The sequence below is a fragment of the Sus scrofa genome, chromosome 1 (assembly GCF_000003025.6).
Source record: "Sus scrofa isolate TJ Tabasco breed Duroc chromosome 1, Sscrofa11.1, whole genome shotgun sequence".
In the NCBI taxonomy this organism is placed as follows: Eukaryota; Metazoa; Chordata; class Mammalia; order Artiodactyla; family Suidae; genus Sus; species Sus scrofa.
The window spans coordinates 116,998,931-117,930,967 of record NC_010443.5 but is presented as its reverse complement, the minus strand read 5'-3'; the positions used below and the strand labels follow the sequence as shown (position 1 = coordinate 117,930,967).

The 932,037-nt window shown below is 36.5% G+C and overlaps 1 protein-coding gene and 1 long non-coding RNA gene across 11 annotated transcripts; both read left to right on the top strand.

The window, feature by feature from the left end:
• LOC110261071 lies at window positions 23,856-91,698 on the top strand. Its single transcript, XR_002344830.1, has 4 exons — window positions 23,856-25,742; window positions 42,749-42,827; window positions 90,467-90,603; window positions 91,492-91,698. It is a non-coding gene; the product is annotated as an uncharacterized LOC110261071 (long non-coding RNA).
• Window positions 165,843-767,853, top strand: UNC13C (unc-13 homolog C). 10 transcript variants are annotated; one of them, XM_021095046.1, is made up of 37 exons: window positions 186,472-187,981; window positions 189,970-190,050; window positions 190,300-190,342; window positions 192,033-192,114; window positions 207,575-210,814; window positions 327,235-327,257; window positions 327,845-327,909; window positions 398,707-398,785; window positions 399,831-399,836; window positions 401,248-401,319; window positions 410,552-410,771; window positions 423,073-423,300; window positions 424,567-424,708; window positions 451,732-451,901; window positions 454,548-454,663; window positions 456,574-456,737; window positions 471,533-471,689; window positions 481,352-481,420; window positions 483,046-483,135; window positions 488,557-488,685; window positions 548,378-548,511; window positions 579,138-579,223; window positions 641,552-641,678; window positions 651,584-651,680; window positions 652,340-652,483; window positions 660,592-660,669; window positions 666,268-666,345; window positions 666,852-666,881; window positions 678,984-679,072; window positions 684,386-684,535; window positions 690,817-690,940; window positions 693,534-693,590; window positions 702,620-702,700; window positions 716,326-716,473; window positions 760,726-760,818; window positions 762,337-762,496; window positions 763,684-767,853. In XM_021095046.1, exons 5-37 carry the CDS (start codon window positions 207,832-207,834, stop codon window positions 763,967-763,969), a joined length of 6,675 nt encoding a protein of 2,224 aa, XP_020950705.1. In that variant the 5' UTR covers window positions 186,472-187,981; window positions 189,970-190,050; window positions 190,300-190,342; window positions 192,033-192,114; window positions 207,575-207,831; the 3' UTR covers window positions 763,970-767,853. The 10 variants fall into 10 exon arrangements, with proteins under 10 accessions (XP_020950713.1, XP_020950682.1, XP_020950693.1 ...); XM_021095054.1 differs by lacking the exons at window positions 186,472-187,981; window positions 192,033-192,114 and adding an exon at window positions 165,843-166,761; XM_021095023.1 differs by lacking the exons at window positions 190,300-190,342; window positions 192,033-192,114 and adding an exon at window positions 165,843-166,761 and having other exon boundaries at window positions 187,861-187,981.

The window sequence follows — 932,037 nt, the reverse complement described above, 5'->3', positions numbered from 1 at the left end:
ACCTTAGAAGTGGCATTTGGTTTGTGGCCTTTTCATATCCTGTTGTGCATAATTGTAGTTTTCCCCATTGACAAGAGTTTCTTCAAGGTTCAAAACTTCTGTTCTCTTCAGATGTTATTTCTCACACTGTAAATCATTCTTTGGGGTGGTTTTCATTATCATTTCAAAATCAGCCACATTATTCTGTAGATGTAACTTTTTTTTGGGGGGGAGGCAGTAGTTATGTTGTTTATTCCCTCAAAAATGTCTTATTAAACTTGATTTCTGTTTTGTTTCCCTATTTGATCCAAATAACTTTTGATTAAGTTAGAAAACCAAGCCTACCTTTAAATGTATTAAACGTGCTGTTTTTAAGCATTGAAAGAAATGAATGTGCAGTTCTCATTCAACTCATAATATTCAGTGCAAGTATATTATGTGCCAGGTGTGTTAGGATCTGTGAGTACAGGAGGTAGAATGTTAAAAGGAAAAAAAAAAACAAAAACAAAAACTAATCCCTCCACCCATGACACATGAGAAGGTGAGTCCAGTGTAGTGGTTGCAGTGATATGATATAGTGACCTAAATGAGTGTCAAGAAAGGGAACTTAACCCCAGTGTGGGTAGTTAGGTCCTTCTGGAGGGCTGATTTCCAAGTTGAGTTTTGAAGGATAGCAGGTGATAATCAGACAAATGGTAGTAAGGAGGGGTTAAGGGTAAGAAGAACAGGAAATGGAAATCTAGTCAAAGAGAACAGCATCTGCAAATCTTGGTTTGCACAGGGAAATGTGTCACAACTGAGGAGCAAAATAATGTAGTTTGGCAGAAATAGAGATAAGCATTTTTGTCAGTTGTGAAATGGAAATGGACAGGATAAAGAGGCAAGGATGAGATTGGGCAAGGCAGATCTTAATAAGCCAAGCCATGGAGTGTGGGGTTTTTTGTTGTTGTTTTTTGTTTTTGTCTTTTTAGGGCTGCACCCTTGGCATATGGAAGTTCCCAGGCTAGGGGTCGATTCGGAACTGTAGTCCCCAGCCTACACCACAGCCACAGCAACTCAGGATCTGAGCCACATCTGCAACCTCCTCCACAGCTCTCGGTGACACTGGATCCTTAACCCACTGAGCCAGGCCAGGGATCGAACATGCATCCTCATGGATGCTAGTCAGATTCATTTCTGCTGAGCCACTACGGGAACTCCCAGAGTGTGGGTTTTATCTTGAGGCAAATAAGTAATTTTGAACAGTTTTAAGAAGAGAATTGGTAATTCCAAAAGTGGAATTTTCAATAAATAATCAGCTTCCAAAAATTAGACCTTCATAGGACAACACTCATTAGATGCAGAGACTATATTCTGACATTCTTGAAATTCATCACATCTGCTCCCAGTGATGTTGTAAGCATGTTTCTGATCCTGGACCAAGTTTGGCACAGAGCCTATCCTCCCTTTTGTACTTAGCGACAAGCCCCTCTCCCCAGCCAATACTGCTAATTAGTGCTCATCAGTCATGGGGACAGATGTTGTCATAATAAAGAATGAGAAGACATTAGTTCAGAGTACAAAAGGACAGCATCAAAGAGGGGGGATTTATTGCATTACCCCACACACAACATAATTAAATATTAATGAACAATGTCACTTTTCGTGTCATTACCAAGCTTTTGTTTTGCAAAGATAATGCACCAAACCAAAAGGTATAAGATACATGGTACTACTTCTGAGTGTATGTTGGAGATGTAATTAACAATATTTTGGGGAAAAAAAAAGTGCTTTCACAAATGGCTAAAGAATATATGGCTAAAAAGTGTCCACTGGAGATACATGCAATAATTAAAGAGGGTTTTTGAGTGCTGACTGACTGAGGAATGTTGTTTATATGTAGCAATAGTAGCACTTTATTGGTATTCTCCTGTATTAAAGCACCAGGCATATTCACATATTTATTTTGGAGGAGCTGTTGAATTTCAATACTGATAAACAAGTGAAAAGTCAGTTTGAGCCTTAATAAAATAGCAGTGCAACAATCTTCAGAAGATTGACTATGAAAAAAAGTAGTAAACATGGCAGTAGTGAAAGAGTAAACATTTTCTCAAGATAGAAGAGCTTTGTACTTATTTAAATCACATGGCATGGAGACAGGCAGCACAAGAGTAAACATACTGGAGAAGAGAAAACAAATAGAATGTTTATTTTTTCTGAGATAAGAAAGAATGAAAGCAAATGAGACATGGGAATATAAAGATAAATGGAGGAGAAACAGAAAATCATTGTTTATTTGTACTCCTTTATTTTCTAAAATAATTTGAGGCAGCTTACAAAAAAGGATAGAGGAATAATAAAACTTATTAAGTAGAAAAAAAAAGGACTTAGAAAGGAGGAAGAAGCAAATATAATAACCATGAGAGCTAATATCCTTGGACTGATAGGGTATCAGATATGGCTCTGAAGTTTTTGGCAATCAGAGCAAAGGGGAAATGTGATATATTTCTAGTTACCTGTTGCTGCACAAGAAGCCACCTCAAAACAGTGACTTAGAACATTAACAATTGTTTATTATTATTTCATGGTTCTTTGAGGTGCTTATAGTTTAGCAGAGAGGTTCTAGCTCTTGGTGTCTCATGCAATTGTAGCCAGTGGGTGGGGCTTGACTCATATGAAGACCAGTTCATTTACTTACCTGGTCTGGGAAGACCTTGGAACAGTCAGGGCTCCTCAGGCATCTCCATCTCATCTCTCTAGGAAGGCAACTTTAGGATAGTTCCAAAGGCACATGGTCCAAAGAGAGACACATAGAAACTGTATTCCCTTTATGACCTAGCCTTGGAAGTCACTCAGCATTAATTCCTCTGCAGTTTTTTAGAAGCAAATCTGTAAGGCTGATTTGTTTTCAAGGGGAAGGGAATTAGAATTGACTTCCCTTTTCTTTTTCTTTTTTTTTTCTTTCTTTTTTTTTTTGCTTTTTAGGGCCACACCTGTGGCATATGGAGGTTCCCAGGCTAGGGGTTGAATCAGAGCTGTAGCCACTGGCCTACGCCACAGCCACAGCCACAGCCACGCCAGATCCGAGCCTCGTCTGCAACCTACACTACAGCTCAAGGCAATGCCAGATCCTTAACCCACTGAGCGAGGCCAGGGATCGAACCTGCGTCCTCATGAATACTAGTCAGATTAGTTTCCGCTGAGCCATGGTGGGAATTCCAAGACTTCTCTTTTTAGAGAGAAGAAATGCCAGGTAATCTGTAACATGTTTTAAAACTACCGCATGATATAACATGTTTTCCATCATCAAAAAGATAGTAGTGGAGTTCCTGTTGTGGCTCAGTGGGTTAAGAACCTGCCTAGTATCCATGAGGATGTGGGTTTGATCCCTAGCCTTGCTCGGTGGGTTAATGATCCACTGAGCTGTGGTGTAGTTTCCATGTGCAGTTCGGATCTGGTGTTGCCATTGCTGTGGTACAGGCTGGCAGCTGCAGCTCCAGTTCATCCCCCTAGCCTGGGAACTTCCATATGCCATGGGTGCAGCCCTAAAAAGAAAAAAAAAAAATGTATCAGTTTTTCAGGCTCCTTCCTGATGTTGTCAATCTTTTGTTTTAGATGAAGTAAGGTGCGAGACCATCAAGCATAAGAGTAGAGATGAAAGGAAGATGAGGTTAAGGAGAAAGGTATGTGCTTGAAATATCTCTTCATGGGATCATATAGCTGCAGTGCAGAAGATCCTTGCTTCTCAAAGTGTGGACCTAGGACCAGCAGCATGTGCACACTGATTACTTGTTCCACCTCAGATTTTCTGAATCAGAATGGCATCTTAACAAAACCATGGAGGATTCCTACACAGAAAAGCACTGCTGAAGAGGTGGAAAAGAATTGTTGGGTGGTGAGGAAGGTCTCATTGCTATATACACACTTAGAGCAGGCCATGTGTCCTCTTTTATGGAACAGGAACAGAATATGACTGGGATAGGAAAATTATTACATGGTATACCATTCCTCTGAGGTTAGGAAATCCACATTCATTGACCAGGATGTCAAGGATGGGTGCTGGTTACTTAGGTGGAACTGAAATGGAATACAATCTAAATGGGTTGGGGAGAGGATGGGTATACTTAGAGGATGAAAGCTGGAATAATGCTGGAGAGCCGATATTGCAGACCGATGAACAATGGTATCCAAAGAAATAATGGCTAGAAGGGGAAGATACCAAGTTCATTTTCAGAAATAGATAAACATTGTTTTGGTGCACCAGACTTGTATGGAATGTTATCTGGAGGAAGTAGATTTTTGACTAAGACAATCACTTTGTTTTATAGAAACATCTGCAATAATGATGTGTGTTATCCTGATAAACATACTGTATATGTAGTTAAGGGCAGAGAACCAACAGATAGGATCAAATATTAGCAAATTGTAGCTCATCATCACTGATATGTCATACTGTCTTTTACGTGTGGTTTGTATTAAGAGTTAGGGCCTAGGAGTTCCCATCGTGGCGCAGTGGTTAACGAATCCAACTAGGAACCATGAGGTTTCGGGTTCGATCCCTGCCCCTGCTCAGTGGGTTAACAATCCGGCTTTGCCATGAGCTGTGGTGTAGGTCACAAAAGCGGCTCTGATCCCGCGTTGCTGTGGCTCTGGTGTAGGCTGGCAGCTATAGCTCCGATTCAACCCCTAGCCTGGGAACCTCCATATGCCGCGGGAGCAGCCCAAGAAATGGCAAAAAGACAAAAAAAAAAAAAAAAAAAAAAAAAAAAGAGGGCCTAGAGAGTGTTAAGCTTCTTGGAGAAGTGGCTGATACCACCTCTGAGCCAGAAAAGGTGTAAAATGTGTCTGGGCTATCTTGTTATATTGAAAGACAAGGAAGCTATTATAGATGACTGGGTTCATGTCAAATGGACACCAAAGCCAATTTGAAGGGGTTGCACTTGCCAAAGATGGGATAATATTAGCAACAAAAAAAAGAATAATAATGATAATGGATTGAGATACATCAAATATATTAAAACCCATTAGTTCTTAATGATACCCACACACAAAAAAAAACTCTCATTAGTCATCTTCAGAAGATGCTATGAAACCAGCTCTTTATGCTGAAAACTGGTAAATGAAGTAAAACAATCAAGCTTTTATATTGCATTTCTTGTACAAATAGTATTTAAGAGTGCCAAATAGTTAATTTGGCAAAGACTTTTTAAAAGAATTTCAGTGAATAAATATGGAAGCAATGGTGGAATTCGAATATCACCGTTGAACTCCTAATGAAATAATGGATTTAGGCCATGATCATTAATGGCTCTTAAAACCATTAGGTGAATTGCTGATGGGGAGCTTTATAATGTTGGATCAGGCTGACAACAGCAAACCTACTGCCCAGTCTTAATGTCACAAAAAAAGAAAGATCTAGACATTATGTTTCTCCTAATGGAATCCACAACACTCCTATAAAATACTCATGCTACACACCAGGGCCGAATCTGGTCAAGATTTTAGCTTTCCAGACAATATAGGAGACAGAAGAATGTGTGAAAAGTCTCCATAAGGAGGCGATAAGCAAAGTTTAGATAGAATCCACATTCTTCAGCAAATAAATTGTGAGGGAAGGAAAACAGTGAGAGAAAATTTGTACATTAAAAGATGTACAAGAGGAGTTCCCTTTGTGGCTCAGCGGTTAAGGAGCCAGACTAGGATCCATGAGGATGCAGATTTGATCCCTGGCCTCACTCAGTAGCTCAGGGATCCGGTGTTGCTGTGGCTGTGGTATAGGACAGGAGCTGTAGCTCTGATTCAGCCCCTTGCCTGGGAACTTCCATATGCCATGGGTAGGGCCCTAAACAGACAAAAAAAAAAAAAAAAAAAAAAAGACAACAGATGTTTAAGAAACTTTGGGTTTCAGTTTGACTTGTAAAGAGCTAGGAAATCATCATTCCAATTCTTACAATAAGAAAAAAAATGCCAAAAACAACAACAACAACAAAAACCCAACCATCAGAGACCTAGGTAAGAGGGCAAGTGACCTCTTCAAAATCTGAAGATGGGTGAATACAGAGAATCTCAGCTGAAACTACTGGAGCTGTAAGCACATAGAAACACTTAAATGGCAATTTTGATGAATTCCAGGAGGCTGAGTGTTGGCTAGGTTGAGAGAGAGAAACTATCTGTGTCCCAGGCTTGGGCATCCATCCATGTATTTAGGAAGGGTTTTACCTCCAGAAACCTACTGGGTATAAATCTGAGAATAATTCCATTTTTGTCGGGGAGAAGAAAAAGTAACCATTTGAAATACTCCCAGAGTGAACTCCATGACAAAGGCCTACCCTCCTTAATTTAAGCAAGGGACAGTCCTTTATCATAGTCTAATCTGACCTAGGGGCAGGAGTGATAGCTAACTCTAGCCCCTCTAGGTTTTCTGTCTCACCTAAAATGAGGGAAAAAAGGTTAAGAAAGTTTTGGGAAGGGGATGGCCCAGGGATAGAGGCCCACTAAAGACCTGAGATATACGTTTACATCACACTTCCCCCACTCACACCTTACCACCACATCAGTAGGGCTTCAATATAATAATGACGAATTACAAATTAGAGCTGCAAGATACAGACTCAGTTTTAGAAATCACACTTAAACCCCCAAATAAGAGACTAGAGGCAGGGGAAACGAGGACACTAGAGGAAACCAAATCTTTGGCATATATAGCTACAGCAGACTTTAAATACAACCCAGCTCCTCCCTAGATCAACATAAAACATCACAGTAAAGGCAGGTTTATTTCAGTTCCCATTACTTGGTGTATCATGTCCTTCTTTTAATGAGAGCTTGCAAGGCGTGCTTAAAAGACAAGAAAAAGAACAGTCTGAATATAGCAAGCATCAAAACTAGGCTCAGACATGACACCAATTTTAGAATGAACAGATACGGAGTTTCAAATAACTTAGATTAATTGATTAACATGTCAATTTAATGCTCCAGTGGAAAAAGAAGACAACATGCAAAAAAAGATGAGTAACGTTAAGTCAGAGACATAGAAGCTCTAAGTAAAAATCAAAAGGAAATGCTAAAATCAAAATCACTGTAACAGAAATGAACCTTGCATGAGCTTATTCAGACTAGACATGGCCAAGGAAAAAGATTAGTGAACTTGAAGATATATCAGTAAAATTTCCCAAACTGAAATTCAAGAAAAAGAATAATAATAAAGAAGAACAAAATGTCCAAGAACTATGAGACAGTTACAAAAAATTTAATGTATGCATAATTGCAATACTAGAAGGAAAAGAAAGAGGAGCATAAAATGGTTGAGGATTTTCCAAACTTGATGATATAAAACAAATCACCACAGATCCAGGAAACTTAGAGAACATCAAGAAGGATAACTATCAAAAAATAGCCATATCATATTCAAATGGCCTGAAATCAAAGACAAAGAGAAGTTTTTGAAAAAAATTCAGAGGACAACACACCTTACTATTAAAAAGCAATAAGAATTACAGTGAAATTCTTGGCAGAAACCATGCAGATGAGAAGAGAGTGGAGTAATAAAGTGTTGACTGTATAAAAAAAACCAATCTAAAAGTCTATATTCATCAAACTTACCCTTCAAAAGTGAAGGAGAAATACTTTCTTAGAAAATTAAAACTGTGGAAATTTATCACTAGTAGACCTGCCCTGCGAGAACTGTAAATAACTACTTCAGAAGAAGGGAAAATTATATAGGTCAGAAACTCAGATCCACATAAAGAGAATATCAGAGAAGGGCTAAATGAAGATAAAATCAAGTATTTTTAGTTTTCTTATTCTTAGTCTAACAGCTGTTCAAGGTAATAATTGTAACGAAGGTACCTGGATAAGCAAAATGAATGGCAGCAATGTTATAAGAGATAAGGAGCACAAGCTAAGGATTGTTGGCGCCACCAGAAGCTAGAGGAGGCAAGGAATGGATTTTTCCACCCGCACAGGGAGCACAGCTTGGTAAACACTTTGTTTTTGGCCTCCAGAACTGTGAAAGAATAAATGCCTGTTGTTTTAAGTCATCAACTTAAGAGTAATCTGTTGTAATAGCCCTGGAAAACTAATAGAGCCAACTGAAAGAATGCTCCACGGCCAAGGCTATAACAAAACTGAGTAACAGAATAAAACAAGTAGCATTGGGTTATAATCCACAGTATAAAATAAATATTTGTGAACATTGCATCCTGGTATATATATGAGAAGAGACAAATCTCTCATACAGAAGAATTTCAGATAAACTATGTAAATACTCCCCACCCCCTAAGGAGGTAGAGCATGGGCTGTGCAGACTTCCTTCCAAAGAGTACGTATAGAAGGAGGAAGAAGGAGTAACTTTACAAACACTGCTTCAACCAGGTGATTAGGGCCAGCATGAGCTCATAAATCACATCAACAGTATGTACTCTTGATATAATGAATATGGCACTTTACCTCTGTTAACTTATTCCTCAAAATCCATAACTCCTGCCTAATCATGATAAAAAGATATCAGATAACTTCTAATGGAGGGGCATCCTAAAACACACCCAACAAGTACTTCTCAAAATCATCAGAGATGATCAAAACAAAAGTCTGAGATGTTGAACATCTTTTCATGTGTTTCTCGGCCACCTGTATATCTTCTTTGGAGAACTGTCTGTTTAGATCTTCTGCCCATTTTTTGATGGGGTTGTTTGTTTTTTTTGGTATGGAGCTGCAGAAGTTGTTTATAAATTTTGGAGATTAATCCCTTGTCCATCGATTCACTTGCAAAGATTTTCTCCCATTCTGTGGGTTGTCTTTTCGTGTTGTTTAGGGTTTCCTTTGCTGTGCAGAAACTTTGAAGTTTGATTAGGTCCCATTTGTTTATTTTTCTTTTTATTGTCAATACTCTAAGAGGTGGATCTGAGAAGATGTTGCTGTCTGAGGTACCACCTTACACCAGCCAGAATGGCCATCATCCAAAAGTCTACAAACAAGTGCTGGGGAGGGTATGGAGAAAAAGGAACACTAGTACACTGTTGGTGGGATTGTAAATTGGTACAACCACTGTGGAAAGCAGTATGGAGATTCCTCAGAAAACTAAACATAGAACTACCATTTTACCCAGCAATCCCATTCCTGGGGCACCTATCCAGAGAAAACCATGACTCGCAAAGACACATGTACTCCAGTGTTCACTGCAGCACTATTTGCAATAGCCAAAACATGGGAACAACCTAAATGTCCATCAACAGAGGAGTGGATCAAGAAGATGTGGTACATATACACAATGGAATATTACTCAGCCATTAAAAAGAATGAAATACCGGCATTTTTAGCAACATGGATGGACCTAGAAACTATCATGCTAAGTGAAGTCAGCCCTACAATGAGACACCAACATCAAATGCTTTCACTGACATGTGGAATCCGAAAAAAAAAGACTGAACTTCTTTGCGGAACAGATGCTGACTCACAGACATTAAAAAACTTATGGTCTCCAGAGAAGACAGTTTGGGGGGGTGGGGGGAATGTGCTTGGGCTGTGGGACGGAAATCCTGTGAAATCAGATTGTTATGATCATTATACAACTAAAAATAAATAAATAAATAAATAAATAAAATGTAAAAAAAAAAAAACCAAAAAAAACCAAAAGAAGTCTGAGAGACTGTTACAGCCACGATGAACATTTTTGGTTTAGCATATCCCCTCCCCCTTTTTTTAACATTTGCTACTTAAAAAAACAACGCTCTGTTACTTATACCATTTGGCTCATGCCAATTTGGATTTATTTTGACCTCTTTTGTTATTGAGTATAGGTCACACGTTTCTGTTTCTTTGCACATCTGCTGAGTTTCTGCTGGGTTCCTGACATTATGAATGATACGTAGTAGACATATGGAAGATTGACTTTTATTCTAGTTAACAGTTAATTTGTCTGAATTCAAGCTCCATACTTTGTCCATCTGCAGTCACTGTCATTTACTTCAGGTCTGGAGTTTCCAGCCTTCTCCCCCACCCCCAACTAGTTCCTCTGGTCTCCCCTGTGAATATTAGTTTACCCAAATTTCAGAGCAATATTGGTTGCATATTTTGGGACTCATGCCCTATGTGGCTCTTCCCTTCCAAACTCTTCTCTGTAGTTTTCTCTTTGCTTTCCAAACCCTGAACTCTGGCCTTTGTTGTTTCGGTGCAGTAAGGCATTGGTATTGTGCTGCCATGTGGTGCTGGGCAGATTGGGATTGTCCTCAGGCAAATTCCTCAGTTTCACCAGGTACAGTTCCTATTTTTCCAGAGTAGGTGTCTTTCCAGTTTCTATCTGCTTTGGGTTTTTCTCTGGAGTCTCCAAAAGGATTTTCTCCTTCATTAATTCTGTTCAAATTTTAAAACTTTAACTTGTGGGTAGTTTCATCTATCAAGCTACTCCACCATTAACAGATGGAAGACTCAGTCAATGAACTCTTTTTGGAGAGTCAACAAAGTTTGACCTGATTGAAAATGAGAGCTCTGTCCTAGTTCTTGTTCATTTTTATTCCATAAATATTTAGGTAGTGCTTATGAAATATCATGACCCTTTTAAGTTCTTTGTGAATGCTAACTCATATATTTCTAAGAAACAACACCATTTGCCATTTGCCAACAGAAAGACCGAAGTGAGGTTAAATTACTTGCCCAAGTTCACACAGCTAGCAAATAAGCTATTTCCTGGATCCAGCTTACTAATTAGCCCATTCTTCTTTACTATTAAAGAACCAAGGGTGGAGGGTCCAGCATTGTCACTTCTGTGGTCACTGAGGCAGGAGTCACTCCTGGCATGGGGACTTTTGCATGCCATGAGTGTGGCAAAACAGACAAACAAATGAGCACTACCAACAGTTGATGTGGGGATTCTGAATGTCCCTCAAATCTGCTGTAATGCTACCCTTTATAGTCTATGGGAGCAAATAAAATAGAAGACTGTATCAAGATATCCTGACTAATTTTACACATGACTTTGGTGTATCATGTTTCTTAGCCCTAGTTTACTTATCTATGAAGTAGAGTGATAATACATTAAACAGTAGTATATACTCCAGGAAGATCAGAAATCTCATCCACCTATGTAGTTCCTCTTTGCCTCCACTAGAGGGGGAAGTGATACCATACAGTCATGCTTAAAAGACCTGAAGAAATATTTATTATTAAACATTTAAGTTTAGAAGTTTACTACACATTTTTATTATGTAATACTATTCATTATAAAAATATATATATGGACAAGTATAAAGGAGAAGAAATATATCACTGTTGTAAATATTTTTCATTCCTTTTAGCTGCCTAACTTCTGAACCTCCTTCACTATAGACATAGAAATTCTGCTGTCCCAACATCCTCTCCGGGGAGGCTATGGGCACAGGACTGAGAGTCTACCCCAGACTGGGATCTAAGACACAGAAAAACATTTTGAAGCAGTTATACAGAGAAAAGGAAGTCCTGTTGAGCAGGGGAGGCTTGGAGCTAGCAAGATTAGATTATAAATTGGTATGGCTCTGTCTGCCCTTACAGATGTGAGGTTTGGACATATCCATCTTCCTAGATGTCTCTCAGATTTGTCTCCTCTCTCTTCCCATGCAACACTGACTTCATTTCTCTCCTGGACTATTGTGCCAGCTTCTTAACCTGGATCTGGTCTTCTTTCTCCAAGTTCTAGTGAATGCCAGATGGATTTTCTGTGGCACAAATTAGATTATGTCACTCTTCTGCTTATAACATCTTAATGTCTCTCCATTTTCTTTGGAAAAGTGTCCCATCTCTTATGTTGATTTGGAAGATATTTTCATGATTTGACCTCAGTCATCCTGCATAGACCTTTCATTCAGCCTTCTCATCTTGCACCTTATGCTTTACTCACATTTAACAGTTGGCAGTTTCACAAACTGGTCATACATTTTATTTTTGTGCATGTAAATATATTCCTTATCTTTAGACCCACAGTGTCAAATATAATGTGCATATGATAAGTATTTAATAAATATTTATTTAAATAAAAGTGAATGAACAGTACATGTTCACATGTCCTCTGAGATTGAATCAAGAGAAAGAAATTGCAAGACTCAAGCATATCCAAGAAATGATGAAATTCAAGGTTACAATAATAGTGATAACAATAGTAATGTTATTACTGGTACAAGTAGTAACAATAGCTAGCTTGTATTGAGCACTGTATATGTATCAGACACTCTTGCCATAAGGTACATTATAATATCCCTTTAATACTCACCACAGCCCTATGAGGAAGATACTATAGCCATTTAACAGAAAAGAAAACTGAGACACAGCAGAGTGTAGTTAAGTCACTTGCTTAAAATAATCTGGCTTGCCAAAGGTGGAGGCAAGATTCGAATACAATCAAAGTAACACCAGAACCTCAGTTTTAATACATTGGAGCATTCTGCAGGTGGAGAACTTCTGTGGTATAAAAGAAAAGATCATTGGTTTTAAAAAATTTGAGGGATTGTAATGTCAGTGTGTTAAAGGAATTATTAGTCTAGATTTTTTTTTATCCATTCATTGTCTGCATTTCCCCTCTAGAAGGAAAATGCCATAGGAGAAAATGAACTTGTCTCTTTTTCACATTGAACACCAAGTCCTTCGAAAGTGTTTAGCTTAGATCATAGAAGGTGCTCCATAAGTATTTATGGAAGGAAGTAAGGAAGAAAGGAGTTATAAAGGATCTGTTGGAATTACAAAAGGTCTGTTTTAAGGCACTACCCTCGTTTTACCAAATGTATGTTAAGTTCCATAAGTATTTGTAACGTTCTTTTCTTTTTTCATCAGTTGTCTGGCATTGTGTATGGTAGGTGTTTAATAAGTACTGAACAATTGAAGAGTGTCGGAAACATTAATGAAAGACTTGTAGATGTGCACCTTTTCAGGTTATCTCTGCCTTTCAGCATTTTTGGCACCTTTACAGCTCAATTAGTTGTAGAAAAAAATAATAGTAATACAAATGATTTTGTCCATAGAGATGCAAATTTGTTGTGTCTTGTGGAATGTAATTGATTATTGATGCATTCCATTTCAGCATTCCTTATCTGACTAAATACATGGGATCTTTGAATTCTTTGAACAAGTTATAAAACATACTGTTTCTCCCATTAATTTGAATACTATTCAGCCATACAAAAGAGTGAAATTTTGCCATTTGTTACAACATGGATGGACTTGGAGAGTATTATGGTAAGTGAAATAAGGCAGACAAACAAATATTGTATCACTTATATGCAGAATCTAAAAAATAAAAGAAACTGGGGAATATAATAGAACAGAAAAAGATTCATAGAGAACAAACTCGTGGTTACCAGTGAGGCGAGAGAAGGGGGAGGGGCAAAATAGTGGTAGGGGATTAAGAGGTACAGACTACTACATATAAAATAAATAAGCTACAAGGTATATTGTGTAGCGCAAGGAATATAACCAATATTTTATAATAACTATAAATCTATTATAACCTTTAAAAACTGAATCACTGTGTTGTATTCCTGAACCTTACATATATGACATTATATATCAATTATAACCCGATTTAATTTTTCTTTAATCAATGGGTTAAGTAAAATCTTTGATACAGGATCACTTTATATCTGTATGAGAGTCATGATTATACCCTCTTTTAAAAGCTATCCTTTAACAAGATGAAACACATATATTTCTTTTTATTAGCAGCCATGCCTCTGCTTCGAAATGGGCATTGACGGTATTTGTGGTATCTCTAGATCCAGTCCTTCAATTATGAGGATCTACTATACACAAACACGTAATTTGTGTTTGGGGTTAAGCATTGTGTTTTCTTCCCAGTTGAGGCACAACTTCTTTTTTAAAATTTCAACTCTTTCACAACTTTTAAAGAAGTGAGAGATAGAAATGCATATTGTCTTGCTGGATGTGTTAGGACTGTCTGTCCACCAGGTGTCACCCTGATATATTAGGATCCATAGAAAAGAATAGAGCTAGTCTTTTCTAAGAAGGTTAATTTTGGTAGTGGACATAGAAACTTGATATTTTATATCTTAATATAGGGGCAGGATTTATAGACAAAACTCAGAACTTCATGTTTGTCAATATTCTTGTTTGAGGCACTTTTTCACATAACAGTGAGAATTTTTTTCTCTTCTTAATTAGGATATGCCTTTTTTAAAAGTACTTTTTTAAAATTCACAAAAAGGCCTAAGATATATGGTTATATTCTGGATCATGTAAGAATCCTCATAATTCTAGAGCAGTGTCCATTCAGTCATCCCTGGTGACAGTCTTTGATTGAAGACAGCAATTCAAATTGGTCAAATTTTAGTCTCAGTCCTCTACTGACTAGAGGAGTCAGCTAGGTCTCCTCCTTGAGACTATTTAGTCCATTTGTGGCAAGAATCCTGCTAACTCAGTTTAGGCAGAATCCCCCCACACCCTTGATATCTGATCATCCTGATCTTCCTTAGCAAGAATTCTGTTAAGTTGGTGTTGCAAGAGTTCCCCTGCACTTGATGCCTCTTGCTCCTCAAGGATGCCTCTGCTCCTTGACTCTAAGTTTCGAGTTGTCTTTGGTATATTTGGAGATGAGCCAAATTTCTCTTCCTTATTGCAGTAGTCTTGACAGCTATTGCAATAGTCCTGAATAAAGTCCCCCCCCCCACCAATCTAAGAAGTGTGAGCATAATTTTTTCTTTAGCAATTATAGACAAGTTCACAATCAAATCAGAATACGGGGCCATCTCAAAATAAGACATGAGATGTTTTACATTCATTAGTCTCTGTTACTATTAACAATATTTTCCATTGTCAAAAATAGCAACATTTCATTATGCTCCAATTTCCCTTTCTTTTAGGGATTTTTAAGCTTTAATTGATGTGCATGTATTTGTGTGTATACTCTATAATGAGAAACTTGAATTGGCTTCCTCATCAGAGGTTTTTCAGTGCCTTCCAAATTTATACTTTTTTAAATTTTTTACATGAATTGCCTGGCTTTTCAAGGCAAATGACACCATAAAATGAGTAACTTGTTTATTAGAGTACATTCATTAAGAAAAAGGAAATAAATACAGATAGAGAACCAAAATCTCCATAGCGTATACTGTTATCAGGTAATTTTAGATGTGTGATTTAAATGTTGGTTACATTATCTTGAGTTTTTGAGATTTGCTCTAAGTTTGATAGAAAACTCCATCCAACAAAGATTCAGGAAGTTTAAGTAATATGCTTAGAACACAGTGATGGAGCAGGAACTTCAAGGTTGTCTCTAAAAACCAGAGCTATATAGATTCACTTTTCTTTATGAAATATTTGCCAACTACATATAATGGGCAGGGAACTAAAGTAAAATCAGTTTGTTTTATTGTGATTTAATAAATCATCTGAAACGGTGAAAATTTATTGATTTTTATTTCAGACGGAAAACTTATTTAGAGCAATGCTTATATTGATATACATTAAATGGGTTATTGTTCTCACTGTAGATTATGTAGTGGTTAATTATATATATAATTATCTAATATTCAAACGTGCAAAGTAACTCTATAATCCCTGATTCTAATGAATTGATTACCTCTCTTCCAATTACTATACCAGAGTGGGCCACCAGGTGTCATTGTGATGTAGGAATTATCTAAAAAGGCCCCTCAACAAGAGAGCTCACTTTCTGGGTAAAAAAACAAAACAAAACCTCTATTCTGCCTTCTCCAGTATGGTAAGTGAATTTTGTGTCCACTCAGCCCTTTCCTATCCATCTGCCTGGGAAAATATTACAGTTATTTTACTGAAGTAAAATTATTTTACCAGCCAGAGAAATGTAATAGACATCTTTGGATATTCAAAGTAGGGCTTATTCCTGACAGATTTAATAAAAAAGAAAAATAATTTTTTAGAATAGCAATAAAAAAGATAACATCCTCTGGAATAAACCTAACAAAAATATACAAAACCCATATTTTTGTTAGGTTTATTACTTTATTACTGGAATTTGCTATTCAACATTTCCAGACTGTACTTGACTACGAGTAGCTGAAACCATGGAAGGTGAAATATTGAATAAAGGGAGGAGTACTGTAGGTAAATTAATCCAGTTTTTAAAAGGCAAATGGCTTCTTTTGGACCTAATAACCACATTGAAATTATTGCTTAAAATGAAAACAGAAACAGTGTCTGAGTTGTAGGAAACATTTGCTCAACAAAAGTGCTTGTGAAAATTTCTGACTTTCCAGAAATGAAAAATAATTTTTGTATAAAGTTTGAAATTAAAGTCATATATTAAAAGAGTTTGGTAAACTACAGTTTGTATTTCCTGATCTCCTTCCCCCTGTTTCTGAGCTCTGACTTAAGGCAAAGATGAAGCCTGTTAGGTGATATTTATGAAAGAAAATTTCTACTTTAGAATATGAAAAGTCAATGTGCTAACCTCCTGGACAGTTCACAGTAACCATAAGATGGACCTTCCTTTTAGTTTTTAGTTGTCTAATCCTGCATATTACATTTAAGAAAAGTTTGGTTCTTAATTAATCATATTAGGACCTAAAATGGAAAACCACAACTCCACTGAAGAGTTCAAATTATATATTAATATTTATTATGGTTGATTTCAAACAGGTACACAAGTAAGTAATAATAAAAGTAAAGGGAACCGGGGAGATGGGATTAAGATAGCGGAATAGAAGGACTGGAGCTCAACTTCTCTCCTAAAAACAACAAAATTCACAACTAAAGACTGAGCAATCTCCACCCAAATAGACCGGAAACCCATACCCTACTCCAGAAGAAAAAGAGGAGGCCACATCCACAGGTAGGAGGGGTGATTTCGTGATATAAACAATCCCACACCTCCCGGGTGGGAAGCTCCACAGACTGAAAACTAACTGGCTCACAGAGACTCACCTACAGAAGTGAGAGTTCTGAGCCCCACATCAAACCCTCACATGCTGGGATCTGTCACTGGGAGAAAGAGCCCCTGGAGCATCTGGCATTGAAGGCCAGTGGCACTTGTGCGCAGGAGCTCCATAGGTCTGGGGGAAACGGAGACCCCATTCTTAAAAGGCGCACACAGACTTTCATGTGCACTAGGTCCCAGGGCAGAGCGAGGTCTCCACAGGAACTGAGGTCAAACCTGACTGCAGTTCTTAGAGGACATCCTGGGAAAACAGGGGTGAATGTGCCTTGTTGTGAGGGAAGGACATTGAAGGCAAAGCTCTCGGGAATATTCAGCAGTTGCCTTTCTCTGGAGGTGGCCATTTTGGGAAAATCTGGCCCCACCCGTCAGTCAGGCTGAGAAGCCCCAGGACAAACAACAATCCAGGTGGGATCACAGCCCCACCCCTCAGTAAACAGGCTACCTAAAGACCCCTCAGGCACACAGCAGCCCCTAATCCCATCCAGAGACTAAGCCCCACCCACCAGAGGGATTAGAATCGGCTCCACCTACCAGTGGGCAGGCATAAGCCCCTCCCATCAGGAAGCCTACAGCAAGCCCCTCATACCGACTTCAGCCACAAGGGGGGCAGACACCAGAAGTAAGAGAGGCTACAGCTCTATTATCTATAAAAAGGTCACAAATGAAAAGACAGAGAACTATAAGTCAGATGAGGGAGAAAGGAAAAACCCAGAAAATCAGCTAAGCAATGAGGAGATTCTCAGCCTCCAGGAAAAAGACTTTAGACTGTCAATTCTGAAGATGATGCAAGACATTGGAAATAAACTGGAGGCAAAGATGGATAACTTACAGGAAACACTGACCAAAGAGATACAAGATATAAAACTTAAACAAAAAGAGATGCAAAATACAATAACTGAAATAAAAAACTTACTAGAAGCAGCTAACAGCAGAATACAGGAGGCAGAAGAACAAATAAGCGAGGTGGAGGACAGATTAGTGGAAATTACAGATGCAGAACAGAAAAGAGAAAAGATTGAAAAAAAAATGAAGAGAGTCTCAGAGAACTCTGGGACAATGTTAAATGCACCAACATCTGTATTATAGGGGTGCCAGAAGGAGAAGAGAGAGAGAAGGGGACAGAAAAAATATTCCAAGAGATAATAGCCAAAAATTTCCCTAACATGGGAAAGGAACCACTTACTCAAATCCAGGAGGCACAACGAGTACCATATAAAATAAACCCAAGGAGGAACACACCAAGACACATAATAATCAAACTGACCAAAATTAAAGAGAAAATCTTGAAAGCAGCTAGGGAAAAGAAACAAGTAACATACAAGGGAACCCCAATAAGGTTATCGGCAGATTTTTCAGCAGAAACTCTGCAGGCCAGAAGGGAGTGGCAGGATATACTTAATGTGATGAAAGGAAAAAACCTCCAACCAAGATTACTCTACCCAGCAAGGCTCTCATTCAGATTTGAAGGAGAAATAAAAACCTTCTCAGATAAGCAAAAGCTGAGAGAATTCAGCAACACTAAACCAGCCTTACAACAAATACCAAAGGAACTTCTCTAGGCAGGAAAGAAAAGATCAGCAACAGGAAACAAAAATTCCACAAATGACAAGGCTCACCAGGAAAGGTATATATACAGTAAAGATATGAAATCATCCAGGCACAATTATACCATCAAAATCAGAAATCATGAGAAGAGGTGGGTACAAATGCGGGACACCAGAGATGAACTTGCAATTAAGAGAACAACAAGTTAAAACAATCTCATATACATGTAGACTCTTACATCAAAACTTCAGAATGACTGCAAACCACAAATCTACAACTGATACACAAACAAGGAATCTCTGGAGAAGATATATATCTCATAGTAAATAAGTGCATAATCCACCATGAAGGGGGTCATTTGACATCATTCTTGGAATGCTGAAGTCTTCTTAGATCTGATTCTGATTTCCTCTCCATCAAAGAACTTATGATAATTATAATTAAATAATGCCACTGTACAATTAAATAATACAGTTCTACAATTGTATTATTAATAACCATTTCTCTCCATGGTACAATGTAAAGTCTATAATGTCTTGTTTATCACATCACCTAGAATGGTGTAATGCCTTTATTGAAGAATCAATGAGATGGAACAAATTGTGAGGACATATTTATATAGTTACACTGTTTTTTAACCAATTATGCATTTTATATTTTACTTATTTTCAGAGGGTGTATTATTTTTGTTTTGCTTACCAGCTGTTATTCTTTTTACTATGCTATATAAAATATTTAATGGTATATGAGACTTTTTTCTTTATAAATTTTAGTTGCATAATATAACAATTTAATATAATGCTAATTTTTAAAGAAAAATTGAAATGTAATAGATAAAACTAAGTAGTAAAGATGAAAGCCATAAAATTGGGATAAAGTATACAATAAATTTCCTATTTGTCTCAGCATATTTTCCATTCCACTTCTCCAGTGGGAGTCACTTAATCTGCTTCTTAAGATCCGTGTTATAATAATCTGTGTGAATGTAATTGTGTGTAAATGTATGTATTTTATTCTGTAAAAAATAAATAAATTAATTAATTAAAAAAACAAGTAAAGGGAACCATGTAATTAATCTACATATACCCATCACCCAATGATGATAATTTTCAACTCATATTTAATCTTTTGTCTATACTGACCACCATATCTACTTCTCTGCATTATTATGAAGCAAATCCAGACTATTTGAAATAATATTATAAGTTATTAGGAACTTTATACTTATTCCTATTATTATAACATGGGTACAGCTAAGATATTAGCATTAATAGCCATCAGCACAATAAAATAGTACATTGCGTTTGTATAGTTCTTTAGTTTATCAAACTTTACTTGTACCTTGTGGCATATATCACATGAACTTAGCAGCTTCCCCAGACCTAGATATTTTTCTGATGGAATCCCTGGCTATAATAACAAATATGCTTTTTTTCATTGTATAATAAAATATGTCAATTTTGGAACATCTGCATAGCTTCATGAACCAATATTTTACAGATGACCAATATATATTACAGAGTCATGCATGGGCAAACGACTTGTTCAAAGTAAAGAGAGACCATGGATTTTAACACAGAAGAGTGTGAAAAGATCAATGATATGTCTTTACATTTCACATTGCAGCTAGCTAAAAACTGCCATCTGTTGAGTTTAATAGTATCAAAGAAAAATATCCATAATTATCTAAAAGGCTATTACAATACTATTTCCACAAACAACCCAATTGAAAAATTAGAAGAATTTATTAGAAGACCTAAATAGACATTTCTTCAGAGATTATATGGTTCCATTGTGGCTCAGTGGGTTAAGAACCCCAGTGTAGTCTATGTGAGGATGCAATTCTATCCCTGACCTTTCTCAGTGGGTTAAGGATCTGGTGTTGCTACAAGCTGTCGTATAGGTTCCAGATGCAGCTTAGATCTGGTGTCGCTGTGGGGTAGGCCTCAGGTACAGCTCTGATTTGACCCCTAGCCCCAGACCTTCTATATGCCATGGGTGCAGGCATTAAAAAAAGAGAAGAAGATGACATATAGATAGCCAATAGGTACATGAAAAGAATGTTCAAATCACTAATTATTAGAGACATGCAAATCAAAACTACAATGAGATACCACCTCACACCAGTCAGAATGGCCATCATTAATAAGAAGGTATGGAGAGGAAAGGGAACCCTCCTACACTGTTGGGAATGTAGATTGTTACAACCACTATGGAAAACAGTATGGAGGTTCCTCAGAAAATTAAATATGGAACTACCATATGACCCAGCAATCCCACTTCTGGGCATATATCCAGACCAAAAAACTATAATTCAAAAAGATACATGTATTCATATATTCATAGCACTAATCACAATAGCCAATATTTGGAAACAACCTAAATGTCCTTTGACAAATGAATGGATTAAGAAGATGTGGTATATATACACAATGGAATACTACTCAGCCATAAAAAAGACAAAAATGATACCATTTGCAGCAACATGGATGCAACTGGAGATTTTCATACTAAGTGAAGTAAATCAGGAAGAAGAAGACAAATACTATATGGTATCACTCATATGTGGAACCTAAAATATGGCACATAGGAACCTATCTACAGAGCAGAAGCATACTCAAACATAGAGAACAGACTTGTGGTTGCTACGGGGGTTGGGGGAGGAGTGGGATGTACTGGGGGTTTGGGGTTAGTAGATACAAACTATTACATTTAGAATGGTGACAGTGGGGTTCTACTCTAAAGCACAGGGAACTACATCCAGTCTCATGGGATAGAACATGATGGGGGATGATATGAGAAAAAGAATGTTTATATAGTATGACTCGGTCACTTTGCAGTACAGCAGAAATTGGCACAATGTTGTAAATCACTATAATAAAAAACAAACACTATTCCCTTTTTCAACTGCATTTTTGTGTGAGGCTAGATTTTCTTTATATACTCCAACCAACATGGTATATTAAAACAGATTGGATGCACAAGCAGAAATGGAAATGTAATTGTCTTCTATTAAGCCTGACATGAAGGGGTTTTCAAAATTGTAAAACACTTTCCCCACTATTTTTTGAAAATATAGGCAATTTTCCAAAGTTCGGTTTTTAATATTACAATGTATTGATCTATCATCATCATTGCAAAATAAATAATAAATATTTAAAAATTTTTAGTTTATTTCTAAATATGATAAATATTGACAGATAGAACCCATGTAAACAAAAATGCTCTGTGGTCTACAAATCCACTGAGAGATCACAAAGACAAAAGTAATTTCCCCCTTTTATGTGCCCATGCTGATACAGCGCATTACATAAATGTTATTAAGATAAATAATAATTAGTCCTCAAGTAAGAGGACTTGACAAGGTCATTGTCACACACGGTTCATCCTAACCTTACTTTGTAATTGGGGTGACCATCTGTATTATCAAATTAACTTTATTCAGGGGAAAGGCAAACTTTTATCAGGAGATAGTTTTGCAGGTTGGAGGCAGAAACAGAGAAGTTTTACTTTCTCACAGAAACTGGGAGATAGGGGCACTATCTCCCTTGATGTTAACATTTCAAAAGATGCCTCCAGGTCCTTGAGAAAGACATTCCTAGATCACAAAGCTAACAAAGTGTCAATCTGGTCTTCAAATGATTTATGTACATTTCAAAGACAATAGAGAATACTTAGAATTATAAGATTTCTAAGGTAAATGCTCAAAGAAAAAGGAGGAAAGGGAAAAACTATTTTCAGCAGAGAGAATTAAACCTCTATTTTTAATTTTGTATTTGTCTTTACAGTGTCCAGTCTGGTTACTTCCTGCCACTGTTTATGGTGATTGAGTGGGGCACGCATGGTGAAGAGAGAGGGAGCACTACTCTCTCCTCCCGTCTGACAGCCTCTGACTGTTTTCTGATTTTAGGTGTGCCTTTTTCTCATCTTTCAGAGTCTTTAACTTGGCACTTGCTGGCCAAGCCATGATCTGAAATGATGACTGCTCTGCAAGTGGAGAAGATTGCTTTAATTTGTTCTTGAGGATCCTCGCATGCTGAGACATCTGGGAGCAGCTTTCTCAACTTCCTCCTCCTTGGTCTCAGGCTTATAAGCCCCACATTAACCTCTGGTTAATAAATACCAAGTTAATAAAATGATAAAATGTCCCTTTAGTCATTACCCAAATTATTTCTCATTTTTCCTCCCTTTACAAAATTATTCAGTGTTGTAGGGTTTATTTAAAACGTTTTTTGCTATGCATAGCACCTTTCAGCATGGCCCAAGAGAAAGTTTGGTTCAGTTAATCACTATTAGTGAGTGTGTCTAGGAAAGCTTGCTTCTCTTTCCCCCTGCGATGCTGCACTCTCCTAGTTTTCCTCTCACTCCTTGGTCTCCGGACAAGGTCCTCCTTCTCTACCTGACTCCCACATGCAAGAGAATGTCTCCATGGAATTAAAAGGTCTTTGTTCACTATCACTCAGTAGATGATTTCCTCTAGTTCTATAGATTTAACAGCATCTGATATTGATTAATCTAAATTTTATCTTCAGTTCTCATCTCTCCTATCAGTTCCAAACTTTTATATCCAGTAGCTTACTTGAAAGCTCAGCTTAACAGTTGATAGGCAACTCACACTTAATATGTAAAAATAGGATTTTTTTAAAAAAACTTTATAGTTGATTTACAGTGTTCTATCAATTTCTGCTGTACATCAAAGTGACCCAGTCATATATATACACAGACATTCTTTTTCTCATTTTATCTTCTATCAGATTCTGTCACAAGTGATTGGATATAATTCCCTGTGTTGTACAGAAGGACTTGTCATTGCTTGTGCATTCTAAATGTAATAGTTTGTATGTACTGTCCCCAAATTCCCCATCCATCCCAGTGGAATTTTTGATGTCTCCCAGTTCTACCCTCTTTTCAGGCTTCTTAATTCAACAGCATTGTATATTCAATTGCTCAATCAAAACACAAAAGGAAATAAAATCCTAGAAGCCATTTCATTGACTTACTCAGTCCATATCAGACCCATTAGCAATTTCTGTTAATTCTACTGCTGAAGTATATTTTATATCCAGTTCCTTTCTCAATGCTTATAGCTGCCACCCAAGTCCATACCACAATCCTTTATCAGGAAAGGATGAGAAGCTGCCTTTAACCAGTCTCTTTGCTTTCACTCTTTAACCTCTTCCCCCATATAGCAACTACCATAATCTTTTAAGAATGTTAATCTTATTATTTCGATAATCTCATGATAAACCTTTAAGAATTTTCCATTGCACTGAGAATTAAATTAAAAATCTTTATTGGAATGTTTTTCAACTTTTTGTTCAAATGCCTCTAAATATTTTTAAATGGACAACTAAGAGTAAATTTTGGAGAAAATTCTTATGATTTAAAAAATCAATATTTTAAAATAAAAAGATTATGTAATTCTCCTAAATGTATAAATATATTGAACTAATTTTTAAATTTAATAAGCAAAATTATTTTGTAAAATCATCCTTTAGTAAGATGCCTAGGACTTTCTTCTTCAATTTGATCATATTTCTATAGATTAAAATTTTTTTATAGCTGGAAAAGACAGGCACTAAATTTTGGCATTAGTTCCATTCCTAATGTGCATGTTAGGATTTTTATTTTATCTTTTGCATAACCAGATTTCAACAGGTTATTCAGATATATCTTAAAAGCATGATGGAGAGATGAATCTTTAAGAATTATTATATATAGTTATATGTTTGTTGCTTCATTTCATGATTAAAAGTATTAATTTATGATAATGCATTAGATAGAACAAGCACATCCTATTAACATCTTAGAGGGAGGAATCCATCCTAATGACCAAAGTTGATTTTCTGTAGTTCACAACATGTAATCTGGAAACATTTTGTTCTAGCCCATACTTAAGTGGATATTAAGAATGCAATTCAATCAACTTTGTAGAAATTAACAGCAAAAAAAAAAAGTATTAGTCATTATTAAGCATGTGCTTATAAAAAGTGTACTTTTTACAGGAAAATCTATAACATATTCCTGTTAATTTAAATATAATAGATGAATCATGTAAATATATAAAATAGTGGATAAGTAGTTGAGTAACAATAAGCCAGAGGCTTTCCTCCAGGTAAAATAATAAGTGTGTATTTACCATACTCAGTGAACTTGCAGCAACAGTTAATGAGATGTATATCTTCCAACTCTGAGTAAATATTTACAAATTTTAAAAATTTATATATTTTTTCCAATATGTATATTTTTTTATTCATGAGTTAATTTTGATCATAAGTCAACTTTTAAAAAAATCTTTGCTCTCCTTCAGATCATGCAGAGCATGCCATTGGAGACACAGACTACCTCATGGACAGTGGCAGTGCACACTGTGGCTTTGGCTGTATTATTAGAGCTCGTCCTAGCTATGGCCCTCCTTACGTCCTTATCCAAACTGGGTCTTCTGTAAAATAGAACTTACAATCATTGAGTCTTTGAGTATCCCTCATATACAAATTTTAATGTATGCCTTTTTCTACAGATTTCTTTCTAAAAGGGATTATAGTTATTTTCAATTGATACCATGATCATCTTGTTTAACTTTTTCTCCTTAAATCTTTCCTCTTACTCTTTCAGAAAATTTTAACAATTAAAAAATCCATACATTTTAAAAGATGTATTTTTCACAGAAAAATTTAAATAGAATTGTTTAATGATTTTGAAAGGATAAAATGGTCTCAATGCTAACTTTTTTTTTCAAATCATGTACCATGTTGCTGTAGTTTTCTTTTTCTAGTTTAATTCTTTTGAAAATCATGATTCAGATTGCAGATGCAGTCACAGCAGGCTCTCTTTCCAAGGTATGGGTCAATCCATCAGGACATATGCAGTTGCCTGTTCTCAAAAACCAGTCTCAGCAAGAAATGAGCAATGGAATTTTATTAATCCAAGGCAGAATTTTATAAAACAGGTTGTAATTTTAGGATCTACTTTGTATATCCCCTTGAGTTTGGTATATTGATTCTTTAATATTATTTTGTTTTTCTACATGATAAGAAATATGAAGAATCTTAATTTTTTTCTTAGTAAAGGTAAAGCATAATTATGTAAAAATTGAGGAAGGAGAAAGAATAAAACATATCTTTGGAAGCATGTCTATGGTTTGGAGCACAGATTTAGGGTGTAATTGACTAGGTTCAAATCTCAGATTCACCAGGAACTATATGACCTTGGGAATGTGACTTGTCTGTGCTCCTGTTTCTTCAGTTGTAAAATGAAGATGATGTCAATAGTAGCCATACTACATATAGGCTTGCTGTGAGATGAAATGAGTCACCCAGAAAAACTATCTGGCTCCAGAAAGTATTCAGTAAGTACTAGCTAACATCATCCAAGGTGACCACTGTTGAAGATTTGCTGTAATGCTTTTTTCTCATGTATTTTTAACATTTGTTATAATTATAATATATCTATGTGTATCTTGCTTTTTTTAAAACTGATTTTTAATATTTTTATGACTGAAAAACTGTTTTTTTGGCATAATCTTTGTAGTAAAAAAATGTAGGGTGTTTTGAACATTGGTTCAAAAATGTTGTTCTGATCACGGAGGTAATTGAAAATGCTTTTCCTAGAGTGTCTGAGAACACTGGTACAAACAGCAGAGGACAGCCCTCCTCATCTGTGAGAATGCACAATGAAACTGAAAATTGGATGCTTGTCTCAAGGGAAATTAGACATTCCTCCCCATAATGCATCTCAGAGGGCACTTATAACGGGGTCCTTATGCTGGCTGCCTCAGTGATAGATAAGTGACTTGCAGTCAATGTCTGTAAGGGAAACAATCCTCTTTACCATCTACCACCAGTCGCTATCTTGTATCACCCAGGATAGTATTCTCAAAGACTCCTGGAGCAGGAAAGAAGCTATAACATTTTGTTGAACAGAAATATCAGGAGGCTACTGTCTTAGTCATTGCCACAACACAGTACTACAGGCTGAATGCTTAAGCAACAGAGATTTATTTCTTACAGTTTTGGAGATTGGGAAATCCAGGATTAAGGTGCTGGCTGATTCAGTTTCTGATGAGAATTCTTTTCCTGGCTGGCACATGGCCACCTTGCTATGTCCTCACAAGGTAAAGAGAGGAGAGGGGAGAGAGAGGTGAAGAGGGAGGGGGGAAGGGATGGAGCAGAGGAGAGAAAAAGAGAGGGAGGGGAACAGGAAGAGAGAGATCTTTCTATTCTTAGAAGACCACCTTCCTAATGAATTAGGGCTCCACCCTTATGGCCTCATTTAACCTTTCTTACCTCTTAAAGACCATATTACCAGATATAATTAATTTGAGGTTAGTCTTTGACATATGAAGGGTTTCAGCATAACACATGCTGTTGCATATGTTGGGTATGTTGTAGGCATTGTGGATATAGAGGCAACCAAAACAAAGTTCCTGCTTTCATGGATTTTTTAAGCCAGTACGGGGCTCAGACAGTAAACAGAATAATATGATATCAGTTGGTACCACTTCTGGTGGATAATTAATGATAGCAAGAGAGAGCAATTTAGATGAATATATGTACTTTAGGGTAAAGTTGGCTAAGGAAGTTTTCTTTGATGATGGGAACATTGGAATAGGGTCTTGACTAACTGAGGGAGGAACTTGTATACCTATTTAGAGAAAGAGCGTTCCAGGCAAAGGGTAAAGCAAATGTCAAGTTCCTGGAGTGGGAGTGTGCTTGAAGTATCCGTGGGACAGTGAGCAGACCAAAGTGGATGAGTGGAATAGACTAGGAGAAAGAACGATGGAAAACATAGTAGGAGAGAGAGCCGGGGCCAGATCATAAAAGGCTGTAGGGCATGGTATCTTTGAGTTTCCTTTCAAGTAGAGAGGAAAAAGCCCTTGGGGGATTTCAGAGGCTGTGTTGAGAGAAGTCGGTAGCAGGCAGGTGGGGAGGCAGGAGGCACTGCTGGAGATAGCAGTCAGAGAAGACTCCTCTCTGACTCACTGTTACGCATCGTCCGAATTCCTGCTTCCTGACCTTTGCTCTGATCTCTTGACATTATACCACTCCTCTCTCCACTTATGTAGTCTTTCATGATCCAGCTTCTGTCATTGACTGATTTTATTCACTTCCAGCATATTTTATACTGAGAAAAACATTTCTGGTGACCTCCCTTCTCATCTTTCAAAGAGTTTAACATTCCTGGATTCTGCCAACAAAATAAGTTACTCGAGAATAATTTCATAAATGTGTATGATTCTGCCTTGCTAAAGTAATACTTTTCCTATCTGATGACTTTTATCTAAATAGAATTCTGGAGTTCCCACTGTAGTGCATTGGGTTAAGGATCTCACTGCAGTGGCACTGGTCACTGTGGAGGCGTGGGTTCAGTCCCCAGCGCAAGGGGTTAAGAATCTGGCATTGCTACAGCTGTGGCACAGGTGAAGGCTGTGGCTCTGATTTTTTTTTTTTTTAGGACCACATCCATGGCATATAAAAGTTCCCAGGCTAGGGATCAAATCCGAGCTGTAGCTGCCAGCCTATGCCACAGCCACAGCAATGCAGGATCCTGGCCCCGACTGTGAACTACCCCACAGCTCATGGCAACGCTAGATCCTTAACCCACTGAGCAAGGCTAGGGATCGAACCCATGGATACTAGTCAGGTTCATTACCACTGAGCCAAAATAGGAACTCCCTCGGATTTCATCTCTGGCCCAGGAACTTCCATATGCTTCAGGTGTGGCCAAAAAAAATTAAAAAATAAAATGGAGTGCAGAAGAGAATCCAGAAACAAATCAACCAGAAAACACCTCTGGGCTGCCAGAATAGGTGCTGCTGTCCATGCTGATGTCCAAATGTTTTTCTTTATAGCCTCATCTCCACAAATGACCATTAGAAGAGATGTGTGATAAATTTGCATTTTATTACTGAACCACTCGCCCACACAGCCAATCTACTGACCCTGGATTGTGGGGAAGAAAAGTGCAATGTTTATTACAGGTATCAGACAAGCATTCTGGATGGCTAATGCGCAAAAGATCTGAATTCTGATGGTTTTCTGGGAAAGGTTTTAAAAGACAAGTTGAGGGAGGGTGTTGCCTGGTATTTGTCAGCCCGTGGACATTCTTTGGATTGGTTGGTGGTGGGGTAATCTGGATTCAACATCTTTGACTTTAGGGTTCTAAAAAATCTGTGTCTATGTGCTTGTGGTCACCATGCAGTTAACTTCTTCCACCTGGTAGAGGTTTCAGTATCTGCAAAACAGCTCAAAGGACATGGCTCAGAATATTATCTGTAGCCTGTAGCTCTTGAGGAGGAACTAAAGATCCTTGTCTTTTTTTTTTCTTTTTAGGCTGCCCTGAGGCATAGCCCCAGGCCAGGGATCAGATTCAAGCCTCAGTTGTGATCTACACCACAGCTGTGGCAAAGCTGGATTCTTTAACCCATTGGGTCGAGCCATGAATCAAACCTGCATCCTGGCGCTGCAGAGATTCCACCGATCCCATTGTGCCACAGTGGGAACTCCAGTCCTTGACTTTTAATGGCTAAACTGTTATTATTTTGTCTTGCTTAACTGTTTTCCTTTGTTTCTGCATTTTCACACTTCCCTGATTAAATTTATTCTTTGGAACTCTGGGATGGCCTCAGTGGCTAAAGTGTTTCTACAAATAAGAGGCAGGCGGAAGACACAGAGGTGGGACAGGCACAGGGTGCCGGTCCCAAGAAGGCTCCAGAGGGTCCTGTTCAGTCACACATTTTGCTCCGCGTCAGGAAGTTTCCCTCCTTTCTCGGTTCTAGGGATCTCACTTTAATAGCCTCTGGGCTTGAAGAAGAATTTGTCCCTCCCCAGCTGATAGGATGGGCCACTCCGCTCACTCCATTTGATATAGGGTGAAGTGACTCCCACTATATGTAATCCACTCCATCATAGGAAATAGTGAGGACACCTGAAGACACATCCTCGGCCCTTCTGACCTGAAGGAATAAGGATATCTCTGACATCTTTTAAAGATTTTCCATTGTTGGGAGTTCCCCTCATGACTCAGTGGTTAATGAATCCAACTAGGAACCATGAGGTTGCAGGTTCGATCCCTGGTCTTGCTCAGTGGGTTAAGGATCCAGCGTTGCCATGAGCTGTGGTGTAGGTCATAGACGTGGCTCAGATCCCGAGTTGCTGTGGCTCTGGTGTAGGCTGGCAGCTATAGCTCTAATTAGACCCCTAGCCTGGGAACCTCCATGTGCCACGGGAGCGGCCCTAGAAAAGGCAAAAAGAAAAAAAGAAGAAAAAAAAAAAAGATTTTCCATTGTCCACTTGTCTCTTTGTCCCTTTTCCATCTCCCTAACTGGGGAAGGGAGGGCCTGTTCTGTGTTTTTTAAGAACAGATTGATTCCTATTTAATCAATCTGTTCTTAAAAAACTAAAGAACTTCTGGGATAATGAAAAATAGAGAAAAAAAATGTTTAGAAGTGTCTTAGAAATGCCTACTAAGGCATTTATATTAGTGACTCTTTATATTGGCGACTGTATAACATTTATTTAAGTTCAGCATCTATTTTTTATGTTGCAGCCTTAGAGCCTGAATTAATCAAGATTAATGAGCTGGCTCTGCAAATAATGAGCAGTGTCTGAAGGACTGTGGTGTAGGTTCTCCGTGAATCCCATTCAAATTCAATTTCTGTAATAATCTGTCCCTTGAAATGAATGACACAAATCCCAAGAAAGGCAACTTATATTTCTGGCTCAACAACTAAGGGGATAGGCAGGCCCTTTGTGGACTCCTTAAAGACAGTGAAATGGCCATTATATTCAGATTTTCAACAGGCTTCTGGACTCTTAACAGATCTAGCTTGAAACCTACTACTACCAGTTGTCAGTGCATGAGGCATAATTTCTGTAAGTCTCAGTTTTTCTTATTTATAACATGGTAATAATGATTGACACCCTCTTAGACCTTGACAAGAGAGGTTGGGGCTCTGGGTGCCAACCTACGCTCTTTTCTGAGTATGCCGCTTGACTGGTGTAAAGAGTTAGCAGGATGAGGGAGATGTGCTCGTCCAGAGCCTGCAACTCCCAGGCTCCACCCCACAGACTAGCTCTAAACATCTAGGACCCTAAAATGTTACATCCATAGGTGTCTGAATTTGCTCTCAGGGCCTGCCTGAGGTTGACAGGAAGGGGCTGTTTGAAGAATGGGAGGGTATGAAGAGAGTTTGTATGTTCTACCTGAAGGCAGACTATAAAGGTGCATTTCAGGGATCTTGTGAAGTGCAGGTGGAGTCTGAGGTAAGAAAAGAAGAGGGGTGCACCTGGAGCAGGTACCCTAGGTATTCGTGGGTATCTTGAGACAGCCACACTCCTTGGGGAACACCAAGGAATGAGAGAACTTGAAATTTAAGCCTGGAATTCCAGGTAGTTGTGATGTACATTTTTCAAGGTGTATGTTGGCAGTGGGGAGTTGGGGGGAAATGGTATATATGTCATTGAGTAGATTGTTAGCTTGACTTACTATTGTGGTTTTTTGTTTCTTTATTTGTTTGTTTTTTGCATTTTTAGGGTCACACCCATGGCATATGGGAGTTCCCAGGCTAGGGGTTGAATCGGATCTGCAGCCACCGGCCTACGCCACAGCCACAGCAACACCAGATCCGAGCTGTGGCTGCAACCTACACCACGGCTGATGGCAACACCGGATCCTTAACCCTTTGATCCCTCCCTGGACCAGGGATCGAACCCACATCACTATGGATAGTAGTCGGGTTCTTTCTGCTGAGCCGCAATGGGAACTCCTGACTTATTAATGTTTTTCAAGATTATTTGTAATGTGAGATAATTGCAGAATCACACACTGATATAAGAATGTAAAATGATCTCTTGTAAATTTTGCCTAGTTTTTCATCTATGGTAACATTTTGCAAAGCTAAAGCTTTGTAATATCGCAACTGAGATATTGATAGGTACGGTCCAAAGATCCTATTCCCATTTTCCCAGTTTAACTTACAATCATTGGTATGTATGTTTGTATTAAATTCTATACATTTTATCACCTGGGTATTTGCAGTCAAGACATTAAGCAAGGATTCCTTGTGAATTTATTGCTTTTAAACACATAGATATATAGAACATTCTAGCAAATGAGAAGGAGTAGGATTAAAATTAAATGTTTGGTCTAGGCTAAATTTAAAGTAATACATCAGAAATGGCCGACACTTCTGAAAGGAAAAACACTTCATGAAACAAAATGCTTGTATTATCTCAGCGATTTCATTGGGAGAGGTTTTCCTGCCACCTGCATTTAGAGATGGGGATTGTGGGAAGGCAGTACTTGAACCTGCTGCCCTTTCTCAATAGACTGTTTCTCTGTCCTTTATTGCTCACAACTACACATCCATATGTCATTTGCTCCTTTTGTTCTTTATTGCTTAATACTCTACATCTGTGAACACAGGCAAGCTGACCCTGAGGCAATCCTCGTATTTTAGTAGAGCTTTGGGCTTCCTAGGAGCCCTGATTTTCACAGTTTGTATAAAGATTGAGGGCCATCCCACTATCTTATTAGGAACCTATAAACATCTCAGGTTTACACTCTACCCTGGATACAGACTTTTAGGGCAACCAGGCCAACTTATGTTCTACTGTGGCATTTAACAAGGCGGAACGGACTTTTATTACCTGGCAATAGGAGGAATTACTGATGCCTGTGAAAAAGGAGAGAGCATGATGGGCACAGGAGACAAAAGGTAAGACCCTCATGGAACATAATCTAATGAGGAGATTGCAGTAGGTTGCCGTCACGATCCAGGTCTGGAACGGTTCCACCACTGACCTCCCTGCAGCTCGTCCCCCATGTCTGTGGTCCACTCTGACGTGGTTGCCAGGAGCTTCTGTTCTCTTCACCAGATTTGGCCTGTTGGCTAGCTGAAAGGCTAGCTCACTCTTTAAGCTCTTCTTTTCCAGTCTTTTGACTATGTCTCTGCCTCTTCAGTAGTTGCTTGACTCCTAGCAGGAGCCAAGACCTAATCTGGGAATGAAGCCAGGATCCAGGGCAGTCAAAAGGCAAAAATTGGGCTGTGAAAATAAACCTAGTTCTTCCTCAGGGACTCTGGGATGTTAGCAATGTTATGAAGGCAAACCACCTGTTTATTTTATGGCCTATATTATATATATAATTAGACAAATGATTAGAATGCCAGAATTAATGCAACTGTGAACATATGTTGTAGGAAGTTTCTAAGGACTCAATTTGGGTAGAAAAATTACATAGGAAGGAGTAGGGGGAAACAGAGGGTACTTCTCTTTGCAGCTTGAGTATTATTAAAGCATATTGAGAGGGAAATTTAATTTGTTTCAGTCAGAAATCTCTTGTGTTGCTTTAATTTTTTAAATACAGAAACATTACTGATAAAATCATTTTATTATACAGAGAAAAATCACTAGTAACATTTTGGCTTAGTTGTTTTTACCTATATATTTACCATAAGTTATACTTATAAGAATTTTAAAGTAGTATGTGATAATTATAAAAAATGTGGAAAATCAAAAACAGAAAGAAAATTAAATCTATAGTTCTCCTATCCATAACACTGTTGACATTTTGGTGTATATTGTTCTAAAATGTGTGTGTATATTTGTGTGTGCCATTTGTTAAAATATATGCAATATATACTTTAACAAAATTGAGTTATACAGCTTATTTTATCTGCCTTTTCTACTTAATGATGTATTTCCACATTTTTCCATATTCTTATAAACATGATTTTAATGAGTAAATAGTATTCCATCACACAAATGTGCCATAATTGACTTAATGGTTTTCTTATTTTGAATATTTAAGTGGTTTCCAGTTTGTCATTGTAGAATAGGAGGTGGCAGGAGTTCAGCATTTCTGCAATCAGTATCAGATGGACTTGCTAAAAATGACTCTTCATTCTGTCTGTTGCTTCCAGCTCCTGCTGTTTCTGGAGACTTGCTATGCCAACCATCTTTCCTTTTTTCATTAAGGGCCTGGATCTTATTGTATGATGGTAGATCTAAGAGTATGGCTGCGGCAAGGCCAGACAAACATGAATTTAAATCTTAAACCTACCATTTCCCAGCTTTCAAAGACTTGAGTTATCTGATATTTAAAATACCATTATTTTAAGGATTAAATGAGGCAGTGTTTCTAAATTTATGTAGCTATTTAGCTTATAGTGGTATTACCATGTATTGGTTTTGCTTTGAAATTTATTTATTGATCATTTTGATGTGGCAGGCATTGTGTTAAGGTGCTAAAGTTACAAAAATGGGAAAAATAAGGACAGACCTGGTCTTGTGGCAGTTACAGTTCAGCATTATAGAAACTCATCAAGCAATCAAGTTTTTAAAAAATCAGAATTGCAGCTATACCCAGTGCTAGGAAGGAGAGAGACCTGTGCAGTGTGCATAGGGGATTTGAAGTAGCCTCAGAGGGGCTCTCAGGCTCTTGTGTGTGTTCTGTAAAAGGGCTGATTTCTTGGTGTCCACCAGAAAACACTCCTCTAGCTGTAAGTTTTCTTTTTTCTTTTTCTTTTTTTTTTTTTTTTTAAGGACTGCAAGTGTGGCATAAGTAAGTTCCTGGGCTAGGGCTCAAGTTGGAGCTTCAGTTCCTGGCCTGCACCACAGTTCACCACAATGCTGAGCGAGGCCAGGGATCAAACCCGCATCTTCATGGGTACTAGGTCAGGTTTGTTTCCATTGAGTCACAAGGAAAACTTCTCTAAGATTTTTTTTCTCTCCCAAATGAACAGAAAGTGTATGAATGTGATTTTGCAATGATAGGCTGCAGACTGGGACTAGCAGGAAATATCTTTAACTTTTTCCTGCCCACTGTGCATGGCCTTTGATCATCTTGCTTCCTGACAGCATCTATATACTCATAGCCTTTTGCACATGTCCCCAGGATGGACTGTTGTAATGTGTTTCTTTGCCTGGGTGCCTGTTGTCTCCTACCTTCTTTGTTCTGCCACCCTGGCAATCTTTATGTTACCAGAGCTTAGCAGGGTACCTGGCATACAGTTAGTTCTCACAACATGGATGGCAGGTTGACTTAGAAGCCAATATTTTTCACGACAGAACAGACACACCTGCCCAGGAGGATATAGGGAAGAAGAAAGGAGTTTCTGGTTCCCACATACACCAGCACTCTAAGACAATTTCGTGTGAAAAGCAGTGGAAGGAAATTTTCAAGGGGCAGCTTCCAGAAAGGGTTCAGTGAAAAAGAGGTGGGAACGGGTCTTTCCAGACAAGGAGACATGATATACTACACAAGTAAGAAAGGATGAGCAACATTGTCTGCAATAGAAGTATTAGGTATGGCTGTGCCTCGAGCAGGGAGAAGCTGGGGAAAGACTGTTAGGTGGATAAATAGGAAATGACACTGGGAAAGTAGTTGGAGCTGGGTTGTGAAATGTCTTCTGTCATCTGCATTAGGAACAAATTAGAAACACACACACACACAAGCTAGAGAAGAGCAGAGGACTTAAAAAATACAATTTAAATACTGCTAATGATCTGACAGCACAGAAAAATAACACAGAGCAAGACAAATACTCCCAGCTGTGATCAGCATCCTTAAGGATCTTGAATTTCATGAACCATTTAGAAGCTAAAACCTCCTGGATCTGATATCCTTGCTCCTGACCTTGCAATCACAGAGTCAATATCAACTTCAGTGCCTGAAGTTAAAGGGAGTTTAGACCAGGGAAATATGGCATCTCATTTTTTTTTTATTTTTGGTTTTCATATTTTTATTTCAAAATATATAAACAATAATATTTGTTTACAAATAAAATCATTTTTATCAAATATCTTCATACACAGGTTAGAAAGTTTATTTGTATAAAATTTCAAATTTATGCAAGGAAATAAATGTTACTGGAATAAATATGTTTAATATGTTTTGCTTGCATTCTGTTATCTATAGATTACATGTAGGTTTTATGTGAATATATCCATATATATAGAACTGTGGTTCTCAAAAACTCACTTCATTACTTCCCATCCTAATTCCTAGAAACACATTTAGGGGAATTCTTGTCTAATTCTTGTCTGTTTTATGAGGATTCAGAATTCCAGACCTCACCCAGAACAAATTAGACTAACCAGTGGACAATCATATAGATTTTTCTAGCCAACATTCTGTTTTGGTGCCAAGCCTGGTACAATAGGTGTGTAAATCAGAATCCAAGAAAACAGATGTCTCACTCAAATTACGATAATTTGAAGAGTCTTTATTTGCAAAGGATTAAATACAAAAGCTTAAGGGAATAAAGGTCATATAAGATTTTATAAGAGCTGAGTAACCCTTTTCATTCCCAGCTTGGCATATCACTGTCTCTTTGGAAAAATTAGATGCAGTGTACCTGTTTGCATACATCACTTATTTTATGTACAGTTAAAATGAATCCAGAATGGGAAAATAAAAGACTAAAGAAAATATACCATAGCAATCAGAGTGTGTTGAAACCAAATCATGGATTTTAATTCAGTATACATTGCCTTATCTGAGAACACAGGTACAGAGAAAAGTAGCAAGTACATTCTCCATCTACTAGACACCCTCTGTCTGCTGCTGGAGCACACCAATGACATTTTCATTCTCCACTTCCACCTTTTGCAGGTGTGTCTGTTTATTGATTGGCTGCCCAACAAATCAGGAGCTGATGTGCCTTACTGAAAAGCCTTGTTTTTCCGCAATATATTTTCATTAGTTTACTAAGTGGTATAAATATCTTAATTTTAAACTGCGCTATAGTGCCTGCCCTGCCACTTCCAGTTAACTTGATGCTTGTTCTCAGTCCTGACTCTATCTATGCATGGGCTGTTTCTTGGCGAAGTTGAATGCTGGAGTAGTTTTAGCTGCCATTTTACAAGAGAGGTGCCAGACAGCACAAACTAGCCCACAGATGGCATTTGGAGACAGCAGGAAAGGGAGAGGACAGTCTTCCTTCTGAAAGTTTGGATGTTTTACTTTTGTATTTACATGTTTAATATAACTGGAATTGGTTTTTGTGTATAGTGTGAGGTAGGGATCCAGATTTACTTTTTTCATATGGAATTCCCTGCCCCATCATCACTGAGTAGTTCACCCTTTCTCCACTGATATGCAATACCATCTTTGTTAGAGATAACATCATGATATGTTTCGGTCAGATTCTGAGCTCTCAATTATGTACTATTGGTCTGCTTTATTTTTAAAAAAATCTGTGTATAACATTTAAATCAGTGAATTACTACCAACTCTCTAAATTGGCTTAATAAATCTTGCTCTTTTTTGAGTAATGATCCTTCTTTTAATAATCAATTTTTTGGAATTTTTTTGTTTTGTTTTTTTGTTTTGTTTTTTTGGTGTTCTATAAAGATTTTTGAATTAGCTTATCACTTACCATGAAAAAATTTTGGTAGGATTTTTTATTGGAATTACATAAATTTATAGATCAATTTGGGGAGGATCAATATCTATAAATATTACCTTCCTATCTATAAGCAGAATATATTTACCCATTGTTTGTCTTTTTAATACTTCACTAAAGTTTTATAATTTTTCCATGCAGTTGTCACACATGTTCATTGATTGATTCATTTTATTTTTTTCTGGAAGACTTACTTTTCAAATCCAGCATATTTGCTAGCATCCGTGTCTCATTCATTCTTGATTTTAAAGAAATCTTTTTTTAAATCATTACTTGTGATGTTTAGTGTAGGTTTTTGTAGATAGGTTTTTATCAGGTTAAGTTCTTGTCTAAATTTAATTTTTACTTTGAATAGATGTTAGATTTTATTGACTGCTTTAACTTATTTCTTGACATGACTATATTATTTTTCTTCAAACTTAATATGGAAATTTATACTAATTGATTTTATATGTTAAATCATTCCAACATCTCTAGGATTTAAATAGCAATTTATTTCACTCCAGAGTTTCACTCCACTACACACTTACATCTCTCAATGAAATGAACTCTTGTTCCTTTTAACTGAGTCTTGAGAGCTCTAACCACAGCTTTGGCAATAAAAATATGCATTTTTCCTGCTTTAAAAAGTATCCTGGGAGGATTTTCTTATTCTGCACTCATTACACATCCTCTTTCTCAAGACATTTTTATTAAGCACAAATCTTAAGGCAACCAATGGACATTAAAGGAGTCAGTTAAAAAATAAGTTAGCTAGGAACCAATATTTGAAAATATAACCTTCCAAATGCAATTTTTAAAAGTTTATAGTACATGTGATAAATGGGCACTTCCCACAAGATGCCCTAGGAATAGGAGGTTTATGATTTTGGTGTGGGAAAAATTGTTTTCTTAATAAGATCTGTGGTCTTATTTAGTAGAAACGAATACTGGGAGATTGTCAGGACTCTTATGTGGATCTGCACTTCTTGCCAGAGATAGTAAATAAAATTGTTGCTGCAGCTAATTTATTTTCAGGAAAAAATTTGCATCTCCACCTTTCAGAGATATTGTTGCCATTGCGTTGTTTTGCACAGAGGGTGCTTCTTCTTACCTGTGGACCACAGCATGAGCTGAGTAGGGATAATTTGAGGAAGATTTTTATATATGTTAAAACCAGAGCAAGGACATAAAGCTGTTTATTAAGATACTGACTCTGTGACCAACTTAGTGTCTTTTTCAGTTTTGAAGCACATTGTAATAATCTGATCATGAGATCATGAGTGAGAATTGAGAACAAGATGAATATATTGATGACATACTTGCATAAATTGAAGCTTTCGGTAAAGTGCTTTTCTTTCATTCTGAAAAATGAAGTAGAATCTTTCATTCCTATTGAGCAGGAGAATTGGAAGCATTGTATAGCGGAAAGAATATTGACTTAAAAGTGGAAAATAGAAATGAAAGTCCAATCCTGCTTTTTACTAGGTGACTGAATTTAATCTCCCTGAATTTTAGTTTATACTTCATAAAATATGAATAATTTGTTATTGAGAAGATTAAAAAATATTTTTAAGGTATCTTCATTGAATTAATTTTCTGGCCAACATAGCACCCTGATTTACCTTTGGGGACACTAATCTCCTCGATCTTCAATCCATGGTGTTCATTAAGTCAGCAGTTTTCTCAGAACTTGACTGAGATTGTGACTGAGAGCTTGTGACCCCAGTTATAGTAAATGATTCTGGATAGACTTGAGACACATGGCAGGCTGTTGAGAATCCTTCTTGAGACTTATGTTGAATATATTGAGAGATGTATACTCTCTTTCAGGTATGGGTGCTTAGCTGGTAAGATATAAGCCCAAGTTGATTACCAGTTGGGGATATTTAGCCTGAAAATGAAGTCAAAGCACAGATAAACTGAGCTGAGAAAAAGATGTGGCATACTTCAACAACTCAAACACAACAACATCCCTTAACTTTTAAAAAATTATGTGAGCCACTATATTGCTCTTCAGTTAGGTTTTTGAAACTGAAAAAAACCTGAATAATCATCAATATATTCATATATATTTTAAATTAAAACTTGCTAAACAACTAGAATTTTGCTCATAACTAGAATGGTCAAAGATCAGCCATCTCTGACTTTGATGTTATGTGCTCTTTAAATGTTTCTCAGTTGAATTTTGTGTTGCCATTTTAATAATTGTATGAGCAATATATTGGCGTCAGTTATTTGATAAATATAATTGACCTTTAAGGGTCGATTGTCTCTTTTTCATTTTTTTTTGCTTCTTTGCTTGTATTTATTTATTTTACAGTAAGTAACACAACAAGGAGACTAGTGATACTGTTCACAGAGAGATCCATGGATGAGAATTGGACCAACATTAGAAGCCTCATCACAATATATTACATGTATTTAGAGAAAGAAGAGTCCATGAAGGAGAAGGAAATGAAGCCAAAGTGGATGGCTTCACAGAGTCAAGGGAATAAATGAAATACTTAATGAATGTATTAAAGTTCTGCATATTTGAGTGCAACACAGAGGCCCAATACAATGGGGTCTGAAATCAGCATTTCAGATTTTTCCTTGAGATCAGAATTTAGGAGTCTGTGAGTGACTAGTGAGAGCACTTCCATGAGATTTGTTGAGAGGCTTTATTTCAGTGAAATGAGAAGTTGGAAGATTTTTTAAAAAATTGGAATTGAAAAGTAGAGATAACTCATTGAAGAATCATGGATAAGAGAAGAAAAGAAATCTGATGAAAATAGGGGTAGAACATATGATCAGGGAGAGTTTAAAATATTTTCAGAATGGAAAACCCCTTGAATATTGATATGCAAAGAAAAAGCATAAGCCACTTTAAAGGAAATGTAATGCATAAAATGGGGACTTGATAAAGTTAGCCCCCAGCTAAGAGAAAAATAAGCAAATGCCAGAGTGTAACTGTTTTGCCCTTGAACTGGAAAGATGCCATTTCTAGAGTTAGAAGAAAGAAGGCAAAAGTATGTCTCTGTGCACAATTATGTTGACTGGGAATCAGAAAGCTGGAGATGATTACCACTGTTAATATAAATTTTCTGAGTGAAGTAGGAGGCAAGGTTATACATGAGACAAGGACATTTGGCCACGATAAAAGAGAAGCAGAGCTGAATGTTTGTTAAAGGTGGCAGGCAAGACAGATTTTATTAAGGCTACTGCTTTAGGGAAGAGACTTCAGTGTAAACTGAGTTCGTCTTTGCTGAAACAAAAGGGACATCTTTTAAATGCTGCGGTATGCAAAAGGAATATACAAGGATGTTGATCAATGTGGTTAGGCCAGCCTTAGTTGCTATCTCTTACCTATGGAAGCTATTACCTTTGCACAAAAATTGGAGGACAAAGGAACTGTCTCTATGATTACATTTTAAAGGGGTGTCTCCCATGTTCTTGAGAGAGTCATTCCTTGGTTGTAGAAGATATATCTGAAAGGGATAGAGAAAAGTTTTACAATTATGAATTTTCTAAAGTAAATTCTCTGAGAAAAAGGAGATAAGCTCAGAATGAGGTTTTGACTGGAATGATTAGCAAATTCTTTTGTTAGCATTGATCTTTATGAGGCAGACATTTTAACGGAGATAGACTCACTAACTTAGGAACATTGCTTTGAGTTGATAGAAATCTTTATTAGAGTTTAGCCAAGAAGAGAATGTTTGTCACCACATTAGTATTTGACTTTCTCAAGATCCTTCTGATTTGGATGATACAGGTGCATCTGGTGATGAAGCAGCAAGACTGATATATAGACTGAAGTTTAAGCAATCTCAGAGGAAGATGTCTAAACTGATTGTATAAAAATTGGTGGCAAAATGTTCAGTTTAGAGCAATGGAAAACTGAAACAGAAAAATAGGTAAAAAGTACAAAACTACACAACTAGAATCATAAAAGAAGGGACTATGGAGCAGAGCTAGAAGTTAGGGACAACCCTCTCGCCTAAAGCCTTCAACCAAGATGGAGTTGGTTTTTAATACCAGAGTGTATTATTTCATCATGCACTTAATGTTTTAGTCATTCACAAGATTATCGAATGCCTATTATATGCCAAGCACTTGTCTGAGGTGAAAGCTTAATATAGTAGTTGTAACTATTTATTAATATTGTGCTGTATATATTTGTGCTTAATATAGCTGACAGTAAATAGTATGCGATTCAGTTCACGAGAAGCTGACATTCTGATAGTAATATTTTTATTTCCCATAATGTCCTCATATCTTTTAGGTATTGTTAATAAAGCATATTTAAAGGAGTAGATCCAACTGAACATTGATTTGTAAGCATCTTTCCTTTATTGGGCATAATCTTTATACTGAAATGATTTTATTGGATCTTTGCTTTGTGATGAGGTTTAGAACACATAACTAATGAATTCCTGAGAATTGTGTGTTTGGGCTGTTGTAACAAAATACCACTGATTCTGTGCCTTATGGAAAATAGAAATTTATTTCTCACAGTTCTCGGGCCTGGGGTGTCCAAAATCAAAGTGTTGGGTGATTCAGGATCTGATGATGGCTAGCTTTCTGGCTCATAGATGGCAGTCTTTTCATTGTGCCCTCACTTGGCTGAAGAACAAGGAATCTCTCTGGAATCCCATTTATAAGGGCACTAATTCCATTCAAGACCTAATCACACCTCAAAGGCCCCATGTCCTAACCCCATAACCTTGGGGGTTAGCATTTCATCGTATGAAATTTTGCTCCTTCATGTGTCTACTTATTTTTGGTTGGATGCTGGATTGTTTATTTATAACTGACATACATGTATTAGTTTCATGTTTGCAATATAATGATTTAATTGTTATATATATTATAAAACAATCACTACAATAAATCTGGTTAGCATCTGACACCATACATAGTTAGGATTTTTTATCTTCCTATGTAAACTTTTAAGACCTACAGATATTTAAAATTTAATGTTACAGAATCCTAGATTTTATTGTTTTCCTGTCAAGAGTGCTGGAATTTGTTTTGGCAGATAACAAGTTTATCTCATGTATCAGTTTGATCATTTTGAAGCTTGTATTAAAGTCCCTGTGGTGTGAGCATAAAATAGCCTTTACTTTAGCCCCACTTCCAATGTCTGGCCTTTTGTAGTTTCTAATTAATACACAGTGTTCTCTGGGGCTGTTTATTCTCTCTGCTGGGAACTTGAATAAGTCCAGACCCTATGTGAGCTCTGGGAATTTATCATTTACAGTTTTCTGCAATTGTTCTTTCTCTAGAAGTTTTCCCTAGTTCGGCCCCATGGGATTTCAACATACATAAGCACCAATTGCTATTCAGCCACAGAGTTATGTTTACCCTTAAATAAATTTATAGTACTTTTTCTATGCATAGCAATTTTTCTCTCAGGTACTCTGCCTTGGAAATTTTAGCCGTCCTAAAATCTGAACTCTTTCTCTAAATTCTTTTTGGGTCATTCATTTTTGTTCTGCTGTCTGGAAATTGCAGGTAGAAAAAAGGTAGAAAGTATGGACATTATAAGCTTTACCTCATTTATTTCTCTCTGGTATCATAGCCCTGCATTATCTGCAGGCCAATATCTGAAAATAGGTTGTTTTTTTCCTATAATTTTCTAGTTTTCTATGTGTTTATGGCAATTTCTTGTATTGCTTCATGACTGAAAGTGGTAATGAACTACCTGGTTTTGTCTTTTGTTTCTTTGCTTTTGGTAACTAATGGTGAAATAGAGAAAAGGGTATTTATATGTCTGAGTAAATTATTAAAGAACTCATTGGAACTTTATAAAGAACAGTATTAGGAACTGATTTGTCCTACAAGCACATAAAGGAAAGGTAAGAATACCTGATTCAGATGAACATACATACAAACACATCCAAGGCTCACAAACCTTGATTTTTGCCTTTATGCAATGACTTGGCTTATGCCTTTAACTCTGAGATGTATGTGTGTTTTGCTAGGAACTATTTGCCTGGAGTCATCTACAAAGAATTTATTCCCCATCAAGGTCATTTATCGGGATATTTTAATCATGACAACGTAAGTTTTTATTATTCCACGTAATCTTGAATTTTACATGGGAACCTTTAAACTAAGAAACACCTTTGAATTCTAAATGACATACTTTGATGTTACTTTTATAGTCACTGAAATAGGCAGTGTTAAGAGGAATTTGAACTAGTTTACATTAAAAATGAGCTATTTCTGGGAGTTCCCATCGTGGCTCAGTGGGTTATGAACCCAACTAGTGTCCATGAGGATGGGGTTCGATCCCTGGCCTCACTCAGTGGGTTAAGGATCCGGCATTGCTTTGAGCTGTGGTGTAGGTCACAGACCTGGCTGGAGTCCAGCGTTTGCTGTGGCTGTGATGTAGGCTAGCAGCTGCAGCTCCAATTTGACCCCTAGCCTGGGGAAGAAAAAAAAAAAAAAGAAAGAGCTGTTTCTATTTTACTCCCTTGAGGGGCCAAGAGGACAGAGAACTAGCATAGAAGAATAAAAGAGGAAGCTAAAATGGAGGAAATGTAGCAGGGTGGGAGGCTAGATCCCAGGTTATCCATTTGCTAAATTTGAGAATTAGTAATGAGAAGAAGGAGAAGGAAGGAAAAAACAAGAAAATTTAAGGAAGGAGAAGGTATTTGAGAAAAGGTACTGCCTAATAATAATTTTTATGTGTTTCTGTGATGTAAATAGTTCTAATATCATTAGTAGAATTTGATAGACACAAAAATAAAGGAGTGAATGAATTTTTTAGAAGTTAAGGAAAACTATTGATTTCCACATTTGTATTGGCACCAGACAAACAAAATATAACATGTATGAGATGGAAGGGCTCCTCTAAACTGAGTTAACACTGGGGGGAGAAGCTTGAAGTCAGATTTGCAAACACAAACACCTGGGAATTTTCAAAAATGTGAGAGAAGGTGTTAAACTTTTTAAGTTTCATAGAAGAGAGATCTAGCAAAATACTATTGTAGGTCTATTGAGCAGAATGACCCTAAATGACCTCTCTGTTAACCCCAGGCTCTGTACTGCCTTGCACCAGTGAGACTCTCAGAGTCACTGAGCATCTATTATTAATCTACTGCTGCTGGCAAAGGCAGTCTGCTGGGGGAGAGTTATGCAGATAAAAGATTCTATTTCTTCCTCATATTTTGGCAGAGGATTAGGAGGAAAATGATGTGAAAAAATGAAATGATTTAATATAAATATATATAAACTAGTTTTTGGGGGTGACACTTGCATTATCAGGCAGAAAGTACAGTGGTGAGCTGGTGTGAAGATTTTCTTCAATATTGCTTAAAATATTAAATGCAGAGTTATTTTTAAAACAACTTAGTCACCTAGAATTTATTGCACTCCCAAAGGCAGTTCATAAATTAAGATTTATACTTAACATGCTGCTTTCTTAATTTGGAACATGTTAGTATAAGAAAATGACACATTATCTTGGGGCTTCTAATTTAGCTCTTGCAGAAATGGTATTTTTATGCTCACATGAATGTTCTATGTCATATTTTAATTTTTTATTTAAAAGATGTACATAATCTTTTGGTATGTACATCTGTAATATTGGTGGTTAGATAGACATAAGCGTGGGCAATATATTATCTAGTATTCTGTCAGTTGGAGCTCTATTTTATAGCATATTTATGCACCATGAACTAAAGCTAATGTAAAACACTGTAAGACTTTGGTATGCATTTTTTATTTGCCTAGGAATATTATTAAATTATACTTGGTTTTATTTTAGTATTGTGACATGACATGAAAATTTATAATTATTAATGATGAGAATAACTCACAGTTGTATATTGAACATTGTCTCATTTTTTCCCTTATAATGAGATTTGGAAACAGGCTCAGAAAAATAATGCTGATCTGTAGCCTAATGGCTAACACACTGCCTCTTAAATTTTATAAGTTTAAATATGCATAGAATTCATATTCATGATGTATTTCAAAAGAATTGATACATTGGTTGGAATAAGTGCCCAGCAGGACTCAATCATAGTTGCATGATTCAAACTACAATTTTATGCTATGGATAGAGTTTATTTGAGATTGAAATATTAAGAAGTTCTTATATGCATTTAGAAATATATCTGAGTAATGATGTTTAACATTTTAAGTTTGCTAAATTTAAATACTGAAAAGTATTAAGTTTAATTTTTTTCCTCACTTGAATGCTATAAATGAACATGTACTACTCACAGAACAATAAAGCTAGTTACCATGCATTCATCAAAGCCATTGAAGAACACTATAAAAGAAAATAAGATGAAAAAGAACCCTATATAGTCTTTATAATATTTTGATGTTATTGTAAAAAGTTGAATATTTAAAAATTAATAAAGTTGTGTGCCATTTAGGAAATAATTTGTACATTTATTGGTTGCATGTGCCAGATGAGTTGATTGTTTTTAGTCCAAAGTTATCATATCACCCTGTCTGCCTCACGAAATCAAATTCCAAACACAAATAGATGTTCTGAGCCAGTGATTTCCAGATTTTTAAATTTCACAGACTGGTGAAACTAAGAAGGAAGCAAATGAAGAAGTTGGCCCAGGTTTGTTGATCTTTCCTATTGACAGTGAGAGCATTAAACAAAATGAAACAAAATTTGCAATTATCAGTATTTTATAAAAGACAGCATATATAATCCTCCCCCCCCCAAAGAAAAAGAAAAAGGGAAGGTTATATCTCATACTGGAGAAGTCTTTGAGAGGAACAGTTTATAAAAGAAATTATCTTTCTCATATTTATTTTTCATTTGTCATGTTTTTTGTTTGTTTTGGTTTTTTTTTTGTCTTTTGTCTTTTCAGGGCTGCAACCTTGGCATATGGAGGTTCCCAGGCTAGGGGTCTAATCGGAGCTGTTGATGCCGGCCTACACCAGAGCCACAGCAATGCCAGATCCGACATGCATCTGTGACCTCCACGGTTGACGGCAACACCGGGTCCCCAACCCACTGAGCAAGGCCAGGGATCAAACCTGCAACCTCATGGTTCCTAGTCAGGTAGGTTTCCGCTGTGCCACGACGGGAACTGCTCATTTGTCATGCTTTGAACTTTGAATCTTGTGTTCAGAAAACATCATCTAAATGGGTATATCCAGAGAATACAGTTCTCGGCTGTTACCCAGTCCCTGTTTTTATCTCCCTGGCCAGAGTCTTGGCTTCATACCTCATTTCTGATACCTGTTTGTGATATCTTTCTGTTGCATAATCCTTTTGATTCCACTCCTGAATTTGGTGACCTAGGTTTTATATAAAAGTTTGGGGTTATGCACATGCCCTTGGCTTTGTCATTCTCTGTTCTTCAGGGTGAAAAAAAATCCCTGTGCTACCCTCTTGCTCCTTGAAATCTCTACCTTAGCTATTATAGCCTCAACTTTAATTAAAAATTCAGATGTGTTTTTCCCCACCTGAGTCAACTTTTGGTTCTGCTAGTTATATCAGCACTGTTCGTATTCTCTTCCTAAATATTAATGCTTCCTTGTTCTCCATGACATTTTAAGAAAGAGTATGTTTTGTTCTATTGTATAATATACTTTTCTAGTTAAGTTTTGAAGATGTGTGGGGTTAAGTTACTGAGGTAAGCCTCACGTAATGATTCACAAAATTTCAAAATTAAAGAAGTGTATTTTGAAGGTCCTCCAGCAGGTAGCTTAGAGTTAAAGGGAACTTTAGAGGCCATTGTTCCACTATTCAACTTACAGTGCTCAGTGATAACATCTGAATTAAATGGCCATCCAACCTCTCTTTGGATACTCTGGCCAGGGAAGTCCGCGCCACAGAGGAATGTGTATCATCATTGGAAATTTCTCTCTTAGAATGACCTGATGTCTATAAGTCTCTAGCTTTTTCTAATAATAGCTCTTTGATGATTTGAAGATAGCTGTTTAATCTTCCAGGAGTCTTTGCTTCTCTAAGTTAATTACTCCTAGTCCCTCAACCATTTGCTTTTCATGTGACATTTTTCAGATCTTTAATCTTTCGGACTTAATTTTCCTAAATATGTCAACTATTTTGACAGCATTCTGATTCTCATTGACTCCCAAAACTAGATATAGTACTCCTGGGGAAAAAAAAAGTCTGACAAAGCAGAGAATTGGTAGGATATTTCTTTTGGGTCATCTGGACAATGTATTCCTATTAATAGAGTATAAGACCACATTCAACTCTTGAAGGTGTTCGCATGAATTTTTGTGATTAACTAAAATCCCTAGATTTAATCTTTGCTGCTGAAACAGATTCTTTCTTGTACATTTGAATTTCTGAACCAAAATTTGAGGCTTCAGATTTATCTTTATTAAAATTTACCTTGTCAGTACATTTTTGCATTCACAATAAGATGAAAATGTGTCACATTATAGCATTATATCATTTCGAGTTTTAATTTTATTATTTATAACATTATATATTTTTCTCCATTTCCTATTATTTATACATTCAGCTTAGTTTTAAAAATAGACCTGTGTCAGTGATAAACATTAAAATAAATCTGTTCAAGGACTCTGTATTTGAGACCTCCCATCAAGTTTACCCTTTTTCATTAATTCATATTATTTGGGTATAGTTGTCTAAAAGTCATGAATCCAATTAAGTATATTTTATTTTTCAGGCCATGCTTTTATACAAGGATATAATTGGAGACTTTATTGCTTATAGTCTAAAAGGTAATGGTATCCAAATAGCCATCTCAAACATAAAATGATCTGGTTCAATAATTTTTGCATACATTATTTTTGTTTCCTATACTTTTATTATTGGACATTTTTTCTATTATAATTAAAATAAAACATCTTATGAAAAATGTACTTTTATTTTGGGTTCTCTAGAAAGCAGAGCCTGAGGCAATGAAATGTTGCTGCCTAAAGAGATGCAAACATACTCTTGGTAAGACAGGGGAAAAAGGAGAAGAGAGGCAGAGAAAGACATTAAACACAGTGACCTGGAGACAGACCCAGTTTTGCTTACTGGGCATGTTTACTTGGCATTTGGCACTTTCCTTGAGGATTATAAAAGGGAATCACACCTCAGAGTAGTCTATGGAAAGAGTCTGTGATCTCCTGCATTGCATTTGTCAAGATTCACCCACACTGACTCCCCATATTCTCGCCAGTGCAGCTGTCTTGTCCTTCCAACTTAGTTCTCATTTGGTTTATCTACACCAGCAGGTATATGGTTAGGAGGCATCAAATCTCAAACTTGGAATTAAACCAGATGTATTAGTCTGCCCAGACTGCTATGAAAAAATACCATCAATTAGGTGGCTTGAAGAACAGAAATTTATTTTTCACAGTTCTGGAGGCTGGGAAGTCCAGAAGAGTTGGGTTCTGGTGAGAGATCTCTTTATAGATTGCAGATGTCTACTTTCTTGCTGTGTCTTCACATGGCAGAGAGAGAGAGGAGAGAAGAGAGAGAGGGAGGGAGAGGAGGGGAGTAAGAGAGCACTCTTTTGATAAGGGGAATAATCCTATCATGAAGGGTCCACCTTCATGACCTCATCTATACTTAATTATCTCTCAAAGGCCCCATCTCCAGTTATTATCAAAGTGGGGCTTAGAGTTTGAATATATAAATTTGGGTGAGAGGAGGCAAAATTCATTTTAGGGCATCCACACCTGCCCACCACCCAAGTTCTTGTTCTCTCATGCAGAATACATTCATTCCATTCCAACAGCCCCCAATTTTTCATTCTTTTCTTTTTTTCATTAAAGTATAGTTCATTAACAATGTTATGCTAATCTCTGCTGTACAACAAAGTGATTTAGTTTTGTATTTGTATTTTTTTTTTTTTGTATTCCTTGTTGTTATGTTTTTTTCCTGGGAATTGGATACAGTTCCCTGTGTTATAGATTAGGAGTTCATTTTTTGTCCATTCTAAATATTAAAGTTTTCGTCTGCTAACCCCAAACTTCTGGTCTATCTCTTTCCCTCCCCTCTCCCCCTTGGCAACCACAATTCTGTTCTCTATGTCTATAAGTTTGTTTCTATTTTGTAGGTAAGTTCACTTGTGCCATATTTTAGATTCCATATGTAAGTGATATCGTATTTGTCTTTTTCTTTCTGACTTCACTTAGTATGGTAATCCCTAGTTTCATCCATGTTGCTGCAAATGGCAAAATTTAATTCTTTTTTATGGCTGAGTAGTATGCCCTTCTATATATGTACCACATCTTCTTAATCTGTTCATCAGTTTATGGACATTTAGGTTGTTTCCAAGGCTTGGGTATTACGAATAATGTTTCATTGAACATTGTGGGGTAAGTATCCCTTTGAATCATTGTTTTGTCTGAGTACATGCCCAGGAGTGGGATTGCTAGATGATATGATAATTCTATTTTTAGTTTTCTGAGGAACTTCCATACTGCTTTCCATAGTGGTTGCACTAACTTAAATTCCCATCAGCAGCATAGGAGGGTTCCCTTTTCTCCACACCCTCTCCAGTATTTATAATTTGTAGACTTTTTGATGATAGCCATTCTGGTGTGAGGTGTGAAGTTTTGTTTTGTTTTGTTTTGTTTTGTTTGGGCCGCACCCCCCCATGGTATATGGAGATTCCCAGGCTAGGGGTTGAATTGGAGCTACAGCTGCCAGCCTATGCCACAACCACAGCAATGCCAGATCCAAGCTGTGTCTGCAACCTGCACCACAGCTCACAGCAGCGCCAGATCCTTAATCCACTGAGTGAGGCCAGGGATCAAACCCGCAACCTCATGGTTCCTAATCAGATTCATGTCTGCTGTGCCATGGTGGGAACTCCCCTCATTGTAGTTTTGATTTGCAATTCTCTAATAATTAGTGATGTTGAACATCTTTTCATGTGGCTACAGAATATATTCTTTGGAAAATGTTTGTTTAGGTCATATCACTATTTTTCAATTGGGTTGTTTGGGTTTTTTGTTGTGGAATTGTAGGAGTTGTTTGTGTATTTTTGGAGATTAAGTCCTTCCTGGTCACATCATTTGCAAATATTTTCTCCCATTTTGTAAGTTGTCTTTTCTTTTTTGTTTATAGTTTGCTTTGCTATGCAAAAGCTTGTAAGTTTCATTAGACCCCCCATTTATTTATTTATTTTATTTCTATTGCCTTGGAAGACTGACCTAGGAAAACATTGGAATGATTTATGTCAGAGAATGTTTTGCTTATGTGCTCTTATGGTGTCAAGTCTTATGTTTAAGTCTTTTGAGTCATTTTGAGTTTATTTTTGTGGGTAGTGTGAGGGTGTGTTCTAACTTCATTGATTTACATGCAGCTGTCCAACTTTCCCAACCACTTGCTGAAGAGGTTATATTTTTCCCCTTTTATATACTTGCTTCCTTTTTTGAAGATTAATTGACCATAGGTATGTGTGTGGGTTTATTTCTGGGCTGTCTGTTCTGTTCTGTTGATCCATATGTCTGTTTTTGTACCAAAACCACACTATTTTGATTACTGTAACTTTATAGTATTGCCTAAAATCTGAGAGAGGTATGCCTCCTGCTTTTTGTCTTTGTTTGTTTTTGCTTTTTTGTTTTTTGGTTTTTTTCCTTCAGGATTGCTTTGGCAATTCTGGGACTTTTATGGTTCTATATAAATGTTTGGGTTATTCTAGTTCTGTGAAAAAAGATCATGGGTGATTTGACAGGGATTGCATTAAATCTGTAGACTGCTTTGGTTAGTATTTCCATTTTAACAATATGAGTTCTTCCAGTGTAATAGCCCCCAAACTTTTCATTTGTCCTAGCATCAACTCTTAAGTCAAGTCCAAAGTCTCATCTGAATATCATCTAAATTAGATATGCATGAGATTCAATATACAATTCATCCTGAGGCAAAATTCTTTTCAAACTATGAACATGGGAAACCAGACAAGTTATGTGTATCCAAAATACAATGGTGGACAGGAATAGGATAAATATTCTTAGTTGAAAAGGGAGAGATTAGAAGAAAACAGTGAAAGGGCCCAGCAAGTCCTAAACCTAGCAAGGCAAACTCCATTAGATTTTAAGTCTCCAGAATAACTCTCTGTGGTTTGATGCTCTGCCCTTCAAACCCACAGGAGTGACAGCATCACTCGCATGGTTCTTTGGGACAATCCTGTCCCTTTGGCTCAAAATTGGGTGGGAAAAAATAGAAATAACACACATTACTAATTGTGTATATCAGTGCAATTTTGCAAAAGAGCAGATTTGCAATGCAAATCAAAAGCCATACAACTTTGTATATCCTTTGATACAGTAATTAAAATTCTGGCCATTTATAATAATGATATTTCTATAATTGTACAAAACATTTCAATATAAGAATGTTTATTATGGTTTGTATATTATAAGGAAAAAAGTAGAAACACTGAATACCAACAACTGGAGATAGATGTAGTCATTCAATAGACTAGAAGGCAACCAAAAGGGAGTGACAATTATTTTCATGCTCAGACCATTTATTTTTTTTTAAGTTTTATTGAAATATGGTTGATTTACAAGGTTGTGATAATTTCTGTTCTGTAACAAAGTAATTCAGTTATACATGTACACACATCCATTCTCTTTCAGATTCTTTTCCCACATAGATTATCACAGAATGTTGGATGGAGTTCTCTGTGCTATGCAGCAGGTCCCGGATGGCTAATCATTCCATATACCTCAGTGTACATATGCAAATCCCAAACCTCCAGGCCATCCCTTCCCTCCCCACCTGTCCCCTTTGGTAATCGTAAGTTTTTTTTTGGTAATCGAAAGTTTTTTGAAAACTTTCTATTCTGCAAATAAGTTAATTTGTATCCTTTTTTATATTCCACATATAAGTGATATCATATGACGTTTGTCTCTCACTGTCAGACCATTTAATACCATGGAAAAGATTCAAAGTAATATAAGTGAATAAAGCAGGTTACCAAACAACATTCCAAAAATGGTAGATATTATGTGTACCACAGCTGTTTACCTTCACCCTCACTATTTTTCTGTATGCTTGCTGTATTTCCAGTTTTCAGCATCTACTTTTCTTTGCCTGAGTTTTATTTATCCATGTGCTTAGTAGGCTGTAAATGCTGAAGAATTACGCCCCTGGATGAGCACTGGCCCAGTAACCGATGGAGCTCATGTATAAACATCCCAGGTCATTCACCCGTTATTGAGATAACTTTGAGGCCCATGTTCTACACTGACTTTAGGAGTCAGAGTTCCTCCTTGGGATTAGCTCCAGTTGCCCACAGAGGTGACTTCCTGGGTAACATCCACTTCATTGGCTCCTTTCATTTTTCTGCCTCACTTTTCTACTCTTCTTCCTGGGTTTTCTGACATCATCACTCAAATGAGATACTACCACTCAAATTCTTGTCTGAAGGTCTTCTAGGGAAATCCAACCTAAAACACAAATTCAAACAGAATTTCAATTAAAAATTACATATCTATATGAAACCGACTGGGAATATGTACATCGAATTAGCAAAATGGGTTATTACTGGAAATGCTGAGGTTATAGGTGGGTATTTTCTTTCTTTTTACTTATTTACATTATCTTTAATGAACCTGGAAGAGGAAACAAATAATGAAAGTTATTTTAAAGAGAAAAAATTAACAAATGCTTTCTCCCTGGTTCAGTCCTTCTCAGTCCTGTTCTCATTTCAATCCCTTTAAAGGAAAGTTATTTAATATGAGTACCATGGATTTATAGTAAGAAGACTTATTGCATAATTATATAATGGCTTTCGGTCAAAGTAATATTAAAGGTAATGCTGGCTTCAAGCAGTTCCTGTAGCAAGTGAATTTCAGTTTTCAACTTTCATTATTCTGTCTGCCTTGACTAGGTCTTTAAATGTTTCAGAGCTAAGAAATTCTTTTTTTTTTTCACCAATAGAGAATTGACCAGCAGAATTTTAAGTATAGGTATCCCCGAGGAGTATCTTCTTTCTAGATTACATTATTTTTTATGAAATAATCCCGATTTCTTTTAGATGGAGAAGTATCATGCTTTATGATAAGCTTCAGAAATGGTCATTTTTACAAAAGCTTGAAGGGCAATTGTTTAACTACCATGCAATTCTCTCTGTTGTGATTAAGAGAAAAGTAAATTCTCTAGACAAATTGTTGAGTCCATGAAATGAGTAGTGTTGTGAGTCAGAAAGAGCATTAAACCAAGAATCAGGAGACCTGAATTTAGCCTTGGGCCAGCTAGTGATCTGTTTGTTCAGATGAGTGTGTGGAAAACTCCAACCAGAGAGAAAAAGATGAGTAAATTAAAAGAATAAGTTCATGTCTACTGGGAACAGACAAGTTACATAGCGAGTAATGTGTCTGAACTTGGACCATCCTTTGTTTTTCTGAATGTAATAAAGACACAAGTATTGAGAAGTAGGTCTTTACCCTAAGTAAAGCAGTGGTGGAGTGTGACTGATGAGTAGCAAATACACTTGGCTTCAGTTATAAAGGTGTGGTAGGAACTGCAGTCCGTGGATGATTGTGCTAGATTGCTAGGGTTGCCATCATAAAATATCACAGACTGGGTGGCTTAAATAACACACACTATTTTCTACCAGTTTTGTGGCTGGAAGTTGAAGATCAAGGCTTCAGCAGGTGTAGTTTCTCTTGATGTCTCTCCTCTTGCCTTGCAGATGACCACCTTCACATTGTTTTTCTGTGCAGAGCCCCCTGGTATCTCTTCCTCTTCTAATAAGGATACTGGTCCTATTGAATTAGGACCCCCCCCATTGAACTCAATTTAATCACCTCATTAAAGATCTTATCTTCAAATAGAGTTGCATTTTGAAGTACTGGGGATTGGTATTTCAATTTATGAATTTTGGGATGAAGGGGCATGATTTAGCCCATAATAGGACTTGGGTTAGAAGGTGGAAGAATGATAAGGCTCAGGTTTTGATAACCACTGAATTCCATAATTTAATGATTCATTAAAATCTATTTTGAATCTCACCTTACATTTTTTCTTAATATAGCTTTGAAAATATGTATATCTAACAGTATACTTCTATTTATCTGCTTACTTTGTTTTGAATTTTAAATGTAGAAATTTGGTAAAAATTGGCTCCATTTAAAAGTTAGTTTACTTTGAAACATTCATACACTCACACTGAAGTTGTTTACATATTAGGCAAAAGAAAAATGTCAACAAATTCCCCAAATTATAAATCCTGAACCTACAAAATAATAGGGCAAAAAACTCAATGACTAAAAGATGGTAAGAACAAAAACAAAAAAGCAAAGGAAGACAGTAAAATAACCACAAAGAAATCATTTTTAAGAAGAAACTCTTCTAAAAACTTAGGTTAAAAAGCAAGTAAAACTATGTGGTAGACAAGGATAGTACAAAAAAAATTTCAACGGTTATTATTTAGTACTCTGAAATTATGTTATTATACCACAGTTATAAGTTAATATTTATTAATAAATGGTAGGGAAGTATTAACATATGGCAGGGAAGACAGAACATATTATACCAAAAATGTATAATTTTTTTGAAAAGAAAAAATTTCAATTTGGAAACATAACAGCTATAGATTCCATCTCAGAAGGCAGGTAAATTACAATACTGAAGGAAAAATTAAGAGATTAATGAAGATAAGAGCAGAAATCAGTGAAATGGAAATAAAAATACTGTTGTCAGAGCTATTTCTTTGAAAAGACTGTGTAGACAATAAATATATGGAACCTTAGTTACAAGGAAGTATTTACTCAAATGAATAACCATTTCAAAAGATTACTAACTATACTGTTATACCAGAAAATTTAAAAATATAAAATATATGAATAACTTTCCTTAAAATAGCAATTTGGATTCAAGAATATATAGAATCTATAAAGATAATCAAAGAGCTCTCTCTTCCACCTCACCACTGACTCAGGCACAAAATCCAAATGTTTGGACAGTAAATCCAACCTAAACTTCAAAGCACAAAACATTGAGATATTTAAGCTATTGAAAGCATTAATGGAAGACAGACAAAATAGAATTACTCTAGGAGGTGGATCTGAGAAGATGTTGCTGTGGTTTATGTCAGAGAGTGTTTAGCCTATGTTTTCCTCTAAGATTTTTATAGTATCTGGTCTTATATTTAGGTATTTAGTCCATTTTGAGTTTATTTTTGTGTATGGTGTTAGGGAGTGTTCTAATTTCATTCTTTTACATGTGGCTGTCCAGTTTTATCAGCACCAATTATTGAAAGGGCTGTCTTTTCTCCATTGTATATTCTTGCCTCCTTTGTCATAGATTAGTTGACTGTAGGTATATGTGCTTAATTCTGGGCATTCTATCCTGTTCCACTGATCTGTATTGCTGTCTTTGTGCCAGTATATATGGTTTTGATGACTGTAGCTTTGTAGTATAGTCTGAAGTCGGGGAGTCTGATTCCTCCAGCTCCATTTTTCTTTTTCAGAATATCTTTGGCTATTCTGGGTCTTTTGTGCTTCCAAACAAACTTTAAAATATTTTGTTCTAGTTCTATGAAAAATGTCTTTGGTAATTTGATAGGGATTGCATTGAATCTGTAGATTGCCCTGGGTAGTCTGATCATTTTGAGAACATTGACTCTTCCAGTCCAAGAGCATGGTATATCTTTCCATCTGTTTGTGTCATCTTTGATTTCTTTTATCAGCGTCTTATAGTTTTCAGAGTATAGGTCTTTTGTCTCTTTAGTTAGGTTTATTCCTAAGTATTTTATTCTTTCAGATCCACCTCCTAGAGTAATGACAATAAAAACAAAAATAAACAAATGGGTCCGCACAGCAAAGGAAACCCTAAACAAACAAACAAACAAACAAACAAACAAAACCCACAGAATGGGAGAAAATATTTGCAAATGAAGTGACTGATGAGGGATTAATCTCCAAAATTTATAAACACCTTCTGCAGCTCAATAGCAAAAAAACAAAGAACCCCATCAAAGAATGGGCAGACAATCTAAACAGACAGTTCTCCAAAGAAAACATACAAATGGCCAAAAAGCAGATGAAAAGATGTTTAACAACACTCATTCTTAGAGAAATGCAAATCAAAACCACTATGAGGTACCACTGTTCACTGGCCAGAATGGCCATCATCAAAAAGTCTACAAACAATAAGTGCTGGAAAGGGTGTGGAGAAAAAGGAACCCTATTACACCCTTAGTGGGAATGTAAATTGGTGCAACCTCTGTGGAAAACAATATGGAGATTCTTCAGAAAACTAAAAATAGAATTACCATTTGATCCGGCCATCCCACTCCTGGGCATGTATCCAGAGAAAACCATGACTTGAAAAGACACATGTACTCCAGTGTTCATTGCAGCACTATATACAATAGCCAAGACATGGAAACTACCTAGATGACCATCGACAGAAGAGTAGATAAAGAAGAGGTGGTACATATACACAATGGAATATTACCCAGCCATGAAAAGGAAAGAAATAATGGCATTTACAGCAACATGCATGGACATAGAAATTATTACATTAAATGAAGTCAGCCAGACAGACACCAACATCAAATGCTATCACTTACATGGGGAATCTAAAAGACACAGTGAACTTCTTTGCAAAATGGATACTGACCCACAGACTTTGAAAAACTTATGGTTTCCAAATGAGATAGGTTGGGGGGTGGGGGGATGCTCTGGAGGATTGGAATGGAGATGCTATAAAATTGGGTTGTGATGATGCTTGTACAACTATAAATGTAATAAAATTCATTGAGTAATAAAAAGATATACAAAACAACAATTCATGCTCTGAATGTGATATGTCACTGGTTCCACTGAAAAAGAAATTTGCAGGCTTATTTCATAAATAAACATAGAAGCAAAAATGTTAAAAAACAGCCATTTAATATAATCTAGAAGAATGTGAAAATAACACTATGCCATTATTTCACAAATGCAAAATGGTTCAACATTTGGAAATCTGTTATAGTAATTCTCTGCACCAGTAATTAAGGAGAGAAAGTATATGATCGATGCTGGAAAAGCCATTTGATGAAGTTCAAAATCCATTTCTGGGGAACATCTTTTAGTAACTTGGAAATTAAAAGAAACATGCTTAATTTAAACGTTTTTTTTTTATCAGCAACTAACAGTAGAATCATATTCATGGAGAAATGATAGAGGAATTTCCAATAAATTTAGGAAAAAGACAAAGATGTCCGCAATAATGTCCACTCTCATTATTATTAATTAACATCAGGCTGACTGGATATAAAGGATACCAAAGAAAAATGCAAATTAGCAATGAAAAATAAGCACAGGAAAACATGCTCTGGTCTGAAAACTAAAACTTCAAAAGAAGGTAAAATTTTTATATTGGATAAAACATGAATAATGTTCAATTTTGATGAAATTGCTCCCATTACCTATGCCCTTCTCATATGCTCAGAGGTGTTCACACCCTGCCCTCTCTGCCCCCACTTCTCTCCAAGTTAATGAAGATCACTTTACAACTAGCTCTTTACTAACCCTAAAGCCTTAAGGCATTCACTGAAAGTCAGTGGATCTCTCTTCTGGTAAAAACTAGATAAAACTCTGCAGATGGGTCTGAATATTAGAGGAGTGGGATGAGGTGAGGGGAGAGCTCTGGTCCTGTGGCTGGTGGTTTTTTCCTGAAGTATCTAAGAATAAACATACCTTGCCCCTGTGAAGACTGATTTCCTTCCTGTCCATTAACATGATGTGTATCCTCTTTCCTGTAAAATAATAACCCTTACACTACTTTTGTGAAGGTGCACTCTTTCCCTCTTTGTTCCAAATTAAATTACAAACCTTGATCACATTAATCTGTCTACAAATAGAAGATGACCAAGATGCTGTTCTCTGATACCTGCAAATTCTCATTGACTACCTGCCTGGATTGGCAGGCAGGCAGAGTGGGGTGGGGGACGTTTCAATGCCCCCCCACCTCATTAGTCATTGGAAAAGCAATTGTATTATGTGCATGAAGTGATAGACAAAGAATGCACCAGAGTACATTCTGTGATTCTGTGGTTTCCAAATGAGACAGGTTTGGGGGTGTCATATGGTTTTATGGTTCTTTATTACAAAAGGACTAAGTTAAACAAATAAATTAGGTACAAGTATCCATCTGAAAATCAGCCCCTGAGCCATCTTTCTTAGATCTGCAGGCAGAACGCTGGGCTTGTGTAAACTGTGTTGGCAGGGGTCAGAGTACCCTGTGCAGTCATCTCCAACAGGGTCTTTAGACTTTAGTCTTCATAATGTACATAATCTTCTTGCTTGGGAGAGAGCCCTGTCCACAAAGAATCATAGATCTCCTTCTGTTTTAAACAACAGGGAGTTAGGATTGTTGATTTTGCTTTTGCAAATCCTAAAGAGCTGAAAATGACCCATAAGATCTGGAGGGATTCAAAGTTAAATTCTTCTTCTTCTTTGTAATAGTTATTTCCCCAATACAATTTTTTTTCTACTGTACAGCATGTACACATTCTATTTTTGCACATTATCATACTCAATCATAAGTGACTAGACATAATGCCCAGTGCTACACAGCAGGATCTCATTGCTAATCCATTCCAAAGGCAAAATAGTTTGTATCTATTAACCTCAAGCTCCCCAACCACCCCACTCCCTCTTCCTCCCACTTGCCAACCACAAGTCTATTCTCCAAGTCCATGATTTTCTTTTCTGTGGAAAGGTTCATTTGGGTCTTATACTAGATTCCAGATAAAAGTGATATCATGTGGTATTTGTCTTTCTCATTCTGACTGACTTCACTCAAGATGAGAGTCTCTAGTTCCATCCATATTGCTGCACATGGCATTATTTCATTATTTTTTATGGCTGAGTAGTATTCCATTGTATATATACACCACTCTTCCTAATCCAATCGTCTGTTGATGGACATTTGGGTGGTTTCCATGACTTGGCTGTTGTGAATAGTGCTGCAATGAACGTGAGGATGCATGTGTCTTTTTTTAAGGAAAGTTTTGTCTGGATATATGCCCAAGAGTGGGATTGCTGGGTCATATGGTAGTTCTATGTATAGGTCTCTAAGATATCTCCATTCTGATCTCCATAGTGGTTGTACCAGCTTACATTCCCACCAACAGTGCAGGAGGGTTCCCTTTCCTCCAAACCCCATCCAGCGCTTGATATTTGTGGACTTATTAATGATGGCCATTCTGATTGGTGTGAGGTAGTATCTCGTGGTAGTTTTGATTTGCACTTCTCTAATAATCAGTGATATTGAGCATTTTTTTCATGAGTTTGTTGGCCATATGTATATCTTCCTTGGAAAGATGTCTATTCGGGTCTTTTTCCATTGGATTGTTGGCTTTTTTGATGTAGAGTTGTATAAATTGCTTGTATATTCTGGAGATTAAGCCCTTGTCAGTTGCATCATTTGAAACTATTTTCTCCCATTCTGTAAGTTGTCTTTTTGTTTTCTGTTTGGTTTCCTTTGCTGTGCAAAAGCTTGTCAGTTTAATTAGGTCCCATTAGTTTATTTTTGCTTTTATTTCTGTTGCTTTGGGGGACTGACCTAAGAAAACATTTGCAAGTTTGATATCAGAGAATGTTTTGACTATGTTCTCTTCCAGGAGTTTGATGGTGGCTTGCCTTATATTTAAGTCTTTAAGCCATTTTGAGTTTATTTTTGTGCATGGTGTGAGGGTGTGTTCTAGTTTCATTGATTTGCATGCAGCTGTCCAGGTTTCCCAGCAATACTTGCTGAAAAGACTGTCTTTTTCCCACTTTATGTTCCTGCCTCCTTTGTCAAAGATTAATTGGCCATAGGTGTCAGGATTTATTTCTGGGTTCTCTATTCTGTTCCATTGGTCTGTCTGTCTGTTTTGGTACCAGAAGCACACTGTCTTGATGACTGTGGCTTTGTAGCATTGCCTGAAGTCTGGGAGAGTTATGCCTCCTGCTTGGTTTTTGTTCCTCAGAATTGCTTTCGCAATCCTGGGTCTTTTGTTATTCCATATAAATTTTTGGATTGTTTTTTGTTGTTCTGTGAAAAATGTCATGGGTCATTTGATAGGGATTGCATTAAATCTGGAGATTGCTTTGGGTAGTATGGCCGTTTTTACAATATTAATTTTTCCAATCCATGAACATGGAATATCTTTCCATTTCTTTACATCTTCTTTGATTTCTTTGATTAAAGTTTTATAGTTCTCAGCATACAAGTCCCTTACCTCCTTGGTCAGGTGTATTCCGAGGTATTTGATTTTGTGAGGTGCAATTTTAAAAGGTATTATATTTTTGTATTCCTTTTCTAATATTTCATTGTTGGTATACAGAAATGTGACTGATTCCTGAATGTTAATCTTATATCCTGCTACTTTGCTGAATTTGTTGATCAGTTCAAGTAGTTTTGGGGTTGAGTCCTTAGGGTTTTTCTGTGTAGAGTATCATGTCGTCTGCATATGGTGACAGTTTTATCTCTTCTCTTCCTATTTGGATGCCTTTTATTTCTTGTGTTTGTCCAATTGCTGTGGCTAGGACTTCCAATACTATGTTGAATAGCAGTGGTGAGAGTGGGCATCCCTGTCTTGTTCCAGATTTTAGTGGGAAGGCTTTCAGTTTTTCCCCATTGAGTATTATATTTGCTGTGGGTTTGTCATACATGGCTTTGATTATGTTCAGGAATTTTCCCTCTATCCCCACTTTGATACGAGTTTTGATCATGGATGGATGTTGGACTTTGTCAAATACTTTTTCTGCGTCTATTGAGATGATGATATGGTTTTTGACTTTTCCTTTGTTAATGTGGTGTATGACGTTGATTGATTTGCGTATGTTGAACCATCCTTGTGAACCTGGGATGAACCCTACCTGGTCATGGTGAATGATCTTTTTGCTATGTTGTTGGATTCGGATGGCTAAGGTTTTGTTGAGAATTTTTGCATCTATATTCATCAATGATATTGGCCGATAGTTTTCTTTTTTGGTGGTATCATTGTCTGGCTTTGGAATTAAGGTGATGGTGGCACCGTAGAATGTCTTTGGGAGTGTTGTTTCTTCTTCAACCTTTTGAAAAAGTTTAAGGAGGATGGGTTTAAGTTCCTCTTTGTATGTTTGGTAGAATTCGCCTGTGAAGCCATCTGGTCCTGGACTTTTATTTGTAGGGAGTGTTTTTTATGACATATTCAATTTCATTTCTAGTGATTGGTCTGGTCAGTTGATCTATTTCTTCTTGATTCAGTTTTGGCAGGCTGTAAATCTCTATAAAGTGGACCATTTCTTCTAGGTTGTCAAATTTGTTGACATACAGTTGTTCATAGTATTCTCTCATGGTTTTTTTGTATTTCTGTATTGTCTGTTGTAACTTCTGCTTTTTCATTTCTGATTTTGTTTATTGGGTTTTTTTTCTCTCCTCTTCTTGGTGAGTCTAGCCAGAGGTTTGTCTATGTTGTTTGCCTTTTCAAAGAACCAGCTCTTGGTTTTACTGATCTGTTTCCTTAGTTTGTTTGAATCTCTATTTAATTGATTTCTGCTTTTATCTTTATAATTTCCTTCCTTCTGCCGAATTTAGGTTTTGTTTGTTCTTCTTTTTCTAATTCATTTAGCTGTTGGGTTAAGTTGTCAATATGAGATTTTTTTCTTCTTTTTTGAGGAAGGCCTGTATTGCTATGAATTTCCCTCTGAGCACTGCTTTTGTGGCATCTCATAGATTTTGAGTGGTTGTGTCTTCATTATTGTTTGTCTCAAGGTATTTTTTAATTTCCTTCTTGATTTCCACATTGACCCATTGATTTTTTAGTAGCATGTTGTTTAGTCTCCATGTAGTAAGTTTTTTCCTCATTTCTTTTCCTGTGGTTGATTTCTAGTTTCATACCATTTTGGTCAGAGAAGATACTTCAAATAATTTCTATACTCTTAAATTTGTTGAGTTTAGCTTTGTGCCTCAGGATGTGATCAAGTCTTGAGAATGTTCCATGTGCACTTGAGAAGAATATATATTCTGATTTTTTTGGATGTAGTGTCCTGAAGATATCAATTAAGTCTAACTTTTCTGTTGTGACCTTTAGGATCTCTGTTACTTTATTGGTTTTCGGTCTAGAGGATCTGTCCATTGATGTGAGTGGGGTGTTAATGTTTCCTGGTATGATTGTATTCCCATCAATTTCTCCTTTTATGTCTGTTAGTATTTGTTGTATGTATCTGAGTGTTCCTATATTAGAGGCATATATATATTGACAATTGTAATATCTTCTTCTTGAATGTCTCCTTTAACCATTAAATAGTGTCCTTCTTTGTCTTTCTTTATGGCCTTCGTTTTAAAGTCTAGTTTGTCTGATATGAGTATCACAACTCCTGCTTTCCTGTCTTGTCCATTGGCATGAAATATCTTTTCCCATCCCCTCACTTTCAATCTCTATGTGTCCTTTGCTTTAAGGTGAGTTTCTTGTAGACAGTAGATTGAATTTTTTTTTTTTTTTGTCTTTTTGCTATTTCTTGGGCTGCTCCCGTGGCATATGGAGGTTCCCAGGCTAGGGGTCGAATCGGAGCTGTAGCCACCAGCCTATGCCAGAGCCACAGCAATGCGGGATCCTGAGCCGCGTCTGCAACCTACACCACAGTTCACGGCAACGCCGGATCGTTAACCCACTGAGCATGGGCAGGGACCGAACCCGCAACCTCATGGTTCCTAGTAGGATTCGTTAACCACTGTGCCATGATGGGAACTCCAGATTGAAGGTTTTTGATTTTTTATCCAATCTGCCACTCTGTGTCTTTGGATTGGAGCATTCAGTCCATTGACATTTAAGGTGATTATTGATAGATATTTATTTATTGCCATTTTAAACCTTGTTTTCCAGTTGATTCTATGTTTATCTTTTCATCTTTTCTTTTTTTGGGTTGGATGGTTTCCATTTATTTATGCTTGAGTACTTTTCTTTTCAGTTTTTGTGGATGTAATATTTGGTTTTGATTTGTGGTTGCCCTGTTTTTTAAGCATGTTAAGCCCTTCCTATATCTGCTTGCTTTTGCCTGATAGTCGTATAGGCTCAGACACATCATTAAAATAAAAAAAGAGTCTAGAGAGTTCCTGTCATAGCACAGTGGTTAACGAATCCGACTTGGAAGCATGAGGTTGTGGGTTCGATCCCTGGTCTTGCTCAGTGAGTGGGTTAAGGATCTGGCGTTGCCGTGAGCTATGGTGTAGGTTGCAGATGCGGCTTGGATCCCACGTTGCTGTGGCTCTGGCATAGGCCAGAAGCTATAGTTCTGATTTGACCCCTAGCTTGGGAGCCTGCATATGCCGCAGGAGCAGCCCAAGAAATGGCAAAAAAGACCAAAAAAAAAAAAGTGATAAAAGTGTTCTTGGTTAAAATAAATAAAGATTATATTTAATGAGTAAATATTTGAAATATTCAAAATCAGAAACACACACACACACACACAAAGAGTCTATATTTTCTGACTTTCCTTCCGTACATTGTATGATTTTGATGTCTTTTTTTTTAACACCTTCATGTTTAGATACATATGCTGGCTTATTTAAGTGACTGCTTTCTAATTGTGGTTTCCTCCATCATAATTCTTCTTTTTCTCTTTTCTCTCTCTCTCTCTCTCTTTTTTAATTTAGAGAAGCCCTTTCAGTATTTCTTTTAGAATGGGTTTAGTATTGCTGTACTCTTTTAGCTTTTGTTTTTGGATAAATTCTTTATTTCCCCTTCTAATTTACATGATATTCTTGCTGGATAGAGTATTCCAGGTTGCAAATTTTTTCCTTTCAGCACTTTAAGTATATCTTGCCATTCCCTTCTGGCCTGTAGTGTTTCTGTAGAGAAATCAGCTGATAGCCTTATGGGGGGGGGTTCCTTATAATTAATGCTTTGCTTTTCTCTTGCTGCCTTTAGGATCCTCTCTTTAACTTTTGCCATTTTTATTATAATATGTCTTGGTGTAGGCCTGTTTGGGTTCAACTTGTTTGGGGCCCTCTGTGCTTCCTGTATCTTGATATCAGTGTGCTTTAGATTTGAAAAGTTTTCAGCCATAATTTCTTCAAATATATTTTCAATCCCTTTTCTTCTTCTTTTCCTTCTGGAATTCCTATTATGCGTAGATTGGCCTGCTTTATATTATCTCATAGGTCTCTTATATTGCTTTCATGTTTTTTTCATTTGGTTTTCTGTCTGCTGTCCTGATTGGGTTATTTCTATTATTCTATCTTCCACATCACTAATTCATTCCTCTGCATTATTCATTCTGCTCATTATTGCCTTTAGCTCAGTTTGTACCTCTGCCACTGGATTTTCTAATTTTTCTTGGCTCTTCCTTATATTTTCTAGTTCCTTTCTAAAAGAATCTGCATTACTGTTAATATCACCTCTTAATTCCTTCAGTATTTTCAGTACCTCCCTTTTGAACTCAATGTTTGTCAGGCTGCACAGGTCTGTTTCATTGGTGTCTGCTTTAGGTGAATTCTCCTGTTCCTTTAACTGGGAATGGTTTCTGAGCTTCTACATCTTGCTTGTGTTTTTCTTTTTCTGTGAGTTTGGGAAAGGCAAGCTGTAGTCTTGTAAAGCTACTTCTATGCACGAGTACTGCTTTGTATTTTTGGAGGGGTTACTATTTATTTTTGGTGTGGGAGTTTGAATATTTGCTGTCTCTTTCTTCAGTATGAGCAGGCTGTTATCCCCAGGATGCTGAGTGTGTTTTCAGGGAGAAGGAGGCAATGGGTAGGGCCAGCATTCAGTGCCTGGTCATTGGGCTCTCAACAGTGGCAAGGACCTGCAGGAAGGTGACACAGACTACTCATAGTTGCAGGGCCCTGGGAAGTGCTAGTAAGCTCTAGGCAGATCTTCAAAGTGACCAGAGCATTTGGCAGTCGAAACAGCAGGGTGCATGAGTTCCTAGGGGAGTGAGAGCAACAACAGCTTGTGTTTGATTGCAGTGCCCTTCTCTGAGGTGATTGGAACCGCAAGTGGTACCTGTTCAGGGACCCCTAGTGGGAGAGGGGCATGACCATCTCTAGAGTCAGTGACAAATGTGGTGGTTTGCCCCCGCCACCTGTAGACCATGCATGAAGAAACCTGTCTCATTTAGCACACATATGAGGTGTTGTAAAGGGTGCTCCTAGTTGCAGGATGCTGGGAAGTGACAGAGATCAGGCGTGTGGGTACTGCCCAGAATGTTTGGCAGTGGCAACAGCAGGGCGGGTGTGTTCCCGGGGGTGCAAGAGCACCAACAGGTGGTGTTGGGTCACAATACCCTCCTCTGTGGTGCCCTTTAGGTGAATGGGGCTGCAAGTGATTTTTGTTCAGATATCTCCAATAGCAGTGGGCCATGCCCACCTCTGGAATCAGGGATAACCGTGGCAGTTTGCTCCTACCACCTGCAGACCACGCAAGAAGCATCCTGTCCTACTTAGCCCATGCAGGAGGTGCTGTACCAGTTGGTCCTAATTGTAGGGTCTTGGGAAGGGACAGTGACCAAGTGTCTGGGGGTCACCCAGAGCGTTTGGCAGTGGCAGCTGCAGGATGGGTATGTTTCCAGGGGAGTGAGAGCAACAGCGTATGGTTGCAATGCCCTCTTTTTTTGGCAACCCCTGAGGTGACTGGGGTTGCTGGTGGAGCCCATTCACAGGCCCCCAGTGGTGGTAAGCCACACCTTCCTCTGGCCTCTGAGACAACTGCTGCAGTCTGTCCCTGCCACCTGTAGATCGTGGAAGAGGCACCATATCACACTTAGCCTCCTTATGCCCTTAGCCCACACAGTAGGTGCCTGGCCACGGGTAACCTGCCCAAGAAGCACCTAATCTCCCTTAAATGAACAAGAGGCTTCTCGCCACTCTGCAGAGCTGCCCCACCCTCTAAGCCTGAGGGCATGTGCGTGTGCACCTCCAGTGCAGGCAGTTTCTTTTGGTGGCCCGCCCCTTCTCCTCTCCCCTCCCCAACAATAGTGCCTTGCCTCTCCTGCCTTCTCCCAGGTTCCCTCTGCTGTGGCGTTCCCCTCCTTACCCCATGGTGCACTGCTCCTTAGCCCCTCATGCCATTCCCAGTTCTCTCCCCGGGACTGACCTCTGGAGCTTGAGTCTCAGCACCCAGCCCCTACCTGAGTGTCTCAGGCTGTGGTGTCCAGGCTGGTGGTTCAGATGATCTGTGTGGCTCTCACTCTGCTTTGCTATTCTCAGTCCAGCTGCTACATTTTCTCTGGGACTTTGAGGTCCCTCCGACTCAGCCAATCTTTCATCAGTTAGGTGGCTTCCCAGGAGGTGGGTTCCTTTTCACCTTCACGGCTCCCTCTCGGGAATGCTAGTCCTGTCCTGATTCCTTTTCTTTCTCTTTTTTCTTTTGTTCTACCCAGTTATGTCAAGAGTTTCTTGTCCTTTTTGGAGGTTTAAGTTTTTCTGCCATCATTCAGTAGATGTTCTGTGCGAGTATTTGTACATGTAGATGTGTTTTTTTGATGTGTTTGTGGGAGAAGGTGTGTGTGACCCCTTACTCCTCTGCCATCTTGCTCTGCCCCTGAAAGCTAAATTCTAAGCTAGACATGCCATTCCTTCACTCAGGGTGGTGGAAATGCTCTTTGAAGTTTTCTATAGAAACTTCACTGAGGGCCAGATTTAAAGACAGGAATAACTGCAAGGACAGAAACTAACTGATAGTCCACTGTGTTGGATGAGAGATAGACAGAGACCCTGGGGTCAGGGTCTGGATTTGAAGGTATAAAATTAACGATGGTGTAGCAATTCCTGCAGTCACACGGGTTGACCACATGGGGGAGACAAACCTTTGCAATTTTGAGGTGGCAAGTACCTCCTGCTTCACAGCCCTGTGACTCTCAGAAGAGTTGGCACATTTCTCATGAGCTTATACCTAAAAGCAAGTGTTCCTACACTGGCATAAACTTTCATGACTTTATTTTCTTTAGAAGATATCTCATAGGAGTTCCTATCGTGGCGCAGTGGTTAACGAATCCGACTAGGAACCATGAGGTTGCGGGTTCGGTCCCTGCCCTTGCTCAGTGGGTTAACGATCCAGCCTTGCCGTGAGCTGTGGTGTAGGTCGCAGACGCGGCTCGGATCCCGCGTTGCTGTGGCTCTGGCGTAGGCCGGTGGCTACAGCTCCGATTAGACCCCTAGCCTGGGAACCTCCATATGCCGCGGGAGCGGCCGAAGAAATAGCAACAACAGCAGCAACAACAACAAAAAAAAGACAAAAAAAAAAAAAAAAAAGAAGATATCTCATAAATAGAAGGAAATCATTAAAATTTCCCTCCATGATATCATGCATTCCCACATAAAGGGAATCCAAGGAAACTCCCTTGTGGGCTTATTCATTTTCTCTCAACATTAGAATATAGTTCCCGTCTTTTTGAAAACAGTTCATTAATAATATTTTGGGGTTCCTGTTGTTTTGTTCCAAATATCTTTTTTTTGGTCTTTTGTCTTTTTTTCTTTTTTTTTCTTTTTTTTTTTTAGGGCTGCATCCATGGCATATGGAAGTTCCTAGGCTAGGGGTTGAATCAGGGCTATAGCTGCTGGCCTACACCACAGCCACAGCAATGCAGGATCCAAGCCGTGTCTGCAACCTACACCACAGCTCACAGCAACGCGGAATCCTTAACCCACTGAGCAAGGCCAGATATCAAACCCCCATCCTCATAGATCCTAGTTGGCTTCATTAACTACTGAGCCATGACAGGAATGCCCTTTTCCAAATACTTTAACTAGTTCTCTCAATATCCCTGTTACATGGAGGTCAAATCCTTTGGGTTCCTCATTATCCTTATCTAATAGAGTTTCATCTAAATCTTTCTCCTTTAATAAAGCATTGGAAATATTTTATGTCTTAAGTTTATTCTCACCCACCACTGAAAATGCTTTTTTTCCTATTTTTCTCCGCCCCCTCAAGCGGTTAATTTCTATCTTTATATAGCATTAACATACATTGAATATTGCTACCTGCTGTTTCTTGATATGCATCCTCTGCTTTCTTATAAAGACACAACTCCTGAATTTTACCTGTATATCCTTTTCACCTTTCTTTCTTCTCATCCCCACTCATTGGAATGGAGAGGGCCTGAGCCATGTGTACGAGGGCATCATGTCAGTGATGGTGAGCAACAAGCCTAAAGAATCCTTGACCTCTAGTTTCCTTCCTTGGACTGTTTATATATATTTACATATATATATATATATATTTTTTTTTTTTCGGTCTTTTTGCCTTTTCTAGGGCCGCTCCCACGGCATATGGAGGTTCCCAGGCTAGGGGTCTAATCAGAGCTGTAGCTGCCGGCCTACACCAGAGCCATAGCAATGCAGGATCCCAGCCGTGTCTGCAACCTACACCACAGCTCACAGCAACACCGGGTCCCCACCCATTGAGCAAGGCCAGGGATCGAACCCATAACCTCATGTTCCTAGTCAGATTCGTTAACCACTGCGCCACGACAGGAACTCCTAGATATTAAAAAAAAAAAAAAAAAAAATACAATCTATCTTCTTTAAAACATTGTAATTTGGAGATTCTGCCACAGCAAGCATGCCTATGTCCTAACTAATTCAAGCATCTAATATGTGCCAGGAAAGAGTTGAGGGCTTTATATGTATTATCATGTTTACTTTGTATAACCACTCTACAAGATGGGGCTTATCCTTATTCCATTTTACAAATGAGTAAACCAAGAGACAGAGGTTTACAAACTTGGCCAAGGTCACAGAGCTAATGAGTGGGAACTAGAGCCTCTGCTCTTCTCAGGGATGGCTCCATCCTTCTTTCATTCTTCACGTGAAATTAAGATCAGGGCCTGCTCTTGAAAATAGTGCAGCTTACCACCAGCAGCCATCCTTATTCTCCTGTTTTCTCATTGCCAGTTGTATTCTCCTCTAATTCTCATTCATTTTCATTTATCCTAAGAAATTACCTTCCCTCCAAATAAATTTACCTGCTCTGTGTTGCCCTCAAATTCCTTGTCCAGTTAATTTACATAGAGCCTCATTTATGATGTAACTCCTAAAATGTCTTTTTTTTTCTTCCTTGCAGTTGTAAAATATAATCTTGGGGGTTTTTGTTTTTTCCCTTTTTGGCCACACCCATGGTTTATGGAAATTCCTAGGCCAAGGATTGAATCTGAGCTTCAGCTATGACCTACACCAGTAGAGGCAGTGCTGGTCCCAAACATTGAATGTTCCCTGTTACCTTCAGGATAAATTTCAAGTGTGAATAAATCAAAATCCTCATAATCTGGGTGCAATTTAACTTTTGGATAACCTGTCTCATTATTCTCTTGGCTGACTGTACCTATAACTGACCTTGTTGGGGGCACGCACACCTGAAATCCTATTCTCTTCTCCTCTCACTTTCCTCAGCAAACTAAAGTTCTTTAAACAGCAGCTCCATCAGTTTCCATAGCTTCTTGGTGACTCTAGTTCTCAACCAGAGCCACTGAGTGCAAATGGAAACTCTAGTGACATCTCCTCTATTGTGCTTAACACAAGCTCTGTCTGTGTCCCAGGTGTTCAGGATGGGGTTTTGCCTGCTCTTGCACTACTCTTTCCCATCATCCCTTGATTCTAGATCCTTTGGTGTTAAGGGGGAGGAAGAGTGTCAGGGACGAGTCCCTTTTTCTTTTGTGGCCATCGTTGTGGTCTCCCATCTGGGATTGTCCCTGTTCCCCTAACATTGACTCCTTGTCAATGCTGCCTGTGTTTTAGGCCTCCAAGTCCTAGCTCTGGGGAGAGGGGCTGTGAGTGTCTGGGCCTTTCTGTGGAGGCTGGGATTCTTGGGGAAAGTCCATTCTGGCTCTTTCTTTTCCCACTCTGTTCAGTCTCTGACAAAGCAGAATCCCCCAGCCTCCAGGGATTGCCTGCAAGTTGGCTTCGCTTGATTCCTCCTCCATGATGTCCATCTGACCCACAGGAAACTCAAGTATGGCCTTTTCTTGTCAAATTGTGGCCATATGTACCATTTCACAGCCATATCCCTTCTCCCTTCTGCACCCCTCTCTCTTCGTCCTTTTCCTCAGGTCAAAGTCTGTACAAACGTACCTCCAATCATGGAGTGGAATATCCTTTACTGTTGCATGGTGAGTTCATCTCTTGAAGGCTCCTCCAATTGGCTTTTAGAAGGACTGATCTCCCTCTCTGCCTTTCATGGGGATTTGAGGGGAAAATAATATAAAACTATTGCCTTGGCTGATGATCTGCCTTTCTGAGATTTCCTTCATCCCCCCAACCCCACCATTGCACATTTCTGTGCTTGCATAGATTGGATAGGACAGTTGGCAAGGGATGCTGGTAATGGGGTGGAGAACATGGATTAGTTACCTCTGAAGCCTTAAAAAGGTGTCAAATATTCAAAGATATTCAAAAGTTTTCAGAGCGTCCTTCTCAGCTGTTAGTCCTTAACTTAAATTCTAGTCCCAATCTTAGGAAAACAGGAAAAGTCTATTTTCTTATAAACTCTCAGATAGACATATTTCTTCCAATAAAAAATAATAGCTAAATTTAATTTGCATTTAAGATCCCAGTACTGTACAAAGTACTTTAATGCATTATCTCATTTACTTCTCTGACAACCCAATGGTGTATGCATTATCAGTTATATACTCATTTTATAGATGAAGGCAATTGAGGCTTAAATCAGTAATAATAATTCTTCTAAGGTCACATGTGTAGGGAGCATCAGTAGCAGGACTGGAGCCCAGGTCTGTCTGACTTTAACCTGTATAACATATTGGACCAAATACACCCTTCCTAAGCCTTCACTCCTCTTGCTGGAATTGGATTAGAGGAAGCATCCAGCTAGATATGCAGAGAAGAACCTTCTAGAGAGGCAGGTGAATTTGTCAAGGCCACCCATCAGAACTTTCAGTCCTTGGAGTTCTCCTATGGTACAGTAGACTAAGGATCCAGCATTGTCACTGCAGCAGTGCTAGTCACTGTTGTGGTGTGGATTTGATCCCTGGCCCAGGAGCTTCCAGGTGCTATGGGTGCAAAAAGAACTTTCTTTCCTCAGATGATTTTCTTTCTATCTTCTATATCCAAGCCATGTGTAGCCTTCAATACCAAGCTCATATCCCACCCCATCTCACCTCCCGAAGCTTCCCCCCATCCAGCCTATTGTTTCATATTCCTCTGAAACTTGTACAGCTTTCTGCAGGAACCACACCCTTGACACTTCCATTTAGACTGTCTTGACATGTCCTGAGTTGCCATGTAACTAATTTAAAAAATTATTTACTCTGCACATGACTTTTTCTTCATATAGATTATCAGTAATGTGAGCATTACTTTAGAAAAATATTCCCTCATGTTGCAATTTCAATTCAGTTTGTCAATTTTCTGTTTGCAGCCCTTTTGGGAGCAGGGGCTCAGACATGCTGATGGAGTCTTAATAAAGATCATACTACAATTTCCCGTTTTCTTTACCCTTACTCAGAGTTCTTAAAAGCTGGCCTAAAATTATTCCATGGGTAGCTGCATCCATGCAGTGACTGAAACAAAAGAGGCTGACATTCCTCTCTGCAGCCATAGTGACAGCACAAACAGAGACCATCTTTGTGCTTGCTTTTCAAAGGTGTGGTTTCCATTTGAAAAGGACAATAAAAATGGTTTAAAAAATGTGTGGAGCACCTAACACAATGTACCTGGAGATGAATAAGAAAATCCCTGATTTCTTCCTTTCCACTTATTGAAGAACATCATTTAAGTGCACACATTTTATTGTTATGATAACAAGTTATATAAATGCTACAGCTGTGAGATTTGAAAGGACAGATTACATCTGGTTTGAGGAGATTTCCCCCTTAGAGGAAGCAGACTTAAGATGGACATTAAAGGTGAAGCTGTGGCTTCATTAGTGTTGGAGGCCAAGAGAAAGGCAAGAAAAAGCAAAGAGAAAGGCAAAGAATACTTAGGTAAAGGGCTTCCTATGTCTTCCCTCAGGTGCAGTGCGTGACCTGGTGGGGTGACTCTGAATCACAGTTTTAGTGTGTTTGCAGCACAAGATTATTTATTTCAGTTATAAACTGAATATTCTTAGATGGATCTTTCCTAGATTTTATATTCCCTCAGTTTTCTAAAAGACTGCTACACATTTTCTCTTGCCTCCCTTTGACCCTGATGGCTTTTAGGTGAGGAGGATAGCTGAAGGATGCTGGGGAGGTGGCTCAGATCAGAAGCCAGTGTTAGGTCAGGGTAAAGATTTTCAAACAAAAAAGCCATGGGGGAGACCCAAGTTTTTGAGCAAAAGAGTAATGTCATTGGAGCTGTACTTTGGGACGATGGATCTGGCAGGAAGATTGAGCAGAAAGAGGTGAGAATCAAGAAATCAATGCTCCCTGTCTTCCTTCACAGCCTAGGGCACAGGTAGTTCTGCATCTCCAAAACGGCTTGTGGTCTGCACCACATAATTTAGCACTGTCCCATGTCCTTTTTTTTTTTTTTCTCCATTGTAGCATTCTTTATTCAAGCACTAGAGATTTGGGGTCAGGCCTTGTGTCTTTTGTGTGTCTGACACTTGCAAGCAGTTGCTGGACAGTTATTTGACTGGAGATTCAGTGTTACTTTCTGTGGAACAACAAGAGGTGAGGAAGGGACATTAATTCACATGCCATGTCAATTTAAATTATTAAAGAAGTTCTTTCAGGCATCTGAGCACAGGGCATGTGTTTGAAAATGCTTTGGTTTGGCTCTGGTTCCAGGTAGTGACCTTTTATACTAAATAGTCTTTTCTGTTCAATATTAGATATCTCTCTTTCTCTAGTCTGACATATATGACGTGATCTGAATTATTCATGAGTGTTTTCAGCTTGTGCTTATGTTGCATTTTGAAGTCCAGTATGCACAGACATCCTGGCATAATGTGGTGCTAAACTCACTCATTAATACATTGGAGTCTATTTTCCTAATTCAATGAAAAGTTAAACCTTTAAGTTCAAGTACTAAAACTTCAATTGAATTTCAAGGAGATACCCTCTTAATTGAGCCCTTCTCAAAACTGAACCTTTTAATTTCAATATTATACTAAAAAATGAAGGCTTGAAGCATTGGCTCAGTGGTATGTTGATCTTTGTAGGAAGAGTGAACAGGCCTGGGAATTCAGCTGCTGTGGGTTATCTACCACATTATAAAACCAGAATATTAAGATATTAAGAAAATGCTATAAATATGGATTGATTTCCTCTATAAAAAAGCCTCATGTCTTAGAGTGCTCACATATCATGTTTTCTTGGTAGTCAAATAACATGAGCAGACTGCTGTCAATGCCAGGGCTTCTCAGCTCAAATGATTTTTTGTTCCAAATGGCAAGCCTGACCAGGTTTATGTTTCTTTATAAAATATGGGCAACGAAGTGGGTGTAACTGTTGTAATTATTCATTCATCTCTGTCTCATCCTAGAAGTGCTTTTTATTATATTTTCAGTCTTTTTATGACAAAAACAATATACTAATCATAAAAACAAAACAATGAACAAATTCAGAGGTAAGATGAAGGCTTCCTATGGTTAGGAAGAGATAAACACTGTTGATTGTTTCACCATTTGCTGTCTAGTAGGCTAGGTGGATAGATAGAGAGATAGGTGGGTAGGTAGGTAGATAAATAGGATTATTTGCATTTTGAGCAAAAGAGTAAACAATGGTATTTCTGTAAGTCCAACCATGGCATATTCATTCTTCAGGGATCATTGAGGCAATTTATTTCATGTTTGGATTTTATCTTGATGTAAGATCCAGCACATTCAGTGGGAGATGCTTCTTAATTCTGTGACTATTGAAGGATTACTCACTCACTGGAGTATAGATCTCAGGCTGTTACACGGTTCTGTGCAATGATTTAGATCAGTGGTTGAGTTAACCTGGTGGATAACTTACTGGGCCCTAGAGATTCTGGAAGTGGTTTCCCTGGATGAATTAGGAACTTGTCAAAAGAAGTTCCCTATGGGAGAATATAGTAACATGCCAGAAAGAAATCCAGATTAAATGTTATTTTAAGGTAAGAATTGAATTTGATTAGATGAATCACCCCAAAATTTAGTGTTCCTCAGGTAGTTCATAGCTGTGCTAGAAAAGACTCCTGTTCTCTATCAAACCTTCTCCAGTGTCTCCCATCCCATCCATCCCTTCAGTGCCATGTTCCCTTCCTGAAGGTGAGCAGAAGCTCTTAGGGTCACAAGTTCAGAGAAGACAGAGTCTAGTTCAGGGAGGTTTCTGCTCTGAATTTCAGAGGATTGCTTATGTTTCATCCAGTTTAAAACATAGGCCAATATTCATAGAAATTAAAGAGAAAGGACGTTGTTTTCTCTGGGACTAGGACAAGTGATGGAGAAAGACTAGGTTAAATAGAAAGGGTAGACCAGAGAGGCAAGATGGCAGAAGAGTAGGGGGACATGCTCTCCCTCTCCCACAAACACAACAACCAAAAAAAAAAAAAATCAACAGGTTATACAACTGGCACAGAACAGCAATAATCGCTGGCAGAAGAACCTAAACTCCAATAATGGCAAGAATCTCGTGACATAACTGGGTAAAACAAGAGAAAAGAGGAGAGTGAGAGAAGGGGAATCGAGGCTGGACGGGCACTCCTGAAAGGGAACTGTGGAGGAGAAAGGGATCCCACACCATGGAAAGTCACCTACTCAACAGAAAGATCAACCAAATCGGAGGGATCTCCAGATGTACAGAAGAGTGCAGCAGTAAGTCTGAGATCGGAAGAGCAGAGTGAGAACCAAAGTGATCATCTGAACTACTGGCACAGTCACCAAAAACGGAGATGCTTAGGTGGGAGCTGGGCACCAAGACCTCAGCTCTGGAGGTTAGTCCCTGGGAACGGGCTGGGGAGGGCAGTGCGGAGACTGCTTGGGGAACTAGGAACTGGTCCATCGGGGTGGCAGGGAAGAGACTGCCCTGGGGGTATAGGAAGCAGTCTATCCGATTAGCAGGGCAGAGACTGCCTGGGAGTCTAGAAAGCGGAGCAGAGTGGGTGGAGGGAGCAATACGCCAAGGGTTGGGAAGTGGTAGGCCACATCAGAGGGAACCTGGCAGAAGACCTGGATCTGCAAGAGAGACAAGGTGCCAGTGTTGGGGAGGGTAGAGGAGAAGGAGTGGGCTGCCGTAGAATACTCCCTACACCACAGCAAAGCTCACTGGCCTGCCAGCTATCAGAAAGCTGCGCTTCCCAGTGGATCCCCCCTCCCCCTACCCCATGCTTGCGCACTGGCCCTGAGACTTTCTGCCATCCTGGAGGGCTGGCCTCACCATTTGCAGGAAGCAACCACCGCTAGGGCTTTCCCTGCCCTGGCCTGCCTGCCCTCTGGAGGGGCTACACCCCCACAGAGCAGCACCTGGCACCACCAGTCCCCTGGATAAGGATGGTAGCCCAGAAAAGCTAGAACAAGCTCGGCCTGGCCATGCAATATCTGCCTCCATCCTGAGGCAGTCCTGCCAATTCAGCTGCCCTAGGGAAGAGCCCTTGGGTTCTTAGCGGCCCAGCTAGCTGCTCCCACCATGGGAGGTGCTGCACTCCTGTGGAACAGCTGCCCAGCACTGCCAGCTCCCTGCAAGAGCCCCACAGTCCAAAAACACCAGAGCAAGCTCTACCTGGCCACATGAAATCTGCTTCCATCTCAGTGCAGACCTCCCAGTCCTGTCTGCCCTCAGGAAGTCCTCCTTTGCTTCAGAGAGACACTGTCAGCCCCGCCCTCCCTCAGGAAAAGCCATGCTGCATCAAAGAAGACCAACCTACAACGCCAGCCCTCGGGAAACATTCCATAGCAGTGCCAAGGCAAACCCTGCCCGGCCACAGGGAGTACAGCTCCACCAAGAAAAGAAAACAACAAGCAAGATGAAGAAGCTGAGAAACAACCCCCAGATAAACCAACAAGAGAACTCACCTAAAGCAGTCAACAATGAAACAGACCTCTGCAGTCTGACAGACACTGAGTTCAAAAGGGAAATAGTGAAAATACTGAAGAAATTAAGAGAATATATGAACAGTAATGCAGATACCCTCATAAAGAAACTAGAAAATATAAGGAGGAGCCAAGAAAAATTAGAAAATTCATTGGCAGAGATACAAACTGAACTAAGGGCAGTAAAAACCAGAATGAATAATGCAGAAGAACGAATTAGTGATGTAGAAGATAGAATAATGGAAATCACCCAATCAGGACAGCAGACAGAAAACCAAATGAAAAAGAATGAAAGCAATATAAGAGATATATGGGATAATATAAAGCAGGCCAATCTATGCATAATAGGAATTCCAGAAGGAGTAAAAAAGATAAGGGAATGGAAAACATATTTGAAGAAATTATCACTGGAAACTTCCCAAATCTAAAGGATACTGATATCAAGATACAGGAAGCACAGAGGGCCCCAAACAAGTTGAACACAAATAGACCCACACCAAGACACATTATAATAAAAATGGCAAAAGTTAGTGATAAAGAGAGGACCCTAAAGGCAGCAAGAGAAAAGCAGAATGTTACCTACAAGGGAACCCCCATAAGGCTATCAGCTGATTTCTCTACAGAAACACTACAGGCCAGGAGGGAATGGCAAGAGATATTTAAAGTGCTAAAAGGAAAAAAATATGCAGCCTAGAATACTCTATCCAGCAAGAATGTCATTTAAAATAGGAGGGGAAATAAAATTTTTTTCCAACAAGCAAAAGCTAAAAGAATACAGCAATACAAAACCCAGGCTTAAAGAAATATTGAAAGGGTTTCTCTAAACCAAAAAGAAAGGAAGGAAAAGGAGGGGGAAAAAAAGAGGAAGAACTAGGGTGATTGAGAAAACCACAATCAGAGAGCAATCACTCAAATAAGCCAGCATACAGATTTAATCATGAACATGCTTCAAACAAAATAAAATTAAAAATAAAAAAAGAGTCATCAAAAATCACAAAGTGTGGGCAAGGGAAGTAAGGAAATAGACTCTTTAAAAATTTTTTTTTTGTTTCTTTTCTTAATTTTGGTATAGTAATGAAGTGTTTGAACCTACAGGACCATCAGGCTAAAACACACAATTACAGGAAGGGGTTAGCATACTTAAAAAACAGGGCAACCACAAACCAAAACCAAACATTGCATTCGCAAAAAAATGATAAAAAAAAGACAAAACACTCAAGCATAAAATAATCGGAGACCATCCAACCAAAAAAAGAAAGGAAGAATGGAGAACCATAGAATCAACTGGAACATGAGGTTTAAAATGGCAATAAATAATCATCTATCAATTATCACCTTACATGTCAGTGGACTGAATGCTCCAATCCAAAAACTCAGAGTGGCTGAGTGGATAAAAAGCAAAAACCTTCAATCTGCTGCCTACAAGAAACTCACCTTGGGACAAAGGTCACATATAGATTGAAAGTGAAGGGGTGGGAAAAAATATTTCATGCCCATAGACATGACAGTACAACTCCACCAAGAAAAAGAAAACAACAAGCAAGATGAAGAAGCTGAGAAACAACCCCCAGATAAACCAACAAGAGAACTCACCTAAAGCAGTCAACAATGAAACAGACCTCTGCAGTCTGGCAGACACTGAGTTCAAAAGGGAAATAGTGAAAATACTGAAGAAATTAAGAGAATATATGAACAGTAATGCAGATACCCTCATAAAGAATACTCATATCAGACAATACTCATATCAGACAAAGTAGACTTTAAAGCAAAAGACATAAAGAAAGACAAAGAAGGACACTATTTAATGATTAAGGGATCCATCCAAGAAGAGGATATTACTATCGTCAACATATATGCCCCAAATATAGGAGCACCCAGATACATACAACAAATATTAACAGATATAAAGGGAGAAATTGATGGGAATACAATCATAGTAGGAGACTTTAATACCCCACTCACACCAATGGACAGATCCTCTAGACAGAAAACCAATAAAGCAACAGAGATCCTAAAAGAAACAATAGAAAAGTTACACTTAATTGATATCTTCAGGACACTACATCCAAAAATATCAGAATACACATTTTTCTCAAGTGCTCATGGAACATTCTTGAGAATCAACCACGTATTGGGACACAAAGCTAACCTCAACAAATTTAGGAGCATAGAAATTATTTCAAGCATCTTCTCTGACCATGATGGTCTGAAACTAGAAATCAACCACAGGAAAAGAAATGAGAAAAAACCTACTACATGGAGACTAAACAACATGCTACTAAAAAACCAATGGGTCAATGTGGAAATCAAGAAGGAAATTAAAAAATACCTTGAGACAAATGATAATGAAGACACAACCTCTCAAAATCTATGGGATGCCACAAAAGCAATGCTCAGAGGCAAATTCATAGCAATTTAAGAAGAAAGATCCCAAATTGACAACTTAACCCTCCACCTAAATGAATTAGAAAAAGAAGAATAAAAAAGACCTAAGGTCAGCAGAAGGAAGGAAATTATAAAGATCAAAAAGGAAATCAATAAAATAGAGACTCAAAAAATAATAGAGAAAATTAATAAAACCAAGAGCTGGTTCTTTGAAAAGGTAAACAAAATGGACAAACCCCTGGCTAGATTCACTAAGAAGAGGAGAGAAAGAACCCAAATAAACAAAATTAGAAATGAAAAGTGAGAAATCACAACGGATACTGCAGAAATACAGAAAACCATAAGAGAATACTATGAACAACTATATGCCAACACATTTGACAATCTGGAAGAAATGGACAATTTTCTAGAATCTTACAGCCTGCCAAAACTGAATCAAGTAGAAACAGACCAACTGAACAGACCGATCACTAGAAATGAAATTGAAGAAGTCATAAACACACACCCTACAAATAAAAGTCCAGGACCAGATGGCTTCACAGGTGAATTCTACCAAACATACAAAGAGGAACTTAAACCCATCCTCCTTAAACTTTTTCAAAAGGTTGAAGAAGAAAGAACCCTCCCAAAGACATTCTATGGTGCCACCATCACCCTAATTCCAAAGCCAGACAATGATACCACCAAAAAAGAAAACTATCGGCCAATATCATTGATGAATATAGATGCAAAAATTCTCAACAAAACCTTAGCCATCCGAATCCAACAACATAGCAAAAAGATCATTCACCATGACCAGGTAGGGTTCATCCCAGGTTCACAAGGATGGTTCAACATACGCAAATCAATCAACGTCATACACCACATTAACAAAAGAAAAGTCAAAAACTATATGATCATCTCAATAGACGCAGAAAAAGTATTTGACAAAGTCCAACATCCACTCATGATCAAAACTCGTATCAAAGTGGGGATAGAGGGAAAATTCCTGAACATAATCAAAGCCATGTATGACAAACCCACAGCAAATATAATACTCAATGGGGAAAAACTGAAAGCCTTCCCACTAAAATCTGGAACAAGACAGGGATGCCCACTCTCACCACTGCTATTCAACATAGTATTGGAAGTTCTAGCCACAGCAATTGGACAAACACAAGAAATAAAAGGCATCCAAATAGGAAGAGAAGAGATAAAACTGTCACCATATGCAGACGACATGATACTCTACACAGAAAAACCCTAAGGACTCAACCCCAAAACTACTTGAACTGATCAACAAATTCAGCAAAGTAGCAGGATATAAGATTAACATTCAGGAATCAGTCACATTTCTGTATACCAACAATGAAATATTAGAAAAGGAATACAAAAATATAATACCTTTTAAAATTGCACCTCACAAAATCAAATACCTCTGAATACACCTGACCAAGGAGGTAAGGGACTTGTATGCTGAGAACTATAAAACTTTAATCAAAGAAATCAAAGAAGATGTAAAGAAATGGAAAGATATTCCATGTTCATGGATTGGAAAAATTAATATTGTAAAAACGGCCATACTACCCAAAGCAATCTACAGATTCAATGCAATCCCTATCAAATGACCCATGACATTTTTCACAGAACAACAAAAAACAATCCAAACATTTATATGGAACAACAAAAGACCCAGGATTGCCAAAGCAATCCTGAGAAACAAAAACCAAACAGGGGGCATAACTCTCCCAGACTTCAAGCAATATTACAAAGCCAGAGTCATCAAAAGAGTGTGGCACTAGTATCAAAACAGACAGACCAATGGAACAGAATAGAGAACCCAGAAATAAATCCTGACACCTATGGTCAATTAATCTTTGACAAAGGAGGCAGGAACATGAAATGGGAAAAAGACAGTCTTTTCAGCAAGCATTGCTGGGAAACCTGGACAGCTGCATGCAAAACAGTGAAATTAGAACACACCCTCACACCATGCACCAAAATAAACTCAAAATGGCTGAAAGACTTAAATATAAGACAGAACACCATCAAACTCCTAGAAGAGAACATAGGCAAAACACTCTCTGACATCAACATCAGGAATATTTTCTCAGGTCAGTCTCCCAAAGCAACAGAAATGAAAGCAAAAATAAATCAATGGGACCTAATCAAATTGAAAAGCTTTTGCACAGCAAAGGAAATCAAAAAGAAAACAAAAAGACAACTTACAGAATGGGAGAAAATAGTTTCAAATGATGCAACCGACAAGGGCTTAATCTCTAGAATATAGAAGCAACTTACAAAACTCAACAGCAAAAAAGCCAGTCAATCAATGGAGAAAATGGGCAAAAGACCTGAATAGACTGTTTTCCAAGGAAGATATACAGATGGCCAACAAGCACATGAAAAAATGCTTAACATTGCTGATCATAAGAGAAATGCAAATCACAACTACCATGAGATACCACCTCACACCAGTCAGAATGGCCATCATTCATAAGTCCACAAATAACAAGTTCTGGAGGGGCTGTGGAGAAAAGGGAACCCTCCTGCACTGTTGGTGGGAATGTAAACTGGTACAGCCACTATGCAGAACAGTTTGGAAATACCTTAGAAATCTATACATAGAACTTCCATATGACCCCACAATCCCACTCTTGGCATCTATCCGGACAAAACTCTACTTAAAAGAGACACATGCACCCGCATGTTCATTGCAGCACTATTCGCAATAGCCAAGACATTGAAACAACCCAAATGTCCATTGACAGATGATTGGATTAGGAAGAGTGGTATATATACACAATGGAATACTACTCAGCTATAAAAAGAATGAAATAATGCCATGTGCAGCAATATGGATGGAACTAGAGAATCTCATACTGAGTGAAATGAGCCAGAAAAACAAAGACAAATACCATATGATATCACTTATAACTGGAATCTAATATAAGGCAGAAATGGACCTTTCCACAGAAAAGAAAATCATGGACTTGAAGAATAGACTTGTGGCTGCCCGGGTGGAGAGGGAGGGAGTGGGAAGGTTCGGGAGCTTGGGGTTATTGGATACAACTTGGAATGGATTTACAAGCAGATCCTGCTGAGTAGCATCGAGAACTATGTCTATATACCTATATTGCAACAGAACAAAGGGTGGGGAAAAAATGTATACATGTAAGAGTAACTTGGTCCCCATGCTGTACAGCAGAAAAAAAATTGAAATAATAGAATAAGAAAAAAAAATAGAAAGGATAGTGTATTTGCAGAGAGAGAGAGAGAAAGCAAGAAGAAGGAGGAAGAGGAGGGAAAGGGGGAGGAGGAGAAGGAGAAGAAGGAGAAGAGGGAGGGCAGGGAGGGGAAAGGGGAAGAGGAAGGGGCAGGAGAGGGGAAGGAAGAATTGAGGAGAGAAAAATGGGGGGTGGGGGTAGAATGGAAAAAAGGAGAGAGACAGGCAAAGGAGAAGAAACTGGAAGAGACAGGGAGAAAGGAGAGAGGAAAGCTCACATCTTAAAGACATATTGAGGTTAAAAGCATATGTGGAGAAATATAGAGAACTTAAGTGTAGAATTGAGTGAGGGTTAACACATATAGACCTGTGTAAATAATTCCAGTAAGGATATAGAACATGTCTTTTACCTCAGTGAGTCTCCTTACTCATCTTCCAGTCAAATCTGTTCCACCCTCCATACAAATCTGGTGATTTCTGTCACTAGAGATTAGTTTTGACTTTTCCTGAGCTTCACACAAATAGAATCATATAGTATTTTCTCTTTGGTATGTGGCTTTTACTGTTTCATGTAAACTTTGTGAGATTTGTCCATAGTGCTGAGTTTGATTCTACATTATGAGTATACAACATTAGTTTATCCATGAAATTTGTCTTCCCATTTTGTTTTATTCTATTTGATTTCTCATTTTGTATTCTGATTATCATAATTTCATTTTTTGAACTGAACATATATGGGTCACAATATGAGGGACCAGGTCATTTTAAAGTGAATAATAATTGATATGCAGTCATCTTGGAAACTTCATCTGTATCCATTATTATCATTTCCTTACTATCAAATTTTAACCAAAGCTAATTTCCTATGAAGTTCCCAAATCTACTTAATAGACTATTTCACATTTACAGAGGACTCTACAGTTTATAAAGCATTTTTCATATGCAGTGTTTTCTTTTACCTTGATCAACATTGATAGCTTATAGGTATCAGATTTTGAAATGGAGAGTCAGATATATGGACTTTCTGTTCCCTTCCCTCCAAATTCTAATTTGGTGATGTGTTACTCCATTGGATCTCTCTAGGATTGTTATGGAAATTTCTGATTCTCTATGTGTCCATAGGAACCTGGTTAGAATTTCAATGCAGCCAACCAACCCTACAGCCCTGCTAATCATGCCTATTATCTGGAATACGTGGATTTTATATGTGTGTTTGTGTGTGTGTGTATATATATATATATATATGGAATTGTGTGTGTGTGTGTGTGTGTGTGTGTGTGTATATGGAATATGTGAATGTGTGTGTGTGTATCTGCTTCCAAATCTGCTTCCATTTCTTGGCTGTTATAAATAATTCTGCCATGAACATTGGTGTGCATGCATACTTTATAGAGTTCATCTTTTTTTGGCGGGGGTATAGACCTAGGAATGGAATTGCTGGATCATATGGTAGTTCTATTTTTAGTTTCTTGAGCAATCTCCCTACTGTTGTCCATAGTCTTGCATGAATTTACATTCCCAACAGCAGTGTTCAAGGGTTCCCTTTTATCCACCTCCTTACTATTTGTTGTTCGTAGACTTTTTGATGATGTCCATTCTGATAGGTGTGAGGTGATACCTCATTGTGGTTTTGAGTTGCACTTGCCCATTGGCCATCTAGATGATTTCTTTAGAAAAATGTCTATTTAGATCTTTTGCCCATTTTTAGAGTTGTTAGGTTTTTGATTTTAAATTGAATGAATTGTTTCTAAAAAAATACTATCAACTGTAGTTTAATAAAGGTAAATTAAAAATTGAAAGTAAGGAATGTTTAAAATCTGTTCTAAAAAAAGAAGGATATGGCTGCTTCAAATCAATATATTTTCAATCCAATTTAGTTCTGAAATAACTTAAGGAAAAAAGAGATTTTGTATAAGTGTCCTTTGCATTACTGAAGAACTATTCACATCTTGTTCAGGGAACCAGCCAATAAAGGAACTTCTAGAGCAAAAAATGTACTTAAACCAGTGGATGTCTGGAGAAGTGATGACCTGTAGAAAAGTTACTATTTTATGTTGAGAGGTCTTTGACTTTCATTTTAAAACTATTTTTGCTTTTGAACAATTAAATCAAATCTGGTGCTGATTCCGGGAAAAGAGAGTTGCTTCCAAAGAGAAGACATGCCTTGTACATTTTGATTGTCTTGGTAAGAGAAGCATATTGAAAAGTTAAAAAAAAAAAATTTAGCAAAGAAAATATTTCTTCATGATTCTAAATAGCTTCATTTTTAATCAAGTATATTTGTGGATATAGCATTTATTTAACAGTTATTTAGATTTTGTCAGTAAATAATGAACTTTGGGCTTGTAGCTCTTTTAAGTCTCTGTGACTTTTTGGAAAGTAAATCCTCATTCTTTTTTAAAATAAATTTATATATGTATGTATGTATTATATATGTCATGTATATAAAATACAAGTATGCTAAAAATGTTAAGTAAAATTTTCATGCTGCATCGTCTGTGTGTGTGTGTGTGTGATGTTTCTGTTTATTTGCAGACAACACATTTTATCAAAGATGCCTAGTGTTTTTGTTTAAACCATGCAATTATTCTACTGAAGTAAAATAGGCAAATACTGTGCCCATTTTACAGATATAAAAAGGTAATCCTACAATATAAAATGGCTAGAAAGAGGTGAGGCTGGAATTAAAATTCAGCCCCTCTGAGAGATTTTTTTGGTATTCTCCCTTATACACGTGTTTTTGTTTATCTCTTTCAGCTTTTGGTATAGCCACCCAAAGACAGCTCCAGGCACAAAGGCAAGAGCAGAAAGGGTCTGCAAAGGGCATAATGAGAGATCTGGGTAAATGGTAATTTTATTAAGATCAGAGAGCTAGAAAGCTGGCTGAAAAACTGTATTATAAAAATTGAAAAAAACTTGATGGGAAATCAATGTTCATCCAGAATAAACTTTATTGAGCAATTACTTAAATTTCAAATAAGTTAATTTGTGTTGCAGCAGCTTTGCAATTGTTTTCTAAAGAGCTTAGCTCTATAATGTTCGAACTACACGTTCGGTTTTCAGAGAGGATTGTGTGCAGTGCTTTAGAGTACAACCCTGGTCAGCATTTTAGTGACAGCTTGAAAGGACTTTAGCTTCAAGAAGCTTCTTTGAGGTCAGCTAGGCCCTCTCCTGGGATCAAATCCTGATCTATGGTCAGGATAACCCAGTCTTCTCTTGAAATGAGATTTTGAACAGGAATTAACTGTGGTCTCTTTTTCTTCTCTTTAAAACTGCATTATCATCCTTCTGTTACAGAAAACATCACAAAAGAAGAACTTGAGAGAGAGCTGTATCACTTAAGACATTATAGCAGATAAGAGATAAAATAAGATGCTGGGGTTTTCTCACAGTCCCCTCCCAACACCATTGCTTCTCACTTCCAAGTGAGTTTTAGGATAACAATGGCTTGGTTTTAATGTTCATGAATAAAAGATGGGGCCTGTGAGTAAGAGTCTGAATTTGGAAGGCAATAAAGAAATATATCAGGAGAGAAAAGGAAATTGGGACTGAACTGGAAGTGGAATAGAAAAAAAGCAATCCTTCTTCTGTATCGCCCCGAGTAATGTGGTCCTAGTCAAATGCATCACAGCTTGAGTCAAGTTTGAGCAGTGTCCGGGCTACAGCAAGAAATGAGCCTATCCATTAAGGGCCGCATGGATTCCTCTAAGTCAGTTGGAGAAGTTGAGTGTGTGTGTGTGTGTGCGCGCGTGCGCACACACACGCACAATTTATATGTTTAGTTGCGTTTTTTTTTTTTTTTTTTTTGCTCTGTGAAGGAGAAATTGAAATTATTTAAATATCAAAGTTCTCTGAGCCTCAAAGACCATGCTAGATGGAGAGATAGCTGCTTACCCAAGTTACCATGGTTAGGGAATGCTAGGGTAGAAAATTTTGTCTTAAGTCTGAGGAAATGTACCCTATCCTATTTCACTGTGAAAATGGTCATTTTTAAATATCTTCAAGTTAAAAACTTTGTCTTGTATCGGAACCATAACATCTTATTTGAAAACATTTTAAATCAAATTCACATGATTTTTAAAGAAGTATTGCTCAGCCATATTTCCCTTTCAACCACCTTAAACCAGATTAACAGAAATGAGAAATAATATAAAGAGCATCCTTTAGAGAATGAATAGGGCCTGTAAATCTCTTGATCCCCTTCCCTGCTCACAGTTTAATTATCCAGTGGTGGGCATCTGACTTAGAACCTCCATTCAGAGCTTTTATCCACCTAATCAAGAAGTTATTTTGTCAGTTTTCTCTTGTTATGGAAATTGTGAGATTTGAAAATTAATTTTGTCACTCGCAATCTGAATCCTGACTAATACATTTATCTATCTGGGGAGTATTTAAAGGCTTACAGTCTCAATGATCTCAAACATCTTTCAATGATGTCCAAAATTCATCATTCCTACTGAAGAATAATAGTAATAATAATAATGTTAATAATAATAATAGATACTTCACTACATGAAACCTTAAAGGATCCTATGAAAACAGATATTTTCCAGAAGAACTGCACATCCAACATCTAACCTCTGTGATCGTTTTAACTCTAATTATCTTTCTGTTATCTAGTCATCAACTTAGGTTCTTGATTCAAAGCTCAGGTTAGTTTTGAAGGAAAAGAACAGCCAGAAACTAAGATCATAGGAGTTAGGAATAATATATTTTTGGTTTGAAGATGCCCAGAGTGTGTATGGTTATGGGGAGTTAACCTCTATAAAATGGGTATAAATAAAACTATGCTCTGAGGGTTATATGAAGATTAATTTGGATTAATGCAGTTTAAGGTATTGAATATGGTGGCTAAATTCTTATTTTATGATCAGCAAATGTTAGCTATTGTTAATATAACAAAACATTAAAATATTAAACAATTGAATATGTTTTTGATTTATAAACTACTTCAAAATCTTCAAATATCTCATGGCTGTTAAATTTTTATTATGTAGGTTTATATAAAACTCAGAGATTTGCAAGTCTAAAAGTTATTTTTAAAGTGCTTTTGCTTATAATTTTTTTTTCTTTTTTTTTTTTTTTTTTTGCTTTACCCGTGGCACATGGAAGTTCCCAGGTTAGGGGTCGATTTGGAGCTATAGCTGCTGGCCTACACCACAGCCACAGCAACCGGGGATCCAAGCCATGTCTGCAACCCACACCACAGCTTACAGCAATGCCAGATCCTTAACCCACTGAACACGGCCAGGAATCGAACCCACAACCTCATGATTCCTAGTCGGATTCATTTTTGCTACGCCATGGCGGGAACTCCCTGGACAGCTTTTGAGATGATGTTATTCTCCATTGATGAAGATATTACCATTTTTTTTCAGTAGACAACTTCTGATCATCTTTTTTAATTTCCAGAGAATCTGGGAAGAGCTATTTAGCTATATAGCTACAACATCTAAAGAAGACCAATCTTAGAGGAAAAGATATAATGAATATATAATTGATTTTTTAAAAAAACTTAATAATTTTTTTTAATCTTACATAGGTGAACAAAAGCCTTGGAAAAGGCAATTATATCTTGATATCACTCTTAGCCCTGCAAGGGCTGACAGGTAGAGCTTATTCTCAGGTTTTTGGGTGGAGTCACAAGCAAAAGATAACTCTAAGAATTGCTGTCTTAATTAGACATTGCATCATGTCTAAAAGTTACTTTAATTTTCTTAATCCCAAAGAAGAGAGTAAAATGCCTTTTCAAGTCTATCACATGTCCTCACATAGAGCTGTTGGTAAAGCAATTAAATGCGCAAATGACAGAAATGATAGATACTGCTTCCATTATTGCTATTTTATGCAAACAGAGTATGTGTTTTCTCAAGATTAGATTTTTATGACATGAATTTTTTTTTGTCATAATACAAAAATGTTATTTGTCAAAGAAGTTATATTTGTTTTTGGCTGTTTTAGAAATCTCAGAGGAAAAATTCCCAGGCTCCATTTTACTTTTAAGAAGTATATAAACATGAAGAATAATTTTTTTTTTCAAAATAGGTTTTGTTTTGACTTAGAAAGCCTTAGACTTCCATAAAGCATTATAATATTTGGAATAAACTTATAAAATATTTTAGGATATTGGTATTTATCTTTTTTTCATTATTCTAGGCAAAAAGTTATAAGGAAAGTCTGAGGATATGTTTCTTCCATTTTGTCTGTATTGTTTCCAGTTTTACAAGTTGCCTTGATGCAGAAGTCTGGGGAAATGCTTCAGGTCCTGTGCACAGTGCTTAAGGCTGGAAGAGATGGTCCAAATGAACCGTATAATCCTGTCATTTTTCAAATGGGAAACTGAGGTGCAGGGAGATGAAGGCACCTGTCAAGGTCATACGACCAGCTAGTGTCAGAGTTGTGATCCAGGCAGACTCACTTTCCATTTAGCCATTTTCTCAGTAATGTCCCAGGATCCTTTTTATTTCATCCTTGTCTTGCTTCCATTCCATTCCTTCCAGCTGGCCCCTGATCTTGATCAGGCTAATGTTTTGGCCTCAGCCCTGCTGCTTGGTTATAGAGACTAAGGGGGGTTCCCCACCTCAAGTCTGGGCATCCTCTGAGTGGTTTTGACCTGGACATACCACTCCAGAAGTTGTATTTGCTGACCACCTTGAGGACTCCCTCTCCATCTTTTGGTTTGACTGCTACGGCTGCTGCTGTCCTGCTCCCACCACCACAATTTATTCATTTACTACTTTCTGTCAGGCATTATGTTTAGCACTTTCTAAAAACAAGCCCATGCACTCCCCACTACAGCTTTGTTTTGTTTTGTTTTGTTTTGTTTTTTGTTTGGCTGCCTGGCAGCATATGGAGTTCCTGGGCCAGGGAGCAGCTGTGGCAATGGCAGATCCTCAACCCACTGTGCCCGGGATCAAACCTTGCCTCCCAGTGTTCCCAAGATGCCACAGATCGATCGCATTGCACCACAGCAGCATCTCCCCCACTACAGCGCTTTAAGGGGCATATTTTACCACCTTCCAGTTGAGTAAATCAAAGTTCAGAGAGGTTAAATCATGTCCCCATCAACTTACGGTGCTAAGTGTAAGCCAAGATTAAAATCCAGGATGTCCAAATCCTATTCTCTTTCCATAAGACCTCTCAGTCCCAATATGAATTTCTGAAAGCTCAGATTTTAGTGACAAATTATTGCAACTTGCACTGTTTAGGGCAATCTAGTCTCCATTAATCTGCTCTGTAAAATATCTTTAATTATGTGTCAATGTGTGAGGCTTTTCTCTTTAGGCTTGTCCAGGGCCTGGGCATCCCTCGTTTATGTTCTTAGGACTCTGTGTTTGATAGTCTGTCTGCCCTGTTATGCTTTCCAGATGTGGGAATGGGAACAGTCAAATGTCTTTCTGTTGGCTGAATCAGTTACTTCTTTTGGCTCAAACAGTAATTTCCTGATTGAAACTCCAGCTGAAAACAGACCCTCCAAATGGCAAGATCATATGTTTGATGTAACACCGTCAAATATTTCTGTCTTCTTCTCTACTCCCACTTCTGCTTCTCAAGGGACAAATAAATTCCCTTTGAAATCATTTCACATCCCCTATCATGGTCAGAAGGGGTCAGTGGTAGCCTTTGTTCCAACGGCTGCCCGAGGACATTTGTCCTCTTGTTAGCTAAAGCAGGTTGCACCTGCCTACTTTGCTCACCATTTTGGAGCAACTTTTTAGATATAAAGGTACTTAGAAGGCTCTCATGTCACAGTCCTGCATTACGTATTTTCTAGTAGGATACTTCCCTGCAAGAATGGAAAAGGAGGAAAAAACCGTCATTGAATGCTTACTGTGTGCATAGAAATATGCTAAAAGTTTTCACATCTGTTACCCCCATTGATCCCCACAATAAATGCATGAAGTATGAAAATTTTTTTGCATTTTAGAGAACAATTAAATCACTGATTCGAGATCACACAGCTAGAAATGGGTACAGTTGGCATTTGAATCTAGGTGAGACTGACTGTATATTATCAGGCTTCATCTGAATATTCTAGAGTCCTGGGGCCCAGACCTCCCTAGTCCTATCCATAATTATCTCACCCTGTGTGGGCTGGACAGGAATCCTGGCTTCAGAAATTCTAATAAGAATATTCACTAAGCTTTGAAAATGTTACCTCTGTTTAACGAAGAGTGATGATTTTTTTGACTACATAGAGCTTGAATTAGAAATATGTAGCTCCCCATGGTTTCTGTTTTCCCTACCCCACTCCATGGCTGGGCAGTTTTTCTGTGAAGAGGGATGCTCCTTGCTACAGCGTGCCCCGGTAGGTATGGGAGGCTGACACTCTTTCTCCTTTGACAAAGAGCCAGTAGATTCTTCCACCTGATGATTTGATGAAAAACCAAGGTAAAACCTTTTGTTTTTGGGTTGAGTCCCAAGGGAAAAAAAATCCAGCTGACTAGTAGCTAATTCTTCTTTCTCTGAAATGCTAGCTCCAAACCTGACTTGAAAAGAGAGGGGGATTTTTTTTTAATTTAATTTTTTTATTAAATAATATTGTGCCAATTTCTGCACTGTAGTAAAGTGACTCAGTTATACATATATAAACATTTTAAAAAATATTATTTTCCATCATAATCTATCCCAGGTACTTGGATGTACTTCCCTGTGTTATACAGTAGAACCTTGTTGTTTATCCATTCTAAATGTAAGAGTCTGCATCTACTAACCCCGAATTCTCAGTCCATCCCACTCCCTCCCCACTCCCCCTTGGCAACCACAAGTCTGTTCTTTCTGTCTGTGAATCTGTTTCTGTTTTGTGGATAGGTTCATTTGTGCCATATTTTAGATTCCACATATAAGTGATATCATATGGCATTTGTCTTTCTCTGACTTATTTTACTTACTATGATAATCTCTAGTTGTATCCATGTTACTGTGAATTGCATTATCCCCTTGTTTTGTTTGTTTGTTTATTTGTTTTAGTCTGAGTAGTATTCTAGAAAGAGAATTTAATTCAAACCATTGTGCTCACTAGTCTCTCTCTTTCTCTTTTTCCCTCCCTACCCTCTCCTGCTTTTACGAAACAAATAAATGAGGTGTTGGGAATTCTTTAGCAGTGCTAAGTAAGCATTTCTCAGCCCTGATATATTATTTACTCTTAGTTCTTTTCATGAACATTTTAGGCCAAAGCACTTCCTAGAAGCTCTTCTTTCACAAGACCCCTCATCCGTCTCTCCTATAAAACCCTTAAATACAGTTTTAAAGCTCAAGGTTACTGTATCTTAGATTTCTTTTTCTCTCATTGGCAGCATTAGAGCACCTCTCCACCTCCAGTTTGGTGTACCTTCTTACATATGAAAACATTCTTGAACTACCCATTTAAATTTGGAAATTCCCATTTTGGAGTCCTACTCATCTTATGCTAACTTCTGGTGCAATTACCTTAGTAAGTATCCTATTCATCTTCATTATAAGATTTCTAAGCACTATATTCCCTCATCTTTGTTTTGTTTATCCAGCAGCATCTGTCAGCGATGTTGCTGACAGTGGCTATTTAAGAAAACAGTGAAAAGAATTACTGAGTTACTGTTTGGTCCCATGTGTTAGCAATGGAAAATCAATATTTATTGTTCAGAAAATAATGACCGAAGCATGTCCTTTGTCTAATATGTGATTGTCTCTTTTCAATTTCATGATACATTAAATTGAATCATATTTAATTGCTGTATTTGCAGCTCAAAAACTGACACAAAAATGTTGACAATTTCATATAATTCAAATTGTCATTATTAAAATATTTTTCAATAGGCATTTGTATAACTTTCAGACACTGAGCAGAGATTAATTTTTCAGATACCAAAAAGTTTTTTATGTACAGAATCTAATTTGTGAACATCCAAATCATTGTACCTGAACAGTCTTTTTTCTTTTCATTTTTTTCCAAATAAGCTCTATCTCTTTCTAGTGATAAAGTCAATTATTCCTTAAAATTTTAAAAGCATATGGAATTTTATGTGAATAGAAACACTTTTTTTTTTTTTTTCTGAAGAGCTTCAAAATCAGTGATCTTTATTTTGGTTTTGTCTTTATTAAAAACTATTTAGGGTAATTGGAAGGAATGGATTTGTTGCCATTCAGTTATGTTTTTTCTCCTTTTTTCCTACAAGAGAGATTTATTTGGGGAAAATATATGGATATTGGGGTTTTATTCCTATCCAGTTTGACAAGCAGTCTCTTTTAGCAATCTTAAACTTGACATATCAAAATTGAACCACTGATCTGCTCCTCCTTAAAACCTTCTTTATCTCAACTAATAGCAACTTCATTTTTCCAGGTGATGGAGCCAAAAAGCAAGGAGTCATTACTGGACTGAATCCTCTGTTGTTGACATTCCACATCCCATCAATCAGAAATTCCCCTCTGACTCAATCTTCACTTCCACTTGCCTCACCCTGGCTTGGTCCACCAACATTGTTTTTTTTGTTTGTTTGTTTTTTTGTTTTGTCTTTTTGCCATTTCTTGGGCCAATGCCGCAGCATATGGAGGTTCTCAGGCTAGGGGTCAAATCAGAGCTGTAGCCCCCGGCCTACGCCAGAGCCACAGCAACACGGGATCTGTGCCGCATCTGTGACCCACACCACAGCTCATGGCAATGCTGGATCCTTAACCCACTGAGCAAGGCCAGGGATCAAACCTGTAACCTCATGGTTCCTAGTTGGATTTGTTAACCGCTGAACCACGACGGGAACTCCAGTCCACCATCATTTCTTATCTGCGTTTTTGTGATGACCTCCAATAGAATCTCCTTGCTAATATTCTCACTGATTTCTCTTCTCAAGATACAGTGAAAGTAATGCTTTTAAAACACGAGTCAGATCATGTTACTCTTTTTGCTCAAAACCTTACAATGGCTCTGCATTTCACTCAGAGTGGAAGCCAGAGGCTTACAGAATCATCCACCTCCTACCTCTACAGCCGTCTCTGACTTCTCTTCTTTGATTCTGTTTCAGCCACTCACTCAACCTCCTAATGATCACTTGCTAGACACTCTTCGACAGAAGGCAAAAATCCAAACAAGTTCCCCAGACAGAAGCGAATGCTTAGTTAATATTTGTTGAATTAAATTGGATTGAAGTTAGTTTCAACTGCTAACTATTATGATGAGATTTAGTTGTTGAGAATGCCAGTCTTCTTTTGCTTGAATTATTTCATAGCTTCTTCCGATACACAAGTTCCCTCCCTCTTTCAAACTTCTTTTCTTTTCTAGATAATAATGTGGGCTTGGAAGTGTTTTGAAAGATAAATAAGCTTTGGAAAAGCTTAAATATTTTAATGATTAGAATTACAGATAAGCATGTTCATTGGAGAATTGGCCAATCTAGGAAGACTTTTTGATTCTATAAAATGATTTGGTATAGATCAAATTAGAGATTTATAAGGATGGTTTTCTTAACGCTTATCTCCAGGCAGGTGGTCCTGCCTAATTTAAATTTACTGGAGAGTATAAATGATAGGTTATTAGATAAATGCATGTTTATGAATTAATTTAAAAATCAAAAATGCAAGTTTTGATTTTTAAATTAATTCATAAACATGATAATAGTGGCAAGTAGCCTGAATATTAAGAGCTTTATTTTTGAGCATTGATAAATAAATTTGAACAACTTCTATGAAAAATTGTGAAAGGTTTATTGTTTTTTTGAGTGAAATTTCATGGCAATAGCAAGTAATTTCAAGAAGAATTGTAGAGCACAACAGTATATGGACTTCTCTGATGGCTGATGTAAAAATCTATTTTTATTTTTGCATATAAGTTGACGGACTTCATGTGGGAAGGTAACTTTCTTGGTATATGCAGTTAGTGTTTCCAGGGGAAATGTGAGTAATGCACAGAAACAAATTGTGTTTAAAGGTTTTCTATTGTTGGCCAATTATTTGTTCATATCAACTATGCTTTAATAACTAGTGTATTTTCCAATTAAGGTGCACATTGAATTTTTGATTAAGAATTTTCATTTACAGACTAAAAAGCTTTTTAAAATAGGATCTCTGTAAGGCTTGAACAAGGTTTCTTTCTTTTTTTTTTCAAATTGAAGTTTATTTGACATACAACGTTCTATTAGTTTCTTGTGTATAGTGAGGTGTATTAGCATTTGTATATGTTTTGAAATGATCACCATAATAAGTATATTTGCTATCAGTTACTACACAAAGTTAATACAATATTATTGGCTACATTCCCCATGCTGTACATTACATCCTCATAACTTATTTGTTTTGTACCGGGAGCATGTATCTCTTGATCCCTTTTACCTAATTGTCCCCTTCCAACCACTTTTATATGATGTATTTCACTTAGGATAATATCTTCAAGGTCTGTCTATGTCATAAGTGGCAAGATTGTTTTCTTTTCTATGGCTGAGTAATAGTATATTGTATAAATGTATCACATTTTCTTTATTGATTTATCCATCAATGGACACTTAGGTTGTTTTTATTTTTGCTGTTATAAATAATGCTGCAATGAATATTGGGGAGCATATATCTTTTTAGTCTTTTTGTTTTCTTTAGAGTGATACCCAAAAGTGGAGTTGCTGTATCATATGGTAGTTAATATTTTTAATTTTTTGAGGAAACTTCATGCTGTTTTACTTAGTGGCTGCACCAATATACATTCCTACCAGCAGTGCACAAACTTTCCCTTTTCTCCACATCCTTCCCTGTAGATTCCCTTTATTTAAGCAGAAGGCAAAGGCACAATTTAGTGAAAGCAATTCTGTGAGTGGCTAAGAAGGTAAGATAGGGTGATTTCAAAGCAACAGAGGAGTCAACTGAAAGAGATAAATGGACAAAGCTACAAAAATTTGAGCAACAAAATAAAGAAAATAATGTTTAATTATAACCCAAAGTATAAAGGGCAGATCTATGAGTTCATACTGATATAATCAAATAATTTAATAAAAACAAGTGGGAGAAAACAGACAAATCTCTCAAACGGAAGTTTTATAAAATTGTTGAAAGTACACCACCCTAAATGAGGCGGAATACAATTCTCCGTTCCTTAAGTATAGTTGCACTTAATGACTTTCTTCCAAAGAATACAGAATTTAAAAGAGCAGTGGCTAACTTTACAGTACAGAAGAATAATAAACACTGTTTTAGCCAGATGATTACTATCAACATCAGCAGACATAAATCAGTTTTACAGTATGTACCCTTGATATGATGTGATGAAATTCACACTTTACCTCTGACCTCCCCCCCCAAGCCCACAGCTCTGCCTGAACATGAGAAAAACATCAGAAAAAATGCCATATGGGAAATATCTGTTATATCTGCTCAATTTTGTAAATCTAAACCTGTTTTAAAAGCTAAAGTTTATTTAAGACTTCATTAAGAATGTACATAAAATGTTAATTAAAAGATTATCATCTATATCCTTATAATCTTTTCTTATTTAATATGTTTATTTTTCACTCTGCTCTGCAAGTATTATATTGATAATTATAATGCTTCCAAATTCAAATACTATGTGTAATTATCCAGTGAACATTTTCATGGATAAAACTTTTTCTGTTAGGATTACTTCATAAAGGTATTTCCCTAGAAATACAATTATCAAATCAATAGGTTATGGTCTTTTTCTTTTGAAAGATGAATGTAGAATACTTAGGCATGATCTGATAGTGTTTAAATCTTAGATGATATAATTGAGTGTTCATATGTGGACAAAATAAAAACATTTTTTTGTAAAATATATTTCAGAATGCTTTCATAAACATAATTAAAATGTATCCCAGCATATCTAATAATACATATAATCCCTTGTAGATGAGTTTTGTATTCTCCAGCTGTCTGTGAGATTAGAATGTGTGCCAGACAGCTAAAGAATGAGTGCTGCTTTTTGTGTTTCTTAGGAATTATAGATGGGAAGGATTAATCCATCTCTGAATTCATTATATCATTGATATTTCCACCAGTTTTATAATGTCCACTATAGATTCTTCCAAGGTTTGATAAAAAAGTCACTGTCCTTTGATGAGCAGTGAGAGTGTCAACTAAGACTACTAATCTATTGTTTAATCTTAACATCTTTAACTAAGGTTTCTAGTAAGAAGCAAAAAAATTAAGAATGAGTCTGAAAGTGAAATTGAAGCTCTTTAACCCCATGTTTTCCAACTTTCAGCATTTCTTTGAGGTTCTTTGGAGCTCTGCAAATATTTTATTTGATTCTTAAAAATACAGCTGAAGCAAATTAAATTATAGTAAGAAATAAAAGCAGCATATGAGTCTACATATACTAATTTCAAATATGACACATTAGTGATCATTATCAAGTTAATCTGAGTTGTCAATGTTTTCACATTTTTGTGGCATCCCAAGAAAAACAGTTCTATAGTCTTCTATGGAAATATTTTTGAGTATCTTATAAACATGATGTTGATTGAAGAGCATGTAACTATTATTTTTTCATTTGGTGTTAGAGTTTTTACTCACCTGTGGTAAATGTGAGTAATATACCACTAGAGGCCATGTATGCCAAACCCAATTAAGTAGCAGAAAGTGTAGATCTAATAGTGAAATGTGTTACTCACTGTCACTTTAGTGCTTACTCTTACACTGGGTGCTGTTTTGCATTTCTGGCTCAGTTGAGTAGATTTCTCTCAGCTTTCATGGATTGTTTGTTTTTCAGAAACATCACTTATAAATATTTATATGTGAATCAGTATTTTCTTCCTAGTGCTGGATACCGTATGAAGATTATTATTACAGTAATACTTTGGATGCTGAAACAGACATACATTTGTACCCCTAAGCATTATGGCAGCCTAATTGCCTATTCAGTTTCTACCTCTGATCCTTCTTTCTTTAGTGAACTGAATTCAGGGCAACTGAATATTTTTCAATAGAGACACTCAATCAGCTGAAAAATACTTAAGTTTCCCAATGAGGGGGACCTGCTAGGAATTTTTAGGGGAGTCTGGCTTTCTGAATGCAACATTCTTTTGTGTTCTTTGGCACTTCTTACTTTTCCATGCCTGGAATGTGCACATGAGGAGACATCTTGCATCATGGCCATAAGTCATAAAACCACACCCTAAGGACAGTGAGTAGAAACATTAAAGGCACCCAGGACACCAGCGACATCATGAAATTACTCCACCAGTTTTTTGCCCACCTCCTACCTTCTTGTTAAATGAAAAAATCAACTATTATTCAGGAAAGCCAAATAATTAATTTGCTTGAGTTTTTGTTACATGTTAATTACTTAAAACTGTGAAAATTGTTGATCGAGTCCAGCCTCTTCATTTTGTACAAACAACTGAGCCTTACTTTCCTTTTTCACTTTGTAAAATCTTATCTAACTTGATTCTTCTTCATGGTGCTATATATATATATATATAAAATATCTGTATGCCACACTAGAGTGCAAGTTCCCTGAGGATAAAGACTAAATCTTTCTTGTCTATTGCTATCTTCCTTGTAGCCAGTATAGGAAAACAGCGTGTTCATTGAATAAATGAATAAATCAGTGAGCTCTTACAGGGGTCCAGTGACTAGATTAAGCAAATATAAAACTGATATTAAATTGAATCACCTGATAACCATCTCAGTAATGCATCATTATACTACTTGATTATTTGGGGGCTTTATTTTTTGTGTCTTTTTAGGGCTGCACCTGATGCATATGGACGTTCCCAGGCGAGGGGTCAAATCAGAGCTACAGCTGCTGGCATACGCCACAGCCACAGCAACACCAGATCTGAGCCATGTCTGCAACCTACCCACAGCTCATGGCAATGCTGGATCCTTAACCCACTGAGGCCAGGGATAGAACCTGTGTCCTCATGGATACTAGTCAGATTTTTTTGCACTACCTATGACGAGAACTTCTGGGGGCTCTTTTAAGTCCTTGGGTAGCAATAATAAGTATATACACACATTGCAATACTATCAAACTCTTATAGCATCACTTCTTCAGTCTTGCCCCTTATGTGATACCATTTTTGCCGCTTTCCCTGAATTGCCATGACAGAAGCCTTCCCTTAAAGGGCTCTAGACATGATCACTTTCTTGGAAAATCGCAAGACCCTTAGCATATTAAAGATTCTGTAAGAATCTTTAATGTAATGTAATATAATGTAATGCACTATAATGAAAAAACAATTAACTCTACCTTAACACTTTCCAAATTTATTTTCTCTCTGAATATCCTGCCTATCTTCATTCTGTGACTAGCCACTACTAAAATCCCAAAGGATCAATGTGGTACTTTGAAAAAGTGTGGGTCTTGACCACTAGAGTCATAGTCGAATATTTTATCTTCTTTATTATCCTCAAAATTTTTCTTATGATAAAAGCTGTTATGAGCATTGGTGTCTGATGATAAAAACCCCACTCTCTACAAGTATTCTCTTTCTGGGCTAACTCTTCCAGCTGTGAGGTTCATGCTGGTCAGTTCAATATATGAATTTCTAGATCACATCCTCCTGCTGGCTTTTACAGTCCTAAAAATGCAGCCTGTTCTGCTTTTACACAAAGCTGATGGCCATCATCATCATCATCATCACCATCTTCTTCTGATATTAAAGTTACAGCTACATTATTATTTTTAAACCAGTCATGTTTTTCTTTTAAACATGGCCTTCATAAAATTATTGTAAATGATGCTTACTGATAGACACTCACACATATTTTTTCCTCTAATAGCCATATGTATTCTTCAAAAAAGTAAAATATTCCTAAGCTAGCTTTCCCCATGGCAGCCTGAAGAGTGAGGTACAATGGCCTCTTCTGATCCCCTAGTAAAGAAGAAAAGCATCAAAAGCACATCATCTGACTGAAGGAGCACATTGTTGACTGAGTTATTTTTAAGTTAACAGGTTTTGGAGTTCCCATTGTGGCACAGTGAAAGCGAATCCAACTAGGAACCATGAGGTTGAGGGTTAGATCCCTGACCTCACTCAGGGGGTTAAAGTTTCTGCCCAGACACTGCTCCGATCTAGTGTTGCTGTGGCTGTGGCATAGTCTGGCAGCTGTAGCTATGATTTGACCCCTATCCTGGGAACCTCCATATGCTGTGGGTGTGGCCCTAAAAAGCAAAATAAAATAAAATAAATAAAAATTTTAGAAAAGTTAACGGGTTTTAGGAAGTAGATAGTCAATGTGTCTTAGAAGAACTTAGGTGGATTTGTTTTGAAAGTCAGTAATGACTTGTCAGAGACTATTGTTGATCTTTAGATGACCATTTAGGCAAAAATACAGAGGGATTCATTTTTCAGAATATCTTTCAAAGGTTGTGATTTACTCATACACATTGAGTTTTAATCTAAACACTATTCTCCCCAATTTAAAATGCATAGTTATCTCAAGGATCTATACTTGGCTTTCTTTGTTTTTTTCCCAGAACCATGCATTTAAATATCACCAGATTACTTTTATGTGCACATCTCTAAGCACCTGCTGAGCTCCAGAATTACATATCCAAGTGCCTCCTCACACATACAACTCTCTTTGGAATTCTAATGGGCATGTCAAGCTTAAGATTTTCTAAACAGAAATCTTAATTTCTGTGGGCTACTTCACCACTGTTTACCCTAGTTTTCACCTTTTCAGGAAGAGCCAAACCTAGTTGCTCAGGACTCTGGCCAATCAAAATTTTGATTTCCCTTTTCTCCATGTCCAATCCATTAATAAGTCCTATCAGTACCCTGGGCTGGAAGCCTGAGTTCCCTGTCCCTGAGAAAATCACTTTCTGGTCTCTCTTCTTTGCTATATCCCAACAACTGTAAATTCTCACACAATTCCGTATGCTTCAATTTCCCCTCCCCTACTGAGCACTGTCCAGCCTACGGAAGCTCTTCCTTTCCCGCTATAGATCTCATTGTTTATAGTGTCATCAGATTGGTATAACATATCCTTATACTACTTTATATGTAGGTAATCCACCCTGAAACTAAAGAATGAATCCAAATATTAAAGTGCCTCATCAATCTCCTAGCGTGATGTCCCACAGATAGTGTATCTATTTAATTACAGTTTTACTAGACACAGTGACAGAAAAACATTTATTTACCTTAAGTGGCTATTTATCATAAAGGCATAAAAAAGCAAGGGTGATGACAAAAAGCAACTGGTATTTGATCTCATTGTTAGGAAAACAACAGGGTATAGTGGAGATAACTGTAGTCACTTAACTCACCTGGGGAGCCACCACAACACATGCCCAGGGAATCTTTACTGTTAAAAACGGGGAGCCCTACTGGTCGCAGAGCTAATGTGTCTTTGTTTTTCCCAAAGAGGACCAGACATACACATTGTTTTTGTTAAATCACTCAATTTCTAAAAGTTCAAGGCCCAAATCTGGAGTCTTTGTTTTGTACTTGTGCAATGCCAAGTCAAAAAGTGTTCTGTATTGTTAATTAACTGAGTTCCAGGAATCTGCACTTCATTCCCCCACTTTATCTTCATTTTCACTTGGTCTTAGCAAACATTCCATTGTTTTCTTCCTCTACAACACTAGTGTTAATAATTTGTGAATTTTTTTATAAAACATGTGACACTTTTTTGTGGGGGGGAAAGCTGTGCCCATGGTATGCTGGAGTTCTCAGGCTGGGCATTGAACCTGCACCACAGCAGTGACAACGCTAGGTCCTTAACCCACCAGAGCACCAGGGCACTCCTGATTTGTGTTTTCTGATAACAAAAATGATATATACCTTTGTAGAAAACTTGGAAAATACTGAAAGGTACTTGTAAGATTGTAAGAATAACCCCTCTACACATTGCTATTACTTCATTTATTTTCTTTTTATATTAGGTATGGCATGTTTAGTTTACATAATGAAGTCATTGGATTTATTTTTTATAAAAGAAATTCTCCATGAAATTAAAAATTCTTGGTAAGCATCACTCTAATGGCTGCATAAATTTCTATTGCTTAGATTCACCTTAATTTATTTAGCCATTTCTCTATCATTGGGCATTTGCAATGCTTTTCCCACAATGAAGAATGTCACAGTGAACATTTATGTCCATAAACTTCTATTTTTTTTTTTTTTTTGGTCTTTTTAGGTCCACAACTATGGCTTATGGAGGTTCCCAGGCTAGGAGTTGAATTGGAGCTGTAGCTGCTGGCCTGTGCCAGACCCACAGCAATGCAGGATCTGAGCCATGTCTGTGATCAACACCACAGCTCACAGCAACTATTGATCATTAACCCACTGAGCAAGGCCAGGGATTGAACCTGCATCCTCAGGGATGCTAGTCGGATTTGTTTCCTCTGAGCCATGACAGGAACTCCCCTGTCTATATTTTGAATTATTTTCTTAGAAATGAAGTCAATAAACTCAAATATGTGCATAATTTTGAGGCCAAGCTGATTTCTAAAAACACCTTGTCAATTTATAATGCTTCCAGCAACTTGAGTGTGTACATTGTACTGCATCCAGAACATTTGGATATTCTCATTAAAAATATTTTTAGGTAATTGACAATTCCATGTCTCTTCTCCTCAAATATTCTCTCTTGCCACTAACTTATCTCTGCATGTGACCTTTATAAATTTTTAAAGTGAAAATTGAAGTTTCCTGTCCCTCTATGTACTAAGTTACTTATACCCAATCTCATTCTTCTTTCTTCCCACTTGCTTCAATAAAAGAAACTACTTTTATGATTTATGGTAATAGGTTTAAATCTCATCTCTTTCTCCATCCTCCAAGATCATGCTCTCTTAGCCTTACCCTGTCTTCAGTATTTTCAATATCCTGAAAAAATGTATCAGTGTGTTCAGCGTCTCTCTTTTGGTTCTTTCCTCATGGTTTATAAACATACTCAATTTTGTTTTATTAAAAAATTCTTTCTTCATCAGTTTTCACTTCTCTTTTTACTCTTTTTCCTTTCTTCCTTTTACAGTCAAAGTTCCTTTGAAAGAGTGGTGTTAATGGCCCGCCTTAACTTTCTCCTCTCCAGCCTTCTCCTGGGCACCAATGTCATTACTTTCTCTGGAACAAGTTTTGCTCAGATCACTATTGATCCACTATGTGTAAATCCAATCCACTCTTTTTATTGACTCATCTTACTTGTCTTCTATGATCCTTTAATACTCCCTGATCTTAGTCCTATTTATGTGTACTTTTCTAGAGATAGAGACAGACAGATGAGCAACCAAATATCTACCTTGATAGGATTGCCAGTTGTGGCCACAAATTGATAGTAATGGAAAAGAAAAAAAGACTCATATGGTCAGGAAGTTTACTGAAGAATGGAATAGTGTTATCAGCTGGTGTTTGTGGAAGATGAGGACCTATCATGAGTAGTTTGGGGCAGCAGAAACCTGATGTAGTAGCAGGCAGAATAATTACAGATAGAAGAGAACAAATGCCAATGACAGAAGAGAGCCAGAAAATTGTTAAGACTTAAAAGTCTGATTTTTTTATTCATTCATGTATTTATTTAACTCATATTAAACACTTCCTATGTGCTAAGCACAGGTAATATAGTGGTTCAAAGGGTAGATAATTCATTGCCAATATTGGCAGAAACAAGAAACTTGTAGTTATAGAAGCCAGTGCAGAAACAGATTGGTTGGGGATTTTCAGCAAATTTAGGGGAGCAAGGCTGCATGGCCTAAATGCATCCCAGTATCAATGGCAGCAGAGAAGACAAGTGAAACTCATTTTGGAATAACACAATGTATGAAAGAAGGAAGTAATGGTGTAAGAAGAGACCATAGGAGAGAGAGAAGGGAAAAGCAGAAGCAGTAGAAGCTTCAAAGGTGATAGTGATGATGCCAGAATGCTAGGACATGGGTCCTAATAGGAGTATTATTGGAAGTTGCCAAAGCAATCACATAATTAATCTGAAGTTTTATTCTATTTGAAATAAATACAAGATAATGCTGACACAATCAATTGTTTTCTTAAAAATTATTCTCTAGTAAAGGGGATAATAAAAAATCAAATAAGTGGAGTTCCCATCATGGCACAGTGGTTAACGAATCCGACTAGGAACCATGAGGTTGAGGGTTCGATCACTGGCCTTGCTCGATGGGTTAAGGATCCGGCATTGCCAGTTGTGGTGTAGATCGCAGACATGCCTTGGATCCCGTGTTGCTGTGGCTCTGGTGTAGGCCAGGGGCTACAGCTCCAATTAGACCCCTAGCTGGGGAACCTCCATGTGCAGTGGGAGTAGCCCTAGAAAAGGCAAAAAAAAAAAATAGACAAAAAAAATCATCAAATAAGTAATGTTGATACATAGACATTAGTCTCTGTTTTGGAACTCTACAGCTAATGCAAACTGCATGACACTGGATCAACTCAGATTTCAAGATTGCCTTGACCTCAACAGATGTAACACATTTGAATTTCCTACTGTAAATAAAAGGGCCCAGACATATTGTTCTACATCACAAGGTTTTTTTCATGGTGCCTATCAAAATAAATCAGAAGCACATCCATCAAAGGTCACTTGAAATATTTCAGAGTATAATCTCTTAGGAGAAAATAGTTTCTATTCTAATTAAGTTTCCTGAATTTGAAATCTAGCCAGAGCAAGACAAATTCAATCAGAGTCCTCTTCACTAATATGTGATTATAATGCTATCTCCATGTGGAACTGGATGGTCACAAACCTGACCAGATAATTTTGCCTTTCTTCAATACCATTGCTCTCAGCCAAATCAATAGAATGGCAATTCTTATTAATTTCCAAGCTATCCATAAGGGTATGACCAGGTGCACTCTTGTTCACTGACTTTCTCTAGCAATGCTCTGTAGCTTGAAATCAGGCAACAGGCAGTGGGTATGATTTTGTAGGGCAGGCAGAAAATCCTATGTGCAATCTGATAGGCTATGAATGAGAAAGTATGTAGTAACTAAAGACCTCTCTGGTTGCAGAATAATGAAAGAAAAAGGAGATAATACGTTTCCATCTCAGATAGGGAGTGCTTAAAATTTAGACCTTGGAAGCACATAAAAAAAGAAAGGTAGGCAATCTTGCTGAGATTCAGTGGGTTAAGAATTTGATGAGGCACTTGTTCTATCCCCCAGGGCACAGTAGATTAAAGAATCCTGTGTTATTGCCACAGCTGTGGCCTAAGTCACAGCTGCAGCTGGGATTCAATCCCTGTTCTAGGAATTTCCTTATGCTGCAGGGGCAGCCATGGAAGAAACAGAAAGAAAAGAAAGGGAGAAAGGGAGAAAGAAAAAGAAAAGCAGTGTGAAATATAGATGGCATTGTACAGGGACATAAAAAGTTAAAAACTTGAATTTCATTGAGTCTTTAATATGAATATCCATATACACAATGATTCTGTATTCCTAATTGGTTGACTGGCTGATTGATTGGTTTATTTGGACAAATGCAAGCCTGAGAATTGGGATTTTAAATTTTTTGAAGATCCAATAAGGAGATTTTTGTCTGCAGGATACTGAATTTTCCTGCTGAGATGGTGGGTCATGATTGATTCTGTGTCCAATTTGGAATAGTCCCATATTTATCAGATGAATTTCTTAGGCATCACTTGATGAATTTATGGAATCTTCAGTAGTCTCATTTATAAATAATGAAACACTTAATATTTTCAAAATAATTTATGCAAATAAATGTACGTTATAATGCATAGCACTTTGGAATATAAATACAATGGAAAATTTCATTTTCATTTTAATTTTTATCTGTACACACTGTTCAAATGCAAGAAGATATCATCATGCAAATATTTTCAATAGAAATGAACAAAGCCATCTTTTCAGTGTTTGCTGGATTTACTCTAAATTATTCTGTTTGCCTTCAGGTCATTAAGGATGTTACCATATTACGTTCACAAAGTAACATTCTAATTGTTAGAACTCAAAAATGTATTCACAAAGTAGGTTACTCTGAACTTCACAGAGAAATCTTTTTTATTTTTTTGTCTTTTCTTGGGCCACTCCCGTGGCATATGGAGGTTCCCAGGCTAGGGGTCTAAACGGAACTGCAGCTGCCATCCTACACCACAGCTCACGGCAAGGCCGCATCGTTAACCCACTGAGCAAGGCCAGGGATCGAACCGGAAACCTCATGATTCCTAGTCGGATTCGTTAACCACTGCGCCACGACGGGACTTCCAAGAAATCTTAAAATCATGGACTTGGAGAATAGACTTGTGGTTACCAAGGGTGAAGGGGAGGGAGGGGGAGCGACTGGGAGCTTGGGGTAAATAGATGCAGAATGTTGCCTTTAGGATGGATAAGCAATGGAATCCTGCTGTGTAGCACTGGGAACTCTGTCTAGTCACCTATGATGAACATGTAAGGTGAGAAAAAAGAATGTAAACATTTAAGTGTAACTGGGTCACCATGCTGTACAGTAGAAAAAAATATATATATAAATAAAGGATTAAAAAAAAAATCTTGAGCTCTCAGGTTCTTATTCTTAAATCAGTTGTTGTTTTCAACCTTTCTCAAATCAGATCATTGAGAAAAGACCTGACATTCTCATGGTCATGAGCATAAATTTTGGCATTGAAATTGGAATCAAATCAAAATTGCTGGATTTATACCATAGCTCTACTACATGTTAGTTATGATAACTTGAGCAAGTTAGTTACTTAAGCCTTCTGATGCCTCATTTTGTTCAACCGAAGTGTATTTAAACTGTACATAATTATATACGCTAAATAATAGTTTCTACCTAACTAATCTTCATGTTGTGAAGATTAATGACATAAGTAACTTTGTATTATAAATGTCACTTATTTTTATAAAAATCTCTCTAAGGGAAATAGATGGTCTAATGACATGTATGGAGAGGAAATTATAAGCAGAAATGATTTGTATATATTGAGCAATGAATGCATGATGCATGGAGCTCCCTGTTTCAGGGTATAAATATTGAAAATGGGGGGCATGTTGTTCCCTTTTGACACATTAAGCAGATAGAAATTGCAAATATTGTAATACAAACTTGGAGAACATGTAAATACCACTGTTCCAAGCTCTTGCTAAAGCTAGGTGATTAGAAGCTGCAGAAATCCTGAGAGACCATTAAAAGTCTCTGTGGTGAATAATCCTTCTACTGCTCTGGGTCTATGAAACCACCATGGAATATTTACACTGCTGCTTCTGGATTTCCACAGAAGTCTGATATTCAACATCTTCTTCAGCACCATCTACTTAGGTTGCATCTGATGATTCCATGCGGCAATTATTCTCTGTTCTGGTAATGGACTCCTCCTCCCTTCTGCATTACAGATAAGACAATCAATGAAGATGTCCTATTTTTCTCTTAGCCAAGAGATTAGCCATAAAACTAAACTTTTACTTCAGGGTATTGAAGCTTGAGTGGACTGATTCAAGGACTTTAAATGGTTATCACTGATTCTTATCAATGGCAGTAACTAGAGCCCAGAATAAACAGGTTTTTTTTGTCTGTTTTTCTTTTCTTTCCTTAACCAAGAACCCCATAGCTGTTCTACTTCTTTATTTAAAGCCTGTTTCTGAACTTTTTGAAAAATCAACATATGAACTAATCAATATCCTCCATTAATTTTATTTTTTTTAATTTAAGGTGATTTTTTTAATGCAATAAAAGAACTCCTAAGATCAGGAGTTAACTACTTAATACAATGAACACTCTATGATTTTTCCTCTTTTCTAATAGTTGCTATAAGTACTGAACAGATAACATTCATTCTGAAAAAAGAACATATTTTTGTCTTTATAATAAATATTTGTAATAAAAGACTAGCATTGAGAAGACTAATAGAGTAGATGATGCCTAATGCAGGGGAGAAAGACATAGGAATACTTCATATTTGTGTCAGAAATTGCGTATTCCTTTGTTTTTCAGATCCCTTTCCATTATGGCTTATTACAAGATAATGAATACGGTTCCCTGTAGTATGCAGTAGATTGTTGTTGGTTATCTATTTTATATATAGAAGTATGTATCTGCTAATCCAAACTGCTGATTTATTCCTCCTTGCCTTTCCCCTTTGGTAACCATAAGTTTGTTTTCCAGGTCTGTGAATCTGTTTCTGTTTTGTAAATCAGTTCATTTGTATTGTATTTTAGGTTCTGCATATAAGTGACATATGAGATTTGTCTTTGTTTTACTTAGTATGATAATCTCTAGGTCTATCCAGGTTGCTGCAAATGGTATTATTTCATTCCTTTTTATGACTAATATTTAATATTCCATTGTATATATGTACCATATGTATATATGTATCCATTCACCTTTTGATGGATTTGTTTCCATGTCTTGATTTTTGTAAATAGTGTTGCTATGAACATAGGGGTGCATACATCTTTTCAAATTCAAGTTTTCTCTGAATACATGCCTAGGAGTGGGATTGCTGGATCATATGGTAACTCTTAAAATACTTAATACTTTGTAAAGCATTAATCGTTTCATCACAAATCGTACATGCTAATTTTAGAACACTAAAAATATGGTAGCAAAATGGTAAAATGAACATAATCATCATAAAGACAAATAGTGCCAATAATTGGTTCAATATGTCTAAAACATATTTGTATACATGCACACACACGCATATATGTAAAAACGCAAATGCACATATATACATATGTAATGTTTTATTGAAAACATAATGTATGCATGATAAAAATTCTAACACTAAAGGTGTATCCAATGTAAAGTGAGTTTCCAACCTTGTTCCCTGAGTGCCCAAGTCCCATTCCTCAGTGGAAACTGCCATTACTAGAATTCTCTGTTTTCTTATTGAAATACCAAGTGGATATAAGCATATTTATGTGTATCTCTCATTTAAATTCCATAACAGAACATGTTTTTGCATTGTGTTTTTTTTAAACCACTTTATTTTGGAGATTTTATTGCATGATGCCACACATTAAATTAGCTATCTGATATTGACATATGTATCAAATTTTAGTGGAAACACTGAAGCACCAGGGCATGATTTTAATGCTGATGTAATCCAGCCAAAACTGACAGCATTAGTGGCCTGAACCTAACCAGAACACAGATTGGGACTCGAACCCAACCTAAACCCAGATTAGGACTTAAACCCACAGTGGTTTTAAATTAGAATCACTCACCCTGTGTCTGGACTCACTGAGGTTCAGGTTCTTCATATCTCCATGCAGAAGGAATTCAGCGAGAGACAAAGTGATAGGCAAGAAATAGATTTATTAAGATAGGATGTTTGTGGAGTTCCCGTTGTGGCGCAGTGGTTAACGAATCCGATTAGGAACCATGAGGTTGCGGGTTCGGTCCCTGCCCTTGCTCAGTGGGTTAACGATCTGGCGTTGCTGTGAGCTGTGGTGTAGGTTGCAGACGTGGCTCGGATCCTGCATTGCTGTGGCTCTGGCGTAGGCCAGTGGCTACAGCTCCGATTCGACCCCTAGCCTGGGAACCTCCATATGCTGTGGGAGCGGCCCAAAGAAATAGCAAAAAGACAAAAAAAAAAAAAAAAAAAAAGATAGGATGTTTGTGAGAGGTGCCAGTGGGCAGGCATGGAGGCTCTGCCCCCAGGATCTGGTGGGCTACAGTTTTATCATCCAAGGGAAGTGGGGGTCAGAAAAGACTGCCTCTTCCTTTCTTTTCTGGGAATAGTCACTCCTCCTTGGTGTCTGGTCAGGTGTGTATTCAAATTAGCAGGAGGGGGGTCCTCAAACTCCTGCCCTTGATCTGAATCTGAATGCAGGCCTCATCCCATCCTCCACCCAACAATGGAGACATTTCTCATGCCTCCACTAGTTAAGCAAGCCTGTCTTGTTCTGATGGCTTTTGGGGGCAATTTATTAACTTACAGTGATCTCCCAACATCCCCTAGATTTCCCTCTCTATCTATGATCCTTTATTGGGACTTCTACAACTACCTGTGCCTACTCCATCCCTATTACAACTCCCCCATTGTATGGATGAAGAGACAGACTCAAGGAGGTAGTGTGAAAAGGAGACAGACCTTGACAGAGCAGGGACTAGGGTGCAGGCAATCTGGTTCTCAGTCCTGTGACTCTGCATTTTACCCTACAGGGAAGTTCACAGAAACCTAGAAGATTTACTGGGGGAGGAGAAGGGGAGTGGGTGTGTTGGAGTAAAACATTGAAATGGAGAAAAAAAATTACCAAAATGTAACTATGGTGAGCCAGTCACTGTATTCAATTGAGAAGGGTTTAGAGGCCCTTTATTGAAACTTGTGCCTGAGGTGGCTTGTATTTCTGACTCAGTTACTGATAAAAATCTACAAGCAGATATTTAGAGGTCTTGAAAATTAGATGCTGCTGCAATTACTAGCTTTCTGTAAACCAGCACAAAGGAGAGGGACTCCTCTCCCTCTTCTCTATTCCCAAGGTGTGACTGAGCCCCACTGAGCCCAGGCCAGTTCCATTGAGGGTTGTTCAGTTCAGTTCAGCCTGAGCTCTGGGGCCAGGTCTGCCCAATGTACCCATCCCAGCTCCTGGGGCACTTTTCACGGAAATTTTCTACCCAATTAGGCAAAATGTTTATAAACTAAAGAAATGTGTGGGGATGTTGCTTTATCAAACACTTTGGGGAGACAATCATTTTCTAGACTTTTTTCACATCTTACTTTCTTCTGGGCCAAATCAACTCACCCATGATCTCTCTATGACATAAATTCTTTTGGGTAGAACTAACTAACCATCTAATTTCTTCCTATGAAATGATCACACTTCTCTATGGGAACTTTTCTTGGTATCTTTAGCAAAACACCATTTATATGTTTACATATAACTGTGAATTTAAAAGTATACAAACTTTCCAATAGAGTGCTACAGTTTATTATAGTTAGGATTTAACACCTTGAAGCTATTTGGCCAAGCCATTGGATCTTGACTTTGAATTCATTCTGTAAATACAGTTTTGATCACATGCTTGGTATGAGTCTCTGTGCTGGGAATAGGGCAGGCAGGGTGTTTGGGCAAGGTGAATGATTAATATAGTTTCTACAAGAAGCTCACACTTAAGGATTCCAACCTATGCATAATTACTTATAACACAGAGAGAACACCTTTTATTTTTTATGCCTGCTGAGTATTTAAAGAGAAATACAGCAACCATGCTGAAGAGAAGACAGTGTCTTGGGAATTATAGGGACCTAAAAAGAAGCTATGAGAGAAATGTGAAACTTAGCCCAAATTCTAGTAGGTTAAGTGAAAAATTAGAGGAAAATAGAAGGGTATATTTATTAAGCCCTTGGAGAAGAAATACATCTTTATGTCAAGTAACAAAAACAACCTGATAACTGAAAACATTTACAAATGAAACTACTTAACATGGTTTTTAAAAGTTTTCATTTACATATATAAAAAATTTCAAACACCCAAAGTAAGAATACAGACTAAAGACTGGGAAAATATTGTAGCAACTGTGATCAATGAAGGATGAATATTTCTGAAATATAAAGTGTTCATATAAATAAAAATTCACAAAGACCTCAAAAGACAAATGGACAAAGGACTTATGTAGATATTTCATAAATGAGGAAATACAATTAATAAATATTTGAAAACCATGTTAAACTTCACATCAAGTAAAGTAATACAAATTAAATAAGGTTGAATCATATTTTTCCTATTACATCAGCAAAAATTCTAAAATAATATAAGCTAATGGTTTTACACTGTAGTGTATGAAGTATTTCTTGAGTGAATAAATAAATGAAGAGATGGATTGGTGAATATTAGGGCAAATACAAGAATTGATGAATATTAGAGGAACTACAAGATACAAATTCTTTTATGCTATGATTGAAATCTACACGTATGAATAGAGGTATATCTATGAAAAATACTGATGGAACAATGTTAAATGCTCTTTATTTCAGTTTTCTCATCTGTAAAATGGAGAAATAGGAATGCATTACTTTCAGTATTCTTTCTTTTTAGTTAAATTCTTTTTCCAAGTTTCTTTCCTGCCCCCCCCCAATTTCAGTTATAGTATTTTATTTCTTATACTTTGAAATAAAAATCCATGAAACATGGGCTTCAGAAAAACATCTTGTAAACTGAAAGTAGATCATCGTAAGAGAGGGGCAGCATAGCAGGGTAGTCTGAGGTTAGGACCAGGCATAAATAAATAAATTCTGAATGGAGAAGAATTGGCAGCCCAGGGCAGGGCCTCTTGTGTGGCTCCCATCATTGCCTTTACCTGGGCTTGGAGGGTGTACCAGGGAAGCCAGCCTGAAGCATATGCACCAAGTCAGGACCTGGTGGCCAGGAGTTCAGGCCAATTGAGGGTGGGACAACCTGATTCGCCTGAGAAGGACAACCTGAACAACAAGAATACTTGTTATGACTTGTCTCTACTATGGTTGTGTATTCCCTGAAATTGCCTCACTCTCTAATGCCTTCTGTACTTGAATCTAAAGAGCTGACTGGCCTGAAATGGAAAAATGGGGGAAAGTAGCCCTTGTGAAGTATAGCCGGAGAATGGGCCACGAGAAGATGATCATGTCCCAGGTCTTGGGCGAGTCCCTGGGTCGGGCTACCAGGTGAGGGTCCTTGGCTTTGTGCAGGCAAGAATCAAGTGAGAGCCATAGTAAAATGAAAGCAGGTTTGTTTGTTTATTTATTTATATATTTATTATTTATTTATTTTTAAATTATTATTCCCCCAATACAGTTTTTTTTTCTACTGTACAGCATGGTGACCCAGTTACACATACATGTATATATTCTATTTTCTCACATTATCATGCTCCATCCATGTCACTAGACATAGTTCCCAGTGCTACACAGCCAGATCTCATTGCTAATCCATTCCAAAGACAATAGGAAAGCAAGTTTATTTAGAGAGGCACACATTCCACAGGCAGAGTGTGGTCCATCTTGGAAGGTCAGAGCAGCCCTGAAATATGAGGTGATAAGTTTTTATGGGCTGGCTGATTTCTTAGCCAATTAGTGGGAGGATTATTCCAGTTATTTGGGGGAAGGGGCAAGGATTTCCAGAAATTGGGTCTTTTATGCTCAACTGTCCTGGCGCCTCTGGGTGGGTCATTTAGCAAGCTAATGTATTACAATGACTGTATAATGAAGCTCAAGGTCAACTGGGAGTCAAATCTTCTACCATCTTGGGCCTAGTAGTTTTTTTTTTTTATGCTTTTTAGGGCTGCACCCGTGGCATATGAAGGTTCCCAGGCTAGGGGTCAAATTGGAGCTGTAATCTACATGGCAATGCCAGATCCTTAATCCACTGAGTGAGGCCAGGGATTGAACCTGTGTCCTTGTGGATACTAGTCAGATTCGTTTCTGCTGTGCCACGATGGGAACTCCAAAGTTTTTTCTGGGGGGGGCGTGCCTAGTAGGTTTTAACTGTTTTTTGCAGTATCCTCAATCACTGTGTCATTCTTTTAAAGATTGTGCCCTGCTCCCTTCCTTCCTGTCTCAGAAGGAACCAGAGAGAGAATAGGAAAATCCAGAACTTGCAAGATAAAGAAAGCTGAAACCTATCAGTAGTCCAAAGCTGCCTGGATGGTGAACACTCAGAAACTCTATGCAGTGTTGTGTAAAGTGTGCTCCTATTTCAGAATTACCAGAGTTGCTTTCAGAAAATGCAGATTGCCAAGCTTTATCCACAACTACTGAACCCCAGTACTTGAGGGAAGGCATTTTATGGATCTTCTCAAAGTGATTCTCATGCACTTTAAGTCTGAGAACCATCAAACACCAGCATGCTTAAGACTCACCAGAAGCTTACAAAGAAATAATGTATTCCTGTATCCGATGACTAGAGATTCTGATGCACTGCAGCTGGGATGCTGTCCAGGTATCTGCATCTTTAGCAAGCGCCTTAGGGCTTTGAAGCAGGTGGTTCACAAATTGCACCTAGGGAAATATAGTTACACGTTCTTTGAATAAAGTTAAAAATTGTTGGGAAAATAAAAAATCAGATGATCTGGCTGGCTATGATTAAATATTAAGTACAGCATCAGAATGACGTATTAATTCATTTATTTATTTGTTTATTTATTTACTTACATGATACTCTAGTCCCAATGAATTTGTTTAATGTTTAAGCAAACATAACATGAAAATTTTGTGAGAGAATCTTGCCCTTTCTTATCCCCATACCATCATTACTGGTTATCATGTAGGTTGTGAATGTGCAAAGGAATAACTTGGGAGCTAACTTCTTGAGTAAGAAGTGATTTCAGGAGTTCCCATCATGGCACAGCGGAAAGGGATTTGACTAGGAACCATGGGGTTTCAGGTTTGATCCCTGGCCTCACTCAGTGGGTTAGGGATCCAGTGTTGCCGTGAGCTGTGGTGTAAGTCACAGACACACCTTGGATCCCATGTTGCTGTGGCTGTGGCATAGGCCGGCGGCAACAGCTCTGATTAGACCCCTAGCCTGGGAACCTCCATGTGCCATGGGTGCAGCCCTCAAAAGACAGAAAAAAAAATTTAAAAAAAGACAAAAAGAAGTGACTTCTGCCAATTGAGCTGCCCAGAATTCTTTAACAGGTGGATGCCCTTAATGCCTAAGTCAGAAGCGACTGGCCCAGCAGTTGGTGGTTGTTAAACACCCTCCTCCAGCATAAGCAGGAAGAAATCAGAACAAAGTGGGAAGCCACTTGACTGTAATGGAATCTCCATAAAGAAAATACAATGAAGAAACACAAGAAAAAAGAAAACAAAAAAGAAGTTGAGTTCTCCCACCAGGAGGGAACTTGCACCAGTAAGTACATCATTTCTTAGATAACAATTGGTCATTCATCGTCATTTGTCTGACCACAGGCTCGACACTGGTGGAAATCCAGGGAAAGAAAGGAGTATTCCAAGACTCTCATGGGGAACATTTTGCATTTATGGAAATGTAACTCAGTGGTAATTCAGAACTTGGACAGAAATGTCACACATACGGAGATAGGAAGGGCCTCTTCTCCATCTCCTGCCCTCTCCCCAACTCCGCGCCTCACCATACACACAGACCAACACCTGCTCCCCCACATACATCCCCCTCTTCCCACCTCCCCTTTTTCTAGCAGGTAGGGGAAGTAGGACAGGCAATAAATTCAAAGTACAACCAGATTTTAGGCTTAGGAAAAAAAAAAAGATTTGGGGTTATGTAAAGTTCTTGGCTACTGTCACTGATTTTGTTTGTGAAATTGTGTGTTTTAATTAGTTCTTGGCTACTTTCATTGATTTTGAGAGTTTTTTTTTTTGTTTGTTTGTTTTTTTTAATCAGCTATTTCCTTTTTTGCCCTTTCTAAATTTTTGGTAACTTAAAACACCGTCATCTGTCTTCACTGAGAGAGTGAGAGGATTTTTGTTCAGTATTGTTTAATTTAGCACCTTTTAAGTAGGGTAGGACATTCCTGAGGCTGGGTGTGGTGGTAGCAGTAGGATCAAAAGAAAAGAACTCAGAAGGGAAAGCTAGACTCTGGGAGAAAAAAAATGTGAAGATTACTTCAGTAAATTCTACCCCCACATCCAGGAAGAGTTTTTTAAAATTCTGTTTGAATAAGGATGAATGATTATTCATTTTCAACCCTGACCTATTGAGGTTTGGGGTTTTTTTGTTTTTTTGAGTTTGTTTTTGTTTGCTCATGAAAGCCACTCAATTGCAAGAGGACCAGGACTCAAATCAGTGGTGTAATGAGGCGCTGCCTGTGTTCTCTCACCAGCTAAGCTGCAGCTGTTGGGAAATGAGCAGGTATTTAAAGGCCTCAGGCCCAGTTGCTTTCCTCCTGTTATCAGCAACTTTTTATTTCCCTACTCAGATTCTTTTTATTTTCTCACCCTTTTGTCACAAGTCACACTTATTAACAGCTTGTTAACAGTCTTTTTGGTTGAGACAGAGGTGAAAATATTATCTCAACCTTCAACCTTTCATATGGTGCAAATTACTCTTCCTTCCCCTCCTGAGAAGCATCAGTCTGTGACATTGATATTTTTGTCCCTGGCTAGAGTTGTTTATGCCTGTTCCCTGCTATGACAGCCGTGAGGGTTGAGCACAGGGACTGTCCCAGCCCTTGTAGCTGATAATATAGGTCTTCTGGGGCTCCTGGAGACTGAACACGCCCACTGCCTGGTAACTGCTGAGCTCACAGGGACCAGGAAACTGGCTGTTTCCCAAAACAAATACTAGTGGTAAAGGAAAGATCCTGAAGCCAGATGCTTCTTCCTGCAAGTGCCTGCCATCTGAGAGCTTCCATCCACACACCATGGAATTTATCTGGTAGTATACACGTCATGGGCTTGTGGGTTCTTGGGGACCTTGCATAATGCATAGAGTACTTTTAGAAAGATGGGGACACAAGAGACTTTTCTACAAGTCACAGCATATGTACTTCCCTGACTCTGCAGGAGGGAAAGTAAACAATGGGATATCTTTGTCTCTCCAGCCTTTGTTTCTTAGCACATGTGGGAGTATAAAAAGCTCTACCATTCACGTGAACTATGTACTGTAGACTTGAAGCAGCTATTTTCTAACTTGACATTTTTTTCTAAAGTTTTGCAAATCTCACATTTTCATGGTAGCATAGTATAATCATTAAATGTGTGGGCACTGGGTGCACTTCTTGACTGGGACACTTACTGGCTCTGTGACTTTGGGCAGCTTATGTGACCATTATGGTGTTTCAATTCTTTCTGTTAAAAATTGGAATTTAAAAAATAATGCCTCATCTGTGGAGTTGTGAGGATGAGTGGAGCAGCCTGGTTGGCATGCTCAGAGACAGGTCTGGCGCATCATAAACAAATGGTACGAGTCCCTGGTATGAGGATCAGAAGGGCCTGCTTTTCTCCTAGGAGACCGTGCATGTCTCAGTGAATTGGTGCTCTCAGGGTAGAGCTTCCCCTGTTGAATAATGAATTAACCCCCTGATTGAGATCAGACGGGGATTCTCAAAGGATGGATCCTTGTAGCTAGTTGAGTGCTCATTTCTAATCAGAATGCAATTGAAAACAGAATGCAGACTCCTCTGCATTCTAGGCCAGCACATGACCATCTCTCATACCATCATGTGACAGAGGACACTGCCATACCCCAAGAAGCTGACATAATCTTTTGTTGGGAGAAAGTTAACTCAGAGTCTAGCCAAGTTGTAAGTCTCAATAGTTGTATACACACAATAGTTGTAAGTCACAGTTTCCAAAAGTACGGCTAGATGCCTGTTGGTTCTCAGCCTTCATGCAAGGGCATAACCCTGTTGCTTTTTACACTGGAACATATGGCACATACAGCATGAGCTACTCAAGGTAAGTATCTAAGGTTTGGGCGAAAACTATTCTGCAGTCAGCTTCTGAGTATTACTTTATATGTATTTTTAAATAATTATTTTGATATAAATAATATTACAACAAAATAAACCTGTTCATTATAATCATATCATACTACTGGCTATAAGATTGTATGACACTCTCATACCAAGTTGCTTTTCTTTTCCATATTCTTTTTCTATCTTGATACATAAACATGCTTTGTACCTTAGAAGGTAACATATAATTTTATTTGTTCTAATTCACCTTATTTACTCAAGCATTGTTTTAAAATGACATAATCCTCAAAATTATTTATGGCAATGTCCAGTTGGCATTCCATTGAATTGATGTACTGTTTTTACCATTTTCTTCTTGTTGGATGCTAAGTTATTTTCACACTTAAGATAACACTACAGCCCATTACTTTGAACATAGCCTTTTTCCCTTTCTCTTGGATTCTTTCTCTAAGCATTAATTCAAAAAGTAACATTATAGGCATAATTATTAACTAGACTGACTTATTCTTACGAAGCATCAGCTCCTTGGTGTGTAAGGCCATTTAGGAATAGACCCCAGATCTTTTCAGGAGGAGGTGAAACACGGATAAAGACTTCTCCAGAAGAGAACCATTTATCCTCTCAAGGGAAAAAATTCACTGAATAGTTCACATGTTCCAGGTACTCTGCTAAACCCTGAGGAGGTTACAATGAGCAAAACGACATGGTCCCTGTCCTCTTAGAGACTGAATCTAGTGAGCGCATTGTTTCTAATCAAATAATGGCACAGATCAATAATAAATCACAATATCATGTAACAATAAAAGGTGTTAGGCTATAGTGGGGACTGATTAAGGCAAGAGGCTCAGGATAATTTTCTAAGGAAGAGATACATAGCTTAGATGTGAAGAATGATTAAAAAGTAAGTTAGGAGGCTGAGGTATTTTCATGTTAGGGTCAAGAACTTTGAACTGGCCCTATGGCAGGAGGGGAAGGCTCACTGGGGGTAAGAAAGTCACACAAGGGTAGCCGGGGCATAGACACTGAGGCCTCTTCTGTTTTCTGGGACAAGAGGCACATTACTCAGGATGTGGATGCAAGAATGGGGTTGGCCCTTCCTTACTTTTTATTCTGCACACTTACCACCGCTACTGTAAAACTTGTTCTAATGTTGGTAAAAGCCTTCAAAGTTGCTTGGTGGTCTCTACATGCTTATTAGAAACAATATCCTGTTTATTATCAATAGGAAAAACATGATGACATAGTATATATACAACTCTTTTTAAGAGAGGAAATTTACGTCTATGACTTTATATCACTAAAAGGCATTTCATTTTCAAGAAGATTTCAGAGCCAAGCCAAGCAAATATAAATATTCTGGCTGACATTAAAGTTGGCCAAATCTCTGCAGAGATTATATATTGCATATGAAAGGAAGTCAGGTTGCTTTAACATCTATTATCTCAGAGCTCTCCAATCTAGTAACTTCTTCAGTGGGATATTAACTTGCTAAATGTCAGGACAAATTATAGCTATTTATAACTTAGTCTTCTCTGGGCTATAAAGGACTCAAAACACCTGCCCTCTCACTCTGGCATGTAGGCAGTTGGGTGGAATGTATAGGACTTTGGGTCCATATAGATGGATATATATATATGTGTGTGTGTGTGTAATGGGTATGTTATGATTGTCTCATATTTTCAGTGCACATAAATATTTCTAAAGCATGTCCATATTTCTTATCGTATCAAAAGTCCAGTTTTAGAACCAGGGTAGACTTTAATAGTTATTTAGTCTAAAGGTGTTTTTAACAGAAGAAAAGAGCTTTGCAAACTGTGTTCAAATGAAAGCTCTGTAATGTACTAGGTAAGGGGCTTTGGGCAAGTCATATAAACTCTCTCTGGGAGGGGGAGGAAGTGGAATGGTTTGGGAGTCTAGAGTTAATTGATGCAAACTATTGTATTTGTAATGGATTAGCAATGAGACCCTGCTGTATAGCACTGGGAACTATGTCTAGTCACTTATGATGGAGCATGATAATGTGAGAAAAAATAATGTATATATGTATGTGTGACTGGGTCACTTTGCTGTACAGTAGAAAATTGACAGAATACGGTAAACCAGCTATAATGGAAAAAATAAAAATCATTAAAAAAAAACCAAAAAACCCTCTTTGTGACACAGTCTCACCATTTCTAAATGGAGTACCAGATGGGTGAGGCTGGCTTGAGTAATAATTGAGGGCACATATGCAAAAGGTTCTCAGGAGATGTTTAATCTATATAAATATTTTTAGAAATGCAATTCATGTTCACACCGAAAGTAAGACAGGAAAACATTCAAGTAAATGGTTCCTACTCAGGTATTACTGGCTTGAATTTACAGGGGATAGAATGGAAGAAGATGGGGGCAAGCCGCTTATTCAAATTGACTTCCTAATAATCCAGATCTCCTGACTCTTGGTCTTTCATATTTGTCTCCATCCCTGCCCTTTGCCTTTGGAATTTCTTTACCTGCCCATGTTTTCTTCTTCGGGGATTTATTCCTTTTCATATTAAGTAGAAAATAAATAACAGCATCCATGGGTTTTATTAACATGACCCTCTGACCTCCACCTATCACTCTTAGGTCTTACAAGAGACATCTCTAACCATAAACTATAAACTGACAATAATAGAGCATGAACTATTGTGTAAAAAATAAATTGGACATCAGGGAATCTAAGTTTTAGTCTTTTAATTTCAGCAATTAACTGTCCAAGACATTTAACCTTTCGAAGCCCTATCAAGAAAGATGACATTGGACTGGGGTATAGCTAAGAACTTTTCTACTCTTAATATTTTGAAAATCTATGCATAGATGTAATAATTAAATGCTCATTACTTAGCAGCAGCAATTACCAGTACTGAAATGCATGAGGTGCATTTCTGTAGTTATGATTTATTAAGCCATTCTATACATTATTCTGGAGGTTTTCTCTTTTTATTAAAATATTACATTAGAGTGGCAGGGATTTCCCTGAGGTATTGATGTATTCATTTGTATTTACATATTTGTGAACTGCAGCAGAAATAAAATATTGCCCTTTTTACTCCTTGTTTATGGAACTATTATTCAACCTATAAGAACCAAATCAAATTATCTCTTCCATTTACATTTTACTTTCAGGAGTTAAGAAATAATGACAGACTAAACTATATTTTTAGCTTGTGGTTGGGACAAATTTTATTTGGGGATAATTTGGGTAGTAATACTGGTCTATCCTCTTGGGCTCAGTTTAACCTAAGCAATTATTTAATTTTCACTGCAAATTTAGAAGATGATGTGCTATATATGCAGAAAATTAAAAAGCAAAAGATGCTTTTTCCTAATCCTATGTTTAATTCGACTAAAGCTTTCTTTGACTTTTGAAAACTGAGTCATCTTATCATAACAGTCAAAATATACTTTATATTAAAGTATAGTTGATTTACAATGTTGTGTTAGTTTCAGGTATGCAGCAAAGTGATTCATATGTTTTAGATTCTTTTCCCTTATAGGATACCATAGAATACTGAGAATGGTTCCCTTTATTATACAGTAGGTCCTTGTTGGTTATCTATTTTATATATGGTAGTATATATGCTAATCTTAAAGTCCTAATTTATCCCTCATTCCCTCCCCCTGTGGTAACTATAAGTTTGTTTTCTATGCAAATATGAGTTTTTTCTTTTCTTTTTTTTATCATTTATATATATATATATATATATATTTTCTACTGTACAGCATGGTGGCACAGTTACACATACATGTATACATTCTTTTTTCTCACATTATGTTCCATCATAAGTGGCTAGACAGAGTTCCCAGTGCTGCATAGCCGAATCCCATCTCTAATCCATCCCAAAGGCAACATTCTGCATCTATTTACCCCAAGCTTCCAGTCCCTTCCACTCCCTCCCCTTCCCCCTTGGCAACCACAACTCTATTCTCCAAGTCCATGATTTTCTTTTCTGTGGAAAGGTTCCTTTGTGTAGTGTATTAGACTCCAGATATAAGTGATATTGTGGCATATGGAGGTTCCCAGGGTAGGGGTTGAATTGGAGCTGTAGCTGCCAGCCTATGCCACAGCCACAGCAATACAGATCCCAGTCACTTCTGCGACCTACACCACAACTCACAATAACACTGTATCCTTAACCCACTGAGTGAGGCCAGGGATCGAACCTGAAACCTCATGATTCCTAGTCAGATTCGTTTCTGCTGTGCCATGAAGGGAACTCCTGAAAATATGGCTTCTTTAAGCACAAGTAAATAGATTCTTTGATTTAAAACATTAATGTTTTCTTTTGAAGATGGAATGTTATTTATAAAGTGTGCATTAAGGGTATTTGGCTTTATGTGTTTGGGAGCTTGCTTATTACTAAGAATCCCAAGGTGAGATGAGAATTAGCTTTCAATAGAAAAATTGTGCTTTCACAGCTGTTCTGGGCCAGATATTGAATCAGAGTATTATTTCAGTCACTGGTTTTTACGAAGAGAAAGCAACACTTAGTTACACGGGGAATGTCTCAGAATAAAGAGAATTTATTTGCATTATTCTGCTTTTTCAATGGAGGGAATAAATGTCATCCAGTGATTTGATTAGCTATTCATGAACTTTTATAGTATTTACATTAGATTCTTATTTCAGAGAGTCTCTCATTGGGTAGAAATTTTCCAAAAATAAAAATAAAATAAAGCACATCATCTGTATCTTTTCATGTCACAAATGTTAAACACTGCAATCTATAAAGGAGAGACAAAAACAAGATACTTTTGTCTGGGGCTTGTCAAGATTTCAAACCCCAAAGGGTTTGTGTTTGGCAACACAGCCTCTCCTTCCCTAGGGAAAAGCTTGTTTTCTTGGTGGCTATTAGCATTTGCACACACCCTGAAAAGGGGAGCACTTTGGAGGTGAGTAAAGCACTCATGTTAAAGCTTTGGTATAGAGCCCCTTAGTCAAGCTGGACAGAGTGTTTTTGCATTCTAAATTCTGGCTTTTCTTGTCTTTCCTGGGAGACTAGCTCTTTTGTTTAGATTTTAAACATCCAGCTCGCCTGGTAAAATTACAAGCTCGGAGAGTCTGGCTGCCTCATTTAATTTGTGATGTCAGGGGAAACAATCCCCAGTGAAAACGTAAACACCAGACTATTATTTACCAGTGACACTGGCACTGAGCCTAATCTTCAGGTGTCTCCAAAAACTATTTTTTCAAGAAAGATCTTCCTTGTTTAGATCTGATGAAAAATCTCCGTGCCCGACCAGATGCTTTGTTTTTGTGAACATTCTGGCCGAGGTCTGTAAAATACAAAATGACGTTACAGGCTAGGCCTCCTTATCTGGATCCAAGGACTTGGTGTCCTTGGCCAAGACATAGGCATTCATGTCACCCTCATGGAAACACAATATATTTTAAAATGACACCTGTATGGGAGTTTATAAGTCATGTTTGTAAGAAACAAATGCGTTTGACCAGGAGCAAAAGTATTGTTGTTAATTCAAAGAAAAGAGTTGTCTTTTTCTGATCGGGGAGAATGAATCTTACAGACATTAAGGTGGAGGTTTTTTTGGTGTGTGTGTGTGTGTGTGTGTATGTGTCTTTTCTAGGGCTGCACTCATCGCATATGGAGGTTCCCAGGCTAGGGGTCTAAACAGAGCTGTAGCTGCTGGCCTACACCACAGCCATAGCAATGCTAGATCCAAGCCACGTTTGTGACCAACACCACAGCTCTTGGCAATGCTGGATCCTTAACCCACTGAGCAAGGCCAGGGATCAAAGCCACAACCTCATGGTTCCTAGTCAGATTTGTTTCCACTGAGCCACGACAGGGACTCCAAGGAGGTGTTTTCTGAAGGAGGTGGAGAGGGCTATGTCTAATATCCTGGGCTATAAGTAGTAGACTCAAAGTCATGATCTTGAAGGGAGGGTCTGTGGTTATAGAAAAATAAAAGCATAATATTTGGAATTGCAAGCCCTGGATTTGAACAATGGCTGCATGATCCCAAGAGAAACCACCTTACTCCTAAGACCTCAGATTTCTCAGGGGTAAAGTGGCAATAATTTTTTTTTTTTTTTTGGTATTTATTCTGTGAACCAAAATAAAATGAAACACTTTAACAGGGTTTTAGTGAAAACACTTAAAGTATTTTCTGAATACTAAAGCAGCAAGATATTATTATTATTACTACTCGTACTAATATGATTTGGAGAGGAAGGAAAGAACACAGAGAAAAATATAAACAGTTGTTGCATGCTATGTTCCATACTAGATATTGCGCTATCCATTAAGAATATAAGGGCATATGACACAGTCCTTGACCTGAAGGAGCCTGTCTGGTAGTGGAAGTAGCCTTGTCAAAATATAATTGCAAGGTGGTGTGGTAGATAAAATAATAGAGGTAGCTAGCGACTAGAGCCCAGAATAGAATCAAAAAGGAAGTGAGTAGTTTGGTTTGAGTGAGTATAAAGGGACTTTCAAAGAAAATGATGCTTAATCCTTTGAAGCTTGAAGGATTGGTAGGAGTTTATTCCTCCCTCCTGTGGAGAAGAGGGTATTCTAGAGAGAAGAGTTTTGAAGGAAGGAAAGAGCAGGGTAGGCTCAGGCATCTGCTGGTTGTTTGCTATGACTGGAGCTCTTGTTCTGTGTGGGATAAAGAGTGAGTTGAAGCCAGATAGTGAAGCAGGTGACCAGTATAGGGACAGTCACTCTCCCTCAGGAAGCACTTTCCTCTAGAGAAAGGCTTTCCACAGGTAAGCGGCATCCATTTATTGAAATGATTTTATTTGGATTGCACTTTCTATGTGCTAGGCGTTGTTCTAAAAGCTTTATGTGTTAATTTATTTCATCTTCGTAACAATTAGTGAAGCAGATCTTATTTTTATTCCCATTTAACTTCTGAGGAAAGTGAAACAGAGACAGGATAAATAGCATTCCCAAGATGACACAGCTAGTAAGTGATAGGACCAGGATTCACCCCAGGTCCTGATGTCCACACATTTGACCACTCCCATATGCTGCCACTCAGGATGGGTCCCCTGTTTTAGAAAGATCACCCTGGCTGCTAGACAGAGAGTATATTGGTGAAGAGAGAAGCCTATAGGCAGAGAGACCAGAGGTGATACAGATGTAAGAGTCCAGACAAGAAATGGTGCAACAGTGAGGTAGGAGAGGGATGGATGGGTTCAAAGGATGTGTTTGGTGGTAGAATTGATAATAGTTGGTGTGGACTGACTGTGGGGTCTAGGGGAGAAGGAGTTAAGGATCTCAAGTTTCAGGGTAGGTGATGATTCCATTAACAAGACAAGAATGGGAGGCATGTGAATTTTGAAGCAGCTGTGGAATATGGGGGTGGCCATGTGCAGAAGACAGATGGTTAGAGAGAGCTGGAATTCAAAGGAAAAGTCTAATTCTGAAATTTAAATTTGGGAGTCATCACTGAAAGCTGTGGGTTTATATGATTTGACCCAGCCTGGAGATGTTTTGAGTTTGCCTCTTTAGGCATAAACTGAGCAGAGCAACAAGTTTGGAATAGAAACCTAAAGAGAGCCAGCTATCATGGTGTCTTCAAGAATGATAGATTGAGCTAAGTCATATCAGTGTATTCTGCCAGGAGTTAGTTGAAATTAGGCACATATAACTGATCAATTAGAGTTTAACAATTGGAGAAATAATAGTGTATAAAAAAGAAGGGATAAAGCATGTGTATATGCTGAGCATGTTAGCACAGAGATAGAGTATCTGATTATTCACAAGGAAAGTTCTCTTTAGATTCCTCTGGGAAGGCACTTGATTATATGTACTTTTAGCTTAGTCATGAGAAACTGTCACTGCAGGGTTTTGCAGTTGGGATTTGTAATACAGTATGATTTAGAGTGAATAGCTTTCTAGAAGCAGGTTAGTGTCCATTACTGGAGGCACTGCAGCTTTCCCAGAGTACTGGGAGGTTTAACTTACTATTTTATCCATTGTGTATGTAATCTTAATGCATAAAAGATTCTTTGTGTTGGTGGATTTCAGGAATAGGTTATGCTTTTTAAGTTCTATTTGAGAGGACTCCACACTGAAATTCAACCTCGATGAAAGGGATGAGGATTATTTCATGGCAGGAGTCACTGAAGAACAGCATCGCACATGGTGTTCACCAGGAGGGTTTATTGAGAGCTGACCACATTGTGCCACATTATTTTGAAATGCTGCTGTGTAAAATGTTGCTAGAGACTTTTTTGATGAGTGTATCTACCCTAATAATATTAGAACATGTAACACTGCTATTTAGAATGACAGAGGAAGAAGCCATTTCTTTTTTTAATTTCTAAATTCTTTTTCATATTCTTTTCCATTGTGGTTTGTAACAAGATATTGAATATAGTTCCTTGTGTTGTACAGTAGACCTTGTTTTTGTCTATCCTGTATATAATAGTTGGCATCAGCTAACCCCACACTCACAGTCCATCCCTCTCCCACTCCTCCTCCACCTTGGCAGTCACAAATCTGTTCTTTATGTCTGTGAAATCTGTTTCTCTTTCATAGATACATTCATTTGTATCATGTTTTAGATTCCACATACAAGTGATACATGGTATTTGTTTCTTTTTTTCACTTACTTAGTATGATAATCTCTAGATCCATCTATGTTGCTGCAAATAGCATTATTTCATTCTTTTTTATGGCTGAGTAATAATCCATTAAATATATGTACCGCATCTTCTTTATCCATTCATGTGTTAATGGGTACTTAGGTAGTTTCCAAGTCTTGGTTAAGTGCCTTGTGAATAGCCAAGTGTCAGGTGTCACCTGCTCTGTACTTCTTCAAATTATAGTTTTATCCAGTTATATTCCCAGGAGGGGGATTTCCGGGTCATATGGCAACTTTTAGTTTTTTGAGAAACTTCCGCACCATTTTCCACTGTAGCTGCTCCAATTTACATTCTCACCAACAGTGTAAGAGAGCTGTCTTTTTGTTCATTTGTTTTTCTCTGATTTCCTTTGCTGTGCAAAAGCTTTTAAGTCTGATCAGGTCCCTTTGTTTGTTTGTTTGTTTTAATTTTTATTGCCTTGGGAAACACCTAAGAAAACGTTTGATTTATGTCAGGGAAAGTTTTGCCTCTGTTCTTTTCTAGGAGTTTTACAATGGTGTCATGTCTTATATGTAAGTTGTTAAGGCCTTTTGAAATTATTTTTGTGAGTAGTGGAGGGTGTGTTCCAAGTTCACTGATTTACATGTGGCTGTCCAACTTGCCAACCACTTGCTGAAGAGATTGTTTTTTTCCCATTGTATATTCTTGCTTCCTTTGTTGAGGATTAATTGACCCTAGGTATGTGGGTTTATGTCTAGGCTCTTTATTCACTTCTATTGATCTATAGGTCTATTGCATCAATATCATGCTATTTTTGATTACTGTAGCTTTGTGGTATGTCTGAAATCTATGAGGGTTATGCCTCCTGCTCTGTTCTTTTCCTCAAGATTTCCTTGGCAGTTCTAGGTCTTTTATGGTTCTACATAAATTTTAGGATTACTTATTCTAGTTCTGTGAAAAATGTCCTGGGTAATTTGAAAAGGATTGAATTAAATCTGTAGATTACTTTGGGTAGTATGGCCATTTTAATATTAATACTGCCAATCTAAGAGCATGAGAGATCTTTCTATTTCTTTGAATTAGAGGAGGAAACAAATTCTGGTTAGAAAAAATTAAATACTTATAGGTATTTGACTATGTAATGGAGCAGCTTGAATCCAAATGGTTCTTTTGGGTGCATTTTGTGGGGAGAGACTCCATTAAATTTGGGCTTTCCTCTGCTTGAACTGACTAAATTATTATCAAAATCTTAAGAGTAAACGTTCTTTGCATTTGAATAAAGTACAGTGCATTTGATTATAAAACACTTTAGAGACAGACTGTCTCCATTATAATAAGCCATATTATCTGGCATTGTACCCATTGGAAAATTTTAGAAACCAGCATTTTCCAAGTATAGCCATTCATTCTAAAAACTAATTCCAGTACTACTTCTAGCTAAAGGAAACAGGCTAGAATTCCTATGAGAGAAGTTAGCAAAAAGAAAAGAAATGAGATGCTAGTGGTGACATAGAAGGTGAGGAATGTAACGACATTTGTTTTAGTGTTCTATTACTATGTAACAAGCCACCCAAAATATAGGGGCTTCAAAATTAAGTTTTATTTCTTGCCATTCTGTGGATTGGCTGGTGATCCCCTTGCCTCAGCTAGGGTCACTCAACTGGCTGTATTCATCTGGCAAATGACCTGAGCTAGGACATCCAAGACAGCCTCTCTTACATGTCTGAGAATTTAAGCTGCCTATCATCTGGGCCTCCAGTGTTCTCCTCTGGTTTTCATATGGCCTCTTTCTCTACATGGTGTCTTAAATTCTAGGGGTTTTCCACATGACTACTCTTTCCATCAGGACAGTATGGGCCTCCTTATAACAAGGCAGTCGAATCCCAAGAGAACAAAAAATGCTGTCAGTCATGTTAACGGCTAGGCTCTGAACTGAAATTGCCATTGCATTCTATAGGTCAAAGCAAATGACAAGGTCAGGCCAAATTTAAAGGGAAGGAAAATAATCCTCACCTCCTGATTGGAGGAGTAGACTGTGGCTAGAAGGATAGGTGGAATTGTTTATGGCCATTTTTGGAGACAATCATCTACATCATTAAAAGTAGATTTTCTAGGGAGAGGCCGATATAAGGGCAATGGTTACGAAATGTATAGGATACTGGAATTAAAAAAGAACTGTTATTAGTTCATCTATCCTGGGGAAATTGCTTCTCAGAAGCCTTTGCTTGATCTAATTTGTATCTTTGCCTTCTGAACTCACACATTACCTTTATATTCATTATCTGATGGAATCACCATAAAGTATTTAAATTGCACTCTCATTTCTTCATCTGAAAATCACCGAGGGTCCACTAAATGTTAGGTCAGCACTGGGAAACATATGGACAATGCAGACATAGTTGCTGAACTCATGCATTATACCTCTGAGAGCTTAAGATACTTTTCTGTTGTTAAAATCTCTCTAGCAGTGAACTGAACATAAGATTGAAACCCAAATAAAGGTGTTGGCAACTCCTGTTGAGAACACTTGGTCATGGCAAATGAAAAATACTACCTAGTCATTGTCTAATGAGTTCTTCCTAAATTTCATGGGCCTAATTGGAAAGGGAGCTTGAGAAGTTTCTCAGGGAAAGAATCAGCAGGTGACAACTGATGTGGTTCAGTGTCAGTGATGTCTGCTTATGTCTCTGTGTTGGGCAGGAAGTTGTTATGGTTGTTTTTCTTTTCTCTCCTTTTGTTTACTAATCATAACCTTTGTATTACAAATACACACACGTGTGTGTGTGTAAATTGTCTTTGATGCCTTGTTCTTAATGCTTTCCTGTGTGACTCAAGGGAGGGGTTGATTTACAGGCACTCAACTTCCGGCTTATGTGTCTAGCCTAAATTTTAAAACATGTCGTTAAGACAAATAAATCAAGATATGCACATGGGTGAGTTTTGTGAAAGATTTTGTGATTCTCCTCTTAGGAAGGATGAAATCAATTGAGTTGTGAATCTTCAAATCTCAGAGGTAAAGTTTCCTATTTTGCTGGTAAGACATATGCCTAATGCCGCATCTGACATATATGCTGCAAGTAGAGTCAGCTCCCTGGTGCAAGGATGTTGTTATTGATTCATGTAGTAGAACGAGGTTATTTACTAAGGTAGTGATGATTAACTTGATCATTTATTAACATCTGGGCCACTATCAGTATCAATTTTTTTAGCCATCCACAGCATGCACTGCTTGATGCTCTTATCATATCCTATGTGCTGCATTAACAAAGCTGACCTTAGATATTTAAATGTCAACAAAAATGCTTCATGTTGAGAATACTATTCACAGATATTCTGTTCTAAATTGCAGTTTGTCTACAACCTGTGATGTTAAAATTAATGCAATTTATCAAACTGCAGGTGCTCAATAAAAGACTTGACCATCTTAATTGGAGGATGAACAAGGGAATGTTTACCCAAGATAATTAGGTCACTTTTCTTCATGAAACTCTCTCTCACCTGGACTTCTATGTCTCCTTTCTCTGCTTATACTGTTCCTAGTGATCTAAGCTTTTCTTCGGAGTTACTTTTTCTGTTTTTTCTTCCTATCACTTCCCTTTAAATATTGGAGTTCCCTTAGCTTCTGTCCTTGAATTTCTTTTCTTCTCTTTTCTTTTCATTTCTTCTCTTGTCTCCTCTTTCCTCATTTTACTCTATGGACACTCCTGTTCTTTTTTACCTTTCCCACCAAAGCGTCCCTGTTCCCATGCCCCAGTCCCTATGACTGGTGCTGCCATTCACTTAGTGACCCAAATCTAACAACACCCATAGGAATCATTCCTCATGCTTCCTGCTCCTCATCTCTTCTACCTCATAAGTGACTACACCCTATTAATCGTTTTTCTGAAAAATCTTCCTTCCTTGCCAACTGTAAATCTACTGCCATCTCAGCTTGGACAATTACAATAACCTCCTAACTGGTCTCCCTGACTCTATTCTGTACTCCACACTGCCCCATATCCCCCTAGCATGAGGACTTCTTAATGCAAAAATCTCATTTCTTTGTGGCCCTGCTTAGTACTTTAATAGCTGGTGTCTCCAAATATTTTAGATAATATACCTCATCAGAGGAAAAAACTAAACATCTGTGTGTATGTGTGTGTGTGTGTGTGTGTATTCACTTATAACATAACGTGTATTACAACACAAATGTATTTCATTACAAAGTATACACAAAAATAGAAATTAAGCATAAAATTAAAATAAATATAAATAAACATTCTAATGTTTACTTTTCATGCTCCAGCACTGGGTATAAAACTTTGGTGGTGAATATATCCCACAAATAGACCTCTGAGCCAGTGGATAATTCTGAAGTTTTTAATAGGTCTTACATCATCTGGTCTCTCTCTGCTCCTCTAGCCCTTTGCCTTAACACAGTCAGTACACTGTGTGTTAGTCACGCTGAACCACTGGATCTCTCTGAGGGCACCATGCTGTTGCATGCTACTCTGCCTGTGCTCCACTGCTATCCCAGCTTCCCAACCTTGTCTACTTGTATGGAATCCATTTGTCAGTCCTTGAATGGTCCATTAGATAGTTTAAAACATCTGGGAACAGATGTCCTTGAATTTTGTTTCAAATAAGTGAGACAAGTCATGTAGACATGTTTTAGGCCTGTTAACGATGGTTGCTCATTAATACTGATTCACAAATGCTATCCTTTTATCAGTAAACCAGTGGTTTCATGTATGTACAATGATTAGGAATGGGGATGTTAGAGTCTATAGTAGGGTGGGTTGTTATTCGGTAGAAACCAGAACTTTATCTTTTTATCAAACCAACAACTGTTGAATTTCCAATCTTGTTCTTCATTTTCTGAAGCTCATTGGGCTTCCCTAGCTACTTTTTTCTAAGTTATCATTTAGGGAAATATTCTACTGGACCATAACAGAGCTTTAGCTGCTCCTTAAGATCAACATTCCTTGGAGAAATTTCTTGACTAAAGTAATTATATATATCTTAAAATTAATTGATGCCTCCAAATTTATTCTTCTTTTTAAAATTTGTTTTAGCTATTCTAGTTCCTATGCTCTTCTATATATGTTTTAGAATGAACTTATCTCTATCTGTAAAAATTCTGGCTGGAATTTTGATAGCAATTGCATTAAAACTGAATATTGTTTTGGGGAGAATTGGTATCTCTACAGCATTTGCATTTAATCTATGAAATCGTATATTATTCCATTTACTTAAATCTTCTTTGATTTGTCATATCGGTGTTTTACAGTCTTCAACATAGTTTTATATTTTTTGGATTTACACCTAAATATTAAAGTTTTTGAGCAATTACAAATGGTATTATTTTAATTTTGATGTCCTATATATATTGCCAGTATAAATTTTTTTTTTTTTAGAAAACTGATTTTTATATGTTTATCTTATATATGGTAACTTTGTTTATTTCACTTGGTAGTTCTAAAGGTGCTTTTTTTGGTAGAGTCCTTGGGATTTTCTTTTTCTTTGTGGCTGTGCCCATGGCATGTGGAAATTCCCAGGCCAGGGATCCAACTATCACCACAGTAGTGACCCAGGCCTCTGCAGTGACAACACCTGATCCTTAATCCACTGTACTGCAAGAGAATGCCTTTGAGTCATGTCATTTGTAAATAAGGTCAGTTTACTTTTTTTCCTATAAATCTGTATGTCTTTATACTTTTTTATTTTGCCTTATTCCATGGGTTCCAACTTCTATTATCATATTGAATAAGAATGGGGAAAGCAAATATTTTTGACTTATTGCCAATCATCAGGAAAGATCAGTCAGTCTTTCACCATTAAGTGTATTGCTTTCTCTAAATTTTTCAGAAGGTCTTTATATAGAAAATAGAAGGTAAGAAAGTTCCCCTCTATTTTTACTTTTCTGAATTTTTATTATGAATGAATATTAAATTTTGTCAAATGCTTTTTTCTGCATCTATTGATACAATAATGTGATTTTTTTTCCCCCCGGCTGTTAATATGGTGGATTACAGTGGTTAATTTTCACATACTGAACCATCTCTTCATCCCTGAAATGAATACTAGTGGTCATTGCATATAATTATTTTCATATATTGCTGAATTCTGTTTGTTTATATTTTGCTAATAATTTTTACATCTAAATTCCTGTGGAATATTGGTTTCTAGTTTTATTTTTTGGTACTCTCCCAGTCTAATTTTGGTGTCAAGGCAATTTTAGATTTGTAAAGTGAATCGAGAAGGATTTCCTGGCAGAAATTCAGTAGAATTGTGTTAATTCTTCTTTAAAGGTGTGACAAAAATCTCCAGTAAAAACATACATATTAAGCATTTTGGGCAATTAACTTTTTGGAAAGTTTTTTATTAATAAATTTAATTTCTTTTCTGTGAAAAGATTAATTTGTGCCACAGAAAAGAAAATCATGGACTTGGAGAATAGACTTGTGGTTGCCAAGGGGTGGGGGGAGTGGGATGGATTGGGAGCTTGGGGTTAATAAATGCAAACTATTGCTTTTGAAATGGATTAGCAATGAGATCCTGCTGTGTAGCACTGAGAACTATGTTTAGTCACTTATGATGGAGCATGGTAATGGGAGAAAAAAGAATGTATACATGTATGTGTAACTGGGTCATCATGCTGTACAGTAGAAAAAAATTGTATTTGGGAAATAACAATAAAAAAATACTGTAGACATTAAGAAATAAATTTAATTTCTTTAATATTATAGGGCTGATAAAAAATGTTCATTTCATATTAGAAGAGTTGTAGTCTGTGTTTTTCAAGGAATTGATATATTTCATCGAAGTTGTCAAAATTATGGTGAAAGTTTTTGAGAGTATACTCTATATTTTTGATGTCTGTAGAGTCTAGTAATATCCCATTCCATCCTTGATGTTCGTAATTTGTGCCTTCTCTCTTTTTCTTTTGTCTGTCTTGCTAGATGATTCTGAATTTTATTGATATTTGCAAAGACCAAGCAGTTCATTTCACTGATTTTTCTCTGTCTTTTAAATTTTTTTTTTTTTTACTTTCATAGATTTCTGTTCTTTATTATTCCAATATTTCTGCTGACTTTGAACTTATTTTGCTCTTTGTATTCTTGGTTCATGAGGAAGGAGCTTAGATTATTAATCTGAGGTTTCTTCTTCTTTTTTCTTTCTCTTTTTTTCTTTTCTTTTCTTTTCTTTTTTTTTTTTTTTTTTTTATGGGTTGCACTTGCAGTATATGGAGTTTCCCAGGCTAGGGGATCAGCAGCACCAGATCCAAGCCAGGTCTGCAACCTACACCACAGCTCAATACAATGCTGGATCCTTAACCCACTGATCAAGGTGAGGGATGGAAACCACATCCTCATGGATACTAGTCAGGGTAGGGAGTAGGGTGTTCATTACTGCTGAGCTACAGTGGGAACTCCCTAAGGCTTCTTTTTGATAATGTGTATATAGTGCTTTATATTTCTCCGTGCTGCTTTAGCTGTTTCCTGCAAATTTTTATATTTTCCCTTTTACTCAGTTCAATGTACTTTTAAAATTTCCTTTGAGATTTCTTTGACTCATTGCCTAAACTGTGTTGCTTCGTCTCTAAGTATTTGGAGATTTTTCCAGTTATCTTCTCATTGTTTGTTACTAGTTTGATTTCATTGTGGATAGGAAGTATGTATGTATGACTTGAATTCTTTTAAATTTTTAAGATTTACTCTGTAGCCATCCTATAGACAATTTTGCCATATGTTCTGTGGGTACTTGAAAAGCATGTGTTGTCTACTGTTACTGAAGTTATCATCCCATAAATGTCGTTTGGGCTCTGTTGGTTGGTGCTGTTGTGGAACTCCACATATTTGCCAATTTTTGTCTAGTTGCTTTATCTGTTGTTGATGGAGGATGGATTATAATCTGCAACTAAAAATGTGGGTTTGTCTACTTGTGCTTTCAATTCTATCAGTTTTTACATGATATATTTTACAGATCCATATTCGATGTGTGTATTTAGGATTGCTATATCTTTTCGGAAGATGAACCCTTTATCTTTGTGTAATGTCTCTCTCAATGTCTGATCATTTTATTTTTCTCAGAAGTCTATAGTCTTATCTGGTAATAATACAGCCACTTTTACTTTCTTCTAAATTAATGTTTACAGTTATCTTTGTCTATCCTTTTACTTTCAGCCTGCCTATGTTGTTATATTTGAAGTGAGTTTCTCATAGACAGCATGTAATGGGGTCATATTTTTTTAGTCTACTCTTTCCATATGTGTCTTTTAATTGGTATATTTAGATGATTTACATTTAATATAATTTTTATATTTAATATACATTGGCTTATCCTAAGATGGCTTCAGTCTTCCTAATTATTGTTGTTACTTGAAGCTCTTAAAAGAAAAAAATTGATTCATTGTTTTATTATTTTGATCATTTGTTTGAATCAATTTTTAAAAAGTCATTCTCACAGATCCTAGCAGGCTGTAATGAACATTCTAGCTTGTTATACTTGGATTGTGGGCAAACACATGGAAATGTCAGTCTCTTCTCTTTTGTTTCTTATCTTGACACTTGTAAATATAAAACTTGGTCTCAAGCTTACAGTGATCAATTATGTGCAGTCAGTCAACAAGTATCCGTATGGCCTCCTCTAGACTCTTAAACCTATGCTCTGATTAGTCTGGTTAGTTCCAGGATTGTACTTCGCCCCAGACTTGCAAAGTGAAAATGAGAAAAGGAGGATAGAGGGTAGATACAAGATTTTATACTCTAAGTTCCATTAAGGTAGGGCCAGTCTCTCATTCATGACTTTATATTTAAAGCATCATATTATATAGCCCATAAGACACATTTGATTAGTTTTTGTCAAGTGAGTGAATGAAGAAATGAAATAGAGGACTGATTTATTAACCCTCAGCTGAAGAACAGTCTGCAGTTGTTAGAATATCCTTTCTTGCATCTTTTGTCTATACCCAATTCCCATCTGCCAAGGCATATTTAAAGTTCATTTCCTTCACAATGTTTTCTGAATCCTCTTGACTCTGGACGTAGTTAGCTCTCTCCCTTTCCTAAAATCTTTCAGTTCTTCCTAATTCCACTGATCACTTTCTATTTTTTGTGGAGATATTTATTCTCAGGACTTATTATGATCTCTCAGCTTTATTTTTTAAAAGGGACATCTATGTCTCTTCAATCTTGTCACCACTACCCTTGATATGTCATGTTTTGTACCTCTCAGAGGCTCTTGTTGAGTGCCTGCCACGGAACATTGTGACCATGTGAGGTGGTTGTTGCTATTTCCTTGGAATTGTTCCACGATGATTGTGAAGGATTGGCAAAGTTAGAAGATGACCTTTCAGGTTTCACTGCAAAAAACTGATGGGCAGAAAAACATCTAGAACCAAAACTTCTGTGTAGTATCACAATGGCTTTGTCTTCAGTTACATTATGATGTAAATTTTGGAAAGTGACAGCAAGTGTCTTCTGAATAAAAAGTAAATATAGTCTTAACTTTGTCATCAGGATTGATTATCTATGTAATTCAGTAGTGAAAGTACATGAATATATTCTAAATCTACATAAGCAAGGACTGAAAGGAACAAAAAGAGTAGGCTGAGGGTATGGACCAAAATAAAAATCTTGATTTGAAAACATTTTCCCTCTCAAAAACTACCTAGACTTTTTTTTAACATGACAATTCTTATTTTCTTACTCTTTTTAACTTTTCAAACTTCACTTTACTGGATTTTATTTTTTGAAGTTCTCATTTAAAGACAAAAAAACACTATACTGCTCTCAGAAGAAAGTACTCTATTGAGAAGCCTTTACCAAAGAAAGAAGTATCATAGGTACTAAAGACCAACAGAAGTGTAGTTTTTATACTCTAGCAATTTAGGGCTACTGTCTGTTTATGTTCTGGGGTTGTGAAATTAACAAAAAAATGGGGGGGAGGACTGAAATGACTCCAGAAGGATGTGTTGGAATTAGGTAGGTGAGGAAATAGCTCTTCAGGGAGAGGAAATAGGGGGAGTAAAGGCACATAGCTGATACAGAGTATGGTCTTTATTTATTTTTATTTAAAAAATTTTTAGGGCTGCACCTGTGGCCTACGGAGGTTCCCGGACTAAGGGTACAATCGGAGCTGTAGCTCTTGGCCTACCTACACCAGATCCGAGCCACATCTGTGATCTACACCATAGGTCATGGCAACACTGGATCCTTAACCCACTGAGTGAGGCCAGGGATTGAACCTGCATCCTTATGGATCCTAGTCAGATTCAGGAACTCTGGGAATTTGCATATTTAAATACAGTTCTCAAAAGATTCTTCTGTATGCTAATGTCTAAGAAGCACATAATTAAGACAATAGAGTGTTGGTTCTGAACTGATATTCAAGAACTTTTTTTTGAGTGGAGATGGTATCTTATAATAAATTCGGGTTTGATTAAAATCATATTTAACCTTAAAAAATCTCTGCTATTTGGGAGTTCCCATTGTGGCTCAGTGGTAATGAATCTCACTAGAGTCCATGAGGATGTGGGTTTGATTGCTGGCCTTGATCAGTGGATTAAGGATCCAGCATTGTAGCCAACGAGCTGTGGTGTAGATCACAGACATGGCTCGGATCCTGCATTGCTGAGGCTGTGGCCTAGGCTGGCAGCTGCAGCTCCGGTTCAAACCTTAGCCTGGGAACTTCCATATGCTACAGTGTGGCCCTAAAAAGCTAAAAAAAAAAAAAAAATTCTCCACTATTTTTGTTCTTTTCATATTTTTGGCGTCACTATCCTCAATGTAAGAAACACAAGCAGTAAGAAGGTACAAATACAAGCACACAGAAATGTATCTAGAAAAGCATCTGTGCTGGTCTTACCTCAGTGTATTCTATCAGTATACATTGTAGGGAAAAGTCTACATTAACCCCAGGCAGGCAACTGAAAGTTATCTTCACGGTAAATTCTAAATGTAAAATATAAAGAAGGGGCTGAGTAAAGATGATTAGGTATTGAGTGTCGACCATGTGGCACACACCTTCTATTTATGAATTTGTTTTTGACAGCAGCTATGTAAAGAAAACCCATTTAGTCCCATTTTATAGACTGGAAATTGAGAACTCAAGAGGTTACAGGATTTGCCTAGAGAAGGTCTCTCTTTTTCTCCCCCCTTTGTTAAACAAGTTATAACACCCCCTTTAAAATTTTTTGCTTGTTTTTTTGTTTGTTTTCATTTTTTCTTTTTTTAGGGCTGCAGCTGTGGCATATGGAAGTTCCCAGGCTAGGGGTCGAATCAGATTTGCAGATGTCAGCCTATACCACAGCCAGAGCAATGCCAGATCCGAGCTACATCTGTGAGCTACATCACAGTCTGGGGTAACACCAAACCCTTAACCCACTGAGCAAGGCCAGAGCTAGAACCTGCATCCTCATGGATACTAGGTTGTATCCTTAACCTACTAAGTCACAACTGCAACTCCAATAGGTCCCCTTCTAACTCCTGTCCCTGTTGTAAAACATAGGATGCTTCTGAATGATAGCAAACCCGCTGGAGAGAGCTGCTTCTGACTCTGGGTTCAGGCCTAAGACGCAGGAGCCGTGAGTAGCAGGAGGGATCAGGTGTTCTCTCTGCTGAGAGAGCAGCTCAGCAGTAGCATTAAGCTACAACACTGCTATGCTTATGAAAGACACCTCTTTTTCAAGGAGGCTTTTAGGAAACCAGTTAAGGCAAGTGCATTTCCTACATAAACATATTCCCTGAAGTTTTATGTCTTTATGTAACAACATTTTTTTTTATATATTACAAAGAGAAATTTAATATAGTAATATGGTGGGGAAAAACCCTGGTATTTTCTCCATTCTCTGAATCTCACTGTGAAGAGAATACGGGAAGATGATGCCTTTTCTCTGAATCTGTTTCCCAAACAGATAAGAACAGTAGACGGGATAATATATGAGGTTCCTTTTGTCAAACTTTCTTTAATGATTATTCCTGTATGTTTTTAACAAGGGTGAAAATCTCTATCTTTTTTCTTAAACTCAATTCAATTCAGTTAACCTGCATCAGTGGATGACTTGGTATAAGAAACATCTCTCAAGGAGTCAACATACAAGCTAAAAACATAATAAATATAAAATAAATGTAAAAAATATAAATATATTAATGAAAATATACTAGTTAATGAGGTCACCCCTTTTCACTCTCAAAAATATCTTGATTTGAGTAGTAAATTTTATGGTCACCCTATTCTTCACAACAACTTCCTGAAGCATGGATGAGTTTCCTAATCCCACAGATTAGGAAATGGTAGCTGGCTTTGAGAGGTTAAGCATCTTGCTTATGCTAGCAACTGAGGAATTCCCATAGTGGCTCAGCAGGTTAAGAACCCAACAGAGTCTCTGTGAGGATGCAGGTTTGATTCCTGGCTTTGCTCAGTGACTTAAGGATCCATTGTTGCTGCAAGCTGAAGCTTTGGGTCCAGATGTGACTCGGATCTGGTGTGGCTGTGGCTGTGGCTTCAGCTGCAGCTCTGTTTCAACCCCAAGTCTGGGAACTAGCAAGCAATGTTGCCAGGATGAAAATTCAGTTCTGTCTGGTGCCAAAACTAGTGTTCTCAATCACTACGCTTCAAGGATGATGTTCCCACTAAATGCTAGGAAAATTACTGAAAATATAACACCGAAAAGGGTCCTTTGCATCCTTTATTTTTTATTGTTATAAAAACAAGTAACTTTTATTCCTAGGTTATTTTTCCTTATGATAAACTCAAATCTATCTTGTTGCAAGTTCAAGTGATTCCTTTGGCTCTGTTCCAGCAGAGATAGAGATCAGCTGGTTACTAGGATTTTATCTTTGTTCAAGGTGTATTTATCACTTAAGCCTCAGTAAATGGAACACTTTGGCTACAAAGAACAAAGGATAGAGGTTGTATAGGATGATATGCCTCTTTGGTTCACACATCTGCTCCTGGACCATTTGGGAACTTGGGAGACGTTGAGTCTTGGATTGGTGGGTCAAGGTCTTATTCTGAAGGCAAATGATACGTAAATCATTCCTTGAGCAACCATTGTTCTGAGAAGAGAAGAGGAGTCTTTTCTAAAGAGTAGGAATTCTGAAGACTTTGGACACATGACCTGGAGAAGTATGGTCACTGACCTAAAGTTGTGCAGATTTGAATTATAGTGAGAGTTTCATATGATAGTTAAGAAGTAAATGTGGAAACAGTCATTAAGTTGATGTTGGCGTTACTTGTTAGGACAATATTATTATCTTGATTTTATGCAAAAAGGAAATAGATTCATATAACTTATGACTTGTTTTCCCAAAGTTACACAGAAATTAATAAACTAGATTTTGAACTCAGGACTTTCAACTCTACATTATTCTCCCATTCATTTTCTCTTCTTCATTGATTCACCCTCCCACTCAGCAACTAATTTGTATTATCAGTTATCATAAAAAATGTGTTGAGTAGTAACTTCATGCTAAACCAAGGGTTCCAAATATTGATGCCGACTTGAAACATCTTGGAGTTCTCTTTGGGTGCAGTGGATTAAAAATCTGGTGTTGTTGCTGCCGTGTCTCTGGTCATTGTTGTGATTCAGGATCAGTCCCTGGCCTGGGAACTTCCACATGCCATGAGCATGGGCAAAAATAAAGACATACATTGGGATCTTTAAAGATACTGATTCCCGGAGTTCCCGTTGTGGCTCAGTGGTTAACGAATCTGAATAGGAACCATGAGGTTGCGGGTTTGATCCCTGGCCTTGCTTGGTGGGTTAAGGATCCGGCGTTGCCATGAGCTGTGGTGTAGGTCCCAGACAAGGCTCGGATCTCGAGTTGCTGTGGCTGTGGCTGTGGCGTAGGCTGGCGACTACAGCTCCGATTCGACCCCTAGCCTGGGAACCTCCATATGCTGCAGGAAGCCGCCCTAGAAAAGGCAAAAAGACAAAAAAAAAAATAATAATAATAATAATAAAATAAAAAAAAATAAAGATACTGATTCCTGTCTGGCTGCCAACCTAGACATCCTAATTTAATTGCCGGGCTGTTACCTGGGCATCAGGATTTTTAAAACCTCCCAGATAATTCTAATGCATAACCAAATTAGGAATCCACTGTCCCAGGCACTTGCTTAGGAGCTCAAAATAAAAGATGACCTAGGCAAACTGATGCCCTTAAAACACTGAAATGAAGTAGAGGATTCAAAGCCTATCATTCTTACTCCAAGTTTAAAGAGAAACCATTAAAGCATGGGGATCCATGCTGTTCATGGCATTCAGGGCACACACAATAAAAAATTTAGTCTCTTAAAATGTCTGTTTTTTTTTTTTTTTTTTTGAGAGAAGAGCCTTGGTGGAGAACATAGCAAAATGAAAATAAGATACCTGGAGTGCCTTGTATTTATGTGAAGTGGAAAATGTGAAATAGATGTCACTGCTGTGTTCAAAACATTAAGTAAAATAGTAGATGTGCACAGAGCAAATTGTTACTGAATTAGCACTTTACAACAGCTATTTTCAGGGGGTAATTTAGGCTTCTTTACATATCGAGGTTCAGACTTTGATGTGATGAGAGGATTTTGAAATGCACTTTGAGAATTCTTTTTCCCCTCAGATTCACATGGTGAAATGACCAGAGATCACATTTTATTTCTACATGGAAAACCTCCATTAATTTGATGCAAAGCAAGTGCTCTTGAATCCTGAGGGAAATGAGCAATTGATGGCTTTCTAAGAGCATGACGAGGAACTAGGCTGTGCTGACATGCGATTGCTGTGTGCTTCTCTAGGGGCTTCCCCTTAGGAGGGCCCCAAAAGTCAAGTTGCATTAGCAATGAGTCTACTGCTCCCATCCAGCTCAACCCTAAGGAATCTTTAGACCCAGGAATATTTCTGGAATAGCAAAATTATGGCATCACTGAAGAGTATTACAGGACAAACATAATAAAGATTTTTCTTTTTGGACTTGAACAAGTGTGCTCTAAAAATGGATGCATTACAAATGGGGGGCAGTTGCTCTGTGGCAGGGACTGGAGGCAATGACTCAGAGGCAGAACAGATATTTAGATATGATCTACCTGTCTCATAACATTTGTTAGGCCTGCCAACTCATTAGATATTCATTTGCTTATGCTTCCTGCATTTTTTGCTAAAGAATAACCTCTGAGGCATCTAGTGATGAGAGGTTTCCCCATCAATCTCTTCTTACTCATACATCCCCTAGAAGCCAGGTCAGAGCAGAATCCAGAGATTCCTGTTAATGAGCAGGTAAATGCCATAAGCAATTGGGTGTAAACCGACACATACCGAGACTCTGGAGGGACACACAGCAGCCAGGGGAGCATGCGCAGCTTAGAGCTTCCTGTGGAAGGAGCAGCAGGGCAGCTCAGCTCTTCTATTCCCCCACCATCATCTCCTTTCTCATTCATCATTTCCTACCCATCCTTTAAGGAGCCTGAATTTCTTGCAATGCTGGGTTGTAGGGTGAATAACTACTATGTGCCTGTCAGATTTACATATGCAATCTCATTTATCTCAACCTGTCAGAAGCTCTTACCGTCACCTGCTCAGCCAAATAGTGGGTCAGGTGCATGCTGCATTCTCACAGCATACCCCGTGCCTAAATCTATACTGACCTATTTTGTCTCTTTGTATCACTAGACTATGTGCTTCTTGAGAGTGGAGGCAATGTATCTCTTTGAATTCCTGCTGCGTGGCATAGTAATTTCACATATGAGGGGTTTGGTTAATTATAAGTTTATTTCACTTTTTTTGGGGGGGGGCTCACCCCTGGCATATGGAAGTTCCCAGACTAGGGGTCAAATTGGAGCTTTAGCCGCTGGTCTACATCACCGCCACAGCAACACCAGATCTCAGCAGATTCTGCAGTCTACACCACAGCTAATGGCAATGCCAGATCCTTAACCCACTGAGCCAAGCCAAGGATCAAACCCACAACCTCATGGTTCCTAGTCAGATTTGTTTCCGCTGAGCCACTATGAGAACTTCCTATAAGTCTGTTTTAAATTAGTGACTGATCATTGCCTAAGAAAGTATTTAGTGAATGGAAGTTTAAAACTAGTTTTTATAGGGTAAAATTGATTATTTGCTGATAATTATTGATTATTACACAGTTATAAATTGATTAACCTGGGATTCAGGTGTCAAAACTCTAACTTCAGGGAGTTCCCGTCGTGGCGCAGTGGTTAACAAATCCTACTAGGAACCATGAGGTTGCGGGTTCGGTCCCTGCCCTAGCTCAGTGGGTTAACGATCCGGCATTGCCGTGAGCTGTGGTGTAGGTTGCAGACACGGCTCGGATCCTGTGTTGCTGTGGCTCTGGCGTAGGCCGGTGGCTACAGCTCCGATTGGACCCCTAGCCTGGGAACCTCCATATGCCGTGGGAGCGGCCCAAAGAAATAGCAAAAAGACAAAAAAAAAAAAAAAAAAAACCAAAAAAAAAAACCAAACAAAAAAAAACTCTAACTTCAGGCCTCAGGGCTTTTCCTCCTATCAGACAGTCCCTTTGATGAAGATGAAATCTAAAATTAGATGTTGCCATGCATTTTCACAACTTGCTACGAGTGAATTTTCCAGGTTTTGTTTCCTATCTGTACCTTTCAAATAAGTTATTAGCTAGATTTATGACAAAACTATACATTTTGATGGCTCTAAGAATGAGCTTATGAAGAAATAGTAAGATTTCTCCTCAAGGGTTTGGTTTGTGTTTAGGGATAGGTAATTTTGACTCTCTCAAACCAAAGGGAGAAAATGTATATGAATTACAAAATGCTATGACTGAGTTTATATTTGAAAAATTATGATACATAAATGATGTGTTTATGGCCTTGCCTGGAGTGTTGGCATACTGTTCATCCTGTTACTTTAAGACTCTCATAATTTATAATGATATCAAAGTTAAAAGGAAAGGTCAATGCCAAAGGTCAAAATGACCAAGAAATCAGCATATTTTTACAGCCCAGTTATTTTTTTAAAATTATAGTTGATTTACAATGTTCTGTCAATTTCTGCTATATAGCAAAGTGACCCAGTCATTCACATATATATATATATATATATATATATATATAAACATTCTTTTTCTCATATTATCTTCTATCATGTTCTATCACACAGTCCAGTTATAATGCTAAGGTGAGCTGGCTAGGACATCTGAAATTCACCTCTTGGTTCTACTTCCGATCTTTTGGCAGATATAAGAAGAGAATTGGAATATATATGTTCAATCACCAGGAGCACCAGACTATTAGTGCTATTATGTGTGAATCAATTTCAGGTGAGCATATATTTTGAGCAAGAATTATCTAGATAATATCTTCAATTACCTGTAGTGTTTCACCTGCGTAGACAGATATCCTGGATTTTTATGTGGAGATTTCTGCCTCTCTTTACATGATGGAGTCAAACTTATTATTTTCCCCAAAGAGTTATATATATCTTGAAGCTAACTCAGATAAAAAAGTCATAGTAGGAAAAGAGCAACCTAGAAATCATTTAAATATTGAACATGCTGAAATAAGGAATACAAAATTAGAAGAGACAGGATTAGAGAGAGACATGATTTTTCAGTTGTTCTGGTCCTGTTATTTCATTAGAGTGAGAGGAACTAGGAAATGAGAAAAGTTGAAACTGCTCCAGCCAAAGTGATGTGGATAATTAGAGCAATCTACTTTTGGCTGAAACACAATCAAAGTGACAGGGCTGTTGAAATTCCATCTCTGAACACTTAAAAACTGTTAAGAGTGTTTCTCTACAAAAATTTGGGGGCAATCATAATGTGGTTGGGGGTAGGTGGATGGTGGCATCAGCTGAAGAGTACCGGGAGGGTGGAAGTCATGTGAGAGAAGCAGGTGGCACTAAACTCCCAAGGCTTTATGTACATACCATCAGCTTGGTGGTCTGACAATACCATAACTACCTACCTGCCCCATCCAGCTGCCTCCTACTCCAAGTAATTTTAATCAGATTTCACCCATTTAAGAATATTACAGTGTGGGGTGTTCACACAGCAAATATGCATTTGAGGTCTTTGCCACATAGGCACTATGTGAGGTGCTCAGGATGCTCAGGAATCAAAGATAGACATATACCGCCTTGCTCCATACTTCTGCTCTTAATTATCATATGATCTTGTCTTCCATGGGGTTTGTCTGTAAAACAAAACAGAGCGGCAAAAAAGTTTAGGGTACTGGCAAGGATGTTATTGAAATGACAGATCAGAGTTCCCATTGTGGCTCAGTGAGTTTAGGACTCAAAGTTGTCTCTCTGAGGATGTGGGTTCAATCCCTGGCCTCTCTCATTGGGTTAAAGTATCCAGCATTGCTATAAGCTGTGATGTAGGTCACAGATGTGGCTCAGATCCAGTGTTGCTGTGGCTGTGACTTAGGCCACAGGTGCAGCTTTGATTTGCCCCCTACCCTGGGAATTTCCATACGCTGCAGGTGTGGATGTAAAAGGAAAAAAGAAAAGAAAAGAAAAGAAATGACAGGTCTTAAGCTGTGTAACTTGCCAAGTGAAAAGAGGAGATGCCTATGGATTGGGATAAACTTGGGAACTCAAAGGGACGGACAGCTCATTGAGTTTGCAGACTAGTCACACTGGGAATAGTTAAGCAAGAAAACTAATGGAAACTGAGCAGAGTATAATTGTGTTGGAAGAATTATAGGTGGTGACAATGTCATGAGCTGGTCCAGCGAATTGGTGGTGGAAGCAGAATGGAGAACAAGATCACCCAGCTTGAGAAGGTCACGGAACTGAGAGGCAGCCTTGTTGGTTGGCTTGTTTATGCAGAGTGTGCTTGTGTGCAAGTGTGTATAAACATGGATGCCTCCCACTGCAGGCCTATAAAACACTTTGGGAGCTCTGAGTGTGTACTACCCAAAGGCTCAAAAGCACTCTGGCATTGCCTTCATGGGAATATTTTATCACTTAAGTAAATGCCAAAGAGTATATGCTATTCTATTATTCCTACATGTATGTTAATTATGACAAGCCTTACTCTGAAATTCTAACATAAGCAAAGTGAGAATTGACAGAAATGGCAATGTTCTTAAAGTAGAATTTTTAAAAGATAGTGGCTCCTTTCTTTGTAAATACTTTGTTTATTAGGCTTTAAATGTAATTATAAAAATCCTTACAACATTATAAATGCATTAAATGTAATTAATTTTATGTTATGTGGGTTGTACTACAATAGAAAATCCTCCCTCCAAGCAAATCAGTTTGTTTCATATCTCAGAAATTCTTGCTCCATTAATATAAACACCAATGCCTTTTTTTGTGGTGCCTATTTAACATTCAATACGGCAGCATATTACATGGATAGAAGAAAGAGGAATTTCCCCTTATTTTAAATTTGTTTCAAGTCATCACACATTTATTCCACTTCTTTGGTAAGTGCCAGAAACAGTGCTAAGCTTTGCATAGAAGGCAGCAGCAAACACCAAACAGTTCCTGACCCCTAGGAGCTCATACTCTATTGGGAAAGAAAGAGGTGTCAATAAACAGTTCTCTTAGGCAGCAACTAAGGTTAAATATTGCACTGCAAGTTTAAAGCAGTTTGTTTTGGTGGGTGGAAAAGGCAGAGAAAGAGGATGACCACATTCCTTATTTTCAGAGCACTTTTAAAGAGCTAGCCAAACATTGATTAGGTTATGTTTCCCATGTAACTTTGTTGGAACCTGGAAGTCTACAGAGCTACTGCTTAGGGAGATATGATAAATTAGAGAATTTTTGGATGACATTTATCATTCAGTTCCCTATTATAAAGCTAGCTACAACAATTGTTATTGAGTCCAAGCTCATACTGCTCACCACATGACAGGCCAATAAATCAAGAGGTGGTGTTGGGGCAAGGAATAGCGACTTTATTTGGAAAATCAGCAGACCCAGGAGACGGCCGACAAGTATGCCAAAGAACCATCCTAACCGAGTTAGAATTCAGGCTTCTTTTATACTGAAAGGGGAGGAGGTGCGACTTACTGTTGCAGACTTGGTGAGGGTCAGACCCTAGAGAGGATGGGATAATCCTTTGTTTTTGCCGTTGTCCATGTAGGGCTGGTTACCATGTTCCTGTAAACCTCCAGCAAGACAAATGCTGTTTTCTGTTGTACAGCATTTTATCTCTATATGAATGAAAAGTGTTATGACTTTAAAGAAAAGCCAGAAATGCAGAGCCTTGAGAAATGGCTATCATGTAGATTTTAGGCTCCAGGCAATATGATTTTAGACAAAGGTGCAGAGCCAGCAGAATTAAGCACAAGCAGCAGAGCACAAGGGTTAAAGCTAAAAGAATTGATCCAACATGGAGTCAGGTTTGTTTTTCTCTGTTACACATTGTTTACAGGACTAAGGTTAAGTTTCTAGAATCAGAACCACCTCAGATTTGGACAGCTCTAGAAACACATCATAGTGATCTTTTCCCTCAAAAGTTAATTCTACAAGTGGCATTATTTCATTCTTTTTTATGGCTGAGTAATATTCTATCGTATAGATCTTCTTTATCCACCTGTCTGTTCAAGCACACTTAGGTTGCGTCTATGTCTTGGCTATTTTAAGTAGTACTGCTATGAACATTGAGGTGCATGTATCTTTTCAAACTGGGGCTTTTGTATTTTCTGAATATATGCCCAGGAGTGGGATTGCTGGATCCTATGGCAACACTAGTTTAGTTTTTTAAGGAAACTCCATATAGTTTTCCATAGTGGCTGCACCAATTTACATTTCCATCAATAGTGGAGAAAGCTTTTCTTTCCTTCACACTCTCCAGCACTTATTACTTGTAGACTTTTTTCTTTTTTTCCATACCCATGGCCTATGGAAGTTCCTGGGCCAGGGATCAAATCCAAGCTACAACTGCAAATTATTATATGATATCACTTACATGTAGAATCTAAAAAGTAGCACAAATGAACTTGAAAAACAGAAACAGACTCAGAGACAAAGAAAATAAACTTACAGTTACCAAAGAGGAAGATGGGTGGAAATAAATTGGGAGTATGAAATTAACAGATGCACACTACTATATATAAAATAGATAAATCACAAGGATTTACTGTATAACCCAGGGAATTATATTCAATATCTCATAATAACTATACTGGAAAAGAATGCAAGAAAGAATGTAGGTATATACATATAGATACATAACCAAATCACCTTGCTGTAAAATTTTTTTTTTGGCTGTACCTGTGGTGTGCAGAAGTTCCCAGGGCAAGGATTGAACCCATGCCACAGCAGTGACAACACTGGGTCCTTAACCTGCTGAGCCACCAGTGGACTCCCAAAAAGTTAACTCTAAATTTTAAATGGATTCAGCTTCATGGTTCCACATGACTGCCTAATTTAGAGAATTTTTTGTCTCCCTGTTGCTTCACTGCCAGGATCAGAATGCCTGTGTTCACTGTTGCTGTCTTTTCAGTTGGTCCTGAAGCTTTGTGCTGCCTTTCAGAGACAGGGCTCATACTGATACCAGAAAGATGATACCAGAATCTGGGTTCTTGTCCACAGCAGTCGAAGAATGAACTCTGCGAACACACAGAAGCAAGCAAGCAAAGTCTCTATTAAAGAAAAGCAAATAGCTTTCAGGGCTGCTGGGGCAGGGGGGTGGGGGTGGAGAAGAGCCCTCTTTCTCTATGTCCTATAGGTGTTTTTATTTCTTAAAGATGGGGGGGGGTAACCAACGTGGGGTCCAGAAAGATGGTTTTCTCCCACTGGCCTTACTTAATTACTTATATCAGTCCTTGTCCAATAGGGGTTTTAAGGTTGGAAATGTCCTGTAAGTTTTATGGTTTCTTTGTCCTTTTCTTTCCTTAGACTAAGTCACCAATACTCTGAGATAAATTATAATGCCTCTAATGCAATGCCTTGACTTAGCAATGAGGACAGATTTCTCAACTTGCCTGGTCTTTAGATGAGTTAAGGTGAGACTCAAGCTCCTTGATCTCCATCACAGGTTCCTCCTGCTGCCCTGACTCCTGTTTTCTTTTCTTTACTCTTGCTCATCTCTATGCTGGTAGCCTCTTTGGTTAATTCCCACTACTGATTGTCCACCCATACCAAGAAGCTTCCCCACAGTTGTGTAAGGCTGAAGGTGATTTCTTTGGGTTTCAGGGCTCATACAAAGGATTTCTAACCCACTTTGATAAATTATTATGTGCAGTATTACTTGAGAAATTTTATGGCAATGTTTTGGGTATTAAAGTCTAACAACAGAAAACAGATCCAAGCCACAATATTAAAGTAGAAACTCAGTAAGATACAGATGATCCCTGTTGATCAGAGTAAATCTTACAGCCAATTTTTTCATGAAGTGAATTTCCATTTCCATTTTTCCATGAACTTCTTTAGCAAACCTGAGCTGGATATCATGGTAATAAACTTAAATTAAAGAAGCAAATTTTTAGAGATCACATTTTAGAAGAGAACAAATTATGACATTTTGATAAATGTGGTGAAGTGAGTAGAAGGCAGTATTTAAAACCTCTGGGATAAGGATTATTTTTCCCACTTTAAAAAATAGTTTATACTTAAAGAGAACATTGAGATCACCCTCTTACCTTGGCAAACTGCAGGGGAGTCCTCTCTTTAAGTAGTTGTCACCAATTCTGTGCAGTTATCAAAGGGCCACTTGAATCTGAGTGGAATCAGATCTAGGTTGGGATCCCAGGCTGCAGCTGTCACCTCGGTCAGATAGTAACCTCTCTAAGCCTTCGTTTCTTTACCTGCGTAGTAAGGTAACAACTACCTTAGAGGGTAGTAGAGAGAAATGTATAGGATCCTATTGTAGATGGCCAAGCATGGAGCCCACCACATTGCATCTCTCTCCTCCAAAGGGCAGCCTGGGTATTACAGGATCATAGGAATGAAACCAGCATTCCTTACTCTTGGAAAATTGTTTTGTACTCTGTCTTGTTCAAAGTTTAATTCAAACTTTAGACTATTAAGGAACCACCTGAAGAAAGCTTTTCTAAATAAGAGGCCAAAGAACTATACAGTGGAATCTACACATAAACTGCAATGACAATGGAGCTTAGAGTATTATGAACATGTGTCAGTACAATGTGAAGTAAGGATGAGGCCTGAAAATGACCCAGTTGACAAGTTTGATAGTAACTAGCCACCCATACAATTTAGATCCCGCTGTAGATTATTTGGAGAAGGTGGGCTATAACTTGTTTTATCCTCTTAGTAGTCAAAACTTTCACATCCATTTAACCTAATGCCAACATCAAATCAAGTTTGTCCATGGACTTGTGTCACAGATACTCTCATCTTCTCTGCAGCCAACTTCTCAAATTCAAGTCTTCCCTAGTTATTTTTTTTTCTTATAGTTTTTTACTCCACCCCTTTTTAGGATATTATTGACATATGATATATGTAAGTTTAAGGTATGCATGTGATGATTTGATACATGTATACATTGTGGAAAGATTACCACAATAAGGTTAGTTAACACCTCCATCCCCCTCATAATTATCGTGTGTGTGTGTGTGTGTGTGTGTGTGTGTGTGTGTGGTAATAACATTTAAGATCTACTGTTTTAAATAGCTTTCAAGTGTATGACACAGCACTGCAAGCTCTACTCCCTGTGTTGTACATCAGGTCTCCAGAACTTACTTCTCTTGCATAAATGAAGCTTTGTACCCTTTGACCAGCATCTCTCCCTCTCTACCACCCCCAACCCCTGGCAGGCACCACTGAATTCTCTATGTCAGTGAATTCACCTTTTTTAAGATTCCACATATGAGATTCCTTACATAATAGGTGAAGAAAGTGCTGTTTTAAGGTATTTTAAATTATCATTTGTGATGGAGAAATTACGACATTATTTTTAAAGTTTCAAAAATTTCTCTATAAGTGTATGTATTCCTTTACGTAAAATGTATGGATTAGCAAAATTCACCTCTTGAGCCACTGCCTACTTTCCGATGGCCTCTATGTCTCCTGCCCTTGACCTTGCTTAATCCCTGGGGTTTTGCTGCAACCAGTGTTCAGTGAACAATTCCCTAGAGCTCTCTGGGGCACCCAGGCGTTGGAGCCCAGCCCAGTGGAATGGAATCCTTGCTTCTCTGTCTGCCTCTCCAAATTGTGTGACTTCCTAGGAAATTGACCTGTTTGCAAAGATTTGCTGCAGGTCTAGCTCTTTTGTCTGAAAAACGCTGCCTTTAACTGCTTCCTGCTGAAGGTGAATGGTTAAATGGGCAGCAGGGCACTTTTATCCCTGGGACCTGGAAGAAATGGCACATACTTGTTAAGAGCAGGATTACAAACTGTATTTGATTCCTGATTTCCTTGCTGTGTGACATCACTAAACCTTCATTTCCTTAGTAAAGAAGAAATGAAGTTATCGAGAGTATTAAATTGGTTAATGTGTGTAAGTGCCTAGCCTAAAAGATTGTTTTTATCTTTGGGCAATTTACTGCTATAGCACAATAGGTATTCCCGAAAACTTTGTAGCCAGTGTCCTATTTACCACAAACATAGGAGATGATGCTCTGTACACAAATAGGTTCTGTAGCAGAATGAACTGTATTTCGGATAATGCATCAGCATGAGAAATCTACAAACCAACCTTATAGTGCCAAGAATTTGGGAGAAATTAAGAAGGCATATAAAGTACAAACCTGTTTGCTGCTCTTCATTTATTCTTCTTTCTTATTTTTAATGCCTGTCATTTCTTCGCTTCTGTTGATATTATTAAGTTTTAGGCATAACATAATTGTATTTTCTCTAAACTCTAGTATCTAGCTAATATCTCACAATGCTGAGCATTTTGCTGGATTGAGGAATATCATTTTCCACACTAATGACTTTAATGAGATCAGACAAGTAATGCATAGATTGTACAAAAAAATAGAACAGGAAGTATAGATTGAAAGCTACTAATTTGCTAATTATTTTTAGGTATTGACCTTTTAGAATACTGATGATATTTGAGTAAGTTAGTAGTACAGTGTATTCACTGCTTCATGATAAATTTGTGATGTCTTTTAAGTATACAGTTTGATATTTTTATTTTATTTTTCAAATGTCTGTGCTGTTTGAGTATGAGATTATATTCTGGATCCACCCTCAGTTTCTCGTAGAGCACATGTCTGATTAATTTCTTTAACTCTAGCAGGGACCTTTGCAAATTTAGTGCCAGTCATCTGCCTCAAAAAACAGACAAACTTAAAAGATTCTGACTATTTCCTTTCAGCATTGCAGTGTTCATCAACCACTAACTGCAAAAAAAGAATACTGCATTATTAAAGAGAAGAGAGGACTAGTTTGGAGCAAATGCCAAGGTTTTTAGTGTCTTTTTTCCTTCAGACATTAAATGGGATCATAGAAGTGAGCTGCATCTTTAATTGAGTCTTCTCTTGTTTAGAATGTCAGCCTTCTATTCTCTGCTTTCCTCATCAGAACCACCTGAAGGGAGAAACTAATAAGAGTTTATCTGCTGTCTTTTGCATGTGACAAAATTCAGATTGCCTAGAAATCAAAGGTAGCAGCTTATCTCCACCTACAAAGTAATCATAGTAAAGCATATTCATGTAGTTCTTTTCATTGCAAGATTTCCCATATTTGCTTATGAAGGTCATAAGACTGATTTTATTGTCCTCATTCTAAACTGTCAGAGGTAGGTTATATTTTAATGACCCTCCTGAAGGGTTCTGTCTTTGCAGAAGATGCTTTTGAAACACAAGTTAGATACACCAGTAGGGGGCGAGCATTAGCCGTGAGAAAGGCTCAGATTGCCTTTACTTTTTATAGGGGCAAAAGCTCCCACACTCTCTTCCATATACTCACACACTTATATTTAATTTTTAAAGGTTTCAAATTTTCAATTTGTATTCTCTGAAGACCCTCAACTGGTGTCATCATAGTTCACCAAAAGAACTATGGTGACTTTTTACCAGACTTTTATTGTAAAAGTGCTTTAGTTTTTGCATAAATAGCCTGGCTTAATAGGATGCATGAAGTTTTGGAATAAATAAAACCTGTCTGGGAGTTCTCTTGTGGCACAGTGGATTAAGGATCTAGCATTGTCACTGCAGTGGCTTGGGTTGCTTCTGTGGTGTGCAGGTTTGATCCGTGGCCTGGTAACTTCCGCAGGCCACAGATGTGGCAAAATAAATAAATAATAAAAATGAAAAATTGAAATAAATAAATAGAGCCTATCTAAAGGTGAACCCCTAAGAGCTGTGTGATCTGAAGCAAATTTTGTGACTTCTCTGATGTTCAGTTTCTTCACTGGTAAAATGGGGATGATAAGGGTACCTTACCTGGCTGTGTTGTTGAGATGTGTATATGAAATGACACATGTGAAGGGTTTAGATCTATCAGTCATGTGGTGAAATCCTGGTAAATATTTCATATCACTTTCAATGAGCACATACCCTGGGATAGAGCAAACACACAAAAGTAATAAAAATACTCTTAGAAGCCCTGCTAGGAGTGGGTTTCGGAAGGCTTAGGACAAGGACAGGATGAGTCTGCAGAACTAAGGACAAAGGTGATAATCAAGGCAGCCTAATGCATATTTCAGGTAACAAAGGTGGACCTACAGGAACACAGAGCCAATGACCAAAGTTCACGGTTCACAAACCTAAAATGACTAAGAAATTGTCAGGGGAATTGAGTGCTGCACATGGAAATGGAAATAAAATAGGCTGCATGGTTTTATATCCAGAAGCATAATTTATAGTCAAGCAATTGTGTCAGGACAGAGGGATTTTCTGCATATATTTTAACACCCAAGTTCTTTCTGGCAGGATTTGGGGAAGAACATATCTTTTGGAGTTTGGCAAATTACAAGGGGGCCCATCTGTTCTGGAAGGAAATAGTCTTTACCCAGTGCTCTTTTACAGTTTGGAGGTTTGACAGATGAAAGATGTGAGCTTGGGGGGAGCAAAAATGGGTTACAATTGCAGGAAATAAAATCAGAAAAGACCAACATATTTATGGAGTAAAATAAACACTGAGACATCTATTCAGGGATCACTAAATCAAAAAAAAAAAAAAAAAAAAAAAAACGGTAAAAAGGGTTTGGAAGCAATGTAACAATTTTGCAGGGATGTTCATCCACTTGCTGGAAAGAGTCAATATGGTTGATCTATGTCCCTAAATCCTGGACAGTCTGTGGAAGTAGTCTTCTAAGTCTAAGAATTTTATTTAGTACAACACTACATTTCACAGCTTTTTGTGCAGAATTGTCCCTATGGGTATCTAAGAAAAGGAGATAGAAATACTCCTTTTTCAAATAATTACTGAGTATCCCATATTTCTCTATACCCTGAGGATATGTAATGTACCTCAATCAGGCAAAATAAATTTTGAAGTGAAGCTCAGGTATTCTTGTAAGGTATTTAAATGCACCACTTGATAAAACATACCTGAATACTTAGGCGAAGCAGAAATCTGTCACCTTAAACCAAGACTCTACTCTCATTATCAAAGGTGATGTGTGAAATGCCATACTTCTCTACAACTCCAAGTAGTGTTTTAGAAATAGCACCTCATCTTGAGTCAGCACCAAGTGAAGATTTGATAAGCAACAAACAAACTTATAACCCTTGGGCACCTTAGAGGCTGGTACAGATGCCAGCGTCACTGGAGAGTAGATGGTAGCACAGGTTAAAGCTACATTGTCAGCTATTGGAGTTCCCGTCGTGGCGCAGTGGTTAACAAATCCTACTAGGAACCATGAGGTTGCGGGTTCGGTCCCTACCCTTACTCAGTGGGTTAACGATCCGGCATTGCCGTGAGCTGTGGTGTAGGTTGCAGACGCAGCTCGGATCCCGCGTTGCTGTGGCTCTGGCGTAGGCCAGTGGCTACAGCTCCGATTGGACCCCTAGCCTGGGAACCTCCATATGCCGCGGGAGCGGCCCAAAGAAATAGCAAAAAAAGACAAAAAAAAAAAAAAAAAAAAAAAAGCTACATTGTCAGCTATAATCACACACATGTGTTACAAGCTGAGCTGGTTTCTGGATTTCCATGCTTTCTGTGGAGACAGCAGCTTAGAAAACACCCTCTTCGCCAATGGTGAAGATGCATTTGTCACAGTACTGTCGTCATAATATAGTTGTCATTAAGATTCTTCTATGTGAAGCTTGATAAATACTGCATCAGGACCCTCCAAAGTCATTCACACAGCATTTAAAAATGGTTTCTGATCTTAAGGCTGGGATAGTTTTGGCTGTACTCTGCCTTCCCCTGCCTCCCACCCTCAACAAGATGCATGTCTTTTAAAAGCAAGAAAATGCAACCAGGCAAGAAAATTACAAGGCTAATGATCTTATATACTTTCTTTCTGATGATGCTAATTAACCCCAAATAATATTTTTATGAAGGAATAGAAATATTTGGTATGTAATACTTACACAGGCAGTATAGCCATAAACTAGTTCTTTTACAATATGATCACTAGGCATACAATGACTTGAACCAAGGTTTTTTTTGTTTTTGTTTTTGTTTTTTGCTTTTTAGGGCCATACCCACTGCATATGGAAGTTCCCAGGCTAAGAGGCTAGGGGTCACATCAGAGCTGCAGCTGCCAGCCTATACCCCAGTCACAGCAACATGGGATCTTAGCTGTGTCTGCAACCTATAACACAGCTCACAGCAATACTGGATCCTTAACCCACTGAGCAGGGTCAGGGATTAAACATGTATCCTCATGAATACTAGTTGGGTTTGTTACACTGAGCCACAGTGGGAACCCCCTAAGTTTTATTATATAAAGTGTTAAACATACAATGAGTAGGTAGATTGTTATAGTGACTTCCCATGAGCCTTTCAACTGGATTCAGTGACGATCGGTCTTTCAGCTCTTCCCCTATTCATTCCTCCTCAGCTAATTTGAAGCAAATCTCAGATGCTATATCATTTTACCCTTAAATATTTCAATATACATCCTTAAAATATTTGAATTTTTTTCATACCATTGCTTCATAAATTGGCAATGATTCTCTAATATGACTGGGAATCCATTTAAATGCTTAAATTACCCATTATCTCACAAAGATTTTCTTTCCCTTTCTCCTCCTCTTTCTCTTCCTTTTAATCAGAATCCAAATAATGTCTAAACATTGAATTTATTTGTTATATATTTTAATTTCTCCTTTTTTTTCCTTCTGGAATTTATTTGTTGAAGAAACTAGTGAAAGGTTACTTGCTTTATACATCTGTCACATTCTGGATTTTGTTAGAGCAGATCGCTGTGGCATAGTAAACACACCCTGTGATTTATATTTTTAAAAAATCAATAGTCGATTCTACTGGCTTGATTAGACTGAGATTGAATCTTCTTTTGTAGGACTATTTCATATGTGGTTTTGTGTGCTTTTTCATATCTATTGATAGACATGCTATCTATTGTTTCTCTTCTTGTGAAGTAACAACTATTGAAGATCAGTGTCACTGGTTTTTCTATGCTATAATGTGCTCATTTACTTTGGTTATCTGAAACTCTTTTGATAGTGTATTTGTCAGGAAGAAATCACATATTCTTTGAATTTTGTATATTTAAACCAGTTTGTCCTTTTTTATCCTTAAAAAAGTCAGTTTGTCTGAATGTCAAATATGGCTTATATTTCTTTCCTTAAGTATTTTTAATTTTGTTACTCCATCACTTTCTGGCATAAAATATTATCAGAAAATATGAAAACTATCTGTTTTTTTTTCTGTATAAGTAACTTGGTCTTTTTGTCTGAATGTCTGAATAATGCGCTAGGATATGGGCTGGTATTTGATCTTTATGGTTTGATTTCCAGGTATGCAATATGCTCTCTCATAATAACATTTCATTTCTTTGTTTTAAATTTCAGGAAACTTTCTTTGAAATTTTTACCATTTTTTTCTTCAGATCTTCTAATTATATGTTTGTTCAATTTTCTTTGTCTACCTATTAGAGCTGCCATTTTATCTTACAATTTTTTTTTTTTTTTTTTTTTTTTTACAATTTGTTATTATTTTTGTTAAAGGACGTTTACTCCTTTGGAGTTCCCGTTGTGGCTCAGTGGTAACAAATCCAAATAGTATCCATGAGGACATGGGTTCAATCACTAGCGTCATTAGTGAGTTAAAGGATCTGACATTGCTGTGAGTTGTAGTGTAGGTCGCAGACTCAGCTAGGATTCTGCACTGCTATGGCTGTGGTGTAGGCCAGCAGCTACAGCTCTGATTTGACCCCTTGCCTGGGAACTTCCATATGCTGCAGGTTCAGCCCTAAAAAAGACAAAAAGAAAAAAATTTTACTCCTTTTGCTTATATTTCTCTTACATAATTATAAGTTAATTCACGTGTATATAAACTCTGTTCTTTCATTTTTGAAATATTTTTGCATTTTTTTTAAGAAAAAAATTTGAGAAAGTATAGTTTTCTGAGTGCTAAAACCTTATTTGTGATTTTTCTAATTCTTTTTTTTTTTAATTTTTTTTTTTTGTCTTTTTGCCATTTTATTGGGCCGCTCCCATGGCATATGGAGGTTCCCAGGCTAGGGGTCGAATCAGAGCTGTAGCCACCGGCCTACACCAGCGCCACAGCAACACGGGATCCGAGCTGCGTCTGCGATCTACACTACAGCTCACGGCAATGCCGGATCCTTAACCCACTGAGCAAGGCCAGGGATCGAACCCGCAACCTCATGGTTCCTAGTCGGATTCATTAACCACTGAGCCACGATGGGAACTCCAGTTTTTCTAATTCTAATTTATATTCATTCATGTCATATATCATTTTCTTAAATTTATTTTAGCTTATTTGAAATATTAGGTTACTTCTTTTTAAAACTGTTTTGTGGGCTCATCTTTATGTCATGCATTTTCTTCTGGAGGGATGTTACTCTGCCTCAAATACACATTTTTTTTTTCTTGTAACAACTGTTTATGGAATTTGAATATAGAATTTGAATGTGTTCCTTTTGTATTCTTTACTTTTTCACGAAGTTATTTTTCAAAAACATATTTTTAAAAATTATCCTGAATCGAAGTAGGCAGCTGTTCTCAAATGACCCACTGTGTTTCAAGTGAGTACTGTTGTTTATTTTTGGATTCTCCTCAAGTCTATCACATTCTTTGGGGCTTCTTCCTATTTCCTCCCATACAAAAGATGATACCAAAAGGGTCTTATAGCCACTTGTATTTTGGAATGAAGATATCTTATCAACTATTTTGCTTTATTGATTGTCTGTGGATTTTTGGTTTTGCTACCCTAGTTACTCTAATTATAAGTGGTGGTCCCTTGAGCTAGACCCAAAGGACAGCTCATCATGCAGATTCAAGTGGAGGCAGAAGGGAAAGGAGAAGCATAAATTACATTAAGTTCTTTGGTTGTAATGAAATATTTACGTTTTTGAATAAAAACTATATTTCACACAAGCTAATTCATTGAAATTGGTGGTTTCACAGAGGTAGTAATAATATGAAACAGTATTAGTTGTGATGAGGGGAGATCCCATAAGGTCTTTATTCATAAATAGGTAGCTACACTTTTTTTTTTTTAACCTATGGTTCTATACTTCAAAATACTTGGTGTATTTATTGGATAAACTATGAGAACCAATAATTTTATCTGGATTTTGATTAGTAGATGCACCCTGCGCACAATGGGGAATGTTTCTGATGGTAAAATATGATTGTGTTCATGGCTTTGGACACTTGCCTCTGGATAATAAGAGGAAAACTGTCCTTGTACTCTGGGCCAGAGGGGAATGTGGCTCAAGTCATTGCATACCAGGGATAATTTAGAAAACATGGGAGACTGCATTATGCTGTATTATAAATGCTTATTTCTCTCGGAACCTCAGTGGGTTCTGATTGTTTCTGTGAGAGCTGATTCTTAAATAAATTGTAAAATTCACCTCTCAGTTGTCTTTAGTAAATTTGGTAGAGGCCCTTGACATTGGAAGTCTTCTGTCAAAAACACTATGGTACCAGTAAGAACAGTAGAAACACTGAAGATGACACTTCTCAGAATGAGGAAGAATGGAGGGGCAAGCAGATACATCCTGGACAATGAATGACAAAGGCAAGAGGGTCTGCTGTATAATCATGGACACTCTATGGTAGGAAATATTGGAATCTAGGCCTATCAACTAACAATAGCCTGTGGAAGCCATTGATACAAAGGAGAAGAAGCACCACAAAGGATGTCGGTTAGGAAAAGATCCTAAGACCTTTCATAAGGCCTCATATTTGGGTCTCTCCATGAGAAAAGAAGAATCAGTTCTCTTTTTGTATATAATTTGGTACTGAGAGAAGATCTACATTTCTTATCTCTTTGAGCTTTATAGCATGAATCAAAAGCTGATGGCAGAGTTCTCTTTGTGGCTCAGTGGTTAATGAATCTGAGTAGCATCCATGAGGATGCAGGTTTGATCCCTGGCCTCTCTCAGAGGGTTAAGGATCTGGCATTGCCATGAGCTGTGGTGTAGGTCGAAGACGCAGCTCAGACCCTGCCTTGCTGTGGCTGTGGCATAGGCCGGCAGCTGTAGCTCCGATTGGACCCCTAGCCTGGGAACCTCCATATACTGCAGGTGTGGCCCTAAAAAGAAAAAAAAAAAGCTGATTGTCAATAAACTACAAAGAATCCATAGTTTTATTTTGTTTCATTTCTGCATGGACACTGTCTTAAATTGCAAGTATTTACACAAAGTTCCAGATTTCTGGCCTCTTTTAAAAAAACGAGCAGGTCCCATTGTCTATGTACCTCTAAGCATCGCTTTTATAGAGCTTGTACCCTACAGTTGCTTATAGTCTCTATTTCTCCAAATTTTTTTACACTCAACTAACTTATATCATTGGCATGACCTTCCTGATCCTTAGAATTATTTGTGTTTGCAGCTTTTGTTCTACAGGGAAAGAGTTTACCCTCCAGAAACTCTGGAGTTCCAGAGAACTCATACCCACATATTATAGAAGAAGCCAAGGAGAAATGATTACTAATTGAGAGTCAGAGCAGGAAATTGATCATTGGAAATATGCCTATAAAAGATAAGAGTAAGGATGGGAGCACTTGAGAAATAGGAGGCACCTCAGGACATCCCTTGGTCTTCCTCTTAGGAGCTCATAATGGACACAGGGCCAGCATTCTATCCTCTACCTTGAGCAGGAACTTGATAAACTATTTTCTAAATGTTAACACATAGTTTAACATACTACCCCCTTCAAATAGCACTATTTTTCTTTAAAACTGTGGTAAAGAATAGATAATGTAAAATTTATCATGTTAACTATTTTTAAGCATATTATTGTGTAATATTGAGTATATGCATATTGTTGTACAACAGATCTTTAGAACTTTTATTTTGTAAAATGGAAATCTATACCCAGTGAACAACAACTCAATGTTCCCTTCCCCCAGCCACTGGTCACCACCATTCTTCTTTCTGTTTTCATGAATTTGACTACTTTAGATGCCTCATGTAAGTGGATTCTTGAAGTATTTATGTTATTGAGGCTGATTTGTTTCACTTAGTACAGTGTCCTCTGGTTTCACCCACGTTGTTGAACATGACAAGATTTCCTTCATTTTTAAGATTGAATAATATTCTGTTGTATATATAATTTTGTATGTAGTTGATCCTTGAGCAATATGAAATGCATCGAGTCTACTGATACACTGATATTTTTCAGTAAATATGTAGCTACTATGCTACACAATACTTGGATAGTTTGATCTGAGAATGTGGAGCCCTGGATACGTAGGGCTGACTGTAAAGTGATAGGAGGATTTTTGAGCACTTGCATTGTTCAAGGGTCAAATGTACAATAGTTTCTTTATCCATTTATCCATTGATGGGCATCTGGGTTCCTCCACCTCTTAGCTATTGGAATAACACTTCAGTGAACAAAGGTATGTAAACATCTCCTTATTATTGCTTTCGAGTATTTTGGCTATATACCCGAAATGGACTCACTGGGTTACATAAAAAGTTTATTTTTAATTTTTTGAGGAACCTCCATACTATTTTTCATAGTGGCTGCACCATTTTATTTTCTCATCAACAGTGCCTAGAGTTATAATTTCTCCACATTCTTGTAAACACTGTAGAGTCTTATTTTTTAATAGTGTCTATTCTATTGTAAGTGAAGTGATACCTTATTGCGGCTTTGTTTTGAATTTCTCTCTCTTTTATTTTTTTGGGGGGTGCACATTTGCAGCATGTGGAAGTTCCCAGGTTAGGGGTCGAATTTGAGCTGTAGCTGCCAGCCTATGCCACAGCCACAGAAAAACCAGATCTGAGCCATGTCTGTGACCTACACCACAGCTCAAGTCAATGCTGGATCTTTAACCCACTGAGCGAGGCCAAGGATCATACATGCATCCTCATGGAACTAGTTGGGTGTGTTGCTGCTGAGACACAAAGGGAACCTCTGAATTTCTCTAATGAGTAGTGATATTGAGCATATTTTCATGTGTGTATTGGCCACTTGTATACCTTCTTTGGAGAAATGTTTATTCAAGTCATTTGCCCATTTTTTAATTGGGTTATTTTTTGTTGTTGTTGCTGAGTTGGAGGTGTTCTTTATATATTCTGGATATTAAACTCGTATCAGAGAAAGACACACAGGCCAATAAAATAGAAGAAAGCCCAGAAGTAAACTCTTGCATATATGGTCTTTGACAAGAATGCCAGGACCGCACAATGGAGAAAGAACTACAGTGTCTCCAAGAAATGGTGTTGAGAAAATTAGATAGCCACATGCAAAAGAATGAAGCTGGACCTTACCTTCCACTGCATACAAACATTAACTCCAAGCTGATTAAAGTCCTAAACTGTAAGATCTAAAATTACAAAAACCCTAGGAGAAAATATAGAGGGAAACTTTTAAGACATTGGATTTGGTAGTAATTTCTTGGATATGACAATACAAGCACAGTCAACAAAAGCAAAAATAGATCAATGAGACTAAATCAAACTTAAAAACATCTGCACATCAAAGGTAACAACAGAGTGAAAAGGCAACATACAAAAGGGGAGAAAATACCTGCAGGTCGTATTGTTTTTAACTTAGTAGAGGATCACTTATCAATCTAAAAAAGTTTCCACTGGCTCTTGAAACTTCAGGTGTTGTAATGGGGTAATGTTTTTAAGCAGAAGATCTTTCTGGATTTCTTTAAAAATAGATTTTTTTCAAGATATACATTTAGAAACTGGAAAAAAAAATATGTACATGAGGAAGACTATTATTCTCTTCCTTTCAACCTTCAATGATGCTACCAGATGTTGCTTCCTTCCATCACTTCCAGAGGTGTAGCATCTCTTTCTCCAGAACCCATAAAAAAGAAAATATCAGTAACAATAATGGCTGATATTCTATCAAGCTTATTACAGTTTTCATGCATTTAACTCTCACAACAAACACCAATGGGTAGCTGCTCTTTATTTCCCCTCATTTGATACATGTCCTATAAATCAAAATTACAAGTTCTACTTAGGTGCTATAATGTCAGAATTATACTAAAAGGACTAGGGGTTCGTTGTCCTCACTTCCTGTTCCTCCCAAGGGATATACTTGGTTAATTTAGAACATAACATTGGTTGCATAGAGAGCTTTTCTCAGTAGTATTGCCGGAGTAACCAAATAGATGTTGAAGGAGAAATGAAAAAGGGCAAAGATGTGGAAGGTCTGATGACAAACTTCATGAAGTTCACAGCTGAAGAATAGTCAGTCCTTCTGATAAAAGAACCTTTCTCCCTGGCTCCAAACCAGGAAGCAGGGTTTTGTTTTTGCTCTTTTCTTCCCAGGCTCTGCAGAGTGTATGAATGTGCCCTCTAGAGACAACAATCAGGAAACTGAGCAGAATATGAAATGCCATGAAGAGGAAGGCTATGATGTCCAATAGCACTAAATAAAATACTCTAAGTGGATCTATTTTAGATCTTTTCAAAGAAATACGTTCTTGAACTGCCTCATGGTTTGCATATGTCCTATACAGTTGATGTTTAAGCTGGATGGAAAAGACTTTTAGTATAAGGCATGAAACGTTGCTTATAACCAGAAACTGGCCAATTAAAATCTGTTTAATAGCAAATATGATTTAGGAACAAATACTCTGAGAAAAAAAGGACATATCTTCATAATTTTTGAATCTATACAGTTTTTGGTCAGTAATAATTCTCCTCTGATCATCATAAAGGTTCAATTGAGGTCATTTTCACTGTCCTTGGATTCTTCAGCATATTGAATAACTCCTAAATTTTGGCAAGTAATGTGATTTAAAATTATACTCCTTAATCTTTGCAAGAGAGGGAAAGAAATGGTCACATTTGGGGAAGAAAGGAAAACCCAAGAATCATTTATTTATCACTGTGCATATAAATATTTATCTGAGACATTTATTCTTTCTAATATTGGATAAAATAGCTCAATTTATATGTGAACTTTATTATAAAGTGTGAAAAATATCTAGTGGACATAAAATGTTTTGCAAGCAAATATAAACCATTAAATGATAAGTTTTATTTGTGTCAAACCAAGTTGAAATTTGTATATGGAAATCAATAAAGAATAGAAAAGGTAATGTCACATTATCTTGAGCTTACTTGCAAAATAGGTATGTAGCTTATTAGAGAGTTTTCATTTACTCTTTACTGGAAAAGTTAAGTATGCTTTTGCTCTCACATATAAAATGAGAAGGGAAAAGTTCTAATTAACTGCTATGAGCCCATCTGGTTTTAACTTTCTCTTAGCTTATGATTCTAACCACATTGTTCATTAGTCCCACAGAAAAATTCAATTTAAAAAAGTTGGAAAGTGAGTTTCCATTGTGGCTCAGCAGTAACAAGCTCAAATAGTATTCATGAGAATGCGGGTTCGATCCCTGGCCTTTCTCAGTGGGTTAAGTATCCTGTGTGGCTGTGAGCTGTGGTGCAGGTCATGGACCTGGCTTGGGTACTGTGTTCCTGTGGCTGTGGTATAGGCCCGCAGTTGCAGCTCTGATTCAGTCCTTAGCCTGAAAACTTTCACATGCCGCTGGTGTGGCTCTAAAAAGAAGAAAACAAGAAAAACAAAAACAAAACAAAACAAAAAAAAAAAAGAAAAAAGTTGAAAAAGGAAAAGGGAATACACCTATGGAATACACCTATTGAGTGCGCAGTACATACAAACACAGGAAACTAAAGCTCAGGGAGGTTACAAAACTGGTGTAAGACCCCATAGAAAGAAAGCAGCAGAGCTATGAATCAAAACTGGCCCTTTGGTATTCTAAAACTTCTATTTAAAAAATTCCTATTAAAATTAGAAGAAATTTTCACTTCTCTGAAAACATCACCCTGTTGAATTTAAGGTAGGCTAGCAACAGTATAAAATGATGACAGTGATACCTGGTAAGAAGCTTGATGACATATTAATTATTAATAGCTAATATTTATTGAGTCCCTACTACATGTCAGGTATATACCAAACTGCTTTTGATGGACTTTTTCACTTGATTCATCAGTAAGAGTATGAATAGGGATTATTTGTCTACAATTTTAAGATGAGGTAACTAAGGCTTGGAGAGGTTAGGAAACTTGACCAAATTTGGTTAAGTCTATTTTAGGGCTAAGATGGGAAACCAGCTACTGTGATTACAAGGTTAGAACTTTTTGATGTGCTATATCACTAAATCATAGTTCCTTGAAATAACAAAATCAGAGGAATAAGGAAATAGAAAATGTTTTTATTAGTCTAAAGGCTGTGTCTTTTCAGCAAATGAAAAGCCTTTCAAAAATACCCTCATCTGATGATTTGCTTGAGTATAGTTCTGACACTAATTTTATGGAAGTAATATTAAAAAAAAAAACACATCAGAATGAAAATATAGATGCTATCACGCCAAATAGCATTCAGTATTTAATGATCATTACCCAGGCAGAAATATCCTAAAAGAGCACTGATTGAATAATTTCTCTTACTTTATTTGTTAAAATTAAAAAAAAAAAAACTCACAAAATTTGCCACCGGTTATATTAGTTTAAATAAATACCTGTTAGCTCCTTGCTTTGGAACCAGTCTTAAAATAGGAGTTGAATGTCTAATTTGTAATGTAATCTGCACCACTTACTAGTTCTATACAATCAGATTAAATCATGTAGCCTTTCTGAGTTTCTGTTTCATCATTTTAGTTTGAGGCCAATAACAAGCCTGCATCTTGCAGGTTTTTAAAGATAAGAAGTATCAAATGAGAAAGGGTATGTAAAAACACTTTGTAAGGGTACTAAACTTTAGATATTATTATTATTATGATACAGACTCACCACTATTGAAATATGCAGTTAGAAAATTTGATCTGGCACATATTTCTGAGACAGCTGGTGGGAACTAAGGGTGCCATTTGGACCAAGAAATAGAACAAAGCTAATTGGCTACACAGGGACTCAACCCATGTCCTTAGCCTCATTAACTCTGTGCTCTACTAACTATGAACAGTGTTACTCATTCACTCACTCACCCTATCTTTCATGAGCTTGCCCTTCATCTGAGATGAGTGACCATGGCCTCTGTCCTCAAAGAGATCACCATCTAGCATGGAATGGCAGACAGATAAGTTGACATACTTTATAATAAACTAATGCTATCATAGAGGTTGATAAAAGTGCTAAGAAGGCCCAGAGAAGAAAACTACCATACTGATTGGGAAGTATGGCATTCTTATCTTGTTACTGAATTTGTTGAACCTAAAATTTTTACGTCTCAAAACATTTAAGTGCACGTAAATCTACATGTTAATAGTCAATCTAATTCTTCATCTGAAAACTTCGAAGGTGCATTTTCTTTTTCTTTTCTTTTTTTTACTTAAACAATGAACGTTTATTATATTACAGTTTCTATGGGTCAGAATTTGGAAATAATTTAGCTGGGTGCTTCTGCATTAGGGCTCCTCAGATGGTTTCATTCACCATGTTGGTGGGGGCTGTAGTCATGTCAAACTTGAATGTGATTATGGAAGTTCAGCTTCCAAAATGGCTCATGCACAGGACAGTTGGCAGGAAGTCTCAGTTCCTATCTGGCTATTGGCAGGAGGCCTTAGTTCCTGGCCTTGTTGCTTTTGTCCTAGGCTGCTTGAGGCCTCATGACATGACACCTAGCTTTTTCCAGAGAGAGCAAGAGCATGGGCAAAGGAAAGCTGCAGTATCTTGTGTGACCTGGTCTCTGAATTTACGCCCTCTTACTTCCACTCTAATGTATGATTTTTAAGTGATCCCTAATCTAATGGAAAGTTTAAGAGTAGAATTTAGGATGTGCTTTAATGTGAAATCAGGACTTTGCAAATCTTTCCAAATTGCATTGGCTGGCTTATTGCAAAATACCGCCCCCCCATATGTTTTTCAGTTAAACGAAGTTAGAAACAACTTGATATTTTATTTTTATTTATTTATTTTTTTCTTCTTTTTTGGCCACTCTGTAGTATATGGAGTTCTTGCACCAGGGCTCAGATCCGAGCCAGAGTTGTGACGTCTCAACTCTGCCTGCAGCTATGGCAAGACTGGATCCTTTAAGCCACTGTGCTGGGCTGGGGATTGAACCTGTGTTCTGGTGCTACAGAGACACTGACGATTCCGTTGCCCCACCGTGCTTTTTTAGCTGTCATCATGTTTTTGTCCCCAATTATCTTGACAATCCATTTGAATGGATACAGAGAGCCAATGAATGGGCACAATTAAAAAAAAACAGATCCAGTGAATGATTACCAGTTCCCTGAAATAAAGCGTGAGGTCTTCTAGAAAGCTGAAGATACAATTCAGTATGCACAAAGTTGATTTATGCTTTTTCGAGAATTCCTTTGTTGCTTAAAGGCAAGTGCACAGCCAATAGCATAATTATACAAAAATGGCCCTTTTACTTGATCCTTTTGGGTTAGTTAAGCTTTGCTACCAATAAAAAGTGACCAGTGATCCAGACAGCTTGCTTTTATCCCACCTGAACCATAAATGAGACAAATGATCTGGCCCAGCTTATGTCTTGGGATGTGAGAGGTAAATGGTATCCTAAAGGTTTTATTTCTCCTGAAATTACTGCTGAAAGATTTAGAGGAAAAAAAATGATCCTATTACGTTACTCAATCAGTGAATAAGTTTTGGGGTATTTATACATGGAAATCACTCATTTACTCTCCAGTGCTGTTTAATGTCACTAACCCAAGAATTTCAAAAGCTCTTTGTAGAAATGAATTCGTCTTATTGATAGGAATGTGTAGGATTCTAATGCCATGCTATATTTATATCACAGTGATTATACATTATTCTAATCAGATACTCAGCAGGTGGAAACTACCCATCAAGAGCCGAGGAAATTCTGTTAGGGATTTTGGTGTCCTTGCAGGTCAAGGAAGTCATAAAGCTCAGTCACTCTTTCCAGTAGTGACATATTTAATGAGCATCTGGTGTCCCTTACATACATGATTCTTGCCACTTTCAGAGATATAAATGATTTACATTTTGAAATATATAACCGGAATCCTGATGATCATAGCTAAGCAGGGCATTTATCAGAACACACTGGTTTTGGAGCATCTGTGAAACATTTCTTCCTAAAAACAGATGATCACTAACCTTGTTTGTCTTTTTCTTTACAGGAATATTTGAATTAGAGCAATGTTTTCACACCTCCTTACATTTCACTACATAACAGTTTCCAGAGACCACTCAGGGTTAGCATCCTCTTGCATTTCCTTCTGTAGATTTAAACATTTAAACCACCGACATTATATCCCATTTTACTGGGAACTTACAAATATTATACTATGCTGGATGCTGGGCACTCTCCACTGAGCATACCTTCTGCACTTTGTTCTGGGTATTGCTCACCAGAAAAAGAAGAAAGACTCTGAATAGGTGTTCTTTCCTCTGTGTATAGGCTAGCCTGAATTTTTCTGTATAAAAAAATCGTTTTTCCCTATCGTCTACTTTCAGGTCTAACAGTTTTCCTTTGCTGCTTTGGAGTGCTTACAGCCGGGGGCAGCAGAGCTTTGTCCTGGCAGCCACTCTGGTGGCTGCTGAAGGTTGGGAATTATGCTGCCCTGGTGTTTGCCCCCTGATGCAGCTCAGGAGACCTTGGGCAGCTGCTCAGGTCTATTAACAGTCACTTAAGGCAGCAGGTTGAGGGAGCTGTGCTGCTATGGGCAAAAGGGGGTGCTGAAAGATGGAAAGGGGATCTGCTCGGCTTACTAGTACCTGCCACATTTGGGAGGTGTTATGTTTGGGAGACTTTAAAAAAAATCAAAGAGATATTATTTGGTTGTCACATATAGCAGATGGAATGTGTTTTGCCACAAATTTTGCCAAAAATGTGATATCAGTTTTCACATGCTTATCATTTTACTGGGAACTCTTATATATTAAACATTTAAAAAAAATAGAGTCAATTCTAAAGTTGATCAAGAAATATTCATTTTGAAATGTATTGAAAGATGGCATACAAACTCTGTATCTGCTTCTTATACTGTTCGATCTCAGCTGATAGGGACATGCTCCTATATTCTAAAAAGCTGACAAAAGTAGATAGAAGCCAGCAGACCAGATGCAGCTTAAAGCCTACAAATTATTCCAGGACTTGAGCTTCTTTAAGGCTCTATTTTAAGATGCAGTACTTGTTTGTTTGTTTCAACAGGAGGGTTAGAAGATAGAAAATGCTTTATTGATGGAAAGTGGGAGCTGTTACTCCCCCCACCTCCTCTACTTGACAAAACTAAAAAAGAAAGCAAGGCCATTCATTTTCCAACTAGATCTTTAAAATGCTCACATCAAATGGGAAGACATTGCTTCTGAGTGAGAAGCCAAACGTTGGCAACACTCAAGTTTCCTACCATTTCCCACTTTAATTTGTGTATGTTTTTAATTCAAATCACCTTCAAATGGGTTTCCACACATTAAAAAGAAGAAAATCACCTGAGATGAGAACTCAGCATCTCTCTCTAAATAGGGGGTTCTGTTAGCAGCCTTTCCGCGGCTAATTGGGAATTATACGGTGCGTAGTGTACTTTTCACGATTCCAAGCACAGCCAACTCCATCTAAACCGGTAATTATTACATTATCTCTGTTATCAAAGAGGCTGCAAAAGCGGCTAGCAGAATTGGCTGTATGGTTGTCTTCGAGGTCATCACTTAGTGATACAGGGAAAATTAGGCTGAGGAAGCTCCAGCACACAGGCGTCTTCCCTGGAGATGAAGCTGCGCCCCGCACAGCGCACAGTTAGTTGTCAGTGCGGTGGTGACGGCCACACCTGGCAGCGGCCACAGTGCATCTCCTGCGTGCAAGGGCTGTGGTTCGGCTGTGAGGAGCTGTTCTGTGCGACGGCGGCGGCAGCAGAGGGAGCCTAGGCGCTCGGGTAGAAGCTGAGGGATCGCAGTATCTGTGCTGCATTCTCCAAAGCAGCGGCCCGGGGCCGCCGCCTGGGAACTTCCCAGCACGCACTCAGCCGCTCTGCTCCTCACCCTCAATTGTTGATGAGCCTGGGCGCTCGTCAACGCACCGAAGACAACCTATTCTGCTTTCTTAGAGACGGAGCTGAGAAATGAGCTGCCCAAGGAATTTGGCGATGAGAGTGAAAGGCAGTTTGGCGCCAGCAGCCAAGTTGTAGAATTGCTTTGGAGGCTGCCGGGGTGCACAAGAGAATTGACAAGAACAGACACCGTTGCAGACCAAAGGCATGCCTGATTGCACTTGAGTCAGATCGCTGGGACGCAGCCTCTGCTCTAACTATTTGTGGCCGAATAAAGGAAAGGAGACTAGAAACAGGACTGCCAGTGGTATTCCTAAAAGGAAAACAAGGACACTCCAGAAGGAGGGGGAAAACAGCCCAGCTGGTGTGTGCATTTTTTTTTTTTTTTTTAAAGGAGAATCCCTCAGGTATGTGCTCTTTCCCCCGGTATGCGCTGCCTTTTCTGCATGTGATTTTGTGTCTGTCTTTTCTGGTCGATTCTTTTTGTCTGCACTTTGAATCACAACCAGGGTGTTCTCCTAATGTAGTAGGTGGACTTATAAACGCTCAGCTCTCCTGTGTTTCTAATATGGTTGGTTCTTTTGAGGATGATCTTAGACTTCCCAGTCACTGCTTTATTTTAAATGCAGAATGATAAAAGATTGCTTAGTTTCTGCTCAACTTTCAGGGGAATATCTGCTTAGGGAAAAACAAGGCTGGGATAAACGGCTGGGGCATTTTCTAATCCTTTGGGATTTGGCAGAAAAAATTAGAGCTAATCAGAAAAGTTGAGGGCTTCTGGGAAGGGGTTAAAAGCTAAGATATCATAGACTATCATTGTTGTTACCCAAGTGTCTTTCGAGCTCAGCATTCAGTTTGGAGCAATTTGAGCCTTACCATTGGTTTTGCATTTTGAGCTCTTGATCAGTCCTTCAAGATGAAGATCCTGTAGATTTGCTTTCAAGAGATGAATTGCTTAAATTGTGTACTTGGTTGTGTTTTACAATTGTTCTATCATGCCAAAGGAGGCAGTCTAAAAAAAAAAAAAAAATCCCTTTGCTCCAACAGCTTGAGTAAACCCTAACTTCTGCAATTACATCATCGATATACTTGTATAATAAGGAGAAAGACAGATATGGCAACAATAGTAATGTTGGCTGCGTTTAGTACCCAGGCTGAAATGACAAAGCTCAAAGTCACTTTTCCTGATTAGGCTTTGAAAGAGAAAAAGAAAAGAGCTGGGTGGGTAGCACACATAAAATAAGTTTTTGGAAATACTCTGCATTTCTTTAAAAAACTAAGAATATAAGATTATGCCATTTTTGAATTAATAATACAGTCTTTTAAAAATAATCTTGGTATCTTTTACACTTAAATGCAGTATTTTTCATAAAAAGTGCATAAAACTGGTAGTACATTAAATATAGGTATATTTAAATTCAGTGAACTTTACTGAAAGGGAGAAACGAGAGGATGATAAAGTTTGCTACATTTATATATATAGCAAAATATTTTATATATTTTTAAAGTATTTTGTTAATATAGAGAGTTCATGCCAAAGCTCTCAGACACTGATTTTTAATTATTGTTGGTCTCACTTTCTTATAATTTTAAAGTATAAATGGAAAAGAAGTAAATAGGATTTAAATTATAATTTATGCATACTTTAAAGTAAATCACCACTCTGTTCTCTTAAAACTAAAACCTCATTTTTGCCAAATGATAGCCATCTGGAGCACTAACTTGGGCCACATAGCAAAATGAGGAAATCAGCTGTTTGAAAATTCCACACGTTACTATAAAAATGATAACAAAGTATGGTAAGCAACTATAAGCAATTCCTGGGATCGAGGAGTGCTTTGGAAGATGGACAAAGATTTGAGTTTATGTTCATTGGTAGGGTATGGAACAATTGTGTCTTTCTTCTATGTTGACATCTTATATGGGGAATGTTATAATATCTGTAGGTGAAACACCATAGCACCAATATAACTCTTATTTTACCAGGTCCACAAAATGATTATTTTTCAAGCTAGTGAATAAGCTGAACTAATTTAAAAGAATATTTGAACTTATTCACAAAGTTGCCCTTTCATACTACAGTAGGATTCTGTTGAGAGGGTAATTTTTTTTTTATTAGGGTATAGCTGATTTATAGTGTTGTGTCAATTTCTGCTGTATAGGATAGTGACCCAGCCACAAACACACACATATATATACACATACACACATTCCTTTTCTCATACCATCTTCCATCATGCTCTGCCCCAAGAGACTGGACATAGTTCCCTGTGCTGTAATTTTATTAGAACTGTGATCTTGGATTTGAAGGTGGATAAGCAGATACTGTTTTATCTTCTAGAATTCGATTATTTGTTATTAGACTTCCATTTTAGAGACTGGGAAACTTCTTCCAGAAATTGTCATCACTACGCAATTGAATAAATCCACACCTTCATGAGATATGAGGTGAATATGTCAGATATGTCTAGCAAATTCACTCTTCTCATGCCAATTATTAACAAAGTGAACTATTCCCCTTTCTGGGGCCCTTTCTAAGGTTTTCTATGATTGCTAGTCTTTAAATACGAAACAATAAAGTAAGTATGTGACACACAGACCTACTTGCTTAAGAGCCCATGGAACATTGTAAACTGATGACAACTGTGGCGATTCTCCTTTCCAAGACAAATTATATGAACTGTGTGTATGTGTGTGTGTAAGGGTCAGGTGAGAGGGACTATCCTTTGTGTCTTTACTGATTTAGGGCAAATCTGTGACTTCGAATATCAGTACACTTTGGGTATGAAAATATCTTTTTCCCAATGCTCCATGGACTTTGATTGCTCTTGACCTACTGGTTAATGTAGTGCATATGCCCTACCATGGGTTTCCTGCCACCTATATGTTGTCTTCCACTTTTAATACCATCGGTTTCTGTTATTCCTTCTTTCCATCCCATAATCTTTACTATGGAAGGGCTTTCTCCAGAATCTTTGAAATAGGAGAATCATTTTCCCACCTGAAAAAAAACTTGTTTTTTATCCAGAAATTGTGAGAATTTAAAAATACATGCTAAATTTATTTCTAAAATACACTTTTGCTGGTAGAAAGCCACTTTCTAACTATGTTATAGTTTATACCTAATATCAACATTTTGAGAACATATATGTAAAACAATATCCTTTAAGCAATAATTGTAAAATCACAGAATTAAAATTTGCATCTGTTGTTGTTGTTGTTGTTACAAATCCTTCTGCATCTCAAGTTTTTTATGCTTGGATGGCTAAGCTCTGATTCTCTTCCAGCTTAAAAAACAGGAGGATTTATTAATAGTCCTCTCAGTCTGTAGCTTTTGGGCACACAGAAGACCAAGCGCCCAGTTCCGGCATCTCTGTGGAGAGAATGATGCCACGACAGTGTTTGCTCCACTTGTTTTTTTAAGGCATCATTAGGAGAACAGGTGGTATTCTAGCCTTGAGATCAGAAGTCTTCCAGAGGAGAGGTAGAAATGAAGTCACACTGAATCATTTCTCCTTTGCTTCTGAAAGTGATCCGAGAGGCACCTATATTTCCTATCTTTTCCATATCCTGGTTATATTGTTTGGTTTAGTCGCAGCATATATAAATTATTGTAATCTTGAGATGGAAGAGTATGTTGTATTATTTTTCCTACGTAGAGAATTAAGAAAGTATTTGTTTGAAATAAATGCTTGTTAGCAAAATATAAACTCAACATTACAAATTATACTTGGGCTTCTTAAAGTATTAAAAACAAGTCATCAGATAACATGAGTTTCCCTCTAAAATATTTTATCTCCCTTAGACTTTTACAATTTTATCTTTGGCCTGTTTCTATTCCCAACAGACAAATTGGCCAAAGTCCTACATTCAGGATACTTTTTTTTTTCCTTTCTGAGAATTCTGGCTCTTGAAAATCTGGGTGCAATATGTCTTCTTGGTAGACAAAAAGTGTTTTGCATGGAAATATTTTGTTTCGTGTGTTTTATAAGGTGAGATAACCTACTCTAGAAGTAGCTTTTTCAAGCTTATTATACCTAAGGGGGGGTAATGAAAAGAAAAAGCGTAGCTATCAGTCAGGGTAACTATTTGTATTGTACAAGCAGGTGGAACAAACTGATGACTTGGGTACGATCACTGAGGCATGTTTCTGAGATGGGACACTGTTGACCTGATCCTAGAAAAACTGAAGGAAGAATGAACGTGTTTTGAATAATGTCCTTGTTAAGTGATGCATAACCTAGAAAACCTAAACAGTTGCTAAGTTTACAAGACTACTTAGTAAAAATTGCAAATCAGATGGAGAATTAATGCACACACATTCTAACAAGAGTCCATTACTTTTTCTCTCTAGTAGAAAATTCTGTCATTGGTCCAAATTCAAGTTCAGTCTCTAGCTGGCTGGGTAAACTTAGACTGTCATTTTCTAGCATTGGTTACCCCGTGGAAAAGGCAATGGAAGACTTATTTGATGCACTTGAAGACTCAGTTCTCAGACTCAGAAATACTCTTTTTTTTTTTTTTTTTAGGGCTGCACCTACGGCTTATGGAAGTTCTCAGGCTAGGGCTTGAAACTGGAGCTACAGCTGCCGGCCTACACTACAGCCACAGCAACGTGGGATCCAAGCTTCGTCTGCAAACTATACCACAGCTCACTACAACTCGAGATCCTTACCCCACTGAATGAGGCCAGGGATCAAACCCACAACCTCATGGTTCCTAGTTGGATTTGTTTCCATGCACCACAATGGGAACTCCAGACTCAGAAATTCTATGAGATCTGTGTAATGCAAACTCTGTAGAGTTGACTCCATTTGAAATGTAACTACAGAATCACTTGACTCTGATTTGCTTCTCCTGAGGCTAGAAATATTTACTTGCCTGATAAGCTGAAGAAGCTGTATAAATCCCTTTAGGACTTTTAAGAAATCTGACAGCTTGTTTTCCTTCACACAACTAGGCAATGATAAGTATTGTCTTAATCAGATTCCATGTAGCTGCATATTTTGTATAAAACCATATATTTGTGAATAATAAAATATTTGCTGCAGCTTTGAGAGACGTTCAAATGCTGCCATTTTGTACAAGAAACAAATGGTATTCGGGTACTTAGCTGCTCACTCTGAGTTGTTCGTGGAATAGTTTTGTTGAGAGATTTTAAAAATAAAATGTAGGTACATACTCCACTTAGTCATTTGAAGAGATTTATTTTCTCTCCTCTCAGCTGTATTGCCTTCTGGGTGGGCACATCAAGAGAACATGCTAGAAAGAAGGGAATTGCAGGGCTTGCTCATGCATAGCTGAAGGGAGGACATAGGAGAATTCATAGTTCCTTCTTTTTTTAAATTGAAGTATAGTTGATTTACAATTTCTGTTTTACAGCAAAGTGATTCAGTTATACATCTATCTATCTACCTATTCCCTTTTATATTCTTTTCCATTATAATTTATCTCAGGATATTGAATATAGTTCCCTGTGTTAGACAATAGGATTTTGTTGTTTATTCCTTCCATATATAATAGTCAGCATCTACTAACCTCAAACAACCAGTCCTTTCCTCCTCAACCCCCTCCCTCTTGGCAACCACAAGTCTGTTGTCTATGTCTGTGGGTATGGTTCTGTTTTGTAGATATGTTCATTTGTGTCATACTTAAATTCCACATATAAGTAATATCATATAGTACTTGTCTTTGTCTTTCTTACTTAATTCACTTAGTACGGTAATTTCTAAGTCCATCCATGGCACTGCAAATGGCATTATTTCATTCTTTTTTATGGCTAAGTAGTATTTCATTGGATACATGTACCACATCTTCTTGATCCATTCCTCTGCTGGTGGATATTTAGGTTGTCTCCATGTCTTGGCTGTTGTGAATAGTGCTGCTATGAACACGGGTGCATGCATCTTTTTGAATTACAGTTTTTTCTGGATATATACCAATGAGTGGGATTGTTGTCATATGATAATTATATTTTTAGGTTTTTTGATGAGCTTCCATGCCTTTTTCATAGTGGCTGCTCCATTTTACATCCCCTTCAACAGTATAAGAGGGTTCCCTTTTTTCCACGTTTTCTCCAGCATTTGTAGACTTTTAATGATGGCCATTCTCACCTGTGTGAGGTGGTGCCTTATTGCAGTTTTGATTTACTTTTTTCTGATAATTATCAATGTTGAACATCTTTTCATGTGCCTGTTGGCCATATGTATATATTCTTTGGATAAATGTTTGTTTAGGTCTTCTGCCCTTTTTTTTTTTTTTTTGCCTATTTTTAAATTGAGTTGTTTTTTCTTTTTTTTTAATATAATGATTTTTATTTTTTCCATTATAGCTGGTTTACAGTGTTCTGTCAATTTTCTACTGTGCAGCATGTGTGACCCAGTTATACATACATGTATCCATTCTTTCTTCTCACATTATCATGCTCCATCATAAGTGATCAGACATAGTTCCCAGTGCTACACAGCAGGATCTCATTGCTAATCCATTCCAGAGGCAATAGTCTGCATCTGTTAACCCCAAGCACCCCATCCATCCCAATCCCTCCCCCTCCCCCTTGGCAACCACAAGTCTGTTTTCCAAGTCCATGATTTTCCTTTTTTTCCTAGGTCTTCTGCCAATTTTTTGATTGCTGTTGTTGTTGAATTGCATGAGCTGTTTGTATATTTTGGAAATTAAGCCCTTGTTGTTTACATCATTTACAACTATTTTCTCCTATTCCATAGGTTGTCCTTTTGTTTTATTTATGGTTTCTTGCTGTGCAAAACTTGTAACCTTGATTAGGTCTATTTGTTTATTTTGGTTTTATTTCTATTGCCTTGGGAGACTGACCTAAGAATATATTTGTATGGCTGATGCGAGAGAATCTCTTCCAGGAATTTTATGGTGCCATGTCTTATGTTAAATTCTTTAAGCCATTTTTAATTTATTTTTGTGCATGGCAGGAGGGTGCGTTCTAACTTCATTGATTTGCATGAAGCTGTCCAACTTTCCCAGCATTGCTTATTGAAGAGACTATATTTCCATTTTAATTTCAAGGGAGGTTGATTGGCAGGAGACAAGATGTATACATTAATTTCATATATGTAAAAACTGTAATTTAATTCTAATTACTTCTTAGAAAGCCATTCATAGGATTCAAAGATCATGTTAAATAGTCAATAAATTGTCACAATAATACTGGGCAGTAGGTAAAGAACATCTTTAAAATAGTAAATAATTAAGACATGTAAAGCTTAGTGAATAAATATAACAAGGTACAATATACACATACATCAATTATTGTCTTCCTCCACTTAGCCTTGAGTGGGAACATTCTCTTGATCCTCTCTGTTTACTCTTTGTTTTGGTGACCTGAATTTATTTAGTGGCCTATATTATCTCATTTAAGGGAATTACCCTGGTATGTCTCACCAAAATTGAGAGATTCAACTTTGGTTTCCTCCAAACAACTCCTTTCCCTGAGTTCCTAAGTCTCCCAGGCTCAAATCTCAAGTCATCCTCATTGCTTTATTCCTCCCCATGATGCATATTTAATTATTTATCAAATCTTTTTTCTTCTCTACATCATTTTCAGTCACATATTATTTCCTTCCCTTATTGGCATCACCTTAGTTCAAGTTCTTATCACTTTATGACCAGAATATTGCTCTAATCTTTCTGTCATGAACCTCTCCTCTGAGCATCTGTTCTGCATGCTACTGCCAGATTCATTGTCCTAAAAAATGCCTTTACCATGACACATGTCACTCCCTCAGAAATTTTCAAGGATACCACATTGTGAATGAAACAAAGCTTCACTTACTTAGTTTGGGAAGAAGACACCTTTAACAATCACATCCCAGACTGCCTTTTCAGCTTTACCTTCTGGTTACTGACCTGATCTCTGCCTCAATTACTCACAGTTTCCAAATACTGTAACTTTATACAATTCCATAGTACTAAGTTATTTTGCACCATTCATTTACTAATGCATTATATATTGTCCATCAGATTTCCCCTTGAACCTTGACCTACAGTTTAAACCTTTTTTGTTGCTTGTAACTCAAAAAGAACCTTTCCTAGCAGGACTATAAACACATTAAGTATCTGTGGAAACTTTGACAAGTTACTTAAAATTTCTACATCTTAACTTTTCAAGCAGAAAATAATGACACCATAAAGAGTATAGTTTCATAGAGTTTTCATGAAGATTAAATGAAATAATATAGATTAAGTGTCTAAAGATTTTTGGCTACTCTTAACTGTAATTATGTCCATATTGCTCATTACCTTGTATATAAAATGTGGGTGCTCAGTACATTTGTTTGCTTTTCTATTCAATTTAAAATCTATAATATTATCAGTTTTTAGAGGAAAAGACTAGTAAGGGAAGGAGAGAGATTGTGTACAAAGTAGGAATAACAGCAAAATGTAAAATCAGAAGGAAAACTCAAACCTCTACTGTGACTTAAGATAGTAATTACCTCAGCAATTACACTTTGAACAAGTTGGAATAGCTTTGGACACCACTTTTTTTTTAAATCAAGGGCCCTGAGATTTTTGTATTCCTTTTTTTTTTTTCTTTTTATAGCCACAACTGCTGCATATGGAAATTCCTGGGCCAGGGGTCTAATAGGAGCTGCAGCTGCAACTATACCACAGCTTGCAGCAATGATGGATTCTTACCCACTGATCAAGGCCAGGGATCGAACCCTTAATCTTGCAGAGAAAATTCTGAGTCCTCAATCCTCTGAGCCACAATGGGAACTACCATGAGTTTCTAATATTCTTATATGTGTTTCCCGCTGTATTAAAAGGCAGCAGATATTAGTGATTTTTTATATTAGGGTAGATAGGGGTTTCATGAAGAGTCTACTACTGTAAAATGGTCCTGGGAACAAGAAGAGAGATTAAAATATGACCAGAGACCCTGATTTATTCCCATTGTTCAGACGTCTGGCTTTAGAAGGCACTCAAGGACTCACTGATGTATGTCAGGATCTAGTATCCATGCAGTTTATGACCAGAACCACTGAAAGGCAGATGAGGTGTAACTTCAAGAGAGGTTGAAGATAACAGTTAAAAACAAGGAAGCTGTCTGCCTGACTTTACCTAGGTCAGAACCATGTCACAGTATAAGTCCATGTCAGCTCCCTATGATATTTTTCTTCCTATCTTAGATCAGGTGTTCAGAGACTAAGTACTACTTTTTCAGTTTGATATTTCTAGTAACAATCCTTCCCTCATTGGTTCTCTGTCCCATGTCTTCCTTCACTTTGATCTTAACATCCCCTTTTAATTGCAGCTGGTAATCTGTAATGTGGTCTACTTATCTCCTATTAGTCCTGCAAACACCCAACTTGTGTCCACAGAATTGGTCTTTACCATCCTGGATTCTGTTTTATGACATCTAGCTCCCAGTGGATTCAGCAATAGTCACAGTTATATAAAGAAACCCGGGGAACTCCCAGTGCTCTTTTAAAAGTTCCTAGAAAGAATTCTTAGAGCATATGTTTATTCCAAGTTGAGAGTCAGTGTGGCTGATTATAGACAGCTGTTTTGACCTGTAACATTTAATACTGGAAAAAAATTTCCCAAAAAAGAGTAAATGAAGAGTATGAGTAAAACCTGCCTTTCATTCTTTGGTTGACCTTGAAATCTCTGAATTTCTCAATAATAATCATGGGAGGAGGGAATGTCAGTTAGGAGAGGCAAAGCATGGCCAACTCTAGAGTCTATGGAGAGAAAGCTTGAGCCTGGCTTCTAAGTTTTCCTTGTGATTCTAGATTTTATATTACCTTCCTCTTAAGTCACTTGACAATGTCTTTGATTAATTTCTCTCATATTTGGTTCCAGTTGTCTGTCCTTCAGGGGCCTTACCCACAAGCTACCATTTGCTGATTTTTGTATTTAGAATACAAAGCTTTCTTCCATGAGGATGGAAAAAATGTTTCTTAGAATGAAGACTATTTTATTTATTTATTTATTTATTTATTTGTTTCTTTACCGCTGTACAGCATGGGGATCAAGTTACTCTTACATGTATACATTTTTTCCCCACTCTTTGTTCTGTTGCTATGAGTATCTAGACATAGTTCTCAATGCTACTAAGCAGGATCTCCTTGTAAATCTATTCCAAGTTGTATCTGATAACCCCAAGCTCCCGATCCCTCCCACTCACTCCCTCTCCTGTTGGGCAGCCACAAGTCTATTCTCCAAGTCCATGATTTTTTTTTTTCTGTGGAGATGTTCATTAGTGCTGCATATTAGATTCCACTCACACCAATGGACAGATCCTCTAGACAGAAAACCAGTAAAGCAACAGAGATCCTAAAGGAAACAATAGAAAAGTTAGACTTAATTGATATCTTCAGGACACTACATCCAAAAATATCAGAATACACATTCTTCTCAAGTGCTCATGGAACATTCTCGAGAATCAACCACGTATTGGAACACAAAGCTAACCTCAACAAATTTAGGAGCATAGAAATTATTTCAAGTATCTTCTCTGACCACGATGGTCTGAAACTAGAAATCAACCACAGGAAAAGAAATGAGAAAAAACCTACTACATGGAGACTAAACAACATGCTACTAAAAAACCAATGGGTCAATGTGGAAATCAAGAAGGAAATTAAAAAATACCTTGAGACAAACGATAATGAAGACACAACCTCTCAAAATCTATAGGATGCCACAAAAGCAGTGCTCAGAGGGAAATTCATAGCAATACAGGCCTTCCTCAAAAAAGAAGAAAGATCTCAAATTGACAACTTAACCCTCCACCTAAACAAATTAGAAAAAGAAGAATAAAAAAGACCTAAGGTGGGAGAAGGAAGGAAATTATAAAGATCAAAGAGGAAATCAATAAAATAGAGACTCAAAGAACAATAGAGAAAATTAATAAAACCAAGAGCTGGTTCTTTGAAAAGGTAAACAAAATGGATAAACCCCTGGCTAGACTCACTAAGAAGAGGAGAGAAAGAACCCAAATAAACAAAATTAGAAATGAAAAAGGAGAAATCATAATGGATACTGCAGAAATACAGAAAACCATAAGAGAATACTATGAATAACTATATGCTAACACATTTGACAATCTGGAAGAAATGGACAATTTTCTAGAATCTTACAGCCTGCCAAAACTGAATCAAGTAGAAACAGACCAACTGAACAGACCGATCACTAGAAATGAAATTGAAGAAGTCATAAACACACTCCCTACAAATAAAAGTCCAGGACCAGATGGCTTCACAGGCGAATTCTACCAAACATATAAAGAGGATCTGGTGCCCATCCTCCTTAAACTTTTTCAAAAGGTTGAAGAAGAAAGAACCCTCCCAAAGACATTCTATGGTGCCACCATCACCCTCATTCCAAAACCAGACAAAGATACCACCAAAAAAGAAAACTATCGGCCAATATCGTTGATGAATATAGATGCAAAAATTCTCAACAAAACCTTAGCCATCCGAATCCAACAACCTATCAAAAAGATCATTCACCATGACCAGGTAGGATTCATCCCAGGTTCACAGGATGGTTCAACATACACAAATCAATAACGTCATACACCACAATAACAAAAGAAAAGTCAAAAACCATGTGATCATTTCAATAGATGCAGAAAAAGCATTTGACAAAGTCCAACATCCATTCATGGTCAAAACTCTTGCCCAAGTGGGTATAGAGGGAACATTCCTTAACATAATCAAAGCCATTTATGATAAACCCACAGCAAATATAGTACTTAATGGAGAAAAACTGAAAGCCTTCCCACTAAAATCTGGCACAAGACAAGGATGCCCACTCTCACCACTGCTCTTCAACATAGTTTTGGAAGTCCTAGCCACAGCAATTATATGAACACAAGAAATAAAAGTCATCTGTATAGGAAGAGAAGAGATAAAATTGTCACTGTATGCAGAACGAAGACTATTTTAAAAGTCCACAAGATGTGACACAAATTTCAAATGTCAAATGTAACTAGAATTATAAAACTCTAAATATGGTTTTAAAAACTTACAGGAGTACTAAGAAGGTACTTGTCAAATACTTACAATATCTGGTTCCCTTTTTAAATTTTTTCTCCATTAATCCACATATTGTCTCACTTTTCTTTGTAAACTCAAATTCTTAGTTCAGTTATCTAAAATGCCTAGAGGACAGATGATTTCTTGTACTGCTTAAACCAGATGAAAATGGACCAAAACAAAGCCTGTTCATATTTTCTTACAAAAATGTGTTACTATATGCCTGTGAGTATTAATGAGTGATTAAAATCAAGCAATCTGAATCTAATGGAGAGATACTGTGAACCTCTATTTATCAAGAATTCAAATGCTAGTGAATAATTAACTGATTTGAGGCAGTATCTTTAGAATGAAGATAAATATACTACTACTTAAAGATTAAGATATCTTATGTCTGCAATTTTGTACGATAATGACATATTCATTATGATGGCATGGAAAATTTTCAGGGCTTCCCCGTAAGGCTTTCTACATTATTAAATGTTAATAACTTACATATATCATAATTGGTCTCTATTTACTACTTTTTAATTATTTGAAATTGATAATATGTTGGATGAATTGGCATTTTCTATTTAGTTAAATAACCTAATATCAAAGATAATGTATGGCTGTCTGTGTAACTGAGTACGATTTATTTGGTTTGGGAGGTAGTGGAAATAACTTTTGGAGAGTAAGTTAACTCCTTTGTAGTTTGATTATCTGTTAACTCCTTTATAGTTTGATTATTACTGAGGGAGCTATTATGTCCCTAGATCACAGACCTAGGTCCCAATATGTTATTTTCATAAGAAAAATAGTTGGTCATAAAAAGAGAGAGAAAAGAAATTCTTGTTATGTAAAACCTATCTCTTTTTCCAGAAAAGCAATTCAAAGCCTGCATCCTACTGAAGGGAAACTAGAACATCAACTCTATGAATGAAAGATAGTACATTTTTCATATTTCTGAGTACCAGCAGGATTATCTTAATTACATTTTGCTTAGATCACTGCTGAAATTAGTCTGTGAGTTCTGAGGACCTAGCAGGTGGCTATGGAAAAAAGTGGGGCAGGAGTGCCACAAACAACGGGAGAAAGCTAAGCTTGGGTTTGAAACATGTCCACAAAATGCACATCTTGAAATCCCAGCACAGCAAGGTGACTGCGTTTACATTTTCTGCTCTTACTATGTGCCTTAGGCTGCCAAAGTGACACCTCCTGTACCTTTCTGCTTGAGAGGTGTGTATCCTGCCTCTTGAGCTGCTGTCTTTGTCCTAATTAGACAAGCTATAAAACACTTGTAGTCTAGGGGATTCCTTCTGGGTTAATTACAGAGCTGTGAGCAGCTTTTCAGAAGTGAAGCAAGTTCAGAGAAGATGTGTCTGTGTGGTTTTAACGTGTAGTTACTGTGCAAAGGCCAAATGACTTGGCTTTCCCAATGCCTTTCTTCCTCACCATTGAATCAGGTCTGAATTTCCAATGCCCGTGCCTTCTGTTTTCCACTGGATTGTGAGATCCTTGAGGGCAAGGCTTGTGCCTTTTTACTCATTGCAAAACTGGTAGAACATTTACATGTATTAGTTTCAGAGAAAAGAAAGAACTGGTGAAATAAAATAGTTCTGATGGGATACAGTACATCAATTTCCTGTGTTTGAGATTATCACCAGTAAAAGATAATGCTTAAAAGACTTTTCTTGATATTTCAAAAAAGGGGGGATGACATAGACTATGATTATTTATCAGTGAGAATATTCCGGGCAGAGTGAATACTTGTGGATCAAAAGAAAATAGCAAAGTGATGAGGGGAGGGCAGTAAGCTGTTTTTGTTGCTATTTAAGGAGCCTCTGAGCACTTTGCTAGGCTCTATCTCTATGGAAGGAACATGAAACTGAATAAAAAGAGGACCTGCCAGCAAGAGCACTTACATCTATTGGGGAAGGAAAACATAAACACAGACTATTAGACAAAGAGCAAATGAAGGGGATGTTGCCAAAGTAGTGAATGTGAATGTGGGCTAAATATGAACTACAAATGGGAGGAGCAGATTATGACTCCCCATTGAAACAGTAATGGTATGATGAAGAGGAATAAAGGTACATTCTATTCAAGCAAAGAGATAAAGAGATAGAGATGTCTTAGTTTACAGGAAAGAATCTATAATGAGGAGTGGGACTGATGGGAGGTGTGAATTTCATGGAGTAGGCATCAAGGAATCACTTTTTTTGTGGAAATGGGTTGGAAAGAAAATGCTATTTTTTTTTTCTTTTTTAGGTCTGCAGCTGTGGCATATGGAGGTTCCCAGGCTAGGAGTTGAATCCAAGCTACAGCTGCCAGCCTACACCACAGCCACAGCAACACCAGATCCGTGCTGCGTCTTCGACCCACACCACAGTTCACTGCAACGCCGGATCCTTAACCCACTGAGCGGGGCCAGGGATTGAACCCACAACCTCATGGTTCCTAGTTGCATTTGTTTCTGCTGCACCACAATGGGAGCTCAGAAAGAAAATACTGTTGTTTGTTTACATTAATTCATTAATTCTCCCTGTTTATTCTGATCCTACAGAGGCCAGGGACTATTGCTGTTTTGCTTACTATTGTGCCTCCAAACTTATTAAGGTAACAACACATAGCTAGTGTGCAATAAGTATTTGTTGGGTGAATGAATAAAGTGCTAATATCTCCATACTGTTAGTATTTTTAAAAGTTTTGACTCCAAATCCAAATTTCTAACTAGTTACTTTCCTCTTGAATACATCTTTTTTCCCCCATCTTCACTAGTAATCTTTTTTGTGTAGAACACCATGCAAGGACTAAGTTAAAAAGAATTGTCTTTCAAAGAAGAAGCTTAGAGCCTTATTAAGGAGAGAAGACATAAGCAGATACCATGCTTGGTATGGGTAGAATATTAGAGGATAAATTGAGCTGTTTCTCTAATGTTAGCACATTGTTCAATATTTTGGAATCTGTTGAATAAGTACCTTCCCTCCAAATTGTGATGAGATATTTCTCACCTGACTGCTATGGTTCAATTTGCATTTATCAATGAAGGCAAGGTTATGCAACCTCAATTACAATCTTGGAAAACTGTCAACAAATTCTGATTAACAAGTAGTGCTTAATTGTTAAAAAAGAAATCAGGCAATCTTTCTTGGTCTCTGCCTGAAATAATTGCCTGGCAAAAGATTCAGGGCTAAAAATACAGAAATAAATATATAAATAAATCATTAGTCTGAATAATTCCTAAAGATATGAAGGCAGGCCAACGGTCTTAAATTAAAACTGCAATTCCTCATGCTTCACCTGTCTTGATGTTAAATCTATACATTTCTTGGCAAACATAGGATTTCTGTTTTGTTTACCACACAGTGTAAAACGTGTTTTCTTTTTCTTTTTTTTTTTAAAAAAACTGTTGAATACAAATACAAACTAGAGGGAGGATATTTCTGACTATGTGTTCATGTGTTTCTTTTCTTTTTCTTTTTTTGCTGCATATGCACCTGTGGCATATGGAAGTTCTTGGCCAGAGATTGATTTTGAGCCACAGCTGCAACCTATGCCCCAGCTGGATCCTTAACCCACTGTGTGGGCTGGGGACTGAAACCATGCTGTTGCAGAGACAATGTCTGATTATATACCATACAGTTTTTCAAAATATCTGTAACCTAATATCAGTGTTAAATTTTCTATGGAACTAGCTTTTGGTTTTCTAGAAAATTGTGCTAAATATCTTTGTAAAGCAAGTATCAGTCCATTGATTTATCTGCTTTTAAAGTATTTGCTTGCTTATATTGATGCATAACTGGACTTTTTTTTTTTTTTAAACAGTGGGCAGCATAGTCACTTTGTCCTCTGTTTTTAAAAGGAACTGTCATAGGTGGGGACATATAACACTGCAGTGGCCTGTATCTCCAATTTGGTGGAAATCTCTGGAACTGCTAAGATATGCAAATCAAGGGAAGAATTGGGCTGAAGAGTCTAAGATTATGTTCTTGTTTCTTTAATTCTGACCACTTTCCCTAAATGGGGTAACAAGGCAGGGATTACAAATGGAGAAGAACTCAAAGGGAGAATAAGCTAGCTTGTCCAAAGGGTAAAGTCATGACAACCATGGATATATCTGCTTCCTCACTTGAACTCAATTCTCCTTCCTTTCTCCCTCTCACCTCCCTCCCTTCTTTCCTTCCTTTATTAAATTTTTTTTGTCCATCTCCCTGTTACAATATACCTGTTTTGTGTCTCATTTCCTTACTTTTTAGAATGTTTTAAATTATTCAGAACATACAGATAATTATTCCATGATCCACGGAATCATGTGCTAAAGAGAGACAATAAAGAGTAAATAATGATAGAGTTTTCAGGAGAGCTGAACAAAAGATTAAATGCAAAGAAAGACAAGGGACTGTCTCTTTAGCCTTCTGCTGGCCAAGAAATTAGTGCTATAACTCTGGCTTCCCTTGGGATACTCATATTTGTTTATATAGGACATATTATAGTCACACATAAGTATTACACAATAAAATTATAAAGAGTTTTATTTTTAAAAATTTTCATTAGTGATATTTGCACGTAACTTTCTTACTTCATACCCTCTTCCAAAAATTATGTTTTCATTGTAGTTTTCTTTTCCTTGTGTAAATGATATAAGTTGAACCTTTAGACAGTGAAAAAATAGTTTAAAGGAAAATAAACTAGGTGTATTAGAAGTAGTAACATAGTTTTTATTTATTTGGTAAAACTTTAGAGCCATGAAGTTCCTATGTTTGGTGAAATGAATATTAAGACAATATAACCCTTGCCTTTCTACCCCAAAGTCTCATGCTTTTATTGTTTGTCTAAAATTCTTCCAAATATCCAAGAAAAGTAAATAAGTTAAGTTGTATCAGTTATTAACTTATGTAGTCATTAGATTCTTTCCTGAAAATTATGGTAATTCAAAGAAGACCTGAGTAATTGCACATTTGAGACCCTGAGAAAGTGGGACAGAAAAAGTGAACAAAGATGAGGCCAAGTTGTTGGGAACCAGACCATGATACGTGTATATGGGGTATGTGTGTGTCATACTTTGACAGCTAGGCATTTCTTTACCCCTTAGTTCCAAGGCTCAGACCAACTGACTGAGATACCCACATAGTAGACAACCTGTCCATGCACTAGGTCCAAGTGTTTTTTTTTTTCTTCCCTTAGACATCAATAAGGGATATCTTTCAAAGAGGACACACACACACACACACACACACACAGAACGAGGGAGAGACCCTGGTGCAAGGGTAGTGAATGTCAAAGGTCTAGGTCATGCAACTTACTTGTGCCCTGTGACCCTGCTCCTGTCTGGTAACCTCAAGTATACCATTTCTAGCTTCCAGTAGGTTGCTGTTAGGTTCCCGAGATCTTACGATTTGTTGAGTCAGATGGAATTCAGCTCACAATATATAATTCTGGCAACATGGTCAATTGATGCACATATTCAAGTACTTTGTATTTATTTAGGCCCTTTTGTAGATTGGGAATTTTAAAAAAAAAAGTAATATATAGGTCTCCTTTGCAGATAGCATGACCTTTCTCCATATTCCAGGGATCAACATCAAGATCATTCTATTGGAGCTCATCATGATTTCCACAAGGTTCTTTTCACCATAGATAATTCTTTGCAATAGAGTCTGAACCATGTCAGTCTATCATATAACTAGCATATGAGTCAGAGTTGCTTTCCAAGGTATGAATTATACTACTTCCAGAACCTAAAGAAACTACCACACTTTGCACGTGAGAGGCATTGATTTATTTTTTTCCTTTCGAGGGAATATCAGTGTGTCATCTAGACTTCTTACTCCTAAAATCTACACTGGTTTGAGCCTCTGAACCATCAGAGGATTAATATTCCTTTGGAACTCATGGAACTCAAGACCTTTTGTTCACCTTCTTGTTACTTTTGCTCATTGGATCCAACTGGTAGGATATCATCAATTTAGTGGGCCAATGTGATGTTCTTCAGAACACTCAGATGGTCTGTCCTGGTACACGGTGGGAAAACAGCCCCGGGACAAGATTGTATGTTCTTGTCTGCTCCACCTTTTTTGGTTCAATGGCCATATACATTTTTTTTGGTTCAATGGCCATATACCGTGTATCTGAGGCTGTGTTAATCTACTCTAGCAAAGATACCAGTCTACATACCAGTTGCTGCTGGAATAACTACTTTTAAAATTTGTTTTGATACCAGTACCACACTGTTTTGATGACTGTGGCTTTGTAGTATTTCTTGAAGTCTGGGAGAGTTATGCTTCCTGCTTGGTTTTTGTTTCTCAGGATTGCTTTGGCGATTCTGGGCCTTTTGTTGTTCCATATAAATGTTTGGATTGTTTGTTCTAGTTCTGTGAAAAATGTCCTGGGTAATTTGATAGGGATTGCATTGAATCTGTAGATTGCTTTGGGTAGTATGGCCATTTTTACAATATTGATTTTCCCAATCCAGGAACATGGAATATCTTTCCATTTCTTTACATCTTCTTTGATTTCTTTGATTAAAGTTTTATAGTTCCCGTCATATAAGTCCTTTACCTCCTTGGTCAGGTGTATTCCGAGATATTTGATTTTGTGAGGTACAATTTTAAAAGGTATCGTATTTTTGTATTCCTTTTCTAATATTTCATTGCTGGTATACAGAAATGCAACTGACTTCTGAACATTAATCTTATATCCTGCTACTTTGCTGAATTTATTAATCAGTTCAAGTAGTTTTGGGGTTGAGTCCTTAGGGTTTTCTATGTATAGTATCATGTCGTCTGCATACAGTGACAGTTTGATCTCTTCTCTTCCTATATGGATGCCTTTTATTTCTTTTGTTTGTCTAATTGCTGTGGCTAGGACTTCCAATACTATGTTGAATAGCAGTGGTGAGAGTGGGCATCCATGTCTTGTTCCAGATTTGAGTGAGAAGGCTTTCACTTTTTCCCCATTGAGTATTATATTTGCTGTGGGTTTATCATAAATGGCTTTGATTATATTCAGGAATGTTCCCTCTATACCCACTTTGGTGAGGGTCTTGATCATGAATGGATGTTGGACTTTGTCAAATGCTTTTTCTGCGTCTATTGAGATGATCATATGATTTTTGACTTTTTTTTTGTTAACGTGGTGTATGATGCTGATTGATTTGCGTATGTTGAACCATCCTTGTGAACCTGGGATGAACCCAACAAGGGCTTAATCTCTAGAATATATAAACAACTTATACAACCCAACATCAAAAAAGCCAATCAATCAATGGAAAAATGGGCAAAAGACCTGAATAGACATTTCTCCAAAGAAGATATACAGATGGCCAACAAACACATGAAAAAATGCTCAACATCGCTGATTATAAGAGAAATGCAAATCAAAACTACCATGAGATACCACCTCACACCAGTCAGAATGGCCATCATTAATAAATCCACAAATAACAAGTGCTGGAGGGGCTGTGGAGAAAAGGGAACCCTCCTGCACTGTTGGTGGGAATGTAAACTGGTACAGCCACTATGGAGAACAGTTTGGAGATACCTTAGAAATCTATACATAGAACTTCCATATGACCCTGCAATCCCACTCTTGGGCATCTATCGGGACAAAGCTCTACTTAAAAGAGACACATGCACCCGCATGTTCATTGCAGCACTATTCACAATAGCCCGGACATGGAAACAACCCAAATGTCCATGGACAGATGATTGGATTCGGAAGAGGTGGTATATATACACAATGGAATACTACTCAGCCATAAAAAGGAATGACATAATGCCATTTGCAGCAACATGGATGGAACTAGAGACTCTCATCCTGAGTGAAATGAGCCAGAAAGACAAAGACAAATACCATATGATATCACTTATAACTGGAATCTAATATCCAGCACAAATGAACATCTCCTCAGATAAGAAAATCATGGACTTGGAGAAAAGACTTGTGGCTGCCTGATGGGAGGGGGAGGGAGTGGGAGGGATCGGGAGCTTGGACTTATCAGACACAACTTAGAATAGATTTACAAGGAGATCCTGCTAAATAGCATTGAGAACTTTGTCTAGATACTCATGTTGCAACAGAACAAAGGGTGGGGGAAAAATGTAAATGTAATGTATACATGTAAGGATAACCTGACCCCCTTGCTGTACAGTGGGAAAATAAAAAAATTAAAAAAAAATAAGTAAATAAATTTGTGGTAGTCCACTGTCATATACCAGGATCTTTCTGGCTTTTGGAGAGACAAATTTAGTGAGCCAAATGAGATGAATTAAACACAGAAATGATAGAGACCACCCCCCTACTTTGCTGAAATCATTACGGGTAGTACTAATCTCTGCACTCCCCAGGATGTGATAGTGCTCTTTATTTACTCTCTTGACCGTCCCTGTTATGATCGCTCTAATCCCCCAGGCCAAGGAATTAGTGTGGGGTTCTGCCAGCTACCTCATATGTTCATTCCGATTATGCTTTAAGACTGAAGAAATTATCACTGGGTGAGTCCAGGGATCCCGTGAACACCCTGAGAGTCATAACTGAGCTAAAACTACATTTAGTACCTGTCCCTACTCTAAAAGAAGGTTCAGATCACTTAGTATCAATGTCAGCTCAGACTCTGCCTCACAGTCCTCAGAATGTTTGGATATTTTCTTTTCCCCAGTGTATGGTCATACAAGTAAGTCCCTTTGTTGAAGGTCTGCAGGAATCACAGATTTATCAAAATTTGTTTGTCAGAGTAGTGGTATCCAAACCTCATGGAAATCTGGTCCCTCCTTTGGTCATTGGGTTCTTCCAGAACCTAGGCAAGAGCTTTATCTTCCTGCTGGGGACGATGTCCTCAATTTTCTGATCACATATTCATAACTTTTTTGCTTGTGTAAATTAAACAGTATCCATGGAAGATATCCACAATGATTAGAAGATTGCTTCAATAACAGTAAGTTCTTCCCTATCAAACTTCATATACCTCCGTATTGATCTAGTACCCACAGGATATAGTTTATAAGCATTCTCTCAGTTCCTACTGGTCTATATATGTAGGTGAAGTCTTTTACTTTGTTCAACATAGTCTTTTTCTTCCCTTCACAGACTCAGTTTTTGTTCAGGTAGATTATGTTGTGACTTTATCCCAGTTATTGGTGTGGAGGTCCATGGGAGTGATTTTGGTAGTTTTTTCGTTTGTCTGTTTTGGCCACAGCTATAGCATGTGGAAATTCCCAGGCCAGGGGTCAAACCTGCACCACAGCTGTAACCATAGCCATATCAACGACAACACTGGATCCTTAACCTGCTGAGACTTGAGGGAATTCATTTTTGGTGGATCTTAATGGAGAGTGCATGGAATTTCTTACAAAATTTCAAGCAAGAGTGGGGCACTAACCACTAACAGGGAAGAGAGGCCGCTTTTTCATTCTCGGAGGGTTTAGGGGAATCTGAGGATTTGATTTTCAAGTGAATTAACCCAGATGTCCCCATTACATGACTCACAATCCCATTTTTTTCCCAATTAAGGCCCCAACCTTGGCATAGCCAACCTGCTTAAATTGAGAATTAAACCTTCTCTGGAGCTCTGCCACTCTTACGATTAATTCCTGAGGCTGGTGCTCAACTTTTTCTGCATCTGCTGCAAGAGGTGAGAATTTATTTATCTGGCATAATGGATGTCTGCTGTCTTTACATTTAGCCTTAAATTGGTGATTTTTTTTTCTTCACTGCATCAAGAGGCCTCAGCAACAGCTGCGTACTAATCACTTTCTCTCCACAACCTCTCAAATATCTTGAGATGTTGTACATAAAAGTTCCTTTCCTCCCAATTGTATCACACCCCAGTCCACCACTGGTGAATATTTTAGTAATTGTCCTGCTATGATACCCCACAGGCTGTCCGTTTTCTATATGGCATCAGTGGTTGGGCCCTCAATACCAGTCCCAACAGAGAGGATTCAGACAAAAAAATCTCATTTTAGAGTCACTTCCTCTGTGCCCCCTTGACATCAACTTTCTTAAGTCAGGCTTCCTGGGAAACAGACTGAAACAGAGATATATGTGCAGAAATTCTTTTGAGTTAGGTAGAGGGAGAAGCTGAACCTCAACACATTTGCAACAGAGGCCTCAGCCAGTCCTACAGGAAGCTCTGATACTAGGATGGTCCCTGTATTAAAGCAAGGGGGACAAATATCTGAGTACCCACAGCAATTAGTCATTGGGTGTGGGCTGACCCAGAGGAGGGGGAATAACCCCTTGGTCCCCACCATTCTTAGAGAGTGATTCAGCTAAATGCATTTGGCAGTAGAGTGAATGAGTGACTTAGTCCTGGAGGGAGTGTTTGTGGTCCATCACAGCTCTGCCATACCACGTCTGTCTGTCTGTCTGTCTTTCCTTTCTTTCTTTCTTTCTTCCTTTCTTTCTTTCTTTCTTTCTTCCTTTCTTTCTTTCTTTCTTTCTTTCTTTCTTTCTTTCTTTCTTTCTTTCTTTCTTTCTTTCTTTCTTTCTTTCTTTCTTCCTCTCTTTCCTTCCTTCCTTTCTTCCTTCTTTCCTTCCTTCCTTCCTTCCTTCCTTCCTTTCTTCTTTTTTTTAAGGGCCGTACTTGCAGCATATGGAAGTTCCTAGGCTAGGGGTTGAATTGGAGCTGCAGCTGCCCGCCAACACCACAGCCACAGTAACTCCAGATCCAAGCCACTTCTGCAACCAGCACCACAGTTCACAGCAATGCCAGATCTTTAACCCACTGTGTGAGGCTAGGGATTAAACCCACATCCTAATGGATACTGGTCAGGTTCATTACCACTGATCCACAACAGGAACTCCCACACCACTTCTTTCCTTTAATCCTGAGGGTAGACTTTGCTGGGAGCTTAAAGGGCCAATGCTATGGTTGAGGTTACGCTGATTTTAATTTCAAGGATAAACAGAAAGTGTATGCTCTTTGAGAAACCCTTTTATGTCCTTCTTTCTTCTGTAACAGAGAAATTTACTCAGAGGGCTTTCTTATGGCTAATTTTAAAAAGTTATAATTTTTCCTCTTTAGGCCATGCTTGGGGCATTTGGAAGCTCCTGGGCTAGGGGTTGAATTGGAGCTGCAGCTACCATCCTACCCCACAGCCACAGCAATACCAGCTTTGAGCCACATCTATGACCTCTGCTGCACCTTTTGGCAATGCCAGATCCTTAACCCACTGAGTCAGGCCAGGGATTGAATCTGAATCCTCATGGAGACTACATCAGGTCCTTAACCCACTGAGCCACAATGGGATTTCCTGAAATTACTTTAAAATTATATATTTAAATATATTAAAACTTAGAAGATTGTGCTTCCGGGGTATTAAAGATCATCTCTCTAATTTCCTGAAGCATTGTTCTGTGTCTTTGCTTTCCAGATGTCATCAAGTCCTAAGTAAAGAGTCTGGGCTGAATCAGGGAGCCAGATAAACAGAGGAGGAAGCAGAGACTGAATCTTTGTGTAATTTTATGGAAGGGAGGAAGGGCTTACCTTCATTTGTGAGCAGGGGCTTTTGCAAATTTGAATTTGGATAGACATTGTATATTGTTACATCTGTGATTATTTGAGATGTAAAATTTTTTGTATTGCCTTCTTAATTTTGTCCTATTTTCTTATTTCAGTTACGCCAGCACTTAGACTTGCCACAGATCAAGTTACCAATTGCTTCTGTTGTGTTCACTTATTCCCAGATGCTCTTTGAGGTAAGAGCTGGCTGATGCTAAACATGTTTTAGTTTTAAACTGAAAAGACTTTGCATGTATAATTTAGTATTCCATAGTAAACAATATAAGACAATTTTAAAGAACTGAACCTGATATTTTAAATTCTTTATTGGGGGCATGTATTACCTATCATTATATGGAATATGCTCTATTTTTTGCTGAAAAAGTTAAAAGATGTGTTACTATTAAGTAGTTTGAAATAATTTCTTTATTGATTTTCTTTAAAAGCACTCTGTGATACAGGAAAAGGGTGAAATTGCAGTTATATTTGGTGAGATCCTAATTTTAATTTTAGTTATGTGTCTCATCCATTTTGCTTGCATGCTCTGAAGCATGAGTAGTTGACTTTCTCCCAAGAGTTAGAAGCAAATGAAGTTCCATTGTGTGAGGTGAATTGCACTGGATCTAATACCCTAAAAGGGGAAGGGAGGGAGGATGCTAATTATGTAAGAATCTAAGTTTTGGTCTGTTGGCATGCTATATGACATTCATTAAAATTTAAAACTTTCACTTTTGCTACAGAATAAGGACACATCTAGAGTTATGTAGAGTCAATGAGGTGAGAAGAATGGCTATGAAGTCATATCAAGTGTAAAAGTCTGTGGTGAGGCTTAAGTGAATATATATATATATATATATATATATTTTTAACATGTACAGTATGGTAAGGGAAAATTTTAGTACCCACATAAAAATGTTTAATTTTTTATAGTTTTTTATTTTCTTAAAAAAAGACAGTGACCTCACATGAACATTGATGAGGGCCTGAGCCAAGGCAGTAGTTCTTAGGATGGAAAGGGGGTGTGGGGAGTGAGAGAAATAGTCAAGTTTAGGACCATAAGAATTAGAACTGGTTAGAAGTTTGGGGCAAATACATAGAGGAATCAAAGGTGAACATGGAGTTCTAATGTGTATACCTAAGAGAAAGTTGGTTTTACTAAGTAGTACTGTATGAGAAATTTAGAGAACTTTGTAGTTTATCGATGAAGATGGATTTGAATACATGAATATGGATGAAGATGAATTTTTGAATATATCAGTCATTCTAATATTGATTTGAAATATTAATGGTCATTCAGACAAAACTGGTCAATACACACATAGGAATTAATGGAAAGGGATTAATGGAAAGATGAGAAGCTAGATGCAGACATTCTGATTTAGTAGTTGGAAGCAAGGGGACTAAAAGACTGGCAAGAGCAAGAGCGGCCAGGGAAGGACCTTGTTGGAGCTTCCTTGTAAAAAGGACATTTACACTTAGGCTGGTGTCTCAACATCCTTTAGACAAAACTCAGAATGGCCCCAGACCTAAGCCTAAACACCAACCAGAAACACAGGATCCATTCCCTCTGTGGCCCTATAGCCTCTTATTTCTGCTCTTGATGCCCTGTCTACATGTATTTCTTCTTCTGAAAATACGTTTTCACGGTTCAATTTTTCCAAAGATCCAAGATTGATTGTTCAGCTCACAACTTTATATCACTTTCTTATTGAAATGCCTGAAATGATCTAACCAAATCTCCAAATTTCAACTCCCAGATCCCAAGATATAAAGCCTAATTGGCCCAGTTTCCATCATGTAACCACTCTGTTCAAATAACGATGTCCAGAGAGAGGCCATGTTGTCATGGAGGGACATAGAATGATCTGAAGAAAAGCTGAGTGGTTACTGGTGCCAGATGCAGCTATAGGTTAGGGAAGATTAAAGTGTCCTACAAATATTACTCTTGCCCAATTAAAGAGAAATTTTTAATAAAGTTCTGGGGCTAGATCCAGACAGCAAGATGTTCAAGATGACTGCTCATGAGAACATGGAGAGTAGGTCTCTTCTGTGATTTGGAAGCGTCAGGTGAAAGGTGCAGTTGCCTGAGGAGGTAACAACATTGAAGGAAAGCTGAAGGCTGTCTTGTGATTGTTTTTTATTCATAGTAGGGTAGGATATAAACATGCTTATTCCTTAGGTTGGGTAGACCCAGTAAAATGAAAGAGAATTAAGCTGCAAGCAAGAGAAGAGATCATTGTTGGAGCATCATTCTAGAGGAGGTGAGAGATGATTCAATCAAGAACACAGGAAGAGCTATGACCTTTGTCAAGAAGATACTCCAGTATCCTAGTGAACATACAACACTGAAATAAATATCTCCCTGAATACTTATTATAGTTGTTCCAATTGGATGACATTAAACCTCTGGATAACTTCAGTCTGTCCTTAGTCAAAGAAGCATTTCTATGTCAGCTGGATTTCCAAGCAAATGTGAGAATTGAGGTCTGGTCTTTGTGATGAGACTCAATGTCAAAAGAACCTTTTATTCCCTAAACAGGATGGCTTTCTGCTTAGACCCTTATGTCTTTGCGTGCATAGCCCCATTACGTTTTCAGTACTGCATGTTCTGGAATAGCACTAACTGGGGCAACTGAAAGTCCTGATTTTCATACTAAAATCAATTAAACCAGTCTCCACCATTCTAGGAAACTGATTCTCAAGTGCTACTTCCATTATCAAAGTACATTTTATAATTTTATTTATATATTTATATTTTTTTATTGGAATAAGATTTATATACAGTATAATGCATGGATTTCAGGTTTATAATGTGGAGAATTCTTTAAAATGAACACACCTACTACCCCAGTTAAGATACAGGACATTTCTATCACCCCAAAAGTTTTCTCATGTCCCTTTCAAGTCATTCTCCACCCTTCATAGGCAATAAATTTTCAGATTTCTATTACAATAGGTTAGTCTTGCTTCAAACTTAATATAAATGGAATCAGAGAATATTTACTCTTTTGTGCCTGGCTTCTTTGCTCATGTTTTGAGATTCACGTGTAATGGCAGTTCGTTCTTTTTTTTTTTTTTAATTACTGATCAGTGCTCCACTATTTAACATACTGTAATTTGTGTATCTGTTTACTTCCTGATGGATATTTTCCCACCTTTTGGCTACTATTAATAAGGCTGCATAAAATTTCTTGGGAATTCCCATTGTGGTTCAGCAGGTTAAGAACCCAACATAGTCTCTGTGAGGATGCGACTTCAATCCCTGGCCTTGATCAGTGGGTTAAGGACTAACCGTTGCCACAAGGTGTGGCAGATGGTTGTAGGTTGCAGATGTGACTCAGACCCAGCATTGCTGTGGATGTGGTGTAGGCCGGCAGCAGTAGCTCCGACTTGACCCTTAACCGGGAACTTCCATATGCCACGAGTGAGGCTATAAAAAAAAAAAAAAAATTCTTATACAAGTTTCTTTGAGAAAATATGTCTGAATTTCTCTTGGGTAAATACTTAAGAATGAAATTGTTGGGCTGTAGACTAAGTGTGGGTTTAACTCTATAAGAAACTTCTGAATATTTTCTGAAGTGATTATATATATATACATATGTGTATATATATATATTGCTTTTTCAGCTGCACCTGTGGCATATGGAGGTTCCTGGACCAGGGATCGAATCTGCGCCACAGCTGTGACCCATGCCACAGTTGTGGCAATGCCTGATCCTTAACCCACTGACCTGGGCTAGAAAATGAACCTGCTCAGCCACAGAGACAAGAATGGATCCCTAACCTGCTGTACTGCAGCGGGAACTCCTAAAGTGATTGTGTTCTTTACCTTTGTCTTCTTTAATGCATAAAAATTCTAGTTGCTCCACATCCTCTCCAGCATTTGGTAAAGAACCAGTGTTTTAAAATTTTATCCATGTTTATCCATATAAAATGGTATCCCATTTTGGTTCTTAATCTTCATTTCACAATAATTAATACTATAGATCACATTTCCATGCACCTATTGGCCAGTTAGAAATCAGTCTGAAATTGTCATTGATTACTAACCCATCGTATTGCTTTTAAGGATATGTTTTTGTCACTGCAGTAATTTTTGGACAGATCAAAAGCAATAAAAATGAACAAAATAAACTAGTAATGCCTAATAATCTATGAGGAATACTTTATGAACAGATTTTTATTGAGACACCCAAGCTACAGAGCTCTTTAGGTTTCATTAATTACACATGTGGACATTTAATCAATATACCAAATTGCCTGCAATATTCTAATTTCTTGTTATAGATATATATTCAGTATAATTTTAGCATAAGACATATTTTTGGCTGAACTATTTTATTGTATGGGCAACTCTTGGAGAAATACAATAATATCTTAACATTTGAACCTTACTTTTCCAGAATGTGTGATAATTACTTCATTCAAGAGAATATTAAATTTGTGTTAAGAACAGGAGAGGGAGTTCTGTCGCAGCTCAGTGGTAATGAACCCAACTAGCATCCATGAGGACGAGGGTTTGATCTCTGGCATCGCTCAATGGGTTAAGGATCTGGTGTTGCCATGAGCTGTGGTGTAGGTGTAGATGTGGCTTGGATCCTGTATTGCTGTGGCTGTGGTATAGCCCAGTAGCTACAGCTCTGATTCTACTTCTAGCCTGAATACTTCCATATGCCCTGGGTGCAGCCTTAAAGAAAAACAAAAAGAAAAGAAAGAAAAAAAAAAAAGAAAAGAAAAGGAAAATAAAAACAGGAGAAACCCTTTCTTTTCTCCTGCATCCATCCTATGAACACTTAGGTTGAGTTCTGTTTGTAGTTGAGCAAATTAGTGATGGTACATAAAACATTGGTACCTTTTTTCACTGCTTTTTTTCCCCAATGAAAATTAATCAAACCATTAAATATCAGGCACCCTGAAACATTCCATGAGGGAAGTTAGATGCAAAAATGAGAGATGATAGGACCTGGTGAAAGTGTTGTAATCCATGTAAGGCAGTGTAGTGCAAGTGTGTGCATGCTTCAGAGGAGGTATCTATGGTGTCCAAGTGAGCCCATGACACAGATGCAGGGACACATTAACCCCTGCCTGGGCCCTCAGGGAGTCCTAGAAGCCAACTTGCCAAGTAAGGGACTTCAGACACTCTGGTTTTCTTCATAGTTTTGGATTAAATAATATTTTGTTGAACTCAGGGAGGGAGAGGTAAGGAAAAAAGTAGCTATAGATGAAACTAAACACTGCCCCACCAGAAATGTGATAACTGTGTTCATTGTCATTATCACATAACCTTACACATCTTGCAAACACTTCTAGATCATAGATAATATAATCTCTGGTTTGCATGTGAAGGACCATGGACTCTCTGTGGTCCCAATCCCAGTTTCAGAAATATTAAAGTGTGAAAATATGTATGTCTTAGAATCAATAAAATCATTGTGATAAGTTTCTCATTTACTCCTTTAGCATATGTAACTTTTTTTTTTTTTTGCTCTTTTATGGCATATGGAAATTCTTTTACAGCAAATGGAAATTCCCAGGCTAGGGGTTGAATCTGGCCTACACCACAGCCAGATCCAAGCCACATCTGCAACTTATACCACAGCTATGGCAATGCCGGATCTTTGAACCCACTGAGCAGCGAGACCCGGGATCAAACCTGCAAGCTCATGGATACTAGTCAGATTTTTAATCCGCTGAGCCACAACATCAACTCTGCATATGTAACATTTTTAAAGACATAACTTTAACCACATACAACACTACACATTTTTATCTTCCTCACAAGACTTCAGATTTAATATGATTCTTAATCTACCTTGAAAAAACACTGGGCAATTTACACTAGTCTAAATGAACACCAAAGAAGTGCTTTGTTACAATGGGGCTTTCTTTGCTGTCCTACAGTCAGGATGGGGATGGGAAAAGGGGAGAAGTCTGCTCAGATCACAATGTTATTGCTTTTTATTAAAAAGATAAATAATAACTAACATTTTTGAGTATTTCTGATATTCCAGGTACTCCTCTAATTGTCTCTTATTGAATCCTTACAGAAATATGAGGGGATTGGTGCTATTATTATCTCATTTGTCAGATGAGGAAACTGAGGAACAGAGAGGTTAAACGGCTTGCTCATTTTATGCAGCTAATGTGTGGCAAAGCCGTGACTCATAGCAGGCAGTCTGGCTTAAGTCTCCATTCCATGTTCATCCCTGAGAGCAATGAATTATGTATATTGCAACTTAGCTGGGCACCTCCTAGTCCCCAGATGGAAGTGCTCCCTGGTAGAGCTGAAGTTATCTCATTTGAACCATGTAGTATAGGGAGGTTTGGGAACCACACTTAACATTGTTCAAATTCTAGGGAGTTCCCATCATGGCTCATTGGTTAATAAACCTGATTAGTCTTCATGAGGATGAAGGTTTGATCCCTGGCCTTGCTCAGTGGGTTAAGGATCTGGCATTTCGTGAGCTGTGGTGTAGGTCACAGATGAAGTTCTGATCTGGCATTGTTGTGGCTGCGGCTTAGGCCAGCAGCTACAGTTTTGATTCAACCCCTAGCCTGGGAACTTCTGTATGCTACAGGTGTAGCGCTCAAAAAGACAAAAAGACAAAAAAAAAAAAAAAAAAAAAAAGAAAGAAAAGAAAATTGTTCAAATTCTAGCCCTATCACTCAAGTAAGTCTTGATCAAGTCCCTTACGATTTCTGTCTCAGTTTTCTTGTTATTAAAATTTGTTGTTGTTCAAATAAGAGTGATAGTTTACCTTGTGAGGATTTTTTTTAAAGGACTAATCATTTTGAAACATTGAAGACAGATTAATTATTTCCTTTTAGGATGAAAATATCAAAAAAGTGCTTGGGAATCTCAGGTGGAGGCATGTAATTTCTTCTCACAGGGACCTGGGCCCCTGGCTTAGCACAGGACACCAGACTGGTAAAATATCCAACCAACCTGGTGGGACAGAGACATGGAAAACATTAGAATTTGGTCAACTTTTGCTCCAGAATGTTTTCCTCGGTGGCTTTCCTTCATACAGCTCAAGTGTCTAGTGAGAATTCCACCACGTGTCAAAATGGCTCTTAAGATTTTCTTTCAGAAATCCCTTTTAGTATCAAAAGACTTTCTAGCTACAACAAATTACAGATGTTGACTCTAGAGAACCTAGAGAATCAAGGTAAAAATCAAATCATTGAAGAACTGAATTAGATTACTACATCAGAGAATGTTGGCACAGTAGGAAGATGCCAGGACCTTAGATGTGATTGCCTTAGAGCAAGTCACCACAGCATAGGGAAGGAAAAAAAAAAAAAACAAAAAAAACCCCAAAAGAGTGAAGTTGGGGCAGGAAAACTGCATTTTTGTTCTACCTCTGCTGTGTGAACTCAGGCATGTGTTTTGACCTTTCTGGGTTTTCATTTCATGTTGTGCACAATTTGAGGATTAGTGCTGTTTGAATTGCACTCAAGCCTTAGGGCCCTATGGAGGATCTGCATGGGTTGTAACTAGTGTGGAAGCAGCAGGTCAAGCAGGACTCCAGCCTGCTTCTTCTTTTTCTTTTCTTTTTTTGTCTTTTTAGTACCTGTGGCATATGGAAGTTCCCAGGCTAGGGGCCCAATAAGAGCTGCAGCTGCCAGCCTATGCCACAGCCACAACAACACTAGATACAAGCTGCATTTATGACCTATGCTGGACCTTACAGCAATGCTAGATGCTTAACCCACTGAATGAGGCCAGAGATCAAACCTGCAACCTCATGGATACTATGTCAGGTTTTTAACTCACTGGGCCACAGTGGGAACTCCTGCTTCTTGAATTCAACCAAAGAAGCTCTGCACTGAACAGTCATATTCATTGAGTTTCCCCATCTGTTTTAGTTGGGGAAAAAAGGTGTGATGGTGGCTTTTAAGGACAAAAACCAAGTAAATGAAAGCTACACAGAAAACAACTTGGCTCTGAAATATCATCCTAAGCTGCACCTCTGTAGCTGGTGTACCTGTGCTCTGCCCTCTGTTCACGTAAGTGGGCAGAAGATGCAAAGACTAAAAAAGACTTAGTGCCTATCCTCCAGAGCTGTGCTATCTAGCTGGGAGTAGGGCCACGTCATGGCCAAGATAGTGAGTGGGCAAAACTTATTTTAGGCCCCCAAGTCTCCCATATCTGGTCTATCCTACAACTTGCCCCTTTTGGTGGAGGACTGTCCATCTTCATGCTTTTTTGTGTTCTCTCTGCTCTCCCTCCTGCTCTTGAAGATACAATCATTTATACTGAGATACAGAGTGACTTACATGCCTTAAAACATAGGAACCCCTATGTGAGATTTGCATTTCAACAAGGACCAAATTTCAAATAAAAGGAATAGAGCTCTAATTATAGCTGGTTCTTAAGGCAGGAGTTCTTCAAACATATTTATATGATGACCATTTTTTGTCTAGGTTGGTCTGTGTCTCTGGGCAGAGCAGCCGAGCTTGGTGTTTATGAGAAAGGACCCTGAAGCCAGTCAGTTTGGGTTGCCTTCCTAGCTGCATCACTTCCCAGCCATGTGTTTTTGGGCCAGCTGCTTGGATTCTCAGTTTCTTCATCTATAAAATGGGGATCAATAACAGTACCTTCTGCAGATACTATAAACGAATATTAATCCAGCAATTTATGCAAAGGACTCAAGACAGAGTATGGTGTATAATAAGTATTAAACAAATAGAAAAACATGTACAGGGGTATTTGGTTAATGGTTAGATGGATAATGAAAGATTACCATGGTCTGGACTATACAGACTCTATGGAAAAGAGAAGATAACTGAGTAGGTAAAGAAACTGTTGTGGGAAAGATTTGTCTTGATCTGTCTTTTATATGGGTGAGGACAGATTAGCTGGAGGCAGGGTGAAGAACAAGAATAAAAGAGACAGTGGAGGAATAAGCTTAGAGCATCCATGGAACCATGAAGAGGCCTAGAGTAAAGGATATGCAGTAGTCTGTAGTAGGAGCACAAAAGGAAAATTATATATCTGAAGATTAGATGGAAATCAGTTCATGATGTGGTTTGGAATGGTAGCACATATTACTTGAGGAGGTCAGTAAGCAATTGCAATATTAAATGTCTAAAGTAAGGAGAATGTTCATTGTTATAGTGAAGGAACCAAGGTTTGGAATCAGGAAATCCAGGCAACTATTTAAGCACCTATGATACTCAGCATCCTTAACTATAAACTGCAGATAACATCCTTATAAGGTTACCAGTGAAGATCGAATGAGTTGATGCAAAAGCACTTTATTTCAAAGTGCTTATAGAATTATTCATATTTTAGTACTAAACCAAAGTAGCAGCAATGGAGGTGACTAAAAAACGTAGATGGGCTGTAGAAGGATGAGAAAATTCACAAACTGTCTTATTGGTTAGAATACGGAAGGACATCAATCATTTGGCCTTCACTCGGGGAAATGGGTCTCTCTGCTCAATGTTTTGAAATAACATATTTAGCTTAGGATAAACCTCAATAATTTTCTGGTTTGCTCATTACTGTTGAAAAAAAATTAAAATGCGTTGGCATTTTTTTTTGCCTTAAGGCAAAACATGAAGAGTTCATAAGAACATTTCATACACGTTACCATGTTTCAGCAATTTTCATTGTCATAGTCATCCCTGTGACCTTCAGTTACATTATATATAACTGCCGCTCCCTCTCCTCAGTCCCTTCGGCTTCTCACTGGCTAATGTATTGGTGTGACTAGCTTTCCCTTCCAGGCCCAGCTGCTACCCGGGGCTTTTCACTTTGTTGTGCTTTATGGATCCTGCCGGTGAAGTTACACGGTCAGCGTCCTTGCAGGTGCTGCTTCCCACGGGGTCTCCTTGCTCCCATGAGCTGCCCCTGCAGCAGCCCCTCCTCCTTCCCACCTGATGCCAAGTTTCTTCCAGTCCGCTCCTTTCCAAATCACCAGTTTACTGTTGAGCTGATACTTGTGAACCATGTTTTATATTTCTCTTTGATTTATTTTTGGGAAAATTGTCTTTTAAAACAGCAATCAGATACTACCGGGTATTTACTGCTGAGATGCAGTTGTGAGAAGCAGAGGCTATCTTGCTATCGTCCAGTGGGGGATTTTTTTTTCTTTTTAAGTTGAAGTATAGTTGATTAACAGTGTTGTGGTAGTTTCCGGTATACAGCAAAATTATATTTATATAGTATATGCTTTTTCAGATTCTCTTCCTTATAGGGTATTACAAACTATTGAGCATAGTTCCCTGTGCTACCTAATAGGTCCCCACTGGTTATCTATTTTACATATAGTAGTGTGTATATGTTAATGCCACTAACATATGCAGGGGATTTATTGTCCTAAGGCAGTCCTGGGTGCTTAACACAAAGTCAGTGCAAACAAAGGAGCAGTTAAGAGTGAGATTTCCAGAGTTCCAGCTGTGGCACATCTGGATCAGTGGCATCCTGAAAGTGCTGGGACCAGGTTTGATCCCTGGCCGGCACAGGGGGTTAAGGATCTGGCATTGCTGCATGTGAGGCTTAGGCTGCAACTGTGGCTCGGGTCTGATCCCTGGCTTGCCTTGGGGTGGCCGAAAAAAAAAAAAAAAAAAAAAGGAATGAGGAGTTCCTGTTGTGTCGTGTCACAGCGGAAACGAGTCTGACTAGGAACCATGAGGTTGTGGGTTTAATCCCTGGCCTTGCTCAGTGGGATGAGGATCTGGCATTGCCGAGAGCTGTGGTGTAGGTTGCAGACGCAGCTTAGTTCTGCATTGCTGTGGCAGTGGTGTAGGCCAGCAGCTAGAGCTCTGATTCAATCCCTAGCCTGGGAATTGCCATATGCTGTGGGTATGGCCCTAAAAATAAAAATAAAATAAAATAAAATAAAATAAAATAAAATAAAATAAAAAAATAAAAAATGAATGAGATTTCCCTATGGGGCTGATAGTGGTGATTAGCAGATAATAACACATAAAAGGTCAGAAACTCAGGTGGCAACCATGAGGGTCCTAGGCCGGAGGTGGGAATTCAGGAGATGAGAGTCAGGGACTGTGAGAGAATCCTCAGGCTTCAGTGCAGAGGGCAGGGCTTGAGCAGGAGCCTCAGAGGGCTGTTTTAGACCCATCCTCCTTGTCTTCAGTCTCTCTCTTGCAAGTTAACATCTAGATATTCAGTTCACCTTCTTTCCTGCCTTTGATAGGGACCTTCAAATTGTTTATTGATCTGAGAATACTTTAACTTCATTCTGGTAATGATTTAGCAATAAATTGTTGACTGTTCGTAGGGTCATTAGGTCTTTTAGCCTACCAGGACACCTAGCTTTATATTCCTGTTAAATAGCCCTTATACAAATTGGATTTGTTAACATATCGCCAAAAATTTTACTCTCCATTGAACCCTTATACTAGGTTTGGAGTTTATACACTTGCAGACCAAATAGGGACCTGGAGTTGAGACTATGTTGCTTGTTGATTGCATGATCTAAGGCAAGTTTCCTTGAAAACTTGAAACCTCAGCTTTCTTCTCTAGAAAATAATTATACTTATTTCACGCACTTATTATTATGAAATGAAATGAGATAAATTTTAGAAAATTACATACACAGTGTTTGGCACATAGTAAGTAATAATTTACGTATTATTACTAAGGCGTCTCATAACATAGTTTAGTTATTTTAATCTCTCAAAGATCTCCTTCCCAAAACTTTAAATCTTACCCCCAAATTTCACTGCTGAAAATAATATGTGGATATGTAATTAAAGGGAATACAATTTGAGGGTACATATGTTGAAGTCAAGCAAAGTATCATATGATGATACCCTGGTCTTCTCCTCCCTCGCTCAACCTCTTCCCCTCCTACATACCTCTTGCTGATACTGATTTTGTCCTGATCTAGGCTACTTCCATTAAAAAATAATAATATTTAAGAAGAGAGTAGGTATGTGTGTTTGTGTGTGGTGGGTATTAGGACATATGTCCATTACCACTGGCAACATTCACTTCACGTGCAACCAGTGGCTTCAAAGACTCCAGGACTAAGGGCCAAGCTGTCTGTGTGCTCTAGTTCTCATTCGTAAAGCTCTGGCTGAAGCTCTTAGGAGGGGGGATAACATAGTGCCATTTATTAGCTGTGTCATTTTGTTCATATCTCTTAATCTCTTGAACCTCTTGTTTCCTCATCTGTAAAATGGACCCAATAATGTCTTCTTCTAGGAGTTTCTGTGAGGGTTAACTGAGATAGTTTAAGTTTCTGGAACATAATAGGTGCTCATTTAATGTTAGCCTCCTTCCCTATTCTGGCCACTTGTCTGAAGGAAGTACCACAGGTGATATTTGAGACTAACTAACCTTGCCAAGGCAGCTGGGGCTTTATAATGGGGTTATAGTGGAGAGGGAGAGAGAGAGAGGGAACCCAGTGACTGGGAAGGTAAGGTTTCAATATAGGTTTAAGGCATTCTCCATTTCCCCTCCAATTGTGTCTTTAAAATATTTTAGTTTTTCAACTCATCATCCAATCTGGCAGGATTCCTAGATTGCCTCCTAATTTATCAACCTTAATTTTCACAACAGTTACCACACAATCTTCTGTGATTACTTCTTGCATCTTTTCAACACTCCTCTTAATTCTAATGATAATTGACACGTACTAGTGTTTATAATATATTGCGAACATTCTAAGCACTTTACATGTGTTAACTCATTCCAGCTGTCCTATGAGGACATCCTGTGTCTGTCCCAGTTTAATAAATGTACAAGGGAAGGTAAAATAGAAGTAACTTACTCAAATTCATACAGCTTATATGTCTCAGAACTGGAATTCCAATCTGCATCTAGAAGCCATCTGAAAATCAATAACCATTAGTGCCTCCTCATCAAATGGAGCTGCTAAACCTATGTTTCAAAGCTTTCCACATTCTGTTTCCCTTTTGCCCATCAGACTAATTTCTCTTTAGTTCCCATCTCTTGCCAAGGGGTGCTTCTTGATCTCTGAAAGTGACATAAATGTTTGTGATGCTTGCCTTCTACTTATACAGATTTTCTTTCCCTGGATCATTGAAAGCCTATTTCATCTAGTTCAGGCTTGTTGGAATCTTTATGGTTTGTCTTTTGGTTCATGGAATTATTATTTGTCGATTCATGAATTTGTCTATATATTTATTCATTTGTCCAACAAACATTATGAGTCTATTACATATCAAACAGTATGGAGATTTAAAGTTAAATAGAACACAGCCCCTGCCCTTTAAATCACAGGCACACATGAGAACTAGACACATAAATAAATACTTCACACGCATAATTTTCATGTTGTATCGTGCATGGTGGAATGCACCGTAACAAAGGTAGCCTTCAAGGCATTGTTGGGGCACAGAGGAGAAAATGCTGGATACTGATGAGGTCAAACAAGATGATGCTGATCCCTGCTGGACTGAAGATATATAGATGTTCTAGAGATATTCATGAGTGAGGCATGTGGGGATAGATGGAAGAAGAAAGGAAGGGAGGCAGAAGGAACAATATGGACAAAGGCACATCAGTGGGGCAATAATATAGTAACTAGGGAACTGGTGCTACATCTGCCTTGGGCAGATGTGCTTGTGGGGGTGCCAGGAACTGGGGCTGCTGGGACTGTCAGTGTTTTAAGTAGAAGGATTTATATCTTTTTAATAATTAATTTTAGAGAGGAGGATTTGAGAGAAGGGCCAAATCAGAGTTAGAAAGACCAGATAGGATATAGTTATAATAGTCCAGATTGGAAATTGTGGAGTTCAGAACTAGGCACCACTGGTGGGACGAGGTGATGTCCATCAGGCATAGATATGGGATGGATCATATGGAATCTAGACTGATTCCTGGGCATATGTCTTGGGCAAGTCAATCATTAGGATTCTAGTGATTGAGATTAATAATTCAGGAAAATGACTAGGTTTTGAATGTAGTTTAATTTTGGACAACCAAGTGAAGATATTGAATAAGTGTCCGAAACATGGGTTTATTTATTTATTTTTTTGTGATAATTATGCATCTGTGAAATCATTACTACAATCTATGCTGTTAAACACATCTTTCATCAATGAAAGTTCCCTCCTGCCTTTTCTTCTCTATAATAATTATTATTTTGTGATATGGGCAGTTAACATAAGATCTACTCTCTTGGCCAACTTTTTCATATACAGTGTATTATGTTACTAACTGTAGACACTGGTGCTGTTCAGTAGATTTCTAGGGCCTACTCATAGTGCATGACTGTAACATTGTATCTTTGGGGCCAATTCTTCAACAGCCCTTTCTTGAATGCTTATTAAGTGTGCTTTGTTCAGGATGTTTACAATTGGGAAAGTTACAGTCTTACTCTTAAAGAAGACAGAGTCCAGTGGATGGAGATGGAAATGAGATTATAATACAGAAGAATTCCCATTGCCTATGTCCTGGGCTGTGGGAGAGTATGGCAAAGAGAGAGGAAAGCTCAGTGTGGGCAGCTGGTGAAATATTCACTGGACAAATATTTTGGAGTTGAAACACAATTTATACAGACAGGGAGGGCTAGACATGGCTGATATGCTAAGTAGAGAGAACAGAAAAGTCACTAAGGTGTGAAAGGGCATAGAGCCCTTGGTGAATAACAAGTTATTCTATGTTTTTGGAATACAGAACAAGTGAGTTTCTATGTGCAACTACATACACATGCCCTCAAGTGTGTGTTTTTTGAAGCAGGGCTGCAATTCAGGTTGAATTTTCCTGTTCAAAATTTTTATGCCTTTGTCCGAAACAATAACTTTGGACCAGTAACGCAGGTCCAGAAGTCTAGACAATTTTGTGAAAACATTAGAGGCTTTGACAAAAGTCTTTCATTTGAGCAAGAAGCAGGCATTTGTTTCCAGGTTTGGGAGACCCAGGATCTGAGATTTATTTGGTAAAATAGATTGAATAATTTGACTAAATTGAATAAATTGAATACTTAATTTTATCAAAGTTGGTTTTAATATAATTTGTTTACCCTACCACTACTTAACTTTCCAAAGTCTTCCCCCCCCACACAAGGAGAGGTCACATAGGAGTACGATAATTTTTTTTAAACTTAACTCAGGAGTTATTTTCTTTTTCTTTTTCTTTTTAGGGCTACACCCATGGCATATAGAAGTTCCCAGGCTAGGGGTTGAATTGGACCTATAGCTGCCAGCCTACACCACAGCTATAGCAACACAAGACTGAGCCTTGTCTACGACCTACACCACAGCTCATGGCAAAACCAGATCCTTTAACCCACTGAACAAGGCCAGGGATCGAACCTGAATCTTCATGGATACTAATTGGTTTAGTTACCACTGAGCCGCAATGGGAACACCCAAGAGTTAATTTCTTGACATTTTCATTAGTAGAAAACAGGTCCTGGCATGTAATTTTGAATGAGGACCAAATTGTTTCAGACCAGAGGAATTACACTCTGACAGTTTATGGAACCCCCAAAAATGTGGGTTTAAATTCTATTTCTCTCCTCCATCTCTTTGGTTCCTTTTCTCACTACAGTGCCCCCATCTCTTGTGAACCTTGGCTCCTGGCCAGAGCATGTGTTCCCCAAGTCCCTGCAGAACCCTTGTGAAGGGAAATTGACAGATTTCCAAGTGGAAGGAGCTGATAAAGCACCCTCAGGCTCCTAAAACAATGTGGAGTTTATAATGTGTTCTTTCAAGAATTAAATTTATCTACCCAAACACGTAGTTCGGTATCAACAAAGACTTTTGGCTGTTACTATTATTCTTATTCTGTGACATATTTCAGTGATAAAGTAGTAGATTCAATTCTATGAAATTGTATGGGAATACCTACCACATACAAGGCATGGTGCTGGTGAAGCGGCAGAATTAGTGCAAACTTTCTTCTTCGCCTAAGTTAGAAATCTAGCTGTCACAAATATGATTAGTTGTGCATTTTTTGTTTGTTTGTCTGTTTTTTTTTTTTTGCATTATAAAACACCAAATCACAGGCTGAATTATATCCAGCCAATGTTTGGTTATCTTCAGGCATGTTTTATTTGTGGTATGGTGTTTTTCTGTGTGTGTGTGATTTCGTGCCCAAGCTTCAGTCGTTGTCCTAACTGGGGATGGGTGTCCTGCCCTACGCTGCAAGGCCATACTGGTTGGTCAGTGTGGCATGACTTTCTCAAGCCACATCCTCTCAGAACTTAGATGTATTATCCTCCTTTTCTTTCTTTCTTCCCTCCTTCTGCCCTTTCCTTCCTTCCTTCCTTCTTCTTTTTACAGTCATACCTGTGGCATGTGGAAGTTCCTCAGGCCAGGGGTTGAATCAGAGCTACAGTTGTGGGTTTACATAACACCATATCTAAGCCATATCTGTGACCTACTCTGTAGCTTGTGGCAAAGCCAGATCCTTAACCCAGTGAATGAGGCCGGGGAATGAACCCACATCTTCATGGAAACTATGTTGGGTTCTTAATCCACTGAGCCACAATGGGAACTCCCCTCATTTTCAAATGTAATTTTTATCATGTTTTTATTCTTAAAATGCCTAATATGATAGAACTTCCTTTTTTTTTTTTTTTTTTTTTTTTTTTTTTTTTTTTTTTTTTGCTTTTTAGGGCGGCTCTCATGGCATTTGGAGGTTCCCAGGAGGGGTTTAATCGAAGCTACAAATGTCAGTCTACGCCAGAGCCACAGCAACGCCAGATCCGAGCTGCCTCTGCAACCTACACCATAGCTCATGGCAACACCGGATCCTTAACCCACTGAGCGAGGCCAGGGATCGATCCCAAAACCTCATGGTTCCTAGTCAGATTTGTTTCTGCTGCACCATGATGGGAATTCCCACTTCCCTTTTTTTTTTTTTTTTTTTTTTTTATTCATGATACTCCATTGGCAAATTTGATGGCCATACAAGGTATAGTTCCTCTTGGTATTTACTTCATCACATGAAATATTTTCCTACTTGGATTACATTAATCATTATTTAAGACATTATCAATCATTCAATACCCAGAAAAGTAAAAGTATTTAAATAAGAAAAGATCTTACATACATTGATAGTATTAACTTGATGCAATTTAAATGTTTGTGGTGGGGAGAATACGTTTAAATGAAAATGCTTATGTTGTGTAAGTAAATGCAATTTTAGGAAAAGACGCAAAGTAGAAATGATACTATCATGGAGTTAATATAGCTTTTTAAATTTGCCTGTCATCATAGAAACCCTTTTCTCTCTTTTATCTTATTCTGTTTAGGGCTACACCCATGGCATATAGAAGTTCCCAGGCTAGGGGTCCAATTGGAGCTGCAGCTCTGCTAGACATGGCCATAGCTACAGCCACGGCCACAATAACATGGGATCTGAGCCGTGTCTGCAGCCTACACCACAGCTCATGGCAATGCTGGACCTTAAACCACTGAGCAAAGCCAGGGCTTGAACCCACATCTTCATGTATACTAGTTGGGTTCATTACCACTGAGCCACAATAGGAACTCCACAAAACCTTTTCTAATTAATCGTCACTACCTTTAACAGTATTTTAATTGTGTCCAGCCATTAGAAATTTAGGGAAAAAAACTGATTTGCACATAGTTATTGGTACTGATTTGCTTTAACTAATTGTTTTAAATGTAACTGTGTGTTGAAATTCAGATATTCTCGTCCCTCTGCAGTTTTTAACATATTGTATATCTTGAATACTTTTGAAAAATATTGGAAATGGGATAAATCTACAACTGAATTCTGATACTCATTTTAACATTCCTTTCTTTTAGATACTGCATGAAGTTATGTGGAAATGAGGAAGCTTCACAAAACCCCTCCTCTTAGAGAGAATGTCCTTCATAAATGGAGCTTTGCTTCAGGTTTTCACCGGACACTAACATTGTGGCAGAGCCACAGCGGCCCTTCCTGCTATTTTCAGTGACTCACAGAACACCTGAATAGTGATGCTGGCGTTGGATTTGCAGGTTTCCATCCTGATACCTTGTTTACTTCTTTGGGGCAGAACAGCTTGCAGTAATTGCTCTCCATGGTGGCTAATCTTTTCAAGAGCCTGATTTTACCTTACATACACAAGCTTTGCAAAGGAATGTTTACAAAGAAATTGGGAAATACAACCAAAAAAAAAGAGAATCGCCAGCTAAAAAAGGATCAAGACATTCCTACCGCCAACCAGACGAAACCCCCCAAATTTTCGAATACCTTGAAAAGCACTGTAAAGAAGATTGCCAAGTGTTCCTCTGCCCGCAACTTATCCACTGAGGAAGACGAGGCTAACAGAGAATTCTCCCTCTCCCCCACGTTCAGTTACCGAGTCGCTATTGCCAATGGCCTCCAGAAGCGCGTCCAGGTAACCAATGGTGATAATGAGGATCTTCTTCAAGAGTTATCTTCCATCGAGAGCTCCTACTCAGAATCACTCAGTGAACTAAGGAGCAGTACAGAGAACCAGGCACAGACAACACACACGATGCCAGTGAGACGCAACAGGAAGAGTTCGAGCAGCCTGGCTCCCTCTGAGGGGAGCTCTGATGGGGAACGCACTCTGCATAGCTTGAAACTAGGAGCTTTACGCAAACTGAGGAAATGGAAAAAGAGTCAAGAGTGTGTCTCCTCAGATTCAGAGTTGAGCACAATGAAGAAAACTTGGGGAATAAGAAGCAAATCTTTGGACAGAACTGCCCGAACCCCAAAGACAAACACCCTGGAACCTGGATTCAGTTCCTCTGGCTGCATTAGCCAAACACAGGATGTCATGGAAATGATCTTTAAGGAACTTCAAGGAATAAGTCAGATCGAAACAGAGCTTTCTGAACTCCGAGGGCATGTCAATGCTCTCAAGCATTCCATCGATGAGATCTCCAGCAGTGTGGAGGTTGTGCAAAGTGAAATTGAGCAGCTCCGGACGGGATTCGTCCAGTCTCGGAGGGAAACCAGAGACATCCATGATTATATTAAACACTTAGGTCATATGGGTAGCAAGGCAAGCCTGAGGTTTTTAAATGTGCCTGAAGAAAGATTTGAATATATTGAAAGTGTGGTGTACCAAATTCTGGTAGATAAAATGGGGTTTTCAGATGTCCCAAATGCTATTAAAATTGAATTTGCTCAGAGAATAGGACACCAAAGGGACTGTCCCAATGCAAAGCCACGGCCCATCTTGGTGTACTTTGAAACCCCTCAGCAAAGGGATTCCGTTTTAAAAAAATCATATAAACTCAAAGGAACAGGCATTGGGATCTCCACAGATATTCTCACTCATGACATCAAAGAAAGAAAAGAGAGAGGAATACCATCCTCCCAGACATATGAGAGTATGGATATAAAGCTGTCAACTCCAGAGCCCAGAATCAAGAAGGATAATTGGCAGTCACCTGATGACAGTGATGGAGAGCTGGGATCTGACCTCAATAGAAACAGTTATGCTGTGCTTTCCAAATCGGAGTTTCCAACAAAAGGAAGTGCTTCCAAGTCAAGTTCAAAATCGCACAATGCTAGAGCCAAGAATAAAACTGCTAGTAGCAGCAGAATTCCAAATAAATCAGAATATGATAAAATTTCCTCACATCTGCCAGAATCAGATAACTTGGCAAAACAGGGCACAACCCATTATGCAGACGTGACACCTCTCTGGCACTCACAGAGTGATTTTTTCACTGCTAAACTTAGTCGTTCTGAATCAGACTTTTCCAAATTGTGTCAATCTTATTCGGAGGATTTTTCAGAAAATCAGTTTTTCACTAGAACTAATGGAAGCTCCCTCCTGTCATCTTCAGACCGGGAACTTTGGCAGAGGAAGCAGGAGGGCTTGTATGACAGCCCTCAGGATCAGTGTTTGGATGGGGCCCCTCAGGGTATCCAAGTGCAGAGTGAAACTGAGAACGCAGAAACCGTGGATAGTGGAATGAGTAATGGTGTGGTGTGTGTATCTGGAGACCAGAGTCATTACAGCGATTCTCAGCTCTCTTTACATGAGGACCTCTCTCCATGGAAAGAGTGGAATCAGGTAAAGCAAGGAGCTGACTTAGGTCTAGATTCATCCACCCAGGAAGCTTTTGACTATGACACAAACAGCCTCTCTGATCGACAACTAGATGTTTACCCTAAAGACTTAGAGGACTTGGGAAAGTGCCATGGTGACCTTCAGGATGACTTTGAGAGCTATGATTTAATCCAAGATGACAACTCATCTCCGTGCCCTGGATTGGATAATGAACCCCAAGGACAGTGGGTTGGTCAGTATAATTCTTACCAGGAACCTAATTCTAATGAGCTATACCAAAACCAAAACCAGTTGTCCCTGATGTATCGAAGTCATAGTGAATTGCAGAGTGATGATTCAGAGGATGCCCCACCCAAATCTTGGCATAGTCGATTAAGCATTGACCTTTCTGATAAGGCTTTTAGCTTCCCCAAATTTGGATCCACACTACAAAGGGCTAAATCAGCCTTGGAAGTGGTATGGAACAAAAGCACACAGAGTCTTAGTGGATATGAGGACAGTGGCTCTTCCTTAATGGGGCGATTTCGGACATTATCCCAATCAACTGCAAATGAATCAAGTACCACCCTTGACTCTGATGTCTACACAGAGCCTTATTACTACAAAGCAGAGGATGAGGAGGACTACAGTGAACCGGTGGCTGATCATGAAACAGATTACGTTGAAGTGATGGAACAAGTCCTTGCTAAGCTAGAAAACAGGACTAGTGTTACTGAAACAGATGAACAAATGCAGGAATATGATCACCCTTCATATGAAACACCTTATGAAACCCCACAAGATGAAGGTTATGATGGGCAGGGAGATGATGTAATTAGTGAAGGGGGATTGGAACCCTTCAATGAAACATCAGCTGAAATGGAAATAAAAGAAGATGAAAACCAAAACATCCCTGAGCAACCAGCGGAAGTCACAAAGCCAAAGCGGATTCGTCCCTCTTTCAAAGAAGCAGCTTTGAAAGCCTATAAAAAGCAAATGGCAGAATTGGAAGAGAAGATCCTGGCTGGAGGTATTTATGTTTAAATGCTACATTATGAGTTAATTGTATTTTAACATTCCATGGTGCTTCTTTAAAATGTATTCTGTGTTTACTCTTGGGAGAAGGAATTTACTATTATGAAATTTGCATGTTTATTCTGAGAAGGATTTTATTTTACTTAGCTCCCCCAATGAGTTGGGCTTGATGGTTTGAAATCAAAGTATTTTCAAATAGGTCATATTAAAATAAGGCCAACACTCTGTGGATAAGATTTCTGTGGTAGGATTTGGCATAAATACCATTTCATATTAACCAGCTTTATGGTATTAGTTATCATCTGCTAAGTGAAATCAAAGAGCAGCCTTTTTAATTCTCTTAGTTTCCTGTAAGGAATGGAAAGAAAGATATGGTTATTCTTAAAGAATTAGGAAAGATGGACTCTTATATTTACCGCTCCTTTCCCCATAAAATCTACACTTTGAAACATGCCAACAGGAAGAGCTGGGTCTGTACAGCCAACCCCAGCCTGCAGTATGGAAGACCACAGACTCTCTCACTATCTACTGATGCAGCTGAGGGAGGGCAAGAGAACAAACACTAGGCTTTGCCAGAGTGGTTACAAGTCACTCTTTAGGAGGAGTCAGTAAGTGGGTAGAGTAGAGAAGCTTCCTCCCAAAGACTGGGGAAGTCTCTTGCCCATCATGGAACTGAAAGCAGCACCTGACCTAACAATTTTCTTTGATCTCTGAGGGAATATTTTTGGATCATGCACTTTTGAACAGTAGCTGCATATAAATAAAATTCTTTTGACTTTTTATTTCTCAACCCAACTTCATCTGCATTTATTTCAATCCCTTACCATTTATTTTATTTGCATGCTTATCTCTTTATATCTTTGGGATAGTTTGATATAACCTTAGTTTTAATTAATTATATATTATTAATGTTTTCCTTGATTTTGGCATTGTTATCTATAAAATATTCTACAAAATATTTCATGCAGGTATATATTTATATGACCAAATATTACTTGCTATTATGAAATGATACCGTAATTTCTTCAGCCAGTAGCTGATGATGGCTTCTTTTTCTTGACCAAAGGTGGGATCAGATACTACTGCAAACTATTTTCTGATTGACCTTGGTAGATTGTTGAATAATTAGATACTCTTTGGTTACATTGTTTCAGGCTCTAAAACAGTCGAAATTACAATTAGGGTCCTCTGCTCTAAAATTCTGTCCATGTAAAAGAATATATTTTAGGTAATTTATTTAAAGAGCAGCATAAGTCAAGAGCATCTTTGGTGCATGGGCTGTGTTTGTGGTTTGTTATTCTTTTCAGGAAAGAGTTCTTACCTATCTTTAACAATGACTTGGAAGGGCAAAGTAGTCAACATTTTTATGTAAATGTAGTTCATATTGGAATGTCTGTCTTATTTCAGAGTGACTTTTAATAGTTAGATATTCTTATTACTGAAACTCAGCAAATAGTTTCTTGGAGTATAGGCCAGCAATTTGATATTGTATTTTACTTACAGTGGATTCAGAGCCATATACACAAAGGCATGTTAAAAATAAGCAGTGTGTGTGTCTCCTGTGATGCAGGTCGTGAAGGTTTTAATGCCAGTTGGTTACGGTGTCTGAGGTGTTAGGGAATATTTTAAATATAATGAAAATGTATGGTTCAGGAAAAAAAAAAAAAAGGATCTTCATTAACTTTTAAAAAATCCCAAATTAGCAAACTTCTGCAAGGTACATTGTTACTGATAATGACCATTTACATAGCTAACAATCCTAGTCCTTTGGAGGTACTTATCCTCAGAAAATATAAACACTTGGTTATCCTCAGCCTGCCAACTTCACCATCCTGAGAAAGGTAAGATAGCTGTGTGCCACATACTGGGCACATCAGGCCTGACTACAGAGGACTCGGACCCCTCCACCATCTTGGAACATGACTTGTTATCCTATGAGCCAGCTTTGAATGGAATCTGTTGGTTATCATTTGTCCTAGAGGAAATCATACACCCATCTTTAAGATGCTCTCTGGTTACTTGAAAGGCACCAGATTGACTACCCAGGAGGCCGCGGTAGCCTAGATTTTAAAGGTCATCTCTTCTCCCTTTGGCAGCAATCAAGCAGTTTTCCCCCTTCTGTACCACCAATATGCCTCATGAGAAAGGGCAGCCAAAGCAGGGCATTTTTCAGGCTCCTTCCTGGCTCGGAGCATCCCAAGGAGGTGCCAATCTTCATGATGGTTTTCATGCCCATGGCCATCTGCTTACAGGGCTTTGGGCAGATGCCAACAGATTTTTCTCTCCATGCCTTCCCAGTCACTATTGGGTCACAGTGCTGTCTTTTCTCCATTATTAATCTGGCATAATTGGAGTTTAACACTCTTGTTGTGAGCAATTCAGGATGTGGTTCTCCTGACATAGCTTTATGGAATTGTTAACTGATAAATCTGAATCATTTATTTAAGCTTTTGCCCTCAGGGCCATGGTAAAGAGGGATTTTTAAAGACCCCAGTATAGGTGGAAGTTTGGTGCTAGTATTTCTGAGAACCTTCACCTTGAATGGCATGCTAATGGGGAAAGAGATTTTAGGCTGTGTGCAGCCACAACTTCCATGAGGCCATATTCTTCCCTTGTTGCTGGACCCTGCTGAGTGGCACCTTTTGTGTCGCTGGTCTGAAACCCATACCATGATGGTGAATATTTGACACACTAACTCCAGCCCTTCACCGCCCACAATTGGAATTAATTATCATCGCCTCTGAATTTCCCTGTACCTGTCTCTTAGGGCTCTGGCTTCTACCTTATATATTTATAAGCATCTCTCATGTCCTCTTCTAAACTGTAATCTAGAGGCTGGAGTTCTTATCTTTCTATCCTCTCATTTTCACTGTGCCTAGATCAGGGATTTGTACAGAGATGGCAGTGAATTAATACGTTGGATGAATGCTCAGATCAAGGCAAGCAGGATATTAAATAAAAAGCACAGGCTTTGAAATCAAATCTACATTGTGGTCTTTAATTGCTAAGTCTATGACTTTATCTCCTGAGAGTTTGGAAGTATGATTAGAGATAAAAGCATTATTGAGCACTACTCTAGACCAGTCATCTTTCCAGGTGGTTTATCTCTTTTTTATTCCTTCTTACAGTATCACTATGAATTTGATTCCATGGTTATCTCATTTTACAGGTGAGGAAACAGATGCTGAAAACTTACGTGACTTGTTCAATGTCATGTAAGGGGTGAATCCAGAATTCAATACATGGTTCATTTGTTTCTTTAGAGCAGCCATATGGTCACTGTAGAGGTTATTTGGTGTTTTAAGGTGGAAAGACATGGTGAAAAATGGAGGCAGCATTAGCCACAAGCTTTATTCCAGCTAATGGATTTTCATGAGACAACAGGAATAACATGAAAGGCATTGAGGTTTTCTTGTGAAATATTTCATTCTTAGTGTTTGCACTTCAAATCCATGGTTTATGTTATAAATCAAGGCTTATAGAGCCCACTAAATCCTTGACAACACTTGCTTGAAAGATTATGTTCTGAAGGTGAGTGCATTTTACCTGTAATTAGAGTCTAAATTCAATTTGAAGGAAGTTTTTCTAGCAAAAGAACAAGAGTTTTGTTTTGTTTGGAAATGCCATTCCTAGGCTTCTGTAGACTCTGAAAGAGGCTGCTCTTAGAAGAGACTGTGAAGTCAATGAGTGAATTCCCTTTTCCATTGCTAGTGTGATGCCAGGGACTGCCCAAGTATCTGGCATATTTATATAGTCCAAAAATAAATATTTGTGGACTGGATAAACAAATGCTTGCCTCCTCTCTAAGCTGCTGGACTATCACTTCCATACGAAGTGGAGAACTCTTAGAATTCAAATAAACTTTAGTTTTCTTTCCATCAAAAAGACATTTTTATTATCTATGTTTTAACATATACAATAGGGAAAGTGTGATGGGGAATGAAAACATGACTTTTCCCTCCATAAACTCAGTTAATCCCACCTTTCTTTCTATGATGATTTAACTTATACATCTCCAAAACCTTAGTTGAATTTACTTAAATTCTAGCTTTAATGTTTAAGAATAAACATGTCAACTAAGTTTTGGATGATTGTTGGCCCAAGTTTATCGATCATGAGGTGCTTCTTAAATTTTCAAGTGCCTGGAGTTCCTGTTATGGCGCAGTGGTTAACGAATCCAACTAGGAACCACGAGGTTGTGGGTTCGATCCCTGGCCTTGCTCAGTGGGTTAAGGATCTGGTATTGCTGTGAGCTGTGATGTAGCTTGCAGACACGGCTTGGATCCCGGGAAGCTGTGGCTCTGGTGTAGGTCAGTGTCAACAGCTCTGATTCGACACCAAGCCTGGGAACCTCCATATGCCATGGGAGTGGCCCTAGGAAAAACAAAAAAAAAAATTTTTTTTTTCAAGTGCCTTTGGGGCTTGCTTGTGGAGAGGCGAGGTCAGGAGCATTGGGAGCTGCCCTTTGCACATACTCCCTGATGCAGGTGATTGCTAGGGCACCTCTGAAGAGTGCTGCTAATTACTGTGTAGCAAATATTATACCTGCTCATGTAGTGTTGTTTCGTCTCTTCCCGTCAAATTGAAAGAGACAGAATCAGCCTAAGAAAATGTGTAGATAATTTTCTTAAGATGAAGAATGATTCCTAATTCTCCAGAGCAGTAGGTTCTTACTTTTATGAAAAGGTTATGGTAATATCTACACATTAAGATACAAAGAAGCAATTTATGTATTCTTGAAATTGAAATGTCCTTCTTCAAGCAAATATAGCAGTACTGGTAATAGCAGGAGGTAATCCATTTGTGAAATGTTCTATTAAAATGAAGTGCATAGCAGTTTGCTTTTGCTTTAGTATTATTTGCTTCTAAATGCTCTAGAATGACCTATGCTAGAAAGTGATTGTCTTGGTTTTTGAAATGGGCTACAATCTAGAAAGGAGGCCTATGAGGAGTGAAATGGCCAAGGGCCCCCACTGGCAGTAGAAATAGCTGGCATCTCTGCTAGTCATGAAGCCCCAAATGCCCAAGGCAGTAATTTTTCAAGGAGACAGGACTGGGACTCCAAGAACATGTGAGTTTATAAATCAGTGTGGGGAGGAAGGAATGGTGGTGTGTACAAAGAGGTAATTCCAAGAAGCACCAAAGGCTTAAAGTGTACGCTGGGGTGAGCTGGAACTAAGAAATAGGAACAGAAGCAACACTTATTTAATACCTTCCTATCTGGTCACCTCTGGAAATTTTACATAGATAAGTAATCCTCACTGTACTGTTGGGAAGAAGGTAGTGTTAACTCTACTTTGCAAATGGGAGGCAAAGCGGGTCTGAGGTTGGGCAGCTCATAAGAGTATTTATGAAGACTGATGTACACATAATGGAATTCAATGTCTGATGCTCTTTCCATGATACCCCATTGCAGGTGTGGGCAAGTTTTGTCATAAAACAGCATAGATCATGTTTTTAAGCACGCAAATAAGTTATGCTTTTAAGATCAGCCAGTTTTGTGTTAGTTGCTGTAGTAGGTATTGAGCTCTGTTAACACAAAGTGAATGGTAGTTTGGGATGAATTCGTATCACACTTTAAAGAAGTTTAGAAGATCTGCAAGGGTGAGAGTTATTATTTTAGGAGACTTTATTAGGGCAAAGAAGTACCAGTAACAGTAGTTTTGGAGGAATGAAAGCAGTTTACAGAAGGTAGGGAAAAAATTCACGAGGAGACACATAAGCCAGCTGTTCACAGGAACAATGAAAATGTAGGGTTCAATGATTTTGTTTACTTGTAATTATTAATGGCTCCACACTGTATACCTGGAACACTGATCTTTGTAGGAAAACTAAAAATAAAACACATTTTCAAGGGAAATATTAGCCGATGGTGAAAGATGGTGATTTCCCCATTATACTAAGAGTATTACTTTGAAGACTACAGTGCAGATTTCCAAATTCCAGAGATTCAAAAAAGTTATTATGTCGAAATCTCAGATGGATATGTTTTTGATTGTTTGTTTTAGCTAATAAGATTTTTTTTCATGTACTTTCTGCACATTCAGGTAGAGAGAGCTATTCTACAGATATTATGACTCATTTGAGAACTTTGTATGTAGAATTAAAGAAACTCTGAACTCTGGCGTAAGATACAACAAAGTATAGCCTCATCAATTGTTATCGATTAGATTAGAATTAGAGATGCTAGGACCTGAAATAGATACCCACTGGGGTGATTCAGGCTCTGGGATAAATCTCAGACACAAGTGAGGAGAGAAAGTCCAATGCAGCAGAAGAAAATCTGCTACTTGGAAGGTATACCTCAGACTACAGACCTCAGACTACAGCTGACTGCTAAGGCTTTACGGTGTCTAAACCTGGTACCAGTTCAGGAGGTGAAGAATAGCCAGGAACAAAGAGAATTGGGGACCTAAAATGGGCAGGGATTTTCTTTCAGGGAGGCTTCTTGTTGATTGGGTCTTAGTTACCTGGTTAGGGAGTAGAAAAGGCTCTAAACATCCCAGACTGGGAATTACTAAGAGGAAAGCAAATACCAGAGGGACTTATATTCTAAATAGCTCATCCAGAGATTGACCTAGATGCCTGAACTGGGGCCCATGGGCAGGAATGAATCTCTAAAATAGGTTAAAAAAACTTGGTTATTTCCACTGGCATCTGAGGAATGGGCCCAATCTGCAGGCAGAATGACTTCATGCTGAGTGTCAGGTTCTTAGGATATTTCATCATACCCATTCCCCATGATGAAGCGTTAGCTTAGGTTTCCTCCATAGACTACAAGAGGAGAAGGAACAAAATGTATTCATGGTCTCATCACCATGGCTGATTCCAACCTATGGTATGCATTTTTCTTCTTTTTAAAAGGATAATATATGGTGGAATTTTGTCGACTTTCTCATTCATCAAATTGGTTCATGCTGGGTCTTAGCTACTTCCAAAAATAAAAGAAACCCTCAGAGGATAAAAATGAACAACGTTTTGCAGATTCCAACAACTGTGATGTGACACTGTAGGCAATCCCAGAGGGTTCCAATGATATTTTGAGCAATGTCACTTTATTTGGAATAAATGTATCTCTCTCTTCTCCTTCCAGCCATCTACCGATGTATCCCTTACTTCTTCTCCAATTCAATCATGATTACTACTTTAGAAAGTCTAGTTCTCATTTTGAAGTATGAAACTATATATTTTTGTGGATGTTTTTTAATGTCGCATTAACACACAAACACACACATCAATTTTCTTAAGAACCCTGTCAGGTATGTAGCTTAATAATGTGTAGCATTTATTGAGTGCTTTGTTATGTGCCAGACACTATTTGAAATATTTTATACTATTACTGTATAATCCTCCTAATAACCTTATGAGATGGGTACTATTGTAATCTTCGTTTTTTAGAAGAGAAACAGAGACACTGTAATTTACCCAAGAGGAGAAAAACACTAAGAAGTGGTAGAGCCAGGATTTAGAATTAGGTGTTTCTTTTCCAGAGTCTACATACTTTTTCACTGCTGCCTAATTTAGGATTTCAGAAATTAAGCGTTGGTATTCACCTTTATAAGATGGAGATCTGAGGTGGCAAAACATTGATTTACCTGACAGCATGGATTTGTCAGCAGAGTGGCAATTACAAGCTGTTCTCCCAAATCATGAGCCAGCACTCAAGGTATCAGGCGATTCTTCCACTTTATGTGATATTTATTATAGGCAGTGTGATTATCCAGGTATCACGTCTGTGAGACTTGTGATAAAAGAGATTGTTGACTGCATGTAATAGTGGCAGTAAGAAATGACAGATTGAATATGAACTTATTTCTCAGAGATATAGGCTAAGCTTCCCCTTTTCTTAATGCCTTTTCTGATGCTTAATGATGTCTGGTGGAAAGCCCACAGCTTTAGTTTTCTATTTCCGTTCTTTAGTGATTACAGTTAAAGACATACACTGCCCCCCTCCCCCAAGGCATGCACACACACAGAAAATGTGAATGCACTCAATATGAACAGTGGTCTTTTACTATCTGAGAAAAATCAATACAAACTTTCCCAAATTGATCAGCATTCTCTTTGCATTTTCTAAGCTATATGTTTAGAAATTTTAATTCTTTTTTAGAATTAGCTATTACATGTATTTAATCCTCATAAAACACCAGTGAGATAGCCATCCTCTCCTGTCTCTGTCCCTACTGTAATTACTAGTAGTTATACAGGTTGTAAAACTGGCAAGTGATGGGACCAGACAGCAACCCCTGGACTTTGAATCCCACTCTCAGACTCTGCACAACCACATGCTCTTAGCTACTGTGCACATTTAGGCTTCTTTCTTCCGGACTTCAGGACCCCTGATCTGTAATACACACTTCTGGGGCTGTGTCAAAGGTATTTATCAACTGTCAGGGGTTCTCACATTTTAGAATGCATTTGAGATTACTTGGGAGCACTTGGCCAAATGTATGAAGTCCTTAATCAAATCTCCAGTTAATATCAATGCAGGATGATTCATGGATCACATTAAGTAATGCTTAACAGTTCATAGATCCTAAGACTTCTTTGCCTTTCATTCTTTCTTGAGTGATTTCATATGCTCCATTGGCTTGAGTTACCATTTTTGTGCTGATGGTCCTGAGTAAGTGTCTTTGGCCTACCTCTTCCTTTCCCAAAGCTAGGCTATTATATACATTTATTCTTTCAGTCATTAATTCACCCACTAGTTCACCTATTCTTTAATAAATGTCTAATTAGCTGGCTGGGCATCTGGGATATAGTAGTGACAAATCCTATTTACTCTTTGTTAAATGAGTGTGATGAATTGAAATTTTAAAATGCACAAATGCATCATTTTAAACTTTTCTAGATGCTGGAGCAGTAAGTACAAAGTGTTAAGAGAGCATATTATTACTTGAACTTCAGAGACAACTTCCCCGAGGAAAATGACATTTGGGCTGAAGTCTGAAGAATGAATACCTTGAACGAGGCTAAGTGGAAGGAAAAAGCATTTCAGGGAGAAGAAGTGGGGTGGACCAGAATCTTGAGGCACAAAATGGCATAACGTGCACTGGAAACTTAAAGAAAGCCTGGTGTGGCCTGGGTTCATCCAGTGAGGCAGAGAATGCTATGAGACAAATCTGGAGCAATATTCAGAGGCCAATGAGTCTTGTGGAGCAGTTGAGGGTTCTTTTTTTACTCCTAGTTACTGTGAAAAGTCATCAAAAGGGATTGGCCATAATGAATGTGGGACTTCAGCCAAATGGGATATTCTCTAGGTATCAAAGTCATCATGCCTAACACCAAACTCTTTTCTTCCTCTACCTCTTAGTCCTGCTTCTTTTCCTCTGTTTTCCTATCTCAATAAAGGCAACACTTTTGCTCTGTTTGCTCAGGTCAGAGAGTCTTCCTTCTTGGACCCTTCCATGTCACACTGTAGTGGACACTGGCCTCATTTTTGGCTGCCCAGCATCTGAATTCCTTTCTTATTGATATTCCTGAGTGTGTGAGCCCTTGGAGGGAAGTAGTGCCTTGTAACCTGCTGCAGAAGCTGGAGATAACTGGGTGGTCCTTCTCCCTTCCTCCAGCAGCCCTGGCTTGAGCACAGGACTTAAAAGTTGGCTAATTGGAAGCTTCTAACAAGGATTCTGAAATTGAATCAGTCCTTTAACAAGTCCTGACCACTTTACTTTCTAATTATCTCTCAACCATGGCATATTCTCTCTGTCTTCTTGTCTCTACCCTAGTTCTAGCAACCATCATCTCTTGACTGGACTATTGTTAAAATTTCTTAACTGCTATTCCTGTCTGTTTGCCCTGATTTTCCCTGTTGCCTCCACAGTCACCTTTCTGCATTCATAAGTGCACACAAATCTGCAAACCTATTGAAAACATCTTTGTAGTACCTTTAGGACAAGCTCCAGAGAAATGGTGGGCTCATTGTGCTGAAAATGCCCGTTTGCTTGCTGCCTCCCTCACTAGGCAGTAAGTTCCTGGGCATCAGAGGCTGTGCTGTGTGCCTGCATCTCCCACAGTGCCCATCAGTGATCAGCAATGAGGCAGCTGAGCAGAGTGGTTAAAAGGATGGGCTCTGGAGTCAGCCTACAAGTTGTATAATCTTAGGCAAGTTTTTTTTAACTTTTCTATGGCTGAGTTGCATCACTGACTGACAAAGACAATAGCAGTATCTCCAAGTGATAAAAATAAATAAAAATAAGGTAGGCTTTCAGCCAAACCAGTGAGTAATCAGTAGGGAGTCAACTTACCTAAAAAGCATAAAAACTTCCTCCTTTGATTTTGGAGTATTTCTGAGAAGTTCAAGCCAGAAGTCAAATGCTGCAATTATATTCTTGCAGGTTTCTTAACTGAGCTAAACCATCTAGGATGCATTTTGGGACGTGATCAATTATGTGATTATTTTTGTGATTTGAATCCTTGAAAGACTGGGTATAGGCAACTTGGCACGACGTGCTCGACAGCAGTATTAATAACTACAGTTATTGATGGTTTCATGAAACACAAAAATATGCAGTTGCCTGAACTCTCTGGCTTGTTAACTGCTTTGCCTCAGGGCGATGTTAACTTATGAGAGCCAAGTAAATCCAGCAGCATTACTGAGTACTAAAAGTGTAATGGGCTCAGGATTAGAACCATGGGAAGGAAGATAACCCAAGACTCAAAGCTCCGGATTCTTTCCTTCATGGGGTTCAGTCTAATTCAGGTCAATTCAAAATTACTTATTGAGCTAACTATTGTAAGAGGCATTGTGGCTTATAATCAAATATTAGTATTCAATTGTTTATTATAAAAAATATTTGTTAGCACTCACCTGAATTATACTTTGAAGGATCTCATAATTATACTTAGAAGAGAAGACACAAAAGATAATTAAATCACTGAGTGACTGATAAAAATTACTATTTAAATATTAATTAATTATTATTTAATGTGCAGCTGTTAATTATTACTACTAATAAGCTTGGAAGTTAAGGAGAGTCATCATATTAAAAACAACAGCTGGTTCAGCAGGTTAAGAACCTGGCGTTGACTCTGAGGATATGGGTCTAATTCCTTGCCTCGCTCAGTGGATTAAGGATCTGGCATTGCCAAAAGCTGTGGTATAGGTTGCAGATGCCACTTGGGTCTGGTGTTGCTGTGGCTGGGGTGTGGGCCCCAGCTGCAGCTCTGATTTGACCCCTGGCCTGGGAACGTCCATATCCTGCAGGTGCAGCCATAAAAAGCAAGCAAGCAAACAAAAACTAACAGCTAGCATTTATTCATCTCAAACTACATCACAGAAGTGGGTACTTTGCATGAATTTTTTCAGCTTATGTCTCCACACACTATTGAGTGTCTCTGGAATGTCACCAACCTGAGCCTTCCTTTGATTTCAGATGTAGCCATCATGGAACACGGCATGGGAGCTCAGCCTCATCTTTCCCTGACAGCCTCCCACCTCAAGCAGGTGCCTTTATTCTTTTGAATTTCTGTTCTGGAGTCTCCCTGACATTCAGGGATTCCCATCAGCAACCTTCAAGCAGGGATTTTCAGTGGTTATTAGATAAATGCTGCAGCCCAATTCTGGGAGTCCTAGCTGTCTTAAACTCCTATTGCCGGCAGCAGTGGTCCCCGTGATGCACCCTCAGATTGCCTTGTTTTTCTTTTCAGCCTCATTCTCACTGCTCCTCATCCTGGCTTCTAGGGACCGCCTCCCAAAGAAACTACTTACTTTTTTTTTTTAATTTAATTTTGAATGAACAACAAATTTTATTTTATTTTATTTTATTTTATTTATTTATTTATTTATTTTTTTGTCTTTTTGCTATTTCTTTGGGCCGCTCCCGCGGCATATGGAAGTTCCCAGGCTAGGGGTCTAATCGGAGCTGTAGCCACCGGCCTACGCCAGAGCCACAGCAACGCAGGATCCGAGCCACATCTGCAACCTACACCACAGCTCACGGCAATGCCGGATCATTAACCCACTGAGCAAGGGCAGGGACCGAACCCGCAACCTCATGGTTCCTAGTCGGATTCATTAACCACTGCGCCACGATGGGAACTCCGAAACTACTTACTTTTATGTCCTTGTTCCCAACCTCTCCTTTTGGAGGAACCCAAACTAAAGCCTGCAGTCATGGCTGTGAATGCTCTCATTTTACAAATGAGCTCACAGAACCTTAGACTATCATGTTGAGTGTCATTTATCTAGCCGTGTCATCTCAAGCAGAGCCAGGGTTAGAATACCCCCTCTTAATTACTATATGACCTCTTGTGAACAATGTGAAGATACTTGCAAAAAAGGCCCAACTAATTGCAATCATAATGCCTAGGTCAGAAAGACCTTAGAAATGATCTCAAATGGTGAGATAAATGATAAATTGGATTATTGTTAAAGACAGTAGTAAGTGAAAAATCACACTTCTGTATACACTGAAAAATATCAGGGCAAAATTGTGTGGAAGTGAAAGGGGCATCCATCCTTGTCTTCTCCTAACCCCCAGTCCCTTGCTCCCAACCTCCTGGGCTGGTAGTGCTGTGCTTCTTACCATCACGTCTCCTGTAGCTACCCCCTCTTTGCCTCTTCTTCCCTGCCCTTACCACCTTTGCTTTATAGAATGACTCTGACATGCATTGTGATTGATTTTCAGTTATAAAGCTGCATCTCTTGGTGATGTTCACATTTTTATGCGTTTTGTCTTCCATGACACTACGACAGGTCTTCCTTCTGATAAAGCCATTTTAGGCCTTGACGAATAGGTGGGATTTTGGATACCAGAGTTTGTCAAGATATCCTGAAATCACATCATTTTGGTAACTGAGCACACAAAATGCTAGGCTTGAATAGAAGCATCTTTAAACAATATGAAGTTTCTACATTTGGGGGTGGAGTTAACAGGACTGATAGAAAGTGGAGAGAAAGAGCATTATTTTGGTGCAAATATTTTTGCACCAAATAATAGGGAAACAAGTGTGTGTTTGAGTGAATGTGCATACATACATAATGACCTAAATGAGCAGGTAGCAAATGACTTTCATTGATGCCTTTTATACACACTATAGAAATACAAATCAAATACAGTAAAGCTTTGATTTGGCTGCATAAATTTAAGCAAGGTCAGTCAAGTATGTTATCAAATAACATGGGCACGTTATTATTAAAATCAGTTGTCATGCAAAACCAATTTTTTCATATCACTAATAACCTTTTTCATTTATTTTATTTGTTACAACCCTAGATTGTTATACACTGTTCTTCATTCTTATGGTCTCTTCCTTAGGTCACTCATTTTTCTGCCCCAAACTTAAACAGTTAATGGAGTATTAATTAAAAGAATTTCCTTTTCTTATGGAAAATGCATGACTCTATATGTCTTGAAGACTGAGATATTATAGAAGTGCTGAGTAGTAGTATTCAGTTATGAGTATATCCATTTATTACTGTAATTTGATTCTGTTGGTGGCTTTGATTTCTCTGGTATTGTTCAGTGTGAGTATAAATAATTTAGAAAGAAGAGCAGTTTGTGGGGAAGGAAGTCATTTCCATGTCAAGGTAAATCGAATCAGGTTGATAATAAAACATTCTTTTGATTACAAGACTGAATAAACATGAGGGATGCTTGGAAACTTCGTCCAACCTCTTGGGCTTCCCTGTTGCATTGTGGAATGATAACGGGGGTTTGAAGTGTAAATGACTATTAGACAGTTGTCTATCATATGCCCTTTAGCACAAGGTATCCAATTTTTTGGCAACACATGCTCTCTTATTTATTTATTTTTATTGAAATATAGTTGACTTACAATGTTATATTGTTTTCAACGTACCACACAGTGATTCAATATTTTATATATGTACTGAATATAAAGTTATTATAAAATATTGGCTATATTCCCTGTGCTGTATATTATATCCTTTATTTATATTTATTTTATACCTAGTAGTTTTTATCTCTTAATACCCTTTACTTATCTTGCCCCTCCCCTCACCCCTTTCCCAAACTGCTAACTGCTAGCTTGTTCTCTGTGAGTCTGTTTCTGTTTTATGTTCATTTATTTTGTTTTTTTAGATTCCACATAAATGTACAGTATTTATGACATATTTCATTAACCATACCTTTCAAGTCCATCCATGTTGTTTCAAACGGAAAATTTTCTTTCTTTTCTTTTTCTTTCTTTTTTTTTTTTTTTGGCTGTACCTGTGGCATGCGGAAGTTCCTGGGCAGGGATTGAACCCACACCACAACAGCAACCCAAGCCACTGTAGTGACAACATCATGTCCTTAATCCATGGTGCCACAAAGGAACTCCTTTTTTTTTTTATAGCTGAGTAATATTCCATTACATTCCAAAATCTTTTCTTTTTCTTTTTGTCTTTTTTTGTCTTTTCTAGGACCACCCCCATGGCATATGGAGGTTCCCAGGTTAGGGGTCTAATTGGAGCTACAGCTGCCCGCCTACACTAGAGCCACAGCAATGCCAGATATGAGCTGTGTCTGCAACCTACACCACAGCTCATGGCAATGCTGCATCCTTAATCCACTGAGCGAGGCCAGGGATCAAACCTACAACCTCATGGTTCCTAGTCAGATTCATTAACCACTGAGCCACAATGGGAACTCCTTTTTTTTTTTTTTTTTTTGTCTTTTTTGCCATTCCAAAATCTTGATCCACTCATCTGTTGATGGGCACTAAGTTTGCTTCCATATCTTGGCTATTGTAAATATTTTCTAATTAGTGTTTTCATTTTCTTTGGATATATACCCAGGGGTAGAATTGTGGAATCATAAAATCATTCTATTTTTAATTTTTTTGAGGAATCTCCATACTGTTTTCCATAGAGCTGTACCAATTTACATTGCAATGAATGATGTACTGAGTTCCCTTCTCTCTGTTTGCCACACCAATGGCATGTAAAAGTTCTCAGGCCAGGGTTATTTTATTTTATTTTTTTTGTCTTTTTGCTATTTCTTTGGGCCGCTCCTGTGGCATATGGAGGTTCCCAGGCTAGGGGTCCAATCGGAGCTGTAGCCACTGGCCTACGCCAGAGCCACAGCAATGCAGGATCCGAGCCGCGTCTGCAACCTACACCACAGCTCACGGCAACGCCGGATCATTAACCCACTGAGCAAGGGCAGGGACCGAACCCGCAACCTCATGGTTCCTAGTTGGATTTGTTAACCACTGTGCCGCGACGGGAACTCCTTGATTTGTGTTTCTTTGACAATTAATCATGTTGAACGTCTTTTCATGTGCCTGTTGGCTATCTGTGTATTTTCTTTGGGAGAAATCTAGTCAAGTCCTTTGTCCATTTTTTAATCAGTTCTTTTTTTCTGTTGAGTTGTGTGAGCTGTTTGTATACTTTAGATATTAATTCCTTATTAGTCATATCATTTGCAAATATTTTCTCCCATTTAATAGGTTGGCTTTTAGTTTGTCAATGATTTCCTTTGGTGTGCAAAAACTTTTAATATGGTCCCATTTGTTTATTATCTCTCTTCTTTCCCTTGCTTGAGGATATGATCGAAAACATTTTGTTAAGATCTATGTAAAAGAGTGTACTGACTGTGTTCGTTTTCATGCCAGAGTTTTATGGTTTCTGGTCTTATATTTAGATCTTTAATCCATTTGGAGTTTATTTTTCTATATACAGTGTGAGAAAATGTTCTAATTTTGTTCTTTTACATGGGGATTATTGGAGAGACTTGTTTTCCCCTTTGTATATCCTTGCCTCCATTGTCATAGTTATTGACCGCATGCATGCAGGTTTATTTCTTAGGTCTCTGTTTTGTTCCATTGACCTATGTATCTATTTTTGTTCTGGTGCCATGCCTTTTTGTTTAATAGAGCTTTATAATATGGCTTGAAATCAGGAAGTCTGATGCCTTCTGCTTTATTTTCTTTCTCAGGACTTCTTGGGCTATTTGAGGTTTTTCATGATCTTATACAAATTTTAGGATTATTTATTCTAATTCTGTGAAAAATGTCATGGGTAGATTGATAGGAATTCCATTAAGTCTGTAGATTGCTTTGAGTAGTATGGACACTTTAACAATATTAATCATTTGAATCCATGAACATGAACTGTCTTTATATTTGTTTGTATCCAGACTCTCTTTTAAAGTGAAACAGCAGAAAACAAAGGAAGACATATAAATTTAATATGGCAGTTCTTAGACTAATGGGTTTTAAGCTCCAAGAAACATTCTAAATGATTTTGGTCAATTTTGTCATTTAACACTGGAGAAAAATGAGGTCCTGGAGGATAAATGTTTTGTCCAAGATCACACAGTAATCGTGCAGAAAAATTTACTAGAAATGGTTCTCCTATTTAGTCATTTAAAAAAATACATGCTGAGTTGCAGTTAAAGGATGCCACTACTAAAATAGCTATTATTTTAATGATGGTGTGTATACAATTAATATAAGACTGCATCAGAGCCTAGTACCTAGTTTATAGGAAGAAACACAAATGCAACATATTCAGTGAACCTCTTTTTACCAATATTAGAATGAATATCTGAAAATACAAAAACAGAAGAAAATGTTTAAAATTTTGAGTAGGTTAGAGAAACATCCATATATATAATCTTAATTTCTAATATTCTCTATGCTACATATATCTTAATTTCTAATGTTATCTCTGTATATGTGTCAATATATATCTTAATTTCTAATACATATATATCTATATATATTTATATATCTATCTATCTTAATTCCTAATATTCTCTGTTGGGTGATAAGAAAAATGATTCTTTTAATCACCTTTATGTTATTGTCACGGGATTTTGGAGCTGGGGGTCTTATAGATCTTGAGTACAGTTGTTCACAAGCCTGGATACATGCCAGCATCACCTGACTGAATTTTATATACAAAGGTTCTGGGGTATCATGCCCAAGGATTCTGATTCAGTGGGTCTGGAGAAGGGACTGGGAATGTGTATGGTCACAGAATTGCCTAAGTTTCTGAAGACCAGGTGGAATGGAGAACTCTCATTCTAACCCAGTCCCCTTGTTTCACAGATGAGAAGAGCTGAGACCCAGATTTTATGTACCTAGGCAATTGTAAAATTTTTTCTTTTCTTTTTTGAGCTTTTTGAGTACATGTGATCTATATATCCTTTTGCTGTTAGCTTTTGAGGGCTAGGAAAAGCATCAAACAGGAATGATCTCACTAGTAAAACCCCTATTATATATAGCGGAGTCATCAAAGCGTCATTGAATTGGTTCAAGTCTATGGACAGAAAGAGAAGGGAGAGAAAGAGAGAAAGGAGGATAATTTAAATACTGCCAGTGGTTCCCCCCACCCATTCATTCAATGCTCTTTTGCTCCTGAATTGACTTCTCTGGCTTACTCTCTGCTCCAGAAGGCTGACCCCTGCCTATTTTGTCCAATATCCTTTTCTAGCAGGCTTCTAGTCAAGTTTGAAGAAGGTCAACTGGCAAAAGAAAGGGAGGTTGGATTATCTCTTCTCACTTTTTGTTTTTGGTATATCTCCCTAGCTTCTGTCAGTCACCATAGCAGCTCACAGCAGACACTGGGCACTGGATACACTAATACTTCCCCTTTGTCCTTAAGCCTCAGGCAGAGTGACCATTCCTCACTGTGTCTGTTCTCTGAGGACCTTAACCATCTCTTTTTTGTTCCCTTTACTCAGCTCACAACTTTGTCATCTTAAAAACATTCCTTTCTTAAAAGCATTCATTTGAACCACTGGCATTAATTCTATTTCCTACAGTTAGCTAGATTAATACAAGATAGAAAATAGAATTATTTGCTTTCTTCAGTAATATTGAGTTCCTTTATGATGTCAGCATCTCCTTGAACTGAAAAAGGGCTTATCTTTAAGAATACATTGATGGGAGTTGCCAGTGTGGCTTAGTAGTTTTAGGAACTCAACATAGTGTCCATGAGGATACAGGTTTGATCCCTAGCCTCACACAGTGGATTAAGGATATGGCATTGCCATAAGCTGTGGCATAGGTCGCAGATGCAGCTCGGATCTGGCATTGCTGTGGCTGTGGCATAGGCAGCAGCTGCAGCTATGATTCAACCCCTAGCCTGGCAGCTTCCATATGCCATAGGTGTGGCCATAAAGAGAAGAAATTAAAAAAAAAGAATAATACAATGATGTGAAATTCTACCTTGTGTACTTGATTTGATTTGCACATTACATTTTATCATTTTTGAATACATATTAATATAAAATTTATTGACCCCAAACTATACATACTGTACTTTGTGAGTTATTTAAGATATCTTCAAAGGCAATTTTGACTACATAGGATTTCGTCTTTAGAAACTGACTTCAGAACTCCCTTCCATAGTCAAGGGTAACTTCACTGTATATGTCATAAAAGATTTTAAAGTGGGGAGGGAGACCATATAGTGAGAAAAACCAGGCTAGGAGGAATTTAATTTATCTATAACTTAATATATCCCATAAGTCTGAAATAGACACTTCAAAATGCTCCCCCAGAAGAATATATATTGGAGCAACCACTTTCAAGGACACTTTGACATTATCTACCAACATTTTAAATAAACAAACCTTTCCCCTCATTGTTTCCTCTTTTATGAATGATGCTTTATATACACATGTGTAAGGTTTTTCATTCAGCATATGTAACACACTATACAACCTAAGCATCCATTTTCACATGAAACACATTGTACAACTTAAACATCCATCAAAAAGGACTTGTTAAAAATATGATATGTATCCAGACAATGGATTACTCTGCTGTCATTATAAAGAATGAGGTATATCTAGATGCTTGAGATATTTTAAGTTTAAAAAAATCCAACATATAGAACAGCATATGTTATTTGACCCCATTTGTGAGACATTTCCCTATGTTTTTCTTTCTCTTTTTTTAATAATCAAAAGCATGTATTATTTATATAATAAATAATACATATTAATATATTTATATAATACATATGTATAATATATGTATTATTTATATAATAAAAACAAGACAGGTCATAATTCCCTGGTGATGGTGTTGAGAATTTAGAGGCACCCAGCCCTTATTGCTGATTAACATACTGACTTCATAGGAACTCATCATGCGCTGATTGAGAGACACTGCCCTTATTCCCACCACTTTAAATCTAAAGCCCACTGCTGTGTGTGTGCTCCTTTGTCACTAGGGAGGTTTGTCAAGCTCAGACTTTTTAACAGAGAGATGCCTGTGTGCACCATCACTCAGAGGAAAATGAGGGCACTGATTTCTACAGGTGATGAGAAGGTTTTCATCATTGAAGATGTCAGTGACACAAATAATAATGAATGAGAGCATGATGCCAGGAATAAGAGGGACATCAGGAAAAGATTCTAAAAGCCTGAGCATCTCATGGAGATGTTTCACAAAGAAGGAAGGTGTTAAGTCAAAAAGAGCAGGGTTTACATTCTTAAATGAAGTCATCAGCTTCCAGAAAGAGAAAAGATGAAGATGTAGTCATAAATTCCTGTGTCCTTAAGAGCAGTTTGGGTGTAACACTTGAGCGATTTTGCAGGCTAGCCATCTGGGACTTGGGGTTCCAAAGAATTATTGTCATGCTAGAGACTTGCAAGCTGAGGTAGAAGATTTGTCTCCAGATCATCACCACTTTCCTTTCCAGGAACAATTATTTCCACCTATCTTCCATCTTGTATTCATTCCCAAAGAAACTTAAAAACCTAATCATTTTGTCTCTAAATGTGAATAGTGTTAGAAGTCACGGGACTGTCTCACATACATGGGACAGTTACTTTCCAAAGAGAACATTACATCCCAAAATAGGCCAAACTGATTTTAGTGTTAGAAGTCAGGTTAGTGGTTACTCTATCAAATACATCATCTATTACTGTATTTTAGGTGTTTATAGATGTTTGTATAATTCATAACTTTTACACTCAATGTATAAATGAATTAAAGCTGCTTTTTCTATAATCAGTAGATGCTAAAAGATCAAAATGATTATGTACATTTTCTGAATTGGTTACTCAATGACAAGCATCATGCCAAGCCTTTTATATATTTTTATTTCTGCTCAATGCCCAAATGAGGAAAATCCTGTTACTATCCCAATTTTTATAGCTGAGGAAAGTGAGGAATAGAGAGTTCAAACTACTTGCCCAAGGCACATTACAGAGAAACTCAGAGAGGAACACCTAGATCTTTCCGACTATAAAGCACTTACTTTCAACAGTTTCACTGTGGTGCCTAAAAGTGCAACTACTATATAAATGAGGAACTTGCAAAATCATGTGAATGCTAAAAAAGGGGAGCTAGGACTCAAAGTAGCTGGAAGCAGTGATATTAAACTGGAGGTTTATTTCTCTTTTTCTCTTTCCAGAAGACTTCCCGTCTTAGAAACACTGTTTTAACTGGAAAGTGCAGAAAGTGCTCAGGACAGGTCTCCTCCTAATGCTAGGTCCTTTGCTAGCTCAAACAATATAAGAAAATCATGTTTATTCTTCACACAAGTCTCAATTTCTTGGCAGCTCTGCCCTTGATGTGGGCAGAATGGCTTGCTTCTGGTGAACTAAGTAAAGTAAGGGCAAAATGTTCATGAACTTAATGATCCTTAATGCCATACCCAGGACCTTTCAACTGAGTCATTGGTGGTTTTCCAAGTTCATAATCATAGCAATTTGGAGGTTAAAACAAAACAAAACAAAACAAAAAATCCCAGGTGTTCCTGTTGTGGATCAGTGGAAACAAAACTGACTAGCATCTGTGAGGATGCAGGTTTGATCCCTGGCCTCGCTCAGTGGGTTAAGGATCTGGCATTGCCTTGAACCATGGTGTAGGTTGCAGACGTGGCTCGGATCCCGCGTTGCTGTGGTGTAGGCCACCAGTTACAGCTCTGATGTGACCCCTAGCTTGGGAACCTCCATATGCCATGGGTATGGTACTAAAAATACAAAAACAAAAACGAAACAGCAACAACAGCAACAAAAACTTTACGTTCTTTATTTTGATTTGGTCTTCTAATACTTCAGATTATCACTTGTAAAACACTTTGGAGGAGTATATTCAGCATTTTCCTAAACATGTTTTTTTCGTGTGACTAAATTTCTTCTTTTTTTAAATTTTCCCAATACGTTATTTTTTTTTTCCCTACTGTACAGCATGGTGACCCAGTTACACATACATGTACACATTCTTTTTTCTCACATTATCATGCTCCATCATAAGTGACTAGACATAGTTCCCAGTGCTACACAGCAGGGTCTCATTGCTAATCCGTTCCAAAAGCAATAGTCTGCATCTATTAACCCCAAGTTCTCAATCCATCCCACTCCCCCCTGCCCAGCAACCACAAGTCTATTCTCCAAGTCCATGAGTTTCTTTTCTGTAGAAAGGTTCATTTGTGCCATATATTAGATTCCAGATATAGGTGATATCATATGGTATTTGTCTTTCTCTTTCTGACTTACTTCACTCAGTATGAGAGTCTAGTTCCATCCATGCTGCTGCAAATGGCATTATTTCATTCTTTTTTATGACTGAGTAGTATTCCATTGTGTATATATACCACATCTTTCTAATCCAATCATCTGTCGATGGATATTTGTAACTGTAATAAATTGAATATTAATTAAAAAAATAAATATATAGATAATATATATAAATAGAACTTTTTGGCTCCAAAGTTGTTCTTAAAGACATTCCCCAAAATGTTCACTTTTATGCTTCCCACTTTTTAGTAAAAGAATGTGGATTCTCATGAATTTGTCAAATTTCATCCAATAAATCTATGTGAGTTTTATTTGGAATGAAATGTATTCCAAATTTTAAAATTAATATTCAATTTATTACAGTTATAAATTAAAATAGTTTTTCCTTATGCATTTAGGTTCAACTTGTATAACATTATTTTTATAGATGCAGTAAAATTTTAAAAATCACTTTTTAAAATCAAGGAGGCTTTGAATTAATGTTATATTCTGTTTGCTAATGAGGTTAGCTACATAATTTTCAACTTTTTATTTTTTTTTGTCTTTTTTTGTATTTTCTTGGGCTGCACCCACAGCATATGGAGGTTCCCAGGATAGAGGTCTAATCGGAGCTGTAGCCACTGGCCTACGCCAGAGCCACAGCAACACGGGATCCAAGCTACATCTGCAACCCACACCACAGCTCACAGCAATGCTGGATCCTTAACCTACTGAGCAAGGCCAGGGATCGAACCCACAGCTCATGGTTCTTAGTCGGATTTGTTAACCACTGAGCCACGACAGGAACTCCAATTTTCAACTTTTTAAATTGCACGTATGCATTAAAATATTTGGTTTCCTTTCTGAGCACCTAGATAAACATAAACTTCCCCAGTGATTGATTCTTTAGATCTAATAAATTAAACTTACAAATAAGTTGAATAGCAAGTTCTCTTAAACAGTCCATCACTGTTTTGAAACTTGGCTAAACTATTTTTGAATAACTAAGAACACATTTCTAAAATTTTATTTTTTAATTCAGAATCCTGTGCCTTCTAAGTTAGCTTAATAAATTAAATTGTCTTAAACATTGTACTTCTAATACTTTAACTAATAGAGACAGAATGTTTCTATTTCTACAGAAATCAATTTCTTGAACTTAAGATTGTTTTCTGATGACAGGTTTTATTTATCATCTCTGTTCTAAATTCTGAACATTCCTGTTTAAGGCCAGTTAAGTTTACAAATCAATAAGCAATTTTGGGCCTAGATGCAGTATTTAGTTCTCCCTGTGTTACTTACCTACAAGTTGACCTGCTTTTTATAGTTGCTATAACAACAGGGACTGTCTGTCCTTCAAGAGGACATTGTCCTCTCCTGGGTTCAGACTATTATTATGTAACATTTCTGTCCACTCTCAATGAGATTGTAATTCTCCTCATGGCTTGCTTATGTTTTGCACTTGATTGTCTTAATGCATTTTAATGTTTCCCCATCTGGCTCAAAACATACTTTCTTTCTATGCCATCAGATAGTTTACATACATATATACTACTTTTGAAATCTCATTTAACTTTATTGCCTGATTTGTGTTTTGAAATTTTGTATTCTTTTCTATTGTTCCTGACTGGCAGAGCCACAATGAGATAGCATTGGATGCTGTATGTCCTTCAGATCTTTGGCTCCACAAATGTAACAGGCTAAGGACAGTAAGGAAAATCACCACCACCCTGAATCTGTCCACACAGACATGGCAACTGTTGGCTTTGAGCATATGGATTTCTGATACTCCCAAGGTTAAAGTGTTCCAGGACTCAGTGCTGGACTGTCTTTTTTCCTGCTTACACTTGCTTTCTAAGTGATCTTATTCAGTTCAGTGATTCTAAATGCCACATATATGCGGATGACAGCCATTTATATCTCTTATTACAGACCTCTGCCTAACTCTGGAGTGTTATGATCCAGCTGTTTACTTGATGACTTTACATTTGGATGTCCAGAATCTACCTTCCTCTCATATGTTTATCACCTCCTGTACTTGCTTCCACCATGTGCCTCCATCATCTCTGCCCTCGGCTAGTGTAGTGGCCTCCAAACTGACCTGCTTGCTTCTGCTCTTGTCCCCACCAGGAGCCGGGGTGAGGCTTTTAATGGTAGAGCACATTATCATATTCATCCTCTGTTGAAAACTGTCCTAATGGCCCATCATTTCACTCTGAGTCAGAAGCAGAACCCTTGCAGTGGTCCTATATCATCCTCTCCTATTTCCTGTACAAACTCTTTTCCTTTTCCTCCTATTGAGCCCCTCACTCCACTCCAGCCATGCTGGATTCTTTGTGATCCTCTAGTTTACCAGGAGCACTCTGCCTCAGGGGATGGTATAGGCTTGTCTTAGCAGATCCTAAGACAGGTGAATGCAACTAGTTTATTCTAAAAGGGATGCCAGGTTAACATTGTGTGGGAGAGGAATCAGGGATGGGAAAGAAGCTGATAGATGGTGTATTACTACTGTGATCAGGTGGACTGTAACCCACTGACTGATGCTAGGATCTCGCTGCTTTATGTATGGTCTGTGAACCAGCAGCATTGTCATCACCTGGGAGTTTGTTAAAATGAGAATCTCAGACCCCACCCCAGAACTATCGAATCAGAATCTGCATTTTAATGAGGACTTCACATGGTTCCTATGTGCTAACTGATGTTTGAGAAATACTACTCTAGGAGATAATGTAGATCACGTCTCCGAGTTATCCCACACAAGGGTAGAGGACCTGGGGAAAGTTTTTCATCAATTCCTTGGCTGTCATTGTTGAATCCTGATTTCAGGGCCTTTCATTTCCAGATTATCTTACATCCTGACTGAGCATGCTCCATGGCCTGAAAATAGGAGCTGGCAGGAAGTGAGTCACAGGTGTTTGCAGTAAACTGCCTCCAAGTGTGCAGAGGTACACACCCAAAATATGAGTTGGGTACCAACAGCATCTGTTCCCAAGCCTTCACTCTAGCTATTCTCTGCCTGAAATACCCTTCCCTCAGGTATTCATGTGACTAAATCCTCTACCTCCTCTAAGTCTTCGCTCACATTCTACTGTCAAAGTGAGGTTTTCTTCTGTTTAATTTTGCATCCTGCAGGCACCAACCCAGAATTCCCAGTTTCCATCATCCTGCTCTTCCCTTTCTTTTTTTCAGTGTACTTATCCTAATTCATTGCATAATTCATTTACTTATTATGCCATTGTTCGCCTGTTCCACTGGAAAGTTAGCTCTATCACAGCAGGAAATTTTGTTTTGCTTACTTACTTGAGTAAGTATGTTTCTGTATTTTTAAATATAAATAAAATAGTAGTATACATAAAATTTCATGTCCTGCGTTTTGCTTAGCATTACATCATAAATATTTCTCATGTTATGAAAACCTGTAATAAATGTCATTTTCATTGGCTGCCAAATATTCCATTGTCTGTATAAATTTTAATTAAACATTTTTATAACATTTGGCATTTGTTTCCTACTTTGGCAGTTATAAATAATGCTGGCATGAGCTTCTCTGCACATAAATCTGTTTTGTTTTAAATATATTTTTTTAGAACTGATTCCTAGAATCAAAATATTAGACAAAGGCTAAAACTTACCATCAAGACTCTTGATGTGTACACATAAAGTTGTATTTCAGAAAGTTTGTCCCCAGATGCCCCTAATCAGCATTGAATGAGCATAATGTTCCTTTCCATCAACCTGAGGTAGGATACACTGTGGTTAAGAGCAGGTATCTGGAGACAAATTGGCCTGGATTGAGTACCACTTCTCTGATTTATGAGTTGTGTGACTCTGGAAAGGTTCCTTCACTTATTGGTTCCTCACTTTCTTTATCTGTTAGATGGGAATGATGAAAATAACACTGCTTCCCTAACAGGGTTTTTGTGAAGATTAAATTACTTGATACAGGTAAAGTACTTAGATGAGTGACTTGGACAAGATATGTACTATGTAACTGTAAGCTATTATTATATAGAGACCTTTTCAAATTGATAAGTGAATAAATAGTACTGTGCATAGGCCTTATTTGCATTTTGAAGTTGCATCTTGAGGAAGTTGAAAATTTATATCTGGCATTTATATTTTCTTTGTTTAGCATTTTATGGTCTCAGTGTTTTCCTATTGGTATACATAGTAAGGATATTAAGCTCTTATATATGGGGCAAATATTTTTCTACCTAAATGTTTGCTATTTAATCATTTATCTTTGATATCCATAAATTGTGTTTGTAATATGATAATATTAATATCAGCTTGTCTTCATTGTTAAGTTTAGAAGGTTTTTCTCATTCAGAAATCAGAGAGGTTTACCTATGTTTTAGACTTTATTTTTATCAGTTTATGTTTTGCTTCTTTTATTGCCCTAAAATGCATTTTAGTGTATTGTAGGAGCCAAGTTCTAACTTGGCTTTTATTTCCAAAATAGCCTATCATTTTTGAGGAAATTTCAATAGAAACAGAGAAGTAATTGGATGCATTGTCTTATCCAGGCATGAGAAGCTGTGGTAACAAACTTTCACAGGAGGGCTCTTTTTCAGTTGTTTCATAGAAGCCCTGAGATGCTCCTCAGAGCTGCAGTGAAAATCCCCCTTGAAGAAATTCTAGTTGTGGATCAGTGGTAACAAACCTGACTAGTATCCATGAAGATGCAGGTCTAATCCCTGGCCTTGCTCAGTGGGTTAAGGATTCGGTGTTGCTGTGAGATGTGGTGTAGGTCGCAGATATGGCTCGGATCTGCTGTTGCTGTAGCTATGGTATAGGCCAGCAGCTGCAGCTCCTATTCAACCCCTAGACTGGGAACTTCTATATGTCACAGGTAAAAAACAAACAACAACAAAAAAAAAAAAGAAAAAAGAATAAGAAAATCCCCCTGGATATTTTTAATTGGCAGGGGCATTGACTCTAACTCTTCGTTGAGTTCAGACAGTGGTGCCCAGAGGGTTTAGCATGTGGAAGATTCTGAGAGGCTATGGAATAAGTATACTCAAATGAACACAGAACATCTGGCTTTATATGAAAAATTTGATGTCATCTGTCAAAAGAAAATGTTGCTGGGCACTGTTCTGGGTAATGGAACATTTCTAGTACTTCATCCCAAGTGGAGCTTGTCTGTCCTGTCCTGGGAGTTTAGTGCTGTCAGTGGTGAAGAGAATTATGTGGTAAGATTTATAAAGACTAGTGTTTCAAAACCTGGTCTTTTACTTCTAAATTTAACATAATGGAGTTGAGGCTGTGCATTATAAGAAACAACAATATGACAGTATCAGGTGTTAGAGCTCTTAGATCCAAATTATCACCAGAAAAAAATTTTCTTATTTTCTAAATGTTTCATTTTTGACATAGTTAAATGAAAATACATTGGAATTTATCATTGATAAATATGAATTTATCATTGAAAATTCAGGTTTGTAGTTATAACTTTATTGGTGATTAACCAGTAATGTATGAGCATGTGCATTTTGTCACAGCCTTACCATCAATGTGTGCTATCAAACACTTTTGCCAGTCAATAGGTATGGCATATTTTGATGTAATTTTAATTTGTTTTTTTTCTTACTATGAATTAAATCAGGCATTTTTTACCGCACAGGGTTATTTATATATCTGCTTCTGTAAACTGCCTATTATTATACATTTTTGTTCATTTTCTAACTTTTTTCCTTTAAATTTTAAATTATTTTTATATTGATTGTTACATGGCTTATTGTGAATTTTTGCAGTATTAAAATTTCTTATTTAGTAGCATTTATCAATCTTTTATTACATCTGGATTTTAGTCATAGTCAGATATTTTTCTCATACCCAGGTTCTAAAGGAATGGGCCAATTTCTTTCAGTAGTTTTATGATTTCATGTATTTCCTTTGTATCCTCCATCCATTTGGAGTTCATTCTGGTGTATAGTTTAAAGAATACATCCAGTTTCATTATTTTCCAAATCACTATCCTGTGTCTCAATACTAATTATTTAAAAGTCTTATTTTTTTTTAGCTAGTGAATTGAGTTGATACTTTTTAAAATATAGGCATACTATGGAGATACTGTGAGTTTGGTTCCAAATCACTGCAATAAGACAAATATAGTAATAGAGCAAGTCACACAAATTTTTTGGTTTCCCAGTTCATATAAAGTTATATCTATACTATAGTCTATTAGGTGTACAATAGAATTATGTCTAAAAATATACCTTAATTTAAAAATAATTTATTTCTAAAATAGGCCAACCATCATTTGAACCTGCAGAGCGTGGTCATCTTTTTGCTGGTGGAGGGTTTGCCTCAGTGTTGATGGCTGCTGACTGATCAGGGTGGTGGCTGCTGAAGGTTGAGGTGGTTGAAGATATCTCCTAAAATAAGACAACAGTTTTTCACACTGGTTGACTCATTCCTTTCATAAACAATTTCTCTGTAGCATTCAGTGCTGTTTGATAACATTTTACCCACAGTGAAACTTCTTTCAAAATTGGCTTCAGTCCTCTAAAACCGTATCACTGCCTTATCAACTAAGTCTATGTAATATTCTAAATCCTTTGTTGTCAATTCAACAGTCTTTGCAGCATCCTTATGAGGAGTACATTCCATCGCAAGAAACCACTTTGCTCATCCATTAGAAGCCATTCCTCATCCGTTCAAGTTTGTTCCTGAAATTGCAGCAGTTCAGTTACATCTTAAGGCTCCACTTTTTTTTTTTTTGTCTTTTTAGGGCCTCACCTGTGACATAAGAAGGCTCCCAGTCTAGGGGTTGAATCAGAGTTGTAGCTGCTGGCCTACACTGCAGCCACAGCAACTCAGGATCTGAGCCTCGTCTGTGACCTACACCACAGCTCACAGCAATGCCGTATCCTTAACCTTAACTGAATGAGGCCAGGCACTGAACCTGCCTCCTCAAGGATCCTAGTTGGGTTCATTACTCCTGAGCCATGATGGGAGCTCCCTTCAGACTCCACTTCTAATACTAGTTTTCTTGCTATTTCCATCACATCTGCAGTAACTTCCTCCACTGAAGTCTTGAACTCCTCGACGTTATCCATGAGAGCTGGAATCAACTTCTTCCAAACTTGTTAATGTAGATCTTTTGACCTCTTCCCACGAATCACATACATTCTTAATGGTATCTAGAATCATGACTCCTTTCCAGAAAGTTTTCAATTTATTTTTCTCAGATCCATCAGAGGAATCACTATTTATGGCATGTAGAGTCGTACAAAATATATTTCTTAAAGAATAAGACTTTAAAGTCAGAATTATTCCTTTATCCATGAGCAGCAGAATGGATATTGTCTTAGCAGGTATGAGAACAGCATAAACCTCATTGCACATCTCTCTCAGAAATCTCGGGTGACCAGAGACATTGTCAGTGAGCTGTAATACTTCGAAAGGAGTCTTAATTATTTTTTTCCTGAGGAGTATGTCTCAACAGTGGGCTTAAAATATTCAGTAAATCATATTATAAGCAGATATACTGTCAATCAGACTTTGTTACTCCATGGATAGAGCACAGGCAGAATATATTTAATGTAATTCTTAAGGGCCCTAGGATTTTCAGAATGGTAAATGAGCATCGGCTTCAACTTCAAGTTACTAACTGCATTAGCCTCTAACAAGAGATTCAGCCTATCCTTTGAAACTTTGAAGCCAGACATTGACTTCTCCTTCCCATCTATGAAAGTCTTAGAGAGCATCTTCTTCCAATATAAGGCTATTCCGTTTCATCTACATTGAAAAGCTACTGTTTAGTGTAGCCACCTTCATCACTGATCTTAGCTAGATCTTCTGGACAACCTGCAGCAGCTTCCATATCAGCACCTTGCACTTTGGTGTTACGTTGATGGCTTCTTTCCTTAAACCTCATGTACCAACTTCTATTAGCTTCAAACTTTTCTTCTGCAGTTTTGTCATCTTTCTTAGCCATCATAGAAATGAAGAGAGTTAGGGACTTCCTCAGGATAAGCCTTTGGATTAAAGGCGTGTTGGGTTGGTTTGACCTTCTATCCAGACCACCAAAACTTTGTCCATATCAGCAGTGAGGCTGTTTCACATTCTCATCATTTGTGTGTTCACTGGAGTCACACTTTGAATTTCCTTTAGGAATATTGCCTTTGCATTCACAACATGGCTAACTCTTTGATGCAAGAGGCCTAACTTTCAGCCTATTTTAGCTTTGTATGTGCCTCCTGCACTAAACTTAATCATTTCTAGCTTTCAACTTAAAGTGAGAGACCTGTGGTTCTTCCTTTTACTTGCACACTTAGAGGCCATCGTATGGTTTATTAATTGGTCCAATTTCAATATTGTTGTGTTTCAGGGAATAGGGAGGAGAGGGAGCGAGTTGGGGGAATTGTAAGTTGGTGGAGAACACACACAGTATTGATTAAGTTTCACTATCTTAAAAGGGCATGGTTTATGGCACCCCCCAAACAATTACAATAGTAACACCAAAAAACACTGATCACAAATCACCATAACTAGAGAAATTATAGAAAGATCACCATAATGTAATAATGATTAAAAACTTAGTAGTATTTTGAGATTGACCTAAATGTGACACAGAGACACAAAGTGAGCAACTGCTGTTAGTAAAATGACACTGCCAGGCTTGTTTAATTCAGTGTTGTCACAAACCTTCAATTTGTAAAAAGGCGTTATCTGTGAACAGCAATAAAGCAAAGCACAATAAAATAAGGTATGCCTATATACTCTCCAGATGTTCCCCAATTTATGATGGCTCAACTTAAGATATTTTTTTTGAATTTTATGATGGTTCAAAAGCAATATGCATTTAGTAGAAACTATATTATGAATTTCAAATTTTGATCTTCTCCCAGGCTAGCAGTATGCATGATGCTGGGCAGTGATAGTGAGCTGCAGCTCCCAGTCAGCCACTTAGTTGTGGGGTAAACAGCTAGTATACTTAGAACCATTCCATACCCATCCAACCATTCTGTTGTGATAATAACCTCTAATTTTCTTTTTCTGGTTGTATCTTTGTCTGGTTTTGGTATCAGGGTGATGGTGGCCTCATAGAATGAGATTGAAAGTGTTCTTTCCTCTGTATTTTTTTTTTAATAGTTTTGGAATGATAGGTATTAACTCTTCTCTAAATGTTTGGTAAATTCACCTCTGAAGCCATCTGGTCTTGGACTTTTGTTTGTTGGGAGTTTTTTTTTAGGGGTGGTGGTGGTTGTTTTATTTTTTTCTCAATGAAGGCTAGGCATAAATTCACTTGACTTTTGCATAGTTGTTTTTTATTTTTCTTTAATGCTCATTATGTCTGCTGCCCAATGGGTTGGATCGTCTATTGCAGTGTCGCCTGTGTTGTTTGATCAAGTTGCTAAAATGTTTTATTTATTTTCTTGTTTTATAATTATAATCTACAGATAGATAAGCATTATTTTAGGAGTTGATCATGCTATGTTACATTACAAAAATCACTCTGTCTACAAAACAAAGTGATTTGATTAAACTCATTAAAACATGATACCATGTAATTAACTTATTATAACAACATACTCATACCTCACTTAATAAATTGGTTAAAACAATTCATGGATAGTATGTGAACAAAGTACACATGGAAAAATTTCATTTACGTATATTTGGGTTTCCATGAACATTAATTTAGCTGTTTGAGAGTTGGTCCTTGCCAATTCGATTTTTATATTTTGCCTTATCTTCTTTCTATAATTTCTCTAGTAAAGTTATAACTTTCTTGTTATTCTTTAGTTAGTGTTTACTTTGGGAAAATGTATTTCTTGAGATTCTATTTTTTAAATGTCTTTGTATATGTACTGCTACAAAACACACAAGCAAGTTCTATTGTTTTATTAATGACAAAGACTTGCTTGGTGCTTCAAGCTGATCAACTGAAAGATTTTAGTCTGTAATCATGTCTAGACAAAATGCAAATGTATTTGATTTTTTTTTTTCTTACTGTCAGTATGCATTTGGAAAGTGTTAAACATACTTCTCTGAGTTGTTTTGTAGAACTAATTTTCATGGCTGTATGGAATCTTTGCATAGGTAGTATTTTATTTGGTGGGATAATTTATTCCTGTATATATTTTCTAGGAAAATATTAATATTCAGTCAACAGGGTGGAACAGAATTAATGTGACACTAATACAGAATGAATCATGAAACTGAAATATGTTTTGCTTCCAGTGGGTATAATTTATATGTGACAATAAGGAATCTTAGGACAACTGAGTGATGGAAGAGGAGGAGGTGCTCATAATAACTGTAGGATGTTGTGGGTGCTCTACCCACTGGCTTCTGTGAGTCTCTGTATGATTGATTTGGCTGCAGGAGCATGCATGAACCATCTAGGGAAGAGGTTCACATTTTGGGAGCAGCCCTTAAATAACAACCAGAGGGAGTTGGTAGACATAGCTCCCAGCTTCCTTGACTTCACATGGGGCAACTCTGAGGTGTGTTCTATACCATTTTCTAGAATGCCCAGCAGGAATAAGCCCAAGTTCCCTTTGGGACTAACTTTTCTCTCTTGCCTTTCTTCCTTTCTCTTTCTCACTTCCTATTTCTCTGCTATTAGTTGTTAGCATTGCCTTCCATGTGAACAACTTGCACTTACATCCCACATCAGAGTCTGATTCTGGGAGAAACTAAGATGGTGACTCATAGCTGTGCTCCCCTACAACTGAGGTTATGGGAAAAAAAGTAGACTCTACTTGGTACACATTGATTATACAAACAGAAGAAAGACTTTCCTTTTGCTCTTGGAAACTTGCCCACCTTTTGCCCTGGATCAGAGATTTTTTTCCCCCTAATTAATTGGACCACATCTCATTTCTCTTAGTACCAGATTTCTCTCTGTTAAAGTTGTGTTGGAGCACAAAGACCAGACTCTAAGGAAATATACAACCTCTATGTTCAAGGCCAAATCTTTGAACCTTACCTCTCTAGTTAGCAAAATGGTACAGGAAGTCCCTTAGGCATGCATAAGTGGGAGAAACAAAGCAAGATAGTGAAGAGAAGAGGGTATGAGTGCCCCAACATGGGGACAAGAGAATGTAAAAGAGAGAAATCTCCTTCCACAAAACCTTTTCATGCACAATGATGCTGATCAGTAAAAATACAGTCCCGGTAGGGTTCTAGAATGCTTTGCAGACAGGAAGAAGGAAGAAGAAGGGAGTGGGAGTGAATGAGGCACAGACCTTCTAATGCTCCTCTCTTATCACAGGTGTATCAGTTAAACTAGGGTCACTGATGTTTATAAGTAAGAATGCATCTCAGAATTTAGGCCTCCTATACTATACACCAGCAACTTGATTCTTAGTTTATCCCAGGTTAAGAATGACATCAGTTGATTTCATATTATCTTTTAACAGTTCCCATTCTCTGTGTTATTCTCCTAACAATTTAGACTTTAGTTTCCCATAGAAGGTGATTCCAGTACCACATTCTAAGCTGACAGGGTTCTTCCTTCTGGCCCCCAACTTCCTCAACTCTATCTTCCTTCCTCTACTTTCCTCAAAATGCTATTTCCAGGGAAAGCAAAATGCCATTGTTACTACACATGAGATGCTCTTTCACACCTCTATGTTGCTGAGTATACCCATCCTCCTTTTGCACTGTTCTTTCTCTTCCAAATGGAAGGAAAAGTAAGTAGAAGGTGATGGTTCTTAACATAGCTTCTTGGACCAGCATCATCATCATCATCACCAGGGAGCTTGTTAGAAATGCAAAATATTGGCCCTACCCAAATGTACTGAATTAGCTACTTTGGAGGGAGAGCCTCTCAGTCTAGTTTAACAAGCCCTTTGGGTGATTCTGATCCATCGTATATTTTAAGAACTATAGTACTTATAGAGTGATTGATGTTAAGAGCTGAGACAAGGAGGTCCTGCTGTAGTTTGGGGTAAAGTTGGCCTCCCAGTTGTTCTATCCCAACACCTTTCACCAAGAGATAAAATTGTAATTAGGAAGGCTCAGTGGTTTTGATTCAGGAAGTTTCTGTGAAGGAGCGAAAGGCCCATGCATTTCTATCAGTGATTGGACCTAGAAATCTTGGTAGGGATGGATTTAGAGAAAATCTGTGAGTTTCGGTTTTCTCCCTCCTGGAAGAGAGAGGATGTCTTCCCAGTCCAAAATATCTCTTCCATACTGACTGAAATTTCATCAGTTCAAGTTAATAAGAAAACATTCCTGAGTAGATTAAAGGATGTATGGGAAGATGATTAGTCATAAACTTAATGTGAATTAGCTTAATTAGCTTTCATTCTAACCTGGTTGAGATGCCTAAAGAAAATGAGGGGAGTTTTGATCTAAGGGAAGGGTAATTCCAAAGCAAGAAATATGTGAGGTTGAATAGGAGGTAAAGGACTTCATAATGGGAAGGGGTGGGTGATGGGGAAGGATTTAGGCAAGAAGAGACCTTGGTGAGCTTCCACAGGGCACCAAGAGCAAGGAGTGAGGTCCTAAAGTTATAAGCCAAAGCAACATTCTTTCTCACTTTTATTTTAGATTCCTCATAGAAGCTATGGATAATCACTCAAGGATAGTTTTCATTTTTGTTTGTTTCTAGTTTTGTTTTCTGAACATTTATACTTACTTTCCTCTCACTCATTTTCATTTTCCTGGATTCAAGGGATGGGAGTGTATGAAAGAAAACTTGTATTTTTTTCTTGCAGTGGGGTGTATAGGAAAAGGCCTTAAAGGAGATTCTCTCATGAAGGAATTCTACCCAGGAAATGCCACAATGCTAACCTGACCTTTAAAAAAATGACCACTCTTCGTATTGTGTGGAAGAAATGCTATGCTTCAATTAAGTTCCACAAATGTGTGTGTGTGTGCGCGCACGTGCGCATGCACTGCCCTAGAGAGGCTGTCACTGGAAAGGAAGGGAAAGGCAACTTTCATACAACTGCCCTAAAATCTGGAAATAAGGAGTTTTGTGGGGAACAGAGGACAATGGGTGTTTAAAGCAGAGAACAATCCCTCTTTGTGGTCATCCATAAATTTCTAAGATCTGTTCCACAGCCAGGTGCCAGAGTTGCTAGATGGAGGAGACTCGATTGCTTCTCTTTATGTCTAACTTATCATCATCTTTCTGCCTCAGTTTTCTTTCTTTCTTTCTTTTAGATTCTTAAGTTACATGGCTTTTTGTGTTCAACTTTTGGTAAAATTGTTCTCGCAAAAGATACTTTTTAAATTTTTTAAAAAAGTATTGGAATCTAATTAACTTACAATGTTGTACTAGTTTCAGGTACACAGAAAGTGAATCAGCTATATATATATATATATATATATATATACATAATATCCATCTATTCTTTTTTCCCCATTAGAAGATTTGCCAACAAAGGTAGGGGACAGAGAATTTTTTAGAAACACTGCCTCAAGGTCACAGGGTTACTTCATGGTGATACAGAGATCCATGGCTTCATGATTTTGCTGTGATTTCATTGCTGTTATTTCTGCTTTTAAATAGACCCACAGGCTCTATATAAATGTGGTCAATTTGTTGCTAAGGATCATAAAGAAATGATCATATCCTTGAAGCTTGAGAAAATAGAAGAGGAGGGCTTGGGGAGGCCACTCCTCACCTTAGCATTTGCAGTAGGGGGCTGGCAGGTCAATGCCTCAAATTTCTATCGTGCTACCATTAGGTAGGATCAGCAGAAAATAAATTTGGATTGAGTCTGCACTGTTTCATTCAATATGCAGGTGGGAACAGTAAAGCAAATGCAATGTGGCTGATTTCCCAAGAGATGATGCTAGTATAAACCAGACGCTCATTCAGAAGAATTAAATGGAAATCTTCCCAATACATATTTACTCACATCCGTCACTTCCCTCCCCCATTTCCTGCACTTCTCGCTCCTCTGCACTCAATCTGTCAGTGGGAACCACCACCTAAAAATCTTGTTAAGAGCAGTTAAATAGAAACAAGTAGAGGTTCTGTTTAATTTACCTTCAGGAAACAGGGTTTAATTGGAGAGTCCCATCTCTTTGGATGTCATTGCCAAAAGCTTAGAGGTTTTAATTTGCTGTTGTTGACCATCACCAGGTGAGAAAGATTTCATTGAAGAATCACTTGTATTTAGTGCTCAAAACTGGAGAAGGATGAGAATATCTGAGAAGTGGAATATATAAATAAACAAGTTCATTCTGCAGGGATTTCTAGCTGACTAATGGTTTTATTATAGAAATAAAACCAATTTCATGGTACCCTTGGAATTCTGAGCAAGTATCTAGGTCTCCAAATTAGACGTGCAGACCACAGTCTCTTTCTCCAAGCTCTTGTCTACACCACGTGTGGCAATTGGTCTCGCTATACAGATGCTCACCTTCTAGCCTGGATCAGAGATTAACATGAGGTAGAGTCAGGAAAGCCCTCAGGGGTTCTCCTCCCTGTTGGTGGCCTGCCTTCCCAGTACTTACAGGAAGCCAGCTCCAAGAGAAGTTCTCCAGATCTTCCTGACCTCTGTTGTTTCTGCCTTTGATTTGCCAACAGTCTCAGCTCCCCTGGTTCTCCACCTCCACTCTTCTGTTTTTATTGCATGCCATGATCTCCGCTGCTAATCCTCACTGTTCACAGTTCCTTTACTGCTCACTTTTTCATCTGAGACTATTTTTTCCTTAATGATGAGCCCTTCTAAGAGGACTCAAAATATAGAATCTGAATGAGCCCCCTCCTTGATGTCAGGGTAAGGCTGGTAAGCTATAACAACCAGCGACAGTATATTATGGTTTCACACAACATTCTTTGTTTATAAAGCAGCTCTTCCAGGTAGGGACGCAGGCATCTCGGCACTTTCTTTAGGGTGGCTTTGTGATCTTAGAGTCCTTTACTTCCACACAGTGGCAGAAAATCTCAGCCCTCACAGGAACTTTTAGAGGCCAGAGCTAGTCTGATACTCCAATCTAATTGTGAGTGACCTGGGTAATGCACTCTTTCTCTGTGAAGAGAAAGAGGAAATGCTATTGGTGAACGTCTAGCTGCTCTCTACCGTACCTGTCACTGAATGACTTACTCACTTCCAATAAGGGAAGTAATATAAGGTGGATATAATACTAGCTTAAGGGAAAATGCAAGCCCAATTTGAATTTAATTATTTTCTCCTGAATGATTAATTAATCACACCCATAAATTTTACTATTTGCATGAACACTCATGCAAAACTTCTGGAGATCTGAATTACCTGATCTCTAATTATGGCATTTAATGGTATATAAAAAAAAAAGGCAAAAAAATCCTTAACCCAGTCACCAAAGTCAAGCCCAGAGCAGCTTCTGGGAATAGTTTTATTTCACTTTTATGGTTAGTGTCAATAAAAGAGACTCATGGATCATCTAATTTAATAAATAGTTGTAGATTTATTAAGGTTATGTCTAAAGCTTTTCCGGTATGTATCATGATGGTCAACGGCCTAATACAAAACAGGTACCGGATAAAGGTTAATTTCTTTTCCCCTTCTCTTATGACTGATTTCTCCAGTGAATATGGAGTAGGATTTTAAAATCCTTTCCTAGGAGAGTTGGGGCTTAAGTTTGTTGGAATCAAGCCCATCTTGTGCCCACTGTCTTCAAACATTTTGTCTATGTTTGGAAGTTCACTTATCAGGTGAAATAGAGACAGAGGGAGGTGCTAAGAGCCAAGGACATCATTCAGCCTCCAGCTGTCAGCCCTGCTGCCAGGTGGCCATAGGACCTGCCCAGGGCCCTCCCTGCTTGAGGAAACTGAGATTCATGGGGCTGAAAGGTCACACTCAATACCTTCAGATGACCATTTTCAGGAAGTTAATACCATATTGACAGACCCTTTCTTTCCTCTGAGAAGTAGGAACCAGAAATAAGGCAAATTAGGGTGCTAAAGTACTCTACACTGAGGAATGAGAAAAAGAAGTCCTAGGCATATTAGGGGTCAGGATGTCTACCCATTTTTGTCCAGCACAGTCTTCTAAAAGACAGAGCTTCTCTTGTAGAAATATCTATCTGATCACTGGGATTTAGGCACTAATGATGGAGGGGAAAAATAAATTTGCATTTGATTATTTTATATCTAGGCAGCATAGATTTTGCCATGATAATTCAAAGTATTACCATACTCATTCCATCTAATGCTTGCTTGCTCTGTCAGTCTTTTAGCTTATAGCCCTGGTCAATGCTGATAGTTCTCAAGGTAAATGACTTTCTAAGATTATTAAGAAAGTAATTCTTCCGCATACTACTGCTTAGTTTGATTTGATGACTATTTTCTTAATCGTGGTTGAGTATTCCTGAAAGTGATGTTGTCTCAAGTAATTACTTTTACCTCAAGGAAAACTGAATTGTCTGCATAACATTACTGGATATTTAAATCAATGCCATATTTAAATGCCTTTTAATCATATACTTCACTTCTGAGGGAAAGAGTGTGTCTATTAGATTGTCTTTTAGGGCAACATATTCTATACCTATTTTTGGATTTTCTGTTCTCAAGAGTTAATTAATGTCTTATAATGTGTTATAAAAGAGTTAAAATATTTGACTTTCTTCAGGTGATTAAAAAAATGCTCTTTCTTTCAGGAAAGGAGAATTCTTTGTTTTAGCCAATAAGCAATGCTTCAACAGGTAAAGGTTGTCCCTCTGATGACCTATTTGAATACTGTTTTAGGAAATAGCTATAAATGTTGGCATAGTGTAGACAAAACAAAAGGGAAATGAAAGTTTTATACTTTTGACAGGTAAATCTTTTTGAGTGTCTGTTGTGTGAAGTAGATAGTAAATCCATAGTAAATTAAATATTTATATCTGTCTGGAGTTAGGGGATATTTAGACTTATGTGTTACTAACCTTATGATTTTAGATAATTCACAAATCCTTGGGCATCAGCTTTTCCCTGATTAGAATGAAGATAACTTTCCCTGTGCCCAGATGGTGGAGTGCTGTGAATCATGAGATCAGTACCTGTGAAAATGCATTTGTGAAGTGCTTATGGTCTGACTCCTTTGGCAAATTAAGGAACTGGAGTCTCATTGACAGAGGAAATGCAGGATGTTCAGTTAAATATAAATTTCAGATAAACAATTATTTCTACTTGCTAAATCTAGTAACTCTAGATTAGGGTTATTGAGAACACAAAAAGGACAGTTTCTCTCACTTTCCAAAGGAAAGAGAAATTTTCTGTCCCTTCTTGACACCTCCATTGGTGACTGAATTTCTAGATGGCCTTTCAAGAATCTCTTTAGTTAGTCTTAAGGAAAGCCTTAAGACCATTCTGAATGTAGCTGCAAGGCAACCTGAATAACTCAATAGCCTCAACTGTTTGAGAGATTTTGACAGATGACTTATAAACATTTTGAAAGTAAAGTGCCATTTAAAAATCATCTCATTGGGATTTCCCATTGTGGCTCAGTGGTTAACAAACACAACTAGTAACCATGAGGTTGTGGGTTCAATCCCTGGCCTTGCTCAGCGGGTTAAGGATCTGGCATTGTGGTGAGCTTTGGTGTAGGTCACAGCTGTGGTGTAGATCCAAGATGGGGCTCAGATCCCCTGTGCCTGTGGCTGTCGCATAGGCCGGTGGCTACAGCTTCAATTAGGCCCTTAGCCTGGGAACCTCCATATGCTGTGGCTGCGGCCCTAAAAAAGACAAAAAGACAAAAAAAGACATCTAATTTGTACCATTTAGAGGTGAAAACTCAAACTCAAAGTTGTGAAGGGGTGGCTTGACATCATACAGGTAGCTCCAGGAAGAAGCATAGCTAGAACTCCATTCCCGTGACTCCTGGGCCATTGTTCTTTCCCCTCCACCATGCTGAGGGCTAAAGCCATGCAACCACCTACTTTTGTAAATAAAGTTTTGTTTAGAACTCAGTCATGATCATGACCATTTGTTTACATTTTGTCCATGGCTGCTTTCACTCTACAGTGGCAGAGCTAAGTAGTTGCAGCAGACTGTATGGCCAACAAAGCCTGATATTTATTACTTGGCTCTATAAAAACAGTCTTGGTTGCTGCTGAAGGAGAAAGAGTTGTCTTCACCTCAGGGATGTGAAGATGACAAGTGGGTCTGCTTTTCTAATTAGCACAGACAGACCATACTAAATATATAATTTCCTTTTCAATAATGACAAAACATCAGCTGCGCGTAACCAGGAATGAATACATGAATTACTATTACTGTAGTAGTAATTGCAGTAAGGTATGCTAGAATTGTCGCAAAGGAATTATTTCCTTTACTTTTTTTTTTGTATTTTAGGGCTGCACTTGTGGCATATGGAAGTTTCCAGGCTAGGGGTCAAATTGGAGCTGCAGCTGCAGGTCTATACCACAGCCACAGCAATGCTGGAGCCTTAATCCACTGAGTGAGGTCAGGGATTGAACTTACATCCTCATGGATACTAGTCAGGTTACACCTGAGCCACAACAGGAACTCCTCCTATACATTTTTTGATCCTTAATGAGGGCAAACTACATGATTAGTGAACAATATCTTTCACGAGGTCATTGTGTACAGGGCATTATGTGTGTTCTAGGCATTCTAAAATAAGGCACAGTATGTGGCTTTTGCCATGATGATGACAACATGTTAAAAAAAAAGGCATTGGACTTATTCTCTATCACATCTTAAATAATTATAGGAATGCAATATACAATACATATGCATATACATATAGATGCTTACACATTATCTATCACATCTTAAATAATTCTAGGAATGCAATATGTAATACAGAAGCATACACATATAGAAGCTTATACATTAGAGTAGCCTGTATATCTGCAGAGACCAGTCTAAGGGAGACTAGGAAGCAACTCTGAGGAAGCTGGTCTTGTCTTAGTTTTATTCCTCAATATGAGAAAGGTTTTCATGAGAAAAAGCAAATTTTCAGTCAGGTTGGAAGTTTTTGTGTTTTTTTTTTTTGTTTTAAATGGCCATATCTGTGACATATGGAAATTCCTGGGGCCAGGGACTGAATCCAAATTACAGCTGTGACCTACGTTCCAGCTGTAGCAGTGCTGGAACCGTTACAGGTTAGAGTTTTTTTTTTTTTGTCTTTTCATCTTTTCTAGGGCCACACTCATGGCATATGGAGGTTCCCAGGCTAGGGGTCTAATCAGAGCTCTAGCCACCAGCCTATGCCAGAGCTACAGCAACATGTGATCTGAGCTTCATCTGCAATCTACACCACGGCTCATGGTAACGCCGAATCCTTAACCCACTGAGCAAGGCCAGGGATTGAACCCACAACCTCATGGTTCCTAGTCGGGTTTGTTAACCACTGCGTCACGACAGGAACTCCCAGGTTGGAGTTTTTAAGCAGCTCCAGAGTGACCATCAGGAAGGTGCAGAGATAAGAGTTGGACAAGGTGGCTATTAGAGTCCCTTTCTATACCGAGTTCTATGATGAACAGCCTCTGGCATTTTGGGAGTCCTGTTTACAGTCTCTCTTTGATCAGTCATTGGCAGTCTCCTGTTAGAACAGCCCATGTGGGTAGACATTAACAGCATCACAAGTGTGTCTGTGAATACTGAAGTGCTATAAATCTCTCCTAATGAGACTTTATTTTATAAATTTATTATGTTCTACACAAAATAATCCTGGGCATCACATCCTTGACTATGTTCTCTGATGCTTATATTAAAAAATCACTCATGGCTTAATATTTGCCAAGTTTGCCTCAGTCATTTTGAAGCTACAGCTATCTTCTTGCCACAAATCTTGATCACAGAGGTATTTTGTTTGCTTTGAAAGAAAAAAAAAATGATTCTTTTTCAAGGCAATTCAGAAAACCATAGATGATTTGAAATCATACAAGAGGAGTTCCCGTTGTGAAGCAGTGGAAATGAATCTGACTAGTATCCATGAGGACATGGGTTTGATCCCTGGCCTCACTCAGTGGGTCAGAATCTGGCATTGCTGTGAGCTGTGGTGTAGGTTTCAGACATGGCTCAGATCCCATGTTGCCATGGCTGTGGTGTACGCCAGCAGCTGCAGCTCAGGTGTGGCCCTAAAAAGCTAAAAAAAAAAAAAAAAAAAAAAAAAAAGCAGCAAAAGAAATCATACAAAATAACACCATAAAGTTAGATCATGATTTGAGCTCTCGTGAAGTTACCTAGCCTCTGGGGATTCTGGAGCAGTTGGACTGATTCTCTGTTGATGAGGGGGAGTCATACAAATACACATCTTAGGAGGAATAGTCTTCAATCTTCTGTCAGAAATGTCCCCTTTGCTTGGCCACATAAGCAAAGAACAAAGCCAGCGGTTACTGACATCTGTTTTATGCCACATACTTCACATGATATTTGATTTAGTCTGCAGAATGAGTTAACTACTGTGAACCTTCCAGTTTGCAAATGAACACATGGTTTCTCAGGGAGATAATGCGATAAAATCAAGTTCATATGTCTTGACTCAAAGGACCTAGTATTGTGGCTTAGGTCCCCTGGATTCTCAAGCCCCTGTTAGATGGTTTTATGACACTCTCCTACCAGCAATGGAGAATCCAAGTAACTCAGAATTGGGACTGTTCTGATTTAGCCTTAGCTATTTATAGTCTGTTTTAACATCCATCCAAATGTTTTCATTAAGCCCTTACTGTGTTTAAGGCACTGTGCCAATTGTTATGGAAATCCAGGGATATACGGCCACCTTCAAGGACCCTCAAGGATCATATAATCAAGTTAAAGATAAAAGACATGACAATAAGAAAAGATGACTGAAAATGGAAGGCAGCTAATGCCAGGAGCTGACTAAGTGGAGTATGCTAGTGTTACAGGGCTTAGAGAAGGACGAGAAACTTCCTGCTGCAGGTGAAACCTTGAGGGAAAGGAATTCAAGTCTGAAAGTAGTGTAAGACATCATTACAGCTGCCAGCCAGGTGAGGGCTGCAGCATGGACATCACATGTAGCCTACAGACCTGTTTTGTTGGCTTGCATAGTTGTCTGTTTGTTTTTAATTTAGCTCAATTCACAGACAAATCTGGTTTTTGGCTTTTCTCAAAAGAAATTTTCAGAAGATGTGGGACATGCATGTTCATGTGGCAACCCTGTGTTTTTCACTTTTCTGTGGCCTCTACCTTCCCAAGAGCCACACATACTAAGCTTCTCCCACTTAGCTGTCTTGCCTGACCCAATGGGTATTTGAGTTTATAATACCCGAACAAGATGAGGAAAATGAGACTCAGAAAAATTCTAGGAATCCAACTACTAGCAATAGAATAAGTTACAACCCCAACTCCTAACTATTAATCTAGTTTTCTTTTTACTAGAGCACACTATCATTCATGAGAACCAATTCATACTTTAGTAGCAGATATGGACTTAAGATAGATATATAATTACCTAGCATCTGTGGAACCAGATAGGTTTAGAAAGTCATAAATTTTAAACCTTAGGAAGGTAATGCTATCAACTATTATGGAACAAGTCCTTTGAGGTTTGGGGCAGCATCCTAAATTTAACAAATTAATAAGTCTTCCATGAAATGTATGAATGTTAATTGTAAGTGAGAGAAATAAAAAACTATGTATAACATGGTCAGTTCAGTCAAGTTTTGCTATTAAATAGGTCAGGTCAGGTTTTGCAATAAATTTGTTCTTTTTCTAAATTTTTGGGATTTCATAATTGCAGATAAAAGTTGATGGGTGGCGACAGCTCTCAATAGTCTCGTGTTTATTGTCTCAGTTTTCTTATCTATAAAATGAGGATAATGATAGTTTCTACTTCATCAGGGGTTTAATGGATGTCAGAACAGTAGCTGGAACATAGTAAGATCCATACAAGTAATGGTTATTGTTATTAGCTTCTCTTATTGTTATTTTTATCTAAAATATTTATCTCTTATATCAGATTCTTGGTTTGTTTTTCTGCAGCCAACTCCTAAGTGTCTACTTTTGAGCATTCAGAGGCACTCTGCAAAGTCAGTTCTCAATGCCTTACCCCGATCCAGGGGACAGGAAGCAGTGACCTATGGGTCAAATGTGGCCTGCTGCCTCTTGTAGCACTTAGGGCCCCAAAATTTTTTTTACATTTTAAAATGAATAAAAACAGGAGTCAGAAATAGAACAATATTTTTTAACACGTAAAAGTTATGTAAAATTCAGATTTCAGTGTCCATACATAAAGATTAATAGAAACATAGCCAGACTCATTTATTTTCATGTTTAGTATAGCACTCGTAATAGTGGAGTTGAATAGCTGCAATAGAGGCTGTGTCTTGTAAAGCCTAAAATATTTGTAACATTGCCCATCACAACAAAAATTTGCCAGTCGCTGCTCTGACCTATCCCTGGTCACACACTCCCTGCTGATTTTAGGTTCTCTGGCTCCTGACTTAGTTGCCTGTCTCCTTCCATATCTTGCCTGTAAAGCAAACCTATGTCACTCCACCTGGTTTCCCAAGATGACCTTGGATTTGCTTCTATTGCAATTTGGGGTATCTTCCTTCTCTGTTGCAGAACTTGACCTTCTTCTTTCTTCCAGTATCATTCCTACCATGTTCATTATATCTCCTTGTTTCCCCAGTTCTAGGGGTAAACACTAGGAGCCCCTCTATGGCACATCTGTGATACATCTGTGGAAGCAAAAGGTGGTGAGCAGAGTCATATCTGCTCTGGCACAAGGCAGCCTGCAATTTCAGTTGTACTTTCAAGCATGTCTGAACTTCCAAGACCCTAGCCCAAAATAAGAAGGCTAGGTTCTTTTTGAAAATCTGTGCTTTCCACACTAGGTATTTCGCCTCCAAGTTTATCTGTAGAAAAAAATTGGTGATAAACACAAATCTAGGGCAACCAGAATTCTCCATCAGAGTGTCTAGAAAAAGCCTTGAAGCTATTGAGGCTGTACTTTACACCCACCTCTTACCTAAGTGGAACCCACAGGGCGTGAGAAGGCGAAAATTGTGCACCTGCCTCCCACAGTATGGGAGTTTGCCATGTCATTCTAACATGGGGCTTAAAATGCGTAGATAACACAAGGCCTTTTTATGCCCCTTTCTTTCAAGCCACTATATTTTCTTTTTTCATACTGAGGTGATTTTAATGGAAAGTTCATCTCAGGGTAGGTGGAAGTAAATTGAGAAAGGTATTTGAATTATCTAGGAACTCTCAATAAGAGAGCTTTGTTCTCATTTCTCTTGGATAATGTGCATTTTTCGGTCTTTCACATTGATCTGTATAAAAGAAAATTTTACTACTTATAGGTGTAATTGTATAACTGAATAATGAATTTACTAACCACCTCTTAAGAGCTTGCTGACAATTTAGACTGAAGTAGATCCACAGCCTCTTCCTATTCATGGTTCTTTAAGAATTGAACACTCTGAAGGACTATCTCATTGGTGATGCAGGTTTTTTTTTTTTTTTTTTTTTTTTTTTTTTTTTTTTGTCTTTTTTGTTGTTGTTGTTGTTGTTGCTATTTCTTGGGCCGCTCCCGCGGGATATGGAGGTTCCCAGGCTAGGGGTTGAATCGGAGCTGTAGCCACCGGCCTACACCAGAGCCACAGCAACGCAGGATCCGAGCCGCGTCTGCAACCTACACCACAGCTCACGGCAACGCCGGATCCTTAACCCACTGAGCAAGGGCAGGGACCGAACCCGCAACCTCATGGTTCCTAGTCGGATTCGTTAACCACTGCGCCACGACGGGAACTCCAGGTTTTTAATATCAATATTGTGCAGTTGGAAGTCAGGCAGACTTGTGCTCCAATATTTGATAGTGACTTGAACCTCAATTTCCTAGTTAGTAAATGCCTTTTTTAATTTTTATTTAATTTTTTAAAATGGCTGTACCTGCAGCAGCTTGTGGACGTTCCCAGGCCAGGGATTGAATCCGAGCCACAGATGTGACCTATGATGTAGCTGTGGCCAGATCCTTAAAGCCACTGTGCCAGCCCTGGAATTGAACCTGTGTCTCTGCAGCAATCCATGCCACTGCAGTTGGATTTATCTGTACATGTAGAAAGTTTTTAGGAAAATTATTTTTTAAATGCCTAAGATTCCCTGGAAAACATCACATTTACTGGCTAGTGAAAAAAAGAAGTAGTTTTTCTACCGGGTGTCCAGGAGGCTGCCAGCAATGGAGAGAAACTGTCTACTTTTACTTCATAATGAGTTTGTTGCAATGTAAGAAAATGATGAATTAGAATTACAGTCATCAGCACCTCCCTTGCACATACTCAGATACATGCTCACTTTTAACTTCATTACTTTTTTCCATTTTAGGTCAAATCCTTGTGGGGGTATTCTTGGCTGTGGAGGAGGGGTGAAGGGGAAAAAGATGAACAAAGCTAAACATATTTCTACCTGCTTTCTATCCGTGAAACTGGATTTAACATTATAGAGTGATTTAGATAAATGATTATAAAAGCTCACTTTGTATAGTCATCTTTAATACATTTTTCAAATCTATAGAATGGACATTTTATGTCCATATTTATGACAAGAAAATAGCATTTGAGAGTGAATTATCATGGGTACATGACTAGCCAATGGCTAAACTGGGTTTCAATTTTGGGTTTTTTTTTGGAAAGTCCAAGGTTCTTCTGAGAAGATCATGAGTTTATTCCCCCCTATATCCTTGACTCTCAAATAGCCTTGGAGGTAAAGGGAAAGAAAAAAGAGGAAGAAATGCCCAGCATGAAGAAACTGTTTCTTACTGAATATCTTTTTTAAAAAATGCTAACTGTGTAAATATGCATTCTTAATACAGGTTATTATATTTTCTTTCTTATAGTGCATTTTTTTTTTCTTTCTGTTTTTTCTAGGGCTGCACCCATGGCGTATGGAGGTTCCCAGACTAGGGGTCTAATCGGAGCTATACCAGAGCCACAGCAACGCTAGATCCGAGCCATGTCTGTGACCTACACCACAGCTTAGGGCAACACCGGATCCTTAACCCACTGAGCAAGGCCAGGGATTGAACCTGCAACCTCATGGTTCCTAGTCAGATTCATTAACCACTGAGCCATGACGGGAAATCCTCTTATAGTGCATTTTTTTTTAAATAATTTTTTTTATTTTCCCACTGTACAGCAAGGGGGTCAGGTTATCCTTACATGTATACATTACAATTACATTTTTCCCCCACCCTTTCTTCTGTTGCAACATGAGTATCTAGACAAAGTTCTCAATGCTATTCAGCAGGATCTCCTTGTAAATCTTATAGTGCATTTTTAATGCATTTCCTACTTGCAAATTGTATTTTGTCAGCAATACTCATTCTTAAAATATTAATTTAGTAATTGGTACAAATAGCTGCTCCCTTATTGGTTCATAATATCTAGTTAAATTTAATAACAATAATTACAAACCAACTTGCTAAATAAGACATTACTACCTAAATAAAAGTCTATGTAATTTTCTTTCCTTATCACTTTTTTTCCCTTGGCTCTGTATTCTTTCTATTCTATTAAAGAATGATGAGTTGGTTCTAAAGTCTTCATATGTAGCAGAAGGGGTAGGGTTTGATTCTCTCAAAGATCCCTTTTTTGCAATTGCATTTTATGCATTTATGTATTGTCTTTATAACAGAAGCAATGGATGTGGAGGCATACCCACCTTCTTTTCTTTCTTAATTAAATGTTTCATTTTAAACTGTTTCTGTTTTAAAAGTTTTATTGAAGTATAGTTGATTTACAATGTTGTGATAATTTCTGCTATACGACAGAATGGTTCAGTTATGCATGTACATACATCCATTCTCTTTCAGATTCTTTTCCCCCACAGATTATTACAGATTATTGGATAGAAGTCTCTGTTCTATGCAGCAGGTCCCCATTGGGATTTCTAGCTTTGCAAATCCCCAGGCTCAGGTCTGGATTATTTTCCACCCAGTTTTTTAAATTTGAGGGCCCTGGGTCTGAACCTGTGCTCTCCTCTGTCATTGCCCATTTATAGGCATGTCAAGAGGCACATCTAAAACATGATGATTCAGAAAGTTTGAAAGTAATGGGGAAAAAAAAGAAGTATCATACAAATACTATATACAAAGGATAACTATTCAAGAAGGTATTCAAGCAAAAAGAATTATTAAAAATAAAGAGAGATGCTTTGTAATGATAAAAGTTCCACTCACCAGGTAAATAATTTTAAATTTATATGTACCTAGTAACTGTTTTAAAATATAAAAGCAAATCAATAGGAATACAAGATGAGCTATATAAAGCTACCACTAGAATGGTGGATGTTGAATACATCTCTCCAGTAGCTGATAGAACTAGCAGAAAATAATGAGTAAAGACATTAAAGATTTGAAGAACACAATCAACACACTAGATCTGATGGATATAGTTACAGCACTTAACCCCCCAAATGCACATACAAATTCTTGTCAAACATGCATAGAATATTTCCAAAATTTGACTGCATATAGGACATCTCATCAAATTCCAAAATAATACAATTAGAGTATGTTCTTAGACTACATGAAACATCAAGAAATAAACAATATTAAGATTACTTAAAAATTCACATATGTGGCTCAGTGGGTAAAGGATCTGGCATTGTCACTGCAGTGGTTCTGGTTATAACTGTGGCATGGACTCAATCTTTGGCCCAGAAACTTCTGTCTGCTACAGACATGGCCGAAGCAAACAAAAATGGAAAAAAGAAACAAACAAACAAACAAAATCCACATATGTTTGGAAATTAAAATTACTCTGGAGAGTTCCCACTCTTGTGCAGTGGGTTAAGAATCTTACTGCAGTAGCTTGGGTTGCTGGGGAGTTGCCAGTTCGATCCCCAGCTCACTGCAATGGGTTAAAGGATCCAGTGTTGCCACAGCTGGGGCATAGATCACAATTGAGGCTCAGATTCGTTCCCTGACCCAGGAACTTCCATATGCCACAGGTGCAGCCATTTGAAAAAAAGAAAAGAAATACGCCTTTGAAATATCCATCAATTATGAAATACAATTACAATGGCTTATTTGGTTAATAAACTGTAAAAATTAGGTTATGAGAATTTGGAAAATTTAAGCCAATTCAATATTGGATTCTATTAAGGGATAATGTGATTATTTTTAAAGAGTCCTTATATTTTAAAGCTATTTACAAATGTCATAATTACCAATGCTTTGCTTCAAAATAGTCCTAAGAGGGGATGAGTAGATGGGGAATAAAGATGAAAAAAATGCTCATGAGTTGATAATTGTTGAGTCTGGATTATGAGCCCAATGTGGATACATTAAACGATTACCTTAATTTTATATATGTTTAAAATTTTTCATAATTAAAAATGAAAAAAGAATGTATTAAAAATAACTACTGAATCAAAGAAGAAATACCAATGACAATTAGTAAATATTTTGAACAGAAATATAATTTAACATGCTATATAAGAACTGTGGAATAGGAGTTTCCATTGTGGCTCATCGGAAATGAACCCTACTAATATCCATGAGGATGTGAATTTTGATCCCTGGCCTCACTCAGTAGGTTAAGGATATGGCATTGCTGTGAGCTATAGTATAGGTTGTAGATGTGGCTTGGATCTGGTTGGTGTGACTGTGCTGTAGGCAGGCAGCTGCAGCTCCAATTTGACATCTAGCCTGCGAACTTCTGTGTGCTGCAGGTACAGCCCTAAAAACAAACAAAACTAAAAAATCATGGAATATAGTCAAGCTGGGTTTTGAGAGAGGTTAAAATCCTTCATGAATGTATTAGAAAAGAAGAATGGCTGGAAATCACTGACACAGTCATTCATTTCAAGATATTAACGAAAATCCCCACTAAAAAACAGGAAAAAAGAAATAAAGAGGAGTTTTCCGGTGGTTCAGAGAGTTAAGGATCCAGCATTGTCACTGCTGTGGCTTTGGTTATGGCTTCAGTATGGGTTTGATCCCTGGCCCAGGAACTTCTGCGTGCTGAGAACTCAGCAAAAAAATAATAATAAATAAATAAGTAAATAAAATAAAAATAATGGCAAGAAAACAAATATAAAATTAGGATTTATAAAACTAAAAGTTGTTTTTCTGAAAAAATTAATGAAAATGCTAAACACCTGATGAAACTGATCAAGAACAAAGAAGAATCAAAATGAGGAATTTAAAAAGGCATTGCCATAAGCTTTTCAGACATTTGAAAGATCTCATAGCAGGATACTATGGATCTTATACAATCAGTTTAAGTGATATAGACAAATACTTAGAAAAATACAATTATTATAACTGGAACAATAAGAATTAGGAAATCTGAATAATCTAGTAACAATGAAAGCAATTAAATATAAAATATCTTCTCACAAATAAAATTACAAGCCCAGATGGCATCATTGGAAAGGCATACCTAACTTTCAAAGAACAAATAATGCCTATTTTCACAAACTCTTCTTGCCTTTTTTTTTTTTTTAAAGGCCGCACCCACAGCATATAGAGGTTCCCAGGCTTGGGGTCTAATTGGAGCTACATGCCTACACCACAGCTGCTGGTCTACACCACAGCCGTAGCAACACAGGATTTGAGCTACATCTGTGATCTACATCACAGCTCAAGGCAATGCTGGATCCTTAATCTACTGAGCAAGACCAGGGATCGAACCCACAACCTCATGGTTCCTAGTCGGATTCATTTCCACTGTGCCATGATGGGAACTTCCCAAACTCTTCTTGAGTCCTGGAAAAAAAAAAAAAAAAAAAAAAAAAAAAAGGACACATTCCAGCTAATATCATGAGGGTGGCAATCTTTGATATTAAAACCTGACAAGGGCATTATAAGAAAAAATTTATGGAGTAATGGCATTCATGAATATAAATACAAATATTCTAAATAAATATTAGCAAATGAAATATAGTAATATATAAGAAGGATAACATAAACCAGGTGAGTTTCCTTTCTAAGAATACAGATTTAAGAACATTCAAATAGGAAGCCATAGCATTTAATATCAGAATGAAGGAAAAGAAATCATATGATCACCTCATTAGATTGAATTTGAAAAGTCATCAATAAATATCTTTTGAGTAACCTGCAGAAAACTGCTATAAATGAACTGCCTCAATATGAAGGGTATCTGTAAAGTAAATACAACGTATCAGTCATACATAGGGGTGAAATGTTGAAAATTTCCCTAGACCAAGGACAAGACAAGGATATCTGATATTACTTTTGAGGTTGGGCACTGTTTTGAAGATCTTGGTTATTGAAGAAAGGCAATGATAAACAAATAAATACAATATATAATAAAATAAAAAAAATAATTCTGCAAAACACACCTGACAATTCACTTAATTAATGTGTACAATTCAATGGCTTTCAGTTAACAAGATCTTCTTAAATACAAGGACAAAAATTACTCAATACATTCTTTTTCATGATATATAGAATAATTAAAAAATTTTTTGTTAAATTTTTTCAAGGATGCACAAAAGTAGAAAAAATTGTTTCAAAAAACCCTATGGGAGTTCCTAATATGGCTCAGTGGAAAGGAATCTGACTAGTAGAGGACGCGATTTGATCCCTGACCTAGCTCAGTGGATTAGGGATCTGGCATTGCTGTGAGCTGTGGTATAGTGTACACATGGCTCAGATCTGGTAGTTCTGTGGCTGTGGTGTAGGCCAGCAGCTGTAGCTCCAATTCGACCCCTAGCCTGGGAATCTCCATATGCTGTGGGTGTGGCCCTAAAAAGACAAAAACAAAACAAAACAAAACAAAACAAAACCTATGTACCTATTTTCTAGATGCAAAAAATGCTAAACTTTGCCAATTTTATTCCATCTATTCCACATATAAGTGATATCATATGATATTTTTCTTTCTCTGACTTACTTCACTTGGTATGATAATCTCTAGGTCCACTCATTTTTCTGCAAATGGCATTATTTCATATTTTATGGCTGAGTAATATTCCATTGTATATATGTACCACATCTTCTTTATCCATTCCTCTCTCAATGGACATTTTGGTTGCTTGTCTTGGCTGTTGTAAATAGTGCTGCAATGAGCAATGGATGCATGTATGTTTTCGAATTAGAGTTTTCTCTGGATGTATGCCTAGGAGTGGGGTTGCTGGATCATATGGTAGTTCTATATTTAGTTTTTTAAGGAAACTCCATACTGTCCTCCATAGTGGCTATACCAATTTACCTTCCCACCAACAGTGTAGAGGGTTCCCTTTTCTCCAAACCCTCTCCAGCATTTATTATTTATAAACTTTTAATGATGGCCATTCTGACTGGTATGAGGTGATACCTCATTGTGGTTTTGACTTAAATTTCTCTAGTAATTAGTGATGTTGAGCATCGTTTATGTGTTTTCCATGTCTGTTCACATCTGCCCATTTTTAAATTTTTTTTTATGTAAGGCCCCATGAGATTTTTGTATATTTTGGAGATTAATCCATTGTTGGTCACTTCATTGCAAAGATTTTCTCCCATTGTGTGTGTTGTCTTTTCATTTTGTTTATGGTTTCTTTTGCTGTGCAAGAGCAATTTCCAGGTATCACATAATTTAACTTTCAAACACTAGTTTGTATCTCTAAATAGAGATTCCCAAGAAATTTTTGACAATAACAAAATAAAGGGATTTGTTTTCTAAATATTAATACACATAGTAAATTTATAATAATAAAGTAAGAGCAGTACTGATCCTCGGATAAAAATATAGACCAAAAGGTGAGACTGAATAATGAAGAAATTGACCAATGTATTATGGACACTTGATTAACAACAAAGTATGTCCCATAGAGCGGTGGAAAAAGGATGGCATTTTCAATAAATGCTGCTGGTTAAATTGGATATCTATATAAGAAAAAATAAAACCTTAATCCTATGCCATCCTCATATCACACACAAAAATAAAATTATTATACTATAGAGCTGAATGCAAAAGGCAAAACAATAAAGCTCTAAAAGATTATACAGAAAATTACCTTGATGTTTGCTTATGAAATACAGAATTGTATTTCCCCCAAAGCCATTTGTTGAAGCCCTAATCCTCCAAATGATTGTATTTGGAGACGGGTCCTGTAAGGAGGTAATTAAAGTTATTAGATGAGGTCATAAAGATGGGCCCTAATCCAACAGGTCTGGTGTCCTTCTAAGAAGAAGGGATACTAGGAGTGTGCACACAGAAAGAGAAACCATGTGAGGACACAGTAAAGGACACTGTTTGCAAGTCAGGAAAAGAGGTCGCACCAGAAACCAACCCAACCAGCAACTTGATCTTGGACTTTCATACTCCATAACTGTAAGAAAATAAGTTTCTACTGTTTAAACCACCCAGTCTCTGGTATTCTGTTATGGCAGCCCTAGCAGATTGGATACAGCATGTAATTGACAAAGAGCTTGTATTCAAAATATGTAAAGACTTTCTAAAAATTATGCAATGCAATAGAAAAATGAGCAGGGGATATGGACCAGCACTGCTCAAAAAGAACAGTTAGTTCACCAGGAGACGTACAAATTAAGGCACTCAACCCCATTAGTGATCAGTAATACCCTAATTAAAACTACAAATTAAATACATTTGTATGCTACTAGGAGACTTAAAGTGAAAATGACCACACAATGGCAAATGGTAGTGATGACATACAGCAGTAGGAACATTCATGGACTGTTGACAAGAGTGTCAATAATCACTTTAGAAAAAAATGTGGATTTATCTTTCAAAGTTAAAGAGACCCATACCCTTTGACCTCATAGCATGCATAAGACATAGCTATGGATAAGAATATTAGGAGTGGTATTATTATTTGTAACAGCCTTCAGCTGGAACCAACCCAATGTCTACCAACAGTGGAATGGATAAATTATGGAACAAACAGTGAAATACTCTACAGCAGTGATTCTCAACAGTGGGCAGTTAGGATTCTCATAGGACATCTGGGAATGTCTGGAGACATTTTTGGTTGTCACAATTAAGTTGGGGGGGTCAGAAAGACTGCTGCTGGCATCTAGGGGAAGAGGCCAGGAATGGTGTTAAACATCCTACAATGCCTATAATAGCCCCCCTTAACAAATAACTGTCTGGTGTAAAATGTCAACAGTGCCAAGGTTGAGACAACTTGTTCTATGCTAATAAAGATGAATGGAGAGCAACTGCACAAACAACTTGGATAAATCTTGCAAAGTTTTGGGGGAAAAAAATTCAATCTCAAAAGAACACATCACTATGTGATTCCATTTCTTTAAGTTAAAAAAAAAAAAAAACACACCAATTTAAATTATAGGATTTAGTTAGGGATTCCAGCTCATGGAGTCAAACTAAAAAGAAAAGCAAGGAAGTAATTAACTTAGAAGTCAGGATTACAGTTTTTAGGGGAGCAGGAGGAAACAGTAATTTGGAAGAGGCACAGGATGAGTTTAAAGGGTACTGCAATATTCTGTTTTTGTACCTGTGTGGCGGTTACACAGATATTCACACTATGATAATTTTTGTGATTTGTGCAGTGCAATTTACGTGTGCACAATTAAAAATGCTTAAAAACAAACTAAAATAAAAAAACAATTTTGAAACCATAGGTGGAAATCTCTGCAGAGTTGTTTAGCTGCTCTGTTTTGTTTTTTTCCATCCCAAAACGATGTCAGATGTTAATAGACTGCATAAAGACTTATTGATAGTGTGGACCACCCAAAAAGATCTTTTTAAAGAGATCTATTCCTAAGATTCTCAGAAATGATTTTTCATATCTCCTTAAGGGTCACATGGAAAAACCAAAATATTATCACAAAATGGTAAAATCAAGGCTGGTAGGCCACTGAAAATAAAATGTTATTAAAGGGTTTGGAAATTAGATGTGTTTGCTACCTACTTAATGAAATAAGAACATAAATCTGCTCAGCTGTTATGTTTGTTTTGTAATCTCCCTAAAATGAGTGTTTAAAAAAGGGAAAAGACTTGTGGCTGCCTGATGGGAGGGGGAGGGAGGGAGTGGGAGGGATCGGGAGCTTGGGCTTATCAGACACAACTTAGAATAGATTTACAAGGAGATCCTGCTGAGTAGCATTGAGAACTTTGTCTAGATACTCATGTTGCAACAGAACAAAGGGTGGGGGAAAAAATGTAATTGTAATGTATACATGTAAGGATAACTTGATCCCCTTGCTGTACAGTGGGAAAACGGTATAAACTTTTAATATATATATATATTAACTATATAACTATATAAACTTTTAATATACATATTAAAAAAAAAGGGAGAGTTGGGGTTAAAAAAGGAACCATAAATCTGTTGGAATGCAGTAGTTTGCTGCCATGGAAATTGTTTGTTGTAGGTTTGAAACATTACCATTGACTTCACACCTACTATAGGTACTGCTGATTTTCTAGCTCAGTGCTTGTCAGTTGCTGGAAGCACTATTTCCTTTCCTCCTAGCAACGTAAATTGAACTTATTTGATTCAGACAAATGTCATTCACCTCTTCTGACATATTTTTCTTACTGTTCCCATGCCAAGCACTATTTTTATAAATTGTGCTCTAGACAGTGGAACAGGCTTAAAGTCTGATTGTCTCTGTGTTCAATTCTGTGATGTTACTTCTAACTTCAGGGGGTGAATCATTTGCATTAACATGTGCATTGCTTTTGGAAGAGAGCAAGAAATGAATATTTTTTAGTAGAATCAAAGAATGTTAAATTTTAGAGATCCATGGAAATCTTCTAGCTGATCAGATGTGACAGATGGATTTCTAGCCTGTACTCGCATGGCAGTGGTTCTGCAAGCTCATTATCTTAGAAAACTAACTCTGGGTTTTTGCAAAGCCCTGTTTATAAGAAAGGTATCTTCTGTGTTATGTTGAAATATGCAACTCTGACTTTTCCATTCATTCTTACCCCATTTGTTCTATGCTTAGGATATTTTGATCATTTTTACTTCCATTTTCCTCCATAATGAATATGTTAACTAGTATATAGAGATTATCAAAGATTCCTTGAAATCTACATCTGTGGCAGTTTACAGACTTAAACTAGTTTGATGAATGTCACCACCACATTCATCCTGTGCTGCAACTACTTCTAATACCACTGAGAGATGCCCACAGAGCAGCTGCTTTAGACAGAGTCTTGTCTCTGCACAAAAGAAAATGGTTACAGATTAGCCCTTGCACCTAAGAAGCTGAAAAAAAAGCAACTTTCTGTTTTATATTCTTCAAGCTCATTTTCTCTAGTGGCCAAAGCTTTTATCTCTACTAGAGACTTCTCTAACTGGGGTAATTATAATTTCCAACTACAGTCAATTTTGTGTAACTTGGATATTGGAAGGGAAAAAGCTTAGAGACAGCTTCCAATATTGTTTAAGACAAAACTAGTCCAATATAGACCAGATGGAAAGAATGCGACTTCATTTACTTAAAATTGCATCCAATATTTAAGAACATATCCATCTGACTGTAGAAATGTTTACAAATGATGCTATGTAGCTTAGGAATCCAGAGTTTTACAGACATATTTTGATTTTAAAGTGGCCTTAAAATGGTTTCCTATAGTATTTGTATCAAATGAATTGCCATTAAAAAAAAAAAAAAACCTAAAGAAACCAAAGATGTTATGTATAGATTTAGAAGCAGCTGTGATCTCCTTTTTTCGTTTATTTAATCACCCAAATCTTCTCCTTTCACAGCCCTAATTCTTCAAATAGAGTTCCCAGGGGGTCACGCCTCCACATCTTTGCCTGTATCACTAGCCTTCAGTTTGGGGTCATTTTTTCACTTTTAGAAAGAGTTGGGCAGAGGTAGAATGAGTAACTCTGACTGTAGAGAGAGCAGCATTCTTAGACAGCATTGGTCAAAATGTGATTGTTGCTGCAGTTTCAAACAATAAATGCTTTTATATGGGTAGGGAGTCATGTTGATTCATAGAAATGTTCATTTTTTCTTACAAAATGTTGTATGTTGTTGATACTATTGTTTAATCAGAGCTGAGCTACAAAGAGGTTTACCTATTCCTGGACTATAAGTCTTAACTGTTGCATGGTACTTCCTTTCTTCAAAATATTCTCTTACTAAATTTTGACATGAGAGTCAGGATTGTTGGCTAATAAGAGAAGAGTCCCCACTATCTTTTTAATTTTTAATTTCCAAGTATATAGAGAATGGAGACAATGTCATGTGTAGTGACTCAACACTCATTATAAATGATGAATGAGGATTTAAACATTTTCTGCTTTTTCATGTGTAAATTATTCTTCCTTCTTCCAGTGCTTAGGAGGAAGAGAAAGAAGAAAAATTGAGATTGACCCTTCCTGGCTTTTGGGCCATATAACTAGGGAAATATAACAAGGTGAAAGCTATAGAAACTTGCTGGAATTGGCAATTTTATGGCCCCAACATATATTATAACTCCATACCCTTGACCATTCTCAGCAGCTGTGTCCATCTCTCTTCTGTGTCATTAAAATGTCTGTCTTGCCCACATCCTTCTTGCTACCATGGGAGCCAGGCCATGCCAGCAGCAGTACTTCCAAATGCAATGTCAGTCTGGAGTGGAATGTCCGAGAGAGAGCGTGGATGGCAGCAGAGTGGTGACCTGTATTACTGGGAAAGACTTTGGCCCTGACACAAACAGCCTGAGGTGCACATGTGTTTCTTCTGCTGATGTACAGAAGAACTCTGACATTGGTTGAAGTTCTTTCTCTGAGGATATGTGTCACCTGCAAATGTCAAGGGATAATTTTATGCTAGCCAAAGGGAAGCAGCTCCCTGAAAAATGGAAGCATTTCAGGATTGCAGGGGGGAAATATACCTGTATGGGCCTTCTCTTGGGGGCTTGTAGGCCATTCTGGAAGATTTCTTTAAATTCTGTTAAAAAATATTATCAACTAGGACCCTGACATTTATGTAGAAAAAAATAAATAAATCATTGGTAAAAAGGCTTAAAGATGAAGGGACAAGAAGCTCTTTCTACTGGATACTGAGTGTCCTATTTAAGATAATAAGAACAAATGTGATTATAATACCATATAAGCATGCTTCTAAATGCTTTTTGTATTTGCTTATAATCCTCACAACAATCTTTCAAGCTATTAACTGGAGTTTATCCAGGATAGCCCTAGAGAAATTAAATGACCATCCACATTTTGAAAGTGGCAGACTCTGGAAGCTCATATCCTCTGGCCCAAGTTCATGCTCTTACCAATCATATTTAGCCAGTTATCAAGAAGCTGATTCTGTATGCTGCTCAACATAGAAATGTTCGAAAATTCTGGAGGATAGGAGTTAAACACCCCTCCTTTTATTTTTCCATTTGGATGTTGCTGTTCTATAGAGATGGTGGGTGATCATGGTATTTGATGGCTCCTTGTAGAAAGGCTGTCAGCCTGGAAGCTCCCATCCTTGAGCTGAACTGCCTGAGATTTAGGAAAATGCTTCATCTCTGGGAAGAGCTAGGTTATTCTGTCTCTCCAAGATGGCATATGCATGATGGGACTGGCACATGTTTGTAAAGACCTGATGATGATGGTCTGAGAAACACTGAGGAGAATTTGAAGGGAATTACCTAGTGGTGTAGCAGCTTAAGGATGTGTCATTCTCACTGCAGCAGCTTGGGTCATTTGTTGTGGCTTGTGTTTGATACCTGTCCCAGGAACTTCCACATGATGTGGGTGCAGTCAAATGGAAGAAAAACATACTTTGGAGCCTTCATGCAGAGGGTTGAGAATGCTGTTGGTGCCCACTTAGCCTGGGTTCTGTAAGGTCTAGAGAGTATTCCCAAATGCCCCAGAATGACAGACCTTCCACCAGGGCCACTGAGCCACTCCATGGCTCCCTCTGAGCTCTTGCTTTTGGTGCTGGCTGATTTGATCCCGCTTTTCTTTCTTTCTTTTTTTTTGTCTTTTTGCTATTTCTTTGGGCCGCTCCCACGGCATATGGAGGTTCCCAGGCTAGGGGTCGAATCAGAGCTGTAGCCACTGGCCTACACCAGAGCCACAGCAACGCAGGATCCGAGCCGCGTCTGCAACCTACACCACAGCTCACGGCAACGCTGGATCCTTAACCCACTGAGCAAGGGCAGGGACCGAACCCGCAACTTCATGGTTCCTAGTCAGATTCGTTAACCACTGCTCCATGATGGGAACTCCTGATCCCGCTTTTCCTTTTAAGTTTAGCATTTTCACTGTCCCTCCTGCACTTAGACTTTCTTCTTTCCTTAATAACCCTCCCTTGATGTGTCCCTTCTGCTCTTCCTACCTTGTACTGACTCAGGTAACATCCTCTTCCTAGTTCCATGCTTGTAGAGCCTCAATACTATTTTCTTTCTTGGCAGTTTTTCCCATTTATTCTTCCAGGTGGATTTTAGAGTTTGTTCATAGGTTCTAAATCATCTGTTGAAGTTTATATTGGAGCTACTTTAAACTTGTGGACTAATCTGGTGAGATTTGATATGCTTATAATGACGAATCCTCTCAATGCCACTGTTTTGCATTTTTACATCTATTCCAGGGTTTTTTTTTTTTTTTTTTTGAGCTCTCTGTAAATTTTCATAGGTTGTAAACACAGTTTATTGTATTTATTTATATGCTTATTTCTATAGGTTCTATATTTTTATTTCTCCTTTGAATGGGGATTTTTTCAGTGTGTCTTCTGATATCTTCAGAATCTTTTCTAGATATTTTTAGTGTGTGATAGAGAAGCTATCAATGCCTAGATATTTATGTTGTAACTTGTCCTCTTTCTGAAAACTTATCTAGACTTTAAAGGTTTTTAGTTGATAGACTTTTCAGGAGGCATCACTGTTGCCAAGATCTTAAATTTTTCCATTTGGCTCGGTTTCTGTGACTGGCATTTTCTGTTGATATGTATTCCTTAATTCTTAGTATTCTCATCACTGGCAACCTTTGCTAAATATACATCTAAGCATGTTTCTTTCCTTAGAATTTTGATATCAATACTGGTTTGTGTTAAAATCAAATTTACTGTACTTCTTAGATTTGAGAATTTGCATGCAGAGCCTCTTTCCTAGAAGCTGGGAAGACAGTTGTAATGTCTTTTTAATTTCTTCCTCCCACATTAACACCGTTGCAGAGCTTGGCTGTGATTTGCCCACCTCACTGACAGGGCCTGATATCCCACAAAGCCCCTTCCCTGAGGCTGTGCAGGTTAGGATGCTACTGAACAAACAATTTAAGGCTAATAGTCATGAAGTCAAGTATTTTACATGACTTACTGTTAACATCCATAATCTTCAAAATTAGTGGCTGCATGGGGGTGAGGAGGTGAGTGAAATAGGCGAAGGAAATTAAGAGGTACAAACTTGCGGTTACAAAAGAAATGAGTACTGGGGATGATATTTGCTGAATTGGGAATATAATAATAATGTAAGACCTTTGGATAGTGACAGATAGTAAGTAGACTTATTGTGGTTATCCTTCTGTAATATATGGAAATCACTGTGTTGTGTACCAGGAACTAACTTAGTGTTGTAGGTCAATTATACTTCTCTAAAAAAAAACAAACTCAAAGATAAAGAGATCAGATTTGCAGTTACCAGAAACAGGGGATATCGGGGAGGGGGAATCAGATAAAAGCGGTTGAAAGGTACAAACTTGCAGTTGTAAGATAGATAAGTATGAGGGATGTAATGTACAATATGATTACTAAATTTGACACTGTTGTATGTTATATATGAACGTTGTTGAGAGAGTAAATCCTAAGAGCTCTCATCACAGGGAAAAAAACGCTTTTCTTTTTCTATTATTGTGTATCTATATGAGACGATAATGCTTATTAAGCTTATTGTGGTAATCGCCTCGTGATATATGTAAGTCAAATAGTTGTGCTGTTCACCTTTAACTCATACGGTGCTGGATGTCAATTGCATTTCAGTAAGATTGGAAGGCAAAAAAAAAAGAGAAAGGAGTGATATCAATGGCTGAAAGCAGTTCAAGAATTAATGAACTTTGAATTCAATGCCAGGTTCCCAGGCTAGGGGTTGAATCTGAGCTATAGCTGCTGGCCTACACCACACAAAATGAATAGGGGCTACTGTTGGGATGATAGGATGATAAAACTCATTCAACAAGTATTTGCAGAGTACCTGCTAAAAAAAAGTAATAATAGTAAATAAACTGTCAATATTTTATAGTAACTATATCTGGCACTATCTAAATCTTTACATACATTATTCCATTTTTGCTCACACCAACAGTGAGGTAGTGTTATAATCCCTCTTTTATACTTTATCTTAAAGAGGTTTATAGATTTGCTCAAGAAAACACATTTAGCATTGGAGTCAAGTTTTGAACCTGCAAAATCTCTCCTCTTAGTCATTGAGAACATTGCTAGTTGCAAGTGATGTAAAGAAGTTGAAAAGAAGTACTCGGTACCTTCAATATGTTTAGAAGATATTGGGGGAGATAGACACTCAGATAATTAGTATATAATGTGTGAACTGAAGTATACTGTAAATGAAAGTATATAGAAGATTAATGGGATTATAGGGGACACTTTGACATCATCAAAAATTGGGAGTTTTGTTTTGCTTTTTTTATTGGCCTCGCCCACAGCATGTGAACTTCCCAGGCCAGGGATTGAACCTATGCCACAGCAGTGACCTGAGCCACAGAAGTAATGACGCCAGATCTGTAACCCACTGAGCCACTAAGAAACTCTACGGATTTGTTTTTTAATATATATTTGGATATTACTTCATTGGAGACTTCAATAGAAAATGGTGTTAATTTTCTAGTTATTCTGTGACAAAGATAGGAAAGAGTTTTCCTTGCCTAGAGAGTTAAGTATCTTCTTTCCTGGGAAGGTGAAACAATCTTGGAAGAATCTCCTAGTTTCTAAGATTTAAGTATTCCAGTTCCCTTTAGTCTCCCCTCATTCATGTTTAATGATGCTAAGTTCTTTAAGGTCCTATATTTATTTGGCATTTTTTTCTTAAGGACACACCCATGGCATAGGGAGGTTCCCAGGCTAGGGGTCAAATTGGAGCTGTAGCTGCTGGCCTCCATCACAGCCACAGCAACGCAGGATCCAAGCCATGTCTACAACCTACACCATAGCTCACAGCAATGCCAGATCCTTAACCCACTGAGCAAGGCAAAGGATCGAACATGCATCCTCATGGATGCTAGTCAGATTCATGTCCACTGAGCCATGACAGGAACTCCCTATTTGGCATCAATTCTTGATTACCAGTCTTACTCCAGCTTATATTCATGCTTCTATTATTCATCCCTAAGGCTATGTTGATATGACACCAAAAACTATGAGTAAAATATTTTTTTTAATATGTCAGTCTTGGCTAATTTGATAATATAGTCAAAGGCTGTTTCCAAACAAATAATTGAGTCATTCAAATAGGTTTAACACATTTATTTCTTATCACATAGATAAAAATGACTGAATTAATTTTTCACTTTCCCCAGGGCCCTTTATTTTTATATCTATGTATGTAGATATGGCTAAAGAATTAAACTAGTTGTGTTTGCATTGCATCAGTCTTACTCCTTAAATTGTCCTTTGCTTTTATGTAAAGGTGTAATTTGATGTTTAGCAACTAATAAAAAGCATGGGTTATAACCTTTGTCAAGCTGGATATTAATGATGTTCTCTTGAAATGAACAGCTTAATGAGAACATCTCTTATTTTTAAATGAGTTTTTATTTTAAGATCTTATTCATACCAGTGAATAATTACCAGATGCTATGGAGGGTGTTGCTATGGTCTGAGTTAGCATGATCTGAGAGTCCTTGGAAAGCTGTATTCAGAGTCCTCCTGCTATAATTTACGTATATTCTGGAATCATAGTGTGACTTTCTCTTGCTGCTGTTGAGTATACACTCACATTAATAATGCCTTTTCAGTTCTGAGGAAGAGAAGTGGTCCCACTCAGCTTTATAAATACATAGACATTGTCCCATAGTAATTTGATAACATCTTCTGAAAAATAAGACCTCACAGCCATGGTTCACCTTTGAAATACAGTTTTCTTAGTTCAAGGTCCCATGGCAGAAATAAGTAGGTAAATTTAAAGTATGCATAACCTCTGTAGAAGTAATGAGAATATGCCTCTTGGATCTCTAATTGTGAGGAGCACAGATGACCTACAGCCCCAGCTGCTGGGCTCTGAAATCTGTTACTGTGTTTCCACTGAGGCCAGGCTTCCCATGGGCTCCTCCAGCCATTGGCTGAACAGGGTAGAGATGAAAAGACAGACCTGCTCCCTGGGTGACGTGGGACTCCTCTAATAGGTGACTTTGACATAAAGACCCTCCCAAGGGTTTAGCCAACTTTCTTAGAACTACACTGTGTCTAAGATACTTCATTCTCTCCTTCACCCAAGGTCAAGGGGTCAGTTCCTCTGTTTGACAGCTCTCTCAGCCTCTCCCATCTCCCTCTCTATTTTCCTTAACAAATGTCACCCTCAATAAATTTTTATGCAGCTAATCAATTCCTGGCTAGACATCTGCTTCTTGGAGAACCTGGTAAACACCTCCACTTTTCAAGCTAAGAGAGTATTACTGGATAAAATTTTAAGACCACGTGGAACACATGAAGTTGTATATTTTATATCATGCTTTGAGGTGACTGTATAATTATATCTTTAAATGAACTAGACTCATAGGGTAAAACTCAAACTTTATTTTTGTCTCCTATTGTTCCTTCAAACTTTTTTGGGGGACTTTCTCTTCCTATACTATTAGATGAAAATCTCAGCATATATCTTTAACATTTATGTTATTCCCAAGTAATAAAAAAAGTTATTTGAACATTTCAGTTTGCCAGACCATCGGAATCCATCAAATTGAAGTTCCTACTCCCATGTAATAATCAAAAGGTCTATTAAAATTTATTAAAGTTATTCCTCCCCTTCACTTTAGTCCTTTGGCAATATCTCTGATTTTTGGCAAATGTTTAACACTAAGTCTTTTTCTCTTACGTTGTTTGGGAAACCCTCATTACTGGGTGCCTCTCTTGTTTTCTCAGTATGGCCAAATGCAAGACTTCTGGCTATCTAAATTCTCCTCCATCTCTGAAGGATCTATCCAAATAGCTCCAGCATCTTTCTGGTTAGGTCTTAACACATTCTGATGGCCCTCCTAAGCAACACCTGAGACAACCTTACCCTCTCACAGATGTGTCCACATCTGCTCCATAGGAAACGCTCACACATCCTTTGTCCAGTGAACTTGGGGCATGCAGGCTGCCCCAGCATAGCAGGGTCACTGAGGAACACTGTTCATTCTAGCAGGTAGATTGCCATATTCTCTTTTCCTTTAGATTCCTCAAGCATTGTATCTCTTAAATTCTGAGGGATGCAAGTCAAGCTCTATATTGGCCCCATTCAAGATGTTTTCCCAAGGCTTGAGAGATGAAAAAGAATCTCCTCTATATCCCATAGGTTGTGTCATGGCGAAGTGTGAAGTTATCCTCAGTATGCAAATTCCTCTAAACTCCAAGCCCTCTTTTGACCTCCCATAGTCTTTCTGACAAACTAGAGATGATGCATTATAAAATGCTCCATGCCTCTAAACTAGTGTTAAGTAAGTTTCTTTGCAGTGTTAAGCAGCCTTTCCTCTTTCTGTGATTCTATTTTGGAATATGGGAATAGTTGGCACCTATTCAATTGATTGCTATTCAAAGGATGGTACAAGTACCAGTAGCATTCTTGCCTGGGTGCTTGTAAAAAGACTGATCTTCAGATCCCATCACAGGCCTACTAAATCAGTCTCTGCCTTTTAAACTGTTCCCAGGTGATTTGTATTCACAGTAACTTTTGAGAAACAGTAGCCTAGAGTACTCAGCTGAAACAGGTGAGAAATATCCTGCTTGAATATTCTTTTGCAACACTAGTTACTATTTATTCAATAAATATTTATTGACTACTGTTAGGTACAACACATATTCAAAAGGCCTAATTAGAACCCTCCTGCACTGCTGGTGGGAATGTAAACTGGTACAGCCACTATGGAGAACAGTTTGGAGATACCTTAGAAATCTATACATAGAACTTCCATATGACCCTGCAATCCCACTCTTGGGCATCTATCCAGACAAAGCTCTACTTAAAAGAGACATATGCACCCGCATGTTCACTGCAGCACTATTCACAATAGCCAGGACATGGAAACAATCCAAATGTCCATCGACAGATGATTGGATTTGGAAGAGGTGGTATATATACACAATGGAATACTACTCAGCCATCAAAAAGGATGACATCATGCCATTTGCAGCAACATGGATGGAACTAGAGACTCTCATACTGAGTGAAATGAGCCAGAAAGACAAAGACAAATACCATATGATATCACTTATAACTGGAATCTAATATCCAGCACAAATGAACATCTCCTCAGAAAAGAAAATCATGGACTTGGAGAAGAGACTTGTGGTTGCCTGATGGGAGGGGGAGGGAGTGGGAGGGATCGGGAGCTTGGGCTTATCAGACACAACCTAGAATAGATTTACAAGGAGATCCCGCTGAATAGCATTGAGAACTATGTCTAGATACTCATGTTGCAACAGAAGAAATGGTGGGGGAAAAACTGTAATTGTAATGTATACATGTAAGGATAACCTGACCCCCTTGCTGTACAGTGGGAAAATAAAATAAAAATAAATAAATAAATAAATTTTAAAAAAAAAGGCCTAATTAGGGTCTTGGAGGGGAGCTTGAACAAGCTCATACATAAAAAAATGCAAAGAATAAAATTAAAACACTAAGAGATGATACAATTCTGCAGGATTTTAGGGGAGGGAAGATGATCTGAACATTCAAAAAGGAAATGATTTGAATTGACATGTAGCACCTGGCTATGTATAGTTGAGGAACTTGTCTTTTGATATGGAAGAATTAGAAAAAATAAAGCCATAGAGGGGCAATTCACAGACAGATGTACAGAGAGCAGCTATATTTGACTAGAAGAGAGGGTAACTGGAGGCGACACTGGGGGCAAGAAGAAAGATATATCAGGGCCTTGAAGGCAGAGTCAGAGTTTCTACTTTGTTTAGAAATGAAGTCACTCTGGTGATACAGGAAATGATTCTCCTTAGCTGTTACTCTTCAGCAATTACTTGTGTGGTAGAGGAACATCTCGAGACTTTAATTGGGTTCTCAAGTTAAAATCTGGCTGAAGTGGAAAGTATACATCTGGAGATGAGGCTTAGATTGTGCTAGGTCAGTGTTCTCAGGGTTGGTCCCTGTTCTTTGATGCTGCTCATTTGTCTATTTGAAAAAAAAAAATCTGTAATAGACCAAGAACTATGGTCACAATTACCCTCAGGAGAATTTTAAAAGGGGGTCATGCTGGGTACAGTGTTTGGGAGCCTGCTTTGGAGAAGTGCTGATTTTCTGCTCCACTTCACAGGAAAACTTCCCTAAGTTGTTAACATGTACTATCTCCTAGTGTTTCAACTCTTAGGCTCTCTTCATTGTGGACCAAGCTCTGTTCTGATTCAGTGTCCACTCAACTTCCAGAGTAGTCTTTAGACATAAACTGATAATAACAGTTTCCTGCTTTAAGCATTTAAAACAGCATAGAATAAATACCACTTCCTTACCACAGCCTAAAATTTATTATGGTGTGGCCCCTACCTTTCTCTTCACTCTTACCTTATACTCTTCTAGCCCTCACTCATTTCTCCAGTCTCCCAGGTAGGTAGGATGAAATTCAGGGTAAGTTTGGGATTGAAGGGAAAACGTTTTTCTGTTTTATCTGTAATGTTTGAATCTAATTCTCCACCCACACGTGCAAAACACATTCCTGTGCTGCTTGATTCTCACTCTACCTCGCTTTACATCTGGTCACCACATTTGTGGGCTATTTTTCCACACATTAAGCAATTCTTCATGACACCTGCTGGGTGTCCTATCACTCAATTCAATTCTGACATTATCTTCCTGGAGCTAGCATCCGATTCTACAAGTGAAGGCTCAGTCCCCATGTTAGACACCAGTTGCAAGTCCCAGCTATCATCTGCACTTCAGACAGACAGGCTATAATCTGAGGTTTCTATAGTCTCCTCCTTAGGTTCAATAATGTGTTAGAATAGCTCACAGGAGTCAGGGAAACATTTTACTGGTTTATTATAAAGGATGTGAATGAACAGCTGAATGAAGGGATTTTTAGGAAAGTCTAGAAGGATCCTGAGTGCAGGAGCTTGTCTTTTCCTATCTTTATTTGGGCTTTAGCACCCTTCTGGCATATAGCTATAGTCAGCAGCCTGGAAGCTGTCTGAAACCAATGCCATAGGGATTTTACTGAGACATCATCACTTAGGCATGACTGATCATTAACTCAATCTCCAGCACCTTTCCCCTTCCTAGAGCTGAACGTCCAAGCTTCTAATTATGACTTGGCTTCCGGGGGACCATCCACCTTCTTGAAGCCATCCAGGAGCCCACCAAGAGTCAGCTCAAACAAAATGCACTCACATCATCCAGGAAATTATGAGTTGTAGGCACTCTGTGCCAGGAGCCAGGGGCAGAGACCAATACATGAATATTTTTTCTATTATTTCACACTACTTTAAAAAATTCATGTATAACTTGAGAAATTTTTAAGTCAGATATTTATTTTGTTTTTTACTTTTTTTTTTTTTTTTTTTTGTCTTTTTTGCTATTTCTTGGGCCGCTCCCACGGCATATGGAGATTCCCAGGCTAGGGGTCTAATTGGAGCCGTAGCCACCAGCCTACACCAGAGCCACAGCAACGCATGATCCGAGCCGAGTCTGCAACCTGCACCACAGCTCACAGCAACGCCAGATCATCAACCCACTGAGCAAGGACAGGGACCGAACCCGCAACCTCATGGTTCCTAGTCGGATTCGTTAAACACTGCGCCACGACGGGAACTCCTATTTTGTTTTTTACTTTTTTGCTTCTTAGTGCTGCACCCGTGTTATGTGGAAGTTCCCAGGCTCGGAGTTGAATTGGAGCTGCAGTTGCCAGCCTACACCAGAGCCACAGCAATGCCATATCTGAGCCATGTCTGCACCTATACCATAGCTCACAGCAACACTGGATCCTTAACCCACTGAGTGGGATCAGGGATCAAACCTGCTTGGATACCAGTCACAAGGAATTTTTAAATAGGCTTGGTTAAGATACAGCATTTTTCTTCTCCAAATGTTGTATGTAGAGACATTTAGACTCTTTCTCTTCTGTGTTCTGATAGTAGTTTGGTTTTAGCTCTATTCTAGCATTGCATTGATTTTATAGATTTTTGTGGAGGACCCCAAACATGTAATTTGCTAAGGTAGTCACCACCCCTTTCCTAGAGGAATTCACTTTGTGTAATTATTTTGTTGCCCATTTCACCTTTTAAAATGACCTGTTTCACCACATGTACTATTAGTCTGCCCTTTTTTTCTTTTTGAACTGTAACCATACATATCAGGTTTTCCTGTGGCAGGATATATAGTCATACCTAATTCTTACCAATATGTAAGAAAATTCAGAGTTCCATTCATGGCTCAGTGTTTAACGAAAACAACTAGGAACGATGAGGTTGCAGGCCTCGCTCAGTGGGTTAAGGATCCAGCATTGCTATGAGCTGTGGTGTAGCTCGCAGATGCAGCTCAAATCTGGCGTGGCTGTGGCTCTGGTGTAGGCCAGTGGCTACAGCTCCAATTAGACCTCTAGCCTGGGAACCTCCACATGCCGTGGGTGCAGCACTAGAAAAGACAGGAAGACAAAAAAAAAAAAGAAAAAAGTAAGAAAATTGGTTGTTTTAATGGGGAGCTTGGGACAGTTTTCTGTAAGATTGTAAAATGCTAATCAATTACTACATCTGATATTGTGCGTAATCTCATGACTTTCAGACACTTTTTCATTTTTTTTTTTCTGTTTAACCTGTAAAGTAATCTGTGGCCCAGAGTAATAGATTGTTTTTTAGACAGAAAATCTTAGAGGCTTTGGAATTCCCATGACCCATTAACCTTCATAGCAAATTCTAGAAGTAGACCCAGAGGGAGCTGTGGACTCAAGTCTACCTGTAACTCATCTAAGGGTTCATCTGTCTGTTCACCTGTCCATCCCTTTTGGTCCACAAAGGATTTGAAATGATTAATTGTGTCTAGTGATGAGACTGATATATTGTTTTTGTCTTTGTCTTTGTCTTTTTAGAACCGCATCCACAGCATATGGAGGCTCCCAGGCTAGAAGTAGAATTGGAGCTACAGCTGCCAGCCTACACCACAGCCACAGAAACATGGAATCTGAGCCATGTCTGTGACCTGAACCACAGCTCACAGCAATGCTGGATCCTTAACCCACTGAGCCAGATCAGGGATTGAACCCGCATCCTCATGGATCCTCGTTGGGTTCCAACCGCTGATCCCCAAAGGGAACGCCAAGACTGATGTTCTTAAGTGGTTGATAAACCACCTATAAGAAGAATTCATAAAAATAACATTGTTGTAATAACTTGCTTGCAAAATGAAGGCAACAACATTAATTTGTATGTAGGGACACTGCAATTTTAAGCAAAAAATAAGTCTACATCCTGAAGAGGGGCTAAATGACTGTGAAAGTTTCTCTGCCGTATTGGTTTAAAGTTACACTAACTGTTGCAAAAGTACGGAGTCAGGTGTGTTTTTTACCAGAAAAGAGATTGGTAACAATTCATTGCACATTCAGTAGTTTTAGCCAGGCAGAGTAGCCTGGGATAGTCCTTCTGGGAGGGCTGGGTCTGATGATTCCCTCTATAGCTTCCTTTCCTTCATCTTCGTAGAACTGCAACAAGCACCAGGTCCCCAGTCTTCATTCATGTGCATACCTTTTTTTTTGCAAGGATAGAGATTTCATGTTTTTACTTTACATGTGTTGCTTTCAACAGATTATAAAGAACAGCAAACCAGCATAAGGTCTGTGTGTGTGTAATTCTCCCATAGAGAATTAGTCTTTTCTAATTCATATCACAGCAGGCAAGTCATGTATACCATTCAACCTTTCATTGGCACATTTTAAAAACATATTACCAGGAAACATTTTTAACTAAGAAATTCAATGTTTTATTTTTGATAATTTTCAAATAATCTTCCTAATAGTTATTTCCATCTTTTTAAAAATCAAATGTCAGTGAATCCCTAAAGGACACTTTTATTCTGCAATGCACTGCTAAAAAGGATCAGCAGAATTTGAAATAGTTTAGGATTTAGGTATGACAACAATTGCCTCTTTAACTTGGAGCCAGAAAATGGACTGTCATGTCTATAATTCTGCAGTTTGTGTTTACCTTGTGTGTTTTATTGACTTGAATCATTCTGAGAAGACTTACCAAATCTCAGTAGTCTCTTTGCTTTGACCAAAGATGTCTGAAGATTTTGATGGAATTTGATGAACTGGTAGAAATTTTTACTTGGAAAATTGGAAACTTTTACTTCGAAAATTTGTTCAAACAGAACTATACCAAGTGACAGCAAATCCAAATTTCCTATCTCCAGCCTCTCTGTGAGTTGTGTAACAGGACTTTCTTGGGTAATCCAGTGTAAGAGCCTTTAGCATCTAAAAAGGATAAATTGCCCCTTTTCTTTCACATGCCTCTTTTGTAAAATGTAAGCTGAGGCTAAATCTAACATTTTTCCCATCCCTACACTCTATTCCAACCTGTACTACCGAATTTTGCTTGGGAAGAAAGCAAGACCTGATAAATTATATAACTGTGCATCTATGGTAGGGCTCTCAATGGAGCCCTTTGCAGCCTCTCTGCTTCATTTCCTCAATAGTCTGCTTCCTAATTCTCCAAGATGACCATTTCATAGTTCTACACTTACTTTAAACCTCCAATATTTATGTCTCCACATGATGAAAATGTTCAAACTTTAATGAGAAAATAGAAGCCTTCAAGCCATTATCTTCCCATCATTGACTTCTTACACCCATGTGTATCTGCACTCTTCTGGTAAAAGTGGAAGCTTAGCCCTTCTTTCCCTTCCACTCGCAGTCTTCACCCATCCACTCTGATTTTTTTTTCAAACATTTTTTTTTTTTCCTGTAATGTGGAAGCATGCTTTAAAAAAAAAAAAAAACTTATTGGGGTATAATTGACTTCCAATGCTGTATTAGATTCAGGAAAGTGCTTTAATACATCACATATTAGAAACAAAACCAAACATTCTTCTTCCACTTCTCCAACTACCACCCAGTTTCCTTTTTTGCTTTTATGTACTGAAGGGGTTGTCTCTTTTTGTTGTGTCTACTTCCTCACCTTTTATTCTCTTTTTGACTCACTTCTTTCCGGTTTCTGCTTCCACTACCCACAGAAGCAGCTTCTTTAGGGTCAAAAGGGAACTCCACACAGTCAGATATCAGCCTGTATCTTCCTTAGTTTTGTAGTCTAACTCAATTACCACTTTTTCCTTAACACCTTTTCCATTCTTGGCTTCTTTGGCACCATCTTTACCAGCTTTTCTCCTGCCTCCCTGACACTCCATTTTAGTGTTCTCTTTTTAAAATTAGCCAATTAATTAATTATTTTAAATTGTACTATTTTATTAAGGTGTGAGTGACATTAAAAATCTGTACATGTTGTATGTATATACCTCAGTTAGTTTGGAGGTTAGTATACACTCATGAAACTATCACTGCCTTGATCAAGGCCATAAACATATCCGTCACTTCTCAAAGTTCCCCCTCACTCCCTTTATCTTTCTTTTCTATGTGGTAGGAACATTTAACATAAGGCCTACTTTCTTAGCAAATTTTACGTATAAAACACAGTATTGTTAGCTATAAGCACTGTGCTATGTAGTAGATCTCTAGAACTTGTTTATCTTGAAAAACTGAAACTTTGTCCCCTTTGACTGTTGCCTCCCTGTTTCCCTTCCCCAAGCCCATGGAAACCACTATTTTGATTTCTTCTATGAGTTTGACTATGTTGTAGTCCACATTTTGATAATATTATACAGTGTTTGTCTTTCCATGTATGGCTTGTTTTATTTAGCGTGGTGTTCCCCAAGTCCATACATGTTGCAAATGTCAGGGTTTCCTTCTTTCTATTTGTCTGTCTGCCTGTCTGTCTGTCTATCTGTCTGTCTGTCTGTCTGTCTGTTTATCTATCTATCTGTCTGTCTGTCTGTCTGTCTGTCTGTCTTTTTAGGGCCGCACCCGCACCATATGGAATTTCCCAGGCTAGGGGTCAAATTGGAGCTGGACCATGGCCATAGGGCCGCCTGGTCCAAGCCATGCCTGCAACTTACACCACAGCTCATGGCAACTCCAGATGCTTAAGCCACTGAACAGGGCCAGTGATTGCACCCGCATTCTCATGGATACTAGTCGAGTTCGTCACTGCTGAGCCACAACAGGAACTCCTGGGTTTCCTTCTCTTTCCAAGGCTGAATATATGTGTTTGCGTGTGTATGTGCACGTGCATGTATACAAAACAGATTTTTAAAATCCATCCATTTGTCAATGGACAGTTAGGTTGCTTCTACCTCTTGGCTATTATGAATAATGCTTCAATAAACATGAGATTGCAGATATATTTTTTGAGATCTTGATTTCAAAATAACCAGAAGCAGAATTACTGAATCCTATAGTAGTTCCATTTTTAATTGAGGAACATACCTGAATGTAATGAAGGCCATTTATGACAAGCTCACAGCTAACAACATACTCAACAGTGAAAAGCTAAAAGTGTTTTTATTTTTGGGGATCAAGAACAAGACAAGGATGCCCATTCTTGCCACTTTTATTTACCATAATACTGGAAGTCCTATCCAGAGCAATTAGAAATAAAATGCACCTAAATCAGAAAAGAAGTAAAATTGTGTCTGTTTGCAGATGGCATGATCTTTTATATAAAAAAAAACCCTAAAGACTCCAGAAAAACCCTATTAGAACTAATAACTGAAATAATCAAAATTGTAGCATACGAAATCAAATCAGTTGCTTTTCTAAAAGCTAGTAGTAAGCTCTCTGAATAAAGGAATTCAGAAAGCAATTCCTTTTACAGTAGCATCAAAAAGAATAAAGTACTTAGGAATCATTAAACTTAACCAAGAAAGTGAAAGATCTATGTACTGAAAACTATAAAACACTGCTGAAATAAATTGAAAGAGATGCAGTAACTGGAAAGATATCCTATGTTGATGGACTGGAAGAATTCATATTGTTAAAATGTTCATAATACCTAAAGCAATCTACATATCCAAATGTGATCCCTATCAAAATTCCATTTGCATTTTTCACAGAAATAGGAGAAATGAACCTAATTTCATGTTGAATCACAGGAGATTCTGAATAGCCAAAGTAATCTTAAGCAAGAATAAAGCTGGATGTTTTCTACTTTCAGATTTCAAATTATTTTTGATTTTATAGTAATCAAAACAGAATGGCATGGGCACAAAAATAGACACACAAACCACTGCAAGAGAGTAGAGAGTTCAGTGTTCTTTGCTGTCTCTACTTCCTGCATCTAAATTCTAAATGCTGATGCATTTCAGGGCTCAAATACATTGTCCCTGAGTCTTCCCCATTTATCCTCTCTCCCTATGTTATTTCATGCATTTTTATAGTTTTCTTCAAATATGATTTTTATACTGAGAACTTATCTTTAACCCAGATCTTGACTCTGAGACAGGTACCTATGTGCTCAGTTGCCTATATGTCAGATTTTTCACAGATGTCTCAACATTAAGATGTTAAAAAAAGAACTTTCAAAATTTGAACAACTACCTAATCCACAGCATTATCTCTTTTGGGGACTAACTACATAGCTTTTAAACTGATCTCCCTCCTTTCACTCTACCCCTTTCATCAACACCCTCCCCCAGCCCTTTTCCACACAGCAGGAGGAATTAATAAAAAATACATTTATTGAGGTATAACGTGAACTATACATGTAGTAAAATGCATAAATATTAATGATACACTCAGATAATTAGTATCCAGATAAAACAATAGAAAATTATTATCACTCCAAATGCCAATATCTGTTCTTAAATCAGTTCCACCTCATTCTAATTTTTAATTCTAGAATTTTGTTTGATTTGTTTTATATATATTTCTATATTATGGTGAAGTTCTTCATCTTATCTATTTCCTTCAATGTATATATCAAGTTTTCTTTTTTTTTTTAAATCTGTCTTTGATGACTTCAAAATGTGGGTAACCTGTGTTAGTTCATTTTCATTACCCTTTTATTCTCTTGATTTTTAGTTATTTGGGCCTGTTTCCTGGCATGCTTGGTATTTTTTTAAATTGAATCGTCATTACTATGTATAAAAAAATTGTATAGTTTTTTTAATGATCTTGCCTTTGTCTACTAAGAAGTCATTTATTTTCCAGAAAACAGTTAGAATAGGTGCAGGTCATTTTGCTGTTATAGAGACTGGTCTATTTCCAACTTAGTCTTACTCCTAGAGTAGATTTCTTCAGAGATTTCAATAGAAATCTTGAGGCCTTTAGTATTTGTCTTAGTCTGTCATATTGCTGTAATAAACTATCATAGATGAGGTGATGAAACAAAAAGCATTTATTTCTCACAGTTCTGGTGGGTGGAAATCCAAGATCATGGCGCTAGCAGATTGGGTATCGGGGAAGGGGTGGTGGTGATGGTATGCTTTCTGGTTCATAGATGGACATCTTTTTGCTGTGTCCAAATTGGTGGAGAGGAGAGAACAGAAGAAAGCTCTTCTTGTCCATTATAAGGATATTAGCCCCATTCATGATAGCTCCATTCTTATAACCTCATCTAATTCTAATTACCTTTCAAAGACCCCACTCCTGATATGTCACATTTAAAAATTTTGAGGGGCACACATATTCAGTCCATAACAGTAGTGTTCCCTTGCCTTGAAAGGTCCTGAATTTTAGTTTTTACCAGCTACCCAGAACCAGAGAAATGCTAAAATACCTCCTTGGCATTTAGTCTCTTAGGAATTGTTTTATGTTTGGTTCTTTGGTGTCTCACTAACACTAACTCATGTGCAATTTAGGGATTGGCACATGATTCTAGGGGAAATTGCTTACAGAAATTTAGGCTTCATGTATTTTTTTCTTATATCTGAAATATTGTCCCATCAATTTCCAGGATTTTGATAATGGTCTAATGCATTCATACAGTTCTTTATTAAAAAAAATTTTACATTTCTTCCTAGGGGAGTGGTTATTTTGATATCAGCTACTCTGCCATAGGCAGAGATGAGACTCTCCTGTTTTAAATGCAAAAATCAAATTACATTATTCTTTTGCTTCAAATTCCAATAACTGTCCATTTCAAGGAGTGTAAAATACAAGATCCACGCCACGACCAAAAATATTGCAGACAATCTGCCAATAGATATATATCAGAAAGTGATAGAACTGGATAAAAAACTAGAATCTTTTGATTCCCTGTCCAGGACTGCAACAATTTTGTCTCATGGGTGTGCTTTGCCATGTGAAACACAAAATTTGTATTTTGTTGCATTGAATGGGATTCCTCCTAGACCCTGGTTCATTAGGTGGAAGCATATAGGACTTAACTGTGTGCTATTTGTCTAGTTCCTACCAGAGCCTGCACCCTCAATATTTACAAAACTGAACTAGGAAGCTTTTTCCTATTTCCTCAAAGTTTGTATCACTGCCAAAATTATGAAGAATTCTTTGGACTATATGGATTTAGCCCTATATTTAGTAGTGAGAGATTTAAATCTTTTTTTTTTTTTTTTTTTTTTTTTTTTTTGCTTTTTAGGGCCGCACCTGCAGCATAAGATGTTCCCAGGCTAGGGGTCTAATTGCAGCCGGCCTACACCACAGCCACAGCAATGCCATATCCAAGCCATGTTTTCGACCTATACCACAGCTCACGGCAACACCAGATCCTTAACCCACTGAGCGAGGCCAGAGATCGAACCTGCAGATACATGGTTCCTAGTCTGATTCGTTTCCACTGTGCCACAACAGGAACTCTGGTTTGTACAGTTTAAATGACTTGCCTAAGGACAGCAAAATTCCAGTTTCCTGATTCACAGCTTGTGATTGTTTTTACAGCCTCCCTTTGCCATGTTGTTACATTAGAATGGAGATTTTTTTCGCTTTTGCTCTGTTTTCTGAGGAAGAGTTCCCTAATCTTTCCCCCTGTTAATTATGGTGGTCTTTTAAAAAGTATTTTTAGAGCTGGGAAATATACATTTTTTTACTAAATAAAATTTTATTCATAATTCCAGTGTGTACACAAGATTGGTAGAGTTTCTGCAGATCAAGAGCTTTGGGACATGGAGTCCATACCATTTGTCTCCTCACTCTTCTCCCCATTATTCACTCTCCCTTGGTGACCTAGAGAGCAAAGAACAGAATTTGAAAATTTCTGGTAGAGTGAACCAGTTCAAATGATTAAACCGGCTACCTTTGTTTAGTGCTTTTTGTATTGTAGGGTTTGGGGACATCTATTGTCTCTTTTGATACCCATGGCATCCAGTGTGAGGTGTCTGAGAAATGGAATTTGATATCTTCATATTACAAATGAGAAAACCAAGACTCAGGTTTAACAAACTTCTGCAAATCATAAAAATAAAGACATGAATACAGTAACATCAAAGTGTTATGACTTGGAGTCCAGAATACTCTCCTCCACATTTAAGTGCAATTTAAACTTTTACCAGATCCTGGAAACTGGAGGCCCAATGTAACCTGAGAAAGTTTGTGCCATTATAGAGTATTGTCATTAAAATCCAGCCTTTCAGCTTTCAAATAAAATGTCAAAGGGCATCCAGAAGTACGTTGAGCACCTCGTGTTCTGGCTGAAGGATTTTCGAGTTGAAAACTTCATTGCTGTTTTGGAATTTGCTCTTGCCCATTAGTGTCATGATTCTCAGTACCATTAGTCATCCCCTGACCTCTTGAAGCATGTCTGCACAATTGTGAATGTGCTGCCCATGGAGTAAGATTTCAGCCTCATTTTAGGAGTGTAAGAAGAGCAAAACAAATATTTAAAAATTATTATAAAAATTATTATAAACAACTCTTGTGTATGTATTATACACAAGTTTTATATATATATATATATATATATATATATATATATATATATATAAATAAAACTTTCTAAGTTTGGAGTATATCTAAAAGGCCACATACTTTCAGTGCTTAAATGCTCTGAGTGCCCATTCTACTTTAGAGAAAGCATCTATCTTTCCTGCTCTGTATCCTTCTTTCTTCCTACTGTCCTCACATTCTAAAAACAAGAACCCTGGGGCTGTTTACTCAGTCCTAGTGACTCTTGTTTCAAGGGAAAAAAAAAAAAAAAAGAAACTGATGAGTTCTGGAGAGCAGCATTTTTTGCTTCTATTGTTGTCATAGTGCTGGTGTCACGTTGAAAAATAAGTGATCCCTTGGCCAAAGGCTGTACCTGTCTCCTACTGGAAGCCTGCTGTTGGCTTTAGCAGATCAGTACTCCTGCTGTTCTGGAAGGAAGGCAGATTCTGTCCTCTGTAACTGAAGTTCATAGTCTGACCGTTTCTCAGGGTGCAGATCTGAGAGAGAAAGACCTTCCCACAGCGTTTTGCTCAGCAGTGGCGCTGCATGCCCATCACAGGCCTGGGGCCCGTCAGTCATGGCTGTTTGATGAGTGGCTCCCACACACACCCCCAGGCACGCATTCTTGGAACACACTTACATGCACTTGTGCAATCTCACACACACACACATACACGCACCTACATGCACACTTTTCCTGAGGGGTGTACCAGGGTGACTAGGCACAGCCCATCTTCATCACCTTATTATCTGTCTTTGAGAGCTGAAATCTCACCTTTTCTTTTTAATGAATAAATGCACAGAGTTTATTGGGAACTATAGTAAAACACAGAATTTCATCATTTAGTTTCCCAGGTATAGCTGCTAGGTGGTTTCGAGTTTCAGTCAATTAGGAGTGCTCCTCAAAATTTTCTGCCAATTAAATACAGCAAATGGAAGGACAAATGTTCTTAGTGTCCCATGGAGCTTTAGGATGCAGCTGGCCATAAGTGTGAAATAGCTTTTAAGTCACATGGATTCCAGCACTGAAATCTCACCGTTTTAGACACAAAGCCCACTCTATCTCCTGGCACAAGGTGAATAGTATTTCTTCCAAGTAAAAGTCATGGTCCATATAGGACATTTTATGGTTTTCAAAGTGTATAGAAATTTATCTTATTTGAAACATAGCAGTATTATTTGCCTTTTATAATTTAAAAAGAAAACAAAGCTCAGGGACATAAATTGACATGCCCAAGGACATATTGCTTTTACACAACCAGCCTCTCTCTCACTCTGCCTCTTATAGTCTCCAATTTAGGGTGCTTTATTTAAAAAATAATACATATTATTCTGAAGTAAAGCTTACTCAGACATAAAAATGTGAAAGAATAATGTGTTGAGGGGAGTTCCCGTCGTGGCTCAGTGGTTAACGAATCCGACTAGGAACCATGATGTTGCGGGTTCGGTCCCTGCCCTTGCTCAGTGGGTTAACGATCCGGTGTTGCCGTGAGCTGTGGTGTAGGTCACAGACGCGGCTCGGATCCTGCGTTGCTGTGGCTCTGGCGTAGGCCGGAGGCTACAGCTCCGATTCGACCCCTACCCTGGGAACCTCCATGTGCCGCAGGAGCGGCCCTAGAAATGGCAAAAAGACCAAAAAAAAGAATAACGTGTTGAGTATCATGCCCCCACCACCTAGTTGAAGAAATAAAATATTGCAAATGGAATCGAACCCTGTTGAATCTCTCTTTATACATCTTTCTCTCTCTCTTCCTGGTAAGTAATCTCTTATCTATATCTGGTATTTATCATTTGCTTACATTTCTTTAAATTTGTACTGTGTATGCATATATTTATAAACTTTGTCTAGTGCATCTTCTTAGCAATTTTATAACTTTTTTTGTCTTGGTTTTTTTACTTATAAAATGGGAAAAATAATAATACTATATTAGGTGGTCAAGAACAAAAAGTAATTAACTATCTGAAAGCTAATGCTTGGCATATAGTGAGATTTTGTTAAATAAATGTTTTAAAATGTGCTCTCTTTTTTTTTTAAGTTTCTATTTTTCATTGAGCTATATGTTTTGTGAAATTCTTCTGTCTTGATATATGTAGTCTGAGTTTATTCATCCCCCCACTTTCTAGTAGGCCACTTTGATTATAATCACATTAGATTTTGTTAGTAATGCTTTTGAAAATTTAAAATAATGCTGCTATGAGCATTCTTATGCATGTGTCCAATGGAAGAGAGCCTCTAAGGAATATATAGAATTATTGAATTGCCCAGTCATGGAAATGCCTGACTTTAGGCTTTTTTTCTTAATGATTTTTATTTTTTCCATTATAGGTGGTTTACAGCATTCTATCAATTTTCTACTGTATTTGTACAGCAAATTGACCCAGACACACACACACACACACACACACACACACACACACATATATACACATTATTTTTCTCACATTATCCTCCATCATGTTTCATCACAAGTGACTAGATATAGTTACCAGTGCTATAAAGCAGGATCTCTTTGCTTATTCATTCCAAAGGCAATAGTTTGCATCTATTAACCCCAGATTCCCAGTCCATCCCAGTCCCTCCTCTCCCCCTAGGCAACCACAAGTCTGTTCTTCAAGTCCATGAGTTTGTTTTTTTAGCCTAACTCCATATTGTCAAATTACTTCCCAAAGTTGCTATACCCAGTTATAGTCCCAATGCAGCATATAAAAATACATCAGTAGATGCCATATTTCTCCCAACTTTTCATAGAATTTATGAATTTCTGCCTATCTAAAGGAATTGTCAGTTCATAGGTTTTGTCCTTTTTCTGCTAGACTATTTGTCCTTTTATCTCCCAGATGTAGGAATACTTCATAATCTCTTGTCATTTAAATCAGCTAATTGTACCTTATCACAGTCTCTGACCTTTTCTTCACCTTTTTAGGGTGACATTTGATACGTTTTATATTTAGTGCAGTAAAATTTAACATGTTCTTTATGAGCTGTGTCTTTTGGGATTTTGTTGTAGAAATTTTCCCTAATTCTGAGGTCATATATTATCTTAAATTTTCTTTTAAAAGTTCTAAAATTTTAATTTGTATAGATAGGTCTCTGATTTGGGTATTTTAAAGAAATAACATTAAATAGAAATCCAACTTTATTTTTTCATATATACGTATAATTATCCCAGCATAGTTTATTCTTGCTACCATTTTCCTCCACTGATATGCAATGGTATCTCTATCTTGTACCTAGTATATGTACATATATACATATACATACATACATACATATGCACATATAGGTAGATAGATAATGCATGGTCTATCGGAGGCTTTGCTGTGTTTGTTTCTAAACCAAAACCTCAATCTTTATTTTGGCTATTAAATGAAGTAATGTTTATTATCATTTTTACTGTTTCTTTGGATATTTTCAGCCATTTGTTCTTTCACAGAAATTCAAGAATCTGCTCAAATTCAATGAAAAACTCAGTGGACATTTTGACTGTCATATTATTTCCATTGTTCTCTGTTGCCCTTTTTATACAATAAAACTTCATTCTTGTTATCTATTTTTCTCAGTTTATGACTATCTGATTTTGGTCTCCTTAGTGAGGTTTTTTTTGACTCACATTTTGTGAGGGTTTTGTTTTGTTTTGTTTTTGCTATTTGTCTTTTTTGAGGGCCGCCCCTGTGGCATATGAAGGTTCCCAGGCTAGGGGTCTATCAGAGCTGTTGCTGCCGGCCTTCACCAGAGCAATAGCAACGCCAGACCCGAGCTGCGTCGGCAACCTATACCACAGCTCACGGCAACGCGGGATCCTTAACCCACTGAACAAGGCCAGGGATTGAACCTGCGTCCTCATGGATGCCAGTAGGTTCATCAACCTCTGAGCCATGACAGAAATGCCCAAGGAGGTCCATTTTTTAAAGTCTTAAAATTTGTGTTTTTAATATATCCATTAAGTGGTAAGCCCACTCATAACTGCCCTAAAGTACAGCATATGAATTTGAGTAACTAAAAATTACCACTGCTTTCAGCTCTTTAGAATTAATTAAAAATCAAGGACATCATTTTACATTCATGGATAAATGTCAGGAGACTTTTCTGGAAAGTTACACTTAAGGACTGTTAATCTCTTAGCATCATTCAGGCTCTTGCTGCACCAACACCTAGTGGGATATGGTTGAAAAGACTTTACAATCACTGGCATGTACTTGAGACCCAGACTTTGATGAGGAATATCACTTAATTGAATTTGGGTTTTTTCCTCTGTAAAGGAAGATAATAGTATGTGGTTTACCATATTTTGGTGAAAATAAATGAGATAATAAACATGAAATAACACAGCATACTATCTGATGCATCATAGCTGTATAAGAAATTAATTTCCTGCCTCTTTAGAGGAAGGGATTTCAGTTAGGTAACTGAAATCTTTGCTGAGTAACAGGAAGAAATATTGTTTTCAGGTGATTTAACTACTTATTGAAGTAAGGACAGGGTAGCTTAATTTTTAATGGCTAAAAGAGAATGATTTATTTTATAGTATGTAAAATTTTTAAGTGAACTAAGGCTTTGTAAAAAGACCTTCTTTCTTAGACTCTTAGCTTTACAATTTACTAGTTATGTGATCTGGAGAAGTAGGTTTTTGTATTGCTGAATATAGAGGATAATTTCTTTAAGGTCTTTATAAAAATAAGAACTAGTAGATTTAAACTTCCCAATGCACTGTGTGCTATAGGATAAGTGCTTAATAATTAGTAGCTGCTTTTTTTTTTTTTTACCATTTTATAGGACTCTGCTTTCAAATACATGGACTTAATTGGAGAAAGAACTTCTAGGTTGTCCTAACTGATTCAGAACAGCCTAATTGAGCTATTTGTCAATAAACAACTCATGTTTCACTCTTTAATAAATTAAGCCCCAATACTTGCAATTCTTCCTGGTACCCTTCAGAGAGTCATCACTCAGTGCACATATATAAATGGAATAATGGAAAAATGATGTTTATTTCAAATATTGTTGTCAGAGATATATTATTTGCTAAACCGTAATCCCATCAGGACTTGTGCAAAGGTTAGCAAAGAAATCATTGATAAAACACTTTCAGCCCTGGGATTCCAATGGCAGAAAAAAAAGGAGATGAAATCATGGATTCCCTGTTAGAGAATTCTGATTGACGAAGTACCATCAAAAGAAATTCAGAAAAGAGGCATGGGCACTTTTTCAAATCTCTTCTGTAAAAAAACAAAGGGATTTAAAATGTTGAAAATCTGCCATGGATTTTCCCCTTTTAGCAAAACACAAGGATCATGAATAAAACTACATCAAGGTGCATTGTAAGCAAATTGCACAACATAGGTAATAACAAAACTTTTCTTGATAAGTTAATTTTATTATGTTTTGTATTTAATAGAATAAGTAGTAACTGGCAGAAGATTATGATTATAAACAATCCAATTAACACTAATTGTATTTCTAGCCAAAGCCAAGACTTTAGGTTTTGCTTGCTTTTAGGGTTCCTTGGTGCTGACCTGCCTCACCCCGCAGGTGTGCACACCTGAGCCTGAAGCCTATTAAGACCTGGGCTCCCAATTACCCCAGAGGCCTGACCTTTTCACCTTGCCTGCTTCCAGCTTAGGCCCCACCCAGCCCTCTTCCCCTGAGCCCCCCATTGGGGGGCGGGCAGGCACGCTCACACCTGCAGTGGCGTCACTGATGGGAGGGACGCTGGGTCATCCAGGGGCTTGTGGATGGTAAGACGCTGCCATGAGTGGACTTCTGGAGAAGGAGCAGCAGCGTGTGCACCAGAACGCATGCCCTGGAAGTGCTGGGGTGGAGGAAGGAGAGAGAGCCTGCAGGTGACTTAGGGTCCTGGAGGAGCCAGAACTGGCAGCAGGGTGCTCTTAGGGACCTGGGCAGACCGCAGGCTGTGTGGTCAGGAGCAGTAACCTGGACCAACCGAGGGCAGGTAAGATGCCCCCTGGAGGGAAGAAGAAAGTCTCTCCTCCCTCCCCTAGAAAACTCTGGTGACTGAGCACCCCAACTGGCTCAGTTTGGTTCCCTCTCAGGACTGGCCTCCGTTGCAGAAGGGGTGAGATTCAAGGGCAATTGGATGTGCCTCCCTGCCCCCCTCCCACTTATTTGCTGGTGATTCATATTATTTTAATAGCAAATAAGACCTTTTACTTCCATACTTACAAGATTGGATCACAGTGCAAAGGACAAATGTTTCCTGACCCCAAATGTATTCATAGAAAAGTATAAGTGACTAAGGCAAGACCTGTTCGGTATTGATAGACATGAGGAAAAGGTATCCCTCACTTGGGGTAGGAAAACGCTGAAATGAGAGGCTGGGATCCAAAAAGACCGAACTCCCTCTTCTTACCATGTTCTCCTGGGCTGTTTACTCAAAATCAGTCTGAGCTCAGGAGAAATGGGCAGCAGTGTTGTTGCTGTGGCGGGTCACAGCTCGAATTATTTCATCTGCATGAGCTTCCTCTCCAGGATTTTGTGTAGGAGTATCTCACAAATCTCAACCCGCAAAATACTTCCAAGTATTGAGTTACTCAGAAGGCTTACTATTCACAGGCATGAACTCAGAGAGTTCCTACCCAACAGGGGCTGACACAAATGTGAGGTTTTCTTTAATGATACTGGTTTGGTAGATAAATGTAACAGACACTGCTTCTCTGGGTGTCTACAGAATCTTTTCCAGAGTGACAATAAATTTTTTCCTTTGACTCAACTTCTTTCTCCATATCCTGGGTCCCCTGCCAGCAGATTTGGGACAGCCTTAGTCAGAAGTCTGTTTGCCAGGTTAAGGGGGCTTAGGAGCTTTTCAGCTGTGGAACACAGGTTTTCTCAGCCCTTTTCAAATGATCTAACGTACATACAAGTGGTTAGAATAGTAACTCAGCCACTGAGTGAGTGGCTATTTTTTAATCATGATGAATATGTTTGTAAGGTATCTGATTGTCCCCTCACTTCCTAATCAGGACACTGAGACATCCTGGAGCAGAGTTCACAGAAGTGGTCTGGGCAGTCCCTTCTATCTAGACAGCACTTTTAATTCTCTTCAATGTATTTTCACATTTATTGTCTCCTTCTATTCAGTGCCAGGAAAGTAGGGAGGGCATGTTTCATTATTCTCATTTGAAAGATTGGAAAGATAAACACAACACAGCTAGGGTTTGCTCTGGTCACAGGGTAAATTATGAACAGACCTGGGTCTAGAAGTGAGGTCGGCCACGTTGGGTGGTCTCCTGACCCAGGTTTCACACAACTTCAGACCCTTGTATCCAAGACTGGTGAGCTCACCTGAATCTCACTGTGCCTGAGTGGCAGGTGAGCTGTGGAGGGAGCCCTCCCCTGGGAGTGTCAGTCATCCAGCCAGCACCCCTTTCTCCAGGTAGTCTGGGGGTGGATGAGCCAAAGGCAGGGACTATGGGTAGTGGGAGTCTGGTATTTTTTCAGATAACCTTCTTAGCTTCTTAGAGTGGGGCAGTATTCTCAAAATAACATGCCAGTGATGGACAAAATTTTATAAATAGTTAAGCATGGCCAATAGAAATCTAGTGTGTGAAGGTGCTTTGGGCTCAGAATAGGAACTTTACTCACAGAGGAGGCTTTCCTCTAACAATTCCCTAGCTTTAGTGGCTGAGCCAAGTCTCTGTTGTGTCCCTCTCAGACTTTAGCTCTTGGTATCTTAATTATTTTGTCTTTCTCTGTCCTCTGTGGGTATGTTTGTGCATGAGGGTAGAAACGTTGGATGTGTGTGTACCTTCTCTGCAGTGTACCCAGGGCCTGATTATCGTTACAAGGGTTTTGGTGTCCTCTCTACAAGCCCCCACACACATTCTTTGTCTCCTGCACTCTATTCGGAAACCTTTTGTCTCAGATCATTAACTCCATTGGTTGTTATCAGCCTCCAAGAGGGAGAAGCTGTTTACCTTTCAAGAAACGTTATGGTTTGGGAAGGGAAAGATCTTGCTCCCTGCAGAACTCTGAGAGGAAGATCCAGGGAAAAAAATAACTCTGTATTGCTGGCATTTCCTGGCTGCCCAGAGCTTCCCTCTACAGCTGATATTAATAAAATTTCATTAAAGGCGACAGGTTTTTAAAGTATTACTTGTCATATTAGTATTGAAGATGTTGGTTTTTGCTTTTTTCTGTGTAGGATATGACATATACTCGTTTTGCATGTGATCGCATTCCTAAAACTCAATTCTGCCCCTAAATTTATTGCAAAGCAATTGAAAAATGTAGCTTTACACTCCTGATAGACACAAAAGCATTCTTGAACAAATGGAAAGATACCTCTTATTCTTGCATAGGATGGCTGAAATATTTCCTCTTCTATAAGTTAATTTTTTGAGCATTTTTTAAATTATCCAGTTTTCTTGTGATATAATTGGCACACAGCACTATGTAAGTTTACACCCCTGTGGCATAATGATTTGACTTACACATAAAGTGGAAGACCACAGTAAGTTCAGTTAACATCAGTCATTTCAGACTGCTGCAAAGAAGTTTTTCTTCCTTGTGATAAGAACTCTTAGGATTCACTCTTAACTTTCATATACACTACACTTTTTCTGTGATTTTTGTTTTATTTTTGTCTTAGTGTCCACCTATTGTGTGTCTTTCTCTGATTTATTCCACTTAGCATAATTCCCTCAACATCATCCATGTTGTTGTAAATGGCAAGATTCCTTTCTTTTTTATGGATTGATAATATTCCACTGTGTATAAACTACACCTTTTTTTTTTTTTTTAATCCATTCATGGGTTGATGGGCACATAGTTTGTTTCCATGTCTTAGCTTTTGCAAATAATGTGACTAAGAACATGGTGGTGCAGTTGTTTCTCTGACCTAGTGCTTTTGTTTCCTTCAAATACAGAAGTGGAGTTGCTGGATCAATGGTAGTTCTATTGAATTTTTTGAGGAAACTACATGCTGTTTTTCATAGTGGTTGCACCAAGTTATAATCACTCTAACAATGCACAAGGATTTCCTTTTCTCCACATCCTTGCCAGCATTTATTATAGCTTGTCTTCGACGATAGTTATTCTGACAGGTGTGAGATGTCTTGTTTGGATTTGCAAATGATTAGTGATGTTGAGCACCTTTTAATGTATTTGTTAGCCATTTGTATGTATCTTTAGAAAAATATTTATTCAGGCCCTTTAACTATATTTAAATTGGATTTTTTTGTTTTTTTCCTGTTGAATGATTTCTTTATATATTTTGGATATTAATTCCTTTTTAGATATGCAATTTACAAATATATTTTGCCATTCTGTAGGTTGTGTTTTCATTTTACCGATTATTTCTTTTGCTTTATAGAAGCTTGTAGTTTGATAAAGTTCTGCTTGTTTGTGGTTTAGTTGTCACATCCAAAAAAATTTATTGCTGATACCCATGTCAAGGAAGTTTTTCCTATGTTTTCTTCCAGAAATGTTACCATTTCTAGGCTTCCTTTTCAGTTTTTAAATAATTTTAAATCCATTTTGTATTAATTTTTGTGAATGATGTAAGATAGGGGTCTTGTTTAATTATTTTCATACCAATATCCAAATTTCCTAGTACCGTTTATTAAGACACTGTCTTTTCTCCATGAGTATTCTTTGCTTCCTTATCAAATATTAATTGATTGTATACACATAGGTTTATTTCTGGGCTATAGATTTTGTTTCATTGGTCTATATGTCTATTTTTTTTTTTCATCTTTGTTTTTAGGGCGGCACCCACAGCACATGGAGGTTCCTGGGCAAGGGGTCTAATTGGAGCTGTAGCTGATGGCCTACACCACAGCCACAGCAACGCCAGATCTGAGCTGCATCTGCGACCTACACCATAGCTCATGGCAATGCTGGATCCTTTACCCACTGAGCGAAGCCAGGGATCGAACCCGCAACCTCATGGTTCCTAGTGGGATTTGTTTCCACTGTGCCACAACAGGAACTCCAGATTTTATCATCTTTATTTCTCAACACTTTAATTGAATAGTTTTATTTCAGCTGTCAAATTTTTAATATACAAGAGTTCTTTATTACACTCTGCTAATTACACTTCATCATACTTTAATCTTTTATGATACAATATATTTTCTTCGCTCTCTAAAGAAATGAAAAATCACAGTTTTTCAAAAGTTAACCTTCCTGACTTTTCAATATACTGATTACCATTCATTTGGATTCATCTTTTGTTTTGCATCTGCCTTTCGTATTACCAGTTTATCTTTAATTATCTTGAAATCCCTTTCTATCTCTTCATATGTAAGAATAGGGTACTGGGAGATGACTCTAAATTCTGTGTACTCAGGGGTGGGGAGCTGACGACTGGGTTACACTGTGGGGTCATGTGATGGCAAGCTTGAATTTTCTCTGGTTTGTGTCTGAAAGTGCTGCAAATGTCATTTTCTGGGAATCTTGTTTCTGAGGCTCTTGGTCTAGAGGAGAAGCCTATAGTTCTTTTAACTGTGAGGCATTTGTGGTTCTGGGAGCAGATCAGGAAATGGTTCTTACAGCTTAGCAATTCATATATAGGATTTTGTTTAACTCTGCTGTTCTTATCTCATTCCTAGCCTGGGATTTCTGGGTCCATAGTCTCTCAGATCCAATTTATCATGAGAATAAGCCTTGGTTGGCCTCTTCCTGAGGCTGTAGCTTGATTGTGCATGATGGTGAACTGGGTGGGGGTCCAGATACTGCATTCAGATAGTCATTCTCTTGCTTTTCACCCTCTTTCTTCTGGTAGCAAGTGCACTTCTTGCTACCTGGTACCTCACAGTCTGTGGTATGTTAGAGGTTCTTGTGACTAGAGTAAGTTTCTTCCTTGTAGTAACTACTCATTTAGGGATCTTCCCTATTGCTTCTTTCATTCTCAAGGTCTTTCTGTATTTTAATGTTTTATTAACACTCTTGTGAATTCACAAAAAGGAGAAGAGGGCCAATTCATTAAGTTTAAAGACAAGTTCCATGGTGGATTTTAGAGCCTTCAGGGGAGTAAGGAATAGAGAACTTTAAGTAGAACATTCCCTTATGCTACAAGTGATCAAAAACAAACAAACAAACAAAAATTCTACCAGTTTGTAGTTAAAAATCTAGAGGGAGGAAAATCATACTGACTGTTGCAGAAATCATGAAAATCTGAATTATGACAGTGTTAGAATTCAGCAAAAGAGTGTGAATATGAGAGGGATTTAGGAAATGTTTTTAACCAGACTTAGTGACTGATTGGATGTAGAGGAGAATGTAGTGAATGAATATAAAGTCTAGAATGACCTTAAGGCTTTTTGACTTCATGACTGAGTGGAAGCCATTACTGTCTTTTAAAGAAAGCACGTACAGGAGGAAGATTGGCAGAAGTATAGATTGGCTCTATTTTAAAATTTACTGAATTAGAGATGCCTGGGGCTCACCCAAGTGGAGATGAACAGTAGATACTTTGCTCTGGAAGCTTGAAAGGCAGTGATTGTAAAGTGTGCTGGAGTCATCCTGAATGATGTAGTTGTGATGAGATCTAATGATTCTGTTTGTTGTTAGAATAGTACTTTTCAATCCCTTTATTCTGAGCAAATACAAGTAGTACAGCGACTCCATTTCAGAAGCAACTGCCTTTATTTGAAATGAGAAAGAATTATAAGGCCTTTGAGACTCATGTTTATAGAAATAGGAAATGATATATAGAGAGCAGACTTTGAAGGCTAAAGTTTGGGTTAGTCAGAGTGGATAATTTCCTTTCTTATAAAAATGAATCATTGTTGACCCTAAAGCCATCTTGAAGAGAATAAATATTAAGACAAGAACTTGAAATACCCCAGTCACCACCTAAACAGCTCTAAACCTTAAAAAAATCACATCAAGTTGAGGATATTTTCAGGTTTGCTTTTAAAAAGCGATTCTGACTTGAGGATTTATATAGATTGACTTGCAGTGGACTTGCTCAGAATAAAAATAGCCTGCAGTCATTTCATATGCATTCTCACTCTTATTTTTCTCTTAGTTTCGGCAGCAAAGTCATCCCTTCCACTTTCTTCAAATAGTGTTAATCCCTTATTTTACATTCCATGCGCCATCTCTTCATCCCATTTGACCCACTGAATTTCATTCATTCTAGAGTCATTTCTTTCTTCCATTCCTCCTCTGAAAAGACATTTGATAGATAATTACCATATGACTCAGGCTTATATTGGCTAAAATATCAAAAGTAGCAACGTGAATGCACCTAGAGATTGTCATACCAAGGGAAGTCAAAGACAAATATATGATATCACTTACATGTGGAATCTAAAAAAATAATATGAAGCAACTTATTTACAAAACAAAGTGTCGCAGATGTGGAAAACATAGAGTTAACAAAAGGAAAAAGGGAGGGGGAGGGATAAATAAGGAGTTTGGGATTAACAGATATACATTACCATATATAAACTTGATAAGCAAGATGAATTTACTGTATAGCACAGGGGACTATACTCAATATCTTACAAACCTATAATGGAAAAGAACCTGAAGCTGTACATCTGAAACTAACAGAAGATTGTAAATCAACTATAGTTAAATTAAAAAATAAAGGCAGTTGGACAATCTTGAAAAGTTGATGGAGGGTGCATTGGCACTTGGCAGGCAGGACAGAAAATGCTCTTGTTTTTTTTGAGTTTTCATACTGAGCTCCACATAGCAGAATACTGGCTCAGGAGGTACTCTCATTCATTTATGTTCCCTGACTGTGTGTAATGAAAAATGCTCATAGAGTGAAGCTGCATTCCTGGAAATGCAGGTTCTCCAAATTAGTTTGTAGCACAAGTTCGTTTGCAGCACCAGCAGCATCTGACCACCTTGACATTAAATTTATTCTCATGTGGAGCACCTGCATGGTTACAACATCTCTTTTCTTTGATATGAAAAGAAATTGTGACTATTTTGTGCAGTTTACTTTAAATCTTAATCTCACATTGCAATTATATGCCTGAGTAATTACCTGAATTTTTAATGTTTAATATGCCAGTCATGGAATAGGATAAGGCTGAATATAGGAGCTGCCTAGGCACAAGAGGGGAAAAAGGCTGTATCACAAAAAGGACTTAAATTTGTATTTTAAATGAGAATCACTAAAATATCTATATGAACATTACCAAGTCAGTTTGATTACAGTTTCTGCGCATTTGAAGCACTTTGATGTATTGCTTGATAGACACAAGTATGTGTCAGGCACAAAGATGGACTGTGGAGTCCCTTAAAATGGTGACCACCTCGTTCCCACTTTTAAAGATGCTCACAGTCTGCAGGAGAGGTTTTTAAAGAAGGCAAGCTTTAAAATGTATGATATTAATTCAGCCTCAGAACCCAGCTGGGAAAAGCAGAAAGGGCTTTCCAGTGGCACTGCTGCTTTCTTACAGAAGGAGAAGGCATCTATTAGTTGAAAGGGAATTAATGTGGCTCTACACTTAAGGGAAGTAGTCTTCTCTCTGGCTTTTATATTAAATAGCATTATTTGTGTTACTCTGGCATGGTTTTGCTGTCCACTTTTAAAGAAACATGAGAGTAGATTAGATCATCTCTAATCTATTAAAACTGTGAAAGTAAGGCGTCCTTTCTTTGATTTTAGGATTACATAAGAAGGGCAAAAGCATCCTTTGAAGGAAAACTTCCATTAGAAGTTTTGAGTTGAATCTCGAGAAGATAGACATTTTAATGCTTTATTGTAAACGTTACTGACAACTGGTATGAACGAAGACAAGAGAATGATGGTATCTGGGACTCTGAAACCACACACTGTAAAACAGGAAAAAAGCATACTTCAGAGAGAAGTTTTCAAGTGTCTAACAAATACAAGGATTGTCTAGTTTTTATTCTGCTTTGTAGAAATGACTTTTTTGTTGTTCTGTAACAAAATTTTGGAGTTAGTGATTTGATAATAGTTTTTTTTAATTTCAAACCAAAATTTTACTAATTTTTTAAAATCTCAAGATATATCAGGAAAAACTTATCTGGTATAACAATTACAGCATATTTGTTTTAAAGTCTCGATTGATACCAAATTCTCTTAAAAATTTCCCCCGTACTACATAGGTGTACATCCAAAGCTAGATATGAATTATCAGTAGTCACAGGAAGGGACTTGTCCTTCTCAAAGCTGTAATGACATTTTTCTCTCCATTTATATTATTTTTGAAAAATAGGGGCTGTAGATTAAAAGAGGTAAATGTATACAGTCGGCTGAATGTCTCTCCATTGGTTGATTTAATAAGAAGAGGAAACAAAAGAACATACCCGTGGTTGCCAAGGGGGAGAGGGAAGGAGTGGGATGGACAGGGAGTTTGGGGTTAGTAGATGCAAACTATTACATTTAGAATGGATGAACAACAAAATCCTGCTATATAGCACAGGTAACGGTATTCAATGTCCTGGGATAGACTATGATAGAAAAGAATATAAAGAAAGACTGTGTATATACACAGACACACACACATATGTATGACTGAGTCTTTTTGCTGTACCATAGAAATTGACACAACATTGTAAATCAACTATACTTTAATAAAAAATAATTTAAAAAAGAGAAGGAGTCTGCCATGGGGGTTATTACAGATTCACAAAACCTTTAGATGGAGGCATTCAGTAAATTCAAGGGAAGAAGCATTTCATGTGGTTGTTGCATCTGGAGGTGCTTTTATATGTTCAGCTGGGAGGAATTCTAACGGATGGAGTGACATCCAGAATCTGGAGTGTGGGTGAAAGCTTTTGTTTCCTCTATTTAGAGTGGTGTTACTATACTTTTCACCTCCTCATGGGTATACCTACTCACTTGCTCTTAATCCTCTGCAACTCTTGCCTTGACAGGGATGTTTCCTACTAAAAATTAAAAAGGTTTTCCCCTGTGGCTATCTCAGCCTCCAACTAATGCTTTACAAAACAGGGAGCTAAAAATTCCAACTTCTCTGCCAGGAGAGGTAAACTTACTACAAACTATATTTTCTGGCTAATACAAATAATTTTGTAGTTAATGAACTTCAGAATAATCCACACCTCATAAGCTTTATGTGTATTTACTTCTTGATAAGAGGTGGTATCATTATGAAATAGTGTAGACTCTGAGTTGAGGGGATGGGACATTATTGTTGACAAAGCCCCTCCCTCTGCAAAATCTCTTGAGACAGATGGTGACAATTCATTCCCCATCAAAGTCACTTTGGTGGCTATACTATCTTCCTTGGCACGGGTAGAAGTATTAATAGACAGTTCATAACCTGGAAAATCCTGGGAAAGGCAAACAGTACTTTTAAAAAGATTTTATGCTAGAAAAAGGAGAGAAAAATGTCATTAATTTTTTAAGTTTAATGTGGTCTGAATGCAGCATCAACTTCTGTGTCTTCAGTGTAAGACACAGGAGGTAAGATTGCTTTCTATGTTTTGAAGATTGCTTTCTATGTTTTGAAGATGAAGATATTACAGGAATTGAAAAAAAAAGAATTTTGTGGTGGTTGGTTTCAAGATGATTAAAGGAGGCTTCCATTTGTTGGAAAAAAATACAATTGTTATCTGAACATTCTAGCTCTAGCCATATGACATCTTTTTTTTTGTGATGATTAATGATTATTAGTTTTCCACCCCATTAAGCAAAGTCTGGAGTAAAGATCAAAGTTGGTTTTTGTGAATCTTCTTCCTCATGAGCTTTGGTGACTAATATAATTATCCCCCTTTTATAGGATTTCCTTGACAAGAACTGATTAGCCTCATGAATGACTTCCATTCGAGATTACCAAGCTAACAGGCAGGAATTGAAAGTCAGTGCTAAAGTCCTGCAACTTAGACGTAAACAGTTGTTTTCTAAAAACTCACATGCCGCTGCACTTTCCTTAATGCACAGTGCTTATTTACAGGGTTATCACTAGGTCAACTGAATCTAAAAGTTAATGTCTGTTCTAGTTGGTAATGACTCTTCCAACAGTGGAGCAGGGAGTGATGCACCCTAAATTTGAGAGAGCACCCCAAATTTGCATCTCAATTTGTGCCCCAAATTTGAGAGAGCACATCTACCTTTTTTCTTCCCTGAATCTATACCAGAATTGCTCTACTTGCAAATTAAACATAATTATTCTTTCACTACTGATTTGACACTTAGGGGACCATCCTCAGGTTTATATGGTATATAGAGATGGACATAGAAGCCAAAGGCTCTCATGGATTTTCTAACAGCTGTCCACTGTCCTGAGAATTTTGTAGACATCAAATCAGTTAAACATCAGACTGTGTGACCTTGCTAGAAAATGACTTTCAGTTCACTTGTTAGTTCCTTATAAAATACATCACCTAAACCTGGTGATTTTCATCCTTTTTTTAAAGAGAACTTTTTTCCTAAACAAAATCTTATATGAAACCCCAATTACAAAGCAAATAATACCAGAACTACTGCATTAGGTACAGAGTTGTAGCTGCCAAGAGGCAGTAGGTGCAGAGTTCTAGCTGCCAAGCCCCTTCACATCCTCTAAAGCCTCTTGGGAGCCTCAGGGCTTCTGGGAACACAGTTTGAAAGCCACAGTAGGCAATATGCTCACTAAAAGCCCTTTGGTTCTGAGATAATATGATTCTAAAAAGTAGTGACTATTTCCATGTGACTTGCTGTATACTCTGCTATACCAGTAATTGATAGGAGTGGCCCCCATCATGAAAAGATGGCATGATTTCAGCAGATGAGAAGTCAAAGAATAATTGAGAGTGTGTGTGTGTCATTCATGGGAGGCAGAAAGGAATGCTGTATTTGGGTGATAAACGGTGAGACATGAGAGGAAGTATTGCTCTTCCTTAAAGGTTATTTTGCTGTTTGGTCTCATTCCCTTCCTTCCTTGGGGACAATCACTATAAAAAATTTCATGTGTATCCTTTCAGGCTATGTGGTCATAATTTTACTATCCATAAATACCATGCAAGTGGAGTTTGGTGATTTAGATGTTTTAATACAAATGATGCTATATTAGATAATCTGCAACTTTCTTTAACTCAGTGTTATTTTCTTGAAAACTGTTTACAGTGATGCCTATAAAGAGTTCATCTGAGTCAATTAGTTTAATATATTTTATCATATGAATATTTATCCATTCCCTATTAATAAGCATTCATACTATATCATACTTTTTTTTTGCTGTTACAAATAATTTTGTAGTAAAAGTCTTTGTACATGTAATCTGGTATATATGTGCAAGAGTTTCTTCATATCATATACCTAGTATCAGAATTTTTATGCAAAAGGGTAAGCAAATGTCAGTCTTACTGAGATTTTGTTCTCCATAGTGATCACATAATTTCTTATTGTTTTTTTTCTATTTTTTTTCTTTTTTAAAAATTTCCCCAATACATCATTTTTTTCCTACTGTACAGCATGGTAACCCAGTTACACATACATGTATACATTCTTTTTTTCTCTCTATTGTTTTTTGAATCTCTATTTTATTGATTTCCTCTCTGATCTTTATGATTTCTTTCCTTCTGCTGACTTTAGGTTTTGTTTGTTCTTCTTTCTCTAATTCTTTTAGGTGGTGGGTTAAGTTGTCAATTTGAGATTTTTTTTCCTTTTTTGAGGAAGGCCCATATTGCCTTGAACTTCTCTCTAAGCACTGCTTTTGTGGCATCCCATAGATTTGGAATGATGTGTTTTCATTATCATTTGTCTTGAGGTATTTTTTAATTTCCTTTTTGATTTCCTCAACCCATTGGTTTTTTAGTAGCATGTTGTTTAGTCTCCACATAGTCAGTTTTTTCTCATTTCTTTTCCTGTGGTTGATTTCTAGTTTCATGCCATTGTGGCACAGAGAAGATACTTGAAATAATTTCTATACACTTAAATTTGTTGAGGTTAGTTTTGTGCCCCAGTATGTGGCCAGTCCTTGAGAATGTTCCATGTGCACTTGAAAAGAAAATATATTCTGCAGCTCTCACTTTGCTTTACCCTACTCTGTACAACTGCTTCTCTTTTCTCAATGACACTGTGGTCCCTCCCTCTAGGCTCAGTTAGGTGGCTTCCCAGGGTGTGGGTTCCTTTCCTCTTTAACAGCTCCCTATCAGGAGTGCTAGCCCAGTCCTGATTCCTTTTCTCTTCTCTCTCTCTTTTTTTTTGCTTTTGTTCTACCCAGTTATGTGGAGGGTTTCCTGCCCTTTTTTGAGGTTTAAGTTCTTCTACTAGCATTCAGTCGATGTTCTGTGCCAGTTTTTCTACATGTATTTTTTTTTTAATGTGTTTGTGTGAAAAGGTGGCTCCTCTGCCATCTTGATCCCTCTCTCCCCTGATCATGTAATCTTTCACTACCAACAGAACCTCATGAAAGTGCCCATACATAACCACATAGCAATTGTAGACCCTAATTTCTTTGCATTTCAGTGGTTGGGAAATAATATACACTGCCATACTAATTTACACAATTCTCATAGTTGAAAACTTTGAGGATTTTTCATTATGTTTATGGTTAATTCACATTTCCTCTTAATAAATTGCATGTTGAAATGCATTTTCTATTTTCCTACTGTGTTGTCATTCAAGTTTTTTTATGTATCTTAAACCCATCCTCCATGTATTGTGAGTCTCTCTAGTTCTTTTGTGGTGTTTTTGTTATCTTTTCCTTTTGCTGTGATAAATAGATGACACTTTTATAATTAATGCTTTTTTATCTAACCTAAAACCTTTTCTTATTGGAATATATATAATACATATATATGTATTATACATATATATGTATATATGTATATATGTATATATGTATGTATATGTATATATGTATGATATAATACATATATATGTATTATACATGTATATTACATATATATATTTTTTGTTGTTCAGATTTAGGTTTTAATGCACCAAAAATGTGTTCATACACATTTTGAGAAATTAATCTAATTTTCTTTTCAGTTGAAGTATAGTTGATGTAAAATACTACAACAGTTTCAGGTGTACAGCGTAGTGATGTAGTACTTTTAGAGACTACTCCCTTAAAAAGTTGTTAAAATATAATAGCTATAATTCCCTGTGCTGTACAATATATTCTTGTTGTTGTCTATTTTTTACATAGTAGTTTGTAGCTCTTAATCTCATATGCCTATCTTGCCACTCACTGCTTCCCTCTCCCCGATGATAAAACTAATTTGTTTTATATATCATTAGTCTGTTTTGCTAAATACATTTATATGTTTTATTTTTTATAGTCCACATATAAATGATATCATAGAATTTTTCTTTCTCTGTCTGACATAGTTAACTAAGCATAATAATTTCTAGATCCATCTGTGTTGCTACAAATCTCAGGGTTTCATTTTTTATGGCTGAGTAATACTCCTATGTGAATATATATACATCACACCTTTTTAAGTACAATTTTACTTTCTATGTTTTATTATAATAACAAATTATTATTATTTAAATTATTTATTAAAATATTAAACAAATTTATTATTAAATTTACTATTTGAATAAACAATAAAATGAATAAATAAAATAATAAACTTATTGTTAAAATAAATCATTTATTATTAAAATAAATAAGAAAAAACTGACTACATGGAGACTAACTAGTATGCTACTAAAAAACCAACCAAAGGATCTATTAGGAAATCAAAAGGGAAATTAAAAAATACCTCGAGACAAATGATAACAAAAACACAACGATTCAAAGTCTATGGGGTGCCACAAAAGCAGTTCTTAGAGGGACATTCATAGTGATACATACATAGGCCTTCTCAGAAAAGAAGAAAAATCTCAAATCAACCACTTAAACTACCACCTAAATGAAGTAGAAAAGGAGGAACAAACAAAACTTGAAGTCAACAGAAGGAAGGAAATCATGAAGATCAGAGAATAAATCAAAGAAAATCAATAGAGATTCAAAAAAATTGAAAAAATTTAATGGAACCAAGGGCTGCTTTTTTGAAAGGGTACATAAAATTGACAAACCTCTGGCCAGACTCATCAAGAAATAGAGAGGAAGAACTCAAAATAAGAAATGAAAAAGTAGATATTCATGTTGCAACAGAACAAAGGGTGGGGGAAAAATGTAATTGTAATGTATACATGTAAGGATAACTTTATCCCCTTGCTGTACAGTGGGAAAATAAAAAAGAAAAAGTAGAAATCTCAACACATACTGCAGAAATACAAAAAACCCATAAAAGAATGTTATGAGCAATTATATGACAACAAATTTGATAACCTAGAATAAATGGACAGCTTTCTAGAGACATACAGCCCACCAAAACTGAATCAAGAAAAAAGATCATTCGAAGAGACCCATCACTAGAAATGAAAATGAGTATGTAATAAAAGCACTCCCTACAGAAGAAAGTCTAGGACCAGATCACTTCACAGGTGAATCCAACCAAACATATAAAGAAGAACTTACACCCATCCTTCTTAAACTTTTCCAAAAGATTGAAGAAGAAGGAACTCTCCCACAGACATTCTATGAAGACACCATCACCATAATAGCAAAAGTAAAGACACTACCAAAACAGAAAATTATTTTTGATGAATATAGATGGAAAAATTCTCAATAAAATTTTAGCCAACTGAATCCAACAACACATGAAAAAGATCATATACCACCACCAAGTGTGATTGATCCCAAGTTCACAAGGCTTGTTCAACATATGCAAATCAATTAGCATCATACACTACATTAACAAAAAAATTTCAAAAACAACGTGATCATTTCAACAGATTCAGGAAAAGTGTTTGACAAAATCCAACATCCATTCATGATAAAAACTCTTACTGAAGTGGGTATACAGGGAACATACTTTAACACAATAAAAGCCATTTACAACTAACCTGTAACAAATACGATTCTTATTGGAGAAAAGGTCTTAGTCATGGCTCACTCGGTCCTGTGCTGCTGTGGCTGTGGTGTAGGCTGGCAGCTATAGCTCTGATTCTACCCCTAGCCTGGGAATTTCCATATGCCATGAGAGTGGCCCTAAAAGACAAAATTAAATAAATATATATAATTTATTTATTTTCTTCAAATGTATTTTCACTCCCCTTTTCTTCCGGAATCCATATTAAGCAAAGATTGGCCGGCTTTACGTTACCCCATAGATCTCTTATATTGCTTTCATGTTTTTTCGTTTGGTTTTCTGTCTGCCGTCAGGATTGGGTGATTTCCATTTTTCTGTCTTCGAAGTCATTTATTCTTTCCTCTGCATTATTCATTCTGCTCTTCAATGCCTTTAACTCAGCTTGCATCTCTGCAAATTAATTTTCTATTTTTTTCTTGGCTCTTCCTTATAGTTTCTAGTTCTTTTCCAAAGTAATTTGCATTACTGTTCATATCCACTCTTAATTCCTTCAGTATTTTCACCATATCCTTTTTGAAATTAGTGTCTTTTAGACTGGAGAGGTCTGTTTCATTCTTTGCTCCTTCAGGGGAATTTATTCTGTTCTTTTAACTGGGAATAGCTCCTGAGCTTCTTCATTTCGCATGTATTTTTCTTATTCTGTGGGCTAAGGGAAAACAGCTGTCTACTGTACTCTTGGAGGAGAGCTATTTTTCTGGGAGAGTGCCCCTGTGTAGCTTGTGATGGCTTACTATATATATATTTTTTTGTGTGAGGGCTGCTTTTGGTTTGGATGCTTGTTGTCTCTTTCCTCAGTGTGTGTAGGCTGTTATCCCCTTGATGGGGGCATGCCAGTATGTGGCTTGCATGTGACTGTAGGGAGATGGAGACAATGGGCATTGCCTATAGTCAGTGTCTGGTTGCTGGGCTCTTGACATTTGAGGATACACTGGGAGATGGGGCAGGCTGCTCCTGGTTGCAGGGCCCTGGGGAGTGGCAATGACCCTTAGGGAGGTGTAGGTGGTCCTCAGAGCTTTTGTCAGCAGTAACAGCAGGGTATGTGCATTCCTCTGGAAGTGTGGGCAATGGGTGGCACTTGGTTGTGGTGCCCTTCTTGGCAGCGATCCCTGAGGTGACTTGGGCCATCAGTGGTGCCTATTCATGGACCCTTTAGTGGTGGCAGACATACCCACCTCTGGAGTCTGAGATGGCTGTGCAGTTTGTACCTGGCACCTGTAGCCTGAACACAGAGGGAAATATCTTTCCCCTCTTTCTCTCACCCTTCCCAACATGGTACCTTGCTTCTCCTGAGAGCCCAGGCCTCCTCCCACAGTCCCTCAGCTGTGGGACTCATCTCCAGCCCATGGCACATTGCTCCCTGGCTCCTCAGGGTATCTTCACACAGCCCACCCCAGTCCTCTCCCCAGAACTGACCTCTGAAGCTTGAGTTTCAGTGCCCAGCCCCTACCTGTGTGTCTTAGTCTGTGGTGTCCCAGGCAATGGTACTGATTATCTGTGTGTCTCACCCTTTGCTTTGCCCTCCTCAATTTGGCTCCTGTGCTTTTCTCTGAGGCTTTGAGGTTCCTCCTCCATCCCAGCTGATCTCCCCATCAGTTAGGTGCTCTTCCAAGGTGTGGATTCCTTTCCTCTTTCATAGCTCCCTCTCAGGAGTGCTGGTCCTTTCCTGATTCTTTTTTCTTCTCTCTCTCTCTTTTTTGTTCTTCCCAGTTATATGGAAGGTTTCTTGCCATTTTTGGACATTTAAGGTGTTGTGCCAGTGTTCAGTAGATGTTATTTATGAATTATTCTACATGTAGGTGGATTTTTCATTTTTTTTGATGTGTTCGTGGCAGAAAGTGAGTGCCACATCTTGCTCCTCTGCCATCTCGATACCACTCTCCAAATTCATTTTTTAAAAGTAGCTTTCCAGTTTTCTCAACACTACTTATTGGAGACATTATCTTTTCTCCACTAGATATTCTTGCCTCCTTTGTTGTAGGTTAATTGACCATAAGTGTGTGGGTTTATTTTTGGTCTCTTTGTCCTAGTCCATTGAGCCATGTGTCTGTCTGTGTGCCAGTACCATACTGTTTCGACTACTGTAGCTAGGTAGTATACTGTGAAGTCAAGGAGTGTGGTTCCCCTTTGTGGAGAACAAATTGTGCCAACTTCATTAATTCCTCATGGTTTTGTATGGCTATTTCTTTTATATAAGATCCCGTGTGTGTGTTTGTGTGTGTGTGTGTGTGTGTGTATTTTGGGGCTCTATGATTCCAATGATTTTTTTAATCTGTTCTGTGACATTTTCATACTGAACTAGTTTTCATAGATTTATAATTACTCTTGATATTTCCAACACTGTTCTTCACTCTTTTTCACAGTATTTTGGCTACTCCTGGACCTATACATAAATTTTAGATGAGTTTTATAGAAGTCTATTTTATTGTGGTTGATTCCAAATGCACTGCTTTAAATATTACTGTTAGGAAACTGTATCTTTATTTTTTTTATTACTCTAACTTTTATTCCATTTATAGTTGTACAACAGTCATCACAACCAAATTTTATAACATTTCTATCCCAAATCCTCAGTGCATCTCCCCCACCCCCCAACCTGTCTCATTTCGAAACCATAAGTTTTTCAAAGTCTGTGAGTTAGTATCTGTTCTGCAAAGAAATTCATTGTGTCCTTTTTTTCAGATTCTACATGTAAGTGATAGATTTGATGTTGGTATCTCATAATCTAACTGACTTCACTTAGCATGATAATTTCTAGGTCTATCCATGTTGCTGCAAATGCCGTTATTTCTCCCTTTTAGTGGCTGAGTAATATTCCATTGTGTATATATACCACTTCTTTATCCACCCCTCTGTCGATGGACATTTAGCCATGTCTTGGCTATTGTGTATAGCACTTCAGTGAACATTGGAGAATATGTGTCTTTTTGAGTTATGGTTTTCTCTGGATACATGCCCAAGAGTGGGATTGCTGGATCAAATGGTAATTCTATTTTTAGTTTTCTGAAGAATCTACATGCTGTTTTCCACAATGGGGAAACTATATCTTTAGATAGTTGTCTTACACATAAATTTACATAGTTTTCTATTCATGTCTTTTATCTCTTTCAAAAATATTTTTATAATTTTGTTTGTAAAGATGTTTTTACTTTTTAGATTTTTTTCTTATGGATATAATATTCTTTCATTACTGTCAATAAAAAAATTTTGGTATATATCTCTTAGCCAATTGCTTTGTTCTCATTAAAAGATTGGCATAATATTTAATTTTGTATGTTGATTTTATACAGATGAACATTTGTATTAGTTTTAATAGCTTGTCACTAGGTTCATTTGGACTTTTATCCAGCCAGTTGTATTGCCTGTAAGTAAAGATTTGTCCTTTTCTTTTTTGCATTAGATGTCTTTGGGAATATGGTATTAAATTAACAAAATGATGTAGATATGTGTATCTGACACCATACATAAATGATGGAAATCTTGTTTCATCATTTATGTATGGTTTGTAGTGTTTTTAATAGACACGTTTTATCGAGGTAAGGAAATTGCTAAAGACTAAGTTTAAGATGGTTTTGCTTTATTTTGATTCTTTAGTTTGTTGTGGTAATTAATAATTTGAGTAAATATTTTACCGTGTATAATGAAGTTTTAAATTTTTTCTTCAATACTTTAAAGTGGTGAATTTTATTGATGGGCTTTGTACATCAACTTCATTGAGTTATAAGCTCTCTATATAAAATATATCCGTTTAAAGTGTGTAGTTTCATCTGTCCTGACTGTTTACATCCATATTACTCACTAAACAAGATAGAGAAGACGTGCAGCAATACAGAAAGTTCCCTTAAGCCCTTGGAAGTCAGTTTTCCCAGCCTGGTATACCAGGCAACTGCTGATCTGATTCTAATTACTATAAATTAGTCTAGCTTTGTCTTGAACTACAGAGGAATGTAATAGTACAGTGTACACATTTTGTGATTGGTTTCTTTCACTCAGCTTAATATTATTGAGATCCATCCAAATGTTTGTGTATAATAGCAATGTATTGCTTATTTTATGGGTGCAGCAAAATTCGTTTACATATTTTTTGATTATTGGCATTTGTGCTGTGTCTTATGTTTAGCTGTTAATAAAACTACTGTGAAATTCTGTGTTTAAGTCTTTGTGTGGACATATGTCTTCATTTTTCTTTCATTTTTCTTTTTCTGTGTTTAAGTCTTTGTGTGGACATATGCCTGGGTCATATGGTAAACATATGTTCAAATTTTTTTAGAAGTAACCAACCTGTTTTCCAGTGTGATTGTAACATTTTTTTTTAATATATTCTCACCTGTAGCATAAGCAAGTTTGGGTTGCTTTGCATGCATGTTGTTAGCATTTGTTACTGTCAGTTGTTGTAATTTTTTAATGTTACATAGGAGTTCTCATTATGGCTCAGCCGGTTAAGGACCTGACATTGTCTCTGTGAGGTTGCACATTCAATCCCTGGCCTTGCTCAGTGGATTAAGGATCCAGCTTTGCCACAAGCTACGGCTATGGCGCAAGTCACAGATGCTACTCAGATCTGGTGTTGCTGTGGCTTTGGTGTAGCAGCTGCAGCTCCGATTTGACCCCTAGCTTGGGACTTTCCATATGCCGTGGGTGCAGCTGTAAAAAGAAGTGTTATATAAACAGAACCATATCATATCTGATATTTTGACTCTGGTATTTGCTTTCACCTAGCATAATGCTCTTGATTGTTTAAGTGGTGTATCATTAGTTTATTTTTATTGATGGATAGTACTCCATGTTATGGATGTATTTGTCTTTAATTGTCCACGTACTGAAGGACATTTTGGTTCTTTTCAGATTTGGGCCATTAACATCAAGTTGTTATGAGCTATCATTTGTAAGGCTTTGTCTGGACATGTTTCATTTCTTGGATTAGTAACCAGGGGTTGTAAGCATATCTTTAGTTTTATAAGAAACTGCCAAACTCTTTTCCAGAGTTATTATAATATTATTTTAGATTTCCACTGATAATATATGAAAGACCCTGTTTTATTGCATCCTCTCTAGCATTTGGTATTGTCACTGTTTTTTAATTGATTATTCTGATAGGAGTTCAGAGACGTTTCATCCTGGCTTTAATTTGCATTTCCTGACTATCTAGTGATACTGATAATCTTTTTCACATGTTTGTTTTTTTATCATATGTTCTCTTGAGTGAAATGTCTCTTTACATCCAATTATATATATGTAATTCTGCCATTTTCAAATATATTCTTGCAGATCATAGCTTCTCTTTATATTTTTTTTAACAGGGTCTAATAGCAAAGTTTTAAATTTTGATAAAAGATTTTTTATCACAGTTTTTGTGTCATAATTAAGAACTATTCTCCAAACCTCATGTCTTGAATATTTTCTCATAGGCTAACTGAAATTTTAATAATTTTTAATTTTACATTTAAATACATAATTAATTTTGAGATGTTTGCATAAGGTGTGAGATTTAGGTTGAGGATGGTGGTTTTGCTTATGAATATCCTATTGCTTAAGCACCAGTTGTTGAAAAGTCTATCCTCTAATTGATTTGTTTTTGCATCTTTGTCAAAATAGCAAATGTGTAGGTCTATTTCTATGTCCTCTGTTCTATTTTGTTGATTGGTTTCATTCTGTCCACTAATATCATACAATTTTGGTTACTGTAAGTCTTGAAATTGGGTAGTGTAATTCCTCCATATTTTTGTCTTTGCCTTTTTATTTTAGCTATTCTAGTTCCTTTGCCTTCAAAGGACTCCAGTTTTTAGATAAATCTTGAATGTGGCTACAAAAAACTTGCTGGAATTTTGTTAAGAATTGAATTAAATAGAATATTTAAATATATATTTAATTCAATTCTTATCAAAATTTATAAAATTTTACATGAATGCATATATAAATTTGGATAGAACTGACATCTTGCTATTAAGACTTTGAATTCCTGGGAGGAGGACTCAAGATGGCATACTAAGATGATCCTGAGCTCACCTCCTTCCCCAGACACACTAAAACTATAATTACATGTAGAACAACTGTCTCTGAGGACCACCTAAAGACCAATAGAACAGATTTCCTACAACTAAGGATATAAAGGTCACACTGAGACAGGTAAGAAGGGCATAGATGCCATCTAGTCAGAACCCACACCTGCTGGGGCAACCCACATGCAGGAGGAGATAGCATAGCCACAGAGGTCCCCCCAGAAAAGCAGAGGGTACAAGGTTCCTCAGCCTGGGGTTCCTGCATTGGGAAGATGAGCCTCCATAATACCTGGCTTTGAAAACCAGTAGGACTTCAGGAGAGCTGGAGGGCTGTCGGAAACTGAGACTCTGCTTTTGAGGACCTTTCACACAAACTTGCTTGCTTCAAATTCCAGCACAGAGGCAGCAGCTTGAAAAGAACCAGAGTCATATGAAGACCAACTTTAAGGCATCTGCCAAAGGGGGCAAGTATCTGGTAGAACTTTTTAAACTTTTTTTTTTTTGGTCTTTTTGCTATTTCTTGGGCCGCTCCCGCGGCATATGGAGGTTCCCAGGCTAGGGGTTGAATCTGAGCTGTAGTCACTGGCCTATGCCAGAGCCACAGTAACGCAGGATCCGAGCCGCGTCTGTGACCTACACCACAGCTCACGCCGGATCGTTAACCCATTGAGCAAGGGCAGGGATGGAACCCGCAACCTCATGGTTCCTAGTCGGACTCGTTAACCACTGCGCCACGACGGGAACTTCTGGTAGAACTTTTTAAAGGGACAGAAGCACTGATGGGCACCATTATTATACTCTTTCAACTAGCTGGCCTGGCACTGGAAGGTACCAGTTCTGTTACTCTCCATCACCCTAGCTAGTTCTGTGAGCCCTGCCCCAGAATTCTCCTGAGGACTAGCCCCTATCCAACCTTCCTACCCATCTGGTCCCTTCAAAGTGGCTTCTGACCCATCCTACCTGATGGGTCACTTTGTTCAACACTGGCAACTTTCTAAAGTGGTTCCTGCTCTAGGAAGCAAGCCCCATATACCAGTTTGCCTGCAAGAGCTTAGGCTTGCAGCATCGACAGCTTGACCTCACAGACAACTAGCTGTGTCAGGGGCTCTCTCCACCCTCAAGGGTGTCTATAGCAGTTACTGCCAAAACTTTCACCCAGATGTCTGATTTCACTCACCAGCAATCCACAGAAATTATGGCCCAATCACTACTGAGGGGCACCCATAGCCCATACAGGGAATACCCCTGGAGCCTCCAGCTCTGGTGACCAGGGGGGGACTGTGCCCCTAGGCTCCATGGGACACCTTTACATAAAGTCTCTCTTTCAAGACCAGGAGATGTAGCTGATAGAATAAGAACTAAATGAAAGAGAGGGAAGCACATTTACCAGGTAAAGAATTCAAAGTGTTTGTCAAAACAATGTTCATCAAACTTGGGAGAAGAATCAATGAACTCAGTAATAACTTCAACAAATAAAAAAAAGAGAGCCAATTAGAAATGGACAATACAGTAACTGAAATGAAAAATACATTACATGAAATCAATAGCAGATTAGAGGATGCAAAAGAATGGAGCTGCAATTTGGAATATGGGTAGTAAAAATGATGCAATTGGAACAGAAATAAAAATAAGTTATGGGACATCTGGAGCAACATCAAGCATGCTAGTGTTTGTACTATAGGCATCCCAGAAGAAGAGAGAATGGAACAGAATGCCTACCTGAAGAAATAATGACTGAAAATTTTCTTTCCTAGGAAAGGAAACAGAAATCCAAGTCTTAGAAGCACTGACTCCTAAACAAGATGAATTCAGAGGCCCATACCAATACACATAATAATGAAATGCCCAAAGTTAAAGCCCAAAGAGAAAAACTAGATACATACAAGAGAACCTTCATAAACTATCAGCTGATTTTTTACCAGAAAATTTGCAGGCTAGAAGAGAATGGCACAATATATTCAAAGTACTGTGGGAAAAAAACTTAAAACAGTGAATATTCTTCCTAGCAAGGTCATCATTCATATTTGAAAGAGAAATAATTTCCCAGATAAGCAAAAGCTAAAGGTTTTCACAAACTGCCCTTACAGAAAGGTTAAAAGGAGGACTTCTTTAAATGGAAAAGGCAGAGCCAGACCTAGAAACGACACTATGAAAGTAAAATCTTAATGGTAAAGGAAAACATATGAAAGGTAACCACATATAAATCTAAAATGAAGGTTAGAAGAGAAAAAAGTGATAAAGTTACATCTTAAATAATTAAGCAATACACAAAGTAAGATGTAAAATATAAAAAACAAAATGTAGAGGTATAAGAGCAGTGCTTTTAGAATGTGCTCAAATTTGAACTACCATCAACTTGAAAGAGACTGCTAGGTTTTTATATATGAATCTCAAACCAAAAACCTGTAACAGGTACACAAACAATTGAAAGAAATGTTATGTACACAAATGTAACTCTAAAGAAAATTATCAAATCACAAAGGAAGGGAGCAAGAGAGGAAAAATAACTATAAACACAATCAGAAAACAAAGAACAAAATGGCAATAAGTACAAAATTATCAGTAATTACTTTAAATGTCATGGCACTAAATACTCCAGTCAAGGCATATCTTTATCCATTCCTCTATCACTGTCTTTAGATCTAAAGTAAGTGTCTTGGAGTTCCCCTTGTGGCTCAGTGGTTAACTAACCTGACTAGCACCCTTGAGGATGTGGGTTCAACCCCTGGCCTTGCTTAATGGGTTAAGGATCTGGTGTTGCTGTGAGCTGTGAAGTAGGTCGGATATGTGGCTCTGATCCCATGTTGCTGTGGCTATGGCGTAGGCTGGTGGCTACAGCTACCATTGGACCCCTACCCTGGGAACCTCCATATGCCACCAGAGTAGCCTAAAGGACAAAAAACAAAATGAAACAAAGTGAGTGTCTTATAAACATTCTGTAAAATATTTAGAGAAGAGCTAACACCTACCCTTCTGAAACTATTCTGAAAAATTGCAGAGGAAGGAATATACCCAAACTCATTCTGTGAGGCCACCATCACCCTCATACCAAAACCAAAGATACCACAAAAAAAGAAAATTACAGGCCAATATCCCCGATGAACATAGATGTAAAAATCCTCAAAAAAATACTAGAAAACTGAATCCAACAGTACATTAAAAGGATTGTACATCATGTGGGATTTATCCCAGGGATGCAAGGATTCTTCAATATCCACAAATCAATCAGTGTGATACACCACATTAACAAACTGAAGAATAAAAACCATATGATCCTCTCCATAGAGGCAGAAAAAGCCTTTAAAAAAATCCAATACCCATTTCTGACAAAAACCCTCCAGAAAGTGGGCATAGAGGGAACCTACCTCAGCATAATAAAGACCATATATGACAAACCCAGAGTTAACATCATTCTCAATGGTGAAAAGCTGATAGAATTCCTGCTGAGATCAGGAACAAGACAAGGATGTCTGTTCTTGCCACTACTATTCTACATAGTTTTGAAAGTCGTAGCCACAGCAGAGAAGAAAAAGAAATAAAAGGAATACAAATTGGAAAGGAAGAAAACTATCACTCTTTGTAGATGACATGATACTATACCTAGAGAATCCTAAAGAGTCTACCAGAAAACTGTTAGAGCTTATCCATGAATTTGGTAAAGTCACAGGATACAAAATAATACCCAGAAGTCAACAGCATTTCTATATACTAACAATAAAAGATTAGAAAGAGAAATTAGGGAAACAATCCCATTTACCATTGCATCAGAAAGAATAATATACTTAGGAATAAAGCTACCTAAAGAGACAGAAGACCTGTACTATGGAAACTATAAAACACTGATGAAAGAAATCAAAGGTAACACAAACAGAAAGACATACCATACTCTTGGATTAGAAGAATCAATATTATCAAAACAACTTATACTACCCAAGGCAATCTACAGATTTAATGCAATCCTTACCAAATATCAATGACATTTTACAGAACTAAAGCAAAATATTTTAAAGTTTATTTGGAAGCACAAAAGATCCAGAATAGCCAAAGCCATCCTGAGAAAGAAAAATGGAGCTGGAGGAATCAGGCTCCCTGACCTCAGACTATACTCCAAAGCAATAGTCATCAAAACTGGATGGTACTCGCACAAAGACAGTGGGGAATATAGATCAGTGGAACAGGATAGATGGCCCAGAATTAAACTCACACACCTACAGTCAACTAATCTATGACAAAGGAGGCAAGAATATACAATGGAGAAAAGCCAGTCCTTTCAATAAGTGATGCTGGGAAAACTGGACAGCTACATGTAAAAGAATGAAATTAAAGTGAGTCTCTTATAAGCAGCTTATATATGGATCTTTTTAAATCCTTTCAAGCATTTCATGACTTTTTTATGTATATATATGTGTGTATATATATATGTAATATGTATTATCTATCTATATACATATAGTGTATAGATAGATAATAGATATGTATCTGTGTGTATATATGCATACATAAAAAATATCTTGCCATTTGCAACAGCAAGGATGGATCTGAGGAATTATGCAAAGTGAAATAAATCAGAGGAAGGCAAATACTATATACTTTGATTTATATATGGAATATAAAAAACAAAATTAATAAATCCAATGGAGGGGCTGGTTCCCATTGTGGCTCATTGCGTTAAGAAGTGAACATAGTGTCTGTGAATATTCAGATTCCATCCCTGACTTCACTCAGTAGGTTAAAGATCAGGTGTTTCTGCCATGTTCTGTGTAGTGTGCAGATGTAGCTTGGATCTGGTGTTGCTGTGGCTGTGACATAGGGTGGCAGCTGCAGTTCTGATTTGACCCCTAGCCTAGGTAGTTGGGAAAAACATACTTCCAGGTATAAACTAAGTAATGGGAATGTAATGTACAGTATAGGGAATATAGTTAGTACTATTACAATAACTTCATACAGTGACAAATTATTACTAAATTTCTCATGGTGATAAACTCATAATGAATACAAATGTCTTGAATTACTATATTGTACATCTGATATACTTCAGTTAAAAAAGGAAAGTCTTCCAATCTGTAAATGTGGTGAATCTGTCTGTATTATTGTCTTCTTTGATTACTTTCATCAGTGTAGGTAGTTTCTGACAATAATTGTATATTTGTCTATTTTTCCTTTCTGTTATATGTTTTTTGTGTTTCACATGCTTTGCTGGTCTGTATTTGGTGCATAGTCACTTTGGATTGCTATATCTTCATTTTGGATTGACCATTATACCATACATATGCTTTTGCCTCTTTTTTTTTTTTTTTGATCTGAAGTCGAGTTTATTTGATATTAACATTGCTTCTACTGCTTTCTTTTGATATATTTAAACCATTTATATTTAGTGTAATTATTGACATGCTAAGGCTCAAATTTGCCATTTTATTCTTTGTCTTCTGTCTAGATTTCAGTTTTCTATTTTTTTCCCTGCATTGCTATAGATTAGTTGTACTTTTTTTTTCAGTTTTTGAGTGTATCTCTGTGTAGCTTTTTAAGCAGCTATTATTATTATTACATTTATGTATGTTTTCAATTGCCTTAATTTCCCCACAAACTAAAACAATACAAATTTTTATCCTAAAGTTCTCAAGGTGAAAATCTGATACAGGTTTCAATGGGCTAAAGACAAGGTTTCAGCACAGCTGTATTCCTTTCTGGAGGCTTAGGGAAGAATCTGTTTCCAGGACTTTTCCAGCTTCTAGATGCCACTCATATTTCTTGGCTGATGACTGTCTTTTTCCATTTTCAAACCAGCAACTGTGTGTAGAGCTTTTTCATTTTGGATCACTCTGACCTCATTCTTCTGCCTCCCTTTCCATTTTAACAGCTCTGCCCTGTGATTAATTGAGCCTACCGATAAACCTGAATAATAGTTCTTTTTCTGCAAATTTAATTCCCCTTTTCCATATTTTCCATATTCAGGTTCCACACTTCATTTCATGAACATTTTTGAAAGCCTTTATTTTGCCTACTACATATTATATATAAGCAGGCTTTGGTAAATTATATATGTATATGTTTGACCAGTTCATGTTAAATGCAGTAACCTTATCTTCCCTTTGTTGCTTTACTCTCATACATTGAAAGTAAAATATCTTAAATAATTCCTCTATATACATTGACAAGAACCACGCTGGATAGTAGTTTTAATTTCAGCATCAAACAAAATATAGAAAACTCAGGAGCAGGAAAGTGTATGGTATTCACCCATAGTTTTACTCTTAACATATTCACTCTTCTTTCTGGGTATTCTAAGATTTGTTTTATCATTTCCTTTTTGCTTAGAGAGTTTTCTTTACCCAATCTTTTAGAGTAGGTTGGTTGGTTACAAAGTCTCAGTTTTCCATTATCTGAAAATGTCTTACTTTACTCTTTATATCTGAGGATATATTTGTACTGGATTGAAAATCCAAAGTTGATAATTTTCTTCTTTCAGCACTTAAAAAGTGGTGTGCTATTTTGTTTTTTTGTGGGTTTTTTTGGCCCTGGTTTCCAATAAAAATACGTTTTCATTAAAAATTGTGTTCTATAAATAATATGCCATTTCTCTGGCTGATTTCAACATTTTTTCTCCACCTTTAGTTTTCAGATGCTTGTGAAGTGTATTCACATAAATTTCTTTGGGTTTGTACTATTTATGGTTCACTCAGCTTCTTTAGATTTGTGTTTAGTTTTTTTAAATTGTTGCCAAACTTGGGGAATTTTTCAGTCATTTTCATATTGAATATATTTTCAATCCTGTTATGGACTGAATGTTTATGTCCTCCATGCAGTGGTGTCTGGAGGTGCACCATTTGGGAGGTAAGTAGATTAAGTCATGAGGGTTGTGCCTCATGGGGGAATCAGTGTCCTTATCAGAAGAGGGAGAGATACCAGAGCTTGTTCTCTCACCATGTGAAGACACAATGAAAAGGAAGGTATCTGCAAGCGAGGAAAAAGCCCCTTTCAAGAACCAAATCTGATGGCACCTTGATCTTGGACTTCCCAGCCTCTAGAATTGTAAGAAATAAACATCTGTTTCTTAAGCCACCCAGTCTATGATATTTTGTTATAGTGGCCTGAGCAGAATCATACAGTCCCTTTCTTATTTTTCCTGTTCATCTGGGACTCCAGTGAGATGCATATTACACTTTTATATTTTTATCAGAACATGTCCCTGAGGGTGTACATTTTTTCATTCTCTGTATTTCAGATGTTATAATTTCTTCTGTTCTACAAGTTCCCTGATGTGTTTTTCTTTCAAATGAATGTTCAGCCCATCTATTTCATATTTTATTTGTTGTTGCATTTTAATTGTGAAATTTTCATTTCTTTGTTTTTGATTTCTCTTTTTCCTCTTTTGTCTTTCTAGGACCTCATTGCAGCATATGGAGGTTCTCAGGCTAGGGGCCTGCACCACAGCCACAGCAACACCAGATCTTATCAGCATCTGTGACCTACACCACAGCTCGTGGTAACACCAGATCCTTAACCCACTGAGTGATGCCAGGGGTTGAACCTTCATCCTCATTGATTCTAGTCAGATTCATTTCCACTAAGCCATGATGGGAACTCCTGTTTTCAATTTCTTGCTGAGAGTGTCTACTACTTTACTAAAACATTCTGTATTTTCATTTGTTTCAGACATATTTATATGGTGAAACATGTTATACTGACTACTTTAAAGTCCTTGTCAGTTCATTCTAACACTAGTGTCAAAACATTGGCAGCTATTGTCCATCCTCATTCAGTGTGAGGTTCTTGGTGTAACAAGAAACCTGGACCTTTGGGGGATTATGTTGCAAGATTTTGAATCTTCTGAGGTCTTGTACTTTAGCAGGTCTTGTCTGGTGCTGCTCCAGGAGTTGAGTTGGGGTTGTGACTTTTTTCTGCCAGATGGAGGTGAAAGTCTAAGCTCTCTGCTCAGTCTCCATAGACGGCGAGGTGGAGGGACTTGTTACTGCTGGGCAGGACTGGGAGTTCCTTGCACCATCTTAGCTTGGAGGGGAATGGGTACCTAATTGCTACTTCCTATGTGGCCATCACTGACATTGTGGGGTGACCTTGTAATTGATGGGCAGTGACAAATTACTGACTACCCATTAGACCTCCTCTAATACCACTCCAGTTAGGAGGGGAAAAGTGCCTCACTACCACTTTTCAGGGTAGAAGTTCAGGCTTTCTGCATGGTTTCCAACTGCTCTTCTCTGACAGCATGCTTCTGAGGGCACTCCAGACAGTGTGGGGAATTGGAGCACCTCATCACAGCATGGCAATTGTACATGTCTAGGGGTACCTTCATGCCTTTGCTGACGGGTGAGAGTTGGGGTCACAGGTTTTTCTGTGATGTGTAGCTGGAGTGAGTTAACTAAGATTTCCTGACTTGCTAGCCTGTCCCTTTCTTGGTCTTTATGCTACAGAAAGGAGGCTTTCCTTGTCTGTTCCATTACCATGGACATATCTGGGGTTGCTGGCTTCCCCAATATTCAGTTTGGGATCTTTGAGGCAAAACAAAACAAACAACCCAGAGAACCATCATCATGTTGTACTTTGTGCCCCAAGTCCCTACCCTGTATACCTTTTTTCCACCATTGAGAATTTTATATGCGTATTTGTTTTATATGTAATGTCCAAAGTTTTTAGTTGTATTTAGTGGGAATTACAGGGGAAGTGAGCACGTCCATTTTTCTTGGAAGCAGAAGTCCGATTGATTTTGTATTGTTTGAGCACTCTTTTATCCTGGGGACAAACACAACTTGGATAAATGTATGCACCCATGCACACTGCTGAACTGAATACAAAAATTATTTAGGATTTTGCTTATGAGCTCATACATGATACTTGTGTATAATCTCTATGTACTAGCCCATTCTGATTTCAGTATCACATTTATACTAGCCATAGAAAAATAGTTGGTACATTACCTTCTATTTCCATTCAATATATTCCACATGACTTAAAAATCCATCTTATTTCAATAACCAGCTTTGTATACATTCGTATTATCTGTTTTACACAGACTCGATAAATCTTGGTGTTCTTTCTTGGGGAAATTCTTACTGATTCAATTTTTTAATTTTAGTAATTATTGGCTTTTTAGTTTTTAGATTTTGTGTAAATGTTGGTAAGTTTTCAAAAATTTATATTTTGGTAATTTAATGTTTTAGAAAACTACCCACTTGTTTTAGCGTCAATTGACATTAAAGATGTTTATGGCATACTCTAAAGTTTTTAAATCTCCACTTAATCTTTGGTTAACTATTTTACATAATAATATTGTTTAAATGTATATTATCTTTCCTTAATCCATCTTGCTTAAGACTTATACCCTTATTAAATTTTTAAAAAATTTTTGATATCTGTTTTTTCACAAAATAATTTTATATCTTTCCAATCTTTATTATTCTGATTTTTACTTTTTTTAGATTTATGCTGTGATTCTATTTAGCTTCTTGAGTTGCATTCTTAACTTTGTCTATTTTAATTTTTTTAATATTTAGTACATTTAGAACTGTAACCCCATTATGTCAGATCTATCCCACAACTCTATATGTATGTGTGTCTTATGTTTAATTTTAGTTTATTTATACATATTTCATAATTTCTACCATTTTTCCCTTCTGTAAATATTATGAGGAAATGTTTGTTTCCAGGTATAGTTTTCTTTTTTTTAAGTTGCTAGCCCATTGTTGATTTTTTATGTTGTTGATCTTCATAATATGACTTTCATGGAATATGTTGAGGTTTCTTTTTTGGCAAAGTATATCATCAATTTTTAATTATATTTTATGTGAAATGTATTTTATTTTGATGTGAATTGTGAACCTACACTTGGTATAGGCCTGAAGTCCCATTTCTCATGGGTGAAGTATTGCCATTTATGTCTTTCTGTTAATGGAAAAAATTTCTCATTTATCCTTTCCCAAAGATAATTTTTATTTTAAGCATTTATATTCTAGGAGTGTTTACACAGTATTGGCTGTCTGCTTTATGTGGGTAGTTCCAAAAAGTTTTTTAGCTTTTCTTGTGCCGAGATTCTCTGGTGTGGGTTACTGCTCATGGATCCTTGGCTCCTAGCATAATGCTTTGACTTAGGGAAACTGGCTCAATATTTTCTGAATGAATGAATGATTTTAATACCCCTGTAAGCAGTTTTAGCTTTTACTCATCCACAATTAGTGTTGAGTTGCTGCTTCATTAGTAGTGAATGGGAGATTGTTTTTCTTTGAGTTGAGATTTGTTTTTAAGCTTAAGAAATTATGTTACATGAGTCAGAGAGCAGACTCCTTCTATATTAGCTTGTTCTGCATTGTTGTCCAGAGGACTGCTTTGGATTTTTTTAAAAAAATAAAATTCTGATCAAGTTATATATCAAAACTTGCTTGGGAGCCTGCTATGATTCCACATTGCAATTAGATTATAAATTCCTTATTAAGATACATACTTTCATACTTATGAACCCTATTCATCTACCTCTTATTCCTTATAATTCTTTACTGTTATGCTGCCATGTTTCAGTTCCTAACACTATACTCTTTCAAGCCTCCTTGCCTTTTAGAATTCTTTTCCCTCTGCCAAGAATGCCTTCATCTGATAAGCACACACTCATAAAGCATTTCCCTCATGCATTCTCTCTAAACCTAATGTCCTTTCTGGCTGCAGAGTTAGGAGATTTCTTGTCTGTGCTCTCATATCAAATTTTACATGTGTCTTTATCATTGTATTGTCATCATGACCCAATTTTTTGGTTACTGCTGTGAACAAAAGTATGAGATGTGAGTTAATAGTCGTTAATCTCTCACTTAGCACCCACTCCTTTGCATCCAGAATTTTGACTAAAAAGTGAGCCATATCGAAATGTTTCCTTCGCCCTGGCAGCATCTAATGAATAGTGGTACCTTATAAGACGTTGGCAACATTCAATAAAAGAGCAGATAAAGTGCTTTGCAGAATATCTAGCACATAGTATGTACTACGTAAAAGTTAAGGACAACTGAACAATCCTCTGATTACATTTACAGGGTTTGCTCTGAAATATTTTCAGCTCCCATCTCGACTCTTAAGCATACTGTTTATGTTTGAAATATTGGTCTATTTTGATATGGTAGTAAATAAGACAAACATATTTCCACTGCAGGTGGTGAACAATATTATCCCCAGTGGAAGATTTATATCATCACTAAAGAATTTTAGAGCAAAGAAACTTAAGGAAATTCTTAAGGTAGATAGGATTCTAGAATTCAAATTCTTTATAAATTTAGAATTTCTTCTGTCCAAATTTCTTTTAAAAAGTATGGTGTTATAGGGGTAAAATATCAAAAGTGGAAACAAGGATTTTTACTTTAATCATAGGAAATTGTTAATGATTATAACTATCTCATTTAAGCATTAGATATTAATTTTAAATATTTATTTTGTGGTAACCATTAAATAAATACACTTTGTTATAGTGAAGGTTGTCAATATGTCAAAAGTACTGGGTATTTGAAATAAAATCTAATATCATTGATTTCCAAATTAGTTATTGCTAGTTAGTAGGAAATAATGTTATTCTGTTTGTGTGTTGGTCATGTGTTCACTTTGCTACCTATTTTATTAATCTGAATAGTTTTCTGGGTGGTTTGGCTTGGATTGTTTTCTGGGTATAATATTGTAATTCCCAAAAAAAGAGTAACTTTGAACTCTACCTTTCAACATTTGTGTTATTTATAATTTGTGTTTTAATATATTGGTCGGAATTTCCAGCAATTAAATATGGGCATGGTCATCTTTGTTTTTCTTTTAATAACAGGAATGCCCTAATATTTTACACTTAAATTGATGATTATGGAAGATACTTTTTACCATATTAAATTTAAGACTCATTCCAGTCCTATTTTAAAAACGTTAAAACTTACTTAGGTTTCAACATTTTATCAGATAACTTGTATGTTCCTATTGAAACGCTGGTACATATTTTCTGACCAGCTGATATGTCATGTTAATCAATGATTTTTAAATCAAGCTTATGAAAAAATTTCATGGATATGGTATGTTATTCTTCTGATACAGTGCTAAAGTTTATTTTCTGTATTTTATGCTGTATTTAAGAATATTTATGGCCATAAATAAGATTTGCTTTATTACTTTACATTGTGCTTAACCCTGTTTTATATTCCAGGATAGAACCCTGGGGTATTATAAAATCTTTAAAATATTGCACAGAAATATTTAGTTATGGTAACCAGTTCATACTTGATGAGTCAAGAAAATAAATGTATTTGAGATTTTTATCAATAAAGGTCATTATTGAGTTATATGTCCTTGGGCAAATGTTTTTCTCTCTGAGGGCTCATTTATATAAACAAAGGGTTTGGACTAATGAATTATAAGGTCACTCCAGCTCTAGTTTTCTGCCAGCTTGTATTCATAGAGAAATCCCTCTAGCTTATATTAAAAAGTGATAACACTGTATAAGCATTGGACCATACTGTGATTACTTTGGCAGATTTAGACTTGAGTTTCAAAGAGAAACAAAATTAAAAAAAAAATCACTAGTCCATTGTTCATCTACTTGGGCCCATGAGCCACTGAAACTGAGAAATCTTGACTTTGTTATTTGTCTTAAATTGCACTGGAGAACTATGGACCAGTCATTCCTCAATGTTTTGTTCAACTCACCTGAAATACTTAGAACTAAATGGCAGCAGATGGGGGATCAGAAACCTGGCTTTATGTCCGACTTTCTGTCATTTATTTGTTTTGTGATCTTAAGTCTTTTTAACCCCTTCAGATATCATTTTTCTTATTTGCAAGATGAAATATACTTAATTAATCTTTTAGTTCTGAAGTTCTATTATATGAGAAGCCATAAATAAATAATCCCTTAATAAAAACATCTTTAAGTTACATAGTCACCTGGGGTGTACTTTTGCATGTGTCAATCTTAATTGAGCCTCTCCACAATGTTTGGAGGGAAAAAGCAAAGAATTAGTGACCTTATTTCAAAGTTAGGTTTAGACTCCAGACTCCAGAGAATTTGATAGTTTGCCCAGTGTACTTAGTAAGTGGCAGAGCCCCAGCTGAAGCCGAGGAATTCTGACTCTTCACCTGTTCTTTTCTTTATATGACACACTGTTTTTGTTAAGTGCTGTAATCACCCGTTGATACTTTTCAAGCATTCCAGCTCATTTTCCAGCTTTTTAAATTGTGAGAACCAACTATCTTTCCTTGGGATTCTACCTTGAAGTTCTGTTCATTTATAATTTGAAACTATATAACACTAACACTTTGTTCATGTATATGTATAAATGATTTCTTGAAAAGTGTTCCATCTAACATTTATCCCTTCTTTTCCTGGTTCTCTTTCAGATAGCAATTCTGTGGATGAAAAGGTTTTAAATCATACTTTATCTTCCCTCCTGAGGGATCTTGTCTTTTGTACATGTTTGTTTGTGACATATTAGACCTGTTTTGGTTCTTCTGTTTTAGTTGTGAAATGTGCATGTTATCCCAGCTTTTCATTCTTTGGTTGTCCTTTCAGTGTGCCCCAATATGTTGCATTTATGAAGAGGTTACACCTTGCCAGCTTTGCTTACTTTAGCTTACACTTGCCAACCTGGGGGTCTGCTACGGTCAAACTCAGCATCTGTTTTTAAGTCTGGCTAATCGTGATCTCTCTGACTGCCTCATGATCTTCACTGCACATACCAAGTTTTAAGGGAAAATGATATTTGGAATACGTTATTTTTCTCAACTCTGCCAGTGCTTTTGTTTAAATGCTAACAGCTAATTTCAAAACCTCCACTCACAAAAACATGGTAGCTTTGACTTGGAGCTGACCCTGCTTAGCATCTGTCATACTAGGTGTCGCGTGTCTAGTGCAGTTGACCCGTGTTCCCAATTCATGTACCCACAGCAATAGGATGCTAAAAGCCTGTTTTTTTTGTTTTGTTTTGTTTTTTCTCCATTTTCATTTAAGGCTCGAATAGTAAGTGGCAATGATTTGGATGCATCCAAATTCTCTGCACTGCAGGCGTTTGGTGGGTAAGTAAATCATAACCTTCCTAATTCATCCATTGTACTTGGCTGTGCTTTCAACATATGTATTTTGAGTGCAGAATGTTGCATGATGTTCTAGTTACCTTGCGTCATTATTGCTCTCTTTTCATAGTAAACTAACTTTTATAGTGTTTTTTAAAAAATGTGTAAATTTGAGTCCATTTGTTTATTATATATACATGTATATATCTGTATATAAAGAATAAAGTTGAAATCACTAATCAGTATAGACATTAACATGATCATTCCATGCACAAACACAACCATGTAATTTTAATTACAGAGTTCACATTAATACAATAAATACAGTGTTTTGTTCTGCTTGTTTGCACCTAATGATATGTGCATGATCATCTTTCTATGTCAATAAGTCAATGAATGTATCTTCATTATTTTTTAACAGTTGTGTTTAATGCGTTTGCAAAATTATTTAAAACTTAAGAACAAAAATAATGTTTTAATAATATTTTCCACATAAAATACTGAAACAGCAAAGGATCTTTAATGATCATAATGATATATTAGTATTAGTTTGGGATGTGTGATAGGCCTTTTTCTGGGTGTTTGCATACCTATATATGTTCCTATAGAATAAGTGGTTTTGTATATCTATGCATTTAAAATAAATTAGGCCATTCTATACATTTAAGCACTAATTTAGTGCTGACTTTATAACAGATAACATTGTAGCTGTTTCACATATAATAACTCATTTGACCCTTACAGTGTCCCTATGAGGTAAGTACTGTTTTAACCTTCATTTTACAAATAAGGAAAGTCATACATAAAGCAGTTAAAAACAAAAATAAAGCTCTCTCTTCATTCAGCTAGTAAGTGGTAAAGTCAGTGTTCAAACCTAGTTAGTCTAGTTCTAGAGTCTATGAGCTTAATCAGTATGCTGTATTTCATCTGGAACTTTGTGGCATTCTTTTTTCTTACATTTTATTTTTTATCTTTTGAAACATACCTTGGAAAACTTTCTATTTCATTAGTTATAAATAATGGAAATATTTAAAAACATTTATGTAATAATGGAATAATTCATTTCTATTAATGAATTTTCCAGAAAATTTCTATGTCATTATTGTAAATGATACTAGAAAAACATATAATTGATTTTTGAAGTGTAATGTTGTGGACCAAAACTTATGCACAGGGATAGATAGGTCAATTATTTTATGAGTTGAAATTTTAACATATTTGTGTGCAATAGAAATGGAAGCAAAATTTAGATACATGTTTTAGGGTTTTGGTTTTTGGTGGGAGGGGGCAAAGAAATAGTTTCATGGTATGTTTTATAATATTCTCATCCTTTTAAAATGAACCTTACCAGAGTTCCCATCGTGGCTCAATTGTTAAAGGATCCAACTAGGAACCATGAGGTTGTGGTTTCGATCCCTGGCCTTGCTCAGTGGGTTAAGGATCCGGCGTTGCTGTGAGCTGTGGTGTAGGTTGCAGAAGCAGCTCAGATCCCTCATTGTTGTGGCTCTGGCATAGGCTGGTGGCTACAGATCCGATTAGACCCTTAGCCTGAGAACCTCCATATGCCATGAGAGCGGCCCTAGAAATGGCAAAAAGTCAAAAATAAATAAATAAATAAATAAAATGAACTTTACCAAATAGCATCCACATATTACATACTTTAAATTAAATATATGAGAATTTTTTTTAAGTTACAAATTTAAGATAAAGACTGGAAAAAAACATTTTTGAGATTTTTCAAGTTAGTAACTAAAATGTTATTTATTATGTCTATAAATTCTTCAGTGTCCTTTAAATATGTGAAGAATTACATTTGTATTGTAATGTCACAGTAATTTAACTATGTTGTGAAAACCAATTGTTGCAAAAATTCACTATGGATTATTTATGGAAATTTCAGGTAATAAATGGATGACTTTCTTCTTGCTACCTCATACATACTAAGTTTACTAAAAAATGATAATGTGACAAAACTAATGCAGTGTTTAATCTTAGGAAATAAGTTGAATTCCAATTTAATTTTGAAAAAAAATTGTGTCATGGTCTTAGACACTTATCTGAGTTTAGAAACTTAGAGTTTCTGTAACTCTTCCCTTCCTGTGGCATCCAACACTTGATAACAACTTGCTTTCCTAACTCAGTCTGAATGTGGACTTTTATCATTGGGAGAGCAACAGTTCATCTACATTCACGTTTTTGTAAAGTGCATCTTGTGTAAATGTCTAGCTAAAATAGGTTATCTTTGTGTTTGGAATAGGTCATTTCCACATTATTTTTCCAGGAACTGCCTATTTCAAGGACTTACAAGAAATTCTGGAATTATGATAGTATGGGTGAGGGGTGATTGCTTTTAGTCATCAAGAGAATTTGCCATTGTCTGAAGGCAGGTTCCTCTTGAAAAAACCTGAAGAGTACATTTAAATAAAAGCTTTCAATCTCAACATCTTTCAGAAATACTTGCCTATTTTAAAATAAATTTTATTTGTTTTTTATTGAAGTATAGTTGATAGTGTTTAAAGTCTACAGCAAAGTGATTCAGTTATACACGTGTATGTATGTAATACTTATTTTACTTTTCCTCTAAGTATTTAAATATATATTTTTCTTTTCTTTTTTTTTTTTTTGCCTTTTTTTAGGGCTGCACCCTTGGTATATGGAGGCTCCCAGGTTATGGGTCTAATTGGAGCTACAGGTATCTGCCAGCCTATGCCATAGCCACAGCAATGCCAGATCCAAGCCACATCTGTGACCTACACCACAGCTTATGGCAATGCTGGATTCTTAACCCACTGAGCAAGGCCAGGAACTGAACCTGCAACCTCATGGTTCCTAGTTGGATTCGTTTCTGTTGCACCACGATGGGAACTCCTTTTAATATATTTTCTTAATAAAGTGAAATAGCGCTGTAGTTCTCAATATATGATTTCTATTGTCCTGGGAACTGAGACTGGAGCAGACTTTGAAACTAGGGTGTCACTGCTTCTTCATGACAAGGCTGCTACATCCTTCATCCTTCTTTCTTCAGCATCCTTAGTCAGTTCAGAGCCAAACCATATCCATCCTACCCTCTCCCATCTCAAGTGTCAGTAAAAGCACAATCTATACACACTGAAACCAGATAATGGATTTAGCAATGCTACTGACTTATGCTGATCTCTGTACATTTCCTATAAATGTTGCTGTAAATACCATGCCAAACTCTTTTTCCTATCTGTCACAATAAACATTGAAACATGTTCTGGGGAAAGAATTGGGAAAGGAAGAGAGAAAAGATGAACAGAAAAAGAGAAGGCTGGAAAGATGCTTGTTTCAGTGAAATCATTACATTGAGCATTTTACATCTCTCATAAGCTTGATAAGAGTTTGGTAACTTTTGTCATATATATATAAGCAAAGAGTTATACCAGGAGCACACACCAAGATGACAAAAGTATGAGAGCTTTGGGGGCAGAAACTCAGATAAAATGGAGGGACAGACAGCAGAAGTAGGCAAGAAATGCTTTGTACCATGATTGCAGTCTGATACTTGGGAAAAGGGCGGGTGGGCAGGAAGGACGACTGTTCATGAAAAGTCTTAAACTGCACTGAAACTGCAGTAAAGTGTCATTCAGACCAATGGGGAGTCGTAGAGAATAGATTATCTGTTAGAGGAGTCCCACACCAAGCATACACAGCCAGCTCTGATACCCCCACAGAGTTCATTCAGGGTTGGCAGCAGCTGGGGAGAGTGTGGCCTGGAGTGAATGCTGAAGTTACTTCTGGAGGTGTGGTAACTGAAGGCTGTCATCAAGCTACTCCTCAAAGATTGTCCCTGAGGAATATCTGAGGGATCCATGCCCATGGCTACACACTCTGTGTCAGTTTGATTATGCTGTTTAATCAGTGACAGTGAATGAAGTCACATGAATACCTTCTCCACATAGGAATCACTTTCTGAGACAGAATACCCCTCAGTTTGTGCTTTGCTTGCATTTAAGTTCTCTTTTCCCCAGACATTTCTAGTCAGAGTTTTATTAATTGCATACTGAGGGACATATCAGGGGCTCTCTCTGTACTTCTTTCTTTCTAGTGTAGAGATATAAGTGTTGTGTGCACCAGTATTCAGCAAAGTCTATAAAACATGGATGGGGAAAGACCGATGGTTTGGGAGAAGAGAAAGTCATCGTTTTGGCTCCCTTTCTTCTTTGGTCATCCAAGTTGTCTGCAGGGAAGTTCTCGTGGAACTAAACTCCCTGAGCCTATGTTAAGAACGATTTATCATCTGTTTGTGGCACTGAGGTACGCAATAGCCTCTCCTCTTATCATCAGGAAACCCATGATGCTTTCCAATGCTAGCATTATTGCACCTGTTAGGAAGGAGGTGATGTTGAGAAAAGTAAGGGGAAAAAAAGAGAAATAGAGAAAATGGATGAGTACTGTTGAAGGGCAGGACACTGAGACTGGCAAATAGAGAAAGATTTGTTTTGCCTCCCTTGGAAATAGGCGAAATTGCCCAGAAAATATGTGAAATAATTGCTGAGATTTTCAAGGTTGTTCAGTTATAGGCATGAACAAATACCTTCGTGAATGTGAATAAGCCAAATATTAGACAATGTTCTGAACAATTCCTTTGTTTTTAAGTCTACCTTGATTAAAATTGTGATTTTTTTTTTGTAGTTGTTATGCCTGATATGAGTTAGGTTTTACAGGATATGGATATAGCACATTTACTATACTCTTGATATTTGTCATAGTTCTGCAATGGCAGAACTTTTATATTCTATAAATTTTAGGATGTTATATCACGTCCTTGCATCTTCTTGCCCACTACTAGTCTGGGCCTCCATGTTTTGTCAGGGACTGAAATCAGTCACTTAACATGGAAGCTAAGATTGTTCTTAGTCTTAAGAGGACTCATCTTTTCTCATAGCAAGTCTTTTTTTTTTTTTCCTCCTGTCTAGCCCATAAATTAAATTAGTCTTTATCCCCTCAGGTAACTTCCTTACTTCTATAGGAAAACGCCAGGAATTCTCCTAAGCCTAGATAACGGCAAACCCTTCCCTGCATCAGTGATTCATTGTACATCAACACTCTTACATGCTCTGAACCAGGTTTGCCAAGTACTAGGAAAATGACAGCACCTACCCCCCAACCCCGGCTGCAAGGTTGCTTCACAAACCATAGCAACAGGTCACTCTTTAGACAAAAATGGAAGCCTTTCTCTTTGACTTTGCAATTAATTGTTTTCATGGAAAAATTCCCTGCCAGGGGGCTTGGGGGAAAACTTGGTAGAGACATACACTATAGATTTAGAGAGTAGTGAGTTTGGATTAGGGATTGTTAATTGTTATAAGTGTTATCAGACGTTAACAGGATATGCTGTCACATTTCATAATTTCATAGCAATTCAATCACCATGGCTATATATTTTTTTCAGTCTACTCAGATTGCCATCAATGTAGTTTTAGTCCTCAGTACTTTTTACCTAGGCAATTGCAAGCTTATCTTCTAACTGATCTTCCTGTATCAATTTATTTCTCCACATAAAGTCCAATCTATACACTGTTAAAGATGAATCTCCTTAAAGCACAGTCCTTTCCTACTTAAATGTGTTTAATGGATCCTCTTTTCTGCATTGTAAAATACGGCTCTGTTTAAATGGCTTTGAATATCCTTCTTGGTTTCTATTTCTCTCTTTTTTTACAGTAGGGAAGTATTATCTTCTTTTTCTGTGTTCTTATTTGTGTCATTCCTATGGCATGTATTAATTTCTTAAGTTGCATAAATTTAATAAGATTCACATCTTTTCCTGCTGGATTTTAAGCTCTGAAAAGGCACAGAGTTATTCTTTTTTTTTGCTTAAATTTCCTTCTGTAAAGCTTATGGTAATGCCTTGCCCATATTAGGACCTCATACATAAATTAATTTTGTGTTAGAATGGCAGTATTTTAGATCAACTAGTTAGAATTAACTTTTTAAGAGGTTTACCAGATTTTAAGAAATAATTATTCTTGACACAACTGTGGATTGAGGATGAGACACACGAGACATACTCTGAGTTTTAAAAGCAGCTGAACCCCCTCCTCAAACTCCATGTTTCTAACCCCCTACAGGAGAGAAAACATCAGGGGATTTTTCCTCACATTAGATGTGATCCCCGTTGATTAGGAGGCCACTTGGATTTGGATCATGAATCTCCTTTTCTTTGGAGAAATTTCGAAGGTTGTAGTGAGAAAATTTGTAAATTATTAGTTATTATGCTGAGATAAATGTTATCCTTCCATTCTCCTATTAGAAAACCTTACCACTTTATGACCGTCTAGATATAAATTCACACTGTATAAAAGATTTCCTCCAATGAACTTCATTATTAATACTTGAGAGAGGAGAATTTTTGTGATTAATAATTGAATGACCTTTTTCACCTTATTCATAAAAGTAATAAAAAGAGTTGTCTTCCTTAATCTGTTACAGGATGAGCAAGACCCCACTTCTCACAGCTAATGTCAGACATAATCATACTAGCGGGTAGTTTTATCAGCTAGAAATGAATCTCATGTGATGCTAGGGGAAGTCTTATCCCTACTACTGACTCTTGATTGTACCAGGTCCACTTGACCTCAGTCTTAACGCCTGAAGGACTTATGCTACCCAGATATGTTATATTCTATATACCAAGATTTAGCTTAGACATGGAGGCCCTTAGTTAGGAAAACTGACATCAATAAGGCTACCAACTTTATGAAACCCAAGTATCAAAAACTGATTGCTGGTGTTCTGGTTGTGGCTCAGTGGGTTAAGAACCAGAAATGTCCATGAGGATATGTGTTCCATCCCTGACTTTGCTCAGTGGGTTAAGATTCCACCGTTGCCCCAAGCTGTGGTATAGGTTGCAAATGCAACTCAGATCCTATGTGGCTGTGGCTGTGGCATAGGCTGGCAGCTGCAGCTCTTAATTCGACCCCAAGCCTGGGAACTTCATATGTTGCATGTGTGGTCCTAAAAAGAAAAAAAGAGAAAAAACAAAAAACAGATTGCTAAGCCATTAGCTTCCTGTGGCCAAAACAATAACAAAAATAAAACAAAACAAAATAGAAACCTGCCTATATATTTTTTCCTCCTATTATTTTTTAATAGTTATTTCCCCAATACAATTTTGTTTCTACTGTGCACATACATGTACATTCCATTTTTACACATTATCATGCTCCATCATAAGTGACTAGACATAATCCAGTGCTACACAGCAGGATCTCATTGCTAATCCATTCCAAAGGCAATAGTTTGTATCTATTAACCTCAAGCTCCCCATCCATCCCACTCCTTCCCCCTCCCCCTTGGCAACCACAAGTCTATTCTGCAAGTCCATGATTTTCTTTTCTGTGGAAAGGTCCATTTGTGCCTTATATTAGATTCCAGATATAAGTATTATACCATATGGCATTTGTCTTTCTCTTTTTGACTTATTTCACTTAGTATGAGAATCTCTAGTTCTATCCATGTTGCTGCAAATGGCATTATTTCATTCTTTTTTATGGCTGAGTAGTATTCCATTGTGTATATATACCACATCTTCCTAATCCAATCGTCTCTTGATGGACATTTGGGTTGTTTCCAAGTCTTGGCTATTGTGAATAGAGCTTCAGTGAACATGCAGGTGCATGTGGAAACCTGCCTATCTAATTTTTGGCTTACCCCTAACAGTCAATTTCCTAGTTCATGGTGAGCTCATGAGACTCTATTAAATTAATCTGGAAGGACTCAGTATGTCTATCAAGAAAATCTTGGTTATCAGAGAGTATGTTTTTTCTTTTTTTATATTAGCCAAAAAGATAGCCACTAGGCTGAGTCCTTCAGTGTATGGACCTACCAACCACCAGGACCCTGTTAGTAGGAAATAGACTTTGGCATCATATCTGTGGAAGGAAGATCAGTTACTAACTTCAGTCTTAAGTCAGGCCTATAGACTTGATAGTTTTCCTTGGAGTGGATTATAAATCATTTCTTTTGAGCATGTTTTTCTTATGTAGAGACTGTTGAAGAATTCATAGAATCATTCAAAGGATTAAGAAAATGGGGCTACTTGTCACCTCAAACTAGCTTATATTTTACAAAGTTAGAGACTAACACCCTTCTCATCATCTCATCTTCTTGCCTGAGTTTGCAGCTTCATATTTGTCTAACTCAGTAATAGACTCTAAATGCAGAAAGGGCAGTTGAGTATTACCCACTGTCAGTCTAGAGATACTGTATATGGCTCTCCAATCTTCTGGTGATGATTTTAGAGACCAGATTCCTCCATCCACAAGATACCTGATGTCTACTCTGAAAGAGATTATTTTCTGTGCTTAGAAAGAAGTATATAGAGAATTCCTTGCCTAAATCACTTTCCTGCTTTGGTTATTAAACAGTGCCTAAGAATATGAAACTTCAGAATCATCCTGATTTGTAGGATTTCACTCATCACATGAAGGCCAGTCTTATTTTTAAGAAAGATAGAGCTGTGTTTCTGATTGAGAAGTTTTACATGATCCTTCATCAATGCCACCCAGGATGCACACAGTGTCTTCCTTCCAGGGACGGAAACCACAGCCACCACCAGCTATGACCATTTTTCTTTAGTCAATTCCTGGTGCTGGAACCTTCCATACTTTTTGTACAGCACTGGCTGGCTTCTCAGAAACTCCTTTTAAGTGACTGCCAGTCCAAAGCATACCCAACGAGAAGTCTGCCTTGCCCTCATTTTGTGAAAGCCTAACTCCACCTCAAGGCACTTGAGTCATTCTTTACAGGAGTCCCAAATAATGCACTTTCCAAAACCTAGTGTTTGGTAAAGCCACCTAAACTTTAGGGATTGAAGTGGTAACATACACCTAACTCCTGAGGCCATATCTTTTCTCTCGTAGAAAGTAAGGCCAAAAACATAAGTTGAAGTACAAACTACTGCTGCTACCTCCTCACCTCTGTAACTCTCATTCAGAAATTCTTTTCTTACTCCAGGCTCCACCTTAAAAAACCAAAATACCTTTCAAGCCAGTACTTGTCATCCTCTCTTCTGACTTTGAGCATAGCAGGAGGATCCACTCAATTAATGTAGCAGCTGTTAGGGACAATCTAGTCTCAGAAAAATAAATTTCCTAGTTAAATCTCAGGAGAGCATGTTTGTCGGAGAAAAAAAAAATCTATGTAGAAGCACGTTTTTCTAAAGCTTTCTTTGTATTTAATTTGCTTATTGAACATTTGCATATTTCTCTGCATTTTCATTTCTTTAAAACAAATCTTTAATGATGACCTCTAAGTTTCTGGGTTGCCTTAATTCATTAGAAAATCAGTGAATCCCTAGGGATATACTAAATAGAATCCAGTTTAATCTTCAAATGCCTTCCAGATATTTTTCATGTTTGAGGTATAGCATATTAAGATCATTGATACATCTTTTATCAATATAATATTTGAGCAGTCAGTCTCAAAACAGTGCCAGTTAAGTAAATATGGAAAATGTCATCTGTTATATTGAACAGAATAATCACTCGCATTAGAAAATTACCAGCTATTAGTCAAAAAAACATTGAAAATAACCTCACTAGTTAAGATGGGAATTATGAGACCCTTGCTTCCTAAACCTAAGGGTATTTTTCCCCAAAATGTAGTTGATATCACTATTAAGTGCATCTAACATACATAAACTATCTTAGAAAAAAAAAAAGGCACTAAGCTTGATCATTGTATTTGCCAATAAAGTACATAGTGAATGTGTTTTTAAATATCTTTCAATATATGAATATCATATTCCATGAAGGTAGATAAAATAGATTTCCTCTTATAGGCAGATGATATAATAGAGTAAAAAAAAATGATAGTCACTGCTAACAAAATAGTTTGCTTATATAACCTTGTAATTACTTCTTATTTATAGCAGCAGGCTTGCCTAATCCACAGTACTTTCCTAAGTTTTAAACAGCCTGCTATTTGAATCTTACTATAATTCTCAGATATGACCAATTCTAAATTGAAGAATAGTAAATAGCTCTAGGTTTTTAGTCTTCCTCAGCATTTAGAAACAATATGAAATATTACAAGGTAAATATGAGGAAACATTTTCAATATTTTAAAATGAGAATAATTTCTCAAATTCATAATTATTATAATTTACTTTTATGTTTTATATATATTTTATTTATTTGTTAAAGTGTAGTTGATTTACAATGTTGTGCCAGTTTCTACTATAGAGCAAAGTGATTATACATTCTTTTTTATATTGAAATAACATACTTTTTGAAATGTTACAATATAGGCCTATGTATAAGCATTATTTCTGTATTTTCGCCTTTAATCCTCATCACAAGTTTTGAGGTAGAGGTCACAAATTATTTTTCAGATGAGGTAGCTGAGGCTTAGAGATCATAAACATGGAGGAGATCAAACTGTGATTATCAGGGCTGAGATTTGATTGCAGGGCTTGACTGCTTTACTGCTATGCCAAAGTGATGTCATTTGTAAATAAATGTTGAATGACTGGACCCAGAGTGTAATGACTCATGAATGATTTTGTATCAGGTGGAGGATCTTAGTAGGATACTTCAGGAATTGCCTTTAGATAGATTTTTTTTTTTTTTTAGCACAACTAGATGTAAATATAGAAGATATGGACTATAGGATTTGAGGGTGACAAAGATGGGTAAAACAGTGTATTAGAAACAGGAATTAATATCTAAAAGTTTTAGTGTACTGTAGCTGAGTATAATAAGATGAAGCATAAGTAGTGTATTAGCCAGGATAAAATAGGTGACTGTACAGTAACCCACCATACTATCCAATTTCAGTGTTTAATCAAATAAAGGTTTATTTCTCACCCATACTATATTTTCAAGTGTAGTGTCAGGTGTACTTGATAGTTGCTCAGGGAAACAGGCTGACAAAGGTTTGTCTCAACACACACTTTCATGGTTCCACACTGAGGAAATTAGGATGTGGCAAACTGGCTTTAACTCTTTAAAACTTCCATTTAGACATACCACTGAGCCACAACGGGAACTCCTCATCTTCATGTACTTAAAAGATGAGGTGTGGAAGAGGGATATAATTGTCCTGAGCTCTACAGAGGGAAAAACATGGATCCTCAGCAAAATCATGAGTAGACATCCTTTTCAACGTGAGGAGACATTTCCAACAGTAAGAGATTGTGTAAAACTAAATTCTCCATTTCTAGAGATAATTAAATAGTTTGTGTGATCACTTGTTAGAAATGTAACAAAGGAAGTTTAAATATCAGATGCTGTATTCTTAAAAGCCTTTTCCAATTTAAAAGTTCTATTACATACTGTGCTAATATATCCTAATATCATCACTGTATCAGGTAGATGTTGCTGTATGATAAATCACCCTTGAATTCAGTAGCTTGAAACAATGAATCTACAATGAATCTTGAACAATGATTGTGTCTGCATTCTCTTATGCACATATAATCAGCGGGACAGGGGCTGGTTCTCATATGTCTGTTGGTGTCTGGCTATTATCTGAGTAACAGAGGGGATTGGCCTATATGTCACTCATGGCTCAGCTGACCAGACCGAGCTCGTTCACATGGCAGTGACATGATTCTAAGAAAACAAGTGGAAACACCCAAGACTACTTTAAACCAAGCCTGGAACCGACAGCCAGCACTTTTGCTACATCCTATTATTCCAGAAAAGTGGCAGATTCAGCTCAGATTCAAAGAACATGGAAATAGAGCCTGATTCTTTATGGAAGGAATGAACTGAGGCCATTTTTATGTTCTACCATAATTATATGTAATTAAATAATTTTCAAAATAACATTTCTTAGAGTTCCTGATGTGGCTTAGCAGGTTAAGGACCTGACCTTGTCTCTGTGAGGATACGGGTTTGATCCCGGCCTCACTCAGTGGGTTAAATTTCCAGCATTGCTGTAAGCTGAGGCATAGGTCACAGATGTAGCTGAAATCCAGTGTTGCCACAGCTTTGGTGTAGGCCTGCAGCTGCAGCTACATCTCAACCACTAGCCCCTGAACTTCAATATGCCTTGGGTGTGACAATTAAAAATAATAATAACATTTCTCATAATTTGAAGAAAATAGAATAGTATTTCATGTATTTACCTTCACTTAGAATATGATATTCTCTGTACTTGAAATACTGAAAAAATAAAAATTACTGTGAAAATAATGAGAATTTCATTTTTGGTATTTAACAAATTATCTCAGCTACAATATGGGGCAAAGGGTGACTTACTTGCTAGTGGATAAAGTGTTCTGCAAATTTATAAAAGGAAGGCATTTCTGATTCGGAGGAGAAGTGATGGAGAAGTTAGCATTGAATTGGGATTTGAAGTTGTTTGGGTAGGATTTTGATAGGTGGATTTAGAAAAGTCAGAGCAGGAAGTAGCACAAAAACTTAAATAGCATCATGGGCCAGAAAATATACTGGACAATAATGTGTCAGAGTATATGAAGGAGAAGGGTGGAAAATGTGTGTGGACAGGTAAGCTGAAACTTTGAACGCCTGACTACAGATATTAAATCTATTAATCTTTTGAATAATAGATCTATAACTGAATACCTGCATCCTGTGAAAATAAACAAGTTGTTCTGGGAACATGGTGGTTGAATAATAACTAATAGATGATGATGAAAATTAAGGGAAGAAGCTATAAATTCATATTCACAAGATTGTATAGTTTTCATTAGCCAGAGCAGACTCATCTGCCAAAAGTATGGGAAACTTAATTTTTAGACAGACATTAGTCTTCAGAAGCAAGTGCACTCAGGCGTAGCAGACATGTCTTTTGCTCAGAGTACTTTTACATAACTCTGTCAACCATGATAAACATCACTGTAACTTCTGCTCATTATCTTGATGTTGAGACACTAAGGTCCTAGGTAGGAAAGGCTAAAGTAGAGATTGGTAGAAGCTATTGACGCTCAGAATAATTTTGGTGATACCATCTGCTATGAAAACTTTATGTTTCAGAAGAATCCCCAAGTTTGATAAGGTGCATTTATTTGTATCAAGTATAGGAGTGCCACAGCTGTGGAGCAGAAGTGAATCAAAGTAGACATTATATACAACGGAGTATCCTGTCTGAGTCAGAGCTGAGATTCAGATTGGACCAGAATGGTGAGGTCTGTGAAAAGTTGCCTAATGTATGTATTTGCCCCCATTGCTTTATAAAGTTTGAGGGGAGTTCTTGGGCTGTACTTGTAATTGGGGTTCAGACTTAGACATATTTGATGGGAAGACTAGATTTACAGTAATGAAATTGATCTGCAGAAGAATTCAGGGAAGGACAAGGTGATTCCTGTGAGAAGTCTTATCACAAGGGAGCATAAGTAGCCTACATGCAATTCAGACTCAGTAAGACCTGAAGACCAGTGGGAAGGAATTCAGGTTACTGTGTGTGTGTGTTTTAAGTCATCCTATCCACCATTAAAAGCTGTATAAGCTGTGACTTTGAGCTATTCCTTTGGGATCCAAGCAAAACTGCCAAGCCCACCCTTCATCATCTCACTACAAACAACTCAAAGGGTTTAAATTAGAGACAGAACACTAAGGGGCGAATAATACTTTCACTTCTTCCATTGAGCTGATGAAGCCTGGGGAGGATAAAATTGTACAATATTTCTGAACAAAAGGCAAATGTGATGTAACAGTGAATACATGGATTGGATTTAGAAGACCTACTTCAAAATCTTGACCTCCTCGTTTATTAGCTGAGTGAGCTTGGACCAGTCATTTAATCTGTGAGTCTTGATACCTTATTTGAAAAAAGTGGATTATCACCAAAGCAGTTATCTCACAGGTTAATTTATTTCATCTCAACTTTTTCACCTAGCACAAACAAAAATAATAGTTTTATATTACATTCTTGGAAAAGTAAAAGCTTTGTTCATGGTGGCCATAGATAGGATCTCCTGGGACTGGAGAGTTTTGCAGGGCATAGAGCTTTCAGTGCTAAAACTGGGAAAGTCCTTACTAAATTGGACGGAGCTGGTCACCCTCTTGGAACTGAAGGACTCTGGCTGCCCCATAGGACCACTAAGATAAAGGTTTCTTTAAGATCAGCATACCCCTAACACCACAGGTAGCTCACCAAAAGCTCTCACTAAGAGAATTCAGTTCAGTGATATACTTCTGTATATGCAGCTCTACTTCTCTGGGCTTCTGCCTGAGAAAAATGCATGGGTTCAAGCTTGGAAATGTAGCTGCCTCCTTTTGTTCCCTGCGTGGCATATTTCATTAGACAGGATGGTTTGCCCCTTGAAAATACAAGGTCACATCTCAAGAAAGACAAAGCAACAGGGAAGGGAGGGGCTCAAAGAGGTAGAATGGAGAGTCCATTTCTGAACTAATTCAGTTCAGAGAGAAGGAGAAACTTGGGTAAGACAGAGACCTATCTCTTCTCCCTTCAAGGAAGCTACAGTAAATAGAACTCAGTATGGCTGCCTCTCTTTTCTAAGAAACTTCGATATCTGAAGATAAGGCACATACTGACAAACTTCTTCCCTTTCAGTATGTAAACAGTCTAGTTCTCTGATTATATTTGCTAGATACTGGCTTTATCATCTCAGCTGAGATAAGTCTCTTGTTTTCTGTTCTTAGAAGCTGGAACATGGGCAGACTTTTATTTCACTATCTCTGGCAGGAAGGGTGAACTCTTTGGAGTCAGAGCTGAGAACAGATCTCACCATTGCTTGGAAAGTCAACATTTCCTGCATCACCCAATTAAACATCTTCCTAATGACAGTGTATCTTATTATTATCCTTTAGCTGTTTCATGCACACTACTGAGCAGGCTACAATAGAACTGTCTATTATATCTTTCGGATATAGTAATTTCCAAGTCTGTGTAGCAACCAAATTCTATTGAGACCACTGGACCAGGCTGTATAAACATAGTAAAAATCTGACACAATATAAATGCCATTGGATTTGAGCAGAGAGGAAAGACTTAGGAGGATTGTATAATTTCTGAGACAAGTCAACACATTTATTGAGAGTACACCGAGTACAAAAGCACTCTTTATTCTAAAGGTCTTTTGTGATTAGACGGTGCAAAGCAAAAGGCCATCTCTCTTCTTGTGCATGCTGCATTTAGCTGAGCAGATAGTTGAGGGGATAAAACTGGCATGGGAATTTTAAGGGACTTTGGGAAACCGGAAAGAAATACCAGGTGTTCTTGTGACGAACATATACTAAGAGATCATTCATGTACATAAGGCTTTACTTAACCATGACTTGGACATTGGACTTTGTGATCCATTTTGGGAGATAAATAAGGTTCATGAGGGATATTTTTGGGAAGTAAGGATTTGAAGATAAGCCAGTTCTAGGTTGGGAAGGGCCTTGAACATCAGCTGTGAAGCATGTGGATTTTTTGTGTTTTCGAAACTGCTTTTCCAACTCAAAATTCCCAAGGGAGGTGTTGGCTCACCAGAATCAGGAAAAGTGCAATGTACAACTTCCTCTTTCCTTGGATATTGTATCGCCTGTGTAGCCTGTCCTTCTAGAGGAAAGCACCTGTTTTAGATAAGTAGGAGCCAGGGAGGGAATTTGAAGAATAAATTTTAAAAAAATTAAATTTTTTATTTAGATTGATGTGGAAATGTATACAATATATACACCAGACAGTTGGAAGACTTTAAATATTATTGATAAAAAGCATAAGGACTATGTTAATGGGACTTTAGCTTAAAGAATCTTCAACTGAAGGAAAATATGAAATGGATGGTCAAACATAAATGTTGGGTAGTCCTCCAGGAACAAAAGACCAGGTCGATCGTGGTTGAAATTTTAGGATTGGTGTAGAGATTAGAGATTGAACTCTGCAAAAGTTGATAGCTAAGTGGAAATGGCACAGAGAGAATATAGAAACCTAGGTAGAATGGCTAAGATAGAAGGTTGTTATTAAAGCCTCATGTCAGTGCATACTGGTATTTTCCTTGTATCAAGTAACAGAATGTTATAGCATGTGCTTGTGTTGTAGTAATTGTGATAAGCGGTTGGTCACTACAGAGTCTCCTTGACTGAAGTATTCTGAGACTAACTTATCAAGACATAGAATCATTCATCCTCTTTTTTATTTAGAAATGGAATTCATGAACTTTAGATCCTGTGTAAGATTCTGATCTCTGTAATTAAATTCTAGCTAAATAACCATTTAACAGTATATCTATGGGCAGTTTTACTAATTCATATACATTTTTTCATCTCTTCAATTTCTTCCTCATTTCATTGCTATGAGTATTAAATGAATCAGAATATGTAGACATTCCACATAATGTATAGCACACAAAACAAAAGTTCATTACATGAAGGTCATTAAAAATTGTTCAGTAATTTCAAATATGCTTGAAAATCTGTATCTCTGATAGCTTTTTTATAGTTTAGATTTTAAAGATCAATCTAATGAGAACTTAAGTGCTCATATCAGTGAATACATTTTTTTTTTTTTTTTAGGCCACCCCCGAGGAATACAGAGGTTCCCAGGCTAGGTGTCGTATTGGAGCTGTAGCAACTTGGCCTACACCACCGCCACAGCAATGTCAGATCTGAGCCATGTCTGTGACCTACATCACAGCTCACAGCAATGCCGAATCCTTAACCCACTCACGAGGCCAGGGATCAAACCTGCGTCCTTATGGATGCTGGTCAGCTTCGTTTCTGCTGAACCATGATGGGAACTCCAGTGAATAGTTTTAACATCAACCCATTCAGATTGGGCTGAGATATATCAGTTTAAGATGGGCTAAGAAAAGCTAAGGTGGGTAACAGGGCAGCTCACAAACTAAAGGAAGTTTGCTGAACTACACTTTATGGGTTATTATAAATAAGTCTTTGATCTATATTTAATTTCAGGGCCATTCTACAAATTGAATAGTAGGAACAAATAAGCTGATGAATTTGGGCACAGAGAATGAGGTCTTGGGCTAGTGTTAGTCATAAAGCCATGACTTGCTGCCTATCTGGCACCTGTGCCTTGTTTTACAGTGGTGTTAGACTTTCTGAGGCTAGTGGCTTTATCCAGGAAAACTGAAGCTGGCCTAAATTTAAATATGTATTAAATATTTCAGTGAACTGTGAGAATTAATACTGCCAAGACCAGCTCAGCAGGTTAGGGCTGAAGAACGGGTGCTATGAAACTTAAGGAAAAAGTTAACATAAAACAAGACATAGAGACATTTATCTTCATTAAACGGGTGCCGTGAAACTTAAGGAAAAAGTTAACATAAAACAAAGACATAGAGACATTTATCTTAATCAAGGTCTCAGGGACCAAGAGCACCACCTCAAAAAACCTCACTGCTTTTATTGGGCTCTTTAGGATTACGTCAAGTGAGGAGGGGGCTATAGGTGGAGGATATAGGATTTTATTATTATTATTATTTTATAAGTTCTTTTATTATTTTAAAAGTCACATAGCTGGTAGATGGTTAAGCTTTTACTATGACCTTTAGGCATTTAATAATCATTAGCATTTGAGGAAGCTTGGGTCAGCTATCTATGCATAGCATCTAGAGAATCATCACTGTGCTCTGCAAATGGCATGCCTATCTATGGCAACCCAGTGCGCCTAGGTTTGCACCTTGGTTCTCTTTGCTAATGCATATTCTGCTAACAACTGCTCATAAACCATTTGGGGCCATGTGGTTCCTCTTTCTTATTCTTAAGAGGACATATCATGCTGTGCAAACAGCGTGCCAATCTACGCAGGTCCAGTGTACCTAGACCAACGCATTATGTCCTCATTCAGCTGACGTATGAATAAATTATGCTTTTAGGTCTTTGTTCTTAAGCTTAAGTCATTTACCAGCACTGCCACTGTTTTTCAAGCAGGAAGATGGGGTAAAGTAAAGCAGGACAAGATGGAGTTTTCAACAAGAGGCTAAGAAAATATTGTAGAAACATGTCTCACGACATGATACTATCACAATTTCTCTGACAATGAGAATAAGCGCTTACTATTTTCTGTAGGTTGAGATGTTTTCCTTGTGTTTTGGTATTTCTTTGTTTTGTTTTATATTAGATACAGTAGGCCTCTGTTCAATGTCATTAGAAGTTTGACTTTTACAAGTACTTCCATGTCTCTGCCATAGAGGGATGTGTGGGGATTTTGCTGAAGTACAGATTTTATGTTGGTTATCCAAAGTTCTCAGTTCTATGTTTTCTAGTTATTAGGAAATTACATGGGATAGTCATATTGTTGTTGTTTGTAAATCTTTGTGTGTGTGTGTGTAAGACAAGTTGTTACATAAGAACTTTTTCCATATAGCAGAAAATGATCTATAACTCAAAGGGCGAAGGTGAGCCTGGGCATAAGACTCAAATATAATCCTTGGCAGTTGTATTAGAAGAGTTGAGACTTGTCCATTTCCCTATTTGGTTCCACTCTAGGACTCATCCCCTCTGATTGCAGGATCTGGAGACCGAATTCCCTTGGCTTGTGCCATTATGAAATCATGAACATTCAAAGCAAAAGGCACTCAGAGAGATTGCCTGGGCTAGTCTTTGTTATCAGATAAACATTTGAACCATTGTGGCCTCATTCCAGAAGATTTCCTGGCAAGGATAATTCCAAACAAGAGACGGTTCTTGGCTGTTAGTGAGAAAAGTCTCCTGGGGACGCTGGACTCAGAAATCATCTTTTACCTCCTTCATGCATCTAATCCAAACTAGTAACCTTCTGGTTAACATACTTTTTTATTTTCCACTTATTTCATTACCTCTCTAATCTCTTCCAGCACTGTGTTCTTAAAAATTCTAATCTAAATTTAAAATAGTTTCATAAATAATCCTTTATTCAAATACAACTAGATTAAGCTTGAGGGGGAAATCTAGAGAAAACAAATATTGAACAATCTGAGTCACTGTGTTGAATTTTAACTTTTCAACCTGTTACCTGGACAGGTAAGAGATGAAACTTCTAGATAAAGTTATACTGTATTTTAGGATTTTGTTCTTTATCACGCCCCCACAAAGTAGACAGAATAATGACCCTGCAAAGATGTATACATCCTAATTTCTGAAACCTGTGACTATATTAACTTGGTGAAAGGAACTTTGTAGATGTTATTGAATTCAGGATCTTGAAATGAGGAGATTGGCCTGAAATATCTAGGTGGAACCACTGTAATTATAAGGGTCCTTTTAAAGGAGACAGAGAAGTTAAAGGAGATGTGATGAAAAGAAAGGAGGCAGAGGTCAGAGTGCTATAAAGAAAGGGCCACAAACTAATGAATGCAGGCAGCTTTACCTCCTAGAAAATGGAAAGGCAAGGAAATAATGGATTCTCCCTAAAAGCCAACATAGAATCACAGCCCTGCTGATACTTTGATTTTAGGACTTCTGACTAAAACTATAAAATAATGCATTTGTGTTACTTTAAGCCACTAAATTTATGGCACTTTGTCATAACAGCATATAGGAAACTGGCACCCTCTCCTTCTATTATTTTTTTTTAATGGGTCTAAATTATCCTTAAACTTTACCACCAGAGCACTTTGCATCTTCTGGAGCATCTACTGTTTTCTTTTCAGTCTCCTGTCTTCTATGCAGGATGTTTTATTTTATAAAACCTGAGCCTCTTGTTACTATCATTGCTTAGGATTGAGGTTGCTTCTATCAGCAATCTAGCAGAATCTATTTATCCAGTATCAGCTAGGAGCACTGTGCTAGGTGTTGTTTGAATGTATCCTCTTTTCAGAGATGTTCCTATCTCTTTTGTAATCATGAGTTGAGAGGAATAAACTTGAGGAGTGAAGTTACCTGCAACTTGAACAATCAGTTATTATCTTGTTCATTAGCTAGCATAGAAAAAGAATTTCCTAGCTGGAGAATTATGTTCTTAAGTGTAAATTATAAACCCAGTTTGTTTTGGAAGTCACTACGCATGAAGTTATTTGCTTCCTTAAAATGTCAAGCGGACAGTGTTAAAGCTGAAAATGAGAGAATCATGGGACCCACAGCTCCTAAATGGGAACAGGTATTACAAGTGGAAGCAGCCTTTGTTAAGTCAATTCAACAGGGTTTCCAGAGCCATCACTGTCCTGAGGGGCCACTTTCACCAATGATTATGTTGGGTCTGTGCGTTGTCAGATTTGAAGTACAGTGTCAATTGCTCTAGATTGTTGTATACTCCTTGGATTTGGTTTTTCTTAGCAACCAAACCAGTTGACATTGAAGGACTAGAAATAGTGAGAAATCTATGGTTTTTAAGCAGGAAAAAAAAAAAATACAGGTAACTCTAGAATGGTTTCATCAAGATGATTTATAATTTGGTGTTTTAACTAAAAAGCTACCAATTTGTTTACTTTTATTTTTGTACATTTGCATAATGTCATTAAAATAGTTTACTTAAATATGGAAAATATAGAAAAGAGTACTTAAAAATTACTTGCAAAACCCTGCCATCCAGAGAAAACGAGGGCAAAAGTTTTGGGGTTTGTGTCTGCATATTTTTAAAATAATCCATGTTCATTTCAAAATTCCCACGAGCTCCAAAAGTGAAATAAAGTCCAAATTCACATCCCTCCTTTCTTAGTATCTCCATTCTCACGTCCCACGATTAAGCATTGTTAACAATTTACTGAATATTCTTCAGGAAATTCTTTTTCCCCCTCACCCTCCCTCTCTCTCTTTCTCTCTCATTTTTTGTGTAATTGAATTTTATGTCTAATTGTTATAAAGCTAAGTTATATATCTAATTATTTTCACTAAATGTGTTAGTAACAATACGTAATTATACGAATATATTTATAATATTTCTGGAAGTATGTGCATATAAAAACTGTAATAAGGAAGATGTGTTAGGTACTGCTGTTTCTTATCCCATTATCTCATTTAATTCTCACAACTATATTAGGTAATTCCCATTATTGTCATTTTACAGATGAGGAAATTGGGGGGTAGATGTTAAATCCAAGGGACACAATGAGTAAATGAGAGAACTGTACCCTAACCCCAGACATGTCTTATTTCAAAACTTAGGTATTGTAGATATTTTCTAATCCAATAAATGTTTTTCATCTTCTACATAATATTTCATATCATTCAAATATAATGATACATAAATTAGCTAAATTTTGTTGTTAAATTCTTAGGTCGTTTCTTTCTTATTATTATAAATAATAGGCTTTCAAATTTATTTCACAAAGATAAGTTACTGGAAGTATAATTTCTGAATTTTTGCCCTCGACAAAGATTTTAATATTTTCTTACTTCCTGTACTGTTATATATTATTTATAATTTTTTCTCTCATCAATCTAAAAGGTCAAAAATGCCTCTCATTTAAAAAATTACTACCAGTCAAGTCAAACATTTTGTTGTTTCTTGCCATCTGCATGTTTTACTTGATGATCTGGTGTTTTCTTTCCATTTACTTTTAGGGTAAATTATCTTTTCTACTAAGATTTGTAGGAATTATTTATGAGTATTTTGGGCTTATATAGCATTGTATTTTCAGCTACTCATATTTTAAGTGTTATGGTATCATTTTGAAGAAATTCTTTTCTATAAGTGTTCTTCTGGCTCTGTCTCTGAATAATGACTGTAAAACTATTCCCCATACTAAGATTATAAAATGATTTTCTTCCAGTCCCCCTAAGGCAACCATTTGTATCTTTAGTCTATATTAATTCATTTGAATGTATAGTGTGAAATGAAAAAAAAAACAAACCTTTTTTTCAAACTATTTATCTAATTACTTAATAATATTGAAGAACACATTATTTCTCCAGATATTTGAAATTTCAGTATTTATGCCAAGCCATATGTATTAGTAACCAAATCATATATGGCTATTTCTGGACTTTGTATAGTCTCTCAGTTTGAGGGCTAATTCCATAGCTTTTTAAAATCAGTATAGTCAGTTATGCAAAATAATGGCATACAGATTGGTAATGAACTAAAATTGTCTTTATTTGTAGAGGGAATGATGGATTTATGTAGAAGAGCCTAAGGAGTCTACAAAATGATTACTGGAACTGATAGTGAAATTACCAAGGAAATAGAGATTGAAGGTTAATATAACCAAACTCAATTATATTTTATACGCTATAAAGTAACTATTATAAAATGAACATTTATATAGTATCATGTCATCTGCATACAGTGACAATTTTACACTGGGTCACTTTTCTGTACAGTGTAAAATTGACAGAATATTGAAAACAAGTATAATGAAAAAAATAAAAATCATAGAAAACAAAATGAACGTTTGAAAAGTCATGAAATTGCATCAAAACATAACATATATAGGCTTAAATTTTAAATGATGTGCCAGATTTGTGGCCAAAAAATTCAAACGCGGTAAAAGAAATTAAGTAAATTAACATATCATGCTTATGGATTAGAAAATGCAAAGTTGTAAAAAATGTCAAGTTCCCCCAATATGATCCTGATTCAATCCCAGTCATAATCCCAGGTGTCTCTCTTTTTAAAAAATAGAAATTGAAAATATGATTTTAAAATTTACAGGTAAGGAGTTCTTTTGTGGCACTGTGGGTTAAGGATCTGGTGTTACCGCTGCAGTGGTTCAGGTCACTGCTGTGGCTTGGGTTTGATCCCTGTAATGGGAGCTTCTAAATCCCATAGGTGCAGCCAAAAAAATATTAAAAATACCAAACAAAACCTAAAATTTATGAGTAAATGTAAAGGGGTTGATATTCAGAGCAATCTTAACAAAGAACATGTATGAAGACATATTCTACTTACAGATATAAAATAAGGCTACAATAATCAGTGGGTAATTACAGAAGAGTGAAAAATATGTCAATGGGAATGTATAGGGTCTAGAAATACACCCACATTAATATGCTTGTCTGGTTTTCGACAAAAGTGACCAAGTAGTCCAATAGGAAAAGCATTTTCAACAAATAGTGTTGGAATAATTGAATATCCACATGAGGGAGGAAAAGGAACCGCAACCTCTAACTCAAACCATATACACACAAATAATTTTAAATTTACCATATACTTAAACATAAAAGTTAAAAAAAAACTTAGATGAAAGCATGGATGGAATCTTTATTTCTTGTTTTTAGGTCACATAAAGGGATAACTATTAAAAATTAATATATTAGACTTCAACAAAATTCTGCCAAAGAAACAACACCAAAAAGTGAATAGACATGCCATGTGTTGGGAGGAAATACTAACAAAACACAAACCTGAAAAAAGATCGGTATGTAGGTGATAGACAGAAATCCTACAACTCTGTAATAATGAGCTATCCCAGTAAAAAATGAGCGAAAGTTTTCAATAAACATTTAACAAAAAAGAATGTAAAGGGATAACCCATTTGCACATGAAAAAAATGTGCAGTATCATTAGCCTTCAGGTCTCCTGTTAACCCAGTTAGTTCAGAATGAGGGTAAACATGATGGAGTCCTGCTGATGAAACAGGTTGGCTAGGCTAAAGGCACATCTAGATAGCAACAACACTGAAACAAATGCAAGCACACTTTTCCAGGTAACCCATCCATAAAAGAAGTAGAACCTGGCTGAGACCATCAAAGGGTGTATACATTTGCTTAAATTTTTAAAATATAGATAAAAATTGTCTTTTTAAAAAAGCCTGAGAGAATGTTTATCTGAATAAGATAAGCAATTGACCCATGAACAAGACAAGTTTAAACTGCATAGGTCCACTTATAGGCAGACATTTTTCAGTAGTCAATACTGCAGTACTACAGGGACTGCAGTTGGTTGAATTGTGGATTTGAAGGGACCCTTGATGTGGAGAGCCAGCTGTAAATTATATGTGGATTAACTCCCCCTTGTTCAAGGGTTAACTCTATCAGGTGGACTAATTCACAAGACTGGTTGAAATGAATCTAATGGGTATACACTTAAATTTCTCTTGATCATTTTGATTTTACACACCAACAGAATTACGAAAAACTTTTCTGCACCCATTCTCTTCTATAGTATGGGGTTTTCTCTATGCAGAAAATCTACTTTTTTTTTTTTTTTTTTTTTTTAGAGTTTTGCACATTACTGGCCGTCTTAGTAAGCTCTCTTATAAGTTCCAATAGTTATCTGATTGAATTCTGGTGTGTCCAGGGGCAGTCTCGGTAAATGATGGCATCCCGGTACACTTAGAATTAAAATGCAATATACTCAAGAACCTCCGGAGACACACCTCATGGCCCTTGGTCTTTCCTTCACCCCACTACTCACCATCATGGCCTGTTTTGTTTCCTCGCACATGATGTTACCACTTTTCATTCTTATGGCTTTAAACTTGCATTGCCAGGAGTGCTCTTTGTGAGCTTTGCACCTCTTGTCACCATCTCCTACCCAGTACCTTGGATCTCCGTGTATGGGACCCTACCCGGAGCTTCCCCTGACCCTATAGTTTCTATTAGGTACTCCTGTTCTCTCCCTTAGCGGTCAGCATTTTCCCCTCAGGGAACATTTCACATTTTGTGAATCTGTATCTTTATGATGATGTGTTTGATGTCTATTTCCTCTCTCCCAAGGTTGTAAGCTTCATATCAGCAAGGAAGGTAACAGGGTTTTTGTTTTGTTTTGTTTTGTTTTTTCATCAATCACTATACTCCTAGACCTAGCATGGAATATATTACATAGTAGGAGATCCATAAATACGTCTTAAAAAATTGAATGCTATCAAAATGACTCCTGTTTCTTCCAGATAAGACCTTACTCTCACCTGTCTGTTTAGAAGGAAGAAAAGCTTGTCTCTATTATGATATTCATGTCTGATAGCGACCGAATAGATTTCCACTTGAGAAAGCATTTGTATTTGAGAAGTACACATGTTAATGGAAGAGAGTTTGTCTAATGATAGAATTTTTCAGACATAAAACAACAGGGTGCTACTAAGAGGAGAAAAAAAAAATGAGGAAAACAATCATTTTGCTAAGAGCTGCACAGGTGACTATCAATTTCAAGTTCTACATTTGGCCAAAAACAAGATCTCCTTAGATATCCACAGTATGAAGGGAGTGTAAATATAGAAAAGGAAATGATCTATATATTCTCTTGCATTTCACAAATGCTGTTATCATTATGCATGTTTCTGTGAGACTCTCAGACTGAAAACATGGGTAAGAATTTTTAATTGCTTTATTTTCCTAAAATGGCTTGTTTTTTTTTCCGAGAAAGAGCCATTTCATTTGAACAAGTTAAGGATTTTTGTCTAATTTGTATCCTGTACTTTAAGCTCTCTGGATGTTAGATATGGTGCTTGGAGGCTCAGGACTCTGTTACAGAGAGTTTTGCAGTGACTGCTCCACAGGTAACCCCTTGTACTGGGTGTTTTTGACAACAAAGACACTTCTTTCGGGCATCCCTGCTCTTTCACAAGGACCTATTAGGTAAACTGGCCTAGACTTAGGCAGTACATGGCACATGAAGTATAAGCCACTGTTTCAGTCAGGGTCTAAACAGGAAGCAGGTAACACTGCAACACGGGAAAAGTGAGGAGGTTTGCTGTCAAATGGATGGTGTACGAAGTGTGGGTAGAGGAAAACCACATGGATGGGAATATACATTATATGCAGTAAAACAAACCCATTTTAAGTGTATCATTCAATGAGTTTTGTCACATGGACATAGGCTTGTATAAACAGCAAACAGGTAAAAGTTCAGAATATTTCCATCATTGCAAAATGTTCCCTCTTGTCCCTTTGTAATCAGTCCCTAACGCTAGGCTGTGGATGATCACTGAGTACTTTCAATCACTATAGATTCTTTCAATCACTATAGATTCGTTGTACCTGTTCTTGAATTTTATATAAATGGTGTAATACAGAAAGTAGTTATTGAATCCAGATTTAGTTCAGCATAAGTTGTTGACTATATCAGTATTGATTTGTATGGCAGAGTAGTGTTCCACTGTCTAAATATACTGCAGATTATCAGTCCTCAATTAAAACTCACCTAAATGTTTCAAGGTTTGTTTTTTTTTAATTTTTTAAAAATTTTTAAACATTTTGGCTGCTCCTGTGGCATGTGGAAGTTCTGGGGCTAGGAACTGAACCCGTCCCACAGCTACAACCTGAGCCACAGCAGTGCCGGTGCCAGATCCTTAACCTACTAAGCCACCACGGAATTCTGGGGGTTGTTTTTTGTTGGTAGCGGTAGTTTTTTTTTTTTTTTTTTTTTTTTTGGTAAAGCCTCTGTAAACGTTGTTAACAAGTTCAAAGTTTTGCCAACTCATTTTATATACATATTTTTTTTTCTTTTCTATTTAGGACATGTTGTGTCCTGTCAGAAATACTTTCCCACCTCAGGATTATGAAAATTTTTCTTCTATGGTGTTCTTTACAAGTTTTATAGCTTTAGCTTTTATGTTGATTCCTGTGATCAATTTATAGTTAATTCTTGTATATATATTGTAAAGGTAATAGATAAAATTTGCTTTTGTCCATATGAATATACAGTTGTTCCAACATCTTTTATTGAAAATACTAGCATTTTCTGATAGAATTATCTTGGTATTTTTTAAATTTTTAAAATTTTTAATTGAAGTGTAGTCGATTTACATGTGTATTGCTTTTAGGTGTACAGTGAAGTGATACAATTATATATATGTGGGTGTGTGTATACATATTTGTTTTGAATATATGTATTCATTTTTAGATTCTTTTCCACTGTAAATTATTATAGAATATTGAATATAGTTCCCTGGGATACACATTGTAACTTTGTTGTTAACTATTTTATATGTAGTAGTTTGTACCTCTTACTTCCAAACTCCTAATTTATCCATCCTCCTTCCTTTCTCCTTTGGTAACTGTAAATTTTTGTCAATGTCTGGAGTCTACTTCCGTTTTGTAAATAAGTTCATTTCTATCATTTTTTTTAATATTCCACATATAAGCAATGTCATATATTTGTCTTTCTCTGACTGACTTATTATGATCATCTCTAGGTCCATCCATGTTGCTACAAATGGCATTATTTCATTATTTTTTATGACTGAGTAATATTCCATTCCTCTGCTGATGGACAGTTAAGTTCCTTCTATGTCTTGGTTTTTGTAAATGGTGCTGCAGTGAATATTCGGGTACATGTATCCTTTCGAATTAGAGTTTTTGTCTTTTCTGGATATATGCCCAGAAGTAGGATTGCAGGATTGTATGGCAGCTCTGTTTTCAGTTTTTTTTTTTTTTTTTTTTTTTAAATGGGTGAGTTCATGTCTGGACCCTCTATCCTGATCACTGATCTATTTATATTTCTTTATGCCAGTATTATACTATCAGGATTTCTTCAACTATATAGTAAACCTTGGAAGCCAGTAAGGTATTTCTCTAATTTTGTTTTTCTTTTTCAATATTTTTTTCAGCTATTATAATTCTTTCAAATTTCTTTATAATTTTTTATAAGTTCTACTGAAAATGTTTATTGAGAGTATGATTGATAACACATTAAATCTCTTGGCCAATTGCTGGTGGTTGTCATCTTAAAAATAATGAATGTTCTGATCAAAGATTGTAAAATATCTTTACATTCATTTAGCTTTTCTTCAATTTCTTTTGACACTTCTTTGTGTACAGGTTTTGCACATATTTGTTAAATTCATGTCCGAGTGTTTCATGGTTTTGAGTGTTGCTATAAATTGTACTTTTAAACTTTTACTTTCCATTTTTTTTTTTTTTTGCTTCTCAGAATTACAGGTGGAATTTATTTTTGTAATACTGACCTTGTATTCTGTACTTGCCAAAATCACTGATTAGTCTTCATTTTTGCAGCTTTCCTAGGATTTTCTGTGTATACAACCCTGTTATCTGCATGTATGGTTGTATTACTTCCTTTCTACATGTGGACTTTGTTTTCTCTGCCTTCATGCAGTGACCAGGGTGTGCAGTACAATATAGGTAGCAGTGATAGAAAGTATATTCTCGTTTTTGCTCCCAATCTGGAGGGGAGGCATTTTGGCTTTCACCACTAAACATGTGAGCAGTAGATTTCTTGTAGTTGCCCTTTATCAAGTTAATTCCTATTCCTAAGAGTTTTTAATTACTGAATCTGTGTTGAATTTTGTCAAATGCCCTTTCTGAAGTCCTGCAGTAAAATGAGGTGAGTAAATGTTCATTTTTCCTGCCAGTTTAGACACAGTACCTCACCACAGGGTCAAATGTTATATGTCAGAAAAAGAGACATGGCTCTGAGTGAGGGGTCTTTGAAGGGTCAATTTCTACAAATCGGCTGAGTCAGTGTGTAGGTGTTTTTAAATGCTGTCACTTCTTATTGATTCCTGTGATTTCATGTTCTTAATGTTAAGTTACATGGATCTTGATACTTCTTAATATTCTCTAACACATTTATTACAAAAAATTGTTGTTAACATTAACAGCAAGAGCAATACAGCAACACTTGACCAGAACTTCATCCTATCTTTTAGAGATAACATAAGGTGAAAATGCTACCTAGACAGTGGTCAAATGCCGTCTCTATTTCTGTGCCTTTAGTTTAGATATTTAGGTTATTGTATCAAAAACAAATGATAGAGAAGAAAATAAATGATTGCAAAACAATACAGAATTTGTTTTCCACAAAATACAGCTTTTCCAGGAATAGAAGTATTTATACCACTAGTGAGCTGGCTCATTTCATATAATCAATTCTTATTTGTGGAAAGATTATTTGTAGAAAATTTTTCTTTTAAAGTTTAATCATACTTTTGCAGTTTTAATTTATAAAAGTTTAATCATACTTTTGCAGTTTTAATTTATAGCAAAAATCAGCAAAGGTTTTGGTTCTGGTGTGATGTAATCATTGTATTCTTGGCTAAAATGTAGTATAACATCAAGAAATAAAACTGAAATGCTAGGATTAAAGTCAATTGGCACTTAAAACAAAATAATTTCTTATAAAAATATAAATAGTATATGATTATATTTTGTCACAGATTCTTAAAATTAAGCCAGGACCATACATTAATTCTATAATTATTTTTTGACCTTGCTCTCAAGGTGTTCATAAACTATTAAGGGAGATGGACTCACAAACAAATAATTACAATAATCAATAGAGTTTTGATGGAAAGTGGACTAAAGACAGGAGGGAGAGGAAGGCTACATCATGAAAGTGATAACGAAAATGTGGTCTTTTGAGCTGAATCTAGAAAAATAAATAATGGATTTACACACAGTCTAGAGGGGGTACAATTACAATGCCAGAAACATAGTACTCTCAAAAGGGATGAGGTATAAACAAACACAGTGAATCTGGGAAACCACAAGAATTTCAATATGGAGAAAATGAATAAGGTAGAACTTGCACAAAGGGTAGAATTGTAGGCAGAGTCCACAGGCATACTATACTGAGGAGTGTGGTATTTTATGGGACGTTTCAAAAAACTCCTATGGGATTTCAATCAGTAGAAATGACAAAGTAGATCTAGGTTTTAGGATAATCAACCAAGTGTTCTGCAGAAAGTAAATTGTTAATTTGTGAGAATGAAGAGAGGGAGGCCAGTCAGAAGATGTAGTCAAAATTAGGATGAACAAACAAACAAAAAAACCAAAAAAAAAAAAAAATGAGGGTCTAAAAAAGAAAGTAGCAATGGGACTAAAAAGGACAGAATAGATTCTTTAGTGATTTAGGTGGTAAAGTTTAGGGGACTTGAGATTAATTAAATCTGTTAGAGGCACATAACATTGAAAGGGGGAGGGGAAAACATAGGTTTAACTTCTGAGTAACTGTGGGTAGAGAAAGACAGACAACAGTTGTCATATGTCAGGAAGACTTTCATCCAAGAGTCACAATCAAATACCCTGGACTCAGTACATCACTCAGGGATAGTGGATAGAGATCAGGATTTAAATACAAAATTCTTTGTAATGTGGTGGTGAAGACAGCTAGGCATCTACAGATGTCAGTATGTACTGCATTTCACAGTGCCTGTAGGATATGTGATCCCCTGACACGAATACGTCAATCCTGTGAGATAAATACTGTCACTCACTCAGGTCTAAAAGGAGACTCTCAGAAAGATTAAGTATCATCTAAGTCATACTAAAGTTTAAGCATCTATCCAAAGTCATTCAACTGTATAAGTAGCAGAAACAAAATTTGAATCTAAGCCTGCTGCAATCCATCCATGTCATTTACAGGATTCAAAAAGAGATAAACTGTTATCAGAATTGAGTGGAGGGGGAAGAAATCACAACTGTAACTGGGTTTATAATGTTAGGATGAAACGATGCCTTGAGATCTTCTGATTTCTGGTTCTGGCCTCTGATATTTTCCATGAATATAATCCATTACCCCAAGCTGGATCTAGAATTTTAAGAAGTCAATAGTATAAACCTTTATCTTTAAAGGTTTTCTTCATAAAAAATCATCTGTGTAACAGCATGATGTATATCATGATTTATAAGGTGGTCACATATATTAGTTTATATCAGTGGGAGGGACATTTTTAACTATTATAATTTATGTACTGTTAATAGCATGTCCCATTCACTTTCAGAGGACTTCCAATTTAAATGCTATATTTTATGGATATCTTAAAAAATTATCCCCAAGACTTAGGAAGTTGATTGCCCATCCATGTTTAGCAATGTGAAATGTAGCCAGAAATTTAACAGATTTCTTTAGGGTAGTTTGGATTTTAAGTAAAGTCAGGTTATTGCTCAAAATTTAAGATTTAATGTAATTTTCTGAAAACTTATACCGCAATCCTATAAACTTTCTGCTGTGGTGAAAATACATAACTGAATGGATGCAAAGTTCATCCACTTCAGGATGAAACTTAAATTATTTTTACTCTCAGTGATTCAACTTCAACAAGTGTACATTTAGAAGGAGTTTGGCTGTGTGAGCCTGGACATCAGATACTACTATGATTTTGAGGGGTTTCAGTTACTCAGAATAGTTCTCCCTGCTCTGTAAGCACCTTTAAGGTGTGCTTATACAGGGAAGCTCAAGTCCCATGATACATGGATAAGTGTATCCAAATTCACTTGAAAAGATTATTCTAAAACATTGGAGTATATACATTTTATTAAACTACTTAGGGCATCTACTTTCTCACATTGAGGGATATAAAACTGATGTGTTACCTGACTTAACAGTCAAAAGATAAATCATAAAGCATGAAATTAGGGCAAAGTGAGGTGTATGATCTAGAATTTGCTGTCCAGTACAGTGGCCACTAACCACATACAAGTATCAAGCACTTAAAATGTAGCTATTTCAAATTGAAACGTGCTGTAAGTATAAACTACATATATATGTTTTAAATAATTGCATTATATAAAATGCAAAATATCTTAATTTTATGTTGGTTATATGTAAAAATAATTTGGATATTGAGTTGAATAAAATGCATTATAATTAATATAGATGCCACATTATCTTTCTATTACGCAATGCTGAGGTTTAGAGACAAGGTCATTAGCTTATGTTAAAGCCCGGTGAATTCACTCTGGCAAGATGGGGTACAGGTGAGCTGATTTCTAGGGGTGTAGAAATGTTGTAATCCTACCTTGTCAATCATCCCTCTTTGCTCCCTCCTCTATTTACATATTAAAACAATAATTAAGCATTGAACTTTTTTTTGTCAGAAAGCACTAACTAGTACCTGGTAACCCCCAATGCAGAAATTTTAGATAGAAGCTCAATTGCTTAAACTTTGATTCCAAAGTAGTATTACTATAACATTATGATTCAGCATTTATGAAAGGGCTATTCTGAGAGCTAACATCTAACAAATAATTTGTTTGATAGTCACAGTAACCCTATAAGAGAAATACTATGATTATCCTCATTTTAAGATGAGCAAAATCAGGCATAAGGAGGTTCATTATGTTGCCCAGGCTTTTTATCAGGTAGTAAGTGTCAGAAATAGAGATTTGAATCCAGGAAACCTGGTCTCTTTTTTTCTTTTTTGCCTTTTTAGGGCCCCGCCCATGGCACATGGAAGTTCCCAGGCTAGGGGTCGAATTGGAGCTGTACCTGCCAGCCTACGCCATGGCTGCAGCATCGTGGGATCTGAGCCACATCTGCCACCTACATCACAGCTCACAGCAATGACTGATCTTTAACCCACTGAGTGAGGCCACGATCAAACCCATGTGCTCATGAATACTAGTCAATTTTGTTACCCCTGAGCCATGACAGGAACTCCCCAGAACCTGCTCTCTTAACCACTGTACTCTATTTTCTCTTAAAGTAAAATGTGAAATTTTAGGGCTATACAATTTCCAGACATGTAGGAATCCAGTGAGAAAAATCCAGGATAAATTATATCACTGGATTTCGCTGAATTAATCCAGTAAGCAGCATGAAAGAAATTTAAAATTACTAGAATATGGATTCTTGGCTTTTAGTACATGTTGACAAGGCTCACTTGTACACATGGCCAAATAAATGTCTTAAACTCTAACCAGTCTAATCAGATTAGCAACAGCTACTCCCAAAATTAAATGGTAGGAGTGGGCTTGGAGAGGTGTGTAACAGGGAGTGTCCTGCGATTCTGAAGGGAGGCAAAATGTCCCCTTCCCTTGCATTCTTCAATTCATTTTTCTCTTAATCCATTGGACTAGAATGTAAATTTATAGTTAGTTAGGATGTTCAGCTCTCACCTTTATGAGGTTCTTCTCTCAGTACATATACTATGGCTCTGTTATATCCACCTAAACCAACAAGATGGGCTATATAGAATTAACTTCATGGCCATTCTGTATTCCAGAGCAAAAATTCACTCATATCAGTAATTACCAACTTTATGTTATTAAACAGAGTATAACACAATAAATACTGATTCCTAATCCAAAGGCTAAAAGTCTAGCAATATAAAAATATCCCACATTTGAAAAGTATAAACACTTGTAAATTCTTTAAAAGAGGTTAAGACCAAAATTAGCTAACTTTCTTTGTAGAAACTGAAGTCTCTAAATTATTAAAACTTAAAATTCTTGGAGTTCTTGCTGTGGTGCAGTGGGTTAAGAGTCTGACTGTAGCGGGTTCCAGTTGCTGCAGAGGCATGGGTTTGATCCCTAGCCCAGCACGTTGGATTAAAAGGATCCTGTGTTGTCACAGCTGTGGTGTTGCTTGCGGCTGTGGCTTAGATTCAATCCCTGACATGAGAACTATCATATGCTACAGATGCAGCCATTAAAAAAAATACAATTATTTGTTGTCCAATTTCATGTTTTTCTCTATTTGGGCCACTTGATACTTAGTCTCAGAAGCTTAGGTGCAGTCTTGGTTCTTTCTTCAGGATCAGTAGCACAGGGCGTAGTTCACTGTAATGGGCTAGCTTCTTTAACATCTCTAGCATTCAGTTAATTCAGGACTATCATTCCTGCATTTCACTTATCCAAAGCACTAAAGAGCTAACAGGGCACATGAGAAAAATCATACTGCCAGCCCCAGACCCACCTAATTCAGAACTCATTATTTCCTCTGAAGTAAAAGCTTTGCTGTATTAAAAGTATATTCTATTGCTTTTTCTACTCATGAACAATTTTTTGTTGCACAGGTAGATAAAGCAGATGAGAGTTAAGATAGCGGTCTGGATTTCAGTTTCACTAAGATTGGCCAAAAGTTCACCGAAACCTTGAATTTCCATTCATTTAGAGGAAACCTTGCATGAGATTAAAATTTGCTTTTGCCAAGTGCTGTAAAATCCTTTTGTCAAGCTCAAGCCTACTGACTGCGCATGCTTCTACTTGAACTTCCTAAGCTTGTGATACCAGTGGTAGTAAGAGGCAGGGTAAAGTGAAACTTTATCTTTGCTCAGCTCCTCAATTCCCCAGGCCTTAGCTAACCTTCTCTACTCCAGTGGAGCCAAAATATTTCCTTTGCACCACTTATTTTCTTACTGTAGCAGATAGTAACTTACCATGGAAAAACAAACTATTGATTATCCCTGGATGTGAAATAGACTAAAGAAGGAAAGAAAATTCAAAACAAGAGGAACAGAATCTATCATGGCCAATCTAGCATTAGTGGTAATATCTTATTTTCCCTAATAGTACCTGTAAAAAACAGTTCACTTGTGACTCAGTGGGTTAAGTATCCAGCATAGTTACCTCAGCAGCTTGGTGGCTGCTGTGATGCAGGTTCAGCCCCTGGTCCAGGAACTTCCACATACCTTGGGCACAGCCAAAAAAAAAAAAAAAAAACCAGAATAGGAAACTTAAGATCTGTGACTTTGAAATGAACATGTCTTAACAGTTAGTATACTGCTGGTTTGTATTAAAAATCAAGAGGAAATTTATCCATATTTAAATAATTTATGAAGTTGATAGACATGAATTATTGAGCCATGTTTTGCAACTCACTTATTCATGCAATGAGTATTTATTGAGCACATAATATATGTCAGTCTTTATGCTTGGCCCCTGGTATAGGGAGATGAAAATGCATCTCCGGTCTATCACTAGAGTACCATCACTGCAGGCAGAAGTACTGGAGTAGAGGTAAATACTATATTGAGCAGAGCACAAGGGAGGAACAGAGGTTGGTTTAGTTAGAGTGAGACCTAGAAGTCTCGACAAAGCATCAGTCACATTAACTGTGTCTTAAATATTAAATAAATAGTATATTTGTGGAACAGACATTCATTTAGAAAAAAATGCAAGCGGATTCACAACTTGAAAACAGTATAAAAATAATTTTAAATGTATGACAACTGTTTAGCATAGCTCTCTGTGAAACACAGACTATGCATTTCCATCACGTGAAGGTATTATGTCTGATTTAGTTTTTTTGTTTGTTTGTTTCTGAAATAACAGATGCTAATAAGAAAGTTAATATTAAAGCAAGTCAAGGTATTTTCCTATGTTAATTTTTTTTTTTTTTTATTTTGTCTTTTTGCTATTTCTTGGGCCACTCCTGTGGCATATGGACGTTCCCAGGCTAGGGGCAGAATCGGAGCTGTAGCCGCCAGCCTATGCCAGAGCCACAGCAACGTGAGATCTGAGCCGTGTCTGCAACCTACACCACAGCTCACGGCAACGCCAGATCATTAACCCACTGAGCAAGAGCAGGGACCTAACCCGCAACCTCATGGTTCCTAGTCGGATTCGTCACCCACTGCACCACGACGGGAACTCCCCTATGTTAAATTTAAAAATTTTCTCTATTTGATTCATTATCCATTTGCTCTCTAGTATGAACTTATTTGATCTACTCAAAGTAGATAGAGAAAATAAAATGAATTTTGGTATGTACCTGACATTTGAAAAATTATGTCTTACACAGAATAATTTTGTGTAATCAATCAAGTTTAGCAATACAAAAATATTTTGTATTTACAGCATATTTCAGGATTCTAAAAACAAATTATACAGCATATTTCAGGATTCTAAAAACAAATTTATCTCTTTATATCATGCAATATAAATTCTTAAGAGGATTAATTTATATTATATTTATATTTAACAGAATAAACCCATACCTACTGTGGGAAAATTAATTATGGATTGGTAGTAAGGATGGATCAATCTCCATATAAGACAGTTTAATGCCTTTGAGATTTTAAGAAAATCTCTATTATTTTGTTGAAAAATGGTGTCTTTGACTTTAAAATTACTTAATACACACTGCCTTTAATCAGCAAACTATCATGATCCATGGCACATACTAAAAACAGGGTTGGTATCATTTTTACACAGAGTTAGTGTGGTGTTTATAAAGTATTATGCAAAGGGATGCATATTCATTTCTGACAGTACTTTTAAAATTAAAACAAAATTCTAATTCTCTCTCATTTTTTTTTCTTTTTCTCCATCACTACTTCTTTACTCTGACCTGGATTTCTACTGTAGTCTGCCATGTGACATCCAGCCTTATGTCAATTCTTCCCCATACCAAAGTGTTCTCCTTACCAGGAGATATTTCACAATGCAGTTGTGAATTGTTTAAAATTCTGTAATACTTTCCATTTCTGTTAAATATCAAAACCACAAAATGGCCTGGCACTCTCTGTAACACTTTAGTCCTGCTTTTGTGTTCCAGTCACTGAATTTTCGGCTTCTAAAGTGTGTCTAGCCCTCTCTACCACTGGTCTGTTGCCTCTGATGCCCTCTCTGCTCAGAGTTGTCTGCCTAGTTTTCTCTTTACATAGTTAAGTCCTATCCATCCATCAAATCTGTCAGCATATTTTTAAAGAAAGCCTTCCCTGACTTCTATGATGATATGATTTTTCTCATATAATAAGTTCTCATGGCACCATGTATGTCTGTTTTACATCACTGAGCCAGCTGTATTTACTCCTTTATCAGTATAATAATTTGATCAATATTTTCTCTTTCCGCTAGACCGTGACGGCCACCAGGATGTAGATTGTGTGTTTTTATTTACTGGTGTTCCCCAGCATCTAGCAGAGTATGCTTGGTATGTAGTAGGACTCAGTAAACAATTGATTAATATTCTTACATTGTTTAAACTAAGTAGAAAATCATTACATTGGAAGTTAATTTCATTAGCATAAGAAGATATAAACTGACCTTGTTTTAGACAAACCCCAAATTTAAATAATTTTCCAGTAGTAAAATGTATAAAAGCAGAATACTTGCTGAGTTTTCATCTCACTCATAAACTAGAACTAGGCAAATAGTAACTATATATAAGAAGAGAGTTCATTTATCATTTTTAAAACATACATAACTGTAATAGGAAGATTTGATAAAAAGATTTTATGATAATGGAATGGAGTAAACTATATTTATTTGGAATTCTTTTTGTGAGTGGCAATTTGCTAAAACAATTTTCAAGTATTAATTATTTACTTCTCATAAGTGCTAATGTAAGTGGGATTCAAAATCAGGTTGCCTGATTCCAGAGCCTAAGCTCTTAATTATAGCACTGATTTGCTCTGGCAATTTTATGTATATATTACTAAGCATCATAGGTTAAGCATCTGCTCTGAGGCACTCTGCTCTGAGCCTCTTGATCACTCTTGAGCCTCATTGCTGGAAGGTTTGTATTATTACCCTTTTATTAAATACCCTCTCTGTGTAGTTGCATGTACTAGAAATTTGAAATTGATTATCACAAATAGGAGAAATCACTAACGCTTAAATATTATTGTCTTTTTTCAGTAGGAATTTTTATTAGGAATCAGTGCAAGTCCACTCTTCCATTGTTGCAATTTATAAATTCCCTAGCAACAAGGCATATATTTACATAATACTCTTTTTATAAAACTACATTAAAAAATCAGGATGACTATGGAGTTCCCACTGTGGCCCAGTGGGTTAAGAATCCAGCTGCATCAGCTCAGATTCCTACAGAGGCTCAAGTTCCTGCAGAGGCATGGGCTTGATCCCTGGCCTGGCCCAGTGGGTTAAACATTCTGCTATTGCTGCAGCTCTGGTATAGTTTGCAGCTGCAGCTTGGATTTAGTCCCTTGCCTGGGAATTTCTATATGCCCTGGGTGTGGCCATTTAAAAGAAATAAAAAAGAATCAGGACAGTTACTGATTTGAAAGTTGGTTTTGGCTAAGTTATAATAATAAATTATCACTAGAAAAGTTAAAGATACCTGCACCTACTCAAAACAAATAAAATATCAGAGGGATCCCATTGGTTATTGTGAGTACTGGTCATCCATTCTCTGCGTATGAGAAGCTCATTTTCTTTGTCCTGCAGATCAGGGGTAGAATGTATAAAAGTGGCTTAAGAAATTTTTTCTTCTCCTCACCCAGAAATAAACATTCTCTCGGCACACAAGGGAGAAATGAGTTGGAGGATGTGGGTGTTCAGCTTGCCTGTTCATATTCTATTTAGAATCTCTTCTCTTATAAAGTGAGCTCTTTGATGTTACCATTTTTAAAAATTCAATTTATTTTAATAGCTCTTTCAAGAAAAACAGCACCTTCATAGCACCAGTTGCCTACTGAATCTTTTATAACTATTAGGAAAATGAGTTCCATAAGTAGTAACTACTTCAGTAAAAGTTATTAGGGAATTTCAAGAGTATATTAGGGTGCGGAGATGTGTCAACAGAGGCAGAATGGAGGAGGCAATTGAGGCAATTTTCTAGATATTTTGGGCAAATAGAAACATGATAATTAAGAGAAAATTGAATTATTTAACTCAAGAGTTTTTCTGGCCATGCGTCAATGTTAGTTTCAGCAAAATGTGTCAGACCTTGTGCACATAGTTTTCCCATGTCATCTGCAGCTGCTTTGTTGTGGCATCTTTATTTTTTGATATCACTAGATGCATATTTCAGTAAAAACAATTCTGTTTTGGAAAGAATACTATTGCAAAGATAGAATTGATTTAGATAATTTAGAGAAACATTCACAAAATGTGATATAATATTTCAGCTAAATGGTCTTTTCAGCTGATGTTTTTGCATTTGTAAGAAGGTTTAGGGGACAGAACCAATTCTAGAAAATTCTATGAAAATGTCCAGTGTGGCAGTGCCTACTCTCTAGAGTTATAGGGCGATGTGTAAGTTCAATAAGGTCAAAGTTTCTAGCATTCTGGCCCCTGCAGATGGCTATAACAACTCCATTTATTAATACATGTTTATATAACTGTAGAGAGAGAATGATACCTTAACCATATGAATTGCTTACTAATGTTATCCCTTGCTACTGACTGTGTCCCCTCAAAATTTGCATGTTGAAACCTAATCCCCAATGTGAGAGGATTTGGAAATGTGGACTTTGGGAAGGGATTAGGTCATGAGGGCAGATCAGTGTTTTTATAAAAGAGATCCCAGAGGGAACCCTCATCATATGAGGCTCTAGCAATGGGGAAAAAAACAAAAACAAAAAGCAACAAAAAAATCCCCCACAAAACAATGAACAACAGCAGTCTAGGAATTAAAAATCTGCTGGTTCCCTTATGTTGGACTTCCCAGCCTACAGAACTGTGAGAAATAAATTTCTGTGGTTTATTTACCACCCAGTCAATAATATCACTGTAGCCCATGCTCACTAAAATACCACCATTGCAACAGTAAACTGCTGCACAGTGGGTAAGTGGCAGAGCCAAGACTCCAAGCCAAGACCTACTGACTTGAAAGCTGTTGCTTTAAAAATAAACAAAAAACTTCTTTAAAAAACTTGTGTAAAAAGAATGTACACAAAAATTCAAACAGCACCAAAAATATACTGAAAATCTTCCAAACTTATACATCTGGTCACCAGTTCCTTTTTCTTAGAGACAACCACTATTACCCATTGACAGATGTATTCTTCCTGTGATAGCCTATTACAGTAAGTGTTGTTATGTATGTCATTATGTTTGTAAAAAACATATGGTAGAATATACAATACGTTATCCTGCACTTTTTAAACTTTATATGATGGAGCAGTTCTTCCATGCTAACAGAAAGCTACCGCATACCATACATTCTAGAAGCTATGTGGTATTCCATTTTATACTGTATCATAATATCCATGAGGGATATTTAGTTTTTTTCCAGTCTCATTTTGTTACTAACAATGCTGCAAAGACTCTTATTTTTAATTTTTTCTTTATTTTTAACCTTTAATTTAATTTTTTTTTAAGGCTTCAGGTGCAGCATATGGAAGTTACCAGTCTAAGGGTGGAATTACAGCTGCAGCTGCCAGCCTATACCACATCCATGGCAATGCCAGATCTGAGCTTCATCTGCAACCTACACCACAGCGCCTGGCAACACCAGATCCTTAACCCACTGAGAGAGGACAGGGATGGAACCCACATCCTCATAGATACTAGTTGGGTTCGTTTCTTCTAAGACACAATGGGAATGCCAAGACTATTATTTTTAGATAGGCCATTTAGTACTTTTGTTTTAGGTGTGTCTTTGTTCATAGAGTTGAATACTGCTTTTTGACCTAATATTACAGTATTTAAAATATTTACACTTATTGATAGAACTGGCTTTGTTCTTTCATCTTTTTTTTTTCTTAATTTTATTTTTATTCATTTTAAGGTTCATTTTAGAACTTTATTTTTTTCATTTTTAATGTTTTACTGAAGTATTGTTGATTTACAATGTTGTGATAATTTCTGCTCTACAACAAAATGATTCAGTTATGCTTATACACACATCTGTCTTTTTCAGATTCTTTTCCCATATGGATTATCACAGAATATTGGGTAGAGTTCTCTGTGCTATACAGCAGGTCCCTGTTGACCATCATTCCATATACAATAATAAACATATGTCAATCTCAAACCTCCTTTTTTCATTTTACATTTTCTTTCTTTATAGCCCGTGATTTCTTTCTGTTTGTAGTCTGTCTGTATTTCTCTAGTAATCTGTAAAGTATATCTTTTAAATCTTTTAGTCCTCAAAGACTTGAGACATTGAGTATTTCTCATGGTAAACAATAATAGAATTAGTTTAGTCCTTTAATTTTCTCTTCACCACCACCCAAGTGTGATTTTATTACTTTAAATAACTTCTGGATTTGGACTTAGGTTTAAATTCTAGCCTTGCCCATGATTATAAAAAATGATTTCAGCCAGCTTAAAACTCCTTCTCACCTTCTCTTTCTCTTCTCTTCCTAATTTTTGCCAGTTACATCATTTTTATATCATTGGGGCTTATATTCACACTCTTTTCTGTACTTGTACAATTTATACTGGTTGTTGTTTTTGTATAACAGGTAAAATAACTCAATGTTCCCTCTAATTCCTTTTGCCATAGTTTCTTCATTCACCTCTTAATTAATTTAAATTCACCCTTTATTACTGTTTCCATGAAGGGTTTATGTAATTATAGTCTCTAAATTCTCACTGTTCAAGAAAAATGTTTATTTCCTTTATCATTGAACAACAATTTAACTGGTTTATTAAGCAGAACTCAATGAAAGAAACAAAAGCCACTGTAAATATTTTAAGTAGTCTTCAGAAATATCTTGCAGAATAAGATAGAATTTACCCCAAAAGCAGAGTTATTACCTCTGAGGCCACCACTGAAAATCTTGAATTAAAGCCATAAACCAAGCTATAGCTGCAATTTAGAGTTTAGAAAGCCAGAGTTAAGAAACTGCCACTGCTACTAAAATAATCAATCAACCTTTGAACTTCGAAAACTGGATGATGAAAAGTGAAATGTTGCTCCAGAAAAACCCATTACCATGCTTGCTGAAAAAGAGGCAGAAAATGAATTCTGATGCACTTCTGCTTTCTAAATCTCACTTGGTTCCATGAGATTGGTGGATCCTGGTTTGAAATAATAGGCATATCTGCAAGAGAGTCTGGGAAGTAGAGTTGTTATCTTCCCTCACCTGTAGTCTTGGAATATATATTAAATGAAAGATGGTATGGAGAGTAAATTAACCAATTTATAGTACCCATTATCTGGGTTTAAAAAAACTAGGTATTTTTTTCTTTTCTTGCAAACTTATAAGCAATCCTATATTCCGAATGTTGCTATGAAAAATTCTAAGGATAACTCCTTTCCCCCCTTTGTTTTTAACTTAACATCTTTGGCAACTTATTCCAAGTATTGTTTAGTTTTAAGGTTCAGTCATTTTAATAAGATACACCTTGATAATGATTATTCTGAGTTGTCTTTATTCTGGAACATGATGTATCCTCAACATATTGTAATATTTCTGGAACATTACAATATATCTAACAATAAATTGTAATTATTATTACTATAATAGTTCCACCTTATCTGCTTTCTATGGTTTCAGTTATCAGCAATCAACCATGGTTGAAAAATGTTAAATGGAAAATTCCAGAAATAACTAATTGAAAATGTTTAAATTGTGCACCAATCTGAGTAGCGGATGAAATCTTGTGCATTCCTTCTTCATCCCACCTGGGACCCCAACCATGGATAATGTCTGCTCCTGACACCCAACCATGGGTTTCATCTTGCCTCAAGGATCAGCTGAAGCAGATGATCCTCCTTCTGATATATCAGAAGGTCAATAAATAGTAGCTTAGATGGTGTCATTGGCCTCTCTTCATCTCATCACATAGGCATTTTGTCACCTTAGATCAACATAAGAAGAAGGGTGGAGATCCTGCTGAGGCACATCAGATTAAGGGTCTGGTGTTGTCTCTGCAGTGGCTCATGTCACTTTGGAGGCATGGGTTCAGTCCCCAGCCCAGGAACTCACATATGTCATGAGCGTGGGCAAAAAAAACAAAAAAGAAAAAGGGTGAGTATAGCATAGGAAGATATTTTGAAAGAATGAGACACTATATTTGCATAACTTTTATTACAGTGTATTGTTAAAATTGTTCTATTTTATTGTTATTACTGTGCTTAATTTATGAATTAAACTTTATCATAAGTATGTATGTAGAGGGATAAAACATAGTATGTATAGGGTTTGGTACTGTCCTCAGTTTCAGGCATCTACTGAGGGTCTTGAAAAATACCCTTTGTGCAAAAGGAGGGACTACTGTTTTACTAGTATTTTAATCCTTACCTTTGAAGTATTGGGTATGCATGGAGAGGGTCTCTTTTTGTTGGTCTTTTTGTTTACCTTTTTAATTGTAATTGCTGTATATGATCAAATTATTTCCTCTGTAATTTATCCCTAATCCTCTTGACTCCTTCTGTGTTGTCAACAGTGCCAGTTCTCCTTTTGTTCTAGTAAGTCATTTCTATAATTGTTTTTTCTTGTTTGTTTCCTTCCTTCTTTAGCTCTACTTTCAATGGTTTATTTCTCGATGGTATCTAATTATATTTTCTCTGAACTTGTGTGTGTTTTCCATGAAATCTTGTTTTATAGAGGAAGTTGTTTTACTATATTTCTTAACTGCAAGGTGCTTGTCACAGTGTTCATTTCTTCAGGGGAAACCTTTTATATTTTGGTAGCATTCTTTCTTGTCACATGGTTTTTCAGTTCCTGTTCACCTGTTTTTTAGTGTCTTTGAGTCAATCCTGTGAGAGTGTTCAGTTATTAGTTATATGCAGTCATTTTTAAAAAGAGATGAGGGAGTTCCCATCATGGCTCAGCGGAAATGAATATGACTAGGATTCATGAGGATGCAGGTTCAATCTCTGGCATCGCTCAGTGGGTTAAGGATCCAGCATTGCCGTGAGCTGTGGTGTGGGTCACAGACGTGGCTCAGATCCCATGTTGCTATGGCTGTGGTGTAAGCTGGCAGCTGTAGCTCCAATTCAACCCCATGCCATGGATGCCTCCCTAAAAAAAAAAAAAAGAGAGAGAGAGAGAGAGAGAAAAGAAAATAGAGATGAGTCCATCTTGGGGCATCTACCAACAGAGGAGTGTCCCAGGCAAGAATAGATTCTCCATGATTTACAGACTGCACCCTATGACAGAAGTGTGTATATGTGAATTCTTTTAGCTTTCACTTCTCTCCAGACAACTGAGTTTAGCAGCAGCCAGACTGCTCACAATGCACCCTTTCCTCTCTAATATTTTAGTCTTAAATTACTGTGTCTGGATAATTCCTCCTCTTGTGGGTTCTTCCTTGATCTACTTTACCACCATATGGTGTCCATGGCATATCTTTTCACCATGACAAGGAATTATTGGCCTTATTACCCAGAATAGGATATCTGATTTTGACAATTTTGTCCTATTAGATTTATCTGAGAACTGTAGCTATAGGGCTATTCTCTGTTTCTTTTTGCACCTTACTAAACCTTCACTGAATTTGGCAGCCTCTTCTCATATGCTGTGGTATGAATTAGAGATTCCTGGTTTTACCTAAGATCAAATGTGCTTCTCTCTCTTACTCTCATTAATATCAGACGAAAAGAGAAAAGAGGCAGTGCTATTTATTTATTTTTTATCCATTTTCAGAATAGAAACCTAAGCAACTCAAAGTTCATACTTTAAATTACTCTATTATACTACTATACTACATTACCAAGGCTCTGCTTTTATTTTTCTAAATAACCTACCATCTTAGATTCATGATAATTACACCTGGGGCTCCAGGTATTTACAAAATTGTTTTATTCTTCTGTTTTATGAACTGCTAAGTGAGGTGATAATTATTGTGACAAATGAGAAAAATGTTAAAGTTGGGGCTTTTAGGAACAATTGTTTCTGTAAAAATTCTGATCAGAGTCTTCGCCTATGTCCTTAAGAATTAGAAATTCAGCATCAATCACCATTGGTTGGTAGTGACCACATAACATGCTGGCCAAGATATCCACTCTTCATGACTCCCTTCTCTGAGAAGTCTGAATACTACATACAGTACAAGTTTCACATCATTACTCAGTATGTTGATCCTTCCTCTTTGAGGAAATAACTTCTTTCTTTCAAAGGTGTGCCCTTTTTACTTTTTCCCTACTGTCTGTCTCTTTCCACCATTTCATCATTCTCTTTCTCTTTTCCTCATCCACTCCCATCCTAGAAGCTTACATTTGTGTTGAGTCACCTGTCAATCTCACTCCTTTTCAATGTTTCCTCTTACTCACCTACCAAAAAACCTTCTGTTTGAATCTTCTATTACCATTCAGGCTGCTCTGCCATTTTTGTTTTACTTTTTACAAATTAACCATCTGAGTAGCTAGATAATCTACTGGTGCCCATCTCTACCTCCATTTTGATAATAAGGGAACTGAGGCAATACAAGGTAAATGACCTACCCTTATCTCAATATAAGACTTTCTCTCAAGGGAAATTGATCTTCTTGTGAAATTTCCCTTTCACCTATATAGTGTTGAGTCCTAACTATGCATATCTGGGCCTGATTTCTGATTCTTACCTAAGTCTCCTTTATTTTAATGAACTAAAAGTGAGCACTTTGTACAAGTAAAATGGAATACTACTCAGCCATAAAAAAGAATGACATAATGCCATTTGCAGCAATATGGATGGAACTAGAGAATCTCATACTGAGTGAAATGAGCCAGAAAGACAAAGGCAAATACCATGTGATATCACTTATAACTGGAATCTAATATCCAGCACAAATGAACATCTCCTCAGAAAAAAAAATCATGGACTTGGAGAAAAGACTTGTGGCTGCCTGATGGGAGGGAGAGGGAGTGGGAGGGATCAGGAGCTTGGGCTTATCAGACACAACTTAGAATAGATTTACAAGGAGATCCTGCTGAATAGCATTGAGAACTTTGTCTAGATACTCATGTTGCAACAGAACAAAGGGTGGGGAAAAAATGTAATTGTAATGTATACATGTAAGGATAACTTGATCCCCTTGCCGTACAGTGGGAAAATAAGAAAAAAGTACATTAATTTTTTTCGCTATTACATATAGTGCATATATGTGTGTGTATGTGTATGTATATATATTACAGTTTTCCTCTTTCTGTATTAGTTATCCTGCTTACCTGTTTTCTAAGTGTTAAGACCCTACTAAACTGTTAAACTCTCCCAGAAAATACATATTTTTTGAGTGGTCTTTCTTCATTTAAATTCAGTTTAGTAACATAGTGCACCTTGGGTTTCTGCTTGCCATCCTATTTTTAGCCTCTTTTCAGTCTAATCATATTTTCATACAAGTGCTACATATGTGTGAACAATTTTTCATGTCACTCCCTTGCTCAGAAGTTACAATAGTTATCTACTGAATTTTGGAGACTATTCTTTAATCATCACTCAACAAAGGGTTATTAACCTCCTACATTGTTTCAGGCACTGGTGTAACTGTCACAAGACGATTTCACTGTAGTGGAACTTAAACTCTAATATATAATGAGAAACAAATGAATCAGGAATTATCAGGTAATATTAAGTGCCATTAAAAACAAGATAATGTGGTAGAGAGTGCCAGATAGCATTTTGAGTTGTTTCAGTGTAACACTTAATAATACATGGATATTGAGATCTAGCCCAGCAAAGAGAACAGAGGTGGAGATAAGCCTAGCCCAGGAGGGCAAGAGAATGAAAGCTAATGTGGTCCAAATACAGTAAACCAAGAGGAAGACTGAAAATGAATTTAAAGAGGCAGAAGCTGAAAAACTGAGGGCCAGGCAGGGCTTCATACAAGCTATGCACTATATTCTGAGTGTAGTGAGAAGCCCTGAGGGGTTTTTAATTAGGAATCTAACTTAAATGCGTACAAGATCCCTCTGGAAGCTCTCAGTAAACCAGTTAGGAGACTGTGCTATAATCGAGGCTGCAGGGGATGATGGTTTAGCTCAGAGCAGTGATGAATATAGGGGGCCACATTTGAAAGTCCCTTTTAAAGGTCATTAGCCAAATCCTGCTTTATCAATCTCACTTCTTTTTTACCCTAACATATGCTCTTCATTTTTGTTCTCTGTGGAGGGGTGATTTCTCACGGTAATAACATCATCCATTTTTCAAATATTTTTTATTTTAATTGTTCTTTGACATTTTCCCTAGCAGGAATAATATTGACCCATAATTTAATAATAATGTGTATTTAGTGTTAAGTAAAAGGAGTTTTAAAGCTGAAGCTCTTAGATGAGCACATAATGAAGAGTGAGGCTTTAAGGTACTTTTCTGCATCCACTGACTGCCATGTCAGAATTTGATAATTTTGCTTCATTCAATGGATTAAAACAAAATGATGAAAAACTCTCCCTTGAATTCAAATTGCTTTGAACCTAGTTTATGAAATTTAAATGTGAACTCCAGGTTAAATACCATGCAGTGCATTTACCATCATATTGGGAGTCAGGTGTGGGGTGAGGGGTTGAAATGGAGCAGGATACTGTCTAAAAATTACATATATATATGCAATTTTAAACATTGAACTTATTGAGAAAACAGTTAAACTATCAAAAAAATCTTCAGTAAAAGATAAACAAAAAGTTATGATAGATTCTGTAATTTAAAGTTCTATGTAATGTTTTCCTTAATCAAAAATCATATTTCACTACTAGTGTTCATGCATTGAGTTCAGTTAGCCTTTCAGGATGAAAGTATTTTATATGTATATGTGTTTAAATTGTTTTGGTTCTTTCTCTCAAATATTTGACATTGCACATATAACAAAGGTAGAATTTTAATCTTGACTATTCTCTAGTTGTTAACTACTCCATAAACAACTCTGCTGGGAAAGGAGAAAGCCTATGCCCACAATAGGAGGGATGTTTATATTGTACATCACTGTCTAAGTAGAATTCTGTCTGGCAGACAAAATGTAGGTGTGGAAAATATAATTTGATCATTTAACACTGCAAACACCACCATTCCAAGCTACTGTTCCATTGTAGTTTTGATATAGAGCCAATATTAAAAAATACCACAGTGGTTTTGAAGAAAGCCATGGATATACCCATCCTTTTATTCATTCAGTAAATACTGAGTAGCCAACTCTGCCCTTTTTGACCAGATAAGTAGAGTATTGGGAGGAGAACAGAATTAGCCCCTTGTGTAACACAGATAGATCAATAAACACACCATTAACATCATGAAGGTTCCCAGGTACAGAGTGAGTTGAACGTTACCTAATGCATACTCCTCCTCTGAATATTCAAAACCCTCTACAACTTGTTCTTCGGTCTCCATACTCTAAGCAAATTAATTCCATCACCATTCTATTTGTACTTTTTTTTTTTTTCAGGAATGTTGATCAATGTTGTGTTGTTTTGAGTGGCAGAGTATGAAAAGGTTTTAAAAAAGTGAAGCTAAAGGAGAGGGTGCTGAGGACTGCAGAGAGGGCATGCTATAGTTGCCTAAAATTGCTCAAATTAACCTGCAGCTTTATAATACACTGAAGCTGAATTAATTAAAAATGAGCTACAAGGCTTGCTGTATTACAGCTGTATCTTCTTGTCGCATTGCTGCCACTTTGCAAATGCTCGTGTTCTTCCTTTTCTCACAGTACTGCATTGTCATGGCCACATTCTTTGTTTCATCCCAGATCCACCAACTCTATGAATACCTTCCTATAGTCATTCAAGCAGTGATGTTTGATTATGGTGGCAAAGCTCTTCTGAATTTAAGATGAGGTTTTTTTCCTTCCTTTCTCCAGACTAAAGGTATGACACACACTCATCTCTAGATAAAAATATACAAATCATCCTCTTAAATATATTGCTGAGCTTTCAAGAAAGTAAGGAAAATCCTCCTAAGTCTCACGTGGAACTACAAATCCAGAGAGATAAGCAAACATAAAGTATCACTTGTCCCAGGGAGTCTGCTAATCTCGGAAGCCTAGATCTTTTGCTTTGGCAGTAAGCAGGATGTAGGATAAAAGGACCTGGGACCTCCATAAGTGAGACTTTGCAGTGGTGATGCCATACGATGCCTAGGACTCGTCTTACACTCATTTTTGCATGTAATAGAAGATACGTTCTACAACTTATTTTGTCAAACTGGTATAATCATGTTGCCTCAACTCATATCAGGAGAATAAGAAGCAGGAAGTTTACAGGTCATGCTTATTCATTTGTATATATAGAAATTATTTAAAATATTGAATATCATCCAACAGTATATATTAATATTAATATATCATGACCAAGATAGGTTTACCCCAGGAGTGCAGTTTGATTTAACAGTAGATAATCTAATCTATACACTGATTCAAGGAGTAAAATTTTATGACCATTTCAGTAGATAATGAATAAATATTCAGTAACATTGACAACCCCTTAGGGGTTTTTGAAAAAAAAATCCTATTGAGTTTATTTTTTATTTTTTGGCCATGACTGCAGCATGTGTAAATTTTTAGTCTGGGGATCAAAGTTGTGCCACAGCTGCAACCCCAACCACAGCAGTGACAACACCAGATCCTTAACCCACTGCACCACCAGGGAATGCCAGCCTTACTCTTTTAATAATAACGTTAATATTTGCTCTCAGACTTCTTGAATCTTAGAAATGGGAGATACTAGAAGTTATAGTTCTTGGAGTTCCCATCGTGGCTCAGTGGTTAACTAGTCTGATTAGGAACCCTGAGGTTGCAGGTTCAATCCCTGGCCTCGCTCAGTGGATTAAGGATCTGGTGTTGCCATGAGCTGTGGTGTAGGTCACAGATTTGGCTCGGATCCCATGTTGCTGTGGCTCTGGCATAGGCCAGCGGCTACAGCTCTGACTGCACCCCTAGCCTGGGAACCTCCATATGCCGTGGTTTCGGCCCTAGAAAAAGACACACACACACACACACACGAAAAGATGCTGTATTTCTTAATCCTGTTTGTAATCAGAGTACTGAAGGACTTTTTAACATATATATGTCCTGTCTCTCTCTAGATCTCTTTAATCAGAATCCTGCTATATTACATTTTGAGTCAGGGGAATACATTCAAGTGAGTGATGATTGGTAGTGTAGTACTCTGTCTTAAATGTACAGTAGAAAATTGACAGAACACTGTAAACCAGCTATAATGGAAAAAATAAAAATCATTATATAGATATAAAAGTAAAATTCCACTCAATATTAAAAAATAAAAATAAAAATACATGTTAAAAAACAAATACACACTCTCCTCTATTTATTGTAATTTTCTAGATGATTTTGAAATCAACCAATTAAAAGGGCCTTTGGGTTTTGTAGTTCATTCTCTCCTACAATGTAAAATTTCTTTTTCTGTGCCATTATAATATCCAATATATCTCACTTTGTATATGTCCATTGGTAAGGAGCTCATTAAGCAATTCTTCTTTTACTAGAGAGTAGGTTCTTGTCTCATCACAGAAGAATTCAGAGAGGAGACCTGCTGGTAAGGAAAGCAAAGTGAGGATTTATTAAGTGATAATTTACTCTCAAGGGGAGAATAAACCAACTCAGGTGAGTGGCTGCCCTGAGTTTCTTTGGCAAGCTGGTGAGATGGGGCATGAAAATGAATGGGCAGAATATTCACTGAGGAGAGAGGGATTTGGGGTCCTATTTCCTGATTTCCATCCTAGCTCCACCTTCCTGAGGGAAGGGAGGATTTTTGTCAGTCTGGATCAGGAGTGACATGGCATCAGTGCATTTGGGTACTTCTTATCTGCAAGGCTAATTTTACTAAAATGAGGGCATAATAACCAAAAGGTTATATTTGGATGCTGGAGATTCCCTCTTTCACCCCTTTCTTTGTCTTCCTCTAGCACCCCGGTCACCCCCAAAAATGTGTAGTTTCCTATCTGGAGGATCCTGCTTTTCTTTGCCCAAGGACCCCTGTTCATAAGATGTATGGTTTCCCCATTTGGCCTATGCCCCCCCCCTTTCTCTGCTCATATCTAGCTAGCTACCTGTTCTACTATTTCCATTAATATTAGGTTCTCATTTTTCAAAAGTGTTAACAGTGAGGAAAACATGAGATGTTTTTCTTAGCATCATGCCTCATGCCTGACACACAATAATGGCTCTATAAACATTGGCTATTCCCATGTTTATTGTAGTTAGAGTGATTGGTGATAATTCAATTTCTAATTCACTGTCATTTCCACCAATTGGTCCTAGCTCTGCTTTCCAGAGCAACAGAGAACAGGCTCTTTTCTCTGCCATGGAACTTGTTCTTTAAACATTTAAAGAGCCTTATCATATCACCTTTGGATTTCCTCTGCTTTGTGCAGAATATCTGTAGTTCTTACTGTCAAGAACTCAAGGGAGCTGGAGTGGGGGCAGGGAAGAGGTAAGCTACCATATCTTCAGAATAGCTGATTTGAGCAACAAGCCAAAAATGAGAGTTGAGCCTTTAATCGCTTACTGTGATGGTATAAGCAGGAGTTTAAAAGCAGAGAAAGTGCTGATTCTCCCTGTTCCATTTTCACCAGGGAATACTGCTAGAGGCTGGTGGGGATCAGTGAAGACCTGGGAGTCCCCACTGTTGAGATAGCCCGTGACGAAGGGCTCCAGCACTTTTATTAACCCTGAAGTGTGTATTTCGTGGTGAGGCAGAGGGGAAGGGTTAGACGTGGAAAAGCACTGAGTACTGAGTCAGAGGAAGGAAAAAAGTATCTACAAGGTTTCCCTCTCCCTGTAAGAAGAACCTGAGAGATATCTAAAGAAGACCTCTGCCCAAGGCCTCAGAGAGAACCTGGGAGTGAAGTTTCCAGGGCTAGGAATCTGAATCTGTGAAAGGCCTGAGCAGCCAGGGGCCTGAGTCCTTGACTGCATCTCTCTCCAGAGACAGTGCTGCACTGACTGTGCACCAAGTCTGGGGCAGCTCTCCCCCATGAGGGCTGCCACTTAGAGCCTTCATAACTGTGGTCAGGCCTGGAAGGTCACAAGTGGGTTTTTAAAAAGGAGTCAGACTCTTCACTTGCAGACATTTAGAGTATGATTTAGCATGCCAACCCCTTACCTTTCCAAGCCCTTTTCTTAGAGTATATCGTAGAACACAAAAACACAGGAAGGGGCTATCTTGGAATTTTTTATTTTTATTAAGGAAAAATAAAAATTCCTTTATTTTTCTTTAATTTTTTTATTTTAGTTGATTTACAATGTTCTGTCATTCATATTTCTTTAAAATTTATTTATCAGTGAGATGACAAGAAAGGCATTAAGTTGGTTGAAATTGCAGTCGTATTTCTAAGACTGTTTGGTATAGGATTAAACTAGGCATATCTAAGGACAAATTTATCTAACTAAACTATTAAGTTTTTACTTTGAGGGAATTTAGATCAAGCTTTTACTATCAGCTAAGACAACAGAAAATGATGAAATCAATGATATTCAAGTGTTAACCAAAAGCAGCTGGATTTAGAGTAAGTATTCAGTTTTCTAGGGGTACCATTATTATTCCTGATGTTAGGCTCTCTATAAAAACTCTAATTACCATTCCAAAAACATTATTGATAATGATTTTTCTGTGTTTTTTTTTTGTCCTACAATAATATCTCTCCTTCTCTTTGTCTATTCATTGACCACCCACTTATTGTGCCTAAATTGATCTTCATAAGGCTCCTACTCATTATTTTCCAATGAGCTTAAACGCTTATTTACATAAATGGAAGTTAACTTTCATACACCGAAGATTTGCACTTTTTTTCCCATTGGGACTATTCTAAACTCACCTCTACCTTCTTGAAGCAATTCAGTGTAGGCTAGTATCCCTCATAAAAAAGAAAATAATGGTTAACAAATTGCAATATTAAATTGTCTCTGTTTAGACACGTTGATGGTTATTAGAGTGTGGATCATGAATCAGTACTCCACGAGATTTAAGGACTGTATCATTTTGCTTTTACTTCCTAGGACAAAGCAGATCATCCTCATAGCTCAGTGGTAAACCAGGATCAGGTGAAGGAAATGTCTGTCAGATACGATTCTGTCTAGACCAAGCAGTAAATTGTTATTTGTTGTGCTTGTTAGCAAGTGTGTTGTAAAAATGAGAGTCTCATGATGCTTCTATTACATATAGTGAATATAAGGAGTCAGCTCTTAGTATGGTCAAACAATCTGAAAAGTTATGTTCACTTGCAAAGTGAAACTGCAAGGTGAAGACTCTTGACTTATGAAATTGTTCTGGCAAGAACACAATTCATGAATGTCAGAAGTCTATGATGTGGTGACCTCTGGTTATGCTTATAATTCCCTGTATAAAGCATTATGGTGGGGTTGTGAAATATAGCCCCCTTCTAATGGAAAAATAAAACCCAAATAGTAAGAAGTAGCAAGAGTAGCAAGAAGTAGCAAGAAGAAATTGGACCCTAGATAAAAATTATGACTTTTTTATTTTTTTAAATTTATTTTTTTTAATTTCCCCAATACATTATTTTTTTTCTCCTGTACAGCATGGTGACCCAGTTACATATACATGTACACATTCTGTTTTCGTACATTATCACGCTCCGTTGTAAGTACATGTAGAACTATGTAGACATAGTTCCCTGTGCTACACAGCAGGATCTCATTGCTAATCCATTTCAAAGGCAATAGTTTGTATTTATTAACCCCAAGCTCCCAATCCATCCCCCTCCCTCCTGCTCCCCCTTGGCAACCACAAGTCTATTCTCCAAGTCCATGATTTTCTTTTCTGTGGAAAGGTTCACTTGTGCCATATATTAGATTCCAGATATAAGTGATATGACTACATTTTTGATCTCACAATCTGAGAAATAAAACATTCTCATACAGTTCAATGAGACAGTTTAAGGAAGCATTGTCATCTTGTTGATGTTGGTGATGCTGGTCGTGGTGATGATGATGGTGAACTTCAAGAATTAGAAAAGAGGAGGGACAGGAATGGAGCAGAAAATGGAGAAGGGTTGGGGTGAGAGAGAAGATAAGAAATTATAGAAACAGAAATATGCCCATTGGAATTCTGCTTTTAAGCAGATGTTTGAGTGAATGGGATAATCCATATAAATTAATAAACTAGTTAACTGAAGTGTCTATTAAAATATGCCTAATATTTTATTCAAATAAACTGTCTTTCTAAAAAGTATTGCATCTCTTTTTAAGACATTTAGATATTAATGTTTGTCTTTTCTCAAAATGGTTTAGGTCACCATGATGCAGTGGTTAGGAGGATTAGCTCTGAAATTAGATTTCCCGGGTTAAAAAACCAGCTCTGTAATTCTTAGTTATGATTTGGGAGCAAGCTATTCAACATCTTTGTACTTCAGTATGCTAAGTTATAAGGATAATAGTAGTTTCATCTCATAGATTTAATGTGTACATTAAATGAGCTAATGTGAATAAAGCAGCTATAACACTATCTGGCACATGGTAAGAGCTCAGTGAATGATTATTATTTTGGAACAGTTAATAGTTGTTTACTCATTCATTCATTCCCATAATATTTTTGAACAGACATTGTTCAAGGCCCTTGGAAACAAAGATCCTGCTCCTTGGGGAGCTTAAATTCTAGTAGGGGTGATAGATTTGGAGAAGTAGGTAAATTAGGTAATGTGTTAAGATGGTCATAAAAACTATGAGAATAGAAGAAGTAAAGCTGGATAAAGGAGATTGGGAGTGCTGAGGTGGGGGTGAATTTTGACGGGGGAGTAGATGCAGTTTACATGTTGCAGTATTAAATAGAGTGATGAATTTATGTAAATCTCATTGAAAAGATGAGATTTAAATGAAAACTTACTGTACCACATACCATAAATAGCCCTAATCTGTAGAATTTTGAGTTTTTGTATTTGCTTCTCAAGGAAAAAGTAAAAGTGATGTTTGATTCTCTACCTCTGTATTATTTTGGCCCTGATGTATTTATGCTTACCAAGTGTTTGTCTACGTGGTAGACAAAATGGAGCAATGAGCTTTACTTTGTGTGAGTCAAAGTCTCTGAGAGAGAAATAAGTTCTTCTTTATGCAAAGGGAATGAACGGTTAACAAGGCAAGTCTCTGGACCTTGAGCACCTTGGCCTCTCCTACCTCCTGGATCAGGGCTCCTGACTCCAGTCCTGAAAGCAAGCGTTCCTGAGATATTGCATTCCTGTTTTCAACCCTTGTCCTCGACCCCCTCTGCCCTTGTCTCACTCTCCTCTGAATGTTTAGTTGTGTGAAGTTTTAATTGCCTGCAGAAAGTCACTTTCAGTGTAGAACTGGAGGTATAGGGGGGATAAATATCCTAGAAACCCAAAGAGGAAAATAAGGTATTTCTTAGCTCCCTTTTGAAGTTCCTTATTAACTTGATTTGATATCTTAGAGAAGATTATAAACAACTGGAAACTCTGATTCTATATTCCAATTATAAATTCCTAAATAGTCCAAAGATAGAATGAAGATTCTTATCACTATCATATGTTAACGGATATATGTTTATTCTGTTAAAAGTAGGTGTTACTATGTTTTGTAACTCCTTGACTAATGTCATTTAAATCAATTTCCTGCTATTTATTAGCTATGTTAATTTTGAGCAAATCATTTACTTCTCTGAACAGTTTTCTATAAAATAGGAATAATAATTCCTAATTGAAAGTTTTGTATTACAAAGAATATTTATAATATTCTGGTACACTACCAGCCATATACTTTATGTTCAAAAAATTGAAGAAATGTTTAACATAATTTATCGTATTAAAAAAACTTGAGACTACAGTATTGTGTTTAGCAAAAAAAATGTTAATCTTTCTAGTCAGTAATTTTGTTGAACATCTTTTCTGTCTTGGTTCTTTATATTAATTGCTTTGTCATTAATTAGATGATTAATGCTCCATTTAAGAAGCAGGATCATGAATGAGGGTTGTATGGCATAAAATATTTACTTTTATGATGAAGTGAAATACCACAATTTTTTTTTCATGATAACAGATTCAAGCACTTGTGATATAAATCTTTCTCCCTTTGTATTACTTGATGTAGCTTTATGTATTTGGTTATATACAAATCAGAGCTTTATAATTATATATATTCATACATTATCATATCTCAGCAAGTTTATATTTCCCTTCAAGGCCAAGAATAACCTTATTTTATGTACCCCATGTCAGGAACTGTGAAGGGTCTGATTTTTTACCCTGCTTACCAGCTGACAGGTTACCCTATTGTAATTTCATAGATGCAGGCAGAAGACATGAGACTCGTGGGTCAGTGACAAAAAGCTTCAGTACTCATGACACAGCAAATGGCATGAGCTTCATTTTTGTGTCAGTTTCTCTTATCACCTAAGCCCCATGGGACAATGTGGAGACAGACCCAGGTGGAGGCAATGCATGCAATGGAGTAGTGCCATTTTTTGAGCTTAGGAAACCTTGATCTTTCAAAAGCAAACAAGCCAATTTTTGCCTAGAGGGAGACACTGTATTTATTCTCCTGGTCAGTACATGAATCTGTCTTCTACTCCAGAAGAGTACAGTATCTCTGCATACACTCTACAAGCATATCTGAAAAGTTAATCAGGAAAAAATAATCAGTGCTTCCAAGTTGTGCAGAAATGCAAGAGACCCATGAAAAATTGTCCCCCAGCACTCCATAGCACTTAGTGATCTAGGTACACACTAGGAACTCAGGAAATGTTGAAATGAATGGATCTGACCAGGGAACCATGAAGTCATTGCTGTAAAGGACATGGCTATTCTCCCTCTGTACTGTTTCTGAGGAAGACACTAAGAACTCAAATATTTGTATACAAAGATGATGTCAAAAGATAGTAGGGGCATACACCAATTGAAGAGATGAATAGGAACAAATGAGTTCAGTTTGTGAAGTGTCAAATTATAGGAGTTCCTTATTGGGAATATTAGCAAGAGTTCTGATTAGTGGTATGTGGGTAACTGTTTTACAACTGGCTCTCAACTAAAAAATTATGCCCTAATTTGTATTACTTACATATCTTCCTGGTGTTCATTATCCTACCATAGCCAGTATCAAAGTGGCATTGCTGAATGTGGAGTAGGGAAGAGGCCAGAGGCTTCCCCCCTGGGGAAGCTGGTCTCCAGAGCCTTGAGACCAGCTCCAATACACCACTGGTTGCATTGGATAAAATGAATCAATGCCAAGTGTCCTTTTGCCCAACTCCTACCCTTGTCTCAATGTTCTCTTTCAATATACAAATTTCATGAATGCAGTGTTAGTGGGAATTCTAGGGATATACCAGATTTGACAAATCTAGTCTTAGTTGCTCTGTTCAGAGAAAAATCAAAGGGATTAAGTTTGCATGACGGCTGGCTGCTTAGCCTATGAGTAGGACTCAGACCAGGATTGAAACTCAATTTCTATCCCCTACAGTAGCATTTTGATGTATGACAAGAGTCTGTTTTCCTTGATGGGTTGCCCCCAGGTTCTAAGGTAGAGCTTATAGTAGACTACTTATACTTATTCACTCACTTTCAAGATCCATGTATGTTATATGGAACCTTCATTGTTATTAGTTCACATGCTTTATCTTGCTAGGGATGCAAAATGACCAAGTTGTGATTCCAGGAACTAATATATCCTGTGATCAGCAGTTGCTTACTGGTTGAAGATTGCTACCTCTGTTTCATTATCATTTTGCTTGCAGTTTGCAAACAAACTTTACATGTATTCTCTTTACCTCATTGCCCATGTGAAGTAATCACAAAGAAGTAAGCTGAGTTCTTGAGAGGAGAGATCCGTGTGATGGATGCATGGACAGACAGGGATGCACATAAAGGAAAAATTCAGATAGATCTTTATATCATTTTTGTGTTAGTTACCATACAAAGAAATGTACCTATTAAAAGTAACTACACTTTTTTTTTAGGGCCACACCCTTGGCATATGGAAGTTCTGAGCCATGTCTGAGACCTACACCTTAGCTCATGGCAGTGCCAGATCCTTAACTCACTGAGCCATGCCAGGGACCAAGCCCACATCCTCATGGATACAAGTCAGGTTCTTTTCCACTGAGCCATGATGGGAACCCCCAAGTAATTATAAACACTACTGGCCAGATGATTTCTTACTCAAATTCAAAGGCTTGTTTATATTCATAGAAACCAGCTTCAATATCAACACATACTGAGAGAAGATTGCTGATTATGCACATGAGAAGGTGCCCCTTATAGGAGACATGCAGAATAAGCTAAGTCTTCCCACTTTCTGCTTCTCCAGTCAGCACAGCCAACCCTCCCCACTCCCCAAATCTAAAGTTTGGTTTCCTCCCTCTCCCTTCCATTCTGATTACATCTAAGTTTGTTTATTTTAAATATCGGGTTTCAAAAGTATTTCGTGAGTACTAGTTTGACAGTCTGCTGGCAGAGTTGATGACACATTAAGTTAAACAGATAGTTTTGTCTTTTTAAAAATAACTGTAATTACCTTTTGGTTGAGTGTGTGCTTCTTGAAGCTCTATTTCAATTTCAGTAACTCTACCTGAAAATGCAAGGCATATCAGGAACAAACATTGCTTATTCTCTATTTAACCTCTGATTGCATTGGGTAGATAAAGTGCTCCCATGCTAAGAACAGAAAGAGTAACATTTTGGATTGAAGAAATAATGATTTGTTTTTCTATTTTCAGTGGAGCATACCTGGTGGAATAATAACCTTTGTTCCAAATTCTGTGGAAGACAAGAGAACTGGGACAATGTTTTAATTTCAAATTACTCAAGATTCTAAATTTATGTGCTTATTTGCCTAAAAAAGGAAAGCCTAAAAAATAACTGAAAAGATCTTCCAATCATTAATTGTAAAGTGATTTACTAAGTAGTATGTGTACCAATGCTAATATGTGTTAAATCCTAAATACTAGAAATGAAACATAAATTATATTTAGTTCCTGATTTTGAGGAGTCCATAATGGGAGTGAAAATCAGATATGAACAAGTAATTATGATTATAAAAGGATGAGTTGAGTGCAATGGTAGCATGTCAAATTGGTCCTTGGCTATTAAATAAAAGTTGTTTAAGATCATACAATTGAGTTTTGTTAAATTATTAAGCCTTTGCTCCCTTGTACAACCCTGAGCAGTTACTCTGAGCGCCTTTATGAATTACAGAGTAATGATTTTGCAGCAGATGGACAGGTTGGGAAGCTACTTCCTGCTAAGCATGACAGGTAGTTATGCTTGAAACTTTAGTGTGAGTGAAAGAATGTTGCTGAATCCAGTGGAGCTGAAAGTCTTCCAGCCATAGAAGTGAGATTATATATCCAGGGAGTTAGAGCACAGAGGAAGCTATTGAGGCAAATAAGTAACAGATTTGCAATCAGTGACCAAAGAAACATTTAAAAAAGTAAATGTTTGATTCTAAAATGTTTTGTCCCTGGGTGTTTGGAATCCCTCCAAGCCCTACTCCCGGGTTGGCAGTTCCTTAAACCAGAACCGTGGTATATACTTACTGTCTTTCTAAAAGTAGATTTTAGTTCTACTGTAAAAATTCTGTAATATCCCTTAAAGGAATGAGACAACCATGGGATAACATCACCAGGGTGTGAGTCAGTTATCTTCCTGAGATTCACAGAGCATGAGTTTTCTTTTCTTGTTCTTTTTTCTTTGCGGTGAGCAGAGCCTCAGGGTTGGTCTTGGTACTTTCTATCAAAGCTAAACCACTGGGTAGGTTGCATCTTTCTTCTGAATGAAAGTCTAGGTCATGTTTTATTTTGTGTTTCTTTTGGCACAGAGCAAACTAAAAAGGATTCAGAAAATAATTGTCTGAGAATAAGAGGGAACCTGGGTTGTTAAAGTCTAGCACCTAATGGCTTAGTCTCTGCCTTCAGATACTGCAGATTTTCATTAGTGATGGAAGAGGGATTGTCAAAAAACTAATTTTCATTATTGATAGGAGATGGATTGTTAAACATTTCAGGGGATTAAATAGGCAGCAAATTTCTAAAGAACAGTGTGATTAAAAAGAATCTGAGGTTTCAGCTTTGAGAAGTGTAGTTTCTTTGCTATTGGATATTTGATTACATGTAATGGCCTTTAAGTAAAGCATATAAAGAAGCTGGTGTTTCATTAACTTTCAGGTGATTGTACCTTTTCAACTATGTATAAACGATTGCTGAGTTTTTCTAGAGAGAGATTACTAAGAAAATTAGCTTTAAACAAAGAAACATTAATACACACAATTTCATATTACAGTTTTGAGCCACAGAAGCATAGTTTAGGTATTTAACACTCTGAATTGAGATCTTATGTGGCATGAATTTTTATTAAAGGGACTTTTTCAGATAATAATGATTTCTTAAACATGAGAAAGTTTGGGGGTAACATTATTTTCTGTTGTGTAGTATGTGATGCTAAGAGTTTAATTAGGTGTAGATAGTATCATGAAAAGGGTAAGAAGGATTTTTGATGTAGGAAATTGAAAGTCCTAAAAAATGCTATATTGTCTATTTGATAAACAGTCTGTTAAAAGGAAATGAGTCCTAAAGGGTACGTATTATAACCGAGTTGTTAGAAGTGAATCCTTGACACCTTATATTGTCCCCTTGAAATGAACACTGAGAAATTCTCAGGGGAGTGTTTAACAGCTACATTTTAGGTTTTCACTTCTGCAACTTGATGTACTAAAACCTAGGACCACTTGTTTGTTTTGGTATGAAAAATACTTTTAATCATGAGAAATATAATCTGCAGTCCCCTTTACCACCAGAATGGTGACTCTTTCACATCCCTTTTATATCTTTAAAAACTTTAAAATGACATTAGCTTTTGAAAAACAATGTGAAAGTGAATAATGAGGCAGTCAGCACTTCTGAAACCATGTTTCAAAAGAACAAGGGTTTGAAAGAAAAAGCCTGCTTAAAGTGTTAAAGGGGCATTACAGAGCTGTAAGAGGTCGATGCCCAGAAAAAGAGAAAGTAATTTAGCAGAATACAAAGACTCTCCTTGACAATGAGGCCACTTACTCTTTAAAATATTATAGCAGTTTGAATTGGGAATTTTACTGGAGTTCATAAAGCAGAATAAAAGGGTTGAAAAGAGAAGTGGTGAAACCACCTTAGTCAAGACCCTCATTAAGGAATCCAGAATTACTTTAACAGTCTTATAGACCATCTCTCTGTCTCCTTTATCTGCCATCTGTTCTATCATGAACAATACTGCCAGACTGGTCTTCTTAAGACTTTACTTTCATCGTGTTAGTTGCATGGCTGCATACTCACAGGAAGATGGATGTAGCAGTTCTGTTCGTGATGAACTGGAAATAGGGAAGTTAGTGATTAGAAAGTCAAGGAAAAGAATTCCAGGTTCCCTTTGATAAAATTCGCAATGAAATCATGGTGATCCCAATATAAAGATGCCAATGAGAGAGGATGTGATGAAAAAGTCTTTGACCTAAGGAAAGTGGACAAGGATTGATACCTCTTGTATATTAGAAGCAAAGGAGAGGGAAAGGACACCAGTGATGATCGGGAACCCTGAGGATTTCTAGCTTGCTTCCATAATCTGGGAATCTTGGACAAGCCATTTAAATTTTTCTCAACTCATTTTCCATATGCATAAAATACCAGACAATTGAAATATATAATTACTTAGGTTGCTTTAATGTTTCAACTTGGATTAGCTGTTAGTAAGCATTTAAAAACCTCTGCAAACTGGAGTTCCCATCGTGGCACAGCAGAAACAAATCCAATTAGAAACCATGAGGTTGTGGGTTCAATCCCTGGCCTCGCTCAGTGGGTTAAGGATCTGGCATTGCCGTGAGCTGTGGTGTAGGTCGCAGACGCAGCTCGGATCCCGCGTTGCTGCAGCTCTGGCGTAGGCCGGCGGCTACAGGTCCAATTTGACCCCCAGCCTGGGAATCTCCACATGCTGCTAGTGCGGCCGTAAAAAGCAAAAAATAAAAATAAAACCTCTGCAAACTGGATAAATTGTGATAGTATAAAAAACCAGAAAATCAAAAGGAGACATCCAAAAAAAAATTGCAGGAAAAACAGTTGGCTCTAAGATGGATGTCCTTGAAAGGGCTAACAGGTTTGTGGAAGTATTCAAGAATACTTAAAAACTATTAATACACGCTATGCTCCAGGCACTCATGCCTACTTCAATGAAGTCAGTTAATACACAGATTTAATGTATGAGCTAGACAAAAAGCAAGATAATGAGAACAAGGAGAAAGACATGCCATTTAAAAACACGCCATTTAAAAATGATGGTAATTCAACATGCCAATTCGCTATTCTATTAAACCATCCCCAGAATGAGAAAGAGCTGCAAGATAGGAACATGCTATAGATTATAGTTTCCTTTTCCTCTGGTCTTTTGGGTACAGTATTGTCCCACTGCACATAATTTTTTTTTTTTATATTTTTCACACAATCATGGCCTCTAAACTCAAGCCAATTATATTCACACCATACTGTCTGTGGGGGATTGATTCCAGGACCTCTGTGGATGCAAAAATCTGAGGATGCCCAAGTCCTGTATATAACATGGTATAGTGTTTGCATATAACCTATGCATACCCTCCTGCATACTTTAAGTCATTTCTAGATTACTTATAGTAGGAGTTCCCTAGTGGCCTAGTGGTTCAGGATTTGGCATGGCACTGCTGTGGCTTGGGTTCAATCCCAGACCCAGGAACTTCTGCTTGCTGAGAGTGCGGCCAAGATAAAACAAAATAGATTACTTATAATAGCAAGTAAAATATAATTGCTTTGTCGATCATCGTAAATGCTGTGCAGATAGTTACCATCACACAGAAAATTCAAGTTTCGCTTTTTAGAACTCTCTAGGTTATTTTTTTCCCAAATATTTTCAATCAGCAATTGATTGAACCCAGGAATGTGGAACTCACAGATACATAGGACTAATTAGCTCATCTCATTCTTAACCAAGGAACTAGTGATCCCTCCAAGGCAAAAGGAAATATGGCTGTACTGGTTTTACTGAGAGATATCATGTTGGTCTCTAAAATAGCTCCCTCATCAGTGGTAATTTAGAGGAGTGGACGGGATTTTTCAGTAAAGGCAAAATCCTACTCGATGGCCACAAATCAGAGAATCTAGTAAGTAATGAAGAGAAGACTGAAGGAGTCTGAAATGATTAATACTAGGGAGGATATTTATGCTGTGAATTTTATTTCTGTTTTAAGTCAGGGCTTAGACAATTATTTGAAAGGATAAAAAGTGTTTTTCAGGATTAGAGCTGGCAAAAAAATGAACTTGGTTGGAGGATCTGTGAGAACTTTATCCAACATAAAATTAAATAACTGGGACCAAGATTGTAGATAAAGGTCAGGAAAGGTATAAAGCTCAGCAAAGATGCATCCTAATCAGGGCCAAAGTGCTAACCATATGAGATCAGCAAAGGAAAGATGTCTAGACCAAATGTGAATCAGAAGAGGAAGTTAGCGCTTGGAATACCACATGTAGTGCAATCACAGCTTCGGCTTTTTGCCAATCTTTCCCTTTATTTCTTTAAGTAGATAGCTACCCAGGAGTGTATATCTGCCAGATACTCTGTTACTAATCTATTCCTTACTTGGAGGAATGTAAGTAGTCCTAGGGTAACAGTGAGACAACCTTTATTTGATCAACTTCAAATAATGTTCCTGTCTACACAAGTCTGTAATAAAATCATTGCCACCAATAATGCCTAATCTACTTACATATGTTTTCTCAATCAAAGCCCCTAAGGATGCCACTAGGAAAGTAATTTTTGCATTTTCCATATGAGATAAGATTTATAGAGGTTAAAAAATACTGGTCAAGTAACTATGCTCTTCTTCTATTGACTAAGTCCTTGCCTGCTAACACTTTAGTGTGCGGTCCTTAACTTTCTCCCCAGTCCTCAAGCTTCTGTCCTGTCCTTTTCTGGTATTATTTCAGAGATAAGTATCTTATGTTTTTAAACTAAGACCGTGGCCTGCTCAATGTCCCATCTCTCCAGTGTCAGGACCTAGTCACTTGACTTTCTGGGTTTCATTCGTCCCTGCTACATGCCGGAGTTGGTTCTAGGGAACTAAAGAGGAGTTAGATTTATTTCCAATTTTTTGGAAACCTTTTTTTGTAGCAGGGACATACATGTAAGTGAACAAAATGCAGTTTACAGGGGTTAAGGCAGAAGACTTAAAGCAACTATTCTCAAATGTTTTTTTCTGCTCCAGTTCAAACAAGTAGGACATTCTTCTCCCAGCAACAAATATTTAATTTTAAGCCACACAGCTACCAAGAAGCCTATCTGAAAAAACAAAAACAACAACAAAAACAGAGGGCATGATTCTCCCTGCTCCTCCTCCCTTTGCTCTCCAGCCCCTCCCACTGAGCATCCCTGATATTGAGGTCACAGCCAAGTAGAGGTGATTGTGATGGGGAGGAGGTACTTACATCTGCCTTATGGATGGTAGAGCATTACATTCAGGTTTCATTTGAGAGGTAGGTAGCTGTTGGCTTAGGACACTCAGTGAGGAGGCTAGTACCAGTAGAGAAGGAAATCCTCTATTGAGGAAAACAGAGTTTTCTACAAGGTTTTTTTGTTTGTTTGTTTTTGTTTTTGTTTTGTCTTTTTAGGGCCACATCCTTGGCATATGAAAGTTCCCAGGCTAGGGGTCAAATCGGAGCTGTAACCACCAGCCTACACCACAGCCACAGCAATGCCAGATCTGAGTCAACGTCTGCAATCTGCACCATAGCTCACAGCAACACTGGATCTTTAACCCACTGGGCGAGGCCAGGGATTGAACCTGCATCCTCATGGATGCTAGTCAGATTCATTTCTGCTGAGCCACTACAGGTACTCCTACAAGTTTTTTTCTATAGAGCGAAAACAGACAAGAAGGGAATATGTAGGATGCCTCCAAGGATCTACAAGGAGTCAAGGTGACTAGAACAAGGAAGTAGAAGGATATGTTGAAAGAGATGAGATGGAGGACCAGTCGTACCTTATTGGCGTAATAAGGGTTTTGTTCTATATCTTGTAGGCACTAAGGTGGTGTATTGAGTATAAAAATGACATCTCCTAATGTGTGTTCTAGAAAAATCACTCTGTCGGCGATGTAAAAAATAGGCTGGCCAAAACAAAATCAAATGAAAAAACACAAAGACAAAAACAAACAAACAAAAAAAAACCACAAAGAAAAGAGAAAGAAAACAAACCCAAAAAAATACACTCAGAGACAAGATAGTAAAGCCTGGACTAGAGCACTATCAGTGGGAAAGTTCAGGATGGAGACATCTGCCCAAAGTACTATGTTTTAATAATTCTACAAGGTACTTTTTTATACCTTCTAATAAATCAAGGTACGTCTTAATAACTGAGGGTGTCTTAAAACATTGGTAGCCAAGCAGCAGTTGTAAGACTTTACAAGTCTGCATGCTCATAAACCTATTAAATATATGCCCTGGGAAAGCATAATAATTTTACTGTCATTGCTAATGGCATGGCTGGATAATTGCAATCTCTTAATGCTTCAGTTTAGAAAAGGTAAGGATGATTTGAGGAAGGATAGTAATGCCATTTGTCTCTTTTGACCTGTTTGGTAAGATTGAGAGCCCACCAACACCAAAATCTTTAGCATAGCCATCTGCTTCTTAGAACACAAGAGATAACTGGAATGGAGTACCGTTTACATAATGCTCAATTACTGATGCTCTTTATGGTTTAAAGGACAATAATCTGGGAGAAACCTTGTCGGACAATGCCAGTTCTAAGTTGAAGAGTAATTCTGAAAAGTTGGACTCTGAAGGAGAATTTTAAGGAATAACAATTTTGTTTATATTTTCCTTTTTATGTATAGAAAAATATGCATGACATAGAAATCTGTACCATCGGCAAAGCCACTTAAAGAGGACCCTTTCCATAAGTATTAAAGTTAACTTCTAATTGCTGAGAAAGCATGGTTTCAGACATTAACTTTATTTTTTTCACAGTGATATATAAATGTAATGCTTTATCTTATCCAGATGGTGTCATAGTTTTGATGAAATAAGGAATCAAAAAATCTTTAGGAATTGGTGATTCATTGGCTGTGGGAATGAATCATCAATTACACAAACATAAATAGTCAGTGTTGACAATAATGGAAATCTTCTTCAGACAGTAAAAAAGAAAAAAGAAAAAAAAAGGAGGAGATGAAAATATCCTGCAAAACATATCTTAATATGCTGCAGGTAAATTTTTAATGTGTATAATGTATAATGAGCATCAAGAAGAGTATGTTAAAATGCATGTAAAATATAACATTAAGCAAATATAGCAAAATAGATAATTGTATGTTTACCATTATGTAATGAAATAATAAAGAATTTTTAAAAGTCTGAAAAAAAGTACAGCTGTAGGAGAGGAGAGGCAGTTAGTATGATTTATTATTAATATTTTACATTGCTTTAATATTCTATAATACTAAAAAAGATTGATTATATAGCCCTGCCTAATGCCTCCTATGTTCTGGAAAACATATAAACAGACACACTGATTTTGTTGGATTTTGTTTTAGGCCTGTAGTCTTCAATTAATTTAACAACTCCTTTGGAAATAAAAAGAGTCTACCAATTTTCTAATTTCTAATGGAAACCAGAAAGTCGCTGAATATTACCAATTAAGCATAAAGCATTCACTTGTGGAAATAGCACACCTTTGTCCCACAATCTGAAAGTACTACTTTAGAAAAACCTGCTTGATAGGTTTAATGCAATACTCTCTTGGTGCCTTCTCAGAGTTCCTTTTCCTTTTCAATCTGTATAGATTCACTATGCTGTCAGCACAATTTTGGATTAAAAATAATTACTATGTACTTAGTAAAATCAGCTTTACCTCTTCTGTGTACCGGATTTCTAAAATTATAGAATACTATATAAATCTTTTAGGCATGTTGTGTTGTTTGTTCTGTAACAAGATAATTAACTGAAACTGAGTCAAGGTATATAGTCATAATTAAACTCAGTAACATTTGGTATGATTATGCAAAGAACTAAGAAATAAAACCATGAATAATGCAGATTTTTAATAAAACTCATGTTGAATTAGAACACATCTCAATTAATTTAGCCTATAATATTATGTCCATTGTCAATTTGTGGGACCGTTGACTTTCCAGATATTTCTGCACATCTCCTGAAGCTTTTATCTCCATTGGAATGTCTGTGGTCTAAAAGGCTCATTGTTCCTCTGGAGAACACTGGAGTACTGGAGAGGAGTCATTTAGGGCTATTTCATACAGTGATGGAGGGTTTCTGATCGAAGATGAGATTCTTATGATCCTTTTTTAAAACTTCACATACTAGCAGCACCTCTAGATCAGCTGGGGCAGACCTCTGATTTCCTCCTACCAAAAAAAGTATATTAATTATTAAGAACATGACTTTGAGACAAGACACTCTAGCAGTGGAAATCAAGCTCTGCCAAACACTTCCAGGCCTAGGTAAATTGCTCAACCTAAGATTTTTTTTTTTTTTTTTTTGTCTTTTTGCCATTTCTTGGGCGCTCCCGCGGCATATGGAGGTTCCAGCTGCCAGCCTACGCCAGAGCCACAGCAACTGACCTACACCACAGCTGACGGCAACGCCGGATCGTTAACCCACTGAGCAAGGGCAGGGACCGAACCCGCAACCTCGTGGTTCCTAGTCAGATTCGTTAACCACTGCACCACACGGGAATTCCCCTGAGATTTATCAAAGGTAAAATGGGATTAATGGTAAACCTCACTCCCATTATTTTTGTAAATGTCCCCCGAGGAATGTAATCATATAGGCACCAGGATGTGGTAGCCAAATTCTGACCCTGCTAACTCTGACCTAGAAATTGACCTTTGCGATTCTGAAGTATTCTCTGCCTCCATGTCCTCATTTATAAAATGAGAGAAATAATTGCACCTATACCTCATTGGATTTTTTTGAGAATAAAATGATAATACTTGTAAAGATTGGCTGTAATGGTTAGTGTTATATCTTCCTAATGAGCGCCACATAAATATTAGCTAGCATTACGCTAGTTTGCTGCCAGATGTTAGGGACAACTTAATCCAATCAGCTATACCAGAGAGGGTTGAAATCAAATAGCTTCTTCCTTAGAACTGGGTTTCCCTTCAGAATTACTTTTCTGCTATTGCCTGTGTGATGACTCTCTCTGATGTCCTCATCATTGAGACTCACTCATTATTTACTAGATTTGGACTAATAGCTGTGAACGTGACTTCTTGCCTCTAAACGTAATAATTCACTTACCTATTTTTCAGTTTTCATCTTTTTTTTTTTTTGTCTTTTCTAGGGCTGCACCCACAGCATATGGAGGTTCCTAGGCTAGGGGTTGAATCAGAGCTGTAGCCACTGGCCTACACCACAGCCACAGCAACGCAGGATCCGAGCTGTGTCTGTGACCTACACCACAGCTCACGGCAACTCTGGATCCTTAGCCCACTAAGAAAGGCCAGGGACCAAACCCGCAATCTCATGGTTCCTAGTCGGATTTGTTAACCACTGAGCCACGACAAGAACTCCAGTTTTCATCATTTTGTTGTTGTTGTTATTAAATAATTTCAGATCTCTCCTTGTCAGGAACCTCTTGGTAAATATCACAAAAATATTTAACATTTGTGTAGGTTTATGACATATACCTTGACTCAAATTCAATTAATTATCTTGTTATGAAACCAAGTACCTCTCTATTCATGAAGTGAGGCTATTAGGGCAGTTTTGTTTGGTTTTGTTTTGTTTTAAGATTAAGGTTTGAAATAAATTTGGGTTACTACTTGAGGCATTGTTCATTAACGCATATGATTATACAAACTTAGAGTAATGATGAAAATGTCAAATTATAAAGAAGCATAACCTGATAAAGAACATTTTGGGAGCTATTGTGAAGGTTAAGGTGACATTTTTATCACACTGCAATTTTAAAAATTACAAAATGTAGGTTTAATGAAATGACAAACTCAGATGGGATAGAAATGCATTTCAGAGACACTTTTAACATGGGCTCATTATTTGGTAATGCTCATGTTAGGTCTGGGTCTTTGGATACTGCTGTTCTGACAAACATAGGGGTGAAGTTTAAGGTTCAAGGACATATATATGTGTAATTGATTCCTGAATGTGTGAATATATAGGATTGTTCAAAATTCTCAGGGGGCTTGGGAATTTATGTTCCATGAGGAGGAAAACACAAAGAAAATCATTTGTTATTGATAGGAAGAAAACACATAACTCATTTATATAACACTTTGCAGTTGATAAATCACTCTCTCAACCATTATCACAGTTGAATGTGTTTCTCTACAAAGTTATTAAAGTCACATTATTTAGGAGTCAAAACATTTCAAAATACTTGGAGGCAGCTAGTTAGTATGATTGCCATGTAATGTGGTGAAAGGATGTTTATCGATGTATGCTTTATGTCATTATTAATTCTGTTCACAGAAGAAAGAAAGCAGAAACCACTTGGAATCAGAACCTTAGATTGAAGCAAATAAAACTGGAAAATTCCTTTTAGAATCTGCCTCACATAATCCTTTTCCTGTATATTTGATGTTTGGGATGTGGGAGGGTTAAGCATGAACAAGTGGGAAGAGAGAAAGAATATGGAAAGAGGATAGGAGGGAAGCAGGATGTTACACTGAGAGAGTAGTAGTCTTTTAAAGTTGAGTTGGGAAGAAGAAAAAAAAAATCACTGCCCTTTCCCCTTCTGTACTGTCCAATTTCTTGCAGTCCATAAGAGCATGCTACCAAGGATTCTTTTGTGATTGCAGTTCTTGATCTTTGACTGCCACTGTGACTATCACAGCCCTTGACCTAGAGAGGGTCAATCTGGACAAGGATAGAAGCTTTATTAACTTAGCTCATAGGTTCAGTGGATAGTCTTAAATGTCATCTCTCCCCCCACCCGCTCTTCCCTCCCATCTTTAATTCTTCCCCCCTCTTCTTTCATTCCTCTTTCTTATCTCTGTGTCACAATTACTCTCTTCCTATATTGTATGATCTACAAGTAACTTCTAGTTCATGTACATGATCTTAAGTATGATCTGTTCATAACTAACATCCTTCTTACCTATGTGCAGTAGTTTTAATATTTCACATGTATTACTGTATTTGATCCTCATCCTCAAAGGTGTAAGTTATGGCATAATTACTATTATCAGTTTATCTTTATTAATATTTTGATTTTATTCCTATTTTACATGAGTTGTCTGAAGCATTTAGTAAATTGTCCAAGATGACCAAATTGGTACACCTAGAAATATTTGAATTAAGACCATGGCTGCTAAGAAAGATCCAGTTAGACAAAGTCTCCTTTTGTTAAGTGGCAGTAATGAAGAGGCAATCTCTCTGTCAATGAAAACTGGATAAAAAAATGCTGATAAACTTTTATTGGCTGTTGTAGCCTGTTCCCGTGGCAGGTCCAGCTAACACCCAGCAGTGTGAAGTGTGGTGTTCATGATGTAGAAGCTGACTCTCAGCTAGAGGTTAGCAGGAGTTTTGCAGTTCGAGTAAGCATAAGGAGAAGCTATCATCAGTGCTTTTAGCGCCTTTTTGGTTGTATAAAAAGACCGGCTTTGATTCAATAAAAAAAGCAAATTGAATCTATTGAACTTAATTTATTGTGTAAATATTAATATATTTTAAAATTATTTTAAATTGCAAATATGGCACTTGCTTATATAAAAACATTGAACGTGACCACATTGATAACATAGGGACAGTTTTCTCTCTTCTTTCTTACCCACAGAGGTAACTGGTTATCAATTTGATGAATGTATTTCTAGATATTTTCTGTGCATTATAAATATTCATGCATATATGGGATTATACTAAATTTAATAATAGGCAAATTTAATTAATGTACTAGAGGTATTTTTCATTTATACACATATATATTTACTTTATTCAATTATCACCACCCCTCGCATTGTATAGTAGCCTATAAGTCATTTAATCAATATACTATTGCTGAATATTTAGGTTACCTATTTTTTTGTTGTTGTTACTACAAAAAACATTGCACTGAACATCCTATACAACATTTTAAAAAAATGTTGTGCATTTCTCTTTAGATAAATTCAGATAAGTGGAAATTTTGAAATTGTAGCAACCACTAATATGTTAAATGTGTCTATAGATCCTTAAGATGCCACTTTGGAGTTCAATCTGTGAAGATGCAACATACACAAAAAAAAAAAAATAGTATTTTTTACAATAAAAGTAATTTGTTTACCATTAAGGACAGACCAGACTTTGACCCAAACTGGTTTCTCTTCCTGGAAATACAAAGTTCTAGAAACCAAACCATTTTGATTTTCACAAATCACTGTTTCAAAGCAGGCCATGTATGTTGAAAGCTTCAGCATTTGGAACTATCCAAAAAGGCAGGTGGTCACTAGGTGTGGTAGTCAGTGTCTCTGCTTTTCATTGGGCAAGGTCCTCGAGTCCTGGATCTTTGCATTTATCTAAACCAGCTGAAAACCATGGTAATCATTTAACCTTTTCCACAGCTTTTTTTTGGGGGGGGGGCCTGCATTAGTGGCATGTGGAGGTTCCCAGGCTAGGGGTCACATCAGACCTATGACTGCCGTCCTACACCACAGCCACAGCAACGCCAGATCTGAGACACATCTGTGACCTATACCACAGCTCACAGCAATGCCGGATCCTTAATCCACTGAGGGAGGGCAGGGATCGAACCCATGACCTCATGGTTCCTAGTTGGATTTGTTTCTGCTGTGCCACAATGGGAACTCCCCACAGCCTTTTTACTACCAACAATGGGATTTTTCTCATAGGGAGTCAGTTACCCAGTGAAATCCATTCCTTCTTCCCCTCTTTCAGAGCTGGGCGGGGACTTTATGGTATTGACAGCATGCCAGATCTTCGCAGGAAAAAAACTCTGCCTATTGTACGAGATGTGGTGAGTCATTCCTGTTTAATTCACTGTGATTGCACATCTTGTCTTTTTCTTTATTAGATGTCATATTGTCTTTCTCATTAAATGCCTAGCCTGTAAATATTTCATAGAATAAAACATAAGAAGCTGGAGGCTAGCAAAGTTATATTTATTATTTCTTTAAAATCTATTAGATGGAGGAAATAACTCTAATCTTTTGACAGTTCTTGATATTAGTTGAAATTACAAATTGAGTTAAAATGGCCCTATAATTGAGTGAAAAAAGTCACACAGCATGTGGAGTTGGCTGATGCAACTGGGCTTTGATGTGCTCTGTGTTATAAATGACCACAAGTTTAATTTGCAGTTGAAGGCTGGATTTGAATGTCTTCACCTTAACCCAGTGAGCTTTAATACTTTATAAAGCAAGCAGATAATGTTAATGAATTCTTTATTCTCTTATATTGAGCTCAAGCCTAGCCAAATTAATAAGCTGTTCCACTATCCAAAGAAAACCATAGCTTCCAAGTCATTAAAACCTTTATTAGCCCTGAACATAACTCTGAGTGACAAACTCTCCTATAAAGAAATATGCTGAGGACTGCCTAGAGACGAAGGAATTGATAATGGTCTGTATTAAGTTGTAAAACAAATAGCCCATCGACATGAAAAAGAAATGGTTACTATCATTCACAATGTTTTCATGTTTTTCTGGAGGCATATTCTTAGTAGTTTATTACATGAAAATATATTTTCCCCCAGAGAAACTGAAGTTTTCCTTTTAGCAACAATGTGCACAATTTCTTGATGCCAGTAATTTTGAATTTTACTATAAAAACCTTCATCTGAAGGTCATCACTCTAGTTTTAAATTAGGAAAGATAAAATCTTGCCTGGAAAGATCTTTTGCTGGAAAGAATGATATATCTGTGCAGTTAACTCAGATTCCTGCCATTATTGTGTGACATTTTTAAAGCATTAGGCTTATTTAACATTATTGTACTCTTTTTCTCACCTGTCATATGTCTAATTATGTATAATTTGTTTCCTCTGTCACTTGGACTCTTCAGGCCATGGTAAGTGACTTTCAGTTTTTTTTTTTTTTTAATTAATATTTGGTAATCTTCTCAAATGTACACTGCTCCTATTCATGGGATAAAAGAGGGCAAATGGGGAAATAAAAAGACAGAGACATGTAAGAATAAGAAGACTGGGTTCTTCAAGAATTGAACATCTAGTTAAGTTCTGAAAGGCAGGCCAACTAATGTAATCAGCAGGTACAAATACGGACTGGAATAAAGACATAATTTTAGGGACAGTTGGAGAGGAAAGATCATCCTTGGAGGTAAGACCCCTGCAAGTTAACACCAGCGGGATGGAGATGAATGGAAATTGACCTCCTCACTTAGGACCATATTAAACTTAACAGGGCTCAACGACTTTGTAGTTCCAAGGAGATATATTTCCGATCAGATGTGTTATTCCACTGTGACTTCCCTTTTTTCCTAATGGGAGAGGAGATTTAATATTCCCACAGAGAACCTCTGATTTCTAGGGTTCTCTATAGCACTGTTGAGTGTATTGTATTGTGCATGTTTCACGTTGGAGCAGCATGATGTTTCTGTTTTACAGGGGAATCTACAAGGGATTCAACTCTTATTTAGAATCACCTAAGTTACCAGAATTGAGTAAAGAAAACATATCTGGGAATGATGATACTCAGTTGCTGAAGTGGACACTTAAAAGAAAATGAGGGGAGTTCCTGTTGTGGTGCAGTGGAAATGAATCCAGCTAGTAACAATGAGGTTGCCGGTTTGATCCCTGGCTCCATCAGTGGGTTAAGGATCCAGTGTTACCATGAACTGTGGTGTAGGTTGTAGACGCAGCTTGGAGCCTGCATTGCTGTGGCTGTGGTTGTGGCTGGTGCCTGTGGCTCTGATTCAACCTCTAGCCTAGGAACCTCCATATGCCACAGGTGTGGCCCTAAATATCAAAGAAAGAAGGAAGGAAGGAAGGAACGAAAGAAAAAGAAAATAGAGGGAAGAATATTCCAGGAAATTTTGAACAACTCGAGAATCACCTCTTACCAAGTATGATGACAGATCAGCTGGCTCTTTATTAATGGTTATGTTTTATGAAGGAAGTTGATCATGACAATCTTGGGGAAAAACAATGTTCTAGAAGCCTCTGGCTAGCCTAGAAACCTTGGGCTGATCAGCCTGCCTTGCTGGGTCTCAGTTTTATCATCTGTAAAATGTGGGGACTAGGTTTGATGATTTAAAGGGACTTCTTCAGCTTTATTGTTCCGTGATTCCACATTCTGGATAAATTGGTTGACTATTGAAAAGGGTAGGTCCCTACTGACTAAAGTATGGATAATGATAACATATACTCTTACATTTTTACATCCTACAGAGCAATATGTACATAGAAGCCCCCTCATTGACTGATAACTCATAAATCTGTTTTTTTTTGTTTTGTTTTAAGACCCTGGCTGCCCGGAAATCTGGACTCTCCCTGGCTATGGTGATTAGGACATCGCTAAACAATGAGGAATTGGTAGGTGCAAAGTCCATCACTAACTATGCATTGATCATAGTCTAGGGAAAAGCATTCTCCATGAACCACTTGTTTGTAGTGTTCATTCCAAAGTTCTAGGAATAACTGTGGACATGGGGAAAGTCTGACCCTAAACAAATTTCCTCAGGACCTCAGCTTCCCTATCATACAAATTATCCTCTGTCTGCTGCTCAAATATGCATGCACCTTCCCGTTGTTAGAATAATAGGATTATGCTATTTTTATCCTAATGCAGGTTTCTTGTTATTGTCCACCTAGAACAATCCGGCTATTTTTACATAGTTTTAAGTTTTTCCTCCTTTATAAGGATTTCCCAAACACCCTCCTCCCTTTCTGACCGAATTATTTGTTTCCTCCTCTGGGCTTTTCTACATTTAGTCATGACCTCCATAGTACAGCATGGTACTGTGCAGTTAAGAATAAAGGCTGCTTGGACTGAGTCCCATCTCTACCACTGAACTAGTACTGTTACATCTGGCAAGTTAGGTAACTTCTCTGACCTGTACAGTGAGGTGATAATAATACTGAAGATTAAGGAGTGGATAAATGTTTAACACATCGCATACCCTGGGATACAGTAAACAATACTGACATTTTTATTATTTTTTTACTACAACTTGGTAATTTTGCATAAACCTTTCCTTTTAGATTCCATATATCTATATCTTGTTTGTTGTTCTTGTTAAATATTTTCATCCTTATTGCTTAGTACACTGTCTGGCATGAGAAAGATGCTTTGTCGATTGTTCTTAAATGAAAGAACCAACATGATTAGAAGGTACAAGTAGGTTGCAAATATCTAGGTCAGGGAATCTTAAATTTGTCTCATTAGAATCACCTGAGGGAGCTTTAAAGCATGCTGATGTCAGGGTCTCATTCCCAGGGTTTTGATTTAATTGGCTTCAAGTATAGCCTGGATAGAAGAGTTAAGAAAAAAAAAAAAAGCCTCACAGGCGATTGCAGTGAGCATTAGATGTTGTGCCATGATAACTCCATCCTGCACAGCCATTCTGCTGGGGCTTTTTTCTGAGACAGATTATCTGTGCCTCCTTTATTGTGACTAATGTACTTTGCCTCCCCTAAATTTAGAGACCTTGTCATTCTCAGAGAATAAAAATTTGACCAATAATATTACTTGTTTTACATTTCTGTATACTTAATATTTAAACTCCATTATTTACATTAATGTTTCTCATTCTCTTCTTCCTGCTGTTGTCATCTTCCACCCAAAGCCAGCCTTTCCTAGGACTCTTATCAACAAGCCCCACCCCCTCTCACTCCAGTGTCTGGCAGCAACAGTACATGTCCATTTGAATATCTAGGTGTGACAGCAAGTTCAAAACATTTTGTATTGTACCACAGGATTTCACAAAATGTGGCAGCTTTCCCAGGGGCTTATTCTTATCTACTGGATTTATCACGCCTTGTAATATTTTCGCTATAGTGTGTATACAAGAGAGAGTCAACCTTCTCTGGGATTTGAGAAAGTGTCATATTGCTTTCCAAATCTCAAAGTTTCTAGTCTATTGCTTTTGATGAAATAATCGAGGTGGAAGGTTTTTACTGATAGATGCCTAGACCATTCCTTTCTTAGATTTGAAGATGTGCTATTTGGTTTAAAGCACAAATACTCATTCCAATGAAGAGTTAAGAGGGAAGTGATAGAAACTAGGGGAAAGCTACTGCATTTTTTGAGACTCTGACAGAGAGCACACTCTCACTGTATGGTTAAATTAGCTATTGATCTATGTTTCTGTTACTTAAAAATAGCATTTTACTTCTTGAGTTTCAAAAGGCCTAATGTAAAAGGTTTCTCTATGTGGGTATTGGGTGAATAGAGTCCATCAGCTCCCTCTAAAACTCATAGAGCCCATTTCCCAGGGGCCCATGTCCCACAGAGCAAATGAAATAGGATTTCTGTACAACAGGCATATTAAATGTCATTCTTGAAAAGCTGTCACATTAAGTCATTACATGGGCAACTACCATAAATGCCAGAGCAAATCATTTCCACTTCCCAGTGCCACGAGTCCCAGGCACCCTCACTGTGAAAGCGTGAAATATTCACCTTTACATGAAGAAAATTGGCTTGGCCATGTGGAAAATGGCAGCCCTTCTATTTTAATTAAAGAGATGTGTGATAAGAACCTCAGTCATCTTTTCCGAGGAAAGAAAGAGCTGTAAAGTCTGATGCAAGATGATAATGGGCCAGCCAGCACTGCCTCCACATATGTGCTGCTGGCATGGATGAAGCATGGCTAGGTGCCCTGTCCATCACCAATCCCAGCTCACCACGAAGAGCTTTGGGGCTGGTTGGGAAGCTCAGTATCATCAGCTTTAAAGGACTATAGTTTCTAAATATTCCCTTTAGTTTAATAACACAAGGCAGGATAACAATCTAGTATTAATGTACCTCAACAATAATCTGCCTGACACTGTACTGCTCAGCTTTGTGCTCACTTTCTCAGTGAAATTTCCTCATTTTGCCCCAACAGTAGCATAATCAAGTAAATCCATTCAGTATTTCAACAATATGAATTGACTGTCTGCTGTGTTTCAGGCATTTTTTCAAGTTTTGGCAATAAGGCAGAGAACAACTCATCTAAAAATGCCTGTTGTCATGATGCTTATAATAGAGGAGAGAGGGGCTGATATACTATATTTTGCCTTTTTTTTTTTTTTTTTTTTTGGCCTTTTCTAGGGCTGCTCCCATGGCATGTGGAGATTCCCAGGATAGGGGTCTAATCGGAGCCATAGCCACTGGCCTATGCCAGAGCCACAGCAATGTGGAATCCAAGCCGCGTCTGCGACCTACACCACAGCTCACAGCAATGCCAGATCCTTGACCACTGCACCACGACAGGAACCCCATATATTTTGTACCTACTAGTGCTGTAGTCCATGATGGAAGTTTCTAGTAGGCAGGGATATTTAAACTTAAGACAGGTTTAGGTGATGGCTATGGGAAACTCAAGTAGAGTAAGAGATCCAAATCACCAAGCCTAAAAGAGAGTCTAGAACACTTTTTGTTCTAAGTTTATAACCATGTTTGGCCTAATAGCATGTTTATAAGAAGTGTCAATTCTCAGTAAGAGTTGATTTGACTAGGAGAGTAGAGGTCCTTCTTTCAATAACAGGATTCAGGCCAAAGAAAAGGGACTGCCGGAGTTCCCGTCGTGGCGCAGTGGTTAACGAATCCGACTAGGAACCATAAGGTTGCAGGTTCGGTCCCTGCCCTTGCTCAGTGGGTTAATGATCCGGCATTGCCGTGAGCTGTGGTGTAGGTTGCAGATGCGGCTCAGATCCCGTGTTGCTGTAGGCCGGTGGCTACAGCTCTGATTAGACCCCTAGCCTGGGAATCTCCATATACCGCAGGAGCGGCCCAAGAAATAGCAAAAAGACAAAAAAAAAAAAAAAAAAAAAAAAAAAGAAAAAGAAAAGGGACTGCCATGATCTAGGTGGGAGTAATCAGGAGTTCAGACGTGAGTGTTGTGCCTAGCCTTACACCAGGAAGATCCATGGAAGGAGGAAGCAGATCAGAACTCCTGTCTTGGTACCTGGGGTTCAGTCTGGAAGCTGCAGGCTCACAGTCACCCTGGGGCCCTGCTGTTCTGCTCAGGAACAAGAATCCAGTCAAATACATGAAGGTGCATTGACATGGTATGACCTGAATTTGAATCTCAGCTCCACCTCTTCCTGCCTTGAGAATTCCTTTCTTATCAGTACACTTTATCTCCCTGAGACTTGTTCACCTCATCCTTACATAAATATAATAATACCTAACTCAAACTGAGTGAGAAATAAATATCTTGCCAAGCATAGCATTGGCAGTCAGGGCAGTGGGGCAGGGACTTAGAACGAGGTGTCCAGAATACACGCTAAGCCCAGTGCCTCCGTGGTGCTTCTGCAAGGAGTACTGACAGGGGAGTCATCAGCAATGACACCAAATACACAGATTATTTCTAGTTTACAAGTGGTATTGTTCTTGGTCCTGCTTCTGTTCTTCTAGAGCATAGTCCTTGATTTGAGAAAAATCTTGGTCCAGGTCCATCATTTACTGGCTGTGGAACTTGGGCAAGTTAATGAATTTTCTTGACTTCATTCTGAGTAATTGTGGCTTCTACAGACAGTCTTATGTAATGATTAGTCTGATGAGTAAATCAGTCATGAAATTATGTCTGTTTTTATACCCAGGGACTTATTCTACTGTCACTCTGCCTTCATGCTTATACAAAAAAAAAAAAAATTGAAAGGTCACATTGTACCTAATCTTTGCTCTGCAAATCTCTCTGATGCTTTTGTCCAGAAATAGCAAAATGATACCTAGAGGACAGTAAATAGATTTCTTCTTCTAAATAGCATGCATAAAGTACATGAAATATGCTTCTAAACAAGAAGCATATTTTTCTCCTGGCATTATCAAAATGTGATGGGTTTTGAGTATAGGAAAGAGATGGTTTGAATAGTTCTATGAGAGGAACCCACAGGATGAAGAGAAAAATAGAACATCATTAGTTAAGTCACTGATTTACCTAGGAAGGGGAAAGAGAAGAAAAATTATGTGGCAAAGGGAGGCAAACAAGCTTTGCTTCCGTTATAAGTGTTAACAGTTGGTAGATTGGAATTTTGGTGGTCCAGAAACACTGGTAATTGTTCTCAGCAGGAAGCTTGATTGCTTTATTTCTCAGACTCATTTTAATTTCCCCATATAGTTATCAATAGAAAAGGCAATTCATTCCCTTCCAGTGTCCTAATTGTTCAAAAATTGATAATATTAAGGCAGCCCCCTTTATTATTATTATTATTATTGTCTTTTTGCCTTTTTCTAGGGCCACACCTGCAGCATATGGAGGTTCCTAGGCTAGGGGTCCACTTGGCTCTGGCCCACACCAGAGCCACAGCAATGCGGGATCCGAGCCACGTCTGTGACCCACACCACAGATCACAGCAATGCCGGATCTTCAATCCACTGAGCAAGGCCAGGGATCAAACCCGCAACCTCGTGTGGTTCCTAGTCGGATTCGTTAACCACTGAGGCATGACGGGAACTCCAGGCAGCTCACTTTAAATTCCAGTTCCTCAGAGCAAGAGTTTTAAACAAAGTATATGTCTTTATCTATAGGTTATACTTGGCTACTAAGTCTCAGCTGAGTGAAAGCATTCCTTACCCTCATATCTACAGATTAAAGCAGTGTCCAAACACAGTAAAAGTTGACTTATATTCTGGAATCTCTTCAGTAATATAAAAATAATGGTTTTTTGTTTTTTTTTTTTTTTTTTTACTTCATTGCAAAAGTCTAATATGCTGGCTATAAATAGGAAAAATACTAGAAGAACATGCACCAAATCATGCCTAACTTTGAAAAAAAAATTTTTTCGTTTTAATGATATTTTGGTTCATACCTTACTTTTTCAGTGAGCATGCATTTTATTATTAATGGAACATACATACACATTAGCAAATAAATGTGTTTCCTGTAGAAGATTTGAAAAGTTTAGAAACATTTAAAGTAGATTAGCAGTAAGTCTTCCAAATTGCTGAATCCACTCTGTCCATTGGTCCTAATTTCAATGAGGACCTAATTCTAATAAGGACTCTGCTTGTTCTTCAGACCTCCTTCTGCAGGTCTGGTTCCCTGTTTACCTAGACCAGAGACCATTTCTTGTTAACATGCCCAGTTCCCATCCTTTCATATCAGATAGGATCTGATTAGCAATTAACTTCGCCTCATTATCCTTCTGCCTGTTCTAAGTGCATGTGTGTATGTATATATGTATATATATTTTATCTTCCCTTTAACCTAACTCCTATAGGTGAGTTTCAGTCTTCCACTTCCCATGGTTCATGGCTTATTTTAGAGTTTCCCCTTGTTTTTTCCTGCTTTGTTTTTATTCAGTGCCCCTTATCCTGTCTTGCCTTATTCCACAAAAACTCCACACTCTCTGTCCTTATAATCTTGTTTAATCTGATCTTATTTTGCAGCTAAAAATATATCTTTTTTCCCCTAAGATGCAGTTTTCCCCTGTGACATGAGAATCCCCTCTCATCAGCTGTATTTTTTGTGTGCTTTCCTTAGCTATTCATTTTCTGAGTTTCTAAGCTAATCATCACTCCATCTTAAGCTTGACTAGATTAAAAAATGTTTTCACATGCTGCTTATTTTAGAGTAATTTTCACCTTTGATAATCCGTGCCCATATCCCCAAATCAAGAATGAAAAAACTTGCATTATCATTTCTTTGAGACTGGGGACATATACTCTCTAGTGATTTATCTAGTGGTGTTCTCCAGCTTCTATAGTTTTCAAATGTTATACTTTATTTTCATGCCCATTCAGCTGATTTTCAATGTGCTGTCTAGTACATTTTCTGTGTTTCTTATATTTTTGAATTTAGCTTCACTCTCTCTTTTCATGAAATGGACCATGTCCCTTTAACAAAACCAAACCAGCCAAAACATGTCAATGAAACCTTCTCAGCTGTCTCTACAGAAATGTCTTTCACTTGTTTTCCTTCCGTATGCTTTAATTTTTTAGCAAATATTCCTTATATTTTTATTCCTACCTCAGTCCTAAGGATTCACAGCACTGACTATATATCACTTGAATTAAGTAAAAAGAAACTGGACATGGGGGGGTTAGATAAAATGTGTTAATAATTTAATCTAAAAGTATGAAGAGAAATTTCGTATTTGAAAGCAACCCTTGCCCAACTCTTTCTAAGCTAATATGTATTTCTCACTTTTCTGGTGTTCGACAACAGACTCTGTTTTAAAACCACCCAGTATTCTACTGAGTTAGCATTGTTATTTTTTCTACTAAGACTATAAATTATGCCATTACAAATACAACCAAACCCACCACCTCTCAGCTCAGTTGAATATCAAACTGTCTATGGAGAGCTGATGGTAGATCTGTTATGCCAAGAATCATTCAATTCACTTTTATGATATTGATTATCACTCTACTATGCAGTAAAGGGGAAGCAAAGATGAATAATTCGTACTTCTAATTCTGATAGAACTCTTAATGGTTCAAGACAAGGCATCTTTATTATGGTATAAAGTCAGGAGATTTTTTAGCTCATACTCTCTTTATTGAAAAGTGATGGATCCACTTGTTCTGTCTATATAAGCCCTAACACAGGGCTCTCTAACTTGAGTAATTCCCATATTTTAAACTACTGTTGCTCTGAGACTCACTTGAAATATAGAGAGCTTTGACCTGACCCTCATATAGTAGCAAGGCTGGATCTTGCTGTTCAAAAGTTAGAAACATTTTTAGTAAAATTAAGGCCCTGGTAGGAAACCTCCTTCTGCCATTAGCAAACACATTCTGAAAGAGCATATAATGAGGGCAATGTACTAATAAAGGGAAATAGGCTGTTACCGTGCTAGTGCTATGACATTGAAAAATAATGGAAAGTTAGCCATTTCAATACTGTGGGAAGATATTCTGAAATGAGATTTAAGGATGATTAATGCAAAATACAAATTATTCCCTTCTAGCATCATTTATCAGCTAGGCTCCTATAGGATTTATGGAAATAAGCATTCATTATGCATCAGGTAGTTGTAAATGTGGCTTCAGATAGTGCTAATCTTTCTCCTAGGAGGTCCCCTGCATAGCAGAATATGAGAAACAAAGAGACAGACACATCCAGACAAGTTTCCACTACCAACACTAATGTTTGGTGTATATTTAATGTTTGATGTCTAGGGACTAGATTTTCTAGCATCATGCTGTTTGATCTTCAACATAAATGGTAGATAGGTAGAGCAGATAACTGAGGATTAGAAAATTTAAGTCTCTCTGTAGATAACAATACTTTTAAGTATCAAAACATTCATTTGTTTCACACACAAGAAAATGGGCTATGCCCTTAATGTGACCAGGAACAATGATAGGCAGTGTTCAGGCACTAGAGAAACAGGAAATCCAGCTTCTGGCCTAGGAAGTCCATTTCAAAGGTTATGGGGTAAGGCCTGTGCTTGGAAACTCAAGTCTCCTGGCTCCTGGTTCAGTGCCCACTCCATCAGTGTCTTCCACTTGCAATTAAAAATTATCTCCCTTTAAAGCCTAAATCACCATGGAAAGAGTGTTACATTTAACTTTTATCTACTACTAGGGCTTTCTTATGGATTATTTGATGATCTGCTTCCTCAGAGATAGGTGACATAAGCAGTTCCCTCTGGAAAGAACTATAGAAGACGTGCACTTTGGGGTGAGGAGGAGTGTAGCATTAGGGTATAGAATTGGGGGAGGGTCCTGGTAGGATACAAAAGAGGGGTGGTGATGTTTCTAGAGGGTTAAAGTATTTAAGTATTTCTCATATTTATATAAGTATTCCTAATACTTTTTAGGGCCTCACCTGCAGCATATGGAAGTTCCCAGTCTAGGGGTTGAATCAGAGTTGTAGCTACCCGCCCACACCACAGCCATAGATAGCATTGTGGGATCTGAGCTGTGTCTACCACCTAACCACAGCTGATGGCAATGCCTGGTCCTTAACCCACTGAGGGAGGCCAGAGGTCAAACCTGCATCCTCAGGGATACTAGTCAGGTTGGTAACCCGCTGAGCCCAACGGGAACTCCTTTTTTAAAGTATTTTTTAAATTAAAGAATGATTGGTTTACAATGTTGTGCCAGTTTCTGCTGTACAGCAAAGTGACCCAGGCATACATATATATACATTTTTTTCTTGTATCACCTTCCATCATGTTCTGTCCCAATAAATTGGATATAATTCCCTAGGCTATACAGTAGGGTCTCATTGCTTATCCATTCTAAACTTTTTTTTTTTTTTTTTTCCAATTGATGTTTCCTGAGCACCTTGCTGAAGCCAGAGGTTAGGTTAAGCTCTGAGGACTAGTATTCATCATTGTTGTCCTTGTGGAGTTCAGAGGGTAGAGGATGTGGGCATTGCCAAGTAAGCAGAGCACTATGATGTTATGAGAGAAGATTGCACTGCAGTGGAACTTGGTCCAGTTTGCAGATTAGGGAGTTTTTGTGTTCAGTTACATGAATGGGGTCCTGGAACCTGAAAGAAGAATTGCACAGTTATTGTGATGATAGTCATCACTCGAATCAATAACCAAGGGGTTCCCTTGAAATAGCATTTTCAGGGAAAAGTGATAACATGGTTTGTTTTCTGCTGAAATTCTCCAGATCCACTGATGTGGCTTGTGTTGCTAACCTCTCTCATCTTCACAGAAAATTCACGTCTTCAAGAAGACTTTGCAAGCGCTGATCTACCCCATGTCCTCTACCACCCCACACAATTTTGAGGTCTGGACAGCGACGACACCTACCTACTGTTATGAGTGTGAAGGGCTCCTGTGGGGCATTGCTCGGCAAGGCATGAAGTGTTTGGAGTGCGGAGTGAAGTGCCACGAAAAGTGCCAGGACCTCCTCAATGCTGACTGTTTGCAGAGTGAGTACTTAGTTGGGCTGAAGAAGTGGGTATGCAGAGTTTGCCTTATCCTGTGTTTTCAGGGCTCGCTAATTCTCAGCAAATCCTACCCACCCCCTTCTACCACTCAAACGAAGATAAACACACTGCTCATCAAGCCCTGTAGCTGATTATGCATTTCTGCAGTGTCTGTCTCAGCCTTTTCAGATTCCTCAGAATAAGTACCTGGAGTTGAATCACTTGGGCCAAGTAGAAAACATCAGTAACTTCCAACATGTGTTTCACTTTCATCTTGCTGTAGCCCCACGTAAGAGGGAACATGCAGTCATGTTCCTCAAACAGGGGTTAAAGCACATCCCTGAGATAACAGCAACTGGAATTCTTTTCTAAGCCTACCTGGCACCTGCCTGAAGGAGCCATGCTCTTCTCAGCCCCTGCACAGCCCTTGGAATTGGGGGGGTCATGTGTCTGAATGTTCAAGACAAATCTAACTTACCAGAGAGGTGACCTTGGGCAAGTTTTTCTAACTTCTCAGGGATTCATTTTCTTCTACCAAGTAAACAGCAATGATAAAATTTACTTCACTGAGTTATTTTCAAGACCAAATGAAATACTTCCTGCTAAGAGTCTGGCAAATAGTAGATGCTCAATGAATATTAATGGCCTCTCCATTCTTTGGCATTTCTGAATAGGAACCTGTCACTCAGACTCTAATGACAGGTTATCTTAAATTTTCCATTTCTAGCAAAGTCCTTTATACTGGTACTTTAGGTCCAGAAATGCTAAAACATCACACACTAAAATACATATTACTGACTTTCTATTGCTGGATTTATTTGGTTGTATCTGTTGACCTTAAATAACTAAAAAAAAAACCAAAAAACAAAAAACAAAAAACAAAAAAAAACCACTGCCAAAGAAATCTATTTAAACATGGATTTTCATTTTCAAATGTTTGTTTTCACATCTAAATGCTGGCACCTTTATTATTTATATAAATGCAGTCAATGTAAAGTTCATGGGCTGCCTGAAATTGATGGGGAGATGGAAGAGAATGTCAAAATAAAGATTAAATCAGAAATACTGGCCCAGCTGGCTCTTGTGGTAATAGTTACACCTGTTGTACACTTTCTTCTACTGGATTAGTATTCTCCCTCAGTCAGATCAAATTGAGACTGTTTATGGCAATGGACGTGGGTTTTTTGGGGTTTTTTTTAAGCAAAATAGTACCCCTCATTTGAAAAAATAAAATAACATATTTAAGAATAACTGCTTAGAAGGAAGGGAGATGGATTCAATATTACTCAGCTAATTTACTTGCAAAATCTCATAATACAATTAAAATTCAGTCCACCTGTTTAAAAAATGACTTGTGAACAGGCATCTCAAGAAATGATCTTATTAGGGAAGTGACATTTTGAGAAAACAGATAGGAAAAATATCTAGGAACAATGGCTTGACTCTCTTAAAGAAAGAAATGATTCAGATCATACCTAAGAAGTGAGACCATTCTATTTCCTCTTTTTTTTAAATTTCAATTTAATTTTGTTTTTTTGTTTTTTAAGGTCGCACCTGTGGCATATGGAGGGACCCAGCTAGGAGTCCAATTGGAGCTGTAGCCACTGGCCTATACCACAGCCACAGCAATGTGGGATCCAAGCCGTGTTTGTGACCTACACCACAGCTCATGGCAACTCCGGATCCTTAACCCACTGAGCAAGGCCAAGGATCGAACCTGCATCCTCATGGATGCTAGTCATACTCATTTCCACTGAGCCACAAAGGGAACTCCAAGCCCATTCTTTTTTCAGTCTTATAGGAGGTATCACCCATTCATTAAACTTTAGAAGTATTTTCGTGGTCTATTGCTATTTCTCAAGATAGCATGCATTATTCGGTATTGGTTAAATAAATTAGGTAGGCTTTTCTTTGAAGTTATTCATTAAAATCCACATGTAAATTGGAAGAATCAACAAAAGTGCAGAAAAATGAGAGTAGGTATGGGTGCCCCAGGAAAGGGATATTTTCCTTAGTAAGGTCTCCTTACTTTCTCCTAAAACCCACACTCTCACACTGAATGGAAAAGCGTTTTGCTAATATATGAATTCACTTTCCACACTAACTATCAGTAAAATTTAAAGTTGTCCCCATAAAATCAGTGACATTTCCTTAAGAGATTCCTCTTTTCATTGCTTTAAGCAAAACATTTGCAGTAGTGACACCTTGTATAAAATGCTTCCAAATATGCTAATATTGAAAGGAAAAGAGAATTAAGAGAAGTCATAGTTGAAAAATATAGCTAATGAAGCCTCCTGTAAACATAAGAAGTTCTATAATTTCCTTTTCAAAATGATCATTCAATTTCTATTTGAACACCTACAGAGAAATTTTCGTCTTTTGGCAGACAACTTAGTTTATATTAGAAAATTCTAGGTAGTTCCCGGAGTGGTGCAGTGGAAACAAATCCAACTAGGAACCATGAAGTTGCAGGTTCGATCCCTGACCTTACTTAGTGGGTTAAGGATCTGCTGTTGCCATGAGCTGTGGTGTAGGTCACAGACGTGGCTCAAATCTAGCATTGCTGTGGCTGTGGCATAGGCCTGCAGCTGTAGCTCTGTTTAGACCCCTAGCCTGGGAACCTCCACAGGCCATAGAAGTTTGTCTTTTGACAAAGGACAAAAAAAAAAAAAAAAAAGAAAAGAAAATTCTAGCTTATAAATTAAAATTTGAACCAAGTCCTCTTTTCTAGTAACTTCTGTTTTTTAAGCCAAATCTTACTTTTGGAGAAAATATTTAGTAAGTTGACTTCTATTGTGTATGATAGTTTTTCATATACTTGAAGATACTAGTCTTGTTTAGGTTTCTACATCTCTCATTATTTTTCCACTTCTTTTCTGAAGACATTGCAGTCTGTCAACATACATACACACTCAGGCTCAGAGTAAAACAAAAGGAAAAAATAGTCTACATTTGGTATGACCAGTGACTCCTACAAATGAAAGATGTTTAAAGTTTCTGCAAATTAATTTGAGTTGGGTATTTCATTCCCGTCAAGTCTTACACACTTGCTGTCGAGTGAAATTAGACCAGGTGATAAGATCCCACTCACTGTCCCATTACCTCGTGCAGGTGCAGAGATGTATGGAAATATCAGGTAAGGTCCCCAAACAGCCTTATCTCAACTCAGGTCTCACTGACTTTGCTTGGTGGTTCCTACACTTCACTGCCTTTCTGGTCCCAGGCTAAAAGCCATGTGGAGTGGAAGGTGAGAGCAGAGGATAGGAAAGGGAAACAGCCATCCCTGAGAAAAGAGAACTGATCCACCATGCCCCTTTCTGTTCCAGGCCAGAACGTAGCCGAGTCCGCCTACTTTTTCTTTAACTCATATCTGTCCTGTTATTTTAAAATACATTTTATTCATTTTTGGAAACAGCATTTGGTGGTGGAAGACTTGAAATGCGGTCAATAGAGGAGGTATTTCTGACCCTGAATGATATTAACATAAGCCATAAGGACTCTGCCAAAACAGTTACAGTGGCAGTTTTAAATTAGGAAACAGAAGTTCCTGTTGTGGCTTAATGGAAACGAATCTGACTAGCATCCATGAGGACGCAGATTCCATCCCTGGCCTTGCTCAGTGAGTTAAGGACCCGGAGTTGCCCTGAGCTGTGGTATAGGTCACAGATGTGGCTCGTATCCTGCATTGCTGTGGCTGTGGTGTAGGCCAGCAGCTGCAGCTCCGATTGGACCCCTAGCCTGGGAACCTGCATATGCCATGGGTGCGGCCCTCAAAAGCAAAATAAATTAAAAAATAAATAAAAACTAGGAGACAGATTTAAAAAAATGTGTGTTGGCTAGGATGAGGTTGTATGCAGAGTGAGACATGTAAAAGAGAGATCATATGTGCACTATATTACTTGATTACCTCTTCAAAGTAGAAAAGAGATAACATCAAAATTGAAAAATATGCAAATAATCATAGAACCTAACCCAGTCGGCTGATACTTTTTCACACATCTCCAAAGAAATCCCAGAAATCGTATTGAATGAACATTCTGCTTGATTTTAATTCCTAACTGCAAATTTCAAGTATCTGCGCAAAACCAGAAAGCATTTCACAAAAATTTCAGGAAATAGCGTCTTGTGAGAGGTGTTATTTTGTTCTCTTCCCCACTGCCATTATGTTAAGCTTATGTGTGCTATTTTTTAGCCATTGTGAATTTGTAACATTAAAAAATCTGGCTCATGCACTCCTATCTGCAAACTTGATGTGATTTTTTGTTTGTTTGTTTTACCACATTTTGCAACCAAGCAGTCTTAAGACAGTGCGTTATTTGTACATATTGAACAGTTACTGTGGGTAGGAACGTTATTCTGGAATGTCAGATCTAGAAAGAAAGTAATTAATGTTTTCTCTGGACCTATTTCCTACAACTTAGGTGAGTAGAGTGAACACCTATCATGGAAACCTTTGACCTTCTACTCTGTCAACAACAATTATGCAAAATATGGTTATATAATGAATACTCAGGAAGCTTAAAAATAGGATTTTGTGTATCTACTGCTAAAGGGTGGAGACCATAGTCTTTGTTTCCCTAGAATTTCATGCATGTGTGAGCACAGCTTATTGTTTAGTTAGGTAAGCAAAAAACGAGGGCACGAGAACGCAATTAGAAATAGCAAGTAATAGTTTAAAGACCATTCTTCCATAGAACATAGTTTATTGTGGAAGTCTTTGAGATCAGTGGATTGGAAAACCCAATATACTGATTTTACTTAGTTAAAACAGTTCAGTATCATGTCAAGAATCAAATGGATAAACAGTGGGCTGGGTTAGAATTCAGTTCTGTGAACTCCCAGCCTAGTGATCTCTCCTAACTTGTAAAGAAATAGGCAAAGTGAACCCTAGAGGGAAAAATGGAAAATTGCTGAATTTTATTTCTAGTGCTTTTCCCTTCTGCCATCTGGTACCCTTGTCTTTGAGATATTTTGTGCTGTGCAGACCTTTGCTTCCAAGAGCTTCCCATCATGATGACACCTCAAAGCCTCCTTCTATGGCCAACCCACCAAGCTTGGAGTACACTTTCACTGCCACCTCCTCCAAGCACAGCATTCTCACTGCACTGACTTTTCGGCACTGAGGAGGAAATGATTTGATGATTTAATTTAGGTAAAAGTGCAGTCAATAGTTAAGCTACCTTAATGCAGCAGTCAGTTCGTTAACCCAACGGAATAAAGTCATAATGAGCATTTTCAGCTGTTGGGGTAGGTTGCTGTGGAGAACAAAAAGGGTGAGTATGTCTTGCATAATGCCACAGAGGTAGTTTTGGTAACCTAAGGAAAGGCTATCTGTCTGTCTGTCTGTCTGTCTATATTTTTTTGGTAGTCCTAAGGTATTTGAGAAAGAACTGGCTTCTAATCTTATCACTAGTAAGATTTTTTTAAAGCCCTCTGAGTAGTATTTTCTTATATTTAAAAAGAATTAATAATAGCTGTCATTGCCCTCCAGCTGAAGAGCACAAGGGACACACATTTTTTTTTCCCATTTTTTAAAGTTTTATTGAAATACAGTTGATTTGCAATGTTGTGATAATTTTTGCTGTGCAGTAGAGTGAATCAATTACACATATACACCTATCCATTCTTTTTCAGATTATTTTCCTATATAGGTTATCACAGAATATTAGGTAAAGGTCCGTCCTCTGTAGAGCAGGTCTGCACTTATGGTTTTAAATTTCAGTTTATTACCCATTGCTTCCATGGAAAATGTACACCTTGGAGAACCATGGAGTTTCTTAGTAAGAGGACATTGAAAACAGAGGATTTCTCTGGATTAGGTGTTGCCTCACAGGGAGGACAATTCTGTTATTGTGAACATTAAAAAAAAAAAAAAAATACCAGGAAAGCAGTAGAGAGTGAGGCTAAAATCGGTGCTTAGTAAAGAAACAGTACTCATTCATATTAGTGAAGGATGTTTGGTATTTTGTGGTTACATTGTGAGCTTGTTTACTTTTGCATTTAGAAAAACTTACAAAGTGGGCTTGCCTGTATTGGTGTAAGAGGAACCATGTGTGAGACCAGTGTCCTGTGAGATTGCTCACTCTCAGCCAGAGAGGGAGAGCAGCATAACCCAGCAGGACGGCTGGGCCAGCCTCCACCACAGTGACAGCCAGTCTTGTTAGTGTTTCCAAATGTTGGGGGCTATTTTTAAAAAAAGAGAAAAAGAAGGGACTCTGGTGTTTGATTTTTCTTTGTTTCCTTTTTTGTTTTTTGAAAAGTATATGAAGAAATCTAAGAGTAGTAAGACCAAAATGATTTTTCCTCTTCCCATCTTTTCCTTGCTTCTTTTTCCTTTACATAATAAACCATTTTTGAAGTTGGGCCCCCATTTTATTTTTATGATTAATTTGCTCCCTTAGTCTCTATAGATAGTTCTAGACTCTGAAATGATTGGTGAAATCTTGAGAAAATGTGTATCTAGATAATGTTTTTGAACTGTAGTTTTGACATAGGATGGTGAGAGTGGATTCCTGATTTTGTGGGGGTTTTTTGGTAAGCAAAAGTTTCTAAACTTATTCTAAAAGTTTGCATTTAGTGAAAATAGGATGATTAAATATGGTGGGGTTGGTATAGGTGGAGGGAGAGGAGAGGGAAGGTGGTTTTGCTTGTTGTTGTCTGTAGGCTTACAGTAAAGTCACTTTGTAGAAGGTGGCAGTTCCTTGAAAGGGGGCTCCCTGCCCACATTCCCCACCACCAATGATGGGACCACCTACAAGAATGGGAGATGGCTCTGTGCCAGATCTGTACTTCTCCAGCTACCCTCCTGTTCAACAACAGCCTTTTGTTGTTTGTGAGAAATTGTGGGTATGTTTGACTTTGACCTTCTAAGAAAAAGGAGGCAGCTGACTTGAAGATGGGGGAGTTGCAGGGCTGTTTCTTGAAAGATGGAAGGCAGGTTGAAAGATGAGGGTTACGATTATCTTGGTTGTAAAGCAACTAAAGGGAAAGGGTAGAAAAATGCCAACTACATGCCCACCTACACAGTTTCATGGGAAAGAAAAACAGAGGCGTCAAAAGCAGGTCCACCTACGTGATTTTACTGGGAAAGAAAAGAAAAGCAGTGAAGTTCCTCATGCTAGACACTCTTAGGATATAATAGGCCTCAGTATCAGACTCTGAGTACACTATCCACTTTTGTTAACCACCTGTTACCCCAGGGTTCACTAGCCTCAAGTGCAGATAAGGGCTTATGGATATTAATTTATTATTTGAATTCTGTTGTCTTGTATCTTCAAGTACTTCATCTGCTCCCTATCTAGTAAATACTTTATAGCACATTTAGGCTTTGGCAGACACCGAGCATGGCACTGTCTAGAACAAAATTTTCAAGGAGTTCACAAGGCAAGTAATTATGAAGCTCAAAACCCCCAAATTCCTTAAATTTTAATTGAATGTGAAATTCTTTAACGAATGCTTAGATCCTTGACTCTATTTTATGTTTTTATTGAAGTATAGTTGATTTACAGTGTTGTGTTTCAGGTGTACAGCAAAGTGAGTCAGTTATATGTACACATGTATTTTTTTTTACACATATCCATTCTTTTACAGATTCTTTTCCTTTATAGATTATTACAAAATATTGAGCATACTTCCCTGTTCTATACAGTAGGTCCTTGTTGGTTATCTATTTTATATATAGTAGTGTGTACAAATGCTTATATTTTCATTTCTCTGATGTTCTGAAATCCCTATACTTAGTTTTTATTAGTGAAACTATATCATATCTCATTTAATGCTTACAATGACCTTGTAAATAAAGACAGTACTGTGATTTCCTTGTGTTTTTCAGATGAAGAAACCAAGGCTTATGGAGAAAAAGTAGCTAGCCCAAGTTCAAAGGGTTAGTAGGTGGCAAATCAGGATTCATAGACAAGGCTGTCTCCTTCTATACCCACAGCACTGTGAGCACTATGCTCTTTTGTCTTATTTAAAAGGGATTTTTTTTTTTTTCTTTTTGGCCCTATCTGTGGCATGTGGAAGTTCCAGACCAGGGATCTAACCCATGCCACAGCAGTGACAGCACTGGATCCTTAACCTGCTATGCCGCCAGGGAACTCTCAAAAGTGATTTTCTTGATTTATTTTTTCCATTTATATTTGTCCTTCCACCTTTGTTTTATGCTATTAATGCATGATGTGTATATGCCAACCAAATTGTGCTTTTAAAAATGGTGGGCACACATTTGTTTTCTGAAAATCCCAAATCTGAAGCCAAGGTTCAGGTGTATTTTTTCTCTTCAGAAGATATATTCCATAGCCTGTTTATCATTTTACATTGAATCCATTCCTATTTCTTACGGGATTTTGACCTTATGGTAACAGTGTGCACAAAGTTTATGGCACATTAAATTAAACCTAGAGCCAAATTAAATAAATATAGTAATCATTTTATTTTACATTCTATCACAAATCATTTTTTTTTGAAGTTAGCCTGAAAGGCTAGAAGGTTAGAGTGTTGGAGATATATGTGTGTGTGTGTATACACACACATTCAGGTAGTTGTATCAGTGTTAACTGATAAATACTGAAGAATTTTGTGAGGCAGTTGCTTGAAATCAGCCATGTGTGGAGTATGTACAACAGAAATCTGCCAATGCTATAAATCAAAATTGGCTTTTGTTGTTTGGCTTTTTCCCTTGGGGTGGGGGAGAAAATGTGATCACTGATTTTACTAAGGCTACATTTCTGTTAAAGAAGCGATCAAATCATAGCTGAGAATGGAGGATAGTGGAGGTAGGTGACTTGAAGAGAGTAGAAATATTTTAGAACAACTGTTGAGAAAAAGAGGAAAGAGGAGAGACTGAGGCCAAGGGAGACTTTGTTACATGTATATAGATACTTATTGGGGAGGAAAACTGAAATTGTAAATCACCATGTAAAAGTGGTAAACTCTGAATTTCACATGAAATTTAGATGCTTTGGGTAATGAATAAAAATTAAAGAAAAATGAAGGTTTCTAGTTAATTGGCTGCTCCATTAAATTATGTGGAAGGGAACCAAGTGGGATGTTTGCTCCTGTCTAAAGCTGAATCCTCTTGCAGTTTTGCTGTGCATAATTGGCTTGTCTGATCTGTCAATTAAATGTTTTTAAAAGTAACAAAGATGCATTCCATTTGGATAATGTTTTACACTTACAAAGTGCTTTCACTGTGTAACATCTCTTTTGATCTCATTTATTGTTGATCTCTGGTTTACATATTACTGTATTTCAATGAAGCTGCTAGATCCACCACACACTCTGATGGAAGCCTCATATAAATACAAATATGTTTTTATGAATTTTATTACATTTATAGTTGTACAACTATCCTCACAACCCAGTTTTATAGCATTTCCATCCCAAACCCCCAGTGCATCCCCCCCACCCCCTTCCCCCAGCCTGTCTCATTTGGAAACCATAAGTTTTTTAAAGTCCGTGAGTCAGTATCTATTCTGCAAAGAAGTTAAATACAAATGTGTTTATCTCTGATGAATTCAAGATAAACAGAATAAGCCTGAAGGAAAATAATAAACCCAAAGAACTGGCAATTCACATCACAAATACTTAAAGTTTTATTAGGAAAATAAGATGAGCTGTGTGGGTTCAGTAAATAGTAAGGCAATGAAAAGTCATTGTAGATGGGTGTCAAAAATTATGAATCTGTTGTGTAGCCCTGAACTAAATAGACCTAAGTTAATTGTTTCCTTCAGATCAAAAATATAAAACTAGAACTCTTAAAAAGCTATGCATCTTTTCTAGAAATAACAGATAAAAGACTTAAACATAAGTATCTTTTAATGGGCTCTCCTCATTGGTGATTTCACAATTTATGGGTTGTCTGTTATCTGTACATATTAGAGTTGATATGCTATTCCAACATCAAGAGCATTGGTGAATGATTTCAAAGCTAATTGTCAAGCTTTCCTAATTAATTATTTATTTAAAGGATTTCAAGAGCTAGTCATTATGTATAGAGATTTAATTTATTAGGAAGAAACATCTCTGGGCATTCCAATCTTGAATTTGGTAGTTATTTTTGGAATGAGCACTTATTACGTGGGTGGTAGTCAGGTGGCTCTTCCTGTTTTTAGAAAAATAATCCAAAATACATTTAACTCTTGGGGACTCTTTTCTAGGGCTTTGAAGGAATTGATACCCACAACAATAATAGTTGTTTAGAAATTTGGGAGAACTCAACGTTTTTATGACACTTCTAACCTTTCGAACATTCTTAGATAGGTTTCTACAAACCAGAGTTTGGGGCACTCTGAATGTGTCATGTAACTTTTTCAAGCCACTGCTGTCCTTTGTATTTAGTGAGTACTGTAATACTTGAAGTAAAATATACCTATTGCAACTATATAGTCTAACCTAAGCTAATTTTTACCATATGAGAATTATGTACTATGGAGCTAAGCCACTATTGGTAAATTACAAACAAACTTAATTGCTTAAGGGTGCACAATTCATAAATGTGAAGCTGTCCTAGAGCCTGTTTTAACAGATGACTAAGGCATTTAGAATTATCTCTTGTATTGAATACATTATTTTTTTTATTTTTAAATGTAGTTTAAGTCCTCAAAGTTTAAAAAAAAAATTCCTTTCTACCAATAGATTATCTCTTTGAGCTTACTCTAATTATACCTTGATTATTATGAAAGTACTTTTTTCTACTTTAGAAAACAAGTATATTTTCAAATAAATGAAGATGTTCACTAAAATGCTGCTGTCAGCTTTCTTTTATGAATTTGTTATAAGGAAAGTTGATAGTCGACCTTTCCTTTTTTGTCTTAGCTTCTGTATGAACCTAACATAAACAGAATTCAATTCAAAGAACATTACTAAGGCTACTCTTTGTGGTAGGAATTGTACAAATAAATTATCACATTCACTTTCTAAATTTTATGAGATATTAGTATACCTATTGCATAAATACAATATTTCAAAAAATATAATAGCATTTGGTCAATATTTACAGTCATGGAGGTAAAATTTGGAACAATTACTACTTCTAAACACAAGTTTTCTTATTCTTTTCCTTATGTATCAGTTGCTTCTGTGCCAAAAGATGTTTGATTTCAGCAGTGGCAGTTCCCGTACACCCTGATACATGACCTTTTGCTTTCCTACCTGAAACTCAGGAAAGGACCATGAGTGCTGGAATTACGGTCCACTATTTGCTGGTGGAACATTGAGCAACCCAGAAGCCACACAGAGCACTGAGACTATCGGGCTTGTGGTTGGAGAAGGTGAAGGACTCAAGAATGGGCTTTGGGAAATCCATCACTGCCATGTTTTATGTTATAAACAAAAGTGCCCAGAAAGTTGAGGCCAATCATTAAAAAGAAAAAAACAAACAAATCCCACACACACACACACACAAAAACCACTGTCCTAGAAATCAAAGTGTTTTGAGTGGAAAGTGAAGATTCAGCCTGTTTAAAACTACAGCATGAGATTTGAGTCTGTGGCCCATGAGGTAGAGGTGGTCCAGTAGCGGTATCCAAAACCAATTTAAATAGTAAAATCATTTTCATTCCAAGTGATATCTCATGCTATATTTCAATATAATAAATAACAATTGTATTTATTTCACAAGAAAAAATGTAAGATTTTCATTGTGATGAATCTCATTGGTAAAAATAATTAGGTACTTTAGATGAACAAAAGTATTTGAAATGTTGATTTTCAAATGACATTTGCTTTATATGTCCAGTCTGTGTCTCAATTTTACTTTGGTTACCCATTGGGTAAATGCGCGTGGTATGTAACACATCTGATGTGCGTGTTCTTGTTGGTTCTAAAATTTGTTTTTGAAAATTCAAACCAAATATTTGCACAACTGTGATTCAGTTCAGTCATAAAACAAACAAACAAAAAAACTGGTCATGAAGGTCCATTTCCTTGCCAATAACTAATACCACAAGGGCTAGTTCTGAAGGAAAATAATAAACCCAAAGAACTGGCAATTCACATCACAAATACTTTTTTATTAGGAAAGTTTTATTTTTTATTTATTTTATTTTTTATTTATTTATTTTATTTTTTATTAGGAAAGTTTTATTAGGAAAATAAGATGAGCTGTGTGGGTTCAGTAAATAGTAAGGCTTGTTCAGTAATAGTGCTTGTTCTTCTGAGATTTTCTGAAAAAGGCACTTTGACTTCTTAGAATTAAAGCGCTCAGTCATTCTCTCATTCTTCCTTTTTTTTTCCTCCTGCTCTCTTGGGCTATCAAAAAGGAACTTCCTGTATATTTACATCACTATTGATTTTTCTATTACAGGAGCAGCAGAAAAGAGTTCTAAGCATGGTGCAGAAGACAAGACTCAGACCATTATTTCAGCTATGAAAGAAAGAATGAAGATCAGGGAGAAAAACAGGCCAGAGGTGTTTGAAGTCATTCAGGAAATGTTTCAGATTTCTAAAGAAGATTTTGTGCAGTACACAAAGGCAGCCAAACAGAGTGTACTGGATGGGACATCTAAGTGGTCAGCAAAAATAACCATTACAGGTAAAAATAAGTCTCCTTTACAATTTTTATTCCACATTGAGATTTTTCTATGTCTTAGAAATCAATGCCAATAACAGTTATAGGTAAAATATACTGAATTTTTCAGTCTTGTCAGTATTGACACATCTAATCAGTACTTCAAATTTCTAAAATGTATACTAGAGAATTGATGTAATTTCAGTCTGTATCTTGTTCTAATCAAAGCTCTTCCAGAGGAAGAAAGTTCTTTTTTGCAATACACTCATCAATACCCTGCAGTTTATAAGAGATTAAATTTGTGGCTGCCTGCCACTGATAAATGACAAGAGTAGCCAATAATCTCTTCAATCAGTTTTTCTTAATGAGAAAACAAATATCATTTTACTTACTCCTGGAACAATATCCCTCATCTGTTTGATCCTCAAGTCAAGGCAATTTGCATTTAATGATGTTTAGTAATTTGAACTTCTTGAAGCTGCTTGTAACAGTTACAGCAAATTCCAATGTTATCATGTTAATATTTACTGTGCCTCTTAACTTACCCATATTGTATTCAAAAGGTAAAATAAATATGCTCCTTCTACTGGGTTGATTTGACAGCAAACTCATAAATAAATACATTTTAAATCACAGACCTTTGAATTATATTGGGTAATTGGCTTATTGTGTGGGCATTCTCAGTTCTCTGTACATATATACAGTGAGATATATATATGTATATATAACATATATGAGTATATAGCTAATACATATATATGCATATGTATGTATATAAATATATTCATTGTAGGAATAAGCAAGTGTTAATCAAAGGAAGGTTTTGATGTTCACCGATTCAATCTTTTATTAAAACTTTTTACTTTTTTTTTTTTTTTTTTTTTTGTCTTTTTTGCTATTGCTTGGGCCGCTCCCGCAGCATATGGAGGTTCCCAGGCTAGGGGTCCAATCGGAGCTGTAGCCACTGGCCTACGCTAGAGCCACAGCAAGGCGGGATCCGAGCAGCGTCTGCAACCTACACCACAGCTCACGGCAACGCCAGATCCTTAACCCACTGAGCAAGGGCAGGGACCAAACCTGCAACCTCATGGTTCCTAGTCGGATTCGTTAACCACTGCGCCACGACGGGAACTCCAAAACTTTTTAAAAGTACTGTTGCTCATGAGAATGAAAGCAGTGGGGATATAACTGCAAACCCAGGGTACAAAATAATAAAAAAAGATTCCTTATTATCATTTTTTGTTTCTGAGGAAATCTTTATATTTAAAGTTTTAATTTGCTTTATTTCAGTGGTTTCTGCACAAGGCTTGCAGGCAAAGGACAAAACAGGGTCAAGTGACCCATATGTTACGGTTCAAGTCGGGAAGAACAAAAGAAGGACTAAAACCATTTTTGGAAACTTGAATCCAGTATGGGATGAGAAGTTTTATTTGTAAGTATATAATGTGAAACTATTATACATGCAAAACTATTTGAGGATAAATTTAAGACAGGCATGCAAAATAGACAAACAATTATCATCTCATATTTTAATTGTATACCTGCAGAAATTACAAAAAGAAAGAAATTACAATATTATGAATTCACTTAGTAATATCATAATATTTATTTTCCTCATCTTTAGAAGCAAGTAAATAAAAATTATAAACAAAAAAGAGATATCATGGCTAGGGTGACTTTGCAAGAGAGAAAAAAAGGTTATAACCCAATATAGGGAGGCATTTACAGGCTTGATTCAGCAATATTTTGACATCTGAAGATATATGACTAAAGACAGTAGAAAGACCCTGTGTGTCACCTGGCCCATCACAGCTACACCAGCCTGTACTGATGAAATGGTTGATGATAATTTTTAAAACCTCTCATTTTCTGTGAGGTCATTTATTTTAAAACTCTTATATCTTGTACCAAACAGCAGAAAATCATTTTTCTGTCAAGGGTTCTTTTCTTTCTATCACTCCTTCTTGGAGAGAGATAAGATGACTTCCAATTACCGTTTGGTAGAAATGAAAATCCCTAGCTAGGAGTTTAAAGGCAGACCAACGAAAGGCAGACCTTCTTTTTCTCTCTTCCTTTGTTTTTCTTTACTTTTCTTCCTTTACTTTTCTTCCTTTTCTTCCTTTTCCTTTCCTTTCCTTCTTTCTTTTTTTCCTTCCTTCCTTCCTTCTTTCCTTTCTTTCCCTTCTTTCCTTTCTTGTTTAAACCTGGAACTCATTAACATGCTGTGTAAGAAAACTCAACGTATACAGCTTGTTTGGCAATGTGGGCAATAGTGTGTATGACATATATATGAATATATATATATATGAATTATATTGGCTGATGAAAGAAGTATTAGAAAAAAGGATTGGAAAATTAGTTGAGACCAAATAACAGAGGCTATCATAAAGAGAGTTAAAACATTTGGGTGCTTTTTCCCTTCAAACTTCTGGGAGACACCATTTTAATATCTCTTTATTTGTCAACAGAAAACAGGAAATCAATTAGTAATCAGAAATTCTTATTCCTAAGGCAGTAAGCAAATGAATAAAGCAGGATGGGGAAACAAAGGGGAGGGACAGGGACTATGGCAAATATCTTGTGGAAGAAGCAGGTGAAATCCTGCAGGTGTAATGCAGCTAGAGCTTCCAGGAGAAGCTGGAAATTTCAAAGTTTCAAGGCAATTTTATTGATGTATAATTGAAAACTAAATCTACACATTTAAAGTAAACAACTTATTAAATTTTGACATTTGTCTATCCCCATGAAACCATCACAGACAGGAAAATGAGAACATCTGTCACCCTGAAAATGTTCTCCCCTGATGGTCCCATTGAAGCCATCCCTCCTAACTGCCCGCCACGCCAGACAATCCTTGATTTGCTTTCTAATACTATAGAATGTAATTTTTAAGTTTACAATTCTAGAATTTTATATAAATAGATCATATAGTATGCATTCTTCTCTTGTATGGTTCCTTTTACTTGACATAGTTATTTTGAGACTGTCCATGTTTAGCAATAATTCATTTCTTTCTTTTTATTGCTGAGTGGCATTTTGTCATATTAAAATAGAGCAGTTTGTTTAGGCAGTCACCTTTAATGGCCATTTGATTTGTTTCTAGTTTTTCGTTATAAAAAAATAAAGTTGTTAGGAACACATGTATAAATGTTGGTTTGGTAGTATATTTATATTTCTCTTGAAGAAATACCTAAGAGGAGAATAGCTGGAACATATATTAGGAATACATTTAATTTTTAAGATGCTTCCCAAATGACCGTACCATTTTACATTTTCATCACCAATATATAGAAGACTTGGTCAAGTAAATCTTTTAAATTTTAGCCATTCTAATTCATACGCATTTTTAAATTTTTTTTACATGTGCATTTTTATCTTTGCATTTCTCTAATGACTAATTATTTCAAGTATCTTATCATATATTTATGTGCTCTCCATGTATTTTATTTACTTAACTGTCCAAATATTTTACCCATTTTTATCATTTTTGTATATTTTAGTTGTGTAAGTCTCATAGTCTTATGTTTTACATTTAGGTCTTCAAGACATTTTGAGGTAATTATTTAATGTGTAAGTTATAGACCCAAGTTCATTTATTTTGCATATGGAGATCCAGTGGTTCCTGCACGACTTTTTGAAAGCACTATCCTTTCTCTACTAAGCTGCTTTTGCACTTCTAATAAAGTTCAGTTCTCCATATATGTGTGGATCGGTTCTGGATTGTTATCTATTTATCTATCTGTATGTCAAAACCGCACACTCCAGATTACTTTAGCTTAACGTCATAATATAATCTTAAAATCAGATAGTATTAGTCCTCCAACTTTTCCTTTTCTTACCAAGTTTTTATTTTATCTATTTTAGAACCTTTGAATTATTTTCATGTGAATTTTTAAATCAGTTTATCATTTTTACACACAAAAAACCTGACACAATTTTGATTGCCTTATTGCCTTGGCTAAGGTTTCCAGTGTTAATGCCAAGTAAAAGTGATAAGAGCAGACATCCTGGATTTGTTCCCAGTCTTAGATGGAAGATGTTCCTTTTTTGATTAACTATGATATTATTGTGGGCTTATTGTAGATTCCATTTTTCCAGTTAAGGCAGCCATCTTCTCTTTCCAGTACAGGGAGAGTCTTGATCAGAAACTGATGTTGCATTTTGTCTAGTGCTTTTACTGAATCTGTTGAGATGATTATATATGATTCTGAGCGTCATTTTAAAATATTTGCTTAGAAGATACCGTTCCACCGTCTTTGAGTTTGCATAGTTTTCTTATTTTCAGTAAGAAATCTGTGGATCTATTTTTAAGTTACCCTGTACATGTCATTTTCCTCCCGTAATTGCTTTTAAGTTTTTTTTTACTCATTTGTATGATTTGATTATGATGTCTTTGGTGTAATTTTTTTGTGTACCTGTTGCTTAGGGTTTATTGAGCTACGTGGGCCTGTGAGTCTGCAGTTTTCTTTAAAACTGAGAAAGTGTTGGGCATTATATCTTTTTTCCTCTCTCTTTTCCTTTAGGGTTGCACATGCAGCATATGGAAGATTCCAGGCTAGGGGCTGAATCAGGGCCACAGCTGCTGGCCTAAGCTACAGCCAGGGCAACACCAGATCTGAGTTGCATCTACAACCTACACCACAGCATACTGCAATGCTGGATTCCTAGCCCTCTGAGTAAGGCCAGGATTGAACTACATCCTCATGGATGGATACCATGTCAGGTTCATAACCCACTGAACCACAGGAACTCCTTTTTTTTCTCATTTTTTAAAGTTTTATTGAAGTGATTTACAGTGTTGTGATAATTTCTCCTGTACAACAAAATGGTTTGCTTATACTTATACACATACCTATTCTTTGTCAGATTCATTTCCCATACAGGTTATCACAGAATATTGGGTCGAGTTTTGCAGGTCCCCATTGACCCTTCATTTCATATACAATAGTGTGCATATACCAATCTCAACTCCCACTCCATCCCTATAACCCACATTCCCCTTTTGGTAGCCATAAGTTTGTTTTCAGAAGTCTGTGTATCCGATTCTGTTTTCTAAATAAGTTTATTTGCATCTTTTTTTTTTTTAGATTCTACATATAAATGATATCATATCATGTTTGTCTTTCTGCCTCACTTACTTCACTTAGTATGGTAATCTCTAAGTCCTGCCATTTTGCTCCAAATGGTATTATTTTATTCTTTTTATGGCTGAGTAGTATTCCATTGTGTGTATGTACCACATTTTCTTTATACATTCATTTGTTGATGGACATTTAGGTTGCCTCCATTTCTTGGGTATTGTAAATAGTGCTACAATGAATATTGTGGTGCATGTATCTTCTCAAATTATGGTTTTCTCAGTATGCCCAGGAGTGGGATTGCTGGATCATATGGTAGTTCTATTTTCAGTTTTCTGAGGAACCTCCATACTGTTTTCCATAGTGGTTACACCAATTTATATTCACACCAACAGTGTAAGTTGGTTCCCTTTTCTCTTCAACCTTTCCAGCCCTTACTGTTTATAGACTTTTTGATGATGGCCATTATGACTGGTATGAGATGATACCTCATTGTAGTTTGATTTATGTTTCTCTAATAAATAGTGATATTGAATATCTTTTCATGTGCTTTTGGGCCATCTGTATGTCTTCTTTGGAGAAATGTGTATTTATATCTCCTTCACATTTTTTGATTGGGTTTTGGAGGATTTTTTTTTTTTTGATATTAGGCTGCATGAGTCATGTGTAAATTTTGGAAATTAATCTCTTGTCAGTTGCTTTGTTTGCAAAGATCTTCTCCCATTCTGTGAGTTGTCCGTCAGTTTGCTATGCTTTTCTTTCCTGTACAAAAGATTTTAACTAGGTTCCATTTGTTTATTTTTTAATTTACTTTACTTTAGGAGGTGGATCTGAGAAGATATTGATGCATTTTATGTCAAAGAGTATTCTGCATTCTGCATATGTTTTCCTCTAAGAGTTTTATAGTATCTGTCCTTATGTTTAGGTCTTTAATCCATTTTGAGTTTATTTTTGTAAATGGTGTTAGAGAATATTCTAATTTTATCCTTTTATATGTAACTGTCCAATTTTCCCAGTACCACTATTGAAGAGACAGTTTTTTCTTCATCATATATTCTTGCCTCCTTTGTCATATATTCATTGGCCATAATGCTTGGGTTTATTTCTGATTTTTCTATCCTGTTTCATTGATCTGTGTTTCTGTTTTTGTGCCAGTACCATACCGTTTTGATCACTGTAGTTCTATAGTGTAGACTGAAATGAGGGAGCCTGATTCCTCTAGCTCCATTTTCTTTATCAGGATTCTTTTGGAGATTTAGGATCTTCAGTGTTTCCATACAAAATTAAATTTTTTTTGGTTTAGCTCTTTGAAAAATGCTATTGGTAATTTGATAGGGATTGCATTGAATCTGTGGATTGCCTTGAATAATACAGTCATTTTGACAGCATTCTTCTTCCAAAACAAGGACATGGTATATCTTTCCACCTGTTTGTGTCACCTTCTATTTCTTCCATCAGTGTCTTAGAGTTTTCAGAGTACAGGTCTTTTGTCTCCTTAGGTAGGTTTATTCCTAGGTAGTTTATTCTTTTTGATGTGATGGTAAATGGGATTGTTTCCTTAATTTCTCTTTCTGATCTTTTGTTGTTAATGTGTAGAAATGCAAGAGATCTCTGTGTATTGATTTTGTATCCTGCAGCTTTACCTAATTTGTTGATGAGCTCTAGTAGTTTTCTGATAATATGTTTAGAATTTCTGTGTATAGCGTCATGTCATTTGCAAACAGTGACAGTTTTACAAGCCATTATTTCATTTAATATTCTTTCTGCCCTTGTCTTTTGGAGATTCCACTTAGATATATATTCAGCATCTTGAAGTTGTCCTATAGTCTACTCTGCTCTGTGTGGTTCATTCTCTCCCTCTCCTCTTTCTCTCCCTCTCCCCTCCCCCACCAACCCCTTTCTATCTTTTGTGTTTCATTTTAAATTATTTCTATTGTTATGTGTTTAAAATTTAGTAACATTTTCTTCTGTAATATCTAATACATTAATCCAAGCCAGTATATTTTTCAACTCAGATATTTTACTTTCCATGTCAGGAAGTTCAGATTGCATCTCTGTATCTTCTATGTCTCCAATTAACTTTTTTCTATCTATTTAAGATTTTATTTGAAAGAATAGAATTTTAAGCTCACAAGAAAATTGAGAAGAAGGTATAGTTATTTCCCATATATCTTCTACCCTAACACATGCATAGCCTCCCTCTATTATTACCATCTCCAAGCAGAGTGGGAGCACATTGTTACATTGATGAATCTACATTGACATATTATAATCACCCCAAATCCGTAGTCAATATTACATTTCTTTTGGTGACTTACCTCCCATTTATTTGAACAAATGTATAATAACAAGTATCCATTACTATGGTATCATGTTGAGTATAATTACTGACTTAAAAATCCTGCAGAGTTCCTATTGTGGCTCAGCAGGTAATGGGCATGATGTGGTCTCCACGAAGATGTGGGTTTGATCCTTGGTCTCGCTCAACGGATTAAGAATCCAGCATTGCTGCAAGCTGTGGTGCAGGTTGCAGACACAGGTCAGATATGGTGTTGCCATGGTTATAGTATAGGCCTTAACTGCAGCTCTGATTTGATCCCTAGCTTAGGAACTTCCATATGCCAAAGGTGCATCCATAAAAAGAAAAAAATCCTCCATACTTCACTTACTCACTTATCCTCCCTCTCCAAAATCCCTGGCAGGTACTGACCTTTTTACTCTCTCAACACTTTTGCCTTTTCTAAAATGCCATTGGATTCATACAGTATGTAGCCTTTTCAGATTGACGTTGTTTTCACTTAGAAATATGCATTCAAGTTTCCTCCATATCCTTTCATGGCTTGATAGTTCATTTCTTTTTAGCACTGAATTATAATTCATTGTCTAGCTGTATCATTGTTTATTTATCCACTGACCTACTAAAGAACATCTTGATTACTTCCAAGTTTTTTCAATTAAGAATAAAACTACTATATTCATATGCAGATATTTACGTGGACATAAGTTTCAGCTACTTAGGGGAAATGCCAAGGAATATGATTGCTAAATAATATGGTAAGATTATGTTTAATTTGTCAAAAAACTGCCAAGCTGTCTTCCAAAGTGGCTCTTCTATGTTGCATTCTTACAAGCAAAAAGTAAGAGTTTCTGTTGCTCCATATCCTCTTTAGCATTTGGCACTCTCAGTATTTTGCAGTTCAGCCATTTCAATAAGTGCATAGTACTATTTCATTGTTTTATTTTGCATTTCATTTCTGATATATGTGGAGCATCTTTTCATATGCTTATTTGTCATCCTTTGTATCTTCTTTAATGTGGTGTCTGTTAAGGTTTTTGGTTCATTTTTTAAATAAGGTTGTTTATTATTACTGAGTTTTAACTGTCATTTCTAACATTGGTGTCCATTCTTGATCAGTTTTGATTGGTAGATGTTTGTTCTCATTTTATGTCATATTTTTCTGCTACTTCGCATTTCTGGTAACTTTATATTGGATAGCAGATAATGTAAATATTACCTTGTGGTACCTGAATGTTTTTGGTATTCTGTAAATATTCTTGAACTTTATTCTGAGACATAGTTAAGTTACATGGAAATTATTTGCTTTGAAAATGTGCTAAGTGGGTGGCTGTGGTATAGGTTGGCAGCTGCAGCTCTGATTTGACCCCTAGCCTGGGAACTTCCATATGTTGCAAGTATGGCCCTATAAAGCAGAGAAAAACAAACAAACAAACAAACAACAAGATGGACACCATTCTAGGTACTAAGGAAATTAAATTAAAACCATGATGAAATACTGCTACAAACCTATTTAAACTTTTAAGTGCTGACAACAGCAAGGACTTTGGAGAATGTGGGAAAACTGGAACTTTTTAAATTGCTGGTAGAAATGCAAAAGTGGACAGTCATTCTGGGAAACAGTTTGGCAGTTTCTTATAAATTTAAATATGTTCCTATGCTATGACCCAGCAGTCCACTTCTGGGTATTCAGGTTAGAGTGGTGACATTTTATTACCACATAAAAACCTGTACATTAATAGTTAGAGTAGTTTTATTTGTAATTATGATAAACGAGATACCAGCCTAATGTCCTGCAATTGGGGAATGGATAAACAGACTTGCACTTTTCTACAATGAAATATTTATAGTAAGGTATGAACTTTTGATACTCATAACAAATTGGTCAAAGGCATTATGTTTAAGTGAAAAAAGCCAGAACCAAAAGGCTATATACTGGAGTTCCCCAGTGGTGCAGCTTGTTAAGGATCCAGTGTTTTGTCACTGCTGTGGTGAGGGTTTGTTCCTTGGCCAGGGAACTTATGTGGGCAAGGCCAAAACAAACAAACAAAAAAGGTTATATACTGTATGACTCCATTTATATGACATTCTCAACAAAATGAGATTTATAGGAACAGAGAACTGATGGAGAGTTAGGAATGGGAAGGGGATGACTACAAAACAGTAGAAGGAAATGGGGTGCTTGATAATGGAACTTTGCTGTTTCCTAATTACTCTGACAGTTACACAAATAGATACATGCGTTTTTTGATGAGAGTGTTTAGTATCCGGGTTCCATCACCCAAGACTAGAACACTAATAGGAATATCTCTGTACACTAGGTTTGTCTGAAATGTCTCCAAACACACCAATATATTTTAGACCCTACAGCAGTAGTCAATTACTGTGCATGAATAATGAGATGTTTTGATAATGGCAGTGAGTTTCTCAGGTCCATAGTTTTGTATTCGGTGGATTTATTTTAACCCGTTAAGAGTGTTCTGGCTTCTCTTTTTGCTAAAAGTATTGCATATTTAATCTGTGATTCATTTAGACACTAAAGTAAGCTCTCTGCACAATGTTGAAATCCCTCCTTAATTTGTTTCCTCAGACATGCTCATGTCTCTTATCAGTCACAGGTGTCACATATAACTTTGCCCACTCTGTAGTTTGCTTTTTGCCTTTGAAATTCTTGTTTTGATAAAAGACATTCGTAATTTTAATAAAGTCCAGTTTCTCAATCCAAAAAAAAAAAAAAAAAGAAAAGAAAATGTGTTAAGTGGGAATGAAATAGCACTCAACTTTGGGCTAAATATTCCTCAATACTGAAGCAAGTTCAAGACTCTTTCATGTTTACTGGCTCATGAATGATAAGATTTGCTAGTCTATGCAGTAGGCAAAAGCACTGTTTTTGGCCTTGGTGAGTACTGGGCACTGCTACATCTAATCTTTTTGATGGTTTTAACCTGGCCTTGGGTAGTTTTATCACATGCATGCACTTATTACTCAGCTGATTGCTCCAGATGAGCCCGAAGCAGATTGTTGTTTTCTTTCTGTTCAGTTCTCTTCTTTTTGATAGTACACCCTGTGATTTCTAGCTGCATTGCTTTTTCTCAAAATTTCAGCTCTGACTTTCCAACTCAAAGTGTTCAGTGGACTCCACCTGGGTTTCCTCTTTCTGCACAGTAGCCTGGAAACCTCCCTTAAGGACGTAAGCTCAAGCAATCATAGAGACTCACGTCGTTAACTTGTCTATCTTCTTGAAATCACTCTTCTTCACTGACAGATCTTCAGTATATAGAAAAGAAGTGTTTCATATATTTTGCTCACTTTTTAAATTGTTCATATGGGGGGATCTCTAGTTCTTGTTACCTTCTTGACTAGAATAGAAAACCTAGAACTTTGAATTTAATTGATAAGTGAAACAAAATAAAACAGTATGAGAGCCAACATAGAATAAGCCAAACAAACATAAAACTTCTAGAGATATGTGATCCATAGGTAGCCAGTTGCAATCTGTGAAATAAAGCACCCATTCAAGAAATGGAGTAGTACAAAAATATTCTAGTTTTTTAATCCTGCAAAAGGCCCCCTTTGACAAATCAGCTGAGTGTGTGCAAAGAGGAAAGTGCCCAGGACACAGATAAGGTCCACCCAAAAGCACTAGACTTGACACAGTGCCCAGTGCTCATTCCGGTCAGGAACAGTATTTGTTCCCACTGGACAGCCTAGAAAGCTTCATGATTCATGAGGTGAGCATATTGGAATGGGTAGTTAAAATATGAGTTACTGATTTTTCTAATTGGCGTTTTTCATATAGTTTACTGTATGCCTGTTTCTTCTTGATAGGAGGCACTGTCTGCACTGGCAACAATAATATACATATATATAATATACGTATATATTAAACAGTGTTATTTTCAAGGAAGAATAAATTCAAATTTTGTTGTCAGTTACCAGAACACCAAGATTTTATTTTACTTTATTTTTATGATTGATGTTCAATATCACTGCTTCCAGAAATACTATTTTGAATCTACCTGTGCATCTTTTCATTTTACCATGAAATAGTGTGAAAATTGCAAGCTTACCTTCCTTTATAAGGAGTTTTCTTTTGCAGGAGGAAATGAGCTCATAGTGAATTTATGTGCAGATTTTAAAAAATGCATACATGTCACAGATGAACTCATCCATTCCTCCTACTACTCTAACAGTTCTGCCCTGTGCACTGGAGTGAAAAAAACATGTCCTGACATTCTGAAAATAGGGTGGTCTTATTAATGTTACGGCTTTGGTTTCCATTTTGGGCCATTTGCTTCAGTTCTAAGCTTTAGCTTTTCTAATATGCAAAACTTGGATAATATATACATCACAATGTTGATATATTTTTTGATAAGATGTATCTAGAGCTCTTGTTACTTGTTAAGCATTCAAAAATGGCAGTTGTATTATTAGTATTAATAATATTATCAGTTGTATTATTAGTATTAATAATATGATCCTATGTGTTAAGATTCAGGATGTGGCACAAACATGACAGTAATACTTTTATACCCAGAAAGTTCCAGCTTGAATAGTGGGGCCAAGGAAGTCTGATGAGCAAGGTGTTGTAGGAAGGAAGTACTGCTGAAATAAGAATTAGAGCATTGAGATTGGGCAAAGTATTGAGATCGTTTTATCCACCTCTCTGGTTTTACTGATGAGAAAAATCAAAGCTTGCACAGGCTATAGTAGAGCCAAGACTACAAAGTAGCCTACTATTGTGAAAGTAGAAATAAGATACAAGTAGAAATAAAGAGGTTTATTTTTCCAATATTCAAAATTCTTCCTTTGAAAAAAGTGCAGTTGACCTGAACCAGGCTGGCACTCACAAAGCTGGTGAGATACAAATGCAAATGAGGTAATTTTTCAAATTTGTTTTTTGGTTTGAAAGCTTGATTGTTCCCACATTAATGGTATTTTGATGCTCTCAAGAGATTAATGCTAATTTCAGTTTTAATTTTACCTTTTGCCATAGGTTAAAAATGTTTGCAGTTTTAATCTTCAAAAGATTGTGTATGTGTGATTCTAAAATGCGGCACTCTGGAGAGTGTGTACAGAGAACAGAAGCATGAACAATTAAACCCTTGCAGAAATATGGGTTAGGAGGGGTTGTAAACATGTGTAATTCTTAAAATATCACATGAGAATTAAGATATATATATATGCAAGTGATTTGAAAATTATAAAGTATTGTTTAAGTCTATGGTGCTCATTATCTTTGCTCTCGGATCCCTATAAGTTATGTATTTGATGATTTCATAATTGATTATGGCATTTGATTTTATTTTCCTATGCTACTGTTAATGAAATGTATGCTTATCGCAAACCATTCCCTCAGGGGAAAAAGGTTAAGTTTCTCCCCGTGGGTCCCAGTGGAGAGAAACTGGAAGTATATTCTGCCCATTTGATTAAGAAATTTTGTAGCTAGGAAACTTACATTTATGTGTAGGTTGCTACTATGCCCTCTCCAGAACTCAATAGCTGATCTTTGGTGCCTCATTTTTGCTAACATATGAAATAAAAACAAAATTTAATACTGACTGCCTCCTAGAGGGGTAGTAGCAGACATGAGTTAGCTGGAGTAAAGAGCTATCTTAATAACAGAAAGTCTAGTCAATACAAGCGCCTGCGGTTATAATGCAAATGTGTATTCATTTATTTATGGTGGTATTGAAGAGCAATGGCAGTGTGCTTGAACGTTCTACTCATGTACTGACCAAACAACCAGCTTCACTTGCTTAATGGGGTGCTTAAATTCTACCCACATTTCCTGAGAGTCCTTTAGATGCAGAGCACTTTACTGGGTCCATGGAAAGTGCTGACTAGACTTCATATTATGCCAAAAATACTATCTGATCTTCAACTTTATAAACCTGTGTTTCAGAACTGTTCTGGATCCACCATGCTTTTTGATTTCCAGGAAACCCTTTAATCTCTTTGAATCTCAATGGGCATTGTACACAAAAATTATTCCCCCACCTCAACTCAATAAAGTTATTTTGAGGTAATATACATGAAAGCTCTTTTAACACATAAGCACGGGGGACTCATAATGCTGTTTATAGAGGCATGATTGCCTGAGTCCTTTGACGTATATGACACCTATGTTCAATTCACCGTTACTCAGAGGAGATGGCACACAGATTGCCTCCAGCCCATAGCTCTCCACCATACCATGTGCTGCTCAGTCCAGGGCTGAGTATGAATTAAGTATAAGATAAGCTTCATAGGAGATAGCATTTAAATGCTACAATTAGGTAAAAATGTCATTAGAGCATGGCAGGTTAATATTTTAAAATGACAACCTGAATATAATCAAGGATTTGATTTATTGCTTGGATTCCTGGCGCAGGCTTCTGGGCTACGTGGGAAGGGAGCCATTTCCTCAGTTGTCTGAGTTGGCTTGCAACGATGGTATCAGCATCAGGAAGTCATTTGTCAAGAAGATAGTCCCACAATTGTCTAAAGCAAGAAGGAGTTTAGTCACACTTGATGGGGTTACAAATGTGTTTACTAATCATTGTCTACATTGTGAATATGCCTGGCAACATGGGGATATAAATAACCAGTACTGCCTCTCATTTAGTAAATGGGGTTGAGCCTTTACCCAACCACAGACAGCAGAGCCAATAGAATAGCACCTACTTTATGAATGATTCATACCAGAACTTATGGGTTTTGTAATAAAGAGGGGAAAGGAAAAAGAAGTGGAAAAATATTTGGACTGAATTCAATGTCCGGACTTAAGGTCATGAAAAAGAACTGATTCATAGTCAATAAACCACACAATTTCAGGTCAGGAAGAACTGAAACTCCACTTCATTGCCAGTAAGAATATAAAACAGTACAACCACATTGGAAAACAGTTTATTTCTTGAAAGCACGTGCCTCTATGAGGAGCTGTTCACAAATATTCATAGCTGCTTTCTTTGCAACAGCTCAAGACTGAAAACCCAAACATTCATCATTAAGTGATTAGATATACAAGTTGTGCCATACGTATTGACTGAAATACTATGTGGTAACAAAAAGGAATGAATTTTCTTAGTATATAGACAGCAACTTGGTTAGATCTCAAAATAATTATACTGAGTGAAAGAACTTGGGAAAAAAAAGACTATGTGCAATATAATTCCCTTTATATGAAATTTTAAAAATACAGAATGCAGACTAATACCAGATTAATAATGCAAGATACCAAATACGGTGTCGTCTTGAGGGGGGCAGTTAGAAAGAGAAAGAATAGGAGAAAGTGATTGTAAAAATGTCCAAGAAAACTTGTGGAGGTGATGGATATGTCAGTTATATTGATTGTGGTGTTGGTGGTTACATGGCTGAATACAGATGCCAAGACCTAATGAATTTTACATTTTAAATAGCTGCAGTTACTTGTATGTCAGTTATGCCTCTGTTAAATAAAAACTGCTACATAATAAAACTTCTGAAAAAATTAATTTCATCACTTTTAACAGTCAGTGCTTCATAATTATGCATGCACACTCTATAAATTCAAGGTAACATATATGGTCTCCAACCTACAATATTTCAACTTACCATTTTTTACTTTACTGTGGTGCAGAAGCGATATGCATTAAGTAGAAATTGTACTTCATATTTTACATTTTGATACTTTCTCGGGCTAGCGACATGCAGTATGATACTCATGGTGCTGGACAGAGGCAATGAGCCTAAATGCCTGGTCAGCCATACAGTCCTGAAGCTGAACAGCCAGTACACTTACCACCATTCTGTACCCAAACAAGCACTCTGTTGATACTTTAATATAAAGTGGGCTTTGTCTTAGAGTAATTTTTCCCAACTTTCGTTTAATTTTAAGTGTCCTGAGCACATTGAAGGTAGACTAAACTTAGCCATGATATTTGGTAGGTTAGGTACATTAAATGCATTTCAACATAACATTTTCAACTTACGGTGGGTTTATTGAGACACAGCTCCATCATTAGTTGAGGAAGATCTGTATTGATCTGCTTCGATGATGATGATGTCAATGCCCCCCTTCACCACCATCCTTTGTGTTCTGGTAGTTTAGCATGTATGGTGTTCTTCTACACATCTAACATTATTTAAATCCTAGAAGAACCAAGAGTGATAGGCATTTATGTCCTCACAGTCACAGTCTAAGAAAATTGAGTCTTAGGCTTTCCTGAAGTTATAGGTAGTAGAGCCAAAATCCCAGATTCTGCCTTTATTTCCTAAGAGCTTGACTCTCTTACTCCAGGCTTAAGGAAAGACTAATTTGTACGTAAGGTTGTTGATTTTTTTTTCACAGCTTTCTCATTGATTTATGTATAAAATGTATGACTCAAAATTAAAGTAATGGGTCATCTTAGGCATATCAACTTAAATTGACCTTTTCCCCCATTAATTAGTTGTATAAACCTTAGATTGCTTTTGATATACTCCATAATGATTTTCATGTCTTTTATATATGTTAGCGTCATTTTCCAACTTAAGTTTTGAGTACTTTAAAGGCAAGGAGCTTAAATAATGTTGGATTCAAAGCAAGCCTAAAAATATGCTTAATTATTTCCAAATGATAATTCATAAAGTTAATTTCTTATCAATGATCATATCTTTTATAAACATTATTTTGTTTATTTGCATTATTGCTTCACCTTTATTTTTCCTTCTTTCCTGTCCCTTCAATGATATTTTCCCCAAGAAATTCCAAAGGCTAGTCTTTCTTCTCTGTGTATGCTCTTTGACCATTATTTGGTGAACTCAGACATTTACTTTTTTATTAGAATCACCAGTATGATTCCTTGACTGATGAAACCTTACCAATGCCTTTAATTTTTTATGACATGTTTTTTCCTTGCAGTTTTATGTTTCTTCCTAATAAACTTTGATGGTTCTTTTGATTAGAGTTGGACTTGAAGGGTCAATAAAGGGGAGAAACTTATTTGAAGAACTGTTTTTGTTTTTGTTTTTTTTTCAGAGCATTGAAAAAAAAATTGTTAAATCTCAAGATGATATCTAGGGCTCTTTCTGACATCATGGGTTTACTACTTTATGAAACTTTACTATTACCAAATAATTAAGTTCATGTTTTGGGAAATTTCCGTCAGAAAAGGTGACACCAACTTTATTTTTGTAATGCAGCTAATGTAAGGGCCATATTTAAAATGATAGAAAGCATGCTTAGTTAAATGCTTAATCTTAAGGTATTGTTTATACCTTTGTTCCAACACGGAGTTGAAATGACGAGTCCAGTTTTATTTTTCAGTTGAATATTCAGTTACAAATAGCGAAATGAAACTAAATGACTCAAACCCAAACTATTTTGTAACACAGGAGAAAAGTTGTAAAGAAAATGGTAAATTGGAAGAAAGTTAAGTTGCTGATGCTTTTCTACACCAGCTTTCCAGGAGATCTCAGAGGTCAGGGATTACTCTAGAATGAGGTACACTTTAAGTACAGATAGTAGCCACTGGGCAAATGGAAATAGTCCCTCTTTAAGACTTTGTATTTGTGGAAAGGGGATCAGTGCAACATGCAGCTTTCCACTCAGCAATAGCTCTTAGGTGAATGATATCTACCCACCTGGCTGACATTCCTTACATTTAATGACCATCTGGCCTTGACCTTTGACATCTGATATTTTGGCCTGGCATTTTTTTACTGTGCCTCCCCTCTTTTTTTAATGTCAGAATTCTTTTCACCTGCTAGTTAAAATCTTATCCTCTTTATCTACTTTCCCTGATAAATACGGATTTTACCTTCCTAGGACACCAAGAAATTCTTTAACAACCAGTTTTGATGGTTACCCACTTTACGGTCAAACCTCAGGATGATATTCTCAATGGGCTTAAAAATCTTTACACGTTCTTGACTAGATAAAATGAGTCCATTTTCTTTCTTTCTTTCTTTCTTTTTTTTTTTTTTGGTGGGGAGGGGCAGGGACGTCCTCTGAAAAGGGGCTAAGTATCTTAAGAAGCATTTCAAGATAATGTCTAAGTGATCCCCTCTAAGATCAATGCCATTCTCAAATGAGTCCAGTTTAGTAAATCTTGAAGATCTTTGTTACTTTTGACTTTTCTTTATTTGCCCTCTCATGCCACCACCACTGATTTCTTCAGTATCTTTATTAATAATCAGGCTTGATTTTGTGAATGTATCAGTTTTTTTATGTAATTGATTTCTTGTAATTGCCAAGTACAAACTAGATTTTCAATTAGGATATAGGCAAAATTTTGTTACATGGAACTAGTTATATGAAATTACTGATAGTTAACTCTTTTGACCTATAATAATAGCAGTTTCATATGGTTCAACTTTAATATCTTCTATTAAAATTAATTATCTGAATAATCAGTCAAACCTTTATTTTTATTTTTTTATTTTTATTTTTTATGGATGCACCTGTAGCCTATGGATGTTCCCAGGCTAGGGATCAAATCAGAGCTGCAACTTCAGGCCTACACCACAGACATGGCAACACTGGATCCGAGCTGCATCTGCAGCCTACTCCACAGCTTGCTGAAATGCCAGATCCTTCACCCACTGAGTGAGGCCAGGGATGAAATATGCATCCTCATGGACACCATGTCAGATTCTTATCCCACTGAGCCAAAATAAGAACTTAATACCTTTAAATCATCTGGAGGATAGTACATATTTATGTATACAAAAAAGACACAAAGATATACTTGTATCTTTTTAACTTAAGCATTTAGAGTTGATCAAATCAGAGTTTTTTTGAAGTTTCAAAACATCCAAATAGATTTTTTAATCTAAATTTTTTTGTGAAATATTCATAATTATGTTGATTAAACTCTTTATTTTCAAGACACTTGTGTTTGCATTTTAATGATAAAGGGTAGATGGGCACCAATGCCAAAATATCACAGGTGCTGTCAAGTGTTTTTGTTTTTTTTTATGTTTGTGTAGTGACTTAGTTTTTTGTTTTGTTTTTTTTTCCTATTTGAATCCCATCTCTTTTTATTTTCCATAACATACAGCAAAAGAGTCCAGAGAGGTCTGAAGTATAACCAACATTACCATTTATGAATTCTTAGATAGGCACAATTGTGCCATTCCAGATGATTGGTTGAAGCTTAGATTTAAGTGGAAAAGTTAATCAGAAAGTAGGATTTTCTAATGTTTCTTCTCTTCCTTAGCAATTACTTGGTGATAACTGTAGAAGTTTCCCATAAGCCTGGCTCTGTTGCTGATGTCTGGAATGAGTGGGATGTTAGTTCATAACAATTACCTTTATGATTGCTGCTTCTGACTCAAGTGTGGTGTTCAGATAAGGCCTGGTCAGGTAACCGATACAACTGCAGCTTGCTGCTATTTCCATTATTGCTTCAGAATTTCTTGGGAGAGTAGCAGCTGGTTTTTTGTTTGTTTGTTTTTGTTTTTTTTCTAGAAAAAGAATGAAGGAGAGAATCCAAGAGAAAGGCAACTTAAGTGCCTATAAAAATGCCTGCAGATTCATTTTCTTCCCTCGCCAAGGATAAACTCTGGCTATGTAACCCTTTTTCTCTAGCAAGAAATAATCATAAGCTATTAAGAGTTGTCTTTGATATCCAGTGGGGGTAGGCACTTTTCATTAGTTTTTGTTTTTCTCCTTTTCAGTTGGACTGGTGTGGGAAAGAGGAACATATTGCACAAATATTGCATATACATATTTAAAAGTCAATATAATATGACAGGTCAGTATAATATGAAAAGGTGTATTTCACCTTTCTGATTAGCAAAGATTGAAAAGTGCTAATCCTAAGTGTGAATTAGAATGTAGGTATACAAGCACAAGTCCATACGTGCTTTCTGCAGGATATTTTAGTCATGCATGTGTGTGTGTATCTATACAGATGTATATGTAATTGACATAACTTCAAATCTAAAAAATCCATTTTTAATATTTTGTCAGACCAAAATATTTTCTTACAAGTACACAAAGATAAACATACAAGATGTTCTGTATAGCACTGCAGCAGTACACTGGAAACCACCTAAATGCCCACCTACAATCAACCAGGGATGAGTTTAATTAGGACACAGCCATATAATGGAATATATCACGTAATCCTTAAAAGGAATGATGCACCTGTGTATATGTCAGGATGCACAAAGTATATTAAATTTAAAAAGTGAATACGCTAAATGGTATGTAGATCATCATCCCACATTTGTAACAATTCAAATTAAGTACAAGTATATAGATAATGTATCAAACCTTTTAATAAACACTAACACTGAGCAGTATCTTTCCATTAAAATATTGACAGTGACATTCAATGAGTCAGGTAGAGCACTGAATACAAATATGTAACATGAATTGTGCCCATTGCAGTGGAAATTGTTAGAATGGTGCTCATCTTTTGGAAAAAAAAAATGTTTTAAAGCATCCATATACTTAATCAGAGTAACTCAATAACATTAATGATAATAAAATTGTTTCCATTTATGAAGCATTATTATTTTTCAAAGCATTTTATACCCATAGTTTTCTTTCAAAATCACTCATCGTGTTAGCTAGTGCAAAAATGGTTCTTATTCTCTATCAGTTTTCTTTCCTGAAATAAGGAAGCTGAATGATAAATCTAGAAATTGCTTTTAGATCAAAGAAGAGTTATATCTATGAAGATGCAAATATTTAGACCACTCAGGGAAGGACAGATGCTTAAAGAAGTAAGAAAGGGAACCAAAGAAATACTTCAAGCTAAGTGTATAGCGTCATTACATGTTTCTTTATGGCATTTTATACATGGGTTCAGCGCATGCAGTGGTCATTTACCTGTTTGCTATTCCACGTACTCCCTGAAATTTCTTTGGTGTGCTCTTTATCTCAAAGAAAATTGAACTCTAAAGGTTACCTTTCCCTGGCCCACAAAGTTTGGCCATGAGGAAGCACTGTAGTAAGATCAAAGGTGGAAGCATGGGAGAAACCAGAATTTTTTTTTTTTTTTCCTTCTCTGTGCCTTGGACAGCATCACAAATAATGTCTGGATCTCCCTCTTGATTCAAGCTCCTTTTAGATGGGAACTTCCTCTGTGGTTCTAGTTCTTACCTATGTTTCCCCATTGTGTGAACCTTTGTACATTGTTGGTGGGGATGCAGAATGGTTGTTGGTGGGGATGCAGAATGGTGCAATCACTATGGACAACAGTATGGAGTTTACTCAAAAAACTGAAAATAGATCCAGCAATCCCACTTCTGGGTATTTATCCAAAATAATTGAAATCATAATCTCAGAGATTGTTGCAATTCCAAGTTCATTGCAGCGTTATTCACAACAGCCAAGATGTAGAAAAAATCTACATGTCCAGTGACAGGTAGATGAGTAAAGAAATGTGATATACACATACAATGGGATAATATTCACCCTTACAAAAGAAATAAGAGACAGTGTGGATGAACCTTGAGGGTGTTATGCTAAGCCAGTCACAGAAAGACAAGCACTGTATTATTCCACCTGTATGAAATATCTGAAAGTCATATTCACATAATCAAAGATTAGAAGGGTGGTTTCCAGGGACTGGAGGGAGGGAGAAATGGAGAGTTACCAATCAGTAGGCAAAGGGATTTCATTGAGCAAGAGAAGTTCTAGAGATATGCTATGAACTTTGTACCTGTAGTCAACAATACTGTATACTTAAACATTTTTTAAGAGTTAAAAAGAAAAAATTATTAGAAATCTACAGTAACTTCAACAATGTTATGTTTTCATAAATATCTATCTATCTATCTATATATGGTATATATTAGAGAGCCCTGAAATAAATAAATCTTCATCTAAAACAATTTTTAATAGTTGAATAAAATTTTATTATATCAGTATACATGAATTTAATTTTTTAAATTTTTTTAAAATTGTAATTTCCCCAATACAATTTTTTTCTACTGTACAGCATGGTGGCCCAGTTACACATACATGTACAAATTCTATTTTCTCACATTATCATGCTCCATCATAAGTGACTAGACATAGTTCCCAGTGCCACACAGCAGGATCTCATTGCTAATCCATTCCAAAGGCAATAGTTTGTATCTATTAACCCCAAGCTCCCAATCCATCCCCCTCCCTCCTTCTCCCCCTTGGAAACCACAAGTCTATTCTTCAAGTCCATGATTTTCTTTTCTGTGGAAAGATTCATTTGTGCCTTATATTAGATTCCAGATATAAGTGATATCATATGGTATTTGTCGTTCTCTTTCTGACTCATTTCACTCAGTATGAGAGTCTCTAGTTCCATCCATGTTGCTGCAAATGGCATTATTTTGTTCTTTTTAATGGCTGAGTAGTATTCCATTGTGTATATATACCACTTCTTCCTAATCCAATCATCTGTCAATGGACATTTGGGTTGTTTCTATGTCTTGGCTATGGTGAATAGTGCTGCAATGAACATGCAGGTGCATGTGTCTTTTTCAAGGAAAGTTTTTTCTGGATATATGCCCAAGAGTGGGATTGCTGGGTCATATGGTAGTTCTATGTATAGATTTCTAAGGTTATCTCCATTCTGATCTCCAGAGTGGTTGTACCAGCTTACATTCCCACCAACAGTGCAGGAGGGTTCCCTTTCCTCCACACCCCTCCAGCATTTGTTATTTGTGGATTTATTAATGATGGTCATTCTGACTGGTGTGAGGTGGTATCTCGTGGTAGTTTTGATTTGCATTTCTCTAATGATCAGTGATGTTGAGCATTTTTTCATGTGTTTGCTGGCCATCTGTATATCTTCCTTGGAGAAAGGTCTCTTCAGGTCCTTTGCCAATTTTTCATTTGGGTAGTTGGCATTTTTGCTGTTGAGTTGTATAAGTTGCTTGTATATTTTAGAGATTAAGCCCTTGTCAGTTGCATCATTGGAAACTCTTTTCTCCCATTCTGAAAGTTGTCTTTTTGTTTTCTTTTTGGTTTCCTTTGCTGTGCAAAATCTTATAAGATTGCTTAGGTCCCATTGGTTTATTTTTGTTCTTATTTCTGTTGCTTGAGCTTCCTATTTTCTAGTGTCTCTCTTTCTATGTGGTCCCTCTTCTCACAGAAAAATGAACACTAAAGTCTCTTTGTAAACAAACACGTTTCTTAGATTATTATGTTAATATTTTATATTTAATATTGAATAATTCTCAAAACATCTATTAAAACAAGTTTATCTGCAACATTAATACTGGTGAAAAAATATTAGATATTAAAAAAAAATGGGACTGGGAGTTCCCATTGTGGCTCAGCAGTAATGAACCCAGTTAGTATCCATGAGGATGCAGATTCAATCCCTGGTCCCACTCAGTGCGTTAAGGATCTGGTATTGCAGTGAGCTGTGGTTTAGGTTGCAGTTGGTGCTTGGATCTGGCAGGGCTATGGCTGTGGTGTAGTCTGGCACCTGCAGTTCTGATTCAACCCTTAGCCTGGGAACTTCCATATGCCACACATGCAGCCTTAAAAAAAAATTAAAATTAAAATTAAAAAAGTGAGGCTAGAAGTTGGGGCAGAGAAATGGGTGTCTCTTATAATATCATACTTTGCCCTTTGGTTCTCTTCTCTGTCACAATATTAGGGTTTCCTTCCACCAATCTTTAAATGTCAGTGTATGAATTCTTCTTGAGCTCTTTTTCCTTTTCAGAAGTGCCTCTAATAATATAATTCATTGATTGTTATTTTTATTGTCTTCCATGTCATTGATTAATAGAATGGATCTACATATAATATCCGACTACTAAATAGAAAAATCTCAAAAAAGTTGAAAAAAAGTACATTTTTTTGTAATTCCCATAGGTAAACTGTCCTTGGTAAATGCAGGTGAGAAGTCACAGTGCAGTGTCACTGGGTTTTGAACTTAGAGTTCTTCTCTCTTTTGTAATACAATTAGAAGATAATAGGCTTCGAGATCTTGATTCACTAACAAATGAGATACCAACACTGTGATGGAAGTGGGTTACATAATTCATAATAAATCACTGAGCAGAAATGTGCACGTCAAATGTCTCACATATTTCCATTTGATGGGTCAGAGTTTACGGAATTAAGCTGTAACTAGAGAATTTAATTACTGTTTGAAAGGCTGCTGCTGCTTTGCCTCAGGATGACTCTTGCAGGTTTTTGGCTGCTGATTTTCTCAATCGATGCTCTGTCTTCCACTTGAGTTGAAATGAGATTATTTACAATTACTAGATATTTTAAAATACAATTTTGTTGATTGTACCAGGAAAACATAAATAATAAAATTAAAATTTTTACCATTTTATCACCTACATTTTTGACATGTATGCTTATAGGTCATTTCATATGTATATAAATATACATTTTTATATTTTTTCTGTTTATATATATACAAACACATTTGTATATGTTTAATATCTCTCATGTCTATTACACTATCTGGTACAATAGCATTAAATTTCATTGTCTACACTTAAAATATATAGCTAGAAATTTACAAAACTTAAAGAATATGATTTTTAATGTCAGCATCACTTACTGTTAACTTTCTGATATTGTTGCCATGTGAGATATATTTTATTTGCTTCATTAAAACTAACTGAACTATATAATAGTTCTCATTTTTAAATGACTGTTTGCTCATATACTGCTATTGTAATGACTTCCCATCAGAGGATGACTGCTTTAGCAAAGGACTTGTTATTCCACTGAAATCAGGCTTTATCGACTTTATGAAATTCATGAGCATCTTTCTCAGTAAAGCAGTCTTTTTCATAATGGGTTAAACTCTGATAACTTGGGTAAGGAGTGCGGTTTGGGTTTGTTTTTGTTTGGCTTTTTTAATGTGCTTTTTGCCTTTGTTTTTTGTTTGTTTTGTTTTTATTATAGGAGATATGTATTTTGGCTCTATCCAAGAAACTCTAAATCTAAAAATGTTCTCAGTGAGACCATTTGCAAATTTGGAATAAATAATTATAAAGAAGTTAGTCATTTGGACGGCTGCCAAAAGAAAATTGGCCAAATAGCAATTGGCTCTATAGAGATAGGGTATCTGTGAATTGAAAACAAAAATAAAAATAAAACAGAACACAAACACACAAAATAGGATGATCCTGAGTCCAGAAGGGGGAGATGCTTTGCTTTAATCTGGGAAAGTATAAAATAACTTATTCCCATGGAAACAAAACCACTCCTCTATTTAACAGTGAAAAAAAATATAAAATTAAACATACAAACTATTCTTTAAGAGGCAGATTATTTTTAGTTTAAAAAAAAACTACAAGGCAAATGACTCTAACAGTACTTGCTTTATTTATCAAGAGTTTGTGCAGTGAAATATCTTATTCTCAAAAGCCAAATTCACAAGCCAGTGAACTAAATTGGAGGTCTTTGTTAGCTAATTAACCAGTTTGGAAATTATCTAGTAGAGCAAGAATTGATGGGAGTATACCTTTTTATTATATATGATAGATTTTTCTCTTGTATGTAAAGATATTTCTCTTGCTGGCAATTTCATTTTCTGCAAGAGCCTATAATTTCTAAGCAGGTACTGTGTACAATAAAAGTAAATGAAAGAGATGGAGTTCCCATTGTGGCTCAGTGGTAGTGAACCTGAACCATGAGAGTGCAGGTTCAATCCTTGGCCTTGCTCAGTGGGTTAAGGATCTGGCACTGCTGAGCTGTGATGTAAGTTGCAGACATGGCTTGGATCTGGTGTTGCTGTGGCTGTGGTGTAGGTTGTTGGCTGCAGCTCCAATTCAGCCCCTAGCCTGGGAACTTCTGTATGCCACAGGTGTGGCCCCAAGGAAAAAAAAAAAAAAAAGAAAATGAAAGAGGGCTTTGAAAAGAATTAAAAGGCATTGAATATTTCCAAAACCATAAACTGGGACCATCCTAGGAAATTCAGGTATATGGTCTTCTTAGCTGGGAAGGGATTCTACTTGGAGTCAACTTCCTATTGCAGTGAATTCAAGAATCCAGAAAATTCTTTAATACAGCTATCTTGAGCCCGAGGCATATTTGAAAGTACCATTCCTTGGCAAATTTACCAGGCCTCTGGGGAGGTGAGCTTCAAGACACTTTTATGAGTAACCATGTAATTATGGAAAATTTAACTTGTTGCTGCTGGCTCCTTTGTTCTGACCAGTTCCTCTCTCTTGAGCCAATGCATGTGGCCTCAGCCCCTGCAAAACAACATGCCAGGATACAAAACCACTAATCTGACCTTTGCCACTATATTCCCCTTCATTGTCACTTAAAGATAGTCTAAAGGAAGGTGTTTAAAATGACCTGGGGCAACAATTGTATCTATTTTTGAAGTCATACTTAGAAAACTCTGCTTGTATACATACATTTTTATTTGTATACAGAGGCATCTGGCTGTTCTTAACCCTGTAAATTTCCAAATTATGATATTCTCAGCCACTTTATATTGCAGGACACAAGCAGAGTGAGCCTTTTTTTGGCATAGCTGAGCTCCCTTCCGCTTCTGCTTAGAGACCGTCTAGTTCTAGTTTGAGTGCATCTCTACTGTAGTACATTTCTGAAAACAACAAAATTTAATAAGTGTGTGACAATATTCTGATTTTTACCTTTATCATTCACACAAGTAGAAAAACTTCAGTTGGAATGTGGTTATGGTTATAAAATACAGCAAGCAATGATTTGACCAGTTGTTTTGCTGTTGCATTTCAAAATGCAATGACTTTTAAGCCTGAAGTCATTAAATCTTCATTGTCTGGCCTCATCTCTACTGAGTAAATGCCACATTTTAAGTTTTTATTGCAGCTACCTTCATTCTTTAAAAGTCATCACTTTAATCACTATAGTTGTTGCAAAACAAGAGTCTATTCTGATTAGCTTATATAGAAAAAAAAAGTATTTGATAAATTCTTAGGTTGCTCGAGAATTTTTGGAGGAGTCAAAGCCTATAAAGCTACTATGCAGAAACAATGTTCAGTTATATTATGGAGTTTCTTTGTAGAAAACAAGATTACTGCCATTGATCAATACTTTCCTCCGAGGACTAAATACCAGAGACTCTATGTCAAAGTACTAAAGACCACCACCACTATGGCCAAAAAAGCAATACCCCACAGTACAGCCACTGCTTTACGTTGCTCAATTTATTTTATTTATTTATTTATTTATTTATTTATTTTTGCTTTTTAGGGCTGCACCTGTGGCATATGGAGGTTCCCAGGCTAGGGTCCAATTGGAGCTACAGCTGCTGGCCTATGCCACAGCCAAAGCAACGCAGGATCTGAGCCACGTCTGCGACCTGCACTACAGCTCACAGCAGTGCCAGATCCTTAACCCATGACCTACGCTACAGCTCACAGCAATGCCAGATCCTTAACCCATGACCTACGCTACAGCTCAGAGCAATGCCAGATCCTTAACCCACTGAGCAAGGCCAGGGATGAAATCCGCAACCTCATGGTTCCTAGTTGGATTCCTTTCCGCTGCGCCACGATGGGAACTCCTCCTTGCTCAATTTTGAGTTCAAATCTTGGTTGAATGCAAGTCAAATAGCTGGACCATAACTACTAAGGGATCTAAGAATGTGTTTTATCTAGCTTAAGACGAGGAACCTAAGGAGGGATGTAGACCAAATGGAAGGTGAAGGCTTAGAAAGGCTGGGCATCCAGAGGTGATGACTGTCCACCACATTCGCATATACTCCACCCATGGGCTAATAACCAGTGCAGAACCCTCATGACTTGAAGCAAAATTCCCACTAGAGTCAAACTATCTGTTGCTAACAGTTTAAATCTGGAAATAAAAGCAAGCAATGTTTATTTTTAAACATTCTCAAAAAATAGCTTTTTTGAGAAGAAAAAGAAATTAGGGACTGGCAAATCTTTATGAGAAAAATATAGAACCAGTGTTTGTAATGTAAGGCATTAACAATAGGGGAATCTGGGTGGGGACATGGAGGAACTCTCTGTACTCTCTTTGCAAATTTTTGGTACATCTAACATTATTCCAAATTTAAAACTTAAGTACAAAATTTAAAAATAGAATCAATGAGAAACGCAGAGAGGTTCAAATTCCCTTCAGCAAAATCACAAGCATTTTTATAGGGACATAGCACTGATTATTTGCATTTGTTCTAAATCTATTAATATACATTTTATTTTGACATTAAAAAGCAGGAGTTTCTTTTGTTGAATTATATAACCACACTAAGCCTCCACTGTATCAGCACTTTAGTAGGTGCTCAATAAGTAACTGTTAATGGGCGATTGAAAGGATGAGGGCAGAGTGAACTCTTGATGTCACAATAAAAATGAAAAGTACAAACCAAATTAATGAAGAAACTTGATCAAATAAATAGGAGCATTCATTTGGAAAGTGCGTATCCACCAGGTACAAAATAAAAAAGCTATTCTTTCCTTCCTTCCTTCCTTCTTTCCTGCACCCACAGCATATGGAGGTTCCCAGGCTAGGGGTCAAATCAGAGCTGCAGCTGCCAGCCTATGCCACAGCCACAGCAACACAGCGTCCGAGGTGCATCTGTGACCTATACCACAGCGTGCAGCAACACCAGATCCTTAACTCACTGAGCAAGGTCAGAGGTCAAGCCTTTGTCCTTATGGATAATGGTTGTGTTTATTCTGGCTGAGCCACAATGGGAACTCCCAAAAGAGCTATTTCTAATAGAAATTCAGAAGCATCATCTCTTTCCTCTTTTTATATATGTACATATTTATACCATTTAATTAATATTAAATTAATTACAATATATAATTGTATTAATTTAATATTAGCTTTATACTCATGGTACAGAATTTTCTGAGCATGGATATGTTGTTATAGATAATTGTTGCATATAGGAAATATATCATAGAGAAAATACCCCAAACAAAGTTTTCTGATCCATATTTGATTGTTATCTAGTTCAGCTAAAGGAAATAGAATGAAATAGCATAGGATTTTCCCTTTTATTAACATTATTTAACCAATGCAACTTTTTTCAGTATCCCTGATATCTGTAACATCCCAGAGGTGGATTGGTCTTTAGGAAATCTTATTTATTATGTAATGTACTGTGCCTTTCTAAGTTAGATTGATTTAAAACAAGTTGGTAACATCAGATGTTATTTAGAGAAGTTATTAATGGTTGTTAATTTATCCACATTTATTTTCAGTGAATGCCATAACTCCACAGATCGAATCAAAGTCAGAGTGTGGGATGAAGATGATGACATTAAATCCAGAGTGAAGCAACATTTCAAAAAGGAGTCAGATGATTTTCTGGGACAAACAATTGTAGAAGTGAGGACCCTAAGTGGAGAAATGGATGTGTGGTACAATTTAGGTGACTGTCTTTATATCTACTTGAAAAAAAAGTTAAATAAAATTCCAGAATATTTGTGGCAGGTATTGTATTCCCATATAGGTAAAAATAACCAGTGCTTTTCTAGAACATTCTTTTTGTACTTTTAGGCAGTTAATTTCATTAGAAATTTCACTAGAAATTAATTAATTTCAATAGAAATTAAGGTGATAGTTACTTAAATCTGCATTATTAAAAATTGGTAAATTTGAGATGAAAAGAGAAAAGTCTTTCAAGGAATCAACTGTGTGACTTTTAGGGAAAAAATATCCCATTCTTAATTTTTAATTCATAAAATATAACTTCAAAAACTGTTGCCAAATGTTTAGAAAACAGTATATAACTTAATAATGTCTGATTTATTTTCTTGGGGTCCTTTAATGAATTTTTGGCAGTAAAGGAAAAGTGTATTTAGGGAACCGTTCACAAGTAGGCTTTAATAGGCAAAGCAGATCAATACATATATGGACTTAAGATTACTCCGATGATGAAGATATTGATAATATGTTTAATAGGGGCATGATTTTTAAATGGAATTTTATTATGAAACTACAAATTAAATAAATATTAAGTTTTAATTTGACTTTTACTATAATTTAACAGTAACCTAGAATCTTTAGTGCTAAATTAATTATAAAAATTAGTGGATCACCTCAATTTCTATAAGAGTTTGTGGATCACTTCAATTTCTATACATAATCTGAAATTTCTTAATCATATCATCTGAAATGTTTGAACTAAATTTTTAATGTCTGGTTGTGAATCAAAGAAGGATTTACACACCCCCAGAATTACAGAGTGTTTGCACTTAGGGTACCAGTATATTTTAGCAAGTTAAAGAATACTTTTGGCTTTTTAAAAACCTATATACTTCCAGTAATGTGATATTTGACAAAGTAAAGGGACATGGTCACATAGAATTGATGAAGATCTGAATTTTTAAGAAATCTTCCTTAAGAAAATTGGTGCTTCTCCATTATTGGCATAGAGTTTTTACCTCACTTAAAATAATAATTCTCCTGTATCTTGTTTATAGCATTAAGTAACTTTATATATGCAAACAGAAATGTTAGGGAAGGGTAAACTTGAGGTCACAGAATCTGCACAAAACTCACACATTGTGTTTTAACGAGTTTTGCCTATACATGGACCTTTTTCTGCAATAATTGTTAGCATTTTCTTGAATTGAGCCAGTTAGAATTCAGAATGCAAATTCCTCAGATTGTTCTTTTGACAAAACATATAGGATATGTTCAGTTTGCCAAAGAATTTGAATGTGCTTTCAGTAAAATCCACTGCTCAGCTCTCATAATGAAACTATCCTTCAGTCTATGGAGAGAAAAATATGATGCAGTATGATACAGGGTCCTTTGCCTGCTCATACTCAGTCTGTACCTTTGGGCTCTCATTGCAGAGTTTAATCTAGAGAGAGAGGGAGAGAGCAGATTTATCTTTGCCTAAAACCCCTCAGTGGGTTCAGTCCCCACTGGTACCATATTGTCATTCTTTCTATATCCTTCGTCCTTTTTTGTCACTGAGAAGAAGTCAGTGACATCACTTCATTCCACCATGCAAAGGAGGATTTGGCCAAAAGTCCTGGACATCCAAGCAGGGCCTGTGTCCCATGGATCCATTGTAATGATGATAGTTAAAAATGTTCCCTTGTGGCTCTGGAAAAAGGTCTGTGTCATAAAAGACTTGAATTTCTCCTGGCTTCAGCATTTGTTGAGAATCAACTATCTCCTAGCCAATAAGGAGAAACTTTCATGATCATGGTACTCCTAAGAGAAGAATCTGTGCAACACAATCACTGTTAAATATTAGCAATAGAAAGTCAGACATTGTACAGGAAGAAAGTAGACTTTGTGATTTAACTGTATCTTATATGGATAAAAATACAGTTATGCTGAGAAAGAAGGGCAATTCAAGAAGTCTTTACCATTGACTTCGTGTCACTCTACCTCATTATCTTTACTTTTTGAGAGGGGTCAGCTTGCCTCCTTATATTTCATCTGGAAAGTAGGTGTCAGACAGAGGTCTCTTACCTACATTCACACAGTAGGAATTTCTTGACTGCTTTACTTTCAAAGCTACTAATCAGTTCATATTAGACACAAACACATACACACACACATTATTTGACTACACTAACTACATATTGATTCCACTCATAGGTAAACACAGGCTCTAGACTGTAAGTCTTCATGAATTACTAAGAAAGAAAACTATTAATAGATGTTTTTGTTAGAGCTTTGACCCATTTTTATTAGAACAGAAAGAACAGATCTTTTAGAGAAAATACTTCCCTAATTAATTTTATCTTTTAGTTATTTTGCCTTTAATTATCCAATTAATTAATTTAATTTCCTTGTATTAACTGATCTGATACACAGAAATTTATATCATAATGGTAGGGTCTTCTGATTAAGCTTTTCTATTTGAAATAGTTATACCATAGTTTCACAATCCCACTGACATATTAGATATATTATTTTAAATTGTATTTAGCAGAATCATTATGGTGAGTTAAACCTGTTCTGGAAAAAAATGGCTTTTAGTTTTTGAGAACTTATAGAAGAAAAATTATATTGTCCAAAATGACCAACTGATTACTTTTTGAATCATCAGAGAAACGTACAGATAAATCAGCTGTATCTGGGGCTATTCGATTGAAAATCAATGTGGAAATAAAAGGAGAGGAGAAGGTTGCTCCATATCATATACAATATACCTGTTTACATGAGGTAAGTAAATTGAATTCCATTAAAAACAAACCTAGAAAAGACTTGTTGATTATGAAGCATACCACAAAATATTTGTTTTAAAAATAGAACTGAATTAGGTTTGTGGAATTGTCCCCAAAGTTCTTACTCTATATTACAGCAGGTGATGTTCAAGGGTACACACAGCCTATGTATTCCTCCCTGAAGAGAGGGCTGGCTGTCTTTTAATGACATTTAGAACAAGCATATGAAGCAGGTGTTAATAAACAGGGCAATATGATGATAATAAATAAAACCAAATTGAATCACCCTACTTCCAGGGAAGAAGAAGAATCTTAGAAGTATTCATTGAAGAAATAAGTCATGACAAATATTTAGGAAACATTAAACGTATAGTACTTTACTAATGGAGAGGATCCAAATCATGATAGTTTCGGGAACTCTGTGTTAGTGTTCAGATTTTATTGATGATTAAATTTGGAGTAATGTCTATAAATATGGAAATGCTGATTTTGTAGCAATAGCTTTGGGGAGCCAGTGTAATAAGCAATAATTCTGTCTTTTCTAAGAACAGTCTCGGGCTTCATACACAATGAACCCTTCTCCATTTTAACTACCCTTTCCACAATCATGTCTGTGGGGGAGAGTATCATAATGCAGTTACCACCCATGGGTAGTAGAGAATATGATACCCAAAAAGCAAGGCCTCATTGGCTTAGAGAGAGGTACAGACCATCCAACTTAATAGAAGGGGCAGATTCACCAGTACCCTTTGTGCCTCAGTGTACCTACACAGACAAATAACCTTGGATGCTTTGCAACTGAGAGTTTACTTATTGCCAGACCTTACTGTCATAAAGTAGTGCCAGAGCCTTTCTTTGATGCAAATGGCCCTAGTCCCATGCATCAAAAAATGTGAGGTGAAGCTGAGGAATATACCTTTCCCCATGTTCAAAGAGGTAATGAGCCATTACTTTCCTAAGACAGAAAAGATAGCTGGGAGAATCTTTGCTCTTTGCACATTATTTTTCCTAAATATGTCTATGAAAATGTATATATGTAATTATTTATACCTCTATTTTACTAAAGAATACAAGGAACAGTGTTTAAGTCATTTACACATTATACAATAATTAGATATAAAATCAAGGCTTAATTTGCTGACTTCAATCTAGCCCATGCTAATCCTTTATGAAAAGTGGTTCAGTTTTTAGACTACTAAAAAGAAATCCCTTGAACTGGCAAGATGGGGACTTAATTCTGGCCTTGAAGTGTGGGTGGAGATCTGGGATTGGAGAAACAGCATTATGCTTTGACTTTTCAGTCTTTTCTGCTGTTCCAAGAACCAAAAAGAAATGGAATCCAAGAAAGGGTCCTTCAGTGACCCAGACTGCATCCATGCAGCAGTTTCTAAACTTGTTAGAAGCAAAAACGAATTATAAGTAGTGATTTTTCTCATTAAAAATTCTAAAAACATTTATTTTCAACCTCAATTCATTGTCCTGACTGTAGGCATTTTGCAGCCCAAGCCATTTAGCATTATTTACATGTCAGGAATCTATATTAACATAGTCAAATTAGATTACTGGTCCATGGCTCTATAGTTTATTCAAAGTCCATGAATGCAGATTGTATTCCAGCATTTAGAAATGTTTACATGCAAAAACATGACTTCCTATTAAAATGATTTTAGTATATATGAAGCATTTGAATGACTAAATCTGTATGGACCCAGGCAGAAATAAAATCAGAATTTGCATGAAGATGAGTTGAGTTAGAGTAAAAATTCAAGACATTTCTGTTGCTTCTTGATGCCAAGAGAAATATTAGATTTAACTGCAATGCAAGTATAGTTTACTTAAATTTATAGTTAAATAATATCTGGCCTAGTCTGAGGAATTACTGAGCAATTGAAAATCACTTACTTTTAGAATCTGTTCCATTATTTGACTGAAGTGAAATCTAATGGTGGAGTGAAAATTCCAGAAGTCAAAGGGGATGAAGCCTGGAAGGTTTTCTTTGATGATGCTTCCCAAGAAATTGTTGATGAATTTGCCATGCGATATGGGATTGAATCCATTTACCAAGCTATGACGTAAGTATGATAGAGCATTTACAGGTTCAAAAATCTCTGAAATCTAAAGAAAAAAGAGTAGAGTATTCATTTCCCTTCTTCTAATTCAAGTGGAGTTTTGATTAAAAAGACATATTTTGATGTACTGATAGGGTGTTGGCTACGCTCTCCCTTACAGCTCTGAAGTACTGAGAATTTGGTTACGTGTTACCATTATCTTATCCTGTTCCCCTGTGTGTTTCCCTAACTATTCATAGCACCTGGGAACTTAGAAGAGCAAATTATCAACCCTACTTCAAAACAACTGAATTAGAAACTCTGAGGGTGAGGCCTATAAATTTGTGTTTTAATATGCCCAACAAGTGGTTCTCATACACTTAACCCTTGAGAACCAATGCCTTAATTGAGAAAACTGGAAGCCTGGTGATTCAAGTGTGTTGTCGGAAGTTACAAAGCCTGTTAGCTTCATGGACACATCTAGAGCTGTTACAGTGTCTCAACCCTGACTTTAAACCTGTATTTATGTCAGTGTTGCTAATTTGACAAAACCATTATTTGTTGAGCACTCATAGGACCCAAATACTGTAGTATATGTGGTACCCTTGAAGTGCCCCATGCAGAAACATGCTCTTTACTGAGTTTCAGTAAGAATTTCGAATTGGGCTATTACTTGCCTAGAAATTTTTGAAACCTGGTCTAAGTTTGTAAGTACATTTTGTTCAGATATAAACCATGCATTATATGTAAACTATTTATGTACATATATTAAAGACTGTTCTTTCATATTAAAGATCAGACCATATTTTCATGTGAACAGAATAGACACTGGCTCAAACAGTCATTTTCAACCAACTTGATGGATATTAGATCAGACCTAAATCTTCAAGGTTTACAGCTCATAGACTTTAAAGAACAGTCATATTTCTAGATCTGCATGTGTAAGAATGATTTTTTTAAAATTCTGATAAAGTTTGTATGCTTTTTCAGCTTACAGAATGTCATAATGCTAAATAACAAAGACTTGTAGATTCTCAGACATGAGAAGGAACTTAGAGGTCACTCAACTGAACGTCTCTTCAAATCAGGAAATGCTGTTTTTGCATCTTTCAGTGGTCATCATCCCTCTGCTTGCTCTCATGCAGTAACAGGGAGCTCACTCTTTTGAGGCAGGTGGCACTGCAATCGGGCAGCCATGGTGAAGTCTGTGATTACCGTCTCCTCTGTCCCATGTCAGGGGCCATAAGAACTCATCAGACCAATTAGGATAAATTTTGAATACAATTAAAATGTATCTATGATTAACAGTCTGAAGTAAATGAACTATACTGCCAAGAGAACTATGTTTAAAAACAGACAATGAACACCCACCAAAAAAACCCACCAAAAAAACAAAAACAAAGAAAGAGCCCACAGAAAACCAGCTTCTGGAAAGAATTCCAGTAAAAGAAAGGATAGTTAAATTTATTCCAAAATATCTCTGTTAGCTAATGTCAGATATCTTCGTCATCATGTTTCTAATATTCTGAGAAGCACAATCATGTTATTAAAGAAAAAATGATAAATGTGTGATAAATGTATGATGGTGAAAAAAGAATCACCCATTCTTCAACTTAACCTTCATTTGTCTTTTCATCTAACTAAACAGTAATAATAAAAAATATTTTTGGATAACTTTTTTTTTTTTTTTTGTCTTAGCTATTTCTTGGGCCACTCCCGCAGCATATGGAGATTCCCAGGCTAGGGGTCCAATCGGAGCTGTAGCCGCCGGCCTACGCCAGAGCCACAGCAATGCGGGATCCGAGCCGCATCTGCAACCTACACCACGGCTCACTGCAACGCCAGATGGTTAACCCACTGAGCAAGGGCAGGGACCGAACCCGCAACCTCATGGTTCCTAGTCGGATTCGTTAACCACTGTGCCACAACAGGAACTCCTGGATAACTTTTTTATTATCCAGTGACTTGCAGGTTAATTGGGTCCCCTCCTGTGACAAAGCCTCTGCTCATATAGAAAACAGTCTGAAACAGGGGTGGGCAAAAAAAAAAAAAAAAAAAAATTAAGAGCCAGAGGATAAATGTTTCAGATTTGGGAGTCCTAAGGTCTCTGTTCACAGCTGCTCAGCTTTCCATTCCTAGTGCAAAAGCAGCCCTGGACACCAAGTAAACAGAAGGACATGGCTGTGCTCTGATTAAACTCTTATTTTGAAAACTGATGCTGTGGGCTGAGCTTGTTTTGTGGACCTTAGATTGCAAACTGCCGATCTTAAGAGTGAAAAAAAGACAGATAAACGTAAGGAAAAAGAATGCCCACTTTCCCTGGCATAAATTGACAAATGCACTTTGATGATAACAAAGTGTGGCAGATTACATCTATCGCTGGCTACACATTTGATTTGCTATTGATAGTTTATTTATTAAATGTTTCTTTTGCATGGAGGACTGACCAAGATGGCCTTGACATTTCCCTCAGTTTGACAAAACTTCAGACAGTCTTCTTTCTGTCTCTACATGCTTGTCTTCCCCCTCACCTTGACCCTTACCTCAGAATCCTGGAAGCCTGACTTTAGAGGGCCCTGAATTCCCTTTCCTCAGAGCATTTATTTTATAAAACTTACTATAATTTTTTTCTCTATCCCTTTGAGATATAAAATTATTTAAAGTCTCTCGTCAGTTTCTCAGCCTACGACTGGCTTTCTTAAGGACCTGGGAGCCATTCTTTTCAAATGTCATCACCTGTGGGAGGGTAGGAGCCTAACTTGGGTAGGAGTTTGACTCCAACTTGTAATGCCACCTCCTCTCATGAGGATGACAACATTTACTTTTGCTTTAGATGAGACCAAATAGAAAACACAGATGACTAGGATTCCCCCCAATTCCAGCTCTTAGAAACTTTTCCCTCCATCCATCCACCCCAGCTTTTATACACTTTCCTATCTTTTATTTCAGTGGAGTTGAGTTGAGACTGAGTTCTGGTTTCTCTTCCCTATTGCATAGGCTTGAATAAAATGTTCCTTTCCCATTTAACTTTGTCAAGTGCAGTTTTTGTTTTGACAGCACAAAATTTATTACCTTACCAGAGTAGTTTTTTAAGAATCCTATTGCTTGATAATCTGATAACTCCTAAAAAATATTTCTGCCAACATAGATGTGACCTCTTCATTTGCTATTCATTAGTGATCATTAGTTGCTGAGAATTACTTGTTTTATTAGAAAAATACATACATACTCATTTTATATCCATATGTAACTTGTGTACCCATGCTTAAGAGCAGTAACAGAATGGAATTGCTTAGAGGGTCATTTGAATTCTTTTCAAAAAATTTACAAATTGTAATCTTGAATTGAGGGGTCACATCTTTTATTACTACTTTATGATAAGTTATGGATGCATGATAGAAACTCAATACATTTTGTAATTTGATGTCTCAGAAGCAGAACTTATCAGAATTACATGTGTTCTCAAAATCTCTTTGCATCTAAAATTTTCATTTGCCAAAAGCAAGCAAAGTCGAACTGAAAAGTTTAAGCCAATGTAGGTATCTATTCTACCAATTATGTTGTATTTAAGTGTTTGAGAGCATACTGTATTGATTGATCATTTCTGTAGTTTGGAGAAGTTTCACAGTATTGATATTACCGAGTCAGGTGTTAAAACATAACTTTCAGAAATGATTTTGATGATATTTTCCACATGATACTTTTCCATTGAACTGTAATTTGAGTCCTAGCCTATTGTTGGCTAGTGAATAATTCAACAGCAGCAAAAAGATGATGGATGACCTGCTTGTCTTTGAACTTAAAGTTGTTGTCTGCTGAATTGGTATTGTTCTGTTGTTTTGAAACCTTGCTTCAGGGGACCAAAGAACATCACCAGAAAACCAACCCAAAAAACAATGAAACAAGAACTAAATATATCAAGCCTATCTCAGAAGTATTCCCTCTTAATTTTAAAAAACACAAAATTAAGAAACTTAGCTTCAAGGAAAAAACAAATGTCCACTCTATGCAATGAGGATACTTAAAAGTTTGAGAAAGGACAAAACTGCTTAATTGTTGTGGGCTTTCCTAGACACCATTTGATCAGAAAAATATATCAAATCACAGTTTCTTTTGGTATTTAAAGTCCCTTATGCTTAGCCAAATCCCCAGGTGACTTTATAATCATGCTCTTTTATTAGAGATTGCTTGGTTTCTTTTAAGTATACTCCCATTTCTTTGAAGATGTATTTAGAGGAGAAATAAATAAAGGGGCAGTATGTATTAAGTCAGAGAGTCTGGTTGTCCATTATTAAATTTTCCTCTTGTGTATTTCTCATCATAAGAAGGATCCTGAATCTCTTTTGCTTGTAAATAATCTGAACATTAATATTGAACTTTCCAGGCCTCCAAGGTACCTCTTGCTTACTGTAAATGCTCTCTCCTTTTGCCACAAAACATTTTCTATGAGGGCACAATTTATTAGCTCTCTTTATTGCATAAAAATCTATCTTTGTTTTGGAGCATTCATGAGAAAGAGGAAAGTGATTGCAGTTTTCCTGTTTAGGCAAGTGATTGATCAAGGACCTAGAAGATTTTGTTCCCATGTGGTAAATTCAACCATCCATTGAACGTAAAAGCAATTTTCCAATTTGTGACAATAAGAATGAGAGTCTGTTCTCTTTTCAAAGAAGCACACTCTTCCACATGTTTAGCATGAGGTCAGGCATAGAACTTGTTTCCATCAGGAGGATTTGGAGAGTTTTGGAGGCTTTCCATCTACTTGCGTGAATACATGTGTTGTTAACAATGTTCTGACAGACCAACAGGAGCAAGGGAATTTCATGTCAAGCACTGAGGATTAAATTGTCCTCTGGAAGTGATTTCTGTCAAGAAATACATTTTAACTGAGGGTTTAGAGAGTCTTTCATTTATTTTAAAGTGAAGCCCAAGTTGTCTCACTTGGCACTGTTTTCCTATTGGTGCTTCTTTCCAAACACTCTGCTCTTATTTTCATAATCTCACGAAATCTGAGATTCTGTTAGACTACCACCATGCTTCTATAATACCAAGTAAAAGACAAGCAATAGGCCAGTGTTTTTCACTTTGGCTGGCTTAACAAACAGCCTGTACTTTGGCACTGATCATCATAATCTAATTCATATTTGAACCAGAACTTTTGAGATACAGTTGATTTTAAAGCCTAGTGACTAGTTTACTGGTCATTGTAGCTCTTTGAGCTATGAGCCTGCTTCCTAAGGAGAGTACTGTGTAATTGAATCATTGATTCCTTTAAGAAATATGTATTGAGTGCCTACCATATACCAGGAAGTTTTCTAGGAACTGAGATCACATCAGCAAGCAAGAAGTTAAGGTTCAGTGTCTCATGGAGCCCACGTTCCAGAGGACATAATTCTTTTATTTGGTAGACATTTTCTAAGGATCTGCTTATATGGACTTACATAGGACAATGGGATATGGCAATAAAGAGGATTTGCCCCCAGTGAACTCCCAACCTAGGGAGAAGATGAAGAAGAAATTAAATAATAACGTAAGACTAGGGTGGAGTATGCATGGGTGCTGTAAGAGCACAGACACTGAGGGACCAGTCTGGGCACAGATAAGGGGAGGTGTCGGAGGATGATGATGGGCAGCCAGTGGTCCCACCCTTACTTGCTCTTCAACTTCCATCATTCCTCTAAAGCCTGTGCATTCCATTCCTTTCCTGTCCCTCACCACTGCCCTGATACTCAAAACTTCTGTAATTGAGCTTGAGCAATCCAAGCATCTATGAAAAGCTATGATACTTTTGGCCAAGGGAGAAGTGGTCCTTCAATATTTGAATCTCTCTTTAATGAAAATTGTGGATGATATATTAATTTGTCACTGAAATGCATGCTAGTCTGAATTTTCAGGAGCAAATGTGATAAATCTTATTTTAGTATACTTCTAATATTAGGAATATAGACAGTCTTTCATCTTATGTTGTTTCTTTGAAATGTCTTCTTAAGGATATAAGAAACACTGTTTTCCTATTGGTGCTTCTTTCCAAACACTCTGCTCTTATTTTCATAATAATTGATCTTTAAATCTTTTGAATTGAAGGCATTTCCCATCCTTTGAAATCACAAGATGGGTGTGACTAGAAACAATTGTCCAAGAGAAGGTAGCTGAGTGAGATATTTGTCTTATTTTTTGTTTCCATCAAAACAATGCAAGTGAGCACTGAATCCTGATGTATTATTTGAAATAAATGACTGCTCAGTATTTTGCCAGTAATATTTTGAGAATGATGATTGATAATGTTATAGAAATTATTCAGCTGAAAACATGTCCATAACTATCTAATAACTGGCAATTTAGACATCTTTTGGGAGTTTGTTACTCAACTTTTCACACAGCATTGAAATTCCATGTGTTCAATTGCTTTAACACTACATTTTCTTGCAGAAGCAGTCAAGTAATTTTGGTATTATTAATCCATTGTTTGTCTTTTTGTCTTTTTGTCTTTATTCTAGGGCTGCACCCTCAGCATATGGAAGTTCCCAGGCTAGGGGTCCAATTGGAGCTGTAGCTGCCGGCCTACACCACAGCCATGGCAATGCCAGATCTGAGCCACATCTGCAACCTACACCACAGCTCATGGCAACGCCAGATCCTTAACCCACTGAGCAAAGCCAAGGATCAAACCTGCAACCTCATGGTTCCTATTCAGATTTGTTAACCACTGAACCATGACAGGAACTCACAATCCATTGTTTTTTAATCATGTTTTTATAGGGAAATGTTAAACATTTTGAGACTACTCATTAGTGCTTTTTGGTTTATTTGAGGGCGTATTTTTGAGGGAGTGGTTTGCTACAGGGATATATTCTCAGTCATATTAAATTACTAATTGTTCTTTTTGAACCAGGACCCTGCCCTATGGCTGCACCACTGCACCCCCCACACCCCCGGGAATAATTGAAGTAGTGTTAGAACAGCAGCCTTAAAAGGAAATGATTTTCAAGGAGATGGTTGGAGGCAAGAAGGTTCACCTTGATAGTAACCATGCATAAAGCATGGGTACACACAAACTCAGGGGCAAACACTGCCAAATTGAAGGCCATGTAGAGGTCTCTTAGCTGAAAATGCTCAAAGGGCAAAGAATGCCTTAGGATGACTCCCTTGTTCCCTGTTTCCTGCTCTTCCCAGCTAACCACAGGCTCTAGCAGAATCAAGTGTCAATGGTGGGAAGAAGTAATGTGTATGGCTAAAGTCGATGTGTTATCTGTATTCAGAGATTTAGAGCATATTAGAATTTGTAAGCATTAGTGCTGCAGACTGGGGCCTCTGTCTTTGGGTGCCCAATAGAAATGCGGAGACAAAGTTTTGGGTGAAGGAGAAAAAGAGAGCTGTTATTAGTTTGCCAGGCAAAGGAGGCCATAGCAGGCTAATGCCTTAAAGATTGTACCCTCCATTGGGAGAATTACGGGGAGTTTTGTAGAAAAAAAAAGGAGAAAAACAGCTTTCCAAATAAAAATCAGGGATGACAGCAAATACGAATTCTTTCTTTGGGGGAATCTTTAGTCATCAAGGTAGGGAGTGGAAAATTGGGCCACAGACAAGGATTTAGGGTGTGTGTGCAAACTTGCATTCTCCAAAACTGGTGTTTAGTGGTCCTGAGACTGGTTGTGGTGGTTTTTCTTCTTTCTGGAATGAAATCGAGTAGTTAACATCTTTCGTTTGTTGGGGGTTTTAGCTCTGCCGAAGAGCTCAAAGATAGTGTTATGTGTATCCCTCGAGGGGGAGACAAGACCCTGCCCCAAGGCTGCACCACTATTTCTAGACTGTTCCTACTGTTCCTCCCTTGTCTCTGCATCCCTGTCCTTCCCTCATCAGCAACTGTCTGAACCTGTCCCTTGGAATTCAGGGAAGGCCATGGAGGCTGACCGAGGCCTATTTCCTAAAACACCAAAAAGGCTTTTGTGCCCAGAAACCCCACAGGCTCTGCTTGGTTACATTAGTTCTTCTAGCATTTTCATTTTACAGATGGAGACACTGAATCTAGGATGATGAAGTTATTTGTCTATGGTCACAGAACAGAACTAGGATTAGAATGAATCATCTCTATGCCATGGTACCTATAACTCTAAATTGGCCACCCAGATCTCACCCCTGACACACATACACAGAGCAAACAGAGCAAAAAAAAAAAAAAAAGCTTTTTGGCTGACAATTTCTGCAAGATTTCTAAGAAGCCGGTTACCCTAATGAATACATTTAATTCTTTGAAATTTGTCCCTTTTTTCTTTGTCCTTCAGATATCTAAGAAATGTATACTTTGATGCATATTACTACCTACATCATACCAGCTGCCTAATCATTTACCATTTAGGGTGAAAAGGGAGTGTGAAAGGGCAAGTTCAGCTTAGGTTTTTGTTTCGGCACCCATAGCTACTGCTTTAACTTACCATGCTCCTGATCAAAGTTTCTAAAGAAAAACAGGTGTTTTTACCAACCATGTAAAAATTATAGTTCCTAGAATGACTTGGAAATTCTGCTTCTGAGTTTCAGTGTTTTATTTTTTCTAATTAATATCAAATACTTAAACTTTTAATCTTGGTATTCCAATTGTTTAACTCCTGTGTTGCTAATTCTAAGAAGAACATTTTAATATAAATTCTAAAAGGTGACAGCTACTTCCCCAAGTATTGCATCTAATCTTTAGGTATATTGAAGCAAATTCAACTTAATTGTCACCAAATTTAGGAGAGTCACATTTGTGACTTTGGTCTCTCTTGCAGTTTTTTGTTTATAATATTTTAGGAGTGTAGACACTGCTTAGTCACTGAATATCTCTCAACCTATCCAGCTGCTCTACATACTTTTTTGGTTTTCTTAGCTATTTCCATGTGAGGTTCAGAGGTGTAGATCATACACAGCTGGGTACCTCCAACCATACCCCAGAAAACATCTCAGTTAAATTTTAATCAGAAAGTAAAGTATTTCTGTCACATATCTAAGATGAATGTGTGCCTAATGCTCTGGAAAATTTAAAATGTTGCTCTCAGGATACCAATTATAAGCAGAATACAATTCACCTTCAAAGTTGTGATCATTATGGCATTTACTGCTATGCATGTCAAGCCAGTGTTCATGAAGCACTAGGATGTTGTGTTAAACTGTCATCTTCAAGGTAACCACATACATGTCCTCAACAGTCTAATGCTACATAAACACTATTGACTCATATTTCTTTCATTTGTTTTCATTAGACACTTACTGGCCAACTCCTGTGCACGAGAAACCACTACACTAGAAGTGGGCTGGATAAAATGATAGTGAAGCATGAACTAATAAACACATTCTGAAAGAAGTAGATACACACACAAGTAGTACATAACATTAAGGAAGGGGAAGGGTAAATTAGGAGAATGTCACCCTGGTGATTAAGAGAGATGCTACTGAAATTACATGGCCTGAACTCTAATTCTATGGTTGATTTTTTTTTTTTTTTTTTTTTTTTTGTAGGGCCATACCTGTGGCATATGGAAGTTCCCAGGCTTAAGAGTGGAATCTGAGCTACAGCTGCCAGCCTACACCACAGCCACACCAAATCTGAGCAGCATCTGAGGCCTACTCCACAGCTTGAAGCAATGCTGGATCCTTAAGCCATCGAGCAGAGCTACTGAGCAAGGCCAGGAATCAAACCCACATCCTCATGGATACTAGTTGAGTCCTTAACCCACTGAACCACATGGAAACTTCTGAACTCCAATTCTTCAACACCATAATTGCTCTGTGACCTTAGGGAGAAAAAAAAATAGAAAAGGAAATAAATGTGTAATTAAAACATGTACAGAAAGGGAATGGAACTTTAGAAGTACTGGCAAAACAAAACAATATCATAAAGTTCCTGAGGCAACCCAGTTTACCTGGTGTTCCCACGCTTTTCCTCATGGTTTTCATACTCTAAGAAGACATTATACATCAGATATAACGTGTATAAAAATCCCAATCAAAATAGTTTTGCTAGGAAATTCAGTTTTTAGAGAGAGAGTCAAGGTTTTTATTTTGAATATAAGAAACAGTATGATTCTGTGATTTTTAGGTTATTTCAAGGTGCAAAATATTTTGTTCCTTCTGACTGCAGTATGTAAAGTGTTTAGTCATTTTGGAAGCAGGGTAGAAATGTCATTTTGTGCTTCTACATCTCCTAAATTGTTTTTCTGTTTCTAATACCCACTCATTTCAGCCCACCTTTACATAGCTTCAGAGTCATCTTTCCAGATTCATCTGATAGTATCAGGTCCCGTTGCAAAAACTTCAGCTAATTTCGTAAAATGACATAGGAAAGTCAGAACTCCTTTGCAAGAGACCAGCAGAATCTGGCCTTAATCCATTTCACCTTGGTCATATTGTACTACCATATCCCTTTTCACCCTATATCCCCCTGGTGCACTCCCCTGCTACTGCAATATATTGGTCTTGTTACCGTTACAATGATATTAATTTGTCAAAGCCAATAGTTATTATATGTCCTTATAAGCTCTTTCAGTGCACCTATCAGCATCAGGCATCCTTGACTCTTCAAACTTCTTATTCCCCTGGTTTCCCTAGTTCTGGTGTCCTGGCTTTCCTTTTACCTATCTTTTAAAACTTGGTTTCAGCTGCTTACTTTTCTTCTGCTAGTCCCTTATATATTGACGTTTTCCAGATTCCATTCTGTCACATTTCCCTCCATGCTACACAATTCTGTAAGGGTCTTATCCACTCTTGTGCTTTTTGAAGTGATTCCCAAATTGAAGTGTCCAGCCTATCTCTCTAGTAACCATGTGGACATTCCTGTATGGAAGCTCTACAAGCACCTTAAGCTCAAACTCAACTGAACGCATAATCCCCAACTTATAGCTCCTTTCTCCTTTTTGTTCCTAGCTCACTTGGCAGAAGCACCATTCACCTGGTCACCCAAACTGAAGCCTTGGAACATAGCCATTTCTCTTTCTTATCTCTTACTCCTTATCAAGTGACAAGTCCTGACAGTTTTTCCTTTCTCGGTGTTTTCAAGACACTTTCCCTTCTCCTCTCTCAGCTACTGCCCTAGTTCAGGCATTGATCATCTCTTATCTTTGTAACCTCCTGATTGGACTCCTCTAGGTCTTACCATCATTAAGCTCATCCTCCTAGAATCCCCTCCCACCAAATCTATGTAAAACTCAGCTCTGACCATACTTCCTGCTCCATGCAAATAACTAGTGTTTGCTGGAAATGATTTTTCACTTACATTAATCTTGTACGATTTGGAATTTTGTTTGAAAAACAAAACTTTGACCTATATTGGATCTATATAATATGTGTGTGTGTGTGTGTGTGTGTGTGTGTATGTGTGTATGTCTCCTATATAACAGGTCCAATTTGCCTAGCTTATTGCACAAGACTATCCTAACATATTGCATAAGACTATCTGATCATTTAAGGCCTAGAGTGTTCTCCTGGAAATTTGGGTTCCACCAGTCTAAAATTGCTAGTGTTCACTGTATACAATATTTTATTTCTTTCCATTGTGCCTTGGTTCGTATTATTCCTTTCCTCTGGAATGCCTTCTTTATCTATCAGTGATAGCAAGCCCTGTGTTTATTTGGCCATCTCTTATTCTTCCACTAACTCTTAGCCCAGCCTCTTGTCAGAAAGTCTTCCCTCACCATCCCCACCAGCTACAATACAGACACTAATCTGATGACCAAATTTACTCTGTTACTCTTTCCTTTCTCATCATGTTCTCATAAATGTATTACATTCCCTGTGTGACTGATTCTCCCACTGTGAGTTCATTATTACATACCCAGAGCCTAATAGAGTGTCTAGCCCTCAGACACGCTCAGTAAATACTTATCAAATAAGTTCTAGGGACACGAAACTCTCCACTGTTGGATGGCTATTATGTACCTCTCTTCCTCTAGACCTTGGTGCAGATGTTTCTCCTGTGATAAGTTCACCACTAGGTGACTAAACTCATCCTTTGGGCTTTTGCCCTTTATATCCTGGCCTGACTCTTCTATCCCATGGGCCACCCAAACCTTTACATACCCTCTGTAATAGCACTTTCTCTTACATGACACAATGAGGGTCTAATGTGCATACCTCTCAATTAGGGGATGCACTTTTTACATCAGGGCCATGTTTTAATCAACTCCAGATCTGTATTGGAAAGAATAGTCACAGAATATAGTAAATGCATAGTCATTAAGGGAAGAACACTCTAGCCAAATGCTTTTAATATGAAAAATAGATGAAAAGTTATAGAGTAGACAAACACTAGAATCAATTCTATTTCTAATCAAGAGTAGTGTAAGAAAGTGTTATAAGCCTACTATTTGGCTATAAATCAAATTTTAAAGAAAACTTGGAAATGTGAACAGCAATTTATGTTCACTGTTTTCCAATTTTTTTGTGAATAATATGTATTAATGATTAATGCATGCCAAGGACTGTATGATACTCAACTCTAAATTACATTTATTTACATGCCTTTACTTGGATTACCCATGAATTGTCACATCTAACTTATAAATTATTTGTTAAATCTCTCATTTTGGTTATAAAACATTTCTCTGGGATCCACAATTTCATAGGGCCTTTTCATCACTAAGGTATTGACTGAATCAACTCAAAGTGTATAATAGACTGAGCTTGGTTGTTGATATCCCCAGTTTTCCCATATTACACTCATTTTTCCCTCAGACGGCTTATAAGCAGTGAGCAGTGTTCAGTAATTGCATCATCTTCAAAATAAAACTTTGTATTTCATTTATGAAATTCACACTGTGAGCACCTTAAGCCATATGTTCATATGTTCCTCCATTTTTTCTGCTTAAAGTACCTGCTGAACTGTTGCTGCCTCTCTAATCAGACACCAAAAATCACAGAGTGGCAGCCACAAGAAGGAAGAGCTAAATGGCACAGCTGTGTTAGGAGGACACCAATACTTGTTTAAACCAAGAACAAGATTATTTATTCTGGTGATGTCCAGTATCCCTTTAAATAGATAATGCGTGCTCAGGAAAATCAACTTCTGGTCTTTGAGTTTCTTACCAGTTTATTTTTACAGTTGGTGTTTGTCTAGCTCTTGTTCCCTCAAGGTGTGTATGTTTTGTTTTCCTTTTTCCGTCCTCATATCATCACATTTAGGCCTTAAATATTCCATAACGCTTGATCTCTGTCTTGAGGCTAACAAATATAATTATTTGTGAATTGTTGGAAAAGAAAAAAAGTAATACCATAGTGTTAGGTTTTTTTTAATTTTCTATTTTTAGGTATTTATATTACTAGTGGTATTCTTAATAGGCATTAACTATAATTAGTGTCTAATAAAGTCAAAATAGGTATCATTTACCTAAAAGATGCAATCTAATTCTGGGGTTAAATTGCATAAATCCTATAATTCTTATGACATCCATTGTTATTTATAGTCCTCAAAGATCATGTTTAAAACTTTATCTTACTTATTATTAGCTAATAATATGACTAGCTGGATGAGTGGCCACCATTTCCAGGACCACCAGCCATTTCAACTGAAGTGTCACTCAGGACATTTATTTATGTGGTTACATTTTGTGTTTGTGTCCAGTGAGACAAAATTCAGAGATGCTTAGGTCGTGGGTAAATTAATGACATAGGAGAGCAAAGGAGGATCAGATTATGTACTGAAAATTTCTTTCCTCCATGTGTGTTTTATCATTTCACTTTTATCATAAACCGTGCTTTCTATTTTTAAGTCTTTTGTTAGAGTTCAAATGAAACAAGATTCCTTGAGAGGAGTAACAGAATTGAACCCTTGATGCTTCTGATATCTGTAAATGATACTGTTATTCAAGGCTTAAAAAAGAAATAGTCTTTAAGACTAAAGCTGGCATAATAGTCTGTCTTCACTATTTGCTTAATTAAATCCTGGTTTTAGCAAAATCTTGGAAAGCAAACTGCTTATGGAAGACATTCTTTATGACAAAAGCTCACAGACTGGACTCAAGTCAGATGTTAAATTCACTAGTGTAATCAGTGTGCAGTGACAGTTACTTCATCAATGTTCCATGAAATACAAGTGTGAAAGACAATGCAAATACAATACAAATACAAGTGTGAATGACAGTTACTTCATCAATGTTCTGTAGAATACAAGTGTGAAAGAACATTCTGATTAGGGAATATAGCATTTTAGGGAATGAAATAATGGGGGACAGAGTTGGTAGAGTAAGGGAGACTCCTGTTTATTGCTTTTCAGCAGTGCTAGATTCCACCGGAAGTGGCAGTTTTTGTGTGTACACACAACACTCTCCCAATTGAAAGAAATTATGCATATATCCCTGTGACGAATTGCATTCTAGTTAAGCCACTTCACATTTGTGAATGAGAACTTTTTGAAAGGCTGAAATTTCTTTTTCTTTCAATTAGAAATTATAGGAGTGGGGAGTTCCCATCGTGGCGCAGTGGTTAACGAATCCGACTAGGAACCATGAGGTTGAGGGTTCGGTCCCTGCCCTTGCTCAGTGGGTTAACGATCCGGCGTTGCCGTGAGCTGTGGTGTAGGTTGCAGACACGGCTCGGATCCCGCGTTGCTGTGGCTCTGGCGTAGGCTGGTGGCTACAGCTCCGATTGGACCCCTAGCCTGGGAACCTCCATATGCCGTGGGAGCGGCCCAAGAAATAGCAAAAAAAGACAAAAAAAAAAAAAAAGAAATTATAGGAGTTTTCTCTCCTTTTCATGGAGTTGAGGAATTATTTAATTGCTGATGTTATAGGATATATTGCTATGTGAATTAACTAGGTTCTGTTTTTAAAGCACTTAATGTTTTCATCTTGCAGGCACTTTTCATGTCTGTCTTCCAAGTACATGTGCCCGGGTGTCCCTGCTGTAATGAGCACCTTGCTGGCAAATATAAATGCTTTCTATGCTCACACAACTGTTTCAACAAATGTACAGGTTTCTGCATCAGATCGATTTGCTGCTACCAACTTTGGTGTAAGTATTATTTCTTAAACTTGGAAATTCCTTGTAACTTATGGGAGTTAGATTTTCCAGGAGCTTTGCAATCTGGATATTCTTAGGATCTTACTGCAGAAGGTATGTCTTAGTGAGAATCTCTTTGTGTAACAGACTCAAGCTTAAAATTTATTTGAAAAGTGTTCAGTGAAATACCTTTATTTCACAGTCAGTAGACATCTTATTAGGTTAAACCTTCATATCTGAAATAACTTTTCCAATGGGGAAAATACACATTTTGTGACAGAGTACCAGGATTTTATAGGAAATCCTCCATGTATGCAAATTTGGGATTTCACCATGTCAGATAACGTTCCCTGGTAAACGTGAGCTTCTCTGGAAACTTTTGGGTTCCAGTCGCACTTCCTGTTGGTTTCTACTGGTACTGATGAAAAAGGGCATATCATGTAAGTAAAAAAGAAGATGTTAGGTGCATAAGGAATGCAAGAGAAGTATCCATACCTCCTCAAGACTTTCCATCTGAAATATTCAAATGCATCAAGAACACACAGAAAAGTAAAAATGGTGGAAAAGTAAGAATCGGCGGAGGTAGAGTAGAAAGGACGAATTCCAGAGCTTTTCAGGGAATAGAATCAATAGCACTTGGTTCTTTAGGTATGTAAACAGTGGGGAAAAGGGAAAATGAGAAGATTCCCAAGGTTTTTGGCAAGGCAATTGGTAGGCAGTAGTTCTGTTCAATAACCCTGTGAGACAGGTAGTTCTATTCTCATTTGTTTATGGAGGAAACTAAGATCCATTTCAGGACACTATACTCTATTCACTGCACTTCCAGATTGATACATAGAATATATTTTATTGATTATTATGTCGTTAGAAATCAAATTTGGGGGTTTGTGTCATAGAATATAAACAAATGAGCCCCAGCAAATAAAAGGGTGTAAAGCCTATAGGAAAAAATGTGCGGCTATGTTTACTCTTTTCCAGTCCTTTTCCCTAAATGAAAATGTATGTGAAGTGTGTGAATGAGTTGGAATGAATCAAAGGAAAAAGTAATTATTTAATGACAAATCAAAATAAATACTAGTATAAGAGAACACTATCTGTCTTAGGAGTGGTGGGGTTTGCATTTGCATTCACATTTAGCAAGTCAGTTCAAGCCTCAATTTCTCTATCTGTCCAATGAGGACAGCAATTACTGCTTAACATGTTTCTCACACTTACGATGAAAATCAAATGAGGTAAAAGATATTTTGAAAGAGAGGAAAGTGCTCTACAAATATAACGTATGAGAATTTCATCTCTCCTGCCTACCTACAGGATAAACCATATATCATAAGCTACTTTTGTTAGATTGATTCTTATAAGAGCTCAGACCAAAGAAAATTCTCTGGCCTGCTCACCAAAATACTATTTTGACCATTTCCAAATCATAGAACAGTTTTTGTTACAAAAACCTCATCTTGGTAACAGTATTCATTGTTTTGGGATTTTACCGGTAACATAAAGCATTCAGTATTGTGAAATTGTTTTGCTTTTAATATTCTGCCTGGGTATATTGTAGCGAATAAGCCAACCTTGTGGAACACTGAGCCTTCTGCCTCTGATAAAGAAGATGTATTTATATGATTAATTTCTACCATAAAAGGTACCTGGAGGAAAATGAAATAGCATACTCCTTTACTTCATGCTGACCCAAAGAGAGAAACCGAATTGATTTCACTCTTTTGCAGCATTTCATAGCAGCATAGTTATAACAGAGTTCATTGTGTACATCAAACAACTTACTGTAGAAGAGGACCAAAAAAGAAATCTTTCTTCAAACTACGTCTTGATAACTTGGTGATTTGATGTGTAAATTTGACTAGATTTTTCTCCCCCTGTTGAAAATAATGCCATGTGTATTTTCCACCTCCACCTTAGAGTCTTAAGTTCTTATTTACCTGAAGCTGATACCATAACTTGTGACTCAGAAACATCATTGTATTGGCCCCTTTTTATCTTTCCCAAAGGTGTAATGCAGACGTTTTGAATCTCCAAAAAACAAACCAGTGGAAAAGTGTTCTGCCCTAGGAGGATTGTAAAACAAATAAATGTTTAAGAAAGGGAAACCAAACCATTACGTTTTCAAAATCAGACTTTTTGCTTGCAACTGACATTTAAAAACATTGTTTGGATCAAAATGTTCAAGAATAAGGTGAAAAGGACAGAACCATTTGGTGTGGAGAGGAGGGGAAATGTTCACTGAAGATAAAAGTTATAAAAATTTTAATAAAAATCCAACATTATGAAAGGCAAGGTAAAAGTATTTTAAGAAAAGAGGAGTATATCACGTTGTTGCCTGTTGTAAAAAGTTCAAGTTCGATGGGGAGAGAAATCAGCCCATTGGCTTTGGTGACTAGGAGGTCATTGCTAATGAAGCTTTTGAGGTTAAAGCCTAATTTCATAGAGATCTTCAGTGAATGTCATGTATGAAAAGATGTGTAAACTAGGGTTCAGGTATTCCCCAAATTATAGTGCAGTCATAAAAAATCAAGTTTTTTTTTTTTTTTTGGTCTTTTTTGCTATTTCTTGGGCCTCTCCCACGGCATATGGAGGTTCCCAGGCTAGGGGTCCAATCGGAGCTGTAGCCACCAGCCTACGCCAGAGCCATAGCAACTCGGGATCCGAGCTGTGTCTGCAACCTACACCACAGCTCACGGCAACACCGGATCGTTAACCCACTGAGCAAGGGCAGGGACCGAACCCTCAACCTCATGGTTCCTAGTCGGATTCGTTAACCACTGCGCCACGACGGGAACTCCAAAAAAAAATCAAGTTTTAAAGAAAAGTTTATGTAATTGAGCAATACCCATGATAATGACAAATGAAAATATGTACATACAAAACTGTATATATAATCTAACATTGAAAACACACACAAACACACATACACAATATGCACACACATGTACACATACACACATACTGGTTTAGAAATAAGACAATCTGCCAAAATGCAGCCATTTGGTGAGATTAAGGCCCATGTTTTGTTGTTTCTTCTTTTGCATTCATCTTTTTATTAAAACTATAAAATTTTCTGTTATATTTGTATTTTATAATAAAAATGAAAAAAGGGGTGAAAGTAGGTGATGAAATAGAGACTATTCTGTTAAGCAACTTAAATGAGAAGGTTAAGAAAGTGATCAAGAGTGAGAACATTTTGCCATGAAAAATATTTTTTACTGCCTGGTTGGGTAGGAGTTTTCATTGTTTAGTAAGATAAATTTGAACATATGTGTAGATGGTTAGGATAGGAACTAGCTGCAGGAATGAAGTTGTACATTTATCAGATGGAGAATAAAGGATGCACTGATATCCCAGAGGAGATAGAAGTTAAGTGTAGGCAAGAGGACAGGAGGGACATTCTTGAGAAATCGAAAGGACAAGTTCTGTTCTGAAATTTGAGGAAAAAGTGAGTCCTTACAGAGGACACTAAGCTTTTGATACAGGAGTTAAAAGTTGATGGAGTCATACCTTACTCCCCTAATCTCTGTGGTTGTCTGCAGAATACAAAATGCTCATGTGTATAATATGAGAGCTATGATAGATATGCATGAGGCAGAGGAGATTAGCAGAGGTTTGGGTAAGCTCATGAAGGGAATAGAAAGATGAATACTTCAGGGTCATGTAAGAGAAATTCCTAGCAAAACGAAGGTCTCATTTGATATGAGGAAGCATAAATCTGTTGTCATAATAACTCGTATGGATGTGAATTTTTCTCAGAATTTTTCAGCATTCAGATACTGATATAGAAACAAATACAGCAAAAGGGTGGATTAACTCTAGGCTGAAATTTTGCAAAAAAAAAATAAAATGGGGGGCGGAGAATGGAAGACTTAGGGAATTTGTATGTAAGTGATGCTGCCAAAAGAAAGTTGAAGTGATTCACCCATGGGGTCTGCTTTGATAAGTGGCACCATGAGAGAGACGGAGACAAAGGATTTGGGTAGGATCATCATACATTTAGTTAACACTTCAAAGGGGAAGTCTCAAGTTCAATATGTATTTCTGGGAGTAGATTGCTGAAAATTGAATATAAAACAGTGGTGCACTGGAGCTAATTTGTACCTGCTAATGCACAGCAATTGCTGAGTTTTCAGGAATATTGCAATCTGGTTGTCGAATATATCCATCTTTAAAACTGGAAATACTGAGAGTACTTATATTATAGAAATTGGAAAATGATAAAAATCAAGGCTATTTTTTTTTCTTTTGGAAGATGTTTTTATAGCACATCATCGAATACAAAGATGGCTAGGCATCAAGGAAATTAAGTACCTTTATTGGATAAATCATCTCGATGGGCATTGAAAACACCAGGGTAGAGCAAAGTTGGGGAGGAGGAAAAGTTCATGAGGTGGGGGTTAGTATTTCAACTTTGAAGAAAAGCCCTTAGGAAACTTATTTAGTGAGTTATCCTAAGACACAAAATAGCAAATCAGTTATTCTTGAAATTGATGTTTATCTAGATCATTTTTTTTTTCTTGATCTTAGACACTCTCTTCACCATAGCCAGTGCCTGGCAAAATAAATATGCTAATGCATATTTCTTTTTTATTACATGTATTCTGTTATTGGTTCACTTGTTCATTTAAGATATATTTCTGTGATTCATCATGTAAGGCACTATGACAAGTAGTAGAGGGACTGAAAGATACATGCTGACCTCTGTTCTCTGGGCTAATAGTCTAATGGGATAGTCACATAACCATGAGTAACAATAACAATAACTCACTCCCCAAATGGAATAAGTGTCAAAGGAGTTCATACTTAAAAATTTATTTTGAGACTGAAGAGGGGAAAGTGATTGATACTTTTTAAAGGCTCATGGAATCTTGCCAAAAAGTACAGGGCTTTTAGGAATGAGTAATATTTTTCAAAGTCCAAGAAATAGTGGGAAAACTACCTTAGGCCTGGGAAGACATTTAAGTGAAAACAAGGAGAAGTAATGCAAAAATCAGTTCAAAGTGTGGGTAAGGTAGTCTGCTTACCAATAGGGCAGATGAACTGAAAGATGGAAATGTCAGAAAAAGTTGCGTTACTGGGTTTAACATTAGATTGCTGAGGGCCTTTAATGCCCACTGAAACATTTGCACTTCATTCTTTAGGCATCGTATATAATCTGATAGAATTTCTGATTTAGAAAGATCACTCTGTGGAGAAAATGTTGCAGAGGAAAGAGAGAGAATGTGTATGAGACAGGGCTTCAACTATATGGTCATGGATGGGAACTAGATTTGTGGTGGGGATCACTTTGTAGTGTATATAGATGTCAAATTATAAAACTGTATACCTGAAACTCATATAATAATTTAAAGAATCTACACTTCTCCCTAATCACATAGCCACTCCCCCAACCTATGTGTTTCTTTTCCAAACCCTCAAGATATCAAAATATCTGATAAAGTAACCAAAAATTCTTACAATCATGGAAAATGCAAAAAAAAAAAAAAAAATGTTTCCCCAAGCAAACAATTTGCCAAAAAAAAAAAAAAAAAAAATTTAAGAAAGTGCTTTAGGAGTTCCCTTCTTGGCTCAGTGGAAATTAATCTGACTAGAATCTATGAGGACACAGGTTCAATCCCTAGCCTCACTCAGTGGGTTAAGGATCCGGTGTTGTCATGAGCTGTGGTATAGGTCGCAGACTTGACTTAGATCTGGCATTGCTGTGTCTGTGGTGTAGGCAGTGGCTACAGCTCTGATTCAACCCCTGGCCTGGGAACCTCCATATGCCATAGATTTGGCTCTAAAAAACGAAAAAAAAAAAAAGACAATGATCTAAAAATAAGACAGGGGTGTTAAGACCTAGAGTCAGGAAGAAGCTTGTTCAAAGTTCAGTCAAGCTGAGGGAAGCTTAAGCTTTCTTGCTCAGTGAATGATAATATCTCAGTGCCTTTCATCTTTGCCTGTAAAGTGATTCTTTACATACTCTTTGAATTTACGTCATTCATTGATTAGTGTGTCATTGATAGCATCGTTGTGGTATCGGTATAATCTCAAATCAACAAGAAATGTAGATGCATTTCCAATATGTTCATGTGATCAGCATGAATTAAGTTATCACAGATTTATCAAAGTAGTTTGTGGATTAATTTCTACTTGAAATGTTTCTATTCTGCTTAAAGAATGGCTGCTTTCACTATGACCTGGAAAAAAAAAACTTTTTAAGTTTTTGCTGATCGAGGTCAGAATCATTAGACCCTGTTCTTATAAATTTTATAAAAGTCTAAGATCATATTGAACCTGCAGCTGGGGCTCATCTCAGGGAAGCTGAATTAAGTGCAGACTCCCAGAGTTAAGCATCCTTAGCTTCAGATTAAATCTGCCACTGCAGTTGGATTGTGATATTAGGAAACAAAGGATAGAAGAGAAGAGCCAGGGATGATGTAGAGGTTTTTACACACCTTCCATTTAAAAGCTTTTCCTTCCATGATTCCCAGGGCCCTAGGGAAACCTACTGAGAGTATACTCATGGGATTATAACTGCCTCCCCCATCCAAACTTTCGAAACCAACTGGTTTTGTATGGCTCATGAGCTAAGAATGGTTTTTAAATTTTTAAGTGGTTTTTAAAAAAATCAAAAGATTATCATTTTGTGACACATGAAAATTATATGAAATTCACATTTCAGTATTCATCGACAGAATTTTATTGGAAAACAACCCTGCTCACTTGTTTATATATTGTTAATGGAAGCTCTTGTGCTGTAACAGTGGAGTTTAATTGTTGTGAAAGAGACCAAAAAAACTGAAAATATTTGCTATCTGGTTCTTTACAGACAGTTTGCTAACCTCCTGTCTAGAGTTATCCTTGTCAACTAATTAAAACTAAATTGTTTATAACAGATAATGCTGAATGCTAATACTATAGATTTGGCCCCTACCGAATACCAGGTATATGGAGTCCTTACCAAATGCAAAGAACTGAATAGAGTGAGAGTTTCAGCTATTGTGGCATGCCCCTCGGGAAACATTTTTTAATCATACAGTCTTTTCTTATTCCTCAAATCACACCATGTAGGTAATAGACCTCCTCTGCTCTCACAAAGGCAATCTCACTCTAGTTAAATAGAAATATCGTGCATAAAATTAAATTTCAAGCTGTCCTACTGTTTAAAAAAATGTTTATGAAAATTCAATCAGCAGCACCCTTTTAATTTCCCATCAGCTGATAGTATTCAGGACTTAGCATCAACAAGCCTGGCAGTTTTCTCCTCAGTTTTCTGTTTTCCTAAATGTAAATTTTCCATCTGGGCACTGAGGACCTAGGTAGGAAGACCAAATATGTGATCTGTATCAGTTGGAAATCTTTTCAGCTGCATGATGAAAATCAACTGAACAAAATTAAATAATATTTTTCCCATGTAAACTAAGTCCAGAGGTGGCCAGGAATTCAGGGCTGGTGCAGGTGCTCAGGACTATAATTTTTGGGAAGGGTAAGCAGACAGAGTTAGGGTGAGGTTTGGGGCTCCTTCCAGCTTCCTGCCTCATCATCCTTACCATTGGTCCAGCCTTTCATTTTAGAGCCATGGGATGACTGTTTGACCTTCTAGTATCTTACCTAAGCTTAAGGTGAAAACAAGAAGAGAAACAGAAAGCGCAAATGGAAGAAAGACCTGACAAATAATTATAGAGTAAGCACTAATACAACAAATACCCTCTGCCAAGCTCTCTTTTAGAATCTTTCTAAATAATAATTCATTGATGAGATGCTGGCTGGGACCACCCCCTTTAATAAGCAGTATGTACACATCTCATTGGCCAAAGCCATGCTGCATGGCCATTCCTAGAGTGGAGGAAGGCTGGGAACATAGGTGTTTCATAAAGAACACATTTGACTGTTGAGGTTCTACTAGTAAGGAGGAGAGGAGAATGGATATTGAGCAGATGAGCCAGATTAGTTGTCCTGGCATGTATAAGAGGCCCAGTGATTTGGGTCATAGCATGTTTGACTAGGGTCACGTCAGCTGTCTTAATGACTTGTACCAATTATAGAGGTCATATAAAGCATCCAGAGACTGACGCAAACACATTGATTTTTATGCCATTGAATGATTAATTTTACTGTGGCCTAAACTGATGATTATAGTGGATCTTTTATTTTTCTGTTTTGATTGAGAATCAGTGACACACAGTGATGGATGATGTGGGGTTACTAAAGGGCAACCATGATCTCCTCCTCCCTTTGGAAAGTATGATAGTGAATAAGAAAGAAAAGTCTAAGTAAGACATCCGTTGTGTTTTTCGACAGCTTTGCTGGAGAGTCTTACTTACTGAACAAGACGGCAACTTCTGGAAGATAAGGTTCAGTTCTTGGGTTCCTTCATTGCCTCCACAGGGGTTAATTAACACAGAGCAGTACTCAAACGTTGCTTGCTGATGTATAAACCTGATAAAAGGCAGTTTATTCAGCAGATTGGAGTTTCAATTTAGGAACAATTTATCAACTCCTGTTAATATTCAACTCACTTCATCAAGATCACTAAGAGTTATATACCCCATAAATCCACCTTGTACGTGAAACTACTAGCAAAAATTCCTACTTTTGCTAATATATTCCAAAGTGTCATTTGGTGTTTATAGGGTAATAATATAGGGAGAAAGCTTTACCCTACTATCACCCCCTATTTTTTCCATTTTTGTCTAAGAATTGGAGGTTCAGAATGGTGTTTTGTCTCCCTAAAAAGTTTGTGCGTGTGATTTAAATATTTTTTACCTTATCCAGTTTTTTATTTTTTGTCTTTTTAGGACTGCACCCACGGCATATGGAGGTTTCCAGGCTAGGGATCAAATCAGACCTGTAGCCACTGGCCTACACCACAGCCATAGCAATGCCAGATCCGAGCTGCCTCTGAGATCTACACCACAGCTCATAGCCACACCAGATCCTTAACCCACTGAGCAAGGCCAGGGGTCGAACCCTAGTCAGATTCATTTCCACTGACCCACGACAGGAACTCCTCTTATCCAATTTATTTAATCCACACAACTATATCCTCATGCTTATCAGTAAAACTCCTTAATTCATATCATTTATCATCTTCAAATCCTTCTGTGAAGAGGTCATTCCAACCCTGATACAGTATCAGAGGGAAATATTTTTGTTGGCCTATTTTACACTTTTTAGCACTAAATCATATACATACTTTAAAGGCAGTTGATTCCTTCAGATTATAAGGTCTGTTGCCAAAAGGAAAATGTTTTTTGAAATTGTTTTTACAAAAAGACCAGCTGTTCCCACTTCCATAGGTAGAAGTTTTAAAAACTATGATTTGGGGTAGGTGGTCTGGTGTGTTGGGATAGAAAAAGGAGGAGGGGTGTATTTTCTTTTGGTGAATCACAGGGCTGTGAATCAGTGCAGTGGCAATTTAGTTTTTTGGACTCTTTCTACATAACACAAGTCTTTGAATATTGTCTCATTCATCACTGAGAGCCAGTGTGGCTGGATTTGGTGTCACAGCAACCTGAGTTTGAATCACTGCAATGTCATATAATAACTCTGTGATCTAGGAGAAATCATTGACTTCTTTGATCCTTCTGTTTTTAAAATGGGAGCAATAACTCAGACAAATTTTGTTGTAAGGACTACATTCTGAATAATCACTTATTTCCATTCTTCTCTTTTGTGTTTTCTTTATACAGAGGGAAAAATTCATCAAACTATTGGACCAGTTGCATAACTCTTTAAGGATTGACCTTTCGAAGTATAGGGTATGCACAAAATTATTTGACTAAGGGTAAAATGCTGTGTTTGGCTCAAATGATTTTTGTCATATTGTAAAAAAAAAAAAAAAAGTTATTCACTATCCAACTAAAAAAGTTATCCACTATGTAATGGAAAAGTCAAAATAATGTTCTTGGCATCTTGGGTCTTGAAACACTAGACGAGTTTCCTGAGTAATCAAGTTGACCTCCTTTGTTCACGTAAGCCTTTGCTCCACGTAAGCCTACAGCCATGCTGTGTGTGTGTGCATGTATGTGTGTGCAGCTTTGATTTTATAATTATTCTAATAACTATGATATTGAGTGGCCCTCAGCTAATTCATGAGGTAGACGTGTGGCCCAGTCTTCATCTGGAAAGCTCAGCCCTTCAGACTGAGATATCCTGCAGATATTTCCTCAGCTTTTGAGATGCCTTCTGGGATTCACTGCTTAGTTCACTCCTAGAGCCCTACAGTGTGCTATGTTGAAGCTATCTGGAGTTCATTGTCAACAAGTCTACACTGCACCTCCAGGTGAAACAAACCGACATACACAAATATATTCATCTCTGTGTGTTTAAAGACACACGTATAATTTTAGTTATAAAATACCTTGGTTACAAAGATTTTAAACATTTTATTTACCAAAAAATCTATAGTAATAACTATTGCATTCTTTAATAGAATAATTCTTTAGATATTATTCTTAATATCTTTCCATATCTGCACATATTATCTCTCCTGCATTCAACTTTTAGTCTCTTATTGATGGATTTCTTCACTGCACATTTCTGGATATTACAATACCACATTTTGTCCAACTCATTTTTCATGTTGGAACTCGAGCCAACACTATGAGAAGAGAACTCTGCCAGGCAATAAAAATGATACTTGGCAACAAGAAGAACCTTGAGACCACCTCCTCCACCATTATTTTGACGCCTCAACTCTGCTTGAGATCATCAATATCTAAAAGTTACCTGTAGTTTTGGAATGGATTTTTAAAAAGCCTATCTAAAAGCATGTTACTATGAAAAATTTTCAATGCTAAAATTGTTTCTTCAATAAAACATTTTTATAATTATACCTTTCCTTTCCTTCAAAATTCTGAACATCTGCATTTTCATAAGATGTTTCTCACCAAACTTCACTAATGGAATTTTTTTGTTTAAATCCACATTATTTTCTTTTAACTTTTAAAAAGTTTCTTGGTGACTAAAAGTAAGTATAGCACATAGACAAGTTCCCATAGCATTTTGGAAGAAATAACCCATCTTGAGAAAATTACTACGAACATTTTCAAATATATGCTCATCTTCCCTCTTTTAGTAGGGAAACTATTTTATGAAACCGGAATGAGTAAGGTAATAAACATTGCATTAATGATATTTGGTATGTTTTTATTGCTTTGTGGGAATAAGTAGAAACAAATGGATTTTGAAGACAAAGATTAAGAATATTTCCAAATTGCTTACATTCTGTGATTTTTACAATTGTAAAAATACTGAAGGGGTACTTTTAAAATCTTACACAGTTACTAACCATTTTCCTTCACAAAAAGCTGTTTTTAGTTTATTTTCCCACTGGAAGCTTACTGCTGATAATTTACCCATTTTCTGTTTCCTAATTAACCAGGAAAACTTTCCTGCTAGCAATGCAGAAAGACTGCAAGACCTGAAATCAACTGTTGATCTGCTAACAAGTATCACCTTTTTTAGGATGAAGGTATCTCATTTATTTTTGTTATTGTCTCCATGTGACGTGACACACTTACTCCCTGCTGGAGTCTGGTTTTACCCTTCTCTTGATCAGCACTGTTCATCCCCAGTGATTAAGATGTGGTGCCTTCGCCTGAGCTAAATGAATCTTCCAATATAAAGTGTTTTGAAAAACGGATTATCCCAGACACTTAAGATATTTGGATACATTTGGCTCAAATTTAGTTTTAAGTTAAATCCATCTTAAACAAAGCTCTTTAGTGAGTGGACATCACACACACACACACACACACACACACACACACACACACACACACACACCAAAATCCCTAAGAACATTAAATGGAAATGGAGTTCACTTCTCATTTCAGTTTTAACTCAAATGTTTTGCTGATTTTTTCTTTTTTTTTTTTTAATTGTAAGAGAGTAGCTGACTCTTTTAAGTTTACGCTAATCGCAGCAACTTTCATTTTCCACTCTGAGAATGTACGTGACTGCTTAATCCATTAGTATAATTAATTATTATCTACCAAGCTACACAAACATTTCTTTTTAGATGTATCTCCTCTGCTTTAATAGCAAAGTCTCTGTGATTGTAATTTGGCTAGCAGGACAGTTCGTGTAAAGCCTTTCTTAAAAGTACTTAGGCTATGGGTTAAACATTTTTGCTCTTGGAAAGAGTTTTATGATTTTTACTCAGAAAATTCCTGTGCAGAAAAAAAAATAGAAATAATTATTTTTCTTCTTTGAAGTTGCATGTGATTATCTTCACTAAAACAATAAAATTGGCATTTTATAATGTAAGAGAGACAGAAACAAAACCATGCCATATCAATCATCAGTCCTTTAAAGTTCAAATACAGTTCCTTTGGGTTAACATCATGGTTAAATTAGGTGACCAGGATATATAGAATTTACATCAGTTCTGATGTGCTGGCAGCAGCTGCTGGCACAGTGCATAGAGAATGAGACTCAATCCAGGCTCAGTGGGATAGACAGGTATGTCTGTCATTCACATTGAGGGCCTGGGGAAATGGGAGTGAGGGTGGGGCATGCCAGCACAGTGCTACATACCTTTAGTCACCAGCTTTGCAGTGTTTAAGAAACAAAATCAACTCATTTTGCAACCCCTCTGCCCCAGCCTCTCTACCAGCTGATGATCTTACTTCTGATTTCACCGAAACAACTAGAGCAACTACTGGAGAGCTTCCTTAAGCTCTGACTACATGCTTCTGTCACCCACCCCATCTACCTATTTCCCTGCATCTGTATCTGAATATGCTTCTTCTTTTTTTATTGCTATTGCTTAGCTGTCTGTTTTCCTAGGAAAGGTTGTCTCTTCGACTTGTGTGATTTCATCCGCTTCTAGGTACTAACACAGTGGTCTGGAAGTCTTCCTCACAATTACTTGAATTATCAAACTTCCCCCTCTACTGGATGTTCTCTATCACCAAACACGCTATCATGCTATTAATTTTCCAGTCTTAAAAATATTTCTTGGAGTTCCCATTCATGGCTCAGTGGTTAATGTATCCAACTAGGAACCATGAGGCTGCGGGTTCAATCCCTGGCCTCGCTAGGTGAGCTAAGGATCCGGCGTTGCCGTGAGCTGTGGTGTAGGTCGCAGATGCAGCTCAGATCCTGTGTTCCTGTGGCCTCTCTCATTGGGCAGTGACTACAGCTCTGATTCGACCCCTACCTGGGAACCTCCATATGCCACGGGTGTGCAGCCCTGAAAAGCAAAAAAAAAAAAAAAGAAAAAATATATATATATATTTCTTGGCTCCATTTTTTGCTACAGCTACTACCCTAATGCTTCTTATTCTTTAATGCTAGAAGAATAGTCCTTTTTATATTTTCTTTCCAATTTACTTTCTTACATTGTCTTCTAAACAAATTTGCTCCTTTTACTGTCCTTTTTTCTCATTATAGACATTAAACTTCACTCTTTTTGTCACAGAACTCTCTTAATTTGAACATGTGTGATTATATAACCACCACTACAGTCAAGATTTAGAATAGTTCTATAACCTCCAGAATTCCCTTATGCTGTTACTTTTTACTCATCCGCACTCCAACTCCTTGGTAACCACTGGTCTGTTGTTGTTCCCCTATGGTTTTACCTTTTCCAGAATATCATGTAAATGAAATAATAATCTATGTATTATAACATATAGGCTATTCATTCATCTTTTGAGTGTATCTACAGTTCTTTCCTTTTTTTAATTTTATTTTTTATTTTTTGCTTTTAGAGGCTGCACCTGTGGCATATGGAAGTTCCCAGGTTAGGGGTTGAATCAGAGCTGCACCTGCTGGCCACAGCCACAGCAATGTGGGATCCAAGTTGTGTCTGCAGGTCCTTAACCCACTGAGAGGGGTCAGGAATTGAACCCATGTCCTCATGAATATTAGTTGGTTTCTTTACCACTGAGGCACAGCAGGAACTCCCATACATTTCATTCCCTTTTATTCCTGAGTTTGGGTTGTTTCCCGTTTGCATTCATATCAAATAAAACTGTTAAAAATAGTCATATACATATTTTTGTGTAATCATAAATATTCACTTTCCTTGGGTAAATAACAAGGAGTGAGATTCCCTGGTAATTTGGTAAATGCATGTTAAAATTTACAAGAAGTACCAGTTGCAGCTGTTCTGTATCTTTTGCTGAAGCTCTTAATATTTTCCATGATTTTATTTTTTAGCCATTCTAGTAGAAGTAAAGTTGTCTTATTTTGGTCTTAATTTTATTTATGTATTAATTAATAATGTTGTTCATGCTTTCTTGGGCTGATTTGCTATCTAAATTTTTTTTTAATGAAAAATCTGTTAAAGTGTTTTGCTCACTTTTCATTAGGTGGTTTTCTTTTTGTGGAGTATTGAGTTCTTTCTATACTCCGGATACAAGTTTTTTCTCAGGTGCTTTATTGGCTGATATTTTTTCCCTGTCCGTTCTTTGTCTTTTTGTTCTCTAACATTATTTTTTGCGTAGTAAAAGTTTTAAATTTTGATGAAATCTCCATCAATTTTTCTATGGAAAGAGTGTGGTTCTGGCTAAACCAAGGTCATAAAGAGATTTTCTTGATTTTTTTGTTTCTTCTAAAAGTTGTATTTTACCTTTTGTGTTTAACTCTATGTTCCATTTTGAGAGTTCTTTTTTTTTTTTTTTTTAAATAAGGTATAAAGTTTGGATCCAGGATCACTTGCTTTTTACGTATACATGTTCAACTGTTTTAACACCATTTATTGAAAAGATCACTTTTTATTCATTGAATTGCATTTGCATCACCATTAAAAATTAACTGGTCATATTTGCTTGGACTTTCTCTGCTGTCCACTATCTGTCCTTTCACCATTACCATGCTATCTTTATTACTGCCATCTTAGAGCAAATCTTAAAATTAGGTAATATGAGTCCTCCACCTTTTTTGTTCTTTTTCAGAAATCTGTAGGTGATATTCTTGTTGAGATTTTGGTTGAGATTGCATTAAATTTATGGATCAATGTGTAGAGAACTGGATTTTTTTTTTTTTTTTTTTTAGGACTGTACCTGCCACATATAGATGTTCCCAGGCTAGGGATACACCACAGCCACAGCAATGCCAGATCCTTAACCCACTGAGTGAGACCAGGGATCAAACCTGCATCCTCATGGATGCTAGTCAGATTCATTTCCACTGAGCCACTATGGGAACTCCAAAACTGGAGTTTTTAAAATATTAAATCTTCAAATATACCCATATTTTTGGATTCCACTCCAGACTTACACCTCATCTCTTTATCAAAAACTGATTTTGTCAAGATTTTCAATGACCTTTCACCTTATTAAATTTGGTGGTCAGTTATCCATCCTCTTCCTACAGTATCACTATAGTTCTCCTCTAGGATAGTCTTTCTTCCCTAGATTTACAGGAACCCTCTCTTGCTTAGGTTTCCTCCTATCTCATGAACTGCTCTTTTCTAGTCTCCAGCTGTTTTGTTCCTTCTGATTTGCTTGATGTCACAGGGCTAGAATTATTCAGGGTTTTTTTTTTGTTGTTGTTTGTTTGTTTGTTTGTTTGTTTGTTTTTGCTTTTTAAGGCTTCACTCACAGCATATGGAAATTCCTAGGCTAGGGGTTAAATTGGAGCTGCAGCTGCCAGCCTATACCACAGCCACAGCAATGCAAGATCCTTGCCAGTCTGTGACCTACATAACAGCTCACTGCAATGCTCGATCCTTAACCCACTGAGCAAGACCAGGTATTGAGCCCCCATCCTCATGGATCCTAAAAGGGTTTGTTACCACTAAGCCACAACAGGAATGCCCAAGCATTTATTTTTCAGACCCCTTCTCTTCTCTATCCATATTCATTTAGTCTCATTTCTTTAAAACCTTCTCTGAACTAACAGTTTCCAAATTTTTATCTGTAACCCAGGCATCTCTACTGCTCCAGACTCATTTACCCAAATGTTGGCTTGAAATTTGCTTGTTTCAGTAACAGTCTTCTCAGTCTTAACCTATCAGAAACTGGCCTCCTGTTCTTCCAAGCACAGCCTTGCTCACCTAAGTTAAGATTCCCTCCATTGTACCAGTTACTTAGGCTAAAACCTTGAGGTCCTGACTCCTCTCTTTTTCTCATACCAGTCATCCAAACTCAGCCAATACTGTTATCCATTCCTTCCAAAATTAGCCAGAATTTCCCCCAGCAGTTCCTAGCTTTGCACCGTAGTCCAAGCACAATCATCTCATGACTGAATTACTGTCCTCATCACTGGTCTTTCTACTTTTTCCATAGCTTGCCTTAAAGCAGCATACAGGAGCCTTTAAAAAAAAATAGGTTAGGTCACTTTGTGCTGTTCACATATTCCAATTCCTCCCCACCTTGCTCAAAGCTAACATTTCTATAGTAGTCTACATGTGTTTTTTCCTGATCCCGTCCTCTTATTGAATTCATCTACTATTGCAGTCCTTTGTAGTAAATTCTATTCCACTGAAACTCTTTATATCCCTCTTCTTTGTTTTCTTTTTCTTTTGACATGCACCATCATTTAATATACGTTATTGATTTCTTATTATTACCTACTAGAATTTAGCTTTGTAAGGAAAGGAGGTTTTGTTTTGTTTTGCTTTGTTTTGTTTATTTTGTTCACTGTAGTGACACCATTTTTACCGTATACTAGGTGAAAGTATTTGTTGAGTGACTGAATGGAATGAATGAATGATAATGTGATTGGTGACTTTGTTTTCTAGTTGAATAATTATAGCTATGTTCATTTTCTCTGAGTTGTCTTATCAGTAAGTTAAAGTGGAAATTTACACATTTAAAACATTTTTAAGATACATTTTTCATGAATACAGAAAAATTAACTAAAAGCATTTATTGGGTACTGTTTGAGTCCTTTATGAACTGTTATAGTTTTGAATTTAAGAAGATAATTTGTCTACCAGGTTTTGGAGCTGCAGAGCCCCCCAAAAGCCAGCATGGTGGTGAAGGACTGTGTCAGGGCCTGCCTGGATTCTACGTACAAGTATATTTTTGACAATTGCTATGAACTCTATTCCCAGCTGATAGATCCGGTAAGAAAAGATGTATGTCCACTTTCTATTTTTAATGTCTGCTTCTATAAGGTTAACATGACAGTACATGGGAAAGTATGCTCATTCAACTTTGCATTAATTGTAGGTTTGAAGAATTTCCATATCTTTTCTTCACATTTGAATATCACTTTGATTTGCATGAAATACTCCACTCCTTACAATAACTTCATGTGGTAAAGGTAGATATTACTGTTCAAGTTTTTCAGGTGAGGAGACAGTTTCAAAAGAATTAAGTGATTTGCTCAAGGTCACCCAGGAGACAAGTGGCAGATTTGGAACTAGAACTTAGGACTATATCTCCTGCTCGTATGTCCTTCCCCTAACTCATCCTACCTCCCTTATCATTTTATCTCATAAAAGTGATGGAAGGGGACATGTATATGGAGCAGAATGTTAACATTGTCACATATGTAAATTTATTATTAACAAATATTTCAAAATACGAAAGAAAATACAAAAAGTAAATCAAATATGCTTATGCTTACCACCTAGATGACCCACTGTTAATACTTAGCAATATTTGCTCTGGTCTTCACTGCTTAAAGACATTAAATGTTAGACATGAAATGGCATTTCACTTTGCACTTGTTTCAAATTCCATTCCCCTTGCTTCCTCCTCTTTCAGAGATGAACCACTATTTTAATATTTGAGTTTGAGCAACTTTCCATATGCTCAATGACTGCCTCAGTTCTATTTTCTGTGGATCACTTATTAATTCCATGCTGGGGTATTTTTCTCTTGACTTGCTTGCCTTTTACTTATTATTTTGTAGAAAATTATAAAATATATTCCGGATACTAATCTTTGATAGTTTTGTGATTTCGCACATTACTTCTCTTTGTATATCATATGTCTTTTTCATTGCATTGAAGCGTTTTAACATTTGGGGATGGCTTTTTAACATATACCTACTGCCTACCCATTTCCCTGAGGCATACAGTTGTTCCACTAGATATAGAAAACTGTGCAATTACCTATGGAACTTCCTGGTTGCAGAGTCTAGAAAGTACGTGTTGGACGAAGGCAAGTGGAGCTCTTTCAAGCTAGGTTTCAAGCTGGGATTCTTATAGTTTTAAGCCTTTCTAGGGTCACTGACTCCTTAGCCTAACAGGAAAAATCTGGAGTCTGTCATTGTATAAGCAAAACCACATTATTGTTCATAACTTAAGCCTGTCATTCCCATAAGGTGTACTCTCATTTAGAAACTTGGTCCCCTGGAATTTCTGGGGATTAAGTAAATTTCCCCTTGGATGAAGGCAAATACATTGTCACATCAAAATGAATCTAATATAACTTAATATTTGCTGGCTTGGCTTAAAAAAACTTAACATGGTTTTCTAACTGACTAGTATTCTTTTGAGATAGATAGATCTATAGGTTTTATATGAAATCTTGTCCCTGTGGGGACTGTTTGGAGCTAAGCTTTAAACCCAAGAAAAATATTTTTCCTTAAACATTGTTATCATTTAAAATTCTAAAGAAAGCATCCATTGGACCTGAATAATTGCAGAAGTGAATACTTCTTAAGCTCTTCTGAAACTGTCTGGGAACAATTTTCATGATTAATGCTCGTATCTCAGTTGCTTACAACTCCATTCTCCTAGGAACTCAAGTTAATACCTCTTTCCTCACACCATAGATCTGAATTGTCCTCAAATCCTAATGAAATAATCTTCAAAATTAAATACTGTATCTCCACAACGCACCCCAAATTTGACCTCTTTTCACCACCTTATACTCCCCCCTGGTCTGAGTCATCACCACTGCTCACTTGGATTACTGTATAACTTAATGGAGCTTTTGCTTCCCCCTACAACCTGTGCCTATTCTCAGCAGAGCAGCAAGAACAATCCTTTTTGATAAGGAACTCAGATCAAGTCACTCTTTTGCTCATATTTTCTAAAGTCCCTTCATTTTAGTCAAATTCAGAGTCCTTTCAATGGCCTGTAAGACACATATCATTGTGTGAGTAGTGAGCCAATAAGAGCTTACCCACAGGAAAGTAGTATGAACAGTGCTATACTCCTGGTATCTGTGGCAGTGCCTGCATCAGAGTAGGTGCCCAAAAATGTGTTTGTTTATTAAACAATAACTTTTATCAGGCAGTACTCTAAGAATTTATAAGTGGTTTTGGCCTACAGTAAACAAGCCTGAAGAAGTGCTCTATTTCATGGTAGACTTTCGATCCTTGCCCAAGGCTTCTTGCTGTTGTGTGGGGTCATGTTACAAGCCCAGGTGATGAGGTATGGGAGGAATTGATGAAAGCCCCATCGAGTCTCCACACTTAAAAACATACTACAGTCCCCTCTCGCTCTCCTTCTACTGCTGTAGTAACCTGGAAGGACACACATTCCACAGGATATGGCTCCCAGCTGGAGAAGGACTACCTAGGCAGCTTCAGACTTTGGATATTTAAGAAATTATCCATTACTTCATTAACTCATTGAGATTTTGAGATTTATTTGTTACCACAGCAAACTTAGCTTATGTGGACTAATAAACTTTCAAGTCCATTTCCAACCTGCCACCCAAACTATCTATTTAAAATACATCCATGTTTATATAACTGCCCCATCCATACTTCCCATGAGTGAATGGGACCAAGTCCAGACTCTTTGCCATTATCCAAAGGCCCTCTAAGATTGAACTCTGACCATCTTTCCTTGTTTTAACCTAATCTTGCCCTTTCTTTCTACGATTCAAGACCTGGAACTCCATGATGCCTTCATCCACATTGTCTTGACCTACCTGGATTTGCTTTACCTCCCCAAACCCTTCATGGCTAAGTGTAGCTCACCTGGCCTTTTCTTCAGAAAACCTCTAGGACCTCTCCGAGCTGGATTGTGTATTCACGCTCTCCACTTTTATAATACCCTTACATTCCTCCACCAGCACACTTATTATGCTGACGTTATTAGGCATATAATATGTGTCTGGTCTGTCTTTCCCACTAAACTGTGAATTTCATGTTTGTAACCCCAGTGTTCAATACTGTGCTTGACACAGAATACAATTGATAAAGTAATTAATGGGAGACAAATTTTATAAAAACAATACTCAGTTACTTTTTTATCTTCTACTTCAATGACTCCACTTGCAAGTCCCTGGTCAAGAACATGATCTCTGACACTAAAAACCCTGAATTCTGATTCTGGCTCTACTGTTTGTTTTGTTGCCTTGGATAAGCTAGTCTCTTTGAATCTCAGTTTCTTTTTATTATTATTATTATTATATAGTTGATTTACAGTGTTGTGTCGATTTCTGCAGTACAGCTTAATGACCCCGGGCATACATACATAACACACACACATATATACAGACATACACACACACATATACATATATATATATATTCTTTTCCTCATACCCTCTCCCATCATGCTCTACCCCAAGAGATTGGATATACTTTCCTGTGCTGTACAGTAGGACCTCATTGCTTATCCATTCTAAATGTAATAGGTTACATCTATCAGCCCCAAATTCCCTGTCCCTTCCACTCCCTCCCCCTTCTACTTGACAACCACAAGTCTGTTCTCCCTGTCCTTTATCTGTTTCTGTTTTGTAGATAGGATCATTTGTGCCATATTTTAGATTTCACATGTAAGTGATATCATATGGTATTTGTCTTTCTCTTTCTGATTCACTTCAGATTCAGTATGAGAATCTCTAGTTGTATCTATGTTGCTGCAGATGAACCCTCCTTCACTGTTGGTGGGAAAGTAAATTTGTACAGCCACTATGGAAAATAACATGGAGATTCCTCAAAAAACTAAATATAGAACTACCATATGGTCCATCAGTTCCACTCCTGGGCATATATCCGGGCAAAACTTTCATTCAAGTCTCAGTTTTTTTATCAAGACATACTTTTAGTATACATGTCACTTCTGTTTTATCTGAGTTCTTTCTAGGTAATATAGTGCCTAAAACCAAAAAATAAAAATTCTGAGGTTGTTAGGCACAGTATAATTCATATTATTTAAATATAGAAGCTCACTTTCTCCGAAGGGGTTTTGAAGAACCACATAAAAACAGTGTTAGGAATAAAAATGAAAAAATAAATTCGAAAGAAAATTGAAACTGTCACAGTTAAGAGAAATAGGTAGAAAATGTTGGTTGCACAGTCATGGAGCAGCATTTATCTTGCCTGAATCACCAGACCCATGTTTGTCCTTCAATTTAGCATAAATAAAAACTCAAGTTAGTGGACACTGGTAATTGATCTTTTGCATAAAGACATGTAACAGATCAGTCTATGAACTAGCCCAATGTTCTAGTTATATTTTAATTAATAAAGAACTTAAGAATCTTCTCATGAGCTTATTAGATTTTTTATAACCATTTTAATAAATTGCCTTTGCATATCTTGTGCCTATTCTTTAAAATAAAATATCTGTCTTTTCCTGGTTGCTATTATGGAATTACTTAGTTATTTATCAGCTTTTGAAATTGCAAAGGTTTTTCACAATCCATCATCTTTCTTTATCTTTGTCAGTGTACATTTAAAAGAAATTCTCAATTTTAATATAATCGGATTGACCAGAATTTCTATTTAAAATTTGAGCTTTGGAGTATTAAAAAGTCTTTCCCCACTCTCCCCCAAATAGAAGATCTCCTTATGTGGAATTTAATAATGTGGATGTATTATAGCTTGGTAGCAATCACTATTAAGATTTTACAACTAGTTCCCTTGCTGTTGTTCTATGTTCATTCAGATTACAGATTTTCTTTTCATATAGATGATCTTCCAGGAAAGGATAAGCCAAACATTTTCAAGTCTGTTTGGAAAAAAAAAATTAATTTTAATGACACTGTCATTTGTTCCCTGAGGTGTCCTTAGAGCTTGCACTAGTGCCTGGGATCTCAGAGTGCCTGAGTTCCATCCCAAATCAAGTTCCCCCGCCTCCTATCTCTGAGGTTCTCTATGTTATAAATATGATATTAGCTTCTGGATTCATCTTTGCGTATATTTACTGTACAGGTTTGTTAACCATTTGTGGTACCTATGTCTCTCATATATTACATTGTGTAAACTAGCAGTGCACTGGTATGGTTACATGTACTAACTCCAGAACATGACTACCTAACGTTTTAATTTCTTGGGAATATTTCTGCAGTATTTAAAGTTCATTATTACTTTGTGAGAACTATGCATGCTGATACATTTAGGTAGTTTATTGATTATTCTTTTTACAGCTGCTTACCACAGAAATGCATCATAATGTACATATCAATGCCAATGTTTTACTTGTATGAATATCTTTGTGCTCTTAAAGAACAGAAAAAATGCGTTCCTTTCCTCTACTTTTCCATTTCTACCATAAATAATATAAACTTGATTGTTCATCATCTTGTACCACGTGGTCAAAGCACATATTTTTTCCACATCTTAAAATGTCTTCCCACTTGTCTGATTCCTACTGAGTTTAATGAGAATAGTAACTGTCTTATTTATTATTGAACTTATAATACATGACACTGCTTCATATACAGTAGCAGAAGTCAGCAAATACTTGCTTACTTAATGGAAATTCTATGCAAAAATATCTATATGTGTGCAGTATGTGTATACTGCTAATTTGTTTAAAAATGTTAACCCGGGAGATCCCTTTGTGGCTCAGCAGAAATGAATCTGACTAGGAACCATGAGGACACAGGTTCGATCCCTGGCCTCGCTCAGTGGGTTAAGGATCTGGTATTGCCGTGAGCTGTGGTGTAGGTTGCAGATACAGCTTGGATCCGTGTTACTGTGGCTGTAGTGTAGGCTGGCAGCTGTGATTCCAGTTCAACCCCTAGCCTGGGAACTTCCATATGCTGCAGGTGCGGCCCTAAAAACACCAAAAAAAAAAAAAAAAAAAAGAAAAAGAAAAAAAAATCTTAACCAAGATATCTTCTGAAAACTTAGGAAAAAAGAAAATACCTTCCCACAATACTTTAAATTGGGCACTTGTGTGAATTTATAGATGCCAGTTTTCAGAAAGTCTTCCTTGATTTGTAGATATGTGCTTTTACTTCAGCCAAAAAATTGCTTTAGTTGTTTTTGCTGTAGTCATTTCTAAAATTGAATATAAAAGGAGAGTTAAAAATAAAATGTGACTTTGAAATTTATAAGTGGAAAAATTCTAATTCTATAGCTCTTAATTTGAAGTATCATTTAAATTGTAATACTTGAGAAACTAGCTACAAAATATTCCTGATTTTTAAATAATTTTTCCAGGAATGGAATTTCTTATGTAATCAGTAGCATTAGTTCGGGGAATGATATTAATTCTGAAAAGAAAGTACCTTTTCAATACCTCACGTGGTTATTTTCTTCATACTAGCTCTAAATAAATGGCACATTTTAAGCTTAGTTTTACATTAATTCTTATTATGAAATGTGTAGAAGAAAGTTTATGCATAGGAAATTTATTCTTAGGTATCAACTTCATAAACAATATATAAATTCTTATAAAAAGAAATTTCTGAAAATGAGTGGTATATTTCCATATCTTAGTTTCTGAATGAAGAAAGAAACATGAAAATCTAAAGCCTAAAAAATTATTAGTTATGTTTCCATCAAGTTTATTTCAATTTTTTCTAACAAAGTAAGGTCAATAAATTAACAAGTAAAACCTTAATAAATTCTAAAAAAATAAACAACATGCAAAGTATGTTGTGCATGTAAGACTAGTGTAATCTTGATTCTAAAACTGGATTATGACAATACTTGAACATTATAAACATACTTTGTAAACGTTTATAATGTTAACAAATGTTTCTAATTAGAAAGTTCTAAATAAATTATCAAATCACATACTTAATATACAGTAAGTTCAACCAATTATATCTAGGAATGCAAGGATAGTTCAGCGTTAGGAGAAAAAAAAAAATCTGTCAGTTTAAATCACTATGGTACTTAACTAAAAGAGGAAGATCATATATTTATTCAGTATATGTAGAATGAGTATATGGTGAAATTAGATGCCTCTTTATGATGAAAAAAGAAACTCTTGGAGTTCTCATTGTGGCTCGGAGGTAACAAACCTAACTAGTATCCATGAGGGCATGGGTTTGATCCCTGGTCTTGTTAAGTGGGTTGAGAATCTGGCATTGCTGTGAGCTGTGGTATAGGTTGCAGACATGGCTCGGATTTGGTATTGCTGTGGCTGTGGTGTAGGTCAGCAGCTACTGCTCCAATTCAACACCTAGCCTGGGAACTTTCATGTGCCACAGGTGCAGCCCTAAAAAATAAAAAATGTGTATTGGGACAGATTTTCTTTCACTTAAGTTTACATTTTAAAAATCTACGGCTAACATTGATATTTAGCAAATTAAATTTAGGCATACTCATTTAAGAAATAAATAATTATCCATTAATATAATACTGAAGAAATAAGAAAATACAAAGAAAAAGGAAAGAAATATTATTTATGGATGATTATGCATAAGAAAACTAACAGAATCTGCAAAAAGTTGTTGGTCCACAGAAGAATAAATTTCATTCAACAAATACAAGAAAAACAGAATTTCTTTACAATAAAAATCATGACACCTACATTACTAAGGAAAGTAACAGACAGCTTAGAGTGTTAGGAAAATTATCTTACCGTATAAAAAAAGACAAGAAAAGGGAGTTCCCGTCGTGGCACAGTGGTTAACGAATCCGATTAGGAACCATGAGGTTGCAGGTTCGGTCCCTGCCCTTGCTCAGTGGGTTAAGGATCTGGCATTGCCATGGGCTGTGGTGTAGGCTGCAGATTCGGCTCGGATCCCGCGTTGCTGTGGCTCTGGCGTAGGCCAGTGGCTACAGCTCCAATTCGACCCCTAGCCTGGGAACCTCCGTATGCTGCGGGAGCGGCCCAGGAAATAGCAAAAAGACCAAAAAAAAAAAAAAAAAAAGACAAGAAAAGGACTGGATTTTTGCCAGGCACCACATACCATGTGAGCTAAGAAGATAAAAAGAGACAAATGTAGATAGTAATAGTAAGTATAGGTTAATACCTTTCTGTTTCATAGTAGGAGAAATTTCTTAAACTTCCAAATATAAATTTTAAACAGAAAAATTGATCAATTAGATTATTTTGAAGCTGATGATTTCTTATAAATGTACACTCTTAAGAAAGATGAAGAAAGATGACTGACTGTTAAAAATCTTTGCAATGTCTAAAGCTGGCAAAGACTAAGGAATTCCAGAATAGAAACCAGAGGAAAGACAGAGATTCCATTTAAACAAATGAACTAGCAGTATATAAAAAAGCTCACTCAGGAAATTTATAAGCTTTGAAAAGTTTCTTAAACTCATTATTAATTAAAGCAACTTAGTCAAAACAACATTGAACTACTGTCTTATATCCAGTGTGTTGTCAAAATTAATAATCTAGGTAATGCTGAAGTTCATGGAAAAATGGAGTCCTCATGCATTTTTGGTTAGTTAGCATATGCTAGGAACCATTAATCCTTCTCTTAGATCTATAAATTAGACATGTTTACAGACAGACCCCTAAGAAGATATTTAATATAATATTCTCTCTAACATTGTTTGTGATAATAAGAATTTGGAGGTAATCTGTATGTCCTTCATAGGAGAATAGATATAGTAAAATGTGGTGGATTATTCTCTAGAATATTATGGAGAGATTAGAAAATAAGTTCAATGTTTGCATAGCAACATGGAGAGAAATTAAAAACATAGTGCTGAGAAAAAAAGAAGAAACAGAAGGTGTGGAGCATAATACTAGTTACATAAAATTTAAAGTAAACAAACAACAATAAATATTTACAAGACCAGAAGAAAAGATAAACACTGAACATAGTGTATGATCTTATATAGATCAGGATGAGATGGGATTATGGAATGATAAGGAAAAAAGGAAGAATGGCTGGATAGATAGACAAGACAGATAGATATACGAAACATGCATTGTCAAAATGTCTGTATGAGAGATCCCAATGTTTTTCCCTACCTCAATTAAATATGAGTAAGTTAAGTCTAAATTTCCGGAGAAAGAGATTCTTTGTTTGTGGTATATTTAGAACCAAGTACCTAATCTTCATAAAAATCTTTAAATTGATATGAATTCAGTATCTGACAAGTATAGAACTAGGCTATATTTATTATTGACACTAATGCATAACATAGTCATAAATAGTAATATTAATAGTGATGCCAGAAACTATATAATGTAGCCATAAAAATGCCCTAGTAGAATCTAGAAGTAGAACCAATATTGCAATATGTGATTGATTTTTGCTTGTGTTCCCACTTTAGACATCTTTATTTTTAAATGTGTACTTCATTCACAAATAATTAAAAGTAATTACAAATAATTTTATTTTTCTCCATGGCCATAAGCTTTTATTCCTTTTTTAAAATTTATAATGATTTTTATTTTTTTCCATTATCACTGGTTTACACTGTCCTGTCAATTTTCTACTATACAGCAAGGTGACCCAGTCACACATACATATATATACATTCTTTTTTCTCACATTATCTTGCTCCATCATAAGCGACTAGATAGAGTTCCCAATACTGTACAGCAGGATCTCATTGCTTATCCACTCCAAAGGTAATAGTTTGCATCTTTTAACCACAAATTCCCAATCCAACCCACTTCCTCCCCATCCCCCTTGGCAACCACAGGTTTGTTCTCCATGTCCATGATTTTCTTTTCTGTGGAAAGGTTCGTTTGTGCTGTATATTAGATTCCAGATGTAAGAGATATTATATGGTATTTGTCTTCTCTTTCTGACTTACTTCACTCAGTATGAGAGACTCTAGTTCTATCCATGTTGCTGCGGATGACATTATTTTGTTCTTTTTTATGGCTGAGTAGTATTCCATTGTGTATATATATCATTTCTCCTTAATCCACTCATCTGTTAATGGACATTTAGGTTGTTTCCATGTCTTGGCTATTGTGAATAGTGCTGCAATGAACATTCAGGTGCATGTGTCTTTTGCAAGGAAAGTTTTGTCCAGATGTATGCCCAAGAGTGGGATTGCTGAGTCATATGGTGGTTCTATGTATAGTTTTCTAAGGTACCTCCATACTGTTCTCTACAGTGGTTGTACCAGCTTACATTTCCACCAACAGTGGAGGGGGGTTCCCTTTTCTCCACACCCCTTCCAGCATTTGGTATTTGTGGACTTACTAATGATGGCCATTCTGACTGGTGTGAGGTGGTACCTCATAGTATTTTTGATTTGCATTTCTCTAATGATCAGTGATGTTGAGCATTTTTTTCAAGTGCTTGTTGGCCATCTGTATATCTTCTTTGAAGAAATGTCTATTTAGGTCTTTTGCCCATTTTTTCAATTGGATTGTTGGCTTTTTTGCTGTTGAGCTGTCTAAGTTGTTTATATATTTCAGCAATTAAGCCCTTGTCAATTGCATCATTTGAATCTATTTTCTCCCATTCTGTTGTCTTTTTTTTATGGTTTCCTTTGCTGTGCAAAAGCTTGTCAGTTTGATTAGGTCCCATTGGTTTATTTTTGCTTTCATTTCTGTTGTTTTTGGAGACTGACCTGAGAAAACATTTGTAAGGTTGATAGCAGAGAATGTTTTGCCTCTGTTCTTTTCCAGGAGTTTGATGGTGTCTTGCCTTATATTTAAATATTTAAGCCATTTTGAGTTTATTTTTGTGCATAGTGTGACGGTGTGTTCTAGTTTCATTGATTTGCATGCAGTTGTCCAGGTTTCCCAGCAATATTTGCTGAAAAGACTGTCTTTTTCCCATTTTATATTCTTGCCTCCCTTGTCAAAGATTAATTGACCGTGGTTGTCTGGGTTTATTTCTGGGTTCTCTATTCTGTTCCATTGGTCTGTCTGTCTATTTTGGTACCAGTATCACACTGTCTTGATGACTGTGGCTTTATAATATTGCCTAAAGTCTGGGAGAGTTATGCCTCCTTGCTTGGTTTTTGTTCCTCAGAATTGCTTTGGCAATTCTGTGTCCTCTGTGGTTCCACATAAATTTTTGGATTGTTTGTTCTAGTTCTGTGAAAAATGTCATGGGTAATCTGATAGGGATTGCATTTAATGTGTAGATTGCTTTGGGTAGTATGGCCATTTTTACAATATTAATTTTTCCAAGCCAGGAGAGTGGAATATCTTTCCATTTCTTTGAATCCTCTATAATTTCCTTGATTAACGTTTTATGGTTCTTGGCATATAAGTCTTTTACCTCCTTGTCAGCTTTATTCCCAGGTATTTTGGGTGTAATTTTAAAAGGTATTGTATTTTTGTCTTCCTTTTCTAATATTTCATGTTAGTGTACAGAAATGCGATGGATTTTTGAATGTTAATCTTATATTCTGCTACTGTGCTGAGTTTGTTGATCAGTTCAAGTAGTTTTTGGGTTGAGTCCTTAGGGTTTTCTATATGTAGTATCATGTATATAGTATATAGTACATAGATATATAGTATCATCTGCATATGGTGACAATTTTTCCTCTTCTCTTCCTATTTAGATACATTTTATTTCTTTTGTTTGTCTGATTGCTATGGCTAGGACTTCCAATACTATGTTGAATAACAATGGTGAGAGTGGACATCCTTGTCTTGTTCCAGATTTTAGGGGGAAGGCTTTCAGCTTTTCTCCACTGAGTATTATATTTGCTGTGGGTTTGTCATAAATGGCTTTGATTATTTTAAGGTTTGTTCCCTCTATACCCACTTTGGTAAGAGTTTTGATGATGAATGGATGTTGGACTTTGTCAAATGCTTTTTCTGCATCTGTTGAGATGGTCATGTGGTTTTTGACTTTTCTTTTGTTAATGTAGTTAACTTTTCTTTTGTTAATTGATTTGCGTATGTTGATCCATCCTTGTGTACCTGGGCTGAATCCCACCTGGTCATGGTGTATGATCTTTTTTATATGTTGTTGGATTTGGTTGGGTAAAATTTTGTTGAGAATTTTTGTGTCTGTTTTCATCAAAGACATTGGCCTAGTTTTCTTTTTTGGTGGTATCTTTGTCTAGTTTTGTTATTAGAGTGATGGTGATGTTATAGAATGTCTTTGGAAGTGTTCCTTCTTCTTCAACCTTTTGGAAAAGTTTAAGGAGGATGGGTATAAGCTCCTCTTTGTATGTTTGGTAGAATTCACCTGTGAAGCCATCTGGTCCTGGACTTTTATTTGTAGGGAGTGTTTTTATGATGTAATCAATTTCATTTCTAGTGATTGGTCTGTTCAGTTGATCTATTTCTTCTTGATTCAGTTTTGGCAAGCTATAAGTCTCTAGAAAGTTGTCCATTTCTTCTAGGTTGGCAAATGTGTTGGCCTACAATTGTTCATAGTATTCTCTTATGTTTTTTTGTATTTCTGTAATATCAGTTGTGACTTCTCCCTTTTCATTTCTTATTTGGTTTATTTGGGTTTTTTCTCCCATCTTCTTGGTGAGTCTGGCCAGAGGTTTGTCAATTTTGTTTATCTTTTCAAAGAACCAGCTCTTGGTTTTATTGATTTTTTTTCTATTATTATTATTATTATTTTGTCTTTTTGCTATTTCTTTGGGCTGCTCCCACGGCATATGGAGGTTCCCAGGCTAGAGGTCAAATCGGAGCCATAGCCACTGGCCTACACCAGAGCCACAGCAATGCGGGATCCGAGCCACGTCTGCAACCTACACCACAGCTCACGGCAACGCCAGATCCTTAACCCACTGAGCAAGGTCAGGGACCGAACCCGCAACCTCATGGTTCCTAGTTGGATTCATTAACCACTGCGCCACGATGGGAACTCCTCTATTATTTTTTGAATCTCTCTTTTTTATTGATTTCCTATTTGATCTTTATGATTTTTTCCTTCTGCTGACTTTAGGTTTTGTTTGTTCTTTTTCTAATTCATTTAGGTGGTGGGTTAAGTTGTCGACTTGAGATTTTTCTTCCTTTTTGAGGAAGGCCTGTATTGCCATGAATTTTCTCTGAGCATTGCTTTTGTAACATCCCTCACATTTCGAGTTGTTGTGTCTTCATTATCATCTGTTGAGGTATTTTTTAGTTTCTTTATTGATTTCCTCATTAACCCATTAGTTTTTTTAGTAGCATGTTGTTTAGTCTCCATGTAGTCTGTTTTTTCTCATTTCTTTTCCTGTGGTTGATTTCTAGTTTCATGCTATTGTCAGAGAAAATACTTGAAATAATTTCTATACTCTTAAATTTGTTGAGATTAGCTTTCTGCCACAGTATGTGATCCATCCTTGAGAATGTTCCATGTGCACTTGAGAAGAACATATATTCTGATTTTTTTGGATGTAATGTCCTTAAAATGTAGATTAGGTCTAACTTTTCTATTGTGTCCTTTAGGATCTCTGTTACCTGATTGATTTTCTGTCTAGAGCATCTTTCATTGATATGGGTTGGGTGTTAAAGTCTCTTACTATGATTGTATTCCCATCCATTTCTCCGTTTATGTCTGTTAGTATTCGTTGTAGGTATATGGGTGCTCCTATATTAGGGGCATATATATTGACGATTGTAATATCCTCTTCTTGAATGGATCCTTTAACCATTAAATAGTGTCCTTCTTTGTCTTTCTTTATGGCCTTCATTTTAAAGTCAATTTTGTCTGATATGAGTATTGCAACTCCTGATTTCCTGTCTTGTCAGTTGGCATGAAATGTCTTTTCCCATCCCCTCACTTTCAATCTAGAAGTGTCCTTTGCCCTGAGGCGAGTCTCTTGTAGACAGCAGATTGTAGGTTTTTGCTTTTTTATCCAATCTGTGATTCTGTGTCTTTGGATTGGAGCATTCAGTCCATTGACATTTAAGGTAATTATGGATAGATATTTATTGCCTTTTTAAACCTTCTTTTATAGTTGATTCTATGTTTGTCTTTTCATCTTTTCTTTTTTTGGGTTGGATGGTTTCCATTTTATGCTTGAGCACTGTTCTTTTCAGTTTTCGTGGATGTAATGTTTGGTTTTGTGGTTGCCCTGTTTTTTAAGTATGTTAACCTCTTCCTATATCTACTTGCTTTAGCCTGATAGTCATATAGGCTCAAACTACAAATACTTTGTGATTTGCCTGTAATTACAAATAATTGCAGGCGAAGAACAAATCAATCTATGATATGCTTGTTAGTATTTTTTAACACTTTTAATTAAGGTGTTTGGAATATGGTGTTTCATTGAAGGTTATATATGGAGTCAAGTCTTCTCAGAAGTTATTCTTTCATACCATTGACTTTGTAGTTACCTTGGGAAACAATAGGTTTTGGATCTATCACTTTTGTTTTTTTATTAAAAAAAAATTTTTGCAATATAGTTGACTTATAATGTTATTAGTTTCAGGTGTAGAGCAAACTGAATCATTTATATATACACATATATCCATTACTTTACCCCATATAGGTTATTAGAAAATAATGAGTTGATTTCCCTGTGCTTGTTGGTCATGTCCTTGTTGGTCATCTATTTTATATAGAGTACTGTGTATATTTTAACTCCATCCTCATAATTTATCCGTCCTCTGCCATGACTTCTGCTTTTGTAAACATAAGTTTGATTTTGAAATCTGTAAGTTTTTTCCGTTTATAAATAAGTTCTTTTAAAATCATTTTTTAGTAGAACACACATGTAAGTAACTCACATGATATTTATCTTTCTGTCTGACAGACTTCACTTAGTATGATAATCTCTATGTCCATCCATGTTGCCGCAAGTGCCACTATTTTGTTCTTTTTTATGCCTGAGTAATACTCCCGTATATATGTCCCACATCTTCTCAATCCATTCCTCTGTCAGAAGACATTTAGGTTGCTTCTATGTCTTGGCTATTGCAAATAATGCTACAAGGAACATTGGGGTCCACATATCTTTTCAAATTATAGATTTCGATAGATATATGCTCACGCATGGGATTGTTAGATTATATGGTAGTTATCTTTTTATTTTTTTTTACTTTTTTTTGTCTTTTTATGGCTGAACCTACAGTACATGGAAGTTCCTAGGCTAGGGATTGAATCAGAGCTGTGTAGGCTGGCAGCTGCAGCTTTGATTCAACCCCTAGCCTAGAAAATTCCATATGCCATAGATACAGCCCCTAAAAAACGGAAAGAAAAAAGCTGCAGCATGGTTTTCTTACTTTGTCGTTTTTGGTTTTTTATTTGTTTTATTTATTTATTTATTTTGGTTTGGCCTGGTTTGTTTTTGTATTTTTAATGCTGTACCTGCAGCATATGTAAGTTCCCAGGCTAGGAGTCAAATTGGAGATACAACTGCCAGCCTACACCACAGCCACAGCAATTCCAGATCCAAGCCACCTCTGCAACCTACACCACAGCTCATAGCAACACTGGATCCTTAACCCACTGAGTGAGGCCAAGGATTGAACCAGCATCCTCATGGATACTAGGCAGGTTTGTTACCACTGAGCTGTGATGGAAACTCTGTTTTTAGTTTTTTTAAGGAACATCCATACTGTTCTCCATAGTGGTTGCACCAATGTACATTCCCACCAACAGTGTAGGAGGGATCCCTTTTCTCCATGGCTTCTCCAACATTTATTATTTGTAGTCTTTTTGATCATAGCCATTCTGAATGATGAGAGGTGATAGATACCTCACTGTAATTTTGATTTGCATTTCTCTAATAACTAGTGATATTGACCATCTTTTGCATGTGGTTTTTGGCCATCTCTATGTCTCTGGAGAAATGTCTGTTTAGATCTTCTCAATTTTTGTTTTTGTTTTTTTATAATATGAATCAGCATAAGATGTTTGTATATTTTGGAGATTAAGCCCTTGTAGATTACATCATTTGCAAAGACTTTCTCTAATCTGGGAATCCGGGTTGTCTTTTTGCTCTTTTTTTTTTTTTCAGTGGTTCCTTTGCTGTGCAAAAGTTTTTAGTTTAATTAAGTCCCGTTTGTTTATTTTTGTTTTTATTTTCATTGCTCTAGTAGGTGGATCAAAAAAGTTATTGCTTTGATTTATATCAAAGACTGTTTTGCCTATGTTCTCTTCTAGGAGTTGTGTAGTATCTAGCCTTATGTTTAGGTCTGTAATCCATGTTATTATTTTTTGTGTATGGTGTTAGAGAATATTCTAATTTCATTCTTTTCCATGTAACTGTCCAGTTTTCCCAGCACCACTTATTGAAGAGATTTTCTTGCCTCCTTTGTCATAAATTGGTTGACATTAGATTTATGGGTTTATCTCGGGTTTCTATCCTGTTCCATGTATCTATATTTATGTTTCTGTGCCAGTAGCATACTTATTTTGATGACTATAGCTTTGTAGTATAGTCTGAAGTCAGGGAACATGATTCCTTCAGCTCCATTATTGTTTCTCAGGATTTCTTTTGCTATTTTGGGATCTTTTGTGTTTCCATAACAATATTTTAAAAATTTGTTCTGGCTCTGTGAAGAATGCCATTGGTAATTTGACAGAGAATCTGTAGATCACCTTCTCTGATTGCCATTCCAAAACAATGTTGAATAAAAGTGGTAAGAGTGAATATCCTTGTCTTATTCCTGATCCTAGTGGAAATGCTTTTCAGATTTGCACTGTTGAGAATGATGTTAGCTGTTGGTTTGTCATACATGGCCTTTATTACATTAAGTGGCTCCCACTATGCCCACTTTCTGGAGACTTTTTAATCATAAATGGGTATTTGTCACAATATTTTTCTGACTCTATGGAGATGATCATATGGTTTTTATTCTTCAGTTTGTTAATGTGATATATTACATTGTTTGATTTGCTCATATCAAAAAGTCCTTGCATCCCTGAGATAAGTTCTACTTTATCATGGCGTATGGTCCTTTTAAAATATTGTTGGATCTGATTTGCTAACATTTTTTTAAGTATTTTTATAGCTATGTTCATCATTTACATTAGCTTGTAATTTTTCTTTTTCTGTGTTATCTTTCTCTGGCTTGGGTATCAGAGTGATGATGGCCTCTTAGAATGAGCTTGGGAGTGTTCTTTCCTCTGCAATTTTTTGGAAGAGTTTCAGAAGGGTAGATATTAAATATTTGTTAGAATTTGCCTGTGAACTAACGGGTCCTGGACTTTTGTTTTTTGAAAATTGTAAAATCACAATTTCAATTTTAGTACTTGTGATTGTTCTAGTCATATTTTATATTTCTTCCTGGTTCAGTCTTAGAAGGTCATACCTTTTTAAGAATTTCTTCTAGGTTGTCCATTTTGTTGTCTTGTAGTTGCTTGAAGTAATCTCTTAAGATCCTTTGTATTTCTGCGGTGTCAGTTTTAATTTCTCTTTTTTCATTTCTAATTTTATTGATTTTAGCCCTATATTTTTTCCTTGATGAGCCTGGCTAAAGTTTTTAATCAATTTTGTTGATCTTTGCAAAGAACTGACTTTTAGTGTCATTGATCTTCTCTATTGTTTTCTTCATCTCTATTTCATTTCTGCTCTGATCTTTATGATTTATTTAATTCTACTCACTTTAGTTTTGTTTGTTCTTCTTTCTCTGGTTTGTTTAGGTATAAGATTAGGCTATTTGAGGTTTTTCTTGTTTCCTGGGGTAATGTTGTATTGCTATAAACTCGCCTCTTGGGGCTGCTTTTGCTGCATCCCCTAGGTTCTGGCTCATAGTTTCATTGTCATTTATCTCTTTGTATCTTTTAATTTCCTCTTTAATTTCTTCAGCAATCCATTGGTTGTTTAGTAGCATGTTGTTTAGCCTCCAGATTTTTGTTGTTTTGCCATTTTCTTCTTGTGGTTGATTTGTAGTATCAGAGCATTGTGGTCAGAAAAGATGCTTGATATGATTTAATTTTTCTTAAATTTACCAAGGCTTGATTTGTGGCCCAAGATATGGTCTATTCTGGAGAATGTTTCATGTGCACTTGAGAAGAATGTATATTTTGCTACTTTTGGTTGGAATGTTCTATAAATATCAATTAAGTCTATGTGGGTCTAATGTATCATTTAAGGGCTATCTTTCTTTATTGATTTTCTTCCAGATAATCTGTCCCTTGATGTAAGTGGGATATTAAATTCCCCTCTGTTATTGTATTACTGTTGATATCTCCTTTTATGGTTATTAGCCATTGTCTTATATATTGAGGTGCTCCTATGTTGGGTACATATGTATTTACAATTGTTACATCTTGGATTGATCCATTGATCATTATTTAGTGTCCTTCTTTATCTTTTGTAATAGTCTTTATTTTAAGATCATTTTGTCTGATATGAATATTGCTACTCCAGTTTTCTTTTGATTTCTTTGAATCTATTACTTTTAAAATACCATTGTTGATTCAGATGGGGCATTTTTATCAATCAAATCACTGCACATTTTGTGAGTTGGGAGTAATATGAAGATGGAAACATTTATCTTCTTATATTTTCTTGATTCTAGTTCATTTCCTAAACTTTCTTGATCCTAAGAATCACCTGGGGAACTTGACCTCCTCATACCCAGTAAAATCGGGTATCCTTGAAGAATCTCCAGGAATCCATATTTTAACGAGTTTTTCAAATGATATTTTACATTAGGCAAATAAAATTTTGTTACTAGCTCCAATATTTTTCTTTAGATTTTTTTTCCTTTTTGATAAGTATCTAAAGAAAAAGAAAATAAAGTCAATTGAAAATTAAATCTCAAAAGAGCTATAGTATGTAAGAAATCTGCTGAAGTGTTATTTTTGCTTAATAGTCACTCTTAGTTTTCATGGCTTAGGCTGTTCTTTCCCAGCTACCCAGAATTTATAGAATTCTTAACATAATTCCTTTCTGAGTGAAAAGTATAAGTAGATGTTAGTGATATTACTGAATCACTGGTAAAATAACATAGCAATTAAGATTATAGAGGAGACAGTAAAGTGGAACAGATTATAAACCCCATCAGAGCAGGATTTTTTTCTCTCTTGCTCACCAATGCATTCTTTGTATGTGGTAAAGCATTCACATAAGAGATACACCAAAAATACTGAATGTAGTAGTTGTGATTTTTGTTTATAATACTTGTAATTAAAATAGCTTTTGCTTCAATTTGTGGCTCTACCTACTCACTAACTAGACTTGGCAAAGCAATCACTCATTAACCAGTTTTCTTTAAGATAAGCAAAATGATGCCTTCCTCTCTAGCACAGAATCCAACAAACTTTAAGTATATATTTGTGAATTAATGAGTGATTTTTAAATCCTTACAATCTGAAAATTTGAAGATATCTGATAAATTAGAAAACAATGCAGAAACAATTAAGTGAGAGAATATACTAAAGATATACTTCAAATAAAAATATCATTATTTACTAGGTGATTTTACTGACATGCAGACTTTGAGTTGAAGAACAAATGTAAAATTTTAAAGGAGGATATCAGGCCATCCAAAAGGACATGGTAATATTTGGTATATTTTAAAAAGTCATTATATGCAGCCTTTCAGTAAATATTGGTAGTCTTTTCCTTATTGCTTTGACTTTATTTATGTGCTTTGTTTATAAGGGGTTTGTGAGATGTGTACACACACACACACACACACGTTTAGAGATGGGATATACCCTCCTCATACTTTTTATCATATTAATTGTTTTGAATCAGCAGCAGCAACAATAAACTCAAGTGAACGAAATGATGTTGCATTAATAAAGTGGATATAAGATATTGATAAGACTATCTCCATTGAAAGATTCTTCTACTTAGTAGCAGTTTTCTTTTATATCTCCTAACTCCAGAACAGTGTGAAATGGTAGACATGAAACAGAAATTCAACGAACTATCAATCATACTAACTTCTATAATGCATATGTAATTTAACAATCACTCATAAATGATGTCTATACACATTCTCTAATACATCTTCAGCCAAGGCAGCATACACTGTTATAATCTACTAATCCAATTTCCCTTACAGTCTTCAGAGCAAGTTAAAGGATAATGGAATCTCACAAAGAAATGAATTGGTTCCTTTCTCCATTTCCTTGCTGCATTTTATTTTTCTCAATTGTAATACATGGCTCTCCACAGAGAGGTTCAGTTTCGCTATCATTCTTTAAAATATCTCATTAAAAATTCAATTTTTATTCAGTTTTATTGATTTTAAAATTTCATCTGTTGAAAAATTCTAATTTTGAGTTACTTTCTCATTTTGGCACCTGTAAAAGTGGCCAAAAGGAACCATTCCAATTCATATGTAAGATTGATTCTGAGTTCTCTGTTCCATGTGGGGAAAAGTATTTAAAAGTCACACATTCATTTACAGATATACAGTAACTGAAGTTTGTTGAGTAATTGTTTTGTTCCAGTCACTGTTAGAATAAAGGAAAGAACAGTAATAAGAATAAGGGAAAGAGCAGTGAACAGTCATCCTCCTCTTGAGACTTAGCATCTAGCCAGAAAGGGAGAATTAAAAAAAAAAAAAACCTACACCAAAAAACTAATGCAATGTCAGGTACTGAAAAGGGAAAACACAACATGCTCTTGGAATATTCAACAGAAAGAACCATCCTAATCTTGGATATAGGGAAGAGTACTACTTCAAATAATATGATTTCTGAAAATCCATCTCTGCTTCCTTGGAGGAATTAATTCTGGAGATATGAACCAGGAAACAGCAGGGAGGTGTTACAAAACGAAAATAAATAAAACATTCTCCTGACCTTTTTTTTTTTCCCAAAAATTACAGTATGGTAGGTAATATTTGGAATAGCATAAGATATTCTATTTTTCATCTCAGCAAAAGAGGTAAGTAGGTCCATTTTCCTTGGGTTTCAGTTACCTGTCTCTGCTAAAACTATCTTAACTAGGTTACCAAGTACCCAGCCTTTCCTAAATTAGTGGTCACTCTACTAGCTTCATTTTACTCAGCCTCTCCATAGCATTTGTTATTGCTGACAACTCCATCTTTCCTGAATTACTACTATCTAATTGTTTAATAGCCATATTTATTTATTTACCTCCAGTCTCACTGGCTGCTCTGTTTTGAACTTTACCACTCCTCCATAAGTCCTTTAAATATTGGAAGCCCCTGGGTTCTGTCTCAGACTCTTATTATAGCTATGCTTAGTGATTCAGTCCTGTGCTTCAAACACAAAACAGTCCCATAAAAAAGCAACCTATTGGAAAAGAGGGCTTATATCTGGGCCAGAATGAACGCAGTAGACCTCTTTCTTTACTTTGGAATTAGTTCTTACAAGTTGTAGAGACAAATAATAGGTGGTCCTGGCTGCCTCATGTCAACAAAGAATTTTGTTCCCTTATAGCAGGAGGTGGGCTTCCTAAGGGAAGAAATGAAGTTTTGAAATCATATTCTCCTGTGGTCAAATAGAACCTTGTCCCCATATCAGCTTAGGAAGATGCTGAGTCTTGGGCAAGTTATTTAATTCCTTGAAGTCTCAATTTCTTCCTTTGGCAAAAGGGGATAACAGTTACCTAATAGGATAGCTAAAAGGATAAATGTGATAGTGCTTGTGAATCACCTTACTCATAGGTATTCAGAAGGTCTCCATTTTCTTTTTTCTTTTTATTATAGTCCTTTTTATTGAGATATAATTGACACATTTATTACTAGTTTTAAGTTTATACTGGTTATTCAATATTTGTATATATTTACAAAATGAGCACAATAAGGCTAGTTAACATCTGTCACCATAAATAATTACGAAAATGTTTTTTCTTGCAATGACGACTTTTAAGATCTATTCTCTTAGCAGCTTTCAAAAATGCAATACAATATCATTAACTATAGTGGCCATGTAGTATGTTATATTCCCATGACTTACTTTATTATTGGACATTTGAAACTTTTGATCTCCATTATCTATTTATCCACACCCTCGCTCCTACCTCTGGCAAGCAATCATTAATTCATTCTCTGTATACATGAGCTTATGTTTGTTTTGGATTCTACATAAGTGTGAACTCATATAGTATTTGTCTTTTACTTATTTCCCTCAGCTTAATGCTCTTAAGGTCCATTTGTATTTTTATAAATGGCAAGATTCCATTCTTTTTCATGTCTAAATAGTATTGTGTGTATGTGTGCATATATATGTATGTGTGTATCTAATATACAGCTATATCTTATATCTTCTTTATCCATTCATCCATTGATGAATATTTAGGTTGTTTCCAATCTTGGCCAATGTAACTAATGCTGCAGTGTTTAAAATTAGTGTTTTTTGTGGCTTGTGGGAATAAATACCCAGAAGTCAGATTGCTGAATCATATGGCAGCTCTATGTTATTTTGTTGAGGACCTCCATACAGTTTTCCAACTTACATTCCCACCAAAGTTACACAAGGATTCTCTTTGTTCCACATCTTCATGTGGAACGTGTGTTTTATATCTTACCTTTTTGATAATAGCCATATTAACAGTGTTGAGTTGATATCTCAATGTGGTTTTGATTTGCATTTCTCTTATGGGTAGTTATGTTGAGCATCTTTTTATATACCTGTTGGCCAACTCTCTGCATTTAGAAAATGTCTATTCAGATCTTCTACTCTCTTTTTTTTTTTTTTTGCTTGTTTAATATGAGTTCTTTATATACAGGCATACTTCATTTTATTGCATTTCACAGATACTGCATTTTTTTTTTTTTACACAAATTGAAGTTCTGTGGCAACATTGCATCAGGCAGGTCTGTTGACACCATTTTTCATTTTGTGCAGTTCCTATCTCTGTGTCACATTTTGGTAATTCTAGCAATACTACAAACTTTCTCAAGGTAAAATCCTTTACCAGCAAAAGATTACAATTTTCTGAAGGCTCAGATTATGGTTATCATTTTCTAGCAATAAAATATTTTAAAGTACATACATTTTGAAGACATAATTATATTGAACACTTAATAAACTAGAGTAGAGTGTAAATATAACTTCTGCATGCACTGGTAAACCAAAAAAATCTATGCGACTTGCTTTATTGTTGTCATCTGGAACTGAACTTGCAGTCTAGACAAGATATTCCCGTACTTGGATTTTAACTCTTTATCAGATATACAATTTGTAAATATTTTCTCACACTCAGTAGGTTGCCTTTTCATTTTGCTGATGGCTTCCTATGCTGTGCTGAAGCTTTTTAGTTTGATGAGTGCCATATGTTTATTTTTGCTTTTGTTACCTTTTCCTTTGATATCAAATCCAAAAAATCCTCACCAAACTGATGTCAATGAGCTTACTGCCTGTATTTTCTGCTAGGAGTTTTGCAGTTTCAGGGATTACGTTCAAGTCTTTAATCCATTTAGAGTTAATTTTTGTGTACAGTGTAAGGTACAGGTTCACATTCAATCTTTTGCATATGGTTTTCCAGTTTTCCCACCACCATTTAATGAAAAAAACTGTCTTTTTCCCCCCCATTGCATATTCTTGGCTCCTTTGTCATAAATTAATTGAACACATATGTGTGGGTTTTTCTGAGCTCTCTATTATGTTCCATTGAGCTGTATGTCTGCTTTTATGTCTATTCCATACTGTTTTGATTAATATAGCTTTATCATATAATCAGGCATTAGGAAACATGATGCCTCCATCTTTGTTCTTCTTTATCAAGATTAACTTGGCTGTTTGGTGTTCTTTGGGGCTCCATACATTCAGGATCATTTGTTCTCTGTGAAAAATGTCATTGGCAAGGAATTTTGATAAGGATTGAAATGAATCTGTGGATTTCTTTGGTTAGTATGGACACATTAACAATGTTAATTCTTCCATTCCATGAGTACAGAATACCTTTCCTTTTTTTGTGTCTTGAATTTCTTTTAACTAAACTGCATTAGTTTTCACTCTACCTTTCACCTCCTTTGTTAAATTTATTTTGAAGTTTTTTATTCCTATTGATGCAATTTTTTTAAAATTACCTTTCTGTTCTTCCTTGGTGTATACAATACCGCAACTCTTTGTATATTAATTTTATATCCTGCAAATTTACTGAATTAATTTATTCTAAGAGGTTTTTTGTTGGAGTCTTTAGAGTTTTCTATTTACAATATCATGTCATCTGCAAATAGTGACAGTTACGTCTTCCTTTCAAATTTGGATGCCTTTATTTCTTTTTCTTGCCTAATTGCTCTGGCTAGCACTACCAATACTGGGCTGAAAAAAAGTGATATGGGGGCATCCTGGTCTTGTTCTTGATCTTAGAGATAAAGCTTTTAGTTTTTCACCATTGAGTATGATGTTAGCCATGGTTTTGTTATATATAGCTTTTTTAATGTTGAGGTACATTTCCTCTATACCCTAAGAAGTTCCTATTATGACTCTGCCAGTTATGAACCCAACTAGTATCCATGAGGATGCAAGTTTGATCTGTGGACTTGCTCAGTGGGTTAACGATCTGGCATTGCTGTGAGCTGTAGTGTAGGTCAAAGATGCAGATCTGATCTGGCATTGCTGTGGCTGTAGTATAGACTGGCAGATGCAGCTCTGATTTGACCCCTAAACTGGGAACTTCCATATGCCACAGGTGTGGCCCTAAAAAGCAAAAACAAAACAAAACAAACAAAAAATGTTAAAATTGTGTCACATACTTCTTGTGGATCTAGTGAAATGATCATATGATTTTTGTCATTCATTTTGTTTATGTGGTGTATCATGTTCATTGATTTTCAGGTGTTGAACCATACTTACATCCCTGGAATAAATCCCCCTTGTTGTGGTGTATGATCCTTTTATATATTGTTAAATTTGGCTTGCTAAGATTTTATTGAGGATTTTTACATCTGTTTTTGTTCCTCAGGAATATTTGCCCCTAATTTTCTTTTCTTGTGGTATGAGAATGAGGGTGTGTTTCAGTCTTGTATCTGTGCAATGTGGTGGAGGGATGATCTACCAAGAACTGTTTCTCCAAATGGTACAGCACTACAAGACCCAGGAATGCAATTTCTCCTGCCTCCAGAGTCAGATCATCAAGGGACAGCCCTTGGAATAAAGCCTTCAAAACTAGGGTACAAGACATGTATAAAAGATCCCCTTAGGGAAATATTGGTGCTGTGGCAAATGGCAGAGGAAGAGCATGAGGATGTCACCTGCCACCTCCCAAGGTAAGAAAAAATGAAGATCTAAAGTAATAAAATAGTGTCCATCTTTATTGCAAGGTAGGGGTAGAATACAAAGATGGTGGGAGGATAAAGATAGCACCTACTGAAAAAAATGGCACCCACCATCACCTCCACTGCCAGAGAGTATCCCCACAGTCCTATATAGTATCTCTACAGTCCCCTGATACCCTGAGATTAGCAAATGAATCTCTTCGACATATAGTCTGGATGTTTTTCAAAGACTGCCTCCATGCTTGCCTTTGGGGTGAATGAGTCTGTGCATAAACTCTTTTAAGTCAGTTCTCAGTTTGCTACAGCCTTTTGGGTCTCATGGATCTGAACCCTATCAGTTTTCAAAACCAGATGTTTAGTGGGCTCATCTCTCAAGCATGCATATTAAAATTAGGGTGCCTAATGTGGGGTATGAACCCTTCACTTCTCAGGGAGAAGCTCCAGCTTTGTGTGTTTGCTCCTGATTGTGGGTCACTGAGCTGGGGGTGGTGTTTATAGTGAGATTGTGTCCCTTCCTCTCCTGCCTGCTTCAGGGAAATCCTTTTCTCCTTTGTCCACATGAAGGAGGTGCTCTGTAGTTTTCAGGTCTTTTTCAGAGAAAATTATTTTATACGTAGCTATGTGATCATGAGAGAGTGATTTCAGGATCTTTCTTGGACTGCTCTTAGGTCTTTTTAAAAAAATTCTATCAGTAGAGTTGACCCTTGAAAAACATGAGTTTGAACTGCTTAGGTCCACAAAAACACTGATTTTTTAAAATAAATACATATTACAGTACAGAGAGATCCACAGTTGGTTAAGCCATGGGTACTAGACTTCAGATAGGTTAGCTGACTGTAAAGTTATAGGAAGACTTTTGACTGCACAGGGAGTAGGTGCCTCTAATCTCACATTGTTCAAGGGTCAATTGTATTGTCTTTTTCTGGTACTGAATTCACTGATGGGGATGAGAGTTTGCACTATAGCAGCATGCACTAAAACACACTTTTTGGTTCTTTGCCTCTTTTTACTGAGTCTCTTAGCTCTATAAGAAAGGAGGAGATTATAACACACACAAAAAAAAAATAGTTTGCTGGACCCATCAGACTTACTCTGAAAGAATATACTGCTTCTCTCCATCTTCTCACAAAGCATTGCCACAGTTATTCCATAACTGAGTCCTGGAACACAGGTTTGATCCCTGGCCCAGGAACTCCACATGCTGTAGGGAAGCTGAAAAACAAAACAAAACAAACAAGACAAAACTTCAAGCTCCCAGAGTTATAGAAACAAATAGATTAGGAAGCATAAACTTTTTAGGAAGAGGAAACTAGGGGAGATAAGCACTGAGAGAGCTAGGGGAAAATACAGACAAACAATTAAATTTTTCTGTAGTTTGCATATAAATTCACTTTGTTCTTAGAATAACATTTTCTTACAAAACACATTTTTCCTTTGTATTTTTAAATGTCAGTCTTTCCTCAATAATCATCAATAGGCATGTGGGCTTGCTATGATAATTATGGTCTTGCCCAAGATATCTAACTCCTTTTAGTTCCAAATAAATAAATAAAGGATCAAGGGAATTCTGTATTCAATCTGTATGTAGTCTTGATTATTCCCATAATCAATTTAAGTATTGGAAATTTAATAATATGAAAAAGGTAGTGGTGATAGTGGTAGATATTGAAATACCGGGAAATATGGTCAGTATTGATCTAGGGAAGTACCAAAGATAAATATTTACCTTCTTCAGCAATATTGCTACATGTAGGCTGATTTTAAGCCCCTAAATTTGTCAATCCATGCAATAAATACTTGTATATCTCCTATTATATATAAAACATTAGGCTAGATGCTAGTTATGCCATGGTGAATAACTCAAAGCTTTACTTTCAAAGTGTACTTTCTAGTGCAGTTTTCACAAGCTGTAGTCATAGATTCATAGCAACAACCTCACCTGGGAACTTGTCCAAAATGCATATCTATGGGTCCCCACCAGGAGTTAATGAATCAGTTCGTGAACACTGAGGGTAGGGGTCCAGCAGTCTGCTGTAACATGCCCTGCAGGCAATTCTGATGCACACTCCTGTTTGAGAATCCCTGATCTGTATAACTCAGACAAATAAAGGCACAGTTACAATGTAGTATGGGAAATATTCTGAGAAAGAAAAGGTAGGGGTGTTCTTTGAGCATGCAGGAAACCCCAGCAATGCCCTGATCTGGGGTGGGTGGGGAACAGAGGATCAAGGAAGGCTTTCTGGAAGAAGTGACTTCTAAGAAGACAGAATAAGTAAGAGTAGAGGCAGCAGGATAGGTTAGGTAAAAGAAGGAAAGCATGGCCAGGGACAAAGTTAAGAGAAAGTATTACAAATAAAGGAGGGTCACACATATGCAAAATGTCAGAGGTGAAGGCTGGAGCGAACTGGACCATTCATAGTGTAGAGCTCATCTTGAGGCTTCATCAAGAGTCCAGAGTGTCACAAATCCTGATACTAATAACTGTGAAAGTAGTTCCCATGACAGTTAAAGCCGAAGAGGAAAGCAGATGCTTTATAAGCCAAGTTAAGGAGTTTGGGTTTGTCCTGCAGGAAATGAGCTGCTAAGAATTTTAAGTAGGAACATCGGATTAGTGATTTGTGAAGATGGTCTGGCTGCAGAATAGAGAATTAATTGGAAAAGTGAGGCTGGAAGCAAGGAGAGGACCTACTAGGTTATACAGGTAATCTGGCAGAGTTAAATTTTTTGATAGAATCTGACTTTTCTTGCTAAAATGATTTATTTACAAAAATATGCCCTAGGTCTTTGGCGTATGTTGAGTAAGAATCATGAATACAGAAAAATTAAAGTATTTTTCTTAAATATTACCATTATTTCATATAAATAAGGGAAATATTTATTTATATTTCCCTTATTTATATGAAAAAACAGCTTCCAACTTGAGGTTCCTAGATATTGTGGTGTTTATAGAAAGTAAGGGGAGATCACAGGCTATTTCCAGTGTGTTGAAAAGTGCAATAAGAATCATATATTTGTGTAAAAGCAAATTAAAATTTGTGTTTCCTTCTTTTTTGCCTGAAGTTATGTCAAATTGGTATTGGTTCTGTGGTCATTTAAGACTGATTAGAAACTCCAGCTTGACCTTTGCATACCATTGGAGAAACAAAGCTGTGAGAAAATGAGCTTTTTGTTCAACTAATACAATAGGAAAGAAAAATAAATAGAATACATGGGGGAAACTAAACAACTGTATCTTGGTATTTAAAGATTGCAAACTATGACATGTTCTCTATTATGTGATGCAGCTGGACCTCAGGAAATTAGGTGGCTAGCCAAGCTGTTGGCAGAAAAATGACCTGAAATGAAAAGTTAAATTGCATGAAAATAGTTCTGTTTTTGAGATAAAAACTGTATTTTATTTGTAAGTAATTACACTCAGAACCACTGTGAGAGGAAAAAGCTTCAGCTTTCATGAAAGCCCCACATTCTGGATGTTTGAACAGTATGCCCATTCAGTGTTCATTTGTCTTCAGTGTAGGGAGCCTGGTGGGGTTTAATGCCATTTTATACACATTTAAATTCCAGTTCCTCTCACCTTCTGCATGGCAGGTGCTTTTGTAATCTGATCAAGTATATGACAGTTTGTACTATTAGTGAAGGGCACTATGAATTCAGTTTAGTAGCATATTTTATGGAAACAAATTCATACGAAGCTAAGTAAAAAGGCAAAAGCCTTTATGGAATACAGGCAGCATTATCTTGTGTTCACTTTGGTCCACCAGACGTGTAACATGGCCCTGATTCTACTTATTGTGTTCCCCATTAAACAACCTTATTTGATGTAATTTATCTAGAAAGTGCTGGTAACACACTTATCTGGTGATTGGTTCTCACCATTTAATAGCTGTGTGAATGAGAAAATGGTGAGTGAGTAATGGTAGCATGCATGAACCACTTTTACCCGGGCATAAGAACTGTCCAACTTGGTCGTAACCACTGTACAGGCTCCTGCATTTCTACAGGTTGTCTTGGACTTGAGCACTATGTCTGAATCAGCAGCTCTGAATGACTAAGAATCTAGCTGCTGAGATGGTGTCATTCTAATTTTGACAGTTTTTACTCTTTCATCCAGCAGGGGAGATCCTGTCCAGAGAGTAGCTGTTCCTGTCAGATCTGCAGAGCTGCATAACCATGCATAGCCCTGGGCTGCCATAATGGTCCTCTCAATCCTTCCATGCCTCTGCTCTGTTCCTGACCTCACTGAATGCAGAGATTTCTCTGGGCTCTTTTCCTCTTTTCCATTCTTTCTCTTCTGGTTAACTGGTCTCCTGAAGCTAAACTCAGAGTCCCCTGGAAACCTCACTCATTATTATGGGAAGGGCGAGTGTCTGGTTATGACCCATGGGCTCTATGGTGAAGTAGCTTTGATTTTTATTTGTCTAAATTTATCTCTTACATTTGTAAGATTGTTGCTGAAATTTGGCCTCTGTCTGCCGGTGCCGAATTGAAACACAGAGATAGAGTCTTGGGTAGAGGAGAAAAAGATAGCTTTTTGCCAAGCAAACGAGGATCACAGCAGACTAATGCCTTAAAGACTGTGCCCCTTCTTGGGAAGAATTGCAAAGAGTTTTATAGAAAAAAGGAGAAAAACAGGTTTTCAGATAGGAATCAGGATTGGGACAACCATGCGCTCTTCTTTCTTTACGGTTGAAGGGGATTTTAGTCATCAAAGCTGGAGTGATGGGGTTCTCAGCATGATCATAATGGTATCTTCTGTTATTGCCTAGAAAAACAATACTTGCAAAAAGGGCATGTTGATCAGAGATTAGAACAAACTAGGAAAGTTCCCGAAAAACATCATAAGCTAATTGTAAGGTTGGCCGAAAGAAAAGAAAGAGACCAGAGTTCAGGCATAAAAGACTTTATTAGCTGGGTATACTGCTGGGCTGACTCACAATGGGAGGTCAGCTGCCAGCCATTCAAGGGAGGAGGTTATATGTGAGTGACAGGACAGGGGCTTTCTGTGCAGAAGCTGATTGGCCATTTCTTATGTAAATAGGGTGAAAAGGAACAGACCAATCAGTTTGGGAGAATTGTGAGTAGGATATGAACAGAGGTTTAGACATTCTCCTGGGTGAGATCGTCTTTAAGACTGCGTCACATGATTCAGGAAAGACTTAGTCATGTCTTTGTCATGTCTCTCCAGGAGCTAGGTGAGAGACTAGAGCTAAGTCTTGTTTTTCCCGGGACGAACCTAATACTAATAATCTTTAACCCACAGTCAATCGTGCTCAGGGTGCCTAATCTTTAGCTTGTGGGGGATTGTGTTTAGGGTACAATTAAGCCAGAGAGAAGGACAAGAAAGGAATCTAAGCTGTTCAGTTTTAAAGTATTCATTTCTAAAAGAATCATAAGGAATATAACTTTTCTCTTAGGTGTATAAGATGCCTATATTATTATGTGTATCATTTGAGAGGGAATCAGGATCCTGCCCCAGGGCTATACTATTGTTGCTTGATTGTTCCTCCCTTGTCTTTGCATCCCTTTCCTTCCTTGACCAGCAACTCTCTAAACCTGTCCCTTGGCACAATGGCAAGGTCATGGTGGCTGAATGGGGCCCATTTCCTAAGAATAAGAAATGGGGGAAACAAAAAGGCTTTTGTGCCCAGGAGCCACTTAGGGCCCTGCTTGGATTTAAGACGTCTTTTGTATAACCTAGAAATTTGGGATAGACTAGAAGTCCATGCTGATTTGCAATGTTACATACCTCAGCTATGCATAGTGAGAGACCCAGGCATTCTGATACAAGAGCCTGTCTTTCTACTCAACCTTCATGTGACAGATCTTCTAGGTTCCCCACCTATCCTGCCCCCACCAACACTCGACCCCCAGAAGCAGTTCTTTGTGAACATAATTGAAACATTCTTAGGACTTCTTCAGTTATATCTTGTCTTCCTGAAGATTCAGTACTCGAACTACTAATCTTATTCAGTTATAAACATATCATAGGTTTTTATAAGGAAATAAAGATATGTTAGTTTCATTTCCATATTTTGAAGATATTTAGAATTATGTTACCTTCCCTGATATTTGCAGTGCTTTAATTAAAGTGTTACAGGAGAATTTATTTGGTGGTTCCATACTAGGAGAGCAATTTGGGGTATTATCTGTGTATTATTTTATTTCTAATTATTGTTAATGGATCCCTTTAAAATCAAGCTTCTCTCCCTCAGATACAAAGACCTTATTTTTAGTTCAAAAGCATCTTTTTTTATGATTATTCTCTTATTCAGAATTAATTACTGGTGTTTGATCTACATATAATTTTATTGATGCATTTCTACCTGCTATACAACAGATTTTTGTTCCATAACATGGCAAAATGTTATAAAGACACTCTCAGCTTAGGGTACTTATGTTTAGCCCTTCCAGATTTCCCGTATGGCTTTACAGATGTAGATTTTAATCCTGCTTTGTATTTTCCCTGAGATTTATTTTCCATCCCAAAGTCATGTCTCCATGATAAAAAACATTCTTGTTTGAGAACGTTTTATGTTTTACTCACATTTTATGTGTGTTTGTGTGTGTTACCTGCACACACAAACACACATATCCATACCCGGTAACTTTAGTTTTTTAGTTTTTTTTTATTTCTTTCTTCTATAATATTTATATACTAAAACTGTAAATAGTATTGGTTAATTGGTTTGAAAATGATTAACTCTTTGACCCAGAATACTGGCAATAATTGTAATTCCAATTTGCTGGAAGAAACAAGTCTGACACATTGATAGGAAGAGGAAGTCTCTCAGATATTTATATTAAAAATCATCTTGATAATGAATGCTATCTTATTGTGGCACTTTGCCTGAGCTCTCACAGGTATTTTACAGAAAATCCATAGAAGATTTTTTTTTCTCATTTTGCTGAAAACTGGCTAACTTGTCTTTAAAGTGTTTTTGGACAGCCCTATAGTATATACATATAATACACTCAGTTGTCTAAGGGTTACGAAGCCTGATGTCCCCATAAAACAGAGTAGGACACTACTCTGTAACACCCAGTTCAATCAGGAATTATTGGACTTTAATACTGCTGTCTTCTCATGGGAAAACTGGCTATATGTTATCAAACTTCAGGAGCTAAAATGGCCTACAGTCCATGGCATTTAATTATGCATAAGATCAGCTATTAATGAAAGAAAAATTACTTATTAATTGAAATCTATCTTAAACATGTTTATCTAAAAATTGTTTCTTAGAAGTTAGAACAGAAGGTACCAACAAAGCATAAGAATGTATGCTAACTATCATATACCTTATATTCCAAACAAACCAAACAGTTCCTCCCATGCAGGGCTTACATTTTCCTCCTGTCTTGCCTTTTTTAACAGAGGTCTCCCTCTGCTGTATTCACCTCTTCCAACCCTACCTACCCCTAAAAGTTCAATTTAAATACCATCTTTTCTACAAAGATCTCTTTGTTTTGTTTTGTTTTTTGGTTTGTTTTTTAGGACCGCACTCATGGTATATGGAGGTTTCCAGGCTAGGGGTCGAGCTATAGCCTCGAGCCTATGCCAGAGCCACAGCAACATGGAATCCAAGCCATGTCTGTGACCTAGACCACAGCTCATGGCAATACCAGATCCTTAATCCACGGAGTGAGGCCAAGAATTGAACCGGTGTCCTCTTGGATGCTAGTCGGGTTTGTTAACCACTGAGCCGTGATAAGAACACCTGTAAAGATCTGTTGATAGCTCTAACACTCAATAATTTCTCCCCACTCTTAACTCCTATTTGGGAATTTGTTTCACTTCATATTATTGTTGTTTTTTTACAAGTCTTAGCTCATCTATTATACCACAGGCCTATTGGAAGGAGGATTTGAGTTTGATTTGTTTCTAAGAATCATTTTCTTTCCCTTCCCCAGCCTACACACAGTGCCTCCTTGCAAGTGTTAATCTGCTCAACAAGTAGAATGAATGAATTCAAAATAAATACTTAAAAATTCCTAGAGGGAAAATCAGATACTTCAACATATTATAGCTCCTGTGACTACAGCAATTGAGGATCCAAATTTCATTTGTTTTAGTTTCATCTAAATTTAAGTAGCCACATTTGACTAATGGCTACCATATTAGAAAGTATAACTCTAGAACTTAGACTATCGAAATTCACACGTACTAAAACATTCCAGCTGGGCCAGGACCAGGGTCCACCAGGATAAGCCCCCCTGGATCACACAAGTGCTGAGTTGACACTTATATTTTGTAATAATGGCACCTTGCTTGCATCACCCTGGTCCCAGCCCTGCATTTCAATGACTTTTAGCAGAAATTTCTCACCGCTGACACTTTGCCTTATCTTATAATACTGGACCCTTGTGAAACCACTGATGACATTGGGGCACCATTACTGACTATTCAAGAACATCCTCAGCATCATCCTAGAATAGATTGTTCGTTGACTACGAAGTATTCTTTCTGCTATTGTGGGAAGCTCCACATACTTCTTTTTTAACCCTTAGTTTTCCCTTGGTAGCCTCTCAGATTTCAGACATTCTTTCTATAATTAGATCAAATATCTCTTCTGTGAAGTGACTCTTGGTGCTTTGAATCTTCACTTTTCCTAACAAATTTGAGAAAATTTTCTTCTAAGAGTAGAAAAGCAAGAAGACCTAAACAAGTTATTTAACTTCTTTAAGCTTCATTTCCTCCCTCCACATACAATGTGATGATGCCAACACCTAATTCATGTTTATTAATAACTTTTATGAGGGCCTGCTGTATGCCTGATATCTGCACTAAATACAGATAATTCATTTAGCAAGGGCGGTTTGGCCTTTTGTTATACAGAATAGATCTAGGCCAATAATAACTGTGATAATTGTCTATCATGACTGCAAAACTCCTATTTCCATAACTGAAATAGAGTAGGAATTCACTAAAGAGTAGATTTATCCTTTCTATTATTATTAAGGCTGAGGAGTCTATTTCATAAAATCCAAAGAGTGAACAGGTAAGTATGGCATTACTCTGTTAAAGAATTGTAGATTCATTTCACTATAGTTTGTTGATAAAAGAACCATTAGAATCATAACTTTGATGAAGGGAATGGTTTATTCTAATATACCCTGTAAGGACCTCCCAGAGCAAAAACTGAAGGAAAATAATTAATTTTGTCTAGCCACCACCTTTGATAAAATTGAACATCTTTGTGTTTTTACACAAGTAAATTACAAAAATAGACTCTATGGATTAAAGGATTTTGGGCCAAAGAAAAGTAAAATTTTGAATGTTGGTGTTCACCAGTTGCATGGTAGGGTATTATGTTCTTATTTTAATGTTGGTAGTTTCGAACTAAGATTATTTGGGGGGAAGGTTAATTTGGAGACTTTTTTTCTCCATCAACAAGAATACCTCCTTTTCTGAAGCCCTTTCCTTTCTTTACTTGCTTATTGCAATCCAGTGTAACAGCCACATTTACAACTAAATTGTTAATTGACTTTTTAGATCACTGTTCCCCATGCAACACTAAACTAGTAAGTAATGTTTCAGGGATTAATAAGAAGCTGTACAATTTAAAAATATGCACCACAAATTTTATGTTTACCCAATGAATTGATAAATCCAAAGGGAAATTCTAGATGGGTGATATCAGCTGTAAAATTAAAGATATAGGGAATGAAGAAAGCACAGCCTCCTTTTGGTTATTTGCATATCTGGTTTGAAAGAACCTTTTCAATTTTTTCATCTGTGACATTTTCAATGATTTATTACTTCACTGATGGGTGGATACACATTGAAGAAAAGTGAGTCAAATCATTTCAGCTTACATGCCTAAAAGAGGAGATTAAGAGGAGAAAAAAAGGTTATAAGGGCCTGTTTGCCCTTCTAATTACCTATATTACCATTTTCTACTTCTTTTTGTTTGTTTTGTTTTTTTTTCAGGGCCACACCTGCACAATATGCAAGTTCCCTGGCTAAGGGTCAAATTGGAGCTACAGCTGCCAACCTACATCACAACCATAGCGACTTGGAATCTGAGCTGCATCTGCAGCCTACACCAGAGCTTATAGCAATGCCGGATCCTTAACCCACTGAGAGAGGCCAGGGATTGAACCCTCATCCTCATGGATACTAGTTGGGTTTGTTACTGCTGAGCAACAATGGGAACTTCCGTACTTTTTTTTTTTTTTTTTAAATGAGAGTTGATTGTAGTAGAAACTGGTTAGTCAGAATCCTGGGTTATGTTGACTATATACTCTTCTCGTGTTTTTAAGGGTGGTAAGAAGTAATAGGCTAATTTTGCTTGTTATAAACTTATTAGTTCTACCCAATACCTGTTGAGTGTTTTGTAATTATTACTATTTATTATAGCACTACTGCAGAGCTAACACTTGGCATTTCTCAAACCCCTAGTATTTGTTTAGTTCCATATTAGTTACTTCCATCTCTCTACACACAGATTAAAATGAAACAAAACAGTGTGGTAACCTTCTGTGCCTTTTCAGTTAGTGATGGAAGCAAGTTCATATCCACTCTGTTCACTGACCCCATTTAGCATGGCTGTTTAACAATAAGAAATAGTCAGTTTTAGAAAAGCAAGGCCCCACTGACTATTTTTGCTGAATCCAACATTAAATTTGGAACCTTGAATTACCCTCAAGCAATTTAGTCGCTACATAAAATCAATATATACTGTATAATGAAACACAGACATTTGGGCATACAGATGAAGTTTGGTTACTTGTTATTAAGCCTAGAGAAAAACAGAACTTGAGGAGTTCCCACTGTGGCACACTGGGTTAAAGATCCGGCATTGCCACAGCTGTGATGTATGTTACAGCTGCTGCTCAGATTTGATCCCTGGCCTGGGAACTTACATAAGCTGTGGGTACTGCCAAAAAAAAAAAAAAAAGAACTTGAGATATTTAACTGAAAAGCACAACTAAGCTTTTGGCAGCCAATATTACCAGTGGCAAGTGGCTTGGTGCTAGGTCCTAAAAAGGAATCTGAGATGAGCACCACAGTTTCCACCATACAGTTGGCCATTCATTTTCAATCTCTATGTACATTCTGTTATAGAAATAAATCAAAATCTATTTATATATTCTCCAGATGTTGATTTGAGGTATTTCCAGTTTGGAGATATAAACTCCAAAGCCTCCGGCATGGCTCTTATAAACAATGTCTTTCTAAACATTTCTGTATATGTCTCATGGTGAAAAAAATATGAGTTTCTCTAGGATATACACCTATCAGTGGAATTACAGAGTTAGATGTGCATAATTTACTTTGCTAGAGAATGTCAAGCTGTTTGCCAAAATTGTTGTATATTTTACAAATGACAATCTCTTATTTCATATCACAGTTATGTCAATTGAGAGGTTTATTCAGAGCATCTATTCTACCATTCAGAAGACAAGCTTATTATTTCCCTCCTGAATAAAGTGTTAGAATAACTTCTACCATGCAGAATTTAGTAGAATTCTAAGGTAACTTTCAAGGAGCTGTGCTCTTGAATAATACTTTCCCCTCAACTATAGGCAGAACCTGTGACTTGATTTTAGCCAATAGAACATGACAAAATCCATAAACCTAAAAAAAAAAAAAAACAAAAAAAACAAAAATATTAAAAAATTCCCCTAAACCCATGATTAGATTATATCTTAAAGTCAAAGTGGGTTTACAGATGTAATTAAGGTTTCTGATCAGTTATGATCTGAATTAATGAAAAGAGGTATTACACTGGGTAGACCTGACCTAATTAGGCAAGCTTTGAAAAGGAAATTTGGGCCTTTTCTTAGGTCAGAGAGATTAGACAAACTGGTATAGGAGTTCCTGTTGTGGCTCAGTGATTAACTAATCTGACTAGAAACCATGAGGCTGCGGGTTCAATTCCTGGCCTTGCTCAGTGGGTTAAGGATCCGGCGTTGCCATGAGCTGTGGTGTAGGTCACAGATGTGGCTCAGATCTGGTGTGGCTGTGGCATAGGCCCACGGCTACAGCTCTGATTAGATCCCTAGCCTAGGAAACTCCATGTGCCATGGGTATGGACCTATAAAGACAAAAAAAAAAAAAAAAGAAAGAAAATTAAGCTGGTATATATTCTATAGATATAAAGAATTTAATTCTGTAACCAACCATGCAGGCTTGCATGAGGATTCAGACTCAGATGAGATGCCAGCCCTGGCCGAAACTGTTTGCAGCTTTGAGACATTGAACAGAGTACCCAGTTGTGCTGTGCCAGGACTCCTGACCCAGAGAAGTTGTGGAACAATAAATGCATGCTGTTTAAAGCTGCTAACGTTGTGGTAATTTGTTACAAAGCAATAGAAAATAAATACACCTGCTTAGCAGTGAAATTTCTCTTTTTTTAAATCATATTTTTATTTCCTCCATCTGACTGTTTCATTCCTTGGGTCTTTTGTATTTAAAGTGAAATACTTTATTATTTCTATATTTAAGAGAATTCTTAATCCATTGACTATAGACACTAAATGTACTTCAAATTACAGCAGCATCATGTCCAATAGTAACTGCTTCCTTTAAAAGAAACTGTATTCCTTCTCCATGGATGAGTATACCTGTAGGAATTTAGGGGTTGGAGAGAAACTACTTGCACCAATTTCAAGCATAAAATATCTAAAAATTGCTTGAAGCATCTAATAATGGCTATGCTTAAGAGAAAACATAAGGCTTTCTCACAGTTTTTCAAGATTGCTTTAGGGACAGAAAGGGTTTTGAGAAGATAACAATGACAGAAACAAAAGAAAAAGGTGGATGAAGTCTGAAGCATATACAGAAAAAAACAAGAGTTTACATGTTATAAAGAAGAAAAGGGCTATTTCATAGATCAAGCCAGATGCTAAAATAAACTTACATTCAATGGGAATGGTATATTTTATTCTCAGTCATGTATAGTTTTTAAAAATGGATGTTCCAGAGTTCCCACTGTGGCATGCTAAGTTAAGGATCCAGTGTTGATTGCAGCTGTGGTGTTGGTTGCATCTGTGACTTGGATTTAATCCCTGGCCTGGGAACTTCCAAATGCTGTGGGTGTAGCCAAAAAAATGGATGTTCCTCATATACAAGTGTATTTTCCTGTCATAGTTGTGGCTTCTCTGGGAGTAGAAATTAAAAGAAGTTGTAGGTAGTTTATCTGAGACATGATCCCAGGAAAGAGAAGTCAAGTATGTAAGGAAAATGATATAAAGAATATAGAGAAGCACTAAAATGCCCATCATGAACTGGTTATCTCTGTGGTCAACACTGTTGACTACAAGCAGCTTCTTCACTCCTCCAAAGGGTAATTTAGGGAACCAGGTCTCTGCTCCTCTGGGAGCCCTCTGAGAAATTACATGGCATGTACCTCAAAATTGTCCCAGTGATGATGAGGTATGTGATGGGTTGAATGGTGTCACCCAGAATCTCAGAATGTGAGCTTATTTAGAGTAAGGACCTTTGCCTGTATAGCTAAGGTAAGCATCTCATGCTTAGAGTAGGCCCCAAATCCAATGGCAGATGTTCTCCTAAGAAATAGAAAAGAAGATATACCAACACAAAGAAGGCTACATGAATGTAGAGGTAGAGATTGGAGTTTTGCATCCACAAACTAAAGAATTTCAAGTGTTGTCCCTATCATCAGAAACTAAGAGAGAGGCATGGAAGGAATTCCTGTTTACAGCATTTAGAAAGAACTAACAGAGACAACACCATAATCTTGGACTTCTCTCATTTTGAGAGAATAAACATCTGTTGTTTTTATCCATTGAGTCAATGGTGATTTCTTTTTTTTTTTTAATATATTTTTTTTATTTTCCCACTGTACAGCAAGGGGGTCAGGTTATCCTTACATGTATACATTACAATTACATTTTTCCCCCACCCTTTCTTCTGTTGCAACATGAGTATCTAGACATAGTTCTCAAAGCTATTCAGCAGGATCTCCTTGTAAATCTATTCTAAGTTGTGTCTGATAAGCCCAAGCTCCCGATCCCTCCCACCCCCTCCCCCTCCCATCAGGCAGCCACAAGTCTCTTCTCCAAGTCCATGTTTTTCTTATCTGAGGAGATGTTCATTTGTGCTGGATATTAGATTCCAGTTATAAGTGATATCATATGGTATTTGTCTTTGTCTTTCTGGCTCATTTCACTCAGGATGAGATTCTCTAGTTCCATCCATGTTGCTGCAAATGGCATTATGTCATCCTTTTTTATGGCTGAGTAGTATTCCATTGTGTATATATACCACCTCTTCCAAATCCAATCATCTGTCGATGGACATTTGGGTTGTTTCCATGTCCTGGCTCTTGTGAATAGTGCTGCAATGAACATGCGGGTGCACGTGTCTCTTTTAAGTAGAGCTTTGTCCGGATAGATGCCCAAGAGTGGGATTGCAGGGTCATATGGAAGTTCTATGTATAGATTTCTAAGGTATCTCCAAACTGTTCTCCATAGTGGCTGTACCAGTTGACATTCCCACCAGCAGTGCAGGAGGGTTCCCTTTTCTCCACAGCCCCTCCAGCACTTGTTATTTGTGGATTTATGAATGATGGCCATTCTGACTGGTGTGAGGTGGTATCTCATGGTAGTTTTGATTTGCATTTCTCTTATAATCAGCGATGTTGAGCATTTTTTCATGTGCTTGTTGGCCATCTGTATATCTTCTTTGGAGAAATGTATATTCAGGTCTTTTCCCCATTTTTCCATTGATTGATTGGTTTTTTTGCTGTTGGGTTGTTTAAGTTGTTTATATATTCTAGAGATTAAGCTCTTGTCAGTTGCATCATTTGAAACTATTTTCTCCCATTCTGTAAGTTGTCTTTTTGTTTTCTTTTGGGTTTCCTTTGCTGTGCAAAAGCTTTTCAGTTTGATTAGGTCCCATGGGTTTATTTTTGCTCTAATTTCTATTGCTTTGGGAGACTGACCTGAGAAAATATTCATGATGTTGATGTCAGAGAGTATTTTGCCTATGTTTTCTTCTAGGAGTTTGATGGTGTCCTGTCGTATATTTAAGTCTTTCAGCCATTTTGAGTTTATTTTTGTGCATGGTGTGAGGGTGTGTTCTAGTTTCATTGCTTTGCATGCTGCTGTCCAGGTTTCCCAGCAATGCTTGCTGAATAGACTTTCTTTTTCCCATTTGATGTTCTTGCCTCCCTTGTCAAAGATTAATTGACCATAGGTATCAGGGTTTATTTCCGGATTCTCTGTTGTGTTCCATTGGTCTGTCTGTCTATTTTGGTACCAGTACCACACTGTTTTGATGACTGTGGCTTTGTAGTATTTCTTGAAGTCTGGGAGAGTTATGCCTCCTGCTTGGTTTTTGTTTCTCAGGATTGCTTTGGCGATTCTGGGTCTTTTGTTGTTCCATATAAATGTTTGGATTGTTTGTTCTAGTTGTGTGAAAAATGTCATGGGTAATTTGATAGGGATTGCATTGAATCTGTAGATTGCTTTGGGTAGGATGGCCATTTTTACAATATTGATTTTCCCAATCCAGGAACATGGAATATCTTTCCATTTCTTTACATCTTCTTTGATTTCTTTGATTAAAGTTTTATAGTTCTCAGCATATAGGTCCTTTACCTCCTTGGTCAGGTGTATTCCGAGGTATTTGATTTTGTGAGGTACAATTTTAAAAGGTATCGTATTTTTGTATTCCTTTTTTAATGTTTCATTGCTGGGATACAGAAATGCCACTGACTTCAGAATGTTAATCTTATATCCTGCTACTTTGCTGAATTTATGAATCAGTTCAAAGAGTTTTTGGGTTGAGTCCTTAGGGTTTTCTATGTATAGTATCATGTCATCTGCATACAGTGACAGTTTGATCTCTTCTCTTCCTATATGGATGCCTTTTATTTCTTTGGTTTGTCTAATTGCTGTGGCTAGGCCTTCCAAAACTATGTTGAAGAGCAGTGGTGAGAGTGGGCATCCCTGTCTTGTTCCAGATTTGAGTGAGAAGGCTTTCAGTTTTTCCCCATTGAGGATTATATTTGCTGTGGGTTTATCATAAATGGCTTTGATTATATTCAGGAATGTTCCCTCTATACCCACTTTGGTGAGGGTCTTGATCATGAATGGATGTTGGACTTTGTCAAATGCTTTTTCTGCGTCTATTGAGATGATCATATGAGTTTTGACTTTTTTTTTGTTAATGTGGTGTATGATGCTGATTGATTTGCGTATGTTGAACCATCCTTGTGAACCTGGGATGAACCTAACCTGGTCATGGTGTATAATTTTTTTGGTATGTTGTTGGATTCGGTTGGCTAAGATTTTGCTGAGAATTTTTGCGTCTATATTCATCAATGATATTAGCCGATAGTTTTCTTTTTTGGTGGTATCTCTGCCTGGTTTTGGAATGAGGGTGATGGTGGCCTCATAGAATGTCTTTGGGAGTATTCCTTCTTCTTCAACCTTTTGAAAGAGTTTAAGGAGGATGGGCACCAATTCCTCTTCATATGTTTGATAGAATTCACCTGTGAAGCCATCTGGTCCTGGACTTTTATTTGTAGGGAGTGATTTTAGGACCTCTTCAATTTCATTTCTAGTGATCGGTCTGTTCAGTTGGTCTGTTTCTGCTTGATTCAGTTTTGGCAGGCTGTAAGATTCTAGAAAATTGTCCATTTCTTCCAGATTGTCCAACTTGTTGCCATACAGTTGTTCATAGTATTCTCTTATGGTTTTTTGTATTTTTGCTGTATCCGTTGTGATTTCTCCTTTTTCATTTATAATTTTGTTTATTTGGGTTCTTTCTCTCCTCTTTTTAGTGAGTCTGGCCAGGGGTTTGTCAATTTTGTTTACCTTTTCAAAGAACCAGCTCTTGGTTTTATTAATTTTCTCTATTGTTTTTTGAGTCTCTATTTTATTGATTTCTTCTTTGATCTTTATAATTTCCTTCCTTCTGCTGACTTCAGGACTTTTTTGTTCTTCTTTTTCTAATTCATTTAGGTGGAGGGTTAAGTTGTCCATTTGGGATCTTTCTTCTATTTTGAGAAAGGCCTGGATTGCTATAAATTTCCCTCTAAGCACTGCTTTCGCAGCATCCCATAGATTTTGAGAGGTTGTGTCTTCATTATCATTTGTTTCAAGGTAGTTTTTAATTTCCTTCTTGATTTCCTCATTGACCCATTGGTTTTTTAGTAACATGTTGTTTAGTCTCCATGGAGTAGGTTTTTTCTCTTTCCTTTTCCCATGGTTTATTTCTCATTTCATGGCATTGTGGTCAGAGAAGATACTTGAGATAATTTCTATGCTCCTAAATTTATTGAGGTTAGCTTTGAGTCCCAATATGTGGCCGATTCTTGAGAATGTTCCATGAGCATTTGAGAAGAATGTGTATTCTGCTTTTTTTGGATGTAGTGTCCTGAAGATATCAATGAAGTCTAACTTTTCTATTGTTTCCTTTAGGATCTCTGTTGCTTTATTGGTTTTCTGTCTAGAGGATCTGTCCATTGATGTGAGGGGCGTATTAAGGTCTCCTACTATGATTGTATTCTCATCAATATCTCCCTTTATGTCTGTTAATATTTGTTGTATGTATCTGGGTGCTCCTATATTTGGGGCATATATGTTGATGATAGTAACATCCTCTCCTTGGATGGATCCCTTAATCATTAAATAGTGTCTTTCTTTGTCTTTCTTTATGTCTTTTGTTTTAAAGTCTATTTTGTCTGATATGAGCGTTGCGACTCCTGCTCTTCTGTCATGTCTATTGGCGTGAAATATTTTTCCCCACCCTTTCACTTTCAGTCTATATGTATCTTTTGTCCTAAGGTGAGTTTCTTGTAGGCAGCATATTGAAGGTTTTTGTCTTTTTATCCACTCAGCCACTCTGTGTCTTTTGATTTGAGCATTCAGTCCATTGACATTTAAGGTGATAATTGATAGATGATTATTTATTGCCATTTGAACCTCGTGTTCCAGTTGATCCTATGGTTCTCCATTTTTCCTTTCTTTTTTGGTTGGATGGTCTCCTGTTATTATCTGCTTGAGTGTATGTTTTTTTTGTTTGTTTTTTTTTTTTTTTTTTTTTTTTTGCAAAAGCAATATTTGGTTTTGGCTTGTGGTTGCCCTGTTTTTTAAGTATGCTAACCCCTTCCCATAATTGTGTGTTTTAGCCTGATGGTCCTGTAAGTTCAAACACTTCATTACTATGTTAAAATTAAGAAGAGAAACATACAAACAAACAAGCAAAAAGTGTTATTTACTTCCTAACATCCCTTGCCCACATTTTATGGTTTTGATGACTCTTTTTTATTTTTTTTCTTTTTAATTTTATTTTGTTTGAAGCATGTTCATGATTAAATCTGTATGCTGGCTTATTTGAGTGACTGCTCTCTGATTGCAGTTTCCTCAGTCCTAGTTCTTCCTCTTCTTCTTTTTTTTTTTTCTTTTCTTTTTTCTTCCCTTTCCTTCCTTTCTTTTTGGTTTAGAGAAGCCCTTTCAATATTTCCTTTAACCTGGGTTTTGTGTTGCTGTATTCTTTAAGTTTTTGTTTGTTAGAAAAAAATTTTATTTCCCCTTCTATTTTAAATGATATTCTTGCTGGATAGAGTATTCTAGGTTGCACTTTTTTTTTTTCCTTTTAGTACTTTAAATATCTCTTGCCATTCCCTCCTGGCCTGTAGTGTTTTTGTAGAGAAATCAGCTGATAATCTTATGAGGGTTCCCTTGTAGGTAACATTCTGTTTTTCTCTTGCTGCCTTTAGGATCCTCTCTTTATCACTAACTTTTGCCATTTTTATTATGATGTGTCTTGGTGTGGGTCTGTTTGGGTTCAGTTTGTTTGGGGCCCTCTGTGCTTCTTGTATCTTGAACCCAGTATCCTTTAGATTTGGGAAGTTTCCATCGATAATTTCTTCAAATATATTTTCCATCCCCTTATCTTTTTCTACTCCTTCTGGAATTCCTATTATGTGTAGGTTGGCCCGCTTTATATTATCCCATAGGTCTCTTATATTGCTTTCCAGTTTTTTGATTCGGTTTTCTGTCTGTTGACTGGATTGAGTGATTTCCATTATTCTATCTTCCATATCACTGATTCGTTCTTCTGCATGATTCATTCTGGTTTTTACTGCCCCTAGTTCAGTTTGCATCTCTGCAAATGAATGTTCTAGTTTTTCTTGGCTCCTCCTTATATTTTCTAGTTCCTTTCTGAGGGTATCTGCATTACTGTTCATATCTTCTCTTAATTCCTTCAGTATTTTCACTATTTCTCTTTTGAACTCCAGGTCTGTCTGACTGCAGAGATCTGTTTCATTGTTGACTGTTTTAGGTGAGTTCTCCTGTTGGTTTGACTGGGGGTGGTTTCTCAGCTTCTTCATCTTGCTTGTTGTCTTCTTTCTCCTGAGGGAGTTGTACTCTCCGTTATCAGGCAATGTTTGCCTTGTCACTGCCGTGGAATATTTCCTGAGGGCTGGCGTTGTTGGTCAATCTTTTTTGAGGCAGTGTGGCTTTTCTGGAGTGTTGATGGGGCTAACAGTGTTTCTTTGAAGCAAAGAAGGACTTCCTGAGGGCAGACAGGACTGGGAGGTCCACACCACGATGGTAGCAGATTTCACTTGGTCATGCAGAGCTTGCTCTGGTGTTTTTAGGCTGTGGGGTTCTTGCAGGGGGTTGGCGGTGTTGGGCAGCTGTTCCTCAGGAGTGCAGCAAATCGTGATTTCTTACAGCAACTCTAGGGAACTAAAATAACGAACTGAGCCACTGACTCCTCTATACATTTGAGCCATACCTGAATGTGATAGAATGGCCTTACATGACTATAAAAAGCCCCAGGCAGCAAATCAGAGATTTAGCAAATGCTTGAGGTGGGACCCTGGAAACATATGAAATTACTCATTCAAAATTACTGTATTGAGGGAGTTCCCATCGTGGCGCAGTGGTTAACAAATCTGACTAGGAACCATGAGGTTGCGGGTTCGGTCCCTGGCCTTGCTCAGTGGGTTAACAATCCGGCGTTGCCGTGAGCTGTGGTGTAGGTCGCAGATGCGGCTTGGATCCTGCGTTGCTGTGGTTCTGGCATAGGCTGGCAGCTACAGCTCCGATTCGACCCCTAGCCTGGGAACCTCCATATGCCGCGGGAGCAGCCTAAGAAATGGCAAAAAGACAAAAAAAAAAAAATTACTGTATTGAAATCGGGTGGGCTGTAGAGATGTGACACTATTATCCACAAGCATCTACTACACTCCTCCTAAGGGTAATTTAGAGAACCAGGTCTCTTCTACCATCTTAAATATGTTTCTAAAGTATGCTTTTGCATAGAAAACTGGAAGGGAAAAGAGTACAGAGGGTTGTACATGGAAGGTTTATAGTCTTAAGCACATCCACTCACATTCTATTGGCTAGAACAGTCATATTCTCACAGCTAATTGCAAAGGAGGCTTGTCCTGATTGTTTTGTGATGAACAATACCAAGTATAACAACAATACCGAAAAAAAAAAAGTAATTTAGTTTGCTCATGAATCTGCATCTGCAGCTTGGGCAGGACCCAGCTGGGAGGCTCAATCTCTGCTCAATGCAGCATTTGTTGAAGTGGTTCACCTTGGGCAGGAGGGTACCCTTTCACCATGGCCTAGACACAGAGTTGTAAGGTGGGTACTGACTTTCATCCAGAAGCTTAGCTGAAGCCCTTATCTAGGGGCCCTGGTTTGCTTCCATGGGTGTTCCACCAAGGATTCTTTCCTTTTTTTTTTTCTTTATTACTCAATTACATTTATAATTCTATAATTATGATTACAACCAAATTTTATAGCATTTCTATCCCAAACCCTCAGTGCATTCCCCCACCGCCCCCGCCCCAAGCCTGTCTCATTTGGAGGCCATAAGTTTTTCAGTCTTTGTTCTGCAAAGAAGTTCACTGTGTCCTTTTTTTAGATTCCATATTAAGTGATAGCATATGATGTTGGTGTCTCACTGTCTGGATAACTTAACTTGGCATGATAATTTCTAGGTCCATCCATGTTGCTGCAAATGTCATTATTTCTTTCCTTTTAATGACTGAATAACATTCCATTGTGTATATGTACCACATCTTCTTTATCTACTCCTCTGTCTATGGACATTTAGGTTATTTCCATGTCTTGGCTATTGTATATAGTGCTGCAATGAACAGTGGAGTACATGCATCTTTTCGAGTCTTGGTGTTCTCTGGATAGATACCCAAGAGTGGGATTGCTGGATCAAATGGTAGTTCTATTTGTAGTTTTCTGAGGAATCTCCATACTGTTTTCCACAGTGGGTGCACCAATTTACATTCCCACCAATGGTGTAATAGGGTTCCCTTTTCTCCATACCCTCTCCAGCATTTATTGTTTATAGACTTTTTGATGATGGCCATTCTGGCTGTGTAAGGTGGTACCTCAGAGTGGTTTTGATTTGTATTTCACTAATAATGAGTGATGTTGAACATCTTTTCATGTGTTTTTTGGCCATCTGTATGTCTTCTTTGGAGAATTGTCTGTTTAGATCTTCTGCCCATTTTTTGATGGGGTTGTTTGTTTTTTGGGTATTGAGCTGCAGAATGTGTTTATAACTTTAGGAGATTAATTCCTTGTCAGTTTTTTCACTTGCAAATATTTTCTCTTGTTCTGTGGGTTGTTTTTTTAATGTTGTTTAGGGTTTCCTTTGCTGTGCAGAATTTTTTAAGTTTAATTAAGTCCCATTTGTTTATTTTTGTTTTTACTGTCATCAGTCTAGGAGGTGGATCTGAGAAGATGTTGCTGAATTTATGTTAGAGAGTGTTTGGCCTATGTTTTCCTCTAAGAGTTTTATAGTATCTGGTCTTATATTTAGGTCTTTAATCCATTTTGAGTTTATTTTTGTGTATGGTGTTAGGAAGTGTTCTGATTTCATTCTTTTACATGTGGCTGTCCAGTTTTTCCAGCACTACTTACTGAAGAGGCTGTCTTTTCTCAAGGATTCTTTCCATTTATCTCAAGTGCAAATTGCACTCTCTCACTTCTAGCACTGAGAAATTCTCGTGCTATTTCAGCATCAAGCTCATATTTAAGATTTGGGATTCCTTTAAATTACATCCAGATGGAAACGAAGCTCCTTGGGTCCTATTTCCAAAGCCTGGTTCCTCTGGATCTAAATACCTGGAAATTAAAGAACTAAGTTGTTTCTCCTCTCCCACATGCGCAATAGTTAATGGTGAGATAGAAGTAGTCTAACTTTCAAAGACGTTTCTATTAAAAAATTAGGAGACAGGTGATAGTCACTTGTCCATAGAAATTCTGAAATCTAGGCAGAAACCTGTTGCTACTTCTTTATTGGGGTCCATCCCTGCTCTTGAAGGATTATTCTCTGTGATCCTTGGCTCCATTCTCTGGGATCTTGACCTTGCCCTTGAGTCAACTATCCTCTTTCATAAGAACCAGCTCATTTTAGAATGTAGTAGACTTCTAGCCTACTCCCTGCCCATAGAAGTATGGAAATTCAAACACATTTTTTCCTTTTATACTGATTCAATATGTTTCTGCCCACACTGATATAATTTACTTCAAATATCTATGGATATTTCATTAGACAAAAGCAAGACCTGTGTTTCTTTCTAAGAAAGACCTTCTTTACCTTGGATTAAAAGTCGTGGGCTATAGGACAAGGCACTTCAGGTTCTTAGAATTCTTTTTGCGTAGTTTAAAGGAACCACAAGGCACATTTGTAAGATTCTTCCAAGCCCTTTTTCCCTAGCACAGCATTTTTAAGGGGAACTTCCTTAAGATGCTTAGAAAGTCTGCTACGTACACCACAAATGTTCATAATCCTTCCAGAAACCTTGCTTTTGACCTAAATATCTTGTACAATTGTAGAGTCCTACTAATAAAGTACCCTAAATTTGATATGCTCCCTGAAACTCTCTCTCACATTGAAAATCTTGTCTTGCAGAGAAATTAAGGATGAGAACATTTGAGTTATGAACCCAGGAAGTCTTGGTTCCTTTATATTTCCTCTGAATTCTTCTTGGAAAGTAATTCATTTGTTTTTACCTCATCCTTTTTCAGCTTTTATCTTATTCTACATGGCTTTGAGAAACCACTTGGCACATTCATTATTCTGCCAAATCCACCAACTTACATTATATTTTCTACTTTCTGTGTTTATTGCTGGTGACAACGCTGACAGATTTTTCCCTGCTAAACAATGGGAGTCACCCTTTATCTAGCCTAAAATAACAATAACAATTGTCCTTCAAATCTTTGCCAACAAGTTTTCTGATTTCACTAGCTATCTCCTTGAAGCCCTTCTGGCTTCTGCCACCATTTAGTCCCAAGTTAATAACACATTTTAGATTTTTCCTACAGTAATACCCACTTCCAGCATTAATTTCTACTCCCGTTAATGAACTATCCTAAATCTTAATGACTTCAAACAGTAACAATAGCTTATTTTGCTTACAGATATGCCATGTGGGCAGGTCTGGGTGGTAAAGTCTCATCTCTGCTCCCTGTTGCTTCAGATGGTCTGGTCTGACAGGAGCTGGGGGATCTGTTTCCCATATGCCTAATCATATGGCTAGCAAGTTGGTGCTGTCACCTGGGTACTGTACCAGATCTCTTGGTTCTTCTCCACATGAACCTATTCAAGGGGTTACTCAAGCAACATCAGAGCTTAGTGGCTGAATTTTAAGAGCAGGTGGTCTAAGAGGTAGGAATTGGGAGATGCCAGTTTCTTAAACCCTCATCCTGGAAACAGACATAGGTTACTTCTGCCTATTTTATTGGTCAGAGTCACCTTTCAAAGAAAGTAAATATAGACATACCTTTTAATGAAAGGATAGCAAAGAATTTGAAGACATCTTTAATCTACCACAGTAATCTAGCTGTGTAGTCAAGGAAAAGGGAAAATAGATTAACAGCTATCTTTTTGTGCTATAATATATTTTATCCTTGAAAAAGAATGGTCATATATTCAAATAGTATGGGGTTACAGTTATATAAGAATAAGTTCTAGCAATCGGCCTGCTATACAACATAGTGCCAGTAGTTCAGAATATGATATGCATTTTAAAGTTTGTTAAGAGGTTAGAGTTCATGTTAAGTGTTCTTACTACTGGGAGGAAAAGGCACAAAGAAATATTTGGAGGTGATCGATAGGATTTATAACCTTGTTTAGATGGTATCATGGATGTGCACATATGTCCAAACTTATCCAACTGTATACATTAAATGTATGCAGTTTTTGTATATCAATGTACCATAAAAAGTGATTTTAAAAGTACCATGCACTTTTAATCAACATCCTATCAAGTACCCAAAACCTGTGTGTTCAGCTCTGTGAATTTAGTTGCAGGCGTATAATTATTGAAAGTATACTAAAAAGAAACTCAGCATACGATCAATTTTAAGATATAGACAAAGGATTTCTTATACACCTTTAAATGTCTGGAGTGTTATAGCATTTATAGAGATCTGACATTTAGAAAGTTTTTCCTTATGTTATACAAAAGTCTTCTCTATTGAAAGTTTTACTCACAACTCCTAGTTTTGTTTTCTTGACCATGCAAGACAAATCCAATTTATCTTCTAATCTCCTTCTGTACCACAGTCCATCATGTATTTGAAGTCATGGTACTCCTGAGTTTGATCTCAAGCATGACTAGTTCTTATAAATACGTGATATCTTAAATTGAAAATAAATGCCCTCTAGACGTGACCTATTGCTTTTTTCTTTTTTAATGCAAGTTTAATTTATGTAAAGAGAAAAGGGAAAATCTATTAGTTTATCCATTAAAATATTAATATTTTATATTCAAGAAACTGTTTTATGTATCTCTCTTGGGATTTGAACAAGGATCTTGTCAATTAGGCGGAGCATTTACCATAAATTTAATTGAAATAGAGTATTCACCTGTTAGGATAATAAATGTCTCTCTTTGAAGATGGTCTACATATATACTTGCTAGAATTAAAAGAAAAATAGGATTAAGTATGTATACTTTCATTTCAATATTAGGAATCAGTATTTAAAAAGATTAATTCCTTGCCCAAGTTTGGACAAGTTAATGTAGCTAAGAACAAAACGTAGGTTTCTGATTCCATGATAAATTATTATTTTCTATTATTCCATGCTGTTATTTGTACATTTAAAGGCCACTCTCAAAACTATGACAATTTATGGTTATATATAGATCATTAACCATGTACACTCTCTTCAAATTCAAGAAACCGTTTAGCACTTTTAAAAACCACTTAAGAGTGTCCAAACTTTGAAATGCAGTTTTGCCAGTTTAAGTGTCCGGATATCTCAGATGTACTGAAGCTGAAAAGACCCAATGAAGATTTTTGACTGTTTGGCTATAATAAAAACAAAATATTCTGATATATGGAAATTCCTTGTTTTTTGAGCTGGATTAACATAATTTTTATTTTTAATAATTACCTTTAGGACCACTAGTGGTTCAATTTTTTGTTCTCAGCAACAATAAATTAAGTTATTTTAATATAGCAATAATTTCCTAGTGACTTTTAATTTAAAAAGTAATATTTTACAAAGGGGTTATTATAGCAATCTGTCAACACCTAGAAGGGGCACTGCATAAATATCCAATAAATTATTCCACCTTCTCTTAAGATTAGAGAACTTTGTAGTTAGAAATTAATGATATGTAAGGATAAAACAGAAGTCTTTTGTTTTCATGCAGAATGCAAAATCTAGCAACCTATAACTGACATTGGCATCCAGGAGGAACTGTATCACTCTTCCTTAGTGGGGAAAAAAGGAGGCCTATTTTTACCTGACTTACGGGTTAGTAGTGAACTCTTCCATTTATGGATGTGAGGCTTTCAGAAGAGCTGAGTCCAGACTCCCAGGTCCTAACTAGTTATCTTGATTTACTAGGTCTGCATCAGGAACTCTAAAATCAAGTGCATGTATTTTTAATAAGCAACCCAGGTGATTCTGATGTAGATGATAAGTGGACCAGACTTAGTGAAACACTAGTCAGTGGCAGTTTTGAATATAGTTTCCATTTTCACTGCTTAGTGTGTTTCTTCAGGGTCCTCTGTATAAGTTGCAATTCATATTGCCCCAAAGCACTTTTGTTCTGGACTTTAAAAGCTAGTTGTATAATAAATTATGGGAATAAAGACTCTACCCCAGTATTCCAGAATGGCAAAAGTGGCACAACTGTATCTGTGATGAAAGTCATCTGAGGTTGATCCCCACATAGCCAGGATACTAAGGGCTGTTTGTTATGCATATGATCACTATCCAGTTCATTAGATAATCCAGGTATCAAGCCTCATTCAGCCTAACTTCCAAGAATCTCTCCCATTTATGGCCAAAGTTTAAGTGACTTTCTATATGGCAGTAAAATTCAGTGATGAAGAAGGCATGTTTGACAGTGGCATTAAAGATTAATAGTGGTAAAAACCTTTGAAGTAGGTGGATAAAAAGGTGATAAAACTGCAAATGGTCTAAGTAAGGGATGAACTGAACTTTGCCAAAGAAAGGCAAAAAAAATTTTTTTAAATAAGTAATGAGAAATATTGACGTCACCTTAAAGTGGATGCCCCATTTATATTAGATCTTAAGCTATATAAGGAAACTTAGGTCATCAGTTAAAAATACTAATGCTTCCATTTAGCAGTGGCTTTCAAATTTCTTAATTAGAAAGAGAGGTCATGAATTCTGTTGATCACTAACTTAATTTGCTTCTTTATGCTTTCCAAAACAAAATCCAACTCTATTTTCTACTGTTTAACTTGAGTAATTTTTAACTTTAGAAGGGGAGGTTTAACTCTGTTTCCTCATCTGTTAGATTCAGTTTTCCTCATCTATAGAATGCGGAAATTGCAGTATATATCTCAGTACTTTCAGTTCTACTCTGTGACTCAAGAACAAACAAAAAATAAAGCATTGTGGGTTGATCTATGAGCTCTTGGCTATTAAAAAGCGAGAAAAAAAGATTTGCATTTACTTATACATGGATGTAAACTTCTGTATCCTCTCTTACCTTGTCTCTGGATAGTCTCCTTGATTTTACACCAAATGCCAGGATCTGGAATTCAGTTAACCACCTTTGTCTGAGCTGATAAAGAATTATAGAATTCTTTGGTGTGGTAACCAAGTTTCTCACATACCGTTAATATATTTTAACAACATTTCTCCTCGTTTATTTTCTTCCTCTTTTAGTTGCAAGCCTCTATGAAATATTTTTACCTCCTGTTTTTTTACTTCTTATCTACACCTTCACACCTTGATCAAAAACATCGTTTTGCTTAAGGGTAATCAGTCAAGCAATTTTAGTGAAGTCATTCTGGACACTATAGTATCATTTTGATGATCTTTTGGGCAAGCAGAGTGGGAGTCTATGAAGCATTTGGAACTGTTCTCTCTGGATGTCCTATTATGTCCATGTCTAGTTGTCTATACTGCCCAAAACTGAATGGAATTAAACAACCACTAATTGGGAGAAGCAGATAAAGGGGCTGTGGTGATAGGAACTGTAAGGATTAACTAGTAACTTTCATGAGAACTTTTAGGACATTGGCTACTGGTGATTAAACAGTATCAATTAAGAAAGCTCTAGAAATTAGGAGTTTGAGATTAACAGATTCACATTACAACATATAAAATAGATAAACAACAAGATTCTACTGTATAGCACAAAAAAACTATGCTCTATATCTTATAATAATCTATAATGGAAAAGAATCTGAAGAGTATATATATACATATATATAAAATGATTATATATATACTTAATCATTTTGCTGAACATCTCAAACTAATACAACAATGTAAATTAACTATAATTTGATTTAAAAAATGGTTTTAAAAAAACTCTAAACCTGGGCGGGGGGAAATACCTGGAAATTAACTTGGAATCAAACCTTCCTTGTGCCTATAGCTTTCAAGCTGCAAATGCATGCCAAGCTGTTGTGACAAGTCTCAAGAATGCGGGATATGTGCAGGGATTTCATATAAACATTGATGACTTTATTCTCTGAAAGCTTTCCTTCTCCTTCAAGATCTATAACTCAGAATAAAAATCAACCTACTATTATTAGTGGGAGGTAATGGTTGTCATCTGTCTATAAACTATATTCCCAGGTCTTGGAGTTGAGGATATAAAGGGGAAACCAAAGCTGTAAGTTTTAAATGTGGTCTGCATGTTCTGTTTTCTATGAAAAAGAGATTAAAAATAAGGAATCCTTAAGTTTCATCTTTGAAATGAGGATTTAAATATTTGGCTTTGATACCTGAAAATGAGTGAGGACTACCCAAGTAAGAACACATAGAGGTTATTAATTCAGATCTTGCTAGAATAAGGAAGGTGGCCAACATCACCTTTATCTGACAGAGACTCAGAGGAAGGCAGGGAAGTGGAAAAGCTTTATAGTGAAAAGCAGAGAAGGTTTTATGTCTAATATGATTAGGGCTCCTGCCCTGGGGAAACCAGGAGTCATCTAAATAGAAGAAGGCATCTGGGTGATGGCTCTGGGGGGCGTATTTGGCTTTGTCTGCTTGGTCCTGAATTAGAAGTGAGGGCAAATACAGGGAAACTTGGCATTGACCAAGTCCTGACTATTCTGGGCCAACTGTTGCTGAGGTTGTAATTTGGCTTCCCAGACTGGTTGCTACAGAGATTGTGGGTGAGATTTCTGTCCAGTGTGGTCTGGCCATTGTTCATTAATCTTCAAGGCTGACAGATTTGTTGTGAGGTTTGAACATGAAAAGAGTTGAAAAGATGCTTCTGTTGCTGTTTTTGGAGGCGGTAGAAATACTGTGAGGCAGTAAAAGAAAGGCAGTAGTATCTGGGAGAAAGAAGCAAGAAGAATGACTACTGATATACATACATATATATATATATATAAATGTTCCACCTGGTTGCCCTGGGCTAGGGGAAGGATTGTCTAATCATGCCTAAGTATAGGACAGGATAAATGTCTTCCATTCTCCTAGCTGATAAACTATCCACATTGCTCTTCATGAAGATCGCAGATCCTCTGCACATCTGAAACTTTGTGTTCTGCATCCAAAACCATTAAAAGAGTTCCAGTTTTTTTCTAACCTGTGAACTGCTAGAGCTAAGATTTCCTTTTTTCCAAAGTAAGAGAACATATATAACCAGCTTAAAGGCAGAGGAAGTTGCAAACTTATTATGCAAGAGCCATCTAGTTCGTAGTTTAATATTAATTTTTTGTTAGCCTATTCTTGTTGTATTTTAAGGCTTATTCATTTTTAAGTACTTAGGCTCACCTCTATTTCATTTTCTTTTGTGTGTCTTTATATCCACACTCTCCTGATTTTTCAGATTCCCACCATCTATAAGCATTGTTGCCAAAACTTTTATTTTTTTATTTTTTTATAATTTTTATTTTTTTCCATTATAGATGGTTTACAGTGTTCTGTCAATTTTCTACCGTATAGCATGGTGACCCAGTTACACATACATGTACACATTCTATTTTCTCACATTATCATGCTCCATCATAAGTGACCAGACATAGTTTCCAGTGCTACACAGCAGGATCTCATTGCTAATCCATTCCAAAGGCAATCTTTTAATCACCATTTAGCTGCCTTGAATGAAAATCCTATTGCTATGCACATTGCAGCAGTCACCAGTTCTCTCTCTGTCTCTCTTTCTCGCACACATACACACACACACACACACACACACACACACACACACACACATTCTGTAAATTCTTCTCAGAGAGATCACACTTCCTCATCTTACCTGAGGAATCATTTTCCTTAGCCCTTCTAGATCTCCACTCTAGAGCCCTAATCTCTATTTCTGCTCCCCTCTCCACCCCCTGGTCTAAATGACTGAACACAAACATCCTCCACCTACAAGCTGCTGTTCTTCCTTTCCCCTCCCTCCTTTCTAGATCTACTCCTTCATCTTCCCTCCTATAGGTTTCTTCTTCTTTCCTCAGGACCAAACTATCTATTTGTTCTAGTACTTCATTCTAGTCAAACGCTCCAATCTCTCATTCCTACTTTCATTGCCCTCCAGTAGTAAATCAGTCCAACTTGTCTTGTGATTTCCTTGACTTTTAAATCCAGTATTGGAGGAAACTCATGAGGGTCCAGAGTAGTGTTTCTGTAAGTGTAGGAACCCATCCTCAACAGCACCCCCCAGCCACCTGGCTGCACCAGTGTGGATCCAGCTCAAGGCCTGCTCTCTTTCCTTGCAGAGACTGTTTCAAATTTTATTACTTATTCTTCCTTCTCTCTCAGGATGGAAATTCCTCACTTTCCTTTCTCAGCATGAACAAGACTTATTTCCCAAGACTCTTTATTGCCTTACTCAGAGGAAGCCACATTCTTCATTTCTGTTTGAGGCTCTAGATCCCATTTTCTCCCGTTTCAAAAGGGGTCTCACTCCCCCCATAGTCTCTCCTTCATAAAATATTATTCTTTTTATACTTTTTCTCCAAGGTTTTGTCTCTGGCCATATATCCTCCTCTCTCTCTTTAAGCAATCTTGTTTATTCTATACATAATTTCAGCTACCATATATATCTTTGAATTCTTCAAGCTACATTAGTAGTCCGGGGTGCTTTCTAAACACCAGACCAATTTATCTAAAGACTCTCTGGATATTTCTGGATATTTTCCCTTGACTGCTCCTTCTCTCTCTCCCTGTATCACTATTTATGTAATGAGTTTTATTAATTGTACTTCTTATTTCATAAGGATTTTCATAAGCTTATCAATTTTATTCATTAACTGTAAGTTTAACTCTATGAAACTTCCTCATACTGCCAAATCATTCTTACAAAATATAACTAAGTATTCCCATGTTTAAAATATTGCAATTGTCCCCTTCAAATTTAGTTTACATACAAATTCCTTGACATGACATATGAGGTGCTTCAGGATTTGACCCTTGCATGTCTCTTGCCCTTTGTTTCCCAAAATATACTCAGAGGAACTCTCCTGCTGTGAAAAGTTTTGTAAGATGGAATGTGGGGCATAGAAGAGGAATGGAGGGCTCTCTCAAGTTCAAATACATTTGAGAAAATAATGTTCAATCATTAGCTTTCAGAGTAGAGGTTCTCAAACTAGTCCTTGAACTAACAGCACCAGAATTACTTGAGGCTTCATTTGCTCTAGATGCAAATTCTCAATCTTCGCCCTAGACCCACTGAATCAGAAACTCTGGGGGTTGAGCCTCCCACTCGGTGTTTTAGCAAGCCTTCCCAACAATATTGAGAAACACTCAGGTTTGAGAACAACCATCTTAGAGAATCATAATGTACCTTAGCATCTTACTACAAAAGTCTAGAAATAGTTATGTTGTGAGCCACACGGGAAGTCTAGGAAGTATAGAAATAATCTATTTAGCTTCATTTAAGCAAACATTTCCTCAGATTGAGCATGGACTGTATATGTGTGTGTGTGTATACTACTGATATCCAGTAGAACTAATGTTAATGGAATACACTTTGTCAAAACCCTGCAGCCTCATATTGCTAGTTATTCCCTAATTAGTGCTATGTGCTTTTGCATTTAAATATCCCATCTTTTATTTCTCTTCTAAATATCTGCCCCCAACCCTTGTCTGGCCAACTTCTTAGAGGAGGTATTTCAAAATTACATGCTTATTGAACAAATATATGGAACGACATAGAAATGTTTTGTAGTAGTCTTAGAAGGGTTGATAAGTCCTACTACCATGATGATACCATCTGTTATTTCAACACTTTTTTTGCATATAATGGTTCTCTTTATATATTGATCTCTTCTTAATGAAGTATCTTCATATTGTCTTTAATATTGTGAAAGTATAATGTACTTTAATGTACATCTTATCAGTTTGTACAAGCTTATTTGTATTGAAATATCCTTTATAAGCATGACAATTAAAAGCTTTCTTCAGCTGATTCTACGCCCTGATAACTTTCTACTTTCAAAGAATTCTCTCTCCATTATATTCTCATAGTCTTTCTTTCACATCTCTTTCCTCAATAATCTATTAAAACAATAATATTTAGTCACTTTAGTACTAATGACCTTATTAAAATTGACATTTTAAGTCATAGTTTCATAAATTACTATTATATTTTTGTTATTAATAAGATTAAAATTATATACTTATATATGATATAAATATATATTATAGAATAGTTTTCTTAGAATAAATATTTTTCATAGGGATTTTAGTAAATATGAATGCACTTATTGCTAGCTTTCAAAATTTCTCCTTCCATTATTTAAATTTTTCCAACCATAAATTCAAGTGCCCTAGTAGACTTCTCAAATATTAATAAAGGATTAAAGGGAGTTCCTATTGTTCCTCAGGTTAAGGACCTGGAGTTGTCTCTGTAGGAAGTAGGTTCAATCCCTGGCCTCACTCAAAGGGGTAAGGATTTGGCATTGCTGCAAGCTGCAGTATAGATTGCAAATGTAGCTCAGAGCCAGTGTTTCTCTGGCTGTGGCATAGGCCACAGCTGCAGCTCCACTTCAGCCCCCTAGCCCAGGAACTTCCATATGCTGCAGGTGCAACCATAAAGAGAAGAAAAAAAAGGTTACTTAGAAAAACAAATTCCTAAGCAATCAAGTAAGTATCCTTATTATATCCATGGTGGTACCTTATCCTTTTAAACATGTAGTCTATTAAAATGCACTAGTAAAATATTAAAGCCTGATTTATGATACTGATATGTAGCATGTAGAAACTTAATGATTCAGTATCGTTTGTTTTACTATGATGCAACATATAGAATTTTATGCAAAAATGTTAGTAACTATAATCCTCTGCTCTCTCACACACACAAAAAAAGAAAGTAGTGGAAGTATAATTTGTGACAGCTAAGGGGCTTTGGAATTAATGTATATTTAACTGCTTAGGTCTCTCCCATTTTCTGGATCACTCTTTGCAGAATGTTAACAGGTGACTCTGATGTTAGACATATCATCTATAGTCATTTACTTTTATTTAATCACATTGCTTAAAACAGTTTGATATATAGTTTGCCTATGTATACATCATGATGATTAATGATAGTATTCTCAGACAGTCCACAGTGGCCATGAGAAGTAATTTTACTTAGAGTCTTCACAACTCACCAGTTTCTCTGGATTTCTAAATATATCATAGAGAGGGAAATGTATTGAGCTTAATGTAATGAATAAGTAGTTACATTATTGTGACAATAATAAATTCCTGTTCATAAAATAAAGACAAATTTCAACAGAAAATGTAACTTAGCAGGTAATGTCAGACATTCCTAAGCCTGCATTGCTGCCTTTTTCTTCTTAAAGATCTTCTGATATGCCTTTATGTACCTAAGGAATTAAAAGAAGTTTGTCAAAGAGTTTCAAATAGTTCTCAAGGACCAGGTATATAAGATTCTTAAGATCCTTTGGGGACTGTTTATGGTTCATTCTGACAATTTGAAGTAACTTGTGCCAGTCAGTAATTTTTTGACTAATTTAGCTCTTCAGCTTTTGATATCTGTTAAATTTTGAGCTTAAAGGTGAGTCAATCATATTTGTAAGCACTGTAGGAAAATTCAAATCCCTAAAGGTACATTATAGTGTGTGTATGAGGTCTCTAACAGTAGGCGGATACTGTAAAGGATTATATCTTAACTTAAGTGAGAACATTAACAGTGTTATGACTCATCCAGATCTGGTTGCATGTTGGGAGCAGCATTAGAACATATGCATATAGCCATTCCACACGGGGTGGCCAAACTGGAAAAGACATAGTAGTTGGATTGGGCCAAAGATTGGGACCAAATGAAATATAATCCACCTTTTGTATGAGAACTCATAAATTTTCTGAGTTTCAAGTTGGAGTTCTCAGATTTCCTGGACTTATAAGTTTGTAAATGATTTAGTAAAAATAGATAAGGAAGCCCTCTGCATCCCATTTAGTTGTATACTTGAGTGAAAATTGTCTGCCTTTATCTTATTTGCCTAATTTAAAAAAGTAAATGTGAAAGAAGTGCTCTAAGAAAAATAGCCAGCAAACAAAATAGCCAGAATACTTTATCTATATATTTGAAAGAATTGTGTATGCCAAATATGAAGTTTAGATGTGAAACATTCAAGATTATTATTATACTTTGTTGCTGTCAATGTAAATTTAGGTCATCCAGGCAAAATCCTTCTAGAAGAGAAAGTAGAGAAGTCATTCACTATGTTAAACCAGGAAAGATTCCAGTATGATTTAAACACATATACAGACACAAAAAGAAAGACTTATGAAGTTTTTATTAACTACATGCTTGTAGATGGAATTAGAATGTTCTAGACCTTTCATATAACAGTACTGACTCTGTAACTAGGCAGCCTTGAGTTCTGCCCACTTAGTACCAAAGTGACTTTGAACAAAATATTTAGGCAGGGCAAGTCTCAGTTTCAGTCTCAGTCTCTCTCTCTCTCTCTCTCTCTCTCTCTCTCTCTCTCTCTCTCTCTCTCTCACACACACACACACACACACACACACTCATTTATTCTTTCTCCTGGCCACATTACAGGGATAATTTCCAAATAATAATTCCTACGATGATAACTGCAATATTCAGAGGAAGAGAAACATTCATTTCAGAGCAAATCATTTAGAAATTCAAGCCTGGCCATTCTGACTTTACCCTGTGGGATGCCCCTCAATGAAGAAAGGAAACCTGAATTTGATAGCTTTGGCTGTCATGATCTGAAAATTGTTCCATAACCCCTTTTCTCTGATCCTCCTGTTTGACAGTGATATCTAACTTAAAGTCAAACCATTTAACCTTTTCTTTTGCATGTTGCGTGACCTTGTGAGCAGAGTAAGAAACAGGACATTCCTCGGGAAGATCAGGGACCAACCACCAAGAATTTGGATTTTTGGCCCCAACTTATTACACTGATGGTCACTATTATTGATGAGGATAAAACTGCCTACACTCCTGTCCTGAATCAGTAAGTACACTGTTTTGAAAATGAATGGATTTTCTTCCACTAAGGTTAAAACGTAAAATATTTGAAGGTACAGCTTCTACTATCATAACATTGACAAATGTCTCTAAAATTAAGCTATAGAAAGCACTATTTTCTACTTTTATCAGTAAATGTTAATTTAGTGATATGTGTGAATTTTTAGTTTCAGCCCCAAGAATGTAATTATTTGGATATGGAGACCAGTATTTCCCACTATTTTTTTTTTAAATTGATGTAGAAACGCTTCCTCTTTCTACTTTTTACCCTTGCTTTTAAAGAAAAAAAGCAATCCCCCAAAACTTAAAAGAATGTGAAAAAGCTAGTATTAAGCACATACCATTGTTGTTTTCCATTTTATTTTTTAATAATCAGAATTTGTAAAAAATATTAAACTTGCTTTCAAAATAGCTATATATACTAGATTTAAGAAATTTAATGCAATATTTAATAGAACAAATCCATTTTCTCAAATAACAACCTAAGCCTATGCCTCCATGCATAGAATTTATAAATTATGAGGAGGTCGGCAAGGTAGATGAATTAAAACTCATGGTTATTCTAGAATAGAGTCTAAAATCATCAACTTATCAAAATACCACCAGCTATGAGACCTTAGGAAAATTATCTAAGTTCCCTGGGTCTCAGTTTCCTCATATATAAAATAAAGAAATATTACTGAAGGAGTTCCCATTGTGGCTCAGTGGTTAATGAACCCAATTAGTATCCATGAGGATGCAGACTTGATTCCTGGCCTTGCTTAGTGAGTTAAGGATCTGGTGTTGCCATGAGCTGTGGTGTAGGTTGCAGAGGTGGCTCAGATCTGGTGTTGCTGTGGCTGTGGCCGTGGCCAGTGGTTACAGCTCAGACTCGACCCCTAGCCTGGAAACCTCCATATACTGTGAGTGCAGACCTAAACACACACACACACACACACACACAAAAATGTATTACTGGAGAATTTCAAAGATCTGACTCATCTTTAATGTTGCATATTTAGGATTTATTTCCTGCCCACACATTAAGAGCTATACAACCTCAACTGACTTAGCCAACTAGGATGTGCAGTCTGCTTAATGGAGAGAATACCCTGACATATTTCATATCTGAAATCTTCAGGCAGCAAGGAAAGCAGAAATAGACAAGCTGGGAAGTAGAACATGAAGTACATTCAAATGTACTGTGGAGAACTGGTTTTTTTATATCTCATTTTCTCTACTGGGCAAGACAGGGTCAAAAAGCTTGAATAGAATCCAATTGAAATTTGAATTATAAGAGAAATGCATGTGAGTATTCCAATTTTTATCCTTTCCCATTTCTTAACTAACCATTTTCACTTGCCCCAATTTCTCCTAAACCTGGAAAAAAGTGGCCCTCTTTTTGCTATGCCATGATAGCATCATTGGGTTTGCGTTTACACTTTCTCCTCACTTTCCTCCTTATGTCTACCTTTTCTGCCTGATGCCAGACTGTATCACGATAATCATCTGTACAAACTTTGCTTTTTTATTCTCTTCTGATAGCTCAGGATTAGATTTTCTTTTTTAATATAGGACATGTCCTCACTTCATCCTGGGCTATTTTGTGGAATAGATATGTTTTCTCATTCATTCATTGGACTCTTTTCAAAGACAGAATGGATTTCCTAAAGACAGGGAGATCAATGACTTGTTTTCAGAGTGTGCCCTTGGGCTGAAATAGACCATTTGATAAATGACTATGGAATCAAAACAAACATCTGCTGAGAAATGCTGATTAAGAGTTATTTGAAAAGGTTTTATTTTTAATCAAAGGAATTATTTTTACCAAATTTCATAAATAAGGATAGGACTATTAAAAGATATGTTAGAAAATCATGGAATCAAACTTTCCCAGAATCATCTTTAATCATATACCATTAAATATATGCAAAGATTTTACTTACTTTTTTGTGACTTATTAAAGTTTTTTTTTTTTTTTTTTTTTTGTCTTTTGTCTTTTTTGTTGTTGTTGTTGCTATTTCTTGGGCCGCTCCCACGGCATAGGGAGGTTCCCAGGCTAGGGGTTGAATCTGAGCTGTAGCCACCGGCCTACGCCAGAGCCACAGCAACGCGGGATCCGAGCCGCGTCTGCGACCCACACCACAGCTCACGGCAACGCCAGATGGTTAACCCACTGAGCAAGGGCAGGGACCGAACCCGCAACCTCATGGTTCCTAGTCGGATTCGTTAACCACTGCGCCACGACGGGAACTCCAAGGAATGTAATTTTCTTTTGCTTTTGCTTTTTAGAGCCACACCTGCGGCATATGGAAGTTCCCAGGCTAGGGGTCAAATCGGAGCTGCAGCTGCCAGCCTGCACCACAGCCACAGTGTGACTTATTAAAGTGAATGGAGGGATTACATTTACTTATGGCAAAATAAATTTTAAATTATGAGTTCAGTTGAGTGCAATGAGTAGAAAAAGGAGCAGTGACAAGGAAAGAAGAGAATGGTTTTGTTTTGCTTTTTATTTTTATTTATAATGTCAGAGTTTAAAGTCACTTTTTTTTTTTAAATATGAAAACCTAGCTCCAATAAACCAAAATGCCTTCCCTCTATTGGGAACCTATGTTTTATGATTATATTTGCTCAGATTTTGAGGATCTTCTAAAGATTTTTTGATTACTAAGGATTATTCCTCTTTGTTTCTCATTTACTTAAATCCATGTTTTAAGTGAACTCACCTAGATTTCGAGGTGTGGTCTTAGTGGCCAGTGGTGCATTTGTGTAATTTGGTGAGATTTCCATTCATGCTGATTAAGTAAACTAGTTTCACAAGGCAGAAACTCCAGACCACTGAGATCAGGATCAAATACGTTGCAGGTTGGCCATGGAGATTTGGAGCCCCATCGCAAATCTATGGAGTGAAAAATCTGAATTTGGCACAGAATCTGCATTATAATTAAAGTACTCATGTGTGTTCAGTATATACCAAATGTGAAAGTACAGGCCAATTTATAAAGGACATATCAAGCTAAACAAGTTTTGGTTTTATTTGAAGGTAATGGCAAAAGAACAAATGATTTTAAAATGTCTTCTTTTATATCTTTCAATGTAATCCAGGGTTATTGATAGAAATAATTAATTCAAGAATTCATGATTATTATGACAAAAATATTGCAAGCTTTTGCTTTTTCAAATTTGATAACAGTTTATAATAATTGTAAACTGTAAACATGAGGGGAAGGATTTGTTTTATTTTGTACACTAATATGTATCCAGGTACATATTTAAATTTGTGCCATATTTTAGATTCCGCATAGAAGTGATATCATATATATATAGTTTTAATGAATGACTAAATTAAAGCAAATCCCTATGTGTAGTTGATATCTGTTCACTCTGTTCCTACTGCATTGATTAATTGATGTACCTGAGTATTTCTTTGAGAGGTACTCCACATTAAAAACAAAAAAATTTATGAAGTGGTTTTCCAGATGCCTGTAGAAATTTCACTATTTCATTGAAACTGACAACCATTAAGCTGAGTATTTTCAAATCTTTAGATGTGGCCCTCTCACCATTTTAAACATATATGTTGAGGTATAACTGACAATAAAACCGCACATGTTTAATGTGTATAGATTGATTAGTTTTGACATATATCTAGCCATGAAACCATCACTACAAAAAAGATAATGAAAATATCCATAACCTAGTAAATTTCTATGTGCTTTATTAACCCAGGCAACCAGTGGTCTGCTTTCTGATATTGTAATTTACTTTGAAAATTGTATTATTCCGTATAAAGGAATAATCTATTATATACACTTTTTGTCTGATATCTTCCATTCATTACAGCTATCTTGAGATTCATCTGGGTTGTTGTGGGTATAAACACCTTATCTCTTTTATTTCGAAGTGATGTTCCACTGTATAGACACACAACAAAATGTTTATCCATTCATCTGTTAGGATTAGGGTTTATGTTAGGGTCTACATTTGGCGTTTTTTCAAGATTAGGTTGCTGTAAATATTTGTTTATAAGGTTTTGTATAGTTATGTTCTTTTAGTACCTTTGGGTCGTGTAGTATGTACATGTTTAATGTTTCTTAAAACTGCCAAACTACTTTCTTTTTTTAAAATGATTTTTATTTTTTCCATTATAGCTGGTTTACAGTGTTGTCAGTTTTCTACTGTACAGCAAAGTGACCCAGTCACACATATGCATATACATTCTTTTTGCACACTATCCTCCATCATGCTCCATCATAAGTGATATAGTTCCTAGTGCTATATAGCAGGATCTCATTGTTTATCCATGTCAAACTACTTTCCAAAGTGTTTGTACATTGCCAACACGTAGCACAATTTTTACTTTTAGCCATTCAAATAGATGTATAGTGATATCTAATTGTTGTTTTCTTGTTCATTTGTAATTCTTTTTTTTATTATTGAAGTATAGTTGATTAACAATAATGTTTTACTTTCATGTGTACAAACTGATTCAGTTATACATACATAAATATTTCTTCAGATTCCTTTCTCTTATAAGTTAATACAATATATTGAGTATAGTTCTTTGTGCTATACAGTAGGTCCTTGTTGGTTATCTATTTTATATATGGTTGTATGTATATCTTTATCCTGAACTGCTGATTTATCTCTCTCCACATTTTCCCATTGATTACCATAAGCTTGTTTTCTTTGTCTGTGGATGTATTTCTATTTTGTATATAAGTTCATTTGTATCATTTTTTAATATTCCACATATAAGTGACGTCATGTGATATTTGTCTTTGCCTAGCTTACTTAGTATGATAATTTCTGGGTCCATCCATGTTGCTGCAAATGGCATTATTTTATTATTTTTAATGGCTGAGTAATAGTCCATTGTATATATGTACAACTTCTTTTTTTTTTTTTTTTTTTGTCTTTTTGCTATTTCTTTGGGCCGCTCCCGAGGCATATGAAGGTTCCCAGGCTAGGGGTCTAATCGGAGCTGTAGCCACCAGCCTATGCCAGAGCCACAGCAACACAGGATCCGAGCCGCGTCTGCAACCTACACCACAGCTCACGGCAACGCCGGATCGTTAACCCACTGAGCAAGGGCAGGGACCGAACCCGCAACCTCATGGTTCCTAGTCGGATTCGTTAACCACTGCGCCACGACGGGAACTCCAATGTACAACTTCTTAATCGATTCATCTATTGTTGGACATTTAGGTTGCTTCTGTGTCTCCATGTCTTGGCTAATGTAAATAGTGTTGTGGAGTTCCAGTTGTGGCTGAGCTGGAACCTGACTAGTATCCATGACGATGTGGGTTTGATCCTTGGCTTGCCATGAGCTATGGTGTAGGTCACAGCTGTGGCTTGGCTCTTGTATTGCTGTGGCTGTGACATAGGCTGGCAGCTGCAGCTTGCATTCAAACCCTAGCCTGGGTACTTCCATACGCCACAAGTGTGGCCCTAAAAAGAAAAAAAAAATAGGGTTGCAATGAACATTAGGGTGCCTGTATCTTTTCAAATTATGGTTTTCTTTGGATATGTACCCAAGAGTGACATTGAAAGATTATATGGTAGCTCTATTTTTAGTTTTTAAGGAAACTCCATACTGTTCTGTATAATGGCTGCACAGATTTACCAGTGGTGTAGTAAGGTTCCTCTTTCACCACACCCTTTCCAGCCTTTATTATCTGTAGACTTTTTGATAATGGCCATTCTGAAGAGTGTGATGTGATTATATCACTATAGTTTTGATTTGCATTTCTCTAATAATTAGTGATGTTGGGTATCTTTGTATGTGCCTTTTGGCTGTCTGTCTTCTTTGAAGAAATGTCTATTTAGATCATCTGACCATTTGTTGATTGAGTTGTTTGTTTCTTTGTTTGTTTTGATATTGAGCTGTATGAGCTGTTTTTATATTTTGGAGATTAATCACTTGTTGGTTGTGTCATTTGCAAATATTTTCTCCCACTCTGTAGGTTATCTTTTTGTTTTGTTTATGGTTTCCTTTGAATTGCAAAAGCTTTTTAATTAGGTACAACTTGTTTTTTGTTTGTTTTTATTTCCACTACTCCAGGAGATAGATCCAAAAATATATTTGTGGATACTTGCAATTTATGTCAAAGTGTGTTCTGCTGGGAATCCCTGTTGTGGTGAAGCAGAATCAATCCGACTAGTATCCATGAGGATACGGGTTTGATCCCTGCCCTCATTCAGTGGGTTGGGGATCCAGCATTGCCATGAGCTATGGTGTAGGTCACAGACGCAGCTCTGATCTTACATTGCTGTGGCTGTGGTGTAGGCCAGCAGCTTTGGCTCCTATTTGATCCCTAGCTTTGGAACTTGCACATGCTATGAGTGCAACCCTAAAAAGCCAAAAAAAAAAGTGTGTTCTGCGTATGTTTTCCTCTAGGAGTTTTATAGTATCTGATCTTACATTTAGGTCTTTAATCTGTTTTGAGTGTCTGTGTGTGTGGTGTTAGAAAATTGCTCTAATTAATTTTTTTACATATAATTGTCCAGTTTTCCCGGCACCAGTTATTGAAAAGGCTGTCTTTTTCCATTGTCTTGCTTCTTTTGTCTTAGATTGACCATAAGTTTGTGGATTTATTTCTGGGCTTTCTGTTCTGTTCCATTGATCTATGTGTCTTTTTTTGTGTGTCAGTGCCATACTGCTTTGATGACTATAACTTTGTAGTATAGTCTGAAACCAGGCAGTCTGATTCCCCAGTCTCCGTTTTTCTTTCTCAGGATTGCTTTGGATATTCAGGGTCTTTTGTGTTTCTATACAAATTTTAAATTAATTTGTTTTAGTTCTGTGAAAAATGCCATTTGACAGGGATTGCACTGAATCTGTAGTTTGCCTTGGGTGATATAGTCACCTTGACAATATTGATTGTTCCATTCCAAGTACATGATATAGCTAGCCATCTGTTTGAATCATCTTTGATTTCTTTCTTCAGTGTCTTAACGTTTTTGGAGTGTAAATCTTCTGCCTCCTTAGTTAAGTTTATTCCTGAGTATTTTATTCTTTTTGATGTGCTTGTGAATAATATTATTTCCTTAATTTCTCTTCCTGATCTTTTGTTGCTAGTGTATAGAAATGCATCAGATTTCTGTGTATTAATTTTTTATCCTGCAATTTTACCAGATTCATTGGTGAGGTCTAGTACCTTTCTGGTAATGCCTTTAGAATTTTCTATATATCATATCATGTCATCTGCAAAGAATGACAGTTTTACTTCTTTTCCAACTTAGATTCCTTTTATTTTTTTTTATTCTCTGATTACTGTGCCTAGGACTACCAAAACTCTATTGAATAAAAGTAGTGAGAATGGATATATTTGTCTTGTTCCCAGTCTTACTCTCTGTTCTGTTGACCCATATATCTATCAGTCTAGTAATAATTAATTTATTTAGCTTTCATCTGGAAAACTCTTTGTCTCTCATTCAACTCTGAAGGATAACTTTGCTGAGTAGAGTATTATTGGTTGTGTCAACTTAAAAAAATGCACAACCTGAAAGTTGAGAGTTAAGTTTTATTTGGGGCAAAATTAAGACTTAACTCTGGTAGATAGCATCTCAGGTAGCCCTGATAAAACCTATTCCAGGAGGCAAAGGGGGAGCTATGAAGTTTAGGAGTTTTAGCAGGAACGAAAGAGGTCTGAACTCACTGAAACCATTCCTTTGATACGCACCTCAGCTCTCAGGGCCAGTATCCTGAGTTTTCACAGCCTTTAGGACTCACCCGCTCTCACCCTTGTAGGTGACTGCATACACAAATGACCTTGACATTCTTTGTTTTATCCTTAACTACAGCCCAGGTGGGAGGGCACTGGTGTTTTGGATAGCTCTGAAATATTGCCCAGAGAGATCTTTTTGACCAACTTCTTTGAGTGGAGTGTTAAGAAATAAGATAGAGGCAATTAAGATGCTGTATTTATGGGAGCATGATTAATTGAGATAATAAATTCAGGAGGAAGTACATAGTTTAAACAAAGTACACAGTGAGTTATATTTGGATATATAGAGTTTTGGCACTCTATGTGACTTCCATGAATCATGTGCAGGAGACAATTGTGTATCTAGCTGTCAAAGTCCTAAAGTTCGATCCCTGCCCTCATTCAGGAACTAACAAGTAAATGCATAATGTAGGAGAGGTTCATATATATGCTTGAAAGTAAGAAATCTTATTTCTTTTTAAATATTCATATAATTTTACTCTCAGATTATTTAGATTATTTTGACTTAACGCTACTTTGATTTTGTAATGCTGACCAAAGTGTAAGAAGTATGTTTCATCCATTCTATAGTCCTGTGTATTTGCATATATTATATTCTTTTAGCATCTTTCCAAAGTATACATATAGGGATGCCTCCATTTATTTTCTCTCTGCATTAAGAGTATATATCAGAGAAGATCTGATGTGTTGAGTAGAAAATCGACCAATTTTCAAAAATGTGTTGTTTCATTTGCAAAGATGAGGTACACTGCTTTTATTTTGTCAAGGCTATAGGATGGGCCATAACTTTATCTTCACATTTTATGTTTTAAAATACAGTATACTTAACTTGCTGCATTGAGAAGATTGTTTTAAATCTACTTTGATCAGGGATTTATATCTTGTTCTTTCTGTTTGGAACTAATGCTTGTCAAACTATTAAAGTGGATGATGTCTTAGCTTGCACTGTGGCTTCCCCAAATTATTTTTCTATTTAAAAATTGTTATTATCCTAAAAAGTAGACTAGACAATGGAGCTGTATATCCATCATTCATACTCAACAATTATCAGGATTCTGTCATATTTTTTCACCTATACATTAAGCTTTTCTGTTCATTATTTTGAAGAATTATTTTAAACAAATCTCAGATGTTATACCATTTCCATCTCTAAAAAATGATGGTTTTTTTTCTTGCATATGAAAATGTCATTATTACAACTAATAATACTAACAATATTGTATTGATATTGTGTACCCCTGAGCCATAATCAAATGCTGCTGTTTTTCTCTTCAGAAAATGCCTTTTTACATTTGATTTGTTTTATCCAGGATTCAGATGAGGTCTGGACACCACATACAGTTGTTATGTCATGAGTCTCTTTCATTCTAATGCCTCTCCCTTCACTTTTCTTTTACCCATGCCACTGTCATCTTAAAGAAGCCATGTTCATTGACCTTTAGAATGTTCTACTTTCTGGATCACTCTTTCTGTCTCTCTGTTGTACTTAATGGGTCACACCACACTCTGTACTCCCCACAGTAAAGCATTAGCTCAAAGACTGTCTTTGAGATTTCTTTTTTTTTTCTTCCAAGAGTACCTTACAGGTGCTTTTTTGTACTTCATACTCCATCACATAGGGATCACATCAAGTATGGTTTTTCCCCCCTGTGGTCATGCCAAGACTCATCAATGCTGATGACCTGATCCCTCTATTTCAAAGTTTCTATTGACCTCCCTTCTAATGTTTTCATTTATTTATAATTATTTCAGAATAAGTTGTTCCATTAGGAATTTTTTAATGTCATTGTGTCAACATTTATTTATTTAAAACTGTTTTGTAAAGAACTTGCCTTCATCAGCTAGGGCTGCTTACCAGGTTATTGTTGGTGAAAACAATCAACAGTCTGTAACAGGAATAGAAAAAAGTTTTATTTGAACCAAAGTGGGGACTATAACCAAGAAGACAGCCTCCCAGAAAACTCTGAGGAACTGTTCCGGATAAGTGTGGTTTTCAGCACAGTTTTATATCTTGTAAGAACAAAGAACATGAAGAAAGTCAGGGATACATCCCTTCAGGGTTTAAAAAAAACCTAGATAAGCAGGTACACAGTGAGTCAGTATGGCCTTGGCACCTGGGAAGGGAATCTTACCATCTTATCATCAAAGGAGTACCAGAATTGATGTCCCAGGAAGGGAGGCATTTAGTCTTTATTTTTACATGGATATTCCTTACTTCTAGTCAATGCACCCTTTAATAATTAAAACAAAGGTACAATGTATTATGATAGGCCACAAACAATATTTTAGTTAGCATAAAATTCATTTTAACTGGAATGCCTTCCCCATACCTTAATATGTAAATAGAATAAGTATAGCAAAGATAGGGCAAATACTCAGTTTTTTTCTTTTAACTTAAAGATTTCATTCTCTTATATTCTGCTACATTTATTTTTATCATTTTTATTAACATTCTTATTTAAATTAAACAAATATGTATTGAATATTAAAAATATGCCAGGCACTATGCTAAGTTGGGGCCACAAAAATTTATTTGGGAAAGGACTATACAAAATCAAACATGAGTCTTAAACTGGTTAATCACTGTGCCTGCCACATTTACAAGGTATTCTCAGATTAAATTCCTCCTCTCAGTCCCTTGTTGAAGTAACCTAATGAGAAAAGCTAGATTTGTAATACAACTGAGAATCCAGGGAATGAGACAGTTGACGAGAATAGACATTGAAAAGTCCTAAGTTTGGAGATAGCTGTTGTAAGTGATCCAAAAGTAAGAATAAATCAAAATGATGTATAAATAGAAGCCAAGAGGTAAGCAGGGTTGAAGGAGAAGGCAGTTATCATTAAAACGAGGGAAGGGATGATCAAGAAAAAGAGAAACAGTGAGAGTGGCGGAGTTGTGGTATTGGTGGACTTCTCAAGTGAGGATCGTGTCTGTGGTCGCTTACTGTGCTCCCCCTGTACCTTTGACTCTGAAAGGGTTTCTTGTTCATGATGCTAGGAGGCCTGACCACAGGGCATTGCTCTTTCTATTAAACTGAGTTTAGTTTTCTTTGGGTTCCAATACAAAATGGCAGTAGAATTTAGACTTGTTTCCCCATTACGCAAAATATGCTTACAAAAATTATCTTTTATTTATTTGTAGCTACTTGCATGTGTGATCCTTATAGCCAAAGTAGGATAAATAAACTGGTATGATAGTAAATGGAACAACACATATCCCACTGTAGTTGCAGTTAGGTTGCTGTTGAAGTGTAAAGGAATGCTTCACTTTCATTGTAGGGACGTAAGTAAACAATGCATTTCCCATGAACAGTCAATTCTTCAGAGCTAGGGTTTACATTGGGGAGAATGGATAACCAGAAAATCTGAAAATCTGGGCTAAAACTACCTGACTAAAAGTGAAAAAAAAAAAGAAAAAAAGAAAAGAAAATAAATAATTTTGAAAGTTTTTACTAATGTTAATTACAGTCATCTTGAATTTTAAAGAAGATAAGGTGTTTCTCAGCAAATCCTCCAAACAAAACAATACATTATTTGGAAAGAATAAGAATATTTTTTAAGAGCACAGGGGTACTATTATAAGATTGCTTACTAAGAATTATTCTAATTCACTTATGAAGATTTCAGTTTTCTGCCTCCCTGGCTGCACGTCATTGAGGAAGAAAAGATTCATCTTTGATTTTCAGTTTATTGTGCTTGCTAGATTATTTATGCATAGCTGGACATTACCAAATACAAGTTTATGTGCCCACAGTGAGGCCAAACAACATCAAGATGTTGGAGTTTGGAGCAGGGAAATGTTTATTACAGGGTCAGGCAAGCAGATAGGTCACTGGTGCCCCAAATACTCCAAACTCCCTGAAGGGTTTCAGCAAAGCATTTTTAAAGGCAAGCTGAAGGAGGGGCATGGTTAGTTGTTGGAAACTTCTTTGTGTCAGAACCTTTGTTCTTGCAGCTGCCCACCTAGGTTAAGTCCCCAAGTTCCTGTATGTATAGCAAGACAAATGTTATTTCCTCTTCTGCAGCTTTTAATCTTTATATGAACTGGACTCTTAAAGGTCAGAGCACTGAGAATAGGCTATCCTGTATATTTCAGGTTACAGGCAACATTCTTTTACCGAAGGTACAGAACTACCATGACTAAGCACAGGGGACAGAATACAAAGATAAAAGTAAAAGAAATAGATCTAATATGGAGTCAATTTTTTTTTCTCCCCTATTACATAGATATCTATGCTATAAGTATTATCATCATCATATTGGGAACTCTAACTATGGGAAATTAAGTGGAGCCAGGCACTGTAGTATGCATTCTTACAGTTCAATATTTAATTAAATCCTAAATGTAATTGTAATGGAATCCGTACTGTTAATATCCCCACATTGCATATGGTAAAACTGAAGCACAGAGAGGCTAAATAAAAAATCCCAAGGTCACGTATTTAGTAAGTGGCAGAATCAGCATCTAAGCAGCCCTCTAAATTAACAAAAAGATTAATTGTAGGGGAAAGATCCCACAAGTAAGATTAATCTTTCAGCTCAACTCAAACATTTCTGATATTTCGATGATTAATATGGATCTGGTCATGAGAAACCTGAAATAATAATTACTCACAAATGTGTTAAGTACAGGATATGCCATATTATGGTGCCAGTTGTGGTTGTATATAAACTAACAAACAAAATGCATACAGTTTGTAATTTATTGTAGGAAAAATATTAATTTGTAGTGGTACCCTCAGGAGCAACCATGAAATAATTTTTTTTCTAGAATTCTCTGCTTTAAAAACTGCTTCCCAAGCAAGTGGGATACACAAGAATGATCAATTTTCCCTTGTGGATTAGGTGTAAGTGTTGTCAGAACTGAGCACACCTTTAATAACTCTATAGACTCAAAGTACATAGATTTCTACATTTGTATATTTAATCTTGTTTTGTTTTTGGATCCTCATTTTCCATTTTTTAATACATATTTTTCTCCCTGGAGGCCCTCTGTATCTTCTCCTAGATTCTAAACTAGTTGTTCTCTAGGTCTGCTGCAGAGCTGTTATTTGGAGATAGTGATTGATGCCATTGGTTTAGAAGGTTTCACTCATCTAGCCTATGTGGTTACTGGGTAATATATTACAAACTATAGATTCAGAAATAAATAATTCCAAAATTTTTTGAATTTTTTAAGGGGAGGGGAGAGGAATTAGATAGCAAGGTGCCTGAATAAACAGATAATAAAATGTTTTAAGTATTAATGACTACTATGGAGAAGGTAAACCAAAACAGTAAGAAAAACAACTTGACAGAAGTGAGGGTTGGTGCAAATACATCAATTTCATGGATAGGAAAGAACTCTTAAGGAAAGTTACATTTGAATTGAAGGATGAATATCAGAGGAAGGTGAATATAAACAGAGCTTTGGGAACTATAACCAGGAGAATCAATAGTAAGTACAAAAATTCAGGGCTGAGGTCTGGCATGTTGGAGTAGCAGAAAGAAGAGCTATATGGCTAGCACTTAGTTAATGGGAGAAACAATACAAAGAGTTAATGCCTAGAAAAAATAATTTTATGAAACACTAAATGGACTTTCAAATATCTAACTCCAAGTTTCCTCCACACTTTCCATTACCCTTCAAATTTAAGACTTAGCTGAAGCATTACCTCTTCCAGCAAGCCTTCCTGATATCTCCAGGAGGTACGGTTACCACATTATGGTTCATGAGTTTACATTCTATCATTGCATTTATAATACAACACTATGATTATATGTATATAAATCTGTTACTTCCTCTATAGTAAGTTTTTGAAGGAAAAGACTATAATCTTTTCATGTTTTTATCTTTACTTGGTATAGTGACTGATAAAGAGATGATGTTCAACTCATGTTTGTTGAGTAGAATTTGCTGGTCCCACACTCGCCCAGCCTCTGTCTTTGTCTAAGGCTAATTACAGATTTTTCTCAGTGATTCTCCCATCCTAACATGTAGTTGAAACAGATAATAGGTAATTGGTTTGGTAAAATTACATCCAAGCACTTTATCATAAATAGGCTGTTACATGCTTATTGTGGGAATTCTTAGCAGAAATTTGAGACTGTAGCTTTTGGCACCAGAAAGAAATGATCATACACTACATGTGCTTTTTTCAGTGCATACAGACAGATAAAGGCAAATGCTGAAGCATAGTGAAAGTGTTTAAGGGGCTAGTTCTGAGCATTAATGTCTCTACTTTTAAGATAAATCTCATTTTATTACAGTTATTTTTTAAACCATCTTACTATTTTTGAATGAGATAAATATATAAATAAAAGTAAAGAAGACTGTGTTTTAAGTCCAGGATGGGGATAAAAACCTGCACACACAGAGGAAACAGACAGCAAGCATCAAAACCAAAAAATGCCAATAATAATAATAATAATAATAAGCCTTCACAATATATCCAAGAGCACTCTCACATTTTAATATTCCTCCAAGACTACAGTAACTGTTTTCCCTAAACTGACAGAATAAGAAAAATATAAACAAAATGAAGAAGCTCAGGACCATTCCCAGTTAAAAGAACAAGAGAAATCACCTGAAAGAACAAACAATGAAATGGACTTCTGCAGTCTAACACACACCGAGTTCAGAAAGGAGAAAGTGAAAATACTGAAGGAATTAAGAGTGGATATGAACAGTAATGCAGATTAGTTTAGAAAGGACCTAGAAAATATAAAAAGGATCCAAGAAAAATTAGAAAAGTCATTTTCAGAAATGCAAGCTGAGTTAAAGGCACTGAAGAGCAGAATGAACAATGCAGAGGAACAAATAAGTGACTTGGAATGCCAAATAATGGAAATCACCCCATCAGAACAGGAGACAGAACACCAAATGAAAAAAACATGAAACAATGTAATAGATATATGGGATAACAAGAAACAGGCCAATCTATGCATAATAGGGGTTACAGGAGGAGAAGAAAAAGAAAAGGGGATGGAAAATATATTTGAAGAAATTATGGCTGAAAACTTTCCAAATCTAAAGGAAACAGATATCAAGATAAAGGAAGCACAGGCTATCAGCTGATTTCTCTACAGAAACACTACAGACACTATAGGCCAGAAGAGAGTGGCAAGGTATTCAAAGTCCTAAAAGGGAAAAATTTGCAGCCTAGAATACTCTATCAAGCAAGAACATCATTTAAAATAGAAGGATTAATAATTTATCCAACAAACAGAAACTAAAAGAATATAGCAATATTAAACCCATTCTAAAACACATACTGAAAGGTCTCCTCTAAAAAAAAAAAAAAAAGTAAGAGGAAATAGAATGGAGGAAACCACAATTGGGAAGTAATCATTAAATAACCCAGTATACAGATGTAAAAGGAAAAAAGAAAAAAGCTTATTGTAAAAGTGAAGATAAACACAAGGAAAAGGATAAACATAAAGATGTAAAAAAAAAAAAAAAAGATCTCATAATCATAAAATATGAGGAACAAAAATAAGAAGATCTAGACTTTTTTTTTTTTAGAATATGTTTGGGCCTATATGACTGTCAGGCTAAATCAAGCAGACATAGGAAGGGCTTAACATACTTGGAAAAACAGAGCAACCACAAATCAAAACCAAACAATACATTCACAAAAACCAAAAAGAAGAGGACACAGGTATAAAATAAAAGGAAATCATCCAACCAAAAAAAGAAAGGAACAAAGGTAAAACATAGAATCAACTGGAAAACAAGGTTTCAAATGGCAATAAATACATATTTATCATAATTACCATAAATGTCAATGGACTGAATGCTCCAATCAAAAGACCTAGAGTGGCAGACCGGATAAAACAAAAGAGCCTACAATATGCTGCCTTCCAGAGACTCAGTTTAAGGCAAAGGACACATATATATTTAAAATGAGGGGATGGAAGAAGATATTTCCTGTGAATGGAAAAGGCAGAAAATGGGATTTCCAATACTCATATCAGACAAAATAGACATTAAAATAAATTTATATGGAACCACAAAAGACCCAGAATTGCCAAAACAATTCTGAGGAACAAAAACCAAGCAAGGAGGCATAACTCTCCCAGACTTCAGGCAATATTACAAGCCACAGTCATCAAGACAGTGTGGTACTTGTACCAAAACAGACAGACAGACCAATGGAACAGTATAGAGAACCCAGAAATAAACCCAGACAACCACGGTCAATTAATCTTTGACAAAGGAGGCAAGAACATAAAATGGGAAAAAGACAGTCTTTTTAGTAAGTGTTTCTGGGAAACTGGACAGCTGCATGCAAATCAATGCAATTAGAACACACCCTTGCACCATGCACCAAAATAAACTCAAAATGGCTTAAAGACTTAAATATAAAACAAGACACCATCAAACTCCTGGAAGAGAACAGAGACAAAACATTCTCTGATATCAACCTTGCAAATGTTTTCTCAGATCAGTCTCCCAAGGCAACAGAAATAAAAGCAAAAATAAACCAATGGGGCCTAATTAAACTGACAAGCTTTTGCACAGCAAAGGAAACCAAACAGAAAACAAAAAGACAACTTATAGAATGGGAGAAAATACTTTCAAATGATGCAGCTAACAAGGGCTTAATCTCTAGAATATATAAGCAACTTAGACAACTCAACAGCAAAAAAAGACAACAATCCAATGGAAAAATGGGTAAAAGACCTGAATAGACATTTTTCCAAGGAAGATATACTGATGGCAAACAACTACATGAAAAAAATTCTCAACATCCCTGATTATTAGAGAAATACAAATCAAAACTACTATGAGGTACCACCTCACACCAGTCAGAATGGCCATCATTAATAAGTCCACAAATGACAAATGCTGGTGGGGTGTGGTGAAAAGGGAACCTTCTTGCACTGTTGGTGGGAATGTAAACTGGTACAACCACTATGGAGAACAGTATGGAGATAACCTTAGAAACCTATGCATAGAACTACCATATGGCCCAGCAATCCCACTCTTGAGCATATATCCAGACAAAACTTGCCTTGAAAAAGACTCATGCACCTGCATGTTCATTGCAGCACTACTCACCATAGCCAAGACATGGAAACAACCCAAATGTCCATCAACAGATGATTGGATTAGGAAGATGTGGTAGATATACACAATGGAATACTACTCAGCCATAAAAAATAAGAACATAATGCCATTTGCAGCAACATGGATTGAACTAGAGCCTCTAATACTAGGTGAAGTAAGTTAGAAAGACAAAGACAAATATATGATTTTACTTATATAGAGATTCTAAAATATGGCACAAATGAACCTATTTACAGGAAAGAAACAAACTCATGGACATGGAGCATCTACTTGTTGTTGCCAGGGTGGGAGGGGGGGTTTGGGTTTAGGAGATGCAAACTATTACATTTGGGGTGAATAAGCAACGAGGTTCTGCTGTATATCATAGGGAACTATATCTAATACCTTGTGATGGAACATGATGGAAGATAATATGAAAAAAAGAATGTATACATATGTATACGTGGGTCACAATGCTGTAAAGGAGAAATTGACAGAACTTTGTAAATCAACTGTAATAACAACTTTTAAAACAACTTTTTTAAAAATTAAAAAGTTTTGAAACATCTTTCAGACTATTTGCTGCGTGTAAAAACCTGGGAGGTAAAATTGAACACATAGGACCATTGTCAGGATTCAAAGAGATAATGCTTATAAAGTACCTGGCCCAGTGCCTAGCATGGCCTAGATGCTCTGCAAATGTTAATCCCTGTTTTAGCACTGCATCAAGGTCCTGCCCCCAGTATGAATACGAGAACTTGCTTTTTCCAAATCTCTAGTCTGCAAGGACTAGAATAGCTTGAGAAACAATCATCTGAACTCAGTGAATTCCATTTACTCTTCTCCTCATACACATTACACAAATTTTTTAAGCTGTTTCTGGCCATCTCCATCTCCTCTGCCACTGCCAGGTGACATTTTTATTGTCTGACAAAGTACTGATTTTAGTAATTAACCTAGATTCATCCCAAACTTTATTTTTCATATTTAAATTAAATATGTACTTAAAGATCCAAGTTTATTAAAATAATGCCTTAGTTTGTAGATGTAAATAAAGATAAAAGGATAAAAAGGTGATTAGGTTTAAATGGCATTAGTGATCCACTTGTTTTTTGGTACAAGAGAATTTAAGTACAAAAGGAAAAATGATCACCTCAGGAAATGCTCAGTAGGTGAGTTTACAATCCAAATGCTTAAGCTGACTTTCATCCTTAACATTATGTAATGTGTTATGATCTGTTTTTTTTTCTTTTTTTTGTCTTTTTGCCTTTTTGCCTTTTCTAGGGCCACTCCCACAGCATATGGAAGTTCCCAGGCTACGGGTCGAATCGGAGCTGTAGCCGAGCTGTAGCCGCCAGCCTACACCACAGCCACAGCAACGTGGGATCTGAGCCCTGTCTGCAACCTACACCACAGCTCACAGCAACACTGCATCCTTAACCCAATGAGCAAGGCCAGGGATCGAACCCGCAACCTCATGGTTCCTAGTTGGATTCATTAACCACTGAGCCACAATGGGAACTCCTGTTATGATCTGTTTTAGTTTCAAAACAGCACTAACTTGTTATGCTCGTTTGTAATTTACTAGTAGAGTCCTACTTAATAAAGTTCATTCTCTCTCTTGAATGATGGCAGTTAATTGCACTAAAGCATGTCAAGCTTAAATGGAAAATATATTTTAAAAAGCTGATTTAAAAAATAATAATGTTAAAAGAGCAGAGGGCATAAAATGTCTCCACTTCAGGCTATAACAATGAAGCTTTGGTTGCATACATGACAAGTAATACCAGAACCATTGCTTACTCATTTGTAGCAGTGAACATACTTCTCTTTAAAGGCAAACTTTGCATAGCAAAATAATACTTCACATTTAATGGATTCTAATTTTATCTGTTATGACTAATGAATCAGTATTATCAAATTTGGCAGTGGAAAATTATGTTTTCCTTATTTCACTAAGAGATTTGCAAGACAATAAATTGGGTTATTAACTTACTGTGTCTCATAGGATTCAAGGTTTCAAACATTTATGCTTTGTATTAATTGCTACAAATTAAAAACAGGAAACATTCACATAATGTTGAAATGGATCAGTTATCTCATTAAACTTCCTTTTATAAATGATAGCCTAAATTAAGCTATAACTGCCTGGAAAATGAAGAAGTAGAGCTATACATTCTAGAATTTAATTTGTGTACAGCAAAACCTCACAAATTTGGACCAGGATAAAGATTGCCAATTTTATTTTAAAAATATGAATAATGAAATCTGAATATTTAAAGGTACCATATTATATGTGTACTTGTTTTAACTTTCAGTTATATACAATAACTCCTGTGAGGTTAAGAAATGGTCATGGAAAGTTAAAACCTCTTTTAGTTCTGCTTGTATCATAGTTTGCAATTTATTTCTAATTAGCATATATATTATTAGTGTATAGCTAGAGATTTCTGAAGTTTATAAAACCAGCTTGCTTCTATGAGTATATAATAATTTCCCTCTGCAATCAAGTTTATCACTATTAATTTTACTAGCACTTTCTTTTGGAGACTGAAAACTAGCAAATAAAATGTAAACTTCCATTCATTTCCTGTGATAATTTTTTTTCACATTAGAACTCAGTGGATCTAAATAATATTTTCTTGTATGTCTCATTTATAAAATTTCATTATCACAAGTAGCAAACTTTTATTGTGCTCACTATGGGACCAGTGGCTGTACAGAGTATTTACATATAAAATCTCATTTAATCCTTTTAACAGCCCTAGAAAGTCCCAAATTGAACAATTATTATCACCCCATTTGACAGATGAGGAAATTGAGATTTAAAGATATTCCCCAGTGCTCCACTGGATAAATCAGTTAAGTAGCAGAGGAGAAATCTAATCTCTATCTTTTGGATTACATTGAGATTTAAACACTACATTATAGTTCTGTGGATTATGCACAAGAAATAGCCAAAGCTGTGTTAAATTGAGAAAATGAGCATCTCTAGCAAATATACGCATGGTGGAGAGTTTTTAGCCAGCCCAAAGAAAAGGTAGAAATATTCACCTGCAGAATGTGTTGGAAGAAAACAACTCTCCCATTTGTATCATGATTTACTGAGGAGACAGCATAAATACAGCATATAAAATTTGATGCCAGAGTGAGATTATGTATTTGCATATCTACAAAGGAAATTTGAACACAGTGCAAAAATATGCTCTTATAAGAACATAATTATTTTGTGGCCCCTTAAAAACGGAAACTTAAAAACCAGCCAGTGGAGTTCCCGTCTTGGTGCAGGGGTTAATGTATCCGACTAGGAACCATGAGGTTGCGGGTTCAGTCCCTCCCCTTGCTCAGTGGGTTAACGATCCAGCGTTGCTGTGAGCTGTGGTATAGGTTGCAGACACGGCTCGGGTCCCAAGTTGCTGTGGCTCTGGCGTAGGCTGGCAACTACACTCTGATTAGACCTCTAGCCTGGGAACCTCCATATGCCAGGGGAGCGGCCCAAGAAATAGCAAAAAAAAAGACAAAAAGAAAACAAACAAAAAAAACAGCCAGTTGTTACACAGAACTTGATAAAATCTGTTAGGAGAAATACTAAGTATCTCTCTTGTCACTCCAAGTTCTGATTTTCTTCTTTTATTTGTTATAGTTTGCTTATAGTTGTAAATTTTTCTCCCTCTTTTCACTGAGTAATTAGAAGTAAAGAATTTCTTTTAATAAATTATTAACTTTGCAGATTTTGCCACCAGATTATATTCTGGCTTCTGGAATTGCTTAAATTGCATGGAGAGGAAATATATATACATTCAGACATACAAATAAATGTATAAACGTGTATGCATATATATTAAGAAAATTGTATAAGTACAATTCATATTATTTATTAATGAAGTGATGCCAGATGGAGAATTTTTTATACTGCTAGCCAAAAATGCATAAAGAGGAAAAAATGTTATTTCATCAGTTCTGAACTATAAAACAAACGTCAATAAAATTAGACCAGTCAGGTCTTGTGGCAACAGTAAAATTATGGAATTTGCATAGTATAAAAGCAGCAATGCTATCGCTAACTCAATATTAAGTGAGCTGTGATTTAGTTAAACTTTTCTTGCCCTTATCCTTCACAGCTACTTAATCACTACTTGCCTTGAGTACAAGAAAAGAATTTAGAGGGAGGAGATAATGAATTGTGCTTGGAAAGAACAAAGGAAATATATATGATCAGATGGAAGTCGAGGAAGAGAGAACAGGTAGGGGAAAATGATCAGAAGACATGGAACATGAGATACTTTAAGAAATTATAAGTAGTCTGGGTGGTTAGAGCATGAGAAGGGTAGGAGTGTAGAAATAGAAGTTACAGTGGGGTTAGATGTCATTGGTCAGGCAGGTCATGTTAATGAATATCTCTATGCTGATGAATGTCTGACAAGCAATTGATTTTTGTTGTTGTAGTCTTTTTAGGGCCACACCCACGACATATGGAGGTTCCCAGGCTAGGGGTCAAATCAGAACTTTAGCTGCCCGCCTACACCACAGCCACAGCAACACCAAATCCAAGCCAGGTCTGCAACCTCCACCACAGCTCACTGCAATGCCAGATCCTTAACCACTGAGCAAGGCATTCTCATGGATGCTAGTCAGATTTTTTTCCCCTGAGCCACAATGGGAACTCCCAATTGATGGTTTTAAATCAGTGTTTTGAAACATGACCTTTGTTCTTAAAAGGGAAATTAGATGGTAATATACAGAATGGGTTTGAAGAGGAAGAAATGGAAGCAAGTAGATAAACTAATAAGTTAGTTCAGCTCCTGAGGCAAGTGTGTAAAACCTTAAAAAGGAGTGTGACAGCAGGAGCAGGGGTAGGGACAGGCAAATTACACATGTATGTCAAAGTAGAATCCACAGGAGCGTCAAAAGGAGAAGATGCAGTGGATTGTGGCAGAGGTCAATGAACAAGTTTGTTATCTAGATTCAAGTCTAATATGTGAAGTTTTTATTTATTTATTTATTTAACTAAGATTTATGTAAGAAAGAGTCAGAGAAGTACTTCAAAATGCACTAAAAATACCATAGTAAAGTAAAATAAAAATGTAAGCTCAGAGAAACTGTATAGCAGTTAAGTAAATAGAGAAGTTTTGAGTTATTTTTTTTCCAGCATGAGAATATTTATTATTTCCATAGGTAATATTAAAAAAAAAAAAGTTGAAATTAGCCTATAATAATACAAGACAAGCTAAACTTCTAAATCAGATATTAGAATAAAATCTCAGATCCCAAATATTATCTTCTGTATAGAAATAGAGCTTGACAGGTAGTAAATCTCAAAATTTAAATGTGAAGATAGACTATAACAAAATATGAAGCTAATGATTTGAATTATAAGTAGGCCTAAACAACAATAAAAAAGAATTAGTCGTGAAGACCTTATCAGTGCTTGGAAATTTGTTATTGTCATAAGAAAAAGAATGAAAAAGAAATATGGTCAAGAAGCCTAAGCTCTATTTTTGATTCTGTTACTAATTTGTTTCATGTTTTAGAACACATTTCTTTTTGTAATGATTTTTATGTTTTCCATCATAGCTGGTTTACAGTGTTCTGTTATTTTCTACTGTACTGCAAGCCAACCCAGTCACACATACATATACACATTCTATTTTCTCACATTATCATGCTGCATCATAAGTGACCAGATATAGTTCCTAGTGCTAAACAGCAGGATCTCATTGCTTATCCATTCCAAAGGCAATAGTTTGCATCTCTTAACCCCAACTTCCCAGTCTATCCCACTCCCTCCCATTGCTTCTTGGCAACTACAAGTCTGTTCTCCAAATACCATAGGATATCACTTATGTCTGGAATCTAAAATACAGCACAAATGAACCTTTCCACAGGAAAGAAAATCATGGACTTGTAGACCGTATTTCTTAATCGCTAATGTTCCTAAACCTAAAATGAGTGCAAAGTTAACTTTATGTCTCTTCTCTGTATCCAAAAGAATTGAATATTTGCTGCTCCTTTATTGGGGAGGACACGAGCTTTGGAAAAACAACTCCAAAAGTCTAATTCTGAGCACCCAGGCTTCATATGTAAAATGAGAATAATAACCAAATAGGAATTTTGGGAGAAATAAGTGAATGTTATTCATCTTTTAAAAAAAATTTACCTAGTATATAGTAAAATTCCCATTGACTTTATTTCAGAATTTAAATTTTTGTGTTTCTGAAAATAATCATTTTCAGTTGCACAGGACTATTTAATGTAGAAAATGAAAGTTCTAATATTTATGTGTAATTTTTGTGAAGAAAATGAATAAAAACTAAAAATAAGATCTCTCATCAAAGCCTTGCTAATTGTTAGTAGTTAGGCATATATTTTCCAAATACTATTTTCTGTACATATAAGCATAGGAAAATCACTTAATAATGTTTAGTTTTATTTATTCATTTATTTTTTCAAAATATGATCATAATATTTACACTAATCTGTGATTTGCTTTGTCCACTTCATCTGTGCTTTGTCAACTTAAAACTGCCTGACATCTTTTCACGTTTTTAATAAAAAAAATTACTAATAGTTTAATTGAAATTTCTTCTCAAGATTAGAGAGGTCAACATCACTTTTCTGTGTTTAATAGACTTTTTTTCCTTTTTTAGATTGACTATTCATCACAGCCATTTTTCTAATATTTCTCATTTTCCTATATGTAACAATTTTTCTTGTATTATACATCATCCCTTTGCTTTTTACATATCTAGTGTATATTTTCTTGTTTGTTGTTTTTATTTTAAAAGGTAGTTTGGATTTGGTTTAGGTTTTTGTTAAATCCTCAACAGTAATAATGAGAAACTTTAAACCTGTTTTTCAAAAATAAAAATCAAGCTTGACATTTCTTATGCAATGGAGGAAATCTTGACACTAGTAGTTTATTTTTAGACTCCACGTTTTGAAGTTAACTGATTGAAGAAAAAAATAAAAGTCATGTTGAAAGTCTTTTCTTATGGTAATTACAACCATTAACTGGGGTGATATCTTATTTCTTCCACCAATTAATCTTAATCCTTCTTGAAAAGCATTTGCAAATCTTACTTTCCTCAAGTAATTTCTGCAAATGACTGCACCAGTATTTTTTATGCATCATACACTCATTGTGTTTGTTAATTTTCACTTAGTTCTGTAATAAATCTCTTTCCATTGTGACCCCATGTTTCTTTTTATTTTTTAAAACTACGGTATAGTTGATTTACAAAACTGTGTTTCAGATATAAAGCAAAGTGATTTTGTTTTATGTATCTATAACTATATACACACATATGTATATTCTTTTTCAGATTCTTTTCCATTGTAGGTTTTTCAAGATATCGAGTATACTTCCCTGTGCAGTATCCTTGTTATACAGTAAATCTTTGTTTTTTATCTGTTTTATATATGGTAGTGATCCATGTTTCTTGAAATCGCATCAACCCAAGTGTAGACAGGAGAATAGTAAAAAAAAAAAAAAGGCCACTTAAGATATCATTGGCTCTTTTTGTTCTTGCCCTTCAGTCTTGTTCCTCTGTATCTTATCTCAGCCAAAGCTGATAAAAACCTTTCCTGGTTTTTATCCACGTTCTTGTTCTCCATGTTGCTCTTTTTCTGTGCCCCTTTGATTTCATGGGAGTTACCATCACTTATAGCATGCACCAAGTCTCCTATCATTGTTGGTGCTTAATACCAAAAGTTCTGAATACTCTCTTGCCAAATATGTTCATGCTGCTTCTTCCTATTTCCCAGGCTATAGGAGTGAAAAAGAAAATAATCTATTGTCACAGTCCCTAAGAACCAGTGAGGAGTAGTGGTTGTCTTTCCAAACCTTGATATACCAAAACCGCTGTTTTCTACGATCAGCTCTGTCTTTTCACCCTCTAGTTTTCTTCAGGGGACTTACCCCATATGTATTATATATGTGTGTATACACACGAACACACACATACATAAATATTTGCATGCTACTTCTGAGGGGCGATATGTAATCTGCCCTTAGCACAGTGCATTCATTGCACATACTATACCTTCAATTAATAGTGACTTAATAGTGAATGTTTCTTATTAAATGCTAAATGTGTTAGCATTCATTTATATTACATTTCTTTTTATTTTATTGCATGTAAAATTATAAAACTTTTAGATTTTTCTAAAATAAATATAACATTGCAGTTTTGATTGAAGTTATATGTACATATGCCTCCCTAAATTCAATTCTCTTTATTCCTTGCCCAAATCTAACTATTATAACAGATTTGATCTTTTTTATCCCTTTGAATTTCTTTATAGCTTTATTGTATATGCATGTACTTACTAGAAAATCATTCAGATATATGCCAACCCTCTCCCCTAGAGGCATCAACTATCTGCCTAGGGGCAGAAGCTGAGAGCCTGAGAAAGTAGTAGTTGAAAAACAGAAAGCTGAATGTGAGAACAGGAGAATAATTGGAAATAAGGCCCTGCAAAGTAGTTGGTCCTGGTGGATACCCTAAGCATACAGCTAGGGCATGAAAGGATATGACCTAGGAGTCATTATGAGTAAAATATTGACCTGCTTTAAATAAGCTCAGTTTTTAATTGGATTAAGGTCATCTCTCCCAACTCTAAAACACTGCCAAAAGAAAAATAAATCCTTTCTGAAAGAATACTAATATCACCTAGAGACTTAAATTACTATATATATATATATATATATATACTTTTTACACATAAAATTCTTTCAATCAAAAATTAGTAGGCATTATAAATGATTAGTAGAGTCTAGAAATGTAAGTGTTACAATAACTATGATTAATGTATTTAGGAAATTAAGAAAATAATATAAAAAAGAATATATATGTATAACTAACTCATTTAGCTATACAACAGAAATTGGTACATTGTAAATCAACTACACTTTAATAAAAAAATAAAAAATAAAAAATATATATTTAACATATACATACTACTATATATAAAATAGGTAGGTAACAAGTTTCTACTGTATAGCACAGGGTAATCTACTCAGTACTGTGTATTAACCTAAATGGGAAAAGCTTCTGAAAAGTAACAGATATATGTTTATGTATAACTGATATACTTTGCTGTACACCTGAAACTAACACAACTTTCTAAGTCAACTCTACTCCAATAAAATTTATTTAAAAAAAGAAATAAATAACAAAATGGGAAAACAGTAGTGAATTCAAAATTATAGAACTGAAAACAAATGAAATTAGTAACTGAATATATGGATTTACTGGTTTGTTACACACAGGGGAAAAGAGACTTAGTAAATATGAATATAGTCTAGAAGAAAATATCCAGAAGGAAATCCAAGGAGACAAGAAATGAAAAATAAAGTTTATTTACCAAAATTAACTGTATACTGGGGTGTAAAGTAAGTATCAACAAATTGAAAATATTGAAATCATTAAAAATATGTTCTTTGATCTTAGTTTAATGAAGGTAGGAAACAGCAACTAAAAGATACTTATAAAATTCCCAAATAGTTGGAAGTTAAGAAATCAAGATCAAAAATGTGAAATATTTTGATTGAATTACTATGAAAATAGAACATATTAATTGTTTAGGATGAAGCTAAAGGCACTTCCCGAAAGAAATGTATACCTTAAAAACACGTTAGAAAGGAATATAGCTCCCAAACTAATTATATTTCTTAAGAAAATAGAAAAGTAACAACATAGTAAATCCCTCAAAAGTAGAAGGTAGAAAATAATGAGGAGCAGAAGTTGATGCAGTAGAAAACAAATATATGATCATATAACTACTAACAAAACAAAGATTTGGAATAGTTTTATCACCCCAAAAGTTCCTTCACACTCCTCCCCATCACAGGCCCCTGGCAACCACTGATTTATTTTCTGTCCTTATATTTTTGCCTTTTCAGTAATGTGTTGTAAATAGACTCATACAGCTACATAGGCTTTTGAGTCAAACTTCTTTCATTTAACATAATATATTTGATACTCATCCACATTGTTACATGAATCAGTTGGTCCTTTTTATTGTTTAGTAGATTCCATTATATAAACCTATCTCAATTTATTTGTCTATTCATTAGCTGAAAGATGTTGGCTTTTTGCAGTTTTTGGTGATTAATAATTAAGCAACATGTATAATTTTTGTATAAATATGTTTCATTTCTCTTGGATAAATATCTGGAGTGAGAATGCTGGTAAATGTACATTTAACTTCATTGCCAAACTGCTTTCCAAAGAGACTATTACATTTGCATTCTCAGCAGCAGTGTAACAGAATTCCAGCTCATCTGCATCTTTACACATTTGTCAACCCTTGATTTCGTCAGGTGTTGTTTTATTTTGTTCTGAAGCTGTTTTTTTTTTTTTTTTTTTTTTTTTTTTTTGTGTGTGTGTGTGTTTCATTTTGTCTTTGTCTGTTTTTAGGGCTGTAGCCACAGCATGTGGAGGTTCCCAGGCTAGGGGTCCAATCAGCACTACAGCCACCAGCGTACGCCAGAGCCACAGCAATGCAGGATCTGAGCCATGTCTGCGAACTACACCACAGCTCATGGCAACACAGGATCCTTAACCCACTGAGCAAGGCCAGGGATCAAACCTGAAACCTCATGGTTCCTAGTCAGATTCATTTCCACTGCACCACAGTGGGAACTCCTGAAGCTGTTTTATTAGACATATAGTGGTATCACATCATAATTTTAATTTGAAAGTACGTAATGACTAATGATGTTCAGTGTATTTTCGTGTATTTATTTTACATATGATTATATTCTTAGCTAATGTGTCATTCAGATCATTTGCCCATTTTTATTGGACAATTTTTTTCTTGTTATTGAGATTTGAAAGTAATTTGTATATTCCAAATGAAAGTCCTCTGTCAGATGTGTGTTCTACACATTGTTTCTCCTAGTTGCTTATCTTTTCATTTTTCTCAACAGTATCTTTTGAAGATCAAAATTTAATTTTTATAAAAAATATCAATATATTATGGTTTGTACTTTTTGTGACAGATCTTAGCAACTATTGCCTGATGCAAGATCATAAGATTTTCTGTGTTTTCTTTTAGAAGATTTATATAGTAGGTTTTGCATGTAGGTCTCTGATCCATTTTGAGTCCATTTTTTATGTGTTGTAAAGTATGGGTCTAGCTCTTTTTTTTTTTTTTCTTTCTTTCTTTCTTTTTTTCTTTCTTTCTTTCTCTCTCTCTCTCTCTTTTTCTGCCTTTCTTTCTTCATATGAATATCCAAGTACTCTAGAGAATGTGTTGAAAAGACTCTCTTTTCTTCTTTCCATCAAATTAATATAACATCTTACTGAAAATTAACTTACTTTTTATTTGAAGATACACTGTCTTAGTTACTATGATAGTTTCATAATAAGCTATGAGACAGGTGATGTAAATCCATCAGCTATTTTAATAAACATCATTTTTGCTCTTCTAGTTTTCTTTTACTATGTAAATTTTAGAATGAGTTTGACAATTTCTACAAAAAAAATTATCCTGGAATTCTGCATGAGATTGCATTGAATCTATAAATCAATTCAGAAACAAAATTAATATTCTAATGACATTAGGTATACCAATTCATGAATATAGTATATTTTTATTTTTGTTTTATATGCTGTTTCTCCTCAGTACTTTGCATTTTCTTCTTTTAAATATTATATATATTTTCTTAGGTTTATATCTAAGAATTTTAAAACTTTTGGTGACTTTGTAAGTGACGTTATTTTAATTTCAGTTCAGTGGTTCATTGCTGGAATATAGTAATACAATGATTTTACATCTTGACTTTGTATTGTGACCTTGCTGAACTTAGTAGATTTTTTACAGATTTTTGGAGATGTTCTACATGGATAATCACATTGTCTGCAAATAGAGTTTTATTTTTCCTTTGCTATCTATATGCCTCTTACATTATTATTATTATTATTATTTACCTATTTAGTCTTTCAAAACTTCAGTAAGGTTTAACAGGAATACTGAGAGTAAATGCTTTTGACTTGATCTTCATCTTAGTGTGATGTTAGCTGTAGGTTTTTGTAGATTGTCTTTATAATGTTAAGGAAGTTCTCTTGTTCTCTCTACTCCTTAGTTTTCAGAGTTTTTTGTTTTTTTTTTAACTTATGAACAAATGTTGAGGTTTGTCAAATACCTTTTCTGCATCTATTGAGATGATGCAGAGAAACTAAATTTTTTATCGTAGGTCTGTTGATACAGTAAATTTACATTGATTCATTTTTGAGTGTTGAACCAATATTGCATTTCTGGGATAAGCCTCTCTTGGTCATGATGTATTATCCTTTGTATATATTGCAGGATTGAATCTGTCATTTTTTGTTGAGGATTTTTTCATTTATTTACATGAGAGATGATACTCTTTAGTTTACTTTTTTGTATAATATCTTTTACTGTTTGTATCACCGCACTGTAAACTGAATTAGTATATTCTTTATTTTTAATTCAAACAATTTAAACAATTTCCTCATTTTATGAGCTTAAAATACTCTAATTATACCATAATTTTTGTTGCTATGTATCTATCACATAAAAATTAATATACTAAAATTGTGAGATATTCGTAGCTGGCCATAAATGAAACCTTTTAAAATATATTACTTGCCTACAGTTATTTTTATATGAATAAAGTAAAATTTATTATTGAAAACTAATTTTATATATATCTAGGTTATATTAATTTTTTGCTCATAGAAAGTGCTTTTCATTTAAATATTTAATAAATATACATAATATTTAAGTTTTAAAATAATGGTTGACATTATTAAATAGATACCTGAAATCAGTATGGGTAGTTTGATGAAACACATCTTGCTTTGCTGAAAAATTGGGCTAAAATAGTTTTATGTAGTATTCATGGTCTTTTCTTTGTTGAGGTTATATTGAGGTCATATTCACTTATGTAATCTTTTCTATTCCACTCAGGATTATGTTCTCTTTTTTTAATTTTGAGTCAAAGATGTAAGTGAATACACATATATACATTTATTAAAAATATACACATATATACATATATATTTTTGTATTTATATATACTTAATATGTATTTATATATAAACATATATGTGCATGCATTTTATAATAGTATGCATACATAAAATATATTCGTTAGAACAGAAAATAGTTTCAGTCTTACATACTGATTTTGGGGGAGTGTTTACAATGAAATGAAATAAATGAAACTGTTTTCACTTGGCTATGTTGCTGTGAGCCTTATCATGAGATTGATACACATACAGACAGAATGCATATTTAGAAGCAGTAAGAATCTTGTCTTTAGCTTAAATTTGTCTTATCTGAAAAGCACAGCCTGCCTAGTATTTCTGGAATCCTGATTAATGGGTCCACTATGGGCCGTTTTATTAAGAGTGAGGAATCTTTCTTGAAATAATTTACTTTAAGCAAATAGAAAATGAAAGCACTCAAGCTTGCTTCGAGAAAAATGGCTAACAGATGAAAGAGGGGTGTAGTTTTTGCTATTACATGATATCTGCTACTCAGGGTGATCTGGCCTATCCTCAAATTGAGACATATGAAGATGAAGTGTTTGATACAACTAATGGGGCTCCTTAGACACAATCAAAAACACAGCATAAGACATCCATCAGGATCCCTGAGTACCAGTACTCTGGCAGTGATGTAACAAAGTCTATTTTCCTTTCACCCATTAACTGTTTTTTATCACACTTTGGTGTGTAGCTTTTTTGCCTATGAAATTTTATAAAGACAAATCTCATAAATAAAAAGTGTTTGTGAGTTGTATAGTAATAGCTGTGATATATATGTAATATGAAATCTGTTTTTTTTTTTAAGCACATTTTTCTTTTCTGATCCACTGATAGATGTGTTTGATTTTAGGTTTCCTCAAGAACTGAACATGGGAAAAATAAGCGCTGAAATTATGTGGACCCTTTTTGCTCAGGATATGAAATATGCACTAGAAGGTAATTACAAATATCTGTACTTATTAGAATATACCTTTTAGTTATATCCGATTTTATGTTCTTGGTTTTAAATGTAAGGAATTGATGCATCAAAATATTGATTGTTGTGATCAGTTTAGTCCTAAAATTTATTTGCATATTGTAGAAAGATAAAGGTCTCAAATTATTTAAAAGCCCTGAAGAAATACATACATATTTAATCAAATGGTCTAAGTTGTAGGATAATAATATTTCACTTGTATGATAAGGCTTAGATAAAGGAATACTTTATGGCATAAATATTTATGGCTGAAATCAGACTACATTGAAAGGGTGGATGAGTAATATTAATTCAGATATTTGTCTGCATAGACTTAGAAGTGGTGTCCAGTGTCTGGGCAGGTTAAAATCTGGCCACAGGTGGTACAAGGACAATGGCAGGGCTCTTCCCCAGAAACTGTACTTATAAAAACCCAAATCAGGAGTTCCCGTCGTGGCGCAGTGGTTAACGAATCCGACTAGGAACCATGAGGTTGCGGGTTCGGTCCCTGCCCTTGCTCAGTGGGTTAACGATCCGGTGTTGCCGTGAGTTGTGGTGTAGGTTGCAGAGGTGGTTCGGATCCCGCGTTGCTGTGGCTCTGGCTTGGGCCGGTGGCTACGGCTCCGATTAGACCCCTAGCCTGGGAACCTTCATATGCCGCGGGAGCGGCCCTAGAAATGGCAAAAAGACAAAAAAAAAAAAAAAAAGAACCCATATCATAGAATGAAAAGCAGAGTGAATGTAGCTTTTAGTTGAAAAACTAGGAATTTATTTGTTCTCACATTGTGTTTAGAGTTGGAGATAGAATTATTAACCAGCATGGGATTCCTGTTCTCTAGGAACTTAAAATCTACTAGAGAGTTTTCTTTGTACTTGTTCGATATATATTGAGTCTCTAGATGATCTAAATGTCCATGACCACACTCAGTATGGAAGACACAACAGTGAACAAGACAGCCAAGGTCCCTGGCCTCAGTGAAGTTATGGAGGACAGCTACAGTTACACACACATTGCAGTATGGGGTGGTCAAGACTAAAGATGATGGACTCTCTGAAGGTGAAGCTCCTAAATCAGATGTGGGACAAGGGGGAAAGGCAATATTTCTAAAGGAACTTCTTCTGAGGAAGTGTTAACTTGACAAAGACCTGAAATAGAAAAGTCTGCTTTTGGAAGAGATGAGCAAGAAGGATCTCTGCCTTGTCCAGGTTGGGGACAGCATGTTAGCAAGTAGGAGGAGCACAGCTGTATTTGAGAACAGAGAATGCAGCAGGTCCTCAGAGCAAGAGGGAGCAGGAAATGAGGCTGGAGAAATTGACAGGGACCAGCAGGCAGTGCCTTACAGGTCATGATGAGGAGTTTGACTCTTTGCTAAAATAAATGAGAGATCCTAAAGGGATTTCAGCACGGACTTGTGTTGTTTAGATTTGCAGCTTAGAACTTGCATTGTGACTGCAGTGTAGAAGATAGATTGGTAGAGTAAGGTTGGTTTAGAGTTCACATTCACAGCACCACTGTTTTGCAGCATTGCTAAAATGTAAGCTTGCTGCTAGAGCACAAAGAGGAAACACACAGTTCTTTTTCTTATTTGAAGAAGGAAGTACACAATAGATTTTAATACCTGGTTTTCTGGTGAAGTCTGGGTTACCACCTAATTAAATAAATTAGGATTCATCCTTCAAATTACACCAGAACTTGCTCAGAGAGCAAACTCCTTATTCTGCAATAAAGTGTTCCTTCTCCATTATATTAATCAGTCCTGCTTCCCCTCCCTCTGCCTCCTACCAACCCCATCCTATACTACCCTGCAGTTCTCTCCTTGGAATGTCAAATGTATCTTAAGCCAGACAGAAACCACCAACCGACTAGGCCGCTAAATTTCTTTAGGTAGCATTTTCTCTTCTGTCCCCTGCACACCCCCTCTCTCCTTGACTATCTGTCAGTCATCTCAAATTTTAGAGGATCAACAGAATTCCTCTTTTTTTTTTTTTTTCGTCTTTTATATGGGCCGCACCCATGGCATATGGAGGTTTCCAGGCTAAGGGTCTAATGGGAGCTACAGCTGCCGGCCTGTGCCATAACCACAGCAATACCAGATCTGAGCTGCGTCTGCGAACTACACCACAGCTCATGGCAACGCCGGATCCTTAACCCACTGAGTGAGGCCAGGGATTGAACCTGCAACCTCATGGTTCCTAGTTGGATTCGCTAAACACTGAGCCACGATGGGAACTCCTAGCATAGAATTCTTAATCTTCCCTGTCAAAATCTGCTTTTTCCCCCTGCTCCCTATTGGAATCACTGACACCATCATTCATCCAGTTACTTAAATCAAACATGTAGGATTACTGTGGATTCCTTTATCTTCTTCAGCACAATTAAAGCTTTTTCCTGCCTTCAGACATTTCCCCCAGTTGGTCTAGGGGGAAATTTCAGACATTTCAGACATTTCAGACATTTCTCCCAGACTGGATTTTTCTTCCCAGTCATCTGCAGAAGCAGTCATGTAGGTCTTGGTTTAATGTCACCTCCTCAGGATCTAAAGTCACCTCCATGAACAACCTTATATAAGTCCTCTCCATAGCAACTCACTACTATTCTTTATTTATTTGTTTACTTAGGCTTGCTTGTCCTCACCTGTAAAATAAAAAAGTTCACAATGGATTAGAGGGCAGGACAATGAGCAGGGAGGCCCCTGCCCACACTTCAGAGGAACTTGATTTTTTGGGACCACTCCAAAGTGGAACTGCCTGCCAGGGAACATTTTATTTTGGCAGGGCCTCTATCTTTACTTACATAATAAGATTTATGCAACTCTTGGATATTTCATGTCTCCTTTGCTTTAAAAAATAAGTAGTAATTTCAGACAACTAAGTATAAAATTTATGTTAGGAAATATAAATGTGAAAAAATTTAATGTTTGTCTTAAAAAATGATTAAATTACGAATGCTACAAGTAAACCACCATGATTTTCATTAAATGTTTATTGATTAATTAGTGGTTGATAATTTTGTACAAAAACAGTATCCCAAAATGCTGAGGTTGCATTATCAAAAGTCAGGTTCAAGATCAAGGGTAATTAATAACTTTGTGATTATCTTAGATTTTCTTGGAAACAAGAATCTTTCCCTTAATACACATTTTATTTGACTTTTAAAATAGCAGCTAGGATTTCCCGTCTAGGCACAGCGGAAACAAATCCAACTAGGAACCATGAGGTTGCAGGTTTGATCCCTGGCCTCACTCAGTGGGATAAGTATCCAGCGTTGCCATGAGCTGTAGTCACAGACGTGGCTCAGATCTGGTGTGGCTGTGGCGTAGGCTGGCAGCTACAGCTCTGATTAGACCCCTGGCCTGGGAACCTCTGTATGCCATGGGTGTGGCCCTATAAAGTCAAAAGACAAAAAAAAAAATAAAATAAAATAAAATAAAATAAAATAAAATAGCAGCTATATTGAGACAGAAGTCACACACCATACAATTTACCCACTTAAAGTATATACAGTTCACTAGTTTGTGCATCCACATACATTTTCAGGAAGACATGTTGACCGAAGTAAGAGTAATTTGGATTGCAGTTCATGGTTTATATATCTTCTTCTATACCAGATGAGAAGCTTTTAAGTGCATAGATTGTATTTGTCATCTTTGTAGTCACTGAACCTTAATAGAAACTCAATAAATGTTAGTGTACTTGAATCAAATTGCAGATGGGACCAAGAATCCTAGAACAAGGCTGGAATATTATGTTCAAATTAAACACTTGTAGAATTGCTAGCTGGGAGACAACAAGAGATCTGAGTCTGGGAAACCCAATTTGAGAAAGCTTTATCACTTATGATCTGCATCAGTTTGAGCATTTGATGTATAGTATCTCTAAATTTTAGTTTTCTATTCAATAAAAAAAGCAATAAGACTTCCCAGATTGGGGCGAGGATAACATGATACCTTGAATGTACTTTGCAAACCTACAGCACTGTGCAGATGGGAGAAGACCATTATTATTATATAAAGGAAAGAAGATCTGTCAGAGTCTTAAATGGTTTCCTTTAGGGGTCATTTAAGGTTTAAAACTTCTGGAAGAGTGTTTACAAATCCATGTTCATCTGTTCCCTCTCTCTTCCTCCTTCCATTTCACCATTTCAGTCTAATGGTTGGCTTACTACTATTCCCTTTTTTAATGTGACATGAATAATAATTTTTAGATAAAATGAGGATGAGGGCCACCTCACAGAGTAGAGGGCATGTACTTAAAAAACATTCCGTTGGCAGGCACTTCTGCACATGATATCGATGTCCTTACGTTGCCTATTTGCCTTATAGAATGTTGTTAAAATTGACTATGGAGTAGTGCTTCAGGCTGTTGACCTCGAAGGACTCTGAGTTATATAATTTAGGCTACTCAGTTAGTTTTTCTGATTAAAGATGAACTAGTATTATAAGCAACCTCTGAAGAAGTTAGGTCAACAGAAAGAGCCAGTTAGAGTTTATGGACCTTAGGCTTTTTGATGCAGCTTTTTGCTTTACTTCATGAACTCATCAGCTGCTATACAAAAGAATAATCTAATGCAAAAATAAAATAACTTTTCCCCAACTTTACTCAATTTATATGAGCCATCTTTTTTTTCCCATATTTGATATTAATCACCTTACCAATTTGTTAATTGTAACTGGTGTGATCACTATGGTGATAACTTGCTGAATAAATTATTTTATAGATTTAAAAAGAGGATATTCTTTCTATGAAAAAGGTAGTGTGGGAAGAAAAAAATCTCTGATGGAATGTGCCATTTTATAATGAAATAGAGTTGGTTTTGTTGAATTTTTTCTAAAGAAGTTATTCTAAAGACTTTCATAGTTTTTACCCTGGCTGCTACAAATATGGGTTTTACAGTGATTTAGATCTACATGTGAGTTCAGTCTTGGCTACTTTTTATTTCGTTATTAGCTATAATTTTAGAAAATTTATTAAAGTAAGTCTGTTTCCATATTTTATTTATTTATATTTATTTATTTATTTTTTGCTTTTTAGGGGTGCACCAAGGCGGCATATGGAAGTGCCCAGGCTATGGGTCAAATTGGAGCTGTAGCCTCTGGTCTATACCACAGCCACAGCAACGCCAGATCCAAGCTATGTCTGCAACATGCACCACAGCTTATGGCTATGCCAGATCCTTAACCCACTGAGGCCAGGGATCAAACCCACAACCTCATGTTTCCTAGTTGGATTTGTTTCCACTGTGCCATGATGGGAACTCCTCAGTTTCCATGTTTTAAAGCTAGGGAAAATACATACCTTATAAGGTTAAGAGGAAAGAGAGAGAAATGGCAACGAGGAGATGATAGTTTCCTAGTGCATAATAGATACTCAGATATTACCATTTATCATAATTTTGAGGATTGTAATTTAGTAGACAATAACTTGCAGATGATTTAAAATACCACCGAAACATCTATATGCCTATAAGTGACTGAATCGTTTAACCGATGATTCTAGCTGACTGCAGACGTTACATTTATCATGTTGGTATCCATAGAATTTGGTTGCCTGGCAATTCTTCAATCAGGGCAGTCCTGTTCAGGGCTCTGAATGTGTAACATATGTTGGTGTCTTCAAAGTCCTTATTAAAAGCAAACCCTGTAAAACACTGCTTCTTAAGTTAGGGTTTGTGGTTGGTCTTAAAGCTGTATCCTGAAATTGCATCCACATTTAAGGGTGGGTGGGATGGGAGACAGGTGTCTAAGGCATTTGCCGAATTCTCAGATGAATCTGAATAAATGAATAACTAAAAGTCACCGAAAATCAGTCCATTTAAAATGACTGTTTTGCTTAATTAACTCAGGCACAGATGGAATTAATTATAATATTCAAAAAACAATCACCTTTCACCTGGCCTTGGTAAAGTCTCTGAGATCAATGCTTCTCAGACCTTTTCTTTTTTCTTTAAATGGCCGAACCCTTGACATATGGAAGTTCTGGGGCTAGGGGTATAATTGGAGCTGCAGGCCTTCACCACAGCCACAGCAACAGAGGATCCTTAACTCACTGAGTGAGGCCAAGAATTGAACCCACATCCTCATGGATACTATGTCAGGTTCTTAACCTGGTGAACCACAAAGGGAACTCACATTCTCAGACTTTCTTGTGCACACTAATATCCTGGGAGTCTTGTTAAAATGCAGATTCTGATTGAATAGACCTTTTGGAGGGTTGGGGATGAGTGATTCTATTTATTTTTTTTATTTTATAGTGAGTTTTATTTTTTCCATTATAGCTACTTCTGACAAAATGTGAGTTGATGCCTCAGTGTCTGGTTAACAATGCACTGAATAGCAGCAAATCGTTTTTTTTGGGGGGGGCACACCTGTGGCATATGAAAGTTCCCAGGCTGGGGGGATCCAGCAATGCAGGATCCGAGCTGCTTCTGCTACCTACACCACAGCTCAGAGCAACGCCAGATCCTTAACCCACTAAGTGAGGTCAGAGATCAAACCCGCATCCTCATGGATCCTAGACAGGTTCATTAACCACTGAGCCATGAAGGGAACTCCTTTGCAAGTCTTTAATGTAACATATTAGTTCTGGAATTTCATCTTTTTATCACCAATCTTTGATGTCTGCTGCTTAGTTATCATGCTGGACCTCACCCATAAATGAAGATTCTCAGACTACCTTCTTAGTTTTTCAGTGTTTCATCATCCTAATGAGCACAGTTGTCACTGTAACTTTGCCCTCTCTGTTATCATGTGCTGTCTTCTCTTACAAACTTGAGTATTTGTATACCTTCAGAAAGTTCTTTACTTTCTTCACATTTATATGGAGGGGGTGCTTCTTTCAAAGAAGTATCATCTTTTTAAATTGCCCTGTACCCACATATAGGTCTCAGATGACCCTTTGCCTTTAAGAACATTGCCCTTGACCTTGTAGCCACAAAGACAATGAGAACACAAAGTCATGGTCAGTTCTCTCCTGATCTTGTTGATCACTTTTGCTGTACTAAAAGAACTGACCCATTGACTCATGAATTTCTGTAGCCTTCCTTAGAATATTCTTATCCTTAATATCTTTCTGGTCTACCTCGTACCTGATCTGCCTCAAATTGTTTTTTATACTTATCATCTTTCTTGTCTACTTGTCAGCAATTTTCTGCTGGTTTCAAGTTTATTTGCACAAATCACTGATTTTCAGTTTATCTTGAACCTCATTTTTTGATAGAAAAGATTGGCTTCTGTATAATTTCTATAGTCAGTAAATCTCCCTGGAAACAACTGATTTCTTTTTTCTTCTATTTCCTACGCTCAGTTTTAATCTTATCAAAATGACAGAGATTAAAGCTAGGCCTCTATATGCTTCAAAGTCTGTGGATGGAGCTGGGGTTGGTAACATGCTGTAAATGATTTCTCTGGCCTCCTTTCCTTATAGTAGTGATTCTCAACCTGTTTGGTGTCTTCCCCCATTCCATTGTTCCTCAGAGATACAGAAACTCCCATAAGTAAAGGAATGTTAATGTGTCTCAACCAAGGATACATGAAAGGTGACTTTCCCTCATCCTGTTGAGAATCTTGAGTATTAATCTTGCCAGGAAACAGATGACTGTTGAACGACTCAGAGAAATAATACAACACTTATTGATAAAAATATTAGATTTTAATGGATAATGTCTCTTTAATTTTATTTTATATTGGAGCAGAGTTGATTTATAATGCTGTGTTAGTTTCAGGTGCACAGCAAAATAATTCATTTTTGCATATATATTTACCCATTTTTTTCAGATTCTTTTCCCATATAGGTTATTGCAGAATATTGAGCAGAGTTCCCTGTGCTATACAGGAAGTCCTTGCTGATTATTTAATTTATATAAAGTAGTATGTATATGTTAATCCCAAACTTCCAATTTATCTTCCCTCCCAGTGCTTACCCTTTGGTAACTATAAGTTCATTTTCAGAGTCCTGTCTGTTTCTGTTCATTTGTGTCATGTTTTTTTTAGATTCCACATATAAGTGATATCATATGATATTTGTCTTTCTAATGTGTAATGTCTTATACCTGAACAAATTCTTTCCTATATTTTATATGACTAAAAAATCATTTTCCTGTTCTGAAAGCTTTTGGTAAAATTTAGGTACCTTGGCAGTGGCTATCAGAAGGCCACAGAGACAAACACTACTTTAGGTCCTTTCTACATTCTTGATATTATAAAATAGCATTATAACAACACAACTGTCTCGGCTAAAAATCGAATAGTCATGGTTGACTTTTTCTCATTTTTGCCTGTTGTTAGCACATCTATACTCTAAGCTCTATGTATGAAATTCTCCTTAATAATTTTTTTCTCTGATTCTTTTTTTTTTTCCACTTTTTAGGGCTGCACCCATGACATATGGAGGTTCCCAGGTTAGGGCCTACACCACAGCCACAGCAACGCAGGATACGAGCCACATCTGCAACCTGCACCACAGCTCATGGCCACACTGTGTTCTTAACCTGCTGAGCGAGGCCAGGGATTGAACCTAAAACCTCATGGTTCTTAGTCTGATTCGTTTCCACTGTTTCTGCTGCTCCACGACACTCCCTTGATCAGACACATTATCTTTCCTGCTTCCACCTTCACTGATATGGCTCTTCCTTTGTAGATGCCTTCTGGACCACTGGATAAGGTCCAACCTCCTTAGCATAGTACCCAGTACCGTCTTCTCCTTTCTGTACCTGATTTCAGCCGTAGTGCTTAGCACTTTCCCCCATACACATACTATATTCTCTTGCTACATCCAACTGTTTAAAATTCCCCTGCCATTCTTTTATAAGCATATGCCCCAGGACACGTGCACAATGCCCCTGATCTCCCTCCCAGGCTTTTTCCTACTTGCCACTCCCAGCAAAGACTCGTGCATTCTTCAAAATCCAGTTCAAAAGTTTTTTTTTTTTTTTTTCCTGTCAAGTTTTCCCTGAGATTCTCAGAAATAAGTATTCTCCCACAATATTTCTGATAATACCATTTATCCTTGAGGCATACTTCACACACACATTGCCTACCTGAGCTCTTATTCATCTTTGTATGAATCTCCCTCCTCTCCCTTTCTCTGACACTATAAAAATACAATAAATCAATGGATGCATGCATGAATATAAGCCTGTGTCTATAGACAGACAAAAGCATAGATGTAGGGTCCATCCAAAACTCTAATTTCCAGTCACAATTCAGCACAATCACACAAACCTGATACAGTCACTCATACAAAGGAGAAGTTTTTTCTAAGTATGTAGTCCCATAATTATTCTCACTGCATGTTATGGTTGTAGCAGTTCTAGGAAATGTTTAATAATCAGAGATATGAAAAAAACTAAATACCTTTCATTAGCCATAGAAATTGAGTGTGTGTGTGTGTTTGCAGGTCATGTGTTTGTGTGTTATAAAATAAGATGAGGATTGCATTGAAGTACAAGCTATGCTCCTTCACAAACTGCGAAATACCTCTTCCAGTCACGCTCAGCTTATCAGTCCCTACCTGCTTTTCTGCAACATCTAATTTGTTTTAATATGTCCTTGCCAAGAATTATAAGTCTAGATTAATGGACAACAAATGAAAACAAAAGCACATGGCTATTAGTTTTGAATGCTCATTATTGCATAAAGACCAGATCTCTTCATTTAAATTGTTAGGGGCAGGTCACATGCTTCATACTTTGAAATGAAATGTGATTTCTGGATTAATGTATCAATTATGTTTATTTGAGATATCATGCATTGTATTTGCCCCCACCCCCCTAAAATAAAGGCAAAAAAAAAAGTATGTATTGGTAATTAATTTTTCTTAATTGACTAGGCCAGTGGTTCTCAAAGTATGGTTCCCAGACCAGCAAGCAGTAGCATCACTTGGGAAGAGGTTAGAAATGCAAATTTTTGGGACCACCTTATACCTACTGATTCAGGTTGGGGCCTAGCAATCTTTTTTTTTTTTTAAACAAGATATCCTGGTGATTTTGATGCATGCTAATGTTAGAACTACTAATCTAAGGAATGTATAATCAACATAGTGCCTTCTCCTACTTTGATCTGAACACATGATTTTTTTTATTATAGTTGATTTACAATGCCATGTTTGTTTCACATGCACAACAAAGTTATTCAATTATAATGTTTAAATACATATATATTTATATAATGTTCAGATTATTTTCTATTGTAGGTTATTAGGTTATTACAAGATATTGAATATAATCCCCTGTTCTATACAGTAGGTTCTTGTTTGTTTATCTTATATATAGTAGTGTGTATGTGTTAATCCCAAACTCCTAATTTATCCCCTTCTTTCTCTCTTTCCTCTTGGGTAACCATAAGTTTGTTTTCTATGTCTATGAGTCTATTTCTGTTTTGTAAATAAGTTGATTTTTGTCAGTGTTTTAGATTCCACATATAAGTGATTTCATATGATATTTTTCTTTCTCTTTCTGACTTACTTCACTTAGTATGATGATCTCTAGGTCCATCTATGTTGCTATGAATAGCATTATTTCATTCTTTTTATGGCTGAGTAATATTCCATTGTATACATCTCCTCTATCCATTTCTCTGAGGATGGACATATAGGTTGCTTCCATGTGTTGGCTATTGTAAATAGTGCTGCAGTGAATATATGAGCTCATGTATGTTTTTGAATTATGGATTTCTCTGGATGTATGCCCAGAAGTGGGACTGCTGGATCATATATAGTAGTTCTATATTTAGTTTTTTAAGTAACCTCCTCACTGTTCTCCATAGTGGTTGTACCAATTTATACTCCCATCAACAGTGTAGAAGGGTTCCCTTTTCTCTATACCTTCTCCAATATTTACTATTTATAGACTTTTTCATGAGGCCATTCTGGCCAGTGATCATACAATGATTTTTGAAGGTGTTTAAGTAAGTCAGAAAAATGTCCCTTATAATGATGGTTAAGATGGAGGAATGGTTTGGATGCATCAGCTATGTAAAAACAAATCAGGAAAGAAAAAAAGTTAAAGGAGCAAATTGATTTGTGAATATCAGTTTTTAAGTTTATAAGTAAAGGAAAGAAAAGAAGAATTAAAATAAATTTTTTAAGGGAGAATTGAAAAGTAATCCTCAAGAAAATGAAGAGAGGGAGCAAATGAGCTGGGTCAAGTCCAGTAGCATGACACTTGATGGGAAAAAAAATGGCAAGATGCTAATGAGTCAGCCACAGAGATATACAGTTCTTAAATTAAGAAAAATCCATGAAGGGCTCATTAACATAGAGGAAAGTGAGCCTCCATTATAAAAGGATGAAAAAGCTTCTTATTTTATTTACTCCTCACTCAAAAGAAAAATAGAAACATGTACTCCATTCATGTCAAGTCATTTTTCTTTCTTTTTTTTTTTTTGCCTTGGAGTCAATTTCCAACAAGAGCAAATGAATTACCACTAATGTTTACATCTTTCTTTAAATCTGTATTTATCATTTTTAATAGAACAAAACCCCAAATGCATTTCACAACAGGTAATGCTTCTTTTGTACCATAGTGCTGAAAAGCTAAAGGTGATGATTAACATTACTATTTATTTGTTTTATTGTTCTTATCAGTGTGACTTTAAATGGGGATTTTGGTCAAGTTTTGCATGACAATACTCTCCACGTTTAAGTGTTCAGCATGCTTCATACATATTTTACAGAATTTTTGAAATCATTTTTAAGTAGAACGGGTGGCTTTACTAGTGATAGTCTCAATGTTATGACATTGTGAGCTTATTGGGGGAAAGGACCATGTTCAGCATGTTTGGTCCTTAACACAAGCTTGGCACATGTCAGTGCTCAATAAATAACAATTGAATGACAATCCAAGTTGCACTAAAATAGTGTGTATAAATAGGCATGTGTGTGGGTTAACTGGATAAATTAGAGTGATTTCTTCTAGATTAGAGCCAGGGAATGCACCCTATTGGTACATTCTGTATTAAAGTACATTATTCTTCACTTAAATTGTCCAAACTGGCATTTCGATGGCAGCAGAGTGAAGCTTCAGTTCATCAAGATATTTTTCTTCATATATGCCTTTGAGATTTGATCCTTAGCCAAAGGCTTTCCAGTATATGATAGTCTATTTCACATTAGCAAGCACAGCATACAAAATACGTGGTGAAATTCAACTTCTATGAAATAGTGCCAAATTTCAGCCATCAAAAAGATTTCACAGGCTGGTTGATAAAAATCAGCTGTTGAGCTATAGACTTTAAATTCTAAAGCTTTTAAATGCCATCTCTCATGGCATTTAATGAGGAAAGAGAAATTCACATAAATGTTAAAATAGCAAACAAAACAAAACAACAATAAAACAAACAAAAAAACAGGGCAAGATCAAGGTAGATGGATGTGTTGCTTCCCCACCTCCCTGCGCTTGTCTTATTTTCTCCTCCTACTGCCTGTCTACCCCTCTCCCCTTTGTTATTATCCTCTCCAACACCTGGTAAGCTCAGGGCTTTCCAGCAGATTGAACACACTGTGATGTTTGGGACCTCTTGCTTATCCCTTCCCAAAGACCTGAAATCAGAATAAGGAAGGAAAAGTACTCAAGTTAAAAATCAGGAGGAGTGGCAATAGCAAATAAATCCTGCTTATTCTGGTGAGCTGGAAGTGAGCAACAACATGAAAGGAAATAAAATGGAAACTAGAAATGAAGCTTATTTGACTGTGCTTTTTACCTTCTAAACATGTTATTTCTCAGACACTTAGGGTTTCGTGCCTCCTATCATCTTTACTCTGAAGGAAAGCATCAATGCTAATTCAGATGACCTAAACTGGCAAGCACAGAGCCCTGTTCACACACAGACTAACTGCATTGAGCAATTTCTTCCTCTCTGGCAGTTTCCCTCCCCACTCCCCATGATTAGATTGAAACTACTTGTTTTTTATTTCTGAATAGACATAGAGGGTGAGCTAATTAGAACATGCTAAAATGTTTGGCTTCTAAATAACAGAAAAGAAAAAAAAAAAAGGTGTTCAGGAGTGTTTGTAATGCTATTATTAACCTTACCCTGTAATCATCTTCTAACTTGTCTTATAATCGATTACAGTAAAAATTAATTAAAATTTGTTGACATGAGTACACTATTGTGTTCCTTTGGTAGAAATAGGTATATCAGTGTAGAGTGTAATTAACTGGTTAGCCACTTTCTCTGTATCCCCAAAAATAACTACAGAGCAAAAACAGGTCTAAGCTAATTTAGACTATGCATGTGGTCTCACTGGCCACGTAAACAAAGTTATTTGTCAAATGCATCCCATGTGAGTTCTGAAGTTCCAGGCAACAGTTTTTAAGTCTGTTCCCACAGTAGTGAATTTTAGCCAAGTCTCAGGTAAATGGAAATTGTTTTCTAAAAGCCCGGTAGCCTGGTTTATTAGAACTAGGAAATGGAGCATTACCTATTCAGATATTTCGAATCATTGCATGGCCAGTGTATAAATAGCACCTTAAGGTCCTCCTGGTCATTTTCTCTTTGTCCAAACTCAGTCTCTAACAGAAATATTCTACTTGTATCTCACATTATTCTGCTGTTTGTTTGGTTTGGATATAAAGAACAATAATAGACACCAGCAATCCAAGGGATTAATAGCAACCTAGCCATCTGTACTCCTAAGAAACATTGAGCTTTCTCACATTTTTCTTTGACGATATTAGAATTTAAGTCTTTGTTGACTCAATTCAAGGTCCTGCAGAGTTGCCCCCTAACTGTTGAGCTTGTTACAGCTCAGAATTCTTGTCACTTTTTTTTTCTTCTCTGGATGTGAAGCCTCTGAAAAATACAAGGCAGCAGTCTGGGCTGTCCTTCTGTCCATCATAGAGCATGCCTGTTTTCTAGCTAATCACTTCCTGCTACCTTAGGTGGGCTTAAAGATTAGGAAAGAATAAAACAAGCAAATCACCTGCAGTGGCACCAAATAGCCAAAGGGAAACTCTCAGCTCAGGCATCTAGTTTAAGATTAGTGTCTCAGGGAGTTCCTGCTGTGGCACAGCAGAAACGAGTTTGACTAGTATCCATGAGGACACGGGTTCGATCCCCAGCCTTGCTCAGTGGGTTAAAGGATCCTGGGTTGCTGTGAGCTGTGGTGTAGTTTACAGATGTGGCTCAAATCTGGGGTTGCTATGGCTGTGGCATAGGCTGGCTGCTGTAGCTCCAATTCAACCCCAGCCTAGGAACTTCCACATGCTGCAGGAGCAGTCCTAAAAAGCAAAAAAAAAAAAAAAAAAAAAAAAAAAAAATAGTGCATCAGTTATCTATCATTGTGTTAACAAATTATCCAAAACTTTGTGAATTAAAACATGAATAAGTATGTAAGCTCTCCCATGGTTTCTGTGGGATAGGATGTTTGGTTTCTGAGGTTGACCAAGAACTGCAGTTGCTGAAGGCTTGATGGGCTGAAGGAGCCACTTCCCACGTGACCCATTCATGTGCCTGTCAAGCCATTGTGGGCTGTTGGCAGGAGGCCTCAGTTCTTTTTGGTCCTCCCTACAGACTCCTTGATTGTCCTCTCAGTGTGACAGCTAGCCTTTCCCAGAGTGAACAAGGCAAAACAAAGGGTTGAAAAACTGCAATGTCTTTTCCAGCCTAGCCTGGGAAGTTACCCTTTGTCCCTTCCATGATATCTTATTGATCACACAGCTGAGCGACATTCAATGCAGGAGAGAGCACACAGGGACACAAAGTCCAGGGGGCCAGGATCTCTGGTGTCAGTTTGAAGACTGGCTTGCGCAGTTACTACTCACCTCTCCGATCATTTCTTTATAATACGAGCATCTTCTTATATTAGGATAGGCTTTTATTGTTTGTGTTGATTTGAAACAAAAGTAGCAATCAACCTGGGTAAAACCGATTTTCTTCCTGCTTTCCCCTCAGGCCCTCTCCCTTGACCACAAGAAAGAAGGTCAATATGAACCAGCCTTTGAGGGTTTATGTAGATAAATTGATTTCCAAAATGCTAGGGCTCTTGTTAGCCCTCTCTAGTTTCCTAAGCTCCTCTGGGAAGGGAAGTCTGGTTCACGGAGAGGAAATTAAATCCACACTCTATCTCTTGTGTCTTTTCATTGCAGAGCAGTGGTTTGCAACCGTGGCTGTGCTTTAGAATCACCAGGCATAGAAACTCGACGTTTAAAAAATGTTTAATGGTTTATAATCTTATTTGGCAGCTACCCATTTAGCACTTATTAGGCACTTCTCTAAATGAGTTGCAAATATTAACTTATTTGAACTTTCTAACAAGCCGTTAAGGTAGGTGCTATTATTATTATCTCCGTTTTGTACATTAAGAAATTTAGACACAGAGACGTTGATTATTTTGCCCAAAGTCACACAGCAATTGATTAGAAGAGCCTAGACTTTAGGAAGTTCTAAAGTATATCCAAGATTGAATATCACTACTTTTAATTAAGTTTTTAAGGCCTTTGAGAATCTGATGAAATATGCAGGCTCTATTACCAGAAAGATTCACATAGCATAGACATGAAATATGTGTATAAATCATTTCATGGATGTTTAAGTAGATCACCCATAGCCCTTTTGCAGACTTCTTCCAGGGATCTTTGAAACTTAAGAACTTTTGCTCGCCAGAGCACTGGTTTCCCCTGGACCAGCATCATTGGCATCACCTGGGAAGTAGTTAGCTATGCAGATCCCCACACCTCAGTTGAGACCTACAGAATCAGAAACTCTGAGTATGAGGTTCAGTGGTCCCTATTTTAATAAGACCTCAAATGAATTTCATGTAGCTAAAGTGTGAGCACCACTGTTCTAGAAGGCATGTGATTTACCAGTCAGTGATCCTAGCTTCAAGGTTCTGAAAAATCTCATTGTTCTTGTCTTACCTTTAGGTGTATAGAAGTTCTTTTCTTGTGCTAAGACCAGCTCAGCAGGATGGGGCTGAAGAACGGGTGCTAGGAAACTTAAGGAAAGAAAAGTTAACATAAAACAAGACACAGAGACATTTATCTTAAGTAAAGGTGGGAACCGGGGAACTCAAAGTCTCAAGGACCAAGAGCGCTGCCTCAAGAAACCGCATTGCTTTTGATGTGCTCTTTAGGATTATGTCAAGTGAGGAAGGGGTTGTAGGTGCAGGATATAGGTTTTTTTAAGTTATTTTAGAAGTTACATAGCTGGTTGCTGATTAAGCTTTTATTCTGACCTTTAGGCATTTAACAATCATTAGCATTTGAGGAAGCTTGGCGTCAGCTATCTATGCGCAGCATCTAGAGAATCACCATTGTGCTTCTGCAGACCGCATGCCTATCTGCAGCAACTGGCAGGCCTAGGTTTGCACCTAGCTTCTACTTGCTAATGCATATCCTGCTAATGACTCTTCATAAACCCCTTGGGGCCATGAGGCTCCTCTTTCTTTTATTCTAAGAGGATGTATCATGCTGTGCAAACCGGTGTGCCCATCTGCACAGGTCTGGGCTTGCCTAGACCAACGCATTATGTCCTCATTCAGCTGACCCTATGAATAACTTATGCCTTTAGGTCTTTGTGCTTAAGCTTAAGTCATTCACCAACACTGTGACTGTTTTTCAAACAGGAAGATGGGATAAAGTAAAGCAGGACAAGATGGAGTTTTCAGCAAAGAGGCTAAGAAAATATTGTAGAAACATGTGTCATGACATTCTTGTATTAAAACTAGATTTATTTTCAAAAATAATTACTAAGGGAAAGACCATCACTGATATGCATCCATGTGTTCATTAGTACCAACACCTATATGTCATTCATTCAATAGATATTCCCTGCAAGATTGCTCTGTGCCAGGCATGCAAGGATCAATACAATACATAAAATAAACAAAGCAGCCATGACCACTGCCTCAAGGAACTTTATAATGAGCAAATAAATAAATATATAATTATAAAATTGAATCACTGCCATGGATGAAAAGTGTGTCTATTAGGCATCTGAAACTTAACATCTTAAAAACCTCTAGAATTAAAACCTCTCTACCAAAATTCTTTTTAATTTTTTTTTTATTTTATAAATTTTATTGAAGTATTGTTGACTTACAAAGTTGTGTTGGTTTCAGGTGTGCAGCAAAATAAATCAGTGTTTTATATATATATAAACATACAGACATACACATGTATATATATCCATTCCTTTTCATATTCTTTTCCCATATAGGTTATTACACAGTGTTGAATAGATTACCTTGTGCTATGCATTAGGTCCTTGCCTATCCAAATTCTATTCCTTTCCTGACCTTTGCTATTTCAGCAAAATATGCCACCATTTGTATAGTGTTGAGACATTACCTTTGTTCCCTTTATTTCTCTAATTCTGCCACCATCTGCAGATACACAACACACAGAAATCTGTAAATAAATGATACTCTACTTCTAAACCATATTCAGCTCTGTAGTCTTCTCTCCATCTCCATTACCTCCAGCTGGTTTTAGCCACAGTTCCCCTTTGCTTTGACAGCTGTAAGAGCCCTTAAATACTTTGTACATTTCCACTCTTGTTTTTCTGTAATCCACTGTACTCAAAGAATCCAGATTGACCTATACACAGTTAAGTTGGATCCAGATATTCTCTGTCATGTAAAAGCTTCCCAAATCTTCCTCATTCAATTGACCAAAATCCATTTTTTTCAACCATGGCTTCTGACACAATGTGTAATGTGACTCTAATCACCCTTCAACTTCATCTCATTCCCTCTCCCTCACCTCTAGCTGCACCACCCTCATGCCTACTCCCCACTTCTGGGCCAGATTTGCTTCCTCACCAGGGCATTCACAGTGGCTTTTCCCTCCACTATATAGCTCTTCCCTGATCTCTGTGTGGTGGGTTCTTTCTCATCCTGCAAGTCTCAGTTCCCATTTCACGTCTTTTTATAACCTGCCTTGACCATACCACTCCTCACTACACTCCCACAAAACCCACTTACCTTTTATCCTTCAAATATTGGATCTGAATCAATTTATTTAGACTAGTTCTTTGTTTACTTGTTTGCCAGTTTTTTCTCTTTCTTTCAAAGAACTATTTGTGTTTGGTCACAATCCAAAGTCAAAATTACATTTTTACAGTAACACAGTACACACACACACACACAAAACCAAAACAAAAGTTTCATGACATTTGACTTCATGACAAAGGAGATGATAAACCCTCAAATTTCTATTTTTGTTGTTGTTGTTGTCTTTTTTTTAGGGCTGTACCCACTGCATATGAAAGTTCCCAGGTTAGGATCAGAGCTGTAACTGCTGGCCTATGCCACAGCCCCAGCAATGTAGGATCCAAGCTGCATCTGTGATCTACACAGCAGCTCATGGCAATGCCAAATTCTTTAACCCACTGAGCAGGGCCAGGGATCGGACCCATGTTCTCATGGATACTAGTTGGGTTCGATACCACTGAATCACAATGGGAACACTCTCAAATTTCTTTTTATATTTTTTCAATTTCATATGTCTGTATATGTGTTTTTGAATTTTAGTTATAATCCTCTAAATTGATTTCATGACCTCTTGTTGAGTTGGGCCAGCAGTTTAAAAACACTGCTCTTTGAAGTTGTCTTGTGGCACAGTGAGTTAAAGATCAGGCTTTGTCAATGCTGCAGCTCCAGTTCCTACTGAGTGTGTGGTGCAGGTTTGACCCCTAGCTCAGTGACTTCTACATGTATGGTCACTGCCAACCCCCTCCCACCCCGCAAAAAAAAACACTCCTCTTATACCTAAAAACAAGCTTCACGGAGTCAGAAATATTATAATCCCATTTGTAGTTGAATTGTCACTTCTAGAACATGGTAGTGAAATAAAAATCTTTGAATCATTTAAAAATACACTGCAGTAATATTTAAATCCCACAAAAGAATATCCAGGTATATTTCCATATTCATGAATTTTCAAATACCAATAGAGTATTGGGAATTTGACACAGTTTTGGTAGTATTTTTGTGTACTAGGCTCTTTATTTTTAAATATCTGTAATGAGAATGCTATATTTAAGCCTAATAATTTTTTCTTTTAAAGCTAATTAAGATATTTCTGGTCAATTATCATATCCCTTGGGCAAGGTATTTGAATGTGGAACCTGTAGTAGAGCATAATTTCTTGGAAGGGAAATGTAGTAAGAGTGCAATCAAGAAAATAAGGTTGGCATTTGCTGAAAACAAAGAAATTGGTTTGCACATGTCAATATCTAATGTACTAAATTATCATTTAGGTGAACATTATATATTTAGCTCTTCATTTTCCCCTCTGTTGTTTTCCTTCTGTTAGTCTTTCAATCACATCTTACCTGGGGAAAGACAGGACAAAAAGAAAAGAAAAAAAGAGAAGTGACAAAACCTTACATTTTTTCCTGCCTATTAGCATCTTTTATTTAAAAATATTAGAGAAATAACAAATTGGAAGTAATTGTTAAAATTAGCTTAGGAAAAACTCAGTTTAAATGGGAAATATAAATATTTAAATACCATGGCCTTAGATGCTGATTGCTGCCTTGCTGCCCCTGTTAGAAAGAAGATAAGATGATTTAGGAATACATGAACATCATCTAAGTTACTTGACTTGTGGAACTTGTAAATTTGTTCTCCTCATTAAATCAAATCACATCAATCACAAGTGCAGCAGTGCATGCAGATAGACAGATGGAACCAAACCATACAAATATCTGTAACTTTGGGGGTGGTATTTTGGTCAAGAACCTTTGTTTTTGTCTAGGTATGCCTAATACGCAGCCAGTGAAAATATTCTGGCAACAAAGAAAACCTGGGGAGGAGATGGCCATTGGTATAAAACCAACTTTCTAGAAACTTTCTTCTAATAAGGAGTCCAGGAAACTGTATTTTTACCGTGTTTTTTATTTGGAGACATTCCAGGGAAAGCTCTGAATGAATGATCTCCTGTTGATTCTCTTAGGATGATTGCCAATTATATAGAGTATAAATAATGTGTATAAATGTGACCTGTTTATAACTCAAGGAGAAGGGGAAAGGCCCTGTTGAAAGTTCCTTTGAGCTTTAGATCAGAGCTTTGCAAGCATTAATAGTCAAGATACACATATTTTTTACCCTATTAAGAAACTACCTGTGAGCAGCTTGTGTATAACCTCAGACATAGCATTCTCATAACAGTGGAATATTCAAAAGCAAAAAGAGATGAAATAAGGGGCAAGAAGATGGCATTTTTGGAGGCTTAGTGGGAAAGGAAGACAGTTTATACCTGGTGACCATCTTATGCTAGAGAGAACAGAACAGGTTGGAGCATGGCGGGGGGCACTTTGGAGAGAGAACAGAAATGTCTGATGGAGAAGCTGAGTCCACCATGCTGTCCTCTGTGTGGGTAGCCCTCTCCTCCATCTCCCTAAGAGACTTCAGTGCACTGCACACTACTTGTCATTGGTGTGCTTCAAAATGCTAATCCTGACTTCAGAATAGGTCCAATGACAGCTGAGGCTGTCAAACTATGCAAATACCATATGCTGCAGAAAACCCCAATCTTTTCTCTCCCAGTAGGAACAACTTTAGCATGTAAGAGAATATGAACAGAATTGCTTTAATATATTTTACAATAAAATACTATTTATATAGTATTATAATATTAATACAAGATTTAAATTAATTGGAGTTCCTGTTGTGGCTCAATGGTTAGCGAACCTGACAAGAACACAGGTTCCATCCCTGGCCTTTCTCAGTGGGTTAAGGATCTGGCATTGCTGTGAGCTGTGGTGTAGGTCAGATCTTGCGTTGCTGTGGCTCTGGCGTAGGCTAGCTCTGATTGGACCCCTAGCCTGGACACCTCCATATGCCGTGGGTGCAGGCCTAAAAAGACAAAAAGACCAAAAAACTTTTTTTTATTCTTTTAGAAGAGTAAGATAACTTGTCTATAAACTTTAATACCGTCAATATGATGGTTATTCACAAATCACTGTAGGTGGAAGGGTGCCACAACATCATGGCCACGAACCACTTCTCTGGCTTAAAAAACACAAAGGCAAAATGCAAAATGATTGAAAGCTGGTGTAAGGTGAAAGCATTGAGGTATGCGTGAAGACTCTGCAGAAGAAAAAAAGAGGTAACCAGTAGTAAACCATTTGCAAGCAGGAAAACTCCAAGCATAGGAAAATCACCACTCAAGTATGAAGTAGAAGGAATGCCATCCAGGGAAGCAAGGTGGAGCAGTAGGAGGACACTGATCTCACCTCTGCCCTTGAATACCTCAAAAATATGTCCACATGTGGAGTAATTCTCACTAAAGACAATCTAGAGACTGGCAGAAATATGCTTCTATGATGAAGGCTATAAAGAAACATCCAGATGAAATCAGGTAAGAAGGGAAAGAAGCAATCAGGTCAGGACCTATATTACTAGGAGACACAAAAGGGAAAGGATTGCACAGGCTTGGAGATCCTGGGGAGTGAGCAGTTCAAAACACATATTGAGTGTACTAGCCCTGTGGTCCATCTAACACTGAGAAGACAAGTTCTCTTGGTTGGTTTGAAGACCAGTGAGATCGCGAGAAGGGCTGTGAGAAACTTGAACTCCACTTGCACAAAACATGCACACACATGCTTGCTCCTGAAACAAGCCAGAGGAAGTAGATTGAGACTGCCTAGGATTCTGGCCAGTTTCACACGACTGCACTGGTTTGCACTTGGGACCACACTGAGTTCCTGCTCCAGCCTCCCTTGCTCCAGGTCATTACTCATGCCCCTGAGAGAGCAGTGTTGGCCACTGGACATAGGAGAAGCCCTTACTCACATTTGGCATTGGTTCTAACCCCTCCATCTCCAGCCCCACCCACAACCAAGGTGATGACTGTCAGCAGATCCTGGAGAAGATGTGACTCATGCTTACTTCAGATCCACCTCTCCCACCAAAGCTACTGGATACATGCAAAGTGCATAGGAATGCTTCTACACAAGGACACTTCTTTAAGACTGAGATAGTTAATCATTTAACCTAATTTTATAGAGACAGAGAAAGTTAAGGAAAAATGGGAGGACCAAGGAATATGTTTTACATGAAAGAACAGCAATTACAAAAATCCTGAAAAAAACCTAATGAAGCAGATAAATAATTCATCAGATAAAGGGCTTCAAGGCAATAGTGATGTTAATACTAACTTAAAGAGGGGAAAGAATAGATGAGCACAGTGATAATTTTAACAAAGAATTGGAAAATACTAACTTAAAGAGGGGAAAGAATAGATGAGCACAGTGATAATTTTAACAAAGAATTGGAAAATACTGTGGTGCAGTGAAGAATCCACCTTCAGCAGCTTGGGTCATTGAGGAAGTATGGGTTCAATCCTTGGCCCAGTGGGTTAAAAGATTCAGCATTGCGATAGCTGTGGCATAGGTCAGAGCTGGCTCAGATTCAATCCCTGGCCTGGGAACTTCCATATGCCATGGGTGTGTCCATAAAAAATATTTTTTGAAAAAAGAATTAGAAAATATAAAAAAGAACCATTCAGAGCTGAAGAATACAATAACTTAAATGAAAAATATGCTAGAAGGAATTAACTGCAGACTGGGTGACACACACACAAAAAAACACATAAGTGATATAGGAGACAGGAAATAGAAATTACCCAGTCATAGCAGCAAAAGGAAAACAAATTTAAAAGAAAAAGAAAAACCAGTTTATGAGACCTCTGAGACAAAGTCAAGTGTAATAATTATCACATTAAAGGGATCACAAAAGAAGAGAGAAAAGGGTCAAAATAAGTTTGATGAAATTATGAGAGAAAACTTCACAAACTTGAAGAAGGAAACAAATATCTAGGTATAGGATGTACAGAGAATCCCAAAGAACATGAATCCAAATACATATAATTAAAGTAGAAAAGTTAAAAATTTCTAACGTCAGTAAGAGAAAGAGAAAAACAGAGTTACCTAAGAACCCCCATAAGACTACCTGACTAACTGGCTACAATTCCGATTTGACACCTAAACTGGGAACCTCCATCTGCTACTGGTGTGCTGGGTGTGGCCCTAGAAACACAAAAGATAAATAAACAAACAAACAAAGGATAGATTGTGCAGCATAGGGAATATGGCCAGTTTTCATAGTAACTTTAAATAGAGTATAATGTTAGAATGTATAAAAATACTGAATTACTATGTTGTCCACCTGAAACTAATATAATATAAATCAACTATACTTCATTTATTATGAAAGTAGAATTTCTAAAAAAAAAAAAAATGTTATAGTTAACGCAAAAAATCTTACAGGCATTACCAGACATGGGAGATCATATTAATAGACCCAAAGTCAAACAAGGTCTCAATGTTCATAGTCCCTCTTAGTGATACCATTTAGAGGAATTTCTCCATCTCCTGAGAAGTTTGTCTAGCTCAGTTGACTTCATATTGTGCTCTATGGAACACTTGGTCAAAACTTCACTGATACTTTGTTGGTAGGGTGTTATGAGAGAAAGATCCCAAAGTAGCTAAATTTTCTTCTGTGTGACATAGTATGCTTATTAGATATCTGTTGCTGTACAAATTGCCCCAGAGTTAGTGTTTTAAACAATAAAAAAATGTATTATTTCAGGCAATTCTGTAGCTCAGAAGACTGTTGTAGGTGTCTGAGTTCAATCACAGTGTTAGCTGGGCCACCTTTCTTTCTGGAGGCTCCAGGGGAGAATCTATTTCTTTGCTTTTTATAGTTTCTAGAGGCTTCCTGCATATATATATATATATATGTATATATATATATATATTTGTCTTTTCTAGGGCCGCACCCACAGCATATGGAGGTTCCCAGGCTAGGAGACCAATCGGAGCTGTAGCCACCAGCCTTCCCCACAGCAACACGGGATCTTAGCTGTGTGTGTGACCTACACCACAGCTCACCAGCAATGCTGGATCCTAAACCACTGAGCAAGGCGAGGAATCGAACCCACAACCTCATGGTTCCTAGTTGGATTCGTTAACCACTGAGCCACGACAGGAACTCCCTGCATTTCTTGACTGTGATGACCTTCCATCTTCAAAGCCAGCAATGTTTATTCATCTCTGTGTTATGCTGCATCACTCTGATACTGACTCTTTGCCTCCTTTTTTTTACATTTAAGTACCCTGGTTATTATCTTAGGCCTATCTAGAAATCCAAGATCATTTTTCTATCTTAAGGTCATCTTATTAGCAAACATAACTGCAACTGCAACGTTAAATTTCTCTTAGCCATGTAACAGAACATACTCAGAGCTCTGCAAATTAGGATGTGAACATTTTGAGGGGCACATTATCTTGCCTACCACATTTGGTAGGCTGGGCATGGTTCAGCTAGGTCCTCTGTCTTAAGGTCTTTAGCAAGGCTGAAACCAAGGTGTCACGCAAAAGTGTGATTTCATCTGAAGGCTCAACTGGTGAAGTATCTTCTCCCAAGCTCTCTCATGTGGTAGTTGGCATAGTTCAGTTTCTCAAAAGCTGTTGGACTGATGGCCTTACTTCTTCCCTGGTGGTTGCTTGCCAGGGGGACCTCTCCACATGACATGTTACTGTATTCAAGTGTTCAAGCCAAGAAAGCAATAGTGAGTGAGTCAACAAACAAGTGGATTTCATAGTCCTTATAAACCAGTCACAAAAGTGGTATCTCTTAATTTGTGTTTTATTCTATTCATTAAAAATAATTCATTAGGTCCATTATACCCTCAAGAGGAGGGAATTACCCAAAAGTGTGAGTACGAAGGCAGGGATGATTTGGGTTTATTTTCCAGGATGTCTTCCATAGAGTGCTAAGTAACAAAGAACACTGGCTTTAATCAGACAGGATGAGTACAAAATCCATCTCCACTACTTACCATTCATGTGTTATCATTGACATCATGTGAGTCCAGCAAATGCCATATCAACTATATGCCTCAGTTTCTTTGTCTGATAAGTTATATTTTTGTGAGGATTAAATGAGATACTACAAGCAAGGTGGTTAAAATGTTGCCTAGCACCTATGAATAGGTACCTGAAGGATATTAGCTTTGGTGATGGTGATGATTTAAGTCTTTCCTTGAATGGAGAGTTCAATGCTAAAACATTGTGAGATGAAAACTATTGAACTAGGTATATTCTAAAAACCCCATATAAATTAAGAATCTGTTTCATTAATGATCTGAAAACTCTATTTTTCTTGGAATATATGGAAAATGTGGAGCATAACCTTTTGTTAAACACTAGAAAATATGACAGAATGATTTCTTCTTTATTAAATCATATGTTATTTTTCAGATTGAAAAGAGGAAATTATGGGAAATTTGACAAATACATGGAAGCACAAAAAAAAGAGTAAACAAATTAATGTTTTTTCCCACATTTGACCTACAAATACTTTTTACCTTTAATTTTTACATCATTACTAACCAAAATATTTTTAATTCTAATTATTTTTGAGATCTGTCCATGATAATACATATATCTAGTTCATGCAGTTTTTGTATACTATTCAAGTATATGAATATAACACATTTTATTTATCCTTTTTTTTTTTGGCTTTTTAGGGCCACACCCATGGTATATGGAGGTTCCCAGGCTGTGGTTAAACCGTAGTTACCTCTGGTGACTTATGCCACAGCCACTGCACCATCAGACCCAAGCCGTGTCTGCGACCTACACCATAGCTCACAACAACGCTGGATCCTTAACCCACTGAGCAAGGCCAGGGATTGAACCCTCAACCTCATGGTTCCTAGTTGGGTTTGTTTCTCCTGGGCCACGATGGGAACTCCCTATCCTATTTTTATAATTTAAGTTATTTCTATTTTTTTGTTGCTATTGATCTTTTTTTTTTTTTGTCTGTCTTTTGGCTTTTTAGGGCCACCGCACCTGAGGCATATGGAGGTTCCCAGGCTAGGGGTCTAATCAGAGCTGTTGCTGCCAGCCTACACCACAGCCACAGCAACGCTAGATCCGAGCCATGTCTGTGACCTACACCATAGCTCACGGCCATGCCAAATCCTTAACCCACTGAGTGAGGCCAGGGATTGAACCTGCAACCTCATGGTTCCTAGTTGGATTTGTTTCCACTGTGCTACGACAGGAACTCCATTTTTTGTTGGTTTGTTTATTTTTTTCTATTGATCTTTTTTAATGCTACAATGAACATTCTTATATATGTTTCCTGGTGTTTATCTGTGAGAATTTCTCTCAGGTGTACATACAGAAAGTATATGCCTAATATCAGTATTGTTGGGTCATACAGTGTATGAATTTTCAATTAGATCATCTCTTAAATTTTATATCGAAATTTTTTTACATATATATTCTTTTTTAATATTATTTTTATTTTTATTTATTTATTTTTGTCTTTTTGCTATTTATTTGGGCCGCTCCCACGGCATATGGAGGTTCCCAGGCTAGGGGTCTAATCGGAGCTGTAGCCACCGGCCTGCCTACGCCAGAGCCATAGCAACGCGGGATCCAAGCTGCATCTGCAGCCTACACCACAGCTCAGGGCAATGCCGGATCATTAACCCACTGAGCAAGGGCAGGGACCAAACCCGCAACCTCTTGGTTCCTAGTCGGATTCATTAACCACTGGGCCACGATGGGAACTCCTTAATATTATTTTTAATCATAGTCTGACACAGGAGATTGGATATCTTTTCCCAGTGCTATACAGTAGGACTTTATTGTTTATCTAATCTAAATATAATAGTTTGCATCTACTAACCCCAAACTCCCAGTCCATGTCACTCCTTCCTCTTCTTCCTTGGCAATCGTGAGACTGTTCTCAATGTGTGTGAGTCTGTTTTTTTAAGTAGATTAATTTGTGCCATATTTTAGATTCCCATATGAATGATATCATGTGGTATTTGTCTTTCTCCTTCTGACTTATTATGATAATCTCTAGTTGCATCCATGTTGCTGTAAATGACATCATTTCATTTTTTTATGGGTGAGTAGTATTCATATATATATGTGTACATCACATCTTCTTAATCCATTTATCTGTTGATAGATATTGATAGATATTTAGGTTGTTTCCATGTATTGGATATTGTAAATAGTGCTGCTGTGATTAGAGGGGTACATGTATCTTTTTGAATTATTGTTTCATCCAGATATATACCCAGGAGTAGGATTGCTGGATTACATAGTAGTTTTATTTATAGTTTTCTGAGGAACCTCCACAGTGTTTTCCATAGTGGTTGTACCAATTTACATTTCCACCAACAGTGTTAGAGGGTTCCTTTTCCCAAAATACTTTATATTTGAAAATATGGTATTGCATTGTAATCTACTTTAACTTTATTGTTGATTTTAAAAATAACAGCATCATCCTGATTTATTTTTCCAGCATATATTTACAAGTATTACTAGAAAAAGTACATAGTTGTATATTCTAAGCCCCTGCATGACCGAAAAATCTCTCTGTTGCACTTTTGTGATATCTTTGCAGGTGTGTCATTGTTGGATCATACTTGTTTCCTCTCAGACCTCTGAAAACATGTCTCTATTGGCTTGTGGTATTCAGGATTATAACAAAGGGATATAAGACCAGAATGACTTTTTTTTTTCCTTGTACACAATCTGTTCTGTTTTGGTTCAGCTTAGATGCTTACTAGATATTTTTAACTTGAAATTCAAATGTTGAAAATATGTTGAAGGGTTTCTTCCATTGTTAATTTTGCCTGGTACTCAATGGATCCTTAAAAAGGCTTCACTCAGATATTTCCCCAGTCCTGAAAACATCTTGACATTATCGTTTCTCTGTTTTCAAGTAACAAAAATTAATCATGTCACTCTTTTGCTCAGAAACCTCATCACGCTCAGAATGAAATCCAGATTCCTGTCCTGGACTATAAGGCCCTACACAGTAGCTGGGGGCCTTCTCTGAACTCATCTCTTAGCACTGTCAGTCTGTCACCTTGACTCTGACCTCCTTGCCCTTCCCCTATCATATCAAAGACATCTCTCCCTCAGGTTCTCTGCATGTACCAGCCCCTCTGCTTGCAGTGCTTTCATCCTAAATATCCACCTCAGGTCTCTGAAAAGGAAACCCTTGCCACTTTATAAAAAAGGGAAATATATCCACCCCCAGTCCGTCATCCACAGGCATGCTTGTTTGTGGGTTTTTTGGTCCATTTCTCCTATAGAATATAAGCGCCATAAAAGCAGGCCCTTTCTATTTTGACAACAGCAACTGCAAAAGTACCTTGCACACGGATGGTATGTACTTAACAAATAAATGTTGTTTGAGCGACTTCCTCAGTTTATTTCCTGGCATACACGTTATGCCAAATCCAAAGTGGGCATAGGCAAACAAGGCTGCAGAATCCCCAGGCACTGTGCTCTTTGACCTCTTGTGTGCTTCCCAGAAGGCTGATGGATTGTAAATATGCTCCTCCTCCTCTGTGGGGTTTTTGCTACTTGCCCCACTTCTTCTAGGTTAGGTGGTTAATCCAGCACTAATAGGTGTTGCCTCACTGGTAACATTTGTTACCTTATATGCCTCCTTCCTTTTGTTGGGTCCCATGTTTCCCAAGCCTTGAATAATTTCTTAAACTTTCTTACATAAGAACACCATCCTTCCCTGGAGTCTCTCAAAGTAATTTCATAAATTTACAAAACTGTGCAACCGTCATCTTAATCTAAATTTAGAACATTTTCTCCATTGCAAAAAGAAAGCTTGCATCCCTTAGCAGGAGACTCCCTGTCCCCTCAAACTCTTTGAATTGTATAGGTTAAAATAGATGAACCTGGTGCTATGTAAATTTTATCTTGGTAATACTCTTTTAAAAAGTGATTTATAGGACTTCCTGTCAGCGGGTTAAAAACCCAACTAGGATCCATAAGGATGTGGATTTGATCCCTAGCCTCACTCAGTGGGTTAAGGATCCGTTGAAGCAAACTGGGGACTGGCTTGAGGATGTCGCATTGCTGTGGCTGTGATGGGGCAGCAGCTGCAGCTTCAGTTCAACTCCTCACCTGAGCTTCCATATGCTGCAGGTGTAGCCCTAAAAAGAAAAAGCAAAGGGATTAATAAGCAGTGATTTTATAGATGTTTTCAACTTTTAGGATAAAAAGAAAAATAGAGATGCCTCTGAGGCTAACAGGTTAAAGGACTATTCTTTTATGAATTTCCTATATGATCCATCATTTTACTTTTAAAAATTGCAGATTTTATAACTTTAGTACATTTCCACTGTTTTTCTTAACTCATAACAGTTATTTCTCATGAACCATAAAAGAAGTCCCATATAGGTAAATATGGAAACATGAAGTTGCATGTAGGTTTAACATATTAACAAAAGCTACTGATGCCTGCATTGTTTCTCTTTGTCAGTTTCATTCATGTAAATGTGCCAGATAGAAAATTTCCATTCTAATTAGACTTCACGGAATTCCCATTGTGGTGCAGCAGAAACAAACCCTGACTAGTATCCATGAGGATGCAGGTTCAATCCTGGTCTTGTGCAGTGGGTTAAAGATCCACCATTGCTATGGTCTGTGGTGTAGGTCACAGTTGCAGTTCAGATCTGGTGTTGTTGTGGCTCTGGGTGGACCAGCATCTGTAGTTCTGATTCAGCCCCTAGCCTGGAAACTTCTATATGCTGTGGGTACAGTCCTAAAAAGCAAAATGAATAAATAAATGGGCACCAATATTATTTATGGATATTTATTTACTTGTAGTTTTAATTAGTTTTTCCTTTAGTTGAATTCTACCCGTTTCACTAATTTCAGATTTTATCATCTACTAATTCTTATTCTTTGTCTCTATGAGAAATTGATATTGAAACTTTGAAGTCAGTGTAATAATAATGTTGCTATTTTGCCATTCCTTTAATCTACTTCTACTTGCTTAAGGAGAAATATGTCATGTCACTGTAAAAGTAAGTATTAGAAACTGAAGAATAGTAGAGCTGTGGATAAAATGTAAGAGATTTTATTTAGATAGTAAATATTGAATTTGAATTGTATTTTTCTTTTGTAAAGAGAGTCATATGGTATACTGAAATGTACATTTGTCACTAAAACGCTTTATTACCAAAATGGTAAAGGAGTTTGAGAGTATGAACCTATGAACAAAGGTATAATTGACTATTACTTCATTTTTCAGTATGCTTTGTACTCAGGTATATCTTCTTCTTCTTTTTTTTTCTTTTTCTTTTCAGGGCCTCACTTGCGGCATATGGAGGTTTCCAGGCTAGGAGTTGAATCGGAGCTACAGCTGCCAGCCTACACCACAGCCACAGCAATGCCAGATCTTTAACCCACTGAGTGAGGCCAGGGATCGAACATGCATCCTCATGGATACTAGTCAGGTTAGTAACCACTTAGCCACAAAGGGAACTCCCCTTAGGTGTATCTTTAATTTAACCATAAAACAGTATTTAATAGTGTGTTGAAATATTTGATTAATGGAAGCCTCAGGTTCCAAATTCACTTTTTTTTGTGAATAAGGAAAACTAAATGAACTAAGCTATGTTTATTCTACCCTTTTAAGTTGTGATTTATCAATTCTCATTCCACATGACCTAAGGTAATAAATAATTCTTATATTTAGTTTTACACTCTTCAAATTGTGATAAATATTTTGGTTAGGGCTTGGTAGCCAAACTCAATTTGAATTAGCTATTAAACTTTTAGATCATTTGGGATAAAATATAAATTCTAAAATTATGTTTATTCATCCTTTGCATGCTCCTTTCATATTAAATCTACCTTTCATTGTTAAGTTTAAGTATTTTTAAATATGCTGCTTGCTTATACTCATTAGCCTATTAAGTTTCATAACTACTGGGTATATCAGTGTTAAATATTTTTAGAAACTGAGGCACACAGAAGCTAAATGACTTGTTGAGTCATTTTTCCTATGCCATTGTTTTCAAAAGAGATATCTTTTTAAATTTGCACAAACTGAATACAACTGTTTTCATGGGAACTGAAATCACATTTCCTTTGCACTCCATGGAAGAGGGAGCCTGTGAATTGATAACTACACAAAATACTGTCTCAGGAATTTCAAGAATCAGAATGAGCCTGCTGGGTAATGGAGGTCTTTCATTCACTTATTCCACAGAGAAATTCTGGAACTTGACAACTATATTCAATAGCTAGTGTAACTGAGAGAACAGTTGGTGCGTGGGTTTGGACAGATTTTGCCTGCTTAGTGATTCAGGTCTTGCCATGGGGAATTTCACGTATCACGAAGCATGTTGCAAATTCTCTTTACAGGCTCTTTACAGGAAACCTGGACAAAAGATGATAATACCCAAAGCAGTAAGAGTAACTTTTTTTTTTTTTTTTTTTTTTTTTGCTTCCCTTTGCCCTTGCAAACAAAGTAATTTGTTAATTCACTGTTGAGGGAGGAATATTCAGACTAATTATTGCTAAGAGAGTACCATATTTGGGGATTTATTTTGACAAATGTGTAGTTTTGTTAAATTGCGTATTCAAAAAAAGTTATATATAAAGCTGATTCCATTCAGCTTTATTAACATGAGCATATTTTCTAGAGTGCGCAACTAAATTTTTTAAATTTCATATCTCCTTGAATGTTGTATAATCACTGATTTTACTTGTCTGAATCATAGTAATTTCCCAGTACTTGTCCTCTGTCTTTATAGGGGTTCCATAACTTACCTCCTTATTCTACAATGACTGAATATTTAGAATATCTAATAGAGCCTCAAATATGCAATATCATATCTTGTCAGGATTTGCCACAAATATATATCCATCTGTTTTTTTTTATTTTATTTTTACTTTTTATTTTTGGTCATGATTACATTTCTTTTTTATTGTTATTTCCCCAATACAATTTTTTTTCTATTGTACATCATGGTGGCCTAGTTACACATATATGTATACATTCTTTTTTCTCACATTATCATGCTCCATCATAAGTGACTAGACATAGTTCCCATACTACACAGCAGGATCTCACTGCTAATCCATTCCAAAAGCAATAGTTTGCATCTATTAACCCCAAGCTCCCAATCCATCCCACTCCCCCTTGGTAACCACAAGTCTATTCTCCAAGTCCATGATTTTCTTTTCTGTGGAAAGATTCATTTGTGCCATATATTAGATTCCAGATATAACTGATATCCTATGGAATTTGTCTTTCTCTTTCTGTCTTATTTCACTCAGTGTGAGAGTCTCTAGTTCCATCCATGTTGCTACAAATGGCATTATTTTGTTCTTCTTAATGGCTGAGTAGTATTCCATTGTGTATATATACCACTTCTTCCTAATCCAATCATCTGTCAATGGACATTTGGGTTGTTTCCATGTCTTGGCTATAGTGAATAGAGCTACAATGAACATGCTGGTGCATGTGCCTAAGGGAAGTTTTGTCCAGATATATGCCCAAGAATGGGATTGCTGGGTCATATGGTAGTTCTATGTATAGGTTTCTAAGGTGCCTCCACACTGGTCTCCATAGTGGTTGTACCAGCTTACATTCCCACCAACAGTGCAGGAGCGTCCCTTTTCTCCACACCCCTCCAGCATTTATTATTTGTGGACTTACTAATGATGGCCATTCTGACTGATGTGAGGTGGTCTCTCGTGGTAGTCTTTATTTGCATTTCTCTAATAGTCAGTGATGACGAACATTTTCATGTGTTCGTTGGCCATCTGTATATCTTCCTTGGAGAACAGATTATTGAGGTCTTTTGCCCATTTTTCAACTGGGTTGTTTGCTTTTTTGCTGTTGAGTTGTATAAGTTGCTTGTATATTTTAGAGATTAAGCCCTTGTCAGTTACATCATTCGAAACTATTTTCTCCCATTCATTAAGTTGTCTTTTTGTTTTCTTTTTGGTTTCCTTTGCTGTGCAAAAGCTTGTCAGTTTGATTAGGTCCCATTGGTTTAGGTTTGCTTTTATTTCTGTTGCTTTGGGAGACTGACCTGAGAAAACATTTGTATGGCTGATGTCAGAGAATGTTTTGCCTCTGTTCTCTTCCAGGAGTTTGATGGTGTCTGGTCTTACTTTCAGCCATTTTGAGTTTATTTTGGTGCATGGTGCGAGGGTGTGTTCTAGTTTCATTGATTTACATGCTGCTGTCCAGGTTTCCCAGCAATTCTTGCTGAAAAGACTATCTTTTTCCCATTTGATGTTCTTGCCTCCTTTGTCCAAGATTAATTGACCATAGGTGTCTGGGTTTATTTCTGGATTCTCTATTCTGTTCCATTGGTCTGTCTGCCTGTTTTGGTACCAGTACCACACTATCTTGATGACTGTGGCTGTGTAATATTTCTTGAGGTCTGGGAAAGTTATGCCTCCTGCTTGGTTTTTGATCTTCAGGATTGGTTTGGCCATTCTTGGTCTTTTGTGGTTCCATATAAATTTTTGGATTGTTTGTTCTAGTTCTATGAAAAATGTCATGGGTAATCTGGTAGGGATTGCACTGAATGTGTAGATTGCTTTGGGTAGCATGGCCATTTTTACAATATTGATTTTTCCAATCCAAGAGCATGGAATATATCTTTCCATTTCTTTGAATCCTCTTTTATTTCATTGATTAATGTTTTGTAGTTCTCAGCATATAAGTCTTTTATCTCCTTGGTCAGGTGTATTCCCAGGTATTTGAATTTTTGGGTGCAATTTTAAAAGGTATTGTATTTTTGTCTTCCTTTTCTAATATTTCATTGTTAGTATACAGAAATGCAACTGATTTCTGAATGTTAATCTTATATCCTGCTATTTTGCTGAATTTGTTGATCAGTTCAAGTTATTTTTGGGTTGAGTCCTTAGGGTTTTCTGTATATAATATCATGTCATCTGCATACAGTTACAGTTTTATCTCTTCTCTTCCTATTTGGATGCCTTTTAATTCTAACACTATGTTGAATAACAGTGGTGAGAGTGGGCATCCTTGTCTTGTTCCAGATTTTAGTGGGTAGGCTTTCAGCTTTTCTCCATGGAATATTGTATTTGCTGTGGGTTTGTCATAAATGGCTTTTTTTATGTTAAGGTATGTTCCCTCTATACCCACTTTGGTAAGAGTTTTTATCATGAATGGATGTTGGACTTTGTCAAATGCTTCCTCTGCATCTATTGAGATGATCATGTGGTTTTTGACTTTTGTTAATGTGGTGTATGATGTTGATTTATTTGCATATGTTGAACCATCCTTGTAAACTTGGGATGAATCCCACCTGGTAGTGGTGTATGATCTTTTTTCTATGTTGTTGGATTCAACTGGCCAAAATTTTGTTGAGATTCATCAAAGATATCAAAGATCTTGGCCTATGGTTTTCTTTTTAGGTGGTATCATTGTCTGGTTTTGGAATTAGGGTGATGGCATCATAGAATGTCTTTGGTAGGGTTCATTCTTTTTCAACCTTTTGAAAATATTTAAGGAGAATAGGTATAATTTCCTCTTTGTATGTTTGGTAGAATTCACCTGTGAAGCCATCTGGTCCTGAACTCTTATTTAATGGGACTGAAATGAATATTCAATTTCATTTCTAGTGATCAGTCTATTCAGTTGATCTATTTATTCTTGTTTCAGTTTTGGCAGGCTGTAAGTCTCTAGAAAGTTGTCCATTTCTTCTAGGTTGTCAAATTTGTTAGCATATAGTTGTTCATAGTATTCTCTCATGGTTTTTTTTTTTTTTTTTTTTTTTTTTTGTCTTTTTGCTATTTCTTGGACCGCTCCAGTGGCATATGGAGGTTCCCAGGCTAGGGGTCTAATCGGAGCTGTAGCCACTGGCCTATGCCAGAGCCACAGCAACGCGGGATCCGAGCCACGTCTGCAACCTACACCACAGCTCACGGCAACGCCAGATGGTTAACCCACTGAGCAAGGTCAGGGACCGAACCCGCAACCCCATGGTTCCTAGTCGGATTCGTTAACCACTGCACCACAATGGGAACTCCAGTATTCTCTCATGGTTTTTTGTATTTCTGTAGTATCTGTTTTTTCTTCCCCCTTTACACTTCTTATTTTATTTATTTGGGTTTTTTCTCTCCTCTTCTTGATGAGTCAGATTCCCAGCTTTGATGAAATGAATTTTTGTTATTTCACTGTTCTTATAAGATCCACATTCTGTAAAACAGATCTACTTAAAATAATGCTGCATCTATGTAATATGAATTGATTTCAACTGAGGAAGTAGTTTTGAGGACTGTTGGTTTTCTATTATGTAAATTACTATCTGTAATAAGGCAGCATTTTCTGGAATTCAGAATACCCTATAGTTATGTTGATTGTATCTTTTAAACAAATCACATAATCTGACCAATAAGAGACTATTTCCATATGAAGTGGAATAACATATCTGAAACTGGAAAAGTCTCAGGGAATCCAGACCATATGAATATGGTCTCCATATCTACAGTACTAGAAAGTACCAAATAGTCATTTTTAAGATTGTTAAAGAAAGGCTGTTGCAAAAATATTCTTAAGATGTGAACTGATCTCTTATTTGTATTTAAATGCATCCCTTACATCCGCAAAAAATTACTCATTATTTGGCCACTTAAGCTAATATTTATTTTTAGTTGAAATGTAGTTGATGTATAATATTATATCAATTACAGATATATGACATAGTGATTCATAATTTTTCAAGGTTATATGCCATTAATAGCTAGTACAAAACACTGGCTATATCCCCTGTGTTGTACAATACATTCTTGTTAAGCTAATATTTAAATGCCTATTCTGTGTCAGGCACTGTGGTAGTTACTTGAGACAAAGAGGAGGGAATCTTTGCCTATCCAGAGCTCATAGTCTTGTCAGGGAGACTTGATATTGTCAAGGAGACCTGAATTTTGATCAAATATTCATGCTTATTTAGGTAAAAGTAACTATAACGTCTGCTATAAAAGAGAAGTATATTATGCAGTAAGCACACTCGAGAGGGCCATTTTATTTTGCCTGGTGAGTCAGAAAAGAGTTCTCTAAGGAAGTGATTTATCCAGGTGACATCTCAAGAATAGGCAGGAGTTGAAAAGGGATGGGAAGGTCTGTTTCAACAAAAAAATTTAAAACAAGTAAATGTATACCAAAATCTTTATAAACAAAAAAAGACTTTAAATGTCATTACTGACTGTATAAGTGTAAAGTGTGAAATTTAAAATTTATGTTTCTTGGACTTACCTGGTAACCTAGAGGTTAAGGACTTGACATTGTCACTGCTATGACTCTGATGACTGCTGTGGCCCAGATTCAGTCCCTGGACTGGGATCTTCTGTATGCTGAGGATGAAGACAAAAAAAATAATAAAATTAAATTTAAAAATAAAATAAAATTTACATTTCTCTGTTGGCTGCCTGCAATGAGAATATTTGGTTTATGTGCAGATGTGTTCACCAGTTTGGCATGTATGGTAACAAACATGCTTCTTCCCCATGGTGAAATTAGTTTCCTCTGGAATAATTGCTCCCAATAGTTACCACCAAGCCTCAACTATTTTTTGTGTTGGCAGGTCCCCAGAAGGTTCCAAAATAGGAAATGCATGTCCATCTTTAGCTATTTGGTTCTATGTATGATATTTTAGTCACGAAATAATTTCCAGCTGGCAAGCTTGACATACATATTCAATAGCAGCTAAATATTGTTGTTGCATCTATTACATAAGCTGCAAAGAAACTCACTCAGCAGATGCTCCAAAATTTATAAAAGTTGTAACTCTCAAAACATTTGGTGTTTATCATAAAAATCTGAGTCTCATTTATGATTGATTTGATTGTTCACATTACAGCCCTTCCCTTCCCCAGACCTATAGTTTGTTTATTTTCTGGGCTCCCATATGTTCCATCTTCAGAGTTGGGCTGTTTTCCCAGGAGTCAGGCCATGGATGAAGTTGAGTGATAGGGAAATTTTACAATGAGAAAGCGGCCAGTTGGAATTTAAGACCTACCAGAGGGAGGTTAGTTAGTCTATCTCTGTCCAGTTGCAAACAAGAACATTGATAGCAAGAACATCAAATGATTGCTCAAGGTCACACAGGTGATTAGAACACAGCTGAGGCACATGACCTACATTTTCTAGAATCTGTAGTTTGTATTATATATTTTATAGGATAATGTTTGAAGTCTTATTTGAAACCTATGAAATTAAAATAAGTGACTTATAGGCATATATACACGTGAGTATTGCTTCAGTTTGGGTATGTGATGGAAGTAATTACTCCTGTGTCCTTACATCTCTTATCTTATATTCATTGTCTGACACTCAGAAATTTGTCTAGTTAGCAGGGATGAGTGTGCATATAAGTAGAAATAGGGTAAATAAATTCCAAGCAATAACCAGATTAGTCCCTGAACAAAATACATGACAGGATTTACTCAAAAGAAAAGCCTGTAGGCTCTCTCAGCAAAAAGGAAAAAAAGAGTCACATCATGGGCCCAGCCCAGGTCAGCTTTTCAGGACAAATCACTGGACCAGCAGCTGTGATCCCACAGTAAATTCAAAGCTGCAGAAAGTATGTGACCAAATCCTTACAAATTCAACTGATTTTCCTCTGCGTGTCTCCTAAAAGCACTGATTCTTCTAAAATTTGAATGGAAGGGAATCACAATATAAAGATGCCCATTTTTTGGCTTTTCTTCTAGTAGAAAAATACCATGTCTATAAAAGTATTATGTTTTAAACATTCAATTCATTTGTTTCCAAGGCTTTGGGTATGCACAATTTAGAAAATAAGCATGCACATTTAGAAAACATAGATTTAAGTGTGGCTGATCCCTCTACTTTCATCAACAAGAGGAGTCCTCTCTCTGAGTTCCCGGATTCCTTTATGCAGAATCTTCTCAACTCTAAAATATTCAGTATAATATACCTTAGTGTTTATACTCTTGCCATAAAGGCACATGATCATGATTTGATGTTTAGGTACAATTTCTCAAGTCTTTAGAACTGCTCTGATTTCTCTGTGAGTTACAATTAGCCTCTCTAGAGGGTGTGGTGGTGAAATACCTCTAGCATTTCAAAGTCAAATCAAGAACTTATTCTTTTCCCAAATCTGTCCTCTCTTCCTGTGTCCTCTCTTCTATTGTACTCACCCCACTCCGAGGACAGTAACCATATTTATACCTGCAGGTCAGACTAGATGCCCCGCTCTTCCTTATTCTTTCTCTGCAGGGTCGAAGTTCTACCAGTGTCCGCTTTTAAGTATCCTCTTCTTCTTTCTTCTCAAATCCACTTAACAACTGCACTAGTTCAGGACAGAAACATTTCTTCCATGCATTCCTTCCTAGATGCCAGGCTTCTCAAACTGGCTCTCTCCTGCTACAAGAGATCTCTGTAAATGCATTCTCTCTCCATCCTTCCCAGGTACTCCCCCTTCTTCTCTCTCCTCCTCCTTCCCTCTCTTTTCTTCCCTCCCTCTCCTCTACATAAATTGTTATAAATATAAACCACTTTGTTGGGACTCCATTAATAGTAATAATATTATATTCAAAATCTTTGCATTTGTATATCTGCCTAATTCTTCATGAATGCAATTTATGTGTAGTTATCGTATTACTTCCGAAGAAGCAGTCAGAATCCAGTGCCTTTACTGCTTTTCATAGCCTGAGTAATCTAAGCTTGAATTAAAATATAAAATAGAAACAATAAATCTTTGCTTCATGGTGCATGGAAAGTGGTTTACTTTTTTCTTTTTTTTTTAAGGGCCACAACTGCAGCATATGGAGGTTCCCAGGTTAGGGGTCGAATCAGAGCTGTAGCTGCCGCCAACACCACAGGCACAGCAACATGGGATCCAAGCTGTGTCTGTGACCTACACCACAGCTCACAGCAACACTAGATTCTTAACCCACTGTGTGAGGCCAGGAATCGAACCTGAGTCCTCATGGATACTATTCAGATTTGTTTCCCCTGAGCCACTACGGGAACTCTGAAAAGAGATTTATTTGTTGATAATTTTGAATTTATTTAACTATTTTTTTGTTCAATAATCATAATAAAAATAGATTTTTAAATTAGTCTTGATCCTTCTACTCCATTTTCCACTGTTACAGATGAACACAGAATACTTTTTCATCTATGCACTTCTATATAGATGCACTTCTATATTTTTTCATGTTTTTTGGATTTTGGCATATTGATGGAGTTTCCAAATCATTTTAATAGTTACATAATATTTCACCAAATTCATATACCTCAGCTTTTTAAAAAACCTTCTATTTTTGGATGATCAGGTTAATAGAGTTCTTTAAATTACTATGAATAATGCTACACTGAATGTATTCTTGTGTTATACTTTTTCCTCATTCTGTTTACATCCTTGGGGCATATTTCCAGTAGAATCACTGAGTACTAACACTATGATGAGTATTGTGTATATTTCTTGAAATGTATTGCTACATGTACCAGAGTTTTCTGCAATGTTCACTGGTAAAGGAGGTGGCCAGTGTGCTTGTTTCAGCCCACCATTGACAGAATAGGCTATTTGTAATGACGACTTTAAATTTGCTGTTCTAACAGTTTTAAAGTGGTAGCTCATTGTTTATACTTTGAATTTCTTTCATAACTGAAGAGTTGAATGTCTACATGTCTTTCATAACTGAGGACTTGAAATTTTTTATGTGTTTGTTGACTAATTTTACTTGTGTATTTTTTTTATTCATGTCTCTGTCCATTAAAGTTGGTCTTTTAATTCAGTGAATACTATTTTAATTTCAATCTATATGGCTTCTTTATAATAATAACTTAAAATAATTGCCATATATACTTTTTTTAGGATGTTTTCCATTTAGGCCCCATTATTCTTGTTGTAAGGGGTTTTATATCATATCCTTGTTTGTGGTTTCTTTTGGTTTCAGTGTTATCCAGCAAAATATGTTGTTACTTTCTAATTTGATTTCTCTCTATATATAATGTTAACTCTTTAATCCCCTTGATCTTCATTTTAACATTAAAGATCTATTTACCAATAGAAAAATGTCATATGTCTGTGGTTATGGGAATAATTCAGTTGGACGGAGGAAAAATTGATAATGCAGAAGAGATAGTACATGATTGCAACGCCAAATCTTTGAGTGGGAGAAATTTGGTTTTATCTAAATTTGGTTTTATCCTATGCAGGTTGATAGGTTAGCTTTAGATAGTAATAGAGGTAGTTCAGCCATATAGCAGGAGGGGAGACAAAGTACATGGCTATAGAAGGTAGGTTGGTAATACAGTGGTGGGAGATGTGGAATATCTAAGTGATCAGCTGAGAGTGAAGAGAGGAAAAGGTTTTTGGATATTGGTGGAAAAAGAACATAAGTATGAAATAATAATCTCAGAACATAGGGACCAAGTGCTTAGTGAACTATGGAGATGGCTGTCCATATGGAGTGCACCTTTTTTTTTTTCAGTCTTTTTTTTTTTTAGGGCCACACCCACAGCATATGGAGGTTCCCAGGCTAGGGGCTGAATGGGAGCTGTAGCCACTGACCTACATTACAGCCACAGCAACGTGGGATCCAAGCAGCGTCTGCGACCTACACCACAGCTCACGGCAATGCCGGATCCTTAACCCACTGAGCAAGGGTAGGGACCAAACCCTCATCCTTATAGATTCTAGTCTGGTTCATTAACCTCTGAACCACAATGGGAACTCCCTGTACATATGAAGCGTGCTTTTGATGTTTGTAACCATTACTTTAGATGACAGCAGTCAACATGGTTGTGTTTTTTCCAGTCATGTTGAGGTACTGGGATACAGGCACAGAATAGTTAAAGAATTGGATTTGGAGGAATTCCTGTTATGGTGCAGTGGAAATGAACCCAACTAGTATCTTCGAGGATGTGGTTTTGATCCCTGGCCTCATTCGGTGGGTCAGGGATCCAGCATTGCCATGAGCTGTGGTGTAGGTCAAAGATGTGGCTTGGATCCTCTGTTGCTGTGGCTGTGGTGTGGGCTGGCTGTTGTAGCTCTGATTCGACCCCTAGCCTGGGAACTTCCAAATGCTGCAGGTGTGGCCCTAAAATGAGAAAAAGAAAAAAATAATAAAGAATTGGATTTAGCCAGGTTTGTCCTTTGCCAGGAGAATATGACAAAAACAAAGAAAAGCCAGATAGCTGAGAATGTCTATAAAGCAAGAGACCACTCATGGACCATGCTATCAGGTAGCTAATAAATTTATGAATGAGGCCATTTATAGAGAAAATGTGGGTCTTGGTATGCATATATGAGAGAGAGATACAGTAGTAGTCAATGAGAACACTGCTTTTCAAAGAGCAAAAGGCTTAAAACTGAGAGTTGTGGGGAAGGTTCTTGTTGGTAATGACATGATTGGAGATAAGATCCTGGAAAGGGATGGCTGTGGGGGGAGGGAGGACAAACCCAATGGAGAGCAGAGCTCAGGGCCAAGAACCAGGGCACTCACTCAGCCACATACTTAGTTATTACGATCACAAAAAAATTATGACAAGAGTGATTGTGAGGAGAAAGAAGTGGTGAGCTAAGAAATGTAAATCAAGTATGGATAGTAATTTAAGTGTTTCATGAAAGATTCCCACTAATGGTATTGGAAAGTGCTTGCTTCTCCATGTCTTGCCAACACCCGGAATTATCAATATGCTTAATCATTATGAATCTTATAGGTAAAATTATCTTGGGATTAGATTTGCTTTTTCAAACCGAACACATTAAAAGATGTGTATAGTTGCACATCTTTTCAGTGTCTAGTTTGTATGTTCTTTTTCTTTCACAAACTTGGCCATTTTTATGCTGCCATGTTCATCTTTTATTAGCTATTTGAAAGAAATCTTTCTGGAATAGAGAAACTTTCTCTGAGCTATCAACTGACTTACAGGTGTTTTCCAGCTATTTTATAGTGATATTTTATTGAGGTATTAATATATATTTCCAATCTTAAAAATAAACATTACAGCTAATATATATATATATATATATATATACACATACATATATACATGTATATTATATACACACACACATATGCTAATATAAATATATACATATATTTAGTAATTAACAGATTGTATACATAAAGCAACAGAGCGATGTATTTGTTTCTCTGGATTTAATCAATTCTTCTAAAGGATGAAAACTTGTATATGAGTGAAATGTGTATTTTTAAAAATTTATAATGGCTGTAGTCAGTACAAGGAAAAAGACCTATCTTAAGCCTTTTACTCAAAACTTCATTTGAGTAGCTTAGGTTCTCAATAGCAAACCCACACATATTATAGGCAGTACTGCTTCAGATACATTTGTTGAATTTTTTTCAGTAGAAAATGAGAGTAAATTAATGTAGCACTAAGAGAACTGAAACTTTATTGACTATTTTCCTGACTGATGAATAGGTATTAAGGACTCACATAATAGAATGCTTTTAAAGGATAAACAATTTCACACATTGATTTTCTCTATATCTTAAAACTTCTATAATAACATGCTTCACTAAAATTTTCATTTATTGTCTAGCTCCAAGGATAATAGAAGCTGATTTGCTATATAATACAATAGCAATTTTTCTGTATATTAACTTGATAATACTTATCTGGTGGCAGCATTCGGTATCATGCAATTTCAATGTGTATTGATGCTGTTGTTACCTGCTTTTGGAATATGTATATGAGATACTTCAGCTTGAAAGAAGCAATAAATGAACCAAAAAAGGATAACTAATATGACGGTGAAGAGAATGGGGTAAATTCCAGATTTGAAATGAATTGTACTATTTTGTAACTCTACTCATCTTCAAATTACCCTATATGTAATCAGTCAGCAAGAGAACATCAGAAGATAATTGTACATTGTGGTCTTCATAATTATTTAGCCAGTCTTTTTAGCCTTTAAATAATGAATTGCAATTCATTTATTCAAAGTTTTTGAGCTTCTACTTTTTGCCAACACTGATGTAAACGCTAGGGTCTGCATGATAAAATAAAAAATAAGGATCTCAGCATTATAGCTTGATTAGAATAAGAGCTAATAAGAAAACACAAGGAGTCATTAATATGATTCCCCTGCTGAGTAAGAGGTTGACATAGAATAATAGTACTAGCAAGTGATAACTTCTAATATGTGTAATTGGAATCTCCAAAGAAGTAAAGAGAGCCAGAGACAGTTGTTGAAATAGAAGATGGACAAAGAAAATATAATATGTGAAATTGGAGTCCCTGGAGAAGGAAAAACAAAATAAAGCAATAGAACTTATACTTAAAATTGTAATAAAAGAAAATCTTATAGAAACAAAAGACCTCAGGGTGAAAATTGACAAATTGACTTGATACTAGAAAATCAACTTGGAACTGTCAACTTTGAAACAGATCCTAGTAAAATTATTAGATTTTTTATAGATAAAGAAAATATCTTCAGGGCCTCTGGTCATAAAGTGGTTAGTGCCCTTAATTTCAAAAAAGGACCCAGAAAACTCCCTAGCCCCTTCCACACTGTGAAGATAAAAGAAGTCACATTCTGCAGCCAGAAAAGTCTTCCCCAAGAACTTGACTGTGCTGGAGCCTTGACCCTGAATATCCTAGCTTCCAGAACTGTGAGAAATAAATGTTTACTGTTTATAAGCCACCTAGTCTATAGCTTTGTTTGTAGCAGCACAGACTAAGACAAAAGGCTAGTTTATTATTAAGAAATCCATTAATATCATATGACATACTAATAATTCTAAGAGGAAAACCATATAATAGTCTCTATAGATGTTGAGAAAGCACTTTACAAAATACAATATTCATTCCTAGTTCAAGAAAATAGGAGCGTTCCTGTCATGGCTCAGTGGTAACAAACCCGACTAGTATCCATGAGGATACCCAGATTCGATCACTGCCCTTGCTCAGTGGGTTAAATGATCCGGCATTGCTGTGGGTTGTGGTATAGGTTGCAGACGTGACTGGATCTGGTGTTGCTGTGGCTGTGGTGTAGGCCAGCAGCTATAGCTTTGATTCTACCCATAGCCTGGGAACTTTCATATGCTGTGAGTGTGGCTCTAAAAAGACAAAAAAAAAAAAAAAAAAAAAAAAAAAAAGAAAGAAAGAAAGAAAATAGAAATTGATGTATATTTCCTCACTATATTTTTATAAAAATAATTCTCTGTTTCTACATCTATATATGTATTTGTGTGTATATATATATATATATATATATGAAAAATGGAGACAATGCAAATTTGGAAAAATATTAACCATTGTTGAGACTGAGTAAACAATATATGAGAATCCATTGTACTATTTTTGCAGCATTTCTGTAATTTTTACATTATATCAAAATAAAATTATAAAATTCATTATTTCTGAATAATGGAGATGAATGATGAAATAACAGTCCTATTTTACATAGAAGGAAACTGAGCCATAGGAGAAAAATGGTTTGTCCAAGTTGATAAGGGCATTAGGTGATGGATTCAAGATGAAATCCATGTCTCGTTTCCCTTGCTCTCTCAAGTCTGTCCTCTGGTGTATCCATTTAAGCCAAAGGCAGATTAATTTTTCTATTTATCTTTGTGTAAATGTGGGAATTATATCCTAGGCTTCTTTTCCCATAGCACAGAGTGTTGTTTGCCCTTCCTAAACAATAATACTTGTTGAATTGAGTTAAATTACAGTGTAGTATGGATAAATAGAGAGGGAAAGCAAAAAGAATAAGCCTGTGCTTAATTAGTGCCCCAGATACATTGATTTTCTTTGTCTTAACTTTCACCTAAAGAGTAAAAATTGTTAGGTGACACAATGTAAAGTTTAGAAAAATTAATATGAGCAGAAGATTGATTATATAAAGGTAGTGTTCAAAAATATTAACTGGTGGTTTTAACTTCTGGGTGGAAATTTTATTGATGGCACATTATAAATAGAGGAAAAATACCCAGGGGCTTGTGGTTTTCATACTCCATATATTTTGAAAAGTTTTGGCTTATGGCATATTTGACATGATGTAACTTATATGTTCATAAATCCTCCATTATATGAAGTATTTTCAGTTGCTGACCACTGCCTAAAGGATGAGGTATATTTTTCCTGAGTACATATTTTATTGAACTATAGCTTGCAAATCATGGGTATCCAGCTGGATACATTTTTACGCAGTTTGCTTACCTGTTAACAGAACCTCAGAAGTCCCCATCATGTTCCTTTCCCACCACTCCGTAATCCTTCTTAGGAAGTTACTCACTGTTTTGACTTCTAACCCAACATAGAACTTCATTTAAAGCAAACCATAGACTACATTCTATTTTGTGCTGGGCTTCTTCCACTCAGCATTATTTTTTGTGAGACTAGTTTGTTCATTCTCAGTACTGTATGGTATTCCAATGTACAAGTACACATCTATCTATTTATGTATTTTATTGTTGAGGAATATTGGGTAGTTTCCAATTTTATGCTACTAAACTGCTGCTATGATGGTTCTTATACACATGTTTAAGTGAATATATATATGCACACATGTCTGTCAGGGATGTACTCAAGGAGTGCACTTACTAGGTCATAGGGATGCATATGTTCAGTTTAGTAGATACTGCAAATTAGTTTTCCAGAGTGGTTATACCATTTACCTTGCCCACCAACAGTGTATACAGCTTCCATTTGTTCCATATCTCCAAAGGTTTGCTATTGCTGCCTTTTTCATTCTAGTCATATTGGTCGGCATGCAATGGTGGTATAACTAAAATTATAGTTTAATTTCTGCTTTCCTGATAACTAAAAAAGTGAAATTCCTTTTTCTGAAAGTTGTCAACCATCTGGCTCTTTTGGCAACTACTTTTGCAATCTTTTGTCCAGTTTTTAAATTGAGCTTGCCAATATTGTCTTAATATTTCAGATTCTTTATATATTGTGGATATTAGCCTTTTGTTGGATAGCTACATTGCAAATGTTTTCTCTCAATCTGTGGCTAGCATTTTTACTCACTTAATAATGTCTTTTCTTTATTGAAGTATAGTTGATTTAAAATATTATAATTGTTTCAGGTGCACAGCTTAGTGATTTGCTATTTTTACAAATCATACTCCATTAAAAGTTATCACAAAATAATGGCTATAATTCCCTGTGCTATACAATATATCCTTGTTGCCTATCTATTTTATACATAGGTGTTTATATCTCTTAATTCCTTACTTTAATTTGCCGCCCCTTCCCTCTTCCTTTTGGTAACCACTTGTATGTTTTCTAAATCTGTGAATCATTTCCTGTTTTTCATGTACATGAACTTGTGTTAGGTTTTTTAGATTCCACGTGTAAGTGATATCATAAAGTATTTATCTTTGACTCATTTTACTAAGCATAGTATTTTCTGGGTTCATCTATACTGCTGCTAATGGCAGAATTTCATTCTTTTTTATAGCTTATAAATATTGTATGTTATGTGTGTATGTGTGTGTATATATGTATTATGTATATATACTTTATACATCTTTATCCATTCATTTGTTCATGGGCACTTGGGTTGCTTCACTCTCTTGGTAACTGTAAACAGTGCTGTTATGAACATTGGGGTACATGTATCTTTTTGAATTAGAGTTGTCATGCTTTCTGGATATAACCCCAAGATTGGAATTGCTGGATCATATGGTAATTATATTTTTAGTTTTCTGAGGAAACTTCATACTATATTCCATAGTGATTGCACAAGTTTACATTACCACCAACAGTGTACAAGAGTTTACTTTTCTCCCCATCTTCACCAACATTTGTTGGAAAACCTTTTTGGTGTTAGGTATTCTGACAGCTGTGAGGAGTATACCTTATTTTGATTTGCATTTTTTTCTAATAATTAGCAATGTTGAACAACTTTCCATGAAAGTGCCTGTTGTCCATCTGTATGTTTTCTTTGAAAAATTTCTATTCTTCTGTGCATTTTTGATTGGGTTGTTTGCTTTTCTGATGTTGAGTTGTATGAGCTGTTATTTGGTTTGAATATCAACTCCTTGTTGGTCCTATCATTTGTAAATATTTTCTCCAATTCAGTAGGTTGTCTTTTCATTTTGTCAGTGACCCCTTTACTGTGCAGAGCTATTAAGTTTAATTAGGTCCCATTTATTTATTTTATTGTGCCTTAGGAAACAGATCCACTAAGATATCACTGGGATTTATGTCATAGAATGTTCTGACTGTGTTTTCTTTTAGGAGTTTTATGATTTCTGGCCTTACATTTAGATCTTTTATCCATTTTGAGGTTTTCGTTTTGTTTTACAATGTGAGGAAATGTTGCAATCTCTATGTTTTACATGTAGCTGTCCAGTTCCTCTAGCACCACTGTCTTTTCTCCATTGTATATTCTTGCCTCCTTTGCCCTAGGTTGTCAGTAGGTATGTGGGTTTATTTCTGGGCTCTGTAACCTGTTCCATCGATGTCTACTTTTATGCCAGTCCCATTTTTAGATTACTGTAGTTTTGTAATATAGTCTGAAGTCTGGGAGTATGATAACCTCCAGCCCTGGCAGTTTGGGGTCTTTTGTGGTTTCATATGAATTTTAGGATTATTTGTTACAGTTCTGTGAAACATTTCATGGTATTTTGATAGGGATTACATTAACTCTGTAGATTGATTTGAGTAGTATGGCATTAAAATATGTCATTTAATTTCTTTTGTTAAAGTTCTTAATTTTTTTTCCCCACATCCGTAGCATATGGAAGTTTCCAGGCCAGGGATCAAATCTGAGCCAGAGCTATGGCAATGCCAGATCCTTAACCCACTGCATTGGCCTGGGGGAAATCCAACCTGTGCCTCCTCAGCAACCGAAGCTGCTACAGAGACAGTGCCGTGTCCTTAACCCACTGTGCCACAGTGCAAGCTCCTAGATATTCTTAATTTTAACAGTGTAATTTATCACTAACCTCTTTTATTGTTAGTGCTGTTTTTGTCTTCTTTAGTTAGTTTTTGTCTCCTGAAGTTTATGAAATAATCTCTCGTGTTTTCTCCTAAAAGTTTTATTGTTTTACTTTTCAGTTTTAGGTCTACAGTCCATCTGAATCTCATTTTTGTGTATATCCCCCCATGAAGTTGTATGATATAGTAGAAAGAACTTATACTCTCTAAAATCAGACAGATCTGGAGAATATAACAGAAATATATAGAAGGGTATGTGTAAGAGGACACAAAGCATAGTTTTTTTTAAAAACCATATTGAATAATTAATCTAATTTTATTGGCATGGAAAAATGTTGAATGAAAGGAGAGGGCTAATAGTACATAAAGTATTATACATTGTATGTACACATATATTTTAGATACATTAATTCATACAGTTATCCTCAAGGGTAATCAGGCATACTTTAACAACATATTTGTTAATGATGAGATTTATGGTGATCTTTATTTCTTCTTTGAACTTCTCTCTACTGTGTGAATTTTTCTTCAGTGAACATGTATCTTCATTTCCAAAATAAACATGAAAAAAAGCATCCTTATTTGAATACAAATCAGTATACATGGGAGAAGAGTCATCCAGAGGTACCACAACAACCTTTGGGATACTTTCATTCAATCGTTTTTCTTGGCATACGTAGGTGGTAGCTGATTTATGTTTTAATAAAAAATGTAATTCCTATTTAATTGGACTTCTGAATCTGGTACAAGTCTGGCCTGGGGGAGAGACTTTACCAAAGGAACTCCTTGTGTCCAATAAATAGGTTTATTTCTCTAATGAAAAATAATGAGTCATTATAAGATATATTGCTTTTAAGATTTAGCTATACGCTTTGTGAAAGAAGGACCCAATCCCTCCACATCTGTGCATATTTATTAGTGGCCAGTTCAGCTGTATATATTTTGCCTTCCTGTCAAAAACATGAGGGTATATACTCTTCTTCCATCCTCTGTACATTTTCCTCTCATGACTCTGTACATGTTGTCCAGCTATCCCATAATCTCTGAAAGTGTCACAGGCCATCCTATTATAAGTAATTGTGCCACACACACACACACAAGTTTGTTTATATATATATATATATATGTGTATATATATATTTTTTTTTTCCTATTTAGAAGCCTAAAGATTTTTTTTCTTTATTTTGTCTTTCAACCATTCCAGCTGATGTCTTTATTCACTAGTATCTAGATGTGAGTATCTTTTCACTAGTGGAGAATTTCTTAACTTCATACTAGCTTTCCTCTCTCTCCCACAAAAATATAGTTCTCTTGGGAGTTCTCATGGTTCAGCGGGTTATAAACCCAACTAGTATCCATGAGGTTGCAGATTCAATCCTTGGCCTTGTTCAGTAGGTTAAGGATCCAGCATTGCTATGAGCTGTGGCATAAGTCACAGACTCAGCTTGATCCAGTGTTGCTGCGGCTGTGGTGTAAGCCAGCAGCTACAGCTACAATTTGACCTCTAGCCTGGGAACTTGCATACTGCTGCATGTGCAGCCCTAAAAAGCAAAAAAAACCAAACCAAAACAAAACAAAACAACAACAAAAACAAACAAAAAAGTCCTCTTTAACTCTTAATTATTCATCTTATTATTGATGCTTTTCCCTTTGTTTGACCTTTCTTTCTTATATTGGATCAATACTCTCTAACAGAAGTCTCACTGACTACTGTGTCAGTAATCTATTCTCTGATTGTCTGCCCAAAGAATTATCTCTGCATTCTGGAAGAATTTATTAAATTAACCTTCAGATTACTGCTTTGTTTCCTAAGTTGTCAGTTTGCTCTTTATTTTTCCTAGTTGTATTTTTAATTATTTAAATTTTCCATTTTTTAAAAAGTTTTATTGAAGTATAGTTGATTTGCAGTGTTGTGATAATTTCTGTTGAATAACACAGTGAATGGAAATTATATCCATTCTTTTTCAGATTCTGGTCCCACATAGATTATCACAGAATATTGGTTAGAGTTCCTTGTGCTATACTTTTTAACTTGTAGTTGTACTTTTTAAATAAGATATTGTTTTGTTTTGTTTTGGCCTCCCCTGCAGCATGCAGAAATTCTTGGGGTGGGGCAAGAGTCGAACCTGTTCCATAGCAGCAGTCTGAGCTACTGCAGTGACAACACCAGATTCTTTAGCTGCTGTGCAACAATGGAACTCTGATATTGCTTTTTAAAATACATGTACAGAATTAAAACAATCAGCACAAAAGAATATTCTGTGAAAAATTTCTCTTTGATGCCTGACAAATTAACCACTGTTTCTAGTTTCTTCTGTATTTCCAGAAATATTCTAAGCATACACATGTATGTATGTATGTATCTTTTTTTCTTTTTTACCTAAGTGATGATGTATTATCCCTACTCTCTTGAACATTGCTATTTTACTTAACAATATAATTTAAGGTTTGTACTATATAAACACATTTAGATCTATGTCATCCTCTGTTACAATTATATTGTTATCAATGGAAAGGATGTATAAAATATACTTAATTATTCTTATATTTCTAAGTATTTAGATTGCTTTTAATATTTTGCTAAGATAAATAACACTGAACATAATTACTTTTTGTTTACATGTGCAAATATATTTAGAAGGGAAATTCTTAGAAGCAGGATTGCTAAAAGATTTGCTCATTTAAAATTTTAACATATAAATGCTAATTTTTCCCTATGAAGCAAAACAGAATACTTTCCACTGTTGTAATCTGATAGATAAATACCATTTCATTAAATTTTTATTTCTTTAAATGTGAAGAAAGTTATATGTTTCACATATTTAAGGCCATTGTTTCTTTTAAAAAATGTGAAATCCCAAGGAAATTATTAATAAAGTTAAAAAAATAACTATTACCCCAATAATAAAATTAAAAGTAATCAGATATTTAGAATATTGTAACCATTTATAGCTAAAATATAAATTGAGTGAAGCATTTTTTCACCTATGTTCATGACATAACTATTAGTTCCATTTCCCTTCTAAGTAATAAACATGATGGCAACTTAGAAAGCAAAAGAAAAATAGTTTAGTTGAAATCTACCAAAAAAGATGTCTCTACTTTTTTTTTGTACTTTTTATTTTTATATGTCGTGAATAATTGATAGAAAACAATTTTATCCTAAAAAAGAATCTCAGCTACAGGTTACATTTAAATAAGTAATGAGAAAATATATAGGAAACTAAAAGAAATGAAATCATAAAGATTTGAGTCTTTGAAGAAAAAGCCAAAAGCAAGCAACAATTTTGCCATAAAAGTTTTAAACTGAGAAATACATGAAACATTATTTATGTGTGGATTATGTGAGCTATATACATAGGATGAAATTATGCTTATATTTTATTGACAATTCTTAATAAAAATTTAATTGATATACATAGAGGGCCTTTTATTCTAATAGAGAAAATTGGGTCTTTTACGATGCAGCAGTGGCTTTTCCTCATGGGAAGGTGTACACCAACAAATTTTTGGACCACTCTCAGTTACTCTGCCTTAGCCACACTGGCTTCCTTGCATCACTTTGAAGTCACCAAGTACGCATCTTCTCTTGAGGGTCACTCCAGTAGCTGTGTTTCTACCTCAAAAGCTCTTCCAGGAGATGGCTGCATGGTTTGCTCTCAAGCTTCATTCAGTTTGCTTTCATGGCACCTCATTAGAGATCTCCCCTGAGAGCCCTGTTGAAAAATGTTCGCTCAGCTCATCTGCTCACTTATCTTGCATTATTTTTTTCCCAGAACACTTACCACTACTTCACATTCTGTTGAATAGTTTTTATTGTCTACCTCTCTCACTATAATATATATATATATATATATATCCCAAAATTGCAGGAATACTCTTTCTTCTTCTTTGCTTGGTTGGGGAATAGTACTTGGCTCATAGTAGATAATCAGTAGTTATGTTGCATAAATGAATGAAATGCACATTTTTGTCCCAGGTACTACCTTTCATGGAAATGCCTTATACTACCTGTATTGCTAGGACTGTGGGTAAAAGTACAATATAAGTGAAGCTTGTTTTTGTTTATTTTTTTTTACCCTCACTCCATGAATTGTGAATTAACACCAGTAGTTTCCTTGGGCGCATGCAATTTTACCATTATTTTTCAGTCTGTTAACCATCTCGCTTCTTAAAAACTTTCATCTCATTCCATTTTCCCCTTATAGCTATCCGTCTCTAGTTTCCTAGTGCCAGATTACATGGTCCTGTCTTCACACTGCTTCTTGAATTTCCAAGGTCTATGGCTCAGACAAATCCTGCAGCATTCTTCTAGGTGGTATCATGAAATGGTATGCTCTTCCTTCTGGGTGTCTGGAATGGAAGAGTAGCTCCACATTATGGCTGGCCTGCAAAACACTTCACAGATATAGAAGATATAATCCTCATCTGTGTCCTAGATGAGGATTATAGAGGGGATGTTGGTATTGTAGTGTTTAATTTTGGCAAAGAAATGTCTGATGTCAAAAAGGATGTTTGAATGGTACAACTCATTTGTGAACAGATTTCTTATCCAGAAATAGAGGAAGTTCAAGTTTTGGATGATACTGAAAGGGATTCAAGAAGTTTTGGTTCCACCAGAAAGAGTCAGTCTCACTCAAAACCCACCAGTCTAGATTGGGGATTGTAAATCTACAGCAGAATTCTAGGCAGGGTATATCAGAGAGTGTAGCTATGAAGTGTGGTGACCCACATCATTCCTGATTTAATTAAATTGTGAACCTCAGTTCATTCTGGGATTCTGCTGAGAGATTGGTTGTTAGTTATGAGTAGGACTGCCAGCTACAGGCGTAACTGTTTCTGGCATCAGGTTCAATGGTCATGGACTAAGGCAATCTTTTATTAATTTTGCTTGCTTCTTTTTAATAGTGTTCTGCTAAGGCTTAGTGCCAGAAATGCGTCATTAGAGAAACTTGAATATCTTCTCTCTTAACCTACAAAAATTAATATTTGTTCTTTTGTTGTCAATAATTCTTAAGAAAGTTGACTAGAGTAATTTATTGTCATGACTAATTTTTTCTCTTCTTTGCTGATTTTCTTCTTTGGAAGCTTCACATTGGGCCAGATTACTTTTTGTTAACATGTTATTGTTATGTATAGTCACTTATTTTTTTTAACTTTGATTTTATTACTCCAACCTTTATACCTTATAAATATCATAACTTACTTTGGCAGCCAGAATTTTAGGTGATAGCTCACCCCGAAAAATGTTAATGTTACCAAACCTTTATAGTGCTGCTCTAAAATAGATCATGATTCTTATCTCTCCCCCTCTTTCCCTTCCATTCTGTCTTTCCCCTTATCTCCCTTTCTCCTTCCCTCATTCTCCCAGTCTCTCTCATTTTCTGTCTCCTTTTTTTTTTTTTTAAATTCTAGCCACATGGCTTAGCATTCTCAGTATATAAAGAGTCCATGATCTCCATCCATATATGGTAACTATGCATTTATGCTTATCTTTGATAAATGTTTATGTATGTATATTATATATAAAAGTCCAATACAGACTACCAAAGCTTCTGGGAGTCAAGGTTTGGGGTTTGTGAGCACATGATATCTCACAAAATTCATGTGCATTGGGCCTCTAATGCTGGCTTTTTATTTGATATTTTTTACAGACCTTCCATATCACTGCCTCTTAGAGATAGAGCAGGCTGTCAAGCACTTAGAGGGATGTTTAAGAGTGCCCTAAAAAAAATTGAACACTACCAACTTTAGGACTGCACAGAGTGTTCATGCAATAAAATGATGTCACTAATTAAGAACTGGAAAATGACACTGTGCTGACTGATGACAGCAAATTTGCTTTTGGCATAATTATGGATCGAGTGTATACCACCCCAGTCCTGTAAATTAATATATAATTGTATAATTCTGCATTATACATAAAATCCCATGCACAAACTTTCAGAAGAAAATACATTCTTTTTGAGTAACTGCTGGCAAACACTATCTAAAGGAAAAGAGGCATATCCTTCTAAACTGCCAAGTTTTTTCATTGTACGGTTTTAATGGAGTGTTTTTATTCTGGTAGTAAAATATTCACACTTCTCATTGAAATTCAAAGGTTGTATTATGTACAAAATTATTATACTGCAGTTCAAAAAACTAATTAAATGTTTTATTTTGTAAATGTAATGAGCTAGTTAAATCTTTGTTGCCAAAATTAAAAATGTAGGAAGATTGATGGCTAAATAAACTATGAGTCATTCACATTGTATGAGATAAATGCAATATTGTGAATATAGTCTCCCAGTAAGCAGAAGATACTTTGGGAAAATTAAAGATAATTTGAAGTATATTTTTAAATTTGATATTATAATCTCTTCCCTTGTTATTTGGTATGTTGTTGTTAGGATGTAATTATAGTTTATTTTAAATATCTCCTTATAATATATGATTAGACATTATGGGAGAAATACATGATGACATGAGAAAAATAAGCTTGTGGATTTGGAAAAATAACAGCTCACTTTTTAGCTGTTATTTAAGTGGTAATAATGATTGCTCAAAATATAGCTGAGAGCTTACAGGCATCAAACAAGGCTGACAGGAAAATAAAGTGTGATATTAGTCTATCTGCAAAATGTATGTATTTTAATTTCTGTGATTGTTTCTCTCTCAAAGCCTAAATACAGATTTCTTAATGTGAACTTCAAAAATATGATTAACTGATTTCCTGTGTGATGGTGGATCAATTCACAGTGGGGTTTGCTAAAGGTTTTTATACTGATATAGTTCCTGAGTGTGTGTGGGTGGGTGGGTGTTTGTGTATGTGTGAAACATGAAATTAGAAAGCAATAGTTTGGAGGTTAATTAATAAGTGCATTTTTTTTTTTTTTTTTTAGGGCTGCACCTGAGGCATGTGAAAGTTCCCAGGCTAGTGGTCTAATCAGAACTGTAGCTGCCGGCCTACAGCCACAACGCCAGATCTGAGCCACATCTGCAACCTACACCACAGCTCATGGAAATGACATATCCTTAACCCACTGAGAAAGGCCAGGGATCAAACCCATGTCCACATGGATCCTAGTCAGATTCATTACTCCTGGGCCACAATGGGAATTCTAATAAGTGTATCTTAACCTTTAAAAAAAACCTATGTGTGACCCCTTGTAGCCTTAATCCGTAACAAACGATTTAATACAGTGCCAGTTTATTTCTTACTTGTACAATTTAAAGTAGGTGTTTCTGATTGGGCAGCCCTCCTCTGAGAAGTGGCTCAAAGACCCAGACTTCTACTCTCTAGCACCTCTGTAATCCTCTAGAGTCTCAGAATCCTCAGCTGGATCTTCTGCCTCTGGTAGCACATGAGGGAAAAGAGAGCAAAGAGGATTTCACAGGAGGTGTTTTAGGGCATGACTTAAAATGGCATTATTACTTCGTCCCAAAATTCAATCATAGGCCAACCTATTGCAAGAAAGGTTGGGAAATATAGTCTGGCTGTGTGCCTGGGAGAAAAAGGACTTGGTTTGTTAGCTAGTTAATTAGTTAAACCTGCCACAGGTACTGAGTTTCATGATGATTACAAGTCACTGATGAAAAAAGGTTAAATTATATTTTCTACTTCAGGACAAGCATCACAGATGGACCTTATTATACATGAGTATACCCTTTCCATTATCAATTGACTTTTTCTCAAGATCAAACCTACCTCATAACTATCTCAATAAACTGAAAACCTCTTACTGTATCAGTTGAAGTACGTAATGCATGTAAGATGTCAATTACTCTTTGGTTGAATTGGCAGAATGTGAAAACAGATGGTACTAGTCTCCCATTTCTTTCCATAGAGAGCAGAAAACATTAGTTGAAGGTGCACGAGAGAGATGCAAGTTAAAAGAATAGAAACTAATTCCCCTGAGCATGAAAACAGTTCTATTAAGGAGAGCATTCTTATTAATTCTTCGAAGTTTTTTTTTTTTTAATCACAGGGGCTAATAAAATATTGATAGTTTCTCATATCAAGTAGTTCTGGAAACTAGAATGGATGGTCTCTATGTTAGAGAAAAACCAGATTTCATCTTTTAAAAAGACTTATTCCTATCTCTTCTCACATCCATCCTCAATAGGAGAGATGTGGTACGTGGGGGACAAGGGAGAATGGCCTGGCAAAGGTGTGGCTCCAGAAAATTAGTTCCTTTCCTGGAATTGCGGGAACAGCAGGGATGAGAAGAATGTAGGAAAGCAGAGAGCTTGAAGAGTTCAGGAGAATGGGTTTGGGGAGGTCTATTCCTGAGCAGAGTGCCCAAATAGGGAAGAAGGCAAAACTGCTGCATTTAGGTGAAGTGTAAATGGGTTAAGCAAGTAAACTGAAGGCCTTGTCTAAAAAACCAACTGGGACACTGCCTGCAGCTGGTTTTTACCAGCTTTCCAAAGTACAGAGGTGACTTTGTTGTAAGGGGCAGAGATGGATGAACCTTTTCCTTTTATGACACAACATAAGTTTAAAGTTCACCCAAACTTACTACCAAAACATGAGTAGAGAGAGGAAAAAGGCCAAAGCTGTAATTGGAACAGTAGTTATAAGGTTTCACAGAGGAGACACATATATATGAAATAGTATTAGCTTTTCTTATAGGAATTTCTTTTTTTATATAATGTGTTCACTGGCTCAAATTCTTCTTTGGGTGCTAGACCACTAACAGCAGTTTCTCTCTTGTTCACCTAAAATATAACATTGAGCTAAATTCCTCTCCTCCAGGAGACCACATCTCTGTGTAGATGTCAAATCATGGCATTTGCCGTATAGTATTAAATTTCCTGTTATGGGTCATCCTTCCTCCATAAGCTTTGTGCACATGGGTCCTTCATCGCATATATCCAGTGCCTCTCATGTGACCTGGTACAAGATACACACTCAATAAACATTTTTGTTATCAGATGGGGCTGGTACCCTTCCCTTCACAATTCTGATAATCTGCCAAAACTCTTAGAAGATGTGGCATATTAAGTCAGGTTTCCAGCCCTAACATTTGCAAAGGCAAGAGCAAAAGTGGAACTCCACATATCATAGGTCTAAATATTTACCATTTCTAAAACAAGCTAATAAACTTACTTTCATATTGATGAAATAAAAAATGTGAAACAACTTTTTTAATGCACTTAAAGTTGATGGAATATCAAAGATAATTTAATTATAATATGTATATTTGGGTGTGCTGAGAAGCAATGTTTGAGTTTTGCAGTAAGGATATAAATAAATCAAATTATTATATTTTTATTTCAGAAATGTATTTTATACTTATTTCAACAAAATTACTAATTATGTAGTTATAATGAAACATTTCACATATTTGGTATTCTATTTACAGTTGTACCAAATAATACAACCTTTCCCAAGTCACATGATATCTGCGCTTTTTAATTTTTTTCTGTTTTAAAATATTTAAGCACAGCTCGTCTTTGAACTTTTTAAAATTTCTTCGCAGCCTTTTTATATTCATTCTACCCAATTCATATTTTATTGAAGTGTAGCTGATGTACAACACTATATTAGTTTCAGGTATACAACATAGTGATTTCAAATTTTTATAAATTATATTCCATTTATAGTTTTATAAAATATTGACTATATTCCCTGTGTTATACATAGCATTTTTACTTCTTAATCCCTTACCCCTATCTTGCCTCTCTGCCTTTCCCTCTTCCCACTGATAACCACTAGTCTGCTCTGTTGCTGAGTCTACCACTTCTTTGTTGTATTCATTCATTTTATTTTTTTTTAGATCCCACCTGTAAGTGACAGCATACAGTATTTGTCTTTCTCTGACTTTTTTCACTAAGTATAATATCCTCCAGGTCTATCCATGTTGTTGCAAATGGCAAGATTTCATTCCTTTATATGGCTGAGTAATATTCCATTGTGTATATATACCACATCTTTATCTATTCATTTGTAGATGGGCACTTACATTGCTTGCATATTTTGGCAATTGTAAGTAATACTGCTATAACACTCGGGTGCATGTATCTTTTCAAGCTACTATTTTCATTTTCTTTAGATGTATATCCAGGAGTGGAATTTCTGGATCATATTCTATTTTTTGTTTTTCAAGGAACCTCCATACTGTTTCCACAGTAGCTAAGCCAATTTACATGCCCAGAAACGGTGTACTAGGGCTCCCTTTTCTCCACATCCCTGACAACATTTATTATTTGTGCTCTTTTTGATGACAGGCATTTTGACAGATGTAAGATGGTATCTCATTGTGGTTTTGATTTGCATTTCCCTGGTGATTAGTGATGTTGAGTATCTTTTCATGTGCCTTTTGGCTATCTCTGTGTTATTTAAAAATGTTTATTCATGTCTGCAGCCCATTTTTTAATACCATTGTTAGGAATTTTTTTGAGTTATATGAGCTGTTTATATATTTTGGTTATCAACCCCTATGGGTCATACCATTTGCAAATATTTTTTCCCATTCAGTAGGTTGCCTTTTCATTTTGTTGTTGGTTTCCTTTGCTGTGTAAAAACCTTTAAGTTTAATTTATTTATTTCTGCTTTTGTTCTCATTACCTTAGAAGAAAAAATTCAAAAAAATTATTAAGATTTATGTCATACGATGTTCTGCTAATGTTTTCTTCTAAAAGTTTTATGTTTTCCAGTCTTACATTTAGGTCTTTAATCCATTTTGAGTGATTTTTTTTTTTTTTTTTTTTTTGTATTTGGTATGAGAAAAAAGTTCTAATTTCATTATTTTACATGAAGGTGTGAAGTTTCCCTTTACTAATTATTTTGGATACAGATGATTTTACAGTCGTTTAACCTTAATTTTAAAGTGTTCTAACTTTCCTACATTTACTACCTTTGCTATATATTTGTCTTTACTGAGGAGCTTTTTCTTTTCATAATTTTCATGTTTCTCACTGTAGTCTTTTTCACTTCTAGAACATTTAACTTTTTCACTTAACAGTTCTTGTATAAGCTGAACTCTTTTAGCTTTTGCTTTTCTATAAAACTTTTGACTTCTTCAAATCTTAATGAAAGCCTTGCCTGGAAGAATATCCTTGGTTGTAGGTTTTTCCATTTCATCACTTTAATTATAACATGCCACCCTTCTGACCTGCACAGTTTCTCCAGAAAAATCAGCCGATTGCTTTACGGAAGATCCCTTGTCTCTTTTCCCTTGCTACTTTTAATATTCTCTCTTTATCTTCAATTTTTGCTATTTTAATTACAATCTGTCTTGATGTGGTCCTCTTTGTGTAGATTCTGTGTGGGACTCTCAGTGCTTTCTGCAGTTGGAGGTTTGTTTCTTTCCCTAGGTTAGGGAAGTTTTCAAGCCAGAGACCTTGATCTAGTGTCTGCACACTGGTATGTGGGGCTGGGTCATGAGCCCTTTGGTGGGCGGGGCAGTGTCTAGGGATTGCTGTGGGCTAAGGGGCTCTTAAGGCAGTCTTTCTGTTGGTAGATGTGACTGTGCCTCTGCCCAGTTTGTTGCTTGGCCTGAGGCATCTAAGCATTAATGCCTTCAGACTAGTGGATGGGCAGGGGTGGATCCCCAGGCTAATAAGCTAGAGGGAGGATTCCAAAATGAGGCTTGCCAACACCAATGTCCACATAGTAGGATGAACTCCCCAAAATGACTGTCACCAGGGTGAGCTTCAGTTGCCCTCTGCCTCTCTAGGAGATTTCACTAAGATCAGCAAGTGGTCTGACCCAAGCTCCTTTCAAATTACTATTTCTGCCCTGGGTCCCAAAGTGTGTAAAATTTTGTGTAATCCCTTTAAGAGTGGAATCGCTATTTCCCACAGCCCTTTGGGTTTCCTAAAAGTAAGCCCCACTAGCCTTCAAAAACAAATATTCCTGAGGCTCAGCATCCCAAAACTGGGGAGCCTGATGTGGGGCTCAGACCCTTGCACTTTAGGGAGAACCTGTGAAATGTAATTATTCTCTTGTTTGTGGGTCACCCACCCAGGGGTATGGTCTTGATTAGACCTCAATTCTGTCCCTCCCACCCTTCTTGCTCTGGTTGCTTCTTTATATCTTTAGTTATAGAAGGTCTTTTCTAGTACATTTTGGTCTTTTTCATAAATAATTGTTCTGTAAATAGTTGTCAGCTTAGGGTCTTCCTAGTCTACCAATTTTTTTTTTCTTTTTTTTTTTTTTGTCTTTTCTAGGGCCGCTCCCGTGGCATATGGAGGTTCCCAGGCTAGGGGTCCAATTGGAGCTGTAGCCACCAGCCTACGCCAGAGCCACAGCAACATGGGATCCGAGCCGCGTCTAGTCTACCAATTTTTTAATGCTTTCTCTCCCTACATACATTCTTAAAATATAAAGGATCTAAATATAAATGGTATTTTATTCAAAACAAACATGATTTGAATATATATTTTATAAAAGCATGATTTAAAATAAACTAAATACAAAAATTAAAGTTTTAAATTATTTTCATGTATGCTTTCAGATTTAGTTCAAATGTAGTTCTCAGAAAGTTATTTCCTTCTAAAATATTCAAAAGTATTTATTAAAATGAAGGCAAATGAAAGTTATTACTTTGTATAAACTTTTATGCAAATAACTTGAATAAAGCCAAAATTTAATGAGTTAAATCTCATAAGTCTAAATTTCAAAAATAAAAATACTGACAGTTCTAGAATTCAATAGCCATCTAGTTGGCAAAGAATCAGTATCAGGCTTCATGTATATATGTAGAAACCATGCATACGTAAACTTTGAAAGTAATATAAATCATCTAATATTCAAAATATTTTCCACCTGTTTTGCAATCTGCATTAATTAATGAGTGCTTTCACATGCATGAATTGGAACAAAAAAATGGGTGCTTATTTATACTTTGCTATGCAATAATCTATTGCATTTATGCTATCCAGAAGAAGAACCTGGTGAGTGAATTAATTTACCCTTTCTCTTACCTAAAGCCTTCCATAGCTCAAATTCCTTTCCATACTACAAAGCTGTGTCTGTTTCTGTGGTCAGCAGTGGCAATCTGCAAACTTTGATAAGCATTTGGACAGTCACCTTTGGTTTCTAGGATAGAGAACAAAAGATACGTCAATGCATTTATGCGGCTTAGAAGGTGTTAATAACAGGAATAAGTGGTTTTAGTCACGAAGGCAAATATTGAGAGTTCTGGCTGCCTCTGGGCCAGTACCAAGAGTAGGATCCCAAAGGACAGAGGGAGCCATACACTATTTAATTTCAGATGTATTTATGATAAGTAGATCTCACTCTAAGTATGGGTCCTAGGATGCCTAGGATGAGGGTCTTTCCCTATCTGGATTTCAGAGTAGGAGTGCCTTCAACTCCTATGTATAAGTTTATCAAATAAATGGTTTTTCTTAAGGCATGGAGGGATACTATCATCTGAAGGGAGAAGGATAGGGGAGAACCACCATTGACGAGGGGAGAGGGTGAAATGAATTTGGAAGAATTTTATAAATAAAACATTACCTAGTTGGTAATTTTGCATGGGACTTTGGTCTATAGTTACAGTATATTACTTTTGTTACAGGTATATTCTACTTTCATTTCTATATATATACATATATAGATGTATATGTATGTGCTCACACTCTCTCTTGGTTCTACAAGTTGTCTTGAATTAATCGTTATTTAGATAATTTGAAAGTTTGTTTTGGGGTTGTTACCGCTTGTGTTTATTACTGAGATTTAACCTCTATACTCAGGTTTTGAAGAGCAGAGGTGCCCTCAGTTACTTTCTAACAATCAGATTGCTTCAGTTAGTGTTTTCAGCCTGGAATGTAAAGGATATTCCTACTATGAATCAAAGCCCTTAGATTGAAGGAGGTTCACAGACCTTAGCCAGAACTTGTCAAAGGACATTTTCAACCTGCATATAGTTAGAGATATTTGGGGTTTGGTTATGTCTATTCTTATAGCCAGATTTGGCCAAGATATTAATATTGAGCAGCGATGAATGTGTTCAGTAACATTATTTTTGTCTGTATTTCCTAGTACTATATGTCCAGATCTAAATAACAGTTTTACTTTTGGAGCAAGAGAGAAACAAAGTCACATATTAGAAAATCCTGCAAAAGAAATGTCAAAAAAAAGGTCACAGGGTACAAATAGCTTTAGTTGAACTTAAAAGGTGGGGAAGAAATCAGCTGGCTTAGAAGTTAGATATATTTCCTCTCCTTAATTCTTTAAGTATTAAAAGTCCAGGCCAGAAATGTGATCTACTCATTCACATTTCTGGTATTAATCATGGATTATGCCTCCTAGTTTGATTCATGTTTTATACATGCCTACACATTTTAATTCTTTCTGGCACATTGCATCAGGCTGAAAGTAGTCAAAATATGAAAGCTTACAGATAAATAGAAAAATGTTGGTACTTGATCACTCTTTAACTCACCAGAATTCTTATCTTTTTCAGGAAGGCACATTAGAGCATTCAGATTATTTCTCTTACTGCCTGACCTATTCTGCATAGGACCAAACAGATGATTTTTGCATTTTGTAAAGTTTCGGGTCTTTCTTTAGCAATTCACTTTGCCTTTACCTCAGAGACGCTATTTTCTTCCTTTTTGAAATCCTAATAACAAAAGTAGATTGGAACACATCATTGTTGGCAAACCAAACTTTATTAAATGTTTGATTTTATCTGTTATAGAACATGAAAAGCAGCGGTTATGCAAGAGCACCGATTATATGAATTTGCATTTCAAAGTGAAATGGTTTTATAATGAATATGTGCGAGAACTTCCTGCCTTCAAGGATGCCGTTCCTGAATACTCCTTGTAAGTAGTGATTTTCACCCCAAAGTTTATTCTCAATTCGTAGTCCTATAAAATTACTCCTGAATTATGCAGTCCTAAAATCTCTTCACATAATGTTCACTTGAATGCAGACATTTATATTATAAAATTAACATTAAGTGATTTGCATGTCTTTGGGAACAATATATTGAATTGTGTTTCATTTTCCAAGTATGCCTTACTTGGATATTCAACTCAAAGAGAAAGAAATACATAATACTTGATATATAATAGTACACATGATGAGATTATTTCCTATAAAATAGCTTAAACTCAGATTTTGTTGGGAAAACGACAGGTGCTTGCATATTGATCTGTATAATCCAGATTTCTCTTTATTTCAAACTGAGAAATGTCTTAGAACTTAATATTTTTAAAATCGAAGTCATTATTAAACAGATAATACTTTCATAAATTTTTATAATCATTGATACATTTATAATCACTTAATCAGATTTATAATACCCTGCATTTGATATTTATCATTCTGTTCAGGGGATCTTCCATATTCTAGGCACAATGCCAAGTGTTATAGGACAAGGATGAATAAAATAAAGATCTCACCCTGAAGAAAGCTTATACTCAAGGAGATATTGATAAGTACAAAAATCATGATAAAGCAAGGCAAAATGAAATAATTACTAATTCAGGTAATATAAGCAAAGTGCAACAGGGTCTTACAGAAGAGAGATATTACCCTTCTTTAGGAGATTCTACAGAGTATTTATGGATGGCATAGTATTTGCTATAGACTTTGAAAGTTTGATCAGGTTATGGCAGGAAAAGGAAAGGAAATTTATGAGCATAATTTGAAGAAAGGAATATATGGGCTATGATCCAGGGAAATAGTGCCATTCCAGTGGAGTCATAGGGTATAAGATGAGTAGAAAGTAATGTAGAGAATGTGCATTTGAACTAGATTACATAAATACTGTGAAGCTTTTACTGCTTTCATTAGGCATTGTGGGGTTGGAAGAAACAAAGAATGGGTAATAGGGAAGAGATTTAGAAGGCAGTGAGTAATGTAATGATGAGATTAGAATTTCCCATTTAAATAACTTTTTCTCTTAGAAGTTTATAAGATAGATTGGGACAGTGGGAGAAGTTAAAAGTTTATACAAGTAATAGAGTAATTGTAGTAAAAACATAAAGGATGAAGACATGTGGGAAAGAAATTTCAAATATGGAATTTATAGAATTTGTCAACTAAGTACACATAAGGACAAAAGAATGAAAGAATAGTTAAATATGAAGTACACGGCCCTAAGCATTGGTGTGTATCATTGACTGGAAATAAGGAAATAAAAAAAAGGGGAGCTATTTGCCAGAGACTTCTGATTCTGGCTCTCTCTAGACTAATTAAGATACATCAACTAACCTTCTCACTGTAAACCAACTATAAAAGTTGAATAAAATTAAACAGCATCTGAGAGCAATTAAGACAACCAGGAATTGAGACATTAAGTTCCCTGAGAAAAATGCATTGTGATGAACACTGTATTTGCTGCGATTTCTCCCCAATCTTCCCCACCTACCTGCATTTACTAATTTGCCATACAAATCATGGTGGTCAAAGAGAGAGCAGTAACCCAGAGTCTACAGTGATCTTCCTGGGCTAGAGAAACAAACATTGGAATTCAGGGCCATGAAATTGCTTGGATTTGTGGGTTCAAGATCCTAGAACAAGGATGCAGTTTCTTCTTGAGGTATTCTCTGATTTCTGATCTGCTCCTGTGTGGAGAGTGAGGTGGAAATAAGCAAATAGAAAGCAGGCACTAAGAGATTAAAAACTAAGTAGACAGTTCAGCAGTCTTATGGTTCTAGGAAGACAAAATCAGAAGGCAAAGCTTCCTAAGAAAGAAGAAGCACTATAAACACCCAGGGTTTCAGGTGGGATCCCTGAATGGCTGTCCTAAAAATAAGGGCCAACTGGAAGTAGCCAGCCTAAAACTCAGCCTTTTCTAGATCGTGGTGAATTCCCTGTATTCTGCCTACAAGGAGAAACTTAGATCCACTCAGGAAGAAATGATCAGCCAAAGGTCCTGGTTTTTTTGGGGTTTTTTTTGTTGTTGTTTTGTTTTGTTTTTTTTAATAGCAAACTCTTAATATTTAACAAAAGATTGAAGACTGCTAGGCAATAGGACTAAATGTCTAGAAACAAAGAGAAAAAGAGGTATAAGCCTTATCAGATATAAAATTTTATGTGTACTTCAAATTGTGGGAGAATTTCAACAGAAGAATAGAACCTATAAGAAGAATACAGTGGACATTGTAGAAATGAAATAAGATAAAATTAGGAATGTAATCGATGGTCCTAATGGCACAAGTGGTGCTAACTAACTGGAAGATAGTTTTGGAGAAAATTCATATAAAAACATAGGAACAAAAAAACAAAATATAGAACAATGGAGCAATGGATATATGGGACAAATTATAAAGGTTGAATGTACAAAGAATTGAGCCCCAGAAAAGGCAAATAGAGAAAGACTAATATTATAACAAGAGCATGAAAAGATACTAAATATGGATTTTGCAAAACTGATAGAAAACATGAAGCTACAGTTTAAGAATTTCTATAAATCCTAATAAGGATAAAAGCAAGGAAACATACCTGTAGATACATCATGGAAAAAATCAAAAAGAAAGAAGAAAATCTTTATATGTACTGAAGTCAAGGAAGAGAAGACACTTTACTTTCAAGAGCTGTAGTGATACTGTTGGCTGACTATTCAGTAGAAGTGACTGAAAACTGAATACAATGCAATTTCTCTTAAGTGCTTAAAGAAAAGCAACTAAGAATTTAGAATTCCACAAGTATGAAACATATTCTTCAAAAATAAAGCAAAATAAAGAGATTTACATAACTTAGAAGCTAGGAGAACTCATTTCCAGCAGACCTTCACCAAAAATACACTATAAGCCAGGCTTCAGATAGAAGGAAAATGACTAAAGGTAAAAATACATTAATATAGTAAAGAATAAAAATCATTAGAAAAGGTGAACAATTTAATAAATTTAAAAACATTGTAACTGTATAAAATTTTTTAAAATCTGTAGAATAACATATGCATAGGATTGAAATAAAGACAACAGCAGCATTAAAATGTGGAAGAATGATACACTGAGTTAATATGTTATAAGATCTTTGACTTGTTTGGAAAGTGTAAAATACTTACTTTAAAAGGCTTCTAAAATGTCCTGGATGTGTGTTATAATTTACTGTAACCCTGTAAGACATAATATAATACTATGTATCAATAAATTAATGGAGGAGAGGAGGAGAACAAAAAAAGAATACTTAAAAAGCAAAACAGGGGAGTTGGGGTTTAGTAGATGAAAACTATTACATTTAGAATAGATAAGCAATTAAGTCCTACCATATAGCACTGGCAGTTATGTACAGTCTGTTGGGATAGACCGTGATGGAAAATAATATAAGAAAAAAAATCTGTGTATATGTAGGACTGAGTCACTTTGCTATGCGGCAGAAATTGGCACAGCATTGTAAATCAACTATACTCTAATAAAATGTTTTTAAAAAACAAAAGAGAATGAAAAAGAATAAAGAGCAAGTAGGAAATTTGAGGCGGGGGAAAGATGATAAATTTAAAATTTAATATATCAGAAAATTAAGTGTAGTCATTAAATGAGAGTACTTTAGTCAACAAGTATTTTGCGAAGAATAAGATGGTGGAATAGAAGGACTGGAGCTCAACTTTTTTCCTAAAAACAACAAAATTCACAACTAAAAGCCAAGGAATCTCCACCCAAATGGACCAGAGACCTTAAAAAGGATACCCTATTCCAGAAGAAAAAGAGGAGGCCACATTAAGAGGTAGGAGGGGCGATTTCCTGATATAAACAACCCCATAGCTCCAGGGTGGGAAGCGCCACAGACCGAAAACTAACCAGTTCACAGAGACTCACCTACAGGAATGAGAGTTCTGAGCCCCACATCAAACCCTCATGTGCAGGGATCTGGAACTAGGAGAAAGAGCCCCTGGAGCATCTGGCGTTGAAGGCCAGTGAGGCTTGTGCACAGGAGCTCCACAGGACTGGGGGAAACGGAGACCCCATTCTTAAAAGGTGCACATGGACTTTCACATGCACTGGATCCCAGGGCAGAGCAAGGTCTCCATAGGAATCTGGGTCAAACCTGACTGCAGTCCTTGGAGGACATCCTGGGAAAACAGGGGTGAATGTGGCTTTTTGTGAGGGAGGGACATTGAAGGCAAAGCTCTCAGGAATATTCAGCAGCTGCGTTTCTCTGGAGGTGGCTATTTGGGGAAAATCTGGCCCCACCCTCAGTCAGGCTGAGAAGCCCCAGGGAAAACAACAATCCAGGTGGGATCACAGCCCCACCCTTCAGTAAACAGGCTACCTAAAGAACCCTCAGGCACACAGCTGCCTCTAATGCCATCCAGAGACTAAGCCCCACCCACCAGAGGGATTAGAATCGGCTCCACCTACCAGTGGGCAGGCATCAGCCCCTTCCATCAGGAAGCCTACAGCAAGCCCCCATACAGACTTCAGCCACAAGGGGGGCAGACACCAGAAGTAAGGGAGGCTACAACCCTATTATCTGTAAAAATGTCACCACAACAAAAACCTATAAATATGAAAAGACAGAGAACTATAACTCAGATGAGGGAGAAAGGAAAAACCCAAGAAAATCAGCTAAGCCATGAGGAGATTCTTAGCCTCCAGGAAAAAGACTTTAGACTGTTGATGCTGAAGATGATGCAAGACATTGGAAATAAACTGGAGGCAAAGGTGGATAACTTACAGGAAACACTGACCAAAGAGATACAAGATATAAAATGAGACAAGAAGAGATGCAAAATACAATAACTGAAATAAAAAACTTACTAGAAGCAGCTAACAGCAGAATACAGGAGGCAGAAGAATGAATAAGTGAGGTGGAGGACAGATTAGTGGAAATTATGAATGCAGAACAGAAAAGAAAAAAGATTGAAAACAAATGAAGAGAGTCTCAGAGAACTCTGGGACAATGTTAAACGCACCAACATCCATATTATAGGGGTGCCAGAAGGAGAAGAGAGAGGGAAGGGGACAGAAAAAATATTCCAAGAGATAATAGCTGAAAACTTCCCTAACATGGGAAAGGAACCACTCACTCAAATCCAGGAGGCACAACGAGTACCATATAAAATAAACCCAAGGAGGAATACACCAAGACACATAATAATCAAACTGACCAAAATTAAAGACAAAGAGAAAATCTTGAAAGCAACTAGGGAAAAGAAACAAGTAACATACAAGAGAACCCTGATAAGGTTATCGGCAGATTTTTCAGCAGAAACTCTGCAGGCCAGAAGGGAGTGGCAGGATATACTTAATGTGATGAAAGGAAAAAACCTCCAACCAAGATTACTTTACCCAGCAAGGCTCTCATTCAGATTTGAAGGAGAAATCAAAACCTTCTCAGATAAGCAAAAGCTGAGAGAATTCAGCAACACTAAACCAGCCTTACAACAAATACTAAAGGAACTTCTCTAGGCAGAAAAGAAAAGACAGCAACAGGAAACAAAAATGCCCCAAATGATGAGGCTCACCAGTAAAGGCATATATACAGTAAGGATACGAAATCATCCATGCACAATTATACCACCAAAATCAGAAATCATGAGAAGAGGTGGGTACAAATGCAGGACACTGGAGGTGAAATTGCAATTAAGAGAACAACAACTTAAAACAATCTCGTATACATATAGACTCTTATATCAAAACTTCAGAATGACTGCAAACCACAAATCTACAATTGATACACAAACAAGGAATCTCTGAAGAAGAAATATATCTCATAGTAAATAAGTGCATAATCCACCATGAAGGGGGTCATTTGACATCATTCTTGGAATGCTGGAGTCTTCTTAGATCTGATTCTGATTTCCTCTCCATCAAAGTATTTGTGATAATTATAATTAATTAATGCCACTATACAATTAAATAATACAGTTCTACAATTGTATTATTAATAACCATTTCTCTCCATGGTACAATGTAAGGTCTATAATGTCTTGTTTATCACATCACCTAGAATGGTGTAATGCCTATATTGAAGAATCAATAAGATGTAACAAATTGTGAGGACATATTTATATAGTTACACTGTTTTTTAACCAATTTATGCATTTTTTATTTTACTTATTTTCAGAGAGTGTATTACTTTTGCTTTTCTTACCAGTTAAGTTATTCCTTTTATTATGCTATATAAAATATTTAATGGTATATAAGGCTTTCTTCTTTATAAATTTTAGTTGCATAATATACACAATTATAATATAATGCTAATTTTTAAAGAAAAATTGAAATGTAATAGATAATACTAAATAGTAAAGGTGAAAGCCATACAAAATGGGGTAAAGTATAGAATAAATTTCCTATTTGTCTCAGCATATTTTCCATTCCACTTCTCCAGAGGGAGTCACTTAATCTGTTTCTTAAGGTCCATGATATAATAATCTGTGTGAATGTAATTGTGTTTAAATATATGTATTTTATTCTGTACAAAAAATTAAAATAAAATTAAAGACAAAACAAACAAAAAAAAAACCCCAAGTATTTTCCTAATAGATAAAACGTTAAAACCCAAATTATCTTGTTTACAATTTATTCACCCTAAAACATAAGGGTCTAGAAATGTTCAGTAACGGACAAAAACTATAATTGAAAGAAAACATATGCAGTTAAACTAATATTAAACAAAATAGACTTTAAGACATAGTTGGAGAGAGGACTATTTCAGGATGATTAAAGAAGCAATTCAGTAAAAAGATATATCATTTCTAAATTTAAATGTATCATATGTCATGTCAGCAAAATATATAAAGCCAAAATTCATCAGATGTAAAAGGAAAAATCAAGTCTACAGTCCTATTTGGAGATTATACTTCTTTCAGAAACTGAAGGATCAGACCAAACATACACATATTCAAAATACCTATCTACAATTTATAAAAAGCAGTAATAAAATACACATTGTTTTCATAGTTCATGTACCAAAATAGACCATCTACCAGATTAAAAAGAAAGTACAATGCATTTTAATAGATTGAAATATATACTTCATGTTTTTGGGCTACTGTGTAATTAAGCCAAAAATCAACTCCGAGGAGGTAACTAGGAAATCACAGATAGGGACATTAAGCAGATGCTTTAATTCGTAAGCTTAAAAAGAAATCATAGTGTGAATCACACAATATTTTTAACTAAGTGATAAGATATGGCATGTTAAAACTTGCAGATTACAGATAAAACAAGAAAGAGGAAAATTTATGGTTCTAATTCTATATAAAGAAAAAAGGGTATAAAATCAGTAATAAAAGTTATCAGAAAAAGTGTTCAAAAACCAATTAAGTCAAAGAAATTAGAAAAAGAAAACAATAAATCTGGAATAAAAAAAATAGAAAATTCAAGGACAAATTACAAAGCCAAAGTTTGTTTTTGAAAAGACCCTAAAAATCAGGACTTCCTGTTGTGGTGTAGCAGAAACAAATCTGAATAGTATCCATGAGGATGCAGTTTAGATCTCTGGCCTCACTCATAGCTGTAGGCTGTGGTGTAGGACTGCAGCTTAGCTCTGCTTCAACCTCTAACCTGGGAACTTCCATATGCTCAGGTGTGGCCTCAAAAATAAATAAATAAACAAACAAACAGAAAAGTCTGTAAAAATCAAAAAAGCCTATCAAGGCCAGTGCAAAAAGAAGAGATGGCACCAATCATCATTATCAGGAAAACATCACTAACCCTAACCCTAACCCTAACCCTATAAAGATAAATAATAAGAGAATATTTATGGTAGCAGAGTTAAGAGACTAAATGTACAAATTCCTTTAAAAATAAAACTTATCAAACTAGCATAGGGAAAGAGATAAAATCTGAATGGGCATATAACTATTTTAAAAATTTAATCCTTAATTAAAAATCATGTCACAATTAAAACTCCAATCCCAGATTGCTTCAAATGGAATTCTTCCAACTGTTTAAAAAAGAATATCATCAGTTTTACAAAAACTGTTACAAAGAAAGCAGGAATACTTCTTAAATCATTTTCCAGGTCAGCATATCCTCATTACTTAAACCTATTGAGAACATGACAAACAATAACTATAGGCCAAGAGGGTTCCCTTGTGGCATAGCAGGTTAAGGAAGTGGAGTTGTCATTGCAGCAGCTCAGGTCATGGCTATGGTACAGGTTTGATCCCTGGCCCAAGAACTTCCACATGCCATGGGTGCAGCCAAAATAATAATAATAATAATAATAATAATAATAATAATTATAGGCTGATTTCTCTCTGAACACAGTTTAAAAATTAAACTAAAATGAAGTATTAGCCAATCGAATTCAGTGGTTTATAAAAAAGCTAAAGTAACATGACCAAGGGGAATTTACTCCTGGAATATGAAAAGAAAATCACTATAATCATTAAACAAGACACATAAGAGTAACTAAATAAAATAGGACATCAATTTATTATAAAAAATAACTTAGTAAGTTAGAAATAGAAGGGAACTATCTTAATCTAATAAAACACAGACTCCTTCAAAAAGCTATACAAACATTATGCTTATGGATACAATTTTGAAAACTTCCCCTGAGATCAAGAATGAGACCTAGCTGGTAACTTCACATTTATTTAACCTTGTACTAGAAATTATAGGCAGTACAATACAACTAGAAAAGGATAAAAATGTATAATGATTGTAAAAGCATATACTGCTGCTACCAGTATGTGCATATGACATAATCGTGCATCTACAGACTCCATTAGAAACTATAGGAAAACTAAAAGAATTTTAAAAATGAATGTGGTAGGTCATTGAATTATTCTTTGATAGCCACAATTAGAAAACTGCATATTATGTAAATGACATTAAAACCATGATAAACACATGATGAAAGATGACTATGCCCTCTGTTCCAGCAACTATAAGATATTACTGAGAGAATTCCTTAAGATGAAGTAGATAAGAGTATTCCTAAAAAGATTCATGATTATAAAGATAATGGTTCTCCCCATATTGACTTACAGATTCTACACAGTCCTTTAAAAAGTCCAGCAGCTAAATTTGTGCAAATTGACAAGTTCATTCAAAAAATGTAGTATATGGAAATGCAAAGGGCCAAGAATAGCCAAGGCAGTTTTAAAGAGGAAGTAAAAAAAAAACCTGGAGAAATGCACTATCAGTTATCAAGACTTATTCAGAAATTACAGTTTTTAAAAGAGTATTGTGTTATGCTCTTTTGTATAAATAGACCAATGAAGCAAAATAGTCTGGAGACAAATCTACACATTGCTGTTACTTGATTTGCACCAAAGATGCTGATTCAAAGCAGAGGAGGAAAGGATGATGCTTCTGAATAAATGGTGATAGACAATTCTATCTCCTTTTGGAAAAAAAAAATAATAACTTTGAAAATTAGACCATTCATAAAACCCAATTGCAGATGGATGGCACATTGTAAAAAGCTAGAGCACCCAGAATCAGTTATAGGAGACGAGTCGGTGTAGATGAAAGCCAGATGGTAAAGCACTGAGAAATTAGAGAATGACACAAGAGGGGACATAGTACACAGGATCTACATTTTATAGGATTTTGAATTATAAAGGGAAATATAGAGTGGAAATTGGGAACTAAACATATTTGCAGCAGCATGGGAAGGGCCATGAAAAAGATAGAAGCTGCAGGTGAAAGAGAAGAGGATGTGAAGCTAAAGGTCTCCAAGGAAGCAGCACTGGAAAAAGAGAATGAAAAGAGATTTTTGGTCTTGAATCACTCTCAGATAAGAAAAGAGCAGTATCCACTGTTAATTATGTACAAATGACATCTTTTATAGTATGCAATACTATTAATTTTTTCAGGTGGTTTGAACCTTTTGTCCTGCAGTGGCTAGATGAGAATGAAGATGTGTCAATGGAGTTCCTTCATGGAGCCCTGGGAAGAGACAAAAAAGATGGAGTGAGTTTAAATGGCTTTCAGATTGCTTATTGTCAAGATTCATTCACACTGTTCACTTTTAAGCTAATGGGAATTGTTAGGCTCATTGCTATTAATCAAGGTTTATTTTAATCCTCTAATTACCAAAATAAAATTAAAACACAATGTAGAGGTTGATAAGAACCCTAGGGAACTGCTTTAAAAAAAAAAAATCAATCACCCTTTTGCCCGAAGATTCTTTATTCCTTGAATTTGTCTGATTCTACAAGTTCCAGTGGGCTTGTACAAAGCTCCCTTGTTGTCCTGGAAATTTTCCAGGATTCCAAGATTGGAAACAGACAGCCTCCCAATTCCTCTGAAGCAACTCAGTTGTCTTAAGTCACAATTGACTTGCTAAACCATCCTAATTCCTGTGGGAAATGAGAAATTGAAAGAACTGGTCCCTCAGTTCAGTAACGGAGAAACCAATTAATAGCAACCTACCTCATGATACTAGTTTTACTATACTTTCCAGAAAAGGAGATAAATTATTTTAAAATGGGTATTTTATTACTGAGAAATACATGATATGAAGGTACATGATATAGGAGATTCAGTGCTTTTTGTTACATAATGAAGATTCTTTCCATTCAGTCCCTCTAATACACTTACTGGGATGGTTTCACCTTCTCTCCCCACAGTTCCAGCAGACGTCTGATCATGCACTCTTTTCTTGCTCTGTGGTTGATGTCTTTGCTCAGCTTAATCAGAGCTTTGAGATTATTAAGAAACTGGAATGCCCCAATCCTGAAGCATTATCTCACTTAATGAGAAGATTTGCAAAGGTAGGTTGAATGGAACAAATCCTTTCTTTCCTAGGACTGTGGCATGTTATTATTTTCCTGCACAGAATCTGAAAAATGCTGTTGTTTTGTAGCATCAGTCTTGTCTGACCACTACTCCAATTTAATTTTCTAATTCTAATACAAGTAGGCTGTTTCAGGTTTGTCAAACAGGACTTTTTTGCCTTTCCTGTTTCTTAACTACAGATTTATCATCTTAAACAAATATATTAATTATTCACACTAATGACTCAGTCATTTGTAATTGATGAGACTGCTATGGTGGCCAAATTACTTTCCATTTCAGCTTTGTAGCTGAAAATAACATCTTGAAATTTCATACTCAAACTGCAAGTATTTTTTAGCAATAGTACATTATAGTGCAATGAAAAGTATATTGGAATTGAAGTAATGAAAACTGAGCCCTAATTGTAGGGTGAGTCTGAGCAGTTCCCTTGATTTTTATGAATTTCATTTTCTTAGTTGAAAAATTGATTTTGAGCTTAAGACTTCTTCCTCCTTTTAATGAAGCTTTTTAATGTCTGAAAACATAATGTTATGTTAATGTCTAAAAAGGCTTGCACAGTGCTTACTACATTGCTAAAATGTTCAAGGGAAATACAAGAAAGAAAAGGTGCTGTCTCTGCCCTTCAAATCTTAAAAAATATATACAAAAATAATAATTAAGCCCACATGACATGACCTAATTGGAAGATGGCATGAAGAGGGATACAATTCAGTCTCAGGCACTGTGATATCCACAGTTGGGCAGAAGGAAAACTAATGAGAGCCGAAATAGACAGAGGTTTCCTGGGAAAAATGAGGCTCATTCAGCCTAAAAAGGTGAAGTTAAAATTTGAAAAGCAGGGAGAAACAATCCTCTGGGGGAAAAAAAAAAATCTGTTCTGGGAGAAGCAGCAGGGAAGGTTGGGAGAATGAAGATGGGTCCAGGTTTTAAAGAGCTCTCTGTTCCTAGGTTGAGAAGTTCAACCAAATCTTTTGAACCATTTAAGAAACAGTGGATATTTGGAAATTTTAAATCAAGGTAGCTATAGGAAAAATGTAGGGATGTAGGGCACAGACCTACAGATGGCCCCAAGGATAAGCCTGGCTCCATGAATGATGGCAGAGGTCTCGGCTGTTTATATGACACTACTTCCTCATTGGCAGACTTGCATACTTTATTCGCCACTTTATTCATTGATGTAGTCATGAATAAACACAAAAAACTTATAACGAGACGGCCAAACCTGTAAACAACTATAAAAAAAGTCAAATGCTATAATCAAATTACCTCAGAGGTTAAAAAGGATATGTATTACATAATGCTAAAAAATAAGGAAATGCCAAAACTCATTGAAAGAGTATAATATTTAAGATGTACTAATTGGCTAGGGCTGCCATGAATAAAATACCACAGAACGATGGCATAAACAGTAGCAATTAATTTTCTCACCGTTCTGGAAACTATAAAATCCAAGATCAAGGTATCAGCAAGTTTGGTTTCTCTGGAGACCTGTCTCTTGGCTTTTTGCAGATGGCTGTCTTCTTACTGTATTCTCACATGGTCTGTGTCCTCACATGGTCTGTGTCCACACCCCTGGTGTTTCTGTGTGTCTAAATTTTCTTTTCTCATAAAAACAACAGTAATATTTGGTTAGAGCTAACACTAATGGCCTTTTACCTAACTCACTTTTTAAAGACTCTGCCTCCAAATAATTGTCATATTCTGAGATATTTGGAGTTAGTCTCAACTAGTCATTTTGAGGGGATATGATTCGGCTTATAAAAATGTATATATTTAACATGCTACTGAGTTTAACCACAGACACAAACCCCAGGGAAGATTACTTCACTTGCATTAATACAAGAAGTCTAAATTTAAGATCTTTATGAATGGAAGGCTTAAGCCTGACCCTGTCATAGGCTCTGGCTCTTGGAAAAGTCTAAGCCTGGTTCACTGACAGGTGGATTAGGAAAGGGCTTCTTGTGGGAGACAGCAGCTTTATTAACTCTAGTAGGATAGTTTATGCTGAGACAATAAGTAAACCTGGAAACCGTATGATTTAACACAAAGGTTTACTTCCCACTCACTCAATGTCAGATATTGGTTGGGTGACCGACCCTATAGGGGAGCCTTTGTCAAAAATAAACAAAGCCAGTTACTAGTTAATCAGTAATAAACTATTGCAGTGGGGAAGAGTCCAGAATGAACCAGACTCAACTTCGATTTGTACAGAGGTCACTGGGCACTTTAGAGGGAGAATGTGGGAAGCGGGAAGGTGCAAGCAGGAGCTCTGTAGAGTCAGGGAAGAGAAACATTGCAAAAAGCAGGAAGAGGGGCTTGGTCTATGGAAAGCTGCTCTGGATTTGCTAACTGATGCTTATTGGAGTTAGGCTGGTACCCCTCCCCGCCCAGCAGAGGCTGGGAGACAGTGCCCTATCTACACGTGTTGGCTGGAACAAATGGTAAATTTTTTATCAGTCTTGACTTTTCTCAGACAGGTACTTTAAGGGCATGTAGGATCATCCTAGGGGTATGGCTTTGAGCTGTTAGAAATTTTGCTACTGTTTTGTTCAAGTCTTTATAGGCCAAGGTTGAGGCCCTGTTGAGAAGCAGTCTTGGAGGAACTAGGATAGAGTTTGGTAAAGAGAGAATTTTTGTCATCCTCCACCATTCTGTGACTCAGCAGTGCTAGCTTGAGAGGTCTCACTGAAGAAAGAGCATAGAATTCATAGAGAGCTAATGGAATTACAGTTGGAAGGTTTGACCCACATGGTGAAGAGTCTTAGAAAACAGACAAGTGGCTAAACTTTTTTAGTAGAAAATATGGAGCCAATGAAGGCTATTATACCAGTTGTCAGCCCCAACTATATTAAAGTATTTTTATCTGCCATGAAATATTTTGACTAGTTAGACTAAAGTAACCTCCCACTTTTAAAGATAATAACTAAAAATAACTTACGGGAACTTTCTGAGTAGTAGCCGATTCCACTTTCCTTATATGGGGAAAACTGCAGTGAATTTTGCAAGAGAATTATTCTAAAAATTCCCTAAGTCTTTTCTTGACTAGCTGTGTTTTGGGTGACAGCCAAGAAAAGAATGAAATAGAGTCATTAGGGATAGTGTTTTAGAAAGTGTCACATGCTATTCCTGGAACTCTGAAGTGGAAGCAAGATCATGTGAGAATTGAATAATCTCATTTAATTAATATATTTAGTAACATATGATCATAACTGCATGTATTACAAAAGTAACTGGAATTCACTGACAGAGTACTCAGGTAGCAGGTTATGTAAGGAAGAGACATGGAAATGTTGCAGGATTCTCCTGCAGAGAGACAGGACACTGAGGCTTTTTGCCAGGAAGTAGCGTTTATTTGAGACAGCACTGGCTCAATGGATTCACATCCAGAGGCCAAGCCCTGAATGAAGTGGGGCGCTGTCTTATAGACCCTCCATTATTTTTTTCTTTTGCACTTCCCTCCCTTTGTACCCCTTATAAGGTAACATACATTCTGTAAATTCTGGGTGGATGTTTTATGCTACAAAGTTGCACATGGGTACAGATTATGTCATACTGCTACAAAGTTTGGAATGCCTGCACAGATGCTGATTGTGTACATTGCCTTCCCTTCCCTTTGTTCTGGGAGGGCCCCTACCACAGAAGCACTGAGAGAGTAGAAGGAAGCTGAACTGGGACTCTTTGAAGCAAGAAGAAAAGAATTAGGCCCCACCAGTCACTGAGGAAATATGAGCTTTTGTGGGCACAGTAAAATAATTTCAGTGAAGTAAAGCACTTTTAATCCATTGACATTCAGTACTAACTAGTTATTATCACAAAGAGATGAATTTATCACAAAAATAAAAATGGGACTCTGTGGTTAATATAATTAGCTATTTCACAATAATTTTAGATGATTGGAGTTTGTTTTATTTCATTGGATGTGACCATCGATCCCAAAAATCCTATCCTTAGGATTGGGATCCATGTATCAAAAGATACTGAAGTCATAGTATCTTTCTGGGACTTAGACTGATTTGAACCATCCCCTGGAGAGAATATACATTGATGACATCTGCAGGCATCTTAGAGAAGTTAGTGCTGTAAAATGGATCTTAAAGGGATCCGTTGTTTTCACTAACACCTATATAAGACTTGGGCATCAAACAAATGCTTCAAATAGCAGATACATTCAGGAGCTGTGATGAGGGGTAAGATAGGCACATGGTCAGTGAATTTTCCTATGGCTGTACTGCTGCTCTTGACCAGTATGGGTAGTTTGATTTAAAAAAGAGAAATATGGAGTTCCCATCGTGGCTCTGAGGTTAACAAACCCAACTAGCATCCATGAGGACTCAGGCATGATCCCTGGTCTCACTCAGTGGCTTAAGGATCTGTCATTGCCATGAGCTATGGTGTAGGTCTCAGATGTGGCTCAGATCCCAAGTTGCTGTGGCTCTGGCGTAGGCTGGCAGCTATGGCTCTGGTTCGACCCCTAGCCTTCAAACCTCCATATGCCATGGGTGTGGCCCTAAAAAGCCAAAAGAAAAAAAAAATGGGATTGATATCTTCAGCACTGCTTAAAAGCAAACCAAAAAATGTTAACCGACTCCTGGCTATGAGTTAGTGATATTATGGTGAATGAAACCCATACAGTCTTTGTTCTCTGGGAACCTAATCCTAATTTTAAAAAACAATGATGCTAATTATTTAAGTACTACCATGTGCTAATCACTTTACATATATTGTCTCATTTATTCTTTACAACAACCTCAAGAGATAGATAGCATCATTTTTTCAATGATGAAACAAGCTCAGAAAGTTTAAATAATTCAAACAATAGTAGAAAGGGTATGAATGAAATACTTTCAATCACTATACAACCAATATACTACTTTCACAGTCTGGTATCATCAGAAATCAATTGCTAAGTTGGAGAGCAGAAACTCAGCATTTATTTTTACCCTTTAGGCCAAACCCAGGCATCTGAAGATGACTCTATCTTATTTGAATGCATTAAAATACAGTGTATAAGGAAGTGAACTCACATTACTAATGTCACTTAACAAATACTGCTGTATTCTTATCCTCTGTGTTGTTCTAATACTGTAGAACTCCATGCATAAATTGTGACTGCAAAGATGCATTTGGACCAGGGTTCTTGTCTTCATGATTGTAAATGTAAGATCCCTTGGAGGACCTTCCAATAGTATTGGCAGAATATTTAGCCTTCTTGTACTAGTGCGGCATCAGATCAGGAGACCATAGTGACTTTGATTAATTGATGGCCATCCCAACTCAATAGTATCAGAAGCTGTATGTTAAATCAAAGTATATTGAGGCTGGGAGATATTTTAGTCATCCTATCTGACCTTTAAATATGGCAGAACCCCTTGCTTCACTGCCACAATCCTATTAGAATTTCATCTTACTTAATCTGGGACTCTTTCAATGTTAGTTTCCTTTCTTCATCTGTAAAAGAACTGTCTACACCTCATGATGATCTTTTCACATAAATGGTATTTTATTCTGGAACATAATGAAACTGCCTCTCTTGGGCTATCTTTTGCCTGCCTCCTTCCCTACCATGCAGGCCTGGCTACATTCCCCTTCCATCAACAGGTTCTCTCTGAAGAGTTACCTCCATCCTGCTGTACACTAGGTGGAACAATGGTTCTCAAATTTCAATTTGCATCACCTGAAGGTTTGTTAAAACATAAATTGCTGAGACCAACCCAGAATTGCTGACTCAGCTGATCTGGGATAGGATCAGATAATTTATAGTCCCAACAAGGTGATGCTTCTGAAGCTATTGGAGACAGGTCTTAGGTAGACATAACTAACTACAGATGACTCTTGAACAACACAGGTTGGAACTGCAGGGATCCACAGCTTTTCAGTAGTAAATAGTACAGTATGACATGATCTGTGGTTGGTTGAATCTAGAAGAAGTGTGAATATCAAAAGCTGTTTATAAATTATACATGGATTTTTGACTGTTAGAAGGTTGGCACCCCAGCTCTCTGGTTGTTCAAGATTCAATTGTGCTCACTAGTTTTAATTAAAGAACTCATGTCTGAGAGTAATTTTACTTTGTTGAATAAATTAGAATGAAACTGAAGTTTCCCCTAAAATGTGCATGAATACTTTCATTCAGGTGTACTTTACATGTTCCCAAAGAAATGGATATTATTATACCCAATGTACGCACAACTCTTATGAGCACAAGGCCTTAAACTACATCCTACATGGCTAAGCCCTTGTCCTTAAATGCAGCCTATCCTGACTTGCTAACCATTGGCATTTATAAGCTAGTAGATCTGAGATCATAGGATCAGTTGTCCTCCAGCAGGAATTCAAGGAACAGGGTTTTCCTGTGATGTAGAGGCAAAATTACACCAGGGGATACCTTGAGAATAATCAGAGAATGAATGTCTGGATTCCCCTGTTCAAAATAGGTCTTGAACAAGTGATAATCTGAGTTGCAAGGAGCTCTCAAAGTAAGGCTTTTTTTGGGTTTGGTTTTTACAATAGAGTGAAATAATTTCTGTAGTTTATACTGCCATAAGAACATGTAAATTGAGAGTAGTGTTCATATGTATGAGTAAATCAGAACTCTTTAGGTAAGTTCCAGAGTCATTTTCAGTATTATGTCTAAAGTAAAATTTGAACAGCTGCGCTTAGAAGATACTTTAGTCTGATTCGCCACCTGTTTTCCTAGACTTATTCATCTGCTGCTTGATAAGATATTATATTTTCCAAGGCCAATTTTCTATTTAAATTGAGACATATTATTACTTTACTTAGTACTTCCAGAAAATACCAGTTCTCTTTCTGCCGATTATTCCTAATTTCAGTTTTCAGGCTTTCAATTGTGATTGTTAAAGTCTATAAAACAAGTTCAGAGTCACATTTAATGAATTCAGGTTTGTAAATTAAACCCTTCTTCTTCACCTTAGCTCTTTGGAGTGTTTCCCTAGGTTGATTTTGAGCCACTAAGAAAATTCAGATGAATATGTTATACAAAAAAAAGCTCTTTCTGTCTTTGTTTTTCTATAAAAAGTGATGGTCTGTATCTACTGTGATTATTGCTTTCTCTCTTCTAATAAAATCATGTCCATATTTGACTTATGATAGTTCAAGCTATGTAAGTAACAGCAGTAAGATGCAAACTCATGAATACCTATTTAGGTAATTAAAATAAAATGTAATGAACAAAATTTGTTCATTTTCTCTTGTTTTGTGTAATTAATGGAAGGAGAGGACATCCTTAGGCTCAGAAAGAGTTATTAGAGAAGTGAAATGTGGAGTTAGGATGAAAAAGACAGAAAGAGGAAATATCAGGTAATATTTTTAGCAAATATTGCATCAATACGTAACTTACTAAATGAAAGGTAAATATACTGAGATAGTGTGATTCAACAAAAATCAAAGTTGAGGTTTTAAGAGGTGGTCCTTGTTATCAGTAAGGTTTTTTTTATCATAGGAAAATACTGAAAATATTCATCTCTAAGGGACATATATGGGACTGTTCTGACCCTGCTCATTTAGAAACATTGCATGAAGTTGAAAAAATAAGCACCACAAGGAATTTTTGTCACAGTAGATGTGTGTGTCTGTGTGTTGGGGACAATGATGGGAAGTAGAAACCCTGAAAGGTGATCAAAGGATTAAGTGTCATTTATTCAGGAAAAGAAAAAAAGTCATTGGGGGGCATAACATAATAAGTATACAAGCATAAAGGAGGTTACAACAAATAGTATATCTTCTGAGTATTGAGATAATTTCAAAATACAGAATTTTGTGTGATGGCACTGGTTGCATTAAAATGAAATGAATCCATATGGACTATCCTCTAGATGTTCTCAGAAATGTTACAAATTGTCGTCTGAATAAAATAGTTTAATTGAGATCCTTCTTTTGGCAAAGGTATAGATTTAAGTGCTACTTATATCCTGCCTTCATCTGAAAAAGACATTAGAAAAGAGTGCCCGATTAACATAACCTGTATTATATGTGTGTGAGTGTATAGATAGATAGATGTAGATGTCAATACAGGTATTTATTTACCTGGATATATGTCACAATGTTTTTTTTTTTTTCCTAGACCATCAATAAAGTTCTGCTTCAGTATGCTGCAATTGTATCAAGTGATTTCAGTTCATATTGTGATAAGGAAAATGTAGTAAGTAAAAATGTCTCTAATTTCAATCATTCCTCAATTGAGAGCTGCTTCCTCAAACTAATAAATGAGCAAAGGAATTTGTTTTCTTTCTGTTTTCATACAGGATGATAGGAAATAGGGATCTCAAGAGATTGTTTAAAAATTTCCTAGTAGTCCTGAACAGGTACAAAATAGAATTCAGAGGAACGTGGAGAGCATTGCAATGCTAGCCAGCTTGTGGTTTTCTGCGATGATAAGGAATATGACTCATATAAACAGTTGAAAACCCAAGTCATTGACAACACTGGAACTGGGACCTAGGAGTTAATAATGTTGTTAATAAGTGTTGACACCAACTAGTGTAATTTTGGCACAAATACCAAAATGAGTATAATTTAGCCTTTCAGTTTTCAAATAAGCTGAAAAGGATGGTAAATGTAAGCAGTCATGCTGATTTCTACCCTGAATTACTAACTTAGCCTTTTATTTTTTGGATGATTGAGAAAATATTGATAAAATCTTAAGCAGTATTTCAGCTTAATATGAGGAATAAAGAGAAACAAGAGAAACTAATTTGGAATATAATCTGTGTTATTTTATGGTGGAAGGTAAAAATATTTTTTGCCATATGTAATTTTAGGACAGATATATTGGTAACATTGTAGGAATTTTTATTGAAGTATAGTTGATTTAAAATGTGTTAGTTTCGTACAGCCACTATGGAGAACAGTTTGGAGATACCTTAGAAATCTATACATAGAACTTCCATATGACCCTGCAATCCCACTCTTGGGCATCTATCTGGACAAAGCTCTACTTAAAAGAGACACATGCACCCGCATGTTCATTGCAGCCCTATTCACAATAGCCAGGACATGGAAACAATCCAAATGTCCATCGACAGATGGTTGGATTCGGAAGATGTGGTATATATACACAATGGAATACTACTCAGCCATAAAAAAGGATGACATAATGCCATTTGCAGCAACATGGATGGAACTAGAGAATCTCATCCTGAGTGAAATGAGCCAGAAAGACAAAGACAAATACCATATGATATCACTTATAACTGGAATCTAATATCCAGCACAAATGAACATCTCCTCAGAAAAGAAAAACATGGACTTGGAGAAGAGACTTGTGGTTGCCTGATGGGAGGGGGAGGGGGTGGGAGGGATCGGGAGCTTGGGCTTATCAGACACAACCTAGGATAGATTTATAAGGAGATCCTGCTGAATAGCATTGAGAACTATGTCTAGATACTCATGTCACAACAGAAGAAAGGGTGGGGGAAAAAACTGTAACTGCAATGTATACATCTAAGGATGACCTGACCCCCTTGCTGTACAGTGGGAAAATAAAAAAAAAAAAATGTGTTAGTTTCAGGTGTAGCAAAGTGATTCAGCTTTGTATATATATTCAGGTTTCTATACATATATATACATACGCACACACATATGTATATAGTCGTTTTCAGATTCTTTTCCCTTATAGGTTATTACCAAATATTGCATATAGTTCTCTGTGCTACACAGTAGGTTCTTACTTATTTTTTATAGAGTAGTTTGTACTTATTAACCCAACCTCCTACTTTTTTCCCTCATCCACTTCTCCCCTTTGGTGACCATAAGTTTGTTTTCTATATCTGTGACTCTATTTCTGGCCTATAAATAATTTTATCTATACTTTTTTTAAAAGATTCAACATAGAAGCGGTATCATATGATATTTGTATTTGTATAGCTTTAAAAAAAAGACTAAAAAATATTTTTAAAGTCAGTACAAGATATTTCAAGATGAAAATGAGAGATTCCCACCCCCCCTCAAAAAATCCATTCCCCCCTATCAGGCAAGTCTCAAACAGAATTCTTGGTGAAATCTCATTGCCCTCTTGCTGACAGCTCATTAAGATAAGTCAGTCGTAATGGTTCTTGAAGATCCTAAAAGATTCTTCTTTTCCTTAAATGAAAATGCTGCCCAGATATTTTACTAAAACTCCCAGATCTCTCAGCAGTGATTTCTAGCTGTCATTGATTATAAATACTCTAATAGACAAGATAGAGTATTTATTTATTGAAAGCATCTGGTTATAATTAAATTCATAATAATTTGAAAAGTATTATACTGAAAATCAAAACAGTGCCAAATAATTTCAGAAAAGATTCTAATTTAATAGGATAGCCAAACTGAAGGTTTTGAAATGTGGCTATGAATTATCAAGGATAATTTGTGTCATTCAGAAAGGAAAAGTTGTCTTAAAAGGCCCATGCAGACTTTTACATTATGTGTTAACATTCATAGTATAATTTTTTAATGAGGAAAAAACCTAAGTCACTGTTTATTGTATTGTACTCTATATTTTTCTTTATACTTTTCAAAATCAAATTTTTATGAAGAAAAAATCCTTGAAATATTACATCCCAGGAATTTACTTTTCCTTCCTCAATGCTTTCCTAATAACTGATATCTTGACCAGTCTTAGACTCTCATTCAAATGCCAAGTATCATTTTAGATTTTTCATGAAAATATATCAGCTGGCTGCTCAATGTATGCTTTGAGCTGAGATAAACTGAAGTGCTTTTGTATGTGTGTGTACATATCACCACTGTTACAGGTTTCTTTAAATATCAAGAACATTGAAACATTATTATTTTCTGTCTAGATATGTCACTATTCCTATTTCATGTGAAAATTGTACTATAAATTTTTAAAGAGAGACATCTTCTAAGAGATGCCCATATCATGTGCTTTACCAGGGGTCAGGATTAAAGATGACAGTTAAACAAAATGTCTGTCACAGAATATTTTTTTCTTCTGTGACATTTTAAATGTGGAATGGGTCACAAGTTTTTAATCCATTTTTTTTATACTCTGCATTATAGGAAAGCAGCATTATATCAGAATTACTAAATTTTGTATACTTAATTAAATCTTTTTCAACTTAGAAGCATGCTTTGATAGAATCTAAAAAATACAGCAAACTAATGAATATAACAAAAAAGTAGCAAACTCACAGATATAAAGAACAAACAATGGTTACCACTAGGGAGATGAAAGGGGGTAGGGGCAACAGAGGTACAAACTATTATGTATAAAATAAGCTGCAAGAATATATTGTGTGACACAGGGAATATAGCCAATATAATATGGTGTATTATATGACAACTATAAATGGAGTATAACCTTTAAAAATGAGAATCACTATATTGTACACCTATAACTTATGTAATATTGTATATCAACTACACTTAAATTTAAAAAAAATATATAAGGACATAGTTTGGTCATGTAGAAATGGCCATAGTTTGAACAGAACTAACTTTTACATTAATTGTATTTTAGGTTCATAACTCTATTCCAGGTTCAGATTAATACATTGTGACATTTTTATGGGAAAAGCTAAAATATACAGATTAAAAGATTGCAAGTTAACTTGAAACATAGATTATTTTATCTAACTAACCTCATCAACAAATGATGCTTCTGAATTAGGTTAATGTTCCATTTGTTGTGGATATTTTAATTTGTTTTTTTTTTTTTTTTTTTTCATTTACTAGAGAGGTGTTTAAAGTAAAAGCTGTTCCCCAGTTAGGTTTAAAGAAGATTTGTGTAATTTAATTCTCTTTAGTGATTTGATAAACTGATTCAGCAAAATCAAAATTGGAACATTTCAAGGTCAGAGAAGGTTTAATGAAAGAGGAGTCTCATACCTGTTTTTAATCTCCCTCTGGATAACTGCATCTCGTTTTTTTCTATGGAGCCTTGACAGGCGTCAGTGGCAGTCCTTGCCAAGTGAGCCCAAGTATCTATGTTCCTTTTGTTTCTTAGTAGCTCTCTTCTACTGGAAATGGTCATATTAAGAAGGCTTGGCGGTTGCTTTAATTTGTAAGGTGGGGACTAAAGTACAGTTACATGTGTCAAAAAAAGAGAAGCTTGAATGTTAATTTCAAATAATCATACCCAGCCTACTTGGACCCATGGGAAGCAGAGTGATAAAGCGTTTTACCCCTATTGTCTTTCTGCTTCTCATTGAGTCATGCTCTTCCTTAGTGCTTTCCCCTCTGCAATGGGGGAAAAAAAAAATGACCTGTTCCTTATTCTGGAGCAAACAAAGGTCTGTAGGTTCACTTTGTTGATGCTGGGTCAAGATGCTAAAACCCTGAATGTCATACGTGCTACAGAAAGACTGAGACTAAATGCAGGGGCTCTCAATCCCAGCTGGTGATCAGAATTGATTATAGAACATTGTGGTTCAGCTTACTGAACAGAATCTATAGGAGGTAAATCTCTGTGTTAAAAAAATAAGAGATAAATAAGTGCCTGGAATCAAGAGAATAGTTGTCAATTGTTTTTGCAAATTGAAGTTAGGATGTGGTCACATGAAGAGTCAGGTAGAAAGTTTCTCAAAGGCCAATAATGTGGTTAAAAGAATAATAAAATCTGTCCACCTGATGAGCACTAACATCTCTCTAATGTCCTGTACATCCTCTGCATGCCTCTCTCTGATTCGTTATTGGCTCATTTCCTGGCACCTTGGAAGGCATATCCATTTTCCTTTCTTTCACTGTTTTCTTCCCCTTCTGGCTCTTCAGAATCAGTATGTAGCAAATATTAAATTATTTTATAACTTCTGAATTCCATTTTCCAATTAGTAATTTCTACTATTCTGAGGACACACCTAGTCCTATCACAAAGCTTTACATCTTTATGTTATTGCTCTACTTCTTCCTCCTTGGAAACAAGTCAAGGAACATTTTAAAAGCATGTATTATATGCAAGGCTCATGTAGTACCCTGTGAGTAAGAGAATGCAGAAAAAGACATAGCGGCATGTACAGTACATTTAAGGTCAGATGGTGAGATGGTCAAAAGCTAGTCAAATATGAAGTTAAATAAAATAAATGTCAAGTGCTTGAGAAAAGGACACCATCTGGGAAAACGAAGGCCCTAACATGAATGATGGATGTGACTCAGATAGGCAAAGAGTTTCATGTGAAGGGGCCACATCCTAAGCCAAACCCCAGTCTGCCAAGCACAGGTGTTTGGCGGGGAATAAGCCCTTTGGATTTGAGAGTTCATCACAGTACAGTTGAGGGAGTTGAGAGAAGAACATAGTTTAGAGCCATATAAGTAATGGCTTTGAATACCAACATGTGGACTTCATCAATAGCCAGAATTTATTAAAAGTTTTTAGATTTCTTTTTTCTTTGCATTTTTGAAATTCAGATGGTGTTTTGGATTTTGAAATAGTCAAATGATAGAATTATTTAAACTAATTTGTTTTTCATAAAGTAAATCTTTAAAACACTGAATTTGGTTAATTTCTAAGTATAAAATGCCATAGTGCTAAGAATAAAACAAACTTTCATAAAAAGTCTCCAATGATTTATTATCAAAGTATATTACTAAATTTGATTCCCCGAAGTGGTCATTTTTTGCCTCTTCCATTCTTAACTGTTATAAAGTATAATCTGAAAAAAGTATAATTATTCTATTTGCTAAATGTAATAGGACTTCAGTGATAGTTTCATATGAAGACATTGAAGGAAAACTAATTCAATAATTTAATGTAAAAAGGATTTTCACTCCTTTTTGTTGTTGTTTGCTTTATTTAAAGCCCTGTATATTGATGAACAATATTCAGCAGTTGCGGGTTCAGCTGGAGAAAATGTTTGAATCCATGGGAGGAAAAGAGGTGGGTATGTTTTTAATGTCTGCATTTGCTAAATATCTACTTAGAATCAGAAGCAGCAGATCTCTTTGCTATAGAAAGTGACATAATCATGTTTTTACATGGCTTACCTAAAAAGCAGGACGTGCTAACAGTCTAAAATACCATTAACATTACAGCTAAGGCAACTATTATCTACAACACAAGTAACTACATTAGAAGTATGAATAGAAGGAGGGACAAGGTCACTAGCCTTTGTAGTCTGTATATAATCATATATACACAGTTAAATATATTTATGTATATGCTGATGATCTATAAAGTTCCACAAATGGCAAATTTTTTAACAAACTACTCAACGTCAACCTGATCTGTTTTCTTCTGCAACGTGCTTTGCAGGTCTAGTGGTTCTTGATGTATTGGTGGTTTATTTTTCACATCTCAAAAATCTGTCCAAACTGTGTTGTGTTCTGTGTCTGTAATGTGTTGTGTCTTTGTCTAACATCTCTGACTTGCAATTCCATGAGCAGAAGAAGGAAGGAGAAAGATTCTTTTATGAGGTTTGTGATAGTAAGCATCTTATCCTTCACCTGGCTGTTTCTCTTCCCAATCCAGAGACCATTGCACTTCCTCCTTGTTCTCATTTGCTTATTTGGATCAGGCAGATGGTGAAATACTAGCTGTGCCCCAGCCTCCTCGCGCTGCCACAGTCTTGTATTTCACAAACCAACATGAGCATCTCAGGAACCGAGGACTGGAGATGGAGGTCACACAGCTGATGTTCTCCCACCATCGCTTCCTCTGTAAAACAATCCCCAGGGTAACTGGAATGAAGGGATACTTCTGTTTAAAATTTTACATACTGCTACTTATTGCCGTAAGTGTATGAGATGTGTAAAGTGAAGGTCGATTTCAAAGCAAAGATCCTATTCATTTCTAAATTCATGAGGCTGAAAATGCCTCAGTTAAGAAGAGGCTTCTTCACATGTGTTATTTCTATTACCCTAAAGAGATTTTTATACATTACCCCCACCAATGTCTTTTTCATTATTCTGGAGCCTCAGTTTTTTGAAAACTGAACTTGCTATTTAGCATCTTACAAAGAAGCAGCACCAGGATACATGTGTGTGAAGGTGAAAAACTTTGAAAACAAAATTTTATGAGCTGCGCTGCCCCTACTGTCTCAGTCTAGTCTGTATAAGGCTTCATTCCCCAAAATGTGTTAATGTTTTTTGCATGGTTTGAGGATATCAGTCTCATTTTTTAGAATTCTTTTGCTGAACAAGGTGAGCACAAGCAATTAGGGAGCCTAACTGGAGAGTCCCTTTTGAATTTTCCTGATGTTTTATATTCAGACTTCAGTCCTCTTACTGTTTTGAAAAGTAGTTAGGAAATGACTGATTTCTTGTGGGAAATTCTATCTCCTTTTAGCGAATTTTAAAGACCACATATCATTTGAAGACAGAGTTATATTTAAAATGCCACATTTCCAGGAGTTCTCATTGTGGCTCAGTGGCAACAAATCCGACTATTACCCATGAGGATGTGGGTTCAATCCCTGGCCTCACTTAGGGGTTAAGCATCCGGTATTGAGGTGAACTGTGGCGTAGGTCACAGACATGGCTCAGATCCTACATTGCTGTGGCTGCAGCATAGGCTGGCAACTGTAGCTCTGACTAGACCCTCTAGCCTGGGAGCTTTCATATAGTATAGGTGTGGCCCTAAAAAACAAACAAAAATAAATAATAAAATAAAATGCCTCATTTTCAGAAATCTCTCCTAATATTGTGACTCTGTCATTACTATACCATGACTGAACCCTAATGTCAGTGATATCTTGCTGAAATGAATGTTATCCAGACACATTATTCCTATTTTTAAGGAAACTATGTGGGCCAAGCCACCAGGTAACCAAAATTGATTATTTCAGATAAAATTGCCAATTTGAAATGTACAGTTTTCACATGATAAATTGAGTTGCAAATCTATGGCTGCATCATAGAAGTCTCCTTTCTGGAGAAAATGGTGGAAGAGAGAAAAATTGAGCTGGGTGACTTCTCCCTTTATAATTCTTGCAATGTCAATTGCTCATCTCCTCATACATAATTTACAGGGAAAATTCAATTAAATACATGAAATGAACGTCTAGCTTCAAAAACAGAAATTGTTAGAGGGATAGCATTGACTCTAGCTCCTTTCTTTTCCAACATTTAACTAGTGTTTTCATCCCATCCCTTCCCTCTCTCTCTACCTTCTTTCTATGTTCTCCTATTTCCCTTTCTATGTACTGTTCCTTTTTTCTTTTCCATTTTCATCTTGTCTTCTGTTGCTAAGAAAAAGCTTTAAGCAGGCCTTGTCAGCACTGCAGAGGGGTTAAAGAAATGTCAGGAGAAACCATGTCTGAGTGCAATAGGTGGCCTTCTAGACAGAAATAATTATTAATACAAGAATGATGTTAGAGTTGCTGATTGCTATACTCAGCCTCTCCAGAATCTCAAAATAATAGTCATAGTCTTTCCATTCTAGTTATCTATAAGGCAATATCTAAAAGAATTCCTTAACTTGGGGCTTTCATAAAGGTGAGAAGGGGTTTTATTTAGAATGACAGATTTCACCCTTTGGTGCAAAAAGTATATACCGCATTTATGGGAATGTTCAACAGACTTTAATGATAATACAATGGGTTTGTACTATTGCCGATTCCCAGTTATTTCCTCACAGTGGAACTGGTTATAAAAACCTTGACTGCTGTTGCTAAGGGAAGCTTTCTAACCTAGATTTTATCCTTCTTCTAGGGGTTTCTAATAATTTTGTGCCCCACCATCTGTACTAGGATGTGCACTTCTTGCTATAGAAACCTAATTAGCAAATGATCGCTTGTACATTTGCTCAAAATAGCTTTTGATGCCATGTGTCCATTAATTGGCTTCTAATAACAGCGTGGCTTTGCCTCTGAGACCATCTGCAAAGTGCTGGCCGCTTGCAGGCCTAGTTGCATGACGCTGCAGCTCTTTCCTGCTTTGACCCAACCACTGTTAGGGCAGCTGCTCTCTCTTCACAGGATAAATCTCTTTTCCCTCTGGAAACTGAAAGAGTGTTTTAAACCCTTTTTATTCATTCTCTGTGTGGAGTCCAAGATGGAAACTTGGCTTTACACTGTGGTGATCTGGGGGGTGATGCTGTTGACAGTGGCTCCAAAAACAGGCACTGGAACAGCCCCTGTCAACAACTGCACACACAAGAGCCCATGGGCCCTGCAGGCACATCCTTTTCCAATGCCCTATATAGAAAAAATAATCAAGAGAGAAAAGCAGACCACTAACTTTCTTCTTCTATAAACTGTCTCAACAGCCCACTTCCTGCATACAAATTAAGAGCATGTTTTCCATTAACAACTCTCTGATTATTCCAGAGAACAACAACAATGTCTCAAAAACCATCAAAAGTAACCTTTAGGAATGAGGCCCACGGTCTGTTTTTTAGAGAGCATCATAGGTGATTTTTTTTTTTTTTAATGTTCATGCAGTATGGGGAATCACTGTAGAGAACAGATAAAATTGTAGTATGGAATAATAGACGTTAAATTATTTATACCACAATCCCTTTATGGTATTATTTCTCCCTTTGTAACATAGTAACAGCAAAATAATCATCAGAATTTAACAATTTTCATTTATTGGTTAATGATTGTTTTACTGTCCTATAATAGCACAGATAGCTCAAAAGTAAAATAGATCTATCATTTGGTTTATATCATTGTAATAGCTTAATTATTTCATGAGTGTAACTCAGCATACATCAATTACAAATAAATACCTAGTCTATATTCATATTTTTTTTCATAAAAACATATTGCTCCAATCTACAGAGGGGACTTAGTGATATTTATTTGGTCTACAATCTACTTTGTACAAGTACATGAAAAAGAAAATCAGATAATTCAACATTTAATTTCTTTTCAGGAAGCTATAATATAGGTTATGAACTTGCATTGTAACATTGATTTAGAAGAATTATGACCATGTTGTGGAAGCAGGAGCATTACTCTATCACAACAATGTGTTGTTACAATCATCTCAAATGGCAGAATCTATAACTATCATAGGCCTGCTATCCTGTTGACTGTGCTCCAGATTCTAGTAGTTAGCCAGCATTAAGTCATTTTAGGGAAATATGGGGGTAAGCATTTGCTTAGCTAAATTTTCTCATTCTGACTGCAGAGTAAACCAAATAGGTACAATAATCATGTTATTTTGTTGATATTTCTCAGAAGGATTGAAGCTCTTGATTTATCTCACTGTGGTCAACTTTCCTGAACAGGGCTGATTAATGAGGAACATAATACGATCTATCCTAAAGATGCACATATTTTAAGGAGCAACTTAATTATCTTTTGTTTCAGAGATGGATATCTATATTGCTTTTCATTTTTTAATAATGAATTTGAGGTGTCAGAAACTGAATCTGACTGCCCCAAAGAAAATATATGTAGCTGATCAAAATTCATTGTAAAACTTACTAGCCCTGTGGACTCAGTCTTCAACTAAGCAACCCCCTGACCAAAGAGGATAGAAAATAACTTCTGTTGTATTCTACTTGGCAGTATTCTTCCAACTTTATACTTGCTGGGCTATAGGAATTGAAGATCATTGCTATAAAGGATATAATAGTTCATGCCAGTAGTTTTTGAACTTCAGCATGTATGAGAATCATCTGAAGAGCTGATTGTAACACACATTGCTGAACCCCATCACAGATTATTTGATTCAGTGGGTCTGGAAATGGGCCCCATGGTTTGCATTTCTAACAAATTCCCATGTGATGCTGATGCTTTGGGTTGGGAGACTGCATTTTGGAATTACTGATCTTTGCTTTTAGATCAGCAACCAGATAATTAGGAAATGGCTCAGAATACCCTTGCCTCATCTGAGCATGACTTATAGTCCACCTACCTAATGTGTTTCGAGTATTTTTTGTTTGTTTGCTTGTTTTTTGTTTTTTTTTTCTTTTTAGGGCCACACCCATAGCATATGGAAGTTCCCAGGCTAGGGGTTGAATTGGAGCTGCAACTGCTGACCATGCCGTACCATAGCAATGCCAGATCTGTGCATGTCTGCAACCTATACCACAGCTTACAGCAATGCTGGATCCTTAACCCACTGATTGAGGCCAGGAATGGAACCTGCATCTTCATGGATACTAGTAGGGTTCGTTATCGCTGAGCCATGATGGGACCTCCCTGTGTTTTGAATCTTAAGAACACATCAGCTTTAATGTGTTTGAATGGACCTTGAGACAGCATGCAATTGCACAGGGAAATATTTGGATTAAAGAATATAATAATCCCAAAATATAGGTAGCTAATTTGCAGTCTTATGCAAATATCCAGCATTTTCAACCCTCTGGACTTTATACTTACATTTTATATATAATCTTATTCAAAGAGATGTTACAGTTGTAAAGTGGCTAAGTTTTATGTTCAGATTTTTGATCTGTCTCATCCTTTCTCAATGTAAATAGAGATATAATTCACTAGTTAATGCATTAATGAAAAGCTAGCTACTATTTTTATCTTTTTCCAGAAATACAAAATAAATTACAAAATAAAATTGTTAAAGTTTGTATTAGATGTCATTAGATAATAAATTAGATAATTCAAACCAGATTATGCCTTCCTGTGTTCTAAAATTGTGCCAAAGCAGTTCGCAAAGTTCTTCCCATTTAATTGAACTGTCTATTGGTGCCTACTTATATTTTCTGCAGGAGGTGAGGAGTTGATATAGGATATTAAAAAAAAAATAGATACTCTATACTCAAAGAGTTCATAAGCAGAAGACCTTGTAAAACAGCAATTAGATCACAGTTCCCTTTTAGGCCCAGTGAAAGAGGTATTCAGCAGCCAAAAGTCCCCTGTCCTGTTTGGACCACTTTAGCCACCTCTTCCCCTCTGGGCTGACTGCCTCAAGGAAGAGCAGATTAGAGCATGCTGAACGTGAAGACAGAATTTTGTCTTTCATTAATTCATTCAACACATTATTGATTTGCTGAGCACCTATTATAAACTATAATTTTTACTAGACATCACTAGTTACTAAGATGCAGACCCCACCCTCAAAGAGTTTTGAATATATTAGGGAAGTCAGAACAATTAAAGAGGTAAAGTTTGTTGGGGGTACCCCCACACACACTGATTTATAAACTTGAAAGTATTTTTCAAATGAGAGTTGTAATTGTGATATCTGGCAGTAAGTCAAAGAATAAACTCAAACCTCTAGCCTATTATTGTGTAAATTAAGCTCAAAGGTGAGATGTATTTAGCTGAATTCATTAAAAGTAAGCAGTTATTTTTAGTTTAGGCAGCAGATAACAAAGGGGACTGGGTGCTTGAAGTGCTGGCCTCTTATTTTGGCAGCGTGAAGAGACTGCCTGGCTTTCTGCTCTGAACCATCTCTGCAATTAGAGTTAACAAATTGGTCTTAATAGAAAATTAAGCGAATAATGAGGACCAAAAGGGAAAATTGCCTTGAGACATTTTAATAAATATGATTAAGGACCTAGCACTACTATCCCATCAAGTTCAGCTCACTGCTAAGTTTGTAATATGAAGAAAAGGTGCTCCCTCAGGGTTGAGAGGTTTCTGGGTGGGTGATACATGTCAAAATGAAAGGCAGACCCAGACAGGTGCTCCTCGTTAACCTCATCCTCAGAGCGTTCCCCTGAGATCATAGAGTCATTCTGGGGCTATCATGCATCTTTTTAAACTAACCTTTCTCTAAATCTTAAGAAAACTTCAGGAGTAAAAGCCAGCCTTCTCTCTGGAGGGAGAGAAATAGAGTTCTACTTTAACTGCCATCTTCTACAATAGAGCAGTTTTACAGTCCTGTTGTGGGTCCCCCTCCTTTGTTTATGCCTGCCTTGATAAACCATAAATCAATGCAGAAACCAATAAAACCGATTTCTTTAACCCAGCCAATCCTCTCTGTTCTCCCACTTGGCAGAGTGGCCCTCAGGCACCTCCTGCAGATGGCTCACTGAGAGAATCTGTCCCCATCACCTGATGTTCAACAGGTACTCAACTCAGTTGATTGAACTATTCACACTGTTGAACAGGGCAGAAATTCGGTAATGTGAACAGCTGAATGGGAAAGTCAGAGCAAGACAGGGCAAAAAGGCAGTTTTTAGAGAATAAATGTTATGTCTCATTTCTTCTATTCCTGACTTATCCCTACTCCACCCCATTTCATAGTTAATCACCCAATAGATGGACCTACTAAGCCCAAAATTCCTTCCCAGTCGTTATACTTATTTGTGTTTTTAAAAATGACTATTTTCAGAAGAGAATTTCCTTAAAGAACATATTTTCTTAGATCACTGATTTTCAGGCCTCATGTGGCTCCAGAATGTGACATCTAGGCCTTGATTTTTCCCCATCTATAAGAAAAAGAGAAGTGAACAATATGATTTCTAAAGTTCATTCTACTCTAAAAATCTGTGGTTATAAGGACAAGAACCTTGTGAGCAATCCATAGAGTATAGGGTTAGTATATGTGTTGTAGGTGAAAGGGAAAAAAAAAAGTTTGAAAGAATGTCATGCCACTCATAAGACTTGAGGGTATTTTTTTTTTAATTCAGATAAATATAAATAGAAAAATTGATAATTTACCATATGTTCACTAACTCAGAACTACACTGAATGAATTACAAAAGATAAGGCATTTTTCCCTTCAGTTGTCTAGTTTGAAGAACCTTACTTAACATATCTCAGGCATTTAGTTGATTTGAAGCACAATGACAGCTGTATTTACTGCCTACTCTCTTTAATTAGGATGAGAGACAGCTACTGATGTTCTTCCAGTTTTTCAAACCAAGAAATTAGAAGCACGAATTTATATAACTGACGCCTTTAGCATAACAGTTTGTGCACATCTGAATGGCATAAAAAATGTCACAGTCTATGAAAATGATCTTATAAGTTCTTGGGGAGGTTCTCTCATAAGAGGAATAATAATGAAAACTAAAGACAGGGTTGCATTGGTAGAGCTGGGGCATATTTTTTTACAATAGAGAGCACTGTGCATTCTTTTATTTCTGACGACACACCATAGAGTATCCATGCTGAGTGCTGTATCTCTACCAAATGACTTAGGGCTTTCCAAGGAGAGTAATTTTCTCCTGGATTCACTAGGGAATTTCCCCTGATTTCACAATAATCTGTTCTAAGTTGAGCTAGGTACTCTAGGCTGGATAAATTCTGATCAAATAGAAGCATTGGAGGGATTTTCCAAAATAAAAGAAATAGCAAGTGCCCAGATAAGAGTATAAGACATTGCTTGAGGCACTTCCTTGGTTGAAATCCAGCTAGAGAGTTCAGCAGGTGTCATGATCAGATATAGGTTTTATTAAAACAACTCTAGGAACAGTTAGGATAGAAGTGGGAAAACAGCAAACAAGAACACAACCAGAACATGATTGCAGTATATTCTGGATGAGAAAAACTGTGCATCAGAAAATGAAGAGGATAGGATAGATAGAGAAAACCTTTCATTAATATTATCAATCATATTTGATATCCAAGAAGGCAGAGAGGAATTGAAGATGCCTTTCAGAGTTCTGCTTTAAACAATTTCATGCTTTCAACTAAATCAGAGACAATAACATAAGATAGGTAATAAGTACCCATTTTGATAGGTTGAGCTTGATGTCATCAAAGTGGAAAAGACTAATAGGCAGGTGAGAATATAGACCTGGGGCTCAGGGCATCCTGTTCAAGCTGTAGGTAATGATTCCAAGGTCATTAGCACAGAGTTGAAGCCTTAGGCGTAAATGTGATTGCTCAAGAAGGGAATATAAAGTGAAAAAAAAGAACAATTAATGAAAGACCTTAATATCAAAGCAACATACAAAGGACCACAGAGATAGACAAATCATAGGCAGAAAAATTGGAGATCTAGGAGAAAATAGTTTCTAGAGAAACAAAGAAATAAAGAGCTTGAGAAAGAGTAAGAAACAATATGAGTGCAGTCTGAGGAGAACAAAGTCATTGGACTTAGCAAGTAAGTGATCAGCAGTGCCCCATATATGAACATTTCCATGGAGTATCCAGAGCAGAAACCGCTCTACAAAGGATTCATTAATATTTAAGAGATAAGAAGGCAACATTTTACACTTATGTTGTGAGCAGTTTGAAGGTCAAGAGAAGAAAAGATATTAGCTAGTTGTCAATGAGAAGGTAGTTACAAATAAGTTTTTTTTTCTTTTATTATTTGTTCTACTCTTTATGTTAATACATTGTTTGAGCATGATTTATAGGATGGGTTAATAAAAATAACAATGGAAAAATGGAAGATAGGGATGTTTGATGTAACAAAATCCAAAAAGGAAACTGAGAGCTCAAGTTGAGTAACATTTACTTGTAAATGAAGCTTTCTTTTTTATAGAAATAGTGAAGTTTTAGTTTACTGAAGGATTTTCTGCAAAAATATGGAAGAGGGTGTGAACTCTACCAGACTAATGACCAAATTTTTGACACTGTGAAGATAAGGGCCAGGGGAGTAATTGGCCTTCTTAATTGACATTTCTTTAGATGAGCAAATAACAAACCTTAATGCTTATGAGCCCAATGTGAGGAAAAGCAGCCTAGTTGTCTGTAGAAAAGAGAAAGGAAATGAGATAGTAATTAACACTGTGGAGAAGGAATAAAATTCACACTAATGGTCCTTAACTTCTTCCATATGGAGTCTTTATTTTTCAATAGTTTATACTGAACTATCTAAAGAGTTGAAATTCCGCTTTCCAACCCACTAGTTATATCTTTATCTAGAGCTTGATGGTTGGTTTAACAATTACTGTTAGAAGAAGTTAAATAATATATACTCCCTTTAAGTTCCTTAGGGAAAGAATTTATTCTGGAAAAAAATACATTGGGGGTATGGTAATCATATTTTTGGAACCTAACAGATATCAGGACATAATCTGACATGGTCTGGCAGTGAGACAAAAATTTGTAATCAGGACTAACTTGGTAGCTCCAGAATCTGGTTGCTAAGGAATGAAAGACTTCAAATGCAAAAGTAGTCTATTAATAGTCAATGCAAAGTGTCAGTCTACAGAGAGGAGCTCTCTGGATATCAGAATCCCTTTGAGGGAATCTTTTCATGCTTCTTGCTGCCCTTATATCCTTCCTCAAGTATTTGGTAAATGCTTTGGCATGCCAGGACAGATACCCCAGGTGAAATTAGTAGGAGTCGAGTGGAAGAGATAGATTTATAGGAGAGTAATCAGAAGAGTGTGTTATATGGATAGTGATAGTTAACAACATTGTAAGTGCAGATTCTAGAGTAACCAACTGTCTGGAGTGAGTGACATCTGGGGTCAGATTTGCAAAATCTGGGGAACAACCATCTATTCTCCCAACACAGTTTTCCAAGGAGTCGGGTAGGAGCTGAAGAAAACTGTATGGGGGGGTGGGTCTTCTCTTACTCTCTATTCTTGAACATTTGTATCCAAGTGAAGTTAGGTTAAAACTGGTCTTAGGACAATAGCAATAACAGTGATAAAAAGCATTCAGCTTCCATGGTTGGGTTGGACAATCCACTTAAGATTTCTTGGTGAAGGGTTGGGGAGTTAGGCCTCATTAAGCTAGCTGTGTTTAAATGCTTATCAGTGTCAGGGATTTTTAAAAATAGGTAATATCTAATTTTTTTCTTTTGATTCACTGCTTTACAACTAGTTATAGATGAATAGAACTCTCAAAGTATGAAACATAGTGATATTGTAAGTTTCCCACAACTAGAGAAGTCTGTATCTGTTAAGGTGGCCTATGGGACGGGGAGGGGGGGTAATCTCTAATGACACAGAAGAAATAGAGTCCAGAAGAATCAGATTGGCTCACATTGGCTCTTACAAAGAAGCAGAAACTAACCAATCCTGAAATAACCTGGATTGGAGTCCAAATTGACATTAAGGACTGGCTTGATATAACCAGTAAAGTATCAGATGTCAAATGCAATTTGGGATTTCTATTACAATGTTTTTAGTCACATCCATATAATCTAAAGCAACCCAGCTGTTAAGGTGTGTAAATAATACTTCTTTGTAATAGTTTCTTAGTATTAGAAAATGTTTTTGGAGGGTTATAAAATTTTTGACCCATGTATTCTATTAGGGGCACTTTTTGGTCCTGGGCCAGCTCCCAGGAGTTTAAGTGATTTGGTGGTTGTGTGTATCTTTGATATTCTTAAGTTCTTTTGTTTATACTAAGTCCTCCTCTAATTTGTTCTACTCCCTGCATTTTCCTTCATCTTATCCCCCTCTCTCCAAGTAATAGATCAGCTTGTGCAAGAAATTATAGGTATTAATGGTAGAAGACTGAATTTTTAAGGACTCGAGGGAAGATTGGCTTAAATTTTAAAGAAAAATCAATCCCTTAAATGAATTTCTATCAGCTAGATACATCTATTATAAGTCATTCTCTTTTGACAACTACTTTGTAAAACTATAATTAACAAACAGGATAACATTTTCAAAAATGTGGTAAGGTTTACATTGATCCTTCTCTTTAATTATTATGATTATTATTTGTCTTTTTAGGGCCACACCCACAGCATATGGAGGTTCCAGGCTAGGGGTCGAATTACAGCTGCAGCTGCCAGCCTACACCACAGCCACAGCAATGTGGAATCCAAGCCATGTCTGCAACCTACACCACAGCTCATGGCAGTGCTGGATCCTTAACCCATTAAGCGAGGCCAGGGATCAAACCTGCATCCTTATGGATTCTGGTCAGATTTGTTTCCTCTGAGCCATGATGGGAACTCCCTCTTCCATTATTAAAAAAAAATTCTGCCACATTAACAGACTGATGTTTTATTCATTTATGTTTATTTATAGTATATTATTTCTAATATTTTAGAACTAAAATCAGATAAAAAGAATAATTGACTTTTACACTGTAAAAATAAGCATAAAATATGTTATCTTGATTTTATTATTTTCTTTTGCTCCCCCAATGGAAAAATGAAAAAATAAAAATTGGGACATTTTGAATCTTGAACTCTGAGTTACAGATTGGCATCCAGGAAGAGAATTAGGCCTGTCACCTCCAGAGAAACACACTAGAGCAAGAGAACAATTGTTTATGTATTATTTTTAATTCCATACTTGGCAAAACTTCTTTAAATAAAGCAGGCACAACACAATATTGCAAAAAATTAATAGTTTACCAATTTTTTAATGTTCAAAGGACCTATTTATAGGCCTATTAAAGGTGAAAATATATTTTCAAGATGTGTATATATATATATATATATATCCATCCATCCAACTAATGTATAACCAGTGTTCTAAGTTATATTCTGGAGGTTACTTTGTCACACTTTGCATCCCACTGCTGTAACCAACAAAGGCTTTGCTCTCTGGCTCTTATTTGTATGCATGCTATGCATTTCGATCATTTTTTTCATATGTAAGAACTCTTCTGGTTTCATGAGAATTACCTAAATTTTGCATTTAATTTCAAAGATTTTTTTTTTTTAAAAAGGAAAGAAAAAAGTATCCATATGCTACATTATTGGAAGTTTACCTTATTATTAAAATGCTTCTAAGAGAAACGAGGCATGCTTTCTCAGAACTCCAAAGTAATATTGTCTATGGTCTCTTTGCAGCTAGACCCTGAAGCTAGTACTATTCTAAAAGAACTTCAAGTTAAACTCAGTGGGGTTCTGGATGAGCTCAGTGTCACTTATGGTGAAAGGTAAGTGGCCTAAGTAATTACTATCCAAATGTATTGGGTTTTAGTTAATGATGATCATTCCTTCAATCCTGTTTCACTTCTCTGACTGCCTAAATATGTTTAACTTTAAGACTCAATCTAAGTATCACCTCCTATGGAATAGCTTCCATGACATTGCAGTTTTATGGTGATGCCTTGTTGTCTGCTCCCCAGAACTCTCTGTATCCTTCAGCCAGGTAGCACTTGCACCACTGTGCTCTAAGTTCCAGTTTACTTGCCTGTTTCCTTCTCTTTACTGTATGTTTCTTAAAAGCAGAAATCATACCTCATTCCTATTTGCAATTCTAGTGTTTAGGGCTTAGCAATTGGCTTTTGAAAGAATAGAGAGAGGAACCAAGGCAGGAAGAAAATCTTCACATTCATAATGAGTATGAGTTGTGTTCATGCCATTACATATCAGTGTGGTTTCACTTCTGAAGAACTGAACTCTTAGCCCTATACCTGAATTAAGGCAGGATTCTAGGTTTTAGGCTTTAAAAATATTAACACAGTTAGCCCAAGGGAAACCACTGACACATCCACATTTTTTTTCTTTTTTTAAAGATTAGCTTATCTTGTCTCAGGTGTGGTTCTAAAGATTGAGAAGTTCATCCTAGATAAACTTCATTTTGGTCTTAAAGGAAAAAGCTGTCATCTTCATCATATGTTAAAATAGATGGGAAAGCAAACACATCTGTGAAGAAGTTCATTAATTTCATAGAGAATTTTCTTTAAATATTGATTCAATAAATGTTGACTTATTTTAAGCTGTGTGTTCAGTTCTCAAATAAGACTGAAATTTACTCTTATGAACAGGGCTAGTGATCTCTTTGAATCCCACTCATCATGTATTACTGCATTTTAGAAACATGCATGTTTACCAAACAATAATGATAGTTTTGCCACTCTTAAATCAGAAAGACTAAAGTGGAAAAGAAGCTGAAAGTATCATATTTTTCTCAAAGATAGAAATTAGGCAAAGTGAAGAAAAATACCATTCTGAGCCAGATGCAGTTGTATTTTCCAACTTTTTATTAGAGTATAGTTGATTTATAGTGTTGTGTCTATTTCTGCTGTACAGCATGATGATCCAGTTATATATATATGAATGTGTGTGTATATATATACAGACACATATTCTTTTTCTCTTACTATCTTCCTTCATGGTCTGTCCCAAGAGACTGTATACAGTTCCCTGTGTTGTATAGTAGAACCTCATTACTTATCCATTCTAAATGTAATCGTTTGTAGTCTTGATGTAATAAACAGAGTCGTAGCTCCTCTGCCTTCTACTTTGTGTTATTTGTTGACCTGGATGATTCTGCTGACTTGGCCTCAATGTTAACAAGCAATTTGAAGTTTCTGCATATCAAGAGTTGGAGAAGCAGACATTGTCCTAGAGATCTGGGGGCTCTTTGGCTCTGACATGGGGGGACACTTAGTCTTACATTTCTTTAGTTGCGAATTAATATGTGTTTAGTGAAAAGACTGTTGAAGGCAAAAATAAAAGTTTTAGCAAAATTAATGGGGAAAAGGGGGGTCACAAATAGTTAAGAGGTGTTCAGAAACTGATGGGAAATAAGATGAGTAAACAGAATAGAAAGTAGAGCGTAAATGGTAAAGGTATATTCAAATTACTTCCTGTAATGTATCCAAATCATCCTTCTGAACAAGTACTTTTTATTCTGTTTTGTTTTGTTTGAGAGAGGGCAATATTCAGGTTACAAAGCCTCAAATACTTATTAGGCTTGGAGAAACTCTGAGCAAACTTCAGTTATGAAATTCAAGCAGTGCCCTTAGGAGGGCATTTGAAGTACTTTAACCATATGAAGTCAGCTATTTTAACCTAGATGTTGAAACTCCTGGTTACCCTGTATGTATTTCTTCATTATTTTTAAAATATATCTCAGAAAGAGCTAGGATTATTGTAATAAACAGCCCACATGTCATGCTTTCATTATAAAAAGAATAATTATTATATTCTTGTTGCCATGGATTTATTTCCCACACTACCAACTTGGTCTGCATCACACATACACAGGGTGGGTGGGAGGTCCATAATGATCTCTGTGATCATGCTGTGTAGTCAAACAGGATAATTTTAGCCTGAATCTACTCTTCTTATAGTCTAAATTAATGGTCTAGAGTTTTTAAATGAAGTGCATAATTAATTGCCCCCAATCCACTTCATTGGCTGTTATTAAAACCCACAATTAAATTATTCTACTACATGTAGTTGGTAGGATGATTTTTTTCAGGAAAGCCAGGGCAGAGCCAAACAAAATAGCTGAAACTCAGGTCCCTGGCTTCCTGCTACACTCACAGGGCAACCCCCTGGGAACTGAAACTAAGGGGTAGGACTTCAGTGAGATCTTAACCATGTTCTTAACATTTTCAAAACCTGTGCCTCTTCAGTTTCTGTTTACACACATATTTTGTAGTTTTCTTTTTTGTTTATTACTTTTCTTTTAGTGATATCTTTGGTTCTAGGGGCTGACTGGATTAAGTAAACCAAAAATTCAGGAACATTTCATAGGAATTCTTCCATGTGTTTGGCTTGTTGAGTACTCATAGAGTCTATCATTATCAACTGGAACTGCTGATTAATAAAAACTTTTCGACTGTAAAATGCATAGGAAAAAAGACTGTTTAGGTGAATTTACCAAAATGTCATGGAGAAAAAGATTTTCAGGTCAAATGTGGGTGTTGACTCACTCCGGATTAATGCTAAGGGAGGATGCCATGATCTCTTATTCTCTGATAACCCTTCCTCCATGTGCCTGATCCCTCACACAGAACTGGCTTCTGGTGGATATTTAATATATGGGTCTGCTGTAAACCTGTTTTCACATTTCTGGATCATATTATACCTTCTGCTCAGTCTGTCTTCTATCCCAATACACCGATATGAGAATCATTCTAAAGACAGGTAGCTATTTCAAAGGATCACTGATGTCCAAATGGTAAATCAATTAGTTCAAATTTTCCAACATTATGTTTCTTTTCTATTGTCCCAAGTATCTAACCACCATCACCCCTCACTAAATACACCCACCACCACCATCACCACTTTCTCTATAGGCTAACATATTTTTACAGTATAAATCTGAAAATAAAAGGTCTCACATGTGCCATAAGAATAAGAAATTTTACATTTGTACGTTAATGTAGCCTCAGCACCTAATAACTGAGACTGGCACACAGTAAGTATTAATTCAACGTTGTAGAATGTGTGCATACATTAATAAATATTTCTATTATTTTTATTTAATGAATAATGAAAACATGATATAGTGAAACTTACTAAACTTCTATATAAAATGTGAGGAATTTATGCATTTGGATGCTTCCCAAATAATAGGAACTGTGTAATCATTGCGTGTGGACAAAAAGAGGAATGGGACTGACTTGATTGTACTAAAATGAACTCCTCCTTTTTCTCATCAAAATTCCCATGATGTGATCATTTCCCAAGATTTTATTTACTCCCATTCTCCTAAATGGCTTTTTTCTTGTCTGCCTACATATGTATTATGATTACTCCTCTTGTTGGAAATGTGAAAGTAACAGACAGCATGGACGGATGGTGGATTTGCTGAGATCTCCACTATTTAAATCTTTTACTATTTCTGCTGCTTAGGTAGGAACCATGCAAATTGGTGTAGAGGATGTAAAGAATGAAAACAATAATGCTGAGAATTACTCTTCACAGACTTAGTTAAATTTTTAGAGTGGGGAGGCAGTAGGGGAGGGTGGATGGAGGATAGTCCACTGTGCATTCAACCAATATTTCTTGAGGAATTCATAGTGTGGGTACACAGTACTGAGAAAAAAAGGTGCTGCCCTCACAGACCTTATATTATATTTGAAACAACAGACAATAAACAAATAAAAACTCTGTAGTGTGTCAAATAGTGGAGAATGCAACAAAGATCTGTAAGGAAATGGAAAATGATAGGAATGTCATTTCAGGTTGAATATTAACCAAAGACTTTTCTGAGCAGGAGACATTTGGCATATGCCTGTAATAAATGAGGCAGTTTGAGACCCATGAGAAATTGATTGGAGGAGGGAACATAGTAGGGGCCATGAGATAAGAGTGTCTTCAGAGAATTACAAGTACACCATGAAGACCTCCATGGCAGGACTGCAATGAAGCAGAGGGAAGAGTGGCAAGAAATGACATCAAGAGGTTTCTGGGGCCAACGTATGTTGGGATTTAATTAATTCTATTAAACACATTCTAGGTTTTGTTTTAAATGGATCTGAAAGCCATTGATATAAGATCTGTTTTCTATTTTAGAAGATACCTGTAGAAGGTTGAACAGAGAGACAATGTAGGAAATGATTACATGATGAAAGATAATGGTAGGTTATCTACAGTAGCTTTGTGGAAGCAATAATAGATCTTCAGGTTTAATATCTTTGTAAAGATTTGCTAATGGATTGGATGTTGAGTATGAGAAAGATTCATTATACTTCTATCTAAGTAAAAAGGCTACATAAGCAGGCTACTTTAAAATATAATGTTCTAGATCTCAGAGTAGAAGTCTGCAGATGTATATTTGGTTGTCACCAGCATATAGAGGTTATGAGAACCATGAGATTGCCAAGGAAGTGATTTTTGGTGGAGAAGTGGAATGGTCTAAGGATTGAGCCTAGAGGTAGGATTGCCAATATAGGGTTGGCAGATAAAATACAGCATATGCCCAATTAAATTTGAGCTTCAGATAAAGATGGACAGTGTTTAGTATAAATATGTCTCAAATATTGCATAAGACACAATTACACTAAAAAAATCACTATCTGAAAATTACCTAGGAATTCTGTGTTTTAATTTGCTAAGCCTGGCAATCCTATTCCAATGGTTATAGGTCAGACAGTTGGGAAAGAGCAGCCAGTGAGGGTGGAGGAAAGTCAAGAGGATGTGGAGTCTGAGAAGCTAAGTGAAGAGGTATACACCTATGCCAGGAGTCATTCACAGACAGACATTTTTCCATGCAATGCTCAGAGAAACATCTCAGCTATTACTATGAGAGATGGGGGCAAAATGAACCTCTACTCAAATGAAATCAATGTGAAAAGCATCATTATCTACTTTATGTATTAGGGTTCCAAATAAGTTTTCATGGTAACAAATTTTTGCAGCTGAACAATAAGATTGGAAATTAATGGGCAAGGGAAATCAAATCATTGGAAAAAGAGCGAAACTCCCTGTGGTGAATTTAACAGACATTGGCAAGAGAAGGCATAAATGTTTGCTTTTGCTCTAGAATTTATATTCTTTATTTTCAGTTTCCAGCTTATCATTGAAGAGTGCATAAAACAAATGAGTTTTGAACTAAATCAAATGAGAGCAAATGGAAATACAGCATCAAATAAGAACAGTGCAGCAATGGATGCAGAGCTTGTTTTAAGACCTCTCATGGACTTTTTGGACAAAATGTAAGTATTCTACCCAGGTTTCTCTGTATTCACTGCTCTAAATTTGGCTGGTATGAATTTGAAAGAAAAAAAAAACATTTTCCTTTATGCAGGACAGCTTTCAAGGGGCTTCTACGGAAAACAATCGATTCATTAAAATAGCAAAAATTTTTAATTCATTACTACATGACTATATAGAAAAGGAAAAATGGAGAAGAAACAAATATTGGTAACTAAGGATATTGCTGTTCTGAGGCAGAGAAAGATTTCTTGCTTCTCAGATAACATATTGTTCTGTAACTTCTTGGACATAAAGATAGAGTTGAATCCAGAATATCTGATTTCATGTCAGCACAAATTAATTAGAATTAACTCATCTCAAAGGCAAGTAGAAGTAATGCCCCACTCCACCTTCAGTAACTATTTACTCCTAAATATCTATCTGTATCAAACTCTAATCTCGATAGGCTGTGGTTGGTGATGATGGAGAGATGGAGAGTCAAAATCCTTGACTCCAGTAAAGTAGTGATAGGAGTGGGTAGAAATGGAGTCCTTTAAGACCAACTAAGATAATTTTCTTACCCCAAAAGGTTGGTTTCTTTGTGTTTCTATTCAGTACCTCATCTTAGAAGTCCTAATTTTGTCAGTTTGGGGGAGGATCCAGGTACCTATATTTTTAAAATGGGTCCACAATTGGGAACCAGTGATCTAAAGCAACAAGAGGTATGATTTCTTAAATAGTTATACTTAAAACCAGAACTGAAGTTAGAAAAGCAAAAAATAATTTTGAATGCCTTCCATGGAACAAGTGTTACCACTACTGGTTTACCTATATTATCTCATTTAATATCATTGTGGCAAATTAATTAATACCAAAGAGACCAGAATAAATAAGAAGAATACAGTACCTTTCCTTAAAGCTAAGACAACAAAGGAAAAATTAGTAAGGAGAATTTCACATATTTATTACATCTACTTTAATTCCATTTCCCTTTACTTATAACCATACTCCATAAGCAAGATTAAAGTTCTTATCACTTTCATGTTAGTTTGGTAGAAAAAATTAAGTCTTTTTTTTTTCCATTTTTAAAAGTTTTATTGAAGTATAGTTGATTTACAATATTTTGATAATTTCTTCCATACAACAGACTAATGCAGTTATACATATATACACATCCATTCTTTTTCAGATTCTTTTCTATGTAGATTATCACAGACTATTGAGTAGAGTTCCCTGTGGCATATAGCAGGTCCCTGTTGGCCAGTCATTCTATAAACCACAGTATGCATATGACAATACCTAACCCCCAATCCATCCCTCACCTGACCTGTCCCCTTTGGTAACCATAAGATTGTTTTCCAAGTCTGTGAATCTGTTTCTGTTCTGCAAATAAATTCATTTCTATCCTTTTTCAGATTCTACATATAAGTGATATCATATGACATTTTTTTTCCTCTGTTTGAGTTACATCACTTAATATGATGATTTCAAGGTCCATCCATGGAAATGACATTATTTCCTAATTTTTATGGCTGAGTAATATTTCATTTATATATGTACCACATCTTCTTTATCTCTTCATCTGTTGAAGGACATTTAGGTTGCTTCCATGTCTTGGCTGTTGTAAATAGTGCCTCAGTGAATATTGGACTGCATGTATCTTTTTGAATTTTGGATTTCTCCAGATAGATGCCCAGAAATGGGATTGCTGGATCATATGGTAGTTCTTTCTGTTTTGGGGATTCCATTAGTTTTTTTAAGGAACCTCCATACTGTTTTCGATAGTGGTTGCACCAGTTTACATTTCCACCAACAGTGAAGGAGGGTTCCCTTTTCTCCACACCCTCACTAGCATTTATTGTTTGTAGATTTTTTTTTTTTTGGGGGGGGGGGCCTCACCAGCCTATGGAAGTTCCTAGGCTAGGGGTCAAATCTGAGCTTCAGCAGCTGGCCTACACCATAGCCACAGCAATGTGGGATCCAAGTCGCGTCTGCAACCTTCACCACAGACCATGGCAACACCAGATCCCCAACCCACTGAGCTCAGGCAGGGATGAAACCCACATCTTCATGGATACTAGTCAGATTCACTTCCTCTGTGCCACAACAGGATTTTTTTTTTTTTTTTTTTTGATGATGGCTATCTGACTGGTGTGAAATAATACCTCATTGTAGTTTTGATTTGTATTTCTGTAATAATTAGTGATGTTGAACATCTTTTGTGTGTATGTGTGTGTGTTTTTTTTTTTTTTTTCTATCTGCCTTCTTTGGAGAAATGCTTATTTAGATCTGCCCATTTTTTGATTGGGTTGTATTTTTTTATATAAAGCTGCATGAGATGTTTGCATATTTTGGAGATTAATCTCTTATCAGCTGCTTCATTTGCAAATATTTTCTCCCATTCTGTGGGTTGTCTTTTCAGTTTGTTTATGTTTTCCTTTGCTGTGGAAAAACTTTTAAGTTTAATTAGGTTGCATTTGTTTATTTTTGTTTTCATTCTCATTACTCTAGAAGGTGGATCTGAGAAGATATTACTACAGTTTTTGTCAAGACACTGTTCTGCCTATATCTTTTCCTCTAAGAATTTTATAGTATCAGGTCTAATACTTAGATCTTTAACCCATTTTGAGTTTATTTTTGTGTATGGTGTTAGAGAGTGTTTACATGTTTTCCCAGCACTACTTATTGAAGAGGCTATCTTTTCTCCACTGTATATTCCTGCCTCCTTTGTCACAGATGAGTTGACCATTGGTGTGTGGGTTTATTTCTGGGCTTTCTATCTTGTTCCATGTATCTGTATTTCTGTTTTGTACAAATACCATACTGTTTAGATGACTAGAAAAATTAAATTTTCTGTTTGCAGTGAGGAAATATCTAGAAGACAGGTGAAGAGGTAATTAGGTAGCTTAGCAGGAGGTAAGTAAGTGGTATAGAAGAAAAAAGCAGAAGAAAGTGAAGAAGAGAAGAGAAAAGAAGATGAAAGAGAAAAATGTGTCTTCCTATCTTTGGTTACCTAGTGGAGACTTTCATCATCTAATTTTCTACATAACTCCTTAAAATTTTTGTCATCTGATGCAACTCTTTTCTATGAACAAGACGGAACTGAATCACAGAAAGTGCCATTTAGTTGTAAAAGTAATGGTGAATGAATGACAGGACAAAGCAATCCTGATCCTCTCAAAACTCCTGGAATGCTTTCTGTTTTGGGGATTCCAGTCAATCGCTTAGGAATATATCATTTATCATTAGAAAAACCATTTTTGCATATACTGTAACCAAAAGTTGTGAAACACATAGAAAGTCCTAAATTATCTTAGTAATGTTATTTACTAATCGAGGGACTTCAATCTATTTCACCATCTATAAAATAGAGCTTATATGTAAAGTGGGTTGGCCCTTCTTTTCAGGATATTTAGATTCTTGCTCACTTGGTCTTAAGTTTCTAATTATACTTTATTATATCATCATATATGTCATTTCCTCTAATTCTCAGTAGAAAGAGACAGTGTATAAAAATATAAAAACATCACTGAGCTTTAAAAATTTGTGAATGATTTAAACATTTTGGAAAGAAAAATTACATGAGGCATGGGGAGTTGTGGAAATTTTCAAGGCTAATAGAGAACATATAAACATGAAGCCACTTGTTACAGGAATTTAAATTTTTTTTTTTCTGTTCTCAAGGATCTAACAGTTTAGAAATAAAAAATAAGAAAAGTACAACAAATAAACCCAATATGGTATAAAGTAATAATTTCCCATATAGTTGGTCAGTATAAATTTCATTTGGGTTGGGCTTTCTTTAAAGTCAGATAAGAGTTTGGATGTATGGAAATAGGGAATTGCATTCCCAGGGGAGGGAAAACAGCTGGATACATTTTCATGCACTTATGAACAATTGTATGAAAGGAAATCTCTATCACCAGGCACTATACATGGCATTTGAAAATTATCTGGTTAACTGGATCTGTGGTCAGCCAAAATAGATAGATTAGGTTCTAAAATACATGTTATTCAGCTTGATTATCAAGTTGGTTAACTTTGACTAAATTAAGGAAGCAATTGCTAGATTTCCTATTTTCTCTTATTTAAAATGAATGATAGAGGCCAAAAGTCTTCAAGGTGGTTTTGAGACAATTCCCTTAAAAATTGTTTTATAGGAATTCCTTTGTGGCGACAGCAGGTTAAGGATCCAGTGTTGTCACTTCAGTGGCTCAGGTCACTGCTATGTTGTGGGTTTGATCCCTGGCCCAGGAATTTCCACATGCCACAGGCACAGAAAAAACAAAACAAACAAACAAAAACTGTGTTATAAATGTGCAGGCTTTCTTTGTGCAGCATCCCTAAATAAAACATCATATTTCTTTATGCTTCATTTTCTCCACCAAGCTCACTGCCCCATAAAACTAAAGCTATAAAGTCCATTTCCAGCTAACAGGAATCCCATGCAGAACTGCAAACATGTCAACAATTTTATTCCTGTCGGTTCAGTTCCTGTTTAAACAGGGTTAGTTAGCATGCCAAGTATATGAGCTGACCATAAAAAAGGATTAGGTTTTAAACTCAGACCTTTTAAAAATGGAAATTACACATCTGCTGTAAAATTGGCAGATTTATTGCATTTCAAATCATCCTAGGAATTTCTGTGAGGATTGGTTTTACTGTTCTTCCAAGACATATCACCTGGTTTCTACGCTTCATCCATATAGTGAGTCTCTATCTATCAGCAAGCTTAGAAAAACCACCTTTGGCAATGGTCCCCAAACTACTGGGGCTACAGAGTTCCACAGCCATGCCTCAGGGCCCCAGCTCTCCTCTTCATCTGGAGGAAGTCACTTTCCTGTATTTTTATGGATTTTTATAGATGCATTATTTACCTGAAAAATGTGTTTCAGAAGTCTCTCTCTTTGCCTCTCATACATAACATGCCTTTACATCTTAATTCCTTAAATGTTAACATTAATTATATATTTAAATATTTAAAAGTCAATTCTGTCTCTCTCTGAACCAGAATGAATTTTATAGTTTCGAGTCCAAAAGTACAGATGACGGCACTCTAGGGACCCCATGAGGCTGCCCTGAAATATGACTCACTTCTGGTCCTTTGTGAAACAGCTGTGATTATCTCTTATTAAGGGAGGCTCAAAGAGCTCAGTGCCACAATATTTATGGCACATTCCATAAATATTTGTATAGCGCTGTGCCTTCTGGCACTTCTGGGCCTTCACACACAGGCGCATTGACCAAGGTCAGCACAGGACCTTGGACAACATACTGGATCTCAGCCATCACTTACCAGCTTCACTTACTTACACAAGTTCCCTAACCTCCCTGAGCCGGTTTTTAATTTCTAAAATGGATGTACTAGTCAATGAGAAGTATCTACAGAAGAGGATTCTAAACTAAAACGTTGCATAAATGCTAGATGATGTTACTATCATCATCTCACCAGGAGAAGAATTTGTAAGAAATACCTTAAGCCTAATAAAGTGGGTAAATTGGAAATCTTAAAAAAAAAAAAAAAAAAAAAAAAAAAAACTGAACTCAGAGGACAAATTGGTGGTTGTTGGAAATAGGCTCCAAATCTACAAACTTCTGGTTATAAGATGTTTAAGCCCTGAGGATGTAATGTACAGCACATATACAGTGTAGTAACTATGGCTAACATTACTGTCTTAACTATTTAAAAATTGCTAAGAATAGATCTTAAAAGTTCTTATCACAGTACAAAAAAATACAACTATGTGAGGTGATGGATGTTAACTAAACTTATTGTGGTGATCATTTCGCCATGCATACATAACCATTACCTTGTGTACCTCAAACTTACATAGTGTTATTTGTCAACTGTATCTCAATGAAACTGGAAAACAAATAAGCTGGTAAATTTTGGCTCTTGAGTGAAATTATATGCATGTTTGCTGTGTTATTATATCAGTCCAGGGCCAGGTAGTGATGCAAATGTGTTTCTTTAATGTTTGGCCTGTACCATGAACATTCAGCATGCAGTAATAAAGCCTGGAATGCAGGTAAAAATCATGTACTTTGGGGACCCTGATGTCAATTTGAGAAGCAATTTAAGAAAAGAAATTCTCTGAATTCATTTTCTACCAGTGAATTATCTACTATACAATATGATGAAAAAGATTTTTGATATTACATTTTCTCATAAATGAAATCTATCATCTGAAAATTAAAAAGGCCTGTCCAGGTATGTGAATTTTGGTTTTGAAAAATGCGAGTTTCTGACCCATAAAATGATACTTTGATAAGAAACTTATAAGTGATTGTTTTATTTCAGATTAAGTCTTTCAGCAAAAATCTGTGAGAAAACAGTCCTGAAGCGAGTATTGAAAGAGCTGTGGAAACTAGTTCTTAACAAAATAGAAAAACAAATTGTTCTCCCTCCTCTGACAGATCAAACAGTAAGTATTCAAATTAAATTATTTTAGTCATTATCTCAGTAACACATCTAATTTGTCTTTTGTTTAAGTAAATGGTTTTGATCCAGAGGAAACAGTAATAAATTCATTTGGGGAAAAAGGGTTTGGTGCACAAGCTCTTAGCAATGATCGTTCCAGTGACATTTCCTTCTACAAATCAGATTTAAATAGTGGCACTCAATCTTCACACTTGCTTGACATTTCAGACTGCATCTCTTGAAAAAAGAAATGTATCAAAGTTCATTGGGTTGTCTGGTCTACACATATAATTTTATTTATTTATTTTTTTGGCTGCATCCACCACATATGGAAATTCCCAGGCCATGGATCCAATCTGAGCCACAGCTGCAGCTATGCCAGATCTTAACCCATTGTGCCACAGCAGAAACTCCTGCACGTATCATTTTTAATTTTATTATGAATCCTGAGGTAAATAGATTTATGATAGAATATTTCTGTTATGTTTCTTCCTGCAATTTCTACAGCTTAAGAAAATAAATCCAACACTGCTATTGGCAATTTTTTTCCCTTTTCCTTTAGTTTTTATCACCTTCCCACTTGTAGGTTAGTATAGATGACATCTTTTAGTAAATTTGCAAAACATGATTGTATCATACACAGTGAAATAAAAAAGAACTAGAAAGATCAATTGGCAGCAAAGTCAGACAATGCTAAAGTGGATACACTCTTAAGCTGTTTCTGTTCCCATATTCTGAGCAAGGAAAGAAAGAACCCTAACAAGCAACTGCTAGGGAATCACTTTTTTTTTTTTTTCTGTGAGGAAGACAAGTAAATCATGAGTAATTATAAGTAAACTAAAATATGTATTGATGGAATTAGTTATGCATACTCAGTCCATATTTATCCAGTGAAATTAGATAGAAAAATGTTTTCTTGTACCGTGTTCCAAGATGCAAAGATTCATATGTTTTTGTTGATTTACTGCCAGACAGTGAGTGTTAAATATAAATTCCTTTGAGTTTTGCTTTATGCCATCAGTGTTTGGTATAATCATTATAGCCTATACACTTGGGTATCAAAATTACATATAGAAACACACATTCGCCTACAGTGCATAATGTGTTTTTATTACCATCAGTTACTTATTACTTAATTGGCCAACAGGGGAATGGCAATCTGGAAGTTGTATTGCTTTATAAGTAAATTTTCCTAGGTGAAGGGAGAATACAATAGAAGAGCTATAAACTTCAGCAGGAAAGGAAAGAGCACTCAGTTTACACATGGACAGGAGCCCTCTCATCCTCATTTTTAAAAAGATAAAAAAGAGGGGTCAGGCATACTTTGCATGTAGGCCTTGTATCCTGAAAGACGCACCTTGCTTGGCTCTCACACATGGCAGGCTACCTCCCCTCTGTGCTGAGTTCTACTTCTATAGGCATTGTCTTAGCCCACAGTTATACTCTATTGTGCTGCTGTTCATTTGGGCTTTATTTTTTTAACATTTTTTTTTTTTTTTGAGGCAGCCACCAGCCTCAGTAAGTTATTGTTCATGCTATCTCCCAAAGTAGCATTAATGTTTTTGACAGTTCTTTGGTAACAAAATTTCATGGACTTTGTGCTGCCCCCTGCTGTTTTCCCCATAAGCCCTACTATTTCTAATGACCAATTTTATATATATTTTTTAATACTACGCTTAGATTATATAGCAGAAGTGCTATCTATGTATAGCATTTTTTTTGACACACCCATGGCATGCAGAAGTTCCAGGGCCAGGGGTCAAACCCACGCCACAGTTGTGACCCAAGCTGCTGCAGTGACAACACCAAATCCTTAACTGCTGTGCTATAGGAGAACTCCTGAATTTCATTTTTTGATATAAGGTCTTCCCTAGGAAAGCTTACCATGACCTCAATTTTCTCAAACATTGAGAACTCCAAGAATGGATTTCTCGATTGAAGATACATGCTCCAGTTTTGTTTTGTTTTGTTTTGTTTTAAGGAGACTATTACTTTAGAATAGTTGGTTGTCCTTATTGTGGAAAAAAAATTAGGGTTTTCTAATGGGCATTCTGTTAGTGCTTCTGATGTTTATTCAGTGTTTTTCAGCACACCCCAGGGCCTTGGGCTGCTGGGAAAAACCTCCAGCTGAGGGAGGAGTTAAGAGGGCAGGGTTCTGAGAGGTCGGGCAGTGTGTCAGAGGGACCATTTCCACCTTCTTCAGCTTTGGATCTTGGAATTTTGCGTAGACTTATTTGCAGGGCTGGGGCAGGGAGTGAAGTAAAGGGATTAACTTAGCTAAAAATAAATAAATAAAAGTTAAAGTGCGCTGATGTGATCCATATGCTACAGGAAGCCAGCTACAGTAGCAGCAACCCATTCAGTAACCTAGATGAAAACTTCCAGAAGTGGGATGCCTGTGAGGACAGTTAAGCTTGCCAGCAGTTCATGATGCTTTGATCCAATTTGTAAAATAGACCAGTTAAAGGCAAATGGCATAAAAGTCACAAATCAAATAAGAAAAAAAGAGCACACGTCTGTTGACCACATTGCTACTCTGATTGTAATGGAAGATCTTACATCTAAGTCTTCTCTTTCTTCTACGTGTGTGTCTCTAGGGCCCCCAGATGATTTTCATCGCAGCTAAAGATCTGGGACAACTATCCAAACTGAAGGTAATAAGAATAAAGAAATTACTAGTTGTCTGTGAAGAGTAATGGGCTAACTCCAGCTCTGCAAAAAACCAGCCTCCTGTTATTAATGGTATCTGATATGACCTGACTGGATATGTGTGTCTATAATCTCACAATCTTCTTATGGATAATCAGATTAAAATGTAGCCAAATTGTACTTTCGTTCTCTCCACCCTCCTCCGTATTTCTCATATTTTTCCAATTTGTAGGGCAACTGGAAAGTTTTGACTCTTGTGTTGAAACATTCAGCATTACCGCTTTTGGAGTAAGTTAGAGAACGTGTTTTCTTTTATATACTAAACATGCTTTGTGTGAATAAAGGCAGAAGAATACTTCACAGAAATCCAGGAAAATCTAGAACTAGGCCAGAAACCTCATGTGAGACAATATACTCATGCAAGCAGACAATGAACTTGTCAGCATAATCAACCCCATTATAATGAGGATTTGCTGAATAAATAACTCTACCCTTTATTATTGCTTGAGATTCACAAGACTTTGCAGTTGTATAGGGAACTGCAAGTTTTTCCCTCTAAATAGTTAACTTGACTGGTTACAATACATATTGTGGTTTGGTGACTGCCTTTTTCACTTAGCATAATGTCCTCCAGGTTGAGCCAGGTTGTAGCATATGGCAGGATTTCTTTCCTTTTAAAGACTGAATAACAATATTCTATTATAAATATATACCACATTTTTTCAATCTTTTCAATTATCAATGCACCACATCTAGGCCAGCATTGTGCCTGTAGTTGAAATATATGTCGTTTTTGTTCCATTTCTACCTATTAGAATATGGTGTAGCATGGGGATGGATTCCAGACACAGACCACTTTGGCTCAAATTTTACCTCAGCTGCTTCCAAGTATGTGAGATTGGTCAAAGTATTTAACCTTTCTAATTTTCAGAGATGGCATTTGTAAAATCCAGACCATGTTAACACTTGGTTCACAGGATTATTGTGAGGATAAATGAGATGATGCATACATTATCTTTGCATGGTAACTAAACAGAGTATCCCCCCTCCAATCATGAGAAGTTAATATTGTCTCCTTCTTCTGCTAGCATCTCAGTTATGTATCACTGGAATTGTTTTGTATGTCCAACACGGGGGAAGGGTAACCCATCTGATGGCGTAATTACTTACCAAGACTAAATAGGTGCCCTGTAATTTCAGTACTTTATGTCATCTACATTATCTGCTTTGTCAGAAAAAAAGTTAAAAGCCAATAATCCATTTAGAAGATATACTCCTCACATAAAACTCTTTCTCACAGTTATTCAGTGATGTTGACAGTTCAGAAGGAAAGCAGAATGAATAGACCCAAACTATTGTTTTGGATCTTGGATCTCCATCATTTTCTTTATTCTTCTTCTTACCTCCCAGAGATTTCTAGTCCCTGCTCTTAAAAAAAAAAAAAAAAAAAAGGATTTATACAGTGTTGAAGTTTCTCATATCAAACATCAAAGTGAGACAGCACAGTGTCTTATTACAAAAGAAACAGCCTCAGCCATGTGCTTAGCATCTATGTGACACTGGGAAACATAACTTCATCTCCCCCAGCTTTAGTTTCCTGAGTTGAATGTTATATCAGCTATAACTGTTTCAGTAGCAAGTGATGGAAAGCCAGACTAACAAAAGCAAGGAAGGAATTTATTGCTCCATGAAATTTTATAGTCCTGGGATAACTCTGGTTTCCATCACTCCTTGATTAGGAACTCAAACAATGTTACAGAACCCAGTTACTCACTATCTCTTGACTCTGTTCTTTTCTTGTTTGACTTACTGCCTTAGCAAACCTCCTTTCCTGTTTGTAAGATGGTTTTCTGCTTTTGTATAACACTTTAGAACCTGAAATCTTGTAGAACAGAACACCCACCTTGAAGTTCTCTGGTGGTGCAGTGGGTTAAGGATCCGGGGTTGTCACTGCAGGCATTCAGGCTGCTGCTATGACTTGGTTTGATCCCTGGTCCAGGAACTTCCACATGCTGCAGGCAGAGTCAAGAAAAAAAAAAAATCCACCTTGATGTAAGGAATTGCAGCAAAGTCCACTGGCTGGCACAGCATCAACTCTAATGGACTATTATCACCATTGCCAAGCCAGCCTCTGTGGCCTGGGAATGACATGCCATTTTGCTTAAGTGATATAACCACCCCTGAATTGGGGGTGTAGTTATCTGCATTGAAATCTTATGAATGTTAAGTGGACTAGAGATTGGAAAGAGGGCATATGCATGCTACTTGGGAAAAACCAGAGTCCAAGAAAACTAAGACTCTAGGTACCTTTGTGGCCTCAAGATTACTTTAATTCAGTGAATTATTTCATTTTTAAATTTATTTTTTAATTATTATATTGAAGTATAGTTGATTTACAATGTTTTTTCAAGTTCTACTGTACAGCAAAGTGACCCAATCACACATATTTCTCTGTGCTTTGCAGTAGGGTCCCATTGCCCATCCATTCCAAATATAACACTTTGCATCCAGATAACCCCGGAAATGTACATCCATCCCACTCCCTCCCCTTTCCCTCATGGGAACCCCAAGTCTGCTCTCTTTGGCCATGATCTATTTCTGTTTGTTTTTAGATAGGATCATCTGTTCCATGTTTTATATTCCACAAATAAGCGATATCATATGGTGTTTGCCTTTTTTCTTTGTGGCTTACTTCACTTAGTATGAGAGTCCCTGGTTTCATCCATGTTGCTGCAAATGGAATCAGTTTGTCTCTTTTCATGGCTGAGTGATATTCCATTGCATCTATGTACCACATCTTAATTCATTCATCTGTCGATGGACATTTAGGTTGTTTCCATGTCTTGGCTATTGTGAATAGTTCTGCTTTGAACATAGGGGTGCATATATCTTTTTCAAGGAAAGTTTTGTCTGGAAATATGCCCAGCAGTGGAATTGCTGGGTCATATGGTAATTCTATATTCAGTTTTCTGAGGTACCTCCATACTGTTTTGTATAGTGTTTGTACCACTTTACATTCCCCACCAACAGTCGAGGAGGGTACCTGTTTCTCCACACCCTCTCCAGCATTTGTTATTGGTTGACTTGTTAATGATGGCCATTCTGACTGGTGTGAGGTGGTACCTCATTGTAGTTTGGATTTGCATTACTCTAATAATTAGTGATACTTTGCATTTTTTTGATATGCCTATTGGCCATCCCTATGTTTTCTTTGGAGAAATGTCTATTTTGTCTCATGCCCATTTTAAAATTGGGTTGTTTGCTTTTTGTTGTTGGGTTCATGAGTTTGTGTATTTTGAAGATTAGGCCTTTGTCTGTTGAATCATTGGCAAAGACTTTTTCCCATTCTCTGGGTTGTCTTTTCATTTTTTTAAATGGTTTCCTTTGCTGTGCAAAAGCTTTTGAGTTTGATTAGGTCCCATTGCTTTTTTTGTGTCTTTATTTTCAATATTCTATGAGGGGATCAAACAAGATGTTGCTGTGATTTATGTCAAAGAGCATTCTGCCTATGTTTTCCTCTAGTATTTTTGCAGTATTTGGCCTTATATTTAGGTCTTTAATCCATTTTGAGTTTATTTTTCTATGGTGTTATGTAGTGTTCTGCTTTCATTATTTACATGTAGCTTTCCAGTTTCCCAGCACCATTTATTGAAGAGATTATCTTTTTCCACTGTATATTCTTGCCTCCTTTGTCATTAGTTGACCATAGGTACTTGGGTTTCTTTCTGGGCTTTTTATCCTGTTACATTGATCTATATTTCTGTTTTTGATTATACTGAGATAAAAGAAAATTATTAATAAAACATTCTAGAAGAGTTATTTCATTAATACTTAAATAATCCAAAAGAGTAAACAGAATCTGGAGTTCCCATCATGGCTCAGTAGAAACAAATCTAACATCCGTGAGGACACAGGTTCGATCCCTGGCCTCGTTAAGTGGGTTAAGGATCCAGCATTGCCATGTGTTGTGCTTAGGTTGCAGATGTGGCTCAGATCTGGCATTGCTGTGGCTGTGGATTAGGCCAGCAGCTACAGCTCTGATTCAACCCCTGGCCTGGGAACCTCCTTATGCTGTGGTGCAGCCCTAAAAAGACCAAAAAAAAAACAAAAAACAAAGAGTAAACAGGATCTTGTTATCCACAGGTGATGGAAAAATAACTTAGTTTTTTAAAATATATTTCATTTTCCATTTATTTTAATTACTCAATAAATATTATTACATTTATAGTTGTACAACAATCATCACAACAAAATTTTATAATATTTCCATCCCAAACCCTTAGTGCATCCCTCCACCCCCCAACCTATCTCATTTGGAAGCCATAAGTTTTTCAAAGTCTGTGAGTCAGTATCTGTTCTGCAAAGAAGTTCATTGTGTCATTTTTTTTAGATTCCACATGTTAAGTGATAGTATTTGATTTTGATGTCTCATTGACTGACTGACTGCACTTAGCATGATAATTTCTGGGTCCATCCATGTTGCTGCAAATGCCATTCTCTCCTTTTAATAGCTGAGTAATATCCCATTGTGTATATGTACCACATCTTCTTTATCCACTCTTCTGTCAGTGGATATTTAGGTTGTTTCCATGTCTTGGCTATTGTATATAGTGCTGCAATGAACACTGGAGAACATGTCTTTTCGAGTCATGGTTTTCTCTGGATAGATGCCTAGGAGTGGGATTGCTGGATCAAATGGTAATTCTATTTTTAGTTTTCTGAGGAATCTCCATACAGCTTTCCACAGTGGGTGCACCAATTTACATTCCCACCAACAGTGTAATAATAGGGTTCCCTTTTGTGCACACCCTCTCTGGCACTTATTGTGTGTAGACTTTTTGATGATGGCAATTCTGGCCAGTGTAATGTGGTACCTCATAGTGATTTTGATTTGCATTTCTCTAATGATTAGTAATGTTGAACATCTTTTCATGTGTGTTTTGCCCATCTGTATGTCTTTGGAGAATTGTTTATATCTTCTACCCATTTTTTGATGGGGTTGTTTTTTGGGTATTGAGCTGCAGAAGGTATTTCTAAATTTTGGAGATTAATCCCTTGTCAGTCACTTCATTTGCAAGTGTTTTCTCCCATTCCGTGGGTTATCTTTTAGTTTTGTTTAGGGTTTCCTTTGCTGTGCAGAAACTTTTAAGTTTAATTAAATCCCATTTGTTTATTTATTTTTTTTATTGTCATTACTCTAGGAGGTGGATCTGAGAAGATGCTGCTGTGGTTTATGTCAGAGAGTGTTTGGCCTATGTTTTCCTCTAAGAGTTTTATAGTATCTGATCTTATATATAGGTCTTTAATCCATTTTGAGTTTATTTTGTGTATTTCATTCTTTTACATGTGGCTGTCCAGTTTTCCCAGCACCACTTATTAAAGGGGCTGTCTTTTCTCCATTGTATATTCTTGCCTCCTCTGTCATAGATTAAAAAATAACTTAATTTTGAATCATATTTTTTGTTATTGTCCCTTGATTTTTAAAATTTTTAAAGTATTAGTCCATTTTAGTTATTATTTTAATTACAGGACAATAAACCCTCTACTTTGTTATATAAAATATTAAAACTCCATGAAATACAGAACTGCAAACATTTTAAAATTGAAGTATAATCGATTTACTATGTAATGCTAATTTCTGATGCACAGCAAAGTCATTTATTTATACATTTATATACTTTCATTTTAAAATTCTTTTCCATGATGGCTTATCACAGTATACCAAACATAGTTTACTGTGCTATATAGTAGAACTTTGTTGTTTATCCATTCTATATATAATAGTTCGCATCTGTTAACCCCAAACTCCCACTGCATCCTTCCTCCACCCCACCTTGACAACCACAAGTCTGTTCTCTATGTCTGTCATAAATACGTTTGTTTGTGTCATATTTTAGATTCAACATATAAGTGATATCATATGTGTCATATTTTAGATTCAACATATAAGTGATATCATATGGTATTTGTATTTCTCTTCTGATTGACTTCACTTGGTATAATATCTAGGTCCATCCATGTTTCTTTTTTATGGGTGAGTAGTTATTCTCATTGTGTGTATATGTGTGTGTGTGTATTTTATATGTATATAAAATAACCACATCTTCTTTATCCATTCATGGGTTGATGGGCATTTAGATTGTTTCCATATGTTAGCTATTGTGAATAGTCCTTCTATGAACATAAGCCTGCATGTATCTTTTTGATTTGTATAGTTTTATCTGGATAGATACCCAAAAGTGGGATTGCTGGATCATATGGAATTAATTTTTTGTTAATTCCTGTACAAACTTACATTCCCACTAACACTGTAGGAGAATTCCCATTTCTTCACACTCTTTCCAGCATGTGTTATTTATGGACACTTTTTAATGATGGCCATTCTGACCAGTATGAGGTGATATCTCATTGCAGTTTTGATTTGAATTTCTTTAATAATGAGCATCTTTTTGTGTGCCTATTAACCATCCGTATGTCTTCTTTGGAGTAATGTGTATTGAGATCTTCTGCCCATATTTTGATTGGGTGGTTTGTTTTGTTGTTGTTGAGTTGTATGAGATGTTTTTCTTTATTTTGGAAATTAAGCCCTTGTAGGGTACATAATTTTTAAATATTTTCTCTCAGTCTGTAGGTTGTCTCTTCATTTTGTTTATGGTTTCCCTCACTGTACATAAGCTTCTAAGTTTGATTAGATCCTATTTGTTTATTTTTTCCCCTTTATTTCTACTGCCTTGGGAGAATGACTTAAGAAAACACTGGTACAATTTATGTCAGAGAATATTTTACATACGTTTTTCTCTTCTAGGCAAAACTGCAAATTTCATAAAGCTATTTTTCCATGTTTTACTAGAATGTCTTTTCCAATGTTGTTTTTGTTTTCATTTTAAACCATGGGTCTTTCCATTTTTCATTTATTAGTTTGAAAGCAGATTTGATCCACAGGAAAAATGCCATTTGAAATAATTGTATTGATGGATAAATTCAGAAAACCTATGTAGAAATATTAACAAATGACTACCTTACTTAAAAGCATACAGAATCAAGGAAAATAGAACAATGAGAGAAACTAATTACTTTTCTTCATGGGACCATGATCTTGGATTTATTCATTAAACAAGTGTTTGTAAAGAGTTTGACATATTCTATATTACTTCATCCTCTGGAGCTTCATAATGTATGTATATTAAGTATGTCCAACTTGTTGCAGTTTTATGGGATTTATTTAGCATATTTTTTTAAAAAAGAGAATACCTCTTTATGGACAGGTGATAAAAAAAATCAAAATCAATGAGTAAAAATATGTCTGAGACTGTGAGTTTAGTGCAAGCAGGCAGTAACTCATTGCCAGCCCATTTCAGAGACTCCCTTATTTTAATGAGCTATTGTTAATTCTCGGAAAATCATTTCTCACACGAATTGTATTTTTCTATAGCACCAACATATATTATTTATTAGCATCTGTTAAAAAATACTGTGACCACATCATAAAGCCAGTCAAGATTGATGAAGCCAGAGAGATATATTTAATATAACCTATATGTATTTACTTGCCCTAAAGCAGTTCTTTTAATAATTTGGCAAGAATTTTCCACTATTCTTTGAATCTCAATGGGTATTTAATATTCCAATTTTTAAATATCAAATGGACTCCTAAATTTTTGTGTGGAAATCCCTATATGAGAGAACAACGCAGTGAGATGTAGATTGTGGATCTATGAAACATTATACCATGTTTTCAACACTATTCAAAGTAGTGTGATTCTATTCAAGCATGTTTAATCCTGTAAGATATACTGAAGAAGTAAAATTCAATTACTGAAAACATATTGCGTGCCTAGCAGGTAATAATTGCCAAAATACGCACTGAAAGTTGGCAGAAGTGAGTGAAACATAGACATTATATTTAGAAAGTCATGACATCTGCTAAAGGACAGAATGAAAAAGGTCTAGAATAGAAGGATGAGCCACTGGGTGTGATTGTACAATTTGTACACTTACGTAAAAGTGCCTGGCTAAGGGTGAATGACAGCTGAAATAGGGCCCATGCTTCATTTGCTACACCATATGTGGGGCTGTGCCTCATAGAAAAAGAGGTGCTTTTATGGCTAACCAAAGGCACTGATCCCTTGATGAAGCCATGCATTCTTCACCCACATTGGCTTTCCTGCTAATTCACATGGAGGCACTTATGTAAGTTAGAATTTGTGTTCCAGGAGGACAAAAGGTTTTCTTTTATTAAACAATCTATTTCCATCACCTAGAATAGTTCTTGCACATAATAAGCACTCAGTAAATATTTGTTGAATGATGTTGACTAGAATACTGGCAGGCCAGGGAAGATTGCATCAATTCGAGGGTCAGGAATTTTAAAATATCTCTCTTAGACAAATTTCTATTTCCTTCATTGTTGTCATCAACTTTCTACCATCATTTCCCTAAAATAGTTTTAAATGATGGGTTGAGAGAGTTCATAGTCAACGATGAGAAAACTGCATTGTTAATATGGAAATCAGTTCCAAAATATTGGAAAGTGATTTAAAATATTGGCAATCCCCAGAGCCAAATTCAGTTAATTCTTCCAGAATTTTCTTGATAATGACTAGGCATTAAGGAGAGCCTAGAAAGAAAATAAAGTACACTTGATCAGTATCAATTAAAAGAAGCTAGGATTGACCTCCTAAATCCCTTTCATGATTGACTTTCCTCACTGAGACAGAACAGAAAGCAGGAATTGAAGTGGAAAAACTGGATGTACATTTTCCAAGGTTCGTTTTTTTCCTATCATTGTCTTGAAAGTGAAAAATAAGGCCACATAGAAATCAAAGTTCTGATTTCTAAATAAATATTTAGCATTTCTTCTAGAAAAATAGATTTTTATTAAACATCTGACAAAATCATCCTCTAAAATGGGTCTGTATAAAAAAGATATCTCAAATGGAAACTGTTTCCATATAGGGATTATACATATTTTGTTTGAAAACACTTGGTAAATAAAAGTGGTTATTTTATAAACAGTTGTTAACCTGTTTTCCAGGAGCACATGATTCGGGAGGATGCTAAGGGTCTGACACCGAGACAGTGTGCTATAATGGAAGTGGTCCTGGCTACCATCAAGGTGAGGTTATAGTGTCCCTGGATGTATATCCAGAGTTCTCTGTGTACCTCACAGAGTGTATGCTACCTGATGCTCTACCTGATACATATCAGTAAAGCTGCGCCATCTGTAGACATAGTAGAGAGTTGTACATATACACTCTAGGAGTGTGTCGGACTTAGACCATACTATGTCCTTGTTACATCCACATTTCTCTGCCCTTATAGCTGCTTCCTTTTTGTCTACCTTTAGAGAATGTGTATCAAACCTGTGTTGTGACAGGTATTTTCAAGGAAAGACGTGTACCCCCAAAGCCCAGTTAAATAGAGGCTTCAGGGGATTTAGGGATAACAAAACTTCTGTTTATGCTTTCTGTGCTTGTTGAAATGGTTTTGGAAAAATCAATTTTCCCTTCTCTCTTAAGTAAAGACAATAATTTAGTTTTCTGCTGAAAACCCAAAGGCATTTGTTGCGTGTGTCACTTTTTCATAGCCAAAGGTTGACCAAAAGTTATTGTAGTGTGGGCTATGTATCGGCACAGCTCAGCATATAACTTAAAAGTTCTTTGTTTTCATATAATTCCTTATAGATTTCTATACAGACATTTTATATGTGAAAGTTATTAAAGAGGGAAAATTTATCTCCTAAATGTAGCCTGTGTCCAGTGTCTCAGTGCTTCAATGGAAGCATCTATTATCAAGGACATGTGAACAGTGTCATAAAGAACTGTGAGCTACCACACCACTTTCAGAACACAGAATGATCTCACTGGGAAGAAACAATAGGACTCATTAAAACTGCTCCACTTGTGTAACAACTGGACACTTTCACAAAACTATTATCTCATGACTTGTGCAGTTTGGTATTTAATCAGAGGCCATCTTTGGATGCTTTGGTGACTGAAACTGTAAAATGAAAGTTGCAAGGGAAAATTTTGTGATACTTGGTAGAAAGTGGAGAGTCTGAATTTTGGTACAGAGATGACAGCAATAGAGTTTCTAAAGATGCAGCAAGAGTATTGGCTGGAGGTATAACATTTTGCAAAATCATTTTTAAAAAGGGAAAACATGGAAAAAAAGGAAAATACAAAAGCAGTTCTTTTTAAAAGTAATTTTCAAAAATATGAATAAGAAGTGATTGACCTTTGGAGCTATAGCAGCATTCATGGCTATGAGGAATGCTAGTAGAAAAAATAACTATGGGGCACACAATGAACAGTAAAAAGTAAATTAAAAAAAGAATTTTTAGGATCAGAACTCAGCCCTTTGTGGATTTTATTAGGTCAATGGGTGACTCTAAAATAAAAAGAAAAATGTGTTCTCTGAAAATAAAAAATGGCATTCAGTGTATTGACGCATTTGGTTCCTGTCCCTAAACCCAGCATTCTCTAGTTCTTCTTGATGGGGACAAATAGCCAGCACCCGCAGACCTAGTTCTGCCCAAACTCTGAGACACTCTTGATCCCCAAGCAATCCTCTTGATTACATGTTGATAGCTCAACTATCCTATCTTCCTGTCCAGGTCATCTATAATGATATTTTAAATCAGCCTTAGTCACCAGATACTTGCCTTGCTCCTTAGGAAAAGCTGCTGCCTAGTGTCCAACTTCCATCAAATGGGTCTATGTCATGATCTTGTTCTCCAGGACTAGATCCTGATGCTGATTGTCCTGAATCCCAGAGCTGAGGTCAGGTCTTCAGTCCCCTCCATTCCTCAGTCTCTGTGATGCAACTTTTTCTCTGGGGTCCCCATGCTATACCTACTGTGCCTGCTGTGAGACCCTTTTGTCCCTGCCATCTGCCCATCTGTCAAGGGATTCACCTGACACCACTTTCACTGGCCCTATCATCATTTTGCCAAAGCTGGGATTCCCTTGTCTGATTCTGAGATTTGCCCCAACTATCCTGCAAGGCGCTAATGCTGATGTTGACTGCAAAGGAATTCAGGAGAAAGAGGAATACTACTTAAATGAATTATAGCTCCAAGAGCTAGTGATTGATTCAATGTCTGCTGAGAGCCCAGCAAAGGGAATACCATAAGACAAAGTCCTTGTGAGAAAGATATTCTTAAATTGAAGCAGTAGATGCTACCCAGACTAATTCCCAAAGGCTGCCAAAGACAAGATCTTTAATTCTTCTTTAGCTGAATTTAAGCAAATAAGCTAGAAGTAAAAAAGTGAGAATTGAAGGGAGAGAATGCTATGGAGTTTGTGTAGTCTGAAATAGTGTTGTGCATTCTTTCAGTCACCTTTCATGAATGTACATCATCTTACATGATCCTTATAAACATGCGGGTATTAGGTATATCAAGAATGATCATTCACATTTTATAGATGAAAGAGCAGAGGCTAAGGGCATTTAAGTTGTTTATCTAATGCCACACAGCTGCTTTTAATTGGCAGAGCTGAGAGATGGTTCCAAACTCTAAAATCAGTGCCCTTACTTCTATGTCTCATTATTTCATAAAATGTTAACAAGGTGTAGGAAAATGTAGCAAGCCAAAATCGGTAATGTTTTTGTGGAGAGATTAGTTCTTTCTAAATTAAAATGCCGTATTTCAATTATTTATATTATTTTCTAATAAGAATAATGTGAAATCCTTCAAACTCCACACAAGGACTGATGAAAATATTAACTTTCTAAATACTGAAATTTAAATTGGACTTGATTATGTTGTCACACTAGTCACATGCAGTTTCAATTATAAGTCAAAAGGATAGAACATGGCACAAGTGACAGATTTACAATGATGTGCTGCAACCAGCATGGTTGGGCTTGGAGATTTTACATTTACCTGCCAACACAGAGCCAAATCAATAGTATTTGAAAATAAAAGTAGAAAGGCAACAGCTCTGAAACAGATAGCCAAGAACTTAATCAGTATGTGCAAGCTGCTACAGAAGCCAATGGAGAAACTCCCCTTTTAAGTCTCAGACCCATATCTCGGGAAGACCCAGGACTGCCATGGATTCCCTAAAATGTGGGTTTCTTTCAAAGAGAAACTGCAGGTCTTTTCCACCAGCATGGACACTTGACTGGAGCATGAATCCCAAGACTTCAGGAAATGTTTAAATCTTGAGAAATCCCCAAGTTATTTTTGACGAAGTTTGAAAAACCTAGGGGAAAAAAACTGGCTGGTTTTCTTTTTCCCAAGCTTCCAAAATTCGCTTGGAACACTTATTTGGACCCAAACATGACATGCTGAAATGCATATGGCAAATGCTTGACATCATGCAGTAAAATACAAAATATCTCTAAAAATAATAAATATGTGAATCAGGGCCCTCTAGAAATCTGCATTTCTTGGTTTAAAGGGGAAAATATGGACTAACTATATGTTATCTAGGATTTTTCAAAGTCATATTAGATATTCAAATAGATATTTGAATATTAGATATTTGAATAGATATTCAAATATGACTTTGAAAAATCCTAGATAATACCACTTCTGAACCCAGACTGATAACACGTGATGTTTTGCCTCTGAGGCTCATACCCTGACTGAGGTCCTACCCCATTCTGGTATCCATAATTCAAGAGGCAATTTTGGTAGCTGCTTCTTAGCATGGTTTCTTTTATCATTGTAGGTATAGTTTTTGCATTATTTACAATTCAGCTGCTCATGGGAAGAACAAAATAAACTCATTGTTTGGAATAGTACAATTCAAAAAATCATTCTTTAAGAGTTACTGTGGGTAGGAAATACAATCAGCAGGAGAGGGTGGCCGAAGATAAGAGAGATCTCATTCTTAGGAACAAAAACATCTACAATTCATAAAATAAAACAGCTGCAGACAAAGTGCTGGGGAGTGCAGACTGGGTGATAACATTCCCTGTGAGTGTCTAGGGGAAAGCTTCTTGGAAAAGAAAGTTGGGGTTTAGAGCATGAATTGGGAAAAGGAAGGTGGAAAGTCATCATAGGCTTAGAGAAAAGCATGACTGAAATGTGAGAAGGTGTGGGTCAGCCTGAAAGCTTGAAACAGTCTAGTGTGGAGTGAGATCAAGTCTGAGAATTACAGGGAATAGTAGAGACAGATGGAATTAGAGCCAAAATAGGCTTAAACACCAAGAATCTGGATTTTGAGGTTTTTTTTGGAAAAGGGAAAGAGTAGCATATCCTGATATAGTTATAAAAGAGGACTCCAGTTGTCTTGGGAGATAATTTCTAAAATAGCTGTCAAGTAATTTTTAAAAATAAACTTTGTTGTTATAGGCAGTTTATGAGTATATCTGAGTTTGCAAAATGGATCATCTGCATGAGTTTTCCAAAAAAAATGATGCAGGTATTGGAAGAAAAAGAATCATGATGGGAACCCACTCTCAAAATAGTATATGTACCGAAAAAGTACAATCTTCCTGGATTAGCATGCTTCCATTAGTCAGTAAAAATAGATTCTAAAACATCTTCAAGTATATGACAAACATGAAGAATTAGAAGAATGGAGTGTTTTTATTAGGCTTATAAAAAGAATAGCTTGCTAACCATGCAGACTGCATTTACCCTGATTTTTTATTTAGCCATTCTAATTTTTTCTCACAAATAACATTAAGGCCTCAAGTGTTTTTCTTTCTTTTTTTTTTTGGCATTTTCATGAAGAACACAAGAAACATAAAAAAAAGCCTATGATTTTTTTCAAGGTAAAGAAAACAATACCTCATATATAGCTCTTGCCAACCCTCATTCAGATGTGGTCACCGTGCCTCTCACCACCCTCCTTATATTCATGAAGCAAAGTACCACTATGTGAAGGTTGGAAGCCTTTACAAACATTAGAAAATGGACATAAATAAAATGTAAATAGAATATTTGAAACTACATGGGGAACATGACTGGCATTAGAGTACCAGAATAGTGAGTGATTATGAGTGAGAAAAGCTAGTGTGTACAAGTTACAGTCCTCTCTTGTGGGAATAATAACAGGACTTAAGGGATTACTATTAGAAGATTGAGCTACCACATTTAAAACAGTTCCTAACATATAGAAAGCGCTTCATAAATATAAGTATCATACTGCCTGAGGATTGGTTTATTTTGAAGGAAACTCTTTCTACTGTTAAACCCAGATCTGACATATGCTACTACAAGTAGTTTTTTCTTTTCCTCCTTTCATTCTCTCTCAATGAAACTAATGATTAAATCTGACTCATTTCCCCAAGAAATAGTCCAAGGCCTTCCCTTTGTCCTTTTGGTTCCCTGTGCACAGCATCTTCACCCTAAAATTTTCACAAACCCCCTAAAATTTTCAGTGCTTTCTGAGACTCCCCTTTGGGAAGCATTGCCATTCCTTTTCTCAAGGAGTTTCTAATCTAGATTAAAAGAGGGAGAAGGCACATTAAGTAATGATATTGTTAATTTACAAGAAAACAGTGTCACATATGGAATAGGGTGATACAGATACTACTGGGTGGGGGGCAGGAGTGGGGAGTGGGCACAGATGTAAGGATTTAGAGGAGCAAGCCACCACCATGAGCTCAAGAAATCAGGAAAAGCTGAAAGAATAGTCTTGAAGGACAGCTGGGAGTTCAGAGGCGGGATAGGAAAGACAATAGCTTTCTCTGCAGGAAGACTCATGACTTGAACATAATCAGGGAGAAAGGGTTTGACCATGGAAAGCCACAGGAGCAGAATGCTGGGAGTCAGTGCTAGACCCCTCTGTGGACTGGACTGAATTTAATGGGAAATTTGCATAGGGAAGCCATGTAAAATTGAGGTTACAGGAAATGTTTGGGTTGAAAGTTGATGGTTTTGAAACTATATGGCATGCTGAAAGCACCACCATTTCAGCAATGGAAATCTTACAGGAATATACGAAATGAATTGAGTAGTTCAAGTTTATAATCAGAGATCAGTTACATTTATTTAGTGCATAAGATGATAAGGGCCATCACCAAGGTGGCAGTCTTACAAGTAGAAAGTAAAAGATGGATATGAATGATGCAAGAAAGGAGAAATCACTGTTTCCAATCTAGAATGTGGGAATATGAGGTTTCCCACTTTCAGTTCCCAAAGAGCAACTGAAAATGGGGCAACAGTGATGGAGGAACCCAGGGTAACTCAATGTTTTGACCAAGAGGCCAGGAAGCATGGTCCACTGAGAAAAATGGCAAATCAAGCAGGAAGGCTGTCTGCCTGTTGCCACATTGGAGTGAGATATAGTGTCAGGAACATGGGAATGAATGTCGAGTCAAATGCCAGAGACAGGGGCTAGTGCTCAGGAAAAAAGCAAGGCTAGACTTTGTGGAGTTATTCCAACAGTAAAGTATATCTTCTTATAAGTAGAAAGAATTCCCTCTGTGGTTCCAGATAAGAGTAATTAATTTCATCTTTACAGCATCACAGTCAGGTGAATGAATATATCTGCTCCCGTTCTCCAAGTGAATGAACCAGTGCTCTGTGAGGTTAAATAATCTATGCAAAAAATTCACACTGCACAGAGGAAAGTTAAAGAATTGTACTTTCTGGTACATTTTAAGGTAAAGAATAGGTCAAAGAAGTGGATTCTAAAAATCTCAAAATTGGAAACAGAAGCCAGCATCTCCCTTTTCATGCAAAAAGAGAGATGCTGGTTTGCATTGTTGTTGGCCCATGGTTAACTGACCACCTCCTGATAATGGCCAGTCACTAACTCACAAGGAGCAACTTCAATTTTTAAGAAGCACTTATTATTAGAAAAATCATCTTTATACTGAACCAGTATCTGCTTCCCTGGTACAAATTATGCATTTGTACTCCTTCTGTCCTTTGAAACTGCTATAAAATAATTCTATTTCCTTTCTATGTGATAACCTTTCAGGGAAAACAAAACAAAACTCTCATGCTGCTCCAAGTTATCTGCAGCCATTTATTAAATAACATGCCTTTTAGACCTTATAAAATTCTGGTCACCTACCTTTGGATGCCTTCCACTTTTTCATATTTCTTATAAATTATGACACCTAAAAATGACCCTAATAGTCCAGATATGTTCTAATCATCACAGAAGGTTATTGCTCTTTCACACCCTTTGTTTTGAGCTATTTGTGCATATCAATGCATCACTTAATAAATCATATTAAACTTGAGAGCGAATAAAGCTTAATAGCTTTTAAATTTTTACTGATGTTAGGTCAAGTCACCCCCATTCTGTAACTTTGCAGGAAACATTTTATCCTGAATACAGGCCTCTTTGTCATTTCATCATATAAATGTTGACCCACCATTCCAGATTGCCAAAACCTTTCTAAAGTCAGAGCTTGTCATCCAATGTACTAACTTCAAATTTTGGCTCAAATACATTTTTGGAAAATATGTTTTCTGCCTTTTTCCAAGTCCATGGTAAAATATCAGGCCAGAACAAGGCCAAGGGTAGAGAGAATGTCATCCAGCTGACATCTGTACCCTTCACGGAACTTAACAGCCAACTTCTCCACAGTTCTCTGATTGAAAATTCCTTTCTTGAATGAGGAGGAAATGACCTGTCGTAACTCATTTTGCCAGTTATTTTCTGATTTGTACCAGTCTAACTAAAACATCTAAACAAATGAAACTGAAGGTTCTTGGATTATACTGCAGGTTGCAGAATAATAAGAAATTTGAGTCCCAACTTTTTGGTTTAGAACCAATAGAGGAAAAAAAAAATCACTTTTAAAATGCATAAGGGAAACAGTCAAAAGGCTTTAAAACCTCATATTCCCACATTCCCCCTTTAGCATTTAATTCCACCCAAAATGCTTACTATAATGAATGGAGATCAACTAAGCCACACTGAGCTGTGGATGGTGGATATTGCTTAATAGTTAAGACATTCATTCTCACGCATCAGCACCGCATTTACATCTTTCAAACCCAAGACACAGCAAAATACAAATTCTACTCTCCTGTTCCTTTGGGGGCTCTTGCAAAGGGTCAAAACTAAATGCAAAATCTCTGATTACCAAGGTGAATGCAATAACTCTACCAGTGAGATACAGACCTTACCTGTGCTCTTAGGAGCTATTGCCCAAGTTCTGAATACTGTGTGAGAGGCTTCCATAAAGTAGTGTTTTTGTCAAGTTGACATTTGCATAACCATAGAAATCATTTCCTTCCCTCTTTGAGTGAGGAGCCCATGGCTTGTGTTATTTATCTGTGGTCCCTGAATGGAGGCTTTCCTTAGCATCTTCCATCTTGTTTTCTCTCCTAACATTGCTACCTCCTGTCTCAGATTTGTCTTGCAACATCTTCGATCACTCAATGCACTTGAAAGACAAACACGTCATTTCTACCCTTACAAATCTTCTACTGTTCATTTACTATCCTGCTAGAGCCTTTACACGGTGACTCATAACACTCAATGGCTCAAATGAGGAAGTCAGTTCAGTAGCCTATAGAGTAAGACCTTTAGGCTTTACACTGCAAGTATAAGGAGAACTTTAGGCTTTACTCAGGAGCAAAGGGACACCTTATTGATGTTTTTGCTTCAATGATTAGTCTCCCATGTATCAGAAGTCTGTAAAATAATGTGTTTTTAGTAAAAACATATTTTCCTATAAAATTATTAGATGGTTTCAAGCAAATATTGTACATAGTGTATGCTTTCATAGCCTAACTCTAGTTCAGTTTTTACATGATGTCTTTTAGATTCTCAAACATATCTCAGTTATATGAAGTCCAGTCACATTCTTCTATCCTAAAGTTTTCTAAATCATATTCCATGAAACACTTGTGTAACCATGAGAGTTAATAGATGTCCTGAGTGATGGGTGTCCTATAGTCAAGTAATTTTAAGAACTAGGTATGTTAGAGAACAGTTAAGCAGATTTCCTTACCACAGTGGGTCTCAGAGTCTTTCATGTATTAAAAAGTGTTATGAATCTTTAAAAGTATTATGTCATCTCTTAACTTCTCTAGACCTTCTACTGACTAGAAGCATCTTGCAGTTTCCAGAAAGCACAAGTTTAATGGTGGGAATAGAATAAAAGTAGCAAAACAAAGTATTTTAAACTTAACCAAGGTAATACATTATGAGAACTACAGCTGCAGGTTTTCCCCACTATTGGAGAGTGTTCCTTTGAAAGCTTTTATTAGCCACAATGACATAGAGCAAAGAAGCAATTATCTCAGGATTCATTAAGCACAAAATAAATCTAAATGAAGCACAGATACAATTCAAAACTAAGGTGGCTTGATGCAGAGATGCTGAGTGCAATTCCTGGGGAAGGTGCCTGGCGGTGCCACTCCTGCCACTAAGGTACACACTGCCTCTGTAAAGATTCACTGAAGAGTAAATGCTGAACATTCTATTTCTCCTTTTCATGTTTTCTGACAAAAGTGAAAATTCTTTTTTTTTTTTTCTTATTCAGTTAGCAAAAACAGGTACCAATATAGGACTTCCATAAAAGCAAAGTGTCATAAGGCCCACTTTCGAAAAGTAGGGAATTGGAGTTCCAATAATGGCTCAAAGGAAACAAATCTGACTAGTATCCATGAGGATGCAGGTTCAATCCCTGGCCTCGCTCAGTGGGTTAAGGATCTGGCATTGCTGTGGCTGTGACATAGGCCAGTGGCTACAGCTCTGATTCAACCCCTAGCCTGGGAATCCCCACGTGCTGTGGGTGTGGCCTCAAAAAGACGAAAAAATAAAGTGGGGAATACTTGTACCTCCATTCTTCCTAAGCAATTTCTCATAATTTCTCTTGGTTACCTACTGGGCTTTTCCTCTTCAGTCCATGGTAGTGACTTATCTAGTGGCTGCTGAAGTGAAAAATGGCAGTGCTGACAAACTGATAAACACCTAAGATGTCACCTCTTTCGAAGCCTTTACTAACTCCCTCCCCAATAGAATTGTTTGCTGCCCCCATTATCTTTTTAAATCATTTTTCTTATACATCCAACATATTATTGGAGTCATTCATTGACATTTAGTTATGTTTCTTACTTGATTATAATCCCTTTGAGAACACTCTCTGGGCCTCTTTTGCTTCATATTCTTGGCACAAGATTCACAAGACAGATGTAATAAAGATTTGTTAAGGGAAAAGAGAGAGGGAGAAGCAGCAGGAAGGCTGATGCCACACTGCCCCCACTGCTGATGCTGTTAGGGTGAGCCATGGGCCCTGGGCCCCTCCTCACAAATTAGAGAGTTAAAAACTATGGTCACCCTTATGAATGCTGTCATAGGGTACTTCATATACACTGTTAAAATAATTTGTTTTAAAAGGATATAATTGTGACATCCATACAATTATAAAACTTGTCAAAAATGTTAACTCATCAATTAATGAGGGAACCAGTAAGCTCTTACAACAGGCTCAAAGGAGAATTCCAAGAACCACGAACAGATGAGGAAAGCCAAAATAAATTTACTAATAGAAAAGCAAAACAGATCTAAATACAGAACTATAATCAGTTGCATCCTACCAGCAGTAATTAATGTGCATTTCTATAGACAAGAGCCATTTACATTATTATCCATTTTACACAATTTACAGGGTTTTAAATCACTCCAAGACAATGGAAAGTGAAGCTACACCAGATGGATACACTAGACAGAACACCCGTTAATCATTTTTGCCCATTTCAAAGTTTTTCACAATTTTTCCTGACAACTCTCAGTAGTCCCAAGAAATCACAAGAAGTTATTTTAGCTGCTGCTTCTTATTCTTCCTGTACTTTACCATTTTAATCTTCAGCACTAATGCCCAAGCTTGATGAGCCTGGAGCTTGTCTGTGAAGCACTGAAAGGGAGAAAGTCTTCCCCTCCACTGATGCCACCTAGTCCTGGTTCACTTTATCCTGCTGCTCTTTACAACTAGGGTGTATTATTCCATCTCTGCTTGATTATGTAAAGAGAGCTCCAGAGCACCCACCACCACTCCTCCAGGAAAAATAGTCAAGTCCAAGCAAATCCTCCCCCATCAGTACATCCATCTAATATTTTCCCGCTTTTGGTATCATATCTCATTTCCCAAGGAAAGGAACCATCATATTTTTTCTATCTACCAAGATACCCGAAACAATTCTAGATGCACAGTCCTCAATACTTTCTGCATGTGAAAATATTTTAACATTTTTGTAAGACTGAGGTGTAGAGCAACTTTAAATATTATATCTTTGTCATATTTTCAAAAATTAAAAAAACACTTTTCCCATGTTTCTGCGCCTCCTTTTTTATAACCATAGGTAGCTTTAGGTGCCACTTCTGTTTTCATGGCACACCCAGCTGGAGCCAGTGAGTGGGATTGTAAATGGCCATAGGTTTCTTTGAGAGGAGGGTGTCTGCAGTTGTGAATACTTTCTTCTGGTCACAGCCCCATTGCCTACTTTCTCTGACCTGTGCTCTGAATCTTTGCTACATTACAGTCTCTAAAAAAAAATGCTTAGAATGTGTTTCCACTTAGGGAAGAAAAATGTGATAATTACAAATTTTCAATTCATTGAAATGTTTTAGAAGTAGGACAGAGAGATGACATATATCCATTTAGGAAGGTATATCAGAATCATTTGTTGAACTTTCTCAAAACATACCATACTGTGAGAATCCTAGATTGTAGTGAACCGGGTTGCAATGAGGGCATAGTTTAGCATTGTTGGTACTTGGAAAAGGACCATTTATCTAACTTAACAGAATACTATAACTACATCATCATCTGTAAGTGGTTAGGAAATAACAGCCTTAGTTCTGTCACATCTCTAGATATTCTGTCTCCCAAAGTGATACCTGTGCTTAATACCTGCGGCATGAAAAATGCTGACATCCTTCAATGACCATATTCATTGTCAAACAACATATATTTTCTCCATCATCTTACCTATAAATATAGCAGTGTCTTGAGTTTGTTGGATGACAATAGCAAAAAAAGAAAGAAAAAAAAAAGAAAAAGGAAGAAGAAGAAAGAAACTTTTTTTATTACATTTCTAAGGTTCAAAGGATGTTAGATTTCTTTTTTTTTCATTCTTTTATTACTCAAATGAACTTATCATTTCTGTAGTTGTATAATGATCATAACAATCTGATTTCACAGGATTTCCATCCCACAGCCCAAGCACATCCCCCACCCCCCAAACTGTCTCCTCCGGAGACCATAAGTTTTTCAATGTCTATGAGTCAGCATCTGTTCTGCAAAGAAGTTCAGTCTTTTTTTTCAGATTCCACATGTCAGTGAAAGCATTTGATGTTGGTGTCTCATTGTATGGCTGACTTCACTTAGCGTGATAGTTTCTAGGTCCATCCATGTGGCTAAAAATGCCGGTATTTCATTCTTTTTGATGGCTGAGTAATATTCCATTGTGTATATGTACCACATCTTCTTGATCCACTCCTCTGTCGATGGACATTTAGGTTGTTTCCATGTCTTGGCTATTGTAAATAGTGCTGCAATGAACATTGGAGTACATGTTTCTTTGCGAGTCGTGGTTTTCTCTGGATAGATGCCCAGGGGTGGGATTGCTGGGTAAAATGGTAGTTCTATGTTTAGTTTTCTGAGGAATCTCCATACTGTTTTCCACAGTGGTTGCACCAATTTACAATCCCACCAACAGTGTGATAGGGTTCCTTTTTCTCCACACCCTCTCCAGCACTTATTGTTTATAGACTTTTGGATGATGGCCATTCTGGCTGGTGTAAGGTGGTACCACATTACCTAACACCATACACAAAAATAAACTCAAAATGGATTAAAGATCTAGATATAAGACCAGACACTATCAAACTCCTAGAGGAAAACATAGGCCAAACACTCTCCGACATAAACAACAGCAACATCTCAGATCCACCTATCAGAGTATTGACAATAAAAAGAAAAATAAACAAATGGGACCTACTCAAACTTCAAAGTTTCTGCACAGCAAGGGAAACCCTAAACAACACAAAAAGACAACCCACAGAATGGGAGAAAATCTTTGCAAATGAATCGACTGACAAGGGATTAATCTCCAAAATTTATAAACACCTTCTGCAGCTCCATACCAAAAAAACAAACAACCCCATCCAAAAATGGGCAGAAGATCTAAACAGACAGTTCTCCAAAGAAGACATACAGATGGCCGAGAAACACATGAAAAGATGTTCAGCATCACTCAGTATTAGAGAAATGCAAATCAAAACCACAATGAGGATGCTAGATTTCTAAGGACCATTCTGCATCCTCAGATGGGCCTATGTGTACACCATCATGTGATTAGATCATGGGGAAGATGAGAACAGTGGGCACCTGGCCTAGAATTACAGACTTGTATTTGGAAAGTATAGGACCAGGCACTACCTTCTCTGTGAAATTTGACAACCCTGGATATTTTTCTCATGCTCTTGAAAAAGAAGTCAATAACCAAGTGACACATTACTAAACCTGTTATTCTATAAGTGTCCTGACCACTGCATCTTCATGATCCCATTTGTTTAAGTTTTGAATGAGAGGAAAAGTCTTAAGCCTTGAGGACCTGGGCTCTGTGATGTAGAGCAACATTTCAGAGATACTGAGGGAACATGAACTACTTAGTGAGGACTTGCCCATGGGCATGCGGTACTGTTTCTTTATATCTACCTTATGTTGATCCTATTGTATTATTCCATTTGAGTGTCACCATTATGGCAATAAAATCACTTCTCCAGTACTTCTTTCTAAATGCCTCTGCATATATATATATATATATATATATATACACACATTTTTTTTTCTTTTCCTTTTTAGCAATACTTTCATGCAGGAGGAAATGGCCTGAAAAAGAATTTCTTGGAGAAGAGCCCAGATCTTCAGTCTCTGAGATACGCTCTCAGTCTTTATACCCAAACTACTGATGCCTTGATAAAGAAATTCATAGACACTCAAACCTCACAAAGTAAGTAACACATTGGATGTGAGAATAAAGTAAATCAAACACAACCAAACTTCATCATAAGAATTATTATACATACAGTTAATTTTACTATAATAAATTAAATCATTAATAAGAATGGAAGATTATGGTTAATAGATAATTGTGAGATTTTTAGCACTCCTGAATTATAATTTTATGAATAGTTTCAGTAACACTTGGATATGCTTAATACTAAAACCATATTAAATGGTTGACCTGTGCTGTTGGGTCTAACTTCATAAAACTTAGTAATACCTGGTTGTGAATATCTGTAACTGATATTCTCAATTTAATACAAAAGGGTCAGTGTTTGTTGGCCTTGGTAACTTGCAGAGTTTGATGATCATTCCCCAATCCTGACTTAAAATGTAAAATCTCCTGCTCTTGGGTTCTGATGAGGGAAATTTCATTTTATCCTAATTTTATATGAGAGAAATTCTAGCTTTCACTTTGAAATGAACGAGATATTTTATTGGAAACTCAGATTGGTTTTATGTGGCAAATTTCCCACCTCATAAGCTTCTAGGATATTACTGTTAAATAATTTCTTTCAAGTTGCTTTGTGATTTATTATATTTTGGCAGTTACATACATTTAAGGGCTGGCATTTGAAAGATCATTGAAAATGTCACTCTAAGTCAATAAAGAGCCAAATGCTGGCTAAAACTCTAGAACATCATAAATTACATCCCAGAAATAATAAAAATAAATTAGAGGACACATTATCTTCATTTGTGAGAACCTTCAAAAAAGGCCTACAGATTTTTTCTTTTTCCTGTGATGAAAATGCTCCAGACTTGTATATGTCATGGCTATTTTCATTTTTCTAACTACACTGAAGATAATGTCAAGGTAGGTGCTAGGTAAGTGCTTGACCTGTCTTTAATACTTGGTGCTTTCTGATAATGTCTGATTAAATGCTGCAAATATTCCTTTTAATGTGATCTGCAAACCCAGCCTATATCTTGGGATGGTTCCAGAGAGGAGAAGTTGAGTCATAAAGCATTATCAAGAGATACATTACTCCTTGAACCTGTGATCCCTCAAGGAGTTCTAAACTGTATAAAAATGAATTCAATTTTAATGCATCTTTTTAGAATAATATTGTTGCTTTATTCTGCAAGAATGTGAGTATAAAAAAACTTGGCTTTGCTTTTATATGTACACATTACATGTATACCACATGGCCCGCATTTCAGCATAGATGTCACACAAAAAAACTACATATCTTTATCAATGCTGGTGTATGAAATTTGGCACATGTATTAATGTTGAACTATATGAGTTGTATGGCAACATTAAAAACATATAAGGAGGGGGAATAAGAGGATTCATAATCCCAATAATCCCTGACAACATACCTTATTTTAATCTTATTTAACTCCATTTGTCTGACTTTTTATAAGCGCACAATTTTTGACATAACTGAAATTGGTAGGATATAGTTTTTCATTTTCTCCAATAGTTACCTTCAACCATGCTCTGTGGAAACTATCTCCATCTCCTCCCTACCTATCATCTCATCCCCCAGTGGTCCCCAGCCCAGCATGATCAGGCCCAAAGATCCTGAGGTGTGAAGGGAGCTTGTTTTGCACTTTGCTTTCCCTTCCCATCATCTTCTAGATCTCTCTCTACTTCAGGGTTTTGGGGGAAGAAAATAAAGGGAAGGGAGATGTCTTGAATTTTGCTTGGACAGCTGTATCCAAATGCTGGCTTTCTGAAGGGCCCTAGGCTAGGAACCTCCCCTTCCATCCGGCTCTCTGATGAGTGGAGCCTGCCCCAGCTCCCTCCAGGGCCCCCTCCTTTGCTTCCTCCAATAGCTTCTTGAATATCTGTTCCTAGTGTCCAGTCCTCTGGGATGGGGTCCTGACAGCATGGCTGAGGCCCAGTTCCCTCCTGTGGGGCCCACTTGAGCTCATATATTCTTTCCATGTCTTCAGTGACAGTGGGGCTTTCTCTACTGTCACCTGCCATCTCTCTAGAATTCTCTACAATTCTCCTCTCTACCTGCTCAAATAGTTGTTTATACTTTCAAATTGTGGGGGAGGAGGGAGAGAGAAATACTGTTACCTAAGGGAACATAACCATTCTTGAATCAAAAATGGAGGCAGGCCAAGTCTCATCAATGAAGGGATGCAATATTTCAGAGTTTCTGTCCATCGCCTTTCTCCTCCGAATTCCACCACAATCCCATCTCAATACCCATTACCAGAGACGGAATAATAAAATCAGAAGACACACCATGTCCCTTATAAAATAGGGAAAGCAGAGATAAGAGGAAAATTTGCTGAATATTAGAAGTCTTTATGACACAAGTGAAAATGGAATATATGAAAGTGTACAAGCTCCATTTCTCTGACAGACTCTAAAGCTATGGCTTATATGTACAACTTCCAAATGCCCCAGGTCAGTCTGTGTGCTTTTTGGCTTCTAAGGAGCCTCAGATTCTAGGGTTCTTTAACTGACAGAGAAACACAGAAAAGTTTAGTTCTCCAGGCTCTTATTTATACAGGCTGCTGTATTGTTCTTTTAAACATTTAACACAGGCCTCAAAGAGGGGAACCTGAGTGCTACCTATCGGATTCTCTGGTACTCCTCCCTGCAGATGAGTATTTGCAAGTAACAGTAGGATCCACCATCCCCTTCGGGTACCTGTTATCCTAGTAGCAGGAAGAGTCCAAAATGACCATATGAAGTCTAGGAGTTTCCGGTGTTAATATCATTACAACACTCTGAATAAATTTATAGAACTTGGTGCAGTACTAAATACCTATGAATATTTATCATATTTAGTTTTTGTTAATCTAACTTCTCTTTTGTTACTGAAATTGAAAAAGATCATACTGGTGTTATGGGGGGGTCTTTCAAATAGAAAATTTGATAGATAAGCTAGGATTGCACACTGCAAACCCTTGCCACCCTCTAACTGAGGAGCCAAGTTCAGGGTAAGCAGGGGTGTCAGAGAGTCAGTGCCCCAGGAAGCAGCTTCCAACCAGTAAGAGACAAGAGACTGACAGATTAAAAAACAAACAAATGAAACATGAGCTTCCTCAGTTGAGATAACTTTTAAGGTGTGTGCTATGCAAACTCCAGAGTTGCCCTGGGAGATGGGGCTCTGTCCCTCAGACAGGATGCCTTCACAGGTGCATCATTTATCCTGGTATGCTTGTCTCAGAGTCTGCTCCTGGGTGAACCCAACTCCAGGGTCATACTTCTGAACCCAGGTAGTGGGGTGCCAGGTTCCAGGTTCTTGACATAGATCCTGTGCTCTTAACCAATACATGTGCATCTTCTTTTTTAAATTTTTTTATTAAATATAGTTGATTTATAATGTTCTCTCAATTTGTGCTGTACAGCGAAGTGAACCAGTTATACATATATAAACATTCTTTTTCCTCATATTATCTTCCATCATGCTCTATCCCAAGTGATTGGATATGGTTCCCTGTGCTATAAAGCAGGACCTTATTGCTTATCCATTCATGGTGCATCTTCTTGATGATAAGTATAAAAAGACAAATTCCTTGAATAAATTTGTCCCTATTACTTGAGCTTTTTCTCTCATGATGTCTTAAGTTAGGACTACAGAACTAATTAGATTAGTGAAACTCAACTTATGAAGTAGTAAACATTATTTGGAGAATTTACATATTTCATTTAACTCATGAGCAATAAAAAACAAACTGATTTTGTCTCCTTAATTTCTCATACTTTGCAATTTTGTTTAAAACTACATTGAATTATCACTCATGTTATCTAGTCAATCTATGTGTTGTGTAAAACAATGTTGGATCCTTTAGAACTTTGTGCTGTTTAAAGCATCCATACTCTATTTTCTTATTCTCATAACATCTTCCCTTACTCCATTTCCTTCGTTCACTTTCCTTTGTTAAAATGTTCTTTTGCATCTCTTTCTCTATTGTTTTTTGTGTTAGAAAATTGTAATATTAAGTACAAGGAGAAAGAATAATTGTTTTTTCACTATCTTCAAATTGAAAGATATACTTTCATTTAAAAGTATTTTTATTTCAGCTTTTCCACAAATGGGTTTATAAGTATAGAAAAGCCTGCTTTATCTTGCTCACTTATTCTTTCTTTTGTGCCTCATTTTCCCTTTTTCCTTTCTATTATCACCTCTCTTCCTCCATTTTTTGTTCTCTTTTTGGAATAGATTTAGATGTCCTCTTTCTCTGGTAGTAAAAACAAACAACAAAAATGGCAGGGGAGTTTCCTTAAAAATTTATGAGCTACAGAATTTAAATGGAATCTAATCTATTAATTTGTAAAAGCACTGTCTTTTTTCCTCTTTCTATTCCAAATATTGGAAAATAACAAAGGCAAGATGGATACAAAAGCATCTTAAGTCCTCAATCAAACTGAGAGTTCAGTTTTTGATTAACATGTTTATTAGTCTGGCAGTGTACTCCAGAAGTAAAACACCATTTCACGCTGCATTCACTTAACAAATATTTATTGAACATCACATCTGATTGAAGTCCCATACAACGATGCATATATTCAGTCCAAAGCTGAACATTATTTTATGTACACCAGATGCTCCAATATGGTGGTTCTCAAGCAGAGGTAATTTTGCCCCTCCCCCACCCCCAGGACATTTGTCAATATCTGAAGCGTTTTGCTGTCCTGTCTGGGAGTGGTGGTCATGTTACTGGCTTTTAAAGGGTGTAGACCTGGGAGGCTGTTAAATATCCTACAGTGCACAGAACAGCTTCCAAAAACAAAGTTATCTTAAGGCTCCCAGTGGCAAAGTTGCTGAGGTTGAGATACCCTGATCTAACACTAGACTGAAACAACGTGAGAGGTGATGCAACATAAGTCATATTAGAATAAGGAACAATTTGGCTTGGGAAGACAGGAAAGGTCATTGGGAAAACTGAAACATGAGGAGGTAGAAATAAAAAGGTATGCTAGATGCAGAAAATGTCTAGGACAGAATATATTTGCATTCTTAATGTTAAAATCCCACAGTATATTTTTATTAGGAAAAAAAAGTTAGTTTGCCTTTAAAACAAAATACCACATCACTACCTGTTTCTGATCAATAGAGAGGGTTAAAAGTATCTCAGATTTCCATGCATGGTTAATAATTTGGTGTAATATTAGTAAAAATTTTTTTAATATGTATAATACAACATTCTTCCTCTTGAAGGTGACTCTATGATTTAAATTGGGTAGTTAGCTTGAAATTTCATACTTTTTTTGTTGTTTCTCAAAGAGGTGTTACTTACAGTTTAAGATGCTGGTATAAAATTCATTTCTTGCTTCTTGATTACAATATTAATCATCATTTTTTTCATAAAGCTTATCTTAAAGCTATTTCATTATGCCAAGGGCTCTTTGAATATTTCATGCAGTAGCAGACAGTGAAAAATGTATAAAGCTTTAACATGTTAAGCAGAATTTTTTTCAATGGATAACACAATTTGGAATGAGGCACAGAATGATTAATTGCTGAGCTATCCTGTGTCACATTCTGTTTCCTTACCTGAGCATTTATTACAGCTTGAGGAATCTAAGTCTCAAAAGCTTTATAGACAAAAGAGATTTTTTTTATGTCTAAGTTACAATGGCTTATAAAGCAAAAAAAAAAAAAGACTGTATAAATTAAAACATATGAGGTGAAATGTTTTTATTTTATAATATATCCTCTTTTTAATGTTTTGTGAGCAACATCTTTGAATAGCTGCTTATTTAAAACTGCTTAAAATGTTAATCAGATCAGTGTGGTCATTATAACAACCCGTGTCCTGCTCAAATGGAGTATAATATATTTGAATCTGAAATGGAAATCGGACAGCTACCAGCTTACCTTTTGGAATCTATGAATATAATACACTCATAATATATAAAATATTAATTATCACTAATATCTTTTATAGTTTGAGCAGAAAAGAAGTGGTCCACTGTAGAAAAGGTCTCTTCTTATCAAAAATGAGTAGATGGTCTTAACATTCCTAATATTTAGTTTACAGAAGAATTGGCATCAAAATAAAGAAATTAGGAGTTCCCATTGTGGCTTAGCAGGTTAAGAATCTGACTGGTATCCATGAGGTTGCGGGTTCATTCCTTGGCCTGGCTCAATGGGTTAAGCATCCTGCATGGCTGTGGCTGTGGCATAGGCTGGCAGTGGCAGTTTTGATTCAACCCCTAGCTTATTAACCTCCATATATTGTGGGTGTGGCTCTTAAAAAAAAAAAAAAGTAGTTTTTAGGTCAAAGTCCAAACTGAAACTTCAACTTGACGCCACCAATGGGGGAAAATGCTGAGGAATGTGTTTAGTTTATGGGAGAAGAGGGAGTAATATTAAAACCCATTTTGCCATCTTTAGTTTAATACTGATTTGAAATCACAATCAGAAGTGGTTTCTCATTTTAGCTAATAAGACTTTCAGAGATAACCAGAAATCCATAATCCCCTCCAACAGCCCTCTGCCACTGTCTTATACCTGGAACAGTGGGATCCCACCAGCTAGCACTGCCTTCCAAGACTAGACGCAAGCATTTCTTAGGTACAGTGAAGAAATGGAGAATATTTAAGGTTTGCTCTTCAAATGTTGCAGTTGGTCTTATAACACTCAAACCTGGACAAGGCTCTTTAATGCAGTCAAAAAGTTTTGTGCAAATAATTTAACAAGAGTGGTGATGTGATATGTTTCTGAGTACATTGAATCCTTTCCCAAAGGAGAAATGGCAAGTGTTAGGTAAGGTTACAGTAACAATACTGAGCAAACCAAAAGCAAGTCATCTGCCATTATGCTGTTCTTCCCAACCATCCTGCAAGGCTAGTAACTTCATCCACACTTATCATTGGGTTAAGAAACGAGTCACATATAGATGAAGAAACTTGCTAAAGTCCTGTAGATAAATGGTAGAGATATCGCCCTTCCCACTATTCCACACTTATTTTAATCAGCAAAGAAAGCAGAATGTATTATGATTTCTTCCTACAGCCTGAGTTTTCGTCTCCCTAGTTTTGAATAACAGGGTGGGGGCTACTTCATCCTCCTTACTTTTCATTTTAGTATAACAAAAGCCCCCTTCTGTTCCAGAGATAATCTTTCAGTTTTTGATTTTGTTGTTTTCACCCTAGCAACAAACTCTATTCCCATACTTCTACCTTGCGTCCCACTTTCTTCTCATCTTTGTTCTAGTTACTGGACACAGTAGCCAGGGCACCATTTGAATATTATTTGGAAGTAGTCATACTGTAGGAATATAAGGTGAAAATAAGAAAATGCATCCTTCTTTCAGAAAACCCTTTCTAACATAGCCTCATTTCACTCCTTTAGCGTCTATTCTGTGTGTGTGTGTGTGTCTGTGTGTGTGTGTGTCTGTGTAGGCAATTGCTGCTTTGGTCTTCCTTCTCTTTTCTATTCTTTTCTACCCTTGTCCCCCACCAACAGAAATATAATTTTCTGACACTTCCCTTGCATATAAAGTTATATCATGATTGCTAATCTATATTACTCTTCTTTCCCAATATACACCCTAGGAAGATAAGACCTTGCTTATTCATTCTTCAAAAGTGTTGAGTACAGTGCTAGATACAAAGTAATATAGTGCTAGATACAAAGTAGATGCTTAGTGAATTTTAGAAAAAATAAATGCTAGGAAATTAAATGCAGAAAATTTTAAATTGTGTGATATGACAGTCATATATAAACCTTTCAACAAACCTTTAGTGAAAGCAAGTATGTTCATAGTCTAAAAGAGAGGGAGAAAAAGAGAGAGAAGCTTACAATTTGATGGCTGATACTGTTCAGTAGCTTCCATACAAGGCAGAAGATAGTGCCCCCCGGAGAAATACAAAGGGGTATGTAAAGTCAGATGGAGAAAATAAGATCACTAATTTCTCTTAGACTCTTGAAATCATGACGTTTTATTTAATCTGTTACATGAACTTAAACACAACCAGGAAAAAAGGAAATATGCTACCATGTTCAGTTTAGGTCACAGATATAGTCATATATCCTTTTATGTGACTCATTTCCAGGAGCATTTTCCACGTGCTAGCCTTTGTGCTAAATGCTAGTTAAACTACAATGAAAGGCTGCCCTAAATATCTTCCATTTGCCCTTTCTAATCCACTGTATTCTCTCCCCAGGAGGCTGGGCTGTATAGATTTCAACTATGGACTCTCTTACTCCTTGTTTCCCATTGGCTTCAGCCAGCGGGGAGCCCTTCCAAGATCCATGGGAGGAAAGAGTGAGGTCAGGTGTTCATTCTCTCTCAGCTCCCTCTGGGCACAATCCATTCATTCAGGCTGACTGTGTCCTTTGACTCTAGGTCTCTCAGTGTTGCCTTCCTTATGAAACTCTTTCCTTCTAGATCTCAGTAGCTTCCTCTGCCCCTAGGCTTTAGGGACTAGAGGTATTAATAGCCCCACTATCCTTTGGAGGGAGGGCTTTCTTTAGAACCCCACCTAAACAGTCATAAACAGCCTCTTTCTCAAACCATCCAAAATTACCCTAATTTGAATTTCCATCTCTTTTCTAATAATACCCTGACTTATTCAAAAGCAAATCTTCATGGTTTTGCCAGGTTTTTTCTTCCATAGCCCCTCTTCCACTTGGGTCAGCAAAGATTAACATTTTAAAATAATCCACTCAAGTATCAGAATAATTATCTTTGGAATGAGAAAAGACATCACATTTTGATGACTGAGCTGTCCAGAATGAACAAAAGAGGATATTAGCTTTTCACTCACAAGAATATTTCCATTATACTCTGACCAAGTCATCAAAATCTCAGATCCCACTCATAATGCAGTTTATTTTGCCCAGTGTTTCATCTTCTCTGAAAACTAGAAATCAGATTGAGACAACCAGGAGTCACTGATAGAATCATTAGCAAAATTTAAAGTCCTCAAAGCACAGAATAAGTAGGTATTTGTTGTATGTCATGCAATGAGGGAAATTATCATTCCTTGTGCAAATCATTTAAGCATACATATTTCTAGATAAGAAAATGTATACTTTCATTGTTATTTCATTCATTTTTTAGCATAAACAGGTGACAGATTAATTTTCCCATAACACTACCGATATAACTGTGGGGGGAGAAGGGATCTTTTTCATTTCTCAATTGGGTGAGAACTAGCTCTAATTCCAAGACTATACACAGTATTGGTGGTGGTATGAGAACACTGTTTCTCACTTCAAATGTTCTCTACTAGTTGCATCTATAAGGCTAAGTTGGATTTAAATAATTCTGATAGTAATGTACATATTTTTCTAAAATTAAACTCAAAATTGTTTTGTTTCTAAAACCAAACAACAACAACAAAATTTGACATTTGGCATTTCATTCAAAGATCAAACTAATAACCACTCGTACCTGCAGTTTGCTCTAGTTTATAGGCACTTCAACTACCATTTTCTCACCTGAGTCTGAGAAAAGCCCTGCAGAGTCAAACAGAGGTCTTTGGATTATTGGTGTGATATTCTACACTGCCTCTGAGTGCTCTTTTGACACGATCATGTCACCCAAGGGCAGTAGAGGCCACTGAAGTGATCTGAGCAATTGTACAGTGTAGGAGAAAAGACTGAAGGAAAAGACAAAAGCAGGCAGGTAGGTTAGGGGCTAGGCTGGTGGGAATAGTGATGGAGATATGGAGCAGGTTCATGATAGAGTTCAGCACTACAATAGACCTGAGCTGATGAAATAAATCTTGTTAAATAAATAAAAGTATAGGAGATTAAATTTCTTCAATAAGTTTCCAAAATAAAGTAGTGTTTACTTCTGTGTGGTGAAATTACAGTGTTTTTTGTTTGTTTGTTTGTTTTCTCCTGCCTGCTCATATTTTTTTTGCACTTTCAAATTGTTGAAAAATGTCCAAGGATTTCTTTTTGAATCATAATTTTTAAAAAATATATCTATGAAGAACTCACTTTAATGTGCAGAGTAAAGATATAATCAGTTCAAAATAGGAGATTTTGAAGTCTTTCAGGGCTTTGGATTTAAATCTGTGGGCTGAAAAAAACAGCCCAATTACACCTTCTCCTTAGGATTCAAAGGACCTCAAAATTGCTCTGTAGGTGGGAGAATTGTATGGAGTAGGAACTACACACACACACACGTTATGTTTACAAACGTATATATGTTATGTATAATTTAGTAACTTATAAATCTTATTTTATGAAGAAATTTACCAGAGTAATTCTGTAATGCATTGATTAAAACTAGGCAAATGCAAGTCAGTGATAAAATGGGTATTCTTTTTTTTTTTTTTATCTTCCAAAAATGTTTATTCAGAACCTGCTCACATTTTTTTCATGCAAAATGGGTATTCTTAAAATTATCTGATACTTTCTTATTTCAGGTAATTATGATATTCTTCAGTGTTTCCATTATTGCTGTTATTTTTGTTTTAGGACTGATTGGCAAGTGAAACAGAGGTTAGAATATCAGTTGTTGGGAACTTTATGGAAATGCTGACAAACTGAGATGTCAGAAAAACATTCTTCAAGTCACTGAGTCGAGAAAGCAAAATGCGATACAGTTTCTCTGGATCTACTGAGCCATGACATCTGTTTTTATTCACTGAGAATAGATTTTTATGATCACAGGCATCAGTGGTATTAATTGAAGATTGCAACTAGTGCTTCATAACCTCCCTGTGCCCTTTATAACTAACTTCCAAGAAAAGATATGGGTTTTTTCTCCTTCAGTTATCCCTTGACACTAGAAATTAAGCCTTGCTATTAAGTGTTTGATTTATCTTAGAAAAAGAAATATGTACTGTGTTAAGTGGCAAAGAAATAGTAAATCTCAGTCTTTGAAGGTTGAAAGTCAAGCTTATAGAAACTTCTGGCATAAAGGTCTCTGCTTATTTTTGGAGAAATGTGCAAGAATTGTATGTTGGTTAAAACAAGGGAAGAGGGAAACATGCAGTTACAGCCCAGGCATCTGCTCTACCTATTCTTGGTTATATAACCTTGGAAAAATCACTTAACTTCTGTAAGCCTCAATTTTCCCATCTGTACAATGGGTAACCCAGTAACTCCAAAGTCTGTTGGGTTGCTGGGAGGATCATAATGGTAATGTATGTGAAGTGCTTAGTACACAGCAGCCTCTCCATTATGTTCATTCTTACTGCATCACTATTATTGGATGCACTGTCTGAAAAGTACCTCTTACTTCTACAAACATAGAAAGAGGAACTCTCTTAGTATGAGTTCCCCCAGCAAGGAATCCAGTAATCACATGACCCCCTGTGAGCTCTCCCTCCTCAGTACCAAGAGGCTCTCAGAGCAGCTGAAAAACCTACCACGCTGACACCTGAAGCATTCACACCTGTGGCTTCCAGGAAATTCTGCCCCATGGCACATCAGGGTGGTCAAATAATGGAGTATTTTTTGAATGCTTGCGATATCATAAGGGAGATGGGTATGAGACACAAGGGGGAAATTCTCTGCTCCATGGAGCTTCCACTGAAGCTAAAAACAACCATATGAAGGGAAAAAAGAATTACACATGGTAGCTTGTGCCAAATACCAGATGAATCTAAAGACCAAGTAAGGGCTTTCAAAGAGGGAGAAAGGATTTTGGGCAGGAGAGTTGGGAGGATTCAGAGAAGTGTGGCTCAGGGTGAGCTTTGAAAAATGTGTGAGATTCAAGTGAGGGGAGGAGTAGAGGAAGGCATGTCTGCAAGGCACAGAGGTCAAGTCTGTCTCAAGGCAAAGTCCAGAGGTAACAGCATCAGGGTCTCCTGGTATCAGTCAGCTCAGACTTTGGTAACACAGTGTCATAGGCTGGGAGGCTTACGCAATAGAAATCTATTCTCTTACAGTCCTGGAGGCTGATGGTACCAGCAGATTCAGTTTCTGGTAAGAGCCCTCTTCCTGGTTTCTAGATAGCCACCTCTCAGCTTCCTCATGTGGCAGAGAGAGACCTCTCATTCTCTAGTGTCGCTTCATATAAGGACACTAATCCTACTGGATCAGGAGCCCACTCATATGACCTCATTTAACCTTAATTACTTTCTTAGAGGCCTCAGCTTCAAATACAGTCATGTTGGCAGTTAGGGCTTCCACATGGATTTAGGGGTGGGGAGCACAAGCATTTGGTCTATTAACACTGAGAAATTGTTAGGATTGACAAAATCTTGGGCCTCACTCCAGACCTGCAGAATTAAAGACTCTAGGAACTGGGCCCAAAAGTCTGTGTTTTAATCAGCTCTCCTGGTAACTGACTTCGAGAACCACTGAAGTAAAGAATCTGTAGGGAGGAATGAATGGAGGGTAATGGAAGAAGTAGGTTGTGATCAAAACTTGGAGAGCTTTGAATGTCAGGCCCAGGAGTGCAAAGATGGAGTTGTAGTCATTGAGATGCTCAAAAGAAAGGGGAGGTCCACAGATTAACCTAAGGTTCTCATGCCATCCACTTTTGCATAGGAGGGAGGGAAGAAAGGAAGGAAGAAGGGAGGAAGGAAGGAAAGAAACCTTCTGCAAAATAGTTTGCAGCTTAAATATTTAGTTTAAATATACTAATAATAGGAACAGACAAGAAGGGATGAATATGAGGAATATCATGAAGAAAGAATCTACAGGTCATTCCAAAATAAAGCAAGCAAAGGTTAAGGAGTGGTGAGCTTAGGTGACTTGCAGATCCATGAAACCTACCACTGAGCACAGTGTGGATGTATTGATGGTGGGTTGTTTTGAGGCAAATGATACACAGTCTATTTCTGTCAGTGCTAATATTAGGATATACCAAGGGACTATGTCCATAGGGCAGATGGGAGCTGTGGTGAACAGAGCAGTCTGTTCTGCACCTCCATTCAGGAGGTGATTATTGAATCCTGGGAGGAGGTGCAAGCTCTGAGGAGGAGCACACAGTAAGAGAGGACAATCAAAGTTACGGATTGTCATCATTCAGAGGCAAGGCATGGCTAGGAAACACAAGGTGAAAATCAGGTCAGGGTAGGTATCAGTGAGTGCCATGTAAGCACTTTTGCTACTAGCACCTTAAAAGGTCTCTGAGTCGGAACACTTCAGAAGAGATGAGTCTGTAGCTCCTTGCAGGTCCTCTAGGTAAATCATCATGCTTGTGACTAGAGCCTAGTAGGGAAAATGCAAATTATGACCATACTTCTATTAGCCTGACCCTCTCTTAAACCAGGTAATGGCCTTCAGCACCATCAGAACAACGCAAGGGTTTTGGCCATTTATCTGAACTTAAGAAATGTGTCAGGAGTTCCCGTCGTGGCTCAGTGGTTAACGAATCCAACTAGGAACCATGAGGTTTCGGTTTCTATCCCTGGCCTCGCTCAGTGGGTTAAGGATACGGCATTGCCGTGAGCTGTGGTGTAGGTTGCAGACGCGGCTCGGAACCCACATTGCTGTGGCTCTGGCGTAGGCCAGAGGCTACAGCTCCAATTCGACCCCTAGCCTGGAAACCTACATGTGCCGCGGGATCGGCCCAAGAAAATGGCAAACAGACAAAAAAAAAAAAAAAAAGAAAGAAAGAAAGAAAGAAAGAAATGTGTCACCTCATTTTGAGTTTCTACAACAGTAAACATGTGGTTCTCAAACTTGGGGGCATGTGAGAATCACACACAGAGCTCATTAAAACACAAACTTCTGGACATCATTCTTAGAATTTTGGATTCATTAGGTCTGGGGTGGAGTCTAAGAATTTGTATTTATAACAGTTTCCCAGGAGCTGTTGATGCTGCTGGTCCAGGGGCCACACTTGGAGAACCAGTGCTAAACCTGACACAGAGGCACTCCCTATAATGCAGGCAAGGCCACCTGTAACTCATTCCGCATCAGCGGCAAACTCTAAGTGCAGGCAATTTTGTAATGTTTCTAGGCTGAAACTTCTAGATAAAAGGAGCACTTGAGAAGCATGAGAATTAGTATAGAGTCAATAAAAAATATTTTTCTCCCCCAAACAAAAGCATGTGTTTTTATAGCCTCAAAGGAATATTCTCTCTCTCTCTTTTTCTTTTCCTGTCTTTTTAGGGCCTCACTAGAGGCATATGGAGGTTCCCAGGCTAGGGGGTCTAATTGGAGCTGTTGCTACCAGCCTATGCCAGAGCCACAGCAATGCCAGATCCAAGCCACGTCTGTGACCTACACCACAGCTCACGGCAATGCCAGATCCTTAACCCACTGAGAGAGGCCAGGGATCAAACCCGCAACCTCTTGGTGCATAGTCGGATTCATTTCCACTGCACCACCATGGGAACGCCATCAAAGGAATATTCTCAGATCAACTACAACCCTCCCCCAAAACAAACAAGAAAAACTGAAAGCTAAAATACAGAAAACAAAAACACTTTCCTATTGGCCAAAGTTGGCATTCAGGCCTGCATATTTGCCTTACATTCTCCTTGTATTTTAGCTTTCACTTAAAATGACAATGCCTTCTTACACATAATAGAAGAACCTAGAAACCTGATCCCTCCCTGTGATTCCAAACAAAGGGGATTATTTTCAATTATTTTCAGTTTAGTTTTTGTTCCTAAACAACATTATGTGATTTAAAAGTCAGTTTCTATGGGGGAGGGTGGCTGTTTAAACTATGTGTGTCTATAATGTCAAATTTTATGATAGATTTAGAATACACTAGATCCCTTTAGCTCTAAGTTGCATTGCTGTCCTGTTATATTCAGTTATGCCTCGTTTCACTTTCCACTCAAAGTCATTTCATTCCCTGGGTGTATAAACACCTTGAATTCTCTTTAACTGAAAAGGCAAGGTAACTTGATAGAGCATCACCCTCAGCAATAATAACCCCCCAGGTAGAACCAAACTAAGCAGAGCACAACTATGGGCAGTGTGTCCTGCATCATTAAAGAGAGAAAGTGGTACTGAAAGGCAGGAAAGCCACTATGAAGAAATTGAAAAGAACAGAGGAATAGACAGTGGTATGGGAAATGGAAATAAAGAAAGTCAATTTTTCTTTTCACTGAGCCAATTTGGAAATTAGCAGGTAAATGTTATAGTTATTAGAAGGCTAATGAATCCTAGGCAGACATGGCCCAAATGTCCATTATACAAAGCATACCTATGTCCCATACTTGATCTGCTCAGTGACCCTGTAAGGAATGTGAGACTAAACCCATTTTCAGATAAGACAGGAGTTCAGGGTGAGATTGGATGACTCGGAAGAGTTACATTGATATTAAGTAGTGGAACTGGGCTCAAATCTAAATTCTTCAAATTATAGACTGAGGGTATTTTTCACTAATCAGCCCACCAACCAAAACTTTTATCAGAAAACTGATTTTTCAATCATTTAGAGTAATGCTATGGACATATGAGTAAAACCAATTTTGGCTCATAGTCATTATAAATTGTCTTATTAGCCTACTATTATTTATTTATATAAGCAGCAGAATTATGATGTAATAAAGTCTAATAGAACCTCTAATTTGTGTGGATACAATAGTAACAGAATCTCTGATCACTAATTCAACAGATGTTTATATATTGCCTAGTATTTTCCCTGACTTTGGGCAGTGTTTGGGAAGTATAGTTAAAAACAGTATTTCCTCCCCATCTTGGGAAGACAGGAACCAGAAACGTGAATGCATAGAAGAAAAATCCCTAGACACCAGTGATATAATTAGGTTGTCAAAGCTGTCAATCAATAATAATTGACTGGCAGCACAGTTCCTTATTCATCAATTCATTTATTCATTCGCTCAACATTCAATCATTAGTAGATTCATTTTCCATACCATATGACTAAACACTGCCCAGATCATTTGTCTCCTTCCTGCAACCATTTATAATCATTATAAGTTGCCTAAGTCTACTGATAGGGATTCAAACTTGGGTTTCAATTTCTGATTTTTGTGTCATATTCTTTTGATATAAATATCTATAAAGTGACCCAAGAGAATGTCATATGCAGGCAGAAAAACCTTTTAATTTTGGTAAAAAAGACATCTTCATGTAAGTTATTCAATAATAAAAGATGGAAGGAGAATCCAATTAGATATGGTTCAATGACTCATTGAGTCAGCTTTTTAAAAAGAGAGAGAGAAAGATGACATTCATTGTGCATTTGTTACGCCAGTTTCAGAAGACAATAAAAATGGTCCTTGACACTGACAATGAATCAAACACTTTAGTCTTTAGTCTCAGGAAGTCATATTTTGTCTAATTCCTGAATCCGGCAGAATCAAAATAAAGAGATTGTATATTCCTAGATAAAATGGTTCAGCAAATAGCCCTAGAACCCAAAGCATTATCTGCTCAAGCACAAAGGAAATGACAATATATTTTGTTTGTTTTCTCAAGTAAATTGAACTTCCCTCTGCAAATATGGCCTTATTGTCAATTTCTTCAAATCCTGGCTGTGCCGTTTATTAACTGTAATATTGGGTAAGTTAGTTATTTCTCTGTGCCTCAATTACCTCATCTATAAAATGAGGATAAGAATAGCCCCCCCCCAAGAGTTCCCATTGTGGCTCAGCAGGTTAAGAACCTGACTAGTGTCCATGAGCATCCGTAAGTTCGATCCCTGGCCCTGCTCAGTGGGTTAAGGATTAAACATTGCTGTGAGCTGTGGTGTAGGTCACAGACTTGGTTCAGACCAGGTGTTGCTATGGCTGTGGCATAGACTAGCAGCTGTAGCTCCTATTCCACCCCAGCCTGGAAACTTCCAAATGCCATGGGTACAGCCCTAAAAAGACAAAAAAATATATAAAATAAATAAAAAGAATAGTACCCCCTGGGTGTGGTTAGTAAGATTAATTGAATATATGTGAAGCTCTTAGAACAATGCCTAATACCTAATAAGTACTTAATAACTGGATTCTTAATTATAGAACTAGTGATGTTTTACTGTTTTTGCTTAAATTAGGGCAATTGTCTTTTCATCTCTCATTTTGCCAAGAAAACTACATGAAAATATATTCCCTAGCACTCATGCTAAGAGTGGTTTTAGTGAAACAAGTGCCTTCCTTAAGTGCATAACATTTTTTCCCAGAATTACTTAAAAATTCTTGGACAGCTTCTATTTGTTTCATTCTTTGGCCTATTGAACAGATTCAATCTTCAAACAACTTGTACTTGATATTGTATAGAAATATAGCCAGATAATTGAAAGATAACCTCCTATTCACTTTATTAATCATCTGATCTCTTAAAAAATGATTAGAGTTGCTAATAGATTTTCTCACAACCATACTAAATATTAAATATAAAATGGCTTTAAGAACTTTCAATGAAAAATGTGTCTTAACCAGCAGTAATGTTTTCTACTGAGGGTCTGGTTTGAGAGTTCTGACTGAACTAACTGGTAGTTTTGGTCAAACAAAACTAGTCTAGATGAGTTGGACTGAGTTTGAGCTATGAGTCTGAGAGTTTAAACCAGAAATATGTGTAAGTTCCATTTTAGAAATTATATTTGCCAAAATTTTGCTTTCTAATGGCATATCGATATGCTAATTACAACTGTGGGCATTCTTTCTGCCAAAAGTGTTATGTTAAAAAGAATCCTTGCTGTAACACATGCTGAACATGCCTTTCCATTAATGAATTTTAGATAATTTGTCCCCATAAGGAAGCTGACTATAGAGCCCAGCCAATTATAGTGTTTTTAGTTTTGTGGATTTTTTTTTTAATCTATGAACCGGAATTTAAATAAAAATTTCAAATGACTTTATATCCAGACTTACTGTGAAGAACTACCCTTTGCTGTGCACATATGCACACATATATACAACAATCACTCAAGAAGCCAAACGAGAGAGGTCACTCACTAGGGACAAGTGGTAGGATCATGTGTGAGGCAATGGACAGCACTGGGTGCCCAGAGAAAGGCCAGAACCAGAGAAATCCTACCAGGTTCACTAGAAGATAATGGCTGGAGGACAAACACTTTGAGATTCAGCATCCTCTGGTAGAAAGACTCCACAGGGGAGTTGCCATAATGGCTCAATAGAAACGAATCCAGTTAGCATCCATGAGGACTGGATCCCTGGCCTTGCTCAGTGGTTAAGGATCCAGTGTTGCCACGAACTGTGGTATAGGTTGAAGACATGGCTTGGATCCCACGTGGCTGTGGCTGTGGCTGGCAGCTACAGCTCCAGTTCTACCCCTAGCCTGGAAACCTCCATATGCCATGTGTGTGGCCCTAAAAAGCAAAAAAAAAAAAAAAAAAAGAAAAAAGAAAGAAAAAAAAGAAAAGAAAAGACTCCACAGGACCTCCAGAGCAGAGCTCCTGCAGCTTCAGGCTGCTTTACACACAAGGGGTTTATCTTAGCCAATTGCTCAGGTCTGTTTATAAACCACACAGATATGTCTGGGGGAAGACGTATGGGAGAAAAAAGAGGAGTGTTAGGCATGGGGAATTATTGCACCCCTGAAATATAGCAGAAGGGGGCAAGGCAGCCCAAGCTGTGTGAAAGGTAATGTTGGTTTTTATTTTTTTAAGAATTGAATTTTGATCTTCTTATGAACTGACACTCTATTGCCTAACACCTAAAAAAGAACTCAAAATATTATTCAGTTAACGAATGATGTATGAATACATTACATGAGAAACATCAAAAGAAACTGCTTACATGAATGATTCCAAATGTTAGAAAAGCAAATAGTAAAATTTTTATTCTGACTTTGTAAAAATACTTTTATGCTGGCCATTAATATAAGCCATTTTCCAGTTATACCTAATTTTCATAGAGCAAAAAAAAAAAAAGATCTTTAAAAACTGAGGTATTACATATATTCCTATAAGGTAGAATTTGGCTTAATATTAAGAAAAAAGGTGCTAACCAATGGAACTATCCAGAAAAGGAATGGGATGCCATCTTATACAGTAATGTCAATAAGATAGGAAGTAACCAAGCTAAGACCCATCAAGATGTTCCATACACACTGTAGAAAGGACTCTCACAGTGAATGGACTATTTTAACCCCTAAGGTCCTCTATAATTCTAAGATTCTATAAGATTTTGGGGGATTTTAGGGATTCTGAGTAAAAACCTAGCCAGGTCCTGAGTACAGAGACATTTCCATGCACAGTATGTATTATTTGGATGGATTGGATCTCTGTTGAATCAAGCTAAAGGAAGCAGCACTAGGAAAGGCTTACTAACGTTTTCCTAAAGAATTTAGTTAATGTATTCTGATTTAGCTCAAGTATTATAAAATTCAAGTTCTAAAAAATTGAATCTATTTCTGTTGTTTTGGTACAATTTTTTTTTACTGAATTTCCCTCCTATTTTTAGTAAAATGTCGCTGCTTCCGTATCAGGCACTACTTTAACTGTAAAGATTCAGCTCCTAAAGTTTATGTCAAAACATTCATGAAATTTATTACCAAGCAGATACTGTGTTGTAGTGAGGCCAGCTTTTTAGAGGAACATGGATCGTTAGACTAAGAGGAATGGGTGTTTGAGTCATTCTATTTAAAAGCTACCAGATAAAGAATATTTTGTTGCTTTCTAATTGCTCCTTAGGATGATAATAAAAGATAGGGGGGAAAAAAAAAAAGAAACAAAAAATAGGTTATGTGGTCAAGTTAGTTTTGGGACCTCAGACTTATAAGTTAAGCACTTTTCCTTCACTTTTAATTTGCAAATCTGCATTGTGAGGAGGACCTAGTATACAATATTTCTACATATATTTGTTCACAGGAATCTGTTATTACAAAAACCTGTTTGGTATAGATAGCTCATAATACCACTTACAAATATTGATTAAACTAAAACACAGGCATACACACATACTCATGAATTTAAGGAGTTTGTTTTCTTTCAAAAACGATGGCAAGAGGTATTTGTTCTGTTCATTGTTGTACCTCTGGTGCATTGAATGAAAAATCGGCAGTTGTGCTAGTAACAAAACAAAACAGCATATTCTATTATTTCTCTCACCATCCCCCTTCTTCCTGCTTAACCTCTCTCACAATAATCAGACCTTACAGTAAAAGCAGATTGCAGGGTTTATCAAATGTATCTGTGTTCATGATCTTCCTTGATCCTCTCAGAACCATGGAAAGAGAAATGTTGTCACTCCCATCTCATCAATGGAGAAAATTGAGGATCTGAGAGGTTCAAGACTCACTTCCAGTCTCACTCCTAGTGACTAGGACACAAATCCCTTTTTCAAGTGTCCACATCCAGAACATTCTCTACTACCCGTGAGCATTTGTGCCAGTCTCAGGGGTTCAGGTGAAGAAAAGATAAAGCTGAGCGGTTTCCTCTGCATTGGACTCCTTGCCCTACTTTTGCTTTGATGTTGTATCTTTTATAAACCTCCAGTGTAATTTCTGTTTCTTCAGTTATCTCCTTGCAGTCGTTGTTACATTTTTATCCCCAGTAGTACAACAGGTAAGAGCCTTTTCTCTAACTCTGATAAGACTGTCCAAGTATTGAAAAATAAGATTCTCCAAATCTAATGGGCCCAGGGCCCTGGAAGAATATCAAGAAAGCAATTGTTCCTTCAGGGATCAAATGTTTAAAACACCCAAGACTCATGGTTGTCTATACTGTTTTTTATTTTTTTTATTATTTTTTTATCTTTTATTATTATTATTATTATTATTATTATTATTTTTTGGTCTTTTTGCTATTTCTTGGGCCGCTCCTGTGGCATATGGAGGTTCCCAGGCTAGGGGTTGAATCGGAGCTATAGCCACCAGCCTATGCCAGAGCCACAGCAAGTTGGGATCCAAGCCGTGTCTGCAACCTACACCACAGCTCATGGCAACGCCGGATCCTTAACCCACTGAGCAAGGGCAGGGATTGAACCCGCAACCTCATGGTTTCTAGTCGGATTCGTTAACCACTGCGCCACGACGGGAACTCCTATACTGTTTTTTAGAGTCTCCTCTAGGTGGCCTACATCCGTTTATAATACCACTTGTTCAGTGAAAAATTCTTCCCCCCCTCTAGACACATTTTCTCTGGGAAGGCATTAAGCCTATTTTATCTCTGTTTATGTCCTATGTGGAAATGAAAGGCATCTGTTTCTTTGATTCCTGGTATTACTTATAACCTAAAGAAAATATGGACTTCTCTCTCTACTTTCCTTTGCCGCTCCCCAACCATTGCAAGTAAACTTGAAGAGAACAGTAAGTATCTATACCATTTCAGGTAGAGTTATTGCAAAGATTAACTTCCTCTCTGGGCTTTAAAGTATTTTGATTATCTTTTTTTTTTAGGAAGAGATTTCATAGGTGTAACTTAGCAGACATATAATCATTTAGGAACCCCTTATCCTATTAAATGCTTTGAGCCAAAGAGAATAATGGACACCATTCCCATTAGAGTAAGCCTTGATCTAGTTCATCTGGGAATCACAGGTAAGCATGGGACCATTAGAGGATCACTTCAAAGCAGCACATATTAGCGTGGGAACATAGGAGGCTCTGGACTGCTCCTTGATCTCATTAGAGGGAGGCCTCTCTCTATAAATATCAAAAGAATAGAGTTGTTATCTACAGAGCACTGTATGAAAAAGAGACATCTAGAGATGGATCTCAATAAAGGAATACGATTTAGAAAATAAGGGACTTTCTCTGAATATAATGTGATAGCACCAAAGGCAAAGAGTTAGACTATGTTCAGGGTATGGGGGGAGCAGGCCAGAAGGTCAGGAATAGAAGGTCTAGTCTGAGAACAAGATGAGCTCATATAGATTAAATTAGATTAAAAATGCCTCTGGATTTCTTCATCCATGTAGAACTTTCATATTTCTGGATACATAATAATTGTAACACCTGAATACTCACTACAGTTCACCTTTTGGTGCCTATTTTTTAGGTGTTAATTTATTTATTTACTTTTATGGCCTCACCTGCAGCATTGAGAAGTTCCCAGGCCAGGGACTGAATCCTAGCCACAAGTATGATTTACGCTGCAGGTGCAGCAATGCCAGATCCTTCAACCCACTGCACCAGGTTGGGGATGAAATCTGCACCTCCCAGCAACCCAAGGCTCTGCAGTCAGATTCTTAACCCACTGCGTCATGGTGAGAACTCCTTTCAGGTATTTATTGATAAACTACTTCTGAATTGGGAATATCTTTCTTACCTAATCGGTTTCTTACAAAGAAAAAAATAAATAAAACTCACCTCTTTTATACTTTAAGAGACCTTCATAGATCAATCATTCATTCATTCATAGGACTCATGTTAGCCAAGAGTTTATCATGGACCAAGCACTATTGTAGTTGGTGACACAACATTAAATACCTTAGCCCCTACTCTCAGGTCAGCTACAGTCTAATGGATTAGGTTAAGTTAGAAGAACTATTGCATTCTTCCTAGCAATTAATTCTTTAGTTCCAAAGAACACTTGACATGTCATGTAATGGATATGAGTAAAATAAGTCAAATAATAAACATTTTGATGATCAATATGCCAGGAACTCTGCTAGATGCTACAAGGAATCCAAAGGGCAATGTAACAGGGTGTCTAACATCAAGGAGAAGAAAACCTCCTGGGACAAATTACATTATAATCCAAGCCAGTCCCATAAGAGCAGCACAGGGCAGGGCTATGGGTTTAGAGGAGGGAGTAAACACTTGGTGGTAGGAATGTGCTACTGGAGGAACAGACCTAGCTTGGCATTGAAGGATGGGTAAGGTGTATAGTCATCAACAAGCAGAGAATCAAAGACGTGATCACTGGGCAAAGCGGTAAAGCAGTCACCTTATTTGTTTCACTAACTTCTACTGGCAGTTAATAAAAATTAACTTTGGCTTTCACTGACTCTGTCAGCAGGAAAAAGTACTAAAGTTTTGGTAATCACAGAGAGAACAGGACTTTCCTGTTACCCCATGCGTGCTCTTTCAATTTAAGGGCTTAATAGAATGGTCAAATCTCCCCCCTGCCTTTAAATAAGAGCTTTGTCAGTACTATTGGATTTGACAACAGGCAGAAGGGAATAAAGCCACCCCGGTCCCATTTAAGGGCTATTATCATCCATTGAAGGCTGTTTTCTTCATCCTTCAGAATGGAGACATGGAAGCAGGCAAAGATAAGGAAATGCTGAGGATTAGAAGTGCCTGGCCTATTGCAGTGATTTCCAGTTCTCCCTATGCACTGCCCCATCAATGAAAGCTGACTTTCACTCTCCTCTATTTTTCTCCTCTGACCCCAGTGCTGCTCCCCAGTCTTATTCCTGCCCTACTCACTAGCCCTTTTCTGGGGTAGTTCAACCTGGCTTACACTCAATGGGCAATTCTTTCTCCATCAATTAACAGCTATTGAGAAGAGATTAGCTCTTTACTGTCCTCTGAGGACCAGGAAGGCATCCAAAGGAAGCAAAGCCATAGGTGGTTTCCATGGAGATTTACAGCCTGGAGGTAGATGGGATAACTTCATTTCTGAAATACCTTAATTACCGTAATAGCTCTTTAATACACTAGAGTAATAAACACAATTGTTGCTAGCTTTCAATGAGAACAATAGATTGATTTCACTGGGCTGAAAGTGAGACAGGGTTAAAGCAAACTTAGAAAGAAAATCCTCCCACCCAACAGCCAACCTCATAGAAATGAGACACAGGATAATCCTTTAAGTGGCTGCCACCATTCCCCCATCAAGTTTGTAGCATAGTTTAATATTTCTACTTTGAGATTATATTATCAATAGGTTTTATGTTTTAAGGTTTTTGTTTTTTTACTTTTTTATTGTAAAACAAATAGATACAGAGAACCACATGAAACAAATGTAAGAACCACCAAGATCAACAAAGAAATGTTGCCAGAAGCTTTTCCATGTTCTATCACAATCATGCCCTTACCCTCCCTCCAGAGGTAAACACTGTCTTGACTTTTAGAGTAATCAATTCTCACTATCTCTTTATAGTTTTATACCCAAGAATGTTTCTTTAGACACTAGAGTTTTATTTGCTCATTCTTTTAAATTGGATGCCTTTTAAGCCCCTTTAATTTATAAGTTCCCCCTCTGTCTTTTTTCTTCAAAATTTATCTTTTGAAAAACATGGGTTGCTTGATGATAGCCTTCCACAGGCTGGAATTTCCTGACAGAATATGTAGAGAGTGATTCAGCTCATCCTTCAGAGTTCCTGCAGACTGGCCTCTGGGTTTAGAGGCTTGACTGGACTCAAGTTCCCTCCCTTAGGCAAACAATAGGTAGGATTTGTATAGCAAGTGCACAGAGGCTGGATTATGCCTACCCCTTCTGTCCTTACTCTGTGCATGCACCTATTCGTGAAAGAACTTCTCTGTTTAAATATACTTTGTTGAAAGCTCACTCCTGAGCATGATTTTATTTTTCTACCTGACTTTCTCGACCACCACTGTACCACCAACACTGCCCTCACCTGTTCTTGGATTGGGCAAATCCCTCCAAATTCCAGCACTATCTCACTATCTCGAATTGGCCCTCAGGACCATCCAGTGAGTACCTATCAGCTATCTTAGTGCTTTCTGGTTCTCAAGTCCATATGATGCTCCCATGTTTCTCTTCCAAACAGACATCAATTACACAAAAGCCTTGTGGTTATTGGCAGTAGCTCTTGTATTCTCATGATTAGGGATTTATAGGCTACCTTGGCACAAGTTTCATGGTAAATGTTTCTCTTGAGTTTTTTAGTTTTAGTAAGTAGTTGCTCTGTTTTTCTTTTTGTGGATTTAGGAAGATCCAAAAATTAGGCTGCCACATGCTGAACCATCTTCCCTGAAACCTTCCCAGTATAAGTTTATCATGTTGAATATATTTTTGAGTAAATAGATTCTTGTATTTTAATGAGAAAAATACTTGTTATTCATAAAATCACTATACTGGCAACTTTGGGAAAACATGCTTATTCTGAATATTGTGAAATTCTTACCTGGTTATCATTCTACAGTTAAATTGCTGCCAGAACCTTATTTGTAACACTGAACTCATTCTTAGCCATATACAGAAATCACTTCTGTTCCAGTTCAGATCTATAACCATTCTCACCCCAAAGCACTTTACACATGAATGGTAAAGACACAAAGAACTTCTCTGTTTAAATATACTTTGTTGAAAGCTCACTCCTGAGCATGATTTCATTTTTCTACCTGACTTCCTGAATATAATGTTTCCACAGTTTTCATTACCAATTTCCAAGTGTTTGTTTCCCACTAATGCACAGGTCCTTTGTTCTCCATTATAGGTTTTTATAAGACACTCCAGAGCCTGTTCCCATGACCTCTGCTGTGCTCTGTGACCGAAGTCATATTGAGAGTTTATGGTGCTGGGGTAGGTGTGGAGTCACAGGGAGAAATCCATCAATATCCCATCTTTAGAGAGTTTACAGTTTACTGAATTGGAAGTACATACATTCTGTATACAAATAACTAAAATCAAAGTAGAACACTAAAATGTATAAAGAGAGTATAAATGAAGTTGTATCAAAAAGAGATTATTTTCTAGAGGAGGGGTCAGGGAGGGCTTGCTATAGAAAATGACATTTGACCTCAGCCTCAAATTCTAAATTTATTTTTTAAGTTAAAATGTATACATATACATATATACAGACACACACATATATGTGGATAGATAGGTAATACATTGAATTTGACTTTTTTTAGAGCAGTGATGTTCAGTTCTATTGTAAATCCTGCATTGTGAACTCAGTGGTAGGCTTTGACAAAGGTCTAATTCTAAATACTTTAAACAAAGAGAAATGAATTGTAAAAATGCTGACAATGCTCAAGTTAGAACCAAGCCACAGGGCACAGAGGTGTATGTATTGGGCCATGGAATTCATGCAAGCCAGTATTTAAATTCCTTCAGACCTCTGTGTTTCTCCATGCATGTTTGTCCTTTTTCAGAGTCAGTTTCAATGTTTTCTTTAAAAAGAAAAGTAATTTTTAATGCTATACCCTGCCATGGAGTTCCTCGGTATTGTTTTAACTTATGAAGTTGTTAGAGTAATAGCACTTATAATTAATACAGTCACTGAAAATTATTTCTGAGGCCCTTTTCTTTTTTCCTGATATCTCCAGACAAATAGTTGCTTTTGTATTTTTATGTGTGTTTACTTCAAAACTTAAAGCCTCTTCAAGAGTATGCATTCTCTAGGGGAAAAAAAAAAGCCAGTTTACCTTCTTTTGTCAGATTAATAGTTTCAGGTTTTTGCAATAAGCATTAATAAAGAGTAGATATTTATTCTTCTTTAATCTAATAAGGCTAACATCAAATCAATATATTCAAGATGCTTTCCTTTAAAACAAGATATATTTATATTTTCTCTAAATGTAAAATTGATCTGTTAAACAAAAATTAAATAGAGCTTATCCAAATAAAAGAAGCATAAATAAAGGACTTATTTATAATTACCTGACATGTATTAGACAGTCAGTTCATCTGGTACTACTTCATTTTGTCCTCTTAATCATGTGAAGGAGATGGGGTATTTCAGTTCCATAGATAAGGACACTCATCCTTTACAGAGATGTTCAAATGATCACCCAAGGCCAAAGCTAATAAATGTAGAGCCAGGATTCAAACCCAAATCTTTCAGATTACAAATTCACATTAAAAATTACAAATTTCTTCAAGTAGAGTTATCTTTGTATGTATTTTCCTCCATTTCTCTATATGTAGGAAATGCAACGCATTTCTTTGGGTTTTCCCCCAAAAAAAACCTAGCCAAGTGGCAGATTTAATATATTAGTGACCAAATGAAGAAACCATGTGTAACTCATTTATTTTTAAACTCAGTCACTTTTTTATATTGTGTTATAAAGATTTCAAAGTCTTATTCAGTACGGTATAATGATCAATAAGCAAGACAGACTAAAGAAGGTAAAGGTAAGGAATGAAGGAAAGGAAACACAGAGGATTTCTTGCATTAAGCTCTCTATCTACATTTACTGTACCAGCTGAGAAGTGGGACCATATTTATTCTCCATTTCTTTTTTGACAAATGTTATTCATTCTGTCCATTAGAATTCCTTCTCTCTTTTTATATTATCCTCACCAAATTACGTTAGATAAAAAGGTCAGAGCAATACCTTACTAAGCCTTGGCACCTTTTCTGCAGAGGAGTTAATCACACATGCCCACTGCCTGCAGAGTAGCTGCCTCAAAGTAATGGGGAGAGTTACATCTAATACTCGCGTCCTATTAGAACATTAGTCTCTAGTTCTTTAGTCTTTTGACTTGCAATGAAGTCTTTGATATTAAATGATCTCTCAGCTCAGTGCTCTGAACCTAGGACCTACTGATGTCATCTCTTGGATCCGTTTGCATTGTTGTCCATAACAAATATGATTTTTTTTAAAATGGCTTTTACTGTTACTTCTCAGGAGTATTCTGCTTGGTGAGCATTCTTAACTTATTATTGCAAAGAAGTCAGCTGTCTTTTGCTGTCACCTGGGTACCTATTATGGAATCACCGTGGACACCACTCCATCTAGCCATCAATGCACATTACTAATTTCCCTCTCAGCACTGTTCAATTACTTGCTCACATGCTGCCTTTAGCAATTTGTTCATAATATCTGCTTGGTGGGGTGGATAACATCCTGGTCAAAATGACAGGCACAACAGTGAAGTGTGTATTCTCACAGATAGGAAAAGCAGAGGGTTTTAAATCAGTGAACTGAACTTGCCATCTATATTTTCCTGCTCTAACTTTCTGGTTCTTTTGGTATGTTTCAACATTTTAATTAACAAATGATCAAAGTTCACTGAGAACAAATAATATTATATGAAAGTGTATGATGGAAAAGCTAATACACTCAGCTAACGCTGTTCCTACTGTGTGCCCTTGACATTTATCCTCCCAGATGTTCAGTCTTGCACATAAAAAACTTATATTCTTCTTCCTCCCTATCAGAACTGGGTCCTGTGCTTACTATTGTGCTGATTTTTCATACACATCTTTTTATGTATTATATACAGATTCCCCTTATTTAGTGTGGATTCATAATATTTCATAATGAATATATGTGTCCTATTTTACTCTTAGAAACATATAGATTGAATTTAATTTTTAGCTATTATAAAAATGTTGCATGAACTCTTCAGTCATACATGCCTTCATGTATTAATGTAGATATTTCTGCACAACAAGTTCATATACAAGAAATTTCTAGGTCAAAGGTTTACTATTCTAATAAACAATCACAATAATATGGAGGACTTTCTATATGCCAGGACTTTTGAAAGTTCTTTACAGATGATATTATTTAATCTTTGCAATAATTAAATGAGGCAGGTACTCTTATTCTTATTTTATAGATAAGGGAATTGAAACACAAAGAGATTCAATAACTCACTTGAGGTCACCCAGCTAATATGTGGTGGAGCCTGAATACAAATCCCAGGAGTATGGTCCAGGGACTTTCTATACACTGTCTCCAAAACTTGATTTCCAATTTTTTATATCAGTTATCCCACTAGCTTTGCCAATAGTGGACATTATTAGAAATTTTAGAAGCATCTAGATGCAGATAATTTCTGAATTAATATTTTGGGTAACTTGTAGAATCCTGAAATATTAAGCAGTTTTTAATTTCTTTATCAAACTCTTCCACAAAAATATATGGATATACTATTTCAAACCTCTATAGTCATGAGTTTAAAATTCTCATTTATTGATAAATTTTATGTTTTGACCAATATTATATCAAAGTTTCTTGACATAAGTTTTAAAACTTGTTTTAACTAGGTTTTTTAAAAGTTTGATTATAAAGGTAACATATATACATTGTAAAAATAGAAAATACAGAATTAAAAAAGGAAAAGACTATTCACAAGTTATTAAACTTTTGATATATTTTCTTGCAATTTCTTCTTGTATTTGTTTTAAACACTCCAGAAGCTTTATATGAAATTATGTATCTTTCACATAGCATTCCAACATAATATTTTACATGCTATTATAACTCCTTGTCAGTGTGTCAAGCTTATATCCAATCATATAGGTAATTTATAATTCATGTGTTGTCTAACTATAGAATACTTAAGTTTCTCATTTTCATTCAATATTTTAAATTACAAATCAGTAAACTTTTTCTGTAGTTAGAATTTACTTTGAATTGAATTCCATCAATGGAAGTACTGAATCTCAAGTTCTGAGTATCTAGAAAGCATATAATGCCCAAGTAGCTTTCCAACTATAAATTTGTTCCAATCGAAAATCAATTAGAATATTAGATTCTTCCACAAAATCTCTAGCACTAGGTGGTATTTGTTTTAAAATTTGCTAATATAATAGGTAAAATACATTAATTTGACTACAAAAGATTAAACATTTTCAATATTTATTAACTAGTTGAATTTCTTTTTTGGTGATTTGTCTGTTTATGACCTTTATTCATTTAATGGTGCCTTTGAGTTAATCAATTTGTATGACTTCTTTATACACTGAGGAAAGTAACCTTCTGTAACATTTGTTGCAAACATTTTCTTATTCACTTGATTACTTACATAGGATATCTTTGACCTAAATATATATTTCATTGTGTTTCTCTTTGTGATTTATTTCCTTCATTTTAAGTCCAAGGAGCCTTTCCACATGCAAATATTAAATAAAATTCATCTATATTTTCTTTTTTCAGTTTTAATTTTTTAAACAGAATTAGTTTTTGGTGTTATGATGTATAGTGAGGCTACAAAGTTTTTCTCCATATAGTAACCAATTCTCCCACTAGTTATTGAATAATCCTGACCTGTTCCATTGAGGATTCCTTTGCCATTGATATCTGAAATATATTGGAATTCTATTTCTGGATTTCTTTCCTATATTGTCTGTCCATTTTACCTATAGCCCAGGATCAGACTAATTTAATTATTGTTGCTTAATAAAGCACTTTAACATCTTATAAGAATAATACATTTTATTTCTCTCTTTTTAAGAAAGTTCTTGGTTACTATTTAATGTTTTTAAAAGTTATTAGTTACTTTTAACAAGTTCTTAGTATCTATTGTCATTGAATTTTCAAATGAGCATTGGATTCTGTAAAAAATAACTTTTTTTATTACTCAAATGAATTTATCACATCTGTAGTTGTATAATGATCATAACAATCTGATTTCACAGGATTTCCATCCCAAAAATAACTTTTTTAAGTTTGGGATTTTGATTAAAATTTGCAGTAAATCTATAACTAAATATGCAAATAAGTGACATTCTTTAAGTTACATTATCTTAACTTTAGAGATATGTTTCATGTAATTTTTATGTTTACATCAAAGTTCATTGTCTCATCACATTTTAATTAAGTTTGTTTTGGGATTATCCTTTTTTTTTCCTTTTTGGCTGCTTTGAGAGTGATATATTGCCATCCAAAACACGTACCTATTTGTTTATTTTTTAATCTATCAAATTAATTCAAGAAACAGTCTTGTTAAATAAGTTTTCAATTGTTACTTTAGTTATTGCAAAAAACTAATGTCACCATTTCCAAGAGCCATACCATATTTTCTGTTTTTAATCATTGTGGTCATTTAAATTTTCAAACCCTGCATTTATTCTTATTTTTCATATCTTATTTTGTTTCCAATTTTAAAAGGGAATTTCTAATGATTGACATATAAGTATAGTATTGGTTATTATTTTAAAAGAAATGTTCCTTATCACAGAAATGAATCTTCAGGTCTGATTATCTAAGAGTTTTTATTGTGAATGGGCACTGAAATTTATCAAATGCTTTTTTCAGAATTTATGAGAAAAGTTTTGGGTTTTGTTTTGTTTTGTTTGTCTTTTTAGGGCTGAACCTGCAGCATATGGAGGCTCCCAGGCTAGGCATCAAATCGGAGCTACAGCTGCTGGCCTACACCACAGCCACAGCCCCTCCAGGTCTAAGCCCTGTCTGTGACCTACACCGCAGCTCACAACAATGCTGGATCTTTAAGCCACTGAGTGAGGCCAGGGATCGTACCTGTGTCCTCATGGATACTAGTCAGATTCATTTCTGCTGAGCCATGATAGGAATTCCAAGAAAAGTTTTTTTCATCAGAATAGTAGTTTAAACCAACCTTTTCTTTTTAAGATAAACCCTACTTGGTCATAAGTTTGCATTTTATCAATATTTTATTTAGAATTTTTGTACTTACATGTATAAATTAGTTAACTTAGGTCTTTTTTTTATTTTTTAGTGGTTTTTTTTTTAATTGTTATTCCCCAATACAATTTTTTTTTTCTACTGTACAGCATGGTGACCCAGTTACTTCTTTTTATACTCTCCATATTAAGTTTTTGTCTTAATGTTACATACACATAAAACTAATTCAGGAGATTACTATCTTATTCCCTACTCAAAAAATAAGAAAATTGAAAAAGAAAAAAGTCCTTATAAGCAGACAACATAATTATTTACACAGAAAGCCTAAGCAAATCTAGAGATACTACTGGAAGTAATAATAAGACTTTTTTTTTTTTTAGATGAACAAGAAAAAGGTTTATTTCTATGTACACAAGAGCCAATCATAAAAGTAACTAACATATTTCTTGATGAAAGTTAAAGGCTTATAAACCTAAATTTATAATATGACTTAACAAAATTATTACACAATAAAATATGTATAAAATTTCTAAAAGTATCTGATATTTTAATCAAGGTAAGATAGAAATTAATAGCTGAATAAATGGAGAAAATACTATGCTTTTGGTCTATATAAAAATATCATCAAGATTTTCAAATTATTCTATAAATTCAGTGCAATACTGATTAATGTCTCAACAGATGACATATTCAAAGATGTGTATTCAAACTGTGTTGCTATTTTGTTGCTATATTTGCTATGGCAAAATGTTGGAAAAAATCTTAATAATTATTAATAGGGGAATGCATAAATAATGATCTATTCATAAAACAGTATCCTTACAGTGGTTAAAACTGAATGAAATACAACATCTATTAAACCTCTACCATCATAGTGAGTGAAATAAAGCAAGATGTATAATCATACTCATGATAATATCATTTATAAATATTTTAAAAACCTATTATTTTAACAATATATTAATACTTCTGAAGGTACAATATTTATGGATCGATCAATAAAACTGTAAAACATTTGAGAAACATTCTATAAGTTCTGAATCCATGATAATGGAGAATGGGACCAGAGAGTTGTATGCTTGGGAACTTAACTATTTCTGTAATATCTCTTTTTTAAAAGCAGCAAATCAAAATAGAGATGCAGATCATGATTAAACTCCAAGGTTATAAACCCATTTTATCATTTTAGAGTTATTATTTAAAATATCAGACTTGGAGTTCCCGTCGTGGTGCAGTGATTAATGAATCCGACTAGGAACCATGAGGTTTCAGGTTCAATCCCTGGCCTTGCTCAGTGGGTTAAGGATCCAGCATTGCTGTGAGCTGTGGTGTAGGTTGCAGATGCAGCTCGGATTCCACGTTGCTGTGGCTGTGGTGTAGGCTGGCGGCTTCAGCTCCGATTCAACCCCTAGCCCGGGAACCTTCATATGCCACAGGAGCGGCGCTAGAAAAGACAAAAAGACAAAAAAAAAATCAGACTTATATTTTAGCATTATTCTTAACCTTTTCTTTCAAATTATATATAACAGTATGCTTGACAAAAATTTATTAAGTGCCTCCTTTGTTTTAAGGCAAAGATACTTTCCTCATGAAGCTTATATTTTGATGGGAGAGAACTAAAAGCAAATAATATGTATTGCAACATCAGAAAAGCACTAAGATTTAAGAAAAGGGAGGGGGGATGGTAAGAGCTACACCCCATCTTCCTAGTGCTCTGGCTATTTTAACTGTAACAGCATTACGCCAGAGGGAATTGTTGGGCAGGTGTTGTTAACTAATTGTCTTATTACTCTCATTTAATTTTTAGTCCAGTTCAGTAATTTTCATGTTTTTCTCTTTTAGGGAAATACACATAATATAAAAACCTCAGGTGAACTTTCAAATATCTTTTTTTGACTTTCTCTTTAATTTACATTTTTTCTTCTCAGGATCAGTTAGTTGTTTTACTCTTCTGTCATTATTGGTAGTGTCTTGCCATTCTAACTTAACACTATATTGAATAGAACTTGTGCCATATCTAATACCCACAACCCCAAACTCCCAGAACCTAATTAGGTGATTACCATGAGCGTCTCTGAGCTGCTACAAAGCAAATTTAAACTCCATAATCATCTATTCACATGAATTGTTTTTATCAATTTCCACAATTTTCCTGCAGAGATGGTAACTTTCCTCTGTAGTTATTGTACTGCAAGAGAGCATACTTTTGCGTGATGGAAGCCAGACATAGATCAATACCCATGTCTTTGATAAGGAAAATCTATATTAAGTACATCTATAATTTCACTATTTTGCCACTGATTAACTTATACTATTTTCCAATAATAAAACCAAGAGAACAAATTTTTCAAAGTTAAAGAGGAAATGAAATAAATGACATTTGTAGCAACATGGATGTACCTAGAGATTATCATAGTGAATGAAGTAAGTCAGACAGAGAAAGACAAATATATGATATCACTTGAATGTGGAATGTAATAAAAATGATACAAAAAAAGAATTCATCCCTGCTCAACACCTGCTTTCCTATTCAATTCACACAGCATCCAAAGTTTTGTTCAGTCACTTCTTTATGGAGCTCCTTCATTGTGCTACACAAAGAGATAGACACCGGGAATGTAAAACCAAGTAAGACCATGATTGACTTAATAAATTCAAATATAATAAGGGAGGCATATCTATTTGATATCTACCTGTTACAATACAGTATATTCTTATATTTAAATTTTGTCATCACTTATTGCCATGCTTTCTACAACAAACCTTCCCCAGTTTTAGGTTCTTTTGGTTAAAATATGACTCCAAGTCATCTTCTCTGAGGATATTATGTCAATAAATTTTTTAGCTCTTCAAATTGTAAAATTACTTTTTTGTTTCATTCATACATGATAAATAGCTTTCTTAGGTTTAAAATTTTGGGAATATAGGCTCCCTTCCTCAGAACTTTGCAAGCATTGTTCCATTTCCTTCTGAATTTTACTTATGAAGAAAATAAATTATTTCCCTTTTCTTCTTGGGTACATTTCTTCTTCCTCCTCTTCCTTTTTTCCTTCTTTTCTTTTTTTCCTTCTTCTCTTTCTCCTCTTGTTCTTCTCCTTTTCACCTAAATATACATGGGTATATTTGTGCTTTTTAACTTTTCTAAAACAAATTGAATTCTTTAAAAGTTCAGAGCTTTTTTTTTTTTAAGCTCAAGAAATTTGCTTTTCTTATGTATTTGATCATGAGTCCATTTTTCATTCTAATTTCTTCAGGAGCATCATTTCCAGTGATTGGCTTTCACCTGAGTCCTTGAGATGGTATTACTTTTTCCTTGTGCTCTAGAATGTTTTTCAGAAGCCCCTTATTGAGTTTTATATGTTTACTCATCCCCAAATAAGAAGGTCTAATTCAGATCATACATTCAGCAAATGGGATTACCCTTAGCCACTTCTCAAAACTACTTGGCTACTGATAGAACCCACCATTTGAAGCTATGGGATGCATAGCCCCTAGCCTGACTTCACTTATCTAAACCAGCGCAATTTCTACTACCATGTTTATTGACATCAGTGACTCCCAGGAAGAAAAGACATGTCCTAAAGCTTTCATCCCTCAAAATGCATCATACTCTAGTCTCCTCTTGCCTACGATGGAGGATACACACTGCCATGTGGGAGTAATCTTTCACATTCCCTTCTCCTCCAGATAGCAGTATTTACTAGTAATCATGGTGCAGGAAGAGATTTTGAAAGAGAGCTGCTGTCAGATCAGGTGAAATGGATAATGATTAGAAATCATTCTTGGGCAATCGTCAGAATTAAAATCTAGTTTTCTGATTTTTGCCACTTCCAAGTTTACCGTAGGAAAAAATCAGCACTGATTATCCATATCCACATCTTACCTACTTTCCCAGATTCTACTATTCTTTGACACTCTGTCCCAACTGTGCAGATTCTAAAACACCTTTTTAGAGGCCAGCAGTGTGTCCATGGAAAGAGACCTTAATGGAAAACAAGACCCACTGCTGATACTGCCCAGCTATGGAAACTTGCACAAGACACTTATCCTCAACTTCCTTAGCTCTGAAACAAAGAGATTGGATCAAATATGTCCCATGGCCAACTTTAGTTCTAACATTAACACTATATACTTTTCAATTCTGAAATATTTCAAGTTAGGATAATTAAACTTTGCAAAACAATTCTGAAAGGATATCCAACTAGCATAGCAACTTACATCAGGAACTTGCCACATTTCAAATCTTAGTAATCACAGGATAATTTTTCAGCAGTACACTTCAGCATGCGATAAGCCCTGGAAACTCACTGATATAAAGTAGGAATATAACATATTTCAATCAACAGTAAGGTCAAGGTTAAAATACGGAGAGCTATGAAGCCATCAGAGTTCCAGGAGGAAAAATTAAGCTAAATACACATTTGAATGATTACTGTGGGGTTTAATATAAAAAGTTGCTAGTAAAACTAAATATTATCACACATAAAAACATAATCTGAAGATATATAAGTGCTTTCTGTCTTATGTACTATGTTCTTTATCTTCAGTTTCACATCCTTTTCTGCCTTTTAGTTTAGCAAGAATTTAAATTCCATTAAAAAAAAGACAGCATTCACTTTTTCCTCTCTGATGTGAAAAAAGGAAGGTAGAGAGGGAAAGAGTAAAGAGAAGCTATTCAAGGGACATCACAGCCTGTCAGAAGTCTGAGGTCAAATCTCAGTTTTCCATTAATGACTTTGAGAGGTAACTAAATCCAGACCCAATTTTACCATTTGTAAAATGTACACAATACCTTTATCAGATATTAGAACAAAGATCTTATACTTGAAGCATTCAGCACAATGCCCAGACACATAAGTAGTCAAAAACTGTACCCATTACTGTTATCACTACCATGAATTACTTCAAATATAAACATTAAATACCATAGAGTTAATAAGCAAAGAACAGGGAAAAAACAAGAGGAAAGCACACGAAGCTATCAGAGGAGGAAAGGGGTTTAAGTCAAGCCGCTTCCTGGTTTATTCTCCTCCCACCACCTCTGAGGATGTCTAAAGTCTTAGAGAACTGAATGGAGCTAAGTTACTCCCACCTGGAGTCATAGACCTGAGGTGGGAGGAGCAGTAGGGAAGGACAGTGATATTGAAGTGTGCCATTACCAGAGTGGTCATGCCTCATGAATTCTCCACCTTTCCTTTGAGGGTCCCAGGAAGTCCCATGTGGACAGATTCAAACCCCTTTGTCAGGGGCTTAAGCAGTTTGGTTAACTTGTACGAATGACTTGAGCAGCTGCAGTATTTTTTATCTATATTTTAAAGGATGCTAATTGAGTACTTGGAGATAATTACCAAATTAAAACATTACATGAATAATCACCACTACATGCTTATAAGATAATGCATTCCATCACAGAATGTACTATAATTATAGTGGGTGAGAGACAAACGCTTCTGGGGTGCTTACATGGTGCTATATCGTAATCTGATAGTCATCAGGAAGTTTTATCAAAACCTTTTTACCAAAAGCTGCTCTTCTAAAGAGAACTTCAAATAAAACAGTCAACTATTTCTTTCTCCTGCCATTTGCCATTATTTACTCACAAGAGTGTTAATCATTCCTGAAATAGAGAGTTTGGTATTTATGATCCAATAATCTTGGTGATGAAACATTCTCAGGGCCCACATGTTGATTTGGGGCATAATAGTCTAATTTCTATGTATTTAGAATAGACAAGATTATGTAACAGGCATAATCACTGATTAAATTTTCATTAAGTGCTCATAAAAATTGTTAAATACATGAATAAAGTGCACCATGTTAGATTATTTTCATATTTCATTCCATCAGAAATGAAAATTTCTTATATGCTGCCTTTTTTCTCTCTTTTTGGAAAATAACTTCCTTATTAATATGTACTTTCTTCAAATTGATCTTTTGTTGAATTCCATTTTGATTCTGGGATAGGCATTCAGGAGATTTCACCCTGCACAAATGTTAGACGGATCAGATTTAGGACTATTGGAAGCTAACTCTACCAAATTGGTGGGAAAAAAAATGTATTGTACAGTTTATAACATACATGTAACTCACATGTGACTGAATTAAGCAGCCTCCATAGTTTCAGCATCTGCCAAAGTATTTAATACTTTGATTCAACTCAAATATATGTACAACCTTCACTTTGCACATTAATGCAGGACCATAAAAATAACCATGCAAACCGAAACTGTTCAAAGCAATCTTGCTAATCAATGGGAAAATTTTGATTATACTGTGACTTTTAAAATTTTATTGTCAAAAGAAACAGTATTTACTGTCAGCTATAAATATATAAAGAAATGAAAAAAAACTAAAAAATTTATTTAATACACTGTAATTGGAAACATGAGAGACAATAAGAGTTAAAGTGTTTCATTTCTTTTAAAATTTTATTGAGAGTAGTTTGAACAGCGCTTGCCTTTTTCTTCTCATCATATAACTATAAAGAGTGAACATCTTTTCTATGCCTTGGTAAACTGTCATTCCGAAGTTTGGATTAATTACCAACTATTTATCCTGTCTGCTTTCAATGTTATATCTCAGAGTTCCCTTAACATTAAGTTTTTCTCCAACATCACCTCCACTAAGACATCTTCATCTTCTTTCTCATCTATGCCAATAAGGTCACTTCCATTAAGTTCCTTGTCTGCTTCTCTAGAGTCCCTCCATTGGCAGTAATGTCTACATTCCCAAGGTCAGTAATTTTTTTAATGAACTCATTCACATTCTATACAAATTTCACTCCAGTGTTATCACTTGTTTGTTTGTTGAACTTTCTTCTTTCCTGGCCACTTCCCTCTTTTGATTATCCTTGTTTTAAAAACGTCACATGGATTTATCACTGGGAAGCAAGGCAGCAATACAACTGCACACTTTGCTGGGTGTGAGTTGAACAGGTGTACAGTGACCAAGCACCAACAGACTTTGAAAGAAGTGATGTGGTCACTGATGATAATGTCTATCTGCTACTTATACAGTCAGTGATTTGTGAACTAAAACACCAGCAGCAAATTTTGTACTTTATGTAATGATACATATTTAAAATGCCATCATAACTAAAATGTGAATATTTCACATGCTATTTAGTGAAACTGGGGACTGAAATCAAAGCATATCATGGAACATGAAAACTGTGCAATGTGAGGGATGTTTGCATATTTAATCAATGAATAAATATATGCCATTTAATATGTATCCAAATATTATGTTTATCATATGAATTAAGGATGAGAAGTATGGATTATTAATATTTTTTTTGTCTTTTTAGGGCCGCATCTGTGTCATATGGAGGTTCCCAGGCTAGAGGTCCAGTTGGAGCTGTCACTGCTGGCCTACGCCAGAGCCACAGCAATGCCATATTCGGGCTGCATCTGCGACCTACACCACAGCTCACGGCAATGCCAGATCCCTAACCCACTGAAAGAGGCTGGGGATCAATCCCACAACCTCATGGTTACTGGTCGGATTCATTTTCACTGCACCACAACGGGAACTCCTGGATTATTAATATTAACAGAGATTTCCTGACATTGTGGAATGTAGTTAGGAAGAAAAAAATCTGCATAATTAACTGCAATGCTAGGCATAGCATGGGTGTAAACACCAGGCCTCGAAAACACAAACCTGAAGTTCCAAAATGGCAATTATGAATAGCGTGATGATTAAGCAATAATTGCAATCAGGAAAAAAACCTTTTAAATGAGTTGCTTCTACTCAGAATTGTCAGAAAACTGTCACATTTCTAAATCCACTTTTTTAGGGTTGTACCACATTAAAAAGCCAGTTCTCAAGACTATGTTTGACCTGATTAGGCAGTAAATTTCACATTTTGTGTTAGAAAAGGAAATGTATACTTTTTAGTAAATGCTTCCACCCAAGAGGTTCCAAAACGTGGCTCAGAGACTGCTGAGTACCTAAGTTAGATTTTTATCATGTTTTTACCCACCAAGGCAACCCTCTAAATCTTTTTAAAAACACACTCAGAGTTAGGATGTACAAGTGGAAGACTGAAGAGAAGCAATTTGGGAAAGGGGAAAACATATCTATGCATTTAGAGTACCTTTTAAAAGGTTTTAGGCACATTTCTGTAGCTGTTAGTTGTCTTCAAAACAAAGAGCATAAAATTTCTCCTCCATAACTAAGAGCACCGAACAGAAACTTACGTATTTTCCTAATTCAAGTTTTATATATCTACCAAAAAATCAAATTCTATAACAACACAAAGCCTTTAGATTACCTTGGTGAATAGAAACTCAGAAATGGTACTCACTCCTGGTGAGTGCTTTAATGGAAGACTTTTCTCATTTACACAATTGTTTAATCAATTACTGACCATCATTTCTAGATATGTACTCTGGGCAGAAACCAACTATTGCTACATTGCTGTATATAGTAATGCGTATAATACCATCCATAAAAGTCTTAACTACAAACCCAGGTACGGAGCAGGCTCTGACCCTTAATATAACAACGGAGACAAATAAACAGCCCAGATACATTTTCAGTGTGGCTGAGAGAACTTCTCTCATTAACTGTGATTTCAGCAATAGCTAAACAAACAAAAAACCTTCAGTAATCAAGAAAACTCATTTCACCAAATTTCTTGGTTAATCAAAGGTTTTACTTCATAGTGGGAAGAACATTCTCTCATAGAAATGTGAGGGCTCTTTAACAACCTTCATCTCTACTATACTCAACCTAGACAGTCTTACTGAAGAAAATAAGAATGCCAAAGTTGTTGGGGAAAACTCCAGTCACTCTAGTGTTGTCTTCTTGCAGTCTTTTATTTCGATAACTATAGTATCAATGGATTTTTCTCCATAATTTTTATTTGTGAGCATTATGTAAGAATCTTCAAGATATTCAATAACTTTGAAACATGCTTATCAGGCATAGTTATTATAATAAACTATAATCCATTTACAATGTATGAGGCCCATAATATCCTACATATTTTTCAAGTATCCCTCACCATAATATTGCCAGGTGTGTGGCTTTATCCCCACTTTACAAATAAGGAAATTCAAGGAGTTTTAAGCTGTTAATGAGTGACAGACCAGATTTGTAATCAGTGACTTCTTTGCCCATTTACTATGTTACAATATTTGAGGAAATCAAGAATATAACTATATATTATTTATATAATAATAAAAAATGACAGTATTTCACAATAGAGGGGTTTGGACAGAGCTTCATAGGATAATGGAAGAAGGGTGTTCCAAACATGATGAAAATAAAGTTTTGAAGAAGAAAGTCAAAGGCACCAGTGTGGACTAGCAGTGCAAGATGAAGCAAAGGTTATGAGAAGCATCCTAGTGAAGGGCTGGGTTTTGGGATTTGATTCATGGTATGATGAGATGCAAGTATGAGGTTTTCCAGATGAGAATGGGGTGATAAAAAGGATCTTTAACACAGCTGAGACAAATTCTTTCAAAACCTAAATCTTAAAAGACTTCTCAGTAGCTCCAAGACAATGTCTAATGACTTTTGGATGGCATTGAAAGTACCAATATTTTCTTTAATGCTTCCTCATATTATTGTGTCTATGCTCCATCCATACTAAACTACTTGCAATTTCCAAAACATACCATTCTGTTTTATGCATCCACACATGGGCACATGTTATTTCTAGCTCCTTTTGTTGAATAAAAAAATGAATCTCAATTCAACCTTCAAGAGTCTCCTTTCTCCCCTATAAAATCCATCATAATAACAATTAATTATTGAGTCCCATATTTTAAGTCCTATATCCTCCCAAAATTGTCTCAATATTCCTCAAGACCTAAGAATATTATGAAAATACTAGAAGCATTTCCATTAAAATTAAGAGAAAATCAAAGATGTTAACTCTCTTAACCAAAGTCCCCATAGGAATCAGATGGCACACCCAAATTAAGATTATTTGAGAAGGATTTAGTAAGAAACTGTGTACAAAGGTATGGACGGGATATTAAGAAACCAGAAAGACTAGTGAACAAAATAATGCAACAAAAATAAGGGGCAGGGGAGCTCCCAGAACCAGGAAAAAGATTGTCACCTACTGAGGGCTGGTGAAAAGAATTTTGATTTTGGGTTGCAGGGTTCAGCCAGCAGTAGATGACCCCACAAGACTAAAGACAAACACCTGGTCTTACTCCCCTCCCTCCATCCAATATCACTGGCCAAGCCCTACTAGACACTAGAGTATAGAGGAAACCCCTGAATTGTCCATCAAAGAGCAGAATGGAGAAGGGTAGACAATGAATTCAGAGAGCCAAACATAGGGCAACAAGCATATCCACTTTTAATACTATCATGAAATGCAGTACTAGAAATAGAAGCCAATAAAATTAGCCAAGGCAAACAATGAGAGGTATAAAAAACTGGAAAGGAGAAGTTTCATTCATTGAAAATAATATGATTGCATACCTACAAAGCTTTAAAAAAGTTAATGAAAAGCTTTGATTAAAATTTCAGTTGGACAGATATGATAAATTCATTTGAGTAATAAAAAATGAAAAAATAAAAAATAAAATTTCAGTTGGCTGAATAAAAAATATACAAAAAAATCATTAGTCTTCCTGTTATACAATATAAAGGGGGAAATGGTCCCATTTAAAATAGAATGAGATGTAATACTTAGGAATAAGCTTTTTAAAATGTTCAATATCACATGAAGAAAAAAATGAAACATAACTGAAGTACAAAAGGAGAGTTAAATAATGGGAAGATCTGTTCTTTAATAAAAGAACTTCATAGCATAAGGATGTCATCCATTCAGGGATGACAACAAATTATTTTATTTTTCCAAAATGGGTTATCAGCTCCTCTTGTAAGCCTTGCTTTTTACAGCACAGATGCTTCCCTTACTGACATCACTGTCCAGGTCCACATTATGTTAGTTATTTGTATTATTAGAAACTTACTCAGATTTAAGACCTTATTCTGGTCACATTAAAGTTTTAGTCACCTACTGGATTCAAAGCTCTCCTTCTCTATCTACAAGAAGGCAAAACTGGTGACTCTGGCAGTAGAAGGAGGAGGAAGGAAGGAGTGGGCTTCTCTTCTGTGTACCTTCCTCTTTTTCTTGGTGGTGGTTTCTCTGATATTGAGGAGGAAAGAGAGAAAGAGAGAAAGAGAGGAGATAGCTCTTTAAACTTCAGTGGTAACCCTTCATTGTTGTTATTTCTTTGGAGGTCATTGTGTATTTGGTTAATGGTAGAGGTTTTCCAGCTCATTGTCTTTGGGGAAGTACAAGATTGTTAGAAGAGGCTGGTGTGAGACTTGTTCCAAATAGTTCCAAAGGGCATTGATGGACTCTTTGAAGACTCAAGACTTGGCTGCGTTTTCCTGTTGCACCTCACCTGGTATGGGCACATCACATTCCTCTGAGATGCCTGCCTCTGTGCCCCATGTGTGACAATCCCCAGTAAAACTATAGCCTCTGATCACATTTTCCCTCCCATGTCCCCATTTCTAGCACTGCAAGCCCATTCAGGAGTCATCTCCCATATTCTCAGCAACCACAACTTGAAGGAGGGGGTGGTGGTCCAGGCACACTGTAGGTCGCTGCCCCCCACCCCAAACATACACACACTTGGCCATGCTCAAGTCATAGTGTCTGATAAGTAGGCAACCAATTACAAAATGAGATACTTATCTTCCCGGCTTCCAGAGTTTAGGAGTACTTTGCTTGGGGTTTTCTTCCTGATACCTCAGGAAAAGGAAGCATTTCCCCTCTCCCCTTCCCAGGGAGCAACCCTTGGCTAATGTCCAAAGTGATAACCCTTGGCTAATGCCCAAAGTGATCACTATCTTCCAGTCCTTTTATTCTCAAATGGTTGGGGCAGGGTGGGAGTGAGAGGGGTGCATGTGGTGAACCAGCTCTTCTAAGGCCCTATTGAGAGGTTCTGACCCACATCCAGTGATTTTCTGGAGTTATAAATGGGAAATCTCTTAGAACTTTTTCTTTTCAGCTTTTTCATTGACCATATCTTTTACAAAACTAAGGTTCTTATTAATCTCATATATAGTAAATTGTTAAAATCTCTATGGGGCAAAATTAGAATTCTACCTACTGTTGACAAATATCATTTCTAGAAATTATACTATAAACTCGTAAATATGAAAAAAATTATTATTCATTATAGTTTGTTCATAATAGCAAGAGACTAGAAACAACCAAAATATGGTTAAATAAATAATGGTATGTTTATATAATGGAATAGAGGCTTAACATTATTTTAACTGTTTTAAATATTTTAATGTTTTGATTATCTGTAAGCAGGTAAGTAATTTGTTTTTAAGCAAATGAATGCTTAGGGAACAAAGTACATTTACTTTGTAATTAATGCTGTGATATTCCAGACTGTATTAAAGAGTGAGGTATAGCTTTATATATACTGAAATGGAATGATCTTCTTAGTCTATTTTTAGGTGAAAAGATAAAGCTAAAGGAAAATTAGAGTGTATGCTTCTATTTGTGAACAAAAAACATGTTTATAGATATGTTAATAGATGTGTGGGGTGGGGCGACATTGTTATCCCTATTTTACAAATGAGAAAACTGAGACTTGAAAATATAGCAAATTCTGATCACAGAACCAGTTGTGGCAGACCTATAATTTGAATTCAAGTTTATGTGACCCCAAATCACAGGCAGTTTCCAGTACAACATGCTTAACCCTTCGCTAACTTGTATCAGGGTAGAATTGACTACTCCTTTTTTATACCATCAGTAGACCTTGCAAATACAGCTATTTTAGAATCTATCGCACTATGTGTGGTGAACGTGTATATATTGCTCTCTCCTGGCTGAGTGTGGTCCTCATGAAGGCCATGCTCCATAGAGCCATCTCTGTGACCCTGGTGCTGTGCTATGGCACATGGAAGAAAAGCACTCACAAAGGTGAAAGGCAGTGACACCTCTTGGTAACTAAGCAGTGAAAAGAGCTTTATTAAGTGCCTGGTAAAGGCAATGGCAAGGTTTTTGTGGGTTTTTTAAGCAATAGTAATACTAACAGGGTGTCTTATGATATCTGAAGATCATTTGAAAGTTTACCTAGTGGGCTAAATATGATGCTACTCAAGCCTCAAACCTGCATAGCAAATTTAATTTAGTGAGTATTTATCAGTATCTATGATGGGCTATTAGGAAAAAGAACTATTTATTTCCAGGATCATGCTTTAAAAGTCTGTTATGCACAGAATGTCAATATTCATTATTAAATGATCTGAATGGTCAGGGCAGTAAACTTTTGCTGATTTGCAGGTCGCCCCTCCAAAGATTCAGTGGGTCAGATATCGGTTCATGTGGACATCACCACCACCCCAGGAACAGGAGAACACAAAGTCACTGTAAAAGGTACATTTCAAGTATGGAAGATCAAACAGCATGTGAGACATTAACTTCTGGAAAAATAACGATATTGAAAATGTCATTTTTTACCTGGATCTGTTTTAAAAAATGTCTATTAAATGATTTTAGGGCATGTTCAGAATTTCTTCCTGAACCCAGGGCTTTCATCTTGTAACTGAAAAAAGTCAATGGCACAGATATTTAGCCTATATTACCTGAAATATCTAAATGGTTTAACTATATTGGTGATTATGTTTCAAAACTGTATGTTGAACATTTTCTCTGTGGTTGATGCTATGACATACATTGAACATTAGTGCTATGGTTTGCTCTGTAACTTGCCAAGGACATGTTAGATGTTAATTCAGTGTGTTCTTACTATCCACATAACCTACCTGCTTTTTCTATGTGGTTTCCAAGAACTGGTTTGATTTTTATTTAATGGGTGGTTGAATCAATTGGTTTTATATGGTAAAAATGTAATCTGAATATAGGGGTAATTTCAAAGATGTACTTTAATGATTAATATTTTGCTAAATAGAACCATGTTCTATTTTTGTATTATTACAGATTTAGTCACTGTAAATAATATTTACTTTCATCAAAACCACAACCTTCTAATATGTTTTAAATTGCACTATCTAATGTATATGTTTTATAAAAGTAGCACTGCTGTGGTCTATAAAAGATGATATACAGTATTGGTAAGCATACAGATAAGCAGGCATGACTATACATGCCAGTATAATTAAATTTTTGAAAGATATTTTGCTACTATATATCAAATGCTCAAAGTTTTATGAACCTTTTGCATTAGAACATTTGATTATAAAATACTTCCTTAGGGATATCATCATCAAAGAATGGGCAAAGGTGTATATATAAGAATGTTCATTTAAGTCTTATTTATGATGCCTGAAATTAGGGAACAGCTGTAATGTGCAACAACAAATGATTGGTTGAATATATGATGAAATATATATAATGTAATATTTGCAGTTGGAAATATATATATAATAAATTAGAATGTTTTCCATGATGGACTTAAAAAATAAAGCAACTTTTAAGACTGCAATACATTATGATCTCATTTTATATAGAAAGTAAATATATATTGAAAGTATCATACTAAAATATTGTCATTTCTTCTATGTGATAAAATTATAGTTTTTACTTTAAACTATTTTCTGTATTTTCTAAATGTGTGATGATGACCAAATCATAATTTTCAGGTGAAAAACATATTATTTTCACCTAAACAAAAATCATAACTTTTCAGTAGTAATGATTGCTATTGCAATTACAACTAAATTTTTGTCATCTCAAAGCCACATGGCTTAGAGCTAAAAGCCCATCAAGCATGCATTCCAGAGAGTAAATTGCTTTCCTCAGTGGGGTTAGGGTGTTATCAAATGCAAGATGTGGCTTCATGCATCATTCTTAAAAATTCACTCTAAGGAGGAAAGGGAGAGTCTAGGATCCCATACATTCGTTTGCTAATGCTTTATATTCTTTTGGTTTTAGTGATTGCTATTAATGACTTACACTGGCAGACCACTGCAATGTTCCGTCCCTTTGTGGAAGTTTTTATGCTGGGACCCAACCTTGGGGACAAGAAGAGAAAACAAGGCACAAAGACAAAAAGCAACACATGGTCACCAAAGTACAATGAAACATTTCAGTTGTAAGTTATGACCCAACTCATTTATTCAACCAGGCAGTAAGCATTGTATAGCTATACTTAGGAGAGATTCACAGGGAGAGATTCTAGGAATATTTAAATAATGCAAAATTCAGATATAATACCATGAGCTACCAAGATTCTGGGAAAAGGTGACATTTTGACTCATTTTAATTCACAGGAAAACCCAGATCCTATCACATTTTGCCATTCTATTCTTACCTACCAGGCTTCCATTTTCTTTTATATCAGTTCAGATTGTCTCTAAAATAAATGCACAGTTTAGTTGTTGGTGTCACCCCGAAACAAAGTTTGGCTCTGCAAAATGTCTGATTGGAAAAAAAAGTCACTTAGAAAAGGAAGGAATTCAGAGGCTTGCACTGCTGAGGAATAGATGTGCAGTCATTAGAAAGTCAAGACTGTCTGAGGATGAATTAAAATAAAAGGCAGGGCAGGATTACCCTGAGCATTTCACCACTCAGTCTTCTTCATTAGGTTCAGTTTTGCACTGACAAAGTACCTGAGGTTGTGATTAGGAGAGGCCATGGTTAGTCCCAATCTTGACAGGTCTAACTGTTGCCATAGGAAAGAATTGGCATTGAAACACCAGGCTCTGCTGAAACTGATTTACTCTGGAGATTTGTATCCAATTTAGTATCCTGTGAATACTGCTTGATAGTCTGTGCAGTGTATTCCCCTGAGCAAAGGCTCCTTGATATAATAGCAATTCCAGGAGTCTGAGGTAAAGAAAGGAAATTGTAATAATGGACATTGAGAGGGCACAGAAATTCTTCCAAAAGGTACCCACCCTCAGCCTAGCTCCCATGACCCCTACAGCCCCTCCTACCCCTATATCACTGTGGAGACCTTGCCTCCAATGATTAAACATGATGAAATATTTTAATTCCAGTTTCTATCAATACCCTTAACATCAGGGCTGTAAAGCATATTTAGATTGATTTCCTATTTGTATCTAGGAAAGAAAGAGTTTTTAAGTTAGATTTCAGAATAATATCTATGTTTAGACAATCTAAATAAAATTTAAAGGATATCTGCATCAGCGTTAAAATGCAGTCATGCTCTTTACCAATATAATATTCTGAATGATGTACAAAACTTTCAGTAGTATCTTAGAAGCATGTTGATTTCTATTTGAAAATGCTCAAAATTCCTATTTTTAATCCGCACAGCTTTCTGAGTAAAGAAAACCGCCCAGGGGCCTATGAACTTCATCTTTCAGTTAAGGATTACTGCTTTGCCAGGGAAGATCGAATTATCGGAATGACAGTAATTCAGCTTCAGAACATAGCAGAAAAGGGAAGCCACGGGGCATGGTATCCCCTCTTGAAAAACATCTCTATGGATGAAACTGGTTTGACGATCCTTAGAATCCTCTCTCAGAGGACCAGTGACGATGTGGCTAAAGAATTTGTAAGACTTAAATCTGAAACAAGATTTGCTGAAGAGAGTGCTTGAAACAAACACCGCAAGATCGCATCTTCCGGAACTCATCTACTATAACTGTTTGACCCCTGCATGCATGTGCAAATACGCGGGAATGTTTATTTCATTATGTTCAGTGTTTGCCAGTACTTAAGTACCATGTCTACAAGGTATGTGGAAAACCTGCAGAACTTTTATACCAATTTTGGTCTTTGAGAAATAAATGTTCCATGAAGTGCCAAAATTATGATGTAAAGTGACATATCCAGAGTATCTTTTAAAATGTTTATTTCATTACCAGTTTCTCACCCATTAAATATCCTAAGAAACAGTCTTCTGAGTTCGTCCATTAGTTGTCCTCATTATGTTGGTTTATAAGGCTGGTAGATATGAAAGCATTTGTCACTCAAATTCTGTTTTATTTAGACTTAACTCATTGTAGATGTCTTACATATACCTTTTCTACCATGACTAGAAATGCAGTTACTTCTAGAAAGCATTTGTAATTTTATAGTTGCAGATCTATTGTGATGATTTTTGCATACAAATTAAAATAGAAAAGGTGGGAAATATTTTATGCTGACCAGTTTCCAACCTTTCTGAAATATCACTGTGAAGAAATGCTATTAAAAGCAAACTTATACAAAGCAATGCTAAGTAGAGTTTGTTAACAATGTTTGATATATCAACAAAACTTTGTTCTTTGAAACTGCCAAGGTCATATAACATTTGTTAAAAAAAAAAAAAAAGGTAAGTTGCAGCATTTGCCATCTAGCATTATGTCTTGGCTTTTCCAAATTTCATTCTTTAAAAAGTCAAAGTCATAGAAGTAATGGCTTAGAAGTATGACAGAAAGTTTGTTTCTTAAAATTACCTATGATAAGTAAATATACTGTTAGTGTTTTCCTTCTGACAGTTATGACTAACTCCTTATTAGTGCTATAATCAGCTAAATGCTTTCTTTTTAGAAATATTCAAAATTTGTACTGAATGCAGCATTACTATATATTGCACTGGAGCAAAAAGTCTTGTCTTCAATTCTTTAGTGAAAAATGTAAAATGAAGTCTGAAGAAATTGCTTACAGTTGTGTAATTTGTGTTATTTACAAGCCCAAGATGCATCAAATGCAATAGGAAAACAACTTATTACAGCTTTGTAGATAAAAATATTACTAGATTGGATTTGAATATGAAATAGTTTATGAATATTTGCATTTTCTCTATTTTTATGATTTGACTTTTTACAGTCTGTACCTAAATACTTGGCTGTAGAACAGTACCTTGTAATTGTAACTTATGGTCATAACTGTTAGTGGACAACATACACATGCAGAAACAAGAAACTGTTAAAAGGAATGTATTTTGTGAATAAGCTGATCTGATATGTTAAGAACAGAAATGAAAAGTATCATGACTCTCAGAACCATGCTGTTACTGGGTATGAAAACATAGACAGTAAAATCCACTAAATCATGTTAAATTGATAGGCAATTGCTTTGTTGATGACTTTTCCAAATGCATAATACAATGCAATCCTCTGGCATATGCATTAATAAATGGATGTATACTGAGCACATGCAATACTTTATCATATCTTCTGCCTTTTTATTTCATTAATGCAACATCATTCTATTATTTAGGAATAAAAATATCCAGACTCTTTTTACTGGAAAGAACAATCTTCACATTGTTTGATTCTAGTATCTCATTAGGATTGAAAAGAAATATTTTCCAGGAGTTGTATTCATCAAAAAAATTTACATATTACAAGATAATGAACCTGAAAGTAAGAAAAAGCTGATGTATCTACTTGTGTGTGTGTCTCTGAATACTGTTAAGTCATGAAGAAAATTCAACATTCAACATATAGACAAGTAACACTGTTAAATAAAAAATTACTTTATGAAAAGTTTCATTATGTTTTTGAAGGATACATTGAAGATTTATTACAATTTTATAGAACATTGACTTGAGCTCTTTAGGAGCATATTATTGTCATGAAGTGTGATACCCTTGAATAAATGGCAGTTCGGGTTTGCATTGATCATTTAAAAATTATGAGCTAAGTATTTTTCCATTATTTGTTTAATTGGATCTATTCATTCTGTCTTTGTGTGTGTGTACAATATGTGTCCAACACTAATGGTGATGGTGTGAATTTAGTCTATTTATCAATACCGTAAACTACAGGTCCTAATTTTCCACAGTCTTCGTTGTTTCTCCCAAGACACAAGTATTTGTTTTTTTGAGAACAAAGTCTATTGTGTTTATATATCCAAATTGGTCATCACCTTGAGATTCACAGCCATCTCTGTCAATAGCCTCCATTAAAGTGCTTAGTAAATTATTTATCTTATTCTAAATAAAATGCACAAAGACACAGCTCTGTTACTCATCTACAGATGAAACGCACAAGTTCTCAAAGAAACACATGATAATCAAATTTGGCTAAAATGAGGTGTTTAAAACCATAGTGGAACATTTACTATTTAAAGGAGCTCTGATGAATTATTATTTAAGATAAATAATCAGATGTCTTCATCACACCCTGCTCTAATTCATCTAATTTTAGGATAATTTATATATTGAATTTCCCTTAAATGAGGTACATTTGTAAGTGACAATCCTAGCTTAATGTTTTTCATTTGGTCTTTTTAAAAAAAGTTTGAAATGAGGTTTATTTTCTCCTTTTAATTTCTCTTATATAAAGACATGACTATACTAGCACTTTTATGGGCTTAGCATAGTAGTTTCAATCTTCATACTCAAATAATGAAAAATAAGCATAATTATGCAGGACTCAGAAAATATCCCTAAATAGAAGTCCAACTCCCTTATTACCATGGCAGAATTTGGGGACACAAAGGGAATGGACTACCTTCCCTCATACTATCTGTGTTTATACTCACTGAAGTCCTTTCTTAGAAATAGCTGGCTCCTTGCTCCCTGAGTTCCAGCCCTCCAGAGGTGGGTGATCTCTCAGTTGCAGGTGTCTGGTATTTGTCTTTCAAAATCGAGAACTAGGACACGTGATTTGAAGGAGGAGAAGATCCAATTTGTAATTATCATATTGTACTTATTTTAAAGTATATTTTTTCACATTATGACAATTTTAAAATCAGGACACATTTTATTGTCATTGCCATGCTATAATTTAATGGCTTGTTTTCCTTTTTAATTGTAAGTAATGGTTGATCTTGCAATGAATGACTTAGAAACAGTAAATATAAAGATTTATAAAAGTAGGAAAAGTAATGGTTATCCTTTTAACACATCATATGTATTTGAATTTGCGTATACTAAAATGAATTCTATTGGTATACACTTCCTGCTTTGACAGATTCATAGAATCATGTATCAAGCACAACAAGCAAGATTTAGGACAGTGCCATCATCCCCCAAAATTCCGTCATGCTGCTGCGTTGTAAACACTCGCCCTACCTTCAACTCCTGGCAGCAGTGACCTATTTTCAGTCCTCCTGGTTTTATATTTTCTGAAAATGTCATATAAATGGAATCATATAGTAGGTAGCCTTCTAAGCCTAAATTCTTTTACTTGGGCATTATTCATTTAAGAGTCATCTTTCTCACGGCACGTATCAGCTGTTTTCATTGCTTAGTAGTATCCCATTTTATGGACGTAGAAAAGAGTATCTATTCATTCTTTAGTTCAAAGACATCTGGGTTGTTTTTGGTTTTTGGAATATTATGAACAAAGCTGTTATAAACATTTGTGTACAGGATTTTGTGTGAACATAATTGCCTCTTCCCCAAGTGAATATCTAGTAGTGGGAGTTCTGGTCATAACATGTATCTATCTTTATTAAAAATGTCAAACTTCTACCAAAATGATCGTATTATTTTACATTTCCTGCAGTAGTGGGTGAGAGTTCCAGTTGCTGCAAATCTTTGAAGCACTTGGTATTGTCAGGGTTTTTTTTTTGCTTTCTATTTTAGTTGATATGTATATAAGAACATCTCAATATGGTTTTAATTTGCAGTCCCTTGACGATTGATGATGTATTTCTACATGTGCTCATTTCTCATCCATGTATTATCTTTAATGAAGTGTCTGCAAGCCTTCTGTCTATTTATTCAACTGGTTATTTGTTTTATTGTTGAATTTGGAGACATCTGTGTTGGATATAGAAGTCCTTTGTCAGATATGAGATTTGCAAATACTTCATCCCAGTCTGTGGTTACTCTGTTCATTCTCATAAGATTATCTTTCAAAGAGCAAAAGTTTTAAATTTTGATAAAGTCCAATTTATCTTATTTACTTTTATGGGTCATGGCTTTGTATTATATTTAAAAATTGTTTCAGAGAAAGGGTTTTTTTTCCCCATTTTATTAAAGAAGTTTTAGAGTTTTAGAGTTTACAATTTGGCCTGTGGCCCATGATTCATTTTGAAATTAGTTATTTATTTTAATTATAGCATGTGAGATTTGGGTTGAGGTTTCTGTCTATCTCTTTGATTATTTTTAAGTGACTAGTTAATTTGCATAGGAAAGTCAAATTGCTCCAGTACCACCTCACACCACTTATTGAAAAGACTATCCTTTCTCTTGTGAACTACCTTTGCACCTTTGTCATAAATCCACTGACCAAATGGGTGCAAGGTCTATTTCTAAAATTCCTACCTTTTTACCAATATGACGCTGTCTTAATATGGAATTGTATTGTCTTCAATGTAGGCAATGTGAGTTTTCCATGTTGTTCTTTTTTTAAAAGTGCTGTTGACTGTTCTGGTAATTTTACATTTTTAAAAACTTAAAACACTAGTGGAATTTTGATTGGGATTTTGTTGAATCTACAAATCATTTGGAAACAACTGACACCTTAATATTGAATCATCAATCTATAAATACAGTACATGTCTCCATTTACTTAGGTCTTCATTGATTTATTTCACCTGTGTTACTTTTTTAGCATAAAAATCCTACCAAATGGAGTTCCATTGTGGCTCAGCGATAATGAACCTAACTAGTATCCATGAGGACATGGGTATGATCCCTGGCCTCACTCAGTGGATTGGGGATCCGGTGTTACTGTGAGCTGCGTATAGGTTGCAGATGTGGCTTGGATCTGGTGTTGCTATGGCTGTAGGTGTAGCTCTGATTCAACCTCTAGCCTGGGAACTTCTACACACCATAGGTGCGGCCCTAAAAAAAAAAAAAAAAAAAAAAAAAAAAAAGAAAGTGAAAAAAATCCTACCAAAGATTTCATCTGTGTGTGCCTGAATAACAGTGCAAACAGTAATTTGAGAATAAAATTCAAATTTCAATTGCTTATTTTTGTATAAATGGTACCTTACCACAACCTCACTAATCTTGCTTATTATTTATTTGTAGGATCTTTTTGGTAGATTCCTTGGGATTTTCTAAGTTGACAATTGTGGCAAAAATGCATTTTTCTTTCATGTGTGCATATTATTGTTTTTCTTTCCTTAATGCACTGGCCACATACAGCTATAAACTTGTAGTACTGAAAATAACCCTAGTAAGAATTGTGCTTCAATGGTCTTTAACTATTTAGAGTAACTGAACTCCCTCTATAATGTATTCATATCCCAATATATAATATAAAAGCAGGAAGAATAGGTACAGTTCTCATTTTTTACATTAGTTTTATCCATTCATTAATATATTAACTTCATATTTTAACCTGTTCTCATCACATACATAATTAAAACTAGAGTACAATCTTGAATAGTAGTGTTAAGCTTGACTTTTTCTTAGTCTTAGGGAGAAATCATGTGGTCCTTCACAATTACAGTGGAGTTAGTTATAGGTTTTCTTTTATCAGCTTAAGGAAGTTCCCTTCTATTCCTGCTTCACTGAGAGTTTTTATCAAGAATGGCTTTTGCTGGACACCACAGACTAAGATGCTCAAGTGGGGACTGGGTGCTGAGACTCAGGCTCCAGAAGTCAATTCCAGGGAGAGAAGTAGGGTTGGCTGTGTGGAGACAGCTTGAGGGGCTAGGGATCAGTGTACTATGATCTAGGGAGTGGAACACCACAGCTGAGGGAAGCAAGGAAGAGGTCTGGGCACATTGGAGAAGCAAGGTGCCATTGTTGGGGAGGGCAAGAGGAGGAGGGGAGGACCATCATAGGAATCTCTTTCCCTGCACATGTGCATACTATTAGAAGGCAGGGTACCTCTGGCACAGACAGAACTTGCTTGAGCTATGGAAGAATGAGGCACTTCTTGTGCAGGCTGAGGGAGGCTGGGCACCTCTTGTGTGAGCTAAGGGCTCAGGGGGCCAAACTCAATGGGGTGCCTCTTGTTTGATCTACAGGTGGCAGGGACAAACCACAGCAGTCATCTCAGAATCCAGAGGGGGGTGTGCCCTACCACCCCTAGGGGTCTGTGAATAGGCTCCACCTGTGGCCCTAGTCATCTCAGAGATCAACAAAGAAGAGGGCACTACAACCTAGTACCACCCATAATTGTGCAAACTCTCCTGAGAAGATACTCACCCTGCTGCCACCACCGCCTACACATGCCTGATTGCTGTCACTTCCAAGGACCCCACAACTAAGAGCAGCATGTGCAGCACCTCCTGCATGGACTAAGTGAGATGGGGTGCTTTTTGTGTAGTCTACAGGTAGTGGGGGCAAACCACTACAGTTATCTCTGACTCCAGAGGTGGGCATGGCCTGCCACCACTAGAGATCTGTGAACAGGCACCACTGTGGCCCCAATCACATCAGAGGGCACCACAGAGGAGAGCATTGCAAATGAACACTAACTATTGTTGCTCTGACTTCCCAGGGAAATCACACACCCTGATGCTGCAACTTGCTAAATGCTGCAGGCACTGCCTAACTGTGTTGGAGGCATATTACCACTTCTCAGGTCCCTGAAATTAGGAATAGTCTATGCCACCTTCCAACAGGTCCTTGCTACTGTTAAGAGCCCAGCAACTAGGCACTGACTACTAGCCCTGCTCATTGCCTCCTTCTCCCTGAAAACACATGAAGCACCCTATCAAGGGGATAATAGTCTGCTCACACTGAGGAGAGAGATAGCTAGCATTCAAACTCTGACACCAAAAATAGTAATCTCCCACCAAATACAAAGGGATGCTCTTGCAGAGAAATAGCCTTCCAAGACTATAGTAGTTGGCTTCCCTAAACTCACAACATAAGAAAAATATAAGCAAAATGAAGAACCATTCCCAGTTAAAAGAACAGGAGAATTCACCTGATGCAACAAACAATGAAACAGACCTCTGCAGTCCAATAGACACTGAGTTCAAAAGGGAGATAGTGAAAATACTGAAGGAATAAAGGATGAATATGAAGGAATTAAGAGCAGATATAAACAACAATGCAGATTAATTTAGAAAGGAACTAGAAAATATAAGGAGGAACATAGAAAAATTAGAAAATTAATTTGCACAGATGCAAACTGAGTTAAAGGCACTCAATAGCAGAATGAATAGTGCAGAGGGATGAATTAGTGGCTTAGAAGATGGAATAATGAAAATCACCCCATCAGGACCGCAGACAGAAAACCAAATGAAAAAACATGAGAGCAATATAAGAGATACATGGGATAATGTCAAGCAACCAATCTATACATAATAGGAATTCCAGAGGAGAAAAGGAGATTGAAAATATATTTGAAGAAATTATGTCTGCAAACTTTCCAAATCTAAAGGAAAGAGATATCAAGATACGAGAAGCACAGAGGCCCCCCCAAAAGTTGACCAAACAGGCCCACACCAAGACATACTAAAAATGACAAAAGTTAAAGGCAAAGATTCTAAAGGCAGCAAGAGAAAAACAAAATATCAATTACAAGTGAACTCCCATAAGGCTATCAGCTGACTTCACTACAGAAACACTACAGGCTGGAAGAGAGTGGTAAGATATATTCAAAGTTCTAAAAGGGAAAATTTTGCAGCCTAGAATACTCTAACCAGAAAGAATATCATTTAAAATAGAAGGGAAAATAAAGAATTTCTCCAACAAACAAAAGCTAAAAGAGTACAGGAATACTAAATACATTCTAAAAGTAATTCTGAAAGGGCTTCTCTAAATAAAAAAGAAGAAAGAAATAGGATTGAGGAAATTACAATTGGAAAGTAGTCACTTAAATAAGTCAGCATACAGATCTAAAACAAGAAAAGAAAAAAAAACTATTGTAAAAGTGATGATAAACACAAGGAACAGCAAAAAAACAAACATGAAGATGGAAAAAAAGGACTTCAAAATCATAGAATGTGGGAAAGAAAGTAAGAAAATCTCAACTCTTTTTTTAAGACTGTGTTTAAGCCTATATGACTACAAGGCTAAAAGCAAGCAGATATAGAAGGGATTAACATATTTGAAAAATAGGGCAACCACAAATCAAAATCAAACATTACATTCACAAAAACTAAAAGTAGACAAGCATAAAATAAAAGGAAATCATCCAACCAAAAAAAAAAAAAAAAGAAACAAAGGAGAAATATAGAATAAACTGGAAAACCAGATTTAAAATAGTAGTAAATACATATTTATCAATAATTACCTTACATGTCAATGGACTGAATGTTTCAAACAGAAGACATAGAGTGATGGATTGGATACAACAAAAGAGCTACAATATGCTGCCTTTCAGAGATTCACCTTAAGGTAAAGGACATATATAGATTGAAAGTAAGGTGACAGAAAAAGATATTTCATGCCAGTGGAAAAGAGAGAAAAGCAGGAGTTGCAATACTCATATCAGACAAAATAGACTTTAAAACTAAGGCCACAAAGAAAAAGAAGGACAGTATTTAATGATAAAAGGATCCATTCAAGAAGAGTATATTATAATACATATGCCCCTAACATAGGAGCACCCAGATACATACATCAAATACTAAGAGAGGTAAAAGAGAAATTAATGGGAACAAAATAATAATGGGAAACTTTAACACCTCAATCACATCAATGGACAGATCCTCTAGACAAAAAAATCTAAAAGCCATCAGAGATCCTAAATGACACAATATTAAAGTTAGACCTTTTGGATGGGAATGCTATAAAATTGGGTTGTGATAATGGTTGTACAACTATAAATGTAATAAAATTCATAAAAAAGAAAAAATATTTACAAAACAATAGAAGATAATACTCGGTACACGGATTAAAATGATTTGTGCAATTTAAAAAAGAGAACAGTTAGACTTATTGACATTTTCAGGACATTACATCCAAAAAAAAATCAAAATATACATTTTTTTTAAGTGCACATGGAACATTCCAAAGGATTGACCATTTACAGGGGCACAAAACTAACTTCAACAAATTTAAGAGTATAGAAGTTATTTCAAGTATTTTCTCTGACCACAATGGCATGAAACTAGATATCAACCACAAGAAAATAAATGAGAAAAAAATGACTACATGGAGATGAAACAATATGCTACTAAAAAACAAATGGGTCAATGAGAAAATTAAAAGGAAAATTTAAAAATACCTTGAGACAAATAGTAATGAAATCACAACTATTCAAAATCTATGAGATGCTGCAGGAGAAGTCCTTAGAGGACATCCTCAAAAAAGAAGAAAAATCTCAAATCAACAACATAAACTACCACCTAAAACAATTAGAAAAATAAGAGCAAAAAACCCCTAAAGTCAGCAGAAGGAAGGAAATCATAAAGCTCAGAGAGTAAATAAGTAGAGATTCAAAAAATAATAGAAAAAAATCAATAAAACCAAGAGTGGGTTATTTCTAAGGATAAACAAAATTGACAAACCTCTGGCCAGACTCACCAAGAAGAGTACAGAAAAACCCAAATCAACAAAATAAGAAGTGAAAAAGGAGAAATCACAAGAGACACTGTAGAAATACAAAAAAAAAACCCCATAATACTATAAACAATTATATACCAACAAATGCATACCAAAAAATATGACAACCTAGAAAAAATGGATAACTTTCTACAGACATACAGCCTACCAAAATTGAATCAAGTAGAAAAAGATCAATTGAACAGACTGATCACTAGAAATGAAATTGAGTATCTAATAAAACACTCCCTAGAAACAAAAGTCCAGGACCAGAGAGCTTCCCAGGTGAACTCTACCAAAGATACAAAGAACTTATATCCATCCTTTTTAAACCTTTTTGAAAGGGTGAAGAAGAAGGAATAATCTCAAAGACGTACAATGAAGCCACCATCATCCTAATACCAAAATCAGACAAAGTATTTACCAAAAAAAAATATATATATATAGGCCAATATCTTTGATGAATATAGACACAAAAATTCTCACCAAAATTTTAACCAACTGAATCCAACATTACATAAAAAAGATCATACACCACAATCAAGTGGGATTCAACCCAGGTTCACAAGGATGATTCAACATATCCAAATCAATCAATGTCATGTACCATATTAACAAAAGAAATGTCAAAACCATATCATCTCAACAGATGCAGAAAAAGCATTTGACAGAGTCTAACATCCCTTCATGATAAAAACTCTTATCAAAGTGAGTATAGAGGGAACATTCCTTAACATGACTAAGTCATTTATGACAAACCCACAGCAAATATCATACTCAATGGAGAAAAGCTGAAAGACTTCCTGCTAAAATTTGGAACAAGACAAGAAGGCCCACTACCACCACCTTAATTCAACATAGTATTGGAAGTCTTAGCCATAGCAACCAGACAAACAAAAGAAATAAAAGGTATCCAAATTGGAAAAGAAGAGGTATCATGAGGATGGCATGATACTGTATATAGGAAACCCTAAGGACACCACACAAAAACTACTCAAACTGATCAATGAATTCAGCAAAGTACCAGGATACAAGATCGACATTCAGAAATCATTTGGATTTCTATATACCAACAATGAAATATTATAAAAGGAGTATAAAAACAGAGTAACTTTTAAAATTGAACCCCCCAAAATTAAATACCTAGGAATAAAGCTTATCAAGGAGATGAAAGATTTATATGCTGAGAACTCTAAAACATTAATCAAAGAAATTAAAGAGGATTCAAAGAAGTGGAAAAATATTCCATGCTCCCGGGTTGGATTAATATCATTAAAATGGCCATACTACCCAAAGCAATCTACATATCAAATCAATCTCTACCAAATTACCCATGACATTTTTCACAGAACTAGAGCAAGCAATCCAAAAACTTATATGGACCCATAAAAGATCCAGAATTGCCAAAGCAATCCTGAGGAACAAAAACCAAACAGGAGGCGTAACTCTCCCAGAATTCAGACAGTATTATAAAGCTACAATAATCAAGACAGTATCATACTGGTACCAAAATAAAATAGAGACCAACAGAACAGAGTAGAGAGCCCAGAAATAAACCAAGATGCCTACAGTCAATTAATCTTCAACAATGGAGGCAAGAATATAAAATGGGAAAAAGACAGTCTCTTCTTTCCAAGTGGTGCTAGGAAAATGATTGCCACATGTAAATCAGTGAAACTAGAGCACACCCTCACACCAAGCACAAAAATAAACTCAAAATGGCTTAAAGACTTAAACATAAGACAAGACACCATCAAACTCCTAGATGAGAACATAGGCAAAAATTCTCTGACATCAACTGTTCAAATATTTTCTTAGGTCAGTCTCCCATGGCAAGAGAAATAAAAGCAAAATTAAACCAATAGGACCTAATCAAACTGACAAGCTTTTGCACAGCAAAGGAAACCATAAAAAAAAATTAAAAAAAAAGACAACCTATGGAATGGGAGAGAATAGTTTCAAATGATACAACTGACAAGAGCTTAAACTCTAAAATATACAAACAACTTAGACAACTCAACAGCAAAAAAGCCAACAACCCAATTGAAAAATGGGCAAAAGACCTGAATAGACATTTCTCTAAAGATGATATACATATGGCCAACACACACATTAAAAAATGCTCAACATCATTAATTATTAGAGAAATGCCAATCAAAACTACAATGAAACAGACTTCCTGTTGTGGGTCAGTGGATAATGAACCCAACTAGCATCTGTGAGGATGCGGGTTCAATCCCTGGTCTTGCTCAGTGGGTTAAGGATTCAGCATTGCTGTGAGTCGTGGTGTAGATTGCAGAAGCAGCTCAGATCCCATGTTGCTATGGCTGTGGTGTAGGCCAGCGGCTACAGCAACGATTGGAACCCTAGCCTGGGAACATCCATCTGCCATGGGTACGGCCCTAAAAAGAGAACATAAAAAACCAAAAAAACTACAATGAAATAGCAACTCACATTGCTCAGAATGCCCATCATTAATAAGTCCACAAATAACAAATGCTGGAGAAGGTGTGGAGAAAAGGGAACCCTCCTGCACTGTTGGTAGGAATGTTAGCTGATACAACCACTATGAAGATCATTACAGAGATACCTTAGAAAACTACACATAGAATGACCATATGACCCAGCCATTCCACTCTTGTACATATATCCAGACAAAACTTTCCTTATAAAAGACACATGCACCCGTATGTTCATTGCAGCACTACTCACAATAGCCAAGACATGGAAACAACCTAAATGTCCATCAACAGATGAATAAATTAAGATGTGGTATATATACACAATGGACTACTCAGCCATAAAAAAGAACAAAATAATGCCATTTGCAATAACATGGATGGAACTAGAGGCTCTCACACTAAGTGAAGTAAGTCAGAAAGAGAAAGACAAATACCATATAGCATCACTTACACCTGGAATCTAATATACAGCACAAATTAACATTTCCACAGACAATAAAGTCATGGACTTGGAGAAAAGACTTGTGGTTGCCAAGGAGGAGGGGGATGGTGTGGGATGGATTGGGATTTGGGGGGTTAATAGATGCATCTTTCACCATAGTTAGAGAACGTAGTTTGTGTGATATCAATTCTTTTAAATTCGGCAAAATTTGTTTTATGACCCAAGATATACATACTGAATATTCCACATGCACAAGAAAAAATATATTTTGCTAGTATAATTTTATAACTTTAAGTTAGAAGTTATCATTTTAAGGCACCAAGGAAGAAATCTAACACAAAAATCAAGTTGTAGATAGTGTCCTTCAGATAGTCAATATTTTACTGATTTTGTTTGTTTTACCAATTACTATGAGAAGAGTTTTGAAGTCTCCATATATAATTATGAATCTTTCTATTTATCTTGTCATTTCTATCTGTTTTCATTGTTTGTTTTGAAGTTCCGTTGGTAGATATGTATACATTTAGGATTATAGTATTTTCTCAGTGAATTCACTCTGTTATCATTATGCAATGTTTCTCTTTCATCATGGTAATTTTCTTTGTCCTAAAGTCTTCAATAACTAATAGTAGAAAACATATATTTTAATTAGCATTTGACTTATTTATTTCCTTTATTTTTCATTTAAACTATCTGTATCACTCTACATAAAATGTGATCATTGTAAATAGCACCTATGTGGCATACATTTTTTTTAATCCAGTTTGACAGTCTCTATTTAGTTGTTGCACTTATCATCTACCATTTTACAAAGCTAATTAATTAAAATTTTTTATAATGCCCAAAACTTTGATCTGAGATAGCTGAAATGAAAATATTCATAAGGCATTGGTCCTTTGTCTCCTTTATAGAAAGTCATTTAGGGCTACAAGTCTGAAAGGTTAATATAGGCCTAAGTTTTAAGTATCTACAGTGGTATTTCCTGAAAAAGATATGATAGAATCATAAAATTTAAGAACTGAAAGTAATCATGTGAATCATTTAATCAAAATTCTTCACTTAAGAAACTGAGACCCAGAGGTATATAATGAGTAGGCTAATATCAGCTAGCTAATAATATAACAGGAAACTAAAATCCAGATGAGCTAGTTTTCCTGAAGCTATCTTCTCTGCCCTCCCCCCCCCTATGTATTGCCTGGGGCACTTCTATTTACTCTAAAATCAGTAATCTAAGGCTGTTTCCAGAAAGCAAAGGAATAACTTCAGGCCAAACTGATTTTATCCCAAAGGTAGTATCTTACTTAGCTAGTTAATTCTCGCAGATTTTTAGCAATGATATCAGATGGTTAAGTAGTCTTTCTTTAAGCATGAAGAAAAGGGAGGTAAAAACATTAATGCATGCTAATCATCTTTTTTATGTATAAACCTAGATTAACTGATTAAATTCTAATGAGTCATATCCTGTGAAATTTATTTTTAATCTCAACTTCACATATTAGGAAACTAAACTATGAAGAGGTTGAATGATTTGGCCAGATTCGTACACATATTTACTTGTTTATGCTCATATAAAATAAATGGACATATTTATAACCAATTAGAGCATACATTAAGAAGAAAAGAAAAAAAATCCATTCACCAAAGCAATAGAAATTTTAAGGCACCTAGGAAGAAATCTAAAAAACATTGCATAAAGACTCATATCGGAAAATTCTAAAACTCTACTAAAGGGCATAAACAATAATACAAAGAAAAAATAAGTCTCTTTATGAGTGACAAGGCTCAGTATTATAAAGATTATAATTCCTTGCAAATTAGTATACAAGTTTCATGCAATTTAAATTAAAAAAAAAACAATGTATTTTTGTAATAGATTACAGGCTAATTAAAAAATTCATATGGAGGCAAAAGAATAGTCAAGGCAATGTTGAAGATTGATCAAGTATTTCCCCCAGCTTTATACCTCCAGCAGAGTTCAAGATTTGTCATAATGCCAAGTAAATAATACAGGTTTTGCATAGAGGTAGATAAATAGTCACTGAAACAGAAAAACTTAAGTTGCATCTGATCACAAGCTTATCAGACATTCTTCTTTTGTCGCTATCACTTTAAGTGAGAAAATGATGAATGACTTATTGATAAATAAATAGATAGACACATAAACATACTGTGGAATACTACTCAGCCATAAAAAGATGAAATTCTGCCATATGCAAAATGTGGATGAACCTAGAGGGTATTAAACAGTGAAATAAGTAAGACAGAGAGACAAATACTGTATATTATCATTTATATGTGGAATCTAAATAATAAAACAAATATATATATATTTATAAACAGAAACAGAATCAAGGATATAGAGAACAAACTAGTGGTTACCAGTGTGGAAAATGGGAGTAAGGGATTCAGAGAGACATAAACTACAATGTATACAATAGATGAGCAGCAAGGATATATTGCACAGCAAGGGAAATATAGCTATTATTTTATAATAACTTTAAATGGAATACAGAGTAATACAAATACTGAATCACTGTGTATACACCTGAAACTAATATAATATTGTAAACAAACTATACAATTTTTAAAATGGTAGAGTAACTAAATAGACTTTTTTTTTCCATATGAGGCATTCAAATAGCCAGCATTTACATAAAACAGTGTTTAATATCACTAATCAGGGAAAAGCAAATCAAAGCCATAATGAGTTATCACTTCATACTTGTGAGAATGGCTATCATCAAGACAAGAAATAGCAAGTGTTGTCAAGGATGTAGAGGAAAAGGAACGCTTGTGTATTCTTAGTGGGAATATATATGACACACCCCTATGGAAAACAATATGAAGTTTCCTAAAAATAATAATAATAATAACAGAACTACCATGTGATCTAGGACTCTACTTCTGGGTATATGCTCAAAAGAAATGAAATCAGGATACCAAAGAAAGATGTACATTCCCATATTTACTGCAGTATTATTCACAACAGCCAAGATATGGAAAGAGCCTAAATGTCCCTCAGTGGAAAAATGGATAAAGATGTGATACACACTGACACACACATACCTACACACACACACACACACACACACACACACACACACACACACACACACACAATGAACTATCTTTCAGGGAGTACCCGTTGTGGTTCAGCAGTAATGAACCTGACTAGTATCCATGAGGACGCAGGTTCAATCCCTGGTCTTCCTCAGTGGGTTAAGGATCCGGCATTGCTATGAGCTATGGTGTAGGATGCAGAAGTGGCTTGGATCTGGCATTGCTGTGGCTATGGTGTTGGCCAGCAGCTACAACTCCGATTCAACCGGTAGTCTGGGAACTCCCATATGCCCAGGTATAGCCCTGGGAAGGGAAGGGGAAGGGGAAGGGAAGGGGAAGGGAAGGGGAAGGGAAGGGGAAGGGAAGGGAAGGGAAGGGAAGGGAAGGGAAGGGAAGAGCAAAGAAAATATCATTCAACCATAAGAAGAAAGGAGTCTCTGACATTTGTAACAATGTGGATGGATCTTAAGGACATTATGCTAAATAAGCCAGACATAAAAAAAAATATTACTATGTGATATCACTATACATGGAATCTTAAAAAAAAAAAAAAAAAAAGCCGAAGTCATTAAAAACAGAGAGTAAAATGGTGGTTACCAGGGACTGGGTGGGGGGAGGGGAACAGCAACAATGTAGGAGGGTCAAAATTTCAACTAGGAGGTAAGTAAGTCCAGGAGATCTAATGCACAGTGTAGTGATTATAGACAATATTGTATTATAAACTTTGGACTTGTTAAGAGACTAGATCTTAATTATTCCCACCACATAAAACAAATGATCATTATGTAATGTGATAAAAGTATTGGCTAATGCAAAAATGGCAATCATACTGCAATATATAAACATGTTGCATACCTTAAAATTACACAGTTATATGTCAGATATTTCAATTAAAAATAAAAGAATAGATTAAATAAATCCAGTACACAGGAGTAAGGACTGAAAGCAAACACTGCTTGAAATTTTAAAAGATACCAACACAGTGTAATATAATGGAAATATATATATAACATTTGAATTATACATTTAAACCAGAAAGAATTGATGTCATTCTTAAAATCTGCAAATATTATAACAGTGCATATACTTTCTCAAGGCTTTATAGAATATTTTAAAATATGAATCAAATATTCTGCCAAAGGAAATATCATTAAACAGGTAAGAATGAAGAAAGAAAGGAGATACAGGCCATACTAGCCCCACACTAAATAAATTCTAAAAGTAACTCTCCTTTAGAAAAATGAGACGATGAAAATGTAAGCAAAATATTAAACTAAACTGGGAATGAGAAAGGTATGTTCTGTGGGTTTTTTTTATAAAAGGAAAATTACAATACAAAGACTTAAATTTTAAGAAATTTCTAACCCTGTGCTAATAAACTTGAAAGCATGGGTAAAATATCTACTTCTCTGGCAATTTTTTAATTTACCAATAGATTGGTCAGGCTTAATTATGTTAGCTTCTGTAGCAAGAAATGTAAGGTCCTAGTGGCTCAAAACACAAAAAAGATTTAATTTCTTACTCACCCCAAAATGAAATGTGAGTTGGTCAACTCCTGGGCAGTTTTTCTTTAAGCAATGACTTTAGCATCCTTCCTCCACTTGCAGCCATCTAGACAAGAGAGAAGATAACCATGGAAGTCACATAGACCATTTTAAGGCAGTCATGGAAATAGCATCATTTCCACCCACAGTCTTCTGGCCTAACTGCAAGGCCACTAACTGCAATGGAGGCTGAGCAAAGCAGGCATTCCATCACCCCTCAGAGAAAACCAACATTACTGAACATGTAACCACTTACTGCCACATCAACAGTGGCCCATGATGAGCCAGAAAAAATGCCTGGGCTAGAACTATGAACAACATTAAAATTATTATAAAAGAATCTTTTCCCCAATAGTTTCAGGGGAATTGGTCTTACTGCAGAGTTCATTCAGATGTTTGAGAAGCAGTTCCTCTCCATACCCTATGAAATGTCAGAGGATTAAACAACAAAAAAAAAAACTGCTAAATTTATTTTATGATGCTAATTTAATATTGATGTCCACTGTGATAGAAGGAGTGTCTCAGCTATCTCATCTGCAAGGTGGAGATAACAATGTTCCCAGCATTGGAGGTATTGAGAGGATTAAATGAATTATGTAAAATGCTGAAGTAATAAATGGCACATGGCATTATCATGCCACAAGTAACTAATAGACTAGTAATATCCACTTCCTTTAATTATTATAATCAAAGTAATTTCAAAATTATTCACAGCATTGAAAGAAAATTAGGAGAATAAATTTCTCCTAAGAATACAAAGATCAGATGTTAGGAAGTCCATTAATAAAATGCATCACATTGATATACAAAATTTAAAGTTTTCTCTCCTTAGATGCTATGAATTTTGAAATTTAACAAATACTCTAGACAAAAGTTTAGAGAAAATAAGGAGTAAACCATCACAAGAAACAGCCCCTTTACAATGAAGGAAAAGATGAAATCACATACTTTCTGCAATGTTTACTACTTTTCTGGAATTTGTTTCACCTTGCTTTTTTATTGTTTTTACTGAGGTATTGCCGATTTACAATATTATATTAGTTTCAAGTGTACAACATAGTGATTTTAAAATGTAATGGGGAGTTCCTGTCTTAGCGCAGTGGTTAACGAATCCAAGTAGGAACCATGAGGTTGCCAGTTTGATCCCTGCTCTTGCTCAGTGGATTAACGATCCGACGTTGCCGTGAGCTATGGTGTAGGTTGCAGATGCCGCTCAGATCCCGTTTTGCTGTGGATCTGGCGTAGGCCAGCAGCTACAGTTCCGATTAGACCCCTAGCCTGGGAACCTCCATATGCCGCGGGAGCGGCCCAGGAAATGGCAAAAAAAAAAAAAAAAAAAAAAAAAAGACCAAAAAAAAAAATGTAATAGATTATACTCCATTTAAAGTTTCTTTTCTAGAATTTCAAAAGAACACAATAATGCATGAATCAAAGAAAAAGGAAGTAGACTCTCTGCTTCACTCATAGAAATTACTGAAGTAGCAGCAAATTTACAAAATAATCCTTTTGTTTTATACAGCCACTAAAATTGATGACTATGAGCAATATGCAAAAACCTGGGACAATGCCTGGAATGTAATATTAAATAGAAAATCAAGATATAAAATTATATTTCATTATAGCTTTGGAAATGCAATATTCATACATTTACAAGAAGAACTTTATTTCTGGAGCAGTAATTTTGAAATCCAAGTAGTCTGTCAACATTTATAATAAAAATTGAGCTACTTTTCAAGTACCTATAGAGCTAGTCACTTTGGAAATAATAACAATGGCTAACATATATCACTTTCTAAACAACATTCTCACATATAGCACACCATTTGTTCTTCACAGAGGGCTTTTTGAAGGTAATAAAGCCCATTAAGAGCAGGGCCTGGAATTAAACCCCATCTCCACATGTTCTATGGCAGAGAGATCTCACTGCCTACCCATTTTTCTTGTTCCCTTCTTCCTCACGACCAGAAGAAGACAACAGATATTACTTCAGATGGCAAAGCGCCTTGTTAAAAGGTATTTCTCAGCTTCCCTGGTTGCTGTGAATGGACAGTACCTTTCTCTACTGCTTTATATTTGCTTCCGAGATTGTAGGTGTGATGGATAAAGGTGTAGCAAACCATCAAGGATCATAAAGCAACTATAAGGCCTTAAGTCATGTTCTAAGGCTAAAACACAACTGTCATGGCCCTTATGTACTACTAAAAACCTACAAACCTTTCTACCTGAACTCATTTGGGCCTTTCTTCCATTCTCGGTAGCATTGCAACCAGCCTGATATTTTTAAAAGCCAATCTTGGAGTTCCCGTCGTGGCACAGTGGTTAATGAATACGACTAGGAACCATGAGGTTACGGGTTCCATCCCTGCCCTTGCTCAGTGGGTTAATGATCCGGGCTTGCCATGAGCTGTGGTGTAGGTCGCAGATGTGGCTCAGATCCTGCGTTGCTGTGGCTCTGGCATAGGCTGGCAGCTACAGCTCCGATTAGACCCCTAGCCTGGGAACCTCCATATGCCGCGGGAGCGGCCCAGGAAATGGCAAAAAGACAAAAAATAAATAAATAAATAAAATAAAAGCCAATCTCATTATAGAACTCCTTTGCTTAAAACAGTATAGCGGTCCTGTTGTTTTTACGATAAAGCTCCAAATTATTAACAACCTAAAAGAAAAACTACAGTCTGGTTTCCAGTACCACTTAATCATCGCATTCAATGCTCCAGGTTTTCTGAACTTTTTTATGCTCATCAAATGCACCTTATTCCTTTCCCCTCAGAATCTTGGCATAGGTTGTTCCCTTTGCCCCAAAATACTTTTCCCCTTGTCTCTCTTTACTCCACACTTCTGGTCCCTTATTTTCTACTCAGCCTTAATATCTTGTCTCAAATCTTTACAGAGGAATCTATCTGGTAAGATACAGTTACCTCAGCATCTCACTATTAAATATCCTTATTTTCCTAGTTACCTGCTATTTTCTTCTTAATAAATCTCATTTTGTCACATGATTGTCTCCATAGCACTGAATCACAAGGGCAATTACATATTTGTGTAATTATTTGGTATTTACCTGTGCCCTCTCCCCAAATACACACTAAACATTCTAAGGGCACAGATTTGATTTGTTTGATACCTTATTATATTCCTATGCAGTACTTGGCACAATTAGGTGGTGGTATAGGTGTATACATGGAGAGATGTTAAATAGATGTTTTAATAAATGAACATAAAAATATCCTAAAATATTAATAGTTATAGGGTAATAGATTTATTTTTCTTATTATATAACTGTTTAATATTTTCCTACAATTAGCATTAATAGTAATTTTTAAAGATTTTTTTTCAAATCTTGAAAAACAAACAATTGAATTCTGTCAGGTTGGTAAGAAGTCTAAGTTCAACTAAATGACACTATGTCTTATCTCTCGATAGCTGGGGCCTTTGCAAAGCATAAAGCAGTCACAGAAAACTTAGCAGAAAAAACACAAAAAAACTTATTTTTTTCCCAAGAAAATAAACATCTTTTAGCCTAGTCCTGAAATGGAAATAGAGAACTCTTATTATTCTCAAGCAATACTTCCACTATCCATACATGTCCCATAAGTGCGTCATTATCTGAAATGCCCCTTTAATTAACCCTTCCCCAGGGAACTTGTTTGTTTTACTATAAACTTTCTTTTGCATTTAATGCCAAGTAGCTTGTTCTTTTTTCATATACGGAGTTACTGTGCTAAGACTTTGTTGCTGATGTTGGCTTCTGCTTTTTTTTCTTCTGATGACCTCTGCTTTTATCTTCTGATCCGCATCCATCTTATTAACTGCAGTGTGGTCTTGACAAAAAAAGCATATACCTCAGATACTTAATAAACGCTTTTTTACATGCTTATTAGCAAAATATTTAATTATCATCCATTTAAGAAAAAAAAAAGCATCCCATTAAGAGGGCTTACTTTTCAATTGTGTCCACAGTTAGAGGATTTTCAGCATTTGTGACTGTTATTATTGAACAGGATATTAGTTCTGAAAATGTTATTAAAATGAGAAATAACTGTATGAATCCTGATGGAGAAAACTAAGTGATTCAAATAAATCTCTCCGTTCTTTGGGTATTTTGTGGGAGAATTATTTGTTTTAATGATTTTATGTTTTTGTTTCTGAAAATAGTCATTGTACTTTTTTTTTCTTGCATTGGGGATTTTTATTTTATTTTTTTATCATATATATATATATATATATATAGTCTATTGCACAGCATGGTGACCCAGTTACACCTACATGTATACATTCTTTTTTTCTCACATTAAGTGTTCCATCATAAGTAACTAGATAGAGTTCCCAGTGCTACAGAGCAGGATCCCATTGCTAATCCATTCCTAAGGCTACATTCTACATCTATTTACCCCAAGCTCCCAGTCCCTTCCACTCCCTCCCCTCCCCGCCCCCCAGGGCAACCACAAGTTTATTCTCCAAGTCCATGATTTGCTTTTCTGTGGAAAGGTTCCTTTCTGACATATATTAGATTGCAGATGTAAGTGATACCACATGGTATTCATCTTTCTCTTTCTGACTTCACTCAGGATGAGAGTATCTAGTTCCATCCATGTTGCTGCAAATGGCATTATGTCGTTCTTTTTTATGGCTGAGTAATATTCCATTTTGAATATATGCCACATCTTCCTAATCTAATCATCTGCCAATGGACATTTGGGTTGATTCCATGTCTTGGCTATTGTGAATAGTGCTGCAATGAACATGTGGGTTCAAGTGTCCTTTTTAAGTAAAGTTTTGTCTGGATATATGCACGAGAGTGGGATTGCTGGGTCATATGGTCATTCTCTGTATAGTCTTCCAAGGTACTTCCATAATGTTCTTCATAGTGGTTGTACCAGCTTACATTCCCACCAACAGTGCAGGAGGGTTCCCTTTTCTCCACAGCCCCTCCAGCATTTGTTATTTGTGGACTTATTAAAGATGGCCATTCTGACTGGTGTGAGGTGGTATCTCACAGTAGTTTTGATTTGCATTTCTCTAATAATCAGTGATGTTGAGCATTGTTTCAAGTGCTTGTTGGCCATCTGTATATGTTCTGTGGAGAAGTGTCTATTCAGGTCTCATTCATAAGGTTGATGTCAGAGAATGTTTTGCTTATGTTCTCTTCCAGAAGTTTAATGGTATCTTGCCTTATATTTAAGTCTTTAAGCATTTTGAGTTTATTTTGGTGCATGGTGTGAGGGTGTGTTCTAGTTTCATGGATTTGCATGCAGCTGTCCAGGTTTCCCAGCAATGCTTGCTGAAAAGACTGTCTTTTTCCCATTTTATATTCTCGCATCCTTTGTCCAAGATTAATTGACCATAGGTGTCTGAGTTTATTTCTGGGTTCTCTATTCTATTCCATTGGTTGGTCTGTCTGTTTTGGTACAAGTACCACACTGTCTTGATGACTGTGGCTTTGTAATAGTGCCTGAAGTCTGGGAGAGTTATGCCTCCTGCTTGGTTTTTGTTCTTCAGAATTGCTTTGGCAATTCTGGTTTTTTTGTGGTTCCATATAAATTTTTGGATTGTTTATTTTAGTTCTGTGAAAAATGTCCTGGGTAATTTGATAGAGATTGCATTGAATCTGTAGATTGCTTTGGGTAGTATGGCCATTTTTACAATATTAGCTTTTCTGACCCAGGAGCATGGAATATCTTTATATTTCTTTACATATTATTTAATTTCCTTGATTATCAGCATGTAAGTCCTTTACCTCCTTTGTCAGGTGTATTCCCAGATATTTTTTTGTGGTACAATTTTAAAAGGTATTGTATTTTTGTATTCCTTTTCTAATATTTCATTGTTAGTATACAGAAATGCAACTGATTTCTGAATGTTAATCTTATATCCTGCTACTTTGCTGAAATTGTTGATCAGTTCATGTAGTTTTTGGGTTGAGTCCATAGGGTTTTCTATATATAGTATCATGTCATCTGCATACAGTGACAGTTTTACCTCTTCTATTTGGATGCTTTTTATTTCTTTTGTTTGTCTGATTGCTGTGGCTAGGATTTCCAGTACTATGCTGAATAGCAGTGGTGAGAGTGGGCATCCTTGTCTTGTTCCAGATTTTAGTGGGAAGGCTTTCAGCTTTTCTCCATTGAGTATGATATTTGCTGTGGGTTTGTCATAAATGACTTGGTCATGTTAAGGAATGTTCCCTCTACTTAGGTAAGAGATTTTATCATGAAGGGATATTTGACTTTGTCAAATGAGTTTTCTGCATCTATTGAGATGATCATGTGGTTTTTTACATTTTTTTGTTAATGTGGTTTATGACATTGATTTACATATGCTGAACCTTCCTTGTGAACCTGGAATGAATCCCACCTGATCATGGTGTATGATCTTTTTGATGTTATAGATTTGGCTAGCTAAAATTTTGTTGAGAATTTTTGCATCTAAATTTATCAATGATATTGGCCAATAGTTTCCTTTTTTGGTGGTATCTTTGTCTGGTTTTGGAGTTAGGGTGATGGTGGCATTGTAGAATGTCTTGGGAGTGTTCCTTCTTCAAACTTTTGAAAAAGTTTAAGGAGGATGGGTATAGGTTCCTCTTTGTATGTTTGGTAGATTTCTCCTGTGAGGCCATCTGGTCCTGGACTTGTATTTGTAGGGAATGTTTTTATGACATATTCAATTTCATTTCTAGTGATCAGTCTGTTCAGTTGATCTATTTCTTCTTGATTCATTTTTGGCATGCTGTGGGTCTCTAGAAAGATGTCCCTTTTTTCTAGGTTGTTGAATTTGTTGACATATAATTGTTGATAGTATTCTCTTATGGGGTTTTTTTTTTGTATTTCTGTAGTATCCACTGTGACTTCTCCTTTTTCATTTCTTATTTATCTGGGTTTTTTTTTCTCCTCTTCTTGGTGAGTCTAGCCAGAGGTTTGTCTATGTTGTTTACCTTTTCAAAGAACCAGCTCTTAGTCTGATTGATTTTGTCTGTTGTTTTTTGAATCTCTATTTTATTGATTTCCTCTTTGATGTTTATGATTTCCTTCCTTCTGTTGACTTTAGGTTATGTTTGTTCTTCTAATTCATTTAGGTGGTGGGTTCAGTTGTCGACTTGAGATTTTTCTTCTTTTTTGAGGAAGGCCTGTATTGCTATGAACTTCCCTCAGAGCACTGCTTTTGCAGCATACCGTAGATTATGAGTGGTTGTATCTTCATTATCCTTTGTCTCAAGGTATATTTTTTAATTTCCTCATTGACCCATTGGTTTTTTAGTAGCATGTTGTTTAGTCTCCACGTAGTAGGTTTTTTCTTACTTCTTTTCCTGTGGTTGATTTCTAGTTTCATGCCACTGTGGTCAGAGAAGATATCTGAGATAATTTCTATATGCTTAAATTTGTTGAAGTTAGCTTTGTCCCCTAATATATGATCAATTCTTGAGAATATTCCATGTGCACTTGAGAAGGTTTATTCCAATTTTTTTTGGATGTAATATCCTGAAAATGTCAATTAAGTCTAACTTTGCTATAGTTTCCTTTTGAATCTCTGTTGCTTTATTGATTTTCTGTCTAGAAGATCTGTCCATTGATGTGAGTGTGGTGTTAAAGTCTCCCACTATGATTGTATTCCCATCAGTTTCTCCTTTGATGTCAGTTAATATTTGTTGTAGGAATCTGGGTGGTCCTATATTAGGGGCATATATATTGATGATTGTAATATCCTTTTCTTGTATGGATCCTTTAACTACTATATAGTGTCCTTCTTTGTCTTTCTTTATGTCTTTTGTTTTAAAGTCTATTTTGTCTGATGTGAGTACTGCAACTCCTGCTTTCCTGTCTGGTCCATTGGCATGAAACATCTTTTCCCATCCCCTCACTTTCAATCTATAAGTGTTCTTTGCCCTAAGGTGAGTCTCTCGTAGGCAGCAGATTGAAGGTTTTTGCTTTTTTATACAATCTGCCACTCTGTGTCTTTTGATTGGAGCATTCAGTCCATTGACATTAAAGGTGATTATTGATAGATATGTATTTATTTCCATTTTAAACCTTGTTTTCCAGTTGATTCTATGTTTCTCTTTTCTTCCTTTCTTTTTTTTGGTTGGATGATTTCCATTTATTTTATGTTTGAATACTTTTCAGTTTTTGTGAATGTAATGTTTGGTTTTGATTTGTGGTTGCCCTGTTTTTTAAGTATGTTAACCCCTTCCTATATCTGCTTGGTTTAGCCTGATAATCATATAGGCTCAAACACATCCTTAAAAAAAAAATGAAAGAATCTAATTTTTCTTTCTTCCCTTGCCTACATTGTATGAATTTGATGTCTTTTTTTCTTTTTCTTTTAACATCTTCATGTTTAGATCAGTATGCTGGCTCATTTAAGTGACTGCTTTCCAACTGTTGTTTCTTCCAACCTACTATATATATATATAAAGAGAGAGAGAGAGAGAGAAAGTCCTTTCAGTATTTCTTTTAGTATGGGTTTTGTATTGCTGTATTCTTTTAGCTTTTGTTTGTTGGAGAAATTATTTCCTCTTCTATTTTAAATGATATTCTTGCTGGATAGAGTATTCTAGGTTGCAATTTTTTTCCTTTCAGCGCTTTAAATATATCTTGCCACTCCCTCCTGGCCTGTAGTGTTTTTGTAGAGAAGTCAACTGATAACCTTATGGGGGTTCCCTTATAATTAATGCTTTGCTTTTGCTGCCTTTAGAATCCTCTCTTTAACTTTTGCCATTTTCATTATAATATCTCTTTGTGTGGTCCTATTTGGGTTCAACATGTTTGGGTCTCTCTGTGCTATCTTGATACAGTATTCTTTAGATTTGTAGCATTTTCAGTCATAATTTCTTCACATATATCTTCAATCCCCCTTTCTTTTTCTTTTCCTTCTGGAATTCCTCTTATGAATAGATTGGCCTGCTTTATGTTATCCCAAAGATCTCTTATATTGCTTTCATGTTTTTTCATTTGGTTTTCTGTCTGCTATCCTGTTTGGGTGATTTCCATTATTCTATCTTCCACATCACTCATTCCTCTGCATTATTCATTCTGCTCATTTTTGTCTTTAGCTCAGTTCGTATCTCTGCAATTGAATTTTCTAGTTTTTCTTAGCTCCTCCTTATATTTTCTACTTCCTGAGAGAATCTGCATTACTGTTCATATCCTTTCTTAACTCCTTCAGTATTTTCACTTGCTTGTGTTTTTTTTTTTCCCCTGTGAATTTGGGGAGGCCAAACTGTAGTCTTATAAGTCTATTTCTATGCAAGAATATCCCTTTGTATTTTTTGAGGGGGGTAATTTTGTTTGTTTCTTTTGTGTGGGAGTTTGAATCTTTGCTGTCTCTTTCTTTGGTGTGAGCAGTCTGTTATCCCCAGGATGCTCAGTGCCAGCATTCAGTGCCTGATCATTGGGCTCTCAACAGAAGCAGAAACCTGCAGGAAGGTGGCACAGGTTACCCCTATTTGCAGGGCCCTGGGAAGTGGTAGTGAGCTCTAGAAGGATCTGCAAGGTGACCAGAGAATTTGGCTGTAGCTGCAGCAGGGTTCATGAGTTCCCAGGAGGGCAGTGAGAGCAATAAGGGCTTGTGTTTGATTGCAATGCCCTCCTTTGAGGTGGTTGGAACCACAGGTGATGCTTGTTCAGGGACCCCTAGTGGGAGTGGGCCATGATCATCTCTAGCTTCTGTGATAACTGTGGTGGTTTACCTCCACCACCTATAGACCATGTATGAGGTAATACATCTTAACCCACATTGGAGGTGCTGCACAGGCTGTTCCTAGTTGTAGGATCCTGGGGAATGACAGAGATATGGCATATGGGTACTGCCCTGAACATTCAGCAGAGGCAACAGCAGGGCTGGTGTGTTTGCAAGGGTACACGAGCACCAACAGTTGATTCGGTCACAATGCCTTCCCCTGTGATGCCCTTGAGTGGAATGGGGCTGCAAGTGGTGCCTGTTCACCAACCCCTAGTGGTGTCGGGTCATTGCCAACTCTGGAGCCAAAGATAACTGCAGCGGCTTGCCCCCTGCCAACTGTAAATCATGCAAGAAGCACCTGGTCCTGCTTAGCCCCCACAGGATGTGCTGAACAAGGCACTCTTAGTTGCAGGTTCCTAGGAAGGGACAGTGATCAAGCATATGGGCCCCTCCCAGAATGTTTGGCAGTGGCAGCTGCAGTAAGAGTGTGCTCCCCTGCGGAGCAAGAGAAACATCAGGTGGAGTTCCGTTGTAGTGTCCTTCTCTGTGATGCCTTCTAAAGTGGTTGGGGCTGCAAGTGATTTTTGTTCAGATACCCCTAGCTGTGGAAGGCCACACCCACTTCCGGAGTCAAGGGTAATTGCCTTCCTTTGCTCCCACCACCTGCAGGTCCCCTCCACCATGGACTAGTAAGCAGCTTCCCACTGCTGGAGACACCAGGTCTACAGTGGGCTAGCAAACAACTTCTGGTCATGAGGGGCTGTGCCTGAGAGGCACAGTCTAGGGTAGGTAGTGCAGTTTCCTTTCGGGTGAGGTGGCCTGGAGCCATGCGGATCAGCGCATGGCTTCCCGTGGGTCAGAGTGGACCTAGAGCTCGCCCAGAGCGCTGCAAAGCTGCGCCTATGCTTTGAATGCTTCTTATGGGCAAGTCGAGTAGGCCCAGAGCTTTGTGGAGTGGAGCAAGGCTTCCCCAGCTCGTTGTGGGCCCAGAGCTCAACCAGAGCACTGCAAAGCTGTGCATGGCTTCTCCTGGGTCAGGGCAGGGCCCAGAGCTCTGCAAAGCTGCAGGTGGCTTCCTGTTGGGCCATGTGGCCCAGAGGGATGCAGAGAGGCACAGGGCTTTCCCCAGGTAGGGGCAGGCCCAGAGCACTAAAACATGGCCCTCTGCTTCTGGTGGATTGGGGCAGGGCCTGGAGCGCTGCAAAGTGGCAGGCGGCTTTCTGCAGGGCTAGGCAGGGTGAGGCGGCCCAGAGTCATGTGGATGCAGAGCAGCCCAGGGCTTTCCCCAGATTGGGTGGGCCGGAGAGCTGCAAAGCAGATTGGCCAGGAGCACGGCTTCTCCGTTTCGCTTGGGTCGGGGTGCTGCGTTTGGGATGCTCAGCTCTTTGCAATGGGGGTGGGAGGGTAAGGATGCTGGGACACAAGGAGTCTTCTATGACGGTGGCCTGCCTATTCTCCTCTCCCCTCCCCAGTAATGGCGCCTTATCTCTTCTGTGGGTCTGGACCTTGTCCTGGGTTCCCTCTGCCATGGCTTTCCACTTCCCAGCCCTGAGTCTATGGCTTCCCCTGCCCGTGGGCGCACCACTCCTTATTCTGTCTCGACACCGCCAACCCCAGTCTGCTCCCAGGGACTGACCTCCAGAGTCGAAGTCTCAGCTTCCAGCCCTCATCCAAGCTTCTCAGGCTGTAGTGTCTGCACCAGTGTTTCAGATGATCCGTGCTTCTCTCACTCTGTTTTTCGGTTCTCAGACCTGCTGTTTTGCTTTCCTTGGCGTCTTGAAAATTCCTCTGAGTCCACTGATCTTTCTTAGGGTTAGGTGGCTTCCCAGGGTGTGGGTTGCCTTTCTCCTTCACAGCTCCCTCTCAGGAATGCTTGTTCTGTCCCAATTCCTTTTCTCTTTTTTTCCTTCTTTTGTTCTACCCAGTTATGTCAAGCGTTTCTTGCCGTTTTTGGAGGCTAAAGTTCTTCTGCCAGCATTCAGTTGATGTCCTGTGTGAGTTGTTTTACATGTAGATGTGGTTTTTTGTTTTTGTTTTTTTGATGTGTTTGTAGGAGAGGGTGAGTGTGTCCTCTTACTCTTCCGCCATCTTGCCTCCTATTCGTCATTGTACTTCTTGTTGGCATTTTAAAACTGTCTGGATAAAACATTTCACTCAAATCCCATACTTTGACGATATGAGGATTTATGTTAGGTTGGGCATTTTGTTGATGCCAAACTGTTTTGTGTTGTTGATTTCAGCAGTCTTGAGATGCTAGGTAGTAAGTTAGTTGTTTCACGCAAAGTCATATTTTCACACCTCCCGTTGCAGTTACAGAGTCCATGGTACCCTAAATTTTGGGATTTCCTCCTATTGACAGAGTGTGAGAAGGAGGAAGAGCTTTGGTGTCCTGCAGATTCAAACTCAAACTCAAATCATTGCTCAGCATTAACTAATGGTGTGACCTTGAATAATCATTTTTACTCCTGTGACTCAAAATTTCCTCATGTTAAATAAAGCCTAATCCTCACCTCCTGAGTTTAAGAATTTATTGGGGGGAGTTCCCTTCATGGCTCAGCAGTTAACGAACCTGACTAGGATCCATGAGGATGTGGGTTCCATCCCTGGCCTCACTCAGTGAGTTAAGGATCTGGCATTGCTGTGAGCTGTGGTGTAGCTTACAGATGTACTCGGATCCCATGTTGCTGTTGCTGTGGCTGTGGAATAGGCTGGCAGCTACAGCTCTGATTTGAGCTCTAGCTGGGAACTTCCATATGACATGGGTAAGGCCCTAAAAAGAAAAAAATAAATAAAAATCAAAGCATTTATTAGAAAAAAACATGTCATATTCCTGGCATAAAGCAGGCACTCAATAAATATTAGCTCTCTTCCCCCAACTACACAATATTCTGAATAGCATTTAAATAAAAGACTTTATGAGGTATTTACAGAGAGAATTTTAAAAGTTTCTGTTTGTTGTTTTATGAAACAGATGTTTGTTTGAGTTAAACTCTATTAAGAGATGACAACATAGAAACTTTTAAGAATTTTAAGGAACATTCTGTGGTTAGAGAAGTCACAAATAATGTAGGAAGCTTGATGTTGAGGGTGTATGACTTATAAAATGAGACATAACTTCTAGAGAAGAAAACATGACACTCAATAAAGGTCATAACAGAGACAAATATCACCAACGTTTTAAAGAAGGCTTTTCATTTCTATCATGCAAATAGATTAAATTTTAATGTCTTTTACTGCTGAAGAAAGATGTGCAAACACAATCAACAAACATCCCACAAAACTCGAACAGCTAATTAATAAGTTATTCATGGAACAAATACAAACATATTTATTTCCTCATACTGGATATATTACGTTCTTTTTTGTTGATTTTTTTTAATGGCCCTTGATGCATTCAGTCAGAGTATGGCTCTGATGGACCTTTCATATATATTCAGTACTTAGACAAAAAAAATTGCACTGAAATCTTCAACTTTGCAAGGATGAGAATTCAAAGTCCTAAAATGGATGTCTTTTTTTATCAAAGATTATTTTTTCTGGACTCTGTGGTTGCTCAGTGAACACAGTATCTTGAAAATGAAATTGCATATATTTCCCACTGGACAGCAGGCTCCCTATCAACGTTCATGTCTCCCTGCTCAATAAGGAATTCCACATTTCCTTACCAAATAAACACTTCCTCCTTTGAAACAGATAAAACTAGGATGATTGAAGAAGTCTATAGAAGGCACTCACTGAGACCCTCCCTCACCCTTCAGGAAAAACTTTCATCATTATCAACAGACCCATGATACTTCAGATTCTTCAGTTCCTCCAGTTTCCTGGAGGACATGGTCCTGTGACCTAAGTGTTTTAGGGGGTTCTTCCCCTTCAGAGTTTCTGACACTGTCAGCCTTCATGTGAAGCACAACTCACTTATTTTTGCAAGAGGGAAAAAGAAAGCTTTCTAAGAACAAATGCCTCTCAGATATCCTCATGGCACAGTAAATATCTTTCCAAACTGATAAAACAAAGTGGCCAAGCAGGAATTACTGCAAGCTCTGTCCTCAGCCTAGCATGCTTTGCCTTCATCCTTTCTCATCTGCTTAGCTCCTAGTGGCTTTCCTTCAACTCAAGTTCAGACATCACATTTTTGTAGGAAACCTCAGTATCCCCATCTCAAACACAAATGCACACAGATGCCCCTTTCTTATACTATGCACATGTTTATGTATCTATTAACATCTCATTAAATCTTTATTTCTGTATCTGGAGGGTTTGGAAGCTCAAGCCTTCTTGAATACTATGAGCAAACATGTATCATGTGAATAAGCCAGAAACTCCCCTTAGCTGCAGCTGCACAGAGGAAAGGACTAAGAAAGCTCCAGAGATTTGGACTTTTTCGAGTCCAAGTACTGTATCCATAGTTGACCTGGCAAATGCCCTCTGAGAGATGTGCTAAGACTCACTATTTGGCAGCCAGTAATACAAAACTCTAACATAAGTCATATGTTTCAAGAGTTTTCTCACTTAATTACTGCCATGCTTCTTTGCACAAGTCCAGTTCATTCAAATTCCCAGCTGGTTAACATTCTGATTCCAAGTGTGTGACCTATAGTCCTTCAGGAGGATTCTGCCTCATCAAAAAGAGAAGTCTGTGAGCTGTGGAGGCCTCTGGCATCTGAAGTCCAGCTGCAGTGGAAGAGTGAGTTGGAATAGAAAGGAAAACTTGCCTGCTACATTACTTTTTCCAAAGTTCAATGTAGGCTACCCTGTCTGTGGCCTGCATTACATGTAATAACACAACCTCCATGGATGAGCTACTTCCCTAGTAACAGCTCATTTATCAAGTTGGTTTTTAATCTCCAAATCACAATAATAACTATCTTACTAATGGGGAAATTTGATCCAATGAATAAAAAAAAGCACAAGGTAAATATTGATTGTGAGTTTAGTAATACATAAACTAGTGATTCTTGGTACTTTTCAAATTTGCTTTTTTCTTCTCAAGTCACATTCTCATTGTGACTACAATACTACATTGTTCTCCATATATTGGTTTATTTTGAATCCATACTGACTACCTCCAATGTCTTGCCTCAAATTCAAAGTGGGCAGAAATCTGGCACCACTCTGGGCCTAAGTTCACTTTCCTTACTTTAATTGTTTTTCTTACCCCAGGCTGGTCTCCTCACTCACTTCCTACCACCCTTAAATCATATGACACTTAGTCCCACCTCTGAGCCTTGTGTGAAGTGCTTTCTCAGCTGGTAACAACCTCTAATCCTGCTTTTTTATCTGGTCATGCTCTCATCCGCTTGGCTCAATCTGGTCTAGGCATATTCAAACTGGTGTACCATAGTGCTAGTAACCAGGAGTTAGAACATTCTGAGAAATGGCAGCAGGACCCAGAGGGCATTCTACTAACACAAAGAACACAGCTAGGGTTGACTGCCATGGGTGTGGGGGTTCATTTCAGGATTCAAAGGAAGAAAGCAAGCCTATTTTCTCACATGGATCAAAACAACAATATATAGCTTGAAACAGCTAACAGTCACAATTCCTGCCAAAGATCAAAATACTCTATGTTTAAAACAAATATCGGAGTTCCTGTAGTGGCTCAGTGGACTAAAAACCCCACTAATATCCATGAAGATGCCAGATGGACCCCTGTCCTCCATCAGTGGGTTAAGGATCTGGCAATGCTGCAAGCTGCGCTGTAGGTAGCAGATGTGGTTCAGACCCAGCTTTGCTGTGGCTATGGCTTAGGCCTGCAGCTGCAGCTCCAAATTAACCCCTAGCCTGGAAACTTCCATATGTTGCAGGTGTGGCTAAAAAAGAAAAAAATATATGTGTGTGTGTGTGTGTGTGTGTGTGTGAATATAATAGATAGTCTGATAAAAATGGCTTCAGAAGAGGCAATGCAGTTAGTCCAGCTTAGTACACAAATGCACTAGGTGGTCCTGGCTTGTGTGAACTGGCAATTACTATCTACGGAGTCAGGTCAAATCTGGATGAGCCTACCTGCCCCGTGGAAAGGTGTCTAGGAAACCATAGGAAGCTGACTAATGTAATGTTATCCACCAACAAAGTGACAGAAAATTATTAAGCAATCAGTTTAATTTATAAATCTAATAGCAGTCAGAAATTTCAAAGATTTTCGTTATTATATTTTGACTTTTTTTTTTTTGTTCTGGTTGTACTTCTTAGCAGCTATGTACCTTGGGCAAGTTATTTACATTCACTCTGATGCAGTCTTTTGGGAAGTTAACATATAGGGAGATTCCATCAGGCTTGTAATTTCATAGAGCTAATGTTAATAATATAATGAAAAAAAGGGAAGGAGCAGCAATTTTGCCACTAAGGGGACTATTCCCCATTACTATATGTTTTATCTAAGAATAGTCCCCTTAGTGGCAAAATTGCTGCTCCTTCCCTTTTGACTTGACCTCCCCACCAAAAAAAAAGCCATGTAAGCTTCTTTTACTTTTTCATTTACAATAGTACCTATTTAGTGCAATGAAATTATATGTTTATCTTTGGTAATCAATTTATATTTGATAATCAACATAAAATTTTCTTGAAGCTAAATCTTAAGTACCTATTTTGGAAACTCATCATTCCAGTAATTTTCCAGCAATGTAATTGTATTCACAAGTTCTTGAATGACTTATGAGGTTTCACAGAAGCTCCCTGAGTGTGAAGTTAATTGCCCAATTAAATAATAGGTTAATATTAGTAAGTATAAGTTTTCCAACACAACTTAGTATAACTAAAGCTTTGCAAAGTTTTGTCTGCTTCACAGACCAATTTGTTTCCTTGGTAAACAATGGTAAGGGAAGTCTTCACAGCCCAGACAAAAATACTGTCAATCAGGATCTGGATTAATAATATATTTTATTTTTATGTGGAAGAATCTGTTTTGTCTTTAAATTTTGACTACTTAAGATAATTCTAAAATTTAAATATCTCTCCCATTATCCTCAGAAATATCCCTCTGCTTCTACAACACACACTTGGTTTGATCTATCATAGTTAACATTAGTATAGTGGTCTATAACACATTTTTCACATTTCATATGGCTATTAAAATCAGTTAATGTTCCCATTTGATGAATTTTTTGGTAATTTTTGGTAATTCTTTGGTAATCAGTATCAAATTTTCATTAAAAAATACAGCCTATCATGTTGTGCCACTGAACCATCAGGCTCATTTTCCTTCTTCATTTATTATAGTTATTGTTATTTTAAGTAACACCTCCACTGAATTATAGTTGGTATTTTGTGTACCATGGTATATGAAAATTCAAGAAGGAAAATGAGTTAGTATTTATGGAGTGCCGACAGTATTGTATACAATAGTGTTAGGAGCATTCTTATATTGAAACCTAAAAGCAATCCTATACATTTAGGTTTCACTTTACTTATTTATGCACTAATTTATTTATTCTTTTACTTATCAAATACTGTATGTCTTTGATGTGCCAATCATAGTTCTATATACAAATTAACAGATAAACACTACTCACCTTTGTGGATTTTACATTCTAGTGTGGAAAAATGAGGAAATTCAAACTCGAAAAATGCTATGCAAGTTGCCCAGGAAATTTAAGAATTTAACAGTGTTTCCTAAAATGTGGCTCTAGGAATGTCTGTTTTAAAGTCAGTGAGGATGTTTGCTTAAAGTTGGAAAATCTGAGTTCCATCTCAGAATAATGGGAAGGAGGGCATTAAGCCAGAATTTGCATTTTTAAAAAAGAACTTTGGCAACATGCATTTGGATTAAAATTCTCCAGAAAGTGGACATAGAGGAAATATACCTCAGCATAATAAAGCCCATATATGACAAACCCACAGTTATCATTCTCAAATATGAAAAGGTGAAAGCATTTCCACTAACATCAGGAACAAGACAAGGATGTCCATTCTCACAACTGTTATTCACATAGTTTTGCAAGCCCTAACCATGGTGATTATCAAAGAAAAAGTGATAAAAAGAATCCAAATCAGAAAAGAAAAAGTAATACTATCATCGTTTGCAGATGACATGATACAATACATCAGAAATCATAAAGATGCTAGCAGAAAAGTGTTAGAGCTCATCGATGAATTTGGTAAAGTTGCAGGATACAAAATTAATACACAAAATCAACTGCATGTCTCTATATGAAAAACAAAAATTCAGAAAGAGAAATTAAGGAGAGACAATCTCATTTACCATCACATCAAGGAGAATAAAGCACCTAGGAAAGACCTACATAAGGAGGCAAAAGACATGTACTCTGAAAACTATAATATGCTGATGAAAGAAATCAAAGATGACACAAATAGATGGATATACATACCATGCACTTAGATTGGAAGAATCAATACTGTCAAAATGACTATACTATTCAAGGCAATCTACAGATTTATTGCAATCTCTATCCAATTACCAATGGCGTTCTTCACAGAACTAGAACAAAATATATTAAAATTCACATGGAAATGCAAAAGACCTCAAACAGTCAAAGAAATTTTTAAAAACAAAAGTGGACCTGGAGAAATAAGGTTCCCAGGCTTCACACTACACAACAAAGCTACAGTCATCAAAGTGGTATGATACTGACACAAAAACAGAAATATAGATCAATGGAACAGGATAAAGAAATAAACTCATGCATCCACAGTTAACTAATCTACAACAAAGGAGGCAAGAAACAAAACCAGAAATAATAGATAAATAATAATAAAAAATAAATAGAGAGTCCAGAAATAAACCCACACACATATGGTCAATTAATCTATGACAAAATAGGCAAATATATACAATGGAGGAAAATCAATCTCTTCAATAAGTGGTGCTGAGAAAACTTGACAGCTACATATAAGAGAATGAAATTAGAACATTCTCTAGTACATACACAAAATAGAATGAATTAAAAACTTCAACATAAGGCTATAAACACTATTAAACTCCTAGAGGAAATTGAGGAAGAACATTCTTCGACATAAATTTCAGTAATCTCTTTTTGGATTCACCACCTAGAGTGATGAAAATAAGAACAAAGATAAACAAATAAGACCTAAATAACTTAAAATTGAAGGAAACCATAAAAAAAAAAAAACACAACCCAAAGAATGGGAGAAAACGTTCATAAATAAATCAACTGAAAATTAATTAACCTCTAAAATATACAAAAAATGCATTCAGCTCAATATCAAAAAAAATGAAGAACCCAATAAAAAAATGGGAAGATATAAATAGACATTTCTCCAAAGACATACAGATGGTCAAAGAACACATGAAAGATGCTCAACATCACTAATTACTAGAGAAATGAAAATAAAAACTACAATGAGATATCACTTCACACCAGTCAGATAGCTGCCATCAAACTGTCCACAAACAATAAATGCTGCAGAGGATGTGGATATAAGGGAACCCTCCTACAATGTTGATGGGAATGTAAGCTGGTGCAACCACTATGGAGGGAATTATCAAGGTTGCTGAAAAAATCCAACAGAACTATCATATGATATAGCAATCCCAATCCTGGGCATGTAACTAGAGGAAATAATAATTTCAAAAGAACCTGCACCCCAATGTTCATTGCAGCACTATTTCCAACAGCCAAGACCTGGAAACAACCTAAATATTCATCAACAGAGAAATGGATAAAGAAGATGTGGCACATATATACAATGGAATATTACTCAGCTATAAAAAAGAATGAAATAATTTCATTTGCAGCAACATGGATGGACCTAGAGATTATCATACTAAGTGAAGTAACTCAGACAGAGAAAGACAAATACCAAATGGTATCACTTATATGTGGACTCTAATATAAATGACACAAACTCATGGATTTTAAAATCAAAGTCATAGTTACCATAGGGGAAATCACTGGGTGGGGGGGAGAGGGATGAAGGAGAAAGTTGGGAATAACATACACACACTACTACATAAAATAGATAATTAATAAGAATTTACTGTTTGGCAATGATATCTACTAAGTAGTTTCTAATAAGCTATATGGAAAAATAAGAAAGGATATATGTATATTCACAACTGATTCACTTTGCTGTTCACCTTAAACTAATACAACATTTTCAGTCAATCTATATTCTAATAAAATTTAAAAATTAAAAATATTTAAAAGAAAAAAATAAAAAAGAGACTTGGAGTTCCCTGGTGGCTTAGTGGGTTAAGGATCTAGCATTTTCACTTTGCTGTGTCTTGGGTTTGATCCCTGGCCCAGGTATATTCATGTGTCATAGGTGTAGCCAAAAGGAAGAAAATAAAACCTCTATTGCCTTATACACAGATTTTTAAAAGCCATGTGCTAACAGCTGAAACTATTCAGATCCTCCTCAGGTCTGTCTAGATTTATACTAAAAAGAAATGAAAGCATGAATAAATAAGTAGAGAGATGTTTAGAGGAGCACTATTTACAATAGAAAAGATTACTAAAAAAATTTTTTTTAATTTTTTTTCAAGTTTTATTGAAGTAGAGTTGATTAACAAAATTGTTATAATTTCTTCTGTGTAGCAAAGTGATTCAGTTATGCATATATACATATCCATCCTCTTCCAGATTATTTTCTCACAGATTATCATAGAATATTAGGTTGAGATCTCTGTGCTATACAGCAGGTCCCTGTTGGCTAATCACTCCAATATACCTCAGTATACATATGCCAATCCTAAATCCTCAATTCATTCCTCCTCCTTCCACCTGTCCCCTTTGGTAACCATTAGCTTTTTAAAGCCTGTAAGTCTGCTTCTATTATGCAAGTAAGTTCATCTGTATCCTTTTTTTTTTAGAGTTCACATAAAAGCGGTATCATATGATTTTTGTCTTTCACTATGTAACTTCAAAAACTGTAAGACAATGATTAAAGAAATCAAAGATGACACAAACTGATGGGCGAGATAAACCATGTTCTTGAATTAGAAGAATCAATATTGTCAAAATGACTATACTACACAAGGCAATCCCTTCCAAATCACCAATGCCATCTTTCACACAACTGGAACAAAAAAAAAAAGTTAAATTTCTATGGAAAAGCTAAATACCCTAATAGACAAAGCAATATGGAGAAAGAATAATGAGCTGGAGGAGTCATGGTCCCTGACTTTAGACTATACTACAAAGATACAGTCATCAAAACAGTATGGTATTTGGCACCCACAACAAAAAGAAGTATTTTCTATCTTGTTCCAGTTATAGAAAGAACAGGATAGAAAGCACAGAAATAAATCCATGAACCTGTCATCAACTAATCTATGAAAAAGGAGGCAAGAATATACAATGGAGAAAATACAGTCTCTTCAATAAATGCTGCTGTGAAAACTGGACAGCTACATGCAAAATAATGAAATTATAACACTAACACCAAACACAAAGATAAGAGCAAAACAAACCAAAAATTTATTAATGGACAAAGAGTTGAATAAATAGCAGTTTGTTCATACTATAAAATACTCTGCAGCTATGAGAAACAATTATATACACACACGTTTATACTATTAAATAAAAAAACAAGTTATGGAAAAGTATATATACCCTTCACCCCTCACCCTCTTCTCCAAACCATAGTAACTGGGCCTCTGCCATGTGGGAAAACCTTTGAATCCCAATCACCCAGTTTTAGCTGGAAGCAGGAACTCAGTAAATGTCTATTGAACAAACAAACATGAATTTCTGAAGGCAAGAATTGTGAGAAACATCTCTCCTGTTCTCTGTGGTGCACTGCAGTGGTCTCTAGAAAATACACAGAAGACCAAGAAGAAAGCCGGATGTGGTACAAAGGAAAGGAGAAAGGAGAGCTAAGATCCCAAGACTTGCCCACCATCTCCAAAGGCAACAAGAAAGCAATGAGCCAGCAGGATTCAACAGAAAACTTGTCTTCACAAGGGGGGCAGACATCAGGAGTAAGAGAGGCTACAACTCTATTGTTTGCAAAAAGGACACCACACCAAAAACCTATTAAAAAAAAATGGAAAGGCAGAAAACTGTAACTCAGGTAAGGGAGAAAGAAAAAACCCCTAGAAAAACAGCTAAGTGATCTGGAGATTATCAGCTTCCAGGAAAAAGACTTTATGATGATGCTCAAGATGATGCAAGACACTAGAAATAAACTGGAGGCAAAGATTGATAATTTACAGGAAACACTGACCAAAGAGATACAATATATAAAAATTAAGCAAGCAGAGATGCAAAATACAATAACTGAAATTAAAAGTTCATTAGAAGCAACCAAGAACAGAATACAGGAGGCAGAAGAACAAATAAACAAGGTATAGGACAGACTAGTGGAAATCATGGATGCAGAACAGAAAAGAGAAAAAAGATTGAAAAGAAATGAAGAGAGTCTTAGAGAACCCTGCAACAACATTAAACACACCACCATCTGTATTGTAGGGGCAGCAAAAGGAGAAGAGAGACAGATAGGGACAGAAAAAATATTTGAAAAGATAATAGCCAAAAAGTTCCCTAAAATGGGAAAGGAACCACTCAAATCCAGGAAGTGAAACAAGTACCATATAAAATAAACCCAATGAGGAACACCCCAAGACACATATTAATTAAACAGACCAAAATTAAAGACAATGAGAAAATAGTGAACACAGTTAGGGAAAAGAAACAAATAATATACAAGGGAACCCTGATAAGGTTATCGGCAGATTTTTCAGCAGAAACTCTGCAGGCCAGAGGGGAGTGGCAGGATACACTTAATGTGATGAAAAGAAAAAACCTCCAACCAAGATTACTTTACCCAGTAAGGTTCTCATTCAGACTTGAAGGAGAAATCACAAGCTTTACAGATAAGAAAAATTAAGAGAATTAAGCAACACTAAACCAGCTTTACAATAAATACTAAAGGAACTTCTCTAGGCAGAAAAGAAAAGGCCTCAACCAGAAACCGAAAACACCACAAATGACAAGGCTCACCAGTAAAGGTATATATACAGTAAAGACACAAAATCATCCTCACACAATTATGCCACCTAAATCAGAAATACTAAGAGGAGGGTGCAAATGCAGATGCACTTGCAATTAAGAGACCAACAACTTAAAACAATCTTGTATATGTATAGACTCTTACATCAAAACTTCAGAGAAACGGCAAACCAAAAATCTACAATTGATACACAAACAAAGAAAAAGCAACTCAAATACAACATTAAAGATAGTCATCAAACCACAAGAGGAGAAAACAAGAGAAGAAGGGAAGAAAAAACAGCAACAAAAACAAATCCAAAGCAGTTAATAAAATGGCAGTAAGAACATACATATCAATAATTACCTTAAATGTTAATGGACTAAATGCCCCAACCAAAAGACATAGACTGGCCAAATGGATACAAAACCAAGACCCACATATATGCTGTCTTCAAGAGACCCACTTCATTTCTAGGGACACATACAAATTGAAAGTGAGAGGATGGAAGAAAATACTCCATGCAAATGGGAATCAAAAGAAAGCTGGGGTAGCAATACTCATAACAGACAAAATAGAACTTAAAATGAAGAATATTTTCAGACAAAGAAGGACACTACATAATGATCAAAGGATCAATCCAAGAAGAAGATATAACAATTTTAAATATCTATGCACCCAAAATAGGTTCACAACAATATATAAGGCAACTGCTAACAACCTTAAAAGGAGAAATCAACAATAAAACAACGATAATAGCGGGGGATTTTAACACCCTACTTACAGCAATGGACAGATCATCCAGACAGAAAATCAACAAGTAAACACAAGCCCTGAATGAAGCATTAGACCAAGATGGACTTAATAGATATTTATAGGACATTCCATCCAAAAGCAACACAATACACATTCTTCTCAAGTGCACATGGATCTTTCTCTAAGATTGATCACACCCTGGGCTACAAGTAAAGGCTCAGTAACTAAGAAAATTGAAATCATATCAAGCATCTTTTCTGATCACAAAGCTATAAGACTGGAAATCAACAAGAAAAAAACTGCAAAAAACACAAACGTGTGGAGACTAAACAACGTGCTACTAAACAACCAATGGATCACTGAAGAAATCAAAGAGGAAATTAAAAAATACCTAGAAGCAGATGATAACAAAGATATGACACTCCAAAACCTATGGGATGCAGCAAAAGCCATTCTAAGAGGAAAGTTTATAGCAATAAAGCCTACCTCAGGAAACAAGGAAAAGCTCAAATAAACAAGCTAACTTTACATCTAAAGTAGCTAGAGAGAGAAAAACAAACAAGACCTAAAGTAGTAGAAGGAAAGAAATCATTAAGATCAGAGTGGAGATCAATGAAACAGAAATGAAGAAAACCATAGAAAAGATCAATGAAACTAAAAGCTCAACTAAACTAAAAGATCAGCAAAATTGATAAATCCTTAGCCAGACTTATCAAGTAAAAAAGAGAGAGGACTCAAATTAATAAAAGTAGAAATGAAAAAGAAGTAATAACAGAAATCACAAACATACAAATAATCCTAAGAAACTATTATATGCGCTATATGCCAATAAAATGGAAAACCTAGAAGAAATGGACAAATTCTTAGAAAAGTAGAATCTTCTAAGACTAAAGCAAGATGAAATAGAAAAGGTTAATGGACCAATCACAAGTACTAAAGTTGAAACCGTGATTTAAAAAATGTCCGATAAACAAAAGTCCAGGACCAAATGGATTCACAGGCAAATTCTATCAAACATTTAGAGAAGAGCTAACACCTATTCTTCTGAAACTATTCCAAAAATATTATAAAAATGACTCTACTGCCCAAGGAAATCTACAGATTCAAAGCAATCCCTATCAAATTACAAAGGACATTTTTCATAGAACTTGAACAAAATATTTTAAAGTTTGTTTGGAAGCGCAAAAGACCCAGAATAGCCAAAGACATTCTGAAAACGAAAAATGGAGCTGGAGGAATAAGGCTCCAGGACTTCGGACTATACTACACTGCAACAGTCATCAAAACCATATGGTACTGGCACTAAGATAGCCATAGAGATCAGTGGAACAGAATAGAAAGCCCAGAATTAAATCCACGCACCTACAGTCAACTAATCTATGACAAAGAAGGCAAGAATATACAATGGAGAAAAGACAGCCTGCTTTAAAACATGGTGCCAGGAAAACTGGATGGCCACATGGAATAGAATGAAATTAGAACACTCCCTAACACCATACACAAAAATAAACTCAAATGAATTAAGGACCTAGATATAAGACAAGACGCTATAAAACTCTTAGAGGAAAACAGGCCAAACACTGACATAAACCACAGCAACTTCTTCTCAGATCCACCTCTTAGAGTATTGACAGTAAAAGCAAAAATAAACCAATGGGATTTAATTAAACTTAAAAGTTTCTGTACAGCAAAGGAAACCCTAAACAAAACGAAAAGACAACCCACAGAATGGGAGAAAATATTTGCAAATGATGAAACTGACAAGGGATTAATCTCCAAAATTTATAAACACCTTCTGCAGCTCCATACCAAAAAAACAAACAACCCCATCCAAAAATGGGCAGAAGATCTAAACAGACAATTCTCCAAAGAAGACATACAGATGGCCAAGAAACACTTGAAAAGATGTTCAGCGTCACTCATTATTAGAGAGATGCAAATCAAAAGCACTATGAGATACTACCTTACACCAGCCAGAATGGCCATCATGAAAAAGTCTACAAACAATAAGTGCTAGAGAGCATGTGCAGAAAAGGAAACCTATTACACTGTTGGTGGGAATGTAAATCAGTGCATCCACTGTGGAAAACAGTATGGAGATTCCTCAGAAAACTAAAAATAGAATTACCATTTGATCCTGCAATCCCACTCCTGGACATTTATCCAGAGAAATCATGACTCGTAAAGATACATGTACTCCAATAGTCCCTGCAGCACTATTTGCAATAGCCAAGACATGGAAACGACCTAAATGTCAATCAACAGAGGAGTGGATAAAGAAGATGTGGTATGTATACACAATGGAATATTACTCAGCCATTAAAAGGAAAGAAATAATGGCATTTTTAGCAATATGGATGGACCTAGAAATTATCATGTTAAGTGATGTCAGTCAGACGGTGAGACACCAACATCAAATACTATCACTCACATGTGGAATCTAAAAAAATGACACAATGAACTTCTTCACAGAACAGATACTGACTTAGCATACTTTGAAAAACTTATGGTTTCCAAATGAGACAAGTTGTGGGGTCAGGTGATGTGCTGGAGGTTTTGGGATGGAAATTCTATAAAATTTGGTTGTAATGATCATTGTACAACTATAAATGTAGTAAAATTCATTGAGAAATTAAAAAAAGAAAAGAAAATAGCTATCTCCGTATAGCTATACAATCATATTTTTTAAAGAAAAAGAAAAATATATAAAGTATGATTACCTATTAACCTACTATATATACAACTTACACATATTTTTATGTTTCTGTAGGCATAGAAAATAGTACAGAGCAAACTTTAATGACGTTTTTTCCATCAACAAAAAGAGGAAAGGTGAAACTATCATTTTTAATTTGCGTACTTTCTTATTTTTTAATTTTAATTTTAAGCACATATCATTTTTATAATAAAAAGAGATAAACGATGGTTTTCCTAAAAGGTAGATGCAAACACAATTATTCCTTAGGAAAATTATTCTTTAATGGAGAAGGGGAGGATATTTTGAGGACATGGATAATCATATACAGGAGTCTTGGATCACAGGTGAGAGGTACAAAAGCTAACCAAAAGATTTCCAGCATTAGGAAGATATAAGAAATGAAGGTGTGAAGTTCTCTTGTGGCGCAGTAGGTTAAGGATCCAATGCTGTCATGCAGTGACTTGGGACACTGCTGTGGAATGGGTTTGGTCCCTGACATGGGAACTTTGTGCATGCCCCAGAGTGCAGCCAAAAGAAAAATAAAAGAAGAAGACACAAATATCTGTAAAGACCAAATCTTATGGAGGAATTCCAACCAGTTATTTCAAGTTATTGGTATCTTCACATCTTAAAAATATGGCCTTGTTTTTTCTTGGTTTTATCTTTTTTTTCACTATTCCCTAACCTCCCCTGAGGTGGGGATGGGGAGGACTACACTGAAACTATAATTTAGGGTAAGCTAAATAGAAAAATCCATCATGTTTTTTTTTTTCTTGAAAGGATAAATTATTTCCCAGTTTGAAAGAAAAAATTATGTTTCAATCATTGCATGGCTTATTCTCTAGACATGATAAATTCATCAAGGTGTTTCTGTTCTTAATCACTGATAACATAAAGTAAACAATAGAACTACTTGTAAATGTTGTTAAATTTATTTTTAATCAACTTTATTAAGGTATAATCTGCATTCAAGGACAAATGTATATACTCATGAAACCACCACCACAACAAAGATCATAAACACTTCAATTACCCCAAAAAGTTCCCTTTCCTCCTTGCCCCAGTGAGTCCTACCACTCTAGCTCCTAGTTCCAAATCCATTTATATGCTCTTTGTATCTGTAAATTAGATTTATCTTTTCTAGATTTTTATATAAGTGGGATACACATTGTGCAACTTTTGTGTTGACTTTCTTCATTAAAATTTTGGAAATTCCTTCATTCAAATCTTGGAAATTAATATATACTACTGAATATCAGTACCTTGCTCATTTTTATTACTGAGTAGTATTCCACTGAATGGAACTTATTTATCCTTACACTTGCTGATAGACACTTAAGTTGTTTTAGAGTTTGGGTTACTATAAGTCTGGCTGCTGCAAATATTAAGGTCCACACTTCATATAATTACAAGTTTTCCTTTCTTTTGATTAAATCCCTAAAAGTTGAAATACTGGAGTTTATAATAAATGTATATTTATTTAATTGTATAAAAAATTTCACAATGTTCCCCAGAGTAGTTGTTATCATTTGGCTTTTTTAAAAACAGTATGTGAAAGTTCCAGCTGCTCTATATCCTTGCCAACACTTTATTATCAGAATTTTTAATTTCAGTCTTTCTGGTGCATGTATAGTCATATGTTATTGAAGATTTAATTTGCATTTCACTAGTGGCAATTGATAGAAAGCATATTCACATGTATGTATTAATCATTCATATACCTCCATACATGAAGGTTCTGTTTAAATTGTTTGCCTAGTTTTAATTAGTTTGTCTTATAAATATGTTGAATATACACACATATAAATAGATACATATATTCAATTACATCTTAGTCTTCAGTATCATCCCTATTTATTTTCCAAGAGTATTTTTTGATAAGTAAAAGTTTTAAATTTCAATTTAGTCTAATTATCACATTTTTTGTGAGTGAGAGTCATGTTTTTTTGGTCCTAACAGATCTTCTCTACCAAGGTCAAGAAGATTTTATCATTTTTATCTTATGCTTTCTTTGAGAAGTTTTTTAGTTTTAACTTTTATGTTTAAAACTTTGATACATTTTGAATTTATTTTTCTGTATAGTGTAAGGTAAAGAATGAGGTTTCAAAAAACAATTATAATAAAACAAAAGTAAAATACATATATTCTCAATTTATATACACACACAGCATGTGTGTCTATTTCTGGACTTTCTGTTCTAATTACGTTTCCTAGATCTGTGTTTATTCTTATGCTAATACTACACAGTTTTGGTTGCTATAACTATGGAAATTTTTTATATCAGTATGTTATCCGAATTTCTCTTTCTCCAAATTATTTAGGATATTCTAACTCCATTACGTATTCTCTTTTTTTCTTTTATTTTCACATTAATTTTAGAAACATTCAATTTCTAACAAACAAACAAAAGACTACAAGTTTTATGTCAGTGTGGTGAATCTGGAAAATGAGCTCTTTTGCCCCTTTTCTGTCTCCCCATTTCTATTCCCCTCTAACTTTAAAAGAATGTAATTATAGCGATGATGAGGTCACTAAGAAATTGAAGCTAATTCTTTTTTTTTTTTTTTTTTTTTATTTTCCCACTGTACAGCAAGGGGGTCAGGTTATCCTTACATGTATACATTACAATTACAGTTTTTCCCCCACCCTTTTTTCTGTTGCAACATGAGTATCTAGACATAGTTCTCAATGCTATTCAGAGGGATCTCCTTGTAAATTTATTCTAGGTTGAAGCTAATTCTTGATGAATGCTCTCCTGAATGTGAACCATGCCTTGTATACCCTGTTGATGCTTCTCCTAGATAAAAAGAAGTAAGAATGAAGAATGAAGCAGTTTAAAAAAAAATGGCTAGTTCTTGACTCCCACCAACCCCACCTAAGCAATCCTACAGGCAGATCATGCAGTCAAAATAACATCTGAAGCAGCTAGTTTGCACTTAGTGGAGAAGATACAGAACACAACCTCCTGCCCAGATGATTTACTGAGATTCTTCCCCCACCCCCAATTTTTCCCTTTAAAACCTGTCATGGCTGAAATACAATCTTCAATCTTCTGGACACAAGTCTACCTTCTCCCCAGACTGCCAAAATTTCTGATTAAAGGAGGTTTCCTTTCTATTGACACTTGCCTCTCCAGTCATTGGTTTATGAGTGGTGAGCAGCCAAACCTGTGTACAATAACATCTACAGAGCATTTTGAGGTGAACTGACATCTAAATAATATTGAATCTTCTGACCCATGAATATTTATGTTAATTTCTCTCAGTAGTATTTTATAGTTTTCAGGATCTAGGTTAAGCACATATTTTGTTAAAGGTATCCCTTATTATTTCTTATTCTCTGATGCCACTTTAAATGGTAATTTTTAAATTTTTATTTTCTAGTTGTTCATTTCTAGACTATAAAATATAATTGATGTTTTAATATGTTAGACTAGCATCCCATAAAAATGTTAACATTATAAATTTTATATGTTTTCATTTTAATTCAGTTCAAAATATTTCCAATTTCCCTGATGAAATCTTTACTGCCCCATAGGTTATTTAGAAATATATTAATTTCCAAATATGTTTTTTTCTCAGGTTTGCATTTTGTTCACTACACCATACCACCAAATACTTGAGTGCTCAACTGCCACCACTCCAGGGCATGAGCCAACATTCAGAAATATATAAATACTGAGGTTACTAAATTTTCTAATCTTAACAGGCGTGTAGGAAAGCCAATAGAAAGCCTTCATTATACTGGGCTATCATTTCTTCCATTGGCTCCTTTAGAAACAATGGCACAGGAGGAAATAGCTTACTCCAAAGGGATGACTCAAAGGGGTTATTCACAAAAGGTAGAGTTAAAAGAAACCACAAAAGATGGTGACATATCCTGGGGCAAACAACAACAGGAAGTAAGTAGTCTGAATGGTTACCGAAAATCACTGAAAGTTCCAAGAAAGGGCCATCCAACTGGAGTTGTGACCTCAAGCAGAGAGACACTGAGAGGTGTCTAAAGAAATAAACACTGTGAAGTACCAGTTGTGACTCAGCAGTAACAAGCCCTACTAGTATCCATGAGGATGCACCTTCCATCCCTGACCTTACTCATGGGTTAAGGATCCGGCATTGCCATGCAACATGGTGTAGGTCGTAGACACAGCTTGGATCCTGTGTTGCTGTGATTATGGCATAGGCCAGCAGCTGCATCTCTCAATTGACTCCTAGCCTGGGAACTTGTATATGTTGCAGGTGTGACCCTAGAAAGCATAAACAAACAAACACACTTTAACTTTTTTTTCTTTCCATGCGCCAGTCATGTTTTGGTTCCTACCATTGACTATTTCAACCAATAGTTCAAAGTCAAGAGAGCTTGGTTTACACAATCCCTGGAGGTCAACCACCTGAACACAGAGTAAGGTAAAGCCAGAGGATGAAGCCTGAGAAGCAGATTCAGAATATTCAGCAAAAAGAGCAGGTCATGAATTTCTATGCATCAGGTTCCCAACTTTATTATTGAAATCACCAGCTTTGAAAGATAAGAATGAGATCATGAGATCCCTTCCACAAATGAAACCTAGTAAGAAAAGATATTTTGTTTCCCCTAGCACTAAAAACATCTATTTTTCTTGCCTGACTTTGTTCTTGGAATCCTATTAATCTCTGTTGATTGACACAAGGATCTGAAATGTAATCCTAAATGACATTTACTCTTCCTTTGAAAGCTGCTTATTGTCAGTCTCTGGGTTTACCACAGAAAAAATGTCAGATGATAGCTAAACGTCTAATAACAGTTGGGTAACTACATCCAGGTGTTGTTCAGGACATTACAAAACCATGTCTGAATATGTCAGTGGGTATTTGTACTTGACTATGGCTGTTTTTTTATGTTTCAAATGGAGAAGAATTATCTGCCAGCTGCTAGCACATACCCAGCACAAACTGGCCTGTGGTCTGTCCTGGCACTTCCTAAAGGATCCGACTGTCCAACCAGTGATTGGTCCAGTATTATGTCTAATCCAGTCCAACTACTGATAAGTACATTCTTTTGGGGGGAACATTGGATGATTGTGCAATTAGAAGAGGTCTATTTCTAACTGCTCTACCAAGTTGTTCCAGTAATGGGTGTTGATCAACCCTGCATTTTCTTTAAGATGGATGTAACTGAGCAGGACTCCATAGGTCTTTCCCTAGACGGGCCCTTCCCCCCGCCATATCCTCTGCTTAGATCCTCTCTGAAGTCCCTAGATCACAGTATCAGATGCACATTTCCTAAGTTGTTTTACAAATGTGAAATCACCAGCCCCTTCAACAAATGGAAGATGTTAACTACTTGAAGACCTTGAGTACATTTCCCCAGGCGTTTTAGAGCCTACAGACTGATAGTGAGAATCCCTGTGACACTGCCCTGTTACCTCATCATCAGCCAGATAATTGTGCATGAGCTGATCAGATACCCTGTGATGGCCTCCCATACTTGGCTTGTAAAAATGCTTTGCTAAAACTCTCCAGGGAATTCAGAGTTTTTGGGGGTATGACCCATGGTTCTCCTTGTATGGCCCTGCAGTAAACCTTTTTCTGCTCCAAATGCCCAACATTTCGCTTTGGTTTCACTGTGTATTGGGCACATGAACTTGGACTAGCATGAATGGGGATTAATTGACCACCAAGGCTAGCCAGCTACATCTTAAAGCAGCCCCTTTTCAAAATAGTTTACTATGCTCATTAGCTTCAGCAATTTTGAAAAAAAAAATTGGAATTTAGAAAATATTTTATTTATAGCTATTAGCATCATTTGCTGGGATGGAAGACAGTGTGTGATTAATTTGCAAGCTACTTTAAACAAAAGGCTGGGAAATATTGTAGACAATCGAGCTATTTTCTTTCTTTAATAATAATTGCTCCTGTTTAAAAAGCACTTATATATGCCAGAAACTGTGTCAAGTTTTTTTGTTTTTGCTTTTGTTTTGTATCTCTCTGTATTTTTTTAAGGTATTTTATATAATTCTCAGGATGAATGCGTGAAATACACAGCATTATCATCCTTCATCAGGTGAGATGCTGAGATTTAGCAAGATTATGTAACATGTTCAAGGTTACACATCCAGTAAGAAGGAGAGGCCTGAGATTAGAATGCAAGTTAATCTGATTCTGACATTCATATTCCTACCTGCCCCGTTATTTGCTCATCTAATAAAACATCTGATAGAACACAAATTTTTAGCCTTACGGGACTGGGTTAGCTGTGCAGAGAGAATGCAACTGTGTATGCAGGTGGTAACATACCAGCCAAGCATTAGGTATTGTTATTCTTTCTTTATGACAAAGTCTTAATTAACTTTTAATGATTCTTAAATTCCAAAAGAGTTGTGAGCTTTGGAGTGGGATTTGAATTTTTCATGCCTGTTTTCAAGGGATCTCTTGGGTTTTCTTTGGCCAGTTTGGGGACAATGCATCTTCACCATGGATGTCCCAAGCAACTGGCAGCCATTTAGCTAGGAAAGGAAAGCAGGGGCTTGGTAACAATGCAGAGAGATGATGTCAAACATGTCTCTCTCAATGTACTTCCTTTTGGTAAGAAATGCTAACATATAAGAAAAGTTGATTTCAAGGTGACTGACCAAACCTTGCAGAACAAGCAATGGAGGTTCAAAATGGAGTCCCAGTGAAATAATATTTTAAGAGAAAGGCTGTTTACAATGATAGTAAGAAACTCTAACTGGCTTCAGACACTGTTAATTAGCACTGGGGTCCTCAGGGATCTCTGTATATAATATGTGAGCAAACTAATAACATAGTCATTGACAACAGAGGTTATGTAAATTCATAGACTGAATAGCTGTATCATGCTACATACATAAAAATGTAGTATTGGATTAATTTCTGAACATCAGCTTAAAATAATAAAAAGTCATTCAGTATATGGGTGACATTTGAATATGAAAGAAATATCCTGGAATCCCAGAGCTTTCCAGATATCTGAGTTAGATGTCTAGATGTCAGATCCAGTGCTGACTAGATCAAGAGGTAGCACAGAGGGGATAATGGTAAATCCATCATTTCAGTAAAAGTGTACAAAAAGTACACTCAAAAAGGCAGACTACTTGCTTCAGAAGTCATTTAGGAAATCATCCTTCATATCATGTCTACTTTCCCTGTCATTGACACCTTTCCCGATTAGTGAGCATCTCCTAAAAGAATGTCCCATGGCCAGCTCTCAGATGCCACTAAAGTTGCCAAAAATAGAAAGAGTCTCCCTCAAGACAAACATTACAGTGAGAGAAATCAGAGAAGACCCAGGACTCAGGGCTGACAACAATAGCATCAGTCATCAGGACTGTATTATTATAATCATAAAATGCCTTCAGGGAGATTCTGCGATTAACACTTAAGGTCACATATGGGTAAATACATTACTTTTATTTCAAGGTACGGACTGGGAGTCAGGCTGCTTAGATCCTCTTCTGGACTGTCAGTAGCAACTCTGTGATTTCAGACAAGAACTTAATCTCTCTCAGCCCACTTCCCACATATCAGATCAAGCTACTTATACTAAACAAGTAAGTAAACCATCCAATGGCAGGGCTAGAATTCATACCAATCTGTCTGACCCCAAAGTCTAAGCTATCAAGCATCTTACTCTGTTGCTTCCATTAAGTAAAAGCAAATCATTATAGGTTGTACTAAAAATCCATGAATTTGGTATAAATTTGAGTTTTCTAATCAGGTCTCATTCTTAACATGTTTAAAAAAGGCAATTTATGGAAATTAATGGAAATCTAATAGATTCAATGTACATTTGGGAGCCATTCCTCCAAATTACCAGAAGTATTTAAAATCGTTTAAACAGTAAAAGGAATGATACAAACCTCTTCACTAATCTCTAGGCACATGGCTGTAAGAGTTGTTAATCCTGGTCTAAAAGCGGTACTTGCCCTTTTTACTAAAAAATAAAATAGGGAAATCTCTAGGAATCTGGCAGGAGAGTAAATACATTACTTAGGTATCTCAAGTTATTTATTAATTATAGAAATGTAATTCAAATATAGGTTTGTCCTATTTTCCACAAGCACCCTACAAAAATATATATTGATCCACTCTAACCTAGAACACAGGTTCTTTCATTGTTCTATAATCTTTAAAAGCCATTAATTTGACTTGTTTTCAAATAGTTTAACTGCATGTCATCATATAAATATAAACATTATATACATAATTTACATTCTAAAGAATTACAAAAACTCAATTTTTATCAAAACTTGATAGGTGTATTTTATAGTTAAAATAAAAGAATAGTAGATCTAGAAGGCATATCTCTCAAAGTTAGAGATGCTTCTGCAGTTGAAAATTTCAAAGACCTCTTATTGCAAAGTCCAAATATTAATTATGAATTCAAGTGTTAAAATAAATTGGAGTGCACTCATAGAAAAACTTTGAATTTGACCCTTAGCCTATTCTACGTTTGGTGTTTGATTTTATATCCTCAGAGCATTACAGAGTTGAAAGGGCATGTATTGGCTGAAAGCTTTTCACAGTGCCTGTTAACAGCTACAGAATACCTTTCCTAGAGCCAATTACTGCCCTCTGAAAAAGAGGCATGAATATAATAATGCCCTATACGATATGTAAAATGTACGTAAATTGGGATTTTTGATGCTTGGCATAAATAAATGCACAGTAATTTCTTCATGATGTATGTTGTTAAGTCACAAATCATGAAATATCAAAGAAGATAGATCTCCAAGGAAAACAGGCATCAGATCTTCTTCTCCCACACTTTGCTATATGGGTTAAAGTAGAAATGGAAAAAGGGCCCAAATGGGCAACAAGTATTATATTATTGAACCTATTAATAATCATGTACTTCCTCTTCTTTCTAAGATAGGCTTAGGCCAAAATATAGTTTGATTCCCACTGCATGGTAGGAGTCATGTAGGGGAAAAAAAAAACAAAAACAAGATACTTTAACTTGTTTCCCAATGTTAGGGCACCCCCAAACCCTAGGGCTTTTGGTTAATGGGGGAATTATCCTAATACATGGAGAATTCAAGCCTATTACTTTGAATACTGAATCAAATTTGCTAGCTTTATATTTCCAAAGAGAGGTATAGTAATATTTAGAGAAATTTAATTTTTAGCCAAGACTAATAATTTAAGAAATATTTATTGAGTATCCCCTATATGTGAGGCACAATTGTATATAATGGGAATACAAGAGTTTATGGATGCACAAGCCCTGCACTCATCATTCTTACACTCTCATGAGAAGACAATTTTATAAAAAAATTTAAATTAAAAACTATCCAAACAACACATAACTTCAAAATTTGCTAAGTGCCACCAAGAAAAAAATAAATAAATAAAATAAAAAATAAAAATAAAAAATAAATCAAAATCAAACAAAAAGCAAGAGTATCTAATGAAAAGGACAGTAAGACCAGAAGGGAGAGACCCAGATATAATTTAGATAAGGTGGTCAGAAAAGAAGCCTCTATAGTTTTGACCTATAAACTGAAATGCAAAAAATAAATAGGCTTCGCAGCACAGATGTTTGAAATATTTTTCTCTAATGAAAAGAGCAGGGCATAGAACCCTCAAGATAATCCTGGGGAAAGTCAAAATCTATTTTGTCAAGAGTTTGTAGGAGGAGTCTAGTTTGTTCAAAAATAAGGATTCTGATAACACAAGATCCTGATAACATAGGGCTATGTAGGAAATAGTATAAAAATTAAGATTTTAAGGTAATGATAAATTATTACAGAGGATATTTTAAAGACCTTACTCTGTGTGCAGTGTAACACATAGCCAGACCAGAGGGGTTCTAAAGCAGAAGACCAATGAGGTGGCTATTGAAGTAGTCAATAGACAGCAGGATGATTTTTATCTAGAGAGTATCAGAGAATTAGATGTGAGATATATTTGGATGTAAAATCAATACACCTGGCTAATGGGTTGGATACAGAAATGGAAATAGAGGAAGGCAAGATTAATTCTCAGCTGTCAGCTCGAGTAAGTGGATAGATGGTAGTGTCACTGACTGAATTGAGGTTGGGAAGATGGAAGAAGACCAAATAAGGGAGGATAAAGCAAATGTCCAGTTACAGAAACATTCAACTTCATGTATTTGTGAGCTATTTCAGTGAAAACAATAACTAGGTGATTTACTATATGAATGGGACGTTCAGAAGAAAGTCTAATCTAGAGGTTTTATACTGTCAGTAACTTAGCATCTTGAGGTTTTTGTATGTTTATTTGTTTGCTTGTTTTATGGCCACACCTGTGGCATATGGAAGTTGCCTGGCCACGTACTGAATCCCAGCCTCAGCTGTGCCCTATGCTGAAGTTGCAGCAACACCAGATCCTTTACTCCATTGCATCATGGCAGAAACACAAAGATCTTGAGTTTTACTGACTACAAAGGGAACAAAGAAAAAAAACCTTAGGTCTGGCCAAGATTTGAACAGAGATCCACTCAAAGATAAAGAATCTCAAAGGGATTACACACCTAATTAGAGGGGAAGATAGGAAGAAAAAAATCTACAACAAAGGAAGACAGCAGAGAAATGTTCTGTTTCATTCAGCCTAGACTCTGAGTAGAGGAGAAAAAAAGGCTCTTAAGAACATGTGCTACCAAAGGCAAGCCCTCACTCAGGTTTAGACAATTGTATGTCACCTACACAGTAAAATAGAAACAAAACCAAAACCAAGAGTGATTCTATTGTATTTCTATCTTGCAGACGTTCTTACTCTCGAGAAATTAATGTCAAGCAGTCCTAAGTTTATAGCAGTCTTTGGCATCTGGTAGGGAAGAATCCAGAAATATTAGTAATCACAATAAAAACAAATGAGTTTAGAATTTTCACTGAAAAGGCAATAATTTCAAACCTAAAATGTAAGTATATAAATGAATGAAAATAAAAGTATGGCTAAGAACACACTAGCCAAATACAAAGAAATAGGGTGAGAAATCTATATTAACATCACACAGAACATGCTCTAAAGCAAAAGGCATTATTAGCAATAAAAAGGTTCATTACATACTAATAAAAAGCCTCAACAAACCAGAAAAATTTAATAATTCTAAAATTGTTTTCCCTTAGTAATACTACTTATAAGAAAATGAGACAGAATTACAAGGATGAATGCAAGTACTAGCATAGTGGGTGACTTTTTTTTTCTTTTTAGATCCGCATCCATGGCATATGGAGGTTCCCAGAATAGGGGTCAAATCAGAGCTACAGCTGCCGGCCTACGCCACAGCCACAGCCACGCAGGATCTGAGCCACGTCTGTGACCTACATCACAGCTCATGGCAATGCCAGATCCTTAACTCACTGATCGAGGCCAGGGATCGAACCCAAAATCTCATGGCTCCTAGTCAGATTCGTTTCCACTGCACCATGATGGGAACTACTTAACATCTCTTTATTAGTGAATAATACATTAATCACAATGCAAATCAGTATCAATATAGACAATTTTAGCAACACAATCAATAAATTAGGTCTTGTGGGCCTAAATAGAAATATGCACTCAAAAATTTGAGACTATGCATTCCTCTGAATAATCTAAGAAATAGAAAAAAAAAGGACCAAGTATCAATTTATACAATTAATTTCAACAAACACATGATTCTCACATCTAACAGTATGTGATAAAATAATATAATAAAGATGGCACCTCAAACCACTGAAGCAAAAGTAGAATCTTTAATAAAAGAAGCTGGGGTAATAGGCAGTATTGGGAAAAAACACAATTAGACTCACAGTTTACAACATACATAAGAACAAACTCAAAATGGACCAGGAATTTCAATGTAAAAATAAAATCTTACAAATACTAGAAGCAAACACAGATGAATTTTTCTACCATCTCTTTGTAGGGAAATACTTTTGAATTCTGACTCAAAAACCCAGAGAAAATAAAGATAAAAATTGAAAAAAAAAATGACTACAGAGACTGCATGGAAATTTTATTGTTTTCATTAAAAGAAAAAAAAAAAACCCAGAAACTCAGTGGAAGATAATAAAATGCAAGAAAATGTTTATAGCATTTACCAAAGACAACAGTTAATATCCCTAATATGTAAAGAAAACCAAACATTGAGAAAGAAAAAAACAATAGAAAAATGGACAAAAGACATGAGCAAATAACTTACAATAAAAAAAATTTTTAAATGGGCCTCGAAGGATCTCCCAAAGGCCAAAATGGGGACAATGTAACAAAATAAGTTATGATAATAATGAATTATAAAACATAGAATAAAATATCTACAAGTTAATCCCTATATAAATAAATGAGTAAACAGATAAAAATAAGAAAATTTGCTGTTCCTTACAGTAAAATTCCAAATGATTAATGTAGAAGCTACGAGGGGAAAAAGAAAATATCCAATAATGGAAACAACCTAAATGTCCATCAACAGATGATTGGATTAAGAAGATGTGGTATATACACATTGGAATACTGCTCAGCCATAAAAAAGATCAAAATAATGCCATTTGCAGCAACATGGTTGGAAATAGAGACTCTCATACTAAGTGAAGTAAGTCAGAAAGAGAAAGAGAAATACCGTATGATATCGCTTACATCCGGAACCTAATACATGGCACAAATGAAGCTTTCCACAGAAAAGAAAATCATGGACATGGAGAAAAAAACTTTTGGTTGCCAAGAGGGAGGAGAGGGGAGTGGGACAGACTGGGAATTTGGGGTTAATAGATGCAAACTAGTGCTTTTGGAATGGATAAGCAATGAGATCCTGCTGTATAGCACCGGGAACTATGTCTAGTCACTTATGATGGAGCATGATAATGTGAGAAAAAAGAATGAATACATGCATGTGTGACTGGGTCACCTTGCTGTATAGTAGAAAATTGACAGAACACTGTAAACCAGCTATAATGGAAAAAATAAAACTCATTATTTTTTTTTAAAAAAAAGGAAGAAAATATCCAATAGACAAGCACCAAGAGTAATTGTGGCAAGCAAGAAACATCTATTCATACTAATTCAATGTGTCAACATCAAAAAAGATAAAGACAAAGGAAATGTCAGACTGGAGGAGACTAAGGGACAGGACAATTAGATGAAATGCGGGATCCTGGATAACGTCCTGGGCCAGAACAAGTACATGGGCAAAAAATGCTTATAATTTGATTGAGATACTAAAGTAGTAAATAGTATTAAATCATGTTAATTTCCTGATTTAGGTGATTGTGCCATGTGTTTTTTGAGATGACAACCTCAGGCAAAGCAATGTAAAGGGTATACAGGAAATCTCTGTACTCTTCTTGCAACTTTCTATATATAAGTTTAAAATTCCAAAATAATACATTAGTAAGTGTAATTGTCTAAGGCAAAATGTAATAAAAATGTATTGTGAGGTTTATAAAATATGTGTAAGTAAAATATAGGGAAAAAAAAGATATAAAGGATGGGAAGGAAGAAATAGAAGCGGACTTTTCTGGTTCTTAATATATGTGTGGTGGTAAATAATTTCAAGTTAGACTGTGAAAAATTAGTGATAGTAAAACACACATAGACATATATATATACACACATATATATCAACATATCCCTACCATAAATATATGTAGTAAACCCAATAGGAAACAAGAAAAAATGAAAAGATACAAATAATCAGAAAGTTTTAAAGAAAGAAAACGCAGACATCAACACCATATTTATTCACAGATTATGTGATTACCAAAAAAGAGAAGACAACAGCACGTATAAGAATATTACCCAAAAATATTTAAAAAGCTTAGCAATTATCAATATAAGATCAATAGAGACAAGCATTTTTGTGAATTCACACATTTATAGTCAATTCATCTATGACAAAGGAGGCAAGAAAATACAATAGAGAAAAGACAGTACCTTCATTAAGTGGCGCTGGGAAAACTGGACAGCTACATAGAAAAGAATGAAATTAGAACATTTTCTAACAACGTATGTGAAAATAAACTCAAAATGAATTAAAGACCTAAATTTAAGGCCAGATACTATAAAACTCCTAGAGGAAAACATGGGCAGAACAGGCTTTGACATAAATTGCAGCAATATTTTTTTGGATCTGTCTCCTAAAGTAAAGGAAACAAAGGCAAAAATAAACAAACAAGACGCAATTAAATTTAAAAGCTTTTGGGAGTTCCCATCATGGCTCAGTGGAAACAAATATGACCATGAGGATGCAGGTTCATTATCCATGAACCACCAGCTACAGCTCTGATTCAACTCATGGCCTAGGAAACTCCATATGCTGTGGGTGTGGCCCTAAAAAGACAAATAAAAATTTTTTTTTAATTTTTAAAATTTAAAAGTACAGCAGAAGAAACTATCAACTATAAAAACAATTAAAAAAACATATTGAATGAGGCAAAGTATTAGCAAATCATGTGACTGATAAGGGATTAATATCCAACATATATTAACAACTTATACAACTCAACATTTAAAAAACAAAGCTCGATTTTTTAAAAAAATGGGCAGAAGAACTGAATATACATTTTTTCAAAGAGGAAATGCAGATGGCCAACAGGCACATGAAAAGATGCTCCACACTGCTAATCAACAGGGAATTGCAAGTCAAAACTGCGAGATACCATCTCACACCTGTCAGAATGGCTATCATTAGAAAGAACACAAATGACATATGTTGGCAAGGACGTGGGTAGAAAATGAACACTTGTACACTATAAGTAGAAATGTCAATTGGTAAGCCACTGTGAAAAAAAAATATTATGGAGATATTTCAAAAAATTACAAATAGAACTTCATATGACCCACCAATTCTACTACTGGGTTTATACACAAAAAATCCAAAATGACTTTTTCAAAAATACACATGTACCCCAAAGTTCACAGCAGCATTATTATAATTGTCAAGATATGGAAACAAGCTATGTTAGCAGTTAGCATCCACTAACAGATTAATAGATAAAGAAGTAGTATATAAATACAAAGAAATACTTCTCGACCATAAAAAGGCTGCCACTTGTAGCAAAATGGATGGACTTGGAGGGTATTATGCTAAATGAAGTTAAGTCGGAAAAAGACAAATACTGTATGATATCATTTATATGTGGAATTTTAAAAATACAACAAATTAGTGAACTTAACAAAAAAAGAAACAGACCCACAGATAGAGAGAACACACTAGTGGTTACCAGTAGGGAGAGGGAAAGGGGTGGGGAAAACAGGTAAGGGTAGGGAATTAAGAGATACAAACTGCTTCATATAAAATAAGCTACAAGGATATATTGTGCAAGACAAGGAATATAGCCAATGTTTTATAATAACAATAAATGGAACATAATATTTAAAAATTGTGAATCACTATATTGTGCACATTACATATAATATTAACAGCAACTATACTTCAATAAGAAAGAAAGAGAGGAAGGAAGGGAGGAAAAGAAAGAGAAAGAAGGAAGGGAGGGAGGGAAGGAGGAAGGAGAAAGGAAGAAAGAGAAAGAAAAAGGAAATGTATTTCTGAATACTATCAAAGAACATACTTTTAAAAAGTTGATTTTTAAAGTAAGATAAGAGTTTTAATTCTTTAAATGGCAGTCTCAGTTCTGGACCAAACGCATATATATATAAAATAAAAATTAAGTACAGTAGAATTAGAAGGCTACCAAGTCAGAGAGGAATGGTGAAGCCAACACCTGGGAGAATAGATAATCACAGAGATAAGCCCTACATTTGCAGCAATTTTTCTTGTCAAGGCCACTACTGATTTGAAACATCAGCTTGGAGGCTAATGGCAGAGCATATGGAATCATTAGACTGTGTGGATATAAACTGGAATCAGGGTCTAATAAGAATAACAAGCTCTAGTGAATCCTCCAGGGCAACACCTTAGTGTAATAAGGGTAAAGTGGAAATATGTCTGCCCTATTGGTAATATAATGATATAATATATAATATAATAATCTCTTGCTCTATGATACTCCTTGCCCAGCTGCTTCCAGAAATCAAAGTGACTCTGCATTACAATATGATCATCCAGAACTTCACATCACTTTAATAATATTTCTTAAACAATATTTGGCATATAAAAGAATATAACTAGGCCTAGAAATATATGAGGCAACTTAAAGAGAAAGAAAAATCCAACTAAAGGGAAATAGGTAATGGTGTTATTACAATTCAAATTTTATTTTATTTATTTATTTTGTCTTTTTGCCTTTTCTAGGGTCACTCCTGCGGCATATGGAGGTTCCCCGGCTAGGGACCAAATCGGAGCTGGTGCCACTGGCCTATACCAGAGCCACAGCAATGCAGGATCCGAGCCATGTCTGCGACCTACACCACAGCTACATGGCAACACCGGATCCTTAACCCACTGAGCAAGGCCAGGGATTGAACCCACAACCTCATGGTTCCTAGTTGGATTCATTAACCACTGAGCCATAACAGAACTCCATCAAACTTTAAAATAACAACGAACACTATAATAAAATTGAGAATTTTGCACAGAAATGGAAAGGAAAAGGAATCAGAGGCAAATTCTGGAAATGAAGGATTCAACTGTTTTAAAAAGAATGAATTGTTTTGACACTGCTGAAGAGATTAAGGTTGAATGGAATATAAATTAGAAGAAAATATATAGATTATACTTCAGAGAGACCCTAGAATGGGAAATGTAGAAAATAAGATACATATTCAATACCATTAAAAAATAAAACCAATTTCAGCATTATAAATTGGAGTCACAAAAGAAAAGAGAAGGCATAAGCAAAGTAATATTTGGAAAGATATTTCTTAAGAATTTTCCTAAACTGATTAATGGCACCAAGCCATAGATTCAACATGTACCATACATGAACCCCAATAAGGATTTAAAAATATACACATCATAGCAAAACCACAGAAAAACAAGGACAAAGATATCTTAGAGGTTTTAACTATTGGCTGAGAATGGAGTTACGGGACCCAGAGGTCCATTTTAGAGGTGACAGAATCTGTTCTGTATCTTGATTGTGATGATGGTTACACAGGTGGATACATTTACAAAAAAAAAAATCTTATATTCGTAAGAAATTTTTTTAAAAAAAATGCTTAAAAGACATACTATATAGTCTGTAGTTTAAAAAAAATAAAAGGATAGCAGAGTCATCTTGAATGGACACTCATTAGCCAAATCTATAACAATTTGAGCTCCAAAACAAAAAAACAATAATGGATTACAATACAATGATTAATGAGAATCTCTGAGTTCACATTGTGTACATAAATGAATTAACTGGAATGAGGGGGTTTTCTTCCTTATAGCAGAATCAGGTAAATAAGTAAAGAAGGAATGATAGAAATAGAAAATCACTATTTAGAACCAATAGAGCAATAGTTAATTCAGTCAGAAAACATCAATAAATGCTATAGCTTACAGGTGGATTTTGGTAAGGAACCATATATTTATGCAGTTCCGGAGTATTTCCCCACCACATATCTACCAATTACAATCAAAATGATGACATCATCATGAAAAAGGCTGGCAGACACCAGCATGACCAGGTGATAACGGTTAAACACTATAAACTTTGAGATGAATGTATCTTTGACCTGACTACTTGACCAGACCACAGCATGATTTTAATCATATTCCTACCAAGAATGAATGTTGTGTGAATGGTCATGCAGACACAATGAAGAAACCTAAGTTGAACAAAATCTTACAAATTGAGAGGCCTTATTCCATAAAATTTAAGAGTAATCAAAGACAGAAAAACCAAGGAATTATTCAAAGGAAATTTAAGAAAGATCACAACTAGTATTTTTGCATGATACTGAATTGGATCAAGGATCAGACAAAAAATAAAACCTTGTTGGAATAGCAGGTGTGATGTAAGTGGGGTCTGTGAGTTTGATGATGGTGATCCCTAATGTTGATCTTCTGTTTGGATATTTGCATTGTGCTTTTGAGAAAGAATAGGAGAAGCAGAGAGTGAAATATTAGGGAGTGATGGGGCACTATGCTTGTAGTGTTCTCTCAAGTGCTTCAAAAATAATAATAATTACTATAAAATATATATTATACACATGTAACAAATGTGGGGGGGGGTAGGGAAGAAAGGAGAAAGAAAGGTACCATGGTTGATGAAGCCTATATGGTAAAGTAATAACTGATGCATTTGTGTGAAGGGAATATGGGGATATAGGAGGTTTTTTGTTTTGTTTTTCCTTTACTATTATTTTAACCTTAATGTAAATTTGAAAAGATTTCAAAATAAATTATGAAAAAAGTAATGAGAAATATCTCTATATACAGGTGATCTTCAGGATATATAAGTAAAAAATAAGATGTGAGAATGGTGTGCCTTATTGTTAGTAACAATATTATTTCACAATAATATATACAATGTAGACTATGGAAAATAATTATGCAAATATTATTTTTAATTAAGATATTCAGTTTAAAGAGAAAAAGATAAAAATATTTTAATCAAGAAATAACTGCTTTTGAAACTCTGAATTATAAATATCAATATTAACTCATAATTTCTTTATTTAAAAAAATGCATTTTCTAACTCTATACATGGAAATAGCCTAGAAGTAATGAAAACCTAAAATCAATGAACATCACAGTAGCCCAAATTATGGTATCTAAAAACCAGTTCACTAGTACCAAAGTTCCTTGGAGAAATATCTAATTCCAGATCTCGATCAGAAAATCTACAAAATGATCCCAGTGCATATCTTTGCACAAGCAAGAAAGAAAAATGTCAGAATATTTACTGGCCTAGTGTCAAGACAATATCAAGACTGTCTTGAAGAAACACAATGGCTAAAAATAAAAAATTACATATCAATAAGAATAATGATTCAATTCAATCCCTATCAAATTACCCATGACATGTTTTACAGAATTAGAACAAACAATCCAAAAATTTATACATAACTAAAAAAGACCCAGAATTGCCAAAGCAATCCTGAGGAACAAAAACCAAGCAGGAGGCATAACTCTCCCAGACCTCAAGAAATATTACAAAGCCACAGTCACCAAGACAGTGTGGAACTTGTACCAAAACAGACAGACCAACCAAAGAAACAGAATAGAGAACCCAGAAATAAACCCAGACACCTATGGTCAATTAATCTTTGACAAAGGAGGCAAGAACAGAAAATGGGAAAAAGACAGTCTTTCTGGGAAACCTGGACAGCTGCATGCAAATCCATGAAACTAGAACACACCCTCACACCATGCACAAAAAGAAACTCAAAATGGCTGAAAGGTTTAAATATAAGACAAGACACCATCAAAGTCCTGGAAGAACAGAGGCAAAACATTCTCTGACATCAACCTTACAAATGTTTTCTCAGGTCAGTCTCCCAAAACAACAGAAATAAGAACAAAAATAAACCAATAGGACCTAATCAAACCGACAAGCTTTTGCACAGCAAAGGAAACCAAAAAGAAAACAAAAAGACAACGTACACAATGGGAGAAAATGATTTCAAATAAGGCAACTGACAAGGGCTTAATCTCTAGAATATACGAGCAACTTAGACAACTCAACAGCAAAAAAAGCCAACAACCCAATGCAAAAATGGGCAAAAGACCTGAAAAGACGCTTCTCCACAGAACATATGCAGATGGCCAACAAGCCCTTGAAACAATGCTCAACATCACTGATTATTAGAGAAATGCAAATCAAAACTACCAAGAGATACCACCTCACACCAGTCAGAATGGCCAACCTTAATAAGTCCACAAATTACAAATGCTGGAGGGGGTGTGGAGAAAGGGAACCCTCCTGCACTGTTGGTGGGAATGTAAGCTGGTAGAATCACTATGGAGAACCAGTATGGAGGTACCTTAGAAATCTATACATAGAACTACCATACAATCCAGCAATCCTACTCTTGGGCATGTAGCTAGACAAAACTTTCCTTAAAAAAGACACATGCACCCGCATGTTCATTGCAGCTCTATTCACAATAGCCAAGACATGGAAACAACCCAAATGTCCATCAATAGATGATTGGATTAGGAAGATGTGGTGTATATATACACAGTGGAATACTACTCAGCCATAGAAAAGGAGGAAGTAATGCCATTGGCAGCAACATGGATGGAACTAGAGACTCTCATCCTGAGTGAAGTCAGAAAGACAAATACCATATGATATCACTTATATCTGGAACCTAATATAAGGCACAAATGAACCTTTCCACAGAAAAGAAAATCATGGACTTGGAGAATAGACTTGTGGTTGCCTGGAGGGGAAGGGCAGGGAGTGGGAGGGATTGGGAGCTTGGGGTTAACGGAGGCAAACTGTTACTTTTGAAATGGACTAACAATGAGGTCCTGCTGTGGAGCACTGAGAACTATGCCTAGGTATTTACAACACAACACGACAATGGGAGAAAAAGGAATATATACATGTGTGTATAACTGGGTCCCCATGCTGTACAGTGGGAAAAAAAAAGAAAATGTAATTAAAAAAATAAAAATAAAAAAAAAGAATAATGACTTTTCCATTCATCTATCAATGGACATTTAGGTTGCCTCCTCATCTCAGCTACCGTGAATAGAGTTATGCGTGTATAGTTTTGAATTATAGTTTTATCTGGCTATATTCTGAGGAGTGGGACTACTAGATCAATGACCAAAACATGGAGGTGATCTAAACATCCATTAACAGATGGATGGATGAAGAAGATTTGATATACATATATATGCAATGGAATACTACTCAGCCATAAAAAATGGAATAATGCCATTCACAGCAACATCAATGCAACCAGAGATCCTCATACTAAATGAAGTAAGAAAGAGAAAGACAAATATATGATATCACTTCTATGTGGAGTCTAAAATATGGCATAAGTCAACCTATCTATAAAATGGAGACAAACCTGCAGACATAGAGAACAGAATTGTGTTGGCAAGAGGGAGAGAGGGATAGGGATGGAGTGGGAGTTTGGGGCTAGTAGATGCAAACTATTATATTTAAAAAGGATAAACAAGAGTTTCCACTGTGGCTCAATGGGTTATTAATCTGACATAGTTTCTGTGAGGATTAGGGTTCAATCCCTGGCCTCACTCAGTGGCTTTAGAATATGGTTCTACTCCAAGTTGCACTGTTGGTCACAGTTGTAGCTCGGATCTGGTGTTGCTGTGGCCTGAGAGTAGGCCTGCAGCTGCAGCTCAGATTCCACCCCTGGCTTGGGAACTTCCATATGTCACAGGTGCCATTATAAAAAAAAAAATTGAAAAACAAAAGAATAACAAGTTTCTACTGGATAGAACAGTGGCAGTCTTAGCACCAAATTTCTACAGGAAACTGTATGCAATATCCTGGGATGGGCAATGATGGAAAAGAATGTTACGAAAAAAAGTATATATGTATAACTGAGTCACTTTGCTGTACAGTAGGAATTAGCACAACCTTGTAAATCAACTATACATTAATAAAGAAAATTTTAAAAAGAATAATGGACTGCTACTGACTGAACCAGCAAATACATTTGTTAAAATTCATAAATTGATAGTGATATTTTAAAAACTAACCCATTTGGAGGTTGCCAGGATGTCAACCTACTAACCTTAAATTTGGAAAGTTAAAGAATCAAAAGTTGATCCTGCCTTCCTATATGACCTAGTTCATATTTTAAAAAGTTCTTCCCCTAATACATCCTGTAACCTGTGTAAGTTTCTTCATCTCTCGGAGTCTTGTTATCCATCTCTAGATGAAGATAATTCCACCTACCTCAAAGAGATGTTAAGATCCTTAAAACACACAACATATGTAAAGCTTCCTGTTCAGGGAGTTATCTTCTCCACAAAGAGATGGTAATACTGCTTAAGGACAATTAACCTTTAATGTACTTCTTTTGTATTCTCCAGTTCATCAGCTTATCATTAAATTTCATCTACTCAAGATCCTACTTTATACCAAGCACTGGGTTAAAAGTAAAGTATGAAGGAGGTTAAGACAACCTCCCTGACCTCAAAGAATTTTTAACCTAATAAAACAACTATGCAGAATACAGTTGGAACTCATTAAATCCTTGTTCAATTAAACAGAACTTCCTAGACTGGTTTAGATTTCAAGAGCCTGTCTGCTTCTTTACCACCCATGATCCTTGTCCTATTAATGAAATAGGGAAAGTGGCCATCTTACCACCAAATTTCTACAAAGATAACAGTAAAAGAAAAGGTAAATTAATGAGTACAACTAACCTACAGAAAGACTAGATTATCATTACTTAGATTTACAGCTAATACTGTCTGAAGGGTTTGTCTGTATTTCAGTCTTAGTTGCCCTGCCAAATAATAAACAAGCACAGTTAAGCTATTCAGGTCACGTTAACTGTACAGGACAAGTGGGGCAAGAGTGAAGATTAATGAAGACAAGCAGCATTTGAAATGGCAGGATCTAATTCTAGGTAAGCCACCCTAGAGATGACAACTGAAATGTACTCATACCCCAAAACTATACTCAATAGTAATTCATTATCCACTCGAAATGAGATGAGAATCACTGACCCAAGGTGTGTGCATGCCTGCTGGGAATCTCCTCAAGCAGGTGGCAAACTGGATGAAAAATCTATTCCACTCTGGGTAGAAAGGTTTCTATTGTAAAAAAAGTACATACCAACAAGGCTATTCCCTCCTGAGAAATCCTCAGTAACAGTGATAGAAGTGATTCCTTGGTTTAGAGTCACCTGCTACAGCCAGCTGCAGATTAATTTTTAATTACCTACTTTTTCAGAAAGAATTACCAGCAAAAATAGTGAATGAATCAACTTTCCAAAAATTTTAAAGATGCTACAAATGTTCAACAATTGACTGTCAATTGCTGTAGTGTGTGCAGTGAAAACTGTAGGCATGTCTGTGGTAACAAAATTGACTTAAAAACAATTTTTTAGACCAGTGTTTCCTAACATTTTTCTACACCATACCATGTGTAGAAAATGGGAATGTATGCTATTGCAGGCAACTGGCCAGGAAGTGACACTGTCTACATTCTTCCCAGATGCCCCAAGAACTGTAAATATCCAGATGCCCCTGCAATGTATTCACTGTATACCTTGTGCTGCTGCTTCTCCTCTTAGGCTATGGGTTTTTCAAATAGTGTAGACAAACTTAAGGGTTCTGAGATGCAGACTGAGGAATCCTGGTTAGGTATATCGCCATACTCTCACCTCAGAGCAACTCCACTTTTTCTTTTCTGTTAAAGAAAAAATTCCACTGGGGAAAAAAAAAAAGTTATTTGGAAAATTACATCTTTGATTTCCAAACCACTGATATTGAAACTAAAAATAAAAGCGAGCTAGGACTAGATGGCTTATGACAGCAATGTTTCTCAGTGTTTTCTGTACAGGAAAATCACTGAGGGAGGTTTTAAAAATTCAGAAACGCAGGCCTGAATCTCAGTGATACTAAATCATTTGCGATGTATCTCAGGCATTTAATATGGCTTGAAACTTCCTCAGGTGATTCTCATGCTTAGCCAGGTCTGACAAACAATGAATTAGAGACGCCAATGGGCCAGATATAAAAAGCCTTGTAAGGAGTTCCTGTCATTTTGCAGTGGAAACAAATCCAATTAGGAACCATGAGGTTGTGGGTTTGATCCCTGGCCTCGCTCAGTAGGTTAAGGATCTGATGTTGCCGTGAGCTGTGGTGTAGGTCACAGACACAGCTTGGATCTTGGCATTGCTGCAGCTCTGGCGTAGGCTGGCAGCAACAGATCTGATTAGACCCCTAGCCTGGCACCTCTATATGCCATTAGTGAGGCCCTAAAATTAAAAATGCCTTGTAAGATGAGTCAGTTGAGATTCAGTCTTGCTAGTTTTGCTTGCTGATTGCAAGTAACTTTTTAAGTCTTAATTTTCTTATTTACAAGAGGTCAGTTGTGTGTTTTCTACCTGAGAAAAAGACAATGATCAATGACAGGAGGAAGAATTGGAGGCTTCAGCGTAGGAAGAGAACTTTGTTACTTTTCTTTCTTAATGAAATAGAATAACTGAGTATAACAAGAAAAATCATCAAGTGTTAAGTGTTGGGCTATAACACCAGACATAAGAAATTATGTGATCATTGTGATTTTTAATTGGAAAATAAAATCCAAAGCACTCATTTGCTGAAATAATGCCAACAATTCAATGAACACTATGAGCCAAAGATGGTATTAGATGTTTTATATACATTATCTTTAACATGTGTATGCATTTACAATCAACCTTTACATATACTCTAATTTTTCTTATTTAAACATCCTGAAAGGTATTTGCATTCTACAAAAGAAGAAACTGGAACTTAAGGAAGTGACATATCAAGGCCTCGTGATCAGAACCCAAGATATATTTCAACTGCATTGTTTGCCTTCAATGCCTAATGCTTTTCCACAGCACTTCAAAATGTTTACAAATTAAAGCATTTGACATAGCACTGGATCAGTGATTTAAAAAAAAAAGAAAAACATAACTTTGAAGTATAATAGGGAGAAAAAAGCAAGATTTTTAAAAAAATTCTCTTTAAAAGAAAAAGGCTTGTAAAAACAATAAAAACATCTTTTTAGAAGAAACCTAAGATTTTCAGATTTGGGTCTAGAAATATAAAGATGGAGTAAAATTATGATAAGGGAGAGATTAACTAATGGCAGATACTTTTCACTTAAGGTCAGATAATAGAAAAACCATGTTTTATGGATCTAGAAATAAATGGAATACAATATGCAATACACTAAAAACCATAGCTCTTTTTAAAGCAAGTTCACCAGTGATCTTACTGGGAGGGGGTAATGAAAAAAAACTTGTATAATTTGTGTTTTAGAAAACTACCAGGAGTTCCCATTATGGCTCAACTGTAACAAACCTAACTAGAATCCATGAGGACTCAGGTTCGATCCCTAGCCCTGCTCAGTTGGTTAAGGATCCAGCATTGCTGTGAGCTGTGGTGTAGGTCGAAGATGTGGCTTGGATCTTGCACTGCTGTGGCCATGGTGTAGGCCAGCAGCTGCAGCTTAGATTCAACCCCTAGCCTGGGAATTTCTATATGCCATAGGTATTGCCCTAAAAAGCAAAAAGGAGAAGGAGAAAGAAGGAAGGAAGGAAGGAAGGAAGGAAGGAAGGAAGGAAGGAAAGAAGGAAGGAAAAACTACTAACTTGCTCAAGTTCCAAGGTCCTTGACATGAACCTATCAAGACAGGCAGGCAGGCACATGTGTTCAGGGCTTAGAACACAGAGCTGGGAAAGAACCAACAACAGAGCAGGTGAAATCTGCCCTAGGCAACTCAGAATAGTCTTCTATGGGAAAAGAAAATCTCAAGAGAGGAACTCAGGAAGAGAAAGGAGAAATTTAAAATGATGATAGACTGATGGTACTAAGATAGGGAGGAGAATGAAGACAGGCAATTTCCCTAGAAGAAGTTCATTTGATAAAGAAAAAGACAATATTGGTTTCAGAGGAAAAGAGAAACTAATACTTCCTTTATGAAAAAAAATAAAAACTAGTCAATTAGCAGAATGGGGCAACTTTACTTTTATAATGATTGCTGTTTCTATAACTGCGTATTGGTCAAAAAACAAATTTCCCACTTAAAATTAAAAAGCAGACTTTAAAATCAATTAGGAATCAAAGAAAGTGGATGCAAAGCATTCTGAAAGAGGAATACCCTGAAAGCATGAGAACAACAGGCCAATGTAGCCGTGGTTCAAGATTCAAAGGAAGAATATCTTCCAGCAGAAGCTGAGGTAGGATAGGTGGGACAAGAGGGAGGATGCATGGAAAACCTTCAAAGATTAAAACCCACCACGAAGAGGAAAAACAAACAGGCAGAGTGATTCTCTTTTCTACCAAAAATGTCATGTTATCCTAATACATGGGCAGTGCTACCTATGAACTGGCAAACACACCAGGCCATTAGGAACACTTCACCAGTGCCCATAGAAAGTCATGCTATGATGGTATTTTTTTTTTTATGTACTATGGATTTTCAACAAATAAACAGCCAATAATGGATACCTAAGTTAGAAGTTTATGATGTGTCCAATTTCTCACACATAAAAAAATAAAAAGTAAACAATAATGACTCAAGAATATAACATGTTCCTACCTAGCACAAGAAATACTGTATCGGAGAAGAGAAGAAAGTTCAGAAAAGGAGAAAAACAGAAGTAGCTGTATGGGGATCCAAATGATACAAATATTTATATCAATTTGAATAAACAGAGCATGTTTACTCAAAAGAAATATGACCCAGTAATACTAAGTATGGGTTGAGGAAAAAAATAGATGGTGAGGAAAATACTGCTTTTCTGACCATGCAGTGGCAATGACTCCCTATTATCCATCTACCCCAAAGATGGGACATTTTACAAAGAGGTATGGATACAGAGTGAATAAATTTCTATGACTTGAGAAAAATTTAAACCGTAAAAAACAAAAATCTAAGAAAAACTAAAGGAAAAAAATCCAAAGGCTTTATGAATCAAAATAGGTATTATAAGTCTCTCCCCATTTAAGAGCTTACACATAGAAAATAAACAAAAGTGGAAAACTACAGAAGATTTGATTCTAATAAACAGAGTTATGGTGATTAAAGAAGGAAGTGATTGGGCAAAAACTCTTTACTTAACAAAACTTTAGAACAACAAAGATGAGAGGGGTAGGTTCCACAAAGGGGCAGAAAACAGCTGATTGAAGCTAAGAAGAAAATCACAGAGCATGGTAGAAGAAGGAAGTATAAAGATAACATCTAAAAACTATCAATAAAAGTGGATCTTGCAAAAAAAAAAAAAAAAAAAAACCTTCACCAAAAAGGCTGTTGATGTGCTTATGCCACAGGGCGGCAACTCTATAAACACCGAGGTTGAATACGGAAAAAAAAAAGTGAGAGCAAGAGTAGTTCCTTGAAGTCTATAGACATTTTTGGAACTTCAAGATCATGTCATAGAAAATATATATCAAAACTGAGTATAAATATGCATAGTAAATGTGGACAACTAGGCCCCACTAGGCCAATCGTAGCTTGTTTAGTGGATGTTCCTCTCTAGAAAAAAAGCCAAAAGATTTAAAGTCTATTAGAGAGACAGAAATAGAAGGACAAAAGAGAGGTTCCCATTGTGGCTCTGCAGAAAGGAATTTGACTAGTGACCATGAGGATGCAGGTTCAATACCTGGCCTTGCTCAGTGGGTTAAGGATCCAGTATTGCCATGAGCTGTGGTGTAGGTCACAGAAACGGCTCAGATCTGTCATGGCTGTGGCTGTGGTGTAGACCAGCGGCTACAGCTCCAATTCGACCCATGGCCTGAAAATCTCCATATGCCACAGGTGAGGCCCTAAAAAGACCAAAAACAAACAAACAAAAAAAAACTATAAACAAAAGAATGAAAAAGAAATCCAAATGACTTGAAGAAACAACAATGGTAGAGGAACTAAAGATGATTTGCTATCCTTTTAAACTAAAACACACCCTCACACCATGCACAAAAAAAAAACCTCAAAATGGCTGAAAGGTTTAAATATAAGACAAGACACCATCAAAGTCCTGGAAGAACAGAGGCAAAACATTCTCTGACATCAACCTTACAAATGTTTTCTCAGGTCAGTCTCCCAAAACAACAGAAATAAGAACAAAAATAAACCAATAGGACCTAATCAAACCGACAAGCTTTTGCACAGCAAAGGAAACCAAAAAGAAAACAAAAAGACAACGTACACAATGGGAGAAAATGATTTCAAATAAGGCAACTGACAAGGGCTTAATCTCTAGAATATACGAGCAACTTAGACAACTCAACAGCAAAAAAAGCCAACAACCCAATGCAAAAATGGGCAAAAGACCTGAAAAGACGCTTCTCCACAGAACATATGCAGATGGCCAACAAGCCCTTGAAACAATGCTCAACATCACTGATTATTAGAGAAATGCAAATCAAAACTACCAAGAGATACCACCTCACACCAGTCAGAATGGCCAACCTTAATAAGTCCACAAATTACAAATGCTGGAGGGGGTGTGGAGAAAGGGAACCCTCCTGCACTGTTGGTGGGAATGTAAGCTGGTAGAATCACTATGGAGAACCAGTATGGAGGTACCTTAGAAATCTATACATAGAACTACCATACAATCCAGCAATCCTACTCTTGGGCATGTAGCTAGACAAAACTTTCCTTAAAAAAGACACATGCACCCGCATGTTCATTGCAGCTCTATTCACAATAGCCAAGACATGGAAACAACCCAAATGTCCATCAATAGATGATTGGATTAGGAAGATGTGGTGTATATATACACAGTGGAATACTACTCAGCCATAGAAAAGGAGGAAGTAATGCCATTGGCAGCAACATGGATGGAGCTAGAGACTCTCATCCTGAGTGAAGTCAGTCAGAAAAAGAAAGACACATACCATATGATATCACTTATATCTGGAACCTAATATAAGGCACAAATGAACCTTTCCACAGAAAAGAAAATCATGGACTTGGAGAATAGATTTGTGGTTGCCGAGGGGGAGGGGGAGGGAGTGGGCTGGATCCGGAGCTTGGGGTTAATAGATGTTTTTGGAATGGATTAGCAATGAGTCCTGCTGTATAGCACTGGGAACTATGTTTAGTCACTTAGGATGGAGCATGATAATGGGACACAAGAATGTATACATGTATGTGTAACTGGGTCACCATGCTGTACAGTAGAAAAAAAAAACTGTATTGGGGAAATAACAATAAAATTTTTTTCATATAATCAACAACTACACACACACACAAAAAGAAAACAAATAGACATAAGTGAAGTAGAAAGGGAAATACACTCATGGGCAATTTACTAGCTGGTAGGAAGTGATAATAAGGTCCTAGGGTCCCTTTTTTCTTTGGCTGTGCCCAAGGCATGCAGAGTTCCTGATCCAGGGATTGAATCTGCACCACAGCAGTGACAATGCCAGATCCTTAACTTGCTATACCAGGGAACTCCCCAGTGCCCCCTTTCATTCTTTTATACTAGTTGTAGAAGCTGCAGCCAACAGGGCCTCTTACTGTCCTATGGAAAAACAGGTTATGTGGCAAAACACTTGACTGGAAGGTGGATTGTGAACCTGTAACCAGAGAAAGGCAGAATGAGCTGAATCAATGCCAATGCCGAGGAGCTCAATGTTTCTGCATTAAAAACACAGAGGATGACAACAATTGTAGATTTTGCTCCAGATTCTACTTGCCAGTTTTGAAAGACTAGTAGATAGATTTTTCACTGAAGAGGAAACATTTTTCACATAAAAACACAGAAATACACAAAACTGAAAAAGATGACATGGTTGAGGAACAGCCTGAGGATTTACAAAGAGAGACAGCAAAGGAGAATCAAACACAAAGAAATCTCAAAGGAAGTTTTCAATATGAGATTTTCAACTCACAAAATAGATATTGATTATCATGTTCTTAGGAATGAAGAAAAATTTAAGAGGTAGTTCAGAACAGGAATGTCATCTGGAGTATTTTGCTTTGAAAATTCTAGTTCAAACTAAAACAAAGTTCTGAGTTTCAGAGACAGGAAGAAAGAGCATCTTTAAAAGAAAGAACACATTGAGGAGAGTCTCAAAGGACTGAGACTCTGAAGACACCAGTGTAAATGATGAATCCACTGCAGCTATTGGGCGGGGGGAAGTACCCAATTCTCAGCAAAACTGAAAGGCATTTGAGGAGATTCTTACTTTAGTCTCACTGATGTAACTGACAACAAAATCAAAATCCCATACAATAGAAAATTTCCAGAATTTCTCACTCTTAACATCCAAGGGAATCACACACATATATGTCATGTATTTGTACATGTATAGAGGACCTATTTAAAATTTCCAGGGATGACAAAGTAAGTAGGTAAGCGTGTGGTTACATGTCACAATACCTAAGTTACAAAATTTCATTCTGTTCACTATCTTATTTTCAGGGCCTAGACAAATGGCTCACTCTGAATAACTATGTATTTGATGAATGAACAAGCAAACTTTTCTTATGATAGTTCTATAAACTTTTTAAAATGTTACTTTTTTTTTTTTTAATGGCCACACTGGCGGCACATTGACCTATGCCAGGGATTGAATCCAAGCTGCAGCTCTAGCTACAGCAACGTCAGATCCTTTAACCCACTGTGCCATTTTTACCAAAAATGTAAAAATAAAAATTTTGACCCATTGATAATAGAAATGCAGAAGAATAAAAATACGTAAAAGTTACCAGAGAAGCAAGCATGAGTGTAAGAGACATTACTGAAAGGGGATGATGAAATAATTGAAGGAGAAACATCAGATCTTGAAAGCATTTATCAAAATCCAACATGCAATGTCTATGAATGCTTTAGGATGAGAGAATTTTAAGGGATGTGTGATCTATCTACTTATATGAGTAACTTTAAAATAAGTAATCCAATATTCAGTGGGCTACCTCCTGAGACACTGGATTTTCTAGCATGACCAGAAGAATTTGTCCAACCAATGATGAGCTGGTGAGATGCTGGAGCAGGTCTAAGAGGAAAAGAAGATATGGTGGGCAGTACCTCTATGTTGCCTTTCAGCCTTGGCTCTCAGTTTCTATTCTTCAGTCTAAGTATATTCTCCCATTAAAATAGAAAATCAAACATTATTTTAGAATATTGATACGAAAACTTTCTCTGTGGAGTATTGAGCAAATTTTGATATGAAATAAAAGTAATTCTTTGCTTGTTATTTTAAGGCAAATATTTTTAAAGGAAAATGAAAGAAGATTACATAGGATGTCTGTATGTTAATAAACAATGTTGAAAGTATTATGTTTCCAGAGTCACATGGGTGAAGGATAGTAAGTTCGAATATGCTTTTGCTCCAAAATACTTTATGTCACTTTTGTCAACAACTTTTCCCTGAAATGCAGATATCCCTATAGGATTGTGTTTACATGGACTAGGGCTAGGAGTTTAAAAAGCTATTAGCCATTCATCTATTAGATTTATTTCAATTCCTAATTAATGTACTGGCTTTAGGAATGAGAGCTTTCATGGGGTCATCAGAAGACATTTGTTATATGTGGGACAGAAAAGCGTTTGAGGAGAAGTAGTAATTAAGGGAGTTAGAACATGAAAACACAAAATCTGACCATTCTGAGATTTTGCCTAGAATTCTATTTGCAGCCAGCACACAGGATGGATATTAGGACAAGTTTAAAGGAATTTAAATTCCTAGATTCCTAATCACCACACAGTGTTCTCAGTGTAGTCTTATTTATCCCATTCTTTTTTTTAATTGAAGTACAGTTGATCTAAAATGTTGCATTAGTTTCAGGTATAAAACAGAGTGATTCAGTTATACAGACATATATAAATACATTTTCATATATATATATACACACATGTATATATATATATTCATATATATATATTCTTGGTCATATTCTTTTCCATTATAACTTATTACAATATATTGAATATGGTTTGTGTTGTTTATATATAGTAGTATTAGACTTATTTATCCAAATTCACAATTCCAGAGCAGTGTATCACCATCTTCATTTTGTCCTTCATTTAGTTGGGGTGGGTAAATAGACTCATCCATAGAGATGAGTAACCAAAAACGATAAAGGAATTAAATATCCAGTTTTTGTCAGTTTGGGAATTAGAGTGACATGTATATACTAATTTTTAACCTGACCTGACAAACCCTACATAATCTGGCTTCTGCTTCTTTCCAAATACTCTGTTCCACTTGCCTTCTCTCCTGCTATGCAGCAGCCAAACTGGTTTTCCTGTGGCTCATCTACGCTAAGCTTATTCCACCTCAGCATCTCACACTTGCTGCCTACAGTGCCTAGGGCAACCTTCTCTTCTCCTTCATCTTCACAAGGCTGATTTTTCTTTCCTTTCATTCAGTTTCTAGTCTAAAGGCACCCATGTAGGTATGCTGACAACCAATATAAATAGCTTCCACTTGACACCTTCATTTTTTTTTTTTTTTTAGGGCTGTACTCTTGGCATATGGAGAGTACAGGCTGGGGGTCAAATCAGAGCTGTAGCCACTGACCTATACCCTATACCACAGTAAAGCAGGATTTGAGCAGGATCTGAGACCTACACCATAGCTCACAGAAAGGCCAGATCCTTTACCCACTGAGAGAGGCCAGGGATTGAACCTGCGTCCTCATGGATACTAGTCAGATTTGCTTCTGCTGAGCCACAGCAGTAACTCCAACACCTTCACTTTCTATTCTTGCCCGGCTTTAATTTTCTTTAAGGCACTTATTAGTACTTATTACTATTAGCTTATTTTTTATTTTTAGAATCTGTCTCTTCCCCATAGAATGCAAGCTTTATAAGGGCAAGGTATTGCTTCTGTCCCCTAATCCCTGTGTTCCTAGCATCCTCAATGGTGTCTGGTACAATGTAGATGCTCAAAAAGGTTTGTTGAATGAACAAGTGAGTTCTAATCTTCAGAATACCAGTAGGAAAATGAGGCCCTTTTTATTACGTTACAAAGTAAGCTATTGTTCAAAGTGGCATTTAGTTATTTCCATCTAGTATTACCTGGCTATAAGGACAAGTTTCTAGGTTCAGGCTAACACCCAGCCTCATTGGAATCCCTGACTCCCATTTTTTAAATGACAAGGAAATCCACTTTAGGTCTAAATAGTACTCAAATTGAGACTGTTCATCAAGCTACTATTGCATAAATATCTAGAGCCAAGAAACAGAAAAAGTGGATAGCTATACTCACTTCTTTTTATTATGAGTGGGCCATTGCTATAAGTAGGAAGATTTAAGAGAAATATCTTTTGGATAAAAATAGGAAGTTTCATTTTTCTTTGTAAATCAAATAAAATCTTTATTATTCCTATTATAAATTAACATATAAACAGGAGATAGGCTAAAATCTGGTATCTTTCTGAATAAAAAAATGATTCATCTATGTAAGTATCTTGCATTCATATGTGTATTTTATCAAATTAGTAGCTACATTATCTTTTCTTCTATCTTTTGTGACCAGAGTTCTATTTGTTTATTTTGTATTATTTTTGCGATGTAAATTTTCATTTTGATCTTTATAAAATGATATAAAGAATTAAGTTCATTCACCAATCACCACCTAATATACCCCCAAAATCTTTAATAAAGATTTTCATCTGTAAAATTTTGTTTACTCTGGACTTTAAAAAAAAATATTTCTCCATCATATGTCTTCATTCTTGAACCACATGTGTGAAGATTAGTGAAAATGATGTAAATTATTAGATTAGCACAAAACCTTTGTTGTTGCCATCGAGAAGACTCACTGTACCATAAGTTATAGTAAGCAAGGTATTCCAAAGAGGGCTGATATCAGAACATTTAGTTCTTTTATATTTATTTATTTGCTTTTCTGGGGAGGTGCCCACACCTGAGGTATATGGAGGTTCCCAGGCTAGGGGGTCGAATTGGAGCTATAGCTGCCGGCCTTCACCACAGCCACAGCAAGGTAGGACTCAAGCCTCATCAGCAACCTATGCCAGAGCTCATGACAACTTCAGATCCCTAACCCACTGAGTAAGGCTAGGGATTGAACCCATATCCTCATGGATACTAGTTGGATTTGTTTCTGCTGTGCCACAATGGAAACTGCTTAGTTCTTTTAAAAACATTATGTCTATCAAAAGACTCTGGACTAGTGTCCCTCCTGATTTCAAAATAACTATAGAAAAAGTAACATTATAAGAAAGGTTAAAAATCATTTGTTTCAGACTTTAAGATGAACATCAAAATATTTGTAAATATCTGGGTTTTAGCTAAAATTTTTACATTTTAGTTAAATATCATATAAGCTCAATTTCACCAATGAAAACAATTACAGTAAGGCAATAAAACTGCCTCTTACTCCAATAAAATTATAAGGACTAATGACTTTTAAAATACAACAATTTGTATTTTGTACTGTGGAAAAGAGGGTCAAGGAATATTAATTTCAAAATCAAGTAAGTTGAAGGTGAATTCAAGAGGACAACAAAGGAAGATCCTTCACTCTCTTCCTCCCATGGACAGACCAAATCTACACCTACATAAGGATCATTTACTTCTGAAAAAGATATGGGAACTCAAATGTTTTCCACAACTAAGGATCAAAGGATCACACTGAGAAGGGGAGAAGGGACAGAGACACAGTCACACACACACACACAAATCCAACCCCACTGTAGCTACACACTACAGGGAGGCATCAGAGAAATGAAGGGTGGGTGCCCCAAATGAGGCACCCCAACTCCTGGGATCTGCACTGGAGAGACAAGCCTCCAAAATGTCTGGCTTAGAAACCAACAGGTCAGAAGTCCAAGGGACCTAAGTACCACAGGAAACCAAGATTCCTCTTTTCAAAGGCTTAGATAAAGCCTCTCTTGCTATAAGACCAAATGCAAAAAAACATCAGTTTTGAAGGTGCCTGAACTGTATATGTAGAGGATTCGTTGGCTAACTAAAAATGTTGTCTGGAGGGGTAAGAGATGGTTGAAATCATCCCCAGAGACAGATATGCCCACAGGTACCATTATAGAACCCTCAACCTAACCTGCTGGAACAGGCAGGTGAGCTCAGCTATGTCATCCAACCACAGTCTTTTTAAGATATGGGGGAAAGTGTTCCAGGTCCACTGCTCTGCTGAAGCCAAAGTATAGGCAGCTGTGGCACTCTCTCACTCTCTGGCTGGGGCAGACCCATGGGAATGACTGAAGCATTATACCAACACCTAGCTAAAGTCTGTTAGCACAGGCAGTTGTATAACTCCCCTGCCCTGGCTGGGGCTGCAGAACAGGGAGCAGTCCTGCCATTCCTCTGCTCTCAGCCTGAAGCTGGTGCATGGGCACAGACAAGCCCTCTCCCCTGCATTCCTGAAGCCTATGGGAATGCACAATCAAGATATTTTCTCACTGCCTTTCTAAAACCAACAAACGTGCCATGCCTCCTCTGCTCTCCAGCTGCCTTACTAAAGCCAGCAGAGGTATACAATCCTCACAAGGGACACAACTTGATCACCTGGCCCTGGTGGCTAAGGGGGCTGATATAATTTCATAGACAGAGTGATGAACTACATAAATTAGAAGAGTTCATGTTCATCCATAAATTTTAAGGATGTGGTTTTAGGAGTCAAATATTCCTATTTCTTTGATGAATTACTAAAAGTAATTAATATATGATAATATACCTACATATTTTAAATAGTGCGATTCCTACTTGAACAAAGCTGAATGCTAAGAAAATAATTTCTAAAAGTCAGAGAGCATATATGTAGGCTCTCAGAGTCTAGAAGAATGGAATGAAGAAAAAACTGACCTGAGACCTTTACAGGGTTAGGTTGTACACAATGGCCAATAGCCAACTCGGGCAGATCCAAAGAACTCTCAAGCAGTTCTACATTCTACACTATGGTTCCAGAATTAATAGGATTAACTTCTCTAAATCAACAGAAGTCAGAAGTAATGGTCCCAATCTAGAGTTTCTGAGAGTGGAAATGATAGTAATAAATCTATGTTCGGTATTTCAAAAAGCACAACAGAAATAGCATCACATAAATTATCATTTGTATTCCGTAGACACTAATTTGCTTAGTGTAGTCTTGTATAATGAGAAACACTGTGAATTGTCCTTCATAGTAAGAACTGAATTAAAATTTGAGACATCTGGAAAGTATCTAGGCAAAGGAATATGTGATGTTTTCTTCTCCCACTCCTTTTAACTTTTTCATTTTTTCTGTGTTCTCATCTGTTCCTTCCTTCCTTTCCTTTTTTTCATTCCTTCTATTCTTCTTTTTCCCCCCTTTATTTACTTTTAATCTCTCTCTTGCTTTTACCATCTAAAAAAGCAGCTATCCATTTTGGACCACTAACTGATCCTGAATGAAACCATCCCCTTGAATCTCTTACCACCAGTATCAATAAAATTTTCTGTTTTCTACAGCCCATACAGACACACAGCTGACACAGTACACACACAAATAATGCTTTCACTTGCAAGTTAATCTTTATGACAGAGACTTTATGGCCTTAAGATATGAGAAGGTCTTTGAAAAAGGACATATATCTACTAGTCTGATCCATCTTCTAGATTGCCTAGTAGCCTGAGTGAAAGTCATTCATTCAGATTTTGCAAGAAAGTAGGCCTAGATTTACCTAAAAGGAACTAGATTAACCCAATAAGCTAATAAGAAACAAACAAACAAAGAAAGCTTAATGTTCCTCTATATACTCTTATGAGTCTTAGTTCTTAACTTCAGGTCCTGTCCCTGGTTCTTTGAGTTCAAGTTCTGAGAATCACCACATGTTCTGTTATGTGTCCACATTTCTCTTTTCCTAGAACTTGTTTAAACACAACAGTCATGGAAGGATGCTAAGATTTCCCAAAGAATCTATGTATTATTTACCAATTATAGGCAATAACTTCTAATTAGTGATATTGTGGCAAGACACAGCTTTTGCAATAAGAGTATAGCTCAGTTCCTTCAGATCAAAATAGACTTATGCCTGCTCAGAAAATAGCTCAGTCCTTTTCTCCTGGGCCTAAAGAGCATATCCCTGATCTCTAATATATCTACTATGAGATTGGTCACCTCTCCCAGAGTCCTAAGGTTTCCACCATCTGTTGAATATGCATTCAAAGCAAGCTTGAAAACTGATACACTAAAAGCCAAGGGTCTTGGTTTGGGGCAATTCTGAGGCACTTTTAAATTCCATTGTACCTTGTCATTAAGTGAGGCTACTTTAATTTTCAGACAGTGAGTGATGAACATTTTTTTTTTGCAAGCTAGTTGTTTACTTTGTCTAAATTCCAAGGTTCTATTGGTCATATCTTTCTGTGCTGCTTTATGACTAAGTTTTTCACTCACACAATCCAAGTGGAATTTGTGATTCCACAAATCCAAATTCCAAATCCAAATCCAAGTCCCATTGGTTAAATTCAATTCACATAAATTCAGCATGTATGTCTAATAGGCCAGTACCAGCCAGTAATTAATATAAATTAGAAAACTATCCTACAAACCTCTAATTCCAGAGAACAAAATTATCAGCATGCATCCTGAGTACTTTGTATTTTTCCGTCATATTAACTTTGCCTTTGTCTTTCCCATACATTCTCATTTTGGCTACTGATGTTTTGTCACTTTGCTGCTCACAAAGTCCATTTGTCTTGCCCTTTTCTTCTGACTGCCAAATGTCTACTCAAAGCAATAAATTTGAAAATGCAAAGGGTAACATAAAGTATATTATCTTCACTAGTAACAATTTATGGGAAAGATTAATCTACAATTTTCTCAAACCTTCCAGCTCTAATGTGTCAGCCAGCACTTAAAATAGGGCTTTTCACATCTCACTCTTCTGTATTCAGGGGGGGTCTATAAGACAAATTATCTCCTATCTTCTTTCACTGCCTCATCAATCTCACAAGTCTGTGCTTTCATATTTACAGTTCATATGCAGGCCATGGGTGGAAGGTACCTAGGAAAATATAGAGAGATTGAGAGAAGCACCTTAAGGGTTTATGTACATAAAGGACAAGGAGCCTCATGGGAAAAAATTCTATCCTAAGAAACAAAAAGTTAGGCACAAATGTTTGATCGAGTACAGCAGACCATCCTGAGAAGAACTATTCTGATTACCCTACTCTTTAAATCATGAACTTCCAAGATGCAAATAGAACGATAGGATTAAAATATGCTCTGGGCTGTAGATTCAAGATACTTACTTAGTGGGTAGTGGGAGGGTTGGTAGTTTTAGAACTAGAGAATAAACAATTACATGCATATGCAATTTTGATAAGTTCTAAAAATAGAATCAGGGAAAAACCTATAAAGTAATTTTGTGCCCTACAATTCATTTATTTCTTTAATAAATATTTTTATTACCTCATACTTGGGTTCACACACAGGTCTGTTACAGTGCTCAAGCAAAGTGAAATACAAAAATACTTGACATGGAGATATCACTCTCCTGTCATTATCAATCTTTTGTAGCCTCAGTAATGATAAAAGTTCTCAGTAATGATACCAATAAGTAGAAACATTTGCAGTAGCAGTGACAGTTGCAGTGAGAATGTGCAGCTTCAGTGCCCTCATTTCAGACACCAGCTCTCTGGACCATAATCACAGACAACCTTGGCTGGCAGATAGAAGCAACTACTTCAGGCTTTGATAGCAATGCCTTTGAAGGGCATCAGTATCATGGAAGAATAGTCACCATTAAAGCTAGGAAGTCAGGACATAATAACAATGACTTATGGTTAGGAACTAGCTATGATGCTTTACTTTCTGGAAGCTACTAGAATTTTTTTGAGAAAAAACTCAATCTAATGCTAACTAAAAAGACCTAACTAGGAAATCTATGGTTTCATTAGTAATAGATGGTTTCATGTTTATATCCTATCTGGTCTGAGATGAGAAACATAAGATATAGAAAATATCCAAACCTGAGTATAAAAAGATAGAACAGAGGTAGTAAAATAAAGTTGATTTTGAGTAGGGGATGAACCCTATGCTCTAAGGGACACACATACATACACATCCCTGATGTGCAAAGGAATCTGTCTATTCTAAAATTGAATCCAGAATGACAGATTTGGGAAAATTCTGTCAGAGAATACAAATAACTGGTAACAAGAATATTATTTGCCTCCCGAAGTCTTTGTACCTTGAGGAATATGTAGGGATATTTCAAGACTGTATAATATAACTTAAATGTGAAATCTTAAAAATTCTAATAAATAAACTCATAGAAACAGAGAACATATTGATAGTTACCAAAGGTAGAGGGTGGGAAGTAGGGAAATGGGTAAAGGTGGTCAAAATGTACACAAAACTTACAAACACATTCCAGGAGTATCATGAACAGCATGGTGACCATAGTTAACAATACCGTGTTGTACATTTGAACACTGCTAAGAGAATAAACCTTAAAAGTTCTCATCACAAGGAAAAAGTTCAAAGTATGTGACTGGGTGAATTAACTAAATTTGCTGAGGTAATCATTTCAAAATATATACATGTATCATATCACTATGTTGTACATACATCTTAAATGTATGTTGACATATAACTTATGTCAATTACATCTCAGTAAAACTGGGGGAAAAAAGAGGGTTTTTTTACCTGAAAAATAAAAGCCAATCTGCCTAAGGAACCTCAAGATTCAGTACCAGACTCATTGGAGTTCAATGCATTTGCCCACTGGCTTTTCCCACACTAAGATGACTTCGCAAGGCACATCCAAAATTGGGTTATCTCCTATGCTAGGGGGTAGATGAGATGATCCACTGGAGCATGGTGGATCATATGAAGACATGTAAATTTTTTTTAACTTATTTTTCTTTTTAGGGCTGCACCAACAGCATGTAGAAGTTCCCAGGCTAGAGGTCAAATACAAGCTGCAGCTGCCGACCTACCCACAGCCACAGCAACAATGGATTCGAGCAGTGTCTGCAACCTACACCGCAGCTCACAGCAGTACCTGATCCTTAACCCACCAAGCAGTGCCAAGGATCAAACCCACACATCTGGATACTAGTCGGGTTCCAGCTGAGCCACAATGAGAACCCCTGAATTTTTATTTTACAATTACACATGTAAAAATAAACACAGAACTAAATTAATCAATACTCTATCTCTATGTCTGGTACATTTCCAGCACCGTGATACCATAAAGTAGGCAGGGAAGTTTCCTCACAGAGGGTTGATAACAGTGGCACCTTTACTTATATGCTTGCTTTTAATATACTGCAACATTTCATTATGTGCAAAACTGGTTAAATGGATTTTCAGTTTGTATTGTCTGTATTTGACCAAACTAACTCACATAACAAAAGCAAAGTTAATGCTACTAAGGACAAGCCTTTTGTAAGCTTTTAGATTAAAAATATGACAATCTAATTACATCTGACAAGAAGTAGGCTCCAAAAACTTCGATTTGTCAAGATTATTTTAAATGTAGATCTATATCTTCATTCACTCTTGTTACCAGAGAACCTTATCCTAAGTGTATACTGTAACTTGAGATAGTATCTGGCCATGTATCAAGCCCATTGCCACCCTGAAAAAATAATCATCCAGAATCTGAACGCAAATCATTACAGTGTTACAGGGATTCATGTGATTCTTAAATAAGACAAATTTCTGAGAACATGATCTAAAACATGGAAAACTTCTTTTGAGATTTATTTCACAGTACAAGCCAAAATCAAGGTCATGGCTTTGGAAAAGCACTTGACTTATTTAAAGCAGTAAACATGGCTGAAATTACACACTGAATATAGCAAAGTGATTAAAGTGCATTTCAGACAGGAAATGCTTTCAAAGAATGTAGAGATATACTGCTGAAATTCTAAAGACACAAGTATTAGAAAAAAATTATCTAAGTACGGGAGGTTGTTATACAGTTTGATGAAAGAACAAATGTTTCCAACATCCCAGAATATAATATTTACTAGGTTCTGTTCAATAATGCAGCAAGAATTATTTTTATGTGAAACAGCAAATGAAAGAGTACACACATACACACACATTTTCAACAGTAAATATATTCTTTAATAAAAAATGTGAGGCTTTATGAAAAAACCACAAGTAGAACCCTTGATGGAGTTGCACTTAACTAGAATCTTTAAGTGATAGATTCAATATACAGATAGGTAGATGGATGAAAATTCATTTATTCATCTACTCATTTATTCTGAGGTAATGTTATATTCTTTTATGGCATAATCTAGGATTTGCAGCAAAAAGGTTACAACCCAAAATGCACAAAGTACTAAAGGATGTCATGATGTGGCTAATTGCATAAAAATTTAAAATTTAAAATATAGTAGAATATTTGAAATGTTTGACAATGAGATGGGGATAAAGCATTAAAATTTTGTACATGTAGAATTTTGCCCATGGCAAAATATTTAAGAGAGCTGCAAAACTTAGAGATGAGTTATACATTCTGCCTTTACAGAGAGAACAAATAATCCTCAATCTTTTTCATGATTGGTACTTCCAAGAAGACTTTTAAAAATGTATACACATTTATCTTTTTAAGATAAAGGGAATATATTAACAATGGAGGGATATTTTATTTTTAAGAAAACAGTTATACTTTAACAAGAATATTTTGAGAACTGGTACTTGGAAATTTTTCTAGGCTCATGCCATATTTTTTAAATTTTATTTATTTATTACTCAATGAATTTATTACATTTATAGTTGTACAACGATCATTACAATCCAACTTTATAGGATTTCCATCCCACAACCCTAGCACATCCCCCCGACCTCCAAACTGTCTCCTTTGGAAACCACATGTTTTTCAAAGTCTGCGAGTCAGTATCTGTTCTGCAAAGTTCATTCTGTCCTTTTTTCAGATTCCACATGTCAGTGAAAGCATTTGATGTTGATGTCTCATTGTCTAACTGACTTCATTTAACATGGTAATTTCTAGGTCCATCCATGTTGCTAAAAATGCTGGTATTTCATTCCTTTTAATGGCTGAGTAATATTGATGCCAAGCATGATTTAAGTGTGTTAACTACTTTAAAGTTTGTCATTTATACTCACTTTAGTATCTGGAAACAAAATACTCCAATCCACCCACCTTCAAAGTCTTTCAAAAAGCTTCAATGGATTCTAGGCTCACTTATTTAAAAGTGTAAAAAGGCTGCACCTTCAGATTGCTTCTTGAGAACAAGTAAAGGATGAACATAGAAGATGGAACCTTTCAGCATGAACTTAAAAAATTTTGCATTATTGGTTCTTGTAATTGAAATATGGAGGTCCTTGGTCAAAAGGTCTTTCCAATTAAGAGTGTGCAATGAAAATTTTGAAGAAAACTGACTCTGTATGAACAAATGGGAAATTCTCTCGCCTACCTCTTCTTTGCTCAAAAATGATCACCAGTCAGCTCTGTTCAGTTTGCCATCCTTCTTCGTCCTTCTATTTCATTCAATGGCAATAGTATCTATATTAGCTGTTAGTATTACTACTGATTTATTGAGAACACCTACCCCTCATTTTTCCCTTCATATCATTAGATAAGAATAATTTCCACTGAATTTAGACCTCAGGACTCTCACAAATAATTAGACACACATATATATACACATATATGATGTAAAATGACCATGAATGCTATTATCTGACACAAATATATTAATAGATTGTACTTATCTGTTTAACTTAAATTGTGTTTACTATGTTTCCCACTACTTGAGTCACCCCCAAATTTCATACCTACTCCTTTTTTTCTGAAAGTCTGGAAAACAAGTATTTATTCCCAAGAATTACGCTCTTACTTGTTTCCTTTGATCATAGGAAATAGGTAAGGATGATAGAAGTTTTGTGGTCCTCCTATATCTATCTGTATCACTCACAGTCTGACTAAGCACAAGAAAGGGAGAAACACCCTCCCTGGCATGCATCTACTGTTCTGAGCTCAGTGTTTCCAGGTCTCCTGTCCACTCTTCACCACAAATAACTATTGCTTTTCCTATGGGACTTAAGGAGAAAATTCACATTGCACTCATAAATAAACCTGAGTACACATGGATAATTAGATCTAGTAAATGATGAGAGCATATAAATTCCAAATCCATAATGGCATAGTGGGGGGAAAAAAAACACACGAGACTTGTCCTAAGATCCTGTTACATGTCCAGTTATCACCATTGGATGACTGCATGACTGCTGGCAAATCATCTAACCATACTACAATGCCCAGTACTTACTTAGTAAATACTCAAAAAATACTACCTATTAGTATTATGACTGCAATAGTCATAAAAATCCCTGAACCTCAATTTTACCTTAATGAAAATAAAAGGGGGAGGAAAGATACCTCCTACACCCAATTCCCAGAACTTTGGCAAAAATTGAATAAAACTGAACATGTGAAGGCACCTTGAACATGGTAGAACTCATGCAAATGTGAGATATTAATATATTGCATAAAAATAAACATCCCTAGTGGGTTTTTTTTTTTACATTGTAGTTCAAACATAGTATTATAACAACTTGGCTGTAAGAAACTTTACACATTCATCTACTTACACATCACCTAAGTACAAAGTCTCAAAATTACTTGATGAGATAGGTAGGGGAGTCATTAACAGAGTCATATTCCCAAACATGTTGATGGACAAACTGAAGCCATGAGCTGACAGCAAATGCCCAAAAGAAACCAGTTCTCTGATTTTAGTGCAGTGTACCCCTGCATCACATTAACTTCCATGAACTATTTATGGCCAATTATTTGCAGATTTATAACGATTCACTGAGATTTTCTGTGAGTATGCATAATTTTTAAAATATATTTGCTTAATTCTCTTTCCAAAATTAGAATAGATGAAACTCCTTCCCCTGGCTCTTTTAAGTTTTGATTCATGAGGCTTGTTGTGTGCTAACCAGTTAGGTAGAAAATATTTAAAGCACATCATTAGTAATAAGAAATTCCATCAATACTGAAGCCATGGAAGATTTCCAAGTTAATAGGGAATATAGTATTTTATATATCATGTTAAAACATAATAGATGAATATATATGTTTTATTCATTTTGAAATAAATATTTTCATTTATTTGCACTCAAATCTGCTCATTTTTTCTCACCATTAACTGAATGAATCAAATAAAATTATGCATAATATCACTTCCCAACCATCATTCTTAAAAAAATTGAAAATATTTTATATACAGTTTTAGATTATCTGAATAAATTTTAAAATGAAAATATATTAATTCTATAAGCTACTATGTAACTCTTATTAACAAATTAAGACAATGCAGAGAAAAATAAATCCTGCTGTAGTCTTACCTACAGAGATAAAAAATGTGAAACTTTGCTATATATCCTCCCAGAGTGTTTTTTTAAAGTTACTTAACATGATTTTACTTTTCTATTCTAGAAGGAAAATGTTGAAAATTATATCAGCATAATTTTGACAAGTTCTGAAGAGGAAGCAAAAATTCAAGCACAAAAGAAAATTTCATAGCTAAAAATAAAACCAGGTTGGGCTGTGTTTAGAAAATCATGAGGTAATTTATGAAAATAACACCGGTGTCTCATTGGACACAAATGCAGGGATGTAGGTGGCCCGGCAGGACTGGAGGCAGCAGCTGGAAAGAGGAACCCAGGTGAACTTCACTTGATATCTCTAGTCTCTGTATATCCATTTCACTAGCTCTTTTAAACACCAGCTTTCTCTCTTTCTAGGTTTATTCACATAGTGTAAAGTGACTCCATAACAAAAATTCTCTTATGACTGCTATTTAAGAAACCAAATCTGGAACTTAGGCTTGAATCTTAGTTCTAAGTGCAAATGAATAGAGCACTCTGTATCAATCAGGGTCCCAACAGAAAACAAAAGGCTTACTATGGAGGCTGTTATTTCTCAGCAGAAATTAATTAAGGGCATTTAAGGGTGTATTTCATAAGAAAAATTAAAAGAACCAATAATGGAGTTTAAGGCACCCCAGATCCAGCAACAGGAGGAGGTTTTTATCACCACTAGGTCTAAGGGAGCAATGGGGTTTAAGGTTTCCCCAAAAGAACTCTAGTTAAAACAGACACCTCAAATGTATGAACCAAAGTGATTAGACAGAAAGAGAACAGGGTAAAGTCCAGACCTCTGTCTCCATACTCCAGATCTACTGGAAGCCAGAGGGCAAAGAGCCCCCAGTAACACAATTTATAGTCACCAGTACAATGGCCACAGAGCAGGGAAGGGAAGGATAAAGAAGGAACAGAATTGCAGGGTGGAGAATTGTAGGGTGGAGAGATAAGTGGCAAAAGCAGAATGATAGCATAAATTCTAAGTGATCTACGTGACTGGGGTTCCTTCTTTCCCCATTCGACCAGTTATGACCAAGAGGTTAGATCACTAAAGAGTGACTCAAGAGTGTTCTTTTAACATCCTGCACTTTTTTCATAGCAGTTATCCCATTTGATGTGCAGTTCTTACTGTTACTATTTACTTAATGTCTGCTTCCCACCATGCATTTTTCCCTCAGGACATGACCATATTACTTCTTTTCACTACAGTATCTCCACTGTCTAAGCTTAGAGCCAATCTCTTGTGCTCACTCGACAAATATCTGGAAATGGATGAATAAATGAAAATGTTGGGCAAAATTATCCCTTCTTTAATATCTTCACAGTTCAACTTATTCAATTATTTTATAGGTTTTCAACATTTTATTTGGAAATAATCTCAAATATAGAAATAATTTCAAAATACAGAAAAGTTACAAAAATAAGAACCAACTCATATACATTTTACTCCAATTCATCTGTTGATAATATTTTACACCAATTAATTTACTATTTGTGTCTTTGTGGTTAGGTATGCACTTTTTTCTGAGCCACTTGATGCTAAGTTATGTATATCATGTCTTTCTACCCATACATAGTTTAAATTTCATTTCCAGAGTTCTTTTGTGACACGATGGGTTAAGGATCTGGCATTGTTATCATAGTGGCTTAGGTTGCTGCTGTGGTGTGAGTTCAATCCCTGGCCCAGGAACTTCCACATGCCATGGGTATGACCAAAATAAGTTAAATGCATTTCCTAAGCATAGAGATATTAAATGGCCATGGCACAGTCACTGACTGGAATAAATTTAATATTGATAGGATAATTTACCACTCAAATTCCATTTGTGTACATTGACCCCTTTTTTTTTCCTCTAGTACAGGATTCAATCTAGGTTCAGGAATTACATTTAGTTTTCCTCTTTCAGTTAACCTCCATTAATTTGAAACATTCACACAGACTCTTGTTGTTGTTCTTTTGTATTTAACAATATTAACATTTTAAAATAAGACAATTCTTTTTTCTTTTAATGGGAAGTTCCTAACTATTGGTTTGACTGATGTTTATCCATGATCACATTCAGATTAGACATTCTAACTCAGAATACTACATAGAGATGTGTCCTCAAAGTATTAAAACTGGAGGCTCAGGATGACCATCTGCCCTGTATTAGTGATAATTACATTTTGACCACCTAGTTAAGAATTTGACCAAATTCACCATGGTATAGTTGCTATTTTTCCCTTGGAACAAATAAGCATTCTTTGAGGGGGAGCACTTTAAGAGTAAACAAATATGCTGCAGCCCATCATCTGGACAAAACTACAATTGAAAAAAAAAAAAAGATACATGCACCCACAGATTCATTGCAGCACTATTTACAATAGCCAAGACATGAAAACAACCTATATGTCCATAAACAATGAACAGATAAATAAGCTGTGGTACATAGTATAATAGAATACTACACGCCAGAAAAAAGAAATGGAATAATGCCATTTGCAGCAACATGGATGGAACTAGAGAATCTCATACTAAGTAAGTCATAAAGAAAAAGGCAAATACCATATTAGATCACCTATTTCTGGAATCTAACCTATGGCACAAATAAGCCTATCTACAGAAAAGAAACAAACTTACAGAAACAGAGAACACATAAGGGGGAGGGGAAAGGAAGTGGGATGAATTGGGTGTTTGGGGTTAGCCGATGCAGGCTATTACATTTAAAATGAATAAGCAATGAGGTCTTATTTTACAGCACAAGGAACTATACCTGGTCTCTTCAGATAGACCATGAAGAAAGCAAGGGAACATGTGTATCTGTGTGTGTATGACGCTGTCACTTTGCTATGCAGCAGAAAATGACACCACATTGTAAATCAATTATGATAAAAAAGTTCTTCCTAGATTTAGCATTTCTCTTAGTAAAAGTGAAATTTACAATATTTTTATGTGCTTAAAGATCAATTTTTCTTTTTGTGAATTGCCTATGGATTTTGCCCATTTTTATCTCAGATTTTCAGTTTGTTACTCCTCTATTTTTAAAAGATATGTGTTTTTATCTCTATAATAAAGGCCTTTTGTATAGGTTTTTTTATTTCTTTTTTCAATGTATTTTGAACGGAAAGTGCTATTTCTAATACTTCTACTTATTACATATTTCTACATTTAGCAATGTTTCTTTACCTTTGTGTGATTAATTTTGGAAAGTTCTGTATGTTAGAAAAGAAATAATATTTTTTAGTATTTGGGTTCAATCTATATGCAATAGATCTTATGTTATTGAGAAGTTTTATACCCTTACATGTTTGTATACTTTACCTGTCCTACTGAAAATGATATTAGTATCAACGGCTACTATGTTTCTATTTATTTCTCCTTGAAACTTTTGGGCAATTATGTTTTATGTAGGTGTTTTTACATTATTTTGTGCAGAGATATTCATTGCTATTGCATTTTATTTTTATAAGTCTTATTAAGGTCAGGTCAGGATTGCAATAATTTTTTTTTCCACTTACCTGGTAAATCTTTGCCAACTCATAGTTTGACCTTTATGATTCACTGCTCTTTGGGTATATCTAATGTCTAATATAGATTTTTTTCTAATAAACCAATTTGAAAATCTGTTTTTTAATAGGCAAATTAAATACATTAATACTAACTTCTACAGTTGTGTCAGTTTTATCAAATTATCTTATGTTGTAATTATTATAGGTATTATGTAGTATTTATTGAGTTTTATCTCTATTTGTTGTGTCCTCTTCTTTAAAAAAATATCTTGTTACAATTCTATTTTTATTATTCTGATTACCTTATTTAATACCTTTTTCTCTTATCCTTTTGCTGATATAACAGCTACAGATGGTATCATTTGATTCCATCTGTTATCTATATAACATTTAATGATCCTTATGTCCTCCTTTTTTCTCTTTTCTCATTTTGCCATAACATGCAATATTTATATAATATTCTTCTATTCACAACCACACCCTTAGCTCTACAACTAAATATATGAAATACTATCAGTGCTTTGGTCAAAGTTTTTCTGATTCAATGAAGCTAATATAATTTTCTGGAAGGTACATGTGCACAATTTCCCTGAGTTCTGACACCATAAAATTAAATGTATATATGATTAAAGGAAATGGAAAGATACCCCATGTTCTTGAATTCTAAGAATTAATATTGTTAAAATGGTTATACTACCCAAAGCAATTTAAAGTTATAATGTTATTCCTAAAAAAAATTACTTAGGACATTTTTACACAGAACTAGAAAAAATAATCCTAAAATTTATATGAAAATAAAAAAAGACCCAGAATTTCCAAAGCAATCCTGGCAAAAATAACAAAGCAGAAGCATAACCTTCCTAGACTTTAGACAACACTACAAAGTTACAGTAATCAAAATCGGATGGTATTAGCATGAAAATAGACATACAGATCAATGAAAAGAATCGAGAGCCAGAAATAAACCCAAATACCTACAGTTAATCTTTAACAAAGGAGGCAAGAATAGATAATAGGAAAAAGTCTCTTTAGCAAAGGGTGTTGGGAAAATTGGACAGCTGCATGTAAATCAGTGAAGTTAGAACACACCCTCACGCCATGCACAAAACTAAACTCAAAATAGCTTAAAGACTTAAACAAAAGACACAGCACCATAAAATTCCTAGAATGTAACATAGGCAAGACATTCTCTGACATCAACCATACCAATGTTTTCTTAGGTCAGTCTCCCAAGGCAATAGAAACAAAACCTAAAATAAACCAATAGTACCTAATCAAACCTACAAGCTTTTGCATAGCAAAGGAAACCATTTAAAAAAAAAAAGGCAATCTATGAACTAGGAGAAAATAGTTGCCAAAGATTATGGAAATTAAGTACTTGTTGGTCTCCTAATATACAAATAGCTCATACAACTCAACAACAATGACAACAACAAAAACCAAACAACCCAATAGAAAAATGGGCAGTAACCTAAATAGACATTTCTCCAAAGAAGACCTATGATGGCCAGCAGGCACATGGCCAACATCTCTAATTATTAGAGAAATGCAATGAGGTATTGCTTCACACTGGTCAAAATGGCCATCATTAAGAAGTCTACACATTGCAAATGCTGGAGAGGGTGTGGAGAAAAGGGAACCCTCTTACCCTGTTGGTTGGAATATAAATTGGTACAGCCACATGGAAAACAGCATGGAAATTCCTCAAAAAACTAAAAGTAGAATGGTCATATGATCTAGCAATCCTACTCCTGGGTATATATCCAGAAAAATATATACTTCAAAAATATACTTGCACCCCTATATTTATAGCAGCACTATTCATAATAGCCAAGACATGGAAACAACCTAAATGTCCACTGACAGATGAATGGATAAAGCAGCTATGGTACATGTATACAATGGAATACTACTCAGCTATAAAGAAGAATGAAATAATGTCATTTGTAGCAACAATGGCAAGACTTAGAGATTCTCATACTAAGTGAAGTGAGTCAGAAAGAGAAAGACAAATGCTGTATATTACTTATAAGTGGAATCTAAAATATGACATAGATGAACTTTGAAACAGAAATAGACATACAGACATAGAGAACAAACTCGTGGTTGTCAAAGGCAAGCGTTGGGGGAGAGCAATGGACTGGGTGTTTGGGGTTAGCAGATATAAGCTTTTATGTATAGAATGGATAAACAACAAGGTCCTATTTTATAGCACAGGGGGTCATATTCAATATTCTGATAAACCATAATGATGAAAAGAATTTTTAAAAATTCACTGTCTGTAGTTTTTAACTTTGAAGAATATCTTAGATGTCTTGGTTCACTTGGTTTCTTTAAGTATGCTTTAACTCCATTTATTCCTCCCTATGCTATTGATGATTATTGCCATGTATTTTAATTTGTTGTATTTTCATGCATTTCAGGTACCTGTTTATGTTTAGTAATTTTAAATTAATCTGCAAATTTACTTTTTATCATTTCTCTTTATTATTTCCTGTATCTTGAAACTTTAATCTGTTCTCATTTTTCTCTGCCTGAATAACTTCCATTAGTATATATTTTAGTATGGCCCTGTTAAAAGTTTGTCTAACAATATGTTTACTTTCTTGTCATTTTTGAAAATGAAATGAGCATTGAACTGTATAGAACTCTAGGTTGCCAGTTATTCCCTCTCAATAATTTCAAGATATTCCATCTTCCTATGGCTTCCATCTGTTTTAGAAATCTACTATCATTCTTATTGCTACTCCTTTGTGGTTATTTTGTCTGTTTCTCCAGTAACTTTAGAAATATTGTGCCACAACTAAAATTTCTTTTTATTTAAAGTACTTGGGGCTTGAATCTGTGGTCTCAAGTATTTACTCAATTCTATCATTTTTTTTTTCATGTATTTCTTCTGCCCTACTCCTTTCTCTGATACTTTAATTTTGCATGTTATATCTTTTAACTCATTATATGTCTCATAATTTTTGTATTTTGTACAGTTGGATGAAAACATCTATGAATTTTTGCTTATGATGTATTTTTTATTTCACTATTTCCCTCTTCAGTTGCATCTAATATATAGTACAATTATTCATGGAGTTATTCATTTCAATTATGTTTTTAGTTCTAGGATTTTAATTTAGTCTTTGTCATGTCTTTCATTTTTGTACAAATTGTCCCCTAAAGCTCTTCATCTAATCTTTTAATTTATTGAACATGTTAATCAAAAATCCTCTTCAGGGGAGTTCCCGTTGTGGCGCAGTGGTTAACGAATCCGACTAGGAACCATGAGGTTGCGGGTTCGGTCCCTGCCCTTGCTCAGTGGGTTAACGATCCGGTGTTGCCGTGAGCTGTGGTGTAGGTTGCAGACGCGGCTCGGATCCCTCGTTGCTGTGGCTCTGGCGTAGGCCGGTGGCTATGGCTCCGATTCGACCCCTAGCCTGGGAACCTCCATATGCCGCAGGGGCGGCCCAAGAAATAGCAAAAAGACAAAAAAAAAAAAAAAAAAAAATCCTCTTCAAATTTTACCTGAAAACTTCATTTTATGGAGTTTGTTTCAGTTACCTACTATGTCTCATGGGTTTCAATATTTTGTCTTCTGTTATATCTAATTATTCTTTATGGAACCCTACACATTACAAATGAAAATCAGTAGAGGTGGTTTAAGTCTGCATGATATAAGTTTTTTTCTGACAGAGAAGACTTAATTCTGTTAGAGATATCATAATCTAAGATGATATTAATTCAATTAGAAAGTGATAGGATATGAAGCTTGGCTTCAGGTCTGTGAAGACTGAATTATTACTGGGTTCACTATTATTCCTATGAAAGAGCATTTCAAAATTTTATGAGTCTGGGATATTTGTCAGAGACCACTCCCTGTCAAGCCCTAAACAATTATTGTTTTCTCTCTAGGTCTAACTTCACCATGTCTTCTCTATTAAGTGCTGAATTTTTCTCAGAAAGCTAATAAATCACTTCTGATCCCCACTAGGATCACATTTACCAACAAACTTTATTTCTAAGCAATCTCCAACCTCCACTCCCTTAAGCAAATATCTACTGGAGCAGTTATATGGGAATCAAATAATTCTTAATATTTACTTTTCGAGCCACAGAAAAGAGCAGATTATGATTCTACTACTCATAAGTTTAAGAAGTAGATTTTGAAACTTTCCCCACACAATTTTCTACATAAGAATGAGAACCAGTGAGTGATATCTAAATTTTTTATTTTAAATACTAGATTTAAACTGAAATTGCAGTTTCATGATTCAAAGGTTTAACTTACTTCAATAGAGAAAAAAATCATCAGGGATGGAGAAAAGTTATGCTTAGTTTTATCATGTTTTTTTTCTCACAATTAATTGAACTAAAATCTTTAAAACTGGGAAGAGATTTTACTGTTATCATTGCTTAAATCATCATCATAATTACATTCATCACTACCGATTGAGAATTTTTAAATATGTAATCATAATCTGATGATTAAGACTCTGTACACAAAATCTATTTTAAAAATCACAAGACACAAAATAAAAACTAATTGCAGCTTGCATGCTCCATTTAACTTATCACCCAAGTTATTGTCTTTAAGTGCTAATAAGAAGTTAATCAACAGATACTTATTAGGTACCTATGCACCAAGGACAGTTTGATGCTCAGAGTATACAGTGGTGAGCTCAAAGTTTCATCCCTTATGGAACTTACATTCTCATTAAGAAGGGCAGGCAATGAATAAACACAAAGATAGATACAAAATACATTTTATCAGAGGATGGCCAAGGCTATAGAGAAATAAAAGGTAGAAGGGATTCAGAAGAATGGGCAAGGAGTGATAAGGCTTTATTGTCCAGCTGATAGAGGGACATTTGAAAAAGACCTGAAGGAACTGAGAAAGTGAGCTATGCAGACATCTGAGGGAAGAGCACTTGGGGCAGAGAAAAAGCAAATGCCCTGAGGGGGGAGCATGCCTGGGAACAGTATGTAAACTAAAACATAGGTACTCTACCTGAGGTTAGAATAGAATGCGCGCAGCATAATATTTTGTGCCTCAGAGTCTATCACAAAGACTTGGACTTTCACCCTGGATTACTGGAAGGCACTGAGAAGTTTTAAGCAGGTAAGTGAACTGATCTGCCTCATACTGTTAAAAGCCCAATCTGATTTCCATGTTGAAAGTAAAAGGCAGGGTATGGGGCAGAAGAAAGGCAGGAGACCACCTTTGGGGCTATTGCAACACTAAGAAATGATGGTGCTTGAATTGAAGTATTGACATAATAATGGTGATAGGTGGTCAGATGCTAAATTTTTCTGAAGATAGAGCCGATAGCTTTTGCTGAATGGAACATGGGGATAATAGATGACTTCATCATTTTTGGCTTAGGCAAGAAGAATGAAAAAGTTATCAATTGAGATGTGAAATACAAGGCTGACTAAAACTACATATGGTGTAGCTGGATCCCTTTCTAGAAAGGGTATATTTTAACAGCTATTAGACATTTGCAGGATGATGTTGAATGCAACATAAAATAAATGAATCTGTCTTCCAGGAAAAATTTGAGACATAAATTTGGAAGTCTTCAGAAAATTGATAATATTTAAAGTCTTTACAGTTGGATAAGATCACATTGTTAGGGAGTATTAGAACAGCAGAGGTCTGATGACTAAACCTTGGGATACTCTAGTACTGAGAGGTTTTGGAAATTCGGAAAAGGTAAATTGACAATTAACCGCCAGTGAAGTAGGAAAACCTGAAGCTGGTATCCTGAAAGCCAAGTGAAAAATATTTTAAAGAAAATAGAATGATCCAGTGATCAAATAAGGCTGATAAATTAGGTAAGATAAATCCTAGGAATTGACCATTGTGTTTAACAACATAGTACTACCTTTTGAGACTTCTTTAGAACAGTAGACATGAGGCCTGATTAAAGTGAATTCAAACAGGAATGGGAAAAACAAGACTATATATATTGAGACAGCAAGTATAGACTACTATTCTGAGTATTTTTCTGAAAACAGCTTAGAGAAATAGAACAAGATATGAGGGGATGTGAGGTTGTAAGATTTATTTTTAATTGAGAATATTACTGCTCATTTGAATAAACCAGTAAAGGGGGAAATGATTGAATCAAAAGAGGCAGGCAGGACTATCACTTGAGTTGTGTCCTTGAGAAGGGATGGGATAGAGTGTAAAAGGGTTGACCTTCATTAGAGGAACAGACATTTCACCAATAACAAATAAAAAGCAGTGTATACAGATACCAAAGCAGTCAACATTGTTTTAGCTCTATGGAATAGGAGGAGAACTGGATTTAGCCAATTTTCTGAATTATCTGGAAGCACAAAATATAGGAAGAAAGAGGCCATGAAGGCACATGCAACACAGTGATTATGATAATGGACCATAAACTCTATGTGAAAGTAAAAGTGAGGACGTGGGGTGTGTGGAAATATTACAAAACTACTAAAATCAGTGGGTTGCTGATGCTGGTAGTGTTTAGGAATGGAGTGAGCTAGAAAAAAATGGAGTGGTGTTTGGAGAATATGATGCTTAAAATGAAGATTATAGAGTATAATGACTGGTAATGTTATGACTGTAGATGTGAGGGCCTGAGAGAAGATTATGGAAATGATCACCACGGGAGAGGAGGTTAGGGAACTGAGATGGCTGATATTTAGACAGTGAAATTGCTTAGTATCTAGCAAATCCATTCCCTCTCTACATACACAAAATTTATATATATATAATTACACACGTCATACACACATTGGAGAGAGAGATTGAGAGAAAGAAAGAGAACAGAATGAACATGGGAAATTTGCTAGACAGTAAGAGTTTGAAGGAATGTAGGGAGAATGAGACCTGAAGGTCTATAGATTCTTGCAGCAAGGTGAATAAATGAACAGCATAATCGGATAGCTTGAACCTTAATCTGAGTAGTTTATTAAGGAGAATTGGTCTGAAAGTTACCAAGAGAATAGCTAACTTCGGGCCCAATGGAAGAAAACTACAGAGGAAGAAACAAACACTCCCAGATTAAAAGGACTCATGGGAAGAAGTTTGTTTAGAGAGATTCACATCTCAGAGAGGAAGGTGAAAAAAAATGTGTGGCAAATAGGTTAAAAATTCAGAGAGTTTTGCTAATAATAGAGAGTCAAGAGTATTCATTGGAAGCTTTGGGGAGTAAGAAGGGAGAAAAATTTTACAAAACCTGAAGAGACTTTTTGGAATAAGGAATTAATATGGATGATGGAGCATGACTGGAAATATTGGGGTTCACAGAGTAATTGTAGAAATTAGAATGAAGGACACAATCTGACTAGTTCTGGATAGAGAGGCAGTGAATATTGGTGAGAAGGGAGGAGAAGTTCTGAGCAAGAGTATATAAAGCCCTGAGATGCCCTCTTCAGTCTGACAGATGACAGTGTCAATGCTAAAGAAGCCTCATTTGATATACACAGAAAAAATGCTAAAGTACTTAATTCAGCTCAGTTTGAGCCAAAGTATCATAGGGTCTATGGGAAATCTACCATTAAAATTTTGGTTGAATATATATGCATAACTAGGTCACTTTGCTGTACAGTAGAAATTGGCAAAACAATGTAAATCAGGTATAATTTTAAAAAATTTTTAAAATTTAGTTGAAAAATAAAAAGATAAAAGAGGAATGGATAAACAAGGTCCTATAGTATAGCATAGGGAACAATATTCGATATCCCTTAATAAAGTGTAATGGAAAAGAATATAAAAAAGAATGTGTATATATGTATGTATATATACATAAAACTGTATACATATATACATATAAAACTGAATTATTTTGCTGAATATCAGAAATTAACACAACATTATAAATTAACTATACTTCAGTAAAATAAATTTTTTGACTGCACCCTTGGCATGCAGAAGTTCCTGGGCCAGGGATTGAACCTGTGCAACCACAGAAACTCAAGCCACTGCAGTGACAATGCTGCACACTTAACCTACTGCACCACAGGAGCACTCTAGAATTTTGGGGGGGAAGGAGGTTAACAAAGATAAAAAAGGCATTTTGCCCTCACTAGCATTGAGAAAATAAACTGGTCTCGATTTTCACTTCATTGTCAGGCTCTCCACCTGTTGACTGGGTACTTAAATACAATAAACACATTTTTTGATCATCGGCATAAAATATCCACAATTGCAAACACACGGAGAATCCAACTTTGAATTGAAGATAATTCTTAAAAACATTTAGCATTATAGAATACTCATCAATCCAGACATCAGTCTTAAACTCTGCATCCCATATGACGCTTGAAACAGACTTGTGATACATACTACTGATTTTTCAGAAGAAATTCAGACATAGAGAAATAAACCCGTCTTAGGTCATACAGTGAGTAAATATTTGAAGGAGGGTGTGTCTGTGTAGAGATCACTATTTGAAAACAAGATCTTTTCCCAACATTACGTCACATGATCCCATGTTCTCCTTCACCAGGGTGTTAATGTCTGTGTCTAAAAAACTGCTCACAATCTCTTCTATCCAGTGTTGGGTCTCATGAGTTCAGCCATCTTCTACTATTTAGGACTATGGATCCCTCTTCTGCCAAGTTGAATAGGAGGTGATCAGAATAGTATATAAATACTGTTTAAAGCCAATGAGCTAGGTTAAGTCACAAGGTATAAATTTTAAAGAGAAAAGAAGGCCTGGCAATGAAGTATAGTAATGATCCATCAGGAAAAGCTGAAGAGTATCTTGAGAAGTAAGAGGAAAATCTTGGGAAGTACCTTGAAAAATAAGAGTTACCAGCATGGCTCAGCAGAAATGAATCCAACTAGGATCAATGAGGATATGGGTTCAAATCTCAGCCGTGCTCTGTGGGTTAAGGATCTGGTGTTGCTGTAAGTGTGATATAGGTCGCAGATGTGGCGCAGATCTGATGTTGCTGTGGCTGCAGTGTAGGCTGGCAGCTGCAGCTCTGATTTGACTGCTGGCCAGGGAACCTCCATATACTGCAGATGCAGACCTAAAAAAAGGTAAACTGCAGAGTATTGCAGCCAAAGGAAAGAATATGTCAAGAGGAGACTATGCCAAGAAGGGGATAGGTCAAGAAGAGGGTTTTAAAAATAGTTTTAACACTATCATAAAAGTTAAAAGATTATAATTTGTTAATGGATACACAATACAAAACCCAAATAAACAAAATAAGAAATGAAAAAGGAGAAATCACAATGGATACTGCAGAAATACAAAAAACCATAAGAGAATACTACAAACAATTGTAGGCCAACACATTTGACAATTGAGAAGAAATGGACAACTTTCTAGAGACTTAAAGCCTGGAAAAACTGAATCAAGAAGAAACAGATCAACTGAACAGACCAATCACTAGAAACGAAATTGAATACGTCATAAAAACACTCCCTACAAATAAAAGTCCAGGACCAGATGGCTTCACAGGCAAACTCAACCAAACATACAAGAGGAACTTATACTCATCCTCCTTAAAATTTTCCAAAAGGTCGAAGAAGGAAAATTCTCAGAAACATTCTACAACACCACCATCACACTAATACCAAAATCAGGCAATGATACCACCAAAAAAGAAAACTATACGCCAATATCTTTGATGAATATAGATGCAAAAATTCTCAACAAAATTTTAGCCAACTGAATTCAACAACATTTTAAAAAGATCATATACCATGACCAAGTGGGATTCATCCCAGGTTCACAAGGATGGCTCAACATATGCAAATAAATCAACATCATACATCACATTAACAAAAGAAAAGTCAAAAACCACATGATCATCTCAAGAGATGCAGAAAAAGCATGCAACTAATTCCAACATCCATTCATAATAAAAATTCTTACCAAAGTGGGTATACAGGGAACATACTTTAACATACTAAAAGCCATTTATAATAAATCCACAGCAAATACAATACTCCATGGAGAAAAGCTGAAAGCCTTCCCAATAAAATCTGCAGCAAGATAAGAACACACATTCTCACCACTGTTATTCAACAGAATATTGGAAATCCTAGCCACAGAAATCAGACAAACACAAGAAATAAGAGACATCCAAATGGGAAGAGAAGAGGTAAAATTGTTACTGTATACAGATGACGTGATACTATATATAGAAAACCCTACGGACTCAACCCCAAAACTATGTGAACTGACCAACAAGTTCAGCAAAGTAGCAGGATATAAGGTTAACATTCAGAAATCAGTCACACTTCTGTGTACTAACAATGAAATACTAGAAAAGGAAGACAAAAATACAATACCTTTTAAAATTGCACCCCAAAAAATCAAATACCTCGGAATACACCTGACCAAGGAGGTAAAAGAATTATATGTTGAGAACTATAAAACATTAATCAAGGAAATTAAAGAGGATGCAAAGAAATAGAAAGATACTTCATGCTCCTGGGTTGGAAAAAATTATATTGTAAAAATGGCCATACTATCCAAAGCAATCTATAGATTCAATGCAATCCCTATCAAATTACCCATGACAGTTTCACAGAACTAGAACAAACAATCCAAAAATATATGTGGAACTACAAAATACCCAGAATTTCCAAAGCAATCCTGAGGAACAAAAACCAAGCAGGCAGCATAACTCTCCCAGACTTCAGGCACTATTACAAAGCCACAGTCATCAAGGAAGTGTGGTACTAGTACCAAAACAGACAGACAGACCAATGGAACAGAATAGAGAAATGAGAAATAAACCCAGATACCTGTGGCCAATTAATCTTTGACAAAGGAGGCAAGAACAGAAAATGGGGAAAAGACAGTCTTTTCAGTAAGTGGTGCTGGGAAAACTGGACAGCTGCATGCAAATCAATGAAACTAGAACACACCCTCACACCATGCACAAAAATAAATTCAAAATGGCTTAAAGACTTAAATATAAGACAAGACAGCATTAAATTCCTAGAAGAGAACATAGGCAAAACATTCTCTGATATCAACCTTACAAATATTTTCTCAAGTCAGTCTGCCAAAACAACAGAAATAAAAGCAAAAATAAACCAATGGGATATAATCAAGCTGACAAGCTTTTTTGCACAGCAAAGGAAACCATGAAAAAAGAAAAGAAAAAACCAAAAAGACAACTTACAGAATGAGAGAAAATAGTTTCAAATGATGCAACTGACAAAAGCTTAATCTCTAGAATATACAACTTAGACAACTCAACAGCAAAAAAGCAAACAACCCAATTGAAAAATGGGCAAAAGACCTGAATAGACATTTCTCCACAAAAGATAAACAGATGGCCAACAAGCACTTGAAACAATGCTCAACATCCCTGATTATTAGAGAAATGCAAATCAAAACTACCATGAGATACCACCTCACACCAGTCAGAATGGCCATCATTAATAAGTCCACAAGTAACAAATGCTAGAGAGGGTGTGGAGAAAAGGGAAACCTGCACTGTTGGTGGGATTGTAAATTGGTACAACCACACTGGAAAACAGTATGGAGGTACTTTAGAAATCTATACATAGAACTACCATATGACTCAGCAATCCCACTCTTGGGCATACATCTGGACAAAAATTTCCTTAAAAAAGACACATGCATCTGCATGTCCACTGCAACATTATTCACTATAGTCAAGACATGGAAACAACCTAAATGTCCATTGACAGATGACTGGATTAAGAAGAAGTGGTATATATACACAATGGAATACTACTCAGCCATAAAAAATAACAAAATAATGCCATTGGCAGCAACCTGATGGAACTAGCGACTATCATACTAAGTGAAGTAAGTCAGAAAGACAAATAGAATATGATATCACATATCCGGAATATAACATATGGCAAAAATGAACCTTTCCACAGAAAAGAAACTCACGGACATGGAGAACAGACTTATGGTTGCTGAGGGAGAGGGGGAAGGGGAAGATGGACTGGGAGTCTGGGATTAATAGATGCAAACTATTGCATTTGGAGTGGATAAGCAATGAGATCCTGCTGTACAGCACAGGGAACTATATCCAGTCACTTATGATTGAACACGATGGAGGATAATGTGAGAAAAAGAATGTATATGTATATGTGTGACTTGGTTACTTTGCTGTACAGTAGAAATTGACAGAACACTGTAAACCAACTATAATGGAAAAAATAAAAATCGTTAAAAAAATTAAAAGTCACAAAATAATAAAGAAAGATAGCAATAAGAGAAGAGAAGGACTGTAAAACAAACAGAAAACAATAAACAAAATGGTGATGTCTTCACCTATCAATAATTACTTTAATTGTAAATGAATTTTAAAAAAACCAGTGATATACTATCTATTAGAGACTCATTTTACTTTTAGAAACACATAGGCTGAAAGTTGAATGGAAAAATATATCTCATGCAAACAGCAGGAAAGCTAGAATGGCTATACTTACATGAGACAAAACAGACTTAAAACTCTCTGTGGAGACCAAAAAGATCATTACAAAATGATAAAAGGCTTAATTCAACAGTAACTGTAGCAATTATCAATATGTATGCACCCAATATCAGAGCACCTAAATATATTAAACAAACATTGACAGATCTGAAGAGAGAAATTGACAATACAATAATAGGGACAGAATTCAATATTGACTTCCAATAATGGATAAAAATTTAGACAGAAAATAAATTAGCTGATCTGAATAACATATAAATCAAATGGACCTTAGCAGACATATACAGAACTTTATACTCAATAGAAAAATAGTACACATGTTTCTCAAGCACTCACAAGACACCTCCAAGAAAGACCACATTAGTTTACAAGTCCTAACAAATTTAAGAATATCAAAATCATTGCATATATATATATATGTGTGTGTGTGTATCCCTAAAGATTCAACAAGAAAAAAGTGCTGGAATAAACTAATTCAGTAAAGTTGGAGGCACAAATCAACATACAAAAGTTAATCACATTTCCATACACCAATAACAAAGTAACCAAAAAGAAAATTAAGAAAACACTCCTATTCACAAGAGAAAAAAATGTAGACAAATAAAATACTCAAGGATCAATTTAACCAAAGTCAAAGACTAGTACATCAAAAATTACAAAACACTGATGAAGGAAATTTAAGAAGACAACAGATAAAGACATACAATATTTGTGGCTCAGAAGAATTAGTATTTTTCTTTGAATTTTTTTAAAACATTTTTTTACAGAATAAAATACGTATATTTAAACACGACTACATTCACACAGATTATTATATCATGGATCTTAAGAAACAGATTAAGTGACTCCCTTGGAGAAGTGGAATGGAAAATATGCTGAGACAAATAGGAAATTTATTCTACACTTTACCCCATTTTGTATGGCTTTCATCTTTACTATTTAGTATTATCTATTACATTTCAATTTTTCCTTAAAAATTAGCATTATATTAAAATTGTTATATTATGTAACTAAAATTTATAAAGAAGAAAGCCTTATATATCATCAAATATTTTATATAGCATAATAAAAAGAATAACTGGTAAGAATAACAAAAATAACACACCCTCTGAAAATAAGTAAAATAGAAAATGCATAAATTGGTTAAAAAACAGTGTAACTATATAAATATGTCCTCACAATTTGTTACATCTTATTGATTCTTCAGTATAGGCATTACACCATTCTAGGTGATGTGATAAACAAGACATTATAGACCTTACATTGTACCATGGAGAGAAATGGTTATTAATAATACAATTGTAGAACTGTATTATTTAATTGTACAGTGGCATTATTTAGTTATAATTATCACAAATTCTTTGAATGAGAGGAAATCAGAATCAGATCTAAGAAGACTCCAGCATTCCAAGAATGATGTCAAATGATCCCCTTCGTGGTAGATTATGCACTTATTTACTATGAGATATATTTCTTCTCCAGAGATTCCTTGTTTGTGTATCAATTGTAGATTTTTGGTTTGCTGTTATTCTGAAGTTTTGATATGAGTCTATATGCATATGATATTGTTTTAAGTTATTGCTCTCTTAATTGCAAGTTCATCTCCAGTGTCCTGCATTTATACCCACCTCTTCTCATGATTTCTGATTTTGGTGGTATAATTGTGCATGGACGATTTCATATCTTTACTATATATATACCTTTACTGGTGAGCCTTGTCATTTGTGGCATTTTTGTTTCCTGTTGCTGTCTTTTCTCTTCTGCCTAGAGAAGTTCCTTTAGTATTTGTTGTAAGGCCAGTTTAGTGCTGCTGAATTCTCTCATCTGTGGAGGTTTTGATTTCTCCTTCAAATCTGAATGAGAGCCTTGCTGGGTAAAGTAATCTTGGTTGGAGGTTTTTTCCTTTCATCAGTTAAGTATATCATGCCACTCCCTTCTGACTTGCAGAGTTTCAGCTGAAAAATCTGCCAATAACCTTATTGGGTTTCCCTTGTATGTTACTTGTTTCTTTTCCCTAGCTGCTTTCAAGATTTTCTCTTTGTCTTTAATTTTGGTCAGTTTGATTAACATGTGTCTCAGTGTATTCCTCCTTGGGTTTATTTTATATGGTATTCATTGTGCTTCCTGGATTTGAGTGAGTGGTTCCTTTCCCATGTTAGGGACGTTTTCGGCTATTACCTCTTGGAATATTTTTTCTGTCTCCCTTCTTGCTCTCTTCTCCTTCTGGTACCCCTATAATACGGATGTTGGTGCATTTAACATTGTCCCAGAGTTCTCTGAGACTTTCTTCATTTGTTTTCAATCTTTTTCTCTTTTCTGTTCTGCATACGTAATTTCCACTAATCTGTCCTCCACCTTGCTTATTCATTCTTCTGCCTCCTGTATTCTTCTGTTAGCTGCTTCTAATGAATTTTTTATCATAGTTATTGTATTTTGCATCTCTTCTTATTTAAGTTTTATATCTTGTATCTCTTTGGTCAGTGTTTCCTGTAAGTTATCTATCTTTGCCTCCAATTTATTTTCAATGTCTTGCATCATCTTCAGCATCAACAGTCTAAAGTCTTTTTCCTGGAGGCTGAGAGTCTCCTCATCACTTAGCTGTTTTTCTGGGGTTTTTCCTTTCTCCCTCATCTGAGTTACAGTTCTCTGTCTTTTCATTTTTATAGGTTTTTGGTATGGTGATCTTTTTACAGATAATAGAGTTGTAGCCTCTCTTCCTTCTGGTGTCTGCCCCCCTTGTGGCTGAAGTCTGTATGGGGGCTTGCTGTAGGCTTCTTGATGGGAGGGGCAGATGCCTGCCCACTGGTAGGTAGAGCTGATTCTAATCCCTCTGGTGGGTGGGGCTTAATCTCTGGATGGGATTAGAGGCAGCTGTGTGTCTGAGGGTTCTTTAGGTAGCCTGTTTACTGAAGGGTGGGGCTGTGATCCCACCTGGATTGTTGTTTGGCCTGGGGCTTCCCAGTGCTGACTGATTGGTGGGGCCAGACTTTCCCAAAATGGCCACCTCCAGAGAAAGGCACACTGCTGAATATTCCTAAGAGCTTTGCTTTCAAAGTCCTTCCCTCACAACAAGCCACATTCACCCCTGTTTTCCCAGGAGGTCCTCCAAGAACTGCAGTCAGGTTTGACCCAGATTCCTATGGAGACCATGCTCTGCCTTGGGACCCAGTGCACGTGAAAGTCCATGTGTGCCTTTTAAGAATGGGGTCTCCATTTCCTCCAGTCCTGTGGAGCTCCTGCGCACAAGCCCCACTGGCCTTCAATGCCAGATGCTCCAGGGGTTCTTTCTCCCAGTGCAAGATCCCCACACGTGAGGTTTTGATGTGGGGCTCAGAACTCTCATTCCTGTAGGTGAGTCTCTGTGAACCAGTTAGTTTTCAGTCTGTGGAGCTTCCCACCCTGGAGGTATGGGGTTGTTTATATCACGAAATCGCCCCTCCTACCTCTTGATGTGGCCTCCTCTTTTTCTTCTGGAGTAGGGAGGGTATCTTTTTTAAGGTTTCTGGTCCATTTGAGTGGAGATTGTTCAGCCTTTAGTTGTGAATTTTGTTGTTTTTCGGAGAGAAGTTTGACCTCCAGTCCTTCTATTCCACCATCTTATTATTTTTTTTTAAGAATTAGTATTCTTAAAATGTGTATTCTATCCAAAGTGATCTAGAGATTCAATGCAAGTCCTATAAAATACCCAGTAGCATTCTTCACAGAAATAGTAAAAGCAATCCTAAAGTTCCTATGTAACCCCAAAGATCCTGAATAGTCAAAGCCATCTTGAGAAAGAACAAACCTGGATACATCATACTTCCTGATTGCAAAATACAAAAGCACATAATAAAAACAGTATAGTACTGGTATAAATATGGATATATTTACTCATGAAACAGAATAGAGAGCCCAGGAGTTCCCGTCGTGGCGCAGTGGTTAACGAGTCCGACTAGGAACCATGGGGTTGCGGGTTCGGTCCCTGCCCTTGCTCAGTGGGTTAACGATCCGGCGTTGCCGTAAGCTGTGGTGTGGGTCGCAGACGCGGCTCGGATCCCGCGTTGCTGTGGCTCTGGCGTAGGCCGGTGGCTACAGCTCCGATTGGACCCCTGGCCTGGGAACCTCCATATGCCGCGGGAGCGGCCCAAGAAATAGCAACAACAACAACAAAAGACAAAAAAAAAAAAAAAGAATAGAGAGCCCAGAAATAAATCCATGTATATAAAGTCACATAATCTTTGAAAAAGTGTCAAGAACACAAACTGAAGGAAGGATAACCTCTTCAGCAAATGGTTCTGGGAAAACTACATACTTAAATGAAGAAGAATGAAATCGAACCCTTATAATACACAAAAATAAATTCAAACTGCATCAAAGATATAAACTTTAAGTCCTAAAACTGGAAAATTACAAGAAGAAAACACTTCTTGATACTGATCTGGGCAATAATTGTTTTTTAATATGACATCAAAAACACCAACAACAAAAGCAAAAATAGATAAGTGGGATTGCTGCAAATTTAAAAGCTTATGCACAGCCAAAAAAAAAAAAAAGCTATCAACAAAATTAAAAGTTAACCTATGCAATGGGAAAAAATACTTACAAACCATGTATTTTTTTAAGAGGTTAGTATCCATAATATACAAGAAAAATCCAAAACACAATAGCAAAAGCAAAACAAAAACACAAATAATCCAGCATTAATCTCAATCAAAAAATGGTCAAAGTCCTTGAGCAGAGATTTCTTAAAAAGAATACATACAAATGGCCAACCGAGATATGAAAAGGTGTTCAATATCACTAACTGTTAGGGAAATAAAAAATGAAAACACAATAGATATCACCTAATACCTACTAAAATTTCTATCAAAAAAATCAAAGGTAAGTATTGCTGAGAATGTAAAGAAAAGGAAACCACAGTACAGTGTTATGAGAATGTAAGTTGGTACAGTCATTATGCAATAGAGATTTTCCTCAAAAAATTAAAGGCAAAACTACCTTATAAGCCAGTAATGCCACTTCTGGGTATATACACAAATTAAATGAAATCAGTATCTCAAAGAGATATCTGCACAGCAATGTTCACTACAGCATTATTTATAATAGCCAAGACATGGACAAAACCTAAATATCCATCATTGGATGATGGATAAAGACAGACAGACAGACACACACACACACACACACAATTTATTATTATTCAGACTTAAAGAAAGAAATTCTGCTATGGGGGGTTTCTGGAGGACACTATGCTAAGTGAAATAAGCCAAACATAGAAAGACAATGCATCATGATTTCTCACAGGTACAATCTAAAACAATCAAACTTATACAAGCAGAGAGTATAATGATGGTTGCCTGGGATTGGGGTAGGAAAAAACTGAGAGGTATTTGGAAAGGGATACAGAGGTTTGTTGTTTTTTTTTAATGAGAAAAGACTCTGTTCTGGAGACCTAATGTAGAACAACACAATTATCACTTACAATACTGTACTATATACTTGAAATTTGCTGAGAAAGTAGATCTTAAGTGTTCTTACCAGAAAAAAAAAACTAACTATGTGATGTGATGGATATTAGATGATTATGGTGATGATTTTGCAATATATACATGTATCAACCCATAAAATTGGGTGTCTTAAATATATAAAATTTTATTTGTCAAAAAACTTAACTCAGTTGCATTTAGTAATATTGAAGTCATTGGTGAACAAGGCAAAAAAAAAGGGAGTATTAGAGCTGAAATTAAATTGAAATGAACTGAAGAGTGAATGAGATATGAGGTTTTGAAGACATAAAACACTTTGAGAATTTTAGTGAAAAGGGGGAACAGAGAAATAGGTCACTAGACAGAAATTTAGAATCAAGGGAAGAAGTTTATTTGAATTCTGATAAGAATAATCCAATAGGGAAAAGGTTTGATAATGCTAGAGAAAGAAGGGATATCCAATAAAAGGAAGTCCTTAAAGGGAAAGATGGAATAAAATACATTTGCAGAGAATGGTCTTTGAAAAGAGTAGGAACTCATCATGCTTGTGATTGGAAGGAAAAAAAATATGAGTGTGAATCCTGGTATTTTCTAGATTTGATATTAGAAGGAAGAGAGAGTTCTTTTCTGGAGGCTTCTATCTTCCCACTGAAGTTGAGGAAATTATAGAAGCAACTCAGAGCAGAAGTTTGAGGACAGAGAAGGCAGTATAAAAGGGTACATGTGGATTATTTCAAGTTTTGCTATTGTCAATAGTGTTGCTATGAATATAGGGGTGCACATATTTTTTCGAATTGTCATTTTGTTCAGATATATGCCCAGGAGTGGAACTGACTGATCATATGGTATTTTTGTTTGTTTGTTTTCTAAGGAAGCTCCATACTGTCTTCCATAATGGTTGCATCAAAAATAATATATATATATATATGTGGAATACTATTCAGCTATAAAAAATAATTTGCAGCAACATGGATACAATTACAGATTACAATATTAAGTAAGTAAGTCAGAAATAGACAAATATCATATGATATCACTTATATGTTGAATCTAAATTATGGTACAAATGAACTTATGTCTGAAACAGAAACAGACCCACAGACATAGAGAACAGGCTTTTGTTTGCTAAGGGAGAGAGAGGTGGGAGAGGGATGGAGTGGGATTTTGGAGTTAACAGATACAAGCTATTAGAAAAAATAACCAACAAGATCCTACTAGATAGCACAGGGAACTATATCCAGTATCCTGGGATAGACCATGATGGAGAAGAATATTTTTAAAAGAATGCATATATGTGTGTAACTGAGTAACTTTGCTGTACAGCAGAAATTAGCACAATATAGCATATCAACTATAATTTTTTTTTTTAAAAAAAGAGTTCATGTGGAGATGGAGCCCATTTGAAAATCATGGCAAATTTCAAAAGTTAGTGATTCTCAATTAAATCAGTCATTAATTGCCTGTAAGCTACACATATCACAATAATTGTTACTATTTCGTAAACATCTACTATCACTTCACATATATCATCTCTTTTCATTTAGACTTTAAACAACTTTATGATGTTGAAATCATTTTCTGTACTTTATATGTAAGGAATTTAAAGCTTAGAAAGCTGTGTAATACATCAAGTTAGTAAGTTTCAGGGCAGTAAAATGAATTCAGCTTTACTTAATGTGAGCTATATCACACCATAACAATGTAAGTTATAACACGCTATAACAGTGTTTCTCATACTTCAGTAATGCAGACAGTACTTAAAGGGAAACAATCCTCACAGACTCCTAACATTTACTGAAATATTTTATTTAAATATGTACAAATATAAAATGATAATACTCTACTCACAGCTCTTATGAAACTAGGAAACCATATAAAATTTATGATATGCAACAACAAAACTATTAGACCAATAAAACTACAAGTACCAACATTATTTCAAAGTGATACTTGTTAAAACAGATTCATTTTTAATAAATTTAATAGTAAAGTAATATTTTGTATAGTGTTTAATCTTTGTGAATCTTTTTATTTTGAACATAATAGACTATCATTTAAGATACTATCAGTATCATTTTTCTTTTCTAATGATACTCATTCCTAATTATCAATCATTACTTTTTATTTCTAATGATGGGTTCATTTCTAACTACCAACTATTATTTCTAACACTGAATTCTTTAGTAGCGCACATAAAAATACAATAGTGAAAAAAGTTTTTAAAAATCTTCATTGCATATTTACTATGCTTACAGCTAACAAGTAATTTTAAGATAATGCTTTTCAAGGTGATATATGTTTATAATTTTCAGATATGATCCTGACTACCTTAGTGCAGGTACAGCTTAATGAACTAATTTTCCCATTGACACAATCCTCAATCCCAATACTCTGCTTTCAGTTCATGTGGTCATCCCCTGACACCAGAGCATTTGTAAACTAAAATATAAATGTGCAGGCACTGAAATTGTGTAAAAACATCATTTATAAGGTAGTTATTCAAATGAGCTAAAGTTTGTGGTATTAAGCCATTTCTCTCATCCAAGCTCAAATGCAAATCCTTCTCTTAACAAGATAATCACTATACCCCCTCAAGTGGGTACTCAGATTTGTGCTTAGTATTTTAAGTTAAGGCAATGAAAATATTCGTTTGAGATAATACAAGTTTCCTGTAGAAGAGAGGGAACTTCCTAAATCTAATGTCTTTACTCATCACAAAACTACCACAGAGAGAAACGAAGAAATCAAATAAAAACCACCCATAAAACATGTCAAAGCATCAACTGTGAGAAACAAGAATGCAGTATAATTCAATATACATGTAGGTAAGGCAGATACCTGAAACTAGTGGTCAATTTTGAACTCCACTTGAGTTGAGAGTGAGGTAGAGATGGCACAGAATAGAGGAGTGGGCAGTGGAGGTTTAACCCTGGTAGAATACAGATAAAACCAACCCTAGAGCAAGTCACATGTTTAATGAGGGAAACCCCTAAGAACAAGTCTTAGACTTTGAGGATCAGAGTGCTAGTCCCACCATGTGGGACGAATGGCAGCAATCTTGTGGAGGGGTGTCTCCTAGGGCTTGTGAAGAAGAACTGAACAGTAGAAACATGGTTTATAAAGAAACAAAAGACAATCACAAAATTAAAAGACATGTCATCCCCTTATTTCATCACCCCTCCTTCAAAAAAGATCTACTAGAGATTTTACATAATAGAAAGAAGAGGGTGCTCTTAACTAAGACATCTAGAACAACATCCAGATTTCAGAGTAACATCAAGAAGCATTTATTACTGCTACTCCAGGAAATGTAATATTTAAAATAAATGACAAATGTTGAGGTAGGTTCCCTCTATGCCCACTTTATGAAGGGTTTTTATCAGAAATGGGTATTCCAGAGAAAACCATGACTCACAGACACATGTATTCTGATGTTCATTGCAGCACTATTTTCAATAGCCAAGGCATCAAAACAACCTAAATGTCCATCGACAGAGGAGTGGATCAAGAAGAGGTGGTCCATATACACAATAGAATATTACTCAGCCATTAAAAAGAACAAAATACCAGCATTCTTAGAAACATGGATGGACCTAGAAACTATCATGCTAAGTGAAGTCAGCCATACAATGAGACACCAACATCAAACGCTTTCACTGACATGTGGAGTCTAAAAAAGGGACAGACTGAACTTCTTTGCAGAACAGATACTGACTCACAGATTTTGAAAAACTTATGGTCTCCAAAGGAGACAGTTTGGGGGGTGGGAGGATGTGCTGGGGTTGTGGGATGGAAATCCTATAAAATTGGATTATGATGATTATTGTACAACTACAAATGTAATAAATTCATTGAATAAAAAATTAATTAAAAAATAAATGACAAATGATAGAAGCCATTCCTACAAAGCTATTCTATGAAAAAAAATTTTTCACTGATAAAAATCTCCTTTAAATGTGTAAACACAAAGCACCAAAAGGTTGAAATGAAATAATTTAATAAACACAATAATTTAATAATTTAAGTAATTTAAATGAGTCCAGACTAATCTGGATCTTCCCATTCATAGAAAAGCACTAAAATGATGATCTTGAGATATTTGGGGTTTTTTGTGATTAGCCATAAACTTTTGATGTTTTCCCACTTTTTTTTTTTTTTTTGTCTTTTTGCCTTTTCTAGGGCTGCTTCCTGTGGCATATGGAGGTTCCCAGGCTAGGGGTCTGATCAGAGCTGTAGCCGCCGACCTACACCACAGCCATAGCAACACAGGATCCGAGCGGCATCTGCAATCTACACCACAGCTCACAGTAATGCCGGATCCTTAACCCACTGAGCAAGGCCAGGGATGGAACCTGCAATCTCATGGTTCCTAGTTGGATTTGTTAACCGCTGCGCCACGACGGTAACTCCTGGTCACATTTTTTTTTCAGCAGAAATTCCTATATATCCTGGATCCTCCCTTACCTACTCAAAACAAATCCTCAGATCTATTTAAGAAGATGTCTCCCAGACTATAGTCCTCATTTTGCCCCAAATAAAACTTAACTCACAACTCTTAGGTTGTGTTTTATTTTTTCCTGTCAACAGGTATAAAAGGTATGATGTGGGTAACAAAATATGTTCCTTTGAAGCTGACAAACCAGAGAAACTGTACCCAAACCAAAGTTCAAATAAAGAAAAAGTACTAAAACTACCATTAAAAATATTAGTATAAAGAACAAGAATAAAAGTTCAAACTTGCCAATACAACAAAAGAAATTTGAAAGGAGCTTTAAAAAGCATGTTTCATAGAGAAGAAAGATATTATAAATCAATATAAACAGAAAAAAATAACAAAGTTGAGATTACATTCATAAATTATCGTAATAATTATAAATGAATTTGACTCACCTGTTTTCAAGAAAAAAAAATTTCAGGATGATTTTCAAAGCAACCACATTAAGTAACAGGCATACTTATCACAAAATGATCCAGAAATAATAAGAATAAAGGGCAATAAATGGGAAAAATACATAAGGCCAAAACTGATATCATACAAAAGGTAGAATCTATCTCAAAAATAGTAAATCAAAAAATTATAATCATTAAAACCGTAATTTATAAAAGATATAATAGTTATGAATCTATATACCAAATCAAAACCTCACAGCACCTGCATTTATAAATAGAAACTACAGACATACAAAAAGGGGTGACAAACACACTCACCCTAGGCTTTGCCATGCTAGTCTTAGCCTAACACAAGTCAAGTAGGAAAAAATATAGATGTAAAAGATAAATAATTATCACTAGGGTACATCTCACTGATATATGTATAATCAAACTTTATAATCTTAACATGAAAAAATAATTTTTAAAAATATAATCCCCAAAATGTCCATTAGCTCCCCAAAATATAAATAATAGAAACAATATTTTCTTATCAAAATGCTACAAAATAGGAAGTAGTAAAAAATTTTAAAATGTCCTTTATCAAAGTTGAAAATCTCTCTATCAAAAAGTTTTTTGGATAGAGGATAAATAATAGTTGAATAAATGAACAAAAATTTTATATAAAAATAAATTCAATTCTCAACTCAAAATAATTGAAAAGAAAGGAAAACAAATCAAAGGAAAGATTAAGGAATGGAAAAAGTGAGATAAAAATTTAAAAACAAATAGGTGTTATATATCAAAACATCTGTCTATGAAAAAAAGTAAAATATATAAGTCAACTAATAAGGAGAGTAATATAAAGACAAAAATGATATGAGAAAATAGTAACTGAAACTTTTTAACCATAGAGATTTTATACAACACTGTACAAAGAAATTTAAAATCTAAGCTCAGTACTATACAAAAGGTACGTGAAAAGATACTCAACATCACTAATTATCAGAGAACTATAAATCAAAACCACAGTGAGGTATCACCTCAACCTATCAGAATGGCCATCATCAAAAAATCTGTAAATAATAAATGCTGGAGAAGGTGTGGAGAAAAAAGAATGCGCTGTTGCACTGCTGGTGGAAATGCAAATTGGTACAATCACTAGGCAAAAAAAAAAAAAAAAAAAAATGGAGGTTCCTTCAAAAACTAAAAATAGAACTACCATAGGATTCAGCAATCCCACTCCTGGGAATTTATCCAGAGAAAGTCATAATTGAAAATGTGCATTGGAGCAATATTTACAATGGTGAAGACATGGAAACAACCTAAATGTCTACGGACAGATGAACGAATAACAAAACTTCTGCAATGACAGAAATGTCCTTCATCTGCAGCATCCAGTACACACGTGTCTGTCAAACACTTGTACACTTAAATGTGGCTAGTATTACTAAAGAACTGAAATTTATATTTTATTTACTATAATTTAAACATGAATAGCCTCACACAGATAGTTATGGCCTTATTCAATAGCATGTAAGGTGATAAAAGTGAAAATTTCCTAAGAAAATTTAATTTATCAAATTAGTCCCAATAGAGCTATTTTAAATCTACAAAGCAATTCTATAAAATAAAGAATATTATCAAAAAAACTCTCCCTCTCTGACACTGATACATGATGGATGTCCCTCGGGATGCATGATGATACTCAGGTGAATTCTACCAAACCATCAAAAAGTGATTAACTCCAAATCTAAATTACTTTCAAGAATGTCTAAACTTTTTCCCAACATTATTAAGCTATAACTGATATATAACAATGTATAGTTTAATTGTACAAAGTATCAATTTGATATATTTGTATATTGCAATAGAACTACCACCACAATGTTAACTACCATCTCTGTCATGTCACACAGTTGTCATTTCTTTTTTGTGGGAGAACACTTAAGATCTACTCTCTTGGCAAATGTCAAGTATATAGTAATCTATAATCAAATCACAATGCTGTGCATTAGACTGCCAGAACTTACTCATCTTCTGATAGTTTGTACCCTTTGACCAACATCTCTCCATTTCCCCCAACCCCCATTTTGTGTAACTATCATTCCACTGTTTCCATGAGTTTAGCTTTTTTAGATTCCACTTATAAGTGGCATCATGCACTATTTGTCTTTCTGTGTCTGACTCATTTTGTTTAGCATAATGTCCTCTAGGACGACCCATGTTGTTACAAATGGCAGGATTTCATTCTTTTTTTGGGGTGAAGAATATTTTACTGGGTTTACAGTATATCAGCTTTACTTTTTCATCCATTAATAGACACTTTGGTTGTTTTCATAGTTTGGCTATTGTGAACAAGGCTAAGAATACAAATATCTCTTCCTGTTCTCATTTCCTTTGGATATACATCCAAAAGTGGCATTGCTAGATCATATGGTAGTTCTACTTTTAAGTTTTTGAGGAACCTGCAAAATCTTCCCAAGTGGATCCATCATCTTGCATTCTTACCAATAGCTCAGCAGGGTTCCCTTTTCTACACCTTCTCAACACCTGTTTAATCTTTTCGCCATTCACAATACCCATTCTAACAGGCATGTGGTGACATATCATTGTGGTTTTGATTTTCCCTGATGATTAGTGATGCTGAACACCTTTTCATGTACCTATTGGCCACTTTGATGTCTTTTTTGGAAAAAAAAGAACTATGCAATTTCCTTTGCCCATTTATTAAATGAATTATTTATAATTTGTATAAGATTTTAATATATCTTGGGTACAAACTCCTTAACCAACAAGTGGTTTGCATATATTTTCTCCCATTTGGTAGGTTGCCTTTTTATTTTGTTGATGGTTCCTTTTGCTTGAAGATACTTTTAAAGTTCAGTGTTGTCCCATGTACTTTTGCTTTGTTCCTTGTACTTGTGATGTCATATCCAAAAAATTTTTGCCAGTGGTTGTTTCAAGGAGCTTATTCCCCATGGTTTCTTTTAGGATTTTATAGTTTCCTGTCTTATATTTGTCTTTAACTTATTTTAAATTTTCTGAGTTTTGAAAGATGAGTCCAATTTCATTCTTCTGCATGTGGATGTCCAGTTTTCCCATTACTATTTATCAAAGAGATTATGCTTTCCCAATTGAGCATAGTATGAAAGAAATCAGAAATTGCTTTGTTCTTCTTTATCAGGATTGCTTTAGGTAACTGGGTTTTGGTTTTTTTTATGTGTGTGGTTTCAAATTCTACAACTACTTTTTTCTTTTTTTGTGAAAAACGACATTGGTATTTTGATAGGGATTACAATGAATCTCTACATTGCTTTGGGTAGTATGCTGCATTTTAACAACATTCATTCTCCCTATTCATCAACATGGATATCTTCCCATATAGGTATGTCTTCAATTTTTTTCATCAGTCTTATAGTTCTCAGTATACACATCTTTCACATCCTTAGTTAAATTAATCCCTAAGGATTTTTTTATTGTTTTTGATGCTATTGTGAATATAACTATTTATTTTTCAGACATTTTGTTCTTAGCTTATAAAATGCAATTAGTTACTATATGTTAATTTTATATCCTGTAATTTTACTGAATCCACTCAATAGTTCCAAAAGTTTTTTGGTCTTTAGAGTTTCCTATACATAATATCACACAACCTGCAAATAAAGACAATTTTACTTCTCTCTTTTAGATGCTCTTTTCTCCTTTTTCTTGCCTGATCACACTAAGATTGCCAAGACTATGTTTAATAAGAGTGGTGAGAGTGGGCAACCCTGTCTTGTTCCTGATCTTAAAGGAAAAAGTTTTCAACTTTTCACCATAGAGTGTGATATTAGCTATAGAATTGACATATAAGGTTATTTATTATATTGAACTATGTTCCCTGTGTACCCAGTTTGTTGAGTTTTTATCATGAAGAGTCTTTGTTCTTTGTCAAATGCTTTAATACATCTATTAATCTGATCATATGATTTTTAACTTTTATTCTATTAATAAGGTATATCACATTGATTTTTTGATCCTTAAATATACTCAATTTTATTTTTATGTTGTTTTTCCTTATTATTAAAGTACAGTTGATTTACAATGTTTCTTCAAATTTTGTTGTACAGTAATGTGACCTAATCACACACACTTCCCTGTGCTATACAGTAGGGTCCCAATGACTATCCATTCAAATATAACAATTTGTCTGCCCCAAAACCCCCCAAATGCCCATCCATCCCACACCCCTTCCCTTTCTCCCTAGGAACCCCAAGTCTGCTTTCCTTGGCCATGATCTGTTTCTGTTAGTTTTTTTTGTTTGTTTTTTGGGTTTTTTTTAGATAGGGTCAACTGTTTCACATTTTAGATTCCACAAAGAAGTTATATCATATGCTATTTGTCTTTTTCTTTCTGGCTTACTTCACTTAATATGAGAGTCTTTAGTTCCATCCATGCTGCTGCAAACGGCATTAGTTTGTCTTTTCTATGATTGAGTAATATTCTATAGTGTATAATACATATACCACATCTTCTTAACCCATTCATCTGTTGATGGACATTTAGGTTGTTTTCATGTCTTGGCTATTGTAAATAGTGCTGCAATGAAAACAGGGATGCATGTATCTTTTTCAATAAAAGTTTTGTCCAGATGTACGCCCAGCAGTGGGATTGCTGGATCATATGGAGCAGCTCATGCAACTCAACAACAAAAAAAACAAACAACCTAATTGAAAAAATGGGCAAAGGACCTAAATAGACATTTCTCCAAAGAAGACATATGGATGGTCAACAGGCATATGGAAAAAAAAAATGCTCAATAGCATAAATTATTAGAGAAATGCAAATCAAAACTACAGTGAGGTACCACCTCACACCAGTCAGGATGGCCATCATTAACAAGTCAACAAATAACAAATGCTAGAGAGGGTGTGAAGAAAAAGTTATCCTCCTTCACTGTTGGTGGGAATATAAATTGGTACAACCGCTATGGAAAATAGTATGTAGGTACCTCAGAAAACTAAATATAGAACTACCACACTGATTGATTTTTGTATGTTGAACCATTCTTGCACCCCAGGAATAAATCTCACTTGATCAGGTGTATGATTCTTTTAATATGCTGTTGAATTTGAACTTGATTTGTTAATATTTTTCTGAGAACCAAAAATTGTTCTGTTGCTGTGCCTACAGCATGTGGAAATTCCTGGGCCTGGAATTGAACTGAGCCACAGCAGTAACCCCAGCCACAGCAGTAACAATGCTCATTCCTTAACCACTAGGCCACCATGGAACTCTGAGAACCAAAATTTTTATAGAAAGTTTATATAAAGCTTTATTTAAGTAAGTATAGCCTGACACCTACCTTAAAAAGGACAACAAAAATTAAATTCCAGAGTGATCACAATTACAAATAGGATTTCAAAAAAAAAAAAAAAACCTAGGTAAAACTTTAAAAAATGGGATCCAATATTAAATTTTAAAAGAATGAATGTTCTAGAACTGCCAAAATTTGTTATTACTAGAAAATGCATTACCTGTTAATGATGGCCATTCTGACTGGTGTAAGGCAGTACCGTGTAATTTTGATTTGCATTTATCTAATAATTAATGATGTTGAGCATATTTCCATGGGCCTGTTGGTCATCCATAAGTCTTCTTTGGACAAATGTCTATTTAGGTCTTCTGCTCAATTTTCAATTGGATTTTTTTTGGGTTTTTTTTGTTGTTGATGTTGAGCTGTATGAGTCATTTGTATATTTTTGAGAATAGGCCCTTTTCTGTTGCATAATTTGCAAAGATTTTCTCCATTCTGCGGGTTACTTTTACTTTTTTAATGGTTTCCTTTGCTGTTCAAAAGCTTTTGAGATTAATTAGGTCCCATTGGTTTATTTTTGTTTTTACTGAGTTTATTCTAGGAGGTAGAGCAAACAAAATATTGCTGTGATTTATGTCAAAGAGTGTTCTGCCTATGTTTTCCTCCAGGAGTTTTATAGTATCTGGCCTTATATTTATGTCTTTAATCCATTTTGAGTTTATTTTTGTGTATGGTGTTAGAGAATATTCTAATTTCCTTCTTTTACATGTAGCTTCCCAATTTTCCCAGCACCATTTACTGAAAAAAAACTATCTTTATTCCAGTGTATGTTCTTGCCTCCTTTGTCAGACTAGTTGACCATTGATGCTTGGGTTATTTCTGGGCTTTCTATGCTGTTCCATTGATCTATATTTCTGTTTTTGTGCCAGTACCACACTGTTTTGATAACTATAATTTGGCAGTATTGTTTGAAGTTAGGGAGCCTAATTCTTCCATTTCTGTTTTTCTTTTTCAGTTGCTTTGGATATTTGGGGTCTTTCATATTTCCCCAACACAAAATACAAATTTTAAGATATTCTGTTCTGGTTCTGTGAAAAATGTCCTTGGTGATTTGATAGGCATTGCATTGAATCTGTAGATTACCTTGGCTAGTATTGTCATTTTGCCAATATTGAGTCTTCCAATCCAAGAGCATGGTATATCTTTCCATCTGTTTGTGTCATCTTTGATTTCTTTCATCAAAGTCTTAGAGTTTTCATAGTATAGGTATTTTGTCTCTTTAGGTAGATTTCTAGGTATTTTATTCTTCTTGATTTGATGATAAATGGGATGGTTTATCCGAGTTTTCTGATATTTCAGTGTTAGCATATAGAAGTGCAATCAATTTCTGTGTATTAATTTTTATATCCTGAAAATTTTCCAAATTCATTGATGAATTCTAACATTTTCCTAGTAGTGTTTTTAGGATTTTCTAGGTATAGTTATCATGTCATCTATAAATGGTGATAGTTTTACTTCTTCTTTGCCAATTTTGATTATTTTTATTTCTTTTTCTTCTCTGATTGCTGTTGCTAAGACTTCCAAAACTATGTTGAATTGTACTGGTAGAAGTGGACATACTTGTCTTGTTCCTGATCTTAGCGGAAATGTTTTCAGTTTTTCACCATTGAGAATGATGTTAGCTCTGGATTTGTCATATATGGTTTTATTATGTTGAGGTAGGTTCCCTCTATGCCCACTTTATGGAGGGATTTTATCAGAAATGGGTGTTGAATTTTGTCAGAAGCCTTTTATGCATCTATTGAGAGGATCATATGGTGTTTATTTTTCTTTTTTTTTTTTTTTTTTTGATGTGGTATATCACACTGATTTGCAGATATTGCATTCCTGGGATGAATCCCACTTGATCATGGTGTATGATCCTCTCAATGTATGTTTGTATTTAGTTCTCTAATATTTTGTTGAGGAATTTTGCATCTATGTTCACCAGTGATATTGGCCCATGATTTTCTTTCTTTTGTGTGTGTGTGTGTGTGTGTGTGGTAGACTTGTCTGCTTTTGGTATAAGGGTGATGGTGGCCTCATAGAATGAGCTTGAGAGTGTTCTTTGTTATTTTTTGCAATAGTTTAAGAAGAATAGGTGTTGCCTCTTCTCTGAATGTTTGATAGAATTTACTGCGGAGCCATCAGGTCCTGAACTTTTGTTTTTTGGAAGTTTTTAAATCACATTTTCAATTTCAATACTTGTTTTTGTTTGTTTGTCTGAACTTTTAGGGCCCCATCCATGGCATATGGAGTTTCCCAGGCTAGTAGTCTAATCAGAGCTGTTGCTGCTGGTCTATGCCACAGTCACAGCAGTGCCAGATCCGAGCCACGTCTGCAACCTACACCACAGCTCACAGCAACGATGGATCCATTGACCCACTGAGCAAGGCCAGGGATCAAACCCACAACCTCATGGTTCCTAGTCGGATTTGTATCCACTGCACCACAACAGGAAATCCCCCAATTTCAATATTTGTGATTGGCCTATTCATATTTTCTATTTCTTATTGCTTCACTCTTGGTATATTGTACCTTTGAAGAATCTGTCCATTTCTTCTAGGTTGTCCAGTTAATTGGCATATAGTTGTTTAATCTCTTATGATCCTTTCTATTTCTATGTAGTCAGTTGTAGTTTCTCCATTTTCATTCTAATTTTATTGATTTGAGCCCTCTCCCTTTTTTTCCTGATGAGTCTAGCTAAAGGTTTATCAATTTTGTTGATTTTTCAGATAACCAACTCTTGGTTTTGGTAAGAATAGCCATCATTAACAATTCAACAAATAATAAATGCTAGAAAAGATGTGGAGAAAAGGATACCCCTCTTCACTGTGGTGTGAATGTAAATTGGTACAACCACTATGGAAAATACTATGGAAGTACCTCAGAAAATTAAATATAGAATTACCGTACAGGAAGTTCCTGTCATGGCGCAGTGGTTAACAAATCCAACTAGGAACCATGAGGTTGTGGGTTTGATCCCTGGCCTTGCTCAGTGGGTTAAGGATCCGGTGCTGCCATGAGCTGTGGTGTAGGTTGCAGACACGGCTTGGATCTGGTGTGGCTGTGGCTCTGGTGTAGGCCAGTGGCTACAGCTCTAATTACACTCCTAGCCTGGGAACCTCCACATGCCATGGGAGCTGCCTTAGAAAAAGGCAAAAAGACAAAAAGACAGAAAAAAAAAAAAAAAAAAAACTACCATACAATCCAGCAATCCCATTCCTGGGTACATATCCAGACAAAATATTTATTCAAAAAAATACATGTACCCCTATGTTCATTGCAGCACTATTCACAGTAGCCAAGACATGGAGACAACCTAAATGTCCACTGACAGATGAATGGATTAGAAGATGTGGTACATATATGCAATAGAATATCACTCAGCCATAAAAAAAGACAAGCTTATGCCATTTGCATCAACATGGAAGCAACTAGAGATTCTCATACTAAGTGAAGTAAGTCAGAAAAAAAAGTCAAATACTATATGATATCACTTATTTGTGGAATCTAAATATGGCACAGATTATCCTATTTACAAAACAGAAACAGATCGCAGTCTGAGAGCAGACTTGTGGTTTCCATAGGAGAGGGTGGAAGGAGTGGGATGGATGAGAAGTTTGGGGTTGGGTGGATACACTGTTATGTTTGAAATGGATGGGCAATGGGGTCCTACTGGACAGCATAGGGAGCTGTGTGTGACTAGGTCACTTTGCTGTACAACAGAAATTAAAGAAACATTATAAATCAACTATATTTTAATTTTAAAGAGAAAAGTGTGATACTATAACTAAGTGGATTTTATGCAGTCACTAAACATTAAAACTATGTAGAAACAATTCCATCAAATAAAATGCTAGTGATAGAATATAAAGCAAATAAAGATGACTGTAAAAGGTATGTCAGCTTGCATATCCACTTTCTTAAAATTGGACTATATGTGAATAAGTCTTGGAGAGGAACAGAGAGGGAGGAATAATGTGGTAAAAGATGCTGAGGATGGGTTTTTTAAAAACATTTTTCATAAATTATACAGGCTACTGGTTTTGATTTTGGCTCTGAGAGATTTCATGGTCACTTGACAGTTGTTCCAGACCAAGGAAACCAAACTGCTCTCTGACAAGTAAACATAAATTTCTCCAATTAGTTGAACAATAACCCTAAAAAAAAACGCATTACCATATTAAAAGTTATAAAGAGAAAAATCATGTTATTCCCAGAGATGTTGAAAATGACTTACAAAATTCAACACTTATTAGTAATTTTAAATGTAAGAGTTGGCAAATATTTCCTTAACATGATAAAACAAATATATCTCAGTTCCAAACCAGCATCTGACTTCATAGAGAAATATCAAGAACATTTCATTTATGGTCGGGAAAAAGAAAAATGCAATCAAATGAGAAACATAAAAATTGGAAAAAAGAAATAAATCATATCCATCTGCAGATGATATAATAGTATGTCAGTTAAACTAAAGCAAATCAATTTCAAAAAACTAACCAGAACATCAAAATTCCAGCATGGTAATGGGATATAAACTTAATATTCAAAAATCAATAATCTATTACATACACACAATAACCAGCTAGAAGAAGTACCAAAAGAAAAAATTTCATCAAGATAAAGTTTTAACCCATCAGATTTGTAAAAATAAATTTCAGTAAACTGTGTATTGATAATGCTATGGCAAAGAGATAATTTCATACACTTCTAATGGGCATTCAAAAGGGTTCACCCACTGTGGACCAGATTTGGCAAACCCAACAGATCTATATGCATACCATTGACCCAGAATTTTATTCCTAAGAATTTCACCCTGCACAAATAGCTTCACAATTATGAAACATTTGCATACTGTTACTCATCATGGTTTTCTTCTAATTTAAAGATTTTTTTTCTATTATAGCTGGTTTACAGTGTTCTGTCAATTTTCTACTGTACAGCAAAGTGTCCTAGTCACACATATATACATTCTTTTTCTCACATTATCCTCCACCATGCTCTATAATAAGTGACTAGATATAGTCTCCTGTGCTATACAACAGGATCTCATTGCTTATCCATTCCAAAGGCAATAGTTTTGCATCTATTAACCCCAGATTCCCAGACTCATCATGTTTTTATCTGTAATAGCAATATACTGAAAGTCCTAAATGACAACCCACAGAAGACAGGGTGAATATTCTAAGCTATATTAATATAATGGAGATTTACAGAGCCATTAAAAGGGAGGAGGAAGAACTTTAAGAATTAATATCAATCATTTTTAAGACAGTGTTAAATGGAAAAGGTGTAAAGGAGCACAAACACATATAAATACTTATGTATAATGCTATTATAAATGGAAAATAAAAATAAATATGTATGTGTTTAGGTATGCAACCATTCATACACATATGCATGCATTTTAGTTATCTTTTCAAAAAGAAACAGGAATTATAGGCCAAAAAGTAATGTAAATGGTTACTGACAGAGTGAGTAAAAACCAAATGAAAGGGATAGCATTAAGATTTCTATGGGAATACTACTCAGCCATAAAAAAGAATGACATCATGCCATTTGCAGCAACATGGATGGAACTAGAGAATCTCATACTGAGTGAAATGAGCCAGAAAGACAAAGACAAATACCATATGATATCACTTATAACTGGAATCTAATATCCAGCACAAATGAACATCTCCTCAAAAGAGAAAATCATGGACTTGGAGAAGAGACTTGTGGTTGCCTGATGGGAGGGGGAGGGAGTGGGAGGGATCGGGAGCTTGGGCTTATCAGACACAACCTAGAATAGATTTACAAGGAGATCCCGCTGGATAGCATTGAGAACTATGTCTAGATACTCATGTTGCAACAGAAGAAATGGTGGGGGAAAAACTGTAATTGTAATGTATACATGTAAGGATAACCTGACCCCCTTGCTGTACAGTGGGAAAATAAAATTAAAAAAAAAAAAAAAGATTTCTATGGGTATACTATTTTTATTATTTTTATTTTGAGCTATGTAAATAGTTTTCATATTCAAAAACAAAATTAAGTAAAAAAGAATAAAATGCCAAAATTCAATAGAAATAATTTTCACCTAGCTATACATTAATTTGACAACCACACACCTGTAATTCAAATAACATAGCATGCCATATACTTTAAGTAAGTTCTTTAATAGGAAGAAAACAGATATAAATAAATCTTCAAATTTCCTGAGTTTCGTTGTTCCTGGACATAGTATCTGTGAACCTATTTTTGCAGGTACTTTAAGATACAGCAAAAATGTGTTGATGTTGAGAGCCAAGTTTGTCAATTATGGAAGAAGAAAGTAAGCAATGAGAAAAGCTGAAACATACATTTCCTAGCTCTGGTCACTGAAAGTACACAGAAGTGAGGATACTTCAGTACAAATGAGCAAATGCAGCTCCTAGTGCTGATTTTCTTTCTTTTTTTTTTTTTTTTTTTTTTCCCACTGTACAGCAAGGGGGTCAGGTTATCCTTAGATGTATACATTGCAATTACAGTTTTTTCCCCCACCCTTTCTTCTGTTGCAACATGAGTATCTAGACATAGTTCTCAATGCTATTCAGCGGGATCTCCTTGTAAATCTATTCTAGGTTGTGTCTGATAAGCCCAAGCTCCCGATCCCTCCCACTCCCTCCCCCTCCCATCAGGCAACCACAAGTCTCTTCTCCAAGTCCATGATTTTCTTTTCTGAGGAGATGTTCATTTGTGCTGGATATTAGATTCCAGTTATAAGTGATATCATATGGTATTTGTCTTTGATTTTCTAAATAACATTCATCATTAAAAGAAAAGTGGGCTCTGTAGATAAATTTTTTTCCAAATTTGAGGATGGAAAGAACTAAGTAGTACCCAAAAAGGAAGGAAGTAAAGACAAAAAGAGAACTGTTAAAAATTACAGAAACTGTTGATCCTATGGACAAATTGGGATCATTTGATCATCAAAAGGAAAAAATGACCATAAAGGATTATTTTACATTAAATTAAAAAAGAGTCCGTGTGCTATAATCACACACACACACACACACCACCCAAAGGGAGGGAAAGCTGTTCTGCATAATCTACAACACAGGTCATCAAATTACTACAGATGGCCCAAATCCTACTACAGGCTGTTTTTGTGTAGTCCATGAGCTAAGAATATTTTTTTTTGGTATATTTTTAAAGAAAAGAGGAGTAACTGTCGTGGCTCAGTGGTTAGCAAATGTGACTAGGAACCATGAGGCTGCAGGTTCAATCCCTGGCCTTGCTCAGTGGGTTAAGTATCCGGCATTTCAGTGAGCTGTGGTGTAGGTCGCAGATGCGCTTGGATCCCACATTGCTGTGACTCTGGTGTAGGCTGACAGCTATAGCTCCGATTAGACCCCTAGCCTGGGAACGTCCATATGCCGTGGGTGCAGCCCTAGAAAAAGACAAAAAGACAAAAAAAAAAAGAAAAAAAAAAAGGAAAAAGAAAAGAAAAAAATAACATGCCACAGAGAATGTATGTGGTCCACAAAACCTAAAATATTTACTAACTTGCTCTTTACTAAAAAATACATAAACCTCTGATCCAGAAAAATAATTGGATTAAATAATCACCACTTTGCAACCACCAATGTAATGCAAGTGCAGGTAAGAAAATAATGCTAAAACCATAGGCTAAAATTTGCTAAAAACAAAACAACAAAAAAGGATATTCAAGAATCTCCAATTACTACTCATTGGATTTAATTACAAGTTTAAAATCTACATTACAATGAATAGCTTCAACATGATTAGGACAAACTGACATTATGAACTTTCTGGTGGGAAATACGTAGTATTTTGCCAAAACATCTTAATCATAATCTGATGCAAAAGAAACAATTAGAAAATTCAGCTTGTAGAACATTCTACTGGACAGTTGGTCCAGAATCATCAAAAATGACAATGTTTTAGAAGGCAAAAAAAAAAGAAAAAGGCAAGAGATGAGTTATGTTCTAGATTAAAGGGATTAGACACATGTCGAGAAAATCTGAGTTCCCTGAGATTAGTAGACATTTGGTCCTTCCTAAAGCATCTGTTGAGATATTTGGTCCACACCAACTGTCAATTTTTGATAGGACCAAATTTCAAGGACATTTTGGTATGAACCAAATATCTTAATGGGTATTTTAGGCAGGACAAAATGTCCTTGAAATCTGGTCCTGTCAAAAATGTCCACACTTTAAAAATGTCACTGGGTTCAAATACATATGACTGTGTTGTGGCTATATTGCTAACAATAATTTTTCTTGCCTTGGTAGGGCACCTAGAGTTAGGGAGATGGGTAAGTGTTCAAATCTTGCAAAAGGGTGGGATTTATGTTAACTATGCATACCAAGGAAGAGTCCTATTGTCAAAGAAATGTACAAAGGACAAGTCTTGGATGAAATCTCATGATGCCTACTTCATTAGTATGTGACTGGACATTTTGTTAGATGTGGCTGGGACATTCGGTAACAGTGAACTTTGAAAAGAGGAGTTTAATCAAACCTCTGTGTGAAGCAAACAATGAACACATTGACACAAACCATTATTCAGTCATGGTACTGTCAAGATAACACTGATATAGTCCACTCAGTTACCACTATGCACAGTGTAGTACTGAGTTGTACTATGCCACTGATTTATACATTAACAATGAAAAATAAGAAGACAGAGACAGACACACACATACACACACACGTGAACACACACAGGCACAAACATGAGAAAGTACTTAGATTAGCATGGGAATAAAATCTCAACATTAACATTTCATTGTTCATGGTGGATTTCAAGATTGCAAATATAAATGCAATCCAACTACCTCTACCATGTGGACAAGTAAGGAATGCTTGTTTCACTTTTCATAATCACTGTGGTAAAAAAATCTTTGGGTCTTACACACAATAAGACAATGCAAAATAACAACTATAAATATGCATCCGTGTTATTTGGACTTTGATTTATGTCTTTAGAAGATGTAAATAAAACTTTTAGGTATATTGTGGGGAATGCAGAAGAAAATTTAGATGACTTAGTGGATTGAGAGAGCTCATGTTCAAGGAAGACATGGCAGGAGCAGAAGACAACCAGAAGCTCCAAGATTTTCACAGGAAACTCGGAATGTTTATAACATAGAACTTGAATGGCAATCACAGGACAAATAATGCAGCATAAGGCTGGTACAGCAAGTTTCAAAAGCTGATGGTAGTGCACCATCCTTGAAGATTTATGGAAGTTTAAAACATGGACAACAAAGCAATGAATGGTTTATCACCAGGTTCTTAATGATCACACTCAAACACAGCTATCAACATCAGGGCAATAGTGACAAAAAGAAATTTGTATAACTGAAATTGTCAACAGTGTAGGGAAGGAAAATTTTTCTTCTACCCTGATAGGTTCTTTTAGTTGGTCTAATAATCAAATTGATTAGTATGGATTAACATGAGAAAAACAAATTTAATTTCATACTTACAGAGGCCTCACAGCTATGGGACCTGAGAAGTGACTGAAGCATGGTGTTCATATAACTTCTTTAGACCAAGAATTAATTATTTGTAAGATTTAGCAAAACAAAAGAGTTTTTGCTTGGGGTAGCAAACTAATGAAGAGTAACAAAGCTTGTTTATATAGCTTTCTTAGCCTCAAACTCTCCATCTCTGGAAACAAGCATGCCCTCCATCTTCTTGGCACAGGAAGAATAACTTCCCATGGGAGATTTGCTTTCCACTTCCAGAGAAACAAAGGAGGAGAAGATATTCTTCCTGTACCAATTGTTTCTCAAGTAACTTTTAATTCAAAATAATCGATATGCCATCTTGGCATAATTTGGGGTGGCCTGCCCTTAGCTCCATCAACAGTTATAATAGACTTTTCAGCTTGGACCAAATGTCTCAATAGATGTTTTGGACAAGCCCTTGTCCTAGAAATGATTCCCAATTGATATAAAAAATTGCATAGATGGGGAGTTTAGGATTGGTGCAAACTATTGCATTTAAAATAGATAAGCAATGAGGTCCTGCTTACAGCACAGGGAACTATAACCAATCTCTCAGGAGAGAACTGGATGGAAGATAGTATGCAAAAAAGAATGTATATAAATGTATGACTGTGTCACTATGCTATACAGCAGAAATTGACACAACACTTAAATCAACTACACTCTAATAAAAATTAAAAACAAAAGAATAATTTGGAAAAAAGCGACATTGACATTTAGATTGTACATTGCACAATACCAATTATCAGTGACAAATGTCTTTTCTGTGATTGCTGTTGTAGCTAACTCATGAGGATGTATTTGTTCTTAGGGAAAAGACCTAAAGCACTTCAGGGTGAAGTGTCTTGATGTCTGCAATTTACTTTCAAGTAGTGCAGCTCTCCCAAGTGTGTGTGTGTGTGTGATTAGAGAAAAAGAGAAAGCAAATGCCAGAAAAGTCTGGCAATTAGCAAGCATAGTTAAAGGGTACACATATCCTTATTGTACTACTTTTTCAACTTTTCTGTGGGTTCAAAATTTTATTACAAGTTGAGAAATTTTACAAAGGGATTTCTTTGCTAACTGAACATTTTTTAATGTTCTCATACCACTTGATTGCTTTATGACTAAAATAAAACAGCCACAAAAGAAAAACAAGCTATCCACGTGACACAAAAGCCAAACACTTGTTCTACTGAGTAGGAAAAAAAATCACCATCGTTAAACTTATTGGCAAGTTATATTCTTATAAATTGTTTTTCTCCTAATGCCATGTAACTATTTATTGCCTTGTGTCAGCATTTACTAAAAGGGAGAGACAAACAGGCAGAATTTATGCCCAATTACACTGTGGCAATTTTTTTATATTCTAAGAGGAATAGCATATCAAACATTAATAAAAGAAGATACAGGAGGTTTTTTTCATAATTTACAGGACAGGAAAACACATTATCTCTATTACATGATTAAATATTGTGGAAAGCATACATTCAGGTTTATAGTTCTAATAGGCAGCTGTACAAGGTGTAAGCAATACTGGGGTCCCTCACCATTACCATCATCCAGGTCTCTAATGGAGCAAAATGTCACATACAGAAAGGGGCAGAAGACCAAGGTTATGGCTTTAGCTCTGCTTCTAAATAGGTCATTATTTTCAAGTGGATCACTTTCCTTCTCTGAGCTTCGATTTCTTCCGTAACATGAGGCACTTGACTTATTAAAAGTAGAGCATCGAGGGCTGTTTATTTTTTCAAGGAGTAGGTCTGGAGAAGCCACATTAAAAGAATCACTTTGTAAGAAACAAAAACTCAATCTGATGTAGATATTACTCCTAGAACCAATGAGGTAGATAAGAGAGGTGGCCTGGATGTTCATAAAACTGATAAGCCTGAGGGAGTCGGGCCTTCTAAAACTAGGGAGCTGCACTTGGGGAGAGGATCACTTGGCCAGAAGGCCACCCTGTCAAAGTTCTGGGTGAGGGGTAGCCCCAGAGAAATGGTGGGAATTAGATGAGGTCAGCAAGTGGCCTCTGACAGCTGTTAGGTATGACCTCTCTACCCAAAACCACAAAAATCCTTACATACTTGGTGTGATTAGTTTTTTTATTATGAATTATAGAAATAAACAATCTTTTGAAACCAGGTAGCAACAGAAATTGAAAAGCTCCCCCCCACCCCCCGCACCAACAAAAAAAGAGAAGAGTAACACTGAAGAGGTCAAGTCAGAAATGGTAAAAAAAAAAAAAAAAAAAGAAAGAAAGAAAAAGAAAGAAAAGAAAAGAAAATACTGGAACTTGAGTTCTAAGGAAATTTTGCCTGAACTTTTGAGGATATGATGACTCCAAGTGAGTTAGATTAGCAAAATGCTGGGACATGGATTACCTAATTTTGAAAACTTGTCTGCCTCTCATCGCTTTGCTATTGAACATATTTTTTAAAGCATACAGGCAAGTTTTCCTTCCTAAATGCAATCTCCTGAACATTACTGAATGGTCTTTTGATTGTTTTAGATCCTTCAGTACTTCCAAGTCATTATTTTAAACATCATTACCTCGGCACAGCAATTAATAATATGGGATGTGCTACATTGGACTGAATCATTTTTGGCCTCATGCATCCCTGGAAGACGCTTTTCCAGAGAAAAATCTCTCGAATATAAATGATGTCTTCCTCTTTGCCTCCTTCTCATAAAATAAAAATGTGGCCCCAAAATATTCAGATAATTGAGGATTTTGATTAGTTCATGTCCATAAGACTGCTCTCTTTCAGCAGAATGATTAGAGCAATGTTTCCTTGTCCATGTATTTTCAAGAAAGTTCCTGAGGCTTACAACTGACAGCTCATTTTTTAAACTCCAAGAATGTGAAAGTAGAAATTCTACTCTTAATTGAACTTTCTTGAGTTTGCAGACACAGTGTTTCAGATTCTAATTCTACTAGGAAGCAAACCAAGATTTAAAAATTTAGGATGAATAAGGTATATTGTTTGTATTGGGCAATTGTATCCATATGAGATTTTTGAAACACAATTGCCAAGACCAGCTCAGCAGGTTGGGGCTGAAGAAAGGATGCTGTGAAACTTAAGGAAAAAAGTTGACATGAAACAAGACACAGAGACATTTATGTTAAGTAAAGGGACCAAGAGCACCACCACCTCAAGAAAGCACACTGCTTTTATTGTGCTCTTTAGGATTACATCAAGTGAGGAGGGGGTTATAGGTGCAGGGTATAGTTTTTTAAAATTTTTTTATAAGTTCTTTTATTATTTTAAAAGTCACATAGCTGGTAGGTTGTTAAGATTTTACTCTGACCTTCAGGCATTTAACAATCATTAGCATTTGAGGAAGCTTGGGTCAGCTATCTATGCATAGCATTCCAGAGAATCATCACTGTGCTTCTGCAAATGGCATGCCTATCTGCCCAAACTCAGGGGTGCCTAGGTTTGAACCTTGGTTCTCTTTGCTATGCTAAAACATATTCTGCTAAGGACCACTCATAAACAACTCGGGGCCATGAGGTTCCTCTTTCTCTTATTCTTAAGAGGACATATCATGCTGTGCAAACTGTGTGCCTATCTGCACAGGTCAGCATCTGTGCACACATGCATAACTCTGTGGCAACACGACATAATCAGTATTTATGTGTGCATGTGTAACTGTAGCATAGACCATCCAATCAAAATGTGTGTTATCCTATAAGGAGGACAAAGGGGAAACTAACAAAGGGTATACAGGCAATGCCCTGCTGCACTTGGGGCTCTGCCTATGGATATGAATCCACTGAGCCAGTGCCGGCATGAATAAATGCTGCATCCTGGCAACCCTAGGTGTCACATCTCTCTGTACACAAGTCCTGCAGCAGCACAGCTTTCATTTCTCCCACTAACCTTTTTTTTTTTTTTTTAAAGTTTCTACCAATAAAGTGGCCAACCAGAGTCCTTAAGGAGCTGCTCCCAAAACTTTGGGAGACAAGAGGATCCAAGGGCAAGACAAGGATGGTTGTGAAGGCTACACTTCCTGCCATCCACTTTAGGACTGAGGGACTTATTTCCCCTGCTGAGCATGACCTCAAAGAATGAAATTCCTTATTCCCCAGCCAGCCCTGAGCCAATGATTGGCTGACATGGGGACATAAGGGCCCAGCACTTCCACCCAGAAAGGAACAATGCTGAAGGGGCTCTCTCAACATGAGAGTCGAGTCCTTGTTGTGACTGCATCACAGCTGAAATCTTCCTATTTGCTGCTTCCTCCCCTTCCCTTGACTGGTGCTGATTCCAAGACCATTCCCTAATAAACTTCTTGCAACCTCATTTTCATCTTAAGAGACTGCTGTCTTGGTAAACCATCCCCAACAATAACCTTTTCCTAAGGAAGCTGTTACATACCCTTGCCAGATAAGAACAAAAAAATAATCTATTTTACTTAGGCCAAAGTATTTTTATATTCTGCAGTATTTTTTCTTTTTCCTCTAAGGTCTTTCAAAGAGCAAAGAAAATTTCCCCCTCAAATGTATCTATAGACTAACAAGAGCTGCACTACACAAGATTATTTTTTAAATAACCCTCAATTCCACCAATATAGTCACATACATAAGGGAGTTAAAGAACCAAGACAAATAGGACTAAATAATCTGACTGTAGAAGAAAATATTTGGGATTTTGTGGTGAAGAAGTCACTAAATGTTTATTGTATGTAAATGGCACATAACCTTAAATTGATTCAATACATCAGAAATCAAATAATTTTTATGCTAGAGTCAATTTTAACACCATTTGCTAGCCCTTCTTTGTTTTTACCTCCCTTTCTCTGCTCATCTCTCCATCTCTGGTATCTGCTTTAAACCTAAAATCCTGGTAACTCTGCTCTCCTTCCAGTTATTATTTACATCTGAAAACTGATGGCCATCCTAGGTCTGCCAGTCTGCTCCATCAGCTAGCTATTCACCAACTTGAAGTGCCTGCCACCCAGACCTCCAATATCCAGCAATGTCTAGTGTCTGCCTTATTTAAACACCTTGCCCCAGCCAAATATATGTCTTCTTAATTATAATACAGTGGAGTCACAGATTACTCCCAGGTTGGGTTCTAACATAAATCTGTTCAGCAGAAAATATGTCATCATTACCCTTGCAAATCCTGTAAAAATGGAGAGAAAAAAATCTCCATAAATGAATCACGGATGTTTTTCCTTCCAGAATTCAAACCAATCATTCTCAAATGTTTGGCATTTGTTTAAGGGGGAACTGTGTCCCCTTAAAACAGTACTGTGATTAAACACTAAAGTTCCACTTTGTTTACCAAGATGCTGACTATAAAAGGCATAAGAAACTTAAGGCCCATTCAGGGAAAGGCCATTTCTGCTCATTGAGGGTGATCACTGGTGTCCTCACTTATACCATGTAAATGATCATTTTTCCTTGGTCTTTTTTTTTTTTTCTCTTTTGGTTCATTTGTTTTCATGATGATATAGGCTTAAATTCTTGTCAATGAAATGCATGCATTAATTGATATGACATGAATGGAACAACCTGGGGATAAACTCAGCCTTGCAGTTGGCAGATTCTCACCATGCAAATGCAGCATCTTACTGAAACTCTATCCCTGAGCTGCTTTCACGGGACTGCTTCAACTTTTCCAGATTATTTCAATGCATGTTTCCACTCATTCATTTCCACCCATGTATGAAATTCTACCTATTCCAATTTAACTTTAGCACAGGTCTAGTTTTTAACTTTTCTATTTTACGTAAGCATTGACCCCATAAAGGAACCTCAGATCCATTTAGCTACTGGATTAGTATATAAGAGAAAAATAAACCTAATATCACATTTATATAAACATATTAGCTTTTTTATTAGCTCTTTTTTGGCCACCCCGTGGCAAATTCCTGGGCCAGGGGTCAGATCTGGACCCTAGCACTACAGAGATGCTGCTGATCCTGTTGCACCACAGCACAAACTCCTCAACACATTAACACATTAGCTTTTCACAAGTCAGATCAACCCTGGAAGAGTATATCGCCACCCATCTCTTGGTTCATTAATGCTATAACCAAATTCATTCCTGTGGGCAGACTTTAAACATGAGCAAAATTAACACAGTTTCACTAATGCAATCACAATGTTAATAATTTATATTGTGAGAAAAGAAATTGGTAAACCACATAGGAGTTCATCCTAACATATTACTTATGTAACACTATAAAACTTGCTCACTTAATAATTAATCTAGGTAAGATGATTTAGATAAATTATAGTCACTATATTATAGTTGCATCCCTTTCTTTCAGCAATACTTTTTCCCTATCCTATTGGACAGCTGTAAAAACCTCCCCTGGGGTCAGATACATTCATTCTCTCCAAACTTAACAAGCTGTATGTGTTTTTAAAAGTTAGTTCAATATGTTACCAATCAGAGAATAAATTACACCATAAACTGCATATCCGAAAGCATTACTCTATGTTCATGAATTTCATATTTGCTTCAAAGTTACATAAATGAAGAGCTATACAGTAGCCTGAAAATTTAAAGCATGTTAAAGTCAGCAGCACCTTGGATATTTTAGGAATTACATATTTCTAAAAAATGTGAAAGCATGTTACACTTGTGGAAAATACCAGCAAAGCTCCTAATAGTGTTAAAGATTTCAAAGGAAGTATTCTTCCTATTGTTTGTTTTCTGACAGACATATGTTCAGTTTTGTCTATGTATGGGTGTGTGTATTTTATAATAGTCTTATTGATAAATCTAGTTTAAAAGTCACAAGACAGATACTATATACTCTGAAGTCATCCTGGTTTTTTACCAAGTTGGATACTTAAGGAAGAATACTTGAAAGTCTTAAAGACCACCACACTGCTGTGTCAAAAAAAAAAAAAAAAAAAAAAAAAAAAAACCCTAACGTTTATATTGTCTGCTACAAAGTTTTCCCATGTGCATCAGCCTGTCTAATCACTTGACAAGTTCATCTAGATAGGTATTATTTTCTCTACTATACAGTTTAGGAAATAAATAGTATAGAGATTTTGACTTGCCCAAGGTCACACAGTTTTTGATTCTGGAAATCTTCCTATGCCCTCTTCAGTTTTTGATAACATCATTTTTTTGGTATAGTATGAATGAAGTGAACATGGCTTGTTTACATTTATTTAAGAGCATAGAGCTGTGCTAGATACCCAGTATTTTGGTTGGTGAATGAATAATTAAAGAAATCACCAAGTACCTGAGGGACTGCTGGGATCTACAGCATGAAAAATGGCAAGGTGGCTCTTTAGTAAGAGATGATGCTTTCATCTCACTGTAGTGGCACTCAGAGCTCTAGAACTCTCATAAGCTTTACATGATTCCTAAAATATGAACACCTAAGAACCCAAATTCTCAAGTCAAATGTAAGCTTCACTTTAAAACGCTTGTCTTCTTTTACTGAAAAATCTGTAGGCAATGTTTCCTAGTGACCCAAGTAAACTTCAGAGGAGAAAAACTATCATTTGGTTTGACATAACTATCAAGTCAAAAAACAATCTGCCTATGAATTGACAATTTCAGTGTCCTAGGCCTTTCTAAAAATAAGCACTAGACAACCCAAACCTTGAATGAAATTGAAATTGGATCCACTCCAATGTTTTTGTTCACTAGTAAGTGTGGGAGTTTTAGAAATCACAATGATTTTTATGTGCTCATAAAGTACATTCAATAATAGGGGTCTCATTAAAATGTTTCCAAACTTTTCTGCATGTATAGTTATTAAATAGTATGAAGTAAATACTCAATAATTCATCTGAAATATTCTTATCTAGCTACTGCAAATTTGAGATTTTATTGTGCTAATATTGATTTATATCATTATGTAAGTTTTCCTGTGTATAACACTATATTTCTACTTCTGTATATCCTACCACACTCTCCCTGATCAAAAATGTATTTTCCATTCATTACCATACAGTTGATCCCCTTTTTCCATTTGTTCTCCCCCACACTCTACATTTTTCCCCTTAGGTAACCTGTCCTCTGTTCTTTGTATCTACATGTTTTTGTTTGGTTTGGTCTGCTCATTTTTTTGTTTTGTTTTGTTTTTTTATATTCCACATATGAGTGAAGTCATATAGCATTTCTTTCCCTACCTGACTTAGTTGAAGGAGATTATTTAAATCCATCTAAGAATGCAGGGTGGGTTGAATGCCCGTTGCCTGCCCATCAAATATACCCTGATATACACCAGAACTCGTGTACATTTAGATCAGGAGGACAGTAGAGTTATTCCTACTCACTTGGATAACATGTGTTCTAATTCACCACTGTGAGACAGGGCAAAGATGAGAGAAAGTGAAATGGGCTAAAAGCCCTCACAGAAATAAAGCACAGCTAAGGCAGATGGCCACATGCATTGAGATCTTTATTTGCGATACTAGGAGGTTTTCTTCTCAAAAAGATCAGGCTATTTTCCTCACAGAGGTAGAAGAGGGTATTTGGGGGGTAAAATCATGTGATTAGTATAGGAATAATATGTTCTAATTCAAAATCGCTTTTCAAACAGATTGAAATTAAAACATTAAGGCAGGGTCATCATGACTAAGACCAAATAGGCAACAATAACTAATACTTCTCAACATCATTTACTGGGCCATGATACACCAACAGTAGGTTGCAGTGCTTTGGAGGCACCCTCACAAAACCTGCATGAGCCAGGTACTCTTATGACCTCTATTTCAGTCAAGGAAAGTAAAGCTTAGTCCAACATTTCTAAGTTAGCATACAGAGAAGAGACTTAGCCTTGAAATGAGACTTGAGAGGCCTTTGGATTTTAAAAAAATGAAGTGTTACAGGAGGGAGAAAGAATATAGCAAAGAAAAGAGAAAGCAAACAAGTTGTATTTGAAGCATAATTAAGAGAGCAACAGCATCAGGGGAGGGATGTGTATTGAGGGATGCTAGGAGGCATGCTGAAGATAAAACACTATGGGATATATTAGTTAAAGGTGTTTGAAGGTCAGGCTAAAAAGTGGGAGAGTCCAAACTGTTGAACATTTTTGATCAATGAATCAAAGGCTTGTTTGGAAAATCTTGTGCTTGTTTTAGGCAAAGAAATCACAGAGGCCCATTAAAATTTATAGCTAAAGTGAATCTTATATAGATCATTTGTTTAAACGCATTCAGATTAGGGATTAGACACTGAGATGTGAGATGAGGATCCCTGCTATATGGTTCTATGATTAAGGTAAAACTCAAAATAGTATAACATTTTATATTCACCTAAGAAATAACCAGTAGCTGCCTTTTGAACACAATCTTTCTTGTCACTGTTAATGACATTTGGCTCCCTGTGAAATCAGTGACCCTACAAAAAAGTAGGTTCCTGTCCTTTTGGTAGGACTTTTATAAATGCATACATTGAGTGAGTAGGCAGTTAATGTAAGTGGTGCCAGCCACAGAAAGCACAAATTATAGGGAAGTCATATGCCTCCATAAAAGGAAGATAACCTACCTCTACATAATGTTAGCTGCAGCTCAGATTCAACCCCTAGCCCTGGGAACTTCTAAATGCAACTGGTATAACCATAAAAAGGAAAAAACAAAAACAAAACAAACAAAAAACATCATATGATCATCTTGAAAATGCAGAAAAACTTTTAACAAAATCCAATACTCATTTCTGACAATGACTCTCCAGAAAGCAGGCATAGAGGGAACATACCTCAACATAATAAAGGCCATATATGACAAACCCACACTTAACATCATTGTCAGTGGTGAAAAGCTGAAAGAATTTCTGCTAAAATCAGGAATACGACAGGGATGTCCATTCTTCACAACTTTTTTTCCAACACAGTTTTGGAAGTCCTCGCCATAGCAATCAGAGAAGAAAAAGAACTAAAAGGAATCCAAATTGGAAAAGAAGAAGTAAAACTATTGCTATTTGCAGATGACATTATACTATACATAGAAAATACTAAGGATGCTATCAGAAAACTAGTGGAATTCAGTAAAGTTTAATTCAGTAAAGTTGCAGGATACAAAATTAATACACTGAAATCTCTCACATTTATATACACTAACAATGAAAAATTAGAGAATTTAAGGAAAAACATCCCATTTACCATTGCATCAAAAAGAATAAAATACCTATGAATAAACCTACCTAAGGAGGCAAAAGATCTGTGTAGTGAAAATAATAATGATGAAATAAATTGAAGATGACATAAACAAATGGAAAGAGATACCATGTTCTTGGACTAGAAGACTCAACATTGTCAAAATGACTATACTATCCAAGAAAATCTGCAGATTCAATGCAATCCCTATTAAATTACCACTAGCATTTCTCATAGAAACAGAACAAAAAGTATGAAATTTGTATGGAAATGCAAAGGAACCCTAATAGACAAAACAATCCTTAAAAAGAAAAATGGAGCTGGAAGAATCAGGATCCCTGACTCCAGACTATACTGCAAATCTACAGTCATCAAAACAGTATGGTATTAGCTCGAAAACAGAAATATAGGTAATGGAACAGGATAGAAAGCCCAGAAATAAACCCATATACCAATAATCAATTAATCTATGGTAAAGCAGGCAAGAATATACAATGGAGAAAATACAGTCCTTTCAATAAGTGGTGCTGGGAAACTCACAGCTCCCTGTAAAACAATGAAATTAGAATATTCTCTAACACTATACACAAAAATAAACTAAAATTAGATTTAAAAAACACTGTTTAAAAACAAGACGCTGTTGGGAATCTAACAAATATAGAATATTTTGGAGTTGTATACATTTTCAAATGTATTTTTTAAGATGAAAGGATTAAAAACAATTGACTTGGTTGCAGTATGTCATGTTATTCATAACACTTTGTTCATTTTGCCATTTGTTGATAAAATATCAATAAATATTGAGCACAGTGCCATCAAAAAAATGGATTAAAGAGCTAAATGTAAGGCTGGCCATTACAAAACTCTTGGAGAAAAACATAGGCAGAATACTCTGACATAAATCCACCTCCTAGAGTATTAAAAAATAAACAAATGGGATATAAAAGCTTTTGCACACCAAAGGAAACCATTAAAATTAAAAAAAAAAAAGACAACACACAGAATGGGACAAAATGTTTTCAAACAACCATCAACAAGGAATTAATCTACAAAATATACAAACATTTCATGTAGCTCTATACCAGAAACTAACAAGCAACCCCATCAAAAAATGGGAAAAACTATATAAATAGGCATTTATCCACAGAAAAAAAACAGATGACCAGAAAGCATGTGAAAATATGCTCAACATCACTAATTACTAGAGAAATGCAAACCAAAACTACTATGTGGTATCACCTCACACTGGTCAGAATGGCCATCATCAAAAGGTCTACAAACAATAAATGCTGGAGAGGGTGTTGAGAAAAGGGAACCCTCCTACACCTTTGGTGAGAATGTAAATTGGTACAACCACTATGGAAAACAGTACGGAGATTCCTTAAAAAAAAAAAAACTAAAAATATAATTACCATATGATCTAACAATCTCATTCCTGAACATATATCCAGAGAAAAACAAAATTTGAAAACATACATTTTCAAATTAATGTTAATTGCAGCACTATATACAACAGCCAACACATGGAAGTGACCTAGATGTTCAGGGACAGAGGAATGGATAAAGAAGATGTGGTACATATAAGCAATGGAATATTACTCAGCCATAAAAAGAATGAAATAATACTATTTGCAGCAACATGGATTAATTTAGAGATTATGATATTAAGTGAAGAGAAAGACAAATATAATATTACTTATATATAGAATCTACTTTAAATGATACAAATGAATTTATTTACAAAACTGAAATAGAATCCACAGATTTCAAAAACAAACTTATGGTTACCAAAGGAAATGTTACAATAACATTGGCATCTCCTAAAATATGTTCTTCTCCAATTTTTACATTTCACTTCTTTTAAAAGGGCTTTGAACCAATGCCAGTTTCTTTTTCTTTTTTTACTTTATTTTATTTTTTATCTTTTTAGGGTTGCACCTCTGGCATATGGAGTTTCCCAGGCTAGGGGTCGAATTGGAGCCGTTGCTGCCTGCCTACACCAGAGCCATACCAATACCAGATCCAAGCCACGTCTGTGACCTACACCACACCTCACAACAATGCCAGATCCTTAACCCCCCTGAGCGAGGCCAGGGATCGTACCTGCAATCTCATGGTTCCTAGTCAGATTTGCTTCCACTGCACCAAGCCAGGAACTTCCCCCAGTGCTAGGTTCTTTTAAAATTTTCTTTAGCATAAGCATTTTTTCTTGTTCTATATCACATGTCTTTGCAAAAAAAGAAATTATCACTATTTGACTTTCTCATCAATTTACTCTGTACCTAAAGTTTTCTTACTGTAGTTTATCCATATACTAAAAGAGTAGACCTATTTTCTGATCATGTAATAATGCATCCAATGCTTATAACAATGTTGGGGATCAAAGGAAGTATGTACATTATGATATAAAACTGGATAAATTTGTATGTGGATATGTATACACCAAAGGCCTAAAAGGGTGTATTTCTGAATGACAGGCTTATAGATTTTTAAAATTTTTATCTTCATCCTTATATCATTTATGTGACATAATACTGATGTATCTATACACACATATGTATCTGTATGTGTGTCTATATATATGGGTGTATATATATGTTTCTATACACCCATATATATGTACATACCTAAATATACATATATATACGCACATGTATGCATGTATGCACATGTAAAAATACTATATAATGTATACAAGAGTATCACCATAACTTTACTTTTAAAGGATGAAATATAGAAATACACAACTATTTATATACAGCCCAACAATTCCACTTCTAGGTATATACCCAAGAGGAATCAAAACATCTGTCTACACAAAAACTAGTACAGAAATATTGTAGTAGTATTTTTGTAACAGCTAAATGGTGGAAACAACCCACAGGTCTATTTGATGAATGAATAAAAAAAAATGGGTTATCCACACAATAGATTATTGGGCTATAAGAAGGAATAAAGCCCTAATACATGCCACGACATGGATAAACCTTAAAAACATTATGCCAAGTAAAGAAGCCAATCAAAAGACCATATATAATAATATTCTATTTATATTCAATATCAAGAATAGGGAAATATATAGAGACAAAATATATTAGTGGTTGCTTAGGGCTGGAGGAAGGAAGCCTTTGGGATAGAAAGAGATAAAGGGTATGGGTTCTTTTTGAGGTAACAAAAACTAAAAACTGATGGTGGTAATTGTTGCAACATGTCAGTAAAAAATACTAAAAACCAATTTATTGTAACTTTAAGTGACAGAGTTGTATGGTATGTAAACCATATCTCAAAAAAAACCTATTTTAAAAAATGGGAATTCCTATTTTTCCTGTTGTGGCTTACGGGGCTAAAGACCCAACATTGTTTCTATGAGAATGTGGGTTTGATCCCTGGCCATGCTCAGTGGGTTAAGAATCCAACATGGCTACAAGTTGCAGCATAGATTACAGATGTGGCTTGGATCCAGTGTTGCCATAGTCCTGATACAGGCTGTAGCTGCAGCTCTGGTTCAACCTCTGGCCTGGGAATTTCCATATGCCAAAGGTGTGCTCATAAAAAAGAAAAAACAAATAGAAAAATGCACTTACATTGTTAACAGTTATGTTTCCTTTGTTTACAACGTTGATTTACCTTTGAAACAGTTTAGAGGGGAAAAAAAGCTTTAAGACTAAGGTGCTTTGGTTACCAATATAAAGCAAGTACATGACTCCTGATTTAGGACAATTATGGAATGTTAACAAAGCTCAATGCAGAGACTGCAGACAGAAATATTATGTATTCTATGAGTGAACGTCAAGTGTGTATATTTATTTGAGTAGTGCTTGCCTTTGGAAATTAGATCCCTTTTTTCCCTTACAAAGATACATTTAGTCTGGGCTGCTGGTATTTCACAAGAAGTTATTTAGAACTAAATAGTTCAACCTTTGAGAAATGTAAGCCAATGTGATGTTTGTGTTTCCTGGACTGGAAAAGCCCTAACCATACCACTACAAGTAAGATGCAGGTTTCTAAGTAATGAATGTTACCACTGTTAAACCATCCAAATCATGAAATGAGCAAATTCCCTTTGACGAGAGGAGAGGGGACCTGCCTCTTTCTCTAGAAACCAAGAAGTTTGCTTCCTGGTAACCATGGTGTAAGGTGGTAGATACTACACACTGATGGAGAAAAGCTGTTTCTGACCAGGCAGCAGCCTGCCAGGAGCAAGGCGGAAACTGGGTGGGTTTGTAGCTGAGCATTAAGAGAAACTAGTGCTAGCAGCAGAATAATATACTTCCCCTACTGGGCTATAGGTAGTTTTATGACATACCCCTGCTTAGTCATAGTTATGATTTGAGACATTAAATGAAGGATTTGTGCTCATCATGCAAATGAATTGAAGCAAGAGTGACATAGCCCACAGAAGCCCCTGGAGACAATGTAATATGTCCTGAGAATTATGGAGATTTGAATAAAAATTAGGACACAAAACAACAACAAAATCCCAAATCACTCAAAGGACAGATATGCAGTAGTCAGCATATTCCATACATATATTTGGGAGACCCTCGAAATTTCTTGAATAGAGGAATGGACTTACCCCTGTGATCCAAAAAAATAATCTAAAATCACCCTAATATAGGTATTTTTAAAAAGTGATCAAATGTTAAAGTTATAACACAGGAAGCTTGAACAAATTTCCTTTCCTAGGAAAAACCTGCATAGAACTAAATCCAAAATGTTACTTACAATTACATCTGGATTGTAAATAGAGTTTGCACTTTGCACTTTCCAAGTGTTCCAGCATTTACATCTATGAAAGTATATGTTGCTTATAGTTGTAAAATATTCATTTATTTTTAAATTGTATATATTTAAGTTGTACAACATGATGTTTTGATACACATACACAGAATGAAAAGATTACTATAATTAAACTAATTAACACCCATCTCCTCAGAAAGTTACTGTGTGTGTGTGTGCGTGTGTGTGTGTCTTTGTGTGGTTAAGAGAGCTGGAAATCTACTCTGTCAGCAAATTTCCAATTTACAACAGTGTGATTAATTATAGTCATCACTCGGTACATTAGATATTTATATTTATTCATCCTACATAACACCAACTTTGAATGCTTTGGTCAATATCTATTTCCCCCACCTCCCTATCCTTAGTAATGACTGTTCTGCTCTCTGCTCCTATGTATTCAACTTTAGAACCCACATATAAGTGAGATTTTACAGTATTTTTATTTCTGTGTCTGTATTACTTAATATCTTCAGGTTTACTCATGTTGTCACAAATGGCAATATCTCCTTTTATAAGACTGAATAATATTCCACTGTGTATATATACCACAATCTCTTTATCTATTCATCCATCAATAAACACTTAGATTGTTTCCATATGAATAATGTGAAATGAACATGAGAGTGCATGCATCTCTTAGAGGTACTGATTTATACTGTTCTTCATAATGGCTGTACTAATTTATATTTTCGGAAATAGTATACAAGGTTTTTTTCTCCATCCTTGACAATACTTGCTATCTTTCATCTTTCTGATAATAGCCATCCTAACAGGGGTGATTTGTTTTACTTATAAGTTAGGTACCTATGTTATAAAATATCACAGTATAGGTAGATACTAAATTTAGATACAGATTATTTCCAACATGAAAGAATAAATAAAACAATTTATTTGAAATTTGGAAAGGTTTAAGCTTTAGTAGTTTCATGCTTATTGAGATTATAGCTGTCTTGGATCTAAATCTGTAGTTTGTCTCAAACATGTCAATAAGCCCTACTGTATGTGAAAATAATCAAAATATCCTTCCTGATCTGCTTTTCAAACTGGTACTTCATTTCTTTCAACTCCTCCTCAGATAATATGGGTTGGAATTCCATCATTCAGGAGTGATACAATTATTTTACATCATATATTATGGACACCAACAAATCAGAACCAGATGCCAACTAATCAGAAAAGATGCAGTTCAGTCAGAAGGCAGGCCAACCAATCAGAATGGACAGAGGTGAGTGCTAGAGGATGAGCCTAGAAGTTCCCGCTGCTATGCAAGACATTACCTCATCAGTTGCTCATGGTTTCACAAGGGATACCCAGAGGTCCAAGGAAGGGGCAGGAGGCTTGGGATAGCAACAAACAATCCTTGTGAAAGTATCTTGGGTTTTACCTTAGAGAGCCACTAGCTGAATATCAGCCCTGCCCTCACTTTACTTCCTTCCAATGTTCTCTAAGGTGTTTTAGGTTCCTTTAAAATGGTATAACTGAAGAGGTGTGATTAAAATAAAAGCTAACTTTGTAGGAAGGAAAAGTGTAGCCTAAGTGAATGTTAAGGAAAATGCCAATAAGAAATATGCTAATTCATCTTCTTATAACCATGGAAAATTTCCAATATTAGAGATGTTATTTATCTCCAGGGGGATGAGGCATGACTCAAAAAGAAAGATGGCCTGGCATTCCATACAAGACCAACTAGACTCTGTCTCTTTTTCTGACCCCATGAAACCAATTCATTTCTCCTTTCTTCAGTCCCCCAGGAGACAACTTATTCATCCTCTAGAGAGATTAAGTTCAAGCATCTCAAAATCCAGGATCACGGAGGCAAAGTAAATGTCAGAGTGAGGTGCTATACTAGAAAGAGGAACATTTATTGAACACATGGATCCAGGCCCCTTCCCTTGTCTAAATTCTGAAATATTCAGACAGGCCTTTAGAGGGTTTGCTGTGGAGAAAATGTAGGTGGGAATATAAAATGCTACAACTACTTTGTGAAATAGCTTGGCAGTTTCTTAAAAGACAAATAGTCATCATTTGATCCAGCCATTCTCCTCCCCTAGGAGCTGCATATATTTATACAAAGTCTTGTACATTATGTTTATAATGCTTTCTCTCTAAAAGACAAAAATGGAAACAAACCTGGATGTCCATCAAGAAGTAAAAAAACTGTGACCTATCTCTGCAATGAAGTGCTACTCAGCAATAATCAGAAATGAACTATTGGTACATACAACAACCTAGATGAATTACAAAATAATTATGTCTGCTGAAGAAAAAACTACACCCACACAAAGGAATATGTTCTGTATGCATGGGGATGGAGGACAAGGGAGGATAGAGAAAGATTACAGAGAGGAGTGAGAGAACTTCAGGAAGTGACACTTATATTCACTATCTTTGTTGTGCTAGTTTTAAAAATTTGGGGTAACTTCCATATGCTGCAGGAGCAGCCCAAAAAATTGAAAAAAGACAGAAAAAAATTAAATATGTTAAAGCATTAAATTTTACATTTTAAATGCATGCATTTATTATACATTTTAAGTACACAGTTTGTTGTACTTAAAATATAACTCAAATGTAACTCAAATAAATAACTATTACAGCTCAAATACTCCTGGACTTTTATGTCTTTAAAATTTGGGTTGGTATTTATTACACGTTTTCACAAACCTAGATTTTCCTCTTTAAATCACTAGTGAACAATATGATAATCTTTAGGTCTCTGGCACTATTTTAAAATTTAATTATTATAGAAATCACTTTTGTAGTTCTATTATTTGTTGTATGTTTCAGCTTGAATATAAAACTCTATGAACAACGGACACCAGTATCCAGCAACACAATGCAAGTTTTTAATGCCTTTTAAAATAAACTGAGTAATAAAAATATAAAATTTAACAAGTACATAAATGATGGTTCTGCTTTAGTTTATTATGTAGGTAACTTCAGAGCATGCTAATCATTATGACCAAAGTTGTTTTACTTTCATTTGAATGCCATGATTATTTTATTTTTGAAGAGATATTGCAACATTTGCACATACATATATATGCGTGTGTGTTTTATGTCTGATTAAAAGAAAATGCAGGTGTGTGGTATTCATCAGTTAATCACTTCTGCTGCAAGAGGATAATTTTGTACATTCATTTTGGAAAAGGATGAAAACATCCCAGCATATGCACCAAAATTCAGTTCCTCTACTACTATATCAATTTCATTTTGAATCAAAGAAACCAATATAAAAAAGTCTACTTACTATATGATTCCAACTACATGACATTCTGGCAAAGGCAAAATTATGGAAACAGTAGAAAGTTCAGTGGTTGCCAAGAGTTGGGGTGGAGAGAAGCGAAGAACATAGCACAAAGGATTTTTTGGGCAGTGAAACTATGTATCATAATGACAGATACATGTCATTGTTCATTTTCCAAATCCATAGATTGCACAATATCACAAGTGGACCATGATGCAAACTACTAACTTTGGATGATTATGATGTACCAATGTAGGTTCTATCAATTGTAACAAGTAAATTGTACCACTCCAGTGGGGGATGTTGATCATGTTGGAAGGTAGGGGTGTGTGTGTGTGTGTGTGTGTGTGTGTGTGTCTGTCTGTCTGTCTGGGTGGGCATGTGCACGTGTGTTTGTGCTGAGGCAGCAGGTATATAGAAATATCTGTACCTCCCATTCCATTTGCTGGGAACCTAAAACTACTCTTTTTCTAAACTCAATTACAGAATTTCAGAGCCTCAAGCCAGAAAGCCAGATTCAGAAGCTCCTGGGAAGGAAGAAGGACCAAGAGGCCCAGAATGAGGACCACTGCTTCACTAGACACCAATGACATCAAAATGAATCTCAAAAAAGACAAAAGGGAAAAGGAAAAGGGAAAAGGGAATGAACTCTTCTACCTCATGATCTCAAGTTCCAATGTATCACCCTTTATTTTTTTTTACCTGCTAAATATCTTAAATACTTCTACTTACCTCCATCACTTCTCATTACCTACAGCCGAAGCTCCTAACATCAAGCCTCAGCAGCTTGTAATATCCTCTCTTTGAAATCTTGGCTTCCATTCATCTTCTTCCAACCTATTTTTCCCATTAGAACCAAAGTTATCACTTAGAACATCAATCTGATTGTGTCATTCAGGACAGTAAAATATTTCCCCACGCTTTAGGATAAACACAAACTTTTAACAAGGCTTCAAACCCTTTATGATCTGGCCTCCACCTCCTTCTCCACCCTCATTTTCAGCTTACACTCCTCTTTACTCCCTTTCATCTTGCCCTAAAAGCCTTAATTCAGTATTTTCATGTTGTCCAAGTGCCCTCTTGTCGCAGGCCATTTTACAGATGCTGAACCCTCTGCCTGGGCAGCAATTCCACCCTGACTTTATCTAGTTAATTCCTGTGCATGTGTCAGAACTCTGGCAACTGTCAAGTCCTAGTATTTCTCTACTAGGTCAAATCCTCTCAGCCTCAGGCTGTCTTAGTACCACAAAAGTCTTCTGCCTAAAATGTGTCAAAATTACTTCATTGAATTTATATGTGACTTCATTATTATTTTCTCCCCTCTCCCCAACAACCATTTCACAATGGAATCAATAAGGATGGCACACTACTTTTGCTCCCCAAGATCAGATTGCCTGAGTTCAAACCCTAGCATACTGGTTTGGTGACTTTTTTATTCCATTATGCCTTAGTTTCCTCATTTATTAAGTAAGAACTATACTAGGAGCTATCTAATTGTGTTGGTTCGATTATTAGAGCACTTGGCACAGGGCTTGATGTTGATGAAGATGATGATTGCTACTATCATTTTGCACATTGCCTAACACAATACCTAGTTGTGGTATAGACAGAATAGTGGGCCCTAATTCTAGGAACCTATGAATGTATTACCTTACATGGCAGAAGGATTTTCCAGAAGTGATTAAGGTCACAGATTTTCAAATGGGTAGATTTTTATGCTATACGAGCAGGTCCAATTTAATCACACAAGTCATTCAAAGTCAAGGAGTAGAGCAGTGAACTCATGTGGAGGAAGGAGGAGATATTCAAAGCATGAAAGGGACTCAGCCTGCCATTGCTGGCTTTGAAGACGGAAGAAGGGGTCATGAGCCAGGTAAAGCAGGTGACTGCTAGCAGGAATGGACAGCCTCCACATGATACCCAGCAAAGAAATGCCATCTCAATCAAGGAACAACCTAAAGAAGCAGAAACTGGAGCCTCCCTGAGAACCCAGAAAGGAACACAGCCTGCTGACATCTTGATTCTAGTCCATGAGACTATATCAGACTTCAGATCTACAAAACTAGAAGTAAGGTTTCTGTTGTATAAAGCCAAGAATTTTGCTGTAGTTTGTTATGACAGCAACAGAAAACTAATACACACAGATATCTAGTAGATATTCAATGATAGAAAAGAAAAAAAAACCCACTCTGATCTGTGCTGGAATTTGGAAATTAATGTTTTACGTATTATTTCATTTAATTCTCAGATACCTTGTGAATTTGATGTTAATTTTCCTATTTCTGAGACACGGTAACTCAGGCTAAAAGTAATTTATTCAAACTCACTCAGTTTTACCCCTGACCTATCTGACTCCAAGGCTGACATTTTCCTCTGCTACGATGCATCTTTACTCACCAAAAGTGTTAATGTGATTTATATACTGCTTGAGAGTTTGCAAATCACTTTGTATCTGTATTTGTATTATCTCCTCAGTGCATCTCTTGAAAATCTAAAATCTCTGTTCTTTATAACATGAATGAAAATGTACTATATAAAAGTAATATGTGATACAAGCTAAAAATAACTTTTATAATAGCAATAACTAAACTTCATTAAATGCTTACTCTGTGCCTGGTACTATTTTAAACATTCTGTGAATGTTAATTCATTTAGTCCAGGTATCAATATGATAGCAATTGCTCCAATTAATTTTCCATTGTCATTTTTTGCTTGAGAACAGTTTTTTTCAGATTTATACATCCATGTTGAGCTAAATCTTTGATACTATTATGATAGCAATAAGTCAAATATTGTTATATTTTCAGCTCAGTTCAAAAATACATAATAAAGAGTCAATAGACTTATTCCTATCCTGCTTCCTTTCTTTTTGAGAATTATGATTTTAAAAAATACCCTGCATTTGAATAATAAAGTGAGTTAGGTTTAGATAGTAACAGATGTCCATGAAAGAGATATGTCCCCCCAGATGTAAGACTCTCTGGAGAGACACAACTTGTAAATGCTTAATCACAATTTAAGGTGTTAATTGGCACAGCATAGAATTCTTCCAGGCAGACAAATACCATATGATATCACTTATAACTGGAATCTAATATCCAGCACAAATGAACATCTCCTCAGAAAAGAAAATCATGGACTTGGAGAAGAGACTTGTGGCTGCCTGATGGGAGGGGGAGGGATCGGGAGGCTTGGGCTTATCAGACACAACTTAGAATAGATTTACAAGGAGATCCTGCTGAGTAGCTTTGAGAACTATGTCTAGATACTCATGTTGCAACAGAAGAAAGGGTGGGGGAAAAAATGTAATTGTAATGTATACATGTAAGGATAACCTGACCCCCTTGCTGTACAGTGGGAAAATAAAAATATATAAAAAAAAAGAATTCTTTCAGGCAAAGTTATTTTTATTACTTTGAACTTCAATATTAAAGTGGAAATTAGATAGAATAGAAAATGGATGCACAATTTTGTTGGTGTGTATTCAAAACCACACTGCACTGTAAAAGTTAATGCTCTCATACTGCTGTCATACTGCTGTCATTTGACTTTGGTATTTCTAGCATACTATTCATGAACTTGAAGGCATTTTTATCAAAAAATTTAAGATGGGATATTTCCATATGTGTACACATTCACCAATAACCAACTAAAAATCTGCTACCTCATTTAGAGTGAAGACCAGTTATGAACATTTACTATTAAAAAGAGAGCTTGATCTCGATTATTTTCTGCCAAAATTCTCCCTCCTAGTTATTCTACATTCAGTAACACTCAATTTCTCACTTTTCCCCATACATTTTCCACTCTTTCTTTGGTCTAACCTGGTTGCTTTTCTCTCCTCTACTTGACAAATCACAGCTCAGTGGTTTTGATTCAACTTTAAATGCTGCATTTTACATGAAGATGTCCAGATACTTACCACACTCAACCTACTTAAATGTTTCCATCATGGATTGTAAGTATCTAGAAGCCAGGGACTAATAATTATTCATTTCTGAATTCCTGAAATCTCAAGTTCCTGGTATACAAACAGTATATACTTAATACAAATATTGGTAGAAATGTATCAAGTGCTTTCAGATGCCAAGCAATCTGTCATGTACTGGAGATACAAAGAAGCTAAAGCCCTTAGGAGGTGGACAGTCATGTGAAACCCTAAGAACAGAAACTCAACACATAATGTGACATGTTTCTTAATGGATGATAGTGTTGTTTATTAGGAAAAGAAGTTTTGTTGTTGTTTTTTTTTTCTTTTTTTGTCTTTTTGCTATTTCTTGGGCCACTCCCGTGGCATATGGAGGTTCCCAAGCTAGGGTCGAATCGGAGCTGTAGCCACCAGCCTACGCCAGAGCCACAGCAACGCGGGATCCGAGCTGCGTCTGCAACCTACACCACAGCTCATGGCAACGTTGGATCGTTAACCCACCGAGCAAGGGCAGGAACCAAACCCACAACCTCATGGTTCCGAGTCGGATTCGTTAACCACTGCGCCACGACGGGAACTCCAAAAGAAGTTATTTTAAATCAATCAACTGACTCCTACTAGATAACCTGGGGAAAGGTATTTAGGGACCCTTCAATCTCAGGTCTTTATATGTAATGTGTCCAAAAAACCCACAAAACCAATATGTGTGTGTGTGTGTGTGTGTGTGTGTATAATTAAATTCCAGAAATTTGAATTGCTTTACATTAGAGAGTCCACGAAGCTTAAAAGATGACACTGCAGGATGAACAAAAATGTTCACCTCTACCACTGTCCACAGCCCGTAGTCATTATGGAAATTGTTACACCAAGAAGTGATACTGGCTATTTTACGTATTATGAGTAGTATAAGTACTTTTTCCGTGTGCTCAATTCTCTGCAATTTGTTAAAGAAAATTAGTGGAATTTGTGGTGCAAATCTGATGTTCTGAGATCAGAAGGAGCATCTATACTTATTAACTGGCTTTAGGACTACAATTGTGAAAGGCACATTCTATCAGGTGAGAAATACAGGCCATAAATCTTATACTCCAAATTTAACTCTTTTTTCATAGTTCAAATTACAGTATATTAATATTAGTCTAAAGGTTCTCAAAAATGGACTAAATTTGTATGTATAATAAAAAGGAAGTGAAGACAACAGAGGCACTCTTTATGATCTGGATTAATACCATATTTCTGTAATATTTACCAACAAAAACATAAAACATTTTTTTGTAAAAGACACAACACTCTCAAGCCACTTTCTTCACTAGGCAAGTTCAATAACCCAAGATTATAAAATTCTGTTTCTTACCTTTATCTATTATCTGAAGTCTCACACCTGAGAATAATGTGGTAGCTTTTGGCCATTTAAGAGGAGCTTTGCTGTTCTACCATAAAAGACACCACAGCATTTGCCACACAAAATTTTAAAAAACATAACAAAACAGGTTTCTCTTCCCAAAAAATTATTTGCCCCTCCTAAAAACAAGAAGAGAATCTGTGCTTTGCACTCTTATAACCTTGTATCTTTCTCTGAGGATGAACTGAAAGGCAGTACTTTTTAGATAGCCAAAAAATTGACCCTCAGGCAAATATTTAATCATGTACAGAATCATTTTTATTGGATAGATAGAGCTACACATTGGGTTTTGATGTTGTCCCAGAGTTCTCTGAGACTCTTCATTTATTTTCAATCTTTTTCATGTTTTCTGTTCCACATCCATGATTTCCCTTAGTCTGTCCTCCACCTCGCTTATTCATTCTTCTGCCTCCTGTATTCTGCTGTTAGCTGCTCCTAATGAATTTTTTATTTCAGTTGTTGTACCTTGCATCTCTTCTTAAGTTTTATATCTTGTATTTCTTTGCTCAGTGTTTCCTGTAAATTATCCATCCATCTTTGCCTCCAGTTTATTTCCAGTGACTTGGATCATCTTTAGCATCAACAGTCTAAAGTCTTTTTCCTGGAGGCTGAGAATCTCCTGATCACTTAGCTGTATTTCTGAGGTTTTTTCTTTCTCGCATATCTAAGTTATAGTTCTCTGTCTTTTTATTTTTATAGGTTTTTGGTGTGGAGACATTTTTACAGACAGTAGAGTTGTAGCCTCTGTTACCTCTGGTGTCTGCCCCCCTTGTTGCTGAAGTTGGTACAGGGGCTTGCTGTAGGCTTCCTGATGGGAGGGACTGGTGCCTGCCTGGTAGGTGGGGTGGATTCCTATCCCTCTGGTGGGTGGGGCTTAGTCTCTGGATGGGATTAGAGGCGGCTGGGTGCCTGGGTGGTCTTTAGGCAGCCTGTTTGCTGATGGGTTGGGCTGTGATCTCACCTGGATTGTTGTTTGGCCTGGGGTTTCTCAGCACTGATGGATGGGGCCAGATTTTCCCAAAATGGCCACCTCCAGAGAAATGCACACTGATGAATATTCCCAGGAGCATTGCCTCCAATGCCCTTCCCCCACAATAAGCCACAGTAACCCCCTGTTTTCCCAGAAGGTCCTCCAAGAACTGCAGTCAGGTCTGACCCAGATTTCCATGGTGCCTCCTCTTTGCCCTGGTACCCAGTGCACAAGGAAGCCTGTGTGCACCTTTCAAGAATGGGGTCTCCATTTTCCCCAGTCCTGTGAAGCTCCTGAGCACAAGTCCCACTAGCCTTCAATGCCAGATGCTCCAGGGGCTCTCCTAATGCCAGATCTCCAGGTATGGGGATTTGATGTGGGGCTCAGAACTCTCACTCCTGTAGATGAGTCTCTGCAGTACAGTTACTTTCCAGTCCGTGGGGCTTCCCACCAGGGAGGTATGGGGTTGCTTATATTGCATAATCACCCCTCCTACCTCTTGATATGGCCTCCTCTTTGTCTTCTGGAGTAGGATATCTTTTTGAAAGTTTCCAGTCCATTTGGTTGATGGTTGCTCAGCATTTGGTTGTAATTTTATTGTTTTTATGAGAGAAGTTGGGCTCCAGCCCTTCTATTCTGCCATCTTAATCCTATCTCCCCCACACTGGGTTTTAAGATTAAAAATCAAAGTATAGATTTCTAAGGTATCTCCAAACTGTTCTCCATAGTAGCTGTACCAGTTTACATTCCCACCAACAGTGGAGGAGGGTTCCCTTTTCTCCACACCCCCTCCAGCACTTGTTATTTGTTAATGATGGCCACTCTGACTGGTGTGAGGTGGTATCTCATGGTAGTTTTGATTTGAATTTCTCTTATAATCAACTATTTTGAGCATTTTTTCATGTGTTTGCTGGCCATCTGTATATCTTCCTTGGAGAAATGTCTATTCAGGTCTTTTGCCCATTTTTCCATTGATTGATTGGCTTTTTTGCTGTTGGGTTGTATAAGTTGTTTATATATTCTAGAGATTAAGCCCTTGTCCATTGCATCATTTGAAACTATTTTCTCCCATTCTGAAAGTTGTCTTTTTGTTTTCTTTTTGGTTTTCTTTGCTGTGCAAAAGCTTTTCAGAATCCCACTCTTGGGCATATATCCGGACAAAACTCTATTTAAGAGAGACACGTGCACCCGCATGTTCATTGCAGCACTATTCACAATAGGCAGGACATGGAAACAACCCAAATGTCCATCAACAGATGATTGGATTAGGAAAAAGTGGTATATATACACAATGGAATACTACTCAGCCATAAAAAAGAATGACATAATGCCATTTGCAGCAACATGGATGGAACTAGAGACTCTCATACTGAGTGAAATGAGCCAGAAAGACAAAGACAAATACCATAGGATATCACTTATAACTGGAATCTAATATCCAGCACAAATGAACATCTCCTCAGAAAAGAAAATCATGGACTTGGAAAACAGACTTGTGGCTGCCTGATGGGAGAGGGAGGGAGTGGGAGGGATCGGGAGCTTGGGGTTATCAGATACAACTTAGAATAGATTTACAAGGAGATCCTGCTGAATAGCATTGAGAACTTTGTCTAGATACTCATGTTGCAACAGAACAAAGGGTGGGGAAAAAAATGTAAATGTAATGTATACATGTAAGGATAACTTGATCCCCTTGCTGTACAGTGGGAAAAAAAAAAATCAAAGTATTTTTCTTTCAATAAATAGATTATTTTAAACAATTTAAGAAGGACTTTTTTGTTTGTACCAGTCCATCAAACTTATCTAAGAGAACAACCACCTTCAACTCATTTACCTACTTCTAATATTTAAATTGATATTTTAAACTAAGCTTCTCTTGTGCTATTTCTATATTGCACAGATCATTTTATAAACTCTTAATGGTTTCCTAATGTGGTATATAAGGACTTTACCTCACTTAAATCTCTCTTTCATCTTCCCAATGTAATAATTTACCATTTTTCATTTATTATTTATTGCCACAAATGTGTACATATTGCTTACTGCAGAAGCAAATAGTATCTTATGACAAACATCCCTATTTTTATACAATTTTCCTGACATTAATCATTGTCTCTTTCATTTATTCATTATTTTTTGAATACATGACTGAGTCTCCCCATACCTATTAATAGCTCTGTAATCATACCTCATGGTACAACTTATCACCTAGTCCAACCTGTTAAATAAAAATATTGACAAAGATCATTAACAACAATTACTAAAAGCTTACCTACATGCCACACACTCGTCTGAGGACTTCATATTACTTCTCGTTTAATCCTGACATCAACTCAATAATGCAGAAACTAGTATTAGCCCCATTTTATACATAAAGAAACCAAGGTAGCAGGAGATTAGGCCAATTGTCCTAATTTGTAGCAAGCCATAAAACTGAGATCAGTTCTCATACTTCAGTGAGGCTCATTTTGCAGTGGCTTTTGAGGAAGGTATTTGGGAAGAATATTTTTTTGAATACTTGCATGTTTGCAAATGACTCTATTTTACTCTCATACTTGAAATGTAGCTGGATATACAACAATAGGTTGAAAAATACTTTCATTCAGATTTTTATAGACATTGATTTCAGTGTTACTATTGGCAAAGTTGATGTCATTCTTATTTTCATCGTTTCTGTCTTTTGTTGAATTCTTTAAGAACTGTCTTTTGTAAAGGACTGTCACCAAGATGATGACATAGGTCATTCATGACTTCACTCTCATCTCACAAGAACAATTACTAAACAATGATTCATGAACAAGACACCACTGAGAAAACCTCAGATCATGGGGGTGTAATGCTGAAGCATCCCCTGCACCACAGAGACCAAGACAGACTGCATTAGGAGGACAAGCAGAGTCCTGACCCAGCAACACCTCTCAGTTTGGCACAGCACCTTGCAGAGTGGGCTCCCTCAAGTCCACAGTTAGTTCCTCCACTGTGAGAAGAGCACCAAGGGGAGACATCCTGCTCCCCCACCACTGTGAGTTACTTCTTGGAAATCCCCACTCCAGTGTCACATGAAAATTGCAAGGGAATCTCCAGGACTTGACCCCTGGGAATCTGATAGTGAGAAAGAAGGGGGAAGAGGCTTGCAACAACCATCACTCAGATCTAGACAGACTGAGTTCCTTCCTGCAGAACCCAAATAGTAGCCCCAACCATCAGCTTTGCTCACCTGCAGAAGCAAGTTGATGTTGCAGCATGACAAGAGAAATATAACTAGGACAACTGTCCAATGTAGCCCCATGATCCCTTCTGACTGGAAAAGCTTCCAAGAGCACCTGAAAGCTGTGTAGCCCAATTACACTGTACCAGAGAACCCAGCAGATAGAGTTCATGGCCCACAGAAAAAAGCCAGGGCTGTGTGTGAAAGATTCCTCTTCTACATGCATGAAGGGGAGTTAATCCTTAGCCCAACCCAATATTGAGGGTAGCTCTGGGCCCCTTCTATCCAGAAAGTCAGACAAAAGCATGTGGATGCTACATAGTCTAGGAATGCTCAAGCATAGAAGCTAGCAGGCAGATATGCAATGCAAAGCAAGTAGTCTTGTTCAGTCAGGGAACTTGGGCATGAGTCAGCTTAAGTTAATAACACAAACAGCTATACTGGCTCTCTGGCTATGCTTGGGTAAAGAAACAAATAGCTGCCTTATTGCCAAAAAAGAAAAGAAAAAAGTAAACAAAAAAAAGCCTTCAGTCCTTCTGACCAGGAATTTTGACAAAAGTATATAGGAAGCTGCATAGCCCATCCAATAGTCCTGCTTTCCATGACACTTGAACAATGACTGCAGCCCATGGCTTTACCCATCTCCAAACTAAAACTGGTGGCCTTGCTTGGCCAGAGAATTCAGTGAACATTTTTTACCTAAGTCACCAAACATCATACTATACAGGCCCTGGGCCGTCTTCCACCGCCCCACCAAGGCAGGGAAGCTAATTCGCAACCCTCACTTACTACTGAATATCAAGTCCCCGTCAGTGGATTTGAGGATTACTATAGACCAAATGAACCTAAATACATATGTGGAACATCCTGACAATAGCAGATTACACATTCTTCTCAGGTGTACCTTGAACATTTTCTAGAGTAGATTATATGTTAGACCACAAAATAAGTCTTAGCAAACTCAAGAAAACTGAAATTATACCAAGTATCTTCTTTAACCATTATGGCATTAAGCTAGACATAATTAACAGGAGGAAAACTGGAAAATTCACGAACACATGGAAATTAAACAACAAGCTCCTAAACAACGAATGAATCAAAGAGGAAAATAAAAATGAAATAAACCATCTTGAGACAAACAACAGAAACACAACATACCAAAACTTATGGAGTGCTTCAAAAGCATTTTAAGAAGGAAGTTCATAGCAATAGATGCTCTCATTAAGAAGCAAGAAAGAACTCAAACAACCTAATTCTATGATTTCGAGAGCTATAAAAATAAGAACTGAGCCTGGAGTTAGCAGGAAAAAGGAAATAATAAAGAGTCAAACATAAATAAATGAAATAGGTAAGAGCAAAATAGAAACATTAAAAAACTGACAATACTTTAGCTAGACTAAGGAAAAAAGAGAAAACTCAAATCAACGAAACTGTAAATGCCAAAAGGTGACATAGCAGTTGATAGCACAGAAAAACAAAGGATCATAAGAGGAGGCTATGATAAATTATATGCTGACAAACTGGACAAATTACAAAAAATGGAAAAATTCTTAAACACCTGACAACTACTAAGACTGAATTAGGAAGAAATAGAATATATGAACAGACTAACTGCTAGTAAGAAGATTGAAACAATAATCAGAAATCTCTCAAGGAAGAAAGGCCAGGACCAGATAGCTTCATGGGTAAATTTTATCAAACATTTAAAGAAGAATTATTGTCATTCCTTTGGAAAGTTTTCCAAAAAAAAAAAACTGAAAAGGAGGGAACATTCCCAAAGTCACTTTATGAGGCCAGCATAACCCTGATAGCAAAAGTCAGAAAACTTAGACCAGTATCACTAATGAATATAGATGCAGAATTTCTCAACAAAATACTATCAAAACAAATTCAACAGCAAATTAAAAGGATCATTTACTATGACCAAATGGGATTTCTCCCTAAATGGTTCAGCATGTGCCTAATAATCAATATAATACATCACATTAATACAATTATAGAAAAAAATCATATGATCATCTCAATAAACACAAAAAAGGCATTTGAGAAAATTAAATATTCATTCCTAAGAATTCTTAACAAGTTAGGCATAAAAGGAACATATTTCAACAAAATAAAGTCTGTATATGAGAAGATCACAGCTATTATCATACTCAACAATGTAAGGTCACAAGCTTTTCCTCTAAGATCAGGAGCAAGACAAGGGTGACCACTCTCACCATTCCTATTTGACATAATACTGGAAGTGATACTCAGAAATATCAGGCAAGAAAAAGAAATAAAAGGCAGCAGAGTTGGAAAAAAGAAGTAAACATCTCTATTTGCAGATGACATGATTTTCTATATAGAATATTCTATAAGTTCCACAAAATAAAAGCTGTTAGAGCTAATCAAAGCATTCAGTAAAGTTTCAAAATTAAAAAATTAAAATACCCAAATTAGTGTGTTTCTATCCACTAACACGTTATCTAAAAAGAATAAGCAAAACAATCATACTCACACTAGCATAAAAACTGTAACTATTTTGGAAGAGATTTAACCAAGGAAGTGAAGTATTTCTACTCTGAAAACTACAAGACACTGATGCATGAAATCTAAGGCAACACAAATAAATGAAAAGATATGTTCATGGACTGGAAGACTGTTAAAATGCCGGTACTACAAAAAGCCATTTCTAGATTTGAATGGCATTTTTTACAGAAGTAAAAAAAAAAATCCTAAAATTAATATGGAATCACAAAAATCCTTAATAGCCAAGCCAATTCTGAGAAAGAACAAAGCAGGAAGCATCACCCTTCCTGATGTTAAGCTATATCGTAAAACCATATATATATATATATATATATATATATATATATATACACACACACACACATACATATATGAATGAATGACTGGGTTAACATGCTGCACAGCAAAAATTGACATGATACTGTAAATCAACTACACTCTAATTTAAAAAAAAAGAAACCCTGAAAAAAAATTAAAAATAAAACTCTATGGGAGTTCCCATTGTGGTTCAGCAGGTTATGAACCCAACTAATATCCATGAGGATGCGAGTTTGATCCCTGGTCTTGCTCAGTGGGTTAGGGATCCAGCATTTCCATGAGCTGTGGTATAGGCTAGCTGCTGCACCTCTAATTTGACCCCTGTACTGGGAACTTCCATAAGTGTGTCCCTTAAAAAAAAAAATCTAAAAAATAAAACCATAGTAAACCAAACAGTATGGTACTGTCATATAAACAAACATACAGACAAATGAAACAGAATACACTACAGAAATAAACCCAAGCATATAGAGTCAACTATGTTTGATAAGGGATCCATGAATACTCAATAGGGAAAAGATATTCAATAAATGGTGCTGAGGAAACTGGATATTCACATGTTAAAGAATGAAACTAAACTCCTTACAACTACTCACAAAATTAACTCAAAATGGATTAATGGTCTAAATGTACGATAAGAAAGCATAAAACTCCTAGACAAATACAAAGGAAAATAGCTCCTTGACATGGATCTTGGTAATGATTTTTTGCTTATGACACCTAAAACACAAATAACAAAAAGTAAGTCGGTGGGACCATATCAAAATTAAAATTTCTTCACTGCAAAATATACTATCAACAAATCAAAAAATCTACAAAACGGTAAAAATATTTGCAAACTATATATATAATAAGGGGTATGCATTCAACGTATATGGGGGACTCACACAACTCAATAGCCAAAAAAAAAAAAAAACCCAATTTTAAAATGGACGAAGGACCTAAATAGACATTAAATAGACATTTTTCCAGAAAGATAATAAACATTCAACAGGTACAAGAAAAGATGCACAGCAGTCAAAAGCACTGTGAGATCTTACCTCACATCTGTGAAATTCAAAAAGACAAGAACAGCAAATGGTGGCGAGGATGTACAAAAAAGAAACACTTGTACTTTGTTGGTGGGATTATAAATTGGTACAGTCACTATGGAAAACAGAATATAGGGTTCTCAAAAAATTAAAAATAGAACTACCATGTGACACAGTAATTCTATCTGGGAAAAAGCTAACAACACTAACTCAGAAAGATACCTACATCCCCATGTTTATAGTTGCATTATTAACCTTAGCCAAGACATGGAAACAAAGTGTCCATCAATAGACAAGTGGATAATGAAGTTGAGGTGTGTGTGTGTGAGTGTATCTATAATTGTATATTGCATACTGTATATATATATTACATATATGAAATATTATTCAACCATAAAACATGAGGAAATCCTTCCATTTGTGATAATATGGATGGATGTTGAGGGCATTATGCTAACTGAAATAAGTCAGATAAAGACAAATACTGTATGATCTCATTTACATGTGGAATCTTAGGAAACAACATCAACCAACCTAACTCATAGAAAAAGAGATCAGGAGTTCCCGTCGTGGCTCAGCAGTTAATGAGTCCGACTAGGAACCATGAGGTTGTGGGTTCGATCCCTAGCCTTGCTCAGTGGGTTAAGGATCTGGCATTGCCTGAGCTGGGGTGTAGGTTGCAGACGTGGCTCGGACCCTGCGTTGCTGTGTCTGTGGCATAGGCCAGTGGCTCTATCTCTGATCAGACCACTAGCCTGGGAACCTCCATATGCCGCGGGACCAGCCCTAGAAAAGGTAAAAAGACAAAAAAAGTAAAATAGATCAGATTTGTGGTTACCAGAGGTGTATTTGGGGGACAGGGAATTGAATGAAGGTAGTAAAAAGTCATGACCTTCTAGTTGTAAGATAAATAAGAACTAAGGATGTAACCTACGACATGACAACTATAGTTAATACTGTTATGATATACAGACACACCTCAGAGATAATTCCATTCCAGGCCACCCTAATAAAACAAGCATCACAAAAACACAAGTTACACAAATTTTCTGGTTTTTTGGTGCATATAAAAGTTATGTTTACACTACACTGTGGTCCATTAAGTGTACAACAGCATTATGTCTAAAATCAATTCATATACCTTAATTTAAAAATATCTATTGCTAGCCAAAACATGTAAACAACCTAAATGCCCATCGACAGAGGAGTGGATCAAGAAGGGGTGGTACATATACGCAATGGAATGTTACTCAGCCATTAAAAAGAACAAAATACCAGCATTCTTAGCAACATGGATGGACCTAGAAACTATCATGCTAAGTGAAGTCAGCTATACAATGAGACACCAACATCAAATGCTTTCACTGACATGTGGAATCTGAAAAAAGGATAGACTGAACTTCTTTGCAGAACAGATGCTGACTCATAGACATTGAAAAACTTATGGTCTCCAGAGGAGACAGTTTGGGGGGTGGGAGGATGTGCTTGGGCTGTGGGATGGAAATCCTGTGAAATCAGATTGTTATGATCATTATACAACTACAGATGTGATAAATTCATTTGAGTAATAAAAAAATAAATTAGTTGATAGGTGCAAAAAAAAATGCTAACCATCATCTGAGCCTTCAGTAAACTGTTAACTTTTTGCTTGTGGAGGATACTGCCTCAGTTTTAATAGCTGCTGCCTGATCAGGGTAATGGATGCTGAAGATTGGCATGACTGTGACAATTTCATAAAATAAGACAACAATGAAGTTTGCTACATTGATTGACTCATCTTTACAGGAAAAACTTCTCTGTGGCATGTAATGCTGTTTGATTGTGTTTTACCTACAGTAGAACTTCTTTCAAAACTGGAGACAATCCTTGCAAAACCTGCTGCTGCTTTATCAACTAAGTTCATGAAATACTCTAAATCCTCTGTTGTCATTTTAGCAATGGATTAAGTTTGTTGTCTTATATGGGTGTGGTTCATAGCAGCCCAAAACAATAATAGTAATATTAAATATCACCATAGCAAATACAATAATAATGAAAAAGTTTGAAATATTGCTACAATTGCCAAAATGTGACTCTGAAACACAAAGTGACAAATGCATTTGGGAAAATGGTGCTGATAGAATTGTTCAACTCAGGGTTGCCAAAGACCTTCAATTTGTAAAAAATTCACTATCTACAAAACACAATAAAACAAAATGTATTTTTAAAAGGTATGCCTGTATATGAAAGTTGTTGCAAGTAGATCCTAAGAGTTCTTATCACAAGGAAAATAAATATATGCACGTAATTTTTATGTGTCTATATGAAACGATGAATATTAACTAAAGTTATTGTGGCAATTTTTCACAAAATACATAAGACAAATCATTATATTGTAAAACCTAAATTTATACAATGCAGTATGCCAATTATATCTCAATAAAACTCAAGAAAAAATTGTCTCTTTTTCCTTGATATTTCAAATTTCACAAATAAACACAGTCACTGGGTTGGGAATTTTCCGGGCCTTTGCAACATGAAAACTCAAGTCTTTGTTCTGGAAAATGTCTAACATTGTTTCTTTGATCATTTCCTTTCCAGTGTTTCTTTCGATCTCTCTGAAACTCTCATTAGGTGGATATTTACTGCCTATATCTATAAAGAAATTTCCTATATTTAGAAATCTATTAACCACATCTTCAATGCCCATTTAGCTAGGAGACATACTATTTTCTAACATGTTCATTGAATGTTCATATTTTAGAGCTTATGTTTTTAATTTCTAGGATAACTTTCTGGTTCTCTACTTATTCATTTTATGTAGAATACTGTTCACCTCATTGAAAGGACAAAGTCTACGGTAGTTCAATGTGTATTAAATCTATGGTTTTAATTTTTTCCTGCTATTTTCTTTTCCCTCCACTGTTCTTTTCTAACATTTATTTGATGTGACTTCCTTCTTTCAGACTAGAAGTTTATCCCATACGCCATGAACTAAAAAGCCAATTGGAAGTTCTGCTTTGGGGGTGGGTGGAGTTTTTAGACTAGTCTTAACTACAGGGTGATGGTATTGTTATCTGGTTTTCTTACTGGAGATATTATATACAAATATCAATTTCTATAAACATTTTCTGTAGAAGACGATGTTCAGATTAAAAGTCCCTCCAGTCCTAAGGGGAAGGTAGAGATAAAGAGGGAAGGAAGAAATTCAAAGTATTTGAGAAGCGCTACAGCCCAAAAGTGACCAGTCAAAAAAGCCAGCTGCCAGGAAAGCTGAAGCAGAGTCCACTGCTGTGCCTGTTATCCTTTTACCTGCTGGGGGCAGGAAAGGGGATTGTAAGCAACATGAGAGAAGTAAGGCCATACTCTTATACCTCAGGTAAATACAGGGAAAAATTTACAGGGGAGAGTCTATAAATAAACTTGACTGCTGGAATTCTGGAAAGGGGCAGAAAAAATGACCCAAGGGTTTTTTATTCAGTTTGCAGCCTGATCTCCACATTTTCAGCAGGGCATCTAGCTGCCTCTATTCTTCCCCCAATATTTACAGTCTTTTTGGCTCTAATTCTCAGAAAATAAATCTCCAGTCTCCTCTAGGAATAAGAGGAGAGGTAGATAATTGTGTGGTTTGGAGAGAGGGGTTATAATCAGTGCATATACAGATTTTCATATGATCCCTATTATATATATATATATATATATATATGTACATATATATATATATATATATATCCCCATAATCCTGAACATACAGTGCTTTATTTCTGGTCAAAATGTTCATTGGCATCAACCCTACAGGAATTTACATTTGCCTTTCCTAATTTGTTTTCATTTATTATATTACTAGTTTATAGCTATCAGCCTATTTTCATTAGAATGGATATTTTGCCTGTTTCTTACTCTACTTGTATGGAATAATTTTCAAGAAAACAGAGGGGCAGAAACTATTTTACTCTACCAACCTGAAACTGGTACACCTTATTCTGAGTACCCTCAATAGGCTTTATCATGGCACTTCTCTTTCTATGGCACTAGAGTTTTTATGCACATGTCTTATTTATACTTCTTGACCTCATACTTCTTAATAAAAGTTCATCTTCACCATCCTCAGGGCATAACACAGTGCATCTTTACAAGTCAGATTCTCAGTATATATATGTGGAATAAATAAATGAAAACAGGGGATTAAAACTATTTTTCATAAGCTTTTTCTGTTAAATTCTTATTCTATAGAGTACACAGGCTTTATTATTTCAAGTATTTTAGAGTTAAATAAAAAATACTTGACTAATACTTATCTCAGTTCTAGCAGGAGAAAAAAAAGGCCAACAAAACATAACAAAGCAAAAGCACAATCAATTCCCTCAAAGAAGTTATGATCCTTTAGGAGTTACAGGGTTCATAATAAAATACCTAGGGAAGACTAGAAAAAAATATTTAATGAAACATTACGTATTAAGAAATATAAATGCAGAAGTATAGGGGTCATATCTAGGATTCTGCAGCAGACTTCATAGTTTCAGTCATCTTTAATATAAACCCATCTGCTTTGTAAAATGATTCTAACATGTTCCAGAATCAGCTTATCTACTTAAAATTTCCCACTGAAGATTTTTAGGAACTAAGTATCTGGATGAAATTAAATTCTGTTTTATGGGCACTGACTTTCACTCCTTGGAACAACTGTCATCATCCAGTTGAAATCTTCAGTAGGCTGCATTATTTATGACTTTATAAATGCTTCCTCCTATTCCAAATGCCTCTGGTTAACTTCATCAATAAATCAATAAATCATGTCTGTAACTGGGAAAAAATTATCTTTACATATTTATTAATAGCAAGCCAGTTCCCAAGGAGCCAAAAATTCAGAAAGTCAAACAGCTTGGAAGACAATTATTTTTCTAAAGTTTGAGAGAGTTACTGGATTCATTTCTAAAGTTCCTTCTAAGTCCAGGTTTCTCTGATTAGATAATAGAAAGACACATATACACACATGTATATATATAAATTATATGTATGAATGATGGTCATTCATCTACTTTTGAAATATGTGAATTCCTTATAATAACTTCCATGTCAGCAGAACCATCCATATGTAATTGTATGATATTCAAATGAATGACCTCTTGTTATTGAAATGGAGTAATAATTTACAGAGAGATGATAGATGTGGAGAGATGGAAGAGTCAAACAGGTGGATTAAATCACTTAACAGCTAAGAACCTGGCCTTTGGAAATGGAGACCTGAACTTGAATCTCATCTCTATTACTTGCTAAATATGTAGTTTGATAATTTATTTTTTATGGGCTTTGATATTCCCATCTGTAAAGTAGGCATGTTACTAAGTGCATTCTAAAAGAAATACTGAAATGTCTCTTCTAAAAAAGAAAGAAGAAATAGGTTGAAGAAAATCATGATTGGAAAGTAAACACTTAAAACAGTATACAGATATAAAACGGGAAAAAAAGAAAACTATTATAAAAGTGGCTATAAGCATAATTAACAGAAAAGGATAAACATGAAGATGTAAAAAAAAAAGGACCTCAAAATCATATAATGTGGGGAAGAAAGTAAGAGAATCTAAACAATTTTTTTTAGAATGCGCCTGAGGCTATATGACTATCAAGCTAAAGCAAGCAGATATAGGAAGAGGTTAACATACTTGAAAAACAAGGCAATTACAAACCAAAAACAAACAATATGTTCACAAAAACCAAAATGAAGAGGACACAAGCACGAAATGAAAGGAAATCATCCAACCAAAAAAAAAAAGGAACAAAGGAGAAACATAGAATCAACGGGAAAATAAGTTTTAAAATGACAAAAATACATATTTACCAATAATTACCAATAAAAGGATCCATTCACAAAGAGGATATAACATTCATCAATTTATATGTGTGTCTAATATGGCAGCACATAAACACATACAACAAATACTAACAGACATAAAAGGAGAAATTGATGGGAAAACAATAGTAGGGGGCTCTAACACCCCACTTACATCAGTGGACAGATCCTCTAAACAGAAAATCAGTAAGGCAACAGAGATCCTAAATGACACAATAGAAAAGTTAGACTTAATTGTTCAAGACATTATATCCAAAAAAAATCAGAATATCCATTATTTTAAATTGTACATGGAACATTTTCAAAGATTGACCACAAACTAGGGCACAAAACCAACCTTAACAAATTTAGGAATACAGAAATTATTTCAAGCATCTTCTCTGACCACAGTGGCATGAAACTATAAATCAACCATAGGAAAAGAAATGAGAAAAAAAAACTGACTACATGGAGACTAAACAACATGCTACTAAAGAGGAAATCAAAAAGGAAATTAAAAAATACCTGAGACAAATGATAATGAAAACACGACCATTCAAAATCTAAGGGATGCCACAAAAGCAGTTCTTAGAGGAAAGTTCATAGCAATATAGGCCTTCCTCAGGAAAGAAGAAAAATCTCAATCAACAACTTAACCTACCACCTAAAATAATTAGAAAAAGAATAACAAAACTTAAAGTCAGAGGAAGGAAGGAAAACATAAAGATCAGAGAGGAAATAAATAGAGATTCAAAAAATAATAGAGGGCGTTCCCATCGTGGCTCAGTGGTTAAAGAATCCAACTAGGAACCATGAGGTTGTGGGTTCAATCCCTGGCCTTGCTCATTGGGTTGAGGATCTGGCATTGCCATGAGCTGTGGTGTAGGTTGCAGATGTGGCTCAGATCCTGCATTGCTGTGGCTCTGGCAAAGACCAGCGGCTACAGCTCTGATTCAACCCCTAGCCTGGAAACCTCCATATGCCGCAGGAGCAGCCCAAGAAATGGCAAAAAGACCAAAAAAAAAAAAAAAAAAAAAAGAAAACATGAATAAAACCAAGACCTGGTACTTTGAAAGGGTAAACGAAATTGACAAGCCACTGACCATTCTCACTAAGAAGAAGAGATAAAAAAAACTCAAATAAGCCAAATAAGAATTGAAAACAGAGAAATCTCAACAACTATTACAGGGGACACACACACAAAAAAAAAACCACTGTAAGATGATACTATGAACAATTATATGCCAATAAATTTAACAACCTAGAAGAAATGGACAACTTTCTAGAGACATACAGCCTGCCTAAACTGAATCAAGAAGAAATAGATCAGAGTTCCCATTGTGGCACAGTGGTTAACGAATCCGACTAGGAACCATGAGGTTGTGGGTTCAATCCCTGGCCTTGCTCAGTGGGTCAAGGATCTGGCGTTGCTGTGAGCTGTGGTGTAGGTCGCAGATGTGGCTCGGATCCCGTGTTGCTGTGGCCCTGGCTAGGCCCACAGCTACAGCTCCGATTAGGCCCCTAGCCTGGGAACATCCATACACCGTGGGAAGCAGCCCTAGAAAAGGCAAAAAAAAAGAAGAAAAAATAGATCAACTGAACAGACCAATCACTAGAAATGAAATTGAATATGTCATGAAAACACTCCCTACAAACAAAAGCCCAGGATCAGATGGCTTCATAGGTGAATTGTACATAACATACAAAGAAGAATTTATACCCATCCTTCTTAAACTTTTCCAGAAGGGTGAAGAAGAAAGAATAATCCCAAAGACATTCTATGAAGAATGTCTAATACCTAATACCAAAATCAGACAAAGTATTTATCAAAAAAGAAAATTAGAGGCAACTATCTTTGATGAATATAGATGCAAAAATTCCCAAAAAAATTTAGCTAGCCAAATCCAACAACATATAAAAAAGATCACATACCACAACCAAGTGGGATCATCCCCGGTTCACAAGGACAGTACAACACACACAAATCAACATCATATACCATATTAACAAAAGAAAAGTAAAAAACCACATGATAATATTGATAGATGTGGAAAAAGCAATTAACAAAATCCAACAGCCATTCATGATCAAAACTTTTACCAAAGTGGGTATAGAGGGATCATACCTTAGCATAATCAAAGGTATTTATGACAAAACCACAGCCAATATAATACTATCCTAGAAAGCTTAATGCCTTCTCACTAAAATTTGGAACAAGACAAGGATGACCACTCTCACCACTTTCATTCAACATAGTAATATAAATCCTAGACATAGCAATCAGAGGCAAGAAAGAAAATGTATCCAAATTGGAAAAGAAAAGGTAAAACTGTCACTCTATCCAGATGACATGATACTATATATAGAAAATCCTAATGACACAAAAACTATTCAAACTGTTCAATGAATTCAGCGAGGTAGCAGGATACAAGATTACTTCAGAAATCAGTTGCACTTCTGTATACTAACAATGAAATATTAAAAGAGGAATATGAAAATACAATACCTTATAAAACTGCACCATAAAAAATCAAATACCTAGGAATAAACCTGACCAAGGAGGTGAAAGACTTGTGTTCTGAGAACTATAAAACATTAAACAAGGAAACTGAAGAGGATTCAAAGAAATGGAAAGATATACAATGCTCCTGGATTGGATTAATAT

What these genes read in the sequence shown, in the direction of transcription:
- UNC13C (XM_021095034.1), top strand. Translation starts at nt 207,832, where the DNA reads ATGGTGGCTAATCTTTTCAAGAGCCTGATTTTACCTTACATACACAAG. An exon ending in AGCAAAAATAACCATTACAG is followed by an intron (nt 423,301 to 424,566) that starts GTAAAAATAAGT and finishes GCTTTATTTCAG; the next exon opens with TGGTTTCTGCACAAGGCTTG. An exon ending in TCACCTTTTTTAGGATGAAG is followed by an intron (nt 483,136 to 488,556) that starts GTATCTCATTTA and finishes TTTGTCTACCAG; the next exon opens with GTTTTGGAGCTGCAGAGCCC.